The 1153433-nt window shown below is 34.3% G+C and overlaps 1 protein-coding gene across 2 annotated transcripts; it reads right to left on the reverse strand.

The window, feature by feature from the left end:
• Positions 1-12792: 12792 nt before the first annotated feature.
• Positions 12793-754127, reverse strand: GMDS (GDP-mannose 4,6-dehydratase). 2 transcript variants are annotated; one of them, XM_051970785.1, is made up of 11 exons: positions 753673-754093; positions 618857-618901; positions 611006-611093; positions 607960-608069; positions 446743-446935; positions 445823-445927; positions 409999-410126; positions 158756-158874; positions 131620-131716; positions 14033-14101; positions 12793-13298 (listed from the first exon to the last, which is right to left on the reverse strand). In XM_051970785.1, the coding sequence occupies exons 1-11, from the start codon at positions 753772-753774 to the stop codon at positions 13236-13238; spliced, it is 1119 nt and encodes a 372-aa protein (XP_051826745.1). In that variant the 5' UTR covers positions 753775-754093; the 3' UTR covers positions 12793-13235. The 2 variants fall into 2 exon arrangements, with proteins under 2 accessions (XP_051826745.1, XP_051826746.1); XM_051970786.1 differs by lacking the exon at positions 131620-131716 and having other exon boundaries at positions 753673-754127.
• Positions 754128-1153433: the final 399306 nt, after the last annotated feature.

Consider the following 1153433-nt stretch of genomic DNA (forward strand, 5'->3'; position numbering starts at 1 on the left):
CTGTCTCTTTTTTTCCCATCCCCTTTTCCTATATCCTCTCTGCCTTTTTTCCCTCCTTCCCTTCTCATTCCCCCTTTCCCTCCTCACCCTGATCCAGAGTATTATTATTAACTATTTACTCATCACTCGGCGTCTTTTGTTTTGAAGACACACGTGTATTTAGGAACACATCACGGGGTGGAAAGGTCAGAGAAATTTCATTCTTCACGTGTGACAGAATTGGACTTTACTTTGTTGGGGGAGGGGGAAAGGGAAGCCGCAGCAATGCTAGTAATAGTAATGGGGACAAGCTAACCAAGTAGAGAGTTTAAGAACCAAAATAAAAAGTCACCACTATAAAGTGCTTGCATTTTCAAGCGTTACTTTATGCTGGGAGTTTTCGGGATCGACTAGTGCAATCTCGGCCGCAGCCTCCGAGTGAGGGATCACTTTTCCTAAAGCCGTCCAAAGCTGAGCAGACTTTGCGGCCGGCCTTCCTCTAGGAGACAGTGCAAGCCAGTGCAGCTCAGAAAAGGCATGTCGCGTCCTGCATTAGGGCCAGTAGTGCTTTCTGGATTCCCTCGGGCTGGGTCCCTTACATGTGGGAGTAGAATCCTAATATATCTGCCCTCTGCCCCGCAGTTTTCGTGGCGTCCGCTTGCGTTTTAATTTAGTTCAGATGCTATCGGTGCTGGTAGGATGCTTATTTTATTTTTTTAAATCTAATTCAAAGAGGGAAGAGATCCTTCCCAAGGTGAGAGTAGTTTGGCCGTGCTAGAGATAGACGAACAGATTTTTAAGTGAGTGCCTTTAAGGAAGTAAGTAACCTCAGCATGGCCACATTAAATATACATATGTATGTGCACTCGAACGCACACATATGTATGTAATATGTCTGGGAGTGCCTTGGTTCCGTTGTAGGTCCGATTTCTTACTTAAAGTTTAAAATACCATGAGGATGAGGCCATGACTGGTTTTGGGCTTTGGAGACCTTCTTAGAAATTTTCTGAGTGTGCACACTTTGAAAGGAGCTACTGAATTTGGCTGTCTTCCTTTTCAACTGAACCAAAGATTTGATGGGAGACCGGGGATGGGGGTGGTGGGAGGGGAGGAGGAGGAAGGTGAGGAGATGTTACTGCAGCTCCAAGAGAGAAAGAATCTTCGGCCTCTACACTCAGTTTGCAACTGCATCTTGGAGGAAAGGGAAGGGTGTCTAAATGAAAAAAGTGAATTTCTGAATTATCAACCTAACCCAAAGAGAAGCTGCGCAGAGCTGGGGGAAAAAAATAACCCTTCTATAAGAATTTGAGATTTCAGACTAGTATCAGAAAAGATTTCATAAGGACCTAGCTCCTTCCTCTTTAAGTTTAAAGGAAACAAGAGTAGGGAAGAAGTATTTGAACTCATTGAGTTGCAAGAACCTAGGAAATAGTCCCGGGGTCTAAAATCTGTTGGTTCTTTTTTTTTTTTTTTTTTTTACACCCAGTCGGCGAACTGTATTTCACTAATTATTGCTGCTTACTTCATTTCGAATTTTTTAAGTAAAGAACTTTAAGAGTACACACAGGCTGACAGCTCAGTATAGCTTTATCTACACAAGATGGCTCTATCACAATTTAGAAGCAAAATGTCTTAGGTTCCTGAATTAAAAGTCAGAAGTCCTGCATAGACCTGTATTTAAAACCCTTTGTCTTTTCATGATTCTATTTCTCATTGGCCGTGAATTTATCTTTACTCCCTAATACCCATCACCAATTTAAGAAAAATCCAACAGAAAATTTCCTCATTTTAATGAATTACGGAAACGTGCTTATTGCTTTGACCATTTTTGAAATTTTGGTTTGTATCTTTTCAGCAATGAGAATTAGATGTCTTTAAATTAAGCTGCACTGAGGTGAAATAAGGTTGTTGGGAATTATGACTATTTGAAGGTGCGAAAAGTGTTGAAATTAGATATACTACAGGAAGTTTTAATGTATTTAAAGTGTATGTAGCAAGAGATATATTTTTAAACATGTTGAGAACTAATAAGTTGGCTTATAAGATATAAGCTACACGAAATATGGATACCAGGATTCTAGGTTACATACTTTTTTTTTTTTTTAGCACTTTGCCCGTCTTTTTAATTAAGAGATGCACCATTCCACAATTATTTATCAACGTGTATAGTTTAATTAATAATTGAACTTTTAGGAGAACTAAATCTTTATTTTTCTGAAGTAATCAGATTTGAATTATTGTTTTCTTGAGTACCTTTAAATGAAGAATACCAAGACCCCTGTTAGAGATTAATTGGAAAGGGGGAGACTTTTTTTTATTTTAAAGGGATAAAATCCTTTTTAAAAAATTTTATTGGCGGTGTTCTCTAAAGAACACTCGAATCCTGGATTGTTCATGCGATGGAGCGTGAAAGTGGGGTAAAAAATCAGGCAGTTAGAAATATCCCCAGAATTCTCCTTTCTTCTTATGTTGATAAAGTGACTTTAAGGAAAAGTCTGGGTGACGATTTTCTCCCCTGACATCTGTTGAGCACCCCCCCCACACACACACACACATACACATAAACATGCAATGTGAGATAGAAAAAGTTTAGGGGGAAATGATGGGGGATCCCCCAAATCTTGAACCTCAGAGTGGAAAACTTTTCATTCTGCCCAATGCCATTTATGTGCATTTACTATCAGGAAGAAACAATTTTCCTCTCTCCTGCTTTTCCTTCTCTCAGTTTAATTATGATCTCGTTTATGAAGCCATTCATTCGTTTCTTTCCAGAGTCATAAACAAAACGTCGCGTTAGAGTTGAGATTGATGGTGTCCAAGTAATAAAAGCGAGCCAGGTCAGGAAGGAATAAAATTCAATCAGAGCTCTGCTGAATCATTTTTCAAGAGAACAGAAAGACATAGAAGGAGACAAGAGGGTCAAGAAAAGATGTCACAATCTTTAGCACACTATTTGGCAGTCTGGAAGAGTGAAGTGGGGGTGGATGTAAGAAGAAGGAAATAATGGGGAGGGGAGTAGGATGGAGGAGGGGAAGGAGACAAGGAGCTAATGAGATTTTTTTTAAATCAAATGAAGTCTAATTTAATGAGACAATAGCCAAATCAGCACGGGGGACAAAAAAAAAAAATCCAAAACTTGGCCGTAAGGCCGCAGACATAAACTTTAAAAATCCCTGTTCTCTGATAGCTCTCATTTCGATTATAACTAGGAGATAGTTTAGCCACACAGAGTTTTTATTAATTGCGTTTTCACTCAGATCTATGTAAACAGAAAACCTGAACCCTTAGGACAAATATCCACGTAATCTTCCTATTATGAGACTAGCTTTTTCTTCATCATTGCACAGCACTAACAAAAAAAGAACTTCTGAAAAACGAATTGTTCTCTTTTTCCTGCTCCCTCTATTCCTTCTTTTGCTTCTAATTCTTTTCCTTTTGGTATTTTTGTCTCTTCCTCCCTTAATTTGTTCTCGTTTGCTTCATCTCTTTCCGTCTCCCCCCAATTTCGTTTTCCTTCCGCATCCAGGTCCAATCAGATTCTGAAGTTAAAATGTCCTAGCTTGATCTCGATTCCCTTAAATCGGCAATTTGCTGCTGCCCCAGAGAAGATCTTATTTTACAGACATTGTTTTTCTGCTAGGAGTTGAAATTTTCGGAACGGTTCCTGGGATTAGGCTTGGGAGCGGAGAATAGGAAGACTGAAGTTTGGACTTAAATCTATTCCCTTCTATTCTCCCCAAGGGAATCCCAATTTTTGCTTTAGAAGAGACTTAGAGAACTCTGTTCAGCCTAGGCTTAATATATCCCCCGTACAGACTAAGGTCAGTTCGTCTCTCTAGGACCGGTGAGGGAAATGGAGCCATGCATAATAAAGAAAAGCATTCCAATTCCAGCAGTTGGCTAGAAGGAGGGCTTCGGAAGACTACGTTAGGCAACGTGATTAGTACTGGAAAATTGAAGAAAATGTACCATATCTGCCTCATTGGAAGCTCTTAGAAAGGTGTATAGGAACATAAGGCTCAGCTTAACTTTGCTGTACTACTTTCCAAGCTTACTCTGGCTCCGAGAGAACCCTCTGTTTTACATTATTTTTGTTTGTTTTGTTTACTTGATTTTTTCCCTGACTGATTTTGAATTTGCAGCATATTGAGCATATTATACTAGATTCAGTAGGAACTGGAGTTTCCATGTCTTTCTATCTCAGCGACCCTGCGGGAGTGACTGACTGACTTCAGGAAGTAGAATATAGGCATTCAGGCACAACAATGGGGGGGGAGGGGGGAAGGGGGTTTAATGTGTGAGAGAGACTCCGAAAGAGACGTTTTGACTTTTAAAAACTCAGCAAATTCTTTCAGTGCCCGATAAATGCCTTCTAATGAGAGAGATCCATAATTTATTTTAGCGTTCGAGTGTACCAGTTTTGGTGAGAAACGTGCTCTGATATACTCAGAGGGTCCCGAGAGAGGGGAATGTTAGAATGACCCTTCCCCCCCCCCTCACTCCCCCTACTGTAAAGGCAAGATCTAGGCTCCAGGCCCGGAGCCTTTGGGTACCCTTTGGGAATTCTATTCGTCAGGGTCCTTAAAGCTTCTTGGCATTAAATTGTGTCACCTTGATGCCAGGGTGAAACTCCCATAGCCAAGAGCTCAGCGCTTTCTTTTCCCATTTCTTTAAGGATAGTCCAATACCTCCAACTCTTAGGTCACTCGAAAAGAAAGACTAACTCTTTTCCATCCTTTTCTATTCACTGTCCTCAGAGCAGTACTCTTAGTTATCCTTTCGAGGCCCTTCCGAGCTCTTGCAGCACTACTGCTGAAGATGCCCATCCATCCAGAGCAAAGATCAGTCCCAGGTCTTCTCTGCGATGGTAATTGGCCGTCAGTTTTGCCCCCTAAGTAAACACAGCTTGGAGCTACTTGGGTGGGCAGGAGAGAACAATTTGTGAGTTAGGGAAGCAAGCTCGAGGGCCACCGGCTAGAGACATACCTGGTGGAGACTTTCACCTGACCTTTCACAGTTAGGGAACTGTGGGATGAAGAAGAGGTGTGTGTGTGTGTGTGTGTGTGTGTGTGTGTGTGTGTGTGTGTGTGTGTGTGTAAACGAAGCAAAGAGGACAGAAATCTTAGTGTTGAGGACAGCGGATAATATATTACTTTCGGTGTAATTTAGCTTTATGCAGATTTTGGCCAAAATAATAAAACGACAGAAGTCTCCCTCCACTCCTCCCTCCCACCACCCCTCACAGTCTCTGGGGAAAAAGCAGGAAAACCAACACATTTAGAGTCATTAACTCTTAAGACAGACGAATTTCCTCCGACATAAAAGCAGGCCGTGGCCCTGCTCGCGATGTGCACAGGGCATATTAACATTGTAAATGTGCAAGCTGGATGCGAGATTCAAATTTAAGAAGCCATCAGATGTTTAGAAGTTTGGCGGGGGAAAAAGGTTTTTAAAAAATTAACAGAACAAAGCAATAATCCAGGCAACTAGGTAAGGTCAAATTTATTATTAAAGGCGAACTGTGGTATGGAGGATTTTTTTTTAAGTTTGTGTTCTAAAGCAATTGAAGATAAATATTAGGAGTTAGATGATTTATTGTGGTTATGAATTTAGTGGAAGTTGCAAAGAATAAAGATGCTTTACCTTATACCTGTCGATTATTGGGCATTGGACAAGCAGGCTCTTGGGGGGGCGGGAGGCGGTGCCACAGGATCAAGAATCAAGGTCTTGGGTTCTTCAAGTCGAACTAAATGCACAGTCCCTAAGGTTAATGACCAGGTTACTTCAGTCTAGCCGGAACGTGAGGGATAGGACAGCAGTCCTTGGTGAGGGGGAGGGCACTGCTTCAAGGTTCTCGATGATTATTTTTTTCTACCACTATGCATGAAGGACACACACGGACACTGCAGTCCCACCAGCCTGAAGTTTTCGCCTAGGCGGGGAATGCTGGGGTTGCAGTTTGGTGCCGAGATCTGAAGAGTCAACGCCAGTCCCTGCGTGCGGCGGGCCTCCTGGGGCAGAGGAGGGACAGAAACACCGCCACTGCAGACGGCAAAGTTTTTCACGCTTTTTCTTAGAAGAACGCCTGCAGCCTGGCATTCCCAGAAAGAATGGCGAAAGGACGAAACTTTCTGTCCTCCTTCTGGATCACCTTATCTCTACCTCTAAATTAGAGAAACGCTGAATGGAAGAATATTTACGAATATGTGGATGGGGAATGGTAGAAAAAGATCCCAAAACCAAAATCAAGTATTGCTTTCTCTTCTGCCACAGACTGCCCTGCTTCCCCCACTTTTCCTGATCTTCCCCAATACAGGCTTTCCAGGGATGGATGGATGGGCTGGGTCCGACGGATGCTGCTGTTCTAGGCTTCGGGAACGTCCACTTTAGCTCTGGGCACCTCCTCTCTCGGGCCCATCTCATCCTTGAGCATTTTAGGGATCGACTTGAGAAAGATCCGTTTAATTCGCTCAACGACTCAAGAGATAAAATACCCCAAAGGACTTGACCCTTGGCCATACCTTCCCTCCCTCCCTCTCTCTGGCCACTTCCCCTCCCCTTCCCCTAACAATCTGGGAGTCTAATCCAAAGGGCTCGTCTACTTCCATTCTGGGTTAGGCTCTCCTTTAACATCCAACAAAGTTTTAGGAGATGATAGTGGGGAGAGAGTATGGGATAGTGGTGAGAAGAAAGGAGATAATCTCTCTAGTCATTATCTTCGAGATCTCAACTCACTACCCTCCTCCCTCCGCGGTTTATCAATCGATCCGACTCAGTTGGTCATGGCCCCGGACTTCAGAATCGTTTCTAATCACTTATTAGTTTCAGTGCGGGACGCATATCACGTATCCTCCTGCGGGGTTGGTGGGGTGGGGGTGGTGAGGGCTGGGGAAGAGCCGCCGGGGTCGGTGTGTATGTGGGGGATGGGGAGCATTTCCGCGGATGTGGTCGCCAGAAATTTGGATTTAAATTTCATAAAGCATTATTTTCTTAGGCCATCCTTCTCGATTCTGTGTAGGGGGTGAGAGTGAGGGGTGGCTGAGGAATAATTCAGGCTCATCTTTAGTAACAAGAAAGGTGAGTTTGTAAGCAGTTGCCACCTGCTCTCTCCCCATCACCCAAATGGGCATTGCATGCAAGCTGCAAGCATGTTAACTAACGCACCTATATAGTCACACATAAACCTTAACAGAAAATATGATCGCGGATGCACTTTTGGGCATACTGCACTTTAGAGGTAGAAGTTACTTCAGAGATCACTTGGGCCAGCCAATCTCCACATTTTACAGATTTATTGATTCCAAGTAAAGTTAAATGGCTTGCCCAAGGTCACTCAGCTATTTGCTCATGGTCACAAAGTCACACAGAATAGTAAGGCTGTGCATACAGATCGTTGCAAGACGTTGCAAGACACGAAAAAGGGTCAGTGTGCATGTATTGATATGTAGAGCACACCTATATAGTGACTACATATTTATATTCACTGATAAAGTCTGCAGTTACTATATTTGCCATTTGGAAGGTCTCTGATCAGAGGAAAAATAGAGAACCTATATAACAAGATAGAAGAGACCAGAGAGAACTTCTGGAGTAGGTCGGTCAAGTCCTTTTCCCTTTGAGAGATTTTCCCCTCCCTGAGACTTGTCACAATTCCTTTCCAAGGCACAAATGTTGGCTCAAAGGACCCACAAAAGAGAGAGCCATCTTGTACTCTGTAGATCCAATTGGCCCAAATAGGATCTCTTTTGGGAACAGGGAAGAGAAAGAGGAGTGTGTTACTGGGGAGCAGGAAGCGGTCAGGCATTCCTCTGCTGCCCCTCTTCAAGGCCACTGGAGCTGTAAGCTGGGGAGGCGGTATAAGGCGCCGCCAGGAAGAGGCCAGCAGAGTTTTAATCCAAGGCTGTTACTGTTTCAGGATTTTCAGTCCCTCGGCACAGGCTCTCTTGTACTGACAAGCTAAAAGAAAGGGGAAAAGGAGGGGGAAGGTATGGGAAAAGTTGAAATGGCCTGGAGATATAGCCACTAGTAATAATTCTCAGTGTTAGACATTCAAAACTTTTGCAAAGCACAACTCCTACATGACTTCTGAATGGGAAATTCTGGTCTGGGCCCAGAAAAAAGAGAAAAAGATAATGTTCATTATACTAGCTCTCAGGATAGGATTGGTGGTGATGATTTAAAAAAAAATAGCAGTATGAGCAGATGTGTGACTGACTATATGCATACTTGTATGCCAGGGTTCCCCCTCCCCACCCCTTCCTCTTATGCACAGGATGGGAGGGAGAATGTTGGAGAGACACTCTTCACCTTCTTTGACACACAAAACTGGCTTGTTAAGAAAGTTTCAGGAAGGAGGGAGTAGGATGACCTGTTGTAACACCTTTCTCCACCTCCTTTTTTAAAATGTCTTTCTAATATTGTATTTCCTAGTAATGTCAGGACCAGGTAGAGTTTGAAGCTCATTTAGGTTGGAGAAGGGGAATTATTAGTGAAAAAAACCTATGTCTAGTCCTTCCTTAAAATGTGATCTAATTTAAAGATTACTCAGGGCACCAAAGGATGTGGGAATGCAGTTCATTCTCTTTCCCTCTCATTTTATTCTTAATTTAGTTTCAGGAGAAGCAGTATGACTCTCCCCCCACCCTCATTTTGCTTTGCTCTCCTCCTAGTCCTATTTAAAATCCTAGGACCTCATTGTACAACAGCAGCTTCCAGCCAGTTTTGACACCTCCAAAGAAATCGAGTCCTCACCTCTTATTTATTTGCTATAGAAACAATCTTGGGACTGTAATAGTTGAGGGAAAGTTGGGGTAAAGGCTAAGGAGTTCAATTGCTTTAGCTAACGTAGTCCTGAAAAATGTTTTGTTTTTAAATCATCACATCAGTTTCTATTTTAAAAATTCCAATATTTAAATACCAATATTTAAAACCTTTGAAATGGGGGCAGAGAGTCTTATTTCTTTGAACAAGCACACAAAATGTGAAAACATGAATACTTATGAACAAACACAAATGCAAATAAATATATGAAAAATTTCACACATAAATAAAATCCTTTTGTTAAAATAAGTATGAACTTTCCATTCAGAATGGTTATTTATGTGCATTAAATAATTCTTTTCCTCTATGCTTGATATAAAGGAATATGGTCTATTTTGTGAGAAAAATAGTGTGGCAAGTTGAAGAAAATATATTAAGTGTAAACTTCCATTTATGGAGACTGAATTGTCTAAGTAGGAATAAGCAGTTGAAACTTAAAAATAAAAATAAAGCATCTTAGTGTAATTTCTCAGGACAAGGAAACTTGTTTGTCAACAATATATCTAAGGGACAAATGACTACTAACTTTCCAAGTGTTTAATTGTGCCTATGCCATGCCACCAATAACTGAAGATATACAACAACTCAAGTCACTAAAGGTTACTAACTTAGAACTAATGCTGTTTCATACCTTGGCAGTTTGTGTTTAAAGAAAATAAAAGGACAGCTTTGTTTAAAACAATCTTTGCATGCCTTTAAGAAGCTTTCCTTTTTGTAAGAGATGAATTTCCTTATAGTCTGTTTTTCCAAAATACTTTGCTATTTTGCTTAGAGCTCCCAACTAGACTATACATACATACATACATATATATGTAATGCATGAAAAAATATATAATATACACACATCTATTAGATATATAGTGTGTATATATGTGTGTATGTACACATACACTTTTTTTGACCACCAAATAACTGCAAAGGGTTTATTATGATGGTAGGCTTATTATTCTTATGACCACTGGGTCATAATTATTTAAAAGCAAAGTCCCTTTAAGTATCTGGATCCTTATACTTCTTGGAACTGAAAAATGATCCCAGCAATCACAGAAACCAGGAACCTCATCATCATGGAGAGGTCAAAGGGTAGGCAAGACTGAAAGATCCCAAAGGAAAAAGACCCTCCTAACCCATTCTGTTTCCTTCTTGGCCTCTAAGAGTTGAAAAGCCAGTTAACACTGTGCTCATCACCTTCATAGTCTATAATAAAAATTGAGGAATACAAGCTATTTTAAACACAGTTCAAAGGGTTTTCCAAGAAAAAGGTTTGATAACTCCCCAAAGTTGATTTCTCTCTTTAATTTAGCATTAAAGAAATCTTCTACTAGTAGTTTTCTTGTGAAGATTATCCAAATTAATTTTTCTCTTAGACCAAAAAAAATAGAAATATGGAAGATATTTTTTTTTTTTTATAAATCCTCACCTCTCCCTCTGCCCCCACCCTGGGAGGCCATAAAACCAAAAGAGCCCCATAGGACCACCAGGATTGAGACCAAAGGAAAGCACAGAAGGTCATATCCGAAAATACTTTTCTGATATCCATCTTGTGTAAACTATTTTTTTCCCTTCAAAAACTGATGTTATAGTCCATTTTAAGAACTATAATTTAAAATTATGGCTTTGCTACTGTTGCATTAAGAATTTGCTTTGTATTTCATCTCTTCTTCAATGAGGAAGCTTATTATGGCTTTGGGATTGTTCTAAAAAGCCACAATATATTGCCTCTGCTCTATACCGGCACTTGGGATTAAATAGGGCCATTGGAAAGGCAGGCAATTTCTTATTCATGTGTGTAGAAGATAGAAAGTATGTATATTGATGGTGACAAAGGATAGGTAAAGAGAGAAATGGAGCATTAAAATAAAACGGGAACTTGCATCCCTGTGTGGAATAATATAATAATAATAATAATAATACATATTGATTGATGTATATATTGTGTCAAAAATGAGAGGAGAGAGAGAGAGAGAAGGGGGAGAAAATGTGAGTAAAAGAGGAGGGGGGAGAGAGGGAGAGGGAAAGAGAAGGGGAGAGAGAGAGAGAGAGAGAGAGAGAGAGAGAGAGAGAGAGAGGAAAGAGAGAGAGGGAGAAAGAGAGAGAGAGAGAGAGAGAGAGAGAGAGAGAAGAGAGAGAGAGAGAAAGGGAGAGAGAGAGAGAGAGAGAGAGAGAGAGAGAGAGAGAGAGAGAGAGAGAGAAAGGGAGAGAGAGAGAGAGAGGGAGAGAGAGAGAGAGAGAGAGGAGAGAGAGAGAGAGAGAGACAGAGAGAGAGAGAGAGAGAGAAAGAGGGTGGGTAGGAAGAAAGTTAGGGGGGGGAGGGACAGAGAAAGAATGGGACCTATACAGAGACACATAGAGAGAATAAGAGGCACACAGAGAGAGTTCTCTAAGGTCTGTCCTGTAGCACCAGTCTTCAAGAAACCATCTGTTTCTAATTAGCAACCATCGAGCTTCTGCACAGGATGGAGAGAAGCGCAGTGTTCCCCAGTCTTGCTTCTGAAAGCCCAGTTCTGCACAGCTCGGCCCCAGTTCTGCTCCATCTAACCCTGAAACCACCTCATTGCAAAGCACACACTTTTTCCATTGCACCTCTGGAGACTGCCTGCTGCCTTTCACGAAGGCACACAAAGAACCCTCTTTCTCCAGCAGCCTGGTTACTCACCGACTGTTAAAAGCTCAGTTCAGTCACTCTCCACACCCACCTCCATTACCACCCCTCCCTCTACGTATCATAAAGTTGCCCCTGAATATATTCAGAAATAGTTTTGTCTCATACACAAATGCTTATATTAAATACTTTAATTTACTTTAAAGTTTAATATTATTTTATTGGATGGGTATTGAGAGTTTTTAGTTTTTGGTCTTTGCTTTTCATAAAGTAATTGATGTATCATAGTTCTAGAAACACAAGATATTATTTTTGTACCTATATATACTTAAGCTATACATACCTGTTTTGTAGAAGTATACATGAGTAGGTATCCATCCATTTTACATAAATGTGCTTGTTTCATATACATATACTTCAATAATTCAGTGACTTCTACATTGATATATGATTCTGATGATAATATTTTAATATTTCCATGTTTTCCTATGTACATATATGTGTATATATGTACTGGAAGCATATATGTCACATCCACTGTACATAACATATATAAAACCCAGAAAGCTACATAAACAGTGCATATTGTCTATGAACTTAAACAATGAAACTAGGAGCCAGTGTAATAAACTATGATTTCAGGCAATGTCCGTGTCATTGAGACTTATAAACTAGACTCCCTCCCCTTTTTTTATTTGAAGGAGGAAAGACTACAATGATGAGTAAAAGGATGAAAATAATAAGTGGGTAAAAAATCCTAGACCAAAGGGAAATGTATTGCCTTCATGACCTCTGGATAACCTGGGTACTTTGGCACAAAATGTTCCAACAACATTTACTTACCTTTAAGTTTTTCTTTTTCTTTCTCCCTCTCCCTCCTTTCAAATTTTTCTTTTCTTAACCATCTTTTTGAGATGGTTCAAACTCTCTTATGAGATCTAATTATAGTAAGCAGAAACAGGATGGAATGTGAATGGTTCACTTCTGCAGGAACTAGGTTCTTACTGTGGCTGGATAGAGGAGCTTATTGTCACTAGGAAAAAAAAAATCCATAGGAGCTCTGCCTTTCGTTTGAAGCTTTCTCTGGCTTTCCAACGGCTCAGGACTCAGTTAGCCAGGTCAGGAAATGCCTTTTTGTACTTTTTGAGTTATAGTAACAAATGACTGATACTAAAAGAGTTAGGAGTGGAAGGAGTCTATCCAAGGGAAGAGCTTAAAGGGTGAAGAACTGGGGAAAGTGTGACTCTATACAAATTAAGAATATGAAATTGAAGATAATGGTAAAGGGATTCAGATGAAGAAAACAAAATGGAGGGGTGTGTGAATAGAATTCGGTTTTGTTGATTTTCACTCTGGAGTTGGAGAAAACAATGATACTCTCTTGATCCTGGTTTGTAGAAAGACCAATTTAATAAGAAAAAAGACAATTTAAAGGCCCCACAATTTCTGTTGTCTTACAACATAATTTTACATAAAATGTATTGTGATTAAAACCATCCTATAGATTACATAAAATCCTTCAGATGAAGTAAATGAAATAATGTGAAACCAAGCATTGGAGTGGTCACAGTTTTGATTTATAGTCTTTCTGGGAGTGAAAGATTCTTCTTTTTCCAGACAATCATGGCATCGGAGTATTGGGGAAAACAATCAGTGCTGGATGTGACTAAATCTTCCTTTCCTCCACCACATCAATTGCCAGTCCCACCCCTTCTGCAGTCAGGTGCCCTCCACCCCATTGATTACAAGGGGGAAATGAACCCCCCAGAAAATTGGCTAGGGTGACCATATCTCTTCAGGAGACCAGCTGCCCGGATGGGTACCAGAAGTCAGCTTAGGCATTGGGGTTGTGCTTCATGAGAGCCACATCAGCCTCCACCATTTCTTTCACCAGTTCCTGCAGGTGAAAAAGAGAAAGGCGATGTGCTTACCTTCTGTTTCAACACTTCCGTCCATCCCAACCCCTGACATCGGCTGGACTGTCCCTACAATATGTGTTTCAGCTTTGTCCCAACTCCCTTCCCTTAGGTAGGCCCTTTCCTTATTTCACCAATGCTTATCCTCCCCGAACCCTGGCTTCTTGGGGATTATTTGATAATGTCTGGAAGAGAGCTGAAGAAACATTTCCTTTACCAGGACTAGGTAGAAATAATACTATTTGCTACAACGTACACAAGAAAGGAATCGGCAACTACAAGGCCAGGGCTTCAGGAAGAAAAGAACCGAGGAAAATGCTTTCCTTATTGAAAGGAACACAGAACAAGCTAGCCCATCTTGTGTCTTGTTGATGGGCTCCCCGAAACTGACAGTCTCAGATTAAGGCTGTGGCATTTTGTAGTCGTGTCCCTCTTTTCTTTCGAAAAGATCATTTTGAATTCTCTACCGCTATTTGCATACGCTGCAAAACTTAACGAAGACACAGGCTACCACTACTATGCCTTTAATGCTCAGAAAATGAGCCCTCACCTCTTTTAAAATATCACCAACCGCCTAAAAAACACATCCCGAAGGCAATTTTATATGCTGATTTTGTCTCCCGTCTCCTCCCCAGTCTTTGCCTTTTCTCTCTCCCCCCCTTCCCTCCCCTCAGCTCGATGAAAAAGATCATTTCATTACAAAACAGAAACTTACATCAAAAGCGACCCGGGGCTTCCAGTTTAGTTTTTGTTTTGCTTTGGTACAGTCTCCTTGCAGAAAATCCTGTGCAAAAAGAAATGGGAAAGAGAAACTTCTGGGTTGGGGTGCTGTGCATCTGTCCTTGCTGCAGTGCGCGGTGCAGGCTACTGCCCGCCTGGCTTCTAATCTAAAGCATCTTGGTACTTCCCCCTCCCCCACCCCCAGACTCCCCGCTCGCCCTTCCAGTAGTCCCTACAATTTGTTGGTTAACGAGCCTCTGAGCTTTCCAGCCTGGCCCCCTAACAGGTTGCAGTTTAGGGGGAGAGAGAGGGAGGAGGAAAAGTGAAGTTTCCGCAAGATGATAGACATCCAGCCTGCCACTGCTTTTCCAAACTCCTCTCTGTCCAAACGTCCACACATTTCTGGGGGGCAACAGAATTTTTTCATGGCGCTGTCTACAAGCGCAGACCCAGTTCAGCTTCCCTTTTTCCTCCTCTTCCCCCCTCCATTTTTTGTTCCTATGGTGCAATTTCAGTTGAGACTCTTGGATCTATAAATCATCTGGAAGTTGCATTTAAGAATACACTGCACAGGCCATTTAAAAACCATAAAAAGCAATCAATCCCCTCTCTCTCCCTCCTCCAACCTCTTTTCCATTCTCCCTTGCCTCTCCTCCCCGATCCCCCCATCAACTCCTATTGACGCTTTAATGGTGATTTTTTTTTTTTTGTACATTAAATTGTCATGGACGCTACTGTGAGAACTGTTTCGAATTATTGAACCTCTCTAGCAAAACAGAAATAAATCAACAATTCTTTCCCTTGGTCCCCCGCCCCCCTCTCACACCACCTCTATTCCCGGCATATATATATATATATATAAAATCAGAAGCGAGCACGTCCTGAGCACGAGCTTGGTCAGCATTTGCAGTCTCGTGTCCTGCTGGCAGTGACAAAACTTAAGCTTTTGACACGAGAATGTTTTTATTTTTAACTAAAGTCAACATCCATGCAAGTGGGACAAGTAATTCGAGATGCACTGCCATGTGTCTAAATGAGCGTTTAATTAGGCTAGCTGGGGTCAGGGATGGGAAGCCCGAGTTATCTTTGCTCACTGTATCTCTCTAAAGCGTCACAGAACAAACAAACAAGACACCAAACTCGCACTAACTCCAGTCTTTACTGAATTAACATTTATTTTGAACTACCGATGGGTCCAGGTTTCCAAATCACTTCGTCTCAATTCCCTTACATTCTAGTTTTACAGCCGTAAATTACAATTCCGTATACACAGCGTGGAAAAGATACTTTTACGTAAAAAAAGGAAAGGCTACTTTCTTAGTTGTGGTAAACTCACTCGATTAACTTGTATTTTGTTTCTTTCTCTTCTGCCCCTGTTCAACAGCAGTGGGCCAGTCCAGTCCCTGAAAGCCAAGTCGATGGGATTTTTCTAAAGGTGCATTAGCAACACTTTTCAGATACTATCTTCTCCTCCGTTCGCTCCTTCCCAGGCTAAATGTTCCCCGTGTTACAGGAAAGTGATAGATCAAGTGTGCTTCTGGGCTGCAAGGGACCAGGCAACGAGCAGATTCAAGCCGAGCCACAAAGATTACTGGACAGTTCCTTATCAAAGTGTGTGAGTGTATGTGGGGGAAGTTTAAGTGTGAAAACAAAAAAAGCATAAACACATATAAAGTACACATATCCACTTGAGAATACACAACATGCACACATACACACAGGAGAGCTATTCTGAAGGTTTCACGATAGCAAATGCACTGCTTTCATTTATTTGGTGGACATAATTAAATAGCTTTATTCTGGAATAAACTAAAATTTTAAAAAAGAAAAATTAACCTTAAATTTCAACTGTTCTACCACTTCCTTGAAAACAAGATTGCAGTTTTCTAAAACTAGACTATAATTGAGATAATCATCTGAAATCTAGTCTTGGATCTCTGAGACAACTAAATTTAGCTTATCAGTAGAGCCAATGTACCTATCCACTTTAGGTAAAATAGACTTTCTGACTGTAAGGCAAGGCGAAAACAGCTGGATTTTTATAAATACTCAAGAAAAGCCAATGCAAACATGCTTTAAGCTCTTAATGCTTTAAAGGTATTTAGAAACTTGAAATAATTATTTCAAGTGAAAATGACAAATAACTAAGTCCCAATGTATTGCCAAACAATTTTTATTTTCTGCTGATTTCTATAAAACTTGGCATGTATAGGATATGTGATATAAATCCAAATTGCCCTCTGTAATGTTTTGTAATGCATAGTGAGCATAATTTTTACATCTAAGTTTGTAATACATGCTGTTTTTTTGGGTTCTACTTCTATATCATTTATAAACAATCTTGCAATTTTTAGATAAAGTAATTTTGATTTTAAAAATAGGCTATTGCTAGACTTATCATTCTCAATAGCTTGTTAAATGGTTATCTGCCGGGTTTTTTATTATCAACTCAAGACCCATTAAATTGTACAGATTTATTCCATTATTAAAACCCTTTTACCCCCAAGTGCAAGTACTAATAAAACAGCTAGAGAACTGCCCTAGAGACATAATCTAGCAAACTGAATAATGGATACTGTATCTTTAGGAAAAGTTGACACTATTGGGAGAAAATGCTAACATAATAAAATAATTTTTAAAAGGAAAAAGACAAATAAAATACTTTTCAGCACTACCTCCTCTAAAATAAGTTCATTTCTCAGCAGTTAATTTGAAGTAAGTTGCACAAAAAAATATAGATGATGTTATGTTTTTTTTTTCCCCAGAGGGTGCTGTGACATTTAGAATCATGGTTGAGGGGAAGAGGGGAATCATTCCTTTCCCCCAATTCCAGGGGAGTTGCATGGATTGAAGAAACATGGTTATTGTTTAATCACATAACACTTGCTGTAAATCAACCAACATTGCATACATATAATTCATGGTTTTGAATTTATAGTTAGCAAAAACCTGAAACCAGATTGGCTTCAAATGATCTCAGTGGCCTCAGACAAGGGAGATTTGTATTGTAACTTTGTTTCCTGTATTTTTCTACAAGTAGCTCAAAATATAAAAACAACCAGGGAACTACAATTAAGGAGAAAGAAAAATGGTTTTGAAAAGCCTAGAAACAGACATTGCTAGCATATGCTGCAAAAGTATTTCATTGAAACCAGAGATGCACCCATTTAAATTTCCAAATTTAGTTTTGAGCTAATTCCTCCATACCAGTCTAGAGGCTTATTGCTACTTGCTGCCGAAGCTCTACTTTTCTGAAGCATCATTAGACTGAACTTATGAAGGAAGAAGATGAAGTCCCATTAGACTAGCACTGTAGTTCTTTAAGTCAGTTGCTGCTGAACTAAAGTACAAAACAACTAGTATTCTTGTTACTGATGATTTTTTCAGGCTAAGATTAGGTGTATCTCAGGGTCTTTTTAAACTTAATCTTCCCTAAAGGCTTCTTCCTTGTTCTTAGTCCATTATTTATAGGAACGAATAGCCCATATTTTAGTTTTCATAATTCTAGTTAGTCAAAAACCTAGTTTAGGGGGGAAGAATTATAAGAAAGGGAAGAGGTTAAATCTCTTTTCTTTACTATTTAATGTGACTCAAAGGAAATTAGAAAAAAAGATTCTTCAAGTAACAAATACCAATATGCAAATAAAATATATTATGTAGATGATATTTTAAAATGCAGGTTTTCTCAGATACATTACAATTCTGCCTTTGAGCAGAAGTTGGGGAATGATGAAAGCAATAGCCTACATGCCTGCTTTTATTTTGTACTACTTGAAAATCTTTTGACATTATAAAATTTCACCTAAGTGATGTGATCTTCCCTTGAAGACAAGGGGAAAGAATGAGTTTATCTGATATGTATCTGATCACTATTATATGTTAAAAACAGATTTTTGATTAATAGTAGCACATGCCTAGACTACTAAAAGAAATTATCCTCTATGGGTTTTATTTTATAGTGCAGACACATATACATTCATGAATTAGGACAAAAGGAGTTCTTATGCTAGGTGACCTGGAATTTGAAAAGAGATGATTATAAACCTCTGAGGAAAAAAAAAGCATTTTAAAGGTAAACACTATGCTTCCAAAACTCTGGTTCTAGGTGTCATCATTTCTTTCGTTTCTACTCATTAGATAAATGATATAATTTCAATGTGTAATTTATTATTGTCCAATTCAATTAGGCTTAATTGAGCATTTCATGGTAACAAAAACAGCATGAAGAAAAAGGGAATGAAAATTAAATGCCCAAATGCTTTAAGCCAATTTTTCTCTTACTACCATAGATAACTACTTCAGTCAGCATCATAGCCACATACTAGTAGTTCCATTCACCATTAGTAGTCAGAGTAGCAAGTTTGACAACAATTTTTTTATGCTGTTCTGCTTTATGTTCCTGTAATAATGAACTGATAAAGAGCCAGAGCAAGTCCTGGAAAAGTCATTAAGTGAGTTACTGAATCTGTAGTAGTTAACCTGAAATCCTGAAAAGGGGTGACTATATCATGCTTTTTATCTTCTATCCTTACATATTTCCTGTCTCTCAAATATCTTTGACACCTTTTAATTTACATCAAGATAACCACAAAATAAATCTTTGAGTTACATTAGTGATCACCATCCTAAACCTCCTCCTCCTTTCCATAATTTCATTTTTATTCAACTCTAATATACCAAGTCCATTTGATAGTTTTCCCTCCATTCTTCTTAGAATCTTTGGGGGAAAACATCTTTCATTAAATGTATGGACTCACAGAGCATGAATGAATTGCCTAAAGCTTCATTCTGCCTATCTGCACTAGTCCCAGGTTGTTTTGTTATTAATATTGAATTAGTTGTTGGATATTACATTTTGTCAATAGGCCCAATTCTGAGGCTTGCAGAGAATGTCTAGGGCAAAGGGAAATTACTTTAAAGATATTTTATTACATTGTTTGTTAAATTTATTTACTCTTCAGTACTATTAATAAGGATATAAAGAGAGGTTCCATGTAATTCAAAAACATTTACTGAGTGTAAGTGTAAGATAACCACTTGAGCCAATACAAAGTAAGGAAAATCAAGAGCTAGGAAAACATCATGTTAAATATGTTTAGGAATTTCAGAAAGGGAGCCATACAGAGCCCTCAGTTTTCATTTTTTTCCTTCCACTGTTCTTAGAAAAGCAAAGTGGTGGAATAATTCAGGTACCAAGGGAATGAAAGAATGCCAATGAATTTGGTTCTTGATCTAAATTTGTATTAATGCAATGTGGGCAGGAAAATTTTATTCTTGGGTCAGGACTCCATTTTATAAAGACAGAGCAAAAAAAAAAAAAAAAAAAAAAAGGAAAAAAAAAAAAACTTTAATCAGTCAGCCAAGACTAGATATTTGTAGACCAACTCTTATGTAAAAAAAAAAAAAAAAAAAAAAAAAAAAAATCAGACCTGTAGTTTGTTTGAGAAAATTTGCACTTATCTGTGATAAGTTAACTCCTTTATCCTCTGGATTTTTATTATTCAATTTAGTCTTTCCCCAAAGAAGAGATGAAACTCACAGCAATAACAAATATAATGGTGTTAAAAACAGTAATGGATATTTTCCCCACTCCCTTCCTCTCGATTGCTTTATATTAGCACAAACTGAGCTGATAAATGCAGGTCTCTTTTTTAATGACAAAGGGTGATAAGAGACAAGAAGAAAACAGTAAACTGTCTGGTCTACCCAGGAAGTGGGGAATCAGTGGTATTGTCCATCAGCTGGGGCTAACAGAATGTTGCCAGTTCTCAAACAATACTTCAGCTCAACTTAGGGAAAATGAGTCAGTCATCACTGATTCTGACAAGCACACTGATACTAGAGATAAAATGGCAAATGGAGCAAAATGGAGAGAATGAGTCCCTGAATTTTGTCTGATTTTTTAAAAAAATCATTTTGATAGAAGAAGCAATGTACAAGTTAACACAGGGACACATCACATTCTGTATATTCGTTGGATGAATACACTGGAACAGTTACATATATTGCTACCATTATTAACATTTGAACAAAAGTCAAACTCAGGGAAAGGCACAGAAAATTAACTTAACTTTACTAGACATGGATCTGATTTCCAAGTCCTTTGATTCTCAGTAGTTTCCCTTCCACAGAGTTAAGAAGAATGAATATATATTCAAGTTGGTGGCTATCTTTTAAAACTATGTAATCTCTTAGCTATTCTTCTGAATCAGTCAATAAATATTCCCAAATGCATCAAATGTTATTTAAAACCAGCAGCTATTAGGAAACAAGAATAATGGGACATGCATCTTCTTTTTAAAAATGAAAATCTTTAATTTTTATGGCACTATAGACACTAAAGTGAAATTTAAGCTTGGATGTTTGATCCTTCTTATAAAACTGAAAGAATTTTTTTTTCATTTACTTTATATGTAACTGTTACTAGGTAAATCATAAATCCTCTCTTTAAAAGAACATTTCCAATAACTTTATGTGTATCTGTTAAGTAAAACATAAGTCTTCTCTTTAAAAGAGTACTCCCTTTGTTATGAGACAGTATACATTTATTTGTGCATGGCATTTCTTGTACAGAAACCTTTCTTTTTATATTATATCAAGGATGATCAGCATAAAAGGAAAAAAAAACCTGGTTAGGCAGAGGATGAAAAATTCACAAGGATTGACAGTTATCCAGAAAACTTAATTAAAAAAAAATTAAAGGTAGCTTAGAAAGCTTGTCAATATTCAGGTAGTCACTGGAAGATATGGAGATAACTTGATTCATTCACATCCCATGGCTACGTTTGCCATTTAGCACACAAATGCATCCACTGACTCTGTGATGCATTGCACATAAAGGATGCTGTTTCTCTGCTCATACATGATTCAGTGGTTAAGATTTCAAATTCTGCTTTTCCCCAGTAGCCATTAGAATTGGATTCTGAGGGGATAGAGGCAGGGTGTTCTCAGTGGAGGGTCTTTCACTCTGGAACTCATTCCCTGGCAGGTCTGTACAGTCAGAGTTAGTTGACCTTTGGAGTCTCTCCTGTTTATCCAAGCTTTGGCCTGAGGGGGGTTTGCTAAGGAAAGAATTTCCCAGACATGGTATGCAGTAGCTTTTTGGGGAATGTCTAGTCTTAGGTATTTTTTTTTTCAGAAAGAAAGAAAGAAAGAAGGAAAGAAAGAAAGAAAGAAAAAGAGAAAGAAAGAGAGAAAGATAGAAAGAAATAGAAAGAAGGAAAAGATAGAAGGAAAGAGAGAGAGAAAGAAGGAAAATTACACAAATGATTGCAAAAATTTCATGATGTCATTTTACTTTACCAAGTCTTTGGAACAAAAAGACAATGCTAAACACACAGGATCCACACCCACAGGTACCAGTTGTAAAGATTTACTATAGATCTTTCATGATCACTTTCTGATTAGATTGACCCCAAATCCTCAAAACAGCATCTTTAAAAAAAAATACACATAAAAGTGAGACTAATTGGCAATAAGTAGAATTCTCCCAACTCTAATAACTTAACTGCTCATCATTTTTACCATCCTTTATCAAGGGATATGACTCAGAATGGGAATCTATGGGGGCAATTTCATGAAAGGGAGATAAACACTGTTTGTAATCTTAGCATTCCTGTCTTCAAAGCCTGGGCCATCTTCATAGGAAATTAATGGTTGCTGTTAATAACTGGACCTAGTGTATAATGAACTATCTGTGGCAGTAGGAGGTGACAATAACCCTGCGGAAAGGAGATAAAACAACTTGAAAAGAACAATTAAAGATCAGCTGGGACATAATTGGGCCACAGCATTCTTGAGCTTTGGAAGCACACAGTCTTTTTTCTCTTGCTACTTGGTACTCTTCACCCTAAAAACACTTAACAAGCATTAGCTAATTAAACCTCCAGACAATCACATCCAAAATGCAACTCAAGAGGTTTTGCATCTGTTCCAGGTGCCACCTTTTCCTTGAGATAAAAATACAGTACAAAGTATCTTTGTAAGTAAAATCCAAACCACTTTAATTCTGCCTTATCTTTAGATTGCAGAGACAAAATCACCACTCCTGATCCCTGGGAAACTGTGCTCATGTCACTACTGATCTTTAATTGTAATGAATTTAATTTTTCTTAAATTTGTTTCCTGTTAGGCTTTTTAAGAATTAATTCCATTTATTAGAAATGACTATCTTTCTGGTCATCTAAGCTAGAAGTCTGATGTTAGAAAAGTCACTTATTTCATTTAGAAATAAATACCATTTCTTTTAAAATAATTTTTAGATTAATTGTCCTTTATGTCTTTCCTCAATTCCCTCTCCTTCCCCCCACTTTTTGGCAGCACAATAGATCATTCCACATCAAAAAAGCTCATCATTAATGAAATAAACACACACACACTCACCCTGAACCCAGAGGCACACACACACATATAATGGGATCCCTTTCAAATGGTTACATATCTACAGACTTATTACCTACTTGGCTTCAACTAAGAAAGTCTTGATTTGCTGTCTATGCATGCCAATTTAGGAGATTTGGCTGATATATAGAAAGCAAGCCCATTTCCTCATTGGGGGAGGATGGCAAAGTAGATAGAATGCTGCACTGGAGTCCGAGTGTGGACAGGATTGATTCTAGACCTGGTTTTCATGATCACCCAGATACTTACTTGTTCTCTTTACCACTCTGGCTGGGCCTTATTTGTCAAATGAGGTTGAACTAAGTAGCCTCTAAAGTTCCCTTCTATATCTATAATCCTATGATTCCATGAATATGAAAGGAAGCCTAGTAGTTTGCCTTCTCTATCCACCTCAGTTCAAATCACAAGAGGGCTAAAAATCAAACATATCATGTCCATTTTCTTCACTGAATATGGTCCACATTTATCCTTCAGGTTGAATGAAGGAGAAAGAAGTCCAAGAAGTGGCCTTTCACATGACATCATAAAAAAACTAATTTATTGCCAGCCACCACACATCTAGAAAATCATAACATCCTTTCAGGAAGACCATGTGGAAAAGAATCAGATTTACTTTTATGAAAGCTTTAGTGGGGGATACAAGTCTCCCACTCTGAACAGTAACCCTTTGCAGGTGCTTTTAAAGAGATAGCCTTTGTTGAAAAGGACCAGTGTTCAAAGGCTCAAGGTTGCCCATGTGTGAAGTTGAATTTAATTTCCACTAATAAACATCTCCCCCTTATACAGAATAACAAATGTTATTTTTTTTACTTTGAATGACAAAAACAAAACAACACAAAACAAAAGACCGCCAAAACAAACCAAACCCCAAAACAGTGTTGTTAAAAAAAAAATCCTCACCCATATTTATATACACCATCAAACAAAGGGTAAAGTTCATTTATTTAGGTTTATTTCAGTTTATCATACATTTCTTAAGCATTAATGGAACACTGTATTTGGAGTCAGAAGACTTGGGTTCTATATAAATAAGCTTGGACAAATTACTTCTCTGGGCCTGAATTCTTCATCTTTAAAAAGATGAGATTGGACTAAAAGGCCCTTACTGCCTCACTTCTAACATTTCATGACTCTTCTGTCATTTTCAATAGTCTATACTTACAGGACTCTTCCATGTAGGCCTTGGGGAACCTACATGGATCTTCTGTCTCATCAATATTTATATCACCCAATTTGGAAGCTATACCAGCAATTATGTTTTGGATATGATTTGAGGTTCAGAGAGGTATTGAAAGTCTTGTTGCTAATCTTAAACTTGACATTTTGCTGCAAAGCATGAAGGTGACAGGAATGACTCAGGATAGTGTCTACCAGATTAAAGAAAGTGAATTCTTTTAAGATCAAGTAAATGAGCATTGTCTACAATGTTCTAGGAAATGTGCCAAATGCTGGGGATGCAAAAGAAGACAAGAAATAATCTCTGTGTATAAGGAGTCCCAGTCTAATAGGAAAGACAACCATGTACAAATAAGATATATAAAGATAAATTAGGAAAACAATAGAAGGAAGGAACTACCATTACAGGAAATCTAAAAGGGCTTCTTGTAGATTATGAAAATTTAGCTGGGATTTGAAGGAAGTTAAAAGATGGAGATGAGAAGGAAGTGAATTCCAGGCATGGGAGACAACCAGTGAAAATGCAGAGTTGGAAGATGAGGTATCTTGTCTGAGAAATAGTAAGAAGGCTATGTTATTGTAGCACAAAGTCTGTGGAAGAGAGTAAGGTGAAAGAAAGCTGGAAGGGACCAGGTTATAAAAAGATTTTTAAAAACCAGAGGATTTTATATTTGATCCTGAAGATAATAGGGAGCTACTGGAATTTAATGAATAGGAGGGGATGATATAGTTAGGCTTGCATTTTTGGAAATTCTTTTTGGTAGCTGCATGGAGTATGGATTGGAATGGAGAAAGATTTGAAGCAGAGAGAGCAATAAAAAGATTATTAAAATAGTACAAGTACGAATTGATGAAGACCTGCATGAGGATGGTGGCAGTGTTGGAGGACAGAAGGGAGTATATATACAAGATATTACAAAACTAGCATAGCCAAGACTTGGTAACTGATTAGGGATGGGGAGTATGGGAATGAGGAATTGTGAATGCCATCACAACCAATTGTGAAGCTAGTGAGCTTGGGTGATTATAAGGATGATGGTACCTTTGACAGCAACAGAAAAGTTAGGAAGAGACGAGAGCTTGGGAGGGAGGAGGAATTTTTTGACATAACTAATTTGAGAGCTCTAACAATTGATTTAGAGATAGGAAACTAAAAACTGGGGTGAAATTTGGATTGAATAAGTAGATATGAGAATCCTAAGCACACAGATGCTCAATGAATGCTTGAGAGCTAATAAGATCACTAGAGGAAATAGTTTATAGAGAGAAGAGGGACCAGGACAAAGCTTAGAGTGGCACCCATAGTTTGTGGGTAGGACCTGGACAAAGATCCAGCAAAGGTGATTGCGGAGGAATGGTCAGAAAGTAGTTTGAGAACCAAAAGAGAGGAGGGTCATGAAACTCTAGAGAGGAGAAAATCCAGAAGATGGTGATCAGAAGCGACCAAAATAGCAAGGTCAGGGAGGTGTGAGGACTGAGAAAAGATTGGTGGCTTTAACAACTGACAGATCACTGGTAAATTTGGAGAAAGTAGTTTTAACTGAACATGAGGTCAAAAGCCAGCCTACAGAGAGTTCAGAAGAGAGTTAGAAGAAAGGAAATAGAGCCACTTTTGTGGACAATCTATTTAAAGAGTTTATTCACACAAGGGAGGAAGGTAGATCTATTGGGGATGGTCAGGTCAAGGGAAGGTTTTTTTTCAGGATGAAGATGGCATGAGTATATATAGGCAGTAGAGAAGCATTTAGGAGACAAGAAAAGATTGAAGATTAGAGAGAGAATACGGATGATAGAAGGGACATTCTGCTGAAGAATATGGGATAGAATGGGATCACCAGGTAGTATTTGCACCTAGATTTTCTCCTTTTTAGTCCAGTTCTTATAGGATCCCTGAGAGTCTTTTTTTGTGTATAGTTTTATAGATTATAAACATGTCTCAGCTGACCCCCCCCAAATATGGTGAAAATTATTTTTCACGACTGTTTTTCTTCTCCTGTGTTCCAAGTGTGAAGATGAAATGAAGTCATATGTAAAGAGTTTTGCAAATTTTAAAGCCCAGGTAAATATTTGTTATTATTATTATTTCCACCTGAAAAGGAAGCTGGGTCATTTCTTTAACAATTCATTTGTAAATGCCAGATTTATTTAAAAAAAATTAAATCCCGCCATAAATGCCTTCCTACTTAAGCTTCAGACTATTTGTTCTTTTTCAATATTCTGGTAAGTAAGTGACTGGCTTGAGTATTGCCATCTCTTGCCTTTCTAAGTAGGGAAGGGCATAAATGAAGAGGAACTTGAAACAAGCCTATAAGGATATGGAAGGGTTAAAAGAAAGAACAGCTGTACTTCATTTCCTTGAACTTTTAAAAAAGTATTTTGCTGTGTGGGAATAGTTGGTCAGCAGTGAACAAGGTGAGTAACAAATAACAAAGTAGAGAACAAAATCAGCTACATTGTAACAAAAAGGAAGAGACTTGTTCTTGATGTGAGAAGTTATTCCTGAACCAGATTTATATGTATTTAACTATAAATGAGATCAGAATCAGTAACAAGAACAATAATGAGAAAAAGATAAACTGTATAATCAAACTAACTTAAACCCCAACTATTTAAACTAGTAATTAAATTTTAAAATGGGAAATGGATAACAGAAGAGACATCAACACTAATTATCTTAATTTTATCTAGAAGTGAAACCAATTTAAATTGCCACAGCAAGAACAAAACAACCAGAAAGTTCCATAGTCAGCTAACACCTGATTTACTTGGGAAGTTGATGGCAGTCAAAAGTAATAGAAAGTTAGACTTTTTATTATTAAAAGTAATAGAAAGTCTTTTGTAAAATTGTAGTAAGAAAGGAAACGGACTGTTATGAATAGCATTATCACATAAAACATAAAGAAGCAGTTCTAGAGGGGAAAACCAAAATGAAGAAATCTTAGTAAGTTTTGCCAGTAAAAAAAGTAATCATCTGTGTGACCCTGTGCATATCATTTAGGCCTGACTGCCTCCTCTCCCAAACAACAACAAAAGAAGAAATCATGACATCACACAAGTATTAAAATGGAAGGATTAAAGATAAAATAAAAAAGGAACAAGATATACAAATATAATTAAAACAAACTTTTCCCGTCAAGAAAAGCAAAAGTATTATAGCACTTGGACCCTAACATCACTGTCTGTGTTAAACTTATAAAAAAGAGGACAAGAAAAAAAGACATCCAGTGATCTAAGACAATTCCAAAGGACTCAGGATGGAAAACACTATTCACATCCAGATAAAAAATTGATAAGGTCTGAATGAAGGTCAAAATATACTATTTACATTTTCTCTAACTTTTTTTGTGTGCTTTTTTCCCTTTTGGTTTCTTTCTTCTTTCACAACATGACTAATATAGAAATATGTTGTAAATGACTACATTATTATAACCTATTTAAAATTCTTTCCTTTTTAGGGAGAGGAGAGTAGCAAGGGAGAAAGAAAATCTGGAACTCAAAAAAACCCTAAATGTTAGAAATTGTCTCTGTAATTGTAAAAAATAAAATGCTATTTAAAAAACAAAGAACACCTCTGAATTAAAAAAGAAAAAAATAAGAAAAGCAGCTCAATCTGTCCAAGTCCATGTATAGACAATGTGTTGGAGGTGACATAATTTTAAGGATGTTGAGGGTCAAATATACAAAGAATCTGAAACAAATTACTTTAATTTATTAATATTAATAAAAAGAAAGCATTTATATAAATGTTCATATATTCCTGATTATATGCCCCATTTATAACATTTCTCCATCTGTGATCAAGCAGCATTTACCAAATGAGTCTACCAGTTCACTTACTGATAACTGGGCTTCCCTCAAAAGTTGACTCTCAGTTTTCAGGATTCCCAAGGCTGATCCTTAGTATATTTCTTTGGGACAGAAGTAGGCTGAAGCCTTCAGGATTGGTATGGGACATGCATATATTAACTTAGATGAACATCAACTCTTTCTTTGTAGGTATTTTACTTACTTACTCTTTGTAGGTATTCTACTTACTTAAGTGTATATGAATTATAATTTTTAAAAATATAGTTGGCTGTATGACCCTGGGCAAGTCACTTAACCCCAACTACCTTAGCAAATATATGTATATATATTTGCTAAATAGATAGATAGATATAGATATAGATATATAAATATCAAATTATGAAGAATTAAAAGAAATGACCCAATAATTACAGTTTTATTTTTACACTTCTTTAAGATTTGCAAAGTATCTTATATAATTTCATTTTATTCTTACAACCCATTATATATATTATTATTATCCTTACTGTTAGAGAGTGGGAAACTGAGACTCAAAAACTTGAAATCACTTATTTAGGGTCTCCTAGTGATAGCATATATAAGATGGGGATTTGAACCCAGATTTTCTTTTAACTTCTGGGCAAATGCTATATCTACTACCTCCATTCAACTACTAGTTCCAGAGGCATTTAATGACAATGGGATAAACTGGTGAAGAAGAATTTGATAAAGTTCTAGACTTTTCTTTCCACTTTCTCATAAGAAGTATTAAGTACAGATTATTTGGGTACTATAAGTGGAAAAAAAAAAGGGGGGGGATAGAATCCAGAATTCAAGGAGAGAAACAAGACTTGTTAGAAAATATACACATTCTGTTTTTTATATGAGTATAGAAAAACACATTTTAGACAGGTTGCTTCTACAGCACAAAGTATTTAGGTTTGAAATCTGTAGGAGGATCCATGGCATTCTGCAAAAAGCACTGTATTTTGGATCAGAAAACCTGGTTTTAAGTTCTTAAACTAGTTTCATCCCGGCACTTAGTTTCCTCATTTGTAAATTGAGGGAGTTGCACTATATGATCTAACATTCTATGAGTCTATATAGCGTTAGGATAAGAGGCTGAGAATGAATACTCTGCAATGAACATAGAGACAGTTCAACACTATGGCTTGCAAAAATGAGTGGAATGGCCCTACATTCAAGAAGAAGAGCTTCTATGGAGGGCTGTTATTTATAGAAATCAATACATAGGATAATTGCAGGTAGGTGCAGATCACCTACTCAAGAGGAAACAGATCTTTCATAATACTTATCTACTTGAATGTCAACTCACAAAGTTCTGCTAATGAAGTTTTCTGTCTGTCCAATAGCTTTTAGGTGAGATGCTTCCAGGAACTGCTGCTTTCTAGGTCAGTATAAACTAAAGGCAAGACTTTATACCAAAACTGTGCTACTCTGGTAGGAGTACCTGTGATTTCTATAGAACAATCTGTTTCCATTAAAAAAAAAATGCAGATCCCAGAGCCAAAAACAAGACTGTCTTATGCATTACAAATTGCTAGGGTGTGCATGGAGGGAGGAGTAGCAAGAACCAAAGGCAATTTCTAAAGTAAGTAAACCTCAAAAAAGAATTAACAAACTAAATCTACATGTTGAAATAGAAGACACAGCAATTTATATATGTCCCTCTGGCTATATGCATTCTGTCTCTGCCGAAGCTGTCAAGTATGGCACACGATAGCCATGTTGTCTAAGACTGACAGTACTGCAGTAAATCTAGAGGTAATCCCTCCTAGGGTTGTGTGAATCAAATAAGAGAATATTTGTAAAACGTTCAGGAGGAGAAGGAGGAGGAGGAGGAGGAGGAGATGATGATGATGATGATGATGATGATGATGATGATTTATGTAGCCTCTACTGTGTTCCAGGCACTGTCCTGAACATTTTACAAATATTCTCTTATTTGATTCACACAACAACCCTAGGAGGGATTACCTCTAGATTTACTGCAGTACTGTCAGTCTTAGACAACATGGCTATCGTGTGCCATACTTGACAGCTGACTGACAGTACTGCAGTAAATCTAGAGGTAATCCCTCCTAGGGTTGTTGTGTGAATCAAATAAGAGAATATTTGTAAAACGTTCAGGACAGTGCCTGGAACACAGTAGAGGCTACATGAATCATCATCATCATAATCATCATCATCATCATCATCTCCTCCTCCTCCTCCTTCCTTTTCCTTCTTCCTTCTCCTTCTTCCTTCTCCCTCTCCTTCTTCCTTCATAACCATCATTATTTTAACTTGAGAAAAATCAGTCAGCACATACCTTTTGCCAAGCACTATGCTAAGTGTTGGGGAAAACAAAGACAAAAGTGAAACCATTGAGAAATTGAAAGTCTAGCAAAGGAAATCAACTGTACACACACAAAGAGATTTGGGAGGGAGCAGCTGAGGAGGGGAATCAGAACAAGTTTCAAGTAGAAGGAGCTGAGTTTCTAAGCAAGCTAAGAATTTTGTGAGGTGGAGGTGAGGAGGGAGTGAAGAGGAGAGGAGGAAAGAAATGTAGCCACAGCAAACGCTTTCAGGCAGGAGTTGAAGATCTGTGAATGTGATTGAAGGCCAATTTGATTGAACCAGAATGTGCCTAAGAGAACTAATGAACATTTAATAAGGCTGGAAAGAGATAGGACCAGGCTTTGGAGGCTTTAAAAAGCCAAATAGAGGAGTTTGTAAGAAACAGTGATTTAACTAAGCAGTGGCAACTAGGGAGCAAAAAGAGAACTTTGTTCATGAACACCTCTGTCTCTAAGAGCCATGAGAATAACAGTGCCACTGGTCCTGCCTCAAGTTAAGCCCCTTTATCATCATTTAAGTTGCAAACCCTATGGCAACTGCATAACCAAGAATTGAGTCCTCCTGGCTCCTTAGCAGCCAGAGCCAAAGACCATAAAAATAAGATTCTTGTCACCAAAGTCTCAAATGATTCAATGTCAGAAATGAAGACGGCTTTATTAGTAGAATTGACACTAAAGAAGACATATTGCTATTTGTCTTGCTACTGCATCCTAAGATCCACTGGAGCTGAATTCTCCTCTGCTGGGAGATGAGCTCTTCAGGCAACTGGCAGTATAGCAGACAGAATGTTGAGCCTGGAGCCAGGAAGATCTGAGTTCAAGCTTTACCTCAGACATTTATTAGTTGTGTGACTCTGGACAAATTAGTTAATCTCTGAGGACTCAGTTTTCTCATATATAAAAGGGGGAATAATTATAGTATTTATTTCCCAGGGTTATGGTGAAGAGCAAATGAGATGACAATGTCAAGCATGTTGTGAACTGTAACATGTTATATGTGGTTCACATAACATATGAACCATAATATATAGCTTCAGGTATTCTTCCCCCTTCCCCCACCCCCATTTCATTCAGATATAGTACAGTATTCAATTATAGTTGAATGAATGTTCAAGAAGATGACTGATCAGACTATTATCATCCTAGCAAAAGTTTGGCAAGAATAAAATATATAAAATGTATATATAAAATGTAGATCCATGACCCAACTGCCTTTTGAATAACTGTTCCTTCCTTTGCACTCTTCCTTGCCCTTTAGTATTTGTGTTGCTAATTGCTTTATAGAATTTCTTTATTTCTTTTTCTTTCCTTTTGGAGGTAATTGGGGTTAAGTAACATGGCCAGGGTCACACAGCTAATGTCTGAGTTCAGATTTGAACTTGGGCTCTCTTGACTGCAGGAACACTCTACTCTACTCACTGTGCCACTGTCCCTAATCTTCCTTCTTCATGCATAGTTTTCATCATGTTAACTGCAATGTTAAATTTTTTTTTTCTGTTGCTTTCTATTGCCTACTGAATAAAGTTCAAACTTTATAAAGATGAGGACTTTATATAATTTGCTGCCAATCTACCTATACTGCTCTCATACTATTCCACTCCACATACTTTATACTCCAGCCAAACTGAACTTGTCACTCTTTCGTGAACTTATCCTGTATTTTTTTCACCTCTGCAATTAACTCCCTTTGCAGTTCAGATTGTCAATGTCCCATGCATCCTTTCACAATCATATCAGATGATGCTTTTTTAGGATTTTGTGAGCTGGAAACATTTTTTCCTTGGAATGATCATTACATTTTATACCTCTTTTATGTACTTATTTATATATTTCAATGAGTGCATGCTCTCTTCAATATGGGTATACTTTATTGTAGAGCAATCCATCAATCTTATTCTTATCCTCTGTAATTTTTATTCTCATCATTCCACAAAACCTTTACTGAAATTCTAAAGTGCTGAAATTCTTCTTCTATGTCTCTTAACATTTCACAAGTACCAGTACAACGTACAGCCTCTGCATTTATTTTCCCCCTTTCTCATTTCATAACTAATCAATGTTCTTTGTTGATCACACATTTTTTGGATGTCATTTCTGCTCAAGTCATTATTAGCATATGTGGTACTTTGTGTATGCTACCATGCATCTCTTTATTGTCCTATAAATTAGTTAGAACTTTGATTCTTTAGAGATTGTGGTTTTCTGTGATTTGTAGCCATGTACCATCATCAAGAGACCCAATGGTATTTCAAAAATGGTTTTATGTGCCAATAAGATATTTGGAACTACTGAAAGTACTGTAAAGTCTCCCACATGTAATCTGATCTGCTGCTTTTTTCCCCCCTTCTTTAATACCAGGCTCAGCACATTGTCCATCTGCCATTGCATATAAAACATAAGATAGAATTTCCATTTTATTTGCATGCCATAACCTGAGAAAATAGGCATTTTATATATATTTTGTATTTTCTATGTGAATGGTTAGGCTAATTTCTTTTGAATGGTTATACATGTTCCTGAAGAGGCCTTATAATACTCTGTAAATTGATGTGATTAGCAGAATGTCATCTGCAAATAGGAATAGTGGATTTACTTTTAATTTAATTTTTTTTTTGGTAAAGAACATCTTTTTTTATATCCTTTTGATGATTACACATCTTCCTGTTATGTCTTACTTGATATTAATGGTCAGAATGTTGTTGAGTATGATTGTATCTATTAAGGACTCTTTCATGATCTTAACATGTATATAGGAGACATTTTATTAGAGGAGATTCTAAAAGGCTGCCTTTTACCCTGAGTCAAATGCTTTAGAAAATAATCAATGAAGAGGTCCTTGTATTCTCTATACTTTTTAGTTGATTCCTATTTAGTTGATTCTCTTATTTCTCTTCATACCTTTTATTTATAATCCTAATATTCCTCTTCATATTTCCACTGGTATTCACTAAGTACAAAGTACAAAGAAGGTCCTTAATAAATTTTTGTTGTTTCTAGCACTCATTTGACACTCAGATGCTATCTTGAATTATTTAACATTTTATGCCTTTAAAATGGCTAGCATTTATATAGCTCTTTAAAGTCTGCAGAAGAATTTTATAAACATTAACTTTCTTTAGCCTAACAAAATCTTGGAAACTAGGAATATTATTGTTTCCATTTTATGGATGAAGAAACTGAGAATGGCAGGTTAAGCACCACATAGCTTCAGCAAGGATCTGAAGCCACATTTGAACTAACTCCAGATTTAGTGCTCTCTTCATTGTGTCACCTAATTGCAATCTTTTAAATGCTAATGGTCTCTAATTATATAATAAAGCCTTTGAGGATAGAGACAGCATTTTCCTTGTATTTCTACAGCACAGTAATCAGTCAGACATTAAGAATGAAGAAGGCTTTTGTGAACTTTGGGAGTACCTTGTACATCCAGCTAAATTATTCTGATTTTGAGGTGATGAGGGCTGCCTGTTTATCTTTTTCCCTTCTGTTTAACTTGGATTTCCTTATTTGTCCTGGGCTGGAAGTGGGGTGAAAATAGAAATATAATTAATTAACAGAATATATAGTACTACAGGGCAACCATCTTAGGATCACTATCATCACCATTGACATATATCACTTTAAGATTTAAAAACTATTTCACATATAGTATCTTATTTGATCCTTACAACAATTCTGTGGACCAGAGTCCTATTACTGTACACATTTTACAGATGAGAAAACTGAATCTCAGAGAGGTTAAGGAACTTATCCTGGAATATAGTCATCGGTGTGTATAGTTGGCAGTGTTATAGAAAAGAAAGAGGAGCTAGAAATTCAGGAGTATCTTGAAATGGTGGCAGCAGAAGAGGAGTAATTACATCTAAATTGCAGTTTTGTGTCTCCCTATTTTGCCCAAGCTAGAAGTGTGGCAGCTTCTCATAAGTCCCATGTCATTGGTAATCATTAGCAAAAAATCTTAGATCTGATTTATTTCCAAACTGAGCCAATTCACTCCTCCTTAAGAGCCTAGTGTCACCCCATTCCAGGAGGCTCACTATATTGATTCTGGATTTAGTTGCAGATGTATTATTGGTTTCAGCCCTTCTAAAACTCAGAACTCTAGAGCTCAGGCAATCTACTATGATACTCTTGCCTAGCTGAAGAGGTAACAGGTGTGTTTCACCTGATGCTATTAGCTAAAGTGGTTCATGAGCCAGGATGGTCCAGGAGGACCAGAATTCCAAAATCTGGGAAGTTTAGTAAGGAATTTGATTTGATGAAAGAATCCTGTAGTTGAATCCCTAGAAAACTGATTTTAGGTTCAAAGCCTAATAACTAAGGTTTGAGCGTTGGCAATATTTACTTTAGGCAATAAATATATGATGTATTGATTGCTGCTTATATACTCTGAAACTTTAGATTGGATAGTATAGTTTGGATCAGAGAGCTTGTACAGACAATGGTTACTGGGGCCATCTGTTCTGAGATCTGAACTAATTTGGAAAGCTGAGAGGTAAGGGAAATTGATTCAAAAATCTCTTTGATGGTTATGATGCATCCTGGGGGATCTAGATCAAATGTAGTTTGTTCAAGATATTCTGAGACTAAATTGGGAGCCCCAGGTAAGCCCTGGAATATCAAACTTTCCTAGACTGGGAGCTAGTAAAGACTTAGAATGGAATCTCTAGGCTCTACTCTGGGCCTATGAGACAACTTTAGTAATTCTGGTTGTGTCAGCAGAGATAAATGGATAGAAATATGTTCTTCCAATGAATGGCATGCAGAAACTGCCTTGGGGAAGTTCGTTCTTTAAGGAGAAGGAATTTATCTTCTTCAAGTCAAAGAAGGGAAATAACTTGCTGGACTTTGGGGGCAGTACAAAGTGCAGCAAGTACTCGACTGAGACCTGTGCCTGTGGCAAAACCTGAACTACCACTTTGATCTTTATCAAGTGACTCAACTGTTTCTTGCACCACCTTCTCTATGACTGGTTCACTGGGAAAGGGTGGGTATCAAAGGTGTTATAGAAATTAGAGACAGAAAAGATATATATTAGGTCATTTAGTCTTGGGACTAGATGCCAAGGCTAGGGTTAGCTTCTTAAGGGAGCTTCATGGTTTTAGAAGTTACTTGGGGATCCAATTCAATGTAAAGTTTTTGAGACTTCCTTGGCTGCCTTTTCTAAGGGCTGTACAAAGCTAGTGGCCTAGTTCATATCCAAAGAATCTGGGATGATTCTAAATAATGAATTTGGAACCAGAGTGGGACCCAGAGATACCATTAAAAACTTTTAGTGGTTCCCAATCCACGGAGGTTTTATGTTCTAAAGGTTAGGATCTAAAGATTCTACTATTGTCTAGGACATCCTGAAAAAAATTCCATTTGATTTAGATTTGCCTAGGAGTGCAATGGGAACTTTCTAGAGAGTCCTCTCTACTATTTCCCTGCCCCAAATTTCTTCAAACTTTTCAGATTGGCTCAAATCTTCTCCCTGGGGAGATTGGCAACTTTTTGTAAAACTCTTCAGGTCTGAAATTATGTCCAGCTGAGTCTAAGATTTCAGGGTATACAAACAATCAATACATAAATGATTTATTGCTTATGGTGAAAGTTGCCAAGGCTACAATCCTGTGCTTTATATTTCATTGATTTGAAGGTTGCAACTTCCTGGGCACCAGCTGGTATCCTTTGATCTGGACTAGAGGGAGGTGACAGGAGAGGATGATTTCTTACAATGTCTTTTGACTCTTTTTATCCCCCCCCCCAATAGTGTTATATAAATGTTAACTAATATTGATAATTTAGTTCAGTAATTTAATTCAGTAAAAGATCATAATCTTTTATCATCTTTTGGAAGTCATGAAATACTTCACCAATCTTTTGGGGAAACTTTTCCTTCATTTGCTTGAGAAGTATAAAATCTCTGTGCTTCAGGACATATCCCCTTTCTCATATTTTCTCTCTATAGCTTCCTTTCACTATCAGAAAGGAGTCCCTTCTCTATGACAATCACGTTCTTCAGATGTTTGATTACACATATATTCTTCTAAAATGGTGTCTTTCTTTATGAACTAAATTCTTCAAATCCTTTAATGGTAATTTTGGTTCTTTTGTGAACTCTTTCATTTTTTTGATCATCTTTTTGGCAGTATGGAGAATATAAAGATCTGCAACTTATTCTTGGTGTGTTTTTAAAGTCTTACACTATAATCTATTATTTTATTGATTCTCGCTCAAACTTCTCAATAATTTTTTGGTCCTGAAATTATTTGACTTGTGCATTTCATGGAGGTAAAAGGCAGTAGCCACATCATGACAGAATCAAATAGCCATAAAATATTAGATAAATCTAAATGGGAACTTAGAAATCATGTGATCCAAATCTTATTTTGTTGATAGGTTGATATGGAGGCTTCATGTTGATAATTGTTATAATAAAGTTAATAGTCCCTAGGATGGATGAGATCCCTGCTAGATGGAGTGAAAAAATAGCTAGGTCTACAGAGGCTCCTGCGTGAGTGAGATTACCTGCTAGAGGTGGGTAGATTGTTCATCCTGTTCCAGCCCCTGCTTGAACTGTTGAAGATGCCAAAAGGAGAAGGAATGATGGTGGAAGCATTCAGAAACTCATGTTGTTCATTTGGGGGAATGCTATATCAGGGGCCCAGAAAGGTAGGTCCTACATTCCAGAGTTCCTGACTCCTAAATTAATTCTCTTTCCCCCCAAATAATAATATTCTATGAAGAAAAATTTATTATTGCTTAAGTGGGGAGTGACTAATTTCTCACTATGTGAACTTTTAGGATATTTTCTTTCTATGGTTTATACTAACCTGGCTTTGGCTTTTAGACTGTAGAATTAGACTGAAAAATAACCAAAGCTTTGCCATAAGTAAAGTACAATTGAATATCCATCTCTCTGGCTATCTAGACATATTACCATTCACCTTGTAACATTTGTTTTCTTTTCATTTATTTTTTAAATCACAAGCCTATCTTTTTTCTCCTTTCCATCCCCTTATTTAAAAAAAAAAAGCAACAACCCTATATAAAGCCAAATTTTCACACTTCCCATGTTCAGAAATATATATCTTATTCTGCATCTTGAAAATTGTCTGTTCATATCCTTGCCATTTATTAGCTGTGGAATGGCTCTGTTTATATATTCACAGTGTAATATTGTCTACACATGAATTTTACTTTCATTATAATTTGAACATTTTTATGAAAAATGTAGGCAGCACATATTAAAAACCCTATTTTACAGATGGAGAAAACAGGACAATTTAAAGTTAAATTACTTATCTGAGTAAATCAGTGAGTCAGTGGCAGGTCAGGATTTAAACTCAGGTCTCTTCTAATCCTCTAGTGACACACTAGTCAGAGAGTATAGAAGTCCATATACTAGAATTATTTCCATACTTCTGTTATTACATATTTCCTCTGTGTTTTCAAGAAGAAATTTTTAAAAAGCCTTCTCAGTGTTCATAGCTTATATTTTTCCCTTCCTTTCCTTTGAAATGGAAACTATAGTTACCTGGAAAGTCTTCAGAGGTCTTTGCATGTGCAAACACCTTAGAGCAAACAGATGGGTACCTGCAACTGGTTAGAATTGAAGGAGGAAAGGACAAGTTAGCAGTTTTTCAATTCTTGCCCAACTACCTTTCTCCTGATTTCCTCCTTATCTTTGCCTCTCTCCAAATTGTATTGAGTTGGGACTGAATTGGCAATGAGGATATATGTCTGAGGTTCCAAATGATGTTCCACAGTGGCTCAGTGAGCCAAGGTGCAATATGTACCTGGCTCTCTTGCCTTTTGACAATATGAAACCCCAAAGGGAAAGATTATTTTGAATAAGAAAATCAACCTTTCAGTCACTTCACAAATCTTTTCAAATTCTGGCTTAATCTTCTTCCCATTGATCCAAGGATATCTTTATACAAGCATCTTGGCAAATCCCCCTCCTCATTTGCAAAACCAATCTTTTCATCTGTATTCTTGATTCCTACTTCTTCTTGTTTCCTGTGAGACCTGGTTTCTGAGTGATAACATCAATTTTCCTCCTCTTCAAAAAAAACCCCTCGCTTTTATAGAGTACTTCAAGATTTTACAAAGTCCTTTCTTCACAAATATTCCAAGCAACTATTATTATTTCCATCTCACAATGAAGGAACTAAGACCTGCCTCAAGAAATGAAGGGATTTACCCACGGTCTCTTTTGACTCTGTGAGCAGAGTTTTTCCTTTGTGTCTCATGGTCTCTCTTGTCTCTCTAACCTCTCCTTAACAGACCTGGGATGAAGGTATTGAAATAATTCTTTCTGAATTCTCTAAATATTCTAGAGAAAAAACGTGAGGAAAGGATGGGCAGGAATTTCATAATTATGACAACCAGTCCAATTTGTCATCCCTGTTCCTAACCTCTTTTCTGGATACCCTTTTCAGAAAAATAATTTCTTTCTCTCAAATTGATGATATTCATGGTATAGTTACTCAGATGGACAAATATTAAGATAATTTGGATAACCAATAAAGAGAAAATTAAAGCAGAGCTATTTTGCCCAACTTTATGCCAATAAATCTGATAACCTGAGTGAAATGGATGACTACTTACAAAAATATAGATTGCTCAGATTAATAGAGGCGGAAATAAATTGCTTAAACAGTCCCTTTTAGACAGTTCTCTTAGAAAAAGAAATTGAATAAGCTATTAATGAACTCCCTAAGAAAAAATCTCTAGGGCCAGACGAATTCTACCAAACATTTAAAGAACTAATTCTAATACTGTACAAACTATTTGGAAAAATAGAGGATGAAGGAGTCCTATCAAATTCCTTTTATGACACAGATATAGTACTGATATCTAAACCAGGAAGGGTCAAAACATAAAAAGAAAATTATAGACCAGTTTGATACATGAATCAATCATATTAATACAGTGAATCAATCATATTGATACAGTGAATATCGCTAATGAATACTGATGCAAAAGTCTCAAAATATCAGCAAAGATACTTTGGGTAGAATTATGTATTTTATGTGTCAGAACATTTAATCAAATACTCCCACTTGAGGTGGGGGGAACAGAGTCTTTCTGCTATTTTCCATTGTTCTAGATGGCTACTTATGTGAAATTGCTATATTTGGTAAGGCGACATATTCGGATAGATCATTTTTATATTATAATTAAGGCATAAAAGACAAATTAGTGGAAGGTGGATAGAAAACTATCCTGAAGATGATAAGTTATAATCCTGTCTCTGACAACCTGAGTAAGTAGGCCACTCTCTAAAACTCTAAAATAGTAGAGAAGGTGCTAACATTGGTTAAGATAATTTTTTTTTTAATTTAAGAATCCTCTGTACCACTGAAATCATAGGTTTTATTCAAGTTTGCTATATGTCTAGATTAATTTCATGATTGGTTCTATAATGCTCCTATCACAATGTGAAGCAGAAAAACAGCATGGGAAGTAGAAGGTTAATCTTGAAGGCAGGAAAACCTGATTAGGTTCAAGTCTCATCTTTGATACATATTAGCTGTGGAATTCTGGAAAAATCACTTCTTCTTAATTTAGGTAGCTGTAAGTTTCAGAAAAAGTGCTGACCTGAATTGGTAGGACTGTCCTCATCTAGGAGATTCCTACATCAATGAAATCACAAATTCAGTCCCTCTCCACCCCATGTCCATAACCCATGGAAACAAAGCATACCACAATCACCTGTTTTGTTAACCCCCTGTTCTGAGATTTGTTCTAATTTCTGCATTAAAACTTTAAAACAGCTTCCAAGTATATAATATTTTCCCTCCAAACCAGGAAAGCTTGTATAAACCTCTTCCCCCTTTTTTGCATGCCTTGTAAAAGTAAATCATCATTTTACATGCAGAGAACTATTAGAATTGTTTCATAACACTTACCTAAAATTTAATCTACGGACAAAACCACATGTCAACTGTTACACCCAAATCTATCAGCACTGCATACACTGGCAATCTTAAATTAAGTCATTTGGTAAAATAAGTACATTTTATTACTTAACTGGATATAATAATAGTGTAGTTATCCCTGGCTTCCTGCCTCGGTGTTTATAATTTTTTTGCTAGCCACTGAAGAAGCCTTGCTGGTGAGTGACTTAGAAAAATAAATTGGCTTCCCCTTGGATGTTTCCTTTATGTTTTATTATTCTAAGTTTTCAGAGATAATGGTTGTAAAGCCAATTACTGTACAATATCATACACAAGAAGAACAGTTTTAGATGCCTGAGTCTCTCTAAGGCAAAACTTTCTGGTTAAGCAATATTAACAGAAACCTGTTAGATTATGCATTTGAAAGAGGCTACCTGCAATTATTATAAGTAATAAAATGTTTTCACAGTAATGTTCATAAGACAGTTTATTGGTAGTGCCCAAATCAGTCATACCCTGATGGTAAGGCAAATAAATCTCACTAGGAGCATATTTGCAGTTTAGTATGATGTACTAAACTCAAAGAATGACTTTGACGTTGAGAAGAGATTTGTGTAACTGTTTTAAAAGGTAATTATCATTAATTCCATTTAACAAAAAGGAAATTAAAGGAGAAGCCAACCCAAAGTGGTCAGTGACAAAGTTTCTATACTTCAAAAGCTAGGTACAAGTTCTAAAAAATCCTGATGTCTTATTTTTTAACAACAGCCTTACAAATAACATTTTCAAGGAACAAAACTCTCCCTTTGTTATTCCTCTTTGCAATATGAAAGTATGTTATGCAAGATTGAAATGCAATAGTTCAAAATGTTCTTGCCCTACTTACTAAATCCCTTCTACATCCAGGCCAAAGGTCATTAAGTAGGCTACTTTCCAGTTTTATTCCAGACAAATAGCAATTTCTCACAGGTAACTCTAAAAATTTTTTTTCTTTCCTGGAAGAATATTTTGATTAGCTTTCTAATGATAAAAATCATGTCTATACTTTAATAATATTCCCAGATTTCATGATCATAACTGTTCTAAGAGACATCAATTATAAGTGATCAAATTCTTTTAGGCATGTGAATTGTTTTTGATTTCACATAATTTTCTAAAGTAATATTATTCAGAACAATAATTTTTTTTTAAAAGAATGGCATCTCTTCAGATGTTTCTGTAGTTAAGGACTCATTAGCTTGTTTTCTAAAAAAAAAAAAAAAAGATAAGAGGATGAATAAATAATCATCAGATTGTACCACTCATAAATTAGATGACCTTGATCAAATGACTTAAGCTTTTGGGGTTTCAAGTTTTTCTCTGGAGAAATGAGGGAGTCTAGATAGCTTTAGCTTAATATATATATTTTAACTATACTTTCCCTTTATTTATTTAACTGATTCTGGGCTCAAGGACTTCAGCATTATCAGAGAAAGCTTTAATTTAAATAAGCAGGAATCTGTAAATCTGGCAAAGGTCATGAGTATTAATTTTTATTATAATTTTAACATTTCATCTGAAGTATTCCAGAAAAACCAGTAAAATAAAAATTAATAATTATTACTCAATTTATTTCTTTAACACCTAGAAGAAGCTTCTTTTGATATAGTGAGATCTTTTCAAAAATGTCCCAATAAGAGAGGTTATTAGAACAGGATACACCTAAGATCCAAATATAAAAAACTCATAGCCCATGGGAACCCTAATGGAACTAGAATTTCCAAACCAATAGTTTCCTATAAACTTTTAATTCCTTTAAAATCAATCAAACAAAAAGTATGTATTAAGTATCTATCTTTTGCCAGACAACTGGATAGAGCTTAACAATAGCTTAAAATTAACACAATATTTTACACTTTGTGAAGTGCTTTGCTTTTAACCAGAGAAGTAGGCAGTAGAATGAGTATTATTTTCATTTATGGCAGATAATAATTTAAGTGTCTTGTGCAAGGAAGTGTTTTGCTTTTAACCAGAGAGGTAGGCAGTAGAATGAGTATTATTCTCATTTTATGGCAGATAAAATTTAAGTGTCTTTTGCAAGGACATATAATGATGAAAGAGGACTCAAACTCAATTTTCTGATTTGAAATATAGTCCTATGCCATGTTGCAAGCAGCAAGAAAGGGAAAGGGGGGAACCTCTGAATTGTATTCAAATTAAATTTTAAAAAATGTCCACCAATTAAGACTGAAAAAACAGATAGATGAAGGAAAGAAAAAGACTGTCAGCACCACTGCTTCCATTATTAGTCCAACTAAAAGAACCTCCTGGAACCTGGAGGAATGTATATAGAAATATCATCCTGGGGACTAGAGACCTTATTCAGATCTCTAGGAAGAAGCTTAGCATTAAAATGGATTACTTATCTAAATAATTATAGGCATCCTGTGTTTCACTAACATATCACACACATATATACACAGTCACATGCTAGAAGCCCAGAAATAATCAAGTACTGAACCACTTTTCAGTTCTGCAGCCCTTGTGCCTGCTCTAGTACAAAGGTAGGAATTGACATTGTGGACACTTCCGTGGTTCATTCTCACCACTTCTTTATCTGTCACATAGGTTATAAAAACATTTTTCAACCAACAAAGCAGGATGGAGTCAAAGGGGATGATTTGGAGTTCCTCCCAAACTCACACTAGATTTCTGCTTCCCTTTTCTACAGGTAACTTTTCCTCTACATGTGTACTTGCAAGTTGTTTCAGGTTAAAAAGAAGAGAGGAAAGAGGAGAAAAATAATTATATCTCAAATACTAAGGATAAAGGTGGTGATTTCAATTTCTATGAGCCACTATTGCTGGCTCCTGAGTCATTGTGAAGCCTATTTCTCTGACTTGTTTAATAAAAAAAAGTATGAACTCCCAAAAGGAAAAAAAAAAAAAGAAAGAAAAAGAAAACATTTTGAAGTCTATGTTTGTAATAAGAACTAGAAAAGAAGTAATTACTTTTGCTCAAGAGATCTAGAGGTATTCATCCAGTTCTCAGTAGAGTTTTAAGTATTCTGATTTTTTCTGCTTCATATCAATATTTATCTCTTATTTCAACTCACAAGGACAGATTTGGACCGCCAACTATCCATCTGACGTACAAGACCTATTTTTTTGGTCACTTTCTTTCTACTTATACAGTTGTACTTACAGCTACTATCAGACGACTCTAGATTTTTTTTTTTTATTTCTAAGATAAGAAATAGATATGCCATTTAAAAGTACAAAATAAACAATTGTCTTAAAATATTATTAGAAAAACACATGAGATTTTTATCAATATAACATATGTTTGATTGAAGCATAATATATTACTCATTATTAAAATGCCTGTTGTTCCATATTCCATTCTGCTCTATCTTGTAGATTCCTGTTCAAGTTACTACATTTATTATTAGATATCAACTATTCCCCCCTTTAAACCTTTCATTATTTAGCTTCTTTTTACAAAATTTCTAAATCATTCCAATTTCTTAAGTTTCTTACTTTTGTCCCTTTGCTAATTCCATTTCCCTCCTCTCTCTGCTTATTGAAATTCTACCCATCATTCAATGTTTCATATTCCAGCTGGATGTGATCTTGCCCTTTTCTGAATTCCTGTCATTCTTATTGTGTGTATCACATATTATTTTATATTGTAGTTATCTATGCAATCGGTCAGTGGATCAATTACTTAGTAGACTTTTTAAAGATAAGTACCTTGCTTTATACTTCATACTTTTTAAATATTCACTCAACATTCACTTATATTAGGTCTTTAGTTTTTTCCAAGGCATTTGTTGGATGCATGAATGAATGATGTTTTCCTTTCTTGAATTCTTAGTGTGAGTAACCTTTTTTTATAATTTAATATGCTCCAATCAATACTTGACATAGAAATATATTATTTAAACCTATTGTTGTCTCTTTTATACAAATTCTTTAGAGTTAGGAACCTTGTCTTTTATCCCATATATATCTTCATATTATATAACATCCAATAAATAACAAGTAACTTGAATTGAATCTCTTGAATCTATTTAGACAGGTTAACTGAAACAAAAAGGGGGGGAGGAAAGAAAGAAAAATAAATGTTTTTTAGGTTTCATGGCCTTCTTTTCATTTGTCTATGGTCCTGAAAAATTACTATTCTATACTATACTATATCTCCACACATTTGTTTTTTTTTTTTTTTTTTTTGGTAGATCTGTGCCTTAACCAAAAACTGTGTTAGAGCCTATATAGCCAGAGTACAATGAATCTATATGTCTGCATAAACTCAGAAATAAGTAATTACTTCCAAAATGAATCCAGATTTATCTATTTTTAGATAGCCTATGAACAATCTTCTCAGAATAGATTTTCATGTTATTTTTTCCCCCTTGAGTTACTCTTACCATTTCAGACATTCTCAATCATAACTTGTAAGTGGTAAAACAATATGCAAATAAAAGGTAAACTGAAATTCACAATAGTAGTAGCGAATATGAATTTTAGACAAATATTTAAAGGGAAGAAATATGCAAATCTTAAAGTTGATTGTAGATAATAAGTTTAATCAGCACCCCATTATCATCTTCTTCATTACACAATATATTTGCAAAAGGCTTGCAACCTTCCAAAGGAGTTCTTTCAAAGGAAACCATTGTTATATTTTCCCTACCTTACAAATAATGAAACCAAAGTATTTCAAAGTCTCTTAAAATATAAGCAGAATTATAGAACAGATTTAACAAGACAATTTTCTTTGTCCATTGAAAAATGTTACTTTTTAGCCATTCATATTAACTGAAGTCAATTTTATAAGTCATATTTAAAATGTGAATCTGAGAGAAAAAAAAAGTTTGTTTTTGTTGATTAAGAGACCCGTTGTTTTACAACTTGGCCTAATTCCTATTGATATGAAGAGCTTGATCCTAAAGGCTTCTCGATCATAATAGTTCTGAGTTGTGGCACTGTGGTAATGTGAACTAGTCCTTCAAATGCTACTTTTTTGAAGGGAAAAACATTCACCTGGAGGTAGCTCATAAATGGAGATGTTAATCATAGATCCAGAGCAATGATCCTCCAGTGACATGGGACACCTGAGAGTGTTTGCTTTACCATATAATGGCATTAATTTCTGGAAGCTTAATTTCAACAACCAATTCATGGATGGTCTGACAAGGGGCTACTTGAACCAATATCTTTGATGACAGCAGATGCCTGAGGAAAATGCATTCACCAAATATATGCCTTCATGGACATGCTGGGGACTTCATTTCATGGATGATTTTCCACATATGAAACTACTCAAAAAATATGGAAGGAAGGATGTGAAGTGTGTATAGGCAAATAAATTGGCAAGTCTGAATATCAGAATGGAAAGAGAAACAGGTCTGCAGATAGCTTCTCTTTGTTCTAGTCCTGTAAAAAGTACTTATATACTTAGGCAGGTGCTGAAATGAGAGATGCTGAGCTTGGGAAAGACTAATCTAGTCCTGATATGACAGCTACATTTCTCATTGTGGATCATAAAAATCAAATGACTCACTAAGATAGCTACTATATGGCAACACATGTCACAATAAAAATGTCAGTTTTCTGTATTATTTTACAACATTGGCTAAGTTAGGAATGCTTTCAAGCATGATACCAATATTCTCCATTGCTAAAAAAAAAAAAAAAAAAAAAATCCAAACCTAGCCATTTATTAACTGGGACTCACAGTTATCTCTCTATCCAAGTTTGTTAGTCAACACCAGATTTTCTAAATTAAGTATTCCTTTAGGAACAACAATTACTTTAATGCCATGAAACATTTCTATCACTCTTCGGCCAAGATCAAGAACACTATAGTATTTTTTTTTCTTTTTCCCCAGTTATTAATTTCTAACCCTTTTTCTTCTCTCTCCCTTCCCCCCCCCAATTTTTCTCTCTTTCTTTCCCCTGATCTTTATGTTGAATTCAATTTTACTAACTTTATGCTTCAGTCATTAAACATTCTTATAGTTTAAAAGTAGAAGAATAATGAAGAGAATTTGGATGAATGTAAGAGGTGAAACCGAAATGGTATTGTCATACGAATTTAATAAAGATTGCCCCCTCAAATAAAAATCATGGATTGTGCTTTCCTAACACAAGTCACAGCACAGAATTGCTACAGAAATGGGGGAGGTAGAGTATTTAAAATGTCCAAATATCTGCTAGAAGTCAGTTTTCTCAAAAAACAAACAAACAAACAAACACACCCAAACTTAACAACAGCAGCCAAAAAACAGAAAACCATGGAATCAGATAAATTATTGACTTGTATTTCTGACAATATTATCTTGGTTGGGAGAGAAGGGAGAGAAGTTAAATAGAACTTAGATTTTAGATTTAATTCTAACATACAAAAACTGGTAGTTGAAGTGGAAATTATGGAACTTTGGAAGAAACTGTCTATGTAATCTGGGAATTCGTAAAAGTCAATATGCTGAGCACAGATTCAGTTACTCTACACTTTAGAAAAATGTACATAAAAAATTCAAATGGAAAAGGGATTTCCTATTGATAAATTATGCAGAGTACACTGGATTCCAGAACATTATGGACTTTCTCAATGAGATAAAGGATCATTTAATACATAATGATCTTGGGGCAGCTAAGTAGCATAGTGGATAGCATCAGTCCTGAAGTCAGGAGGACCTGAGTTCAAATCTGATCTCAGACACTTAATACTTCCTAGCTGTGTGACCCTGGGCAAGTCACTTTAACCCCCATTGCCTCAGAAATAAAGAGGAAAAAAAAAGACATAATGATCTAGTCATCCAAGTAAGAAAAACAAACTGGATGATGAATATATATTGTTCAAATTAAGAAATGCAGTTGGACAGGCAACCTATTGAGTTAATTCATCAATGTGTCTATTGTGAATAACAAACTATGTGTAAAACTGAATAGGAGGAAGAGACAAGACTATGATATTTCTTAAACTGTGAAATTTTTTTCACTGATTCTAAACTGTGCACTTCCACAAAAGCCCACTAAACATCCATATACTCTCTATGATACCAAGTAGTAGTGAATTTCAGAAGAGTCACCACAATCTCAGAAAAATAATAATTGCAACTAACCCAAAAGATAACGGAAAGATGAATTGAGGATGTAAATAGTTTCAGAGTATTCCTAACAATGATTACATTCAAGAAATGGTTATGTAACAAGAATAAATCATAACAGGTAGAGTTCATATATTGCTACTCATACATATTTTAAAAAAAAACACAGGAAGTTTTCTTGCACATTTGGTTGGATCTTTTTTTTTTTTTTTTGAAGACTTAAAGACACAGGCAAGAATAATATAGATTAAAGCATAAGATAGGTTGTGAGCTACATGGAAGTGATCTACTGATGAACTCATAGAACTACCACACTTCTCCAGTAATTGAGAGATGGAAGATCCAGTTCCATTTCTTTATTTAAAGGTTGTATGTTTTAGAATCTATTCCACTGGGGAATCATATGCTCAATAATATAATCAAGTCTTCTGAATATGAAGAAAAATTAATTATTTTTAATATTTTTCCTAAATAATATTAGAACCAGATTTAAAAAAATATATAGATCTTAAACACAGACCAAATAGGAGACATATCAATCTCCTCATTTCATAGATAAGTAATTGCTGATGGTCATATAGTAAATTTAAGATAGAAAATATTACATTTTTCTTTTTTTTAAAAAAATTACATTTCAAAAGCAAACCCTGTCATATTAGGAATAGTTGAAGAAATTGAGAATGTCTAGGCTAGAGAAAAGAAACTAAAGAAAATGGCTCACAACTACTGAATTGGAAATAAAGAAAATTATTACAGCAAATTTGCTCAATCATATAACAAAACTGAAAACTTAAAGGAAATAGATAAAAAAAGAAAATTAATAAACTATCAATAAACTCCAAAAGGGGGGGGAAACTCTATGTCCTGATAGATTTGCAAGTGAAGTTTATCCAACATTCAATGAACATTTCCAATATTATTATGTAAATGCTAAATTATGTAAATAATAAGGACGCACCCTTCTAGTCTCTTCCTATAATATATAGTATCAAATATATGCTTAGTACCTAATAGATTCCTAATATATACCCAGTACCTAATAGATACATAAACCAGAAAGAGACAAAGGAGAGAAATAAAACTATAGATCAATATCTCTAAAGTATATGGACACAAAAATTTTAAATAAAATGCTAATAAGTGGGCTACAACATTTCAGAAAAATTATGAGGGATATGGAAAAGTTGAGACACAAGTATCCTGTTGGTGGAATTATGAACTAATCCAATAATTTTGGAAAGCAATCTGGAATGATACTCAAAGAATTATTAAACTATGTATAATACCCTTTAACCCAGGATTACCACTATTAGACCTGTTTTCCAAGGTGACCAAGGAAGAAGGAAAAGAACTTATATATTTCAAATCTAAAATATTTGTTGCACTTGTCTTTGTGGTGGCAAAAAATTGGAAATTAAAGCAATTGGGGAATGGTTGAATAAATTGTGGTATATGATTGTAATGGAATATTACTTGTGCTGTATGAAATGATGAATAAGTTGATTTAGGAAAATATGGAAAAACTCCAATGAAATAATGAAGAATGAAATGAGCAAAATCAAGAGAGGACATTGTATAGACAGCAATATTGTTTAATGATTAAGCTATTATGAAATATATGAACAGTCACATCAATTATAAAAGACTTAAGAAGGAAAATGCTATCCACTTCACCTCCAGAAAAAGAACTGATATATATAGAAGTATGTATTGCATGATTTTGCATAGACATCTGTGTAAAATGTTGGCTTCTTCTAGTGTGGGTTGGGACGGAAGGAAACAATGTAGAATTCAAATGTAACCAAAAATAAAATATTAAAAAAAATAAAGACTATGTACTATCAACTATGTAAAATTGGTTAAACCCAAGAAAAACCATCAATATAATAAATCATGTTAACAATAGTAATAATAACATGATTACATCAATAGGTTAGACAAAGGGTTTTAGAAAAAATTGGCACCTATTTCTATTAAAAATCTAGAAATCATTTGAATAAATGAATCTTTCCTTATTGTAGTAAATAATATCCATCTAAATCAAAGAGTAAACATTATATCCAATGGAGAAAAAGTAGAGGCCTTTCCAGTAGGTAAAGGGGTAAAGGAAGATGAAATACTAAGTGAGCAGAATTAGAACAATTTACAGAATGACAACATTATCTAGAAAATAAATTTGACAGATTTAAAAACTCTGATTAATGCAACCACAAATTATAAATCCAGAAGACTGAAGATTAAATAGCCACTCACTGCCAGTCATAGAGGTGGTGAACTTAATGTCTATTGCTACCACTAATATTTAACATAGTCCTAGAAATGCTAATTGTAACAAGACAAAAAGGAAACAAGAATAAGCATAGGCAAAAAGAAAACAAAATTATCACTTTTTGCAGATCATATGATAATTTACTTAGAAAACTAAAAAGTAAGCTAAAATTAAGTGAAATACATTGAGCAAAATTGATAAATTAATTCATATACACCATCAGCAGTCATGTGAATTCTTGTTGAGGAACCCATTCTACATTAAGAATATTCAGTGGAATAAACTAGAAAGAGAAGTTCTATATAAAAGTATAAAAACTATAAACTATTTGGTAGGATATCTGTCAAAACCATTTGAATTCAAATATAAAACACTATTTGCAGAAATAAAGACAGAACCAAATAGTTGGATAACCATTTATTTGGTCATGAGTAGGATCTAGTCAATATAACGAAAACGACAATATCTAAATTAACTTATTTATTCAGTGAAGTGCCAATCAAATTACCAATAGAATATCTTATAGAGCTAAAAAAGAAATTCATATGGAGAAACAAAAGACCAAGAATCTTAAGTGTAATAATAAAAATGGGAAGGGGGTCTATTAATACTCTACTATAAAGTATTCATCATTAAAATGATTTGATACTGGTTAAAAATAGGGAAGTTGATCAGAAGGAAAGTCTAGGTACATAATATATAAAGCAAATACAGTAGCATGATCTTTGATTAAACCTCAAAGTTCCAATTGTTGGGAGATGGACTCAGTATTTAACAAAAACATAGGGAAAAGTAGATAGCTGTTGGCAAAAATCAGATTTGGATAGTGCTTTGCATAAAATATATACGTGATTTGACATAAAAAGTTATATCATGAACAAATTGGAGGAAAAAGGAAGAAATTACCTTTCATTTCAGAAAAGAAAAGAATCCATGACTAAAGAAGATCACATACAAGAAACAGCTTGGGTGAGGCAAAATCAAAGTGTTGGCATGAACAAATCTATTAGTCAGAATTAGAAGGGAAATAGGTAATTGGGGTTTTGAAAAAGTCTTTGCAGCATGTTTCTTTACAAAAGGTCTCATATCCAAACTTTATAAGGAATTGATTTGAATTTATGAAACTAAGAGTCATTCTCCAATAGATAAATGGTTAAAAGCTAGGAATAATTTTCAAAGTAAGAAACTGAAGCTATCAATAACCACATAAAATGCTGTAAATTACTAGTAATTAGAGAAATGAAAATTCAATGAACTTTGAAGGTCTACTTGTACTCATATGACTGACAAAAGTGACAAAAAGAAAACATAACAAAGGATGAGGAAGCTATGAGAAAATGGATAAACTAGTGTGCTGTTTGTGGAACTATGATTTGGTCCAGCTATTCTGGAGAACAATTTGGAATTATACTCCCCAAAGTTACTAAACAGTGCATACCCTTTGATCCAATTCTACTGCTACAAGGCCTATGTACCATAGAAATCAAATAAATAAGAAAATTATCTATCCACACAAAAATATTTGTGGCAGCTCTTTTTGTAGTAGCTAAAATAGGAAACTAAGGGACTTTGCTCCAATTAGGGAATGGCTAAATAAATTATGGTATATGAATGTAATAGGATATCATGGGATAATTTCAAAGAAAAGACCTCCATATACAAATGAAATGCCAAGTCAATATTATCTAGAAAACAAACTTGACAGATTTTAAAACTCTGATTAATGCAACCATAAACTATAAGTCCAGAAGATTAAAGGTTAAACAGCCACTCACCGTCAGTCATAGAGGTGGTGAATTTAACAAGCAGAGAAAGAAAGAAATTCTGGACGTGGCTAATTTGAGTATTTGTTTTGTGGAATTAAGAATTTATGTTTATGATAAGAGTTTTGTTTTGTTTTGTTTTGTTTTCTTCATACTGTTCAGTGGAGAGAGAGGGAACATGGGAAAGGTAGATTATAATTTTATAATAACTTTTTATTAACAGAACCCATGCCAGGGTAATTTTTTTACAACATTATACCTTGTACTCGCTTCTGTTCCAATTTTTCCCCTCCCTCCCTCCACCCCCTCCTCTAGATGGCAAGCAGTCCTATACATGTTAAATAGGTTACAGTATATCCTAGATACAATATATGTGTGCAGAACCGAACAGTTCTCTTATTGCACAGGGAGAATTGGATTCAGAAGGTAAAAATAACCGGGGAAGAAAAACAAAAATGCAAATAGTTTACATTCATTTCTCAGTGTTTTTTCTTTGGGTGTAGCTGCTTCTGTCCATCACTGATCAATTGAAACTGAGTTAGATCTTCTCTTTGTCAAAGAAATCCACTTCCATCAGAATATATCCTCATACAGTATCGTTGTTGAAGTGTATAATGATCTCCTGGTTCTGCTCATTTCACTCAGCATCAGTTCATGTAAGTCTCTCCAAGCCTCTCTGTATTCATCCTGCTGGTCATTCCTTACAGAACAATAATATTCCATAACATTCATATACCACAATTTACCCAACCATTCTCCAATTGATGGGCATCCATTCATTTTCCAGCTTCTACCACTACAAACAGGGCTGCCACAAACATTTTGGCACATACAGGTCCCTTTCCCTTCTTTAGTATCTCTTTGGGATATAAGCCCAGAAGTAGCACTGCTGGATCAAAAGGTATGCACAGTTTGATAACTTTTTGGGCATAATTCCAGATTGCTCTCCAGAATGGTTGGATTCGTTCACAGTTCCACCAACAATGCATCAGTGTCCCAGTTTTCCCGCATCCCCTCCAACATTCATTATTATTTTTTCCTGTCATCTTAGCCAATCTGACAGGTGTGTACTGGTATCTCAGAGTTGTCTTAATTTGCATTTCTCTGATCAATAATGATTTGGAACACTTTCATTTGAGTGGTAATAGTTTCAATTTCATCATCTGAAAATTGTCTGTTCATATCTTTTGACCATTTATCAATTGGAGAATGGCTTGATTTCTTATAAATTTGAGTCAATTCTCTTTACATTTTGGAAATGAGGCCTTTCTCAGAACCTTTAACTGTGAAGATGTTTTCCCAGTTTGTTGCTTCCCTTCTAATCTTGTTTGCATTAGTTTTGTTTGTACAAAGGCTTTTTAATTTGATATAATCAATATTTTCTATTTTGTGATTAGTAATGGTCTCTAGTTCATCTTTAGTCACAAATTTGAAAAGTAGATTATAATTAAGATAAATAAATAACAATTGAAAATTATGAATACCAGAAATGGGGTGGAGTTTGCTTGAGTAGTGAGAAGGTGACTGATGTCATAGATATTATGGACAAGGATTGGCAACTGATAAAATAGAGAGGGGTATGAAAAACAGTGATTTTAAGAGTATCTGGGTGATTCTTAATACCTCTTCTACCTTTCTTCCTAACATTCTGTGATTCTTTGATTCCATAAGTCCAAGAAATAGCCTGAAAGCTCCCTGGTCTAGAAATATGGGTCCCCAGTTGGTCTAGGCTTTGGAGACTGGACTAAGAAGGGAGAGACCAATGTAAAAATCTAATCTTCCCTGATAGCAGATTAAAATTTATTCATCTTCATGCAAAGTCATAGAGTCACAGATTTTTCCCTTTAAAGTTTAATAGAGCACAGAGGTAGGTAAAGAATTCAATCCAATTCAGTACAATGTAATAAGCACTTATACATCCATCCCGACTTCTCCTTTCAGTGGAGCTAAAAGAAATGAAAAGACTTTGACTTTGTCTTCAAGGAACTCACAATTTAGGAGGAGAGACAGAGAGTGTACTATAAGGTCTTTTCTAGCTCTAAATCCATGATCTTACAATCCTGTGAACATGATTTAGTTGGAAAACCTTTTATTTTGTTGTTTAGTCATTTTAGTCATGTCTGAGTATGATTCCATTTGGGATTTTCTTAGTGGAGATACTATAATAGTTTTTCATTTCCTTCTCATTTTTACAGATGAGAAAACTGAGGCAAGTTGGGTTAAGTGCCCAGGGTAAGTATCTGATTTGAATAAAGTCTTCCTCACTCCAGGCCTGGCACTCTATATACTTTGCCACCTAGTAAAATTAATTATGGTATAGTGCAAAGAGTCCTGAACTTGGGGATCAGAAAACCTCAGCTATGTCACATAAAATGTGTGTGCCTTTAATGAGTTCTCTAATCATTTAACTTCTGAGGATTTCAAGTTCTTCTACAAATCAAATAAAGGAATTCAACTAGAGAATTTTTAAAAGATCCTTCCATCTCTGCCATTGTATTTTTGAGTCTATTCTAAGGTGATAGATACAGTCTTATATAGCAGAAACATAAGTGTGGAGGGATTCAGTCTAGACAATCTGGGCAAAGGTACAGATTTTGGAGATAGACAAAATGTACAGGGACAAGCTGGTAAGTCAGACAAAGCTTAAACAAGGTAGCAAGCCCACCAGCCTCTACACAACCACCCTTGTGTTAGAGCCTATGAGAAGAAAAGGGATGGAGGATAAGGGAGGAGTATAGTCTATGCTCTTGAAGACTCTTGTTTTAGACATATGACTTAAGATATGTGACATAATGCAAGAATGTTTGTGGCAGCTCTCTTTATAGTGGCCAGAAACTAGAAACTGAGTGGATGCCCATCAATTGGAGAATGGCTGAATAAATTGTGGTATATGAACATTATGGAATATTATTGTTCTGTAAGAAATGACTAGCAGGATGATTACAGAAAAGCCTGGAGAGACTTATTTGAACTGATGCTGAGTGAAATGAGCAGGACCAGAAGATCATTATATACTTCAACAACAATACTATATGATGATCAATTCTGATGGACCTGGCCATCTTAAGCAATGAGATGAACCAAATCAGTTCCAATGGAGAAGTAATGAATTGAACCAGCTACACCCAGCAAAAGAACTATGGGAAATGACTATGAATCACTACATAGAATTCCCAATCCCTCTATTTTTGTCCACCTGCATTTTTTATTTCCTTCACAGGCTAATAGTACACTATTTCAAAGTTCAATTCTTTTTGTACAGCAAAATAACTATTAGGACATGTATATTTATATTGTATTTAATTTATATTTTAACATATTTAACATGTATTGGTCAACCTGCCATCTGAGGGAGGGGATTGGGGGGGAAGGAGGGGAAAAGTTGGAACAAAAGGTTTGGCAATTGTCAATGCTGTAAAATTACCCATGCATATAACTTGTAAATAAAAAGCTATTAAAATTAAATTAAATTAAATTAAAAATATATATATCTGACATAATTAGAGAATAATGCAAGAGACTATGTGTGATCTGATGGAGTCTATGTGTAGCATATGTTAGAGTTAGTAGCTAGGTAGTATTTATTGTATTAGCATATTCCCCAGAGTATATTCTATATGTAATCCTCTATTCAACAATATGTACACATATATAACCATGTATATGTATATACACATATGCTACAAGTATGTGTGTAATATTCATGGGTATCAAAAGTACTGTGTATTATTTTTGATAGCTGTAGTATATACTATATATATTTTATTTTAAAGAGTAAACATTTAAAATCTTTTAAAAACTTTGAATATATGAGATAGAGCTAAATTGTTATAAGGTATTTTAATATTTTAAATGTATATTGTAGTGTCCTTGGTTCAGTTTTCTTTGGGGTCTCTGGGAGCAGCCTTCCTTTCAGTTCAGTAATCACTACAAGTGTAGCCAGGTGTTAAAGTCCAAATCCTTTATTATCTCCTTGCCTGGGGCCCGGGCCAGCTTTCTTGAGGTTCTCCTGAATGTATCTTGGTTCCTGTGGGGGAGGTAGGAGGACTACCACCACTTCTCTGTCTTCCCTAGTTCTGTCTCTTCCTGAGTTTGTCCGAGATTATATGCTCTCTTAGCATAGGTGTGAATCTTGTAGAACTATATTAAGTACTAAGTACATGTACTGAACTACCATTGTCTTTATCAATTCCACTGACTTAACACCTTGTAAGAATCCTTTGTTTCAAGTTCAGAGTTCATAACAGTATATATACTATGCGTAGAATTTATATAGCACATATATAGCATACATTATGTATTGCACTTGAATAACCTATGAACTATGAATGTATGGAGTGAACACAATATATTCTTTTTTTTTTTTTCTGAAACAGTTGGGGTTAAGTGACTTGCCTCCAGGATCACACAGCTTGGAAGTGTTAAGTGTCTGAGATCAGATTTGAACTCAGGTCCTCCTGACTTTGGGGCTGGTAAAGCCACCTAATTGCCCCCAAACACAATATATTCTTACAACTAACATGTGTGTAGTATGTTCATATGTACATTGTATAAATATTCAATGTACATACATTATTATACTTAGTATTTATGTAGTATTTGCTGTATTAATACATATGCACATATTAAATTATAGTACTACCCCATTATACTAGTAGTATATACTAAAATCATATATTACCTTTATATAACATATATATGTATGTGTATATAATATATATATACACTATGTGCATATGTTATGAATATGTGGAAAATACTTCAGAAATCTCTAATGTAATTTCTTTTTAGAAATCATGCTACAAATTGAAACAAACTTCAAAAAAGCATTAATAGTTATAAAAACTCAACTTTTTTTTTATTATTATGACTAAACCAAAAATTACTATTAAATAATAGCATTACTATTGAGAGAAGAACAGATGATCTATCTGGTCATAATTTGTGCATAGATAAGAAGTTTTTGTAAAAAAAAAGTTTCTTTTGCAAACAGTTTTCAAAAATAGGTAGAAGTCAGAAAAGGGCAAAATTTGCTTCAATAGAGGAAATAACTTTCCAATAATTAAAGCTGTACAAAACAAAGTGCTCATTTTCCATTCCATATGGCATGAAAGAAATCTGTACTGCTTTTAAATTTCTGGAGCCTGAGCACAATTCTTCACTTGAATGGTTGGTTTGAGAACTAGCAAGTTTCACAGTTCACAAATGTTTGATTTCTAACTTCCCCTTTAATGATCCTTTATATTCTACCCATTCATCCACCCAGACTCTATGGTCTACTCAGCTGCTTCCACTGCCTTACTTCTTCCCCATCTGAATTATTTACACTGGATGTCTAATATTCATATGCTAGGAAAAGTAATTATTCACCTTTGGAAGTCTAGCCTTGTGGCAGAGGCATTCTTGATTGGTAACTGAGTGCAAACTTCTCTAGCTGGTCCCAGACCAGATGAGCCCACACTTCACAATTCACCTAGACTTCCACTTCTCCGTCTTGCCATCTGTCTAGTAAGCTACAAGTTCTGTCCCTCCCTGCCCTCCTCCTTCTACTTCTTGCTCTTGGCATAGAAATTAGAACTCAAATTCCATGAGGAAGGGACTGTGTCACTCAGTATTTATCACAATACCTCTTACAAAGTAAAGTTTTAATAAGTGCTTTTTTCATTCATTCATTCACACGTTCATTCATTTATTCTTTAGAGATTTTGCAGAAACGATTTTAAAACTGAGTGGAAATTGGACCAGTCTCTTAAGATCTCTTACAATAACAAGATTTATGATTTTGTAGACATAGCTTTTGTGTTAGTGTGGACAATCTGGAAGACATATTCTGGGAGCATCTTTTGACTGGCCTTTGTCCAATGGTACAGGCATTCTAGCTACACTATGTTCTTGGAGCTCATGGGTATTTATTTTGGGATTTCCATCATAAGTCAGTCAATTGTTATAGTAACTACAGATACTTAACCATTGACTTATATACTGACATATTCAGAGATAGAATGATGTGGATACATACAGAAACCTATCAATCCCAAACATTTATAATGTACCTAATTAAATGTATTTGGCAATGGATATTATTGTAAAGAAAAAAAAAAAAAGAAGTGTTCATGTGACTAGTTCTCATTTTCTTTTCTTTTCCTGAGGCAAGTGGGGTTGTCACGTGACTTGCCCAGGCTCAGACATCTAGGAAGTATTAAGTGTCTGAGACCAAATTTGAACTCAGGTCCTCCTGACTTCAGAACTGGTGCTCTATTCACTGTAGCTGCCCCTTAGTTCTTATTTTCTAAGAGCAAACATACTTGAATGGATGACTACAGATGGGGAGTTGAGAGGGAGAGAGTGGGTTAGTAGTTCATTGGTAGGAAAAATATATATAAATAAGAAGGTGGTGACTGAAATGCTATAGCTGAAATCAGAAAGATTTGGGTTCAGATTCTGCCTCTGAGGAGCAAACCCCTTCATCTTTCTGAAGTTTTTCTGAGTTTTCTCATCAATAAAATGAGGGAATCGGATTAGTTAGCCTGTAAGTGTACCTTCCAGTTTTTAATTTATGATCCTGTTCTCTAACCTCCATAGATGATACTAGTTCCCAAAGATCTATTACTGTGTAATACTTAGCTGTGAGTCTATATTCTCTAGCCTACAGGATTTTACAATAGTGGTCAGCGATTTGAAAAATTTCATGTTTGGAAAGTGAAGTTAGTAAAAATATAATTTTTACCAAATCATTTAAAATGTTAAAATCAGCACCTGTTCTCCTGAGTTAGCACATGTTAACTCAGAAGGGGAGATTTCATTTAAATTATAGCCATGATGTATCACTGCTAAAACACTAGAGAGTATACATAAAACTCACAACCGAGTAGGCTTCACTACATACCACAGGCATATCTCACATTGAACCTTCCTCGCCCAAAGTGCCTGCCTATGTAATCTTGTGGAAGCAGGTATTTAAATAACACACTTAAACAAATTACTTGTTTACTGTTTTATGCGTACAGTTCAAACTTCCTGGCTCAGGTTTGCCTGGGGAGCTACTACTAATCATTTCTGGTGAAATCACGAGCCATGTGAAAGGTTGAGATGATGCCAGAGTTCCAAATCTGAGTTGCAAGAAAACATGAAATAGGCATTCTAAATATAGTTACTGGGCACTAAATCCCACACAACTGGATAGGTTCTTTAAAAAAATTTCTTTTGTTTTGATAGCACTTTTACTTTCAAGTAGACTTCTCTTTCGCCTCCCCAGAGAATTATCTTTCAAAGAAGGTGGCAGTAGGGAAGAGACAGATAGAGACAGACATAGAAATAGAGAGTAGAGAGGGAAGAGAGAGAGAGGAAGAGAAGTAGAGAGTAATTCAGAAATAAACACACATCAACTGGATCCGAAAAAATACACAATATTAATTGCTCAAGATGTTAAAGGGTAATCCAGTATTTAGGCAGCAGGATTACTTACAGTGATCTCACCTAATGTTATGGTTAAGATTCCAAAGCATTTGCTAAAACTTGTACTTCTGGTTTCTCACTTGCAATAATATTAAAACAAAGTCAGAGCAAACAAACAAACAAACAAACAAAAAAAAAACCAAATAAGATAAGAGAAAGGCACCTGAGTTTTCTGAATGTCTCTCTTTGAATGAATTGGGTGTATTAATATCACTCTTAAATGGGATTTTTTAATCCCACAATCCAGGTGGTCTGATTAAAGCCATGGACTCCTCAAAATAATGTTTTTTAATGCATAAAATATTTAGGATTATTGGAATAGTTTTATTGAAATAGTTATCATCATATTTAAAATAATTTCATGGAACCTAGGTTAAGAATTCTGAGTCTAGAGGCCTGACTTTAGGAAGCTTGTAAATCATATTTCCATTCTATTGAAAGAAAGGAATATATGAAAGAAATGACAATATTTAGGGCATGTAAATTGGTAGGAACTAGTAGTGGAAATCACACTCAAAGTTGAAGTGGTATATAAATAGAAGTAGGTACAAATTGTTATCTAAGAAGTCAAATATTATGATATAATTTATTTGTTTCACTTTCCAGGTCAATGGAACAAGCAGGAAATGTAAAATCAGGCTTGTGAAAGTCCTTTTTTCCTCTAATACTAGTGAAAAATGGTGTGTTGGTTTTAAGGGCTTAGACCCTAGGTACAACCTATATATTTGGTTTGTGAGCTGCAAAGAAGTAGAATAATTTGTGAATATTACAAAGATAGTAAGAGACAGCATTGTGTAGTAGGCAAAGTGTGGGACTCTAAAGGCAGTAGACTTGGGTATGAATCCTAATTCAGGCACTTAATTAGCTATGTGATCATGCTAAGCTCTCAGGGCCTTAGTTTTCTCATTTGTTGAAGGGAGATGATTCTTATATTAACTGTTTCCCCAAGTTACTATGAACAAAGTGTTTTGTAAATGTTAAGCACTATAGAAATAAGAATTATTCTTATGGGTGTCACAAGAAAACAAGTCTCAATGAAAATCATTAATGACAAACTTAAATGTCCTCAGTCTAAACTCATGTTTGGCTAAAAATCATAATTTATCATTACTTCTTTTGTTTAGTAGTGAGGAGAAATGACATATTCTCTAGACTGTTAAATATTATTGGACTACTTATGGAGTACAATTATGGAGTATTATACAATAAAATATTTTTTGCATCATACTTTATAGTATTCTGTTTATTAATACAGAGAAAGTCATAAATTCAGTGGGATCTAATATATGTTAATTGGGGTTGCAAAAATAAAAACATCAATCCTTCTTCAATGACTACTAGATAATAACACCAGATAAAAGTACTATTTCTATATTACTCCTATTTCATGATTTAAAAATATGATGTCATGGAAATAAACAGAATTATGAATGTAGTTCTCAAATATTTGCAAATGAAGATATTATATGTAAGTATATGAGTTACAAAACAAAGGAAGATATTAGCCATAATAGTATGGGTAACTTTTGCTGGCATAATTTTTGACTTAGAAGTAATTATTTGAAAAGAGCAGTAGCTTTGAAGTTAGAAAACCCCAGAGTCCAAATTGCAGTACTTGGTAGAGTTTAGATTAAGTCACTTTCTTATATTCAGTTCCTTCATCTGTTTCAAAAAAAAAAAGGGAGTTTGCTGGGGAGCAGATGAAGTAGGCATTCTCCAAGTCCCTTCCACTTCCAAATCTTGTGATCCGATTCCATTTTCCCAAGTATAATCATATTATTTTGCTACAACAGGTAACAATTTCATTTTTATGTCAGATTCAACCAGGAAGCCATGGCAATGCTGTGGCAATCTGTGTGCCTCTTTGATTTCTGATTAGGGCAGTAACGACTTAAAAGCCTTTTAAGAAGTTACAACTGAGAAGGTAGGGTGAGGCTGAAAGAATCCAGATGCTGCACTGGGATAGTCTGAGAAACGGCTGAAAGATAGGGATTTAGGGAACAATTGATTCTTTTCTGTACAGCAAATTGAATATGCATGTAAATCAGAGGTGGTTATAACATATGGCCCCCATTTTCTCCCATCTTGACCCTGAGATCAGGTCCGAGGAGACCAGAATTCTCTCAAAGCAGTTTGCAACTCCTACCTGAGCCGACCTACGCTGAAAACAAAGGCAGTTATATCATAATCTTTTTGAGGAAAAATATAGGCCCATTCCTTAGAGTTCCTGACAAGTAGTCACAATGTCCCTAGTGCTGCTCTAAAGCAGGGGTTGTTAACTCCCTTTCTTGGCAGACACCCCTTGGCCTGTCCTTTGAAGTCTGTGCATCCCTTCTCGGGGTCATATTTTTAAATGCATAAGACAAATAAGATTAAATGTTTAAATAAAGCCTTCTAAATACATTTAAAAAGAATAGAAGTCTTCCCAGAACCTAGGTTGAGAAGCCCTAAAATTTGGACACAGGACACTCTGACCTTTAGGGTTTTTTTTTTTTTTTTTTCCTTTTTCTAAATATAAGTTAGTTGAGACCAAAGTCTGAGAGGTAGCCATGGCATATGCAACTAACCAGTGAAGCAGGTGCAATCAAGGAATTTTGGGGGAGCCTCAAGTCTGATTCATAGCTCCCCAACACTTGGGCATTTAGAAATCTTCAAATCAGTTTGCAAACTTAAATTAATTAAGTACACTACACCCTTGTAATCTCCTTAAATGTTATTATCTTTGTTTTACATATAAGGAAGTAGGCAAGTTAAGTGGCTTGATGAAGGCCATTCAAGAAGTCAGGAGTTGAGTTGGGAAATTAGAAGCACCTGGTCAGGCAGACATTTGTGCCCAGTGGGCTAAAGGATGTGTGCAATTGGCTCAGCAGTCCAGGAGAGAGGAGGGGAACTTAGGTAACTGGCACTCTTTGCTACCCCGAAGGAGAGAAGCTACTGAGTCAGAGGTGCCTCATTTGCCAGGGACTTGCTGACAGGAAGCCAGAGGGGCTTTCACTGGAGCTGTCAGACACATTCCATAGAGATGATGATGCTTCCTCTTCTGTGGCAATGGGTGACGACTCTGTGATCTCTTTTGATGGGCTATTTAGTCTTAGTAAAATGGCAGCATTTCTGCTATTTGCATGCCTAATATTACTCTGGGAAAGATTCAAAGGTATCTTCTTTCTTAAAATTCCACATCAAGTTTAATGTTCTCTCCTGATATCTAAAGTTAAGGCTGTGAGGAGGAAGGCACTGGTCTTTGAATTTGTGGCCAGTCAGCATCCTGCCTTAAATGGTCAGTTCCTTCGATCCAATCCAATTGGTAAAAATTAGAAATGTGGAAAAACCAAATGAGAAAATAATAAATGGAGGGGAAGAGAGAGAAGTTTCTGGTAAGGAAGATGCCATCTTAGGTCCTCTTGGTAAAAAGCCCAAAGTTATTAACATGTATAGGTCTGCCTCCCATCTAGGGGAGGTGGGGGTGCGGGGAAGAGGGGAAAAGTTGTAACAGAGGGTTTTGCAAAGGTCAATGCATATAGTTTGTAAATAAAAAGCTAATGCGGGGAAGAGGGGAAAAGTTGTAACAGAGGGTTTTGCAAAGGTCAATGCATATAGTTTGTAAATAAAAAGCTAGTAACAGAGGGTTTTGCAAAGGTCAATGCATATAGTTTGTAAATAAAAAGCTAATATATATATATATATATATATATAAAAGCCCAAAGTTAGGAGAAGGAAGAAATCATTGAGAAGTAGAAGTCTGGGGCATATGAAAACATGAGGGAATGGCTGAAAAAGAGGTGAATGCCATAGGAAGATAATGGGAATGTAGGAAATTAAAGAGATTAGACCTCAAAAGGAGTACAAGTTAAGAAACTTTCAAAATTTTAAATTAAGGGTAGTATAGGAATTTTGGGGAGAGGCAATAATATATATTTTTTAAATAACTTTTTATTGACAGAACCCATGCCAGGGTAATTTTTTACAGCATTATCCCTTGCACTCACTTCTGTTCCCATTTTTCTCCTCCCTCCCTCCACCCCCTCCCCCAGATGGCAAGCAGTCCTTTACATGTTAAATAGGTTACAGTATATCCTAGATACAATATATGTTTGCAGAACTGAACAGTTCTCTTGTTGCACAGGAAGAATTGGATTCAGAAGGTATAAATAACCCGGGAAGAAAAACAAAAATGGAAGCAGTTTATATTCATTTCCCAGTATTCTTTCTTTGGGAGGCAATAATATTTTGAGGAAAAATTGTCAAGTGGAAGAAGTAGAGATTTTGAGTGATTATAGCAACAGAGAGGGTAGTAGCAAGGTGATCCGGATAATGAAGCTTTTCTTGAAGTAGAACGGATAAATAGAATGGAAGAACCAAGTGATATAAGAAAAGTGGAGGAAAGTGAGAGGAAAAGGCTTAGAGGTCAGGAGAGACTTGGTAAGTCAATAGGTAAAGAAAGCCAAAAAATTGTTGATATTTTTCACAGGATATCTGTGTAATATTTTGGAATTTTTTTACTTTTGCAGACCTAACTCTGACCCTTTAATCTGCATGTCCTGCTCCCACATGTATCCTCTGGGGCCAAGCCAAAGGAAAGTTTAATCTTCCTTCCATCTGACAACTCATATCCTGTTCCACTCTAAGTCTTCTCTTTTCTAGGCTAAGCATTTCCAATTTCTTCAACTGATTATTACCTGGCTTGATCTTTGGTGTCTCACTTATTTTCTTTTGACTGTCCTTCAATTTATTAATAGTCTTCCTGGTATGTGATACCCAGAACCAATCACAATAGTCAAATGTAGTTTGACCAGTGGGACTGTCTTCTCTCTTGTAATGGTCAATGTGCCTTTCTTAATGAAGCCTAAGACATTTGTAGCTTTTGTGTTTGACATGTTACATTGAAACAACAAAGTTCATATGGAAAACAAAAGGTCAAGAATTTCAAGGTAATTAATTAAAAAAAAATCAAATGAAGGTAGCCTAGGGAGAGCATAGGATAGTTTACCTCTCAGACCTGTGGAAAAGGAAGGAATTTATGACCAAAGAAGAACTAAAGATCATTACTGATCACAAAATAGAAAATTTTGATTATATCAAATTGAAAAGTTTTTGTGCAAACAAAATTAATGCAGACAAGATTAGAAGGAAAGCAATAAACTGGGAAAACATTTTTACAGTCAAAGGTTCTGATAAAGGCCTCATTTCCAAAATATTAGAGAATTGATTCTAATTTATAAGAAATCAAGCCAGTCTCCAATTGATAAATGGTCAAAGGATATGAATAGACAATTCTCAGATGAAGAAATTGAAACTTATTTCTAGCCATATGAAAAGATGCTCCAAATCATTATTAATCAGAGAAATGCAAATTAAGACAACTCTGAGATACCACTACACACCTGTCAGACTGGCTAGAATGCTAGGGAAAGATAATGCGGAATGTTGGAGGAGATGTGGGAAAACAGGGACACTGATACATTGTTGGTGGAATTGTGAATACATCCAGCCATTCTGGAGAGCAATTTGGAACTATGCTCAAAAAGTTATCAAACTGTGCATACTCTTTGATCCAGCAGTGTTTCTACTGGGCTTATACCCCAAAGAGATACTAAAGGAGGGAAAGGGACCTGTATGTGCCAAAATGTTTGTGGCAGCCCTGTTTGTAGTGGCCAGAAATGGAAACTGAGTAGATGCCCATCAATTGGAGAATGGCTGAATAAATTTGGTATATGAATGTTATGGAATATTATTGTTCTGTAAGAAATGACCAGCAGGATGAATACAGAGAGGCTTGGAGAGACTTACATGAACTGATGCTAAGTGAAATGAGCAGAAGCAGGAGATCATTATATACTTCAACAACAATACTGTTTGAGGATGTATTCTGATGGAAGTGGATTTCGTCAACAAAGAGATCTAACTCAGTTTCAATTGATCAATGATGAACAGAAGCAGCTACACTTAAAGAAAGAACACTGGGAAATGAATGTAAACTATTTGCATTTTTGTTTTTCTTCCTGGGTTATTTTTATCTTCTGAATCCAATTCTCCCTGTGCAATAAGAGAACTGTTCGGTTCTGCAAACATATATTGTGTCTAGGATATACTGTGACATATTTAACATGTATAAGACTGCTTGCCATCTGGGGGAGGGAGTGGAGGGAAGGAGGGGAAAAGTAGGAACAGAAATGAGTGCAGGGGATAATGTTGTAAAAAATTACCCAGGCATGGGTTCTGTCAATAAAAAGTTATAATTAAGAAAAAAAGACTATATAATAAAAATTAAAAAAAAAACAAAGACATGTTACATTGATTCATGCTAAGCTTATTAAACTCTACAAAATCTTCCAGAGTTCTTTCACTCAAACTTTTGTAGAGTTGTGTGTTCTCCTGATCATATTTGTAAAGCTGATGTTTTGAACACAAATACAGCACTTTTAAACCTATTAAATTTCTTCAAATTAAATTCAGATGATTAATATAGCTTATCAAGACTTTCTATGTCACATGTTAGCTATTCTTTGCAGTTTTATATAACTTGTAAAATATTTCTTTTATCATCTAGAGAAAAATCATTTAGCAGATAAGACCAAGAAGAAATTCCCATGGCATTAATGCCTCCATTCTGACTCTGACTTTCTAAATCATAGGGACTGCAGAAGTCATCTAGCATAACATCTTCATCATACTGAAAATCTTCTCTGTTAGTGAAATCTTTCTAAAAATAGTTTCTAGTATCACATTGAAATATGATAAAGCCTCTTCTTAATATCCAGAAAGGGGGAAAAATGAGAAAGTTTTTTCTCTAAAAATTAATTTGCTTATTTGCTTGGAAGATTGTCATTAACATAGGTGCTCAATAAGACATCCCTATTAGAAGGGTTATTAGACAGGAGATATTTTGCCAATGAATCTCACACTAATGTTAAGCATAATGACTGTCCTTTGAGTCTAAATCTTCAATGTGTACCAAACCAAACTATGTCTCATTTCCCTCAAGTATAAAATAGGGATAATAATGACACCTACATCTCAGGGTTGTTGTGAAGAAAAATGATAAAGTATTTATAAGGCACTTTACAAACCTGAAAATGCTATTATGATTGTTAATATTATTAAATCCTAGTAGGAAAACTAAGTTAGCTTGTTAGTCTCTTTTATTTTGTCCTATGTATTAAAACAATGAAAAATTTCTATGGGAGTAATTTTAACTGAAGTCACCACCTGAAAAGGTAAGTTACTTAAAATGTCATAGATGATTGGTCATCTCAAAAAATTAAAGTTAATGTTTCTTTAAACAAAGAAGTTTGAAGATAATTATAAGTCCGATAATCTTTTAATGATTTCGTTAATGAAATCTTTCTAAAAATAGTTTCTAGGTATCACATTGAAATGTGATAAAGCCTCTTAGTATCCAGAAAGGGAGAAAAATGAGAAAGTCTTTTTTCTAAAAATTAACTTGAATATTCACTTGGGAGATTGTCATTAACATAGATCCCCAATAAGGCATCCCTATTAGAAGGGCTCTTAGACTGGAGAAACTTTGCCAATGAACCACATTCAGAGACTCACTTTAATTTGGGTAGTAGTAAAATGATCAAGATGATGAAGCTCCTTCTTGGAATAGAGTAATGTAGAGAGAATACAAAAGCCAGGTGCTGTAAGAAAAGATATGGAGGAAAGTGAGAGAAAGGATAGGGATTAAAGGCTAGAATAGACTTGGTAAGTCAAATAGGTAGACATATCTTCATATCTTTATCAAATTATTCTATTGATCTCATATTAACTCTTCATTCAAAATTCTATGATTTTCTATTATAAAGTTCTGCTCCAATTACTAGCACAGACAAAGTTTTTGGATTATCTGTGGATTTTATTTATTCAAGTTATTCCTATTTTATTCCCATTCCCCATTAGCATGGATGATCAAGAATGAGTTTTTCTCACTTTCATTCCACATATTCAATCATACCTACATAATTTAGAAGAGTATTAATTCCATTCCTGCATCTAACGGAATATTTTTCTTGGGGTCAGTCACAGATTAAAAAAAAAGAAAAGTTATTCTTAAGAGGATTCTGACTCTAGTCCATTTGACTCACTGATTGGACATAAACCGAGCACAAACCATCAGATGTTATTTGAGTATACTCAGTGACTCCTCACAAATGATGGCTAGATTAAGTTATCATGATGTCAAAAATCTAAAGATGGAATCTTCAAGGTTATCTATTCCAGCTCCTTCAATTTATAATTGTAAAAACTGAGGCTCAGAGAATTTAAGTGACATTTAGGTAGTGATTGATAGAATTAGGATTTGAACCCAGGTCCTTTGTCTCCATATCTAGCATTCTTTCCAAAGTACCACATTATCATCAATGCTCATGATTTGTGGTAAAGTTCCATAATTCTTAGGGGAAACACAGGCTTAGGTTGCTGCGAATTTCTGGTCACATTTATTTTGACACTTTCTGGAGCAGCCTCACATACAAATTGGTGTATCTCCTCTTCCTTTTTCAGGATATTTTGTATTGTTGATTCATTAACATTGAACTGACATCCAGTATATAACTCATGCCTGAACAAAGTTTGTCTAACACCTATATTTTCTCCAAATGGCACATCACAGTCTTGTACGTAGGAACATTACACAGCACTTCAGCATTATACTTGGGGGCTATTTTAAACAACTTTAAAAGCACAATAATGTAGGAGGGAAAAGCCATTACATTAAGTAGACCAAGAAAAGAATGACTGTTCATTGTCTAAGAGCTCAGATGAGAATGCAGAGTCATCTTGTTTAATCTTAGCTGGGAATGAATCTTATCAGGTAAGTCAAATTTTTCACCTTCTGCACAGATCCATAAATAATTGCAAAAGTGCCGAGAATACTGATTTGGGGGTCATAAATAAATTTTAGAGAATAGACAAATTCACAAATACAGAATATGCAAAGAAGATTGTACCACCCACATAAGTAATCTAATTTGTCAGTCAGTGGAGGCTGATGTAAATTAGTTCTAGTCTGCTGTAGTATCTAGGTAGACACATCATCACCAACCCAGTCGCTCCATTGGACTTCTCCATTTTCTCCATAAACTCATCTTCCTGCAAGATCAAATCAGCTCTGAAACTCACACCTTCTCAATACTCCTTGCCCCTGAGACACCTCTCTCCTTCTGATTGGAAAAGGTAGATGGTAGATATTACAGAGCTCTTCCCTGATTCTCTAAGAAAAGGGCTCAGGGCAAATAGATACTTTCTCATTTTCCAACAAAGTGTAGGAATTCATCATGCCCCAAGGTGGGTACGCAATAAAATTTTCTGCTTCTTTTTACATATTATCTTGCCTATTAGTAAGTTGCTTGAGACAAAGCCTGACTTTTGGCTTCTTATCCTCCTTAGCACAGTGCCTTGATAAATGTTAAGTAGTGTTGGTCTAACAAATAATTAGAAGAAAAATATTAATGTTTAATACTTTTACATAATGATTAGAATATCCCATTTAATATCCTGCATTTAAGAATACAGATTACTCCAAATTACTAAATAGTAAAATGTCTCAAGAATGAGATTAAAATAGTTCTAATTATAGTAGTGATAAACTTCAATTTACTGGAAAGTGTCTAAGATAGTTCAATAAGTGCAGATATTTAATTATGATGGTTATAATAAATTGAATTGTTTTAATAAGTCCAGGGATAATTTTTATTTGTGTATTACACATATTATACATGTATGTATTATGTATGTGTGTGTGTGTGTATATATATATATGGTTTGTTTCCCATATTTCTATATCGCAAAACATCACTCTTATAAAGAGTATGATTCATTGAATTGGCAATTGGTAGTTTGCTTTATCTTTGATAGCATATTCAAAGATAGTTTATGTTTTTAAAGGCATGATATAGATTAGTGGTATGGCCACATACTGACTTAGAAAACCACAAATTAGCATTATCTCTGTTGTACTGTATTTTATTTGTTTTGTTAAACACTTCGTAATTATATTTTAATCTTGTTCAGGGCTTTTTCTGCTCTACTGGGGATAAGTTCAGAGTTTGGTATCTCTGCTATAAATAGTCATAATTACTTCCATGTACAAAGGGGAAAAAATTGGGTTTATCTAGGGAAATGATAAATGAAATTTAAAAGTAAATGAATGTAGTCACATATACTTTTAAATTTTGAAAAAGAAAATAACAAGGATCTAAAATCTTAGTGCTTCTACCTCAGTAATATTTCTTCAATCTGTCCCCTTTGTTCCACTTACATGACTACTGTTTTAGTTTAGGTTCCCATCATCTCTTTTATGGAGTGTTGCAATAGTCTCCTTGTCTCCAGTCTCTCTCCAATCCAATCTGTTCTTCACTTAGTTACTAAAGAGATTTTCCCGAAGTGCAGGCCAGGTCATATTATTGCCCTACTCAATAAATGCCAGTGGCTCCATATCCTTTAGGATCAAATACAAGCTCTTCTAGCTTTTCAGAACTCTTCAGATCTTGGCCTACAGGTACCTTTTCAGCTTCACCCTCAGGCACTAATCAGGTCCAGCTAAATTGACAATATTTATTCTTCTTCATACCCAGTATTCTACCTCCCATCTTTCTTTGTCCTCCATGCTTGAATGCACTCCCTGACTCTGGAATCTCTAAGTTTCTTCAGAGCCCAGCTCAGTTTCCATCTTTCTCATGAAACCACTCCTGATTTTTCTGGCTTCTAGTATTCCCTTCCCCATCCCCATTAGTCAAATTGCCTTATATTTAGTTTGTATACTATTGTCTCTCCTGAGAGACTGTAAGCTCCTTTGGGACAGGAACCATTTCATTTTTGTCTTGGTATTCCTGGGACCTGGCACTGTGCTAGAACATAGTAGGTACTTCATAAATGCTTATTGATTGGCACTGTGCTAGAACATAGTAGGTACTTAATAAAATGCTTATTGGTTGGCTGATCTCACCTTAGATTCAACTTATATATTTTTCTGGCCTATTGTTATGTTGAGGAAAAAGTCTCATGGTGAGAATATTTGTCTTGGAGTGTGAAACCCTGGATTTACTTATCTGGTTTGAAATAATTGTGTGCTGCTGGTGACCATGGACAAGTTACAACAAGTTCTTTGGGTGTAAGTATCCTTATCCATAAAATGGGAAGAGCATCAAAAATGAAAATTTGGTTAGGATTTATAATAATAATAGTGATGATGGCTACCATTTGTAAAATGGTTTAAGGTTTTTATTTGAACTTTATAAAAATCTTTGAAGTAAATATTATTATTACCCCCATTTTACAGATGAGGAAAATTAAAAAGTTCCATGGTCATCAAGAGTGGGTAATGGAGGAGAGATCTGACCTCAGTTCAGGTCTCAATTAATTCCCATTCTAGTGCTCATTTCAGTGCATCAGGCTGTCTTCTACAAGCCTAAGAGGGATTTTCTTTTTGTTTTCCTTCAAACACTCTCTCTCTCTCTCTCTCTCTCTCTCTCTCTCTCTCTCTCTCTCTGGAGGTAAGAATAAATGGCCTTTTTTCTTTTACCTTTTGTTCTATGGGCTTCTTGAAAGCAGATATTTTGCTTCCCTCCCCTATTATTAACCCCTAGCATTGAGTGTGGCAAATGTTTAATATGTGTCTGATGAATTTAATTTCTTCATGACATTTTAGCCTTGTTTAGCTCTAGGTATTACATGAAAATTGGTCCCTCAATGGTTAGGAGAATATAGACATAAATATAGATATAGATTGCAAAACTTTTTGGGCATCAGAAAAAGATAGGCATTAGTGCAATGAAAGATCATGAGCTTTTTAATTTTCAGAAAAATACAAATATACTATATATGTGGGACAGTTAGGTGATATGGTAGAGAAAGTACCCAAACCTAAAGTCAGAAAGTCTCATCTTTCTGAGTTCAAATCTGGCCTCAGTCACTTACTAGTTATGTGACCCCGGACAAGCCATTTATTTCTATTTGCCTCAGTTTCCTCATCTGTAAAATGAGCTGGAGAAGGAAATGGCAAACTACTTCATTATCTTTACCAAGAAAAAGCAAATGGCGTTTTAAAAAAATCAGACATAACTGAAAAATGACTGAATAGCATGATATATGTACTCCTGGATAAACAGAATGTTCATAAACACAATCATATCCTAAAACATTGACCTTTTTTTTTTTATTTCTGCATTTTTTTTATATTAAGACAAAAGTAAGATACTCCTGTATTCATTAACAAATAGGTAATCAATAATTGCTGGCAGAATTTAATTTTATTTCATTTCATGTTCTAGAACCTTTGGGATAGACTTTTTCTTTGCCATGCTAAAATAATCTACTTCATTCTTACCACAAGCATTAAGTATCTTTATTTAATGAGATAGGTTATATACAGCTTTCCAGGAACATAAATGATGTTGTCCCTTATTATATTAGTACTTCAGGTCTAAAATATACTTTGATATAAAAGGAAGAAAAATACCTGTCATTATCTGCCTATCTGACTAATTACTTTCCACTATTTTCAAAATCCTATATATACAATAAATCATAATTATTGCTGATAAGTCTTCAAATCCTAATATGATGACATATTTAAATATTTAACTATATAGCATTATATCACTATCATTAGCCCAAATTTATTGAGGTCCCACAGTGGATAGGGCATTATGGGATTGCAAAATATTATTTAGATAGGTTCCCTGCCTTTAAGAAATTATGTAACATTCATTTCCAGCAATATTTGTTGTAATTTATAACACTTTTTACATTTTTTGGTCCTCAAAGTTCCCAGTGTCCTTGTGTCCCCAGGATTAAGTAAACCAAATGGAATGATGCTGCAGATCAGGATCTTACTTTTCAATTACTTTTCTTTGACAACAGTGAACTCAGCCTGAGCTCTGTGCCATTTATTCTCTTCATGCATTTCTTCTGCATTCCGCTTAGACGTCTGTTGTTCTTCATGTCACCCGACAGACTAGTTGGTAAGCACTTATGGAGCAGCCAGTGGATGAAGGGCCCTGCTGTGGGAGACCACTGACTGCCTTCAGAGGGCCTTACTTGAACAAGAGGCTCAGCTAGATAAGTGACACCAGAGACAATCCTTAGGTGAGGAAAACCTTGGCCTAAACTTGGCTTTGCCTACACCGTGCCCTTGCCACTGAACTGCCTTCTCCAACTCAACAAGGCCATCTGTTGAAGGGTTTATGGGAGCAAGGCTCTTCCACAAACAGCTTGATAACAGACCAAGATTGATCAAAGTCTAACCATTCTGCCTTATCTATCTCGAATCATAATTCAGGAATGAAGTCGCCCCTAGGTTGGCTCCTCCCCACCATTAAATTCCATTCAATCACAGCACACAAAATGCAGTCCATGCTTAGGCAGCCAGATGTTATCATTACAGGCCTTTCCTTATAAACTGATGCTGAAACCTGAGTGGTTGATGAGACTAGCTAAGCAGTTGTACCTTTGACCTGATTGCATTAAACTTGCCCTATCAATTTAAGCTTAGTATAAACACCATTTCCCAGAGTCCCTCATGGCTTCAGTGGTGAGAAGAAGCTGACTAAGCCTAAACATTTTTTAACAGCAATCTTGTCTTACAACACCAAGGGGATTTGCTATGTATCTGGGGCTTTATAAAACCATATGAACATGTTGAAAGAATTAAAGTCCTTTAAAAACGAAAAATTGATGGTGACAGTCCTTTCTGAAAACCAGTTTGTGTAATGACAGCACAAGATGAGTTGGAAAGTAATCTCAAGCAATTTCTTATATGTATTTTTTAAAGTGACAAATTTTCATTAGATTCAATAGTTTTTCTCTTCCCAAATGTTTGTTCTAAAATTGTCATCTCAACAAAAAATGGAAAATATGTCCTATATTTCAATGAGTTGGACTTTTTAGAAGAACTTCAATATCTTCACTTTTCCAGCTAAGTTTTCTTTTCAAATGAAAATTTGCATCTTCTCTGCTTCTCTTTTTCTTGGACAATACCATTATAATTCTTTGCATATTGGCCAGTAGGCAACATCTTAAGAAAGAAATCCCAGCAACATGCTACATGAAATTATATCAGCATGTTGTTTGTTTACTCATTGTTTTTCAAGGGAAAAGCTCAGAGAGATCATAAAGCACAGAAATACTACTCTGGAATTTGTCTGGAAATACTGAAACAAGCATATTTCAGAAGATGGTACATGGAGAGAATACTCAGTTTAGGGATGTGAGGTGGTGTTTTTGTTTTTGTTTTTCTCCTAATAGCAAGATCTGCTTTCTGACAATTGATTATTTCAAAAAAGGTGGATAGGGAGGGATTAAATCAGTGGTTCTCAAAGTATGGTCTAGAGAATCCTGGGGAATCTCTGAAAGCCTTTTAGAGGGTCTACAAATTCAAAAATAGTTTTTATTTCCAATATGGTAAATGTCTATAAATATAGCCCAGATAAACAAAAAACGCTTTGGAGAGCTCCTCAATAATTTTTAATAGGATAAAGATACTGAAAACAAAAGTTTGAGAACCACTGGAACCATTAAATGGTCCTTTTCTAGAAAGATAAAAAAATAGCTGCTCAAACCATTACTTGCACTATGGAGAACAAATGACTTCTGTCATCTCCCCAAACCTAAGTTAACATTCAGTGGTTAGGTGATTCTTTAAACAAATGTGCGAAAAAAGATGAAGGTTCAGTGTGTGTGTGTGTGTGTGTGTGTGTGTGTGTGTGTGTGTGTGTGTGTGTTTAATCCTAAAATATCAGGCTAAAGCATTCACTGTTAAAGAAAAAACAAAGTGAAAAAGGTATAGTTTTGAAATTAGGTTTCTGGGTGCATTCCCTCAGTTATTCCTAGTAGTTCTGCCATCTAATTTTGTTAAATCCATACTTGAGGGCCTATGAAAGAAAATGATGCCATTTGGAAATCAACAGATTAATTTAGTACAACAGATTAAATTGGTGTGATCTAGATTTATTAAGGAATCCAAAATTCAAAAACGAAAATCCATATACTTACGGAATCAAATTAACATCTGGTACTTTATGTTAGTGAATGAAGGAAGACTGCTCTGAAACCTTGAAAACTAAAATTGAAGTCTATAGGAATACTATCTTTTTCTTTTCTAAAGATATTGGGTAATGAAGGCAGAACAAATTTTTTTTTTTTTTTTTTAATTTTAAGGGATGGCAGAAAGAGTTCCCAAAAAGGAGTCAAGAGCATGGTCCACAATCCTTGATTTGCTACCAACTGTGTGAACCTCATATCATCTGAACAACTACAAAATAAGAGGTCTGGATAGATCTTCCAGTTCTATCAGTCTTTGAATATATAGAATATCTATTAAGGGAAAAATGAAACAGGTAAGAAAGATTCTGAAAGCCAGATCAACTTTGTACTTCATAGGAACTTTATTACACAAGATAAGAATCTTGACCACTACTATTTAATTTATAAGGAATCAGGTAAAGAAAGACCCCATAGGAAACTCATTTATAGTATATAGCTTTACCTTCTCTTTCATTCTACCAAATGTTCTTAAGCTAGGGTCGGTGAATTTATTTAGTAAACATTTTGTTAAGTATATTCTAATAGAACTGATTTCCTTGGAACTTAAAATTTTAAGAACATATATTGCAGGCTTCATCAGATTGTAAGTTAAAGATCTGTGTTCTAAACCAAGTACTCAAGAAAAAAAGGATAAAGGTGACACTGATAAAATGTTGTTACATGGAATCTGAACTCTAACCCTGATGCTTCAGCCCTCTGATATTATAGGAAGACAGATCATGAGGTCAGAAATATAAAAATTATTTAATGCCTGACAGGAAGAGTAGGAGTCAAGAAAAGCAGTTATCATTTAGTGCCCCTTTTAATCTGAGTTTGCTGTTTTCAGAAATATTAAATGGGCAAACATATAACCTGGCTTGGGAAGAGCAAATCAAATATGAATCATGATTACACCAAAATGGAAAGAGAATTTCTATCCTTGATCCCATTGTTCTCTAAATTAGCCCCATCTTTTCCATCTATAGTGTTTATTTTTTTCTCTTTCTTTCTTATCTATGGTTTCTTTTTATTTGCCTAAGTACTTACCCCGAAGTTCTGTCAGGAAAACAGCAATTTTCCAATATTTAATTATGGTTAATAATAAGAGCATCATGATTTATTTAATTAGAAGAGAATACTTTGGGAGAAATTGAAACTAATTAACCAAGCTTAATTTAAAATAGTGTTAGAAATTTGGCCATTTGTTTTTATGGGAAGTCATTCATCCTAACACTGAGCAAGTCTGGCAGCTCATGCTGGTGCTGATACGGAAAGAATTCTGGATTGAAGTCAGAAGTCTTGGGTTCAAACCTGACTTTGTGTAAGATCTTAGTGAAGCCATTTTTTGGGTTTGTTTTTTGTTTTGTGACCCAGTTTCCTCATTTATAAAATAAGAAGATGGGACTAGAGGACCTTTAAATCCCTTTTAGTTCTAATTCTACAATCCTATTGCTTCCTGGACTCTTTTTTTCCCCCCCTTAGCTTTGAACTATGTTTAATTCATTTAATTAGAAACAACAGTCAGCATTTATATAGTATTTTAAAGTTTGCAAAGTACTTTATATATACTATTGGCCTTTAAACCTCAAAACAGTTCCCTGAAGGAAGTGCTAATATTCTTCTTTTTTTTTTTTTTTTAAACCAGAGAAGAAAACTGAGGCAGAGAGAGATGAGGTTGACTTACCTAAAGAACATACAGCTAAGAAGTGTCTAAGGTAGGATTTGAACCCCAATCCAATGCTCTCTCCCCTGTGCCACAGTTGCTGCCTGCACAGTTGGCACCTTTATACTGGGATGAGCTAGAAGGCATCCAACTTTTATATCCAACTACAGTGTTTTTGTTATAAATCAGTGACATTAAGCAGCTTTCTTATATTGCTAAGAAATCATCTTGGGTAGATGGTGGCTCAGTAGTAAGGAGATGATAATCTTGCCAGTATATTTTGTTCTTAAGTCTTCATTCTGCATTCCACTCTTCCAAAAGCTGGAGTCATCTGCAGGTCAAACTATGGCCCGAGGTGGCACCTAAACTACTTAAGGAAAAAAAAAGCTTCTTCTTCTGAATACATGAAAACTCTTGCTGTGAGGCTGAATGTCTAAGAGCCACACCTCCTATTTGCTGCTCATCTCACCCTCCCCTTTCTCCAGAGGATTTTTGCAGTTTGACAGTCACCACACAGCTGCAGGGCTTTCGGAAATTCTAGACAAGGCAGCTCATTTCCATGTAGCGTTCACCTCCCAACAAATGCTAAAGGCTTTCAGGACTTTATTCTACTGACCCAGTGGAAAAAAAAAAAACAACAAAAAAACTGAAGGCCCCTTCCCGGCAAACCACAGTGACAGAATCAACTAAGGCCCCCCAGAACAATATAACCACTCTAAAGCGTCAATCAACAGACCCGAACTTATCCTTCTAAAAGCAACCTATGACCTAAAAAGACTTCAGGCTGTTTGAGCTTGGTGGCAGGTTTATCACTTTCATTTATGAATGCATAGACAAGTTCATGTAAGTCTGTGTTTAAAGCAAATAACTAATTCTAAACTCCTGCTCAAAAGAAGAGAGACATAGAACAGAATTCATATGAAGTTGCTTCCCTGTGCCACAATGAAAATCTGAGGTGAAATCAGTCATGATGATTAGAAAATGATCATCTTGCTACCAAAATTAGTCCCTTAAATTGGTGGGAAAAGTCTAAAGATATAAGTATTTTCCAAGTTTACATCTTCCCCTATCTCCTGTTTGTGTACACATAGTGTAAAGTAATTTGTCAATATATCTGTGATAACTCTAAGAAATGTATCTCATACCTCAGAGAATGAAAAGTGGAGTAACAGAAATGAGTTTACTAAAGTAAGTAGAAGTCAAGAATTTTTGTATGTTTCCAAATAAATGTGCAGCTAGGTCACACAATGTATGGAGCCCCAGGTCTGGAATCGGGAACATGAGTTCAGATCAGGCCTCAGACTTACTACTAAAGAAACCCCAAATAGGTCCATAAAGAGTTGGACATGACTGAATAACAATAAAACAAATATTAAAAAAAAATAAAAATAAACAGTGTTATAATCATAATGCCACATAGAAATAAGGAAGGATAGATAATTTTGTTAGTATAAAGAATTACAAAGTTGGAAACTCCTTCTACCAGTGCAGATTGCAACCTGCCATAACTTAGTAGCTAAGTCTTGGGGAGTTGTCTGAGGCACACACAAGTTGTATGATCTGCTCGGGATCACACAAGTAGTATAAAGAAGTGAGATTTGAATCCAGATCTTTTTTGATCTCTAGCCTAGCCCTATGTCCACAATGCTAACTAATTGCTTTTCTTGTGATACAGTACTATCTTCTGTTTTAGGGCAGCTTGGAGAATGCCAACTGGTTCCATGGGGCTAGATGATTTAGAACATGGGTAGGTAAGCCCAAAGTGGGGGAGGAGAGAGAGAGAGAGAGAGAGAGAGAGAGAGAGAGAGGCGCTTGATGGAAAAGAGTAAGCAAGTAACTGCCAGGTAGATTAGAAGAAAGTCAGAAGAGAGTAAGCAGTAAGTGGAAAAGTAGGTGGGTGGTCAGCAAAATGACTACAGAATACTTGTGTATACATTATATGTATACACATATATGTGTATACGCATAGTTTTATACACATATGTATATAAACATATGCTCAATTCTCACAGTAAGTTTCTCGGAGATTTTCAGTTTTACATCTCACTGCAACTATTTGAGTTTTTCAGGATGATATAGAAGAATCTAAAAATGTCCTGAGTTCTCCAAAGCCAGGTTTAGGGCAATAGTTTGCTTGTGGGATTTAAGTCACTGAATTCTAAGACTAGTTAGAAAAAAATTCCCAGTGACAAATGACTGAAAGAAGTTTCACGTGGGCAGTATAATGAATGGACATATTACAACATCAGTGTACAGAACTTCTTTCCAGGTAGGAAAAAAGCCAAAGACAGAGCACCAAGCATTATCTGGTATCTCATCAGTTGACAAACTAGAGATAAAGATTTCTGAAACTGATTTCAATAGTTTCCCTGTTGTGCCTCACTTTATATCATTCTGCCTCTTCCTTAGGAAATTACCTTGGACTTCAGCCCACTACTGCTAGTAAGAATCCTCAGCCCTTCCCACTACTGAGAACCTCATTCTTTTGTGTTCTTGTTTTATCTGCTCAGATCAGGAATGACAACTTATCACTCTTCTATGATCCATTACTAGTCTCATGTCAACATTTCAGTGGGGATTCCAAGTGCACTAGCCAATTTCTAATTCTATATTTTGAAACAGTGCATAAGACAGCCCAGCAGACCAACTTATGGCAGCTGGCAGTGGGGTCCATCCCTTTCCTCACTATCATACTGTACTTCTGGCTAAAATAAATGAGGTTTAGGATTTCAGAGAGCTCCTCCAATTTCAGTCCATAAACCTTAAAACCACACTCCATTTCTCCCCCTCACATCTCATGTTGTTCAATCTGTTCAACTTCTGGAGATTGATGACCTTACAAGTTCACGGGCTGATTAGTTTCCAGAAATTATGGGGGCTGACGAGTAAGCAATATGGCTTTCCCCTCCTCTCCACACCCAGTTTTGCCAGCATGAGGATGTTAACTTCCCAAGTGCTCCCTTTCCTGAACCATTTTCCCCACAGGTGTTTATTTTCATCTTGTGATTAGCCAGAAGCAAAAAAAAAAAAAAAAAAAAAAAAAAAAAAAAAAAAAAAAAAAAAAAAGTCTGGGACTTTCATTAGGCCAAACTATTTAAAGCTGGTAATGGTGCTGGTAAGGAGAGGAGGCAGAGACAAGACTGGGGTGAGGGAGGTTTTTACACAAGAAGGTCTGGTATTGAGCTAAAGGAAATTCTACTTGGAAGATTAAAATTCATTTCATCATTTGCTTTCCCTACTGACACATTTACAGATTCTCCTGAAAAGGAATTTTCTTAGGGAAATTTATTAAAACTACTTCTCACCATCACCATCAAAAAAACCTTTAACTCATTCCCATTACTACAAACATAGGTGTAAGCAATGAAAAATACAGTTCAACCATCTGAGTAGTAGTGGACTTCATTTTGTAATTAAAGTGCACACTCATCACCACGCTTCCAGCTGTTTGGAGCATAATACTACCCAGAGTAACAACATATTGTCTTGAGAATGCCATAAAAACAACAACAACAAAATTCCATTTCAGAACATGATTCTAATTCCTAAAGAAACACACAAAAATCAGGCAAAAGATGAAGATTCTACATGCATTGTCACTCCTGTGTCAAGTCATCCCAATGGTTAGCAGACATTTCTGAGCTGAAGCCCAAGATCCAGTGACATTTCAAAGGAGAGGCAACCTTTTTGAAGGTCTATTTTTGGCTCTGGCTCAAAATTTATGCAAAAAACCCTGCACTTTTCTTGCTGGGGCATATGGATTGTTCTAGTCAGTGGAAGTGGGTGGGAAGGCTGTTTTAAAAATATAAATAGAGACAAGGATAATAACTATATTTATTTACAGGTGACAATGGCATTAAATAATTGAGGTCAGATGATGCAATGGTTGAACAACTAAACCTTTATAGCGACTTTCATGTTTGTCTGTCTGAATGTCGGTTCAGGAAAACATGCCACTAATTAAAATAGAAATTTCATTCAAATTTATTTGCTGATTCCTTTCTTTCTGGCAATCACAGTACCTATGCATTTTGTGATCCTTTAAATGCATATCCTGGAATGAATGTATGGTAAAAGTTTTTTCATCTATGTGTGGGTAGAGCACTTGCTGGTTTTAGATACAGAAATAAAGATTTTTCTGAGTAAAAACAAATTCCCGTTTGTCCTCTTTTTAGCGAAAGGCCTCTTGGGGAAGTCACTTACTTGTTTAAGTGTTAGTTTCCCTAACTATGTAGAAAGAGAGGGTTGGGCCTAGATGATGTCCAGGGTCTTTTCCATTTCTCAATCCTATGATCTCTCTGTGACGCATGCTACATTCATGCATGATATTACTAACCTTGGCCCATTGCAAGTTGCTACATTTCGGTGTGCAACATATTTTGATCATGTAGAGAAAATGTTTTATTGGAGCCAAATGAGATCTTGAGATCTCCTGACAGCAAAGCGCAGGAGCTTCAAAGGGATTCCAGCTCAACTGGAATCGTCATTACAAAACAGATTTTAGTTCTATTGTTAGCCAGACCACAATGGAGGTAGAGACTGCCAAGATAAATGCTCTTGAAATCTCCTCCATATATTACCTTTGAACAATTAATTGGCCTTATGGAAAAAAAAAAAGAAAACAGAATGAAAGATTGACAATGGAATACATTGTTCTTTGATGTTAGAGTGAACAAATCACAGTCACATTGTGCAAATATCTGCCAAATTGACAATTAATTCAAACCAGCCTTTAATTTGACACTTTATCCTAAGCGTCATAAGAATCAGCATATGTTCAACCTGTAGATTATCCACTCTGACTAAATAAAGAGGAAGAAATTCAACTGCCTGAGAAAACAGCCAACCTTAACTTAGGCTCAGAGCTGACCAACTGGGGTGAAGTATTTCTGCATTGCTGTGCAAGATCTCAACATAAGGGTCTAACTGATGGTGAAATTCAGCAACCTGATGTTCTTCCAGGATCACTGAAATCAATCACCCAGATGTGAATATTGACAGGCAGATTGGTGTCTAAGTTGGGGATAGAGTGCTCTACAATGGTTAAATCCAGAGCTGGAAGTTGGCACTCTTTTCATGTTGATGTATTATCCCTCACAAAAATCAATTCAGTTTAAAAAAGCATTTTCTAAGAGTTCACCATGTGCCAGGTACTGTGTCAGATGCTCAGACAGAAATGAAACAGTTTCTGCCCTCAAAGAGGTTTCTTTCTACTAGGATGGGAGGAAGGAAACGAATATGTATACAGCTAAGTAATTTCAGGAGAGAGAGTGACAGCACTGTCAATGAAAAAGATCAGGAGAGGCTTCAAGTCAGAGGTGGCCAAGAGGTATAGGGGAAGAAGAGGTCCTGGAAACACATGGGACGGCTTGTGTCAAGGCTCAGGGAACAGTGAGGAGGGCAGGTGGCTGGAGCTAGGAAGGAATACGTGAAAGGGATTAATATGAAAAACATCTGGAAAGGTAAGTAGAAGCCAGGTTGTGGTAGGCTTTACAGGTCAGGCTGAGGAATTAATATTTTATATTAGAAGCAGAAGGGAGCCACTAAATTTTTGAGTTGGTGAATGTACATTTTGAGTAAAAATAATAGATCTTGCTCTTGTTGTGACTCTTTGTCTCACATTTGCCCCTAAAAGATATTGTTCACGTTATGCCACCGAGGTCACACTTCTAATTAGAGTTCCAATGTCACCCCTAAGCTGTTGTGGAGTCTTAGTAAAATTTCTCTGTGCCTTCTGAGTGAAACCAGTTATGAGCTTCACTCCATTGGGATGCCATGTGAGAAAGTATAAGGTGATGCTGACAACCTGTTTTGAGATCTTCAGACAACAGGGGCTTTTAAAGGCAAAGCACTAACAGCATGATTTGCTCAAGGTCGGTTTTTAAGGTAGGTTTGGTGGCTTGTGGATAAAGCCTCTGGAATCAGGGAGAATTGAATTTGACTCCAACCTCAGAGACTCAACTCAGTAGCTGTGTCAGACCCTAAAAGTCACTTAACCCTGTTTGCCTCAGTTTCCTCATGTGTCAAATGAGCTGAAGAAGGAAATGGCAAACCACTCTAGTGTTTTTGCCAAGAAAACCCCAAATGGGTCATCTAGAGCCAGACATGACTGAACCATCATCATTATATATATATTATAAATAAATAAACAGTTTACTAAAAAAGTGAGGTTAAGCAATGATTGGCATTCTGAGTCTGGAGTTGAAAATACCTGAGTTCAAAAGTAACTTCACATACTTAGTTATTAACTATGTGATCTTGGGCAAGTCATTTATCATTAATCTCTGCCTGCCTCAATTTCCTGTAAAACAGGGATGATAATAATAAGCCCCTTCCTCCCAGGATTGTTGTGAAAATAAAACAAGAGAAAAATTATAAGCCAGTGCCTGACACTTTGTGAATGCTATATAAATGGTGGTGGCGGTGGTAGTAGTAGTCGTAGTACTCTTGTTAACTACTAATAGTAGTAGTAGTGGTAGCACTAGTAGCAGCAGTAGCAGTAGTATTAATAATAGTAATAGTAATAATGATATTAGTAGTAGTAGCACTAATAGTAGTAGTATTACCAACAGTAGAAGTACTATAGTAGTAACAACAGTAGAGTAGTAGCAGCATTAATAATAGTAGTAGTATTACTAACGATAGTAGTAATAGTGGTAGTAGTAGTAGTAGCATTAATAGTAACATTACTAACAGTACCAGTAGTATTAATAATAGTAGTAGTAGTATTACCAACAGTAGAAGTACTATAGTAGTAGTAGTACTAATAATAGTAGTAGTAACAATAGTAGAGTAGTAGCAGCACTAATAATAGTAGAAGTATTACTAATAGTAGTAGTAATAGTGGTAGTAGTAACAATAGTAGTAATAGCACTAACAGTAACTAATAGTTGTAGTAGCTGTTGTGGTTATCCAGGAAGACATATCTTTTTGAGTTCAAATCTGTCCTCAGACACCAACTGTGTGACCCTAAACAAGTCACTTAACCCTTTTGCCTCAGTTCCTCATCCGGAAATGAGCTGGAGAAGGAAATGACAAACCACTCCAGTATCTTTGCCAACAACACTCCAAATGAGGTCATGAAGGGTCAGACATAAGTGAAATAACTGAACAACAACAAACCATGACTCAAAGCTGACTGAGATATCATGATTTCTTGCCTCTTCCCAGTAAGTTATTTTGGGACGGAGGAGCCGGAGTGATGTTTCCGAACGGGCCAGATATCATTTCACCCTTGCTCCGGCCTCTCTGACAAGCCCCATTTTCTGGTGCCCAAGTGGTAAGGCGGCTGAAGAAAACCTGGGCGGGGGGCGGCATTTGATGGGGCGTCCCGGTGGTGTTGGCGAAGCGAGAGGCATGCAGCCGCCCATCTGCCTTCTAGCAGCATCCTGCTGCCCGGGCGTGCTGTTACTAGTCTCAGTGTGACAAAAGCTTTCACTCGGCTGACATGCATGACATCACGCCGCAGCCCCGTCACACTGGGGGATAAGCCACTTAACAATTTCTATTCAGCTGTGCTCTGTCATGCACAGTCCTCCAAAGTGACTGAAAGAAGAACTAACTGGTCTTGTTTTGCTCACAACCAGAACTTGGGGATATAATAAATGGTTTTCCACTAAAAAACAAAGACTAAAAAGCAAAACAAAACAAAAACACAACAGTGTGAGCCAACTGAAAGTGGAGCTTTAGAAGACTTGGCAGCTTGTCACTGAAGGAGGAATGGACCTAAATGGAAAATGGGGCTCCCCACCCCGAGAAGTTAGTGTGTGGAGGAGGAATTGGATTGCTCTGCTTGCGCCTTCTTGGCTATCTGGCTTTCTTGTTTAAGTTTAAAAAGTAAAAATGTGTAACTTTTCAAGAGGCCAAATGGTTTCTGGTTTTGGCAGAACTCATTTGAAGAAAACAACTGGATGGATCCTCCATCCCTAAAACTTTATGAGTTTTTGGGTTTTCCTCAGATATAAAATACACATGAAAGGATGATTATAATGACATTTCTGGGTTATTGTTATGCAACCTAAGCACTTATTATGGGCTAGATCTCTGAACTTCTGTTTTTAAAACCTTAAATTATATTCTCTGGATTTGCCTGCTGTTCTGCCTAAATGTCTGCCTGCTGTCAGTTCCTAAATGGGTACAATTATGATATAAGCATATATATGATATAAATATATATATAAATATAAATATAATATAAGTATATATATATATATATACTATATATATATATGTGTGTGTATATATATACTATATATATATATATATATATATATATATATATATATATATATATATATATATGTATTTTGTGAAAAGGTTGATGGGGAAGTAGTTCCTTTATTTGCTACTATTATCAATGACAAAAAAAAATTTAAAAATCCAGGCAGGGAATAAATGTTATCAAAATTCAAACTGATTCCACCCCCTCCTTTCTCTCCATTCCTTTCCCTCTCTTTTTCCCTTGCCTTACTTTCCCCAACACACACATACACACACACACACACACACACACACATACACACACCCCTCCTAATTGATAGTCAGTGTGTGAGTGAGTCACTCTTGGACAAGTTCACAGACAAAAGCCTCTGGATTGCTTGTCACTGACTCAGGTTTCTGCTGCTGCCTTATCTTAGGTACCTTATCCAATCAGGCCGACAGAGAAGCAGAAGGGAAAGAAAAGGAATGGGGCCCATGTTTGGAAACAACCATTTGCAAATTTGATTGTTTCCTTCTACTGAAGGATGATTTCCTATTGAGCAATTTAAAAGGTTTTAGGAGGTAAGATTCAACTATTTTGAGAAATAAGTTCTTGGCTTCTAAGATCTGAGAGCAGGAATCTTTCAGAGAAATGAGCTGAGGACTAGGGCACAAAATCTGAAGTTATAGTCTGATCTCTTAAAGAATTTTTACTTTATATGTGTACTTTTGGTAGCTCATATTTGTAAGCATATTACATTGATCCAAAAAGAGATCCAAATGGTTTGTAAAATGGACTTAGAATTTATCTTTTTATGTCTGTGTTGATTGTTTTTGCTTTCAGAGAGATTTCACTTTAAGCAGGCAGTATATTCTTAAAAGAGGCTTATATTCAGATCAATATAGTATAATACCTCATATTATTGTTACTATTCTGGAAGGAAGGTAGTGTAGAGACTATTATACCCATTTTACTTAAAGGGTAAGAAACTTCGGGCTCTGAGAATTTGAGTGCCTTGCTTATGTTCACACAATTTAGTAAGTGGTTGAGCCAACAATTGTATCAAAATTTCCTGATTCCAAAATTCCTACTGTAATACATTCATGTTTGTTTTGGGAGGAAATGTAAATGTATCAAAAAAGAATTGATATTACTTCATTCACTGCTATTTCCTTTTTTTTTTTTTTCAGCTAATAAAAAAAGAAAATATTTGAAAAGAAAAGATAAGAAAATCACACACTTCCAACTTACATTTACATGTGGAGAGATGCAATACTCATTCAGGTCTACCATATAGGGCACAGGTTCTGATTTTGGTTCAGAAAATATTTTCACTGAAGGAGGACAGTAGGCTGTTGGGCTAGTTTTCATTATAAAGAATAGATGAGGAGCCATAAAGTATAACTGAAAATGGCAAGAACAGGGACATAAAAAGGTTTAGGATTGAAGAACTCATTGTACATTTCTCAAATCCTATGTTCTATCACTATGGGAGTTTCTATGACAAATCATGGTAACTCCCTACTTTGAGCTATAAATTTGCATCCATACATGACTACTCACTTGAGGTACCATTGAAGCCACATGGGAAAAAGAACTCCTGACCTTTGGCTACAGGGTTTCATTTCTCATAAAGTACTTTGACATGAGGAAATGTATGGAAACTTCCCTTTTTCTACTACTTACCTACCTCAAGGAAAGATAGTGAAACTTAATTAATGTTTGTCAAGCACCTTTACACACTTGGATAAAAAATGATACAGGAGTGCCAAGTATTATTATATTATGTTTCAACTATCATAATAGAATAGTTCTTTGTTTTCTAAGGGACATTAGTTATAAAATAAAGAAATATATAAAGTGTAATTAAAAGCTACTTTACTCTATATATCTTCTCTGTCTTTATGCTGACAGTTCACTAATGCTAAAGCTTCTAGTGCTAGGCTGATGGGCTTTTAAGTTCTGAGATGAATAGGAAAGAAAGCCAATGACAGAATAATTTGGTGCTCTCAGCTTCTATCATAAAGTACAACTAGTGAGCAATGAATGGAGAACTGTTAGAAAGGACAGGGACAGAAAAGTTCAAAAGGAGGAGGAAGAAGAAGAGAGTGGAATTTGAAAAGGAACAGAAAATACACTAATGTGGAACTCTTAGGCTTCAGATGAAAAAATGATTGGTAGCTCAATTAATAACATTTCTTGGACAAGTACAGATCTACTTTAATCTGAATGTAACTGATACCCATTTAATTTATTTTGAATCAGTTTTTTTTTTTAGTCTTGCATTATGTCTTGTTTTCCTGTCATAAAAAATACAATCTTTTTATTTAATCATTCTGTGAACTTCACTCATTCAATAATTATTTATTAAGTACCTGTTATGATTGTTCAATTATGTCAAACTCTTTATGACCCTTGGTATTTACTAGGTAAAGATACTGAGGTTGTTTGCCGTCTCTAGCTCATTTTACAATTGAGGAAACTGAGGTAAATAGGATAAAATGATTTGCGCACAGTCACACAGCTAGTAAACATCTGAATCCAGATTTGAATTCAGGAAGATGAGTTTTTCTGACTCCAAGCCCAGCACTCACTATTTTCACTGTGCTACCTCTGTGCCCCTTATTAAGCACCTATTATCTGCCAGGGGAATGGAGACAAAACAAAATAGTCCCTACTATTACTGGGGAAACCAACATATATATATAAGTCAATACAAACTATATTTAAAATAAATTTTTTTTGGGGGGGAGGAAAGTAACAACAGGAGAATTAGGAAAGATGAAACCTGGGAATATCTTCCTGGTCCTATGCAAAGACACAAAGACAGAAGATGAGACAGCAAATAAGTCTGGCTAAAATATTACATAAAGGGGGAGTATTATAGAATAAGCCTGGGCTCAAATTCGATTGTTGAGTATTCAAATGCCACAAGAGATTGCATGTTATCCCAGAAGCAATGGGGAATCTCTGGAACCTTGGGAGCAGGAGAATGACATGGGAATAGTTGTGTCTTAGGAGAATCAAGTAGACGCTGTTTGAAGGATGAGAGGACAGGGAAGCAAAGAGACTAGAGACAGGAGACCAATTGGGAAGCTACTGCAATGGACCTGATGAGAGACTGAAGTATATGGTTGAGGTTTAAGTGGAGAAAGGGGGTGGCAGAGTCAGTAAGACTTGTCACCTGAGTAGACTTAAGAGTTAAGAAAAGATGAGGAATCAAGGGTGACTTGAATTAGGTGACAATGAACTAATTAATAATCTTAATTTTTATCTCCCATTCAAGGGTAACTAGTCATAAAGCAAGAGGTGAATAGTCATTTTATGACCCATATTTGGAGAGTGTTTTTCTTACTTCAGCTTTTTAACAGTGATAATAGCAGGGTAGGAACTAATTAGTGGCAACTTTTTTAGGCAAGAGGAGCACAGATCTAAGAGTAGGATTGAAGTTATTCTCTTGTGCCGTGTACAATTTTGCCAAGTAGTTTTTAATGAATGAAAATTCCCTAAAAAGTTGCTGCTTTTTCCCCCTCTTCTTCTTCTTTTTTTTTTTTAAAGCTCAATACTGTCTAGAGTGTTCAGTTAGTGTTATGACTTGTCTGGTTCCCACAGAAAGAGGAATCTTGCCAAATATTTGTAAATTTGTCCTTAAGAATGTAATCAGGGAAACCACACCCAGATGCAAGTGTATGGCTGCTGCATAGGTAAGATAATCTACTTTTACCTTAAACATCTCATCAACAGGTAAAACTTGGACTGGTTGAGGGAGCCAATGAATGGTTAAAGCAAATGATGAGGGGAAAATGAACAAATAATAATTTGTCTGTGATGTCGTGCAAAAGATTTTCTTCTTAACTATTGACCGACATGTATCTTTGAATCCCTATTACAAGTTCCAAATCATTTCCACCTTTTGCATTTATGAATAAGCTCTGAATTTTTGATGTTTTAAACTACCTAAATGAAGAGCTTTTCTAAGTTTGTCCAATAATGCCAGCTATGTGGAAATCCTCTCCTTGCTTCTCAGTCAAGTATGTGAAGATACTTTCTATATGGATGTGTGTAGGCAGTGTGTGTGTGTGTGTGAGAGAGAGAGAGAGACAGAGAGAGAGAGAGAGAGAGAGAGAGAGAGAGAGAGAGAGAGAGAGAGAGAGAGAGAGAGAGAAAGAGAATGAATATGTGTGTGTGGGGCAAAGGGAAGTTATTTTAATTTGGGTAATTCTTAAGAATTGGTCCTTTTCCTGTAGTGTGGCTGTAATTGTAAACTTTTTTTTTTTAATTAAAAAGAGTTTAAAACAAAGATTTTTAAACTTGTGTGTGCCATTAAACTCTTTGGGAGTCTACTTCTCAGAACAATACAAAAATACATAAAATAAAACATCTAGGATTATATAAAATACATACATACATATTTTAATACATTTTTTTTGGGGGGGGAGGAAACTAAAAACAGGAGAATTAGGAAAGATGAAACCTGTGAATATCTTCCTGGTCCTATGCAAAGACACAAAGACAGAAGATGGGACAGCAAATAAATCTGGCTAAAATATTTTTTATTTTAAATACATAAAATAAAACATGTAGGATTACAAAGGAAACTAATTTAAATATATATATTTTAAAGTTGACAGATCCCAGGTTAAGAATCCCTGGTTTAAAGAGTCATTATGTCAATAACAGAAAGAACTATGCAAATTAAATGTGCCTGTCCTCACTACATATATCACTCATAAACAAGGTATGATTGAATGAATTTTACAGAATTATGTGTCTATAATGGACCTTAGTGATCACTTAGTTCACTCCTCATTTAAGAAATGAGGGTCAGAGAGGTGAAGGGATTAAACCATTAACTGATTTTGTGATCTTGGGCAAATCAGTTCAACTCCCTCGATTGCTCTTTACCCATCTAAAAGATTTCCAAGGCGCCTTTCAGTTCCATTATTCTTTGTACAAATATCGTTGAAATAAGGAGAGCCTAAATTTAGATTTCATTATGAATCAGGCAATGGGTAACAGCAGCGCCATCTATTGAAAATTTCCCAAACTTCATTTTGTAAAGTCTTCAAATAATTACTATAAGAAATAAATAATTACTGTAATAAAGAAAAAACTTAGAATTGCAGTATCATTAGATGCAAAGGAGATATTAGAAATGACCTAATTCAATAACTTCATTTATAAATAAGGAAAATGAGAGGTGTGAAGGGTCAAAGTCTGATGAGTATGAACTAGGATTAGGATGGAGAGGGTGTCTGTGAAATGAGACAGGATGGTAGGAGAAATAGAATAGGACCTAAAGATCTTTTTTGCACATTTTAATGACATCAAAGAGGGAAATAACTGAATGGTTTGTGCTACAGAGCCAATGCACTAGGTGTTTTCTAACAGTCTATGGATGAAATGGCACCCCCTGCTCTAGGATATTCAAGATAGCCCACCAGTTTGTAGGTTACTGTTTTATCACTTTTTCTTTCAATTGTCATTTTCCCTGCTGTACTAACCATCCCAGCTGTTCGATCATCTTGTTAATCCCCAATATAAGTATTTCCTCCCACTTCATGTTCATTGCCCATGTTTATAGCTCTCTTTCTTTCTCATACCACATCTTTGTCATTTGTTTTTAAAATATATAATAAATTCCATGTTATTTTCAAAACTGCTTTGCTAGTCTGAGTTTCTCTCTAGTTTCCTCTATATATCCCTCTTTTTTTTTTTTTTTGCATTACTATTGCTTCTCTGCTATCTCCCAATCCCAAAACACAAATCAAGAAAAAAAGAACAAACAAGAATATATCAGCAAAATGTGTCTATGTTCAAAAATGTTTGCATCTATCTATATCTTGAGTTCATTACCTCTTTTTCAGAAGGTAAGCAGCAGGAATCATTGTAGATCTCTGAAGGTATTTTAGTCATTGTTCCGATTAGAGATCTTATATCTCAAAGCGTTATTGACATTTACCACGTTGTCATTGTATAAATGTTCTCTTGATTCTTCTTATTTCTCTATATTGCTATTTCCTAGGATTCTCTGAAATTCCCTCTGAGCTCTGGAGGTTATAATAATAAAATCTGACAGAGTTCAGTGATGGACTGTCTGAGTTGTCTGTCATCCAACAACCAACCCTCTCATTTTAGAAGGAGTCATCCACAGGAAGATGGCCATCAAATGAGGATTTCTTTTTTTCTTTTTCTTTTTGTCCAAAGCCACTTATGAAAATTGTCTACTGATGCAGAGTGACTACAGTCTGAATCAATGGAGAGGGTACTAGCAATGATGAAATCATGGATCGTCTTATATATAGAAGTAAAATAGTGTGCTACAGATGATCAAGAATATGTATTATGAATACATATGTGAATATTCAGAGAAGAGATGCTAGAAAGTATATAGTGCAACACTCTCATTTTGTGAGGAAACCGAAGTTTAGAAAAGTTAAAGAATTTGCCCACATTCTCATAACTAGCCAGTCACAGAGTTTAGAGACCAGGTGTTTTGATTCTTGTGCCACAAATGCTCTTTCTAGCACACTTTCCTGATTCTTGTAAACCATTTGACCTAAAGAACACTTTCCTGTGAAAGACTCCTTAAACAGATTCTCTGTATGTTGATTTTGTAAAGATAAAACTTTCCTCTCAATTTGATAGCATTTAAATTAACAGCTCTAATAGATAAAGAGAAAAAGTCATTATTTTGCATCAAAATGAATTGATATGTTCTTTTACAACTTAAAAGTCACAAGGATTGTGCCTCTGGTGTATAATTTGCTGGTGAGGTGGTATGGTGAACTGAAAAGAGCATGGCATTTGGAGTCAGAAGACCTGGCTTCAAACATCCAGTTATTTTACTGGTGGTAGCTGGTAAGTCATGTCATCTCCCTAGTTGTCATTTTCCTCATTTGTGAAAAGAAGAAATTATCTTCAATGGGGGGGTTCCTAACCTGAGTCCTGTGAACCTGTTTTTATTTTTTTAATAGTTTGGTGAGCTATATTTCAAAATAACTGGTTTCTTAGCTAAATGCCACAGTGGAAAGAGTGCTACATTTGGAGATGGGAAGGCCTGAGTTCAAATCTGACAAGACAATTACTAGCTACGTGACCCTGGGAAAGTCACTTATCTTATATTTATCTCAGTTTTCTCACCTGTAAAAAGAGGATAGTAATAGCACTTGCCTTACAAAGATTGTTGTGAAAATCAGCAAAGTGGCCAGCACATAGTAGGTGCTGTATAAGTCCCCTCCCCCTACACCTTTTTTGCAATCATCTATATTTTATTTTATTCATTTAAAAGAATGACCCTGAGAAGAGGTCCATAGGTCCCCAGACTGCCAAAGGGATCCATGACACCAAACCGGGTATCTAACCTTAGATGATAGATAATATACTTTCTGGCTTGAGGGAAAGGAGAATGTGTTCCTTTTATGCTGATTCTCTTACTTTGTCTTGAGATTTCCAACATCACTCTTTATTTACAAGCAAGGAAAAAAGAGAAAGTTCTATAAAATTAGTTAAATGTGGCATTTAGTTTTGCAATTAATGCAATAAATGCTTTAAAGCCTTTCACTGATATTGTAAATTAACTTTTTAGTCTAAGAATGAACTGCATGCAACATGACTATTACCTAATGATGTAGCAATACAGGTACTATACCCCTGAGTCACTGCTAATGTGGAACTGAGATTACAATAGGCAAAAAAAAAAAAAAAATTACACCCCAATCTTTTAATCAGATATGCCCATTATCATCCGACATTTTACATGACTATAATGCTGAGGTATGTGTGTCTATTTTCATGCACACGTTGCCAAACCCAGTCAAATTAAACTTGCAACTTGTGACTTTCTTATCACTTACTGCCTCACAAATCATCTTGTCTTTTTTTCTTTATTTCACCTCCAAGATTCTGAATTCTGAAATATTTCTCTTTGATCACAATATCCCAGTTTTTACCTTGTTTAACTATTACTCACTGTGAGCCTTTCTTTTCCTGCATTGCTCTCTATTCTACTCCATAACCAGAAAAATTGGACTTTCTATCTAATTTTGACCTTGCAAGTTTTCCATTTCAACTATGTTCTCAATGTACTCAAGAATCTCATAACTCTTTCATTTCCTCCCATACTTCCCCTCACTAGTTCACCACCATAGGAAAATGTTTCCTTACTTTTTTTTTTAAAGTTCTATTAAATATTCATGGGTCAAAATTCCTCCACTTCAAACTTCTCCATGTATAAATCCAAACACTTCTTTCTTGATGATACAGGAAGAGATGTCTCTATTGTATTCCTCCTATTCTTTCATACCTTATCTAGGACTCTCTGGTATTTTAAATTCTTTTCCTTTCCAATAGTACTTTTCTTTCTGCCCTAAAAAAAACTTGAAAATACAACAAAAATATTCTAAAGTATTCTTTATCCTAAAGTCTCAAAAGAGTTGTCCATATGCATTGGTCCCACATCTTTTCTTTGCACTCACAGGATATAGATCTAGAAAGAACCATCTAGTGTATTGTCCCTATTTTACAGATGAAGTAACTAAGAACTAGAGAGATTCAGTAATGTGCTAATAAGAAGTAGAGGACAATATTCTAAATCAAAGCTTTTTAAACTATGACTTATGACCTCATTTGAGATCACGTAACTGAATGTGAAAGCCACAAAATTATGATTTATTATCAATAAATGTTTGATTTGTATATCTATTTTACACACTTATATACTCATAGTTGCATTAAAAATTTTGGGATGAAAAGATATGGTAAGTGGAAAAGGTTTAAGAAGTCCTGCCCTAAATCAGCTTTTCTTAGAGTCTATGTGTGTATATTTGTTGTGTATGTATGTGTGTGTGTGTGATGAATCTGATGACAATCTGATGAAGATGGTAGACCCCTTGTTAAAAATATGTTTTTAAATGCATAAAATAAAATACAAAGGATTATAAAGGAAACTATAAGTTAGTAAAAATAAAAATGTAATCCAAGTTCATAGCCTTCTGGAAATCTATCTGTGAACTCTAGATTAAGAACCCCAGTTTTCACTGTGCCATCAAGCTTCCTATTAAGTTCTAGAATGTTGCTTTCATCTTCATCACATTATTGAAATATCTTTCTCAAGTCTTCTTCCAATTGTCAGATCCAGTGCATGCCTATGGTCCCCATTCTCAAATGAACTCTTTTTAACAACTAACACTGTGGATCACCTTTTTCTTGAAATCTTCTCTTTCCCTTATTGCCTTAAGAACATCTCTCTTGGCAAAGTAGTAGTTTAATAAATGCTTGTTGATTTGATTATCTGTCTCTCTGATCTTGAAACTATCTCCTTGTTGGCTTATCTTTCTGTGCCCTTTCTTCCCTCCTTCCTTTCCTCCCTCTAGCCTTCTTTTCTTCCCTCCACCTTCCCTCTTTCATTTCCTCTTATCTCTCTCTCCTTTCCTTTCTTCTTTTTCTCTTTTTTCTTTCTTTCTTGCTTTTTCTTACTCTTAGCTTTTTTCTTGCTTGCTTGCATCTATTAACTTCCATAGTTAGGCTTTCTGTGTGAGTGTCTTTCATTCAATCAATTGATTAGGATCTTACTGGGTGTAATAAGCACTAAAGATTAAAAAAACAACAACAACCAAAAAAACCAAAACAGTTCCTGCTCTCAAGGACCTTACATTCTAATACAGGAAAAAAATCTACATAAGTAATAACATAAACAGTCAGTCAGCCAACTAATATTTGTTATATGTTTACTAAATGCCAGCTGCTGTGGTACATGAAGGTACATTTAGAGGATATGGCAGGTGTCCTTAGAAGGAAAGGTACCAGGAGTGGGGAGGACTGGGAGGGGGATTGCTGGAATTCCTGCAGGTGCTGTTGGAGCTCAGACTTGAAGAAAACAGGAATTCTAAGAGATGGAAACAAGGAGGAAGGGCAGTATAGGCTTGGGGCACAGTCTGTTCAGAAGCACAGAGACACAGATTGCTATATGTGAAGAATAACAAGTAGGCCAGTATAGCTGGATCACAGGAGAATAATATTTAAGAAAAATAAATAATAAAGTAGAAAACAGGAAAGATAGGAAAGGGCCAGGTTGGGAAGGGCTTTTAATGCCCAAATTAGGAGTTTATAGTTGAGGTTACTGGCAATATGAATAACTATAATTATCAGTGTGTGTGGGGGGGTATATGACACATGGTCAGATATATGCTTTAGAAAAATCATATTGGCTGTTGTATGAAGGATGAATTGGAGAGGAACTTAAGTTGGGAAAATCAAGTAGAAGGCTATAATCTGACTAGCTTGGGTCCGAGTTCCATGTCCTTTCCAAAATTTTGTTCCACAGAACAAATCTCTATTTCATATAATATGAATATTTATATATATATATATGTATATGTATATATATATATATATGTATATATATATATATGAAGATTTTCCAGGAAGGAGTATGCAATACAGAGTATGAGGCAGTATGGAGCAGAGAAAGGTCTTTGGTCTCAATGAGCTTATTGTGAAGATAAAAAATGCACACGGCAAAACCCCCCCAAAACCAAAACTGGCCCATTAGGGCAGCAAAAATTAAGAGGAAGTCAAGTGGCTCTTGAGAAGGGAAAGGCTGGATAGTATGTCAAAGGAGGCACTGCAGAGAAGGTGATATATTTAAGAGGAGGTTTTGACAGACAGAAAGGCTCTTATAAGCCCAGGGGTGTGGGAAGAGAATTTCAAGTGAGCATAACAATAGGAGAAAAGGTGTAGCATAGCAAAGGGTCACCCATATTTTTTGGGGGAGATTTAGGATAGACTAATTTGGTTGAAGTGGAACCTTCCTAGAAGAGAGTAGCCCTAAATAAGAGTGGAAGGATAGTTTGGAGGCAATTTAGGCTAGATTTAGGATTTTGGACTTTACTCAGTGGCCATGGGAAGGCATAGAATTTTTTTCAATTAGGGAGTGACATGATTCAAAGTGGCTTTTTAAGAAGATAAGTTTATCAGTGGAGTCCAATTTAAATGAGAAGATGAAGAGAACAGGAACCAGGAGGGCAGTGAGTTGCCTACCACCTGGCATATTTGTTTTTAAAAGGGAATATCTATCTATCTATCTAATTATCTATGTAGCATTATATTTGATCAATAGCTACGCTCACTCTGCATCTCTGCTTAGAGAGAACTGATTCATCAGGCACACACAGATTGCTTCTTTTTAGTTTTTCCATAGAGTATAAAAGTTATAACCAAAGAAACAAGCAAAGAGTTTAAGTCCTCATTTCACAACTTTTTAAAAACAAGCAGTTCTTAGGCCCAATGGCTCAGATCTTGTCCCGGGGGCTCTAATTTGCCAATTACTGGGTCCTGAGGCAGGGCCAAGTTTTGCATTCCAGGTCTCCCATCCCAATTTTTGGTGTATTTGCCAGAGCACCTGGCCTTATTCTGAATTCCCTGTGGTCTAAAGGATGTCTGAACAAGAGTAATTTAGATGGTGGAAATCAAGCACAGTGAATTTTTAATATGAATTCACGGTAAAAAGCTGAATTCTAGTTCTTTCCAGTAAATAAATTGAAAGTTTCTAAGAAATACTCCTAGTATTGTACATATTTAACTTAGATTGCTTGCTGTCTTGGGGAAGGAGAAGGAAAGAAAGGAATGAAAAAAATTTGGAGCACAAAATTTTACAAAACTTAATGTTGCTCCATACCCAGAGAAGGAACTGGCTGTGTATGAATACAGATTGAAGCATCTCTCTTTCTCTCTCTCTTTTTTAAACTTAATTTTTCTTGAGAGCCTTTATTTTCATTAGGGTGGGAGATATGTTTGTTTTAAACTTGATTTTTATGGAAACGTTTTGCATAACTTCAGGAGGGGTTTCTTAATTATGGGTGGGGATAAGGGAGAGAATCTAGAACTCAATTTTTTTTTTAAAGTAAAAATTGTGTGTTTTGAATGTAACTGAGGAAAAGTATTAATAAAATGAAACAGAAAAAAATTAAAACAATAACAACAAAAAAAGAAAGTTGGTCTATTCCCTCATTTCAGCATGACAGAAAGTTGATCCTGGGTTCTCAAAGGCTCAAAGTAAAGTATAAATTCTAAACAGTTTTAACAATCTTTACAGGCTTAAAGTGCAGTTTCCTTGGAAGGCTGTGTCTACAGTCTAGTAAGGGCAAAACTTAACATGGTGAAAATAATTGCCAGCATGTTGAAGCATCTTTTTTTTTTTTTTTTAAACCATGGCAACATATAAATAAAAAAAAGAAAACCAAATAAAAAAAATCTCTTTTTTAAAAAGTGAATGTTTACATGTTTTTGGGAAAAATAAAATACTATTGAACATTTTAAAAAAATCCTCCTAGTAAACTGAAATATCATTTTGTGAATGAGGCATAACTTTAGAAAAAAATATAAGGAATATTCACTATATGTGGCAATATAATGATGTAAACTTGATCATTTTTAAGTTAAGAAACAAAAAAAATCTGTTAATATGTATTTTATTTCAGGAAATAAATTTTTGAGCAAATTGAAGATTTTTGATATATGGCTACTAAATGGGACCTTTACCTGCTTCCCCTTTTACATTCAGACTTATAATCATTTGTGAGAATCTACAATTATCTTCTCTTCCCAGACTCTTAAGTTTCTTAAGTTCAAGGACTTTATTTGATTATCTTTCTATCCCATTCTACCCCACTGAGTGTCTAGTAAAGTGCATTATCCATCTGAGCAAATACTTAGGTATAACTGATTCCGTCTATAAAAGAGACTGAATTAAGGACTCCTTATAAAACATCCTAGGATTAAATGTAGACATTTTGTTCTATGAAAAAAAACAATCAAAGAAACAAACTCATACAAACTCATATCTCTTAAGAAATTAAGGAAATTAGGTAATAATAAGGAACATTGATTCAACAAACAAAAAGAACAGATATGTGAGTAAGAGCCTGAGATAAAACAGACGGGATGGCTATTTTTGCTTATGTGCCAAGGGATAAATCCACAGACATCTCTCTATCGATCTTAGCAATGACTATTGAGTAATGTTTCATAGAAGAAACTAGAAAAATCTATGCTATTGAAAGACTTGACTTTTGAATGAAGAGAGAGCTAGCAAAATCTTCCAAATAAATCAATCTGGTTGTCTTTTAAAAAATTCCTCTTAGTACCTTCCCTCCCTAAAAAGCCTCAACAACAATAAACTTTACTTTTTATTTATCTTTACATACTAATATATGAAGACTTGTTTCCCTTAAGATGTAAGCTCCATTAAGTCAGGTACTAGTCATTCTTATCTTTATATCCCTAGCATCCAGTACAGAGGTTGACACATAGAAGGCATTTAATAAATGCTTGTTGGATGACTGGTAAACTAATCATTTGATTTTAGAAAAGTAAAATGAAATGGAAATTCCCTGCAGGGGCTCATGCTTATATATTTATGCAAATTACAGATAGTAATACGATTAACATTTATATATCTTTAGGTTTACAAAGTACTTTTCCATTGGGTTATTTCATAAATGTGAAGAAGTTGCTGTATACCTATCTCAGCAAGGTAAGGTTTTCACTATAAACTGCCTCATAAGATAGAATGCATTAGAGAGAAGCATTTGAGCTGCCTTTCCTTACAAATATACAGACACTGACACAGCTGGCTATGACCGTTAAGAGACTGAATTTGGAAACACTTGCTGGCACAAACTGGGAAAGCACAAGCAACAGATGTGTGCTTTTCCCCATAAGGACACTGTGCTGTGGGACCTTGCTATGTCACTCTGCAGTCTGCCACCTCCTCCTCTCCGTTCCCATGTGACATTTTCCTGGCTGCTATTCAATGGTCAGAACCCGGCAACTCAGTCTTGAGAACAGACAGTGTCCAGGAGAAACCCGGGATTCTATAAGCAATCTGAGCCTAAAATAATAATAAAAATCTTCATTTTTTTTTTGAGGGATGGAGGAAGGATGACTTTGAGTTTGGTGAGAAAAACAAGTCTAGTTGCTCCTGAGAGAGTGACTTTTAACCCATGTTTATCTGTTTAAAAGATTAAGATAGGAGAGACATACATACAGACATAGGAAGAAGTAGACACAAAATAGTGAAGTGAGAAGAAGAATATTGTATTATATTTCAAAATGTACATATAGATTTGATGATATTCATGCTTTTGCAATTTTTAGTATTTTAAAACTATATACCAGTACCAACTAAAAATAATGACAATTAAGCAAAAGAAATTAATTTGAACAAAGCTCATTGTGAATTTTAATTTATGAAAAGTTTATTGCTAAGGAAATGATGGAGGATAGTCAAATAGTTCCTTTCTACAATGCAGATGTCTGAATTTTCTTTAAATACAGATAAGATGTTTAAATCCAGACAATATAGGACTCCAGTCCTACTTGGATCCACCTATTCATGTTGCTGAATGCTCTGATGATCTTACTCCTTATTGTAATTTATGGTGACATGGGTCCTAGGAAGTTCTTTCAGTGGAAGCATAAGCTTTAGTAGGTCCTCCCAATCTGGAAAGTCTTCAAGCCTGGTGATAGCTAGGAACAGCAGTAACAGCAACTAGCATTTATAGAACATTAAGAATAGCAAAGCTCTGTACTTAAGCCATCTCATTTGCTCCACACAACAAACCTGGGTAGCAGGTATTATTATCACCCTCATTTTATAAATGAGGAAACTGATGATGAGGGCCTCTATTTTCTCAGGGTCCAATAGATAATAAATGTCCGAGGTGGAATTTGAATCAACTCCAAGTCCAGGACTATATCACTTCCCTAGGCTATATGTCTTTTATCTTAAGTGTTGGATTAGTTAAGGTTCTTGTTTGTTTTGTAAATTCTAAATGTGAATAACACTAAATAAAACATGTACTTTCACAGATAACAAAAGAATTGGGAAAAAAGGTGTGTGTGTGGGGGGCTGTATATTAAAGTGTGAATCCCTAATGCATCTAATTTGTTCGAATTTGTTCAATTTAGAAAAGTCTTTCATTAGGTTGGTCCAGGGGATGCATGTTTCTACTATGGCAACTCTTAAAGGTGATTTATGAAATGAGAACAGGAAGACATGCATAGGGAGAATCCATAGTGTTGGAGTGATAGATCTATGAAGTAGTGAAGTATATGCCATTATCATCATCTTAACTGTAAAAGATGATCCCTCAATATTTCAGCTGGCTAGTTAACACTTTAAAAAGGGGAAACTAGACTATTCAGCAAGATTATATTTAAAAATCATTCCTTTGATTCCCAGGTTAAATAGAAAATAAATTTAGTAAAAATAAGATCTCATATCTGATAGCATTTTATAAAAGTATTTTCACATTCAGCATTTAATTCAGTCTTTACAACAATTCTGTGAGGCAGGGTATTATATCTAATTTACAAAAGAGCATACTGAGATTAAAGGGACTTGGCCAAAGCATATAGTCATGGATCTATGATTGGTTATACCTTTGGGATCAGATTCCAGATCTAATTACTACGTAATCTAGTAATATGTTCTCCACATTGATTTTTTTAACAGCAGGAAAAAAAGAACAGGGCTTCTTAAAACTTTTTCTACTTGTGACCCCTTTTTGCAGGAGAAATTTTTACATGACTCCAAGTATAGAGATATATAAAATAGGTATTAAAAACAATACATATATATAATAATATATATAATAAACCATAATTTTATGACCCCCCCACATCAAATTATGCAAATCCACATAAGGTCACAAGTCACAGTTTGAGAAGCTGGGGTTTAGTGAGTAGCACGTTGATTCATGAGTCAAGATTTAGTAGCTGGCTTGCTGCGTGTCTCCATGCCATAAGCATACCATATCTATGATGAGAATAATTCCTACCTACATCTCATGAGGTTTAATTACTATTTGTGAAGGCTTTTCACATCCTTTGATGAAAAATGCTACTGAAGTTCTATGTACCATTAGATATACTATCTTACTTCAGAGGGTACCTGTTCAAGGCTTTTTTATTTTCTTTTCTTTGTATTAAGTGGGTCATTAATAGGAAGAAAAACACTCAGAGCAAGCATCCTTTACTACATTTGTCTGATATTATAGATGAGTGAAATCAAAAACAGAGTCCAAATGTTGAGGATATTACTAGAACTCAAAATAAAATCACTGATTTCTCACAACTTCTTCTTCTTTTTTTTTCTTTTTAACATTCATCCTGTATATAATTTGTACATATTTATTTGCTTTTTGATTCTGCCTTTAGATTGTAAGCTCCTTAAGGATGTGACTGTCATTTGCTGCTTTTTATATTCCTAGTACCTGACACATAAAAGGTGCTTAATAAATGTTTACTGAATAGTTGACAGGAAAATATTGCAAAACTGAATGCTTGAGACCCCTACCACGTGTTAGAAGCTAGGTAACATAATGAGTAGCCTTAAAGCAGAGTAAATTTCTGAGAGAAAGGTAATGCAGCATTGAGGATAAAGCACAGAATTTGGAGTCACAAAGGCCTGAAGTTTAAATCCTGCTTCAGATACTTTCTTAGTGATCACTAGCAAATCATAAGACCTTCAGTTTCTTTATCTTTAAAGAGTTATCTACTAAGATAAAGACAGATTGCTAATTTTTTTTTTTTGGTGGAAGTTTTTATCATGATGAAATTATAATTTTTCAATACAAACATCTGAGAGAAAAATTTTTTTGCATATGACAATTTACTTCTATTTTTTTAAGTCAAAGAGAGCATAAAGCCCCTTTTTAGGGTAAATAATTTACTACTAATAATTTACCATAATAACTTATTAATAATAACAAATATAAAGAACCTCCAAAAATGAACATATTGACAAGACAAGCATCTTTTGAAATAAGTCATACATATTACCTCATTTATGGCCACATGTGAATGTTATTTATGTATGTGTTCTGAAAAGAAAGGGAAGACAAAGAAATATTCGTCCCACACCCTGCACAGCAGAATCTAGTTTCCTATCCTCAGCTGGTGCTCAGGAGTCTGACTCCAGTAATAACAGTCTCTTGCTGAGATTAAAGCTCTGGCAAACATAGTTTATCTTGGTTAATGTATACTTCAGCTTTGTATATATATACACATATACATACACACGGTATTTATATATAATATACATATGAAATATTACTGGAGATGAGGCTTGCAATGGGTGGGTAAAACTTATTGGAATTTGGGTTTCGACAAATGCAAACTTTGGCTTTTCAGAACCTTCCCCTTTGCCCATTTGTGGTAAGATCATGTTCATATATCTACAAGGTTCCCTGCCCATCTTTCCAAACAAATCAGGGGGCCTTTTCTCTATGATTTAGACTAAATTCAATTCTTTGGTGGCAACCCCTTTTATCCCTGAAAGTTTTACTTTTATGTACACAACAAGTGTGTACATATACAACAAGCCTTCTCTATAATAAATTCCAGGAGCCCAAGGGATTTTTCAAGTGAAATAGACAGAAACAGACTCTTCTGAGGATAAGGGGGATTGAATAAACTTTTATTTCAGGTCAGTAGAAAGTAAGCTACATGAGGGAAGATAGCATCTCATTTTTGTTTTTGAATTCCTATAGTCTCATATGTAGTTAAGTACTTAAGACATGTTTGATGAATTGAATTGAATTTGAAATTGTAAACAATACTTCCTATCTCTTCTTATTCTGCCCTTCCCCTTGGTGTCCCCACTTTAAGATACCCAGTTAGTAGAGAGACAAGGAGAGGGTGAAAGAAGGGAATGGCTGCATGCTGATGAGGCTATGTTGGCAGAATTTGTTATATGAATTGCATCCTTGGTATGGGTCCATTGGTATTCAGTCAGTACTGTAATGCAGTACTTAACTGCATTAAGTTATCCAAGGACATATTTCCTCAGGAGAAAGCAGATAAATAATTTCTTACATTTCAGAATTATCTACTTTTTCTTTTCTTTTCTTTTCTTTTTTTTGGCCAGATGGAATTGGGTTTCAAACATGAAAACTGCCTACTGTATTTTGATTAGTCTAATGCTTGGAAGAATGCATACACATTTAAAATAATACTGCAATTCACCAGTCATGGAAAAGTCATATGATCAGTCTTCAGCATCATATAAAGTTAAATTGGCACCTTCAGATTAGGTCCTTAAAAACTTTGATCCCAATTGTTTCATAGGTGTCTATACATCCCAACCAAAGTTTCTAGATCTATTAACCTTTAAAGAACAGTAACAAAAAAAAAAGTTGCTATCATAAATGCTATTGAAAAACAAAGCAAAGAAATATTCATGGAATAAGGTATCAGTCAGAGAAGAGATCAAAGAGAGAAATGGATCAGGAGAAAAGGAAGACTATATCATGGGTAGGGAAATCAATTTAAGGATTAAGGGTTTGAGAATGAAAAGAAAAACAACTAAAAATAGTAGGAGTGAGGGAAAGAAAGGGAAAGCCAACTTAGAGTGGAATGACAGGAAGCAGGGCACTGGAAGGCAAAGAAGGAGGTCCTAGAAAGGGCAGAATTTCAGGAGATATGGATGTTGGAAAGGGCACAGGGAGGAAATGCTAGAGTGAGGTAGGTCATAAAGGAAAGATCTGCTTCCCATAAACAAGTCCAACAAAAGAAAATTGTGGGATATGTAGTAAGACAATATATTATTAGACAGTCTCCCTTATTTTCTCTGCATATCCAGTATATATGTAGATATCCTTATATACAGGCAGCCCATTTATTAAAAGACAAGAACCTTTTATTTATAAAGGAAACACCTACACATGGACATGCAAGCTTTTTTAGTAGAAAGCAACTATCTAATTTGCAAACTTCTCATGTATAGCAATATTGAAAAAAATATATTTCTGAGTATAGAAATAAAGGAAGTTTTTCCTTTTAGAAAAAAAAATCTTCATGCTCCTACTTTTATTTGTTCATGGTAAATAAATTTGTGGTTTACAATAAAATAAATGGTCATTTTTGTTCCCAAATTATTATTTATGGAAAGTATCAATTTTCATTTTGACCTTTATTACTTTGGCAGGTAGCAAAAAAAAACAACAAACCCTTAACTTGTCATATATTCACAAATGTTTCCTTTTTCTGAAAACAGAAATTACTAGAAAACCACATTATCTTCAGACCACCTGGATTTCTCTCATATAAAATGGAAATGCTAATGGAAATCCCTCAAATTCTATTAGATTCAGAGGACATTTACCTTGGTGACCAATTAAAATGTTACTCTAACTTCTGCAAACAATCATTAGTGTCATTTTAAAATCAGAGAATCTTTAAAGTTAAGAGGGATCTCAGAAAATATCTGGTCCAATTCTGTCCTCTTGTCAAAGAGAAACCAAAAGCCCAGAACTTCTAATTGCTTTTCCAAAGGACATAGAGCGTGTTGATTCCAGGGCATCACGTTGATTATTAAGATCTCTGGTCTTTTGTTAGCTAACAGCTCTTCAGGTGCCCAGTCAGTCAGAACAAGGTCAGAGGCTGTGCAGAAAGAACTCTGGATCATATTTAAAATTCCCATGAGAGTCTGAGATGAGATAAATTATAAAGTGTTTTTATTTCAAGGACAGGATTTTGAGGAGGCCAGTCTCTTTGGGCAGCACTATATCTTTCTGTGGCCTTGAAGATGATAAATATCCATTATGATAAGCTCCTTAAAAAAATATATATCCTACCATTCACTTGCCAGCCCTTCTCCCATAATGGCATCCTTAGCAGTTCAATGGCAAACTGAAAACGCCCCTTAAGCAGCAGCTCCCTGTTTTCTCACACTCAAACACACACGTCTTGCACTCAATCTATTCTAGCCTTACTCCTTGAAATCTGAGACTGACTGTACTTAAAGAGATAATTGGCTAAGAGCAGCAGGAGCTAAGGACAGTGGGAAGTTATCCTTTTCATAAATGAGAATAATAATAGCCACAAAACTTAGAAATCAGCTCCAGCTGCTTTTCAGGAGAGTCCTGGGTAGAGGGCTCGGTAAAGTGGGCAAGCTGCTCTTGGGAGGGAGTAAGAAAAAAGCTTGGCTAAGGCAAGCATGGATCATCACCTTTGTGATGACCATAAATTAATTACCTCTCTGTTTTTATTATCTTGACCTATATTTGCTAATTCCCTCCTCTGGGTCTGAATTTCCTCATCTTTAAAATAAGAGAGTAACACAAAGTGATTTCTAAGGTCTGTTCCAGCTCCTAATATTAGCCTCTGTTCAAAGGAAGTTAGCTAAGCAGCACAGTAGAAAGAATATTAGAGTTGGAGTCTTGCAAAAGAAGGGTTCAAATTCTGACTTTGCCATATAACTAGCATGTAAACCCAGGCAAGACATTTAAAACTTTTTTCAGCCTAAATTCCTAGATTTGAAATGGGAGTAATACTTATTTGTATTATTTATCTCACAGGTAGCTGTTGTGAAGAAAACATATTGAATTTTTGTTGTTGTTGTTGTTAAGGCAGTTTTGATGAGGCAATTTGGTCACACAGCTAGGAAGCGTTAAATGTCTGAGATCAAATTTGAACTCAGGTCCTCCTGATTTCAGAACTGGTGCTCTATCCATTGTGTACCTAGCTGCCCTTGAAAAATCTTAAAGAACTATTGATGTCAGCACTAATAAAGCTAGACAAATCAGAGAGGATAATGATAATTTTAAGATATTAAAGCAATCTAAGGCTTCAGTAAGAAAATAACTCCATTTAATTTCTTTCTACTCTTTTATCATTAGCTAAATTCACTGTCACAAACATTTTGTAAAGTATAATTATTAATGTTAAGCTTTTCCTGACCCTCTTCCATTTCTGTAAAACTACAAATAAATTCTTTAAAAGATATTTTTCCATATATTGATGATGGGTGAAATGAATAGCCATACACCCACGTTTAGAGTACAATATATTACAAAGAGAGAAATATTTCTTCCAAAATGGCTAAAAGCTGATTCATAGTTCAACACTTTGCCTCTCACAGGCAGACATGATGTTATAAAATGTCAGATGTCCAAAATTTCTGAGATGGGGGTGTGAGAGATTCTTTAAAAATGATGCATCTGCTCCCTTGGGCATTGTCAAACACTGAACTGGACTGGAATGCTCCCTTCAAAACTAGACTGAGTCAAAAGGGAGGCAATTTTCATGAAAACACTACAATGCAACTTTGCCAAAACAGACTATTTTCTCGGAAAGAAAATGACATGTGTAGTTTGCTTTCCTAAAAACAAGCAGTGGTTTAGGTTTTTTTTTTTTTTTTTTTTTTTAGGTACAAAATAATTGATTTGAGCTCTTTTAATGAAACTATTATAGAGTCACAGAATTGAAGGGGTTGTAGACATAATCTAGACCAATTTCCTTATTACACAGAAATGAAAAAGGAGACCCATAGAAGTCACAAATTAGTGGCAGATGTGGGGCAAGATACCAGGTCTTCTGACTTCTTGTTCAGTACACTTACCCACTGTTCCAAAGGTGTACTTTTATGGTACTAGGGTGCTTTGTCAGGAAGGGGAGCCTCATAGTAGCTTTTGCTAAGTGAAAATAATAATAAAAAATACTATATGACATAGTGAAAGGGGATTGGGACTGGATCTAGGATTTCACTACTGTACAGTACTTACAGGTAAATGAAATGTTCTCTACTAATGCAGGTCGTATATTCTTTGTAACTTACAGTCTTAGAGAGTTGCCTAGAGCATTGTAAAGTTAAGTGACTTGCCTGTGGTAAAGATTTGTAATCCCTGACAATTCCAATCAAAATGCAATTTTTTGGGGGTGTTTGAAGCCATGAATACTTCAATCAAAATTCACCAATTTGTCCACTACAGAATACTGCCTTTAATTAAGAAGCTAATAAAGAACAACAAAAATCCTTTGAATTCTAAGATGTCCTAATTATAATTACTTTCCAACAAAATATATCTTTATAAAATATAATTTGTAAAGGCAGTGTCATTACTTTTTGAACTGAGAAGGGGTGTTAAGAAGAGTAAAATCTAGATTTCTGTGTATCTTTTCCCTAAAAGAGAGGCGATGAAAAATATAATAAAATATGGGGGGGGGAATGGATATAACTAGGAAGAGAGAACAATGCTTGTGCATTTTCAAAAGATACTTAGGTATTAATAATAATTTAGTTTAATGCTGAATGAAATGAGCAGGACCAGGAGATCATTATATACTTCAACAATAATACTATACGATGATCAATTCTGATGGACATGGCTCTCTTCAACAATGAGATGAACCAAATCAGTTCCATTTGTTCAATAATGAATAGAATCAGCTATACCCAGGGAAAGAATTCTGGGAAATGAGTGTGAACCTCTACCTAGCATTTCCAATCCCTCTGTTTTTGTCCACCTGCATTTTTGATTTCTTTCACAGGTTAATTGGACATTATTTCAAAGTCCGATTCTTCTTGTGTAGCAAAATAATTGTATGGACATGTATACATATATTGTATTTAACATATATTTTAACATATTTAACATGTATTGGTCAACCTGCCATCTGGGGGGGGGGGAGAAAGGAGAGGGGAAATTGGAACAAAAGGTTTTGCAATTGTCAATGCTGAAAAATTACCCATGCATATATCTTGTAAATAAAAAGCTATAACAACAACAACAACAACAACAATAATTCAGTTCAATAAGAATATCCTAAGTACATATTTTGTGTTCATCCTGTGTATGGTATTGGGGATACTAAGGTGAAAAGCAATGTGGCCTCTGCTCCCCAAGTGCTTATAATGTAGAAAGAGCATAAATCATGTACACAAGTAAGAATGATATAAGAATAGCTGGTGATAAAGGCAAAGGAAGGATATAAACAAAATGCTTTTCAAAAATGAGCAAGGAGAGATTCTATTTATTTATACCTTGGGGAGAGCAGGGAAAATATCCCGAAGGAGGTAGAATCTGGGCTAGGCCTTGACAGAATGTCCTCATCAATCACAGTAGGATTAGCTTTAGGCAAAAGTGATGGAGGGAGACGTTTAAGTATTTCTGTAAGTGGGTTTTGCTACTTTCCAGGAAGATGACTTTAGGAGTAAGCATTTGAGTTCTAAAGAACTCTAGGTTGTCAATAACTACACCTATTGCTCTTCTGTGATTTTGATCTGGAGAAATACCTTCTTAATAAAAGACAACTTAGTCTCTATGATAACTTAGCACCAAAGTCAGAGAGTATCAATGATACTGACTTTTGATTGTTACCCATTTTTCTATTTCAGATTACTATACAATGACAATTTACTAATGTGGCTGTATTATACATAGCTCATGCATGCAGACAAATTGAAGCATTAAATAATATGTATGCATTACTTCATTCACTGCCAGCAACATTTCTCTCTGTTAAGGAAATTGAAACCTGTCCTAATTGGAAAGCAACTAATTGATATATAATAGATGGTTTCAGTAATATTTTATCTACAAGATAAGAATCTGAATCTGTACTGCAAGACTTAAAAACATAAGTGGATCCAAAGATCTCAAAGGTAAGAAAGATTCCCAAGGTAAGCACTGATTACCTGAATTCACTTTTCTTATCTTTAGTTTTATCTTCTAGAGGATAAGGCAAACTATGTAGACATGTCCCATCATACCGAAATGAAACCCATAACATATATTTTATGTACTTATTATACTAATTTGAAAAAAAACTGCTTTAATCTTTTGCTCATGCATGTCAAAATACTAGTTCTATTAAAACATAACATTACAATATAATATATATTTTTCCTCCGCAAATTGACCTCCACAAAAGGTCAAACAAAATGTTTTTCTCAAGATTTTCTTTTCCATATTCTCTGGCTTGATAAAGAAGAATAATGATAAAGAAGACTATTTAAAGTTATGAAGTCATTCTCCTTCATTCTCTTTGTCTTTTTCCTTTGGCCTTAGAGTCTTACAATTAAGAAGTTACCAAAAAATTATCAGTATAATAATCCCATTATTCTTAGGGTGCTTACTTTTTGGTTTGTAAACTTTTTTTAAAAATGCTTTGACAAGTTATTTCAATATTCAAAATGATTAGTTTTCTTTGGAACCTCATGTATTTTATTTTATGCATTTAAAAACATTGCTCTGAGAAATGATATCTATAGATAACACTAACTTGCCAAAGGAGCTCATAAACCACCAAATGATTGAAAAAGCTCTACTTTATGTGATAGCTGGATTCATGAAACATTGTAGTGAATGGAATCTTTATAAATCAATCACTCAAAAAGTATTTATTGATCCTGGCACATAGAGATGGGGGAAAAAAGTATTCTTGAGCAGGAGATACACATGTCAAAAAAAATGTTTTAGAAAGATAATCTGTCAATAGTATGGAGGAAGATTGGTCAGAGAAAAGATTTTAGGCCAGGAAGATCATCTCAGAAGCTAATGTAGGAATATTTGGTTCAGTTGTACAGACAACTACTAAATCCTTCCAACATATAAGACACTGTGCTAGGTTCTTATGATGAAAGAAAGAAAGAAAGAAAGAAAGAAAGAAAGAAAGAAAGAAAGAAAGAAAGAAAGAAAGAAAGAAAGAAAGGAAGGAAGAAAGGAAGAAAGGAAGAAAGAAAGAAAGAAAGAAAGAAAGAAAGAAAGAAAGAAAGAAAATTAAAAAAAAAATAGACCTTGCTTTAAAAAAAGAAAAAAAAACTTAGACTTTACTAAGGTGAAATGAGGAAGATCTAGACCATAGTGCTGGCACTGGGAATGCATAGTAAGAGAGGACTAGAAGAGATGTTTACAAAGAAGAAATAATGGGGCTTGGTAATAGAAAGAATATAGATGATGAAAAAAGGAGATTTGACTTAAAGGTTTCCAGATGAGAACACTGAGGAATCTAGTAGAACCATCCACTGAAGAAGCTGGGAAGAAAAGGGAGACATTTTAGAGAAGAGGATGTTAAATAAGGTGTCATCTCATATATACTAGGTATTTTGAAAGTTAAGGGAAAACCTGGGGAAAACATATACTATTTTTGGTAAAAGAAAAGTACTTTGGTAATACAGTTTGTTGCTCCTCAAGAATGGGAATAAGGATCTCTGTTAGATCTAGTCTCTCAACATGCAGAATTGTTAAAAACAACTTGAGCTCCCTTTAGGGTTATCTCTTTCTGGTTCCTATTCCCTAATTCATAAATTCCCACACTATTTTCCTATTGATTGGGAGAAGGTAGTCCAGTATTTATCTACAATTCTTGGTCTATGCCTAAAAGAGTTGCTGTTGTACAATTATTTCAGACCCTTTGTGACCCTATTTGGGGTTTTCTTGGCAATGATATTGGAGTAGTTTGCTATTAACTTCTCCAGTTCCTTCTCCAGAATAACAGATTGTGGTATATGAATGTTATAGAATATTATTGTTCTGTAAGAAATGACCAACAGGATGATTTCAGAAAGGCCTGGAGAGACTTACACGAACTGATGCTGAGTGAAATGAGCAGGACCAGGAAATCATTATATACTTCAAGAACAATACTATGTGATGATCCATTCTGATGGACGTGGCTCTCTTCAGCAATGAGATGAACCAAATCAGTTCTAATTGTTCAGTAATGAAGAGATCAGCTACACCCAGAGAGAGAACTATGGGAAATGAGTATGGATTACAACACAGCATTTCCACTCTTTCTGCTACGGCTTGCTTGCATTTTTGTTTTCCTTCTCAGGTTTTTTTAACCTTCTTTTTAGATCTGATCTTTCTTGAGCAGCAAGATAACTGTATAAATATATATCTATATATTGTATATATTTATTTATTTTAACATATTTAACATAATGGTCTACCTGCCATCTAGAGGAGGGGGTTGGGGGAAGGAGAGGAAAATTTGGAACAGAAGGTTTTGCAAGGGTCAATGTTGAAAAATTATCCATGCATATGTTTTGTAAACAAAAAACTATAATAAAAAAAGAGAAAGAAAATAATTAATTTGTCAATTGGGAAATGCCTATATAATTATTTCTACTGAAATCTAGAATAAATTATCTTTGGAACGGTTTGAGAAGTAAAAATTATTTAGGGGTTTCAACTGGGATAATCTGCCCAGTCAAATCCTCATGAGGGCTGGAAGCCCATAAAAATCTGACCATTTGTTGGCCATAAAAAAAAAAAAAAGTGTGTGAAACAAAACTTGGAAGTTTTATATATCTGTGCTCAAAGGCAGGAAACACCTAGAAAGCTGTAACTTTATAGACAGCCAGAACTTGAGCTCAAGAAGACAGCATTCCCCACAAGCAGTGAAGCATGATTGGAGGAGGTAAACAAATGATGAAGGGTGAGAGAAAGGGATTAGAGGAGTGGGCATAATGATGGAATATGCCTCTGGGAAAGCTTTTAATACAGTAACACAGTGAAGGCTTAAATGCAGATCAAACACTGTGGTTTTGAATCTGAACTGCTCGATGATAAATAAGTGGCTAGGTGATGAGGGTAAAGTATGATATTATTGAGTGATGCATTCTATGTCTGAGAAAGATGGCTAGCAGAAAAGTAAATTACATCCTCAAGCAAGGGTGCTTAACCTGGGGTCCGTGAACTTGGGTTTGAAAAAAAAAGTTCTGATAACTGTATTTCAATCCTTTGTAATCTTGTATACTTTATGCAATTTAAAAACAGGATTCTGAGAAGGGATCCCTGACTGGGACAGGCTGCCAAAGGGGATCATGAAAGAAACCCAAATCAAATAGAAAAAGGTTGAGATCTGCTAATCTAAAGTTTATTTTAGGAACAGAGAAGATGAATAAATAATGAGGCTTCTTGGGAAGATTATATAAGGTTAGGAATACTCCCCATGCTTAGGCCTCCTGGGAACTCTTAGAGAGTTTCTCCCATCCAAATAAAAGTGTTAGTCCATGATAAGGTATTCAGGGCACTATAAGAGAAAACAAAATAGTGTAAGGAAGACTTCAGGCTTTGACAATAAAACTGTTAAAGAAAAGCATGTATTACTTAGAGCTATGACATGGTCTCATATTGTTCATCATATCTCTGTATGGGAATTTTAAAGCATTAAGCCCAACACTGCTCCCCCATTTTTTTAAAAATAAAAATGTGCACAAGCAACTGACTGAAAGGATTAATGTTGTTGTCATTTGTTGAAGTGATAGATACTCTAAGCTGGGCTGTGACCTTTGCCACCTCTAGACTATCCCTTTAAAGGCATGACACTTGGGCATGAACCATGGAGGGAGACAGCATGGTTGTCTAGACGCCACTGAGTGCATGAGAACTTCCACAGCCTTTCATTTTACAGGTAGACATGACAGGTTTATGTCCTGTGTCCCATCAGTCAGTCTTTGCCTGATAGGTTTACAGTTTCAGGCCATTAAATAGGGACCAACAAACCCTATTTCAGAGGGAAAAAAAAAAAAAGATAATCTGGAGGGAGAAGGTGGGGGGAATCCTTACAGGAATAAACTACCTTTTACCTCAGCACCTGACCTGAACTGGAGTCAAAACAGGTGTTTCATAGAAAGTAGAGAAAGACACACTCACTTTTCTTCCCTCTTTTGTTTCTAACTTGAGAAATCAAGTCTTTAGAGTTTCAAAGAGAGGGATAATAGCCTAATGGTAAACAATAGATTGGAAACCACTTTGGCCAGTAACTTGTATGACTTTGGTCAAGGTGTCCAACTTATTTTCTGTTGTTCCGATTTCCTCAATTCTAAGAGATGTCTATCAGCTTCTCATAGGTGCAGGAAGTGGTGGCAAAACTCTTTTGAAGGGAAAGTGGCATAGAACTTATGAAAATCTTTGCCAGTAAAATTCTACACCACTGAAATGGAAATAAAATGCATATTTATAAAGAAAGACACTTTGCTTCCTTTTCTATCTTTCACCAGGTCACATTCTCTCTCTCTCTCTTTTTTGATCACTAGTCACTGAACTAAAAATGACAAGGTTTCTTCTCCCACTTCATTCTATAAAAAAAGTCTTTTTTACATGAGGTGATTAGGAGGCCTAGTGTGGGTTCTAAATACTGGACTTGGAGACAGAAAGAACTGAGTTAAAATCTTGCTTCAGATACTTAATGGTGTGACCCTGGACAAATCACTTAACCTCTCAGACTTGGTTCCCTCATCTGGAAAATGAGGATAACAATAACATCTATTTTACCAGGTTGCTGTGAGGATCAAATGAGATAACAATGTAAAGTACTCTAAAAACTTTAAAAGTGTTACATAAATGCTCTTATTACTATTATCATTTTTCTTCTCTCTCTCTTTCTCTCTCTCTCTTTCTCATTGTTATTTTTCTTAGTCACTCAATGTATTAATGTTACATATGGGCTTAGTGAAATGGATGTTTACATCAATGGTTTGTAGGGTAAAGTATTAAGGTCTAAGAATCTATGAGAGAAAAACCCACTGGAATTAAATTCTGTCCAGAATTTGGAGATAGGGCTTATGGCTATTGTTGATATGTCCAGATTTTAGATTCTGGGGAAAGGGACAAAGTGATCTGATAGGGAATTGTCTCTTTCTTGAGAAGATAGGATCTATTGGGTATATATAAATATAGCTAGTAAAGACATTTAAGTAATGAATAGTAAATTGGTTCTCAGATTAGAAGTGATAGTTTTATATGCAAACTTTGGCTTAACCACAGGAGTATTTCTGGAAACAATATATTTTTTAAAAAATTTACACAAAATCCCCCAATCCTAAAAGCATAGCTGAAGTAAACTACTTTGGGGTTTGAACAATTTTTAATTGTTTTTATATTATCTAAATCCCTGAAGTCAGTGACTACATTACAGCTGGAGGCTTCCCAAGACTCACTGCTTGTCAACACCCTTCCCACTGAAATAAAGCTGTTTACCTCTCCTGGTGTGATGTCAAATATCTTTGTAAGTGCTCTACTTTACTTTAATGTCCTAGGAAAGAGAAACACTTTCTACATAGTTGGGTTTTTCTTGCTCACAATCTTTGTGATCTTATTGAAAATAGATTCAATACGTCTTTTTTCTTGTGAAATTTAATCACATGAATATCATGTCTATGTGATAACAAGAGTAACAAAATAGCTGAACAGTAAATATCATTCAGTGAAAAATAAAGCTGTCACCATGGTTATTTGGTGTCACTATGGTTGAGATTTGCATTTTTCCCATTTTCAATCACTTTATATAGGCACAGATTGGGAAAAAGCTAATCACCTAGCCTGTGTTATGGGATACACGCAAATGTGTACCCCTAAACTCAATGGATCTTCATGGCTGAACTCAGAGCAGTATCATGACTACTAGCATTCCAATTCAGCTTCAATCAGTAAGTAATTTTTAAAGTTTCCAACTTCAGTTTGAAGATCACATAAAAGTTCTGGGGACTACCATCCTCAATCAAACCTAACAAAGGCTTATTAGTCTCTATGATAAGCAGGCACTGGGGATACACTGGTGTGTGAGGTCCTAAGTGGGTAAATACCTAGTGGATCCCACTCTGTAGGGGGAAGAGAAGAGCCTAGGATACTTCTATGGGCAATCTCCCAACAACATTCCTGAGAGATTACTGCTAAGGAAGAGCCTCAGAATTGAGCTGGCCAGGTACATCTCACCAGGAATCCTTGGGTTTTCCCAAGGTGACCTTCGCCTTGATTGTGCTATGGGTAGCTTTTGTGGGAGGCCCTGACTTGTGTAATCTGACCCAGACAGGTGCACTTCTTGCTAGGGAGGGGCAGTTCATCCCCTAGAGAGGCTGACTTGTGCTCAAGATGTGCACTGACTATTATCACCAAGAGTGGAAGACAGGAGATGGGAGACTTATCTCTCCTGTGGGAGAGAGGTGAGCTGAAACTTCTGTCACCTAGGCTAGGTGAGGGCATGAATTAGTCACATATGTGGCTATAGTATGCTTCTTTACATTTTGCCACCCTGGGGTAAAGTCCTTTGTGGAACTGTCCTACTTTTTATTCTGGTTTGAGGTACTGACGGAGTATCAAAGTGGATATTCTCATCAGACATCTAGAGAATGGAGCATGAAAATTCTCCATGTGCTCCAACAATCACTTTGGGGAGCAAAGGTAAAGCTTACATGCAAAGGCAAAGCTTTTTTCAAACTCCCTGTCTTGGGAATATGTAGGATTGACTACACCATTCCTTAAGTTCCCACAGGTAGAAATCTGAGTCATTTTGAGTGAACAGCAGAAAATAAATGTCTCATTTAAGGGTCCTCACCTTGGAGTCCATGAACTTTTTTATTTTTAATTTGATAACTGAATTTCATTATGATTGACTTCTCTAATTCAATGTATTTTATTTATTTAAAAACATTATGCGGAGATGTCCATCAGCTTTGTCACATTTTGCATTAAGCAAAAGGATTCTATGCCCCTGTAGTAGGAAACTGTAGACTTTAGTTTCCTGTGTTTATCTTGTCCAGCAGTTCTTAATCTTTTTTATTTATTTGTTTCATGAATCCTACTAGCAAATTTTTAAAAAGTATGAACGCTTCAAAAAAAAAGTTTTGAAATAATTGAGGGAAATGCTAAATTCTAGCGAGATGTTGTAAAAATTAAGATGAATTTATTTTTTCTATTCAAATTTACATCCCACAAGAAATTTATCTATGGATCCCTTTGGGAGTCTTGTGGATCCCACATTAAGAATCTCTGATCTAGTCTTTTCCATATATACTTATTCAATAAAGATCCAGTTAAGGCCTTCTAAGTTTTGCTTTGCTTATTACTATAATTGTCCTGAAGTTAATAATGCATTTTGTCCACTGTAATGTAGTTTGGTTTGGGAAACCCATGGAAGACAGCATATGGGATTAGCTCAGCTACAGAACTATTTTGATAGAGTGGCAAATGCCACAACAAGCCCTCGGTACTGACATGAGCATGTTATAAAAGGAAGATTTGGAGGAACTTAGTATAGTATAGTATAATAACTCAAGTATATAGCACAAACCTAGTCAAATCCTTCATTGAGACCTTACTCATATTTGACATATTTCCTTGGTTTATAATTCCAGGCCATAACCAGATTTCAAATGCCCAATAATACATGGAAATGGAATCCAGGATCAAGGGAGAATAGGTTAGATATTAAGAGATTTGGGGATGTGCAGCACAACCTTGAAGAAAATCTTATCACTTCAGTCTGAGGGCCTACTTGTTTTGTGAGGTTTTTTTTTGATAATAATCACAATACTCTGCATTACTGCAGCTTTCATCACAAGATCTCAGTGCTTCCCAAACATTAATTAGTCCTCCCACCACTTCTATCAAGCAGATATTATCATTTGGCAGATAGGGAAACTAAGGCAATAGATTTTTAAAATTTTTTATTGAAAGCTCTAGCTTCTTTGGCATTAGTGTCTATTACTATCTATAGTCATATATAGTTATAATGTCCAGGCTAGCTTTCTCAAGGCTCTCTGGATAGGCCTTCATCTCAGCAGGATAGTCATCACGAGGATGGACAGAAATAGAGTCTAAAGTCTTTACTGTCTCTTTCACAGTCTGTCTCTCTCACATTCTGTGTGTGTCACAGTCGGACCCAGCCTTGATCTTAGTGGAGGAGTGCAGGGAGCCGGAGAGCCACCAGGAGGATGGTCAAAGATGGAAGGTCTCATTTCCCTTCCTCTCAGCCCTTATATACCATATTACAATTACATCATTACAGCATATTGAATATGTGTGAACTACAGAACCATTACATCACTATGCTAAGAACTAAGTATATGTATACTAAAGAACCATTATCTCATCAATCACACTGAGTTAACACCCTGTTGTAAGTATTCTTGTTTCAAGTATACTTCTCTAGAGTTCCGGTTCTCTACATATAGTAATAGATATCAGTTGAGTTCATCCATAGGGAAATGATATACTTAACTTAAAATCTATTTTGAAAGACTAAAGAAGCAACAAAGTCCACTAACATGTATGAAACAATTTTCATGAGAATAGATTAAATAAAGGATAATGACCAACTTTTATATAGTTTAAAACAAGTACCTACTTTTATTATAATGCCTTTTTAGGCCTTTCCATGAAGACCAAATAGTTTTAAACATGTCAAAGGTATGTGATGCGTGAGAAAAGACTGGAATTGGAGGAATAATTTCACTCTAAGCTAGGGAATTAAGTAGCACAGTGGCAAGAGCACTCTAGGCTTGGAGTCAGGAAGATCAGAGTTCAAATCCTGCCTCAAACAATTATGAGCTCGGCAAAGAATACACTTTGCTTAACCTCATGTTCCCTCATCTAAAAACTAACGATATTGAACTTGAAAGGCCTATAAAGTCCCTTCGAGCTCTAATTCTGTGATCCTATGTAATCATCATGAAATGTTTTAAAAAGAAAAATGAAAGGTTATTTCATTGAATCATCAAATTAGAGATGGAAAAAGCCTCCCTCACATTTGAAATAAAAACATTCAATGAGGTGGAACCCACTTCCCCTGGAGATAGCCCATTCCACTTTGGGTTATTTCTAACTACTGGGTGTCTAGTAAATAACAGGTAGATGCTTTTTTGGCTTGTCTCCAGTGGGCATTTGTAGCAGAAGAGTCTAAATCTATAGGAGGGTGGAAAAAGAGCTAACATTTTCTCTACATGAGCCTAAATGATTCCAAGCACTATACTCTAGTCTAATTTCTAACCACAAGCAAAGAGCAGACTGAGGAAAGAAGAGATGAAAAAAAAAAAATCAGCTACTCAGACACTCAAAGAACAAATAACAAATTTTTGTTTTCCACCAGACTACAGCAGGAAAAACCAATGCCAGGTCCATAAACATTTGATATAAAAAATTGGCTAGATTGTCTTCCACTTATGAAAACCATTTCACCCAGTCACCTTTCTTCCTTGAGATGCAACCTCTTTGGCAAAGGAGAAGATGACCTATTTTTTCACTCATGTGTTCTGGGACTTGTTCAGTTTATCTTTTTACCTCTTTACCTCCTGAGTCAGTTTGTGGTTGCCCAGGCACTAGTGATATGTGAGGGCAGTATATAACCACCTGTCACTCCTGGGGCAGTAACCGCCCACCCATCAACTCCAAGGATCCAATATTCTTTCTTGTTTGTTTAATGTCTCCTCCCTTGTTGACTACCTTGGCTTCCCACTCCTCCTCCCTCATCCAGCTGAAAGCCCAGACAATACATTGGCATTAATATTCATTTCATGGTTCATCTCATGGTTTCATGGGATGAGTAGGAGGTGCTGAATCATGAAGACAATATTTAGTTTCATCAGTGAAAAGCTTCAGACCAATGAATTTCCCTCCCAGATGGGTACACAAAAACCTGACAACTCTTCGAAAAGTGGAGTTATGCTAACGAACATGAAAATGACATAGCCCACAAAGCTAAGTGTTCACAAGATTAAGTGGAAAGAGGTATGAATCTGGAGACATTGGGGTTGGAACTTGCTACTGCCTGTGTTATCATGGTAAAGTCATTTTACTTTCTCATCTGTAAAATGGGGCAGCATTTACTTCAAAGGATTATTCTAATGATCAGATGAGATCATCAGGCAAAGTGCTCTACAAAGGCCATTTATTATTGACTAGGGACAGCTGGTTGTGTGCTGTTTCTGGAATAAGGAAGATTCATTCAACCTGGCCTTAGACGCTTAGTAGCTATGTAATCCTGGGAAAGTTACTCAATCCTGTTTGCCTTAGTTTTCACATCTATAAAATGACCTGGACAGGAAACTGGCAAACTACTTCAATATCTCTGCCAAGAAAACCCCAAAAGGGGTCTTGAAGAGTTGGACACAACTAAAACAAGTTATTGATTATATTCTTTGTTCCTTCCCTTTGTTTTCCAGTTCAGGTAATGGGTGGACCTCTTGGTACACTGCCTATTCGTTTTTTTCACATGAATACTATAAAATGATGCACTTTAGCAAAAGAAATTTGGTGAAGTCAAGAATGTCTTCCCTGGAACTCTAGAACACTCTCTGGGAAATTCACCAATAGCATTGTACTTGGCCTTTATTACCCAAATACCAAGGCAAAGAGGAAGTTCAGCAAGATTTACCAGTAAGAGGTTACACCCTTGTCCATATCAGTTTGACATGCTGCAAACTGTTACGGAACATCATATACCCACAGTATATAAATCTTTGATGTACAATGAGGAAAAAAAGAAAGAAATTTCTAGGACTACACAGGAAGAGAACATATATATATATTATTATGATGATGATTAGGTTTCTGATGGACTTTTTACTATGAGTGTATAAAAGAATTTGAAAGTCTTTGAAACAGTAATTAATTTTTCTTCCCCTTTTTGGTTTATAGTTGAGAATATATGAGATTGGTAGAGTCAAACATATCTCTAACTTACTTTTCTGCTATCATCATGATTATTTTTTTTTTAACAAAGTTAGGATCTCCCCTAACCTTTCTCTCATCTCCTTCTCCCTCTTCCTTCACCTTATGTCTCCCCACACAGGGGCTGATTAACAAAAAATTATAAATTTAACAATAAAATGGAGAGAGGCAAGCCAATATGAAACTATTTCTTCACTCATAGTTTAGAACTAGAAAAGCCCCCTTCCTGGTAGCAGCACTTTTTCCCTCAGGCTGAAATACCCTAGAAGGTTTTAATAATAGAAGGGAATGTGGCCTCTAGGTCACTTAAACAAGTTCAAGCTTCTTTAAATAAATATTGCAAGACAAAGGCAAATAAATCAACACCTGATGAGATAGAAAACCCTATGGATTGTCAGAAGATAACAGAATTACAGCAGAATATTCCCAAATGGTTCAAGAGAGAAATGGAAATCATGAAAGCAAAATTTTATGATCTAAACAGTTAGAAATTATTGGCCAAATAGAAAAACTTTAATCCACAGAGGAAAATCTCCACAAAGAGACAGAAGAGACAATGGCTGATTAGGAATGGGAATACACAGAAACGAAGGATTATCTTGTCTACTGGTTTATCTGCTTGTGCTCAAATTCCTCAGTTGAGGTTTTTTTCATCCTGAGAACTATGATCATTTGTCCTTTTTCTTATATTCCTCTGTTTTTTTTTTTTTTTTTTTTTTTTTCTGACTAAGTATCATCAAGGGAATTTGCTTTTGACAGGCCTCAGTCTCTGCTACAAATGACATCTGAGGGGATAGAACTGTTAGGCTCAGCTTGACACCAGTCTCCTTTCCTTCAAGCCTGGTGGGACTTCCCTGACCCAGTTCCTTCTGTTCCTTATTTTCCTGGCTGAGTAATATTGCAGTGAAGTGCACTACCACACCCCTACTTTAGGCTGGGCAAACTTCTGGCTTTCCAGGCTCCAAGGTGGAGGTGGAAGAGGTGAAGGTGGCAGAGTTGAGTTCTGGTGCAAGACCAGAACTGTGGGTCAACTTATATAGCCATGCCAGATGTGGTGATGCTGAGTGCTGCATTAGGGACTGTCTTTTTCTGCTATTGGTTCATTGAGTAATTCAGCTTGTTAGGATTCTTAGTATCTTAAGTTGTAGTGACAGGTAAAGTCACATCGTCTCTTGCACATAATTCCTACTTTTAAGTGGTTAGGGAGGATATGAGGACCAGAGGTTCAGTCTTCCATCTTTTTGATCAAGTGACCTAAAGTCTGATATATCATTTAATGAGTTTTGTGCACAATTTAGTACTTTCCTAAATGATCTGACCAATTTATAGATCTTACAAACAGTGAATTAATATGCTTGTTTTCCCAGAGTTTCTCTGACAACTGTCATTTTTCTCTATCAATGTTATGGGAGTAAGATTTACTTTAATTTGCTTTAATTTGGATGTATTTTACTTATTAGTAAATTTGGATCTTTTTTCAACACATTCACTTTTTAAAACACAACATACTCCTAAATTGGGGACTACCCTTGAAATGTCAGAGTTTGTAAATTAATAAATTATAATCATTTGAATATTTATTTTAGTGGTTAGATGTTAGCCACCAAAAAATGAAAGGTGGGCCAACTTTATCATGAAGAAAGGCATTTCTCTCTATACTGTTTTTTTAATCTCCAAAGCTGGGGTGAACTGTGCAAGAACTTTTCTCAAGCATAAAACATATTTAACTATAGTCACTGAACAGGTGAAGAACACTTAAAGCTGAAGTAGTTGAGGATCAGATAGCAGATTTAGAAAGACAGCTTTGGTGATCCCAGAAAGATCAATGAATACACTGAGTTCACAGATGACATATGACTGGTTTTAAAATTTTGCAATGACAGCAAAAGAATGAGGAAGACTTGTTTTAAAAGGGGTCAGGTATTTAAATTGCCAGATCTATATGCTGGATTCTCAGCAAAATAGAAAATAGGATAAACAGAGGCTAAGAAATTAGGCAACTGGGAAAAAGAATGTGTGATAATTATTTCAACTTCATTTAATTTCTTATTTCTCTTCAGTCTGGATACCAATCCAGTCAAACAAATTAGCTTCCTATTTTCTGCTAATGACAAGCTAATTCCTACATTTACACTTAAGCACATCTATTTCCACTGTCCCCTGTCTACTAAATTCTCTCTCTATTTCCTTCTACCCTCCCTGCAAGTTGGCTTCTAACTTAATCATTCATGGCCAAACTGCCAATACCCCCAAAGTTACCATTAACCTTTTAAATGCCAAATCTATCGGCCTGTTCTCAGTGCTTGTCTGTCTGGACCTCTGCTAGTTTTGTCACTGCTGATCACCTTCTCCTCTTGGATATTGTCTTCTCTCAAAGTTTTGGTCCCAAGATTCCCTACTAGTGCTCCTTTTATGTAGCTGACTGTTCTATCTCATTCTTCTTTCATGGATCTTCCTTCATGTCACAATCACTAATCAAAGCTCTATCCTTTCATATTGCTCAACTTTGTCTCTTAGAAACCTCATCAGCTTTCATAAGTTCAGAAATCTCCATGCAGATGATTCCCAAAGTCTTCTGAAGTCTTGCATCACCAATTGCCCTTTGGGCATTTCAAACTGGACTGTAGGCATTTTAAATTCAGCATTTCTAAAAGAGAACCTTTTATTCTCCCACCTAAACCTTCTCCTCTTTCCATCTGTCCTATTACTGTTTAGGGAACCAGCATCTTCCTTCAGAGCTGATAACATTGGTTTCATTCTTTACATTCTTCAATAGCACTCATGTTACGTATTTGATCTATTGCCATCTTGTCATTCTACCTTTACAGCATATTTCATCTTCTACTCTTACTCTCACCACTTGAGTTCAGATTCTTATAACCTACTCTGGTTATACTCTTGGATTAATAAAATAATCTTCTAATTGGTCTCCTTGCCTAAAATCTTTCCCTACTTCAATCTATCCTCTCCTCACCTGCAAAAAATGATTTTTCTGAAAGCATAAATTTGATCCTGTTAACTTCCTACTTTAAAAAAGTCCCCATGGTTACCTCTTATTTCCAGGATCAAATATAAAGTCTTCATTTCAGCAACCCTTTATGACCTGGCCCCTTCCTACTCTTTTAATATGTCTCACACTTTGCTTGCTTCCACAAGTTCTACAACAAAGCTACACCAACCTTTCTTTTTTGACATTCTTATATGATTCTTCATCTCCAGACAATATGCCTTTTCCCTGGCAGCTCCCCATGCTTGAGAGATTCTTCTTCCTTACCTCCATGTGTTTCTTACCTTTCCTGGCTTCCTTCAAGTCTCAGGTCCAATCTTACCTTTTGGAGAAGGTCTTATCTGACACTACTGCCTCTGCTCTAAGATTACCTTTCATTTATATGGTATATATCTTGTGTGTATATAGAACTTTACATTGCATGTTGTCTACTCCATTACAATGAGAGGACTTTAGGCTTTCTTTGTCTGGCTAACACTGAGTACAGTTCCTGAAATGTAGTAAGTATTTTATAAGTACTTTCTAATTAATAAAGTAGTAAAAAAAAAAAAAAAAAAAGTACATGATAACATACTACATTCTTTTAGATGGCTATTCCCTTAATGACCTAAAGCTAAAACTAAAAGGCAGGAAGGCAGCAGATCTCAGAAAATCTTAAACAAAAGGCAAAAAGACTCTGGCTTCTCATTAGCAGGATGTGACTTAAAAGGAGCCACTGAATATTTCTAAGTAGAGAAGTGACATGATCATATTTGTATATAAGAAGTATTAACATAACAGTAATATAAAGTAAAGATGGAAGGACAAAATGAAAGTAGAAATATGTTAGGATATACTGTATTAGTCTTATCCAGCAAGTCCAATCTGGAGATGATAGTAATGAAAAGAGATGAGGGAATGGAAGTGAGAAATATTATAGAGGTAGAAAGGAAGGATTTAGTAATTAAATTGATATGGGATGTTATGAACCTGGGTTAAAAAAATCAAACACAAATGCAGGATCAGAGAGATGACGCTAAAAAATAAATTCATGTGAAAAAATTTAGGAATTATAGTGGATTATAAACTCAATGTAAGTAAACAATGTGATATATCATTTTGGTAGTCAGTCAATGAACAAGCACTTATGAAATGCTTACTATGTGCCAAGAACTGTGTTGAGTGCTAGGCATACAAAGAAAGGCAAAAAAATATAGCTTTTGCCCTCTAGGCATTTACAGAAATGCTATGCAACAAATGTTCATACAAGCTGTATGCCACATAAATGAAAGGTTATCTTAGACTAGTAGCAGTGGGATGCCAGGGACAGAATGTACTTGAGTTTCAGGTGTGTGAAAGCATTTATTAAAGAGAAGGCACTGACAGTGGGATTTGGAATAGGGGTAAAACCAGGAAAGACTTCCTGTGGAAGTCTCCTGGGATTTGGAGTAAGTCTTGAAGGAATCCAGAGATTCCGGGAGGCAGAAAATTCCTGGTGTGGAAGACAACCTGTAATAGGGCAAAGAGTGGAAAGATGGATTGTAATGTTCAAGGAACAGCAAGTAGCTCAGTGAAACGATAAGGAGGCCAGAAAGGTTGGAAGGGTCTTGGCAGTAAAGCGGTTTAAAATACAAAGAGAAGATGTTATATTTGATCTTGAGGACAACAGGAGCCATTGGATAAATAAAAGGGTGACATGGTCAGACCTATATTTTAGGAAAATCATTTTGAATGTTACTTTGCTCTTCCTTCTTCAATTCCTTCCCCAGGCCCCCAATATACTTCAGTGGTTTCTTTTCATCTCTGGAATCCAATATAAAATGCTATTTGGCATTCAAAGATTTTCGTAATTTAGCACCTCCCTTTGTTATTATTCCCCCATCCCCTTTCCTACTTTTCCAGTCTTCTTACATCTCATTCCCCACCAAGTAATCTTGAATCCAGTAAAACTGGCCTTCTGGCTATTGCATGAACAGGATATTCCATTTCTTGGCTCCAGCAATTTTCTCCCTCTTTCTCCCTTTAAATCCCAACTAAAATCCCACTTTCTACAGGAAGCTTCCCCTCTCTTAATTATCTCCCAATTAATTTGTATATAGTTTGTTTTGTATATATTTGTTTGCACATCATCTCTCCTCATTAGATTTTTGAGCTCCTTCAGGGCAAACTATCTTTTGCCTCTTTTTGTATCTCAGTGCCTAGCAAAGTGCCTGAAACATAGTTGGCAACTTTAAAAATGTTTACTGATTGAATTGATTTTAGGTTGCATTAATAGAAAAATAGCCTCCACAAAGAAAGAAAAGAGATCATAGTCCCACCATACTCTTCTCTATCCACAGCAGAACTGGAATATTGTGCTTGGTTCCCAACACCATATTAGAAGAGATTTTGATAACCAGGATGATGTCCAGAATTAGACAACCAGAATGGTGAGGGAATTTTAACAAAACCATTCCATCCAAAAATCATTTGAAAGAACCAAGGATGTTTAGACTTCAGAAAAGAAGATGTAGGGGACTGACAGTAGCCTTCAAATATCTGAAGGGCTGCCATATGGAAGAATGAGTGAATTTGTTCTGCTTGGCTCCTAAGGCCAAAATGAAAACCAACTGGTGTTATAGAATGGTACATTTCAAGTTTATATAAGGAAAAACTTCAAATTATTAGAGGTGTACCAAAGAGGAATGTATTGCCTTGGAAGGGGAATGAGTGTCCCATTTCTGGAGGTCTTTAAGTATTTCAAGGTCCCATCATAACTTGCCACAAATATTGAAAAAGGAATTTATGGTACAAATGCTAGATGATATCTGGCACATTTTAATGCCTTTCAATGATTTTATTATTTAGTCACCATATCTTGAGTCTGAATTCTGTCTCAGCTGCTTAGTAGTTATGTCATGTGAACACTCTCAGCCTTAATTTCCTTATCTATAAAGTGGAGATAATACTATACCTACCTTATATGAGATAAAACAAGGAAATATATGTACTATGCTTTTATTTCCCTCATACCCATTGGTCTAAGGCTGAGGAAGGAAACATTATTCTGAGAAGTAGACAGAGGCAGTCAGTGAGTCATTATTGCTTTTCCCCATTGCCCTTGTGTCCCTATTTCTTCCCTAACATTACAAGAAAGGAAGCTGTGGAGCCAAAAATAAAATGAAAGAGAAGGACCCATCTGGAGATGACTCTATCAGGGGGCCCAGTCTAGATGTAAACGAGCAAGTTTCAGGGAGTATAATGATAATCACAATGATTAGTGATGATGACAGTAATAAAAAACATATATAGCAATAGGTACTTTATATTTATGTGTCTCTTTCATGTATGAAAATCCAAAATGCTTTGCAAACTGAACACAGCCACACCAATTAACTTCAGAGACTTCCCTTTCCCCCTGTACTAACACCTAGCCCACTGCAGAAAGAACTGGGGCCATATGATTGCCCATCAACACTCTAAAGTTTGGCCTCAGAAGTGAAAATGACTTCTGCAGTCAATGAATCTATGGGGAAAACTGAAGGCAGGATATAATTACCTCAGTTACAGGATACCTTAATTTGATCCTAGGCCCTCTGGGCAGAAGTGCTAAGAAACTTAGAGTAGAATCTAGGTACTGCTAACCTACTTTTTCCAAGTGGATTTGTGGCTTAACAATTGTATGTGATGGTGACAAGAGAAAATAGGGAAAAAAACAAAAACCAAAAGCAAATCCATTCACTATTGTCCTACCGACACAAGTGTTTTTTGCTTTATACAATAGTCTGTTCTGGCCAAGCTGGGTGTAAATAAAATATTATTGAAAGAGTTCACCATTTAAAAGAATCTTACATTGAAATAAATGGTTTGTAAAAATGAAGACTCTTTAAGGGATCAAACATTCTTCAGTGTATTAATGGGTTTAGATTTTTTAAAGACCAGATTTTCTTAAAGCAATACCTATATTATTCAGAAAATTATGGACATCATGACATTATGTAAATGGCAGACCACTGCAGTTTGTAAGATTAGTTTTGGAATTATTTCCAGTAAAAGTTTCTATTTGTCTCTAAGTATCAGTTCCCTGTTGGGCAAGCACTGTAATTAATTGTTTAAGACATAGGCCAGGGCAGTTGATTATGGAAGGAAGACAATCTACCATGACAATACAGATTGGTGTTATTTCTGCCGATGGTGACAATATGTTCATCTTGTATAAGTTTCAGGACTTAGACCGCCAGTGAAATAATGAAGAAAGAAATCTGTGTGGGGGATGGTTGGGGGTGGTGGTGGTGGTTAGGATAAGTCTAAAAAGGCTCCAATGTAAATAAATATATACCGACTAACCCTTTGTAGTTTTAAGTTTCAATGAGTCCACTGATGGTAAGTGAACTATGCTAGGCCAATCTAATTTGGCATGGGGTGATTAGCATTTAGGAGACTCTAAGCAGGACATTCGTAAGATTTATTACATATAAAATCATCAAGAGCAGAAAAAATGTAGAATGTTTAAACTTAAATTGTTTTAGAAAAACATATATGGACTTTTCCTGTTCTAGAAATAAAATAGTTGAATTTGTTTGGGGGAAAAAAAAGACCAAGGGATTTACAAATTCCAGAACAGAGACTTTATTGGATAGAGACATAAAGTAAGAGAAAGGTAATAATATCATTGATGGATGAGCTTCCCCAAAGCCATGTGATACTTTGGATGACCTGCACTAGCAAGGGTTTAAAGAAAAACTGAATTCAGTTTTTATTTAAAACTGAACTTTCTTAGAACTTACATTCTAAGGAAGACATTTTCAGATAGTATAACATTTCCAGCACAATGAAGAGCTCTATAAACAGCTCAGGAGATAAGGGAAGACTATGAGGAAGTCAGTGTGGTATTTTTTAGTGAAGACTATTTACAAAAACAGTAATAGTATATACAGAGATGCAAATTTTATGAGGTATTCCCCTTTAGTGTAAATAAATTATCATTCACATGAACAATGTACATGTGGTATTTAAACTGAAGAAAGCATCATTTCCCTCTCCCTATACCCTCAAGGAAAAACACAAAAAACTTCATGGAAAGAAAGGTAAAGTAACCCCCCTTCTTCATAAAGGTTTTGGAGTCTACAATGCCATCATTCCATCCTGGATCTAATCAGAAGAAAAGACTCTTCAATGAAAAATATGAGGAAGTTGGGGGAGCTGGTTCTAATACATGATTACTATTTCATTAGAGATGAAATAATCTTGAGGAGAACAGCACCAGAGGAAACAACACAAATGCATTTGACTTTAGGAGGAATGTGATATGCCCCTGGAGATTTTGATGGTGATCCTAAGAAGTATGGGAAACATACAGTGAAATATTTAAGAAACACTTGAAGAGATTGAAACTTAAAGCTCTCCTGGTTAAATCCACATCGGGAAAAGGGCAAGACAGGCCAATGTGGTTAAGAAGGGATGTAAAGATTAGTGTGAGGAGTCTAAGTAGGGGGCTTAAAAGTATATAAACAATGCTTCAAAAATATAAACTATTTATAAAAAATGACCCAGGAGAAGTTAAGAGGATAATGACAAAAAAGGATGAATTATGATTATATGTTAGAAACAACATTCCAAGACAGTGAAGTTCATAGACACTGCACATATTGTAGTTCTAGAATTACAGCCTTTGAGAGCTAGATGGGATCTTAAGAATCATCTGATTGAGCCCCTTTATTTTATAAATGAGAATAACACAAAGAAGATGCATTTTATTTCTTGGTTTTCTCCTCCTGTCTCTATTGTTCATCCCTGCCCCCACCAGTCAAAGAAGAAAACAAGTATTGGAAGGGTAAGATTAGAGAATTGGGGGCTAAAGATTTCAGGAAAGGAACAGATTAGCTGGCTTCTGTCTAACAGAGCTGGAAAAGATGAAGAGATACTGAGCAAAGGATCTTATTTCCCACAAAAGGAGGGGAAGTGTGAGACACCAATGGGAATAATTGTAGGAGGAATAAAAGGAGACACATCTAGGAGGGGAAAAAGTACCAACACAATGAACACATAAGATATCTAAGCTTTCTCTTCCCTAAAATATAAAGATGGAAATGAGGGAAGTCCTAACTGATATTTATATAAGTACTCTGATGACAGATCAAATTCCTGAAGTCTGGAAAGTGTTAAATACCATTATTCTAAGCAGGGATATGAGATAGAGCAAGCAATTACAGGCCAGTTAACTTAACATCATTTATAGAAAAATATTAGAAACAGTTTTGCAGGGGAACAACTCGACAAGCCTATGGTAATTTGATTAGAAACAGGCAACATGTTTTTATTGGAGGAAGGTGTTGTTTTAACTAACATGTTGGATTCCTGTGAAGTTATTACTTCCATAGGTTAGGTTCTAGACCACTATCCCTTCTAATAGCTATAAAGAATTAGGTATACCAAATGTAAGATAGCTAAGCAACTAAAGAACAATAAAGCTGAAAACAGAATAAATAATAAATAACAATGAAATTAGAAGAATGTAAAGTTGGAATGTAAATGGCATCAAGTAGAAAATATCATAAAAATCAGCTTTTGGAGTTATCATGTAGACATTTAACTTAAAAAATTTTTTTGAAAGGATAATAAGATTCAGACTTGTTTATTAATGATTTCTGAAAGTGCTAGATAGAAACAAAGGCCTACTGCATATTGGTTACTCATTTAATGTAAAGCTGTGAAGAAGATTAAAATGAATGGTGTACTGAGATTACCGAAGCTGGATTGAATTCTGTTTTTTATTATTTACTACTTCATTACATTAGGAAGGTCACTTAATTTTTCTGAGTCTTAATTTCCTCATGTATATATCAAGGGAAGCTGGACTAAATGGCCTCCAAGGTCTTTTTCAGATCCTATGTGATGTCCAGAAATGTGATATATTAGAAGTACTGCATATGGCATAGAATTTTAGAGCTGAAAGGGACCTTGGAAATATGACCCCTCATTTTATATATAAGACAGACAGAAATAAAACAACCATTTCAGTCTCCCATTCCTTCTGCTAAATCAAAAAAGTCATAGAAATATATAACAGTATTTTATAGACAGTGATGAGTCATTTAGTATACTTTCAGATACAGCTTTTAGATTACATAAATGCTGTGTTTTTTCATACCACTGATAACAGCTAGGTAGGTCAATAGATAAGAGTTTTAGATCTGGAGTCAGGAAGACTTGGATGCAAATCCTGCCTCAGACAGTCATGATGTGTGACACTGAGCAAGTCACTTAACCGCTTGCTTTCCATTTCCTCATTTGCAAAATGGAAATAACTCCCTGGGTTTCTGAAGCTACAATGAGATATTTTTTTTGGGGGGGGGGCATTGTTTTTGCTGAGGCAATTGGGGTTAAGTGACTTGCCCAGGGTCACATGGCTAGGAAGAGTTAAGTGTCTGAGGTCACATTTGAACTCAGGTCCTCCTGACTTCAGGGCTGGTGCTCTGTCCACTGCATCACTTAGCTGCCCCTATGAGATAATTTTTGTGAAATGATTTGAAAAACTTTAAGTGCTATATAAAAAATAGTTGTAATAAAATAAACAAAAAAAAAACCTTAAATTTAGTGACAAACTTCACATGGATGTCCCTGCTTTTATTTCAGGGCAAACAGATTAAACTTGTTGAGTTATAAAACTTTTAATGATATATACGTAGTAAAGAAGCAAAGGCACAGAGATTATTGTAAAACTAGCTATCAGTGAGATGGCACAGAGATGTGGACTCTGGAGTCAGGAGGATGTGAGTTCAAAGACGGCCTCAAATACTAGCTGTTTAACCCTGAGCAAGTCATTTCACCGTAAGTGCCTACACACACACACACACACACACACACACGTGAGCACAGGCTAGAATTAAAATGGCACTTCAAAGTTTGCAAATGCTTTACCAATATTATTCCATTTTATCCTCACAATGATCACGGATGTAAATGCTACAATTGTTTCCATTTTACAGCTAAGGAAACTGAGGAAGGACGATTAAGTGACATGCCAGGGTCACATAATCAGTAAGTTTCTGAGGCCAGATTTGTAGTCTTCTTGACTCCAGGTCCAGCCCTCTGTCCACTGCTTCACCTGGGACATCTCTATACAAGTGGCATTTAGTGCTGCACTCTAATAAGCAAAACTGGGTGGGGAGAGATGAATGCAAAAAAGGAATTCCTGCTATGTGATATTGTACTAGTTTAAAAAAGTTTAATATTAATTCATTACTGTATAAATAAGTGCTCTTTATTAAGAGTTCCAGAGAAAGAGCCTGGCATAATGCATAGTGAGGCAGTTTGGTATCTGAAAGACTTGGTTCATGTCTTCTTTCTGCCACAAACTGCCTATGAGATTTTCAGCAGCCCAGGCCCAGGCCCCCACTAAATTGCATTGTTAGAGGTAGTTTCCTCTGGGAATTCCCTTCACCAGTGAAATCAAATGTTATGTCTAAAATTTTTTTCAACTAATTCTCTAAATTCAACTTAAATATTCCAGCTCACTTATGATCTCCATAAAGCCTTTCCTTCTTAAACTTCAGCTGTGCCCCCTCCCGGACTTTGCTAGCATCTCTATTATGTGTGACTTGCACATTATTTTTGCATTAAAATTATTTGTGTAGATTGTAGATCTCCTCACTTGACTGTCAACTTTATGAACACAGGAACTCTGCAGTGCTAGCTCAAACTGTTGTGCAACTTCACCAGATCCTAGCACATAGTAGGGTCCTATTTTCTGAAATGATAATTTGCATAAAACTCATTCTCTCTTTAAACATAGGTTTGCTTTTAGAGTGGCAAAATGGTGTAATGGAAAGAACGACAGATCTAGATCTGGATTCAAATTCCACCTCAGATGTTTATGTGCTATGGAACCTTTGGCAAATCACTTGCAAAATTAGGACAAATTATTTGTACTATGAAATCTTGCAAGGTTTTTTAAAAGCACTTTATGTTCTCTGAGACCAAAAACCCAGAACTTTCCCCCTTAAATTCTCCTTTTGGTTCTAGTCTATCAGTCATTTATTTACAAGTATTTCACATTAGAGAGAGTTGGCTACTTGGTCTGGGCTGCATGCCTGAGCACTTTACCATTGAGAGAGGTCTGGAGTGTGCCTCTCATTCTAGGATATTTCAGGGTGCTAGAGAGTTACCAGCTCTTGGGAACTCTAGGGAAAATGGAAAAAAAAAACTCATGGAAATTGCTGGGAGGGAGGAAAAATGATGCAGAAACCTGTGAAGCCCAGCTTAACAGTGAAAAAGAAGAGAAATGTGCTTTGTAGACATGGAAGGATTAAATGCTACCTTTCTTTGGGTTCTAATACACTCTAGACAAGCTTTACTGCTTTTTCTGGGTTCAGCTGAAAAGGATCTCTGTATCTTGTGAGACTAAACATACCATTATTATTACTGTACATATACAAGTGAGAGCTTACTTACAATGCTGTTTCAGTTTTGTCACCTTTCAACAGGAAGGATATTATCACCCTGGAAACAATACAGCATAAGGCTGTCAGTGATTCCAAGTTTTCAGAAAACTGGTTATTCTGAGGGAGGCCTGAGGAGGTTAAAAGTTTACTCACACTACAGAAAAGGAATCTGCCCTGTTGAACACTAAATTTAAGTTGAATGAGTTAAATGACTGTGTTCACACTGCTGAGGGAGCGGCTTAACATGAAAGGAGGTATCAAAATCAGAAATTAAACAGTCAAAGGTAAGACAGGGGAAAAAATGTTTCAGCTAAAGAACAACAAACATCTGGAGCAGAATACAATTGTTGAGTTCAAACAGCGTAAGTGTAATTAGGTTTGTGAAACAGGTATGACGATGCCATCTGAATGAACAAAAGGAATTGAGGGAGGATATGGTGGCCAGGCAGGAAAAAGGGGTCGATATGGACTTCAAGAACATAGACTCATTGGGCCAAGTGTCCTTTTCCTGTCCAGAGACCTCTTTTGTTTTGTGTTCTTATCAATCCCACACCTTGCCTAAGTAAGAATGACAGACAATCCATTCTTAATGACTTCCTAGCTTTTGAAACTATTTTGGTGTTGCCACGTTCAAATAATTTTAAGGAGTGGCCTTTTGGTTGGTGTATGTGATTTCTGCCTGTTTCATTTAGAGAGGTTATTCATTTTGGGTGGTTGCTCACCTCTTAAATTGAATTGTACTATTTACACAGAGGGGAAAGTATATGTGCACATGTGCGTTTGTGTTCATGTGTGTGTGTGCGTGCAACCCCCAGGACAACTACGCCCTTGTGGCACCTCATTCCAATCAGGAAGAGAATGCCAGAGAGACTCAATTGCTCTTCAGACAGTTGACGCTGTGTCAGCAGCAGTATGGCTGGTATCTTCCTCCCCAGGAGACAGAGCACATCCTTTTCTTGGCACACCCACTCTCCAAATGCACAGTGAACAATTGTTAGCTGTTTGTCAAAGACCTGGACAACTCCCCATACCAGTACAATGCATTGACACTACACCCCTACAAATTAAGTGCTGGGCATTTCCTTTCCTTTCTTTCCTCCACTCTATACAGATATGTTAAATATGTTTACCCTTTTGCTAGAAACAGAACATTATGAAGTGTGTTTAAGAATTAGTTAGATTTCCTTTCAGTTCACCTCAAAGGGAGATTCTCCTTCTGTGATGGATACAGCTGAGATGGAAATCTGGCCCAGAAAGACATGTCCACATAATGCATAATCCAAAATCCAAAGAAAAACATTTTCAAATTGCTAGGATTCTCACAGTTTAGTATGCCTTTTGATAAATAACCTATAAATCTGAACTCATTTATCCCTCAAATCTATTGCTCCATATCACATTCAGTTATTTCTAATATATTTTGCATCTCCCAGTTCTCACCACTGCATGTCTCAAAAGGTTTCAACGCAGTTTCAGATCGAAATGATAATACTCAAGTTTGATTGAGTTTAGGAAAGTAGAATCCTATTTTCAGACAATTAGTAGACCTTCAAACCCAGCATAGCTTTTCTGTATGGTTATGATTCTAATGCCTTACAAACACCTGTGCAGTATGCTCTAATCTTCCATTCCAACCCAACATGATGCATTTTGTGGAGAGATTATCTCATCTCTAATTGACTCCATTCTGTTCTGATATGAGAAATGCCAGCAGAGGAGTGCTAGCCAGGGAGCTGAATGGAGAGCTTTTGAAGGCTGGCAGCATGAGTTCACTTAGACCATTTTCACAGACAGCTAGCCAAATGCAGCAATTTGTTGGCTGAATGATTAGATTACTTGGCTGCAAGAGATCTTTCTTACCACTTCAGTTGGCCGGTAATACTTGAGATCTACAGTCACGTGGATCTTGCCAGTCTCCTTACACCGACCCACTTCATTCTCATTCTTTCCTTCCCACCTGTAAAGAAGATAAACTCTTAATCAGCTTCTAATTGCTTCAGTGCTCTGATCTCAGCAGCATTTGGCCGGGCTTTCAGCCACTTCAGAATAATTGTGCCCTTCTACCTCCCACCCGCCTCAGTGCAAAGATTCATTAGGCAGAGAAACAAATGCAGCAATTTGACCAGACCAGAAATCAACAATGATTTCTGATACCTTTCTGAATTTTTTTTGGGGGGAAGGTGGTAGCTCTTCCTTTTCTTAGAATTTTTTTTTTAAAGGAAACATGAAGCATTTGAGATTTACAAGTCAGATGGATAAGATTAACAGTCACTTTTTCTGATAGTTCAAATGCTTCACTTTTCTTTAGAGAGTTTATTCATTAGGAGAAAGTCACCCCTCAAATTGAAATTTTAAAATACATTTTGTCCATTTCATAGAAATTCTTTGAAACTTTCAATTAATTGTTTCCATCTGGAACAGCCCTTACTGGTTGATTATCCAATCAATGTTTTCTGTTTCAATTTATATATTAATTCTATTTAGCTTTTTTTCTTTCACAAATCAGTCATGTTTTATAGTTTGTTATTATTGAAAAAAATCAGATCTTATTTGTTTTGTATGCACACTGAATACCTGAAAAGTCCACAAATTCTTAAATGTAAGGAACTCTTTGAATGAGATCTTTCTCCATCAATGAAAATCAAAATCCATCACTCACTAGATAAGACCTAAGGAGTTTTCTGAGACCTGGAAAGATAATTTATTTTCTCAGCATCACATAACTAATAAGTATCAAAAGCAGAAAATGAATCTAGCTCTTTCCAACTAGAATCTAGTACTACAACCATTATGTATTTTCCATAAAATTACACTCCACATGGAAGTTTTAGAAAAATCTAGTGAAGATTTGTTTGTTCTCCTCTACTTTGGAATTTGCATTACTTATCATTCAAATGATAGTCTAACTCTCAAATCTTATCTAGTACTGGGGAAAGCATACCTGATATATAGTCATGAAGACATGCATTTTTACTTATTTCCTTTATGATCCCATATGAGCTCAGTTTCCTCATATGTAAAATGAAGTTTGGACTACATGACCAATACGGCTCCTTTCAACTCTAAATCCTGAAAATAATAAGCAGTATTTCTCTATCTATTCACATAAGCAAGCTTTCTCTGCGTCACTAATAGCTAAAGTTATTTTCTGATACCATGAATACATGACCAAAAAAAATCTGACTTATTTAAAAGAGGAGATATTAATACTGCTTTAGTGCAGGTCTTCATCACTTTTCCAATATTCCTTTGATTTGGTTCTATTACTTTGATTTTAGTTTTAATTCCCTACCATTTATATTGTATAAGGGAACAAATAATGACTGATTTGCACTGCCCTCTCTTAACACAGACAAAAGGAAGTCATATAGATAAACCTCAAGTCCCGCTACTAGCTAAAACTGTGGGTTATGACTTTTGTTTCCTTGTGTTTTAGAAATTAATCCATTGACTTACTCTTGACCTTAGACTTTTACAATTCTATACTTGAATATGCTTCATATCAAATAATCTTGTGTTTCATATTTGAAAAATTAAATCATTTGGCAAAAAAAAAAAATAGAAAGGACACCCAAAGAATTTAGGTTTCACTTCAGTTTTGATGTTTAATTTATTATTTTTCCTCCTATTTTAAAAAATTATTTATAAAATAAAACAAGCATTTCCATAACATGGTAAAATTTTTTTAAAAAAAGATGATTGCACAAGGAACTGTAAATCTAACATGCACAATTTGATCTTCCTTTTACATATACAAAAAAAAAAAATTATCATGTAAATTTTCCCCCCAGATGCTTATTTTTAAGACTGAGTTTGCTTTAATACCTTGAGAAGAAAATAGGAAAATTATATATTTTCATATATATATGATGTGTATATGGGAGTCAAAGTGAAGGTCAAATGAAGCAATCAGAACATTAAATAAATTACCTGACTGAAGTTAAATGACTCACAGGTGTACTAAGAATAGGCCTAAAATGTGGATAATGATTCTAGTCTAGTGTTCTCATCAGAGGAGGTAGTATGTTTTAGAGGAGAGAACAGAGTTAGAACTCAAGGAATCTATTCTTGGCTGGAGTACTGATTAATTATGTGATTATCCCTATTTTTTGTCATCTTTGCCAATTTACTATGTTATGAGGTGAAACTCCAGACTTGCTTTGGTTTGTATTTCTCTTATTATTAATTATTTGGAATGATTAAAGATTATATGTGTGTGTGTGTGTGTGTGTGTATCTCAAAGGTTTTAAACTTTTCTGTGTGTGTATCAGGAACTGTTTGCTGCCTTCATTTTATAACGGAAGGAAATACTGAATTTCAACTAGATGTTAGTGAAAATGAAGACATACTTTTTTTTTTTCCCCATCTCAGTTCATGAACTGCCTGAAAACTGCCTATGGATCCAAAGAAGTCCATGGACCTCAAGTTAAGAACCCTTGTTTTATATGGTTATTAATAGTTTTCCATTCTACTTTTGAAAAGTTTTGTTTATAGCCTTTTATCACTTACAGGCTAAAGAATGGATCCTGATCTAATATGTTTTTGTGTTGGTTTCCTATATTTCTTGAAATGAGACATTTGATACAAAGGTTTTTCCCTAATGGGTAGATTCTTTTTCTTAGTTACATTATTTTAGTTTGAGTTTTTTCAATTTCATCTAATCAAAATTGTCTGTTTTATCCTTTGGGAGCCCTTATTTGGCTAAGAAATTTCCCCTAGGACTTCCTGCTAAGATGGATGCCTGACTAGAGGAAGGACCTCTACTTTACAGCTCCCATATGCCAAATACAGTAAAACCTTGAATAATAGGATTGAAATTAATGATTAAGAGGCAATAGAAAAAAAATGAAATAAAAGTTCTTAAGGAAAGAACTAGAAAGATAATAAGTAGCTTAGACGAGAAAATGGTAAAACTTATCAAGAAATGGAATTTCTGAAAACTAGACCACACAAAATCAAAGCAAGAAATATTAGAACAAAATTGAAAAAATTGAAAAAAAAATGTAGTATATCTGGTATCAAAAACAGCTGAACTGGAAAAGAGATCAAGGAAAGATAACTTTTAAAAAATCATTGGGTTCTTTAAAAAATTATGAACTCCATTTTCCAAAAAAGGGCTGGAATTTTATTTCAATAAATAATAAATGAGTCTATTAGCTCTATTAGAACCAGAGGGCAAAACTAGGACAGAAAGAATCCATTGATTACCTTCTAAAAGGAACCGGAAAAGAAAAGTCGTAGGAATATTTTAGTTAAAACCCAAAGCTCCCACATACTAGGGGAAAAAATATACTGGTAGCCTCCAGATAAAAACAGTTAATGTATTAAGGAATTAGTGTGGATAACACAAAACCTAGCAACTTCTATTAGAAGAGGATATCTTAGAATACAATAACACAAAAGGCAAAAGATATAGATTTATATACAATAACTTAACCAGTCAAAACTCATTATAACCCTATAGGGGGAAAAATTAGACCTTTAACGGAAAATAAATTTTTCAGCCATTTCTGATAAAAAAAAATCATTGCTGGGTAGGAACTTTGAAATGTAAACAGAAGAGGTCAGAGAAATCTAGAAAAGTAAATTCATTTGAGCAAATGGAAATATGTGCCTATATGATGACACAGTGCTAACATTCCTAGAGAAGAAGAAACAAAAGTCTTTTCAGAACATCAGTGTTTTCCAAAGACACTGAATGACCTAGGTAAGAAAAAAGAGAGATAGATCTTGGGTGGAGATAGGGATGTGTACTGGTTCTTTTCTGAGAGTTCTAAGAGGAGAAATAGAAGCATAAAAGCAGGACTGTACCAATGTGAAAAGAAGGAAGGAAGGGGAAATATTTCTAATATTTCTTCTTACAATTTTGGCAAATATGGAGGAAAAGAAGCAGGGAACGGAACTCAGGAGAACTTCATTCTTATCTAAAATGGGAAAAGGAGAGTTAAATACACACATGCACATTTACACACAGAGTTTGTTATAGATATATTAAACTCAACTGGAAATATCTAAAATGCTTGAGAATGACATCTATGATCATTACCTCTACTTCCACTGCTCTCCCACTCTTTTCTTTGGTCTGGTTTCCTAACCCCTCACTCAACTAACTGCGGCTGCTTTATCCAAAATTACCAATGATCTCATAATGGCTAAATCTAACAACCTTTCCTTCATCCTTATCCTTGTCCTTTTTGACTTCTCTCAGTTTTTGGCAGCATCAGCCAGCTTCTTCTCCTAGATATTCTTTCCTCCTTGATTTTGGGAAGCTGTTCTCTCCTGCTTGCCTTTCTACCTATCTAACCCGTAATTCTCAATCTCCTCTCCTGGATCTTTATCAAAGTCATTCCTATTTAAAATCATTTTGAATAAACCCTACAACTTTGATCTTGGCACTTTTCTCTTCTTCCTCCATAGTATTTCACTTGATCTGGTCAGTTCCCATGAATTCAATTAGCATCTCTATGTCAACCATTCTTGGATCTATGTATTGAGTCCTGACCTCTCTCCTGACTTCCAGTCTTGCTTCTCCAACTTCCTATTCAATATCTCTAAATAAATGTCCCTAACACATCTTAAACTCCACAAATCCTAAACCAAACCCACTCTTTCCCTTCAGATCTTCCTCTCTTCCTAACTTCCTCTTACTGTTGAAGATATCATCATATTCCCAATTATCCAGATTAAAAGCCTAGGTCATGACCATCCTTGACTCCTGAATTGATAATTAATTTGCTAAACGATGAAATGGCAGAGGCACACTTAGTCTCTTGGGAAAGACTACAATGGCAGAGAGAAACAAAACTGCAATCACACTTTAATAAAGTACTGAGGATATGGGGGGCAAACAGAACTGAAAGTAGAGAGACAAGTAGTGAAAGGGGGTGATAACAGGGGATGGAGTGATAAAGGCAGGCAGTTAGTGTGGGAAAGAAGATACAGTAAACCATGGATTAGAGTTGAGAGCCCTTAGAAGCATGGTTCTGATGGAAGAGGGAAGAGGGCTGGGGCAGAGGCATGAGTTTGAAGTCTCATTTCATATTTTTTAAAATTTTATTATTATTATTATTATTTTATTAAGGAATAAACCAAATCTTGATCTGTGCCACCTTGGGGTTAGTTCATCAGCATATACAAATTATCTCTAAGTTGTTGGTAAAACTTTAAAGTTAGCATATCCACATCATTTCAGAGTTATAAATTATTTGGTATTTGGTTAGTCTCACTGTGGATATCTGGAACTTATCTGAGACATATATTATAGGATCAAAAAATCCCCTGAGAGAAAAGCTTAGATAGGTTCCTCAGATTTGACACATATTACTAAGAGGTGATTTTGGGTTAATATATGATACAATTTGTAATGATTTTTATGAGTTTGTACCTGACTTCAGATTTTCCCTTTGCAAATTTACTTCCCGTTTTTGACACTTGATATTGGCAACTTAAGAATTTACTTAATAGTGACTAGAAGGGGGACGAAAACAAGATACAATTTAACACATGCCTCACTCTTTCTTTTTTTTCCACATCTAATTTGTGATCAAATTCTGCCAATTCTACCATCAGAGCACTTTATATATCCTTTCTTTTCTCCATTGTAGCAATCTCTCTGGAGTAGATTTACTTTTAAGAATCTTTCCCACTCTATAGCAAGACTTTGTGATCTTCGACAGGTTTCAAAACATACTATGCAAAGTACCAATTAACAAAATTATCTGGCACTTGATTAATGGAACAGAGAACCCAGAAATAAAGCCCAGCACATATCAGACTGTTCGCTACATCAAAGATTTTTTTTAAATTGGGAAAAGAAATCAACATTCAATAATTTTTAAAACTGAATATTAATTCCTTTCTGCATTTCAATATGGCAGTATAGATTTTAAAATGAGTTCATTCCTCCCACTATATGTTTCAACAAATTTCAATTGGAATAATTACTTAAACATGTTCAAATTAAAAAGAAAAGGAATATTACATGCTTATTTCAATTGTGGAGAGAAGAAAAGTTATCAAATAGAAAAAATTATTTGAGATGAAATAGATGAATTTTTTACACAAAAATGTATTTAAAATTAAAAAAAGAAATTTATGGAGAAAAATATTTATGATAAAAAAATCTGATAATATTCTGACATTCAGAATCTGTAACATACAATTAAGAAGTCAGAAGAATAAAAAAAGTTCCCCAAAAGATAATGGTCAAAGGATCAGAACAGAGAAGTTTTGAAATAAAGAAACAAAAATTACTAATAATCACTTGAAAAAAACATAATAGCATATAGCATTCCAAATATAGTTAGATGGCTGATAGTGAATGTTCAGTGAAGGGGCATAAAATACTGAGTTTGAGAATAACTAGTATTTGAGTTCGGTGGAAGGTAGAATGTGTGAAGTACTATCTTGTGAAATGAAGTTGGCTGCAAATGCAAGATGAGGTAAATTGTGAAAGGCCTTGAATGCTAGGCTAAGAAATGAATATTTTATCCAAGAAGCAATAGGGAGTCATTGTTGTTTTGAGGCAGAGCACACATATGTTATGCTTGTCACAATCATAAATTCATTTATTGTTCTTTCCTATTTTGGACAGATGTTAAACTTTGGCAGAGTTTTGGCTGATGTACACAAATGTACATATAACAGAAGATCATAGGGTTGGAGCTAGACAGGAGATCATGTAGTTAATTGTCTCATTTTACAGATGAAAAACCTAAGGTTCAGAGAAATTAAATGAATTAAGCACAGTAATGTTTTCATATTCTCATAACTGAAAAGAAGTCATGCACTAATTTAATGTCCTTCAATTTAGTTCAATAATATTTATTACGTTCTCTCTATAAAAGGCCTTGTGCTGAGTTGGAGGTTAATGATGAGAAAAAAAAGATAGTTTTCACTCTTGAGAATCTTACATTCTAGTAAAAGGGAATGGGAGAAGTACAGAAATAATAATTATATCAGATAGAAAACAATTAAGGGCATGGGAGAGGCCAAATGGAACAGTCTCAAAGACTCAAGGGATAATTTCTTGCTGAGGAATCAGAGAAGGCTTCATGGAGGATGTAACCTGTTTTTGTTTTTTGTTTTTGAAGAAAAAGGTTTATTAACAAAGATGGACTTTAGGCAGAATGAGATTTATAAATTCCCATAAAGACTTCCCAAGTATATTTTTGAATCAGTGTCAGTCTAAATATTTATAATTAATAAAGCTTGAAAAAGTAAAGAAAATATTCTGTCTCTTCCATCAGTTAGTTGTATCTATTTTGAAAGTATTCCATGGGGAAATTAAAATACATATACATGCACATGTTTATCCCTTCCAGCTCCAGAAGCATGATTCTTTGATTATTCAATATTGGACATTTTAGCAAGGTCAGATTAGCAGCTTCCCCCCTTTGCACTGTTTTTTGTGGCCATATTCTGCTAAATTTATTCAAAAGATAGCTTCTAAATGGTGAAAGCTACTGAAAGGCTAACAAGTATATTGCTCAAAGAATGTGTCTATTCTAGGAAGTAATAGTAATAATAATAACCATTTTAAACATTTTTGTATTGTATTGTATTGTAAAACTTGGAAAGTCATATACAGTATATGTAACATATACATATATACATACATATATGCACATGTGTAGTAAATTTGATCCTCACAATAATTCTGTGCAGTTTTACTATTATTTCTATCTTATAGATGAGAAAACTGAAATTCAGAATAATTAAGCAATCTTTGTCTAGGATCACACAACTAGGATTTGAATCTAGCTTTTTTTTTTTTTTTTTTTTTTTTTTTGCCTGCAAGGATTGTAATCTATCTACTACTTGTTTTTATTGTTCAATTATTTTCAGTCATGACTAACTCTTTGTAACCTCATGAGTGATTTTCTTGGCAAAGATGACAAAAAGGTTTGCTATTTCCTTCTCCTAGCTCCTTTTACAGATGAGAAAACTGAGGCAAAAGGGTTAAATGACTTTCCCAAGGTCACACAGCCAGCAAATGTCTGAGGTCACATTTGAACTCAGGAAGATGACTTCCTGATTTTTAACTCCAATCCTAAATACCACCTAGCTGCCCCTACCCACTATGAAAGTACCTAATTAACCTCAACAACATTATCTTGCTGAGTATGAAACTATAAACAGGTAAAAGAAAAAAAAAATTGATCAGAGCTGGCCAAATTAACTTTCTTTTCTACAACAGTTCTGATTGAGGCTGGTGAGCAAAGTTTGGGCCAAGGGCCAAAACCCTTCAATTACAACAATACTTGAAACACTTGTATTAACAAGCAAAAGTTTAAAAGCTAACTTGTCCTAACAAGTAACATTATGACTTGAAGCTGTGCTTCAATATTAATGAAATGGAGGTGGCTTGAACTGGGAATATAAGATTCAGCTAATTAACAGGAAATGAAACCCACTAATTTGGAGTCCAAATCCATTGGGCAGGACTTCTGTACAATACGATTTTATACATTGGTGTAATTCAATGGGCATTAAATAATAATATAAAAACATTAAAAATTATAGTGTTAAGTATGATATTAAATAAGTTAGAAGTCCCATTAAGTAGATAGTAGAATAACAGTTAAGAAAAAAGAAGTTTAATTCTTGGTTCTACCTTAATAAGACACCAGCTTAAATTTTTTCTTTAAGCCTTTTAATTAAGACTTGGATATATGGGAGTATGGCAGCTGCCAATAACCTTCCAATGGAAATGTTAGATATAGCACAGTGTGTTACTTAGAAAGAGCCTCATTTATGAATGTTCCTATACTCCCACTAAGTTAGCTTCAATCCCTGACACCAATAATGCCAGTAGATTATATACTCCTTCTTCAACTACTCTGTCTCCAACCCAAGAACTGCAGTTCCCTTCGCTTTGACATGAAGAACTTGGAACTAGATCCTGGGCAGGAATCTGACAGAATCCTACTTAGCCATAGAATTTTAACCCATGTTTTCCTTAGTTTACTTTTGGTATACTGTAGAGTAAATAAGATTTCATGGGGTGTCTGGGCGCTCACTAGCAGTTATAATATCTCTAAGGGAACATGAATTCTAAATTTAAAAACAAAATCAATTTGTACCCTTCCCTTTGGAACCCAAGTCATTTGTAAGTTGGGAACATTCTATAATACATCATTACGTTGCATCTGTTCCCTCAGAAAGCTGTTACCATAAGAAATGCAGTTCAAGAAAAGTCAGAAAATGATGTTCTAGAAGTTAAGCCATATGTAATAAATCCATACTTTTTTTTCCTCACAGGTCTTTAAAGATGACATTGAAATGGTCTTTGCTCTATATTACCAAGGCAATTGCTTTTATCATATACACTAAAAATTAAATCGATTTCAAAGATGTTCATTTAGAAAGACTGGCATATACCTCCAAACATTTTGAACACTTTTGTGCACAGTATAAGATTCTACACACTACTGGCATACCCTTCAATCCTCAAGGTCAAGCAATAGTAGGAAGAAGAAACAGAGACATTAAGACACTCCTCCAAAAACAAAAGAAAGGGGGAGCCACGGGTAACCCTAGAGAACTTCTAAATTTAGTTCTCTATACCATTAATTTTTTAATCTTTGATAAAGATGCACTGGCTCCAGCAGACAGGTTTTATAACCCACCAGAAGAGCAGTGTCCAGTGCGAGCAGCTCCACTATCTTTAGGTAATCGCCAGGTGATGTGGAGAGACCCAGAAAGTGGTGAATGGAAGGGACCAGATAGGCTAACTGCTTGGGGGAGAGGATTTGCTTGCATCTCTACAGGTGGAGAAGGAATCAGATGGGTGCCTACGAGCCTCATTTGCCTTGTCCATCGCAGAGAGATGGAGCAGACCCTTGAAACAAAGGAGAAGACCCAAGAAATATCGGGTGGTTCTGTTGCTGATTGTGCTCATAAGAATTATTAGATTCCTGGCACATGAACTAATGGACAATGGAATCCTATTGGACTGTTTCTAGGACTTATTGGCATGTGTAAATTTTCAGATTGATTCTTGTTATTTGTTACATTACTACTAGCCTGTGTTATATTGCTATGTGCTCATGTAAATTATGTATAATGCCTCCCATATTGATGGATTTATGTATACCATGTATATCTGTTACAAAGTTCTGGCCCATATTGATGGATTTATGTGTACCCCCTCAGAAACCCCCTAGGTTTTAAAACAAAAGAAAGGGGGAGATGTTGGAATCCTTACTAATTGCTAAGTAATTAGAGTTGATCTAATCTTACAAGAAGATGTTTTGGCCAGAACCTGAAACAAGGTACTAAGTAGAACTAATTAAGACAAGGCTTGTGTTCACACCTTTACTCATTGGAGTCCACAAGTATGCTAGCTTCACAAAGTACACTTTCTAACTTCAAGGGAGTTCACACCTCCCTTAAAGTCATTGGGCCAGAGAGCACTATGGGAGAAAACCCATAATCCCATTCTCTCAGAAGAGGCAGATAAAAAGCCAGCGATGAGGGATCTATGGCAGAATACATTTTTTCCTCTTGGCTGGCTGATCGCGCTGGACTCAAGAGGAACAACTCTGGTGCAGAGAACACTTTGACGGATTTCAGTGGAGCTACGCCAGAAGCCCTCTCTCCGCGGCAAGTTGGTGGCTGGGCTCCCCAGAAGGAGATAAGAGAGACCTTCCATCTCTGTCTTGGTTGGAGGCAGAAGAAAGCAGAGTCAGAGGCTGAAGGACAGAACCTTTGGATTTGGAGACATCCGAAGGGCTCCAAGCCTCTAAACCGGCTGTGCTTTGAGAAGAACAAACTCCAACATTTGAACTCTAACAAGTTACCACCTTTTCTCCTCAAGCTTTCTATTGCCCATGATGACTTTGTCAAACCCTAACCAAAATAATTTTAGCACCATCAGTGGTAGGTGATATAATATTCCCAAATTTATAAAGAAAGAGAACCTGAGAGAGGCCAAACAATTTACTCAAAGCCACAAAGAGACCTAGTATCAGAGCCAGGATTGCAAGGTAGGAATTCTTGGCTCCTAGTCCTGTGTTCAGACAACACCTCTATTTCACATGGCTGGAATGAGCAGAATGGGTGTGGTTTCCTACTAAAAGGATACCGCCATCTTCATTAGGCTCACACAAAAATTACTTATTATAAGGAATTGCTAGTGAGTCATTATTTCTTTGACTCTCTCCTATTTCTCATTATCTCTGGAGTATGGACAATTGAAAAGAGAGACTCTTCCTTTCAAGTCATTTTTTTCATCCTGATACATTCTATCTATGAAATGCTGATGGGCATGATTAGCTTAATGGAGAAAATTCTTGTGTGTGGTGGTGTCTAATCCAAAAGTGTTGAACAGGTCAGCTATTAAAAAAAAAAAGGTAATGTCAAAAAATAGCAAAAGAATACTGAAATTTAGGTTTATGAAAAGATTCTTTGTATTTATATATGTATTCACCTGGGTTGTGGAATGCTCTCTATTGAGATGCCTTCTAATCCTCTTCATTTGGGTGCTTTTTCAATTTAGCTGGGATGACAACTATTTTTAAATATATAGAAATTTTTTAATCTAAAATTTCTGAACTCCCTTAGTTCATAGATTTTTACAGAAATTTAAAATTAAAGTGCATATATGTGAGAAGCCATAGTAGATAAAAGAATGTCATGAGGGAGTTGGTAGTTTGAGAAAATATAAACTTTCCAGTTTCTGTCCCCATACTTTGTCAACTGACTGTCTTCTACCTTGACAACCTCATGCCCTAATACTCCCAACCTCTGTTGTAATCCAGCTAATCTGCTTGTCACTGTCTTCACCCACATACATTTTGCTCATTCCTGCCTCTGTTTCTTTTCTCATCCCTTTCCACCCACCTAAAATGTTGTCCTTCCTTGATGCCCCAGACCTTCAACTTATACCCACTATACATTTTTTTCCTTTAAGATCTAGTTCAAAAGCTACTTTTTCCAGGAATAATTTCCCACTTTGAAAAAAAATAGCCCTTTTCTTCCCAAAAGAAAAACTCACCTCATTCTTTATTCAGTCAGAATGCTTTCTATTTGAACCATAATATTATACACATATCAGAATATTACTTTCTTACTGCTCTCTTATTGTTTCATTTTTGGGCCTGAATTTGTGATTTAATTAATATAGGAAAATTCCTGGGGAAGCAGTTTCCTTCACAAAGGCAGGTGAGAGCAGGTCTACAAGTTACTGTCTTACAAAGATGCCTGGAACACTGTGAGGTTATGAGACTTGTCCACAGTCACTGCTGCCAAAATGAATTAAAAGTGAAGCTTAAAACCTAGGGCTTCCTTCCTCTGAGGCTGCTTTTCCACCTTCAGAAATACGCACACACACACACACACACACACACACACACACACACGTACACATATACATGTACACACATACATATTTACCTCCAACTTGATTTTAACTCTCTCTTTCAAGAAATTATTTTTGATTTTTAATATGCCTCTAAAGTTTAGTATACCGTACACAGGATTGCAGAGGCTTATTTGACTCTCCATCCCCTTTAAAGAAAATTGAGAGAACATTTAAAGGAAAATTTTTTGAAAGCTTAATCAGTTCACAGTAATAAGCAGAAGTTGAAAATAGCATACTTTGGCTTAATATAAGGAAGAAAGATCGTCAATTCCAAAATGGAATTACAGGTAGTAGGTTTCCCATCTGTAGAACTGTCCAGAGGTTGGATGACCATTTACAGAAGTCACAAACATTGGTCATACTTTAAATTGCCCTGAGTTCTCAGGCTCTTTCCAAATGTTGAATTACATTCCAAGATGTGGACTATAGAATTCTCACTGGACATGCTTTATAATCAAATGCATTGTATCCTACTGTTAATGAAATGCAGTGAGATTTGAATAAGAAATAAAATTTAATTTAATTCAGCTCAAATCAATAAACATGTGAAGCGTCACCTCTATTAAGAGGAGTGGCTAGGTGGCTCAGAAGGTAGAACGTGGATTCAGGAAACCACAAATTCAAATAGGACTTCAGATACTCACTTGCTGTGTGACCCTAACCGAGTCACTTAACTCTACTGGAGAAATAAATGGCAAATGACTCTTGTATTTTTGCCAAGAAAACCTCATAGGGGAGCCAGATATAAATAAATAACTGAACAACAACAAATTAAAAGCTGTGCCAGGTCTTGATGAAACAAAAACAAGAAACAACATGATACTCTGCTCTCAAAGAACTTTACAATAATGTGTGTGTGTGTGTTTGTGTGTATGGATGATGAGTTGATAAACCATCTACATAGGTAACTTAATACATATTCAAAGTGATCATGTGCACTGATTCTTATGATGAACTCATTAAACCCTCAAAAAATTTTCCTTTAAATTTTCTTTCACTTTTCAAAAAAAGGGATAGAGAATAATCATTAACAAGTAACTTGCAGCACTGTGTGCAGCACACAAAACTTTCAGAGGTCAAACAGCACATGAATATGAACCATGAGTTTTCATCATCATCACTCCTCTCTTCTTTTTATTTTTAGATAATAGATTTTTACTCACTGAATCTCTTCCCCTTCATCTCCCTAGAAGCCATTCTTTGTAACAATGGTATTGGGACTCAAATAGAAACAAATCCCTGAAGTCAGCATGAATTAACATCTATTTTAATTGTATTTTATTTTTTTTTAATTTTGGGGGTTTTTTTGGTTATATTATTTTATTTACTTTGTTGAATTTCTCAATTATATTTTAGTACAGTTGGGTGCATCAGGATTTTATTGGCTGTTGAGTTTGATACACCTGAAATATAATTAATAATTTAAAATGAAGAAAAAGAACATGCTGCAAAACTGATTGCTATTTTGAAACAGACGTTAAAAACAAAGTTCTTAAGCCATGGATCCTATACTTCTGCAGAGGAATAGAAAGAGGAATCTCCTAAACATACCTTAAATATAAATTGTTTCTGATTTTGCATCATATAGATTTGATTGCTTTGTGTTTGTTATTCTTTCCACTTACACTGTTATAGTCCTTGTGCTTATACCATTTTCCGTCTCTGCTTATTCCATTTTGCATTGTTCATAAATCTTTCCATGTTTCTCTGTATTTGTTATGTTGGTTGTTTTTTACTGTTCATTAGTATTCCATTATATTCATATATACACTTTGTTTAGCTATCAATATTTTGGTGTATGAGGAGTCTTTCTTTTTTTTTAATCAATGACTCCTTAGAATTATATAGCTAGTAATTGAATCTTTGGCTGCTTTAATCACTTTATTTGTATAATTCCTCCTCTAAAAGAATATCAGTGTTCCTATCCCTACAAGATGATTTCTCCTATGATGATTCTTCCCATCTTTTGTCATTTGGGGCAATTTGAAGGGTGTAAAGTGAAGTATCAAGATTGTTTTAATTTGTATTTCTTTTATTATTGGTGATTTAGAATATCTTTTCATATGACTTATTATTTTGTATTTTTTGATAACTGCTCATATCCTTAGATCAGTTGTTTTTTGAACGACTTTTGGTATTATCTTTTTCTGTTGTCTTAAATCTTGGATATAAAACACATATTTCCTTATCTCAGAAATTTAATATTAAGATTGCTTCCATTTTTCATTTTTTTAGTTTTCCCATTGCTTCCAGTAAATTTCTTCCATTTTCATCCTAAATCCATTTCAGATTCAATCTATTGTAAGGTCACCATCTTCCATTATAGAATATAATCCACGAACATGCTATTCAGTGGGATATCTTTCCTTCATTGGTTCAAAATCTCCCCCTTTCTTTCTTTCTTTTTTTTTTTTTAAATTTTATTTTATTTAATAATAACTTTGTATTGACAGAATCCATGCCAAGATAATTTTTATATAACATTATCCCTTGCAATCGCTTATGTTTCGTTTTTTCCCCTCCCTCCCTCCACCCCCCCCCCCCGCAAGATGGCAAGCAGTCCTATATATGTTAAATATGTTGCAGTATATCCTAGATACAATACATATTTGCAGAACCGAACAGTTCTCCCGCTGCACAGGGAGAATTGGATTCAGAAGATAAAAATAACTCGGGAAGAAAATAAAAAATGCAAATAGTTCACATTCATTTCCCAGTATTCCTTCTTTGGGTGTAGCTGTTTCTGTCCATCATTTATCCATTGAAACTCAGTTAGGTCTCTTTGTCATAGAAATCAACTTCCATCAGAATACATCCTCATACAATATCGTTGTCGAAGTGTATAATGACCTCCTGGTTCTGCTCATCTCACTTAGCATCAATCCATGTAGGTCTCTCCAAGCCTCTCTGTATTCATCCTGCTGGTCATTCCTTACAGAGCAATAATATTCCATAACATTCATATACCACAATTTATCCAGCCATTCTCCAATTGATGGGCATCCATTCATTTTCCAGTTTCTAGCCACTACAAACAGGGCTGCTACAAACATTTTGGCACATACAGGTCCCTTTCCCTTTTTTAGTATCTCTTTGGGGTATAAGCCCAATAGAAACACTGCTGGATCAAAGGGTATGCACAGTTTGATAACTTTTTGGGCATAATTCCAGATTGCTCTCCAGAATGGCTGGATTCGTTCACAACTCCACCAACAATGCATCAGTGTCCCCGTTTTCCCGCATCCCCTCCAACATTCATCATTATTTTTTCCTGTCATCTTAGCCAATCTGACAGGTGTGTAGTGATATCTCAGAGTTGTCTTAATTTGCATTTCTCTGATCAATAGTGATTTGGAACACTCTTTCATGTGAGTGGTAATAGTTTCAATTTCTTCATCTGAAAATTGTCTGTTCATATCCTTTGACCATTTATCAATTGGAGAATGGCTTGAAAATCTCCCCCTTTCTTTATTTCAGTCCTTGTCTTTGCCACTCCTATTCTCCTGTAGCTCTTATTTCTTAGAGACTTCAGGAACTATTTTCTCTCTTTTATTTAGCCATAGATTAGATTTGGACATAGTATATCTTCCTTGTTGTCTTCTGTTTTCTTTCCCCTTTTTTATATATCCTCTCATTCTGAAATTTGATTCTGAAAAATACATTGATTTGCCAGAACAAATGAGGATATAGTATTTAGTTCTTGGAATTTCAAGTCTATTCCTCCACTATCACTTCCTTTATTTCTTTAAGTTCTGCTACCATCTTTATCTCTTGCTATTTTCTTTAAACTCATTAAATGACCTATTATTTCTTTTTTTTCCCCTTTAACAATCTCTAGAGATGAGTAAGTTTATTTCATTACTTATTTTTTTCTTGGTACTTTATTTACCTACCTTTAGTGTTTCTTTTTTTGTTGTGTTTGCAAGTAGAATAACAAGCTCACATTTGTATTTCCCCCCCTATAGCAAAGCTTCAAATGACTCTTTTTTTATTCAACACCTATCTTTTTTTAATTGATGATTGGTCTCAGATTTTCTTTCTTTCTTTCATTTTGATTGCATTTTTTGAATATCCAAATGTTATTCCACTCCCTCCTTTGGTCTTTGGTGGGTGCCAAATAGTCTTGTCTTAACTGAATTTCATTTTTGAATGTCTTTTTCCTCCCCCAGTTGCTTCCAGAATTTGTTATCCATCCTTGGAAGTGTACAATTTATGCACTAAATATCTTGGAGTTTTTTCCTTTGGTGGTAATATGTAGATTCTGTTGATGAGTATCCTTCCCTCTACTCCTCCCCTGGGCAGTTTAGTTGCATTATTTCTTTCCTTGTGGTGTACATGCTTCTTGACTTGTCACACTTTTCTTAGAGGTATAAGATCCTTATTTTTTTTTCTATATATATATTCTATGAGATAAATGGATTCTGTTTACTCAGAGAAGATATTTCAGTGTTATTACTTTTTGCTTCCCTCCTTCTAGATTGTCACCTAGAAAAGTCTTCATATTATGTTAATTATTTATGTTTTGTAAGACATAAATTCTGCCATTTATTTCCTTCTAATTTTTCTCATGAGTTTGACTTCTCTCTTAAATCATTATGGAAATCATTATGGAATACCCAGCTATGATTTAATGTTCTCTTAGCAATTCATAGGTTGTTCCATTTGATTTGGTTCAATTTGCTTTGTCTTGCAATATCTATTTCAATAGGTTTGTAATGTCTTGGATATCTTGGAACTCATTTTGTCTTTAAATTTTTGCATCTTCTTTACTGAATTATTTACTTGTGTTCCAGATTTTTAACTTAATTTTCTTTTTGAAATATTTTGTTTTTAGCTCTGTTGTTCACTTTCTGATTTCTTTCTAAATGGTGGGTTAACTCACAGGTCTAAATTAAAAGGCAGTCTCAACTTCCTCCTACACTGGAAGTTTGTTTTTCACTGGTCTTGGTTCTTTTCCAAAAAGATTCTTGGTGGAGATAGGACTGGCCCCAGCTGAATTCCAGTTTTCTTTACTTCAGACTCAGTACAGCCACACACTCTAGTTCCCTGCCCTAGATCACCTTTTTTCTCTAGTGCAATGGCGAGACTGAATTTGCATTTGTTCCTTTTTGCAAATTTAGGGGGTATTAGAATTTGTTCTGGGCAGAATTTCTATTAATCTGACATTCCTCCTCTTACTCACAGTGCTGAGACCTAATGTTCTTTGATAGTTGTAAGAAGACATTGAAGGATGGGTAAAAGTGGGGTATACTAGCAGAAATTCTTCAGCAAGAGGGAAATCTCTGAATAGATCAGAAAGGACAAAAGTATGGGTATATTTATGAATCTTGCCAGAGCTAGATGATATTGGGTGAGGGGTGCAGAATAGCATTTTTTATGGCTAATCAAGGCTGTTACCTTGTTGGCCTTTTTGCTTTTTGTCCTATAGATTCTGCAGAAATTGTTATAGCTCTTAGGAATTTTAATGATAGTCAGTGGGGACTGAAGAAAATATTTAATACTTCATCTTGTGTTTTATATGGCCCAGAAGTTGTACTTCTCTCCTTTGAAATAATTTCAAATCATTTCTTTAGTAATAAGTGCCAAACTTTTGCCAGAAATGAAAATCAAAATCAATGGTTTGCAGACTCATCTCATTTTCTTTTTCCTCATGAGATATTTGCTTATTTTTGCTACACCTTATTTTTTCTCTACAATTTTTCAAATACAACAAATTGCTCAACAATAACAGTTGTTAGTTTTTTCAGTATACTGGCATGTAGTTCTTTCAGACTGGGAGATGAGTTTATTGAAAATAGCTAGGAATTATTTTAAAAAATCCTTTCTTATTTGGGGTTTGGGCAACCTATTAACTACTTTTGTACCATCAATTTTCATTCAATGGTCATTCTACTTGGCAGAAAAAATAAGATTTGACTACTCCTTCCTTCTCCCTTTCACTCATCATCTCCACTCAATCTATCTAGCCTTGCAGAAGTTTTACCCTTTATTGGATTTTCCTCTTGCCATAGTCTCAATTAATGACTGTATCAATCAGCACAAAGTTATTGAACTATAATGGTCCTAAGGTTATTCTTAAAGGATCATGCCACACTTGTTTATTCCTTCTTATCTCTTCTCACTTTCATTTTCTGTGTTTGTCTTTTTCTGGAAGAGATTCATCATTCTCTCAATTGATATTTACTTTTCTGTGTCCAGAAGTTCCAGACAATTTTCTTGTAATATTTCTTTAATTGTTGTTATTCTGGAAGAATAATGCTCAGATTGTCTCTAAATGTGTTGTCTTCAAGATCAATATAGTTTAGTTGAATTGAGAGAATGCTTTTTTTTAATTTTTTTTAGTGTTATTGATTTTTACTTTTCTTTTTCTAGATTGTCCTTCACTTCTGTGGATTCCTAATCAGTTATTCTCTACCTTGCAGATTCAAGTTTTCTATTCTGCTAATTATTTCTACTGTGCAGATCAAAACTTCTGCTCTCATAATTCTCATTTTTCTTTTAAACTACTTAGAAATAGTGTTGTTGTTTCATGTTCTTCTCAAATTCAAAGACTGGGTAGTCTGTCTCATCAAGTGTTGAGTCATTTTCCTTTTCCTTTGGTAATATTTATTCATAGAGGCCTAAATTAGTTTACCAGGTCTGTAGGCCACATTTCCTTTTGCTGTTAATACTTTCTTTGTTGATTTATTTGCTTATGTTCAAGGTCTTTGAATTTTATTCTTTCTGAGATCTTTGGTAATTTCAGTCCCTTCCCCCCAATTTTACCCTTTAAATTACTTTTTGACTCAGTCTTCTTTGATGGTGAGTTCCTTCAGGGTTGGATTTCAAAGCATCTTAGCATCATCCCATGCATCATCCCAGTCTAAGTGTTTGCTTCAAGTGACTCTTCTGATGACAGAACTGGCCCCAGCTGAATGCTGGACTCTTTCTCTCAGGTTTAGTGAGTGCTGATTACCCCTTCCACCTGTGTCCTTTCCTGCTTCCTCTCTTCCTTAGTTCCCTGTCCTGGAAGTTTAAAGTGCTTTTGCACTGGTGCTATATCCAGGCTTGATTTCTGTCATTTGTAGCTCCCTGCTGGGAGTAGAAAAGATGATTTACATTGTGTTTGCATATGTTTAGAAGTTCTTGCATATGTCATTTAAAGATCTAAATTAGTTATTGTGTGGTGACAATTCCAAAAGACTTATGATGGAAAATAAAATATTATCCACCTCAACAGAAAAAATTGATGGATCCTGAATGTAGATTGAACAATATTATTTTCACTTATTATTTTTTTCATGGTTTCTTCCTTTTACAAACTGTAATTATTTTGCAAACTTTTTTCTTTCACAACTTGAATAGTATGTTAATAAGTTCTACATGATTACACATATACCAATCATCTTAGAGAGGGTAGAAGAAAATTTTGAACTCAAAAAAACTGAATGTTAAAAATTGTCTTTACATGTATTTGGAAAAAATAAAACGCTATTAAAAAAAGATCTAAGTCAATGAACTTTTTGTTTCTTCACATCAGTCTTTTGAACTGATCCCACAGAAATACCACAGAAAAAGACATGACTTCAATGTATCTGCTTAAATGCCAATGTAGAAAATTTACTTCTCACTTAATAGGATTTTTATATTCAGCTTACCCTTTAGAAATATGTTATTTCTATTATCAAATAAAATATAGAGCAACAAAAGGCAGCCTTTTCACAGACTCAAAAAGTCTATTTCATTCTTTAGTAGAGAGTAGTCTGTAAGATACCTAGGTACCTAATGGTTGTAGGTTATTCTTGAAACCCTATTCTTATTTAATAAGATAAATGACAGAGAATTAGGCAAGACAAGCGTTTGCCTGTTTGTTTTATTCTACTATCATTTAAGTTATAGCAGGGAAGTGTTTCCCTCTTATAATACTTCATTAATAATAATTAGAAGGAAAAATGCCCCCCCCCTCAATGTAACAGAAGAAAATATTTGTGGATCAGAGGCTTTCCTGTCAGCGAAAGGGCTGAATTAGAAATGACTTCAGTAATTTAATTAATTTCACAATGGCACAGGAAGTAATGACTCTCCACTAGTCCTCTTAGTAGATCCCTACTTCACCCCTTCTAAACAAAAATTTTTTACACTATTTTATAATAAATTTCAAAAAAGTTAAAATAATGGCAAAGGATTTGAGACTGGATAGTTAGGCTCCTTGAATAGAAATGTGATTTCTCAGTTCTCCACCATTTTCTCTGCATACAGAGGCATGAGAAGAATCTCATAAGAGAAATTCTCTTCAGATTGTATTCCATAATGAATATTTTTCATGATGATGTCGGAGATGAGCAAATATTTCTATTTGCTTTATATTAGTGGTCATAAGGTTACTGTAAACAATTATCTCATTTGTTATATCATTCAAGGAATTTTTGTATAATTATGATATAGATATAGGAAACATCTTGTTGGAAGAAAATCATTATAGTGCACAAATTTATTAAATCCCTTCCCTACAGCGGGCATTATGCCTGGTGTGAATCCACAAAAAGGTATAAATAGTCTCTTCCCTCAAGAAGCTCACATTATAAAAGGGGAGACAAACAATAATGATGATAATAATAATAAATTATCATTTATCTAGCACCTATTACATGCTAAGCATTTTATAGATGGTGATAATGATTGCTTTCTTTCTCCAAGAGGACTAAAAATGACATCACTACATTAGAGTTGGGCCACAGTATGTACGATCAGACCAAGATGCGTTTGGAATGCTCTGCCATAGGCTGGGCACAATTAATCCCTATGAAAATTTAGGGTCGCTTCTCTAACATTACACATCTCATGTTTCCTTTGGGCTAATTCAATTCTACTTTGCTCATAGAGACAGTACTTTCTCTGATGAAGGCACACTATGCTGGACAGTCCTGTGCTGGTGTGTCCCATGTCATACAAACAATCCTAAAGTTCTTAAGAGAGACTCTGAGAGTGTCCTTGTATCACTTTTTCTGATTACCATGTGAGCCGTTGCCCTGTGTGAGTTCTCCATAAAACAGATACTGGGTTAAGCATTTTACAAATGTTATCTCATTCAATTACCATGAAGACCCTGTGAGGTAGGGCTGTTATGTTCCCCATTTTATAGCTGAGGAAGCTAAGGAAACAGAAGGTAAGAGACTTGCTAAGCTGGATCTGAACGCAGGAAAATAAGTTTTCAAGATTCCAGACTCCAGTGTTCTATCCAACAAGCTATCTAGCTGCACCTGATAAGAGAACTAGGTATGAATAAAATAAAAAAGTCTTAAGTGAAGCTTTCTGTTATTAAAAGCTGAAAAGCGTACTAAGGCTTTATTTTATTTTATTTTATTTTTTTGGAGAGCAGATGAAGATAAGCTTAGAAATAAAGGCATTAGTAGTCAGTGGGGGTGAGTAAAAGAAGCCTCCTGCAGAAGGTGGAATTTTAAAAATCTTGAAGTAAGAGAAAATAAGAAGCAGAAGTATCCTCCAGACATGGGAAACAATTAATGTGAAAGTCGAGAACATAAGAAACAATATAAAGAGATGAAAAATAAGGAACAGCAAATGATGAGCAGGTCAGGGGGGCAGGATTATAAATATATAGGGAGAGGGGGCAGGTATGAAAAAAGACTGGAGGATGGAAGGGGTTAGTTTGTGAAGAGTTTTAAACATCAAAATAGGAGGCTTTATGCTTAATCCTGGAAGTAATAGGAAATTTAAAAAAAAATTAAATAGTAAACAAACAAGCATAATGGGATTTTGCCTTCTCCACCATCTTCCATTCAGTGGTGGGAGGGAAACATGGCCTACTCTGGAATATTGTTTATAAAAGTCTGTTTGTTTCTTTATAATACCCTCTTCAAGGATGGATTGAATATATACATAGACAGAAATATAAGAATATTTATATGAGAAAATAAGCATACAGATCAGTAGTTGTTCTGTTGATCTTTCTTTCTTGGTAGTTATTAAAATGCCAGGTTTCTTTTTTACCCTCTATCTTTCTTTCTGAGGGACAATACCTCAATAATTATAAAAGTGTTATATCCAGCATGATCTATTTCAGCTGTTTTTTCCTTTTCCCCTTTTTTAGGTTTTGTTTAAGCTTTTAAAAAGAGATATGTAATGGAAATATGTTAAAAATTGATGGTATATGGACAACTTAGATTGTTTGCTGTCTTGGGGAGAAGAGAGGTGAGGAAGGGAAGGAAGGAGGGAGGAAAAAAGTTAAAACAAACATCTTACAAAAATAAATGTTGAAAACCATCTTATAATCAGAAAAATAATATACCATTAAAATAAAATTTTTAAAAAGGAATATATACTGAGATGGTATAGTAAGAAGACAGTATAAAAATGTCACATCCTACAGGTACATGGTCTATCTAGAAAAAAGTAGATTCCAAGTAGGAGAGCACATGAGGCAAAGGGGTAACTCAAATATCCTGATTGGATGAAAACTCTTCTCTTTTCATGGAGTCTTTTTTAATGATTATGGCTCTTTTCCTAGGTCTTGGGGGTAGGGGCCCTTGTAGAGTTCTGAAGTCATACTTCTTTCTGGCTAAATGCATGATTTGCCTTTCTGATAGATGTATCAGGTCTCTACACATACCCCCTTCCTCACCCCATATAAAACTGAACTTATTTGTTAGTGTGAGAATTATTCTTCCAATTGTATAGTTGAAGAAACTGAAGTTTGGACATCTTAAGCAACTTGCCCAGCTAGTAAGGTGGGGTTTAAATACAATTTCCTTCTATTTTATGGAAACTTGCTCCTTTAACATCCTCTCCTTGGTTTTCAAATATCCTTATGCACTGCCTTTGCCCTAACTGTTAAAAAATAATGTCCTACATTTCCTCTTTTCTTTTAAAACTATCTCTTAGTTTCTACTGTGAAAAGTCAATCATAATAGCACCAGTCTTATCTGTCTTATATGTATATTTGTATAGACACATACCTATATGTATATATACACATACATATTTACCTGCTTTTTTTCTGATCTTTGCTCTTTTCAATGCCTTTTCTATCTCCTCTCTTATTTTCATGACTGTAACCAAATGCAATATCTTTATTTACCTAGATTCTAATGAGTCATAAAAATTTCTGCAATTTTTATCTGCCTATCTTCTCTTTGCTTGGATTGTTTTAAACTGGTCTTGCTCTCTTTTGCTTTGCCTATTTTATTATGTAAAACTGCTCATAATCTTCAACAATCCTCTGTGAGATTTTTACCAAAAAATGTATCTGTTAATGTTGCCCTCGACTGCCAGAGCTCTCCATGTAGCAATTAATTAAGAGAAGTTTTTTTTTTTTACAACAGTATTTTAGACTCTTTTGATCTCATTATGATAACTGATCTATATATTAACTTTCACATAAAATGATTGTAATTGGTTATCTTAACAGTAAAGTGACTAGAGTGCCAGGTTTGGAGTCAAGAAAATCTGGGTTCTTAGACATGCAATAGCTACACAATCCTAGACAAATCATTTAATATCTATCTGACTCAATTTCCTCAAATGCAAAATGGGGATAATTGTAATATCTCTCTTCATAGGGTTGTTGTGAGGAACAAATGAGAGATTTGTGAAGTGCTCAGCAAAAGTCTGAAATGTGGTAGGTGCTAAATAAATATTTATAATTTTTTCCCTTATTAACTTAGAGAAAAGTGCCTATCAGGAGAAGCAGGCCCAGACTGAATAGTCTTATTTCATCTCTGAGAAACAGTTTCTTTACTCACAGAGTGGCCTTTGTTTTCCTATTACTTTCTGGATTTTATATTGTCTTGTCCTCTAATTCAATATACCTTATTTGTGAACAAATGGTGATGGCAAAGCTATACACAAATGGCAAATATAGTTTTCCTAAATATGTGAGCTTTAAATTGATATGATAAATCTGATTTTATAAATAAATTCTGTGAGTCTAGGAGATGTGGAGATTAAAAATTAAAATGTAACAATGCAAGCCTATTCTGAAAGGCAACACTTACCTGGCATGTTAAACTATATTAATTTTAAGTATTAATCAGTTTCCATCTACTAAAAGCATGTTTTAACCCTGTTGACTGTTTTCATTTCATTTCCTATTATATAATTCATAAGCAAGGATGAAGGGCATAGGCACAAAAATTGTGAAATAAAGAACTTAAACTGACTCATGAAGAGTCTGTAATCAACAAGTACAACTGGAACCTTGATATAGTACTGATCTACCTCAATGAGATGTGACCACTAAGAAGAGACTAGTCTAACAATCCAGAAAGTAAAAAACCAAATAGATGAAGAATGACTATGATCCACATTATGAAATGCAAATCTACAGGTACATATTATCTTGTCCAGGCACTTCAGAAGATCAATAAGGTGGGCTTAGAACTGAACAGGGGTCAGAAAACAGGCTTGATTCTATTGGGAAAGCTGTAGTAGTTTCACCAGTTCCAAGCTAGTGTCTAACAAATAACCATCTTCTTAATACCAATATTTTTCTAGTGCTGCAAAAACAGACCATTACAATGAATTCATTACATAATCAAACCCATGAGTTGCTCACAGGGCAATGGACCAATGCATGATATATGTAACAGACTACAGGTTGCACAAGTTATCAGTGACAGTTTATGATCAAGAAGTATCATGAAAAATGTCATCAGTAACATGCTTGACTAGGAGGAAATGCACAGGCCAATTATGAGATCAGAAAAAGGAATAAGAGATGCACTGATATTGTCAAAATATTAACAAAAACTACAAAACAAAAACCTAGAGAAAGGTCATGAGCATTTTGGATGGGTCCTCCAATGAAGAATGTGGATGAGACTTACACAGGATGAGAAGGCATGAGAGGCTGTAAAATGCACCAGTGAAAATACTATCCATGTTTATCAAAATCAAAGATCCATGAGAGTATCAAAGTGTAAGTTGAAAAGGATACTGAAGTTCTATGCAAACAAATTCCCTAAACTTGAATGGTCTCTAAAGTAACTTAAGTCAAAACATTCTCTAAATTACCTCCCCTCTAACCCTACCAATTTTCAAATGTTGTTCAAATCATAATGTGTTCTTTGTTCATTTCTGCACAGTTTTGTTGAGATATTGTTCCCAAGTAAAACTTATTGGCCCTCTTGAAAGTTCACCAGCTGCAACCCAGTGATTTTGATGGCCTAAGGAACAGCCTTGGCATAGCATCATGAAGGAGCCTGTGGCTTTCCTCTCCTTCTTCCAGCTGAGATTGGTATGTTGATGCAGAGGGCCCAAAGAAGATACAGAAGGAGGGAAATTGAAAAAATAATAAACAATAAAATATAAATTACACAAAGCATTCACAAAGCCATCATGATTTTATTATCTGGCCTTGAGAAGGAATTTTGTATTTTCTGTCAAACTATGCAGAATATGCATTGTAAACATTCTGCACCCCCAGCTCAATATTTTCTTTCATGACTCAGAAATAGAAGAGCTGTGTAATGGGAATGTCGATGACAGGGGTTCTTAACTCTGATGGCACGAATCAGGATTATAGTGCCCCACCACAGGAAAGATTCTTGTTAAGCAAATGAAGAAAGTCTTTATTTTAACTCAATGTATCAGTATTTCTCATCTTTCTATTTCTTTCTTTCAGAATAATGTTTGAAGTAGCTGGCTGATTCTGTCCATACTTGATGGTTTTATAAGAGACATCACAATGTGGATAAATAGAGGGCTAGACCTCTCAGCCAAGAAGAGATGGGTTCTCTGATTTATACTGACTTAAGTGATGAAGGGCAAGTCAATTAATCCTTCAGTGCCTACATATCTTGTTGCCAATGAATTGGTGGAGGAATTTTCTATACCTGGAGTTCATTACATTGATGAAATCATAAGTCTGGACCAGAAAAAGCTACCAACATGTACTTTCATATCTTTCCTTCTGTCATATTAATATAAAAAGATAAATTTTCAAAAAGGCGTTTAGTCATTTCAAACTAATTTCAATGAAATTTGTTATATGGATAAATTTAGGTAGATTTCATTAACTAAATAAGAATGATTAGTTTTTGTTCAGTCTCCTACACTGGGCTGGGATAACCAATATTATGGGCCCAAAGGAAGTTTAGAGGTGAGAAAAGGGTATTTTTTTTTTTTTAAGAAAATGTTTCTTACTAGAACATTTTATATGGAATGCTAAATTAATCTTAAAAGAGGTGTTTAATTCTTGGGCTATAGTGAAGCAAAATGACAAGTGAAATGAAAACTAAATAGCATCAAGGATAAAAGTGACTTGCCAAATTTCATGAGGATTAATTTTAAGGCTACCCCCTACCTTTGTGAAAGCATTTCCCTCCTGTGATGAGGGATTCTGCCAAATATTTTTAATGCTCCAATTAAAACCTGACCTCAAACTTCATGAAAGGCTCTCAAACTCTTCTCAGAGCTTCGCAGGCAGGGGCAAAAACTTCCTGGCTGCAAATGCTCAATCTTAGTGATTTGCCATCTTTGGATTCTGAAGTTCACTGTGACAGGGCTAAGTCTGTATTTAACATTAAGCATACCTGTCTTTCTCTGCTAGGTAAATCTAGCACAGGGGAAATCTGTACACAAACACAAGTGATTGACAAATGGACAGAAACCTGCTCCCAATCCAGGCAGACTTACACAATAGTTTTCCCAATGTGAAAAAATGATTTCTCCACAAATTCACGAACACTGTGGACTTCACCAGTAGCAATGACAAAGTCTTCTGGCTCGTTGGTCTGCAACATTAGCCACATAGCCTAAAGAAAGAAAAATAAACTCAGGCTGAGCATCTCATTAAGTGGTTTCTATCTAATATGATATGGTATTACTGCATTTCTAATGTATAGATAACTAGGTATGGTTTCAAACAACAAGGAAAATGTGCCTGGCTTCCATACAGGGTAATAACTGGTTTCATATAAAGCTCTGAGGAGAATGACTTCAACTATATCATACTGAAGAAAGAGCAGTTGGAAGACTTTATCTAATTTTCCTTTTGGCATAGCTAGAAGACAGGGAAAAAATAATTTGAAAATAAAAGGGATAGTTCTTAAAAGAAGAAATTACTTTTATCAGCAAAATGATTACTTTAAAATTCCAGGAAGCTAACATTGAAGGATTCTGTAATATAAAACCAGAAATGTTTAATAAACTGTGGCACTGAGATTTTTAAAAATGAAATTGCCTAATATTCACAGAAAAAATAAAAGTCATATATTGTACAATTAAATATTTTCATAAGATAACATTCATAGTCAGGTGCTCTTCCTGCATAGACATATAGATATATATCTAAAATTAAAGGTAATATTCCACAACACACAAAAAAGTTCTCTATCTTTTCCCTTCAAATAGAAATGAAGTAAAAAACCCAAATATATTAAGTAGATATTATGAGACAAAATAGTAGCAAAAGTCAGAGCCAGTTTCAAACTGACATGCTTAACTAAAATGGCAATTTCTGTAGCAAATAGATTTATAATCTTTCTAGCATCAAACCATCCTATTGATTCTCATGGTTTTTATATTTGTATTGTATTGAGAAATAAGTTTTTCTGTTTCTTTGAATGAGGCTCTATTTCTCTGAATTTGTGAGGTGTACTGCATTTGCAATTATGAGCTGTTAAAAAGTAAAGAGAGGAAAGTAGAATTTTTTTTCAGGTTACAAGTGTACAATCATTTTTTAAAATCATTTTTAAAATCATATGAATCATGTTGAGAGAGAAATCAAAACAAAAGACACCACACACACGCGCGCACACACACACACACACACACACACACACACACACACACACACACAGAAATAAGGTGACAATAGTATACTGAAATCTGAATCACTCTCCATAGTTCTTTCTCTGGATTGGGATGGTATAGTTCAACCAAATTTTATTGAAATTGCCTTAAATCAATGAATTTCTGAGAAGAGCCAAATCTATCATATCTGATCATTACTAATCTTGCTGTTGCTGTGTATAATGTTTTCTTGGTTTTGCTTGCCTCACTCATCCTCACTTCATGATGATTATATTCCAGATGTAAAGTCGAATTTTCAATAATTAATAATTATTATATGAAACAATAGAGACCCATATTCATACTATAACCATCCATCAACAAACATTTTGAAAAACCTCAACAATCCAACTTTTTCTTCACACAGTAAAAAAGTCAAAACAAAACAAACCCTTCCCCCCATAACAAAAAAAGAATCCTAAAGAAAAACAATGTTAATAGGTATTTAGTTGCTAGTGAATATTCTCCAAATCAGAGTTTATCAAAACTTTTGAGAAAGATCAGTTTCTCTTTGGACATGCCACCTGAATATTTTAATTCCTTTTAATCCAAAGTGACTATGTCAGGTTCAAAGAAAATAAAACCAACCATATTCTTATAGAAGTATTGTATCTGAATATCTTCTGTAACATTGGTTTTGTATCTTTCATTTGTGGACAATTTTAGAAAACCATGGAAGACAGGTCACTGGGCCATATTACATATGACCCTGACATTATCTTCAACTTGATATTTTGGCTATAAAAGAGAAGTTGGAACTTAAAGGAAAGGATAGACATCAGGATCCTGTGAAAATTGGTAGTACTTTCACATTTGAACAGATCTAACTATCTCTTTTCATCTAGTATATTTTGATCAAATAGAATATTGGGAAGGTGGGAGGCTGGGATTGGGGAAGGGTTCAACTTGTTGGTGTGGATAAATGTGAAGATAACTGGTTGTGTTGGGCCAGCCTCTCTCTAATCAGTTGGCTTTACCTGCCTACCAACCCCTATATCCCACAACCCAAACCCTAGATTAGTACTCTGATATTTAAAATATTTAATTCACTAAAGACTTTCAAAAATAGTAATAAAATAGTAAATTACAGTTTGGAACAAAGTTTATATTGACATGTTTCTTTAGCATCAGATGAATTAGGACAAACAATAATTAAAAAGCTACTATTCTTCAATTTGCAATTATTACAATTAGAAGAAATTGACATAAAGCTTTATGGACCACTTGGCTTATTCTTTTTTTTCCCCCAAATACTTCATAATGTTAAAATGATATGAAATGAAATAGCAAAAGAAATCACATAGTTACATGAAAGAAAACAAAGGCCTATTAAAAAAAGAGGAAACATAACATTATTCCTGTAAATAATGTTTGTTACTAATTTTTCAATTAGATAAAATCAATCCAGCAGTTACAGATGGTTTTAAATACCAAGCACACACGTTTCACTGATACTGCTTTTGTCAGCCAGACAGAAATGTATCTTTGTAGAAGGTTCTCACTTTCACTACCGTAAGTGCCAAGAATCTTTATTTTTCCATCAGACTATTTGAGGCCTTTGACCTATCAATTTCTAGGCATTTCCTTTAAAGTTCATATTGTACCAGACTTCAGGCTGGGAATGAGAAAGAGAGGGGGATACACAACTCCAGATTTATTTGTCATTACCAAATGGTTTGCTAGTTTTCACAGAGGGGAAAAACTTTGTTTAAATTTCCACTGAGTATAATTAATGGTTATTGACTGGTAAATGAAGAACAGGTGACATTCTGAATTAGAAGATAAACGATCTTGTGTTCTAGTGTGATAATGGGTTAGTAATTTGCTACAAAGCTGAGGCCTAGTGCATCCCATCATAATGCTAGATCATGTCCAGGACACAAAAGCCTCTGTGTGAGAGGTATTCATCCATTTACCTCCGTATACAGCTGCAGAAGTTGCTTTGGTCCATTTGTTCTCTGATGGACGGCACAATTGAGGCAAAAGTTCACCAATTCTCATCTTCCTGTTCACATGCTGAACCACATGACCCATGACATAGTCTGGGCCACAATCTGTGATAAAATCACTGCTTTGCTCTGGCTTTTGGATATCAGAACTATTTTGTGGTCATATATTGTAGAAATCTCCCTCCCACATAGCCCCACCCCCCAAAAAGGAGAAAGAAAAGGATGGGGTTCAAACTCCCTCTAGTTCTAATATTTATATAACCTATATATAACCCATTTAGGGATTTCTGCATATAATAATTTAGTTACTTTAGCCACCTACTTATTTTCATTCTTGATTATGATTTTAAGATCAAGTCAAAAAACACTTATCTTATATCAACCACCAAGGAGAAAAAAGTCCTTGAGAAATGCAATAGACTTCAAGTTTTTCAAAGTAATATAATATCCTTTAATGACAAATGTATAAAACAACTTTTAAATCAAACCACCCCTTAAGGCTCGCAATGCTGACATTCCTTTGGGATTCCATACACTTTAGATTTGAATACTAATAGATAGAAAAATATTTATTGAATGAAAAAAATGATTGAGTTCAAATATATAAAACATACATTTGTTCTATAAACTTAAATTATGATGGTTAATAGACTATGTTCACTTTTTTATTACTGATAATGAAAAATAATTTTCCCATAATGAACAGTTAATTTTCCAAATGAGGAATACAGGTAGTGAGCAGAATGGATAGATATGAAACAATTTTCACTTAAGCTAATGTTCTTTCATAGTAACTCTTCACTGGTGAAGGAGAACACCTGAATCATATCGCCACAGCCAACTAACTGCTCCCAATTCTGTGCATGCCTTTTGGATTGTGGGGTGTGTTTGCCTCCAAATTCTCAGGTCTACAATTGCTTCCACTTCTCCATTAACCTCCAGTTCAGCATCCAAGCCAGAAATACTTATTAACTGAGCTGTCATCCATGAATAACAAGATTTGTTAATCAAGGTTATGTTTAACTATGTTTGATTCCCGTTTTTTAAGCTTGGTGCTTTTGTGTTGTATAATTCTGAGAACAGTCAATGCAGAAGCTATTTATTTTCCAGTTTAGTGAGGAAGTTTCCAAAATAATGTAAATCTAATTGATCTGTGCTTGATTTGACTTTACACATTATCTTGCATGAAGACAAGAAGAGACATTGAGTCTGTGATTTCAATGGCATAGGGAGCTCCTTGAAAGGAACTCCTTCTGCTAATACAGGCCAACATCTTTGCAATTAAAGGTCTTGGAATGAGGTTTTTAAACCTATTCTGTGTCGTCAATCACTTTGGAAGTCTGGTGAACCCAAAAGAATCCATTCTCAGAGAAATGTTTATAAATATAAATATATAGCTATGAATATCTATGTAAAATACATAGTTATATAAAAAGCCAATTATATTGAAATACAGATATAATTTTTTTCCCATCCAAATACATATATCCTCCTGATCGCTAGTTAAGAACCTATCTTAGAGACTTGCTTCATGCATTAAGAGGTCAAGCATCTTACCCAGGGCTACACAACTTATTGACCTTAGAGCTCTGTTCATCCTGGCTCGAAGACCAGCTCTCTATCCACCAAACCATGATACTTCATATAGTAATTACTACATAAATGTCTGATTACTTGAATCTAAGGTGAATTACACACATCCTGTCTCCCTCTCATTCACATAAGCTTTAATACAGTAAGACTTTTGGGATACCCTGTATATTCATACATTTGTTTGTTCAGTCATTTCAATATGTCTGACTCTTTGTGACCCCAGTTGGGGTTTTCTTAGTAAAGATACTGGAGTGGTTCGCCATTTCCTTCTCCAGCTCCTTTTGCAGATGAGGAAACTGAGAAACAGGAGTAAGTGACTTGCCCAGGGTCACACAGCTAGTAAGTGTCTGAGGCCTGAGTTGAACTCAGATCTTCCTGACTCCTGGCCTGGGCACTCTAACCACTTTACCATCTATCAGCTCATATATTCATACAAAGACAGATACAGATAATGCTAACATCTTCTCTACTCGCAACAGGTTTAACTTTTAAGGCTTGTTGGGGTTTTTTTTGAGATGTTAGAAGCTTATGTTTTTTATAAAATGACACCTTTCTTAAAACAGTTATATTTAGGATTTACAAAAACAAACCTTTGTTTTAGGTATTTGGTGACCTCTTAAGATGGTTTGAAATCACTGGGAAGTAGTCATTTTTTCAGATCCCATTCACCACTATGGCTTCATTTCAAATAGGTCCCTATCATGTGCAAGGAATGGTTTCAAAGAGTAATGGGCAGAAAAAATACTTGCCAGAAAGCAAAAGAAAGAACCCTGTGGACCCAGTAGGCCAAAGCAAGAGAGTTGTTTTTTTTTTTTTTTTTTTTGGGGGGGGGATGCTATTTCTAGTAATCCCAACAAGAGACCAACCATGAACAACATGACGGGGTGAACACTTGTCAAGTCTTAGACTAGAAAACAAGAAGCAAACCTAAGAGGCCCATTCATGCTCCAAAGAAGGTGGAGTGCCCTATTGTTCTGAATTTTACACCATATTGCCTTATAACCATCCTTGGTTAGTAAATGAATGCCTCCTAACTCTGTTTTTCCAAACTATTCAAAAGGACATTCCCATTAGAAAGGGAGTTGAAATGGAGACCTTTAAATAAGTCATTCAGGGACAGCTCTGCCAATAAAAGAGTTGTTACAGTTCCAATATTCCAGATTTCAATAAAAAGAAAGGTGCTAAAATTCAGAATGATGAGTAGCCTTTGGTAACTTTGGGGAGGATGATTGTAGGTTCAATATCCAATAAATACATAAATTATGTTATTCAGTACTTTGTCATTCTGCAGAAGTTGTCCTTAAAATTATCAAAGATATTAAATAGTTTGAATTAGTTCTTACTAATAACATATTTCCTGGGTAAAAGGTGTTTATATGCAGGAAGCAAATTAATGAACTTAAGTCATGAGAGGATGGACTAGTCAAATACTAAGAGAAAAGGATAACTGGTGAGAAAAGGAACTGATGTATGTTCCAATGGTATTTTCAAGATATCAGGAGAAAGTAAGAAAAGCTCCCAGCAAGTTGGATGAACCCTCATTGGCAAACCTATGGGAGGACAAAGATATGAGCAATGTGGCCTGAGAAGGGTTGCAACATACACTTTTGGAAATAATGTGAGATCACTGATAGTAATAATTTGAGCAGAACATGGTAATTTGAAGAACACAACTAGTTCATGATAAAATTGACTAGAAAAGATACTATTTAGACACTATTTATTTAATAGCATCATTGCAGACAACTCTCTTGATGGAAAGTGACATCAGAGAAGAGGGATGTCTTATAGCTGAATTTCGCCCAAAACTTGTACTTTTTTTCATTTGAATCTACCCATTATCATGAGTTATCTTTTTTAGTTATAACAACCAGGAGAAACAAGTATTGAGATGAACTAAACTTAGAAACAGATATTTAAATAGCTGTGTTAAAAGCTGTTAAACCAAGATTTAAAAAAAATGCATATCCAATAACATTACTAATATTTTAGAGTAAAAAGATTTTTTGAACACTTAATGGATATTATGTTTTTAAAATATCTAAAAATCCTACTTTTCTTTGAGTATAGTACATGGAATATATAATTAATGAATATACATATGTTGATGTAATATGCTGAAAAATTTTTAATGAGAGTACATGATCAAAAAAGTTTGTCAATAATCACTCTAGTGGTACTGAACTCTGAAAATACCTAAGACTTGGATATTTGCAAAGATATTTCATAATGAATACTTTATAATCAATTAGTATGTAGTATACTAATGATCATATACATTATAAAGCTCACAAAAAAGTACTCTACTAACCAAAAGTTTTTTTGTGCCCCAAGAGATGATAAAAGAGCTTCTGGTGCTGTGTGCAATGCAATGAAATTTTTACTAACTGCTTTCTGGGAGTCAATGAAGCATGGTATAATCAATTAGCCTTGGGAATAACAATGCTAACTACCAGTGTGACCCTGGACAAGTCACTTAACTCTGTCTCAGTTTCCTTATATGTAAAGTGATCTGGAGAAGAAAATGACAAACCACCCCAATATCTTTATGAATAAAATCCTAAATGGGATCACTAAGAGTCAGACAATCAACAAAATAATAAATTAAATGATTTGTTGCAATTGTCCATTTCTGAGGTGTAAATGGTCACACTGAAAATTTAAGTCAGTTTTCAGAAGCCCACTCAAACTTTTCTAACTGGGTTTTAGCTGAAACCTCTCATATGTGCCTGTCTTTCTCATATGATAGGAGGTCCTTGAAAGCAGAGACTGTCTTTTCTATTTGTATTTTCAGAGTTTAGCAAAGTGCTTTGCATATAGCCGTTACTAAATCGTTGTTTACTTCATTTGTGATTGAAGACATCATTCAAATAAAAGCTTCCAGTAAAATAATAGTAAAGGAATTAAAAAAAGAAAAACAAAATTCTAGCCTTAAGTCTTGTATATTCTGTCATTATTTGTCCTTTGTTCTAAGACACTGTGTCATAGACATTTCTCCTGGCAAGATTTCTGCAGATATTTTAAAGATTCCAAAGAACAAAACAGGAAAGAAAAAAAAAAACATTCTACAGTCAGTCCTCTCTCACCAAAATAATATTTGAGAAGAGCAAAGTAATACTAACATACTAAACTACTGAAGATTGTGAAAGAAGAAACAACAGCACATATTAATTTTAACAAACAACAAAGACTTCATTTCCTTTTCACTAAACACTGTTATTTTATAATATTATCTGAATGACTAACTGATGCTTTATCTATATAATAATTGACATTTCTATAGCAATTTTATATTCGTTACTTAATGATATATACATAATACATGATATATAAACATAAAGAGAGTTGTAAGTAACTCTCATTTTCCATTCCTTTACTCCCTATTCCAGCCAGAGAACAATTTTATGTCTGTCAACTCCAGATTTGGCAAGTTTGGGGATTAGGGTCTGATCTTAGGAGCATATGAAAATTCCTAGACTGATACAAAGGTAATTAAGAATTTTCACATTTTTTTCCTCAATAGAATTTTTTTCCCAGTAATACGTATAGTTTTCAACATTCATTTTTGTAAGATTTTGAATTCCAATTTTTTTCTTCCTCCTTTCCTTCTTCCCTCCTCAAGACAACAAGCAATCTGATATAGGCTATACATGTACAATTATTTCAAACATCTTTCCATATTCATCATATTATAAAAGAAAAATCATAATAAAAGGGAAAAAACCACAAGAAAAATAAAATGATGAAAATAGTATGCTTCGATCTGCATTCAGTTTCCATACTTCTCTCTCTGAATGTAGATGGCATTTTCCATCCCTAGTCTATTGGAATTGTCTTGGGTTATTTTATTGTTAAGAGCTATATTTATCATAGTTGATTATCACACAATCTTGCTATTACTGTGTATAATATTCTCCTGATTCTCGGCATCAGTTCATATAAGTATTTTCAAGCTTTTCTGAAATCAGCTTATTCATAATTTCTTATAGAACAATAATACCATAACTTATTTAGTTACTCCCCAATTGATGAGCATTCACTCATTTTCTAAATCTTTGATGTCACAAAAAGAATTGCTACAAATAGTTTTGCACATGTGGGTCCTTTTCCCTTTTCACAACATTTTAGCTCTTATGTAATATAGAAACCTTGGCTGATGACCTTGTGTCCACTTTTATAAGTATCACTGACCACCTTCATGGCAGCATCTTTGAGCACTAAATTATGCCTTTATATACTCAGAAATATTTCCCAGTGCTTATCTATTGGGAAAATGTGATTACAGACATTATAAGAACCAATGAATGGGTTCTAGTCAGTTGGTTAATAAAGTCAGGAATTATGAGAATATGTATGTGTGTGTGTATATATATGAGTGGGTTTCTTGGTGAGTAAGATTCTATTGTAGGCATCTGATGTGTTACATATGCTACTGAGGTTCATACTGAGGTCCATAGAGTCTTTCAGCACAGATTGGCAGGCTGTGATAAACTGAGGCTCACAAAATTCTGAGAAAGAACTATCCCAAGTCCCCATCTTTCAAGAGACATGAATGTAACAGGGAAGCTTAGTCCAGACTAATACTATTAATCTTCTTACTTATCGTTGGTGTCCCTTAATTGTTGCCCAAATTCTTTGTCAAGATTCTGACCACTGGTGACGAGTCTCTTTTATAGGCTTATGAAACCTTGAGACTTAACCTGTATTCCTGATTATGTCTGGATTGCTTTCCAAGATTCTGGAGCTTCTTCTTTTGTTGACCTTTGAAACCTGCCTCTGAAGTGTGGTCTCAGCCATCCCTGTTGGACTTTAACATAGCTCTTTTGCCATCCATGCCTTGGCATGATAAGCTGTAACACAGCCTAACTATGTATCCATCTTAACTGTCTTAATGAACATAACAGAGTCTTAATGATTTGCTCAACTATTTCTTTTGGTCATGGAGATAATTGGGTATATTTCTAATAAGGAAATTCCATGAAGGTCTCCCTGATTCCTATGAAAATCAGCACTGTTTTGTGCTCGTTTGTCAAATCCTATATAAAACATAGGTAATGGAGTATTGCAATTTAGAGCACCAAAGGAATAACAGATAGATACTGGAGAGTGAAGTGGAAACTGAGGAATAGATTTGTAAGGTGAAAGAATTAGTAAATGTGTTTGAATGACAAAATACATGAATGATAATGCATTAACATTTTAAATAGGGCTGGCAGGGGAATGTTACTACTATATAGCATATAAATGAGGATTTAGGTAGCGATTTCTATTTAAAATTTTAAAATGTTTTATCTTAAGTTTCTGAAGCACCCAGACAATTATTGATTTAGAATTTAGACAACTTTAAAGATGGGGAAACTGAAGTAAAGAATTTACATAGTTCATTCAGTAAGAGTTTATGAAATAGATTTCAACTTCCCTAATTTAACTATAGGATACAGAATATCTTACATTCATCTATGAAACACTATCCATTTTAGATCATAAACTGTGAAAGAGTGGGTTAGGTCTGTTATGTGCTGGTGCAGCACTCGGTATTATATACTGAGAGAGCTTATTAAATTATTTTAGAAGATGATACTATATGCCCCAAAGGCAAGGAAATGTATATATAACATGTATGCACAAATATAAAAGAATGAATAAACATAAGAATGTTTAGTAAGGGAGGGGGTCATTACAAAATTGAATACCACCTATCTCATGATAGATAAAATAGGAACCGATTATTTCTATGTAATTATGAAATGACTATAATTTTCTTTAGTGACAATAATACTTAAGTCACACAGCTGCTGTTGCTTCATCTCGTAGCTTTGAAATAAAGTTGTTTAAAACCTCTTTAACAATGTGCTGTGAAAATTTCACCCTCTCACACCAACCCCAGCAAACCAAATGGCTTAAGGAATGGGCCATTGGGATATGGAAACTTTCACTCTCACTACAACTTAAATCTTGTCCCTACCACCCTGCCTCTCCCCTACCCCCGCCATCTAAACTATCTGCCAGAAGCTTGAATGACTGCAGTTTTAATTCTTCACTTCTCCCAGGTGTTCTTAATTACCTGTTCACACCTATAGGGTCTAGACCAGTGGTGTCAAACTCAAACAAAAAAGAATCTCTGCTACCTCTTACTGACTCAGACAACCACAAATTAACACTATCTATATTGTATTACATTTTATTAAACATTTCCCAATTACATTTTGAATTTGGTTGGAGCTTGGACTTTTCCAGGCCTATGATGGCCAATGGACCCCGAGTGTAAGAATTCTGGCCTAGAGAAACAAGGTTAAGATTTATTAGTACCTCAATCAGAGGCTGGCTAGAGGAGAGAAGCGGGTATCAAAGTTATGTTTGATGTTGGAGCCCAAGCACTTGTTTGAATTCTTGAATCTCTTTAAACCTTTTCTCTTTGTCTAGGTTTCTTTGTCTGCATTTTCCTTGGATCTTGGAACTTGGGAATCCTCTGACCTTAAAGACACTGTGATCCTTAAAGCTTTACCTGATTATCTAGTTCTGACCAATATCTAGTCACCAGTCTGAACTTCCCATCTGGTTATGGATTTCCCTGAACACTCTTTTTGTCTGGCCTGCCTCAAAAAGCCTACCATAACCTACATGTGCAAAAATGTTTGTGGCAGCCCTTTCTAGAGCATGCATATAGTTGACATCATCACTCTACAACCTTTCCTCCTTTGAAGACTGCTCCATATGTCACCCAAAGTCTATCAGTTGCTAAGTCATTCTTATTAGCAAAGCAATCAGAAGGGTAGGAGAAAAAACCTGGAGTGAAGAGCATCATGAAAACCTACAGGGGAGAGAGCAACCAGGAAAAGAACACAATCAATTTCTCACTATAAAAGAAACTAAAAATTGCAACTGAAAGGTAGATTCTCTTTGGAGGCAAATAAAGGAGCCAGCAGAGCTGGTTTTATCATTCATCCAAAAGGAATAAGAAATATTTCATAGATCATATTATAGGACTCCTGATGAATATTTGCCAAAAGCCTACCATGTAAACTATGAAGACAATCACAGCTTACTAACCAAAATTTTTTGAAGAAGATGAGGGGGTAGAGAAATCCTACAAAGAATTTAATTAGATGCAAACTGAATTAACGAATATTTGATGACTTTAATGTAAAAGGTAATAGGACAGAATCATTAAAAAATATGCTGGAAAACACAGCTCATGTTTAAGAAATACAAGAAGCCAAAGATTTATGGACTTCAATGAAACCTCATTCCTCTAATATCATGGATACTTAAGAATGACAATTTAGAGGGTATGGATTTGGTGAGTCCCAAGAAACTAGAAAAAGTAAATTTACTATATATTTTTTACTAATGGGAATAGAGTGGTGATTGATTTAGAGTAATTTCTGATTCAAATATCTGCAAACAATCAAATAACAGACCTGTCAGAGCAAAGACAAAAATCAGTAGGAACAGTGAATTGGTGAATTGTACAAAATAGATTTGCAGTTTCATGTGCAATCATCTTTTTTTTTTTTTTTTAATGCTGTTATGGAAAAGTTTGTTTTAGTCTATAAATCAAAAATTTTTAAAAATCCAGATCTCATCAGAAGAATCAAAATAAGAGAAGATGACATGAAACTGAAGCTATACCCATATGACATCTAAATTATTTATTAATTCTCATAAATAGGAAACAAATAAAAATATCAGTGAAGCCTATCACCACAGGTCATGATATCTGAGTGGTATAAGTTTATTGTTACTATGAGGCCAATGGCTTAGAAACCAGAAATATTTGATTTCTTTGCTAAGAAAAGAAATATTTGAGTAAAAGACAACAGTAATTTAGAACATAAACATATATCATTTCATAATACCAGATGAAAAGGTAGCAGTAAAAATTTGATGTGAAACTCAGTTAAGCCATATCATTTCAGAAATAATGAAGGATGAGATGAAAGATGTCAAACAGAAAAACAAATGGTAAGAATCTGTTAAGATTTCTGTAATAAACTATTTTCTTCATCACTGACAATGAAGCTACCTCATTTTGAATAACACAATATTATTCTCCAAAGTGCTAAATGAAAAAAATAAAATGGCATAAAAAAGTGGGAAGAGTAGCTTGTATCAGATTGAGTATAAACAGAAAAAGGTCACTGAGGAAGGCACACAATTTTGATGGCATGAAGGATCAATTTTTAAGGTAGCTGAAAGATAAGAGATTATCAAATGCTTATTAAAAAAAACAAACAGACAAAGGTCACTATTTTCACTCTTTTTAAAATTGTGTCCATCACTTTGTGGTCCCATTTGGGATTTTCTTGATTAAAAAAAACAAAAAACAAAAACACAACAACAACAAAAAACCTAGAATGGTTTGCCATTTGCTTTTCCAGATGAGGAAACTGAGGTAAACAGGTTAAGTAATTTGTCCAGGGTCACATAGCTAGCAAACGTTTTAGGTGTCTTCCTTATACAGAGCCCATGTGCACTATCCACTGTATCAGCTAGCTGACCAAATGTCATTCATCATTACTATTAATAAAAGGTGACTTAGAAAATATTAGAAACTCTAAATGTGTTACATCATTATGAGATCGTCGTTGTAACAATGTGCACACACATAACACAGACTGCTTTGACAAACACATGAGAAAGGGAAAGGAAAGTTTTTATAAATGATATTCTATGTGAGACCATGTCATCACATTCACACAACTGACCTCAAATTTCAGAGAATATAAGATCCCACTGTGTTTATTATATATTGACTGGACTAACACTAGTTACTGCTCATGGAAGATATTCAGTAAAATTCAAAAAGAAGAGGAATGGAATGATGTGATGTTTCAGGTGCACCCTGTTTGTAGATGGCATTGGGCTAATTTCATGGAGTCTCTAAATGGCACACCCAATTCTCAAAAGAAGTAAGACTTACTAGTTATACTTGAAAAATTGAGTGGATATTCATTGACTTGATTATGAGAGGCAATATTGGATAGATAACCCATAGAATCTATTAATTCATATAATTTAGACAGATAATGCCAATGGAACATCAAAGGGTTCAAAACAGAACAGAAAGAAAATAGATACATTGCATTCTGGAAATTGTGCAATGGTTTTTAAGGAACCCTAAAACAGAAACCTAAATTTTTATCACTTATATTCTTCTTGTAATGCTATCTAGTTTCAAGTCATGGAATACTACAGATTCCAAGGAATCAAAGTTGCAGGTCATCTCAAGGGCAAGATGAACACATAATAGGTATAAGGAGGCTATAGAAAATGAACAATGGAGAACGCAAACGAGAAGTGGCATCAAAGAAATCAATGAGATGCAGAATCACAAAAGGATGAGATTATATAAGAAAAGTGAGAAATAACCAATGGACAGTGTGGGACATTAGTTCTCATGTTACGTCAAAAGACCTATAAAAAGTTTCCTGTTGCAGTGGACCTCGTATGCAACATTTATAGTAGGATGGGGCTCTATCACCCTGTACCCTAAAAAGTGGATGGATTGTAATCTTTATTATTGAAAGGAATATTAAAGAAGTATTATTAGTATTACAGCTACTTGTAAAGTGGTCTTAATAAATCCACCATTTATAACATTGCTTCTCTCTGGGAAAATGCATTTCAAGTTCCAAAAAATGAACTTACGGATAAATCTTTGGAACAAAACTGTTCATACATTGGGAACAGGCTGTACAATATTTTCCTACTGTCTAATGACCTTCACCCCACCCACCAACAAAAACATACACAGACATGTACCTCAGTAACACTGCTAGATCATCACTTTGCTTCTGGTAGTCTTTCTTTGAAGTGGATTCGGAAGGACACTCAGGCCATCTTTGGAAATGGAAATTTATTTACATCTTAGGAGTGGCTCATTCAAAAGGTTTAAGGTCTCTTAAAATATGATTTGTTCCAATAGCTACACTAACTAAATCAGGATTTCAATGAAAAGTCTTTTTCCAACTCTATATTTTAAATGTTCAGTAAAGTTTAAGAAAACCAAATTTAGCTCCCCCTCTTTTACGGTTATATAGAACCAATCTGAGCATCAAGTAAGTTTATAACTCAGTGAGGTTATTTTCTTTCTGCTTTGGGTGAAATTTCATTGGAAAGTTTCTCTTTTCATAATCATTCCCTAGAGAATAAATTTGCAACATTCTGCCTGGGGTAGATAGGAAGATCAGTTTCAATTAACAAAAAATCTTTTCTCATTGTAATGCACTGCTCCTTATCTAAGGATAGAGAGAAAAGAACTTCCATTCTAAACGGTGCTCAAGACAAAGTTCTCTCCAACCAATCAACAAATCAAAACCAATTTCTCCCGATTTTAAGATTTTCGAGGGTTCTGAAAACCTTAATTTCTTCAAATTTTAAAATCTCAAATGGCTACATTCTATAAGACAAGTTGTTAAAAATATGTAAAATGATAAAGGCAAATACTTTTTCCCTGATTCTCTGTAGCTATGGATAAAATCAAATCCCATGGACTGACACCAAAAGAAAAAGCTAGCTTAAAATAAATTAGATACTTTTGAAATATTTTAAAGTTCTTATGCATTGAAAACTTCTAAACTGTCCCAGAAAACAAAAGATGCTCTTGAAAAAGGGTGTAATTCAAATAATCAATAGCAGAAGAATAAAAATTAAAGTATAAAAACTTTTTTAGTAAGTTTCAACTGCTTAACATTTCTCAATAAGAGCTGATTCTATATTAAATTTTTTCTCTCAATTAAAAAAAATATATAAGCAGCATAAACTAGGAAGACTTTAAAGGTCAAGTTCCGAAGAACAACCTTCCTTGTTAACATAACACAAAATTTTTCACATTCATTTCACGTGAATGAACAATGTCCTTATTGTTCTACCAACACTAATTTAGTGTTGTATTTTTTTGCGTGTGTCAATGAGTGTCAAAATATTGTTCTTTTAATACATGAAAGTATTTGCATAGAGCTTCATTACTGATCTTTAGATGTTAGCCAGAGGCAAAATAAAACAGTGGAGCTTTGGTTGGGAAATCTCGCTAGCAAAGAAAAGTAAGAGGCTTAAACATAGTCTGCTTTTCTGCCAACTTTTTTTCCCCTTCAAGTACACAATGGTTTATTTACCCAGCAAGTGGCGAAATTAAAAGTAATGCCTGAGACAATAAACCCATATTTCACTTAGGAGATACAAGAAAAAGGGATAGATAATTGATTTCATTTTGTTAACAATAAAACCAAAAAATATTCAAAGAGGAAAATAAAAATCGAGAAGAGGAAGTTTTGATATCTTGACAAGAATTAAGCAGAGCAAAAGAGAAGAGCCATGACTGAGACTGGGAGAACTGGGAATTCATTCATCAATGAACTGTGAAACATGTAGATAATTCCTATTAAGTTATGCTTTTTTTCATCAAGCAGACAAATATGCAACCTCTTTGAATTGTTTGCTTTTACCTTAACAAGCAACAAGCCTAAAGCAAACACCCAGATTTTTCAGTCTTCATCGAATTTTCTAAGACCAGGTATTTGACCCAATTCCCAATCTTTTTTCCCCTCCTCAGAATTAATTCTTTTGCTATTTTGGTACAACATGAAAAGATTACATAGCTCTTCACAAAAGTGGCAGAGTCTCCAGCTGATGTGATTACTCACTATGAAACTAAAGGGTTGTACCCAAGGCTGCGGTCAGGAAAGAGCAGTCCCAGAGATGAGTGCCAGCAAAGGACTAGTAAAGGCCATGCTCTCACCACAAGAAACCAGACCAGACTTTCAAGTCAAGTGTTGGCTTGTAGACATACAAGTTAATCAGCAATGAAATAATCATCACAATGTACTTATTGATCACACAGTGCTTATGATGCAATTTTTGGCTTGGAGAAAGATTCAAGTTTCATTCTTTCTGATTATCTTTTCACAGACAGAGAATATGTACAATGGTATTCATAAAAAGAAAGACGTTAATTTTACTTGTGATTTTAATCTTAAGGGGGAATCCCTGAAGTTTTTTGGGATGTTGAAAAATTAAGGGTGTTGATGCCTTGGTCATTTTAAGAGAGCCATTAATGTTTTCCATAGAATAAAATTATGAGTGATTTCATTTCAGTACATATTTTTAAAAGTATACAAACTTAAGAAACTAAGCCTGACCAAAAAAATTAAAATGATACAAAAATATGCTTTGTTTAATAGCACTCATAAATGCTTTTTTTTTTTTTTTTTTTGGACACTATGGCTGATTTTGAAATTTTTGTTTTTTAAATTAGACTTTCTAATGATCTCATGGTCAAAGAAGTGACCAGTAAACTAAGTTAAAATTCATTTCTTCCATTCCTATTTTGCAATGGAAATGGGACTCCCTTGTAACTCTACCAATAAAAGTTAGCACCTTCTCTGCAATTTGCAGGCTTGGGAGGACTGCCCAGAGCCCACAGTCTAGGAACTTTCGTAGAGTCATACAGACAGAATGTGTGAGGCCGGATTTGAATCCAGGCTTTCTGGTTTCAAAGGCCGGTTCTCTATCCACTAAATCATGATCCCAAGGAAAGAGATTATATACTTGAAGTTTTCATTAAAATGAATTATCCATGCACATGACATTTTCTAATCTATGATTAATCTTTGTTTCCTGTTTCCAAATAAACTCTTTCTAGTTCTTCTGTGGAAAATAAAAAGTGGGGATAGATTGACATGCTTTGCCAGTAACCAAAGGAAAATATTCTACTAAGCTACTGGATAGGTGTGAATGATTCAGGAAATTGATTATGGACAAGGAATCCTTCCACCTCTGAGTTCTTATTCTGAAACTAAGATTTTTATCTAACATTTCTCATATGAGGCAGAAACTTGAAAACAAGTTGCTACTATTAATTAAAGTGGAAAAGACAACTTTCCAGTGATTGACTGCTCACCTTTAGGGTGATAAATTAACCCTCTCAGGACACAAGGATACCATTTAGAAAATTAAGTGTTCTAGTGCACTCAAATAACAACCTCTATTATCAAAGGGTTAATTCATGGCCAAAAGATAAGCAGTTTATTTCTAATGCCCTTAATTTGCTCTTGGCTCAGGTCATAGGAGCACAGAATTTAGAAGTGGAAAGGATGGAAGAGACCATCTAGGCTAACATTATTGGAGGGGGAAACTGAGGCCCAAAGAGGTTAACTTGCCCAAAGTCAACTGCAGAGCTGAGATAGGAATGTGGATCCTTGGACTATTGCTTTCTGTCCAGTATTACTTCTACAACATCTGATTTCATGTCTACTAGTGGCAAAAACCGTGTCATTTAGAATAGCTACATGTGATAGCTGCATGATCATTTTTTTTTTTAAGATATCTTGCTTGATACATTTGCAGTTGACTGTTATGAAAACAGGCATTTTTGAGTGTTTTTGGGGTTTTTTAAAGAGTGAAAACACAGTACAGGGGAACTTTTTAATTATCATGGTGACAGAGACCTTAATATACTTTTATAAAACATATAAAACATTAGGTGTCAGCTTTTCATTGTATATTCCCTGGTTATTGGCAATGCATATTACTTTACCCCATTTTTTCCCCACAAAATCATTAGAGAGGGAGTTTCTTTGGAAATGGGAAAAAGGTCTTCCATTTATGGAACTCCGAGGGTCTTCAAGGCTCCAAAGTAGAGATAACAAAAAGCAAAACTGCTGATATAGCTTTCCAGAATGAACAGTGCTCCCTATCATTGGCATACTGGTTTGTAGATAATTTGGAAGAAAACATGCCATTTGTTGAATTTATCATACACATTTCTGTAGTACCTACTTATTCTCAGGAGATTTAGCATTCAAATACTATCCGACATTCTATACTGCTCAATCCAAGATACTTTTTGGAATTATAGAACAAAAACGCTATGGCATTACTTTCTCCTATAAAACTTTCACAGCATTATTAATTTTAACTACAATTTTTGAGTGTAGAACGAGTTATGGAGGGAAATAACCCCAAACACACACATACATAGACACAGACATACAACTGAGCTAGTTTCCCAGCAATAAAGTCAGTACTGTTATTTCAGTTCTACCTTTTCTATAATCATCTGGGTTCTTCTTTACATGCTGGAAGCACAATCTATTTACAGCTAGGGAAGTGTGGATAGAAGATTGTATAAAACTATACTTACTCAAAACAAAAAATAAATATGCATGAGATTAGAGCAAAGAGAACAGTTAATAAAAATTTAAAAGTTAAGGTAGCTATGAGGATTTTTTTTTTCCTATTTCTCTAATGATATAAAGACATTGCACATACACAAAACATGCAGTGGTGAGAAAAAGAGAACATATATGTAAAAGAAAAGTCCCTGGGGCTTCGCCCCAGCTTACTGGACACAACAGGTGCCAGTTTCAATCTCATTATTTTCATAATAAAAAACTAGTACTTTGAGGACTTTCAAAAATAGTTGTTGAAAGATGCGTTAGATTGAAACACGTTTCAATATTTCTAGATTTTAGCCATAGTTCCAGTTAATACGTCAGTAAAACTATTAAATAAAATTAGAAGTTTATGTGCTATATACCCATAGCTTCCATATCTGTAATAACAGATATTTATGTATTAATTTCACCTATATTTTTTCAAAGCTTAAGAAAAAGGGCTGTCAAAAAAAAAAAAAAACCCTTGAAATATGATAGGTATTTATTTGAGAAGAGTTTTAGTTTCTTTGTTCTATAATCAGACCTTGGTGGTCACAAAATTACTTAGGTTTCTTGATAGAGTGATTAGTGAACACACATCTACTATATGAAGAATAATAACTTAAGTAGAATAGGAACTGAGGTGTGAACACTAATATTAAATAGTAGTCTTAAAAGATTTTTAACAGATCAGTAGGTGGTTATTCTGCCTTTTAAAAGCTGAAATTTAGATTATGTTGAAAGCATAATAATGATAATAAGAGCACCATCTCTTGATTCAGCATCATTTTTCTCATCAGCTTAAAGGTTGAGTTCGACTGTTTCGAAACTTTATTGTTTTGTTTGGCACAAAATATTTCCCCTCCACCCCACTCTCTTCATAGTATTAGTGATAGTGTTAAGAAAAAGGTAATATGAAAAGCTAACCCATTTACAGCTGATCAAGGAAGCTTTGATCTGGAAAATTACTCATTATATAACATAAACCAGTGGTCTAGCCAAGGGAGAACCCAGATCTGATGGTAAGGATCAGGACTTCCCCAAATATAGCAGTTTATGGCAAATGAAGATTTGTGACAGGTGAAGGATATTTGCAACATTTCTTTTTAGAGTTAATTTTACCACTTTCTTTTACAGATGGAGAAACTGAGACCCAGTAGGATTGACTTTCAGAATGGTCACACAGTGACAGATCACAGAACAGAAGCCAGATTTCCTGATTCCTTTGCCAGCTTTCCAACTAATCTACCCTGTCTAAATGAAATAGTTGAAGCTTAGTTTTGATAAGCGGTTCCATGAAAACACATCCTATGCCAGATTTTCTCCAGTACCCAAGTCACTCCCTAGTAAAAGTAAGCTATGTGCTCTGTGTAATTTTAACTCTTTCAGACCATTAGAGAACTATTTAGAAAAAGGCGATGTCTAGAAAAGGCCTACATATGGGATGATATTTTGAACAAAAGTAAGGCCTTATTTAAGGCAACTACTACCACCCTTCCCCCATCATTTTCCTTTATTTGCATTATTTAGGGACTCCTCAGTCCATGGGAGTTCCAAGGAAATGCTCAGAAAGATTCTTCCATCGCAATTTAAACCTCTCAGCTTTCCTTATTACTCCCTAAAATCAGTTTCATCCTGAAAATCCTTAATCAAAGTCACATTTTAAAAGGTTTTAGCAAGCAAAACAGATGAAAGAAAATAGTGCATATGTAAATAAAAGTATTATCAATAATAATTTTACAAAGATTGTTATTAACATACACAATTTTGATATTATTAGTATATACATTTAAATAATATATTGAAGTGTGTAAAACAATATCTCATTTGAGCTTCATAGTAAAGTGAGCCTGTGAACTGGATAGAGATGAAAAGCCTGTGGTTCAGAGAAGTTTTTGAGCTGTCCTAATTAATGACAGTGAAGAAATATGAGTCTAGGACTTTCTGATTTAAGTGTAAAACTAAATATGTCAGCATATGATCATTTGCTTTTCAGGAAGATACTTTTACAAAATGATTCATTGCAGGGTTTCTTCAAATATAGAAATCAGCATCTCCTACTGTACTGAAGTGTTTGATTCTATTGCTAATTTTCTAATATAGAGAAGTTAAAGATATTAATCAGAAATAAAGATAAAACTACCAACTCTAATATAGTTAATTGGAAAATGGGATTTGACTTATGGAAATTCATATCTGATTTAATCTATGAATGACTCCTTCGGAGGCTAGCTGTTAAACAAATGAAGCAAGATTCAAGTTGTATTTTACAAGTGTGAAGAAAATTTCACTGTTTTGATAGAATAAGAAGGGAAATAAGAACTTTCCCCTAACCCATTTTTCTGAGACTGTGAGAAATAAATTTAAGAAGCTACCAACCTTCTATGAAGAATCCTTAGAATTAAGTATTTGTGCTTATTAACAAGAAAAGTGATATGAACACAAACATGAAATGCATCTTTTTGGATTTGTTCACTGTTTTCTTAGCTTTTTGGAAATTCTTCAGATACAAACTCTAAAACATAGAGTAAAATATGACTAAAAAAAAAGACATTGACCTAGTTAGGAGATATACAAATGCATTGATAAAAGCATCTATGTTATGATAAATGCATTGTAATTTGCCTTGATATAGATGAAATTTGAAAAGTGAAATTTACTCAGAAAATGACTAGGAAGAACATTACTTGGGAAATGATTCACGTTTTTACAACTGTTTTTGTCTTTTAAACTGAAGACCATCAAGAAAAATCGGGCATTTCAATACTACAGTCTTTTCTCAGACAAATATAAAGATGGAAAATGTTTGAGCCAGACCTCCCTTGAATTCCCCTTCTTCTAGCTGCCACCTCTTCTCAGTCCCCAGATTGACCTCTGAGTCAAGCCAGATGGGACTGGAGGAGAGATAGATGTCAAGGAAGTGCTGAAAAGGTGACTTGAATCTCTGGCAGCTAGTCTGGAGCTAGTTTCTATGCAAAATCTCTGGGGGCCACTGCTTTGCAATTTCTCAGGAATGTTTAATTCTCCTCATCCCTTCCCTGAATCTTTCTCTGGAGGGGTCAAGGAGGCCTGTGACATCCCCGCAGGGCACTGCCTAACTAAATTAGCATGAGATAACTTTGGACTCTCTTCCAAACAAGAAAATACAAGGGAGAGAATTTCATTAAAAGCAGAAGACTAGGTGATCCAAGTTAATCCCAGCTCTAAGCTGCAGTAGAAATGCTCCATGTTTATATTTTGACTCTACTTGTTACAGAGTTCACTGACTATAACGATGGCTATGTTAAGTGTACAACTTGACCTCGGTTGACCAAATCTTAGTTTCATAATAAAGTCAAAAAGTGGGTTTGGTAATTTTAAAGTAGACATTCAGTTTGTTTAAGTGGTTACAGTAATAAGAAGCAAAATCCAGAAACCAAAAATAAACATTTCAATACTTTACTCTTTAAATGAACTTTGAAAATCAGGAAACAGGAAGCTTTAACAGGTAATATGAGTCATTAACCATACATATTCATACACACAAGTATGTCTAATATAAATTTTGTAAGGAATCTACTGTCTTAGAAATATACTTGCTAACTTATCTTCAAATAGCATAATTACATGATGTAAGTTATTGTAAATGCTTATATCAAAAATTTAATGAATAATATGTATATTTATGGATAAGTATGCATATGTATGTATGGATATGTCTAAAAAACAAAAACATATTTAAATGTGTATTCTCCATACAAGTGAAACATAAAAAAATTTATAGCAAACATATTTTGGTGTTTCTGTGTTACAATTCACAAACTATATTATTGAATGAAGATTATTGGCAATTTGGTGTGACTGTACTCTGCTTGGATGTTTCAAATGACTTTATTTATCTGTGTAAAAATTTTATTTCAATTGTAAAATTGAATCTTTATTAACATTGCACTCATGTTTCACTCATTCACACATGGACATTATCCAAGGCTGGTATGCATATATGTATGTATGGATACTTTTATAAGAGCAAAAAGGGCTGAAATAAATCTTACTGAAAAATTACCTTGAAATAAAAACCAAATGAGAAACCCAGGATGAACTAGAGGTTTTATTTTATTTATTGTACTGGTGAATACTACTGATTAAAAACTTGAAGTAACCTGTGGATTTTGAGTTTACGAAAATTAAATCATGTGGGTGTCTATAAAATTCTTAAATTTTCTGTGTTATTCTTCAACTATCCCAATTTTAGTCAGTAGTTAACTGCCTATCAAGAGGGAATTAAGAAACTGCTAATATGTAAGGACATATGCTAAAAATGGTATTTCAATGTACTCCTAGAGAAAAATGACATATCTAGTGAGAAGGACATGACAGATATTAGCGGTACAGTGAGCCATTACAGTTGAATCCAGATATTTCTGTCTATACTTTCTTGCATTTGAAACGAATGGCTGGCATTTGCAAGATGGCTGGCTGAAAGTGAGGGCAATCTGTGGCCATGGATCAGGCTGGAGTTAACTAGTCCATATGGGGATTGAACCTATGACCTTGCCCTCATTAGAACCATGCTCTAATTGAGTTAACTGGTCCAGACACACATGCATTGAAACATACGTCATTAGTTTCCCTGTGCTAATAAAACTTAAAACTGCCAAAGAGAAAGTGAACTTTATGTTAAAATATAAGAAAGGGAATTAGTAGTGCTTTATATCTACTCTATAAGTAGTCTGAAACCAGAAGAAATCTTTAAGCAAGTAATTTCAAACAAGTGATTGGCAATACTGTGTGGTTCAAGCACTCACCCAGCTTTGGCATGAGGCTCTTAACCCATCAGAATATATTCCTTTTTTTCTGTACTGATAGTCAAAATCTTCATGAAAGTATGAACTACATTAACAAAATGTATAACAGCTTAAATAATAAAGCAGGCAAATTTAACTTATTAAAGCATTTCATCTTTTTTATAAGTTCTGAGAAAAAGAAAACATTTTCCAATATGTTACTGATATCTACTAAATTATTTGGGAGGAAAGGAAGGACTTTTCTATTTTTCACTCATTAATTCATTCAAAAGGCATTTGTATGCATGCTTTGCCACTATTTTCACACAGGGAAATACAAAGATTCATGTGATCAGGCCCCTGTTTTCATGCAGCTTGCAATCTAGATATATTATATATAAAACAATGTAAAATAAACTGAAGTCAATTTTTTTTTTTTAAAGATTGATGCTATTTCCTTGAGAAGGCTGTAAAAGAATGTAAAAGAGTCAGAGATATAAACTCAAGATTTCATTCTTGTTTGAGAGGTACCAACATTCAAACTATCAAGAATCTGTACACATTCTGTACAAAAAAGTTGATGGAATTCAATTCAGTTAACATTTATAAATAGCATACATGCAAGGAAATGCTCCAATGTGACAATAGCTAAATGGGAGAAATATCCATAAGTTGAATGGACTCTGAAGGATAACTAAAGTAGCTGTACATTCAGTTTAGTTTATAATCACATTCTGTTAGATTCTACAAGAAATGAAGAAAAAATTTTAAAGATTTATGGAAACTCTTGTATGGATTGATAACAGGACAAAGTGAACTGAATCAGAATAAGAATTAATACTTTAACAACAAAATTGTAAAAATGAACAATTCTAGATTTAAGAACTCTGAATACTGAAACGATCTATCAAGATTCAAGAAGATTGATAAAGGACACCACTCACCTTATGACAAAAAGAGAGGATTTAATATGTAGAAAAAGAAATACACTTTTAGGTAAGTGCCTATGTGACACATGGTTTTTTTTTTTTTAATGTTTCCTCACAAACATCAGCTTTCTCCTCTATGTCTCTCTCTCCCCCTTTTCCAAGGAAGAGGAAAGAAAATAAATGCCTTATAATTATGGATTAGTTTTCCTGTATTGCTTTTTTTTTTCTTTCTTGTTACAAAGTACAGTTTGCTGGGTAAGGAATATATTTTTAAAATGAGAATGACATAAAAACAGAAGATAACAATCTGGAATTTTCTATAACCATTTTTCCCCTTTTTCCTTTGGAATTTCTCATTCTAAAATGAATATGCAATAGGAATTTCTTACATTTATATTTGACAAAGTGTTTTCAAGTCTATTAAAAACTACAATCTCATGAAGGTCTTAAGCAGTAGAACAAGAATTGTTATTATTATTTTTTTGCTGATGCAATTGGGGTTAAGTGACTTGCCCAGGATCACACAGCTAGGAAGTGTTAAGTGTCTGAGACCAGATATGAACTCAGGTTCTCCCGACTTCAGGGCTGGTGATCTATCCACTGGGCCATCTAGCTGCCCCCCTCCCCCAAATTATTATTTTTAATGTAATGTTTTATTTTTAATAATAGCTTTTAATTTTCAAAATATACACAAAACGTATTCTACATTCACCTTTGCAAAACCTTGTGTTCCAAATTTTTCTTCCTTCACTCCCCTCCTCTAGACAGCAAGTAATCCAATACAGGTTAAACATGTGTAAAATTCTTCCAAACATATTTCCACATTTATCATGATGCAAAAGAAAAATCAGATCAAAAGGGAAAAAAAATGAGAAAGAAAAAAAAAGGAAGCAAACAAAAAGGGTGAAAATACTATGTTGCTATCTACATTCAACTCTGATAGTCCACTCTCTGGGTATAGATGGCTCTCTCCACACAAGACCATTGGAACTGGCCTAAATCACCTCATTGTTGAAAAGAGCCATGTCCATCAGTATGCTTGTTGCTGTGTACAACATTCTCTTGGTTCTATTCACTTCACTTGGCATCAGTTCATGGAAGTCTTTCTAGACCTTTCTGAAATCATCCTGCTATTTGTTTCTTATAGAACAATATAAGGAATTATAATTTCCATTGTACATATGAAGAAACTAAGTCTCAGAGAAACTGTTACTTGTTCAGGGTTACACGTTTGAGGAGATTGAGGATCATTGCATATAAGAATGAGTTGTTGAAAGTGAAGATAGATATAAAAATATAACAATTTTCAGCTTTTGGCCTAATTCTTATAATACCAATTTGTACATGTAATGTACATGTAAACTCCGTACATGCAAATCCAATTCAAATATGTGATATTTTATTTTACAATAAATATTTCAATGCATGCAACTACTAGGTGCAAAGTATTGTGCAAGATCCTTAGGATCTAAGATGAAAACAAGTCTTCATTTTTAAGAAGTTTATATTCCATTATTAGAATCATAGTATTTTAATGTTTGGAAGATTTCAGAGTTAACGCAATCCCCCAGTCTTTTCACTGATTCACATGAACTCCTTTTACAACATCTTCAACAAGTGGTCATTTGGCCTCTGTTTGAATGTCTCTATTCACATAGAATTAATTCTTTCAAGAGGTAACCCATTCTGGAAATGGGGGAGTCCAGTTGTCAAGAGTAATGATTAAACTGTGATTTAGAGTTATTACTCTACCTTTCAGATACAGTATGGACTGAGTCACAGTTATCATATTAGTAAAGACCTTGAATATGGAAAATGACAATTGGAGGGCTGTGGAGAGACATTGTGCTACTCTCTTGCCTCCTGTCTAACTACCCATCACAAGTCTCTTTTACTGGATCTATTCTGGCTCCTCTTCTCTTCTGCTATACTACTTCAATTGGCAATCTCATCAGCTCCCAGTGAATTATCATCTCGATGCCAATGATTCTCAAATCTATCTTTGTTGCCCCAAACACTCTTATCTCAATCTTGCATTTCCAAATAAATGCCTTTTAGACAATTCCAACTGGATGTCCAGTAGATATCTTAAATGTAATATAAGTCTAAAACAGAACTCATTATCTTTTCCTTTAAGCTCCCCACTTTACTATCTTTACTATTACTGTAAAAGGCAAAACAGTATCTTCCAATCCTTCAGGATTACAACTAGGAATCACTCCAGAATCCTCACCATCTCTCACACCTTTCCTTCCTACCCCCCATCCCAGCTGTTGCTAAAGCCTGTTTGTTGATTTCACTTTTCCAACATCTCTCCAATATGACTCCTTCTCTGACACAGTCACTACTCTAGTGCAGGCCCTTATCCCTTCAGGCCTAAATTTTTACAATAACCCCTTGATGGATCTGCCAGCCTCAATAATCCATCCTTCACTAAAGTGATTTTCCTTTGAGTTCCTATCTTATCACCTCCTAGTCAATAAACTTCAATGGCCTCTTGCCTCCAGGCGCAAACAGAAAATACCCTGATATTCAAAGTCCTTTATAACTCAGCTGCCTCCTACCTATCCTACCTGCTTAGACTTCACTCCTGGCCAAATATTTTTTCAAGTAACACTGGCCTCCAGGCTGCTCAACAAAAAAGACATTCCATCTTATGGTTCTGGGCATTTTCTCTCGATCTACAAGATTGCAAATTCAATATAAGTCAGTAGTATAAAGTGGCCATCAAATTGAGCTACAAGAATTTAAGAATTTAAGCAATATCACCTCCTAAAAAGGTGATAGTCTCACTTTAACCCATCCTGTTAAGGAAAGATTCTTACATTTCAAGAAGGATGAAGAAAAGAAGTGAAGCCTTGAAAATACTTGGTTTAACTCAATCCAAAAAGCAGTGATTAAGCACTTACTATGCACTCTGCGTGCTGGGGAGACAAAAAACAAAAAGAAAATTTAAAAATATAAGGACAACAGTCTTCATAACTGGGTTTACTTTGAAAACTAGAATTACAGTGACTTTTGAAAATGGAAAAATGTTAGTCCATGCTATCTTTGCACAATCTCCAGAAATTTGTGCATACTGTTGACTTATGTCATAGAAAACCAAATAGATGGATAAATGGCTTGAAGAAAATAATTGAAATCTTGAAGCTTTTATTTTTTCTTTTTCTGGACAGTCTATGGAAGCATGACATTTTTTTGTTGTGTAGCATTTATCTGTAAAGTATGGAAAAAATTTTTGATATCAAAGTACTCTCTGAAATCTTTTATCAGAAAAAAAAAGGCAAATACTAATTTTTTTTTTTTTTAAAAGAAGTGTTGGAGTGGGGGAGCAGTTAGGTGGTGCAGTGAATAGAGCATCAGCCCTGAAGTTAGGAGGACCTGAATTCAAATGTGACCTCAGATACTTAACACTTCTAGCTGTGTGATCCTAGGCAAGTCACTTAACCCTAATTGCCTCAGGGGAAAAAAAAGTGTTGGGATAATTAGTGTGGGTGAAAAACTCTTCATTTGAATAACATGGGCAACTTTCTAAGACTTATTAAGAATCTGGGCCTACCTCTTCTGAAACCATTTTTAGAAACCTCAATTTTTTAATTATCTAAAATTCTAAGGGAAAAAAAAATTGGAAGTTGGAGTACAAGTTCAAAGAAAATGAACACCTTTTTCAGGGCCCCTCCTGTATGTTTAATTGATTAGTCAGTAGATCAAAATTTAAAGGAGTAAACTATTATTGGAAGAACTATCTACATGCTAGGTAAACTGAGAGGGCAATTGAAAATATAATGGGAGTATGGGAAAGAATTTTAGGTGGAAATAGCTGCTATTAGGTAGAAATATCTGTGATAGCAGAGTGGATAAAAACTGAAAATGTGAACAGTCTTGATATTTTTTTGTTTTCTTTTAGCTGCATCACAAGTGGCAACTTGTCAGAACTATCTAGTTTCTTAAAAGCAATGATCAAAAACACTAACTTTGGGTTAATGTTTAATTTTTTAAATGTTTAACCTGGGATATATTTCTAAGAGGAAGAAAGTAAGGTAAAAAGATCACATACAGAAGCAGTTGGTCTTCACTGAAACAATTAACTGGCTGGGTCAAATACCAAAAAAAAAAAAAAAAAAGACATTCACTGTCCTGTGAACAATGATTTCTGAACACAATTGCAAACATTAAACTTAAGCTACAAACCTGAAGTATACATCAAAGGCAAATGATTTTCTCATCACAGAAAGATTGTTATCTCAATGAGTATTTTTTTAATAAAGAGTTAAACATGAAGGAAAATAAAATAAAGCATTACCTATATAACTTCTAGGAGTCAGTCAGAACAATTAGAAAACTTCAGAGATCTTCTCACCTCTGTGCTTTAATAAGACTATAAAATTTAGAAGTGGCAATATGATGATTTATATAAATTAAGTAAGATTCTTTTTTGTTGTCATGTGTTCATTAAAAGGAAAGGAAAAGAAAAGGTAGCCTAGTCAATGACCAATACCAATTGAGAAGAAAGTTCTAAAACACCCTCCTCTCTTTTAACAAAATTATTCCATCATAACTTATCAGTCATACATTCAGAGGTAGATGAAATTGTAGAGGTTGAATTCAATCACCGTTATTTTTAAAAATGAGGAAATTGAATCACAGACAAATTAAGTGACATGTCTCATTTAGCACAACAACTTCCAACTACTGGTTATTAATTAATAACTACAGTAAACGTTTTCTCAAAGCTACCTTAGAATACAACTCAATGTCGAGAGTACCCCTATTTAAAAAGAGAAGAAAAGTGTTAAATTTTGGTAAACACATCCATTCATTCATTTACATAGATCCTAACTCATCATGACATAGAAGTGACCTTGGATTCTCAAATACTACTCTAGAAGAGTGCAAACTGTAACAAATTCTGCAATGCTAGAAAATCTTAAAATGTAATACTTGAAATGATCTCTATCTGCTTCTTGAGGAAAGTTCACTTATAAGAATCCTGTATCCCAAGAAAAGAGTACAACACCATAAAATGAAATATGTTACTACTGATGCGGTAGTCCTATACAAATCAACAGTCTATATCTATATATGAACTACTACCTTATTAAAGATCAGTCATTACCAAATTAAAAAGGGTAAAAATGAACAGAAGATGATATAATATTCAGTTGAAACAACTATAAATACCAAGCTGTTTAAATTACCTGTTGACAATGAAAAATAGAACAGACATTGACAGGGACTATCACATTCAATAAAATGCTACAACAAGGAAACTGAAATTGGCTAGAAACAACCTCAGCCAATAAACACATGATCTTGTTAAAAAGAAATATGGCAGCTGAGGATAAGGCTGGTTTAAGATACAACTGTCTTGCCAAGGATAATGGTGGAAGATTTTGAATAGAGTTGCTCAAGAAAACAAGAAGCAGTAGAAAGGAAAAACAAGCTTAAAGAAAATTTGGTGAAACACCCAAATAAGCAAATTCATTTGTGGAGTAGAGGAGATTTAAAAGTGAAATCTTACCAAGAATAATGGTGGAAGATTATGAATACAGAAAGTTTGGTGAGAGGACCCAAATGAGCAAATTCATTTTGAGGAAATTTATAGGGGAAAACTTGAAGAGACCTTTGAAGATTTTTGTAACAAATTCTTTGTAGTATCAATGATAATAGAATCACAACATGAGGATTGTATCATCACAATTCATGATCTATTGCCTACGAGAGTGGAAATAGCACTGAAGAAAACTAGGAAAAGTGGTTAGATTAGATCAAGTACACACTGGGGAATTCTGTCTTAAAGGCAACACAATTTTGAGGCTGTTTCCTAAAGGTATTTGGAAATAAAGGAGAATACCAGAGGCTTGGGAGAAGAGGGATATCACAGAATTTATATATATTATATAACAGAGCTTACTATATTTAGTACCCAAAAAAAGCAACTAAGGGAATATTATATGCCATCTGTAAAAAAATTTTAGAATAATTTGTACATTCATTGAGGACTCCCTTAATAAAGGTATGAGATAGGAATAAGAAAAGAAGATTTTCACAAATGACATCTTTCTATTCACAGAAGTAACAGAAAAGTACAAGATACAAAATCTCACTGCATTTATTGTGCTGATTATTTTTTAAAATTTGATTCATCAGGACACATTGCCTAGTTCATGGGAATCATGGGTTACCACCATCTCCAAAGTCTATCAAAGACTTTCTGAACACAATTGCAAACATTAAACTTAAATTACAAAATCTGAAGTATATATCAAAGGCAAATAATTAGCTAAAGTTGAGGGCACACAAAGGGCAGTGAAGAGGTAAAGATAGGCCTGAGTAGTACTTCACAATGTTACAAGAGATGTGCTTGGCTGGCAAATAAATAAATAAAAATGGGCCAATTACATGATGAAAGTGAGAGGTAACCAATGGACAGCTTCATGCTCCATTGGCATTAGAGAATTGTCAGGACACTTCAAAAAGGTCTCTATCATGTTATGAGGAGGATTTATGGAAGGACAGGGACAAGAATTGAATGAGAAAGGAATGCATGGAGGATATGCAATTTGCATTGTTTAAGGGCATATCCAAATTAATGAGATCACGGATCCATAGAAATAAAATATGGACGTATACCTTCCATTCATTTTTATCATGTATTCATTCATGCCCATTATATGTTGGGCACTAGACCAGTACCAAGGAAGTTTTATAAGACATGGTCCTTCAGGGGGTAATGGCACATATTGGTAAATATAACAAAATATAAAAAATACATTATTCAGGTGTCCAAAAAGTAGCATGTGAGATTCAAGAGAGAAAAGGTTGTTACTAAATGGGAGGAGATATAAAGAAGAAGTCATAGAAAAGGCATAACTTGATTTTGTAAATAATGGGTAAAAATTCAATAAATCAAATAATTTGAGTTTGAAAGATCATCCACCTACACATAAATAAAACTGGGAAATGCTAACAAAGGACTGTATGGCCTGCCTTTATCAGAGAAGCTGCTGTGCTCTATGAGCAAAGCAGAATTAAATTAGCTCAGAAGAAATGTGAGACATATAAAATTAGAGAAGCTACTCCAAATACTCAGAGGCTATTTGTGTCTGACCTGTGGCAGAGCATTCTGAGCTCATATTGATCTGATCAGCCACAGTAGGACACACTAACTTGACTCTAATGTTGTGATGTCATTTTTTGGTCTTTTTCGAGAAAAAAGGACAACAACCAGATTACCAAGATAAATATATAAATTCCTTCTACAACCTGAAGGGGTCTTAAACTTTCACTGGAACACTGTTAGTGATAAGGAACCCTCTTCTTGTTATGTGGCCAAAGCATTTTAGCTTCAGCTTTAGTATTTGACCTTCCATTAAATAATCTGAATTACTTTCTTTAAGTATTGCCAGATTTGACTTCCTTGCTGTATAAAGGAATCATAAAATAAGTTTTCTCAAGCACTGCAAGATGGAAGTGTTGATTCTTCAGCATTCAGCTTCATAGTACAACTCTTAGTCATACAGGCCTATATGCTACATTTTCAGCAAAGTGATATCTCTGTTTTTTAGTATGCTATTCAGATTTACTACAGTTTACCATCGACAGAGCAAACATCTTGTCATTTCATAGCTGCAATCATTATCTACAGTGATTTTTGAGCCCAAGAATATCAAATATGACACTGCTTCCATTTCTTCTTCCTCAATTTGCTAGGAAGTGATGAGATGAGTTGCAAGGTCTTAGCTTTTGATATTAAGCTTCAAATTACACTCTCTTTCACCCTCATTAAAAGGCTTCTTAATTCCTCTTTACTTTCTAAAATCTAAGTGGTACTGTTTGCATACCTAAGATTATTGATCTTTCTCCTGGCAAACTTAATTCATTTTTGATTCATCTAGTGTGGCATTCTGCACAATGCACATTGAATATTGAGTTAAATAAATAAAGTAACAATAGACAGTCTTATCATACTTTTCCAATCTTAATCCGTTTTCCTATGTTTGATTTTAATTGTTGCTTCTGGGCCTGTATACAAGTTCATTAGAAAACAAGTTAGATGATCTAATACTCTCATCTCTTTGAGAACTTAACACATTTTGTCATAATCCACAAAGGTTTTAGCGTAGTCAATGAAGGAGTAGTTTTTTTTTTTTTTTTAAAGAACTCCTTTGCTTTCTCCATAATCCAACAAATGTTGGCAATTTGGTCTCTAGTTCCAATGCCTTTTTGAAAATCAGCCTGGTCTTGTAATTCTTAGTTTATATACTGTAGAAGCCTGGATGACAGAATCTTAAACATAACCTTGCTAAAGTGCAAAACAGTGCAATGGTATCTTGAGGCCCAATAATATTCCACCACAATGATATAAAACAGCCATTTCCCAATTTATGGGTATCACCTCAATTTCCAATTCTTTCCCACAACAAGAAAAAAAAGTTGCTCTAAAGTTTTTTGTAAACATATGTCCTTTTTTCTTTTCTTTGTTATCTTTGGAATACAGACCTAGTAGTGGCATTGCTAGATCAAAGGGTATATACAGTTTTATAGTCTTTTGAGCACAATTACTGAAACTACTTCACAATTCCACCAACACTGCATTAGTGTATTTATTTTTTCACATTTCCTCTGGCAATTATCCTTTTCCTTTTCTGTCATGTTAGTCAAGTTAATAGGTGTAGGGTGGTATCTTATAATTGTTTTAATTTGTTCTTCTCTAATTAATTGTGAATTAGAGCATTTTTGCATTGTAATTGTTGATAATTTGATTTCTTCTTTTGAAAACTGCTTGTTTATATCCTGGGTCAATTTTCTTCTTTAAAATAACACCAAGAATTGAACAAAATATTCCAGATGTGGTCTGACCAAGTAGAAAACAAGGAGAATATCATCTCACTAATTTTAAGCACTATGGTTCCATTAATATAATTTAGTTATTCTTGGCTTCCAATTCATATTGACTCATGTTAAATCTTCAAAAGAAGTTTCTGTAAAGCCACATCCCCTTCATTTATTACTTATGAAGCTGAATTCTTAATATATTATAGAATTTGCTAGGCATAGCATGTTCACTGGCTAAAGCCTTGAAATTCCATCTTTTTTACTTTTTCAAAAATAAAGACATTCTCATACCTGTAGTATCTGTCCTTTCTCTATGATTTTTCAAAGAACTGCCCTTCCTGACAGGATTTTAGGTGGGGGCTTGTTGATGCCTAAGTAAAGAAAATTACTAAAGATGCTTTTGCAACATTTTCACATTTTTTCTTCTAATCGTTGGTATTGTGGAGTAAAAGTAAGAATGCTGGAGTCAGGAGCGACATTAATTGTATCTTACAAGCTTATAAACTGTGTTATTTTTATTTGACTCTCCACAAAATCTAGTCTCCTCAAAGTAAAATTATATGCAGAACTATAACTAGTTTTCTTCTCCTTCATCAAGAACTCTAGGATGGAGTCATCATTTATTTCCAAGACTGCCATCATTTCTACTTAAGCAAACTCCTCTCTATCTTAGAATGCCAATGGTAACAATAATCCCTTTCATTACTGGCTTCATTTTCTGAAATGTGGAATGATCACTAAGGTATTTAGTAAGGTATATAAGAATTTATCATCTGTTAGGCTTTTGGAAGATAAAGAGATCTGAGAGATGTCTGGATAACTAAAGTTCTCCACCACCATTAAACCATGCTCTCAACATTTTAAAAATTCCTTGTGGAATGTGGTTTGTATAATACTCCCACTACAGTATCACTGTTTCTTCCTCCTTTGATCTTTACCCAATTGTTCTCCTTACCATGTTTTCCCTTCTAGTTCACAAATTTTCTTACCCTTTTTAAATATATAGTATTATTTGATCACCTATTTTATTTACTGTACTCATTGTAAAAGTGCAATAGCCCTTCCATGGCTCCTGGGTCAATTGATGGACTATATATCTGTTTTCTGTCAACTATTTTAGCCCACGGCTTCTTAAACTTTTTCCACTTATGATCCCTTTTCACTGGAGAAATTTTTAGATGACCTCAGGTATTTAGGTATATAAAATAGGTATACAAATCACACATTTACTAATGATAAATCATAATTTTGTGACCTACCACATTCAGTTACATGACCCCTATATGGGTTGTGTCCAGCAATGTAAGAAGTTTTGCTCTAGCCAAGTTTGGAGAAATTCATCAGCAGACTACTACAGAGTAATGAATTTTTCCTCTGTTGCAAATCTACTTCCTAAACCACAAACTATAGCATGTTTGCTATATAAAATGTACCTTTCCATTGCTATACTGCAATCATGACATGTTCTTAACCCACTAAGCTTCAGTGAAAACTATAAAGGTGAATTTGCCTCTTTTTATTAAGAACTCATATTTACTATTCACACTTTGCACATTTATTTATAAATACTTAAGTTCATAGATACTAGCTCTCTCCTTAATCCCAGAGGACAGGATAAATAGCAGTAGGTGGAAGATGGAAATAAAAATTTGGGTTTTGATGTCAAGAAAAACTTATTAAAATATCAATGAATAGAGCTATCCAAAAGTAGTTCCATCTCATTGGAGATCTTCAAAGTAAGGCTGAATATGCATCTGCTGAATATATTAGAGAAGGTCTTTATGTTCAGGAGCACATTGAAGACAGTCTCTGAGATCCTTTTCAATTATAGGATTTTATAATCATCTCTTATGAATTACTAGTGATTTCTATGGTATATAACTTAATAGATAAAGTGACTTTTTTGCCATCCATCTTAAGTTTAAAGGCTTCTTAATTAAATTTGCAATAAAGGAAAATATATTTTTATTAGGTACAACTATATTCTTAGCCAAGAGCTCATTATTCCTGTAGCTTAAGTTATGGTCTAGAAATCCAAATCCCATTCTCCAAAACCATCTTCTTAGCTAATTGTTTATTCCATAACTACTTCTTTGTCTTCTGAAATTTCTACTCTTTACCTGCGGAAAAAATATGACCTCTTTCTTTAAGGACTTAAGAAATTAGCCTAGGTCTTCAAAATCCCTATTTGTATTTTATACATTCCTTTCCCTGGCATCATTTTTACTCATCTACATCAAATGAGCAGGCAAAGAGGGGAATAAATAATTATATTTAACTTTCAAATAGGTCTTTCAGGGTTGCAACAGTCCAGGCAGGTGACTTACTACAAAGAGAGAAATTTGAAAGAATACAAGAAGATTTTAATTATAGGAGACTCAGATGACTAAGCAGTTTAGGCTATTTCAAGTAGAACTTAAAACTGTACATTTCCCAGTATGAACTGTACTAATCTCAGACATATTTTAAAAGACAGGGAATAACAGTTATATTAAGCTTTAAAAGTTTCAGAGTACTTTATGTAAATTATCTTGAGCTTTTCAGCAACATTGTAAAGTATATACTTTACTAGAATTATTATTAGCTCCATTTTACAGATAAGACAATGGATGCTGTCAGAGACTGAATATCAACCCAGGTCTTGATGATCCAAGTCCAACACTTTGCATATTAAAGAAGGTAGCCTGAGGTAGTGGATAGAGAGCTGTTTTTGGAATCAGGAAGACTCCAGTTTAAATCATGTCTTAGATAGGTGCTAGCTATATAGTCATTTATCTATAAATGGAAGTCATTTAATCACCCTAATACTTGACTGTAAAATGAGGGGATTGAACTCAGTGGCCTCTAAGATTCCCTCCAGCTCTAAACCTATGACTAATCTCTCTAGCTTCCTTATTCTTCTGTTCTGAAAAATGTGGTAAAGCTATAATGAGGCTAGAATATTAATTATTCCAGTCATCAGTGGAGGAGATATGCAAAAGTCCACATCCTAAAATGCAGGAAAGAAGGAATTCAATACAAAAATAAGTATCTTTTGTAAAAAAATCTTTCCACGAAGGGGGAAAAAAATCAATATTTGAAGTTTAAATCTTTATTCCTGGGTCAAATGTTTAAATTATTACACATATTGTACATACTTATAAAGATCTAAAAACTATGTCTATGTCTTATAAAACTGTATTTGTTAAATTACAGCTTCAAAATGAGACCAGTATCAGAAATGGACAGGTTAATCATTTATACAAAAGTAATTAATAGATATCTTTAATGATGATGACACACATAATTAATGTTATTTACTATCTTAGAACACATAAGATGGATATTAGTACAGTTTTTAATTGAGAAACATTCTACTTGAAAGCAGCCCAAACTTCTAAACTAAAATGTTTATTTTCAAATAGCACCAAATTAGAAAAGATATAAGCAAGAAAAAAAGGACTCAATGCTTTCTACCTCTCTTTTTCTTAATTGTTAATGTAGATACAAAATTAAACAACATAACTTATCTAGTTTAAAGAGATCCACTATGCTAAGTGAAATGAGCAGAACCAGGAGATCATTATAAAAACAAAGTAACTTATCTAGTTTAAAGAGATCCACTATGCTAAGTGAAATGAGCAGAACCAGGAGATCATTATATACCTCAACAACGATACTGTATGAGGATGTATTCTGATGGAAGTGGATTTCTTTGACAAAGAGACCTAACTCAGTTTCAATTGATAAATGATAGATAGAAGCAGCTACACCCAAAGAAAGAATACTGGGAAATGAATGCAAACTGCTTGCATTTTTGTTTTTCTTCCTGGGTTATTTCTACCTTCTGAGTTCAATTCTCCCTGCGCAACAAGAGAACTGTTCAGTTCTGCAAACATATATTGTATCTAGGATATACTGCAACATATTTAACATATATAGGACTGCTTGCCATCTAGGCGAGGGAGTGGAGGGAGGGAGGGGAAAAATGGGAACAGAAGTGAGTGCAAGGGATAATGTTGTAAAAAATTACCCAGGCATGGGTTCTGTCAATAAAGTTATTATAAAAAATAAAATAAAATAAAATAAATGAACCTAGGTTCATTAGGATCACACACACACACACACACACACACACACACACACACACACACACACACACACACAAAGAGAGAGATCCACTAATTTGGTAACTCACCACAAGTGACTCACTCACAGGTTACAGGGCTAAACTCCCCCTCTTGTGGAAACAACATTCTTGTTTTATAGCATCTATCATCTAATCTTTCTGCATTTATAAAAGACACAGAGAATAATGAGTTGATATGAGATATGGACTATATCCCACAAGTTAAAGAGAGGCAGGGCCTCAGATGAATTACGAGAGCTATTCCTTCACAGCTGCACATAGTTTAAAAAAAAAACCATTATGCAATCTCTCACTAGGCTATTAAAGTAGATTATGAGTCCATCAGCATCTCCAAATAATGTCTGGGTACATATATATAGACATATACATACATACAAATATACACCAACACTTGATATCCAGTTTTCTCTCCAAATATCTGAAAGAGATATGTGCAAATGACTCCTCACATTAAAAATATATCAGTGGTAAGCAATATAATCCACCTGGAGAAATATTTTAATTAATGTTTAAAAAAAATCCAATCTACCAAAACCTTCCCTTTTTATAAATTAGCTTTAACAACAAAATCAAAGGACTTCAGAAAATCCATAGGCAGATGAAAAAACTGAGACAGACCCAGAGAAGTGGGTTTCAATGAGCTTACAATTCCAGACAGAACCAGCATGTTGGTTAAGAAAGAATTTCTTTAGAATTTGACAACTGATGAGTCTTTCTTGGTAGTGTGTTTGTGGTTGTTTTCTTCATAAGCAGACTGTTTTCTTCCCTAAATCAAATGTGTTAGGTATGGCCCCTTGCCAAAAAGCAGCAAGATCTAGTCACACTCCATTGAATCCAAAAGTAATTGGTCTCCTAAATTTACAAGAGTAAGATTATTCAGAAACAGCTTTATTTTCAAGGAGAGGGCTGACTTCTCATAGAGTATATTCTCATAGGCAGAAGTTTACAGTAATAATCATTAATTCTTTGGATCTTATTTCCTGCTATCTTCTTGCATACATTTATCCCCCAGTTATGCTGAGAAAATCATTGTATTTGTCTTCTGTGACTCAGTGTTCTCCAAATGCTCCATTGGGATAACAAAGTTGTCCTTGTACCTGTCAGTTTAATATTTTGAGACAATTGAAGGACCATGTAGACGTCAATTATTTATAAAACATGTATCTCCTTACCTTGTGTTTTCTGTGGGTCCAATACAAGACATGCCTGTGGTCTAGAAATCTCTGTAGCATTCAGAAACCACAGGAGAATCTGACTTACTTCAGGGAGGTATGAGAAGGAAACTCTTTGGCAGCAACTCCCTTCATTATTTAGGGAGGAAATAAAAATTAACAACTCTCTTCTCTGGAAAATCTTGATATAAACTGGATAAGAAATAACTTAAATATGCTCTTAAAAAATTTATTGGTATTGTCTGTTTTTTAAAATAGTCATTTCCTACTACATCCCAATATATTCCTAATATACCTATAACAAAGAAAAATAATTAAGAAAGAATAAAATAGCAATGACATCTGACAGCATAAATTCTGTGTATAGTTCCTCATCTCTCATAAAAAGGATTAAAGTGTGCTTTATTATCTACTCTTTGGGGTTAAAAGTGGGTCATTATAATTATTCTGGATTTGGCTGTTTTTGATGTTATTTTTATTTATATTATTAGGTAATCATTTATACATTTCTCCTCAATTTGTTTATTTTCTGTTGTATTCCTAATCCATATTATTTTCCAAAACAATGGGAAAATATGACATACTTTTTTTTCAGGGGGAGGTCAAAAGAAGGCAGTTTTGTGGTATACTAACTAGAGAGTTAGATGTAAAATCTGTTAGATCTAAGTTCAAATTCAAACTAGACATTTACTAGTTTTATACCCTGAGTTATAGTCACTTAATTAATGTTTATGCCAGTTACCTTAACTGTAAAATGGGGATAATGAAACTTTTCATCCTAGAGTTGATGTCAAGATAAAATGAGATATATTAAAACACACACACACACACACACACACACACACGCACACACACACACACACACACACACACAACACAGGGTCAGGTGCACACTAGGTGCTATATAATTGATTATTGCCATCTTTCTAGCTATATTATTATTATTATTATTATTATTATTAGTTCTCTGCTTATCATATTAGGAATATGTACTCTTTACTGCACCTTAGACTGGTCTATATAATGACAACATCTGGAAAAGACATTAGTTGTCTGGCAAGTTTCTTGTTTTGGGGAAAGTGGTCCTGAGAGGCAATGCATCAGTTAAGCTATACATGTGCAATTATGGATAATTTTGAGTTGACTACCTATTCTTTCAAATAGAAAAAAATCTGTTAGCTGTTTTTTTTTTTTTTAAACATTCACATGAAAACAGTTGAACACCACTATATAGCTTCCTTTGACTGACAAACCTTGGAACAGTTGTTGCTTTTTAAAAATAGCATACTAATGACATTTTATAAAATTATATTGGATTCCCATTTAAATCTAAGGTATATTTATCACCACAATGATGTATCCCAAGATGAATTTGAGGAAATCTACAGGCATATATCTGTGTGTATGTATGTGTATATGCATGCATATACACATACATACACACAAATCTGGGACTATATTTCAAAATCACAGAATCACAGAGTTGGAAGGGTCCTTAAAGAATATTCAATCTAACCTTTGTATAACTAAAATTTCCCTCTTTTTTCTTTCTTTCTTTTTTTTTTTTTTTGCTTTATTGTCTTTAACAATGAAAGTTGTGATTTGTCCTTCATTCTTGAAGAAGACCATGACGTCAAGAAATTGATGCTCTGACATGCAAAGTGAATTGGATTTAAGTGAGAGTGGGCTATGTAAAGTTATCAGTCTCACCTCCTCTGGAGCTCTTTTGTTTCAAGTGGCAAGTGGATCAGAATAACTAAATGGTAAACACAAGGAGAATCCAAATAATAAGGGACAAGATATTCCCCACAATCATACTGATGTTGTGAGATACCATACAAAGGAAAAAATGAGGCAAAACATATGGAAATCTAGGACAACTCCTAAACTGATGAAGCACCAAAATAAAGATTTTGATTTTGAGAGAGATCAATAGATTCTATGTATTGGAGATTCTTTATTAAGTGGTACTGAAAAATCAATTGTTTTTTCTCTAACTCCTGTTCTCTATCATTCTCTTAAGATATTACCTCCAGTTGTACCTTTCTCCCTCAAAATGAGCCATTTCTACATTTCACAATTATTAGAATTATGTATGTATATATGTGTTTTAAATATATTCTCTCTCAGAAATAAAATGATTTTGCTTTACTTTAGTTCTCTTTGTCCTCACTGTGTGCTCCAACTATGATAACAAGGCCCTAGGGACTCTATGCCTTAAGCAAATATTATTTGTTTTTAAAAAGTTGTCCATCTGAAATGCACCTCTTCAACAAGAGATGTTAGCATCACATCAGTTTTCATCCATTGCCTATCCTCCAATAGGCTGGGGGATGACATTCTCATTTCTAGTAAAGGAGCAATTTTGTAAAAACTTTGCCTCTGATTTAGCCACACAGGCAATGGAAGAAAATCTGAATTTTAAGCATGGAGAAGCCATGAGAGGAACTGGAACTTAATCAGAATTTCTTTGGATGAAATTCATTTACAGAATACTTTCTTCTTCTGGAGTTGGAGGAGGCATAGGCAGGGTGCATAACATGCTTTCCTTGCTATAAAACACAAACTGTTCTCTTCAGACTGCTCACTATGCATAATGAACCAGGGAATTAAAAGCTTTAAACCTGTTAAAGAAGCAATATTAAGTTTGGTATAAATATAGCTGAAATAATCCAGACAGTTTTATGACCTTACACCCCCAAATAAAGGTGAAATGCTAAATTCCTTCCCTAGAAATAGTGGTAAACACAGCTAACAGATGGAAGAGCTGAATGGAAATTTCAATAAAGAGGGCCACAAAGAAGCATTTGTAAGCACAGGGGTGCTCTCCTTAAAAAAAAAAAAAAAAAAAAAAAAAAAAAAAAAAAAAAAGGCTAAAAAATGGAACTTTGTTTTATTTTGATAGAGTGCCAAAACAGTGCTGCATTCCTTAAAGAGTAGAATAAAGGATCGAGTTAGACTAGCCTTCTCAACACCTCAGCAAAAGCCCCCTTGGGTCTCATTTTGCTGGGATGACTATTTATATGACAGGTAAGGGAATAATTTTGTTGGATTCAGTTACACTAGGGCCTCTATGACCTCTAGGTCAAAAGAGCAAATGCAAAAGTGACAATGTGGATAATTGCCTGTTTAGGATAATGGAATACTGATTGAAGTCAATTATTATAACACCTGAAAGATAAATGAGCTGATGTTAAAGGTTTAGCAGAGATAGCAAACAAAGAAAATCACAGGCATTGAATAGCAATGAATAAGAGACTGGACAGATGGCAGAATTCTAGACTATAGAGTATATTTCCTCACCTAAGCTTACCAAAGCAAAAAGCGTTCCAAGATCTAATATGTTAGTATAAAACATGCCATGAATACAGAAAGTCAGCTCAGTGCCCCAAACTGCGGGATTAAAGTAACATTAGTTAATGTGGTCCCTCTATTAATTTCCACTATAACCTCTGAATGCCCAGACGTGTCCCAGATCCATTATTTTTGTCTGTCACTGGAGGGAACTTTCCCTTCTTGCCAGCCAGGAAAAAGCCCGCTGCTGACGTTTGCATCTCAGACCTCAAACACATTGACAACACCATAGCAAGTGTGATCAGGGCCTGCATCAGCTCCACAATCACAAGTTGAATTCTCTGATTTTTCAGCAAAAAAGGCTGGAAAATGTTTTTCCAACCCCAACACCCTGCTGCCCTCTTGGTTCAGGTTTCTATTTGCTATGTCCAGGCTCTTCAAAGAGTTTTGTTCTGTCATCTCCAGGGGGAGCTGGCTTGGCCTCCCAAGCTGTGCCCTGGAAAAGCCCTTCCAAGAATGGGGGTCATTGGGGAAAATGCAGGAGAAAAATTCAACTGATCTACTGTGTTTACAAATTAGGCTGGAGATAGATCAAAAAAAAAAAAAATCCACATTCCTTTCCATGGTGTGTGTGTGGGTGTGTGTATGTATATGTGTGTGTGTGTGTTGAAAAACTTTTTTTTTTCTTAGTTCCTCTTATGATATGAACACAATGCAAAGAAACACTGGGAATATTTCTGTTCACTACAACAACACATTTTAAGAATAATCCCTTGGGAATCCATGAAAATAGTTCCAGAGTTTCTTCAGAATCTACAGTGAAAAACAATCTCCAAATACAATCCTAATGCAAAACTTACTATCAAGTAAAAAGAACAAAAGCCTTCGACTAGGGTAAGGGTTCTTAACTTGGGGTTCATGGACTTTTATACATCTAGGTAGATATAGAGAATAAGATTTCAATATATTTCGTTTCCTCTGAAATCACATACTTTGCTTAATGCATTGAAAAATATTCAGGGTGAGGAAGGTGGTGGTAGTGGTAGTGCTCCACAAGAGACATGAAAGGTTAAGAACCTGGAATAAAGAAATGAACTATTCCCTAATGATGTTAACAGTAAGTTGAACTCTGATCTATGAAAGATGAACTCTGATCTATGAAAGACTGGAGTCTAGAAAATAGAATTATCAGGCCAGTTTCAATGGTCTTGTGATAAAAAGAGCCATCTGCATCCAGAGAGAGGACTGTGGGGACTGACTGTGGATCACAACATAGCATTTTCACACTTTTTGTCATTGTTTGCTTGCATTTTGTTTTCTTTCTCATTTTTTTCTTTTTGATCTGATTTTTCTTGTGCAACATAATTGAGGAAATATGTATAGAAGAACTGCACATGTTTAACATATATTGGATTACTTGCCATCTAGGGGAGGGAGTAGGGAAGAAGGGAGGGAGAAAAAAATAGGTCACAGGATTTTGCAAGGGTGAATATTGAAAATTAACTATGCATATGTATTAAAAATAAAAAGCTTTAATAAGAATAATAAGGAAAAAGAAAATGGACCTATAAAGGGAATCTTTTTTTTATGTGATGTTAGAAGTATCTAGGTTGCAAAATTAAAATATAATGGAAAAGATGCTTTAAGAAATATTTTCTTCTTCTTGATGTCCATATGTATGTAAGGAGGAATAGAGTTTTCTTCAGAGCAGCTTCAAAGACTTTTCCCTAAGCAGCTTCTCTGGTGATCTTCTAATCCCTTTTATACTAAAGCTTTATGGAGACTGAAGAAAGTTTGATCCAGAAAAGAATATGAAATCAGGAAGAACAGGATTAGAAATGATTGAGAATTGGTCTACTTATAAGCTCTACTTAAACCATCTTCACTGAAGAATTCCAATAGATCTCCCTCACCATTTGATGTTACAGATCTAGCCTATGTGGTCTGAGAGAAGGGAGAATAAGTAGTAGACTCTGGGCGAGGAACAATGGACATAAAGGAAAAAGGCTGATGAGAAGAATTATGGCACACAATAAAGCTACACACTTATCTGTATACCTACTGCTGCCCAGACTCTCTGGCCTAGGCTTTTGATTCATTTTGTCCCAGAAAGTCTGCTCGAATGCTCAATACTTTGCTTCTCATTTTCCCAATATGAGTTCTTACTCTTTGCTTTAGCAACTTTCCTGAACTTCAGATATCTCATCTACCTGGACCTCTAATACTAGTTCTTCCTTATTTTCATTTTCCTCTCTGGATTTGACCTCTGGATCCCCTGTCTTACAGGACATTCCTTAGTCCCCTTCTGCCTAATCACAGGACTGGATTTTGTTTGTCTACCTTGGCACTGGCCAGATCTTGGAGTGACATCACCTGACCTAAGGTAAAAAAATCAGTTCCTCCAATACAGCAACAGCTTGGACACATGAATTTTAACCACTATATTTCTGGATTGGATGAGGGCACCGTGGGGGATGGGAGTAGAGGGGGGAAGAACAATGTCCTACTGTGAATATATTCTGAAGTGAACCCTGCTGGTTATAACTTCCTTTACTTTCTCCTTAATACCCAAAGGTGACTCACCAGGTTTAGCTATTCTTAATAGCAATGGAGCCTTTATAAAGCTTTATATTCGGGTAGGAATGTTAATTTAGGATCAGCATAATACTTTTAAACCCACAGTTTTTTAGCAGCAAGTTGATTTTCAAAGAATCCCAGCTGTCTTGAAATGTTGATGAGCGGGCAGCTTGAACGGGCAAACTTCAAACATCAATTCCCTGTTCCTACATTCAAGCTGCCAATTTCAACAGGGCTTCACAGGCAACAGGCTGTTGTGCTTGGATCAAAAATATCTAAGAATCTTGAGGCAAGTTTGAAATACAGCTGATTTTATTACAAGTAAATATAATTCCAACAGCATTCTATTGAAACTACACAGGGGAAGAGAATTTAGTTTAACTCTATCTGGAACCAAAGATGTTCTGTTTTTTACCTCTTCATTCTAACCTAACCCTTAATAGATTTTCAGCAAGATAGAAGAGAGACTGAGATAGGGTCCTAGATCGGTGATGTCATTGATAAATGAAATTTCGGGGAGAAAGGGGGAGAAACAAAACAAAACAAACAATTACAAAAAAACCCCAACCTAAATCTTCTCTCTACCATTGCAAATCAGAACCTTCTTTGAAACTTTTAATCTTAAAGAGCTGCCTGAAAAAGGATTCAAGAAAGATAGCAGAGTAGGTTGGTAAATTTCAAGCTCTCTGAATTCTCCCACAAATAGAATAAATGTGCACCTGAGAGCTAAGATAGAGTAGTGAAAAATCAAGATCTGGGGCAGAACAGGGGTCCTCCAGGTATAAACCAATAACTCATGTGAAGTGCAAACATCTCCAGGCCAGCTCTACAGAAACACCAACTGAGGAGCCCTAGGGAGAGCTGGGTGTGGCTGGAGCCTCAGCAGTAACCACAGACTTTCACCTCCTAGCTAGTTTATCAAGTTGGGGTTTGAGTCTAAGAAGACAGTGAACATCAGCTGATGGCACACCAGACCCAGCTATGCTGCAGAGCCGTGGCCCAGGCTGAGAAAGAATCAGCACCTGGAGAGTGCAGAAGTAGTGGGACAGGGATGTTGCTCGCTGTGGGCATTGGCAGGAGGATGAAGCTCTTGGATTGGGGTTCCTGGTCAGACTGGAGCACTGAGGTGAAGCCAGAGACACCATCTCCCCCTCCCTTCAAGATTAGAGGTGTTTACACTAATACCCCTTATTTGAAAAAAATGAACTAGCAAAGAAGAAAGAACCCTATCATAGAACCTACTCTGGGAACAGAGAAGACTGGGATTCATCTTCATAGGAGGACACTAAAGTTAAAAAAAGTTTCTACCCTAAAGAGTAATGAGAAATGGCTCCCTCTCCAGAAAGAACTTATAGAACTCAAAAAAAAATTTTTTTTAATCAAATGAGAGATAATGAGGAAAAACTAAAAACAAAACAAAACTAAACCATCCAAGAAAAACAAGAGGATTATAGAAAAAAAAGTTAACCAACTAGAAAAGGAGGTACAGATCTCAAAGATGAAAATAAGTCTTTGAAAATTAGAATTGGGCAAGGGGAAGTCAATGAAGCTATGAGAGACCAAGAAATAACAAAACAAATTATAAAGAATGGCAAAGTAAAACAGAATGTAAAAGATCTTATAAGAAAAATGACAGATCTGGGGAGATCAAGCAAAGAAAATATAAGAATAATTGGGCTGCCTGAAAGTTGTGAACAAAAAAAAGAATCTTGACATAATAATGCAGGAAATAATCCAAGAAAATTATCATGGAGTGATAGTATATAGGAGAAAGTAGAAATAGAAAAAAATCCATCAATCACCACCTCAAAGAGATCCTCTGTGGATACACAGGAATATTATTGCCAAATTTTGAAATCTCAGATCAAAGAGAAAATTTTACAAGAAACAAACAAAAAAAAATCAAATATGCTAGAGCCACAGTTAGAACTGTACAGGACTTATCAGCAGCTACAACAAAAAAAGCAGATCTTAGAAACCATATCTATAGACAATGTATACAAAAATATATGTATACAAAAATATATTTTTTCTTAACTATAGCTTGCTTGGGGGTAGGGGGACATAAAAGGGGGAAAAAGAATAAAGTAAATAAGGTACAAAGCAGAAAACAAAAGAACAATTTATAGGAAAGCAAAGAAAAAATGGATACTCATGAATATAATTTCTTCTACTAATATATATACTTTGTTAATCTGGTAATTTGTTATATATTTCAAATCTCCCTGATGTTCCATTGGGCACATGACAATGTTCTCTTTTGTTTTGTATTCCTTTTCTATTTTTCTTATTGTTTTTTGCAATAAAATTTTAAAAAAGAAGAGAGGGTTGGCCATGGCAAAGCTTCTTAAACAAAAATGAATGTAGCGATTGCAAAATTATGATTTATTATCAGCAAATGTTTTATTTATATATCTATCTCTCTGGGATTATGTAATAATTTCTCAGGAGAAAAGGAATCTGGGAAAAAAGTTTAAGAAGTTCTGGCTTATAGCACAAAGGTTAAGTGATTTATCAGATGATATAGCTAGTATATATCTGAAGTAGCACTTCCAGTTCTGAGATGAGCCCTCAGTCCAATAAGCCATGGATACTTCTCTTCCAGTATGATAATAAGGATAATAAAAATAACAATAATAAACAATAAATAAACATAATCAATATGTAAGCATATAAATATATGTAAATAAATAAAAATAACAAACATTTTTAAAAAACCCAAGATATATCTTTGAAAGAGTAAGTTGGATCACATTAGGTTTAGAAAGTTATCCAAATAAAAACATATACATCTTTAATGTAAGAAGTGTGTATATCTATATAAAGTACATATGCCCACATTAGTTTTTGAAAGACAACTTGGAAGATTTGGATTGACACGATCTGAAGTCTGGGCTGTCTCTGGGAAGAGAATATACAGTATGAAAACTGGGAAGGAAGTTCAAGCAAGCCCCAAGAAGACCTGAAAGTGGGTATTCTTTCCTCTAGTCTCTTATAGGTGTATTAGGCAAGAATATTTATGTGTTCCCTCAAACAGTACTGATCTAGGGGTACAATTTTAGGTTCAGAATATATTACTTCTGTAGTTGCTAGGGCTGAAAGGAGAATGGTAGTCCCCAGCTTACTCCAGCTTGGCTCCTTCTGACTAAATTATTTTTATATAAAAGACCATGACATATTGAATGGCTGATAAACACATTTGTCTAAATGACAGAAAAACATAATCTTTCTATAGGAAAAAAGATAAGCTTTCAGTCTAAAATGAGAAACAATGGAATCTCAACTAAGGAGGAATTCTCTTTGCAAGTCTCTAGGAAGACAATCTAGAAATCCAGGACATATTAAAGAGCTGGCTTGTCTTCCAATCTATCCCTCCCAAAGCTGCGCTCTCTCTCTCTCTCTCTCTCTCTCTCTCTCTCTCTCTCTCTCTCTCTCTCTCTCTCTCTCTCTCTCTCTCTCTCTCTTGGAGTCAATGCAGAACAATACTTAGAATCATGAGAATTGCTCTTAAAGAATGTCTTTGTTCACAAAAGTCTATGTAACTAACTCTAACCCTCACATGGATCTCTTCAGAATTAGGTCAGGATTCTTTCTACTAGTTAGGAGTCACCCACATACCAATAGCACACAAAAAATTCTAGACTTGAATGAAAGTTCCATTACATTAACAAAATACAGGGCACACTATCTAAAAGTACTACTGAAACATACACTTTCTCAATAAAAAGGAAGAAAAAGATCAAAGGATCATAGAACTAGATGGAATCTTGAGTGCCATCTTGTTTAATTCCCTTAGTTACAGGAAAGGAAACGAAGTTAAATAACTAATATGTTTTTAGACTGCATGATAAATTAAATATTAATAGAAATGTTTCCTGAAAAAAAATTTAGGCACTACATCAGAGTTTCAGCAAAGATTTAGAAAAGATATACCCAACTCAACTTGTTGAATGTGACTTATATTGATGTATCACTGGATGGAACATATGAAATAAATAAGATATAAAGAATAGAATTCAAAAGGTTTTCCGTGAGCAACATCTATATGAACTTTTTAACTAAAATGTTAAAATAATCAGCAGAGAAATGACTTATTTAAGTAAATCTGTTGCCAGATATAGCGTTCATAATACAGAAAGTTCATGCATAAGAAGCCCAGACATATTGATAAAGGGAAGTTTTTCAAGAATGTAAGAGAAACTGTTAAGTAGCACTTGCTAAATACCTAGAAAAGTATGAACAAGCAACCAAAATTAAATACCAACGGTTTGATATTCTTGATGATAAATTTTCAGACAAATCTCAAAACATTCAACAAACATTTGATTAAATGTAGGATTTTTAACTAATCTTAAAAGTATAAATGGGAAAATTTTAATTTTTCAAAAACCATTTTAGGGAATCTATTCATTGGAAACCTATCTCTGAAATAAAAAAAGACAATAAAAAGTGATTGAGTTTTCAAGATTGTACTCCTTTTTCTTTTGTTTTTTTTAAGAAAAGATTTTAAAATGGACTATACCTTCACCTATCATTCATCTCTTTACATTAAATATAAACATAATTGGATTCTTTTGCCTTCCCACAATCATTCAAATAAAATTGTTGTGATCTTTTTCTTCTCAAAAAGCAGCCAGGTGATAAAAGTTATCGATCTTTTATTATCTCCAATATAGCCCGGTTAGCTTAGAGGCCTATCTCTCTGCTTGGTTCCAAGAGCTCTCTCCAAATGTCTTTAAATCCTCAGCCTCTGCCTCTGCTTTCTTCAGCCTCCAGCCAGCTCCAACTCTTCATGTCATTCCGGTGAAATCTCCACTTGTAGCGTCTTCCTCTCAAGAACTCCTTCGACTGGCCCATTGGCCTATTTATGCTCCTTCCAGAGAGAGGGATTATGGGTTTTCTCCCATAGTGCTCTTTGGCCCAAAGAGCTTCAAGGGAGGTATGAACTCATTGAACTCCAATGAGTAAAGGTGTGAACACAAGCCTTGTATTGATTAGTTCTACTTAGTACCTAGTTTCAGGTTCTGGCCAAAACATCTTCTTGTAAGATTAGATCAACTCTAATTACTTAGCAATTAGTAAGGATTCCAACATAAAATTATAAGACAAGTCAGTGGAATGAAATAACAGTATAGAAAAATGAATGAATCAATGAAAAAAAGCATTTATTATAATATTTCAAGCACTGTGCTAGGCACTAGGTATAAACCCTCCCTCCCCCCCCAGAAAAAACCCCAACAGATACTCCTTGCTTTCAGTCCACACTGTAAGGAGGAGCAGAAAATTCAACAGCTAAACAAATAAAAAGGCCTATAAATGTTAAGAGTGTAGTTGGGATGGATAGATGCCTATAATTTGGATCAATAATGAGATCACTGATGAAAAGAGGGGGCCAAAACACTGAATTTCCTTCCTCTCTAATCTCAACTTTTTCACTCTATACTATCCTCTACATGCTTTCCCCGCCAATCTCAATACCAATAGTTAGTACTATCTTCTGGTTTCCAGTTCTTAGCCTTCTAGTAACTTTGCCACTTATATCTTATCAAACCTCAGTCCTGGATTATTCTCACCTCTGCTCCTATTCAGGGGTTACTAAATGCAGCTGGAAGCGTAATAACTATGCATGTTGTTCAACCACAGCTAGGCTGTCATTGTAGTAAGGCAGACCTTTTATTAGGCACTAATTGATCCCTGATCTGGTCCCACAAAAGATTTTCCAAATTTATTCTTCCCTTTTCAATCCTTTCAAATCTTCCCTTTCTAATCTTTGCTTCCTGATTGAGGATGCTATTACTCAACAAACTGAAGCCATTCTAAGTAACTTCATCTTCCATTCGCTTCATCTCAAAACCCACAGATATCAGTTCTTATTCTTTCCCTTCTCCAACTCACTAACAAAGTGATTTACTTGGCATTTTTTTTTTGCCATCATGAACTTTTCTTCATGTGTACTTGATCCCATCTGCTACATTTTTCAGAAGAATCTTTAATCTCTATTAATTTCTTCATTACTACCTTCAAACACTCCCAAGTCTCCCCCATCTTTAAAAAAAAACTTTCTTTCAAGCTATTGTCCCTAACCTTCCTTTTTAAAATCAAACTTAACTTAAAAAGGTGTCTATACCCACTAACTCCACTTTTTGTCTTCTCACTTTTCAACTCTTTGAATTTGGTTTCTATTTTCATCACTAAAATGAAACCACTCTCTCCAAATTTAACTAAAAATCTCTTAAATGCCAAATGTCTTAGTCATTTCTGAGTCCTCATGCTTCTCAATCTCTCCTTTGAATTTAACTACATGGAATCACTCTCTCTTCCTGGATACTTTTGCTCATGGCTCTTTTCTTATCCGTTTGATTCCTTAGTCTCTTGCTGAATCATCATTCATAAGACATTCTGCAGCTGTGAGTGTTCCCACAAGATTCTGTCATAGGCCATCTTTTACTTCTCCCTCTAACTTTTGATAAACTCTTCACTGTCTTGGGTTTAACTCTATGCAATGAACCAAGACCTATATATGAAGTTGCAGGCCTTCCTTGTAGCCTCACTCTTGTACCATAAACAACCTATGTGACATTTCTAACTGGATTTCCTGGAGACATCTTAAACTCAACACTCCACAAACTGAATTCATTATTTTTTCTCCCAAATCTCTTTCTCATCCTTTCATTTAGACTTTTCTGTCAATATGCCACTATCTTTTCAGTCTTGGTTCATAACTTTTGTATTATCCTCAATTCCTCAACTGCTTTCCCTTCACATTTTGAATCAGTTGCCAATATTGCTAATTTTCCTGTACAAACATCTCTTCTCTCTGATCCCCTTTCTCTATTTTTAAGTTGCCACTTTAATTTAGGCCTTCCTCAACTTTGCTTAGTATATTGCAATACCTTCCAGTCTCCTTGCTTTCATTCTTATCATTCCAGTTCATCCAACAAACTGCTGCCATAGTAATGTTCTTTAAAGGCAGATGTGACCCTCCTATGAGGGTCACCTGTGGTTTTTTTAATTGCCTCTAGAACAAAACAAAAACTTATTTTCAGCTTTTCAAGCCCTGGCTCTAGTCTATCTCATCTCAGGACTAGTCTATGTACACTCACACTTTCTGTGATGTGAGAAAACTGGTCTTTCTGTTTCTTAAAAGACATCTCATTTCTTGTCTTTATGCCTTTGCAATAGCTGTCCTATATGATGGGAATGCACTCTTTCATTATCCCTACTGCAAAGATTCTACTTTTTTGAAGATGTATAAGGGAGGGAAGAGGGAGAGGGAGAGGGAGGAAGAAAGTGAGAGAGAGAGAGAAGAAGAAGAAAGAAGGGAAGGAAGGAGGGAGAAAGAGAAAGATAGAGAAAGAGAGGGAAGGAGGGAGGGAGGAAGGGAGGAAAAAGTAGGTAGTCTCAGAATTATCTCCATTTTGCAGTTCTATAAACTAAAGCTTAGACAACTCAGGGTCACACAGCTAAGCACAAATCTAACAGCCAAGATATAAACTGAGATCTTTCTTGTATCTTTTCCATCTTAGCATACTTCCTAATATATCAATCTCTTTGAGGCAGAAATCTCTTTGGCTTTTAAAGCCCTTCACACCCAAACTTTCTTACCATTCCAGTCTTACACTTTACACACCTCCACATTTTCTAAAATCCAAGGACACTAGTTTTGCTGTTTATCCCACACAATACTCTACCTTATGATTCAGTGCCTTTTTTATTTGGTCTCCTCCTTGTATCTGGAATGCTCTCCCACCATACTTCTGCCTCCTGGCTTCTCGAGCCTCCTTCAAGACTCATCCTAAATCCTTTCCTTGTCCCCATCATTTCTAGTGTCTTTTTTTTCTGGAAATTACCTCCCATTCACATGGTGTATATCACACACACACACACACACACACACACACACACACGCAAGTTGTTTTTGCTATTACAGTAGGAGCTCCTGGAGGTCAGATTCCTCTACATTGACTCTGCTTAACTCTAAGCCTCTCAGTTTTTTCATCTGTAAAAAGGGGACAATACAAAAAAAACAAACAAACAAACAAAAAAAAATAACCTCTCTTCTAGTTTCACATTTTCTTATTCAATAATTGAGTTAGGCTGAGAAAACCAGAGTTAAGGCAGAAATGTTTGGAGGATAGAGAAAAAGCTTCAGCATTTTACTTAAGGGACTAGGAACAGAAAAAAAAAAACTTAATTAGGTACTAGGTAACTTTCCTATTACAAATTGTATTTATATACCAGATGATCAAATAAAAATCTTTTACATGATTAATGTGGATAACTGCAGGTTTTCTGCTTTTCAATCATAATATTTCTTAGTTTTTATCTCCACAAGAATTTATTAGTTTATATCTCCACAAGAATCACTTTTTAGATAACATTATTTTAGGAGATTTTAGACCATGAAACAGTCCAGATGTGCCCAGTGATCCACCATAATTAAAACACTCTCCCACAGATACACACACACACACACACACACACACACACACACACACACACAATCACCCTTGGAAGAACTGCCTTGACATTTTAAAATTAACTTATTTTTCCTGGCACCATTTGGTTGGCAAAATGAAAGTTTTCACTTTTACAAGAAAATTAAAGAAAAAGTATCTGATTCTCTTTTCCAGTAATTCATTTACAGCAAAGTCTAGGCAGTGGGTGGGCACTGAGTACAGCATTTTACATTCCATAGAAAGTATGTCAACCAATTCACTCCACTGTGGGAGATTCCTTACTGTATAGGACATAGTAGAAATGTCCTCTAGTCAGAAAATTAAGATTTCCAACTTTACCATTTATTAGCTACATGATTTTGGGCAAGTCAACTTAATTCCTCAGAGCCAAGAGGAAGTGAATGGAAAGGAAGGGAATAAGCATTTAAACAGTGCCTCCTACTATGTGTTGGGTACTATGCTAAGCACTATACAAGTATCTCTCTATGAAGTAGGTTTTATTAGTTTCCTTATTTTACAGTTGAAACTGAAGCAGCAAACAAATAAGTGACTTTCCCAGGGTTACTGAATAAAAATGAAGTTGGTTTAGAACTCAGGTCTTCCAGATTCCAAACCCAAGAAAGATAGGATTGCTGTTCCCAAGCTTATCAATTGAATTTAATATGCATTTATTAAGCATTTTTGTTAGGCACAAAATAGTCCCATAATTCCAAGAGCAAGGTTCTCTGTCAACAGTAAAGTACCATGCAAACAGAAGTTACAAATATAATAATATATATAATAATATATATATAATATAGAATAATATATATATAATAATAATAGCCAAATATAACAATAGCATCATAGGTCATAGAAATCTTGATTTAGATCTGGAAGGGGCTTTGCAGAATAACTAGTCATCACTCTTCATTGAAAAAGCTGAGATCCAAATACATCAAGAGATTTGTCCAAGAACATATGTATAACTACTTAATTCATTATCAAAAATCTTTATGAACAGCAACTAATGAATGTTCACAATGACCCATGAGTTTGATAAGTAGCTATTGTTCCAGGGGGACAATTTTCCTTATCTTATTATTTTTTAATAATAATTATTATTATTTCATGATATCACAGGATATCATGAGACAGTCAGTCAGTAAACATTTATTAAGCACCTACTATGTGCCAAGAACTGTTTGGAGAAGGAAATGGCAAATCACTCCAGAATCCTTGCCAAGAAAACCCTATGGACAGAGATGGCTTGCTATGGTCCATGGAGTCACAAAAACATTGGACCAGATTGAACAATAACAATGTGATAGCCACTGTCCTAAACCTTATAGACACAAAAAGAGGCAAATGATTGCCCCTGAGCTCAAGGAGCCCACAGGTTAATAGATAGAGAACTGCCCTTAAGGCCACAAGGAGCTAGGAAGAATCCCTTGCTCTGAGATAATACTGATTTGAATGACCCTAACTTGCTATTGGCAACTCTCTAAGACTGTAACTTTCAGAGTACATGCCCACCTGAACTAGTAGAGGGAGTTTCCTTTCCTGGGAGTTCTCTATACCATTAAAATAGCAGGTCAAGTCTTTTTCCTTAGGATATAAGACTTATCTAACCATTCCACCAGTGTAAGGAGCTCTAGATGAAGCACTTTAGCTAGTGCAGGATGGTCTTTTATGCATTACAGATACTTAAAGAGCTGTCTAGGGTGTTGAGAAAGTGATGGGTCTATCAACCTGGTTGGAAAGAATTTCTCTATATTTTTTGGGTGGAGGGACTAGTGAAAAGGGGTAGTTAAAATAATAATAGTAATGTAGAAGTCAGGTTAATTGACATGCTTTTATTTTTCAAATAAATATGTCAGAAGCAGGATGTGAACTTAGGTTGTCTTGGTTATGAGGATGACTCTCCATTAAACCACGTGGCCTCATATTTTTGTAAAGAGGGAAACAAAAATGTGGAGTTAAGATGCCAGTTGGGGTATAGAAGTCCTTAAATAACCAAACTGATTGAGCTTATGATAAGTGACCTAACAAGTCATCTAGGTCAGACTGGCTTCTTTAGTTGGGTAATTCTGGGCACAGGAATAAGGAATATCTTATAGTTATCTAATGGAGGAAAAATTTCAAAAATAAAAGCATGTCAATTAACCTGACTTCTACATTACTATTATTATTTTTACTACCCCTTTTCACCAATCCCTCCACCCAAAAAATATAGAGAAATTCTTCCCAAAATGCAGGAAGCATGCACTATGTCTGCAGCAAATACTATTATGCAAAGTTATTTGGTATTTCAAACTTGTGTGAATTGAAATAAAAAATGTTCTGTATTCAATAAAAATAAAATAAAAAAAAACTAAAGGACATATTTACTTCATGTTTTCTGGGTGAGTCTTCATCTCCTTTGGCTAACTTGCCATTTTATTGATGGCAAAGCCTTTAAATAATCCTATAGGAGCAATAAATATAATAATAAAACTACTTTGAGGTCAGAAAATATCAAGAAAAAGATCAGAAAAATGAGAGACATAAAACAAAGTATAAAAGACTGCCTAGGTTTGGAAAAATTCAGGTACTGTACTTCCAAGTATATTACAGCAGGAGGTGGCTAGCTACTGCTGTTTTATATAATGAGTCTCCACATAAAATCCAGCTGCTAACCATGTGATAAGTCTATCACTGAAAACAAGAAAGCCCATTTTCTATCACCATACTGCTTCAGTAACCATTAATGGCAATTTCACTTACAACTAAAGGGAAAAAAAAAAAAAAAAACAAGACCTCAAGGAAGAGTTTCTTTGGGTCCAAGTTTTATTCTGCACTTAAAATCACAAGACTTTTTTGTCTAGATTTGACTTTTGCTAAATAACAACACAATTGCTACCTAAAATTCTCTAGAACCAAAATGAAAATGAAGAGGAAATATGTCAAATCTTAATCTATTTTTTATCTTACTACAAATAGAATGCAAGGGCATTTTCTTCACCAAAATATGAGTTAAGATCTGAGCATAACACTTATAAATTTAGTGAAATTATATAAAAGCAAAAAAAGAAATAAAAAAACTTAAAAAAAAATTATAGATCGTTGTAATAACCCTTCCCCCATGTTTTAGGAACTATGGGGCATTATATTTAAAAGATGAGTATGTATAAAATGAAATGCAGACTTTTGCAAGAAATACAGACTCAATTCATTATGCAGTTAATTAAATGCAGAATCACAGAACTGAAGAGAGATTCAAATGATCCAGCTCCTATGCAGGTCAATGCCTAAGCCAACTTTAGACGGCCTACCTATTTTTATAGCTATCTAGGGACAAAAATTCCACAGTCTCATTTGGTAACTTATTCAGTGTTTGATCATTCTCTCATTAAAGATATTATATTTTCCTAACTGAACCTTGTCATTGCGATTTAAGTTCACTCCTATTTGTTATGTGGTTGGCTGCAGAAGTATAAGTAGGGATTTTTACATAAGGAACAGAAGTCAAGAATGTCGTTCTTGGTTCATTGGTTCATACTGAGTGTTGGGAGCCACAGATCTTGGGACAATAGTGCAAGTGGTTAAATGACTCATGATCATGTTTCCAAGTTTCCAAGTCAACTTAACAACTTATTAAGCATCCAATCCAAATACATATAAAACACTATTTTATATGCTAAGGATAAAAAATTAAATGAAAAAATATTCTCTGCTTTCAAAAAAATTTACATTGTTAGGAATACAATATCTAAACAGATTGTTAAGACAAATAATTTGATGAGAGAGCACTAATAATGTTTAGGGAATAAGAAAAGGCTTCTAGTAAAAGCCAGCACATGAGCTCAATCTTTAAAACAGTTAGGGATTTGAAAAGGCAAAGGATTTGTGGATGGTGATGTGGATGGTCACCTATCTTCTTGTTGATTATCACCCCATTCTTTGTCATCTGTAAATTTAATAATTTGTAATAACTAAATAAACTTAATAATAATAAATCTAATCATGGTTAAAAATGTTAAACTGTAAAGGGAAAAGAAGAGATTTTTAGGGATACTCCACTGGAAACTGTTTTCCAAGCTAATGTTGAACCATAACAGACTATTCTTTTTTTATTCTCTCTCTCTATATTTTTATACATATATACATATACATATTTATACAGTTATCTTGTTGCACAAGAAAGATCAGATTTAGAAAGAAGGGGAAAATAATCTGAGAATAAAACACAAAAATGCAAGCAAACAATAACAGAAAGAGTGGAAATGTTATGTTGTGATCCATACTCATTTCCCAGTGTTCTTTCTCTGATGTAGCTGGTTCTGTTCATTGCAATTAACTGGAACTGATTTGGATCCTCTCATTCTTGAAAAGAGCCATGTCCATCAGAATTGATCAACATATAGTATTGTTGTTGAAGTGTATAATGATCTCCTGGTTCTGCTCATTTCACTCAGCATCAGTTCTTATATGTCTCTCCAAGCCTCTCTGTATTCATCCCACTGATCATTCCTTACAGAACAATAATATTCCATAACATTCATATACCACAATTTACCCAACCATTCTCCAATTGATGGGCATCCATTCAATTTCCAGTTTCTGGCCACTACAAAGAGGGCTACCACAAACATTTTGGCACATACAGGTCCCTTTCCCTTCTTTAGTATCTCTTTGGGATATAAGCCCAGTAGTAACACTGCTGGATCAAAGGGTATGCACAGTTTGATAACTTTTTGAGCATAGTTCCAGATTGCTCTCCAGAATGGCTGGATCCATTTACAACTCTATCAACAATGCATCAGTGTCCCAGTTTTCCCACATTCCCTCCAACATTCATCATTATCTTGCCCTGTCATTCTAGCCAATCTGACAGGTGTGTAGTGGTATCTCAGAGTTGCATTAATGACGATTCTTTATCAGAAATGATATGAATAATATCAAAAAGAAGACACAGCAATGAAAAAGGGGTTGACTTGATTGTATATTTAGTAAAAGGAAAGAACTGGACAGGTTGAAGGTTGCAGTGATATTTATATAATGTTGTTAGAAGACTCAATGAAAGATCTCTAGTATGCTGGATTAATTCATCATGGAATATTTATACAAAGATAAAGTAAAGAATTTTTCTTTCCCTTACACTTCTCAATTTAAATTAAAAAACACAAACTTTACAGCAAATGTACAGTCAAGTAAAAATGAATTTCTATATCTACTGAACAATAATTTCCATGGATAAGGTATGAAAGGCCTTAATCTATTCCCACATGTCCATATTGAAGCATTATACAGGACAATTTTCATACACTTCTTTACATATTGTGAAATTAAGGAAACTGTTTAAAGAAAAATTCCATGGATTATAAAGTTCCCAGAGAGTTCCCATGACTCATTGTTTAAGGGAAGTTTCAAATACTATTTTATATAAATCATCTGTATTAAACAATTAGATTGTCTTGGATTAGCCACTGTATCTGGTTAGTCAGCATTTTCTTTTGGCTTTTTTTGAACAACAACAACAAAACAATTATGAGTTCAAGAGTTGAATGTGTAAAGTGCAGTAAGAAAAGATAAAATCACCAACTTGTTTGACTTGCAGTGTAGTGAAAATTTCAGGCTTTGACAATACCTGTCATTGCTAGAAGAAGAAATTAAAAAAAAGGAATGTCTGACTGTACCTTGAACTATAGCCAAAACCTGAACCTCTAATATACTCTGTCTTTCTTTCTAAGTTAAAATATAACAAGTAAATATTTTATGCCTGTTTCATCTGAGCATAATAAAATATATAAACAGTTGAAAAGGAAGAATCCTATTCATATGTGAACTTGTAAAGATTATTAAAATCATTTGATATTCATTACTTGAGGTATTAAAAAGCTACCACGGTTTGGAGCAGATTTTCTATACGTCAATATAGTGATTTTACTATGAATAAGATACTTCTTGTTGACTCATATTAATCTGAAAATTTTAAAATTTTAGCTGGATTTCTAAGTGATATTAAAAAGCAATGATTTTTATATTTATTAGATAGAAAATAATTTTTCATATTATTAAATATATTTTAAGATGACCTAAAATTATTGTGAAGCTATGAAAAAGGCTAACTAAATTACTTCCAAAGTATGATGGAAAACAAGCTTTATAAAAAATATGATTACCATTAGAAACAATTGCACTGCAATTAGCAATTATTATCAAATTCTCTCTTATATGTAACAGTAGTAATGATAATTATAATAATTATTATTATTGTAGCACTTAACAGTTTATTGAGCAGTTTTACATTCATTACATGTTTCTCTACAATAGCCCTGTGAAATAGTGTAAATTTTTTTCAACTCTATTTTACAGTTGAGGAAACTGAGGTCCAAGGCCTCAAGGAAAAGTAATTTGTATAAAGTTATTACACTAGTAATTGGGAAAAGCCATGGTTTGAACTCTTTCTTCCTGATTCCAAGTGGAGTGCATTTTACCTTACTATCTGTGCAAATACATAACATCTGTGTGAACACATTAAGTTTCTAAACTCACACCAAAATATAATATGTAGATATTAAAAACGCATTTCTTGTTATCGACTAATGTGCCTTAATATGTCTAGAAGAGATCAGGTTGTCAGTATAAATAGAATAAACAATGTTATTGTTTTTTTAAAAATAACTGTTACTATAAAAATTTAGTTTTTACGCCCAATGGGCTATAAGAACTGTGCATTCCTTTTGATCCAGCAATACTGGTCTATATCTCAAGGATATCCAAAAAAGGGGAAAGGACCTATTTACACAAAAATATTTATAGTAGTTCTTTTTGTGGTGACTAAGAATTGGAAATCAAAGAGATACTCATCAATCTGGGAATAGCTAAACAAGCTGTGATATATAATTGTAAGAATAATATTATGCTACAAGAAATGACAAGTAGGATGATTTGAGCAAAACCTGGAAAGACTTACATGAACTGATGCATTATGAAGTGAAATGAACCAGGAAACATACAGTATTACAGAATATACAGAATACTGTATACAGTAACAGCAATTTTGTTCAATGAAAAACTTACTTGAGAGTGGCTTAGCTATTTTAAGTAATACAGTGATCCAAAGACAATCCTTAAGGACTAGTGATGAAGCATACTGTTCTCCTCCAGACAAAGAACTAACATTGATTGAAACATGCTATTTTTACTTTCTTTCATTTTTTTCCCTTTTATCTAGTCTTTTTATATAAAATGACCAATAGAAAATATTTTATATAATTGCACATATATAAATTATGTCTGATTGCTTATTATCCCAGGGAGGAAATAACAGAATTTGGAACTTGAAACTTGAAATAAAAATATTAAAAAATTGGAAAACAGGGGCAGCAACATGGCACGGTGGATAGAGCACCAGCCTTGAAGTCAGGAGGACCTGATCTCAGACACTAAACACTTCCTAATTGTGTGATCCTGGGCAAGTCGCTTAACTCCAATTGCCTCAGGAAAAAAAAAAAAAAAAAAAGGAAAATAACAAAATATTCTGATAAATGTAAAAAGAATTTATTTTTTCATTTATCCTTTCCTTGAGACCAAATATGAGACTATTGACCTGATAATACAATTTAGCTTATTTTGCCAACAATATTCTCTGTAAAGAGCATATTTTTAAATGATTTTAATTTTGTTTTTAAGTATACAAAAGAAGTAACTTTTAAAAAATCTTTCATGGGCAAATGTAACTGGCTATAGATAATATACCTTTTGGTGATTCATTTTGCTGCTCCTCAAAGACTGAAAATTATTTTATAATCCTGATGAATACTGAAAAGACAACTGTCAGATCTTTCAAACTGTCCTAGGAGGTATTCTGGAGACTGCTAATATGACCTACTAATGTACCTTGGTCTTGTAATTAGCTTACCAGATATACATTGAGGACTTTTCTTGATTTCCATCTGAATTCTCCATGTATTGTCTTTCTCAGTGAAGAATGTGAGCTCCGTGAGAATAATGTTTACCTCAGTTTTTTATTTGTACCTTCAGCAATTAGGATGATGGTTGGCTCATAGTCAACCCTTAATAAATGTTAATTTATTTTCCTATTAAAGTTAAATTTTGATTTGTGACTACTGTTTAAATCATACCAACTTTTGCTCTTTAGCTTTTAAAAATATTTCACTTACTTTTAGTTCACAGTATTCATTTTTTAATCATTTGCCCTCTTCAGGTCCATTACATCAATACTAATACAATTTATAATTTCACAAACAACATTCAACCCTTTTTCAACCAATTAATAGGTATTTATTAAATGCTTATTATATGCCAAGAATCATATTAAGTTCTGAGGATATGAAGGATAAAAATAATCCTTGCAAACAAAGAACTTATATTTTAATTGAGGGGATAACATGTATTTACATACATAGGAACATAATCACACACACACACACATATGAAATGGAAGATATCCTAAAAACTACATTTAAATGGCTTTCCTATTCCGATCATGACCGAAATCCTAAAATGTTTTTTAGCTTCAGATAAGATCAATGATTAACTGAGGAGATCAAATTGATTTCAAAGGACCTTCAAGAGACTGGGATGCTCTCATAGTCTCACTATTTTCTGAGAGTAGACTGACTCTATAACAGAGACTTGGAACAGATCGAAAATTCTAAATACGGTAAGAATTGACTTATGCTCAAAGACAAGAATTCTGAGTTTCTTGAAGATGTCCTAGTCCCATTCTGAATTTGGGAATTAAATCTAAGGCATAATAGAGGCTCTAAAACCATCCCAGGTGCAGACTGGGGGTTCCCACTATGTAGTCATACTGGATAGCAAGCTACAAGGGCAGCTAATCTCTTCACTTAAAAAAATGCCAAGGGAAGTTAAAAACCCCCAGGGGGATAATTACTGTCTCTCTCTTTCCCTTCCAGGTCTATGATTTTATGATCACCTGGTGTCCTGGGGCCCTGTCTTTTATTTTGTGTTTCAGAGTGCAAACATTTTCTCTGCCAAAAAGTCCTAAAGCTTCTCCAAAAGGCATAAGATTAAAAAACAGAGGTGTTTGGCAGGTCAGGGCTAAGAGTTTGAGTCTATACACTGCTCAATATGCTGCCTGGGTCCAGCAGGACTAGGAGATCCCAAGAAGAAGAAAAGGAGACCATAGAAAAGAGAATTGCATGCTAATGTAGGTGATTGCTTGATTTTAATAGGATTGGAGAAAGTTATTTCCAAAGAGTAGGATAACAAACAACTGATTGTTCTATATGAACATGTTGTAACAAGGAAGAAAAAAAAAGGATGGTAATTTACATGCTTATGAGATGCTAACCCAAGCTTTGTGGAACTTGTTTATAACCAGTCGCCCAGAATCCCCCAACCATTTTTTAGTTCTCTCTCTCTTCATCAGTGACCAAGATAAACTTGCTATGGTCTTTACTAGTTACTGAATGTAGAAAGTAGAGTGAGGTGTAACATTTCACAAGTGTCTGTGTGTGGATGTGCATTTTCAAAAGATCTGTCAGTTGTGTGGATGTGCATTTTCAAAAGATCTGTCAGTTTACAATGCTTCTCAGGACCAGTTAACTGAAGTCTCACAATCAGAAAAGTCGTACTGTCTGCAAAGCAGCTGGAAAAACAGAATAAGATGTGTGGCATCATCAAGAACCACAGGGAAAGGAAACTGAGGTCATTTTATAGATACCTGGGTATTTGGTGGTTGAAACCTCTGTGGTCTGGAATCTATGATGAAGGACCAGACTAGAGGTCATATCTGGCATTAAGGAGCTACAGAAAAGTCACTAGTCTAAGGAGAGTAATTTAGCTTTTTTGCCTCCGTCTGAGCTCATAAATGGATAGGACTAATAATACAGATTTAACCCAAAGGGATGATTAACTTATAATGTTAAGGCTTCTTTTTCAGATCAGATAAACTATTAAGTGAAGGAAGATTAATTTGCAGATTGATAAAAACTTTTTCTCAAAAAGACCAGTGTTACTGAAAATTTGGAATTGTTATTCTTTCCAAACGGACATATTTGGGAAAGGGATGAAAAAGTATTTATTTATTTGTTTTTTGGGGAGATAATAGCTTTTTTATTTTCAAAATATATTCAAAGATAATTTTTAATATTCATTCTTGCCAAATTTTGAGTTCCAAAGTTTCCCCCCTTCCTTTCCCTGATCTGGTCTCTCTTCTAGACAGCAAGTAATCCAATATAGATTAAAAATGTGCAAGTCTTCTAAACATATTTCCACATTTATCAAGCTGCACAAGAAAAATCAGATTAAAAAGGGAAAAAATGAGAAAGAAAAAAGCAAGCAAGCAAATAACAACAAGAAAATGAAACTACTATGTTGTGATCCAAATTCAGCCTCCCAGGCCTCTTTCTGGATGCAGGTGGATTTCTCCATTTCACAAATCCATTGGAATTAGTCTGAATCATCACACTATTGAAAAGAGTGACATCCATCAGAGTTGATCATCACGACTGAGACCACTTCCAATGATCTTGTGATGAAGAGAGCCATCTACACACACAGAGAGAGGATTGTGGGAACTGAGTATGGATCAAAACATAGTATTCTCACTCTTTTTGTTGTTGCTTGCTTGCATTTTGTTTTCTTACTTATTTTCTTTCCTTTTTGATCTGATTTTTCTTATGCATACAATTATATTGTATAAATATGTTTACATATATTGGATTTAAGATATATTTTAACATGTATAACATATATTGGACTTGCCATCTAGGGGAGGGGGTGAGAAGGAGGAGAAAATTCGGTACACAAGGCTATGCAAGGGTCAATGTTGAAAAATTATCCTCCATATGTTTTGAAAATAAAGATTTAATTAAAAAATTGAAAAAAAAGGAATCATCACATAATCTTAGTGTTGCTATGTTCAATGTTCTCCTGGTTCTGCTCATTTTACTTAGCATCAGTTCATTTAAGTCTCTCCAGGACTTTCTGAAATAATCCTACTGATCATTAGAACAATAATATTCCATTACATTCATATACCATAACTTATTCAGCCATTTCCAAACTATGGGCATCTATTAAGTTTCCAGTTCCTTGCCATTATAAAAAGGGCTGCTACAAACATTTTTGCACATGTGGGTTCTTTTTTATGATCTCTTTGGGATACAGGCCCAGTAGAGACACTGCTGGATCAAAGGGTATGCACAGTTAGATAGCCCTTTAAGCATAGTTCCAAATGGCTCTCCAGAATGATCCAGAATTAGATCAATTCGCAACTTCACTAACAATGTATTAGTGTCCCAGTTTTCTCATATCCCTCCTACATTTATCATTATTTTTTCTTATCATCTTAGGCCAGTCTGAGAGGTATGCAGTGGTACCTCACAGTTGTTGAAAATGTATTTATTAAATGTATATAGGTATGTGCACATATGTATGTGTGTCTCTGTGTGTGGGCATTTAATTTTTAAAATTTCAGTGAATATTGCAGTGAATAACCTAAGGTGAGGCCTTATTTTCAACTAACAGTTTCAACAAACTTAGTGTCATAAGTGATTTTTATGAATGAGGGTCCCACCATATCACTCTATTACTTAAAAGTAGGCCTTAAGTAATTGCATTAGTCAGGCTGGGGTTAGATTGCTTAGGGTCTTGCAGCAAGTATCAGAGACAGGATTTCAACCTAGGTCATTCGAATTCCAAAGCAAACTGGTCACTATACTGTGTAGTTTGCAGTATCCATCCACCATCAAAAATTATGAGGCATAATTTTTTAGGCATTTATTTTACTTTTTATGAAAAATGTTATTCAAACTTTAAATACACAGGGCACCAGAATTAATCAACTATCATTGCTACTTTTATTGCTTAAATGAAATTCATATCACAAATGATGTAGCTTCTAAATATCACCCTCATTTCTACCACTTCTACTCTTCCATTATGAACATTTTGACTTTATTTCCTTCCACCTTTAGAAAGAAAAAGGGAATCACTGTAAGGTTTCATTAACATTTTCTCTCATCACAAAACAACTGCAAGTTGGAGACATTTTCTAAAAATTTTTTAGCAAATAAATGAAGCAGATGAGTCAGCTAATATGAACTACTTGATCAATTATGAGATTAAACTAAAAAATGAAAAACTCAGCCATATAAAATAACTCAGTGGTAGAATGTAAACTGTGGTTTAATGAATGCTAATAAATAGATGTCCTTATTTTTAAAGCAGTTCACTCACATCAAGTTTTAAAGTTTTATTACAAACACTAAATTTAAAAAGTACTTTGATTTAAAGATAGTGCAAGAAACCATCTGCGATTCAACTTTAAAGAATTGCCTGGGTGAGCAGTAATAATTTAACACATGTTATTTAAGGGGATCATATATCTAACAAGCTAATGGGACCAGTGGCAAGACTGGTGGTAGTCTTAGTAAAATGATGATGATAGCAATAATAATGGTAATGATGATGCCATAGGTAACATTTATATAGCATTTACTCTGTACCAAATACTGTGCTAAGCACTTCGTTATTATCTCATTTGATCCTCACAGCAGTGGTGGGAGGTTAAGTGCCCAGTATATACAACTAGGAAGTATATGAAACTCAATTTGAACTCAGATCTTCCTGACTCCAGACTTGTCACTATCCACTATGCCATCTTCCTTCCTATTTTGTCAGTTTCCAAATTTAGTAAGGTGTCTGTAAGGACAGCTATGTTCATTATCTTTAACCAATCATGGTTTCAATGAGAAGCTTTAGACTTTCCTTGTTATGTCCCCTTGAATATATCCCCATATGGAAGGAAGGAAGGAAGGGAGGAAGGAAGGAAGGAAGGAAGGAAGGAAGAAAGAAAGAAAGAAAGAAAGAAAGAAAGAAAGAAAGAAAGAAAGAAAGAAAGAAAGAAAGAAAGAAAGAAAGAAAGAAAGAAAGAAAGAAAGAAAGAAGAAAGAAAGAAAGAAAGAAAGAGAAAGAAAGAAAGAAAGAAAGAAAGAAGGAAAGAAAGAAAGAAAGAAGAAAGAAGAAAGAAAGAAAGAAGGAAAGAAAGAAAGAAAGAAGGAAAGAAAGAAAGAAAGAAAGAAAGAAAAGAAAGAAAGAAGGAAAGAAAGAAAGAAAGAAAGAAGGAAAGAAAGAAAGAAGAAGGAAAGAAAGAAAGAAGGAAAGAAAGAAAGAAAGAAAGAAGGAAAGAAGAAAGAAGGAAAGAAAGAAAGAAAGAGAAAGAAAGAAAGAAAGAAAGAAAGAAAGAAAGAAGAAAGAAAGAAAGAAAGAAAGAAAGAAAGAAAGAGGGATTACTATGGGCTCTCTATAATGTTCTTTGACATTCTGGACTTGGAAATGGTAAACTTAGGTTCAAATCTTATCTTGGATATTTACTAGGTCTATATTCATGGGTAACTGAGAGAACTTAACTTCTCAAAATCTTAGTTTTCTCATCTATAAAATGATGATAATAATTATTGTACCATATGTCTCAAAAGGAGAAGCTATGAGCCAAGTTCTTGCAAGACTTGAAGTGTAATATGTGTTATTGCCAAATATTTTAAAGATCCATGACTTCATTGAAATGAATGCTTCTTCTAGTGCTAAAGACCACTGCTCATTAATGCCTATATATTTAGTGGGATTCTTGCTATGTCCGCCAATACATTTGTCTCAGTTGAAGGTTTCTCATATTTTCTGAGAGTAAGAATAAAACATATTATTACTATTATTATTATTATTTTATTAATCACCATCTTTATTATTATTATTTGGCAAGATGAAATATGTAGTAGGAGGATAAGTCAGTAGGTGAGAGATTACACATCATGTCATATGTGGACTGACTAAAGGAACTGGGAATGTTTAAACTAGAGAAAAAAAAAAAAAAAACCTAGGGGAAGAACAAGATAGTTGCCTTAAAATATCTGAATGGCTCTTCATTATGCCCACTTAGGACCATTTCTCTAGATGTAAGTTGAAAAGAGGCAAATGATACTGGTTAACTATCTAAAAATAGGATGGACTGCTTCTGGAGGAAGTCTCACTAGATATTTTAAAGTCAACATTGAAGGTGCAGGTTTTGAGTAAGACATGGCAATAATAAGAATTTGTGCATTAAACTAGTGGATTGCACTCAAATCCAACACTGATGTTCTGTAATTTTAGATGATAAAATTTACATTTATATTACAGTATATAATTTACATTAAACAGTTCTATCATATTTTAGAATTAAAAGGGTGAGTACTCAAATCATAGGTACTTGCCATCAATAAATATTCTCATTTTCCCTATTCTTAAAAACAAAAAGCTCTGCCATTTCATCAAACCACCTCATTCTATATCTTCTCTATATTGCAAACAAACTTCTTGAAGAAGCTGTTTTTGATTAATTTCCTTTACTTTATCTCCACTCACTTACTTCAAAAACTTTTGCAATTTGGCTTCTAACTTCATGACTCAACTGAAATAGTTCTCTCCAAAGTTCCTAATGGTCTTAAATGATCAAAAATCTATTGTCATTTTCTCATTCCTCACCTTTGATCTTTGAAACATTTGACATTGTTAACCACTATCTTCTGCATAATTTTTCTGGGTTTTTGTGACACTGTTCTCTAAAGTCTTCATTTAACAATCTGTCTTATCACTCTTTCTCAAGCTACTTTGCCAGACCCGAATCAAGTCATGTCCTCTAATAGTACATTTATCTTAAGGATTTAATCTGGCTGATTTTTCTGCTTATCTATATTTTCTCACTTGCCAATCATAGCAGATCGTAGGGGTTTAATTTTCATCTCAATGCAGATGAATCCCAGATCTATATATCCAGTCTTAATTTCTTACTCAAGCTTCAGATCTTCATCAACAAATATATAGTAGATATTTGGAACTGGATATATCACACAGGCACTTTGAATTCAACCTTCCCCAAACAAAATTTATTATCTTTTACTTTCAAGTTTATTTCTCTCTCACACTTCTCAATTTCTCTGGAGAGCATCATTATCCCTCCATTGCCCAAGTCTGCAACATTGGTATCATTCTCTACCATACAATCTGCCTTCCAGTTGACAAATTTTACTTTTACCTCCACAAAAACATTTTGCATCTATCTTTTTCTCCCTAAATACAAAATCACCACCCTTTTCAGGCACTTATCACTTCTTCCCATCTTCCTACCCTCCTTCAATCCATTTCCTACACAGCTGGTAAAGTGGTTTTTCTAAAATGCAAATTTGACCCTGTCTGAACTTCCCCCCTCTGGATAAACTCCAATAGTTCTCTGTTGATGCTAGAATTAAAGATAGTTACTCCATTTGGCTTTGAAAGCTCATCTCAACTTGCTCCCATCTTATTTTTCTAGCCTTATTAAATAGTATTCTCCTTTAGTAATTCTTTATTCCTACATCCCTTGCTATTCCTCATATGTGACCCTTTTGCTGTCTCCTTTTGCTGTGTGCCTTTGTACTGAATTTGTTCCAAGCCTGGAATCTTTATCCCTCAGAATCCTTGGTTTCCTTCACTATTCGGCTCAGATACCTCTTTTTACATGAGGCCATTTCTGATCTGAGCTGATAGTGCTCTTGTTCTCCAAGTCACCTTAATCCTAAGTCAAGAAGAGTTTTTAAGACCAAACACAAAAACATATATTTGATCTCAGATATGAACACATTTCACAGTTCAGGCAGTGCTGTAGTCATTACACACTGAATCTATTCTCATCTAGTCTTTGTTTAAAATCTTTTTTTTTTTTTTTCTTAAGCATGAGACAAGTGCATGCATGCATGCACATTGACACACACTCATGACCCTGGAAAATGTAAAAGAAAAAAAAATTATAGCATCAAACTCGGATTACTTTTCAGTTACCTATATCATTACTTATCTTTTCAATGTCCAAGGTCATTGACTAATTAAGGAAGCATCGCCGGATTATTTTTCATTTCCTCCTCTGGAAGGCAAGCACAAAACTCGTCCAACCACTGGCTTGTGCCAATCCTATATGTGTGGGTAGCTTTGGAATCATATACAAACTTCTCTTATGGATGGAATGCTCCTTTGGAATCTGTTGAAAGACCTCTGTCTAAGTATGACCAGAACTTTAAAGTTCTCCTTCCAGTTAACAATCCACTGAATTGCTGCTCTTGCTGGCTTACCCCAGATTTGGGAATTTTCCAAATGAATGTCCCCTAAATGTCAAACATGACCAAATACTACAAAGCTCTGTTTTGCCAGTGCCTTCCTTGCAATCAGATCAGATTTTTTGGTTTTGGCACTTCATCCTACTACAGACTCGGAGACAGTTTTGTTGACACCTACACTGGCAGCTCGAGCTGCAGGCTATGACACATCAGTGGCAACACAAGTCTGTGTTTTGTGTTTTGTGTGTGTGTGTGTGTGTGTGTGTGTGTGTGTGTGTGTGTGTGTGTGTGTGTCTATTTCTAAATATACTTCTTACAACTGGGAGGCTTTGGAACCAATTTGCACAGGACAAAGCAGGAAAGTGAAGATGAAAAAAGTCAAGGATCCTCAATTTCATTTTGCTGAATGTATGGGACTTGGGAACACTTTGTTTTGACAGTTTTCTGTTTTTCATGTATTTGTCTAATGCTTCACAGACAGGTATTTTTTAGTATAAATCTTTATAGTTAAATACTTATATTTAGGAAATACTATCCAGAGAATTTCCTACAGAATGGAGGAAACTAGTGAAGGGGAAGGTGAGAAGAAAAAGAAAAGGGGAAGGAGTAAGAGAGGCAAAGAGACATAGACATACATACACAGAGACAGAGACAGAGACACAAAGCCAGACAGAGCCAGAGAAAGAGAGACAGAGATAGAGAGACAGAGACAGGAACAAGGACAAAGAGACAAAGACAGAGTAGAATTTTATTTTACTATTTTTTTTTTTTTACTAGCAAAGAGATTTGTCATACCTCCTCCCCCTCCCCCTGAAATGATCAAATAAAAAATAGATTCCCTTTAAAATGTCTTTTATCATAGATTTAATCCCTGATTATAAGGGGGAATGATGCTGACATGTTGGATACAATTTCATGTTTTCAAAAGAAGAATGGCATGCTTTCAAAAGAAGAAGGCATCGTAAATTTTACCTTTGACTTTTCAAAAGCTCATTGTGACACTCCCAGATAGTGACATTTTGTTTATATTACTGCGCAAATAACTTATTCCTTTTTTTTTTTAAACCATTTTGAAAGTATGGTTTCTCCTTGTAGGATTTTTTTTTTAGTTGAAGATAATTTTTGTGTTTGAAGGAACTTTTCTAGTCAGCCTTTTACCTTTTTTCCCCCAGAATATAAAAATTCCCCTAATACTACTTATTTCAATTAAATTTCCATAAGTTCTGACTATTTTCAGGGAAGCTTATGCTCCCAGTAAAGGCCCTCACAAATAGGTCCTAAGACAGGAATAAAAGATTTTGTTTCCCAACACATAGAATATTTGATTGCCTCTCTCTCTCTCTCTCTCTCTCTCTCTCTCTCTCTCTCTCTCTCTCTCTCTCTCTCTCTCTCTCTCTCTCTCTTTACATTTAATAATATTAATACAGCAGGGCCTAAAAGAGGTTGAAGAAAAAAATGGAGTTATGATAGAAATTCCTGTGATCATTCCTTATAGTGTTAAATCAGGGTATGAGAGTTCTTTGAACAGAATACAAGCTCAATAAATATTAGCTGATTTGAACATAATTCTGCTAATAAATTGCAAACATTTACATGATATATTTTTAAGTATGATTTCAAAGCATAAAATCCCTTGTCATATATTATCCATTTACTATTTTGAATATTCAATGTCAACTTACACTTTGACTCTTTACTCATGCCCTCTGGGAAGGAGCATACAACTTGTGTTATTTACTGAGGCCGGCAGGAATGTATTCCCTCCTAAGAGGCTAAGAAACTAAGTTCTTAAAGCCCTATTTCCTCTCTATCCTAAGGAGAAAAGTACACAATGTCTGCATTGCATAACCATATACATTCCAATCACTCTATTCTCTGTCTCCATTAGTACCTAATGTAGTAAGTACTGTGAAGATGATTTTTTCCTCATGACCTGGGATTTGATCAGTTTAGGGAACTCCCTGAAGTGGAAAACTCCCTCAATTGATACAGCTTAGCAATTCATCTATAACATGCAGTTGAAGACAGATGTATCATGCCAGAGTGCATGTCTCCCAGGACTCCCAAATGCAACTAGAATTAAAATAAAATTCGGAGATACTTAACAAAAGAAATAAAAATATAACAAAACTCAAATAATGTTACATTTTAAAATTTAAATCAGCATGCAATCACAAGGTTTTTTCGCATTTCTGTCTAGAAAACTAGTCTAAAGCAACATCTTCCATTTGTACCAGCACAGGGTAATTTTTATCTCCTGCTGCCACTGAGATGTGGAAAATCTCAAGAGGAACAATCCTCCTTTTGAGTTCAGGCCTTCTTTCTCCTGCTCCTTCTGTCTTCTGAGGGAAGAGGAAGAGGAAAGTAGATGAGGACTGGGACTTCTTTCTCGTGCTCTACAGATTCAATTTCCCTCCCCAACTGTGCCCTTTTCTTATCTGAACTTCAGGGAAGAAAGAGGCGTGGTGAAGCAGGGCCTTCCCATAACCTTGTGCCTCCTGCCTCATACCATACTTGCCTCCAGCTTGATCTACAGAAGTGGTGCTCTCCCCTTAGTGATGAATATTCTCACAACTGGTCATGCCCTTCACATCCTAGTGACTCTGAACTCCTGCTAGTCATCATACAAACCCCAGTCTTCAATCCCCGTAATCTATTCTTCATTCCCATTCCCATCATCTTTCCCACCCCAAAGTTTCAACCAAACATCACATAGCCCTTCCACTATGTGCTGTGGAATTCCAGTTTCATAGGCAACAAACTTAGCTTTTTCCTAAATATTTTCCTTTTCTAGTCCATCCATCTACTAGCTATTTATTGACACCTGGTTCCTACTGATAACAAAGCTTTCCTGGTACCCTTTCCAGTACTAGATGGAATTATTCTCCTTAACTCATTGGCTGAAAGATAGTAAAGGGAAGATGAAGTGGGGATTGGAATACTTCTTGCTCCCCATTTCCACTTCCACGTTCTCTCCTAATCACCCTCACTTTCTTTCTTTGAGATTCATGTTATTCATATGGATCATCCAATCAAAATTCTGATAGCTATTGTCTACAGAATCCTTCCTTCCTCAATAAGCTTAGTTACCCTCAATTTAGTTTATCTCCTCTGTGGAGACAGTTTATTAGGATGTGGACACTGTACATACTTCAGCTTCTTGGAGCCACAAGTGAGAGTTGGACTGGTGGACACAAAAGGTAGATGAGCAGCCCTGAAAATGGAAGAGGTTAAAAAGCCCTTACATCAGGAGTGCTAGTTCTCCCTAAACATCCTATCTATCCCCAGTGCTTCATAATCATTTATTGATTGATAGCCAGCAAACAGCTGGTATATGAAAGAAGCAGAACTTGAACCTAGTTCTTTCTCAATCCAAGATGAAATCTCTAGCCATCTAGTTATCTTTTGCTTTGGGCACAATAAGTACTTAATAAATGTTTGTTGAACTTGTTGATTATTTCTGTCATGATGGCATCCTTGTAATGATATAACCTACCAAAATCCAAAGAAATTAATTAAATAAGTTACAATTAAATTTAATAAATGTTTATTGACTACTGTGTATATATGACCTAGGCAATGGAGATATGAATAAGAAACCATCTCATTCCTATCTTCAAAGAGATTATAACAGATTTAGAGCTGGAAGAAATGTCGGGTTATCTAGTCCAACTTTTTAACTTTATAGATGAGGATATAAGAGTGCAAAGTGGTTGAGTATAGTATCAAAACACAAATTTCACAATAACTACAAACAGAGAAGTTCATGCAGAGGACTAAGAGAAAACCAAAGAGGGAGAGATCAATTTTAGCTTTCACTTCTACAAATAGTTTTTTTTTTTGTTATAAGACATTGAAAAATGTCTCTAAAAGATTATGAAATGCCAAATTACTGACAAATCACTGTCTCCAAGAGGTTATGAAATTCTAAATTACTAGCTAAAACCTTTAAGGTGCTAAGACTTATGGGAGAAAGAGCTTGCCAGGAACGCTAATCTTTTGATGTTATCACCAAGGGAAAGGTTAGGGGTAAGGAGGAAGTAAAACTAAGCAGTAAGCCACCATTGCTTTTCACTTTTTATCTTTGGAAAAATGATGTATTCTACTGCTAAGAGGGATAACTCCTAAATTTTATTCTGTGACAGTATAGTCCCTGCTATGTTAACTCTGCAAAATATGTATGGGGCTTGATTCCAGATCCAGAATCTTTCATTGGAATCTCATTTTCATAGCTAAGAGTAAAAAATATCTTATTACACAGATTTGAGACAACTTTCATATAAATATAAATAAATATATTTAGATTTATATTTAAGATATATAAATTTGTATGGGACAAGACTTCATGTTGAGATAGGAGAGATCAATTCTAGATTTCACTCTTACAAAAATATGGGTAAACAGGATGATTTCAGAAAGGCCTGGAGAGACTTACCTGAACTGATGCTAAGTGAAATGAGCAGGACCAGGAGATCATTGTATATTTCAACAACAATACTATAGGATGATCAATTCTGATGGACATGGCCATCTCCAGCCATGAGATGAACCAAATCAGTTCCAATGGAGCAGTAATGAACTGAACCAGCTACACCCAGAGAAAGAACTCTGGGAGATGACTGTAAACCACTACATAGAATTCTGAATCCCTCTATTTTTGTCTGCCTGCATTTTTGATTTCCTTCACAGGCTAATTGTATACTACTTCAAAGTCTGATTCTTTTTATACAGCAAAATAACTGTTTGGACATGTATACATATATTGTATTTAATGTATATTTTAACATATTTAACATGCATTGGTCAACCTGCCATCTGGGAGAAGGGGTAGGGAGAAGGAGGAGGAAAGTTGGAACAAAAGGTTTTGCAATTGTCAATGCTGAAAAATTACCCTTTGTAAATAAAAAGCTATAAACCGCCCCCAAAAATATGGGTAGTAGTTTTATGTTATAAGATACGTACACATACGAGAAAGTTAAGCTGTGTTGTGCTAACTATAGTTAATATTATGCTGTAAATTATGTTAAATATACATAATTATATACCATAGCTAATTACATATAAAATTTGTGTATGTATATAAGTGTGTATGTATCTATGTAAACATGTATACACACATATTATTAAGTCTCTCATCTGCAAGGATTTAAAAATGAACGTCTTATGCTTCTCAGTATATCCCTTTTGGATTACTTTATCCAAATTCTTCTCTAAGAACCAACCTCTGGAAGTGATCTAGTGGAGAAATGATCAGTGATTTTTTTTATTGTAATCTGTCTCTGATTCCTACACTTTGATTAGAATGTGGCTACTGCAGTAAAAGGTTTATAGTTGTATAAAGCTGTCTAGCTGGAATGAAAGCAACCCACATCATTTTCCATGCAAACTACACTCACATGATGCTATTCATTTCTCCACCTCCACTCATTTTTGAGTGAGGCAGGGCAAATGAAGCAGATACTTGCATAAGAATTTTCCCATGTGTTTAATTCAAGGAGCTCCTGTGATAAGCAAACCTGTTAAAATGATGCCTGGATTTGGTGGGCATCCTTGTGTAGGCCCTTTAGCAAACTAGCAAATTGTTCTTCATGCATACAGAATATCATAGTAAAAAGCAAATATTTTCTTCCCTTTAAAAAATCCTGGGCATTTGCAAAATCAATTATTTATCTGGTTTTCTAAGGGAAAGAAAAACTTGCTCTCTTTCCAGATAATTGAATTATGTAATTCATTCAAATCCATTTTAAAGAAAACATCTCACATAATACAAATAGATACAAAGGGCAGTGAAGTGAATTCTAACTCTCCTATTCTAAATAGGTACAACCACTTAAGATCTTTCACTCACTGCCATTCTAATAACTAGAATTGCATTTCAAAAAACAAATCACTTTAGGATAACTACACATACACACAAATACACACACACAATTATAAATACATATCACTATAATTCATATTTGTCCAAGCAACCACCTATTTTATTACATGAGGAAATTTGAAAAAAAAAAAGTCAACAAATCACAGAAGCTGACTTGAAGGCCTTCGAAGTTCAACCTCCCACCACCTCTGCCTCCTCTTAAGATAGGAATCCTTTCTAACTTGTCCATGCCACGTGTTTGGCCAGCCCGTGCTAGCACACCATTAGTATTGGGCAACTCATTACATTATGAGATAGCACATTCCATTTTTGACAGCTCTAATTAAGCAATTCTAAGCTTTATGGTTCATAATATAGCAATACTTAAAGAACTTCCTAGAATAATTTGAGCAGTCCTATGAAACATCCACAATTATTTTTTTAATGCATATACCCATTCAAACATGTACACACACACACACACACACACACACACACACAGAGTACTTATGTAAAGTTATGGTAAGGTTTTGTGACCACAGAAAATGAGAGATGAGGGAAAAAAAAATTCCTCAATCCAGAAATTACTCTCCAAATTCAAGGCTATATATAGTTATATAGTTTTGTGTGTATGTGTCTGTATATACATACATATGTGTGTTTAATAGGCATAACTTAAACTAATATGCAGGAAGTATGTCTTAAAATGCTTTTGCTTTAGGTCTCAAACATTTTCCTTTCAAACTATAAAACAGCTGAAATCATGTATCCTCAGCTCAACATTATTTCATGCCTAATTTATAGAAAGAGAATATCAAAGGACTCTGAAAATGGGATGGGGGGTAGGGGAGTAGGGAGAGGCGGATAGTGTAACATTAACACAGGAACCTGCTACTCCATCGTTTGGCAGGGAAGAGAGGGGCCTGTACAATTTCTACCCCACAGTGCAACACCGTGAGATTCCAGCAAAAACATGTGTTATGAGGGGGGGGATGAGGGGGTGTTCAACTGAATGAACTTACTGTTACCTTTTTTTCTAACATAAGTCTTCTTTCTCCTGATACTGTCTGAATTTGAAACATCTAATTTAATCCATTGAAGGGCCCAGTCTTCCTTTTATTTCCTGTCTGTACTGAAGCAGTCGCCTGTTTCAATTATGACTTTCTCCAGCTCCTACATTTTCCGTGCTCCAGCTGGCTCACAGTGCACTTCCTTGGAAGTTAAAATGCACTAACTGTGCTGATCGGAGACTGATAGCTGGAGAGCCACAATATTTAATAGCTGAGCTGATAAGAAGGTTAAAAAAAACACACCCATTTTTGAGCCTTAACAAAAGGATATTATGTGGCTGTATGTTCAATTAAGAGCAAGTTAATTTTTTTTCCATTATGTGGAACTACATGCAGCCAGCATACAATATTTCATAGTGTTATGGCAAATTTAATCTGGGTATGTGTATGCATATGCATGGAAGGATAGAAAGACAGAGATAGACAGAAAGAGAGAAAGAGAGAGAGAAAGAGAGAGAGAGAGAGAGAGAGAGAGAGAGAGAGAGAGAGAGAGAGAGAGAGAGAGAGAGGTTTTTTTTTTGGGGGGGGGTGGAAATGTTCCCTTTTTGCTTTTTAGTTCATTACTACTGATTTGGGACGAGTTCAGTGCAATTATTTTGAAGAACAGAACTGTGGCATTCTTGCAAAATCCTGCCTTGCTAAAAATAAGACTGTTTTGTAGTAGAAAAGAAAAAAAAAAGTCTCTGGACTCTAAACACTAGTCAATGTATTTCTTTTCTGCTTTATGAAAACCACAATTTTTTTTCTTTTTCCTTTCCCCTTACTCATAGCATAGTTTAATTACAGCTTAATCTTTCTCAGTAAGCACCCCTTGAGACTTTATTGTCCAAGCACTGTATTATCAAGGCTACAGCTACAATTTATGGCAAAAAGGTAGGGGCTCCCTTCAGGAAGGCCAAAAAGTACAAGAAAGAAAGGTCACTTTATTATTAACTCGCATTGCAAATTTTTATTAGGCCCTGGAGATGGCAGTTCAATAATTAGAGAAACACTAGAGAGGTGTTGATCAACACTTACCCTGTTTAACTCCACTGGGTCAGTAAACATGAATGAAAACTTTTATGCTAACAAGGTTGTTTAGGCCTATCGTTGATGAAAGTATTCAGTTACACTGGGAAATGAGGTGGGAGAAAGTTGGAAAAGAAATTGAAGGGAAGCAAAAGCTAACTCAACACTTGATACGCAGGAAATATACAGTAAAGAGAGTTTGTTATGATTCATAGGAATGAAAAAGGAACAGCTCATGAAATTATTTTTGCTGCTTCATACTCACAGGAGTTTCTTTCTCGTTTTTTGTATAATTAAAAAAAAAAAATACTCCCTAGCAGCAATGAGAAGATTCTGAACAATGGAATATTTCGGCAAAATGTAGGCTTAAAACCAGGAATAAAGATCAGAAAAAAAATTTCTAAATACAGTAGTGGAATTTTATCTATTACTTTATTGTATTACTTGAATAATTCAATCCTAGTTAATTGAACCCAAGTAATACATGGGCTTAAAACTTGTTCTTGAATACTTAATTAGCAGTATGAACCTGGGAGTTATTGAGCTACTCTGGGCCTCAGTTCTCTCATCTGTAAAATGAGGAGAATGGATTGGCTGACTTCAAGATCCTTTCTAATTCTATGACCCTATGAATCCTTAGGAAATCCTTTCTAATTCTATGAACCTATGAATCCTTAGGAAATAAGCAAAACAGTTGAGAATTTGCCTTTTAAATATCTAGGTTGGTTTTTTTTTTTCCTTTAATGGAAATGGTTTTAAACTACATCATTAACCTCATTGGTTTTTAAAAAAGGTTACACTACTTTGGATAACATGACAGAAAGATTCTGCTTACTAGTGTATTGTATATACTGAATATTCTTCTTGAAAAACTGCAACAGTATTGGTTGATTCTCATTCTCTTAGTCTGGAAAATTGATAGTCTTTTTGTGCTCCTAAAAATGGACGATTATACCTTGCCATCTCAACCCCCTAGCACTGGATATTGGAAGTCCCCTGTGTTTTCATCAGTTACAACAGAGGAAGCTAGGTATCTATGAAAGCCTTACTTTTCCATTCCATTACATATCCTATTTCCCCAACCTTGACTGTGCAACTAGTCTACATTTTATGTCTTCCTAGAAGTCTTTTCTCTTTACAGTTGTGATGTGAAGAATATCTTAAATATGTGTCCTGAGAGAGGAAAGAAAGTTACAAGTACCCTGAGGTATCACGGAATTTCCCTGTTAGAAGGGACCTCAGAAGAATCCTCTACACAAATAATCAAGAAGGGGCATCCAGTCTTTATTTAAACTCTTCCAATGAGGGTGACTCTATTGACTGCCAAGGCAGCTTGTGAGAAGGACCTGCTTTGTTTTATCACCACTTATATACTGCTGTAACAACTGATCCAATAGAATGAGTATGTGTTATTGCCCTATTAGCAGTAATGTGTTCCTTTGAAGAAGTCAAGTTATCTGGTACATTGATGGCTAAACTGGCCAAGCACAAATTTAAAGAACCATTTTCAGAGCAATTTGTAACTAAATTAAATATGAATCGGTTACATTATACTATGTCCTACTCTGCTCTCTGACATGTGATTGTAATCAGAATGGATATCTCCTCCAATGAGGCACACTCTAACCCCTCTATATTTTAACACTATTTGAAATAAGTGCACAACAAATGTCAAGTGTCTACTAATAGGATATGCAGGAAAAAATCCAGTACTTAAAGTCATTAGGAAGCATTTGTGAGACATTTAAGTTTAAAGAATTCTGGCTTTATACCTTTAAGGGACAACAGAAATAATGCTCACTTGGTCAAGGATTTGTTTGTGTTATGTAGGCCAAATTAGAGTCAATGATCCTAATGGTTCTTAATGATTCTAAACATTAGTCCAAACCTAGGCACAGTTGTTAGGACTATTTGCATGCATTTCTGCTTGTGGTTCTTAACATACAGTGGCCTAAGTTCTTTGTAGTTATAAAGCCTACAAATATGAGATCTAATTGGAAATAAAAGATGCCGCTTTATCAAATATCTGAAGCAGAAAATTCTACTTTGACCCTAATCAATTGTCCTCTTCTATCTTCACTACAGTAATTTGTGTCTTCCAGGGCAGAAGAAAGAGCAAGGCCTTGAAGACACAGGGGCAGATTTAGCCTTAACATTAAAAATAGCTTCTTTATGATTATACATACATACATACATATATATATATATATATATATATACATATATATGTATATATATACACATATATATGTATATATATGTGTGTGTGTGTATATATATATATATATATAATTATAACTACCAAAAAGTGCCACAAGAGTGGGTACAGCTTCAGAGATATGCTGAGGAAGGTATTTGGGACTGGGTACATGTTGGAATGAATAAATTCTGACGTATGTCTCAACTTGGAGAGTTTTTGATTCTATAGATCTCTTTAAACTTTCCTAATTTTCCTACCATACTTTCATTGAATGAGGATACATGGAATAACTCTTGGTTCTTAAAGTCTTAGTGAGTAGAGCAAAAGATCTAGAAACTCCTAACTTTGGTGGCTTGATAATAGATTGTATCCTTGTCATCTGAAGTTTGAAGAAACTCATCACCAGGAGGTGAGCTGCTGGCCATTAGGACGACGATTTTTTGGGAGGCTATTCTTGAAGACAGCATTTAAAGACATGAAAGATTGTACTGTGTGTTAGCAGAGCATCCATAAAGATAGTAAATTATTACCAGTAGAAAGAAATTCAATGAATAATTTCACATAATGACACAAGTAATCAAGGTAGAGGGTTTTAATTAATGAAATAAATGGATATCTTACAAAATAAAACCATAAGAATAATCATAATTCATAAATGTTAATTTTTTAAATGCAACTTCTTTTCAGTCCAGATATTTGTGTGTGTATATATATATAAATATATAATAAATATTTAATGCACCATTAAAAGAGAGTTTCTTATTTATAAAGATTAACAAAATATTTCATGCCTGAACTTTTTTCAGAAGGAAAATAAACTATTTTTAATTTAGTTCATTCCACTGATATTTTTTCACTTATTTTTTCCATTTCTAATAAGGGAGAACAACTATAAATAGTAACAATATAATAAGTAATAATAACAACTAACGTTTATATAGTCTTTACTATTAATCAGATATTATGTTAAGTGTTTCATAATTATTGTCTCATATTGATCATTACAACAACATTGGTTCAGTGGATAGCACTGGACCTGAAGTCTGGAAGAGTTCAAATCTGGCCTTACTTATTAGCAGTGTGACTCTTGGCAAGTTACTTAACTCTGCTTGTCTCAGTTTCCTCATCTGTAAAATGAGCTGAAGAAGGAAATGCCAAACCATTTTAGTATCTTTGCCAAGGAAACCCCAAATGGGATCAAGAAGAGATGGACATAACTGAAATGAACAAGAAAATCCCTATCTAGAGTTGGAAGTATGATCACCAGTGAAACATCCGATCTCAATGCTAATAAGTATAGAAGTTTAATCTGCTCTGCTTTTCTGACCTGGGTAGGTTTGCCTCTCCTTAGGCAATCTGGTGACCTTCCACCATGGGTTCTCAACTTATCAGTACTGGACTTAATGTGGATATCTCATTGTTTAGACCTAAATACAGTTAGAATTTCCCAATTCAGAGGATCTATCAACTTCTGCTCTAATAGTAGCAAAGATAAAAAGAATATGTCACCATGACCAGTGATTAATATTATTTTAAAAATTTTTGTCCTGGAACAATTATTTGTCATTGTCTTACTTATTATAATGGAAAGTTTATTTTTATATCAATATTATCCATAGATACATCTGCTATGTTCTTCAAAGTCTGTATTTACTAAGTGTCATTTTTTATAAAGTATGAATTTAAGCCTCCTCAAAATAATTTTTTTTCTACTTCTCTACTATTCAGAGTGGTTAGTTTTTAAAACTATAAATGGTTGGTAACAACCCATTCAAGATCATAAAGGCAATTGAATAAATATTACCATGAAGTAAGTGTAAAATATTAGTGTCCAGACATCCAAAGATGTATGTAGCTACTATGAAATGTCCACAGCTGCATAGGCCTGAAACCCATGTGGTGCCACAGGTTTAACAAGACCCATTACCAATAAGAGTTTTTTTATTTGCTTAATAAATTACATTCAAAAGCACAATAGCCCAGGCTTTTAGTTGTAAAATTGCCAAATATTGTCAATGAGCACTTTCTGGTTATAAATAGCAAAATAATGTATGACTCATTAGATTTTTTGATTCCCAGTGCAATTCTTTCTAACCATTACTCAGAAATGTTAAAAAAAAAAAAAAGTACTTCTACATGACATTTTATAGAGGTTATAAATTGCTCAAAGGAGATGACATGGGATAGATTTGTAGGCAGAATGAAGGGACCTAGCCAAGTCAAATGTGCAAATTAAAGAACTAAGGACAAAACATAAGGCTAATGAAAGAATACCAAAATCATAAAGGTTGACAGATAAGGAGTAAGTACTAAAAAAGGGAGGAGATGCACTGTACTGATGGAAAAATTAATAGGAACATTCTATTGATGTTGAATGTAATGGGTGGTATACTAAAATAACCAAAAGATCTTATTCACTTAAAGTATCTCCAATAGAAAAAAATTCATATGAAATGCAATTCTAAATTGAGTAAATTTGAAAGATCAAAGTCAGGTACTAAATTCTGCCAATGTCAGTAGAACTGACTCTACTCATTAAAAAAATATAAAATTTAAAATAAAATGATGTGATTTAAAATATTTTCTTGACTTCATTGGCAAATTCATATATGGTATAACTGATTATTTTGATAGTGAAGTCAATAAAAAAGAAAATAATTGAAAGGATATTTTCTTTCTATACAGAGAATTTTCATAAGAGAGAGATCCATCAGTTTAGATCATTATCACTTGAGAAAGAAAAATGAGCTACATGTTGTAGTTCTCATTAAAGATATGTGTAAGTGGTGCCAATGTTGTATTATTAGATCTTTCTTTTCTCAGATGTTTTACTTTTCTTTGTCCTCTTTTTATTTATCATATCTCCATTGAATAAGTTACTCCAACTTTCTAGTCCATGTTATTTTAATGTCCTTAAGAATATACTCAGCGCATTGCCTACTCTAGCATCTCTGTTGTACAGCAAAGTATTTTACACAAATAGCAGGTACATTGTGTGTGTGTGTGTGTGTGTGTGTGTGTGTGTGTGTGTGTGTTCAAAGGATTTCATAAATGGTAGGATAAAGTTGTCATGGAATTAAAGCATTTATGAAATACCTCCTATGTGTCAGGAATTGAAAATACAAAAAACAAAACAAAACAAAAAACCGAACAAACCCTGAAAGGTGAATATTAAATATAGTAAACAGAATCTACTATTTAATAAACTGTGTGACCTTAAGGCTTCTCTGACTTCCTTTAATTCCTAAATTAAATCCTATCTTTTACAGGAAGGCTTTCCCAATCCCTCTTAATTTTATGCCTTCCCTCTTAATTATTCCTTATTTATCCTGCATGTGGTTTGTGTATATTTGTTGTTGTTGCTGTTTCCTTCCCTGCCCCCTCAACACCAGTGGATTTTGAGCTCCTCAAGGGCAAGATTTCTTTTGCTTAATTTTGTATCATCAATGCCTTCACACAGGCTCAGAATCAGTGATAAATGTTTATTGTCTAATTGCATTAATGTTTATTGTTTAATTACATTAATGTTTAATCTACTGATTAAACTGTTTGTGCCTCAGAATTCCTCATCTGTAAGATAATTAGGTTAGAATCTGTGCTTCCATGACCTCTTAAGTGGTTTATTTTTGAATAACTTTAGTTGTTAGTACATTTTTTTCCATAAGTCAAGTATACGTTTGCCTTTCTGCAACTTATCCTCAGTACTCTGAGTTCTGCTCTCTGGAATAAAGCAGAACATACCTTATTTCTCTTATTCATGATAGCCTTTCAAACACTTGAGGACTAATATTATTTCTCCTCATATCTTATATTTTATAGGCTACATATTTAACCTACTTACTGTTCTTCTAGACCTGACTTTTCTAGACTTTCTCTACAATGCTTTTTACTTTGGAAGTTCATTTTATCCCTGAATTTCATACATTCGCGGTACATTCTACCTCTGTATTTTCTCTTTTAAATTGGCTAGTTTCTTTCATAATTCCCATTTTAAGAAAGCGCTCTGGGTCAGCTATATCTTTATTACTCAAGGGTTTTATATTTCCATACTTTAGTATAGTCTCTAATGCTTGTTGATTTGACTTATTAAGTGTCTACTTTATGTATTACACTGTGTAAGATGATGAGACTGAGTGCAAGATAAAATAAAAGTTCTAATCCTCCTTCATGAACTGAACTCAAATTCCATCTTTTGCAGAAAGCCTTTCCATATTTCCCTCTCCACAGGAATCCTTAAGTACAATCCCTTAGTCTGGTATTATTTTCCATTTTCATTAAACATATCTTGTGTCTGTATAGTTATTTATGTTTTCTCCCTGCTCTAGAATGTAAGTTCCTTGAGGCAAGGACCATGTTCTTGACACATTGTGAGCATTTATTTATTACTAATTGCAGTCAAATCAAGATTTTTCAAAAGAATATTTCTTATGCTGTAATTTAATATTTTGCTTAATTGACAAGAAGCAAAATTGGAATTTTTCTGAAGTGTCCTCTTTCCTAACTAACTCAGTACATATAAAAATATTTTCTGTGTTTATTCTGAATCCAGATAATATATCTGAATTCTTGCAGGGAATACTTTATATCAACAATGAAAATGGACAATGATAACAACAAGCCTTAGTACTTTGACATTTACCAAATGTCTTACACAAATTATCTCAGTTGATCTTCAAAATAATTCTGAGAATGGTATAAGTATCCCCATTTTGTAGATGAGGGAACAGAAACAGACAAAGATTAAGCGACTTGTCTAGGGTTACACAGCAAGTGTTTGAAGCAGGATTTGAACTCAGATTTTCCTAACTCTAGGTTCAGCATTCTATATACCACTGACTTTTAAAATAACTACTCACTTTCTTTCTGAAGGTATGTAACAATTTATGCCAGATGATAATAATGAATACTAATTTAATTATGTCCAGAATCATTTAATTGGTGGAATTTCCCAGAATTGATGTATTTTCCTACTTCCTTTTCTGAGTTTCGCTGATGGTGTAGAGGCAGAAAGAGAATGTGAAATTTCAGATTAATTTTTATGATTTAATTGGCTTAGGGATTGTTCTGTATTTCAAGTATCTTCTGTGTTCTTTTTTGTTCTGTATTACCATACATATAAAAGTTGTTTGCATTCATATACTTTTTTTTTTTTTTTTTTGGCTGAGGCAATTGGGGTAAAGTGACTTGCCCAGTGTCACACAGCTAGGAAGTGTTAAGTGTCTGAGACCAGTTTTGAACTCAGGTCTTCCTGACTTCAGGGCTGGTGCTCTATCCACTGTACCACCTAGCTTCTCCCACATTCATATACTTTTTAAATGGAAATACATACTGATATAAATCACCACTCCATTCCCAGGTCTGATTCTAGCAGAAAGAAGCAAATAATAATAAAACAAACCAATGTCCAAGACTCAGTTTAAAACAACCAGTCAGCTTGCAGCATATGGTCTGAGGGTCAGTACACAGTCAGCTCCATTTCCTATATTCTGCACATCTACAATTCAATATGACATCTATAATCTTATACATTCAGTATAACCCTGAATGAATGGATTCTATAGTCATTTTCTATTTTATCTAATATTAGAACTCATAAATAAGGGCATTGGAAAGGAGTCAGTTTTTAGGCCAAAGAGAAAGTTTGATGGATGGATCTTTTTACATTAATAATAGGTAATTCCGATGTGATGTTTGAATGGAAGGAATCTCAGAAGTAGACCTTGATAAACCTGATTAGAGTCCCCCTCTACAACAATCCCTCACAAATCAACATCAATACTTTGTTTTATGAAGCCTGGGGCCAAAGAGTCATTATTTCTTCAAGCAGTCTAGGTGGCAGGATTACAAATAGTAGATTCCCCTTCATTGGAGGTCTTTATGGGAAGGAAAAAAAGGCAAATAAGCATTTATTTAGATATTACTATTTGCTAGGTACTGTGCTAAATGCTTCACAAATATTACTTTCCTTAATCCTTATTATAGTACTTGGAGGAAAGTTCTATTATTACTTCGATTTTATAGATGAGGAGATTAAGTCAAATAGATATTAAATGACTACCCAAACAATATCTGAGGTCAGTGTCATATGAAGTTAGGTATTCTTGATTCAAGGATTAGTACTCTATCAGTATGCTATCTAGTGACCTTTAGGTAAAATACAGATGATCATTTGTTGATTTATTGGTGAGGGAGGCAAAATTATAGTTCAAACTAATTATTGTTTAGTAACTAAAGAATTTAGAGCAAATGTATGATATAACTGTAGAAAGCATAGTTTCATTATAGTACAAGAAAAATCAGTAATGTTTGTACATTATTACATGATAGAGACATTTTTGTTGCCTAATCATATTCCTGTACTTGTTTCTTCTTAATTTTTTTCTTAAGGCCTTAATTACTTAATGAGGATAAGATATGTATGGAAAGATAAGATAAGGGCCCCTTACAAAGTCTCTACAGGCTAGTCATAGAATGTACTACACTGATAACCTGCAAGGCTACAGAAAAGTTTTTGTATAAACAAAACTAGTACAGCTACAATTAAATAGAAAATAGTTATGTGGGGGAAAAAGTCTCTAAAAAAGATATCATTTCAAGATATATAAAGAACTGGTTCAAATCTACAAGAATAAAAGCCATTTCCCAATTGATAAATGGTCAAAGCATATGAACAGGTAGTTTTCAAGTGAAGAAATCCAAGCTATCAACAACCAGATGCAAAAATATTCCAAATCACTACTAATTAGAGAAAAGCAAATTAAGATAACTCTGAAGTTCCATTTAATACCTATTAGATAAACAAAGTGGTCAAGAAAGGAAAGTGACAAATTTTGGATGGATTGTGAAAAAGCAAGCCCATTCATGACTGTTGGTGAAGCTGTGAATTGGTCTGGCCATTCTGGAAAGCTATGTGGAATAGTGTCCCCAAAACTATGTGTGCCATTTGACCCAGTGATAATGCTATTAGGTTTAAATTGCAAAGAGATATAAGAAGGAAGAGTACTTATGTGTACAAAAATACTTACAACTGTAAAATACTTACAGCAGCAAAGAAATGGGAAAAAGGAAGATGTCATCAGTTAAGGAATGACTGAACAAATTAAGCAACATTAATATAATGGAATATTATTGTGCTATAAAAAATGAAGGGTGTGTTTTCATAAAAACTTGGGAAGATATATCTGAATTGATATAGAGTGAAGAGTGCAGAGTCAGGAGAACAATTTTTACAAGTATAATGATATTTTATAACAACTTTGAAAGCCTTAAGGATGCTCATCAGCGCAATGACCAACTATCATTCTTGTTACCCACTAGAGTGATGATGGGGTCAAATATAGACTAACATGTATATTTCTGATCGCAGTTCATGTAGGAATTTGTTTTGCTTGGCTATATATATTTGATACAAGATTTTATTTTTCCTTATTTTTAATGATAAGTGGGAAGGAGAAAAAATGCTCATCATTTGAAATTAAAAATCTTTAAAATTACAAAATAATGAATAAAGTGAGGGAGAAAAAGACAAAGGCTAGGCTGTTCCTTTTTTTTAACCCTTCCTCAACCTAGTGTGATACCTGACCACAGATCCTGAGAATTAAATTCTGAAAAAGGATGAGGATGAGGGGTAGAAAATATATCTAGGATAGATGGTATTTCAAATATAAAATTAGAGACCCAGCCATCTTTAGTGGTGTAATCAGACTAAACTAAACTAAACTAAAACTTTAAAGATACTAAGGTATCTTTAAAGGGATATAGTGGCAAGTCATAATGCAACTATATAGGTCTGGAAGACATAATTCCTACCCGCCCAAGAAATAACCGTGTAAATTAGAGATAGGTAAATGCATCAAAGATAGTTAACTTACTATACTTAGTAAGACAGGCTGACTGTACAAAGTGTATAATTGTGGGATCAATGAATAAAATTGAGAATGAATAAATTCTCAATGAATAAAATTGGAACCAGGGAAACCTGTGTCAAGTCAAATTTTAAAAAATAAAAATATTTGTTAAGTGCTTACTTTGTGCCAGGTATATGCGCATGTTTTGTTATTTCTAGGAAGAGGAGATATTGGGTCTCACAAAGAAAGATACGCCCCTCAAAGCTAGAAAAGAAAAACTTACTCTCCAGAGCTTGGCAAAGAGTATAAGAAAGCTCACTTGTTGACCAGATGCTGTAAATAAGTATTGTAATCCTCAAGCAAGTCATAGGGCACTGCTATTTAGGTAGGGATTGGATGAAATGACTAATAGGGTCTAACTCTGAGGATTTGTAATTCTTTCAATTATGAAGTTAAAATGTTTATGAGGCTGAATTAGTCTGACAAGTCACTTAAGTGATTTATTTTTCTCAAACTGGGGGTTTTTGGATTCTATGTGTGCTAACAACTATTGTTTTTATAAATTTGCATGATATTTTTGCTTAATAATTGAATTTTATTTTAAAAATATTGAGGATTTTAATTTTTAGATTAAACAATTAATTTAAATATATATCAAGGGGAAAAAAAAATCTCACAGTTCCCTGTGTAGTGGGTTCTAAGATTCCTTTTACAAAATAAGGATTGTTAGCACTTTGTTACCATTGCTCAACAAATTTTGGTATCACTGACGACAATAAATTCTACCATATTCATACTCTTAATTCTATTCAACCAAACAAAATTCACTTGATAGTACTTCAAACACTTAAAGGCTGCTCTCCCATCACCTTAAATCTTTTAAATGCTAAACAGCCCCTGGTGTTTTCACCTATCTTCATGTGACATGCTTTTGAATATCCTACTATTCTAGTAGTCTTTATTCCACTGTAACATTCTCTGATCCATCCAGTTGTCAGTATTTTTTCTCTCTTCAAATGATCTTGTATTTACTTAAATTCCTCAGCAGAACATAATTTCTTTTTTTTAATTATAGCTTTTTATTACAGGATATATGCATGGGTAATTTTTCAGCATTAACAATGGCAAAACCTTTTGTTCCAATTTTTCCCTTCCTTTTCCCCACCCCTTCCCCCAGATGGCAGGTTGACCAATACATATTAAATATGTCAAAGTATATGTTAAATATAATATATGTATATATGTCCAAACAGTTATTTTGCTATATAAAAGAGTCAGACTTTGAAGTAGTATACAATTAGCCTGTGAAGGAAATCAAAAATGCAAGCGGACAAAAATAGAGGGATTGGGAATTCTATGCAGTGGTTCACACTCATTTCCCAGATTCTTTCACTGGGTGTAGCTGGTTCAATTCATTACTGCTCTATTGGAACTGACTTGATTCATTTCATTGTTGAAGAGGGCCATGCCCATCAGAATTGATCATCATATAGTATTGTTGTTGAAGTGTATAATGATCTCCTGGTCCTGCTCATTTCACTCAGCATCAGTTCATGTAAGTCTTTCCAGGCCTTTCTGAAATCATCCTGCTGGTCATTTCGTACAGAACAATAATATTTCATAATATTCATAAACCACAATTTATTTAGCCATTCTCAAATTGATGCACATTTACTCAGTTTCCAGTTTCTGGCCACTACAAAGAGACCTGCCACAAACATTCTTGCACATGTGGGTCTATTTCCCTCTTTTATGATCTCTTTGGGATATAAGCCCAGTAGTAACACTACTGGATCAAAGGGTATGCACAGTTTGATAACTTTTTGAGCATAGTTCCAAATCGGTCTCCAGAATGGCTGGATGTATTCACAATTCCACCAACAATGCATCAGTGTCCCAGTTTCCCCACATCCCCTCCAACATTCATCATTATCTTTCCCTGATTCTAGCCAATCTGACAGGTATGTAGTGGTATCTCAGAGTTGTCTTAATTTGCATTTCTCTGATTAATAATGACTTGGAGCAAAATATATAGAGAATTGACTCTAATCTATAAGAAATCAAACCATTCTCCAATTGATAAATGGTCAAAGGATATGAACAGACAATTCTCAGACGAAGAAATTGAAACTATTTATAGACATATGAAAATATGCTCCAAATCATTTTTAATCAGAGAAATGCAAATTAAGACAACTCTGAGATACCACTACACACCTGTCAGATTGGCTAGAATGACAGGGAAAGATAATGGGGAATGTTGGAGGGGATGTGGGAAAACAGGGACACTGATACATTGTTGGTGGAATTGTGAACACATCCAGCCATTCTGGAGAGCAATTTGGAACTATGCTCAAAAAGTTATCAAACTGTGCATACCCTTTGATCCAGCAGTGTTTCTACTGGGCTTATACCCCAAAGAGATACTAAAGAAAGGAAAGGGACCTGTATGTGCCAAAATGTTTGTGGCAGCCCTGTTTGTAGTGGCTAGAAGCTGGAAAATGAAAGGATGTCCATCAATTGGAGAATGGTTGAGTAAATTGTGGTATATGAACGTTATGGAATATTATTGTTCTGTAAGGAATGACCAGCAGGATGAATATAGAGAGGACTGGAGAGACTTACATGAACTGATGCTGAGTGAAATGAGCAGAACCAGGAGATCATTCTATACCTCAACAACGATACTTTTTGAGGATGTATTCTGATGGAAGTGGACCTCTTCGATAAAGAGAGCCTTAATTGATCAAAGATGGACAGAAGCAGCTACACCCAGAGAAAGAACACTGGGAAATGAATATAATCTGCTTGAATTTTTGTTTTTCTTCCCGGGTTATTTATACCTTTTGAATTCAATTTTCCCTGTGCAACAAGAAAACTGTTCGGTTCTGCACACATATATTGTATCTAGGATATACTGCAACCCATTCAACATGTAAAGGACTCTTGCCATCTGGGGGAAGGGGTGGAGGGAGGGAGGGGAAAAATTGGAACAGAAGTGAATGCAAGGGATAATGCTGTAAAAAATTACCCTGGCATGCGTTCTATCAATAAAAAGTTATTTAAAAAAAATAATAATGACTTGGAGCATCTTTTCATATGGCTAGAAATAGTTTCAATTTCTTTGTCTGAGAATTGTCTGTTCATATCCTTTGATCATTTGTCAATTGGAAAATGGCTTGATTTCTTATAGAGTTAATTGTCTATATATTTTGGAACTGAGGCCTTTATCAGAACTTTTGACTATAAAAATTTTTTTCCCAGCTTATTCCTTCCCTTCTAATCTTGTCTGCATTAGTTTTGTTTGTACAAAAACTTTTCAATTTGATATAATCAAAATTTTCTATTTTGTGATCAATAATGATCTCTAGTTCTTCTTTGGTCATAAATTCCTTCCTCTTCCACAGGTCTGAGAGGTAAATTATCCTATGTTCTTCTAATTTATTTATAATCTCATTCTTTATGCATAGGTCATGAACCCATTTTGACCTTCTCTTGCTGTACAGTGTTAAGAGTGGGTCAATGCCTAGTATCTGCCATACTAATTTCCAATTTTCCCAGCAATTTTTGTCAAACAGTGAGTTCTTATCCCAAAAGCTGAGGTCTTTCGGTTTGTCAAACACTAGATTATTAAAGTTATTGACTGTTTTGTTCTTTGAACCTAACCTATTACACTTATCAACTAGGCTATTTCTTAGCCAATACCAAATGGTTTTGGTAACCATTGCTTTATAATATCATTTTAGATCTGGTACAGCTAGGCCACCTTCATTTGATTTTTTTTTTCATTAATTCCCTTGAAATTCTTGACCTTTTGTTTTTCCATATGAATTTTGTTATTTTTTTCTAGGTCATTAAAATAGTTTGTTTTTTTTTTTTGGAGTCTGATTGGTATAGTACTAAACAAATAGATTAGTTTAGGTAGCATTGTCATCTTTATGATATTTGCTCACCCTATCCAAGAGCATTTAATATTTTTCCAATTGCTTACATCTGACTTTATTTGTGAGGAAAATGTTTTGTAGTTTTGATCACACAGTTTCTGATTTTCCTATGGCAGATAGATTCCTAAGTATTTTACACTATTGGTAGTTACTTTAAATAAGATTTCTCTTTGTAACTCTAACTGTTGGATTTTGTTAGTGATATATAAGAATGCTGATGACTTATGTGGGTTTATTTTGTATCTTGCAACTTTGCTAAAGGTGTGGATTATTTCTAATAACTTTTTAGTAGAGTCTCTGGGGTTCTCTAAGTATACCATTATATCATCAGCAAAGAGTGATAATTTGGTTTCCTCATTACCTACTGTAATTCCTTTAATCTCTTTCTCAACTCTTATTGCCAAAGCTAGCATTTCTAGTACAATATTGAATAGTAATGGTGATAGTGGGCATCCTTGTTTCACTCCTGGTCTTATTGGGAATGGTTCAGTTTATCCCCATTACATATGATGCTTACTGATGGTTTTAAATAGAGGCTACTGATTATTTTAAGGAAAAGTCCATTTATTCCTACACTCTCAAGTATTTTTAATAGGAATGGATGCTGGATTTTATCAAATGCTTTTTCTGCATCTATTGAGATGATCATATGATTTTTGTTAATTTGATTATTAATATAGTCAATTATACTAATAATTTTCCTAATATTGAATCAGTCCTGCCTTCCTAGTATAAATTCTACTTGATCATGGTGTATTATCCTGAGGATGATTTTCTGTAGTCTTTTTGCTAATATCTTATTTAAGATTTTAGCATCAATATTCATTAGGAAGATTAATCTATAATTTTCTTTCTCTGTTTTCAACCTACCTGGTTTAGTTATTACTACCATGTCTGGGTCATAAAAGGAATTTGGTAGGACTCCTTCATTCCCTATTTTTTCAAATAGTTTATATAGTATTATATAGGCTAATTGTTCTTTAAATGTTTGGTAGAATTCACATGTAAATCCTTCTGATCCTGGGGATTTTTTCTTAGTGAGTTGATTAATAGCTTGTTCTATTTCTTTTTCTGAAATGGGACTATTTTACTTCCTCCTCTGTTAATCTGGGAAGCCTATATTTTTGGAGGTAGTCATCCATTTCATTTAGGTTATCAAATTTATTAGCATAAAGTTGGGCAAAGTAACTCCTTATTATTGCTCTAATTTCCTCTTCGTTGGTGGAAAGTTCTCCCTTTTCATTTTTAAGACTAACAATTTGATTTTCCTCTTTCCTTTTTCTAATCAGATTTACCAAAGATTTATCTATTTTATTCGTTTTTTTTTTCATAAAACCAACTCTTAGTTTTATTTATTAATTCAATAGTTTTTTTTTTTTACTTTCAATATTATTAATTTCTCCTTTTAATTTTAGAATTTCAAGTTTGGTATTTATTTGGGGGGGTTTTAATTCAGTCTTTTTCTAGCTTTTTAAGTTGCAAGCCCAATTCATTCATGTTCTCTTTCTCTATTTTATTCAAGTAATCCTCTAAAGATATAAAATTTCCCCTTATAATCACTTTGGATGCATCCCACAAATTTTGGTATGATGTCTCATTGTTGTCAGTATCTTGAGTGAAATTATTAATTGTGTCTATAATTTGCTGTTTCACCTAATCATTTTTTAAGATGAGATTATTCAGTTTCCAATGACTTTTTGGTCTATTTACTTCTTTTTGTTGAATGTAGTTTTTATTGCATCATAATCTGAAAAGAAAGCATTTACTATTTCTTCCTTCCTGCATTTAATTTTGAGGTCTTTATGTCCTAATATATAGTCAATTTTTGTATAGATTCCACAAACTGCTGAGAAGAAAGTACATTCCTTTCTGTCACCATTCAGTTTTCTCCAAATTTCTATCATACCTAATTTTTTTTAATATTCTATTTACCTCTTTGCTTTCTTATTTGTTTTGTGTTTTTTTATCTAATTCTGAGAGTGCAAGGTTGAGATCTCCCATTACTATAGTTTTGCTGTCTATTTCTTCTGGCAACTCTCTTAACTTCTCCTTTAGAAAGTTAGATACTATGCCAATTGGTGCATATGTGTTTAGTATTGATATTGCTTCATTGTCTATACTACCCTTTAGCAAGATATAGTTTCATTCATTATATCTTTTAATTCGATCAATTTTTGCTTTTGCTTGATCTGATATAAGGATGGCTACCCCTGCTTTTTTAACTTCACCTGAAGCACAATAGATTCTGCTCCAGTCTTTTACCTTTATTCTGTATATATCTCCCTGTTTTAAATGTGTTTCCTGTAAATAACATATTCTAGGGTTCTGAGTTTTGATCCAGTCTGCTATTCACCCCCGCTTTATGGGAGAGTTCATCCTATTCATATTTATGGTTAAAATGACTAATTCTGTATTCCCTGCCATCTTATTATCCCCAGATTATACTTTTTTTTTTCTTTCCCCTCCTTACCCCCTTTCCCAGTATTAAACTTATGGGCCCAACTTGTGTCATGCAGCTCTCCCTCTTTAGGATCCCTTCCTCTCCCCTTTGAATCCCTTCCCCTTTCTTGTACTCTTCTCTTATTACTCTTTTCCTTTTCCCTTTTCCTCTCCCACTTTTTAATGGGGTGAGAGAAGATTCTCTGTATAACAAATATGTCAATTATTTTTTCTTTGAACCAACTCTGATGATGAGAGTATGATTCACAAAACATTCCTCCCCCTCTCTAAATTCCCTCAGATATGATAGATTTCCTTTGCCTCTTTGTGGGATGTAGTTTCCCTCTTTTTATCTCCCCTTTTCCCTTTTTCTGACACTATCCCCTTTCTATTGCTACTTCCCTTTTTTTCTGTTATATCAGTAAAATCAAATTATACATGTAGTCTTTATGTATGTCCACAGCAGAAATACAGTTCTCAAGAGTATTTTTTACCTTTTTCTGCTTCTCTTGAATCCTATTGTTAGAGATCAAATTTTTTGTTTAGATCTGGTTTTTTCCTTAGAAACAAATGAAATTCTTCTGTTTCATTAAATGTCCATCTTCTTCCATGGGAGAAAATGCTCAGCTTAGCTAGGTAGTTTATTCTTGGTGTATTCCAAGTTCTTTTGCCTTTCAGAATATCAGAATATCAGATTCTAGGCCCTCTATCCTTTAATGTGGAGGCAGCAAGATCTTGAGTGATTATGATTGTGGCACCTTGGTATTTGAATTGTTTTTTTTCTAGCTGCCTGTAACATTTTTTCCTTAGTCTGTTAGTTCTGAAATTTGGCCACAATATTCCTTGGAGTTTTTATTTTAGGGTTTTTTTTTTTTTAAGAAGGTGTTCGATGAATTCTTTCAATACCTATTTTACCTTCTGATTCTATTATATCTGGGCAGTTCTCTTTGATGATTTCTTGTAAAACAGTATCTAGGCTCTTTTTTTCATCATAATTTTCGGGAAGTCCAATAATCTTAATTTTATCTCTCCTAGATCTATTTCCCAGGTTTGTTGTGTTTCCAAGTTGATATTTAATGGTTTTTTCTAATTTTTCATTTTTTTTTTGATTTTGCTTGACTGATTCTTGATGTCTCAATGAATCATTCATTTCTATTTGTTCCGTTCTGATTTTTAATGTTATTTTCTTCATTAGTTTTTTTTTTTTTTTAGTGAGTTATTTTCTTTTTCCAATTCACAAATCCTACTTTCCTGGGAATTCTTTACCTTTTCCAATTCACAAATTCTGTTTCCCTGCACTTCCTGTGAATTCTTTATCTTTTCCAATTAACATTTCAGGAAGTTGTTACTCTCTTGCATAGCTTCTCTTTCCTTTCCTCATTTTTCTTCTAGCTCTTTTTTAAGATTTTTAATAGTCTCTTCTAGGAGAGGTTTATGTAATGGGGGCCAGGTTACATCCCTCTTTAATAGTCTCCTGGGGGTTGAAAACCTGCTCTCTTTCTTTATAGAAGCTATTCATCGTCCTTTTGATTTTTTTACTCATTTTTTTTTTTTTAAAGCTTGTAGGGTCTGCCTTCAGGGCAAGGAGGTTACCAGCTTCCTCTGCAGAAAAGGGATAGGTGTATGGACAGTAGCTGTCCTATAAATGCGCTGCAAGAGCAATAAGGTACTGGAGTGCTCTGGGAAAAAGTTCTCTACTGGAAGTGATTCAGGCCTAGGGGGTCCGAGCTGTGGAAATGCCCAATGAAGAACCCCCTGTACGGATTAGCAACTGCCCTGGAGCTAGAGGCTGAGCAGTGAGATACCACTAACCCAAGTCAAAGCCCACTGTGGGGCTATGGGTATTAGCAGTTGGATAGCCCCGAGATCGGAAGTGTCTTTGTCCAGGGAAGCACAGTCGTGCTGCAGAAGTTCTATTGCCCCAGGCCGAGCCCTGCACTGTGCAGATTAGAGTTCTTTATGGGATGGAACTATTTCCTTTATGTCATTATATCCTTAATGTCTGTAATTCAGTAGCTGACACATAGTTGGCACTGAAAACATAACTAAGAACCTTCTAATCAGTGAACTGACCCAACAGTCAACATAGTAGGTCCCACAAGCAAGGGAGCAACACCATCCATCAGGTATGCTGAACTGAAAGCTAAACTTGTTAGGGGAAATGCTTCATGGCAATCGTGTTAAGTGTGAACTCATTTTTATTAGTAGCAAGGTGCTATAAGGGGAGAGCCTGAGGAAAAATGTTTCTACTCATTTTCTTGCTATATCTTCTCTCTATTATATCCACTTGTGCAAGCTAATTGATGCTAATATGCTAAATGAATTTAACTTGAGCTGATGTATAAGAGAAAGGATTCCACACTAACTCTTTAAGGATGACCCTAGAATCTTTTGGGTGATCAGATTCATGAATGTGGTTATGAGCTGGGATAATGATTTCCCAGAGTTTAATAAAGGCTCCGTGTTTTCTCTTTAACACCAATGTTATTGCTCTCCCCTATTCCACCTTAGTCACTGAGAAGAGTGGATTAAAAAAATAAAACAATTGCTTCAAGCATTTGCCTCCATCAAGTTTATACACACACACACACACACACACACACACACACACACACACACACACACACGTTTATTCTAAGATGAATTCTTTTTTTTATTATACCTTTATGCATGGGTAATTTTTTAGCACTGACAATTGCAAAACCCTTTGTTCCAATTTTTCCCTTCCTTCCCCTCACCCCCTCCCCCAGATGGCAGGTAGACCAATACATGTTAAATATGTTAAAGTATATGTTAAATACAATATATGTATACATGTCCATACAGTTATTTTGCTGCACAAGAATTAAACTTTGAAATAGTGTACAATTAGTTTGTGAAGGAAATCACAAATTCAGGTGGACAAAAATAGAAGGATTGGGAATTCTATGTAGAGGTTCATAGTCATCTTCCAGAGTTCTTTTGCTGGGTGTAGCTGGTTCCATTCATTATTGAACAAATGGAACTGATTCGGTTCATCTCATTGTTGAAGAGGGCCATGTCCATCAGAACTGATCATCATATAGTATTGTTGTTGAAGTATATAATGATCTCCTGGTCCTGCTCATTTCACTCAGCATCATTTCATATAAGTCTCTTAAAGCCTTTCTGAAATCATCGTGCTGGTCATTTCTTACAGAAATAACATTCACATACCACAATTTATTCAGCCATTCTCCAACTGATGAACATCCACTCTGTTTCCAGTTTCTGGCCACTACAAAGAGACCTGCCACAACATTCTTACACATACATGTCACTTTCCCTTCTTTAGGGTCTCTTTGGGAAATAATTCCAATAGTAATACTGCTGGATCAAAGGGTATGCACAGTTTCTAAGACTAATTCTAATCATTATTCTTCTCAAGTGATTTGGGGACTAAAAAAAAATTCTTTCCCACCCTTTGAATTAAAGAATTTTTTAAATCAAAATTCATTATTGACCTTTTTGAAAAAAATGGCATAGAATTATCTTAATAATTATTATCCACATCATTTCCAGCTATTAGCATCATTCATCTGACTACAGAAAAGGAGTATTCCTTATTCATTTAGAAATGTTAGTAGATTGTACTATAATACTATATTCTGAAATAAGAAAATTGGCCCTGAAATCATATTGATATTTCATGGTCAGGGAGTTAAGGCAAATTTTAACCAGTTTTTTTTTTTCTCTTTGCTTTTTGTTTTTATTGGATTTCAATAACTACAAATATGGTGAGAAGAAAAATAAGGATTCATTTATCAGATAATTAAAAACCACTTCAAAATGTCTTGTTTCAGTTAAAAAAAATTGTTAATTGTCTCTTGAGTATTATGATAAATTGAGAATTAGCATCTAAGCTAATCCTCCCAATTTCATTCTCACAATTTGTAGGAATGACCAGATTAGGTGATACAGGGAAATGTGCCATTCTAGAAAAATGTGACTAAAATCTAAAGTAGCATAGTTTCCATGATCAATTTTATTATCTTTAAGAAGTAAATATTTTGTGAACAAGAGAGGGAAAAAAAAAACAGTCAAATCTTATAGAGTATTCAAATACATGTACCCAAGATATGAAAGGTACCTAGGGGGAAAAAATTAAACCCAGCTGTATTTAGCACACAGAAAGACCACCCAAGTTGGATTCTTTAGGTTGAGAGAAGAAAAGAGCAATATAAAATGTGTGTTAGAAATTACAAGACTATCAAATAATATAAAAAGGAAATTTAACATCTGTTAAATGTCAATGAAGAACAGAGAAACAAAAGGGTGGTACTATTTAAAACATTACTACTCACAAATCTGGAAGAATTGTATAGGTTTTTATATGAGCATGATAATGTAGGCATTTGATTACTGAGTTCTGAAGTTATATAAACATAAAATAAAATAAAATAAAAAACCTTAGGGTCCAATGGTTAACTTAATTCCACAAAACCATGAGATAAAAATTGCATTTCTATTAATTGCAATTTATTCACAAAGGACGATGCTACTTTATAGTAATTAGACATTAAAATCTCTAGAATGGAACTAATTATGCAATTAATGTTTAGTAGGCATAGAATTTACAATTTGAGCAGTTTTCATGGCTGTAATATGGAACTTTTTATATTTCCTGACATTGAGATATTTAGATTCTAACTATAACAGTAGTATAACAGTTTTGTATTCAATTACTTGCATTTATAGTTTAATCACAGAACTCTACAAGTCAATATTAAAAATTATAATTCAAAACCAGGAAGAGTGAAATTGTAATGTGCAGAAACCAAAATCATGTAGCTAAGTTCTTGATGCCTGGAATTTATTTATATTGGTGAAATAAGACTCCTCTATATATACCTTGAGTATCTCTCTCCTTCTCTCTCATATACTTCCCCTACAGGAAAAACATATGTTTAAGTACTATGCTGAAATGGTTAATGTATAAAAATGAATTATGAAACTTTATATTTCTGCCAGCATTATTTGATAATACAAACTCAATTATAGTTAATTATACAAATTAAATCTTTGGTGGAATCATTATGATTTTAACTGAAAATATGAATAATAGTATAATTAAATGCTCAGTACTTTAAAATACTTATTTTTTTTTAAATTTTTTAAATAACTTTTTATTGATAGAATGCATGCCAGGGTAATTTTTTACAGCATTATCCCTTGCATTCACTTCTGTTCCGATTTTTCCCCTCCCTCCCTCCACCCCTTCCCCCAGATGGCAAGAGTCCTTTACATGTTGAATGGGTTGCAGTATATCCTAGATACAATATATGTGTGCAGAACCGAACAGTTTTCTTGTTGCACAGGGAGAATTGAATTCAGAAGGTAGAAATAACCCAGGAAGAAAAACAAAAATGCAAGCAGTTTATATTCATAAAATACTTATTTTAAGAATAAAAAAGGTTTTGTAGAAGGATTCCATTGCTTCTCCTTTTTTTTTGCCCAAATCATCAACCATCACCAAACCTCATTTGTACTTTGTCATAATGATATGTAATGAATATATGCATATCAAAGATGAATAAATATATAGGATTTACTTGAAATACATTATGGTATATGGGTTCATATGTACCTCTAAAGAGAAGTGAGAAGGGTGGAGGTTGGTTAAATGGCAAATTTTTGTTTGTCACTTATGAAACCTATTATGGCTATGCCAAGGTCAGTTTTATTTATGGAATGAATAAGTGGTCATCTATAGACTGTTATTTGCCAGATTCTAAAATGGTAGCTTTGAGATCAAATGGATCTCTTCTTGCCTCATATACTTTCTGAAATTCTTCTACTAGAGATTAATTCCCTTTCATTAAGTGCTTTCTTTCAAAATGTAATCTTAGGAGGAGTAAGAGAGCAATTGTTATTAATCATAGCTTAGTCTGAATTAGTTAACAAAATAATTTTCCTCAATGAACACTGATCATTAGAACCAAGGTACTTTATAAATGAAATTTCTGATTGTTTAATAAAGGTGAAAGAGAAGAGATTTGAAAATATCTAACATTTGGATTTTCAAGGAATGGGACACTGTAGACCTAGGTTATTATTTAGCATATTTGCTTCCCAAAGCAGAAACATTTAGAAAATGGATAATTAAACATTAGTAATAGCTACAAAACAAATAAAAATATCATAAACTCAGTCTTCCATTAAAAGTTCCATTTCAATGCTTCATCATTGTATGTAAGTGGCTCTCATTCTCTGAGTCTATGCCAGTAGAGCAAAATATGGTAGGGACTACTAAACTGGATAACAGGCCCAGTTGTACAGGGTGCCTGTCAACTGAGAATTAACTTAGCAAACTTCGAAAAGGCTCACTGCCAAAAGTTTGGCCACTAGGCAATGAACTAATTTTTGCCACATATGCAAACAGTCTGGTAAAGTATGAAGGGGTTACTCACACCAAGTACAATTATAGAAGAATTGCAGAAGTGAGGAAGGAAGTATATACAAGAACAGCAGCACCATCTTAATTCAAGCTGATGCATATATACTCAAAGACTAATTTTTTTTCTAGCCTTCATATACGCAAATTATACTACTCATAGATTACAATCAAGAACATGTTCTTCAGGATTTAATACAAATGGAATGGAATTTACTTGGAGCTCAGTGAGGCTAAAAAACAGACTCGTCATAAGTGTGTAATGTCTCGAATCAAAATAGACTTCCTTAATGATTTGTTTTCTCCAATTTCACCACAAAGTGTAATATAGCCAACAAAAGAGCTATTCCACCCTGCCCTCCTCATTGCAGCATAATAACATGTTATTCAACAATCATGTACGGAAGGCTGTACACAAGATTGCCAAGGATCTTAAAATGAACTTCTAAGTCAAAAGTTTGTGAAATAATCTTTTTACCCCCAAGTTTCAATTCAGGTTTTGAATAAATACTTCTGGGGCATACAATTTCACGTTGCTTAAATGTCATGCTTACAAAAGTAATAAAAGTTTATTATGATATAACCACGAAAAATATTAATTGTAAAAACACCTAAGAGAGAAAACAGAAGCCCATTTTGGGGTATTTATGCTCTGTTTAAATTCTTTTCTGCTCATCTGATAGTAGAAGGTTAAATTAAAATCTAGATGACTAGTATCTTTGGTCCTGCAGATACTGTTGTGGTATCACCACAGCCAAGATAAGAGTCAAAACTTAGACATGAAACTACTTTCAATCTGTGACTAGCTCTGAATAATTATGCAAATAAGCATTTACATCCATTTATTTATGGAAGACCATATATAGGGAATATTAGAATGAGGCAAAAAATGTTCATTTGCATTCTGGAAAGAGTCATAAGAAATAGAAGAAAATAAAACTGTTAGATTGTAAGATGTTTAGAAGGAAAGGAAGTCCAGACCACTCACCATACTAATAGCTATTGTTTTAAAAAGTATGAAGGAAACGACTAAAAGCATAAAAAGTTAATTAGAAAAGTATTTGTCAAGTGCTTACTATGTGCACACTAGAGATACACCCCAATCCTCCCAATCCTCAAGGAAACTACCTTTTAATGGGAAAAGGCAACACATAAAAGAAGGGTGAATGGGGAAGGGTGAGGTACGGAAAAAGTATGGGTTTAGTTGTAGGTACAAGAGTCGTTATAGTTAATCATGAAGAGTCAAAAGCAGGGCTGAGAGAGAGGAATGATAGTTGGTCTTAATCCCATTCCAATACAGAGGCCCCAGTTGGAACTTACCAATGGGAGAAGAGAACCAGATGATGAAGAAATGGAGTTAAAATAGACAACATCTGGTAATGATACTATATAATATCAAAACCTTTAGTAAGAGCTCATTCTTCTATTGTCTCTATGGGGTCAATAAGAAAAAAAAAAAAAGAAGTAAAAAAAGGTAGTCTGGGGGCAGCTAGGTGGAGCAGTGGATAGAGCACTAGCCCTGAGGTCAGGAGGACTTGAATTCAAATCTAATCTCAGACACTTAACAGGTCCTAGCTGTGTGATCTGTCAGGCAAGTCACTTAATCCCAGTTGCCTCAGGAAGGAAAAAAAAAAGGTAGTCTGGTATAGAGCAAATGGGATTAGACTTGGTGTCAAAAGGTCCATATTCAATTTTTAGCTCTGCAATTGACTAACTTTGCAGATGGGCAAATATAATAGGAAGCCATTTAACCTTGAAGTTGTTTTCTTAAATAAAATATATGAGATAATTGCCTAGATGCTTTAAAGTCCCTTTCAGCTCCAAATCTATAATCACAAAATGCAGTATTTTCTGGTTCTAAAATGACCTATGGTATATGTATACTTATCTATACTTAATAAATTTCTATTCCAAGAAGTAACATGCAGAAGCAAAATGCTTATTTTCATAATTTAAACTCCTTTACTTGACTCTGTAATTTCTAAAACTATTGGGCACATCCCTTTCCCAGATACATTTCTAGATAAAACAAAACAAAACAAAAATACCTTCAAATTATCTTTAACTCTACTTTCTCACTTCCAACTTACTTCTCAACTCCTTAAAATCTGTTTTCTAATCCATTCAGACCTCAAACTACTCTAAAGTCTACAATTTTCTCTATATTTGTCTACATAAATGTCCAATGACATTTTCTTAGACCTCATAATTTCTGACCACTCTGCAAGACTTTATTTTCTTCTTCTCTTCTACTCTTCTACTCCTGGACTCTCTTTCTTGAAGTTTGATGATAATAACTCTCTTTGAGTTCTCTTTCTACTTATTTGACCATTGCTTCTTAGTCTCTTTGTTCAATTACCCTCCATATTTTACCACTGATAAACTAAGATTTCTCACAATACTGTTCTGGGTTCTCTTCTCTTCTCTCTCTACACACTCTCAATTAGTGATCTCATCACTATCAGGGATTCAACTATCTTCATTATGTAGATGATTCCTATATTTAGTCTTTATCTTCTTTTCCTGAATTCTAGTCCTGTATCAATAACTTCCTATTGAACATTTTGAACTAGATGTCAAAACTTTCCTACTTTCATTTCATTTCTTTTCTTTTCCTCCTCTTCCTTCTTCTTCTTTTTATCAAAGATACTGTTGTCCTTCTGGTTACACAGGTTCACAACCTCAATGTGATCCTCACACTTTATTTTCCATTATCTCACAATCCAATTGGTTGTCATATATTAATGTCTCTACCTCCACAGCATTTCTCAAATCCATTTCCTTTACTCTGTGACTGCAGTCGTGAAATTAAAAGACATCTGCTCCTGTGACAAATCTGGACAGCATACTAAAAATCAGAGATATCACCTTGCGTCAGTCAAACAGAGATTGCTAATGACTTTTGTTTAAAAAGGTCAAAATCTACCACTGCCTCCAGAGTTCTTTCAAGGCATCATGATCTATATCATGCCACTGGAAAAGGGAGACTGGTGATGTTGCATAGGCCTCCCTCACTTAAATCCAATTGCATGTCATGTGATAGTCCTCTTTGAGAATAAAAGACAATCAACAGTATAAAGAATTTTTTTATAATTATATCAATATAATTGGTTTCCTTTGAAATCATGTTTATTTTATGCCATCAAAAACATTAATCTGAGGAGTCCATAGCTTTTACCGGACTGCCAGAGTAATCCCTAACACATAAAAAAGAGAAAGAATCCTTGCTCTAATAGAATATAAGCTACCAGAGGGCAGGAACTAATTTTTTTCTTTATATACCCATATAAATGTAAATAGCAGATCTTAAAAAAAAAAAAGTTCAATGAATGAATTTATATGGAATACAAATAATTTTACACAGTGTATAATAATTGTATGCAGTGATATGGGAATAAAAAAGTGTTACATTCTTTCACTCATTAGATTTAAAAGTTCACTGTCAATAAGGATGTTTTTGTGGGACCAACAAATACAGTAGGATATGTCTAAAATCCTAAATAGTCATGAATTATAATTTTCCTCTGAACCATATTAAAAGACAAAATGGAATATAATTGGCACGAACTATCCACCTAAAAGCATCTATGTAAACTAAATGCATTTTGAGTATGGAAAATGAGCCCTGTCTCGAAATTCTGAAACTTATGTTCCATTCCATGTTCTAGAGTAGTGTGTGTGTGTATGTGTGTGTGTGTGTGTGTATACATGTGTGCGACTTCTGTGATCCTTAATTTCTATATTTGTCAAATGCCAGTTCAATGTATCACAGAAAATAGAAAGACAGCGCAGTTATTATAACAAATATTTAAGGGGTAAAAAAGTACTAGTAAAACATGAGATCCTATATGTACACATATACACAATTCATATATGATATAAATGTAACTCATATATAAAACATGTATCATACACACACACACTATTAGAACAAATACTGCATTCAGGATTTCAAAAAATTTTCCTCACATTAATCCCATGGGGCAGGTAGTTTAACTATTATTTTTCTCTTTTTATAGAAAAGGTAACTGTTGTGCAGATAAGATCAATTGTACATGTTCAGATAGTCACTAATTGGCAGAGCAAGAACTCAAGTCTAGATCTCTCCTGAATCCAAAACTAGTAGTCTTTCTATTTTAACATATTCCCTTATATGTGTATATATATGCAAATACCCATCTGTGTATAAATACATATATCCAAGTGAATATGAGCCTCTCCTAAAGTACCAAGAAAGCATATTCATGAGAGTAGTAATTACTGCAACAGAAGGGAATAGGAAATATAGTTTTTCATCACTCCTGTTACATGATAATTTATTTCTTGTCTCTTGGCAAAAGAGGGAAAAAATTTTCTTGCATTTCAGAAGGCGCTAGGAACTTTAGAAAAGAATTTATGTTAAACATTCATAAGCTTAAAAAAAACAAATAAAACACTGTTCTAATGAGGAAGTTCTATTCTGATTATATATACTGCCAAGGGATCACCACTGCTATTCATGCATTTGAGTGGCCAAACCTATACTATAAATTCAGAGATTTGGTACATCCTAAGATCGGGAATGTGGACTTGGAGATGAGAGGGAATAGAGAGAAAGTTATATTTTTGGGGCATTAAAAAAATTTCTATAAACTATAGGGAACTCAGTGAGAAAGTAAAAGAGGTAATTGTTCACATTCCAAATGTTTTGATATATAAACTGTGTAACCATCATGCACGAATAGAGCAGCTGCTAACAATTTATGTTTTTAAAAAGAGATAAAAATCATGCTGCATGCCAAATGATGTTTCTCTAATGAATGATAGTTTGAAACTCTGAACAAAACATAGTTGTAAAATAGTACCAAAAAAAAAAAAAAAAAAGACACAAAAAAACCCAAACAACTCATGAGGGCTAATAGTTTGAATTTGAAAGAAGATTCAGTTTTATGCCCAATTATGGGGGGTGGGGGAGAGGAGCCTAAAAATCCTCTTTCCTTCTTTTAGTCCCTAACTGTAGTGGTATTCTCAGAGATTCCTAAAGGAGAAAAAAAAAAAGCCAATTCTGCATGCACATCTGTTTCCAGTGTGATGCTGGTATGCAAACTATTGTCTATTGGAAGTGTGTTGTGGTAATGTTTGCCAGGGTTAAAGGCTGGGTCAATTTGATCAAGAAGCTAAAATTAGCTTCTGTGTGTTTTCCTGAAAAGAAAAAAAAATACTGTAAAGCTCTTTGTTTTCTTTCAAGTTCTGTTCTCAAATTTCTGTTTCTAAGTGTGTAAACTACCATGAAACAGATGCCTGTGAAAACTGACTTCTTGTTCTAAGTTCCTTATGACGAAATAGTGCAAAAAAGCTATTAAGTCCAATAGTTTGGAGGGTTTGTGGAAAAATAAAAACTTTAGAGCCAATTCACATTATTTCCCCATGTTTGGAATACTACCCAACATTATAATTCTTGATGTTATTTGCTAAGAAATCCTAAAAATATACAGGTAGTTTGACAGAATTTTGATGCACAAAAACTCCCAAATAAACAAAAAAAATCCTAATCACTTAGAAAAGTTCAGAGATAATTTATTAGGCTCCATATTCTTACAATTCCTCCAAAAACTTAAAATGAGAAATGGCATGGTAAATCTTATTATAAACATTATATAAACCACATAAAAATGATATTGCGAATCTATTGATCAAAGAAGAAAACAGAAATTGTTTTGTCAAAATTTAGAGAAATTAATTTAACCTCATTATGTTTATGTGAAAAAGCCGAGTATTAGGAGAATTTGTACAACAGGATTTCCTTCTTTCTATACTTCCTCTCAAATCTTAATTTTTAATAAATTACTTTTTATTATTTAGAAAACATTTACCAAATTAATAAAGTATGAGGTGTTACATGTTCTCAACATTTTTTTCCATCTCACACATATTTCAGGTCAGAAAGTATAGGAGGAAAATTTCAGGTTTTTTTTTTTCCCATGTCAAATCAATCATAGTTTCTAAAATGAGTGTGTCAACATGTTATCTGGGGTTTTCACAGTTACCTAAGCAAAGCTGCCAACAAAAAAAATGTCTGAAAAAAATATAACTTATGTGCTGTCCTTCAAAATTCACAGACAGTTAGAACATGTCAATAAAAAGAGTCAGGAGATTTCATAAATGTGTAGTTAATTTTTTTTTTCTAAGAGGTAATGTCTAAAACATATATTACACTTATTTTAGACTTTCCAAAAGTCAGCTAAGTCAAACTAGAACTGTAAACAATGACAGAGCTATAATAGCCCTTATTGATTTTATATTCTAACTCCTTCATTTTATAAATGGGGAAATCAAGACCAGAGAAACCAGACCTGGAAACCTTGTGATGACCCACACCTTGAATATGACCACTACTACCCCTGGCTTTGACTGCCAATATTCACTTTGATATTATAAACCTTATTTACATTAGTTGTGGAGAAGGCAAACCTGAATTTTTACACTAAGGAAGCAATGAATGATCAATGAAGCATTTTTAAGTAGCACTACTGCTGGACCTGAATTAAGGAATTAATGGCAAACATTTATCCAACTCAGTCTGAAGCAGTTACAATGAAAAGAACTCCAGAATTCCAACCAGACTTATTTCAACAAGTTATTGCCAACAAAAAATGGGCAGTATAGTTGAGAGCTCTGGACCTGAATTAGGTAAAACAGACTCTTAATTTGGCTCCAAGTTGTGTGACTTTGTACAACTCTCTTAACTATAATTTGCCTCTGTTTCTTCATCTGTAAAAATGGAGTGCCTGCCTCCCAGGATCAAATAAGATTATAATCATAAAGCACTTTGCAAACCTTAAGATGATATAAAAAGGCTAGCTATTATTAGCTATTAGCTATGTAAGCGTATATTTTTATGCAAATGACTGAATCAGAAAGAATGAGAGAGGTTCAAAACTTAAATTATATAGATAGCTCATGCTCACTTATATCAAGAATATTTACTTCAAGAAAAGATCTGGAAGACTCTGGAAAATATAGCCCTCTAATAACATTACTAAAACATAAATGATTATATTTTTAAAAAACTGGAAATAATGAGTTACTGATGTAAGATAATCTAAGAATCCGAATATAGTCAGAAAAATATAGTCCATTTTTGCTAGAACAAAATAATACAAAACTAAAAAAAATACCAATTAGAAAAATATATAGTTAAAAGAACTCTAATCATTAATAAACAACTTATTGATAAAAAAGGAATATGGAGGAAAAAAATCTCAACAATAATAAATGTAATTTCACATAAAAAGTTAATCAATGCATATCAGTCATCATAAGAAGGATACCAAAATATCCTAAAATGCTCTTTAGTCAACTAAAACGATTTCTTTACCAAATAGAGAAATAAGGCAGTCAAGAAAAAGACTGATTTGAAATATAAAATCATTTGTAAAAACTTGTGGGATGGATGGTGGAAGATTATAGCAATGTCACATCAGAAAAACAGAGATGCAATGAAGGTTAAAATCAGTGTTAAAAAACTTCTCAAACTATCCAACTAAGCAGAGGCATTCCAATGCTATTTAAGGATGAAACTGGATGGAGGTCAACACATTTTTTTTTTTTTTTAATTTAAAAGGATGCAAAAGAGACCTAAAGATTTTTATAAAAAAAATCTTTTTACTAACTATTGGAACTACTATTTAATAATGAACAAACAATATATATATATATATATATATATATATAATATATATATATATATATATATATATATATATATATATAGGCTAAATAGAGATAATCAACAAAAGGAAGATGCTAGAATTAAGGGAACATGTAAAAATTTTCCTGTAGAAGATGGGACTTCTGTGGGGATTTGAAAGAAGCTAGAGAAGCCAGGAGACAGAGAGAGGAAGGCAGGAAATTCTAGGAAAGGACAACTAATGAAAATATTCTGAGTTGGGAGATGAGGTGTCTTGTTTGAGGATCAGCAAGGAGACCAGTATTATAGAGTTATAGAATAGGAAAGTGTGGCTTAAGATGTAAGAAATCTGGAAGATAGATTATAAAGGTCTTTGAATACCAGAGGATTTTATATTGGATACTGGAGTGAAAGGACAAATAAAACTAGATTATATTAAGTGGGGGAGGTAACATGGTCAGATTTGTGCCTTAGGAAGATGATATTAACAGAAGAGTAGGAGATGGACTGGAGTGGATAGACTTGAAGCAGGGAGACCAACAAAAAGATTTTTGGAATAGCCTAGGTGTGAGATGATAAGGTCCTGCACCAGGGTGGTAGCAATGTCATAGAAGAGAAGGGGATGTATTTAAGAGATTTTGCAAAGGTGAAACTGATAAGCCTTGGCAGCAAAGACAGGAAAAATAGTAGGATTAGGCCAAGTGTATGTGAAGATTCTTTGTGCCGGAAGCAATGCTGTATTCAAAAGATGTTTGAAAGAGAAGAGCAAAAATAAAAATCTTAGCCTTGGTTGATGGGGAGCAAGGAAGGATAACAAAAACCAACAGTATGCCTGCCTGATATTTAACTAACATGAAATTCTTATGAACACACAACGATTGAAATCAGTTTTTATGAAAGGTTTAGAAGGAAACATCAAGTAGACATTAATAATACCTCATAGTTGGTCACAATTTGAAACACAACTGAAAGGAAGATGTAAAGGAAATAAGACAGCACTATTTTTAATATTTGTTTACTATAAGAATCTTTTTAATAGTATTTATAGTATAGTATTGATTCGATAAAAATGACTGCCTTTAAAGTTTCCTTCCAATGAAGTTTTTCCCATGTACACATCAAAATTATAGAAAATTCATAAAAAGATAAAGCAGAAAAAAGTTTCATTGACTCTGATTGGAAATAGTGGATGAAATAATGATTCTTAAGTTTTCTCTTCACTTGTTTTACAGGTCAGGTTTGTAGGGGGTTTTTGATAGACAATATGTTTCATTTTCCTCTATTTTTCAATATTTTGAATTTTAAAAAATAATTATTGTTATTTCCTTGAGACTGTAGTTTCTATTTGGTTCATTATGATGGCTAAGATTTTGCACCTATTTTACTAAGCTATTGATTCCCCTTTTTAAGTTTTTTTTTTCCTCCATAGCTCTATTTATTTAATAATATCTTTTAAAAATCATTACATCATTTCTTTAAGAGATTCTAATTGTACATTTCAGAGAATTGTTTTATTTTTTTCCTTTGAGGTTTTGATTGCAGGTGTTCTTACATTAATTTCTTTTGAGTTTTGATCTTGGTCCTTCCAAACAGGATAAAATTTCTTTTTTGTTTGCTTATTTTTGTTCATAATGTTTTAAGAAATTATTAAACAAAAATGTTCAGACATATTAGAACAAGGCAGCATTGTGAAAATTAAAGCTATCAGTCAACTCATGAAAGAAATCTCCAAATCCCAGAAAGCCCTAAACTCTTAGGATTATCAGTGTCCAAATTCAGATGTTTCAGATAAAAGAAAAAAAAATGGAAACCAACAAAAAAGAAAGAATTTAAATATCAAGGAACAACAGTCAGGATCACACAAGATTGAACAAATATCATGTAAGGAAGTAAGCACATATGATAAAGATAAACCAAGAAAGATTTATTCAATAAAAGTGAATGAAATGCTAAAAAGAAAAAAAAATAACCTTTAATGAAATTGAAGATTTCCAAACATTTTTGAAGAATAAAGTTGAAAAGCAACTTTGAAATACAAATATGGAAATCGAGGAAAATATGTTCATACAGAATATCATAACAAAATACCAATAAAAGAAAAAAGTTCCATTTAAAATCACTACCAAATTTATTTGAATATACACACAGATATATATGAACTATATAAATATAACTACTCAAAAATATAGATCTCAATAATTGGAAAAAACCATTAATTTCTCATGGATATATTATTCAATATGATAAAAATGACAATACTACCTAAATTTATTCACTTATTTAATGTTTTATCAGTGAAAGTATCAACTGGGGATTTTATAGAACCAGAAAAAATTATAATAAAATGCATTAAAAAATCAAGCAAAAATATTCTCAGAAAAAATAATGGAATAATGAAAACTAGTTTCAGTTTTGAAACTACACATATGAAACAGCAATTTTTCAAACAGTTTGATACTGGTTAAAAATAGAGACTGAGGGGCAGCTAGGTGGAATAGTGGATAGAGCACCAGCCCTAAAGTCCGGAGGATCTGAGTTCAAATCTGGCCTCAGACACATAACACTTTCTGGCTGTGTGACCCTGGGCAAGTCACTTAATCTCCCGAAAAAATATGAAGTGGACCACACATGAAAGGAAATATATCTACTGTCTTAATATTTGTTAAACACAAAGATCCCAACTAAGAGGATAAGGACTCACTATTTGATAAAATTGCTGAGCAAAACAATATGCAAGATTTAAGATATAGATCAATACCCTACATCTTATCCAAAATAAGCTACATATAAAATACATAATCTAAATAAAGAAGGTCTCATTGCAAACAAATTAAAGCAACATAAACAATTATAGATCAGATCTATATAGATTAAAGAAAAAAGTTCATTAAAAAAAACAAAGGACAGAGAGGATCATAGAAGATAAAGTAGATAATGTTGATGACCTAACATTAAAAAACAAAACAAAACATTTTTGCACATCAAATACAAGAAAGCTAATAATAAATGGAAATTATTAATTGTTAAATCTTTGCTGGAAGTTTCTCAGGTAATGGTATCATTTCCAAGATAAATAAGGCACTGATTCAAATTTATAACACTAAGAGCCATTCCCCAATTGATAAATGAACTATATATAGTTATATAAAATGAAAAGATATGAACCAAGAGAGTTATTATGAAAAACAACCCAGACTATCTACAGCTAAATGAAAATGTTTCAAAGAACTAATACTTAGAAGAATGCAAATTGAAACAAATCTGAAATCCTATTTCACATGTATCAGATTGGTAAACAACAGAAAAAAAAGGAAAATAAAAAAAATTGAAGATCTTTCAGAAAACAGTCACATTGATGCTTTGTTGATGGACTTAATAAATACAAACAATTGGGGTAAGCAATTTGGAATTATAGCAGTTCTTTCTGCAGTGCATTTGAAAAAATGACTGATTAAATTATGGTATATGAATATAATGGAATCTTTATATACTATAAAAAATAGGAAGTAAATTATTTCAAAGATTCATGGGAAGACTTGTATGAACTGATATAAACTAAACTAAGAAAAACCAGAAGAAAAATCTATATTGTAACATAAATATTATAAAAATGAATGAGTAAGGAAAGAACTGAGCAAAATAAGAACAATCTGAAAAATGATAATTTGAAAGTTATAAGAACTGCAATCGATGAAATGACCAGTCATGATCCAAGACAGTTGAAAATAAAACATACCATTCACCCCGCTACAGAGAGAGGGTGATGGATTTTAGATGCAGAATGAATGTGTGTGTGTCTGTGTGTATAAAGAGCCAAAAGAAACAGATTTATGTTCATTAAAAAAAAAATTGAGGTTAGGGGGCTACAGATATAGAATATTAATACATTTTCAAATAAGATTGCTATAGTTAATTTTGTTCAGAATATTCAAAACAGATGATACTTTAATTCTTTCTTTTGCTCACTGAAGAAATAAATCCTATAGGATTTAACTAGATGTTCCTGAACATGTATATGCCATTCTTATAGTTAAACATATCTGGCTATACTCTACAGTCACTGTTTTTGGTGTTTAAAGAAAATTGTCAGAAATGCTATGCAGCTAAAATTCAACAACTACCATGTCTGGAGGCAAATCTAATATGAGTTTTGTCTAAATATACTGGAGTCTCTCTCTGAAGTCATCCTTGAAGTCGATAAGGTGAAAACATATTTAAGTGAGGGTTATCTCAATTACTAAACTATAAGTAAGGAGCAGGATGGATAGGTCTTATGAAGCATATTTTGAGGTAGTAGGATTCCATTATATTGTAAAGGATAGGGAAAAGCCCAAACTGAGGGTTTTTTAAATTTAATACTATGATAAGAATGAATGAGATGCAAACTGAAGGAGCATAGTGCTACCTTTGACAAATTAAGTACTATTGGAAATAGAGATACTTGGATCTGTGTGTTTGTGTAAGGGATGAAAGAAATGTCTACCTTAATGTGTTCAAAGACAGATGCTTTTCTTTTTTTTTTTTTTTTAATTACTATAGCTTTTTACTTACAAGATATATGCATAGGTAGTTTTTCAGCACTGACAGTTGCAAATCCTTTTGTTCCAACTTTTTCTCTTCTTCCCCCCCATCCCTTCCCCTAACCTTTAGATGGCAGGTTGACCAATACATGTTAAATGTGTTAAAGTATAAGTTAATTACAATATATGTATACATGTCCAAACACTTATTTTGCTGTACAAAAAGAGTTGGACTTTGAAATAGTGTACAATTAGCCTATGAAGGAAATCAAAAATGCAGGCGGACAAAATTAGAGGGATTGGGAATTCTATGTAATGGTTCATAGTCATCTACCAGAGTTCTTTCCCTGGGTATAGCTAGTTCAGTTCATTACTGCTCTGTTGGAATTGATTTGGTTCATCTCACTGTTGAAGAGGGCCACGTCCATTATATAATATTGTTGTTGAAGTATATAATGATCTCCTGGTCCTGCTCATTTCATTCAGCATCAGTTCATGTAAGTCTCTCCAGGCCTTTCTGAAATCATCCTGCTGGTCATTTCGTACAGAACAATAATATTCCATAATATTCATATACCACAATTTATTCAGCCATTGTCCAATTGATGGGCATCCACTCAGTTTCCAGTTTCTGGCCACTACAAAGAAGACTGCCACAAACATTTTTGCACATGTGGATCCCTTTCCCTTCTTTAAAATCTCTTTGGGATATAAGCCCTTATTGACCCACCCATCTCCTTCATATATGGGCATGTCCATAGATTGACAAAAGAAAGTTTACATCTTGAATAAAGATGCAAAGTATGCAAAAAACATTAATACTGATGCAAAAAAAATAAAAGGAACAAGGCAGAGAGAGGGGTGTTTAAACTCTCCCTCGAACTGTTGGAATGGTGGTAACAGAATGATTTGAGATGGGATCTGTGGGGAGGGAGGAAAAAAAATTGTTTTTTTTTTCTTTAAAAAAAAAGCAAAAATTAAAAAAAGACATCTTTAAAATCAATCCCTGGTTATAGACAAGTTCTCCAGTTGACCTACTGCTGGGTCAAAGGGTATGCACAGTTTGATAACTTTTTTGAGCATAGTTCCAAATTGCTCTCCAGAATGGCTAGATGTATTCACAATTCCATGAACAATGTATCAGTGTCCCAGTTTTCCCACATCCCCTCCAATATTCCACATTATCTTTCCCTAAGACAGATGCTTTTCTATGAAAAATAGTTAAAATCAAAGGCCCTAACTTTAATGGCTGGCCATGAATATGCAGAGTATGAAGATTCCTTTAAAATAGGAATAAAAATAGCACATACTTCACAAATTTGCTGTGAATATCAAGACAGATAATGTATGTAAAGAATTTTGCAAACCAGGAGACACTATATAAATGTTATCATCTCTTGTTGTTGCTGCTCCTCCTCTTCTGTTCACTTTCCCTTCTCTACAAAACTAGTTCCAATGGCACTTTTATCCTGTATACAACTATGGAAATAGCCAATCTGCAAATCCTTAGTAAGCTCTTACTACATGCTATTTGATTAGATGGTAGAGATTCAAAGACCAAAATGAAATAATCCTTTCTTTTAAAAAGGCACATGAAACATAGGGACCACAATTAAACATTTTAATGTATTTTGTGAGACAACAATTGTTTCCTATGAAGGTTGCTATTAGGACTTGCATAGACTTTTCTGTTTATCTTCTGTAATATGCCAGGAATCATAGACTATTAAAAATCCTCTATTCCCATTATCTTATGTAGTATGTATTCTATTTTTATCACTATCACATTTACACAGGAATATTTAATTAATTCTTCTGCACAGTATTAGGGTCATTATAAATACTCAATATATACTTAATAATAACTAAATTTATTAAGGACATAATATGTGTCATGCATTATACTAAGTGCTGGAGATGCAAAGAAAGGTTAAAAAAAGCCAAACAAAGCATACCTAGTTTTCAAGAAGAGAGTTCTCATAGTTCTGGGAGGAAAATATACAAACATGTCAAAACAAGATATAGATAGATAGATAATATTCATTTATTCATTTATAGATAGACATATTCATTTATACATACATACATTAAACACAGATATCCATATATCCATATAGAATAAATTGGAGGTAACCAAGCACAAGAGGGAAGCCACTGGCACTAAGGAGAATTCGAAAGTTTCTTTATAGATGGTGGAATTTTAGATGGGATATGAAAGAATCCTGGAAACATAGGAGAGGGAAATGAGGAGAGATCACAATATCTGCCAGGTATAAACATCAGACAGTAAATATATTCTGGCAACTGCCAAAAAGATTGTCCTTGAATTCTTTTTTTTTTTTTTTTTTAAAGAGGTAAGAAGACATTTGGAATATATACAGATCAGATAACATTGATCCAAATGATATATATACTATAGCATAAATGGAATTAATTAATACATTTAGCAAACCAAAGGGAATGGAAGGATAGGTATGCAACTTCATTTCTATAAAATATTTTGGTCAGGGTTGGACAATTAATTCAAATGACCTTGAGTATAAGCACGGTTCTTTGGTTCTCTTTTATAAAACATTGGCTCTTTTAATAATGTTTCTTCAATATCTCATTTTACAACACAGAGAGAAGATGACAAAATGATGGAATAAATTTAGGTATTGCTATATTTCACCAAAAGATAAAGTTGCTTTTTGGTTTCTTAGAGACTTCACTGGGTAGTGCTCTCTAAAATAAAAAATAAAAAATAAAAATCCCCAGTTGTTTGCTATTAAACTGGATCATTTGAAATTATTTTTAATTTTCCTTCAGAAGCTTGAGCTTATTATATAGATTAATAATTTTACCACTAAGCCAAGTGAACCATGCTGACACCTTGGTTCTTTTAGCTAAGTTTACTTTGAGAATTGGAAATCTCTATGGAATTCTAGAATAAGTACCTTCTAATAGTACGATAGTTCATAATTTTGCCTCTAACTGCAAGGATTAGAAAGATACTTAAGCCACAATAATGCCTCAGTTTTTTCATCTGTAATGTGATGATGATAATAGCACTGACCTTCTAAAGTTGTGGTGAGAAAAAATGATTTAATCTATGTACTACCTTTGTAACGTTAATGTATTATAAATCCTTGCTATTATTTGTGTATTATAGTCTGTGAGCTCCTGAAGAAGTCATTGTCTTTTTGCCTTTCTTTGTAAATGTTTTATCCTTTAAGAATACTTGATGTCTATTATGAGATCCATGTTATATTTATAGGTAATATTTTTTAAAGCATGCCTTCGTTGATTTAGAAGTTCTTATTCATCCTGGATACCATGGACAGAGTTCTGGACCTAGAGTCAGTATCAGTATCAAAATTCAAATATTGCTTCTGTGACTTGTGACATGTGACTTTGGATAAATTACTTCACTTTCCTGGGTTTTAGTGGATTCATTGGCTAAAAAAGAGGCATAGATTAGATGGTCTCTTAGATCCCTTCCCACTAAGAAACTACGATCTTCTAAGAAAAGTTATCTGTAGCTTTAAACATCTGTAGCTTAAATCTATGCCTTTAAGCTCACCTAATAAGTGGAAGTTTACATGGAATGAGAAACTTTGGACATGCTGCTTTTCAGTAGAAAATATTATTTATTTAGGTGTCTAAGCAACAGATAATCTGAGAAATCCATTATTTATATCAACAAGGGATTTGTTGACTGTGGGTTGATAGCCACTTTTGAAGTCATTAAGAGACTCAGAGAATATAGCAGCAGTCAAGAAGACTTCAATTTCAGGCTCAGACATTTGCTATATTAATTGCTATTAAGTAATTACCTAAGCAAATCAATTTCAGTTCCCTCATGTGTAAAATGGGGATACTGATAATAATGATGTTATATACTTTTTTTTTTTATTGGCAGTCCCTTGGACAGCAAGGAGACCAATTTAGTAAATATTTAAAGAAATTAATTCCGATTTACCCACTGGAAGGACAAAGATTGGACCTAAAGCTTAAATATTTGGCCACATGAAAAGAAAACAGAACTTACTGGAATTTTTGCTGGGAAATACTGAAGGCAAAAGAAGGGAAAAGTAGCAGACAAAAGGGACAGATAGTGTCATGCAGGCAATGAACATAAGCTTGAACAGACTGGGAGATAGTGGAAGACAGAAGAGCCTGGTGTGCTTAGAAGTCCATAAAGCAATCTACATAATAATATACAATAATACATATACTACATAATGTAACATACATAATAATAATGACAACAACAATACAGTGACTGGACAACTTTGTTGCACTGGCACTGTGCACTGGTGCTTTACAAGTATTCTCTCATTTTATCCTTGCATAAACCCTGGGGACTAACTGTTATAATGATATACATTTTATAGTTGAGGAAAATGAGGCAGGTATTACTTAAGTGACTTGCCCAGGGTCACATGGTTAGTGTTTAAGGCCACACTGGAACTCAGGTCTTTCTGACTTCAAGCTTAGGGTTTTGTCCACTATGCCACTTAGCTGCCTAAGCTACATCCCAGGGTTGTTATGAAGATTAAATGATACTATATTCATACAATTCTTTAAAAAGTTTAAAGTGCCATATAAATTTTATCTATTACTATTATTAACAACAGAGTAATTAAAAGGCAACCTTGTATTCTCAACAAGTTCAAGAAAAAGAAAATAGACATAAATTCTCTTTTAGAGTCAAAACCATTTCTTAGCCCCTTTCTCTAATGTGTAAGGAAAACCAGAAACAATAAATGAGATGCTAATTTGAACCTGGGATGAAGATGAGTTATACTAACACTGAATCGATTCACGAAGGCATTTGAAGAGAAACGGAGAGAAGAACTGGTCTTGTACCAGGTTCCAATGGTGCCTCTGATCCTGGGGAAATGATTTAACTTTTCAATGCTCTAAGCAACATTCTAACTCTTAAGTTGCAGAGATAGTTCTTAACTTTATTGGCAGAGAGAATTTCCCCATCTGGATATTCCCTATACAAAACAAATTGCAAATCAAGATTCTATCCCTATCCTGTCTGAAAAAAATGGTTTACATTATTTTCCCAAGAGTGTTGAAAAATCACTGAAATAAATGTGCAAATCTTCTAGGAAGAAATACTATATTATAAAGTTAAATAGGAAACAAATTCTTATATTAGAAAAAGAAACAGAAAATTCTTAATTCAACTCTGACATTCTAAGTTATTTCTCTGTTGGTCCATTTCAGAAAAATTAAAGTTTTTCAACCAAATCTAGAAGGCAATTTACCAAAATAATTTAATCTTGCTAGCATTTTTCTAAATAATCACTTTGACAGGAATGGAAAGCAAGAAATTCTCTGAAAAGAGGGCAAATGATTTGCTTCATTTTGCCAACAGAGAAACACCTTGAATGTTTCCAAAATGGAGTCATGGAAGACAGAAATTCAATCACAGTCATCAGTAAATGGTTTCCCGGGTTGGATGGAAAATCATTAGTTTCCCGGGTTGGATGGAAAATCATTAGTATCATTTTAGGCTTTTAGTGAGTACATAAGATACTTTTCAATCATTTCCATAGGCCTCATTTGACTATATGGCATTCAGTGGTATGCATATTCTAAGTATAAGGCATCATTAAGGATCTCTGTGATAAGTTTTGTATGATGTTGTGGCCACTAGCTAAGGGCAAAAGGGAGTAAGTACTATGTGTCCTTGAAAGTATTAATCCCAAAGACAGCTTTTAGGGGAATATGATTCTATAACATGTACATAGACACTGAAGAATGCATGTCACTCAAAAGATAATCAAGAGAACACCTTTTACAATTTACAATTGACTTTTCCACCCTTAGATTTTCCGTGATGGCTTGAAAGCCCTGTGCACACCTGTAGGGATTATTTATTTGAAGATTCGGAGTCCATTTACAGGATATTTACCGAGCAAGTAGGACAGTAAAATGAAATTGTTTCATAATTTTGAAAACTGTAAATTGAAGAAAATCTTTACTATGCATAATGTAATCTTTTGAATCTTAGAATTAAATGAGCTTACTTTTCCTAATTCTTCTCTGACAAGTTATACATCTGTAATTTTATTTTAGTATGTGCATGTTTGTATGTATAAACAGAATGAAGAACTATCTTCCTAATTTTAAAAGTTCGTAAATATTAGAAAAGGTTTGAGGTTAGGAGTGGAGACAGGGGGTCTGAAGAGATTTGTTTTTCTTACATGAAAGGGTATTTGATTCCACTGAGAGTCATCCAAAGGTGACCAGTTAACATAAGCAGTACAAAATATTACTAAAAAAGAGAGAACAGTGGAAGAGTTCAGGTAAAGCTGAGATTCATGACATAGTGGTCTCAAAAAATGTTTTTCTGTCACTAAACTGTATGTATAATTAGTAAAACAAAACAAAACAAAACAACAACAACAACAACACCAAAACCAAATGGGAAATTGAGGTCTTTCCATTTGGGAAAACACAGATGCTAAAGCCCTCTCAGGCAGAAATTAACTTTTTTCTTGGAATTAAATCGTGTCTGCAATATGTCTGACAAACCTCAGAGAAAACTTTCATAGTGCAAGTATGACATGTAAAATGAACCTTATCATGCTTTGGCCCTTAAGGCTGCAATCCAAATCACACATTTATCCAGCAAAGTGTTCAGGCCACACAAGGAAGGAAGTCTTCAGCTACTGAAGATCATTAGTGGTGAGTGAAACCACTGTCAGTTTTTTGGGATTGGTCTCGTAGAATTCATACAAAGGACGGAAAATTGTTGGTGCCACTGGACTTCTGCCCAGCTCACCCCTACAGCTGAATATATGAAAAGCTGTGCCTTTATAATGAATATGCTACAAGGAGACAAAGGGTGGTAAGAACCTTCCAGTACATTAATCAGCAGGGGAACAGGCTACATGTCATCTCATATTGAGCTTCATGGCAAAAGCCAGAAGTTCACTCCCTGAGAAAGAGAGGCATCAGAATAACATTAGAAGCATCAAGTGTCCTCCCTTCCTAGTGTATGGAAAGCTCATCTAAGAGGTGTCAGGATAAAACATGAGGACTACATTTGTATTCAGACACAAGGAGGAGTGATTCACTATATCATGGCACAATAAGGGAAGGAGGAGGGTGTAATAAAAACTTTATAAGGTGAGATCTAAATCCTGAATGCAACACAAAATTGCAAAAACTTCTTTTTTTGCCTTTTCTTCCTTTTCCTTCTCCTCCCCTTCCTGAGAGAGCATGGCAAGACTGTAATTAAACCGTAAATTACTTAACACAAGGAGACATATGTTTAGATTAATGACAAATCTTTATGTAGGAAAAAAATCCACACCCCACACATACTTTGGATGACCTGTTTTCTCTCAGCAAAGTTCTAAAACCCAAACCAAGAAAATAATTGTGTGTGTGTGTGTGTGTGTGTGTGTGTGTGTGTGTGTGTGTGTATGGCTTTCGATGGATGACTGTTAGATAGCAACAAAAACATAATTTATGGAGATTGAAATGAAGATAAGACAATGTTGCCCATTAGCCAAAGTCATTTAAGAGGTTTATATCCCAACTATAATTCTTGAAATGTCTCAATGGAAATATGTTGCTATTTTTTAAAAAAAGGCAATGTATGCATTCTATTAATACTTACCAGAATGCCATCAGTTTTGCTCATTTGAAAATTAAAAACGTCTTTATACACATAATAGCTTTAACATAAGTTTATTTCAAATGAAATTTACAGGACATTCTAATAAAACTTTTATTAAGGATATTCTTTTAGAATCAACTGGTGGAAATCTAGCAAAGGAAAAATAATAACAAAGTTTTTTAAAAAGTTATGTTTTCAATTACACTGATCAATAGGATTTTTTTCCCAATTAGGATCAAACTGAAAAATATTCTTCTTCATTCTTTCATTACTATTCTTTAAAGCAAATATTCCACTTAAAATTTTCTCAGTAGTGAAAAGAGTAACTAAGCTATTTTAAGACACATTTCCATTTGTCAGGACAGACATGGACCAACAATGTTGCATTTCCCTGAGCAATTGCTCTGAAGGTCCCAAGGGCTACAGGAGGTTACCTAATGTCAGGGGCACCATGATAGATCTTCTGTCAGTCTGTTCCAGTTGGGATCCATCTTTTTTAGTACATGACAACTATGTGGCGAGTACTCAGATTACTATTCTCCCTCAATGGTTTAAAAACAAACAACTTTTTTATACTCCTTTGTAAGATGAAATTAAAAATAACTTAGTTTTTGGCTAATTTTCTCAGCACAGTAACTGTCTTTATCCAACATAAATGTGTAATTCACAAGACAGTTGTGTTTTTTTAATGGAGGGTTGGTAAAATAGTAATAGCACACAAAACTATCCAATAAGCAATCTTCCAAACAGTCCAACATAAATCATTTTAGGAAGAGTATTCATAGACTTTTAAATTCCTGTTTCATTCAGTTTCATGGCCCCCTGTGAGAAAATTAAGTCATGTGCATTTGATTCTTGGCACAGACAATTATTTGATTCCAAAAGGAAGCTTTGTAGTGTAACTCATACTTAGAGTGAAGCCTGAAAGATAATCAGGCACAGTGCTCATGCCCACAACTTCTCATCTCCATATTTTATTAGGTTTCTAATTGGCAGTTGACCTCTTCTACACCAAATACATTCTAAATATATAAAAGAAAAAGTTGTCTGGACAAAATAATGTTAGCTATTAAAAAGAAGCTATATTTTTGCAAAAAAAAAAAGATAATTATGTCTTGCTTTCTTTCCCTTTTTCATACTCAAACAAGATTTGAGCACACTTTACAAATTTCTAATTACTTTCTTAGTGATATTTATGAGACACTTTGATAGCATGTATCAGAAATCAAAAGAAAAGTTCAGATGGTACCACAATTATCTATTAGGATATCTTTTATTCTGTCAAATAATGACAATTCCATAAAAATCAACTAGTAGTCAAACTGGGAAGGAAGAGGCCAATTATAGTATTTGAAGGAAAATAATCAAAAAGTTAAAATGGGAATCTAAGAATTCCAAAAAGCACTAAGTTTGGCCAGAGAACTCTTATTTGCTCTCCACTCCACCTGCCCTAATTGTCTGGCAGAATTTATAGTATACTTCAAACCAATTTATTTTACCCATTAAAAGACAGTGAGGATAGGATGGTAAAAAAACTATTTTAGCTTCAAACTGGCTTCAAGAATAAAACACAACTTTATTATCCCCTGAATTTGATGGAAATGTAATTCTTAGTTAATCTGACAAGACTAGTTCTTTGTGGGAGGAAGAGTACACACATTATGCTGAGTGGCAGACATTAACACTCTAAATCAATAATAATAATAATAGAGGAAAATTTGAACTAAGTACATAAAGTTTTTAGCTCTTATTTAGAGGATGTCAGGGCAGTAAAATAAAAGAGTACTCAAATGGAAAAGGAAAGACCTGGTCTTAGTTAATCCATTAATCAGCTATGCAAGTCATTTTCACATCTCTGCAGCTCCAATAAGGGAAATGGACTCTATAATCTCTTTGATTCTTTCTTGTTCTAAATTGAATGATTCAAGCATCTTGGAGGTATCATAACTATTCAACTTGCTTAGCCCAGCATGAAATGTTTCTGATGATGACAGAACTTAAAGTTGGTAGATGTGATCTAAATAATTTATTTGTATTCTGAAAAGGAGTAAGATATCAATTTAATATTTAAGAAAACAAAGGCTTTTACACATTAATTGAATTTGTGACAATTAGGCAATCGATGGAGCACTGGGCCTGGAGCTAAGAAAATAAATCCTCAGATATGTACTAGTTATGTGGCCCTATGTGCTGCCTGCCTCAATTTCTTTGATTGTAAAATAGGGAAATTACAATTTCAAAGCCTTCTTGTGAGGATCAAATAATATTTGTAAAGCACTTAGCACCATGTTTGATACAGAGGAGGCACTCAAAAGATTAAGCTGATGGAGCTTAAGTGACTTGCCTAGGGACACACAGTTAATAAGTGTATGAGGCAGAATTTGCATTCGGGTATTTCCTGACCTAAATTCTGTGCTGTGTGGTTCACCATCTAGTTACCTGTTCACTTGTCAAGTGACTGCTGGCCTGAGGCCTTGGAATTTGTAAACCTTTGAAGTATATTCTAATCCAGGTCCTCTGAGTCCAGAGTCAATGGTCTTTCTATTATCATAATGTTTTCACTTTAAATGTTTTTGTGGCTGGCTAGAGATGATGGCAAGTATTCAAAAGTTTTGACGAATCTGTAAGGCATTTAGAGAATTTCAGCTAATTCTACCTCCTCCCTCAAATTAATAATTAAATGTTTTTAAAATGTCAAGGAAAATGCAAAGAAATGCAACAGAAAAATCAAATGGAAAGAAGGCTCATAATCTTTCTTTATGTAGAAAAATGCTCTCTTATTGCTATGAAGTTGTCTCTAAAAGGGAGGAGAAAGAGTGGGTGAGGGTGGTCATTAAACTGGTTATATAAACTCTTGTTTTTTCACTGATTTTGTAGATTTTTACCTTTTCCCCCTATAAATTTCTATTGGCCATTCTTATAAACCACTCATTCCCACTGCAGCTAAACTTTCATTCAGAATAGAAGACACCTGAATTACATAAATCTCTAACACAAAGTAACATTTTCTGTGCAGAGTAAAATCCTTCATGACAAAGGTAATGAAGAAGAATAGCTTAAACAAAGTGCTTTAATGAGCTCCAGCTGCTGCTCCAACTCACTTACTGATAAGACTGCTAATCTTACAATAGAGACAGTTTGAGAAAAGGTTAAAATTCAAATACAGGAAGTAAAACTCTTTATATTTCATTGGTTCAATTTCTTTTTAGCTTGCAATAGTTTTCTTACAAAATTTAATTTTCAAGAGTTTCAGCTATGTCACTACAACCTTTAAAAAGGAAAATAATATTAAATTAAATATAAAAGTGCAGAAATATTGTTCTTTGAGGGAAGGGCCAACTGACCTGTTTGTGACTGCTCATTCTTCCCTCCCCCCTAAATCACCAAAAACTTTGAATGATGAAGCAACTTTAAGATGACACTAAAATTAGAATTTACATAATGCAGACATGTCTTATAGAAATTTTCTGTAGGAAGTTTAGGAATATCATCTAGCAATACTTCTATAGGAACTTTTTGAATACATTTCATCTTTGGATATCAGCATATTTTAAGAGTACTAATTATTTTTTCCATTATAGATTACATCTATGTCTTTAGATCAAGAGATAAGGGAAGGAATGCTTCATAACTAAATTCATATTAACAATTAAGGTTTAAAATATTCAATTAAATAGTTTCATTATTACCCATTTCAGGGATATCTCATTTTCACTTTTCAAAATGAAAAAGAAAAGCTTAAACAGATAACTTGGTAAAAGATTAAATTTTGCCAAAGTCACCCTGGCAAGTACTAAAATATAACTGATGTTTATGACTCTGCCCTTTCCTCAAAGGAATACCAGTAATTTCTCATTAACATAATAGGAAGTTCCACTAAAGTTATAAAAACATACTCCTTGAAGAAAGAAAACCCCCAAAGGAACTTCTTAGTATAAACTGGTTAAATTTTACTCAAGAATCTGTCTTTAATACAATGGGATCTTCTCTCAGACTCCTTAGTTTTTACTTGTCTATATGTCTTTTTAAAGAATTGCTCAAATTGCTGATCATCATAGCAGAGTTCAAATATTAATGCCTCCTTTCTTGATGTGAATGTAATGTCATTAACATTTCCTTAGGGGATTATGGGAAATTCTCCAAGGGAAATTTTGACATCCTCAGTGGGAGAAATAAACATGATTGCCTTAAAGAAATAATCTGTACATCTAAAAGGTGAAGACGCTATTAGATTTAATCATGCAGAAACCAAAGAGTTAAAACCAAGGAATTATATTCTTGCAGGCTGATGAAACCTTCCTGTTGGGAGTTCCTTTCAGACTGAGTGGGAAAGGAACAGTATTAATAGCTATTGCTAAGCTGCACTTTCCCACAGGTCTGGACAGGATCTCAAGATCAGCATTTGCCTCTCAGAAAGGAAGACCTGCATCTAGCAGACACTGGAAACTCTGGGCCTCACAGGGAGGAAATGGAGGACCTGGGAGACAAAACTCAAGCTGTCCCTCACATTTCAACTGCCCACAGAGGGCTCCGAAAGGTCTGACAAAGAACCCCCACCCCTCCCTTCTTTTTTTAAGGGCAAAAGGCATATTGAGGTCAGTGGCAGGTACCTGTCTCGATTTTTACGCTGCTCATACAAAACCTCCCACATGTTGAACCCAAAGGAATGTTCCATCCTGGCAGGAAGTCTCCAGATACAGGAAAAGCTAATAAAAAAAGGGGAGGAGGTTTTTACCCACCCCTCTAACTTCAGCTCCTACTTGCCCCTCCATCTCACCTTACAAATCTGTAAATGAACTCATTAGAGACCATCATGCATTTTTTTTCTATAACTACAAAAATAAGTTTCAAATCTGAGGCCACTAATCCACTTGGTCTGGTATGTTCGTGCGTTTTGGGAAGTCTACTGGGATACAAACACATTTACTAACAGAATGTGCAATGATTAAAAATCTCCTCCATACTAGCATTGTTGAAAATATTTTCTGATAATTTCACTGACTTTCACAATTATCCAAAGCAAATATAATAGCACCAAGGAGTCTAACCAGTTGTAAGGTTAGGAATCAGTAATAGCATTGTTTCCCTAAGCTGTCTTGATTATTTTTTCTACTGAAAGTTATCTTTGTGAAATCTCGGGGTTAGTCAATGTTACTTCAGATAGAACATGGCTATGGAATTCAAATATCAAGAATAAAACAAACATTTCAATAATTGATCTATAAAAGTTTCTTGATTCTCTTAGTGCAAAGATGAACACATGGAGAAACGGAACATTATTATTATTTTTTTTTCTGCCTATTTTCTCTTAGAAAAGAGGACTGGGATGAAGGTAATGGTGTAAAAATCCCCAGCTACTTTTCTTGACTTCTCTTTCAAAGCAGCATTCCAAATATGATTTACTTAATAGAGCCCCATAAATCAGCTAATGCAACAATAATCTCCAGATCTGCATGTAAACATGGTTATTAAAGATATTATAATAACTGTGTTTGCTTAATGCTATATGATAGAGCTCATCATCAGGCACATAGCTTTCATCCAAGGTAAGAAGCTTACAAGCTATATATATTCACAACAATAAAATTTTGAGCAAGAAAAAGCATTATTATGTATATAATTTAATTTGCTATGGAAAATCTAATTAACCTAATTTCACAGTGGCCCATAATACTAGTGAGCATTAATTGTAAAGAAATATTCAGTCCACAAAATAACTTCCAAAAAACAAACAAACCCCAACAACAAAGAATTAAGTGTGTTTTAATTCCATTTCTTTAGGATATTTAATCTAATAAAACCTGGTTATTTCTTTTCAAATAAAAATAGAGGTACTAAATACATACATCTAGTAGTGATAACACATTGATTCATGAGATGTAGATTTGTTTGGTATTGTGTTTTTTGAAAGTTAAGTAATCATTCCACCTATGACCATTACATTAAAAACTGTAAACTACCTACAATTACTAGCATGATCCCTAACCTCTGAAAGGTGGTAATCCAGTATTGGTTGTTAGCTGTCAAATTTATTTCCCTTTGGTGAAATATAACCTGGATTTAATTACCAGTCATTCTTGATACTTTATGGAGCAGTGCTCATGCACTGTGGCTTTGACATTTAACCCCTGACCCTTAAATATTTACCAGCTTTTAAACTGGTTGTGTATAATTATCCCTTCAAGTATATCTTAGATCTATCATCTTGACCATTCCAACCAATTCCAAGTCAGATATACCATTTTAAGATGTGATGTAATTTTCACTGAAATGGAAAATAGAACCATGCTGCCCCACAATGGGCCACATCAAGCAGAGTTTAAAATGATTTACATATGCTTGAAGCTACCTGTTCAGTAGGGTGGGTTATTTATTTGTGCCTTACCAATAAGGTACTATGAAAATAAAAGTACTGCTTAGAAATTAGGCCTTAGGACTTAAATGTTAGTTCCTCTGTTGGTCCCGTTAACTGACTAAATATGATAACTTGAGTCTGCAACATGAGGCAACTCTGATGAAGCTGTTTTCAAGAAAAACAAACAAATGAAAAAAATTTAGTGCTCAATTAATAGTCATTGGAATATTCCAAGTTTTTTTTTTAAACGATTCTGAGATTACTAGAGACCTCATTTGACAAATTGTTAATGAGAAAAGCATTATTATTGCTAATATTAAAGAAATGGGTTTGAATGAAGAGAGGAAAAGTCTTTCCTAGATTATTAAGATTCTTAAGAAAATGAAAGTAAGATATAATAAACGTAGAAAAAGGAACCACAATATCATTCTACTACAACTCACCATATTAAAACTTTCAAAACACACCTTTTAGAGTGTAGGAGATCAGTAAAAGTTTATTGAAAAAAATACTGATATTAATATTGTGGTCATAATAATAAACTTCCCTAAAGTAGTCAAGTTGTCAAGGAAACTAAAAGAAGTTAATGCAAGTAGAAAGAAGAATTTGGCTGAGACAAAGTACAGCCAGAAAAATGGAGGAATGTACCACTGAGAACCCCTCTTCCTGATCAGAGGGAATGAGAAAGACAAGAACAAGAGAAGTATTTGCTGCTGGTGGGGAGCCCATATGCTGAGTATAAATTAGGGCCAGATGCTCGTTTCTGGCTACTATAAGAAACCGAAGTCTAGGTCAGCTGTATTTCCAAGTAGAACACTATGCGGAGACATTCAGCTTTGAAGCCCAGCTGATCTAGAGGCTGGTTTTCTGAAAGGAGCCAAAACCGGCATGTGAATCAGCTGGACTTAAAAAAAAAAAAAAATCCGTATGAGAGTAATAATGTGTGGTCTTGAATAGTGTAATCTCAATAAATGACTTTCAGGTTGGGCAAATGCTTCAACTTCATTTTGGCACTTACCCGATCTGGCAGCTAGTTATTATTTTATTCAATACTAAGAGCACACTATTGCATAATTAGCCTCTATTGAATGCATAACTCACATTAAAGGCAAATAAAGCAAACCTCCTAATTTATAAGCCAAATTTATTTCACGTTCCCCTAAAGTCAATGCATAGGTGAAACAATTAGTTTATAATTTATGTATCAGTGATTTAAATTAATTACATAGTTTATCTTTTCCTACACAATTTTCAAGTTTTATTAATGTTTTAAAGTTATGCACAACTCATAAAGTCAACAATAACAACAACAGCTCTCAAGAAGACACAAAAATAACCAGACAATGCAAAGAGATTTAGGGAGCACACAGTATATGGAATATTACAGGAAATAGTAACTCATCCTTTTATTTTCAGCCAATATTACACCCTGAAATGTTCTTTTCATACTACTAATCTTTGCTTTGGTTGCTTCTAAATGTGAAATCTTTTCTGAAGAGGAATTTAACTAAGCACATTCACTCATTTGTAGTTAATTAAAGCTGGAAAATAACACATTTCACTATTTCAAATTACATGCCCCACCCCCATGTTTTACCATGATTATTTTATGTCACTGCTCATTGGCCATCCTGCCTCCAGCCACTTACCTCTCACATTTACCCTTCACACTGCTACCTTTCTAATCTTTCTAATGCATAGGTCTGAGTACATCTATAATTTTTTTTATTATATCTTTTTACTTTCAAATCATATGCATGGATAATTTTTCAACATTTACCTTTGCAAAACCTTCTGTTCCAAATTTTCCTCCCCTTTCTCCTACCCCCTGCCATAACATCTATCATTTTTGCATTCAAAATCCTCCATTGACTAAGAAAAGTATTAAAATGAAAATTATGTTTATAAACTTAAAAATACATTGTAGACAAATTTAGGCAGATGCTTAGTTCTATAAAATAAAGCTCCATGGTCTAGTATTTAAGGCACTTGGCAATCTGGCTCCAATATAATTTTTTAACACTATTTTATATTATTCTTTTTCACATTCTTTAATATTCTACCAGATCACTGACCTTGTTCTTGCTTTGTCAAGCCTTTGCATCATTATGCATAATTCACATAATTTGCAATGAATCATGGCTCTATATTTCCTTTTATCTTTCCTCAGGGTTTAGTTTGGAATTACCAATCTCCATGAAGATTTTCTTAACCTCTCCAGATAGAAGCAATTCTTCCTTGCTCATTCTTTCAGACTCTGAATTCTAAGCTATGGTATAGTTATCAGTGTCCAAGTTGTATCTCCCTTAAAGGTTGTAAACTCAAGGAGGATTATAATAATAATCCCAGCTGACATTTATATAGCTCCTTAAAGTTTGCAAAAGCATGAGGAACTATGCCATTTCAATATGCATTTAAACTAACAGTACCTTGCAACAGGCAACTTAATAATTTTTTTTTAAAAAATTATGTGGGCCTAAGTGTTTGGAAAATAGGATCTAGAAACAAAATTTTGAATGATTAACAATTAAAAAACATATGTATGTACACTGAAAATAATTTTTCATCAAATTTTGTGAAAATTTTAATCTAAGAAAGCAGATACAGTCACAATCCTATGCTTCTATAGAAATTATATATGTATATATATATATATATATATATGCTATAGTAAAACATTCTATGTTTTATTTTAATTTTACCACACATAACAGAATATCCCATTCCCTTCTAAACAGACACATATAGAAAACAGATTATTGAGCTAAGGTCTAGGAATCTGTTTCTTTTAAATATTTTAATAAATATAATTTAATAACAATTTAAATATTTTATAAATTAATTTAATAATAATTAACTAAATATTTAATAAATATATTCTTATTCAATTGGTTTCTTTTGAAATTCAATGCATTATATTTTATACTCTTATAAACATTATTTTGGGAAGCAGAATGCACCTGTGTATGAACAAATACCTACTATTTGTTAACATTATTTCAGGCATTTTTTGTGATTGTTCATTTGTTTCAGTGTTATCTAACTCTTTGTGACCCTATTTGGGGTTTTCTTGGCAAAGACACTGGAGTGAATTTCTTCTTCAGTTCATTTTACAGATGAGTAACTGAGACAAACAGGGTTAAATGACTTGTTCGGAGTCACTCAGCTAGTAAGAATTTGAAACTAGATTTGAACTCATGAAGCTGAGTCTTTCAAATTCTAAGCCCAGGGCTGCATCTATTGTGTCATCTAGCAGCCCTGTATGGGCATTCTATTATCTATAAAATTTAAGTTTTAAAAAGTGTAATGGATAGTCTATATTTTAATACAATTGCTTGTGTAATTTTTGACACAAGCATAGACACAGATAAACACACTTACACAAAACAATTAAATCATTAAAGTAATTAAATAAATGAATGGAGCCAAGGAAAGAAAATTGAAAGGAAAAAGGAAAACCAATTAGAGGGATGGCAGCTTCACCAGAGCAACCATCTTTGCCTTTAGTTACTTTTTTTCCTTTATGATTTGGAATAAAATTTGTAACAAGAAATCCTATGTCCACAGCAAACAGTTGAAAACAAAATTTAATCAATTAGTACATTAATATGTTCCATGTTTTTAAAAAAGCCAATCATATGATTTTAGACACATAAATGACCTAGTCCAACTTCTCCATTTTACAGATATGGAAAACAAAGCCTGAGAGACAGTAAATAAACATTTATAAAATACCTATTATGTTTCAGACATTATGTTAACTTTAGGGGATACAAAGGAAGGTAAAAGACAGTCTCTGCTGTTAAGGAGTTCATAATCTATTGGGAGAGAAAACATGAAAACAACTATAGACAAATAAGCTATGTATAGGATAAATTAGAAATAATCAAAAGATGAAAGACACACTTACAAAAGGCTTCCTACAGAAAGTGGGATATCAGTAGGAACTTAAGGAGGCCTGGGAAATCAGTAGGTTTGGAAATGAAAAGGCATGGAGACATCTAGAGAGAATGCTCAGAGCAGAGAAGTGGAAGGGCTTTTCCAAGAATAGCAAGAGAGTCAGAATCAGTGAAGTGAAAGTGAATATTTTGAGGAGTATGAAGGCAGAAAAAAGGAAAGGAGGTAAGGGGGAGAAGATTTTGAAGGGCTTTGAATGCCAAAGGTTTTGTTAGTTAATCTTGGAGGTTATAGGGAGTCACTGGAGTTTCCTGAGTAAGAGAGTGATCTGATTGGATCTGTGCTTTAGAAAAATCACTTTAGTAACTGGATCAACTGGAATGGGGAGAGAGACCAACCAGTAGGCTATTGCTAAAGTCCAGAGAGGTGGTGATAAAGTCCTGAACAAGGGTGGTGGCAGTGTCAGGAGACAAGGCAGCACATGTAAGAAATGATACAAAAGTAAAAGCTGGGCAAAAGGTTGAATATGGGAGAAGAGGATTGACAAAGTATAAGGAATCAAGACTTGCTTAGAGTCACACAAACAAGACCATTACCTTAGAATCTAAGATCTTGAGCTGAAATGACCATAGTCAAAATTTTTAAATAAAATGAGGAAGGTGGAATGATTAAGTAGCCTACCCAAAGTCACACAGAGGTAGCTATGATTGAGGTTTAGATCCTGTAATTCTAGAACCAGTGTGCTCTTTCCATGATGCCTTTTTTGTTACAACAAACTTTTCGCATATGTTTTCTCAGTTATTGCTTATTAAGTGTACATCTTTCTGACACATTTTTTCCATTTAAACTCTTAAAGCTGAAATTCATAATTGTACACACACATAATATACACATATAAAATTCAGTAACAAATAATAAAAAAATAACAATAATGCTAGTACAATCACGTAACGCATTTTTAAAACTTTTTTGTAAGGAACATAACTTATATGCATTTGTCTTCTAAATGATTTATATTGAACTTGCTTAGTATAATGGAAAGGATACTAGCCTTGGTGGTAAGAGAAATGGATTTTGATGCAGTTCACTCACTTAACCTCTTTTTTTTTCTTAGTTTCTCTATTTGAAAAGTGAAGGAAGTGGAATGTATGATTTGGAAGGTACTTTTTGGCTTTAAATCTATGATCTTAGGATGCTACTCAGTACTGAAGTGGCCTTGGCCATAATTCCTCTTTTGGGTACTCCATTTCCCCAAACAGAATGAAGGAAGTGGGAATAGAAGAGGTTCTCTTGAACTATAGAACCCTCTGATCATGTATATTTACAATTTAGAATATTTTCTTCTAAATTTATGGAATGATATCAGAGAACTAAATACCAGCATTGAATTGTATTCATTCAGCAGATTTATTTCAAAAATATCTTTTAAAATCATTAATTTTTTTGACTTAAGTATATAAACTCTTTTGTCAGTAGTTGATTTTTTCCACATGCACATTTCTACTTAATTAAAAGAGATAACAGAGAATTTCTTTTGCAGTCTTGATGATAACATTTCAGACTGACTGCTGTCATCACAAAATTAAAGTTTTCTTTCAATTAAAAGGAAGTCTGGCCTCTAGGAAAACTTAAAATTATATAATTCCACAAAGATAATTCAAAATTATCTATTCATATCATACTTTGGGATTATTAAAAATACATTCATAGTTAATGTTTATACAGAAAAAGTAGAAATATTTGAAAAACTACAATATGAGTACTATTCATGTGGCATTTTACACATCAGTCAAATAGCAGTTTGCCAGTATCACTATTCAACACTTCTATGAATACTATTTTCTGGCTACATTGGAGGAAGTGACTTGCACAGGGTCCTAGATTAAGTCAGGGAGAAAATAGTAATTAGATCCAAGTATTACTTTATCCTCACTATCATGTTTCTTTTTTTAAGAGGAAGTTGGTGGGCTGATACAGAAATCTGGTTTTCATGACTACATATTCTACTTTTAATACATTTTGTTTTCTTTGTTTTCTCATAGGTTAGGGGAGTTTATTTCCTGTTATTTCTTCAACACATAATCAATCCTCAATTTTTGTGAGGTATTATTCTTAGAAAGTGTGAAAGAAAAAAATTCAGAATGTTGCTACACTGAACCTATGAGAAATGGGGGATTAGGTTCCTGTGACCTCCCAAAATTGTAATCTTTCTTTAGAGATTGCTGAAATTATACTTTTCCTCATACAATTTTTTAAAAAACAAACATTGATTGTGATAATATGTGCTTTTCTAATACTGTAATCATGAAATAACTCACAAAATATAGGAAAGAAGGGCAGAGAGGTGGAGATGCCAGAAGAACCCTGAGGTAAAGAAGGGGAAGGGGCAATCTGTTCTCTCCCTTTTAGTTCCTGGTTGAACCGTTTCCTTAGAAAATCACATACCTTAGGATGAGTTTTGTGCCCCCACTTTGAGCTCAGAACTCCCATCCTGGCCTGCTTAGCCTGTTCTGTTTGGGCTGATAGAGGTACAGGTAGCCCACTGCTAGCCTGGATTTTAGGGAGCCAGTAGCAGTGCCTAGCAGAGGAGGCAGGAGCTTGACTCAGATCTGAGCTGCCCAAATGAGGGGATGCCAAGGTGAAAGTACACATGAGGTTACTAATAGAATCACAAGGGCAACTAGGTGATACAGTGCACAGAGCACTGGGCTTGGAATTTGAAACACTCATCAAATCTGGCCTCAGGCACTTGCTAGCTTTGTGACTTTGGGCAAGTCACTTAACCCTGTTTGCCTCATCTGTACAATGAGCTGGAGAAGGAAATAGCAAATCACTTCATGTCTTTCTCAAGAAAACCCAAAAAATGGGTCATGAAAAATAGGATACAACTAAAATGAATAAACAACAAAAATAAAATCATGGAGATGAAAGTTAGACCCACAAATGTTGAAGACAGACTACACATCAAAAGATATGGATTATGACTGAATCAATGTTGGATAGAAAACCTTGTTAAAATATATATTCCTTTAGAAATCTGCATATAATTAGCTGAGAGATTAATTTTGTCAAATCGGGATCCTAATTTCTAAGTGAATATGGTATTAAGTGTATTAGTATTTCTGATTCAATGGGCACCAAAATTTCAATGTTTCAATTTCAGTAATTTATTAGAATGATGTGCAACTTTCCAATCTTCTACATTTGTTTTGAGTTATTTATTCATCCTATTTATTAGGAGACATTAGGTTATATATACTGTGATTTTTTTCTTACAATGAACATAATCTCCCTAGGCACTGCCTCTTGACTCCAAGAATTTCACTGGCTATCCCCCCATGTATGGATCATTTTTCCTCCTTATCTCTGTTTTCTGACTTCCTTCAATTTCTACCTTCAGTAGAAAGCCTTCTCTAGTCCTCCTTTTCCTTCCCTTGGAGAATTCTCTCTCTATGTACATGTATATGTGCTCCCTTGCACTGCTCTCTGCCCCCCATAGTTGTTTGCATATTTTCTGCCTCCTTAGACAGTGAGCTCTTTGATAAACAACAATGTATTTTGCCTTTCTTTGTATCCCCAGCACTTAGCACAGTGCCTGTGCTTAATAAAATACTAGTTAACTGACATGCTAGTTAAAGTTATCTTCTACAGGTAGAGCCTGGATGGATCTCTTTGAATTTAGTTGGGCTGTTCTGTGACAACAGAAGTAGTCCACTCTCAAGGCCATTCTTATTGTTTAGTCATATTAATAATGTCCAACTGTTCATGACCTCCCTTTTAGGGGTTCTAGGAGTGGTTTGCTATTTCCTTCTCCAGTGTCAAAATCATACTTGAAGCCTTTCCACCTCAGTGGGACCTGCTATTCTCTTATGGCATAGTTTTCAAGTTTTATGTCATGCATGATAAGGTAGAGAAAATAAGGTGATTTCATGCAAAGAGTATCATATCTGGAGTGGAGTGACATCTTAGTATCTAACAGTAACACAGAACTTAATTACATAGAAGAAATTAGACAGTTCAGTAATACATGAAGCAATGGAATTTTTTATCAACTAGTATAAGGGAAAGCTGAGGGCATAAAATTTAATAGTTTAGGAAGGATAGGGATGTAAGAGAAGGGAGACAGAAACAATAAAGAAAACTTACATCTAGGGTAGAGAGCAGGACTCTGGGTGGGCTGCTCTTTAGACCAAAGAGGAAGAACAGAAGTCAGCAGTAGTCCTTTGAAGAAAGCTCCCTCTATCTAATTTTCCTCCTTAGTAAATGATGGCACATAACATTTAATGCTCTACCTAGGCAGCTGATCGAGTCAGTTAACATAAAATGGGAATAATCATACTTTTATTACACTGTTTCAAAGGGTTAAAAATGAGAAAAATACTATGTAAATCTCAAAGGAGAACTGAAATGTAGAGACTTATTCCAGCTAGTGGTTCCAAATGCTAATGACTGAGTCTTGAAAAACATGAAGGATGCCACACTATAGGATGGTCTTTTTTTTTTTAATAGGAAGCAATGCCAGGATGTATTAATTTTTCTTAACTATCCTGTGACCAGAAAAGCACTTTGTCTTGTTAAGGACCAATCATCTGTTCTCCAAGAACTGACCAACAACCTGAACTAACCCAGACATTATTCTTATAATGACAGTATAATTTGTAATTGAAAAAACAAATTTTGGAATGACTGATATCTCTCTAATCCTATCTTGACGTTGATTTTCCCAATTATATCTTTTTTATTTGATAAAGCAATTGGGGTTAAGTGACTTGCCCAGGCTCTCACAGCTAGTAAGTATCAAATGTCTGAGGCCAAATTTGAACTCAGGTCCTCCTGCCCCCAGGGCTAGAGCTCTATCCACTGTGCCACTTAACTGCCCACCCCCTCCAGTTATATCTTCTACATCCCATCTGGTTTTACTGTAAGAATAACTTATTTCTATCTTGGTAATCAATGGCTTCAATGGAAGCTCTATCGTGTGCTACAAAACAGAAATACAGTCAGTATTATTGTGTCACAATTTTGTAATCTGCTTTTGATAGCTAACAAAGAACTTTTCAATGTCTTGTCTTTGGAGCACGAAGGGCTCAAAAGAAGTTAGTGAGTGTATTTTGTAAAATTGGAGGTTCATTTTTCAAAATGAGGAAGTTGGGTCTTAAGAGGCTTTTGTACCACTAGACATTCATTGTATGTAAAATACCATTTGTAGAGATTTCCACGTAAATGATCTGTATATATCCTAATGCAGGATTTCATAAACATCCTCCTCCTCTCCTTGTGCATTTTCTTAATCCTTTACACACACACACACACACCACACACACACACACACACACACACACACACCCCAGACGTTTTCATAAGTACCACCATATAAAGGCAAGTGCTGGCAGCTTATGGATGCCCACATTTCTGAATAGTATCTTCCCAGGGCTGAACTGATACCAGATATAAATACATTCTAAGACTGTGTTAAAAACAACTCTTTGAGAACAATTTTGAATGCTAGACTTCCAAGATCTGTTTATTAAGAAATTACCATTATATATAGAACTGACAAAATGCTTAACTATTATTATAATGCTTTTTGGACATGAACATAGTAAAGTTTTATCCAGGACTTTAAATAATGCTTCTATCTTTATCAGTTTTCAATTAATTTACAATGAGAGCTTGTTTATCAAAACTGGAAATAGTCCAAGCCCTCAGTGTAGTTGATGAGCATTACAGTAACCCTGAATGCACCTGTTAATTTTGCCTCTGGGTAAACAGTTGAAAACTCCTCAGCTATTTCCTCAAGTTGGGTGGAAACAAAGAAACATGAGATTAAAAAAAATGTCTAGATTAGGGAATTGGAGATGCATTAATTTAAAAAGGGAACAGGGTCAAACTAGGGGCTAGGAGGCTAATAAGCACAGAGCACACAGCAGAAAAGCTCCCAGCAGGGTAAGAGTTCACTTAATTTATCCAAGCGATCTATTCCAGACGCAGTAAATGATACATTATTGGATCCAGACCTGCAACTGCTTACTAAGACCAACCTCACTTAAGTGTCATTACCCTCCCCTTTAGAAATATTGCTATTCCCCAAACCTGTTCACAGTGAGGGCTTTGCTCAGCTGGCCATCCACTAACTTTTGTTCTTTATGATGCTCCCTCTAATTCCCCCTCTCTGCTGTGGGAATTAGGCATACCAACCACCATGCTAACCACAGAACACCCAAGTTGATCCGACTCTATGAGATTTTTAGTACTTTATTACACAGAAAACCAATCCCATGGATAACAGACTATAAACAACAGCAAATGCTATATCAAGCGAGCTGTAAGAGGTTAAGGACTTTGAGGGATTTACTTGAAGGGTTGAGGAAGGGGGTGTTCAATCAATCAAATTCCCATTCTTAGGAATTAGACAAACTTGAAAGAATAATGAAAATTTAAGACAGTATATGAAAGACATTTAAAAAGCTTTAAGCTTGTGGTGTGTGTTTTCTTCATAAAAATAAAAGGAAAGACTGGATAATTAATTCACTTCAATTAATTTTGTCTTGTAACTAAATATTAATATAGTCAATGTAAGAATATATATTTAAGGCAATAACAAAATAATGTGGATGTTTGATGGTACTAAATATATAAATGTGCCATACTGTTTAGCAAAGAATACATACATTACTACATACTTGTATAAAGAAAGAGTTGCACTGGAAGCAATATTTAAGTTGGAGACTTCAGAACTCATAATAATTTTCTTTCTCATGAGGAGGTAAAAGACACAAAGTACAGATTTCTATGTTCCAACACCAGGAAAAAAAAAAAACACACCCTAGACCACATACTTAGAGCACACCATTTTATAAGGGGTATATGAATGCAGCTCCATAAATACTAGCTAATAAATTAGGAAGTGATAACCTATAATATAAATGATAGTTCATCTCTTATCTGCCTTGTTTCTAGACACTAAAACACGATATAAAAGAAACCAATTTGGAGGTCAAAGAACATTTTATTCTTTTAAATCTTAAGTGTTGGTATTCATTCAACATGTGGAATTTTTTCCACTATTAGTACCTTTAGGGGGACTTTTTTACTCAGAACAATTCATTCTTTATCTGTGGAAGTCAGTAGGCTCAATTAAGAACATGAAAATGATCAACCACTCAACAAAAGTCCCTGACACATGCGCATACATTCATGTTCTATCATCACACATGTTGTTTATATAACAGACTATACTACTGTCTATATTCTTTTATCTATAACAGATGAGAAAGTGGAAGTAGAATTTCACTGACACTAAATCATTCACAGCTTCTAACAAGGAACATGAACACTAAATGAGGAATATATCTTTGAAAGCACACATAACATATTTCTGTATTGTCTCAACAGCTGCTCTGAAATGTCTACTTTCATTCAAAGATTCATAGAGTGTTAAAGCTAGAAAGGTCCTTTGAATACCACTAGGTTCATCATCCTAATTCAAAAGTTGAGGAAATTGAGGCCCAGAAAAGTAAGCTGACTGACCCATAGTCACATAGCCAATGAATGAGTGGCAGAACTGGATTTTAAATCTCCTTTTCCTTTTCCTCACTTCCTTTAATAGTCTAATATCTTTGAAATAATACCTTGAAACACTGATGGAGCTGTGAATGGATCCAACCATTCTGGAGAAAAATTTGGACCTATGTTCAAAAAGTTATCAAACTGTGCATATCCTTTGACCCAGCAGTGTTACTACTGAGCTTATATCCCAAAGAGATCTTAAAGAAGGGAAAGGGACCTGTATGTACAAGAATGTTTGTGGCAGTCCTCTTTGTAATGGCTAGAAACTGGAAACTGAGTGGATGCCCATCAGTTGGAGAATGGCTGAATAAATTGTGGTATATGAATGTTATGGAATATTATTGTTCTGTAAGAAATGACCAGCAGGATGATTTCAGAAAAACCTGGAGAGACTTAGATGAACTGATGCTGAGTGAAATGAGCAGAACCAGGACATCATTATACATTTCAACAACAATACTATTTGGTGATCAATTCTGATGGATGTGGTTCTCTTCAACAATGAGATGATACAAACCAGTTCCAACTGTTCAGTTATGAAGAGAGCCATCTACACCCAGAGAGAGGACTGTGGGAACCGAGTATAGACCACAACATAGCATTCTCATTCTCCCTGTTAATTGCTTGCATTTTGTTTTCTTTCTCAGTTTTTCTTTTTTTTCCTTCTTAATCTGATTTTTTTTGGGCAGCAAGATAACTGTATAACTGTGTATACATATATTGTATACTTTAACATATTTAACATGTATGGGACTACCTGCCATCTAGAAGAGGGGGTGGGAGGAAGGAGGGGGAATTTGGGAACAGAATGTTTTGCAAGGGTCAATGTGAAAAATACCCATGCATATGTTTTGTAAATAAAAAGCTTTAATAAAGTAAAAATAAATAAATAAATGATGCCTTGTAATCAGGATGATTTTGGAGCCATTTTGAATGTCACATTCTAGGTTCACAGGCAGACTTTAAACAAGTGACTTAACCTCTCTCAATCTCAATTTCATTATTTACAAAATACAGATGATAATACTTTTATTAACTGCCTCAGAGTTATTGCACAGATCAAATGAGTTAACAAAGCCCTATGCGATTTAAAGTAGTATTATTATCAGGTAATCCAAGTACTTTCATTAATTCAGATTCATCTAGAGAACATGATTAAATTGTTGAATATTACATTTATAATTAGGTAACCATTTTGGCATTTTGTGATTAAAGATAGTACAACACACATCACTAACAATCAATGCTGTCAATTCGATGTAGCCACATGGAATAAAGCATGCAAATTCTACATGGATCAAAACTAAGATCATTCTTTTTAAATAATCCCTTGAGTTGAGTGAGTCATGCATGTATGGTGTATTTTTAATTTAAAATTATTTCTCCCCTTCTGATATCAGTGCCAAGTCCTTCCTCCCTTTAATCCATCAGCACTATTCAGAGGTAGACAATATGACCACTGTTTCCAAAGCCAAGGACACAGTAAAAAGAACGATGCCTGTTGTAGAACTGAGGCTAAGTCAGTATTTCCATTAGAAATATCCTCTTTCAGGGGTTAATATTACAGTTGTAAGATTTCACAGCCAACTGAAATTTGGCACCAGACTCCAATTTGATTTCATAAAAATGGAAAATAAGTAATCTGCTTAAATTAATATGCTCCATGTGATTCAATATCCTATAACAGTATTTCACATGAACAATATAGTAGGGTTGGAGAAAAAGGTGTATATATGGGACTAATTACCTTTTTATACCTTGTATACCCCCTCTTCCCCCCCCCCCCCCCACTGCCAAGGGTTGAAGGCTAGAAAGGTCTATAGCTTTCCCATTTTAAATCTGAGCTTGGATTAAAAACAAACACTCCTCCATGCTACTCCCTGCCACCCCCCATCCCCGGGGGGGAAAAAAAAACCCTCAGCATCTTTTTTTGCATTGTTCCTCATGCTTGGCTTGACAATGCTTTTCTTTCTGCCCGATTTCTGTTCTTTGAGATTGGGGCAAAACCCTTTCAAAAATCTGGTTCAAAATATTTTCCAAATACTACACAGGGAGAGGTAAGAAACAAATGTGCTAGGAGGCCAAGCCAGATGCCTGGCCATGGTACATGCACTTTAGAAGTATTATCTTAATTGATTCTTACAAAAACCTTGACAAGTAGATAAAGAAAACTGAGGCAAAGAATAGTTAAAAAAACATGCCCAAGGTATGTCTGGGACTCAATTTGAATCCAGATCTTCTTGACCCATGGCCCAAGACTCTAATTATCCACTGCCACATCTAGCAGATATGTATTAAATAAATACCTGACAGGTTGAAGCTAGGTAGCACAATGGATACAGCTTGGGAACTGGAGTCAGGAAGATCTCAGTTCAAAACAACTTCAGATATTTAATAACTGTTATTACCTTGGGCATTTAACTTCTCTCTGAGTCAGTTTCCTCAACTGTAAAAAGGTGAGAATAATAACATCTACCTGCAGAGTTGCTGTGAGGATCAAATGAGATGATTATTGTACAGCATTTAGCACAGTGCCTGCACATAACAGGGGCCACTTATATAAGTGGTAGTTCTTCTCAGTAGTAGTGTAATAGTACTGTGCTACTAGTGATAATAGCAGTAGCATCAGGTAATAGAAGTGAAATTTCTTTTCCAAAATCCACATTTCTCTAGCTACTATTATCTGTATCATTCACTTGGCACTTAAGAACGAATTCATGCTTGAACGCATGAATGAGTGAATGAAAAAGCATTTGTTAAGCACTTACTGTTTTAGGCATTTCACTAAGTATATAGGATATGTACTCAAAAAAATCGAATAGAGGTAGACCACACACACGCGCGCACACACACACACACACACACACACACACACACGCATGCATGCATGTATATTATTAGAACTGGAATTGCTGTGCAGAGAAACCAATTCTAGCAAAGGATACGGACTCAGTAGAGTGAACTAGTTCTAGGTAAAAGAAGGTGAAATCTCTCTACACATTGAGTGCTCTACTACCTGCCATTAGGGGATCCCAGGCTTTCTCTCATCCTTTCATTAATCAATATCACTTTCCTGGATTTTCTTGAGACAGCATTTTGGGTTGCCAAAATGTGGCACTGATATAGGCCTCAGAAGTCTCCAAATGGTCAAAAAGTAAATGCTTCCAATTTACATCAAAATGGTCTATGACTATATCAGTGACTGGCTCAGTTCATGATAGAACTGCCTCAATTTTGATTAAGATAATTTTGGCAGTGAACCACTAGTAGAAGAGCTGAACTTTACCTGGACAAAATGAAGCAGAAGAAAGTTGTTTAATTTGAACACAGATGTCATTCATTGTGTGGGTAGCTCCTTCAGTTGCAATAAAAATTGCTCCTCTTAATTTCCATAATATTCTTGGTATTTACTACTTATTTACTTCCTTCCTGCTATTCCATTACAAGTTTGAGGAGGATCACCAATTTGGATATGTAATTGAGAAGATATACTAAAAAACATACAGTAAGTAATTCACAGAGGAAGTATTATTTCCTAGAATAAGTGGTTTACATTATCTATAGCCTGATTTTTTCCCCCCATAGCTTGAGTTTTAAATAAAATAAAATAAAATAAAATAAAATAAAAATTAAGCCAAGTCACTCAGGTATATTAAATAATGCGTTAATAATGCATTTCAAGGTCTAGCTCAAGAAAGTGCAAAGGATGTTTTGGGGGACAAAGACAGAGAAATAATTCAACATATTCTCTTAATATTTTTGTTTTTAAATATATTCATATCACCACCAAAAGTTATAAAACATTAGGGTAAAGTTCAATTTCCTAAAAAGTTTTCTTAATTATTTCTTTAAGAAACCATAGAAAGAAAACAATAGGCACGACTGATTTATCACTAATAACATTCAATCTGCTATCTTTACATTTCAAGTAAGCACTTAGGTTCTTATTCACCCCAAGTTTGAAAACTAGATTATATACTTGAAAGTTGTGTGAAAATGGAAGACATTATCATTCAGAGTCTCAATTTCTTCATCTGCAAAATGGGGGTTATAATCCTTGGTCTACTTCCCTTTCTGGGACTGTTGTGAGAAAAACATGGATAAAATGTTTTATGTGAATCAATAAGCATTTATTTAAATGCCTTCTATGTCCCAGGCACAGAAAGTGATGGAAATAGAAAAAACAAAACCAGAACAGTCTTTATAAGGAGCTTCTTAATATGAAAAATTTTGTGCCCTGATCCTAATTAATATTTGTCAGAAATCCCATGTTGTTGAATATTAGGTGACATGGAAGCAAAATGAAACCCATTTCCCTTCCACAAAACTTCACCAGAAAAAATTAGAAAATGTACTAGATCAAGTTCTGATGGGAAGATGCAGAAAAAATCAATCGAGTCCTTTTTCTAGCTGAGGTGAGCATAGGGAGACAGGAAAGTCTGGGAACTAGGCCAGGGCAAAGCCGTGCCCTTGTGGAATATTTCAGCAACTAGACAGAGGCTGTGTACCAGGGTAAGAAGTAGTCAGTACCACTGCAATGAGGACAGTTGCCAACTAGCACAGGACCCCTGAGAACATATGGTAACACATCACCCAATACTCTAAGAAAGCAGCTATAGGGCCAGCCCAGCCTTCCCACCAGAAGTGCCTCATAAGAGAGGCCTAACAACAAATCTGAAGTCAACAGACAGACTGAAAGCATTAATAATAAAGAAACCAACAAAATGAGCTACTGTGATTATTGAATATTGAAGATATAACTTTAAAAGAAGACAATAACTTCAAAACATCTATAAATATTGTTGTAGAAAAAAATAAAGTCACAAAAATTTGGTTACACATTCTACTAGAATTTCTGAAAGTGAGGAAGTAAAGTTTTTGAAGAGTTAAAAATGTTTTTTATAAATAAAATGAGAGCACTTGAGGAGGAAATTGGAAAAGAAATGAGAATTATGGAAGAAGACTTGGAAAGGGAATTAACAGCTTGGCAGAAGAGATACACACTCTTGCTCAAGTTACAAATTCTCTGAGAATGAGATTGGACCAAATAGAAGCCAATATCTCCTTGACACAATAAGAAATAATAAAAGACAGTCAAAGGACCAGAAAAAATGGGGGAAAAAATTAAGATATCATAGCAGAACCAATTCACCTGAATAAACGGACGGAGAGAAAATGTGTCTGAATTATATAACAGACAGTGTCTGAATGACATAACTAGAAAAAAATCTATGCATCATATATCTAGAAATCTTTAAAGGAAATTGCCCAGAAATCTCAGCATCAAAAGGCAAAAATGGAAGTAGAAAGAACAGACCAATCACATCTTGAAGAGATATATTATATCATTTTATTATAATTATTATAATCCTAAATCCAGAGTTTATGGTCAAAACCCAAAATAATTCAAAAGCTAGTAGTATTCAAGTAGTAAGGAGCCACTGCCAGTATTGCACACAATTTCCCAGTTGACACTATAAAAGAGAAAAGAATTAGAATATGACATTCTAGAAGACAAAGGACATATATATGGACTTACAACAAAGAATAAACTGCCCAGCAAAAATGAATATAATGCTGCAGAGAAAGAAAATGAATCTTTAATAAAATAAAGAAATTTCAACCATTTCTGATAAAAACACCAGAACTGAAGATACTTTAAGATCGAAAAATAGAAGTTAATATTTAGAGTCACATGAACAGGTGCTCCAAATCACTATTGATCAGAGAAATGCAAATTAAGACAACTCTGAGATACCACTACACACCGGTCACATTGGCTAAGATGACAGAAAAATATAACGACAAATGTTGAAAGGGATATGGGAAAACTGGGAGACTGATACATTGTTGGTGGTATTGTGAACAGATCCAATCATTCTGGAGAGCAATTTGGAACTATGCTCAAAAAGTTACCCTTTGATAGAGCAGTGTTTCTCCTGGGATTATTTCCCAAAGAGATCTTAAAGGAGGAAAAGGGACCCACATGTACAAAAATGTTTGTGGCAGCCCTCTTTGTAGTGGCAAGAAACTGGAAACTGAATGGATGTCCATCAATTGGAGAATGGCTGAATAAATTACAGTATATGAATGCTATGGAATATTATTGTTCTGTAAGAATTATCAGCAGGATGATTTCAAAGAGGCTTGGAGAGACTTACATGAGCTGATGCTGAATGAAATGAGCAGAAGCAGGAGATCATTATATATGGCAGCAACAAGATGATATGACAATCAATTCTGATGGAATTCAACAATGAGATGATTCAAACCAGTTCCATTTGTTCAGTGATGAAAACAGCCATCTACACCCAGAGAGAGGCCTGTGGGAACTGACTGTGGACCACATCATAGCATTCTCACTATCTCTGTTGTTGTTCGCTTGCATTTTGTTTTCTTTCTCAGTTTTTCTTTTCCTTCTTGATCTGATTTTTTCTTGTGCAGCAAGATAATTGTATAAATATTTATACATATATTGGATTTAACATGTATTTAACATGCATTGGAATACCTGGCAGCTAGGGAAGGGGGTAGAGGAAAGGAGGGAAAAATTTGGAACAGAATATTTTTCAAGAGTCAATGTTGTAAAAATTACATATGCATACGCTTTGTAAATAAAAAAAGAAAGGAATTAAAAAAAGAAAAAAGGAGTTAAGAGAAACAAAATGATAAACATGAAGAAACAATAATAATTGATTATTGACTAAAGAAATTGCAAAGGTAAAGAAAGATTAAATCAGGTAAAAAATATGCTTTTTAACAATATTTATTTTGATTACTGTATTTCAATAATTGTTTTACTCTATAATCCTCTGCATTTAAAAATATTATTTTGAAAATCCCATAGACTTTATTAGATTTCCTTAAAAGTCCTCAATAGGTTAATAATTCCAACAAGAGATGATCTCTAAAGTCTCTTCCAGATATAACATCTTATGTCACATCTCAAATACTAGAGTTCAATGAAGTTATACTGGATTACACTATATAACACATTATTTTATTGTTTTTATATTCTTTGGGTCATATATAGCTACAGTGAAGTGTATGGAGTGTTCAGGGAGGACTTACATCACTGGTATAATAAGCCTTTTTCAGGACTGTTCCATCTACCTTTCATGTGCATCTGTCACTCACACTTACTTGTGACTCCAAGAAGTTATAGCATACTCAATGCTCCCACCCTAGTTAATCATCTTGGCAGACCACTAAACCAGGTAACCAAATGGCTTCAAACCTTTTGGGGAGTTAGAGGGATATCTACATCAAGCATGTGAAGACTTAAACAGCAGAATGGGCAGATTAGAATATTTTGTTCCAAAGGCTATGAAGGAGACTAAAACAGGCATTATATAGATCTTAGATCTTTGTCGGACATTAAAGATACCAAGGTCATCCATGGCATCCTGGGTCATTGTCACTTATCATGACTTTTGAATTGCCTTTGGACTTCAATGATTCAGGAAGAGAAAGTATGATTATAACTTTGCCGAGCTCTGCATTACTGAAATCCAATTCACATACAAGTGAATTGTGAAGTCATTGGTTTCTTTTGAAACAAAGGACAAACAACAACAGGTATAGTTTAAGTTAAATAATGGGAAAAGTGGCATTTTTTACATTGGCCTTAGGAAATGTGAAATTTTAATTTTTACTTAAAAATACATAAGAACATGAAACCATTGCCATTAGAATACTAATTGTCACTATTATCAAGAATCCTCGTTTCTAGGCATTTCATACATATTTCATACCAAGGTAAGATCAAAATGGATTCATGATTTAGACAGAAAGGGTGATACTATAACCAAATTAGGAGAGCAAGAGAGAGTTTGCCTCTTTGGAGAAAGGAGGAATTTATGACCAAAGAAGAATTAAAACCATTATGAAATGGAAAATGGATAGTTTTGATTTGTTTAAAAGTTTTTACACAAACAAATTTAAGTCAGCCAAATTAGAAAGGAAGCAGAAAATTAGAAAATAATTTTTATAGCCAGTGTTTCTGATAAAGACCTCATTTTTAAAATATAAAGAGAAGTGAGTCAAATTTATGAGAAGTGATTCCCCAATTGATAAATGGTCAAAGGATATGAAAAGGCAGATTTCAGATAAAAAAATTAGTATCTATAGTCATATGAAAAAATGCTCTAAATCATTATTTATTAGATAAATGCAAATTAAAACAACCTCTGATGTACTACCACACACCTGTCAGATTTGCTAAGGTGACAGGAAAATATAATGATAAAATTTGGAGGGGATGTGGGAAAACTGGAACACTAATGCATTATTGGTAGAGTTGTAAAATGATACAGTCATTCTGGAGAACAATTGGAACCATGTCCAAAGGGCTATCAAACTGTACATACCCTTTGATCCAGGCGTGCCTCTACTGGATCTGTATCCCAAAGAGATCATAAAAGAGGGAAAAAGATCTATATGTGCAAAAAAGTTAGTAGCAGCACTTTTTCTCATGGCAAGAATTTGAAAATTTAGGGGATGCTCAACAATTGGGGAATGGCTAAATAATTTATGGTATGTGAGTGTAATAGAATACTATTGTTTCATAAGAAAAGATGAGTATACTGATTTCAGAAAAGCTGGGAAGATTTACATGAAATAATGCTGAGTGATACAAGCAGAATCAGGAAAACATTGTACACAGCAATGACAAGATTATGATGATCAAATATAATGGACATAGCTCTTCTAAGCAATTCAGTGATCTAAGGCAATTCTAAAAGACTTGGGATGGAAAATGTGATCCACATTCAGAGAAAAAACTATGGAAACTGGATGTAGATCAAACCATATGTATTATTTTCACCTATTGTTGTTTTTTTATGGTCTTTTCCAAAGTGATTCAAATGAAAATGTTAAAAATTGATTGTCCATGTACAACCTGTGTCAGTATGCTTGGTTTTTATTTTATTTTATTTTATGTTATTTTCCAGTATGCTTGTTATCATTGATGGGAGATAAGAGAGGAAGGGAGAAAAAAAATTGAAATTCAAAATCTTACAAAAATGAATGTTGAAACCCATCTTTGCTTGTAATCAGAAAAGTATACCATTGAATTAATTTTTTTTTTAAATTTCAGTTTCTTGCTTTCTAGCAACCTGTACCAAAGAGATCATCTCTAAAAATTATCTAGTATATTTAGATTTATACAAAAATAAAACAGAATACAGCCACATCAACTATATACCCTTTCTTGTACTATAAATATCTATAATAATAATAATGATGATGATGATGATAGTCTATATTATAAGTGCTTATGTGCCAGGTGCTCTGCTAAGTACTTTATTATCACATTTGAACCTCACAACAACTCTGAAAAAGTAGGTACTATGATTATCCTTATTTTTACAGATGAAGGAAAGAAAGATTAAATGACTTGCCCAGGGTCACACAGCTAGTAAACGGCTAAGGATAGATTTAAACTAAACTACCTCGCTGCTTCATACAGAGGTAATGCTATATAATTCAGAGTTAGGACCTTTATACCCAATTGGACTGAGAGCTTATCTCAGCACATTGAATAATGAAAATATGAGAAAAGACCAAAAAAGGACATAAAGCATTATAAGCTATTAAAGCATAATAAAACCTACAGAAAAGTACTTAGACATTACCCCTCATTTCTTACAAAGTAAGCTCATATTTAAGTTCAGATGGAATAGGTTAACAATCACTATTTTAAATGTTAAAATGCCCAAGGGAAGTTATAAACTCACCAAATATGCTATTAAACTTATTTTATATTTTGTGCAGCTGTATGGCTTTATACCAGTGACCAAACTTCCAAACTGGCTCAGCAGAGTGAGTTTTGTTTAAAAAAAAAAAAAAAAAAAAAAATATATATATATATATATATATATATATATATATATATATATATATGTGTGTGTGTGTGTGTGTGTGTGTGTGTGTGTGTGTGTAAAAATTAAATAACAATGCTTTGCTTGACATTGGAATTCCATTCAATTTTTTGTTCTTATGTTAAACTAGTATTTGGTCTTCATTTTACTCCTTCCCCAAAACTTTCTTCCCTGTTTTTATTTTCTTTGGTAGAAGTCCATGATATAGGGTGACCAGAGTGAAAACAGGGTAAAGAAACAGATAAAAAGGGGAATGAAAAGGATTTAAATGATTCTTCCTGACACAATGTCAATACATTTCAAACTTCTATAACTTACATCTTACTGATATTGAACATTTCTACACTGGTGGCATTTTTATGATTGTGTTCACCTTCCCTGGACCTGCTAATCTTCAAGAATATCATTTAATCACAATTAGTGTAGAAATTCACTAATCAGTTGATTTATGAGTACCAACTTTCTCATAAGCGGCATGAGGGAAATATTTCAACTTTATTTAAAATTTTAATTTGAATTGCATCTCATTATTGATTTGGATTGCCAATTTATAGTAATGAGTGAAGAAAAAATCTATGATATCTCAAAGTATTTTTTTTTCAAGAAACTCAAGATATACCATGCCCAGAACCCAGGGTCCCAGGTATTGGTATAGGTTTTATGATCTCTATAAAGAACACCATGTAAAACGGAACCTAAGTTTATGCTACAGCTCTTTGGCAGTGATTAACTGACCAAAATACTTTCCCATGATCCATTCTAATGTCTAGACCAAGCACCAGGGAATCAACTAGAAATGCTGATATTACATTAGAAGACAGAATACCTTACGAACTTTTTCAGAGTTGTTTCAGTTCAATTGACAGAAATAATTTCTCCATAAGGCCCTGCTTGAGAAAGGGTCATTTAAAAGCTAATCACAGTAATCTGTTTCAGATAGGAGATAAATAACTGGAGGCCCAACTGAAATGTCACAGTATTATCTTGATGAGAAGCAAAAATAAATAAACATATAAACAATTAAAAGAGAGAGAGAAAAAAATATATAAATCAGCACTGCATTGGTTGTAATGGCCAGTCAATAGAATAATAAAATCTGGATATCCAAATAATTTAGATTTTCAAAAAGTTTATAAGGATCAATTAATTTGTTGCTTGCCATTTTCCAATATGAAGATGAAACTTTGCTTTCTCTCACCCCCAAAATGCAAATAATTATGGAGTTTGGGGCAAACATGTCATTATGTATATCAAAAGACAGTTTCTGGGGAAGGAATCAGGAAATTTAATTTCTACTTCATGTTCTACTATTAACTTGGTGTTTGACCTTAAGCAAACCAAGGAATCTCTCTGGGTGTGACTCAGTTTCCTAACCTTCAAACTAAATACATGATAATTATTAAGATTCCTTCCAAATGGAACGTCTATAATTAAATCTCTAAATCAGGCAATTTGCTGAAAGCCATAGAATGAACTTTATTTAAATGCTTAAAAGTACAACCTCACTTTAAGCAAATATTATTTAAATGTTCTATATATTAAGAGGATGCAAGAATATTTTCTCTTTTATGAAGAAGTTATTTTAATATATGTATATTATGTGTACCATATAATGCCATGGTACATCAGACTTATAATAGGTGTAATTATTAATTTTGTGAATCTATAAATTATAATGCATAATTATATTCTCCTTTAGCTAATAAATAATGGCTCATAATTTCAATGATTTTTCTATTACAAAAGATTAATGAAAGGAATCTGTAATATAATCTGTTTTTGAAATAGATATGGATTAGAAGACACAGATCTGTTATCTAATTTGCTGAAAGCCATATGGGAACCAACCAATAAGCTAAAGACGACGCTAATATGAAGATTTTTATTTATCTTATGTTCAGATCTTTAAGTCAGTCGCAGGAGTATTTGTTATTAAACTACATTTACCACTTGCCAATAATACATATTTCTATTTAGAAAGCTTTTCCTGTATCCCTCATGAGATATGACCAAATATTTAAAACCATCTCCATTTAAGGACATAGCTTCTTTGGGGAGGAAAAAAAAATTCCCTTTCTAGCCCTCAGCTGAGAAATCGGTAATTTTTTTTTAACTTTTTAATAACTTTTTATTGATAGAACCCATGCTAGGGTAATTTTTTACAACATTATCCCTTTATAACATTATCACTTCTGTTCCGATTTTTCCCCTCCCTCCTTCTACCCCCTCCCTCAGATGGCAAGCAGTCCTTTTTGTTTATCACCTCCCCCCATCAGTGTTCCTGTTGAATAGGTTACAGTATATCCTAGATACAATATATGTGTGCAGAACTGAACAGTTTTCTTGTTACACAGGGAGAATTGGATTCAGAAGGTATAAATAACCCGGGAAGAAAAACAAAAATGCAAGCAGTTTATATTCATTTCCCAGTGTTCTTTCTTTGGGTGTAGCTGCTTCTGTCAATCCTTGATCAATTGAAACTGAATTAGCTCTGTTTATTGAAGAGATCCACTTCCATCAGAATACATCCTCAAACAGTATCGTTGTTGAGGTTTATAATGATCTCCTGATTCTGCTCATTTCACTTAGCATCAGTTCATGTAAGTTTCGCCAGTCCTCTCTGTATTCATCCTGTTGGTCATTTCTTACAGAACAATAATATTCCATAACATTCATATACCACAATTTACCCAGCCATTCTCCAACTGATGGGCATCCATTCATTTTCCATCTTCTATCTACTACAAACAGGGTTGCCACAAACATTTTGGCACATACAGGTCCCTTTCCTTTCTTTAGTATCTCTTTGGGGTATAAGCCCAGTAGAGACACTGCTGGATCAAAGGGTATGCCCAGTTTGATAGCTTTTTGAGCATAGTTCCAAATTGCTCTCCAGAATGGCTGGATGTGTTCACAATTCTACCAACAATGTATCAGTGTCCCTGTTTTCCCACATCCCCTCCAACATTCCACATTATCTTTCCCTGTCACTCTAGCCAATCTGACAGGTGTGTAGTGGTATCTCAGAGTTGTCTTAATTTGCAGAGAAATAGGTAATTTTAAAGAACAAAATAAGATGTTCATCTTTATACTCATGTCCTACTCTTCTTTTTGAAGGCAGGTGATTAGAATAGGAACACTGATGGGGGGAGGTGATAAACAACAACAGAGTAACATCAAAAATCCTCACTTCATCTATAATTTCTGGGGGGTTTTTTTCCCCTACAAAGGAAAAGAATTTTTTGGACTGACTAAAAATGGCCAACAGTGAGCTGATATGGAAAATAATTATCATGATGTAGCAAGAAAAAGCAAAGTTGCCCTTGATGTGTTCATGCCTCCAGGGTCAAATGAATGACATTTTAGGGTACTGAAAGAATTGGTAGACAGATATTTACCAGAGACCTTATTTATCAGAGGTCTTTGAGAGATCCTGGAGAACATAAGAGGTGCCACAGGACTTGAGAAGAGAAGAATTCCCAATTTTCCAAAAAAAAAAAAAGGAGAAAAAAAAAGCAAAATGAGTCTGCTACCTATAAGTCAGTGACTTTGATATTGACGCTTTACAAAATTATAGAATGTATTGAAAGGATAGCTAGGAAATATCTAGACCAGTAAGTAGTGATCATAGTCAATGATACTTCATCAAGAACATATCACTTCATTTCCTTTTGGGGCAAGATTAAGAGGCTAGTAAATTGAATAATGCAATATATATAACTAGATTTTAGCACAGTATTTGACAATCTTTTATATTTATATGTACTTTATATATTTATTGAGAGAAACAAGAAGTAAGCATATCAGGAAAAAAGGAGACCTGAATTGGATAGTTAAGTAGTTTCAGACCCCAAACAATGGTCAAACTTTAAAAATAGTCATTCATGACTAAGAAAACTCTGAAAGTTAGAAAGGACCTCAAAAATCATCCAAAGTCACCTGACTATAGTTATCTTACAAAAATAAAGTATTAAGACTAAAAATAAGACACAAGGTTACTACAACATATAAACCAGAATCACAATTCCCCTTGAGGACCTTAATTATTTATCTAAAAGTAATGCCCTCAGTGGGCTGTCTGAAAGAGATAAGAATTCTCTAGTATCACAGAAAAAATGAAAGAGGAAGAATACTTTGAGAGGCAAAAAAAGGACAATTTGCCTGGAGTTCCCATCTAAATACCTACAAACAAGGCTGAATAACCATATAGATCAGACTGAGTAATTTGTTATGATTTTAAACCAGTAGGCAAAATTATTAGGTCATTGTTTCTTCCTCTACCCAGAAAAAATTTTTTTAAAAAAGCACAAAGTATTGGGTTACTCTTTAGGCCATGGAGTAAAAGTACAATTGCCTTTCTGTAGTGTGATCCTGTTTAGCTTACTAATGGAATGGTAAGAGTCTTCTACTGCTTCTACTCTACCGTTATTGTGGCGGGGAGAGGGGATGTAAATCTCTGATTATGAAAGACTTAAGAGGGCTAGTGAAGGGCAACATATTCTCTCTATTCCTTTGGTCACAAGAAAGCCTGACATCCCAGTGGTACAGACCAAAACTGACACTTCAAAAAATTAAAACTCAAAATTAACGCAAAACCAACTTTTACTAATCTTCCTGCCTGAATTCATCCTGAAAGCTAAGATTATAGGAAAGAGTTTAGGAAGCAATGCTTGCATAGCCAATATACAAAATCTGAAATAACAAAAGAACGTCAGAGAACACTTATTTTTAATGCCCTACCTTAAGCTAAGTTTTAGCTATACTTCAAACTTTGGGTCATTTAAGTTGGATTTACAGAAAATTAATTTAAAGAAGAAAGGAAATGATGAGAGAGCAGATTATATTATTTCTAATTCTTCATATCCCAGACTAATAAAAATAATGTTTTATTTGATGATTTAAGTTCATTTGTTTGTTTTAGAGGTTGTGGGTGATCCACGAGTATTGCAATGGAAATAAAAATTATTTTGTTAAATATTTTGAACTAAAACAATAGTTTTCTCTTCATATAAATATTCCCCAGTGAAGGAGAGACAGCAGAAAAATAAAGACAAGATAATTTCTTTTGATACTTTTTTGGATTCCAATGTCTTTTTATTCCACTCATACTAATACAGACTATATTACCAATATGAGCCATCTATGAATTGAATACTAGCATATTAAAAATAAGAGAGTAACAAGATTAAATGAAATTATTTTTGAAACTAAGCAAAATAAGATGAATAGAATTTAGTTTCTAGAACTAGAACTATCTTCTAAGATGGTTCCACATTCCACAATTTCCAGATTTTTATAAACTGCTCTAATATGAATCGAATCTCTGATAAAGAATCTGTCAGGATGGTTGCACTAGACTGAAAGCATCTTAGAGTGACACTATCAGATTAATATCTAAATAAATTATATTTTATTCATATAACATTTATTGGGATAGAATATACAGTTGTTATTTTTACATTTTTTTATTTTGTTTTGCCTTTTAAAACGATCTGCTTTAGACAGGATCTAAATAACAAATATGCATGTGAATGTATATAAGAATTCATATGAAAATGTTTTCTTTAACAAAGTCAAGAAAAAGCTCTGCATGGTAGCATTAATATCATGCATAACAAATATAAAATCTGTATTAGTATGAAGCATGAAAGAAGTAAAGGAAAAGTACTTAAAATTAGGGATGTTTAAATAATGTTAGTAATTATGGATGTCAAACAACAGGAGCAATAATTATTTAGGAAAAACATAAGGACTGTAAATATTATCATACAAATTTCCTAAAAATCATGCTTTGGTTTGTACCTTTAAAAAAGAGGAAGAAAAATAAAAAGGTCCTGATTTTAGACAAGCTATCTTCAGCTTCTTTTGGTTATCTACTACCCTTGATAACCTTCATTACCCTTATAACTTTAAGTAAAGTACTGATGACTTGGGAAATGAAAAGAGGATATCAACTAGTCATTTTGGGGGAGAGATTGTCAAAATGATAAATTGCATCTTAGTTTATTTTAACTTTTCTTCCAAGTCATAAGAAAAATAGTGAAAATTTTGGGAGGTTAAAAACAAATTTTTTTGTTCTTTATCGTAAAGTGTGTATTTACACACACACACACACACACACACACACACACACACACACGTCTATATCTATGTATGTATGCATATATATATATATATAACATTGATATTAACTTTCACAATTTTGGAAACTTTTTCTCAACTTCACATTTCTATTTTAATATTTATTTTATATTTGGCACATGTTATTTTAATTGTATTCTGCTGAATTTCTTATATATGTATACACATTCAAGATAAAAAAGAAATTTGGACGTGAAACAGAAGGTATACATTCGACTGCATTCATTTTATATCTGAATAATGAATATTCACTATTATGATGTTAGTTATACAAAATTTCTTTTCTATATATTACATATAAAGTATCTTAGCAATATATCAATTATATAACATTATATTTAAATATTATTCATAGGAAACATGCTATATTACACAGCATATAGAAGAATTAAAAAAAGAAATAAAGGATACAAAATGGAAATTACATATCTATATCGTGAAATAATATATCATACTGGCTAATTTTTATTTCTTACTGCCTTAGTAAAATGTCCCAAAATACAGAATAGCATTTTAAGGTATTACAAAGGAATAGGAAAAAAATAAAAGATCAAGGAGTAGGATATTTGGCTAATTTATCACCTATTAATACAACACATGACAATGCTACATAACTGAGTTTTTATTATTATTATTACTTTGAATAGATTAGTAATTCAATGATTCTAGCTCTCTCCTAAAGATTCCTTGTAATCTTATAAATCAAGCTTTTAACTAAAAGAAAGCCATTTTATCAAGATTCTTTCCTCTAGAAAAAAATACAATATAAGAACACTTTTTTTGTCATTAGCAAGATGTATATAGTTTAAAAAAAATGAAAGTTTTATCTTCTGCAAATGACTTTTTTGTTATCAATTTTGAAATCAATGCTTACTAACAAAATCCAAACTCCTTAATCTCCATGAACACTAATTCATATCTATTCACATTTAACATTACCTCACATCACCCATCTTTTCATCTAAAATAAATAAAGAAGATTGTGTCCTAGGAATTATGTTATAATCTTTTGTCTTTTAATCGATCTGATTATGAAAATACTCTTAATTAGTAAAAAAAAAAAATGGTCATTTTCTAGCTCATAGCTTTGAATTATCAGTGATTTATTATCATATTTTATTTTTAAAAAATGCAGCCACTGTTTTCATACAAATTGAAAACCATGGGCATTTTCTAATATATTGTTGATTTATAACAAAATTCAAAGGAAAAAATGAAAAATTCAGTGTTATCTTAGAAAGTTTTGTCTGTAATTTTCCCATACTGTTACTTAAAGATAAAACAATGTTTCATTTTTTAAAGTAGAGATTTGGGAACCTTGATTCTATTTCTTGCTATTTATAAGTAAGACAAACACTAGGATAAATGCACACAAACATGATACATTTCAATAGCATACTTAAAAAAAAAAAAAGACTTGTGTATTTTCTTGAAAAAATTTGAAAAGCAAGTTAGGGGAAAAAATTAAACAGACAAGCAGGGATAAATCAATAAAGTAATACCCAAGTACTCAATTGACTTATATTTTTAAAAATGGAAAGAAATATATCAAATCTATTTTTAATGTAGAACTTATATTCTTGTATTAGTAAGTACAGAACTTCTGTGGAGAAATTCATAGTGATAAACAAAATTTTGTTCCCTAAAACTAGTAACATTCACCAGAGGCAAACAGCCAGATGACTTACATTTAAGTTCTTTAATTCATTAACAGAAATTAATTCACAAAGTGAACGAATAAAAAGTGGTAGGACAGATATGCTGGTGATGAACTCTTTATTAAAAAATATAAAAAAGTGAACCACAACCTTTTTAGCACCACTTTGAATAATTTAAACCAGTCATATTCCTGTACCAGCCCACAGCTATCAGCCTAACAAATTGGAAATGATCCCTTCACAGCATCAGCAGAGAGAACAAGCTTGTCAAACACCAAGTGGAGAACCTCTTCTTCTCTCTTTTGTAAGATTGTTCCCATCTAGACTAGTAATAGACTAGTAACACAGAAAGTATATATACTAATTCCCATTTTTCTTTCCTATGCATTGCTTCTAAAATGCAAAAGAGGAACTATATTTAAAGCCATATTTCAGAAGCACATTTATATTCTGGCATCTATGCTAATTTGTTCTACTTTAACATTTTGGTTTTTTAAAATATTGCCCTTTCCAATTAATTAAAAAAAAACAACAGGAATCTTGATTTATATACTTGACAAATAGCATTTGGCAAATATCTCCACTGAATTAAGTGAAACAAATTATTGTATTTTTTTTTTACTTTTCTTTTTTTCTCACTAATATTTGTACTGTTTCATGTCTTCTCTTGATTGTTTTCCAAGTTGGCAGTTTTAGAATAGAGAATGATGCAAAAGGCAGACTGCAAATACATTGTAGAATAGTTAATACCCAATAGACAATCAAAGTGTAATTGTTTATTCTAGCATAAAATAATGATGAAAAATACTTTTTGTCCCGTTAATTTTTTCCCATGGCAAAAGTCAGTATTGGGCAAAAACTAGGTGAAAATCTATGACAAACTAAGTAAGAGTTGCATAGTTCATCAGGGAAGAAAAAAAGATTAAATGACATTAAAAAATATCCAAGTATTCATTTGATTATCTTTAATCTAATTATAAAAAGTCACTACTCAGTTCCCTACAAAACAAGGAGACCTTAGAAGGTGTACGTAGAAAAAACAGAGGTTAGAGAAGCAAAAATAGTGCTGAATTAAAGCACTTGAAGGCCAAGGGCTTTGAACCTGGGTTCCACCAGTCATTCCAACCAAGTGAGCCAGTGACAGAAGTTTGGGCTCTTGTTAACAGAGCCCTCATTGTTTTCAAAGGCAGTTAGAAAAATGCTGCTTTATATCTCCTCACACCACAGGGCCAATGCATAAAGCTCAAGAGAAGGAGGCTGAGGGTGCACAATTCACTAAACACACACACACACACACACACACACACACACACAGTCATACATACATGCACACACATGCTTACACACACACACATGCACACATATACAGTCACAAAAACAAATTTTTCGGCTACCAACTATCCTTAATCAAAGGCTGGCTCACGAACTGTGGTAAAGGATGTTATGTTGGTGCATAATTTATAACTGGAAATTTCTGATTCATGTGGGATTTGGGACATTTTTTTGCCCATTGCCCACTACCCCCTCCTTTTCCACCTTAAGCACAGCAAGGTGAATGGCATCAAGCAATAGAGCCAACACATCCAGTGAATGGGGTAGATAAACACTGCATTTTTGAGAGTGTAGTTACTCCACACCTGTTTAAAATGTTTATATAGTAATTAAAGATTAATGCTTATTCCAGACCAGATAAATATTATACTGCACATGTATATATGAATGTATCTGCATACTGCAGGGAACAAAGATTTTACTGTATCAGAGTACTTAGTGAAACCTCTATGTTTTAAAAAGGCCTGGGCTTCATGACATTTATGTTACAGAGGGAAAGGAGGCTTAAAAATTGTTAAGTGGAAGAGGCTACCTAGGGGCCATATAGAGCACATGTAGTGCCTGATGAACGTGAGCCAGTTCTGCTAAGAATCATAATTTGGTTTTATGTTTATTGAAAAGGCCTCAGTTTACTACTTACTGGCAGTCAATTGAACAGGCCATGCTGAATTTATTAATTATACAATTTACTATTAAGTCTTGCTGAAGCCATAAAAAGAAAACTAACCAATGTTTCAAGGATACTTTCTTATGGCAAAATCAATGAAGAAGGAATAAATCTACGTTTGGCTAAGAATCCAATGGACTCTCACTATTACCATTGCTTGGTACCAAACTAAATCCATTATATTAATTAAGTGTACAGCATAAGTTTAATATTCATCTTACCAGAAGCAGTAGCACTGAGATCATACTTGCTTTTTCTGAAAGGGGATTTCTCAATTAAAAAAGAAAATCAAAACTTTTCCTTTAGTCACTGTTAAAGGGTAGCTTTAAGTATGGGGGTGACAAAATCAACTTAAATTTAAAAATACCTACATGTTATGCTTACTTATTGATATACTTTTCTCTGAAATATCTTTGGCATCTTCCATAATTTGATGCTAAAATACCCTGCTAGCCTTATTTTACATAATTCCCTGTTCTGCATGCTATCTTTCAAACAAATGTCACCAGCTATATTCTCTAATGGAATCTTATATTTCTTTCTCTTCTCCACCTAGTGAAATCTTTCCCTTTCTTATAAACTCCACTTTTTCATAAAGACTTTTCCTGATTCAATCAAACTTCACCACAGAATAGCATATGATTGTTTGACAGAATCAGAGGCTGTAGAGATTTTAGAAAGGACCTTAAAGACCATTTGATCCCAAACCCTAATTTTCTGCATTAAACAACAACAACAACTGAGGTCTAGAGACATTTAGGTGATGTGACCCAGTTTCATATTGGGTTAAGGCCAAGAACTAAATAACCTAATCTTCTTTTTCTGTTTCCTAAGGCTAGGAATTTGAGATAGAAGGCACATCTATACATTTGCTCAGTTAATTCTACTTTAAAAGTATATTATAATATGCCATAAGCAGTAAGTCACAGATTCAAAAAGAAGTTTTTAAGGCATGATTATAAAATTTATTGGCAAATATATATGTAATAATATCAGAATTCATTTTAATATTAATTTAATAATAATATAGACTACCACTAGTAGCACATTGATTATAGATCTGCTGCCTCCCAATTAAAGTAGTAGGAGTAAAACTTCACTGAAATATCACAGGAATAAATCTCACACTAGCCCCAAAGTAGTTGTATGTAATAGACCAAATAGCAAAGAAATAATACTGATAGGGCTAACTTCAAGAATCCAAAAATTTTTAAGCCTCCTTTCCCTCTGTAACATTATTTTGTCTAAATAATGATTGTCTGAACTTGATTCATTTTGTGATAAGCTTGAGATTTAGTGACTAAAAACAGCAATGTAGCTTTTTCACAGAAAAAGTTACCAATGGAATTGTAAGTTAAATGACAGTGCACTGCTTAAGAAAACCACATGCATATATAACTAGGAAACTTCCCCAGGAAATTTATAGCAGTAGCTAGTACTTCTCCAAGGTACAGGGGTGCTCATTTGGAGTCCAGACCAATTAATATTTCTTGTGTAAATGAATACATTATTTTACATTGGGTGATTGTTAGTAATTATTTTCGCAAGGTTCTAAGTATCCTTTTTCTCTCGATTACACTTTCTCTTAAAAGCAAGAACTATTCTGTAGGCTCTTTATTCTACATTCAGCAGGTGTTCAGTGGATGCTTGCTATCTTACTGTAAGTGGCTTCTTGACTAGCAAAGTAAATGAATATTATTCCATCTTAATAAAGAGGATTTGAGGAAAATGTTTCAAAATTGAAGAGTTAATATGCTTATAGAACTCATGAAGTTGTGTGTGTGTGTGTGTGTGTATGCGTGTGTAAACTTGTGATTTTATTGATGTGAGGGAGAATCAAATAAGAAACTTCACCTGCAAAAGCAAAAAAGTTTCTGAAACTTGTGGTCTGAGTAAGCAGGACACTGGGTTATCTCATTTGCTTGGGCTCACAAAGCTAGTAACTGATGAATCTGTGACTGAACCAAAGCAGGTCTTTCTGACCCCAGCACTAGGTCTCTGCCCACTATGCAGCATATAGCATATGCTCTCTTCAAGAATTGTTTCAAAGTCAGAGACATTGTATTTTTTTAATTACTGAGTCTTTAAGCTAGTGTTGAATTAGGTTTTTCTGCCAACCTGAGGCAAATGGAATATGTCTTTCAACACTGGAATATGCTTATCAAGAGTTAAGTCTGTACAGTGAGAGAAGTGCTGAGTTTGAAGTTAGGAAAGACCTGGCCTGAAATCCTGTCCCTATCACTAAGAGATGTGTGACCAAGTGTCACTTTCCCAAGCCTCAATTTTGTTTTTCATACATTATGTTATTGTGAGGATCAAGTGAAGATAGCCTTGAATCATAGTACCACAGAGGTAGGGATTGGAGGAATCTAAGAAATCCCTGGGCCCAGCCCCTTCATTATACAGATAAGAATGCTGCGTCCCCAACAGGTTAAGTGCCTGACAAAGGTCACACATCTATTAAGTGTTAAAGGCAGGATTTCAGTCAGTCAGTCTCTGTTAATCAACAAGCATTCATTAAGTGCTAAACCTGCATGCAGGCACTGTACTATGCAGTGGCTTATTTAGAAAGGCAAAAAGAGTGCTGACCCTCAAAGGATCTTGAATTCTAATGAGGGTAGAGAGGGAACAATATATAAATAATTCTGTGTAGGCAAGAGATCTAGAGGGAGGGGGAAAAGGTAATCTCAAAGTGGAAAGAACTAGCAACTGGCTGGGTGGATAAGAAGAGAACTCCTGTCCATAGTAAAATTTGAACTGAGTCTTGAAAGAAACCAGAGGCATGGAATGGGGAGCGAGGGTCCCAAAATCAACATAGAGGAACTAAGTACAACACAAGATAGACTTCAGCATTTGGCTCATAAGCCTCTGCTTCCACCCAATGCTTGTTATTATTTTTGAGAACTTAGTCATAAAAAGACAAAGGTATCTTTGCTAGATATTAGAGATGGAAAAAAAAAATCAATGAGATTTAAAGTCTTCTCCCTTCCAGGAGTGAACTTTCTACTGGGATACTATAAGAACACAATTAAACACATAATATTCATAGGATTAAGAGTTATAAGGGACCCCAGAGACCATTATATTGTGAACTTCTTTATGAAAATTATGTATAACTTTATGCAAATAACCAAACTGAATCTCAGGAAATTCAACGGACTTGCCCAGAAGTATGAGAAGGGAAGTTTGAGCTCAAGTGCTCTGCTTCTGGGGCCAGGGCTCATTTCAGTCCTCTGTTCCAAGATTAACAGGGGAGGTCGTTCTGAAACTGACTTTTGGAGAAGTGTTTGTGAGAGGTGGAGGTAGAAATAAGAGAAAAGTCTATTTTATGGAACATGTATGAATACCCCAAAGAAAGGGATGATAGAATCACAGATCAGTCACAGGTTGGAAGCATTTTGTTAGGCCAACAAGTCTAGCTCCCTCATTTTACAGATGGGGAAACTAAGGTCATTGAGGGTTATACGTCTTATAATTACACAGGTAATGAATGTTATAATCAGGCTGGAGTCTCTCCTGTTACAATTCAGCTTTCATTACTTTTCAATATAATTCTCCACAATAATTATATCAAATCTTTTCTTCTCAAGCCCTCAAACTCATTCCTCCTCCCAAATTTAGAGCTTTCTTCAATGAATTTGAAGACATCTTTTTCTACTCCATATGTCAAAACTTCTTAGAATCTTTAAAGCAAAAACTTTTATCTCTGTCTTTGTGATCCAGAGCCTGCCATAGTGCCTGTAGCATAGCAGGTGCTAAATAAAAGTTTTTTGATAATTGATTGATTCTCAAGATATTAATCCATTCTCTTTTACCACCTCAAAGAATAGGTTCTACTACTCCTTGCTAAAATTAATCACTTTAGTTAGGACCTTGAATCTCAGATTTCTTTACCCTTCCAGGATTCTTTTCCAGCAATCAATTCCTTACCCTTTTAGAAACAGGTGAGATCTAGCTTCAAATTCCCTCTTTGACTGCTAATGACTGTGTGGTTCTAAGCAATCATAACCTGAGCTTCAGTTTGTACACCTGAAAAATGGAGATAATAATAACACTACATGAGAAGATTGTTTAGAGGAGCAATAAAATTTGCAATATCTACAATGGCAGGATAACATGCTAACAAGCAATTTTTAAGTGCTTCTTATGTGTCAGACAATATGCTAAGCATCAGAGATGGAAAAGAAAAAAAGAATAGGGAAAAAAGTTCCTTTCAAGAGCTCATGCATTATAAAATGTCAACTATTACCATTTCTTTTTTCATTAGGTTGGCTAAAATGATCAAGTCTTTTTATTCCTCTAAAAAAAAGAAATCCCAACAACATTTCTTCTTTCAATCCTTCCTTTTTGTCATTCACAGTTTATAAGTTCAAGGATTCATGATTAAGTGATCATTGGTCCCAGGACCTACCTAGCTATAAATTTTTTTTCTGTGGACTTTTTAAATGCATCTGAAAATTCTCGACTTCATTATTTTAAAACATGTATGCTTTCGATTATGTTGATAACCATTTTACCAATACAGTCATTTTCCAGTTAATAGGTATATCCTTAGAAAATAGTCGTCATTACAAAAAGCACTGCTATAAATATGTTTATACCTTTTCCTGTTTCTTAAATTCCTTTAAGGGGCATAGGTCTATTAATTTTCATTCTTTTAACACTTTGCAATCTAGCTTCCATCTTGACCACTCTACACAAAACTCACCAATGATACCCTCATCATGCTTTTGCAGTCCTCAGTATCTTTGACTTGACCATGGCCTAATCTTATTATTGACCTTCTTCTATATACCCTGGGTTTCTGAGACATTGCATTCTCCTGGCTCTACAACTAATACCTTAATCTTATTCTTTGGTGTAGCTCTTTTCTCACTAGTAAATGTATATGGCAGCAGAAACCTGACATTCATAATCACAGAATATAATAATGAGAAAGAATCTCAGAGGTCATCTATTCTGAACTGTACTTGAGTATAAATTCCTCATGACATCCAGAACAAGCAGTAATTCAGTTACCAGTAAAAAGTTACTCAGTACTTGGAAACAGTTCATTCCATTGGTGGACAACTTTTCGCTATTGGCTTTGGATTTTTTTTTTTTCCATTATGTTGAAATGAAATTTATATCTTTGCCACTTTTATCCACTGGTCCTAGTTCTATCCTCTAAGATTAAATACAGATATATCTGCATTCTATCTCTTAGAATATGTGAAGTGTTCCTCCATAGAAGGAGCAATATAAAATTATAGCAGCTAGGGAATATAAAATTATAGTGTCTTCCCTCTATTCCCTAGCTGCTTTGTATATATTTGTTTGCATGCTGTCTTTCCCATTTGATTATAAGCTCCTTAAAGGAGGGGGACTATCTTTTGTCTTAACACAGTACCTGGTACACAGAGCAGGCACTTAGTAAAAGATTGACTTGTACTTATTCCCTTCATTTTTTTAATTTTCTTCATGTGACAGGGTCCTTCTCTTTACTATCTTTATTGCCTTGGTTTCAACAATGGTTTCAACAATCTTGAGTTCCAGCTTTCATACTTCAGCCTAGATTTCCTCATCTATATAATTGAAAGAATAAAACTTTTATTATCTACCTGGTTGGTTCTGCTAAAAAGAAAAGAGTCAACCAACCCCTTCATAAGGCACAAGGGAATATCAATCAAGCTATGCTCCTTTCACCTTTCAGGGACCAAGACTATATGTTTCTTTCTCACAGATATAATTTAAGTTCATATAGGTACAAGCACAATGATTCTAAATAACAGCAAAACACAATGAATTGTTCCACTTGCTTTGATCAACTTTATGAATTCTTGCTACAAGATACAGAGAATCAAATCTACCATATGCTATACTCACATGTTACATTTCAATAACAGGAATAAACAACTGTGTGTGAATTTAATTGTTTGAAAAAATCATTAAATATACTCTTTCACTAGGGTAATTACTCCCATAATACTCTACAACTCACAGAATGTTTAAAGCAGTGGCATAACACACAAAAGAACTCAATAAAATCAATCTCTACTGATGAGAAAGATAAGTAAATACTAGCTTTTGTCTAGATTACAGAGGGAAGAAAGGGCTAATTTTGTTCTATTAATCTAATGAGTGACTACAAAGGCCAAAATGAAGGCAAACACATTTCTTGCCAAGTATTAAGTCTCTTCCATTCTCCAAGTTACATTTAGTTGACCTTGCCCACTCTTCCTATACCTGAGGAGCCACCACAGGTTCAATGGAATCATTTTTTAAAAGAAGGGAATGTATTTCCCTTCTCCAAAACTTTCTCCCTCACAAACTTCTTCCCTTTCCCTCTCCTCCCACTAAACTAATTTAAGTCATCGTTTAATTACTTCAGACATCCAAATTGTAGGTAAAATAATCCTGAGGGTTCAATAAAAAAGGGGGAAAAAAGGAAGAAGTTGAAAAATGCCCCAGCTGGGAGTTGTTTGTGACTTCTTGGCTTCACTGTTTTAGACTTTCTGGCATTTTTATTGCCTGTTGTCCCAGTGATAATGGGCAAGCATAGATATATATTAAAACCAAAATAAATAAATTCAAAGAGAGAAAAAGAATAGGTCACTATGGAAAATGGCAGAAACATTAATTTTTAAATGACACTAACAAAGAAAGAAGCATTTAAATTATTTTTAATTTGGGATTTGAGTAAGTATGATTTCATGTTGCTATTATCCTATTTGAGGCCCTGTGGGAACTTAGCCAAAGAAACGGTGACAAATGGTATTTTATTAAGTGAAATGCTAATTAGAGTTACACTGAAAAGAAATTTGTTTATAAACAGGATGCTCTTCTATTCTACAAGCCATATAGTCTTAGTTTGTTGTAGAAGTAACATTTTTACTTAGCAAATGGTAAGTTTTCCTATAACTTTTGCAAAACTAGTATATCTTTGAAACACAAAAAATTTATTCCATTCTGAATCAAGTGAGTTGATTTTTACTTTTAAATGTAGATATAGATATAATAAATGGTCCTAGGTTTCTCCTAAATCCAGATAATGAAAATTGCTAACCAAAACTGCCAAGGAAAAAATCCTTATGTTTCAAGTTATATTTGCCTGAGAGTCAGCATGGTACAGTGGATAGTGCTGGAGTCAGAAGATCTGGGTTCATAAACTGTCTCTCAGATTTCTTCCTTGTGTGGTTAAGTATAAGACACAACATCAGTGGGCCTCAGTTTCCTCTTACTTAAAATGAGAAGATTGAAGTGTCTTCAACTATAAAATAAAGAGGTTAGCCTAGATGATATCTGAGATGACTTTCAGCTCTCAATCTAGGACCCAATAATCTTAAATCATTTGCAACTGTGAATAGCTTACTAAGTAAGTGTATGACTTCCTGGGATTGTTGAGGGAAAATCAGAGTAAAATGAAGTTGCTTTCTAGCTCATTTTCTGAAATATAAAGTTGGTAATATTTTTGTGAGCATTTCTAAAGTATTTAAAAAATATTTTTAATGACTACTTTGTTTTTTTTTTTTTTTTTATTATTATTAACTAACTGTTTGATAGGCCAGACTAAGGTTGCCCAGTGTGTTCACCACTTGTTAATTTTATAAAATGGATCCTAAACATGTCAAATCGATGCTCTCTACTGGTCTATACAGGGAGCAGAACCAAGAGAGACTGATGTCATCACATTATCACAGCAGCATTTTCAGTTTCTAAATCATCATCTACAACTGGCAAATTAAGACTTGCTCCACCTCAGATGGCAAATAATCACTATCCCACCTATTCTGATTTAACCATTGTGGCAAAAAATGTTAACCTGCAAGCATTTTTTACACTAATGGACCAGGTATTACTCCTTGACTGATTAATGGCTAAAACTTATCTTGTTTGGTCATATACATAAATGTGGTATGTGTGCCTATTCACAGGTCAGGAGGATGATGTCTTTTATGGAAAATGAAAATCCACTTTTTGATGTAAGTGGACTTTTTTTTTTAACCTGTTATAATGTCAGAACTTGCTATTTTTACAAGGATCTGACAATCCTGTGGACAAAATGAGCCTGTGTTTGTTGGCTATATGTGATGGCATCCAAAAGGGGCACTATATATCACCAAAACAGCTCACAAACTGGCTAGTCACATTATTTATTACAAGCCACACATGTGACAAATTATTTAACTCAGTGACTCCTAATAAGTCAAAGAGCAAGCAATTAGCTAACTCAGTATGAGGGCTGTTTGTGGCAATTTATAGATGCTCTCAAGCTGTCACAGCACTTCAAAGCCCCATTAGGGGGAAACCTTTTAATGACTCACTTGAGATGACAAGTATTACACAGCACATATGGCAGCGATGAATTTGGCAGCTTATTCTGTTACACTCAGCATTCCCTCAACCTACTCTCCTACAGCTGTTTACATGTTTTTAGTGTATACGTTCTCCATAAGCTGCAAACCACCATGAAATGCAGTATCCTGAATAGCAATGAGCAGACTGGAATTCTGTGTCAGAGACAAGTTCTGGGAACTGCTGAAATCACTGGACATTTATGGGTTTTCATGTGTTGTTTCATAGGAGAGGAGAGATAGGAAGACAGACTGACAGTGACTTGCCCCATAGCTCTAGGCAAGTCTCTTTGTCTCAGTTTCTTCATCAGTAAAGTACAGGATAATAAAAACCTACCTCACAGAAGTGTTGTGAGAATTAATTAGCTAAGTGTTAGTAAAATGCTTTGAAGATGAAAAGGGTTATCTATGAGTGGTAAGAATTATTATTATCTATTGCAGCTTACTGTTATTAACTGAGTAAGTCTGAGGATGCTTTGCATTTTGCCCTCCTCCCACCACTTTTAATTAAGAAAATTTTCTCTGGAGTTGCAACCATATCCTTAATTCCAACATCATCCACCCTGACCACACCCCAGGAGCATTTAAAAAGCACAATAAAATGCTCTGTGAGGGAACAGAGCTATGAGTAGTAAGTAGCCTGTTCCCGGGGCAGCATTTCATTGTAATTTTACACATAGGGTTTGGAAAGTAAGAAATGCCTGGCGATTCTGTGCAATTTCACATATCTAAAAAATTCTACCTCTCCCTACTCCCCCATTTTCCTCTCCCCCAAAAAATCCTTTTGAGAGAGATGTTGGCATTAAGGAGAAACTGTTGAAGGGAAGGTTTGCAAATGATGATTTGTGATGATTACTAAAAGCCTCTTTTCTTAGGGAGGAGGGGACTCAAACTAAATCCAGGAATTACAAAGTAGTGCAATATTCTTATTTAATGAACCAGAAAGATATCAGATATTTCATATATGGTTTCAAGAAGGTGGTAAGTGGAGACAAGATTAATCAGCAGAAACTGGTGACTACATGAATACCCAGAATCCTGCTCTGTGTCCATGTGACCACGTTACACTGAGAAAAGGCTAGTATCAGCCTTCTCCAAGGCACAGACAACCATGAAAACACATTCAAGCATCTTACACCATATGTACACAGCATTAAACTGAAACAATCAATGGATTGTGCTTCAGCATTTCACAATAGCCACACCATAACTGCAGCTGGTTAGAGGCAGATGTACCTGCATGAAGGAGGGTTGACCATCATCTTTAATAGATGAAGAATTTCATCTAAACAATTCATGATATGTAACCAATGTCACTGGTGAAATAATTTTTCTGTCTTGATTGCTAAGTAGACATCCTGATCTTTGTTTTGTTTTTGCAAATGGCACATAAAGGGAACAATTATTATGAGGAAATGTGGAGTTTGTTATTTTTGGTTATGAAGAAAAAGCTTGAGTAGAAGAATTGTAGTGCAATGGCAGGCTTCACTGAAAGAACAAGGAATGTTTTTATATCTTTTTGTATAATGTTGATCCCTTTTCTCAAACCAGTTAATTTAAAAGAAATGCAAAAAACAAAACAAAACAAAAATCAAATTACTAAAACTTTGCAAGTGACTCTTTCTAAAGAAATACAAACATTTCAAGCTAGTCTTAAGAATGCTTTTAGTCATCTTTTCAATTAAAAATTAAATCCCAAACAAATTGTCCTTGGCTTCAAAGCCTTTAAATCATAAGGTTACACAGATAAGTAGATTAGAAGCCTGAAAAAACTTAAACTCAATTATCCTAGAATCATCATATTAAATTAAGATCATCCTAATACTTTCTTGGACAGAACACATAGATTGCATCTTTGTACTTTTGCTTCACTTTTCTTAATCGTCAAATTGTATGTTGCTGAATTTTTTGTCAAGGCAAAAACAGAAAAAAACAGCTATTCCTGATCAGAGAAAGAAGAAATCCATACTGGAAGCAACAAAAATTTTATAGATTTTTAGGACTTAATTTTTAAGATATATCAAATAGACAAAGATTTCAAGAGAAGACAAAAACTGATTTATGCTTTTATAAAAAAAAAAAAAAAAAAAAAGAGTCTGAGAAGACACAATTACTTGCCTTAGATCTCTAGAAAAATCTTTATGAGATTGGTCTAACTATGTAACAAGTGTATCCTTGATGAAAACTTGAGAAGGGAATAGACTTTCAGAGATCATTTTTTAAAACATAATTAAAGAATATTCATATATGTAGAGACAGAGAGAAAAAGGAAAAAAGGGGAGAAGGAATAAGCATTATATAGTTATCAGGCTGTGCCTAATACTATGTTAAGTACCTAATGAGTATTTGCTCATTCAATCTCATAACAGCAATCCTTTGAAGTAGGTACTATAATGATCCCCAATTTATACTTCAGGAACATTAATCTGTTTAGGAAGAATTTGAATTCAGATCTTCCTGACTCCAAGTCCAGCACTATTCACTTCCTTATGTCTCATGTTAAAGGCTTACTAAAAAAAAAAAAAAAAAAAAAAAAGATTTGAATCCAGATCTTCCTGACAACAAAGCCAATTTTCTGTTCATAATACCATGCTTGTTTATTTTCTTACATGAACATAATTCATAAGGTAGGAGAAAAGTTACTTCTTTTTCTCTTAGGCAAAATGGATGAAAAGAGAAAAGGAAAGCATAAAGTATAAAAGAAAATGTCAAGTGAATGAGTTATGGATTTATAAATGTCTTGAACATAAAGATCTGACATAGCAGTATATTTAGACTGCCACATTTGTGGCAAGTTTGTTACAGAAGACAGACACTGTCTGATTATCTTTCTCTATGTTAACTGATGTCTTACTTGTGAATTTTACTTAACATTAAAATTAAGACAAATTGAACTTGGAGGCAACATTGATGTAAGAGAAAGAAATAAGGATTTTAATCCTTAAAATGTATGTAAGGCAGAGAGGCTTGGAGAGACTTACATGAACTGATGCTAAGTGAAATGAGCAGAACCAGGAGATCATTATATACCTCAACAACGATACTGTATGAGGATGTATTCTGATGGAAGTGGATTTCTTTGACAAAGAAAAGATCTAACTCAGTTTCAATTGATCATGATGGACAGAAGCAGCTACACCCAAAGAAAGAACACTGGGAAATGAATGTAAACTGCATTTTTGTTTTTCTTCCCGGGTTATTTCTACCTTCTGAATCCAATTCTCCCTGTGCAACAAGAGAACTGTTTGGTTCTACACACATATATTGTATCTAGGATACACTGTGACATATTTAACATGTATAAGACTGCTTGCCATCTGGGAGAGGAGGTGCAGGGAGGGAGGGAAAAATCGGAACAGAAGTGAGTGCAAGGGATAATGCTGTAAAAATTACCCTGGCATGGGTTCTGTCAATAAAAAGTTGTTACAAAAAATATATATATATACATATATGTGTGTGTGTGTGTGTGTGTGTGTGTATGTAAGGTACATACATATAATTAAGGAACCTGGTTCTATTCTATTTATCTGTATGACCTCTGGTACTGTATTTTCTCACCTCTAAACTCAGGTCTCTCTACAGATATTAAAGTTTTGAATTTCTATTATTCTAACAGATTCTATTTCTAGCTCTAAATGGAGCAAAAATGTGTCCTCCACACCTGTAGAATGGAGAAGAGATTTCTTTTCTATATTATTCCTCAAGGTGGCCAAAGATAAACCAGATAGAGAAATGTTTCTAAATGATGAAAATCAAAATATAGAAAAGCATGAAATATAGTGGTCAATAGTCATGTCAAAACACATCCTGACTCTCTTGCTTTTTAGCCATATAGTCAACTAGGCTTCATATAAGCTGATACCCATATGTAGCACCATGATCTCTGTCATAGGTGAGAATGTGCTTTCTCTTACTTACTACTCCCTACTAAATGACAGATTTCTTCTCCCCCGTCTCGTGGGGAAATTTGGCTTCATTATCTTTTCTTAGGTTTTACAACCATAGCTACACAGACACTCACCCAAAAACAATATTATACGTCTCAGGCAGTTAATTACCAGATGTTCTATTGTCTTTGAGAATACCTGATCAGCATAACTTAATTAAACAATTAATAGGACTAAAGAAAGTTGATAAATGCTGAATACCCATTCTGTTATTTTAAGGTTTTCCATTATAATCCTTAAACTCTTGTATATTTTATACAGGTTATTCAGAGAGAGAAACAATGAAAAAGGCTTATCTAGAAGAACCCTATCCATCTTCACACACATCCAAAGGGAAAATAGGGAGGAACAGTTAAACTGAAAAAAAGAAATTAAGAGACATGGAAGAGACAGCTTGGTAAGTCATTCATTTATTCTATTTTCTTTACCCCCACCTCATACTATTGCTAGACAGATCTTTTATAAAATATCTTGTGATGTCATATTTCATAGGTGATGAAGATTCTGTTGCCTTTTTTGGGGGGGTGGGGTGGGGGGATTCACTAAGAAACCTGCCAAGAAGTCTCTCCTTATGTTCAAGGTAAATTTCCATAGGATTTTTTTTCAAAGACATTTACTTGTATTTTCCATTTTTAAGGCATTTAAATTTATTATTTGTGGAGTGTTACAATCTTTCCATATTATTCTAACAGACCTCTTTCTCATTTCTTAAAACATTATACAAATTAACTATATGGAGTAATCTCTTTAAAATAATTTCCTAAGATAGGCAACATTGTTTTTGAGCTCATTATTGTACTTTACAAGGTACAGTATTTTTGTTCTCAGTTGTGGTGTTAAAATTTATGGATGACACTGGAAACAGTATGTTGGAATCTTGAGGGAAGTCTTTACAGTACATAGACTACTTCTTAAAGGAGAAGTAGGGCTTTGATAAAAGGAAAGAACATATAATAAGCAGCATAATACAGAAAAAATATTATATTAGGGTGATAGTAAGATTTAGGTTTGAATCTTTGTTCTGACACTAACTCTATGATCCTCGATTAAGCATTTCCTCATTAGCAAAAATATGACAGAGGTGAACCAGATGATTTTTAACTTCCCTTCCATTTTTAATGGAATCCTTTCATATGCTACAAAGCCCAAACAATACTATAACAATATTGTTTAAGATTATTTGTAACATGAAAAGAATTGACTCAATGCCAAGTGGAAACTATATCTGTGCAAAGGTGAGGTTAATACTGTGCAATTCATATTTTAAAGCATTAACAAATATTGTTTAATTGAGTAAACATCCCTAGAAATACATTATGAGATCATTGATTACAAGGTTAGGATATCAAACACTGTGTTTATTCTTAGTCTCCACATTTGAAGAAATAAGACAAGAGCAAAGAATAACAAATCATTTTTATATATGAAAAGATATAGCTCATTCATTTATTCATCAAATATTTATTGAACACTTACCTATAAGAGAAAACTAAAATGGTTGGATTTTTTATTTTTGGGTGGAAAGATGTCTCACTGATGATTTTGAATCTTCTTTAAGTATAGAAAATAAAATGATTTTACAATTAAACAGTCGAAGTTCCCATATTGACCATTATACCAGGCCATGATCTTATACTCAAGAATCTAGAGCTTGTTTTATTCTTTTCAAAATGTATTTGTTTAAAATGACTTCCTGCAGTATTCCTATCATTGTCTCAATTTGTTGATAATTATATAATGGCCTTCTCTTCATTCTTATTCTTCTTGACCTCTTTCCAATTGTAGACAGTTCTGATCTCCTTGTTCTCTTGGTATTCTCTTTTCTCTAGGTTTCTGGGACATATCTCTTTTCTTGGATGTCCTCCTATCTATCAGATCACTCCTTTTCAGTCTCCTTTCCTTATCCTCATCCAGGTCATACTCATTAATTGGGGATGTTCCACAGGGCTCGGTCTTGGTCCCTCTCTTTCTTTTTATCTTTTATTCTACTTTACTTCGTGATCTCATGAGCACTGATGGATTAAATTACTGTTTCTATGCTGATGTTTCTCAAGTTGACCTATCCTGTTGATTTCATCTTGGAAACATTTCTTATTCCCTTCTGATATAGCCATCAACTTGCTACAGACTCTCTTCATTTTTCATCTGTATGATCATAATAGCTCACTGGTTGGTCTGCTTGCCACAGGTCTCACTTCACTCTAGTCTACCCTACATTCAGCTACCAAAATGTTTTTCCTAAAGCACAAATCTGACCATGTCATTCATATATTTAATAAACTCCAATAGCTCTCTACAATCTCCAGGATAAAAATACAAAATCCGTTCATCATCCAAAGACCTTCATAATATAGTCTCTCCTTCACTTTTCCATTCTTCTTCACCTTATGTCTTTCTCTACTCCCATGCGCTCTTCTCTACAATGATAAGATGGACAATCTCCTGGATCTGGCTTTTTCTCTGGCTGTCTCCCATATCTGGTATGTTCTCTCTACTCACCTCTTTTTCCTGCCTTCTTTCAAGTTCCAACTAAACCAATCTTTCATAACACTAATGCTTTCCTTTTGTTAGTTATTTTCTACTTATATATAACTTGTTTGTGCATGTTTGTTTGCTTGTGGTCTCCATTGTATTGGGAGCTTCTTGATGGCAGGAACTGACTTTTGGCCTTTCTTTGTATTGCCAACATGTAATATAGTGCTTGGCAATGGATTAATGCTTATTGACTGAGCCATCTTTTATGTCCAGCTGAAGTCCAGACAAAATGCTCTTTTCCCTATGAAATGCTCCCTTGATTGCCCCAGCTCTAATGGAAGTAATTTCTCCATCATGGACTCTATCTATCATAGTATTTTGTAGGTACTATACTCTAATTTATATGATAATTAATTACATATATTCATTTGCTTTAATAATTTTAAGTTCTTGAGGAATGTCATTCATTTTAGTATAAGAAGTTGAACAAAATTATAAAATTGTTTAGGGGAGTATTTTTAAAAATAAAAAAAATGCCTTAGTTTTGTAGCACAAGGATGTGTTTATAGAGATATGGTAGAATTTCTTGACTATAGTCAGTCAATAAATATAAAATAAAATTATAGGAGTGAAGAAACAAAAAAATTGAGGAAATCCTATACTTAAAATAGTTCAAATAATTTATTTCATTGGCAAATGATCCTCACTTGTTGCTATTTGTGTCAGTGAGTCTATGGGGTCAAATAAGATTATCAGAAGGCAAATTATTTTAGATGACCAAAAGCATCTACTTGGCTCTGAGATATATAATCAGGTTGAGAAAAGAGTCATTATTTAATTTATGACTTTAAAAAATAATGATTTAAGAAAACAAATCAACAGAAAATTAATGACAAAAGTAGACTAAGTGAGGCTTTAAGATTCTGATAGACTAGCATCGATTCCCTTTATTGGAAGCTTATACCAATGTGACAGTGACGTATGCTATTGAAAGATCTGAAAATATATTAGAGGCAACATATTTTGTCCTTCAGAACAGGGTGCAGAGAAAATTCCTCCACTCTATTCTCAGGTGACATATAATAATTAAATGAACTATAAAAGAGAGAGACAAGGGGGGGGGGGGGGGGAGAGAGAGAGAGAGAGAGAGAGAGAGAGAGAGAGAGAGAGACAGAGAGAGAGAAACAGACAGACAACCAAATCCTGGTTAGAACTACAATCACAATGATACAAGAATATTTCACATGTATCAGAAGAAAAAAGAAAGAAATGAGGAAATAGAGTACCAAAAAACCAATGAAATTCAGTCCTGATGAATTCAACACATATAGCAAGAATTAGCTAGTTAGCCAGAATACTAACATTTCTTGTCTGAAAAACTAACTATGACATTTACAATTTAAATATGGAGAGAAACAGAAAACTTAAAAACTATATTTTAAACTATGTTTTCTTTAAAGCATTTCCAGATAGTGTTCAAGAATAGTATCTTCATGAGTAGACTGGTACAATGCATTTTCTAGAAGTGGACTCATGCCTCTTTTTTTTTTTTTAATGAATGCAATGAACATGCACATATAAATATGCTTGATAAACACAAAATATAACAGTAATAATAACTTATATTCATATAATGCTTTAAGATTTTCAAAGTACTTTTCCCACAGCAACACTGAAGTAGAGTAGTAGATCTATTATTATTATTTTACAATTTAGAACCAGTTTTACAATTAAGAAAAATAGAGATGAAATTAATTTGCTCATGGTTATATAGTCTATAAATGGATTTGAACCCAAGTCTTTCAGGCACCTTATTATATGTCTCCTTTACTACATAATTATCCTAAATAATATTTTATCACTCCATGCATTTTTCACTGATTTCTGAATGCCTAATTTTTGCATAGATTTGAGAATACATTTTCAAGATCTTTTCATGAAAAATAAAGACATAAGACTAACATGATAATTTTCCTAAATCACAATTAATTATACCATCCCTTACAAAATATCTCATTTCTAACTTTTCTGACTATAAAGATGTCTAAGCAGCACAGACATGTTTTATGTGTCTCAAAAATCTGATGCCAACCTGCCAAGATTATTTTCCCCTGATATTCCTCCTCCCTATGAATACTAAAACTACATCAGAAGTGTGGAAGCACATATCATCTTTCTGTCCTGATAGAATAACTACATAACTGAGTGAATAGAAAGCACAGATCCCATAAAAAGACACTGACTCTCTGTTCATTTGCCTGACACAATCTATGGGAAGCATACCTGGCCCACCCCCCACCCCCCCTTCACTTTCATTCCCTGGTACAACTTTAAACCTTTTACGTCTAAAATAATTTCCTTGATCCATTGCCTCTATAGACTTTTGGCTTGCCTTTCTAAGATTTTCAGTTATTCACTTATATCTCACTACTTTATTCTACAGACTGTGCTTGAGAATTTTTGAGAGGCTTCCTGGTGCAGTGAAAAAAGACTGAACTAAGAGTCTGGAAAGCTGGGCTTGAATCTAGCTCTCACTGTCACAAACTATGCTATTCTGGGCAAATCATTTAATTTCTCAGACTTATGTTAACTGATCTAGTGGGAAGAATAATACTGGAATACTAGTTATAACTTATTTCACAAGACTGTGGTAAGGAAATAACTTTGAATACTTAAAATGCTATACAAATATAACATTGGGACTGATAAGAAAATCTAATTTATATAAAACATGTAAATGAAAAATTTAAATTAATTACACTAGATGGAAATGCTAATTGATTTTTTACAAACACAGTTACTGCCTAGGTCAAATTCTAGTTGAATTAAAATAAATAAAAATAAAAATAAACTGTATTTAAATAATTGTGATGTAATGGGGACAACACTGACTCTGAAATCAAGGGATCTGAGCGTACATGCCATTTCAAACAATTGGCCATGGGCAACAATAGCAATATTAAAAATTAATAAAAATTAATTATTAAATTAATTTATATATTATGGGTTATATTTATAATTGTATATAATTATGAAAATGTATATAATCTATTATAAAATTAATTATTAAAAATAAAAATGATTAACAGTAATATTAATAAGTACTAAGTAATAGTAATAATGATAAAAATAATAATGACTTTTATCCTCTGTTTCCTCATCTATAAAATGGAGATAGTAATAAGAAGCGCCCCTCAGGATTGTCCTGAGAATTAAAAAAAAAAATTTTTTTTTGGTATTACACTTTCCAAACCTTCAAGTGCCATATTATAGAATTTAAAGTGGGATGGGTGGGGTGTTAGGAAGACTAGCACCTCTACTGGGATAGCTTGTTGAGCCCTTTTTAGGCCTGCTCATTCACTTTTGATGTCCATGTGATTCACTCAGCTCTTCACCTGTAGCTCTAAGAAGCTACAGAATGCCAAACCCTGGTAAATCATCTCAGCAGACAGATTAAATCAGGTTGAGCTTAACCAATAGGCCTCAAACATTGGTAAGTTAGGGGGATGGCTTCCCTAAGTATATAAAGACCTCCCCTGGTGAAATAGGCAGATGAGAAACATTTGTTCCAATGGCCATGAAGGTGCCTGAGACAGATGCTATGAAGCTCTTTGAGTTTGGTCAGACATAGAAGATGCCAAGGTTATCCAATGCATCCAGGGTCATCACCAATGTTCCTGACTTGCTACTGGATTTCAATGACTCAGGAAGAGAGAGTAAGGTTGATTACTTTGTGCAACTGCTTTCCTTGAATTCAATTTATGAGCCTTGTCTAGATATCACCTGGGGTGTCATTAGTCCTCTTCAAAATGGAAGGACAAACAACAGCAACAATGTAGACATCACATAGGCAGCTAGATGGTGTGGTGAATAGAGCAATGGATCTGGTGACAGGAAGAGCAGAATTCAAACATGGCCTTGAACACTTTTAGGCTACGTGATCTTGAGCAAGTCACTTTACCTATTTTACCTTAATTTCTTCATCTGTACAATTGGGATATAATAGCATTTCCTCCCAAGGTTGTTTTAAAGATCAAATGATATAATGTTGGTGAGGCATTTAGCACAGTTCTGGCTTATAGCAGGTGATTATAAAAGCTAGCTATTGTGATTATTAACAATGATAATAAATAATATTTATATAGCACTTTAAGAAATTGCAAAGTGTTTTATATGTTATCTCATTTGACCCTATGAGGTAGGTGATATTCTCTAACTCACAAATGACTTAATAAGCAAGTCACAACTTCCTGGATCTCTGTTGCTTCATTTGGAAAATGAGACAATCAGAATCAATAGCCTTTGAAAGATCCTAGTGCTAGATCGATGGTCCTATGATTTTGTACTTAATATGTCATTAAATAAATTGTTACTATAATTGAGATAGGATTAGAGGTATAGCATCATCCTCAGATTCAATAATGTAAGAGTGGAAGAGAACTTGTCCTACCTTTCCATTCTGCCCTACCTCATCCTCATCGCAACCAAGTTCTAAAACGCATGTTTAGAGAAAAGATTTAGATAATTATACATAGCATAATGATGTTCTCTACTACTAAATATTATATAAAGATCAAAGCATCTATAATTGAAAAAAGTTACAAGGGAGATCAATTTAATAAATGAACATATTCAGCAGAAAACAAATTTCTATATCCTTCTGGAATTAAATGATGTAGTTTCAGACATGGACAGCCTACAAACAAGGACTGTGGTCAGTTATTTCTTCACCAAAGTGGCATTTTTGCCAACAAGACTTTTGGCAGCCTTTAAGAGCTAAAAGTAGCACAATTTACCAAATATGGTGGGGAATTTGAAAACATTGAAGATATTAGCATTTGTTCCTAACTCTAACATAACGCAGTGCACAGGCTTGCCATGAGAGGCTGGAACTATTAAGTGATAACTTAAGCAGTGGAATGCAAATAATCCATTGGTTCATATTAATGTCATGTCCATTTGTTAACGTTCCAAGTTCTCTGATGGCCCTGGGGGTACCTCACTCCACTTCTCTGGGGCAAAAATCTAGTATATCACAAAACGTTAAATTATGAGAATGTGTCAGTGATGATTTACTCATTAAAAAGCACATTAAATTATACTGCCTAGAGTTATTTGACCTCAAAGCAGATTGCTCCTAAATTGCTTAAATAGAAGTTGGTCATTTACCTACTGGCAACTGTCCAAAATTTATCTATTTAAGCTACAAAGTTCTATTATTTATCTATAAACACCATAATCAATGTTAACTTTTGAAATGCTGATTTAACTACAAAGAAAGCCATTTTGAAACAAATGAAAAATTAGTGTAAAACTCTGATAAAACAGTATTTATGTAATACAACACCTCCTTCCCTGAGAAGTTAAAAGGATGCTTTAAATATTTTATGGATTAAAAGGGGAACAAACCCTAGTTATTGAAGAACAGGGTCAAAGGAGCTCAAGGCACTTGACTCATATTGGGCTTCTGAGTTCTGGAAAATAGTAAAACTTTGTAATTTATTTGAATACCCTTTATGAAAATTAATTTACTACCAAGATATCTCCATGTTGCCTAGATAATTGTAATTATTTCTCATTTTTAAGCCAAAGAAGAAAAGATATCTTGAGACAATTGGACTCTCCCCCTCACCCTCTGGCTCTGCTTGTTTATCTTACTCATATATCAAATTAATGTGTCTCAAAACACAAGTAAAGAAGTAACATGTTGAATCTGAACTTTTATTCCATTAGCTTTTACCAAGGAAATGTAAGGAAATGGTATCAACATATTTAATTTGAAGATGGCCAAACACCATGAGCTGAGCGGGGTGGGGTTGTGGGGAGGAAAGACAATGGCCAATGAAGTTACTATACTGTACCATATTTATTTAATTTTATTTTTAATAAGCAATGGCAGAAAAAAAATGAAAAGGCAATATTTTTAGTCTTCTTTGGTCTAGAAGAGCCCCCAGGTGTCAGAGTGCAAATAAAGTCCACCTCATCAGTCTATGAGCTGCCAGTTTTCCCTCATATGTTTTCCTTACTATCCACCTCCCTTATGTCTCCTGCCATTTCTTATGAAGCACTCCTCCCTATGCCTGAAGAATGAAACCCACAGACACCACTAATACAATTCCACTTCATCAACCTGCCAACTATTGGGAAAACTCACAGCTGCCTAATCAGCAGGCTTCTTCCCAAAATGCCATTCCTGTTCTCATAATCAACACTCTCTACTTCTATCCTTCACTTCCCAGGCTTAAGGTCATTTCTGAAACTATTGGAATGTACTGCACCAATTGGGCAGTCAATTAAAAGTCAGGTGAAAAACAAAATGATACTTAGATTTCTAAATGCCAGTGAAGGCAGGACATGGACATAGTTCAGTTTCTTATACAAAGACAAACCAACTATCAAAAAACACATTTTTAATCATTGTATCATCTGAAAAAAGTAAATTTAAAAGCTTAATAATGTCAACAATTAACACTAAAAATGTTTGCTTAAAAATATATTGCTATTGTACTCACCTTTAGGATCCTCTAAATTTTTCTTTATAAGCTTTGTGATTCTGTTATCATTTTATTTTAACATATATGTGAGAATGAATGAAAATAAGGAAATGAAAGTGAAAAAAAAAATGGCACATCTCCCTCATGAATTAGACGGTTCCATTATAGCTTACAGATAGAAAGGCAAACACGGTCCAAAGAATGTGTTGCTGTGAAAAACATACTTTTAAAAGCAATTAAAAACCTAGTTCTTTTGTCTAAGAAATGATTTTTTTTAAACATAGACTCTTTGATTCTTATTGATAATTATAAAAAAGAATGGTCTGATTAAGAAAATTAAAATCATAATTTCTTCTAAACATCTCAACATTGGGATTTATTGTAAAGTGGGCTTGTTTGTTTCCAATCAAGAGTTTTTAGGATATTAGAGTAGTCCCTTTTCTTTATCCACTTCAGGTTAATTAATCATAATATGTTTAATACAAAAGAAAAACAGTATTTATTTAACCATGGGTATCAACATCATCAACAGAAAACATTAAAAAAAAAAGGTTCATGGAAATGATAATAACACCTAGTTATTATACTGAAAGATTAGATTTGGCTGTCACACTAGACAATGTAGATTTAATTGGAATAGCTTAAATCAGGCTTTAATTTGAATAAATTATTATTTGTCCAGTATTCTGTTCTATTTAGTTTGGCTTATTAACCAGTGGACTATGTATATACATATACATAATATGTATATACATGCATTATATGCCTGTGTCATATAATTATGTTACAAAATTTTTGTTTCCTTTTTTTTTTTTCCCTTCCTGAGGTAATTGGGGTTAAGTGACTTGCCCAGGGTCACACAGCTAGGAAGTGTTAAGTGTCTGAGGCCAGATTTAAGTCAGCTTCTCCTGACTTCAGGGCTGGTGCTCTATCCATTGCACCAACTAGCTGCCAATTTTTATTTTTTTTAGCTCTTTGGCAAGAAACATGGAGTAAGAGAAAGACTGGTGGATTGGGAGTCGAGTGACCCAATTTTAAATCCAACTGCAAACATATCTCTTAAGTTCCACTCTCCTCACCTATAATACTGCGAGAACAACCATAGTATATGAGAAGCTCATCATCCGAGGACAACTAGAAAAGAGAAAACGCTACTTAAAATGAACCCTCAAAATATAGTCCAATATTTCAAAGCAAAATGTGATTTTTAAAAAGTTTAATTAGAACTTTTTTCTTAAAAAATAAAATTTAAAATTATGGAAGTTAATATTATCTTGCATTAACAAAATTTAGGATATAATTATGTCTGTGCTAATTCTTTGAACAAAAAATGAATCAAATATTTATTAGAGGAAGATAATTATTCTGAAAAATATGATAAAAGCATATTGTAACCTTCACCTTATGGATGACTTTCATAATAATGTTCTTGCTGTAAAAATGTTATAATGCTTTATCAATTTTAACTTCTTAAAGTTTCAGATATTAAAATTATTCTCGTTTGGAGAATCTAATCAGCAAGACACTAAGAAAGATAACAAAGATGAGACGGGGAACATATATGAACATGCTATACAAGTTCCTTAGCCTGATACTGAAAAGCTTCTACAATCTGGCTCCAAACTAGCTTTCAAGGCTTATTTCATGCTTATCTTTTCTGCACCATACCTTCGTGTCTACTGGACAGCTAACTATTCCTCAAACTTTAAATTCCTTCTACTTCTATTAATGGCACATGCACGTGCGCACGCGGGCGCGTGCACACACACGCGCGCACACACACACACACACACACACACATCAATGCATTCATACAGGTTACTCTTCCTGGAGTTCACTCCTCTTACTCCTCTCACAAATCTTTATCCTCTTTTACAACTCAGCTTAGTAGTCACCTACTAGATAAGGACTCTTGATGAATTCAAGTCACCTCATAAAGGAGAATTTCAATTCCAAAGAAACTAATTGATTTGCTGTTTCTTGCCATGATAGCAAATCTCACACTGACACACTCTTGCAATGACTCTTTATTCCCCATGTCTACAATGTATTTCCTTTTCCAAGACTCTCTGACTTCCCCGTCCCATAAGGAGCTCATCTTGACCCTCATCCTGACCCTCCTTTCCCTTTTTATGTTATGCTGTCATGTCATGCCTTTGCCTCTTTGCAATCACTTTGCATTTAGTTGGCATATATTTTGTTTCCTCCTCAATAGAATGCTATGTCTCTGAAAGCAGCAACTATTTTTTCTGCATCTTCAGCACCTAGAAAAGTTTCTGACCTGTAGTAGACACTTAAATTCTTGTTGAGTGAATTAATGAATCTCTGAATTTCTACATTGCCACTGTTAACCTAGCTGATCCTTTTTTCCTCCATCAAAAAAGAAAACTGTACCTAGGAGCAGCTAAGTGGCACAATGAATAGAAAACTGGAAGATCAGAGTTTACAACCAATTTCAGAAACTTCCTAACTATCACTTCTCCTCTCTTTGCCTCAGTTTCTTTATTTGTAAATGGGGATAAAGATAGTATTTACCTCTTAGGATTGTTGTGAGATTAAATAAGAATTGCAAAATTCTTAGCATTGTGATTGGTATACAGAAAGTGCTATATAAATGTTAGTTATTATTATCATCTTTTTTTAAAAGTAAAGCAAACTGAATTACTAAAATTTGGCACTGATCAAATATCTGTCAGGAAGCAGGTAGTATGTTTCATCATGAGTCATCTAGACTTCTGTTTGGTTACTATATGTTTCATAATTTTTAAGTCCTTCAAATGTATTTAAAATACAAGAGTAAATTTAACATGTAACTTTTTTTTACATTTATATCAGTCCACTCTGGCTACTACTGGAATGAAGATAACTGATATTTTAAGGAGTATTATATTTTGTAGCTATTAGGACATAGTGAAATAATTCACACACAAAATTATCATAAACCTCATTTTTTTATCATACAATCCACTATAATACTGAGAAAATAGTAGAAAGATGAGTAGCATCAATTAAAATGTTCACTTCCATTTTAGCAGACCCTATCTTTTTTCTTACAGTGGATTTACATAGATGCTCGGAGAGAAAAGTTAAGATTGCATATATACATTTTATAGGAATAGTTTCCTTGAAGCCATTCATTCAGATCTTACAGAAAAGCTACAATATGTACCTATGTATTATAAAGGGTTATTTTTCCCTCTAGACATTGAGATCAGACTTAGAAATTTAGAGGCAACCAACCTGCTTTTCTATGACATGTCTGTCACAAGAAACCATGACAAATTATGCTGCATTTTCCTTTTAAAACACAATAATAAATCCATGCTTAATCAACCCTTTGATTAGCTACACATGCCATAAAAATAAGACTTGGATTTAAAGTCAGGCTTTTCAGTTCAGCAAAGCAATTTCAGGTTCAATGGTGTTAGAGAAAGAGAAGTGTTACTATTTTTTACCCTCAACGAGATAAATATGAACATTTGATGCTTTGGCCTACTTTGATTAGACATGCATTCTCACTACACAGCTGCAAACTTTTTCCCCTTCCTACTCCTGCTCTTAGATAAAACTGGGCTATTTTGCCTCAGTACTAAACTCAATCCTGGGACTTTGCTGCCAGTTCACCTCCAGCTGCCTGTACAGAGTTTCACACTAAACCCCTTGTTTATATCAGTGCTGCAATTAAACCCAAGCCAAGAAGAGAAGTCCCTAAGAGGGTGGCAAAAGTGCAAGGTTAAGTATTGATTCTCAACTTCTACTCCCTTCCTCTCCCCACAATCTTTTCCTTTACATGTACACACACCTTTAAAAAAAAAAAAAGAAAGATATTTCCATCTATTCCATCTCTCTCTCTCTCTCTCTCTCTCTCTCTCTCTCTCTCTCTCTCTTTCTCTCAACTTTCTCTATCCTTTCTTTATTTTTGGTTGCCATTTTGGAACTTTTTCACAAATTGAATCCTGTTTTCCAAATTGGCCAGTGAAAAGTTTTTGCCATGCTGAAATCATTTCCAGGGCTAAATTGGGAAACCTGAGGCAGCTGGGCAATCTGACAGCTGGCTGCACTGGGCCTTGCAATAAAAGGCAGTGTGAATAAGGTATATTGAAGCTAAATTGGATTCGTGTGAAGGGACGTTTATTTAGAAGGGGGATGTGGAGGTGGGGGGTGGAGAGGAATTAATGAACATGAGAAATTAAATTAGCTCAACCGAGCCTTAAAAAAAAATATACTGAGAAATATTTGACCTGCCATGAACCTTTTTAACAAACCAGGGACCTTTGGGCTGGGACCATATAAGATCAGTTTCATGCCCCACCAAAGGTAATGGTTTCAGAGCTTCAGTTCCTTCGAGATAGATAAGCTATGGCATGAAAGTGGGGTTAGGAGAACCTAGTTTCTTTTGACTGCATTCAGATAGACCAAGTACTTAAAGGGAAAACCGATATGCTACTAAAAGAGAAAAGGTCACTCCTACAGATGAAAACATTTAATTAACTAATAACAGACTACCTGACATGAAAATAAACATGCCTTTTCATCTTTACTGCCAAAATTTTCTTTACTGAGAAGAAATTAAAGTTCATCATGTTTGGAAAGATTATTGATTAATTTATAAACCTAATTTTTTAACAGACTGAAATAATATTTTACTCATACTTCTAATCTGATCTTCCTGGAGCTTTAATGTCATGAGCAGGGGAGTGACTGTGGCTTAGAAGGCAGGAGGTCTGCTCAGAAGTCAGAAGGAGGCTATATCTTCCAAGGGCTCCCTCAGTCCCGTTGTATCCTAGGAATCTACTGTCTGTGGCACCTGCTTGCACACAGTTTTGTCTTCCTTTAATACCACAAATAATTAAACTATTTTTATATTAGATAGCATTCTGAAAAAGCAAATATTTCTTCTCTTATTCCCCAAGAAGTACAATGTTAATACCTATGGCTAGATTTCTATGTTCAAAACCTAAAAAATAATGCCTAATGTTTTTGATGTCCTTTGGTAATTCACAAAATACTTTAAAATATGTTATAGGCACTTAACACCGTATACCAAGATAAAGTCAAAATGGGTTCATGACCTAGGCATAAAGAATGAGATTATAAATAAATTGGAAGAGCATAGGATAGTTTACCTCTCAGACCTGTGGAAGAGGGAGGAATTTATGACCAAAGAAGAACTAGAGATCACTATTGACCACAAAATAGAAAATTTTGATTATATCAAATTGAAAAGTTTTTGTACACACAAAACAAATGCAGACAAGATTAGAAGGGAAACAATAAACTGGGAAAACATTTTTACAGTCAAAGGTTCTGATAAAGGCCTCATTTCCAAAATATAGAGAGAACTGACTCTAATTTATAAGAAATCAAGCCATTCTTCAATTGATAAATGGTCAAAAGATATGAGCAGACAATTCTCAGATGAAGAAATTAAAACTATTTATAGCCATATGAAAATATGCTCCAAATCACTATTAATCAGAGAAATGCAAATTAAGACAACTTTGAGATACCACTACACACCTGTCAGATTGGCTAGAATGACAGGGAAAGACAATGCGGAATGTTGGAAGGGATGTGGGAAAACAGGGACACTGTTACATTGTTGGTGGAATTGTGAACACATCCAGCCATTCTGAAGAGCAATTTGGAACTATGCTCAAAAAGTTATCAAACTGTGCATACCCTTTGATCCAGCAGTGTTACTTCTGGGCTTATACCCCAAAGAGATACTAAAGAAGGGAAAGGGACCTGTATGTGCCGAAATGTTTGTGGCAGCCCTGTTTGTAGTGGCTAGAAGCTGGAAAATGAATGGATGCCCATCAATTGGAGAATGGTTGAATAAATTGTGGTATATGAATGTTATGGAATATTATTGTTCTGTAAGGAATGACCAGCAGGATGAATACAGAGAGGCTTGGACAGACTTACATGAACTGATGCTGAGTGAAATGAACAGAACCAGGAGATCATTATATACCTCAACAATGATACTGTTTGAGGATGTATTCTGATGGAAGTAGATCTCTTCGATAAAGAGATCTAATTCAGTTTCAATTGATCAAGAATGGACAGAAGCATCTACACCCAAAGAAAGAACATGGGGAAATGAATATAAACTGCTTGCAAAAATTGTTTTTCTTCCCAGGTTATTTATACCTTCTGAATCCAATTTTCCCTGTGCAACAAGAGAACTGTTCAGTTCTGCACACATATATTGTATCTAGGATATACTGTAACCCATTTAACATGTAAAGGACTGCTTGCCATCTAGGGGAAGGGGGTGGAGGGAGGGAGGGGGAAAAATCGGAACAGAAGTGAATGCAAGGGCTAATGCTGTAAAAAATTACCCCTGGCATGGGTTCTGTCAATAAAAAGTTTTTAAAAATATATATATGTTATAGGACTTGTCCTTGACTATTAGGCAAGATCAGAGATTACCATTTATCCTGCTGCCTTCTTCCCTTTTTATCAGCATGTATTCAATACCAAATGTCTTTTTGAAATCTGGGACTCCAAGGGAGATAATTTATTCAACATTACTGTAAGTCCTGGAACAAGTTGACCTGAATGAGCATAAGAACATGAGTACTTCAAAAGTGTCTCTCCCCAGAATTGCACCATCCTTTACTTTTCACCATCAGACAAGACTTGGGACTAGAAATGTGCCCTTATGAGTACTGCCCTACTCCCCTAGTCTCATAACACATCTCTCTCTACATTGTTTGATTGATAATCAAATCAAGATTACCACTGCTACTGTATAATGTATATATCAAGAATGGTTTGGGATTTGACTCTGAATTCTGTGAAAGAGGAAGGAAGAAGGAACAAACATTTATAAAGCTATGTGCTAGAAATTGTGCTAAGTGCTTTATAAAGATTGTCTCCTTTGATCCTTATAACACTATGAAGTAGGCACTATCATGAGCTCCATTTTACAGTTGAGGAAAAGAAGTATTCAGAAAAAGAGCACTTTTATCTAATAGGACTCAAAGATCCTTTTTCAGAGAAGGTAGTATTTAAACCTAGATATTTTAAATGACTTGCCCAAGGTCACACAGCCAGGAAACATCTGAGCCTAGTTTTGAATTCAGGTCTTTCTAACTCTAAGCTCAGTGCTCTCTTTATTGCATCACCTAGTAGATTATAATTGAGTCATAGCATCATTTACTGAGTATCGTTTTCATCTACCTATATATTTATGACAGTCCTATTCTTCCCTATATTCATATTCTACTCTTTCCTTCCTTTGTCCTGATCAACCTCCTGTTCTATTGTTTAGAAATTCCTTTTCATATCAAATTTCTTCTCTCTAAATTAATTTATTTTGTATTTAATGTTCTATGTACATGGTATTTTCTCCCAATGGAATATAAGCTCATTGAGGGCAGAGGCCATTGCATTTTTGGGTTTGTATCCTCAGTGCCTAGCATAGTACCTTAGCAGGCATTATGTGGATGTTAAATAAATGCTTGATGAATTCAATAAAGATAGGAATGCAGTTATAAACAGAACCTAGTTGTTCCAATTCCCAGTAAATTTTGTATTCACTGTTTCTCAGTGTCTTGGAAATTATATAAAAGAAATCTGGAAGGCAGAAAGGATGGCAAGTCAACAAGCATTTATTAAGCTCTTTTTTATGACATAGTTCCTTAACAAACTACTTCTATTCTTAAAACCCTACAAATACAATTGTGGCATCTTCACAGTCTATTTTTAGCAAGAAAAAATAATGATTTTTTCAAAAAGAAAGTGGTATGTCTCCCATTTTGTTAATGAGGAGCTGAAGAAAATAGGAATTGACTTGCCCAGGATCACATAGCTACTAAGTGTCTGAGGCTGGATTTGAACTCATATTTTTCTGATTTCAGGCCCAGTGTTCTATTTAATGTACCACTATACAGTATTTGCAAAACTTAAAGTATTATATAAGTGTTATTTATCACCATAATCATATTTTTTTGTTTTTATTATTATCATTATGTATTAAGGTAAGGACGTTGTCCTCATAGAAGGAACTAAGCCTTTTTTTTTTTTAAATAATAACCAATATATATTTTATCTAATTTAATCTTCCCAATAATCATGTGATACAAATAGTGCACAAGTAAGCAAAGCCAGGATTCATACTCGGGTCTTCTAATTCCAAGTTTCATTTTTCTTTCCTCTGTACCATGCTATCACTGAATATTTTTTAACCTATCTGGAATGCTGTTTACCAATGGTAATAAAAAGCCAAATGTGTTTGAGGAAGGTTCTCAGCTCTCAGTCGAAAAGTAAAGAAGCTGTTTAGTTGCAGATCATGCAAAAACTCCACTCCTGGCTTTAAAATTTACCAAACAAGAAGGCAATATTAGGGCTTCTGGGGATCATCACCCAGAACATAGAGGCCCAGAAAAATCAAAGTCTATAGTATGGGAAAAGCCTAAAATAATGGGTAATATCCACTGTGGATGATCTTTTCCTGGTTATTTGAGGAATGGTTGCATATAAAATCTCTAAACAGAAAACCATTCAATTGGATGTCAAAGCTTTAAAATGGATTGGGAAGAAAGAGAATAATCCTGAATGACAGATCACAACTAAAACTGATTCTGTACTAGAATATGCTTGGAATTTAAAATTTAAACATATTTAGTAAGTACAAAATACCTAAAGTCATTGTGAAAATATATACTATAAATGTAAACAATAAAAACATATACTAATAATATATCAATCTTAAAAATGTAAACAGGATCAGATTTTTCATTAATGTATGCTTTGATGAAAATATGAAAATGTTTTTGCTTTTCTTTGTATATATAACATCTTTCATCTACTATTAAGCAATTTTCACTTAAAAAAAAACTCCACACATTATTATGCCCCCCTCCTAATCATTCAATAAACTTTCAAAAGCCAAACATCAAACTCAAATAAGTATTGTAATTTAACATTGATATTCTTTGGCCCTAAAGAAAAATGTTCTCAAGTATTGGTACATTTGAATGGATTTGTAATGAATTGATTTTAACGAATGTCAAAAGTTGACTATTCATTTAGGTTACATTTTTGAAAAAATATACTTTAAAAAAATGAAGAAATTATTTTTGCTTTAGAATTTGCACAATATCATTACACATATATCTATATAATATAATTAAGTTTAAGAACTGCCAGGTAATTACTTCCAGAGTCATCATCTACACTGAATTTAAGATTTTTCAAAAAGAATCAAAGCACTTACCATTCTTCTAAGATATAGCACTTTGTTAAAAATGATTTTTTTACTTAATTCAAATGTAATAGAAATAACTTCTACTTATAAAATAGAAAATAAAATATTCAAACACATATATGGAATTTGTGAAAAGGTGAGCTTTTAACTTACTCTCAGAAAACCTACCTGGAAGTATTGATCTATTGATCATTTTGAATGTGCCTGTGTTATTAAGAAATTTATTTTCCTTAAAAAAGGGGGCATATAATTGTGAACTCCCAACTTTTAGTAGCTTTGCTTATCCCAAATAATTTAGGTAATAAAAATTTATACTTATGCAAAACTGAAGATTTAAAGTAAAATTCACTCTCAAAACTAAATAAAAACATGATTTTGACATGTATTTCCAGCTATGCACCTTTGATTAATGCATGACTTGGGTGCCTTAAAATTTACCTTTTTAGAGAAAAATAAATGAAATCTATAAAGAAACTGGAACAAATATTTTCAAAAATATAATTTTAGATATTTTAAGTGATTCAATTTCATAATGCAACTAGTCAGCACAAAACTTAAAAGAAAGACATATAATTAAATCTGCATCTGAGATATTGTACTGAAAGTTATAACATTAAACCAATAACAATAACACCAGACTGTACAAATCAGAGCAATAAAGATTCAGAATCATAACTCACTTTCAACTCAGGCTGAAACCCAGAACACAAAAGGAATAGAAAAATAAGTTGATGATTTATTTTATGAAGCCCCCCCCCCCAAACATGCATCCCTAAAAGTAAGATTAGTCATTACTGATACTGCACAAGTGCAATATATGGTGTGGGTGAAAAGTTCTGATTGATTACATATTAATTGATTCTGGCAACAGTCATTTCAGAAAATTAATTACTTAATTACTAAAAATGGACTTCCTTTGTTAGCTACCACTTATTATTTTGTGATTAAAGCTTGGAAAACAATTCCATGACAATATCAATTTCTTCATTTCTTAACTAAGTGTTTAATTTTAGTGAAATTATATATGCAGAAAAAATTAAATACAAAGTATTGATTCCTCAGAGCTGCTGCTATGATGGATGGAAAAGAAGCATATGGAGAAAGATACTAACCTCTTCTGGAGAAGGATATCAATCTCTATTACTTCTACTGGCCTTCAAATGGGTACCTGTTTTCTTCCTTACATCTATTCATTTCAGAATATAGTCAAAAAGAGCAAAAGGTACAGGTAAAGCTAAGCAACAATGGATGATAACTTAAAATAATATTTAGAATATATAAGAAAATGGCAAGAAGAAAACCATAGATTTATGAATCACCAGAAGGACAACCCTGGAAGGACAACAAACTTAAGTAGAGAATACAGAGTAGCATGGTATATTAAGGTTTCTTTACAGTTTTCTCAAGCATCTTTCTTCTTTGTTTAGGGAAAACCCTCTTATTCATACTGAGATCAGAACATTTTATATAACTGCATCTTCCCTTTTTTTCCCTTCTCCCACATTGAGCCCTTTGATACTTTGGTCTTAAAATATATAACTTACTCTGTAAAATTATGTTAGTTTTTTTTTCTACTTTTACTAAGTCAAAATTTCTAAGAAATATAACTTACTGACATATATACTAGCTAGTAAAAAGAAAATAAAAAGGAGAAATGAATTGTTATTTTAGTGATTACTTAATGATGGGGTACAAATGCAGTTATATGACATATGAAATGGCATGGCTGATAAGAAGAGTTCTTCTTGGTGCATAAAAAAGCCTTGCTATAAACTCATCAAACCAGGCAACCACACTATCTACTGGTGATTCACATAGAGGTAATAGATACTTTTAGAGGTAGAATACACGTAGAGGTGATAGATAATAATACCAGAAGAAACCAGAAAGAATGTGGAGATACTATTAAGATCTGCACAGGAAATATAAAGACATGAAGGCACAGGTGGTATTTTCATTTCTCTTTCTAATATACTTTAGAACTGAAAAAATATATAGGAACAAAATAGTTATGTGAATGATATCTAAAGTCGGATATGGTTAGATAATGGCTTAAAAGAACAGAATGATGGAACATTGGCATCATCTCTTTATTCTGGGATAAAATTATTTGATTAATCAATTACAATTCTCATAAAATTGTATACTTAGATATGAGAGAAAAGGAAATATGACAGGAGGAAATACCCATTAATTTATAAAAGGAAAGAAATTCAATTCAGTAAGAATTAATAATTCTGTCCTCAAATAGCCACATGTCATTATGCAAAAAATGGGCAATAATCAAGGTAAAATAAAGGTTTTTCTGCAATCACAGGATGCACATCTAGGATACTATGTGGAAGGCCATATCCTATTTTAAAAATTGTTAAAAAAAAAAAAATAAGAGCTACTAAATATACATAAAGTACATACATCTTGAAATTTATAAACCAAAATATGGAGTAGCAAAATCATGGCAGAGAGATTGGAAGTCAGATAAAAGGGAAAAGGAAAAGTACTATAAAATTTTAGAAATAAATTATGGATCTCCTGGCCATTATATATAGATTTCTCTTTTCTGCCAATGACTATAAAAGTGACAAAAGAAGAAGGTTAAGGTTATGATGAAGAGCCTCACATCATCTAGGAAATGATACATTTTAAAAATCTGTCTTTCTGTTGTCAATTTTAATTCTTCTAAGCAAATAAAAGAAATTATTTTTCTGATTCTGATTCTGACCAATGAGAAAAAAATGATTGGTGACATGAAGCCTTTGGATAAGTGGTTATGTCATTCATAAAAACTAAGAAAAAATATTGGCTACAATAAGTCATGAACTCTGAATCAGATACTCTAAAAAGGAAAATTGTTAACTATAAACATCTCAGAAAATATTGAGGTGTCATAATACAGTTTTAAGTTATCTCAATGAGGACAGAAGAGGAAGTTTCTAGAATGATTGATATGTCTTAAACGGGGCACTTTCTGATAATCTAAGATTTTTTAAAAAACATACATACAAGGCAGAAAAAAGAGCATTTAACCAAAAAATTGACAAGACTCTATAAGACCAGTGTTGGGGAGAAAAAAGAGCAGAAAGAACAAGAAATGTTGAGAACAAAAAGGACTCTTATTAGGTTTTTTCAAAGTAAGAAAAAGCCCAAGGAAATTTTAGGCCTACCATTTGTGGTAGATGAGATGTCATCATACGTGGAGAACAAGTGGAAATACTCAACTATTCTTTTGCATGTCTTTTCTCTGTCAAGAAGAATGATCCTCCATACATATATTGTATTTAACATATACTTTAACATATTTAACATACGTTGGTCAATCTGCCATCTGGGGGAGGGAGTGGGAGGAAGGAGAGGAAAAGTTGGAACAAAAGGTTTGGCAATTGTCAATGCTGAAAAATTACCCATGCATATGTCTTGTAAATAAAAAGCTATAATAAACCCTCCCTCCCTCCCCCCAAAAAGAAGAAGAATGATCCTCAGAATGGAATGAGACTGATTAATTGAAAATTTTTGCTCAAAACTTACTAAGTGAACTTTAAGAATTGCTTAAATTAACTCTGATCTTGTCTTTGAAAAATTCCATACCATGGTATTGAATACACTTGCAACTATGATCATTAAAGCATTATCAGCTATGCTAATGGAGCAACTATGGTAAATGAATGGCAGGGGAATGGGAATGCTGAAAACAGATAAATGTCACAGCCCTTTAGGAAAGAAAAAAGAAGGTACATTCTATAATCTATAAATCTATAACAAAAGAAAACACTGTGAGATAATGAGAAATGGTTTAAGGGAAAAAAAAAAAAAAACTGTGGGTACTTTGGACAAAAGACCTAAGGTTGTATAAGAAAGGGCAAAATGCCTTGAAATATGTGAAGGACTACCATGAGGAAAAGATATTATATATATTCTGTGGCACCAGAGTACAGAACTAGCACCAAATGTGTAAAAGCTTTAGGAAGAAAGATTTGGACTGATAAAAGGGGAAAATGCCATAATGATAATTATACTATCATATTTTAATGTATATAAAAGAACTTTCTTCACATCAATCCTATATGGTTATTAATGCAAGGGTTATTTTTTTCTTACTTTAAGGAAATTGAAGCCTAAAGGATCAATAATTTGCCTAAGGTTATACCACTAACAAACAGAAAAGCCAAGATTCAATTCATGTTTTCTGGCATCAAACCCATGTCTTTTCTGGCACACTATGCTATAATTAGAAATAGTTTTTAAAATGTTAAATGCTAGATGTCTTATTCAGAAGTGAAGTGCATTTCTTTCTCTCAAGACATGAAATAATAAAAGCTGACTGAACTTTGTCTGTTAAAATCTATATTATCTTAAAATATCCAAGTTTAAATGCTACTTTCTCTGTGAAAGAATCTTTGAGCCCCATTACATAAAAGTGTTCCAAGCCATAGCATTCTACTTTGTATTTCTGTGCTCTAGGTCCATGCTGTGACCTTCTGATGATTTTTGACATGTGACTTCCTTAAAACTAGGGAATCTATTTTTCCATCACCAGCACAATAGCTAACATAAAATATGGGCTTATTAAATATTTGTAAAATGGAATTTTATACAAAATTCAATTTTGAAATTAGGAATTTTTGCTATTCCTTTTCACCATTTTTGCAACAGGAGAAGCTGCTGTAATATTTTATGAAAAGAATGAATACATAAAGGATTTGTGGTAGGAAAATGCCTTTAATGTTTAAGTATGAATCAATGAAAAATATATGCTAAACAGATGATAAAACTTTAATTTAAAAATATTTCTCTATTTGATTGATAAGATTATGTTCCTCCCTTAGAGTATCTTCTCTTTAATAAAAACTTGGATTGTCATTTGCCTTTCTACATATACTCAGTATTTAGCACATGCTTAATAAATGATTGTGGACTAGATTGACTTGACTAATATAGTGGGATGTTAGAAGCATATTCTTGTTCTGGTGATGAAATATGGTTAACCAAAAGAAAAAGTGGAGAGAGCAAAAGGGGTAAAAAAAAAATTTTGTAAATTAAATGCATTTAAGCTACATGTTCTTTATTGAGACTTTAGATATGAAATTGTATTTAAGTTATATCTGTACATGTAAAGTAAATAACCCTTGTTCAGCTTGAATGAGTTGATAATGGATTGTGAAGAGAAGATGACATTTTGTTTCTATTTTCTTTACCATGGATTATTATCTCACATGGAGTGAGAAGGATAGAACAAAAAAGCTCAAAAGGGGAATTAAATTTCAAGGTAAGTGAGATGATGACAAGAAATTATTTGGCTGCCTCAATTATCTTAAGTCACCACAGCTAAACAAATGATATGCTCTACTATTAAAAGTACTGGTAGTTGTGAATATAGAATGGATGCCAGTGACCTTTTGAAAAATGTGGAGAGATGACAAAGGAATAAAAATGTGCAAATGTTATACATTTGAGGAAAAAAATAGATGAGTGTTCATCTACATAGCTGCCAGTGAATGGCGCACTGGACAAAGGAGTCAATTTTTTTTTTTTTTTTCAACAAGCTACAAGTCACTTCTTAGCAGTTTTATAGATCCTTAGAGCAGAGTAATGTCTCAGCTCTGATATTTTAGTAACTCAGTGATCATGGGCAAACTTGACTTCCTCAACTATAAAATGGAAATTATAATATGATATGGTACACTGGTTAAGGTGCTGAACTTTTAAGGCAAGAAATTCTAAATTCAAATAAACACTATGTAATTATAGGCAAATAACTTAATTTCTCTGAGCTTCAATATTCTTAACTGTCAAAGGAGGGAATTGGATCAGATTAGTTCTTAAGTTCCCTTCCAGTCCTAAATCTATGATCTTACAGACTTTAAGAGACCATGAGGGAAAGTATTTTATAATCTTTAAGCATTATATAAATATGCACTGAGATAAAAGTGAATGATCTAAGTTCAAGTTGTACAAAGTTATGACAAAGTCAGTTTTCTTACTCAACATACATTATAATAAGTTTGATTTAGGTATAACATTTTGTATTGGTTTATAGACACAACTGTTCCATTCTCCTAGACTGAAAAGAACCAAATTTACTTTGTGCCAAAGAATCTCTTTCTAATTCTCCTTCTTGACAGGGGAGTCTTAGTGAACTTATGAGGACAGGGCTTCCTGCAGGATAGAGCAGGATCAAGGAGAGGAGTGGAGGTGACCTCTTCAGGGTTCCAACAAGGATATGAAAGACCACCCAAGTAGAGGTGCACAGAGAAACCCTCAGCTATGAAAGGGAAAAAGTTCCCAAGAATACACAGTAGATAATTGTTAAAGCTTAATAACTTGACATCTTGGGTTTTCCTTTTTGCATTTAAAAAAAACTACAAAAGGCTATTCCACATGAGAACAAAATCTACAATGCTCTCTTTAAAATGTTATCTTAAAAACATTTTATATCTGAGCATGTATATAATACATACACACACATATACTTGAGAACTAAGCTTTTGGTATAGAAAATTTATAAGATTCCCTAGTCAATATATTTGATTCAAAATTTCATTGAAAATTTTGAGGCAAACCTTCAAATAACATAACCATGACAGATAGTTTGGCACTCTGAAAAAGCCAGTGGAGTAGGATTCAGGAGATTCTAGGTGGATCAATAGTTAGTCCTGAGGTTTTTTTATTTGTGAAGTAAGAGAATTGAGTCAGTCGATTTCTAACATTTTATGATTCTAGAATATGGGCCTAAAATGTAAAACCATATAACTGAGATATTTTATGCAACTTATTTATTAGGTTAGACTAACTCTCTTAACTGAAGAATAAAGTTATATGTTAATCCCTTTCTAGGTCATTCAATACACATTTAACTAGCTATGCTTGTGTCTTCAGCAACATCTAAAAATAGAGGTGAGGCAAAGCCCTGGCAGTAAAACCAGTACCAGTTATCTCAAAGCCAACCATTGTTTTATGAGGTGACTTGAGTCTCAAGTGATGCAAGATTTCTTGAATTCCGTTCTTCTACAGCTCTCTTCCCCAGAGGGTAAGCACACCTGGGAATTACTCTCCATTGCTCAATATGTCAGGCTCCAGCTCTGTATTAATTAAGGAAAATTTCCTACATCAATTCTAGAATGTAATTTCAGAATCTTGACTACAGCAGGCTCTCAAAGCCTGGCTTCTTTGTTTGTAATGATGAGCCAAACACAGAGGAAATAAGGCACTGTTTTAGGGTAGCAAACACTTGAGGGTAGGGTTATTTCACAATGACTCTTTAATCAATGAAATTTTCCTAGGTGTACTGAGGTATACAAGGAAGTTGTATTAAGACTTCCAGGCCATTTGAGTACCATTTGTTTGCATCCAAATGGAGATGGCTCAGGCAGTTAACAAGAAATTTTTAATACATTCCTAGGGGGTAGAAGTGGAAGAATTTGGCTCTTATTCTTCTATATGCTAAACCCCAAGCTTAGATAAGCTTGTTAAATCTTTAATGACCCTTTGGACATTCATGACACCCTAGTGCCCAAAAGAAAATTAATGCACTTTCCAGATACCCAAATGAGATATTCTTTCAGGTCCAGGGAATAGGGGAGAGTGTAGGCTGAAAATCCACTGTTACAAAATCATACAGAAATCTGAAGTGGCTTGTCCATGTGATGATTAGAAGAAGGGCATTTTCTAATATATTTATATAATCTTAATGGAACTGCAGAGTAGAAAAGAAACACTTGTTTAGATCTCTGTGATTTGATTTGCTGTGATTTAAGCGACTAAGTGACAGTGACTACTATGGTGGATTTGGAGTCAATAAGATCTGAGTTTGAATCCAGTCTCTAGTTGAGTGACTCCAGACAAATCATCCGTTTTCCAATTTCAGTTTCCTCATTTGTAACACGTATATAATAATGGCAGCCTCACTATGAGGTTATTGTAAGGATCAAATGAGATAATATATATAAACTGCTTTGCAAAACTTAAAGCACTATAAAGCTGTTATTATTTACCAAATGCTACCTGGTTTAGGCTTTGTGATGAAAAATTTTATAGAATGATGTATGCAAAAAGAGTATGAAATAAGTGATAAGAAATGTTAATTTTTCTGAATTTCTTAACCATTAAATATAGATTTTAACTTTAGGATGATAATATTATACAACTCTACTTCCATTACAAGGCATTAAAATGAAGACAAAAAAAAAAAAGAAATAATACAGATCAAAGTTTTCTGAGGATAAAGAAGACAAGAGTATTAGTACTTCAAAAGGATTTAACAGCAGAACATTAAATATTTGGGTAAATGTAGAATTTAAATATTCTGGGTTACTGACTTTAGTGAACAAATTAACTTATACAAGGGAACAGAAACTCATCTCAAGGGTCACCTCCTTCATGATGCCTCTGATAATTCACTCTGCTCTTGTCCCCACCCCCACCTTGAATATACTATCCCAAGGAAGGAGAGAAGAAAGGAAGAAGAGGAGGGAGGTTGGGAGGGGAAGAGAGAGAGAAAGAAGGGAGAGATGAAAAGATAGAGAGGAAGAGAGGAAAGGAGAGACAGAGACAGAGGAAGAGAAGAGAGGAGAGAGAGACAGAGAGAGAGAGAGAGAGAAAGACAGAGACAGAGACATATAGAGGGAGACAGAGATAAACAGAGAATGAAACACAGAGAGATGGCAGAGTTCCAAGTATCAAGTGTACAAATACCCCTATTTTAACAGATAACAAATGAAGGAAATATTCAGGACTTTAATTACCAACTACAAAAACTTTATCACATATATATGTATATATACACACATCCCAATGATTAAATTATACTGGATGCTCTCTTATTTTAGGAGTTTATTGAATTTTTTTTTTTATGAAGTAGTTTGAGTCAATTTTCAGTCATTTGTAACTCCATTCAAGTTTTTTTGTGGCAAAGATGCTGAGTGGTTTGTCATTTCTTTCTCTAGCTCATTTTACAAATGACGAACTAAGGCAAATGAAGTTAAGTGATTTGCCCAGTATCACACAACTAGTACATACATGTCTGAAGCCAAATTTGAATTTATGAGTTTTCCTGATTCCAAAACCAGTACTCGATCCACTATGCCATCTAGCTGAAATTTGTCATGCTTATTATATAAATCTGCTGGAAAAATAACGAACTATTCTTAACTGAAAAAGGCTCATTTTTGCTTAATCATGAATATCAAGAAGAATGTCATGTGAATTATTGGTGATAAGAAGAAACTTATAACTGTCATAAACTTTTTGAAATACAGAATATTTCAATACAGAAAGCATAGTTGTGAGCAAGATTTGTTGATCTAATATATCATAGGAATTTATTGTTGCTTTTTAATGTACACATCTTACGGAAGTAATTTTTTTCAAAAAAATTTTTTAAACTTTTCAAAGTACCATGTTCATATATGATTACATATATTAAGTAAAAAGTCACCCTAATATTAATTTTAATTGTTTGGGGTTTGTATATGACATTTCTTTTGAACTCTGAAAGTGTCACATCATCCAAACCCCTCCAAAAAAAAAACCCCAAAGTTTATTTTTATAGATTAAGCTTAACTATGAAATTCATTTCTTTTCAAACTTGTGTCAAAAGAAACTTATCAGGTACTTTCAGAATAAATTAGAAATCAGAAGGAGAAAACTTAGACTATAAACTGTCACATTTTAATTTATATGAACATGAATGTCTTAAAATCATTTCATTCAGACTATTGTAATCTAGAAAATTTTAAATCAATGGAAGTCAAGTTAAAAGTTGATTGGACAATTTTAACACTTTTTTTTCATTTTCTTTTACTCTTTAGATTGATTTACAATTTGAACTATAATGTTTGGTTTTTGTTCAAATATTGCAAATATATAATCTATACATTTAATACCTACATAAAGATATATTATTATTTTATCCTGAATGGATAAATACAATGAATGCCTGTCTTATTTTCTACCAAACTAGATATTATAAAAAATTACCCAAACTAGTTATGATTCCTTCTCTTCCTTCCCCCAAACCTCTACTCCCAAACCTTAGATGCCTTTCTGCCCTTTCTTCCTCCTCCTCCATGTTCTTGGGTGGGCAGAAACAGAGAGAGCCTTAGCCACCAGGCAGCTTGCTACTCTCCTGAAGCACATCTGGGCTTTATATCAGGCCTTTAATTAATCCTCAGTGAAAGCCAAGCTATGACATTTTGACTGGGCAGGCTCCAGTTTTGGACAGGTCTTGATTTATTGCGACTGAGTCTCAACCAACTTTGATTTATTTCAGCTTTGGGAAGGAGGGCAAGCACTGAACAGAAAAGCCCTGTTGAATGCATAACACGTGATGTAAGGAAAGGACCTCCAGATTTCTATGGTCTAGATGACAAACAGTCCAGAAAGCCTTTAATGGAAGTAGTTAAATAACTTTACAATTTGAACCTAAAATAGTATAAAGCAAAATAAAATTCAAATTGATCTAAGGGGGGAAAAAAAAGTATTTGAAATATTTGGCTTACAGCATCTATAAAAACAAACAAACAAAATACTCCAGTCTTATCTCTTAAGAAAACAACAAATCCCTAGTCATTCATCAAGATTAATAATAGTTCACATTTGTATTCAGTCAGTTACCATAGAGAAGGCTGACGCTCTTCTGACAGTTGTCTTCCAGGGCAAAAGAGGTTTGTCTATTGTCTGCCAACTAACTATAAGTGGATATCCTTACAAAATATCTTCCTTTTTCGCAACGCCACAAATTATTTGATTGATTTATTATAGAAAAATTTCACAAGTCAAATCTCTGTACTCCATTCTCCTATTTCAGAAGAAATCAACAGAATTCAAAACTATTTGATTAAACAAAGTTAAAAGGACAAAGCAAAGCTAATTAGCTAACATTATACATTAGTTCCTCTAAAAGAAGGGATACAATTCTTAATATGGAGATGGTAGCTTATTTCTCTAAATAAAACCACTTTTAAATAGTCACTCCAAATCTGGGTACCTAAGTGCTATTATTATTCCCATTTTACAGACATGGAAAGTGAGGCTGAGAGAGTTGCCCAGGGTCATATAAATGATAAATGTTTGAAATAGGATTTTAACTTAGGTTTTCCTGAGGCCACTTTTAGGACTTTATCAACTGCTCCTCCTAACTGCTCCCAGGAACCTCTGTCAAGGTGATCAAATTTCATATATGGGAATACACATGGGAAATATAGATTGGACTAAATTAATATATGCATATACACATGCATGGAGGTGGGTGTCTGTCCTCAAGCATTAGCAGGTACTCTACCCTGAGCAAAACATTTAATCAACCTGCATAAAACTAGAAAAGGAAATGACAAACATGTCAGTGTCTTTGCCAAGAAAAATCCAAGGACACTTGGTCCATGGTGTCCTGAAGCATCAGACAAGACTGAATAACAACTACACACGGACACATGTGCGCACCCACTCTTGTCTATATGTGTGTATATGTGTGCATGTACACATGTACAAACTTTTTAGAAGATGGCAAAATCTAAAACTGTGATGAAAACATTTGCTCCCAAGAGATATAGGGCTGAGAACAGAAAAGTAGCAGCATCTGAAGCTTGGATGAGTTTCTGTAGGCGTAAAGAGGGAGATGAATAAAGCAGAAAGATAAATGGGTCTGAGAAGATAAAGGGGGAGTTCTAGATTGGAAAAAAGGAAGAAAGGGGATGGTAGAGCATGCAAAAAGGATGGGGGAAGGCAATCGGGGGGAAAACAAAGAAAACACTCCTCTATGCTTATCTAATTGTATATGTAGGTATGGAAGTGGTTCTGAAGAGCTGGATGTTTCTGTATTTTACACGGATGTTCAACATTTTATATGTTTCATATTTAATGGATGTTTCCAAAACCACCTACAAGAAGTGGTTCAAGTCACTGCAAAGGAGGTTAACTAAGCTTTCTTTCATCTTTGAGTTCTGATTTGGGACTCTGTCTCTTTTCATCAGCTAAAGATGCCCAATACCCCCAGAATGAGTGAAAGCCAATCAACTAGGAGTGAAAATCAACTAGAATTTTTGATACAGTCCATTTCATAAATGACATTCTGTCTATAGACACATAAACAGGACAAGAACCAAAACCATCTGGGAAAGTTCCAAAGAAACATTATGGAACTGAGGGGAAGTGGAAGAAATGAAAAATGAGTATGATTTTGCCTGTTTCTTCAAAGATAAGAAACATAATTTTCAACTTCTTCAAGCCTTACAGATAGTACAGATTTTTTAAAATTAAAATTCTATAGAAACAAAAATGATCCTCAGCTGACAAGGTAGAAAGGTATGGGAAGAAAAAAGTTAGAAATATAACTCTGTGACTTTGCATTTTAATTTATAATCATACTTGAAGCAAAAATATATTTGTTGAATTAGGGGATACATGAGAAATAAATGGATAAAGTTAAATATTACTATTCATGAGAAAAACTGTGAAAATATTATTTTTGAAAGCTTAAGGTACTAGGAAAATTTTGGATGTTGATAATAACCTATATTTTTCAAACACTAATTTCTGCAAAGTTAATTATTTGTTGTTCATGTATTAAGAGTATTAATATATTAATGTATTAACTTTTTACTTACTTGACCAAGTTCTTTGCAGTGTTTAACTTCTGTTTTAATAATACAAGTATGCATTTACTAGAGAAATGCAAATTAAAACAACTCGAGTTACTATCTCATATCTATATAAGAAAAAGAGAAAATGTTCGATGTTGAAGGGAATATGGGAAAACTAGAATAGTAATGCACTGTTAGTGGAGTTGTGAACTGATCCAGCCATTCAGAAGAGCAATTTGGAACTATGCTCAAAGGATTATGAAAACGGAGCATATCTTTCAATCCAGAAATACCACTGCTATATATATATATATATCCCAAAGACCTCCAAAAAAAGATTTGGAAAAAAGAATCTATCTGTACAAAGATATTCATTGCAGCTCTTTTTGTGGTGGCTAAGAATTAGAAATCAAAGGGATGCCCATCATTCAGGGATGGCTAAATAAGCTATGATATGATTATAATGGAATATTTTTATACCATAAGAAATGAGAAGTATGATTTTAGGGAAAACCTGAAAAGACTTACGTGAATTGATGCACGCTGAACTGAATAGAATCAGGAGAATATTGTACATAGTAAGTGCAATACTGTTCCATAAAAAATTATGAATGACTTACTTATTGTTAGCAATGCAACGTTTGCTGACAACCCCAAAGGACTAATGTTGAAGCATACTATCCACCTATAAAGAAAGCACTAAAGTTGGATATAGATTTTCATTTTTTACCTTATTCCAGTCCACTTGTACAAAATGACTGATTGATAGGGAAATGTTTTACACAATTGTACATTTACAACCAATATCTGATTGCTTAATCTCTCTGGGAGTAGGGGATAGGGAATGGAGGGAAAAAGGGAGAGACAGAATTTGGAATTCAAAACTTTAAATAAGAATGTTTTTTTTTTTTTTTTAAAGTGGAAAATAATAATACAAGCATGACTTTGACAAATTGGAGTTTTAAAAAATTATCCTTGAGTCAAGAGATCTAGATTCAACTCCTGATTTTAACAAGCACTAGCTATATGGGTAAGTTTCTCAATCTCCTTGCATCTCAGTTTTCCCATCTATAAAATAGAGCTGACACATACTATTTCAGAGTCATTTTGAGGAAAGTGTTGAATAAAACAAAGTTTTTTAAAATGTGAAGAATAATTATAATTGTTTCTAATATCACTAATACCTCAAATATTAAAATGCAATGTTTTTCAAAATGCCTTTGCAATGTAAGTACTTAACTGTTGTAATAAAAGGTACTGAAATTTTTTTTTTACAAATAAATGCATATATTCATCAATGTCCTATATATATGTACATATTTCATTTCCTAAGCAGAATTTGGTAATTTTAGCAAATTTTTAAGCAAAGAAAGGGAAATGAAACAAATCAACTAAGTAAGAAGAGATATTTAGTATAAAAGGTAGTGGTAGGGAATCTAATCAAAATACCATAGACTCTCTAGTGTCTTCTATCAAATTCCATATTCCATAGGTGGAAGGGTATACCAGCATCATCATGATCTTTATATCCAACTAACAATAGCAACCAACAGCTACCAACTGCAATGAAAAGTGAGGAGTAGGTGACCCAAGATGGGACTATTCCCATATTAACATAATCACAAATTAAATTCAATTGGTGGCAGTGACTTTATTACTTACTTTATATTACACAGCCTTTCCCCAGAAGATCAAAATGAAGCATTTGTATGTCTCAGGCAATGTTTTAAAGTTGCACAATCACTATGTTATTTACCATCCATTGGAGGCTTCAAGCTTTAGCTGTAATGCAACTTAACATATTTCTAAGTGTCACTAACAATAAAATTTCTGGTATTAAATAAAAAAAATATTAAAAAGCAGCCTCTGTTGATTCCCTTTTGTCTACCTCCTACCTTGCTTTCAACTGAGTTAGAAGTAATTAACTTTGGGCCTCTAACTGTTGTTTTTAAAAATATATTTTGATATTGATTTTCTCCATAATTCTAATTATTTCATTATAGGCATTTAAAAACATTACTCTGAAAAGGAGTCCCTAGGCTTCACAAACTTTTAAAGAAATTCATGACACAAAAAAACCCTTAAGAACCTCAGCTCTAGAACCAGGAGATCATTATGCACTTCGACAACGATATTGTATGAGGACATATTTTGATGGAAGTGGATTTCTTTGACAAAGAGACCTGAGTTTCAATTGATAAATGACTGACAAAAGCAGCTACACCCAAAGAAAGAACACTGGGAAACGAATGTGAACTATCTGCATTTTTGTTTTTCTTCCCGGGTTATTTATACCTTCTGAATCCAATTCTCCCTATGCAACAAGAGAACTGTTCGGTTCTGCAAACATATATTGTATCTAGTATATACTGCAACATATCCAACATATAAAGGACTGCTTGCCATCTAGGGGAGGGGGTGGAGGGAGGGAGGGAAAAAAAAATCGGAACAGAAACGAGTGTCAATATAAAGTAATTATTAAATAAAAATTAAATCAAAAAAAAAAAAAAAAAAAAGAAAGAACCTCAGCTCTATCTAATAAATGTAGAAATATGTTTAGAAGAGTTGCACATGTTTAATCTATATTGGATTACTTGCTGTCTAGGGTGGGGGATGGGGGCAAGGAATGGAGAAAACAGGATTTTACAAGGCTGAACACTGAAGACTATCTTTGCATATATTTCAAAAATAAAAAGCTATTATTAAACAAAAACAAGAACCTCTGCTTTACATCCTATCTTTGCTCATTACGCGCTTCTTTACCTTTAGCCTTGTCCTGAATCCTACTATAAAGAGACCAGTATGGACCACTGATTTCCCCATGGATTTCTATCATGGAGAATGTGATCAGTGGTAACCATGAAAGAAAGAAAAATGGAATGAATAATTGTATATTTGTGAACATATAGACAAATTATGTCATCTTATTATCAAATTGGTTCATTCTTATTTCTCATTCCCATAATTAGATAACAGGATTCTATAGATTGTGGACCATGTCTTACAAGAATTTTAAATATTCCACAGTAGGCATTTATTGAATGCACAACTATATTTGTTCAAATACACTCATGTGTACTACCACATCTGGCTACATGATCTGATGGATAGCTATATTGAACTGTACATAGTGATGAGCATTTTTGTAAACTGAAAAATATAAGCAAATTATTTTGTCCATGAATTTTCTGAGCAGAAATTTCATCAGAATGCAAAAAAAAACCCAAAACTAAAAAACAAGACCATACTGTATAAGCAGCTACTTCCCAAATAATATTTGTTGAATATTTTTTATTTGAGATTCAAAAAATTCTATTCTAACTCTGGATCACTATAATGATAAACAAGACAAGAAAAATATGTTGTTTCAGTTAATTAAGTAATGTAAGCCCTGCTCGGAATACTGAATATAGTGGATTGAATACAGTGCTCAATTAAAGTGATTAAAAGCATTTATTTATAATACAAATAGCCATTAATTTCACACAAAAAGAAAAGTTTAAGGACTTGTCCAATATTAGAGGGGAAGACAATGATAGAACTGGTATGAACACTTGAATTTCTTTATTTTTAATTCAGAATACCTGTAAAATTATCATAAACTTGTAAAAATTGGAAATTTCAAATTAATGAAACTATTCAACAAAAACTTGCTGTTCATTATGTGCATTGTGTGAGTAGGTAAGTCACCCAATAAAATGGGAATAATATTAGTATTGACCTTACAGAGTTATTGTGAGTATCAAATGAGATTAAAATGTACAAAGTGCTATGCAAATCTTATAACATTATAATAAATATTATAAGTTATTATTAGTCATATAATTTTGGCTTTTTAATAAGAATCTGACTTTATGGAATATTCTTACTTTCTTTACTCCATCAACAGAACTATTGAAAACTGACCAAGACAGCAGTCAATGCACTCCATAGCTATAATTTCCTCTTCCTCTTTTTTCATCCCTTCTATCAACATTAGCTTGTAGGATCATAGAAAAGGACTCTAGATTTAGAGTTGGGAGGATCATCAAGGGCCTTCTGATCTAGTCCTCTAACTTTACAGAGAAGGAAAATGAGGCATAGAGAGAGGAAGTATTTTGTTCCAAGTGATATAGCAATGAAGAGGGGACCCCGAAATGCTAAAAATCCTTAAAGGAGAAAATCTCCTTCAACCCTGCCTCAGTGAGAGACCTCTCCAGGGAATCATAAAGTGGTTTATCTAGATGGGGTTGGTTCAGTCCCGAGCTAAAGAATTCCAACCCTATTCAAATGAAGATCTTCTATTCAATTCTATTCAAGCTGTACCCAGCCCCATCAAGAACAACCCCCAGCTTATAGACAAGGCTTATAAAAGAGCCAAACTAAAGCCCTCTCTTTGCAGAGGTTCCAAACATGCCAGTTATGCCATGTTTACTATGTCAAGGACCTCTGCCCACTGGATAATATTCTTTTCCAGTGTCATCCTCTCTTTACCCTCACCTATTTTTCTAATGAGACCTCACGCTTCTCTGTCAGGATTTCTAACCTTACTTCCCAATCCCAAACCTCTTTTATCAATCTAGGTTTTCGGGTCTGTAAATTCCTTTACAGAGAATCTCTGTGCTGCCAGAAGGGGGTTCCCCAAAACTCCCTATCCTTGTGCTGAATCCCAAGGGGGTACAGGGGAGCCAAACCTCTCATATGGTTCCCTGAACCCCGAACCTGCCATTAGATCTTATCATTTAACTCCCTGACTACCAGAAACCCTAATCTCATTTTGGTTCCCTAAATCTAGACCTTATCAGCATCAGTTCTTTTGGGGTACTAAATATTCAGAGAAATTATACAAATATGAAACCCAACAATTATGGCCTTCTGCAGAATGACTTTTGTTTTTCTAGAAATTAGTTAATCTGAGAGATATTGTAAATTATAATCCCCTTAATGCTATATATAACAATATCAACAATAACAATAATGAGGAAATGTTCATTGTTAGAGAACAAGCCTAAGGATCAGAAGACCAGAATTTCAATTTCTAGTTTTGCCTTTGATTCACTACGTACCCTAAGGCAAATCACTTATCCCAGTGGAGGCATAGCTTCTCCATGTTTGTAAAGGGGATAATAATACTGACTTGCTTGGCAGAATGCTTTGAGATCCTTAGATGAAAGGTACTAGGTAATGCAAAGTATTACATGGGACCCGCCTGAAATCTTAGGCAACAAAGTCTGTCTATTCCTTTGAGGCATTAGTCACTCCATTAAAGTTACAAATGTTTATTTTACTTTTATTACAACCATTAGGAATAAAACTGAGCACAACGTGAGCCTTGAAGGCTTTCCATTTAAACAAAGTCATTTGAATTTTTGTAACTAGTGGAGCTTGGGCATATTCATTAACATAAACTAAAAATCATAAAAAGGTGCAGCTAAAAAAAATTGCTACCATTTAATGTAGTCTTATGTAAAGCTTCAGAATTTAAGTTAGAAAGGGAAATAAAATCTTGAGAATGCTTTCTAGAGTGCTATACCTTTTAGTATTGTGAAAAGACTGCTGATAATACTTTTATTTACCAGAACAGAGAAAAATGATTTGCAAAAATATAGTATGATATTTAGAACAAACTTTTTTTAAAAAATAAAAATACAATTAAAAAAAATTCTCATTTTAAGCTCCAAAAATCAATGGAGATATCAAGATATATGAGCAAGCTTCAAAGATCAATCCTTGGCAATAATTATAATGGGAATGTAGTTGTCAATTAATGTAAAATGCGCTGGAGAAGGAAATGACAAACCATTCCAGTATCTTTTCCAAGAAAACCCTAAAATGGTGTTACAAAGAAACAGATACAAATGAAACAACTGAACAATAACAAAAGTTAAAAAAAAAAAAATCTGGATTCTCATGACTTTTTCACCTGGTCCATTAGGCCTGTCTCCAATAAGTTAGAATCTGATCACTGATTATTTGAAATCTTGGAATCTCACTGTATGATCAACCTACCCTGTTCTCTGATAATAGAATTTTTAAAATGAGAACTTCTGTAGACAGGTCATGGTATGAAACATGCTTTAACCCAAGTACATACACCATCATTCTCTCCTTTTCTTTGGAATAACTGGTTCTTCAGAAATGGTATTGTTCCATTATTCAGTGGTGACATTGAGTCAGGGGACCTGAGTTTGAACACTGCCTTAGACATCTCCTGTGGGATCATGGGCACATTCAAATGTTCAAATGCTTCATCTTATCCTAGAATCCTAAAAACTGCATCAAAAGTCCTGACCATATCCTGCCTATTTTTGAAAGACATTTGTAGTTATGGACATTATGTAGTTATAGAATGCCATTAACAGGAGGCTTGTCATATATGATTAGCTCTCTGGACATGACAATCCATGAACAAAGAAAAATTTAAAAGAGCCTTAAGTCTTCTGAGGTTACCTTCTTCATTTCCAAAAGAAGGTGGAAGCTGGAGAACAGGGACACAGCATACTGAGAGTCAAGTTTTTTAAATAATTTATAAACATAAATATACCTGTGAATAATCTAAATGTGAGGTCCTTGTGGACATGCTGTTAGAGAAACTGAATCACATCAACCTTGAAACTCTCATAAATGAAACCGGAAGACAAATAGAAATTTAGTTAAATGGAAAGATTAATCATAATTTCTCCTTGGAAAAGCAAATGAAGGAGTTGACAAAGTTGGTTTTGCCAGTGAGCTAAGCATTCAAGCTTCAAAGATCAATCCTTGGCAATAATTATAATGGGAATGTAGTTGTCAATTAATGTAAAATGCGCTGGAGAAGGAAATGACAAACCATTCCAGTATCTTTTCCAAGAAAACCCTAAAATGGTGTTACAAAGAAACAGATACAAATGAAACAACTGAACAATAACAGAAGTTAAAAAAAAAAAATCTGGATTCTCATGACTTTTTCACCTGGTCCATTAGGCCTGTCTCCAATAAGTTAGAATCTGATCACTGATTATTTGAAATCTTGGAATAAAAATAATTTCATAGAATACTTGGCCATTTCATTAAAATTCACATGACAAACATTTACAAAAAGACCAATGCAACTTCTTTCTATTGCAGGAGATAAGAATTTCACATATATTTTCTGATAGCTAGTGGCTTTAATATAAAATTGGCCACGTATGATAAGGAAGAAAAATATATTGGAAAACATGACTTACAAACAAAGAATGAGAAAGGCAAATATCTTATGGAATACATACATATTCCAAACTACTTTTTTAAAAATTCCTTCTTGAAGAATCATAGGATCATAGATAAAGAAGGGACTCATTTCATTCTATAGACAAGCAAACTGAAGCAGAGAGGTTAAGTGAACTTCTCTAGATGGCATGTAATAAAGTTCAGAATTAGGGGTTGAATTCTGGTCCTATATGAATCCAAGTTCAACACTTTTTTCACTGTGTCCCTTTACCTCTCAGAAAAGAGGCAGGTTTGATAATGCCAAATAATAATGCAAAAGAGAAAAATGTAATGATTGATTATATTTTAATAGGTGAGAAATTACTTCTTATTGATATGGGAGTCATTCCACATCTGTTGACTAGGTATTGGCAAACCATCTACTTTTTAGAACAAAGATAAAAATCAATATCAACTATGAAGAAACAATATAAATGAGAGAAAGACTTGGCATAGAGCTGAAGTATTGCCCACCTGAACCTATTAAAACAAAATATTTATGAAAAACAATGGAAAAAATATGAAACAACAGAAATCCACTCAACATTTGCTAAGTAGGAGGTTTTAATAATTTTTTGTGTCATGGACCCCTTTGGAAGTATGAGAAAGCCCTAGACCTTTTCTTAGAATAGCATTTGTTGCCTATATTCATAATTGAAGGAAATGTTAAATTTCTGTTAGAATTAGTGAAAAGTTCAACAATCCTTTGAAATCTGCTATGGACATTTTGTGATTCCCAGATTAAGAACCAATGTAATATGAAGTTTTAACTGACATAAATCAATCAGCACTATGAGGAGACCAACACATTTTAGAAATCATCTCAACCAGCAAATATTTGACCTACTAGCCAATTAGAAAGATATAGCAAGCAAAGGCAATAGTGATTTAGACTATAAATGCAGTTGTAAAATCTTGTGGAGGAGGATGGCAGAAGATTATGAGAAATATCACCTCATAAAACAGTGAGAAGCAGGAGAGCAGAGTGAAAAGGTTTACAGAAGCTTGCCAAGAGACTCAGATTATCCCGAGGGCATTTAAGAATTAATCTGGAAAGAAAACAACAAATAGATTAAAACTGAGAAAATATTTGTAAAGATTTCAATATTAACCTCTTTTCTCCACCAATGATAGTGTGCTACCACCTTCCAATTGAATCCTTAGACCCTGACATAATAGATGATAGAGTAGAAATGGTATTCAAGTAAGAAAAGCAATTTGATTAGATCATGTTCATTGAGAGGATGTCGGTCTTGGGGGCAATATATTCCTGAGGGTATTTAAGGGTTCCTTGTACTGATATCAGAGAAAGGAAAATCCAATACTTAGGGAAAAACACATACACACACACACACACACACACACACACACACACAGAGACAATATTAATACCTCTCTCCCCTAAGGGCAATTAAGAGAAAACCACTGATCTATATGCCTCTAATCCATCATGATATAAATCTTCAGGGGAATAATACTGATAGTATGCTTAATGAAAATACAAAATAGATATAGACATATGGTCATATATAATGCTATATAGCAGAGTAGACCTTTATAGTCATGTTAACTGCAAGGTGTAGATTATAATATCCCACTATTTATTGTTTTTAACTATAAAAATGTATTTGATTTCATAAAGTGGTGGTAAAGATTCCCTTCTAACAAACTATCTCCCATGCAAATGCACAATTTTCGAGATTTCTTGACAGATATAACAAAAATAATTTTGTTCAAAAGCTCTTACTATCAAAAGAGGAGTAAAATAGAGACATCTATTTACTAAAGGTGCTTGCCATTGTCATAGCATATGACAACTTAAAGGAGAATTTCCCACAGGTGATAAGGCTCTCTAATTACTTTTTTCCAGAAAATGGCATTATGCTGATTGTATCTCAGAACACTGAAGAATCTCCTAAATGAAATCCATAATCATTAAGTAGAATTTGTCCTGTTTACTTGGGAAAAAAAAAAACAAAAAACAAAAAACAAAAAACAAGTGAATAAGGAATGGTTCTTATTCAGAACATGATATGCAGTCAGTACCGGTGTTTTGGCCAGATATTGCAAATGGACAACGAACTAAGGTCAAAACAGACTAGAATGAAGAGAACAGACTATAGATAATACAATGGAAAATGTGTTATACTGGACATCAAAGAAATTTAGTTCCATCCTGACTCTCCTCCTTATTGCCAGTGTGAGCTTGAGGACAGCCCTAAATTGCTGTACAATGTCAGTTCTACATCTGTAAAATAAATATCAGAAGATAACTTGTGACTCTAAATCAACTATTCTATGACCCTAGATTTCCTTTGATGAATTGTGAAATTTCTTTTAGTAACTAGAAGCTTCTACTTGTAACGAAGGGCTTATCTTATTATCAATATTCTTCCCTCTCTACATATGAAAAATAAGGCCTTTATTAAAAACACAATATAAAAAGTTTCCCATCTTTCTATTTTCCTTCTACTCTTAGTTGCATTGATTTTATTGATTATATGATAAGTCAGGAAATGCTACTTAATTTTCCCAAGAATTGAATTAAGGGTTATATACAGAGAAATGATAGATGCAAGAAGGTAACAAACAAGAAGTGCCCAGAGGAAGAGAAATAAAGGATGTCATCAGAGAAATTATGTCTGGAAGAAAAAAAAAAAAGATGGCAGATGTATATAGCATAAGCAAGGAGATAATTAATAGACAATCCTCGTCCTCTGCTTTAGTCACAGTATTTCAAGAAATGCAAAAGAAGGTCCCTGGATTGCTGAGTTTATACCTTGTGCGTTTTTATAAGAAATGAATACTAAGGATAAAAATGAATTTATATTTTACAATTGTGTAAAATTTGCAGTGACGTGAAATTTGCTCATTTGATTGCCAAACATAATCAATGTGGGGTTCAATCAGATCCTGTACTGATAATGCTATTTGTAGTTTTAAAAGAATTAGTGGTAACCACAGCAAAGAGTATTTTCAATAATCAAGTACAAGTGATATTTATTGACAATAAATTTATTGAGAAAAGAATGGATTAGGATGACACTCCATATTTGAAGCAAAGTTGAATCAACTTTGAATTACAATAGTGTATTTTATTATTATTGATAAATTGTTGGCTATTCATCATTTATATTAGTAAATTTTATAATGAACCTAAGCATATAAATGTAAATTCACATTTCCTTCACTTCCCCCGACAAGGAAACAGGTTGTTAAACATTCCCTAGTATACTAATAAATGTAAGAATTATCAAGTGAGTCAGTTTGGCTAGAACAAAAGATATACAAGGAGAAATAATGAGAAATGACTTTACAAAGATAGATTGGAATGATATTGTAAAGAAATTAAAGCGCCAGACATCACTATATTTTATCCTAGAGCAAAGAGGGGGCCACTAGAGTTTTTGAAGTGAAGAGAAAAAATAAAACATGGTTTAGGAATATCAATTAGGCAGATCTGACCCTGTATTACCAAGCTCCTTTCAAGGAACAGTGTAAGTGCTACTTCCAACAAAAGATCTTTTCTTATTCTTCCAATTTTGTGCTTGTTCCCATCCACTTTAATATTTGGAAATCACTTATATGATTATATGTTATTTCCTACTAGTAGAACACAAGGTCCTTGAGGACAGGGGTCCTTTCTTTTCCTTTGTGAACTTCGTACCTAGCTTAAAATTATAAGTTGAAACTGAACTTTGTAAACAATGGATTAGAGCTGGAACAGAAAAGAGACAGAGAGAGCAATTATGAGGCTGTTGAAATAGTCTGAGCAAAGGAGTCTAAACTGAGTCTTGTCAGATAAGTAGAGAGGAAAAAAAAGTGTGTGTGTGTGTGTGTGTGTGTTTATATATGTAAGCATATATGTATACAAAGAGATAGTTCTTATAAAGATTTTATCAAGACTAGAAAGTGGACAGAGATCTATAGTTAATGTTCTGATTACCTTTCAAAAATAAAATTACATATTCTATAATTCCCTTCCCCTTATCTTTAGTATATTCAATTCTGTTTCAGAAACTTTAAAAAGATCTTTCAATGCTTTCAAAAAAAACTTTTTTGCTTTGCAGCTTTACACTGGCACTCTCCTGGATCATTGCCTTATTATGACAAAAGGGCTTGATGAAACCATGAACTGTGGTTCCCCAAGTTACCAAAGATATAAGAGTTAATGCTAAGAATTCTGACAACAGCTGATCTACTGGAAAAGGAAATGACAAACCATAGAATTTTTGCCAAAAAAAACCCAAATGGACAATATTAAAATGACAAAAGATGTGACACTGGAAGATGAGCCCTTTGGATAAGAACTGGGAAAGAGTAGAGAACAACTACAAGTAATTCCAGTGCTAATAAAAGAGCTGAGCCAAAGATGAAAGGAAGATCAGGTGTAGAGGAATCTGGTAATGAAAGGAAAGTTCAAAACTTTATAGAGCAATTTTGATGAAGAGAAATCTGGAATGCTAAGATCTATGAACAAAAGGAAGCTAAATGTGATAAAGTAGGAGGTGAAAAGATTAGACATTAACATCTTGCATGTCAATGTACTTAAACAGGTGGAAATGGCTGTATTTAATTCAGGTCACCATTACATATACTGCTGAGGGCAAGAATCCCTAAGAAGAAATGAAGTAACCTTAATAAACAATAAAAGGGAAGAAAAAAACAAAACCAATGCAGGCAAGATTAGAAGGGAAGCAATAATATGGAAAAAAAAAATTTTTTTATATTCAAGTGTTCTGATAAAGGCCTCATTTCTAAAATATATAGCAAATTGACTCAAATTTACACGAATTCAAGCTATTTTCCAATTGATAAATGGTCAAAGGATATGAACAGACATTTTTCAGATGAAGAAACTGGAACCATTTTTAGTCATATGAAAATGTGTTTTAAATCACTATTGATCAGAGAAATGCAAATTAAGACAACTCTGAAGTACCACTATATACCTTTCAAATTGGCTATACTGACAGGAAAAGATAACGAATGTTGGAGGGGCTGTGGGAAAACTGGAACACTAATACATTGTTGGTGGAATTGTGAACTGATCCAACCATTTTGAAGAGCAAATTGGAACTGTGCTCAAAAAGTTATCAAACTGTGCATACCCTTTGATCCAGCAGTGTTACTACTGGACTTATATCCCAAAGAGATCTTAAAGGAAGGAAAGGAACCTGTATATGCACGAATGTTTGTGGCAGCTTTCTTTGTGGCCAGAAACTGGAAACTGAGTAGATGCCCATCAATTGGAGAATGGCTGGGTAAATTGTGGTATATGAATGTTATGGAATATTATTGGTCTGTAAGAAATGACCAGCAGGATGAATACAGAGAGGCATACATGAACTGATGCTAAGTGAAATGAGCAGAACCAGGAGATCATTATACACTTCTACAACAATGCTGTATGGGGATGTATTCTGATGGAAGTGGATTTCTTTGACAAAGAGAAGATCTAACTCAGTTTCAATCTATCAATGATGGACAGAAGCAGCTATACCCAAAGAAAGAATACTGGGAAATGAATGTAAACTGTTTGCATTTGTGTTTTTCTTCCCAGGTTATTTTTACCTTCTGAATCCAATTTTTCCTTTGCAACAAGAGAACTCTTCGGTTCGGCACAAATATATTGTATCTAGGATATACTGTGACATATTTAACATGTATAGGACTGCTTGCCATCTGGGGGGGGGGGAGGGGAAAAGGAGAGGAAAAGTCGGAACAGAAGTGAGTGCAAGGGATAATGTAAAAAATTACCCAGGAATGGATTCTGTCAATAAAAAGTTATAATTATGAGAAAAAAAAAGAAATATGAAGTAGAAGTGATTAATAGATTTAAGGTATTTGATCTGGTAGACAATGCCTAAAAAACTATGGATAGAGGTTCATACTGTATAGCAAGCCATAACAAAATACACATCAAAGAAAAAGAAGAGCAAGAAAGCAAAATGTCTGTCAGATTAGGCTGTACAAATAGCTGAGGAATGAAGAAAAGAGAAAAGGAAAGGAAAAAGAGAAAGCTTTTGAATGCATGAATAATTGCAGAATTCCTCAGAAGAGCAAGAAAGAGTTTTCTTAAATGAGTAATGTAAAAAAATAGAAGCAAACAATAAAATGGGAAGGACATGAGATTTCTTCAAGAAAACATATCAAATGAGTATTTCATACAAAAATTGGCATGCTAAAATTTTAAAAAATTGTAGGGACTTAATAGAAGTGGAAAAGATTAAAAGGAGATAGCAAAACTATGCAGAAGAGCTAAGTAAAAAAGATCTTAATATCACTGATAACCACAATAGTATAGTTACTGATTTAGAACCAGAATTTCTAGAAAATTAAGTTGTGAGCCTTAGGAAACATTGCTAACAATAAAGTTAGTGGAAGTAATGATGGAATTCCAGCTGAGCTATGTAAAATCATAAAAGAAGATGTTATTAAAATGTTGTACTCAATAGTCCAGAAAATTCGGAAAACTTAATAGTGGCCACTGGGATGGAAAATATTAGCTTTTGTCCCAATCCTAAAGAAGATAAAGTGAACTCTGTACTCATTGCAAATGCCAGCAAGGTTATGCCCAATATTCTAAAAGCTAGGCTTCCACAGGATGTGAACTGAGAATTATCAGAAGAATAAGCTAGTATTCAAAGAGTCAGAGAAACTAGATTCCAAAGTACCAATATTCACTGGATTATAAAAGAAAAGAAAGAAGTTTCAGAAAAACATCTACTTTTGCTTCTGTGACTTCACTAAAGTTTTTAACTGTGTGGCTCAGAATTATATATAGTAAGTACTCAATAGATGGAAGTACCAGAACACATTATTTGTCTCCCAAGGAATCCATATGGAGACCAAGAGACAACAGTTACAAGAGAACATGGAACAACTGATTGTTGTAAGATTAGAAAAGGAGTAGAACAAAGCTGTATACTATCATTTTATTTATTTGACTAATATGCAGGTTACATAATGTGAAATGCCAGGATGGATAAACCAAAAGTAGGAATTAAGGTTGCCGGGAGAAAGATCAACAATCTCATATATGCAGGCAATACTACTTTGATACCAGAAAATGAAGAAGAATTAAGAATATTCTTGATGAGGGAGGAAAAAGGAGAATGTAAAAGCTAGCTTGAAGCTTAACATCAAAAAATATACAAATATACAATCTTAGCAACTGGTTCTAGTACTTCCTGGTTTAAAAAAAAAAAAAAAGGAAGAACAGGAAGCAGTGTCAGAGTTTATATTCTTGGGTTTAAAAAACATTGTGGATGGTGACTGCAGCTACAAAATTAAAAGATGCTTACTTCATGGAAAGAAAACTACAGAAAATCTGGACAATATGCTAAAAAAGCACTAACATCACTTTGCTAACTAACAAAGGTACATATAGTTAAAACTATGGCTTTTCCAGGAACAATTTAGAATAGATTGAGTTGGCTCATAAAAAAAGCTAAATACTGCATAATTGATGTGCTGGAGAAAAAATTTTGTCCCAATCAGTCAATATTGAAAAAAAGAAAAACTAAGAATGCAGTGTATTCACTGGGACATCAAATACTGAAGCTGAAGTTTAAAATATTTTGGCCACATAATGAGATGAGAGTCTTTGGAAAAGACTGATGCTGGGAAAAACTGAAGGCAAAAGGAAAAGGGGATGGAAGAATGAGATGGATAGACACTGTCATGGAAACAGTGAACATGAACTTGTACAAACCTTGAGAGACAGCAGAAGACATCTGCAGTGCTTAGATCCATGGGATCATAGAGGCAGATAGAACTGAATCAATGAGTAACAATAATACTTGGTCTGGTTCAGCTGATCATTCTAGCTCTCTTCTTCTTAGAGACATTCCCTCATATTGCACATTAGGAAGTGAAATGCTATTATTACTCAAACAGTTATTTAGTTGATAGTGAAAATTCTGGGAAAAAATGCTCACATATATATTCTATTTTTCCCATGTTGTTTGAATTCTAGTTTTGTATTATGTCAGTTATTTTATCTTATAACAAATTTCCTGGAGATTTTATAACTTCTCCAATACTTTTTGCTGTTTTTTATGTAATACTGTTTAGAATATTTCACTATTCTCTAATGTTTTGTATATGATTTTATATTTTAAACCAGTATTGTTTTTACCTACCTGTCATGTCGGTGTGGAAGGAAAGGAGATGAAAATTGTTAATCAAGGCACTTCCTTGTAGATCTTTATCGTGTGATTCTTTCATGTTGATTCCACTTTGGTAGGAAACCATTTCATTTCATTTCAATTTCTCTTCCTTTATCTATTTTCCTTCTTTTTAAAAAATTTTAATAATTTCTTTGCATAGAAAGGTTAGAAATTGCAATGGCACGCCATGTTTTCGTTTTATTTTTTATGTATTTGTTTTTCTATTTTGGTGTTGATTAGACTGTTACATTAATGAGCTGATGATCTGAATATACCCATTAATTCAGAAATAACAAATGACATTTAGGTATAATGTGTATTATCACAATTTTGAAAATTTGAAAATAATTTTATTTCCACTGACATTAGATTCTCATAACCACACTACAAGGAAGAAACTACAGATATTGTTAATCTCATTTTATAGGTGAAGAAACTGAGGCTCAGAGAGCTATATTGATTTCCTGGCAAACAGACAATTAAGTGTCAGAGGCAGAATACAAATCCAGGTTTTCCTTATGTCAAGTCTAGCATTCATTTTATGTTTGTTTCATATTTTCTCAACATTATTAAATGTCTGTTCCAGTGTCATTACTTTTTTATTTAAAAAAAAAAAAGCGTTTCTTTTTTCATGTTTTCAAATTGCCAATATATCTTTGGCCTCTTTCATTTTTTAAACCTGAATCGTATTTCCCAAATTATTTTTTTATCATCTTCCTTTATGTCCACTTTTGCATCAGTGAGTGGCAATTAAACTATCTACCAATTCCTATCACTTACCTTTCTAACAAGACAGTAATTTTCTAAAAAATTAACTTAAACATAAGAAGGAAAATTATACTTTTTTTAACTGAAACTTCCTTATGTCTTCTGAATTCATTTATGGTGATAACCAGTACTGATATTTAACTTTTTCAATAGAATACCAACTTGTTGATTATTAGATAAAATTTCACATTTGAAATTTCAGCAGTTAATGTCAAAACTTTCTTTAAAAGACATGATCCCTTTACCTCTATCACTAGAGGACTCAAGTTGCCATGGCAAAAAAAGAATTCATCTAATAATCAGCCAATACTGATAAGCTTTCATATATTTGTCTGGGAGTACAGGCACCCCCTGTCTAAACTATTAGCTAAATATTACAGTTTGATAGAGCCTATGAGCACCATAGACATAGACCTGAGTAGCACTCCAGAAACCATCTAGTTTCATATACTCATTTATAAATGAGGTAAAGCCCAGGAAATGTTAAAACAGGTTGTAAATATCAGAAGTGAGATTTGAAACTAGATCTTCTAAATAAGAATGCAATATTCTTCCATTGCATCACTAAAATAATCTTTGAAATCCCACTTTTTGGTTTTGTTTTTGCTGACACAATTGGGATTAACTGATTTGCCCAGGGTCACACAGCTAGGACGTGTTAAGTATTTAAGACCAGATTTGAACTTAGGTCCTCCTGACTTCAGGGCTGATGCTCTTATCCACTGTGTCACCTAGCTACCTCTGAAATCTCACTTTTTAAAAAATATGGTTTACTGATCTTTTCTACATTGCTTAGGTTTCTCCCTAAATTATTCCCCTTCCTCCTCCCAGAATACATGCAATCCCTTGTTTAAAAAAAAAAAACAAAACAGAAAATGAAAAAGAAAAATATCGGCAAAAACAATACATTGTTCCATATGTAATATTCTATACCTGTGAACTACCCTACCGTCACTTTCTATCCACAGAGGGACAGAAAGTACTTTCTCATTCTTCTGTGGAGTCAAGCTTAAAGAATCCTATTTCAATCCCATGCCATGAGAAGAAACAGAATGTCTAAGAATGCCATAAAAGATATTTTATCCTAACATCAAAATTGCAACAGAAAATCTTTAGGGTGTTATTCCTTGCCATAGAAGTACTTATGTTTAGGATTCCCTTTAAAATAGGTATTGAGATGCTAGACTATGTATTTATAAGAGAAAAATCATAGAATATCATTACCATTCACTGTTTTAATGCTGGAGGACATAATTATCAATTTTTTAAAAATACTCATTTTACTTTGTTCACTTAAAATGTATTGATTGTGGAAATATATTCTTTGAAAAAAACAAACAAACCTTTAAACATATTTTTTAAATGTTAAAAAAAAATTTCAAAGGACACACATTTTTAGCTATTTAATAAACCAAGAAAGTATATCTTGGAAAGGTATTTTTTAATCATAAAGCCTTAGAATATAGGATCTTTAGAATTCTCCTAGGCAAATCTTCTCATCTTACAAATATAAAAATAGAGATTCTTAGAGGATAAGTTATTGGCTCAGATCACATAGCAATTGGAGAGACAGCAATGGAAAGTAGAATATGCACTAAGCTTCAAATCAAAAGGATTAAGTTCAGGTCGCAGGGGTCCTCAAACTTTTTAAATAGGGGGCCAGTTTACTGTCCCTCAGACTGTTGGAGGGCCGGACTATAGTAAAAACAAAAACTTTGTTTTATGGGCCTGTAAGTAAAGAAACTAACTAACATAGCACAGGTATTAATAAAAACAAGGATAATAGCACTTATTAAATATCGGTGTGCCAGGCACTGTACCAAGCATTTTATAAATATTATTTCATTTGATCCTTACAACAACCCTGTAAGGTAAATGCTTTTATTTTTACACATTTTTAAGTGAAGACACTGAGACAAACAGAGATTAAGGCAAAGCCACCCAGGTAGTAAGTGTCTGAGGCTGGATTTGAATTCAGGGCTTACAGACACCAGGCCTAGTACTCTAGCAAATGTGTCACCACTTCCCAGATGAAGATAAAAGTTGCAGATTATGTCTTCTTTTGGAATTTTCCATATAGGAGAAATAATTCCATATAGGGCCATATCTTGAGAAGAAAAGTTATATGCTATCCATCCATATTCATAAACAAATATATGTGACAGATATTTTTCTGTGGTCGGACTGAGATTTTAACCTTGTCAAGAGAAATTATGCTGCGCCATTTATTTGTAGAGCATTTGCATCAGCATTTTATTAATAAGAAAATTCACTGGAAAATGTGTGCTCTGTGTGGGAGAGATGGGATTTGATTAACTTGAAATGAACACATACAGAACACACGACTTTTTCTATTTTATTGAAATCCCTGTGTAACACTTCTTAATAGAGTAGAATTCTATATAAGGTGGGTCTCTCTTGAACCCTTTCCAAGCAACTGAATTACAAAAAGACTCCTTTATAATAAGGTGGTCTTAGCCATAAAGTTTTCCCATGGCCTGGATTCTGAGGCCAGGCTCCTAGTGAGGCTCCAGTTTATTTCCACTGTGCAGAAAGCAGGAATCTGCACTATACATTTGATGTGGGGAATGGATAAGACGATATAGCAGTAAAGTTTCTGAAAGCAAAATACTCTTCGTACATACTTATCCTGGTAACTAGATCTGCAGGAATTGTCCTCAGAGACAGCTTAATGTCTTCCAAGGAAGGCCAGTCTGAAAGTTCAGCTGCTCTATCTTTGGGCCATTAATGCTGGCTGTTAGATCAGGCTACATCCCCAAACACCTACATCTGAAAAGTAACTATTTTTAAACAAAAAGTGGTATATTAAGTGTACCCCATGGATTTAGAGAATGTTCCCCATCCCAAAATAAATTTTGAAGCACAAGATAGTTAGAAATGGCCACATTGCTGACAAACTCTGTTTTCTCCAATGATGCATTAAATAGAAAAAGATACAACAGAATAAGGCCTTTACACTTTCTTCTATGTTTCCCTTCTCTGTGTCAATCCCGGGGGGAAAGTGGTAAGTCTATCAAAAGAATGGACAGAAATCCTTGGAGAACTAAAAACAACAATCTATTGTTTCTTGGCATGACATACCCTCCAAGTATTAGTAGCCCATTTTTAAATGGAAAAAAAAAAATAGAGTTGAGGATGTTGCCACCCATATATAATAATGGCATTAACTATTCTGACTTGCAATGTAAATTGAGCCATTATAGGATTTAAATGGTCCTCATTAAGTTTTATTAGTCTCAATTTTCCCTCCTTTTTCCCTCTAAAAAAAAAAAAAGACAGAGGAGGGAGGAAGGGAGTGGGTGGGTGGGTGGGTGGGGGGGGACAATAATCAAAATAAATTGCTTGCCCTCTCTAGCTGTGTGGGGGTTTTACCTATTATGTAATAGGTAAAAAGGCAGGAGACAATCTGGAACTCAAAAAACAAAAACAAAAACAAAAAACATTGAAAATGTGCCAGACCAAATTCTGATAAGAAAAGACTAAAAAAAAGGTCACAATGTGTCATTTTTTTTTTTCCAGCCCAAGGCATCTTAAGATGACAGAGAGGTCTGTTGACATTGAAATGGAGGCCTGTCAAGAGCACAATGTGTTGACAGCCCCAGCAGCAATTGTAGGACCTGGAACGTTCCAGCACTGAGGAAAGGAAAGGGAACCAAGGTAATGCTCTATCTTAGACAAGAACTGAAGAAGTACTCTGAAGAAGCTCTACAAATAGGATCAAGTGCTATCTAGTAGCTCTGTCATTTATTACCCAGTTCTAAGTCACACATCTAAGACAGAGAGCCCTAAGGCCAAGTTCAGGGCCCTGGCTAAGTACTGATCAGAAAACACAATGCAAGAAGTAAGCAGAATCTCAGAGAAAAAGACTAAGATAAAGTCCAAAATCAAGAAGCAGGCTAGACAAATGAACAAAGAAACAAACAAAAAAGAACCTGGCCATAAACAGTTAATAAGATGAGAGGGATGGAGAAGACAAATACAGAAAATGATGACATGTAAGTAATTAGAAGCAAAACCTCAAAGAAAAATACAGAATGGGATCTGCTCAATGAAGTATTCCTAGAAGTGTTAAATCAAAAGCTCAAGAAAGACACAAAAAATATTTTTTAAAAATTTACATTTTAAAAAATATTATAAAAAAGAAATAAGAGGAAATAGGTTTGCATGACTATATATATATAACCTATATCAAATTTCTTACCATGTCAGGGAGGATAGAATGGAAGAAAGAAGAGAGAAAATTTGGAATTCAAAAAAAAAATTTTTTTTAAATGAATGTTATAAAAAAATTTTCCCCTTGACAATATCAGGTATCTGCTTCAGTTTTCATTTAGAAATGTTTACCTGTGCAAAAGAAATAGAAATTAGGTAATATTTGGAATTTACCATTAAAGTATATAATTTATAACTTTTTAGTAATTAGCTTGCTTCATAGAACATTTTTATTTTATTTCTATGTAATATATAAGGTGAAAATATATTGCCAGTTGAATTATATCTGGATAATATTCACCATGTTTTGAACCTGATTGTTTTAGAGTAACATTTTTTTTTTTTTTGAAATTTGAGAATAAAAGTCCTGCCTTATAAGAAAAAAAAATTAAAATTTCCTTTTACACATAATTGGGAAGAAGAAAATACTTAAGCTTTCTAAAAAAAAAAAAAAAAACCACAAAAAACAAATAAGACCAATAAAGGAAAATTGGAAAAGATAGGGAAAGAAATGAGATTTATTCATGAGTGTTATGCCACAGTTCTTTTATGTCCTGACTCACTTTCCCTAATTGTTCTGGTTTATAATTGTCTGCTCAGTCCTGCAAAATCTCCCCTCCTACTTTATCAGAATACTTGATAAGAATAAAAGATCTTATGTTTTAGACTATCAGAATGCTTCTCCCCATCCCAAGCTAGCAGAATATCAGATACTCTCTTATCAACATGCCTTTCCCCATGTCCGGGGTGTCTCTCCCTGATTATGCCATCCTCCTCTCCACAGGCTTACCCCACCTGGTCAGAACCCCCCTCGGTTCTCAGTACCCTGATTCGGCCCCTGCCTCAGTCTACCCCCTGAGTCTGAGCCATGTGTATATAGGTCATTGAGAACTCTCCTTGTTTGCTAGATTCTTGGAGACGATAGTCTCACTCAGCCCTGGGACCAAAGCATGGATCCATCTGGTCCCAGTAAATCTCTCCCTTTTAAATAAACTATTAAATTGTTCTCTAATCTCTATCTTGCCTCAGTTTCTCTGGGATTACATTTTGGAGCTCCCCAGTGAGATGTTAGAAAATGAGCAGGATTAGAGAATGGAGAAGTTTGGGTCTTTGCCTTGGGCCTTAGGGCAGCTGGGAATCTGGGTTCTTTGCTTAGAGAGGACGGCCCTCTGGATTTTTTTTTCCCAGAGCCTCTGGGAAAAAGAGCAATTTCCAGCCACAACTGTGCCTGAAGCCCAACAGTGGACACTCTATTTCACCCACAGGAGAGTAAGTCTGGATGTCTTAAGACCTCTTCTCTTCTATCTGTGCTAGCATCTGGATTCTCAGAATAATGAAATGCTGATGGGCATTAAATTCTGAGAGTAGGGTTCTCTGGACGCAGGGGACACTACCTGGTGTCTGTGACACACCTGGTTCTGTGTGCCAATTGGCACAATTCTGGGCATTCCAGAGTATAAATCTGGGTGTCTTTTTTTGAAGACACCATCTGGCAAAAAAAAAAAAAAGCTCCATTTGGATTCTGGGAGAGAAGACTCTGGAGCTGACAACTTCCCTCAGGGCTATTCTAAGATTTCCAGATGGTCTGTGCATTAAAAGTTTTTGACTGTGCAGTCTATGTCTGTGTGTTCTATGTGACTTGTTTGTCTGTCCTGTTGTTTGGGAGCTCTGCTAAATTAAGAAATTTGGTAATTGGTTATTTCAATGTTGCAACTGTACTTAGTATAAAATTTGCTTGTGATAATTTGTGAGTATTTTAAAACTGGCAATCAGGTTTTTCCTCGAAGTAGTTTAAATTCAGGCGTGGCTTGGATTGAGCTAGCCTAGATAAGGCCTCTGGAGAACAAAAGGAGTTTACGCTAATTGCTTTGAACTCTGGCTGGAGAAACATCTGATTAGGAATTTAAGGATGATTCTAAATTTGTGGAAAAAAATTTTACTGTGGCCTTTGCATGCCAGATTTGTTCTGAGTATTCTTTTGGCCAGTTTTAAATTGTGGGAAATAATTTTACTGTTGCCTATGCAGGCCAGATCTGGTTATCTTTGAATGTAAGATCTTGTTGGAGCGAAGTTCTATTAACTTACCTGAAAGGGGGCCCATGCCTCTAATTAGGTAAAGAAAGGTCTGACTTTTCTGTAGGCTCCAGCTCTGGCCAAAATTGGAATGTAGGAAAAGTCAAGTCCTTGGGAATAATGGCCATTTGGAATCCTCTCTCCCTTTCCCCCCACTCCCACTGCTTTCTGCTACTTTAAAGATTGGGTGGGGTAGGGATCTTTTGTCTAAAGGAACCCCCACTGCTCTCCACTACTTCAGTTACGGAGTGCCTAGTTAACCTGGGGCGCAGTTTAGCTCAGTTCCCTCCCCCTTGCCTCTTGGGAGGTGGAGTGGGGGGAAGGGCGGCCACATAGAATTCCCCTTCCCCACCAAGTGTGTTGCAGCCTCTTTCTGGAGAGGCTTGACTTTGGCAAAAGATTTTAGGAGATAGGCTTGCTTTTAAGTTAATTGACTGATCTATAATTTGGTAGGGTTATTTTTAAAAGTTTAAAGGATATTTTAAAAAATCTTTCAGATTCTTGTATGTGGAATTGGATATTCTGTGTAAATTTAATTGATTGTATCTTGAGATTATGTCCATCATTTAAAAGGCTTCTGAAAGTAATAGTTTTTCCTGGTCCTTTTAAAAATATTTCTGTTAAATATGAAAGATAATTTGTGAACTTACTGAAACAAATTTATTACAATATGAGTTTATGGTATTTCTAAAAGTTTAACAGTTTTAAGAACCTCTTGGATTCTTTTATGTGGTATTAGGATAGTCTGTATAGAATAGTCTAAATTTTAATTGATTGTATTAGATCATCCTGAGGTCATTTAAAGAGCCTCTGAAAATAATATTTTTAGTCTTTTTGAAAATGTTTCTGTTATGGACAATATATAATTTGGGATATTTATCTATGTATTGGGTATTTTAAAAAGCAAAGTGATTTGTATGTACAATGTTCACTACAGAAACATCTACTTAGATATGAAAGAAGTGAACTTAGTGAGACAAATTCTTACTGTTATAAATATAAGGTTATAGTAAATATCTATTTAGGATTTATCTGAAACTTCAGCTAATAGAACTTGTTATGGAAATAAAATTCCTTGGGCTTATAGTTAATGCTATTTGGGAGTTTTAAAGCTCCACCCTCTGACAGTTAGAGGGACAATTAACTGGAATAAAAATGAATTAAAGCTATTTTATCCTGTTTTGCTGAAAGTTAAGTTTTAACTGCTTGTGTTATAGTTATGTCCCTGCATTTTTTCCTGTAACTAATTTCTATAATTAGAACAATGATCAATAAGAAATTGTTACTGCAATTCAATTATGTCATACCTTGCTATTTCCAATCTGGTTGTATGTTATACCTTGCTGTTTGCAACCTGGTTATATAAAATCATTATATCCTAAATAGTTGGGCAAATAAGTATTTAGTCTGATCATTTATCTGTTACTGGATATTGTGTCTGGATATTTAAGGGTTTTTTTTTTAAGGTTTCTAACTAATGAAAGGACAAAAGCCTAACTGCCATTTTATCTACTGGGAAGCTACTGGCCAACTCATACTGGCCTCTTCACAATTTGTATCAGTCTGTTCTAACCTTCATTTGTTAGATTTGTGTTTTTGTTCTAGATTTTGGTCAATTTGCAGGTATTGACTTGTTTCTAAGACATGGATTAGCCCATCTGAAGCTTTGGTAGAGGTAGCATGGCCACGCCCATCCCCCCTTCCCCTGGACTGAGTATCTGGGACCATCCTCAGCATGAAGCAGTTTTTGAGAGACTTCTGTTCTTGATGTAATATAGGGGAGTGGGAAAGTGGCTGAATTATTGTTAAAATTTTAACTGTATTGCTGTGTTTAAGATAAGTATAATAGAACAGAATGGAGGAAAATGTGCAGTAAACAATCCTAACTGTGAATTCCAATGGATGAAATCACCCTAAAAAACAGACGAGGATATCTTTTAGAAACCAGAAATCACCAAAATGTTGTTTACAAGAAACATATTTGAAATAGGATGATATAAACAGAATTAAAATAAGAATCTATTTAAAAGCAGAATCTATTCAGCTCCAGCTGAAGTGAAAAAGGCCAGAAGTAGTAATCATGATCTTAGACAAAAAAAAAAAAAAAAAAAAAAAAGTAAAATAGATTTAATTAAAAGAGATAAACTTGTAAACTATATTTTAGTAAAAGTTAATTTGGACAGTGAATCAATATTAATACTGAATAAATCACATATTAAATAAATTCATAAAGGAAAATTAAACGAATTAAAGAATTACAGACAAAAAAATAAAAATAAGACAGTAAGTGGGGGACTTGCATTTACCTCTGTCAGACCTAGTTAAATCTAAACATAAAATAAACAAGAAAGAAGTTAAGGAGATAAATAGAATTCTAAAAAAGTTAGATATTATAGACCCCTAGAGAATACTGAATAGGAATAGAAAAGAATGTATTGATTTATTAGCTGTGAATTATAGTGTCAAAAATCTCACAAATGCAAGAAAAACAAATATTCGGTGAAAAATTTTATGACCATAATGTAATAAAAATTACATTCTATAAAAGAAATTTGAAGCATAGACTAAAAATATCTGGAAGCAAAATAATTTAATCCTAAAGAATGAATGGATGAAAAAAAAAATAACCATGCAAACAATCAACAATTTCACAAAAAATAATGAAAATGAGACTATCTATTCCTGGAATACAGTCAAAGCAATATTTAGGCAGGAAATTATATCTCTCTTCTTTGTGATTTGAGTGCTTGCTCTTTTACTATTTCTGTTAATTTTTTTTCTCAATAGTACTTTATTTTTTCAAATACATGTAAAGATAATTTTCAACATTTATTTTTGTAAAACTTTGTGTTCCAAATTTTACTCCTCCTTTCCTCTCCTCTCCCTTCCCAACAAAGTAAGCAATCCAATATAGGTTAAATATGTATTATCCTTTGAAACATGGAAATTATGACTTCAAAAACTCACATCAGTAAGAAAGGGGGGGAAAAACAGATCAATAAAATGAGCATGCAAATAAAAATATTAGAAAATCAACAAAAAAAATTAAACACAAAAATAAAAATAGAGAAAAATCAAAGGAGAGATTAACAAAACTTTAAAATTTAAAAGAAAACTGAACTAATCAATACTACTAGAATCTGTGCTGGAAATACAATACAAACAAACAGTTCCTTCTCTAAAGAAGTTTACATTGTAATGAGAGAGGCAAGATGCAAATAGCTAGTGGGACCAGCAAAGGCTTTCCATAAAAAGTCGCCTATGTCCAAAGTCTTAAGCAGGGAAATACAAGAATCAGAAATAAAGAAGAGAGCATTCCAGTCATTGGTAATAGCAAATACAAAAGCATGGAGACTGGAGAAGGATTTCTTGATTTAGTTATTGGAAGCAGGGCAATGTAGTCAGATTATAGAATACTTGGAAGGAAGCCAAGTATGAGAAAACCAGAAAGGCAGAAAATGCTTAGATTTTAAAAAGCTTTAAATGACAAAAGTAGGAGGAGTTTCTATTTCATCCTATATGTAACAGGGAGCTATGAAAATTCACTGGGCAACGGGCTGATGTAGTTGTATCTATATTTTATTTTTATTTTTTTATTATAGATTTTTATTATTATATTGGGTAATTTTTCAACATTGTCCCTTGCAATCACTTCTGTTCCAACTTTTCCCTTCCTTCCCTCCACCCTGTCCTCTAGATATCAGGCAGTCTCATACATGTTAAACATGTTAAAGTATATGTGTACACATCTATACAATTCTCTTGTTGCACAAGAAAAATTGGATTCAGAAAGATAAAAATAACTTGGGAAGAAAAACAAAAATGCAAGTAGTCCACATTCATTTCCCAGTGTTGTTTCTCTGGGTATAGCTGGTTCTGTCCATCATTGATCAATTGGAACTGAAGTGGATCTTCTCATTGTTGAAGATACCCACTTCCATCAGAATTTATCCTCACATAGTATTGTTGTTGAAGTGTATAATAATCTCCTGGTTCTGCTCATTTCACTTAATATGAGTTCATGTAAGTCTCTCCAAGCCTCTCTGTATTCATCCTGCTGGTCATTTCTTACAGAACAATAATATTCCATAACATTCATATACCACAATTTACCCAACCATTCTCCAATTGATGGGCATCCATTTAATTTCCAGTTTCTTGTCACTATAAAAAGGGCTACCACAAACATCTTGGCACATGTGGGTCCCTTTTCTTTCTTTAAGATCTCTTTGGGGTATAAACCCAGTAGAAACACTGCTGGGTCAAAAGGTATGCACAGTTTGATAACTTTTTGGGCATAATTCCAGATTGCTCTCCAGAATGGTTAGATTTGTTCACAACTCCACCAACAATGCATCAGTGTCCCAGTTTTCCCGCATCCCCTCCAACATCCATCATTATTTTTTCCTGTCATCTTAGCCAATCTGACAGGTGTGTAGTCGTATCTCAGAGTTTGTCTTAATTTGCATTTCTTTGATCAATAGTGATTTGGAACACCCTTTCATATGAGTAGAAATAGTTTCAATTTCGTCATCTGAAAATTGTCTGTTCATTTCCTTTGACCATTTATCAATTGGAGAATGGCTTGATTTCTTATTAATTAGAGTCAATTCTCTCTATATTTTGGAAATGAGGCCTTAATCAGAACCTTTAACTGTAAAAATGTTTTCCCACTTTATTGCTTCCCTTCTAATTTTGTTTGCATTACTTTTGTTTGTACAAAAGCTTTTTAACTTGATATAATCAAAATTTTCTATTTTATTGCACCTATATTTTAGAAAAATCACTGGCACAGCTCAATAAAAAGTAGTTTAGAGTAGAGGGTGACTTGAGACAAGAACAATAAGAATATTGTAATAATTGCAACCAGGCAATATGTGATGAGGGCCTAAACTAGTGTGATCATTTTTCACAAAAGGAACAAAGGGGAAATATCATAAATGTAGGAATATTAAGATTTGACAACAGTTTGGACATATGGGGTAAGATGTTGAATATGACACCAAAATTTTAGGGTTCAGAGCTTAGGATGAAATCAGAAGAGGGAAGAGTTGGGGGTAAAAACTAAGTTTTCTTTGGGTATATTTCATTCCCCTTTTTCTTCTGCTTATCACTCCCTTCTATGCCTCGGTGACTTCTGACTCTGAAACTTTACTCAATTATCTTGGATTTTTTTAGCCTGGATATTCTGATTTTATGGCTCCTTAGTCTCTGTTGAATTTCTTTTAGACCTCTATTTGAAGGATTGAAGGTAGGCTTCATTCCCTTCCAGCTTTCCTTGTTATTCTTACGGAATTCACCATCATGTCCTGTTCAAGTACATGACACCTCTCCACCCACATCCCTTTCTATGTTGTTTCCCCTCATAAAACCATAAGCTCATGAAGTCAAGTAATATTGTTACATTCACTTGTATCTGTATCCCTAGTGCTTTGCCCACTGTCAGGTGCACAGTAAGAACTTATGATATCTCTTGTCATGTTGTATTTGAGATGCCTAATGAACATAAAAGTTTAAGCCATCCAAAAGCAATTGGTTATTTAAGATTTCATGAAGCTCAGGAGGGATATGAAGGAACCTAGGACCTAAGAACCTCATCTGCATAGAAATTATAATTGGTTCCATAGAAGCTTTTAGATCATTCAGTAAAATTGTATGGGGTCAAAAGAGAAGGGGACTGAGGACAGAGCCTTCAGGGATGCCCATGATTAGAGGATATAATATGAATGAAGGTGATGCAAAAGAAACAAATGATTGAAGGAAAACCAAGAAATAGCAGTGTCATGAAAATGTAAGAAGAAAGGAATATCCAGAAATTGGTCATTAATGTCAAATGCTTCAGAGAAATGTCAAGAAGTATAAGGATAAAGAAAAGGATACTAGAACTGGTAATTAAAAGATCATTGGTAATTCTGGAAAAGACAAATTTGATGGTCCTCAAATGAAGGTTTTATGAAGAACCTTATATGACTGAAAAATGAATGAACTATGTGTGCCAAACATTATATTGGTAATGGGAATACAAGAATAAAAGAATCTCTATTCACAAGAACCTTACAAGATGAAAGAAGATGGAGTTGAGAGAATATGAAAAGACTTAGACTGCTCAAAAGAAGGACCATCTCTCAGGAAATGTCCTCTTTTTCATAATGTATGATAAGAAGATCATTAGCTGAGAAGGGGAAGGACCAAGAGTTTGAGAAGCTTGAGGAGAAATAAAAAAGTATGTAATAGCCATTGGGGAAGAGTAGAATCTTGAAGTAATTATTGAAGAACAGAATGTCATTCATGATGCAGGAAGAACAGGATTTGAGAGATACAAGGCATAGAGAAAGATGAAATGATAAAAGATTATAAGCAAAAGAAACATGGGGGGATCGGATCCAGTCCTATCAATGTGTGTTTAAGGATGGAAGATAGTTAGAAATTAGGATATTTAATGAGAAAATGCAGAGACTTCAAAATATTGGTTAAAATATTTATTTCAATCGCTTTTTTGTGATTATTCCTCCCTGCCCAGGCAACTCTTTAGATTAATGAAAATAGGCAACAAGTTATTTAATGTGATCAAAGATAACAGAATTCCTTCCACAAATCTGATTAACTTGTCCTTCAAAATGAAATCTGAGTGTGAGCACTCTTTAAAAATGCAAACTTTTTTGAATGTGGTTTTATGAAAGCTAAAACCTGATAACCACAAATTGATCACCTTTCTGTTACCCTACCATTATTTTGCTTTAACTTAGTTATTTATGTTTTTGGAATATTTAGAGATTTCTTTTAAAGAAGTCCAATTTTAAAAAAGACTATAGCTCCATTTAAAGGAAAAATAAAATAAGGATATAATATCAAAATATAGCAACAAATATGTGTTTCTTTTATTTTTTGGAAACTTAAGACTTGAAAAAAGCCTGTAGCAGGCTGAGGGCAGCGGCAGTGAGAGCACGGGAGCAGAGCTGAGAGGGGGTGGGGAGTGATCGTAGCCGTCTCTGCGGGGAGAGCTTCGCTACAGGTTTGGAACCTGCAGCAAGTCAACAGCCCAGCAGAGAAGCTAAAAACACCGGGGCTGAAGAACACAACCGCAAACAGCTGGAGTCTCTCAGGACCTGGCCGCCCCCCCCTTCCCCCCCCTCAGTGACTCAGCACGCTCTGGGATCTCAGAGCGCAGGCGCAGCACAGTCCTGCTAGTGCCTCACTGCTGCCCCCTGCAGTCTGTAGAGGAAGCTCGGTAACACACCCAGCCCCCCCCCCCCCCCCAAAGAAAGACTCCAGTTTTTTCTGTTTTTCTTTGGTAGTTTGTCTCTGATTAATAGACAGAATGAGCAAAAAGCTGAAGAGGACTTTAACCCTTGACAGCTTCTACACAGATAGAGAGCAGACTCTAAATCCTGAGGAGACTAAAAACAGGCAGTCCCCAGGTGATTCCCCAAAGGAGGAGATCGTCTGTTCCTCAGCACAGATGAACCTCATAGAAGTGATTAAAAAGGCTCTCACAAGGGAGCTAGAAGAAAAATGGGGAAAGCAGAGTGAGGCTTGGGAAAAGGAGAGGGAGGCTTGGCAAAAGAGCCTGGAGAAAGTTAAAGAGAGAGTGGATAAAGAAGTAAAATCCTTGAAAAATAGGATTAGTGAACTGGAAACAGAAAACAGCTCTCTAAAAAACAAAATTGGCGAAATGGAAAAAAATTCCACAGAACAAAAGAACTCAATTGGACAATTAGAGAAAGATTTTAAAAAAGTGAGTGAAGAGAATACTTCACTGAAAATCAGAATTGAACAAGTGGAATTGAATGACTCGAGGAGACAAGAAGAATCAGTCAAGCAATCCAAAAAAATCAAACAATGGAGAAAAATGTGAAATACCTTCTGGGGAAGACAACGGACCTGGAAAACAGATCCAGGAGAGACAATCTGAGAATCATTGGACTCCCAGAAAAACATGATGAAAAAAAGAGCCTGGACACTGTCTTCCAGGAAATTATCAAAGAGAACTGCCCAGAAGTCATAGGAACAGAGGAAAAAATAAACATTGAAAGGATTCATCGATCACCCACTGAAAGGGATCCTAAAATCAAAACACCAAGAAATATAGTGGCCAAATGCCAGAACCCTCAGATGAAAGAAAAAATATTGCAAGCGGCTAGAAAAACCCAATTCAAGTATCAAGGAGCCACAATAAGGATCACCCAGGATCTGGCAGCATCCACATTAAAAGATCGAAGGGCCTGGAATATGATATTCCGAAAGGCTAAGGAACTTGGTATGCAACCAAAAATAACTTACCCAGCGAGAATGAGCATCTTTTTCCAGGGAAGAAGATGGACATTCAACGAAGTAAGCGAATTTCATCTATTTCTGATGAAAAAACCAGAACTTAACAAAAAGTTTGATCTACAAATATAGAACTCAAGAGAAATCTAAAAAGGTAAAGATTAATCTTGGGAACTATATTTTGACTATATAGATGTATAAAGAATACATGTATACCTTGTTCTAGAAATTGATGTGGAAAGGACATTGTACCAGAAAAAGGGTAAAGTGGGGGTAGTACATCTCATGAAGAGGCATAGGAAACCTATTATATCTGAGAGAAAGAATGGAGGGGGATGAATATAGTGGGTATCTTACTGCCTTCAGAATTGGCTTTAAGTGAAAAATCTTAAGACATATTCAATCTATGGTGAAACTTCTCCCATCTCATTGAAAAGTGAGAAGGGAAAAGTGGAAAGGGAAGGAATAAGCTAAGCGGAAGGGAATACGGGAACTGGGAGGGAAAGGGGTAAGATAGGGGAAGGAACTCTAAGGCGGGGGGAGGGACACTAAAAAGGGAGGGCTGTGAGAAGCAAGGGGTGCTCACAAGCTTAATACTTGGAAGGGGGGGAAAGGGGAAAGAAGGGAGGAAAGCATAAACCGGGGTTAACAAGATGGCAAGTAATACAGAATTGGTCATTCTAACCATAAACGTGAACGGGGTAAACTCCCCCATAAAGAGGAAGCGGTTAGCAGAATGGATTAAAAGCCAGAATCCTACAATATGTTGTTTACAGGAAACACACCTGAAGCGGGGAGATACATGCAGGTTAAAGGTAAAAGGTTGGAGCAAAATCTACTATGCTTCAGGTGAAGTCAAAAAAGCAGGGGTAGCCATCCTGAAGAGATAAGGAAGGACACTATATCTTGCTAAAGGGTAGCATGGATAATGAAGCACTATCTATATTAAACATATATGCACCAAGTGGGGTAGCATCTAAATTCTTAAAAGAGAAACTAAGAGAGCTGCAAGAAGAAATAGACAGTAAAACTATAATAGTGGGAGATCTTAACCTTGCACTCTCAGAATTAGATAAATCAAACCAGAAAATAAATAAGAAAGAAGTCAAAGAGGTAAACAGAATACTAGAAAAGCTAGATATGATAGATCTCTGGAGAAAATGTAATGGAGACAGAAAGGAATACACTTTCTTTTCAGCAGTTCATGGAACCTATACAAAAATTGACCATATATTAGGACATAAAAACCTCAAACTCAAATGTAGTAAGGCAGAAATAGTAAATGCATCCTTTTCAGACCACGATGCAATGAAAATTACATTCAACAAAAAAGCAGGGGGAAGTAGACCAAAAAATAATTGGAAACTAAATAATCTCATACTAAAGAATGATTGGGTAAAACAGCAAATCATAGACATAATTAATAACTTCACCCAAGAAAACGATAATAATGAGACATCATACCAAAATGTATGGGATGCAGCCAAAGCGGTAATAAGGGGAAATTTCATATCTCTAGAGGCCTATTTGTATAAAATAGAGAAAGAGAAGGTCAATGAATTGGGTTTGCAATTAAAAATGCTAGAAAAGGAACAAATTAAAAACCCCCAGTCAAACACTAAACTTGAAATTCTAAAAGTAAAAGGTGAGATCAATAAAATTGAAAGTAAAAAAACTATTGAATTGATTAATAAAACTAAGAGTTGGTTCTATGAAAAAACCAACAAAATAGACAAACCCTTAGTAAATCTGATTAAAAAAAGGAAAGAGGAAAATCAAATTGTTAGTCTTAAAAATGAAAAGGGAGAACTCACCACTAACGAAGAGGAAATTAGAGCAATAATTAGGAGTTACTTTGCCCAACTTTATGCCAATAAATTCGACAACTTAAATGAAATAGAAAAATACCTCCAAAAATACAGCTTGCCCAAACTAACAGAGGAAGAAGTAAATATCCTAAACAGTCCCATCTCAGAAAAAGAAATAGAACAAACTATCAATCAACTCCCTAAGAAAAAATCCCCAGGACCAGATGGATTTACATGTGAATTCTACCAAACATTTAAAGAACAATTAACTCCAATGTTATATAAACTATTTGAAAAAATAGGGATTGAAGGAATCCTACCAAACTCCTTTTATGACACAGATATGGTACTGATACCTAAACCAGGTAGGCTGAAAACAGAGAAAGAAAATTATAGACCAATCTCCCTAATGAATATTGATGCTAAAATCTTAAATAAAATATTAGCAAAAAGATTACAGAAAATTGTCACCAGGATAATACACTATGACCAAGTAGGATTTATACCAGGAATGCAGGGCTGGTTCAATATTAGGAAAACTATTAGCATAATTGACTATATCAATAACCAAACAAACAAAAACCACATGATCATCTCAATAGATGCAGAAAAAGCATTTGATAAAATCCAACACCCATTCCTAATAAAAACACTTGAGAGCATAGGAATAAATGGACTTTTCCTTAAAATAGTCAGGAGCATATATTTAAAACCATCAGTAAGCATCATATGCAATGGGGAAAAACTGGAACCTTTCCCAGTAAGATCTGGAGTGAAGCAAGATTGCCCACTATCACCATTATTATTTAATATCGTATTAGAAACACTAGCCTCGGCAATAAGAGTCGAGAAAGATATAAAAGGAATTAGAGTAGGCAATGAGGAAACCAAACTATCACTCTTTGCAGATGATATGATGGTATACCTAGAGAACCCCAGAGATTCTACCAAAAAGCTATTGGAAATAATTCATAATTTTAGCAAAGTAGCTGGCTACAAAATAAATCCCCATAAATCCTCAGCATTTTTATACATCACCAACAAAACCCAACAGCAAGAGATACAAAGAGAAATTCCATTCAGAATAACTGTTGATACCATAAAATATTTGGGAATCTATATACCAAAGGAAAGTCAGGAATTATATGAGCAAAATTATAAAAAAGTCTCCACACAAATAAAGTCAGACTTAAATAATTGGAAAAATATTAAGTGCTCTTGGATCGGCCGAGCGAACATAATAAAGATGACAATACTCCCTAAACTAATCTATTTATTTAGTGCTATACCAATCAGACTTCCAAGAAAATATTTTATTGATCTAGAAAAAATAACAACAAAATTCATATGGAACAATAAAAAGTCGAGAATCTCAAGGGAATTAATGAAAAAAAAATCAAATGAAGGTGGCCTAGCTGTACCTGATCTAAAATTATATTATAAAGCAGCAGTCACCAAAACCATTTGGTATTGGCTAAGAAATAGATTAGTGGATCAGTGGAAAAGGCTAGGCTCACAAGACAGAATAGTCAATTATAGCAATCTAGTGTTTGACAAACCCAAAGCCCCTAACTTCTGGGAAAAGAATTCATTATTTGATAAAAACTGCTGGGATAATTGGAAATTAGTATGGCAGAAATTAGGCATGGACCCACACTTAACACCATATACCAAGATAAGATCAAAATGGGTCTATGACCTAGGCATAAAGAACGAGATTATAAATAAATTAGAGGAACATAGAATAGTTTATCTCTCAGACTTGTGGAGGAGAAAGAAATTTGTGACCAAAGATGAACTAGAGACCATTACTGATCACAGAATAGAAAATTTCGATTACATCAAATTAAAAAGCCTTTGTACAAATAAAACTAATGCAAACAAGATTAGAAGGGAAGCAACAAACTGGGAAAACATTTTCACAGTTAAAGGTTCTGATAAAGGCCTCATTTCCAAAATATATAAAGAACTGACTCAAATTTATAAGAAATCAAGCCATTCTCCAATTGATAAATGGTCAAAGGATATGAACAGACAATTTTCAGAGGATGAGATTGAAACTATTACCACTCATATGAAAGAGTGTTCCAAATCATTATTGATCAGAGAAATGCAAATTAAGACAACTCTGAGATACCACTACACACCTGTCAGATTGGCTAAGATGACAGGAAAAAATAATGATGAATGTTGGAGGGGATGCGGGAAAAATGGGACACTAATGCATTGTTGGTGGAGTTGTGAACGAATCCAACCATTCTGGAGAGCAATCTGGAATTATGCCCAAAAAATTATCAAAATGTGCATATCCTTTGATCCAGCAGTGTTTCTATTGGGCTTATATCCCAAAGAAATACTAAAGAAGGGAAAGGGACCTGTATGTGCCAAAATGTTTGTAGCAGCCCTGTTTGTAGTGGCTAGAAACTGGAAAATGAATGGATGCCCATCAATTGGAGAATGGCTGGGTAAATTGTGGTATATGAATGTTATGGAATATTATTGTTCTGTAAGAAATGACCAGCAGGATGAATACAGAGAGGCTTGGAGAGACCTACATGAACTGATGCTAAGTGAAATGAGCAGAACCAGGAGATCATTATACACTTCGACAACGATATTGTATGAGGACATATTTTGATGGAAGTGGATTTCTTTGACAAAGAGACCTGAGTTTCAATTGATAAATGACGGACAAAAGCAGCTACACCCAAAGAAAGAACACTGGGAAACGAATGTGAACTATCTGCATTTTTGTTTTTCTTCCCGGATTATTTATACCTTCTGAATCCAATTCTCCCTACGCAACAAGAGAACTGTTCGGTTCTGCAAACATATATTGTATCTAGGATATACTGCAACATATCCAACATATAAAGGACTGCTTGCCATCTAGGGGAGGGGGTGGAGGGAGGGAGGGGAAAAAAAAATCGGAACAGAAATGAGTGTCAATATAATGTAATTATTAAATAAAAAATTAAAAAAAAAAAAAAAAAGAAAAGAAAAAAGCCTGTAGCATAACCTTTCCATCACTCCAGTTAAATGCAAAATAGACAATGGTATAACAAGACCATTTAGAAAACCACAGGGGTGGCCCTGATAATAATACACGTAGAGCTATTGAGGTACAGGAAACCAAACCAGACGGTTCTGCTGAGAGAAGTATTTTTTATCCTTATAAAATTAAAAAAAAAATTCCAAACCTTAATAGATCGAACATAAAAATGCAGATATAGCAAATCAGAAAGCTAAAAGAATATTTCATAAATAGTACAAACTTGTGTTTGTATTATATTTCTATTTACATTTGAAACCATGGGTATAAGAAAATAAAAGAAGGAAAGAAAACTAGAATAAATAGTGTTATTTTCTATGGGAATAAAAAAGGAAAAAAGGGAAAAAACCTTAATATCAACACTTATAGGCATTAATATCAGATAATTTGTATTATACAAAGCATCTAAATATCATTAAATTCTTTCCTTACTTCTATGTGTCTTTCAAATACAATTTATTTTAAAGTAATAAGTCTACACTTTGTCTTCTTTATTTCAATTTAATGCAGTTATTACCAATCAAGGTAGTTTGGCTTTTTCTTCTCAACAGCCCAAGCAGGCGGCTTTGTTGTCACATTCCCCTTACCCAATTCATCCCAAATTGTCATCAGATTCCAAAATCATAATTAGATCAACTCTATCATAGGCCTTGAAAAGGAAATGTCAATTCTATACTCCCCATTTTGTAATTTCCCCATTAAAATACCCTTCCTTGGCCATCCCCTTCCTATATTTGTATCCTCTGCCAATTACAAAGCAAGCTTCTTAAAATCAGACTCTTTGTTTTTGAATCAGTATCTTTAAGAATACAATTCATAAATTCCCTGCTTCTTTTCCTTCCCTTCCACTCTTCCTTTTTTCCCTTTCTTTCTTTACTCTTGATCAGTTTTCCTACCCATTATGCCATTTTACTCCTCCTCCTCAACCTATTTTGACATCCCTATGGTATTTAATTCATTCATACTCCACTGACCAACCAAAGCATCACCCCTTTCCTAATCTTGACCTTATAAGTAATTACTGTACACCAAAACCCCTGACTCTTTTGCCATATCATTGCTTATTCCTTGACAAACTAAATGAGTTATTATTAGCCCCTTTGTTTCTACTCACATGTTACTGAATGTTGTTTTAAAAGGTTCTGAGTTCCACTAAAAACTTTTTGCTGTCTAAATCTCAACTAGGGGCAGCTAAGTGACACAGTAGATACAATGCCATTTCAGGAATCTGAAAGACCTGAGCTCTAATCTGGCCTCAGATATTTATTAGCTGTGTGATCTTTCACAAGTCACTTATTCCTGTTTGTCTTACATTCCTCATCTGTAAAATGAACTGGAAAAAGAAATGGCAAATGAGTCAAACAATACCAATCGACATAAAAACAAAACAAATTCTCCACTGGGCCTTTACTGTTGCATGAAAATGTTTTTCTTCGCTGCTATTTGTCTCTACCATAATCTCCACCACAGTAGCTTTTTCATACTTATTTTCTCTCCCTCTTCCTAACTTCACTCTTTCAGTCAAGGGTATTGCCATTCTTTCAGTCACCCAAATTCAACCTCCGAGTCACTCTTGAGTCTGAATTCTTTCTTACTCTTAATATACAATCACTTACCAAATCTTACCAGTTTTCCCTCCATAATAACTCTCTTTAGTATTACCTAAATATTTACAAGATTACAATCCTAATTTAAAATCTCATCATTTAAAATGTGAACTATTGAAATTTCTTCCCCTCTGCCTGCCATACTTTTCTTTCCTTTCAAAACCATGCTCCATACTGTCATACAGTCTGCTCACAAAGAACCAATCTTTCTATCTATCTATCTATCTGTCTGTCTGTCTGTCTGTCTTTAGTTTGTATATGTATATGTGTGTATAAATCTACTCTTTATGAATTCTACACTCCAGTTAAATTATTCTCTTGTTTTTCTTCACATATAACACTACCTTCAATCTGTATACTTCTGCTCCAGCTATAAACCATGTTTAGAATGTACTTCTTTCTCCCCTCAGCTTCTTAGATTGTCTAGCTTCCTCCTAAGTTCAAGTACCTTTTTAAATTCTCTTAGCTGTTAATGCCTACCCTACTCTTCCACACTTGCCTACTGAATTTATCTTAAATATATTTGGTGTATTTTTAAAAATTTCTTGTATTACTATGTGTTATTTCTTATAATAAAATATAAGATCCTTGAGGGCAATGACTATTCCATTTTTTTTGTGTGTGTTTCCAAATACCTAGCACAATACATACATAGAAAGCATCAAATAATTACTTATTGATAGGTAAATTGATTGAATAGGGGCTTTTAATCCTATTTAAACACCAGAAGACTGAAGATGGCCATTGTGTATCAGTATTTATTGCTTTTCTTTTTTTTTTTTAATGGAAAATCTTGCTCATATTTGAATTTCCTTTAGATCTATTCTAAGGAGGCAATATGGTATAATGTATGTTGACTCTGGGATCAAAGGAGTTGGATTCAAACCATACTTCTGACGCTTACCATTTCTATAACTTTGTGTGAGTTACTTAATTTCCCTATTTCTCAGTTTTCTCCTTTTTAAAATGAGGAGGTTGGACTAGATGCCTTCTTAGGTCTCTTTAGTTTTAATTTTGTGATCTTATGATCTGTCCCTTTTCAACAAGAATCAGATTTTATGGTAGAATTTAGTTGTACATGCTTAAATTTTATGCGTCTTTTAGAAACAGAGAAACAAAAACATAGCTAATTATGCTGAGCTCCCTTCCCACTATCTTCTAAAAGGAAAGTATTCCTTTAAATCTTTTCATGGTATTATAATTTTAAAGCAGTTAGCCTTTTCTTTTCCATAGTTCATATGGAAGTAACATTATGCCAACTACACAGTAGATGCCCTAAACGACTTCCCTATCTAAAGTTACATACATTCAAATACTTCAAGTCCTCCTACTGAAAGAATTTACCGAAAGACTGCTCTGACCATAGACAATTGTGTCTAGGAAGATTAGATTAGTAAGGATTTCACTGAAGTACTTAACCAGACATGGGTCATAGTGTTGAAGCCCACTAGAATTCTAATATCCCATGGTACACTAGACCATGGATATTTAAGCAAGCAGGTAACTCATTAGCAATAATTTTAATAGCTGACTCATTTGGCTTCCCTTGCAATGATGCTTTGACTTCAAAAGGTCTTTAGGAGATAACTAAGTACACTAGGATTGTCAGCTTTCCTTGACTAAAGACAAAGGAATTTAAGCTGCCTGAGCCAGTTCCTTAAATTTGCTATCTTAGGTTTTTGGAAGATAAGAATCAATGAAATCTATCCATGTTAAGCTTGTATTTTATTATTACTATTTACCTTCTGAGTACATCTGTTAACTGAAAATATTCTTCCTAAATGATAGGGATAGGACTTTGGCAATCTGGCTAAAAGATTCTCTGAAAAGACTTTCTCTGTGACTCAAATTATAATTCATTTAAATGGAGTTAAAAGAACTATTTTTTTTTAATAAGCACTTGGTCTCACAGGAGAGAGTAAATACTAAGTTATGAAATTTTATGGTAGATGAATAGGAAGTGGAATATTTAATCTGAAGAAGAGAGGACTCCAAAGAAATTTGAGAGGAAACAATAGGTATTTTCAAGGATCTGAAGGGCTGTCAGCCAGAAGAGCAATTAGACTTATTCTACTTGGTTCTGTTTGCTCCCAAAGGCAAGAACTAGGAATAATAGGTGGGGATGGAAAAGAGGCAAATCCATTTACGTCAGGAAAAACTTCCTCACAACTGGAATCATCCAAACGCAAAATATATTGCCTTGAAAGGTAGTTAGGTCCTCCTTTCAGGTGGTGTTCAAGTAAAGGTTATATGAAAACTCATTAAGTATGCTATACTATGGATTAATTTTTAGGTCCAGGTTGAATTAATAGGCCACTGAGATCCCTTTCAATTCTGAAAATCTGTGGGTTTTTTGAAGAATTAATACTTGGAATACAATCACAAGGCCAAATAAAATAATATTGTCAAGCCAGTCAAATATAAAAACTGGAACTGAATTAAAACATTTTTTAAAAAATATGAAATAATGGAAAAAACGCAATACAGAAGATATAATAGAAAACTTCAAAGAAAAAAAAAAGCAAGAGAAGCAACCACTAACAGAATTAATGATGAAAAGGTAAGCAATATGTAAGCAATGATGTAAAGATAATACATATGTAATAATAGAAAATCTCAAATAATACATAAAAGCAACTAGCAATAGAATTAATACGGCAGAAAGTAAAATTGAACACCAGACAGAACAAATGAAATTAAAAGCTTAATAAAAAAAATCCAAATATCCAAAGAATAATTAAATTTTGGGGAGATAGGAAGTAGTTTATAATCATTAGGAAGATTGCTCTGACTTCTTGAAAGAATTTAAACAAACTCATAACTGCCATTTTATGCAAACATTTCAGGGAGGAAATGGTCGAACTTGGTGAAAATTTTATCTTCCAGGATTCAAATGTAATCTTGAATGAAAGGTAAATACTATTATATAGAGCAAGGTTAGAAGAAATATGATCAAGATGAGCAAATTAACCATTAAGAAATGATAAGTTTCTAAAGAGCTTCAGATTATACAAACCCCATACTCTTCATGTGGAAATTGTGCTTCTCCTTTTCAGTCAAAATTGATATGTTATAAATTTCATTCTGCGAGTCAAAAGATGGAGTGAGTATTGGAAGAATAGCTATCTAAAATGAACATGTAGACTATATGTTGGAGGAAAAAATGAAGTTACAATAAAGAAAGCTATGTAATAATCCCCAAATTTGCTATTGCTTCTCTGTGAAATTTATTTGTATATATTTCTTAATGATGGAAAGGTAAGCTGACTATAATTTGATGTAAAAGTTAATTAAATTTCTTTCAAGAGAAAAAGGAGAGAACAGCAACAAAAAAAGCAAAACCTCTAAGTTATTCAGCTCTTTTGTTGTAGGGTAACAAAGCTATACTTAAAAAAAACCCAAATAAATAAATAACGAAAACATCTCACCAGTCATAAAAAGTACATGCTTCAGAGTGCCTTATATATAGGCAATAAATGTATGGCTATGAATGTGTAGTATCCTCTAAAGTTTTAACATGTTAACTAAAAAGCAAACAAACACTCATATAGTGCATACTTTGAAAATGCAATCATTTGGAAAAATAATTATAACTTTGGGCAAAGACATTCAAATTCATAGATTTCAATTCCACTTAAGAATTCAACATGCAATAATAGGAGTTGGTAGAAGATTAATAGTGATGCTTTAATTTCAAGGTATTCATACAGTGTGAAGTCAAACTACGGAAAGAAAAAGTAACTAAATATTTTACCTGGCTTTGAGGGATTGCTGGAGGAGTTGTTTTAAATATTAACATCATTTATCTTGTTTTAGGAACTTTAATAGTTATTTTAAAATGAGGCTTAATTCTATAGTTCAGAGACCAGGTTTTCAAAGGCTTTCTCAAGGATGCCTATAAGTTAGTGTGTATTTGCAAGATTGCACATGCAAACTAATTTGACTAGTGGAAGCCACAATTGACCTTTTTGTTCCCAAAGAGCTAGGAATAATTAGCTACGGCTATGATTGGCCAATTTGGGGCACAATTAGTTTGCACAGATACTATTAGCACATGCCATTAGAGCCACAATTTCCTGGACCACAATACTAGTTACAATAAAATTTTATCATCTCCAAAGTCTAGAAGAGATTTTAAACATAAATAGGTGCAAGCTGGTGAAGCAAACAGTGACATATGTTAAAGTTACCTAACTGCCAAGTAAACTGTCAAGAGCATTATTAATGCAAAGTATCTGTTCCAAACAAAAGGGTCCAATCCATCAAACTTTTCGACTGAAAGTATCCCCACATCCTAGTCCTTCAATTACTGCAGCTAGATGATAAAGTAATCAGTACAGCAGATCACCACATCAATCAGGAGAGATGGGATCTGATTTCAAGATCAAATTGGCTTTAAAAAGCCATTAATTATCCCAGCTTAAGACAGCTGATGTGAAAGGTGAAGAAACACAGAAGATAAAAATGTAAATGTTACAGAATCCATAGACAGGATTAAACTTTCCTTTTTTTTTTCCATGCTGAGAAAAAATGCACTTTGCAAAGAGCTGGAACTTTTAAGGCCTGGGAAAAAGTAACAAATAACAGATCAAAACTGTAGAAGAAAGGTCATTTACACTGAGAATAAATAGGAATAGATAGCAAAACTTATGTTTTTAATAGAAAGATTTGCCTTCTGGAAAAGATTTTTATTTTAATCAGAAGAAGAAATAAATTAACCTTTGTTTGTATTATCGAAAGGGGGATAGAAAGGCCTCAAGCTGATTCTGCCAGAGAGCAGTCAAACCATTTCAAGAGTGTCTGGGCCAATGGTCTGTGAGAATAAAATATTTAATTGTAGTACATGATTTCTCTCAATAAAGGCAGCTCTTTGCAAAAGGTGCTTTTAAAAAATAAATATGGTAAAAACAGTACATTGAGGAAGAGGGGCAATTTTGATTTTTACTTTTCCCTTTAAATGTTCTGAATAAGTCGGCATGAAATCTTGTGGGGGAGGGGGGGAGGGGGTTAAAAAAAAAAGGAAGAGACTATTAGAACTTGAATGCTCAACTTTTTATAGTAAAAATACTCACTACAACCATATAAATGACACAATGTATATAAAATCTGACTGATTAATGCTAAAGGATACAAGTGAAATTCCCAACAAATTGTTAGGAAAATATAGTTAAATTGAAGTCATGTACATTTCTCTTTTTCAGTAAAATCTTCATCAGAATTAAGGAAAGTCAAGTGCATACAAGAGTATAGAAATTGAGTCCTTATACCTTGAAATTGTCTTTTGATGGAAAAAAATCAGTAATTTGTGATTTTTTTTCCCTTAGAAGCAGATATTTATATTTCCACTCAACTTCCTTTAGATTCCTATCCTGTGCCAGTGTAACATATTATAAAAATAATGCCAAAAGATTCAGATATGAAGGTGATTTTTCTCAGGATTTGATTTTTAGGATTCCCAGCAATGTACTACTTCTCTGTAATAGTCATATGATGGTCTGAAATAGTCTGATGACACCAAACACCAATGGGAGTGACTGAAGGGTGGAGTAGAAACTTCCACCTTAATGGGCTTAATTAGCATCAATTAGGGCTTTAATGGCATTTCCACAAAGTTACACAACACATCTCCATGGGCACCATAGAGTTTGAACATGCAACCCCTTTGTCTACTGAACAAATATATGTTTATTTGCCAGTGAATGCTTCATAAAGTCTGAAATGTTTTTCTAGCTTTGCTACCCCATATTCAATCTTAGATGATTTACGCATTTAATGTTTACCTCTAAGCAAAACATATTAAAAATGTGTGTCTCTTTAAAAAACAAAAACAAAAACATTACCTAAGGATGAAAACACCATATACGTCTTATAGAAATTCAATTTATAAATGTTCTCACTGTATCCTAAAGATCTAAAATTCTTTGGGAAGGCAGATCCCATTATGCTACTCCCCAAATCACAAAGAACTGGCCCAAAGGCAAATCTGCTAGTTTTTCACATTTTTCTTAGATTCTTTTAAATAGTACAATGGATTCTCCTGAAACATGTTACAATACAAGTCTGAAATACAACACAGGGCAAAGTAAAGGGGGAAAAGTGATAGAAAGAGGAGGGGAAAAACCCATCCATAGCAATACAGGAGTAGTGTGTCTTATTAAAAGATAGCAAATTTGTCTTTATCTTGGTTTTAAAAAAATTAGAAAATGATAAAAAGGTTTTTTTTTCTCCTAATAATGGAGGATATGCATATTTCCCCCCTTGATTTGAAATCCTTGAAGTTCTATTTCTGAAGTTATTTTAATCTCTCATGAGCAGTTCAAAAATCATTGCCATCTTTCATCAATAGGCAAGAGAGATTTAATTCACTTAGTATTCTTTGGGTATTTTAAAATACTGCATCATACATTATATCTGTAAATTTAATTCAATTTGAGGGAAGGGTCAGATTACAAAATGTGATATTGTATTCAGTGAAAAATTATCCAAACCAACTCATGTAAAAATCTAATCTGGAAATATACATATATACATATCACAGAACTTTAATAAACTGAGAAAACATATGTGAATAGTCTTGCAAAGAATAGTAATGCCACCATTAAGAGACTACTCCCTTATGACAAAATGGAAAAGATATCATCATCATCATCATCATCATCATCATCATCACCATCATCATCAATTTTATAGGTTGCTTCTCTGGGAAAATCTTTCCAGGTATTTATAGTGTATACTTTTGTGGTACATAGGCAATGGGAATACCTATGAGAGAGACAATTATGATACTAATAATGAGAAAGCTAACTCACATAATTCTACAGTATGGCTTTCATTTTATGGCATGAGTAATATATTTAGTTGTCTTTTCCTTTATATTTTAAGGTTGTTTTTATTGACCCACCACAGAAAGTAAAGCCGCTCTTCTCTAAGTATGAGAGGATATTTGTTGCAAAGAATAAACTGGCTTCCTTTAGAAGTCATTACTCAAAGTTTTATTGGTATTTCTCTTTTCCCGTTTTTTCCTTGTTTTTGTAGTGTGTGTGTGTGTGTGTGTGTGTGTGTGTGTGTGTGTGTGTGTGTGTGTGAATAAGAACTGGGATTGCTATGGGCAACTAACTCATTACTATTAGACTGACAGATGAGGCACAAGTGCTTAAGCTAACAAGTTTTAAAGCTCTTCATTACATGGATAAAATTCTAACTGCCTCTTCACCAAAATGGGTCTCTCAGAGACTAGAATCTTTGATTCTTTTCATTTTTACAGCCCATGAAATCTGAGGACAGTGAAAACAGGAAGATACTTTCCTATTAATAGAAAATGGAAAGAACTGAAGCATCATTTCTACAGACAGATCATCTCTTCCAAGAGTATTTTCCATATACTGTGTATTTATGTGTGTGTTGTTTTACAGATGTTGTGTCTCCCATTAAAATGTAAGCTCCTTGAGGGTAAGAATTGCTTTTTGTTTTATAAACTTAGTGGGTAGCATAATACCTGGAACAGATAAACATTAATAAATGTTTATTGATAGATTGATTGATGGCTGATTGCCAGGACATAGTAGAAGGAAGAATAGTGGAGCTCATTCTGTGACAACTGACATAGTTGTACTTGTATATTTTATATCCAGGATATCACACATATTACCCATCTGATAAGTGTAGCCACATTAAAATATAATTGGGAAATAATTAATAAAAGAAATAAAAATACAACAGAATATAGATACTAATATATATTTTTCTAAACCAACATGTAACTCACAGAGATGCTTATATATGGTTTACTGACCCTGATTTCTATTACAGTCTGATACCATCATTCCACATCTTTTTCTGTTTGTTGTTCATTTTCCTAGAGGTTGACTATTCAGCATAATCTACGTGATTTTTAATATTCATCTTAGCTAATGTTCAGTACTTGCTGCTATTCAGTTGTTTTTCAGTCATGTCTGATTCTTTATTAACATCATTTTGGGTTTTGCTTGCAACTGATTTGACATTACCTTGCCCATCTCATTTTACAGATAAGAAAACTGAGGCAAACAGGATTAAGTGATTTGCTCAGTATCACTTAGTTAGTCATATCTGAGACCAGATTTAGACTCAGGAAGAATAATCTTCCTGACTTCAGATTCAGCAATCTATTTTGTCACTTAGCAGTCACTTATTTCTTACTACTAATATGTCTTTTATCAGTACTTTTCAGAAATCTAAAAATTTTCCAGACCATAGATTCTAAAACAGTGCTTCTGTAAAGGCAGATGCCTGCCTTAATTTTGTCAAATGTTTAAAATGTATGGGAAAAACACATTTCCTAGTCATCAAGTGACTAAAAATTGGGACTCTATGCCTTTCTGATCTGTTAACATGCAGCTCTGGATACCTAGCTCTGTCTTTTATAGAAGAAGATGTAGAGTTTCTTCCTAGTAATGGAAGTCCAAGGAAGATGAACTTCTAGGCACATGTTCTCAATCTTTTTTTTTTTTTTTAATAACAGCTTTTTATTTATCAAAATATATGCAAGGATAGTTTTCAACTTTCCCCTTGTGCAAAACTTTGTGTTCCATATTTTTCTCCTTCCCTCCCCTATTCAGAAAGTAATCCAATATTATTTAAACATGTGAGATTCTTCTAAACATATTTCCACATTTATCATGCTGCATAAGAAAAACCAGATCAAAAAGGAAAAAAAAGGAAATAAAAGAAAACAAGAAAGCAAAGAACAACAACAACCAAAAAAGTGAAAATACTGATGTAGTGATTCCCATTCAGTCCCTATAAGCCTCTCTTTAGATGCAGATGGCTCTCTTCATCACAAGTCTATTGGGATGGTCCTGAATCACCTCACTGTTGAAAAGAGCCAAGTCCATTACAATTTGATTTCAGTCTCCTGCTATTTTTAACTACGATAACTATCATCTTGGCCAAGCTATACTTTTGCCCCTGTCATGCTCAAAGTTGGATCTTTCTGGTCTAATGAAGCTACAAGTGACGATATTTTAAGAAAAGAATCTGAAGTTATTTGACTCTCTCATGAGCAATTCAAAAATCATGGCTACCTTTCATCAATAGGCAGGAGAGATTTAATTCACTTATCATTCTTTGGGTATTTTAAAATACTGCCTCATGCAATGTATCTGTAGTTTAATCCACTTTGGGGGAGGGATCAGATGTACAAGATGCAATATTGTGTTCAGTGAAAAATTATTCAAACCAACTCACATAAAAATCTAATCTGAAAACATACATACACACGTCAAATAGCTGGATTTAAACATAATCAATAATAATCTTAATGGTATCAGAGGAAATAGGAAGATATGTGTTCATATCTCTGCAATTTTGTTTTACCAGATATTGCTAAGCAAGTACTATAATGTTAGATAGGTAACTTAGCTCCTTGAATACCAATAAAAATATAATGTACAAATACTGAAGTGATTATTTAGAAAGAAAATTCTTTCTAAAGTGAAATGATTCAAAATGGATTTATGCTATAATAGGACATAGCAAGTATTGATTTTTTTTCTTATCAAGTATAAATATTATTTAAAAACTAACATCTAATGAAACTCCTTTTCCAGCAATTTACATAAGGGTAAAAAAAGAGGAGAGAGGTTTAATAACAAACAATTTGAAAGTGTAAACTATACAGGTTGATACACCTGAATCAGCAACAGGAAATGACTTTGCTATTTAAATTTGTCTCAAAATATTTACAGGACAGAGCAGATCTTAATCATTAAACCTCACTTTTTTTCTTCCTGGACGAGTTGTTATTATACCCTCTTTACAGATGGGTAAGTTAAGATTTGGCAATATGCCCAAGGCTTACAAATAAAACAGAGTTGGGAATATCTACACTACAATCAAACACACCCCCTCCCCCCCCACACACACACGAGGTTTCTAAATTTCATCATGGAAAATTATGAACAGGTATGTATGAAACTGTGGCTTAAGATATGATTAACAAGATAATTTTGCATATGGGTAAACTTGAGGGATAAGTATAAATTAAAAGCACATATGCAAATAAAAAATTCTATTGTTTACTGAGACTGTGCTTCAAAATTTTTATTTTTCTAATGGTGTTAAGGATATGTTGGAACATGTGTTTAAAACATAGCAACACTTTTCTCATCATTATCCCTAAAGCAGCTGCTGATTGTCACTTTGGCAACATTCATTTTTGGTCATTCAGCTCTAAGAAACTATGTTTTAACAAATTTAGAAATGTCAAGAATAATTGATTTTTTTTTTTAACTACATAAAGATGTCTGACCTTGTAATGATACATCTCCAAAGGTTAAAGACTTCAGACCAGTCTCTGTGAGTATAACTGCTTATAAGGCACAGTGAAACAATTGCAGGGCTCATCTTCTCCACTATTAAGATCTGAATTTGAATCACTGCTCCTTAATTTAATCACTGAGAAAGTCACTTTCAAACATTTTGAGTTTCCTCTTCAAAAAATAAGGATAATAAAATTTGTCCTATCTACTCACAGAACTGTGGCCAGGCATAAGAAAGAAGATGGATGTAAAGTGTTCTATGAAAGTGGATTTTTTTGGACATCATCCACATGTGTAAATTATTGGGATACCAGCTGAGTCCCAAACACTTTAGAAGTTAAGAACAAATCAGGCCTATAATTTCAAGGAAAATGATTTGATACTTGGACATGTGTCATTCTAAGTAAAATCTAAAAATTCCATGTTTTCACTAAAACACCAGAGTCCCTTACTTTTGTTCAGATGATCTGAAAACGGGGACTATAAGTATTTTCACTAGTGGGTTTGTCATATAAAGATGCTGTATCATGAAAAATGCCCACTCTGGAGAAGTGAGTTTTAAATAACTTGCAATTTTTGAAGACTTTGTGCTAAATATTTGGGAAAACATTTGTGCTGGAATCTTTAGGCTAGGATCCGAGCTCCAGCCACCAGCAGCACTGCCTGATTGCATAATCAGTGCAGGTGGCTCTACAGGGGCAAAATCATGTAGCAGCAGTCAGTGACAGGAACAATATTAATGATTCTAGATTCATCCTTTTCCTTGTTCTGATATCTCTCACATACTATTAAATGCCCTTTAACTTTGGCTTAAACTATAGAAATGGGTATAAGAAGACACTTTCGCAATGTACAAGAGGAAGCAGAAATGACTGCCACACACACAGGCACACACAATTTTGTTTTGTTCTGATAATATTTTCTGTGGTAGCCAGGTGGTAAAGTGAATAGAATGCAAGCCTTGGAGTCAGGAGAGCCTTTGTTCAACACCAGCCTCAGATCACACTAGTTATATGATCTTGGGAAAGTCATTTAACCCTATTTGTCTCAGTTTCCTCATTTTTAATATGAACTAGAGAAGAAATTGGCAAACCATTTCAATATCTTTGCCAAGAAAACCACAAATGGGGTCATGAAGAGTCAACACGGCTAATTGATTAAATAACAACAGAGATAATATACTCATAAAGAAAAATGACATTTTTTCAAAACTATCTAAATTTCCTAAAAAAATGAAAATTCTGGGAAATATGTTCTCTATAATTACTAAGAAAAACAACTGAATACTTAATTCAAATTTATAGCCAGGACTTAACTCTTTTCCAAAATTTTAATATATTCTGGTACCAGTTATTACATAAACACATTTATCTAAATAAAAATAACAGAAAAATAGCTTCTGACTACAAATAAAGAGAAAACTGTTTCTGTTTCAATCACATCAGTGAACAAGGAAGTCATATGTAGTTTCCTAGAGAGGAATTATTAAAGACAGAAATAGTCGATTGAGCACAGGAAATCTATGAGCACCTAAATATGAGGATAGTAATCTCTAAGGGAGGATACAAAACTACAAAGATACTCATTCATGTTTAGCCACATAAATGTAGTACATATTAAAAAGTAAGAAATCAAGAAATAAAGTTGCAATTACTTATTTGAAGAAACTTCCACATACTGACATATACTTGGAGTTGATTACAGATTCAAATGATAACAATCCAAAGCTGTTTTGAAAGTAGAGGCAAAAATTAAATACAAAAAAAAATCACATTTAAAAAAATAGAAACAAAAGCAAAATCAGACACATAGTATGATGCCCTAAAAAGACAAAACATATAGTTTTAACTATTAACATTGAATAGCTTTCACAAAAATAAAATGAATAAAGATATAGCAAACAGAAAAACTGTATAGATCTTTATATCAAATACTGCTCCTGAGTCTATCATTCAAGATACATTAGCAAATTGATAAAAATGTTTTAAGATAATTACAAACTAGAAAAGATCACAATGAAACATATGACAAATTACTAATAATAGAAAAATACAAATTCAAACAAGTCTGAGATTTCACTTTGCAACGTACAAATAAACAAAAATGGCATAAACAAAACAAAACAAAATCAGAAATAGTGTAAAGAAAGCTTTGGGGAATAGGATCACTAGCACATGATTGGTGCACTTGTGAATTAACCCAACACTTCTGGAAGTGAACTTGAATTTTTTTCTACCCCTTTATATCACCATAGTATTTCAAGTATCCCTTCCCTTCCCCAAGAGCTTTCTAGAAAGGGGGAGAAAAGAGTCAGCATAATTGATGAATATATTGGAAAAAGTCTGAAAAATACAATCATTGGACCAACAACTTCCACAGAGGGGAAGGTTGGATATGTTTTTTCAAATCTCTTTATTTGCATTCCACTTGATCTTTATAATTTTAATATATGTATACTTTTGATATTTTCGTGTGGAGTTGTTCTTTCTACTTATATAATTATAGTTACTATGTATATTGTTTTCTTAGGTCTGTTTATTTCTCTTTGATATTGATCCTTGATATTGATATTGATCATATTGATCTCTCCAAACATCTCTATATTCATTACATACATAATTTCTTTCTTTGAGGTAAGGGAGAAGCAATTGGAGTTGTGACTTGTTGAGAGTAACAAAGTAAGTATCTAAGACCAAATTTGAACTCATGTTTTCCTGACTTCAGGGACAGTGCCCTATCAACTGCCCCACATATATCATTTCTTACAGCAGAGTAATATTCTATTATATTCATGTCTGAGGCCAAAGTTCTTGTTTTATTGCTATTGTTAGCATTTTCAGAACTTATCAAATAATGGTGGTCATCCTTGCTTTATTCCTATATTTGCTGGAAAGAGTTCTAGTGCATCCCTATTGTATATAATGCTTGCTTTTGATTTTAGACAGATTTATAATATATTTTTAAAAGAGTTCCTCTCTACCTTTATTTTGTGGGAATTTTAAACAAAAGTGAATGAGTTTTCTAACCATGGTTTAAATCCTACTTGATCATAATGAAGGGTTTCTTGGATAAATTTCTATCGTCTAGTTGATAGGCTTTCCTTTAAAATTTTTGAGTTATTATTAATTAATGACACTGATCTATAGTTTTCATGTTTTATCTTTTCCTGGTTCAGGTAGTAGGACTGTATTTGTCTCAAAAAGATTCTTAAACAATGTTTTCTTTCTCAAATGTTGAGAATAATTTGTTTAGAATCACTCAAGGAAATTATTTGAACTGGTTTTAAATAATATCTTTGTTTAGGTCACATGTTAGCTAAATGTTACTATTATATGTTTCTAAAGAGTTATGGCTAAAATCAAAAATAGAATAGAGTTAAGTAAATTTAAATTGGCAAAAATTTACAAGATAGCACTAGTAGGTTAAACTGGCTCATTAAAAACAAAGCATCCAAAATATCAAGAAGACAAAAACATTGAGAAAAAAAAAAGGCAGGTAGCCAATAGCCTACCTCCACATAGTCCTTGGCATGGCCCCAATCTCTCTTGGCATCCAGATTCCCCAAACTAAAGCTCTCCAATTGTCCAAGATGAATCTTAGCTACAGATCGGCTAATTTTTCGAGTTACAAAATTAGCCCCTGAAAAAGACAAAAGATATTATCATTGATGTCCCACTGACTGATGAGATGAAATATTTAAAATCATAGCTCTTGAGCATCTCTTTCCTTCTTCAGCATATCTTCTTTTTTGCTAAAAATAATAAAAGCATCAAATCACTAAAGTTCATTTGGGTAAAAGGAAGAAGCTGGAACTTAGATCTACTCTCACAACAAATATCCTTCTTGGTGGAACTTCTTAGCATTCCTCATTTGCTCCTCAATATGCTGGCTAGGCATAAGGCCAAGGAAAAGCTATTGGAATGTCATTTTTTCTGAATACAAAATGCAGAAGGGTTATATAAAAGAAAACACCAGAATGGAAGACAGACAGCTAAGACCACCCTTGGCTATTTTCATGTATGTGTTTTTTAAAGGAACATATTTAACTTTCATATTTTCCAAGTAAGAAAACTTATTGGCCTGTCTGGGTGTGTGTGAGCAGGAGGTACAAAGGAAAATAATTTCATTCATGGGTGTAACACTACTTGCTAGAAGTAAATAAAGAGCTGAAATGAATCAGGAAGTTTTTTTCTCTACATTTAAGTTAGTAAAATAAAAACATTAAAATCTCATATTTTTATGCCAGTAAGCAGCTTTCCAGTTTCACAATGGTTCCAAATGAAATATCTCTCAGAGAACATTCATATCACCTTGCTACTTAAATGAAGTACTGTGAAAGAATGACATATAAAGTTTATATATATGTTTTGAAAAGATCAAATGAAAGGTATCATAAATAAATATAATTGTACTTGTCATTAGTTTTCTCTGGTCTTAAGATCAATCAATCATAGACTCAGATATTTGCTTAGTCTTCTGCATTCAAGCTTTGCTATTCCACAGCATAACTTTCCAGGAAATCGAAAATTTATTACCATATTATGTTTTTATAACTATAATTAAAATGAGGTAATATCACAGTTTATGATATTTTGATGATCTTAATTTTACATTTATTTTGTAGATAACACAAGAAGACTAAAATAATGACTAAAAAAAAGCTTTTGATGTTTAAAGATTCTGGTAAAGAAATACGGGTAATTTTTCTAAAGATGTATCTTAAATTATGGCAAGTTCAAATATATACCTGACTCATTTATTATACAAGGTCATAATGCTTATTTCAGTATTAATATACTTTTGCCAAATATGATGGGAATTCTCTAACCACTATCATTGCATAGAAATAAAATTATGTAATCTTCCTTGGTTCATAAATAAAATATAATTTCATGAACAAATATTTCAAAAGTAAAAGCCTCACCATAATAGAATTACAGGATCTATTATAATAGATAACATAGATAATATGATATTATTATTATCTAACAACTAAAAGGCACTTAACTTCATCTAGTCCCACTTTCGCTTTCCAAAGCAACTATTAAGGATAAAATGTTAAAGAAAAACTTCATAATTTCCCATAATTCCCATAATTTTAATAATCAGAAACTAATACATTTATTTCAGTCTACTTTGATTGAATTTCACAAATATTTGTTAAATGTCAACCATGTATACGTCATTATAGTTGGTGCTTGGGAGAAAGACAAAAATGAAACAGGCTCTTGAAGTAGATGTCAGTCCCCCTTTGTACCCAATATTGGATTGGACCCATAAGTCAGAAATAGTTTCAACTTTGCAGAGATATATCACACTAATGAGAAACTCTATCCAGTGAATGGATCTGATCTCAGTCCAAGACTTCTATGCAATGACTGACTGTGCATACTTTGCCATTAAAAAGGTAATGAATGGCAAAAATGTCATCTTGAACTACCACCAGTATTGATTCATGTTTAAAAAAGTCTTCTTTTGCAGTTTTTGTGTCAAATTTTCTGGCATAAATATCTTCCAACAATCTTTCAAAACAGATATGATGGGCAGCAAGTATAATTGTTAGATTGTTTTGGGAGCAAGTCTAATTGTTAGAATATTTTTCCAGATATCAAGTCTAAATATGCCTCTTTTTAATCTGCCAAGGACTGGAGTGGGAAAAAAAAAATCCCTTTAAGATAATAAATTGCAGATAAAGTGCTGCCCTGAGGTGATTCAGTTTGCAAAGCTCCTTAATTTGGGGGTGTATGAAAAGTTTATTTTTTAGTTAATGCTTTAAAAACCATATTTTATTATAATTGGTTTTCATTATTGTGCTAAGCATTTTATTTTATGTACTTAGAACATTCTGAGAAAGGATACATAGGTTTACTAGAATGTCACAGGGGTCCATAATACCCATCCTCTCCCCCCCCCACACACAAAGATTAAGAATTCTTAGTATAAAATTTATGTGTCAGTAGTCTTCTATACCAATGAAATTGCAGGTCTACTCTCTATTTGGATTCTGGTACTGTCTTAGGTTAAGTCTGAATTCTTTTTTTTTCCCTCTGAGGCAATTGGGGTTAAGTGACTTACCCAGGGTCACACAGCTAGGAAGTATTAAGTGTCTAAGTTCACATTTGAACTCAGGTCCTCCCGACTTCAGGGCTGATAGTCTATCCACTGTACTACCTAGTTGCCCCTTAAGTCTGAATTCTTAAGAAAAAAAAGGACATTTTAAAAAATATCAAGGAGAGACCTCTAGGATCCAAGATGGCAGAGTCAACCGTGAATTGCTGTACCTCTCCCAAATTTAACTCAGGGCAACCAAAAAAGTGCCCCTCGACAATTTCTAGAACAGTGCAATCAGCAAGGAGATAGGATGAAACAATCTTTTAGCAGAGAAAACTTGGAAGTTTAGCAAGAGGGATCTGTCTCCTTCGGATATAGAAGGGACACAGTCCATGACTGGAGTTCCCAGCAAGTCTTCAGCAAGTTCCTCAGCAAATCAGCAGGAGAAATTAAACACCAGGGTGGTGGAGCAGGCAAATGCCAAGACCAGGACCTTACAGAGGCCTTAGCATAGCTAGGGGAGCCAGGAGACTCTAGCTCTGGGGATTACCACAGGCTTCGGTGTAACCCCAGGTAAAGAGGCATCCTTCAGTGGCCAGACCACAGTACGCTTCAGTGAGCCCTAAGAGAAACACAGAAACGTGCCCACTGTACCTCAGGACATGCCAGACACCACATTAGGACCCTACCTCAGCACCAAGTAGACTGCCAGACCCCCATGGCCTCCAGGAGCTCCAGCCACTCCCTATTGCACACCTTACTGCAGCATCAGACACAGCAATCTCCTGTGAGTCTCAGAGCAACATCAGTGTAGCATTAGGTGAACAGTCACGGCCTACACCCACTGGCTCAAGATGCCTGAGACAATGCCCATTCTGTCACAGGAGAAGAGTTCAAATTTAAAAGAAAGATAGAAGGGAAAAAAAAAGATCAAAAAACAACAACAAAAAGAACCCAACCACAGAGACTTTTTCATGGTGACAGGGAAGATCAAGACACAAACTCAGAAGAGAATAACAATGTCAAAAGACCTATGGACAAAACCCCCAAATTAAAGCATTAAGCATGGAGCAGAACTCTTCAAGAGGAAAAAGTCTGGGGAGAGGCCTAAAGTTACAGTTTAAAAGGTATAAAGGGGCTTTTCACCCCTTCTGGCTCACCCTCTCCCTTAGTTGTTGTCCCAATTCTTCCTCTGAAAAAGTTCTAGGGGACTAGTCAAGTTGAAGTCTTTGCTTCCTTCATATGTGGTGAAAAGCAGGCTTGGGTCATTAGATAGCATGGATGAGCCACAACCCTTCCATTGTGAATTACTGAATGTATTGTAAGTAGGGAAGCAGTATTAGTTGACAGGAAAACAGGAGAGCTTTGTAATTGTTTAAATTCTCCATACATCTTGCTCTAAACTTCAACCCAGAAGGATCCTGGGTGGAAGTAAGTCAAAAAAGGCATAGCAGAAGGTAGAGGAAAGGAGCGAATTCTGTGATTCATTTTCATTTTTTTTTCCTTTTCATTAATTCCCTTTATATTCTTTGCCTTTTGTTTGTATAGGTGAATTTTGTTATTATCTTTTCATCATTTTAAATCACAAATTCTCAGAGATCATTTCCACTCATAGTTCTATCATTTTCCCCAAGAAACCTGACATTCCATGTTATTACGAATCAGATCCAGAACTGAATACAAATACAAAGGAATGGGAACTAACAATACCATATCCTGAACTCTATTATAAAGTAGTAATCATCAAAAGTATATAGTACTATCTATAGAAAAGACTTGGTACACAAGTCATGGCAGTCAATAACTGTAATGTTCTTGTTTGGTTTTCTGGAGGTCTTGGGAGCAGCCTTCTTTTAAGTAGAGTAATCACCCCAAGAATAGCCAGGTGTTAAAGTCCAAATACTTTATTATCTCCTTCACAATCTAGTTTTCTTGCCTGGGGCCCAGGCTAGCTTTCTTAAGAGAGCCCTTCAGAGTCTTAGTTTCAGTGGAGAAGCTAAGTTGGACAGGCCTGCCACCATGGTAGTGTGAAATGGAGTGAATGAATCTGGCTCCGAGTCCCTTCTGAGTCTGTGTCTGCCCCTTCTGAGTCTCTCTCTCCTAGCTCTTCTGAGTCTGTCTCTGGCTCTCAGTCCGAGGGCTTGGCTTCAGCTTTCAGCCACCACAAAGGAGGATGATGGAATGAATCTGTCTCTCCTTGGCTCCCAGAGCTTGAGCTCCAGTCTCCAATCCACTTGTCTTCTCTGGCTCTGAATCACAGTTTATATGCTCTACACTGAGTATAAATTAATCATTATATCACTAGGAAACCATTATTTGTTGTAAGATTAAATCAATCATACTGAACTTAGAGAACTATTAATCACCATGCTAAAACAGATGACCATTGTCTCATCAATTCCATTGAATTAGCACTTTGTAAAATGCACTAATCAATTCCACTGAATTAGCATTTTAAAAATTCTTGTTTCAAGTTCAGAGTTCTGGCCCATAACAAATGACCATAATAGTCTAGTATTTGCAAATCCAAAGACCCAGCTTTTGGGATAAAAACTATTTGTTAAAAACTACTCAAAAAAATGGAAAATAATAGTATACAAACTAGATATAGACCAACATCTCACACTATGTACCAAGATTAAATCATAATCTGTGCATGACATAGACAAAAGGCAGTTTTCAGATGAAATCAAAGCTACCTGTAGGTATATGAAAAAGTGTACTAAGTTACTTTTGATTAGAAAAATGTAAATTAAAATAACTTTGACATATCACCTCACACCTATCAGATTGGCTAATATGACAATAAAAGGAAGTGATAAATGCTGGAGAGGATGAGGGAAAACTGGGACATTAATGACTAGTGATGGAGCTGTAAACTCATCAACAATTGTGGAGAACAATTTAGAACTATACCCAGAGGTCAGTCAAACTATACAATACTCTTTGATCCAGCAATACTACTACTAGGTCTGTATCCCAAAAAGATTACATTGAGTGATGATTAACTATGAATGATTCAGATCTCAGAAACACAGTGATCCCAAACAAATACAAAGGAATCATAAAGGAAAATGTTATCCACATCCAGATAAAGAATTGATGGACTCTGAATTCAGATCAAAGAACTTTTTTTTTTCACTTACTTTATTCAAATTTTTGAGTCTTCTTTTTCCCCTTTTGATCTTTTTCTTTTACAACTGTGACTAATAAGGAAATATGTTTTACATGATAGCACAAATACAAGCTATAACAAACTGCCCACCATCTTTGAAAGAGGGCAGGGGAGAGAAAAAGGGAAAATATTTTGGAATTCAAAATCTTTTTTTTCTTTCAATCGTATTTTATTTTTCCAAATACATGTAAAGGTAGTTTCCAACATTCATTTTTTGCCTGATTTTGTATTCCAAATTTTTTTCTTGCCTACTTTACCCACCCTATCCTAAAGACAGCAAACAATCTGATACAGGTTAAATATGCACAGTACTTTAAAACTTCCATATGTGTCATGTTCTGCAAGAAAAATCAGACCAAAAGAGAAATAACCATTTATTTTGTGGTTTGATTTATCTAGTTTTTAGAGTGCAAGGTTGAGATTCCCCCACTAGTATAGTTTTGTTGTCTATTTCTTCTTGCAGCTCTCTTAATTTCTCCTCTAAGAATCTGTCTGCTATAACAGTTGGTGCATGTATGTTTAGTATTGATATTATTTCATTATCTGTGGTACTCTTTAGCAAGATATAGTTTCCTTCCTTATCTCCTATAATTAGATCTATTTTTGCTTTTGCTTGATCTGAGATCAGAATTGTACCTCTGCTTTTTTTTACTTCATCTGAAGTATAAAAGATTCTGCTCCAAGCTTTTACCTTTACTCTGTATGTATTACTCCGCTTTAAATGTGTTTTTAATAAACAAAAATTGTAGAATTCTGGCTTTTAATCCAGTCTTCTTTCCTGCTTCTGTTTTATGGGGGAGTTCATCTCATTCACATTCACAGTTAAAATGACTAATTCTGTATTTCCCACGATCTTATTTACCCCAAATTATGCTTTTCTCTTTCTTTTTCCCCTTTCCCTCCTCCCCAGTATTTTGCTGCTGACTACCATCTCATTCAAACAACGCCCCCTTACAATCCTTCTCCCTTTTTTATACCTTTACCCTATTACTTCTGTTTTTCCTTCTATTAGCCTCTCCCTTTCCTTTCCCTTTTCCCTTCCTACTTCCCTATAAGGTGAGACAAGTTTCTCTGTGAAAGAAATTAAAACCGTTTCTATTCATATGAAAAGGTGCTCTAAATAAATTACTTTGATCAGAGAAATGCAAATTAAGACACCTCTGAGGTACCATTACATACCTCTCAGATTTAACATATATTTTTACCATGTTAAAAATAAATAAACATAAAAGTACAACATAATCAAAATACTTCTTCCCAAATTAGAACTTATATTTGTTTACTTAGCCAAAGAGGGAAAAAAATCAATATTTCATTCCTCACTGGAGTACATTATGCTGGGTATAAAGTTATCTCTCTTTGACATTAAAAAGTATTATTAGTTTCTTCAAAAATTTTCAATGATTTGGTTTCTAGATTTTTCTTTGTTCTGGATATCTACTTATAGAGTCCTCTTAATTTGTAGTTAGAAGGAATGGACCCATTGTAATGGACATGGGTTCAGTTTGCAACTAGCAAAGGGATAAGAAGGAGAGCAAAGAACATTTTTTAATAGTTTCATAATCATTAAAACTTACTGTAGTCATTTTAATTTAGTTTTTTAAAAATCTTATACTAAGAAAATTGTTTAGCTTTTTTTTTTTTTTTTTATAGGATGGATTTAGACAGGATTGGGTAATATTGACTAATTCAGATGAGGAAATTTAGGTCTGGAGGGTTCCAGTGATTTGCCTTTAGTTATATAAGTGGTTAGGAGAAGAGCTAGGGGAAACTAGTTCTCTGACTCCACTGACAGTGTTTCTTCCACAGCACCAAGCAGTAATACAGAACTTTGAATTGCCTGCAGAGTCATCCTGTTTTTTGTGATGCTTCCCCTTTAAGTCAGGGTACATTTCCTGTAGGCTCAGAAAAGACAAGAAGATCACCTACTGTTTGAGATCACTCCACCACCTAAACACAATGAGGTGAATTAAGGTCAGAATTAAAGCCAAATTCTTAATTTCCTGGCTTTGTCAGTCTGCTAGTCACATTTTAATATTTCCATTCCTTTGTAAAGTGGTCACTATTGTTAGGCCTCAATTTTATTTTGTCACAAATATTTTATAAAATATCACAAAAGAATGTTTTAACTTAAGAATCCCCTAAAATATGATATAAAAATGGAGAAAATTGAAGAAAATGTGATACTCTAAAATATTATTAATAAAATTTCACCAAAAAAAAAAAGGGCATTATTCCTTTCCCTCATTATATAAAAGGTAGAGACTATTTTTTTTCCTCTCTGTATTCCAGACATTATTAGTATACAATTCCTGGTACATAGTAAGCACTTAATAAGTGCCCACTGACAATTTAGAAGCATGCTTTTTTAAATTAACAAATAAGAAATGGATGTAATAACAGCAGATTGTGTTTGTTTTAATCTACATCAGAACTTATTTCTTTGGAGATATTTTCAAAAATACTAACTGGGGACTGCTGATGATAATGATTATTTCTAACACATATATAATTCTTTAGAGCAAGTGAAATGTTTCATTAAAATAACAGAAATGAAGGAAGAAACAATGAAGGGGTATATGTCAAGTCCTAAAATTAATAATCATTATTTTTATCTCATTTCCCAATGACAGAGATGAATTTTCATATTATTTTTCCACGCAGACCTCAAATTAATTATGGTTAAAGTGGTGATGTCACTTTGAGCACAAGAGCAATTTTCTCAACAGAATTATATGCTTGAAATTAATGTTTAACCAGTTTTACAATTTGAAATTATTCTGAAATATTCTCTAGAATGGAAAGCCTCTTCCTATGCAGAATGAGTGATACTTCTTTGGAAAGTAAAAATTGTAAAAATCATTCCATTGCATACTGAACCCCACATGAACCTAAACCTCGGCCCTGATTTTTCCCCCCACGATCCTGCCATCTGCTGCTCCAAAGCACGTGGTAATTTTAGGCATCCCCACTGAGAACTGACTGGGCCACAGCTCTGTTGAGACAGGGTGTAGAAAGAAAAGACACTGAGAATGTCATGGCTGACTGACCAGACTCCTGAGATCAGAGAGATTATGCCTCATTTGCTCACCAAGTCCTGCCAAAAGCAACACTATTTAACTGCAGGTACTCAAAACCCACCAGGCATGTTTAAAGAAATTTCAGGCTTAAAAGAAGACCATTCATAATGTGCATTTGTTTGGGAAAACTACCACCTTTTGGCAAGTATTCATAAATAAGTCTTTAAAGGGAGAAGCAAAAAAGGATTCTGCTGTTTGTACCAACTACTGGGTACATTTTTCTGCCAATAGTTATTACACTCATAAATACTTTAGTTGAAGTGAAATGAAAGAAAAAATGTAGAGAAATTTTACAGCAAATAATAATCAAAAAAGATAACTACCAATTTTATAAACTGAAAGTAAAAAGTAAAATCCAACAATTTTTAATAGCTATATATTCACAGTAAATGTCTAACCAAACTTTCATATTTTAAAGAATTTACAAAGAGAATTCTTAAACATTTGATAATAGCATTTTTATAATTAAAATGGACATGTCCTCTTTTTTTCTCACAAGTTTTGTCTATAATTTTAATAAATATTTGGTAGCCCCATCAAGAATGAATTATTGTACTTATTTCCCTCATAGTCCTTTGAAAAATTATCATTCTTCTTTTTTGCCATATTTACCAATAGGTTATATTTGAGATAGAAACCCAGAGTTCCTTTAATGTATCTTTCTCTAATTAATAATGATTTAAAGAATTTTTTGATATGATTATTAATGGCTCGGATTTCTTCCTTTAAAAATTTCCCACTCATAATGTATTGGGTAATAGCTCCTGTTCTTATATATTTAAAAAAGTCCTGATATAGCTTTCAGATCCTTTTCAGAGTAACCTGACACACAATTTTTCACCAACTGACTTTCTTCTCATTTTAAATGTGATCTTTTTTTTTTTTTTTGATGAGGTAATTGGAGGTAAGTGACTTACCAGGGATCACACAGCTAGGAAGTGTTAAGTGTTTGATTTGAACTCAGGTCTTTCACTGTGCCATCTAGCTGCTCCATTCCCTTCTAAATATAACCACATTGCATTTGTGAAAACTTGTTTTTAAATAAGTTTTTATTGATGTCTTTGTTTTATTAATTCTGTTAATTTCCCCCATTTCTTCATCCCCTGCCAAAGAGCCATGACTTATAACAAATATTTAATGCCAAAAAAACAGAAAAAAACATAATAAGGAAAATAATTTGAATAACTGAATGACACATTAAAAAAATCTGAAAATATGTGCAATGTACCACACTCATTGACATACCTCAACATAATGAAAAGAACAGACTAACTGAAAAAAGTCTGATGTTGGGGAAATTTGAAGACAGAAAAAGGGGATGATGGGAACAACAGAGGAGGAGTATAATGGAAACAATGAACATGATCTTGGATAGAGTCTAAGATAGTAGGGGAATAGAAGAACCTAGTGTGCTAAGGTCTAAGAGGTTTCAAAGAGATGGATAGGACTGAATAACTAAACAACAATAACAAAAGTTTGGGGTGTTTTTTCCCATCTCTTGATATGTTTATTTATAATTTTTGATTTTGTGTATGTGTATTTGTTTGTTTTTCCATTTATATTGAAGTCATTTTACATATATATATATATAATATGTATATATATGTATATATACATATATATACATATATTTGTGGAGATGAACATTTTCTTTTTATTACCAAAATTATTATTTCTTATAGAATGACAATATTTTATTATTCTTACATGCCAAACTTTATTTAGCCATTTCCCAATTGAAAGCCATCTACTTTGCTTCAAATTCTTTGCTACCACAACAAAAGTTACTATAAATATTTTGATGTATATGAGGATTTTCTTGTTATAAATAGTCTCCTTCAGATATGAGCTTAGCAATGAAATCTCTAGATCAAAAAGTATGGACATTATGGTTACTTTATCTGCATAATTCAAAACTGCTTTTAACAAATTTTGATGGAAGGATTCTGAGAAGATGGCAGAACCTTTTTTTTTTAAGTTGGTAATTTTCAAGCTCTCCAGATTTCCCCTACAAATAGAACAAATTTGCACCTCAGAGTAAACAAAGATTGGTGAAAAATCAAGAAAACTTTGGGCAGAACAGGGGTCCTCCTGGTACAACCCAAGAAGATCTGAAGAAAGAGCCCAGGCCAGGATTAAACCCTGTGGTGAAAACACCTCCAGGCTAATTCCACAGAAACAGCAAGTGGGGAGCCCTGGGGCTAGCTTGGTTTGGCTGAAGCATCAGCAGGAACCACAGAAATCTTTACCTCCCTGAGATTGTATGGAACTGGGGTCTGAGTCCCGGAAGACTAAAGTAACCTTGGCTGATTAGGAAGTCCAGGTCCAGCTGTGTGGTGAGGAATGAGGTCCCAGAAAAGGAACCAGCACACCTATGAGTGTAAAGTCAGTGAGGCAGCATCTCTGCTGGCTGCGGGCACTGGCTGGAAGGTAGAGCTCTTGGTTTGGGATTCCAGGTCACAGAGGAAAGCCCAAGTGAAGCTAAAGGCACCATTACCCCCATCCCACAATTAGAGGTGCTTAAACTTATTATGGGAACAGGGAAGACCAGGTTCATCTTCAGAGGAAGGCACTGAAGTAAAAAGAGCTTATTCTATCTCAAAGAATAATGTGAAATGGCTCCCTGCCCAAAGAGAAATTATAGTACAACCATAACTCTAGCTGATAGAACCATAGACCCAACCCCCAGGAAAACTGGGTTTGAGAATTTAAAATGACCCAGCAATCCCAAACCAGGTTGCATCTTTGTCTCCTCGCCATTAGTAGCAGAAATCTCATGCAAGAGTTTTGTCTCCCTGCCTCTGTCTTTTATATATTTCCTTAACAAACAGTTGCAAATATGTCAGATAAGGAAGCAAGCAAACTTGTTTGATGGTTTCTTTAGACCCTATAAAAAGCCCTATGTCCTTTTGTTCAGGGCCACACGATTTGGATACTGATCCTGTGTGGCCAAATTTGACTTTAATAAATTCTCCAATTAAAAATTAGTATTTCTCAACTCATCTTTATATCCTGGCACAACACTAGAAAAAGAGATATAGAATCTCAAAGATGAAAATAACTCTTTGAAAATTATAATAGAGCAAGGGGAAGCAAGGGAGACCAAGAAATAATAAAACAGATTTTTAAAAAATGAAAAAATAGAACAGAATGTGAAACATCTTATAAGAAAAATGACAGATCTGGAAAATGGATCAAGAAGAGAAAATATAAGAATAAATTGAATTATCTGAATGTTATGACCAAAAAAAGAATCTTAACACAATAATACTAGAAATAATTCCAAGAAAATTGTCCTGGAGTGATAGAACATGAGAGGGGAATAGAAAGAGAAAAATTCACTGATTACCACTTCAAATAGATCCTTTGTGGAAAACACAAAACATTGTAAAACCAAATTTCAAAACCCTCAGATCAAAAAGAAAATTTTGCAAGAAACAAGAAAAATAAAATTGAAATATGGTGGAGCAACAATTAGAATAGTACAAGACTTATCAGCAGTCACAATAAAAGACTGCAGGTCCTGGAATCATAGCTTCCTACAATCAAAAGAACTAGTGCTGCAGCCAAAAAGATCATATCCAGCAAAATTATCTATAATATTGAATGAGAAAAAATGGACATTCAATGAACTTGCAGATTTTCAGGACTTTCTATCATCCAAACCAGAATTTAATAGAAAATTTACGATATAAGAGCTAATAAAAAAAATCAATTTCAAGGAACTCAACAAATTATTTATGTCTTTTTTTTAATATGGGAAATATTAAATGTTAATCATATGTTTAAGACTGACATCAACAATAGAGCAGCTAAAAAGAAAGATTGGGACAGAGTCAAAATAAAAATAGTATTTATGTTATATAAATGAGGTGCAGAGGAAGAAGAAGAGACATAGAGACATTAGCAGGAGAAGGGCTCCTCCTGGATGTTTGGGGGAAGTGGTTTTCTTATATTGTATTTCATGAATCCCTAATGGTATGCTTCCTCAATGGGTGTCAAGTGATGCCAACTGGCCAGCCAGAGTTAATTAGATTTTGGAAACAAATATTTGTTACAGTGGAAAAGGTGGCTGGGGAGAGGGGGAGAAAGATACTCCCCAAATTTTTTGACAAAAATATTCAGTCAGATGATTAGGCAATAGCATTTATTAAGTACTTATCATAAGCCAGGTATTGTATTCAGGACTGGAAATGCAAATACAAGTAAAAAGATATTCACTTCCTCTGAGGAGCTCATAACATTAATAGGAAAAGACAACACATTAAGGAAGTTGAAAAGGGAGGGAGGGAAGAACTATCCAGCCCCAGATCATATAAAAGTCTGGGTTGTAGCCTACCGAGAAAAGAATGATTGGCTTGGGAACCCTCTTAAATGTAAATGCTGGGAGTTGTTTAATGGGGATTGGAAGTGAATCTGAAAAAACAAAATATTTCTGAGATCTGACTTCCAGGACTAAATTTTCTGGGAATAATGGAATAATCTGGATTGAAGCCTAGTGAGAAATGAAATAAATACCTAGTACAAGGAAAAGTGGGCTCAAGTCTAGAAGGGCACATGTGTCAAGAAGGCAACTCACATCTCCAAGAAGGACTTTTAAAGAAATCCTCAGGATGTTCCCATTAGGTGAAATGCAGCCGTTAATTTAGCTCTTTATAGAGCCCTATTCTGCCTTTCCCCTTCTTGTCTAGTCTGTCCTTATTTTCCAATGTAGATATTGCCATCAGTCTCTACCTTCTAAAAGTACTACTAAAATGCCAAGGAAAATCTAAAGTTCATAAAGCTCCCCTTTTCCTAGGAGTGGGATATGGAAAAAAGAGACAAAATTAAAATTGTGTTCAATGTAATGACCAATATTGATTCCAGCCAGAATATTTAAGATGCAGCATGTGACACATCTCCTGAAAAAGTAGTGGCATTTAAAATATAGGAAAAGATCTATTTTTAAATTTACCTAAGATAGGAATTTTTACGCCTGACAATTCCTATGTTAGAAAATTTGTTGGTTTTTTCCCCCTTTTTCAATGGGAAAGGCTAGGAGAGGGTTGAGGAGTAGAATAACAATTTCCCCCCTTCAAAGAAAAAATAAAGAAAAGTCATTAAAGCATTTTTTTCAATATATTGAATACCAAAAGGAAACACAAAATATGCAAAATAGATACAAAAGTTACATAATGAATTTATTAAATAATTAAAGGGCCAAGGAAGCTACATATGACACAAATTTTACATATTCATGTATAGACTTTTTCTGCCCTACTTTGTAGATAGAAATGCTAATTTTATTTGGCATTTACAAAATTCAGAATAAAAAATGAAATATATAAATAAGAAAATAAACATTTGAAATTACAAAACCAAAGGAGCTATCTTCCTAAAACTGGTATTATGTTTTTAAAACTGAATTTAATGAACCATTTATCCTAATTTCTGGGAAATTAATACTCTGTGGCATTGCATTTAATCAAATACAATATATAAAGCTATTAGATTTTTGAGCTGCACTAAGACTTTTGGGACTCTATGTCTAATAAAAACATACACATATGCACATATGATATGTAATAGTAAAATCCAAAAGAATAATGAAATATGAAGGCATCCAATGCTTTTATTTTTGCAAAAAAAAATCATTATAAATTATCCCTTATTATACATAAAGATGGGTGATCTAAATTTAAGCTTCAGAAAATGAAGTAAGGTATTAGTATGTTTCTATTTGACAACATTTGCAGTGAAGACACTTAAAGACTCTTCTTTATTCTTTTTTGACTCATATAGCCGTGGCTGGATACACTGGATTTGCCTCCCATGGGCTCTCAGTCTTGAAAGCTAATAATTAAATATTCAGTTATGTGCATTTATACCTTGGCAATTAGCAAATGTTACAAATCAAGGCTTGATTTATTATTTTGTTGATTGGATAGACTTCAGAAAGTGATGGAGAAAATGTTAATAATGGGGATAAAACTTAAAAATGTGTCCTAAGCACTTCCGTCTTACCCTCTGGAAGACTAGTCATTAAACATTTACCAGCATACCCTTAGTCAACCCATAGTAACAGTCAAGAAACTAAGTAGGGAAATCTTATGTGATTTGTTATAAGAAGAGATTTTAAAAAATGTTTTTGGCACAGGGCCATAGAAATGAATGGAAATTCCTACAAGCAGCTCACATGGCATAAATGCCTCTGTTGTTCTCAGGTCTGTAAACTTTTTTTTTTTTTTTTTAAATATCAAATTGCCCTGTCATCTGACACAAAATGGGGACATGAGTAATATTCTTCAGATGAGGCAATTCAATTTCCTACCACTATAGGCTCTTGGCTCACATGACAATTTTTCTGTTATTCTCCCTTCTTTCCTGCCAAAGTAAAGTAAACATATAGATACCCAGAAAGCAGATGAGCACAATCAGTCCTTTTTAAATGCTATTTTTTTCACCTAAGGAAAATCAATAGCAGTGCTTCTCTTATTGCTTTTTCTAATACTTCATTTGTTCTTTAAACTGTTTATAAAACACTTTTAGAAAGATCAAGCTCAGAGGGCAATCATAATCAGAGATTTAGGATAACTTCTAAATACTATGGCCCTGTGAGTAAACAGTGTACCAACTGCTGATATGCATTACGTATATTTAGTTGGAAAAGCATGAGTTGGGAAAAGGCTCTATGATTACTTTCCATGTATTTTGAGTCCTTTAAGGAAAAAAAAAAGCTTCAACTTTCTGAGATTCATGATCTACTTTAGCTTCTCAACTTGAGACTTAAGAACTTTCTGACCTCATTCAGACTAATGAACACAGAAGACGTGTACATTTGACCAGAACAGCTGCAAAGCTTCTTCATGTCAAAATAGTGATGGAAAATGGATTCATACCATAAAGGAAAGTAAGAAAAGATAAAAGAGCCATAGAAAAATATTTTGCTCAATGGGTGGATATCTCTATGCAAGAGTTATCAAAGGCTATGGACAAGTCACACAGAACATAAAGACTTAGTCAACACAACTGAAGGCTGTCTCTACATCGATGAGATCACTACTGTATTTATATAATGTGGAGAAGTTTATGCACAATACTTTGAGAAATATGAGAAAATAAGCATCAGTTCATCAGTTACAGATTTAGTGTGGGAAAGGTAGAGCAGAGAAGACATCCTGGAGGATATGGTATCTGAGTTGGCCACCCTTGAAGGAAAAGAAATATTTCAACAAGAGAAATGGAGAGAACATATTTGACATATGAGAAAAAGTTTTTTAAAAATTATGGAGAATGTAGTCAGAAAAGAGAAAAATGAGAATAAGGTATGATTTATCTACAACTAACATATATGAAAGATGTAGTAGTGGTAGTAGGAGTAGTAGTCTGGTAGTTAATACCTGACATTCATATAGCACTTTCAGTTTTGCAATGCACTTCACATACATTATTTTATTTGAGGCTCATAACAGCTCTGTAAAATACTTACTAAATGAGTGAACAAGTATGAAGCCCTGGAATTATAAGGAGAAAAAATAAGCCCTGGTCTTAAGGAGCTGTATTCTGATGGGGGAGGCAATATGTGGAATGTGTCAAATGTAAATCACAAGGAAATTCCTAATAGTCCTTAGGGTACAATGGCAAAGCAGGTATAAATACATATTTTTCAGGGTCATTTTGATTGATAAAACAACATCACTTGAATCATTTGCTGGTGCCAGTGACTTTGGTGATTTTAACTTTGTTTTTTGGTGCTCCATTAGCTGTGATTACTATACTAGAGGCAATTAAAAGGTCATAATTTCACAAAGATTGCTCTCCCAGCTCACAGTGGTAAGGGATGAACTAGATTCAGAGCCTATGTTTTGATAGTTGAATATGGAGGCATATATATGCTGATTTTCCTTTCTTGATCTTTTGGGTGCAAGTTGCTGGGATGGTGCTACTGGGGTTACAGGGGAAGTACTAGTGATTCGACCCACTTAAGCAAATGCCATCTTCAGTGTCCTCAACACCATAACTGGTTAATGCAACTTTTCAGCTAGGCTTCCTTACCTTTTCCATTGAAGACAGCTGGTCAGCAATTCGTGGTGAGTGAGAGTATGGCTAGTGATGGAAGGCAAGATGAAAAGGAAAATAAAGCTCAGAGGATAGGTGACTTGCTCATAGTCAAAAAGTAATGGGGGAGACGAAATATGAACCCAGTTTATTCGACTTCAAATTTAGTACCTATACTATTTAATATACTATCTTGTATGGCATAAGGATGAAAAAGGAGCCAGGATCTATAGAAGCCTTATAATCTTATTATTTTAATTTATTATTTTAAAACTTACATATAGATCACAAGAGAGGGACCAGCTTCTACTTCAGATTAGATATATGACACTGGACAAACCATCAACAGGTCACTGAAACTTACAGCAATTGTAGGAGCCATGACATTGCATCTACCTTGTGCAAAAGAGCAAGGAAAAAGAACTAGTACCACAGCCTGGGAGACAGAAAGCAGACTGGGCAGGCACATAAAATGCCAGAGCAAGAGGTTACTTTATGAGCAAAGAGGGAAGTAACTGAGTAGGGAAAAGGCAACCTTGCTCTTCAATTTGGTTCTGAAATCTACTCATGGCCTAAGATTTCACCTAAAAGTTATCGCACTTTAGGGGTGGATGAGTTGTGTTAGAACGGGTTTATGGAAAGGACATGGTGGAAAGAATTAGCACGAAAAGAAAAGAAAGGATATAACTACTTCTTTGTTAAAGAAGCTATGTATGCATGATATCAGCACTTTCTTTGTCCTGAAAATGTATTTGAATAAATTTGTTCTATATTCCATAACCTCTTTCTTTAAAGAGTGAAGAGAAAGTAAATACCTCTGGGGGAACTATATATGAAGTGGAAACAAAGAAAATTCATAAGTTGCCAGGCCTGATTCTTAGATTGGAACTGAGCAATTATTTGAATTTTTATTGAGAGGCCTTGAAGACTGAACCTGGTCCATATGAGGTCAAACTTATGAGTCTGAGCCATGGATTACACAAGAATATTTGTTTAAATTCATCTAAGAAGGAAACAAGGAAGGGACTTTTATTTTAAACTTTTACTTTAAATATTTTTTATATACTGCACTGAAAAAAATTTACATAAAAATCAGTTTACATTAACTCGAACAAAAACAGTTCATATACCAAAAGCAATTCAGCAGAAAATACTTACATATTTGAAGTAAGAAATATGAATAGTTCTCTCAGGTGTTAGTTGCCTTAATCAGTGCTGATATTTAAATATTATTCATTAGATAGAAGCATTTTGAAATTTAAAAGTAAAGAATAAGTGAATGAAATGCATGTTATTTTATCTCTGAATTTTATAAAATGGATCAGGAAGGCATAAATAAACTATTCATAATAATAATAATGTATACTATAAAATGTAATCCCTAGAAAACTGAATTCCATTTAGAGTATGGATGAATGACAAAAACTGGAAAGTATTCAGTGAAAAAATAAAAAATGATTTTTAAAAATGAAGGATTGATTTATATGGGAAGATTAAAGGAGTGACATGCAGTGTAAATGGCTGACTCTTGAGTTCATGCATTGAGGTTTGGAAAAGCAAGCACTTAAGGCTAATTATCAATTGGACAATATTCTATTAGCATTTGCTTGGAAAATGGCCTGCCCCACCATTCTGTGCAGGCTTGATCTGTTGGTGTATAGAGAGATAAGGAGGAGGGATAAGAGGGTAGAGTAGGACAAGCAAGGTGACTCCAGGTGGTAGAAGAAAGAGGAGATTCCTGTGTCCAAGAGCTCTCCTCTCCTTTCAATAAAGAATAAAAATCAAGGACTTCTGCTTATCCTGAATCCGGCTGATTTTAAAGTATCCAGGGTGCTAACACGGTCATTACAATGCAGAACTTGTAGAAGTGATGACTAAAAGAGACAGTACATGATAACATTTTATAAATATTTGGGATATGAAACAGAAAGGAAAGGAGCTCTAGGAAAGTGCAAAATGGATAAATAGTAATAATTAAAATTATAATGTAAATAAGGAAGTGAAATTTCAGCCTGGACATACATAAACACACAAAAAAAATACCCTTTCCAGTCAAATGAAGTAGAGAATATAATACAATTTTATATATGGAAGTAGGTAGGAGTAGAGATTGGAGGTAAAGGGTAATGGATGAACCATATCTACTGTATAAATTTTAAAGATATCTAGAAAGACTTTCAGAGAAACTACTATATCCCTAGAAGCCTGTTGGAATCCTGGCTGTTATCAATTTCTCCAAAAAGAGCAGAAGAAATTTTAAAGCCCTCTGACAAAAAAACAGAAGGATCAAGTCACAATAATTAGTGAATATGCACATACACACACTTGGGATCCAAAAACAAAGAACAAGAAGATAAAAGTCATGTGTTTGAAAAAGGATTTTTATGGGCTCATCAGTGAATTTCCTCTCTTTGAAGGATTTCAGGTAGAAGCTAAAGATCATTTAATGAGTAAATTTTAATTGGGAGTCTTTAAGTTGAACTAGATAGCTACTCAAGTCCTCTCCAAGTCTCAAATTCTGATTTTGTAACTGCAAGTAACAGAAATGGTTGATCTACATATATTTGGAGGGAAAGGGCAAAGTCTTCAAAATGTGAAGTTTTTTGCACAAATCTAAGTATTGGTCCCAAAAAAGAGGGAGAAAAATGTCAGCCTTTGGCTGTCCTCAATGTGTAGAATCCACTCCCTCTTCTGATCCAACTCCTGACTTCCCTGGCTTTCTTGTACCAGCTAAAATCCCATGTTCTACAGGAAGGGTTTTCAAACCCTATTAATTCCCATAGCTTCTGCCTGCTAATTATCTTTTATTTATCTTGTACACACCTAGGTTTGTAAATTTTTGTTTATATACTGTTTCTCCCGATTATACTGTGTAACTCCTGAAGGGCAGAGATTGGTTTTTGCTTCTTTTTGTACCCCTAGTGCTTAGTATAGTGCTGGATACATAGTAAGAAGTTAATAAATGCCCACTAATTGATAATTAGTTAAGCTAGAAAATGCCAGAGATGGGATCTTAACTCAGGTCTTTTTGTTCTCTATGGCTGCTATACCAAGCTGCTTTTCAGATTAAAAGGGCAATTCATGAAAACAAAAAAAAATAGAAAAGTATTTTGAATTCAATTAAACCACATGGAAGACTGACTTTGGAAGGGGAGAGAGACTTATTGTAGCTACTGTCACTAAACCATAAACTTTATCAAAAAATTTTCATATGCAAGCAATCACATCAAGAATAACTGGGCCAGACTGCTTTGTGTTCTCCTAGAGAATGTGTCAAAGTAAGTGAACTCTGTCTACAAATTTAATTATAAATTAAATGATGTCATTCTAGATTCAAAACCAGAAGGCGTGCTTCAATCCTCATGGATTTAAAAAAAAAAGCACCCAACTTTGCCATACAAATAGAAGGTCATTGTGTAAGACTTGTAATGTTTTACTCAACTCCAACATGACTTCATACTATGGTTTCACAATGTGTATCTAGCTTTTCTTTCTAGTGGAGCTCAGGTCTACAATGCTCATCAAAAAATTATCACTGTATCATCACAGAAGCATAAATAAAGCAATGATCTGTTAGTTATTGGTTTACTACTTTCCTGACACTCCTCTGTAAAAGCTCACCCAGACTAAGAGATAACAACTATTTAGTAATAATGGCATGGTCATTAACTAAGTTGAAAAGGAAAAAATAGCACTTGCCTATTACAGGAAAATAAAAACAACCTTCTAGTTCAAATACCCAACTTTTTATGACAAATACAATATCCTACGAAAGCATTAAATAATTATTATTTCATTTAAAGGGAAATTTCATAAGCTACTTACCCATGCACTCTGAAATCTGCTGTAATTCTAATGATAGATGATCCTGAATTCCTATTTCTGGTTAAAAGCAATGTTCTTATGTGGTTTCACATTTGTTTCTTCAAAGATTGTTGTTCTTACAAATAAAAGTGAGCAAGAATGAAGTGCTTGTATGCATATGTACACGTGTGCATGTGTGTGCATGTGCTTAATGGTTTTCCAGTAGCAACATATGAGTGTTGGACAATAAGGAAAGCCAAACACCACAAAACTGATGCTTCCCAATTGTAATACTGGAGAAGACTTTTAAGAGTCCCTTAGATAATAAGGAGATTGAATCAGTCAATATCTTAAGAAATTAATTCAGGCAATTTACTGGAAAGTCAAAGGAAGCTTAAATATTGTGGTCACAAAATGAGAAGGCAGGACTCACTGGAAAAGACCATGATGTTAGGAAAACTAGATGTAAAATGAAAAGGGCATAGGAGAGGATAATAGATGATAGATAGGGGGATAGATAATATTATGGTAGCAACAAGCATGAGCTTAGACAGAGTTTGAGATAGTACAGGATAGAAGAACCTTGTGTGCTATGATCCATGGAGTCACAGAGTCAGACCTGACTGAATGACTGAACAACCACAGTTGAAAAGATTGAGGAGTTATTATTCCACTTTGCTCAACTTATGGCATTTAATTCATGTTGAAAATTTTGAGCTCATCTGAGAATCAGAACCAGATTTATGGAGGTAACTTGGAAATGCTTCTTTCTAGGGTACTTTCAATTATATTTGACATGAAATTGAGGGCACAACTCTCAGGTTACTGTGGATTTCACACCTGACTTCAAATGTTGTCTCTTGCCAATCACCTTTGAAATTCAATTCTATGCTTACTTAGGCATTAAGGTGAGTTCATGGTATGTTAAGTGACACGCAAAATAAGAGGTGATTTTATCATTAGTAAGATGGCAATATTGTATTTTCTGGCAAGAACAGATATAAATGAAATGATTCTCCAAAGTCTATAATAATGATCACCTTCCTGATAATAGCAATAAACAGATATCAATAAAAAAATTTTAAAAATAAATAGAAACACCAAGTGTTATTTCAAAATAGTGTTCTCAACAGAACAATTTTTAATAACATTTTTAATAAAAGTAAATTGACTTTTTACTCAATAATTTTTTAAAGTAATGATAAAAATCCTTGGCTACTAACAAATCCAAATCTAAAAACAAGGTCATGAACCTTAAAATGTTGGATTGGCTAAGAGTTATACATACTGTGTTGAAACTGATAAATATGATTCTTATGAAGCCCATATGTAGGAAAATATCTATATCCTTTTAAAATGTCTCAGTATCTAAAAACTAGTTATAGACTATCAATTTGTAGTAGTATAAAACTGTTCCATTTGGGGCATATTTTAAGAATTTGAACTCCTGAGTTACCATAATATGATTTGAGGAAAAATATATATAGTGTATAATCTAGTTTTATTGCTCATATTCCTAATCTCGTCTTTATATTCAAAATGAACTGAAAATGTTAATTTCCTAAAATATGTACATTTTATATTTATTTAAAAATGAATATTATACACCTTAGAGGGATACTTTGGTGTAAAAATGAGTATTTTTCTTAATAAATGGATAAGCTGCATGTTTAAAAGAAAACAATTTAAAATTAAATTTGCACACTTCTTCATTTGACTGTAAAACACAAACTATGCATGTAGTACAATAAATTATAACTGATAATTTCCTCTAACATAATTGGTTACAATTGCATGTGGGGGCAATGAGATTCCCAAAATTTCTCAAAACTAGGATTGAATTGGAATGTATTGCCTCTCATGGGGAAAGAACTCAACAGTCTTAATTTAAATAGAAATAAAGGAAAGAGTTCTCACCTCAACTCGGAGATCAAATTAGCCTCACTTCCATTCAATCTCTTTCTCAATTCTTGTTATTTCAGTCAAATTGCCCTACTATGTGTTCCTCATATAGACATTTCAATTCCATGCCTCTGGACAGACTATTCCTCATATGTATAATATACTTTCTCCTTACCTCCATCATGGAAAATCCCCTATTATCAGTATTTCCCTAATCTCTTATTAATGAATCTTTGCTGCTACCTTAAACTCTTAGTTTTCCTTCATTTCTCAGGTCTAATCACTTGCTAAGTGCTATTGAATATATTGTACCTCTGCAGGATCAATTTATTCCTACAGCAAAGAAACTAATGAAGGTCTTTTTTAATGTTCATATGAACAAATACAATAGTATCCTATCAGGTTTTTCCACTGCAATTCTATTCCCCACACAATCCATTCATCATACGACAGCCACTGTCCGTTGCAGAAATATATATAATATTTATATATCATCAGAACAATTCTCATGTCCTATATAAATGCTCAAATTATTACATGTGGCTCCCCCAGCCACTCCTGCTGTGTTTGCCAAAATATTTGTTTTTTTTCTGAACTCCTCAGCAGTGTAAGGCTGCCAAGTCTGAACAAACAGTAATTAGCAGGTACTTTCCAAAGCCTAATTGCTCCAATGCAAGCAATAGTCTCAATGAGTAGGTATCTTTGAGAAGCTTTCATGGGGAAAATTCCAAGTCCTCTTACTTCCTCCCTTTCCTTCTTCTGCTGTCTGTTTTACAAATGCCTTAAACATGTTATTCATTTTTTTAAAAATAAAAATGTGTCAGTAACCTAATGTTAATATTTAAATAGCAATATTCTAACTTATTGAAATCACTTTGGGGAATTGAGATTTTATTAATAGGCTTTTTAATATACAAAAATATTGCATAGTGGTTTCTAATAACTTCTTGTCATCCTTTCTTATTACTCTGATTGAATCATTAGTTACATGGACTGCTACCCTATGTTTAGTCTTGTATGGGGTCTAAATTCTGCTACAGTTGTTTGGTCTTATAAATATAGGGGATTTTTAACTGAAAAGAGTCCTGTTCTATAGATTTTTTTTAGAATCTGTCTTTGGACCTGCCAGGGGAATTTTGAGCTCATGGCCATAATCTCCTCAAGTACAAAGTATCTCTCAAATAGTTCCTCCAAAAGAAGTTGTAGCAAGTGCGAAACAGATCCACACATACCATTGACAACATTTCACAATAACTCCAGATTAGGACTATTAATCGCTATCATGACATCATAATCAATTTTTCCTACTCCACAACACTTTGGGGACAGAGCAAAGATATGGGATTTGCCATTAGAACAACTGAGTTGCCATTCCTGATTCACAACTGAATAGTTGAATCACATAACATTTTATTGGAAGCCTATAGTGAATTCTTTCATAAAGGGAAAATCCCTATTATAAAATAAAGAATGTAAGTTTGGGTTTTTTCAGACTAGATTTTTTTTTTTTATGTGAAGAAAACATGGAAGAATTAGATCTTATTACCTATATAAAATACTCTATGAAGTTAGAAAGTCAAGACAGCAAGCATCAGAAGAGCAAATTTCACATCTCAATTCAAGAAAGGTAAAAGATTTTAAAATAGGGTAGAAGAAAATGATGAGCTAGAATGATCGCTCCATTCTCAAATTCTTTTGGAGTACTTTGTATTTTGGTTTCATAACTGCCTCTAAGACAATTCTAACTTGTGTTATGTTTATCTGTATTTCATACTCCTTCTGCAGAATGCATGAACTTTGAGGTCATGTGTTATTTTGAACTTTTTATTGCCAATCTTGTACGTTATAAGCACTTGTTTGTTGCCTAGAAACAAAGAACTACATTTCAAAGTCACCCCATCTTAGTCCCCATAAACTTTGTCAATAATTCTACAAAACTGACATCTCTTCCATTGTTTCTTACTATACTTTCACATAGTTACTTCTCTATTTCAGACCTTTATTAATTCTCTTTTGGTCTACCCTGGTAACCTCCTAAATAGTCACCATTTTCTGCCTTAATCCTCAGTTTCATCATTAGTAAAACTAGGGGGTTGGACCTATGGACCACTAAGATCACCTCCAAGTCTAAATCTATGATACTGTGATCTATAATGCACTCACCTTCACAATTTCTACCTCTAAGAATCCCTGGCTTCCTTTGAATCTTGATTCAAATACTACCTCTTCTGAAACAAAAGGCCTTCTTTGGTCCCAGTTTATAATAAAACTCAATTCTGTATCAATTTCAACTACTAAGTCAAAGGGTTTACAGACATTAGATGCAATTGAAGAAATAAAAAGCTATAAATACAAAAAGGATGTAAGGTGGGGAAATGTAGAAAGCAGGAACTCTCAATATGATTGATGTAAACAACAAGATATTAATTCAGTAGAATTAATGAGATAACGGTTCCCTAGTGATATAATGATTGACTTATACTCAGTATGATGAATTGATGTAATTGTAATAGAATATTTAAGAGGTCAGACTCAGATTGAAGTCAGAGACTACTAACTGGCTCACTGACTAACTGGAAGAGATGAGAGACTATAGGGTGGCTGACTGACTGAGACTGCTGGCACAGACTGGGAGACTGAAAGGAAAATAAAGAGTTTGGGCTTTATTCCTAACTATTCCCGTGGTGATTATTCTGCTGAGACGAAGGCCCCATTCGGAGGACTTCCAGAAAGCTAGCCTGGACATTATAGGGAAAATATCCTATTCTAGATTACTTTCTCAAATTTTGGATTACTGCAAAACTACAACTCACATGAATTAATAAATATGAACCATGGTCCTTATGCAAACAAAAAAGTTAATGTGAAACTAAGAATATGAAGGAGCCATTTCCTTATAGGAAGGGTTATAGTTCAAATAGGAGAGTGGATTTTTCCCCATATTAACAGAATCAAACTCTTCCCCATTTTGTACAACTATCCCCATATATGTACAACTAAAATAGGTTCATATCTTTTTATGCATTCAGTCCAGAGGTAATTTGTTTTTTTGTTTAATGGATAAGTACTGAATTTAAACATGAGGACCTGTGTTCAAATCTCAACTCTTATTATTTATTACCTAAAGCACTCTGGATAAGACCTTTTTCTCAAAAGTAAAATGAAGCCATTGAACTAGGTGAATTCTGAGGTCCACCTTAACTCTAAATTTCTCTTATTGTGCCTAAACTAAGTATTTCCATTAAATAGTTGTGATATAATTAGCAAGTCACTTGATGTCCATGGGCTTCTTCCACTACAAAATGAGCAGGTTATATTAGATGAACTCTAATGTTCCCTGCAAATGTGACATATGAAGTTTCTCTTTATTAGTACTTTTTGTTGATGAGTGGTTTCCAGCATTAAATATTGTTTGCCAAAAAATGTTGTTTATTTGAGCAGGCTATTAAGTATTCACTAAATTAATAAAAAAAAAAACAACCCAAAAACCTGATAAATTTAACATATACATAAATACATTTACACATATACTACATAGAAGTCAGAAGAAATATCACTAAAATATTACAAATATAATATTGAAACAATATATGAACAAAACAAAAAATGTTTAAGTAATGAACAATAATCAGACCCATTGTATCCAGTATAGTTTACATGAAATAAGAATTCTAGAGAAAAACAGATCCCCAAGATACTAATTTCTCTCTATAAGTATATGTTGCAGGGTAGGTGTGTCAGATGCCATAAACTTTATATCTGTAACAAGCAAGAAAAAGAAATTCAACTAAGCAGGAATGGGCTTAATATCAAACTTGGAAAAACTGAAAAAGAAAAGCCAGAGCTAATCAGAGGAAATTTCAAATCAGAATTTTAACAGTAAAAGAAAAGGAAGGAAGGAAGGAAGGAAGAAAAGAAAGGAGGGACAGAGAGAGGGAGGGAGGGAGGAAGAAAAGAAAGGAAAGAAGGGAGAAAGGAAGGAAAGAAAGAAGGAGGGAAAAAGGGGAGGGAGGAAGGAAAGGAGGAAAGAGGAATAAAGGGAAGAAGGGAGGGCAAAGAGAGGTAGGAGGGAAGGAAAGAAAGGAGGAAGGAGGGAAGGAAGGAATGAGGAAAGGAAAGGAGGGAAAGAGGGAAGAAAAGAAGGAGGGGAGGAAGGAAAAAAGGTAGAAAGGACTAGGAGAATGGAAGAAATAACACTGTCAACATGGAACGTGATTTGTTACTCAGACTAAAGGTATCAAAGGGATGAAGCCAATTACAGATGATGATTCACTGCAATAAATGAAAGCCTATGGTACAGATCTACTTTGCCAACTTCCAACCTTGTCTGTCTTTTCTGAAAGTGGCAGTCAATAAACTGCCTAGAGCTTGACCTAATAATCTAGTAAAGAAGCTGATTCAAGTAAAATTTTTAAAAAAAATTCTAGTAAAGGGAGAAAAAGTGCTGAGTGGTGGAAATATTCATGCCCCTCTTTCTAAAGCCATTGTCATTGAAGTGAGAGAGTGAAAAGGGTGCCACCAATGAAAATTGGCAGAACATATCCATTCAAACTGGCAGCAGTTTATTGCAGAATGCCCTTTCACACAGTGCACTCATGACTTCCCAGCTTTTCTTCAAATGTGGCACCCTAGGAAGCCATTCCTTAGCTATATAAAATCTACACTAACTCCACCCTCGCCTACAGACATTAAGACTCAAAAATATAGTGCTTAAAGTTCTGAGTGTTGCATGCTCAGTCTTAGTAAGGCCTTTAAAAGTCTGGGAATACAGATCAGTTTAGATTTCTACAATACCATATCAGCTTGTTAGAAGGAATAATGATAGTAGATTTTAAATTTATGAATGAGGAGCAAAAGGGAAACAGAAGAAATAAATGGAGAAGAGATAAATAAGAACTACAATATAAATTATTTTTATATTTGAATTTGCACACTTGTTTAATCTTAATAGTATGTTTTTTAAAAAGCAAAAGGCCAAAAAAAAATTTGTCTTTTGAAATAATTTCTAAAAATTAAGGCAGACTAGATATTGCATACTTGACATATCCTTTTTCATGGTAACTTCAAAATAATGTGTTAAACATTTTAGCAACAACATTTGGAAATAATGCTTTAGAGAAGATCTTATAGAATAAGTCATTCTTCAAACCCAGCTCAAATAATTCCACACAATAACTAGTGTAAAAAATTCTCTGTTTTCCACTTAAAATACTTATTAATGCTTTATATTAATTCAATTCAATTCAATGAGCAAGTATCCATTGCACTTACTATGTATAAGGCAGTGTGAGAGACCCAGAGATGCAAAAGACAGAAATAAAACACTCTAGTGAGAGATACCTAAATGAGTGATTGAATGAATGAGTGAAGGCTGAGAACCTTCAGAATTAGAGGGATAAGCCCACTTATGAGAGTGGGCTTTCCATAGGAGGTGGCATGAACTGAGCCTTGGAAAGTTAGAGTTCTTAAGAGGCAGACGAAAAGAAAGTATATTCTAGATGTAAGGGGCAACTTGTGCAAAGGCTTGAGGACAGAAGATGGAATGCAGAGTTCAGGGAATAGTAAACAGGCAAATACTGCTGGAAGAGAGTGTGAAAGAGAGACCTGTAAAATAAGCCTGGAAAGGTATTCTGAAGGCATGAAATGCCAAGGTGACAGATTTGCTCTTTATCCTGAAGTAAAGAGAGAACCCCTAAAGATTTTTGAGTGGGGGAATACATGGGTCAAAACGCATTTTTTAAGAGTGGTTTGATAGGGGTGTGGAAGACTGTTTGGAAAGTAGCGAGACTGGAAGTTAGATCTTTTAGTAGGTTATGACAATATATAAGCTAAGGGTAATGAGGACCCTAAACTAGAGTGATGGTTATGTTAGTGGGAAGTAAAGAGAAGACATAAGAATGGTGATAGAGGTAGAATTAACAAAATTTGAACAATGTTTATATTACTAAGAAAAAATTATTTTCTTGTTAAATATCACATAGAACTTCCTTTAGTCCTCTTTAGAAGAAAGAAAAAAGCATATTGAGGGAAGAATCCTATCATGACTAAAGTTCAAAACCCAGGTTCATGAAATGGTAAAATAATCAAAAAGACAAAAGTTAGGAAAGGGACTTTGGAGAACCTGGGGAGAAGTAATAATTACTATTTTTTTTTTTAAATGCTAAGTTTGACATGTCTAAAGGACATCCATATGGACTTAAACAGCTGTCAATTGGTGATACTGAAGAAAAATTAGGGATGGATAAAATAGGAGTAAACTGCATAGCAATGATAACTAAGTCTAGAGAAATGAATGAAATTGCTCATTGGGAGTACTGAGAAAAGACAAGAAGCACTGCTAGGTCTGTATCCCAAAGACAGTTAAAAAAGAAAATGAAGAGAATGCATAAAAATATTTATAATTGGCTAAGAATTGGAAAGTGAGGAGATGCCCATCAAGAGGGTAATGGCTGAACCAGATGTGATATATGATTGTAATGGAAGATTACAATAAGAAATGATGAGAAAGCTAGTTTTAGAAAAAATCTAGAAAGACCTACATTAACTGATATAAAACGAAGTAAGCATGATCATAAAAACATTGTACACAGTAACAGCAACATTGTACCATGAAGAACTGCAAATGGCTTAGCTGTTCTCAGTAGTACAGTGATCCAAGGAAAAACCAAAGGACTCATGATAGAAAATTCTCTTTCCCCAGAGAAAGAACTGATGTTCTATGAATACAGATCAAAACATGCTACTTGCTCTTTCTGTCTGTCCTTCTTTCATTTTTCCTTTATTGTTCGAGTCATCTTACATAAAATGACTATTATGGAAAAATTTTACATGATTGCATACCTATAACCCATATCAGATTGCTCACTATCTCAGGAAAGGGGAAAGAGTAGGAAGGGAAGAATAAAATTTCGAACTCAAGACTAAATAAAAATGTTAAAATTGCTTTTACATGTTATTGGGAAAAAATTATATATATATATATATATATATATATATATATATATACATATACATATATTTTTTTTAAAGGGAAAAGACAGTAGGGCCTAGCACTGAGCTGGAGAGAACCACTCATTGGTATGGGGTGATACATGGATAATGATCCAGTCAAAAAGACTCAGAGGTTAAGAGGAGAAATAGAGATGGATCAATGTTACACTAGCCAAGGGAAAAGAGAACATTCAAAAGGAAGGGAAAGTTGATATTGTCAGGAGCTCTGGAGGTATCAAAAAGTAAGAAGACTGAGAAAAGGCTATTCAATTTGGTAACCTAGAGGCAGCTATATGGCATAGTAAATAAAGTACCAAAGCTTCAGGAAGAGCTGAGTTCAAATCTTTCCTCAGACACCAACTAGCTGTATGACTTGGGCAAATCACAATCTCTGCCTTAGTTTTCTCATATATAAAATGGGGATAATAATCATCCCTCCTTTGCAGGGAAATAACTGTAAAGTGCTTAGCACAGTGCCTGGCATGTAGAAAGTGCTGTATAAATTTACTTAAAAAATAGCATTTGAAAGCAAGGTTTTTTTAGTTTGGGAAAAGCAGTTTTAGTGGAGGGATGTGGGGAAAAAAGCATCAGAAATCAAACTGTAAGAATAACACGAGGGACAGAAATTGAAGTTGAGACATTACTTTTTCTAAAAGTTTGGATATGAAGAGCTAAGACATAAGATGATAGCTTGAGGAGATGGCAAGGTCATGAAGGGCTTTTCTTTCCTTTTTTAAATGATGAGGGTGGCAAATATATTTATAAATATCAGAGAAAGATCCAGTAGATGAGGAAATGCTATAGGATGAGGGATGTAATGAAATTGAAAGGGAAAACTTTCAGAGAATAGGGATTAATCAAAAGTATACATAGAGGACTTGACTGCAAGGGACTACATATTTATCACAAATTGAAACAGAGGAGAGTATAGGGATGATGTAAAGTTGTTGTGGAAAAAAAAAAAAGGAGGACAGAATGTTAACATTATATTTATAATTAAATGATAATTCTTGTCATTCAGTGACTCCTTTTGGAGTTTTCTTGGCTAAGAAACTGGACTCCTAGATTTTCCATTTCCTTCTACATATCATTTTACAGATTATCAAACTGAGGTAAATAGAATTAAGCGACTTACCCAGGGTCACATGGCTAGTAAGTGTTTGAGGCCAGATAGGAACTCAAAAAAATGAGTCTTCTCTATACAACTCACTCGTTCCAATAGCTAACATTTGTAAAGCACTTTAAGATTTATAAAACATTTTACAAATATGTCATTTATCCTCAGAACAATACTGAGAGACAGATGCTATTATTCCAATTTTAGAGATGCTATTATTCCAATTTTAGAGATATGTAAATTAAGTGAGACAAAAGTTTAGGAACATGTACAGGAACACATAGTTAAGAAATGTCTAATGCTGGATTTAAACTCAGATAAGCCTGACCTCAGTATAGCACTCTATCCACTGAAGATCAAATGAGAAAATATTTGTCAAGCATCTGGTATAATACTTGGTATATAACAGGTATCATAAAAATGCTTATTCCTCCTTCCTTTCTTCATTAGAAAACCTATATGCCTTTGGAGATAAGTGGTAGGGAGAAAGGGGTGGCATACAGGAAGTTTTAGCAGGGGAAAAAAAAGATAAGCTATTTAAAATTCTTGGACACTCATAATAATAAAATTATACCTGTGAAATTAATTATAGGAAACAAGGGTACTCAAAGACCTGACAATGAATGTGTGCTTTTCCACATTTCTATGGATATGTTCCATTTGTAACAAAATTAAACACTTTTTCCTTCTTCTTATTCTAGAATATTTAACCACCATTTAATAATTGACTTGGAGGAAATACTACCACTACAGGATCTTCATTTTATAAGTAAATGGAGAAGCTGTAGCACCAAATTGTTAATTAACTTCCATTAAGTCATAAAGTGAATGAATGACAGAATACAGAGAACAAACCCTGACTACTCACCTACTATTTTATTCACTAGATTGTCATTTCTAGCCTTTGATCTTGGGTGACCCAATAATGACTTGAATTATCTGAAAGGACATTATGGAATTCTCAAAAAAAAAAAAAAAACTTTTTATTAGTTAATTTTTAAAAATTCTAAGTATCATTTGGTACAATTAAAGGATAAAGAAATGTAAGAAAATCACTTTTCATTATAATATGCTTCACTATAGTAAAAATATTGGAAATTATTCAGACTATACCGTCATTGGCAAGGCATGCAAATAAGGAGCACCAGTTGAATGATCATACCAAAAAAAGTAAGCCTTCCTATAAAAACAATCAACAAATATGTATGCATCTCTGTTGATATTATCATCTAGAAACAGAAAATAGGAGAACTTCTTTAGCATAAAATGTTTGTTAAGGTTACTTTTCTGGGGAATTGAAATTCTTAGTCACTTTTAACCTAAAGCTCTAATCTTGAGCTTTGCTTCTACCCAGGTTATTGGAAATATTTCCACAATATGTTTAGTCTACTAGGACAGAATATCACATATTTTCAAATGAAACCATCACATTGATTATTTTTGGTTGCTTTTTGGTGTCACAAAGGGACACAGAGATGAATCTGAGACAACTTTTGATGGAAGAAAAAGGGGATCAATATTTTTTTTTTTCAAATTTAGTTTACTTTTTCTGACTTGGGAAATAGAACAAAGGAGATTTAGCTGACTTTTCTAGATTGCCAAGGCTCTTATATTATTAGGGTTTTATCATTCAGAACAAGAATAATTAATATATTATATCAGTAGGCATAAAAGGAATAGAAGACTGGACTGAATGTATATCGAATGAATACTGATTCTAGGACATACTCATTATTTGTTTTGGTTTCCCCATTAATCCTCAACAGTAGCTTGAAAAATTTCAAAAATAGATTGTTTTGGATCATAAGATTATAGATTTGGATGCCAATTTTCTTAATTTACAGATGAGGAAACTGTTTCCTGAAAGGATAAGTATTTTGTCCATTCTTTACATAGCTAATAGGTATCTGAATGTAAGCCTTCCTGACCCCAAGTCCTGTAGTCTATTCACTAAAATACACTACCATGGTTAATAATATCTCACATTAGAGTGCTTTATACTTTGCAAAGCACTTCCACAAACACTTGCCCATTAGATTCTACTCACAAATCACTGAAACAGACATGAGTTGTTACCATCAAATCATTTTACAGACAAGGGATATAAGATACAAAAATTGACAACAGTAACTTCCTCACAATAATGCTATAATAAAGGTCATGAATGTCTCCATTTTGAGACTTGAGAGTCAGGCTGAATGGATTGCTGAAATTTGTATAACAATTCAAGAAGCAGCAGATAGAACTTAGGTATCCTGATTGTTAGTCCAATGTTCTTTTCACAATGCATAATACTTTCCTTCCTTATCTATGTTTTTTTTTTTTTTTAAGTTCTAAAAAAAGTTAGCTTCTTCCATTGCCACATAGAGTTGCTATCTATTTTATACATGGACACAAGAGGTATAAAACATTCACAAGGGACACTTGTACGGCCCCACCGATATTCATCTTGGACTTAGCTAGTCCACAGGAAATAATGAAAATGCTTTTCCAGATCTTGGCTGTGCAAATGTATGTAATGGAGCAGGCCTGGGAGAGGTCAACCAGCCAACAGAAGTCTACTGAGAGCTGTGATTAGTAGATTACCCTTGGAATATTTATGCACAGAAATGAATGAGGAGCCTGGGAATGGGAAAAGTTATTAGTCTCCAGGCCTGACTGTCTACATCATTATATTAAAAAAAAATTCTAGGCAGAACTATCCACATTTTTTTAAAGTTACAACTTATCTCATAGAACAATATGCACTAATGCAAAAATAGTCTTTGCCAATTAATTTGTATTAAAAAGTAGTTTATGTCACAAAACCTATTCCAAACTTATATTATTGCCAGAAAGAAAGAAAATCATGTAATGTTAAGCCTCATTAATTTGCACTTTCGCTAATTTAGCATTTGTGTTCATTCAATCTGGCCTATGCTAAACTTTACCTTTGCAGCATCTAAGAAATAGAAAGTCTTCTAATTGAGTTACTAATGTAAAAAAGACTGACAGACCATGCTTAACTTACTTAAAAGAACAAACTTTTTAAAAGTACAATAGTAAATTGTGGTATGCAAAAGTATTTAGTTAATTACAAATTAATCATATTTATTCATCAAATAATGTATAGTTAGAACTCTATTTAGAAATATTATCTTAACAGATAAATTTAAGTTATTTTGAGTAGTTAAAATTTAAAAGAAAGATTCTATATATGCTAACCTATGATTTAGACTTTTTCCAAATTCAGAGTGACCTGCTTCCAAAGTATTTTTTGAAGAATTTTTTGTTGGTACTCTCATTAAAACTAACATGTTAATAAGATTCAAGCATTGAAGAAAATTTAAATGCTTTGATAGTACTGGTATATTGATTTTAATGAAAGTTTATTTTTCATTTTTCAAGATAAAAGAAAAATTAGAGGAATATGTCTATATAAAAGGGGAAATAAAACTATCACTATAGTGTATGGTCAAAGCCATAGCATTGGCTTTATTGGATTTCTTAAAAATAATAATAATAAACAGGAGAATTATTTAATTATTTCAAGAATATCTTAAAGAGTTTTTTCTTCAGTAACATAAATGAACTTTATGTTTTAAACTTTAAGTCTTTATGAGCTACATATCTTTCCAATACTATAGTGTTAACTTGTTGAACATTCATCACACAGTCATTAAGCAACAAACACATGGCACTAGTCTGGGCTCTAGATTCATTCTCCTGAAAGAACTAGTAATCATAAGACCTGCTCAAGCTCTGTGACTGGTGCCAATTTCCTGATGTACCATGGAGTGAGATCACAATAAAATGAAAAATATATTTAGGAGTACAGAAGCTGAAAGTAAAAGACAGGCTTGGTAGGGGCTGCTTGAAATCTCAGAGTAGAGTCTGATGATATCAAAATTCATTTTAAAACAATTCAAATTCAAGGTAAGGCAATAGCAAAGAGAACAGTAAAGAAGTTGTTCCTACTGCTACTCTTCAGCCTAGAAAAAGAATCTATATTTTTAACACCAATAATGGGAAAAGTTATTTAGTGTCCAGGCCTGTCTATATCATTATATTAAAAAAAATTCTAGGCAAAAGTATCTACATTTTTTTAAAAGTTACAACTTATCTCGTGGAATAAATATGCCATAGGGAATATGGGAATGCCATAGAACTTAAAATTATGAAACATCACAACCTCTGAAAAATCAAATGGCAGCTATTTTTCCAAAGGATACTACAGAGATAAATGGATTAAAACATATTCCAAAGCAGAACCTATACAACAAGAAGTGGTATAAAAATCATCCTCCAAAATATGTATAACTGGCAAAGAAGGGGGACTAGTCATGTAGCCAGAACAAAGGATAACAAGGAGGTAGTCCAAGAAGACCCAGAAAAAGCCTTCCAGCGTGTTAGGTAAACAATCTGCACAGATTTTATAGTAAGACTTGGCTAAGAAAGATAAAATGACACAGTTTAAATATGTATAGTGGGAGGAAATAAACCTATATTGCTGAATGCCTAAAGTACTACTATAAGGAAATAGAGACAATTCCATTACTTTTCCTCTATGCATAATATACGGAGTAAGTTGTAAACATTTTTGATTGATGGAAAAGTTGCAGAAATTTGAAAAAGGTTGAAAGTAAAATTTTTCAATGAATTTTTGTGGTTAACAAGGTATAGAATTAGGTTGACAAAGTGGAAGAGATCTAAGGAAATCTCTTAGACAATAAATTGCAGAGTAGGTGATGATCTACTTAGGAAGATAGGAAGATAGAGCACCAAGTGTCCTAGACCAATGAAGTGACAGTTACATTCTAAAATATGAAAATAAATCATATTTTATTACTTATAAAAAGAAATTCCATTAACAAGTTGATATTATAAGGCATTTCAAGTATCAATTTTTCCTCTTTATGTTCTTTTCTTAGGAGGTCAAGGAGGTAAATAGTTTTTCTGTCTTTGTCATGGATGAATGGAATGTTTTTTCTATTACAAATGAATTCCAGGAATGGGTTAAGAAATAATCTCTAATGAATAAACCTGGATTGGTATTTCTTCATTTATCCACTTCAAATAAGCAAAAGGATTAGAATATTACTATTCTTTTACCATGTTAATACAAGTCTTCCCTCCCATCCCAATTTTTTTTTTTTTTACCCAAAACTTTGTGCACTCAAGCCAAAGAACTACTACTAACCTCTTCTGGGACTCTCATGATTGAAAAGAATGCCATTCACAGCAAATAGGTTATAGGCCTCACGGAAATTCACAACAATCCAGTAAGCATAGAGTTTTGCTGCTCCTGTTGGAAGAATTTATTTAAAATTATATGAAGCTTTTTTTTAAACAAAAAATCAATTTCCAACAGTTTTCAGGACAAGACTAATCATTGAAAGGCATAAAAATCAAAGGAAACCCAGAATATGAAAGAGTAGGCAAATGAAAAGTATCAATTAAGCTTTTGTCCTATTGTGAACATTTCTATTGGGAAATATCTAACTCTTTTTTCTTATACTAGTATATACTTCTTTTCATGTACAAGAAGCAAAAACAAAATATGTGAAATATATGGCTTTGATTTTTCCTAGTTAAAAAACAAAAACAGTGGTGATAAAATAGTAAAAAAGTAGCATTTTAACACTGATTGATTTGAAACTATCACCTAGGAACTTCTGTAAATGCTGCCTTAAGAATATTCCAGAATTAGCATAGGTTCTGAAGATAGAAACTCTTAGGAAGCTATGACTGAGGAAACAAAAAACATGAAATCTTATCACTTCAACATGATCTCACAACTTTTTCAATAAAAAGAATCGTGTTGAATCTAATTTTCCTTTTAAACTGTTCTGTATGGAAGAGCTGAATGAACAAGGTTCCGTGAAGTGAGGTGGTAATTTCCATCCCTGAGGCGATGGCAGCAAATACTTTTATTTAGCAATTTATAAAGGTATGCCTCTCAACAAGTCTAGTCACTTTTAGTCTATCTTAATGTTAATCTCACGCCCAAATGACTTCAGCCCTGAGACATGTATAGAATTAAACCATAAACACACACATACACACACCCTAAAACAGACATGTACATATATACATATGTATACAAACACACATTCTCACCATATGGTGACCTAGGATAAAAAGGGGTAGTCTCCTTTTGTGGTATTTCTTGTACTTTTCCATAAAGTTCACTTGTTGAGGCTTGGTAGAACTTCACAGAATTGATAAGGCCACAAGTCTTAATTGCATCAAGAAGCCTTAGAGTGCCAACACCATCAACATCAGCAGTATATTCAGCAAGGTCAAAAGAAATCTAGAAATGGAAGACAAAAAAAAGATTTAAAAAAAATTTATATATCCAAGATATCACATGGTTGTCACATATTCAACTGCAATTTCCCTACAAATTTCTATATTTATGCTTGTGAAATAAAGAAGTTATTTTCAAATCCAAATATCAGATTATCATGAGCATCTATATTTCAAATGAAAAGCTAGAAATTCATATAGCTGAGAAATAACTTTGAGAGATATATAGTAATTCTCCTCATACAGCATATTCAAAATGTCACATTTATATCCCAGTCATAATCTTCAGTAAAATACTATATTTCAGAAAGTAAGTGAGAACAGTTACTAAAATTTATAGCTGTTTGGATTGAGGCCTTTATAATTTCATATTATGCTTCTTATTGTTAAGCTACATCAAATTAGACATATTTTACAAGGGATTAAATGCCCTATGAAGAGGAAAGTATTGAGGAGGAATTCTCTCTCTCATCTCATCTCAAAGCAAAATGATGAGAAAATTATGTCATCTTGCTAAGAAAAAGACTATAGCTTTTTAATTTTTAAAATATTTATTGTTTAAAGACTTTGCTCCTACAGGTCCATTTCTCATTGAACATGCATAAATCATTGAAATTCACTAAGTGCAAATGTAATCAATTTGCACAAGCTTGAAAAAGGAGAAAATTAAATGTTCTCTATCCCAAACAAATAGTGAGGTTATAGTGGCTATGCTACAAAATGCAGTCCTTAGTATATTCCTAGGCCAAAAAGGGCCAAGCACAATGCAATGCACACTTTCCCCAGTGCCTTATGAATGACCTCAATCTTCACCTGCAAAAATCACTCTCTGGAGGGTGTGAGGTAATTCTGCCTTCATGTTTGCCCAATACTGAGTGTTTCTTGAGGAGAAACTTATAGTTGTATATGCATGTGGTGTTTTGGTAATATGGTCTATTGTTCACTAGGGACTCTGTTCAGATTATTTCTTCAGGCCTGAAGGTTAAGCTCAAATGGCAGCTATGAAAGAAAAAGGAGGTGGCAGAGGAGAAAGGATCACACTTCATGACTTGGACAGTCAGTGTTTCATACTGGTCACTTAAGGTATAACTTAACTTAAGCAATAAGGCACTCTGGATAAGAGACTGGGAGCAGCTTGAGTTCTGTGGGTCCAGCCCTCATCACCACCATCATGGTGATCATCATCTTCCCTGAGACTGGCTGGATTCTGGAATTCAACAGCCTGGGAATAGCCCAGCTCCAGTTCAGTTCTCTTTGCTATCATCTAGGAAAGCAACTCCTGCAGAGAAGGAGCCAATCATCTACACCAAATGTCAAACAACGATATGGCAAGAAGGTCAGACTAGCTAAAATAACAAGGCACAGTGATGGCGAGATAAGGATGACATATTCCAGGCAAGTTAAATCACCACAAGCACCTCTCCTCAGACCCATGGAGAGATGAAGCAGGGCTTTGGACCCAAAGTCCCGAGAGTGTCAGTATCCTGAAACCATTGGTGCTGCTTCAAGTCCAGTTTTCACTGCCATCGTCAAGGAAGCAACACTTGTGGAGATGCTTCCTGGCAACTGCCTCTGAAACTGCATCAACAATTACTAAAGACCAAGAAAACAAAGTTTTTGTCCCCAAGTAATCTTTGACACAGTCAATAGCTTCAATATTAGAAACTTATGATCTGAGCAGTAGAAATGATAGGAACAAGGATACATTATTACCATATGCTTTGCCATTGCATTTCCATTTTTTCCTATGCATTTTTTATATGAAACCTTTTCTATGTGTTGTTTTCCCAGTTAAATGTGAGCTCCTTGAGGGAGGAATTGTTTTATTTTTTCTATTGCTGACACTTAGGACACTGCTTTGCATTTAAATACACTACTTATTCATTCCATTCACAGACTGGAGTTGAAGTCAGAAAGATTGCAATTTATATTTTAATTCCAAAGCTGGCTATCAGTCCACATTGTGTGTGTAAATATCAAACCATAATCTCTCCGAGTTTCCTGTTTCCCCATCTCCAAAATGAGGGTAATAAGATGAAGTACCTACTTCATGTAAAGTATGTAATGTGCTTCTTACATTTTAAAGAGCAATATAAATCCTAGCATCTAGCACAGTAACCAACACACAGTAGGCATTAAGTACACACTGACTTGATATCATTATTATTATTATCCATACTTAAGCATCCCAAGATAACAATACAGAATTCTGAGATAATGCCTAAAACACAGTAAGAGCTTACTAAATGTGTGTTGACTGACTGACATTTCATTCCATGAAGGGTTATGAATAAGAAAATACCAAATAGCTTCTTTTTTGATATATCCTTTTTTTTTTTTTAAACATAAACTCAACTATCAGGAAGAAAATCCTTTCAAGACTTTTGGCTAGATCAATTAAGTTGGAATGATTCAAGGAAAGTTGCATCTGAATAAAGTTATTATCCTAGTTGCTATCTCATTTATCTACTACCTACACATATATCAGTTTCTCCCAGCACAAAGTGAGCCAAACTTAACTTTACAAATTCATTTTCATCAAGTCAAATTGTGCTTTTTTCCCCTTCCATTATAATGACAGGAAATAGAGTAGCACCACTTTTTCCACCACTTTTGGACTTCTCTGAAACTCTTAAATGGGTGCCTTCCTTCCCCAGGAAATTCATCACTGGGAAATCTCATTATGTTGCAAAACTGAATCTACCTGGCACTCAAACCTCATCACTATTGTCTGTCCTTCTGATTGGGACTCTCTGACTGGAGGGCAGGCTGTGGTGTCCAGGGCCTCTACTTAAAGAGGGGGCCCACATAATTTTACTTCCTATATTCCACTGCTAAGCAAATTTGCTAACTTTTTGTTGTTCAGTTGTGTACAATTCTTTTGCGACCTCCATTTGAGGTTTTCTTGGCAAAACTACTATAGTGGATTGCCATTTCCTTTTCCAGTTCATTTTTACAGAAAAGAAAACTGAGGGACATAGTAACTGGCCCAGGATCACATACCTCTAGTATCTGAGGCTAGATTTGAACTCAAGAATTAATTTTCCTGATTTGAAGCTCAGTGCACTATATACATTGTGCAGCCAAGCTGCCCCTAAGAATAACATGCAAAATAAGTCCTCTAAACCCCACAGTGTGTTAGATGATTTACAATTAATTCAAATAAAAAGTTTTATGGGTACATAGGAGTATTAAATTAGGCCCATATCTCTTTTGAGATGCCTATAGACACATCATAATCTAGTCAATAAATCAGATTTAAAATGGAGAGTTGTGTTTGATAGTCAGAGATTCAGTTAAACTGGAAAATATATACCCAGTAGTAACAAAAAGATGTATTTTTTTTTAAGTAAGAATGATCTGAAAACCATATCATCCAAAAGTTTTTGCTTTTGCTTTCAATACTGACAGAGGCTACGTCAGAGCAGGGTGAGTGATTTCCTAGCACCTTCCTTAAACACTGTTCAATACTGTGGAGAATTTTATAAACGTTTCAACCTTAATGGATGAAATAGTGAAGTATCAAAAAGATCCTAAGGTAAGCTCATCCTTAAAGCCATGCTAGTGCAAACCACAACTTTTCCATGGAAAAAATTTAATTTAGGGAATGATCTCAAATTTTTTTTTTTTTTTTTTTTTCGTGAGGCAACTGGAGCTAAGCTGACTTGCCAGGATCAGTCACACAGCCAGGAAGTGTTGTAAGTATCTGAGGTCAAATTTGAACTCAAGTCCTCCTGACTTCAGGGCTGGTGCTCTTTCTACTATACAAACTAGCTGCTTCTAAAAACAATTTTTAAGTTAACATATGGTTATGTAGTGATGGGCTAGAAGTAATGAAAAGTGGCAGAGAAAGCAAATTTAAAGTGTTTTGATAAGGGAAGTAATATAGCCTTTCTAGATAATATTAATGGTAAAGGAAACTATACTCTTTGAGGAATTAAAGAAGACAGTCAGAAGGTAAAGGAAGAGGATAATGTGTGACTAGGATACAACACTAATAAAGTAATTCAGAGAACTTGAGGAAGAGTATAATCAAAGAACCACATAATTAAAAAAAAAAAAAGATGAGCTGATTAAGTGGCAAAAGAAAAAGAATTGCATATAATTTGATAATTAAATGCTTTTTTCTCACAATAATATATTCCTCCCATGGAAACTTCAGATATCACAGTCAACAAGAATTTATTAAGAATTTCCTATGTTCTAGATATTGTGCTTAGAAAAGCAAATGAAAAGAAAGACTAATTCTTTCCTCAGAGTTCCCATAAATGGAAAATGAAAGGAGTGGGCAATGTAGAGGTACAAATGAGGGACATGACAGAATGACAGAAGGCCAGTTTCATGTGCAGGTCTTAACCAGTGATTTCATAGCTACTGTGAACTCCTCATATAATGAAACTCTCTCTATCAATACAAGCCAAAAATTTGCAATGTACAGCTTAGAGATCTGCCCAAGAAGCTGAAAAATAAAATTACTTGCTCAGAGTCATAAAGCTAGTATGAGTCAGAGGAAGGACTGGTACTCAAGGTTTTCTGACTCTAAGGCCCACTTTCTATCTCTTATGAATTGCTATTATCATTTTGTACAGGGGGAAAATGAGAATCAGAAATGTAAACTGATTTACCCATAATCATAGAGCAAATATGTGTGTTATGTAAAAGTCCAGTAAATAATAAATAAATAAAATAAAATAAATAAATAAACTATGTAACATTTGTATAACATTCTACAGGATTCAAAGAACCTTCATATCCATTACCTCATTTGCATTTGCTTTATTTTTGTACTTAATATGCTCAGCATACTGGTAGAATAGAAAAAGACCAAGCCTAAGAGACAGAAGATTGTTTCAAGTATTAGCTCTGACAGCATTGCTAAAATCTCAGTTTCCCCAGCTGTAATGTTCTTTGTTTCAATTTTCTTGGAGGTCTCTGAGAGCAGCCTTCGTTTCAGTTCAGTAATCACCACGAGATGGTGTTGAAGTCCAGGTGTTAAAGTCCAAATTCTTTATTATATCCTTCCTGGGGCTGGGCGGCTTTCTGGAGAACCTTTCATCCCAACCTTTGTCTTAATGGGGGAAGTGCAGGAGTCCAGGACAACTACCAGGAAAATCGAAGATTGAATTGAATTTCTCCCCTTGGTTCTGAGAGCTTAAGCTCCTGCCTCCAGTCCTTTGTCTTCTCTGCTCTGCCTCTAGCTCTCAGTCCCTGCTTATATGCCCCAGCCTGAGTATAAATCAATCATTATATCAGTAGGAAACCATTATTTGTTGTAGGATTAAATCAATGCTAAACTATATTTAACCATGATCTCCTCAATTCTACTTAGTATCTTCTTTCAAGTTCTGGCTCATACCACCCAGCTGTAAAATTACTTTCTACATTTGCACAAACTGTTTCACTGGATTCCTATGAAAAAGTGCTCTGTAAATTTAAAATCATCTGAAGTGAGAGCTCTTTTTGGTTGTATAACTGTTGGAATCTTTACAAACTGTTAAGTCATTAGAATTGATAGAGACAATAATTATCTAATTTAGCAGGATTCAGTATCACTGATCTGATCTTACATGGAGATGTTTTGGGCCAGAACCTGAAACAAGGTACTAAGTAGAATTAATTGAAACAATGCTTGTGTTCACATCTTTAGAGAGCTCATATAAGCAAGAAGTATTTAAGTACTCATTGGAATTCACAAGTATGGGAGCTTCACAAAGTAAACTGTGTAACTTTGTGAATTCACAACTCCCCTGAAGCTCTTAGGGCCAGAGAGCACTATGGGAGAAAACCTACAATCCCTCTCTCTCAAAGGAGCATAAGTAGAGCTTCAGTGAGCCCAGTCAGAGAGTTCAGCTGAATTAGTTTGGAGAGGAGTACTCTGGGACAGACACAGAGCACTCTGGGAGACTGAGAACCAGAAGCCCTCTCTCAGAGGCAAGAGAGATTCAACTTGAAGCTGGCTCTGGAGGCTGAAGGAAGCAGAGGCAGAAGCAAAGGACAAAGTGCAACAGCTCTTAGAACCAAGCAAAGAGATAGGCCTCAACTAACTGGGCTATTTTGAAAGGAGAAAATAAACATTTGCATTTTTACTAGCTGGCTGCATTTTGGGTGATTATTACTTTCAACTGAAACTAAGGCTGCCTCCAGAAAACCTCCCCAAGAAACCTGCTTCCAGAGAGAACCATTATTATATTAAAGAAGAAAAAATTCACATGTAACCATTGAGAATGCTGATCCCTAGGAATCCTTTATTCCAATGAGGAAATAAGAGATTCTTAGCATAATCTTTGTGAGGAAGGCATATAAAACATACATTATTAGTTTTAGAAATGAATCCCCTCAGATCCACTAAGATTAATTACTTATTCAAGGGCATGAAACAAAGTTAATGGCATTGCTAGATCCATATCAAGTCTTTTTTTGTGTGGACATGCTACAAAATATAATGTTGGAACTATCTTTAAAAAAAAAAAAATTTTTTTTCTTTAACACCTTGCCCTTTGCTGGTTCAATATTAGGAAAACTATCAGCATAATTTACTATCACAATAACTAAATTAATGAAAACTATGATCATCTCAATAGATGCAAAAAAAGCATTTGATAAAATCCAACACCCATTCCTATTAAAAACACTAGAGAATATAGGAATAAATGGACTCCTCCTTAAAATAGTCAGTAGCATCTATCTAACACCATCAGTAAGCACCATATATAATGGGAATAAACTCGACCCATTCCTAATAAGATCAGGAGTGAAACAAGGTTGCCCATTATCACTATTATTATTCAATATTGTATTAGAAATGCTAGTTTTGCCAATAAGAGATGAAAAAAGAGATTAAAGGAATTAGTGTAGGTAATGAGGAAACCAAATTATCACTCTTTACAGATAACATGATGGTATACTTAAAGAACCCCAGAGAATCTACTAAAAAGCTATTAAAAATAATCCACAACTTTAGCAAAGTTGCAGGATACGATACAAAATGAATCCATGTAAATCAACAGTATTTTTATACATCATTACCAAAATCCAACAGCGAGAGATACGAAAAGAAATTCCATTTAAAATAACTATCGATAGTATGAAATATTTGGGAATCTATCTGCCAAGGGAAAGTCAAAAACACTTTGCACACAAATAAATTCAGATTTTAAACAACTGGAAAAATATTAAGTGTTCTTGATTAGGTCAAGCGAATATAATAAAGATGATAATACTACCTAAACTAATCTATTTATTCAGTGTTATACCAATCAGACTCCCAAGAAACTATTTTACTGATCTAGAAAAAAGAACAAAAGGTCAAGAATTTTAAGGGAATTAATGGAAAAAAAAAAGCAAATAAGGGTGGCCTAACTGTACCAGATCTAACACTATATTATAAAGCACCAGTGATTAAATCATTTGGTACTGCCTAGAAATAGACTAGTTGATCAATGGAATAGATTAGGTTCACAGGACAAAACAGTCAATAACTATTGCAATATAAAGTTTGACAAATCCAAAGAATACAGCTTTTGGGATAGGAATTCACTATTTGACAAAAACTGCTGGGAAAATTGGAAAATAGTATAGCAGAAACTAGGCATTGACCCACACTTAACACTGTACACCAAGATAAGGTCAAAATGGGTTCATGATCTAGAAATAAAGGATGAGATTATAAATTGAGATTATAAATGAGATATGTAAATGAGATAATAAATAAATTAGAAGAACATAGGATAGTTTACCTGTGGAGGAGGAAGGAATTTGTGACGAAAGAAGAACTAGAGATCATTATTGATCACAAAATAGATAATTTTGATTATATTAAGTTAAAAAGATTTTGTAAAAACAAAACTAATGCAGACAAGATTAGAAGGTAAGCAGTAAACTGGGAAACTTTACACTCAAAGGTTCCGATAAAGGCCTCATTTCCAAAATATATAGAGAATCGACTCAAATGTATAAGAAATCAAGCCATTCGCCAATTGATAAATGGTCAAAAGATATAAACAATTTTCAGATGAAGAAACTGAAACTATTTCTAGTCATATGAAAAGGTGTTCCAAATCATTGTTGATCAAAGAAATGCAGATTAAGACAACTCTGAGGTACCATTATATACCTCTCAAATTGGCTATGATGACAGGAAAAGATAATAACGAATGTTGGAGGGAATGTGGGAAAACTGGAACACTACATTGATGGTGGCATTGTGAACTGATCCAACCATTTTGGAGAACATTTGGAACTATGCTCAAAAAGTTATCAAACTATGCATACCCTTTGATCCAGCAGTGTTACTACTGGGCTTATATCCCAAAGAGATCTTAAAGGAGGGAAAGGGACCCACATGTGCCAAAATGTTTGTGGAAGCTCTCTTTAAAGTGGCCAGAAATTGGAAACTGAAGGGATGCCCATCAATTGGAGAATGGCTGAATAAACTGTGGTATATGAATGTTATGGAATATTATTGTTCTGTAAGAAATGACCAATAGGATGATTTCAGAAAGGCCTGGAGAGAGTTACATGAATTGATGCTAAGTGAAATGAGCAGAACTAGGAGATCATTATACAGGCAATAACAAGACACACAATGATCAATTCTGACGGACGTGGTTCTTTTCAACAATAAGATAATTCAGACCAGTTTCTATGATCTTGTGGTGAAGAGAGCCATCTGGCCCCAGAAAGAGGGCTGTGGGAACTAAGTGTGGTTCACAAGATAACATTCTCTTGACTCTAATTTATAAGAAATCAAACCATTCTCCAATTGATAAATGGTCAAAGACCATTCTCAGATGAAGAAATTGAAACTATTTATAGACATATGAAAATATGCTCCTAATCATTATCAATCAGAGAAATGCAAATTAAGACAACTCTGAGATACCACTACACACCTGTCAGATTGGCTAGAATGACAGGGAAAGATAATGCAGAATGTTGGAGGGGATGTGGGAAAACAGGGACAATGATACATTGTTGGTGGAATTGTGAACACATCCAGCCATTCTGGAGAGCAGTCTGGAATTATGCTCAAAAAGTTATCAGTGATCCAGCAGTGTTTCTACTGGGCTTATACCCCAAAGAGATACCAAAGAAGGGAAAGGGACCTGTATGTGTCAAAATGTTTGTGGCAGCCCTGTTTGTAGTGGCTAGAAGCTGGAAAATGAATGGATGCCCATCAATTGGAGAATGGTTGGATAAATTGTGGTATATGAATGTTATGGAATATTATTATTCTGTAAGGAATGACCAGCAGGATGAATACAGAGAGGACTGGCGAGACTTACATGAACTGATGCTAAGTGAAATGAGCAGAACCAGGAGATCATTATACACTTCAACAACGATATTGTATGAGGATGTATTCTGATGGAAGTGGATTTCTTCGATAAAGAGAGCTAATTCAGTTTCAATTGATCAAAGATGGGCAGAAGCAGCTATACCCAAAGAAAGAACACTGGGAGATGAATATAAACTCCTTGCATTTTTGTTTTTCTTCCCGGATTATTTATACCTTCTGAATTCAATTCTCCCTATGCAATAAGAAAACTATTCGGTTCTGCACACGTATATTGTATCCAGGATATACTGTAACCTATTCAACATGTAAAGAATTGCTTGCCATCTGGGGGAGGGGGTGGAGGGAGGGAGGGGAAAAATTGGAACAGAAGTGAATGCAAGGGATAATGTTGTAAAAAATTACCCTAGCATGAGTTCTATCTCTAAAAAGTTATTAAAAAAAAAAAAAAGACACAAGATAACATTTTTACTCTTTTTGTTGTTGTTTGCTTGCATTATGTTTTTTCTCATTTTTTCCCCCTTTTTGATTTGATTTTTCTTGGGCAGCAAGATAATTATATAAATGCATATGCATATATTGGATTTAACATATATTTTCATCATGTTTAACATATATTGGATTATTTGCCACCTAGGGGAGGGGATGGGTGAAAAGGAGGAAAAATTGGAACATTTTTTTTTGTAAGGTTGAATGTTGAAAAATTATCCATGCATATGTTTTGAAAATAAAAAGTTTATTGAAATTGAATGGATGACCATCAATTGGAGAATGGCTGGGTAAATTGTGGTATATAAATGTTATGGAATATTATTGTTCTGTAAGAAATGACCAGCAGGATGAATACAGAGAGGCTTGGAGAGACTTACATGAACTGATGCTAAGTGAAATGAGCAGAACCAGGAGATCACTTTACACTTTGACAACGATATTGTATGAGGACATATTTTGATGGAAGTGGATTTCTTTGACAAAGAGATCTAACTGAGTTTCAATTGATAAATGATGGACAGAAGCAGCTACACCCAAAGAAAGAACACTGGGAAACGAATGTGAACTATCTGCATCTTTGTTTTTCTTCCCGGGTTATTTTTACCTTCTGAATCCAATTCTCCCTGTGCAACAAGAGAACTGTTCGGTTCTGCAAACATATATTGTATCTAGGATATACTACAACATATTTAACACATATAGGACTGCTTGCCATCTAGGGGAGGGACGGAGGGGAAAAATCGGAACAGAAGTGAGTGCAAGGGATAATGTTGTAAAAAAAATTACCCTGCAATGGGTTCTGTCAATAAAAAGTTATTATAAAAAAATAATAATTAATTTTAAAAAAGAAAAGAAAAAGTTTAATAAAAAAACAATAAGTTTTAAGACTATAGAGTTGAATTTTGACTTTTTTTTCCTTTCAAATAATGTTCATTGTTATCTCTTAATTTCAAAATATATTCCTTTCTCATTTCCAATTTGGAAAGTTTTCCTTTGTGACAAATAAACAGCAGGGTGGGGGGAAGTAGCTTCAACAGTCTTCAATAATACATTTATTCAGTATGACAGTACATGCACATTCCACAGATGTGTTCTTTCACTTATAAAGAAGTGAAGGAGATATGTTTTCTTACCTTCTCTTTTAGGGGGGAAGAGGGAAAGGCAAACTTGGTCATTGCCATTACATAGACTTAATCTACCTTTTATCTGATATGTGCTACTTTATTACAAAGACACATCTTAAATAAAACAAACTATTGTTTTCTTTTTTATTATTATTAATTCTTAACAATTAGATAAAACTTTGTTTTGCCAATTAATTTCTTTATAATAAACTGGCAAAGAGTGATGGTGATACATGTATAATTATTTCTTTTTGCCCAGAGGAAAAAAAAGGACTAAAAAGGTGAGGTGACTTGATTAATCCAATGCTGATGTGACCAAAAGCCTAAAGGTCTAAATCAGTAGCTTTGAGGTGAGTGGCTACAATGACACTGTTCAATAAAATTGCCTGAAATGTGAGATTCAGTCAATTGAGGTTAAAAGAAGCCCAAATGGAAGTAAATAAATAAAAAGTCAAATAAATCTATAAATCAACAGATGGATGAATAGATGGATAGGTAACTAGATGAACAATTAGATGCATAAATACATAAATAAACAATCCTGGCATCTACATTTTTACTTCTCTGGAAAAGGCAACAGTCAATATAATGAATGATGCTTTTGTATACAGTTCCAAAATGACCTTATCACACAATTCAGAACAGAATTAACCCTGAATATGGAACTAGTTCACTTTTTATAAGGACAGGGATTCAGTCAAAAATTTCTTAGTAAAAGTAAAAATGTTCAGAGAAAAGAGACATTTTTGTGGCAAAGGAAACAAAAATGCAAAGTGTAAAAGACCAAAAACACTTCCACTCTACTACATCAAAGAAGAAGGTATTATTTATGGTAAAGGAAAAAAAGAAACCCAGAGGATAACAGCATGAATGAGTCACAACAGACAAGACCACACAGACAAAGCTGTTTACAGGTTCATGAGTTTTTTTAATCCTTCAAATTAGAGTTATTAATCAAGAATAGTTGCACATTTTTGTGACTTTATATTTCAATTTTTCCCCCTCCTGAGTGAGCAGAAGCTCCCCACAACCCAAATGGCTGGCTTTCTTTCTCACTTGCCAGCTGGGACAACATGCAAATTTAATTTAATGTGCTTAGTTAAAGAAGGGAATAATGAGGCAGGTACAGATGAAGAAGAGTAAGAATACAGCTGGAATATGAATACAGCTGACAAACAATGGCTCCCTTAAGTGAATTTATTGTCCTAAGATGTTTTCCTTTTGTGCTGTTTTTTTTTTTTTCCCCTTAAAGAAGGTTCCCCTTTTGGAACCTTAAAGGTTCCAAAATTTCTTGATTAAAAATAAAGTCATTCCAAGTATTATAACTGTGCTTTTGATACAGAAGGGGTATATTATTTCAATGAAACCTGGACATAAGAAGAAATTACAAAGAACAAACAGTTCACAATTTGAGGAATTTTGGATATATATAAATAAACTCTTACTTTACAAAAGATAATTCTGCTCAACTGCAAACTTATTCAATTTACACATATTCCTAATTACAGTCACATGTTCTAAAGACATCCCTACCTCACAAATCATAGGAAAACATAAGGGGAAGGCAAAAAGGTAGAAATATAAGACAAAAAAAAAAAGAAAAAAGAAAAAGAAAAAACAATTTTTGGAGTTTTCTGTGAAGGCTTCCCCTAATGAGGCTCTTGTATTTTGAAGACTTCATCTCTTATTTACAATATTATTCCTTCCTTACAATGTCAAGACAATCAGTCCACAGATTAGAAGTGACCATGAAATGTCATTTCTCTTTGGAAATCCATATAATTCAACTCAGAAGAAAGAATAGAGGTCCAAATGACATCCAACATTCTTTCAGATCTGCCTAATCCAGTCACTACCAACTCATATTTTCTTAATATTTCTTTTCATAGAACCATCACAACTTTTCGCTTCTTTTGGAATCCTCCAAAAGTTCGTTTGATCCTTTGGTCTAAAGTCTTTCTACTTCCTTTAGTTAAGGCTGGATATCACTCATAATAAATTCTAAAAAGAAAAAACTCAGTCTTTTTTTATTTTTGTAGGAACCTTTTATTTAAAAATAATATTTAGTAACTTTCATTGGTCTCCAATCATTCTATTTAATATCTGATGTTATCTTATCCATTTTAGAGGTATTTATTTAGCTAGTACGTAAATATAGAGGGATCTATTATGTATCTCCATGGGACAAGCGGCTAAAAACTTATGGAAGCAGCAACACAACAAAAGAATGTAAAGTCTCTGTAACAAAACTAAAGGTATGCAGAAATAACAAGCAAGCTTAAGGACTAAAATTTATAAAAAGGAAAATGAATTTTTAAAACTTCTTATTCTTATTTCTACCACTCTTCTGACATTAATGTTAAGTGTTCATCAAACATTTGGAATCACAAGAAGCTAGGAAAACCAATAATTTAGGTCGAATCATAATCTAAGCAGGTTAACAACTACCAGATCTCAGTGACTAAGCAAAAAAAAGAGGAAAATACACTGGAATTCTATAGTAGAAGAAGCATGACTAATCCAAAAGAGTGAAGAAATTATCAAGTTTTGGAATGCATCTTATGATTCATCTCTTTCCTAAATGGCTTTCCTAATTACGTTCTGCTTAAGCAGATAATAAAAATGAAAACATTGCCGGCTGGGAGTTTATGGTCTAAGAGTGTTAGGTGATTAATAATAAAGTCAGATCAAGACTAACATTTGCTGAAAATAATCTGGAGATAATTGGCTTCTTGGTTGTGAAGAAGCCTATAAACTGCTTGTCTGGTATGTGGTTGGTTGGTTTGCTTTACTTTTTGAGAGTAATTAGTTTGGGTCTCCACAAAAGCAATATTGCAAAGTTTCATCATGGTGGAGTTTCAAGAAGTTGCTTTGGTTTCACATAGTTATTCAAGATCTGTCAAGTTGAGGTGGCAGATGAGTCCTAACTGTATCTATTGTCTGATGACCCACTTAGCCAAATTCAGAGACTCATTAATATAGTGAAGTTGTAAGTGAAGAACTCTTTGGCCAGAGGAAATTATGAAAGAAACAATCCTTTTTGACTGAATCTGGTCTTCAATATTTTCTGAAAGATAAGAGTAACTTTAAAATGCATACCATTTTTGGAATCCCTTGTCCCTGGTGTCCCTCCTAATTTTACGAGAGCGGGGCTGGATATACTTGATGTTTGAGCTTCTTAATCCTCCATTTAAGGTACCCAAGATAGCCATTGATTCCTATGAGACTATACTTCTCTGGACTACATCATGCCATGGTGGATGCTGGACATCCTTCTCTATTGTTCAGCTTCTTTTAAATTGTGAGCTCTTTAAAGGCAAAGACACTCTTTTGACTTTATTTATTTCTCCAGTGCTTAGTAACAAGGCACTTAATAAATGTTTATAGATTGACTGACAAATAAAATGGCTCAACATCTCATGTTAGCTCATTTCTACTTCCATTATCATACTGGTAAAAATAAAAAGAGAAGGGTTTGGAGGAGGGGGGCACCAATGATCATTAAATTAATTGTTGATACTGTGAATATAAACTTTTCTCCAATGATCAACAAACTAATAAACTACTGGAAGAACTGAACCATATTTCACTATATATGAAATCAGAGGACAAGAGGAACTTGTAGTTAAAAATGGAAAAACAGCCGACAAGAAGTGAGTTCAAAGTCTTAATATCCCTGTGAGTCAGAACACAATGGGAAAAAAAAAAAAAACTCACAGATATTCTTTATTTTATTCAACAAATGTTTATTGGGTGCTTTGCTTGCCAGGCACTAGGCTAGGTACAGCAAGTCAACAAGAGAGTTTTTGTATTCCAATGGGAAAGGGAAAAAGGACTGAAAAGCACCCTAAATTTGAATTCAACTGCCTTGCAGCATTTATATCTGCCTTGCTGCACTTATGATAAAAGTAACTGAAAAGACTACTCTGACTAAAATATATGTAGCATCCCAAACTCTTCTGTGAGGGTTTGCTGAGTCCCTTTCAGGGATACTCATATACTTTTGTTGTCCACCTATCACTAAATCCTCACCTGTGGCTTCCAGAAGCTCTTCAGCTTCTACCATGGCTCTATATGCTACCATGCGCAACAGCCATATCCCAGTAAAATCACACATGCAGATGAGCTAAATGAGGCTAACGGTAGCCAAAAGGCCTCAAAACCACTGGCTGTTAGAGGACTGTCTATCCCAAACATGTGAAGACTTTTCCTGGAGGAATAGGTGGATGAGAACAATTGGTTCCAATAGCTATGAAGACAGATGAATCCGGAGCTGTAGAATGGCTAGCGCTTGGTCAGACATCAAAAGCACCAAGGTGACCCATGACATCCTGGGCCATTACCAGTCATCTTGATCTCTGTTTATCACTTGGTTTCAATAACTCAGGAGCATAGGAAGGCTGACCACTTTGCTCATCTTTGCTTTGCTTAAATGCAAGTCACCCTCGTGATATCATTCGTCCTCTTTAAAAATGAAGGACAAAACAAAATCTGTGGCACAGCCCTAAAAAATAAAGCCGTTTTATGAAGAAGATTATTCAAAATAAATACAATAGGCTTTGGGAAAGATGACGAATAGGCAAGAAAACATGCTTTGGAACTTAAAAATAAAAGGCACAAAGTTTGACAGACTATTTAAAAGACATGTGGCTCAATGACAAGCACTGAACATCATCAACAAAGATAAATAATAAGATAAAATAAACTTCATTCTACTGGACAGGAAACTACTGGTTAGTGATATTGGAGTAGTTTCAAAAGTCCATGAACCATCAAATCACTATAGTTTTTCAACACTAATTTATGAATTCTTTTCTTTTTCCAGGGAGGAGGGGAGATTAGGAAGGGGAAGAAAGCACTTATTTAATACCTACTATGTGCTAAGTACTGTGCTTTATAAAATACTTTATAAAGCTTATAAAGGTAGATGTTATTGTTATCTTCATTTAGCACTTAAGGAAACTTGCGGCACATATTGGATAAATGACTTGCTCTTAGACACATCAGTAGGAAATGTCTGAGGAAGAAATCAAACTCACTTCTTCCTGACTTCAGACTCAACATTATCTATGGTACCTCCAAGCTGCTTAGAGATTAAATGTGGAAAATTATAAGCTCAGGAACATAATTTTCTATTTCTCTATCTCAAATACACACACACATATTCATGTGTGTGTGTGTGTGTGTGTGTGTGTGTGTGTGTGTGTGTGTGTATGTTAGGCACACATACAACACAAAAGAGTCACCATGAGAGAAGGAGACATGTTTTCTTGAAGATACTTTTTGGTGATAGAAAACACTGAGTTAAAAGTTACTTGGGTAAGGAGGTGGGAAAAATAAGACTCTCCTAGAGATCTATCTAAATTATTGGTTTTATTCTGAGCTAAAGGGAAAGAGCTATCTCAAGGAGATATCTAAATATTTAAATAACCATATCAAATTTTTTTAGAGATTCTACATATTAGTTATTAAATACATAGCTTTCCTCATTTAAAACACACTTAATTGGTCATTGACAATTAGCAGGGAAAATGATGACTGTAGGTTTTTTCCCTATTCACTTTAATCAATCAATTAATAAACATTTTAACATCTGCCATGTGCTTGGCATTGTGCTAAGTGTTAAGGATACATAAAAAAGACAAAAAACATAATGATTTAGTCTCTTTAAAAATTCATACTTATAATGTAGAATAATTTTCAGAGTAATAGCACACCTGATATATAACCACTAAGTTTAAGATCATTGAGCGGTACTTAACAAATCATTTGGAATGAGAAGAAAAAAAATCATTTCAAATGCTAATGTCTTTTAATTAAACAAGACCTGTAGAATTGACCAAAAATTTTGGTAAGGCAGAGAAAAAATTATGTTCTACTTTCAAATGTCTTACAATAAAATTGCTGTGCAGTATAAAAATCAGATTGTACAGGAAGGCTAAGGTTTAAGATTATACAGGATACATGTCTTATTTTCTTTTGAATAATAGTTGTGATGACACTACTGCAACGTAGGTGGATACCTATTTCCTTGAGGTCTAGAAACTGGTGTGGGAAAAAAGTTAAGCAAGAGAAGGTTAACTTAATAATATCAGAGACTGATGACTACACCTATTGCATTTTAGCCAAATGTTAGATGAAATACTAATTGATTAAGCCAAAGAAGAAACTGTAATCCCTAAAGGAAGAAAATCTCCCAAATCAAGTTGAAATTAAGTAAAGAGACAGAATCCAATTGAACAACAGGGATGACACAACATAATTTGAAATAATTTAGATCATGGAGGCAGGAAAACAAAAAACTGATATAAGAACAAAGTGAACCTTCCAGGTAAGTGAAATAAAAATTGTGGGGGGAAGAGGGAGGAGAAAAAAGAAGGTGGGGCAACAAGAGTGATATAATGACACAAAAATCTGCACAAAATGGAAGAATCCTTGATTTATCTGATCCGATTAAATGTGCCTCCAACTAGCAACTGCTTCTGGCTACCCTAGCTTCCCAATTCTATTCTCTGCTCTTTGGTGAAAAAAAGAATGAATAAATCTAAAAACTGAGACCTGGGAAGGGGGAAAGGTTACAGGAGGGCCATGGGTTTTGGAACTTGCTTTGCAGAAGAGCAAGTTAGAATTTGCAAGAGGCAGCAAACACATGGTCTCAGTCTTGTCTGGAACAATCAGTAAAGTCTCTATATTAAAGACAGAATCAAGACCTCAGTTTGTCCCCACCTGAATGCAAGATGCACAAAGTTCAGCGTTGTCTGCAAACCAATCTATTGGCACACTTATGACAGTTTGAAAAATGTGCTGTCTAGCAAACTACTGAGTGCCAGTAATTTTCAAGTTTAAACATCTCCCTCACTCAAAAGAACTTCACTTTCCTTTTAAATTTATTACAAGGAGACAAGGTTTTGTATTCAATATAAAATGTAAAGGTCTTTTTCTGTGTTTAGAAATTTTATGAAAAATGGGCTACTCTGGTGGTTCTGTGAAACAAAATGAGATGTTGATACCTGTTCAGTTTCCAGTGGTTATTTTTCCTTTCAAAATTAACTAATCACTGAAGTACAAGTGTAATTCAGATAGGTATAATTTGAATAGATTCTTGGTATATGACTACTGATCATTAGACCACTTTCTCAGGGTCCTAATTTCTCATTCCAACCATGTTATGCAGTAGTTTTGTGATCAGCATATAGAATAGAAAGAGAACAGACTAGGTTTCCATGTTTAGTCTGACAAATAACTTATAACTCATCTCTGGGAAATATCTTCACTGTTTTCTGCATGAATTTCCTCAGTTATGCGCATTCTTTCAGTACCCCCAAAAGGTGATACATACACACACACACACACACACACACACACACACACACACACCCCACTCTACAATACTTTCTGTTATCCCATTAAATAACAAAAAAAACTGTTATAAATTCAAAGGGATTAACAGACATACACACAGGAAACTCTTCATTAATACTTTACCCTTACTCCTCCAAATGTAGATAATTTTGTTTTATTTTGTTTTTAATCAAAAACATGAAGACATGAAATAAAAGTATAAGGAAGATCAGGAAGGAGTGATAATACAAGAACATGAGATCTTCAATGGTTATAAATATTTGTCACAAAAATATAAGCTTCCTGTTAATTTTATTTATCTTTCTATCCACTTGTTATTAATTTGATAGAACCTGGGAATTGTCAAAACTATTAGATACAAGCAATTTATATTTTAAAATAATCATCAGCCCACTATTCAAAGACTGTGTTTTCAGGAAAACATTGTATATAATAAGAGCAATATTATAAGGATCATCAACTGTTAAAAACTACCTCTGAACAATAATATAATGATCCAAGACAATTCCAAAATACCTAAGATGAAAAACGCTATACTCAGAGAAGTGCTGAAATCTAAATAAAGAATGAAGCATAATTTTTTCAGTTATTTTTAGTTTTATTTTGTTTGTGGTTTCTTTTGTAACATGGTTAAGATGGAAATGTTTTGCATGACTTAATACGATAACTGACAAATTGTTTGAATTCTTAAAGGGGGGAAGGGTATGGGGGACAAAAAGAACTTGAAACTCAAAATTTTTAAAAATAAGTTTAAAAACATGTAATTGGGAATATTAAGAAAATAAATGAAAATCATTTAAATAACAAAGACTCTGTTTCATTTTAAACTATATAAGAGTCAACCAGGCCTAAAAATAGGGCAAACTTGGAGAAAGTAATGTATTTTTCAATAAATCCATTTTAAGTGGATTTCTATGCCTGTCTTGTTATTTCACACTGTAAAAGCATAAATAGATCACTGAAAAGACAAAAAAAAAGTTCTATTTGAAATATTCAATGATAGATAACAACACAATACTTTTTTTACATAGTTAAATTGAGCTGTGTAAGACACTCAAAATACTTTTCAAAATTAAAAGGAAAAGAAATTGTCTTGAAAAGTCACCAAAGGGCATTATTGAAAAGATGTAAAAAGGCAGCTAATTAATTGTCTTTATTTGTGTGAGCAAGGAGGAAGGAATCACTTCAAATATTTTTTTAAATTAAAAAAAATTTAATTTCTACTGATTTTCACATACTTAAAACATCAATTGTTTAAACCCATCTGAAGTTCAAAGCAGCCTACTTTATATAAATATAGCTCCCATTCTCAGGTGGAACATAGTTCTTCCACAATCAATTCCTCTTATTCATAAATTGAATTATCAGCATTTTTTAAAACAACAGGGAAACTTCATTAGATACTTTCTAAGCAGAATACTACAGAAAATTTGAATAGTGAATACATATAACCACTAAGCTGCAAGTGACATCTTTTAAGCACATGAATACATAAGAAAAACAGAATCATAGAACATAACTGATAAAAACTTTCAAGATAATTTTGTCCAAGTCTTCTTCATTTTGCAAGTAAAGACACAAAAGGCTACAAAATGAGTGATTTATTTAAGTCCAGAGGCAGACACAGAGGCTGGAATAGAGCCCCAGTCTCATGACTTCTAGGCTAGTGCTCTTTCAACTACATAGTGCTAGGAAGGCTAAATGAAACAATAGATATAAAACTGGGTTTGGACTCAGGAGGACTTTATGTCAAAAGATCAATGATATTTTGAGAAAAGCCTTTATTTAATATAAATGGAAAGAAGGTTTTATATATATACATATACACACATACATATATATATGAAGAATGACTTCAAAGAAAATGTTATGATGGTGAGAAGAGCAGAAATAGAACTCAAAGTCAATAACTATCCCTTTAAGAAGAAATGAAATACCAATCTTAAATATTTTCATTTATCTGATGACAGCTCTTCCAAATGTGTTGCTGCTTGAACTGGCATGCTTAGAAGCTTCAAAAACCTAACTTGTAGAGTTAAATGAATCTGGTTTTTGCCTATTTATAAGTTGGACATAGGTCAGTTCTGAAGTATAACTTGCTTATAGTTTTAAGAACTTTTAAATCTTTTCACATAATTTGTTAATCTGGTTTTTAACTGAAAGTGGTAGGAAATCCCAGAAGGAGGCCTATCAACATTCAGCTCAAAATAAAAATGATTCCCTTTCTATTCATGTTCCCCCCCCCCTTCAAATTTTCTCTTTGGGGTTACACATTATTATACCTGTTAACCATTAGTGTTTATATATTATGAAATGTTTTTGAGCCATCTTAACATTTAGAAAGAAATAATTAATTTTGTCAAGACAAAAATAACTGTTTCAGAATCTTAAGCTTGGCATGTATAGGCTTGAATAAAGAACTGTGCACTGGGAATGCTCTGGAGTGTATTTCTAAGACATTTGGTTCAGAAATTATTATGTTTTAGCTTTATAAGTATTTAAGCACATACTGAAACAAAATGCTCAAAATCTTTACACATGAGTTGTTCTATGTCATCAGGGAAAGGGGTGATTAGGAGCTGGCAATATTTCAGACTTGGAGATCTTTTCAGGAAGTAAAGGAAGCTGACCTTTGTAGTCACTGTGAGTACTGCTCACTGTTCTGCCTTTTTCTGACAACAGTAATCCTCTATAAATTTTCATATTGCTACAAGTGATACAGCTTATAGAACTTTTACCTTAATGGAAGAATAAATTAAAGTAGATGCATTTAATATAATGAAAGGATTATGAAAAGATGGCTAACCTAGTGACTTAGGACAAGTAGTTGGGGACCATGGCTAGTTGGTTTAACTCTAATTTGGCTTCTCAAATTTTAAAAGAGGGATCATAATGTATCCTTACCTTATTGATACAAACTGAAATTTAATTAACAATTTTTAAAATTCTTTGGGATTCATAAGTATAATGCATCATATAAAGCAAATAAAACACATGATAAAATATATGTGAAAAGTTTTACCTTTTCAGGAATCAAACACAAAAACTTTTTAAACAATTAGTGAAATGTAATCTGGTCCATAAGCAAGGTAGTCTCTGCACATTTGCAAAAGATCAGACTTCAAGGGAAGGCAACTTTCTATTCTATCACCATCAAACTATCTCTTTTAAGTATTACTTCAGTGTCTCTTTACTTGTCTCTCTCATTCCACTCCAGCTTTCAAATCCAATGATACCATCTGGGTCATCTTCTCAGAAACCTCCAATAGCTTCCTACTGCCTACGAGCTAAAGTCTAAATCCTTCTACTTATACCATGCTACTTTATTGTCAGAACTATAGGTACTGATAAGTTGCAAATGTAGTTTGGGAAGATGGAACAAGGTGGTAAGTTGTACATTCAGCAGGAAGACACTATGGTCATATTAAAACATAAGGTAAAGCACATGCTTACCAATAGGCAAAACTCAGCATTCAATAAGCATATACCATGTGGGAGGCATTGTATTCAGGGCTGTTAAAGCAGAGTTGGAGCTCATAGAATAATAGAATTTCAAAATTGGAGATAGCTGGTAGAATCATACATGGCTCAGAATGCAGAGAAACAATGTTTAAGTAAGAGCCATACAAATAAATTGTGGGAAAGTTGTGGGAATCCAAAGATTACTGGAAGTCAAAAAATATTTCTGATATTGGATCTCTGTAGGCCAAAGTAATTTCATTTTCATTTTTCATTAAAATGAAGGAGTTAGAATAGATTTGGTCATCCATTTATTGAACAATAGATATAAACCACATGAAATATGTTAAGCGATAAGGTGGAAAGATCATATATGATCAGTATTTGCAAGGCAATTACAATGGGAGAGCACTAAAAAGACAAAAATAATATCTAAGTATTTTGAAAGCAAAGTTTCTTAAACTTCTCTTATATTGATCACAGAGATAAACAAAATATCATCACAAGGTAAGCAGTACACAAATACTTGACAAATTGAATTTAAAATACAGTTATCTCTTCTACATCATTGAGTTTAGGGTCAAGGGGATCTGCTATCAGAAAAATTTGTAAAAAAAAAAAAAAAATTGGTCCTCCCTTCATACCAGAATTATAATGGTATCAAAAGATAAAATATGTTGATATTATAAAATACTATTACATATATTTTATGCAGTTCGGAGTTTGTGAACTTTTTCTGTATCATCTATACCTTTCACAAAACTCCTCCAAAATTCCCATTTACCTTCTTTTACAGATTCATGATATATCAAAACCAAGTAGAGAAAGATGAAATGTAGAAGGGATAAGTATAATTTAAATTTAGGACAATCTCAGTACTAACCCCAATTTTTTAAAATGATTAGTAAGTCTAGCTTTGGTGTAACCCCTCATATCAGGGTAATTAGGTAGTGCAGTTGATTGAAGACTGGGCCTCGAGGTAAGATGACATGAGTTGAAACCCAACCTCAAATAATAGCTCAATAGCTATATGAATTTGGGCAAGTAAGTCCTTTAATCAATATCTGCCTCAGTTTCCTCAAATATAAAATGGAGATGATACTAGTTCCTACCTCACTGAGTTGTTGTGTGTATCAAATAAAATATTTGTAAAGAGCTAAGTAGTGAAATAGGGTAATAATTAATATATATATGTATGTATATATATATACATATATATGTAGCTTACTTTTTGTTGTTTTGTTGCTTTTCAGTTATATATGACTCATCATGATACCTTTTAGGATTTTCTTAGCAAAAGAATTGGAGTAATTTGTCATTTCCTTTTCTAGCTCATTTAATTGAGGCAAATAGGGTTAAGTCGCAGGTCAAATAATCATCAACTATCTGAGGCTACACTTGAACTTAGATCTTCTTGACGTCAGACTAGCATTCTTGTCTACTTCACCACACAAGCTACTCCAGCAACACTTATTTCCTTTCCTCTATGTCCACAGAATCATAAATAGAATCCCACAAATACTCTACAGCTTTTAAACATCTGCTTAATGAATGTGATATCCAAGAAAGGAAATAGTTATAGTCACTTCTCTCCCTTACTACTAATCACTCCAGTAAATCAATTAGTTTATTTATTAAGCATCCATTTTGTGCCAAGCATTGTGCTAAGCTCTAGGTTACAAAAAGAGTCAAAGGATAGTCCCTGCCCTCAAAAATCTCAGGCTAATGGAGGGAGGTAACAAATATTAACAAAGCTGTATTAAATCAACAGATCCACCTGGTGGCCAATGGAGTAAACTATCTGAACTCATCAAATCTTTTTTACCTGATCTATGTACGTACAGTGTATTGCTTGGCATCCTGATTTTCTCAGTCCATTATTGCTAACAGTACAGGTAATTCCATCTCTTTACCATGTAGATTAGATAGATAGATATAATCTCCTCTGGAAATTTTTCTTGCTATTTCTTAACACATGTGAAAATCTATAGTAATTGGAAGTTAGGAGGCTGACAAGCAATACTGTAAGTCGGTATGTAGTATCCAAAACACAGTTAACTGCCATTTGCTAAAAGAGAGGAAACAGTGAGTATGCTTTAAATTTCTAAAATTCCCATAACCTAGGTAGATAAATATGGCATTAACTATATACCAGGCACTGCGCTATGCTTTGAGAATACAAATATAAGCACATATAAGATGGTTCTAGATATCAAGTAGTTTATATTATAATGAGGGAAGATGGAAAGACTGTGGGGATAATGCATATTCAGCAGCAGCATGTAGAAATGGCCAGACAGTGCAGTAGGCAAACGTTTACCTATAAGAGCTTGGGTTTCCAGAATTCCAGTAGGGAAAAGGGAATAGAGAGAAGGATACTGCTGAGCATCAGCACATGATGTCAAGGTAACTGGGAGATAATATGGAAACCTGGTTCTCAACAGATGAAGGAGAAATTGCCTATCAGAGCCTGGTATCTCAGAAGCAAAGCAAAGTTTCCTGTGGAGGCAAGAGGAAAATAAATGACAGCCAAAATACAGGCAGTGGGGTGTAGAGGTGTAGTTATAAATAATACATTCTTATCAGATTTTCAAGTCCCTCCAGAAGGAAAATAGCTAATAAATCAAATGGGAAAACTGGGGTATTATATTATATTATTTTATTTATTATATTATATATTATTAATATATTATTTATTATATTATACATTATAATATAATATATTAATTATATTAATAATCTATATAAATATCCAATATATTCCATAACAGAGGATGTAAAATTACTTCAACTGGCATGAAATGCTGAGAACAAATCTACAAGATTAAAGTTAACTTTGAAAAATCAATTAAATAATTACATAATCACCTAATAGAGGATATGTAGCTTAATAGCAGATCACATTAAGAAGACCAATGGTGTTTATGCAGGGAGGGTGCACAGCACTAATTGTATGTAAACTCAATGAGTCAACATTATGATGTAACCATTAAAAAAGGTGATGATGAAATCTTAGATGCTTTAACAGAAGTCTACTTACCAATTCAAAAGAAGTAATATAAGACAAAAACTAAAATATTTTGTTAACTTTTTGCACAGCACATTTTTAGAGGCGATTTGATATACGAAAACATAGACAAAGGAAGACAACAATAATGGTGTGGATTTGAAGACATGGCACATGACTGTATTTTGTAGGAACTCAATAAAAGTTTGTAGAATGAACGAATGAATATGAGAAGTTGAATATAAATATAGTTGATCACCCTGGAAAAGAGAAGACAACTATATAAAGGACTCTTGTGTGGGAAAGAAGAGAATTAGAACCAAATGATAAAAGTGATAGGGAGGCAAATCTTATCTCAATAAAAAGAGGAATTTGCTAGGAGCTGCTAAATATCTTAAGGTAAACACAAGGTAAATGCTTTGTTAAGTCAACAAGCAATTTCTAGTGCTGTTGCTGTCATTAGTAGTCTACTAGCACTTATAGAGTACTAGCAGTGATTTGCAGAATGCAAAGTGATTTACAAATATCTTATTGGATTATAATGACAATCTTGAAAGGCAGATTCTTTTATTATCTTCATTTTATATTTCAGCTAATTGAAGCAGATGGAAGTAAAAAATAACTTGCCCAGGATTAATAGGTGTTAGAAGATAGATTTGAAATCAGGGCTTTCTGATTCCATGTTGTATGCTCTATCCACTGTAGCACCTTGCTACCTCTATATGCCAGGCATTGGGCTGAGCCCTGGTGATGCAAAGAAAGGCAAAAAGCACTTCCTGTTCTCACAATTTAATGGGAGAGATAACATAAAACAAGTATGGGCAAAAATATGGCCAGAAAGAAGGCACTAAAATTAAGGGGGATTAGGAAAGGCCTCTAAGACTTTAGTTGAAACTTGAAGGCAAAGAAGGCAAGCTTTGAAAATAAAAAAAGAGTTCCAAGCAAGGAGGACACTGGTAAAAATGTTCAGTCAGGAGATGGAATATCTTATGGGAAGACTAGTAGGGAGGTGAGTATCCCTGGTGTGCAGAATACATGGAGGGGGAGTAAGGTATAAAGAAGGCTAGAAAGCTAGAATGAGTTATTAAAGAGCTTTGAATGCCAAAGAGAGGATATGAGAATGAGATAGTGAGGATGTGAGCAAGATAGTAAAAGGAAAGTTAAGAAAAAAAGGAAGATTTGGAGACAACGATAATGAGTTGAATTTTCAACTTTTTAGTTGAGTTTTAGAGGGCTATGGAACATCTAACTTTTGATTTACAATAGGGAGCTGGAGAAGCAAGATTGAAGACTGAGATTAAGGTTGGAGAAGTAGATCTTATAATAGCACTGACATGATAAACTCATATAGAACAGTGGGGAAGTAGAAGTTGATGGGGCAGCTAGTTGGCCAGTTAAAGTTCTGGGCCTAGAAATAGGAAGACAAATTCAAATCAAACTTCTGACACTAGAATTATGTGACTCTGGTCAAGTTCCTTAAACTTTGTTTGCTTCAGTTTCCTCATTTGTAAAATGAATATAATAATAGCACCTGCCTCCCAAGATTTCTTGGTAAGGATCTAATGAGTTAATAATTGTAAAGAAGTTAACATAGTGTCTAAAACATAAAGTCATATAAATGTTAGTGATAACGATAATGAATATTTTATAGGAAGGCTTTTTGAATTAGAATAGATGTTAGACCACAAATCCTTTAAGAGCTCTTTTAATTAAAAAAAAATTCCTTCAGTTATACTTTCTATTATTTAATCATAGATATTAAAACAACAATTTTCTTTTTCCCCAATCATAGCAAATACACACAATATCCTAGCTATACTAAGAGTTAAGTAGAAGTTTGCCGTCCAACCTGAAAAATCTAACTAACACTTAAGAGTTTCTCTGGGAAAATGTGTTCCAAGTTCTAAAAACTAACTTACAAATGAACTTTTGGAACACAACCCATTTTTAAGTTGGGGACTGTCTGTACATTGTTGGCAGGGTCCCACTAAAGCCAAAAGTCCATGACTCACCTTTTGCCCTCTAATTTTGATGTTAGTAAAAGGAAAGAGTTTTTGGCAACTACTGCATCAGCAGATGCCAGGAGGGGGAAATATAAGGGAGATTTGTACAGACACCTAGATCACTGTTCCATTGTGGTGCCCACTCTGATCTGCTGTGGACTTCAGATCCTCTCTGGATCTTATGTATGCATACAATATTTAACCATATCAAGTAGTGGAATTAGCTATATACTTGGCATTTCCACCATATCAAGTAGTGGAATTAGCTATATACTTGGTATTTCCACACTCTCACATTACAAGCAGCATTCAGAAATATGATGAGCTAACCCTGTAAGTGACTATAGGAATTTCCTAAGTAGCCCAAGTCCAGACAATTAGCACCAGTACATTTTAGCTTTAAAAGAATGTATATTTTCTATTTAGGGATGATAAAGGACTGACTTCCACTTATTTTATTTTTGGTCTATTTATGCCAATTCTCTCAAAAATACTGTCCTTCTAGATTAATGAAAGATATGATAGATATTTGGCATGGGATAATGATTCAAGATAAGTATTTTAAAAAAAAAGTTCAGTTTTTCCTCTATAGAATTTCATTATAGTGACACAATCATGGGAAAGGATTGATGTGTCTCCTGTCATTGACTCTTAGTCATCATATCCCTATTCTTTTGGTTCTGACTTCAAAATATTAATAAATTACACTTTTAAAAAAATACTTGTCCAATACTAAGCGGTTAAATTTAGAATATGTCTTCCAATTCAATCTCCAGGCACTCATTCTTATTGACCAAAAAGAGAGAGAGAGAGAGAGAGAGAGAGAGAGAGAGAGAGAGAGAGAGAGAGGAAAAAAGAAAGCAAGAGAACAAGGGTGAGCATGAGTCTGTGAACCCAAAGGAAACTGATTTTTTTTTTTTAATCCAGAAAAAGAATGATCACACAGTAATGTCTGGAATTTAAATGGATTTCTTTTCCAAAAAGCAAAAGTACTAACTGCCATTTTCCTGGATTCCCACAGCAGCAACAAAATTGTGACCAGAAGAATTACTGCTTTATGAAACATCACATACCTCTTCTGACCCATGCCATACCACACACCATGTATACTTATATTTGTCATGGTAACTATTAATTCTCAACTTGGAAAAAAAAAACACATTAGTATTTAAAGGAAACTAAAATGGTAACCTTTGACATTCTTGACTATAGCAACTGTTTTGTTGTAGTGATGTAGGGGAAAGCTTGCAAGGAAGAATTTGAGCTTGTTTAATAAGCACATGGTAGAATCACTTACAAAATATAATGTTTGCTGTCACTGCTGTTTTTATTTGTCCTATACTTCTTGACAGCCAAGAGGAAAAAAAAAAACACCTATTTTTTTTGTTTTGTTTTGTTTCATTGTGCTTATATAAAGTTAGTTGGATTGATCCCAGGAATCTATTTTGAAAATTAAAAGTAAAATCTGAGAGTTATAGCCACTTATCATTTAAAGATTGAACCACAGAGCAAAAGAAGGTTTTAAGGATCAAATAATTAATGATATGCCATATTTGCATCCTCCGTGTAATCTGGAACTATCAAGAAAAGAAGATATGAGGTCAATGGAGAGAAGGAAAAATTGTTATTGTTTGTTTACTCTTGCACTTCTACCAAGAATTTGAAATGTCTTGAAATGTATGCATCATCCTTTGATATGTACCTTTCAACTCCTTCCCATTCTTCTGTGACCCCTTTAGATAATTATCATATCATACCCAGACTCTTGCAATAGTTTTCTAATTAGTCCCTCTGTCTCCTCAATCTCCAATTACCATTTAATCATTAATGCAACAGAAAGAATATATCTTAAAATATTGTTTTGAGAACATTGTTTCTCTATCCCCAAAGATAAAAATGGTTTCCATTAACTACAGAATGAAATCCCAATTCTTCATCCTGTAATTCAAAATAATCTATAATCTGGCTCCTAATATGATTTGAATTATATCAATTATACTTTAGGATTGGGTATCAAAGAAGTAGAGTTATAAAATGGCCACCAAGCTAAACCTCCCTGTTCTACAGATGAGGAAACTGAGGTACAAAGAGATTAAATGATGTACACATCTATTTAGTACATGAAGAAGGATTTGAATCCAAGTTTATTAAATCCACGTCTAATGCCCAGTCTAGTATACCACACAACCTCCTTGGGGTTTAATTGAAAATGATAATGAAAGGGCATGTGCTAAATATATTGATGAGTAGAGATTGTGAAATGGGAAGGCACTAAAATATAGATGCCACTCAAAAACTCAAGAGGGATAAAGACTACGCAAAAATGTGTTCAAAGTTGTGAGTGAAAGGGAAGAAAACCAAGAAGAGTCCACAATGACCAATGTGGAGGTAAAATGAACCCCCTGCAATTTAGATTTTAAAATAAAAAATTCAAAAAGGCAAAGTACCAAGCAAGGATGAATGTGGTCATCGATCCCACAATTCCAAGAGTTGTTACAGGATGGTTTATGTTTAGAATGAGTAAATGACTGTAAAAGATGCAGACTAAGATAGATCAGAAATCATGCCATATATGAAATCACTGAATGGTAGACAGAATGATAGGTCCAATTCTCATCTTAGAAATAGGGACAATCAGTCAAGAGAGATGAACTAGCTTATCCAAAGGAAGTAAATGAAAGTTGAAAAATTCAAATCCAGGTCTTCTGATCTCAGGTCTTTCTACTATACTATGTTGCTTTCTAAGTGAAAAAAACTGGAGTATTTTAGCCTGGAGAAAATGTAAAGGGAAAGCAACTGCTATATCCCAATACAAGTACCACATGTAAAACAATGGTGACTAAAGTTTTAGTGTTAATAAATACTTGTTTATTTAATGACATTTTTGTCAACATACCTTTGATAAGTTAGATTAGCAATGGTTACCTTTCCTTAGAGTTGTAAGAGTCTACTGTAGAAGCATACTCAGTATTTGCATCTGATATAGACATATGACCAAGTACCTTCATGTCAGTGCTCAGAAATTATCCCCCTAAGATGAGTTTGCCTTTAGAAACTTAAGAAGTGACAATATGTATATATATTCACAGGGAAATGAACAGAACAGAGTAAAGCTTGTGATTTTATTAACATAAAAAATTCCCAAATGAGGAAACTCTTTTGACATCTTTTTTTCTATCTTCTAGTGTTAGAGAATTGACAGTTACACTGACAGATAAAATTATTTGTACAGCATCACAAAACTACTAGATAGAGAATTTTGGTGCTCCTGGCTGTAAGGCCAGTCTTCTATCCACTCTGGCATGCTGCCTCATGGTAAATACAAAGTAATTCCCAGAGGAAAGGAAACTAGCATCTCTTCTCCACCAAGAAAGGCCTCAAATAAGGTAGTTTAAGAAATGTCCATTCCTCACAGCATTCCTCACAGATCTCACACATGAGATGACTAACTACTTACTCAAAGAATATGCAATAATAAAACTATCACGGATGCTGATATCTCAGCATCTTTCTTCCAGGGTGTTCAAAGTACTTCTAAGATTTTTATCTTATAAATACCTACTATATCCCTCTAAGGTAGGGAGGGGGTATATATTATTATTTTAATTTTGCAAATGGGAAAACCAAGAATGAAGTAACTAAGTAACATGGCGAGTCAGCAGAATACTAGTATCCCAACTCCAACAAAGATACGCTATACATTAAATCATAAAGAGCCACATGGCTCACACATGGCTGGGACACATAGCATCAGATTTACTAATGAGAAGAAACTATTGGGAAAGCTCCAATTTTTGAGAGACAATACAAATATCTGGCTTGGAGTCACCTTCTGAAGACTTTTGAATCCAAAAGCTTCTTCCACAAACAAGTTTTATATAGGAAGGGATTTAGGACACATTATCCTGAAAAACAGCACCCTTGACTAGAGTGAGAGCAGGCAGTTTGAATGAGGGCAGTTAATAACATTGAGCTGCCAAAAATTAGGATTTGTGTTCCTAAAATACATTTGCAGAAGGAGTTGATCCAATCTTGATATTCTGGCAATTTTCCAAATTCACAAAATTATATGTTAATACATAGGACATCGTTTATATTTTTATTCACACTACTGAACTCTATCTATCTAGGATATGGCTATAAATAATAAATTTGAGATGTTGAATCATACCAAAGCAGGGAGAAAAGGAAACAAGTATTTACCACCTGCCTGTGGCAGACACAATTCTGGGTACTTTACAAATATGATTTCATTTAATGAAAAACTAAACTTAGAGTTGGAAAGTCTTGGTTAACCCTTTTTCCCCTTATTAACTATGTGATCTCAGGAAAGCCTATCAACTTTTCTGAACTTCAATTTCTTCATCTAAAAACAGGATGATGATATTGGCCATATTTGCCTCAAACAGATGTTATAAGGATCAAATAAAATAACATGTATGAAAGCATTTTTTAAAAGAGATCCATAAAAACATGCAGTTATAAACATGCTTTGGTTTCTTCTATCCTTATTCATGAACTATCTTACTTTTACTCCTTCCACAAATGAAATTTTACTTATTCTTTAGAATTAAACTGGAATTCCAATTCTTCCATGAAGCCTTCTCCAAAACTCCCTTAAGTGCTAAGCTTTCCTCTTTCATAGTTTTATTTACATCTCTCTCATGTTTGTTTTATTTATATGCTCACCATTTGGCAATGCCTGACGCATATGTTTTCTCTACCAATATAATTCATTTATTATGTAATGATGTATATTACAATTATTTATGGGATATCATATAGAAGACTATAAGCCTCCTGGGGGCAAAAAGCATATTTCATTCATCTTGTATCTTCTCCTCCCCACATAGCCCTATCCCCCAAATACCTTGGTAATAGCCAATATTTATATTGTATCTTCTATGTGCCAGGCATCCTACTAAGTGATTTTTTTTAAACTTATGATAGCTGTTTATTTTTCCAAATATATGCAACAATAGTTTTTAATATTCATCTTTGCAAAACCTTGTTTTCCAAATTTTTCTCCCTCCTTCTCTTACCCTCCCCTAGACAGCAAGAAATCCAATATAGGGTTAAACATGTCTAATTCTTCTAAGCATACTTCCATATTCATCATGTTGCACAAGAAAAATCAGATCTAAAGGGAAAAATATATGAGAAAGAAAAAAAACAAGCAAATAGGCAATAACAATCAATAAAAAGGCGAATAAAGGTCAAAGCATAATATTAATCGACATTTAGTTTCTATAATTCTCTCTGGATGCAAATGGCATTTTTTATCAAAAATCTATTGGAATTGCCTTGAATCACCTCATTGTTGAAAAGAGCCAAGTCCATCACAAGCTGATCTTCACATAATTTTGTTATTGTATACAAAGTTTTCTTGGTTCTGCTTACTTCATTTGGCATCAGTTCATTTCTTTTCAGCCTTTTCTGAAATCAGGCCTGCTCATCATTTCTTATAGAACAACAATATTCCTTTACATTCATATACTATAACTTATTCAGCCATTCTCTAATTGATAAGCATCCACTCAGTTTCCAGTTCCTTACTGTAATGGGTTGAGACTTGAGTTGATGCACTGAGGTCCCAAGCACATGAGGCTAAATAGTAATTGGACCATACTCTATTAATATATATGTTTGGAGAAAGAATGGCCCCGTCCACTCTTTGTGCAAGTCCTGATGTGTTGTATAGGAAATGACGATTTTGGTGCGTAGAGGCAGGGGAGTGGAAAGGGAAGCAGAAGGAGAGACTGCTGGCTGGCGTCTTGTCACAGCTGCTTGTATTGTCATTGCCACGGCCTTTCAACTCAGATGCCCCTCTGTTAGCTGGCTTCCTGTCACAAATGCCCGTATTGCTATCGCAATCCTTCTTGCCCATATTGCTATCGCAATCCTTTTTCACCTCTTCACTTCAATAAAGATTGAAGATTTTTCCCTTAACCTGAATTCCTGACTCTGCTGATTTTAAATACGCAGTCATCACACCTTACCACGACAGAAAGGGCTGCTATAAACATTTGTGCACATAGAGGTCCTTTTCGCTCTTCCACAGTTTCCTTGATATACAAGCCCAGTAGAAACACTGCTGGACCAAAGGGTTTGCAGTTTTAAAGCCCTTTGAGCATAGTTTCAAATTGTTCTACAAAATGGCTGGATCGCTTCACAACTCCACCAACAATGTATTTGTGTCCCAGTTTTCCCACATTCCCTCCAACATTTATCATTATCTTTTCCTGTCATCTTAGCCAATCTTAGAGGCTCCTAAGTGCTTTATGATAATTATCTCATTTGATCTTCACAGAAGCCTTGGGAAGCAGGTGCTATTATTATGCCCATTTTATGGATAAGGAAGCTGAAGCAAACAGAGGTTAAGTGAGCTGCCCAAGATCACAAAGCCACCAAACTATCTAGGGTAGGATTTGAACTCAGGTCTTCCTGAATTTAGGCCCAGAGCTCTGTCCACTGTGCCATGTAGTTGCCTCCCAAAGCTAAGGCTCTGACAAAAAAAAAATTCTCAAAAAAAAAAATTGTTGGATGAATTGAGATTAATTTGCGTCATCTATCTCTACTTTTAAAAATATGTGGGTGTCAAGGCAGTAGTCGGTGGAGGAGTTTGGGAAAGGTCACAAAATGAATGAGATATGTGTAAATTTGCATGCATATTTTATCAATGTAAATTTCATGTATTGTTTTGTAACATGTCATTGCAGAAATGAAGGTTAGTTCACCACCTATACCTATGACTTTTTCAAATGCTAACTGAGAGAGCTAGGAACATTATTTTGCGTATTATGCCTATGCAAAATGCATCATACACATCTAATGAAATCAATTCATCTTAATTTGAGTCTTTTAATTAATTTTTTTTTAAATGAAGTGAGTATTCACTAAGATTGCAAGAGTTCTTTGGAAAGCACAGTAGGAACATTCTGAGTTTTACCAAGTAATTTACACAATTTGTTGCAGTATTTAAAAGGATAAAGAGGAGATGAAAAAAAAAAAAAATCAACAATCTGTCATTATACAATTTCCTATCTTATTTTTTCCTCCTTTCTAGGAGAAAAACAAAATTGAAGCAGTTGAGAAAGGAGGAAAGATACAAGAAAGATTTTCAATTAGCATAGCTCATAACTTGGCAGATATAATCAGAAAAAAAAAAAAAGACCTGAAAGCATAGAGAATGACTTGAAAAAAGATTTGATAGGGTGGAGTAATTATGTGAAAATCTTTTCTATGAAACACTACAAGGTATGAAATGCTAGAAGTGTCTGAAATCCCTTAGAGGGACAACTGTCTCTTAAAAGCACGCTTTCCTGAGCTATCTTTTTTGTTATTTTCTGGAAAATACAAAGTGTATTCTTGACTAAAAGAACAATTTGAGACTGAGAGCTTATGAGACTAAACCCTTGGTTCAAATATGATGCACTGAGTGGTTGTTGTTTTGTTTTGTTTTTTTAATTTAACAACTGCATTCTTCACAATTCTGAGCATGTGTACCCATTTAGAATGAGATCATTTTCTCAGTTCTTTCTAATAAGCCATTCAATTTAGCAATCAAGAAGAGTTCTACCCTGGAATATAGTGAAGTGATTAAAGGGTAAGTTCCCAGTTCTTTTTAAATTTAATATTTCCTTTACCCACAGCAAGACATTCAAGAATGTCATGAAGTCTGAAAATCTATCTCCCCACCCCATTCCCAGATTTACTTAGTTTTCCCAGAAAAGAGCAACAAGAGCCCGATTTTGTAATTTCTTGGCTTTTGAAATTTAAAGCCATCTGTATTCTTTTTTTAAAAGTCGCTGCTCTTCAAAGTTGAATGGATAATATTATAAAGTGTTACATTAGGAAAAAAAAAAAAGCTGACTAAATAATGTTAACATTCTCACATTTCCCAGATGTTAATCCAGCTGCTGTTCAGTCTCCCCAATGGGTATATTCTTAATTCTAAGGACTCTGATTGCACAAGCCTCTCACAGGCTCAATGTAATTGCATGACTAGGGGAATATATGGATACATACATACATACATACATGCATACATATTTATATAGATGAAAGCTACATTGAAATGTGTGTGTATATATATGCAAGTGTGTATATATATATATATATATACATATGTACACACACATTTCAATGTAACTTTCATCTTTGAATCAATATAGAAAATAAAATATCAGTATAGAAAGGATAATATAATCATTGTCTTATCTATACAGACTCATTTAAAGCAAAGGTACTGTGTCATGGTTTAATTTTATCCCATTTAAAAACATCATAAAACAAATGTATGATTCTTTATATTTGGTTTATATAAAAAGGCTTATTTAGGAAGCAATCATAAAATTATAGTGGATGGAGAAGGAACTTTAGGAATCACTCTACAGACAAGCAGCACTATGAACTCTTAGAAAGGATATGGAATTTTTAATCAGAAAATATTGGGTTTCATTACCAGCCCCAACACATATCAGCTGTCTGATTAGAGTGAAGTCATATAAATGCTTTAAACCTCAATTTACACACTTGTAAAATGATAATAAGATATTACTGGCTTCATAGAGTCTTAAGGAAATGACTGTGAAAAGTGTAAACTGGAATATAAATAGGAATTATTATATAACTTAACATATATTTAAGTACCTATAATGAGCAAAGTCCTAGGTTAGGTATCGGGGAAAAAAATGACAAAAATAAAAACTGCCCCTGCTCTCAAGAAGCTTATGCTCCATGACAATTTAATTTTTTCCAAATTAACATTTTCAATTTTTCAATAACTTTACAAGTTTAAATTTTAAATTAACATATGTATATGGGTATATAATAAACTATACAAAGAATTATTAAATATCATGATTTGATAATGAATATTTAGTGCCATAGTTTTAGCTCACTGGTTCAATTCTATTGACTTGGGGATCAATTCATGAATAACTGAGATAAAATAACATGGATAGTAATATTACATAAAGTTACAATGAAGGACAACATCGAGGCGATAAGACATAGTTACTGACTGCAGAGAAATAACAGCCTCAAGAAAACTAATGCATACGGAAACTATGGCAAAGAAAAGTTTACAATAATGTCAGCAGTTATGTGGCAAGGTCCTGTATTTGTAGCTTGGAACATCAACCTCTAACTCCTAGTTTACTATTCTTTCTATTATGCCACGCTGTCACTTATAAAAAAAAAAAATTCCCCAAATATATAACCATCCCTTCCTAATCTACTTTGTATTTACTAATTTCTTTTAGTCCTCAGCAAAGAATATACTTTAATATGATAAATATAATAATACTTTATTATATCATTTTAATCATTAAATAATTTAATTAAGATTAAATAATTATGGAATAACATTAATACAATAAATATAATAATATAATAAAGTATATGCTTTATACTGATTTAGGACAAGAATTATTCCTTTTTGTTTGTTTGTTTATATACCCAGCATTTAACACTGGCCCTTGTAAAAAGGCATAGCATTAATCAAATTATATTAATTGCATCATTAGTAAATATTTATTGAATTATTATACAAAGACTATTCTTATCTTCTTTAAATTATTTCTAATATTACTTCATACATTCCATTTAGAATCAGATGGTCTAATGATAATAACAATAATAATATTTAAATAACATCTACTATATGCCAGGCACTATATGCTAAGTGCTTTACAACTGTTATCTCATTTGCTGCTCACAAGAAGCCTGAGAGGTAGGTGCTATTACCATCCCCATTTTACACATGAAAAAACTGAGGCAAACAGGGTTCAGTGATTTTTCCAGAGTCATAAAGTTTGTGTCAGAGGATGAATTTAACTCAGACTTTTCCTGAAAACAGGTCTAGCCCTCTACTGCTCTACCTAGATGCCTTTTTTTTACACAGATAAAACATATTAACATTTATCTAGTGAATTTGGGGTTGTGACAATAAACAATGTGAGTGGGCAGAGGGCAGAAGAAAATTTTTTTCCAATGGATGTAATTATTTTGTCTTAATTATCTCCCATTTACCTTTGATTCTGGAGATAACAAATATTATTTTACTTAACTTTAATCATAGCTGATTTGAAATCATCTCTAATGCAGAAATGGGCAACTGTATAGAAATCATACACATAGAGACAATGCAAAAGTATTCAAGTATTTCGTTACATTCAAGTAGCAGAGATTGAGACATAATTGTTTTTTAATTGATGAAAGGCGAACAAAGTATTGTTTAACACAATATCATAGTGTATCTCCATGATAAAGCTGGGAGGCAGGGACTATATGGGTAACAATATATCCTTTTTTGGCAAGGCTTAGAAATGACCTGTCCTGAGTTGTACATTTATCCTGAGCTGGAGGTGAAATCTGAATTTAGGTATCTCCTGCCTGGACTACCATGTTATATCAACTACAATTATAGTAGACCAGCAATGAACTATATTTTAAAACCAAAGTAATTATTAACACTTTAATAATTAAATCAGCCTCAGTAATAAGTTTAGCTTTATATTGGAAAGGTTTACAAATTTTAATGGAATATAATTAATTTGTATTTTATCAAATAATATATTGTGGAAAGACATAACCAAGTGAGAGTCTGTCCTGAGAAGACCAAAAGATATGCCTTGGAACTATGCTACAGAATTTTTTTATGAAATCGAGAGTATTTAGATTAGAGAAGATTTGGGATAAACGTGGAACAACAAAGCTATCTTCAAGGATCTGAAAGTATCATTTTTGTAGTAGTTGGGCCTGCATATAAACAATAAATCTTCATAAGCAATTTAAGTTGTCATAAAAATTAAAAAATTTTTCAAAAGTACAAGATCATCATGAGAATTAGCAAGTTTTCTATCTCTCCCTACATCTAAAAATTATCTACAAGTACATGATCCAGGAATAATATAGGATTGTAGAATTCAGCTTTTATCCAGGAGGAATAAAGATTATGCAAATTTTTAAAAATTCAGTCAGCAAAATTTTGTTTTATAATAAATAGTCAACCGTTGTTTGTTTTATAAAACATTTATATAGTGACAATTGTTATATTGTAGTCTATTTGCATTTATTTATAAAAGTTTGAAGCACTCAAACTCAGCAAGAATCAGATCCCTGACAGCTACATATTCACTTAGAAAATACAAATTAACATTATCAATGTTGTACTGAATTTTTTTTTATTAGTATGTTCAATATTAGTATGAATTTAATGCCTCAGCTCTAAAATATGCAGGGAAATATTGTTTAGATTCTAAGTTGTAAACTTCAAATTGCTAGGTATGCCAACAAAGTAATAGGTGATTTAATAAACCTGTAATTTGTGGATTCATTTTCATTAATTTAAACAGGCTTTACTTACTTTAGAGAAAAATCATTTCATGGAATTCTTAAGAGATTCTTGACATCATAAAATCATGAATCCCTATAATAGAACTGCAGTTCCCAGTTTAGAAAACCTAAGGGTACTTTGCCTTCATCTATCTATTTCCACTAGCAAAAATGCCTGAATTCTCCCTTCATTTCTGATAGCCAATGGCAAATAGCTAATATTTTAGAATCAATAATTTGACAGGTTCAAAATACAATTTAAACTTGTTTTAAAAAAATCCATTTTGATTCAGACTGTTTGAAAGTAGATAGTTCATTAACATTACAATTTATAAATCTACATGTCAATTTCTAATTTTTTTCTGAATAATTTTTCTAGGTAACAAGACATCCCAAGTGTCAGAAATGAAGTCTGTTATAACAATGTTTACAAGAGACTTCAACATGTGGAGTCAGATTCTCCCAAACCCAGGCTTACTCTCCAGATATATTAGCCATACTTAAAAGTTGCAGTAATTCTTCTGAGCTTCTAAGGGGTTAAAACAATGAAGGAAAAAAAATATATATATCAAAATATCACTATATTTTGTTGAATCAGAGAAAATAATTACATTTCAAAAAAAAAAACCCAAACAACTACTTGGAATTTTAGTAGTCCTCACAAAAGCAGAATGCTTTGTTGAAAAACTGAATTCAGTATGAATCCACTGGGCAAGATAACCACTAAAGCATAATATAAAACGTCAGAGATTAAGTTACAAAAAACTCCATATTTTCAGTGTCCAGTACAGTGGTTGGCACATGGTAGGTATTCAACAAAACTTTGTTAAATTAAATATTATGGGGGAGGGAAAAAAAGATAATTGTTGATATCTAAAGACTGACACTATTTGATGGCTTGATATTTATGGTCATGCAGTTTTTGCCAGTATAAATATTAACTTTTGAGAATGCACAGAATTTAGACAATTTAGAGCCAAAGGCTAGAGCCTTTAGAACATACTCTTGCAGATGAAGAGTGATTTTAGGAGAAAACATTCAGGAGAAAAACCCATTTAATAGTTGGCTTTACAATTTCTATAAAAAAGGAAAATAAAAACTACTGAACAACTAATGCATCCCTAAAGACTGCCACTGTAAAATGCTGCAGTATCAATGATATATAATTAAACTAATTCTATTGCTCTTGTAAAAATCAGCAAGCTTCAAACTGTCAGGGATAAAGTATTGGGAAAGACTCTAAATTAAAATTCCTTATTCAAAATAATAGATTCTCCACATCACAAAGGAATTTTCATTATTCTTATATAAAATGCTTTTTCCAATAACTACACATTAAATTCTTATCACGCAAAATCAGTTTCAAACTGTTGCTCCACAAGGCAATTAAATAACTCAAACTAAAGTAGCATTCAAAGTACATTTTTAAAACCCTTTATTGAAAGAGGACTCATATAAACACACAGAAGGGCTCATCAATGATCAATGTTCAAAAGAAGTTACTATTAATAAACTATTAACTAAATAAAAGTAGAAGGAAAGCACTTCAATAGTGATAAATTAACTGGAGAATGAATTAAACTGGAGAATATTCAGCTGTCACTGTACCAGATACTGAAACACATCATCCATCCCTTCTCATGTCCTCAATACAGTGACCTTAAGTTAACTCTTTTGAGGGATTAGGTGCAACATTTTAGTATTTTAGCACTATCATTTTTTTTAAAATCTACTTTCCTCTATAAATCTGAAATATCTAACAAAATCAGAAGTGAATATATTTAAACAGAAGCTACTCTTTGCTAAATTCTAAAATGTTTTTACATGAGAATTTCTTTTCACATTAAACAAAATTTTAGAATAATTTTTGTCTTCCTTCTGCCCACCCAGTGAAACAGTTTTTGAGGCTTCCCAATATTTCTCAGATCATCTGAATTAATCTTTTGCCCCTGCTTAAATGTCTTTTAAAATATTCTCCTATAATAATTTATTTCTTTCTCCCTCTTCACCTATATATATTATCTTATCATCTCATTCTAAAGGTTCTTATGTAAGCCATGGTTGACACAGGATATCTGACTTATTTATGAGACAATTTGTCTAAACATATCAATGTAATCTCTGTAAATTCTGATCTATGAGCAGAGAAGGAAAAATGATGAAAAATCTTTACTGAAATTAGGGAGCAGGTACAAATAACCCTCATTCCTCACGGGCTTTAGACATATGATCATGGTTGGCTAGAAGCAAAACAGTAAAAAGATAGTTGAGGCTGGATATGGAGATAACTGAAGCCAAAGTGGAGGAGATAAATTGAGAGATGAGACAAAGGAGAAAGATCTAGGCTACATAAGAATTAAAATTATAATGATGATCAACTTGAAAGACTTAGCTGTTCTAATTAATTTAATGATCCAAGAAAATTTCAAGGGATTCATGATGAAAAATGCTATCTATCCCTCAGAGAGAGAACTCTAAATTCAAATTGAAGTATAATTTTTCACTTTATCTTTCTTGCCTTTTTTTTTTTGCAATATAGCTAATACTGAAATATTTTGCATTATTTCACATGTATAATTGATATCTTATCAGTATCTCCTTAGTAAATAAGGAGGAGCAGAAAGGAGGAAGAGAATTTAGAACTCAAAATCTTAAAAGAATGTAAAAATAACTAAATAATACATTTATTTTTTAAAAAAAACTAAATTTAATGTGAGAGCAGAAGAAATAAAAGGATAAGAAATAGAGTAAAATTTGAAGGTTCACTGTATTTGAAGTAAGACTATATCTTGGAAACAGGACTTTTACATTTTGTATATAGTAAAATAACATTTGATTGTGGTTGAAATTAGATGGAGAAAAATATATTGAAATTAAGATAGTTAATTATATTGTTTAACTTTCAGAGCAGTCATATAGCAGTTATCAACATATATAATGAAACCTTCAAGGCAGAGGACAATTAAAAAGGAAGTCCATGAACGAATTTAGGGAGGAATGAAATAAAAATAGAAAACTGTGATGGTATAAAGGAGTAGTAGAAAACTCAAGAGAAAAAATGATTAAAGAATAGTGATAGAGGAATAGCCTAGAAGCAGTAGTTCTAAACCATATGTATGTATGGTCACTCTTATTCTTGTCTCCAATAAGTAGGAGTGAATTTTAAGAGTAGCTACCATCACAAAGGGTTGCAAGGAACATGTCCTTGGAAGGAGACCAGTTGAAGGTATGGAATTTAAATAACTGAAAAATAAAATCTAAAAAGGACTTAGGTAAAAAATTTAACATTCATTAGTGATCACTCTTCAAGTTTTAATTGATAAAAAACACTATATTTTAGTATTTTATTAGTAAAATAATTAATCAAATTTTTAAATCATAACAGTTCTCCTGAAGAGATTTCAGCACCATCACTAAGAGTAGCATGCTCAGTTTATTTACAATTGACTTGTACTTTTGCATTGCATTTACAATTCTCTCCAGTGTCACTTAGGTCACTTATCTAGAAGTAAACTGACTTGTTCAGTTACTTAATGTATGTCAGAGTAGAACCTAAAACTTGGCTGGCTTTGATTGTCAACTGTTGATACAGTCAACTAACCACTACATTACCATATCACACACATCTTTCTGTGCGTATTTATGTATGCACACATATAGAGAGCATTTATATATATATATATATGGATATATGGACATACATGCATTTATGTATGTACAAGATGTCTCAAAAGTTTTTCTTTAATTATGACTTTTTCTTTTCAAAACATGCATGTGTAATTTTTCAACATTAACCTTTGCGTAGCCTTGTGTTTCAGATTTTCCCCTCCTTTCCTCCACCTCCTCCCCTAGATGACAATCAATCCAATATATGTTATACATGTTAAAATATGTTAAATCTAAATGTGTAAACTTATTTATACAATTCTCTTGTTGCACAAGAAAAATCAGATCAAAAAAATAAAGTAAATGAGTAAGAAAACAAAATGCAAGCAAAAGTGTGTCTCAAAAGTTTTAATGAAATTTTAAGCTTCAGTTTTAACCAAAAGCTTAATGATGCACTAAAATTTTTGGAACACAGAATGTATGTAAACATACATATCCACATACACAATATACATCCATGTATTCATACATATGCACAAAAACATCTTTACACATAGTCATAATCACAGGCTTTGGCATAGAAAAATGAACCTTAAGAGTGCTTCTGAGAAGGTAACAACCTGCAATGGTAAAAAGAGTTTTCTCACTTAGGCAGTTCCCTGTAGCAATGAAACCCAAAGTTCAGTTTCTATCCCTATCAATTTCTACACCTATGTATCTATACATACATAGTATGTGGAAAGTGACTGTGGGTGAGATTATGCTACATGATCCATCATAATCACTCTACCTGGAGAAGTGACTTGTGTATTTTATATGTGTGTGTATGTGTATATATGTATATATATATATGTGTGTGTGTGTGTATGTGCGTGTATATATATGTACATAAAACATTTATATTAAGAAAATAAGTTGTGATATATGACTGTGATATAATACTATCTTGCTATAAGAAATGATGAGCTTGATGATCTTAGAAAATCATGAATAAAATTTTTATAAAATAATGAATAGAACCAAAAGAACATCGTATACAGTAACAGCATGAAATAATGAATAGAACCAAAAGAACATTGTATACAGTAACAGCAATATTGTTTTAAGAAAAATTTTGAACGAATAAGTCTATTACAAATACCCAAATTAATTACAAGGGACAAATGAAGACATTATCTACATTTGAGAAACTGATAAAAAGAAGTATGTATAGAATGGTTATACATACATACATACATACATACATACAACATACATATATATCTAGTGGTAGCTATGGGGAAGTGGGAGAAAAGGGAAGAAAAAAAGCTACCTGATAATTTTATTATATATTTAAAAGGAATAGCAAGTTGTACATAATAGACTTACAGTTTTATGTACAGAAAGACAGAAAAGAGAGCAAGAAGGAAGGAAGGAAGGAAGGAAGGAAAGAAGGAAGGAAGGAAAGAAGGAAGGAAGGAAGAGAAACAAAGAAAAAGAGAGATAGAGAGAGAAAGAAAGAGAGAGAGAAAGAGAGAGAGAGAGAGAGAGAGAGAGAGAGAGAGAGAGAGAGAGAGAGAGAGAAAAGAAACAAAAAAAGCAAGCTTAAAATAATGAAACTGATGTTTCTGGCTACTGTCAAATAGCACCATTAAGACTTCTAGTTTAAGATACCGTTTTCTTTACATACTAGGAAATGAATTAGCAAAAAACCATGTATCCTTTATCTTTTCTTAGGAGCAATTTATCTGTCCAAAGACTTAGAATTATGTGTTTGGTTAATAAAAAAGGTTATTTCATTTTCATATTTTGTTCTGCAATAAAATATCTCAAATGTAAAATAAAATGAACACTGCTGCCTTTTAATGAGTATGTAAAGACAGCTATATATTATAATATAAAGATATAAACATTCAGAATAAAACTTGAGTGTGTTTACCTTATGTACTTTCACAGAGATTAATCTTTCACAATGAGAATGTTGTGATTGTGATTGTTTAACAATGACAAATTTTTTTTAGAAAATTAAGCATTTTAGATGAATTCCTAGGAATGTCTTAATAAAATTTTACATTTTTCTTTATTCCTACTGTTGCCATCTTTCTGAGACTGTGTAGTCCTTTTGGAGTAACCTAGGAAAAATTATTACATTCATTACCATCAATTTTAAGTTGGTTCAAGTCCACAAACAAAAAAGTCACCAGTGTGACTAGCCATTTCTTTATTATAGAGAAGTGGAAAACTGATCTAATAACAGCTTTTTGAAATTCCTGTTAATTTATTCACAACACAGGGGGAACAGAGAGTTAGATTCAGAGTCAAGAAATTCTGCTATTGAGTCACACTGATTGAATGACTTTAGCCAACTCACTGAACCTCTCAGTGATGGTCTAACTCAAAATTACAGAGCAAGGATTCATCAGCAAACATAGAGGAAGGCTCTCTCAAAGAAGTTTCCTTACATAAATAAAATCACAGGTATAAAAAGAAAACCAAACTCCCAAAACACTAGTTACTATCTCCTAGATTAGTTGTTAGGGGCCTACAAACAACTTTCCTAAACTTTCTGAAGACCACTTTGCTAGACAGCTACTTTCTACTCAGTAATGTTCTTTTAAATATTTACTCTTTAAATTTTTTTTTAATATCTCTGATTACATTGCAATAAACAGCAATGACAAAATTTGAGAAACTATCGTTTTTGTCTTATTTGTTAACTATACTATATGAATTTAAGAGGTTTTTATTGGTGTTTACTAATAGATATAAAGATTATTTAATATATTTCTTTTTAAATTATATTACCTTCATTGAACAATAAATGAGAGTAGGTGAACCATAAAAATGAGACTAACAATTTACTCTAATTTACTTTATTCAAATGGTTTTAACAGGGGGAAAAAAACATGTAAATGTTAGATTATCATACAACTAAGTAGGAATTAAAGCTCTATTTTCATGTGGGAAAGTGTAACTTTAAAAAGCTTTATATGTTGTAACAGTTCATATACTATCTTGTACTATCTTGTCCCCCATTTTCTTAAAAAAAAAAATAGATTCTCTATATGGAAAAGTCCCAATATGTTCAAGAATTGGTTGTGATCTGAACAAACAACTGCCATTAGAATTTTTTATCCCTTCGCTATCCAACAACTGTTTCTTCTCTAATCCAATAACTGAACTTAACCCTGTTCCACTGTCAGAACTACAAAGCCTGAATAATAATATGATGGTGCCATCAGAAAAATTAAGGTCAGCTGGAGTCCATATTTGACAACCAGGAGGAAGTCAATAATTAGGTCTTTGAGAATTTGCCATTAATTAAGCCAGTTTCATTCATTCAATGAGTAAATATCATAGGCCTACTGTGTACATTTCAAGCACTGTGCTAAGTGTTAGGCAATACTAAGACAAAAATAAAATCAATCTGCCTTGAAGAAGCTTATAATCTAATGGGGAAAATATCACATACTCACCATTTTATGAATGGTTGGAGAAGCAGCAGCAGCAAGAAATGTAAACTAATCCTTCAAGGAGCATGGTGAAAAAGGAGAGAGATGACAGTAACTTCAAGTGGCAGGGCTGATAAAGATTTTTAGGATATCATATAAGTAAAAGATTGAAGATGCAAAGAGAAAGCAAATGTTTGATAGAACAACATCACAGGAGAAGCAGGAAAAGGTAACACGAATTCCCAATCAATTCTGCTTTTTTTTTTTTTAAATAAAACTCTCTCTGTCTCTTTCTCCCTCCCTCCTTTCCTCTATCTCTCTGTCTCTGTCTCTCTCTTTCTCTCTCCCCCTTTCTTCCCCTCGAAATACAAAGAATGCCAAGTGAGATGCTACTTTTTATCTTTAAATTCATCAGCACAGAAAATTGTCACTGAAAAACTTAATTTTCCCAATGCAAATGAAGACTTTTGTATCAATTGTGGGCAACTATCTGGGAGATGAAACTTGAATTCAGATCTTTGTGACTACCAGGACAACGCTTTATAAACCATACTACCTCATGTTACTAATTTAGTTGTTGAGTCATGTTTGATTCACCATAACTCCATTTGGGATTTTCTTGGCAAGGTAACTGGAAAAGTTTCCTATTTCTTTCTCCATCTTAGTTTACAGATAAGGAAACTAAGGCAAACTGGACTAAGTGATTTGCTTAAGGTCACATAGGTAATAAGTGTCTGAAGCCCACTTTGCCACTTAGTTGCCCCTCATATCACTCAAACAATATTTTAAACATTTGCAAGACCCTGCCCAAGAGCAGTATAAAACCAAGGACAGAGGGGGAGAAAGTAGATGGGAGCACCTTTCTTCCCTGTTCAGCACCCCACATCTTTTCTTCAAAGTTTTCCGAAGGCATAACACAAAAACATCCCTAGTCACCAATCTTAAGATCTTATTCTCATACTTTTTCTTTACCAACCACTTTCTTCCAAATACCTGACACAAGAAAATCCAGGAACTTGAAAAACTGCCCTTATCCAGTCGGACTATATCCATAATGAGGTTATCCACTGAATCACCATGTTCCTCTTATCCAATTAACTTAAGAAAAGAATGTTCTTTAGACCACAATACGTCTTTCTAATTTTAACTCTAATTCAGAACAAGAATTAAATCACACACTTATGTACACTTAATATGGGATAATAGAACTGTACTTGCATTTGGGTGGGTGTTGGATTTGAATCCTATTGCCAATATTTAATATGTGTCATTTAAAGTCATTGAGCATCTATTTCTTCATTTGTGAAGTGGGGATAATAATCTATTACAACATTGTTTCAGATGCTTTCCTCCTCCCAAACTTGTTCATTGTACTCTCTGATCTCCAGTTCCTCTACCTTTCAAAATCATCATTACTTTTTTCTCTAATAGCAATCCTTTATTTAGCCATTCAGCTCTCCATTTTCTTGTACTCTTGAATCTCTTGTTGACTAAATGTTTCACAAAGATATCACTATTATTATTATTCCTTTGTTCAGTCACCAATCATGCCTTGCCAAACCCCTAAACTGGATTATTCTTAACAGTTAGAAGTCACACACATATACTAATTGAGTCTACTACTAATTTAGGTAATCTAATCTCAACTGAGTCCTCACTATAGTTAGGAAATGCTTTTTTCCCTCCTTCTCTAATAGAGTTGTACATTTTCCACGATGACTGTTCTAAATCTCTGTCTCTTCATAGAACCCCCACAGTCCTCAATATTTGCTCCCATTCTATCAGCTGAGAAAAATAAGAGTCAAAAGTTAGTGGGAAATTTGTTAATGTGAATCTCTCTACATGTACTCAATTCCATCCCATGCCATCCCAACTTCTCCAGCAGATTATCCCCAATATTATACCTTCTTGCTTACCTTCATAGGATACAGAGTTTAGAAGTAAACATGAATGATTTTCAGGTCAACCTTGCAATGTTATTTATAAATAAACCAAAGCCTAGATGGGTGATTTGTTTAAGATGCCACAATAAGTAGCAAAGTGGTAATTTCAGTTTTTACCTCTATCTCTAAATCTTCTTGCAATTGCTCCTTCTTTCTTTTTTCTTTTTTTTTTTCTCTCTCTCTCTTTCTCTCTTTCTTTCCATTATCCCTCTCTATTTATTGATAGTTTCTGGTTCTTTTCTTGTTACCTACGTATCTAAGATTCTCACTATTAAAGAACTTCCAGTAGATATTATAAATCCTACCCACTCTATTCTCATATGTATCCATAGTTTCTCAGTCAAATTCTTCAGAAAAGCTTCCTTTATTCTTCTCAACTCTCCTAAGACCTCTGAAATCTAGCTCTTGAATTTATCATTCAAGTGAAACTACACTCTCTAAAACCAATCATGTATTAAATGTTTAGTATATGCCAGATACAGTGATAAATCTACAGGGCTTAAAGAGGACAAAAACAATCTGCTCTTTTAAGGAACTTATCTAAAGGAGTAAAAACCAAATGCATAGGAACTATACATAAAATGTATGGAAGATAATCTGAAAAGGGAGATACTAGTAATTGGGAATACAGCAAAAAGCCTCATTCTAAAGATGGTACTTAACTGAATATTGAAGGGAGCCAGGGATCCAAGAGGCAGAGATGATCAGAAAAAAGTCACGGAGGATAGCCAATGAAGGACAGCTAGTTCAATTCCAAGAATGGGGGGTGAATTAATATATTAGCCATGAGAGAGGAAAGAGGAGATATTCATGAAAAAAAATTATGAAAGTAAAATAATGGCAAGAATTGGCAATTAATTGCATATATGGGATGAGTGAAACCAACGTTGTAAACCTGGGTCTTCTGAAGAATAGAAAAGCCCTTAACAGCAATAGATTAATTTAGTAAAGGGTAGGGTTTGGAGGGAAAAAGAATGGATCTTGTTTTGAATATGCTAAATTTGAGATTTGTATTGGACATCCAAAATATTTAGTTTGCAGCTGGTGATACAGGACTTGGGGAAGCTAGGTTCACAGTGGTTAGAGCAACAGATCTGAAATCAAGACATCCTGAATTCAAATCTGGCCTCAGATATTTGCTAGTTGTGTGACCCTGGGCAAGTCATTTAACCCTTTTTGTCTCTGTTTCCTCATGTGTAAAATGAGCTAGAGAAGAAAATGGCCAACTGCTTCAGAATCTTTACCAAGACCCCCAAATATGATCATTAAGAGTAGGATTCATTCTGTTCAGTCTTGTTTGACTTTTTGAGACTTCCCAGTCCTCCCAACACTACCAGCTCTATCTCTACTGACTCTATATCTGTTTTCTATTTTATGTATTCTTCCCTATAAATGTATTGGCTCATCTATTAGATTATAACTCCTTAAGGGCAGATTTTGCTTTATTCTTTGTATCCTCAAGACTTGGCACATGATAAGTAATCAATAAATGTTGAGATTACTGCCTGTAATATCTACTAGACAGGATTGTTCTAAGCATCAAATGAATTAATTTATGTATGTCAAGGGTGATAACAATAGTGGTAAGAGTAGGAATTAAGTTCAACAGCACTACGATGCAAGATTCCAAATCAATATACATTTCACACACATCAAAGTGCTCAAGGAAGAAATTAGAAAATGTGTTTAGTCTCATTAAATCTAATTACATATGCCAGTTATTTTTTAAAAGATTATATTTTGGCTATCAACTGTACAAGCATCTAAAAGAAAAAAAGTTTAAAAAATAATCATTTTAAGTCTTCTAATAAATTATGGAACAAAGATTGACATTGCTTCCCATATCAAACCCCTTTTTAAATACCATTAGTTCCAGCACTACCATATATAGTTATTAAAGCAGGAACTTTAATCTTTCAGTTCTTTAAATTGGAAATTATCATCAATTTAAAAAAAAATGTTCCTTTAAGTTTATTAAATAAAGGTCAACAAGAGACATCAATTACTGAAACATGCTTCAAGAGACAACAAATGAGCTAAATAACCAAGTTAACAATATCTTAAAATTATAAGAGAATTATGATACTCAATAAATGTTGTATAGATTGTAGACACAACCATCTTTCCCCTACATGCTGAATTAAGAACTTCTTTTTTTTTTTAAAGTCCCATTTGAGAGAGAATACGTGCTTATCTACTCAAAGTCTGGGAAAGCGGACAACAAATGCAGAGGGTTTTTGTCATTTTTTTCCCTCTACATTCTCTTTAGCCACTGTACCCCCAACTGAGCAGAGCCTGAAGCTTCCTCCTTCTCCCAGCTGTTCCCTCTGCATTTGGCTTTAATCAGGTGCAGAGCAGGAACTCAACATCCTGTTGCCTTGCTCTGATTAGGAGGAGTCAAATTCTACAAATTGGCAGGTTTCTGCTTTTAGTGATCCTTATTTGATGAATCATTTGCTTTTAAGTATTTGAAAAGGGCCATTAGTGAAGCAGCAGCCCAGCTTGTTGCTATTTTCCGGTCTATTTATAACCAGCCACTCCAAGGAGCCAAATGCTGATCCTCTTCACCTACTGAACCTAAATCGTAGCAGTACGATTGAAAAGAATGAAGCAGAGTGACTAGTGTATGGAAAGAAAAACAACAGCTGACCAACGACAAACAGGCTAAATATAGCTCATTTCAGAAAATTAAAATATTAAATTAACTGTCTCAGAGACCTCCCAAGTTGTCAATGATCTGAGGAAAAATGTCCACATGCCTCCATACACAAAGTAAAAATGAATGAGCTCTACGGGCCATTTGCTGCTAATCATGAGACAAAGTCTAACCTTAAATCAAGATCACTTTCCCCAAAAGATCAAAGGTTCACTTAGTCACATAAATAAGGGGCTTAAAAATCTGGGGCTCTTTTTCTTTTTCAAAAAGAGAAGTGGTCAAAAGTATGAACAGTTCTGAAAACCACTGAAATTTATTAATCAAAGGAAAAAATGTTCTAAATCATTAAATGATAGGGAAATGAAAATCAAAAAGAACTCTAATCTTTTATCCAAAACCCAGCATATTACTAATAACAAACAGTCAATACTAAAATACTTTTAGGAGATGAGCACACTAATATATTATTGATGGAGTTGTGAACTGGTACAACATTCTAAAAAACAATTTGGAATTATGCAAATAAACTAAAGTGCCTACCTACCCTTTGACCCAGAAGTTTAACTATGTGACCCAAGGAAGTCAGTGAAAAAAAATATTCATTTAATCAATAAATATTTATTAAGAATCTAATATGCACATGTGCACAAAGTATTTATGGCAGCACTTTTTATATTAGCAAAGAGCTGGAAATCATTGACTAGGGAATGACTTGAACCAATTGTGGTAGATTAACATAACAAAATATACTGTGTCACAAGAAATGATGAAAAAGATGAATATAGAGAAGTATGAACTGATGCAAAGAGAAATAAGCAAGGCCAAGAAAAAATATATACTTATTGATTGCAACAATGTAAATGGGAAAAATAACCACAAGGCAACTGAAACTGAATGTCAAGAAAACATAAAGAACAAGCTTGGCCTCAAAACATATGTTAAGACAACTACCCTGTTCCTTTGAAATTGGAAGACAGTAGGGAGAGATATACTGATGTGAAACAGCACATGTAATGTCAGATTTCTGCAATATAATGATCTTTTTTTAAAAAAAAACTTTGTTCTAAGGAATGGAACTCTCGAAAGGGGGAGGAACATTGGAGAAAATTCAAATGATGTAAAACTGAAATACAGCAATACACTCTATTATTGTTATTTTTAAAATCAAGGTTCAAATTGGAGGGTGAAGAACAAATACCTTAAACTAGAGAAACTCCTTTTCTACTTTTATAGCTATCTTCAACTTTCACCCACAAGGATATATGAAGGAAGGGGAAGGAGAAGTAGGGAGAGAAGGAGAGGGGGAGAGTAAGTGTTGGATATTTGGAGAAGAATGATTAATTTAGTGCAAATGGCTCTACCTTCAAGTAATTGTGTATCCTAAATCTGATACTGAATTAAGGAAAACAATTGGTTTCTGTGTACCACATACTAGGAAATGGTACTTAAACCCTTTTCACCTGAATTTTTCTATAATCCTTATATTACAGGTACCAACTTCACTTTATTCTTATGAATCCAAGTAGCATAGGCATAAAGCCAGAAATTCCCCTCACAATAAACAAAGAGATCCAGGGTATGAAGTAAGTTAATTTCTTTAGGAAGAAGCTATTGCCTCAGCACCATTAAATTGAAAATTCAACAGTAAATGACCTTTTGTTTAATCTGAAGAATATGATTAGATGCTAAACTGGATGAAAGCATGTGTGAATTGACAAATGTTCCCTACAGATTCATTTTGGGTCTTTCTATTACTTAGCTTTCTTAGGTGAGATGATGTATATATAAGGGTATGTAGAAACAATGGAGAATGGTTGCTAGGTTTAGGTTTAGAAAAATACATTGTCAAAAAACAAAGGAATGGATTTTAAAAAGAAATTTAAATGAAAGTATAAAAAAGTCCCTTAGATGATCGCTCTCTTTGTATGTGTATATGTGTGTGACATACACACACATCCATGAACCAGAATATGAAAGACAAACTTTAAATGAGAATGGGCAGAATAGAAAACTCCCACAAGAATATGTGGCTTAGAACTTTGTGTCTGCCAGCTACTTGTGTCTGCCAGCTATTATTATATACATGCTTATCTGCTTGCTATTAAGTTCATGAACTCCAATGATAAATCTTTTTTTATCAGTAGTATAGGTGTTCTCCCCCTCCCCCCAATCACTGATCATAATACCTACATGTCTTCTTATACTATGAGATTATTGTTTGTTTTCCTAGATAAGCACTGGACATCTGAAGTCACTGGAGGAAGGCGAAATCTCTAGTTCCTCTACTTCTTACCTGTATGAACTTGGGGATCTGTCCTCTTCAGGTCTCCTATTCTTCTAATTTCTCAAGGATATCAAAGTATCACTCATAACTGCTCATTCTTCTTATATGACCAACCCACAAAAATTCTAGGATCAAATGATATAATGTATTAACAGCACTTTGCAAACCTTAAAGCACTATATAAATGCTGGCATGCGTGTGTGTGTGTGTGTGTGTGTGTGTGCATATTTTATTGCATTTCTGGCACAGAAGTTATATTGGAAATATGAGTGTTTTATCAGTAATATATTAGATGCCAAGAAATTATTTTGTTTTCAGAGTCTTCTCACTGCTGTTATTATCATTCAGTCATGTCCACCTCTTTCTGACCCCAATTGATGTTTTCTTGGCAAAGATACTGGAATGGTTTGATGTTTCCTTCTCAAGCTTATTTTACAGATGAGGAAACTGAAGCAAACGAGATTATGTGACTTATACAGAATCATACATGTAGCAAGTGCTGAGGCCAAATTTGAACTCTGGTCTTCCTGACTCCAGACCTGGCACTCCATCCACTGCCTCACCTAGCCAGGCCTTCACAAAGCTTAGGACAGTAAAATAAGAAAAAAGTCTCAATATTAAAGAAGTAAAATTAATACTTTTTTTTAATCAAAGAGAAATGGGAAAAACACTTACTCATAAGTAAAAGTAACAACTATGTAGTTGAACAAAATATGTAACAACTATAAAGAATTATAACAAACTATAAAATGAAATAGTCAAAGTTTTTATCAAATTGACTTAGAGGAGAAAAGGGGTATTCTTAAGGTAAAAAAAAAAGTCATTTTGAGCTACTTTCTTTTTTTATAACAGAGTATTAAGAACATCCCTTCAAAAGAAAAGGAAGGATTATACATTATGGTCAAATAATTTGGAAGTCAGATAAAACAAATTCAAATTATGTTAAAGAACCAGCATAAAGGGAAATCTATTCTAAGAGTATTTCCAATTTAAAGTAACGCTCCATCCAGCCTAAAAATCTGCTTATACTTAGGAAAACCAAACGTATTTAGGCATTAGATCGTGGATAAAATCTAAATTCAAATGATCAGATATGTGGTGAAATCAACTTTTCTTTAAAAAAGACCAAATAGTTTATTTTTTTACATAATCGAAAATAACAATCTTTGCTCCATTTTTAAATGTATATATATTGTCAATGTCATTTAAAAAAATGCCACTAAATAGCAAATTTTATTGAGGATCATTAAAGTTAAGTGATAACATTTAAAGTATGCTCTTTTAAATCCAGAATGCTGATTGCTATAAAAAAGTTGTTTGGAGGCCATGTCATAAAAACAAAACAAAACAAACAAACAAAAAAAATCACACTCATTCCTGTAATTCAATTCAATTCAATTTTTCAACCTATATAACCAGGCTAGAAGTATCAATAGATATAAAAATAGAAAAAATAACATGATCCTTTTCCTCATGAAGCTTTTAATCCAATAAGGGGAAAACATGTGTACATGTAATTATTACATATGTTAGGAGGTAATAGTGGCAATAGAGATGCGTAAAGAATTACAAAAAAAATTATAGGATCATATATTCAGAGGCATCTCAGAAGTTATTAATCCAATTCCCTCATTTTATTTTAGAAATGAAGAACTGAAAAAAAGTAACATGATTTGTCCTGGAATACACAACCACTAAGTGTCTGAGATAAAATTTTAATCCAGGTTTTCCTAAGTTCAAGTTCAATTACTTTATCCACTATACTATTCAGAATCCCAGAGGAAGGAAAGACCAGTGTCAAAAAGGGGAAACCAGGCTTCACAGGATAGAGATAGGAATTGGGTCCTGAAAGAAGAGGAGAATTTCAAAAGAATGTATAGAATGAATACATTGCAAAGCTTTGAGCCTAGATGACTGATGAAACACAGCAGTACCACCCACGGAAATAGGGAACTGTGCTTTTTTCATGGATGGTAGAGATGGGAAGAAAAATGATAACTGAGCTTTTTACATAATGAATTTAAGACATATATACAGTACATTTAAAAGATAGAGGGAATGGAAGACAGAATCTAAGAGTGAAATATGACTCTACTAATAAAGAAGTTAAGATAGTATGTGCAAATTATTCTTTCTAGAAATTGAGGAATGAATAGGAGACAAGAATGGATGATAGCTTAAGGTGTTATCAGTATTGATGAGTGAGTTTATAGAAATGGGAAGTCCTGAATAATTATGAAGGGAGAGAAACCAGTAGAGATAGAGACTGATGAAAGGTTGGAAACAAGAAGCAGAGACAACATAAGGGAGTACTAAGAATCTTAATTGTACAGTCAAGAGACCTAAAGTTGAGGCTTTGACCACAGTCCATTGAGTTCATGTCTGCCACTTCTTAGCTGTATGAACTTGAACAATCGCTATTTGGACTTAAAAGACTCTAATTTATCCTGTAATATTGAGCAAGTCATATTTATTAATAAATAGGTAAAGTATTTTCTTTAATCAGTTGAAAATGCAAATAATACTGTAATTTCCTGAAGAAAAAAAAGTCCTTCCTTTTGTTCAAAAGAACAAAAACAAAAGAACCATCAACTATCTTTATTTTTTCTACTTCTCCTTCATTGCTGGATGAGCCTTCTTAATGCACATAGTTTAGCTTTATTTTATTCAATAAATGTGTTCCTATAAAGTTCTATGAAAAAAGATTTTTCATAAACAGATAATCTGAAATATATTAGGAGAGCTTATTATATGTAAGATCATTTTGTGAATTCTTTTGAAAAGTACTTCTTTTTTCTAAAACAACTACCTCTAATCTAACCTTTTTTCTATGCTCTCTAGATTAACTCACTAAAATAAACAACTAAGTATATATGGACTCACAGATAATTAGATGATTTTGAATATGTTTAATGTAACAACACAAATAAGCTCTTAAGGACAAAACTTAAGTAATATTGAACTGCTTAATTTCAATGAAAGCTTTTTTATTTTAAGGAAAAATATAACCTCATATTTAAGACACCTGTAAAATGTGTTTTTATTCACCAGGTTACAAAAGAACAATTTAAATATCACATATTAGTTTTTTGTTTGTTTGTTTGTTTGTTTGTTAAAGCTAAGCCTTGAGTCCTAACTTAGCAGATTACTAGTGACTAAATGTGGGGTTGGCAAACTTTTCAAAACAGACTAACTACACCATAATTCTGTAGTGGTCAAATGAGAGTGCATATAAGAATACCTACATGTATGAGGGAAAATATACATATTAAATCATAGATAATTAACCTGATCAATATTATACATTTCCTCTATTCCTAGTCATACTTAAGGGTCACAGATTTCACCACTTATAATGATAGAAAGTTTGATCCACAATCAGATTATATCTATATTTATTGATTAATTCATTTGTCTCAAGAAGGTAGAATGGGTGAGTCATTTAAAAAAATTAATTATGGTTGAAAAAGAAAATATTCTACACTTCTATCTTCTTTAGTTTGGTGTGACTTAAGATTGTTTATGAATCGATCAGCTGTTCAATCCCTTCTGCCAGTTCTATTTCCTTACTGGTAAAATAAGAAGGTTCGATTAAATTTGAAGGCCTTTCTAGATCTAAATCTATGATTCTATGATCTCCACCTTCAATGGGTACCCACTGCTTTTGCTGAAGGAACAGGTTTAGGGGAATAAGGAAAGGGGGCCCTCTTCATTCTATACATAATTTTATACTTTAGAAAACACTTTCGTCATGGTAACTCTTTAGGTGGGATGGTATATTGTTCCCATTTCACATAAAAGGAAAATGAGTCTCAAAAAAGTTGAGGGCTAGTGAGTTTCAGAGAATGAAGTCACTGATCCAAGTGTGGTGTTACTTACCATTGCACAAGTCTATTCTGCCTCTCAACTTGGCCAAGAGAAACTAACATAATGAAAGTCCAAATCAAACTAGTCAAATACCAGCCATTTGGCATCCTGGGTGGTTATTACTACCACAGTATATGGAAAGACTTGTAAAATCCTTCTCAAGGAACAAGAGGTGGTTCTTAAAAAGGAAATGATCCATCCCACTGGCAAATAATAGCTGTTTTCCACTTCTCTTCAGATTCCTCCTATAAAGAGTAAAAAATATTTCGGTACTAAGAAGCCATTTTGGAGGGCACATAGATCTTTATTAGACAAAATGTGAACTCATTTTTACTTTTCATTTTAAGGTACAGATAAGGAACAAATAAACGCCTAAACAATATTGGGCCAAAAATTTTTGATCCCTTGACTGACAGTCAAATTCAAATAAAAAATTGGCATTATTGAATAAGAAACTAGGATACTTGAACTACTCTTATTCACTGAAATAACTATTGACATTCTCTCTTCCACTAATTAGTGATCAGAATGCCCCAGAACTTGAATGCACTCACCAAGAATGGAAATAACTCTTTTCCTATTTATAAAAGCCTTTCCAAGAATGATAAAAATAAAGCACTAACCCAGCTTTTCAATGTACTAATTAGCCCTACTTGAGGAGCAAAGATCTTGGATCAAAAATGTAATACTTTCAATTACTTATATTTTGATAACTCAAAAAATTATTTAGAATTGTAAAGACATAACTCACAGATCTGATTTCCAGGCCAAGATGTTCTCTAGTAATATGAAATATATTTTTAATGCAGAAGTCAGTTTAGAAAAGGTAATCTCCAAAAGTGCAGAAATGGATATGGCCTTATTTTGAACTAACCAGAAAATGTTTACTTATTAAAAAAAAAAAAAAACAAAAAAAAAAAAACAACTCTCTTTAAATAGGATGATTTCCCAGATTTTATTATATTTAAGCTGCCAATCATCTACACTTTAAAAATTGTATGTTTTAAATTCATCAGAACTTAAAGGGTACTTTATTTTTGTTTAACTAAATAAGACAACTATTTAAGTTCTTCATCAGTTAAATTATTTTAAAGCAATTTGTAAGTCTTACCTCTTGAATCAATTCACATCAGTCAGAGTCTGATAAGTCTCATCTGTCCATCAAAAACATAAGGCTCAAAAGATAAAGGAAGGTCAAAGAGCCACCACCTGGTTTGTCTTAAGGACCTCCTGGTGTGTTTGGCCAAGTGGCTCTCCATTTATTATACTAGTTTGCAAGACTTTCCTATCGCATCACTTCAAACTCAAAAGGTGTCAAATTTTTTCTCTAAGCACCCACTCTCACTACTGATTCACTGGGCTCTATTTTACTCTTTGTTCTTTTGTAGATCAGTCTCACTATCCTTCTTCCAGCCCTAATGCAAACATCTTCAGAACCCATTATAGTATTAATAACATGGAAGACAAGGATTTTAAAGGATTTAAATGCAATCGTCCCAAAGAGTAGTTTTGCAGTTTACACACTGCAAAATAAAGTACAAGGTCTACTTTATCCTGATTGCAAATGGAAATATGTTAATCAAAACAATATTAAAAGTTATCAAACTGTTATATACTATGGGGAAAAATGCTAATTTTTACTCTTTCTCAACTTTTTCATTTTTATCACCAATACATACAGAAATCATTTGTATCACACTATAAGGAACTCTTATAAAGGCACTTCGCTTGTGGTGGTGGTTATGGTTGTTGCTTTCAATATAGATGAATTTTTCAGTAACTTTTAAAGAAATACAATACACATTGTTACATACACAATATGCACTGTTAGAATTGGTATGCTTCATTGCCTATGGGTAAATGCTATTTCTCAATTGCTATAATTTGTAACTGATTTTTAAAAACTGAGATGGTACAAAATGAGTCAAATTCAGGAGAATGTTTTTTAACAAATATTTATGGCAAAAAGGTAGTCATTTATTTACAAATGAGCTAAAAAGTAAAAAAGTATGAAATAAAGTTTTTAAAGAATGTAGTCAGTCATACTTTGTCATCTTTCTAGTAGCTTTTCCCCCTCTAAATTAAAACAGGGATCAGTCAAATAAACTGTAATGTTATATTTTACAAATGAAGTTTTGACAAAATAAATAGTTTATCTAAAGCTCCCTATAATGACATATATCCTATAAACATAAACTCAATTTAACCTAGAAAACATCATTAGAGTATACAGAATCTAGTGCAAGAAAAAGAAGACCACACAGGTATGGGGTTTCATCTTTACTGTCCATTCCCCTCCCTGCTCATCTCCTGATTCAGGACTTCAAAACCATGCCTCAGCTGCTTCTCATCCTTGAACTTCTCTCAGCTATCAAGGCCATCTCCCATTTACCAGTTCCTTCTCCAACCTCCATTTTGTGAAGGGACCTAAGTCAATTAGCCTTTATTTTGTTCTTGACTGCTCTTGACTTTCTTGACTTCCGAAAATATCCCCTAACTCTAGAAGACCATTTTTATTTCTCTAGTTTTTAAGCTTTTTTGTTTATTGTTTTCTTCCATTTAAACGGAAGCTCCCTGAGAACAGAGACTATTTTCCTTTTCTTTAGGCTCTCAGTACTAGCATTACTTAATGTCCTTTCTTCATTCTTTCTTCCCTCCCTCCTTTTTTCTTCCTTCCTTATTTGAAATGTAAGTGTGAAAAGATGATACGGCAGATTGACATATATGTTAAAAAATATGTTATATTATATTATTTAATATGCATTGGACTACCTGCCATCAAGGGGAGGGGATGGGGGGAAGAAGGGAAAAATTTGGAACAGAAAGTTTTGCAAGGGTCAATGTTGAAAAATTACTCATGCATATGTTTTATAAATAAAAAGCTTTAATAAAAGTATGTTATATGATAATGTGATTTATATCTTAAAATTCAGAAATAAATGCCATTCCTAATCAATCATACATTTGAGAGAGGTTGGTAATAATATATTTTCCAGTTTCTTTGCAAACAGAGCTTTAAAGTGAAAAGTATAGAGGGTTGGGGAGGGGGAAGGACATATAGATGATAGATAGGTAGATAGATAGATATTATCTATATATCCATGAAACATAGCATTACTTTTTGGGAGGGGTGGTGGACAATGCAAAAATAAATAAATGAATGAATGAATGAATGAATGAATGAATAAATAAATAAATAAATGGCTCACCCAAAAGTTCACAGGTGACAAAGTGCAAGAAAGGAGTCAATAGTAAAGCCTTTGGCCTCAAACATCAATTAAGAAACAAGGAAGATGAATTAGAAATCCTAACAGAAGTAAGCAAAAATGAATATGTAAACGTCTATCACTGAGAATTATTAAGATGAGACCAATGAAAAGTATATAGTTTCAAATAGTGATGCTTTATTAAAAACAAAACAAAACAAAACAAAAAACCAGGATAAATACCTTTACTTATAGAGTGAAGGATAGCATAGTACATTAAAAGAATATGGCAGGAAATCCAGGAACTAGAGGGAAGAAGCATAGTAAAGAACATTTGGGCAAAGATCAGTGGAGAGAGAAACAAAGTAATTTTATTCACCAGAGTATAGATAGTACCCACCTAGATAAAAAGAAGAAAGAGAAGAGTTCAGAAAAGATTCCATCTCTGTCTCTCTCTTTTTAATCTGTCTCCACCCTTCCTCCTCCATCTGTCTCTATCAAAAAAAGCAGAGCATGTAATTCCTTCTTGACTGGATTTAATGATAATTTTGATCTTCAAAACGTGAAGAATCACAAAGGAGTTATCTTCTGAATCTGATTCTAATTAGCAGGGTAAGAACAATTTCTGTAAATAGGAGGAATGAAAGAAAGAAATCATGGAAAGATTTGACTACTATGTCTTAGAATTTGTGACAGAGGAGAGCAAAACTAGTCATATCCCTAATTTTGGAAGAACAGATTTCTAAAGAGTTTAGAGTAAAGCTAGGATTCTAAGAAGCAAAATTATATAAGGGAATTTAAGCCAGGAGTGGTGGAAAATAAGAATGAGAGTCAATGGGGACAAAATGAAGAAAAAATAGGAATTATCTGAAGAGATCAAAGTAGAAACACATGAAAGTCATTAATTTTGATTTTTAAAAATATAGGTAAATAAGATGGAAGACAAATAACATTGATAAACACAAAAGTGTATCCCAGTACTATAATAGAATCAACAGAGTTAAAGCTCAGAATAAACTAAACTTGGCAAAGAAAGTTAAAAACAGCAAACAAAAGTGGCTATAATGGTCCCTTCTCAGTTATATGAGGGAAAAGAGGATCAAAGAATGGAGAGGACTACTATTTTGGAGGGAAGGGGTTAGCAATTAGGACAATGATAATAAAAAGGAGGTATAGCTGCCTTTATTACTTTGCATCAATTTTCTCTACCAAGAAAAATAACTTTTAGACTGGGAAAGACAAAAATAAGAATTGATACCCAATAAAAAGGAAGAAAGGAGAAGAAATGATCTAGCTCATCTTGATTAATTTAAATCACCTGGTTCAGATAAACTACATCTTTAGGCACTGAAACAACTGACTGATTCACTGAATCAATGTCAGTGATCTCTAAGGTCATGGAAACCGTTTGAGGAGGACAAATGTCATCCCAATCTGCAAACAAGGGAAAAGAATGAGAATCTGCAAACTATCAGCCAGTCAGTTTGACTTTGATCTTTGAGAATATTCTAGAACTTGCTAATCGTGATCATCTAAGAAAGAAAGTATGGATCACAAAGGCCTAGAATGACTTCATAGGATGGAATCCATCCCAAACTATTACTTTTTTTTTTCATTCAGTTATTAAACTGTTGGATCAATAAGATGCTGTAGGATGTTAATAAGATGTTAACAAAGTATTCAACAACATTACTCGTATTATTCTGGTAGATATTGGATAACCATTAAATCTATCCTGCTTGGAAGGAAATCTCTAGCAGAGTGATCAGGACTTGCAAAATTGTTCAACACTTTTATTAATGACTTTGACAAAGGCATAGAGAGCATGCTTAAATGAAACTACAGGTGACAGAAAGCTATATAAAGGAACTGAAACCTTTCATATTCAGAATTTCAAAAGATTCCATAAGATACATCATGAAGCTAAATTTAATAAAATGAAATTTTAATAGGGATAAATATAAAGAATTATTGGGTTTAAGAAATTAATATAAGTAAAAACAAGTATAGTAACCACATGACAGCCGCATGTCTGAAAAAAATCTGGAATTTAATACATTGCAAGTTACATAAAATGTCAATCAAAAAAAATTATTGTGTTTATTCTGTATCAGACACTATGCTAAGATATAAGAATACAAAAAAGGGCAAAAATAGTCCACCAAGGAACTCATATTCTAATGGCAGAGAAAAGGTATAAAAAAGTAATTACATAAAAGATGCATGCAGATTTTTTATACATATACATACTTCCATATACATACAGAAGACACAGTTAAAAAGAATGAGGACTGAAAAAAGGCAATTTAATTTTTAGCAAATTAATTTGCCAATAGTAGGCTCATTTAAAGATTAGTATCTGAAGCCAGAGAGCCAGATGTTGAGGAGTAGGAGGGGAAGAGGTAGATTCTATGAACATTCACAGCTTTTTCTCATAGTTTATAGAAAACTGTTACAAAAATAATCAACACATATCCAGGATATTACATGGATATACCACTTGATGTGGGTATTAAAAGGGAACAGGTAAGCATTCACAGGAAATATTCCACAATAGGACTACATCTTTATAATCACATAATTGACTTAAAGGTACAGAAAATACATGATACTTCTATACTTATTGGGTTTTGGCTACTAAAAACAAATATTTGATATAGAACATAATTGTTACTTAAAGGATCTCTACAAAAACATATGTCTATGCACTTGTCAAAAGCATATAAGATCCCGCAAAGATAAAATTAATTATGACAACTCTAAGAGCAATAATAGCAGATGCAATATAAGACATGGAGATTTACATTTATCTAAGAAATCAAAACTGTTATGCAGCAAGTCCTAGGATTTCCTGTACAACACAAGATTCTTAATCTGGGGTCAATGACCTTGTTGTTGCTATGGTTTAAATAAGTATATTTAAATAAGACTGGTTTCCTTTGTAATCTTATGTACCTCATTTTATACATTTAAAAACATTATTCCATAATGAGTCCATAGGCTTCATTAGACTGCCAAAGAGTCCCTAAAACCAAAAAAAAGCAAGAACAACTATTATAGATGGTGAGGTGCTTTGTGATGAATATATTATGTTAATTGCATTAAGCCCCATAACACTGAAGTGCATCCTCTATGCTCCGTTGTCTGTATTCACTTAGAAATTGGTCTTTCAACACAGGGGGAATAAATGGATGAAGAATGTCCAATATCCAGACAATGAGAAGAGGTGGCAAAGCAGAGAGGCAACCTATTCTATTAGGGGAAAAAAAAATGCAATTTGGATACCAGATACAGAAAAAGGACAGTAAAGGTGTATTAAGAATAGAACAGGAGGAAAACAGAGTGGACTGCCTTACAAAAGTGGTGTAGTTCTTTGAAATGAGCACAAGCACTTTCCTCCTCCCTGCCCCCCAGAAACAAAAGCCATTTTTAAAAAAATTATATTCTTCCAATGTATAAATATAGTTTAGGTTCTGGGATTTATTATCTCAATCTCCATTTGGTATGGCAGGCTAGATCCCCCAAAAATGTTTAGTTTCTTCTGCCCTTTCAGGGTTCTAGTGGAAACCCTGAAAGATTTGGAAGTAGAGGATAGGTGAGGTTATGACCACCTATCATTGTGTTTCCCCTATTGATGATCAATGGTTATCAATTAGACAATCAGACCTAATTAGGTTTTACTCAAGAATATTTACCTAGGTTGAATTAATAATACTTAGTACAAAATTTTTTCTGACAAAAGACAAAATTTTAAGACAAAATTAAGTCTTATCAAGGACAAACTTTAGTACTCATAGATGTTAGGAGAAAGTGAAATGAAAGTGAACAACTTCCTTGTTGAAGTCCTTTTTCCTACTCCATGGGGTGCTCAGAAAGTTCTTCTTAGGCATATGGTATAGTTTTTCTCCCTAGTTCCCTGTGACAGACTCATTAGTTTGACTTTTCCTCAGTATGATTAGTTTGTCCACAGTCCTACTACAAACACTGACAGTCATTGGTGTTTAAAAGATTATTAGGATTCCAATGAAAAGAATAAAATCTTATTTTCTATGGAGATAAGTGGGGAGAAGAGAACCTGTCTCCGCCCACAGCAATGAACACCAAGGCTCCTTCTCAGGGACTTTGATGAAGTTGTTCTCAACTCTAGGCTAGCATGACAGTTAATAATAGTTAGCACCTGAATGTTGCATTCCAAACTGGCCATTCTATCTCTGGCCCACAGGACGGAGCCTCCTCAACTAATCTCAATCTATCTATTGTGTAGCATCATTTCATGTCATCTAATTGTTTTCATTATTTCCAAACTGATTTAGAAATTTCTCCACATAGTTTAATGGTTTTAATTAATGTACTGACAACAAAAGCATTCTGACACCTGTATTATAGTGTATTATGGTATATCATCTTGTTAATAACTTTAAGTAGGGGTGAGATTACCAATCGATTGATTAAACTGACTACACACACACACACACACACACACACACACACACACTCACACATACACAATTAGATATGGTTGGTAGTTATAGAATATAATGCTCTTTAAGGAACAAAATTAAGTACCACCCAAAGGTCTGGGAGAAGCACATTGTGAATACGAGTAGGCTACCACACATAAATGAGTAATGGTGGAAAGAATAGCATATGATAACTATAAGACTATATAGAGATAGAGGGACAGTTTAGAGACTTGATAGCCTAGCAAATAAGAAAAACTAAAATAAAAGCACCAAAAAACTTCACAAAAGATGTTCTAATTCTTTTAAAAAGTAAAAAAAAAATCAGATTCTACAGTTTGCATATGACCACAAATACATTCATGTGATCTCTTTGGGCTTCAATTTTCTCACAGATAAATGGAGAAAATAATATTCTTATTTCATTGGACCTCAATTTTCTCATAGGTAAATGGAGAAAATAATACTCTTATTTCATTGGGTTGGAAGAAAAGGACTATATATAATTTGTAAAGGGCTATTAAAAACATGAGCTAAAATTATTGTAACATTAATAGATACATAGCTCATCCCTTTTTTTAACCACTCACATTTGTCTGTAAAGAGAATACTTTGTATCAAAGTTAAGATTGTGTTTAATTATGAAAAATGGAATAAGATTGCTTTGCATGTGATATGCATAAGACAAGTCAAATAATAGCAAAGAAACATAGTCAAGAAAATAGCCCAACTGAATTAAAAAAAAAAAAATTCTGATCACAAAAAAGGTACATTATGTTTTATAGCTATTAAACATTTTGTCTTCAGCAATTATCTAGATGATTTAGCAAAATATCAGCTTCAATTTTACTGGACTTTCATTTATGCTTTATAATAGGAAAAAGTTACATGTTTCCAAATTTAATTAACAAAAACAAAAATTCCTAGGATACCCCATGTAACTTTGCGGAACTCAGAGGGGACTAAACAATGCTTCTTAGTAGCACAGGACAAAAGGTCATTTGGAAGGGATGTGCCTTTAAGAGTTTACAAAGGCTTGGTCTTCTCTCCTGTAATAAAAGAGGAAACATATCTCAGTAAAGGAAGGATGCCCACTTTAAATAAGGAAATGAGTTTGCAGGATGTACACATGCTGCTTTCTATTAATGATAAGCAAAGTCTACAGAAAGAGTACTAGATGGCTTCAGCTTTCATGTAGAATACCTGCAGAGAATGTTTAACATAAACAAACTGCAAGTGCTCTATGCACTCACCATTTTATTAAAGTGATTTATGTCTTCATAATAGAGGCTAGGAAATACAGACAACTATATTCCAGTTAAGAGCTATAATTACTAACATAATGACTGCATGCCAGGATCGACACTAATGTTTTGGGGAGAGAAGCATACTACAGAGGTTTATGAGTATAATTGTAAAAGATAGATGGTTTCAGCTGTGTGCTTTTTAACCAGAGGGGATAGAAAGGTGGGGAATTATTACCCTTATTATAGCCTTTTGTGTGTATTTAAAAACATCAAATCATCTTGCTAAAGACTGATTCACTTCAACACAGAAGCCAGCTTACATCTAGGATTCCCTTCCATTGTTATTTTGGCTTTGATTTTGGCAGCAGATCTATGTTGGCTTCTTTTATGGCACAAGATATTAACAGGAGGATTTTCTTTTTAACTACTTTTTAAAAAATACAATTTAAGTCAATTACTTAGGCACTGATTATTCAATTTGTCATCTAACCCCACCCTTTTTTTCTTCCTACCCACCTAGTGACAATATTTGGGCCTATTTGCTGTTTCTGAGCACAAGTTATGGTGCTGGAGCCGAATTAGAGTTGCTAGTTGGAAAAAAGTTTGAACAGTAAGAAAGGGGAAGTAAATAGCTAAGGTGAGCTTTGGAGATTACTGAAAGGAATTTCAATCATCCATGCCAATACCATGAATAATTGAGATATAACTGCATAATGAAGGACAGATGCATTCTTTAGTATTTACTTCATTCTGTGGCATGTAAAATTCGATTTGAAAAAACAGTGCCAAAATTCTGGACCTGATTATTATTATTATTAGTGATAATAACAATAGTGATGATGATGATGACTCACACTTATTTAGGACTTTAGCACTTTCCTCACAATAGTAGTGTACAGTATACTAACATTACAAACATTAGAATCCTCATTTTATGGATGATGCCAGTGAGTGAGCTTGTGTCCATGTTGACTCTGTTAATACATAGGAAGCCAGGACCTGAACCTGAACTGACTCAGTATGCTTAGATGAATGTCAGACTACCTCCAATATTTGAAACAATAACCATATAACTATTAATGGTTTTAGGGGTATGATAACTGTTTGCCCAAAGAGTACTAGAGCAATGAAGACTTATACATGGAGAGGAACATGTGGAGATAAAATGATCATGTCTTGTAAACAACATTTTATAAGATTCTTTTAATCTACTCTGCTATTCACTTCGCTTTATAGGAGAGTTCATCCCATTCACATTCACAGTTAAAATTACTGTATTTCCTGCAATTCTATTTTTTCCTGAAGTTACACTTTTCGATCTCCTTTCTCCCTTTCCCTCCTCACCAGGGTTTTGCTTCTGACCACCACTTAACTTGTTTTCAGTCCCTTCTCTCTTTCTTATCCTTTTCCCCTTTACTTCTGCCCTCCCTTCTATTAGCCTTCCCCTTTCCTCTCCTCTTTCCCCTCCTACTTCCCTAAAGGATTGAGAAAAGTTTATTTACCAAACATATACATATGATATTCCCTCTCTGAACCAAATCTAATGAGATTAAGGTTCAAACAATGCTCATCCCTGTCCTTTCTTTACTTCAACTGTAATAGACATTTTTGTCTCTTCATGTGATATAATTCACTCCATTTTATCTCTCCTTCTTTCTTCTTTCAGTACAATCTCTTTCCACCCCTAGTTTCTTATTTATCTCATTATAATAAAGTCAACTTACACCTACAGGCTCTAAGTATAGCCTTGACAAAGACAGAGTTCTCGAGAGTTACACATATCTTCACATGTAGGAATATAAACATTTTAATCTATAAAAAATATAGTTTTTTTTCTCCCCACCCCCCTTTTTTTTTTAACCTTCTTATACTTCTCCTGAGTTCTGTATTTGAAGATCCAATTTTCTCTTCAGCTCTGGTCTTTTCATTCAAAATAATTGAGAATCCCCTATTTCATTGAATGTCAATCTTTTCCCTGAAAGACAATGCTTTAGTTTTGCTGTGTAGTTGATTCTTGGCTACAATTCAAGCTTCTTTACCTTTGGAATATCATATTCCAGCATGTCTCAATCCTTTAAAAATGAAAGCTTGTAGGTCCTGGGTAATCCTGATTTTGGCTCTTCAATATTTGAATTGTTTCTCTCTGGCTGCTTGAAGTTTTTTCCTTGATCTGATAATTCTGAAATTTAGCTTCAGTATTCCTTTAAGTTTTCATTTTGAGATCTTTTTCAGGGGTTGATCAGTGGATTCTTCCAATGGTTATTTTATCCTCTGATTCTAGGATAGTAGAGCAGTTTGCCTTGATGATTTTTTTTTTAAATATTGTCCAGGCTCTGTTTCTCATTGTGGTTATCACCCTAGATTGTCTCCCCTGGATCTATTTTCCAAGTCAGTTGTTTTTCCAATAAGGTACATTACATTTTCTTCTATTTTTTTTTTTGGTTTTGTTTGATTCTTGATGTCTCACTGAGTCATTCACTTCCATTTGTCCAATTCTAACTTTTAATAAATTATTTCCTTCAGTTAGCTTTTTTACCTCCTTTTGCATTTAGCCAATTGTACTTTTTTGTTCATTGGATGTTTTTTCCCCATTTCCCCAATTGCATTTTTTAAGGAGTTATTCTCTTGTTTCTATTTTACCAATTATATTTTTCAAAAAGCTTTTTCTTTTTATATTTTGCCAAATTTATTTTTAAGAAGTTGTTTTCTTCAGCATATTTTTTTCCCATTTCACCAAATGTATTTTTAAGGAGTTGTTTTCTTCAATCAATTTCTGTGCTTCCTTTTCTAAACTTTTCTACAAAGCTCTCATTTCCTTTTCTCATTTTTCTTCTAAATCTCTTTTAAGATTTATTTTGAATTCTTACAAGAGAGCCTTTTGAATAGGAGATAGAGATCCCCCTTTGAGCCTTCATCTGGAGTCATTATGCTTTTAGTATTCTCATGGTTTTGACTATGTTCTTCCCTGTATCCATAACAGCTATTTAAGGTTAGAACTCTTCTTGCTTTTTTGCTCATTTTTAAAGATTGAGGTCTGCTCCTAGTGCACAGGGAAGACCGTCCCAGGCTTCCTCTACGAGGCAAGAGGGGCTTCACACTATGCTGGGGCCAGGGATGTAGGCTTTTCCCTGCACTGGGTAAACCTGGCAAAGTTGCACCTCTTATGCTGAGATTCATGATTTACTATTTGCCTTTTACATTTAAGTTAGAGGTCTCACAGCTAATCCACTGATCTACTGGCCTTTGGAATCAGGACAGAATAGACAATGCTGCTGCATTTTAGCTAAGAACCTCCCACTATTTTCCCTATGCAGGAGCCTCTACACCGTGAGCCTCCCTGTGCCACCATGTGCTGGGCCATGACTCCTCCCGGCCTAATTGAGGTAGACCTTTTTTGAAGTCCTTGAAAGATATCTCTGCTGGAAATTTACTACACTCCAAATATTTGTGGGTTCTGTCACTCCAAAATCCATTCAGAGGCCTGATCTAGTGTTGATTGTGAGAGAAAGGAAGTGAGGAAGAACTTAGGCAACGTTATGTCCACTTTCTACCATCTTGGTTACATCCCCTCCCCATGGATCACTGAAGGGCAGGGATAACATCATTTTTTCATTTTCAAGAATGAAATTGGACATATCTGTGAGTTGCAGAGAAGTAAATGTAGGCTAAAGATAGTCCTTATTTCTCCTCAACATCTTGACCAAATTCCTAGAAAAATGCCACTTTCACCTGATGCCTCAGTTTTCTTTCCTCTTGCTTATTTTCTCAACTTCTTGAATATGGCTTCCAGTATTCAAATGACAGCATTTTCAAAATTAGTAATAATCTTTAATTGCCAAACTAAATTGGATTTAGCTCAGATTTTTATGACTTTTTTTTTCCTTTTGGTTTAGCCAACGAGATTCCAAACTTCAGAGTTTAATCTCAACTCTTCATTCTAGTATCATATTTCTAATCAGTTAAGTCATTCAAATTTTACCTCTGCAACACATCTCATTCTGTCCCCTGCTCTCCATTCACATGACTACTACTTGTCTAAACTATTTTAATCCCTTAGCTGAATTACTGCAAAGGCCTAATTGGTCTCCCTACCTTAATCAAACACATCCTCATAGAAGTTGGAATAAGAAACAAAAATTTGGGAATATTTTCCTACAGGCAAAAATCGAAACTATGATCATGAAAGAGAGTTCCAGAGAAGAAAATATTGAAATGAGGACTGGAAAAACAAAGAAAAGAAACAATTAAGTATAGTACCTTAAAGGCCAAGGAAAAGAAACATCACAATAAGTTGTCAAGAGCCAGAGAGATGTTACCAAGGATGAGGAAAAATAAATGATTATTGGATTTACTGATAAAGAGATATAGAAGCCCATGATTTAATAATAAATGGGTTACTGGTGTCCATGAAGAGACCACTTTCAACAGAGTAAGAAAGATGGCAAAAAAATGAAAAAAACTGTCAGTAGGTTGCAAGTACAACTGTTCATTCTAGAAAACTGACAGCAGTAAGGAAAGAGAGGAATAAGAAAGAATTTATTGTCTTAGGCCTACAGAAAAAATACATGAAAGTTAGATCCACAAAGCTCAGATCCTATTGCTTTATTGCACAAAATATTTCATTGCAAATTCTATAAATAGAAAAGCAGAAAACAGAAATGATAACAAAATGAGATCAAAGACTTCACTTGAATCTATATTTATTTTTCAGTTTTTTTAATCTTTTCCTCTATAATGAATAACTTTGCTATTTAACAAATCAGGAGAGTGTATATACATATATATACATGCAAACACACACACACACATATTTTTAATGCCTAGACAAAATTAAGGTTGTGATTAATGAAAGGGATAGAGCAAATGAAGGAGCAGCATAGAAAAGAAAATGGTTGGAAACTTTGTTCCAGGACTTCTCAACAAAACATTTAACAGCATATGATTTAACATGATTTAACGATTACATATTCAGGGTTCCCAGAGAAAAGACATTCCATTCCCAATGCTGTGGTTAGCTTGCACTGCATTGAATGCTGCATATGACTGGAACCAATGTCATGGTAGGTTTTATGGCTTTGTTATTTTTAAAATTCAGGCTTATAACTGATTCACAGTTGTGCACCTTCTGAAATGGGCCCTAAAATATTTTTATAATATAATATGATCACTAAAAAGAAGACAATAGTTTACATTTTTAAACATATAATCTCTGAACTTATATAGTAGTGGATATGTCAATATTTCCATTATAAGTCCTTATGTTAAGTGTTATATAACAGCTACAAAATTAAAGGGTAATAGGAAAAGTCATAGATAGACATGAACAGGTTTAAAATATTTATGTCTACATATACATTTTCTTATTGAAAAATTTAATTCCTATGTTATATGATATGAAGTTAAAAAGAAAAAGTTAATAAGCTACAATTCTCATTTGGTACTTGAATGACACCCAAACAACTTTTATTGTTTTATTTAAAAGTGTATGAGTATCTGGGAGGAATAGCAAGGAAAGGGTATAAAATTTTAAATGTCAAAAAAAAATTCCATTTAGACATGCAATTTTCTATTCATTAAAAATGTCTTCTCAACTAAAATTTCCATATAGATATAGATATAGATATAGATATATATATAGATATATATATATATATATGTATAATCACCTATCAAAATATGTTTTGGTTCTAAGGACTTCGAAGATTCTAAACAAACCAAACTATTATTAGACAAGGATAGCAAAACCCTGAAGCAGAGTATCTCACTACTGCATGGTCATACTGTATGTAGGGAGAAGTTGTAGTTTAGGTGGAGGGAGAAATGGCCAGTCATTTGTCTCTAAGTGAGTCAAGTCAATACAACTTGGTAAGCATTTATTTAGCATTTGCTACTGTCAGGGACTGTGCAAGGCATTGGGGATACAAAGATAAAGAAAAGAGATAAGAGGAGAAGGATGAAGGAAAAAGAGAAGAAGGAGAATTTTAAGGAGAAAGTGAAGAGAGGGGAAAAAAGAATAAGAAAGAGAAAGTGAAAAGGAGAAAAGTGAAAGGGGAAGAAAAAGTGAAGGAGAAGAAAAACAGAATGCAAAGAAGACAAAAGGCAAAAGAAGAAAAAGAGGAGAAATTGAAAAAGAAGAAAAGAAAAAGAAAGAAACAAAGAAAGGAGGAGAAAGTGGAGGGAAAGTAGAAGAGAGAAGGAAAGCTGGATTTCCTCATGTTCATTCGTAACTCAAAATAGGCATACATTTGGACAATGTACTATATTTTCACTGGTCTTTGAAATTAAAATGATCAATTTAATTAAAAATTGTTTTATATAAATAAAACAAAAAATTCTAAGAGATATGACATGTCTTACTGTACTAAATGAATTAACTAATAAAAAACATAGAATTTTATAATCAAACATTGTAGACAGAAATATGGGGCTATAAAAGTGAACTGTAGTTATTAAGCATGTAAAGACAAGATACTACTGCCATTATATAATCCAGGGAGGAAAGCCTAGTGTTGCCCTTAATAAACTTGAGGCAGCTAGATGGCACAGTAGATAAACCCTAGAATCAAGACATTCTGAGTTCAAATCTAGCTTCAGGCACCTACTAGCTGAGCATGTAACTCTGAGCATGTCATTTTTATCTGTCTGCCTCTGTTTCCTCATCTGTAAAATGGAAATAATAACAGCACTTACATCACAGTGTTGTTGTGAGAATTAAATGAGATCTGTGATGGATCTACTCCAGTTTACCACTCTTACCTTATTTAATGAACTGACTAATCAGTGACATAAATTTATCATATAGCTGACTAAGCTTCAAAATCTTAGTGGACGAATCAAATTAACTAGCCCATAAGGAGATTATATATTAACTGATCATGTAAAGACAATTTTTTCCCATATAAATTTTAAAATGTTTTGCAAGTTGTATTTTACATATTCTTATAAAGTAGTGTTATCCTATTCATTGAAGAAAATATATAATGTGTCTAAATATCATAAATCAATAAAAAGAGAGAAATTGCAAAAAAATTCAGGTTATTAGACTATTTTTCAATTCAGTAACTTACTGTTTACTGCCCTGATAGCCCAGGTGGCGTCAGATGGAGTGAATCTCTCTGACTGAGTTTGTCCCAACTTATATGTTCTAATCTAATTACATTATCATAGGTGTGAATCTGTAGAACTATATTAAATACTAAGTACATGTACTGAACTGGAGAACTATTAATCACCAGGCTAAACTAGATAACCATAGTCTTATCAATTCCACTGAGTTAGCACCCTTGTAAGAATCTTTGTTTCATGAACAGAGTTCTGGCCCATAATATCTCCCACTTTCTTTTGTTTTAGAACATAGGTGGTCATGCCCTCCCTGATTTCATAGGGAGGTGAGAACCCTAAAAAGGAGGTAATCACGCCCTTCCTGACTTCTCAGGGAAAAGGGTTGAAAACACCATAAAAAGAGGTGGTCATACCTTCTCTGACATTGCAGAGGGGTGAAAACCCCAAAAAGGACGTGATCACGCCCTCCCTGACATCTCAGGAAGAGAAATGAAAACACCAAAGGAAAATAGGGAATCAAACCAGATAAATGAAGGGTTTTATTTGAAACAGGTATATTTCAAGTACACAGTTCTGGCCCATAACAGAAAAGCATAAATAAAATTTCTGGTTAAGCAAAGAGAACTCAGGAGTCTAAACCAAGATCTAATTCCCCAGAATTTGGAGAACATGCACCAATACTTCCCTTCATTTTCACAGAAACCTAGCAGGTAGAGGGCCCAAACTAATGGTAGCTCTTCATATGCATGGTTGGAAAATTTTTCCTTTATGCTCCCCTACATTAATGATTCAGAATCTCCATTTCCAAGGGCAAATCCTCCATCCTTTCATATGCAGTTGTTTCCTGTTCCCTCCTCCAAAGTCAGCTTCAAACTATCAAATCCCAGTCTTTGACTTCTTCAAAATATCTTTTCCATTGCATTCCCTGAAACCCTTACTTGATCATTAACAAACTTATTTTGCATCTTTTTCAACTCACAGAAAGCAGGATCTATCTGGAAAACACTCCCTGGTTGCGATTTGTAATTTCCAGAGTAGGTTGTTCTTTCTTTCCTATTGCCCGACAAAATAGATCAGGACAAGAAGTCATCATTTTATTGATGTCCCCTCTTCTTGGAGATCCTCCTTCTGTCACTAATGCTTAACAACTTCTTCTTTGACATTCATATCACCCAGCTATATCATTCTGTTCAGATCATTATTACCATAATCTGTGAGCCTCCATTCAATCTTCCCCCTGTGTTAAGGCGTTCATCACCTGGATCATAGTTGATCTTTTCATCCTCACTTATACCCTTTTGTTTGGTAATTGCAATATATGCATTTCTATCACCTCCATCATCATGACTATGCAATTCATAAACTCCCTTAATTTCTATAATATTCAATGTAATCATTGAAGCAAATGTTCTTTTACTTTTATCAAACTACAGTTGTAAAAGTGGACCTCTTTAAAACATAAAAAAGAATGCACCTTTTGAATATGACAAAGATGGTCAATAGTATCCAAATTATCTACACTTTCAATTGCCTTTTTACTTGTTTCTTTACATCAGCAACTAACCTCATAAGTTTTGAAGAGAAGAAATAGTGTATTTAAAGGTTCTTTTATGGAGCTAGACCTGATAATGATGATATTTATCAAAGAGATAACCCACTGTATATGATCAATTCATTATTATTTAGTTTTATGCAATTATTAATTCAGAAATTGTTTCCATCAAACATAGGAAATGGAACAGAGTTCTCATTTAGAAACCTGTCATATTTTTTAAATACATTAATAGAGATTACAGAGTTGAATTACTAAAGAAACATTGACTTTAATCATGAATTCTTGTCTTTAAGACATTCCTTTTCAGCAGCGAACACAATCAGTTCTATAGACTACTCTGATTCAGGGTATATATGCAGTAGAAAATCAATAAATCATCAAGTATTAAGTACTTTCTCTATGCCAGATGCTGTGTTAAGGGCTAGAAATATAAATATACAGTATGAAAAAAATCCAGTACAATTTCTCACAAAAGTTAAGGAACTTCTTTTTAGAACCTTTCATATTTCCTATTTTATCTAATTTTTCATAGTTTTTTTGGTTTTGTTTTGTTTTTTACTTTTAATTGGTCTCATTTATATTGTGATTTCCCCTAACTCTGTTCTATATGCTATAGGCAGTCAGGAAAATATTAAGTTCACAAGACCCAAATCTTCATGTGTTAATCTTAAGTGTTAGGCCAATTTGTTTGGGTGATAAGAATCTCTTAAACCTTTTATTAATGCCACATCCCCCAAAAGCATACAGTCTCTATATTACCAAGGTTTAATTTAATATAGCAGTGGCGAGCTTACGAAAACCAAATCAAATTTAACTTCCACATTAATAAAGGAGTCTTAATTAAGGGCTTAATTAAGCTAAAAGTATGATATATCTAATATGTCTGAATAAAGATATTTTAAAAATCACCATAAGATAATATTGAGAATGTCTTTCATAAATATTTAGTTTCTAGAAAACATTGATTTAAAAATTAATTGTTTAAGGCCGAATCAAGATGGGAGATAGTAGACAGGATACTGCCTGAGCTCTCCCCAGATTCTTTCAGAATCAACATTAAATCAATAATTCTGAATAATTTTTGGAGTGACAAAACCGACAAAACTCATAAACAATTGGAGTGTAATAATTTTCTACCTTAAGATATTGTGAAATGACTTCAGGAAAAGTCTGCCTCAATTGGGAAGTGGGGAATGCAGCCTAGTGCAGGTACAATGAAGGGAGGCCCAATGTTGAGAATATAGAAGGTAAAATACAGCAGCATTACCTACTCAGAATGTCTGTATATCAGCAGACCAGTTGTGATACCTCCAACACAACTACATAATCAAACTGTGAGTCTCCACACCCCAACTTAACAGGTGAGACTTGATCAGGCCCACTTAGCATAGTGGGAAAGTTTGCAGCACACCACCCTAGCACAGTCAATGAGAGCCTCTGTTCCTTGCAAAACAAACTTGGAATAACTTCCCTTGCACTCTAAGGGCAGAACTCAATTTTTAAAATGAGCAAAAAAGCAAAAAGAGCTGTGACCATAGAAAGCTACTATGGATACAGGGGAGATGAAAACACAATCCCAAAAGAGGACAGCAGAGATAAAAAAAAATTAATTGTTCTATATAAAAAGTATTTTTTAAAGTATCTGATCATTTTCTATCAAGATGGTATGTCTGCTCCTATTGTTTTCTAGTAATCTAAACTGTGCCACATTGTTTTTCATATATTTTGAAGGAAACTTCAAGGACTTTCTTGCTAGCATTTTAGTTGACAATTTCAAAGTCATTCTGCTATATGAATACACAATTGCATAAAGGCTCTGCTATCAAACCATATATGTCTCATCCGATAGAATTATATTTAATGAACATTCTTTAATTGATCATAAAGCATATATTCACATATGTAGTGTTTAACTGTGCTCTTCCTCAACATTTGTATGAATGTTATACAATATATTAATGGTATTCCACTATCCTGTATGTATCTTATGATATAATATCAAAGCAGTATATATTTGTAGACTGTCTATGAAAGTTAATTAATCGTCTTTGAATTGACTATGCAAGAGAACAGAAGAAAAAGAAAGGGAAGATGAATAGATATGAATATAAGCAATAAATATTGGTTTATAATAATCAACACTGGATCCTCCATCTCCTCTGTGTTCCTGTTCTAGGAAATTTTACCTTTAATTTGAACTTTGAACTTAAAAAATAAAATGGGGAGGGGAACATTTATTGGGTCAAAACCAAAACAAAACAACCCTTGTAAAAGCCCAATACTGTGTTTAGCAGTTTTCATTGAAGATTAAAAAAAAAAAAAGCTTTAAGTCCAAATAACTCCCTCAATACAATGATGTTTTTGTCAGGAACTCAAGATTGGCTGGGCAGTATATAGTGTACATATTGAAAAACAGCTGTTTGCTGACAGACTGCTAGCTGGGAAGTTAGAGCTGAGTGAAGTGGTAAACCCACATCCCTTCCCACAGATAAAGTGCTTTGATAAGCAAGCTATACTGGTGAAAACTCCTAAGCTAGCCAGGCTACAGAGACCCTCAGGAATCAATGTATGGCTTGTCTGAAAAGCTGAAGTCTTATGTGTAGTGCTCGTTCATTTTCCCAAACTCTACTTTGTTTGGTCTGCTTCAATTCTCTTTCTGCTTGCAGTAAACCCTATTCTTTGATATGTTCAAGCAATATCCTGAGCATATGGAAAATGGAAATCTAAAAACCTGCAAAAAAAAAAATACCCCTCCTCTTGGACCATTTATAAAAATAAAAAAGCACTTTTCTCTATCCAAAATGTAACTATTAAAAAAAAAGTTTCCACTAAAATATGCATGTCTGGCTCAACCACAACCTAGTAACACATGGGCAAAAAATTGTACGCAATTTTTATTAACAAAAGTAATTTAAAGGAAAAAAAGATTCTTTCTGATTAATTTTGAATCTCTCCTAAACACTTTTGGACCTGAACTTCTTAATTAAGTACAGCTGGTATACAAACATTATTCTTAAGTAAGTGTTAAAAAATGTCACCATGAAAATGTATACCCAAGTCATATTTTTAGACATGAGGCATAATTTGAATCCTATTAATGTAGTTGTCCAAGTCAGAATGATTTCTATGCCATTTAAATAAAAGAACAAATTGTATCTATTCAATAATTTTCTCTAATAAGAGATAAGGGTGAAAAAGAGTAGGGGCAGCATATTTTAGTGAAAAGAAGGCTGACCATAGAGTTATAATATCAAATACTTAGAAAACATCATGAGTTTATTCTATCACTTGAAAAAAGGACCAAAAAAATATCAGCAACTACTGACCCATATGCCTACTTTCCCTCTCTACACCATCTACTGGAATAATCTACATGTCTCAATAGCGTCCTCAATCAAAGTTTAAGAAGATCATTGGTGACTTTTGGGAGGAAAAAAACCAACAACTCTGCCTCAAATTATATCTTGACACAAATGAACAAAAATATGCAGAGAGTGCGCTGTGTTTATTGTTTTATGACTATTAAAATTCTTTTTATTTGATGGGCAGAATATCACTTTAAGGGATCCTCTTTAGCAAGATGTCTCACAGGGACATTTAAAAATCTTGCAAATTTATTTGAGAAGGGGAATCATGGAGATAATTTTGTCCTATGATCTTCTGATTACTAATATGATCTTCTGAATACTAATACTAATATGAAATAAATAGACAAAGGTTCACTAATAGGATTATTGTCACTGTTGATGTTCAGAGTACAAACAAAACAGAAAAAGGATTTCTTAAAAATATTCAAGTCCTTCAGACACTGCTATTTAGGGGATATGTCGATTTCATCAAGACTCAGAATGTTACAAAGACCTTTAAATGTGATCCGTAATCCCTGATGAGTTTGGCCTGATTATGTACACAGGAAAAATCAAATGGATAAAAGACATCTATTTCCCAGATTATAATATGCATTGGATATTTTGCAAATAAAGAGTTGCTCTCAAGTATAATTATATTTGAGACAGACACCATAACTACATAAAAAACTGGAATCAAAATTTAATAGAAGACAGACAGCAGATTAGATTCACTTTGGGTAATTGTGCAGTGCTTTTAAGGACACTTAGCTTCTCCCTGAAACAAAAATCCTTTAACATTTATATTCTTCCTGTGATAGTGTATAGCTGCCACTCATGAAACATTACAACTTACAAAATAAGGTAATGGAGTCCCTAAAAGGCAATGGAGAAGTACATGATGAACATGAGTAGGGTGAAGCATATTAAACAGAAGTATCAACAGACAGATCTGTGACTGGGAAAGAAAGTAGGTTGGTCATATAATAAGAGAATTAGTTAACTGAGAGAAAGAGCACACATGCTTGTATAGCATCAAGAAATCTAAAGGACACTTTCCCAGTGCATAAATTTATGAAGGATATGGATGGTTCCATTTAAAAGAATAATCATGCAATGTGAAAATAAACCAAAGTTTCCATGATATCATGAAACTATTCTTCTGCATTATTGGTCCAAAAATTTTTTTTCATTCTTTTTTAAGAGTCAAAATACATCATAACATATAGTAGTAATTTAATTAAATTTTTAAGGGTCAAAATACATTGTAACATATAGTAGTGATTTAGTTATGAAGTAATGAAAACTTTCTTGTTATTGACAAAAACTTTTTCAATACATTAAGTGCCCCCAATTGATAAATGGTCAAAGGATATGAAAAGACAGTTTCATTAAAGTCATTTCTAACCATATTAAAAAAAAATGCTCTAAATCACTATTGATTAGAAAAACGTAAATTAAAACAATTCTGAAGTACCACCTCATACCTCTCAGACTGGCTAAGATGTGAGGAAAAGATAATAATTACTGTTGGATGGGATATGGGAAAACTGGAACACTAATGTATTGTTAGTCGATTTGTGAAATGATCCAACCATTCTAAGGAGCAATTTGGAACTATGTTCAAAGGATTGTAAAACTGTACAGACCCTTTAATACAACAGTGCCATTACTATAAGGAAATCATAAAAGAGGGAAAAGGACCACATGTGCAATAATATATGTAGCAGCTCTTTTTGTGGTGGCAAAGAATTGGAAAATAAGTAGATACCAATCAAATGAGGGATAGCTAAGTGAGTTATGGTATATGGAAGTAATGGAATATTATTGTTCTATAAAAAATGAACAAACTGATTTTAGAAAACTTACAGAACTGATGCTGAGTGAATCAAGCAGAACCAGGAATACACTGGACACAGTAACAGCAAGATTGTGGGATGATCAACTATAAAAGATTTGAGTCTTTTCAGCAGTTCAGTACTTCAAGGCAATTCCAATAAACTTTAGGTAGAAAACATCATTTGAATCCAGAGAGAGAACCATGGAAATGGAATGTAAATCAACACAGGCTATTTTCACTTATTTTCTCTCATGTTTTTTCCTCTTCTGTTCTGTTTTATTCACAGCTGAATACTATAACCAATTGAAGCTAATCAGTTTGTTAATATATCACGATTCTGTAATTCCATGTAATTCTAAAGGAATATTTTATTCAAATTTTAGGATACAAGAAACATCATGGATAAATATAAAATAAGATCATCTTTTCTAAATGAGTGAAATCTAATACTTCAGTTTTACATGTTACAACTTTCACTGATTACCCTCTGCCCTGGAATCACCACAGTTTATATATAAAGGATTCTCATTCCTTTAGTTGCCTTCAGCAAGAACAAGTAATTTAATACTACTAAAAACGTTCCCTCACACATATAAGATATATTTCATTGAAACAAATGACCTTCATTGTATGTCCAAATCTGAAAACTGTTTTATAAATCTTCATATTATGTATTACCAGATGCAATTAAGTTATATAATCTATTTGGTTTAAATAAGAACACTTAAAAAAGAATGATTTCATGTAGCATATACAATGTAGACTCACTACAAAGTTATATATACATTGTGTATATGTGTATACCTCTGTGAGCATCTATGGAAAAAAAAGTACATAAAATTGGTAAAGAGTAGTGGCAAGTTAGCAAGTTATCATCCAGGAAATATATGGTCAGAATATGGTTTGATTGATCAAAAGGAAAGGATAAGGGATCAATAGCGCTAATGCTGTTCTGTTCCACACAAAATGCTAGGGATTTCTAGGAAAATGTCTAGGTATTCAAGGGAATCTCTATGAAAAATATATGAGAAGATCCCAAACAGCAATCACACATGATAAGGAGGTGTGGAAAGGTAGTAAATTGTACACTTGGAGGGACTGTCCATTTAAAGTGTGTGTATATAATTTATAACAGATAATACACACAGATAAAACTATATTATGATTTTCAATAAACACATACTTAAAAATAACTGAAGGGAAAAGAAAAAAAAACAATTTCAAAAGTTTCAAGTGTTTGTGGTATTTTTTTTTTTAAAGACAAAAGAGAAAGCTAAGTTACATTATTTATATAGTCCCTTCTAAGGTTCTTCATAATAGTGGAAGATGGGTTGATAAACATCCAATGATGGGATGCAATAAATAGAGCATTAGACATGGAGTCAAGGAAGACGATCTGAATTCAAATGCCACTTCAGATTCTTACTAGTTTTGTAACCTTGGACAAGTCATTTAACCTGTTTGCCTTAATATTTCATTTGTAAAATGGGAACAATAATAGCACCTATCTTCAAGAGTTGTTATAAGGGTAATAATTGTAATATGAGATAATAATTTTAAAGCACTTATCACAGTGCTTTAATACTGTGAATAAAAGCAATATTGATAGCTATTATTATTATTACATATGTGTGTACATATATGGTAAATGTATACCTAAACACTTTTATCCAACAGTGTACATATTATCTCTCTTAACTTATTTACTCAATGCCAGTGGGGTACGTATAAAGAAATATACTGCATGTTTAGCAGATACTCCTTTGTAAAACTGAAAGCTTATCTCTCTCAAGTATCTAGATACTTGGTAAAATCAAATGCAATTTGATATTACAACAAAATTAGGTTTTCAAAAAAAATAACGTTTTAAAAGAATTGTATCTCCAAAAATAGTTTATACTTGTTAAAAAAAAAAAAAAACTTTAAAATATACCGAGGAGGGACATAGCTGAGAATGGAAAAGGATAGCTGTCTAAGAAACTTGAACACAAATGGTTCATACAAGGAATACTATAATAATTAGCTGCTGAAGGTAATGATGGTAATGATTTTATAAAATTACCTAGAAAATGGCAGGAAATAAAGCCAGATCTGGAGATGCTATCCAGAAATCAACAAAAGATAAAAACCAATTTTGGAAATTAGAGAGCTAATAGAACCCATGAGTCAAACTAAATTATTGAACATTATTATCCCTTCACTGAGTGGAAACAGACATTACATTGATGACTGAATCTAACCTCAAAGGTGATAAATTAAAATTAAAAACACTTGTTAATTGAACTAAGTGCTAATGGCCTTCTGAGAAAAAAGAGAAGTTTCTAAAAATGCTTTTGTCAGATAAGGAGAGCAGGTTTGAAACAAGATGTGAATGAAAATATATTGAACAAAGTAAATAGAAATGGACATAAATCTGATTTTTAAAAATCATTAGAAATCATTTATTTTATTATTTAAATTTCCTTTATGAAAATAACATGTATTTTAAGTAACTAAAATATCACTCAAAGCATGCACATAAGTAACCAATTCTGCACAAAAGAAATATCTCGAGACTATTCTAAGGTGCTAATACATCTGCAATGTTTCTATACGCCTACAGGTTTAAGTCTGTGTTACTACAGTGAGGTCATTTTCATTTATGTGCTCATAAAAGCCATGAATCCTTAACAAAATAAATATCACAAATGTCACAATATTAACTTGTTTGTTACTTACCTTTACTTTTACAACTTCTAATTAAAGAATGCGTCCTAGAGGGATATTTAAATAACCAGATCTTTTGATTTTCTGGCTTAAAATCAATGAGTTGATACAAATGGTTTTAAATGGTTTTATTTTCAGAGGTTAAGAAATGTTTAATGGGTACAATATACCTACTGCTCATTCTCAGACCACTCAACTTTTGAAGTACTATGTCATATAAAAAAGGATATTGAATGTTCAAAATCCAAGAAAATCCATTTCAACCCATTCTTTAGCTTACTGTTGGTAATATATGCTGAAACAAACACAAAGGTATCCATGAAAGGGGTATTACTATCTGTCAACCAACCACACAAAAGAGAAGTGTGATCAGAATTAACACCGGACCACTACTCTAAAAGAGCCATTGTTACCATGTGCTGCCAACAAAGAATATCAAGGCAACATTGAAATAGCAGATTTCTGGGTCAAAGCAAAGACCAAAAGGACAACAGCAGTTAAATTTTCACAGAAAGCACTGCCAGGATGCCATTAAATAATAAGAAAAGAGTGACATTCTCTGTCACTTAAAGCTGTCAAAACAAGAGCAAAGCAGTCAGGTGATGCCAAAATCCAGCAGCTAAAAGAAAATGATGACCTTTTCCCTTTCAGAAAGCAAAAGTTTCTGTGCTGTTTTCTCTATTTTTAATGATTTTCCATTTTCTCTATGAAATCATAGACCTTACTGGAATGGTAGAAGTGAAAAGGCATCGTTACTCTTGCAAATTTAGAGAAAGTACAAGAGTCAAACACCAGGATTCCAAAGGAAAGCAAAGTCATTTGGCATAAACATGAAATATAAAACAAACCAAAAGAAGACAAAAGGAAGATGGTACTTAACTTATAAGGAAGTTTTCTCTCCAAAGTGACAGTAGCATAGATAGACTGACAGTTATTCAGAATATGTAAAATTATCTAATTGTGACAAAAACATGTATCCAAGTATATATAAAATAAAAAAACTACCACCCCTAAGGACAGCTGTGAATGTTGGACTCATCCATTTAACAAAAAAAAAAAAAAAAAAAAAAAAAAAAAAAAAGCCCTTTTCTTCAGATAATGATGATAATAGTGGTTTTTATTTAAACATGAAGTATATTTGAAATCATACTTTCTACCAAACTTGCATGTTTTCTTTTTCTTATGAATTACATTCAATATTACTTCTCTCCAATTACAATAAAATCTTAAATGGAAATTCATCATTATCTTAAATGGATATCTTATTATGTGTGAATTCTTCAAAAATGCCTTTTTGATAAGGAGATAAGGAGAACAAGTTTGAAACAAGACCCAATGCTAAAATTGATTTTTAGGCCCTCTAAGTAAATCATACAACACAAGGAAGAAATTAAAAGATCAAGAATATGGAATATAGCAAATTATTAAATAACCAAAATACTGAGATAATTAGGAAAACAAGTTTTTGAACTGCCAATTATTTTCTAAATCCTTCTCCTCCTTTTTCTCATTCAGTTGGAAAAAAGTATTCTTTATAAGGTGAGCCAATTATTTGAATCAAGAAAATCGCAATACTATCGTTTTAAAAACTCATTCTACTATAATAAAATTAGCTATTATTTATATATATTTTTTAAGTTTTGCAAAGCACTTTACATATTTTAACTTATTTGATCTCTTATTTAGTCTGTGGGACATGTGTTATTATTATCTTCATTTTTACAAATGAGGAAACTGAGGCAAAAAAAGAAAACTAAGCAATTTGCCAAAAGTCACACAGCTAAAGAATATTTGAGAATTTCTCAATATAGGATTCAGATTTGGGTCTTCCTAATTTCAAGGCCACCTAAATACCAAACACTAAATAAATTTACAGAGTAAAATTTAAAAAGCCATTTTACTTAGACTTCAAAAGAACCTGATTTCATTATAGCAGTAGGCTAGAGAGTCATATATTTCACAGCAAGATTTATGTCAATCAAAATAAATTATGGTGTGACTATTTTGCCCAAAGTATGAACCAAACTAATTGGTTCATATATATATATATACATGTATATAAAATATAAGCAAAATAATTATAAAATAATATCATTTTTCTAAAAAACCAGTTTGCACTTGACTTTTGGGAAATGCCCGGCAAAATATGAATCTATAATTTTCTGTTTTTGTATTGTTAAAATAATATTCCTTAATTACAGCTTAATGGCTGTCACTATAAAGGGTGTAATTTAATTCAACAATTAACTTTAAGCATTATGTGAAAGTCACTCATTTCATCCCCAAATTACAAAGATGATAAAAGGTCCCCACCCCTATAAATTAGTAGAGGATTTAACATATAAACCAATTAGAAAATAAGGGGCAAGAATTGAAGATATTTTTAACAGGTTTGGGGGGAATGCTAGGTTTCAGGATTAAAGGAGATGGAATACACTAAATTGGTAGTAGAAAAAAGAGAATGATTTCAAAATACAGATATTGGGAGAGGAGGTTAGAATTGGCAGAGAGCTCTTAAAAAAAAAAAGACAGACATTGTAGAGAAAGGATAAGATGAAAAAGGAGAAGAAAAAAAGAAGTTAGCAGTCCAATCTGGTTGGAATTTAGCATGAGAGAAGGAGAAGGAATGTAAGGCTAGAACAATATGTTAGAATTGTTATGTAAAAACCTTGAATGACAAGCTAATGGTAAAGTCTAGAAATATGTTAGTAAAAGAAGAAGAATATGAATCAGGACATCAGGAAAAATCACAGGCAATAATATAAAGAATGAACTGGAGCAGAGAAAGAAAAATTATTTTACTCTTTAAAAATGAAGTATGCAAAAGATTTGTTAAACAGAAACATGAAATAATTATTCATATTTTTATACATTTTATAAAAGGTTTCACTCTGGATTTAGTTTTGAAAGAACATGTCTGTTATATAAAAATATATCTGAATTAATTTTTTTAATGAGAAAATCCAATCAACAGAAAATATAAAATTATGTTTTGTAATGGTTTAGAAAAGGAAAGATATTACCACAGACAATAATAATAACAACTTAACATATGATTTTTGTAAAGAGTATAAGCATTAATCTATACAATATGAAAAAATAGAAAATGCACAATGTAGAACCCAATAATAAAAGAAATGCTGAATATTGTTTAATCATAATGACTAATTATAATGAGAATTTGTACATCTAGAATGATTATAATGGCGACACAAAAGGAATAAGGCCTTTTTAAAAAAGTGTATTAAGCAATATCAGCATCAATCAAATTAGTACACAGCCCCTTCCAAAGAAATCTACTGCACCCAGTCCAAGCCTTTATGGCTCATTGTTTAGGTTTTAATGGTTTAGAAGATAATGTAAATAACAACCATTTTCTATTTTGTCAAGAAACATTGAGGGTATCCCCCTCTCAGATTGATATTTCTGTGATTTAAGTAAATTAGGCCAGCTTTTTTTTTTTTTTCCCCCTCACTTCTTGCCCAGCCCTTAGTCAATGAATGGGTGTTGCTTCAAACAAGCTGAGATCTGGGAAATGACCTTGATTTAGAAAGACCAAAGTCATCCATTGCATCCCAGACCTTTTAAGTTTTGCCTTGCCACTAAAGTTTGATAACTCTGGAAAAGAGAGGCTGAAGATTTTATACAATTCTGCCTCACTTAAATCCAAATCACATTCCTATCAAAGTATCACTCTTGTGATGTCACTGATTTTCAAAAACAAAAAATGAACACCCTCAAATGGGAAAACATTTCTTTGGAGGCATAATTTCACATGCATATATATGTCTTTTATTAAATCAAAAGTGACCACTGCTCTTATTTTTCTCAAAATTTGTATCCTGAAATTGGATACATGTAGCTCTCCCCAGAATGGCCAAGTGATGTGTTTAGTCTTTTTTGTCATATAAAAGCATCTTCTAATTCTTTTGTCTCTACTCTTTAACTCCCCCTTTTAAATATTTACTTTTCTTTTTGGACATATTCAGTTTTTCTGAATGGAAATTTAGAATTATATATCAAAACCAACTCCAGCCAGAAGTTTAGAGAAGCAAAATGGTATACTTTATTCAAGTACGAATTCCAACTCTACTACTTGCTAGTGGAACCTTCATCAAAACACTTCATCCTTCTAGGTCTTAGGGCCCTCATCAGTAAAATAAGGGATTGTACTAGAAGGTTAATATGAACATACAGATCAAAATCCTATGATTTTATGGATTCTAGAGGTTTTATTTTTTCTCAGAAGCATTCAGGTTTTTGTTAATAAGTCATTAAATGTCAATACTTTTCACATATAGTTAAAAAGAACACCAATAAGGTATATGTTTCCACCCAGAAAAAAAATGAAAATTGTCTTTCTTCCTTTTATTAAATGAAGCTTGAAGAAAAGGAAAGAATCTGTTTAACATCTAAGTTAGGCTTTCTTTAAAAACAATTCAAATATAGGAGATGATGGAAAACCTTACTATAGGCTTTTTAGACATTGCTTTGTTATATTTGAAATGTCAAAGTAGTAAAGACAAAAAAATCAGAAGCATCTTGAATATGTTTACAAAGCTCAAATCCTCATCCAGACTGGAACCCTCATGTAACTGAAATTAGATATAATCCATAAACAAACATACACATAATATGTACATATACACACATATCTTCTGACAATATTCTTTAAATAAGTCTTGCTAACTTAGAGATTAATACTAAAACTCAGTTTTGAAAAAAACCTTTACAATATCTTCAAATTTCAGATAAAAACATTCTACCCAATAGTTCTCCCCACATCTTAAAATATGAAGAACCGGCTTTAAGAAAATAAAATATGCCACAAACCCTTAATGTAAAAAAGAGAGAAGCTATAGCTAGGAAAATTTCTTCCCCAGACAAAAACAATTAGAAAGTGAGAAAAGATAAAAAACAAAAACAAACAAACAAAAAATAGTAAGCAGGGGCAGTTCTATCAGAAAAAGAAATTGGGCAAGGCCAACAATATCTTCCAGAGGGATCTCATAATCCCATAAAATCAAAGTCACATAAAAGTTAAGGAGAGGGGGAGGCAAAGTACTCATAGCTGTGGAAGCAAAGGCAAATGGCAACTGGCCAAGTTAAGGGGCGTGAGACAAAATACAGTTATTTTAGTCACCATGTGGAGTACTCACCTCAGGAAGTACATTTCTCTCTGAATATCCTAGGACAAAGTTCTCCTTACTTGTTCTACCTAAGGCTCTAGTTGGCTAAATTACATTAGGAAAGAACTTTAGCATCATAAAATAATTTGTAATTCTTTTAAACCACAAATTACACAAGCCCTTTTAAACATATTTGATTTTCAAAAAAAAAAAATTCACATACTATTATATGAAGAAAACTTTATCTGTGTTGCATTAAAATCTGAAACAAATCCATCAAGCCCCAATTGTGGTTAAAGTAGTTATTTTTTTTAATTCAATGAAAAAAAGAAACAAAATTAATTACCTTCCATCCTAAATATTTTCAAACAAGACAATAAGAAACCTTTTCCGTCAAGATTTTGCCAGTTCTACACAAAGAATTGTATTGGTATACAAAGACTAAAAAGTGACACCTTTTTTAAAAACTAGTTCTTCTACATGGTAAATTCTTCTATTTGACTTTCTTAAAAGTTAAAGTATGAGTCCTTTAAGAAAGAGAAAACCATTTACAAGCTTTTCCTAATATCACCGGCTAATCTTCTGAACACCATTAGCCAAATCACTAATTAATGTTGTAAAGTCCAAACAGATCCAAAATGTTCAAGTCCAACTTAAGATTTGTCTCATGTGTCCATTTCTTGGATCAGTACAGTAGAGATGTCCTTCTAATATTTCTTTTTTTTTAAACAAGCTTTCAGGTTTATAAAAATGACAATAATATATACTCAATTCCCAACATTTACTTCAAAGATTAAAGCTTATTAGAAATTGTAATAAATAGTAATAAAATAGTAATAAATAGGAACACTAACTCCTTTTTAGGATTAGCCTATCAGTCACAGTCTAATTCCCCATTAAACTTCTCCTATAGGAATTTATCCTACCTTATGTAGTTGAGGGTTCATTAGGTATTTGTAATGGTTTAATGGAGTCTTACTCTTTAAAGACATCTTTTCTCTAGTTAATTGTGAACTTAATTATTTTTCTCTTGTTAATTGAAATTCTTTTTCTTGCTACAAAAAAAAAAAAATCGCAAAGTGAAGACAACCATCAATGCACTGTACATAGTAATTGCAATATTGTATGAACAACTGTGAATGACTTAGGCATTAACACTACAATGATCCAAGGCAATTCTGATGGAATTGTGAAGCTAAATGCTATCTTTCTCTAAAGAATTCATGGAATCTGAAGAAAGAACATAATATACTTAAACAACAACAACAACAACAACACACAAACAACTTAATTTTTCTTAGTTTTTTTTGTCTGTTTTCTTTCACAAAACAAGAAATACAGAAATATGCCTATAGGACTACATGTGTATAATGTATAATAAAATGTTACCTTTCTAAATGAAGTGGAAGAGCATCTGGAAGGGAAAAGAATTTGAAACTCAAAAAAAAATTTTTTAACTAATGGTAAAAATTGCTTTTACACGTAATCAGAAAAAATATAAAACTTTTCACACTTAAATGAAGGAAATGGTAAAGAGAAGATAAATGTCTTTCCACAAAGCAGGGTAATGATAGAATTTGTATTCTAAATCACACCTCTTGTGTTCTAATTCAGTGTTACTTCTATTAATAACATGCAATAACATGAAAATAATTGAATCATTATTTTCTATTTTCCTATTATAAAATACAACCAATTATAGAAGACTAGATAATTGTCTTTTGGGAGAAGACAGATATTTTGTCATATTTTGAAGAAAAAGTTTTAAACCAGCATACATTATTATTAATACAAATGATACTTGCATTTTCATATGACTTAGTGGTTCTCAAAATGCTTTCACATATAGTCTTTCAATAATCTACACAACAACTATTGTTAGTCAACATGGGTGTTAGCATTAATACCATTTTGCAGATTATAAAACTGAGGATCAGGAAGTTAAATGACTTGTCAAGAGTTAACAGAGCTAACATGTAAACTTGTGACTAGGATGCAGGTTTTCTTGCCGCAGCACTATTATTCACTTAAGAGCTGGAAACAAATTTGTATGGTTCTGCACAATTATGGCAAGAGTCAGAGATTACCTACTATTGTGATTGCAAAATTTTTTTCTAAAATTATTGTTTTAAGATGAAACCTATGATTATCTTCATTCAAAAATGAAAGGAAATTTGAAAGCATTTCATTCACAAATCAGATTAATCTAAGCAATTTCAAAAAGATTAAGCAATAAAGCAGTTGGCATTTATTAAGTGCTTACTATATGCCAGGAATTGTGCTAAATGCCAAGAATAAAAACAGAAGCAAAGAGAAAGACATTAAGTTCAGTTCACATAGAGAAAAAACAACTCTCTGCACTTGGCAAACAGAAGTTTCACAGGACTTATGGCATATCAAACTAGAATCTAGAACATAATGCTGCTTTTATTTAAGTGTGTGTCTTTTACAAGGAGTGTTTTGTAGGTATTAAACCTAAGAAGCCCATTTCTCAGCTTTGCAATTTATAACAATTGCCTAATTGTCACTTAGTGTGCTGTGCATTGTATGGTTGATTTTACGTAACAATCTTTTTGCATGCTGTCATGTCTGAATATAATGACAGTGATATTTGCACTGTGCAAATTCTTACCTTAAGGATGACAAGTTTATGTTCCCTTTGTTCCTGAACTCTCAAGACCTTTCTCTACCTCCCCCCATACACTCCCTTCCCACTCTCCTATCCTAGCAACTTCATAAGAAAGTGAGAAACATCTCTTGTAATTAACATTTCCTTTGCTAAGTCAACTGTTAATAGTGCAGAAAAGAAACCTTGATTTATTTTAGCACAAATGCTTTTAATATTTACCTGCCAATTTACCTAATTGAGGTTTAACAATATTATTCAGGCATTGATCATAAAATATGTATTACACAACTGAACTATATTTCTTTCCTCCCATTTCAGGAGCCTACTTAGTGTCAGAACTAGAGATGAGGCAAACCTGGAGGGAGAAGATGAAAATGACATTCTTACATCTATTTACTTAGTAATTTGCTAGTAATTTGCATCTATGCTATGATGCATAGAGATTAACTACAGTTAGGTTTTATTTTTTGATGCTCAGTTGTTTCAATTGTGTTTTTCTGTTCATAACCCCATTTGGGATTTTTCAAAACAAGAATACTAGAGTATTTAGTCATTTCCTTTCCCAATTTAAGAAAGTAAAGCAAACAGTGTGAAGTGCCTTGCCCACGGTCACACAGCTATTAAGTGTCTGAACCCAATTCAAACTCAGGAAGATCAGTCTGCCTGACTTCAGGCACAGCATTCTATCCACTATACCATCTCCCTATCCCAAGGTTTTAAAATACCAGTATATTTTAAATATGGTCACAATCCTGACCTTACTGTTTCCCTTTCTCCTTTGTCCCAATGTCTTAGATAATAGAGATGACTATACTATTAAATTTGAAATATTAACACATATTTTCAGTTAACTAGATCTTATTCTCTACTGGGAGGTTAGTCTCTATAGCAGTATAGTCAACTATATCTGATTACAGAAGGGTTTTAGTAGATTGCCTTCAAGCAAGGAGGGGAAACATAGTTCCAAGGGCAAACTAGAAAGGACAAATAGGAAAAGTAAGTAAATGTTAAATGAACAAAAATTCTAAAAGGTTAAATAGACTTAAAAATAAGTCCATAAAGTTTATACCTGAAACTATCACACATTTCCTACAATTATGAAAATCTGGACTGCGGCTTTACCACAGGCCATATTACCACTTTTTGCTCTACATGAGCAATAGAACACTTTGTCAGGAAGAACTTTATGCAGAAAATGATACCTGTTCTTCATCTTAAAGTAATAGAGAGGGGCTCTGAGATGGGGAGGGAATACATTCCAGACAGTGGGGTCAAAGCCAGTATAAAGATATGAAGATAGGAAATGGAGTGTCCTTTCTAAAAAAGTCCAGTTTGGCTGAACTACAATTGAACAAACTATGGTTTGGCTTAAGAAAAAGGAGTAATATGGCCATTGAGGTAAAAAAAAAAACAAGTTGGGGCTAAATCATAGAAAACTTTAAAAGCTAAAGAAAGAAGTTTTTATTTTATCCTATAGGCAACAGGAGACCACTGGAATGGAATGAGTAGAGCAGGAAAGTAGTCAGATCTGCAGATACTGGGGATAGAAATGCAAAATGTAATAATTTCTATACTCATATATTAAGAGGATAAATTAAGTACATATACAAGGATATGCAGAAAAAATAAAAAGAGCATCAAAGCAAATACTTAAATAACAAAGCAGTTAGTGGGGGAGAAGGGAGGGCAACTAGGTGGCGCTATAGTAAATAGATTGCTGGGCTTAAGAGTCAAGAAAATTCATCTTCCTGAATTCAAAACTAACCTCTAATACTAACTGTATGTCCCTGTTTGCCTCAGTTATCTCACCTATAAAATGAGCTGCAGAAGGAGATGGCAAACTTCTCCAGTATCATGGCCAAAAAAAAAAATAAACAAACAAACAAAAAAAAACAACAACCAAATTAGGATCATAAAGATCAAATTCACCTGAAAAATGACTAAAGAATGACAGTTAGTAATATCCTAGTAGTTAGTAAAGAAGTTGAGGAAAAACTGCTTTTAGAAGGTTGTACTAAGCAAAACCAATACAGCCAAGATTAGAATGGAAGCAGAAATCTGGGAAACAAATTGTACAGCCAGCACTTGAAGGCCTCATTTCTAAAATATATGAAGAACTTAGTCAAATTTATAAGAATACAAGTCATTTCCTAATTGATATATGGTCAAAGGATATGAATAGACAATTTTTAGATGAAGAAATTAGTCATCTCTACTCATATGAAAAAATGCTCTAAGTTACTATTAATTACAGAAATACAAATTAAAACAACTCTGAGGTATCATCTCCTACCTCTCGGATTGGCTAAGATGATAGGAGAAGATAATGATAAATGTTGGAGGGGATGTGGGAAAACTCAATTCATTGTTCATGGAGTTGTGAACTATTCTAGAGGTTCTGGAGAGCAATTTGGAACTATGCCCAAAGGGCTATAAAAGTTTATATTCTTTGATCCAGCAATGCCACTATTGGGTCTGTATAAAAGATGGAAAAGGACAAAAATGTTTGTGGTGGCAAAGAATTGGAAAATAAGTAGATAACCACCAATTGGGGACTGGTTGAATAAGTTATGGTATACATCACATATATATAATCATTTACCATAACTATAATGGAATACTATTGTTCTATAAGAAATGATGAGCAGGCTGATTTTACAAAAGCCTGGAAAAACTTACATAAACTGATTATGAGTGAAGCAAGCCAAATCATGAAAACACTGTACATAGCAAAGATAAGATTGTGATAATCAACTCTAAGGGACGTAGTTCTTCTTAGCAATTCAGTGATTCAAGGCAATTCCAATAAACTTTGAATGGAAAATTGTAACTGTATCCAGAGACAGAACTATGAAAAGAGTGTTTTCAAAGCATACTATTTTCATTTTTTTTCTTTTTTTTTCTTTCTTATGGCTTTCCCCTTTTGTTCTGATTTTTCTTTCCCAACATGACTCATATGGAAATGTGATAAAGAAAAAATGAATGTACATGTATAACATATCAGATTACTTGCTAATGTGAGGAGGTGGAGAAGGTAAAGGAAGGAGGAAGAAAAAAATTTTTGAACTCAAAATGTTACAAAAATGAAAGTTATACTACAAAATAAAATTTAAAAAATAAAATCTATAAAGGATAATCAATTAAAAAAAAAAAAAGAAGAAGAACAACAACAACAACAAAGTGGTACTTCAGCTACTTCCTGAAGAAAGAGGTAAAGGTTCGATTTTCAATATTCAATGAAGGAAAAGGTCAGGATGTAGGATGGTTTGTATAGAGGCAGGAATATAGGAAATACCTATCATGAGACAGGGTGTAGCAAATATCTGTTTGTTTATGATAGAGAAGTCTGGATATGTTTGAAGACAAAAAGTAAAGAATAAGAAATAAGATAATGGAGATTTGGAAAATGAGAGAGAACATGTAACAGATCAATGAGCTTGCAATTTTTTTTAGAAAAGAGAAAAAATATAGTGATTGTCCATGGCAAAGACATGAACCAATTTAATTATCTAAAAACTGGGGAAAAATAGAAATTAGGGAATGATACCAAAGAATTTAGATTCTTAGAGAAGGAAGAAAAGTGAGCCTATGGTAAATATATTTCCCAGAAGCCTTTGGTTTACAGTTTTCTCTGTAACACAGAAAAAGTGATAAGAATTCCATTTGTTCTTGATTACTTCACATTTTTGACATTCACAAAAAGATTCAAAGAAAAGCAGAAATAGCTGTAATGATGCCTGGTGCAATAGATTAAGAAAATGTCTATGTAACTTTTAATTTTATTACATTTAATGCACAGATAAGTAACACTGCTTTCTATAAGGTTGGAATGAGTTAAACTACCATTATGGTTGATCCATAAATGTCAAGCCCATGCTTTTTCTGCAAGTCACAGACTATCATATTTTAAAAAGATATCATGTCAGAAAGTCTAGCAAGTACAAAGAGCAGCATTCAATTATAAAGCCATAGATTTTCATTTCCAAACAACAGCAAATCCACAATGTTCATTAAGCTCAAAGCAAGGGAGCAATCTGACTTTTATAGACTCACTACTGCTACAATAATAAATCATAAGGTCAGAATTAGAAGAGACCTTAACACTAATCTATTCCAACCTCCTAATTTTATGGATGAGGAAAATGAGGCACAGAGAGATGAAATGATTCATGCAAAATCATTAAGGTAGTAAAGAATGGAGCCAAATTTCAAATTGAGATTTTTTGACTTTGAATTCAAAGTCCTTGTGTTCTAGCTATCTGTATTTTTTTTAAAGTATTCTATTCTAAAACATTTGAGTAAAATTTTTATATCAGTAAAACATAAAAAGTAAAGAATATTTATATTTTTAAGGCTAAATGACCATCTTAAATTTATTATAATGGTAAAAAATATTCACCAAAACAAGAGGAATTTGTCAGTTTTTTAAATGTCAAATTCATTGAAATGCTCCATAATTAATATTTTGCATTATAAACTAAGTATTAAAGTACATAAATGTATAGTAAACCACAAGAAAAAAGTAATTCTGCAGGAAAAAAACTGTTAAGAAACCATTACAAGATTAATTAAATGCTAAGTATAATTTCTGGAAGAATTCATGAGTAATTCAAGAAAAACTTTATGTCCTTTACAAAACTCACTCTTGCAGAAGTTCTAAGCTTAGTAAAGAAGGTTAATGCTACAATGGCTGTCAGAAACATGCAAGTCAAAACACAATCCAAGAAGAACAAAGCACCCATACAGCCCAAATTTCACCAGCACTAAGTAATATCCCACCTGTCATTATGTCAAACAGCTTGGCACATTTCCATAACAAGACAAAAGTCACTTTTGTTGTGTGTCAAATGTGCTCAGAATATAAGAGGGGAAAAAAGGAAAGCTGTTGAGAGAGTTAAGAGTATTCTGAGGGGTTAAAAAGGAGGGCAATAAATAACATTTGTTATTATTCACTCTGTGCTCCAGTGGTCAAAAATAGAATCTGAGCCAGCAGATGTTACAAATATAGTTACAAGCACAGGTGATGGACAAATATAATTATATAAATAGGTAATGTACAAATATAGCTATAAAGATGAATAATAGATAATAGACAACATGGAAAAAAAAGTCTCCCCTCCCCCCCCAAAAAAAAAACAAGTTGTATCTGATGAAATAGTTTTCAACATAAAGTACAATAGCCTGGATCCAATACTTTCCAGCCCAAGAAATAAACTCCATTATACATTATGTTTTTGTTTTTTTAATGACGTAGGGTATATAAAAACCAGGTAAATTTAAGAAACTACTTAACTACTCCAAGAGAAGTGTTTTCCCCTCCTTCATATGGAATAAAGTTAAGTTTTCATAACACATAAACCCATGTAAGATGTTTCAATTGTTCAAAAATCAAAATTTCTCTGAAAATGGCTAAATGATAATTTTTTTTGATGGAAAATAAATCAAAGCTTAACAGAAACATAAATAATTGTTTCCATATTCAAAGGTAAAATAGGTCTTTTCTGAACATATTCCATTGCTCTTAACAATGGGAACTCAGAAAGATAAGAATCTAGGAAGATCTCTATCATTCTTATCTATTTCTTCTTCCTACCAGCAAAATCACCTATTCTTTTATCCCTTCTTCTAAATCTCCACCCCAAAAAAGAAAGCATCAACAATCTTGTTTTCCTTGATAATTTTCTGGTGGGGGTAACAGTTAGGTTCCAAATTCTAGCTCCAGGCTAGCAAAATAGTTTCCAATCCTATCTCTTAAATTTAAATCGCCTTTCCCAAATAATGGGATAATGAGGGTGCCTAAAAGTTGGAGTCAAAGATATTCTCATCTTTGCCTTTGAGTTCTTTACCTCCTTCAAAACTCAGCTCAAAATTATACCATATACAGATAGATTTTTTTTCCCTAAAATTTCCTAACTTTCCAAGATACTATTAGCTTTCCTCCCATTTATTGGTATATGTCTTATATCACCTTTTTTCATATTTATCTACCTCATTAGATCCCTTAAGGATAGCCATTTATTTATTTATTTATTATGTTTGTGTCAGCATAGCTTAGCACAGTGAATGGCACAAAGTAAGGATTTATTAAATATTTTTGATTGACTGATCTCCATTCCATGAGGTTGTCTAAGGTATAGCCCAATTATTCTTAGTAAGGGTATCTTAGTTTTATAATTGTGGTTCAGTATACTTCCATAAGTATTTTCTATGTGAAAAATTTGCCAATTATCCTAGTTAAGTAACCAGAGATTATTTGATATTAAAGGAGGAAATAGATTTAATCTTAAACTGAAGATTAAAGTATAGAAGACAGAATTGGGGAAAACAAGCATAAAAAGGTAATTTAGTGAAAAGTACTAGAAGACTTAGATTTAAAATCCATCTCTAGAACCTACTTTATAAAGTTGTAATCAGGATACAACTAGATAATGTCTAAAAAACTCTTTGTAAAGTGTAAATAACATAAATAATAAAAATAAAATGGGTTAAAGTAAAGCCCTTTAGTAGAAGTTGAATATTAACTTTATCAATTCATGCTCCAAAAACAGAGTCAACAGAAACAAAACATTAAAAGTTATTCAAAATGGTGGTTGTCTGGGATATTGGTATTCTTAAAGATGTTGATATAGTTGTCCCTCTGGCTAAAGCAGAAATCTTTTGATATTTTTTGTTAGACAGAGATTTTGACAACTGGGTGGCTCAAAGTAGATCAAAATTGGACTTGATGCCATTAAGATAACTAATTCAGAAACAATCTTCACATTAATATTTTGTCTAGGTTTCCATTCCCCCTTTAAGCTCATACTATTTTCTTGACTAATAGGCACCAGAAAACTATTACCTATTGTTTGAAAAAAAACAATTAGCACAATAATAGCACTGAAGAAAAAATACAAAATCTCAAATATTTGACACATTAAATGTGACTAGAGGAATGTCTTGAAAACTTTTTTTGTAATATTTGATCAAATCCATCTAATCATTAATTCATTTAAAAAGATCTAGTCAGTGATGAATCACAATGAACACTTATTTATAGGAAGGAAATGACATGTTTAATGAAAACTTAAAACGTGCCTGGTTGGGGATTCACCAAGTTGATCATTAAGGAGGAAAGTATGAAAGGTAAGTGATTTGCCCAAGATCAGTTTTTAAGTGGCAAAACCCAACTAACTTTCAGCTCTTTCTACTACCTAATTAGCTTCTCATCTTATAAATAAGAAATCTCATTTGTGAAATGAGGGGCTTCTACAATTTATTCCAGAGTGGAATTTGTGATTCAATGATCCTGCAAAACTGAGAACCAAAAGAGAAATGCCCAAGACTATGTAGTTAGAAATTATAATTAGCAACCAAGATCCTACCTCTGTGCACTTTGGCCCATGGATTTTACAGTCATGAAAATACCTCTTACCCCCACATCTGGCTATTAAAAGTCCATTAAGGCAGAGGAGCTCAAGAATTCCATCTGATTCATCTTTGTAATTGACAGAACACACAGGACAAGGCCTACAATTAGACAATGAACTAAATATTAGACAATGACCACAGGAGACCTGGATTCTACCTTGGCCCTAAAAATGAACTCATTATATGTTCATGGAAAAGTACGGGTACCATTTAATCTCTTTGAACCTCAGGTTCCCAATCTTGCAATCACTTAGAGTAAACATTTTACACATATAGTATGTGTGTGTGTGTGTGTGTGTGTGTGTGTGTGTGTGTGTGTATTAATACAAAGTAGTTTTGGGAGGAAGAGGGACCAGAGCAGATAAGGGGAAAAGGAAAGGCTTCATGAAGAAAGGGGGGGTGCATCATCTGACTCCTAAAAGAAATGGGGAAGGTGAGAAGAGAATACATTCTAAACAATGGGAATTGCCAGTGCAAAGAAAAAAGACAAAGAGACTGGAGATGAAACATCATGCATATGGAACATAGTTAACCCAGTACGGCAGAAACAGAGTGTGAAAAGGAGAATAAAGTATAGGAAGACTAGAAAGGCAGGGAAGAGTCAGGATACATTAAGCATGAAATGATAGACAAAGAACTTTATATTGTAACTTCAATGTAACAAGCATCACCAGCATCTCTTCCTTTCTATCAAATCCTGTTATAGAAAGGAAGGAGTGAAGGAACAGGATCAAACCAGACCTGAATTTAGAGAAGTTGCTTTAGTTGTCTGCACTTGCAGAAGAAGGATTGAAAAGGGAACAAACGAGGTTGGGAGACCAAAAGGAGGTGGCTGAAGTAATCTATTGAAAAGGTGATGAAATGGAAGTCCTGGCTTGTGAATGAAAAGGAGATTTATGCAAGGGACATTGTGAAGACAGACACTGAGGTTGTTTGGAAGGATAATGATTTGACAGTAAAAGGAAAATTTGATTAAAAAAGAAAAGGAAAAAAATAAATTTGGAGGTTTTAGGTGGCAAAATGGAAAGAGTTGTATTTTGAACATGTTGAATTTCAGATGAATGGTGATATGGTGGAAGACTAGGAAGATAGCTTGCTAGATAGATAGCTGGATGAGAGGGAAAGGCAGAGAGAGAGAATGACAGAGACAGAGACAGAAATAGAGAGACAGAGAGAAAGCATGTAGGTAGATGGGTAGGTAGGTAGATAGATAAGTAGGTAGATGACAGACAGAAAGACATCTCCAGCCTTTGCTTAAAAAGCTCTAGCAAGGGGCAGATGAATGATGACAACATAATATTCTAAAATTTGGCAATTTATATGCATTCTTTCATTTGAGCCTCACAAGAACCCTGAAAGGTAAGGTTTCAAGTAGTATTACCAAAATTTCATAGATAACAAAAATGAGGCTCAGATAGGGGAAATGCTAATAAATGTTAGAGGTGGAATATTACTTCTGATTCCAAGTCTAATACTCAATTATACTCTACTACCTCTTAGTACCAGATGAAGCAGTCAGTTTCATTTTTGGTAGTTAATATATTGTCCTCGTATAAAATACTAGGCAATGTTATGCTTATCCACCTCAAAAGCCATCAAATAGCTCAAGAAGGAAGTCCTTTAAGTTTTGGGGAAATTGTAATATTTCAGTGCAAAGAATACCAACACTTATGAAATAACAAAATCATGAAATATTGATATGAACAGATTTGATAGAGATGATTTTTGCAGTTCCTAACAGATTTACATAGCATTATTCTGGGTGTATAAATACAGTCAAGTAAAGAGACATAACATTTCAGTTCTGTCTGGATGAGTATTTTCTTGGCAGAGATACTGAAATTGTTGGCATTTCCTTCTCCAGTTCATTTTACAGAAGAGGAAACTGAGGCACAATGAAGTAAGTGAACTGTACAAGGTCACGCAGCTAGTAAGTACCTGAAACCACAATACTTTGTTTCAAACATCATTGGACAAAGCTTCATATTCAAGAAATACACAGAAATGACAGAAATATTCAGAAGGTATTTTCTTTTTTATTGATTATATATTTATTGTATTTTATTTTTATTTTTTTTGTCTTTTTTTTATAATAACTTTTTATTGACAGAACCCATGCCAGGGTAATTTTTTACAACATTATCCCTTGCACTTGCTTCTGTTCCGATTTTTCCCCTCCTTCCCTCCACCCCCTCCCTCACATGGCAAGCAGTCCCATATAGGTTAGATATGTTGCAGTATATCCTAGATACAGTATATGTTTGCAGAACCAAACAATTCTCTTGTTGCACAGGGAGATTTGGATTCAGAAGGTAAAAATAACCCGGGAAGAAAAACAAAAATGCAAACAGTTTACATTCATTTCCTGTGGTGATTTTCTTCTTTTTAATATAATAGCTCTCTCTGCAAGAGAAGGTTTCTCAAAATTTTCTGGAGGCAGCCTTAGTATCAGTTCAGATCAATAATTACCCCAAATGCATCCAGGTGATAAAAGTTCAGATCTTTTATTGTCTCCAATATAGCCTGGTTAGCTTAGAGGCCTATCTCTCTGCTTGGTTCCAAGAGCTCCCTCCGAATGTCTCCAAATTCAAAGGTTTGTCCTTCAGTCCTTTAGTCCTCCAGTCAACCAAGTGGAAAATGAAATGGATCTCTCTTGCCTCAGAGAGAAGGCTTTGTCCTTTGCTTCTGCCTCTGCTTTCTTCAGCCTCCAATCCAGCTCCAAGTTGAATCTGTCTTGCCTCCGAGAGAGGGCTTCTGGCTCTCAATCTCCCAAAGTGCTCTGTGTCTGCACCAGAGTGCTCCTCTCCAATCCAGCTGAACTCTCTTCCGCCACCAGCCAGCCAAGTGGAAAATACTGGAATGAATCTCTCTTCACTGGGCTTATATATGATTCTTCTGAGAGAATGGGATTATGGGTTTTCTCCCATAGTGCTTTCTGGTTCTAAGAGCTTCAAGGGAGGTGTGAATTGAGATATCTCATACCAAACCCTGAAATCTCCCAAATGTGTGAACTCCAATGAGTAAAGGTGTAAACACAAGCATTGTATCAATTACATTGAGTTAACACTAGGATTCTAACATCTCCCTTGAGTTATCACTTTGTTTCAAATTGAGTTAACAATTTCCCAGTGTTCTTTCTTTGGGTGTAGCTGCTTTTGTCCATCATTTATCAATTGAAACTGAGTTAGGTCTCTTTGTCAAAGAAATCCACTTCCATCAGAATACATCCTCATTCAGTATCGTTGTTGAAGTGTATAATGATCTCCTGGTTCTGCTCATTTCATTCAGCATCAGTTCATGTAAGTCTCTCCAAGCCTCTCTGTATTCATCCTGCTGGACATTTCTTACAGAACAATAATATTCCATAACATTCATATACCACAATTTACCCAGCCATTCTCCAATTGATGGGCATCCATTCAATTTCCAGTCAGAAGCTATTTTCAAATAGATAAATGATCAAAGAAGATGAACAAAGTTTTTAAAAGAACTTCAAATTGTAAATATGCTCCAAATCACCAATAATAAATGGAATGCAAATTTTGAGGTTTCAATTCACATCATTGAAAATGACAATGATGACAAAAAAAAAAAAAAAAAAAGGAAACAGCCAGAGTTAGAAGGGATGTGAGAAGGCGAAACACTGACTGATATCTGTGGGTAGATCTGTGAATTGGTTCGAGCATATCCTTTGATTTCATCATCTCAATACTGAGCAAATAAATTCAAGAAGATCAAAGATAGAAACAAAGCTCTAATGCATTTAAAAATATTTACAGTGGCACATTTTGTGATGGGGAGAGTGGAGAAAACTGCAAACAAAATAGGCGCTCAAGTATAGGAAATGACTGAATAAAGCCAGGACTATAAATGTAACAGAATATTATTATGTAGTAAGAAATGACAAATATGAAGAATTCAGGAAATGATGGGGGTGTGAACAATGGACAGTAAAATAAACAAAACAAAATATACAATGACCAAAGATGTAAATTAGTACAATAATATAAAATGGGATGGGAGGTTCCTTAAAACCAGATAAATTTGGGTAACTGGAAAACTCATGAAGGCTACAGAAGATATATAATAAAATGCACCTTCCTCTTCTCAGAAAATGAGTGGGAGATTACTAACATGAAATGTTGTACACATTTGAGAACATCACAACAGTGAGTGTTTTTGCTTAACTATTCTTTCTTGCTATAAAAAAAGTTCAATTTCAGGGCAGCAGAGGCAGAGGGATTTCCAGAAATGAGTGTTACATAAAAATAGAAGATATCACTTAAACTTATTTTAAAATGAAAAAAAAAAAGCAAAAATAAAAAACAAATATGCACAGATAGACTTGGGAGGCCATATGATAAGTAAGAATCACACAGAACCTAAAAGATGGTGAGCTGTATAGCTGTCATTTCCTATAACTTTTGGAAAGATACTGAACATACTACAAGGCACACCTGAGTATTATTATCTTCAGATGTAAATGAGAATGATACTGCACCATATCACAGAGGCATGAAGGACAAAAGAGTGATGTTAAAGCTCTTTGCAAATTAGTAGTGTAAGTACTAATTAATAAAGAAAACAAAAATTCTGAATCACAGGATCTGTATAAGCTATAAGAAATGTATTTTTTCATTTATCTTTCTTTTGAAGGCATATATTTTGGTCATCTCACTTTTCCTTCCAACAATAGAAAACTCATGCCACAAAACAAAAGCCTTAATTACAAATTATAAATTTCATCCCTCATCTCATTTCCTTCCCATCACATTTCCCAAAAAAGCTCAGTTCCTAATTTTTTTTTAAATCACTAAGACTTCCCTGTGTTTTAGCAGCTATTACATGGCACATCTGAAAGAGCAAAAAAGGCAAGCTACAGAACTCCAGGGTAATTCTAAAAGTAATTCTACAGACACTTAAATAAATATTGAAATATTATTACTTTATTATAAATTGTACTTCTTAGTTTTTCCAAAGACTACAACTATATATATATATATATATATATATATATATATATATATATATACACACACATACACATAAGTATGTCTACACATATACAGACATATATAGTGTTGTATGTGCATTGTGTATATAGATATAAATATATATATATATACACACACACACCTATACACATGTGGATATAGATACCTGTCATGTATGTACATGTAGATTATTTTTAAAAACTGAGAATTCTATTTTTATGGATTATTTTGTTTTTAAGGGATCACTTTTAGCAATTTAAAATTTAAGGCAAGACTGTGGGAGTTATTCAAAATTAATCTTCTTTCAATTTCATAATTTTTGAGACAAGCAGCAGGTCCTTCACACTGCAAGGAACAAAATCATTAAATGCCAAGAACAACAGGAATAATTCTTTCAAGATCATTTCAAGAGGCTTCAGCAAAGGCAAACACAATGAAGCATCTGTGAGTTACTGAAAAAGCAAAATTTTAACTGTTATTCATTATCCCCTAAATTGAACCATTTCTTTCCATCCCAAATACAGCTTCAATACTTTATAATGTCTGAAACTAGTAAAATCAGTAGCACACATGTGATTGCTAGGTCTCTAAACTGGATAAGGATGTGACCTATTGCTACCTCAGGTTCATATATTCTGTATTATTCTATTGTTATCCCTTTTTATATAAACTTTCTTACCTCATGAGACTTGATGACCCCTTCCTTGAAATACCAAATAACAGGTTTATTTTCAGCATTGGAATGTTTAGCTTAGGTAGTCAATACACAGAGAAAATTAATGCAACAGCCACCTGCAGCAAGCAACTCATGTTAATTTATGTACATGCTACTCGTGTGTTAAATGCACAAGAGCACCTCAGGAAAAGCTCTGGGTTTTTTGAGAGGCCTCTTTTCCAAACATATCCAATTACTCTGGTCACTGTGGTATCCTGGCTGGGCAAAGCATCACAGCTCCAGAGCATGGTAGGAGTTTATTCAGTAGAGACATGTGGAAGGAATAGGCTCAGGACACAGAAAAGGCATTCTTTTACAAGTCTACATTTTTAACAGGTGTTTTTAAATGGTACTCCCATTAGGTTCTATTCAAGTTAATATGGTAACCTTTAGTAAACTAATAATACCTAGAAGTAATTAAAGTAGGAAGATTGAAGCCACACATCCCCTCTAAATTCTTTCTTACATTCACCTGTTCTAAAATTTTTCCTTCTGAGGTTAAACATTTCCATTCTTAATATATTTGGATGATCTATTTAGTATTTATTTTTTACTTCCAGAAAAGAAAATATTTTGGTTGTTTTTAAAATTTCTAATTAATAGAAACTTTTAATAAATTAACCTTTATCTTCAGAGAATTCAAGGAAAGGAATGCACAAGAAATGAAATGAGAAGGCATGAATAAGTAACAATCTGTCTCAGTAGAGGGAATAAGACCACAGAACAACCAAAATATCAAAGAAATTTATTAGAAGCATCTCATTGTTGGGGGGGAAGAAGAAAAAGGAGGAGAAGGAGGAGGAGGAGGAAGGAGAAGAAGAAGAGAGCAATATAGATACACACAAAGTAGATCTACATTTATATATGTGTGCATACATGTACACACAGACACATAATTTTTGATGTGTCAAAGAAGGAATAGTAATAAGAGTATGAGAAAAGGGACTTAAGTTCAGAAAGCTGTATCCTCATAATGCTCTACTGTTTAGTTTTAGAGTAGCCAAGTGGTCAAGTAGATAGAGCACTGGGCCTAGAGTCAGAAAGATCTGAGTATACAATCAGTCTCAGACACTTACCAATTGTATGACTCTGGGCAAGTCACCTGATCTCTGTTTTCTTCAGTTTCTACATCTAATAAAATGGGGATAATACTACCTTCCTCCCAGGGTTGTAGTGAGAATCAAATGAAATAATAAGTATAGCAGCCAGCACAATGCCTATTACAAGCACAATGCCTGATTCATAGTAAGCACTATATAGATGCCAGCTAGTAGTACTATTAGCAGAAATTGGTAGTACTGGTGGTAGTAGTACAAGTGGAGAGGTGAATAAAAACAAAACATTGATCTAGGAGCCAGAAAGCTCTGACTCTCAGTCCTTCCTGTGACCAACTAAATAGCCTTAAGAAAGTTATTTATTGGGACTTCAGTTTCCTAATTTGTAAAGCAAAGCAAGGGATATCTTTGAATTTTCCAACCACTGGTTGAGGGCTGTGGTAGATATGGAGGTATGGACCAGTGATATCATTGCTTTAATAAATGGAAACTTCCTTTATACCTGTGGATAATTAATTAATCGCTAACTTTTAATTTAGGCACACTGAGAAAGGTTAAGGAATTTGTCTATAATCACAGAGACAGTAAATACCAGAAATAAAATTTTAACTTGAGTCTTCCTGTCTCCAAGCCTGATCATCCATCCATATTGTCATACTGTCTATAACCATTTTTGAAGTTTTACTTTCTTCCTTCTTCTTACTAGTATACTCCTATCTGACTCCCTCTAAACCCTTCCATTTTTCAACTTGCAAAAAGACCCCTCTCCCCTTACTCCTTATACAATTGGTCACTAATCAGAAGTTTAGAAAAAGCACAGCCTACATAAAAATTTACATGGAGGGAGGGTGGTAGTAAATTACAGCTACCTCTAAATTATCTCCTAATTTTCTTCTGTCTCTAGGATTTTGTGAATCCATTTATTCAAAAACATCAACAACAAAGATGAAAATACTATGCTATGATTCATATTTAGTCCCCAGAGTCCTCTCATTGAATATAGGTGGGTCTCTCCATCACAAGACTACTGGAATTGCATTGAAACACCCCAAAGTTGAAAAGAATCAAGTCCATTAGAGTTGAACATCTTATAATCTTGCTATCTTATTGTACAATGTTCTCCTGGTTCTACTCAGTTAGCATCAGTTCATGTAAGTCCCTGAAGGACTTTCTGAAATCATCCTGCTGATTGTTCTTTATAGAATAATAATATTCCATAGCATTCATATACCATAGCTTATTCAGCCATTCTCCAACTGATGGGCATCCACTCAGTTTCTAGTTCCTTGTCACTGCAAAAAGGGCTACTACAAACATTTTTGCACATACAGGTCCCTTTCCCTCCTTTAAGATCTCTTTGTGATATAAGTCCAATAAAAATACTGCTGGATCAAAGAGTATGCACAATTTGATAGCTCTTGGGGCATAGTTTCATATTGCGCTCCAGAATGATTGGATCAGTTCACAACTCCTCCAACAATGCATTAGTATCCCAGTTTTCCCACATCTCCTCCAATATTTATCCATATCTTTTCCTGTCATCTTAGCCAATCTGAGAGGTTTGAAGTAGAACCTCTGAGTTGTCTTAATTTGCATTTTTCTAATCAATAGTAATTTAGAGCATTAAAATTTTTCTTTAAAAAATGAATAACAAGATGGGGAGGAGCCAAGAAGGCAGAGAGGACACATACTTCTTTCTGAGCTCTTCCACTACCCTCAAACTAAATAAGAAATTCAGCCTCTGAAATAGTGCTAGACTGAGAGAATTCACAAATATTGGGAATGCAGCAAATTACCAGCAGAAGATAATTCTGAAGATCGTGCAGACATAGAGGCCAGTCATGCTGAGCAGACTGGGGGCGAGGTGCAGTCTCCGTGGGCTGAGAATCTACAGGGAGGACTCTACCAGTGTTGGGTACTTTGCCATGGTTGCAAGCCAGTAGATCAACAGAGAAGTTATAAAACACCCAGCATAAACAAAAAGTAAAGAGTGAACCCCAAAGACCTAGAATCTCACAGGACCTGGCCATACACACCCAGTGCTAGGAATGACTCAGCACAGCCACTGACTCCAACACAGCCGCTGTCGTTTCTGAGTCTATAGAGAAAGCTTGGAACCTCCTTGCCCAAAAAGCAGATCCCAATTTTTTCTTAAAAATAAGTAAAAAAACAAAGCGAGCTCTAACTATAGACAGCTTCTATAGTGAAAGAGAACAGATTTCAAACCCTGAGGAGACTAAAAGTAGACTGTCTCCAGATGAAGCCGCAAAGAGGGATGTAACCTAGTCCCCACCATACAAGGCTCTTGTAGGTGAAATTAAAAAAGATCTTTAAAAATAGCTACAAGAAGAATGGGGAAAGGAAAAGAAAACTCTGCAAGAGAATTTGGAAAATGCATATAATTCATTAAAAGAAAGATATGATAAAGTGGAAAAAGAAAATAACTCCTTTAAATGTGAAATGGAAAAGGTAAAGATTTCTAGGAAAAAAGAATTTGTGAATTTGAAAAAGAAAATAACTCCTTAAAAAAAAAAATAGTGAAATGGGAAAAAAAAAAACTTTATAGAACAAAACAACTCATTTAAAAATCCAATTGGACAATTACAAAAAGAAGTAAAAAAAGTACATGAAAATAATTCATTAAAAATCACAATGGAACAAATGGAAATGAATATCTTAATGAGAGATCAAGAATTAGTCAAGGAAAACCAAAAGAAAAAAGAAAAATTAGGGAAAAAATGTTAAATACCTACTTGGGAAAAGAATAGACCTGGAAAATAGACCTAGGAGAGATAATCTAAGGATTATTGGACTTCCTGAAAATCATGATTTAAAAAAAAAAAAGAGCTCAGAAATCATCAAAGAGAACTGTCAAAATGTCATAGAATCAGAAGGTAAAATAGCGATTCAAAAAATTCATCAAATATCTCCTGAAAGAGATCCCAAAATTGAAACTCCAAGGAATATTGCAGCTAATTTTCAGAACTTAGGACCAAGGAAAAAATATTACAAGCAGCCAGAAAAAAACAATTCAAATACCAAGGAGCTACAATAAGTATTACTCATGATCTAGCAATGTCCACATTAAAGTATTGAAAGGCCTAGAATCTTATGTTCCAAAAGGCAAAGGAACTTGGAATGAAGCCAATAATAAACTAGCCAGGTAAACTGAGCAAGGAAGAAAATGGGCATCTCCATTTCATATGTTATGAAAAGGTGAATTTTACTTTTTTCTGATGAAAAAAAACCAGAGCTAAACAAAAAATTTGACTTCCAAATATAGGCCTCAAGAAAAGCATAAAAAGGTAAAAAGAACTCTTGAGAACTTTATTTCTGTTATGGGTATACATAGAGATGTATAATTTGATTTTACTGTTATAATATAAAAAAAGGGAATTGGAGATGTAAAGGAGATTGTAACAGAAAAAGGGAAAAGTGGAGGTAAAATGAGGGAAATTACATCTCATGAAGAGGCAAAAAAAAATCTATTATATCTGAGGGAAAGAAGAGAGGGGAATGAACATAATGTGCATCTTATTCTCTTCAGATTTTGGCTCAAAGAGAAAATATAAGACATATTTGGTTTGCAGAGAAATTTCTCTCACCTTATTGAAAAGGAGGAGGGGACAGGCAAAAAGGGAAGGGGTAGGCTAAATAGAAGGGAATACTGAAATAGTAGGGGAAAGATTTAAGAAAGGGGGAGGGAATCTAAGGATTCTAAACAGGGAGAGCTGCGTGAGGCAAGAGCTGCCCATAAATTTAAGTTTTGGGGGTGGGGAGGGGGAGACAGGGAGGTAAGAGGGAAAGGAAAGAGAAAAGTGTAATCTGGGGATAATAAAATGGCAGGAAATAGAGAATTAGTAGTTTTAACCTTAAAGGTGAATAGGGTGAACTCTCAATAAAGCAGAGGCGGATAGCAGCCTGGATTAAAAGCGAGAATCATACAATATGTTGTTATAGGAAACACATTTAAAGCAAGGTGATACATACAGAGTAAAGGTAAAAGGTGGGAGCAGAATCTATTATGCTTCAGGTGAAGTCAAAAAAGCAGGGGTAGCCATCTTGATCTCAGATCAAGCAAAAGCAAAAATTAATCTAATTAAAAGAGATAAGGAAGGAAACTATATCTTGCTAAAAGGTACCATAAATAATGAAGCAATATCAATACTAAACATATATGCACCAAGTGGTATAGCATCTAAATTCCTAAAGGAGAAGTTAAAAGAGCTGCAAGAAGAAATAGACAGCAAGACAAAATTAGAAGAGAAGCAATAAACTGGAAAAACATTTTTACAGTCAAAGGTTCTGAGGAAGGCCTCATTTCCAAAATATAGAGAATAGACTCAAATTTATAGGAAATCAAGCTATTCTCCAATTGATAAATGGTCAAAGGATATATATATAGACAATTTTCAGATGAAGAAATTGAAACTATTTCTAGTCATATGAAAAGGTACTCCAAATCATTATTGATCAAAGAAATGCAAATTAAGACAACTTTGAGAAACTACTATACAACTCTTAATTTGCCTAAGATGACAGGAAAAGATAATGATGAATATTGTAGGAAAACTGGCACACTGATACATTGTAAATAAAAAGCTATAATTTTTAAAAATGAATTAACTTATTCAGCAAAACTGAATACAATCCTACAAGGAGGGGGAGGAGTAGGGATTGGAAATTTATCAAATAAATGACTTTCAAGCAGTCTCAATAAAAATTAGAAGACATGAGATGAGTAGAAGCTATGAAGTGCAAACTCAGGAGGCAAAAAAAAAAAAAATACAAAAAGAGAAATGTATGAACAACCTGAAGTATTCATAAAAATCCTAAAATTTCTAATTCTAACAGGTAAAGAAGAAAGAAGTATCCTCACAAGAATATTAATATCATCAAAGATCACTGAGAGAGTAGAGTAAAAAATAGAACCTGGGGCAATTGTGTTTAGCCCTGATGTTGGTTGAAGAAAGGAAAATGAAAAGAAAAGGAATGTACTATGGAAGAAAGGGGGAAGAAAAATGGGAGAATTTATCACGTCATTTAATGAAGAAATGAAAATAAAATACAATATAAGCCAGGAGAAATGGAGAAAGGGCAATAAAGTGTTGGGTACCACTTATACTTCATTTTCAATTTAACAAGATAAAAAAGCATAGAATAAACAGACATATACATAAATGTTTAGGTGTAGGTATATATTTAATACAATTATGAAGTCAAAGTCAACTGGTAAAAGACAAGAAAGAAAATACAAGAGAAGAGTAAATTCAAAGAATGACAATTCATCACAAAAACAAATTCTCAACTTAAAGATTGAATCATGAAAAAGTGTTTTAAAGCAAAGAAAAGATAAGACTCAGCGACTATGATCTATTTAAGTGGAGAAAACAGAAAAAGAGTGCATCAAATATAGATTTCTCCCTTGTATCATTTTCTTTGTAAAGATAGAGCAGGAGAGAAAGTACAGTATAAATGACCAGGATGGAGAAAAAAAGTACTCAATTAATGATCAAATATGTGAATGTGAATTGGGATAAATGTACCCCCCAAATGGGGAAAAGCCTGTAGAAGAGATTAGAAAATAGGACCCAATAATGAAGTCCCCTTTCTGCCTTCTTCCATTTGCCTTCTCTTTCATAGTTGTATTGACAAATATATGCCTACATCTAATCAATTATAAGTGTGTTTGTTTATTCTATCAGTTAAAATAAAGAACTATGACAAAATCTCTATATTTTAACTGAACTCAGGAAAGCAGAGGTAGTTACCACTATCTCAATCAATCAAAGCAAAAGAAAAAAAAAAAATAAGTGAGATAAACCAAGAAATTATTATACTGAAAGGTAACAAGAAATTAATATTAACATAGAACACAATGCAAAGAATGTTATATCTTCTAAGTATTTAAAGGAAAAACTGTATTTGTTACAGAAAGAGTGAAGTTAAAATAGTAGGGGGCATCCATGTTACACATTCAGAATTAGAAAATTAAATGACCAGTCCTCCTCCCTGAATAGCACTTTAAAAAAGTTAGATATGATACATGTCTTTATTGAATGGTAATAGAATATAGTACACATACTTCTTACACTGAATGGAATCCTAATAAAATCTTCACAAAGGAATTAAATAAAAACAGAAATAAGTACATTCTTTGCTGACCACAACTGAATAAAAAATACACTCAATAGGACTGTAGAAGAAAGAAGCAAAAGTTAGTTAAAAAACAAAAACCTTAATGCTAAAGAATTAATAAGTCAAAAAACAAATAAAGTACAATGAATAATTTCATCAAAAGAAATTACAAAAATGAGAAGATATACGAAAATTTATCAAATGTAGCCAGAAGAAAATATATCTCTCTAAATCATTTCATTAATAAAAAAAAAAAAATATATCAAATCAGTGATTTGGAAAGCACCCAAGAAATTAATTAGAAGACCATCAAATTAAACATCAAAATAGAAATTCTGAAAATCTAATATATTAACAAAATTAGAAGAAAAGCACACTAATTTAATTAATAAACTAGGCAGTAGTTTTTTTTAAACTAGTAGCTAATCTGGTGTCGAAAAAAAGAAGAAACAAACAATAACAACAATGAAAAAGGAAAATTCATAATATAGAAAAAACAAAGGAATTTATTAAAATTATTCTGCCAAACTGGGAAAACATCTTCACAGTTAAAAGTTCTGATAAAGGCCTCATTTCTAAAATATATAGAGAACTGGCTCAAATTTATAAGAAATCAAGCCATTCTCCAATTGATAAATGGTCAAAGGATATGAACAGACAATTTTCAGAGGATGAAATTGAAACTATTACCACTCATATGAAAGAGTGTTCCAAATCATTATTGATCAGAGAAATGCAAATTAAGACAACTCTGAGATACCACTACACACCTGTCAGATTGGCTAAGATTACAGGAAAAAATAATAATGAATGTTGGAGGGGATGCGGGAAAACTGGGACACTAATGCATTGTTGGTGGAGTTGTGAACGAATCCAACCATTCTGGAGAGCAATCTGGAATTATGCCCAAAAAATTATCAAATTGTGCATACCCTTTGATCCAGCAGTGTTTCTATTGGGCTTATATCCCAAAGAAATACTAAAGAAGGGAAAGGGACCTGTATGTGCCAAAATGTTTGTAGCAGCCCTATTTGTAGTGGCTAGAAACTGGAAAATGAATGGATGCCCATCAATTGGAGAATGGCTGGGTAAATTGTGGTATATGAATGTTATGGAATATTATTGTTCTGTAAGAAATGACCAGCAGGATGAATACAGAGAGGACTGGTGAGACTTACATGAACTGATGCTAAGTGAAATGAGCAGAACCAGGAGATCATTATACACTTCGACAACGATATTGTATGAGGACATATTTTGATGGAAGTGGATTTCTTTGACAAAGAGATCTAACTAAGTTTCAATTGATAAATGACGGACAAAAGCAGTTACACCCAAAGAACGAACACTGGGAAACGAATGTGAACTATCTGCATTTTTGTTTTTCTTCCCGGGTTATTTATACCTTCTGAATCCAATTCTCCCTATGCAACAAGAGAACTGTTCGGTTCTGCAAACATATATTGTATCTAGGATATACTGCAACATATCCAACATATAAAGGACTGCTTGCCATCTAGGGGAGGGGGTGGAGGGAGGGAGGGGAAAAAAAATCGGAACAGAAACGAGTGCAAGGGATAATGTTGTCAATATAAAGTAATCATTAAATAAAAAATAAAAATATAAAAATAAAATAAAATAAAATACTTCCTAAAAAAATAAAAAATAAAAAATAAAATTATTCTGCCAAACTATGTGGCAATATCACCATATAAGAGAACAAAAATTAAAATGTCCATGTTAACAAATCAAAAAACACAGAATTTAAATGATTCACTCTCAGAAAAAATAACTATTCAAACCATAAGGCATAAGAGTGGAAATCACAGTGATGAATAAACAAATAAATTTTATTAAATATGCCAAAAAAAATTTAAATCTTCAGTTTTCTCAACTATAAAATGGGGTTAATAAATAGTATTCAACTTGCAGGATTATTATGAAGATCAAATGGGATAATATCTGTAAAGCCAAGTCCCTGGCACATTGGAGGCGTTATGTAAATGCCTTCCTTTTCTATTGTATATATCATCAGATAGGTAGTAAGAGGTTTTGATTAAATGGTATTCTTTGTCACCATTGCAGAATAAATATGAAAAGTATAGATATATTTTAAGAAATAATTATGAATGTAAACTGTTTGCATTTTTGTTTTTCTTCCCAGGTTATTTCTACCTTCTGACTCCAATTCTCCCTGTGCAACAAGAGAACTGTTCGGTTCTACACATATATATACTATCTAGGATATACTGTGACATATTTAACATATATAGGACTGCTTGCCATCTGGGGGAGGTGGGGTGGAGGGAGGGAGGGGAAAAATCGGAACAGAAGTGAGTGCAACGGATAATGTTGTAAAAAATTACCCTGGCATGGGTTCTGTCAATAAAAAGTTATTTAAAAAAAAAAAAAGAAAGAAATAATTATGATCCCAAACCAGAAGACTCGATTCAAAAGAAAGAGAAAGAGGAAATTATTTCTTTAGGAATTCTGGTACATCTAGTAGTAGAGCCAAATAGAATAATAGGACCATAGATTTAAAGTCAGAAAAGACTTCAGAGGAATCTAAGAATCTAAACTTTTGCTAAGTGATTCTAGACAAATCATTTAACTTTTCTTAACTACAGTTTTCTCATCTCCACAATGTTTTTAAACTAGATAATGATAACAGCTAACATGCGTTTCAGGTGTAAAATTTTATGATTCTCTGGTTCTGTCAGATTATAAAATCAAATATAAAAATAAAAAGCTCTTAACTAAGAATTAGATAACACATTACATTCTTTCAAACAGAAATGGCATTACACAATGGAAACCATATGCGTCTTATGACAGTTTGGCTAATTCTAACTGTTTTGAAAGGTTGGCTTAAACACCTTCTAGACCGCTAGGAGTTGAAGGTCATGGTACATGTCTTCGGAAAGCTAATTTTCTCTTGATTTTTATAACAAGATCTCAGGTTTCACATGTGATTTCCAAGTTATATTGAGTATTCTTAATATATCAACAAATCCATCAGTAAGCAATTTTAAAATTATTGTATGTTTATTATTTGCTATTGATTGCTGGCAGATATAGTCAAATAAAGGCAAATTTTTACCAAAATTACCCCAAATGACATGAGAAGAAAACATGCTAATGCTCCCAAATAAGCAAAAAAATTTTTAAAAATACTTCAACATGGAAATAATTTAATAAGGTATGACCCAATACAATTAGGCTAAAAATAAAGATATGAATCAAACAAGAAAAAATTAACAAATTAACTCAAGGATATTAACTTGCACTAGAATTCTCATATGAAATCAAAATATAGTTAATAGATAGAAAGTATTTGCTATTCTGATAGAAATTATGACTCATGATTTAAAAAAATATATTTTATAATCATCTATTCAAAACATGAATTTCTAGCATATATACATAATGTAAGGTATATTACTGAATCTGGGGTATATGTAAACAAGTATCATGAAGCAGTATGGTTTAGAGACTTTGTTTTCTTTTGGTTGAGTCTCATACATGATAATAAGAAAGGGAACAAGAGATGGATTGTAAACATTTTGACCCATACAGAGCATAGGTTTGAGAAGATGAGTGTTTGTTTTAGTGGCAGACAGAGAGGCAATTTTCTAATCTTTAAAATAGCTCCCAGACCACAGATTAGGCAATTACCCTTCATTTCACAGTAAGCAGCTATAATAAAATGATCCAAATAAAAGTTTTGGGTTCAGCTTTCCAGAAGATGGGATGGGTCTATACAATATTGACTAATCAGACACTGAACAGATAAATCATATCAGTTCAATTGTACAAACTCTTTCTCACTTGTCAGGATCTACCAGGCAATTATGCATGACAAAGCAAACTAACACAATTTGGCAGCCAGTGTAATATAGCAATTAAATAGGTATAGATAAAAAACAAGGTCACAAAGTTATTCATGAACACTGCAAATAAATCCCAAAAAAGGCACCTTGTCCATCTGATACAGTATTAATTTAGAAAACCAGTTCTAAGAATTATCAAGTATCTGTGAATGTGCACAAGAACTTAAAGATAGAATTCTCTTGCTTAAGAGGTCCATTATGATGATACCTAACCTTCTTTTCCTATTCCTTTTTATTTCAATAATGTAACATTCAGCGTCTTTTCTTTCCTAAAAGATTCTTAGCTACATAGCATAGCATTTCAATTAACTGTATTGTTTCACCATGTCTGGATCATTCTGATTATGTCTGATTAATTCTGTTAATCCTAAAGCACAATCTTTTTTATATTACTTCCTAAACTTCTTGCTCTGATATATAATTATTTCAGATACTCATGATGAAAATTATGTCATTAGTTTTACTTTCAATATTTTTTTTCCAATTCTGAAATCTTATTTATAGACTTACAAAAGCAGTAAGCTTTATTGCCTATACCTTCATATCAAAGTATCAAGTGAATAATTTCTTTGATATTGACTTCCTACTTTTACTAGCTATCACCAACAATCATCTCTTCTTTCCAAGAGCTGCTCTATTCTATCCTCTGGACTTAGAAATATTTTCAATTAATTAGGCTCTATTAAGTATTATCAAATAATAGGAAAGACAGAGAATATAAACACAATGAATAAGACGATTTCTCTCTGTAAGGAGCTTACATTCTATAAACAAGTATATCAATAAGTATAATGGGAAAATATAAAGAGAATAAATGCAAATGAAGACATTAGTAGTTGGGGAGATCAAAGGGATAGCTTGAATTTAATACTGAAGGAAGGGTGTATGTTCCAGATATGAGGAAAAGCTCAATGCTCAAATGCTTGTAGATAAGAAGGGCAGTGCTATGTGTGAGGTTAGTTTGGCTGGAATGCAGAGTGTAGGAGGGAAATGGTGTCCAATGAGACTGGAAAGACAGGTTGGAACTAAGCTACATAGGGCTTTGCAAGCCACACAAAGAAGTTTATAGCATAGAGTCAAGGGGGGAGCCACCAGAGTTTGTTAAGTATAGTCATATGGTCAGATCTGGTCTCAAGAAAAAAATCACCTTGGTGGTATTGTAAAATAGTCATGTCAAAATCTGGCCTGCAAAACTTCCAGAATATAAGGAAACAGATTAAAATGTAATTAGGAAAAGCTAAACAAAATAAAGTATAATACAGTTGAGATAATGTTAATTTGTGATTTTCTAAAGCAATATGATACCCACAGGGATCACATTCTATTTGAATTTGACACCATTGAAACCAATGGTCCGCTAAACAGCAGACAAACTGGAAAGGTAAAAGAATTGAGGCAGATAGATTAACTAGAAGGCTACTGTAATAATTAAGGCAAAATCCTGAATTAAAGTAGTAGCTGTTTTAATGGAGACATGTTGGAATCTTTACAAACTGTTAAGTTATTAGAGTTGATAGAGACAATAATTATCTAATTTAGCATGGTTCAGTATCCTTGATCTGATCTTACAAGGAGATGTTTTGGGTCGGAATCTGAAACAAGGTACTAAGTAGAACTAATAGAAACAATGCTTGTGTTCACACCTTTAGAGAGCTCATATAAGCAAGAAGTATTTAAATACTCATTGGAGGTCACACATTTGGGAGATTTCAGGGTTTAGTATGAGATATCCGAATTCACACCTCCCTTGAAGCTCTTAGGGCCAGAGAGCACTTTGAGAGGAAACCCATAATCCCACTCTCTCATATCCCACAATCCCTCTCTCTCTCTCTTTCTCGAAGAAGAAGAAGAAGAGCTTCAGTGAGCCCAGTCAAAAGAGTTCAGTTGAAGATTGAGAAGGGAGCATCAGTTCAGTTGAAGAGAAGCCCTCTCTCGGAGGCACAACCAAATTCATCTTCATCTCACACCACTGTGGTGGCTGGGCTCCTGCACTTCCCCCACTGAGACCAAGCTGGTCTGAAAGGCTCTCCAGAAAGCTAGCTGAGCCCCAAGGGAAGGAGACAAGAGATTCATTCCATCCATGCTGTCTGAAGGCTAAAGAAAGCAGAAGCAGAAGCAAAGGACAAAGCTGCAAGAGCTCTTAGAACCAAGCAGAGAGATAGGCCTCAACTAACAGGGCTATTTTGGAAGGAGAAAATAAACATTTGCATTTTATCACCTGGCTGGGTTTTGAAGTGATTATTACTTTCAACTGCAACTAAGGCTGCTTCCAGAAAATCTCCCAGAGAGAATGATCTTATATTTTAAAGAAGAAAAACACCACAGAGACAAGAAGTGATACAAGAGATGTTGTGGAGGTATAAATATACTGGATATGCCAGGGAGAGAAAGGGATGAATAGAAGATAATACTGAGACTACAAACCTGAACTACTGGAAGAATAGTGTTGTTTCTGACAACATAAAGCAGTTTGTAAGAGAAGAGGTTTTAGGGCAAAAGATAGTTAAGTTTTGTTTTGGTCATGTTCAGGTGATCATGTGTCTAAACGTCTAATTTGAAAAGTCTGATAGGCTATTGATAGGACCAGAATTGAAGGGGAAAATTGGGAATAGATATATAGAACTGTGAATCATAAGCATGGAGATCATTAAAATTTCAAAAGCTGATGGAGAGAGAAAGGGCAAATAGAACAATACCTAGGAGAATACCCACAGTTAAAAAATATAACCTTTTCCAATCTACCTGTCATTCTGTCTGTTTCTCTCTCTGTCTGTCTCTGTCTTTGTCTGTCTCTGTCTCTGTTTTTCTCCAGTCCACTCTCCATCTGCTTCTCTGCTCAGTTTCAGCTCCACTCCTTTTTCCACCTTTCTTTTGTGTGTTGTCTTCCCACATTATCATTAAGGTTCTTTGAAGACAGAAATTATTTTTCTTTATGTAATTTGTATTCCCAGAATTTAGTACAATACCTGATGCATCATTTTAATAAATGTTTGGGATATATGTATCAAAATAAAGACACTTAATAAATGTTTATTGGATCATTTTTTAAAAAGGATAAGCCAGAAATGGAAACAAAGAAAGAGTAGTTTGTCAGAAGAATAACTGGGAAAATGTAGTGTCCAAAAGTACTATTAGGAGATAGTATTCAATTAGAAGGTGGTAGTTAGTGTCCCATATAATACAGAGATCAAGAAGGGTAAAGACTGAAAAAAGACCAAGAGAGTTGGCATTAGTGGGTCACTGGTAACTTGCAATTTCATAAAGACAATAAAATGGGATGGGATCAAAGGCTCATGTGGAGGGATTAGTCTTGGCAAAAAAAAGGAATATTTATTTTGAATAGATGTTGTGAGAATAAAATGGGATAATATTTGTAAAAAGTGCTTAGCATAGTAGCGGGAAAAAGTAGGCACTATGCAAATGCTTATTTCTCTCCCTTATTCCTATCTCATTGTCAGAGACTGGATTTGGAAAAATGAAAAAGAAATGGGGAAGGATGTTTGGGAGTAAAAAGATGAAAAGAAGCCAAAAAGAGGGAGACCATGTCAAAAGGCCTCAATTTTCTCAGTCAAATGGCAAGGTACTCAGCTGAGGCGGGGAAGGGGGAGGGGGCAGAAGGGGGGGGGGGGCGATAAGAGAGAGATCTTTTCATATTCAATTTCTTGTCACAGAAATTAAAAAGAAATGCTGGTAGGTGTTATTTCGCCTTCTCATATAACTTAAGTTTGATTTCCCTTCTGAGCAGTTCATTGGCAGCGAATACTATAATGAAAAGATGGTAGAATACATTTCCAGGGTCTTTGTGCTCTCAAAGATGAAAGAAAGGCTTTGAAGGGGTCTGGATGAACTGATTACCATCGTTTTCCTTTTAGCATGCTTTTATTGCATGTATTTGTTGCTGTCGGGAGCAAGAAAAATGCACTGAAATATCTATGTGCTACATAAACTCATGAGTTTCCATAAGAGAAATCACTAAGAAAAACCATAATATTTCTCCAAATAAAATATTAGCATAAAAAACTTGTTGAAACATTAAGCCAAAGTACTGAAAAATTATTGCCACAAATATAATTTGCAAGATTCAGAGTGTCTCAGCCTCCTAAAGACTTTTCCATTGAAATTAAAGGCATGTAATTCAGTACTGTTCATCATCCAAACTGATGCCACCAACTACTATGAATAATCCTCAAGGATTTGGGGAACTTCTAACAGGATGGATTAAAATTACAAGAGTAAAGAAATACATGACAAACTTCAAATACAACTTAGTTTAGTAGGCCAAGAATTAGCACTTGTAGTTTTATTTAAAGAGCCGCAATATGTCTTTTTATGGACAAAAGGGGGGAAAAAATTCTACTTCTCCCTTCTAATATTCCTTTATAGTTGCAATTTCTTCCAGGTTCAAGTTGGATCTTACAACAGTATTTGGGTATAAGAAGTATTAATTATTTGGAAATGAATATTGTGAAAATTCAAATACAAATACATCAACACAAATACTTGTAGAAAGTTCATGATATTCAATACATTGTGCTAGTTGCTCTGTGAAATAAAGTGATAAAATACACATGGTCCTCAAGGAAGTCAGTCTTGGAGAGTGAGACAACTGCTATCTACATTAAAAGTTTTATGGAGGTCACGGAAAATAGATCCAGAGTTCTTTTGTGGTAGATATAGATGGTATAATCGAGTAAGAGGTACTTGATATATTGACATCACCATTGAGAATAGGATGTTTTAGAGAGGAATCAGGTAAAAAACGGTAAAGGTTTTTTAAACCTTTTACCTTTTTTTTTTGTTTTTACCTTTACCTTTACTTTTAAAACCTCTTACCTGAGGACATGAGTACAGGCTTCATAGATAATTTGGTACTGAATTTAATGTGAAACTAATGTGATTACTATGTCCATAGAAATGATAGACATGAAAAATAGAAAAAAAAAATAACTGACACAAAATAAAATAACCAAAATCAGGAAAATAATAAGTGTTCAACATTGTAAACAGAAAATATTAAAAAGAACATTGTTTAACTAAAAGTACCAAATATGAAAAGTGAGTAAAAATGTATTTCCTCTTCTAGACAAAGCTCAGCTAACACTGCATATATTCTCAAACTAAAAGTGATATTTTGGTTAACCTTAGGGATGGGAGGAGGACTTATTTGAAAAAAAAAAAGTAACATAAAAACAAAATATTTAAATAATATTAAATAAGTTTTATGAAATGCTTTTTAAAGTATTTTAAGAGTTTTTATTAAATGCTTTTGTGGCAAGCACTATACTAAGCACTAGAGATACAAAAAGAAGCATAAAAGAGTCCCTGACCTCAGAAAGTTCACAATCTGGGAACGGGGGGAGGGGAAGGAAGGGGAAGGAACAGAGGGAAGAAGAAGAAAATAAATACATAAAAACCAGCCACAGAGAGGAAAAATATGACAGAATTAGCTGAGAGAAAGTATTATAATTCATGAGGATTAAGAATTGCTTTCTATAATTAATAATACTGAAAGTAAAAAAAAAACTATTGAATTAATAAATAAAATTAAGAGTTGGTTTTATGAAAAAAAAAACCCAATAAAATAGATAAACTTTTGGTAAATCTGATTAGAAAAAGGAAAGAGGAAAATCAAATTGTTAGTCTTAAAAATGAAAAGGAGAAACTTTCCACCAATGAAGAAGAAATTAGAGCAATAATGAGGAGTTATTTTGCCCAATTTTATGCCAATAAATTTGATAACCTAAGTGAAATGGATGACTACTTCCAAAAATATAGGCTTCCCAGATTAACAGAGGAGGCAGTAAATTGCTTAAATAGTCCCATTTCAGAAAAAGAAATAGAACAAGCTATAAATCAACTCCCTAAGAAAAAATCCCCAGGACCAGATGGATTTACATGAGAATTCTACTAAACATTTAAACAACAATTAGCCCCAATGCTATATAAGCTATTTGAAAAAATAGGGAATGAAAGAGTCCTACCAAATTCCTTTTATGACACAGATATGGTACTGATACCTAAACCAGGTAGGTTGAAAACAGAAAAAGAAAATTATAGACCAATCTTCAATTTTCTTTAAAATACTATAAGATGGTTCTCTGTGGGAGCAGGTTTCTCGGGAAGGTTTTCTGGAGGCAGCCTTAGTTTGAGTTAAAAGTAATAATCACCTAAATGCATCCAGGTGAAAAAAGTTCAGATCTTTTATTGTCTCCAATAGAGCCAGGTTAGTTTTCTTAGAGGCCTCTCTCTCTCCTTGGTTCTAAGAGCTCTTGTAACTTTGTCCTTTGCTTCTGCCTCTGCGTTCTTCATCCTCCAGCCAGCACCAAGGTAAAAGATGCAATGAATCTCTCTTGCCCCAGAGAGAGGGCTTGTGGGCTTCCTCCCAGAGTGCTCCTCTCTGACCCCTGGGAATGTTCCAAAGTAACTCACTAACACGAAGCTAAGAGCGTCTTTATATATGATCTCCCAAAGGTTGATTCCTCCTTCGGAAGGCAAGGATTAAGGTGTGGTGAGCTTTTTCTTCTCAAAACATAGCCAGGTGATAAAAGTTCAGATCTTTTATTATCTCCAATATAGCCGGGTTAGCTTAGAGGTCTATCTCTCTGCTTGGTTCCAAGAGCTCCCTCCGGATGTCGCCAAATCCAAAGGTCTGGTCCTTCAGCCTCTGCCTCTGCTTTCTTCAGCCTCCAGCCAGCTCCACTCTTCATGTCATTCCGGTGAAATCTCTCAAAGTGCTCTGTGTCTGCACCAGAGTGCTCCTCTCCAATGCAGCTGAACTCTCTTCCCCAACCAGCCAGCCAAGTGAAATATGTTCTTTCTTGCCTTGCCTCGGAGAGAGGGCTTCTGGCATAATTCCGCTGAAATCTGACCGAGAGCCTCTGTCTGTTTCTTTTATACAAGAGGGAGGAATTGTGGGATAGGAGAGAGGGGGATTATGGGTTTTCTCCCATAGTGCTCTCTGGCCCAAAGAGCTTTAAGGGAGGTGTGAACTCAAAGTTACAAAGTTTACTTTGTGAAGCTGGCATACTTGTGAACTCCAATGAGTAAAGGTGCAAACACAAGCATTGTACTAATTAGTTCTACTTAGTACCTTGTTTCAGGTTCTGCCCAAAACATCTTCTTGTAAGATTAGATCAACTCTCATTAGTTAGCAGTTTGTAAAGATTCCAACATTAAGGGAAGTGTGAATTTGGATATCTCATACTAAACCCTGAAATCTTCCAAACCCCTGAACTCCAATGAGTACTTAAATACTTCTTGCTTATATGAGCTCTCTAAAGATGTGAACACAAGCATTGTTTTTATCAGTTCTACTTAGTACTTTGTTTCTTCTGGCCCATAACATCTCCTTGTAAGATCAGATCAATCATACTGAACCATGCTAAATTAGATAATTATTGTCTCTATCAACTCTAATGACTTAACAATTTGGAAAGATCCCAACACCTAATGAATATTGATGCTAAAATCTTAAGCAAAAAGATTACAGAAAATCATCCCCAGGATAACACACTATGACCAAGTAGGATTTATACCAAGAAATCAGGACTGGTTCAATATTAGGAAAACTATTAGCATAATTGACTATATCAATAACCAAACTAACAAAAACCATATGATCATCTCAATAGATGCAGAAAAAGCATTTGATAAAATCCAACAGCCATTCCTAATAAAAACACTTGAGAGGATAAGAATAAATGGACTTTTCCTTAAAATAGTCAGGAGTATATATTTAAAACCATCAGTAAGCATCATATGCAATGAAGAAAAACTGGAACCTTTCCCAGTGAAATTTGGAGTGAAGCAAGGTTACCCACTACCACCATTATTATTCAATATTGTATTAGAAATGCTAGCCTCGGCAATAAGAGTCGAGAAAGATATAAAAGGAATTAGAATAGGTAATGAGGAAACCAAACTATGACTCCTTGCAGATGATATGATGGTATACTTAGATAACCCAGAGATTCTACTAAGAAGCTATTAGAAATAATTCATAACTTTAGCAAAGTTGCAGGATACAAAATAAATCCCCATAAATCCTCAGCATTTTTATACATCACCAACAAAATCCAACAGCAAGAGATACAAAGAGAAATTCCACTCAAAATAACTGTCAATAGCATAAAATATTCGGAAATCTATCTACCAAAGGAAAGTCAGGAAAATGAGCAAAATTACAAAACACTTTCCACACAAATAAAGTCAGATTTAAATAATTGGAAAAATATTAAGTGCTCTTGGATAGGCCGAGTGAATATGATAAAGAGGACAATGCTCCCTAACTAATCTATTTATTTAGTGCTATACCACTTAGACTCCCAAGAAAATATTTTAATGATCTAGAAAAAATAACAACAAAATTCATATGGAAGAACAAAAGGTCGAGAATCTCAAGGGAATTAATGAAAAAAAAAAATCAAATGAAGGTGGCCTAGCTGTACCTGATCTAAAACTATAATATAAAGCAGCAGTCACCAAAACTATTTGGTATTGGCTAAGAAATAGATTAATTGATCAGTGGAATAGGTTAGGTTCACAAGACAAAATAGTCAACTATAGCAATCTAGTGTTTGACAAACCCAAAGATCATTATTTGACAAAAACTGCTGGGATAACTGGAAATTAGTATGGCAGAAATTAGGCATGGACTCACACTTAACACCATATACCAAGATAAGATCAAAATGGGTCTATGATTTAGGCATAAAAAACAAGATTATAAATAAATTAGAGGAACATAGGATAGTTTACCTCTCAGACTTGTGGAGGAGGAAGAAATTTGTGACCAAAGATGAACTAGAGACCATTACTGATCACAGAATAGAAAATTTTGATTGTATCAAATTAAAGAGTCTTTGTACAAACAAAACTAATGCAAACAAGATTAGAAGGGAAGCAACAAACGGGGACAACATTTTCACAGTCAAAGGTTCTGATAAAGGCCTCATTTCCAAAACATATAGAGAACTGACTCTAATTTATAAGAAATCAAGCCATTCTCCAATTGATAAATGGTCAAAGGATATGAACAGATAATTTTCAAATGATGAAGTTGAAACTATTTCCACTCATATGAAAGAGTGTTCCAAATCACTATTGATCAGAGAAATGCAAATTAAGACAACTCTGAGATACCACTACACACTTGTCAGATTGGCTAAGATGACAGGAAAAAATAATGATGAATGTTGGAGGGGATGCGGGAAAACTGGGACACTGATGCATTGTTGGTGGACTTGTTAACGAATCCAACCATTCTGGAGAGCAATCTGGAATTATGCCCCAAAAACTATCAAACTGTGCATACTTTTGATCCAGCAGTGCTACTTCTGGGCTTATTTCCCAAAGAAATACTAAAGAAGGGAAAGGGACCTGTATGTGCCAAAATGTTTGTAGCAGCCCTGTTTGTAGTGGCTACAAACTGGAAAATGAATGGATGCCCATCAGTTGGAGAATGGTTGGGTAAATTGTGGTATATGAATGTTATGGAATATTATTATTCTGTAAGAAATGACCAGCAGGATGAATACTGAGAGGTTTGGAGAGACTTACATGAACTGATGCTGAGTGAAATGAGCAGAACCAGGAGATCATTATATACTTCAACAACGATACTGTATGAGGATTATTCTGATGGAAGTGGATTTCTTCGACAAAGAGAAGACCTAACTCAGTTTCAATTGATCAATGATGGACAGAAGCAGGTACACCCAAAGAAAGAACACTGGGAAATGAATGTAAAGTGTTTGTATTTTTTGTTTTTCTTCCTAGGCTATTTTTACTTCTGAATCCAATTCTTCCTGTGCAACAAGAGAACTGTTCGGTTCTACACACATATATCATATCTAGGATATACTGTGACATATTCAACATGTATAGGACTGCTTGCCATCTGGGGAAGGGGGTAGAGGGTGGGAGGGGAAAAGTGTGAACAGAAGTGAGTGCAAGGGATAATGTTGTAAAGAAATTTTTTTTCAAAATTAAAAAAAAAAAAAGAATTGCTTCTTATAGAGAAGATAGGATAAGAAGATAAAATATTAGCTCACCAGGAGAAACAATTTGTAGCAATATAGATCAGCTTTCTTTAGCAATTTATGCTCTCAGAGAGCTACCTGGCCAGGATATAAGGGTCAAACAAATCCATCTGTGTCAGAGACAAGTCACAAAAAGAAATCATGTGAACTTTAACACCAATTCTTTGTCTGCTAAACTTTTGTTTTTTATTTTTCTGTAACCTTCAGAACATCCTTGTGGACATAATGGAAACATGGTCTAGGTAACGGTACAGTTAGTTCAATTTGAAAATGGCTGAAAAAAGAAATCCAGAGAGAGGATTATAAAAAAGTCTCCAGTGGAGTGCTATAAGGTTTGGTGACTCAACATTTTTTTAATAATAAAAGGAATGAAAACATGGATATTATATTTAAGAAATTTGTAAGAAACATAAAACTTAGAAAGTTAATCAACCTCACAATTATATGGTAAGGGAGATTTAGTTGGTATAAAGTTCACATGAAAGGAATGGGGATGAGGGGTGGTAATTAAACTTGAAGGATTATAAGTAGTAGTTTATCTTTCTTTTTTCTTTTTTTATATTTAGTACAATAAATAAATATTTTAAAAGAAGAAGTAGTAGTATATAGTGATGGAGATGAGATGGCAGAACAGAGGCAGTAACCAATCCAAACTCTTTCAGCATTCCCCTCCAGCCAATTTTGAAATAACACATCAAATTAAATTTTGGTGCTGCTAAGCCAATAAAAAATTGGAGTGAGACATTTTTTCCAGCACAAGAGATATTTCCAAGAGAGGTCAGTGGTACTAGGGTGAGGGCCAGACCAGAATGCATGCAGCAGCAACATCAGCAGTGGGCTTTGTAGGCGGCTGCAACAGTGGTATCAAATGTAATGGGACCAGCAGCTTCTGGAGCTCTCAGCCCAAATATGGTAAGGGGTCAGACAACTGATCAGAGAAAGATTTATAGGAGATCCTATGCTGTCACTAGTTGCAGGACATGGTACTGTGTGGCAACTTCAATTCTCATATACAGTTCTTCATCACAGTTCTATGGCAAAGAGAAGTAGTAATGGGTAATTAAAAGGGAATAGGGTCCCTGCTCACAATTCCAGGGCTGAGAGGAGTGCTAGGGTTGCCAAAGCATAGACCAAGAGAGTTTTAACCACAGTTCTCCCTGCATCCCACCATCTTAAAAGACTGAAAACGTACTGACCTCCAGAGCTAGTTCTAGAAATAGTCCACCATCACCACTATCACCATTATTACCTCCCAAGTGAGCAGAACTCAAGAAATAGGTAACAAAATGAGCAGGCAACAACAAAACACCTTGACCATAAAAAACTATAATGGCTATGAGAGAAGATTAAGACCCCAAACCAGAAGACAACAATGAAAAAAACAGCTATATCAAAGCCTCAAAGAAAAATGAATACTGAAATAAGTCCAATAAAAATTTCTTGAAGAGTAAAAGAAATAAAAATAGTAGAGGAAAACTTGAATAAAGAAATGAGTGATACAAGAGAATTATGAAAGAACAATTAATAGCTTGTAAAAGAAGCACAGAAAATAACACCTTAAAAAATCAGAATTGGTCAAATGGTAAAAGAGGCATAAAAATTACTAAAGAAATGAATTCCTTAAAAAGCAGAATTGACCAAACAGGAAAAAAGGTACAGAAATTCATTGAAGAAAAGAACTCTTTAAAAAACAGAGTTGACTAAATAGGGGAAATGGCACAAAAGCTCAGTGAAGTAAATAATTCCTTAAAAGTCAGAATTGAAAAAGTGGAAGCTAGTGACTCCATGAAACACCAAGAAACAATAAAAGAAAGTTAAAAGGATGAAAAAAGGACAAAATACAAATTATCTCATCAGAAAAAATAAATTTAAAAAATAGATCAAGGAAATAAAGGAGATAATTTAAGAATTATTTCCATATCTGAAAGTTGTGATCAACAAGGGGTGCCTAGACATCATACTTCAAAAAATTATAAAGTAAAACCGCCAATACTTTAGATCCAAAAAGTAAAATAGAAACTGAAAGAATCCACTAAACATCTCATGAAAGAAATCACCAAATGAAAATTCTCAGAATCACAGGCAAATTCCAGAGCTCTGAAGCTGAGAACAATATATGGCAAGTAGCCAAGAAGAATTTATTCAAACATTATGAAATCATACTCAGGATTACATAAGATTTAGCAGCTCCATATTAAAGTAGGAGAACTTGGACTATTGATATTCCAGAGGGCAAATTAGGATTACAAAAAAAAAAAAAAAAAAAAAAGTCTACCTAGCAAAATCCTTCAGTCTAACAATGGATATTTAATGAAATAGAAGACTTTCAAATATTCCTGAAGAAAAGATCAGAGTTAAATTGAAAATATGACATCAAAACAAAAAATTCAAGAGAAACATAAAAAGGAAAACAAGAAAGAGATACCATAAAGGATTTTAAAAGGTTATTCATATTCCTACATGGAAAAAGGATACATGTAACTCCTAAGAATTTGATGATTATTAGGGCAATTAGAAGGATTATACATAAAAAACATGGTTATATATCAATCATGTTGGGATGATCTCAAAAAAAAAAAAAAATGAAGGGGGGAAAAAGAGGGAGAAGAAGGAAAGAAGAAGAATGGAGAAAATAATCCCATAAAAGAGGCAAGTGAAGAAAAGCTTTTACAGTAAAAGGGAAAAATGAGTGTGAGGTGGGAAACAATTGAATCTCATTCTCATATGAATTGGTTCAAAGAGAGATGAATTAGTATATATACTTTGTTTGGTATAGGAATATATCTTACCAAATATGGAAGTACAAAAGGAAAGCTTTCTTCTAAAAAACTGATTTTTAACTAAGACTTACAGGGGCTTAATTGAGTTCTGAGAGCCAGGACCACAGAGTAAGCACTTCTTCTTGCATTACACACAGGGCAGCATAGTAATGTATGCCTCCCTTGAAAATTCTGAATGCTTACCCATTTGTGCATTCCTATTTCCTATAACTGGAAACATAAAAGCAAACCGTGAAGGCAAGGACTAGGTAGGGAGGGGTTATGGAGAATTTCTTCATACTAGGAAAATACAGTCATAAAACAAAAAGGTAAAAGTAAAAAAGAGAATCAATGAATGACACTGAATCTAGGTTTTGGCACACAAAGAGTAATATCAAGAAGTCCAATGAAGGAACTGGTCTGACGTTTTAGTCTGCTGGCAATGGTCAAAGATTTTGTATAAGAATTTCCTCCTACTAGCAAACTTAAGTATTTAGAAAGTAAAGATTTTCAATTATTTGTTTTATAGCTAAAAATAAGCAAATAGAATACCTTGCTTTTCAAACTAAATTATTTAATTAGGCTAGTTACCAAAGAACATATACACAAAATTTCTAATGATGCAAACAATCCTATATACTAATAAGCCCCATAAATCTCCAAAGCGAGATTTTACCAGAAACAATAAACATAGGTCTAAATGACACATTAAAAATATAAGGAAACCTCTGTTAGAAAAGTGTTCCTATATATATTGCAACATATCTAACATATATAGGACTGCTTGCCATCTAGGGGAGAGGGTGGAGGGAGGGAAGGGAAAAAATCGGAACAGAAGCGAGTGCAAGGGATAATGTTGTAAAAAAATTACCCTGGCATGGATTCTGTCAATATAAAGTTATAATAAAATAAAATAAAATATATATATTAAAAAAAGAAAGAAAGAAAAAGAAAAGTGTTCCTATGTGTTCAATCACAAAACAGGAAAAAAAAAAAAGTCTCAAAGTAAAATTTATATAACTGTAATATCATAGGTTTTTTTCCAAAAGGTTCATCAATTCATACCAATAATTAAAGTTAACTTGCATTTTCAAATGTTATTGTACTATATTTTTAAGAGTATGACATAGTTTTAATAATAATATCAAAAAAAGGAATGTGTATTTAAAGAAATCAATGCAGGATTTAGTTGAAGGTTGAAGCTCCCTCATCTCTTATTAGCTTAAAATATAAGCCTGAGAGAACTAAATGGAAAATTACATTCATTATGATTTAGCTGCCATAGTAAATATTTAGAAATTCTGAACTTTAGAAAAAAGCCATACTTAAACATACGTATCAGCAGTGATCCCTTGAAATGTATGTGTGTGTGCATACTGAGGCCTCACTCCACAGGGAGTTTTATCTCATTTCATTTCCATTTGGCATTCCACCTGTGTGTCATCAATGAAATTGCTTCCTGGTTTATGGTAGAGAAGACCCCAAAATGTTGACATTGCTTGTTTTTAAAGTTTGTTGATAAAAAATGCATTGTGGTTAAGGATATTATCATGATATGTATGTATGTGTCTATGTGTGTACTGTTTATCTATGTGTGCACACATACATGTAGTATAAATGTGCTATATCCAGATGTGTGTGCACACACATATGCATACACAGCATGTTGTCAAGGCATTGGACATATGTGTGTGCATACACATACACATATAGCTACATGCAACACATCAAAAGGAGATTGAAAACATCATTAGCTGCAAAATATATCCATCATTACACATATTAACATTTACTAAGTTTTGAGAATGAAAAACACACTAGAACATATTCAGTAAAGAATAAGTTCAGTTTCTGTATTTCTCTCTGTTAACATTTCTAACAGGTCTTCTCCAGTTTGATCTTTGAATTTCATGATGTGAGATGGTTACAAGAGGTTAAGGCACAACACAATAAGGCCCTCAATAAGTATCAGACTTCAAAGCCTCAATTTGAGAAACCAATTACAAAACTTAAAAAACAAAATGAAACCTGAAAGAGGTTTAGGAAGAATGAGAGAACATCAGTACTTCTGGGTCTTTTTCATTTCAATAAAATTTTCGAAAGGCAGTCTAGCATCATGGATAATAAAAGACCTGAATTGAATGTTGCCCCTGACACATACTATTTATCATCACTGGTGGGCCTAGGTGTGTTCTAGGTAATATTTTAAGGCTAGAAGCTGTAAAGGTTAGGCTGTTATGCTTTATCTTTCTTTAATGATAATGAAATCTAGTCTCTATCTCAATGCTCATAATAATTTTATGAGAATGATCTGCCTATTTCTATGATATTTGAAGAAAATGTGAAATAGGAAGAGGGAGGAATTCTTAGACAACTTTGGACAGCAGATCATATCCTCACAGTAACAGAATTAATTGGAAATTTAAAAGAATGCAAGGTTTCACTGTGTTTATGACTATCAAAAATCATCTGACTCAGTAGAGTAAGATTAAGTTTAAAAGTCTTTCTTCCAACAAAGAATTTCCAATTAATATGTAAAGGTGATCCAATATTTTTCAATAAATTTGGTCATACAAACCCAAAGACCCCAGTTTTGGGGATAAGAACTCACTGTTTGACAAAAATTGCTGGGAGAATTGGAAATTAGTATGGCAGAAACTAGGCATTGACCCACACTTAACCCCGTAACGCCAAGATAAGGTCAAAATGGGTTCATGACCTAGGCATAAAGAATGAGATTATAAATAAATTGGAAGAGCATAGGATAGTTTACCTCTCAGACCTGTGGAAGAGGGAGGAATTTATGACCAAAGAAGAACTAGAGATCACTATTGACCACAAAATAAAAAATTTTGATTATATCAAATTGAAAAGTTTTTCTACAAACAAAACTAATGTAGACAAGATTAGAAGGAAAGCAATAACCTGGGAAAACATTTTTACAGTCAAAGGTTCTGATAAAGGCCTCATTTCTAAAATATATAGAGAACTGACTCAAATTTATAAGAAATCAAGCCATTCTCCAATTGATAAATGGTCAAAGGATATGAACAGACAATTTTCAGATGATGAAATTGAAACTATTACCACTCATATGAAAGAGTGTTCCAAATCATTATTGATCAGAGAAATGCAAATTAAGACAACTCTGAGATACCACTACACACCTGTCAGATTGGCTAGAATGACAGGGAAAGACAATGCGGAATGTTGGAGGGGATGTGGGAAAACAGGGACACTGATACATTGTTAGTGGAATTGTAAACGAATCCAGCCATTCTGGAGAGCAATCTGGAATTATGGTCAAAAAGTTATCAAACTGTGCATACCCTTTGATCCAGCAGTGTTACCACTGGGCTTATACCCCAAAGAGATCTTAAAGAAGGGAAAGGGACCTGTATGTACAAGAATGTTTGTGGCAGCCCTGTTTGTAGTGGCTAGAAGCTGGAAAATGAATGGATGCCCATCAATTGGAGAATGGTTGAGTAAATTGTGGTATATGAATGTTACGGAATATTATTGTTCTGTAAGAAATGACCAGCAGGATGAATACAGAGAGGCCTGGAGAGACTTACATGAACTGATGCTGAGTGAAATGAGCAGAACCAGGAGATCATTATACACTTCAACAACGATACTGTATGAGGGTGTATTCTGATGGAAGTGGATTTCTTCGACAAAGAGAAGACCTACCTCAGTTTCAATTGATCAATGATGGACAGAAGCAGCTACACCCAAAGAAATAACACTGGGAAATGAATGTAAAGTGTTTGCATTTTTGTTTTTCTTCCCGGGTTATTTTTACCTTCTGAATCCAATTCTTCCTGTGCAACAAGAGAACTGCTCAGTTCTGCAAACATATATTGTATCTAGGATATACTGTAACCTATTTAATATTTATAGGACTGCTTGTCATCTTGGGGAGAGGGTAGAAGGTGGGAGGAGAAAAGTGGGAACCAAGTGAGTACAAAGGGATAATGTTGTAAAAAATTACCCAGGCATGGGTTCTGTCAATAAGAAGTTATAATTATGAAAATAAATAAATAAATTTGGTCATAAAGATAACTATATTCTGCAATACTTTGATGATGAATATCAAACAAGATCTAGAATACAGAGACATGCTGCCCAAAAATGTTCATCACAAATTTGTCCAATACAAGGTGTCTAACACAACTTTAGATATGGAAGGAATTGGACTGTCAGATCTTCCAGATAGTACTATTCATTGATGATTTTGTTCTTCAATTCTAAGCACTTGGTATAAAAAAAAAGAGAGAGAGAGAGAGACAAGGCCAACAATTCCTGCTTAGTAATGCCTAGTCTTAGCTACAAAACAAAGAATCAAGTAGGAATTACCTCTCCCAATCAGGAGCAAGAGAACAAAATTTGACCCAAACACAAGCCCTGAATTGATAAATTCAAGAAGAAAACATGAGTTAACAGGGGAAAAAAGCAACACAACAGAATAAAGAAATATCTGTGACTGAGAGTGAGTGCCCAAATAGTAAGTTCAAAAAACAAAAACTAACTCCACAAGAATTTCTAATAGAGCCTAAGAGAAAAGAATGTCCTTCCCAGCCATAAGACCTCTCTGGAAGATATGAAAAAGAGATATAAAATGAAATAGTGAGAAAGAGAAAAAAAAATCACTAGGAGAATTAATATCTTGGAACATATGGTAGTAAACTATCACCAAGAACTAAACTCCTTGAAAATCAGAATAGGTCACTAGAAAATGACTACATAGTCAAAAAGAAATATTAAAACAAAAAAGGACAGAAAAAAAAAAGTGTGACATACACACACACACACACACACACACACACACACACACACACACACACATTTGACCTAAAAATAAAGCAAGGACTGCTAATTTGATAATTTAAGAATTAATGGACTATTTGAAAATCTAAATAAAAAGATTTAGAAACCTCTCTTATGTTCTGCTGTCCACATGACAATTGTTTTTCTATTTTGTATTTAAGTTTTAAACAAGTAAATACATTTTTTTAAAAAGTTAATTGACTGTTATAAGGCCACACAGTAAGTATGAGAAGCAGGATTCAAACTAGTTCTCTAATTCCAAATTCATTCCTTCTATTGTGCCACATTATCTCTAGCAAAAAGGAGACAGAATTGTATTGAAAAAATTATATATTTTCCAAGATTCTCACTGCTGCTCCTCGACAAATCAAAACAAAAAACAAAAATGTAAAAATATCTTTTTAATATGAAGATTAGTCAAGTGAAGATTTTAGAATACCAGACTCCAAAGAATGAAAATTTGTGAGTCAAAGAACAATGGAAAATGTATGTTGTATATAAGATGACTATACAATATTGCCATATTACCAATGATGAGACATCGAGTAAATGTTTGATCAGAAAAAGGAAATGGCCAAACCAATACTAAGAGAAAAGGATTTGAAAGAGATGCAAGTAGTGTATTAGAACCCATAAAAAACCCCAGAAATCCTAGGGGAAGTTCTCCATGTCGTATAGATCCACTTATTAAAAAAAAAAAAATCATAGAACTTGGACAAGTGATAAACAGGACCAAAAAAGAATAGAGACTGCAATATGCAATAGTAAAAGGAATACTCACATGGATGAGATCACAGATTCTTCAGATGTCTAAAGAAATCAGGAGCTCTGTGTAGTGGCTAGAAGCTGGAAACTGAATGGATGCCCATCAATTGGAGAATGACTGAATAAATTGTGGTATATGAATATTATGGAATATTATTGTTCGGTAAGAAATGATCAACAGGATGATTTCAGAAAGGCCTGGAGAGACTTACACGAACTTATGCTGAGTGAAACGAGCAGGGCCAGGAGATCATTATATACTTCAACAACAATATTATATGATGATCAATTCTGATGGGCCTGGACATCTTCAGCAATGAGATGAACCAAATCAGTTCCAATGGAGCAGTAATGAACTAAACCAGCTACGCCCAGCAAAAGAACTCTGGGAGATAACTAAGAACCATTACATTCAATTCCCAATTCCTATATTTTTGCCTGCCTGCATTTTGGATTTCCTTCACAGGTTATTGTACAATATTTCAGAGCCCGATTCTTTTTGTACGGCAAAACAACGGTTTAGTCATGTATACTTATTGTGTATCTAATTTATACTTTAATATATTTAACATCTACTGGTCATCCTGCCATCTGGGGGGGGGGGGATGGGGGGGAAGGAAGGGAAAAATTGGAACAAAAGGTTTGGCAATTGTCAATGCTGTAAAATTACCCATATATAACTTGTAAATAAAAAGATATTTAAAAAAAATTCAGGAGCAACAAATAAGGTTGTTTAAAAGGAAAATGTATTATAGATTTAGATAAATAATGTTACTTTACCAATAATAATAAGCTTCTTTAGCTATCTGATTCAACAACCACTTACAGAGCATCACTGGGGCATCAGATCTCATGTTAGACATTAAGATTCAAACACAAAAAAACAACGATATTCCTTGCCTTCAGTGAACTTAAAATTTTGTTGTAGAGATATAAAGATACATTAGAAAACATTAAATTTACTAAATCCTATTTAATAAATCCCCAAGTGTCTAGGTCTTTCCTAATGAGTTTTTTATTCATTTAGAATAACATAAAGTGGTAAACTTTCAATACTACAATCTTATTTAGTGTAATATCCTAAATACTTTTTTTCCAAAAAGACTTTTAGATAATATTAAAGTATCTTTGGGTTTTTTTTTAAGTTTTACCTATTAATCTAATAAAAAACTGGCAGAGTGGGAGCACTTGGTAAACTTACAAGAAAGTACTGAGTGAATGAACAGAACATTAAACTGCAGTTCACATAATATATGAATAAATAAATAAAAGGAAGCTTGAGAGAGATAAATGATATATATATATATAGTATTGAAAATAAAATGAAATTTTGGCTGACCTAAATTTATCTCAGGTGATATAATTATAAAGGAAGAAGTCTTTATGCTAACAGATGTGAGATTATGTGGTTTTAAAGTATGTACAATGTTTATCCACCTCTCTATTTTTTGAATCCTGCTTTGAAAATATTCATTGAGATATACAAGAAAACTATGAAAGCTTCAGGACTTTGATCACTCCATCTCAGGCTGTAGTTCACCAAGAAGGAGGGAACTCATCAACTTTTGAGACAGCCCAATGCATTTCTGTACAACTCTTGTTTGAAAAAGTTTTTTATTATCAATTCCAAATTTGCTTCTTTGCAACTTCCATCCATTGTTCCTAGTTCAGCCTTTACTTCATATAACAGTCATTGAAATACTTAAAAATAGCTATCATAGTCCCAATTGAGATCTTCTGCTGGTTAAATATCCTCAGTTTATTCTTTTTATCCTTTTTTGTCATGGATTTTGTCAATCTTTCAGCAACTGTATTGTCCTCCTGTAGATATTCTTTATTTTATCAACATTCTTCTTAAACTGTAGTGCCCAGAAATGAACACAATACTCAAGTTGAGGTATGAGGAAAACAGAGTACAGCAGGATGACATTCCTGGGACCTATGCTTTTCTAATTGTGACCAAAGATTGACTGTAATATCACACAGCTGATTCATACTGAGTTTACCATCTGCTAAAATCTCAGATCTTATTTCATTACTGCTGAATAACAACCTGACTATACATCCTTCTCCATATACTTGTAAAATTGATGTCTTCTACCCAAGTGTAAAACTTTGTCCCAAACTTTTTTTTCCTGACTATAAAACTGTAAAAATTTGTCCCAAACAAATTTCATATTAACTTGAATTTCTAGTACATCAAGATACTTTCGGACATTGACATTATCATCCATTCTTTCAATTAACACCCTCCACTATATCCCTAGTTTTGTCATCTGCAAATTTAATGAGCCAAACATTTATACCTTTATGTGAACATTATAAACACAGTTTTAAAGCAAAGTACAGATTCCAGAAAAGAGGTAATAAGGACAGTGGCCAGAGTGCAGACAGTATGGTATAGAAATAGGCAGAAAGTGACATGAAGACCTCTTTTCAGGAAAGATCCAGCAAAAACTCAATTAGTCTTCACTTATCTACTACTCTCTTCAGCATGCTCTATGTGACAATTAAACTAGACTATCCTCTATCACTTAAACACTCCCTAGCTGTTCTCACTCTCTCTTTATCTGTTGAATTCTCAACCATTCTTTACACACACATTAAATACTATCTTCACTGTGCCTTTTCAGATTTTAGATAATACTTTGTTTTGCCACTTTCTTTTATGCTTATCATTCAACGTTATACATTTCGATTACTTCTATTTATATCTAATTTTCCTATTTTTTAAAGTTTCTTCAAGGCAGGAGCTGTATCATCTGAACTTTGTATTCCCCTCATTAAATTCTAGATTCTGCATATGATGAATACTTAATTATTTATTGAATGAATCTTACATACCCACTTGCTAATGTTTCTATGTCTCTCCTCCCATTTTAAGCTATGTTCCTTGAAAAAGTAGTCTCCACTTAGTGCCTATGATTCTTCTGCTTTCACTTTATTGTTAACCCTGTGAATTCCAACCTCATCATTCAAATGAAACTTTCTCCAAATTTACCTTCCTTAATTGCCAAATCTAATAAGCCTTTTAAGTGCTCATTCTTGAACCTCTCCCTGAAGCACCTAACACTGTGGACCACCTTCTTCTCCTGGATACTTATTCTTCTCTATATTTTCTTGATTCGGATTTCTTCATTCTCCTGCCTATATGTTCATTCTCAGTTTCTCCTGCTTTATCTTTATCCATATCATGCTCACTACCTGTGTATACTCCCATAGCTATGTTCTTGGTTTGCTTATCTTTTATCTTTATACTTTCTTACTTGGTGATCTTTTCAGTTCCTGTGGGCTAATTATTACCTTTATACAGATGATTTTCAGATTGATGCACTTAGCCCTATTTTCTCTCCTAAGAACCAGGCCCATCTTACTAAATGTCTATTAGACATTTCAAACACAATATTCCAAAATGAAGCTCATTACTTTTTTTCCTAAACCTTCTCCATTAAGACCATTACTATCCTTCTAGTCCAATGGCTTCATAATTTCAGTGTCATTATAGATTCTTCTTGCTCATTTCCCATATCCTGCAAACTGCAAAATTAGTTTGTAAACTTTGTTATTTTCTTCTCTAAAACATCTCTTGTAGACTCCTTCTTACTCAGATAATCACCACACTGGTTCAGACCCTCATCATTTCTTCACTTGGACTATAGCAACAGACTTTTAAATAGGACTCCCTAGCTCAAATGTGTTTCCACTCCAGCTTATTTTCCACACACTTGCCAAAGTGATTTTCTTCTACCAAAGAAGCTTAAATGGTGTGGGATAGGGGGAGAGTATAAAAGTTAAGGTTCCTTTCAGAAAGTGACCTGGATCAAGAAGGGAGGAGTTCAGCTAGGTGGATTGGCTTTTTCCAAAGCAGAAAGTCCCAATTTGTTGCTTTGTGGAATTGGTTAGGAAGAGATGGTTGGGGATTTGGACTGGAGATGTACTCCTTATGGGAAAAATTCATCTGGTACTCAATGTTTTTTTCACTCAATGTACCTTCTGGAACCAATTAATAATGCACATGGAGATACCACTTTGTGCATGTGTATGTATGCATATGTGTGTATGTGTTTATATACACATATACCTATATACACACATATATACGTGCACATATAAATACATACATACGTCTTTCCAGGTCCCTTAACCTAATACTCCCACTGTCTAGATACATTAACTTACATGCTGTTCTTCACACATGATTCTCCTTTAGGTTGACTCTGCTCAAGTTTGGAATAATGGTCTACCTCCTAAATCTGACTCTTGGATTCCCTGGATTCCCTTAGGTCTCAGGTCAAGGTACTACTTAAGGCCCTTTTGCTTGGTCCCTAGGTGTGTATCCATTCCCTTCTAAACCTACCTTTCATATCTTCTACACAGACACACACACACACACAGACACACACACACACACACACACACACACACACACACACACACACCACTTGAATGTAAGCTTGAAGACAAGGGTTATTTTTTTTTTTTAATCCTTAGCATTTAGCACAGCTCTTAGCACATGTAAGTTGCTTAATAAATGATTTCTGGTTGGATGACTTATTGAATGAATGATTAAATAAAGGAAATCAGAAGACAAATAAACATGTGACAGGTGAATTTTAGAAAATAATGCAGTAATTGATGACAAGCCCAAATATATTATCCATACTACCAAGAATATTTAGAGAGGTATGTGGTTATATGCATGCATATGTGTATACATATCTGGGTATATGTGTGTGTGTATATACATATATATATAAATGTTTATGTGTTTATATACATATATATATGTTTCATAAAAAAGCAATCAAATTTTAACATCAAGATACTTAACCTTTTCCTTCAAAATCTGCATATGACTTAGAAAAACTAGTATCACATGTGACTATTAATAGTCACATTAACATGTGACAATTAATATTGTTAATACTAAATAGGAACTAATATTTATCTATAGACTAAAATCTTTTATATTTAAATGCACAGAAAAGAGTATTACAAATGAATGAAATGACAAACTAAGATCGTCATTTTTATGAAGTGATAAAATCTCACATGTTAATGATTTATCAACCAAAAGTACTATGAGGCTTAGCAATTAATTTTTCCCTTCATACTTCACTAATTCTGCATTATCAATGTGGTCACTCCTTTTATTAATGCAACTAAAATTCATCCATGTCTTCATATCCTATGTGATTCATATCCATGCCTTCCCATCAGTAAAAATACATCTTATATACTAATATCTTCATTTTATTTTTTCATGTTTGGAGGCCAGATGTCATTCAGTCTATTAATAGTCTCTCTGTTCATAACAATCCCACATTTTCAGTCAAAAATATCCTTAAATATCTGTTTTAAACCATTTCAAGTCATCATGTAAATAATGAAGCCTATTTGGACTTTCCATTGTCTTTTGATTACTGGTCATTTTAATACTTCCAAGATTGTGATGTTTACTAATGTATAATCATATAGTATAACAGGAAATTTGCTGGTAATTAGGGAATATAGTCTTTTGATGAAGTAATTTGGAATCAAAGAAAGAAATGTGCAATTTCCCTTATGAAATCTGGTTTAAAATCCTTCTTTGGAAAAAATAAAATAAAATAAAATCCTTCTTTGGAATTTTGAATCCTGCTCACTATTCATCCATATCAGTACATGTCCCTAGTATACATAGTGATGTATTCAATCTATGCAATTGCATTTCAGAATCAGAACAATCTATGACTTTGATCAGCTTTTTTTTTTCCATTATCAATGATTATTGTAATTTTTTTCACATTTCTACGAATTTCACTGAATAATCTTTGTGTGTTGTGGGCCTCACTGCAATTTTTCTTATACACAGACATTTTCTTAACAAGAGAAATTTTACTCTTAAAAAGCATTTGGAAAGATTACAACAAAATAATTATAAGAATAAATTTTAAACAAGTTCCTAGAAGTCACCCTGGACATCTCCTGATCTCTTATCTTCCATATACAATCTGTTGTCAAGGATTGTTGATTTCACCTTCACAATATATGTGCTCTCTTCTTTCTGACACTGTTGCCACTCATTCTAATGCAGACCCTCATCAACTCAACCAAGATTATAGCAATAACCTGCTGTTGAGACAGCCTGTCTTAGGTCTCTCCCCACTCCAAATCATCCTCTAGCCATTAAGTAATTTTACTAAAACACAGATCTTACCATGTCAAGCCCTGCAACCATTACAACAAAATCCAGTAACTCTCTCTTGCCTCTAGGATCACATATAAAATCCACTGTTGGCATTAAAAGTTTTTCATAATCAAGCCCTCTCCTACCTTTCCAGTCTTCTTATACTTTGGTCCCCAATACATAACTCTTTGATCCAATGACACTATCTTCCTGGCTGCTCCACAAATGAGACACTCCATTTCTAACTTCTGGACATTCTCTTTGTTCCTCATATCTAGAATGTCCTCCCTCTTCTGCTCCAACTACTGAACTCCCTAGCTTCCTTTAAATCCTAGCTAAAATTTCATCTTCTATGGGAAATCTTCCCCAACACTTTAATTCTAGTGACTTCTCTCTGTTAACTGTTTCCTATTTGTCCTATATATAGTTTGTCTGTATATGTGTGTTTGTTGTCTCTCCCAGGTCAAAGAATGTTTTATGTCTCTTTGTATTTCCAGTATCTAGCACAATATCTGCCAAATAGTAGTCATTTAATAAATGTTTAATGATTAATCTATAATATAAACATGGGAGGGAGGGTGTAGGGGGTATATATTTATATTTATATATGTATATGTATGCACACACACACATTTTGCTAGCTTAAGAACATTTAAAAAATTAGCCTGCCAATGAGGAAGTTCCCAATCCAAACAGAGTGATAACAACCTTACAGCATAGTTATCTTGCTTTTACAAAGCTCAATCACTGCAATGTAGCACATAACATGAAAAGCCAAAATCTACATTTTTCTGGCAGATCTTCAAAACTCCAAGAAAGGAACCATCAATTCTGTTGTAAATGTTTCTATATGCTCAACTAGAGAATACTTTACATGGTGAATACAAGCCTTATAATGAATACCTACATAAAAAAAGGAAAGGCTTAATTTAATGAATTCACAAAAGGCAGATGTGTAGGTAAGTAGACAAGATGGAACAATTTAATAGATCTCCTTTTGATAGTATGCTATAAAAGCAACAGGAAGAAATATGTTTTGAAAAAGGAAAAGAAGGAAAAAAATCATATAAACTTAAGAAAATAAATTTTTTTTAAATAAGGCTTACAAAATCATCTAGAAGTCCTAGATAAGCTGTTACAGATCACTGAATTTTTGGTATCTGTATATTTTATTTTTAAAATTGTATTATTATTATAGCTAGTTGTATCCACTAACCCCTCCTGGGATAAAATTATAGTCTATTTTTTGAGAGCAGTTTGAAGATTAGGAGGTAGGAACAGATGGTTCTAGTCAAAGTCCTTTAAATCAGTTCCAAAGTACAACATTTTCACATATTCCCCATACTTACTGTTCATTCAGTAATGACAAATGATAAAGAAAGTAGGTGAATATGCTAGGGAAGAAGAAAGAACTATTGAAATCAATTAGGTTAGAAGAGAAAGAAATGTTTTATTCTGGCTTTCTAAATTTCTTAAAGAGTTTGGATGTTTCATTAAGATTTAAAGTAGTTTAGTCTACTATAAAGCACCAGGCCTGGAATCAAGAAGACTTGAGTTCAAATCTAGCCTCAGACACTTACTTACTAAGCTATGCAATCCTGAACAAGCCTCTTAATGCTGTTTGCCTCAGGTTCCTCATTTGTAAAATAAGTTGGAGAAAGAAATAGCAAAAAAAAAAAAAAAAAAAAAAAAAAAAAAAATCTCTGCCAAGAAAACCCAAATGGCATCATGATGAGTGGGACAAAAATCACTAAAATGTGACAACTCTTCAATTTGAAAAATTTGTCTATAGCTTTGAAGAAATTCATCTATGTCATAAAAAAAAACAACTCAGGGCTCAGATACAGAATGAACACTTGTCAGAACACATGGAATCTAGTAACAGCTTGACTACTAAAAAGCTATGTGACCTTAAGTAAGTCATTATTCTCTGAACTTACATTTTCTCACTTGTAACATGACTCAACTAAGATAGAGTTCCCTTCAGATATAAGGTTTTATTAGTTATCATTGTAACAAGAATTTATCAGCATAATAGAAATTTTATTTTAACTAGTTTTCAAAACAATAAATTTGGAATAATTGAGTCATGTTGAACTACTTAATCACAAATATTTTGAAAATTCAATAAGTAAGACATCTGTCAAATTTTAATGACAATATATAACTAAGAGAAAACACCCTGTTTAGTAGAAACCATAGATAGAAAATATTTTTCTCAAAGCATTTTTCAAAGTTTTGTACATGAGCATGAATTTTTGCTATACTGAATTATATATAAACCAGATACTTTAACATCAACAGCCATACTGTAATTCAAATAAAAACTAGCTCCAAAAGATAAAGAATCATTTGAAAGTTAAACCAATAATTTCATCATGAGTTAGTACTGCTGTGACAATAGCTTACACTTTGCAAGTAAACATAATAAAGGCTTTCAATCAAAAGTACTTCCAGAAAGGGTAAATTTTCACATCTCCAAAATTCCATTTTTATCTAGATACTGAATTTTGGCTTCTAAATATATTAATACACTTTTAGAAAAGTAATGAATATACACTTTTTAAATAAAAAAATCCAATGCTCGTATAGAGTAATACCTGGAACACATTATCCTGATAATCTGCTATATGATTTAAGGCAAATTAAATTCCTCCAAAATGTTAAAGATCATTCCACAGCAACTTATTCCATGGAAAGTGGCAAATGGATGTATTAAAAAGAAAAGTCACAAACAAAAGTAATCAAACATTAGTCTTCTTAAACATAATTTGCATATCTAAGAAATCAAAAGTAATACATAAAAACAATTTTTCTAATGAGTTAGAAATGATTACAAGTTCCATACTAATTTTTCCCCAAACTTTAAGAAGTAAAACCATAACTATTCAATTAAAATACAGGTATTAATTATCCTCTTTAAGTAATTACATTTATTAGTTCCTTTATTGTTATTGTCTTGCCCTATTATATCATTCATCTATATATATAGAAAAGCAACATGGGCTGTTTAAGAAATAATTCATCTTATACAGGTATTACCATTTTGTAACAAACATGATCATATAATTTAACATTGGTTAATGCACCTTGGTTGTTAAAAGTACAAATTCTTTTGTATTTTAACATGGAAAATTTTCATCTTCACTAGTTGACAGAAAGAATAATGTAGATTAGTTAAATCTTTGTATCCCCAGGTTCTCACAATATAGTGCTAAATTTTGAAAAGGCATACACATATTCCATGTCTAGAAATTCGAAGTTTTACTTGAAGAAACTGTTACCTACTAGAATGGATTATTGGGTCTTTTACAAAAGGCAGGTTTTTAGGGTATTCACATAGGGTATTTTCATATCATAATGAAATTTTATTATCCTTAGATTACTTTAAAATGTATTCTTACAAAATATGGTAGAGATCATTGGCATAGATCAGCATATAAACCAAATTAGGACAGGAAATGAGATTTGAGAAGATTATCTAGTCCAAACTCTTTCACTCTTTCAATTTGAAAGGTGAGGAAACTGAGCTGGGGTGAGGGTGTTAATTAACTTTGCTGGATTTTTTCCCTATTATTCTACATACTAGCAGAAGTGTCATATTTGCAGGTATGATTTAATCAGCATAAAGAAAAGAATCTCCTGTGGTAATACTTACATGAAGCTTGTAGGCTCAATATTTTGACCACAAATGCAGGTCAATGAATTTTAAGCTACAAAGTTATAATTAAAGTTACAAATTAGGTTAAAGAAATGGATATATGATTCTTAATACTTTTACTCTTCTTTGGTAAAGTCGTATGACCAGTTTCTAATTAATTAATGCCCAATTTGTTAGATTCAAATACTTTGGGAATTTTAAATAGCAATAACCTATGAATTCTTCCCCAATACTTGAAATATTACAAACATAGTTTTCACCTTTGCAGTGATGCTTCACACAGGATAAATCGATATAAATTAAAACAATGGCACAGGACACATTCATAAGCCACTATTTGCAAAAGGCTAGCTGAAAAAAAAAAAAAATGCGACAGAATCTCATGTATGGGTGTACATAACATATATCCTCAGTCTGAAAGGCAGAGATAGATGAATATTATATACAAAATGTAAGTCAAACCAAGAAAATATGTGCAAAAAAAAAAAAAAAAGAAAGAAAGAAATTATATCACGAATGGCATTAGGTCACCAAAGTAATACTAAACAACTAACGCAAACCACACATATGCATGAAACCCTATAGAAAATGTCATGTTCCTGTTATGTCTTTCATTAAGATTCTGACAGGGAAAATGAAAGTTTATTAAAAGCAAAAGATAAGCATTTGTATGCCTCATGTTCTGATTTTTGTCTTTTTTTACTCCCTGCACATTTTAAATATAATTCCCACTGACAGAACTGATTTAATTAAAAACAGAAACTAATTTTTAATTGATATTTATCACTTTCCATGAGAAGGCTAACTGCACATTCTTTTAGTTACATTCATATCAGTTCTAAGGGTCTTTTTTACCTGAGGCTATAAAGATGTTTTTAATATACTACTGACACTGTTCAAAAGCTAGATTTGATTAAGGAGTTTTGACCATAATAGCTCTTTTTAAATGTTTCTGATAGGTGGAGCATTTTAAAAAGTCATTTTTTTATTGCTTTGCAATTAAAATTTACTGCACAACTAACTGGACAACTAGACTATATATGTGAGCAATTAAAATGCATCTTTTTTTTTGTTTTAAGTATTACCAAATAAAGACAGAAAACATTCAAAGAAGGAATAAATTATTCCAGATTGTTAAAATTTCCAAAGAGATTCAGATAAAAATTTATAAGGAAAATGGGGGGGGGAGGGGGGGGAAGGGGAGAATCAAGGTAACAATTCATACTTATAGATTCCAGAATTTTTTTTGGAGTTTTATGTAGTCTATCTATTATTCTTTTGTTGTACCAATAAGAAATAATATCATGTGAGATGCTCAGATTCATACTTTGAATTATAAGAGTACAGCAATATGGGAGAATGGGAAATATAAGGATGTTCACACATATAAAAATATCTCCCATGCAAAGACAAGTAGCATATCCCAAAATAGAGAAAAAGTAGCCACTTAAGGAAGAAAAATACTGGAAATACTTGATAATGGTAAAACTGTATTTACCACAGATGAAAAGGCAACATTCCAAGAAACATAGATTTTAGGCATAATTACAAAGACATTAATTTTTTAAAAGAATAAGTGCCTGGCCATAAATTGACTTTAGGAAACTTACTGGAAAACCTCTGTGGGAATCAAAGACATAATATCTCCAAATGGGAATGAATGATAGATATTTTCCCAAAGATTATAATAATTTTTCAAGTTAACATGAATGTTAGAAGCTATTGTTTATATATATATATATATAATACATCACATCCAACATTTTAAATTCCACATGCACAAACATTTTTTATCTTTTACCTTTAAATACATTAAACACACTAATGAGCCATGATGAACATGATGAAGATTAAGAAATATTCACTTAATGTGATTCTAAAATAATGTTATACTAATATTTGATGGGTTGGCCTTTATAAAATAATTGCCAAAAAAATACTATAATTGTAGAAAATAAAATGCTTGAAACAACTATAACTTAAATAAACAATTAAAAAGTGATTCCAGAAAGACATTTTCAAATGTGTAGAATTTTAGAAATTTTAATGTTGTTCTTTAAAATCTTGAGTTCATTTCAATAGACATTGAATTGTGACATTGTGAGAAAACTACCACAATTTCCCCTTAGTGTGCTATTAGTTTAAAAATCATCAACTAGATTTTATAATAAAAGTATATTTTCCTCCTAAATTAACTATTTAAACTGTCAAAGGCAAATTATGAATTTTCTGCTACACACAAAAAGGTTATCACTACTACATACAGGTACAGCTAGCAATTTTAAAAGACTACAGTGGCTGAATAATTATTCTATGGCATATGAAAAAAGAATTGTATCTAGTTTGTGAAACTTAAGGTGATACCAATATGGAAACATTCAATGAATTAAAAATAAGTTTTATCTCTCTGCATGTAAACTCTAGAACTTGCATTTTTCTACAACTAGTGAGCTTTTCAGAATATGATTATGTGGCATTCACTTGAAAATCTACTAGAGAAAGCAGTATTGTTATCCTGTCTTAAATTTCATAAAAATTGTGTTCAAAGACAAAAAATTACACACTCTGCAAGACACTGTTCAATTGATTTTTTTTTTTTTAAGGGGAAAAAAAATAAGCAAAATGTCCACTGGGGGGGAAATGTTTCTAGGAGGAAAAAAGGATGCTTGAAAGAAAAATTCTACAAGAAGTCACTCAATTTTTAGAGGAAGAAAGACAAATCATTTTCAAAACTGTTAGTCTGTTAGTCTAAATCCTTTTGATAATTATAATATATAATTGTAGATCTTCAACTAGTTTTCTAGCAAATATAGCTGTTCACTGATTAGAAATATTGTAACAACAATCAGTTTCATTTTTAAAATTTGAACTTTGAAAACACAGTCCAAAATGGATGTTATTTTTTTCTTGGAAAAATTAAATATGACATGTGAAATTTACTCTGAAAGACTATACTGTCAAAATAATTACATGCCTAGAAATTAAATTTTTTTCAACTCACAGAGTGCATACAACGATTTGTGTCTTAACAAGAATGGAGTAATTTGGTACTATGGATAACAGGCAACATAATTATTGTTTTTTTAAAGTATTCAAACCAAACATTGTAAATAAACATCCTTCTACCTGTATACATATCTTTATAAAACAGTCCCAAAGAACCAGTCAAGACTATGTATTTTACACCTTTGTTTTTAAATTCTAGTGAAGCCTATTATAATACATAGAAAATCATTCCGGAAACTACCTTTCTCCTCTCAGAAAACTCATTCCCTCTCTTTTTAACAGCTAGAAAGTGAATTATAAAAACTGGTCTAAAATGAAGTATCAAGTAAGCCTTTATTAAGCACAAGAAATAAATTATACTAAGTGTTATTTTTTGAACCCAGCAGTGAGGGAAGGGGTTGTTAAGATATCAAATTTACTAAGAAAAATAATTATGTGAGAAATAAGTTGCTGTCACAACAGAGACTTGCCAGATATTGCCTTTAAATAAGTTGTTATACACACCTTTGGAGGCAATTTGTGATGCAGAAATTCATTTATGGAATTGAACCATATGAGGTAGACCAGAAAAATAAATAATAAGGCAAGTTTTTCAAGAACCGCATCATTCAAAAAGTGATACAATTTCTTACGATATTTTGAACTAGGATATTGATCTGTTTAAGTCAATGAAGACATATTAAAAAACTTCATTTTAGAGATTCTTGTCCATATCAGTGGTTTTAATAAATACCTTCCTCTCAGGGATTTCAATGCTTTGACTGAAAGAACTTCAAATAGTTATTGATGATTTAAAAGAATCCAGGGAAAGTCCTCATTGACAGACTCCTATTAAGCATAATTATTATCCTGCTGATTATCATCTTTAATAGTCATTGTGTCAGTGTTTAGGAATCTTAATTGAAATGCAAAATAGCTTTTAATTACAGACTCAACTCAAAAAATTTACTTATGCTAGTACCCATTTAATAGCAAATTATGCTTGGAGACTGGAATATAATAGGCTGCAGTTCTATTTTCTAAAATGCTGACATTTGAGCAAATGTTCCCATGGAATGTTTGCCTGATTCGTGGACTGACATTTCCTCCCTATAACTTGCTTAACTAAAAAGTAGACATGCTGGCCAAGTTCTACAGTACCCCTAGGCAGCAGTTCATTACTTTCAGTTGGAACTTATGAATACTTTCTCTTTTTCTTTTCTTTTCCCCTACCATCCTGACCCCCTCTTTGTCTCTTTATTTTGACATGCATATTATCTTAGCTGACTTTAATCATGTTTCATGAGGAGATGACATACCTTAAAAGATTAAGTTTTCACACCTGTGACTTTTGCAGAAATTCAGAATTTTATAGCATCCCATAACCTTCTTCATCTTCCCATGGTCTTTCATTATCAATAGGAGCTCTCTTATTTTATGTTAAACTAAAGATACACAAAGATACAGTTGATAGAAGTCAGCATATCTATCACTCATCCTTCACAACAGTTAGTTAGTAGATTGTCTGCAACACTCTGCTGCCATCTATATGTATAATAGAGACACAGCACTATCGGTGCATCAATACCACTTTATGTCTCATTCTAACAAATTTTGTGTGCATCTTCAGGATAGATTATTGAGAGAGAGAGAGAGAGAGAGAGAGAGAGAGAGAGAGAGAGAGAGAGAGAGAGAGAGAGAGAGAGAGAGAGAGAGAGAGAGAGAGAGAGAGAGAGAGAGAGAGAGAGAGAAGGAAAGGCAAGGAGAAGAGAAGAGAAGAGAAGAGAAGAGAAGAGAAGAGAAGAGAAGAGAAGAGAAGAGAAGAGAAGAGAAGAGAAGAGAAGAGAAGAGAAGAGAAGAGAAGAGAAGAAAAAGAAAGGGGGGAAAAGCATTAAGAAATCATTTGCTTCTCTACAAAGTACCAAAAACCCATTTGGCAATGGATTTTGGCAATCTATTGCTTTATTTGAGCTTTAAAAAAAAGAAAGAAAGAAAGAAATTAAACTAAAACCACATAATTCTTGTCCACAGATGTCACCATAATTATTATATCCTTTAACTATCGAATTTTAGCTAGAAAGGATTTCTAGAAGTTTTAATACAAAAACATAAATCTATGATTAAGCAGAAAATAGCTGTGATTTTTTTTTCAAGTTTTGTGTTAGGGTATAAAGAATTTACTCTATGTTGTATGCATTAATAAAAAAAACTTATGTTAATATTTCACTTGGCTGAGATTTATTCTATCAACAGAATGACAGTGCTAAGAAATATAAATTAATACTTAATAATTGAATATTATAATAATTATATATTGAAGAAGCCCTTTATTCCTTAAACCAAGGATTAAAATTATTTCAATCCAATGGTAAACTAACCTTTGCCAAATATAATGTTTTATGCTTCTTTCCTGGGGGAAAAAAAGGCATGGGAACACTACAGTATTTTCTAAATAATGCCTTTAATATTCACCATGCTACCTCCAACCAGTCTTTATATAAAAGCCAGAGACTGGGGGAAAAAAAAAAAAAAGGCCCAGCATGTGATCCAGAAGGAAAAAAAAAAAAAGGGTCTGTATTATGCTATTTAACAGTTAACTGCCTAGTAAAGATTTAGATTTAGCATTTATACTCCTAATGATAGACATGTATATAAAATTAAAGATCTTAAAACTTCCACAAGATTTCATGTTTTAACAATTTTATATAATTAGAACTTTTTATTATTAAAAAAACTGACATCTATAAATGAGAACATAAAAAAAAAATCTCTCTGGAAAAGCTTTTCTCTGGCACTCCAAGTAAAATTAAAAGAAACTAAAATCTTCCATCCTTTCTCCACATTTCACACTTCGCTATGAGCATACCTGCCATCAACACATCTATTTTAATCTTTAAAAAACATTTTCTTTTAATTATCAGTCCTAAAAAAATAAATAATTTTAACAACTCACTTAAAATGTCAAAACTTCTTTAGATAATACTTTGAATAAGCCACTCTAATGGCTAATTCAATATATGAATAAAAGAGAAATCCATCATAGAGTCATATAGAAAATAACCAACCAGTCAACTGACTATATATATTTCAATATCTCTAGCTATCTATTTATCTACCTGCCTACCTATTTACCTATCTATATATGTACCTACACACACACACACACACACACACACACACACACACACACACGATCATCGATAAATAAGATTCATTTCATACAATGAGGACAAAGACAGCAGAATCTAATTGTGAACTAAAGTAACTTTATTGAAATTAAAGATTTCCTTTTATCTAGATGTCTAATAATATATACATTGCTTTTTAATGCCATAAATTAGAAATAATTTGTAAACATTTAAAGAACAAAATTGAAGGGAGGATGAATTGATCTTACATACCAGTTAAAAAGTAAAAATGCAAATAAAAGAAACTAGAAACATTCCCACTAAATTATTTTAAATATCTGTTTCTTATTGGAATGGTAACAAATTAATAATAACAAAAGTTTTTTTTTTTTAAATAAAAAACACTGCATTCTTATTAAGCTGAAATAAAATATCTTTGCTTACTTTGTTATTTTACTCTGGATAGACATATTTGTCTGATTTTAAGAAAGGTAAACATAATCTATGTTCACAAAAATAAAAAGAAAATATAAGATGTTTTATAAGTGAGATCTGTTGATTTATTTAGAGTATGATCTGAATAGTTGTAAGTTGATTAATATACAACATTTGACATAAATTAGGGTATCCTTGTACTGCATAAGGGATATAATTTCTACAGTAATTTAATCAAGTAATTATCTCCTGTACTTTAGTTAAGATACAATAAACCTAAAAATGCTTTTCTATGAATAAAAATTCCAGACCTTCTACCAGAATCTTTAAAAAACTCATAATTGATTTCCTTACTGTCTAGCATATACATTTATTTCCACATCCAATTAACATATACATGTGCATTTATTTTATCATTACATTAATCTGTTTAATTCATATAAAATAATTATGTAAAGTAATTATGTTGAGTTAACTAAGATAATATTTGGGTTTTGGTTAAGTTTGGTCTAGACAACAGAGTCACTGTTATAAATGGACTGGTTGTGCTAAATACAACAAACATATCTTTGTGTGGTCTGCTAATTATAAGTAAAATTCCAAATGTTATTAGCTGTTATCAAAATTACAACCCCACCTCGACCTAATAAAACAAAACAATCTGTTTGAACAGGTAGAGTGGAGCTTTCATGAAGTGTTCTCTCGAACATAAATTCTTAAGGAACTATAAAGAAGTTTTTAAGTGGTTTTGGATTTGAATTAGATAGCTCAGACCCATAAAAGGTTTTTAAAATAGGATTTATGCCAGATGACATATTATGATCTACCTATCAAAATTCATGAATATTAATTCAGACTGAAAAAAATTAAGTTTTTCTCTAAGGGCCACCTGGGCACATTAATAAAAAGGAATAAAGATTTACTTTTAAAAATTCGATAAAAGTGAAGAAAGCCTAAGCTGATTAATATAATTAAGCTTGGCTACCAAAAAAAAAAGTGATAACAGTCATCACTCACACTAATGTACATCAGAGTATATGGCCACCAAAACAAGCAAAGGAAAGGAAACATCAATTTCAGAAAAATCCCACTCTTCAAAAGTTTTCTAAAGAAGACAAAAGCCATTTCTAGTAACTAAAGTAATGAGTTTGACTATCTATGCAGATTAAATTCATCACACATTTGTTCCACTTCTTAATTAAAACTGCCTATCAGCTTAGTAAAAAGTTTTAAAATTACATGTCACAAATACATAAACAACTAAATTTGTATTAAATGCATAAAACATTAACTTAATTGCATGTAAAGAAAATCTTTTTTGCCTATCTTTTATAGCTGTTTTATTTCAATCATTACATCTCCTTGAAACTGCTTCTAAATACTTATATAAATCCTACTCACCTTCTGTTCTTTGCTAAACAAAATGATTTCCTATAAACTATACCTTAATAATTTAACAAGCTTACAATGCTTTTGGCATTTTTACACATTACATCACAATTAAAATTAATTCCAAATCTGGTTGAGGAAAAATATAAGAATGTGATATTTAAATTGCAAAATATGGAATCTCTCATATGCTGTGTTTTGTAATTAAAGAATGCAATAAAGAAAAGTTGCATTTATGCTATTCATACTAGAAAATCAAAAATTCTATAAAACAATACATTCACAAGAATTGTAATGACATCCCTCTCTGCAATTTTCTTAAGAACACAGCCAAGTTAAAAGAAATATCATGCATACTAGGAAGTAACTACCATTTCTTTGCTTGTATAAGCAGCAAGCATTCCAAGACTTCAAGAGTTATTTTTAAGGCAACCTACTTATTTGGATGCAATCTTGATATTGTCAAAATAAAAAATAGTCAGTATTCTCAACTATCACAACCAACTTTAGGTCTTCCTTCATGCCAATTTTCTACGAGGGACACTGGTAGAATTCCCTTACACAAAAATCATTTAATCAGTGGAATGAAAATAAATTCATACAAGGATTCAACATGGAACAAAACACCTTTTCACTCACAAGAATTCAAATGTCAAACCATGGTCAAAGTAGGGTGGAGAAGGACTAGAGGAGCTGAGCTTCACATCTTCAAGTTTTGGGACCTTCTCTTCAGAAGTCTGCAGTCTCCATCAAAACAAGTTGAGAAAGATGTGAGGTCTTATTATATCAGAATGGGTATCATTTTTTTAAGGCATTCAACAAGAAAAAAGACAAGTATGGAATATTCCTTGTTCATTCTGGTAATTCTTAAAAGGTGTATCAAAACCTTTTTGAGCTGCAGTGAAGGATAGAGTAGTAAAGCTCTTGTAATGGACTAAATTTTGATGCACTTTTAAAAGAATCAATACATTATGCACTCACAATGTTCAGCACCCAATAAGAAATGATTTATGGTGTATATTTTGGAACTCCATTTCCTTATTTTGGCAGAGTGAGAACTGTATCAGTCAAGGAGTCAGGAAACATGGGGTTCTATTGGGTTCTACAATTTGTGGAATATTGGGAAAGGCTGTTGACTTCACTGATCCATCGTTTTAAGGTGCTGAACTAGATTCACCATTCTCTTCCAGTTCTAAAATGATAAGATATTATTCAATAAATAACAAGGAACCTCAAGTATTAATTCATAGAATCTCAGAGCTGGAAGGTACCTTAGAGTCAACTAGCTCAACTAATCGCCATAAATCTTCCTTTTCCTCCCCCTGCCTCAGTGTATTTCTCTTTCTCTCTCTTTTCCCAAGATCATTAAAACATAGTATAACTATGCCTAAGCCTTATCTAATTATATTACCTTTAATGGACTACTATGACAGCAGAGTTAAAAGCCTCTTCCTATTTGAAAGTATGCAGGTTTCTCTTTATTTAGTCTTTTATCATTGTTTATTGATATTTACCTTTTTATATTGCTCCTAACTCCTGTGTTTAACCCATGAAGTTTCTCCACAGCTGTGGTGTTTTCATCAGGAATGCTTGGAAGTCTCCTATTTCATTAAAAATCCATTTTTCCCCCTGTAACATAGTGCTCAGCTTTGCTGGGTAAATTATTCTTGGCTTTAAGTCCACATCCATTGCCTTCTAGAAGATCTCTGCTCCCTTTAAAGTGGTAACTGCTAAATTATGTGTGATCTTGACTGTGGCTCCTCAGTATATGAATTCTTTCTATCTGCTTGCAATATTTGTATTTTTACTTGGAAGCTCTGAATTTTGGCTATAATATTTCTGAGAATTTTTATTTTTCAGTTTCTTTTTGGAGATGTCATATTCTTTCTATTTCTACTATGCCCTCTGATTCTGAGTGATTTGGATAGGTTTTGATTAAAATTTCTTGAGATACAATGCCTAAGCTCCTTTTGGGTGATATTTCAATTTTTTCTACCTTTTTTTTTCAATATTTTGACTTTTTAAAAAAAATTTCTCATTGCCCCATGATATCATTGGTTTTTGTTTGGTCATTTCTAGTTTTCAAGAAGTTTGCTGCTCAAAGAGATTTTTTTTAAAAAGGAAAATTACCTACGCACACACACACACATTCATAGAAGCTCTCTTCTCAGGGCAAAAAAAAAAAAAAATAGAACTCAAAAGAATGTCCATCAATTGGGGAATGGCTCAATAAAGTGTGATATGTGTATGCGATGGAACATTATTGTCCTATAGGAAATGATGAGCAGGATGGAAGAAAAGGAAAGAAAAGGAAAGGAAAAAAAAAAGAAAAGAAAAGGAGAGAAAAGGAGAGGAAAGAAACCTGGAAAGTCTTCCATGAACTCAAGCAAAGTAAAATGCATTATGTACAAAGTAATAGGAATGTTCTGCTATGATCAGCTGAAAATAACTTTGCTATTCTCAGCAGTGCAATGATCCATGACTACAAAGGACTTATGATGAAAAATCCTATCCATACTCAAAGAAAGAACTGATTGTATCTAAATATAAATTGAAGTATTCTCTCTTTCTCTATCTCTCTCTTTTTTTAAACTTAATTTTTCTTGAGGGTTTCTGTTTTCTTTAGAATAGGAGATCTATGTTTTCTTTTACAACTTTACTTTTATAGAAATGTTTTGCATAACTTCACATATGTTTTCTTAATTGTGCGTGGGGATAAGGGAGAGAAGCTAGAACTCAAAAATTTTAAAAAACAAATGTGTAGAGGGCTGAAACTCTTGAGTCGATGCCGACTCGGACAGCCGAGCACTTGAGGTTAACTACCGATTGGGCAATACTCTATGTGCATATGCTTGAAAAATGGCCCTTCCCACTATCCTGTGCTGGCTTTATTGATATATACAGAGAATTGTAGGAGGGACTAGGGGGTGGGATAAGACTAGCCAGGGTCACTTTGCCATTAGATGAGGAAGAAGGAGGTTGCAGAGATCCTGCTTCCATTCCCTTCACTTCTACTCCTAAAGACCAAGAATAAAGACTAAGGACTTTTGCTTATCCTGACTCTGGCTGATTCTAAGGTATCCAGGGTGCTAGTGCGGTCGCTACACAAATGTAAAAAAAAAAATTCTGTTTTAAATGTTAACTGAGGGGGAACACTAAATAAGTGAGTCAGCAAATGAATGAATGAATAAACAAACAAATAACAAATAATTTTTAAAAAGATATTTGTTGTTTGGGCAAGGTTTTGAACATGCTGTGCCAACCTCCTAATTTTTTTTTTCCAATTATTTCTTCCAGAGCTCTTACATCTTTTCCAAACTTTTTTTTTCTAATTTATTCCATTTATAAAAATATTCTATTTTCTATATGCATATTTCTATGGGGAAGAGCTTATTCTTCCTTATTTCACAGTGTTCTTATAACTGATTTGTCATGTCCTAAAAAAATCTATCTCTATAGGATTAAGCAGATGCGAGTGTTAAAAACAGCACTTTACATTATCATAAAGTTGATGTCAACAACGCTGGAAAGCAAATCAATAGGGAATGAATCATAAATATAGAGATAGATAGGAATTTGGGAGCCATTTAATTCCAAGATTTTCATTTTTTATTCGAGGAAACTAAGACCCAGGAAGAATATATGACTTGCTTGGTGACTCAGAAGCAGTAAGCATCAGAAGGGAGATTTTAACTAATGTCCATTGACTCAAGAGATAGTCTTCCTTCAGCTCTACCGTGGTCTTCCCCTAGAGAACTGCATCCTGTTCTAGCTGTACCAAGAGAAGCTGTTTGTAGAAGGTGGAGTAATATGAAAAGAACTGTTAGAAACTAAAAGACTGAGATCAATTTCTAGTTCTTTCAAGCTAACATAGAAGTGCAAATTAATAAGCTGACAAGCTTTCAGAACAAAATTATGGCTGGTGAGAAATGTGTGAAAAGGCAGGGATTCAAGGTAGAAAATCAGAAATAACTTATTTTTCTAACTAAAGATTCTATATTGTCTTCAATCAGCTTTCTCCAATTTCTCAATAGAGGTAGGTAAACTCTAAACTCCAAGGGCTCTGTGAATAATAAAGTCATGAGAGAGAGAGAGAGAGAGAGAGAGAGAGAGAGAGAGAGAGAGAGAGAGAGAGAAAGAGAGAGAGAAACTATAGTTTTAAGTGGGGTAAGTAGTACTTATTGATATTTTTAACATTTTACATTTAGCAAGTCTTAAACTAAGCACTAGGAATATCAAAAAACAAATTAAAAAATGCAAGTACAGAGAAGGAGATGAAAAATCCTGAGATATACTCCAAATTAATTTACAGATCAGAAACTGAAGCAAACATGGGTTAAGTGACTTGCCTAGGGCACAGAACTACTAAGTGTCTGAAGCCAGAGTAAGACTCACAAAGATGAGTCTTCCTGACTTCAGGTCTGGCATTCTACCCACTGAGCAACTTAGTTCTACATATTCTTTAAATTGGAGTTATATTTTTTAAAAAGTGAGTTAACTGTCATTTGGCAATTATTGTCATTAAGGAAATATAAAAGTTCTATTGCCATGTCTCAGCACTACATAGAAGTCACTTTTTTGGTTTGTTTTTAAACTATGAAAATAAAATACAAACTTTGGCAGACTCTAGCAAACTGGAATGGCTTTAAAGACAGTTGCTAGTGGAAGATACTCTGATGTCTGAGGACAGTCTACCTAAGTTTAGTTAATTTTTAATACTGTTTAATACCAGAAGTTTTCAGTTTTAAAGAATTTTTTTTTTTAATTCATGAAGATTGTCTTTTAGGCACTGAGGTATTATGAATAATCTGTATCAGTGAAATGAGTATGTCTTAACTGGAAGTTAAGAGAAGAATGAAAGGAGAAGCAATAATTGTAGATTTTTTTCAAAAAATTTGACTTAGAAAGGGAAGAGAGATAAAGGATGGTGATTAGTGGGGAAGAAGGAAATTGATGAGGATTTTTTGAAGATAGGGAGACTCGGGCATGTTTGTAGGCAAGAAGGAAGAAATCAACTGGGAAAAAATGAAGATTAGGTTGATGAGTATAATAGAGCGTACAATTTGCTAAAGAAGAGAAGGGAATGGAATCAAAGTTTCATGTTTAGGGATTGACTTTGGTGAAGAGAAGGACAGTCTCTTAAACAGAAACTGGAATGAAGGAAAAAATGTTAAGACTCAAAACCAAGTCTTCAATTCCAATTCCAGCATTCTTTGCATTATACCAAGAGGCCTCCTAAAATAATAACCTTTATTAATATTTTTCTAATATTAACTTCATATATGAATAATGAAAATATTATTGCACATATTATATACATGAAGAAATTTAGGTCCCAAAATTTAGAGTGTCATGGCCTTAATTTGAACTCAAACACCTTTAATTCTAAATCCTACCTATATTCCACTAAATTTTATTGTTTATTTGTAAAGATATAAATCTCCTAATTAAAGGGTCTTTCAAATGAGGAGAGATTCTATTTCTCTGAAGTTGTTATGCTTGTGACCCTACCTTAAAATGAGGTTAGGGGAGAGGGTCTCATGGGGAGGATTCTATCCAATCCTATAATACAATGAATGATACATGATTATCAGAGGATCTATGTTAGAACTCACAAAATCTCCAAAATCATAATGGAATAATTAGGGGAGCAAAGAATTCAAAGCTCAAATAAATATTAAATACTCCTACAACAGCAGCACAGAAAAGATTCCTAAGTTTTCTCCAAACAAAAAAGGCAAAAAAGGCACTAGATAATTTGTTCCAATTTTGATGACGACACCAGGCTAGTTTACTGTTTTTAATAACCAGTGCATTTCAATCACCTCTCACTTTCTCCCACATAAGATCCAATCAGCCTTTCAATGACCTATTTCATGAGTCATAATCTTATGAATCAGAGAAACATCTTCAGTCAGTATTTCCCAGACTGCTGTGGGTTTGTTCCAAGAACCAATTTCATCTTCATTGGTTTCCTACAGGAAACCAGATCAACTTCCTATTATTTTATTTTCCTTACTTTCAGCATAGCCCACATAAAATTAACTGGAAGTGAGAGTGATAGAAGACTTTATTCTGCATAAAGAGAAGCCAAAATAAACAGTATTCAATAAGAGTCTAGACGTCACTGATTCAAATGGACCAAACTTCAGAATGTGCTAAGATTAGAACTTTGTTTTCCAAGCATGCTGAAAAAAGAATGATTTGTTTGGATCGACCTTATTGCAAACATTACACTCTGCTGCTGGAGAGGATTTCTGTTTAGTTCTCAAAATTTGGTATCAATCAATATAATCATTCCTATTAAGAGTATATCTATCCTAGCCTCCTAACATATTTATAGAGAAATAAGTAAATTAATAGGAAATGAAGAAGGAACTGAGCATACTGAGAATAGACATGGCTTAATGACCAATTAAAAATCTCTGGAACAATAGAAGATCATTTTTATCTCCATCATCTAGAGCAGACATTTGATAAATTCTTGTTGACTATTATGTCAGTATCCTAGTTCCCTTTTCCCACTGACACACCACATGCTGTAATATATAGTGATCTATTTGGCATCAAGATTTAGGTTCAAACATTCATTGGTTAACTGAAGATGGAAAAACACTATAATCCTCTGATATCTGACAGACCTCCCTCACATAATTGTTGTGAAGCTCAAATTATATGATGTTGTGTGTGTGTGTGTGTGTGTGTGTGTGTGTGTGTGTGTGTGTATATACGTATATATATGCTGACTTATATGGTTATTTAAATATATATATATATATACATATATATATATACACACACACACACACACACACACACACACACACACACACATACACGTACACTTACAGCACCTCTCCAAGTTTCAGAGAAGGTCTACATTAATAGAGAGCTTCCTCATTTGTAATTCATCATACTGACAAAAATTGTAGCTCTAATCTCCTATTTATATGTAAAAATTAAAAGAATTTGAATAATGTCATGTTTTATTTTCCATCCTTTGACCCAGTAGCCAAAGTTCCCCTCTTTCCCATTGTAGTCACAGGGGAATAATTGAAGACAAGCAAAAGATCACTGACAAGATTTGAAAATATCACATGTTCCAAAGGCACAAAGTCAGGTGATGAAGTTGGCCTTTTAACTCCCAGTCTTAGTCTCCAATAAGCAAAACAATTTTTCTGAACTAGCTAGTTTCCATATATTCTTAATGAAATAGCATAGCATGATATCCTCAAAAGCAAAGATGTATAATATGGAAAATGTTTTTGTCCTCATTCTTGTCAGCTATAGGCTTTAAAATATATGTGCTTGTTAAAGGAAAACTTGCTACTTGGTTCCAATTTGAAACTTAATTTAAAACCTCCTCAACACTCCCACTCATTAATCCAACATAGAACCCCTCTAGGGCCAAACAGAACAAGTCTGATTCTTCTTTTACATGACAACCCTTCAAATATTTGAAGATCACTGTCATGTTCCTCCAAAAGCCGTAGGCTAAAAAACACTAATTACCTAAAACCATCCTAATGTGACACAATTTTGAAATACTTAATAATAATGGTAACCTTTCTTTGACCATGCTCCTAAATGTCCTTCTCCTTAAATGTGGTTTCCAGAACTGAATATGAAATATGAAATGATGGTAACAAAGAGTAAAATGAGTTCAGTGTCCCAATTCATTTATATATTATATACCAAATAATGAAAAGGACATTGAACTTCAGGCTCCTCAATGCTACTTTTTCCTAAATGTATAACCTTGAAAAAAATCACTTAGCTTGTCTATTTCTCTACTTCATACATATAAAACTAAGATGATAATATCTTCAAATTTGCAACAGTTATTATAAAGAACTACATAAATGTGAGCCATGATTACTATACTCTATTACATTAATATTGACAGTAATATCAAATTAGGCAATGAGTTTTGCTTGATCGCAGAAAGCAGAACAAAAACACTAGATGGATGTCACAAAGGAGTAGATTTTCATAAGAAGTACAGTGTCTGGCACACAGTAAGCATTTACTAAAGTTTTATTAATTGAGTGGTTTTACTTTTATCAGAGGAAAAAATTTCTAGAAATTGTTGTCAGTCCTCCAAGAGCAGAATGGGTTCCTAGGCTAAGTAATGGGTTCTTCTTCAATGAAAGATTTTGAGCAAAGAGATAGATATTAATTATTTTGGAGAAAAGTTAAATAGAACAAAAAATCTCATATAGCCAACATTTGATTGCCCTTTATATTATCAGCATTATAGTCTACTGAAGCAAAAATTAATGTCCTAAACAATACAGACCTCCTAAAATGTCATATAATTGTTATCCTACATTACTGAGAACTATGACAACAGAACGAATGCAAGCTCTGGCAGTTCCTATTAGTCTTTAATGGCCTTAAGTAGGTGAAGGACTACTCATCTTTCATCAAAGAACCAGTCTAGTTTAATTCAGAGAAACTAGTTCACCTTTTCTCATCTCAGAAGCTATCCAACAATTACTAAGTTATACAATGATTGATATCTATGTTATTGAAAGAAGGATCCACATCTGATAAATCTCAAGTTCTTGAAGGACTGATATCAGTACAAATTCAAAAATTTACTCTTTTAAGTTATAGATTTCTAAAAAAATAAATTATAATACTATTTGTTATCATGGTATCTTATTTAGTTTTAATCAACTGGGTAATACCTGAGCTCTAGAAGATAAATTGAGAAATAAAAATCCTTAAATTACTTCACCCCAGGAAAAGTATGAGTCAGAAACACAACTATTTCAAGGAATGCATGCAATTGCAAGGTAGATAATTGGTATGAGAGGTTATTCTCTTCAATATACAGTAGGAAATAAAGAGCAATCTGGAACACAGATAACCAGTATGGGGAAACTGGACAACTCATCTATTTTCACAATACTTAACATTTGCAGTATACTGAATACCCAATATAAGTACTTTTAAATATAAGGACAAAAATCTTATTTGATAGTGACCTATGATTTTTGAATATCAACCATTTTGATAAACATCATCAGTACTATTCTTCATTTACACACAAAAGTTGAAACTTAAACATATTCTTATCTATATAGCTTACATGTTTCTTCCATTATGTTAGAATATGATAATCTGCAAGCAAATTCCTAAAATCTTACTTGAATATAATATTTACCTATTAAAAACGATATACATTTTTTAAAAATTTACTTAGTATTCAGTTAATCTGAATGTTACAACCAAAAAAGTCAAAGAGAGACCGCAGAAACTATGTGATTCAAGGATTAGGTAAAGACTGAGGGAAGCCAATATTTCAATTCCAAAAATTCCCTGAAATCAGCCTGAGACAACAGTTTTAACTTTTGGTAATACAGGTCACTGCAAGTGACATCTGTGAGTTAATAAATGATAAAAAGCATCATTTGTTAATTAGCTCATAAAAAAGCATTAAATGATAGATTTTATTCTTTGGGTAAAATAGCAGATATGACAGTTAACTTTAATGACAATATCTGGATAGCTTTCTTGAAAATTAAAATAAACTTGAGTCTTCAAGTGAGGAAGAAGAAAAAAAGTTTTACCATGACTAATAAAGAATATAGCAAAGAAAACATATAATAAATACCTAACTGTATAATGATCACAATTGAGATAAAAAGAAGGAAACTTACTATTATACAAATTTATAAATTTCTGAAAACTAAAATATTTAACAGTTCACTAAAATAAATATCATCATATCACAAAGTTCGATAACAAAGAACAATTTCTCATAATGTGCACTTTGGGAAAAAAATTTAAAAGACTAATTTATCTGTCTCTTCAGTCAAATGTTCCTTTATAGCAAAGATAATAGGAAAACAATGCAAGAGGGTTTTAGCTTTACACTGTTAAAAATGGTATCTGTCAACAATCCTCCTTCAAACAATTTCATAGACCTTCCCATTATGACTGATTTTTTAGCATCTGATGAAGACCAAAGAGTCACATTCACAGGAGTGTTTAGGAGTTAAAATAGAACAGAAAAACAAAATTCTACAAATACACATTTTTCCCTAGATGATTTTTGTTTAAACAGAGACAAAGAAGACATGCTTTTCAGTGAGGCTAACTCTAACAACAGATTGCCATATCATATGTAATTTAAAATCTGATGGAGAAATACAGGGCCCAAAAGGTTACTCTCATGGTAAATACACATATGTTTCAAAGATAGAACTTGAATCCCAATCCTTCTTGCCTCTAAGGCTGGGTTTCTACATTCTATGTCACACTGGCTCTCATGCCCTTGCCTTGGAAAACAGATAAAGAAATCAAATCAGAAGATGGGCACTGTCTGTCTTTCTATGAGAATAGAGTCTTTTCCTTTAATTGCCTTTTTTAATTCTGAAGAGTTATTTTAAAAGGATGAAGAGGAAATAGATGCTAATAAGGCATCATATGTGTGTGTGTGTGTGTGTGTGTGTGAATGTTGTTCACAGTTCAATTTTTAATCTGAATGGGAAACAGACACTGCAGTTCAAGGGAAAAATCATTCTCTCCCAGACTATAGTGAGTAGCAAAATGTCTTTTATCAATTTGTATGTATATGGTACCATTCTGGGAAAAAAAAAATGAATATAATGTTTTATGGAATTATTTTAGACCAATGATTATTCAGAAGAATCATTTCACCACTACGTTTCTTACAATTTCTATATGGATCCATATGATGTTACTTCTTCTTTTCCTTTAACAACAGAAACATAGATGATAGATAAATTACATCCTGTCTAGGAAAGATGATAATTATAAACCAGCAACTAATTATGACAAGTTTGCATAGTAAGTGTAGTTTTCCTAATTAAAACATATATATACACACATTAGAAGAGCCATCAATAATCTTAAACAACTTCCAGGAATGGAATTGAATCCCTCTCTTATTTTACTTACTCCAATAGTAAGCAATATATTACTAAGGCAATAATTGGGACTGAGAAAATTCCTAAAGCTTTGTGGATAACATTTTCAGGATTTCTGGGATTAATATACCAAGTTTTTGAAAAGTAAATGTGTAAGATATAGAGAGATTACTGGAAAATTTGAGAAAAAGAGCAGGAATTCAACAATAGTTTGTTGAAGCTTAAGAGCAGAAAAAGATGAAATAATTTTCATGAGGAGGGAATAACAGTGAGCACAACAGAGCAAAATTCAGCTTTCAAAAAGCTTGCAGCTTTCTTTCAACTAACACTTTAAATGCCTATTAAAAAGAAAACATATTAAGATAGTCTATGGGTTGAAATTTCATTTTCCAGGATGTTTCCAATATAATTTAAAATGAGAGAAAATAACAAAAGATCAAAGCTTGGGGCTTACTGTAGCAATGTAAAATGAAATAATGTTATCTTAGAATTGGTAGTAACATTTTCTTATACTGTTGAATAAGAAACCATATGTTTAAAAAGAAAATTATTTTAAATAATAATTCCACATTAGTATCACAATTTTCTAATATTTAAAGGCCTTCAATAATTACAAGAAACAACATGAGTGCTCGTTCTGGGAGTGGCTTTCATTCCAGAACTTGCAGTTGCTTTCTATGTCATTACTTGATAAAAATATAAAAAACGTCTTACTTTGACATGGCTCTGGGCTCCTAAGTTGTAGATTTCTGTAGGTTTCACTTCATTAATTATCTTCACAAGGCAGGTACTGTCCGTGAGATCACCATAATGTAATTTCATATCTTTGGGGTTCAAGAAGATACCATTAGGAAAAAAAAAGGGAAATAAGAGAGATTAAGAAAAACTAAAACAGATAAGCATATTTAGAAAGTTTAGAGCCTCCTGTGAAATAAGGAAATTTATTTTCATGGACTCATTAGCAGTAAAATTTAATTGGTACTTTAAAATAACTTACACAGAAGATGTCAAAAGATCTTTTTAAAACTATTATTTTATCACATGCAATAAGTTCAATAAACATTTAGTAAGTTCCTATTATATTCAAGGAACTATAATTAAATTAAATAGATGTTTATTGAGCTATTATTATGTGCAAGGCAATGAGCCAGATGATATATATATTCATAATTCACACTTTTTCATTAAAAATTCTAAGAAATAGGCTATGTGAAAGCTGAATGTTATGGAGGGGAGAAAAAAATCCCTATTAAATGTCTATGCCTTTAAACAAGAAAAAAAATCACAGCAAGAAAATTGGTCAGGAAAATACTTTTGTACTTGTTCCTAAGTTTTTGTCTAGAGGCTCTCTAAGTGCTATAAGAATCACTGTTATTATATTATTCTCTATTCCTCCCAAATTCAAAAGAATTAGTTTATATTCCCTGTTTAGTAAAAGATCTAATTCCAAAAATGACAATCAAAAAGTATTCTACTAAAGGCTCTTCAGTCTACTTCAGTTAAATGATATATTGGATCCATTTAACTATATTTATAAAGGCCTGACTGGTATGAGATAAAATAAAACAGCAGAAAAATGGCTGGATTTGGAATCTAGCTCTGTTATATTACAACTGTGTAGAAGTAGGTGAATTGTGATGACCACGTATTTTAAAATCAGCCAGGGTCAGGAATTCAGGTTAAGGGAAAATCTTCGATCTTTACTCTTTGTGGAGGTGAAAGTGGATCACAATAGAGATGTGAACAGCCGCAACATGAACCCGGCCAGCAGTCTCTCTCTGCCTCTCTCTCCACCCACCCAAATCATCCCTACATCATTTCCTATATAATACATCAGAACTTGCACAAAGAGTGGGTGGGGCATTTCTTTCTCCAAGCATATATTAATAGAGCATGGTCCAATTACTATTTAGCCTCACATGCTTGGGACCTCAGTGGATCAACTCGAGCTTTAGCCCTTTACAATGAATCACTTAACTTTACTGGGCCTTATTCTCCTCAATCTCCAAGGTTTCTGTTAACTCACAATTTATGATTCTATAATTTAAAACATTAATGCATTTACTAATAACTTTTATATTATTTTCAAAACACCTTGTTATTTTCTTGTGCAAGTCAAGAAGTAGCCTAAAAGTCTCCAAGAAGGAAGGAGGAGCAAAAGGATATTAAATGATTTAGCCTAAGTCTTAGAGCTAAGGAGTTAGGTTTCATTTGAACTTAGATCTTTAACTCTAAATCCAGCACTCTAAATATTGTGCCAAGAGGAAGATTTCTAAAGCTTTGGGAATTTCCCCATTGAAAATTTATGGAAATACATATGATTAAAAAGTACAAAGGGGTTGCAATCTGCTTATGTGGAGGGACTGAATGCCAATGTAATCACTGATTTATCAGATAACCAGTAAGGCACATAACCCTGAACTATGTCAGCTTCAGAAATAATGATCTTATTCACTTTGCACAAGAATCAGAAACATTTTCAAGGTGAATATTTGACATTTTAAATAAAATACAATAATTTATTAGTCTTCTATTAGGAAGACTGTGCCTGTAGCTGGAGGAGATAACTAATTTGGATAAGATATAGCCCATTACTTAGGAGACTTAAGTACAGTTAAGTACAGAGAATATACATCAACATAGACAGCTATAGCAGACATCATGTGAGAAATAGAGTAGTGAAATACAAACCACAATGTTATGTTAAATCTAAAGGTTATTACAGTCCTCCCAGATCAGAAAAATCAGGGAAGTCTTCATCAAAGAGATAATGCACTTTGAAGCACAGGTTTAAATATTTGGCTATGTCCTCTTCAAGAAAGGCTGCCTGCTCTGCCTAATATTGAGATGTTTACAAAGCTAGGGGCATATGAAAATGTGATAAACTATTACTTATTTACTATGAATGATATTCCTCTTACCTTAGGATACTTAATTTTTTTAAAATGTATTTTAATTGATATACTTGCTGATCACATGCTCCTGCCTTCATAAATGAATTTAAACTTTTAAAATTAAACATAATAACTTAAGTTTAAAATAAAAGAACAAAAAAAAATGGGGGAGGGAAAGAAATAAATTATGCCAATATTTCAAGGAATGCAGATGATTTCAACAATATGGGTACACTCCTAACTGTATACAAACCTTCTATGTTTTAGAAGATGGTTTCCGGTAACTGTGGCCAAAAGAGTTTGACTTGGAGACCACCTCTGTGATCATGAGCCCTGCAAACTTACTGATAAATTCCTGAGACCATTGAGGTCTATATTCAAAGCCTTTGCAGCTTAGTAGGATCCCAAAGAGCTTATTTTTCTTGGGGATAACATTTGAGAAGTCAGAATCATCTCCACATCATGGTGCCAGACTTCAATAAAGGCAGAAAATTAGCATTCTCCATTATTTGTATAAAAGGGCCTCACAGTTTGAAGTGCATAGGTCATCAGATAATTAGTATAGTACAGTTTTCCACATCAGAGTACATTGTCCTACTTGGGTAGCAAAGCCCCTTCTACCCCAAAGAAGTTCTATTACTTTTAGGAATCCAACCTCAATTTTATCCTAGGGGGATGTTCTAGAAACTTAGAAGCAGGAAATGTTCTCTTCCTAAGGCATGCAAATAATGAGCAATACAGACAAGTAGTTCAAAAATAAATGAGATTTGACAGGAGTAAAAAATAGGTTTTAAATGCTAAATTATTTTTATCATTCTTTCTAGGTATGCTTGAAAAGAAAATATACATTAGAAAAAATATCTTACTTCCTTCAATATGAGCCTGAGGGTTCTTATAAAGATGTTCAATCCTCCCTGTGTTGAAGGAACTTGATCGACGTACGATTCCATGGACCTATGTTGTTGTGGTTTTTATAGAAAAAAAAGAAAGCAAATTACATAAAAGAAAAGTATAATATAATGGCATAATATAAAACAGAACAGGACACATCTTTTAAATAAATAAAAAGGTTGACCTTTTTTGAACAAATAATTGGAAATAGTAGAAATGGCTAATTTTTTTTTGGCTGTTCCTCCAGGTCTCTCTTCCTAACCTTAAAAAACATACACATACAAACCTCACAGGTAATTGGTTAATTATGTGGTTTCAGAATGAAAGCTTAACGCTAGCTACCACAGGCTAGGATTTTCCAAACATACACACACATACACACAGAATATTGCTGACAGGCCTATCTCTGTATTCTGAAACTGAAGACAGACTACATATAGCAGTATCAGTGAGGAAAAACCATCCGCCTGTTTAATACATAATAAATCTTGCTTTGGCTCCTAATGCTAACATTATTTTCCCTATTGCCTTAGACACTGTTTTCTCTGAGAGAGAGAACTGAATATTTCTGGACTTTTGAAGTATGATCAGAGTGTCAGTGTATTTACCAACTAAAATTGAATGTTTTTCATATAACTTTGATTTTTCTCTTCTGTTAAGTTGAAAGGTAGCATAAAAGCTTTAGATGACAGAAAAAAGGAAAGAGGTGGATCAGTTATCAAAAATGAGACACACCAGATGCACAGACCAAGCCGGAAAGAAAAGATTGCTGACATCACAGAATCCAAGTAAGCAGAAGCTTCAGGCAGAATCCTATTCTCTAGAATATATGAGTGAAAAGAGGGCATTTTAAATTTCATCCTTGAATAAACTGAAATAATATAAACAATTAAAACAAGAATATGTACCAGTCTGATGGTAAAGAAAAGGGAAAATGTTTAAGAATTAATTCTGCTTCCTCCTTAAGCAAAGATTATTCCTTTTGTATTGCCAGTGTTAATTTCAGATTGTCACAAACTGGATAAATGCCAAGCCTGGAATGACAGCTTTAATTTCCATATCTGACTTACTTTTAAAGTCTTCCATAAAATATTTAGTGGATTCTTTTTTTAAAAAACCATCTTAAAGTCTCTTTTTTTAATGCTACTATTTCTCCCCCCCCCTGCCTTTTTTTTTTTTTTTTTTTTTTTTTTTTTTTTGCTGAGGCAGTTGGGATTAAGTGACTTACCCAGGGTCAAACAGCTAGGAAGTGTTATGTGTCTGAGACCAGACTGAACTCACATCCTCCTAACTTCAGGGCTGGTGCTCTCTATCCACTGCACCACCTAGTTACCTGTCCCCATTTTTCAAAACTAGATTAATCTTATGTAAAATTTTGAGACCTCTATCATTAGAGAAATTGAACAAAAATAAATCTAAATACAAATATTGGTGTCATTTTTATATGTAACACATATTGTACAAAATTTTATATTAATTTAAAACTTTTCAATCTAAATTTTGTGATGCTAACAACACTATTTTTCCTTGAAACATTTTAATTTTGCTAATTATAGCTAAATATTCTGTTTGACAGTTTAGCCAAAACACTTTAAAAGTATTTTTTTAAAAGATTAATACCAAAAAAGCTCATTAAATATGATACTTATATGGGACACAGCTCATTACTCTGAGTTTTCAGAACATAAACATTGAAAACTAAGAAACATTATATGCAAATATAGAAAAGGGGGTCAGCAAAGAATGAGATGGACAGACAGTTTCATGGAAACAATGAAGATGAACTTTGACAGGCTTCAAGATATAGTGTAAGACAGAAGAGCTTGGCATGCTATGGTCTTTGGGGTCATAGAGAATTGAACATAGCTGTATAACCACACAACAAATACAGCTGTACAGCTTTAAATTACATCTTTTAGAAATATTTACATGGAAAGAAAAAAAATCATTAAGTCCTTCACTTTTATTTTTGCCAAATTTACAAAATATAAACTTATTATAAACAATTACAATTAATTCACAAGTTTAGGGATTTAAAAAAAAATTCAAGTATACATATTAAAGTCTTAATCATAAGTTTTCCCCATCTTGAATTAAGGATTCTCATTACTTAAAGAGAAAATTTGTCTGGAGAATAAGAAAGCAAAAGACTAAAGACAGATCATCAAACTTTTAGCAATGAAAAACAATACTAAGAAAAACAAACTATCATATCACATTTTTTACCTTAATTAATAAGACCAAATATTACTATCTCAAAAAGATAAAATGTTTGATACGTTTACATATCAATTCTGATACAAGCCAGAGGTGGATCTTACAAATCATGGTGAGAATCAAAGAAACAGTTTACATTCATCAGTGATAGCAAGTAACATACCATCTAGGGATGCAGTGCACTTTACCTGCAGAAAACCTTTGCTATGTATATTCAAAAAGAAAGACTTGCTAAAACATTTATCCATGACATAGACATTATCATAAGAACTAACCAAAGCTGAGGCATTCTGTGATAGAGGTGAAACAACTGTGTATAAATTTGATAATCTGGTTAAGAATGTAGGATTAGTGAACTTCTCTTCACAAAAGAAATAAAGATGGGATTTCTGAATGTTAATGTTTTTAAAGGATTTAGGCTTTGGTTGGGTTTTCTTTTAGAAAGAACAGAGTTGGGGAGAAGGGGTGGAAATTCATACAATAAGTTTTTCCTTTACAACTGAAGGCAATATTTAAAATGATTTGGTCAAAGCATTAAAAAATATAATCATTCAACATCCACAAACTCAAGTAAAATCAATGGTCTATTTTAAAACAGATCAGAGTATATGTTTGATGATAAATAAATTTCATGTCATATTCAATTAAGTGGAGTAAAAGAAAAATTAAAGTACTCAATATCAGAGAAAAGTCTAGTTGAATTGAAACCCTACAGTCATATTAGACAACAGTTAAAAAAAAAAAAAGCTTTAATAGTTAATAAAAGAGAAAACTATTTTAATTTAACCTCAAATTCCTGAAAGCACAGATTTCTCTTTGAGGCATATTTTCTTTGATGGATCCCAAAAGCCATATATATCACTTGAGAAGTGTAGAAAATTTCAATAAAAGAGTAAATTAGCAATTCAATTATTGATTTCTGCAAACAAACAGTATGGTAGTACAAAGGGGATCCTGCCATTTACTTGAAACACCAGGATCTTTGACACAAGGAACAGCCACCCCAAAAAAGGTGAGTCAGATATGTGCAACTGACAGGACCTCAATCTAATCAATTTGGGACTTCCTAAATTATCTGTTCAGGGAATGGTCTGCTTTCTAATTTCACTTGCATTCCAATTCATTCCAGCACTTCTAGGATCGCCTCCTCTTCCTCCTCCTTAAATTTGCATTTATTTACTTATTTATTTTGAAGGTTTTTAATGTTCAAAAGATATACATGGATAACTTTTCAACATCAACCCTTGCAAAAGCTTGTGTTCCAATTTTGCCCCCTTGCTCCTATCCCCTCCCCCAGATGGCAAGTAATCTAATATATGCTAAACATGGTAAAATATATGTTAAATCCAATATGTGCTTATTTATTTATACAATTATTTTTCTGCTCAAGAAAAAAATCAAATCAAAAAGAAAATAAAATGCAAGCAAACAACAGCAAAAAGAGTGAAAATGCTATGTTGTGATCCACACTAAGTTTTCACAGTCCTTTGATGGCTCTTTTCACTACAAGATCATTGGAACTAGCCTGAATCATTTTATTGTTGAAAAGAGCCATGTCCATCAGAATTGATTATCATATTATCTTGTTGTTGGCATGTATAATGATCTCCTGGTTCTGCTCATTTCACTTAGCATCAGTTCATGTAAGTCTCTCCAGACTTCTCTGAAATTATCCTACTGACCATTTCTTATAGAACAGTAATATTCCATAGCATTCATATACCATAATTTATTCAGCCATTCTCCAACTGATGGGCATCCACTCAGTTTCCAGTTTCTTGCCATTACAAAAAGGGCTTCCACAAACATTTTTGCACAGGTGGGTCCCTTTCCCTCTTTTTAGCTCTTCAGTAGAAACACTGCTGGATCAAAGGAGATGTACATTTTGATAGCCCTTTGGACATAGTTACAAATTGACATCCAGAATGGTTGGATCAGTTCACAACTCTACCAGTAATGTATCAGTGTCCCAGGTTTCTCACATCCCTTCCAACATTTATCATTATCTTTTCCTGTAATCTTAGTCAATTTGATATGTATGTAATTGTGCCTCAGAATTATCTTAATTTGCATTTCTCTGATAAATACTGATTTAGATCACCTTTTCATGTGACTAGAAATGGTTTTAATTTCTTTATCTGAAAATTGCTCATATCCTTTGACTATTTATCAGGTGGAGAATGGCTTGAATTCTTCTACATTTGAGTAAATTCTCTATATATTTTAGAATTGAGATCTTTATCAGAACCTTTGAATATAAAAAAGTTTTTCCAGTTTATTGTTCCCTTCTAATGTCTGTATTAGTGTTATATATACAAAACCTTTTAAACTTAATATAATCAAAATATCTATTTTTGTTCAATAATGATTTCCAGTTCTTCTATGGCCACAAATTCCTTCCTTCTCTACAGATCTGAGAAGTAAACTATACTTTGTTCTTTTAATTTGCTTATAATCACTCTTTATGGGCTATATCATGAACCCATTTTGACCTTGTCTTAGTATAGAGTGTTATGTATGGGTCAAAGTCTAGTTTCTGTCATACTAGTTTCCAATTTTCCCAACAGTTTTTGTCAAATAGTGAATTTTTATCCAAAAGCTGGGGTTTGTGGGTTTGTCAAACACTAGATTACTATCGTTGTTGACTATTTTGTCCTGTGAACTTAAACTATTCCACTGATTAACTATTCTATTTCTTAGTCAGTATCAAATGATTTTGATGATTGCTGCTTTATAATGTAGTTTTAGATCTGGCACAGCTAGGCCACCTTCATTTGCATTTTTTCCATTAATTCTCTTGAAATTATTGACCTTTTTTTCTTCCAGATGAACTTTGTTATTATTTTTTCTAGATCCATAAAATAATTTCTTGGGAGTTTGATTGGTAAGGCACTGAATAAGTAGATTAATTTAGGTAGTAGTGTCATTTTTATTACATTAGCGTTGACCTACCCATGAGCACTTGATATTTTTTCCAATTTATTAGATCAGACTTTATTTGTGTGGAAAGTGTTTTGTAGTTGTGTTCATATAGTTCCTGACTTTGCCTTGGCATGTAGACTCCCAAATATTTTATATTATCATCAGTTATTTTTAAAATGCTGATGATTTATGAGAATACAAAATAAATCCACATAAATGCTCAGCATTTTTAAAATAACTGATGATAATGAATAGTCTTCTTGAAAGACGACCATGACATAGATTTAAGTTTTACTCTATTACTTATAATTTTGAATAAACCACTTTATAATTTTTCAAGTCATGTTTTATATGCATTTTGCTAATTTCCAGATGGATTAGAACCTTTTCAAGGGTAAAAACTATTTCACAGAAATGAAGACCTCAGAGTTTAAAGTAACCTTAAACCATAGGTCATAAAAAGATGTCCACAAGAATACCTCCAAAACAATCCTGAAAAGAAGACTTTCAGCCTCCTCTGGAAGACATTCAGAAATCGGAGCAACCATGCTTTTCCCAAGAGCCTGTTCCCACTTTAGGAAAATTTTCATTTTAAGGAAGATTTTTTTCTTACATCCAACCAAAATTTGGTATCTTAGAGCACTCATTACTCCAAGTTCTGCTCTCTGTGCCCAAACAAAAAAAGAAAATGAAAAACTTGAACTATATGAAAGGAGTTATCACAATCCTCCCATCCCCCAAAGTCTTCCTTTCTCAAAAATAATTATTCTCAATTCTTCAACGAATCTTAGAATAGTATATGTGACTCTCTACACCATAACAATATAATGCATGCAAAGTGCTTTGCAATCTTAAAGTAATATACACACATTTAGAATATATATATATATATATATATATATATATATATATATGTATGTACTTGCTACAAGTCACATTAGGGCCTTACAAAAGAGTTCAGAAAGTAATAAGTGGAGGTGGGTTGGAACTTCAGCTGGCAGCCTGTCTAACCAGCTGCTCTCTAAATTCTGAGGAGATGTTAGATTAAATCTGAAAGCAAATTACCCAGAGAACCTGAGAATTTTACCTTGAGAAAAAAAAAAAACAAAAAAAAAAAAAAACCCTGACTAAAGATCTCAAAGATCTTCTCCCCACTACCTTCCTAAATGGCAAATAATTCAATATATGTTAAACATGCTAAAATATATGTTAAATCCAATATATGTATACATATTTATACAGTTATCTTGCTGCATAAGAAAAATCAGATCAAAAAGGGAAAAAATGAGAAATAAATAAAATGCAAGCAAACAACAACAAAAAGTGAAAATGAGTAGCTATGTTCTAAGGCTGAGTATTAAATTTGGTAAAACTAAAATTGAAGACAGAATTAGAAACAAGGATAGAAGGTATTGATTGACAAAGAAATTCAGTAAAAGGAAAAAGTCCCTGACAATTAAAACCAAACGAAATTGTAATGTGCTGTCTCTGGCAGTAATTCCTCCTAACTTAAGTTATGAAAGCAGAGGCATGATGATGACCATTTGCTGGGCATACTGTAAAGAGATGTATATTTCCAATTCAAGAAACTTTTATTGACCATTTATGTGCAATATGCTAGCAATACAAAAATTAAGCAGGTGTTGCTTTTCAGAAAGAATCCATGGTTGTGGGTGGGAGAGAGGGAGGGATCAGAGGAATGGTGAAGACAATTAATGAGGGGGGAATGTGAATCAACAAGACAGAAAGCATTATTAAGAGACATGGAAAAGAAACAATATATTTGTACATAAACTGCCATGTCTATTTGCAGCATGTAAAAGGTTTTGGGGTTTTAAAAAAAAATCTCTTTGGTTTTTAATACATTTTTAATTTAATACATTTAGGAAATGTATCTGCAACTAAAATGTTTCTAATAGCTATACAATCCAACATTTTTCAACACAAACATTTACAGAGTATCAAAATACATGAGCCACCCTATACGTTTCCACATTTATACAGAATAACAATCTGGGGTGCTATTAACATAAAAGGAACTCTTACAATTAATTAGCCATGTATAACAATATTAAAACAAATGCAACATGACAAACTGCTGATATAAAGTGGGTAAATAAAACTTATTTGGTAAGCACTGAAGTAGTAAAATTAAGAACACAGAATACAACATGTTAATTAAGAACAAATTTGTACAACAAATACTACAAAACACTTCTCAGTTAGGATTTCCATAAAAATAAGAGGATCAAATAAACAGAAGCAACAACTTCTAGTTTTAAATTTTTCATATTAGTCTAACACAGATTAGACAGGTTTTTATTGCTTTATGCAATTTCCGAATTGAGTGATTTCATTGTGAGTGTTTTTTAAGTGATGTATTACATCATAAATTATCCCTTAATTCTTTTCAGCTTTGACTTGCACAGGTTTGCTGCTTTATCTGAGACTGTGGGAAGTGTGCAGAGCAGTTAAAACCCCAGGAGCAGAGGGAAGCCACCAGTGGACACCAGAAGATAAATAGCACAATGAGCTGGCATGATTACAGGCCATTCTTTAATAGAGCTTTGATTTGTTATCAGAGTTCCAGTGGAAAACACGCACACTGGAGGACAGCAGCAGAGGAAGCAAGAGACTGCTGGGTCCCAATGATTCCATCAGCCATGCTTGCTCATTGAGTCACTCACCTCATAACCCTTTTCCAGAAGGAATTCAGCCAAATACGAACCATCCTGGGAAGAGAAAAGAAATGGGAAAATGTTAGATATATAATAGTAAGCATGGTCATTTGCAAAAGACCAAACACTTCAAGAAAAGCATTTTTTAACTATAACAGCTGATGAAATTAAAATAAGAGCCTCTTCTTCTTTTTAATTAGGAGAAAACTAATTCCTCTGTTTTTTAAATTAATGATTTAGATGGGTCATACACAATAACTATCATATATAAAAATGATGGATACTTCAATAACATTAATGCTCAGCAATTGTTTATGAAAATCTAAAAAAAGTAACTGTGACAGGTAGGAAGATGTCAGTCAAAATAGTAATTTTTAAAATTTTTTTTGTAATATCTTAAGATATTTTCAAGGACTATAATCTACAATGAACATTTATTAAGTATTCAGTGTGTAGGACCATAGGAACCTAACTTTAGAGGAGAAGGAACCCATTTAGTGCCACCTTGTACAGTGTTTTTTAGCAGCACCAAGACCACCTGTCCATGTCAGGAAGCTCTGAGTTCTGATCCAAAGAAGTTGGTGTTCCTGCCACTGTACTACATTGCTACTACATTGATACCAATGGTAAAAATGCCACATTCTTATCCTGTTCCACTAGGAAGGATGCCATCTGAACACTGATGAGTATATCATAAGGATAGAGGCAAAGTTGAATAAGGCAAAGGATACACACTCTGGGAAATTTTAAGAAGGAAAAGGGCCTTTGGAAGGGGAAAAAGGCTTAACAAACATGGTAGCACAGAAGGTGAGTCTTGAAGGAAGAAGATTCAGGAATGCAGAGATAAAAAGAGAACTTATTCCAGGTGTGAAGAAGGACTGAAGAGATGTTTAAGAGGTAGGGGACAGTAAATCAAATTCAAAGACAACAGAGCAATCTGGCCAAAGCATAGAGTGCACAAAAGGGAGTAATATGACAAAACCGAAAAGATACATTAGGAACAGATGGTTTTTGGACTTTAAGGAGTCTATATTTTGCCCAACAAGTCAGTAGTTCCCAACTTAAGGACCTCATTCCCAAAGAAGAATACAATTGCACTAACTACATCTCATTAAATTAAAAAAGCATTTATTAAGTATTCACTCTGTGCAAAGAATTGAAGATACTAAAAAAAAGTAGGTACTTCCTGTTCACAAGAGACTTAATAGAAGATGATTAAATAAATACACATTCTATAGATTGAATAAATGTTTCACACATATACTTATTGCTGTATTTCAAATACAGGAAGATGAAAGAGAAAATGAAATACAAATTTATTTGAAGGCATTACTAAATTCACAGTAGCTATTTATCATTATATCTCAAATTATACCAAAAACATTGCTATCATGTTGGAGTTAGAATATTTCTTAAATATTATAAAGGAATCCTCAAACTCAAAAAAGGCTGGGGACCATTCTCTTAGATAATAGGGGGCCACTTCAGTTTTCTGAGCAGGATAGTAAAATTAGTAGGCTTATGTAACAAAAAAGATTATTTTGGGCATTGAGGGGATTGGGGATTATTTATATATTTTTTTTAAATCAGCAAATATCTATCTTTTCTCCCTTAATCCTCAAATAAGAACAAAAAAAAAAAAACTTGTGATAAACAAATACAATCAAATAACAAATTTCTGCCTCGATTGTACCATCAAAAAAAAAAAAAAAAGTGTGTGTATATACATACACACCCAAACACCTCCCCATATACATATACACATAAATGCACACACACACACACACACACACACACACACACATGTCCTCCACCTCTCTGGCAGAAGATAAGTATTGTATATTCCATCATTAGTCCTCTTCAATTGTTAAGTGTTACACTGACTATCACACTCAGAATTCAGAAAGATAATTTTGGAAACAATGTAAAGGACATATGAGGAAAAGGAAAGAATAGAGACAAAGTGTCTTGTTTGGCAACTATTACAATACTCCAAATAAGTGAAGGAAAATGAAATATGCAATTAACAAACAGGCTGGGTTAGAGAAAGGAAAACCTAGGAAGACAGATACTAATTTAGAGGCTATTACAATAGCCCAGATAAGAGGTAAAAATAGTAAAGTTTCTTTAAAAATCCACACAAAATATATGTTCCAAAGTTGTAAAATTAAGCAAACAGAAAAAAAGGTGTCAAAAGTCAGGAAATCACTGTTCTAAAGAATGACTTCAATACTATTAAAAAATTACATACCTTCCTTTGAAAACGATTTTCTCAATCAAAAATAATCTGACATTTTTCAATCCCTAATATTTTCTTCAGCATTTAGTAATTTCCTTTCCTTCCCAACCACCCCCAACTTTTATAAAAACACAGAAGTGAGAAACCCTAACTATCCAAAACCTTAAAATATAAATTTGAATTTTGTTTAAAACCAAGAAAGAAACAGAAGGGATGGTACCATTTTCTTCAGATACTTCAGTCAAAGAAAAGCTGATTCTTCAGTGACAGCTTTGAGCCTCAAAAGTTCTGACAAAATATTCTAGAGAAAGAATGTATATCAGTCATTTTGTTTAAAACTGGAATCTGAGATGTAGGATTCTTGAAAATGACAGGGATAGCAGAAGAGGGTTTATTACATCAATGCAGGAATCCTACATAAATCCAGGCAGAATAACAAGCACATTATATGAGGGACACATTTTGTGGTTCTTTTAAAACTCTACCAGATTTTCTTCTGATTCTGTGACATAAATATTCTGGTTTATAGACTTTTGTGGGGAAAGAGTTTTCCTCCCACTCATAGGATATATTCACTATCACATGTTTTTTATATGCCCGGAGTGCAGCAGAAATCAAATTATGATACTGACTGATTTAGACCATGACAAGTCAAGTCTGCCCATGCTACCAACGGAAATGTTAAAACAATCAATCATTCCATAAATCTAAGAATAAGAAAAAGTTTCTGTAGAAAAGGTTTACAATTTTTAAAACATATGGTAGAAAAATCTTGGAAAGAAGATCTTTTTTTTTTTTTTAATTTACACATTTGTAATTTACACTTGTAATTTACACATTTTATAATTCTCTTGGATTGAAAAAAGTAAAAATGCTCTGTTTTACCATAATTGCATAATCTGTTTTAATAAAAAAACAGAGGTGAAAGTGCTAATGCTTCAGAGAGAAAAAAAGAAAAGGGGGAAGGGGAGAAGCTGTGATTATTTAGAGAGTTGATGTGAAACAGACGTGACCAGGATTGAACCCTGTCAATAAGGTCTTGTTCTTCTCACCCAACCCGTTTCTCAAACTTTCCAACCACACTGGAACATTCTGAACCAGCAGTGGCATTCACTTCCTCGGCACTTCCTTTCCAGGTCTATCAAGTGATAGGGGCACAAGCTTCACAATGAGTGGGAAACAGGCAGTAAGTGGGAATGCTACTGATTTCTGGCTCTAATACAGCACAACTGATTGACTGTCTGGTAATCATCGTATACAATACAGATTGATGTGACCCAGCACAGAGATAAAGTATCATGGCAAGTCAAAAGTTTTGCAAAACAAGTGTTGTTGTTTTTTCCTGCTTTTTTCAGAGTAGCAGCTGTCAGTGAATACTGTCAACTGACCAGTGATTAAAATGTCATGAAAGTTTAGAGGCTATAATCAACATTAAACTTTGGCATTATTATGCTTAGTGGGACTCAAGAGACTTCATCCCACTTCTCCCTCCTCTTGTCTTTCTCCTTCCTGTTGAGCCAAAAAATCAGAAATCCCCAAATATAAAAAATTGCAAGAACACACAGGCTTACTTTTCATACACATCTACTTTCTCAGATTTCTTTATAGGATACCTTAAATTAATGCTCATTTTTATAGCATGATATGATCACTCTATAGTTGCATATTTAACTCAAACTTTAGAACTCTTTTTGCCTCATCTGCTCCACCATATATACATAGATACAACTTAGATATGAAGAGAAATATAATGTGTTTTCCATATCTTATAAGTCTTATATTTTACAAAGCTAGTAGCTTAGGAAAAGATGCCTATCCTTAGAAAGTGATAAACCCCTGGAAAAAAAAAAACCCTGTTCTGATGAACTCCATTACTCCTTTTAGCTTCTAGGACAAAAAACTCCAAATGATAATTCTTTCAAATATTTGAAAGACAACTATCAAGGTCCATCTGTTTTCTCAGGGATAAGGATTACTTTTTTTCAACTCTTTTTTTCAACTCACCTAACATAGTTGTCAGTCCACCACTACCACCCCCACTCCATCCTCTCTGACCTCATTTTGATCTTCAATGTTCTAAAATTTGGTGCCCAGTCTCAATCAATAAGCAAACATTTATTAAGCACCTAACATATATGTCATGTACTGTGTTAGGATATAAATGCAAAGAATGAAAAATTTCAAAGTAAAATTCATTTAGCATATATAATTAAATACTATATAGGATGATATCCTACATCATATATAATAAAATGTATTATTATTATACGTGTCAAACTACTAAAATGGCATGACAATTTTTCAGCTTCCATAAAATTACCATTTTTAATAATTTTAAATATTTTTAGCACCAACAACATCATTTGGTTCCACATTTGGAACAAAACTACAATTGTTGTAAGGATCCACCATGCCTAGGCTTTAAAGAAAGCACTTTTCCCCACTAACTATAATGCCCAAAGTCATTGTGATACAAATAACTATTACTTGCTAATGCCATTTATACTAGGAACTTTTTCCTCTAAGTTCCCTAAAAGATGATACAAAGAAAAAAAAACTACCGTTTTAACTCTGAAACACTCACAATGGATCTAATTAATCACTTTTCAGTACTTTTTGTATCACTTCCACATTCTTTTCAAAGAATGCAGCCCTTGCTGCTTTGCCTTATACACAACTCACACAGAAAAAGAGAATGCAGCAACAAGAACATGCTAGTCCATCTGCCCACTGCCAGCTCATCTGCTAGATGGAACTTCATTCTGTTTTTTAGCAGCACCAAGAACAGAGTCTCCTTGAACACAAACCATGTGGTTGAACACAAACCTCAAAGACTTCAGTTTCACAAGTCAGTCCTTCAGAATTTCAAATGATCAACAAAGCTGAGGGTCCCTATAGGAATTAGGACATTTAAATTGTCTTTCATTGTAGTACCAATAATTTTCTCAGTGCACGACTGGTACTTTTTTTTTTTTGCCCTTTTTTTAGTGTCATGTTCCTCTGGGAGTCTTATGAAGCCTTCTCAGAATGATGTTATTAACTATATGAAATAAATTGCATACAATTTACAAAGGAAAACAATTGTGTTGAAATGAAAATGCAATTTCTACCCTACAAATACATGGATAACCTGAAATTTATCTGTGGATTCCCTGTGGGTTTGTGGATGCCAGGTTAAGAACTAATCTATACACTAATTTTGCCTCTGTGTCTGTATCATATAAGAAATCTTAAGAAAAAGAAGATAAGTGGAACAAGTTCCCATTCACTAGTTTAAAGTTTGGGATAAGATTAAAATGCTTGCCCAAGAGCTCTTATAGCTAGTTCAGGCTCTTAAAAATGTTTTACTACTTTAGCAGATAATTGAATTAAATCTTAGAAAAAGAAGGGTCTTGCTTTCTACCTTATATGTGAGGAAGGATAAAAAAAAAAAATGTATAGGGAGAACCCACCTACATTCTAAGTTCCTCAGTGAATGAATCCAAAAATACTTTTTGGCTTCTCCTCCTCTGCCTCAAGCACAAATATTCCTAGTCACCAGAAAGTTAGGTTTCTAATAAATCAGAACTTATTAAACACCTGCTACATTCCAGGCACTGTGCTAAGCATTACTGATACAAAGAAAGCCAAAAAAGAGTTCCCATTCTCAAAAAGCCCCCAGATTAATGGGGAAGCCACCAGTTCTGTCACCAACTTCCTCTGTATTTGACTGTGAAGAAATAGCAGCTATACATAACCCCAATAATCACTTCAAAGGGTGCATTAGGAAACCATAGCCTTTAAGCATTTATGACAGACTGTTTCTGAGTGCAAGCAGAGAAAGAAATAGTTATTTCTGAAGTCTGAGTGATTATGCTGATGTTAAATGATTAGTGGTATGGATGAGAAGAAGTGATTTCATACCAATTCTACTCTATCTAAGCTGAGAGTGACTCAGTGAGTATGCCTAAGCAAGTCATTTAATATTAGATGATAGCAATTAAAATGTCTTTGGAAGAAAACATAGATCTCCTACCCTAATTAAAAAAAAAAGAAAAAAAAAACAGAGAAAAAGAGAGAGAGAGAGAGAGAGGAGAGAGAAAGAGAGAGAGAGAGAAAGAATATGCTTCAACCTGTATTCAGATACAATGAGTTCTTTCTCTAGATATGGATAGCTTTTTTCAAGATAAAGCCTTCAAAGCAGTCAGGATCATTGTATGGCTAAGAATAGCCAAGTCATTCCCAGCTGATAGTCCCAGAACATTGCTACACAGAACATTTTACTTTCTTGAATTCATGGAGGACTTTCAGGGTTTTTCTGAAAGCATCCTGCTTGTCATTTCCCATAGAACAATACTATTCCATGATAATCGCATACCATAGTTTATTCAGCTATTCCCCAATTGATAGGCATTCCCTCAATTTCCAATTTTTTGCCCTGGGAAGGGAGCTGCTATAAATATTTTTGTACATATAGGTCCTTTTCCTTTTTAAAAAAGTAATTTCTTTTGGGATTCATGCTTGTTAGTGTTGTTAAGTCAAAGGATATGCATGATTTTATAGTCCTTTGGGCATAGTTCGTATCTTTTGATCATTTATCAATTGGGGCATGGCTCTTATTTTTTGTAAATTTGACTCAGTTCCCTGTATGTTTGAGAAATGAAGCCTTAGAGAAACTTGCTCCAAGATTCTTTTTACAATTATTATTGCTAAGTGTATGTACCACCATTTATTCTATTATCACTCTCCTTTCACCCTGTCCCTCTCCAAAAGCTTTTTGTTACTGACCACTCCCTCCCCTAATATGTCCTCTCTTTTAACACTCTCACCTTTTCCCTTATTCCATTCCCCTGTTACTTTCTTGCAGATGAAGATAGATTTCTTTACCCATATGGAGTGTGTATGTTATTTTCTCTTTGAGTCAATTCTGATGAGAGTAAGATTCACTCAGTTATCCTTTCCTCTCTCTTCCCCTCCACTGTGAAAGTTTTTTTTTTTTGTCTTTTTTTAAGGCAGATAATTTATGCCATTCTACTTCTCCTTTTCCTCTCACCCTTTAATTTAACTTTTTAAAAGATCTTTCCCTTCACATTCAACTCATACCTGTGCCCTCTGTCTGTCTATCTAAATATTGCTTTTCACTGCCATGATAATAAGAAAGTTTTAACAAGTTCCAACTATCATCCTCTCATCTAGGAATGTAAACAGATAAACTTTATTAAGTCTGATATATCACTTTCCTGATTACTTCCTTATGCTGCTCCTAAATCCTATAATTGAAAATCAGTTTTCTATTCAGCTCCAGTCTTTTCATCACAAATGCTTGAAAATCCTCTACTTCATTGAATAACCAGTTTTTCCTCTTATTTATAATCCAAGCTCCATTGTTCTCAGAAATAACATATTCCAAGCCCTTTGGTCCTTTAATGTAAAAGCTGCTAAATCTTGTGTTATATGAACTATGGCTCCACTACACTTGAATTGTTTCTTTCAGGATGCTTGCAATATTTTCTCCTTGATCTCAGTTTCAGAATTTGGCTATAATATTGCTGGGAGTTTTCATTTTGAGATCTCTTTCAGGAGGTAATTGGTAGATTCTTTCAATTTCTATTTTATCCTATGATGTCAAGATTCCTTTTTTGATCATGACTTTCAGATAGACCAATAATTTTTAGATGGTTTCTCCTGAATCTATTTTTCAGGTCAATTGTTTTTCCAATGAGATATTTCATATTTTTTCTATTTTTTCATTGATTTTGGTTTTGCTTTATTGTGTCTTGTATCATTAGCTTCCATTTGCTGAATTTTAACTTTTAAGATAATATTTCCTCAGTGAGATTTTGTGCCTTCTTTCCCATTTGGCTAATTTTGCTTTTTAAAACATGTTTCTCCTCATTAGCTTTTTGTATTTTCTTTTGCACCATTCTCAATTCTCTTCCTATTTTCCCCCTCTATCTCTCTTATTTGTTATTCAAAGATGAGTTTTGAGTTCTCCCCAGCTGAGACCAAGTTTTTTTTTTGGAGGCTTTGGATTAAAAACTTTAACTTTGATTTTAGTAACTTTTTATTGACAGAACCCATGCCAGAGTAATTTTTTACAACATTATCCCTTGCACTCACTTCTGTTCTGATTTTTCCCCTTCCTCTCTCCATCCCCTCCCCCAGATGGCAAGCAGTCCTATACATGTTAAATAGGTTACAGTATATCCCAGATACAATATATGTGTGCAGAACCAAACAGTTCTCTTGTTGCACAGGGAGAATTGGATTCAAAAGGTAGAAATAACCCAGGAAGAAAAACAAAAATGCAAGCAGTTTATATTCATTTCCCAGTGTTCTTTCTTTGGGTGTAGAGCTTCTGTCCATCCTTGATCAATTGAAACTGAATTAGCTCTCTTTATTGAAGAGATCCATTTCCATCAGAATACATCCTCATATATTGTTGTTGAGGTATATAATGATCTCCTGGTTCTGCTTATTTCACTTAGCATCAGTTCATGTAAATCTCACCAGTCCTCTCTGTATTCATCCTGCTGGTCATTTCTTACAGAACAATAATATTCCATAACATTCATAACTACAATTTACTCAGCCATTCTCCAATTGATGGGCATCCATTCATTTTCCAGCTTCTAGCCACTACAAACAGGGCTGCCACAAACATTTTGGCACATACAGGTCCCTTTCCCTTCTTTAGTATCTCCTTTCCCTTCTTTAGTATCTCTTTGGGGTATAAGCCCAGTAGAAACACTGCTGGATAACTTTGTTATCTTCTTTTAAATGTGTTTTGATCTTCCTGAAAGCCACCAGGACTGTCACTGATTCAGAGGTACCTATACCTGTTCTTGTTTTGCCTGTGTTGGGCTGAAACTGGGATTGGAGCTGAGGCCAGAGCTAGGCCAGGACTGTGCTGGCTCAGGGTGCACTAGCATTGTGTTTTAGACTTTACATGCCACAGACCTTTCTTGATGACCTTCTAAATTGTTTTTGGCTGGAAAATGCTCTACTCTATCTTTTGGAGCATTTTGACACTCTACAATTTGTTTAGAGTTATTATTTAAAGGAATTTGGAGCTGTTTGGGGGAGAGCAAGGTGACTTTCTGCCTCACTCTGCCATCTTGGCTACACCTTTGTAAAGATTTCTTTGGATACAGAACATCAGAACGTTTGAGTTTCCTCCTAAAATAAACCTTGATTTAAAGAGCATGAGAAAAGTGGTATTAAAGAGGCAGACCTAGCAAACTGGGGCATGTAGATGACTCATGGATAAAGCAAGTTTAGAATACCTGAGTTCAAATCAGATCTCAGATACTACTAGCTTTGTGACCCTAGATACATTAACTTCTGCTTCAGTGACCTCATCTATGAATAGAAATAATTACAGCACCTACCTCTCACAGTTATTATGAGGATTAAATGAGATAATAATTTTAGAGTACTTACCTCAATGCCTGGCGCATAACAGGTGCTTGGTAAATACTAGATATTATTATTAATGTTTGCTATTAAATTGTATACTCAGCCTGAGTAGGCACTACCAACTTCTAGCAGAGGGATAATGATGACAAGTCCTAATAAATGCTACATCTCATTAACACTATTGTGAGATCCCAATGAATCTGCACAAAGAAAACATAGTGGAAAGAGGGAAGAGAAGTACAGTCAAACCCACTCAGACAGGACATCTGAGAAGAGTTTTTAAAAGTATGAACATATCACAACCAAATCAAAAGCAACTGACAACCATTCAGGTCCTCAACTCTAATAAATATCAGATCAGACAAGGAGTTTATAATTCAAGATGTTCTTTAAAATATATAATTGATAATGGTAATTCAGTACAGTATAATCAATTTCTTTTTTAATTATTTTATTTGAAGCATTTAAAAACATTATTCTAAAAATGGTCCATAAGTTTCACCAAACTAGATATCCAGGACACTAAAAATGCTAAGAAACCTTGGATTTAACTAAAATTCCTTCCAACTCTGAGTTGTAATAATTCTAAGAACCAACAAAAGTTGTCATTCTAGTCATGGAACTGCTTTTCTATGTGGTCTATGGAATCAATTTCATCTTTTATTGATGAGACAAATATGAATTCAGGGGAAATGAGAGCTGTTTTCAAGTACATGAAGAGCTGCCAAAGGTTGACTTTAGAGGGCAGAATCTAGAGTGACAGGTGAAAACTGCCAAGAGAGTGATTTAGGTTAGTCCTAAGGAAAAACTTCCTCAAAAATAGAGCTAATCAAAAGTAAAATGGACTGTCCTGGAGGCAGTGTCTCTCTCAGAAAATGTTGAGAAGGGATGAATATCACCTTCTGTGAAGATCAGATTCTACAACAAATCAAGAGAGTATCACTCTCCCAACCTCTTCAAGGAAAATGCTGTTTAGCCACTTGCTGGGAAAATGTAGGTGGTAAGTATACTTTTTTAGGGACAAGTTCCTCCCAAATCAGACTCTTTGTGATATAAAATGATTTCACACAGTACTAGTTTTTTAGTTGCTTCACAACTTTCTTAAATTGTGATGGAATACTATGGCAAAAAGATCAACCTAATTCTTCCTCTCTGAATACAAGAAATTCTAGAAGGAAGGAATAAGCTAATATGGACTCCCAGTCATTCTTGGAGAAATAAAGACATTGCTATATTGTAAGTTACTTTTATTAGCGCAAGTAAGAGACTTGCATCTACTCAGCATAGTGGTAAAGTGAAAGTATCTATCTCACAAGATAAAGAAAGTATTTATGAAGTACTTATGCAGAAAGATGGTATTAGCAAATAATAGCAATTAATAATTAATGGGAATAATGTACTATAAATATACTATAAAAGCCTATTTTAAGAATTCATTGTAAGTTATAAAACTTAATTTCAAATGCTGTTCACAGTTAAAATGGTATGCTTCTGAATTAACAAATAACTGATTCTAGTACTACTAAACTTTGTCGTGCAGTTGCTCACAAAGATCATTTTTTTTCATTTATTTCACCTATCCATTTGCTCTGCAGTGACAACTTGAATCAAGTGATCTGCTGAAATGCTCAAATTTATCAAAGATGACAGCAGTTCTCTTGCCAAAAATAATAGCATCCAGTAACTCATGAGTTGCTAATAGTTGATAAACTGTCAAAGTGGTGACAGCAGAAGTTTATGATGAGGCTAAATACTTCCAGCCATCTTACAGTGTCAACCCTGACTTAAAGAACAGGGCTCACAATAATCATAGTAGTGAATTGCTCCTGTGTCCCTCCAGTTATAATAAAATATCAAGGAGGAGAATTGACATGAGTAGAAACAAGCTTCTCAGCTGATCCTGCTAACAGGGAAAAGCTGAGGCTACTGAGTTACTTAACTTTAAGAATTCTAAGGTATAATAAAACTAAAGTTGATTGAGCTTCTGTACCAAAAAAAAGAAACTAATATGGTGTGCCTCTAATATCAGAGACTCTAAAGGGAGGTGAAAACAAAGCAAGTCAAAGTTTCCATGCAAATCACCATGGATTAACTATAGTTTCAAAGTGGGAGAAGTAAGAAAGATAATGGGGATGGGGGAAGAAGAAAAGAGAGAAGAAAAAGGAATCAGGAGAAAAAGGTGAAGAGAAGGAAAAAGAGAAAGAAAAGGAGAGGGAAAAAAAGAAAAGAAGAATGAGAACGAGAAGCAGCAGAAGCAGTAGACAGTAGCAAGCCCTGGGTATTTGTGGCTTAAATATGGACTGGAATTTGAGTGTGTGGAAAATGGAGAGTTAATGTTTCATGTGAGTGACAGTGTGGGAGCTACAGCAATCTGTATGTCTCAATGGTGCATTGTTTCAATACAATTCCTTGTTTCAGGTTCTCAGGTGAATCCTCAGAAGATTCGGGTTAGGCCTGTGGGTGAATCTCCATTAGAGATCATCAGTATCAATGAAAGGCTGGGAGGGCACTGGGAAGACAGGAAGCTGGCCTGAGTCGAGAACCAGAAGCTTTTAATTTGGGGATGGTGAGGGAAGGACTTATTGTGGCAATCTTTTGGCAAATGTAACTGTTCTGAGATCTCCATAGTGTCCAAATGGGAAAAAAAGAATACTGGAGGTGGTGCAAACAGAAATAAATACAGGACAATTGGGGGTCAAGGGGTGAAGAGGGCAGCAGGAGAAAATGTTGAGAAGGGATAAATATCACCTTCTGTGAAAAGATCAAATTCTATAACAATTCAATTAGTATTACCAAATAACCCAATTTTTAGAAAGATACACAGGCATTGGAGTCAAAGGAACTAAAATCAATTGCTGCTTCCTTCATTTACTACCTGTGTGAGCTTGAGCCAGTCATTTAACTTTTGTAGGCCAGTTTTTTCTCATTTAAACCAGTTTGGACTAGATCATCTCTAAGATTCTTTCCAGCCCTAACCCTACAAAACACAATTTCTTATATTATTTTGATAACCATCATGCTTTTTTATGATTCATTCTGTATTAGCATTAATTTTGAGCATGTCTTTCAGTCATAGATTAGTTTCAAAGTATTCACATATGCTTTGTAAGGAAATAAGTAACTCAGATGATGATGAACTTTTTTTTTAATAATAAGCTTTCCCCCAAAGAGGTAGGCTTTATCTGAAAAAAGCAGGAATTGTCCATTTGAAAAACTGTTTAATAATTTTATTCAGATCTTTGCTCCATCTTAAAACAAGTCATCTCTTATATAAAAAATCATTTTCAAAGTATTTTAAAATTCTAGATACTTTCAATTCTCTTATTTCAACTGAAAATATATGCCCATTATCAAATTGGCCATGATAGTTTTTTTACTCCTGCCCTGATTAAAATTTCCATTAAAAGGGAAATTTTATTACATGAAGGTCTTTGTTCAAGGTGAAATAGCACAAGCCAACTATCATCATTTCAGTATAGTGTCATTTTTCAGTACTTTTTCCTTGTACCTCTCTTATGTCATGTATTTAACATATAATAGTTTATATCATAATCATTTAGGCATATGGCTCAGCATCTTGTAGTGAGGATGTCTTATCTTTGTATCTCCCTCACAACCAAGAAATATTAAATAACAAAAATAACAATATCTGTTGATTTGAATGGTGATGGGGGAAGCAAAGGTACTAGGAATCTTCTAAAATGAAAGCAACATCAATTACATGTTGAATGAGAGTAAGGTGGCCTAAGAAAGGGAAAGCAGATTCAAAGTAAGATCACTATGGATAATAGTACCATAAATGATTCAACTAAAATTGATTCAATAGTATGTATAAAAACTTTCCCTAGATCATGGGTGGTATAGAACATGAAATAAAAACAACAATGCATGATACTCAAAGTATCCTCCAGCAAAAAATAGATCATTTTTATAAGTTTTCATTTTCTTCAAGATTGGCCTTTCTAATAGAATGTCTATCTAATCCTTGTAGTCTTCATTTTTCTAAGTTCCTTTGGGCTTATGACTTTAAAGTTTAATTTTTTTTTTCCTTTTCTCTTTCCTTCTAAAAATAGCCATCCATCTCAAGTGAGACAGTGAGCAACTTGAGGACAGGAACTATTTTTTGCCTCTCTTTTTATTCCCAGGGATTAGTAAGCACAGTACCAGACACAGTAGGCACTTAATCAAAGCTTTTTGACTTGTTAACCTAAATGGACTTAAATATAAATGACAATGTCTCATTTAGTCTGTTGGCTATAAAAAAAGTAAGAGGCTTGGGGTTTTTTTTTGTCTTTTAAGTGTTTTTGCCATGACTGAAAAAGCCCTTTTATTTCTTCTTGTGCTGTTCTCCACAAACTGATGTTATTATTTTCAGTATGATCAGTAAATATAAAATGGATAAAGTTTTGATAAAGACATCTGTTGCTCTGAATTACTCGTAATAGTAAATTTCATTGTTGGCTAAAGCAATATCATTACCATGGGCTAAGAAATGTTCTGCTTATTCAAATAATATTTCTGAAAACTGACCTAAATTATGGACCAATATCATTAATCAAATTCTGAGTATATAACATATTACAATAAACGCTATGGAGCAAGGATTCTCTCTCTCTCTCTCTCTCTCTCTCTCTCTCTCTCTCTCTCTCTCTCTCTCTCTCTCTCTCTCTCTGTGTGTGTGTGTGTGTGTGTGTGTGTGTGTGTGTGTGTGTGTGTGTCCGCGCGCGCGCGCGCGCAATTGCTCTATTATTTGAAAAAATCTCCAAATTTCATTTCACAGCATCCTGCAACCAACAGACTATAGCATAAACAAGTTCACACATGGCCAGGAGTATATTAAGCAGATGATTTATATAGGTAATAAAATTCTTGCCATCAAAAACACAAGTTCTAAGAATGCAACACAAATAAGTAAAATAGAAGAGAGTTTTTTTTTTTTAAATAATGGTGAAAATACTGATATCACCTCTTTTTTCCTCTTCCATACTAAATACATACATGATATCCTTTACCATTTTAAATTGCTGTTTTGATCAGAAAATGAATGTGATAAAATGCTCAGATACTATAGTTTCAAAAATTGGATTTCTTGCCCAACATCTCCCACCCCCCCCCTTCACCTGGAGAGAGGCATTTAACTACTTCCAGACTCAATTTCATAATCTACAAAATGGAGACGATAATATTTGTGCAACTTATCTTCCACAGGTTGCTGAGGGGGTGAAAATGAAACAACCTATAAAATGTTACAAGCAAAAAAACCAAATCAAACCAAACCAAAACAAAACCCCTATGTAAATATCAGTAGTGGTAATTATTATTTTCAACAGTTATAATTTTGTATTTAAAAAAATAAAATGTGAGATTCAAATGAAAACACACTAAGAAAAGTCTGAAGGTTAAAAGACATTTGGGGGTTTTTCAAAGGGGAAAAGGGAAGAATCATAGAAACAAATGCCAAAGCAATCTATTCGTGTTGGTATGAGGTACACTTTTCACATTTATTTATATGAGCAATATACCAGTTGAAAGTTTTTATTACTTTATTTACAGTTTTTTTTTTTTTAAGTCATGCAGGATTATACAGATTATATACAGATAAAGATTTATACAAATTTTCAAGGAAGTCACTAGTCAGTTACCAGTGAATTTCATGCTAAACAATGTCTTGACAGTAAATCATGATACTCTTGTAAAAATATAATTTATTTGCACATTTTGGCAATGAGAATTCCTTGTTTTCCTCATTTCTCACATTCTTCAATAGTGATGGAATAATACAATTGATTGTAGTTTCTTTTACAAAGTACTTGCTCAAGTAGTGCTAATCACTGAGATAATTTATAAAGGAAATTCATTGTTGTGGGTACTTGAACTAGAACAGAGCTTCACTTGGGGCCAATCAATAAAGTGATGTTTTGATGAAAAACATAAAATTTGAAAGAAAAAAAAGTTATAAGACAGAATTATGAAATTTAAGTATTTGTTTGACTTATTAAAGTTTACACTCTGCCAGGTCTGCATTTCTTTCCTTAATTTGTATTCTGGCCAAGGCAGACTCAGAAAACAAATGCCCTTTTGTTTATAGCTCTGAAAGGTCACAAGAACAACAAAAGGAGACACAAATAAAATGAATGTGTCTTTCTATAAAACTTTCCCCATCTTATTTCAAGTTCATTCAGCAAGTAGCTGTTTCCAAATGTCAAAGCTAGTCACCAACACAAATTTAACTCTTTACAAATGACCACACTCTTTTTTGATCAATTTTTTTTTCAATGAAATGTTTCAGCAGAATTCAGTATAAGTAGGTGCTTAGAATAAAAATGCCATTGCTCCTTACCTTCCCCCTTCTCCCCCCCTCTCGCCATGATGTTTTAATGTCATCAATGAAAAGAGCTCCTGATGAGGAACTAATTCTTATAAGGTTCAGCAGTTCCAGGACAGCTAATTCTTGGGGACACTTAAATTAAGCCACTATGTGTTAGAGGTAGGATTAAAGAGTATAAACTCTTTCACTGAGCACTCAAATGTCTTCAAAGACTAGGCTTTCCAGGACTCACCTTATTTTTGTCATATTATCTCATGCTACATCCCTTTTAGAAACCCAGACAAGTCCCAGACAAACCATACTTCTCTCCTCCAAAGATACCCTACATTTTTCTACCTTTCTGACTTCACTCAAACAATCCTTATACTTATCATACTCCTCCTACATCTCTACTGAATGAAATCCTAATTGGATTTTCAAAGAGTGGATCAAAGAGCAGCTTTCTCTGATTTTTTAATTCCTCTGGTCAAAATGCTTTCTCCCTCTCTTTTTTCCTCTGTCTTATTATAGAATACCTATCAGATATTTGTCTATTCTGTTTTTTTTTTCTGTAGTTATTTCTGTCAAAAACAAGGACTCAGAAGGCAGAAACTCGCTTATCCAATATTATTATCTAATAAAATATGGATTATAAGCAGATAGGTATGTAAAAGTAAAGAACAAGAGAAGGAATTCAATGTTTTACTCTTTTTGTATGTGTACTAAAAATATTCCATGAAACATTAAAAAGTTTATCCAAGATGGAAAGAAGAGTGAACAAAGTATGCTGGAAGTTACTTCTAATGGAGCCATATCTCACAGGTTTCCAGAACTGACAAGTTGTATAATGTTAAAGACATATTAACTTTTATTTTAAAGCCTGTAATATAAATTTGGGCCTTCCAGTTTAGAGTTAATATTATTCTTCTGGTGAGTATTCACATGCTAATGACAAACAATGAGCACTTGTATTTTCTTATAAGCGTAAGGTAAATTATAGGAATGAACAAAGGCTTCATTATCTCAATTTTGCAGCACACCTATTACAAACCAGTTTTTATTTTAAAGTCTAATTCCCAGGCCTTAAGGAAAATGAAAGAAGAGGTTCATGATCACACACCAAAAAGACTATTTTGTCAAACATGACACCTTCTGGCTAAAAACAGAAGTCAGGAATGAGAACTAAGTAGGGTGGAAGAACTTGGTAAGGTCACCAAAAGTTTGAGAAAGACTGAAAGAAGGAATTTCTCACATGGCAAATGAAGCCTATCAATACAAACTGTAAGTAACAGTTGTCTATATCTGATGAGATCTCAGTAAATAGCAAATGTTATTTTACAGCTATCAGCAAGTCAGCTGCTGCACAAAATATCATTTAGTAAATGAATTTTCATAAGCATAGTTTCCTTTTAGCAATAAAGCTTTGTAAGATATTAAAATATAAATACCACTTAAGCCTTAATAGTTATTTATACCTTATTTATCATATTCTTTCAGAAGAGATGGCTTTATAGAGATAATATTAAAGAAATGAAAAATTACACACAGGAGAGGATGATAACACCAAAAACAAATTTCACCTGTTTTGCAGGGAGAGGGAGAATTTCTTTTATTTCCTGGGAGCCAAATGTGATTAGAGATAACAAGAATAAATTTTTTCTTCAAAGGTATCTAAAACCTTATAAATAACCAACAATAATCTATTTGCTAATTATTATTGCTGTTCATTCACTCGGGTATATCTGATTCTTCATGATTCTGTGAACCACAGCATATCATTGCTGTCATGGGATTTTCCTGGCAAAGAAACTGGAGTGGTTTACCATTTCCTTCTTCTGTGGATTATAAGAAACAGAAGTTAAGTGACTTGCCCAGGGTCTACAGCTAATAAGTGTCTAAGGCTAGATTTTGGACTCCAAGCATTATCCAATCAACCATTTAGCTGCCTCTTAAAATACTCTTACATTTTGATAAAAACATTTTCCGTAATACAATTGAATAAAAATTCAAATCTACTATGCTCAATTGTTATTCCTTTCAAACATACAGTAACATTATAATTTTTTTCTTTTTCTTTTCCCTCCTTACTGAGGCTACCTTTAGACACAAATAAGTCTATATATATGTACATATATATCTGTAAAATTATTCTATGCATATTTATATTTATCAGTTTTTTCTTTGGATGCAGATATAGTTTTTATATTAATTTAAGTATGTATAATAGACAAAATAATTTATTCACTTAAAGATGTTCTTAAAACAACATTGTTGTTTCTCTCTCTCTCTCTCTGACAAGGCAATTGGGGTTAAGTGACTTGCCCAGGGTCACTAAGCTAGTTAAGTGTTAAGTGTCTGAGATCTGATTTGACTTCAGGGCCAATGTTCTATGTACTATATTATCTAATTGCTCCCAATGTTCTTTTATTATATCCAAACGGTATAGTATGTTTTTGATTGAATCAGAGCTACAATTAAAATCAAAAGGTATTACATCCTTCTCTTACATTCAAAGAAATCACATTTTCCCAGCAAAAAGTAAATGGAGAAACAGAATGTAGAACTATTTATTGGCCCCTACTATAAACATATGTAAAATCTCTTTCAAGTCAATTTCTGGAACTCCTATCATACAAATGTAATTTTTAAAGTTACTTTTATTACAGGAAGTGGATAGTTATAAGAAAGTATATGTAGATGTGAAATTCAAGTGAGAAACTATGCTCATTCTCTAAACACCAAAGCTATTTCAATTTATGCTACAATTTAACAACTTTCTCTTGTAAATTAAATAAATTTATAAATAAAACTCTTATTTTCTGATCTTTTCATCAAAATATACAACAAAACATACAACATATCAAGTATGGCATATTGTAGAATCCTCTACATATGTTCTCTGAAATATAGAATTCTTATAGTCACATATTATTCACTTCCCCTTCATCCTGTATAGTTCCCTGTATTATTAAAAAATACCAGAGCATTCCAGAATCTATGTACTGTCTATATTCCCTAAAGACTGGAGAAAGTTGAGACAAGAATTTTCCCCAATATGCTAGAACTGTAGAAAAGTTATAGTCCTGGGAGAATTTATATTGGTTTCAGGCATTTCTAATTTAGAAGGGTCAGAAGATAGCATTAATTCAAAACAGACTATGTATTAAGGCAACAACTGTTTTCCAGCAATTCTGTCTTTGAACTAATACATTTATCTCTCACCAGCCTGTTCATCCACAGGGAGTGAAAGACAGTATCAGACACAACATAGGGTGTGCTTTTAATTGACAACCGTAAAGTGTCTTTTGTATGAACAGTATTCTCCAAGGGGGGAAAAAACAGAAACAAATGATTCAAATAATTGCGTTTTATGAAATATTTTGTCAAGAGGAATTTATTGCACATGAGTGTATTCTCTAACATTTTTGATATTGTAAAGATATAATTTAGTCAAATTGTTGGTCAAAAATAATGATAGAAGATGAACCCTAAATTCTGTGCAATGCCTCTTAGATGCTAACAGAAATACAAGAAAACAATCAAAACTGCGGCTCTTGGATATATAGAAATATACAGTTGGGGAAATGAAAACAAATGAATCATTTTTATAAAATACAAGTACAAATTAATATCCATCTTTTCCCTTTTCTCTTGATACCACGTTTGCGTTATACATCAAGATTGTTTCTAGGTCCTCTGCTTTCCTCCCACAACAATTATCTCTCTTGGGATAACAATTCTTTATCATAGATTCCATATCTCTACTCTGAGGTTGACTCCCCTATTTTATATTTTATTCTTACCATTAATATTTTTAACAAAACATGGTATTGATCTCGTAATGACACTTAATATAAACAATTCCAAAAGAGCTTTCATATTCACTTCTACTCCCACAGATCTCCTTTCACTTCTAATAGTATCACCTATCTTTATAACTTAAACTAAAAATGTAATCATTCTCTTCAAATCACCTTTGTTTCTCTCATTCATTTAACAAGCCAAATCAATTATTCATAAAAATCAAGCTGACTGTTCCCATTATCTCCATAATCTATCAAATGAGTTGGATATGATAGAGCTTACCTAAGGAATTTTTCCACTCTCAATCCTGTGACCCTTCTTCAAATACTCAACAATTTACAGTTAATTTATACCAAGCACGCTTGCTCATCTTTCTACCTAGTCACTCTCTGTTCCATCCATCTTGCACAAATCTGAAAAATAATTTCATCTTCGTCAAAAATCTATACGTGTTGTTCATAATAAATTCAAATTCTTCAGTCTAGTCTTCTTCTTTCATCAACTATCATATCTTGTCCTTCCAATTCATCTCCAAAATTATGTCTGCATGTTGTATTGTTATAGTCCTGTTTCTTTGTCTTTAGCATATTTCTTCTTTGATGACTTGGCACAGTATAGTGGAAAGAACACTGGGTTAGAAATCAGAAGACATGGATTTTAGATAAAATTGTCAGTAATTAGCTATGTGAATATGATTAAATCCTTTCATCATGTGAATTAAGTCATTATCAATGACATTCATATAATAATGTCCAAATGGAAAAGGTGACCAAAAATAGCCATCTTTTAACAGTGATAACCAATAAATAGAGCATATGTTTCTCTGATATGCAGGTAATGTTAGGAAAAGTAGAAGAGAGCCTCCCTTGTATAAAGTGGTTTGATGGTTCTATGGGACATTTGCAGGCAGGATATAAATGAAAGTTTAACAGAATGAGAATTCATGCATGTGATAAAATCTGACCTTAAAAAGAAAATTACCACATTAATGATGATGTATCAGTATATTGATGTATTTTTCAGGTGATATGCTATATGATACAAACCATGGAATACCTCAAATTCCAAAAAATTAATGTTGTTGGTGACCTAAAAAATGATTAAGAGGCATTGGAAGATAGTCCAGTCAGAAGGGAACAGTGTGAGCAAAAGCATAAGGGGAACAATAAATACGATGTAAAATGGAAATTCTAAAGGAAGTGTGGAGCCATATTTTAAAAAGTCTTTAAAGCCAAAGTAAGGATCTACACAATTAATTTCTGTAGGTAATAAGGACTCATTGTCATTGAAGAAGGTATTACTTTTTTTTAAGCAACTTAGTGAACTAAAAATCTATATAATTAATCTCTGTAGATAATAAGGAGCTATTGAAGAAAATTTTTTTGGTTTTGTTTTTAAAGCAAATTAATGAAAAGCAAGCAAAGAGATATTTTAGAAAAAAATAATTTTGAATGGTAAGGAGGATGAACTGAAGTGAAGCTACTGAGAAACAGGAATACCAATATTTTAGATCTTTAATTGTTCTTTTTTCCTGATTCTCCAATTATAAGTTCCCTCTTTCCTAACTATAGTTTCCAAAATATAATATTCTTCACATTATCAAATTCTTAAGCATTTCTTTTATTTCATCAATATAGGTATTCCTTCAAATGATGTAAGATTACAATGTATACATGAAAACCCATTCTTTGTGACTTTTATCAATATCTTCCAGTAAAATAATCACATAAATGTCCAGTACAAGATGCTAAGGGCTCTCCTTCCTTTCTCTTCACATTGCAGGAATGCTAATTGTTCACAAAATCTCTCCAGTAGTTCTCTCTTCCTCATAACCACATAACCTCTCTGCTATGTAACCCGTTCAACTTCATTTTAACTCACACATTTCTCCAATGACATTCTTTATTCAATTATTCATTTATAAGTATTGATTTTGTAATGTGATGCAATCTACTCGCGTGTACCATATTGATTTTCATCATTTTCTGGGTGACATTATATAGTATAGTGGATTAAGCTACAGACTAATAGTGAAGAAGATCTCGATGTAAATTCTGCTTATAATACTTAAGACAAGATTCAGTTTCCCCTTCTGTAAAATGCATATAAGAATAGCACCTAACTGAAAGAGTTGCTGAGAGGTGCATATAAGGTAGGCTATATAAAGGACATTTGCAAACCTTAGAGTGCTATCTAAAAGAAGGTGTTTATGTTTTCCTCTATTTCACTGAAAAACTGTCTTTCAATCTAAAAAGTCTTTTAAAAAAATACTGATATTAAAGGAAAATGCTTTCTTTTAAATTACTTCTTAATGATTTGTTAATTCAATTTGAATGAGTACATAAATATGAAATTGAAAGGAAAACACCCACATAGAGTTACTCATGAAATGCATTCTACAAGTAAACTTTAAGCCCTAATTTTAAAAGGTATATATGGGCAGAAAAAGGAACACCAAAACTTTCTTGTAGAGAGAATGGCATGAGCAAGGGCAAAAAAGGCAGGAATGAGTAAATCACATGAGAGAAATGCAAACAGATTAGCTTGGCTGTAGCAAAGGGACCATGTCGGGAAGAAAAATAGGAAGTCTTACTCAACTTTATTTCCCTTGTTAAATCCTGAAGTATAAATGCCCATTATCTTCTATGATTGAAGAATAAGAGAATTTTTTTAAAAAACAAAAGTCAAGAAGGAATTATCAGAAAACCCAAAATTACTGGGTTTGATGTCATATAGAATAAATTGCTAGTTGGCCAAAATTTGAAAGTGATGCTTTAAAACACATTAAGATGATGAATAAAATAATAATTATTTAAACCACTGATACATCAAGCTCTGCCAAGATTAGAAAACTAATGCCAAAATTAGAAAACATATGAACCCAAATTGAGATTCCCTAATTTCAGTGGTACATGACATTGGTTACTATCCCAGAAGTGGTTCATGAGATTCCAGACCCCAAAATTTTCCAGTTCCTGAGTCCAAAATTACTACAGTATTTTGATAATGCTCCAAAATGGAAAAGCAAAAGACTCATACTTTAGAATGATACATATAACTTTAAGTCACTAGAATTAACTCTATTTTGGAAGGCAAAAATGTCCAGTAAATATTTGAAATTCGCCAGGAAAGGTCTGTTTTTGCTTGAGGGCGGGGACAGTTAGACTGGGCACAGGCTGAGGGCAGGCAGCAGCAGGACAGTGAGAGCCTGGCAGGCAGTTCACATTGAGCAAACCAGAGTGGGGAAGGGTGTGATCTCAGCTGTCTCTGTGGGGAGAGCTTTACCACAATATTGGATACTTTGCCCTGGCAGCAAGCCAGTAGACAAGCAGAGGAGCTAAAAACACCGGGGGTGAAGAATACAACCCAAAAAGCTAGGGTCTCTCAGGACCTGGCCACTTCCCCACAGTGTCTCAGCATGCTCTCGGAGTCTCAGAGCACAGGCGCAACATAGCCATTGCTGTCCTGCTAGTGCTCCCTGCTACCCTCCTTTCCCCCCTTTCCATCCTCCCCCCGTCACACACCCCCACCGCAGTCTGTAGAGGAAGCTCACTAATACCATCCAACCCCGCCTCTCCCCCCCCCAAAAAAAAAAGCAGACTGTATTTGGTTTATTTTTTTTGCTAGTTTGTCTTCTTTTATTCTTCTCTAACAAAATGAGCAAAAAATTTAAACAAACCCTAACCGTTGATAGCTTCTATATAGACAGAGAGCAGACTTTAAACCCTGAGGAGACTAAAAACAGACTGTCTCCAGATGAATCCCCAAAAAGGGATATGATCTGGTGCTCAACATACAAGACTCTCATATAAGAAATTAAAAAGACTCTCACAAAAGAGAAGAAAAATGGGGAAAGGAAAGGGAAGCTTACCAAGAGAGTCTGGATAAGTCATTATACTCATTTAAAGATAGAGTGGATAAAGAAATCAAATCCTTGAAAAACAGAATTAGTGGACTGGAAAAAGAAAATAGCTCTCTAAAAAATAAAATTGGTGAAATGGAAAAAAATTCCACAGAACAAACCAATTCACATTAAAAACTCAACTGGACAATTAGAAGAAGATATAAAAAAAGTGAGTGAAGAAAATACTTCATTGAAAATCAGAATTGAACAAATGACTCAAGGAGACACCAAGAATCAGTCAAGCAAAACCAAAAAAGAAAAAAAGAAAAAAAAGAAACAATAGAAAAAAAATGACAAATACCATTTTAGGAAAACAACAGACATGGAAAACAGATCTAGAGAGAATAATTGGACTTCCTGAAAAATATGATGAAAAAAAAAGCCTGGACACTATTTTCCTGGAAATTATCAAAGGGAACTGCCTAGAAGTAATAGAAACAGAATAGAAATTGAAAGAATTCATCGAACACCTACTGAAAGGGACCCTAAAATCAAAACACCAAGAAATATAGTGGCCAAATTCCAGAATTATCAGACGAAGGAAAAAATACTGCAAGCTGCTAGAAAAAAATCAATTCAAATACAGAGGAGCCACAATAAGGATTACTCAGAATCTAGCAGCAATCACATTAAAGGATCGAAGGGCCTGGAATATGATATTCTAAAAGGCTAAGGAACCTGGTATGCAGCCAAAAATAACTTACCTTTTTCCAGGGAAGAAGATGGACGTTCAATGAAATAAGTGAATTTCATTTATTTTTGATGAAAAAACTAGAACTAAACAAAAAGTTTGATCTACAAACATAAAACTCAAGAGAAACCTAAAAAGGTAAAAAGACATCTTGGGAACTATATTTCTGCTATAAAGATATATGAAGAACACATGTATACTTTGTTCTAGAAACTAGAGGTGGAAAGGAAATTGTACTCAGAAAAGGGTAAAGTGGGGGTACTACATCTCATGAAGAGGTAAAGGAAACCTATTATATCTGAGAGAAAGAATGGAGAGGGATGAACATAGTGTGTATCTTACTGCCATCAGAATTGGCTTAAAAAGAAAAATATTAGATATATTCGATTTATGATGAAACTTCTCCCACCTCATTGAAAAGTGGGAGGGGAAAAGTGAAAAGGGAAGGAGTAAGTTAAACAGAAAGGAATACAGAAATTGTGAGGAAAAGGAGTAAGATAGGGGGAGGAACTCTAAGGTGGGGGGAGGGATACTAAAAAGGGAGGGCTGTGAGAAGCAAGTGGTGCTCACAAGTTTAATACTGGGGAGGAGGGTAAGGGGGAAAGAAGGGAGAAAAGCATAAAAAGAGGTTAATAAGATGGCTAGTAATACAGAATTAGTAATTTAACCATAAATGTGAATGGGTAAACTCTCCATAAAGAAGAAGCAGTTAGCAGACTGGATTAAAAGCCAGAATTCTACAATATGTTGTTTACAAGAAACACACCTGAAGCAGGGCAATACATACCGAGTAAAGGTAAAAAGTTGGGGCAGAATCTACTATGCTTCAGATGAAGTCAAAATAGCAGGGGTAGCCATCCTTATCTCAGATCAAGCAAAAGCAAAAATTGATCTAATTAAAAGAGATAAGGAAGGAAACTATATCTTGCTAAAGGGTAGCATAGATAATGAAGCAATATGGTATAGCATTCAAATTCTTAAAAGAGAAATTAAGAGAGCTACAAAAAGAAATAGACAGCAAAAACTGTAATAGTGGGAGATCTCAACTTGCACTCTCAGAATTAGATAAATCAAACTGCAAAATAAATAAGAAAGACGTCAAAGAGGTAAATAGAATACTAGAAAAGTTAGATATGATAGATCTTTGGAGAAAACTAAATGGAGAGAGAAAGGAGGACAATTTCTTCTCAGCAGTTCATGGAACCTATACAAAAATTGACCATCTATTAGGATATAAAAACCTCCAACTCAAATGTAGTAATACAGAAATAGTAAGTGTATCCTTTTCAGACTACAATGTAATGAAAATTACATTCAATAAAAAGCCAGGGAAAAATTAGACCAAAAAAAATGGAAACTAAATAATCTTATACTAAAGAATGATTGGGTAAAACAGCAAATCATAGACATAATAACTTCACCCAAGAAAATGACAATAATGAGATGCCATACCAAAATGTGTGGGATGCAGCCAAAGCGGTAATAAGGGGAAATTTCATATCTCTAGAGGCCTACTTGCATAAAATAAAGAAAGAGAAGGTCAATGAATTGGGCTTGCAACTAAAAATGCTAGAAAATGAACAAATTAAAAACCCCCAGTAAAACACTAAACGTGAAATTCTAAAAATAAAAGGAGAGATCAATAAAATTGAAAGTAAAAAAACCATTGAATTAATTAAGAAAACCAAGAGTTGGTTCTATGAAAAACCAAAAAAATAGACAAAACCTTAGTAAATCTGATTAAAAAAAGGAAAGAGGAAAATCAAATTGTTAGTCTTAAAAATGAAGAGGAAATTAGAGCAATAATTAGGAGTTATTTTGCCCAACTTTATGCCAACAAATTCGATAACTTAAATGAAATAGAAGAATACCTTCAAAAATATAGGTTGCCCAGATTAACAGAGGAAGAAGTAAATAGACTAAACAGTCCCATTTTAGAAAAAGAAATAGAACAAGCTATTAACCAACTGCCTAAGAAAAAAATTCCCAGGACCAGATGGATTTACATGTGAATTCTACCAAACATTTAAAAAACAATTAACTCCAATGCTATATAAACTATTTGAAAAAATAGAGAATAAAGGAGTCCTACCAAATTTCTTTTATAACACAGACATGATACTGATACTTAAACCAGGTAGGATGAAAACAGAGAAAAAAAAATTATAGATCAATCTCCCTAATGAATATTGAAGCAAAAATCTTAAATAAAATATTAGCAAAAAGATTACAAAAAATCATCCCCAGGATAACACACCATGACCAAGTAGATTTATACCAAGAATGCAGGGATGGTTCAATATTATGAAAACTATTAGCATAACTGACTATCTCAATAACCAAATTAACAAAAACCATATGATCATCTCAATAAGATGAAGAAAAAGCATTTGATAAAATCCAACATCCATTCCTAATAAAAACACTGGAGAGGATAAGAATAAATGGATTTTTCCTTAAAATATGCAGAAGCATATATTTAAAACCATCAGTAAGCATCATAGGTAATGGGGAAAAACTGAAACCTTTTCTAATAAGATCAGGAGTGAAACAAGGTTGCCCACTATTACCATTATTATTCAATATTGTATTAGAAACGCTAGCCTTAGCAATAAGAGTCGAGAAAGAGATTAAAGGAATGAGAGTAGGTAATGAGGAAACCAAACTATCACTCTTTGTAGATGATATGATGGTATACTTAGAGAACCCCAGAGATTGTACTAAAAAGCTATTAGAAATAATTCATAACTTTAGCAAAGTTGCAGGATACAAAATAAATCCACACAAATCCTCAGCATTTTTATACATCACCAACAAAATCCAACAGCAAGAGATGCAAAGAGAAATTCCATTCAAAATAACTGTTGATACCATAAAATATTTGGAAATCGATCTACCAAAGGAAAGTCAGGAATTATATGAGCAAAATTACAAAACACTTTCCACACAAATAAAGTCAGATTTAAATAATTGGAAAAATATTAAGTGTTCTTGGATAGGCCGAGCAAATATAATAAAGATGACAATACTCCCTAAACTAATCTATTTATTTAGTGCTATACCAATCAGACTCCCAAGAAACTATTTTAATGACCTAGAAAAAATAACAACAAAATTCATATGGAAGAACAAAAAGTAGAGAATTTCAAGGGAATTAATGAAAAAAAAAAAATCAAAATGAAGGTTGCCTAGCTGTACCTGATCTAAAACTATATTATAAAGCAGCAGTCACCAAAATCATTTGGTATTGGTTAAGAAATAGATGAGTTGATCAGAGGAATAGGTTAGGATCACAAGACAAAATAGTCAATAACTATAACAATCTAGTGTTTGACAAACCCAAAGATTCCAACTTTTGAGATAAGAATTCATTATTTGACAAAAACTGCTGGGAAAACTGGAAATTAGTATGGCAGAAATTAGGCATGGACCCACACTTAACACCATATACCAAGATAAGATCAAAATTTGCACATGATTTAGACATAAAGAATGAGATCATAAATAAATTAGAGGAACATAGGATATTTTACCTCTCAGACTTGTGGAGGAAGAAGGACTTTGTGACCAAAGAACTAGAGATCATTACTAATCACAAAACAGAAAATTTTCATTACATCAAATTAAAAAGCCTTTTTACAAAAAAAATACAAAAACTAAGGCACACAAAATTAGAAGGGAAGAAACAAACTGAGAAAACATTTTTACAGTTAAAAGTTCTGATAAAGGCCTCATTTCCAAAATATATAGAGAATTGACTCTATAAGAAATCAAGTCATTCTCCAATTGAAAAATGGTCAAATGATATGAACAGACAATTTTCAGATGATGAAATTGAAACTTTTTCTACTCATATGAAAAGGTGTTACAAATCATTATTAATCAGAGAAAAGCAAATTAAGACAACTCTGAGATACCACTACACAACTGTCAGATTGGCTAAGATGACAGGAAAAAATAATGATGAATGTTGGAGGGGATGCAGGAAAACTGGGATATCAATGCATTGTTGGTGGAGTTGTGAACAAATCCAACCATTCTGGAGAGCAATCTGGAATTATGCCCAAAAAGTTATCCAACTGTGCATATCCTTTGATCTAGCAGTGCTACTACTGGGCTTATATCCCAAAGAAATACTAAAGAAGGGAAAGGGACCTGTATGTGCCAAAATGTTTGTGGCAGCCTTTTTTGTACTGGCTAGAAACTGGAAAATGAATGGATGCCCATCAATTGGAGAATGGTTTGGTAAAATTGTGGTATATTAATGTTATGGAATATTATGGATCTGTAAGAAATGACAAGCAGGATGAATAGAGAGAGGCTTGGAGAGACTTAATGAACTGATGCTAATTGAAATGAACAAAACCAGGAGATCATTATATACTTCAACAACGATACTGTATGAGAATGTATTCTGATGGAAGTGGATATCTTCGACAAAGAGAAGATCTAACTCAGTTCCAGTTGATCAATGATGGACAGAAGCAGCTATACCCAGAGAAGGAACACTGGAAAATGAGTGTAAACTGTTTGCATTTTTGTTTTTCTTTCCAGGTTATTTTTACTTTCTGAATCCAATTCTTCCTGTGCAACAAGAGAACTGTTCAGTTCTGCACACATATATTGTATCTAGGATATACTATAACATATTTAACATGTATAAGACTGCTTGCCATCTAGGGGAGGGGGGGAAAGGAGGGAAGGAAAAAATCAGAACAGAAGTGAGTGCAAGGGATAATGTAAAAAATTACCCAGGCATATGTTCTGTCAATAAAAAGTTATAATTAAAAAATATATAGTTGTATTGTTCTTCTACAGAAAAGTCAAAATATAAATTTTCCAGGATTTGGGCCATTCTTCAGGATGTAAAGAGAGAAACTATAGAAACAATACTCTAAAGTTGGAAAAATTAATAAATTGCTAAGGATTTAAATAGATTGGGAATTATTCCATCTAGCTGAGATTAGGAAAACCAAGCTATTTTAATTTCTTTACCAAGACAGTAGGCCCTCTTGCTAATAAATCCTGAACTGTTTGAATATTTGTTCCTCTGATTAGAAACTCTAACAGTTTGGCTTCTCCTCTACAAAACCTCATGGAACATGTTTATGCAATATTCATTCATAAAAGGATTATATGGGCAGGTATCACAGTAGAACTTCCTTCTAGGTAATCTGGATTTGGATCTATTAAAAAGAAGGTGAACTGTTCAGAGTCAACCAGCTGTCTCAACAGAAGCAATAATGGACTTTAAAATATTCCCACACCAGGCCTCCTGAATCCAGTCTATTTTGTGCTCTCACATGGATCGTTTGCAACACAAGTACTACTTAAGAAGTCCATTTACAAAGAAGCCTTTAAAAAGTGTCAAAACAAATTACTTTGAGGAGTTTTTCACAAACATGTCTCCAACTTTAACTTTTTTTTCCCTATTTGCTGTTCCACAGAACCCAAAAATGGCTATATTTAACTGACTTTACAAGCTGTGGGGAGATTGAGTACATAATGTAGATCTCAATTTTAACAGTATTTTGCTTTAAATAACATCATTTTGCTTTAAATCCTAAGAATTTTTTAAAATTTTATTTTCACTGAAAGCTATTTACAAATGCCTGGGTATTCTAAAACAATATAAGGAAATCTCAATCTTCATTTATTTTTCAGAATTTTGAAATGTATTTTTGAATAGATCAATGAAAAAGTGACAAAGACAAATACAATACCTTATCGTGGCATTTTTATTTAAGAATTATAAATCTTTGGTTATCTCTACTAATGTAAAAATGCTATTTATTCCAATGAGTATATAAGAAGTATCTGTCAACATGGACACTGATATCATGACTCTGAAGTGTATTTTTTTCTTTTTTGAAGCAATTAAAGATAAGTGACTTGCCAAGGGTCACATAGACAGTAAATGTCTGAGGCCAGATTTGTACTCCAAAATCAGAGCTATATTCGCTATGCCTAGCTGTTACTCTTTGATGTATTTTTGAACAAGGTTTACATGACCTTTAAAAAAGTAATTCAATGTTGAGTTATTTCCATTTTTTGTTAAGCAATGATGTGAAGATTCCGCTTATGAATAGCTAAATGTTCTCACAATGTAATTGAGTAGGCAAGAATTTGCCTACTGCTTACTATGAGTGAGACAATTTGGTAAGTATTGTGTTTCACATTTAGATAAGGCTTTCTAAAAGGAAAAAAATTGGGGAACCTGAAATATAAGAAAAGATAGGGCAAAATGCCTAAAGTGTCCAAAGTAAAGGGGATATAGAGAAAAGTTCAATGTAATTTTTTGATCCAATTCATTTATTATAAATGCAATTAAACTCATTTAAAGCTTCTGCATTTTAAAGTTTTTTTTTTTTCTGATAATCACTTATCCTTTTTTATAATCTCTAGGGTAAGATCTAAATAAAATAAAATTTTAATTTTGCCTTGTGACAGGAGTTATACCTGTGAGATGAAGGAACTATTTCAACTTTTAGTGATCAGTATCTTCTCTGAAAATTACTATTACATCTAAAGTTTGGAAAATGGATCTAGTCTTTGCTAATCTGTGCATGCTATATATTCAGGTAAAGTAAAATACTATTCAGAACAAAAAAGGAAATCATTTATATATAAGATTTATAACTGCTGCATTACATTTGAAAGTAATTCAAATGTATATTTATAAAAATATATAGTTCTCTGATTCAGAGGATATTCATATATCATTAATCCAGATATTCAAAATCAATAACTGAATCTGTAACTTAGTTCTTCCTTGTTTAGATTATATTATAAATTATAAAAGTATTCCAAATCTAAGTAGCATTGAATATGAAAAGATTATTCAAATGTGGCATTTTAAAAAATTATTTAATATGAAAATTAAACCAAAGTCTTTACCTGATTAATCTATAAAGTACTTAAAAGGAGAAACTGATTACTGATATTGTTAGGCTTTTAAAAAAAATTAACTTCTTATCATTTTCTTGTAAAACACCTTTAGGAAATAACTGGAGACAGTTTTTTTCTTTTCTTTTTTTTCTTGGTCATACATGTACCATGGCTATGGAATATAGTTTCCAGTTTGTTACCAAACAGATCTATTTGGCAATGTTTTTCTGAGACCATTTTTTTTTAATTAAGGAAAAATAGTATCTTCATAGATGTTATCCTACCATCTTTAATAACATGTACTTCTATTTCATTAAATAATTTAATATCTTACAGTATTAGAATGATTTTTATTTTTATTTTTTATTTATTTTTTGCCGTTTTGATTGCTACTGATAATTATCTGAAAACCAAAAGCAAAAGATAGGAAAGAGTTCTAGTAGACCCAGGTCAGCCTATTAGGCAATAAAACTTAGATTGAAGCCCGACAGATGACAAATATTAGCTGAGAAATCTCTTAAGATCGAGAATTAGAAGTTGTTTAACCATTAGTGAAGGAAATTTTAATTCCAAGAGTTCACTAAACAAGCAGATGAGATAGCAATTTCAGATCTACTACCATCCTCTCTACTCCCAAAAACAAAACAGACAAAAGTAAAATATTCACAAGAATTTTATACTGAAAAATTAAATTAAGGTCTCAAGAGGTTGTTTGATATATCTAGAATATTAATGTTTGGCAAAAAAAAAAAAAAAAAAAAAAAAAAAAGGTGAAAAAATAGTACACCACAAGTATGCTACAATTCTTTCCCAAATAAAATTTACTAAGAATTTTTTCTACCTCAACAGAGACCCGCTTCCAAAGAATCACTGTTGGTAATGCCCATAATTTACTCTCTAGATATAGCTAGTCATGTCTTACAGTGGACAGAGTGCTTGCTGCATTTGGTCTTAGAGAACCTAGATTCTAATTCTGGATTTGTCACCCTGTCTAGTCCCATGGCTAACCGAATGAACTTCTCTTCAAACACTGACATTCTGCCTGGTCACCCAACTAGAGATTCTGAACTGCTAACTGAGGATACACAACTCTGTATCTTATCTTCCATTTGCTGCTCCCTAAACATTTCAACTCCATCCTTGCAAGGTCTCACTTCAGCTCTGTGGGTTCTTTCAGTTGTGCTCTCTGAAACTCCAATTCCACAATTAACAAATTTGATCTGCCATTTTTACCTTTGTAACATCTCTCCCATAAACCCCTTCTTTCCCCTGACACTGACATCAATTTGGTCCAGATCCTAATCACCTCAAGGGAAGTGACTAGCCCAAAATCACATGGCTTTTAAGGGATAGGGAGACTGTCAGACTCAAATGAAGAAGAATTTCTATGACTGGATAACTTGTTCTGTGGGAATACACATAATCTGGGCACAGGGGATGTGGAGGAGATGGCCCAGAACCTGGGAAAGGACAATGCTGCAGGGATTCAACCCCATCTCTTTTTATAGGGAAGGGCTCTTCCCCATCCCTTTATCTCAATGCTCCATGAAAAATCCAGCCACCCCAAGTACGACTTAGAAGCATCACATGCTAGCCCAATCTACTTATCCAGTCTCCAGGCTAAGCTTCCTCTTTGACCTGGGCCCCAACTAAAGTATGGCAAAGGGCTTCCCATATGGAGTTTTTTACATTATTATTTACATACATCATTAGAGGATGAACACAACTATCCACTGTGCTCCCTTTTACAGAGCCTTCACTGGGCTGGGAAGAACACCATCCATTCTCTGTCTCTCACAGGGATCCCAGAGCTCCTGAGTCCTCTCATTAGAATTAAGTGAACCTGGAAAGGCTGCATCTTTGTCTGGGTTTCCCTTGAAGATTAATCCCAATTTATCTTTTGTACAAGATTGTTTGTATGTGTATGTTGTATGCCCATTAGAATGAGTTTCTTGAGAGTAAGACTATCTGTTATACATAATAAATAGTTAATGTTTATCAACTGATCTCTTCCTTTCTCATTTCTTCATTCTATTGGACCAGAGACATGGCTCACTCTTTCCAGTAATGAATATACTTTCTCTTATATTTCCCGAATCCATGGTCTTGGTGAGGAAATTAGAATATTCATGGCTCTCCAAATCACCAAATTCTCCCTCTTCCAACTTCCCTTAGAAATCTTTCTTCCCAACAAAATATTAAGAATTTCAAAGGAATTAATGAAGACAAAAGCAAATGAGGGTAGCCTAGCTGTACCAGATCTAAAACTCTATTATAAAGCTGCAGCCCTCAAAACCATTTGGTACTGATTAAGAAATAGAGAAGCTGATCAGTGGAATATGTTAGATTCACACAACAAAATAGCCAATGACTATAACAATCTAGCATTAGACAAACCCAAAGGCCCCAACTTTTGGGATAAGAAATCACTATTTGATAAAAACTGCTGGGAAAATTGGAAACTAGGATAGGCATAGACCCATACCTAACACCATACACCAAGATAAGGTTGAAATGGATTCATGATTTAGATGTAAAGAATGATACAATAAACAAATTAGAACAACATAGTATAGTTTACCTCTCTGATTTGTGGAGGAGGAAAGAATTTGTGACCAAAGAAGAACTAGAGATCATTATTGATCACAAAATAGATAATTTTGATTATATTAACTTAATCAACTTAAATTTAAATTTAAAACAAGTTTGTACAAACAAAACGAATGCAGACAAGATTAGAAGGGAAGCAATAAACTAGGAAAACATTTTTACATCCAAAGGATCTGATAAAGACCTCATTTCTAAAATATATAGAGAATTGACTCAAATTTATAAGAAATTAAGCCATTCTCCAATTGAAAAATAGTCAAAGGATATGAACAGACAATTTTCAGATGATGAAACTGAAACTATTTATAGCCACATGAAAAGGTTCTCCAAATCACTATTGATCAGAGAAATGCAAATTAAGACAACTCTGAGACACCACTACACATCTATCAGATTGACTAAGATGACAGGAAAAGATAATAAGGAATGTTGGAGGGATGTGGAAAAACTAGGACACTGATACATTGTTGGTGGAACTAAGAACGGATGCAAACATTCTGGAGAACAATTTAGAACTATGCTCCAAAAGTTATCAAACTGTACATACTCTTTGATCCAGCAGTGTTTCTACTGGGATTATATCCCAAAGAGCTCTTAAAGGAGTGAAAGGGACCTACATGTGCAAAAAATGTTTGTGGCAGTAATCTTTGTAGTGGCACGAAACCGGAAAATGAGCCCATCACTGGGCCTAGCAATTGGAGAATGATTGAATAAATCATGGTATATGAATGCTATAAAATACTATTGTTCTGTAAGAAACAACCAGCAGGATGATTTCAGAGAGGTCTGGAGAGACCTACATGAACTGATGCTAAGTGAAATGAGCAGAATCAGGAGATCATTATAAATGGCGACAAGAAGACTATATGATGATCAATTCTGGCGGATGTGGTTCTCTTCAACAATGAGATGATTCAAACCAGTTCCACTTGTTCAGGGATGAAGAGAGCCATCTACACCAGAGAGAGAACCATGGAAACAGAGTATGGAACACAAAATAGTATTCTCACGCTCTCTGTTGTTATGTGCTTGCATTTTTTCCTTATCAGTTTTTTTTTTCCTTCTTTCTTGACCTGATTTTTCTTGTGTAACAAGATAACTGTATAAATATGTATACATACATTGGATCTAACATGTATTTCAACATATTTAACATGTATTGGACTGCCTGCCAGTTAGGGGAGGGGATGGAAGGAAGGGGGGAAAATTTGGAACAAAAAGTTATGCAAGGGTCAATGTTGGAAAAATTAGCCATGCATATGCTTTGTAAATAAAAAGCTTTAATAAAAAATAATAATAATAAAGGACAAACAATAAAAAAGAAGAAACCTTTCTTCCTCTGAGTTTCATATTATTTCAAATTTATCACCCAATCCAGATCCTGGTGACTGTTATCTATCAATCAAGTACATTCTTCTTCCTTCCTCAATGAGTTTGTACCTGACAATCCTTGTCTCTCCCAAACTCCAGCCTTCATATTAAGAGATTTCATCATACATACATCAAATAACTCTAATTTCCTAGTTCCTCAAACTCTCCAATTCCTATGACCTAGTCCTCTACCTCAGATACACACAATGATAGATGGTCATACCTTGAACCTTACCATCAAACACAAGAGTTCATAAACTCTGAAGTTCCTTTATCTGATGATAGTCTTACTATTCTATCTTTTCTTATGTGTTACAACCATTAATACTCTTCTTCATCCCCTCCCATTGTGACCTATATTTCCTCCACACCTGAGTTCTTTCCAAGAGTATTACCCCACACTGAATACAATCTTCTTTTCTCTAACTTAATGTTAATTAATGGACTCAACTACAAAATATCCTCAACTCTTGAATCTCTTCTCCCTTGTGCTGTCACTAATGAAGCCTTATCAAATTGAAATCCTGGATTATTCCCAGCATTTGCCTCCTTTGCTTCTATTCATAAATTAATGCAGAACCTGGAATGAGTTAGTCTCCTGAATTTAAATTGGACCTCAAACATTTTCTAGCTATGTGATCTTGGGCAAGTCACTTAACACTGCCTCAGTCTTCATCTGAAAGATGAGCTGGCAAAGGAAATGGCAACTACTTTAGTATCTCTACTAAGAAGACTCTGAATGGCAGGAGTCATACATGACTGAAAATGAATAAATATCCAAAATTTCCAAATAGGGTAGAGTCTGAGGAACACTGGAACTTACTCTCATCAGAAATGAGTTAAAGAGAGAAGAGTGTGTGTGTGTGTGTGTGTGTGTGTGTGTGTGTGTGTGTGTGTGTAAGTTAAAAAAAATAGGATGACTAGGGGACAGGATAGAGTAAGAGAATAAGGGAGGGATTTTTAGAGGTTAAGGAAAAAGAAGATAAAATATTGAGTAGAAGTAAAACAAAGGAGTGAGGAGAGATAGAGTAAATAGGGGGAAAGATAGTGAGGAAAAATTGGAAGGAAAATACACAAGTAATGTAGCTTAGAATGTGGATGGGACAAAGTTACCCATAAAATAGAAATGGATAACAAATTAAAATTTTGAAATAATTATATTTTATATTTTTTCAGGAAAAATTATAAAAATAAGAGATGCACACAAATATAAAAGGCAGGAATAGAATTTGTTATGCTGGAAAAAAAAAAGGAAGGATAGTAATCATGATCTCAGGCAAAGCTAAAATTAAACTAGATTTGTTCAAAAGTGAAAAGTGAAAATGCACTGTCAGCAATATTATTAAATACTGCTTTAGACCATCTAAAATATCGACAGTAGAAAATACCTATCTTAATAGTATAAAAGACCTGAGTGCATAACCTGCATAATACCTGCCAAAAAAGACACATGAACTATATGGACATAAACTTTAAAACATTTTTTATATAAATAAATTCGATGTAAATAATTGAAGTAATATTTATTGTTCATGGGTAGGTAAAGTCAATGTAATTTTTAAAATTACAATTTCAAATAATCTATTTACTCAATGTCATCCCAATAAAACTATTAAATATTGTTTTACTGATTTAGAAAAAATAATAGGTCACCTAGGCACCCAGATTTGCAAACTAGAAATTATTCTTCATTTCCATTCATCTATCACTTCCAATCATTTGTCAAAATCTTGTTAATTCCACTTCAACTTATACTGGGTTCATTCCTTCCTCTATATACCATAGCCACAGTAGAGGAAACCTTCATTATTTCTCTCCTGAACTATTGCAATCTGTAACCAAGCTCTCCTCTCTATATAATCCATCCTCCACACAGTTGCCAAATTGATGTTCCCTAAGTGTAACTCTGACCAAATCATTTAAGTGCTCAAAAAGTTTCACAGAGTTCCTAGGTCCTCTGAGATAAAATATGACTTGTACATTTGGCAAAGCTCTTGGCAATCTGGCTACATCCTATCTTTCCAGAAGATAACATTACAGTTGTGCCTTCCACATGTGAGGGAAAGGGAGGAGGAGGAGGAGTATGGGTATAGTGTCCCTGCAATGTGGAAAATTCACATAAAATTTTTTGATCTTCCCTTTTGTACCAAAGAAAAAGTATGAATTTTTTTCTTTTTTTTTTTTAATGGGGTGTTTTACAGTACCTTACTGTCAAATTTGGGTTGGCATTATACAACACTATACATATATTTTATGGATTTAAGTTTTTTCTTCGTCATCTTCTTATCTAAGCATCATATATAGCTTTTGCAAAATTCCTCCAAAATTCTCTTTTAATTTTGTATGCCAACTCATGCTATATCAAAGCTGCAATAAGGAAAGTCACAATGTGGAAAGAATAACTGTACTGCTTTTTGCACGTTACAGTCCAGTCAAACTGACCTCTTTACTGCTTCCCATACATAATATTTTATCTCCCACCTACATGGCTGTTGTCCTTTATTCTTGCAGAGGACCAAAATGATATCATATACACTTGACACATGTACTTCTCTTCTAAGGAGATCTCACACAGGGCAAGTGCTTACAAGGTGGTCAAAAAAGTGATACAAGGACATTTTCAAGGTTTCTCTAGAATTGACTGCATAACATAGGAGACACTGGCACAGGACCTCCCAGCATGGCGTACCCTTATCAGAGATGATGCTGCGCTCTATAAGCAAAGCAAAATTGAATTAGCACAGAAGAAATGCAAGATATTCCAAGTTAAGAAAATCCACCCCAAATGTGCATAGGGACTATTTGTACCCGACTTATGGTGGAGCATTCCAAATTCATATTGGTCTGATCAGCCACACTTGTACACACTATAACATTATAACTTGACACCTACATACCTTTACACAAGCTAACACTCCCATGCCTAGAATGGTCTTCCTTTTGTTTTCGTATTCCCAGCATCCAGCACTATATCTTGTACCTAGTAGGTGCTTAATAAATACACATTGAATGAATGTGTATCCTATCCCTTGGAATCCTAGCCCTATTCAAAATTAGCAAGAATGCTACTTCCTTAAGGAAACTTTTCCTAATTCTTCCAGTTATTGAAACCCCTCCTCAATCCCTCCACCCCACTCTACCTCCTGCTTTTGTATATATCTCATATTTACTCCCTGTTAACAGGTCATATGCTCCAAGGAGAATGCAACTTTTTTTGACAGCAGGAACTTTTATAACTGTGTTTCCACTATCTATCACAATGACCAGTATATAGGAGGTGTTAAATCAATATTCATTCATTGATTTATCTATAGTGTATAGAATACATACCAGAAAAGATATTAAAGGATATCTATAGTGCTACCTATCTATTAAAGTATAATTACATGTGTGATTAAGGCAAAAGCAGGATCTTTTCATATTTAACATTCAGATTATTGCTGCATTGGAGAACTTCTGGACAGAACCAGACCTTTGCTCAAGTTTACATGCTAAATGGCAATGGCAATAAAAATGTTTTGCAACTTTGGAAGAGCTATACTTACCAGGGGATCATCACAGAGCAGAGGTTTTTAACTTGGAGCCTCCTATCTTAAAAATATATCTATATATATGGATATGTATGTATGTATATATTTTTACACATGCCTACACATACATATAGTTACATATATACATAAAATATGTATATTATAAATATTTGTATAGATGCCAATTCCAAGTATATTTCAATGTAATCAGTTTTCCTTGTTCATCCTTTGTGTTCAATTTTATGAATTTAAAAATATAATGATGAGAGAATGCCCTTAGGTTTCAGCAGGCTGCCAAAGAAGTCTTTGACTCAAAAAAAGGTTAAAAATCCCTACTCTAAAGTGAAGATAAGCTAAAAATTACTTCAAATATTTTCTAATTCTTTCACTTTTTCCCCCTCACAGCTTATATTTTTAATCAAATGTTATTTTTGTAATGTATATTCTTCCAACTCCCCCCCAAAAAAGAAAGAGGTTATTGGGATTAGGGGCTTAACATTAGAATTAATCCTTGTGGTAAAATATCATTAAACTCATTCATTCAATGTGTATTTATTAAGCACCTACTAAGTACAAGGTATAGTGCTGGATGCTGGGAATACGAAAACAAAAAACAAAAATCCACATTCCGAAGAAGCATATATTTTACTAAGGAAGACAATATTTAAACAGGTAAAGAAATAACAATATAATTTGCAGAGGGTAAGAGCACAAATCATAATAGGGAATCAAGCAAGGTTTTCAGGACTGTAGGAGGCAGTACTGCCTGCAACTGTCTTCTTGAGAAATCATGCTTCTTCTAATCTCCCCCAGCATGTGGTACATGAACAATAACAGAGTCAATGAATGTCGTCTCCTACATGAGATTATATGTGTACTCTGATATAAGGCATATGCTGTAGTTCACAAGGATATGCAGTCTTATCAACTAAATTCATTTCAAGTATGCTTTGCTGTTTTCATCTCATTATTCTTTAATTAAGGTTGGGTTTTTTTTTTTTCAATTACAAAGCATTATTTTTCCTCTCTCATCTAGCTTGCCTCGAGGAAAAAAATTAAAACAAAAACAACAATCTTAAAATAAGTTATCACAGTCAAGCAAATCAATTCTCATATTTTCTATGTTGAAAAATGTGTATCTCGTTCTGAATATAGTCCATCATCTCCCTGCCAGAAATTGGAAAATATTCTTTATCAGAGGTCTTCTGGACTCATGATTGATGATTTAAAAGGGCAAGAAAACTAAAGTAGTAAGAGAAACGTAGGAAAGGAAGAAACTTATTGCTTATTGAGCAATTAACATAGAAACCAAAAGTCTGGCTGTTTGGCCAGCCTCCAAGGGCTCAGTTCCAGAGTTCTATATAATTAAAACTTGTGATTCAAGTGGCCTAAAGCTGCAGACTCCTTCTAGGATTCCCTCAGGTTTTAAGAAGGAGCTATGCACAATTATTGCAGAGACATAACATAAATGTTATCTGAAAAACCTTCTGATTGAAAACAGAATTACATATACAGATTCTTGAACTCAAGATTCCTCTCCTGCCTTAAATAAAATTTTCCAGAATTCCTGTATCCCACCTGTAGGTTTGGAAGTACTCTCTTCTCCAAGTAAAGAGACTTATTAACCTGCTTAAATTAACATATTAACCTCTCTTCCTCTCCTTGCTCCCCACCTCCCCATTAAGTTCCATAAAAACAAGAATTCTTTTTTGTTTGTCTTTGTATCTGGTTCCTGGAACATAATAGGAGTTAAATAAACACTTCCTGTATTCAAAAATTGTCTTATTTCTTTAATTTTAAAATGATGATCTACTATATCAACCCATTTAAATTTGGCTGAGAGTAAGTCTATGCATGTATACATATTCACGCATATATACATATACATACACAATATATATACAAATATATACAGTTGTCTGAGGGGAAAAAATAGAAAGCACTATATTCAATTAATTCAGTACTGTGGAAGCAATTTAATGTTTGTGAGATAATGTATTAATGGAACAGATATACCAATTCTCTCCTCAACCTGAGAATTACAAAGTTAAACTTTTCTGACAAATTGAATTTTTAAATTAGTCTGAAGAATTTTTAAAAAGTGATTTGGAAATTCTAGAAATAAATTACATACAATAAGATGTAATATGAGAACAGCTTTCTTTTGAAAGAACACTGCATTATGTCTATTTAGACTATAAGAAACCCATACAAACATAAATAAAAATTTGTTCATTACAACATTTCGAATTTTTCAGATATAAGTCATTTCAAACTCTCCTAACATCTTAAATTAGGTTTTCATTTTGAATGATTTAGGGAGGACAGTATCCCTAACAAGTCACTGCTTCATTTTTAAAAGTGAAATAGATGACAATGTGTCTGCTTTCTTTAAATCATTTTACTTGACATTATTATCTCATTCAAGACTTTGAACTCATGACAAACTCTGGAAACATGGCCTGAAAAACAAATGCTTCACCCCTATCTCGATGTTATATGTCAAAAAATGTGATGTACAAAAAATAAGGGCAAAGAGAGTTTGACTCTTTGTTTAAACACCTTTAGAGAGAAACTCAATTCCTATAGTGATTATTTCTTAATATGAATAAAGGAATTTTATTTCTCTGAAATAGAACATTCCAAAGTGATGAACAGTAATTTCTCCAAAATTATTGAAAATTCATCTATGCAGAAATATAAGGCAGGCTACAATAAAAGAAAGGTGTTACTCCCTTTGAAGCATTCTTTCATAATTCAAAAATAATTGCAAAGACCAAAAATATACTTTTTTAAAAACTAGAATTATCATTTCATATTAAGTACATGCTTTTTTATTCCATAGTCAAATAAGGCATTAAATCTTTGAAAAATAAGTCTGTTTAAAATTTTCTTTTCCATTTCCTTAAAGATTTTGTATTATAAAATTTCCACTTAGATTACTGTGATATTGCAAAAAAAACCAAAAAACAAAAAAAAAACAAACTACCACACACTTTCAGTATCCTAATAAAATGAAAGAACAATGAAAATGAATTCAGTGCTCTTATGAGAAAGCCAAAAACTCTACCCATGTCTTTCTACAAAATTTTTTACAATCACATGGATGAAATATTAAAATAGCATAATTTAATAATATCACAACTCAGTTGAATATTTATTAAGTATCTACTGTGTACAGAGATTTTATGTTAGTAAGCAAAAGAAATACAGATTTGATAGAACCTGTCAAATAGGGAGGAAGAAAATAAATGAAACATACAGATTAGTTCCTATTTTTCTTTTTATTCTTGAAGTTTATAAACTATCCTTCTCACTTGTTGTTGTGAAGTTACTTTTTTATTAATGCTAAGTTATCTGAAAAGTGAAGCCTCTGAAAAATCAGCCTTTCCACTAAAAAAAAAAAGTCAGAGTAAAGATAGGAAGTTTATTTTATGATTGCCCACAACTACCAGTTAATTCCATTTTAAGAAGTCCTTAAGATTTATTCAAATCAAGACACATTAAAAGTCTTTATCTTTCTGACCATGGATGAAATGAAGAGTCAATTATAATGTGTATAATATTTCTATTTGTATATTGTAATGATGAACTGGAATGGAGATTGATTAATATCTCTAAGCTAATGCCTTTGGGGGAGTTTTCTGAACCAGAAAACTTGTATTCATTTTATGTATATCAGGATTTTACACATAGAAAGGAAGAGAGACAAATGTTCACTTCTTTCAGTCTAAATCCAAAGGCCTGTTTCTAACCAAGTAACCTAAGTATGAAGGACCACTTTTCCTATGATAAATCCCAAAAGCCACCTGTTACCTCCCTCCCAACCAGAGACATCAACACTCAACTAGCCATGTAAGTTAATTCCTTTGGCTGCCAAAAGGAAGTCTACAGACAGAAAAAGAGAGACACATGCCAAGTAAATTAGGCCTTTGGTAATTTGGAAACCACAAGCCACTGGGCTCTTGCATCAGTCAAAGATGAATGAGAACACTTGCAAAAGTATTTCACCACTAGGACATTTTGTGAAAGAGAATTATCAGGAAGAACAGGAATTTTTAAATTCTTCTATTACCCAATACTATTATATGCTTTAGTCTAATATAATGCTGGTTGGCACTATTTAACTGTGGCTCCTACATTGTCAAAGGTAAGAGGAGAAGCAGAACAAATAAAAGGTCTATTTTCGATTTTTTAGTGTATCTAAGGGAGACATCTCTGTTTGGAAACTGGCATTCAAACCTGCTTGCCTTGATTCACATCTGATTTATTATTGTCTCTAAGATAGTAACTATAGCAAATACAAACCACAGCCCCCAATACCACATCAATGTCTTCTTTACTAATGAAAGCGCTATTCTTTCATGTTCAACTCCCACAATAGCCTTTTCTTCGCTCTTCTAGTGCCAATGTTCTCTTCCCAATACTATTAACCAAATAAAAACACAAAAGTCTATACTTTAAATTTATATCTAAAACCTGGGTGGAGTAATTTTAATTGATATAAAGGAACTATTTTATGAATAACAACCACACACAGGTCAAAAACAAAAGTAATCATTTTTATGGTGTTTTTTTTCTTCAAGCAATAACTTAATCTTTGTTTGACCCAGTTTCCTCAACTGTAAAATAATAATAAGAATAAGAATAATAATAATAACAATAATAATAATAATAATAGCACCTACCTCTCAGAGTTGATGTGAGGGAAAAATGAGATAACATTTGTAAAGTATTTAATATAGTGCCTAGCACATCATAGGCACAATATAAATGAAAGTTTTTATTATGTTTCATCTAATTTTTATGCTGTTGTTTATGCTAATGTTTTATGCTGTTTATTTAACAACATAATTGTTATGCTGTATGTAAGAAAAAAATCTCACAAAATCCCTTCAGTTTTAATTATTTAACATATGAATGGCAAACTCAGATAAAACATTCTCCTTAGGTCATTAAAATGTAAGATGTAAATAGAATCAAAGAATTCTAGATTTGTAGAATAAACTTAGTCGAATTACATTATAAAAAAATGAAGTAAATGGATTTGCCCAAGGCCATACAGTTAGTGGCTGGGTCAAGACTTGAACCCAAGTTCTATTTCAGTGCTATTCCTAATACAAAAAAGAAATACTAACATGAGGGCCTTTTATACCCAACAAGGAAGATATTTGTCATAATCAGAAAAGGAGGGAAATCAGCAAGAGCTGATATCAAAATATGCTATTAAAAGAAGTTGCTTAGCTTAGGAGTTTCATAGCAGAATAGAAGGGGTCATAAAACTGGACATTCACATGTTATTTTCTCTAAGAATACCTGGATATCTTTGTTAGTTGTTCTGGAAGAAGACTATGATATCAGGGAGATAATGTCATGAAATGCAAGTGAGTTGGATTTAAGTGCTATGCAAAAGAGCGAACTGCAAGGTCACTTGCAGTTTTCCCCTCCAGAGTCATCTGGGTCTGGGGCAAGATGACTGGAGATAGCCCTGGATGCAATGGGAAACTTTAGTCTTTTTAAGTTAATGTCTTTTTAACAAGTTCCAGCTGGACCCTGGTGAACAAGATAAGGTGAGATCTTTCAAGACAGTTGTGAAAATCGAGTAAGGCTTTATCTATTTCAAAGTTTGAGTAGGCCTGAAGGACTTTAAGCTTTAAATCAAGGGCATACTTAAAGTGTCTCCTCTCTGCTATTCTCCTAAGGGCATACTTAAAGTCTCCTCCCTGCTATCCTCTCCCTGTTATACCCCTAAGGGCATACTTAAGTCCCCTTCTTGTTATCCTCCCTATTTCAGCCAAATATGGGCAACTATGTACTTATTGGTCAAGTTCAAATTCTTGGGTAGTTCACGCGTTTAGAATGTAAGATCCTCAGCCATTAAGGATGAGGGTCAGTGGTGGGAGGGGGAATTTGCGTTAGGGATTAAAAGAGTCGACCCGGCCCCCTACGGTGCTTCCTCCCGTGAGAACATATAATAAACTTTGCTTTGCTTCTAGAGATCTATCCAGTTTTTTTATTAATGGATTTTGACCCACACAATACAGGCACTCAAAAATTTCAGTGGCTCCCTATTAATTATAGAAATAGCATTCCCAAATTTTAAAGGTTTTCCATACTTAGACCTAATCCTAAGGTTAAGTAAACCTTGCATGGAAGCAAAAGGAGCCTTTTAATCAATCATATTTCATTTATTGCATTTGTTATTTAGTGTCTGGAAAATAGCAGACAATAAATAAATGCTTATTGATGGACTGACTGACAATTGTCCATATACATTAGTTGCCAAGATTTTGGAGCAGGGATCACCATAAGGAGTAGTGGCTCACTTCAAAGAATAATAAAAAATAACTAAAATGATTATGACTTAATCAGTATTTGAGGTACTCCTAATAAATATCAAGTAAGTACTATAATGTTTTTGTAAATTAGAGAAAGAGCATCCTCTAGAGAGAATATTTGTTTATACTACCACTTAATTTGATTCCAGAAGCATATTTCTGGTATGCTTTTGAAGTTGAGGAAATCTGTTGTATTCTTTAAATAGTAGTTACTAAAAAACTATTACTTTATTTTTTAATAATAGCTTTTTTATTTTCAAAATAAAGTTTTTAATATTCACCCCTGAAAAATATTGTGTTCTAAATTTTTGTTCTTCCTCCCTTCCCTTCAACATCTCTCCTAAACAGCAAGTAATCAATACATGTTAAACATGTGCAATTTCCATATATTTCCACAATTATTCTGCTGCACAAGAAAAATCAGATTAAAAAGGGGGAAAAATTAGAAAGAAAACCAAAATGCAAGCAAACTACAATTAAAAAAAAAAAAGATGAAAATACTATGTTGTGTTACACACTCAGTCCCCACAGTTCTCTCTGGGTGCAAATGGCTCTCTTCATCTCACAAGTCTATTGAAACTGGCCTGAATTACTTTATTGTGGAAAAAAGCCACATCCATCAGAATTGATCATCACATAATTTTGTTATTGCTATGTACAATGTACACTCTCTAGAGTGGGTTCTACTCACTCCACCTAGCATCAGTTCATGGAAGTCTATCCAGGCCTTTCTGAAATATTCCTACTGATTGTTCCTTATACAACAATAATATTCCATAACATTCATATACCATAATTTATTCAGTCATTCTCCAAGTGAAAGGTATCCACTCAGTTTCTAGCTCCTTGCCACTACAAAAAGGTGCTTCAAACATTTTTGCACATGTGAGTCCTTTTTCCCTTCTTTAAGATATCTTTGGGATACAGGCCAAGTAGAGACACTGCTGGATCAAAGGGTATTGACAGTTGATATGCCTTTTGGGCACAGTTCCATATTGCTCTTCAGACAATGTGTCAGTGTTCCAGTTTTCCTGTTATGGGCCAGAACTCTGAAACAAGGATTCTTACAAGTTGTTAAGTCAGTAGAATTGATGAGATGATGATTATCTAGTTTAGGATAGTGCTTAATAGTTCTCTAAATTCAGTATGATTGATTTAATCTTACAACAAATAATGGTTTCCTGGTGATATAATGATTGGTTTATACTCAGTGTAGAGCATATAAACTGGGAGCCTCAGCCAGATTCAGAGCAAGGGAAGACAAGCCGATTGGAGGCTAGAGCCCAAGCTCTTAGAGCCAAGCAGAGACAGATTCATTTCCATCTTCATCAGCCTTGTGATGGCTGGCCTATCCTCCTGCATTTTCTCCAGGAGAAAGCTAGCTGAGCACCAGGCAAAGGAGACAATAAAGACTTTTGGACTTTAACACCTGGCTATTCTCGTGGTAATTACTCTACTGAAAAGAAGGCTGCTCAGAGACCTCCAGAAAAACCAACTGAGAACATTGCACATTCCCTCCAACATTTATCATTATCTTTTCCCATTATCTTAACCAATCTGAGAGGTTTGTAGTGGTATCTCAGAGTTGTCTTTAATTTGCATTTCTCTGATCCATAGTGATAAAGAGCATTTTTTCATGACTTGGAAATGAGACCTTTATCAAAACCCTTGGATTAAAAAAAAAAATTTCCCATTTTTCTGCTTCCCTTCTAATCTTGTCTGAATTGGTTTTGTTTGTACAAAAACTTTTTAACTTAATATAATCTGTTAGGGGCAATGCAGCCCTGCTCTCTCTTTGAGATGTGCCCCAGAGCCTATACTCCATGTCAGCTGGTAGGGCAGGCCCAGAAGGTAAAAAGGAGTTTGGCCTCTGAGGCAGGAAGTTGTGTCTGGCAAGAATTAATGGAACTAATAGGTTTCTTGAGATAGCGAAGGGCATGTCCTCCTGGGATGCAGCACTAACTCCAGAAGCCTCCCTTCTAGGGCTCTGCCTGTACAGTTCTGAGTGGGCTGGGCAGGGCAATCCTGGAGGAGAGGCAGCATAAATAGACAGCCTTGAGCAGAACTTGCTCTCTTGCCTCTAGTGCTTCTGTGCTCTTGCTTCCTGCTACCCCCACTGAGAAGATGACTGAATAAAGACAGTATGGTTGTACTTCCTGGTCACTCTGTCTCTGTGTGTTCCAGGATGGTGCCTGAAGACTGGTAAATTGGCCTAGTCGCAGGCCACCGACAGGATGGGCAGTTAAGAGTACCCTTAAGAAACGCTACAATAATCCATTATCCAATAATATTCATTTTGCATTTCATAATGTACTTGAGTTATTTTTTGGCCATAAATTCCTTCCTTCTCCAAAAGCTCTTACTTTAAAAGAAAGAAAACTATGTTAAAGTCAATCAAATAAGTAATCTATCTAGAAATCTAAAGTTTTATTTAGCCAAGACAGACATCAAAACTATTAAGAAGTTAGTCTACTTCTAATTATCTCAGAAATTGGGGCATCTAGGTGGAGTAGTGTAGAGCACCAGCCCTGAAGTCAGGAGGACCCAAGTTCAAATGTGGTCTCAGACACTTAAAGCTACCTAGCTGTGTGATCCTGGACAAGTCACTTAACCCCAAATGCCTCAGCAAAAAAAGAAAAGAAAAGAAAATGAATATCTCAGAAATTCTTGGAGAAAAAAATTAACATACTATATTTGTGATTTCATATCTCCCCCCTCAAAAAAAGAAAATATATGCATAAATAAGAGCTCATATGTTCAATTGACTTCAGGACATTAAAATTAACAAATTAGATATTAGATATAATGAAGGCTAAAGATGAATTCAAAATGTTGGCTATGCTATTGGTACTTTAAATTCAACATGCCCCAAAGATGAATTCATTATCCTCACTCCCAAGCATACTTCCTACAAAATTCCCTTATTTCTGAAGCAGGCACTAGTCACTTAAGCTCAAATTTTAATAACCAACTTTGACTCTTTCCTCTCTCTCACCAAATGGATATGTTTTTAAATCCCACCAGTTCTACCTCCATAAAAATCATAAAATCTCTTGATTCCATCCCTCCTCTCTACCTACACTGCTACCACTCTAGTTCAGGTCCTCATTAACTTTATATTTTCTATATTATCACAATATATAGTCTCCTAAATCCTGACTTCCAGCTCTCCCCTCTACCATCTTTCAACCAGAAGTCAAAGCCAGGAACAATTCAGACCATGTCACAATTCTACTTAAATAGCTACAAGCAGCTCGGCTACCTACATGGTAAAATATAAATGCCTCACCCTGGCAATTTAATACCATAAGGTTCTCCTAACCTTATTTCAGACAACTCCTATTCATGTACTCCATGTTCCAGCCAAATTAAGCTATGATAAATTCTCCAATCTCACCCTGCCATCTGGCCTCCATGCATGGGTGCCAGTGGTCCCTCTATTCTGGGAATGTACTTCTTCCTAATTCCTATCCTTTTCTTCCTTCAAGATTCAACTTAGGTGCCAAGAAACCTTCTCTGATCCCCAAAGCTGTGTTTCCTCCCTCCTTAAATTTTCCTAGAGCATGTTATTTCTTGCTCCTATCACATAATACTTTGTTATTATACTTATTTGTGTCCATGTCATATCTCCTGAAACAGATCAGTGATAGCTGCTGAAAGCAGGAGGTGAAACTTACTAGAAACCAGTAATGATACACAGACCATGGGGAGCAAATTCCAACAGCCTATTGAAAAAAGAGGGAAGGACATACTGCTTAAGGATTGGAGCTGGGCCATTTTTTATCTTTGTATCTCTGGCCACTAGCACAGTTTAGGGACCTAATAAATGGGTGGTGAAGTTCATTGAATTAACTTGCTTATAGGAAAGGAGAGCTACAAATCAGGACATTAATTCAAAAGTATTAAGTAAATAAATTGGGGTCCATTGCCAACTTTCTAGAAAAATCTGAAAATCAATTACTTTCATCCTTCTCTGTACATAGGATGAATTTAATACTAATTATCTACATCACAAACAAGTTAACAAATATTCTCAAAATACTTTGAGGAACATGATGGTGTAACTAAAGCTATTATTAGTACAACAATAATGAAGCAAGAGTCTTATCAATGTAATCAGCTATTTAGGAAAGACTAAAAGCACAGGCAACAGTAGGAAACTGATACAGTCAAGATGAGATAATCGAGAAAGAGGCCATATATAGCTAAATCTTCTGGAAAAACTTAAGTACAGAGAAATTAATGATCAATATTGGAATTACACATAGCCACTGAGACTAACTTGTTTTCTCTTTACTTTCATAAAAAAAATTTGCCAGCATCTGAATTTTTTTCAAGTCCCATGACACCTCTAGCAGAACAGTGCCTTCAAACATAAAGCTGGGAAACTGAATGAAGGGGAACTTAATCATGTATTCAGTCAGCAACACTTGATTCCAAGTTGTTCCTTGGAGAGTCCTGGACTAGTTTAGAATGTGATATCTGATGGGATAACAGCAAAAGCCTACAGGCTGGATATAGATTGTCTCATTGTAAGAAATTCTTATTACTATTTCCATGGATTTTTTTTCTCCTTCCTGTTTCTATAAATTCTTGACTCATACTACAAATATTTAAAATAAAAACACTACTTAGATAAAAGACTATTAGCTGCCTGATACTCTAGAAAAAGAAAAAAAATCAAATTTATTATTTGTTAACTCAAGAATTCTGGGAAAAAATATATTTTAAACAGAAGAAGCTACTGAAAATTAACTATAAATCTTTAAGGTTAAATTCATAATCTCAAAAATTATTAAATTATTTTTATTGTTGAAAAGAAATACTCAGCAATCAGTTCTTAAGATTCAACACAGTTTAATTAAATAAAAATGCATTTATATCCAGCAATGATGACTGAAGAATTTTACTTAGCTTTAGAGATATATGGATTCCGCGCCCCCTTTCCCCCCCACCAAAAAAAGGAAGGTATCAAGAAGCTTATAATCTCCTCCGGATGGGGAGAGGAAGAGGAGAGAATTAAGTATACTATAAGACACAGTGAGATGGGAGCAAAGAAGATCATTAGAACAAGTACTAATAGAAAATTTAAGAAAAAGAGTTCTTTTTTAGCTGAGAGAATCAGAAAAGGTTATATACAATAGGGATAGCACCTGAGAAGAATTTTAACATATAAAGAAGAGAAAAGTATTCTTTGTTTGGGATTTGTGTGAATGAACCAACATATGAAGTTCTGAAATCAAAAATTATCAACACTGTGAAATAATTATAAGGAATAGACAGGCTTCAGAGAGCTCAGAAATTATGGCTTCTCTATTTCTCTTTATTTTTTAAAGTTATGATGAAAAGCAAGGAAGGAAACAGTTGAAAGGAAAGAAATCTTTGCTATTTTTAATTTGGGAAACCTTTCACAAGATACAATTAACTAGCACTTTTGTAGAAACAAAGAATAGATCTTTAATGATCTTAAATGATCTTTAAGACAATATCAAAGTCCACTCATTTCTATCCATCGGAAATACATAATCTCAAACTTTATCATTTTATATAACATTTTTTTATTAGGAAAGAAGGGGAAAATGTCAGACATAAAAAAAATACTCAAATAATTTTAAATGTACTTGGTATAAAGTATATACTTAGATGTTGTGTGTTGTTGTATCATCTATGCCAGAAAAGATGCAAAATGTATTTGAGAGTCTTAGGGCAGAAGGAGGGAAGGGAGAGGTGTGAGTGAATAAAGCACTCTGTAAACCTTATTGAATCATATAAAATATAAAACTATTTTATTATTATTAAAATAAAATGTTATTCAACATAAACATGCAGAAAAGATCAATATCAGGCTTTTTCCTACAAGGAAAAGATGGACCAATGTTATTATGGGAAATGAGGAGGCAAAAAGTACAGAAAATCATGCTTAGGGACACAACTTTAATAATTTTGCTCCTGGTGAACTTCTTTATCTTCAATTGGACTCAATTTTCCCATTTGCAAAAGAGGGTGTTAAACTGAATGATCTATAAAGACCCTTTGTAGCTTAAAATATTAAGATCCTATGGAGGGGACAAATGGAATCTTTACACAGGGACAATTTTGTAGTAAGAATTCTTTAAGCAATGTATATTGGCTGTGTAAAATTTAGATGTAATGTTTTCTTCATTTTAAATATGACTAACAAAAGACCTCTATTTCCAAGGCACATGTTAATCAGGACATCAATCATTGACTTTCTCTATGTTAAAGTTTTCTTCCCGTCTGGCTGTTGCTGTTCATTCTCACAATCCCTTATTTGGAAAACCAATGTTCTAATTTTCTTCTCTCTTTCAGCTCAGAAATAAAAAAAGAAATTAAGAGACTAGATCTATTTAAATTCCATACTCTACTTTTGAAAGAAATAATTGGAGATAGGAGGAAATAATTTGTTTATACATGATTTAAAAGTAGAAGGAACTGCCTGTCAAGATAAGGAGATGAATCTCACTCCCCTTTTCTTAGATATCTTCAAGCAGATACAGAACAACCACTGTTGAGCAGTGGAAGTGCAGATTTATAGGTAAAGGATCTCTGGACACTGGATTCTCAAAGGAAAAGGCTTTACTGTCATATAAAGCAGGACAGAACCAAGAAGTATCAGGGGACTAGTTGGTTTAAGGGGGTATACCCCTTCAAGATGGGTATTTTATAGGGAAAAGGTAGAGGTAGGGATATACATGTTTACTCTTTGCTCAATAGTTACACCTTCTCAAGGGAAATGTTTACTTCTTAACCATTGGCCAAATTTTGAGAAAAACTAAAGAATAGAAATATGTAGTGGGACTCAAGCATCCTGGCATCCTGTCTATTAGGACCCAAGCTCCTTGCACCTGGATATGATTAACCATGGCTTGTTTACCACAACTCAAGCCCCCTACACCTGTTACGGTGGGCAACAATAACTTGTTTTTCTTCCCTGCTCCTAAATACAGAGGCATTGTTGGGGCACATTCCAGTAAAGAAGATTCTTTTTTCAGGCATGGGTTAGACTAAAAACAGAGGTTTAAAGTAGCCTGCGGCATACAGCTCACAAAACTTAAAAGTTAGCCCAAACCAAATTAGAACATAACTGTGAAATATTTAATGAAATAAATGAAAATATAATAAAACAAAAATAACATATTTTAAAACTTCATCAATATGTGGCCTTCATGAATTCTTATGTATAGATTAAGTGGCCACAGTTTTTAGTTGAATTTAACATCATGGACTAGATAATGGCCATGGTTTCTTTCCAGCTCAGAAATTCTGTGTTGTTCTGATCACTTCCTACAAGAATATACCCATCCTGGGGCAGCTAGGTGGTGCAGTAGATAGAGTACCAGCCCTGAAGTCAGGAGGACCTGAGTTCAAATCTGACCTCAGACACTTAACACTTCTTACCTGTGAGACCCTGGGCAAGTCATTTGACCCCAATTACCTCAAATATATAAATATGTATATCCCCTTGGTCCCCTAATTTTCTTTCTTGTTGCTACCCTGAAAGTTATCTAATTCCAATAAAATGGCACAATAATTTGATGTTTCAAACCCCTAAATCTCCTTAAAATATCAATCAATGGGAATAAATTATAAAGGTGGCAAGTGGATAGAGTGCTGTACCTGAAGTCAGGAATATCTGAACTTAAAGTTGACTTCAAGACACTTACTAGCTGTGTGACCCTGGGTAAGGCACTTCACCCTGTTTGCCTAAATTTCCTCATCTGTAAAATGAGCTGGAGGAGGAAATGGCAATTAATTCCAGTACCTTTGCCAAGAAAACCTCAAATGGGGTCATGAAGAGTCAAACACAACTGGAACAAATGAACAATAAATGATGCTTGAACAACCCAATTAATATTTAAGTCTCAATTTTCCATCTGTAAATAGGGATGATAACAATCACTATCCCAGAAGGCTTTAGAATCAAGGAAGGTAAAGTATGTCAAAGAATTTTTTAAAATTAAAATATTCTATATAAATTCAAAATATTATTAAAGAAGCTCTTTCATTTAAACAACAGTCTTCTTCCACATAACAGCTTCAAAGCACTTTTAAAAAAAAATTTAAGGTATTATCAGATCCAAACTACAGAAATGTTTTCAAATGTTAGAAATATTATTAAAATAACAATTTAACAATGTACAAAGTAATTTATCTGTTTTTAAAATGACATCTAAAGAATTTTTCAAATCTTCAAATAGAAAGCATAGCTTACCATAAGAGTACAATTTTAAAACCTGCTTTATTAAGATTTAATACTTAGCAATAAGTGTGCACACACACACACACACACACACACACACACACACACAAATGCACAAGAAGTAACATTTCTAGTGAAAAGAGCATCCAGCAGAGTCGGAAAATTTGGGCTTCAGGCTGAGGGAAGCTTGTCTAAGTTCCAGTACTTATCAAAATGTGGCTTTGGAAAGTATACAAGCTCTGTACCCATCTAGAAAATGGAGGTGATTATTATTACTGTGTTAATAACTCACAGTATCAGAGTTTAGATAACCTCAGAAAGTCCTCCCCCCACTTCTAGTCCTATTAAATACTACTCTACAGTTTAGCAACTCTGAAGATGTAATACTTGTGTTTCTCCTCAACTTCTATCTCCAAGGTTAGAGAAATGTTAAGAAGATAAACTTTTATCATCCAAGTGGAAATATTTTTACTTCTTAAGAAACCATATGTTGCCGCAAAGTATAAAATAAATTCATATGTACAACAGAATTGATGGCCCCTCGTATTAAGCAAACTTGTCTAGATCAGAGCTACTGAGTTTGGCAGAATTAAATCACATGTGGTACTACTAAACCCAAGAGAAGATTATTTTCCAGGGAGTTGAACTGTTGTAGTCTTGCTGAAGATAAAATTCCATGTCAGGAATTTCAAGCAAGTGAGATGTCTTACTGAATATAATACAGATATTATGAAGCATCTATTCCCTCTGGAATTAATGAAGACAGAAAAAAAAAAAGATAAGGGTATTACTGTACTAATGTTTGGCTCACAAGATGAAAATGTCATTGACATCATTTTATTTAATGGTGAGTCACTCGCATTCCCCAGTTCCAAACCAACGGAGCTTTCCTATTACAGTAACAGTTTAAAAATCTTATGAGAAAATGCTAGTCTGAAGAAAATGCTTCTTTTAAAAGATAGCTAGTCTGAAAAGAAATAAAAACTTAAAAAAAAATCATTTGATACATAACAGCAATATTCTTACAAAGTAATGTAAAAATTTGACTCAATCAAATGTGTCAGAAGGAAGAAGTATGGAATAGTGGAAAGTACACTGGACTATAAAATGATAGGCTTGGGTTTTCATTCTGGTTGTCACTCATTCTCCTGTGTCACCTTGGACAAATCACAATGTTGCGAAATTCTGGATTCATACCTGAAAAATGGAAGGAGTGGAAGGAAGGAGGAGAAGGGTAGTAAATGATCTCTAAGCTCTTTAATAATTTTTATATTTTATGGTTTTTTTGAATCAAACCAATTCCATTTCTGTATGAGGCTCCCATTTGTATATGCAATCCTTATAGGTAAACAAGATCTATGATCTCTCTGTCTTAGGGTGAGCACAATCACAGGGGCAAAGGGCAATTTCCTATTGGAAGAAAGGTGGTGGAAATCAACAAAATGGGGACAGTGATAGGTGGTGCAGTGGAAAGAGCACCAGCCCTGAAATTAGGAGGACTTGACTTCAAATTTGACCTCAGACACTTAACACTTCCTAGCTGTGTGACCCTGGACAAGTCACTTAATTCCAATTGCCTCAGGGGGAAAAAAGGAGAAGAAGAAGAAAAAGAAGAAGAAAAAAAGAAAATGGGGACAATATAAATGCAAGTAAACCACAGACTAAGCTTTGTGGGCACCACCATTTTTGTTTTGTTTTGTTTTATTATTTGTACAAGTGTAATAAAATCAACAAATTTGAAATAAGAAGAGAAAAATAAGGAAAAAAGCTTGTTGAAACTGTACCTCCAACTTCCCTTTGCAGCCTTAGTAAATACATCTCAAGGCATCTAGTTAGAACACCGGAAAGAGTACCTGGCTTGGAGTCAGGAAAACTCAAGTCCCTCTGGGATCAAATCTGATCTCAGGTGCTTACTAATTGTGTGACAATGGGTGTCATTTAACTATTTGCCTTCGTTTCCTCACTATTAAATGAACTGGGAAGGTAATAACAGCCACTTCAATATCTTTACCCAAAAAAATAACAACCCAAATGAGGTAACAACTGTATCTGATTGCTTTATGTCTTGAGAAGAGGGGAGATGAGGGAGAAAAAAATTGAAACAAAATGTTACAAAAACAAATGTTGAAAACTGTTTGCACGTATAATTGAAAAAAATAAAATATTACAGAGAAAAAAATAAAATAAAATAAAATTCATTATCCCATTCCCTCATAAAAACCAAACATAAACAATCTAAGTCTAGTTGCTAAAGAAAACTATAGTTCATCATTCACAATCCAAATATTTACTCTCCCTACCCATTGCTTCCTATTGTAAAAACAGATCATAATAGAATTGCAAAGATCATCTAGTCTAGTTAGTACCTGAGGAGAAATTCCACATCAGCTCCTCAAGTAGTTCAAGGACACCCTGGGATCCAATCTAGCACTGAACCTTACTATTTGTTGGATTGTCAGCAAGTCATTTAACTTTTCTAGCCTTGTTTCCCCACAGATAAAATGGGGAAAATAATATCTACAATATCTGCCTACCAGATCTGTCATGAGGAAGGCTCTTCACAAATCCTTCAGGTTGTTGGTCAGGCATTTTCAGAAGTGTCTGATTCTTTGTGACTTCAAGTCAAGGTTTTTTTTTTTAGCAAAGATTCTAAAGTGATGAGGAAACTGAGGCAAATTTGCTCAGAGTCACACTGCGAGTGTCTGAGGTCAGTTTTGAAGTCAGGAAGATAAGTCTTCCATATTCCAGATTCAGAATACTATTCACTGAAATACCTAGCTGCCCTCACTAACTTTAAAGTTTTATAAAACCTTACAGTTACATAAAATATGACATTTTAAAAAAAGCTCTTCTGTAAAAAAGGCAGCATGATACTCATAGTAGTAATGCTAGATATGGCATCAGAGGAACTGAATTCAAATTCCAACTTTACTTTTTATTACCTATATGACCCATGCTTAAGTCACTTAACCTCATTAAGAAGGCTAAATAAGATGATTTTTGAGATCCCTTCCAGATCTCAATCTATGTTACTAAACTAAACAATATGTGGGTTATTGTTGTGTTTATCATTATCATTATTATTATTATTATTATTATTATTATTACCTCCCAAAGCAGCCTGTACTACTTTTGTACAGCTTTAATTGTAAGGAAGTTATTTCTTATATTAAGCTGAAATCTGCCGCACTGCAACTTCCACCCATTGTTTCTAGCTCTCCCCTCTCAGGCCAAGGAAAACAAGTCCACTCCCTTTTCCACTCAAAAAAATCTTCAACTACAGAAGAAAGCTATCATATTCCTCTGTCCCCAAGTCTCCTCTTGTTTAGCCTCGATAACTCTAGTTGTTTCAACTTTTCCTCAAAGAGTGTAGCTTTTAGGTCCCTCACCATTCTGATGTGTCTCTTCTGTATATAATATAGTTTATTCCAACATTGTCTTATCTCAAATTAAGCACATGATTCATCAAGTGAGAGTCCAAAGGAGTATAACCATCCTCATATTGTACAAAGTGGTTCATTTTATACCATATAAGATAGCAATGATATATTTCATTTCATGTCACACTGTTGACTACTATTGAGCTTATTTGGTATAAAATGAACTACTGTATACAATATGAAGATGGTTATAGTCCTTTGTAACTTCAGGGACTTTTTCCACTGCAACTGTCACAATATTCCTCATAATGAAAACACATTTAATTTCATTGAAATGCTAGACTACTTTTTTGAATATGATTTCATTGGTATAGAAAACTCACAGATCAACAAGCATTTATTAAGCACACATCTGCCAGATTCAGTACTAAGCACTGGAGATGCAAAGAAGGTCACAAAGACAGGACCTGCTCTCAAAGAAGTCATAGTCTGAAGAAGGAGACAACATTTAAAAACTACATTCTTGCCAGCTTTATACAGGACAAATTCGAAATAATCCACAGAGGGAAAGCACCAGCATTAAATAGAGCAAAAAAAGATTCTTGCAGAAAGTGGGATTTAAGCAGGTACCTGAACACAACCAGAAGACAGAGATGAGAAAGAAGAGATTTCTGGACATGGGAGATAATTAATGAAAATACATGGAATGAGGAGTGAGGAGATGAAATTTCTTGTGTAAAGGATCCCGAATGAGGCTGTTGTCAACAGATAGCAGACCATGAGGAGTATCATAAGGTAGAAGAAGGCTGGAATGGCAAAAAGCAATCAAGTTATAAAAGGCTTTAAAATCTTAAATGAGAATTCTATTTGATCCAGGAAGTGGATGAAATAGTGGATAGAGCACAGGTGCTGAAGTCAGGAAGACCTGAGACCAGCCTCAGACACTTAATATTTCCTAGCTGTGTGACCCTGGGAAAGTCACTTAACCAGAAATTCCCTCAGGAAGAAGAAGGAAGAAAGAAGGAAGAAGGAAGAAGAAAGAAGAAAGAAGGAAAAAGGAAGGAAGAGGAAGAAGAGGAAGAGGAGGAGGAGGAGGAGGAGGAGAAAGAAATGGAGCAGGACAAAGCTTCTATGCCAATCAGTCACTAGAGTTGATTGAATAGGGGGATATTTGTTGAATAAGAGAATGACAAGATCAGACATGTACTTTAAGAAGATTAATTTGACAACTAAGTAGACAATGGGCTGGAGTGGGGAGAGACTTGAAGCAAAATCAGACAAAAATCTATTGTAATAGTCCAGGTATGAGGACTGCATCAGGGCAATGAGAATGTGAGAGGATAGGAGGGAGAGTATATGAGAAATATTGTAAAGGTAGAATCAACAGAACATGGCAAATGACTGGATATGAGGGCAAAGAGAATTTGGAGAGATGAGAGATATTTCCAATCCACTCCTTTGCATAGATGGAAGGACCACCTCTATGTGATTCACTCACTGCATATATTTTTTAATTGTTTTCAATATATTGTCCACCTATCCTTTTCCTCTTCTTATTTTTTTAAAAAATATTGCTATATGGAACGATGGATCCTAAAGGAAACTGTGGTTCATAATAAACACACATGAGAGAAAGAGAGAGGGAGAGAGTAAGTGTGTGTGTGTGCGGGGGGGGGGGGGGGGGGGGGGTAGAGGGGAGAGGGGAGGGGAGGGGAGGGAAAAGAAGAGGGAGAAAGAGAAGGAAGAAAGCCAAGAAAAAGTTACAGTGAGCCATTTTCCCAGCCCAGGGTGGTATATAAATAGAGACAGAGAGGTCTGCAGATAGTAGAGATGAAGATTGTACAGGAATATACCATAGGAAGCATTACAGCATCCAGAAACTGAAAAAGAGCTAAGCTTGGGCATCAGAAAGGAATCAATAGGAGAAAGAGAATTCCCAGGAGATTCTTGAACTAGCACAGGGTGAAGGAACAGGTTCTATCTGGCAGCTCTTCACTCACAATCCAGATCCATATTGAGTGAAATCAGGGATCTGCACATAGAGGTAATGGAGAAGAGCAGTGGCTAAAAAATAATATATTCATATGCTTTCAGCTGCAACTCCCCAGATCTTTAGTTTAAAAAATGTGTGTCTGTGTGTATAAACAGACAGACATATCCATCTATAGCCTGTATTCTCAGTATTCCTCCAGGATGGCAACATAGCTAAATAGGACTTCAGTGATTGCCTGGTCCAAACTGTATCTGACTTCTATGACATCTACAATAAGAACTTGCCCATTTCCTGCTTCAAAACTTTAAATGAGGCAGAATACAGTATCTATCATAGCATTTCAATTAATTTTTAGACAGTTCTAATTAGTAAAAAAAGTAGCAATATAGGCAGAATTGTAAAAGCCAGCTATCTATGATAGATATATAATACCACACTGTTAAAACAGATAAAAAAGAAAAAAGAAATTCGATGACATATAATGAATAGTAAAATTTTACCTAGCATATTATCTTTTCTAATTGCTGTGTTTGTATTAGTTTAGTAAGAATCCCATGCTATTATACCATGATTTTCTAAGCACTGTAACTATCCCTTCAAAATGGCAAGTGTGCCATCTAAGAGGGCCTAATCAATATATTAAGGTTGAATCCCAAAGTAAGGCCAAAGGCACCGATTGTAGATTTCTATTAAAGTCTTGAAGTGGTTGAACAGACACAAGTTTATCCAGGAATCTGTAACAAGCCCCTACTGTTACTTTAACAGAAGCAGGCAATGTCTTAGCTCATTTACCTTGTAATAAATCAAACATGTTAGATGAACTTGCAAAAGGTAGGAAACAATCTAGATAATTTGGTGTCCTTTCCAGTTGCCTGCAAGCATTTGCCTAAAGCATACTGAGGGCCATTGTTTAAATTGGTTTAAAAAAAAAAAGGAAAAGAAAAAACTCTATTGTCAGGCAAGTATTTAAACAAAACATATAATCTACACAGTTTCATGTCTCAAAATCTGCATAATCAAAGAATGGAAATCAAATTACTTAGGATGGTTATTAATATTCAATGTCTTGTCATTTTAAATCAAATGTGCACCTTAAGGATTAGAATTTCATCACATTTCCCACTTTTTTTCATATATACTATTTACATAATAAACTCATATTAATTTTACTTTAAAAACCAGTCAATTATTGCCAATTTTTGAAAGAGAAAAATCTAAGCAACTGCCATATAAAATCCTACAATTTAAAAATCTAGACTTAGAGAAAAATACATACCAGATTAAAGTATCAGAATATAGTAATGCTATGCTTAACACAAAGTTATTTTTGACACACAAGATCATTTGTTTTTATGACAATTTGCCCTGGCGGGCAAATACTACAAATATTAACTGCCTATTTAATAGAGAAACAAAGTAAGGATTATAAAAAATATTTTGAAAGAGAAAATTGTTTAAACAAATTTTCTTCTTTTATTCATGTTTTAAACAGGCAACAAATAGCTATTAAATATTTAAATCAACCCTAAAGTGTTTATTAAGTACTTCCTATGTGTCAGGAAGTCTCCTAGGATGTAAGAATATACAAAATTCAGAACGATCTTCCTCTCAAGGAGCTTACACTATTCTAGAGGGATACAATGTCACTGTTAGATACTGTATACAAACAACTAAGTAAATGACAAAAGGCTTGTAGAGATGACATTTTAAAAAGGACAATGACATATATTTCAATTGATCAAAATGTCATGTATAATTTATGCCTAATGGAAATTGAGATGGGATATCCCATTTATATTAATCCTTGACACATTCTGGGAAACAAAAGAGAAAGTGATCATTTTAATTCAGCTAGCATTTATTAACATTTTTACTGTGAACCCAGGAATGTCTGTATGTGAATGTATTATCTTTGTGAGTGTGTGTGTATGTGGGTATGCATCCATGTGCCTGTGTATGTGTGTGTATATGTGTGTATGTATTTAAAACAAAGGTGGTACAAATGTTTAAAAATACTAATTCTCTAGTAGCTTACAACCTGGTAAGGGAGGAAAAACATAAATAGATGAAACTGTCAAGAAAAAATAAAGTAAAAAGAAAATAAACTTTTTAAAATATGGAATCATTAAAAAAATTAGAAAAATGTAGATCATGCACAACTATAGAGAGTGAATTTTTAACCAAATAATCAATAGACAATTATAAAACAGATGATCGTGATTATATGAACTTGGAAATCTTGCACAAATAGAATTAAATTATCGAGGATAAGAATGGAAGCAGAGAAAAAACATTGTATTAAATATCTTTGATTGAATTATGATCTCTAAAACATATAGACAATTAATTAGATATAATGTTGGGCCTAAAACCTAGAATTGAGTTTAAGTCCAGCCTCAGAGACTTACTGGCTTCGTGGTATTGGCCAAGTTACCTAATCTCTATCTACTCAGTTTCCTCATCCATAAATTTATAGTAGTGATAATGGTGTTTATCTACCATACAGGTGGTTATGACAATCAAATGAGTTAAAATATGACATGCTCTTCAAGAATTATAGAAATATATAAGATCAAAAGGCAAGAAGACAAAGGAAAGGAACAAAGAATTTTCAAAAGAATTGCAAATTATTATGATAGATTAAATTAAATATGATAGAATATTCCATATGACTAACAATAAAAGAAGCATAAATCAAAACACTGCATGTAATTGAAAATGCTCTCTTCCAAATTATCAATGCTCTTTTCATCAAAAAACCTTCTCAGTCCTCATTTTTCTCCACTTTTCCAGTTTTTGAAAAGATTGATCATCTCCTTGTTGATATTCTTTTCTTTTTAGGTTTTTATGATACTGCTCTAGTTGTCCTCCTACATATCTGACCATTTCTTTCTCAATATATTTCACTAGATGTTCATCAAAATCAGAACCATGGACTTGGTCTCCCAAGACTGTGTGCTGGACCATCTTTAACTCTATATTCCAGAGAAATATAATCTCTATATTTCACTGCTATGTAAATATGACAAGGAATTCAATGACAAAAGATCTATCAGTTCCCCACGTTTCAATTATCATGTATAAACAAATGATTTCCACATTTACTTGTTCAGTTATTTTCTCTTTTGACTCCCATTCTCATATCTCCACTTTCTTATAGGCCATTTCAAACTGGTTGTACTATAGATATTTTAAACTCTATATATACAAATTGAACTCCCAGAAAAACTCTGCCCTATTCCTACCTTCCTTATTACTGTCAAGAGTACCATCATCCTCTGTCATCCAGGATTGCAAACTATATGCCCTCTCTGATATGTCATTATCATTCACCCTCCCGCCTCCATCTCATTTACAATCAGTTGCCAAGACCTGTCATTTTAACCTCCACAAAATCTCTCCTATTCTCTTCTGAGACTGCTACCACTCTGGGATAAGCCCTCATCACCTCACACTTGGACTACTACAGTAGAACTCCACCTGTGCCTCCTGACTCTAGTCTCTCTCCACTCAAGTCCATCCTCCATTCTATGAAGCTGATCTTCTTACAGCACAATATAGCCTAATCTCACCTAAATCAACTCCAGTGGCTTCCTATTATCTCCAGTAACAAATATAAAATCTTCTGTTTCACTTTTAAAGCTCACTGTGACCATGAACTTTCCAACCTTTCCAGTCTTCTTACTCCTTATACTCCCAATGTATTCTGTGATCGATGGTGCCCTCAGTGATCACAGAACTAAACACTCCATTTCCCAACTCTAGCATTTTCACTGGCTGTCCCTCATGATTAGAATTTTATCCCTCACCATCTCTACCTCTTAGCTTCTCTGGCTTCCTTTAAGTCTCAGCTAAAATCTAATCTTCTGCAAGAAGCATTTTCCAATCCTTTTTAATGCCACAGTCATGTCTCAGTTGTTTATCTCCAATTTATAACACACATATATACATGTATATGTACATTTATATGAATACACATTAAAAATATATGTTTGTGTATGTGTATAGTTGTTTGAATGATGTCTATCTCATACTATAAGCTACTTGAGAACAGGAATTTTCTTTTACTTTTCTTTGTATTCCTAGCACATAGAAAGTACTCGATCAATCAATCAGTAAAAGATTTGTTGACTGTTTCATCTCATATCCTACAAACTGGCAAATAAAAGATGGGAATAGTCAATGTTTCAGAAAAGATAGAAAAGACTAATGAATTGTTCGTGAAAATGTAAAGTGAATCATTTTGAAAGTCAATTCAGAATTACATAAATGAAGTGACCAAAATTTCTATATCCTTTGACCTAAAAATTTTACTGCTATGTAAATACAAGGAACTCAATAACAAAAGAAATATTCCACATACGTAAAATATTTAAAGCAGCATTTTTTGTAGTAGTAAAAAACTGGGAATACTGTAGATATTCATCCATTGGGAAATGGTTAAACAAAACAATATGACTGTGATGTAAGAAATTATTAATACAGAAAAACATGGAAAGATTTACACGAGCTGATACAAATTAAAGAAGAACCAGAAAGCAATGTAAATAGAACAACAATTCAACTGAACTAAAAATTATAATGCCCAAACCTGATTTCAAAGAAAAGATTTACGAAAATACCTTCTTCCTTCCTTTACAAAAATTGGGGGAAGGAGAAATAGAAATAGTATATATAGAATGAATAATCAGACTTTTTCATACATTGGCTGATTTTACTGATTCTTTTTTCTTTCTTTTTTTGGTAGGAAATGGCTCTCTTGGGTAGAAGCAAAAAGACTTACAAAATCTAATTTAGGTGATAAAGAAAAAAAATCAATAAAAATCTACTTTAAAACAAACAAACAAACAAAAAAAAAAACCACTATGAAAAATTATGTGCAACGTGAAATATGGGGGAAATTCAGATATTGTTGAACATAGTAGATGAATATCTTGAGTTGGACTTTTGATGAAAATCAAAAAAAAAAAATCTAAAAATGATTAAAAATCTTTGATAAGACAGAAAGAATTAAAAAAAAAAAAAAAAGTAAAACCAAGCTTTGATTTCCTGCTTTTAATCTTATTTGATAACTATAACTATACTGATATATAATATTTTGCCCTCTTACTTCGGTACTTCTCAGCAGTGCTGCTAATTCCACTTGAGATACAATGAAAAATCATATCAGAATTTTATTTACTTGATCAGGTCCACTGTCTTTTATACCTTTGCTTTTTATCTACTTGTTTCAGTTGAAGTTAAAAAAAAAAAAAAAACAGGGATAGCAATCATAATCTCAATCAAAATAAAAATAGGCTTATTTAAAAGATAATCAGGGAAACATGCAGAGACAATAAAATAATATCAAAAAAAATTATTATGTTTCTCTGATAAAGTTTCTCAAATATGTACTGATAATAGAATTGAGTCAAATTTATAAAAAATAAGAGCCATTTCCTAAATGATAAGTGACCAAAAGATATGAACAGGTAGTTTTCTGAAGAAAAAAAATCAAAGTTATCTATAGTCCAGTGAAAAATGTTATGTCCCTGTTGATTAGAGAAGTGCACATTAAAACAAGTCTGAGATATCATACCTATCAGAAATGACAAATGTTGGAAGGGAAGGGAAAAATGGATATACTAATGAATTGTTGTTGTAGTACTAAATTGGTCCAACCATTCTGGAGAACAATTTGGAACTCTGCTTAAAGGGCTACAAAATGTACATACTCTTTGAAGTAATAATACTATATCTGTATCACAGGTCTTTATCCCAAAGAGATCAAAAGAAAAGGTTAAGGAGTTATATGGAGAAAAATACTGTGTTTCCCCGATAATAAGACACTGTCTTATTATTTTTTTGGACAGAAAAACACCAGAAGGCTTATTTTCAGGGGAGGGCTTATTTTAATGAACATTGACAGCAATTTTAATAAACAGGTAAATGTGAACAAAAAAAAGTACCTTTATTCAATAATGATCATGTCATCTTCTTCAACAACATCGTCCTAAGTGTCCATACCCTGAATTCCATCCTGGATGTCTTGCGCCTCCCTTCAGAAGAAGTGGACCCAATCTGTCATGTCCAGCAATATAGCTCTCTTTAAATGAACATGTCTTATCCAAGTAATTTTATCCCATGACTTCTTCACCCAAGTCACGACTTCTTGCAGACAGGGCTTCACAAAGTTTCCACGCTGATTTCTTTCCATTCTATTTTCAATGAAGTCATTGACTTCCATGTGCAAATGGTCCTTGAATGGCTTGTTTATTGCAATATCAAGGGTGTGGAGATAGGCAGTCATTCTTGCAGGAATCATTACTTGATCTATTCCTTTCTCTGCAAGGAAGTTCTTCATATCTTTAGCACGGTGAGTGCTGGCTGAGTTCTTCTTTTATCCTCCATCATGCCCCCTGAGTTCTTCTTTTATTCTCCATCATGCCCCCTCACTCCCGCTTACATACGGGGTTTTTATGTTGTCCTGCGTCAGCTCTCCTCCGCAGCACTGCTCTCAATGGTGCCAGCAAGCAAATCACTGGGGAAGAACAGGATGATGCGCTCACTGCTGCAGCTCTGATTGGATGCAGCTCGGAGCATGGCGTGTGTTTCACCGGGGGCAGGGGGGAACGGTGCACACAGAGGGTACTGTAATGTAGTGTGTAGGGCAGGGGATCACCTTCACTACAGTACCAATTTCAATTTCAATTGGCTTATTTTCAGAGGAGGGCTTATTTTAGAGGAATCTTACACAGTAAGGGAAGGGTTTATTTTCGGGATAGGTCTTGTTATCGGGGAAACACAGTATTTATATACATTCTTTTGGTGATGGCAAAGAATTGGAAAATGAGGAGCTGCTCATCAGTTGGGGAATGGCTAAATCATTAAGCTTATCGTTTCTTTCTTTCTTTTTTTTTTTTTTAATAACTTTTTATTGACAGAACCCATGCCAGGGTAATTTTTTACAGTATTATCCCTTGCATTCACTTCTGTTCCGATTTTTCCCTTCCCTCCTTCCACTCCCTCCCCCAGATGGCAAGCAGTCTTTTACATGTTGAATAGGTTACAGAATATCCTAGATACAATATATGTGTGCAGAACCGAACAGTTTTCTTATTGCACAGGGAGAATTGAATTCAGAAGGTATAAATAACCCAGGAAGAAAAACAAAAATTCAAGCAGTTTATATTCATTTCCCAGTGTTCTTTCTTTGGGTGTAGCTGCTTCTGTCCATCTTTGATCAATTGAAACTGAATTAGCTCTCTTTATCGAAGAGATCCACTTCCATCAGAATACATCCTCAAACAGTATCGTTGCTGAGGTATATAATAATCTCCTGGTTCTGCCCATTTCACTTAGCATCAGTTCATGTAAGTCTCGCCAGTCCTCTCTGTATTCATCCTGCTGGTCATTCCTTACAGAACAATAATATTCCATAACGTTCATATACCACAATTTACTCAACCATTCTCCAATTGATGGGCATCCATTCATTTTCCAGCTTCTAGCCACTACAAACAGGGCTGCCAGAAACATTTTGGCACATACAGGTCCCTTTCCCTTCTTTAGTATCTCTTTGGGGTATAAGCCCAGTAGAAACACTGCCCAGTATCACAACCATACATCACCACAAATTATGTCATAAGATTGTGAGGGGAATACTATTGTGCTCTAAGAAATGATCAGGGGAATGGTTTCAGAAAAACATCAAGATCTATATTAATCGATGCAAAATGAAGTGAGAAGAACTAGGAGATCATTGTGTACAGTAGTAGTAATGTTGTAATGATGATCAACTGTGAAAGATTTGACTAGTCTGATTAACAAAATAATCCAAGATGATTTCAAAGGACTCATGTTGAAAAAATACAAATTGAAATATAATTTTCTCTCTTTATTTTTTAGGTTTTTTTTTTTTGCAAATATGATTGCAAATATGTCTTGCATGATTTCATATGTATAATTGATATCTTATTACTTACCTTCTCAATAGGGAGATAGGGAGGGAATTTGGTACTCAAAATTTAAAGGAAAAAAAATCTAAAATAACAAAATAAAATGCCAAAATTTTTAAATTAAATATTTAAAAAGTTTCTGGGGAAGGAAATGCCATATAAATATAAGTTCTTTTACCTCAGATTATAATATTATAGAATGCTAGAGCTGAAAAGAACCTTAAAAATAAAAAATAAATAAATATGGGAAAGACTGCTAGTGCTGCTCAGAGGTCATGGATTCAAATCCCACCTCTGGTTCTGCCTATGGGACCTTGGACAAGTCATGAGAGCTTCTATGGCATTAATTTCCTCCTTTGCAAAAGTAGAAGTTTAGATAAAATGGCTTCTGAGCTCCTTTCCAGCTCTAGATCTATGACTTTATGATCCTATGCTAAGTCCAACCCCCTCAGAAGGAAAAAGAACTAGAAATGGAGTTAGCAACCAGGTCATGGTCTCAAAATTTAAAAGCATGACTGATTTTCATTATGTGAGAAACTCTGGAAAATGACAAGTTCACAGATTAAGAACTCAAAACTAAATTAAGTAAAACAAACAATCATTTGAGAAATACAATAAAATCAGCTTAGAATGAAATAAGATAAACAAAAAGATTTACAAAAATATAATTCATGATATTGCTGTGATAGGCAATTCAGCATTATTCATGGGCCTACAGTGGGGCTATAATACAGGTAATCTATATGTTTAGCTTTGCAAATTTATTTAACTTACACTGGAACAGAAACATTTTTATTAGGAAATTCATAATATAGATATTTGTTCTAAATAGTCTTCTAGGAAGAGTGTAAAAATCTAATTTAGGAAACTTGAAATCTTTTCACCTTTTTTCTTACATTGCTCTGCTCAACTCCAAAGAGATAAGACAATGTTCTCTACCTACTTTATGATGATAACGCAAAACCCTAAAACAGCTTAACCTTCTGTTATCATTGTTGGAATTTAATTCGTTAATTTGAGGAAGTATAACATATTAAATAAAGAGCTGGCCTTGGAGCTAGAAAGTCCCATCTTTCTGTCTCTGTCTCCCTCTTTCACACACACACACAAACACGTACACAGAGACTGGTTATGTGACCATGGACAGTTCACCAAGTTGCAAAGAAAGTTCTAACTTGAATTGATAAAGGGGATTTCTCACTTAGGCATTACTCAGGCCATTAAAATCATATCTTTTGCCTCTATCCCAGTCCCTCCTCCCATTCAGGAAGTTCACTGGAGTAGGATAATAATTGTTCTGATTTTTACTTGATGAATTAGAGTTTAATTTTTTAAAAATATTCTCTAAGTAGTTAACAGCTGGAAAGCAAGGCAGTCCCTTTTCAAATCACTACACACACACACACACGTGTGTGTGTGTGTGTGTGTGTGTGTATTGCTTTCTTTTACATTTTATTTTAAACTTAAATACAAAATAAAAGAATGCCACATATATAGCCCAACAAAAGGAAAAATTCAAAATAGAAAGCACTAAATTTCCATTTCAAGAAAGTCTTTAAGGTGATACTATTTTGGGCCAGAACTCTGAACTTGAAACAAGGAGCTAAGTCAATGGAATTGATGAGACAATGGTTATCTAGTTTAGCATGGTTCAGTATGGTTGATTTAATCTTACAATAAATAATGGTTTTCTAGTCAGGTAATGATTGGTTTATACTCAGTGTAGAGCATATAAGCCAGGGGGCCCAGCCAGGATTCAATTTGGAGAGATTCAGAGGGCAGAGAAGACAGGTGGGAGCTCAAGCTCTTGGAACCAAGGAGACAAATAGGCCTCTAAGAAAGCTAACTAGGCCCCAGGAAAGGAGATAAGACTTTGAAAGAGATAATAAAGGATTTGGACTTTTACTCTTGGCTACTCGTGTGGTGATTACTGAACTGAAACAAAGGCTGTCTCCAGAGACCCCAAGGAAACCAAAGCAGAGAACATTACAAAATACTGCACATTGTATTCGGAGCTATCTACCTTTTCTTTGCTTCCTAGTAGGTTTTTTTTTGTTTGTTTGTTTTCTGCTGTGTGCCTTTTATTTTATTTTTTGCCTTTTTCCTCTGCCTCTACAAGAAGGCTAAAATTAAGCACATATGTATATGTATTTATGTATACATACACATACATAAATATATACATATGTACATATAGACAGCTATAATCATATACATATATATACATATTCATACAGATATATGAAATACAACACTCTGCTTACTTCCACTTCTCTGTTTCTTTGAAGGTACAGAGCATCTTCCTTTGTAAGTCCAAGACTTTGCATATTTTTTCAATTCCACTAGATCATTATTTCCTACACCATAGCAATATCCCAGCCTTCTTCTATCTAGTTATTTTAGTCTAAAACTGTTGTGCCACAGTTCTCTTTTATTGCTCTGACCCAGTTTCCCTAATTGTCCTGCCTCGGTTACCCTGAATTGTTCTGCCTCAGTTTATAACTGTTCTGCTCAACAACGCCTCCCTCCTAATCATGAGGATCCAGAGAAGGAGAAAGACCTTCTATTTTAGGCATCACCAGAATACTGGGTGCCTTTCCCCATTCTGTAATCCCAATTATCAAATAACCCCCATACCTCCCCTCACCCTGTCAGAACTGGATTGTTAGTCCCGTGTTCCCGCTCTCAGCACCCTGACTCTGCCCCTGTGTCTGACCACCTGTATAGATATCATTGAGAACTCAGATTGTTTGCTGGATTCTTGGAGATGATAGTCTCATTCAGCCCTGGGACCAAACCATGGATCCATTTGGTCCCAGTAAATCTCTCCCTTTTAAATAAATTATTAATACTTTCTAATCTCTATCTTGCCTCAGTTTCCCTATCTTTTTCTTTTGAATTTAGCTTTAACTTTGTCTATGATCATGATTACTACCCCTGCCTTTATTTATTTACATAATACATTCTACTCCTAATCTTTATTTTATGCTTGTATGTGTATCTATCATTATTATAACATTTCTTGAAAGCAACATATAGCCGAATTCAATTTTTAATCTCTTACCTGTTTCCATTTATATATGAATTCATCCAATTCATATCCTAAATTATAATTACTTGTTTATTTTCCTCCTTCTGATTTTTCTCACCATTCTTGCTTTCCTCTGATTTAGTTTTCTATGGTTCACCCTACTCCTATTCCTCCTGACTCCTCTGCTATACTTCTATTGATGAGGTTAGTGAAGAGCAGAGAGTTGAGGTGTGGGGAATCCCCTTCTGGTCCGTGCAGGTCCTTCATGAAAGAATTCACGAACCCAAAATATTAAGTGACAAAAAGGGAAGTTTATTGTTACTGCAGAAGTGGCAAGTCCTTCCTCAGTGGCAAGGTCCTAGGCAGAGAAATAACAAAAGGTTTTTCGTTGAGAAGAGAACCTCTTCACAGCGATCAGGAGTCCTGGCAGCTATGCCAAAGAGGCAAAGCATATTATTTTGCACATTCTGTAAAGAATGAATGAACAGAAACCTATTTTATGAGCAGATCTTGGTGGGGAGAAAAGGGGGTTGGGAGCAGTTTGAACTGATTATCAGATCAAGATCTCCCAAATGAATGAAAATAGTTTCCTGAATGAGGAGTCAACTCCCCAAAAGATCAATGGGAGTTGATTTGCCCTTGAATGATATTGCTTATCTCACTCTGGCAAGATATGCCTTCTTTCTAGACTCTCTGGAACCTGGGAGACCCTGATCTCTCTTCTTTTACAGATCAAAAGGGACACAATTTCAGAGTGATAATTTTACAGATTAAAGGGAACACAGTTTCATACTCCATCTTCAAGAATTCCTTCCTTATTCTTTCCCCCCACACACACTCTATCACCTTACCCTCTTGTTTCTATCTGAATTTAGATTTTTATATCTTTCAAACATAAAAGAGGGAACAATATCCCTTTCCCATTAATCTACATACTCTTCTATACCTCCTTTATCCTATTTCTCACCTTATTTCTTTATAAATTTAGAAGACTTTTATTCCCTTCTAAATGTATATATTCTTCTGCTATTTAACTTTGATCTCATGTGACTAAGTTTCCTCTAAAAATTCCTCCCTTATTCTCTCACCCCTTAACCCTCTTACTTCTTTCTGAATTTAGAAGAATTTTATACCCTTCTAGATATATATGTATTGTTCCTTCTTTAGCCAATTCCCAATGAAGGTAGGGTTCCAAAACTACCAGCCCTCTTTCCCTATCCAATTCCTCTGTTTCAGTTCTTCCTTTTGCACATCATTTGTATGAGATAATTATACTTTTTACCTTTTCTATAGTTTTAGATTTAAATCATACTCAGCTCTACCCCAATCTTTCTTTCCAATGATCCAATTACTAATGACAATCTTAGATATATCATTGAGTCCCTTAGACTTTGATGTTTACCTTATATTTTTCTTGGACCTTGTATGTCAAATTTTCTACTAAGTTCAGACCTTTTCACAATAAAAGTCTGAAAGTTTGGCAATTTATTGAATGTCCTCTTTTTTTTTCATTCAGGACTTAACTTTTGCTGGGTATGATATTTTCAGCTACAATACCAGTTCTTTTGATCTTGATATATAGTGTTCCAGGATCTGCAGTCTATTAACTTATGTGCTGTCAAGCCTTGTGTAATTCTAACTGTGACTGTCATATTTGACTTGTTATTTTCTTGTTGTAATATTTTCTCCTTAACCTGGGAGCTTCAAAGTTTGATTTTGAGAAAATCTCTCCTCCTAGGACATCACTCACCACTTTTCCCTCTTGTTCAGGACAATTTTCTTTAATTATTGTATTGTTTAATCAAGATTTTTTTTTTAATCATAGCTTTCAAGTAGTCCAGTTATTCTTATGATTTCTGATTGTTTTTCTTATGAAATGTTTCATATTCTCTTCTGTCTTTTCATTCTTTATATTTTGTTTTATTATTTCTTAGTCTCTAAAATATTTATTAGAAAATATTATCTTTGGGTAAAACTGTTTCAGGGTAGTTCCTGTTACCTTATACTTAACTCAAAAAGCTATGTTTTTTTTGAGTGCTTCCTCAGTTGCTGCTGACACAATAATGGGCCATCACCCATTCTATTCCATTCTCAAAGGATATTAATGTTAATAAAGAGAAGAAATCCTTTTCAATCCATTTCAATAGTAAATTTTTAGGCAACTATTCTAAAATGTTAATCCCAAATAGCATTTAAACATTTTGATTTTCCTTGTTCAAGATTCATATAAATGTTATTTCAAATCATGGTGGGAAGAAAAATATGTACCAGGACATGAGACAGGATGAGTGAATGGGTCGAGGTTGTAGGAAGAACTATGTCAGTTCACTTCTGATATATCTCTTTAGGCTAAAAATGCCTGAATACAAAATAATGCTAAATTAAAATTTCAGAAATGCCTGAAACATTTGTGCCTAAAATACAAAGTACAGTATCAATACCTTGTCTTTCAAAATAATTTGTAGAATTTTTTATGACTGTTGATAATGGACTTCTCTTTTGAACAATGCATAACCTATTCACATTGTTTAAAGAGGTATCAAGTGGGAAATAGCTCTTACTCTTATAAATTTGGAAACGAAAACTTTTTAAGGAAGATTTGCTTCAAACATCATTTTCCCAATTACCGCTATCTCTCCTAATTTAACCAAATTATATTACATGTGCAAAATTTAAAAAAAAACATATTTAATCAAAACTTTACACTTTGTCTTCTCTAATCTTCTCTCTATGCCTTGTTTGATCAAGAATTCTTCCCCTATCTAGGATCTAATTTCTTCCTTTCTTTTCTCTGATTGTTTGTGATATAACTAACTTTTAAAAATAAAAACCTCACAAAATTATAGTTTGAAATTTTAGACTTAACAAACAAAATAAAAGCTAGTAAACAGTTCATTCCAAAGCACAACACATAAAAGGTTAGGGGAGAAGAGGTTATTTTAATTATGTTCTCTAATAGTAAGAAAATGGAGCCATATGTGAAATCATGCTCACTAATTTTGTATTCTTATAATGGAAAAGAAAAATTCCTATGCAAAGGTGCATTTTCAATTTGTTTGTAAATTATGAAAATCATATTTATGAAGCAAAGAGCTAGAAAAATATGGCATATTCAAAGCCTAACTTTTGAACATGTGTGACTCAGGCAAAAAGGTGGGGTAGGGAGAGTAGGGCAGAGCTCGCAGATTATTTTTGACCTTACTAAAGAAAGTAGAGCATCTACTTTTTTTTTGAATTAGTATTTTAAATACTATTAGAGAAACTATTAAAATAAAAACTGTAATTGAAATTGAAAATGTAAAACAACGTGAATTGTTAGTAGTGTTTGTAGATATTACATCATATAAATTATTTTTTCATTGTTTTAGAAAAGTGGGATATGGGAAATACCATGAAATGCAAGAGAAAAGGCATATATAACGATGTAGTATTTAATATTCTTGAGCCACCTGGTGGAATCTTTGCTTTACTGCACTGATAAACACCTGTTATGCACAAGGCCCCAAACATACCAGTCTATATTGAAGTTTTTGCTCTTGAGGTGCCAAGACCAAAAAGAATTTACACTTACCAGAATTTAGCAATACTGTGGTCATAAGGTCCAACTCCACTCAAAAGTACTTAGAAAACCACTGTTGCTAAGTATGGAATGCACTACTGAAAATCTATCATAGTAAGTCTCTATAATTGTTTTTTATGTTATTTTTTCAAAAGTGTTTGAGTTCTACACTAAGCACTGGATCCAAAACAAATTCAAAGAAACTGGAGATCACACAACATGCTTGCCTGTGGTTTCTTTACCCCATTCCTAGCTCTGGGCAGCTTAGAACAGAACAAATTTAACTTCTCTGAGGACACTGTCTTAACTGTCAACAAGGGATAACAGGCTTTCAATTCCATCAGTTTAAAAACTAGAGGTTAAAAAGTGAGGTACGCTCTGTCAACAGGAACAAGGTGTTTAATTGTAATCTTTATTCATCTATGTTTGGCTTCAAATTCTTCATATTTAAAACATTCAAAATTACCCAGAAAAATATTGTCTCTTAAACTTTTTTTTTTAATACTGACTACTACCTTAGGAAATAATAATGTCCAAATGTTAATATCTGATACTAAAAGTTTATCACTAAATAAAAAGAATGTAAGCATGTATGTGTAAATCTCATTTCTAAAATAAGCCCACGGTTATTATAAAGATAAGCTGATATAGCCAGGTAAACTCCTGCGCCCAGCAGCAGTTATATAACTTAATAGAACTTCCTCACTCTAATGTTCTTTAATTTCTTCAATGAAAAGCTAATAAAAATCAACACTAAAGCAAAATTATTAGCAAACTTGCACATATTATAATTACAATTCCATAATGATTGTTTTCTTGGATGTATCACTAAACATGAATGCCAAGGCTTTTTCTAACAGTCCACATTACTGATTCATCCTTGTGATTCAAAAGCTGTACATCAAATGGAAAAACTGAGTGAAATTAAATCATCCAAAGGATGGCTTTTTTTATTGTACAAATAAGGATCTAATCTGAGCAAAAATTGTTTAAAGATGATTTCTGGGTATAGAAATTTACCTTTTATTTTCCTAGAATAGAAATTACTTTATGTAACCAAAATAATTTTTGAAGTTTTTCTACCCACTTGGATAGAAATCAGAAGGTGCTATCCCTCCCCAACTATTCTACTGTCTCACTGTGTGGTCTTGAAAAAAGTTCTTTAACCTCTCTATGTCTGTGGCCAGCTCTATTAAATGAACGAATTCTACAATAAAATAGATCTGTCTGGTTCTGCATGGCTTGTCTTCATGGCAAGGCCATATGGCTAAGGCCCTAAAACACCAGTGTTGTTGTCCTTATGTTGTTAAGATGGCCCATGGGGCAAATAAGGAAGATTGTCTGTTTTACAGTCACACATTTGAGTTACTGTGGTTCATGAGCCCAACTTCAGTGTCATCTTCTTCAAAATAAAAATCTGCCATTCATTCCCCCTGAAATGTTACCCAACAAAACAAGATGGCCTGAACCTCCTAACATTTCCAGGCTACCAGGTCAAAGTAGCAGCATGAGGCAGAAAACAAAGGAACAAATTCGATTTTAATAATGGCTTGCAGCCAGAGTAAAATGACAATGAATAATGATCCCCATGAACAAGCAACAGAAGAAAAAATAGTTCCTGCTCTTACCCACAGCACATTGTGTCTAGACATCAGATTGTAAGCATATTGATTCATTCCTTTAGCTATCACTTATTAAAGGCACATACTAAAGGCATGAGAGAGTTGCTAGTTCATGTGGAGAGTAACAAGGAATGTAGAAGGGATGGACCTGGCCTTAAAAGAAATAACCAATAAGAAGATAGTTCAATAGAACAGGTGAGAACTTAAAACAGCTTGAGTGGCCATTTAAGTGAAAACCCCTCCTTCCTCACTTTTCTGTTTCTATTAAGAGTTCCAGCAGTCTTTAATTTACAGGTCTACAACCTCAGTTTTACTTAATTCTTTACCCTACTGCTTCACTCCCTATTACCAATCTGTTGCTAACTCTTGTATATTCTATCTTCACACTATTTCTCATATGTATCCCCCTTCTCATTACTAAAGCCATAAACACTAGTGCAGATACTCACAATATCTCACTTAGACAATTACAATTCTATCAGAAGTCTCATCCCTTGCCAATCTCTATTCCATATAGCTGTCAAACTGATATTCTGAAAGGATGAGTTTGACCATGTCATTCCCTTACTGAAGAATTGTTAGTGGCACCCCCTTGCCTACAACAGCATGAATTAAAGCCTCCTTTGTTTGACATTTCAAGCTCTTCACAAACTGACTCCAACCTACCTTTCCAAATTATTCTAAACCACTTCTGTTCACATACTCAACATTCTAGCCAAGCTAATCTATTTGCTGCTGTTCCCTGTATGGTACATAATATTCTATTTGAAACTTTCATGACTTTGCATAGGCTGTACCCCGGAATAAAGTCACTTTAGTCTGGCATTTAAGACTCTTCAAATTCTTTCTCACAACTCCCCTCAAAAAAAATTCACTCCAGTCATACTTGGATATTCCTAGTTCCTTGAACATCACACTATGATAGCCGAAAAATCACTAAACTTAGGAGTCAGAGTCCTTGGTCCTAATCCCAGCTCTCAGTTACTAAATAAACGTGGACAAGTTATTTCACTTATCTCTCTGGATCAGTTATTCACTGGAAAAAGCAGGGGATGGAATAAAAGATCGCTAAGATTTCTTTTAGTTCTAAAAGACTATGATTCTAGATGAGGCTCACCAGTGAAATTTCTAATTTTATTTGGGAATAATCAGCTATATAGGAAATATATCTGTCTAGACATACACTTTTAAAATGAGCAGCATTTTTGAGTTTCTATTAAGGAATATATAGGCCACAAATTCTTTTATCAAACATCCTGGAAAATACATAGTATTTTTATTCATAAAGCTGAATCTATAAATATTAACCAACTAGTTTGTCCTCCTCTTTAAGAGATTTTTAAATGTAATGACCTATTTCCTATAAAATGTTTCATAATCCAATATAGTAATTTTCTTGCCATTCATAGCTAAATAAATATTTATTCTGTCTAATTTACTATGTGCTATTAATATTCTTATAATGTATTAACTAGAGTGTCATGCTGATTTCATAAATGAGAATTTTCTAAAATTCAACTGATAGAAAGTTATAGTGCTATGAAAAACAGAGAGGATTAAGAAATTTCTCCACTACTCTATGATAACAGTCCAATATATTAACCCACTAGTTCCAAATGTAGGGATTTCTCAAGGAGAACATGCTAATGCAGGTTACCTTAGCACATAAATTTGGGAAATCCTGACTTTCAGTGTCAAAGGGTTAAAAAAAAAAAAACATAGGTTTGTTTTTTTTTTATAGGAAGACCAAAAAAAAAAAAAAAAAAAAAGAAACCCTTTATATGACATCATTCTCCTGAAAAAGAAATAATAGGAATAGGTTTTAAAACCTAAAGTACAATTTAAGAGATCTAATTCAACCTTCTCTTTTTAGAATTGATGAAACAAGTCCAGAGCTATCACTTTTAAATTTAAACATTTAAAATCATCTCATTCTATTACTTAAAAACAATTTTTTAAAAAATAATAAAAATAATAGTCCTTAATCCCCCTCCTTGAATCTCATAAAGTCACTTAACTATTTTCTTTATATTTTAAAATATACATATTAATCTATACTAGACTGTGTGCTCCTTGGGGTAAGAAATTGCTGTTTTCCAGTTTTATATCTCCAGTGAAATGCACAGTACTTTCTTGGGTTTTTCCGTTCCTATTAGGATGGTCACACAAAGGAAGGAATATGGGGAGGAAGGGGAGATAAAGGTGGAGAATATTTAAAAAATTGTTGCACAGAGAAGTCTGAATTGTCAATAGCAGGTATAAAAATTTGGGGACACTCACCTCCCTATTCCAGCAAATACTTCACAAAGGGTTTCTTATATATTATTGCAAAAAAAGAAAGAAAGAAAGAAAGAAAGAAAGAAAGAAAGAAAGAAAGAAAGAAAGAAAGAAAGAAAGAAAGAAAGAGAAATCTATCTTCAGTAAAGGATGAAATAATGTCAAAGTGCATTATAGCTCAGCAGCTTCTAAAGAAATTCCTTGTATCACAGGAATACAGGAATTAAGATCATGGAATAAATATTTATATAGCCATGAATAATAAGAAAATTTACTATACTGGATTTACAAAACAAATGTAAATGTCTCCAAAGAAGAAAAAAAAAAAATGCTTGCTTACAGTATTCAAAGAAGATAACCTCTAAAATTCCTTCAGGCACTAAGCTGCAATTCCTATGTACCTAAATGTAATAAAATTGATAATATAGGGTTGTTTCCCTTACCTTAAGGTATATATACTCTGCCTATAAGGGCAGCAAATCCAATACAAGGTATAATCCCAAATTTGTGGATCAGAATTAGTAAAATACTTTGGAACCTGAAGCCTTCAAAATCAATGTAAATAAATGAGATAAGTCATTTGGACATACAATCTACCCTAGGAAATGATTTGTAAATGGAGTATAAATGAAAATCTAAGTGCCCCGCCCCCCACCTCAATCTCCTTAACTCAGAGAAACAACAATTTAAAATATAACTAAGGTAAAATAAAGTTTTCAGTCAAAATTTTGAAAGTTTAACATTAAAGAAACCAGTCTCTAAAATTCAAAGAGACTAAGTAGAGTGTATCCCAGGATCCCCTAGAAAAGCATGAATGGAATGTAACTGATTCTAAGAGAAGCTGAAAACCAAATAACATTGGATTATAACAGGTCCAAAGTAATATTCTAAGAGGGCAGTAGATACATAGATTCTACAAACGGGAGTACCAAAAACTTAAGAAATACCTCCAATACTCTCCAAAGAAAAAATGCTGATTCCAATGATCATTCCAAATCTCTAATTTTCCTATTAATTAGCTACGGGAGTACAAATAAATCACTTCCTTTCTCAATCTCATTTTCTTACTCTATAAAGGATTGAATTCCATGGCTTCTAAAGTCTTTTTAAATCTGTACATTCATTCTATGATTTTTAGTAGTAGTTCTCCAAATAGAAAAATATATAAGAACTAAGAGGCCCCCAATGTTTAAAATCCCTTATTCTTAGCAAGAATAATTACTAAAAATGAGAAGCTATAGTTCTATGTCTCCTTTCCCTTTCCCAAATTACTAGAAAAATCCTTGCCTCTACTTCCTTTCTTCCTTCTCCTCAACTCCCTATAGATGGGCTGCTGACCCTATTTCTTGAATGAAACCACCCTCACCAAGGTCAACTAGGATCTCTAAATTCCAAAGTATTGCTTTGCTGCCAGATATGCTTTATCTGCCCTACAAGCAGCCTTACTCACTTTAGGATGACATTGTCCTGAGGACTGCTCCTTGCTGAATGCCTAACTGAATTCACTCAGTTCAGCTCTTTTGATTGGTCCACATATCTACCACCTGTATTTTCTCTCCCTCCTTTTATTCTTGTCACTCCGACATTTCCAGCTCTCTTTTGAGAGTTGGTACTATCTTGGTTTTTTCTATCTGTATATTTGTGTATTTTTACATCTTCAATACAGAATAGTACCTGGTATACACTAAATGCTTAAAAAAATTTTTTTTTAATTTATCTAACTTGACAAACAATACCTTTCCCAATAATTATCTTCTCAATCTTTCTGCAGCTTTTAGTACTTTGTGAGGTCATTCTCTCCACTTCCATTCACTCTTGTTTGCTAGATCTTCATCCATGTCCTTTCCAGCATCCTCATTATTTCCCTATCTATACCCTCTCTCTTGATAATATAAGTATTCCCATGGGTTCATTTATTGATCTCTTTGTACATAACTCAGTTCTATATATCCAACTCTCATATCTCTGAGCTCCTTCCTGCATCATCAATTGCCTTATGTACATCTCTAACAAGATATCAAATTTAATATATGCCCAAAACAAAACTCTTTATTTTCCTATTCCCTAATCTAGAAAATAAAGTTCCTTGAGAACAAGGAATAGTTTTCACACTTAAGTACTTTGGGGACCAGATTAAAAGTTACTAGATGATTTGCAAGGATCATTCCCTCTTCCTCCCTTTGTCCCAAAGACCCAATATTATTGACTCCTCACTCTTAGATCAAATGAGGGCACCTTCCCTATCTTTTTTATCCCAAGGGTAAAAATTCTTACTTATAGCTCTGGCTCTTTGCCTTTTCATATTATCTTCTTTTTACTTATGTATCTATACATATTGAATCCTACACATCCACTCTCAGTAAAATGCAGATTCCTTGAAGAAAGAGGCCAGTTCTTTTTTTCTGTCTTTGTAGCAAACAAATATGTAAATGTTTGTTGTATCAAAATGAACTTGTTTTTGCCTAGCATATCTTAGAAATAGTATGGGTTTAATAAACATCTAATGAATAATAAAACTGTTAAGTATTAATTATTTAGAATTTTAAATTATCCTTTTTACAAGACAAAATCTCCTTTCCCAACATTTTCACAGTATTTCCAAGAAAAAACATCAAAATTTCCAGCAACCTTTTAAGAAGTAATTGCATTAAAACTATAAGTAAAATTAGCATATCTGTACTAAAGATATATATTTTTAAGCTGTACTTTAAACTGTGGATGCACACTTATGGCATAAGAGTGTTACTTAAAATCAGAACCATTTTAGAAGATTCAAGATATAAGTAGTTCACTTGATAATCAAATCCAGACTAGCAAACTTTAGGGAAAGGTTAAGGCTGAACATAGGTCCCAAATCTGGAGCCATAGGGTATATTAAGAACATTTATATTCTACTTTAACTTTATTTGAAAAATTATTCCACCTTTACTGACTATAGCTTAAGAAACACAGTGGTATAATGTCAATAACATTATGTTCAGTGAGAAAACATAGATTCAAATACTAATTATATCATTATCCATATGATGTTGGCCTAGTCTCTATGAAGAAATTCAGAATTTACCTGCAATACTTAAAAAAAAAAAAAAAAAAGGGCTAAGTGAAGATGAAAAGAATTTTAGCATAGGAGTATTTAGAAGTAACTTTTTACAATTTTCACTAAGGATATAACAAAAGATAAAGGGCCTGAACTGAATGAGAGATTTCATTTAGATTTCATTTGATCATGAAAAAATGTTTTTATTTTAAGATTTCATAGGTTTCCTATGACCAAAGAATATGTCACCTAGTAGCCACTCTCTAATCTCTTTATATAGTGACAACAGTCCGTGGACATTATTTCATGTCCAAGAAGGTTTATCACAGGAACTAAGATCATATCAGATTATGTTTTCATCTTTCCTAAACACAGGTCTTAGGAATACCACTATAGTAAAATTTCTGAATAATCCTGATTGTGTCTGGTCAGAGAGCACAGTCTGGTGAACTAAATGACCTTTTTATCACTGTCTCTGGCTAGATTTTATAATAAAACACAGACTAAGAATTAGAAATTCATTAGTAAGGCAGAATCACTAGAAAGGTCTTCAAGTGTATGTAGTAATAGAACTCTCCTACCTATATGTTATCAGCATATTTTTGCTACTAATGAACAATTGTGAAGTGAGAGATTTCAGAAATAGAAATAGAAATTTCAGAAATAGAAAGTTCTGTCAGATCAGGAAAAGGATTCCTAGCGCTACCTATTTCACTTGTTATACAAGTTATAAAACATGAAAAAAGTCAAGAGCCTAATATTTAGAAGAAAGAAAAACACTACCGATTTGTAAATATTCTTTAAGTACTAACACATTTGGACTATGAGAAATAATATGATCTCCAAAATAACAGATAATACATAAGGTAAAAAGAACTATAGAACAGATATAAGTACACATAAGATGGAAAGAAAAATATAATAAAAAATTTAAAATGAATTCTATTTTGTAATAGTATCATTAGAGAGGGAGTACTGGGAATTGGAAGATGATAGAAATGTTGAGGGAGAAAAGACAGCTAGCTCCTTTATGCAGAAAAGATCCTTCTCAACCACAGAAAGTCCCCTAAACTACACAAAGACCCACCCATAGAGGTGGCAGTACAAATATCTTTATGCTTTATGGTCTGTCCCCATTTCTAAAAGAGCAATTCCAATAATATATAAACTTAAAATACTGCAGATGTTTAGAATTTGAAGACATTCTCTAAGACCTGTACCCTGGAATGAAACGAAATCCAAAGCCCTCAACTTCTAACTGCCGATCTTAAGACCATGTGAAGGTATGTGAGCCAAAGGAAGTTTGAAAAAAAAAAAATACTTCTAGCTGGTAGTGACCACCATAGCCTTTTCAAAAAGTATATTTAAAACCTCTGTGAACATTAAGGTTGGGATAAGGGGGTGGGGGGGAGGGAATGAGGGGGAAAAGAGAGAGAAAAGACTAAAATTGCCCTGTTCAATTATACAATAATTATATCAGTAACATTAAGAAAGTACAGGATTTCTCTTATTCTACATCATTGTTGCCAAACTTTTTCTCATGGGCTAAAATCAGCATTGCCATTTTGTTAGATAAAAATAAAACACACAGGAAAAAAAAAAACTTCAACCTAGAAAAAACAAAATAATGATTCAATGTGATCAACCTAAAATACATTTTTTCTTTAGTATTTCAGTTAATTATAATCAATCACTTTCTCCTAATTACCTACAGAAAATGTTTTTAAGAACTTGGAGGAAAAAAAAGAAACCCATTAAAAAAGTCTTTACATATAAAACAAAAATTGCTGTCTAAAATGTCAAAACAGTATTCATGCATGGCTCCTACAGTAGACCTACTGTACTATGTCTAGAGAAACTTGGCATTTTGTCTAGGAGTAAGTCAATAACAGGAACTCAATCATAAATGCCCTGGTTTCCGGCTAATACAGTGCTCTCAGCTGCTCAGTCTAACAAGGCAAGAGCACAGAAGTTTAAATAACAGCTGGCAGCCAAGTCTCACAGGGAAAAGCAGTATGTTTGAAAATCATGGGATTGTTTTTTACAATTTGCTTTTTCTACATATTCTTTCAAGTTTTATCACCATTTTTCATTTCAACATTGACCCCATGCCCTTATAGGAACACAAAAGAACACTGTGGAATCAACACCTTTATTCCTTCTTAATAGTTGTCCCATAGTCAGCTGAGAAGTCTAGCTGTATATGCATCAGTCTTTTGCTCTGTTAAACGGAAAAGCCTCAAAAATGAGGGAAAGTAATTTATTTTGGCATCCTGAGCAACAGGCTTCCCATGAATATACATTGCCATAAAGTTAACAAGTATAAGCCATTCCAGTCACATTAAGGACAGTTCTTAGAAGTCTTGGAAATAAAAACATGGTATGGTGCATGTGATAAAAATGGGCACTTTCTAAAAAAAAAAATCCCTTCTTCAGGTCCCTTTGTTGTTTGTTGTCAAGACATCACCATCCACAAATACAGCTTATGCCTTCAGAGATATACTGTCAATGCACTCCCTCTTAAATGATTGCTTTTCAGTCCCACACAAAGTATCTTGTATCTTAGTATAGCATAGAGGTTCTAGGGAACAAAAACTATGTACCTGAATTAAATTAAACAAAGTCTCCATTGACTTGACATAGGTTTAACGTATTAAACGGTCCCTTCCAAGAGCTCTCTGTTGACTCAACCCATTTTCAGCCCACAGACCACTTTCTATAATAAATGTCTATCTTACTGTAACACTTTACAATTTAAAAACACTTCTCAGCCGAGCATGGTAGTATACTCCTATAATGCCTGCTACCTGGGAGGCTCAGGCTGGAAGATTTTTCAAGCTAGGAAGTTCTGAGTTGCACTGAGCTAAGCACATCAAGTATGAACAACAAAAATGATTTTAAAATAGTGAGCATCTTATTACTGGGGCAGGGGAGAGGGAGAGATCCAGGGTTGCTTGAGGAAAGGCAAACTAGCCCATGCCAGAAATAATGCAAATCAAAAGCTCTCACAATGATCAGAGTAGATTGGGCCTTTAGTAGTCCCAGTACCTCCAATATGGGCAAGATAGGGAGACTCACTCTTTTTTTTTTTTTTGAAAGAAAAAGAAAATATTTCACACAATTGGTGTTACTCTTGCTTCCCCCTTCAGTATATTAACAATTCACAGTTATCAATTCATATAAAAGTGCTTTCCTCAAAACACATTATTCTCATTTAACAAATGAGGAAACAAATTCAGAGGTGAAATAACACCTAATATCATAAAGCTAATAAATGTCATGTATATATTAGAACTTAGCTCTCCAGACTCTAAATCTTAAACTGTTCCCCCTCCACTACTAGCTCTAGAGGCAGGAAACCCTGCTACTTACTAGGTAATCTTGGGCAAATAACTTAAATTTCTCTGAGTATCACTTTATTATGGGAATGATGACAAATGTCACTATCCACAATTCCTGAGTTCCCTCGTTTCCTTCAAAACTTGACTGAAACCTCACTATTTTTAACTCATGTCTACCCTATCCCTCTGTTACTGCCTAACTCCTGAAATTATCTTCAATCAATTCTGTATACATCTCATATATACATAGTTATTTATGTATCTCACATACTAAAATGTAGGACAGGGAATACTTTTATGTTTGTGTTTTTCTTCATATACTTAACACCTAGTACAGTGCCTGATACAGAATAAGCACTTAATAACTGCTGAATGCATTAGAATATTAATTCATTGATTAATTCATTGACAGGAACTATATTTTTGCCTTTCTTTGTATTCCTAAAGCTTAGCGTAGTTCATAGCATATAATAAGAGCTTAATAAATGTTTGTTGACCATCTAAGAAGATTTTTGAGCAAATTATTGTATGAATTATAATGTACTTCATATGACTATTATTATTAATAAACTGCTTCTAACCCCATGCCTATTAGAATGACATCATAAATAATGTGCTAAAGTTTTCCTGTCTGGGTCCTGAATCTACCCACTTTGGCTTCTTGCAAACTGGTATCCTGTTAGCTTTCAGCCTCACCAACTTCCAGAAGTTCCCTTGCACTTGCACACAGAAAAAGTTACCAGGCTTTCTCCTATTTAAGTAGGACCATTTAGATACTTAATTTCCCTGAGGATTTTCTGGCTCCTGGCTCCTATGCTATATGTTCTTTTTATGCTCATCTTACCCTTTTCCTATCCTCACTTTCCAAGCTTTCTGGTGCACTCGCCATTTGTCCTAGATCTTTACTCTAGCTTTTCTCCCTGAACCCACAAGTTTAAAAGCCCTCATTGATCCTCACTATCTTCCTCACACTTCACATTCCTCCATCAGAAATCAAAAAGCAGCAGTTAAGAGTTGAAACAGTCTTTTCACAATATACTAATAAGGTAAATTAGATTTTTGATTTATTGAATATATGAGTATCTTCTAGAACCAGAATTTGTAAAGATAATTCATTTTCCTGGTATTTCCTCATAATTTCAAAGCAAGGATGATTACAATGATAACACTAAGATATACACTGAACATCATAACATAGTAGTTTTAAAATGTTTTTATTTGAAAAAAAAATTCAGAAACTATATTATCAAGAGTTTTTTTTTAGGGAAAAAAATAATCCCTAACATATTTGTCCAAACTACATGTTCACAATGCTTATTAGAAGTACAAAATGTTTCCTACAAATAAAATCACTAAACTCTCTACATCATTAATAAACAGGATTTAGTTTCATTTCTCTTTTCTTAGAAACATCTTACTCTCTAACCATTTAAGAATCCATAAGTGACTTATCAACAAACATTTTCAGAGTCATCAGAAATGAACAAAATTAAACATCTGACCAAAATGTTTGAACCAAATGTTAAGGAACACATGGCAAGAGCTTTCCACATGCCATTGTTTACCTATTTTATGAGGCTGTTATGGTCTTCTAAAGAACTTTTAGGCAAGTTTAATGCTGATAAATTTTCACATCAATGAGCTAAGTGTATTATTGTGAATGGCTGTTTATACTTGGGGAAAATGTGAAAATTTAAGGATATTAGTCAGGTAATTGAGCTAATGTTTACTTATATTTTATGTTTTACTCTCTTTGGTATATATTCAATTTCAGGATCATAGGGTGACCTCCCCCCTTTTCAGTCAATATAAATGTAACCCTTTCACTGCTTGGAGAAGGGAAATAGAAAATATTATTCAGTCTGGACTCCGTATTTTCAATGCATGCTTCTTCAGAAATTAGTGAGTTCACATAAGGACATTCCTTCTTCCTAGAATCTCTTAAACTACTTGTACTTAAACTTGCTTGTTTTTTGCAAGTCACTTGGAACTGAATGCTTGGGACAGCAGAGATGTGGAAACAGAAGAGAAATAAATGGTACCAGCAGAATGGCAGATACTCTCTAAAGTGATGACCAAAAAAACCAATGAATTTTGAAAAAAAAATAAAAAACTTGTTCATCCATTAGAAAAATATTTTAAAATAAAGCAATTTTCACACAGGGTATCAATCATAAAATAAAGTTTCACTGAATGACTTGAATATTCATGTGATATTTATTGAAAGAAGATTTTGATTGCAAGAATGGGTAACTCTCAAATTTCCCTGTAACTATTATAAAGATTAAGTAGATTACCATAGTATATGAACAATGAATAACTGTAAAGACATGAACAGAGTCTATTATAACCAAAATAAATTAATTTGACACATTAATGATATGTATAGTTATTACATATTTAGCAATTACATACATACATAATAAGCAGTTACCATATTAGATTACCTTTTCTTTTTAAAGGTGAAGTCCTTCCTATTTGACTTCTCTTTCAAGGAGAAACTTGAAAGAGCACTTGATTGGGAGTCAGGTTATTATTATTATTATTTGTCCTTTGTTTTCAAAAAAGGACCATGATATCAGGGAGGTAATGGCATGACAAGTAAGGGAGGGCTATGCAGATCTGCTTCTGTCACTACCTATAAAAACCTGTGCAAGGGACTTTTTCCTCATCCATAAAAGAACTGGACTAAATTACCTCAAAAGTTTTTTCCAGCTCTAAATTGATCATCAATTTTCTTGAGTTAAGGAGAATTACACAAATCCTTTTGGTTTAAAAACAAAAAAAAACTAGGAATATCTTCATAAAGCAGAAGTATTTGAGGAGTTAGAAAGTCTGACCTATTTTTATGTTTGCTCATCCAGCATTTGAAAGCCTTTATTTCCCTTCCCAGACTATAAAGAGTTGGTATATATTTTTTAAAAAATGCACTGCATTTACAACTACTTCTTAGGAGAACAGTACAGCTGTGTCATTTACTAAAACAGTATATACATACACACTTATACACACACTTTAATTCGTAATTCTATAAGATCCTAAACAAAAGATTTGTATACTCAAGGGTTATGTCTCCACTATATCAACCATCAGTCTTACTTCAAAGGAACTGCAGCTGGTGACAATGGTATTGAGATTTTTTTCCTTGGGGGAAGATATCAAAGAAGCCTTAGAAGACTGTCTCTCTCTCCTGATAGCCAAAGAAATTACGAAGTTAAAACTAATTCTTTTCACAAGAGACATCATTGCAACTTGAACTTTTCATATTCAAGTCAGCAAGCATCTATGGAATAGGGCAGGCAATACAGAACCCAACCTCTGATAAAGACATAGACCCGAGCACAACCCTGTGAGAACAACTAAAGCAATGCAAATATATTTGCCCTTTAATTCAGGTATATTAATTAAAATTCTGGGCTTTTCCTAAAATGAAATAAATATTTCATTTGAGATCTTATAAGTGTCCTCAAAATAACACTTGATAGCTCTCTATAACATCAGCTTTGGACTAGTAAGTAAAAACAGACTTATGCCTTTCATACAAAAGGATTAATGTATTCACTCATCTTAGTAGTTTCTGAGATTCACATCATTTTTTTGTCTGCTTGATTTCCATAGCAAAATAATATTGGTTTTTCCTCCATGAATAACTTTTATCAGAAATTTTATTTTCAACAAATATTTCCTCAATAGTCCTATTAAGACTTCTGGGATAGTAAAAGTAATCATGAACCCATAACATGAGGATAAAGAAAGATTAAGTTATTTGCCTTAATGATATAATATTGATTTTAAATTCAAAACACTTTCCACTGCAGCAACATGCCTTTATGAGAACTGTATATGTTTCTTATTTAGCCTTAATCACTGAATGGGTGTTGTCTCAGTCAACCCATTAAAGAACTTAACTGTAAAAGGCCAATATCTCCCACTGCATGGTGCCATCTCTAGTTGTCCCGATCTATACCTTGCCACCGGACCCAGATGTCCAGTGAATGGATTTACCATTCACTTGCGTATCATAGCATCACTTCCCTGATGTCATGGTCCTCTTTGAGAATAAAGAACAAATAACAACCTCTGTGAGTAGTAGTAAAAGCTATCTCATTGGGGACCCAACTGGAAGTGGCCAATTGGGCCCAATTGGAACCAATGGGTTCATTTCTCTTTTCTTTTCTTCTCTTCTTTCTTTCTCTTCCTTTACCAAACCCTTATTTGCAGGTGCTCTGCACAAAAGAATTTAAATTTTGATCTCTAAAACCTCACAAGATATCTTGAGATTATTGGTTATAGTTTTTTTTTTTTTTTCTTAAGGATCATGCCTTAAATCTAAATGACTTGAATCTCACTGACCAGCCATCAATAGGTCTCAGATCAAAATCCACTTGGTCACTGTCTGGGTCCTGAAAGGTTCAGTGTAAAAGTAAATAGCAAAAGTGAAATGAGCAGAACCAGGAGATCATTTTACACTTCAACAACGATACTGTATGAAGATGTATTCTGATGGAAGTGGAGTTCTTCGACAAAGAGAAGATCTAACTAAATTTCAACTGATCAATGATGGACAGAAGCAGCTACACCCAAAGAAAGAAGACTGGGAAATAAATGTAAACTGTTTGCATTTTTGTTTTTCTTCCCGGGTTATTTTTACCTTCTGAATCTAATTCTTCCTGTGCAACAAGAGAACTGTTCGGTTCTGCATACATATATTGTATCTAGGATATACTGTGACATATTTAATATGTATAGGACTGCTTGCCATCTGGGAGAGGGGGTGGAGGGAGGGAGGGGAAAAGTCAGAACAGAAGTGAGAATTGTAAAAAAATTACCCAGGCATGGGTTCTGTCAATAAAAAGTTATAATTTTTAAAAAAAGTAAATAGCAATTGTTTCTGTTTTAGCTAGAAACTCTGAGGGTCTTTTCTTCCCAGAATGGTTATGTTCTGTTTTGTTTTCTTTGATTTTATATTTTTACTAGGCATAAGAAGCCATTCAAACAACATTGTTTCCCAAGAAAAAAGGAAAGTCTATATTCTGATCCATATGTGATAATAAGAAAATTGTCTACATTAACACAGGATTCACTTAAAATTTTCCCTTAGTCTTGTAAAATAAAAGTTTGGGTATGGCTCATTATTTGTGGAAATAGGAAAATCTAAATCATATATTTGGAAAATCACAGCCAGCCAAATTGGCTTATTATTCCTAAAATTGGCATAGAAACTAGATAGAGCAGTGGAGAAAGTGGTAGACTTGGGTAAGGAAGATTTGTGAATGAATCCTACTTTGGAAACTTCTTAGTTAGATCCTTCTCTTAACCTGTTTTCTCATTTATAAAATGGTGCCAAATAGAACCTATCTCATAATTATCAAAAGGATCAAGTAATCAATATGTGAAAAAGTGTTTAGCAAAACCCAAATTGATTAACGTTATCCATTATTATCATCATTGTCATCACCATGGTCACAATCATCCCCCACTCACATCACATAAATCCTTGCTAAGCTCTGTGCCTATAATGCACTTGCTATTCAGTCAATTAGTCAATATACTTTAATTAAGTGCTTATCATGTGCCAGGTGCTTCGATGTAAAAGAGACAAAACAACTGTTTCTGCCCTCTAACCTCTGCTTCTCAGAATCCTTATATTCCCTCCAGATTAAACTCAGATGACATCTCCTATATCTACCAAAAGCCTTTTAATCATCCTCTCTATCTGTTAAGCCTTTTTTCCCTGCTCAAATTATATAGAGAAGTATTCCTTTTCTACACTCCCTAGAAGCATATAAGTTCCTTGAAGGCAAGAATTACTTTAAATTTTTGTTTCTTATCTAGAGTAACCATCAAAGAGTCTTTCACAAGGTAGCCAAATAATAAATCTTTATCCATCTGAACTGCATTGAAATTGGAGGATCTAACACTAAAAGTATATAATTAATTTTGAACTAGTATCTTCAAATAAAGTCATGTTTTTATGAATTGAGTATTAATGGCAAAATTATAATAACTTTATAATAATAGTTAATTTTTATAGGGTGTTTTAAAAGTTTGTAAAGAGCTTTTTTATATGTTATCTCATATATCATCCTTATAACCACATTATTGGGTACATGCTATTATCCCTATTTTACAGATGAAGAAACTGAGGCTCAGAGATTCTGAGTGGCTTACTTAGTCACATAACTGATAAGTGTCTGAGATGTGATTCAAACTGAAAGCCAGTGTTCATGAAAGCTCTGATAATATTAGAAAATTCATAGTGTGAAATATGTATTTGTTCTAGGACAAGAAAATGAAATATTGATAACAGAAAGGGTAATTGTTATAGCACAGATAACTAACTTTTTAGATACCTAAAATATAAGCAATAATTGTTATATAAAAAAGAAAAAACAATAACCTTCAGCCATCTGAACCTAAAAAGATCTATAACATTTAAGGATTTTTATAATCTGAAAGTAAATCAAAAAGGATGGATGATTTATGTACAGGCAGTGCCATTCCAAAGATGAAATGTGAAAATGTGCAAGCCCTCCTTTGGAAATCCCTGGAAAGCCTGGAATTTATTTATGATACTTGAACTATTTGCGATCTCACCAAATTAGGTTTCTCTATTGCTAAACTAACTTCTATCTTTTTCTCTAGGTGGCGCAGTTTACTATACCACAGCTCAATTCTGCCACCTCAGCATTTTATACAAAACACAAAACAGGTGTCAACATCTTTCTTTTCCCCTTTTACCAGGAAAAAAAAAAAAAAAAAAAAAAAAAAAAGCTCTAAAAGATAAACATCAAGTTTCTCTTTTTATCTTTACTATGACTAAATATGATATAAATACTTGATTCTTAAGGCATTTGTTTTCGTAATCAAATATGTCTCCATATATCTGAAAACGTATTTATGTGACCAAACTAGAAAGTGTTAACTATTTGCGTAGGAAAATGTCTTTTACATGACTTGAGGAGTAAGCAAGAAGGTGGAGTAATGAATACAGAACTGGCCTGAAAGGCTGGAAGACCTGATGCCCAGGTCTTCCTTAGCAAAAACTCAATCTCTCAGTGTTCTAAGTCCTAAGCAACTCTCTAAGACTAAATTGCAGGGTAGTTTCCTCTATGAATTAAGCCAAAGACCCAATTTCTGCCTCACATTTTATTTAATATGAAACGTACTTTATAAAGGACAATTAAGTATTATAAAGATATTTCAAAAATCCCTAACACTTAATTGTTCAGTTTCTTGAATCTAAAAAGACATCTGTTGTTTTGTGTTTATTTCAATCATGACACACAAAATCAAAGAACAGAGGAGCATCTTCTTTATTACAAACATAAGTCTGACATTGTTATCAATAGCATTTATAAAAACACTTTATTTTAAGTGAAACATAAGTGCCTAGCTAGTATTGGCCCCTGGCCCCAAGTTTCCTCACTCCAAATTAGGGCCCCCCACCTCTAAATAGATAGCTAGACAGACAGACAGACACACACACACACACGTGTGTGTGTATGTGTATGTACATGCATATTTGTATCTTTCCTAAGCATATTTAACTATTTCACTATGATAAATTCCAAAGACTCCTAATTATCTCCAGAAACTCATAAGCCACTTATATATACTACTGAAATTTCTCTAATATTTCCAGTTTTACTACACAGTAATATTCTTACACACAAATCAGAGTCAAAACAGACTGATCTTCTTACTGCTCCTCAGTTCCCATTTCTGTCTATGTCTTAGCACTGGCCTCTTTTCATATTACACTTCCCTCTCCTCCATATATTAGCATCTCTAATTTTCTTCATACTCAACTCCACCATCAGAATAAATATTTTCCTTACACTCCCAGCTACTAGCGCCTTATTTCCATGATGTGACCTTATACCTATGTGGTTTGGATTTTGTCTCCCACTTCTCAAAGGCTGGGATTGTGTCATTTTCCTCTCTGAATCCCTAGTACTTAGCACATTGCCTGGGTACTTACAGGGGGTACTTAAAATTTGCAGATTGAGTGAAAAATTAAAACATTCTTCCCTGCCCTAAAACAAATATTGTACTGGCCATAGGCTTAGTGCTAGAAGAGACGTTAGAGGTAACCTAATTCAATCTCCACATTTTAAAGATGAGGAAATGGAGATACAAAATGATTAAGGGACTTAGTTACAATATTACTGACCTAGTTACATGGATTCTCCTGAGTTCCATAGCCAGTGCCTTTTTCCCAGCAGAGACTCACACTGAATGAGGTCACTGACTAGAGGTCATTTGAGGGCCACACCATTTTCAGATGAATTGCAATCTAATAATTATACTAATAAGAGTAATAATAATTAACATTTACATAGTACTTTACATATATTATTTCACTGCTTCCCCACAACAACCCTGTGGGATAGGTGCTATTTTATAACCATTCTAAAGAAACCAAGGCAAATAGTATTTCAATGACTTACCCTTAATCATATAGTTAATAAGTATTTGAGTAGGAATTTGAACTTAGGTCTTCCTAAGTCCAAGTCCAATACTCTATTATTATGCCCTCTAGAAGTTAGCCATATCATTTCCATCCTGTACTTAGGAACTTTTTTTCATGCAAATATATGGATTTCATATCTATCATGATTAAATTTCACCTGATTAGATGTGACCCACATTTATCCAATGTGGTAGCTACTTCTCCTAGCTAGGTATCATCTGCACATATGAACATACTATGTATGTATGCAGTGTCATTGATGAAAGCACGGAGCCAAGCACCAAAGCTAAGAACATTCTACTATCTAGCTATCCCCCTTACAGATGACATCAAATCACTGAGGACTACTAGTGAGAACTAGTAAGAACATAGACCAAATATTCATAGAGATCATCTTAACACAATTTTCATTGTGTTAAGTAATGACTCATGTGTTAAGTAACTTGCTCAAGGTCAAATAGGTATTAAATGGCAAAAGCAAGATCCAGCCCCTAAACCAGTCCTGAATATATCTGATGGTATAATTATGTTCATTTGGCACCTGTCTCCATCCTACACCTCAACGGAACCCAGGTGAGGATGATGCTAATCCAGCATGAAGTCTGGTTAGATGAAGCAAAAATCACAATTTCCTGAATTAACTGACTCTTTGAGGAAATTGCTTGTTTGCCATAATAGAAGCAGAGTATTTCAGGCCAGTTTTATGACTCAAACAAGTATTTTAGGAGCACTTTTTTATGACTTAATACTGCTGTATTTGGGAAGGTGCTCAGATCATTCTGTGATTCTGTATCCTGGCTATCTAACTTTAGTATCCTCCTACTGATATTACTTCACTAGAAGAAATGGAAAAGTACTATCTCCAAAGATCTAGAATGGATTCAGTGACCAACTGGATGGTTTAAGGGAGTTTTAAGTAAGTTTCAGTTTATTATCAATGATTTTTATGCAAGGAGTGGGGGGGAAGGAAAATTGTTTAAGATATATATATGACTATTAAAAGTGTTAGGTCAGTCAGGTAAGGAAATTAAAAGTTAACAGACGGACAAGTGGAAGATATGCTCATATACACACATACAAAAAAATTCCTCAGTGCATTGAGGAAAGATTTATGGAAGGAGAAAGACAAAAAATCATACTAGATGAGAAGATAAAAATGTAAAAATATCACTGTAGAAAATATCACTGACAAGAACACAACTTTATCTTATGTAATAGATCATAAGAAAATCCAACTTTGACATGTGAATAGGTATATCAGGATAAAACTATAACTATTTCTAGAAAAACAACTCAAAGTATAAACTCCCCTAATATTGGCTGTAATGGGCTGAGGCTTGAGTTGATGCACTGAGGTCCCAAGCACATGAGGCTAAATAGTAATTGGACCATACTCTATTAATATATAAGCTTGGAGAAAGAATGGCCCCCGCCTACTCTTTGTGCAAGTCCTGATGTGTTGTATAGGAAATGACGATTCTGGTGGGTAGAGGCAGGGGAGTGAAAAAGGAAGGGGAGGAGAGCTCAGCCCTCACTTGCTCTACTAGCTGGCTTCCTGTCGCAGCTGCCCATATTGCTATCGCAATCCTTCTTGCCCATATTGCTATCGGAATCTTTTTTCACCTCTTCACTTGAATAAAGTGAAGTGAAAGGTTTCCCTTAACCTGAGTTCCTGACTCGGGCTGATTTTAAATACACGAGAAAAGAGAGAGAGAGGAAGGGGAGGAGATGGCTCAGTGAGTAGAGCACCAACCCTGAAGTCAGGAGGACCTGAGTTCAAATCCAGCCTCAGACACTTAACAATTCCTGGTTGTGTGACCATGGGCAAGTCACTTAACCCCAACTGCCTCAGCAAAAGCAAAAAGAAGAAGAGAAACAAATAGAAAAGTCGTTGCAATGGCAAAAGCCAGCTAGCAGAGCGAGAGAGATCTGAGCTCTCCTCCCCTTCCTTTTTCACTCCCCTGCCTCCACCCACCAGAATCGTCATTTCCTATACAACACATCAGGACTTGCACAAAGAGTAGGCGGGGGCCATTCTTTCTCCAAGCTTATATATTAATAGAGTATGGTCCAATTACTATTTAGCCTCATGTGCTTGGGACCTCAGTGCATCAACTCAAGCCTCAGCCCATTACAATTGGCTCTACAGTAATATTTTCTTTTTAGGAAGTATAGCATATTTTAACCATCAGAGAGTGATTCAGGCACTTTAGAACTCTCCCACGTTGATAGTTTTTTATATAGAATATTCATCATACAACTTTACTTTTCAATGACTTTTACATGCAGGTAGAGTGAAACCACTTTATAAAACAATTTTGATTTTAAACTTCATTTAATAACAAGGAATTATGGCTACTGAAAATAAAGCCCACTATTTCTGCTTTCTGATGCCAAAATTTGCTGAAATGTCAGTTTCCTGAATAACATGTCAATTTTAAAATGTCTTCTAGCCAATTTTTAATTTGGCTTTCCTATGGTTCTTTTTTTTTTTGCCTTTTATGTTCTATACCAAATAAGTTGATGGGTGGTGGCTGTTTCACAAGGCCTTGTGGAGGCTGGGCATCTTTCATTTTGTTTGAAAGAGATTTATTTATGCCCAAAAGTGCTTATCAAATAAACAGTCACAACTCTTCCAATCAGCATGCAGACAAGTGGTGACATTCAGTACCTCCAGGATTATATTCAAGGCAGGGCACACAAGTATTTTTTTAATTTAATATTCATGAAACTATCTAGAAAAAGAGTCATCTACATTACATCTTCAGAAAATGGGCATCAGTAAAAAAAAAAGAAACTTAAGATTTTTTTCCTAAAGGATTTAAAGTTCTCATTAAGAACTTCTTCCAAGAGTGACAAAATGTCATATCAAATGTTATATCAAACAAAGAAGACTTGACAATTAAACACTCATTTAAGAAGTATCATGCAGGTACAGCCCAATAAAATGAAACTATCTCCTTTCCCTGCTTAAACACCTAAAAAACTTTCAAAAATTGGTAATAATTTAACTCATCCCTTTTAAATTACAGATGATTCAATTAAACAACAGCAGGATCACGATATGAGGAATTTTAATATTAGAAAACCTAGTTGTTTTTAATTTACAAAGCCTGTGTTACATTTCACTGTAATTCAATTGATTAAAAAGCCAACTAGAAGTGATGTTACGTGATGTGATAAAGAAAAGTAATACTACCACAGACGTAGATTTTTCTTTTTTGGCATGTAGCACATCTGGATTGAATTATAAAATAGCAATATCTCAACTAACTTCTTAAGTGACTCTAATGTTATTTTCTGATTTGGAAAGTCAGGTTTCAAGAATGTTGCTCTCAACTATTTAATTAGGTGAGCATATAAACATGTTAATGATTTGAAATTCCACTTACAAGGAGTTAAAACACAGCTTTATGCTGCATGTCACTTCAACTCTACTATTCAAAAGAGTTATCCGGCATTTGATAAAAAAAAAACTAAGTTTTAGAAGCAAAAACATGTTGATGTTAAAGACAACAATAAAAGTTTAGACATTCCCTAATAACCTAAAAACTGATTTTTAATTGTTTACAAATTTTGCTAACAATGGAATTTGTGTACAAATTAAACCAGAAAAAAAACATAAAATAATTATCTGTATATGGTTTGAAGTGTCTGAAGAAAACAGTTTGGTTGTTTTTGATATTAAGACAACAAAAAACTTTTTACTTAGGATTTCTGCCTGTCAGGTAAATTGTGAATTAACTTCCCCTTTAATTTAAGAAAATTAAGTATGCATTGTATCACACAACTGGGATGAAATTCTGAACAGCACTAAATTCAGGAAATTCAGTTAGCTATCCCAGAGCAACTTCATTTCTCTGCTTCCTTGCACATGTGCATTACAATAGAGACTTTCATTACTTAATTCAAGATTATATTGTGACCTTTCAGGCAACCAACACAACATGACACACTATATAACAACTGGCATTTTTCTGTTCATCTGTTCCAGTAAAAATAACTTCAAACATTAAAACTAAAGGAAACATCATTGTACGGCTAAATTACAGCTTCTTGACGCTTTATATATATGCACATGTCATTCTGAATTAATTTATGCTCCCTGAATCTATTTCCTTCTCACTGTGTGACTTCAGAATATGAGCATCAGGGAGGTCAGAAATGCCCTCCAACCAGGAATACCTTTCTCCCACTATGTTAGAAGAGAGCTATGGAAAATACAAGCTTTTCTTTCTAATCTGTATTTAAAATATATATTCAGGCTTTTTAAACTAATGCATAGTTTCCAGGATAACAAAGGAGTTAATTAATCCATCCCACTGTACTCTGCCCTCATCAAGTCCCATCTGGAGTAGAGTGTTCCAATATAAGCACCATATTCTAGGAAGCCAATGAAAAACTAGAATAGGCCCAGGGAAAAAAAAGTGACAAAGACAGTAAAAGGGTTAAAGAAAGAGGATCAGCTGAAGGATTGTTAGCCTGCAGAAAAGATTAAGGAAATAAATCCGGTCTTCTTCAAGCTTTTAAAAAAGTACTATATGGAAAATAATAATAGTAATAGTAATAATAAACTAGCATAACAGAATTTTATGATTTGAAAAGTGCTTTACAAATATCATTTCATTTTATGCTTACAACAATCCTGAGAGGCAGGTGCTGTTATCATCCTCATTTTACAAATAAAGAAACTGAGGCAGACAGTGTTTTATTTGGCTTGCGCAAAAGGCAGCATATATAAAAAGGGTCTGAGGCTAAATTTGATCATCTGGTCTCCCCAGTCCAATGCTTTATCCAGTCAGCTTCTATACCCTAATATGAAATCTAAACTTGATCTACTTGAACTCAAAAGGCAAAAAAGGCAAAAGAGAAAGCAAGGAGCAGATGTTCTAGAAAAGGGAATTTTGGCTCCAAATGACAAAAACTTTCCAAGAATTATTGCAACCCCAAATGGAGTTATGTAATGGGCTGAGGCTTGAGTTGATGCACTGAGGTCCCAAGCACATGAGGCTAAATAGTAATTGGACCATACTCTATTAATATATAAGCTTGGAGAAAGAATGGCCCCCACCCACTCTTTGTGCAAGTCCTGATGTGTTGTATAGGAAATGACGATTTTGGTGGGTGGAGGCAGGGGAGTGGAAAAGGAAGGGGAGGAGAGGCTTTTGGGATTGCCATTGCCACGGTTGGCTCAGCTCACGTCTCTCTCTGTTAGCTGGCTTCCTGTCGCAACTGCCTATATTTGCTATCGCAATCTTTCTTGCCTATATTTGCTATCGCAATCCTTATTCACCTCTTCACTTCAATAAATATTAAAGATTTTTCCCTTAATCTGAATTCCTGACTCCGGCTGATTTTAAATACGCGGTCATTATAGAGTTGGCTATCAAAAAGCTGTGACTTCTTAGTCAATCAATATGGGTCCTGTCAAAAGGGCACCTTGTAGAAGATAATTCATACTTAGGTGTTGGTTAGATCTGATGACTTCTGTAATACCTTCTAATTCATATTACAAATGTATTGGAATAAAAGCTCATTACTCTTAAGAAATATTGCACATTGGAGAAAATAGGATCTACCTTCAGACCGATGAGATTAGATTCAGGGAACCGAAATGATGAGATTAGGGTTCCTGGTGGTCAGGGAATTAGATGCTGAGGTTAGTGGCAGGATGAGGTTTGGCTCCTCTAAATCCCCTTAAGATTTCAAGCAAGGTAGGGATTTGTGGGAATCCCCTTCTGGCAGCACAGAGGTCCTTCCTAACCTGAAAAGCTAGACTGATAAAAAGAAATTTATTATTGGCATTGGGAAGTCAGCCTTTGCTATGCATGAATAGAAAGACTGAATTCCTTAGTGGCAAGGTTCCGGCAGAGAAGTAAAGTTTCTAGTAGAGAGATCCCGACAGATGGGTATAAAGTCTCATTAGGGAAATAGATGAGGATAAAGAGAGGGTAACGCTGAAAGAGAATATTATTTCAGCAGGAGAGGTTTCCTTGCCATAGCATGGCATGGCATGTTAGGTCCTCTGCCAGGACTGAGCCCCAAGTTAGTTCATTTTATGGCTTCAAGCTGAGGTTTGCTTTTGATGGGGGCTGCTCAGCTTGAGCTGGAATTTGAATAGAATTGAATGAATAATATCTCTAGGCCTGATCTTTAACTCGATGAGAAGTTTAATCAGTAGTGTTATCAATGGGATGATACCCCTCTCAGGAAAAGAGAATGAAACTGTTAGGATGTTTCCCTTGGGCAGGATCCCCTACAAAGGCAGGATTCAAGGAGACACTCTCCTTGAAGGAGTTGAGTCTCAAATGCTCTACTCATGGCTCATTCCCAAAGTCAGAGAGAAAGTTTTGGGGCTCCCCTCATCAAGACTACTATGTTTTCATTTATCAGTTACTCCAACCTCACAAATAAACTTTTTGAAAGAGCCTGATTTTTGTCTTTGAATATCTAGGACACACCAAAGGCTCTTGAGATTTGTAGGTGTTTAATAAGTTTGTTGAATTGAATTAAAGTGACGTGTGGAGAACATGTGATTTGGGTTAAGAAGTTGGGAAAATGAGGATATGTAAGCAGATAGTAAAGGAAAAAATGTAAAAAATGAGAAAACTTTAGAGTAAGTACAAGAGAAAGAGGTCCTGGTGAATTGAAAACTCTTTATATCAAGAAAGTAATGGTATAATCTTCAAAGCAAGCATGTTATTAGGATATAAAGGTATGCCTCAATTTAAAAGATCCTTTTATTTTATAATAATAATTATAATAATTTTTCTTCTATACAACCACTACTAAAATTTGCACAGTCAACAAATACTAAGTGCCTAATAGGTACCAGGTACTAAGCTAGGCACTAGAGAGAGATTCAAGGACAAAAAATAAGACAATCCCTACTCCCCAGAAGTTTACATTTTAAAACAATAAGGAAAGAAAGAAAGGGGAAGGGAGAGGAAGGAAAGGAGAGAATGAGGAAGAAAGGGAGGAAGGAGACAAGGAAGGAAAGGAAGAAGAAAGGGAAAAAAGGAAGGAGGGAAGAGGGAGAAAAGAACGGAAGAAAAGAGGGAAGGAGGGAAGAAGGGAGAGAAGAAGAGAGGGAGGAAAAATAAGGAACATCAAGTAAATAAATAAATGGAAATATTAAAAGTAATTAAATATAAGACATTTGGGAAGAAGAAGGGAACCAGAAGGGCATTAGCAGTTGGGGAAATGAGGAAAAATTTCATGCAGAAAGTGGTGTTTCAGTTGCATCTGAAAAGACAAGACTCTTATGAGATGAAATTCATTCCAACCATAGAAGACAGGACAATGCAATGACAAGGCAGAGATGATGATGTCAGTAGGCTGGATGGTGTTGTACCACAGTTCTCTTTTATTATCCTGCCTCAATTTCTCTAAATTGTCCTGCCTCCATTTCCCTAATTGTTGTGCCTCAGTTTATAATTGTTCTGCTCAGTCCTGCAAAACCATCCCTCTCTCTTTATCAGAATATTTGATAAGGATAAAAGATCTTATGTTTTAGAATATCATAATGCCTCTCTCCATCCCAAACTATCAGAATATCAGATTATTGTCTTATCAAGATGCCTCTCCAGATCTCCGAGGTTCCTTCCCCCCATTATGCCATCCCATCTCCACCTCCAGTGGTTCACCCCACACTGTCAGAGTCCTGTTCCCACTCTCAGCACCCTGACTCTGCCCCTGCCTCAGTCTACCCCCTGAGTCTGAGCTCACATTGTTTGCTGGATTCTTGGAGACAATAGTCTCATTCAGCCCTGGCTTCCAAACCATGGATCCATTTGGTCCCAGTAAATTTCTCCCTTTTAAATAAATTATTAAATTTTTCTCTAATCTCTATCTTGCCTCATTTTCTCCATCATTATAGAAGTAAATGGGTAGAAGGTAAAAGAACTACCTCTTTGTCAGAGTCTAAAGAAAAGGAGAAGATAGTGGGAGATGAAGTCAAGGAGTTGGGAGATGAAAGAAAGGGAAATATCAAATCACCTCAGGTTTTGTTTTTTTTTTCAATACAGAGGAAAAGGTCCCCAGTACAGTGTTTCGTACTTTTATAAAATTTTTCTGTACTCTATTTCATAATATCCTCAAAAGTATTTATGATGAACTTCATTTTCATAGTTCAGGTAGTGTTCAACTAACAAAAGGGCTGTGTTTTAAAGTGTAAGTTGTGAGTCTCTTACTTCTAACTAACAACATATTTCCCACAGACAAAATAAGTGATGGTTAGGTTCCCAAGATAACCCACAAAAGCTCATTTGAGCCAAAATGCAGTTAAAGTATAGCACTAGTGGTAATAGAGTAATTTAGAACCTAACCACTATTTATAACATTGTTTGTATAGGAAAATGCATGACTAGTTTCACTTCAGACTTCCAGAAACACCCATCTCTCCCAAGCAGCTTCAGCAACGGTGGGGAACAAGGAAGAAATGGAAGGAGCATTTTATACAGGAACTGCTACATAGTAGCACTTAATTAAATGCATATTTATTGTTTGGAAAGGCACTTGCACATTGAAGCATAAATGGGAGCTGAAAGAGCCCTAGATATATACAGCTGTAGGAGAGAAGGGGGAGGCAAATTCCTAGCCTGAGGGCAGTAATTCATAAGTGAAGGGCTTTCCAAAGTCATGAGTTGAAACATAAGGAAATATCTATATACTCATTGGTAATAATTTTCCAACCACAAAATAAAGCAGAAATTTCCCCAGACATTCAAATAACTAGATGTTGGTTCTTAGTGAATCTTATTATCATTCTCTTTCTTCATATCCTATTTATTCCTCTTTTTCACAATGCCTGGCCTTCCTAAGTTTTCTTTTCTCATTCTTTTACATTCTTAAAGTATTCTGCATTTGTATTGTCCCAAACAGTCCTCACCCCCAACATTTTGATCTTCCATCTCCTTAATTTTTAACAAAATTCTCAAACTTTTCTTTCTTTTTTCTTTTTTTTTCTAGCCATAGTTAACCTATTCTTTCTTTTCCATAATTCTGGCCAAATGGCTCCAATAATCTGTGGTGATGGTGCACTCAGACATTTGATAAAGCAAGAAACTGAATCTCAATCAATTGTGATTCTCAGTATCCATGGTACTTTCTTATAAAATGAAGCCTCTTATTGTACATACCACTAAATCTTCTCTGATAGAAGTATGAACTTGTATAGAAATTGCAAAATTGAAAAAAAAAAATGAAATTTAAGCTTGACTCAACAATTCAACAAATATCCATTAAGCACATACCATATACTGATATGTTAGGCCTAGAATACAAAAACAGAAGCAAAACAGAATGGGCCCATCTGGCATGGGTTGCCTTGAGAGATGTTAAGGTACATATCATTCCCTTACTTGATGTCTTTAAAGAAAAACTGGATGCTCATTTTTCAGGTATCTTTAAAGAGAAACCTTTTTCAGGTACACCTACATATAGTTTCCAAACTTGAAATTTTGTGATTGTGTTAACAATATTGAATTCTACTTTGGATGAATAATATTTCACTAGATAAAGAATAGATGTGTATTTTATTTAAAATAATGAGATATTTAATATGTTTTACTAACCAGATCTAATTTGTGTTTAACATTTAATCATAGGTTTAAAAATCTTTCCCACAAAAGACAATACATATACTGGAAGCTTTATTAACATTGTCAGATCAAAGAGAAGCTTCTAAGGCAGAAGTTTTTAAACCTTTTATTTAGCATGAACCTTTTTGGTAGTCTGAAGAAGTCTGAGTCCTCTTCTTAGAATAAGGTTTGTAAACGCAGAAAACAAAACAGAAATACAAAGGCAATTACTTTACTGAAATACAGTTACCATGCTGGAGAAACTGAGTTAGGTTAGAGATTAGAGAATATTTAATAATTTATTAAATAGAGAGATTTACTGGGACCAAATGGATCCATGGTTTGGTCCCAGGGCTGAATGAGACTATCATCTCCAAGAATTCAGCAAACAATGAGAGTTCTCAATGACATATATTGTGGCTCAGACTCAGAGGGTAGACTGAGGTGGGGGCGGAGTCAGGGTGCTGAGAGAGGGAACAGGACTCTTAAGAGGGTGGGGTGAGCCACTGGAGAGGAGATGACATAATCGGGGGAGGCACCCCGGACATGGGGAGAGGCATCTTGATAAGATGGTAATCTGATATTCTGATAGCTTGGGATGGGGAGAGGCATTATGATATTTTAAAATATAAGAACTTTTATCCTCATCAAATATTCTAATAAAGAGGGAGGGGAGGTTTTGCAGGACTGAGCTTTGAGAAGCAGGGAAACTGAGTCAGGACTGGGTCAGGATAATTATAGAAACTGAGAACTGTGGCATAACAACCAAAATTATTATTTTTTAAGTTCATGGACTTCAGGTTAAGAATCCCTGTTCTAAGTTAATATCAATAATTAAATAGAAGAGTGGAAAGAACATTAAATTTGTCAGAAGATATGAGTCCCAATCCTAGCTCTGCCGCATACTTGCTTTGTGACCTTGAAAAAATGATATAACTTCTTTAGGCCTAAATTTTCTCATCTGTAAAATGAAGCATATGACTACTCTTTCTACCTCAAAAAGCAATATATGACAATCAAAAGGGATAATGCATTGCAAAGTACCTTGTAGCAAGAAAACATTTTTTTTCTGGATTCCTGGATGATGTATCTGGATTTCACTGTAAGGATTTGACGTTTTTTTCCAAAAATTCTCCCCAAAGAGCCATCAAGCATTTCAAAGATACACATAGAAATCCATATTCTAATATAGGCTTCATATTTAGATATATAAGAACTGCATAGGCAGATGGCTAGAAAGTAGTATAGTGTAAAGGGCTGAAACTCTGAATAGGTTCACTTGAATCAGACAACTGAGCACTTAAGGATAATTACTTACTGGACAATGACTCTATTAGCATATGTTTGGAATTGCTGTTCTCTCAGTTAATGCTGGCTCAATGTTTGGGGTGAAGAGAATTGTAGGTAAGGTTTAGGGGGTGGAGTGAGAGAGGCAAAAGAGCTTCACTTGGCCTCAGGATGAGGAGGAGAAAAGTGTGGAGATCCTGGACTCTAGAATGAAGGAGGGACCCTAGGCAAAACTCCTGGCAATTTTGTCCAGCTCCTTCACTTCTTCCCCTAAAGACCAAGGACTTTTGCATATCCTGACTGGCTGATCCTGAGGACTCCAGGAAGCTAACTTGGACTTTACAGTACAGGATGAAAATGATGATATTTATGAATTATGAAAGATAGCTGAATTTTGTTTATATATTTATTGACCTACTACAAAATTATTGAGCATGCATAACTATTCCTAGAAATTATATGCTTAGGTCAAAATTAACCTAACTTGCATTTTAAATAATTTTCTGCAGTTTTATAAAATCTCACTATCTCCAGAATGTCATCAATTTTAAATTTATATAATGATAATGCAGAAAAAAAAAAAGCTTTTAAGCCATTTAGCTGCCTGTAAGTGTGTATGTATAGAAGTATGTGTCTGTGTGTGTGTCTATGTATTTTAATTTTCCTGGCAGCATATCCTAACAATACATTCCACTTATTATCTAGTTCACTCACTTGGAAATACACCAGGCCTAAAGGAAACAAAGTCATGGAATAATTATAGGGGGGCAAAGGAGAAATGAAATAAATTCTAGAGTTTTTTAAAATAGAGAAAATGTTTACAAATCTAAAATACAAAGAAGAATGAAAAAACTCAAAGCAGGAAAAAAAACAATCCATACATATTACCTCCCAACCACAGAATGCTAGAAGACATGCCATAGAACCAGCAATTAACTAGTTCACCATAATTATTTCATCTTTCAAGTAATCCTAATAAAGAATGTGCCCATAACTTCTGTTTAAGACCTACAGCTATCAAATAAATCATGGCTTAAAAAAAAAAAAAAAAAAAAAAAAAGCTGCAAGCAATCATAAGGCAGGCACCTTGGAACCTCATAAGGCACATCCAATAGGACACAGTAATTTCATTGGTTAGGAGATCAGAGAGCTCCCTCCTTCCCTGTCCCCTGATATGCTGCTTTACAACCTTTTCATCCTAAATACAACCACAAGATTTACTTTGGCCTTTTTTTCTTGTTCATTATCTACTGATTGCCAATTAACTATGTACAAGTCATTTTAAGTGTTGTGGAAACAACTTTGAGAAAAAGTTAATGCCTTCAGGAAGCTTATAATCTAGTGTGAAATAAGTGGTACATACAAGAAATGTTAAAAGAAGGAACTAATTACTATAGATGGAGAATATTAAGGAAGGCTTTTTATAGATGGTATCATTGGATTTAAACCTTGAAGGATAGTTAGAACTTAAATTAATGGGGGGGAAAAGGGGAGGAGGACATGGACAAAAATTTTACTGGCAAGAAAATGTGATTAGGCTGTTTTCTGCACTGTTAGAAGTATGCATCAATGAGATTATAAATTTTTAATGAACTATATATTCACAAGTTTATTCACAAACATGCATACAACTCCTAAATTTCTAGATTCTCCTTCCTTTAAAGTTTTCATTTTCTCTTTCTCCTGATATGTGGCTAGAAGCAACAGCAATGTTTTGAAAGGTGGTTTTTTTGTTTTGTTTTGTTTTGTTTTTTATGTTTTAATTGTGCTTTTAGAAAAATTATCTGTATAATTGTAATGCCCCAACTCAAATGTGAGGGGAATGGAATCAAGTGCTCTTTAAAATGAAGGTCTTCTTTCAAGTCATGTCAGTATCTACATAGTATTTGGGCTGATCCAATATTTCCTATTTTTCAAAGATTTTTGGACCCACGAAGTTATCAATGGCAGTATACTGCAACCAATTAATGCCCACAAAGCCTATATCCATTGCTCCTTGGATCCTTATTCTAAAGCTATAGAGCATTACCAGAAGAATACCAGTGTGTATGTTCTTTGATCGATCCAGGTTCTTAATGATGTGAGTACATCCAGTAATAAAAACAGCACCTATTCATTTTCTCTGTTGCCTTTGTCCTAGGGTGCTTTTCTCTAAAACTCTTTGCACTACCTGGATAACCAGTGGAACACGATGAGTTTTTAATTAATTATTCTTTACTCTCACCACAAGACCAGCCAACCTTTTTTTCTAGTCATACTCAAATAATATTGTGCAAGACATGCTTACAGAAGGTATTCAAATTTCTCTAGAAGAGCCAATGCAAAAGTTCAGATCTCAAAAGCAAAGAAAGAAAGACTTGGAACAGATTTACAATAATCTCAATCAGTGGATTATAAAGCAGAAAAAGAGACTAAGTCTAAGAGAAAGAGTACTATTTTCATAGTTAGAAGTATGAATTAGATTAAAAGTATATGGTACTTATTATGGCTATTTTATTTTCTTTTGTTTTAAAATAAGAATGAGGAGCCTTTGTCCCTAGGGTAGCATACCAGGCTCTAATTTGTTTCATCTAGCCAATGGCAAATAAACTTTAAGGTGGCACTGCTCAGGCCACAAACATGGAGCTCAGAGAAGGATTCATTTCCTTGGTTATCAATGACAGCATAAAAGGCCTGGTGGTTGGCTAGAATTCAAGAGTCCAATGTGCATCAGGAACTAATGACAGCCATGAGGGTGTGTCTGAACATTAGCAGGATCAGAACAAGCTAAGAATCAACAGGGGAATACAGGCAAACAGTCTCAAGCAACTGGATGTCATAAAACCTGAAAGATGTACTTGAAACCAGAAAAGCAAGGTACAGGAACAAGGGCACTCATAAATTCAAGGCAAGTATATCAAGAGCCAAGATAATCTGGGTATTAGTAAGGTAAACCAAGGAAAGAAAAAAAAAACAAAACTCTGATATCTGAAATTTCTTGTCACTTCCCCTCAATTCCATCATACTGTGAGAGAGAAGCCAGCAGCAGTGGTCAAGATCCTTCAAGAACAAAGAATCAAGGTGAGTGCAGAGGGAAAGAATAAGCAACAGACACTAAATAAAAAGCCGATAGATATTATTGCCCAAACTATGCCTATGTAGCCGAAAGGTTCTTTTTTGCCTGAATAGTATGTAACAATGTGAGAAATGATGCCAAACCCTGGTAGAATTAAAATATAAACTTCTGGGTGACCAAAGAATCAGAATAGGTGTTGGTATAGGATTGGGTCTCCCCCTCCAGCGGGATCGAAGAATATTGTATTTAAGTTTCGGTTTAGGTAGATTGTGACAATGATCGACTAGTTCTTCCTTTATACAGAGGAGGCTACCAGGAAGCTATCAACATTACCAAGTCAGCATGATAGTGCTACAAGAATAACTAATTTGTATTACAAGAATAATTTACCTCCAACTAATACTCACTTCATTATCCAATAAGCCCTTTTGCTTTCTACTTCTCTCCTATATATGACATTTAGGAGCTACATGACCAAGGACAAATCACTTTTATGGGTCTCAATTACTTCTGCAAAAGGAAGAGTATTAGATGTCTTCTAAAATCTCTTCTAAATCAAACGCTAAGATTCTATGCTCATTCTGTGACTTCACTTCATTGTTTTATTTTTTTTCTTCCTTACTCTCTCTCTAATTTCCCACTGTTTTCTATTCTTCTGTTATCTCTCATCTCATCATCTTGATCTTATTCTTAATGTCCTCTTTGTTCTCTTCATCATTTACCCCTTTTTATTTTCACTTCCAAAGAAAAAAATCTTTCTCTTACTTTCAACCTGGCTTTTTCTACATGATACTGAACTTAAATTTAGGGATTTTGTCTTGCTGTATGTACACTTTTCTTATTTCAAAAATCAATAAGGGTCCAACCATTCTGAAAAGCAATTTGGAACTCTGCTTAAAAAATTACTAAGTGTACATAAACTTTAACCCAATAATACCACTAAGCTTATGTCCCAAATTATGGTATATAATATAAAGAAATATTATAAGTAAAGTAAGAAAATGATATCAAAGTCAAACAGAAACAAGAAGCTCCTAAACGTTACATAAAATTTAGCTATGGGCCACATGTTGACTTTAAAATCCACATTATTAATATTAGTCATGTTCTATCAAATTTTTATTTGTTTTGTTAGCTATTTTCCTATTCTATTTTAGTCTGGTTCAGGCTGCACTCAGCAATGTTGCAGATGCTTGACACCTCTGCAGTAAGAAATAACAAAATAGTTTCAGAGAAATCTAGGAAGACCTATACAAACTGATACAGAGAAATGATCAGACTTTGAAAAGACTTGGAAACTCAATGACCAACTGAGAACTGACGCTAAACAATCACCTCCTGTCAGAGAAGTGATGGATTCAAAATGCTGATTGAGACACATTTTTAGATATGGTCAATTTAAGTATGGTCAAAATGTGAGAATCTGTTTATTCTTTTTTTTTTTTTTTACAAAGACTTATTTGGTTTTTTTCCCAATGGGATAAGGATGAAAGTTCTAAAGAAATACAGAGTAACCAAAAAAAAAAAAAAAAAAGGATAGATTCGTCTTGTTTTTTAAAATGCATAAAAGAGAACAAAAAGGAACATCAAGCAAATAATCAGGACATCTTGGAAAACAAGGTGAATGTATTACATGTCTAAAAAGAAAACCAAGCTTTCTCTAGATAGATAGCTAGAGATAGAGATTGATTTGCAATTTCATTACAACTTTTTTCTGCTCTACTATATACAGAAATGCTTCTTTTTTTGATGTTTATCAAGTCAGGAGTCAAGTCTGTACTGGGTTCTACAGTGATCCCAGCATTCAAAGCCCAAAAAGCAAGAAGGAACCGTCAGAATATATTCAAAGACAAGAACTCATCTACTAATGAAGTTCTGTTTGAATGTGAACTTGGAACCAATTTCATGCAGAAATTGCATACAGTTTGAAGCCACTCTCCCTACAGATCAAAAAAATGGTATAGGGAAGAGTGTACTCCCACAAATGTTGGGAGGAAATGCCTCTAATTTGTTTTTTTTTTAAGTAATTATCATTTTGTAAAAGCTAATTCACATTAATTTGTTAAACAAACATGGAATGCTGCTTATTGGCACATGACAATGGGGTAAACAGACCCAGAATGGGGGTTTGAACCATGAGTGTTAAAAAGCTTGCCCAGTCCCTCAAAGGTATTCTTAGAATCCTAAGGAGAAAAATGTAGCTGGCTTTGGTCCTAAAATAGAGAGATACTCCTTACAGAAAAATTAAATTAGTGAAGCTAGGAAGATATAAGGAAGAATTATTTCCAGGAGCAGGAAGAGAAGTAGGGACTAATCTAAAAGAGGAGAGACTAATGGATTTTGGGGTGGAATTTGATGGGTAAGTTGTCAACAAATAATGATAGGAAAAAGCAAAACAACAATTCCAACAATGATTGGAATACAAAGGCCCGGGGTGGGAGATTAGTCCTGGTTCCAATACAACTTTCTATCATAGTGACATTCCCTAAAAATGAAGCCTAGAACTTTCTGTGCTAGAAACAGTTATTATAAACTGAGAATCAAGTAAATGTAACATTTTCTTCTTTCCAATATATAGTCCAGGCCTATTTAGATGTAATGTCATGAGATACATGGACAAAAAGAGAACAGTTCTTTGCTCCAAAATCAGATAAACTAAATTGCTAATACAGAACAAGGATAACTGGTAATTTCTCTTTCTCAGAAACTTCTTTTAAGAAGAGAAGAAAAGACAACTATTTACTTGTTTGGCTCTTGTTGGGTTACAAATAGCTATGTCAAAGAGACTAGCAAAGTAAGATTAAATCATTATGCCTTTTTTCTTACTAAAATATAAGACTAAGTTCCCAAAGGACACTAAAGAATACAACACGGAGCTGACTCAACCTGACAAGATATATTAAGAATCCAGAATGGTAATATTCTGGTAAATGACAAAGAAAACATTTCCCAGGATTATTTCATCACCTCTTTCTCTTTATATTTTTGGCTTTTTTTTCTCTTTCAGACTATCACTCAATCAATAACAACTGCTTATAAGTACTTCTTAAGAGAACAGATTTATGGTAGGAAGGAACATCAGAAGCTATCCAGATTAACCTTTCAATTTACAGAAAAGGAAATTGAATAGGTTACATGGGAAGTAAATGGGAGGATCAGATTTTGAACTCAAGCTTTTCTGCATACAAATCCACTTTATTTCAGTGCTCACCGGGAGTGACCAGTACCGGACAATTATAAAGGTGCTTCTCTAGAAAGGACAACCATTATATCTAATGAAATCGGGAAAGAAGCTACCTCCCAAGTTCTGTAACTGACCTGTTCTATAATTCTCAACAATAGCAATTGCTATAACTCAGTAACCATAATCTCTAGTTTGTTAATCAACTATTTAAAAGTTTCCCATGGAAATAAGGAAATGGTGGCTACCTTCCCAAGATAACCCATAATGGCACACTTATAGCTAATAACATAATTAAAAACTTGTAAATATTGCTTCTATAGGAAAATGGGTTCACAAGTCCAACCTTCACCACCATCAGCACATCTTCCCCAACCCTAATACTAGCTGCAAAGATTCCTGTGATGACTATTCATGTGGAAGACTGAAGTAGAAGAAAATACTGCAGTATATAGAGACTACTGGGACTAAAAGGGATGGGAGGGATTGGGCTCTCCTATGGCTCTAGCAGAGAGTCTGAAGGAATCCTACCTAAGTTAAACTATGGGGAGTGGGAAGCAAACAGAATGGAAGGAGATATTTCTGGCATCATGATGATCCTAATGCTTTGAGGAGAGGAGGGAGATAAGATGTTCTGGCAAGGGAAAAGAATAAAGAAATAAGAGAAATTGTGGGAAGTAATTATTTCCATAAAAAGACCTATGGTTGTAGAGTAAGTAGTTGCTCTATTCAAGGGTTCAGAAGTTAATTGTTCAGAAATAGGGCTTCATCTGGATCATGAAGTGACAAACAGGAATAATTATGCTGCTGTCCTAGGAACAGACTGCATTAACAAGCTTGGATTCTAAAACCAATCCTATGTGCTCTTCTATTAACAGAACTACAATAGATTTTCTCCTAGAAAACATCACTAAATATCCTAGATCACAAGTTTATTATGAATATGATGCAAAACATCCAGATATTTTTATAAAATACCATAAAACATAACACCCACTACTCATTACACACTTCTCTTTTTGTTCCATTGTTAACTTTTGAAAGAGATGCCTAATTTTGATGAAATATAATTTTAAAAACAAAATGTAAGTTGATGTTTTTATATAAACATATTTTGTCATTTTTAATGGATTTCAGTGAAAGCTGGTAGATGAGTAGTGGTTATAAGATGCGATTGCACAGAAAGAATTCTATCACAGAACTACCAGTTCAGTTGATTGCCTAAGCATTGGCTGAGTCAAAGAAACTAGGCACCAGGTTGTTAGCATCTAACCTAAACTCATACCCATAGTGCATTTTTGCCAACAGAGAGTCAGGAAGAAGATGATCTGTTCTCTAGGCCTTCCAGTTCTCAAGTTTTACCACACCATAAAACAATGAAACAAATTTCAAAGGCCTGGGAAAGAAAAGTTTTCAAGTCATGGAGATAAAATAATACATTACTGTTGTCCTACTTTGTTCTATATAGAAAGAAACTAAATTGTGACCAATTCAAAATTTAATTACAAAAAGAGACATTATTGAAGAGCCTCTAATTAGATTAGCCCCTTGAGAGTTAATCTTTCTTCCTTCCACAAGCAAAAGTACTGACTCAGGTGTCAGAAGACCTAGGTTCAAATCTTAGCCCCAAAACTTAAGAACTACGTGACCTTGAGCATAATATAGTCTTTCCTGAGCCTCAATTTCCTCATCTGTAAATGAAGAATTGGGATTGGATGACCACTGAAGTCCCTTCAAATCTCAGTCCATAATCCCATGGTTCTGCCATCTTATCTTTAGCCAATTTAATTTCTGAATGAGAATAATACCATTTTTCCACTACAACTTTTCTTCTTTTTTTTTTTATCAAAACCGGAGCACTTCCCTGGTAGCCTGGGCTATTCGACATACAACCAACAGTGAGAGTTCTGAGGAATGTTTTATCTCCCATTAAGCATTAGTTACTTTTTCCTCTCCTTTCCTTCCTTGTCTCACCTGACTTCTGCCATTATAACCACTGCAAAATTAAAATACTTTTGCCCTGATACTTCCTGAAATATCTATTTTTTTAAAAAAGAGAAAAGTAATATTCATAAAAGTTAAGTTCAGATGCCTAAATTTAAGCATCAAGAAATGATTCCCTTTCTGTGGGCTCATAACTAATCAGTCCTCCACTAACCAATAGTAGCGTATGAAGGACATATCCTATATTTCCAGTAGGAGTTCCCAAGCATGCAAATGGCCTAGCAAAGATAAAAGAACTTATCTTAAAACATTCTTCTTTCAAGCTTCTTTCTTTCTTTCAAGGTTTAAAACATTTTTCTTTCAGGCTGTCAAGACTGTACACATCCATCCACAATGTAAACCTCTGATCATACTTAAGATGACTCAAACATAGATATTCAAACCCATCTTGAAAATTAAAAGACATGATTTAATGAAAAGAAAATGTTTAAGGTAGAATAAGGTATCAGTTACTCACTACAAATTTAAAAAAAAAAAGGGTGAGATTAAAAAACAAACCCAATCCCAAGGCTGCTACACCAGTAAGATCTGATGATGTGTCAAAAACAATAGATGTGTCTCACTTCTATATTTGTTTAACACTTGTTCTTTTCAAGGGACACTCATCAAGGTTGAAAAGCTAAATGCTCTAAAGAATAAGATTATAATTAGAGGAACATAGAATAGTTTATCTCTCAGACTTGTGGAGAAGAAAGAAATTTGTGACCAAAGATGAACTAGAGACCATTACTGATCACAAAATAGAAAATTTTGATTACATCAAATTAAAAAGCCTTTGTACAAACAAAACTAATGCAAACAAGATTAGAAGGGAAGCAACAAACTGGGAAAACATCTTCACAGTTAAAGGTTCTGATAAAGGCCTCATTTCCAAAATATATAGAGAACTGACTCAAATTTATAAGAAATCAAGCCATTCTCCAATTGATAAATGGTCAAAGGATATGAACAGACAATTTTCAGAGGATGAAATTGAAACTATTACCACTCATATGAAAGAGTGTTCCAAATCATTATTGATCAGAGAAATGCAAATTAAGACAACTCTGAGATACCACTACACACCTGTCAGATTGGCTAAGATGACAGGAAAAAATAATGATGAATGTTGGAGGGGATGCGGGAAAACTGGGACACTAATGCATTGTTAGTGGAGTTGTGAATGAATCCAACCATTCTGGAGAGCAATCTGGAATTATGCCCAAAAAATTATCAAATTGTACATACTCTTTGATCCAGCAGTGTTTCTATTTCTATCCCAAAGAAACACTAAAGAAGGGAAAGGGACCTGTATGTGCCAAAATGTTTGTAGCAGCCCTATTTGTAGTGGCTAGAAACTGGAAAATGAATGGATGCCCATCAATTGGAGAATGGCTGGGTAAATTGTAGTATATGAATGTTATGGAATATTATTGTTCTGTAAGAAATGACCAGCAGGATGAATACAGAGAGGACTGGCGAGACTTACATGAACTGATGCTAAGTGAAATGAGCAGAACCATGAGATCATTATACACTTCGACAACAATATTGTATGAGAACCTATTTTGATGGAAGTGGATTTCTTTGACAAAGAGACCTAACTGAGTTTCAATTGATAAATGACGGACAAAAGCAGCTACACCCAAAGAAAGAACACTGGGAAACGAATGTGAACTATCTGCATTTTTGTTTTTCTTCCCAGGTTATTTATACCTTCTGAATCCAATTCTCCCTATGCAACAAGAGAACTGTTCGGTTCTGCAAACATATATTGTATCTAGGATATACTGCAACATATCCAACATATAAAGGACTGCTTGCCATCTAGGGGAGGGGGTGAAGGGAGGGAGGGGAAAAAAATCGGAACAGAAACGAGTGCAAGGGATAATGTTGTAAAAAAAATTACCCTGGCATGGATTCTGTCAATATAAAGTAATTATTAAATAAAAATTTAAAAAAAAAAAAAAGAAAAGAAAAGCTAAATGCTCTTTGCAAAACCTTTCATTAATTACATCACCTTATACTTCATCTACAATTTTCCTGTCCTCCATTCCTAAAAAGCAACAAGTTGCTTTCCTTTCTTTTCTTCTTTTCACACTAATAAAGTTCAGTTCTACAAAATCAACTTCACACCTGCATAGAAAGAAATGAAAGAAGAAAAGAATGATGCCCAAATTACTACCAAGAAACCACACTGAAGCTCAATGAAACTTCACTTCAGTTTCAAACCTTATAAATGACAAAGCTATAATAACTATGAACGAAAATAAATTATCTTTGAGAATTTCTTTTTTAGAAGCAGCAGAACTAAGTGCTTCTGTAAAACCAAAAGGCTAAAGAAACCTCCAACAATCAATGCACTTTTACCTAATTTTTGCTGGGGTTTTGATATAAGATCACCACTGCCAATGTCTGTGTAAATAGAAATCCAAGATGTCTAAATAGGGATCCATGATTTGCAACTTACTAGGAGAAAGAAGACAAATGAAACACCTGTAAATAATACAAAAGATCTCCCCAGATGATCTGCCCTCTCTAAGCTTCCCAATACCACTTCCTAAAAATAAACTGGTACTCTCTCTTTGCCTTTCATTATTTGAAGCCTACATAATCTCTTCCTGTATGCTCAAAGGCATTTTTTTAATAAAAACTTTTTTTTATTCTTTTTTTTAATAGGTTTTTATTTACAAGTTATATATATGGGTAATTTTACAGCATTGACAATTGCCAAATCTTTTGTTCCAATTTTTCCCCTCCTTCCCTCCACCCCCTCCCCGAGATGGCAGGGTGACCAGTAGATGTTAAATATATTAAAATATAAATTAGATACACAATAAGTATACATGACCAAACCGTTATTTTGTTGTACAAAAAGAATCGGACTCTGAAATATTGTACAATTAGCCGGTGAAGGAAATCCAAAATGCAGGTAGGCAAAAATATAGGGATTGGGAATTCAATGCAATGGTTCTTAGTCATCTCCCAGATCAAAGGCATTCTTACTGTCATCTGTTATTCCACCACCTTACCCCAAACTCTGAAGAATTCTGGAATGACTGCATGGCATGGGAGACACTGGCATAGGACTGCCCCGCATAGATAGCATGTCCTTGTAATGTTCTCTTTAAAATGTAATGTTCTCTATTTCGGTTTTCTTAGGGTCTCTGGGGGCAGCCTTCCTTTCATTTCAGTAATCACCACAAGTGCAGCCAAGTGTTAAAGTCCAAATCCTTTATTGTCTCCTTCAAAGTCTTATCTTCTTCACTTGGGGCTCAGCTAGTTTTCTGGAGGCCTTCCCAGTCTTGGTTTCAGTGAAGAAGAGAAGGAGGAGAGCCTGCCACCACGATGGTGTGATATGGGATGAATCAGTCTGAGTCCAAGGGTTTGTGCCCCAGCCTTCAGCCTCCAGCCTTCTGTCCACTTGTCTCTGAATCTCCCTGGCTGAGGCTTCTTGCTTATATGCCCCACACTGAGTACAAACCGATCATTATATCACTAGGAAACCATTATTTGTTGTAGGATTAAATCAAGGCTAAACTAGATTTATCCACTATCTCCTCAATTCCACTTAGTATCTTCTTTCAAGTTCTGGCCCATAATATCTCCTTGTAGGATTAAATCAATCATACTGAACCATGCTAAATTAGATAATTATTGTCTGTATCAATTCCACTGACTTGGTACCTTGTAAGAATCCTTTGTTTCAAGTTCAGAGTTCTGGCCCATAACATGTCCTCATCAAAAAAAGATGTTGTGCTCTATAAACAAAGCAGAAGTGAAGTAGCTCAAAAGAAACACAAGATGTATAAATTTAGGGACGCCCCCCGCCCAATGTTCACATGGACTATTTGTGCCCAACCTGTGGTAGAGGCTTCCCAGCTCATGTTGGGCAGCTACAGTTAGACACAATGAAATTTGACTCTAACACAATCATGTCAGTTTTGGTTCTCTTCACAGAACAAAGGATAACAATCCACCTCAAATTCCCATTACATCCCACTTCCATTTTCCTAACTTCAAGACCTGGCTCAAATCCTTTCTCACCATTCTTTTTTCCACCATTATTCCCATCTAAGCCTAGACACTATGGTCAAATGACTCCCAAGCTCATATTAACTCCCTAGAATCTCTCATGTGTCACCATTTTTTAGATACTCAGCTTCCCCAAGCACTCATCTCTTCCCCTTCTCTGACCCCTCACATGCAATAGGCCCTGGTTTTCAAGTCTTACAAATCTTGTCAGTTGCACCAGCATGACCTATTTCCCTTCAGTTACCTTGTCTTCATTCACACAACCACCATCAGACCCTCATGACTCTAACTTCTGAATTACTGCAACACCCTCCTAGTTGACTTGTCTTATCTATCTATCCTCCATAGAGCTGCCAAGTTGATACTCTTAAAAAAGCAAAGACCTGTTTATGTCACTTTCCACCTCAGGAAGCACTAGTACATAGCTCATATACTCATCTCTTTGGCTTTTAAGGAAAACTTTTATAACATTATGGATAGATTTGAGCCTATCCCTGTGTGGCTGTGAAACCAGACCTATTACCTAGAGATCAAAATTCAAATCCAAAGACTGATACAAGAAAAGGGAAGAGTTTTTTTCTGATTATGCAGGGACCTTAATTGCAAATTGCCTCCATGCTGGCCTATCAATGACTGTTTCTTTGTTTCTATTTGAATCATACATGTGTAATTTATAGACACTCAGGGGAAGTGGGCCATTCCTTTTTCAGTTCTCCTCTCTGCTAAAAGATTTAATAAAGTTTTTTCTAGATTGTTTCAGCCTTGGCTTTTGTTCCCAACCTAACACTTGTAAAGCAATCTGGTTTCAGCTTATCTTTCCTTAGGTTAATGCTATTACCCACCCTTCACACACGCTGGTCTCATCAACTGGCCTTAGGAGATATTCCTCATTTATGAAATCCTACTTTGAATCTCTATGCCTTTGCATAAGCAGCAGTACCTAGAATACATGCCCTTCTCTCTACCAACTCCCCAAAATCAACCAATCAACAAGCATTTATTATTAACAACTTACCATATTCTAGAGACTATGTTCAGAAGAGAAATTATCAAAAATGCTTGTATTCAAGAGAACTCAAGAAGTTCCAGAGATTCTAGGAAAAGTTTCCTTGCACATTGCTTTATCTCATTATGGGCTACCCTTTATTTCTTAATGTACTGATATTACTGCTTTTACTTGGAGATTATTGAATGTGAAAGAAATTTAATATTTTAACCCTCAAGTTTTATGATTCATTGTATCAGATATGAAACAATAGGCAGAAACAACACGGGAAATTATGCATGTGTATATATGTGTGTGTATATATACATGTCTATATGTACATATATTTGTAGGGTGATTTCTGGCAGAAACACCAGTATTCAAAGACCAGGAAAACCTGAGGCAGATATTAGAAGGGAGCAAAGATAATGAAACAGGATGTGCTGTCAGTTAGCCTCACTGAAACCAAGCAGAGTGAATCACACAATATGTGAAGGAGAGTGATGGGCAATAATAATCTTGGGAAGGTAAGCTAAAGTCAGTTGTGAAGGGCTTTCAGTCCCAAAGAAATTTATATTGACCCTAATCACAGCAGAGAGCCCCTGGAGCTTCTTGAGGAGGAGGGTTGAGGTGGTAGAAGGATGACATATATTGACCTGTGGTTTAGTAATATCATTTTGACAATATGGTAAAATGCAGATCAGAAAAGAAAGAGATTCAAGGTAGGAAAGTCAATTTAAAAGTTATTTTAATTGTCCAGGCAAGGACTTACATGAACTAATGCTGAGTGATGTCATCTACAGGATAATACTGTATATGGTAATAGCAAGATTATATGATGAATATGACAGACTTAGCTCTTCTCAGTGATGCGGTGATCCAAAATAATTCCAATAGACTTGGGATGAAAAATGCTATTCACACCCAGAGAGACAACTGTATAGACTTGAATGTGAATCATAGCATACTAACTTCCACTTGTTTGTTTGTTTGTTTGCTTTTTCTTTTTCATTTTTTTTTTTTCCTGTTTTGGTCTGATTTTTCTTGCACAATATGACAAATATGGAAATGTATTTAAATGGATTGTACAGAAACCTATATCAGATTACTTGCCATCTTAATGAAGAAGGAAATAAGGGAGGGAGGTAGAAAAAATTGAAATACAAAATCTTACAAAAATGAATGTTGAAAACTATCTTTACATGTATTTGTAAAAAAAGAAATACTGTTGAGAAAAATAAAAGATAGAAAGGCCCAAATTAGTGTCATTATAGTATGAATAGAGTTGGAGGAGGTGCTAGGGAAATAGAATCAAGAAGATTTAGCAAATTATTAGACGTGAAGGATAAATTAGAATGAATAGTTCAAAATGACCAGGGGTACAAACATGGCTAACTGGAAGGAACATGATACCCTTAAGAAAAATAAGGAAATTAGAGAAAAAAGTGATTGGGGAGAAAGAAATGCATTGCTTTGGACAACATGATTTAAAGAAGACCTAAGGAACATCCAACCAGTTAGAAATGTGCTTGAGACAGTCAGCAGCATGGCACAGGAAAAAAGATCACTGACTATGGAATCATCAGATCACATGGGTAGCAATCAGAACCAAGGTCTGAAATATAGTGATGGTTGTGTGAATTAGGGTATTCCTAACGCTACTATGTGAGGAAGTCATTTAAGCTTCTTAGAGCTTAATTTCCTCATTTGTAAAATTAAGCCGTTAAACTAAATAATCTGTAAAACTCCTTCCAGATCTATGATCCTATTATCCTATGATGCAGAACTGAAACTTCGAAGTGAAAGTAGAAATGAACATTAAGATTTGAGATTCATCTTCATAGAAAAGATATTTGAGTCCTTGGGAGATAACAAGATCCCTACTTTCCAAAGTTCAGTTTAGATGTTCCCTCCTTCAGGGATCTTATCCTGTGCTTTTCTGTTATTAGTGCTTTCCTTCCCAGAAAATACTTAGTATTTAAATTTTCTGTGTATATATTTATACACACACCCCAGTAAAATGAAAGCTCTTTTAGAGAAAGAATGGTTTTACTTTTGTCTTTCTGTCCCCAGATCCTAGCACAGTGCCTGGCACAATAAGTAACTGATAAATACATGTTGAATGAATTAGCATTTGCCCATCCTCACCAGGCCATTGTTCAGCCTTGTCTGATTGAATACCATCTATCACATCCTAACATGCAAAGTGCTGCTTGGGAATTAAAGATGACCTGGCCCACAACAAAATCAACCTGTTGAAATTCAGCAAATTACTTACTGCAATTTCCCAAATATGGACAACAAAGTTATTCCAAACCATCACCATATTTTAACTCCTACTACTAACCTCCTTTCTTCTCTTATCCCATTGTACACAACATTCTTTTAACAAGAAAATCAAAAGTCTATATCAGAATCAGAAGACCTAAGAATTGGAAGGAACTTCAATGGACATCTGGTCCAACCAATTCAAGAAAAGAATCCCTATTATAACATACCCAAGAAGTCTAACATCTGTTTGAAGAACTTCCAGAAGGAATAATCCACCACTTTGGAAGCAACTCATTACAATTTTGGACAGCTCTATTTTTTAGAAGATTTTTTCACATAAACCTAAAGTTGCTTTATCATAACTTCCATCCACTGTTCCTGGTTCTGCCCTCTAAAGGCCAATCCAAACAAATCTAATCGCTCAACATTCTTTAAATATCTGAAATAAGATAAGTTTCTATAGGCTAAACATCCCCAGTTTCTTCAACCAACTGTCATGACACAAACTCAAGACCCTTCACCATCCTAAATGTTCTGCTCCAGACACACTCTAGCTTATAAACGTGATTAAACTATGGTGTGTCTGGAACTAAGAATAATACTACAGATGAGATCTGACAGAGTAAATACAATGGACTATCACCTCCCTGTTCCCAAAGCTATGGATTTCTTAATGGTCCTGAATTTCTTATTGTTTTTCAAATGCAGCACTCTATATGTTCAACTTCATTCTTTTGTACTGATTACAATTTGTTTGAAATGGAGAAGAGATAAAACTGATGCAAAAATATATCCTATTAAAATCATCTCCATTATTTTTATTGTTCTGTGTAAGAAACAAATCAGCAGGATGATTTCAGAAAGACCTGGAGAGTTTTCCTCGAACTAACCTAACCCTTGAGTGAAGTGAGTAAAATCCAGAGAACACTGTATACAGCAACAACTAGATTATGTGATAATCAACTGTGATGGACTTGGCTCTTTTCAACAATGAGGTGATTCTGGCCAATAGTCTTGTGATGGAGAGAATCATCTGCAAACAGAAAGAGGACTATGGAGACTGAATATGGATCACAACATAGATGATTGTTGTTTGGTTTTTTCTTTCTCCTTTTTTTTCCTTTTTAATCTGATTTTCTTGTGCAGCATGATAAATGTAGAAATACGTTTAGAAGAATTGCACATGTTTAACCTATATTTGATTACTTGCTATCTAGGGAAGGGGAGAGAGGAAGGAGGAAAAAAATTTTGGAATACAAGATTTTGCAAGAGTGAATGTTAAAAACTATCTTGTGTTTTGAAAATAAAAAAGCTATTATTAAAAATATATATTCATCTCTAGTGAAAAAAAAACCATCTGTTTCCAAAAGAGCCAAGAACCTTATTGCATAAAACAAATCTTCAGTAATTGAGGTTGCTGAAGAGAAGAAAGCTGCTTTGCTAGATAAAGATGGTGATGAGCTTTCCTCTGACATAGCTCCACAGCAGCAAGCCAGACTGAGGCAAGGCCAGAGACATAGAGGATATTCTTACTCATAGGTAATAAGCCTCGCTGTAAGGGAGTTAGAGGAAAAGTCCTGCTAGTGGTGATTATACCTCACTCATTCCTGCTCCCACAAGGTACCTGAATGCCACTGCTCAACTGGCTTGGCATGACATATTCCAGAATATCATTGCAATTAAGAAAATGTAGCACACAATACTGATCAACATAAGATTCCAAATGTGGTACGATCTGTCAGATTACTGTGGTACTCTCTTCTAGGCCTCCTCCTACTGGGCATTATACCTCTTAATGTACAATCAGATTCCATTAGCTTCTTGGGACTACTATATCACAAGACCCTATGTCTACCAAACTCTCTAAAAGATTTTCCCCCATGAAGTTTTGTAAAGTTAGTTTTTAGAACTTGGGTATAAGAGATTATATTTATTGATGAGTATGCTGACTTACATAATAAACTGATACTGAGAAAATTGAGCAGAAGAAAGAAAACACAGTAACAAGCTAGGTTACGTGATAATCAACTATGATAGTCTTAGCTCTTCTCAGCAATACAATGATCCATGACAATTCTAATAGACTCGGGTTAAAAAATGCCATCCACATCCAGAGAATTATGGAACCTGAGTGTGGATCAAAGGATACTATTTTCATCTTCTTTTGTTTGCTTTCTTTTTTCTCGTGGTTTTTTCCTTTTGTTCTGATTTTTCTTTCACAACAGGTCAATATGGAAATGTTTAAAATGACTGTACATATATAATTTATATTACATTGATTGATGTCAGGAAAAAGTTAAGAGAAGGAAGGGTGAAAAATTTGAAACTCAAAATATTATAAAAATGAATGTTGAAAACTATATATGTAATTGGAAAAATAAAATATTAATTTTTTTTAATTTTACACATGTTTAATCTATATTGGATTATTCATTGTCTGGGGGAGGAAGGGAGGGAAGAGAAGGAGAAAAATGTGGAACATTTACAAGGGTAAATGTTGAAAACTATCTGCATGTGTTTTGAAAATAAAGTTATCTAAAAAATTTAAAATATATTTTATTTATCTCTATGAAATTTTAACCTATTAGGTCAAGCCCACAATCAATTGTGTTATAATTCTTTTAGATCCTGATACTGTCACTGTGCATACCAGTCATCTCTCCCAACTTAAAAAGCATGACAATTATGTCTTCATAAAGATAACAAATGTGAATGGCACCTAAGGAAAGATCCTTGGGGATACCTCAAAAAATTTTCCTCCAAGTTAACATTGGCTTTTAGGAATTTTTATGAGTTTGGTCAATCAACAAATTCTAAGTCCTAATGTCATCTAATTTATGGTTCTCAAACTTTTTGGTCTTAGGACCCTTTTATATTCTTTAAAAATATCTGGAGAGCCCAATGAGTTTTTGTTTATGTGGCTAGAGTCAGTTTAAACTAAAGACCTGATTGTTAAATTTTCAAAATGCACATTTGCACTTTGGAAATTGGCAAATGGTACAAATCTCTGTAAAGCTTTTTAATTGGTTGTATAACCTTAAGAAAATGATGGAAAAAATGTTAACAATGCAGGTTGAACTTAAAAGTGTGGAATCAGTACAATGAACCAAAAAGACATTTACTGGAAACTTCTAGCTATATCTATCACTACATACTATATTAGAACTTGAAACTGATAATTTTATAAAATATGTACTTACTGATTCATTTTAAAACAGCAATAATGAATCTATTATGTTAAAATTAAAAGCATATTTTTATGAAAAATATTTATTTTCCAAAACAAAAAAGTAATGAGAGGCATAATTTTACATATTATTGAAAATTTGCCTAATGTATAGCTTTAGAGATGACATCTAGATTTCCTATTTGCTTCTATGTTTAATCTGCTACAATACATTGTTTTGAAGTATATGTAAAAGATCTGGCATTTTGTGTGTGTGTGTTTATATACATGTACATATATATATATGTGTGTGTATATATATATATATATATATATATATATATATATATATATACATATATATCTATCTCACATACATGTAGCTGGAAAAGGGAAAAGTTTTTAAACGGGTCAATAATGTTTTTGTATTATTATAAAAATAGCTTTGTGCTCAAAGACCCACTGAAGAGTTCTCAGAGAACTTTAGGTATCTAAAACCCACATTTGCAGGATCACTGATCCATCTTTCCACAAGTACAACATGAGGGACACTGAAAAACGTTTGTTTGAAATGTTATTTTGTATGTATGGCAGTCCTTTAAACTACCAGTTCAGTAATCTGGACAAAAAATACTAATCACAAATATCCTTGATAATCCAATCTGGCTTTTAGCACTTTCTTTTTGAAATACTCACATACTACTTCTTTAATCATATGTTGTAGATTTCTCCTGGAATTTAATTCCAGCTTAATATTGTACAATTTGATGACTCCACCTTCTTTCTTTCTTTCTTTCTTTCTTTCTTTCTTTCTTTTTCTGAAAAATCAGGATAATAATTTACCAATCAAAGAATGGTAGGTTTAGAATTGGAAGAAATCTTAAAGAGACTATCTAACCCAACCTTCTCATTTTATAGATAATAAAACCCAAAACATTCCATGGTTGACTAGCTACTAACTGACAGATGTGAAGAGCAAATAATGTCTGAAGTTTAAAAAAAAAAAAAAAGATAAACTAGAGTCTTAAAACTATATGTAAGCCAGAAAGCTGGAAATTACTAGCACAGTTTTAGAACATATTAATAAGGGAATGGTTCCTTACAAAGCCAAACTCCAATTTTTTTTAATCATTTCCAAAGCTCTCCTCTATAGCAAGAAACCTCTCCAATTCTTGACCATTTTTCAAAGATCACTAATAAAAAGCTCAGCATTCACATCTCCATTTCTTCCATAACCCTGAATGTAGTCCATCTGATTTAAATACTCCTTGGTTTTCTCTTATTTTCTCAGTCCGAGCTTTCAAATCCCTATTAATCATTTTGTTCTATTCTTCCCTGTCCAAAAATCATTCTTCTTGGAAGAGGAAGAAGAAAAAAGAGAAGGAAGAGCAGGAGAAAGAGGAGGAGAGAAGAGGAGGAAGATGAAGAAGGAAGAAGAGGAGGAGGAAGGAAGAGGAGGAGAAAGAAGAGGAGAAAGAAAAAGAGGAAGAGGAAGTGGAAGAGAAGGGGGAAGAGGAAGAAGGAGGTTTTTGTGACACTGATGTCTTCTGGTTCTCCCCCAGTTTGCCTGAACATTCTAATAGTCTCCTCAATTTTCCTTGAGGTAATGTCCACTAAACATATGCATCACAAGTAGTCTTTTCTCCTCCTTCTATTTGGTCTCCCTTGGTATTGTCAATTCCCCAGGGTTAAAGTATTATAGTTATGCAGATGAGTCCCAGATCTATTTATTCAGCCCTAACTTCTCTCCTGACTTCTAGTCTCATACTACAATCATGTCAAACTGGATATTCCAGAAGCAAGTATGTTGCAAACAAAACTCAATGTTTCTCACTCCTAAATCTTCCTCTTTTTTTCCAACTTTTCTATTACCCTTAAATAAACCAGCTCCTTTCCAATATCCAGGTTCACATCCTCAGTGTCATCCTCAGCTTCTCACTCACACTCACCCATCCACAATCCAATATATTACCAAGTCCTGTCATGCCTTGGTGCAGGCATGCCTACCCATGGACTAACAGCCCTGTGTTTAGTCTCCCTATGTCAAAATTCTCCCCACTGCATTCTGTCCTTCATTCTGATCTTGACAACCAACAATCTTTCTAAACTACAGATCTAACTTTGTCATCTTCCTATTTAGTCAATCTAGTGATTCTTTATTATCTCCAGGATCAAATATAAAATCCTCAGTTTGAGTTTTAAAGTCCTTCACTACCTAGTCCCTTTGTACCTATTTAGTTTTCTTATACTTCATTGACCTTCTCGCTATTCTTTCCAGATGACCCTCCATCTCCCAATGCTGTACCTTCTCATTATTTGTCTTCCATTTGTGAAAGGCTCTTCTTCCTTCCCTCTACCTCCTGGCTTCCTTCAAGAGTCAGATCCAATCCCACCTTTATCCAAGAAGCCTATCCTAGCCACCTACTGTTAGCACCCTCCTTCTGAAATTACCTTCCATTTATACTGTACATATCTTGTAAGTACATAGTTATGTATATGTTGTCTTCCCTATTAAATGTGATCTTTTGGTTAGGGACCATGTTTTTATCTTTCTTTGTATCCTCAGTGCTTGATTCAGAGCCTGGCAAATAGTTATTGCTTAATAAATGCTAGGGGACTGACTAATATCCCCATCCAACACAATCAGCTGTCCAGTTTCTATTAATCTTCTCGTCTTCAACAAAGATAAGCCCTTTTGCTACTCTTTCCACAACCTGCCTCAAGATGTTGAGACGAAAGAAATCATCCAATTCCTGGTCATGAGGCTCTCTAAATTAAACTAGGCTAGTATTTCAAAGATGGGCATACAATCTATCCTGTGACTCGTACAGAAGCTTTTCCAATTATATAGAAACTCCTAGAGCATAGCCCTCAGAAATCTTCCACGTCAAAAAACAGCATGAGGGTAGAACTTTAGCTTGGGTAAACTATGTGAAGTTTGCAATACTAGGTAGAGAGCTGTCTAGGTACCAGGAAGAGCCAGTTCAGATACTATCCCATACATAAAAATACAATTTGACAAAAAGAAAGGTTATTGTGAATTTATCACATAACCAAACCCCAACATTTAGTGCCAGATTTCAATGTCATCATTTGATGTCTACCTCAAATCTCATCAAGATCACCTTGGGTCCCTTAATATTCTCCACAGCACCATGCACAATTCCTTGCATATAAATAGGAAGCATGAAAAAAAAAAAAAAAAAAAATAGGAAGCATGTTCATTCATTCAAGAAGACTTTATTTAGTATCAACTATTAAGGCACTAGGTTAGACTCAGGAGATATAAAGACAAAAATGAAATATCTACAACATCAGTCTATACAAATTTATTAGGGAGGAGAATATGAGGCTGGGATTTTGCACCCTCCCTCACTTCGATCCAAATCACTTGAATGTCATGGCATCAACTCCCTGGTGCTCAGGGTTATTTCCAGAACAAAGGACAAATACACTACCTCAGTAAGGACTGAGCAACACAATCTTTCTTCCTTTCTTCCTTTTTTTTCTTTCTCTCTTCCTTCTTCCTTTTTTTTTCTTTTTTCTTCCTTTCTTTTCTTTACTTTATCTTCCTATGGGTGCTCTGCCCAAAGGAATATAAATTTTGATCATGGAAACCTCACATGACATCTGGGGTTCACTAGTTTGATTTTTTTTCTTAAGGAGCAAGCCTTAAACTCAAATCACTCTATCTAACGTAGACCAACAAAAGGTCCTAGACAAAGCCCACTTAGTCTCAGTTGGGCCCAGACAAACCCAGAATGAATGCAAATAGCATATGTTTCTCTTTTGGCCAGAAACCCTGAAAGTCTTCCCCTCCCAGATTGATTTTTCTTTTTTAACTAGGTAGAAAAGGTCATTCTTTGCCTCATTTATTTCTTACTTAGTCTTAATCACAGAATGGGTGGTTCCCTCAGTCAAATTGAAACCAGTTAAAGACCTTAATTTTAAAAGACCAAGGTCTCCCACTTTATCTAGAGCTATTTCCAAGCATAGTGATCTATATCTAGCCACTGGCCCTACATGATTCAGGAGAAGAAAGCAAGAGTAATGATCTTGCACAGCTCTCCCTCACTTAAATCGAATTCACCTGCATGTTATGGCATCACCTCCCTGATCTCAGGGTAATCTTCCAAGCATAAGGATAATCAACAAGCATTTATCAGGATTCTATTATGTGCCAGATACTGTGCTAAGCACTGGAAATACAAAAAAAAGGAAGGCAGTCCCCAGTTCTTGAAAAACTCACAGTCTCATGACAAGTAAAACAAGTAAGTACAAACAAGCTATGTATGGGATAAATAGGAGATTATCAACAGAAGAAAGGTAATACAATTAAGAGGAATTAGGAAAGCTTTCCTGTAGAAAGTGGTAATTTGAAGATAGCCAGGAGTCCTCAATGAACTTATGTTCTATAGAGGTAGGACTGGATACAATATAATTTGAAGGACAGAGTACTAACAACTGGGGAGATCAGGAAAGATGAGAAGAGACACTAGACCTGAGCCTATAGGAAAAATAATAGATTCTAATTGGTAGAGATAAGAAGAAAGGCCTATATAAATATTTAAAGACTGAAGATGAAATGCCAAGTTTTGGAACAACCAGGAGACAAATTTAGATTAAAGGAAAAATGCAAAAAGGTTATTAACATAAAATAAATGTGGAAAGGCAAGCTGGAAAGAACCAGAGTGAAAACCTTGAAATGTCAAGCTGAGGAGTAAATATTTTATCCTAGCACCAACAGAGGCGAAGAGCTCATTAAAATTTCTTAAAGAGGGGAGTGATGTGATCAAACATGTTTTAGGAAGATTATTTTGCATGACAAGTTGCATGAAAAGTGAATCTGAAAATGGAGAAATGGGATACAGTGAGACTAATGAAATTATTTCAATAAACCAGGCAAAAGGTGATAAGGGGCTAAACCAAGGTGGTAGTCCTACAAATAGAAAGGAGAGAAATTAAATGGACATTACAGCCATAAAATTTATAAGGTTTAGCAATTAATCAAATATTGGGAATGGGAAAGAAAAAAGAGTAGAGAGTGACTCTACGGTGGTAAACCTGGGTAAGTAGGATAGTGATAATGTCAGATACCTTTAACAGAAAGAGGGAAGTTTAGAAAAGGCATAGTGAATGAAGTAAACTGTGAAATCTGTCTCACAAGAAGGAGACAGTGTTCTAAAAATTGAGTGAAAGTAGACTGTGTAGAAATGACCAGCAGGATGATTTCAGAAAATCTTGGAGAGACTTGCATGAACTGATGCTGAGTGAAATGAGCAGGACCAGGAGATCATTATATACTTCAACAAGAATACTATATGATGATCAATTCTGATGGATGTGGCCCTCTTCAATAATGTGATGAACCAAATCAGTTCCAATAGAGTGGTAATGAACTGAACCAGCTACACCCAGGGAAAGAACTCTGGGAGATGACTAAGAACCATTATGTTGAATTCCCAATCCCTATATTTTTAACTGCCTGCATTTTGGATTTCCTTCACAGGCTAATTGTACAATATTTCAGAATCCGATTCTTTTTGTACAGCAAAATAACGGTTTGGTCATGTATACTTATTGTGGATCTAATTTTTACTTTAATATATTTAATATCTACTGGTCATCCTGCCATGTAGGGGAGAGGATGGGGGGAAGGAGGGGAAAAATTGGAACAAGAGGTTTGGCAATTGTCAATGCTGTAAAATTACCCATACGTATATCTTGTAAATAAAAAGCTATTTAAAAAAAATAAAGAAAAGAAACAATATAAATTAGAAAAGAAAAAAAAAAAAAAACAATGTGAGAACCAAATCAGTTCCAATGGAGCAGTAATGAATTGAAGCAGCTACACCCAGCGAAAGAACTCTGGGAAATGACTATGAACCATTACATAGAATTCCCAATCCCTCTATTTTTGTCCACCGGCATTTTTGATTTCCTTCACAGGTTAATTGTACACTATTTCAAAGTCCAATTCTTTTTGTACAGCAAGTAACTGTATGGACACTTATACATATATTGTATTTAACTTACACTTTAACATATTTTACATGTATTGGTCAACCTGCCATCTGAGGGAGGGGGTGGGGCAAGAAGGGGGAAAATTGGAACAAAAGGTTTTGCAATTATCAACGCTGAAAAATTACCCATGCATATATCTTGTAAATAAAAAGCTATAATAATTTTTTTTTTTTTTAAAGAAAGAAAGCAGACTATGTTCCAGGGCCAGGTTTCTTTCTCCAAAAATCACGTGGCTTACAAGGAATGGGATCTTTTCCTTGTAAGACTAAGTTGGGGCCACTTTGGCAAAGAAACTCCCATGTAAAGTAATTTAATAATCCTAAAGATGTGGTTGGGTTGAAACTTTTTTCTCATTTATACCTTAGGATGTAAGGTCATTTGTCCTGGTCTAATCAGGGCAAAGATCAAGCCTATAAGGAATGTTAGACCAGGCACCTATATAATTCTTGCCTGTTAACTGAGCCTTGCATCTCCTTGTCTGCCTCTCCTTGCCTACCTGCTTGTGGGGAAGGAGACACCCTTTCTCTCATAAGAAAATTCCTTTCTGCTTTTGCGCTTGAGAAATCTCCTTAATTTATTTGATTTAGTTGAGCCGGTGATCTTGTCCCACACAATAAGTAAATATTCCATTTCAAACATGTTAAATTTGTGATGGTTTGGGGATATTCCTAAATTTCAAAAGGTATATCTGGAGTTCAGAAAAGACATTACAGATGAATAAATTATTACAGTGATTTTGATGAACCTCAATGAGCAAACATTTGCTATGAACCTATTATTTGTGGAGCACTGCATATAATCAACAACAAGTAGATGTAGTCTCCGCCCAATAGCAGCTTATAATTTCATTCAGTGGTCTATCTCCAAAGATACACAATTGATAAACAAATGCATGGCCAACAATTGAATATACACAAACGCTAAGGGAGTAATCACAGGTAAATTATGGCCTGGTTTTATTAGTCTAGAGATACTTTATAGAAGAAGTAAATGGACGCTAAGTTTAAAGAAGAAATGTTCAATTTAAAGAGAAAAAAGAAAGCATTCTCTGTATTAAAAATATGGCTGGCAAAAAGAATAACAAAGAATGGGGGGAGGCACTTAAGGAAAAACACAAGGTCAATTAGAGAATTAAAGAAACAAAGAAAAAGAAGCATTAGGAGAAGAGAGAGTTGCATTTAAAAAAAAAGTCAGGTCCAGTTTCTGATGTCAATTATGGTTTTGATTGTTGAGAAGACAGACTAAAGGATAGGTTTAAAACTAGAAGAATAAAAATGTTTTCTTTGTGGAGAGGATTTGAGCCCAGATCTGTGATTTCTTTATGCATTGAGAACTTCAAATGAAGAAACTTGTTCTACCAATGCAGATCTCATAGCAGACCAGGCACTGGGCTTAGAATCGGGAAGACATGAGTGTAGGTAGTCCTCTCCTCTGAAATTAAATATGGAGTTTTGGACAAGTCACAATCTCTCTGTGCTTCAGTTTCCTGTCTAGAAAATGAGGGGTTGAACTCAATGATCTCCGAAATCACCTCAAGATCTAAATCTATGAACCTATGATTTAGATTTTATAGTCTTCCCCAGATACTGGGGAAATTCAATTATGAGGTCCCCTTTGGTGGGTGTATTGGGCAGAGACAAACGGAAGAATTGATAAAAATTATTCCCAGAGGCGAGTAGAAAGAAGGCTTAGATAATCAGTTTAGTTCCATGGTACCACCCTCTGGAGGTAATCTAGTCAGAAATCAAAGTTAAATCAAGTCCCTGAGCCTAAATTACTTATGACCCAGCCCAGGGCCACTGCCCTCCTTTGGATCAGGCAGCCACTAGGCTCTAGATACTGTGGTATCTTGACCTTTACCCCTCCCCCATGCCTCAGAGTATCTCCCCTAGCTCCACCATGCTTCTCAATCCCACTTCTCTTCCTTTAGGGTGCTAAGTCCTTTTCAGGATTTGGCCTGCCAGCTAAGGACATGCCCAACCCCATGGGATGCTCCCTTTCTACTACATAATCTTGAGTTCCACTGAGGAATTTATCTTTCATATACTCTCCCACTATTTCATATGCACCATTCCTGGTGTCTATATATCCCTTATTTTTGTCTGTAACCTCTTCCCTAAATAAACCTGCCATTTGCTAAAGACCATTATGAATTCTTCACTTGACCCCAAATTGTGGTGCTTCTTCTAAAGCATATTATCTGAACCTGAATAACATTTGAATCTCCAACAGCCATATCACAATGACTTGTCCAGGGTTACATAGTTAACTGATGACAAAGGAAGAGCTTGAGCCCTGGTCTTCCTTATTCTCTACCCACCACACCATACTATTTCTCAATGGGTAAGTTGGCATGGACTAGTGCTCTCCCTATAAAAATAGGGAGGAAAGAAAATACCATAACATAATGAGCTACCATGATAAAGTAGAAAGCATACTGAACTGGAAGTCAAAATACCTGTATTCTAGTCCTTTTTGCCAGCAGATAGGTTGTATTCTTAAACAGTTCACAACCTTTCCGGGCTACAGTTTTATCAGATCATAGATTTAGATCTGGAAAGAATTTAGGGATCATTTAAACCTGGAAAAAAACCTTAGAGATCATTTTGTCCATTGCACAGTGAATAGAATGCTGGTTGGGCCTAGAGTCCAGGAGACCAAAATTCAAAAATCAAGTCTCAGACACCAGTTATTGCCCCTAAGCAAGTCAGTTAATCTATCTAAATCAGTTTCCTCATCTATAAAATAAAAATAATTTCAACTTCCCAGGACTATGAGGATCAAATGATTTACTTGGGAAATACTTTGCAAACCTTAAGGTACTATATAAATGCTAAACAATTATGATGATGGTAGATATAACATCTGAAGTTCAGAGAAAATATTAAGCTAGTTACCTGAAATCTAAGACATAGTGAAAGAATTTGTATTCACAACCTCTCAAGCACAGAGAGGTTGTGATTTGTCCAAAACTCCACCACTATTTCATTTCAGAGGAGAGGACTGTATTCATATCTTCCTGATTCTAAGTCCAGTGCCTGGTCTGCTATGAGATCTGCATTGGTAGAACAAGTTTCTTCATTTGAAGTTTTCAATGCATAAAGGAATTGAATTCCTTCTAATCACAACTACAATTCATACATGCCTCATCTGTAAACTGAGGGTATAACCTTTTCAGATTTAATTAGAAAAACAGAACAGAACCAGAAGAGAGAGACAATAAAGCACTCACGTGCTTAGAAGAGATGTGAGATAAAATTGACTTAAGATGACAGGAAAAGAAAATGATAAATGTTGAAAGGAATGTGGGAAAACTGAGACACATTGCTGGAGCTGTGAACTGATCCAACTATTCTAGAGAACAATTTAGAACTATTCCCAAGGGTTATCAAACTGTGCGTACTCTTTGATCCACTAGTGTTTCTACTGGGTCTATAGCCCAGTCTTAAAGGAGGGAAAGGGATCCATATGTGCAAAAATGTTTGTAACAGCTTTTTGTAATGGCAAAGAACGTAGATGCCCATCAGTTGAGGAATGGTTGAATAAATTATGGTATATGAATGTAATGGATTATTGTTCTATAAGAAATGATGAGCAGGCTGATTTCAGAAAAACCTGAAAAGATTTACATGAACTGATGCTAAGTGAAGTGAGTCGAACCAAGGGATTAGCAACAAGATTATGTAATGATCATCTGTGATGGACTTGACTCTTTTCAACAATGAGGTAATTCAGATCAGTTCCAATGTAGAGAACCACCTGCATCCAGAGAGAAGATTATGGGGGCTGAACATGAATCACAACATAGTATTTTCCACCTTTTTTATTGTTATTTGTTTGCTTTTTTTTCTTTCTCATTTTTTTCCCTTTTTGAGGTGATTTTTCTCATGCAACATGTTAAATGTGGAAATATGTTTAGAATTATTGTACATGGTTAACCTATATTTGATTACTTGCTATCTAGGGGAGGGAGGAGAAAGAGAAAATTTTGGAACACAAAGTTTTGTAAGGGTGAATGCTGAAAACTATCTTTGCATGTATTTTAAAAATAAAAAGCTATTGTTGTATTTTTAAAATTACCTCTCAAAAGGAAATAAGTGTTGATGATACTTTAAAATAATTCTACAGCTCAAGGAATACTTAGCTTCTGAGTTGGGAACTACCAAAATAGAAAATATTTATAAAGAATCAAGAAAAGCAATCAACAAGTATCTATTTAGCATTTAAAATTTTTCTGGCCACTAGCTTACAATCAAATAGAGGAGACCAAAAAGAAAAAAAAAAATGGTAAAGATAATAAAAAACATAATGAAGTTCTAAATTCCATGACACAAAATAAGGTCTAAAGTTATCAGAGAGGACAGACGTCCTAAAAACTTCATGGAGAAGAGAGGCTCTATCCTGGAAGAAAGAAAAGGGCATTACATAAGCAAAGGCTTCTAGAGAAGCAGGAGCTTTGGGGAAACACTGAGAAGATTCTCCTGATTAAAGCAGACAATGCATGTTGTAAACATGAGAACATGCTCATCACACACTATGAGCATAAACTTTTTTTATGTTTATGGAAAATTGGAAACATGAGATAGACATGTTATGGAAGACCTTTGAAACCAAGGAAATGGTGCCACAATAGTTTTAAACATAGGAATAAATAAAATGAAAGGAAGCCAAGAACACTGGCTTTGTGGTCAAAGGACTTGGTTCAAACCTCAGTAGAGATATAACCTATAAACTAGTGAATTAACCTCTTTGGGGTCTAGTTTGGGACTTCCAGACTTCAAAGTCATGCATCAACTGAAATATGGATCAGGATTTCCCTCAGCACCTGGGACTTACTGCCCTGAAGCAACACGTCAAGTCTTCTTGTTCTGAACCATCCCTCTGAAAGGTCCCCCTCTCCCATTCATGGAGTATCCATTTCATGAAAGGGTCCAAGTAAGCTTTCATTCTTTTCCTTTGCCTGTATTCCAAGTTCTCTTTTATATGTTGTTTTACCTCAATGGAATGTAAGCTGCTGGAGAATAAAAACAGTCTGTCTTTTATGTTTTTATTTGTATTGCCAATGCTTGGCACAGTATTTGGCACATAATGATTAATAAATACATTTCTCTCCTTCCTAATTTCCTTTGTTTATAAAATGAGGCATGGAAATAGAGATCTCTAAAATTCCTTCCAACTTTGTCTGTGATTCTAGTATTTGACCTTTGAAGAAATCTCTTTCTGAGCCTCAGTTTTATCACTTATAGAGCATGATGGAATAGATGACCTCTAAGTTCCTTAGAATCCTATGATTCTATTAATTAGTCTGGTTAGCAGTAAACATGATAAACTGAAAGAAAGTCATCCTCCTACCACACAGAAGCTGGCAAAGGATTATTTTCACAGCTGTAAATAGGGTTCTATTTCTAACCCTCTACTATTCAGCTTAATAGTGCCTTTTTAATTTTAACACCTCAATTAATTCCCTGACTCTAGTAATCACTACTAATTTTATGTGGTATCTTAAAAGGCATCATCTGAATTGCAGTTCTAATCTACAACTGAAAAACTAACCAAAAAATTAATCTGGAGGTCAATCAAAAGAAAAAAAGACAGTTTGTGTAATAGGCCTTTAACTGTTCACCTTATTTCCTTTATTTCAAGTTCAGTTTTCTGATTCTCAGTTTAAGTTTCTTACCACTATGTGCCTTTCTAATCAGCTATGCTTAACTAGCTGCCTTCAGTAAAATCAGGCATATAAATGTCTAAAATTTTGGGCAAGCTTGACTATTTAAAGTGTGAGAATAAAAACCAAAGAATTACATAGCCAAAACTATATTGGAGTTCATCTAGAGCAGCTAAGGAAAATGAGACTCATGGCCTTGAAGTGTTTTTGCTTATTCTATGGTTATGCCAATAGTTACATATGGTAGGTTAAACAGCTAGTTAAATGAAAGGGCTAGGATCTCATTCTTGAGTTTTCTGATTTTTCAATCTAGTGGTCTGGAAAGACTATACCACATTGCTTTCTATGGATTAGTCTTAAATCTCAATACATATTCTAATAATAATAATAATAAATATTTATGGAGCATTTATCATGCCAAGGGTTTTACAATTATCTCATTTGATCCTCACAACAGAACTATTATCATTCCTATTTTACAAAAAGGGAAACTGAGGCAGGCAGACGTTAAAGTGGCTTGTATAGGATCATATAACTAGTGTCTGAGGCCATATTTGAACACATGTGCCTTATTTCATGCCTGCATGTTTGTTATCCTGCTGTATCTATTTTTCTTTGCTAAGTGATGGGACTTTTGTGAATATAATGCAGCTGTCCAGGAACACATAACAAGAAACCTATACATTTTTACTGGAGAAGAAAAATGAACAAGCTTCTTAAAAATACAGCTAATATGGTGCTAAATTACATCTGATAAGACATAAAACAAGTTTGGGAGGTGAATGTCAACAAGCTAATGCCACATTGCAAAGAAGGAATCTTATTACTGCCTTTCCTCAATAGGCCACAAGTCAATTGTCTCAGCATGGGTTTTCAACCTTCAAGACCATCATTGAATGAATAAATGTTCATTTAGTTACTTTAGATCTTCCTGAGATAAGATTCTCTCCTCACTTTTATATTGGCCAGGGAAATCCACTTCAAAATTGACAGTAATACAATAATGAAGGAATTCACTTTTAAAAAACACCATTTGAAAACCTGACCTGTTCTGCAAACACTGCTTTCTGGGTTCTTTCACCTTTCAGGAGACCCAGCCAGGGAAATAAGAAGGAAATGTTCAAGTTTTTGCGTGCAGTAAGCACTTCGCATGCCAAGTGTCAAAAAAAAAAAAAAAAAAAAAAAAAAAAGTACGCTGGCGCTAAGGATCCAGAATCCGGCTTCTCCATCCATACCTAAGCACAGCCAGCCACCTGTTCTCTCCTGGAGAACTGCTAAGAAGTGCCTAGAAGGTGAAGGAGGCTCGTGGCAGCTATCAAGATGTGTGGACAGGTACTCGGGCACACACACCAGGAAATCAGCCACAGGACACACATCCCCAAAGCCTTGTCCCGCACGGAGAAGGGAGACAAGCAGCCCAACAAGCAGACGGAACTATCAAAGTGCAGGTAACACCATTATACCATCACACCTCTCTAGCCACTGACACCTTTCTGGGACCTCCTGGAAACCGCAAGCCAGCGCAAGGACAGCCGACTCATCCATGTGCAGCAATCTCCCCGCGCTTGGGTCGCTCTCTCCCTCCCACACTCGCTGGCGCTCCCAGCGTCCCTCCAGTACCCTCGCGAGCACTCTCACCTGCCCGGTGATGCCGGTGATGAGAGCCACCTTCCTGGACTTGTCCATCTCGCTATCCCCGTCGCCCCGGTCGCTTGGGCAACGTCCCCGGTCTTGTGCCATGTTTCTCGAGGGTTGGAGAGGAATGCGAACACCTGGGGGGCAGTGGGGACACAACGTGTGTGCCTGCGGGGGGGTGTGAGCAGCCTAGAGGAGGGGGAGGGGCAGGATAAGGAAGAGGAGGGGGAGGAGAGGGCTTAGGGTGCCCGCGCCGCCAAGATCACAGAGCCCGGCCCACAGCCAGACACTGACAGGGGAGGGAGGGGAAAAGGGGTGTCTAGAGGGGAGGGGACAGAGCGGCGGGTTCTGCCGACCCTTACGTCATTTGCGTCACCCACCGACGTCCATCGAAGCCCCGCCCATTTCCCCCCTACTCGAGGCTGTGGAAAGCCTTCGAAGAGCAAAGAGCGTAGTGGGCGGAGCTACCCTGTATCCTTCAGCCGCCACAGCTGTGGAGGCGGGGATAAAGAGAGACCCTGCCCTGCCTGCACCTGACTCCGCCTCATCCCGCCATGAAGTTGCGCATGCGCCTGGGGATGAAAGGGAATGAGGAAAGGGAAGAGAAGGCGAGAAAGAGAGAGAACTGCTGCGGAGAGTCGGGGACGCCTCTGGAACCCATAGTGGTGGGAGGGGAACCTCAGAAGGATACACGAAGACCGGAAGCACCGATCTCCGTTCTGTCACACCCACTTAGGGGAGCTCTAAGGAACGGGAGCATAGACCCCAAGTTAGCATCCTTTTGGTGTCCTTTTTTTAAACCCTCCTTTGCTTTTCTCTAAAAAGAAGGGGTCGAACATGAATGATTTGTAATTTTAATGGCCAAGCTTTACGCCGCACAAAGCACTTTGTAGGAGTCCCGACCACAGGGAAATTTAGTGACTTGCTCTGGGTTACACAGGTAGTAAAAGTCTGACAGGGTATTTGAACTTCCTGATGCTGGGTCTAGCTCTCTACCCTCTGTGCTACCAAGCCACCTCATGGAAGATGTCTGCCTCCTACTCCCCATACACATTTTGGTGCAAGGAGTAACAGCATGGATTATACGTTCAAAGTTTGCTGTTGCAGGTCCCATTTCTGCTAATCGCCATGCTTGTTCCTTGAGCAAGCCACAACGACACTGTTGGACTCATTTTCTTCCACTGTAAAATCGGGACTGGACTAGACCTCCAAGATTCTTCCTACCCAGCTTCAGATCTGGCACTTGGGATTTTTGAGAATTCCAAGGGACCTGGAGGAAAATGGGAATGACCTTCCTATAGTTTCTTTTTGAAAAAGATCTATGTGTCAAAGGCAGGCTTTATAATAATGAAGGTTCACAAATAATCCCTGAAAATTTGTCTTGGAGGTATCTATTTTTCTTTCCCTATAACTTGAAAATGAAAAAATGTCTGGGTTCATGAGTTATTTGGTGACCCACATATGGCTGGCTTTTTAATTCTTTACCATTGTTCTTGGTAATTTTAATTTCACACCTGTAGACCAAAGCTCTAAGTCACTTAAATTAAAAGGATATACATTAGAAAGAATAAAGGTATATGTCAGGGAGGAAAGAAGTTGGGAGATTGAAAAGGCCTATTGGACTACATTCATTTTAAAGCTAAGGTAACTGAAGATCTGAAAAGTTGAATGGCTAACTAAGCCAAGACAGATAATGAAAATGGAAAATAGGGGATTGGATTCATCTTTTCAGGCTCCAAATGGAGTTCATTTTTCTTTTCACTCTATCATGCTACCATGATTGAAAATGATTTCACAATTAATCAATAAGCTTGCATTAAGCATTATCAACCACTATTATCTGTGCTAGAAATGCAAAGACAAAAACGAAACAGTACTTGTCCACAAGGTACTTTTTTTCTAACAAGAAAACATGTACCAACATGTTATCTACTCATATATGCAAAAAAAAAGATATAAGGTAATGTGAGGTGAGGAGGCATCTAGGTAGTTCAGTGGGTCTGTAATCAGGAAGACCTGAGCTCAAATCTAGCCTCAGATACTTACAATCCCCATGAAGGTAAGAAGTCATTTAACTTGTTTGCCTTAATTCACTGAAGGATAAAAATGGGAAAATCACTCCAGTATCTTTCCCAAGAAAACTCCAAATGTCCAATAAGCAGTCTGGAGCTAAAAGAATCCAGGGTTGAGTATCTGCATTTGGGAGTCATCTGCAGAGAGATGATATAATTAAACCAATATGAACCAATGTGGTCACCAAGTGAAAGAGAAGAGGGTCCTGGACAGAAACTTCATTTGGAACATACCAATAGTTAATGGGTATGATAATAAGTGATGGTGTATTGAAGGAGGTCCAGTCAGACAAGTAAAGGAAGACCCAAGGGCCAATGTTATGAAAACTCAGAGAATAGATAGCGGCTAGTAAGGGTAGTCAATATGTCAAGAGCTTCAAGAGAAATCAAAAAGGGTGAAGTTGGGGGAGGGGAAGAGGCATCAATATTGGCAATTAAGATATCAATGATAATTTTGGAGAGAGCATTTTCAGCAAAGAGATAAAGTAAGAAATCAGTTTGCAAAGGAAAGAAGTAGAAGAATAAGATGAGGTAACAAGTGTATGCAACTCCTCACCCCACCCCAGGATTGTGGCTGAGAAAGAGAGAAGAGATATAAAATGATATCTCCCAATTTTTTGGATTCATGAAGTTGCCTTCCAGACTGGAAATGTCCTTATCAGAACTGCCATTAAGTTTGCTCAAGGCCAAACACAAAGCCAAAAAGAAAGTCAAGGGCCAGAGACCAGATTCAGGCCTTTCTAGGCAGTCTATATGCCAGATGTCATATATAAGCAGATATGGGCAATATGACCACAATAGTTATCAGGATATAGGAGAGGAAATAGAAATCTCTCCATGAAAAGTGCCTGGAAAATGCTCACATGCTCAGTGGAAGAAAGAAAAAGAGCTCTAATAGAGAGAGCATACCACAAATAACCCTTGAAGTTCAGTGATTCTCTAGCTCATTCCCATTATATCAGTAAAATATGAGAAAAGATCCTCATGTGAAAGAGCCATGAGTTCAAAAGGAAAAAACAATGGGAAGTTTAAGAGGGAAATAATAGGTTTGGCTAAGCGTTTATATACAAACCACTAGCCAGAAACTGGGAAGATTTCCCTAATTTCAGTGGTAAATTATGCTTAAGAATTGCTTTCTACACCACCACCATCATACCCACCACCCCACCCTCACAACATTTCTTCCTTACCTTCTTATTCTATAGGAAGCTGAGCATTGACCAGGATGATGGAAGATATTTTATAGAGCACTAGACAAAATTCCATTTGAGAATCAGAATCCAGACCTACATGGAAAGATCCATTATCTCTGCAGTAGTCATATTTTTGATGAAAAAAATAAAGAGATACCTTTGATACCACTATGCTAAATGATGCCCTATTTAAAGATTTTTTTTATCCTTATTGGAGGTCAATGAAGAAGTTGTTTGGAGGCAAGTAAAGTTCCTTAATGTGCATCCCAAACTCTGGAGTAACCAGTCAGTGAGTGACCTCTGAAGATTTTTAGCAGATACCTACATCTTCTATCATCAATTGCTATTTATTAAAATGAAAAAAAAATTTCATTAAAGTTAATATGAGTTTTTTTAATTAAAGCTTTTTATTTTCAAAACATATGCATGAATACTTTTTCAACATTAACCCATTTCAACATTAATCCTTGCAAGACCTTGTGTTCCTTCCCTCCACCCTCTCCCTTAGATGGCAAGTAATCCAATATATGTTAAACATGGTCAAAATATATGTTAAATCCAATATATGTATACATATTTATGCAATTATTTTTTTCTTCAGGAAATTTTCATATTTATTTTCCTTTACTTCTTTGGAATATTTTTTTCCTTTTCATTATTTTTTTAATTAAAGCTTTTTATTTTCAAAACATATGTATGGATAATTTTTCAACATTGATCCTTACCAAACCTTGTGTTCCCAATTTTCCCCTCCTTCCCCCCACCCTCTTCCCTAGATGGCAAGTAATCCAAAATATGTTAAACATGTTAAATGTTAATCCAATATATGTACATATATTTATAAAATAATCCTGCACAAGAAAAATCCGATCAAAAAGGAAAAAAGTGAGAAAGAAAACAAAATGCAAGCAAACAACATCAAAAAGAGTGAGAATGCTATGTTGTGATCCACACTCAGTTCCCACAGTCTCCTCTCTGGGTGTAGATGGCTCTCTTCATCACAAGATCATTGGAACTGTCCTGAAACATCTCATTGTTGAAAATAGCCACATCCATTAGATGTATACAACGATCTCCTGGTTATGCTCATTTCACTTAGCATCAGTTCATGTAAGTCTCTCCAAGCCTCTCTGAAATCATCCTGCTGATTGTTTCTCATAGAATAATAATATTCCATAACATTCATATACCATAACTTATTCAGCCATTCTCCAATTGATGGGTATCCACTCAGTTTCCAGTTTCTTGCCATTACAAAAAGGGCTGACACAAAACATTTTTGTACATGTGGGTCCCTTTTCTTCCTTTAAGATATCTTTGGGATATAAGCCCAGTAGAAATATTACTGAATCAAACGGAATGCACATTTTGATAGCCCTTTGGGCATAGTTCCAAATTGCTCTCTAGCAACTCCACCAACAATGTTTTAGTGTCCCAATTTTCCCACATCCCCTACAACATTCATCATTATCTTTTCTTGTTATCTTAGCCAATCTGAGAGATGGTACCTCAGAGTTGTCTTAATTTGTATTTCTCCGATCAGTAGTGATTTAGAACACTTTTTTATATGCTAGAAATGGTTTTAATTTCTTCATTTGAAAATTGTCTGTTCAATATGAGTTTTTTACACAATGCTTTTTAAGACTTACAAAATGCTTTCTTCAAAATGACCCTATTAGATAGTTAGTATAAGTGTAACCATGGCTATTCTTTCTGGAGAACATGCCTGGAATTAATCCCATTCCAATGAAATGTGCCCTCATGTTTTCTGGTGAGCCCCACAATAACAGACACATGAAACTTGAGGCTTCTAGTTATTTCCCCTGTGCCCTGTTTCCCTGCACAACTTCATAATGGAATTGGAGTGAGTTACATTGAAGATAACTAGGCATTGAATAGGAAATGTTGCTTACTCAGTAGATTTTAAAACTTATTCTTCCTCTCTTCTCATCTGTCAAGCTTGTCAGCCCTCTAAACTCTCCCTTGGGTCTCCAATGGATAGGGGGAGAAGTAGATGGCATTGTTGGGGGTGGAAATGGCAGTGTGAGTTCATGATTCTTCCACTCCTAGAAGTGAAGAGAGCCTAAATGTGACAATTAGTACAAAGGCTTGTCTAGTGGACCTCAAATCTCTCTCTGCCTCTGTGGCTTTGTGTTTTCTTCCCTAAGCACAAATGGCCAAACAGTAATCAAGCGACAGGTGCTTATAGTCTTGGAGGCAAAGAGTTTAAGTGGATGATAGCTCCTGGAAGAAGCTGGAAGGCCATAATGTAAAGTGAAGATGCCAGTTCTTGTGTAGAATCGATCAATTGGAAAATCAAAGATTCAAAAATCAAAAAATGACTCCTTTCTCCTTCCCTCCTTTTCACCTCCTCAATTCTCTCTTTCTTTTTCATCTTCAACACCACCTCAGTCCCCTCACTTACTCCAAAGCAATAAATCCTGGGAGCTAGCATCATTCACATTACAAATAAGAACTTGCTTCCAGCAGAGCTCTTCTTTCCTTCCCTCTCCGTACTTGTTCCCCACTTAGCCCCAGCCCAGCAACATACTTTACTTTGGCCTGTCTATGCACTTTGGGGTGTTTGAGTAATCCAGACATTTATGCCAGTTCAGCAGAAGGAGCTGGGCTCCCTAGTTCCAATATCTCTTGTCTCCGTCAGATGAGAATTTCTGATTCTTGCCTTTTTACTCCCATAGGGTCATGATGAGCTGCACTTAGAGAACTAGGTGTTAATTCTCTGACCCAAAGGCAATTTGATCAGGTCTGCAAAGTACTGTTTCTTTTTAACATGGTATTAAAGAGGTGGTGATATTAAAGAGGATTGGTAGTACAGTACATAGAGCTTAGAGCCTGCATTCAACCTCCTCAACTCAAATCTGACCATAGACACTTACTAGCTATGTGATCCTTACATGACTTACTTAACCCTGTTTGTCTCAGTTTCCTCATTTTTAAATGAAGGAAATGGTAAAGAACTTCAATATTTTTACCAAGAAAACCTCAAAAAGAGTTATGAAAAGATAGACATGGCTGAAATGGATGAACAACACAGCAAAGGAAGAATAAGTTGGGTGGGTAGGGTAGAATATGTATAGTTTATTTAGGAAAAGAGAATGTTATTATTTTTATTGTTATTTTTATCATTTTTAATTTAAATCTGAAGAAGTACCTGGAAACTGTCTGTCTTCCTGCTGCTGCAAGGACTTGTTTCTGTGCTTTCTTTGGGACTGGTGGATAATTGGAAGAGAATCTGATGGGATTCTAGCTTCTAGCTTCTAAAAGAAAGGGCAGGATACCAGCAAAATGATGTTTCCTGGGGAGCACAGGTCTCATTTCCTTGAAATCAATATTGAGGGAGATGGCTCTCTAAGATACTACCCTCTATCTAGCCACCAGTGGTGTCTTAAATATATCCATTTCCTCATCAGAGAGGCTACATTACTGAAATCCCAAGGAAAGCCCCAAGCACTTGAATGGTATCGAACTTGTGAGTATTCTACATGCATACAGAACTTAGCCTTTTTCTGGGTTTTACATCTTTTCCCCTTTATCTTATTTGTTCCTCTTGGAGAGAGTCACCTCCCATGGAGAGAGTGAACAGCAAGTCTTTTGGCACATTCTGGTACTTTGGCCCTGTGCTGGGGCCTTTTCCCTTTCTCTGTCTTCATGGAGTCGAAGCAGTCCTAAGGAGGTATTTGACAACCTGAGTTCTGGACATAGTTCAGGAGTCCTAGAGATAACTTCAATTTCCTTAGTCAATGATGGCAGCAAATGCTCTTTCCCTGAATATTAGCATTTGGCTCACATATACAGGACATGGTGCTGGAATCAGTGACACTAAAATATCAATCTATTCTTTTGATTCTTTTTTATTATTTCCACTGAATTTAATGAGGTTTTATTAAGGAAGATTTTAACTAGACTGAAAAGGTATTATTCCTTGTCTACTTTCCTTCCCCTTTCCTCTCAGTTAGAACAAAGTAAATGTTTGCATAGATTTTTTTTTAAAGGAGGAGGAGCCATTCACTTGGGTGCTCAGCAGGAAGAGACATATGAAACAATTCAAAAGAGTTGACCATCACCAAGAAGATGAGCCAAAGCTATGTTATGGCTTGCCAAAACACATGGACCTTAAATAAGCTGCTCAGAGAGGTCAGAGTTAAGGTGAAAGTAAAGTATCTATTCTGCAGTTGAACCGAAAGGTTCATGATTTAAAGTTTTATGTCAACCTTCCAAGAGACAGTTGTTTTTCAGTTTTACTCAACTCTTCATGAGCCCATTTAGTGTTTTCTTGGCTAAGGTACTGGAGTACTTTGCCACTTCCTTCTCTATTTTACAGATAACAAACTAAAGCAAACATAATTAAATTACGTAGCCAGGATCACCCAGCTAATAAGTGTCTGATTTAAACTCGTTCATCTTTATGACTCCAGGGCCAGAATTCTGTCCATTGAACTTTTTAGGTTCCCTAGATACTATACAGCAATATAAGAATTATAAATTTTAGGAAGTACACTTAAGTTTCTGAAAATTTCTTTGGTGGTAGACAAATAGATATCTTATAATTGATCTACAGTGTATACTGAGTAACTTTCTAGAAAGGACCTTCGGGGAAAACACTGAATATGAACCAAATTTAAACTTTTAAGATATTTTTCCTGGGAATCTGGCATGTGGATATCTTACAAGCCAGAGAGTGCAAGCCTTTAATAGAGCCAGATCTCTCCAGGATTGAACCTCAGCCCACTTTATAGTGCTATGTAAATATCAGTAATTATTATGATTATATAGGCAAAAACTAAGCTAAAAATAGAGTCAAGTTTGGAAGTAGGCACAGAGTAAATTGTTATTATTATTATTACTGTTACATTAGAATTTATATTTTATCATAGGGTCATAGATCCAGATTAGGAAAAGATTTCAGAAGCAGTTTAGTATAAATTCTCATTTTATAGATGTGGAAACTAAAGCCCAGGAGACTTAGGTTACAAAGGGAGTAAATGGAAAGTATGATGGACTGTTCTGAATGCAAATTTAGTATTCTTTTCACTTTAACATACCACTTTATTTCAAATGGTCAATATTTATTAATTATTTTATAGTTTTGCTTACCAATATAAATATTTTAATTTGCAAATTAAAATATTTAAAATTTTTTTTCTGTAAGAGGCAATATATTATGAAATGAAGACAAGAATTATCTCCCTACCTGTATGTGCAAAAATGTTTGTGGCATCCCTCTTTGTAGTGGCCAGAAATCGGAAACAGAATGGATGCCCATCAATTGGAGAATGGCTGAATAAATTGTGGTGTATGAACATTATGGAATACTATTGTTCTGTAAGAAATGACCAACAGAATGATTTCAGAAAGGCCTGGAGAGACTTACATGAACTGATGCTAAGTGAAATGAGCAGGACCAGGAGATCATTGTATACTTCAACAACAATACTATAAGATGATCAATTCTGACAGATATGGCCCTTTTCAGTGATGAGATGAACCAAATCACTTCTAATAGACCAGTAATGAATTGAACCAGCTACACCCAGAGAAAGAACTCTGGGAGATGACTATGAACCATTACATAGAATTTCCATTCCCTCTATTTTTGTCTGCCTGCATTTTCGATTTCCTTCACAGGCTAATTGTACACTATTTCAAAGTCCTATTCTTCTTGTGCAGCAAAATAACTGTATGAACATGTATACATATATTGTATTTAACTTATGCTTTAACATGTTTAACATGTATTGGCCAATCTGCCATCTGGGGGACGGGGTGGGGGGAAGGAGAGGAAAAATTGGAACAAAGGATTTTGCAATTGTCAATGATGAAAAATTACCCATTCATATATCTTATAAATAAAAAGCTATTATTAAAAAAATTATCTCCCTATCTTTGGAACTGACTGGTTCAGTAACTTTCAATAATGTCAGTTGCTGTAGTTTTGTCCTCATGATCTCCAGTTTGTTAATCAACTATTTGGAAGTTCAAACTCATCTTCCTAAAGAAATAAAGCTATAAACAGTGGCTATGTTCCCAAGCTAGCCAACAAAGGCATACTTTGCTCATAAGGTAATTATGCTCATAGGGTAATTTTACCAAAAGCACATATCTTTCATTCTTAACATCAGATACAAGGGCTCCTTTGATGACTACTCATATGGAAATCTGAGTTATGAAGAAATATTTTTGGAACTAGAAGGAATGGGAGAGATAGTATTAGTTTCATCTTTTTTGTTGTTGTTTGCTTGCTTTTTTTGTTTTCTTTCTCTTTTTTTGGATCTGATTTTTTTCTTGTACAGCATGATATATGTGGAAATATTCCTGGCTTGAAGAATACACAAAAACCTTGAGATATGAGAGAGTTTAGGAAAAGAAAGAGGAGGCATCTACAAGAGAGTCTGAGGTCTCCTGCCTGGGGAAAAGAGCCTGTGGCACCAGGGTGACAGTAAATTACTAGAGGTTAGATGTTCTGGCTGGAAAAATAAAGAAGAGGAATTGTAGGATCCACCTAAAATGACAATTTCCCCAAGAAGATTTAAGAGTATAAAGCAGACAGTCACAGCTATTTGTATCTTCTACTGGTTCATAAGTCAGTTATTTAGAAATAGGAGTTGGCTTGGACCCTGGTCTGAAAAGTAGAAATAGTCATTTTATTGCCCTAGGGAATGGGGCAAAGCCTGGAAAACATCAGACTATGTCTATAAATCTTAAGATACAAATGTGAATTCCAAAACAAGCCCTATATGCTCTTCTACTAACAGAGTGTTAGCAGACTTCTTCAGACAATCCATCATGAAACAAACTAGATTATGAGATTGTTAGGGAAGGTAGAAAAGAAAATTTACATTGTCACCTAGATTTAGAACTTTAAGGGGCTTCAGAATTCACATTTTATAGATAGAAAAACTGAGATCCCAACACTTGCCCAGGTTCATACAAGTAATGAATGAGCCTTAGATAAGAATTGAATTAAGGCCCTCTTACCTTAGATCTATTGATCTTTGCATTACAACAAAGTACCCCCATTCCTAGGCCTGAATGGCATCTAAAATCCATTTTCCCTTTCTTCTCTGCAGTATTCCCTTCCCTCCCTCCTGTACAAGGATTGGACTCTAAACCTCAATTGCAGCAAATGAATTAAAAGCTGAAATTTAGCATTTTTGATGTATCACATTTAAACTCTGAGCCCTCTCAGAATTCTCACTTGCAGTGGAAGATCAGATGCTTTGATGGTAGTCAGTTATGTCTCCACTCAGACTAGAGGTAACCTTGGGGGTTTGGTTCATGATCTTTTTGAACTATACAGTTTACAAGCTTTTATTAGTGTGCTTTCTTCCATGATTGTAAATTCATATGATTTTTTTATTTTTAGATTTTTAGAAAGGGTTATTTACTAAGATGGTATAAAAAGAATGGGTAGTATAAAACATTGTTTGCAAAAGTTTAACACTCTTCCTTAAGTACATACAAAGACTATAGGAAAATGGGCCCAAGTTTAAAGAGGCCATGGACTAAGGAGTAACTCATAGTTCTTGGAACTCCTTTTGCTAGAGTTCTCATCATGTTTCCTTTAGGTATAGAAGAACTTTTCATTTGGGTTCTTTGTAGAACCTTGAATCTGTTTTTGTCATCTATCCAATCGTTCCTTGATTCCTTTTATAGATACAGGCACTAGCTGATCCATGTATACTGCTAGGATGCTCAGACTGAAATGGAGGTGCCTTCTTTCCTATCATTCTTAGCTTAGATTAGAATAATTCTTCCAGGATGACTTTTCATTAAAAGTTTTCTGATTTCATACAGACCCCATAGAGCATTAGAATGATTCTCAATGTACATAAACATTTTTCCTATTGATAAAGGATCATTTTGTTCTTGATCTAAAGCCTATTATTGATTAATTAATCAACTAAGACTGGTTATCAACTGGTAGCATTTTATCATCTAGTTTAAAGTAAATGGGGGAGAATGATTTGGTTGCTTTATTCAATCACATCTTCTACCCTCACATAATGTTTGCAAAGATCCTCATAATAAGTCTGGGAAGAAGTACCAGGGGCTATCTTATTCCCTTTTTACATATAAGGAAACTGAGTCTTAGAAGTAATGGTGGTGGTACTGGTACTTGAACCCCATTTTTAGTTTCTCATTTTTAATTTTTATAATAACTCTGTGAGAGGTATTGTCACATTTTGCAGATGAAAAGATACTGTTTCAGAGCATATAAGAGATTGGTGGATATAGATTTATTCAGAATCCAAGTTTATTGACTTTAAATCTACTTCGTATTGCTTATATTTAATGTGCAGTCATAGTCAATGTTCTAGTTCTTCTAATATTTGTTTGCTTTAAGTTAGTACAAGTGTCTTCCCAAATTTACTTATATTTCCCATTTTTGGAATTTTAATGGTGCCACAATATTCCACTACACTGATAGATTATAGTTGGGTTTTTAAAATAATTTCCTAATCATTGAATAGTGTCTAGTTTTTGCTGCTATTCTGAATAAAATCACTCTGAATATTTCTTAATATTTCTCTAAGATACAATATTAACAGTAGAATTACTAGACCGAACGGTATAAATAGTTTTGAAACTGTTATTGTCTTTTGCTAGATTATTTTCCTAAGTAAAAATCTATAGGGGCAGCTAGATGGCGCAGTGGATAGAGCACCAACCCTGAAGTCAGGAGGACCTGAGTTCAAATGTTCAAATTTGACCTCAAATACTTAACCCTTTCCAGCTGTGTGATCCTGGGCAAGTCGCTTAATAACCCCAATTACCTACCTCAGCAAAAAAAAAAAAAAAAAAAAAGTGAAATCTATAAATTTATGTCACAATGAAATATCTATTTCTTTACAATCTGTGAATACTGAAGTTTTGAATTTTTAACAACTTTTGCCATTTTCTTAGTTCTAAGTTACCTCTGATAAAATCTTATTCTTTTGTGGCAACACAGTGTGGTGGTGACCCTGAATCCTTAAAAACTATACCCTCAGAGCAGAGCAAGCTAAAAATTCAATTTAGCTTCTACCATGCTTTGTTAGATTATTATTCCTTTCATCTGAAGGGAATATAAACTCTGCTTTTTCTATTTCTATCAATGAACAAAATGATGCAACAACTCTAGTCAGGTTTCCTCTATCATATGTTATCAAATCTTTTAAGTATCTCTAACACTTGTCTTCTTTTTTGTTAAATTTGTCATTTTCAGGGCATTTAAAAGGAATCTATTTAGAGGGCATGGGTGTAAGGTTTTTTTTGTTGTTGGGATGATGTCAAGAATGAAAGGGTGAGAAAGAGGGGTGGCCTAGGAGAAGGAAGAAGAGAGAGAAAGAATGGGAAAATCTTATAGAAAAGAGGCAGTTTTTACTCTGAAGGGGGAAATGGTGGCAGTTAATAGTGGTGGATGGGAGTAGTAGAAAATTATTATCTTTATTTATTTATTTATTTTTGCATTTAATAATAGCACTTTACTTTTTTCCAATTATATGTAAAGATAATTTTCAACATTTACTTTTGTAAAATTTTGAATTCCAAAATTTTCCCCTACCTTTCTTTCTTCTCCAAGGTAAGAAGCAATCTAATATAGGTTACATATATATAATCATATTAAATATATTTCCATATTAGTCATATTGTGAAAGAAAAATCAACAAAAAGAAAAAAAACACAAGAAAGGAAATAAAAAGTGAAAATACTTTGCTTTGATTCATATTTAGTCTTTATAGTTTTTTCTCTGGATGCAGATGCCATTTTCCATTCTAAGTCTATTGGATGTATCTTGGATCATTATATTACTGAGAAGAGCCAAGTCTCTCATAATTGATCATCCCACATTCTTTCTGTTACTATGTTTATACAATGTTCTCCTAGATCTGCTCACTTCACTCAGCATCAGTCATCTAAGACTTTTCATGCTTCTTCTGAAATCAACCAGTTAATAGTTAATAATTGAGACCCTAGACAAGTCACTTTATCTCTGACTGCCTCAGTTTCTTCATCTATAAAATGAGGATAATAAAAGCACTTAATGGATTGTTAGATAAGATTTTTTAAAATTCTATATAAATATTAAAGTAACATATAAATGTTAGCTATTATTTTTATCACTATTACATTTCCTTCCTTTGGACTTGCTTTCTTATTCTTTAATCCAGTCACTTGATCCATTGCTAAACTCTTGCCAAGACCAAATGTGTGTGTGTGTATACATATGTGTGCATGTATGTATATGTGTGTGTATAAGGATATGGTTTAGTATAATTGCACTTCAATATATGTGTGTGTATATATATACATATATATATATCCCATTATTAAGAGCTGCTTAACAATGAGAAGTAAATAGATGCAGAAGAAATAAATACAACAGGTATAGGTTGCTCCTTATGGAAGTTTGAATTTGAGGAGAGAAAGGACTCTTGAGAATACTATCATACCTGTGCAAGGGATAATTACCAAAGTATTAATCACGTGATAGAGCTAATTAGGAGTGATTTTTACCCACAAGCTTATATTTTTCAAAATTTGTCATCTGATAAACTTCAGTGATCTAAGCTGTCATTTATAGCTTGCCCAAGTTATTGGGGCTCATAGATTCAAATTAAAATTGCATGTTCCAGATAAACAGGGAACTATTCTACTTATTATTTCTTAAGGATAACCAAAAAGCAGTCTCATTTTCAAGAATATTCAATCTTAATACTTCAATGATCCATTTTTCCAAGATACTCTGCATTAACACAAATTTCACTCTATTTTATTCAGTGATATTCCAGATTTGCTATAACAAAAAGATTCATTATTTTCTGAACAACTTTGTAATAAGTTTCTCCAAAGTTACTTGGGTTGATTGTTTGAAATCAAATACACACACACACACACACACACACACACACACACACACTGTTGGTACAATAGATAAAGATTTGGGTGTCAAGTCAGGAATTCCTGGGTTAAATCTGGCCTCAGAAATATACTAGTTATGTGACACTGGGCAAATCATTTAACCTCTGTTTACTTCAGCTTCCTCCTCTGTAAAAGAAGGGTAATAATAGCTTTAACCTCCCAGGATTGTTGTAGAGATCAAACAAGATATTTGATTAGCAGTTATTAGATATTATTGATTAGCAGTTAGCCCAGTGTCTGCTATGTAATAGGTACTACATAAATGCTCTTTCTCTATTCTTCCCTTCTCATTAGTAACCATCAGAGTTTGTAGTCTACTGTCATTAGCTTTAAGAACTCAGGGTTATCTTCACACAAAAAAGCATCAGAATATAAAGGTTAGTGGAGGAAATGTAATATAATATGACATACTATGATATAATTAAAGTGTTATGTAATATAACATAACATAATGTAATATATGTAACAAAATATATTCAGATGCTCTTTTTTCTTTTCTCTTTCTGTATATCTATGGCTCAATATATTTAGAAATTACATAGCAATTTAGAGCTCTCTATTGGTAAAAGAAAGTTCTCTGTAAAAAATGAAATCAAAGATAGATAATGTATCTAGCTATACATATTGTATACATGTGTATATACATGCATATACATATGTTCCATGTCTTTATGTATATGTATATATCACATGGATACATATGTATGTATATGCATGTGTATATGGGTATATTTGTACAAAGGAGATGTAAAACTATGATTCTGTTCTTACAAGGAACTCCAAGTAAGAAAACACCTTTTACCAATCAATGTAGATTGATAAACTGTTATGTAATTTATAGTTTTAGGTCCTCTATGATATTAAATAACTTGTTCAAGATCATACAACCAGCATACATTAGAAGTAGAGCTTGAAACTGGGTCTTTTTAACTCTGGAGAAGCTCTTTAACTGGACACATATACACCCACCCACCCACACATACAATCTCTGGAATTCAGATGTCTTTCCCTTGTGAGATGTTAAAGTGTAAGTTACCATATGAAATTTGAATTTATTTTATGTCATACTTGATGGTTCCTTGTAGCTAAGAAATCATCATATCATTGACTAAAAAGACATTTATGATTTGGGAATCAGGTCATTCATGAAAATCTAATAGCCTGTCTGTTATGAAAAGTTTTGATTTATTCACTAGGGATGAATTATTTGAAATCTGCAGATCTTTCTTTAAGTGTGTTATACTATAGTAATGTTCCTTAAAATACTCTTCCTGGATTACTAGTCCCATTGGTTATGACAGGAAGCAGTAACTTGGCATTAAGCTTCTTTTTAAAAAAAAAAATTATGCTGTTTTTATTATTACTATTTAAAAAGATTTATTGAGTGCCACTTGAACCTAAAATCCTAAAGATTCTCCTTATAAAGAGAGACTTAGGACTGACTAAGCTTTTCCCTGGAAAGAGAAAATTGGAGCAACAAGCTTAGCAAATGTGTACATAAAGGTTCCATATTCAAGGGTTCACTTTTTCATCAATCATATTTTATTTCAGTGGTGCCACTGAAAAATCACATAAAATATGATGTAGTCTCAACCTTGATCTATATAGATTTACTCTTTAAGGATCTTATTCTTTAAAGGCTCAATGTTTATATTTTCCTTCTTGAACACACACACACACACACACACACACACACACACACACACACACACACACACAGAATAAGACTGGGAAGGTTCCTTCAGGAATCCTGGGGATACAAACATTGGAACAAATTTAAAATTTCCTGGGAGAAAATTTGTCATTTTCCATCCTCAAATCACCTCATTTAATACCTCAGGATGTTTTTGGTTGCATACTGGCAAATGTTGCTGGAAAAAAAAAAAGTTAAATTAGACTTTATAGCTGCCAGAAGAATGTTAACTGCAAGGTGGAAATGTGAGAAACCTCCCACTTTGCAAGAAGGGGCTGGCAGATCAGGCCTCTCAGCTTCACCGTAAAAAATCTGCTATGATTTTAAACAGAAACCACAGAGGTTTGTTAAAGTCTATGGTGAGTTCCTAGGAACCCCTTGACCAACTAGGAAAGATTATTTTCTAGTTATTTTAGCTCAAATATCAGTTCATATTTTGCTTGTAAAATAGCCACTGTGTAAGAAGATATCTATAAATAGTTTTGAATATTAAAGAATAAAAGATATTTATTTTTCCATTCTCATAGGACTTGTGTTATCTATATACTATAAAAGGATTTTTAAAAAATCTTACAGATAAACTTTGAAATAAGATAGCAATAAGGATAGATTTCATTTTAAAAGTTATCATGGATAATACAATGTTTGGGAGTATAGAGATAGGATGCAGGCAAAGAAAGCTTTGCAGGTCTGGGACACTATGAAATTTGGGTATCATTGCAGAAATTTTGAATTATTCCCTTTCTGGATGACTGTTTGCAGTAATATTCATATGTGGTTTTGTTTTATCCTTTCTCTGGAGGAATGGTAATGGTGGGAACTTTTTAGTGGTCTTATAGGAATGTGTAGGTCAAGAATAAAAAGCCTATTAGATGTTTGTTGGTGTAGTTTTGTATACTCAATGACTAGGTTTGGTTAAAGCTCTGAGTTGGGTAGATCACAAACTCAGCTTAGGGTGGAGCAGACAAGGAAGGCATTCTGGGTATACTAAGTGGCAGCCTAGGTTTTAATTCTGGCCCAGAATATTAGACAGGGATGTGGAATCAGCCTGAGGATTTCAATTAAGATTCAGGGAGGGTAGTAAGCTTTGAGGCTATTCAGTTCACACTGGGTAGATTTCTTTCACTCACATTTTATTCCTTGTACTTCCATTGTAATGTTTTGGAATTTTATACTCTTTCTCTTGTGAATTATGCAGAAATGAATTTAAATTTGTTTTGCTTGGCCTCAGAGGGCAATACTAGGTCCAGTGGACAGAAGTTATAGAGAGGCAGATTTTTGGCTAAACATAAGGAAAAACTTCCTAATAATGAAAGCTGTCCAACTTTGGAAATGGCTGCTTCGTTACTGGAGGTCTTTGAGGAGAGGCTGGAAGATCATGTTAGGAATGTCATAATATTTTCGACTCAGTGACCCTTGGGTTCCTTTCCAACTCTGAGATTCTGCGATTCATATGTATATCCAGTAGTCTAGCTGTAGCTAGTAAAATGGAGATTTAGAAATTAATATAGCCAATATAGAGTGCCAAGTTAGTGAATTTGGGCCCCAACATGAATTTCTTGGAAAAAGAAATTCCCAGTCTGGCTTCAATTAGTTTTATATATTAAAACATAATCCTTTACTATGTAACACCAAGTAAAAGAGAGAAGATATACCAATTTATTTGATCAGAATAGAGGGATAAAAGAATTGTGCATTAATCTGGAAGAAGACAGGACAACTGCAAATATTCAGATTACAAAGATTTCCTAAGTATTTCTTTTAAGATTCTCCAGTAAATCTGAAACAGTCCAAGGACAGTGGTAGGAACTGAATTTTGAAAGTAATCACTTTTCAAAGTCCAAGCATCCATGTATTCTCTAGGTAGATTGCATACAGATGAGAAGTGGTAAGATGAGAGATGTTATGACATAGAAGAGGCAAAAAATAGTGAGGAGGATGAAGAGGCTTGGGGACATGAGTTTTACTCTATGACCAGACAATGGCCAGTTTATGATTTTGAACAAATCACTTTTATTACTTCAGAGACTCAGCTTTCTGTCTATAAGATTATGGCATAATACTAGATATCTAATGATTCTTCCCATTCCAAAATTCTATGACTTTTATGATGACATTCCAATTCCTACACTTAATGAATATGTTAATTATATGTAATTTTGTGGCAAAAGTTTTCATTTTTTTGTTCCTGGTTAGTTTTGCTTGCTGGCAATTGGTTTTGATGAAAAGGGAATTTTTTGAAGATTCTAAGATAAAATTAAGTAAAGATGAAATTTTAATTGGAGCAACAAAGTGACACAGTGGAAAGAGAGTAGATCTTGGGTCAGGACGATTCATCTTCCTGAGTTCAAATCTGGTCCCAGACACTTATATGTGATCTTGAGTATGTCATTTAATTCTGCTTGCCTCAGTTTCTTCATCTTTAAAATGAACTGAGGAAGGAAATGGAGAACCACTTCAGTATCTTAGCTAAGAATACTCCAAATGTGGTCACAAAAAGCTGGACATGATTGAACACGGAATTTTAATCAATCAACATTAATTTTCTCCGATGTATTAGATACTGTGCTAAGCACTGAGGCTACAAAGACAAAAATGAAACAATACCTGACTTCAAGAAGCTTTATGTTAACATACATTCATACATATATATGTGAATATATATATATATATGAAGAATATATACAAAACTAATATTAATGAGTTTCAGAAGTGAAATGTCTAAGCCGCTGGGAAGATCTAGAAAAAGATAATTCAATATTTGCCATTAATGAAATAGCATTTAATTTTCAGGTTCCCTAGAGAGTGTTTGGTTTGTCTCAGTCATTATACAAGTAATTTCTATATCTATCATAAAGTATACATTGGTTTCTTGGTTAATTCAATTCAACTTGTTCAGTATATATTTATTAATCCAAGTATTGCTAGACACTTGGGATAAAAAAGATGAAATAATAAGATGCAGATCTTCTCTATAACTAAAAGGGTTAAGTCACTTACAACTTTGCCAAACTAAATTTATTACTTAGAAATTAAGACCATGTCTAAGGCCTCATAAAGACAGAGTTGAGGCATCTGATTCTTATGAACAGACATAGCAAATGTAGAAAAGAAATGCCAATTTGTGCTTGTATGTGTGTATGTGTGTGTGTATTTGCCCTTCATGAGAACAAACTCCAAAACCTGAAATAATCTTTAAAAAAATTATTTGATCAAATGACAGAAGAAAGCAAGTTAGAAAGAAAGGGACGTATTCTCTCCTCAGGTTGCATTATATAGATTTGACAAAGGCATTCATATATATCACAGACAAATCATATGAAAGAAACCCCAAAGATAAGCTTGGGTGGACACCCAAATGTCCTACGTGTGATAATCCAAAACAAGAATGTTTTGGGTATATTTGGATCTAAGGAAAGCCAAAATTTCTTATAGTCATCTTGATCATTCCTAATCAGGCAACATTCTGCATACAAACCACTTAGATTATTTCTTCTCATTGATTGTGATGAGGGGAGCCCCAAAACTCTTTCTCTTTCTCTCTCTCTGACTTTGGGGGGTAAAGGGATATGCTAAGCTCTCCCCTGAGAGACCTGCCCCAGGGAATCAAGATAAAGTGGTTTCATTCTGTTATCTAGGTGGGGCTGGTTGAGTACAGGACCACTCCTACTTAGCCGGAGTTGGAGATTAGTCCAGGGACACTCATTCAATTCTAACATTTTCTCTTCTGATTCCAGCTCAAACTGTACCCAGCCCCCACCAAGAGCTGCCACCAGCTTGTAGCCAAGGTTTCAATTATAAAAAGAGGCAACTTGAGGCTCACTTCTTGTAGAAGGCCTAAAGTAGCTTGCTCAGATGCAACCCTCTGCCCACTGAAATGCCATTCTCTTTCAGCATTACTCCTTTTTAATCTCTTTATTTCACTAACAAGACCTTATGTACTTTCTCTGCTAAAACAGGATTTTTCTGCTAACAACTTTATATCCCTTCATAGGGACCTTGCCCCCAAGGAATTCAATCTTTCTAGTAAAAGCTGAATTTCCAGTGCCAATAATAAACTTCTTTTTGCCAGTCTAGCTTTTCAGGTTTGTAAATTCCTTTACAAAGGACCTCTGCACTGACAAAGAGGTTCCCACAACTCTCTGCCCTGTGCTGAATCCTAGGGGAATCAAGGGGACCCTATGCCGAATCTCATCATTTGGGGACACAACCCCAAACTTCTTCAATTGGTTCCCCGACTGGGAATTGAGGAGAGCTGAACCTCTTCAATTGTACTATTTTTAAGGTTTTCCTGGAGTAGTAGTAAAAAGCAAGGTCAGGGAAAAGAAAAAAGCCTTAAATCTCCTCTCCAGTTTTGGCCAAAATGATTGTTGAAAGGCAGATGGATGGCGCATGGATAGAGCACCACTCCTGGAGTCAGGTGGTCCCGAGTTCAAATATCATCTCAGACACTTAACACTCATTAGTTGTGTGACTCTGGGCAAGTTACGTAACCCCAATTGCCTCTCAAAAAAACCCAAACCCAAAGTGATGGTTGAGGAACCAAGGTTCAGACATACGATGTAGAGGTAACTAAGAGCTAGAGGAGAGTGCCGATAAGAAGTCCTATGATTTCTTTGTTGATGCAAACTGATGAATTTAAGACTAGGGTAAGAGGAGAAATGGACTTTTGGCACTACTGTAACTAGGAATTATTTCACTTGGAACAAAAACTGTTTGGGATTGGGTAGGGGAATTAATGGTACAAAGGACAATGTTGGGGACACACAACAGTGACTCAGGAGACCTTCTGATGCAGAGTAGAAGAATCATGACAGTGTTTTCCAATCTTTTCTAGATATAAAAGTGCTGGCTTTGATAGGCAACCCTCTGCTCTCCCTCTTCCCCCTCCCTTACTTTATTAACCTTTTTTGGTCACAGGCCAGACCTCCTTCTGGGAAGGAGTTCTCTCCTTGCCTCCTGACTTGCTTGATGAGAAAAATCCTTCTTTCCTTGACTTCTCAAAACACATTGCCTTAATCCTAACTCAAATTTGGCAGCATAGATCTTCTCCTTCTGTCCTCTCCTAGATAGATTGATGACCCCATTTCCCTGGAAACTCTTATTCCTTCTTGCTTTTGAAAAGTTTCTCTATTCTGATGGTTTATTGTAATTCAGCCAGTAACTTTTAGGCTAGTTCTGCTTTTATTTGTGAACTTGGCTTCTTTACCCTAGTGCCCTGGAATGGACTTTGGGCTACTTCCTTCTCTTTCTTGGAAGCCATGTGATCCAAGATCTACCATCTCATTAATGTGGATAGTACTTCCAATGAGAAAAATCATAAGTTCACACCTGTTCATCCTATGTAAAACAGCTTCCATGTTCTATAGCAAAACCTCCAAGAAGATTCAGCTCACATAGACTCTTGGGATCACTTGTTAAAGTGTGGGCTATTAACCCTCTTTCTCATTATGTCATCAGCCTTTCCCCTCAGTCAAAAATCTATCTGTTGTGTCCTTTAAGTTTCTGTTTTTGAACAATCCTTGATAACTAAATTACAACTGGTTCACGCCTATTATTGTTCTTTGGGTACCTCAAGTTTTGAGAGTTATGTAAGTCAGAGGCATTAACATTACGGAAAGAATACTGTTATTAAAAAATATGGGGGTAACGTGAGAATTTCTTTTACTTAATTATGTACATTTATTATTGGGCTTTTTATTTCTTTTTCTCCAGGGATGGAGTGGTGGATAGAAGGGGAGATAGAGGTAGGAAAAGAAGAGAAAAGAAAGAGAAAGAGAAAAAAAAAGAAGAAAGGAAAGGAGGGAGGAAGGAAGAAAGAAGAAAAGTAGAGAATAAAAATAATAAAATAGGGTGATTGAAACATCTTTTTAATTTTTTATAATTTATTTTAATAATTTTATTTTTCCAAATATATGCAAAGATTATTTTCAACATTCACTTTTGCAAAATCTTATGTTCCACCGTATACCAAGATAAGGTCAAAATGGGTTCATGACCTCAGTATAAAGAATGAGATTATAAATAAATTGGAAGAGCATAGGATAGTTTACTTCTCAGAACTGTGGAAGAAGGAGGAATTTGTGATCAAAGAAGAACTAGAGATCACTATTGACCACAAAATAGAAAAATTTTGATTATATCAAATTGAAAAGTTTTTGTACAAACAAAACAAATGCAGACAAGATTAGAAGGGAAACAATAAACTGGGAAAAAATTTTACAGTCAAAGGTTCTGATAAAGGCCTCATTTCCAAAATATATAGAGAATTGTCTCTAATTTATAAGAAATCAAGCCATTCTCCAATTGATAAATGGTCAAAGGATATGAACAGACAATTCTCAGACAAAGAAATTGAAACTATGCCACAACTTAGTCAGCCATTCTCTAACTGATAGGTATCCACTCAATTTCCAGTTCCTTGCCACTACAAAAAGGGCTGCTACAAACATTTTTGCACATGTGGGTCCTTTTTCCTTTTTTATGGTCTCTTTAGGATATTTACCCATAAGAGATCCTGCTGGATCAAGGGATATGCACAGTTTGATAGCCTTTTGGGCAGTTCCACATTGCTCTCTAGAATGGTTGGTTTATTTCACAACTCTACCAGTAGTGTATTAGTGTCCCAGTTTTTCCACATCCCCTCCAACATTTATCTTTTCCTGTCATGAGATGTTTTCCAATCTGAGAGATGTGAAATGGTACCTCTGAGTGAGACATCTTTTTTAAATGATGAGAATAGAAGGAAAGTCAGAAAGAAGCACAGACAAGTAGGGGAGCTTTAAAAGGTGCAGAATGAACTTATAATGTTTTAAAGTAGGTGTATATAATAGAGATCTGCAATTTCATGTACGATCCTATTTTTTTCCTCCTGCTTATTATGTAAATGATCATTTTATTTAGGGTTTGCTAAGGTTATAATAAAATGAAAGTATAAGCCTTTGTTTCAGGGACAAGCTTGAGATCATTAAAATTGTTGCACAATTTCCTGAAGTTTATCTACTATGATCTCTTCTGATTCAATTCTGGATTCTAAGGATCATGAAGAAAATTGACTTCTCTTCTAATGTGTCAATCTTTCTCCAACCAATCAGCAACTTTCAGCACATCAGCTGAAGCTTTCCTGTCAATTGACTCTCAATTTGATCTTCCTAATAGTCTCCTCTCACATTATATTGAAAAACTGTATTTCTTCACATGTGGATTTTATCAGGTTTAAGGGGGGCATTGAGTGGGGTGAAGTGGGAGAAACAAAAGTTTTCTTTCCCTTTCACAACCAAATAGTTCACAAACAAAAGGGACTCATACATTACATTCTTCACAGATGGATCTAATTATTTTTCTTCATGTAAAAATTTATTTCCTGTCCCTATCAGAAACCAAACTGCTTACATATGAAAATACTCCATATGAAAGGGGTACTACTTTGCACATGGGTCAGCTCTGTGGGTTCTTGATCCAACTGGACAACTGCAGAGTCTGGACAAAAATAATTATTTGTCCATTCTACTTTTCCTAAATGTATAGTTAAGTCAACCCCTTTTTGAATGTTTCTGAATCTTGTTTAAGAGACTCTTCCATGTTCTGAGGCTTGAAGCAATCAACCTTATGCCATGTGTGAGAAAGTAGACAAATAGATTAAGAGTTATGGATTTTCTCTTGATTATCATTTTTGGGGTTGGGGAGTGGGGCTGTAATAAGGTCCAAGATTTTGTCTAAGTTTTTAGAATCTTTCTGTTTTTCAAATAATTGATCCTTCAGTATCCTCAAAACTGTTTTTGCTTCCTGTATAAACCTTTGTGTGTACATGTAATCAAGGCCAGATTTTAGATGCTCTCATCATCTTTGTTTTCATTAGAGCCATTTTTTCTTCTTTATGTTGCATATGGGAGACTGTGATAGTAGAATCTAAATGTATTGTCCACTGACATTGTTGGTTAAAAGAGAAATAGATCATGGGAATTGAGTCAATTGAAGTGCTGGGAGGAAAGGTAGTTGAGGGAACATCAATTATATGGTGAAGTCCTCCAGTATAAGGTAGGATTGTGGTAGAGACTGTACCAGGCACTCAGCTCTTTAGAGAGGAAAAAAAAAAACCATCTTAGAGAATCGATGATGGTCACTAGGACCTAAGTTAGGTGATAAAATTAGAGAGTTGTGAACCTCACGCAGGGGTCCTCAAACTACAGAGTGGGCCAGATGCGGCAGCTGAGGACATTTATCCCCCTCACCCAGGGCTATGAAGTTTCTTTATTTAAAGGCCCACAAAACAAAGTTTTTGTTTTTACTATAGTCCGGCCCTCCAACAGTCTGAGGGACAGTGAACTGGCCCCCTATTTAAAAGGTTTGAGGACCCTTATGAGCTTCCTATGTGATGATAGTAAAGTGTGGAAGTGGCAATGGAAGAGCAGAGTATTCCTATTCCCCCTCCATGACACAATTATCAAACTTGTTGGAGAGTTAGAGTAGTGTTTACCCAAAGCATATGAAAACATCCCAAGCAGAATGGGTATTTGAGAGCAATTCATTCTCTGAAGGTGGCTGATGCAGATGCTATAAAGTGCTTAGAATTTAGTCAAATCTCAAAGATGCTGAGATCATCTGCTGAATTCTAGAGCACCGCCAGTCATCTTGACATGTCTTGTCATTGAACTTCAGTGATTCCATAAAAGACAGTGAGACTGACAGCTTTGTGCAACTCTGCCTTACTTAAATTCGATTCACACATGAGTCAAGTTATCACCCCATGATGTTACTGGTCCTCTGAAAATGTAGCTCAACACTATCATAAGAAGATATCAGGGATCCTGACTATTCAGAAGTGATGTTATTTTTCCACTTATTTTCTAAATGTTTGAAAACTTTAGTGAAGATAGAGTACCTCAAATCTGGGATAACGTTCCTTTTAAAAATTCTGACTTGTCAGTTTGGGGGTATCTTTGAGAATCTGTACCTACTGGTAATCTAGCTCTCTATCTTGCATACCCCAGAATTATTGCAGGGACTTGATTGGATCATACTGGTTATTTATATCAGTATTGATGACTTATTAAATTGCTCAAGTTGAAATCATTTCACGCTGATTTTTTTCTAATTTTTACTTTTTCTTTTACCTGTATATTAATTTTGATCTTTGTTATAACAATTTGGTATTTCCTATCCAGAAACAGCTTATATAACTAGAAGAACTGATAAAGATGAAATAACTCCCATAGTAAAATTATCAAGAATTTATTAGGTGCATATTATATGCCAAGAACTATGGAGGGCATAGAGCATACTAATATAAAATAGAGGCAGTCCTTGCCCTCAAAGAATTTACATTCTAAGAAAAGGAGATACAGAAACATCACTCAGGAAAGAAAGTATTAGTTTAGGTAATCAAAGAAATCATGAATGAAGTTAAAGAGCAATAGATTGTCTTTCCTGCAATAGCATCCTTAGTATTGCTCTGATCACAAGTCAGAAACAAGTGTGAGATGGAAAATCGGAGGTTTGGAGAATGGTAGACAGTGCTGGCAATACCTAGTCCCTCCTTTTTCTTTTGTGAAGTTCAAAAAAAGCCTCTGATCTCTCCTTTCTTATTCTTGAAGCATAATTTCCAACATAATTCTCAGCATCTCTTAAATCCATCTTTTCAGTGAAATCACTGAACACTTGTATACATTGATTTAATTTTAAGGATCTTATCAAATTCTTCATGGAATTTACTTCCTCTTCCTCTGCAACTGAAGATAGTAGTATCTCGATACTTCTTTTCATAGTGGTCTTTTTGTAAAGTTCTAATCATTAACATGGCAGCACAAAATGACCTAATATTTTTTGAAATGATATAGTATGAAGGCATAATACAATCTACTCTATTGTTTCCTTTATTTGATTATCCTTTATTTGATTCTTCCATTTAAGAGGAGTTTTCTTTTTCCTGTTGATTTCATTTCTAATAAGAGTGTTAAGGTTTACATAATTCTCTTCCTCCAATTAAATATCAACTTGATCACTGGACTCATATCTCACATTTAATGTAACAATATCTATGTTAATATTTACAATTGTCTAAAAACTGTATGGTTCTTAGCAGTCTCCACACTCCTTCCAATCATTCTACCATAGTGATAGAGGAAGTTGAAAGGAAATACACAAGACTAAAGATTGTTTTGTGTTTTTGTTTTCTGGTGTGCCATGAGTAAAGTATTTATCACCAATACCCAGTATATTTGAGGCAAATCTCTTCTTCCCTTGACTGATCCTCAGAAAACAGATATAGTCTGATATACTAGCTCTCCTTGAGGATTTTTCAGGAAGATAGAATCTATCCAAAATTGTGTTTCACTGATTTGGTCAATGAAAAACCCAGGGTCAAGGTTTACAAAGAAAATCTTAGTGAAGAGAACAAAACATATTTTAAAATAATCTCTGGTAATCTATAAGGTTTATTCTTGGAATGCATAATTTAGATAAGGATCTCACTTATGTAATTCATCATATTAATAGAAAAGATAGTTTGAAGTTATATAATCATTACAATAGATGCTGAGAAAATAGTGACTAAAATTCAATACCTCTTCTTTAATAAAACTCAAATAGCAAAAGACAAGGAGAATTTCTTTCTTAAAATGAGAAGGAAACTATTTAAATCAAAGAATTTATCTATAAATGAAATTTATTGGGGAATTTCCCTAATTTCGTTGATGAGCTAGGGGGCAAAGACTCTTTTTCAGAAATGGCTTCTGAAGGCCATTTCTCAATGCCGAACAGGAGTGTGCCTATTGGTGCTTTCTTGAAAGGAAAAAGCTCTTGATTAGGTATCAGCGACCCCAAGAAGCTCTGAATGTCCAGGAGTCTTTGAAGGACAGAATCTTGTCAGGAGCCTTTCTAAAATTTCACTAAACTTTTTTCAACAATCCCTTCCTTTCCTTCTTCAGATGATAGGCAGGAGTTCATTAAAATGGATTTGTGATTTGGAGAGGAAGAATATGGGGAAAAGAAGGAGGAAAATATAGATGTGCATAGTCTCCTTCCCCCAGGAACTGTTTGTGATAGAATTTTCTGAACATATAGGTATATACACTGGAAACTTGGTAATGAACTTTCCCAGCCCAAGTAGTTGAGGCAATGATATGCAGAAGCAGTCTTGCTAGCCTGTTCTAACAAATAGAGATGCTTAAGGGAAATGAATCCCAGCTTCCTTGGGTAGAGGAGAGGGGATTTTGTTTGCCCAGGCAGTCTCATACTAGAATCTAGCTTTCTAACCAGAGAAGGGAAATTTCCTGTGCAGCACCAGTCTTAGGAGCTGCCTGAAGTAACATACCAAATTCACGAGTTAGACAATTGTGTTTTCTAAGTAGTGTGCCTCTCAGGAAAGAAAATAAAAATCAGTTTCATAGAACTTTCAGTCAGGGAGCAATAAGACATAATTCTGGGATTTGTGGGAGTCATTATTATCACTTCATCCTCTTTTTCTACTTCCATCATAATTCATTATTCAGATAATACAGTTCTGATGGGAAAGACTTTATCCATCCCATAGCTTCAAAATGAATGAGGAAGAGAGAGTCTAAATTGCAGGGAGTACTACATACATTTATGGAAAATACTTAGAGTCACTCCACTAAAAAACCAGGATTAAGACAAAATCGCCACCTTTCACAATTTCTTATTTAATATAAAATAGGACATCTTGGCTGTAATTATGAAAGCGATAAAGACTGGATCTGGTAATTTTATTGGTTATAGAGAACTCCCACGTGAGGAAACTCCTTCAACTAAAGTAGCTCCACACCTTCTCTGCAGCCATTGTTGAAAGTTTAAGTGACTTATGTAGGATCTTGCTGTCAATATGTGTCTGAGGTGGGACTTGAATCCAAATCTCTATCCACTAGAGAACACTGTCTCAACTATGGAAATGGGGAAAAAAAAAAAAGATATAAACAAAGGAATGGAAGAAATAAAATGAATCCTTGTGTGCAAACAATGATTGTGTTGTAGAACCAACTCAGTTATAAATTTCTTTCTTGACCAAGAAAGAACATGTGTTGTTTATTGTTCTTTAATCTGATAGCTGAAAAGGAAAAGCAGAGAATATAGAAACACAAACTAGGTGCCATGGCTAAATTTTTCAACCAAACTGGAGAGATGAATAATTTGTAATCTTATATAGGGTTTAGAAGACCAAAAGATAATTAAGGATGGCACAGCGTGGAGAGACAAAATTTATGATGATATAGTGACTAGGGCACAGTGACCAAGTGACTGGAACATTCTGAGAATAAACAGTGCAAGTTGAATAAATGATTTTCCATTGTTCTGCCTAGAAGCAGCAATGTTTCTCATTGGAAGGGTGATATCTAGCTTTAGTCATAACCCTTAGATTAGTGTCAAGTTCTGTTAAAGCACAACAAAATAAGATAGGCTGATTCCATAATTGTATCTCCCTCAAAGCCAATTTACTAGAGATTATAAATTACTTCAACTAAGGTTTATGATTCGATTTTATTCCATTATGTTTTATTACATTCACCAGTCCATGCATTCACCCACTATATATCAGAAACTGGAAATTTTGTAAGGACAAAAAATGAAGTTGTTCCTGCCTTCAAATTGTTTCCATTTTAAATAAGGAATAGTGTACCTTCTTAGGTGGGAAAAGGAGCCCAAATTCCTCTGACTCTGCCTTATGCCTTCCATTTCTTGTTGGGTGCAATATGTTCTCATGAAGGAAGGTAACAAGGGGTCAGACCTTTTCCATTTGCCCCAAAACAAACTTTTATCTCTGCCAGCACAAGGTGACTTCTACCTTCTGCCACTAGGCTGATCTCTCAACCAAGGTGGACAGAACCTCTGGTACAAAGAAGAGCAGCTTGTTCTTTGACCTAAGTTTCCCATCTCCTGCTGTGCCCATCTTTAAGGAAAGAGGAAGAGGAAAGTTGGTAGGGAATGGGGCTTTTTTCTTCTGCTGTGCAGGTTTAACTTCTTTCTTCTGCTGGGCTCTTTTCTTGCCTAATCTCCATTCTTCATAGGGAAAAGAAATAGGAAAGTGGAGCCTCCCATTTAATGATCTGATCAGGTCCTCATACTACATTTGCTTCAAGTTCAATCTTGGGTAGAAGAAAAATGATATTAATGATGATTATACCTTTCATATCCCAGATGAGCATATTCCTCACTGTATCCTTCAAATCCCAGTCATTCTAAACTCATGTAAATCATGATACAAAACTCATTCCTCAGTCTCACTTCCCAATTCCATGTTACTATTCCCCTTGAACCTTCTACTCTAAAGTTTCATCCAAGAATGCCTATTTCAAAGGCAATAAACTTCTTTTCATCCTAAATCTTTTCCTTTCCCACTCTACGAGCTATTATTAAGATCTAACCTTCAAACTCCCCATGATGACACAGCCTTCTTGGCCACCCTTTCCAGTACTGCACCTTCATTCATTCTCCTCGCTGCTCTCTGAGACCAAGGAATTGCAATACCCCTTGTTTTCCATTGCCACTTCCAAGTTTTCCCTTTAACTTGATCACTCAGTAACTTTTCCTTCTTTGAGGTTCATGCTATTGATATCTATCACCCTCAAAATCCTGGTAGTTGTTTGTAGATTTCCAGATCACTTATCTTCCTTACTTAATAAGAGTTCTGTACATAGCTCAAAATATTTCCTCCCCAACTCTTGCACTCTAATAAGGGACTGCAACATATTCTCCCACAAATACACTAACTATATTATTCTCTCCCCATTTATTACTCTTCCACTCCACCTCAGCTGCACATAAAAATGGACATACCTTTGATCTTGTCATCACCCCAAAATATGCTACCTCCATGTTCAATAATTCTGGTATCACCATATACAACTGTAACATATTGTTTTCATCTTTCCCTTTACTTTTCTTCACAAAACTCTACCCTTTTAAAATTTTTATTTATTATTTATTTTTGGTTTTTTGTTTTTGTTTTTTATTATAGCCTTTTATTTACAAGATATATGCATGGTTAATTTTTCAGCATTGACTATTGCAAAACCTTTTGTTCCAATTTTCCCCTCCTTCCCTCCACTCCCTCCCCCCAGATGGCAGGCATGTTAAATATGTTAAAGTATAAGTTAAATACAACATATGTATACAGGTCCATACAGTTATTTTGCTGTATAAAAAGAGTTGGACTTTGAAATAGTGTATAATTAACCTGTGACAGAAATCAAAAATGCAGGTGAACAAAAATAGAGGGATTGGGAATTCTATGTAGTGGTTCATAGTCATCTCCCAGAGTTCTTTTGCTGGGTGTGGCTGGTTCAATTCATTCCTGCTCTATTGGAACTGATGTGGTTCATCTCATTTTTGAAGAGGGCCATGTCCATCAGAATTGATCATCATACAGTATTGTTGTTGAAGTATATAATGATGTCCTGGTCCTGCTCAAAATCCTACCCTTTATCAGAATTATGATCTCTAATTCCTTAACTCTTCAGTTTTCTCCCAGGCCATCTCTTATATATTAGTCACTCTTTCCTCTTTTCCCCACCTTGGCCTCTTCATGGCCAATTCAAATTTATACAGGATTTCTCTCTTAAATCGTTTTGTTGATTATGCTCAGCCAAGCCTCAGCCTTGAGGTGATCACTCTCACCATTCATCCCCTTTTCTTCTATGCAAGTGTTTCTGAAGGAAAGTGAAGAAAATCAGGCAACTATTCTGATTGGATTTATCACAAATTAATGTTACACAACATAAACTGAGTCTTGAGCTACTGCTGCTAGACAATCTTGTTACACTTTATCAACTCACCATCCCATTTTCCAGTAACTCTTCCAAGCTTGTTCATCCCTCAAGTCTCCCATACCTCTCCTTTCCCTCTCTCTCTCGCCTGAGAATTTTCCTTCATATTTTACAGAAAATTGAAGCTATTTAGTGTGAATTCCTTCTTCTCCCCTTTTCTTCATTTCCTGTCACTCAGATGCCTTCTGCCCCTTTCTTCTCATTCACTGGTTTCACATGAGGCAGTGACTTTATTCTTTAACAAAGCTAACCCCTCTATCAGCTTAAGTGATTCTATTAACTTGCTCTCTCCTCCATCAGATTGCCCCTTCTATAAACCTTACTCCATCATTTATTTTCAATTTCTCCCTATCTACTGATTCATTCCCTGCTGCCTACAAATAAGCCCATGTCTCCTCTATCCTAAAAAAAACAAAAATAAAAGCAAAAACTCCCCTCAACATAACAACAACAACCACAAAAACAAAACCCTCTCACTTAATCGTTCCCTCCCATCTTAGTCTGTATCTCTTCTAACCTCTTATAGCTAAACTCCTGGCAAAGGTTGTCTATAATATATGCTTTCACTTTCTCTCCCCTCATCCTCTTTTTAACCTCTTACAAACCAGTTTCCAATCTTATCACTCCACTGAAATTGCTCTTTCCAAAGTTCCCAATGATCTCTTAATGACCAAATCCAGTGATCTTTCTTCAGTCCTCATTTTTGAATTCTCTACAAGCTCCAATCATTTGTTGATCAGAACTGTTGATCTCTTGATCAACCTCTTCTTGATTCTCTTTTTTCTAGGTTTTGGGGACACCATCACTCTTTCCTAGTTCTCTTCTGCTCTATTTTTGCCCCTCTTTTCCTATTGGTGAATTCTTCCTGGCACTTCTTTTTTGAAGACAAAGCCAGACTGACCTTGCTCCATTCCCCTTTCATCTCCTCTTTTAATTCTCAGAACTTCAATACCATGACTCTTCCTTCCTTCCCTGTTTCTCTTCTTTTTCTAGCCATTTCTGATCAGGAATGTAAACAGCTTGTGTGCCTTTATTTTTCCTGTATTAGTATCCCAAGTATTTAGCACAATGACATAGTGAGCATTCCCACTCACTGCATAGTGTATACAACTCAAGTTTTGTGTCAATTGCAAATTTGATGAACATTTAGCTGTCCTAAATTACTGAGATTGCCTGTTGTCTATACCTGTTTTCCTTGAAGGGTGAGGTGGGAGGGCACCCTCACTTGGATTGTGAGCAAGGCTTTATTGATTTTGAGCAATCTTCCTAATTTCCTGATTTGAGGAGATTGAGAAGCCACAAGTCGGAGTTGAGCTAGAGGCAGAAGCTGGAAGAGCTAAAAGACAAGCTGTAAGAGCTCTTGGAACCAAACTGGGAGAGAGGTCTCTAAGAAAACTAATCGGGCTCAAGGAAAAAGACAAGACTTGGAAGGAGAAAATAAACGTTTGGATTTTATCAGTTGGCTGCATTTGAGGTGATTATTGATCTGAACTGATACTAAGGCTGCCTCCAGAAAGCCTCCCCAAGAAACCTGCTCCCACAGAGAACCATTATATATTATAAAAAAGAAGAGAACACCACAGTTCAGTATAAGTCTAAGTTCCTTAGTCTGACCTTCAAAGCCATTTAGAATCTGACTCCAACATACTTATGTTGCTATAGGACATACTCTACAGAGATTTAATTTTGGTCTCCAAAACCAAATATAATTTTGGTTCCCACATGTAATAAATATATTTACTTTAGTTGTTCCTTAATTGAATCCAGAGGGTTCAAGTAAACAAAGGTTACTGCAGATGAAGGTGACATGGTGAAGGTGTTTCAAAGGTAAAGTTCTATTCTCAGGTGAGAATTGGTAAGGGTTAAATGAAGTACTTCCAGAGTTCACCATGTATAAACCTGATAAAGAACACAATGAGGAACCATGTACAATGTATACATATACATATATATATATATATATATATATATATATATATATATATATATACACACACACGTGTATATATATGTATATATATTATAGCAAAGGGTTGAACTCCCACATGGTCTCTATGCCAAGAGGACTAGGAAGCCCTTTTTCCTTTCATGAAGTTCTCATGAAATTTCCCCTTAAGGATATTTTTATTTTGGGCAGTCCCATTTACTACTGGATAGGACTGTAACAGCTCTGCAATCCCTATAGATTTTGTAATGATCCCAAGATTGCTCCCTGGGTAGATCATATCAATCTTGCTGCTCCTTTGGCTACAGCTATTGACTTTGGTTGTAAGCCAAATAACCTTTCTTTATTGGTAGTCTCAGCAGGGGTTAGCAGGAAGCAAGAGGAAGTACATGTCTCTGTATCTCTCTTTCTGCATCTCTGAATCTCTCTACATCTTTGTCTCTCTCTACTTCTCTCCGCATCCTTTGCCTATGGACTCAAAGCTGGTTATTTATATTTACTCTTCTCTGGGATTACCCCGTGCTTAGCCCACTCAGCACTGCGTAGATGGATCCACAGAAGGGAGACACTTGGAGTTAGTGCTATGTCCTAAGAAAAGATCTAACACCTGTAAGACACAACCTCCTGCCTCAGAAGCCAAGCCCCTTTTTACCTCCGGAGTCCACCCTACCAGCTGACATGGCATACATGGCATTCTCAGAAGGTAAGTCCCTAACATATCCCCCTTTCTGTTTAGCGGGGACCACTCATAAAACCAGCTTTGATATTAAAAATAGCTCACAATAAAATTAAAAGACGTATAAAAATATATCTACATATAAAACAGATTTAAAGTAGAAAAAGTAACAATACAAAGATGCAATAAAGGGGATGAGAAGGGAACTATGTTCGATCAGGTGTTGGTACCAGAGCTATAGAAGAATTTCCCCAAGTTTTCCACAAGGGGCCCACTTCAAGCAGTCAGACCCAGAATTAATCTGAGGCAAAGGGACAAAGGTCTCATCTTCTGGAACTGCTTCAGGCTGACAAGGAGAGCCCATCCAATGGGGTCCGGACTGAAGAGGGGAGATGAATGACTTTTAGGCAGCAGCAGGAGCATCTGGTACCGAATGTCAAGATCAGGTCTAAGGTGATTTCAGGTTGACCAAATGGTTGGTATGTCATGATTCAGTCTGGAATAATCAACTTTCCTTGTTTTTCCTTCTGAAATCCAGTGGCCTTGCTCATCAGGACCTTCAAGAAATACATATCCCGCCCCTCACCAAAGTACTAAGGTTGGATCTTGCCAATATCCTTCTTCATTTTCAAAGGACTTTTGAGTGCTCTCTGGCGCTTGAAGTCCTGTTTTCATAGGATCTAGTTTTCTATCCTGTTAGACTTTATCCACATCCACCCGTCTGGCTTTCTAACTTATATACTTGAACTACTTGCATAGCTATGTCACCAGGTATGATCATGGGCAAACATATACCTTGACCCTTTATGCATTCCTACCTTCCCGTCTCTCGTTGAACCTTCCCTTGGGGCCTGGCAATCCTTACTTGTAACCTCTCCCTTAGAGTCTACTGATTGCCAGCATGCCTAATCCCAGGCCTTCCAACGTCTCTGGCCACTGTCTCATTAAGCAGTGGTTCTTGTTCAACAGAGCACCCGGACACAGGAGCTTGTGAGCTCAAGTTTGGAAGACACTGGAGCCAATGTTCTCACATCTTTTTATCATCTCCTCAAGGGTTTCATCCTTATCTAAGGAGGACATGGCTTTCTGGCAATGGGCATTAATGTTCTCTCTAGCTACTTTCTGGATAAGAAGACCAGCTGCTTCTCCTTTACCTACTAACCTCTCAACAGCCACCTGTAGGTGAGCCACAAAATCAGGGAAAGGTTCATCTAGGCCTGTTTGCAAAGTTTTTTTGCTAAGTCTGAAAACAGAGTCATCCATTGCAGAGACTCCCTAGGTATAAAGCAGACTTTAGCAATAGTATTCCAATTCTTTGGTGTTAGTGTACTGCTGGAGGCTAAGAGAGCCAGAAGCAATTTCACATATAGAGATTCAACCCTGTAAGTGTTAACTGCCTCTTTCAATTCCTTAAATTTCTTCCACTCCAATGGGGCTCACTTTCTTTCCTGGGGGCCGTCAAACATGTCAAATCCTTGCTTCCTGGTTCCCTTTGTTTGCTGCCTTCTGTAACATACATCCTAATTCTGTCTGTAAATCTATCTACTTCCTGCTTCTTTCCCCACTGCCTCTTCCTGTGACATCATATCTACTTTTGGCTTGCTTTATCAGTTTTGGGGTCTTTTCTCCCTTCAGTGGACCAGCTGAACTCATGAAATCCCTGGCCAATCCTGTCCCTGTTTGGGCACCATTTGTAACTTCTCATTGAGGTTACTGATTGCCAGGGCCATACGTATCCATCTTCCCCAGACAGACATGAAGAAGAACCGATGTTAAGGTACCAAACAGCCTTTATTGGTAATCTCAGCAGGGGTTAGCAGGAAGCAAGAGCAGGTGTATGTATGTCTCTGTGTGTCTATCTCTGCATCTTTGCATCTCTCTACATCTCTGCCTCTCTCTACTTCTCTCCGCATCCTTCTCTTTGCCTATGGCAAAGCTGGCCATTTATATTTACTCTCCTGTGGGATTACCCCATGCCTATCCTACTCAGCACTGCATAGATGGATCCACAGAAGAGAGACACCTAAAGTGAGTGCTGCATAACACCTGTACGACACAACTTCTTGCCTCAGAGGCCAAGCCCCTTTTTACCTCCTGGGCCCACCCTACAGCTGACGTGACATACATGGCAATTCTCAGAAGGAAAGTTCCTAACACCTTTCCTCTTTTCCTTTCTTTGCCCATTAAGAAGGCAAGAAAAACACCTGTTATAGGTATGTATAGTTATGTAAAACAAATTTCTCCATTATCCATGTTCAAAAATTAAAAAAAAGAAAGGAAAAGAAAAAAAAAACTTCAATCTATACTCTGAATCTATCAGTTATCCTATAGAGGTGGACACCATGTTACATCATGAGTTTTTTTGGGTCTGTGGTGTGTCATTGTGTTGGTCAGAATCAGTAATGTTTCATAACTGATTATTGTTAGTATATTGCTGTTACTAAATAAATTCTTCTACTTTTGTTCACTTCACCTTCCATCAGTTTTTAGAAGTCTTCCCAAGTTTTTCTCAAGCCATACCCTTTCATAATTTCTTATGCTAACAGTAGTATTCCATCAAGTTCATATATCAAAAGTTGTTCCACCATTATCCAATTCGTAGGTACCCTTAATTTTCCAATTATTTGTCACCACTAAAAGAGCTCTCAGTAGTCAAATGGAAGCTATTTTGATATCACATACTTCCAATCCTTAGATCATCATGGTTAGAAATTGGCTCCCTAAAGTTTACATATGATCAGGGAATATTTGCATGTACTTGAAGGACTAAAACCAGACAGAGAATGTTTATACATTATGCTTTAAGGACTGGCACTCATAAACCCATCTGTCCAGGTATGCTAAATATACTTTGTTCCCTACCCTTGCCTTTTTTTAACTCCTTACAGAAAAGCTGACTTGAAAAAAAAAAGTTTAATTTTGATAGAAACAAAAAATTTCCTAAAATAAAAATGAGGGGCCCTAGGAGATGATTTGTTAATCATCATAAGAAGACAATTTCAAGGAGAGGCTGGATAATCATTTGTTGAGAATTTAGAAGTATTATTCAGAAGTAGCTGAAAATATACTCTCTTGGTTCTCTGAACTCATAACAGTAGTAATAAATAGGAATGGGATAAGCATAGGAACAGCAGCCCCAAACAATAACTTGTGAAGGATGGTAGAATGTATGGTAATAAGGAAGGAAGGGGAATTCTTGGGTGGTTGTTTGTATGCACAGGAAGGATGTTAGCCCTATGTAAGAGATTTCTTCAAAGGAGACATACTTAGAAGAAGTTGTGAAGGATGCAGCTTTTGCTGATTAGGCAACATCAATTTATCACAGTCCTTAGCCTAAGGGAGAAATAAAGCTGAAACACTCCCTCCTGGAGCTTTTCCCAGAGGAAAGGCTTTCTGGCAGGGATCAAAGAGACACACAAAAAAAAGAAAAATATTTGGGTAATCTCCAGGCTACTGCCATGCTGATATTTTGCTACCTTCTTTCTCTTCATAAAAATTCATTTTACTCTTTAAAAAATTTTATTATTTATTTTAAACATTCTTATCTTTCAAAATTTTGAGTTCCAATTTCTTTCCCTCCCTTGCATGCCTCTCCCACCTACTGAGAAGGCATGCAATATGACATCAGTTAAACATGTGAAATCAGGCAAAACATTTTCTTGTTAGCCATATTTTTTAAAATATAAGGAAAGTTAGAAAAGTTATAGTTCAGTTTTTTTCTTTTTGGAGGTGGATAGCATTTTTTCATCATGAGTCCTTTGGAACTGTTTTGAATTAATGTGTTGATCAGAGTGGCCAAGTCTTTCACAGTTGATCATCATTACAACATTGCTTTTACTGTGCACAGTTATCTCCTGGTTCTTCTCAGTTTACTTTGCTTCAGTTCATATAAGTTTTCCCAGGTTTTTCTTAAACTATTCCCTTCATCATTTCTTAGAGCACAATAGTATTTCATCACAATCATATGCAATAACTTTTTTAGCCATTCCCTAATTGATAACTATCCCCTTATTTTCCAGTTCTTTGCCACCACACATTAAAAAAAGCTACTGTAAGTATTTTTTATACATATAGATCCTTTTCCTTTTTCTTTGATTTTTTGAGATGCAGACCTAGTAGTGATATTGCTGCATCAAAAGTATACACAGTTTTATAACCCTTTGGGCATGGCTTCAAATTCTTCTAGTTCAATACCACACCAATGATTCATTAGTGATTATATATTTTTCCCCATCCCCTATAGGATTTGTCATTTTTGATAGGTGTGAGATAATATTTCAGAGTTTTGTTATTTAATGTTTTGATTTGCATTTCTCTAATCAATAGAATTGTACAGGACTCATCAGCAGCCACAATAAAAGACCATAGGTCCTAGAATCACATATACCAAAAAAAAAAAAAAAAAAAAAAACAACCAAAAAAAAAACTAGCCTTGAGGTCAAAAATATCATGTGCAGTAAAATTATCTATAATATTTAATGGAAAAAATGGATATCTGTTGAATTTCCAGATTACCAGGGTTAGGAAATAAGAGATAAAACTACCCTACAACAAGAATCAGGAGTAGAATTTACTAGGAAAAAAATAGGGCTAGTAATCATTGATCTTAGACAAAATCAAAATTAAAAATTCAATCAAGAGTCAAATCTACATTATATGGCAATCATATTGTTTTAGATGCATGTTTACATATGAGTATATGTGAGGATGTATGTGGGTCTATGCATGTGTATATAGACATATGTATATATGTGTGGGTCTGTGGAGGTGTGAATATTGTGTGTGTGAATATATGTGTGTGTGTGTGTGTGTGTGTGTGTGTACACACACGTTTATTGTAGTCTGCTTAGGGGAAGTCGGGGGATGAAAGTGGGAAAAAGAATAAAGTAAAAAGTACTCAGTAGAGAACAAAAGAACAAGGAAGCAAAGATGGACACATATATATGCTTTCTCGAAATGGAAATTTATTGTTATATATTTTGAATCCTTCCTGATGTTCTGCTGGGCACATGACAATGTTTTATTTTCCTTTTCTGTGTTTCTTATTTTGTATTTAGTTCAATAATTTTTTTTAAAAGAACAAAGATATGAAATAAAACTGTGAATGAAATGAAAAAAATTTCTCAGATCTGCTCACTTTCCATTTTGTGCAAGTGTTTTTATGCCTTTCTAATATCATTGAGCTCAATGATTCCACTTGAAATTTCTTTCAAGTGGTGAATGATACACTTTTTCTATTTTTATTTTACTCTCTTGTTTTTTAAAACAACAAAAAAAAATTCCATCATAAAAATTTACCACAACTTGTACAGCCACTCCTCACTTGATGAAGATCCCTGAAATTTCTAATTCTTTACCATTACAAGGAGAGATGCTATAAACATCCCATTCACATTCAAGGTTATTACTTTTTGTGAATTTCTCTCCATCTTATTTTTACTATTTGCTTTTCTTATTCTCTTTTTTATTCTATCCTTGCTACCTTATCTTCTCTATCTATTCACTCCTTAAAGAGTTCCCCCTACTTTTCCAATCCTATTCCACACATTCTTCCAAATGTCTCTCTCACCTTTCCAAATCCTTACCTTCTGACCCCTCTAAAAATCCCTCCCCTCCTTGTTCCTGTTTCCTTATCTTTCAACATGTCCAGAAGACTTCTACACCCTTCCAGATGTACACATTGTTTAACTCTTCAATCCCAGTGAGAGTAAGGTTCCAACATTACCAACTCTCCATTTCAATCTGCTTCCTCTATATTAATTTCTTTCATGTCCCATTTTATAATATAATTGCTCCATTTTACCTTTTTTTTTTTACCCAATTTTGTTTTTTTTAGATAATCCTATCATACACAACTCAGTCCCAATCTTTCTTTCAAACTATCTTAGCAATGATGACAGTTTTAGGAATACTTATAATATTTTCATATATATAATAAGTAAACAGTTTAACTTCCAATAGTGACTTAAAATTAATCTTTGACAATTTCCTTATATTTCTTCTGGATTGTTTATATCAAATTTTCCATTGTGTTTTGGTCTTTTTGTTACAAATACCTGAAAGTCTTTCATTTCATCAAATATTCATTATTTTTCATTCAGTATCATACTTAACTTTGTGGGTAAGTTATTCTTGGATGTAACCCCAGTTCTTTTGCTCTTCAAAATGTAATGTTTCAAGATTTACAGTCTTTTAGAGTAGAAGGTCTTGGGAAATTCTGAGTGTATATCCACAGCATTTAAATTTTTCATTGTTTTTGTTTGCAATATTTTCCTTGTACCCTGGGAGTTTTGAAACTTCACTATGATGTTCCTATAAGTTTTCCTCTTGGAATTTCTTTCAAATGGTGAATGGTAGATTTTTTTTCTATTTCTATTTAACTCTCTTGTTCTAGAACTCCAAGGTAATTTTCCCTAATATTTCTTGTAATACTGTATCCAGATTATATAATATCCATTATATTGATCATGGTCCAATAATTCTTTTATTGCCTCTTTTCAATCTGTTCTCGTGATATTTCAGATTCTCTTTTATTGTTGTCTAGTTTTATCATTTCTTAGTGTCTATATTGTCATTCAATTCCTCTTGCCCAATTCTAGTTTTCAAGGAGTTATTTCCTTAAGATTTTGTGTCTCTTTTTCCAATTAGTTAACTTTTCATAATTTTCTTGGATTGCTTTTATTTTTTACACTATATTTTCCTTGATCTCTCTTATTTGATTTTTGTGTTTCTTTTCCAGTTCTTTCAAGAACTCTTTTTGGGTTTGTGACTATTTGATGCTACTTTTTGGTGTAGCAGTGGCTTTTTATTTTTAAACCTTACTATCTTACTCTGAATATGAATTCAGGTCTTCATTTACATCAAAGTAGTGTTCTAAGGATTCTTTTTTCTTTGCTTTCTTATTTTTTAAATTTTGTTTTATTACATTTTTAATAGTTGATATAATCAGGTTTTAATCCCAAATTTTGGGTAATGTTGTCTTGGGTCTCAGGTCCTCCTTACTGAATTGTGTCCAGAGGCTCAACCTCAAGGACCCTTTTTCTCTTTTAAGTCAATGTTAGGGCCCCCAGATTCACTGTTCTGAAAATATTTTTGCTTTCTGAAGTACCAATATTGCACTCTTTGGGTGTCCATAGCATAGGATCACTTCCAAATAGCATTGCTAGACCTGGTCTCCAGAAGCCAGAGTGAGAGGGTGGGGGGGAGAGGGAATGTTTAGGGGAGTGTTCCTTCATTCTTTCTCCACTCCACTGTTTGTTGTTCCTTAGATGAAGTTTGTGAGGTAAAAGCTTATGGCGTGAAAGTTCCTAAAGTTGTCAGGTGAAACTTTGTGAGGTGAAATTTCTTGAAGTCTATTTTTCTTCCTGACAGAGCTGCCAGGTTGTTTGTTGTCAGGATCAATTGTTTGGTGATTTAGTGAAATCAGTCTGGAGGTGTCTATATTTCACTCAGACCAAACCATAGCTCCTGGAGGAACAATCTTTTCTGAGGCCCTCTCAAGACATTTTAGGAGAATAATTGCTTTACTCCTTTATTTTTTGCTCCTCTACATTTATTTCATGCCAGTTTTCTGTCTGTTTCTGGAGGAAACCTGGAGAGCCTAGAAATTTCTGACTTACTCAAACATTTTCCTAAAATGCTCATTTTTTTCTTTTTGTGATCATTCCAAGTTAATTGACTCATACCTACCCCTTCTATCTATGAAAACTTCATTTAACTGCTGTAATTATATAAAGTTCTAAGGAGTTACATGTATCTTTTTTCCATATGAGAATTTTAAACAGTTTAACTTTATTAAGTTCCTTATGATTACTCTTTCATGTTTACCTTTTAAGTTTCTCTTGAGCCCTGTGTTTGTCAAATTTTCTGTTCAGCTCTGGTCTTTTCATCATGAATGTTTCAGTTTCTATTTCATTGAATAGCCATTTTTTCCCTTGCAGGATTATACTCAGCTTTGGCTAAGTAGGTTATTCTTGGTTGAAAATCCAGCTCTTTAACTATTTGGAATATAATCTACAACTTTTAGCCTTTTAATAAAGAAGCTATTAAATCTTGTGTGATGCTGACTGTGGATCCTTAGTATTTGAATGGTTTCTTTCTAGTTGCTTGTAATAGTGTCTACTTAATCCAGGAGTTTTAAAACTTAACTATAATGTACATGTGAATTGGGATCTCTTTCAGGGGGATAATCAGTGTATTTTTTCAAGGTCTATTTCAGTCTTTAATTCTAAAATTTCAGGGCAAGTTCTTTTAATAATTTATTGAAATATAGAATTCAGACTCTTTTTTTTTTTTGATCATGAGTTTCAGGTAGTCCAACAATTCTCATATTATCTCTCCTCATTCTTTTTTCCAGGTCAGTTGTTTTTCTAATGAGATATTTCTTGTTCTCTTCTATTTTTTTCAATTTTTGGTTATTTCTTAAGTTTCCCCTTGCCTTTTTTTTTTTTTTTTTGCAGTTTCATATGTAATCATTTTTAAAAGTCATTTTTTATTTGACGTTTTGAATTCCATCAAACTTTAATAAAATTTAATAAATTTAATAAAATAAGTCAGCTTGTTAAAAATGCTTCCAATGAATCCATGGCAAATTTACAAAAATAAAAAAGAAATTCATAATATGATATATCTCGGCATAATTTAAAGCACATGGACTGATTCCTATGAAAATGAACCATCTTATCACTATTCTCAAAAACATTCAACCCCAATGAGCTTTTTCCAAATGATGTCCTAACTCTTGATGGACAATTAGCTTTTCCCAACGATACTCTGCTAGTCTAAAATGTATTCAAGATGCACAATCTAATTGTTCTTTTCTGGTTGTAGGAGTAAAAAGCATCATTTTTCAGTTACTTAAAATAATTTTAAAATTAATATGCAAGTTTGAAATGACTGAATAAGAACATGTGTGTATGTAGGTGTATATATATGTGTGTGTGATTAGAATCATGCTTTCATTGGTGTGAGGGCTTTCTCAATGAGGAACTTTCTCTACTATTGTGGACTGATAACAAAATTCTGGTGTAAATTGGAAAAAAAAAACATTTTCTGGAAATTCTTATTGGACTTGGGTCCAAATACCATTTTCTTTGAGGTTTTGTTTGTTTTTTCTGAGTTTATATTTTGGTCTTTCTTGTCATCATATTAGCTTCTTATGGTCACATTCTTTGTTTTTAGTTTATTTTTCTAGCCTATTTCTTAACTTTGAACTTTTGGTGGAAAGTTAGTGTCCCAAACTTAAGGCTTTTTTTGTACTGCTGATTTTAGAGATAGTTCTAGAGGTCTGAAAAAAATACTTTCAAGATAGTGTGATTTTGGGAGAAGTGTGGTGACTCCTTTTCTGTCCTCTGTTCTTTACTCAGGAAAAGTCCCTGCATTCCTGCAGCCCCAAGCACTAGTGTTTCTCTTGAGTCTAGGTCTAGGACCTCTGTTCCCTTGTGATTGACTACTAGACCTCCTCTTCACCATGAAACTGTGACTTATAACTGTGTATAGGCAATTGAGTTGCCAATCACCACCAACAATATTTAGTATAGATATTCCCCCTCTCTGACCAGTTTTCCAACCCCTTACCGTCACTGGGCTGTATGCTCTGGAAGCTGCTGCTGCTGTGATGGTTATGGTTGCTGTTGCTGCTTCCAACTTTAAGTGTTCCAGAGAGGTCTCCACTTCAATGTGAGAGTTTTCCTACTGACTTCCTAAATTGTCTTAGCCCAGAAAAAAATCTTACTCTGACCTTTTGCTGACTCTGCTACTTCAAAATTTGATTTGAGACATTTTTAAAAGTTTTTTGGAGAGGAACGTTGCTAATTCAGCTGGGTTGCTGCCTTTAATTCATCATGTTCTGCCTCTTACTATACTCCTCAATGAGTCCTTTAACAAGTATTTAGTAAAGTATTGCTATGTGGCAGGCATTTTGTTAATTATTGAGGATATAAAGAAAGGCAAAAATAGTTTCTGTTCTCAAGGAGCTTACATTATTATGAAACAAAGTAAATAACAAGGTGCATACAAGATATAAAGAGAGCCAATAGATGATAATCTAAGAGGGAAAGTATTGGCAGGGAGAGGACTGGGACAAATCTATTGCAAAAGGCAGCATTTGAATGTATACTTGAATGAAGTCTAAGAGGTAGAAGAGGATAATTAAGAGTTAGAAATAAGGGAGTAGAACATTTCAGGCCTAGTGGACATTAATGGATGAAACAGAAACTCAATTGACCAAGGAGCTAATTGTCCTTTTCAGCCATTAGCATTTCAGTTCTTAGTTTGTGTGTGTATGCATATGCATATACACATTTTATATATATAACTTTAAATAAATACACATAAGTATTTAGAGTTCTAGGCCTCAAGACAGGAATATTTGAATTTCAAATCTGGTTTCGGGAACTTAGTGTGATCATAGGCAAGTCACTTAACCCTATTTGCCTCAATTTCTCCATCTGCAAAATGAGCTAGAGAAGGAAATGATAAACTACTTCAGCATCATTGCCAAGAAAAACCCAAATGGGGTCACAAAGAGTTTGGACGGACAACTTTTTCTATAATTCTTAGCTTTAGAAAGTTGCTTAACCCTTAAAAGTTGATAAGATCATCAATTGCAGACATGAAGAAAATAAAAAGAAAATGACTGAGGAAGGAGTTTTAGAGCACACCAACAGGTAGAGAATGTGTCCTGAATTTTGATCTGGCAAAGGAGATTGAGAAGTAGATACAGTCGAGAATAATTAAATTTAAGTCATGTCTCTAGCACACAATTGCTGTGTGATAATGGGCAAGTAACAAACTCTCAGTGTTCTAGTCAGCTCTCTGAGATTATGTTATAGCTAAATTGCTCATTTACATTCATTGGAGGGAATTTCTATATTAGGAATTCTCTACACTTAAGAAATCTGGACTAAACCAAATATTGTTGCATCTATGCATGTATGTATTTATATATGTACCACTGTATTTATCCATTAACCTATTTATCTATAGATCTATCATCTACTTCTTCTTGTTGTTCATCCTTTGTTCTTGAAGAGAATGAATGGCATGTGATGTCTTGACTTGCTTGTGAATTTGATTTAAGTGAGTCAGAGCAGCACAAAGTTAATAGTGTCATTCTCTCCTCCAATACTGTTATATACCAGTGTTTAGATAAAAGTCAAGATGACTAGTGATAGCCTGGGGTGCAGGAAGTGACCTTGGCCTTTCTAAATCCAGGTCTTTCCCAGGTCTCAGTTTATCTAAGGCAATACCCAATATATATGTATGTATATAGTATAAATGCACACATGAATGCACAATATGTCTTTGGGAATTACTTTTAAAGTAGCCGTGTGTACAGCCATGAATAAGACATTATTAGGTAAAAAATATTCAGACAAATGTAGGATCTAGAAACTTCCAGTTGGACAGAGGAATAGGCAAGGAATGCCTAGGGAACCTGGGAAAGTGGGGAAAAAAGAAAAAAAAATGAATAATAGAGGGAGGAACAGCAAGAACCCACAAAAGGGAGAAAAAAAGAAGAGAAAGAATAGAGAATAGTAAGGGAAGCTGTACACAAGCAGGGAGACTTTCAGGATTACAGGTTCATAGTTTTAGAAGGGATGTCATAAGTCATCTGGTAGAAGCTATTCATTTTAGAGATGAGACCCAGAGTCACACAGGTATTAAGTAGTTGAGTCAGGATTTAAACTCAGAACTTCTTGTCTCCAAATCTAGAACTCATGATTTATGTATTTGTCCTTTCCATGTATATCTGGAGGTGGTACTATAAATGTGAGTATAAACAATAAAGTCGGAGATGCTTCACAAAGTTAAATCAAAATACATCTAAGACATAGTCAATATATCAATAAGACTTTTTACTACTGTGGCACACACTCATCTCACTCCCAACCCCTCCCACACTCACACAAACATATTTAAATCCAGTAACCTGTCTCTATCATATTTTTAAACTCTGCAAACTAGGAATATCTGAACTGAGAAATAAAATTTTAATTTTAAAAAGCTAAATTAAAAATCCAACTTTAATATGGTTTTTAACTCTTCTGTTTAGACTTTGACCTGGCACCTTTGTTTTGGGGATTAGCCAAACAGGATACCTTTTCACTTTGATCAGTCATCTGGGCCAGAGCAACCTTGTCTGAATTCTTTTCAGGCTGTTCTACTTCACCAGAGCCTGAACACTGCACGGAGGAAAGGAATGAACTGAACAAATTCTGGATAAAAGACAATGATTTCTTAAGTGGAATATGGATACTTATTTCAGTCTGGCCATGTCAGAAATCCATCAGAAGATTTGTACATACTCCAATTCTTCCCTTCTCTTATTAGCAAAGACCTGTCTTAAAAAGATCTGAATGAGTATGGAAAATAAAAAAGAATTCATCAGTAATTTAAAAATAAACCCTATAGTTACTAAACGTTTAGCAATGGATATTACATTTCATTTGTTTTTTATTTTGGCATGATTATGTTAATACTTTGCTGTATTTAAGTTGTATATGTAATTAATGGAGATATTCCAGGAGAGTTCCCTGTCATTTCCTCCTCCTCCTCACTTCATATCCCTTGGACATTATCCACTACTGTTCTCTTCATCGAAGAGGTTTATAAGGGTGACCCTCTGATATCCTTAATGTCATTGCCTCCATTATCATCCCCATTCTCTCTCATCTTCAATTTCTTTGTATCTACCTTTCCCCACTACCTATAAACAAACATGCCCAATTCTCCCTTGTCCCTATAAATTCTCATTAATTTCTACATTTTACATTGACTTTCATTTTGTATTTCTAACTTTCTCAAAAAAAAATCCTGAAAATACTATGTGTATTCCATTTTCACTCTTCTCATCCTCCTCTCAGTCTTCTGTATTTTGACATCTTAACTTATCATTCAATTGAAACTGTTCTCTGAATCATGAAACTGAAGGTATTTTCTCAAAAGAATAGGCATTTTAAATCCCACGCATACTTCATTCCACTCACACAGACCACAAATAATTATAAAATATTCATCTCCTTATAAGCAATCCAATAATGAGTTTCCCCAATAGCTAGAAAGTGCTTATCCTACAGACATGCTGTATTATGCCAAAGTCATATTCAAAGCTTTCCAGCTTGATAGAATCGACCATTGGCCAATTCTGATAACTTCATTGTTATCCATGCAATGAGGCATCTGTATTGGGAGACAACTTACTGAAAGAAATTGACAGAATGGATACAGGGTGGTGGAAGGAAACCTGTCAAATATTGCCATGAATTGAAGTTCCTCCCTAACAAAACAGATAAATCTTAACTCCTGTTTGATATTGGAAGGCAATAATAAGAATAATCATGATAGGTGACATTTACATAGCACTTTGACAGTGCAGACATTTTCTTCAGAAGTACCAGCAGGCTGAACTCTTTTTAAAGACATTTGTTCCAGGTGTAGTGAAAATACAGGCACACAAATAGCAGTTCAGTGGTAAATAGAGTGGGAGCATGGCAGGCTCTTTGTCTGTACATGAAATTATATTCTTTGAAAAGTCCAGGAACAATTTAAAGCATATTCTATGCTTTTTGAAACTGGTTCCTTCATGTATCTGAATCCTGATTTGCACAAGATTTAAAATGTCCATTTTTTTGAGAAAAGACCATCAATTTCATGATCTAGAGTTTATTGACAGCTTTAGAGAGAGCAATTTCAATTGAATGATGAGGTCAGATGCCAGACTGCAGAAGGCTGAGATAAAGGTGAGAGGAATGGAAATGGATTGTAGATAGTTTGTTCTGACAAAGGGTCCATAGTTTTCACCAGAGCACCAAAAGGCCCATGGAACTAAAAAGACTGAGAATCTCTGTCACAAACCTGTCAGCTAAACTTGGGGATGATCTCTGCTGTTCTTTGTTTTATCTTTAGTAGGCATTTCTTACTAGGCAAATGAGCAGTCTGAGGAGTGCAGCAAACTCTCAATCCAGTGACCCCTAGCCTCAGCAAAACCACCAGTGAGCCTTGACCACATTGCTGACCATCAGTAAGAGCTTATCCTAAGGATGGCTGACAGGAAGACCTTGTCCCTGGGGCTTACCAGCAGAGAAACTCTATTTCTATAGCAACTCAGCAGCAGGGTCTCATTTTTGGAATAGGCCAGCAGCTAAATCCCACACTCAGAGCAAGCCAATGGGGAGGCCTACTCTCCAGTACAAACCAAAAGGGAAAGCAACAGCTAAGTCCTGAAGCCCAGTGAAAGCCAGAAGTAAGTCAGAGAGCCCCAGCACAAAAAAGATTGAGACAATGTAGGACCAACTCTCACACAAAAACACCAAGTCACAAAAAAGGCAGAAAAAAATGAGCAAAAACCAAAAAGAGATTGACTATAGAATGTTACTATAGGTCATAGGAAGCTCAAGATATAAACTCATAATAAGATACTCATTTCAAAATAATTACATGTGAAATCTCAAAGAAAAATGTAACTTGGTCTCAGTCCCAAAACGAATTTCTCAAAGGTTTAAAAAAACAAATTAGAAAAATAGAAAAAAAATTAGGGAAAGAAAAGAGAATAACGTAAGAGAATCATGAAAAAAAGAGTCAATAATAGGAATAGATCCACAAAAAATTTACTGTGGAAAATAACTCCCTAAAAATAGAATTAGTCAAATAGAGAAAAAAAATATATAGGCTGACTGAAGAAAATAATTCCTTAAAAATTCTAATTGAACATTCTTTGAGACATCAAAATACAATAAAATGAAATAAAAAATGTAAAAAACAATAGAAGAAATGTAAAATTTCTCTAACCTACAAAATAGATCCAGGAGGCATAATGAAAGAATTATTGACTACCTGAAATCCACAATCAAAAATAAAATAATAAATTTTTAAAAGCCTAGGAATCATCTTTTAGGAAATTATGAAAGAAAACTGCCTTCTTTTATTAGAACCAAAGAGCAAAATAGAAATTGAAAGAATACACCAACCACTGCTTGAAAGAGATCCCAAAATGAAAAATTCCCAAATTCCAGAGCTCACAGATCAAGGAGAAAGTATTGAAAATAGCCAAAAAGAAACACTTCAAATATTGTGCAATTGTAGTTAGAATTACACAGGATTCAGTACCTTACACATTAAAGAACCAAAAGGCTTAGAATATAATATACTGAAGGCAAAGGAGTTAGGATTATAACCAAGAATCACCAACCCAACAAAATCGAATGTAGTCTTTCAGGGGGAAAATGGACTTTTCAAATTGAATACTTTTTGAAATTTTTCCCCAATCACATGTGAAATAATTTTAAACATTTTTTAAAACTTTGAATTCCAAATTCTCTTTCTTCCTTCCATCTCATCCCCTTCCCATAGAGAAGTCATACTAAATATTTCCATAAAAGTCATGTTGTGAGAGAAAACAGATGTCCCATCAAAACAAAATAAAACAAAAAAACCTAAAGAAAAAGAAAGTTTAAAAAAACCCCAAAATGTTTCAATCTACATTCAAAAACAATTGTTTTTTTTTTTTTTTTCTGTGTGGATGGCATTTTAAAAAAAATTTTAATATCTTTTTATTGATAGAACGCATGCCAGGGTAATTTTTTACAGCATTATCCCTTGCACTCACTTCTGTTCTGATTTTTCCCCTCCCTCCCTCCACCCTCTCCCCCAGATGGCAAGCAGTCCTTTACATGTTGAATAGGTTATAGTATATCCTGGATACAATATATTTGTTCAGAACCGGACAGTTTTCTTGTTGTACAGGGAGAATTGAATTCAGAAGGTATAAATAACCTGGGAAGAAAAACAAAAATGCAAGCAGTTTATATTCATTTCCCAGTGTTCTTTCTCTGGGTGTAGCTGCTTCTGTCCATCTTTGATCAAGTAAGGCTCTCTTTATCGAAGAGATCCACTTCTGGATGGCATTTTTTATCTAAGTCCTTCAGAGTTGTGTTGGATTATTGTATTACCGAGAACAGCAAAGTCGTTCCTGCTTACAATACAGCTGTTACTTTGTAAACAATGGATTTCATTTTACATGAGCTCATGGAAGTCTTTTCAGGTTTTTATGAGAGCATCCTGCTCATCATTTCTTATAGTACAATGGTATTTCATCATAATCACACACAGATTGTGCAGCCATTCCCCAATTAATGGGGTTTATCTCACTTTCTAATTCTTTGCCCTGAGAAAAGAGCTGTTGTAAATATTTTTGTACACATAAAAAGAATTTTTTTTTTGTTTATCTCTTTTGGAATACATCCTAGTAGTGGCATTGTTAAGTCAAAGAGTATGCATAGTTTTATAGCCCTTTGGGCATAGTTCCAAATTGCTCTACAGAGTGATTAAATCAGTTTATAAATTCCACCAAAAATACAGTAATGTCTCATTTTTCCCACATTCCCTCCAACATATATCATTTTCCTTTTCTGGCCTATTAGCCAATCTAAGAGGTATGAGATAGTACCTCAGAATTGTTTTTATTTGCATTTTTCCAATCAATAGTTAATTAGAATATTTTTCATATGACTATAAATAGTTACTTCATCCAAAAATTGTTCATATCTTTTTCATCATTTATTAATTGGACAATGACTTTTTTTTTTTATAAATTTGACTCAGTTCCCTATATGTTTGAGAAATGAGACCTTTATCAGAGAAACTTGCTTTAAAATTCTTTTCAAAATTATTTTTGCTAACTGCACTACTCTCAGTTTATTCTATTCTCTCTCTCCTTTCATCCTGTCCCTCCTCAAAAGTATTTTGCTGTTGACTAGACTCTCTCCCCCAGTATGCCTCATTTTTTATCACCTTCCCTTCTCATATCCCATTCCCCTTCTACTTTTCTGCAGGGTAAGATATATTTCTATACCCAGTTGAATGTTATATTATTCCCTCTTTGAGCCAATTCTGATGAGGGTACAGTTCAATTACTAATTCTTTTCTCCCTCTTTCCCTCTCCACTGTAAAAGCTTTTTCTTGTCTCTTCTATAGCAGATAATTTACACTATTCTACCATTCTCTTTCCTTTTCTCCCAATACATTCCACACTTACTCCTTAATTGTCTTTCTTTGTTGTTGTTGTTGTTGTTTTTAGATATTTATCCCTTCATGTTCAACCACCTCTGCTGTCTATCTATAAAATATCATCCTTCTCCCTAAAAGTATAAACTGATTAACTTTATTAAGTCCCTTATGATTTCCCTTTTCTTATTACTCTCTTATCCTTCTCCTAAGTCCTGTATTTGAAAGCCACATTTTCTCTTCAACTCTGGTCTTTTCATCATGAATACTTGAAAGTCCTCTATTTCATTGAATATCCCCCAAAATGGATATTTAATGAAATAGAGGACTTTTAAGCATTTCTAATTAAAAGACAAGAGGAGAATAAAAAAAAATGACTTCCAAATACAAGTTTCAAGGGAAATATTAAAAAACAAGAAACAAGAAAGAGAAAACATGATAAACTTAACAAGGTTTAACTATTTATATTTCTTTATGATAAGATATTATTTGTTATTTTTAACCACTTTATTAAAAGCAATTAGAAGGAGTACATGTAGACAAAAAAATATGGATCTAAGGCTACTTTGATGGGAAAATAACTCAAAAAACAAAATAAATGGGTGAGAAAGTAACCTACATTGAAAGAGGAAGGAGGAAAGAGATTGAAGGGGGGAGGGGTAAATTAAACTACATAAAAGAGTCATGAAAAATCTGTTATAATGGAGGAGAAGATATGGATGAGGTGGAGTGGCAGGCAAAGCTTAAACCTAACTCACATCAAAATTGGCTCAAAGAAAAAATAAAATACATACTTATTTGGATGTAGAAATGTATCTTACCCTATAAGGAAATAAAAAGAAAAAAGTATAATAGAAGAAGATAGGGGGACTGATAAAAGGGAGACTATATTGGGAAAGGCAGTGATCAGAAGTAAAATTTGTGAGGAGAGTGGGAAAGGGGGAATAAGAGAGAGCAAGGGATAAACATAAAGAGCATGGAGGAACATACATGTTATTTTTCATTTTCTTTCATTTTCTTCTTTTATTCAAATCTTGTACGAAATAATTAATAGAGAAATGTTCTTCATAATTGCATATGTATGACCTATAGATATAGGTTATATCTATATTGCTTACCATTCCAGAAAGAGGGGAGGACAGGGAGGAATAGAATTTGGAATTCAAATAACATTAAAATTTTTAAAAAGTATTTATCCCCATAGAGTTGGAATTTAACTGATCCTGCATACACACCATAGATTCCTTCCTTTCCCACAGATCTGAGAGGCAAACTATCCTTTCTTCCTCTACTTTGCTTATAGTATCACTATGTCTAAAACATGAACCTATTTCAATCTTATCTTGGTATAGGGTGTTAGGAGTTGATCATTGCTTAGTTTCTGCCATACTGTTTTCCCTTTTCCCAGCAATTTTTGTCAGATAGTGAGTTCTTATGCCAAAAGCTAGGGTCTTTGGGTTTATCAAATACTAGATTACTATAGTCATTGCCTGTAGTCTTGTGAACCTAACCTGTTCCATTGATTGACTACTCTATTTCTTAGCTAGTACCAACTATCTTTGATCGTTGCTGCTTTATAATGTAGTTTTAGGTCTGGTACAGCTAGGCCCCCTTCATTTGCATTTTTTTCATTAATTCCTTTGAAATTCCTGACCTTTTGTTTTTCCAGATGAACTTGGTTATTATTTTTTCTTAGCTCTGAAAGTAATTTCTTGGCAATTTAATTGGTATGATACTGAAAAAGTGGAATAATTTAGGTAGAATTGTCATTTTTATTATATTAGCTTGGCCTATCCAAGAATACTTGATATTCTTTCAATTGTTTAGATCTGAACTTTATGTGGAAAGTATTTTGTAATTGTGTTCATATAGTTTCTGACTTTGTCTTGGCATGTAGGCTCCCAAATATTTTATATTATCTACAGTTATTTTAAATCTACCCAAAATTTCTAGTTTATTTTCCAATACATGGTAAGCATGACATCCTTCCCACTTTCCATAATATAACAATAATAATCATAACTAGCATTTGTATAGTACTCAATATTGCTAATTAGATATACTAAGCACTTTACAAATATTATTGCATTTAATCCTCACAACAACTTTGGGAGGTAGGTGCTATTTGTAGAGGGCCACAGACAATAGGGGAACTCTGGGTGAGGTATAAGACTCTTCAGCCCAGAGGGAACCTGCTGACAACATCTGGTTCAGCTCTCCTCTCTCCTTGGGGCATCTCAGCTTCCTGTGACAATCTGAGTTTTATTTGAAGTAGATACTTGTAGCAAAGAAGCATCAACATAATAATAGCAAGGTGCTTATATGGTCCTGCAGGCTCAGCATTCTTTAGCATGCTTAGTATTATAGTTAGCACACGCGCAGTGTGTGCTGTAGTGATGTAATTGTATTAAAGTATTTTAAGGCTGAGAGAACTTGAATAAATGGACTCCATGCTTGACCATCCACATGGGTTCCTACCTTTTCACTCCTCTCCCAAGATCAAGGACTCTGGCTGATACCTAGATCCTCCAGAGAGCTAGTCTGGGTGATACACTATTATTCTCTTTATTATACATTTGGAGAAAGTGAGATAGATAGACACTTGATCAATGTTATAGAGCTACTAACTGTCTGAGGCCTTCCTGATTCCAAGCTCAGCATTCTACCCATTGGACTTAAATATTAATTTTTTTCACTAGTTTGTCCTTGAGTATATTTCCAGTAATAGTCTCAGCATAACCAAGTAAGAAAATTCTTCTAGATCCCAATTCTCAGAGGAAGGAAGTATATTCACATGGATTGTCTAACCTCCATATAAGCTTTGTGGCTTTGGGGAGGCTATTACTGAGGCTTCTTCACTAATTCAATGGTCTACAAAATATATATTTAATTCATGAATTAAAACTGTTTAAATAAAGTGGTACTTCACCCCATATTTCCCCTAGATTAGCAGAATACATGGTAGCTGAGGCTCAACAAATATTTCAGTTTAAATCATGCTGAAGTAATATCACTGAAGTCAGAGTAACTTTAAATAAAATCCAGTCTTGCTTAAATACATAACTATACCAAGAGATTGCCAACAAAATCAAAGAAGCAATCATCAAAAAGGCTAGGAAGTAGGCAAACCAACAATTCAATAGACATACAACTTCCTTCAAAGTCCTGGCATATCACCTTTGGCCAGTTTTGGAATTCTCTATTTTCTTCTTTTAAGAACAAAAGAATTTTGGATTCTTTTTGAGTAATGCCTCCCACTAATCAAACTCAATAAACACATTCATATTTTCATTAAGTTTTAAAACTTCTATCACCTACAAAACTTCATCCTGCCCAAAATACTGAGCCAACACTTATAATTCTCTGACCTCTTTAATTAAGGTACTATAGGGTCCCAACAGCTGTTTTGAATGGATTTTGCCACACACACACATTTTTCTCTCCCACTGGCAATATTCAACATTACAAAATTCAAAGTGGTAGTGAAAAGGAGGGCCTAGGAAAAAACCAAAGCATCCAAAATAAGTGAATTGGCTTTATAGCTCATTGCTTGTTCAACTTCAGAAATCCAAATGTTTCTAGCAAGAAGATCTAATCAGACTGGTTGGGTTTTTTTTTTTTTTTTGAACCTTCAACTACAGTTTTTAGTAAATCCTTAAAAGAATATGTTTGACAAATTGCTTCAACAGAACAGAATTTTTTTCCTAAATGTTTTGGTTCCAAAAGGGCTTACTTAGTTTATACTCTGGAAAACTCTAGTTCAATATTTCATTAACATTCACCTGCTTGAAAATTCTTTCAAATCATGGGGGAGTGATTACTCAAGCATGAACTATGGACCATTGTGGGAGAAGAGAAAGGGTTTCATATGCTAATCTAGATGGCAAGTGTTGGTTGTTCTCTTGTCTAGGTGATGTTTCCAGGTAGCATAAGGAGAAAGAAGAGAAGGTGGGTGTATTTATTGTTTTTTTTTTTTTTTTCCTGCTGGAAGTTCCCCAATCACAGTTTGAGAGCTTTGGACAATTACCATGTGATACCCCTGCCAACTTGAATAAGAAGTGATCCATTTGTATTCTATTACTTTTTTGGCTTTGGTTGGAGGTATGAAAGGCCACCTGCAGGCTCAGTGAGGGTAGCAGTAAGGGGAACAAATGCTTGTTGAAGAAAACAAGATCTGTCACTCTCTGTTCACTGCCTCTTCTTCCAAATTCTTATGCCCTTCAACAAGGTTCTTTTGCTTTCCTCTTCCCTTTACTTTCCTTATTTTCCCTGGAGCAAATCAAGAATCAGGTAGCTAAGAGTACACTGGTTCAAAAAGTACTGCCCCTGAGAGAATAGTTTTGGTGATACAAAGATTAAGCAGATTGAGAGATAAGTAGTTCATTAGAAATGGCTCATTGAAGTGGTTTATGAACTGTGAACAGAAAGAACAACACTGTAGGTATCACTCATTGTACTATAGTAACATTTATTTAAATATATATATAATTTTTCTGTTAATAAGTGTTTACTACCCCTTCCCTAATTGAAGAGATAAAAAGAAAAGCAAGTAAACCAAATTTGAATAGCCAAGCAAAATAAATTCTCATTTGCTCATACCTAGATATTTAAGTATAACTTTTCATCATTAGTTCATTCAGTTGTCTGTCAGGAAGTGGATAAAATGCATCATTTCTGGTTCTCTGGAATCATGGTTGGTTATTGAATTGATAACAGTTTTCAAGGTTTTCAAAGTTGCCAAAGCATCCTTTCCCTCAGTAGTGCCCCAATGGCCTGGATTTTTCAGGATTCCTAAAGAATAATTTAAGCACAATGGGAAACTAAGCATAGTGTTTATTCTTAGAGCTTTTTTGGAGAAAAATATCTTTATATTCCCTCTTTCCTTTCATGCTTATCTGATAGGAAGAATCATCCCTCCTTGTTGCCAAAGATAATTTCACCATTTTATTTCTATTCTTTGCCACCACCCCCAGATTGGTGCTACATTGATTAACCCTTTCTTTTGTGCACCTCTAAATTCTCTCTTGTATTTGTACCTTTGTTTGCAAACATACTCCAATATTTTTCATTTCTTTATCCCATTTCAAGACGCTTTCATCTCTTTCTCTTCATTGATAATCTTTGAGTCCTTTCTATTTGAAGTCTCTACTTTCCTATCATTCACTTTTTTCTTAATTATTACAATCTGGCTTTCATTTGCATTAGTCTCCTTGAACTATTTTAAAACATGTAGGTTCTTGGTGACTTCTTACTGATACATCCAACGATCTTCTTTCAATCCTTTTCTTCATGATCCCTGTAGAATTTTAACTTGTTACCTCTTGCTTCTTGCTGCTTTCTCATATATTAGTTTCGGAGATTTTGTTCTACCTTTCTGATATCTTCTCTATTCTTTTGTTGGCTCCTGTTCTTACTCTCCCTAAATGAAGTTATTTACACAAACCAGCGTTCTTGACTTTAAAATTTCTGTTAATGCCAATTTATTTCTCAATCACTCAGGCTACAAACCTGAGGAGAAAATCCTTCTTCTTGGTCTCTAGATTTCAATCTGTAGTTGTGTCTTCTAAATTTTACCTTTACAATGGCATTCACATCCATTTTCTTCTTTCTACTACTCTATTTGACTACTACCCTAATTCATTCCCCAGACTACTATCCTTAATATCTTTTGTCTAAATTATTGAAAGTATTTTTTTCAAATTTCAATAATACTTTATTAAATGCAAACTAATATGCAGTTTAGTTTGTGTAATTTTTAGTTTTGATATTTTTTATGTGCCCAGAGGGACATCAGGGAAGGTTCAAAATATATAACAACAAATAGTTCAAGTATATATTAATAGAAGAAATTATATTCATGAGTGTTCATCTTTTCTTTACTTTCCTGTAAATTATTCTTTTGTTCTCTGCTTTGCACTTTTTTTTTACTCTATTCTTTTTCCCCCTCTTTCATCCCCTTGCACTCTCAAGCAGGCTATAGTTAAGAAAGAATATATTTATATATATATATGTGTAGATATATACATATACATACATACACACATATCCCCATACATAAACACGCACATACCTTTCCTATCCCTGCTTACTCTGGTTTAATTTTGCCACTAACTTGAGATCCCTCCCTTGTTTTCTTCCCTCACCCTTTGCTTCCTTGTTCATCCATCCCTTCCCCCTTATTTCTTTATATATTTTGGAGGGTGCTATATACCCTTCATAGTATGTATGTAGTGTTGTCTATTTAATCCATTCCCAATGTGTGCAGAATTGAATCTTCCTTCCTCTTCTAATTCCTCTGTGTCTGTTCTTCCTCTGCACCTCATTTGTATGACATAATTACTATTTAACTCTGCTCCAATCTTTCTTTTGAGTTGTTGTATTGTTGATGTCGATCTTAAATATATACCATAAATTTCCTATGTAAAAAACCAAACAATTTACAAATGTTGAATTCCTTGAAATTGATCTTTGATATTAGTTTTTATGTATTAAATTTTCTATTAAGTTTGGGTCTGGTTTATAAAAACTCCTGAAAATCTGCAATTTCATTGAATGTCCATTTTTTTCTCATTCAATATTATAATTTTGCTGGATATGATATTTTTAGCAGTTGCCAAAAATTTTGTCTATAGATATGGTTCCAGGACCAGAGGTCTTTTATTGTGGTTGCTGATAAGTCCTGTACAATTCTAATAGTAGCTCAAAAAAAAAATTTGAATTTTTTTCCCTTCTGGTTTCTTGCAAAATGTTTCTTTGATCTGAGGATTTTGAAATTTGGCAATAATATTCCTATGTATTTTCCACAAAGGATCTATTTGAGGAGGCGATCAGTGGATTTTTTTTAAATTTCTATTTCCCCATCATGCTCTAATATTCCAGGACAATTTTCTTGGATTATTATGTTAGGGTCTTTATTTTGGTCCCAACTTTCAGGCAGTCCAATTCTTATATTTTCTCTTCTTGATCTGTTCTCTAGATCTGTCATTTTTCTTACAACATGTTTCATATTCTGTTCTATTTTTCATTCTTTATAATCTTTAAATCTTTATAATGTATAATATGAATATAATTCTTTATAATTTGCTTTTTTCTTGTGTTTCTCATAGCTTCACTGACTTCCCCGTGCCTTATTCTAATTTTCAAAGTTATTTTCATCTTTGAAGCTCTATCTCCTTTTCTAGTTGGTTAACTTTTTTTCATCATCTTCTTGTTTTTCTTGAATGGTTTTTATTTTATTTTATTTTATTTGGTTTTTCCTCAATATTTCTCATTTGACTTCTCTCTCTGGGTAGGAAGCCATTTCATGTTACTCTTTGCAGAAGCAGCTTTTTTTTTTTTTTTTTTTTTTTTAACTTCCTCTGAAGATAAACCCTGGTCTTTCCTGTTCCCATAGTATGTTTCTATGGTGGGGTTTTCTTCTTTGCCTGCTCATTTTTTTTTTTTTTAATGAGGTATTAATGTAAGCACCTCTAATCCTGGGATCGGGGGGAGTTGGTGTCTCTGACTTCATTCAACTCTCCCCTCTGATCAGGAATCCCATACTAAAAGCTACACCCTTCAGCAAATGCCCACAGTCAGTAGTGTTCCTGCCCCACTGCCTCTGCACTCAAGAGTGATGGTTCCTTTTCACCCAGGGCCATATCTCAGCAGCATAGCCTGGCATTCCTAATCAGCTGAGGTTTACTCAGTCTTTCCAGATTCAGACCCCCCCGGGTAAACAGTTTGGGAGGTGAAAGTTTCTGTGGCTCCTGCTGAGGCTCACCCTAGGGCTCCCCACTTGGTGTTTTTATGGAGCTATTACAAAGGTGTTTGCTCTTCACATGGGTTAATCCTGGCCTGGGATTTTTCTTTAAGTCTTTTCTGCTTATATCAGGAGGACCCCAGTTCTACCCAAAGTCTTCTTGATTTTTCATGATTCTATGTTCATCCTGAAGTACAAATTTGTTCTACTTGTGAGGGAGATTGGAAGAGCTTGAAATTTACCAACATACCCTGTCATCTTCCCAGAATCCTCCTTTTTTTCAATCATAAAAGAATAAACAAGTCATTATATAAAGCTTTTGAACTTTCAAAGAAGTTTTGAAGAAGAACCAAGTGCTGTCTTTTCTTTACAAGAGAATGGGAAGATTTTCAAGTATCTGATACACATTTTAAAGTAATCTTTAAAAATTCTCTCTCTATATACCTTATGGAATTAGTATTATGGCCTTAAGTTCTGTTAGACAGCTAACAGATCAGGGTCCTCCCTGCATTCCATTTTTATGGAACCTTCATCAAACTTAGAATCAAGTCTGCATGGGGATTTTCTGCTAATTGGGATATTTATAATCATACAAACAGTATCATCTTTCACATGGAATCCATCCCTTTCTATAGCTTCAACCATAGTTTCACCATATCTTGACTTTATCATGAAATGAGTGATGAATATATTACTTTTTATTTATTGAGACTGGGGTAGTCTCTGTGGGATCCAGCCTTAGCTTATTGCCATTGTGTTCTCTAGGAGCTAATGGGACCAAGTTATATAGTTCCATTGATGAGGCACAGGAAAGGGCTCTTGGATAAAGATCTTGAATACCTCAAAGTGAACATACCAACACATTTTGAAATCTGGTCTCTTCTTACATACTGAATTCTCAGAAATAATCTGTTTTAGTCTAGCTTTGGAAGGAATAGCAACATTCTCATTAGTAGGTAGAGTCTGTGACCAGGAAGTACCTGGACATATAGTGCTAGCTATACCACTATCAGGATCAATACTGTAACTTACCAAACAATTAGTGGTGGCAGCCATCCTGGAATTCTTGAAAGATCAATTTGCTTCCATTTCTATTTCCATGCAGTAACAAATATTTTTAAAAATCTCTATTACTACTGATGATATCTTTTGGGGATTTTTATATCACATTCCCTCTTCTCCCCTCTTAAAAATATAAATGTCCTGGTTATAGGAAAATAAATAAAATAATGCACTATTGGCTGAACTGTGAACCACTTCAGTCATTCTGGAAAGCAATTTGGAACTATGTCCCCAGAGCTATTCACTATGCATACAACAATCCTACTACTAAGACTATATCCCAAAGAGATCAAAGAAAGAAGGAAAGGACCTTTGTGTACAAAAATATTTATAGTAGCCTTTCTTTTGTAGTGGCAAAGAATTGGAAACTGAGGGGATATCCATCAATTGGGAAATTACTGGACAGTCATGTTATATGAAAGTGATAGAAGACATTTTGCTATAAGAAATGATGAAGGTGATGGTTTCAGGAAAATCTGAGGTTTGCATTAATTGATACAGAGCAAAGTGAGCAGGGCCAGGACAACAATTTATATAGTAGCAACATTGTAATCAACTTTGAAAACTTAGTAACTGATCAAAATAATGACTCACCATAATTCCAGAAAACACATGGGTGAAATACTTTATCCACTTCCAAATAGAGAACTGATAGACTGCAGTGTAACTGCAAATAGGAGTATATTTTATTCTCTTTATTTTTTATGTTTTGTTTTATTTTTTTGATATGGCAAATGCAAGAATTTGTTTTGCACAACTCTACAGATTTCTAAAGTGCTTTTTTTCTTGCCTTCTCAATGGGCAGAAGAGAAGAGAAGAAGGGAGAAGAAAATCCAGAACTAAAAATAAAATTGAAGATATAATTGGAAAAAAGAAAAGCAATAAAATAAACTTCTCTTGTTGGACATGTAATCCTTGCTGCCAGAGAGATTGAAACTGATGGATTATTTGTGCTTGGGAGTTTGAGCTGCCATGTGCTAAGTCAAATGGTTGATATATTAAATCTAACATCAATATAAGTGGCAAAGAATTAACTTTAGAACAACTCAGTCTTTGTTCCTCCCCTCTATATGGTGTAGGAATAGTAGATTCCTCCATTTGTTGGTGCCACATGAAGGGTGATAGGAATAGTAGTGTCAATTCAAATAATAAAATATAAAAATACATTAATCCATTTGCTCCTGGAGTTGATGGTAACTTCTCATGCACTTTTCTCCTTTGATGACCTCTTGTTAAATATAGAGAATTTAAAAAGGAAGAAATTATTAAAAATCTCTTGGCACTGTTCTTGCATTTATCAAATTGAAAGAACAAGAGAGACAGCAGAAAATAGTGATTAGAAAGCTGGCCTTGAATCCAAAAAGACCTGGCATCAAGTGCCACCATTAACACATACTGACTGTGTGACTTGAGAAGTCACATAACATTTCAATCCTTCATAACAGAGCTTCTGAAACTTTTTTCACTCATGACCCCTTTTTTCCCAAGAAATTTATGTGTGAACTCGGGCATATAGGTATCTAAAATAGGTATACAAATCAAACATTTACTGATAATAAATCATGAAGAAATTTATTTGAAAGAATTCTTTAGTATAGATATAATTTTACCATTTATTCAAGATGAAAGCAAATTGGAATACTAATGAAATGGATGTGCTTGTTTATTTTTTTAGAAAAAATTAAATTGTGACAGAATATATGATACTTTTTACAGTTGCTGATTTTTTCATGATCCCCACATTCAATTAGTGAGTTATTTTCTTTATTAGCTTTTTTTTTTTTACTTCTTTTTGTATATGTCCAATTGAATTATTTTGCTCTATGGAATTTTTTTTCCATTTCACTATTATTTTTTTTTTAGTGAGGTATTTTCTTTTTCCAATTCGCAAATTCTGTTTCCCTGCACTTCTTGGGAGTTTTTTATCTTTTCCAATTCACATTTTAGGATGTTGTTGTTCTCTTGCATAGCTTCTCTTTCCTTTCCCCATTTTTCTTTTAGTTCTCTTTTAAGGTTTTTAATAGTCTCTTCTAGGAGAGCCTTTTGTATTGGAGACCAACAATTGTCTGGATACTGTCTGCTATTAGTCTCTTCAGGGCTGAAAAGCTGTTCTCTTTCTGTATAGAAACTATCAATTATTCTTTTGATTTTTTTGCTCATTTTGTTAAAGCCTGTAAGGTCTGCCTTCAGAGCCAGGAGGTTACCAGCTTTCTCTGCAGAGCAGTGAAAGGTATTTGGACCGGTAGCTGTCCTGCCAGGCAGCTACAAAAAGCAGCGAGGTACTGGAGTGCTCTGGGAAAGAGTTCCCCACCCGGGAGTAATTCAGACCTTCAGGGCAGAGCTGGGAAAGTGTCCTGCAAAGAACTCTTCCTGTGTGAGATAACGACTGCCCTGGGGCTAGACGCTGAGCAGTGAGAGTTTCACTACCCCAAGCCAAACCCTGCCCTGGGGCTATGGGTATTAGCAGCTGAGCAGTGAATGGATTTGCAGGGGCCAGAAGTGTCTGCCCGGGAAGCTCAGGCAGCTGGGGAGGTTCTATTGCCCCAGGCTGAGCCCCCCACACTGCCGATTAGAGGCTGCCCAGGCTATGTCCCCCTGCCGTGCAGATTAGTAACTGCCTCTGCAAAAGCCCCGAACTACCGGATGTGGCCGCAGGGCTGCGGTAAAGTCTGCCTGAGTCACTTCCGGGTTTGAGGGGTTACAGCCAGATCTCGTTAGGTTCTGGTGTTTTTTAGAGGACCCTCTGTCTTTGGCTTTAATTCCTCTGCCAGCTTACTGCTTTGTATTCAAGGCAGAGCAGTTAGCCTATAGCAGAGTGGTCCCCATAACTTCTCTAGCCACAGAGATCACTCCCGCCCCTGGTCTGCTCAGGAAGCTAGTCAGTCTCTCGCTGCCTGTGCTAGTCTGTTCCTGGCCCCTCAGGACAAACCTTTCCTGGCGAGCTTCCAAATTGACTTTGACTGGTAAATTGTAGTGCTTCTAATCTTCATGAATTTAAGCAGTGAAGTGTTATTTTTGCAGCTGAATTAAATAGTTGGTTATGAGGGGAATGAAAGGAGCTTAGAGAGTCGTGTGTGCTTCTCCACCATCTTGTCTCTGCCTCCCTGAGCATATTTCAAAGCAAAGATTTCCAAGGTGATTTGGAGCTGCCTTGTGTTTTGTAGGATCATCTTTGTAAGTGAGACAGCTAGGTGGTATAGTGGATAGAGTGCTGGGTGAGGAGTCAGGAGACCTGTATTCAAATTCATCTTCAGACATTTATAAACTGTGTGATCTTGGACAAATCATTTAATTTCTCTCAACCTCTTTATCTATAAAAATGGGAATAATAACAACATCTCTCTCTTATGATTATTTTTTGTGGATCAAATAAGATAATATCTTATATTAACACAGTGCTTAGTACAGTGCCTGGTACATGATAGGTAGTTAACAAATGTTTCCTTCCCCCTGACTATGAAGCACTAGTGATTGTAGAGACAGGAAGGAAAATGTTTTTGTTTGTGGTTGTTGTTTTTTAATTTCAGGGTTTTAAAAAAATTATGCTTTTTTTCTAATCAATAAAAATGTATCTTTTCTCCTTTCTCCCTTCCAATTGAGAATAAAAGAGAAACAAAGCCTATAAATGTACATAATCAAGAAAACAAAGTTCTACATTGATTATGTCCAAAACAATATTCTATCTCCATTTTGAGTCCTTTTCTCTAATAGGAGATTTAGATGAAAGGGTAGCATGTTTCATCATTAGTCTTTTGGAATCATGGTTGGTAATTTTTATGGATGAAAGTCCCTAATTTCTTCAAAGTTGTTTGTCTTTACTATATTGTTGCCATATAAATTGTTCTTTTCACTCCACTCTATCAATTTATGCAAGTCTTACTAGATTTATATGAAATGATCTTCTTTCTAATTTTTTATGGCACAATATTATTCCATTCATTTATATGCCATAAATTGTTCAGTCAAATTAATGGCTACCTTCTCAGATTTTTATTCTTTGTAACTACAAAAAAGATTGATAAATATTTTGCTTTTCTTTTTGCTTTCTTAAACTTTTAAACTTTATTTCAAAATAGAAAAATGAACAAAAAAAAAAAAAGCAGAAAAAAAAGAAAATATGGCCATGTACAAAGAACATAAGAGAGGATTCAAAACATGAGTCAAGAAATTTCTATTTCAAGAAAGTCTCAGTTGGAAGGGAGAAAGAATTGAGAAAAAGAGAAAATTTTACTGATTAAAAAATATATATAATATATATATATTTTAAACCCTAACGTTTAAAAACAACAACCAACAAAAACATTTCCTTCTTGTCTCTACAATCACTAGGGCTTCATAGTCAGAGGGAAAGAAGCATTTGTTAAATATCTACTATGTACCATAAAATATAATAAATACTACACATTGTATTCAGAGTTGTTCATCTTTTCTTTGTTTCCTTGTAAGTTTTCTTTTTTTCTCTACTGTGCATTTTTACTTTATTCTCTTTCTTTCTTTCTTCCCTTTCTTCCTTTCTTCCTTTCTACCCTTTCTTCCTCTCCACCTGCCCCATAAAAATTACAATTACATACATCTACAAAGAGATCTATAATCTCTTAATGTGTATGTAATATACACATATATACAAATGTAAATTCATATATATATATATAAATAACCATACTGTACTTAAACTTGTCTTCTGTGGATGGATATCATCCTTCATATATATCCAAGTTTTTCCATATTTTTTCTAAATCCACCAACTCATTCTTTCCTATATTATAGCAATATTTCAATCTTAAGACTATCCTGTTATTTTAAGTAGTCTAAAAAGATTTTGATCAATATGGCTGGCATATAGTAGAGTTTCTCTATTTTCTTTTTTTGATTAAATCTATTTTACTTTAAGTTTGTCTGAGATCAATGATTACTAAGCCTGCTTTTTTTTTTTTTTTCTAACAGGTTCTCTTCCTGATCATTGTTATTTGTGAGTATCTCTTATTTTCTATTACTGCTGACTCCTGTCACTCACCCTGGAATGCTTCTAGTATATATTTCCAGGTATAGATCCCCTCTTCAGTCCAGGCTAGGTTGATGACTAGAACTGGATAGTGGATAACAAAGCTTCCAGATGGCATCACTTCCCATTGGGGTATATTGTTATAAATCTAAGATTTTTTTTCCCCAATGCACAGACTTTCTCTGGCCACTGAAATATTGCTCGATGGCTCCTGGACAGACCCACTTCCCAATGTCCATAAATACATTGTTTCTTTATGCTGACCTGGATTGCAAAAATGTTGTGAATTTTTCTGGATTTCCCCATCAAGATTCCATCTATGCATTTTTTAGATCTCTACGGAGGAATTTGGAGTAGGGGCAGGACTTCACTGTACTGCTTCCTATTATTCTACCATTTTGGTTCTGCTTCTTGGCTCTTCTTACTTAGCTATAATGGACTTTAAGTTAGATTTCATCTCAGAGGATAAATTATTCCCTAAAATCTTCACTGAAAATATGACTAGGCTTTTCATTGTGCTTCTTTATAGTGATATCAGAAGGAGAGTAGAAGAGCAGAACATATGTATGTCAAAAGGGCTGTAATTTAGATTAAAATTTGAACCCAGAACCCGGACTCAAATTCATCTATTGACAAATACTACTTGTATTATCTTAACCAAATCAAATAGCCTGCTTGAATTTCTATTTTCTTGTTTGTAAAGCAAAACAGATTGGATTAAATGGTTTCTAAGAGCCATTCTAATTCTGGATCTATAATCCTATAATGATGCCATTAACATCTGAAGAACATAGGTTTAACTAGCATTTTTTTTAAGTTAGAAGTTTATGACAGTTTTTTAAACTTAAAAAATCAAGTTATTTCTGTAGTTTTATTTTTCATATAGAGAGATTTGGAAGAAAACAGGTTGTGATGTCTTGCAGAATTCATGAATCAGAAAGAATTGTCAGAATTCTCTAGCCAGCACAGCTAGGCTTGCCCTTTGAACCCTGCTTTGAACAGTTAACAGCTTTTAACTGTTAAATTATGAACTGCCTTATTCTCTTATATCTTCCTTTTTTCTTTCAGTCCAACTCTTATTTAGCTTATGTTCAGAAACCCAATTTAAATTTTCATGTCTTATCATACCTCCTAGGTGAGGTAGATCTCTGAAGAGGAGACATACTACAGTGATACATTCAGAAATTTTTATCCAGGATTTCTATTTTTGTACTGCCTGGATTTCTTGGATTTTTTTTCCCAAATAGGCCAGATTTTAAAAGTAACTATTATATTGCTAATATGGCAAGACTTCATTGAAATATTATTCAATCATGGTGATTGAATTTAAGGAGAAAAAAACTATTTTTATAAAATCTCTTAACACTTACATGCCTCAACGCATTTGGAGTTACCCAAGAGACTTAAAGGAGTGCATCATTACTTACAAGATAAAAGCTGTTGAATGGATCCTGAGTGATGCTTTTTGATATTTTCAAAAATAATGAAGTGTTTGCTGAACAATATGAAGAGTCAGACAAAAAGCTTGTCTGTTTTCTGTAAATTATTGGGATGAGTAAAATACCTGATGAGATAAAAATTGGGAAGAATACCTAGTAACTGGTTACAAACCCCTAACCATAGAAGAGGAGAAAGAAAGAAAACTTGAGACATGCTGCAACACAAAGGTTTGTGTGAAGATGTGGTATGAAACAGGACTGGGGATGTGCCTACTTCAGAGGATGGAGGGGAGGCTGGATACAATTGGGGTACAATTTCATTATTCCAATTTATAAAGGTTCTCAGATTATCAAACATGCCATCCTGAAGAGGAAGCATTTGAATACTGGATAGAATATGGCCACAGAAGAGTACAATGGTGGCAGGCAAGTGATGCAGGCAAGCAGAGAAGAAAGTGTTAAAGAATACTAATTAGCTGCAGAAAATGGTTTGAAATTACAAAACCTTGCTGTCACTGTGCTGGATTTAAGTGTTATCAAAACAATTTGGCAGTATAGAAACCCCACAGCAAGTCTATATCCAGTTCTTTACCACCTTTCAACAGAAAGGGGAGATTGAGTTCATGATAATGTATAGATAGACTATTACCGAGATTAGTAGTCAAATAGGCAGCAAAACTCAGAGAAGAAGATGCCATCAGATTATTTTAATCCCAGTATTGTCAGATAAACGGGATTCCACATGCTTATGACTAGACTGGAGAGAAGGAAGAAAACAATTAGATATGGGAAAACTTAGAAAGTTAAGCTATTTGAGGAAAACTTTTTGCAAATGAAGCTTTTCCCCAAAGTATAGCGGAAAAAAATATCTCCTTAAACACAGCTTGTAGAAGCAAAGGTGAGAAAATAGCACCAATGTCCCACCTGTAAGATGGAAATATTTGTTGATCAATCTGCTGGCAAATCAAATCTTGAACGGAACCACTTCTTACAGAAAGATAGAGAATGGAGGAATCAAACATCTCCATAGATCATGAAGAAGCAGAGTTGTATTCTGTTACAATTGTGAGCTATATGGATATGTGAATTCAGGATATAATAAAAAGGCAAATACAGAACTGGTAAGGCAGAAGTTGAGATTCCATGGAATGGGACTTCTTAAAACTTTTTTCCACCTTTGACACTTTTTTTGCTTTAAGAAATTTTTATATGACCCTGGGTATAGAGGTATATATAATAGATATACAGATCAAACAAATACTGATAATAAATCATAATTTCTTGACCCCCACATTGTTACAAGACCCCCTATAGGGTCACTACCACAGTTTTAAAAATTGGGCCATAGACCACCTTCAGGAAGCAAAGATGGGGCTGTAGGGAGGGGGTACCTCTGACTCAGAAGACTCTAAAACTGAATCCTTTACCAATTTACCAATCATATCCATGTCTCTCTCATCAGAGACTGTGCCAATAGTTTTTTTTTTTTTTTGTGTGAAGTAATTCTTCCCTCAGTCATTTCTTGAATCACTAGTTATAAAATTTGAGGCTTGGGTATGATCCTCTGGGATTCAAATTTCATTCCCATTTGGGCCCTTTCCTGTTGAGAGAATGGCAGAAGTTGGAGCCCTGATAGAGTACCATTATACTGTAACAGACTTTATACCAGGAAGCAGTTGTTGGTACCTGGGGCATTTGACTCTCTGCTATAAAAATTTATATGTTGACATTGGATCCTTGGGCCAAGAGAAAACAGATTAGATTCTGCTAGCCCAAGATGGCTGCACCTATTTATAAGAATGCTGAAACTTGGGCTTTATGTTTTTCTAAGTGTTAAAACAACTCATGTTGCGTATTCAGAGAATATATAATGTGAGTTGCCTTTGGAGCTTTTGCTTATAAAACTTATCTCTGGAGAGATAAAACATACAAAAACACATGTCTTATATTGGATTTGTCTTATTTTATGCAATGAACTTTATTTCATTGATATGTGCTTTGATGTATAATGTGCAGTTATGATCAGACTATTGCTACAAACACATTGCCATGTGTTACATGGGATACGTGTTTTGGTTTAAATATTTGCACTGTTAAATGTGCTTCTGATGATGTATTGTTTATTAGCAGTGCTTTTGTTCCTAATACAATTAAAATGGGACTATATATGGCATAGTTATACTGAGCACATGTAAATATGTTGCTATTTCTGATATTCACATTTATGTTAATGATGCATGTTATAAATGTCCCCATGAAATTTGCAGGAATTAAATTTTTTTTTGTTTTTTGTTTTTTGCTGAGAAGAAAAATGTAAAGAGACCTGCAAGATACCAGGTTGTATAATTTTACTAAAGTAGGGAAAATGGGACAAAGGTCAACTGCCTTTCAGTCAAGTCTACCCAACACAGCTTTGAAAATGCAAAATAAAAATAAAAACAAACGAAAGGAATTCTGGGGTTAGGCTAAAAGTTTTCATTAGCAAGGTGTTTTTCAATCTCTTTTCCATTTGAGGAAGCAGAGCTCTGGGGAGATTTACTGCAATCAAGAGTATAACACCTGGGGACAAAAATGGACTATAAATTGACAACTGAACTGATACATATATATGACAAAGTAGTTCAGAGAAAATTTCAGAAGAAGAGAAAGAGTTCCAAAACAAGAAGTTATTTCAGTCTAAGTCAAAGGTTTCTAATCCAGGGTTCATGAATAGATTTCAGGAAATCTGTGAACTAGGATGGAGAAAAAAAAATTTTTATTTCAATAGAATTTGTGTCTTTTGTAATATATTTTATTTCATAAATTATTTTGAGGTGGGGTCCATGGGTTTGTCAGACTGTCAAAGAGATCAATGACATTCCAAAAAACAAAACAAAATAAAACAAAAACCTTAAGAATCTTTGATCTAGACTTCTGCACCTTCTGGTGCAGTCTGGTTGATGAAGAGTTTCTAAATCAAGACTGACTGAGAGCTAATGCTGATGTACTAATCAAAGAACCTCTAATGAATAAAGGACAAAATTGGCTCTGGGGACTGCACCTTAGATAATATATAGGAGGCTGAGAAAGTAAGCTGAAGGAATGGGTTGAAAGAGCTGTATAAGCTCCTTTTGCAGAAGGAGAAGCTTATTACATTTTTAGAGAATAGTGAAGATGGGTGAAAGAGCTGGTTGAGAAACTAGTTGGCTACACAGAGATGATTCCTCCCAGAGAGTAGGGGAGATCCTGCACAGGAGGCAGTTGCAATGCAAAGGTGGGGAGCTGCAGAGACCAATGCTTGACAGGAAGCAGTGAAGACACATATTCAGGGAATAGAGAGCACCTGTGAGGGATAAGAGTGCTTGGTTGCTTTAGCTTTTTTGATACCTGAAGTGGGAATTGTCCTTCCATTTGTGTGCTCTTGTCATGTGTATTCCCTGCATATGTACCTCTGTCTTTATACACCTGCCCTGGCTTAATATGAACACATTTTATACATAATTTTTAGGAGGGTTCACTCTTCCTACTGTGTATTTCGTTGTATAAGAAAGCATTTTATTTATATTGCTATATAATTAAAATTACTTTATGAAGTGAATATGTTCTACAGATGACTGATAAAAGTAAAACACAAATTGGGTTTGGACTATGGTTTGGAAAGCTGTCAGACCACAAAATAACGTAGAACTTGGGGTGGATAGCTATAGGAAATCTAGAATGATGTCCTATACCAAGCTGCAAGTGCTACATATTTATCCTTACATGTTTCTAAGTACTGTTTTGTTCTCCCCCATTCATTCTTTACATGGAGCATTATGATTATTTTCAAGATGACCAAATTTTCCAAATAGCATTTTGTCTTCCTACTGATGGTAATGCACAAGGGGAAGCAAACAGTGTCAAATTCCACTCTATATTCAGCAAGTTTTTTTTTTTTTTCCAGTTAACTCTTCAATCTTGAATTTATGGGGCTAGGTCCTACCCTTTACAGAATCACCTGGAGAAATATATGGAGGTTTCCTGATAAATTTTAAGTCTTTTAAAGACTGAAATTAATAAGTCATCTAGTACTGAAGTCAGACATCTAGAAAGGAATGTTTTCAGCTAAGCTACAAAATGAGCCAAAATTCTAAAGCTTGACTAAAAAAGGAGAAAAACGTAACATGAATGCCATTGACCATTACCTTTGTTTATGAATTTGTAACTGTGATCCCCCACCCAGACAAGTTGCTGATCTTTTCTGATTGTAAAGTATAAAATCAGGGACTACAGTTAATCTTTAGGTAATGAACATACACTTATGAACAGATAAAATAGAAATATTATGCACACAAACTTAAGCAAAGTTTATCATCATACATATGACAAATGATCAAATGAATTTTCTAAACATTTTCAAATTATTTTCCAAACCTACATACATTTTAAAAACCTCATAAATGTGCTACTCTTATTGTCGTCTTATTCTGTTTATCGGAATCCCTTATTCACTCTGGAAAGTCTGCTACTAAGTAAGGTAAATAGCATTTCACTATGAAACAGATAAATGGCATCCTCATGGGATTAGCTAAAACTCAACAAAAAGACGTTCCCATCTATTGAATGGTGGAAAACATACAAAATCAAATATGTTAAAAAGACAATACAGTTTTTAACAAAGTTCACAAGAGTATTTGGTATGAAAAGTAATAGCTCTGACAATTTCAAAATATAAGATAAACTAATTTTTTTCTTGAGATTACCCTTTTAAGCATTGAAAAGGCTGCTAAATTGTGTCTTAATTGGGCATGCAGTCAACATTGCCACCTACTGGCTCGGATGAAGAAAGCTATATGGATCAAGTTTGTGATCTTGGGGGAAGTCATTGCAAATACTGGAGGAAACAGAAATTAGGTCATCCCAAGTTGGTAAATTTTAATGAATCATTTTTTTTTGTTGTTGTTGAAATTATACTTTTTTTCCCTTTCTGTGCATGGTTTTTGTCTCAAAATAACTATTTTTAGTTACAGGAAAAACAGCTATGCTGAAAAATGTTTTCTAAATATAGCTAAATTACTTTTACTTTGCAGTCTAATTTTCAAAATTCCAGAGCATGACTGTGTTGGTCATTCCTCCCTTCTTCTGCCTCTTCTGTCTGTCTGTACCTCTTATCCTCTCCCTTACTACCCTCTCTCTTTTCCTTCTTCCCACCTCCTTCCCTCCTCTCTCCCTCCCTCCCTCCTTCCTCTTTCCCTCCCTTCTTCCTCTTCTTCCTCTTTCCTCTCCCCTCTCTCCCTCATTCCCTCTCCTCCTTCCTCTTTCCCTCTCTCCTTCTTTCCCTCCCTCCCTTCCTTCCTTCTTCCTCCTTCTCTCCCTCCTTTCTTTTCTTCCTCTCTCCCCTCTCTCTTTTCCTTCCCTCTCTCCCTCCTTCTCTCCTTCCCTTCCTCCCTCCTCTCCCTTCCTCCCTTCTTCCTTCTCTCCCTTCCTTCCTTCTCTCCCTTCCTTCCTTCTCTCCCTTCCTTCCTTCTCTCCCTTCCTTCCTTCCTTCCTTCCTTCCTTCCTTCCTTCCTTCCTTCCTTCCTTCCTTCCTTCCTTCCTTCCTTCTTTCCTTCCTTCCTTCCTTCCATATGTCCTTCCTTTCTTCCTTCCCTCCTATTTCCTTCCTCTTTTCTCTATTTTCTGTTTCTGTCTCAATGTCTCCCTCTTTTCCCTTTTCTTACCTCGTCAATTTTTGACCATTTATGAGTTGATTACCATCCTTTCTGGAAGTAAATCCACAGAAAAGGAAAGTAAAATTCAATTTAACCAATCTTGATCTTTTGGGATAAAACTTAAACTTTCAATCTCTTTAGCACATTTAGCCAAATATTCCCCTTCTTCTGTTAACAATGATGATTGAACGTAGAAGCATAAAACTTGAGAACTGGGATAGTTCCATTAAAAAAAAAATTATAAACATCCACTTCCCTGGCAAACACTTATGGACCAAACATTTGTTTTTGGTCAGTTAGGATAGCCAAATATTTCTGCAAATATTTCCACAGGACTTCTGCCACTCATATCATACCTTAAAGTTTTCCTTTTGCACAGAACTCCTATTGGTCCTTCAAGGGCTGCCTGAGGAAAATCTTTAGGGAAAAAGCCTAATTAGTTAATATGGTCCAAATACTTTAAGAAATAGATGATAGGGGGAAATCTCCCTGACACTTTGCACTAGCTAAAACACATTTGAAGCTATTTTCTTGTATCAGCAGTGCTTTTCTGGTTTAATGTAGAGGCCAAGGAAAGTGGTCTGTGTTCAGAAAACTAGCACCATATGAATTAGATCATTAATTGTGAAACATGAGAGGTTATAAATGGACTTTAATTGGGCAAGACTCCAGATGTACAGTCAGGGTGGAAAGAAATGAGACTGATATAACTATTAAAACCTATTTTTTTTAAATTTAGGGGGCAAAATAACTAGTTATGTTGACTTGATAGGTATAGATTATTTTGGGCATGTCTGCATAAGGCCTCAAAATCAAAAATGAGGCTACATTAAAAAAATTTGTTTTCCTTTCTGTATGGTAACCAAATATTTGCTCAGTATCCAGCTGTCTTGGACTTTGAGCAAGGTGAAGGATTCCCAGGGACCTGTGCAGAGATGCTTAAATTACATTCTTGTTGCAACAGTGGTAGTTTACAAGGGCTGCAGTAATTACCCTCATGCAACTCTTCAATCAAGGAACAATCATGGAGGCTTCAGCCAGGCTAGAAAATATAGCCAATTGGATTGTTGGCTTGAAATGTTTTGTGAAACAATTGTTTTTTTTTTTTGTTTGTTTTTTTGTAGGGATAGATGCTAATTCCCTCTGTGGCCTTGGTAAAACCGAATAACTTTCCTCAGTTTCCTCATTTGTAAAACGAGGGGACTAGCCTCCAAGTTATCTTCTAGCTGGAGATTTAAGATTCTATGACTCTATATAACTATTTGTATGGTTTTTATTTACTTTTACTTTTACTCAGTTTCATAAATTTTGCAAATTTTGACTATAAACTGTAGTTCTTTTCATCTCTAATTTCTATGATAAGGATGATGGTAATTCTCATTGTGAATCAACCCTTACTAATTACCCATTAAAGTACAAGATATCACTAAAACAGCTTTCAAAACACTTTAAAAAAATCTATTGATTTCCAAATGTAGTTTTTGGTCCTTTAAATATAATACAGTAAACATTAAGTATCTGCTTTGTGCCAGGAACCATGCTAAATATTAGGGATTAAAACTGGAAAAGAATTTTTGCCATTAAAGAGGGCTGCAATTAATGTTATTTATCTGTTCAAAGTAGCAAACATATTTGAAAATTTGTAGTTGTATATGAAGTGCATAAAATTTAAAAACCAAGTCAACATGGTCAAATCAATCAAGTATTAAGCCCAATAAAATGGAGGTATGGTCAGATTAGTAATTTAGGAAAGATATTTTGTCATCTGTAATGAATGGATAGGAATATAGAAAAATTTGAGATAGGGACTAATTAATTATGGGGCTAATCCAGGTTTGAGATAATGGGGGCTGAACCAGGCTAGTGGCTGTGTGAGTGGAAAGAAAGGAATACAGGAATAATGTTGTAGAGAGCTAAGCAACAATATTTGGCAACATTCTTAAATATGTTGGTGACTGAGAATAAGGAATTGACGATGACAATTGCATTTGATGTACTTCAAAATGTCCAAAGGACAGTTACTGATGAGGAACTGAAATTTGGGAGAGAGGCAGTTTAGATGTATAAATCTGGGATCCATCTGCATAAAAATGATAAAGTCATGAGATCTGATTGGATCATCATACAAGATAATACTATAGGAGAAGGAAAAGTCTAGGACTGAACCTTAAAGTACATATTGAGTGTGATATAATTAAAGTTCCAGCAAGGAAGATTATGAAGGAGTAGTTGGAGAGTAGGAGAAACAAGAAGAAACAGTTTCATGAAAACCCAGTAAAGGGAAAGTATCTAAATTAAGTTTTATGTATGTCATGGATATCTTTGGGTGGTCAGGAGAAGCTTAATGATCTCTCAGCATAAAATATATTTTTTAATAATTAAAGAAATGCTAAATATAAGAAGCTTATGGAAATCAATGTATAATTTATTTTTGGCCATAAATTTGTAACTCTCCTGAAATCTATTTATGGATAAACCTTAGTTAAGAACCCCTGATCTTTGTTTTTTTAAATAATAATTTATTTTTTTAAACATGTGCAAAGATAGTTTTCAACATTCATCCTTGCAAAATCTTGTGTTTCAAATTTTTCTCCTTCCCTCTCTCCCTTCCCCTCCTCTAGACAGAAGTAATCCAATATAGGTTAAACATGTGCAATTCTTCTAAACATATTTCCACATTTATCATGCTGTGCAAGAAAAATCAGGTTAAAAAGGGAAAAAAATGAGAAAGAAAAAACAAACAATAACAAAAAAGGGGAAAATACTGTGTTGTGATTCACATTCAGTCCCATAATCCCCTCTATGAATGTGGATGACTTTCCATCACAAGACAATTGGACTTATACTGAATCAACCTCATTGTTGAAAAAAGCCAAGTCTATCCCAGTTGTTCATCACATATTCTTCTTGTTGCTGTGTATGGTGTTCTCTGGGTTCTACTCACCTCATTCAGCATCAGTTCATATAAGTCTATCCAAGCCTGTCAGAAATTATCCTGCTGATCATTTCTTATAGAACAATAATATTCTATAACATTCATATATCATAACTTTTTCAGCCATTCCCTAACTGATGGGCATCTACTTTGTTTCCAGTTTCTTGCCACTACAAAAAGATCTGCCATGAACATTTTTGCACATGTGAGTCCCTTTTCCTTTTTTATTATGTCTTTGGGATTCAGACCTAGTAGAGACACTGTAGGATTAAATGGTATGTACAGTTTGATAGCCCTTTGGGCATAAGAAATTCCTGATCTAAAGGGAGAAGGTAATCAACAATATTAAATGGTGCAGAATTAAAGAAAGATCAGGATTGAGAAAAGATAATTTGGGAAGCAGTAAAGGAATTTAAAAAAAATTTTTTTTAAATTTATTTTATTTTATTTTAATATCTTTTTATTGATAGAACGCATGCCAGGGTAATTTTTTACAGCATTATCCCTTGCATTCATTTCTGTTCCGATTTTTCCCCTCCCTCCCTCCACCCCTTCCCCCAGATGGCAAGCAGTCCTTTACATGTTGAATAGGTTACAGTATATCCTGGATACAATATATGTGAGCAGAACCGAACAGTTTTCTTATTGCACAGGGAGAATTGAATTCAGAAGGTATAAATAACCCAGGAAGAAAAACAAAAATGCAAGCAGTTTATATTCATTTCCCAGTGTTCTTTCTCTGGGTGTAGCTGCTTCTGTCCATCTTTGATCAAGTAAGGCTCTCTTTATCGAAGAGATCCACTTCCATCAGAATACATCCTCAAACAGTATCGTTGTTGAGGTATATAATGATCTCCTGGTTCTGCTCATTTCACTTAGCATCAGTTCATGTAAGTCTCGCCAGTCCTCTCTGTATTCATCCTGCTGGTCATTCCTTACAGAACAATAATATTCCATAACATTCATATACCACAATTTACTCAACCATTCTCCAATTGATGGGCATCCTTTCATTTTCCAGCTTCTAGCCACTACAAACAGGGCTGCCACAAACATTTTGGCACATACAGGTCCCTTTCCCTTCTTTAGTATCTCTTTGGGGTATAAGCCCAGTAGAAACACTGCTGGATCAAAGGGTATGCACAGTTTGATAACTTTTTGAGCATAGTTCCAAATTGCTCTCCAGAATGGCTGGATGTGTTCACAATTCCACCAACAATGTATCAGTGTCCCTGTTTTCCCACATCCCCTCCAACATTCCCCATTATCTTTCCCTGTCACTCTAGCCAATCTGACAGGTGTGTAGTGGTATCTCAGAGTTGTCTTAATTTGCATTTCTCTGATTAATAATGATTTGGAGCATATTTTCATGTCTATAAATAGTTTCAACTTCTTCGTTTGAGAATTGTCTGTTCATATCCTTTGACCATTTATCAATTAGAGAATGGTTTGATTTCTTATAGATTAGAGTCAATTATATATTTTGGAAATGAGGCCTTTATCAGAACCTTTGATTGTAAAAATGTTTTCCCAGTTTATTGTTTCCCTTCTAATCTTGTTTGCATTTGTTTTCTTTGTACAAAAACTTTTCAATTTGATATAATCAAAATTTTCTATGTTGTGGTCAATAGTGATCTCTAGTTCTTCTTTGGTCATAAATTCCTCCCTGTTCCACAGGTCTGCGAGGTAAACTATCCTATGCTCTTCCAATTTATTTATAAACTCATTCTTTATGCCTAGGTCATGAACCCATTTTGACCTTATCTTGGTGTACAGTGTTAAGTGTGGGTCAATGCCTAGTTTCTGCCATACTAATTTCCAATTTTCCCAGCAATTTTTGTCAAATAATGCATTCTTATCCCAGAAACTGGTGTCTTTGGGTTTGTCAAACACTCTATTATTAAAGTTATTGGCTGTTTTGTCCTTTGAACCTAACCTATTCCATTGATCAACTAGTCTATTTCTTAGCCAATACCAGATGGTTTTAGTAACTGCTGCTTTAAAATATAATTTTAGATCTGGTACAGCTAGGCCACCTTCATTTGATTTTTTTTTCATTAATTCCCTTGAAATTCTTGACCTTTTGTTTTTCCATATGAACTTTGTTGTTATTTTTTCTAATTCATCAAAGTAGTTTTTTGGGAGTCTGATTGATAGAGCACTAAATAAGTAGATTAATTTAGGTAGTATTGTCATCTTTATTATATTTGCTCGCCCAATCCAAGAGCATTTAATATTTTTCCAGTTGGTTAGATCAGACTTAATTTGTGTGGAAAGTGTTTTGTAGTTTTGCTCATAAAGTTTCTGATTTTCCCTTGGCAGATAGATTCCTAAATATTTTATACAATCAGTAGTTACTTTAAATGGAATTTCTTTTTGTAACTCTAACTGTTGGGTTTTGTTAGTGATATATAAGAATGCTGATGACTTATGTGGGTTTATTTTATATCCTGCAACTTTGCTGAAGGTGTAGATTGTCTCTAATAACTTTTTGGTAGAATCTCTGGGGCAGTAAAGGAATTTTAGAAGGAGTAGTTTCAGTTGAATATGGAAATAAAAAGATTATAATGAGTTTGAAAGAAAGTGAGGAGAGTAACTGGAGGCACATAGGATAATCAGCTTTTCAAAGACTTAGTGGAAGAGAGAAAGAGACAGAGACAGAGAAGATAACTGGTGGGGATGGTGGGATCTAGTGAGTTTTTTTCTTTCATTTTTAATTTTAAATAGTATTTATTTTTTCCAAATATATGCAAAGATATTTTTTAATATTCATCTTTGTAAAACCTTATGTTCCAAATTTTTCTCCCTTTCCATCCTCCACCCCAAGACAGCAAGCAATCCAGTATAGGTTAAAAATGTGCAATTCTTTTAAACCTATTTCCATATTTGTCATGCTGTGCAAAAAAAAATAAGATCAAATCATAAAGAAGGGAAAGGGATCCACAAGCGTAAAAATGTTTATGGCAGCTCCGCCCCCCCACCTTTTTTTTTTTTTTTTTTTTGCTGAGGCAATTGGGGTTAAGTGACTTGCTCAGAGTCATACAGCCTAGAAGTATTAAGATCAGATTTAAACTCAGGTCCTCCTGACTTCAGGGCTGTGCTCTATCTACTGCACTACGCAGCTGTCCTTGGCAGCCTTAACTGATAACAAAAATGGATGCCCATCAGTTGGAGAATGGCTGAATAAGTTATGGTATAGGAATGCTATGGAATATTATTATTCTATAAGAAATGATCAGCAGAATGATTTCTGAGCGGTCTGGAGAGATTTACGTGAACTCTCCAGTGAACTAAGTGAAATGAATAGAACCAGGAGATCATTATACATGGCAACAGCAAGATTATATGATGATCAATTCTGACAGATGTGGCTCTTTACAACAATGAGATGATTCAGGCCAGTTTCAATGGTCTTGTAAAGAGAGCCATCTGTACCCAGAGAGAGGATCGCAGGGACCGAGTATGGATCACAACATAGTATCTTGACTCATTTTGTTCTTGTTTGCTGGCCTTTTGTTTTCTTTCTCATTTTTTTCCCTTTTGGTTTGATTTTTCTTGGGCAGCATGATAATTGTGGAAATATATATAGACTTGGATAAGTTTAATATATATTGGATTACTTGCCATCTAGGGAAGGGTGTGGGGGAAGGGAGTGAAAATTTGGAGCAAAAGGTTTTGCAGGGTGAATGTTGAAAATTATACATTCATATGTTTTGAAAATAAAAAGCTTTAATAATAAAAAAAGAAAAAAAGAAAAATCGGATCAAAAGGAAAAGCCATGAGACAGAAAAAAAAACCAAGCAAACAAAAAACAACAACAAAAAAGGTGAGAATATCATGTTTTGATCCACATTTAGTTTCAATAGTTCTCTCTCTGGATGTGGATGGAAGTCATTTGGAATTTTTTTTAATCATCACATTGTTGAAAAGAGCCAAATCCATCACAAATTGATCATTACATAATCTTGTTGCTATGTCATTGTTCTCTTGGTTCTGCTCATTTCATTTAGGATTAGTTCATGTAAGTCTTTCCAGCTTTTCTGAAATCAGCCTGCTCATCATCAAAATTGTTTTTTTAAATAAGTTTTCCCCAATTACATGTAAAAACATTTTTTTGGTTATATATGTAAGTTCATTTTTTATTTATTTCCATGTGTATCACGTTGGGAGAGAAAAATCAAAACAAAAGGGAAAAACAATGAAGAAAAAAAGTGAAAATAGTATGTGTTGATCTACAGTTAGTCTCCATAGTTCTCTCTCTGCATATAGATAACTTTTTCCATCCAAAGTTTATTGAGATTATCTTATATCACTGAACTGCTGAGAATAACCAAATCTATCATAGTAATTGCACAGTCCTGCTATTGCTGTGTACAATATTTTCCTGATTCTGCTTGCTTCACTTAGCATCAATTCATGTAAATCTTTCCAGACTGGCATTTCTTCCCCCTTCCTCTCCCCCCCCCCCCAGGCTTTTATAAAATGAGCTTGTTCATTTTTTATAGAACAATAATATTCCATTATTTTCATATACCGTAATTTATTCATCCAGTCCACAATTGATGGGCATCTATTCATTTTACAATTCTTTATCACCACAAAAATCTGCTCAATTCTTATAGAATAATAATATTCTATTACATTCATATACCAAAACGTATACAGCCATTTCCCAACTTACAGGCATTCCTAGTGAGCTTTTTTAAGGATTGGGAAATTTAAAGGAAGAAACAATTAAAAATTGGAGGGGTGATAGAGGAGTAAGGGAATGATATCAGTGGTGTACAAATTGGGATTGGCCTTCATAAAGTGATCTTAAAATGAGAGTAGAAAAAAGGAATACCAATTAGAAGGTAATATTTTTAAAAGAAATTTCCTTCCCCTCACCCTTATATTACAACATATGTTGGCTAATCAACAGGCAAGAGAAAGTTATAACAGAGTAATATATCTATTAATTCACTGTACTTTGATGTAGAAAGGAACTGTCACTTCCAACCATTATTAGAATAATGATTTCAACCGTGATTAGAATGAGTGCCACTTTGAAACATTCTGAATAAAAGCTAAACTGAGTTACAGGCCTTTACAAATGATATTATAGAGAAAGAAAGAATAAAGATAGATCACAAAAGGTTCTTTTATTTTTTCTTTTCTGTGAAATATTCTTATGAATTGTTACAATATTTCCTTGATGAAATTAGTTTTTAATCCTTTTTCTCCCTTTTCTTCTTCTCCTCTTTCCTCTTTTTCTCCCCTCCTTTTCCTTTTACTCCTTTTCCTTTCTCTGTCTTCTTCCTTCTCTCTTCTTCCCCCTGCCTTTGTCTCTTTTTATATCAGCTCATAGGAATTCTCCTAGGTTTTACTGAAACCATCCCCATAATCATTTCTTATGGTGCAATAATAAATTCTATCTCATTCATATACCATAACTTGTCCAGCAATTCCCTAATCGATAGACATCCCTTTAGTTTTAGATTCTTTGCCACTTCAAAAAAAATTGCAAGAATACTTTTTTGTATATATATATATATATATATATATATAATTTTCCTTTTTCTTTGATCTCTTTGGAATATAAATCTAGTAATGGCGTGGCTGGATTAAAGTATATGCTCAGTTTTATAGCTTTTGGGACTTAATTTCAAACTGTTTTTCAGAATGTTTGGTTAGCTCAAAGACCCAATAGTCCATTAGTGTATCTTTTCCTACAAACCCTCCAACATTTGCCATTACCTTTTCTGCCATCTTAGCTAATTTAATGGGAATGTGATAGTACCTTGGAATAGTTTTACTTTATATTTTTCTAATTATTAATGATTTAAAACATTTTTATATAATCATCGATAGTTTTGATTCCTTATTATGAAAACTAACTATTCAAATGTCTAGACAATTCATTGATTAGGGAAATAGCTCTTATTATATATTTGCACATTTCCCTATATATTTGAGAAATGAGACCTTTCTTAGAAAACTTTGCCACAAATTCTACTGCATCCACCTAGTTTCCTACTTTTCCTCTTAATTTTAATTGCATTGACTTTGTGTAAAACCTTTTTTAATTTATGTAATCAAAATCATTTATTTTTACCTCCCATAAAACTTTTCTCTCTTGTTTGCTAATAAATTCTTTCCAAATGCATAGATATGAGAGGTGATATCTCCCATGTTCTCAAATTTGCTTATGATATTACCCTTTATGTTTAAATCATGTAACCATTTTGATCTTAACTTGTTGGTCTATGGTTAGTTTCTGCCAGATTATTTTCTAGTTTTCCCAGTAGCTTTTGTTAAATACTGAGTTCTTGTCCCAATTGCTGGGATCTTTGAGTTAAAATAAATAAAATGGATTTATCAAACATTAGGTCATTGTGCAATTTGCTTTTGTATATTACATGTCTAATAACTTCCATTGATCAACCACTCTATTTCTTATCTGGCCCCAAACTGTTCTGATGATTATAGCTTTATAATACAGTTTGAGATCTCATAATACTAGGCCCCCTTCTTCACAATTTTTTTCATTGATTCCTTTCATATTCTTGATCTTTTTTCCTCCAAAGGAATTGTTAATAATTTTTTTCTAGCTTTATAAAGTAATTCTTTAGTAGTTTGATTGGCATGGCTATGAATAAATAAACTAAATAGCACTGCCATTTTTATTATGTTGATTCTATTATATTGGTTCATGAGAAAGTAATATTTCTCCAATTGTTCAGAATTGCCTTGATTTGTGTAGAGTGCTTTGTAATTGTATGCTTGTGTGTTTATTGACAGGGAGGACTTTCAAGTTTTTTATACTATTTGTATCTATTTTAAATAAAATTTCCTTTTTTTGTGTCTCTTCCTACTGGTTTTTGTTGGTAACATAAATAAATATTGATGATTTTTGTGGTTTTATCTTATATCCTGCAACTTTTCTGATGCTGTTAATTGTTTTGACTACTTTTTTTTTAGTTAACTCTTTAGGGTTTTTAAGTATACCATCAAATCATCTGAAAAAAGTGATAGATTTCTTATCAACTATGTTTATTTCTTCAATTTCTTTTTCTTGTCTTACTGTTATGGCTAGCATTTTTAATAGTATTTTTAAAAAATTATATGTAAAGACAATCTTCAACATTCATTTTTGAAAGATTTTGAGTTCCAAATTTATTTTTCTTCCTCTATCCCTTCCCTCCCATCTCCCCAAGATGGCAAGCAATATGATATAGATTATACACATGCAGTAATGTAAACCATTCTCCACATTAATCATGCTGTGACAGAATAACAGAACAAAAGAAAACCAGGGGAAAAAGCATAAACAAGTGAAAATAGTGTGTGTACATCTGCATTCAAACTTCACCAGTTCTTTGTCTGGATGTGGATAAGCATTTTCTATCATGAGTCTTTTGGAATTGTCTTATATCATTGTATTACTGAGAAGAGTTAAGTCAGTCATAGTTGATCATTGCACAGTTTTACTATTGTGTCTGATGTCCCCTCAGTTCTGCTCACTTTACTCAGCATCAGCTGATATGTCTTTCCAGGTTTTTCTGAAATATGACAGTATAGTTAGCATTATAACATTGAATACTAAGGATGATAAGGAACATCTTTGCTTTATTCCTGATTTTATTAGAAAGGCTTTTATTTATCCCCATTACAAATAAGACTTCTTTTTGGTTTTTGTTGAGTATTATTTATAATTATTAAGAAAAGCCACATTTTAAATAAATGTAATTTATCCAAAGCCTTTTCTGTATTGAAATAATCATATTATTTTTGTTGCATTTTGGTTACTGGAATGACCAGTTATGCTTATGACTACAGCACAAATCTTGCATTCCTGGTATGTAGAGGGCCAGAACTCTGAAAAGGTGTATTTGAATCCAGGACTTATAGTTAAGCACCTACGCAGTGTGAGATAATGGTTCTCTAAACATATACTTAATGTGATAAGGTGATGTAATGGCTCTCCTAACAGCTGGGGCATGCTCAGTGTGCTGTAGTGATATAATCCTACTGAGATATTTAAGGGAGTCTCAGTCACAGAAGATTCAGCCACAGACACAGGGAAGGCTTCAGGGTCCAGACTCTAAGTTCCAGACTCCATCTTTCACCAGCCTCGTGATGGCCTTCCTGCCTCCTTCATTTCTCCACCTAAAGACCAAGGCCTGTCCAGAGATTTCCCAGAAAGCTAGCCCGGACATTACACTGGTATAAATCCAGCCTGTATGATTTTTGTAATATATTGTTGAAATATCCTAGCTAGCATTTTATTTAAATTTTTGCATCAATATTCATGAGGAAAATTGGACTTCAGTTTTTTCCCTCTGTTTTTGTTTTCAAAACCATATTTGTGTGATAGAAGGAATATGGCAGGACTCTGTCTATTTTTTCCTCTCAAACAATTTACATAGTACTGGAGGTGTTCTTTTAAGTGTTTGGTAGAATTCATTTGTAAATCCATCTAGTACTGTTATTATTATTATTTTTTTTTCATTAGGGTACTCATTTTTGGCTTTTTCAATTTCTTTTTTTTAAAGAAAGAATTATTTAAGTATTCTAGTGTGTGTTAATCAAAGATTTGTAAATCTATATCCATTTCATTTATTTTGTCACTTTTATGGGTGTAAAGTTGGACACTATCTTTTATCATTTTCATTTTTTGATACTGGTAATTTGGTTTTGTCTTTTTGTCTTTTCAAATTAGGCAGTGTTTATCTGTTTTCATTTTTATTTTTTTGTTTATAAAATCATTTCCTAGTTTTATTAGGTCAATGCAGTTTTTCAATTTAATTAATCTTTTCTTTGATTTTTAGGATGTCTATTTTGAAGATTAATTGAGGATTTTAATTTGATGTTTTTCTAGCTTTTTAAAATTTGCATTGACAATTTATTGATGTGTTCTTTCTTTTGTTGAAGTAGATAAAATTTCCTTATGTACTGCTTTGTCTGCATCCCACAAATTTTGACAGGTTGCCTCATTTTTGTCATTTTAAAATTTTTACTAAGATTATTGAATGTTTCTATGAATTGTTCTTTAATCCACTCATTCTTTAGGATTAGATTATTTAGTTTCTAATTAATTTTCAATCTATGCTTCAAAGGTATTTTATTGAATGTAATATACATTAAATTATTATCTAAAAATTGTATATTTAGTACTTTTGCCTTTCAGCATTTCTTTGTGAAGTTTTTTTTAAATACCTTATTGTATGGTAAATTTTTGTCAAGGTGCCATGCACAGCAGAGAGATAGAAATGTCCTTTTCTATTCTGATTCAATAGTCTCTAGAAATCTGTTACATCTAAGTTTTCTAAAATTCTATTAATTTCTTTAGCTTCTTTCTAATTTTATGGTTCGATTTATCTAAGTCTAATGGGTAAAATGAAGTCTCTTCCCTGCTAGTATGGTTTTGCTATCTAGATTCTCTCTTAACTCATTTAACTTTTTCTTCTAGAATTTGGATGCTATATCATTTTGTGCATATATGTTTTTTTATTAAAGCTTTTTATTTACAAAACATATGCATGGGTAATTTTTCAACACTGATCCTTGCAAAACTTTTGTGTTCCAAATTTTCCCCTCCTTCTCCCCATCCCCTCCTCTAGATGGCAGGTAGTCCAGTATCTATTAAATGTGTTAAAATATATGTTAAATCCAGTATGTATATACATATTTATGCAATTATCTTGCTGCACAAGAAAAATCGGATCAAGAAAGAAAAAAAACTGAGAAAGAAAACAAAATGTAAGCAAACAACACCAGAAAGAATAAAAAGATGCATGTATCTTCAAGATTGAATAAATTCATTTTCTATCATATCTTTGAACTGAAGTACAATAGATTTTATTTTTATTAATTATATTTTAAAATTATATTTTCTATCACTTATATCAAATAATATAAACTATATATGCAATATGTTTATTAAATGTAACATTTATTAGACTAAATTATATTAAATATTCTACATATTTAAAGTTTAATTATATTAAATATTTTTTATGTTTTAACTCTGTGTCTGTTTGTTTCCTATGTTTCTTATAAATAATATATTACTGAATTCTGTTTTCTAAGCCCTTCTGTTACCTACTTTTCTTTTATGAGTGAGTTCAAACTATTAATATTCAATTATCATTGCTAACTGTATATTTCCCTCAATCCTTTCCCCTTTTATTTATTTTTCTTTTGTTTTTTTTTTTTTATCCTTTCTCTTCCTTAAAAGTGTTCTGCTTCTGAAACTTTAATTTCTCCTTATCACACTCCTTTCCCTCTTTTTGCCCTTTTTCCTCCCACCTCCCTTTTGGGTAAGATAAATTTCTATCTGTGTGTGTGTGTGTGTGTGTGTGTGTGTGTGTGTGTGTGTGTGTGTGTATGTATGTGTATGTGATATATATAGTCTTTCTTCCTTAAACCAGTTCAAATGAGAGTGAGATTACAGCATTTTCTGCATTTCCTCCATCCATTTCTCCCCACACTAAAAAAAAAATCTCTTCCTTATATGTCTCTTTTTAAAAAAATTATTTTATTATAGCTTTTTATTTACAAAACATATACATGGGTAATTTTTCAACATTGACCCTTGCAAAACTTTCTGTTCCAAATTTTCCCCTCCTTTCCCCACCCCCTCCCATAGAAGGCAGGTAGTCCAATACATGTTGACTATATTAAAATATATGTTAAATCTAATATATACATATTTATACAGTTATCTTGCTGTACAAGAAAAATCAGATCTAGAAAGAAAAAACCTGAGAAGGAAAACAAAAATGCAAGCAAACGATAACAGAAAGAGTGAAAATCCTATGTTATGGGCCACACTCAGTTCCCACAGTCCTCTCTCTGGGTGTATATGGTTCTCGTCATTACTGAACAATTGTCACTGGTTTGAATCATCTCATTGTTGAAGAGGGCCACATCCATCAGAATTGATCATCATACAATTTTGTTGTTGCTGTGTATAATCTCCTGATTCTGCTCATTTCACTCAGCATCAATTCATGTAAATCTCTCTAGGCTTCTCTGAAACCATCCTGTTGGTCATTTCTTATAGAACAATAATAACATTCATATACCACAACTTATTCAGCCATTCTCCAATTGATGGGCATCCACTCAGTTTCCAGTTTCTGGCCATTACAAAGAGGGCTGCCACAAACATTTTTGCACATGTTGGGTCCCTTTCCCTTCTTTAAGATCTCTTTGGGATATAAGCCCAGTGGTAACACTGCTGGATCAAAGGGTATGCACAGTTTGATAAGTTTTTGAGCATAGTTCCAAATTGCTCTCGAGAATGGTTGGATTCATTCACAACTCCACTAACAATGTATCAGTGTCCTAGTATATTGGTGCCACATCCCCTCCAACATTTGTCATTATCTTTTCCTGTCATCTTAGCCAATCTCAGAGGTGTAGTAGTATATATGCCTCTTTTATGAAGACAAATTCCCCATTTTTCTTCTTTCTTATCTCTTCCATTGCATTACTCTTTTTTTTTATCCTTCTATTCTTCTTTTAAGATCATCCCCACATAATAGACTCCTACCTATGTCCTCTGTCTAGGAAGATTACTTCAAAGTGCCCTAATGATGATATAAAATCTTCATAGGAGTTACATGTATTATCTTCCCATATATAATTGTAAATGTTTAATGTTACTAAATCATTATGATTTCTCACTAATGCATGCCTTTTGGTGATGCTTTTGAATCCTGTGCCTGAAAGTAAAATTTGTACTCATCTCTGCTATTTTCCTCAGGAATATTTGGAAGTCCTCTATTTCTTTAAATGTCTATTCCCTCTCTTTCTTTGCTTTAGGGGGAAAATATTCACTTTTGCTGGATAGGTTATTCTTGGTTGTAATTCTAGCTCCTTTGCTTTCCAGAATATCATATTCCAAGTCTTCTGTTTCTTTATAGTGGTAGTTGCTAAATCTTGGATGACCCTGACTGTGATTTCACATTGAAGCATTTCTTTCTGACTACTTTCTGTACTTTGGTCATCATTTTCTTGGAAGTTTTAATTTTTGGATTTCTTTCAGAAGGTTTTTGGGGAAGTTTGGCAATTGTAACCTTTTCCTCTACTATCTTGACTCCTGTCATTTATTTTCCCAATTTCTTTTTTGAATAATGTTTTTACTTAAAAAAAAATCTCTTTAACTCTTCTAGGAATTCTTATTGGGCTTGTTTCTGATCTGCATCTTTCTTTGAGGCTTTACTTGTAGACTGTCTCTCTCTCTCTTTTTTTTTTTTTTTAAGTTGCCCTATCCTGGAAAAATGGGATTTTTCACTTGTCTTTTCTGCCTAGAATTTGATTTGGCTTTTTTTCCCCTTTAATGTTTATTATATGGGAAGAACTTGGCTTCATTTCATCATCTTGACTCCCATCCGCCCTCCCCTATCATTCATTCCTCCTTAGGTAGTCTAATGACTAGTGATCTCAGGATCACAATTTATTGATTATGATCACCTTTAACCTTGCAGTAACTCAGAGCTCCAGAACTCAAGCAATATATCATGTTAGCTCAGATTAAGGGATTACAGGTATATGTTGCCACAATTGCTTGTTTTTTTATCTTAATATTTCAAACTTCCATAGAATTTCTTTAAAAGTTTCTTCCTTAACAAAGCTTTATGTCAATAAAAATTGTTTTATGAACTCTGCAAATAAATTTAAGTGATTGTAACATTTTAAAGCTCCACAAATAAACATAGACTTCTCATTTTTGTTCTGGATCACTGGAATAACTCACCATAAACATTTTCTTCCTCGAGACCCTACATCTTCCAAACTCCTGGCAAGGTGCCATTCATCTAGTTCATCAGGAAGTATTTACTGATTGAAACTAGTCATTACTTCTTAAATACCAATATTCTGCTGGTGATGTTATTTAGTCTTGAGTTATGGAACACAATAATTAGGCAAAAATAGCAAACAACTCAAAGGACAATGGGAAAAAAATTGATGATGGGCTTAAGCAGGCTGTACTGTCTGGCCAGCAATAGTTTCTATGAGATGTGGAATGAAAGGCATCATAGAGGACATAAATGACCAAAAATGTACATGGATCAGTTGTGGGAACTTAAGTGATGTGGTGAGAGATAACACACAGTCTGAGTATTGAAGATATAACCACAAATAGAACAATTAATCTAACATCTTTTTAAATTACACTTCTTAACCTCTTTGGTGTCATAGGGACTCCTTTGGCAGATTGGTAAAACCTTTGGATCTTTCTCAGAAATATGTTTTTTTTTTTTAACCTACATTCATGATTGAAAGAAGTGCTAAATTCAATTAGAAGTTAGATGTAATTTTTTTCATATCTAAGTTATCAGATTCCTTGAAAGCCATCCATAGATCCCATATTAAGAATCTCTGCTTTATATTTTAAAAGAGCATGAAGAAAGTCTCTAATGAATTTGGGAATGGTGGTGCAGTAAACAGTAGGACTGGTCATTTGGGTTTTAGGCTAACAGTTACTGTGTGATTGTAGAAAGGCCCATATTGTCTCCAAATCTTGGTTTCTTCATCTATAATATGAAAATAATATTATTTGTTCTCTCTACCTTGTAACACTTATGGGGAAAGTGCTTTATAAACTTTAGCATTACCTCACTTGGACCATCGGAGGTGGTTAGTGTTTTTTGATTGATGGTTTGATTATTATTATTGGAGAGAATGGATTTATGCTAAGACTTGGAAGAGTCTGTACAGGATATGAAGGAGTGGAGGGAATACCTACACTGAGGGATCATTCTAAGAGGCAGTATGTGGACATGGCTGAAAAGAAATCCTTCAATTCCAGACTATTCGCAAGAGAGATTTACTCTTGGATTTGCAGGTGCAATGTCTTTTTTTGAGAGCTTGTCACTCTTCAGGTTCTGATTCTGGCTGGGAGAATTGTAGTTTCCCTTAAGCATTTCCTTGGAAAGAATTGCCATATTCCTGATGGCTACATAATAAACTGTCTGTTCTGTCTGTCTGCCTATCTGTTGATGCTGGGTTTTTTATTTTTATTTTTATTTTTTTGGTCAGGCTATGGCTATCCCATATGATGCAAGTACATTTCAGGAGATCCTTAAAGTCTTTTGAAAATCTGCACACATATTTCCAATGATATAGCATCTTGAAGAGTAAAACATTTTTGCATAGTTATATCCTTTGTCTAATTACTTATTCAGTTTTTATAGCTACCACTGTATCAGCTTGTATCTGAAAGCCAAAAAAACACTCAATATCATATTATGTTTCATTTGAATTTCCTCTTTACATTTAGGAAGACATTAATCATGTGCTCTCTGAGCATGGCTAAAAAATTCCCCTCCTCCCTCCAAACTCCAGTTTGATTTCTTGAAATATAGCTTTGAAAAGACAGACTTTTAAAAAAGCCCAATGTATTTTAAATGGAGCGACTTGATTACTCCTTTAAATCTAAATTACTATGCCTTTCATTAAATGGCCAATAATAGTTCCAACCTAAGCATCTGTGAGTTATTGTTTAGGTTTTGACAAAATGAGTATAAATAGTAATTGTTTTCTGTTCTGGTAAAAAAAAATACTGTAAGGGTCGTTCTCCTCCCAAATTGATATCTTTGTGCTGGTAAATTAGGCCATCTTTTGTCTCAACTCTTATTTGCCTTTAGTTGTTGAATGCACAAGGCCTTAGAAAAATTGAGACCTGGAAAGGCCTTAATTTAGAAGGGTTAATGTCATCCACTGATTGCTGGACCATCACCAGTTATCTTAACTGGATGTCTGTGACTGTGGAGGAGAGAGGGAAGCTGACAACTTTGAGTAGCTCTGCCTCACTTAAATCTAATTCATAAGCAGGGCAAGATATTACTGGGTTTCTTTGAGAATGATGGACAAACAACAAGAACAATAACAATCTCCAGTGACTATTCCAATTCTAGGATACCCAAGTTCATTTGCAAGAGAAAATAATCTACAGGCACTTTCAAGTGTTTTTCCTACTGTTAGAGATCAGGAACCAGATATTTTGTTTAATTAGACTCAATATGGCATACACATAAGGGGAAATTATATAATTATTTGGGTAATTTTAAGGTATATGAACAAATAAATAAAATAAATGAGGTCCCCAAAATCCACCTTTGGTATGTGAAATACCTGAATTGGATTCCTGTGTAAATCAAATAAAATAGTTTTTACCAAATCTTATTCTAGTCTCTCCTCTTCTAATCCATCTTGTGTCCTGATATTGAAATATTTCTTTTCAATATTGTTTTCATTACACTGTTCTGCTTCATGGTGTCTACTACATTATGTCCAAATTTATATTAAGGCCCTATATAATCCAGGCCTAACTCAACTTTGCAGCTTCATATGTCTTTCCAGATTCCATCTGAAGATTACTCCCTCCCTCTATCTTTTCCATTCTTAGTCTAGTGTGCGTGGATCTTTCTGAGAAAAGGAAATCATGAAGCAGAGGCTATTGAGTCCATTACAAATTTAAGTTCTCTCATCTCAAATAGGTCCTTATTATTGCAATACTATAATACTTCCCTAAATATTTCTTAAATGTCTTCTGTTACATTTCTTGTACTCTTTTTCTTATTAAGTCATCTACTTCATCCTATTTACTCTACTTCTCCAGAGGACATTGCCTTCTACTTTGCTGAGAAAATAGGGATTATTATTCTTTGTTCCTCACCTTCACAATCTTATATCTCAAAATCCCTCCACAGTTGTAAACTTCCTCCCCTGATTGATTTCTTTTTTTCTTTGCTCTGATCTCTGATGAAGTGGTGACCTTGATGCCATTCAGTCACCATGCTATAGATATCCCTCCCTCCTAATCTCATCTCTCCTCATCCATCCTCTGGCGCCTTCCCTACTTCCTATAACCAATCCCTAATCTTCCTCATCCATAAAAAAATCTTCACTTAATTCTCAAGCTATTTCCTCAAGCTATTTTTAAAACATATCTTTCATAGCCAGTTTTTTCTAGAACTATATTTTCTGCATTTACTTTCTCACTTACCACTTATTTTTCAACCTCTTTTAATCTGATTTCTGACCTCATTCTAAATTTCAAAGTTTTAAATGAGTTTTTTTAACTGTTAAATACATTGAAAAGTCTTTTCTCAATTTTCAACTAGTATGACTTCTCCACAGGCTACTATTAACATTGTTGACAAAGCCCTCCTTCTCTATATGATTTCTTTGAGATTTCTCCAACAGCCCCAGGTTCTCCTCCTTTCTGCCTGAATAGTTTCCTTTGCTGTGTCATCATCCATGCTCCTCCTCCTCCTGTGCAATTATGAGTGTCCTCCAGCTGCCTTATCTCTCTTATTGATTTCATCAGCTTCCATGGATTCAATTATCATCTCTTTTCAAATGATTCCTAAATATACATGTATAGTCCAGAATGCTCTCCTGTTATCATCAACTGAATACACCTTTTGGATATCTCACAGACATCTCAGATTCAACATATCCAAAACAAATTATCTTTCTTCTTAAACTGGTAACTCCTAACTTTGTTGTTTCTATTAAGGACACCAGCAACTTTGTAGTCACTCAAGCTCACAAAATGTGTCATCCTTTACCTTTCTTCCCCGTCTTTCCTCTGCAATATGTTTCTAAGTCTTGTCAATATTATCTCCATGAAATCTCTTTCATCTTTCTCCTCTCTAAGTCTTGTTGACTTTTTTCCTTCAACATCTATTTTACCTCTTGTGGCTCTTTTTTTTTTTAACCACTTGTCTAGATTATTATATTAGCCTCCTAATTGGTTTCCTTATTTCTAATTTCTGTTCTCTTCAACTCATTCTCCACATAGTTTTCTAAAGCACAGATCTGACTATGATATATATTGACTTCTTATTGCCCATAGGCTTAAAACACAAACTCCTTTGGCATTAAAGCATTAGGTTCTTTACAATCTATCTCTAGTCAACCTTTTCCAATGAAATAAATGTGTTTTTTCTTGTCTCATTGAAATAACATTTCATCTTTTCTTATGGCACAATTGTATTTCAACACATTTATAAACCACTATTTATTCAGTCATTCCTCAATCAGTGATCATCTCTTTTGTTTCTTTCTTTTTCTTTTCTCTCCTTTTTTTGCCATTACAAAAAGAGCTGTTATAATTGTTTTAATAACTATTTATTAGATTTCTTTTGGGTATAGGCTTAGCATTGGTAAAGCTAGGTCAAAGTTCATGAACTGTTTAGTAACTTTTTGTATATAATTTCAAATTGTTTTCTAGAATGGTAGTGACAATTAACAGATTTTTTCCAATAGTATACCAATATGCCTGTTTTCCCATATTTATTATTTTTCCTCCCACATTTATTATTTTCTTATTCTAGTCATCTTTGTATAATCTAATGTGTATGAGAGAGACTGAACCTCAGAATTTCTTTAGTTTGCATTAATCTATTAGTAATTTGGAGCAATGTTTCTCATATGACTATATAGATATTGGATTTCTTGAGAACTGCCTATTCATATCATTAGGCTATTTTTCAATTGGGGAATAGGTTTTATTCTTATACAGTTGAAGAAATTCCTTATTTATCATGGAAATAAAACTTTTATAAAAGAAAAATGATTATTTCAAAGACAAAAAGGAGGATGTATATGAACTGTTGAGGAGTAAAATAAGCAGAACTAAAAGAAAACTATATGCTATTATACTGATATTATAAAAAATAATTTTGGAGACTTTTATGAACTGATGAAGAATGAAATGAGCAGAACCAGGAGGATAATGTATACAATAAGAATAACACTATGAAGAGAAAACTTTTAAAAACTGTGTCCAAGCAAAGACTATTTTTAACTCCAGAGACCAATGATAAAATATGCTAAGTCCTGATAGAGAAGTGATAGATTTTAGCTGCAGAGTGAGGCAAATATTTTTGAAGAAAGCCAATTAGGGAATTTGTTTTGCTCAACTATCCATAATTGTTACAAGGTTTTGTCTTTGCTTTTTCTCTTCACCTCCTTTCCTCCAATATGGAAGGAGATGAAAGGGAGCAAATATGATTTCTATTAATTTAAAATAAAGAGATTTGCTGAGTTGCAGGTATGGAATGTTGGCTGTTTCTTTAGACAGGTCATCATAGTCTTAATTTTGGTTAATTATTTTATTTTGTTACAAGAGAGCTCCCATGGGATAGGAGTAATCTGGATGTTTGTAATATAAAAATGCTGTTAAACTTAAAGAAACATTTATATATGTATATATGTAATATGTATTTACACAAATATGTAAATATATTGCTGTTGCTCTCAAGCAGGATCAGTGACATCATGAGAATGTTGTCTTCATGCGAACTGTATTTAAGAGTCAGAGCTACACAAAGCAATCAGCCTCACACTCTCCTCCAGAGTCCTCAGACTTTAGTGGCAAGATAAAAAGTCAAGATGACTAAAGATGACCTGGGATGCAGTGAGTGACCTTAACCTTTCTAAATTAAGATCTTCCCCAGGTCTTTGCCCTGAGACAATGTCCATTCAATGGCTAAAGGCTAAGTAAGATTAGAGATAAAAAATGGACAATTTACCATCACAAAAATATTGGGAAGCCTCTAAAAATTTCTGGTCATAATAGAAAACAATTGTTGTTTACACTCATAAATAACAAATATTTTTTATCTGATTTTCACAACAACCCTTGGACGTAGGTACTAATATTATCTATATTTTATAAATTAAGGGAAGAGTATGGGAAGGTAAGAAATGAGCTCAAGGTCACATAGCTAAGAAGTGTCTGGGACTAGATTTAAACTCAGGTTTTCCTAACTTTTAGTCTAGTACTCTGTCCACTATACCATCTAGTACTTGTACAACAACTTCTTGGGTGTCTCAAGTATATTATTTTACAGACATCTCAAACTCATACCTAAAACAACTCACCTCTTTCCTCACACAGAACCCTTTTCTTCTTCCCAACTTCCCTTATTACTGTCAAAGGTATCAGTTTATGTTATGGGCCAGAACTCTGAACTTGAAACAAGGATTCTTACAAGATACTAACTAAATGAAATTGATAAGACAATGGTTATCTAGTTTAGCTTAACAGTTCTCTAAATTCATTATTATTATTATGATTTAGGTAAGGTTAAAGTGTTGGTACCCACAAAATGGCAAAAGACTCAAAGGAAGACTTTTAGTCTATTATGTTTATGTTCCATGGAGGATCTTGAGGACAACATGGACAAGAATTTCAAGGGATGAGAAGGCAGACATAGATGGATTGTGAATTATACTGATGTGGTATCTCCATCCAGATGAAGTCACAATTCTGGCAAAGTTTTGAAATATCTCACCAATTACTGCCCCAGATTCTTGGTGGGATTGTCTTACTGTGGTCAATCATGGTCCAAGAAATAACAGAATTTGGCAGAGGGGATTTTAATAGGCAATTAAGAAATTTTGCAGTAGTGACTTACTATACCTGAAAATTATTCCCTGAATCTGAGATTTAATTAAAGGTCCATGATTAATGCCTTAATTACATGAAACGATAGTAGAAGTTTGATCATAATTCTATATGTAGACTGGCTGGAGACAGAATAAAGGGGTCACATTTATAGTATATAATCAAAGGAGAAGAAATGAAAAGATGCACAAAATGTTTAATTCCAGGATCCTTAGACATAAAACACTCAATAAATACTTGCTATTCATGAATTATCTTGAAATATGTTATTTCTTGCAATAATTTTGTGCTTAAGAACACAAGGAATAAAGACATAATTCACCATTAAAGTTGGAGAATGAGAATTCGTTAATTTATTAAATATTTATATGCACAACATATATAAAGCCAAGTGTTAGGTATTGAGGGAGGTGAAAAAGACAAGTAAACTATAATTCTTGCTAAGGTAGAGTTTATAATTTGGTTGGGAAGATAGCATATACATACAAGTAACTCGAATTAAAAAAAAAGAAAATGCTAAGTTCATAAAAGAACTAAGAACATGTTGTTTTTGAGAGTTGATAGATGGGAAATGATAGCAGCCTCAATGACGATTTCTGTATGCCCCTTAACCTTGTTTTCTGGAGTGGCTATAGAATTTGGCAGATTCTAACTGAATGGAACCTCTAGCTATAGTAAATGTTAGTCATTGGAACGGAAAAGCGTGAAATTGTTTAGTCTTGAATCTAACAAGGTCGTCCATCAGTATATAATAAACAAACACAGACAGGCTATTTTTAGACAAGCTCTGTCAAGTTTTATGGTTGATTGTGTCTAGGAGGGCTCATTCATCAAATAGTCCAAGGTGCAAAAGGATTTAATGAACTCCTAAATATCTTTTCCTGATTCTTAGAGGTGAAATGTCTTCTGAGGTCAGCCATATTAAGCAGGTTCATGTGTATTGGGACCAATCATACATCAGTTTGACTGATAAACTCAATGGAATAGAGACTGTAGAATGTTCTTTATGCATAGAATATATACACACACATATAGATATATAAATGTAAACACAAATATGTGAATATCTTCAAATATTTTATATTTATATAGATAGGAAAGATCATATGCATGCATACTTTTTATAAAGTTTCAGAAGAGGCATTATTCCAATTTGTTAAGTTAATATAAGTCATTTATTATTATTATGTAATAATAATAATAATGTCAGGAATTATTATTAACTAATAATTAGATTATGACCTAAATATAAAAATATTCATGGCAACTCTTTTTTTGGGGTGGAGGAAATAGCTCAAAATTGGAAATTAAAGGATATATCTGTTAGGTTAAGCTAGGCAAATTGTAGGATATGAATTAATGTATATTACTGTGTCGTAAGAAATAACAAAATAGAATGTTTATGACAGGAAACTGGGAAGTCCTATATAACTAAAAAAGAGCAATTAGGTGTTTCAACAGATAGATGGAACGAGGAAGACTAATCTTTATAAGTTTAAATCCTATCTCAGATACTTATTGGCTGTTTGCTCCTGGGCAAGTCATTTAACCCTGTTTGCCTCAGTTTCCTCATCTGTAAAATGATCTGGAAAAGGAAATACAAACCATTCCAGCATATCTGCTATGACAACCTCAAATGGGGTCTCAGAGAGTCAGACATGACTGAAATGACTATACAATAACAACATATGAACTGATGCACAGTGAAGTGAGTAGAACTGGGAGAACAATTTACATAATGACAACATTTTAGAGACAAACTACTTCAAAAGACTTCAGAACTCTGATTAATATAGTGATAAACTTAGAGTATGGAAGACTGAAAATCATGTCACCCACTTTCCACCAGGAATGGACCTAAAAGCTAAATTAGATAGACATTTTTGTTTCATGGTTAATGTGGGAATTTTTGTCTACATTATGTATATTTGTTAGGAAGGTTTTCTTTAATTTTTGTTGTTGTTTATTTGAGGAGGGTAGTAGGAGGGAGAGATAATAAATGTTTATAAATAGAAATACATTAATTTAAAAAGAAAATTAACTACTTTCTAACTAGAGAAGATAATTATGTCCATCTTTTGTTGGCACGGACAACCACCGCACCAGATCTGGAGTCAAAAAGACTCATCTTCACAAGTTCAAATCATGCACTTACTAACTGGGCACATCATTTAACTCTATTTATTTCAATTTCCTCATGTATAAAATGAGTGGAGAAGGAAATGGCAAACTATTTTGGTATCTTTGTTAAGAAAACCCCAAACGTGATCACAAAGAATTACAGTGAAAAAATTAACTTAGCTACTTTTTTTGGCATGGAATAATTTTCTTTTTAAAATGTAATGGGATTGGTCAATAGGGACTTAATTTTTAAGAGTATTCAAAGTCTGATCTACCTGCTGCCAATAAGTATGGATGTTTGTTTCCAGAAATACATGATCATGCATAATGGAGGGAGGCCCTATCTGTAATTTGAAGACTTCATAGGTATTTTGTGACTATTTTTCTGTCCAATTGCTGCTTGCTGAAGAAAAAAAAAATATTTGGCTACTGAGTTGGAACTAAGGATGCAAATAAAAGACTCTAGTTGAGGAGCTTGTTTTTTTCTATTTTGTTGACAAGTGAGGGATACAGGCTGTAATCCTTTGAGTGGGGATGGCAGATACTGCCTCTAGTTGCCACACCTCCTCACTTGGAGTGCCATGAAGCCATGAATACGTGACATTACTGATTTTTTTTTCATTACTGATTTTTTTTTAACTCTACAGTATTTCATTTTTCTTGTTCTTCAGACTATAGGAGACAGAAAGGAATAGGCTGTGATCTTATGAGTTTTAAAAGATCATAAGAGCTAACAGAGATGCAGGAATCAGAATTTATAGTAGAGTTTTCTTGAATCTAATCTTGATAAAGAACTAGATTTAAGATTTTATTGGTTCAACTAAAAGAAACTTAATGAGACACTGTGTCATACAAGCAAAGGAATGACTTGTGTATACACTAAGCCATACCAGAAGAAATGTCTTCTACCAACTATTTTAAGGTTGTTAAGTTTGTTTATTAAATTTACTTTTTTCAGGAACTGAGGTAAAAAGAGAAAGTAAGCCCAGTTCAAAGGACCATTTCTATACTTAATTTGGATTATATCTTTTAAAAAAAATCAAATATTCCTTTAGAAAAACTAATTCATGTTAACTGATTGTTATAAATTGTTAATTGGTTATTATTGACTATAAAATCATTGGAAATGATTTTAAAGAGATATCAAATGGTCAGAATGATATTGGGGCATTAATCGCTGATTACATAATGCAAGGGATTATATAATAATCAGATTGGGGCCTGAACCAATAGAATCAGAAAAATTACTACCATCCCTTGAAAACCCCCAGAACTCTAAAAGGAGATGAAGCAGTAACTGAGTTCGGGGCCCAACCCAATAGTCTGAGTTTGAGTTTAGAAAGTGAATCCACAACATGTTCTATATCATAAAAGTTTTTTAAATGGAAAGGTACTCACAGAGAAATATACAGTTTAGCTATTGAAAGTTCATTATTCCTTTTGTTGCTGTTGTTGCTTGATGACCTTTAAAGTTAATTAATATATTTTAAATTGTATAAAAGTATCTTAGATTATAGTGAGTGTTTAACATTATGTTTTGGGAAAAAGAAATTCATAAATTAAGAAAAATATGTACCAATAAGACAAGTTCCAATTGGTAAGTGTCCTAATATGGGTATTATGTGCACATGCACATATGCATATACACACATATACATAAATATATACACTTATACATGTACTCCATCTTGGTCACTTGATTCTTTTCCCAGAATGAAATAATATGTTAATTATTTAGCAGCATTCTGGCAAGATAACGGTAACATTTGTCTAATCACCCAGCATGTGTTACGAACTGCATTTGATTTTATAACTTTCCAAAAAGTTGTCCAAAAAAGTGTATCCCTCCCCTCTCCTTTCAATACAGGAATTTCAGCCATCTCTGTGTGTCTTTTCCTTCACCCAAATGATCTCGGTTAAGAAGCACAGGTAATACCAAGAGACCCCTTATTACTCAAGGTAGGACCTTGAGTAGATCATTGGCCAAACTTAGTTGAATTTCCTGTCTTGTTCTATCACTATGGCTCTTTTTATATTTTTTTCTTAAAAGAAGTTATGATATCAGAACTAAAGATGCCTTAGCATGCTACATAAACCTGCCAACCTTTTATCTATTATGTTTCAAATGCATTTTATAAAGCTTGACAAATACCTAATAAGTATTAAGAACTCACACAATTTGTCAGAAAGATTTGGGACTGCAATTCAAACCAATAAAAGAGATTGTAGTTGATTCTTACAATGGAATTGCTAACGTTAACATTCACTTAATGATGCTTATTCACAATGAATGGTGAAAATATAAATAGAAACCTTCCAATGGCACCGTGGCATTAAAGAAGCTTAACTTAAATCATTCTTTCATTTAGCACTTGAACATAATATATATTAGAAAAGAGTCTATCAAACCATAATTCTTACTGTAGGTTGGGGTTGAGGCTTTAGAAATGCAGGCTAAATTTGAAGTCATAATACATAGAATCAATTGTGCTGTGACCTTGCACAGTATCTTAATATGTAGGGATTAAGAAATTGTTTCTTTCAAACACTCCTGATTAATAAGGTATACTAGATTATGTGATGTTTTAGTGAGCTATTCAGAAAAAATAACATATTTTTATAAATATTAGGAATGCTTCTAAATATATTTTGCATTTCATTTTAAAGATCATTTTCTAACTCACAATGTAGCCATAATCTAAATAACGTAATAAATTTGAACCTTGGCTTCACAAGTAGCTCTATTATGCCTAAAAAATATCAAAGTAAAAGTAATTTTTAAATGGCAGCATTCTAAAATAGAGGAGTAATCTATTTCAGTGTTTGTGATAGCAAGTAATATAGTTTGCAAAGCACTGGACCTAGAGTCAGAAAAATCTGAATTGAAATATGATCTCATATACTTACTAGTCATGTGGCTGTGGGCAAATCACTTAAGCTCTAGGCCTCAGTTTTGTCATCTGTAAAATGGGGATAGTAACAACACCTTCCTTCAAGGGTTATGGTGAATATCAAATGAGATAATATTTGTAAAGCTCTTATCACAATGCCTGGCACATTGTAGAAGCTATTTGAATGTATAATATACATTTGAATATAAATATGTATATATATATTTGAATATAAAAGTTATAAGAAGAATGCTTATTCTCATCCTTTTGCTCTTCATATGTCAGGGTTATTGTGGTGTTTATAACGGCACTACATAACTTTCAGATATTTTTAGGAAAACTAGAACTGATCATTATTCACTTTTGCAGCTTTGTAACAGAGAGCCAGGACAGAAATGCATTGATTTAAAAAGTTCATGATGATACTTTTTCATTGCAGAATCAAGGAAATATTGTCAGAGTAGTTGTGCTATGCTTTTTCTACTTTCTCCAACCTGCAACAACCATTACTAGGCTATGGAGTCCCTCTGTTCTGCATGCAAGGACAAGCCTGGAGTTAATTCTGGGTCTATCTAAACATTCAAGTTATTAGACCTAGCCCAGTGTTCTTCATGTATTCTGTTTATTTTGTATGTATGTATGTATGTATGTATGTATGTATATATGTATGTAGTTAGGTTTGAACTAAAAACCCCATACCCTTCAAAAATTTTATCAGCATTCTCAGTGTCACCTTTTTCAGAGCTATAACAACTGCCTTGGATATGTATGTATGAAGAGAGCAGAAAAATATAATTATGTGCTATCCTCAGCATACTATGCCATTAAGCTAAAGGGAAGGAATTTGATATTTCTGCCATGTAACTAATTACGAAATTATTTAGTTTTGTTGCTGTCCTTCCTGGGAGCTCTTCAGATTTCCTGGATCAATCCAGGCTAGGAACAAACTAACTTACTACTGAAGTCCCTACTTGTGAAGGCAACAATTCAAGTGTTACATTATAGCCATCTCAGTATTCAGGGATATAGGTTAAATATATCCAGTAGTCTATTTTTACTAACTTCCAAGTATACTCCCTTGTATTCAACTATCTAGCCATTTGCCAGAAAGTTCAGTCAGGCAATAAATATCAACCAATCTTGGTGGTCCTTATTTTGAGACTACTCTTAGACTAATGATTAAAGCTGATATGATGCTGACAGGAGAATGGGTATCAAGTGTCCATCTCTGGAGGGGTTGGCAGAGTTGGAAGGTATGGTTCCATTTCTTTGGCACAATTTATCTATGAAGATTTCCAGGTCTATTTTAGATTGAATAACTGAACATCTTCTGGGATCCTATTAGGGTAAACAGTGGCCCTGAAGCTTGGCTGTCATGGACAAAAATTGTCTGCTTCTCTGAGTCTGGTTTAGTTAAAAAGAACTCAATTTGGCATGAAGTTTAGCTCCTTTGAATCTGTGGCCTTGTGGTGTTTGTGTTGGTCCCTGGAGGAACAGAAGCGAAGGTTGTGGCAATAAGCAAACTGATACCAAGCATGTAATGAAATCGTTCTGCGGGAAGGTGGGTGTGCATATGTGTAGGTGTGTGCTTGTACACACATACATGTGCTTGTCAGAATAAGCAGATTTTAATTTTCTCTGTAGAAATGCCACAAAGGTTATGTGGCCATGAAGGTTATGTGTTTACTCAGTTCTGCTATATTTATTGAAATAACTGGTTGAAGCATTAGAATCTGAAGAAACTTTGGCTACAGTCATGAAAATAAAACCAAAATGGCTCCAGTGGGGGCCAGATGTTTGCTTTCTCCTCTCATCATGCTGCCATGCTGTTTTTTTAACCACATGAACACTCCATTTGAGAAAATTTCCTACTTAAAGCACGTATGTGGATTGTGTAACTACAAAGTTTCCATACTGTTGCTTGCATTTGGAGATCGGCTTGGGTGATATTCATGTTTGTATGAATTTTGGTTCTTCCTCAAGAAAGAATGTTCATTTCATTCTGGTACTCCCAGGCTCATGGATATTCATTTGATATGTTAAAAGTGTTATTGGTTTAGTGTAGGATGATAGACAATGATCAGATTAAAATGGCAATATTCCATCAATTTTTCCTTTCTTAAACTTTGTTAGGCTATAGATAGTATAAACAATTTTTATGTGCAGCAAAACACTTCATTAGAAAAATGTATAAGTTCTAAATGTAGTAAAAACTTGTTAAAGCAATGTTAAATGAAGCCTACCACATAAAGGATATTAAGGATGACCAATTTTAAATAACTTTTCATGTAGGTTATTCAACTTGTGATGATTAAGTGTGAATAAGAAAGCAACATTACATATTTTTTTATTTCCCTTTAAAAATTAATATTTGGATGAGCAAGTTTATAATGTCTAGGCTAGCTTTTTGGAGGGCCTTTGGACAGGCCTTAGTTTGAGGATAAACACAATGAGAATGGTCAGTCATAGAGTCTAGAGTCTTTAATCTGGCCCTGTCTTGATCTTAGTGCAGGAGCATGAGAGCTGGTCAAAGACAGAATGTGTATCTTCTAGTCCTTCTTAGCCCTTATATACCTTATTGTAATTACATCATTACAAAATACTAATTATGTGTGAACTTGAGAACTATTATATCATCATGCTAAGGACTAAGTATATGTAAGCTAGAGAACCATGATCTCATCAATTCCACTGAGTTAACACCTTGTTTCAAGTATTCTTCTCCAGAGTTCTGGCCCTCTACACAAGCTGATTTCAGAAAAACCTGGAAAGACCTATGTTAACAGATGCTGAGTGAAGTGAGGAGAACCCAAACATTGCTCACAGTAACAATAAGATTATGTGTGATGATCAACTGTGATGGATTTGGCTTTTCTAAACAATGCAGTGATTCAAGACAATTTAAATAGACTAGGGATGGAAAATGACAATCACATGTAGAGAGAAAACTATGGAAGCTCTATTTGGATCAAAGCATCGTATTTTTACCTTTTTGTATATTTGCTTGTTTGTTTTCTCTCTTGTGTTTTTTTTTTTCTTTTGGTCTATTTTTTTTTTTTTTTGCACAACATGACAAATATGGAAATATAGTTAAAAGAATAGTACATATTTAACCTGTATAAGATTGTTTGATGTCTTGGGGAAGAGGGAAGTAAAGGAAAGAGGGAAAAAAGTTTGAAACACAAAGTTTTGCAAAAATTCGATTATTGAAAAGTATCTTTACATGTACTTTGAAAAATAAAATACTATTGAGAAAAAATAGCATTTGATTTTTTGCAATTACATGTAAAGATGATTTTTAACATTCAGTTTTTAAAATTTTGAGTTCCAAATTATCTCCTTCTTACTTCTCCATAAGATGGTAAGCAATTTGATATAGGTTACGTATGAGCAATCATGAAATGCATATTTCCACATAAGTCATGTTGTGAAAGAAGAAACAGGCTAAAAGAAAAAACCTTGAAAAAATAAAGTATGCTTTTATCTGCATTCAGGCTCTGAAATTCTTTCTTTGGATATTTATAGCATTTTTCATCATGGGGCCTTTGGAATTGTTTTTGGATCATTGTATTACTGAAAAGAGTTAAGTCATCCATAGTTGATCATTGTGCAATGTTCCTGATACTGTGTACAATATTCTCCTGATTCTGCTCACTTCACTTTGCATTAATTCATATAAGCTTTCCAAGTTTTTCTGAAATCTGCTTCCTGGTCATTTCTTATAGCACAATAGCATTCCATTACATTCACATATCATAACTTGTATAGCCATTCCCCAATTGATGCTACCTCAAAAAGAGCTGTTACAAATATTTTTGTACACATAGGATTCTTTTTCCCTTTATGTTTCCTTTTTAAAAAGCTTAGTTCTTCCAAGTTCTTCTTGGTCATCAAAGGAAACCATCAATAATGATTTGTTATTTTCTACGTGTAAGAGGACATGTATGGATTTTTTTTTTAATTTTGTAAATAAAAGAAATTATGTTTAAAGTCAGGAGACCTAAATTCTCATCTCTGCTCTGCTGCGTCTTTATGATATTAGTCAAATCACTCCATCTTTTTGGGTCTCAGTTTCCTCATCTATTAAATGAGAGGATTAGATTAGATGATCTCCAAAATCTCGGTGAGAACTTGGAAGGATATAAAACCTAGCTGAAGAAAGCATCTCTGGAAGCATTACATCAGAACCTTTCTTGATGCAGGCAAACCTAAGTAATATACCAAAAAATGATACCAGTAGAAAGCAAGAGCAGAATTGGTAAATATTTCAGAGATCAAAAGCCAAGCTAAAGATTGAGAGGTTAAATGTAGAATCTGCCTTGATTATGAAAATAATGAAAATTCTGATTCAAAATGTTCTAATAATGATCATAATGATCTTGATTTGTCTCAAATAAAGAAACAGACTTAATATAATGGATTTGAAGTCAGAAGACCTGAATTCAAATCCCAGCTTTTGCTTCTACTTCCTATCTATGGGGCTTAGGTCAAATGGTTAACCTTCGTGATTTTCAGCTTCTTTATCTGTTAAAATGAAAAACTTAACTTCCATTTCATCTCAAAAATTCTATGCAGATCATATAGTATGTCTTCACAATTCTTATTTACCTTTTAAATTATTCAGGAACATCCTGCTATACTTCCATTCTGTCTTGAGAATCTTTGCATTCCTCAGCCTCATTGAGTGTTGATTCATTTTTCCTTGTCTTGAAAAATTTATTCATGGATGCCTGAACTCTTTAAGCTAATCAGCAGGATATATTCTTTTCTGCTATTAATATTTTTCTGTTGCTTTGTCCTTAATGTTAAAACTCAATGACGGAGTTTTCTTCCTTCTGAGATCTTTGGGAATTTCATACTTTCCTCCTTATTTTCCAGTGTTGCCCACTTTCTGACTCTTTCCCATTTGATGGAGGTTTCCCTGGACTATAGACTTTAAACCTATTTAAGCTTCCTCTCATGCTGAGTAATTTGCATTTTATTATTGGCCTTAGTATCTACATCAAAGGAGGGATATCTGGAGGGATAATACTGTGTTCCCAACTGGATTTTCATCTCTTCTCTCAGAATTAAGTGGAGTGTTTCACAGCAACACACACCTATCCTGCTCCAGTTTTCTCTGTTCCTGTAATTAGGCTAAGTTCTTTTAAAACAAAGAGTTCTGTCATACTTTTGCCATCCAGAGCAAATTTCTGTCCTTTGATTTTCCTCAGTTCTGGGTAGAGGGAGAGATAGAGTTGTGTTCTCTTGCAAATCTGTAGGTTGGCTTGTAAATCCCTGCAAATAATGAGAGGAAGACTGTTGAGTGAGTGAGTGAGAGGTTAGGAATTAGCCTTCTCTGTTGTTAGTTCATTGCATTATAGTCTTTAAGGAGACAAGTAGCTTGGGTGTGATGATTTGCTAAGCCATAGTCAGGATTGCTTATCTGTCTTTGATGTCTACCTGACACTTACTTCTCACCTATGGTTCCAAGAAGCTATACCAATAGTCATATTCTGGTAAATTGTCTTGGCAGATGGGCTAAATCAGGTTGAGAGTAACTGACAGACCTCAAACCTATTAATGAGTTAGGACAGTATTTATCCCAAGAATGGGAAGGCTTCCCCTCAGCAGAATTGGTGGATAAGAACCATTTCCCAACAATAATAAAGGTGGCTGAAACAAGCATGTGGAACTCTTAGAACTTAGTCAGACAATGAAGACACAAAGGTCATCCACTACATCCTGGGACATTTTATCTTGACTTTTGTCTTGCCATTGGACTTCAATTTTGTTGGAAGACAGAGTGAGGCTAAGGACTTTGTACAACTGTGCCTCACTTAAATCCAATTCACCCATGAGTCAAGACATTACTCCATGATGTAATTGATCTTCTAAGAAAGCAAAGGACGAACAATCACAATAACAGCAACAATGACAACAGTCTCATTAGGGTTCTTGATGTCCTAAACTGTGGAGAGACATGAAATAGTTCTATCTCTTGTACATAATTCTTATTTTGGAGAGGTTTGAGAAATTGTGAAGTTTGAAGAAAAATGTCTTTCCCCCCATCTTTATTTGACCCAGAAGTCAGCTTTAAAAATCCCAAATATAACAGAGGAGAGTTAAATAGATTGGAGATACCTGATCTATACCTGGAGGCAAAGAGTGAGAATGCCTCATATATATACTAATTTAGGGCAGCACTAGCAAATAAGAGTTCATAAAAGATGTCATATATAATTTTATTAGGAATAATCTGTGTAGATTAGTTAGTGTGACTTAATAGACAGAGTTTAAACTTTGGAGTCAAGGAAACTTAGTTTTAAATCCTCAGCTTCCTGAAAGATTTCTTCATTTAGAAAGTCTTTTTTCCCTACAAACTATTCCCTTTTGGAACAAATATAAAATTTTACGTTTGGCTTTTATGGTCCTTCCCAACCCAGTCTCTTCCTACTTTTCCACTTTTTTTTTCTCACTTAAGAGAGGATAGTGAAGATATAGAGTGTGTCAGTGGAAGATAGAAGAGAAATGGAAGAGTACCTGCATGAGTAGAAAAATCAAGGAGAAAGAGAAAAACATTAATTTGTTTTTTATGTAGATGAAGATGAAGAGATTAAAGTAACATGTAAAAGGGGATTACTGCAAGATTTCTAGGAGAAGAGAAGTATAATTGAGGATGACAGTAGAGGAAGAGATGACCCTTGGCAATGACCTCTTCTTTTGAGCAAAAAAAGAAGGAGGAAATGAATAAATAGGTGATGAGGTTGAGAAATTTTGAGGAACTGCAGGAGCTGGCTTTGGATGATCTGTCAGGGAATTCCTCAAACTGGACATCCTAAAATCCTCCTGGAGAGTAATTCCTCCCATTCTGGTTTCTTTGACTGGAGGTCAATAAATCTAGAGGCGAAACTCCAGAGACCTTACCTCACTTTGCCTCATACACCACTCTCTCTTTCCTGCCCCCATCTTCTTTCTTCTTTTTCTTTCTGCTCCTTATATTTTCCTCTCCCCCCCCCCCCCGAGGCAATTGGGGTTAAGTGACTTGCCCAGGATCACACAGTTAGGAATTTTTAAGTGTCTGAGATCAGATTTGAAATCAGGTCCTCCTGATTTCAGGGCTGGTGCTTTATCCTCTGCGTCACCTAGCTGCCCCCATCCTTATTTCATTACAGGTCACTTATCAATATGTTTCCCTAGTTTAAGTTGGACATTTAGCTTTTATTTGGGTGTACATGCCTTGCAAGCATAGTTGAACCAGGAGATTTTTCCACTTTCCTTGTTATCTATATCCATACCCATGAATAATCACACATGAATAGTGAATATAAATAGAACTGCATCTTAAACAACAAAACATTTACTATATGAAATAGAGAAAAGGGAACATGTCAAATTGGCTTTTTTTGATGAGTATATCTTTAAATGAAGTCTGGTTAACTGGACTGCCCTATTTTTAAAACAATAGAGGCCACACCTTCCTTCCCATTAAATTTATGTAAGTAATAAGAATTTAAATTTAATTTATGTAATAAGAATTTAAATTTAACTTATGCAAGAATAGGAATTTAAATTTAAATTTGATTTATGTAATAAGAATTTAAATTTAAATTAAATTTATTTAATCTAGATGACTTGTATGTGTAGAGACTGGTGATTGGCAAGACTCTTTAAATATATTAGCACCTTTGATCTCTTTGACTAGTTCTCATGAGGCAGCACAAGTCTTTATATCTTCAATTATTACAATTGAGGAAAGGAACTCAAGAGAATTAAAAGGATCTATTTATCAGTACATAGCTAGAAAGTGACTCAAGCCCAAGTCCTCTAACTTCCGATCCAGTGCTCTTTTCATGACAACCCATCATCTCTGGAGGCAGTCAGAAATGACAGCTGGAAGTTTATTTAAGAATTCATTTCCAAGGGATCTCATGACTGCAAAAGCACTGGGATGCTTCAGAGCATCTGTAGAGTTCCATAGCTCTTTCAGTGACCATGAACCTGATTTAGTGCAGCCCCAAGGAGAAGCAGGATGGAGGGAAGACTGTGAGCCTGCGTTCAGGGTCAAACCGATTAAGTCACAGGTCAGTGTCCTCTCTCTTAGGACTTTTATCTGAATAACAGCTGTCCATGAAGCACGTGGTGCTTCTTGACATGAGTGTCATGTTATTCTCATTAAGCAGAGGAACGTATAACATTTATGTAAAGGTACGGGTGTGTGGGAAAATTCAACACATTTCGCAGGGGAATGAATATATACAAAGCCAGCTTTGAACCTGCAAGCCTAGCCTAGCCAACAAGCCACAGGTGAGAAAGTGTTAGTGAGAAGGGTGATGACAGTTCCCTAACCATTAATTCATTTATCCTCAGATACACTCAGGCAATTGTTTTGTATTTCCGGTGCCTGGTGTTTTTTTTTTTTTTTTTTTTTTTTTTTTCTACCTTCACTGGTGAGCTTCAGTAATGTCAGCCAGCGAACATCTCCTCACCTCCTCTCTCTAACCCTATCCTCTTCTTCCCTCCTCTCCCCTCCCCCCCCACGCCATCTTAAATGTCTCTTTCTAATGCATCCTGTCTATTTACTCCTCTGCCTTCCTTCACTTGCTTTACTTCTCTGTCTCTCTCCAAAACAATTCCTATCATAAAAGAGGGATGCAAAATGAAAATACCTGTAGAACCAATAGCCACTAATACAGCAAATGGGAAAGAAGTACTCTATTCAGCAACATTTGGGCTATTTACTTTTTCATTTCTTTCCAAATTACATGGGAAAGAGAAAAGTAGAGAAAGATATTTTCTTTTTGTGCTGTCTTAGAAATGGAGTTTAAATCCTGACAGGTCCTCTTACTAATGGTGGCAGAAACATAGGCTCAACTGGGATGTGTCCACTCAATATGTGTCTATGATTTTTTTGTCTTTGTTTTCCAGTAAAAATAAAATCTGGCTGGGGGGAAAATCAAATGTCTTTGGGAGGATGTGGCCAATGGTAGCACAGAAATTAGAAGTGATGGCAAGATGTAAGGCTGGAATGAACACAAATAGATATATTAATCATGGAAATTTTTTAAGAGGTCACATAGTGTCTCAGAATATTTTATTGATACCTTTTCCCTTTTCATATACCATTTTTACATCCTAATGAATCTCCCTTCTTCCTACCTGTCTTCTCTTGGAACAAAAAATATGGTTAAGAAAAATAAATTAACACATTTGAAATACCTAAAAATCTTTGCCATATTCTGCACTTTGGCTCCCTGCCAAAACAGAGCTTCACCATTAGTTGTTTGAAGTTACAAGTAGTCATTTCATTAATTAGAGTTATAAAGTCTTTCAGTGTTATTTTCCTTTATATTGCTGTGATCCCTAAATTATTTTCTAAGTTCTGCTCACTTTACCCTGCATCATTTTAAACAAATCTTCCTAAGGTTCTCTATTCTAGTTGATATTTCTTAGTAACATTCCATTCCATTCATATGCTTTCCTTGGTTATGTACATTCCCCAATTGTTGGGGATTTACTTCTAGTTCTGGGCTACTCTAAAAGTTCTTTAACAACCATTTTTTTTTTTTTTTTTTTTTTTTTTGTTATGTGGAGGTCTCTGTCAATGACTTTCTTGATTCAGCAAATTTCTTTCACTTTCTTTCACTCTTTCAATTCTTTGTAATTTAAGAATAATTTAAATTAAAATTTTTTTTAATAATTAAGAAAAAATACTTCCCCCCAAATTTTAAAGGTCTCAATACTAATTATTGGAACAAATATTAAATTTTGAGTCAGAAGAGATCTGGATTCATATCTCTGTCCCTTGCTAGATAGCTATGAACTTAGCTGAACATCAATTTCCTCATCTGTGAAATGGAGTCCACAATACCTAAAGTACTTACTTAATATTGCCTTTATGAAATCCCATGAATTAATGTGCATAAAGTAATGAATAAATATTAAAATGCTCTTTATATGTCAGTTATCATTGTTATTGGTAATAATTATTTCATCTTATTTTGAAGCTTTCCTTGAAAAATATAAATTGTGGGAGGTGGTGGTGGTGAGAAAAATATTCAAGGATTTCTAAATGTGCTAGATAAACAGGTCAGCATGTTTAGAAGGCAAGATTTCCCTTTTGGAACAGTCATTACACACAGAACTTGCAAAGGAAGGTCTTCTTCTCAGTACCCACTTGTCTTCTGTTCATGGCAGTGATGAGGAAAAACCAACAATCTCAATAATGTGCTAATAAACAAGTAATTGAGATTCCCCTCCATTGGCCCCTCCACTGGAGTGCCCATGAATGGGTAGTATATTTAAAGAATTACTATAGTCATTATATTTTATGAGCATGAGTCACTTTTCTGTTTTTACAGAAGCACTTCACTCTGCCCATCTCTTTGAGTACATTTCCATTTGGTGTGGTTTGGCTGCTTAGTGCAATGTGGCAGCTGGTTAGTTGAAACTATTTCACAAAAAGTCAGATTCCTTAGGGCCTGGCATACCTGGCATATAACCACATATATGGTTACAATTGCAAACATCTGTCCACCCACCCATGTAACAGTTGAGAGGTCATTTAAAAAAATTAAAAATAGTATGTCCTAGGAGAATGACAGTTCCCTTGTTTATTCATAAAAGTTTGCCATTAGGAAGAGCCTCTGGGAATACATACCCCAATTACTTTTTTTTAAAAGTTCCTTCAGTTATCCTTATGTATAGGCAGAGAAGTAAACAGACACCTACAAGGTATTGGGAAGGTCTTCTTGCCTGTTTAATCAATTAACAAATATTAAGTGTATAGTAGATACCAGGCATTGTGATATTTCCTACTCCTCACTAGGTGTTAGAATATGTTCTGTTTTCTCTAAAATTATACTGTTTGAGAGTAATTCTTTTATGTGACTTCTCTGGGCGATCCTGTTTGAAAATACAAACTCTATGGGTATGGGGGAGAATTAACACACTGTCACTAATTTCATGAATTAGTTCATGAAAATGTTTTCCTCTTTTAGAGGGGGAAACCTGGGACAACATTATGAGAATGTTGACTTATAATGAAAAGAGCTCTGGGCTTAGGGTCATAAGGCGTGGTAGGTGTCCTGTCTCTGATATTCACTCAGTGAATGAGCATGAGCAAATGACTTCCCCTTTAGGAGTTTCTTCATCTTCAGTTTTTTCATCTCTAAAATAAGTGTAATAGACTAGATTATTTCTAACGCCCATTGTGATATTCTCTGATTCTATTAAGACATTCATTCCTTTATTCAAGAAGTTTTTATTGAAAGCCTACTACAGACTACTTTTTGTGGATATTTGAAAATGAATAAGAATTGTCTCTGCTCTTGAACAGGCCATCATATAATAAAAGTAGGGCATTGGATTTGTGGAGAGAGGAAGGTAGCAAGATGACAGAGAAAGGGGAGGTAAGGGCATTTCAACCTGATTTCAATGGCTTCATGGTGCTTTTTCATTAAACTTTTTTTATAATATATAACAATGCAAAAATTAACACATGGTAAAGAAACAAAGGATATTAAGTCTGAGTTATTTTATTTTCAAATATTTTTGACTTTTAATTTTTAAAAAATGTACTCTGAGTACATCCTAATCTTCATAAACATGTACAAATAAGTAATTGTGACCCAATTAAATAGCATTAATTTGCAATATCCAAGAAAAAACTGATTTGCAAATCACTTCTAGTTACTGATAAGCTACATTGAAAAGCTGGTGATGATGATGATGATATGGTAGTGACAATAAATGCTTTGTTCTCATATGATTATTCCTTCTAATAAATGGAAAGTACTTTTATATTTTGTCTCATTCCCATAATGCTTTAGAGTTTGAAGTTGGTTAGGGATAAAGGAGTGGTTCCTCTTTGACTAGTAAGTTATCATAAAGCTATCTGTAATATGAGCTACTTAAGAGAGAACCTGCACTTTGTTAAAAGGAGTGTTGGAAAATCAACTTATACAAGTATTTATTTTGTGGTGTGACTTATAGCTTTTCCTACTACATTTGGCTAGTGCCAAAAAACTGTTTTTTGTCATATGCTATACACATAAATATTATATAATGGGAACAAGGTGTCAGCTGGAGGCATGTAGACGATGTCTGCTTTACTCCTACTTCTTGAGGTATGATGCTGTATTTTTACTAAGGCCTATTTATTTGATGAGGTTCTTCATCTCTTGATGAGTATGGCCAACTTCAGACTAATTTTATGCCTATATATAAATATATATGTATGTGTCTCTATAGATAAATGTACATCTACATGTATATATTTGTATATGTTTTAAAAACTATATTTATATATGCACACACACATATGTATGTGTGTGTGTGTTAACAAAGTTTCATCCATGCAATGTGTGTGTGTGTGTGTGTGTGTGTGTGTGTGTGTGCGTTTAAAGATTTCACTTTCAGGGAAATCATTATATTTTAATGGGAAGACAAAACACATACAGACTTTTCTCTTTATAAAGTATTTATTTAATTAAAAAATTTTTATTTACTATAAATAAATTGTATTAATTTACTGTTCTATTAATTGATTAAATTAATGACTTTTTTTTAATTAAAAGAGGCAAAAATATCCTGGGATCGCCTTGATAAACTGTTCCTCAGGGATCTTGGTTATAAAACTGAAGCACCTTTTCTCTTTCAGGGAAATCATTATGCTTTAATAAGATGATAAAAAAAAAAATGAGTGATTTAGCCTCTGGCATGATGTTCTAACATAGAGGTGTGTCTCTCTGTACAGAAAAAAATGTACTTCTCTTTTCAGTTGCCTCTGCTTAGGGCTCAGAGGTGGAGTTTCAACACTGCAATAATAAATGTTTAAAGAGAAAATGTTACTGTATCTCCCACCCTCCTAGATAACACAAAAAAACCCAGAAATCCAGAAGCAAACAAAACTCTCCAGTTTGGCTGACACTGCTTACCTAAATCACAGGCACTAAGACTGATTTTTCTTAAAGACCAAGGACTATCTGTTCCCAGAAATGAGTAAGGGAGTGGTTTTTAAAATTTTTTTTTAATTCTTTTTTAAAAAATGCTTCCATATCAACATCTTCTTTTAGTTAAAGATTAATTTGAGAGCAAAAGGAAAATCAAAACATGCTTGGGGTAGAAAGTGTGGAAAAGTAAATAGAGAATGGGCCTCAGACTCAAGATTCCTGTCTTTGACACATACTCATTGTGTGATCCTGGGTCAGTCATTTAGCCCCTTATTTCTCCAGGCAACTCTCTAAGGCTGTAAGTTGCAGAGAAGGTGTCTATTTGTATTAGTAGAAGTTCCTCAGTAGGAATTTTTACATGAAATTTCAAGTCCATTTCAAAGAAAGAGAAAGCACAACATTTGAAATAAGTATAAAGTTAAACAGTACTTTCTTTTAGGAGGGAATGCAGGAACAAATAGTCCACAAGGCAAATTCTCAATATGGGTTGTAGAAGCAATATGGTTTAAGGAAAGGATCTGGACTGGGGGTTAGGGGTTTACATACTAATTCTGATCCTTATTACCTTGTGGGAGCTCTCTCCAGGTCTTGGTTTCCTTATCTGTAAAATGAGAAGGTTTGAGCAAATGGTCTCTAACGTGTCTTTACCTAGTTTTAAATCCTCACCTATAGAGTGCCTACCTTCAGATCCTAGAAAAAACAAAAGTTCCTTATAAATATTCTATTAATATGTTGAAATATAACTGTATGCATTCTATAATATATATGCTTTTTGTATTTTTTTAATAAAATGAATATGATAGGCAGACTCTTATTTTCATGGTTCCCTCTGATGATGATGCCTATAAACATGTCTAGATTTCACTTAACCTATTTTACCTGTCCATCTGTTAATTTCCCAGCACAGCTGCTTCTGAAAACAAGTATTGTAAAACCCAGCCAGTATTTCATTTTAACAACACATGATTGACATCTAGTGTTGAAAAGGGGTAACTGTAAGACTTTCTTGAATCAAACAATACTTTAGGTAAATAACATTCCATTTTCTGTTTGTTCTGTTAATTATTCTATCCAACTTCATGTCATATGTAAATTTAATAAGAATGCTGTATAAATCTTTGGTTAAAAGGCTTAGGCCAAGAATAAAATTCTGGAGATTTCACTAGAGACTTCTTCCCAGATTGACAATAAACTATTGATAACTCCCTTTTAGGTGTGGTCATTGAACTATTTCAATCCATCTGTTATTATTTAACTAACACTTTTCAACCCTGTCCTCTAGTATATAACAAATCACTTTGTCAAATGCCTTAAGACCAGATAGTCTGTGATTATAATATCCCTTTAACGTATCAAAATAAAAAAAAAGAAAGAAAATGAAATTAGAGTGATCTTTTCCTGATAAGGTTGTAATATTCTGTATTTTAGGCAGGAATTGAAGTCAAACCAACCTGCAGTTTAAAGAATATGTCTTCTTCTTTGTTTTGAAATTGGAATATTGGTTCATTTTACTGGAAGAAAAACCATTTTTATGGATGTTATGTGACAGCTAGAGAATTTCTATATAGAAAATGTAAATAAAAGAGATATTTGAATTAAAGAGTTCTAACTACAAAAAGCCTCAACTTATATTTATGTATATGTGAGAAAATGGACATCTGAAAGGCTGTGTAAAGTAGCAGCCTTCTTATATATATTGCAAATAAGTTTGCAAAACTAACTACAAGCTAAGTAAACTCTGTCTTTGTTCCACTCACCAATTACAATATCTAAAACTCCTACAACACAGATTTAGAAGCATGGACAAGTGATATCACCTTTTCCCCTCATTACCTAAAATTCCATAAAGTTGGCATTTCTCAAATTATTCTAATTTAAAAAAATATCAGCGATTGCTTCAACAATTTCTTTTAAAAATCACTTGATGTGCTTAACTTTTCAGATCATCAGTGAACTCATTGAGAGAATCTAGGTGCTTTACTAATATCTTTTTACCTATCTGGGGCTTGGAATTCTATTGTTAACCATGGGAATTTAAGAAGTCACACAGAGGGATTGGACTTGGTATATCATGAGACACAATGTGGTTATTATTTGGAATCAGAAGACCTACATTTTAAACCTGACTTTAACCTTACTAGTTGTATGATCAAATTCCTTAGTCTCCCACTTGCCTCATTTTGAACTTCAGTTTATTCAGTCAGATGAGGATGATAAAAGCTGGAAGTGATGGCTCCTTGGTTTGGCTGTGCATTAAACACTAAATAACCTTCCTTTATCAGGAAGTCTTTCTGGTTACCAAATCTTAGCAGATAGGAGTCAAGTAACTAGCTGATGGCCCAAAAGAGCTGAAAGGAACCATTGGGAACACTGGCAATAATAAGGGTAGCAAAGATACATTATCCATCAGAGAGCAGTGGACATTGTAGCATTTTAGATGTGAATTACTTTGGCAATAACTATTCCTGGACACATAGGTTCCTTACTTATGTGCTTTTAATATTTGTGCCTTGACCACATATTTGAACAACATGCAAGTTACCTTACCATATTTTTTTCTGCCTGAGTTCCCTCATCAATGGTGATTTAGTAACCTGTATGAAAGTATACCTTATGTGAACTTGGAGGATTTTCCTATTTTTTTTTTTTGCTAAATTTATCTTTTCTTTCAAATTGATATGCTCTCTGATTGTTGACAAAAATGAATATGTTATGAGAGCTCATGAGCTGTGGTTTTGAATAGGTGTTGGTATATGAGGTTTTATAAACTGAGGGTTCCTTTTGGTACCTCAAGTGCTATAGCTGGCAAAAAAAGAGAGCCCTACAGAACTAACTGCTATGCTCTCTCATCAGCTCAGTCTCCAATTATTTCCTTTGTCACTTCCCCAGATGTATTGTACCTAAATTACTTGTACTCTGAGATTATTTTTGTGAGCTCAAATTATTTACTATTTTTCTCCCTTCTTTAAGCAGCACTTGTATTGTAGCAGGTTTAGCCAATAATATCATTTTAGCCAGTAAGAGAACTGGACAATTTACAATGAAGGCAGAGGGACATTTAAGATGAGCAAACCAGATGGTTTTAATTTAAGCTCTATGTCTAGTAGGATGTGTTCTTTTTAAAAAAAAAAAAAGGAACTAAAGAAGGTAAAACCTCAGAATTTGGATACCTAAAATGATAAACTTGTGGTTAAAATATGATTATTGTCTTTAACTTTGTAAATGATCATGAAGATGAAATTTTGACAAGATGATTTGGGGGGTGGGGTGAAATAAACAAAATTGTTCAACTTCTCTCTGGATAGAAGGAAAAAAAAATGTTGCTCCCAATTTTGTGAAAAAAAAAAAAAAAAGGTCTCAGACAATAATAACATTTCAAAAGTGTATATAAATCCTAAACAAAGGACATTTTTCAATTTAATTGTTTGGAAGTTTTCAGCAAGTCTCAAATTGCTCTAGGAAGGTTTTTTTTTTTTTCAAATTGAAACAAAAGTTCAAATTAAGTTTATGAAATGAAGGATTCTTTGCTAAATCTTTGTGATTTTCCAAAGCAGGTCAACAGTGTCTAATCCTTGCTGCTAAGAAGAGTGACCTAATTGACTGAGAAAAATAGGCAGAACCTAATCATTACTGAGGAAATTGTGTCTGCAATAATCAATCTTCAGTTTTGACAGCAAATTCTTGTATAAGGCTACAGGCTCTTTGCCAGCTCTTCTACCCTATGTTTTACCTTCAGAATGGAACTAAAAATTCTCTGAAGGAGTAAATTTCATTGAAATTAACCAGGCAAAAAAAATTCTGCAACTACAATCTAATCAGTGTGCAGAATATCACTTTATGCTAAAATCTGAAGTTTAAAAGGTTCCAACTTACATAAATTAAGAAAGAAGTGAAGTATTGAATATCATAATGTAAATAAAAACACTCTTGGGTTATGTCTCTTTAGAAATGTCTTATTTCAGGGCTATTTCAAGTGCCAGAAAAATGAAGATCATTTGAATGGGCCAGGACCTGAGCCAGGAATGGGCAGACAAAGGAGAAGCAAACAAAACCAGTAACTTCAGCCCCTGGTTCAGGACTCTAACTTGAACCCAAGTCATTTCTCCCAAATCCTGACTTTTAGATAAGGAAAGAGAAACTTTTAACACAGTTTCTCAATTGGTCCTTGGAATCCCAAGTCCTAAATGGTTATCACAATAAGTTCCCATTGGCTATCCAGAGTTGTTTGGGGAATGGACAATTGAAACTTTTCTATAGGTTCCTCTCTCTTCCACCATATAGCATTTCCAGAAACTGTAGGATGCATAACATGAATGATACCAATTAGCAGTGTGAATGACAGCTGTGCTGTAAAACAGAATCTTTGCTTACTCATGGAGATAATGAATATAGAACTTGGAAAAGATGATTGAGGGCAAATAACATGATACATGATACATTTTTCCTGATGTAGACAAAGCATGAATGATATAAATAGAAGAGTGGAAAATAACTCAAGTATTCTTCTGATGTGAATTTTCTACATTTTGAAAATTTGGCTAGAGTGAGTTTTCTAGATCTGAATTGTCAATATACAAGGTAAATATTTCAACCAAATACCTAATTCTACCCTAAGTTTGAGAGTCCATGTGAAACTTTTGTACAAATTGTTTTCATTGAGATTTTATGGAAGAAAATTCCTTTCATTCTGTGAAATTTATTTGACATGAAAAGGAAAAAGTTGATATTTATGAAAATTAATCTTTTTTTCTGCTTATTTGTATCTTTTGGTTTTATATCATCATTATTTCCCAATATGCTTGCTATGTTGATATCTGAGGAACTGAATTTCTTTAGGCCAAAGAGTTCACCAGTGCTTTCTTGGCTGTTGATGCTTTTAGCTAGATCACTTATTTGGACAATTTTTGTGGTAGGCTTTTTTGGTGGAATCCAATCTACACTCACAGAATCAGAGGTCAGAGTTGAAAGGGACTTCAGAGTCCTTTAAGGCTAATCCACATATGAACAGCAACAATAACAAGAGGCCCCTTTACAATAACCTATTGATAATCTGTACTGAATGTTTATTTTTATAAAATACTGACTCTCTCTATGTAGTATATGTGGAGTATAAAGACATATACATACATACACACACACATATACACACACATTGGTTACTGAAAGAGGAAGGACTAATACATTTGTATAAGGAAAATGGAAAAAAAAATCATTTTGAGCAGAAACAATCTCTTGGATCACATGTTGAGAAGAGACAGACTGAGAACCAGATAGAGAATTGCCTTTACAAGAATATACTTAGAGGATTCATTTGAAAGCAAAGGTACAATGGTTGCCAGGTATTATGAGTCATCAGCTCATTTGCACATAATGATTTTTAGAGTTTTAAAAGTTAGAATTAACAAATTTGGAAATTAAATAATGGGAGATTATGTGATTGTAGGTTTCATATCTGATAAGTAGGTAGATTTATTGCATTTTATCTCATAAGATGAGTCACTGGCCAGGAACTTCTGATTTCAGGCATTAGAAAGCATAAGAATCCAGAGAAGATACAATGGGAGACAAAATAAATAGGAGCATAGAAATCATAACAAGACAAGAAGGCATTGAAGCTTCCAATTGAGTTAACTGACTCTTCAGATGCTTTGCTAAGCATTTTATTACTGGAACAAAGACATAGCTTTATTGATTGACTATAGAGAGACTGAAGCAGCTGTTGAAAGCTCATTGGAAGAGAGGCAAATTCTAACTTGTAATGATTTATCAGGGATTATTGCTTTTGAGAGCCACTTAAAATCTGGGAGCAAGGAAAACTCTCAGAAATCCCTGTGTTGTCCTTTATTGCCTTTTCTGGTTTGAAAGGGAGAAAAATGATCTTTGCATTGTTTGATTTTTCAATAACTCTTGAATGCCCCTTCTCTTTTCTGGCATTGCTATCATTTTCATCACCTCACACCTGAACCATTCCAAAAATCTGCTAATAGATCTGCCTGCCTCCGATCTTTCCCCACTTCACTTCATCTCCATTCAATTACAAAGTTATTTTCCTAAAACACAAATCTGATCATATCATACCCCAATCCCCCTCAATAAATTGCTCCAGGATCAAATACAAAATCTTCTGCATGGTATTCAAAGACCTTCATCACTTTGCTCCCTCCTACTTGCTTATCTTACCCTTCCCAATGTGCTCTTCATTCCAGTGACTTCTCTTGTCTGTCCCCAGACCTGGAGGGTTCTTTTCCTCCACTACTCCTGCTGACCATAACTTCCTATAGTTATAGTTATAGAATACTTCCTGGCTTCCTATAACTACCAACTAAAATCTCATCTTTTACAGAAAGACCTTTCTTAATTTCTCTTCTAGTTCTTTTCCTGGTTAATTATTTCCTATTTATCCTGGATATATATTGCTTTGTATATATTTCATGTTGTTTCCTTTATTAAATTGTAAGCTATTTGAGGGCAGGAGTTGTTTTTTGACTCCTTCCATTACTGCATTTAGCCACTGGATCAGTTCCAAATCTACCTAATTGTACTATCATCTAACCAACTTAAATCCAGAGTTGTAGAAAGAAATGGCCAATCACTCCAGTATTTTTGCCAAGAAAACCCCAAATGGGGTCATGAGAAGTCAGACACAATTAAAAAATGAATCATTCAAATATCACCGATAGTGACTCAGCAATATTACCAGTTATCCTGACCTTACGGTATAATACATCTAGGTCTGGAACTGATAGGAGGTAGTAGATCCTTTCTTGCTATCTCCTGATCTGGATAACAACTTTTTGAAAATGACATTTGTCATTTTCAATACAAAATCCTTCTTGGCAGAGAAAGTAAAAGCAAAAAAATAAAACTAGCACCTCTTCTCTTTGTTGTCTGTTATTACACTTCCTCCATTCTCCAAATATCTCTTCGTTAATCCTTCTCCCATCCCCATTCTAATAGTTTTATAAAAAATCATTTTTGTTATCTTTAACTTTCTTTGTCAGCCTCAGTTCATTCTCAGCTTTAGCCTTCCTGATAATAGTTTTATAAGACACTGTAATATTTTTTATTCATCCTCAACTACTGTGCTTGTATCCATATTCTGTACAATCTTTGAGCATTCCAAATTTATCTACAAGTTCCCTATGCATCTACACTGGTGTCTTTAGAATACTACTCTTTTTCTTCATCTAGATTGTTTCTTTTTGTGTCTTCATAATTTTATTCTTGAGAGCTTCCCCTTCCTTCTTAGGAATTTCACTTGGGGAATGGGATTGGAAATGGGACTCTACTTATCATTTTTCTGATTCCATTATATATGTTTTTCTAAAACATAGGGTACATGTCAGTCTGCCTTCCTTAATTTTCTCTATCACAAATTCTAAGATGGAGTTGTCACTTTCTTACAGAATTGACATAATTTTTACTCTAGCAACCAATTCCTCCTTGTGGTAATTATCAGATCAAAGATAGTTCTGTGAATTTATTACTTCACATTTTGAAGGATGACATTTATCATTAAGGCAATAAAAAAAACTGATCTGATTTTGACAGAGAGAGAATATCAGTAGATATCTTCAAAATTGATTTCCTACATTATCACTCAAGCCAGGCTTGTGTTGTCTCCTATCCATCCTTGAATTATTTTAGAAGAGATTTTCCACATAAATAACATATATGTAAATATATATATATGTGTGTGTGTATATATATATATATATGATACACACATACATAAACGTATACACACATATATATAAATATACAGTATAAAGGAGTTTGCAAGCTTGAGTTATATTAGCTATAAGTATAAAGAACAATCAATCTTGATTCCTTAGTTTACTTTTTGCTCTGGCTCAGAATAATTTGCATTCTAATTTAGGACAGAGAGAACTTTGTAAAAAAAAATCTAACCATAAGATAGTTATTTGTAAGAGAGTTTGGATCTACTTCCAGAGATAGGGGTAGAAGAGAAAAGATTTCATTTTATCCTCTGGGTACCCTGTGTGGCTTTTGTTAGTCAGGTGTGGTAAATGTGAAGAAAGAGATATGTCAGCTTTTATGAGAGAGAGGTTTGAGGGGCTTACTGTTGCAGATTGGAACTAAAGTTCTATAGGGAAAAACCTAAAGAGATGAATGTAAAAGCAAGAAGCTTTACCTAAAGCCATCTGGGATCTGAACAGAAATCTCTAATCGTTGCCAATTGAGTAGTGCCCAATTGGTTGAGACTACATGCACCTTGGAGCCAAAGTGGTAGAGAAAAGGCAGGGTCTCACCTGAGCTCTCCCCCAAATCCCTCCATATAACTTTAAATAATGATACATAACGAATTCTGGAGCCACGGAACCTACAAAAGAACAGGGTGAAACAATTTTCCAGCCCAACAACTTAAAAGAGTGGCAGAAAAAGTCTAGAGTAAGAGTGGAGCCAGTCCAGTGTATCCCCACCCCAGAAAATCCTCATAAGCAAGCCTTAGGGGTAACTGAATCAGTGACCACAGACCTTTCAACCCAGAGATACTATAGGAGATAAGAAAACTATTTAGAAGAATATTAAAGGCTCCCTTTGCTGGCACCGGCACCATTGACCCTGTTGTATTGCCATACTTGGATCTGGATCTCAGTCTTCTGTTTTCCTGGCAGGCGGATGGTATCATGGATAGAATTCTGGACTTAAAGTTCATAAGGCCTGAACTAATGGTTGCAGTGAGAATTGAAAGGAAGAGACAGTTTTGAGAGAAAATGTGGAGGTATAAACAGGATTTGACAACTAAGTGTAGGGGGTGAGGGAAAGAAAACTGCCAAGTCTGTTCTTAATGGATATTTACTATATGAAATATCAGACATTTTTAAGTAGCCTTTGACTGTGACTTCATTTATCCAAAAAGATCTTCTAAAACCATTTGTGAAAAACAATTCTATTATTTATAGCCCATGTCTATTCAGGCAAAGCATAAATGTTAAAATAAATATATCTCCTTTACCCCAGTTATCTCTATAATTGGAGAATTCTTTATTTATTTTAAGGTATCTAGGTAGTCTCTAATTATATTGTGTATAGACAAAAGAGATTCGGAAATGTGACATATGCTAATGGGATCTAAGGCTGTGTCCACATTACACAAAATGAAGAGCTAAAAAATATTCAGTAAAGGGTGCCCATCTGATAGTTCAGACCTTCCTCAAAGTGGATTGGCTATATAGTTGACCAAATTAAATAGACAATTACCAATTTTCCTGCTTCCTTTGTGCCATGTAGATACAGCCTTTGACCATGTTGACATATGTATTCTATTTGTATGCATGTCTAAGCCCATGTCTTCATGCACAAAGTGAACTAGAGTGAATGAGACACAGTCTAATTCAATTATGTATGCATCCTCTGCTGGCGTTCCTCCAGTGAAGTGTTTCTATTTCTTTGCAATTTTAGCCAAAGACATTGTAAACTCCCAGGAAAAAGAGTTGTTTTTTTTTTTGTTTTTTTTTTTTTTTTAAGGACTGACAGGTCAGTCTTATAACAGCCTCTTTTTTAAAAGGTTGCAATGTGAATAGAGGCTGCAGTTGCACATAATTAATGCTCCATTAAGCTATTTAGAACAATCAGAGAACACTGACTTCTCATACGGTTGTGATATGCTAATTACAAGTATATTCTTAACACAGTTAAAAATCTTATCAAATGTGTCATGACTCATGTTTAAAGTAGCATTTGGAAAACGGTGCCCTTAGGGTAGAGGCTGTCTGATTTGTTTACAGTTTTACTATTGGGTACAGAACCTATAAAATGCATTTTTAAAACCCACCACATATGGCTATGAAACCACATGTATTTCTTGTGATAAATAATAGATTTTATGTATTTTATAGGTTTGACAATTGACAGCAATAACTGTAAACAACTGATGTAACCTCTATTAGTTAGAGAAAGGGGTAGTAAAATGTTGCCCAGGGGACTGGAAAGTAACTTTAAATGATGATATCCAGCTTTGGGAATTATTTCACAATTAAGGTAACTTCTATCAAGAGGGCAATAATTTCCAGCTGTTGCCTGAAACAGTTACTATATATTCTATGGATTTTAAAAAAGTCAATAATGGAAGTAAATTTATTTGATTTGTTCTAGTTTATTTCTGAATTTAGCATCGGGTTTTTATGAACTGATTTTTTTTAAGGGAGTAGAGCAGGCAATAAATGCTATTTAATGAAAAAGAACAGGGAATTTAAAACTATATTATTACATTCTAAATATAAATAAACATATTGAAAGAATTAGATTTTTTGATAATTAAAACAACAAATTATATAGGAAGCATCAAAATTATGTGGTAGAGTGGAAAGAATAATGAACTTGTAGTAAAATCATTTTTGATTTTTAGACTAATCACTTCTCTGAGGCTCATTTTCTTCATCTGTAAAATAATTGGATAACTTTTAAAGTCTCTTCCAGTTCTAAATCTAGGATCTCATAAATACAAATAATCCAAAGAGTAAAATAAACATACAGAGTAGTCAATAAAATTCAGCATGTTACCAACAATGGCCTATGGGAAAAGTAACTCATTATCAAAGGCATATTATGACAATACAAGCTCAGTCAAGAATTGTAAATCAGAGAGACAATAGATAGATGACACTAGTGGTACAGTGATTATCCCAATCTGGTTAAAGAACCAGAGGAAGCTCTCTATCAGGTTTGGTAAGTCTTTTTTGGAAAACATATGGAAAGACAAAGATAAAAATCACATAGTATGAGAAGACATGGACTGTGCTTTGCAAGGATATAAGGAGTATTCTTCCACATGAAACAATGATTTTATCAAAATCTTATTTGTAATTAATACTTGTACTACTTCATTTTGTTTTACAAAAATTTTATCTTTTGGTCAATTAACAAATATTAATTTTCTTTCCTCCCCCATTAGAAAAATAGAATTAATTGCTGTAATAAATATGTTAAGAAAAAAAAATTCCTGTATTAATCATGTTCAAAAATATGTGTCTCTTTCTACATTTTGAGTCTATCACTTTGAAGTGATAGGAGGTGGGAATTCTTTACCATCAGTTCTCTGGAATAATGATTAGTGATTATATTAATAAGAGTTTTTAAGTTTTTAGAGTTGTTTGTCTTTACATCATTGTTGTAATGATATAAATTGTTCTTTTGATTATGTTCACTTCACTCTGAATTAGTTCATACAGGTCTTGTCAGTTTTTCTCTGAAACTGTTCTCTTTGTCATTTCCTATGGCATAGTATGGCCAGATTAGTGGTGCGATGTATAGAATATTGGGGCTTGAAGTCAGGAAGATGAGTTCAAATTCAGCCTTAGACATTTCCTAACTGTGTGACCCTGAGCAAGTCACTTAACCCTGTTGCTTCAGTTTCCTCATCAATAAAATGAGCTGGAGAAAAACATAGCAAATCATGCCAGTATTTTTGACAAGAAAATCCCAAATAAGGAACCGAAATGGTTGGACATGATTGTACAACTGCAACAAAATGGCACTATAGTATTCCATAGAATTCATATATAATATTTTGTCACTTTGTTTACAATATCATACCTGTCTCATTAATGACTATTTATTGAAAAAATTGTAAGATTTTTAAAAAGTAAAATATCTTTCAACATGCAAACTGAATTAAAAAATTATTTAAGTTGGCTTTTCATGTCAAAATAGACTTTTGCCTTAAAAATTCAGAAAACAAAGTCAGAATAATTTTAGTTTGATCTTTCTGGAAAATTTCATTAATCTTTTTATCTTTATTATTATTATTATTATTATTTGTGTATGATAGAAACAACTAATCTCAATGAAAAAAAATAGAGTAACAATGCCACTGAATACATATGAGGCATAGAAGTTCAAGAACATTTCTGACCCAGCAGATACAAGAAAGATGCTAGAAGTTTCACTGAATGAGAACAACCATCTGGGTTCTACATTCCCAAGAGCGTGAAGAAATAGTCTCAGATGGCAAAAGAAGTACTGCGCAATGATTTTTTTTTTTTTTAAATTAAAGCAGGTCATTTCTCTCTGTCTAATTTTGGCCTAGTGGTGGAATTATACCTAACCTGAGGCAATAAAGCACTATTAATTTTACAGCTCTGACTCATATAACTGTCATTGAAATGAAGAAAAATAAAAATGTACAAATTAAGAGTGACGTTCACTGAATTCAAATGCAAAATATTTCTATTCTTTAACTCTAGAAATTTGAACTAGTGTTTACCTAAACATTTTCACAGATAACTTTACTATTGGAAACTTCTTTCTTTCTTCCTTTTTCTCTGTCTTAGTCTCTTCTGTTCTGCTTTCTTTGACTCTTTCCTTTTCCTTTTCTTCCTCCCTGTTTCCCTTTCTTTCTCTTTCTTCTTCCTGTTACCCCCTTGCCTCCCCCACAATTCTCTCTTTCTCCTTCTTTGCTTTCCTGTAGGTAGGTCAACATGGTCAACATTACTAATGTTCCACTAAAAGCAAATTTATATCCTGACCAATCTGGGATATGAAGAAAATAAAGTTTTTTTTTTTTTTTTGGCCCTTCAAATTTTGGAAGTCTTAACAGGGAGAAGAAAAAAACACACCTCATTTTTAAAAAGCACACACATCAAATTACCTTCATTTTTTTTTTCATTCCTTTCAGCTTTGAGGAATTGAAGATTAAAGAAATGGGATACACATTTAAGAATTTATTTTCCACAGGCGTGCCTTATATGACAGACTGTGTCCCTGGAACACCTTGGCCTCTGCTGTTGGAGCTATGGGTGTGGTGACTATTTCCTGGCACAAAGAAAGATTTCAAGAAAGCATTGGCTCTTTCTGGGCTCAGACAGGTTCCTGACCCCTGCCTGCTCACAAGTGACAGAGTATCTGTGTGTGTGTGTGTGTGTGTGTGTGTGTGTGTGTGTGTGTGTGTGCATGCAAGGGCACATAAGTCCTGTGAGGGTCTGAGGGGAAAAGTACTTACAATATTTTTATTGTGCGACTGTCCTTAAAATATAAACGAATACATTGCCTGAGGGTCCGTACATTTGAATTATAGAGTGTCTTGAATTTTGGCATCTGGTTTGATGATCATCATTTTAAAAATATAGCCTTTCATGGGCCTGTGACCCCAAATGCTAGGGTACAACAAATACTGGTAACTTACAACTCTTCTAAGCAGCTATAGTAACATACCATGTAGGAAGAAAAAAAAAGATTAAAATGACATACTTGGGACAGTTTAAAGTAATTTAATCTACAGATGGAAGCTGAATGTCAGTTATATTTATCAACCACATGTTAACATAGGATTGTAGAATTACAAATGGAGGGAAAATTGGAAAGCTAGTCCAACTTCATTTTAAACATGAGGAAACTGAGGCTCATAGATAACTAAAGTTACAGAGGTTGTCATAATCACAATCATAAATCTAGAGTTGGAAACTACCTTATAGGTTATTTAGTTGATCCTCATTTTACACGTATGGGCCAGAGGGGTAATGTGATTTACCTAAGGTCATGCAAATAATAAACGGGAGAACTAAGTCCCAAACATATATCCTCTGATTTCTGATCCAGCATTCTTTGCACTATATCTTCAGGCTTCCCACTCTGTTGCTTCATTTAACCCTGTCCTGTAAATCTAAGTTTTATGTCCAAATCTTAAAACTCCATTTTCTCTAACAAGGATCTTTGGATTAAGTCAATGAGTGATGTTTTCTCAACCTTATCTGATTTAAAAATGTAACTGACCCCATCTGTTCTCCATTATCTTGGTCTTCGCCATTGTTTGTGCACAATGCAAAAAAATACCAGTCTATTTATTTCTTCTTCAGTAAGAATTATTTTATTGATGGTTTCACCTGTTGTTTAGTTACTTATTGTCTTTCATTCTCAAGAGGGCCAAAGTGACTTCACTATGTTGAAATCAAGGTACAGTGTATCTGAATGTGACTAGTCAGACCAACATGAGCTCAGAAGGCTCTATCACAGGTAGGGCACAAAGAGCCAATATGAACATTTGGTTTGGAGATGCCTCTAAACTTGAGCATCTGGTATTTATTTTGAACTATTTCGATTTTACTTTATCACAGCATCTTCTTTGATGAGGGTCTGTCATGCTGGATGGTCCTTTGCCAGTATTTCCCATGTCATGCAATCCATTCTAAAGTTTTTCAGAAAGAACTTGGAGAGTCGTTGTATCTCTTTTTCTACCACCATGTGACTTGCCTTGTGTGAGTTCTTTCTGAAATTGTCTTTGTGGACAATGTATTCGAGTTGCACTCTCTACAGTAGAGCTTAAATGTTTGGCAGTTTAGCTTGGGAAAAGATATGGGTGTTGGTACCTTATCTAGCCAGGTGGATTTCAGAATCCTAAGACAATTTAAGTGAAAGTGATTCAGTTTTCTGGCATGGCTTTGGTACTGTCCAGATTTCATAGCCATACAAAGAAGTCAGCACAATAGCTCCATAGACCTTCAGTTTGTTAGGCAGTCTAATAGCTCCTATACTTTTCTTTGGAACCTCCCAAACACTGAGCTAGCTCTAGCTAGCTCATGCATCTCATGATCCCTGTGGATATCCCTGGAAAATATATTGCCTGAGTAAGGAAACTCATTCTGTTTATCTATCTATAGCTATATAGATATATAACTATATCCTGGCTTCTCAAACTATGGGCCACAACCTCATACAGGATCTTGTAATTGAATGTAGGGGTTATGGAATTATAATTATCAATAAATGTTTGATTTGTATGTCTATTTTATATATCTATATATTTGGGTCATATAAAAATTTCTCTGGTAAAAAGGGGTTTTGAGTAGAGAGTTTACGATGCCTTGGTCTATATCAGATGGGGGCTGGCAGGGGGTAGATTTTGCTAACTACCACCACTTTTTGAGGTATCATCAGGGAATGAAGCATAAGTGCCTTTTTTTTGATGATAATTTCCAGATGCATCCTTCTTGACTTAATTTTTTTTTTTAAATTGAGCCTGGAAATAGGTAAGGAGAATAAAATTAAAGGGGGCCTTCAGTAAAATGAATGTTATGAGCAAGCAAGTATATATGAGAGAACATTTTAGGAAGCAACACTCTGCACCGAAACTTTGACTAGACTGTTTATTGTCAATGTCCTGAGATGTAAAATTGAAGTATCTTCTGTTTACTGGTTAACTTTTGCCTCATCTCTTTCCCTCAGCCAAAATGATTCATGGTGTCACTCACATGTCCACATCTTCTGGAATAATACTCTTTTCCTAGGAATGAAGTTGTAGTTTTCTCCAACCATGACTTCCTACCACGGGGACATCCTTTCCAAATCTGTGCTTTTCCACAGAATTTTCTTCTGGGTATATTCTGACATTGTGCAACTCTCAGACTCACTCTCAATCTAGTGTTTAGTACTGGAACCTTTTTGCAATGCTAGCTAAATGTCTCCAAAGGAGTCTTCCAGATCCAGGAAAAGTATTTCTTACCATCTCTTTCAAGAACTCTGCTCCAAGATACTCTTGAAGAGGATAAAACCAAAGCCTTCTTTAAAATATATCCTTTCCCGCCCCCCTCCCCACAAAGTTTTATAGAAAAGGAATAATATAAACCAGCTCCTCCCAGAGGTAGCTAAGTGGCACAGGAGATAAAGTACTGGGTCTGCAGTCTGGAACACAGACACTGAACTAGTTATCTAATACTGGCAAGTCACTTTTTCTCATGTTCTTCAAATGTAAAATGTGCATCATAATAGAACCTAGCTCCCAGACTTGTTATTGGAATCAAATGAAATAATAATTGTAAGGCATTTAGCATATTTCCTGGCAATAGCAAGTGCTATGTACTATTTTTGTTGATTACTTCTATCCCTCTCTGCAGTGAGAGTCAGAAGTCAAAAGACATTTTGCAGGACATACAATTTTTACAATATATGACCTTGAGAGATGGAGACATAGCTTTTAAAAAAAATCTGTATATTACATTACCATATGTGATCTAAGTGAGCTCATATTCATGCCTTTTTGGTCATGATCAAATATGGCTCCTTCAGTTTAATTTTGGAGAAAAGTAAGTAAGTGTGACTATTCTCTATTTATGAGGACCTGTTTTTAAATTATCATTGGGCCATATTTTTGAGATTATGGCATGCAAAAATTTTTAGTTTAGAGGTTTTTGTGAAAGAAAATTATTAACTTTGTGTGTTTTTCCATTGTCATTTAAATGTCAAAGGACCCGGTTGATCTTGGATGAAATTGTGAAGCAGATAAATTTGTTTACTTGAGTTACACTTTTTTGTTTTTTTAAAGGACTTTAAGAGTGAAATCTCTAAATCTCTGAAAAGAGTGAATTTCTAATGGTGAAATTTAAGTGGAGATTAGGCTATTTCAATCATGCCTTTCAATAACAATGAGATAGAATTTTCCCTGATTTTGACTGAGATATATAATAGTAGTGGTGCAGTCAAAACTGAGCTATCTGGGAGAGAAGGGGTGTTCACAATAGTCAAATCTCAGTTTATGTAGGACTAAAAATAAGAGATGGAGATCCTATGGAATATAAAAGTCAGTTACCAGATTAGTCAGCACAAAATATAAGCAAATGGGTATCTAAAGCAAGAGACATTAGGTACTTAAGGATAGGTTAGTAAAGAAATCCAAAATGCAAACAGGAAGCATAGTCTAATGATTATAAGAGGAAGTGGTCCCAGATGAAAGTGAACTTCTAACTTCTTATCAAAGGAATAGATAGGAGACCTAAACTGTGCAATGAAAAGGGTAAGTGGGGGAGTGGCGCTGGCAGAAACAGGAATGTGATGAGATGAATTATCAAGTAGCTTATTTATTTATCAAGGGGCTTACACTTCTCAATCAATATATTTTTTTAAAAAATGGAATAAAACAAGCATTTCTGTAGCAGAGAACAATAAAAATGATTGTACATTAAACTGCAAATCTGCTATGCACAATTTGCTATTCCTTTCAAATATACAACAAATTTATCATTAGACTCTTCTTTTTTATTTTTTCCCTTCCCCCCACCATAAAGTTGGCTACTATTAGATACAAATATGTATGTGTATCTAGCTATACATATATGTAAAATTATTCTATATATATTTCTATTAGTTCTTTCTCTGGAAGCAGATAGTTACTGTTAATTTGGGCATTTATAATAGATAAAATAACATTTGCTTTGAGTCATTCTTAAAACAATATTGCTGTTACTAAATACAACATATTTTTAGTTCTGCTTATTTCACTCTTTGTTTCATTTTATTTCGTTCATGCAAGTATTTTCATGTTTTTTCTAAAAATACTGAGCTCATTTCTTACTGCACAGTAATATTACATCACAATCATATACCACAACTTGTTCAACCATTCCTTAATTGATGGACATCCCTTCAATTTCCAGTGTTTTGGGTATACTATGGAATAAGGTGACCTGGTAAAAAAGGAGGAATATTGAGGATAAAGAGAAGTGTTTAATAGTCTGTAAGGCTAAGATGTTCAAAGATTCTATTTGAAATGTTTCTGGGATGAGGCTTCCATAATTTGATTCCCTCAATTAAAATTCACCCTTTGTTTTCCTAGATGGTTAACCCACACTTGGCAGACATGGGCATTGGAGAAAGCAGTGTGTGAATAGTGATAGTTGAGGGGAAATATGACTAATGTCTTCCCAATTAATCCAAGTAGGTGATTGTGCACTCATGCTTATGTATAAGGTTGGTTGCATCAAGGAAAATCAGTGGCAGAGATTCATGTAGTTAAAACTATAACAATTTATGCATATGGTTGTATCACTTCCGGACAAAAAGGAAAGAGAAGAAATGGAAGCAATATCAGATTTTATATTTTGGGCTCAAAGATCACTGAAGATGGTAACTACAAGCCATGAAATTAAAAGAGATTTGTTCTTTGAAAAGAAAACTGTGGCAAATCTGTACAACATATATAAAAGTAGAAACATTGTCTTGCAAACAATGGTCTGTATAGTCAAAACTATTTTTCTAGTGGCAACTGTGAGATTCTAGTGGCAACTGGATTATGAAAAAAGCTGAGCACTACAAAATCAATGCTTTTGAATTGTGGTGCTAAAGAAGACTTTTGAGAGTCCCTTGGACAGCAAGGAGATCAAATCAGTAAATATTTAAATTAATTCAGGCTGTTCAGTGGAAAGTCAAATATTGAAGCTGAAGCTTAAATACTTTGGCTACTTAATGAAAAAAATGGGATCATTGGAAAAGCTCCTGATACTGGAAAAGATTGAAGGCAAAAGGGGATGGCAGAGGATGAGATGGATAGATAGTGTCATGGAAACAATGAACTTGGACAGACTTTAAGAGATAATGAAGAATAGAAGGGCCTGGTATGCTATGATTCATAGGGTCATGAAGAGTTGGACATTACTAAATGACAGAACAACAACAAATAAAAGGAGTATAAATAAAAGAACAAGACATATGGCATTTAGTAAGACTAGTTTGTTTTTATACAAATTTATGTATTTTCAATGAATATCTTTATAGCATAACTATAGCATAGATATGTGTGGATAGGAATTTTTTTTTTTTACTAATTTTAGGAAATATGAATATGGCAAGGACATTACCCAAAAGTAAGAGAAAGACAAGGAAAAAAGACCAAATAGACCCATTTTGACACCGTACCTAGTTAGTCCAAATGATATGAGCTTTAGATATTGAAAGGACTTAATGGCCTGGTGATTCCCTAATTAAGGCCTACCACTGTAGGAAGGCTTCATGCATGTGACTATTTTTGCCAAGGCCACTTATATCCTACATTCCAACTTTCTCTTCAGGTGCCTCTTCCACTGAAATTATTTTGTTTGTATTGTTAGCACTTAGGACAGTGCTTTGTACACAGTGGGAATGCAATAAATATGCAGAATTTAATTCTTTAAGAATAATTTGATTCTTTTGGGGGGCAGAGCTTGAAAAGAGAGAATTTAGGGTTATTATATTGTAATGATTGTTGCTGTAAATCATTCAGTTGTTTTGGGGTAAAATAAAAGTAATTCTAAATTTAAATCTTTCTCTCTTTTTTGAACATTATATTGATTTTATACTAGACAGAATAATTTACCTTTGTGAGCTATAGCAATTTTCACTGACTCAATTAGGGCTTCCTGTATCAGTTTTTTATGTGTAAAATGGGGACACATTGGAGAAGAAAATGTCAAACCCCTCCAGTATCTTTGTCATGTAGAGCTGACTGTGACTGAATGATTGAATAATAATAGCAGTATGTAAGGAATTATGTAAGAATTGGGGATATACAAGTAAAGAACACTCACAGTCCTCAAGGAGATTACAATCTAATGTGGGAGATAATATATAAAAATATATGCAAAATAAGCCATATACAGGATAAAGAGGAAATAATTAATTGAAGGAAATTATCAGAACTAAGATGAGTTGGGAAAGGTTTACTGTAAAAGGTGGGTTTTTAATTGGGACTTACGGAAGCTAAGGAAGAAAGTAGGTGAAATTGAGAAGGGAGAGTGTCGCAGGCATGGGTGATAGAGAAAACACCAGAAATGGAGAAATGCAGTGTCTTGTTTGAGGAACAACTAATAGGCTTTTCTTACTAGATCAAAGAATGTTATGGAGTAGTTGGTTGGTTGGTTGCTGTACTTCATTCTCAAAGAAAACCAAAACAACATCACCATATTAGAATTGAGTTACAATGTGTCCAACTGTGGTTGATCAGATCAATATGAACTTGGAATAATCTGACAGAAGTTGGATACAAATAGCCCATATGAACATTTGAGGTAGCTTTTTAAATTTTGCATATTTTGTGTGATCCTGGGCAAGTTGTTTAAACTTAAATTTGCTTCAGTTTCTTTAGGTATAAAAAAAAAAGGGATAATAACCTAGCTCCCAAAGTTGTTATGAGGACCAAATGAAATAAAATTTATTTTTTTAAAAATGTGCTTAAAACAGTATAGCACAGAATAAATATTATTTAATGATTATCTTTTCCTTTAATCCTTCTCTAACAATCACTTCTCTAGAGCCTTTTGGGAATGAAGAAAACTGATGAAAAACCACTGATTAGTTTTTTAATTGAGTTCCAAATTTTCTTGTTCCAGTTCCTTCTTTATCCACTGAAAAGCAATATAATATCAGTTATACATGGGAAATAATGCAAAACATATTTCCATATTAGCCATGTTGCAAAAAAAAAAAAAAAAAGGCAAGAAAAAGTGATAAAATTAAACTTCAATCTGCATTCAGAATTTTCTCTCTCTGGAAATAGATAATCCTTTCCAATTGAATTGCAATTCCTTATCAGAAATGAGACCTTTCTTTTATAAAAGAGAGAGGCTAGCTTCCCTTCAGCCCCATAAATTGTTCTGACACCTGTGGCAAATCTTCAGCTAGTTAACTGAGAACCATTTTGAGAGAGAGTCTTAAAAATTTCCAGCATAGGCTATCTCCAACTGTCCAAAACTCTCAGTAAGATGCAAACAATATCTTTCAGTAAATCTCATTCATATACATAAGTTTTGTATTTAGGCTTTCTTTTCTTCTTCTTCTTCTTCTTCTTCTTCTTCTTCTTCTTCTTCTTCTTCTTCTTCTTCTTCTTCTTCTACTTCTTCTTCTTCTTCTTCTACTTCTTCTTCTTCTTCTTCTTCTTCTTCTTCTTCTTCTTCTTCTTCTTCTTCTTCTTCTTCTTCTTCTTCTTCTTCTTCTTCTTCTTTTTCTTCTTCTTCTTTTTTTTTAATGTAGCTCCTAATTTATCACAAGATTATAACAAGTAGCTCACTTAGAGGCATTTGCTCCTAAACAAGTGATTTGCCTCAGTATGTGTCAAGGCAGGACTTATACCCAGGTCTTCCTGATGGTTCCTCTATCTACTATCCCTCATTAATTCCCTATTGCTTTTACTTCTTACAAAGGAAATGTTGACCAAACTTCTATGTATTGACTATGTTTCCATTGGTCATACTGCCTCCCTCATCTCTGCCCCTCCCATTTTCCTCCTTTTGTTTGTGTGTCTCTCCAGAATAGAGCAAACTGCTCAAGAGTCTTCTCTCCACACTCTAACTTCATAGACTTTCCATGAATTTCAATAAACTAGATGTGGCTTCTTTTTAATACCCATGGGTGGCTGTATCCTGGAAAGCTTTTAAAGGTACCTAGCTTTGCCAGCAGACGAAAACAAGAAAACCTGAGCCATAGGAGACAGGACAAAGGGGGCAAAGTCACGGGTTTGGCAGCAAAGAGAAAGAAATGGTGTGTGACCAGGGTTGGAGCTGACTGCTTTGGCTTTGGATGAGAGTACTCTCTCACTCCAAGGACTTTAATTGGCTGATAGAGTGATTGCTTTGGCCAAGGGGCCAATTAATGCCCACTATTTTGGGGTTGGTTTTCCAGCCCCAGTTGGATGTGTTTTCTGGCACGAAGATCCTCACTGTAAATGTAATTCACTTCCTCTGCTCCACACCCACTCTATAATTTCGGCTATCACTCTTAACTGGATAACTCCAGTCAAGACTCACTGAGCAGATGGAGATTTAGGATTTTCAGATTTGAAAAGAAAACTGAAATGAATTGTGAGATTCTTGTAGCCACATATGTGCCTTTTTCATCCCTACTCCCCAAAAAAGAAAGACCCGAATTCAGAGGTAAAATTGAAGGAATGATATAGTGGGAAATAAATACCAAAAAACTCATATAATATGATAGTAGTTATACAGGAAATTGATAAAAATAAGGGACTGATTGAATCAATAGTAACCTGTAATCATCTGTGAATCCACTGACATTACCATTCAGCTAAAAATTAAGAGTTCTCATTAGTTCTGGGAGCTAAGCTTTATGTAAATGGAAAATTTTGAATTATTCATTTTTGCCAAATAAAAAGAAATAAAAACCCAAGCAATATGATGCTTTGAAATCTATGAAGTCAATGAAAGGAGCCCCTTCTGTTTTCTTTTCCTTCTCTCATCAATTTGGTGGTCTTTTTTTTTTGGTGAAAAATTAATTTTTTTGGAAAAATTTTAATGCTTTTTCAATTACACATAAAAACAACTTTTAGTATTCATTTAAAAAAATATTGAGTTTCAATTTTTCTCTCTCCTTTTTTCCTTTTCCCTCCACAAGCAATTGAGAAGGCAAGTAATTTACCTATAAATAGATATATCATTGAACTTCCCTAGTGATTAGAAGCCAGCCAAGCAATGTATTTCAGCTGTAATCTTTTATTCTAGTACTTTATACATTCTAATAACAGATAGCATTGTTTCATCATTTCTTCTGACTTCCACTTTGTGGCCAGTTGATAAAAACATACAATTAAATAATAATGTCTAAGCCTTGTTTGTATGTAGTTGTTTCCATTATTTATATCTCATTAGGAGTATAAGCTCCCTGAGGGCAGGGAATGTCTTGCCTTTGTATGCTCAGAACAGGTTCCCACAGCAGAGAGCAACTTGACAGAGTAAACAATTAATAAATGCTTATTGACTGACTGGCATGTATGGATTTAATTCTTTCCCCTGGCCCCCTATTCCCCATTTATAACTTCAACAAATAAGCAATTAAATTGTCTAGTTAAGGCATCACTAACCCCAAGTTGCCTTGCATTGCACACAAACAAGTGTTTCTCCTTGTGCAGATCTGTATCTTCTTTCCCCCTTTCTCTTGTTGACCAGATGGAATGAGGTCTGTTTATCAAAACATCTTATTCTTTTTGTTTATTTTGACCTGATTTTGAAAGCTAGCAATTCACTCCAGGCTGCTGAAGAGAACACTAAAACAGATGTTGATGGGACAGGGGTTTCTGAAAGACATTCTTCTTATTTTCTCAATCCAAAAAGATCCTTGATGCATGGAGTAGGAGTGCCTGGCACTGAGCCATGTTCCTGTATTGCAGCAAGTTTGCTCACTCATGTAATTGACCTAATGTTCCCCATCTTTGTCCAGACTAGTAGCTAGGATTCTATCTGCCCGCTAATCATTCCTTTGTGTGCATTGGAACACAACTTCTGATTGTGTTCGAGTGTGGGTAATGTAGTAGCAGAAACCAGGAGCTACCTACCCTTCACTAGACACACTGCATAGAACTGGAGTTTGTCAAACTGCTTAAGCCAGGATGGTGTCATTTTGTTTTTGAAAAGGCAACTCATCAGAGACTCATTATGCCTTTTTTTTCTTGCTCTCTTGAAATATCAGTTCATTCAGACATTGTGAGCAGGGAATTCTGTTAGAGCCATTATGAAACCTGCCAGTGTGCTCATGGCAAACACTCCCTAATTCAAGATTATTGTCAGTCACAGGCCACCATCTTTACATCCTGCTTGGTACGATTGAATAACTGCAAAAGATGGCTGCTGGGGTTGATTTTTCACTTCTGCCATTCCTTGGCTCTGTCTACATAGTAATTCACAAACCAGAGTTGGCTGTTTTTGGAGGGGCCAAATGCTTTCTGTTAGGGAGGAAACATCTTGATGGTCACTGAGAATGAAAGGAAGATAAGAATACAGAGGGATTGTTTTTCATCCGTGAGTCATTATGGGGTCATGAAATGACCAAAAGACAAGAAAAGAAGCAGAGATGTGAGGACTCAAGTTCTGTTTACTTATTAAATGATTACATAAGTGAGTGATTCCTATTAAAGGTAGTAATTTCTGGTTCTTTATTTGGGTCCCAACTTCCAGGGAGGTATTGAATCTTATACAGATGAGAAAATGTTATACAAATGAGCCTTTTACAGATGCAGAAATTGCTAGGTAAAACTTTGATTACTAGTAGATTCACTTGGAAAACATTGAGTAAAAAACAAATATGGGGACATTATTAAGCGAAATATGTTGTAAAACTTCTACTTGCAGTCTCTCAGTCAATACCAATAAGTCTCAGGTTTTATGCATGCTCATTGCTGGGAATAAAAAGAAAGGCAAAAGGCAGAGCTCTCAAGGAACTCACAATCACAAGGCTATTGCAATATTCTGGGCACAAGGAAATGGGCACCTGCATTCAGGGTGTTGACACTGTCAGAGGAAAAAGGGGATGAGTACAATAGATGTTTTCTCAGAGCCCTTCAGCATTTTATCATTTTCTTCTTTTATAACTTTGCTGGTCTGAGAAGTGTGATCTGGAAACTCAGAATTATTTTAATGTCCATTTCCCTAATTATGACTGAATTATAACATTTTTAAAATTTAGTTATCAGTAGCTTAGATTTCTTTAATTTTCCTTTAGAAATTTGGATACTATGCCATTTGGTATATATATGTTCAGTATTGATATTACTTCATTGTCTACAATTCCTTTTGGTAAGATGTAGTTTCTCTGTTTCTTGTAATTAGATCTATTCTTGCTTTTGCTCTGTTTGAGAGCATGATTGCTGCCTCTGCCTTTTTTTTTTTACTTCAGCTGAACCATAATGCATTTGACTTCAATATCTTATTTTAACTCTGTGTATGTCTCTCTCAAGTGTGCTTTTTGTAAGCAACATATTTTTGGATTCTGTTTTCTAATTTATTCTTCAATCTACTTCCCTTTTAGGGATATGTGTAAACCATTTACACTCACTGTTATGATCGCTAACTATATATTTTTCTCTGTTCTATTTTCTTCTATTTATTCTTCTCTCTCTTTTTATCCTATTCCTCCTCTAAAATCTATTCTACTTCTGATCACTGCCTTCATTTATCTGCTCTCCCTTTTATCATTTCCCCTTTTATCATTCTCATCCCCTCCTACTTCCCTATTGAGTATGAAAGATTTCTATAATGAGATGAATATGTATATATACATATCTATATATGTTTGTCTATCTATCTATATTCTCTTTTGAAACAAATTTAGATGTGAATAAAGTTCAAGCATTGCTTTATTTCCCCACCATTTCTTCTTTCACTATATAAGCTCTTCCTTGCACACATCATTTTGTTTTTTTTTTAAACTTTTTATTTTCAAAATATAAACATAGATAGTTTTTTTTAACATTTGCCCTTGCAAAACCTTGTGTTCCAAATTTTTTTCTCCTTCCTTTCCCACTCCTTCCTTAGAGGACAAGCAATCCAATATGTTAAACATGTTTAATTCTTCTATACATATTTCCACAATTATCATGCTGCACAAGAAAAATAAAATCAAAAAGAGAAAAAATGAGAAAAAACAAAAAGTAAGCAAACAGCAACAAAAAGGGAAAATACTATGTTGTGATTCATATCTACTTCCCACAATTGTTGTTGCTGTGTGCAATGTTCTCTTGGTTCTACTGGCTTCACTTAGCATCAGTCTATGTAAGTGTCTCCAAGCCTTTCTGAAATCATCCTGCTGATCATTTCTTAGAGAACAATAATATTCCATTACATTCATATACCATAACTTATTCAGCCATTCTCCAACTGATGGACATCCACTAAGTTTCCAGTTCCTTGCCATTACAAAAAGGGCTGCTACAAACATGTGTGCACATGTGGGTTCTTTTTCCTTTTTTGTGATCTCTTTGGGATACAGGCCCAGTAGAGAATCTGGATCAAAGGGTATGTATGGTTTGGCAGCCATTGGGCATAATTCCATATTGCTCTCCAGAATGGTTGGATCAGTTCACAACTCCATCAACAATGTATTAGTATCCCAGTTTTCCCACAATTCCTCCAACATTTATCTATATCTTTTCCTGTCATCTTAGCCAATATGAGAGGTGTGTAGTGGTATTTCAGAATTGTCTTAATTTTCATTTCTCTAATCAATAGTGATTTAGATAATTTTTTCATATGACTAGAAATGGTTTCAAATTCTTCATCATTTCTTCGTCTGTTCATATGCTTTGACCATTTATCAGTTAAAGAATGGCTTGTATTCTTATAAATTTGAGTAATTTCTCTATATAGTTTAGTTTTTTAATAAGCTTTTTTATTATAGTTTTTTATATACAAAACATATGCATGGGTAATTTTTCAACACTGACCCTTACAAAAACTTCTGTTTCAACTTTTCCCCTCCTTCCCTAGATAGCAGGTAGTCCCATACATGTTAAATATATTAAATACAATATACGTATACATATTTATACAGTTATCTTGTTGCACAAGAAAGATCGGATTTAGAAAGAAAGGAAAAATAACCTGAGAAGAAATAACAAAAATGCAAGCAAACAATAACAGAAAGAGTGGAAATGTTATGTTGTGGTCCATACTCATTTCCCAGTGTTCTTTCTCTGGGTGTAGCTGCTTGTGTTCATTACAAATCAATTGAAATTGATTTCGATCTTCTCATTGTTGAAGAGAGCCACGTCCATAAAAATTGATTATCATGTAATATTGTTGTTGAAGTGTATAATGTTTTCCTGATTCTGCTCATTTCACTTAACATCAGTTCATGTAAGTCTCTCCAAGCCTCTCTATATTCACTCTGCTGGTCATTTCTTATAGAACAATGATATTCCATAACATTCATATACCACAATTTATTCAGCCATTCTCCTGTGGGCATCCATTCAATTTCCAGTTTCTAGCCACTACGAAAAGGACTACTACAACATTTTTGCATATGCGGGTTCCTTTCCCTTCTTTAATATCTCTTGGGGATATAAGCCCAGTAGTAACACTCCTGGATCAAAGGGTATTCACAATTGGATAACTTTTTGAGCATAGTTCCAAATTGTTCTTCACAATGGTTGGATCTGTTCACAACTCACAATGCATCAGTGTGCCATTTTTCCTACATCCCCTCCAACATTCATCATTATTTTTTCCTGTCATCTTAGCCAGTCGACAGGTATGTAGCTGAATCTCAGAGTTGTCTTAATTTACATTTCTCTGATCAACAATGATTTGGAACACCTTTTCATATGACTAGAAATAGTTTCAATTTCTTTATCTGGAAATTGTCTGTTCATATCCTTTGACCATTTATCAAGTGGAGAATGGCTTGATTTTTTATAAATTAGAGTCAATTCTCTATATATTTTGGAGATGAGACTTTTATCAGAACCTTTATAAGCTTTTTTTTTAAGTTCCAGAGGAACTTAGTCATTCAGTTTTAGCACTTTTTTGTCTTTTTTATTGTTGAGGCAATTGAGGTTTAAGTGACTTGCCCAGGGTCACACATCTAGGAAGTGTTACATGTCTGAGGTCAGATTTGAACTCAGGTCCTCCTGACTTCAGGGCTGGTGCTTTTTTCATACCTAGATGCCCTTCTATATAGTTCAGAAATGAGGTCTTTATCAAAATTCTTGTATGCAAAATTTTTTTCTGAGTTTTCTGCTTCCCTTCTAATCTTGGTTTAGTTTGTACAAAAACTTTTTAACTTAATAGAATAAAAAATTATCCTTTTTGCATTCCATAATGTACTCTTTGAGCATAAATTCCTTCTTTTGTCATAGATCTGAGAGATAAACTATCCTTTGTTCTTCTAATTTGCTTATAGTATCACTCTTAATGTCTAAATCATGAACCCATTTCGACCTTATCTTGGTAGTTTGATGTGGATCAGTGCCTAGTTTCTGCCATACTAATTTTCAGATTTCCCAAAATTTTTGTCATACTGTGAGTTCTTATTCCAGAACCTGGGGTCTTTGGGTTTATCAAACAGTATCTTACTATAGTCTTTGACTATTATCAATTTGTGAGATTATTTCCCCTATTCTTCTCCTTTCCTCTTTTCCAGGACATTCATTTTTCTTGCCAATCTATTTTTATATTATTCTAACATAATTGATTCATCCCTATACCCTTTTTTCTAGTAGTATCTTACTAACTAAAGTTCTTAGAAGATACAAATGTCATCTTCCCAACTAAAAATATAAACAGACCATTGAGATCATAAGAAAGACACCCAATCCAGGGTTTAATTGACATGACATATAAACACAAACCTCAAGTGGGAGCCCTGGGGCCAGCTGGCTTCCAAAGTAGGCTCAGTAACAACCACAAGAACTTTCACTTATGGGGTTGCATGATTTGTCAAGGGTCTGAGTCCAGGAAGACTGAAGAAACCTGATAAGGAATGCCAGGCTCAGCTATGTTGTAGAGATGTGGCTTTGTGTGAGAAGGAAGCAGCAACCTAGTGAATACAGAAACAATGGGGTAAGGAAGCTGCTGGCTGTGGGTAGGAGGGTAGAGTTTTTGGCCTGGGGTTCGAGATCAGAGGGGACAGCTGAAGTGAAGTCAGAGGCACCATACTTCTCTCTCTCCCCCAGGATTAGAGGTGTTTACATTAATAGTTCTCTCTCTCTCTTTTTTTTTTAAAGAGCAGGCAAAGGAAAAAAGAATCCAACTACAGAAACTTATGTGAATAAGGGAAGAACTGCATTCATATTTAGAGTGAAGTAAAAAAAAAAAAAAAAGTTTCTTCTACTCCAAAGAGTAACATTAAATGACTACCTACCCTGAAAGAACTTATAAAAGAACTAAACAAATTGTTAAAATTAGAGATTTTTATTAAAAAAAAAACCTAAAAAAAGAACTATCCAAGAAAAACAAGATTATCAAGTGAGGGGGAAATTAACCAACTAGAAAAGGAGATGCAGAATTTTAAAGACAAAATTAATTCTTTGAAAATTAAAATTGGGCAAGGGGAAGCCAGTGAAGTTTTAAAAGCCCAAGAAATAACAAAACAATAGAAAAAATGAAAAATTAGAGAATGTGAAACATCTTATAATAAAAACAACAGATCTGGAGAACAGATCAAGAAAAGAAAATGCAAGAATAATTGGAGTACCTGAAAACTGTTACCAAAAAAAAAAAAAAAAAAGAACCTTGATACAACAATATAAAAAATAATCAAAGAAAATTGTTTTGGAGTGATTGAACACAAGGGAAAATAGAAAGAGAAGAAAATCTATCAATCACCATCTCAAAGAGATCCTCCAAGAAAAGTGCATGGGAATATCATTGCTAAATTTTGAAACCACCAAATCAAAGATAAAAATCTATAAGAAACAAATAAAAAACAATTCAAATATTCTGGAGCCACAATTATAATTGCACAGAATTTATTAGTAGCTACAGTAAAAGACTATAGGTCCTGGAATAATACATATATATTGACAATCAAAATACCTAGGCCTTTGGCTCAAAACATCATATCCAACAAAATTAACTGTACTACTGAACTGAAAAAAAAAAGTCATTTAACAAACTCATTGATTTTCAGGACTTTATCTCAACCAAACCTGAATTCAATAGAAAACTCAACATATAAAAGTCAATATCAAAGATTAATTTTATACATATCATGAAAAGTATAGCACCCTTCAAAATCTATAAAGAAATAAGGGCAGGGAATAAGATAAGGTGGGGTATAGAAGGATGTATAGATTTATGGCATGGGATAAGTTATATAGTTTAATGGGAAAAAGGTAAAGAGAAAGGGAAAAAGTGACATTGGATAAGATAGTAGTGGGATAAAGTATGTAGTTAATGAGAATGGAAAAAAAATTAAAAATAGATTTTTTTTCTTGATGATCAAAGTATTGTCTTTTTGACTTGGGATCTCTTGAATTTGGAGTTTTCATTTTGGGATCTCTTTTAGGTGATTGATAGATAATTTCAGTTTCTATTTTATCTACTTTTCCTAGGCTATCAGATCAGTTTTCCTTGATAATTTCTTGAAATATGATATTTAGACTCTTTGATTAGGCTTTCTTAAATGATTTCTCCTGAATCTATTTTCCAGGTCAGTTGTTTTCCAATAAGGTATTTCACATTTTCTTCTATTTTTCATTCTTTAGATTTTGTTTTATTGTCTGTTAAGGTCTTATGTAGTCATTAGCTTCCACTTGCTGAATTATAATTATTTTCTTCAGTAAACTTTTATATCTCTTTTTCTATGTTCTTTTCATCAGTGAATTTTTGAACCTCTTTTTTCATTAGGTTAATTTTTAAGGTGTTATTTCTTCAGTATTTTTGGGGTCTCTTTTATCAAACTTGTTTTTGTTTTATCACAATTTTCTTCTTTTGCTTTCATTTCTTTATTTAATTTTTCCTCTGCTGCTTTTGTTTGATTTTTAAAATAAAATTTTAGCTCTCCTAAGAATTCTTATTGACCTTTTGTTCACTTTTTTTTTTCTGAGATGTTGACTTCATTTTCTTTTGAGTTTGTGTTTTGATCTTTTCTGTTATCAGAGTAGTTTTTTTATGGTCCAGTTCTTTTGCTGTTTGCTCATTTTCCCACAGTATTTTTTGATTTGGAACTTTATGTTAATGTTGGGCTCTATACCCCATATGGCAGTGGAAGAGTTTTCTTAAACTTTAGACATTTTTGCATTACTGTTTTCAGAGCTAGTTGTGAGGATTTGGATATTTTTGGTGGTTCCAAGATGATATGATCTGGATATAGGTGTGATCATTGCTCTTTTTGATCTGGGCCTTACTCAGGAAGAGTAGTGAATATTTTAGGATTACACTTAGTACTACTTCTCAGAGTCCCTTTACTCTTGGAATTGGAAACAATATTGTCCTTCAGAGTTCTTGATCCTTGTGTTACTACCCCTCAGGGTTTCTACTGTCTCTTAAGTGAAAATACTCCTTTCTCCCCTGGAACTCCTTAGGCAATGAAGTTGGCAAATATCATCTGGTTTTACATCTAATTCTAGCATAGGATATCCTATAATCTCTTTCTGACTAGTTGCCAGGTCCTCTTACTATCTTTGGCTTGAAAGTTCCTGAAGTTGCTGTTGTTTCTGTCACCACCATCTAGTCCTATCAATAGTGTTTTATCCATGTATGGTCTGGGTCAGCCTTCTTGCTCATGTCCCAAATATCTTTTTCTGACTTTCTGTGTTTCTTGGTCTGGAAGGCTGTCTCACTTTGAATTTTTGTTGGCTCTACCATTCCAGAATTTGATTTGAGGTATTATTTTAAAGTTGTTTGAAAGGGAATGTTGAGTACTTTTTTTGCTCTGTTATCTTGGCTCTGCTCCCCGAAGTCCCATGGCATTTTTAGCTTTGCAAGGAGAATGATTGTATACTGGATAAAATGTTGATTTTGGATCCAAGAATACCTGGGTTCAAGTCCAGCATCAGACACATATTGATTCCCACTGCCATACCCCTTTGTCCTCCAGGCCCTCTTAGTCCTCCACACAACTCTCCTATAACACATACAAGAATTGTTTATTTGCATTGAGAGAAAGAGTTTTCACAATGGAAATTTTCCACACCAATGAAATAAAATATGTTTTTTTTAACTAAAGTTTTTGCAAATTACTTTTCATAGATTTTCTCATTTGATCCTTATAATAACATTCTTAGAAACTATACACGCATTAAATCATTATTGTCCCTATTCCACAAATTTTGAAACTAAGTTTAAAGAGAGTTATTTATTATCAAAAGTATTAGAGGATATCAGCATTGGAAGGAAACTCAGAGGCCATGTATTCCAGGCCATAACTAGAAAGGAATCTCTGCAATAAGATGGGCTCATTCAATTAATTTTTGGAGACCTTCTATGAATAAAAATACCATTTTCATGATATATATCTTTTATCTAAATCATGAATTTTTTTAAAAAAGCTAAACAGCACAAAATTTAAGTACAAATTTCTGGGTATATTTACTGTGGAATTTCTTCAAACTTGACAAAATAGTACATTGAGACAGCTTGGTGATGCAGTGGAGAAAGCATTGGACCTAAAGTCAGGAAAACCTGAATTCAGATATAGCCTCAGTCTAGTATGACTTTGAACACTTGATCATTATCTGCCTAGTATTCTCAATTGTAAAATGCAAATTGTAGTACCTACCCCACTATGGTTGTTCTGAGAATCAAATTAAATTAATATTTATAAAGTACTTAAGATGGTTCCTGGCACTTAGCAGGTACTTAATAAATGCTTCCTCCCACTCTTCTGGAATAGAATAAGTGCTTAGCAAATGCTTTTTGTAGCTATCTACTATATTATTGATGGAATTGTGAATTGGTCACTCCAGCCACTGGAGACAATAATTTAGATTTATGCCCAAATTTTGCACAGCTGTTGACTCTACTATACCATTAGTAAGCTACCTATATACTAAAGAAATAAAAAAAAAAAAAAAAGGAAAAAGACACATATGTACAAAAATATTTGTAGCAACTTTTTCTTTTTTTTTTCTTTTAGGATATAGTTAAATTGTATTATGAAGGTAATGTAATATTGAATCATAAGAATTGACAAAAGGGATAGTTGTAAAAGAAACTGGAAAGAGCTCTATGAATTGATATAAAGTACAGTGAGCAGAATTAGAGCAGTTTATAAAATGATAACATCATTATAGAGAAAAACAATTTTGAAAGAATGGAGAACTCTGATCAAAGCAATGACAAAATACAAATTCAAAAGAGTGAAGATGAAACATGCCAATCATCTTCTGCCAGAGAGATGATTAAAGAAAAAAAGCAAATTTTTGAGCATGACCAATGTGGGAATTTATTTTGCTGAATTATGTAGTATACATTGAAGAATTTATTTTATTTTATTTTTGCTTAGTAGAACTCAATAGAGAGAAGGGTTGGAATAGTGGCTGGGATAGATTAATGGAAGAAAAAAAATTAGAGACAAACAGTCGAAAAAGAATTGAATAGCAATTCATCAGATATTATTTTTTTAAAAAAAATCATGTTAGTTTATTTTTCCAAATACATGTAAAGATAGTTTTCAACATTCACGTTGGTAAAACCTTGCATTCCATATTTTTATCTTTTACTCCCTCCTCCCCAAGACAGCAGGCAATTCAATATACATTAAACATGTGGAATTTTTCTAAACATATTTCCATATTTCTCACATTGTGCAAGAAAAATCTAATCAAAAGTGGGAAAAAAAAAACATGAGAAAGAAAGAAAAAAGCAAGCAAACAACAGCAACAACAAAAGGTGAAAATACTATCCTTTGATGCATATTCAGTCTCCATAGTTCTCTTTCTGGATGAGCACCTTCCTTCACATATATATTAGAATTGTCTTGAATCATTTCATTGTTAAAAAGAGCCAAGTCCATCACAGCTGATCATCACATATTCTTGTTGTTACCATGTACACTGTTCTCTTGGTACTGCTTACTTCCCTTAGCATCTTCCTAGGCTTTTCTGAAATTAGCCTGCTCATCATTTCTCATAGAATAATAATGTTCAATTACATTCATATATCATAACTTATTCAGCCATTCTCTAACTGATGGGTACCCACTAAATTTCCAGTACTTTGCTGTTACAAAAAGGGCTGCCACAAATATTTTTGCACATGTGGGGCCATTTCCCTCTTTTATGATCTCTTTGGGATATAGATCCAGTAGAAACACTTCTATCAAAGTATATGCACAGTTTTATAGCCCTTTGGGCATAGATTAAAATTGTTCTACAGAATGGATAGTTCACAAACCCAACAGTGCATTAGTATCACAGTTTTCCCTGCATGTCTTCCAAAATTTATTATTATCTTTTCCTGTCATTTTAGTCAATCTGAGAAGTGTGGAATGGTATTTCAGAGTTGTCTTACTTTTCATTTCTCCAAAGGATAGTGATTTACAGCATTTTTTGTATCACTAGAACTAGTTTTAACTTTTTCACCTGAAAATTGTCTGCTCACAAAAGACCATATTTTGAGGAATTTTGCATCAAAACACAGCTTTACCCAACACATTCTTCTTCTTATTGTTGTTATTTTTCTTACAAATGTTTGTCATATTCCTTTTATTTTAGTTGTATGCTGATAAAATGGTGATAAATTATTGTTTGAAAAGAAAATGCTTGTTGAATGATTAATTGATTGAGCAATACTGCCTGCTGTTTAAATAGGTTTGAATCCATTTCATCATCTACCTCACTTCTCTAATCTTTTCCTATAAGAACAACATGAGAGCTCTTGTCAAATGAGTTAATAAAATCTATGTCAACTCTATAGCATTATCTGAATCAAAAGTCTGGAATTCCTGTCAAAAAAGGAAATTAGGCTATTCATGATACTTTGCTTCTGAATAACTTCTTTCTTTTCTATTCTTTTACTATCTCTTTTATAAATTACTGCACTGTTTCGGTCTTTCATGCAGAGATAAGAGATAAAAAGCCTTTTTATCATTGCTTTTTATCCTTCTACTTAACTCAGTTCTATCTCCTTTTCTAAGACTTTCCTTTTACCAATGTAGCCATTCAGTTTGCCACATCTAGTTATACCAGAGATAAAATTTGAATTCAGGGCTCTACTAACTCCACGTTTGAGATTCTATGTACTAAATATCACTGCCTTAAATTGGACTAGGTGCACACATTAGTGTATATATACTCTATGTCCTTCTAGTTTTATTATAAGACTGGCATTAAGCAATAGAAGATTTTAAGGGAAATGGACAGAAATATAAAAGGAAATGGGATGCATATAAATTGTAACATGGTTTTACTTTCTTTGCAAAATTAACAGCATATATCAGTGAAAAGATAATTTGAGTTTCTTTGACCAGCATTCTTTTCTTTCTCATTTTCTAATAAAGTTTTTTAAGTAGGTCAGACAAGTTTGGCAACAATCCACACATCAACATCAAAACATTTGTTAAGATGATGTAAGACAATTACGCACCATAATTTTTTTTTTTTTTTTTTTGCTACAACCTAAACATAAGCTACTTTTTCAACAATAAGATGTAAATTCTTCCATAGGGCCTATTTTCCTTTCTAGCCTGAGGAACTCACATTTTCCTCTTCTGTCCACTAGAGATGTTTGCTACATTATTTTCCCTATTTAAGAAAAATTGTATTTCAAATTCATTAAAGTTTCTCATGTCCTTTTCTATTAAATACCACAGAATTCAGTTATATGAATGAATGAAAAAAATATTTATTCAATACTTACTATGTTCAAAACATTGTGCTAAAATGCTGAGAATGTAAATAGAAAAGAATGAGTCATTTTCCCTTGCAGTTTATGTTCTAATAGGAAGAGATTACACATAAGAGGTTTTAGCTGCCAATCTACTTGAAAAAAGCCAGTGGGTCTTAGGACATAGAAGCAAAGCAGATGCTGTTAATGTATCTTCTTTAATGTCATTCCATATTTTAAAATCCATTTTAGTGCTCATACTCATCCATTTTTAAGAAAAAATTTTTTATGACATTCTTCATGTTCAACTCACCAATCTCTGAGTTTATAATGAATAAAGGGTTTAGGCAAGATGATTTGAAAGGCTCAATCTACTTTAAAATTTTATGATCCCATTATTTAGGCATTGGGTGGGTTCCATATAAAATTCAAATCATAATTTCTTTCACAATGGATGAAATTGCTATATAGGTGTGAATTTAATGCTTGGTCTACCTCATTTCTCTTTCATGTGTATTTTTTTACACACATATATATTTTGTGGTGGAGATGATTAAAGGTCATGTATTATTATTCAGTTATTCATACATTAATCATGTCTGCAGATCATTGATGAGTAGTGGGCAGAATATCTGAATTCTCTCAACTAGATTCTCAACTAGACACATAAGCCTGAAGATGAATTTCCTGAAAGATTGCAGACCTGAAGACCTTGAATCTGGACAGGCTGTAAGATAAGGCCTTGTCATACATGCTCATGCTATTCCTGATTTTGTTTTTTTTAATCCTTATTAAGCTTCCCTCTCAGGGCCAACATTCCTTTGAAGTCAATGGGATTTGCTCATAGGATATCTGTATGCCTAGGAAATAACATGTGAAATTGGTCATAAATATGACTAGAGTCTAAGTGTCACTTATTGACTGACTTAATGAATTTTAAATTGCTGCATTTAATTCTACACATTCCTCCAGTTACAAAACTCAGCCAACTCAGCACTCTTCCTCTTCCACCTCCTCCTCCTCCTCCTTTTCATTTCAAGCAGGTCTCTTCTACAAACTACCTCCTCTCTGCCTCCTTTATCTCTATTATCTTTAGGTGAACTATCCTGATAGTTTCTCCCATATTTCTGTCTTCATACAGCTCAATCCCAGTTTTCCCCTGGCCTTTTTCCCTCCCTCATGGCAACTTCTCTAATAGCCCTTGCACAGTGTCTTTTGGATACCTATTATATCAAAAGCAAATAACTGTTTCATTTTCAACTTACTATGCTAAGATCTTTTTTAAAATATTTTATTTCCCTCTTAATTACACATAAAAACAATTTTTAATATCTTAAAAATTATATTCCAAATTCTATCTCTCCCTCCTCTGCTTCCTCTCTCTCTGCAATGTAAGCAATCTGATATAGGCTATACATGGTCAATCATATAAAATGTTTCCATATTTGTCATTTTGTGCAAGAAAACTTGAACCAAAAAAAGAAAAAAGGAAAGAGAGGAAGCAATGAAGAAAGAAAGAAAGAAAAAATAAGGAAAGAAAGATGTAAAGAAGGATAGAAAAAAGAAAGAAGGAAAGAAAAAGATATGAAGGAAAGGAAAGTGAAAAAGAAGGAAGGATGGAAAGAAGAGGAAAATAGTATGCTAGAGTCTGTATTCAGACAATATCAGTTGTTAATAGGTTATTTGCCTATTAAGGCAAATAGCATTTTTTCATCATAAGTACTTTTGTATTATCTAGCATCACTGCATTGCTGAGAATATGTAAGTCTTTCACATTTGAACTTCTTACAATGTTGCTGTTACTGTGCACAATGTTCTGCTAGTTCTGCTCACTGCATTTTGCATTAGTTCATATATTTTTCCAAGTTTCTCTAAGAACATCCTACTAGTCATTTCTTGTATCTGGTAACATCCTTTTACTTTCCCTTCTTAAGGAAAACTTGGCTCTCCAGGTGTGGTAGTACTATTACAAATCTCTACAATAAAGGACTGCTTGCCATCTGGGGGAGGGGGTGGAGGGAGAGAGGGGAAAAATCGGAACAGAAGTGAGTGCAAAGGATAATGATGTAAAAAATTACCCTGGCATGGGTTTTATCAATAAAAAGTTATTTAAAAAAAATCTCTACAATGATGATAGCAAGGAAGCAAATTTCTTTAGTACTGACAAAGTTTGCAAAATACTTAACCCAACAACAATCCTTTTGAGGTAAGTGGTATAAGTATTCTCCCAATTTTATAGATAAAGAAATTTAGTCCTATTTGTTTTGCATACCCCACATCTTACAACTTCTTTGTCATAAGGAGACCAGAGTTTATCTAGAATAGGTGACTATTTGTCCTGCAGTTGGCCATTTTTCCTACTTCCCGATAATCTTCTTAAGCTGGACCACTAGAGATTCAATGTCCCCTCCCCAGGGAGATTTAATCCATTCAGTTTTGTGAATCATACTGGAATCATAAGATTCCCAGATTGAAGGTCATCTATCAGTATACTCAATTAATTAATTAATCCTTGTGAGGTTCAGTTAGCTTTAATTTGTTTTTAAGGTATCATTTTGGGATCAAAGTGGTCTTGTTGTAGTCCATCCTACACATTGCTACCAGATTAACTGTCCTAAAACATAGTTCTAATTATGTAGCTTGTCCACTCAAAAACCTTGAATGATTCCACATTTCCTAGAAAATAAGATCCCTGATTCTTCCATGATTTGGTCCTAATATACTTTTCTCTCATTACTCTTCTTTATTCACCCTAGATTATAGCCAAACTAAACTAGTTACCATTTCTCAGACATGCTTTTTGGTTTCCTGCCTTCCCTACTTTATTTTGTTCTATTACAATAAACAAAGTGAAGTTTATTTACCCACCCAGGGATCAAATCAATGACCAGGGCCATATTCATTCAGTACTCTATATTAAAGTAGGCTACAGTATTAAGGTCAATGTAAGAGACTGGGCTTTGTAAGGATCACTCAGCAAAAAAAGGAATGATAGTGTGACCACCTAGTGGAGCTAAAATTATTTGAACATCATGCTATCATGTCTTTTCTGTTATCAAGTCATGAGATCTCAAGGGTCATTCCTCTTTTTAAAAAAATTATTATAGCTTTTTATTTACAAGATATATGCATGGGTAATTTTTCAGCATTGACAATTACAAATCCTTTTGTTCCAATTTTTCCCCTCCTTCTCCCCACCCCCTCCCCCAGATGGCAGGTTGACCAATACATGATAAATATGTTAAAGCATAAGTTAAATGCAATATATTTACACATGTCCATACAGTTATTTTCTGTACAAAAAGAATCAGACTCTGAAATAGTGTACAATTAACTTGTGAAGGAAATCAAAAATGCAGGTGGACAAAAATAGAGGGATTGGGAATTCTGTGTAGTGGTTCATAGTCATCTCCCAGAGTTCTTTCGCTGGGTGTAGCTGGTTCAATTTATTACTGCTCTATTGGGACTGATTTGGTTCATCTCATTGCTGGAGATGGCCACGTCCATCAGAATTGATCATAATATAGTATTGTTGTTGAAGTATATAATGATCTCCTGGCCCTGCTCATTTCACTCAGCATCAGTTCATGTAAGTCTCTCCAGGCCTTTCGGCCACTCCTTTTTATACTATACAACATAGAGGTAAGGCCCCATCTTTCATAGAAAACAAGATTGATTCCATATCAGATACTGAAAATCTGGATAAAGGAGATTGCAGCTGTGTATAGCTCTGAGCTTATTAATGAAATATGGGTCTATCCCCTTGATTTTGTTGCTCCGGTAGGGTAAAAGAAACTAGTCCCTGCATGTGAGGGAGAATGAGTCAGTATGAGTCTTGGGGGAAAAGTGAGTGGGCAGTGACTGGGGAATAGGTGGAGTGAGTATGAAAAATAGTTGAGTAGAGAGAAAGGGGGGAAGTAAGTTGAGATGAGAAGTGTTTAGAAGAGTCTTGAGAAAAGTAGAATGGATTCACTCATACTTCCAGTCCCAATAAGTGAGTGATGAGTGAATGCCCTAAAGGATTGTATCATGTTCTATGTCCTAGTTCTCCTTCTGCATGTAGAAACCTTATTACATCCCTTACATCTTAACAGAAAATTTTTGTAGTCTTCATTTCAGGAAATCAGTGACTTTGTTTCAGGAGAGAGGAAGCAAGACAAGGAAACTTAAAGCATGAGTATGAAGGACAGTAATGTGATTATGCATGAAATGGTCTTAGACCCCGGACAAACTTTAAAAGAGATTAATTTTCTTTCTATCCCTCCCTTATCTATCTTTCTGTTTTCTTCCTTGAGTTCCCACTTACTTCCCAAGTTCTTGGTGACATTATATTACTAGACTCCAAATTCCTACATTAAAAGCTCCTTAAAGGCACAGGTCATGTCTTATGATTCCCATAGTGCCTACCACCATCCATTGTGCATAAGTAAATTAAATTTAATAAATGAATGTTTTTTCTTTTCCTGACTGCCTTATCATTCCTTAGTTTCCTTTATAGGGTTATCCTCTATGTTTGGTTCCTAAAAATGGGTCTCTCTCAAAAGTCTATTGCAGATACTCTTTTCTTCTTTATGCCATCTCCTTTAAAGAGACTCCTCTAGGTTCAACTATTATCTCTATACAGAAAATTCTGAGAGCTATATTATCCCTACTTGTCCCATCCTATATCCATCCTCAAATCATCCCTTATCCAACTGTCCTTATTTTTTGGAGGGCACTTCACTACCTGAATCCCTTATTTTTAAACAGACTGTCCTGAATGCCAAGAATGTTTCTTTTCATCTCTGCCTTTTAGAATCCTCAGTTTCTTTCAAATCTCAATTCAGCTGTGACTTCCAATGGGAAAACTTTTGTTATCTTTATCCTAATTGTTGATATTCTTTCCCTTCATGAATTGTATTTATTTATCTAAATATTGCTTTACCCTTGTAGAAGGTAAACTTCTTGAAGGCAGTTTTTACTATGTGCTTGTATCCCAGCACCTATTATATTGCCTTAGTATATGTTAGGGTATGACTCAATTCTTCTTTCTGTCTCGAAGATTGAATTAATTCTAAATTACACTCAGATCTGAGACAGGAATGTTGTCTTTTTTAACTAGAACCCTTAGGATGCCAGTCAGTTCTCAAAGCTCTCTATTACACATTAGTAAGCTATGAGTCTGGAATTGAGTCAAAAGTTGTGGTAAGAACAATATCTTCCACGTGGACCAGTCTAGTTTTTCCTTAAAAGGTATTGAAACTGTCCTTGAGACTTAACACTAAGGTCTGGACTACTGATGGACCTTCCTGGTGGCTTTAATACAAAGGCCAGCCCACAAGGAGGTCAGAATTTCTCTTTTCCCTCAGTTTCTGGCATGAGACCAGAAGGACAAGCACCAGAAGCAAGAAAGCAGCATCTAACTGAATGAAATCATCAATTCTGCCGAATATTCTTTCCATGCTGTAGCTTTGGTGAATTGTCAGAGCTGTTAGACCTCTTTTGAACATCTCATTCCATTGTAAAACAAACCTAAAGCCCAATCTACAATAAAAACGTTTCAGTAGTTATTAAAGGTGATATTCAGTCAACTTGTTCAACAATTACTGAATCAAGAATTAGTTGTTTTTTACAGCTATGGATCTTTTTGCATTTTAAAATTGAATTAATTTTTTTAATTAACAAGATTTTATAACCTCACTTCCTTTTACCCTCTTCCCCAAATCAGCAACAATAAAGAACAACAAAAGAAAATTAAAACCTTAATAACAAATATACATAGTCAAATGAAGAAAATTCCTGCATTGGTCCTCTCCCCAAAAAATGTTGCATTCTATAATCTGAATATATTAGTTCAAAAGGTGGATGGCAAGCTTCAATTTTCCTTATGAATTATGTTTTGTTATTGCATCAATAGAGTTTTTAAGCCTTTTTTTTGTTGTTTTTTGTTACAATGTGATGACTATGTAAATAGTTATCTATTTTCCTGGAGCTTCTTGCTTCATTTTATATCAGTTCATACAAATCTGATCAGTTTTCTCTCTGAAAATATACATTTCATCATTTCTTGTGACATAATAGTATCATTTTATATTCATATACAGTCATTTGTTTAGCTACTCTCAAAATGATGGACACTTCTTTATTCCACTTTTTTTTCTCTTTTAAAAAGTATTGTTCAAATAATTTTGTGTATGAGGTCTAATCCATTGCAGTATAGTCCTACTAATAGTATCATTGGATTAAAAGTAAGAGTGTGCTGGTAGATATTTAATAACTGTCTCCCTGGAGGGGGTGTTATGGATGGTATTTACAGAGAAAATTTTAATAATTGGCTCTCAAGAAACATGTTATCCAGTTCTATGGTCAAAGAGTATAATCAATAACATTAGAAGCACAATTCTAGAATTTTTTTCTTTCTAGAATGGCTAGACCAATTCATAGATTCATACATGCAGTACATTAGGGTGCCTATTTTTCAATAATCTCTACAATTTTCATTTTTCTTGTTATCATCTTTTCGTATATGATTGTTATGTGGTAGGATCCCAGAATTGCTAAAATTTGCATTTCTCTAATTATTAATGACTTAAACATTTCTCCCCCTCATGACTGTTAATAGTTTGGATTTGGAAAACTTCCTGTTGTATCTTTTGACCAGTTAGTGATTAAAAAAATAGTGCTTGTTATGGATGCCCATCAATTGGAGAATGGCTGGGTAAATTGTGGTATATGAATGTTATGGAATATTATTGTTCTGACCAGCAGGATGAATACAGAGAGGCTTGGAGAGACTTACATGAACTGATGCTAAGTGAAATGAGCAGAACCAGGAGATCACTTTACACTTCGACAACGATATTGTATGAGGATGTATTTTGATGGAAGTGGATTTCTTTGACAAAGACTCAGTTTCAATTGATAAATGATGGACAGAAGCAGCTACACCCAAAGAAAGAACACTGGGAAAAGAATGTGAACTATTTGCATTTTTGTTTTTCTTTCCGAGTTGTTTTTACCTTCTGAATCCAATTCTTCCTGTGCAACAAGAGAACTGCTCGGTTCTGCAAACATATATTGTATCTAGGATATACTGCAACATATCTAACATATATAGGACTGCTTGCCATCTAGGGGAGGGGGTGGAGGGAGGGAGGGGAAAAATTGGAACAGAAGCGAGTGCAAGGGATAATGTTGTAAAAAAAATTACCCTGGCATGGATTCTGTTAATATAAAGTTATTATAAAATAAAATAAAATATTAAAAAAATAGTGCTTGTTTTCTAAATTTGAACTTATTGCTTATATATTCTGAATGTGAGAACTTTATCAGAGAAATGATTTTCCCTGGAATATCCCTCTTTTTTTTTTAATCTTTAGCCATTGTGCTGTTCTTCTTATTAACCATGTTTTTTTCATCTTGTTCAATGGAGTTCAGAGAGAAACTGTCCTAATACAAATCATTTTGTTGTTCAGTTGTATTCAACTCTTTGTTACCCTGTGGACCAAATCATTTTTCTTGGCAAAGATATTGAAGTGATTTGCCATTTCATTCTCCAGTGGATTAAGGCAGACTTGAGCACAGCTAGTGGGTGTCTGAGCCCAAATTTGCCCAGACTCATATCTTCCTGACTTCATGCTCAGTGCTCTCTCCACTGAATCACCTAGAATCTAGAGAAATCATTACCTTGTTATTATTATTATTTACATTTAATATAAATAATATAACTAAATAATAAATGGGGTAAATCATTGTTAAGGAGGATTAAAAAACCGGCTTTTTGTAATTGAATAAAAAATCTCGGGACATATAAGGTCCTTATTACATACAATTTTTTTAATAATATGACTAATGTGGGAAATTGTTTAACATGTATATACATGTATAAACTATATTAAATTGCTTGCTGTCTTGGGGAGGAAGGATAGATGTAGAGAGAAAAAATTTGGAACTAAAACTCTTATAAAAATAAAATTTAAAATTGTCTTTACAAGTATTCTTATAAATTTGACACAGTTCTATATATATTTTAAAAATGAGACCTTAATCAGAAATACTGTCTGTAAAGATTTTTTTCCCAGCTTTGTACTTCCCTTTTAATCTTGTTTCTATTAGTTTTTTTGTGCAAAACCTTTTTGTAATCAAAGTTGTCCATTTTGCCTTTCATAATGTTCCCTAGTGTTCTTGATCATAAATTCCTCCATTCTCCAAATTTCTGATAGGTAAATTACCCCTTGTTCTTTTCATTTGTTTATGGTATCATCCTTTATGCCCAAATCATTTATTTTGACCTTATTTTGATATGGGATGTAAGATGTAAGTCTATGCTGAGTTTTTGACATTATTTTCCAATTTTTCCAGTAATTTTTGTCAACTAGTGAATTCTTATTTCAGAAGCTGGAATTTGGGAGTTTATCAAATACTAGATTGCTATAGGCCTTGATTATTGTGTCATGTGTATCTAATCTATTCCACTGATCCGCCACTCTATTTCTTAGCCAGTACCAAATGATTTTCATTACTTGTACTTTATAATATAATTTTATGTTTGGTACTGCTAAGCCACCATCCTTTGTACTTTTTTTCATTAGTTCCCTTGATATTTTTGACCTTTTGTTCTTCCAGGTGAATTTTGTTATTTTTTTTTTTCTAGTTCTAGTTCAGTTTCATTAGTATGGCACTAAACAATGATCAATGATAGACAAAATTGTCATTTTTATTATATTAGCTTGGCCTAGCCACGAACAATTGATATGTTTCCAATTATTTAGATCTGATTTTATTTGTGGTTGTGTTCATATAGTTCTTAAATTTGTCTAAGCTTTAATAACTTAAAATATTTGTTTTTAATAGCTTAAAACTGCATTAAGACTTTTGGGACACCCAGGATAAATATATGCAAACTCTATTTAAAATATAATTTTTAATACAGACTGAAGCATTTTCATTTTCATTCATTTTCTTTTATTTGAATCTTCTTATACAAAATGATTAATATAGAAATGTTTGTCATTATTGCACATGTATAACATGTATCTGCTTACTATCTCACATGAGGGAGAGAGGGAAGGAAGGATAGAATTTGGAACTCAAAACTCAACCCCCCCTCAATGTTAAAAATTGTTTTAACATGTAGTTGGGGAAAATAAAATAAAATATCTATATCTACATATCTATCTATATCTACAGAAAAAAATTGTTGTTTTGTTTTGCTTTCCCACAGAGAGTAATAGCAACTGGGGGTAATCAGAAAAAACCTGATGGAAGAGATGGTGCTTGAGTTGAGAGAAGTTAAGATTCAGAGATGAGGAGAAAGTACATTTCAAGACTGAGGACAAATGCATGAAGTCTGAGGTTTGAATGTTGTATGTGAGGGGCAGCAAGAAAGTTAGTTTAGCTGAACTAAGTTGAGAAGAGGAGAAATGTGTAATAAAATGGGAAATGTAGGGTGAAGCCAAGTTCTGAGGCAGGACTTTTACATGACAAATGGAGGAATTTGGGTTTTATCCTAAAAGTTAAAATCCTAGCTTTTTTTTTCTTAAATTTTTTTGGGGGTTAATCTTTTATGTAAGTCCATTATCTTATCCATTAGTGAGCCATTGAATTTACATAATAGTTTCTGGAAACTGTCAGGCAGAGGTGGAAACTAATAACTCATAGCCGGGTACTAAAGATGACAAATCAATGGCAATTCTCTGGTTCTCCTTTCCTCCTTCTCTCTGCCTTTCCTCTTTCCCTCCTCCCATTTCGCATCAGTTCCCTTCCTTCATTTCATCCCTCCCCACTCTCACTTTCTTTTTTGGACACAGAAGATTTATGGCCTTTCAGTACTTACAGATGATGTTTTCATAGTCGCTAATGAGGTCCCAGCAGTTTTTAACAATAACAGGACATTACTGTTCCCAAGATATATGATGTGTTTTCCCTCATCTTTCTACTTTTTGGTGAAAAGTTTCGAAGTGTGTTAGTCCCCAATTCCCTTCGCTCTACTATGATAGATGGTCCAGTCACGACACAAGACTGAGCGCTTTGCTGTAATTTTTAAACTGGTCATTGGAAGAGACCCCAAGACTCAGCCCACACACCTTCCCAGCACTTTTTTAGAGACGTCCCTAAACTCAATAAATGGCTTGCACTTCTACCTGGGGGGCTTCTTGGCTCTGAGTTAGCATGTGTTGGAAGAACGATCATTACGTTGGCAACGTGGCCTAGATGCCACATTAGGGATTTTCAGGGCTGATGCTCCCGCTTATCCTGCGAATCAGCCCCCTGTCCCGGCCCCTGGCCCAGTGACACACGCGGCTTTGAACAAGCGCCCACTTCCTTTCTTTGCTTGTCTGGAACGATCAGACCACCTCTAGCCGCTTTGGTGTCACTGATGACTGAGGAGAGATATTTTAAAAAGAAAACGATTTTGCAATGAAAAACAACCACCTCAGCGTTGCATGACTTAATCCAGGGCACTCCCTGCACTTATTCTTCTGCGGTGGCAGCGGCGGGAGCCAGCTCGGGAGGTATTTTTCTCTTTAAAGGTCAGGCAGATTAAATTTAAGCAACAAAGAAAGGAACCTGGCGGTGTCCTATGATTTAACACATGGGGATTTCAATAAAAGAAGACATTTGTCTTTGGGTAAGCACAAGCTGTGGGAGATGTTTTTGAGCCAAACCGGGATTTTTAGTGGGGGGACTCCTCAGAGGTACTGGTATTAGCTTTATTATTGGGCTGTTCTTTTCTATTTCGGCTCTGAGTTCTCTGTCTGGGACGCAGGACTTAAGCTTTGGTCTGAAATTAACATGTAAACGGATGTCTCAAAGGTCCAGCAATGACCCAGCCTGAAAAACCATTCTGGGAAATGGACTGAATCATATGTTCCAGGCACAAAAAATCTTGCCTTGAGAAACAGGCAATCAGCAAAGTGTTTGAAGCAAGTGCCCTCCTATTTTCTTTCTAACAATGATATCCTTTAAAAACAAAAACAACAAAAATTCATCAAAATTTTAGGCAGTCATTCTTTCAGCTATCATTTCCCTTTTGAGAGTACTACAGTAGTTAGAATTTGATTGTCATTAATAAGTTTCTTTTTGGAGGCTATTCTGATTTTTAAGAGCTATGCATTTCCCAATTCCAGTGGAGTAGAAACCACTAGCCACTTCTTTCAGTCTGAGATAACCTTCATTTTCCATCCTCTGTTCTCTGGGCAACTAGTTTTGTACTTCACATACAAAAACAGAAAATGAGTTCCTGTAAAAGAACCAAAATTCTAATAATAATAGTATACATAATACATATAATTACAATCATTAACTCCTTTGATTCTCATAAAACCCTGAAAGGTAGGTGCTATTATTACTCTCATTTTATTTAGGCAGATAGTCATTAAATGATTTTTCCAGGGTTACACAGCTTTATAAGTGTATGAGACTGGATTTGTATTTAGGTCTTCCTAAATTAAGGGACAGCTAGTTTGTGCAGGGAATAGAGCTTCAGTTTTTGAGACAAGAGGACCCTGAACAAGTCACTTAACCTTGATTGCCTCCCCAAAAAAGTAAATAAAAGATCCTAATTTAAAGCCCTCCCCACAAAAAATATAATAGAATTGATGCCCTCTTTCACAAAGAAAGGAAAGAAAGAAGGAAGGAAAGAAGGAAGAAAAGAAAATCATGATTCTTTACAATACTAGTCAAACTAATTCTGTTTCTGTTCATTTTTAGGAAGGCAGGACAATAGTGTTAACAGAAAGGAAAAACTAAAACCACTTCAGTTCTAAGAATTAGGTTATGGATTCTTCACTCTGGCAAATTCTTTCATTTTTTCCTCATCTTGAACAGGCAATTCATCTAAAATGTACCAAATAAGACATTTATAAATACTTCAAATGCTGGAAACAGGAAGATGAATAAAAATATTATAGCTATTCACAGACAATATGCTGTCATTCCTTTTCTTCTTCACTCCCCCCGCTCCCCCTTCAGTTAAATACATACTATTTCAGTTTGAAAGGAGCCCTATCTCATGGGGGGAAAATGCACTGGCTTTCTGAATTCCAAAAAAGTAGAGAGAGATAAGAAAATAGGTAACAAATTGATTTAGTACTTGGAATACTGGACTTGGAGTCAGGAAGATCTGGGTTTTGTCTCAGACATGTAGATACTTTTTAGCTGTGAGATCCTAGACAAGCCAATTAACCTTTCCCAGCCTCAGTTTCCTTTTCTGTAAAGAGGAGATAATGATAACTATAGCACAAATCTCACAAGGTTACTGTGAGAATCAAATGAGATAATGTTTATAAACCTTATAAATTTTTTAAACCTTAAATCACTATGAAAATGTTAATTATGATTTGAACTCGTATTGACTATGTCTGTGAGAAGAGAAAACTGGTTCAAGTACTGGCTATGTTTATGCTACTAACTTTGTCAACTTTGGCAAGTCACATAATTTCCTGGTCTCAGTTTCCTTATCTTTTAAATGGTGATACTAACAATCCCACTATTTCTCAGGGTTGTTGTGAAGATTAAATGAGACTGTTCACATTTAGATCCCATGTATTTATTTAGCAATTATATGTGAGTCATTATACTAAGCACTAGGTTATGAAAAAAAATTTATAAAAGAAATTATATAGTCCTTGACCTCAAAGAGCTTACATTTTACAAGGAAGGAAAAGATTTATATATATATGTATATGTGTATATGCATATATGGTTATATATATACAAACACACATAAGTGTATACATACACATACACATGTATATATACACATATTCATACACATATACACATATATATTATACACACACATTTACATATATATATGTATACGTATACATATATATATATATATATATATATATAGAGAGAGAGAGAGAGAGAGAGAGAGAGAGAGAAAACACTTTCAATTCAGAAATCAGGCTTCATAGGTGAGTCTTGAAAGAAGATTCTTATGGGTAGAGATCAAAATGGAGAGTGTTCCAGTCAGTTTATCAGGCAATAAACAATTATTAAGCATTAACTAAGTGCCAGGTATTATACTAAGTGCTGAGGGTATAAAGAAAGGAAAAAAGATACTCTCTGCTCTTGAAGAACATTGAGTGGAGAAGACAACATGCAAGCAATTATATATATATACAAGTTATAGACAAGATAAATAGGAAATAATCAATAGACAGAAGACACTGAAATTAAGAAGAATTGGGAAAGATTTCTGGTAGAAAGTGGGATTTTAGTTGTTACTTGAAAGAAACTTGAGAAACCAGGAGGTGGAGTAGGGAGAACACGAGGCAGGTGGACAGAGAAAATGCCTGGAAATAAGAGATGAAATATTTTGTTCAAGCAACAGTTGGAAGACCATTGTTGCTGGATTAAAGAGTATAGGTCAGAGAGTAAGAAATACTTATATGTTATAAGGGGATTTGATTGACAAAGGGTATTGTATTTGATCCTGGATGTAACAGAGAACCATTGGAGTTTACTGAATATGAAGATGACATGGACTCTTTAGGAAAATCACTTTGCTGAGTGAAGGATGGACTAGAGTAGAGAGAGACCTGTGGCAAGTAAAATAACCAAGAGGCCTTTATAATAATCCAGGGGTGAATTGACAAGGACCTAAACCAGTGTGTCAGAGGAAGAAAGGGAGCATATATGGGAACTGTTGAAAAAGATGAAATTTATAGACCTTAGAAACAAGTTGAATATGAAAGTAAGAGTATGAGGAAGCATAGACAACTCCTAGGTTATGATCCTGGGAGACTGGGAGGATGGTGTTGCCCTCCATGGTAATTGAGAAGTTTGAAAGGTAAAAGGGTTTTGGGGGAAGATAATGAATTTAGTTTTGAACACATTGAGTTTAAGATGTCTACTGGACATTTCAGGAATAAAAATAGTACAGGGGTGGAAGATGGCATATAGTTCTCTTGGAACATAAAGTAATTGAAGGATAGTAATATCATATAAGGCTGGAAAATGTAGGTTGGAACGAGATTGTGGGAAGCTTTAAATGCTAGCGTAGGAGGATGTAGCTTCAAGGGCAAGGGGGAAGCACTGGAGATTTTTGGGTGGGAAAGTAGTACTGAGAGGCCTGTGCTTCAATGAGATTATTTTTTCATTTTTGAGCCTGTAGCCATTAAATGGTTACTGGTGATCTTTAAGAGCAATTTCCTTAAGGCAAATAATTTAGAAACCAGATCTCAAAAGAGATGAGGAATGGAGAATAGGAAGATGAAGTAAATATAGACTTCTTTTTGTAAAAATGGCACCAAACACAAAGGGTTAGCCTTGACAAAAATTATCCCTTCAGTTTCTCACACTTAAGCAAAGAAATATCAGTGACTGAAAACATATATAAGTTTTAAGGGGCAGAGAAGGAGAAATGAAGGACCTCCCAACAAATGTCTTTGGTGTGGGGAACAATGACTTCCTAGACTGATTCAGCATGGAGTCAAGACTATGGGATGATTCCGTCATATTTAATCTCTTCTTATCTTTTAAAAAATTCTTATCCTAATTTTCTTATCTTTCTTGGGTGGTAGAGCAGTGAAGAGAGTGGCAGGCCTGGAGTCAGGAAGACATCTTCCTGAGTTCAAATCAAACCCTTTTCCCCCCTCAGTTTCTTCATCTATGAAATGAGTCAGACAAGGAAACAGCAAACCACTCCCATGTCTTTGCCAAAAAAACCTCAAATGGGGTCACACAGAGTTGGAAAATGACTCAACAAAACCAACTACATTTCTTGTTGTGTATATGGTGTCTAGTTCTCTACCATGGTTAAAAAATCTTCACTTGATTACACAAGATATCATATTATACCTTTTCACCCTGGAAAGATCATCTAAATTTGCATTTTTCTCACCTTCTATTCACTTTTTAGGTATTTGCAGACTAGCTTCTGACTCCAACACTGCATTGAAAGTGCTGCCTCCCACTTTTCTAATGATTTCTTTAATTCCTAAATCTAATGACTTTTATCAGTTTTTCATCCTTCTTAATTTCTCTGCAATTTATGACATGATGGAACACTTCTTTCTCCTGGATATTCTTTGTTGCCTTAACCCCTAATTTACTTGACTTTCTTTTGATTCACATACTACATGTTAGATTATTCCCTCTCATTCTCTTTTGCAGTATCACCATTCTGCTTTCACTAGTTGCACTATTCTCTAAGGTTCTTTTCTTGGTTTTATACTTTTTCTCATGGTGATCTCATCAGCTCCATTGTAATGACCTGTGACTGCGACTTCTACATTTATGAATTCAGTCTTAAATTTTCAAATCTATTATTATAATATAACTTGCCTACTAGATATTTCCATCTAGGTTTCCTGTATTTACCTCAAACTCAAAATGTATAAATTAGAACTCATTATATCATACCTTCCTCCTCTTGCAACAAACTCTATTCTTTCTCCAGTTTCTACTAAGATTACTCCCATCCTGCTAGTTAACAACATTAACAATCTGGTAGTTGGTCCATTTTTAGTTTTACTTCTCTCTCACTCTTTATATGTTGTCAGTGGCCACAGCTAGACAATTCTGCTTCTATAAACTCTCATTTCCATGATTTCTCTACTAGTAAAGTTTCTACTGTACTCATTCCCCAATCACTCTTTCCTTTACTATTGTATTTCCTATTTGGGTCCTTTGTTGTCAGTTTTTTCTTCTCCAATCCTTCTTCTACATAGTTGCCAAATACATATTGCTGAAACACAGATCTGACCACACCACTTTCTTACTCAACTATCTTGACTGATTCCCCATTACCTATAAGAAAGAATATAAAACATTTTGCCTAAGACTTAAAACTCTTCACCTTTCCAGTTTTATTTCATATTACTCTTCTTCATGAACTCCATATTCTAGTCAAACTTTTAAAAGCTTTTCTCTGGATATGATATTCATCTCTTGTTTTCATGCAGAAAATAATGGAGATATGAATTGGACCCAGAATAAAAAAAATGAAAAAGTTATGTCTTTATTTCAATGAGATGACCCCAAGCTTGGAGTCATTAACACCAGTATACTCTCTGTGATGTTTTATGGGAACAAGTCATGGAACACTAGTGTTTAAAAAGTTGAAGTTGTAGATCAATCAAAGGGCAATGAACAGATGTGTCAGGAATGATCAGGCTGCAACCATTCCTCTTACAAATGAGGAATTACTTAGGAAAATAGCTATAAATGATGTCATTAAAATTATAAGATTTAAAATTGTGATTTGTGAGAGTGAGGAAGAGAAAGCATGTTTACTCTGGTTGTATCCCTATGCCAAGGGAGCATAAGGATGACCCGGAGCATGTTGAAGGGACCTAATTAGGTAGAATTATAGGAGGATGTGATAAAAACTCAAAGAGTTTGGGGTAAGCATGGATGAGTTGTGATAATAATAATTTAGTGAAAATGCATTATCTATATAATGTGCCAAACAATGTGCTAAGTGTATTACAAATCTATCATTTGATCATGAGCTATAGGAATGTTCATAGTAAAGTAATCCCAGATTCATTGGGTTATTGAGGGCGGTGATGATTATTAAATGACCTGGATAAAAATTTCACACTTGGTTTGCAGATTATGCTGAGAAAAGCACTATAAACTTCAAGGGAATATAATAAGAGATGTTCTTCAAGGAGCTTGTCTTGGGCCAATTGTTTCACTTTTTTTATGACGTGTATGGATGAAATTGAAGATTAATAGCTATCAGCAAGCAAAGGTGAGAGAGATTGTTTTCAGGGAAGAAGAGACCATATTTTGGAGACTTTCTATAGAATTCTAGAATTTTTCATTTGAAGTTAAACACACACACACACACACACACACACACACACACACAGAGCAGAATTCACCATGACAGCAAGAACCAGCCAAGAGACTGAATTAGAAAAATAGGAGCAAGTATCGGGATGAGGGTTAAAAAGGGGAATTTCATTTTTGTTCTTCAAGGACTCTTACTGTTTGCTTCTCCATGCTCAATTACAGAATTTTAGAGCTGGAAAAAACAGCTAAAGCCAATACCAGAACCTGGTATTCTTGCTTTCCTGCCCAGAGCATACTCCCTTGTTCTGATGACTACATGGATTGGCCCACACTTACTCTCACCCTGTATCACTGTATCTCTTCTGGAAAATTAGATAATATGCAAGAACAGCACACAGATCATTTAATAGTATGTAATTAGATGGGGAATAGTGTCTATCATTCTGCTTCATTCACTTTATAACTTCTCCTAATGGTCTCCTCTCTTTTCCTCACCTCCTTTTCCCAAACTACCTCTTGTTCATCTCCTTCTGAAAGATTAAAAACTAAGACATCAGGTATTGTAAAGGTCAGATATCTTCTGAAGGACATGACATGGTTTCCTTCACAAAGAATTTTCCACAAATCTGTCCATTTCACCATCAAAAGCAAAAGTGCAAATTTATATGAGATAATTCAACAGAATAGTTATTTGACCTTCAATCCTTTGTTACTTCTGGTCTTAAAAAATTGAAGGCCCTAGCCATTTAAAAACAGGTATGATTATTTTAACTTGTTTATCATAAAAGAACTTAGAACTTTGGTTTTTTTCTCCTCATAAACATTGCACTCACATCAGTCAAATTTCATTGAAATCAATGAGACTTCTTCCACCAAAGACTTTATGAGATCTGGAACTTCTTGAATTCAATGTTGCAGTAACTATTTTTGCTATTTTTACTTGTTACTTTTCATTTGTGCTTGTGTTATTTGGTTATATACTTTAAAAATGATTCTGGGATGTGCAAAAAGAACTACAACAGCAGGGAATACGGTAATCTTTTTTATATTGTAAACTGGAATGAGTTGGGCACCATCACAAAACATCTTGGATATTGTTCAGAACTAAGAGCTGAAAAGATGAGTAAAGGATTGGAGGGCAAAACGTTTGAGAAAAGATTGAAGAAAGTAGAAATAAAAGGAGGAAAAAAAGAAAACAGAAGAGACAAGAAAAAAGGAGGAGCAGATTGTATGGGGAAGAGGAAGGGAGAGGAAGTGAAGAAAGTAAAGAAGGAGGGGATAGGACTGGAGAGAAAATGTTGGGGAAAGCCTAACTATCCTTTTCTATTAAAAAAGAAAGCTTCAAAACAAGAGAAAATGAGCCTAAAGCTGGAGTGTAAATTAGATATAAGGGAAATATACTGCCAATATTCTAATAATGAGTGGCTTTATTATCTTTCCCAAACCCTCTTAATTGTGGTATTATTTATTTCCTATTTATCCTGTATATAACTTGTTTGCATCTTGTTTCCCCCATTAGATTATAAGCTATAAGGTAGGCATTCTTTTGCTTTTTTATTTGTGTATCCCCAGTTTTTAGCACCCTGCCTGGCCTATAATAAATACTTAATAAATGTTTTTGATTAATTGATTGATTGATCTGATTAAAGAGTAATTCTCTCTACTGACACACATCACAGCCCATTTATGCTTGTCCATTCTATAAAATTCTTATCTGTGGTTACTTCTAAATTTACTACTGGAGATTTACCCAGTATTTTAGATGACTTTCCTGTTTTCTTGTCTTCCCAAGAATATTGTTCTCACTCTATTGTTATGGGCAGAACTCTGTACTTAAAACAAGGATTCTTAACAAGATGCTAACTCAGTGAAATTGATAAAGACAATGGTTATCTAGTTTAGCATGGTGATTAACTAGAGAACTATTATTAGTTCTCTATTATCTCTCTATAGTATTATTCTCTACATATCTCTATATATTAGTACTTAATATAGTTCTACAAGATTCACTCCTATGATGATGTAATTAAAATAGAGCGTATAAAACTGGGACAAACTCAGCCAGAGTCAGAGACTCGGAGAAGACAAGAGAACTGGAGGCAGGAGCTCAAGCTCTCAGAGTCCAGGAGAATCAGATTCATTCACTTTATTTCATACCACTGTGATGGCTGGCTTCCTGCACTTCCCCCACTGAGATCAAGGTCGGTCTGACAGGCTCTCCAGAAAGCTGGCCAGCCCCAGGCAAGGAAACTAGATTGTGAAGGAGATAATAAAGGATTTGGACTTTAACACCTCGCTATTCTCGTTATGATTACTCTACTGAAATGAAGGCTGTGCCATGACCTGCAGAAAACCAACAAGAACACTACACTCTTATGATCAGTTCCTGTCTTTTTCACCCATATATTTTTGATGATACTTTTATATTACTGCCACATAATTCATTATTCATAATATGAAATACCCTGTCCATGATCATCATGCATCTATTCATTGTCTTTAATTGATTTTCAACTTAAATCTTTCGAAGACAATAGTGTTTTATGAATTGTAGTCATATCCTGGTTTGGTGGATAGAGCACTAACTTTAGAGGATCTGGGTTCAAATCCCAATTGAATTATCATGAATATGTCACTTAACTTCCTTGGGCTTCTGTTTCCATAAAATTGAAGGCATTGGATTGGATGGTTCCTGAACTGACTTCTAGCTCTACATCTATAATTTTATGGACATCAATAGAAGAATTCTGGTGTTAAGAAGATAAACCTTTGTTTTAGGGATAAGTTTGGGATCATTAAATAAACTTTGTTATTTCTCAACAGTTAATGAGTCTGCTTTCTTCTTTTTGCTTCATTCTGTACCCAACTCTTACTCATTTGCAGCCTTTGTGCAAGATAGATATAATGACTGATAAATACTATAGCTTGTCCTTCTATATGAATACCATATTTTAGATGATGGGCATTATTTTTTTTCTGGGTGGTTAGTTAAACCAACTCTTCTGAGTAATTATGGGTTCTCATTTGTGAGAATCTTTGATGTTTTGAGGTTTGATGCATTAATGTCATCTACAAATAGGAGCATCTGGAGAATGTTACCATTAAAGAAGGAATCTCTCTTTGACTGATACTCTGTACTGTTCCAGTTTTATATTGTGTTTCATCTTTAGATCAGAAAGTCTCAAAGTTATACCTGTTATTAGATCTTTCAAAAATTGTATATAATTTTGTCATGTGCATAGAAGATCTAATAAAGAAGAATTGTGAAGACAATATTTATTTCTACTGAATCAAATGCTTTTTATAGTCAGCAAACATTGCATGACATAATCTTATATTCTATGCATTTTTCAGTCACTTGAGTGATGGTAATGATGTGGACTTGATTGCAGAAGGCTGCCTGATCCTTTCTAATACATTGATCAAGAATGCTTTAAATGTATTTGTATATTATTCCTATAATATTTTATATGGTTTGGAAAGTAGACATATGGGTTGATAGAGTTTGATGTTCTATCAGTTGCCAATTTATGGCAATAATATTTAAAACAATTTATTTTGACTTCTAGGTAGTATTGCTTTTTCAGTTTCTTAGAGAGTTAATCCTTTAGTGAGCTCAAAATTATTTTGCTCCTAGCATAGATCTCTTGATATATTTGATTTAATCCAACCACATTTTCTACCTTTGTTTTTTTTCCCCCAGTGGCTCCACTGCCTCTGTAACCACATCAGAGAATATGAATCAAAATGTGATGATTCTATTGTTTTGATAGTATAGAAATTTTATTATAAAAATGAGTGGATCTTTTCCCTCTTTTATCAAGTATTTGCTAATTTAAGGAGTTGTTTCTTTTGATGTTCCTATTATGAAAACTGATTTTCATTAGTTAAACTTTTATTTAAAATGTTATAACAAGTATCCTTATCTTTTCATTGATTAATTTCAAACATTTTGCTATTAACTACTTATTAAAAAGGTTAAACTGGAGTTGGTTTAGTTGTGCATCTTTTTGTCACCTGTATCATTTCTTTATTTTATTTTTCAATCTATTAATTTTTCTTTTGTTTGAACAACTCAGTGCTCTTACTGTACACAGACAGCTGGTTCAGGAATGACTCTTATATGAGTATTTAATAATTTACTATCTGTTAAAATAAAGTATATTGCATTCTGAGATGCTATTTAATATTCACCATGCTCAATGTGTTCTGATTCTCAAGGAGTTCATTATGCTTAAATGTGAGACTTCTCTGTAATCAATCAATCAGCACCTTTGCCAAGAAAATTCCAAATGTGATCACAAAGACATTACTGAAACAACTGAAGAACAAAAATAAAAACAACAAACGTGTATATAGATATACATACACATTTATGCATATATATTCATTTTTGTGGATAAATGGATACACATAGATAGATCTAGACATATAAATAAAATTACAAATATGGTATATGTGTGTTTCCATTTATCTATCTATCTATCTATCTATCTATCTATCTATCTATCTATCTATATTATCTACAAAAGGAATCTAAGAAAAATTGTGATAGTGAATTGGTACCTGGGAATAGCAGGAAAATCTTCATGACTCTTGAAGAAAACAGATTCCCAAAGGTGGTAAGGAGGGCATTCCCGGTACAGGGCACAGGCAATGCAAGTTATGGAGGCAAGATGGAGAGTATGTGTGTGGAACAGCTAGTTGGCCAGTATGGCTGAATTACAGAATGTATAAGGGAGAGTAAATAGTGAGAAAACTGAAAAGTTTAAAAAAAGGTTCTGTTTCTGAAGAGATTTATTGCCCAAAGAGAGGAGTTTATATTTGATTGTAAATATAAAAGAAAACGTGAAGGGAATTTATTTTATATGGAGGTAAATTGCTCCAACATGAACTTTAAGAAAGTCATGCAGGGCATGATGTAGTGATAGAGCACCAGCCCTGAAATCAAGAGGATCTGAGTTCAAATCTGGTCTCAGACACTTGATACTTCCTAGCTGTGTGACCCTGGGCAAGTCACTTAACCCCAATTGCCTCAGCCAAGGGGCGGGGGGGGGGGGGAGGGGGAGAAAGTCATATGGAAGAATAGCTAGGCACAAGAGATATAGAGTACTGGCTCTAGAGTCAGGAGGATCTGAGTCCAAATCTGATTTCAAACACTTGACAAGTGATCTTGAACAAGTCACTTAATCCCCATTGCTTTCACGTTCCTCACCCCCTAAAAAAAACCTCCAAACAAGAAACAACAATACAACAGCAATGGAATGGAAGATGGATTAGAGTGGGGAATGAAAGATGGATTAGTGTGGGGAGAGAGGCCTAAGGCAGGTATCAAATAGGAGGCTATTGCAATTGTGCAGTGGGACTTCATAAGGACCAGAACTAGGGTAGTGGCTACATGAATAGTGAGGAACAAAGATATATAAGGGATGTTGCAGAAATAAAAGCAATATAATTTGGCAAGTGATTGAATATGTGGGATGAGTGAGATGACAATCCTTAGTGGGCTTTAAAGGTTTTAAAGCTGATGCAAGAAGAAATAGACAACAAAACTATACTAGTGGAGGATCTAAACCTTCCTCTCTCAGACCTAGATAAATCTAACTGCAAAATAAATAAGAAAAAAGTTAAGGCAGTAAACAGAATTTTAGAAAAGTTAGGTATAATAGAACTTTGGAGAAAATTGATTGGAGACAGAAAGGAGTATACTTTTTTTTCTCAGCAATTCATGGAACCTGCACAAAAATTGACCATGTATTAGGACATTAAAAACCTCAAAATCAAATGCAGAAAGGCAGAAATAGTAAATGCATTTTTTTCAAATCATGATGCAATGAAAATCAGATGCAATAAAAGGCCAGGGGAAAATAGACGAAAAATTAATTGGAAATTAAATAATCTAATCTTAAAGAATGAATGGGTGAAACAACAAATCATAGGCACAATCAATAACTGCATCCCAGAGAATGATTATAATGAGACAACATACCAGAATTTGTGGGATGCGGCCAAAGTGGTAATAAGGGGAAGTTTTATATCACTAGAATGATTTAGACTTACAACAAAAAAAACCTAGAAAAACAACAAATTAAAAACCCTCAGTTAAATACCAAATTTGAAATTCTGAAAATAAAAGGGGAGATTAATAAAATTGAAAGTAAGAAAACTATTGAATTAATAAATAAAATTAAGAGTTAGTTTTATGAAAAAAAAAACAAACTAGACAAACCTTTAGTTAATTTAATTTAAAAAAGGAAAAAAAGAAAATCAAATTGTTAGTCTCAAAAATGAAAAGGGAGAACTTTCCACCAATGAAGAGGAAATTAGAGCAATAATTAAGAGTTATTTTGCCCAACTATTTGTCAATAAATTTGATAATCTAAGTGAAATGGAGGAATATCTACAAAAATATAGTTTGCCCAGGTTATAGAAAAAGAAATAAATTATTTAAATAGTCTTCTTTTTAAAAAAAGGTTTTAAAGCTGAATGATTGTTAAGATAGTAGTATCTTTAACAGTAAAAGAGAAGTTCAGAAGAGATGTAAATTTGTTTGAAAAGATGAGCTCTGTTCAGTTTGGGTTGAATTTGACACATTTCCAAGTGACATATAATTCAAAATTTCTAATAGGCAGTTGGTGATGTGAGGTGGGAACACAGAGGAGAGACTAGTCTTGTATATATAGAACTGAGTCTTTAGTGTAGAGAAGATGTAACCATTAGAACTGATAAAGTCATCAAGTTAAAGGATGTTGGCAGAAAAGATAAAAATCCAAAGGTCTCTTCTACAGAGAGTGAGCATGACATGGATGATGAATGAGTGAAGCAGACTTAGAAAGTAAAATCTGAATAAGAGAAGAACCAGGAGAGAACAATGTCATGAAAATCCAGAGCATAGGGCATCCAGAAGAAATAATCATATCAGACACTGGAGAGATGTCAAGAGGGATAAGATTTGAGAAAAGATTATTAGATTTGGTGATTGATAACTCTGGAGAGAGCAGTTTTGATTAATTAAAGAAACTAGTTAATAGAAGGTTTGAAAGAGATTGAGAAGAAACGAAGTGGTAGTACTCAATATAGATGGCTTCATCAAGCAGTTGAGATGAATAATAATAATTGTTACTAACAAATAGCACCTTGAAATTCAGAAAGCACTTTCAACATACTTTTTTTGATCCTCATAATTATCTTTTGAAATAGGTGCTATAGTTATTACATATTTTATAGATTAGGGAACTATGGCTAAGATATTTGAGGGATTTGTCCAAGGTAGCATAATTTATAGGTAACTGAGGCAAAGTCTGAATTTAAGACTTTCTGATCAACACTTTATTCATTATTGCACCTAGAGTGAAAGATAGTAGAAATAGTGGGATCTAGGGCTTTTATTTATTATTTTATTATTATGAGAGAGTTTAAGGCATTTTCATAAACAACAGAGCAGGAAACAATAGGTAAGGAAATATTGAAGTTTGGAAAAATGAAGGGATGATAATGAACATCATTTCCTAGAGAAGACAGAAAAAAATGGAATCAGGGGCTTATGTAAATGGATCGATCTTTTTGAGAAGTACTTCTCAGAGATTGTACAAAGGGATTTGTTCTCCTATTTCTTAGAAGAGTAGCTCATGAGAGGTGGTGTCAAGTATTGTGAGATGAGGAGGAAAGAAGAACATTCAGCAAATGAACTCAATTCTTTTGGTAATGTATAAGGTGAGGACCTCAGCTGAAATAGTGCAAAGAGGGAGTGCTATTGTAGATTTGATGAGAGAAGAGAAGGTTTGAAACAGATATTGTAAAAATTTAATTAGGAAGGAGTAAAAGAATTGACTTTTTGCAGTGAGGACCCAGTTAATCTTTGGCATATTCATTCTTTATTCTCAAATCACATTCCAGTAGATATTCACCATGCTTGATCATGCTCTCATTTGGACTGAAATCATTACTAGTAAAATGTTGATTTAATTTCCATGGTGTTATTTTAGTTCTTTAGAGAATTTCTTTACCTCTTCAACTTTTGCAGCAAGTGTTGACACATAAGCTATAATTATTTTCATTGTGGCCCTTTCGCAAACATTTATTATGAGTGCTCTAAAGACCTAATGTCCCATGAAATGATGTTTGCTGTAACTTTTGGGAACCTGGATAGTACAGTTGATAGAGGGCTGAGCCTTGAATCAGGAAGATCTAAATTCATATCAAGTCTCAGACATTGTGTGACTCTCAATTAGTCATTTAACCACTGTCTGCCTCAGTTTCCTCATGTGTTTAATGTGAACAATTCTTGCACCTGCTTCCCTATTGTGAGGATCAAATGTGGTAATATTTGTAATATGCCTGACACATGATTGCTGCTTAATAAATGCTTGTTTTCCCCCTTTCATATGCTAATTCAGTAAGAACCTGCAAGCCATTCTTGCATTTATTGAAAATTTCTTTTTCTTCCAATTTATTTTTTTTTTAACAAATGTGATAATTTAATCAATACAATTAAATACAATTGTTACAATTTAGTTCCTTCAGTAGACTACCATTATTGCTCAGTGGACAAAGATATCACTTTTAGAGTACCAGTAACTATTAAATAGAATCCTCAAAGAGAGTATGTAATTTTCTTCTTTAGATATCTAAAAGTAATGGAGATTGGGATGGAATGATTTAAATTTGATGAAGCCTAAAACTATAGGATTGGATTAAATTTTGAATCCCCCAGGAAACTTACTGAAATATCTTATAATTCAATCCTCAAAATGTACAAATAAAGAAACTGAAGGTCTTTAGCTGTTTTCTTCTTTTCTATTTATTTTTCTATTTTATTTAAGTGTCTCTTAAAGGTTTTACCATCCAACCCCTTAATAATAATAATAATAACAACAACAACAGCATATATTGGTTAAAAGAAGTTACATTTGATGGCTCATTAAATATAATATTAGTTAAAATGCTAAAAACCTGAGAAATAAAAAATGGTTCTTAGAACCAACATATGCTATAGTAAACACTCTAAAATTAACTTTAAAAAAAAATGCATTATATTGTCTTTCTGTGATTAGTTTGTGATAGTATATCATGAAATTTCAAACACACTGAAATATCTCTTCAGGATAAGTTTTATTTAAGCATAGTGGATAAAGCTCTGGGCCTGGTATCAAGAACAGTTGAGTTCAAATGCAATTTTAGACATATACTATATTACTCTGGCCAAGACACTTAACTTCTCTCTATCCGTTTCTTCAAAAGTAAAATGGGGATAATGGTAGCACCTATCTCCTAGGATAATCTTGAAGATCAAGTGTGTTTACAGTACCTGGCACAAAGTGAGTGCTTAATAAATGTTTGTTTCCTTCCTGGCACTCTGTCCACTATACCTCTAGCTGCCCTAAGTGTTACGTGGTGATATTCCTTAACTTTAGGAAAACTATACACAACACAAACATGTACCTAGTTTTAAAAGTACTTTTGTTCGGATTTCAGGATTGAAATGACACAAGTTTTCAGATACTGTGCCCACATTCTAGGGGAGGACAAGTATAAATCCTGCTCCATATGCAGACCTTTAAACATTTGAAGACAGTTATTGTGCCTTCTCAGGACTCAAATTCTTCCTGTCTTCAGTTTAAACATTCCTACTTTCTGCAACTGATTCTCTTGAGATATGATACTGTTACCCCTTTCCAGTATGCTCCTCTTAGTATCAATATCATTATTAAAATGTAGTTCCCAGAGCTGAACCCAATTCTAAAGCTCTAATAGGAATAAAGCAGAGTACAATGGGAATATTGCCTACCATTTCCTGAACAGAATGTCTTAATGTAGTCTAAGGTTATGTAAGGTTTTTTGGGAGGGATGAAGAGATTGTAGGGGCAACTATATCCCACTGTCAACTTATACTGAACTTGCCATTAAAAAACAAACAAACAAAAAAAAACTTCCTTACCTATTTCACATAAACTTTAACCTAACCATGATTTTCCTGTTCCATATAGTGAATAAAAAAAAAAAAAACTGAATATAGGATTTTATTTTTTCTTATTTAAAAATCAGTCATTAGCTTTGGTCAAACATTATAGTTCATTGAGATTTTTAGATAAGATTATATCATCCTATAGTGCTTCTTTAGTGAATTTAATGAATGTGAGCTTGGACCAAGTTGCAAATTTGATAAGTATACCATCTATGCCTTTATCCATGTCACTAGGAGGAAAAAAAGTTAAACAGTACAGAATCAAAGGAACTCCACTAAATATCTGCCTCCGTGTTCAATCTGCTCTGAATTCACTTAGCTGAATGATTATCTGCTTCTCTCCATCTTGTTCCATGAAAGATTGTAAACTTTGCTAAAATCTAGGCAACCTATATCTATGTCTTTTCCTAATCGAACATGCTAGTAACCCTTTCAAAAAAAGGAAATGGAACTATTTTTATATAACCTAGCCTACTTATTTCATAGGATTATTTTTATTTTATAAACTTTAAAGTACTATATAAAAGTGAAATCATCAACACTATCATCATCATCATTAATTATTATTGAAGTCATCATGTCTCTTTGTGACCATTACTTTCTTTTCTAGATATTCAGTAACTATCCCTTTAAGAATATGGTCTAACATTTTTTTTTTTCCAGGAAACGAAGTCAAATTCATGGGTATATAGTTTACATATCACATCTCTTCCTGTTTTTAAATTTGAAAAAATATTGATCATATCCAATTTTGCTACTTCTGTCTTGCAAGATTTTTCCAACATCACTAAGATTTTGAAAATCCTATAAAATGAGGATTTGTAGAGATGGAACCTATAATGTATATAGTAGACATATACATTTTTTCGTTTGGGGCAGGGCTGTCTCTTTCTTTTGAGTCACAGACAGATACACTGGAAACATTCACTGGACCCTTTAAGAAGAGTTCTACCATGACTTTTTTTTTACCATCTCTGGAGAATTTTTGAAGATCTCTTTATATTATTTCTCATAATCTGGCCTAGTTGGCTGAAGAGAAAGACAAGGAATAGGAAGTTAAAGTTAAATGAGACAGAGAAAAAACCAGTTCCACCATTTGCCACCTACCTGTTAAATGTTGACCCAGTAGGAGGAACATGGCCAAGAAATAAGGAGATGGAGGAAATTAGCAAGATGGATACAGTTGGAACAGATCAGCAATGCAAAGAATAGCCATCTTGGAGAATACAAGTAAAATCCAATTCCTGTGACCTCCAGAAGAGGCTTTTTGTATGGAGAAGTAGGAAGGGCTGGATGAAAATGGACTAAATTTTTAAAAGTTCATAGATATCTTCATTCTGAGTTTGAAAGAGCTGGAAAGTTTCAGATATTTAAGTCCAGAATTGTGAAAGAACTGTAATTCTCCTGGCACCACCTACAGGAGAAAAGATACAACTGCCAGAGAGTATAGCCAAAAAGCTAGTCTCGGAGAGTCAACAAGCATTTATTGAGTGTGTAATGTGTGCCAGATATACTATGCTAAGTAAGTGCTGGACACACACACACACACACGCAAACAGTAGAGTCATCCAGAGACAGAGCTGAGCAGTAGAATTTCTGAAGAGTGCCAAGATATATCACTATACCTGCTGGGAATGGATTACAGTGGAAGCAGAAGGATGAAGGATCAATGGGAGGAGCTTCAAATGATTGAGGAATTAAAGTTGATATAAGGGAAGGTAGTAACTACTAGGAAGTAGTCATCAGGAGGAGAGGACCTGCCAGAAATTGCAAGGCTCAGTGTGGAGGAGCAATCACTAAGACCTTCTCCCATGAGGCAGGGATGGTCTTATTAAGAGTACCACTAGTGATGTGGACAGTCCCTGGGAGAAGGTTGTCCCATCAAACATGAGGACTGCTTGATTCTTTAGTGATAGCTTAATGATATTTTCCTCCCTTGCTGGGGATCTCACCCAGAGAAATATCATTAAGTACTATGTCTCTAGAAAAGGCACTTAATGCTGTTTGCCTCAGTTTCCCCATCTGTAAAAAGAAATGGCAAAATATTCCAGAAAAATATTCCAGTATTCTTTGCCAAGAAAACCCCAAATGGAATCAGGAAGGGTAGGGTGTGACTGAAACTACTGAATAATAACAATACTATCATCTAAGGATAGGTGGAAGTCCATTAAGAAGGGAGGGGGAGGGAGAAACTTATTATCTTCTTTGGATTTGGGTGGTGTTTTTTTTTTTTTTTTTGTCCTTTGCTGCATAAATAAAATCTCTGATGTTTTTTGAACCTGAATGTTTGTGGAGAATATTTGGGGGTCCTGTTGGGGGATTGCCATCCAGGCAGAATGCAGAAGCTGGAGCTAAGAAGACCTGAATTCAAATCCAACCTTAGACACATATTATCTATGTGTCCTGGTGGTATCATTTAACCTTTCTTTGGCTTTAGGTTTCTCAATTATAAAATGATGATAAGAATAGCACTTGCCTTTCAGAGCTAATATGAGATATTATTTAAAAAGTGCTTACTTGGGTAGTACCTTGAACAGAGTAGTTGCTTTATGCTTGTTCTTTTTCTGTTTCCTATTGATATCCCCAAGTTCTTCTAGAAGAAAAAAATGAACCTGATTAGTGAGATTCACAAGCTAATTTACCCCCCTTCCACTTCCTGTCACTGGGGGTGAGGTGGTAGGAGTCACTGACTTCCAAGCTTCATCTAGGTGAGGGCAATTCTGAGAAGTCTAGTATCTCAAGATATTTCTAGCCTTTTTATGTGGATAAATTTCAATTTACCCATACAGTGTATGTGAGTGAGTGTGTGTGTGTGTGTATAAAAATTAGGGAACATGAAGATACTGGGCCCTGAATACCTTGAGGACAATATAGAATTTCCTCATCAGGGTGGAATTTAATGAAGTCTGGGGACTAGGAAGAGATTAGGAAATGAAATAAGGGAGGGAGAGGAGAGGGAGAGAGAAGGAAAAAATGAAGAAAGAGAGGGAGGAAGGGAGGATAGAGTGGGAAGGAAGGAGGAAGGGAGGGAGAGAGAAAAAAAGGGAGATAGGAAAAAGGAGAAAGGGAGAAGGAAGGGGGAAAGGAAAGAAGAAGAGGGAGGGATGGAAGAAGAGAAGGAGAAGGAAAGGGAGAAGGAAGGAGGAAGGAGAAAGAGAAAAGGGAGAAAGGAAGGGAGGGAGAAGAAGAAAGGGGGAAAAAAGAAGAGGAAGGAAGGGAGAGAGAGGAGGGGAAAGGGGGAAAGAGAAGGAATTCAATAAGGAGATAAAACTGTTGTGGTAAATTGTCTGGGAAAAGTTTTATTCTTTTCATCTTAACATCTTTATTCTTCATTTCCTTCTCATTCTCCTTTCTCCATCATTATTTTTCTTGCCCTCCTAGTTTAAAAATAACCATCCTGGAATTATACCATTCCTGGTATAAAATGTACTAAATTAAAGGGATATTTAACCTCATAAAAATGGGATGTCAGAGGAGGTCAAAGTGGAAGAAGAGCCAAAAGAACAAACATGAAGCACGGAAACAGAGAAAAAGGGAAAGGAAAGAAGTCGAAAAAAAGGGGCAGGGGAAGGGAGGAAGCCACAGGTGTGGGTGTGTCTGGGGGAGGCAGTAAAATATTTGTTGATACTACAACATATAATTCTACAAAAATGTTGAAAAACTTACAGAAATGACTTTATCCGAGCAGGGCACTAGGAGGGAAGGGCGAGAATAGAGGCAGGAAAAGAAATACATCAACTTGTTGTTTATGACAAAACATATCAGAAAAAAATATCAGGTAGAATAATAATAGCTAGCATTTAGATAGTGCTCTAAGCTTTGCAAAGCATTTTATAAATATTATTTCATTTGATCCTCATCACAGTTCTGGGAGATAGGGGACCTTCATTTTGCAGTTGAGTAAACTGAGATTAGATGGGGTTAAGTAATTTGCTTAGCATCACACAGCTAGTAAGTGCCTCTGTTCTTCCTATCTCCAGGTCCAGAGCTTTATCCATGGCATTATCTAGCTCCCTCTAATAAAAAATAACAAATTTTCTGAAAGAAGGAAGGAAAGAAATAGGAATTGATGGAACTTATCAAAATGCTATAATCTTATACTGACAAGTTTGACACCTCATTGTGTCCTCATTAATTTCTAGCTAAAGTTTCAAATTTATGTTGACTGTCCTTCCCCTTGCTATTTACAATCTGTTCTTATTTTAGATGAAAAAAAATTATGACAATATAAGGGCAAAGAAAGAAGTAAGGCAGACTGAGTACTAATATATCCATTTGTCATGGGAAAAAAATTTATGGTTTACTGTTATGGTATTACCAGTATTCTATAATTGTAGCATCCCAGTCTCGGACCATTCTGTCATTCCCAGGCCAGAACCAACCTGCTCCCTAGTTCTCAAGACTATTTTTAGCCCATAAGTCAGTCAGGTTCCAGAGATTTCTTTCTCTGCTTCATTTTTTACTGTTTCCAAGTCTGGTAAGCTTTCCTGCTGAGATCCCTGGGGCAGGCTATTAAAGGATAAGAGGGGAGGCTGAGAGAAGGGTGTGCTTGGACAGTCTTGAGGGTGACCCAAAAATACCATGCTCATTTCTAATTACTCCCAGTCATCTGGTTCATCTCTAGTACCTCCAAATAAGATTGATCTGATAGCAGAGATAAAGGAGTCAAGGTGTCTATTATAATGGAGGTAATGTGGTTTGAAAGAGATTGGGAAGGTCTTGGTTCTACTTGCAAACGGTTTTTGACCAACTCAGTCTTTCTCATGATGTCTTAGACTCATTTGTAAAACAAAGCTTTTAGACAAGTGTTTGAAGCTTGTTAGATAACTAATGTGACCATGGATAATGTCTTGTTAAATCTGAACTTATTAATGGTGTACTTATGAAGGAAATTTCAATCAGAGTGAAATTAAGAATAGGAATCCTATGAATAGTCCTGTATCATCATGTAGCTTCAACTTTCTCTTTCCTTTTTTTTTTTTTTTTTTTTCCTCTCTCTAACTCAATTTCCTCATCTATAAAATGATGGGCTGGACATGATGATTGACCTCTAAGGTGTCATCTAGTAGTAAATTTATGAACTTATGATCTTCACATAGAAAAGATCTCTACTCTCCTTTCCCCCACCCTCTCCCTTCACTCCTGCCAAGTCCATTTCAAGGACAAATTGGTGTTGAAAAAAGGCAGTAGAAAAGGAGAACGTATCATTTTTTCCTCAATAATATTTTATTTTTCCAAATACATGTGAAGATGATTTTCAACATCCATTTCTGTAAGATTTTGTATTCCAAATTTTTTCTCCATCCCTCCCTTACCTTCCTCTCCCCAAGACTGCAAGCAATCCAATATAGATTAAATATTTACAATTCTTCTCAACATATTCCATATTCATCATGTTGTCCAAGAAAAATCAGATCAAAAGGGGGAAACAAAACAAGAAAGAAAAACAAACAAAAAATCACCCCCCCAAAAAAGGTGAAAATATTAAGCTTTGATCCATACTTGTTGTGCCACAGTTCTTTAATTGTTCTGCCCGAGTTTCCCTAATTGTTCTGCCTCAGTTTCCCTAAATTGGTTCTGCCTCAATTTCCCTAATTGTTCTGCCTCAATCCCCTTAGTTGCAATTCCCCCTCTCGCTCCTCCCGCTGATTCACTAAGATTGGTATAACTCAAAGGTTATAAATTGTCAATGTGTAAACTCAAAAAGGGGAAGTCCAGACTTTCTGGCTCTTGCCAGACACTTTCTTAACTCCCAGTTTGTTAGAATTTATGGTCTTAACCCCTAACCAGTCAGAACCAGATTCATGGCTACTACCTGGAGATTTCTGCTCACCAGTAAACCTTCCAAGGATATGTAAGCACTGCCCCCCCACCCTCTTTTGTTTTGCTACTGTGTATAAATATGTCACAGAAGAACTCACATTCTCTGCTGGATGCTAGATTTTTGGAGATCGTAGTCTCATTCAGCCCTGGGACCAAACCATGGATCCATTTGGTCCCAGTAAATCTCTCCCTTTCAAATAAAATATTAAAAAAAAAACTCTCTAATCTCTATCTTGCCTCAGTTTCTCTAACATCACAACTCAGGCTCCATAATTTTCTCTCTGGATGTGGTTCTTTTCATTACAAGTCTATTGGAATTGCCTTGAATCATCTCATTGTTAAAGAGTCAACTCTATCACAATTGATCATCACAATCTCGTTGTTGCTTTGTACAATATTCTTCTGGTTCTCCTCATTTGGCTGAGCATCAGTTCATTTAAGTCTTTCCACACTTTTTTGAAATTAGTCTGTTTGTCATTTCTTATAGAGGAATAATAGAGAATTTATAATTTTCAATACTTCTTGGCATGGAACTGTCCCCTGGATTCTCAAAGTCAATGAAAGCAAAGTGCAAATGTTGGCAAGTTCTTCCAAGTCTAAATATGGATGTGATGAAGGCTGGAATATAGATTGTCGGAGAGCCAGCTTAGATAAGTTTGCAGAGACTATCAAATGGATTTGTTGAAAAATGATGAATTTTTCAGCCAAAGCAACTGCCAAAGAGGGAGAGATTTGATCTGTTTCAAGAGCGGGAGTTCCCACAATGATATCACAAATCCTTAAAGCCAGAAATCATTTGAGTAGGGCTCTTCCTCTTAGGCCACAGCAAGATCAAGGATATTCTGTTTTTTTTCTGTGATCACATCATTAGGTGGTGAGAATATGACTTTTAGAGACAGACCCAATGACAAATAAAGTCCCTTTAAAGTCTTCAAATCTTAAACTTATATAACGTCCTGTAAATGTTTTTGATGTGTCTATGAATTAAATTAAAGATAAAGCCAAAGATCTGAGTGTACTTCATTCAAAGGAATAAAATATGCCAAAAAAGTTTGATTTATTTTAATGAAAAGTTTGAAACTTGGAATTTTTAGTGGCAAATGAGCATTGTCTTTGAGGTTGTTGCTCTTGGGGGAGGGGTGAAACTGTGCTTAGATGATGAAGTGGTTACTACATGATATCTATATACCAAACAGATGAAGTTTTAAGGATGAATTCTTCAATTCATACTAAGTCTTAGCCCAATTTTTAAAGGTAGCAGTTAATAATAATAATTTGCCTTTTTGGTCACATATGTTGTTATCTTTCAAGACTTTGTATTTTTTTTTAAAATTATGTAATTCATGAATGCTTTATATAAAGTACCATCGGATATATTGGGAAGATACATCATTGAATAATGTTTGGAAGGGTCACTGGTATTCTCTTATCTTTTGGTGATAGTATGACATTAAAAAAGTTTGAGAGACATAGTTTCTGGGCAAGTGACTATTTATTAATAATATTAGAAAATTATTGATAAAAGGCTCAATGACACTCTTAACTGCTAAAGACCCCTCATGGAACCTATTCAGTGCTTACATATCCTTGGAAGGTTTACTATTCCTGAGAATGGCAACTGATTTTGATTTAAAAGTAATGAGGGAGAATGAATATTATAATGAGAGATGGAAATATTCTAATGAGGGACTAGGAGACATATCTTGATTATATCATTTATTTTCGAATCACCCCAGTCCTATGCAGTTTAGACAAAGGATTTATATCTCCCACACTTGCCTGAGTTTAATTCCTTATAAGGTTGAGAAGGGGTAGCAACTGGGAAGAATGTTAAACCTATTATCATCAGTCCTGTTCTTTAGAGACTGAGCTTTGAAATCAAGCCTTTAGGAAAGGGAGGAAAACTTTGAATCTTTTCAAATCATTGATTATCAATAATCATTTCTCTCATTAGCTATTTGATGCCAGATGGTAGGCTTATGTATAGAGGAACTGGTGAAGTGCTTTACTGATAAATCATGCACTATTTTGAAGTGTTTGAAACAATCATTATGGATCTGATCTGGTCACTACTCTGAACATAACTGTTCTTTCATTGTTGTTGTTGGGTAGCTGGGTGGTACAGTGGACAAAGTACTAGACCTGGAGTTAGGAAGAACTGTTCCTGACAATTTGACAGTTCAAATTTGGTCTTAGATACTTACTAGCTTTGTGACCCTAGGTAAATCACTTATAATCCTATTTGCCTCGGTTTCCTCATCTGTGAAATGAGCTAGAGAAGGAAATGGCAGGATTCCAGTATCTTTTCCAAGAAAACATGAAATGGGATCATGAAGAGTTAGACACAACTTAGCAACAACATAAATTTTCTGTTTCTTGTTGGATGCAAATTGCATTTTTGTGGTATTGGACTTTTTTTTGGGGGGTGGTCTCTCATTTCTCTAATTTCAAATAAATTATATGTTGTCTCTCCTATGTAATGTAAGATCCACAAGGGCAAAGGCCGTTTCATTTTTCTTTGTGGTTGTCAATGGTTGTCCTTTGTTCTGGAAGAGGACCAAAATGATATCACTTTGTTAGAGTCAAGACTGTGACTGATCAGACCCATATAAGCTTAGAATGCTCTGACACAGATCGGACACAAATAGTCCCTATGAACATTTGGGGTGGCTTCTCTAACCTGCACATCTCATGTTTCTTCTGAGCTAATTCAATCCTGCTTTGCTCACAGAGCACAGCACCTTGATGAGGGCACACCATGCTGGGCAGTCCTGTGCCAGTATCTTCCATATCATTCAATTAATTCTGAAATTCTTGAGAGTGATCTTTTGTATCACCTTTTCTGACCACCTAGTGCACTTGCCCTGTGTTAGTTCTCTATAAAAATAGTCTTTTTTTGGCAAATGTACATTTAGTATTCAAACAATGTGGTGAGCTAAATGGAATTGCACTCTCTGCAGTAGAGCTTGAATGCTTGGCAGTTTACTTCAAGAAAAGATCTCAGTGTCTGGTCTTATCCTGCCAGATGATCTTCAGAATCTTGCTAAGACAATTCAAATAGAAGCAAGCTAGTTTGCTGCCATAGCATGGTATATTGTCCAGGTTTCATAGGTATACAACAATGAAGTGAGCACAATGACTCTGTAGACCTTCAGTTAGGTAATCAGTCTAAAATCTCACCTCTCCCACATTTTCCAAGCTAGATCAAGCAATGCATGTGTCAATCTCATTATCCACATATACTGCCTGGTGTATGTCACATGTTACAGTCACAAATTTACTGATAGGTCTTTTTCTGAGGACTGCCTCAGTTTGCTCAGTCCTAAAAGGTATATTATGCTCGTTGTGATAAATTACTCAGTATTGATCCCATGTAGTCATTGTGGCTAGAGTAGTTGTCATAAGCAAGTCCCTTCCCTAAGGATGAGTGCTTGTTAATTATCAGGCACATGATCCACCAGAAGTGGTGATTGTAGCAACCAACAGTGGTTGGTCCCCCTGACCAACCCAGGGGAAGATTAGGGAAAAAAAGGAACTAGAACAGGGACCTGTGACAGTGATCATTTCCACTGAACTCCCCCAGTTTGGTAGGACCTAGCTCCTGAGTAGAATGTCTTGTTTTCTGTCCTGCACTTGCGCGCACATACACACACACACATACATATCCATTAAGTATTAAATGGAATTTTAGCTTTACAAAAATATCAGGACTTGAATTTGCAAATACATTTAATCCAAAGTAATTACTTAGCTATTAGCTTAGCTAGAAATATTGCTTTTGAACTTATCTTATTGAGATTTGCCTGTGAGGTGCCTCTGATTGATTACATTGCTGGAACTTAACTAAATTGATAATCAAATGCCTAAATTTTAAAAAAAATATTTAATTAGTATTTTCCTATTGTCTACTGGAGGACTACACACACACACACACACACTCACACACACCAGAGCTGGCAACTCTTGACACAAGAGAAGGAACCAGGCCCTTCCTGAGCATCCCCACTGAACACTGATCCCATAGACCTCTGCCCCAGAGGTGAAAACAACACTTTATTTCTTTGTTCCTTAGAGTTTTCCTTTGGGGCTGTTTTCCTCTCATATTTTATTAACATGTGAGACCACTAGGTAAATGAGCTGGTGAGGCAGGCTTTGTGCCTAACCTGTGACTGAATAAGAGGTATTGGGTGTTAAAAGTGAGATAGATTAGTTTGTTCCCTCCAGGTCAGATTCAGAGGTAAGAGGCCTATCCTTCCTTTGTATTTGCTTTTTTACATTTGTTCTTATCAGTGCTTGCCAGAGACAGAATTGTAGAGGTTTTTAGTTCCCTGAACCAGAAGGTTTTACCTAAATTATTTATCTAATCACTTTGTATTGATATTTTAAACTGCATAAACAAGAAGTTTTTTGTTTTCCCTGGGTGGGGAGGCTGGGAAATGGGAAAAGGGTGATAAAACAACAATAAACCCATTTGACTTTAAGTTAGGAAACACATGGATTAGGCTATGTGTGTACTTCTCCCAAATTAGATATAATATTTTATCATAGTTCTAATCATCCTTTTCCCAAAATGGCTTTTTTTTTTAAAATTCAGAACCAGCTTAAGGTAAACCTCTGATGATCATCTGACAGAGAATTACTGGTAGGAATAATCTTGAACCTCAATACTTTCTATGCAGGACACACCAGAAATGAGAGGCTAATTTCTCATGTTTTCTTAGCCTTCTAATATTTTCTTCTAGCCAGCTACAGTGGGACCAAATACATAGGAGTAATAACAAAAATATTCTGATGGATAAAACTTCTTTTCTTCTGTGATTTCTGTGGGATAAGCAGTGAAGCCCTGAGCCTGCCCAGTTGTTTCCCCTGCTAACAATTATCAGATTGAAGATCTGGGTCTAAGCCATTTAAAATGTGATTGTGCTGTCCTAGAACTCATTTGTGGACTTTTCCCTGAGATGTCTCAGAACACACAGCTCTTGTTTTGTACTTTCTAAAACCTGATCTTTTCCAGGATTATCTGTTACTCTAGTCATTGTTCAGTGTTGATTTTGAATTCTATGAAGATGGGCCTCCTACCTGGTCTATGATTGGTTGCCTCCTTGTCCATTGCCAAACCCCGATAATATAAAACAATTTACTCAGAAAATTGTCCAAAAATGTTTGTGGTTGAAAGCCAAATAAAAATATGTAAATTTGTTTAGATTTATCACTCCGAACAACTTAAAAGTGTGGCTTATAGGATTTTTTTTTTTAATGTAGTAGGACTTTGAAGCATGCCTAATTTGTCTCCTTCTGATGTGTTTGAGGTGCAGCATCAAATAATGGGACTGACATTCAGGCATCAAATAATGAGATTTAGGAGAGCAATTGGCTCAAATGTTGGTTCAGCCATGTGGTGAATTCATAATGTCTGTTATCTTTAGCAAAAGGTAGGCTTATTTAGAAGAAGTAACATAGAATTCAAAATCAACACTGAACATATTGGTTTTGGAGTCAAAGAGTCTTGAAATCTCTGTTAGTGATAAATACACATTAAAATAATATTTTTTATTGTCTATCCCTGATATGGCCTATTTGGATCTGAGATAATGAGACACAATAGGTTAATAAGGTTTCACAGGGTGGATGCTGTGGAGAAGGGATACCTGACTGAAATTCAGGGTTCATTACCACATATATGAAAGAGATTGATGGAATTAGATCTTTCCTGGACAATTTTCAGAATTTGGGGACTGGGATTTAAGAGTCTGATTTTGTCCAAATTTCAAAAGCCTTCTAACCCCTAAGTCCCAGGGGGAAAATTCCTAGAATGCAGAAAAGAAAGCCTATCTTAAACCCTTCAATTTTTGTTTTTTAACTTTTAAGTGCTTCCTTCCCTTCTATAGTTACCTTTTATTTATTCTGTATGTTCCTATTTACATACATATTATCTCACCCATATAAGCTTTCTAAGGACAGGAAGTATTTTTGCACATAGCACAATGCCTAGCACATAGTTAAGTACTTAATTGCATTAGTTAAGCATATGCCTTTTAATTTAACACAAATTACTCTGGCCCCCTTACTTAAAGATCTAGTATATTACTTTTTATCAATTTCCTAACATTCTTTAGAACCCTTAAGGGGTATTGGGGCACAACTAGATTTCCTGTTACTGTTGCCATTCCCCCACTCATGGCAATGAGTTCCCTGCACCCCAGACCCACTAGACACTAACAGTTGTATTAGTTCTTATAAAGAAACATTTCCTTCAAAGGTTTTTATAAAGAAACATTTCCTTCTACATCATATGATTTGAAAAATTTGCATTAAATGTTTTGGCATTCCCTTCATACCAGAGAAGTTTGAATATTTTCTTTTTTATCTTGGGGAGTCTTTATAGGACCTTATTGTAAAATTTGGGTTAAATAGTTGGCCACAGGATCTGTGTCAGCTGCTAGCCTTTGCATGTCACCTTCTATAAAACCCCCAAATTCCAGATTTATTTTCTTATGCCAACTTATGCTATATCAAAACTGCAATGGGGAAAGTCAAAATGTGAAAGAGATAACTGTAATCACAAATATATAAACACTCCCCACCAAAATAACCTAACGCTCTACCACTAAACTTTGAGGTATCTAGAAGATAAAATAGTTGAGCCTGGAGTAAGGAACCTGAGTTTAAATAGAGCCTCAGAAACTTAGTATCTTTCTGATCAACCTTGTGTAAATCACTTAAACTGAGATGGCCTTAGTTTCCTCAACTACAACATGGGATAAAAATAATACCTCTCTCATAGGATTGTTGTGAGGATCGAATGAGATAGTAATCATAAAGTACTTAGTACAGTGTCTGGCATGTATTAAAAGTCATATAAATGCTTATTCCCTTCCCCTTTATGCTACCTCAGCCTCTGGGAACATTCAGCTCTTGTCTTTGAATTGACTATCCCCCATATTTACAATATTTTCCTTCCTGGTTTCCATCAAGACTCAGTTTATATCCCACCTTCAGTAACAGACCTTTCCTAGTTTCCCCAGCAGGTAGAGCCTTCCTTTTGAAATTACCTTCCATTTATACTGCAGAGATCTTGTATATAGCCAATTATTTATGTTGTTTCATCCGTTAGAATATAAAGCTCCCATATTGATCCACATTTAAACAAATTTTATTTTCAGTGTTGAATACTATTCCTGACACCCACCAAGCACTTAAAATGCTTGTTGAACTCTTAATAGAGAGAAGATAGACCCAAGAGATAGAATGAGAAATACTTTTTTGGACATGACCAGTGTAGAAATTTGTTTTATTTGATTATATGTATTTGCTATGTGGGCTCTATTTATCTTCTTCTTCTTCTTCTTCTTCTTCTTTTTTTTTTTCATTTCTTTTTTAAATTGGGCACAACGGGAATGAGAAAAAATAAATGTTAATTGATTGATACTTCTTTCTCATGTTAGGACTTGCTCAGTAAGCACTTGAAGGCAGACTTTTCAAAGATATTAACACTGTTTCTTAGTAAGGAATAGCTTTGGACTAAGTATGATGCATGCCATTTGTGACCTAGTTATTTTCCTAATTCTCAGAAGTGATTATGTCTCATTTTCCCTTCAGAATCTTCAGTGTTAAGCACTATACATCTTCCCTCCCCGGCCCTCCTTTCTAATATGTACCTCAAACTTCTTAAATTTGACCCTTAAAGCCTTCTACAGATTGCATCTGCTCTCTTTTTCCTATCTTTTCTCACACTACTGTCTCAGTATGTTCTGTACTCTAAACAAATAGGACTCCTCCTCCTACCTTGAACCAAGATTTTCTTATCTTTGCCCATAATGTTCCCTAAGCCTTTCAATCTAAATAGCCTCACACTATAATAATAGCTGGTGAATCAATAGTTCATTTACCAATGAATAGAATAGGAAAAAAAAAAAGCCCAGGAATATGAAAGTAGGGATAATATTGAAAATAAACTTTTATTTGACAAGGGTCACCAGTTACTTTTTACCTGTCATGTCCTCTGGGCATGTTTAATACAATAATGTGTGTGTGTGTGTGTGTGTGTGTGTGTGGCCAAACTGGCCTTTACAGAAAAAGAAGGTGCCTTTGCTATTAAGTAGGCAGATGGCCAGGGACAATGCAATAATTTTTTGGTAACTTCCATGGTGGATTTCCCCAACATTGACAATTTCATAAATAATAAGGAAAAATATCCAGGATCTTGTGGAAATGGAGTCAATGTAGCAGAAAACAAAGAAATGATAATGGGCAGTGGAACAGGGGAAAAAATTGGGCTGGAAGTAAAGAAACCTGATTTTATCACTCACTGGCTGTGTGGCTTTGGACAAATCACTAAATATGCCTTAAATTTTTGATAAAATGAAGGGATTGACTTTGATAGTTAAAGTCTCCTCCAGCTCAAAGTTCTGTGGTCTGATAGGATTTCTAATGTCTTTTCTAATTTTGAATTTTACCTTTCTTTAAAGTTCATGTCAACTGTCACTTCCTATTAGAACATAAGCTTCTTGTGAATAGGGATTGTTTCATTTATTGTAATTTCCAGTGCCTAGTACAATGCTTGGCACAAGGATTCCAACAACTTAATATTAAATGTTTGTTGATTCATTCCTTATAGGTTCCACTGTTAGCATCTACTCCTCTTATTTCTCCAAATATGTCTTATATTTACAATGTATCTATTTTTCCATTTACTTTATGTTTGCATATTATTTTCCTAGGTAGAATTTAAGCTTCTTGAAGGCAAGGGCTATTTTGCTTTTGTCTTTGTATTTTTAGTGCCTAGTACAGTGCCTACCACTTAATAGATGCATAATAAATACTTGTTGATTGATGGAAGGAAAAATAACCTATGAGAGGAAACATTAATCCTGTATTGTGGGATACTTTTGATAGAAATAACCATAAACTGTTTTAGATACCAAGTAATTTATTACTAATATGTTTCCGGTAGTGAGGGTGGAGGGTGTTGGTTTCTCTCTCTCCTACTGATTCAACTTGTGCTGTTACCTAGAATCAAAATCAACTTCATGCAAAGTTGCTGAAAGTTTTATGTGGTCTTAGCACATACCACACCTAAACTCAGTGGGACACTGTTTCCTTGTTCTAAGAGACATACAGAAAGTTCCAAATAATAGCTCAGTTGTCCAATGTATATTTAATGGATTAGCAAAGTTAACAAATGATATCTTATTTCTGGCTCCTTCTGCTGTAATGTAATACTTTCAAAGGCATATAAGTTGTTCCCACTTTGTGACCTTCCTTCTTTCATGGAATGAACATATTTGCTTCCCTTGACATAGCCTTTTCTTGCCCCACAGAATAAAACAAAACATCTGGAGATTCTGCGGGGTTCCTTTCAAGCAGATTACATGCTCTGTTCTGATTTTACTTTTTGGTGAGATGAATTTTGACAACTTAAAATCAGAAAAATGGTGTTATTGCAACATGCAAAGCAGTGAACATCTCCAAATAAAATTTGTCCACTTTCCTCTTTCTTCTATTCTCCTCAGTTTCTTCTTTTTTTTTCCTGTTTCATTCATTTTCTGCCTTTTATTTTTTCTTCCTCTTCCCCCCTCCTTCCTTCATTTCATCCCTTTCTCCTTCTCACTTCCTTCCTCCCTTCCTTGCTCCCTATCTCCCTCTGCCCTTCCCTCTTTCCCTTCCTCCTCACTTCCTTCCTTCCTTCCTTCCTTTCTTCCTCCCTTCCTTCCTTCCTTCCTTCCTTCCTTCCTTCCTTCCTTCCTTCCTTCCTTCCTTCCTTCCTTCCTTCCTTCCTTCCTTCCTTCTTTCCTTCCTTCCTTTCTTCCTTTCTTTTTCATCCCTCTAGTTCTTTCCCTTTCTATTTCTTTCTTTCTTTCCTTCCTTCTCTTTTCTTCTTTTCATTCTTTGGATTTCACTGAATTTTAGGGCTGAAGGAAAGGGAGGGATATTTGAAACAAATCATGACTCTATATGATCATAGAATAATTCTTTACTCTTTTGAATTCTTTATTCTATCTCATCTTGATTTTTTCCTTGATTAGAACATTAGTTACATTGGTAGTTTGTACTGTGAGGGCACTTGTTCAGTGGATATCATATCAAGGACACCAATTTATTACATTTAGGTCACCAAGAAGCCTCTGAAGTAATATAATGTATAATTTGAAGATCTTTTAAAGTCACTGGTTGCCTCATTATCTTCTGTAATTATCCATTTTTGAAACAACAATGTTATCCATATTTGAATATTCAAGTGAATCTGTGATTTCATTAATTTGGATTAATTTGCCTTTCTATGTAATTTTTGTCCATGTTGTCCCATAAATTTGCCACTGGGAATCTAGCCAACATATCAGGGCCTTCCTCAATTTCTCCTGAAATTGGGAGAATACCAGTGCACTCAAGTGCCCCCAAGTATTTCATTTACAATCTTTTGTACTTTTATATGACCCTACTATCTTCTTTTCTGTCAAAAATTTCCTGATGACATCTATTAATCCTATTCTTCAAAGTTTTTTATTTGTTATATGTTGCAATTTGCCCAAATTTTCCATGCATATCTCCACTGATATCTGGGTGATACTCATATTAAAATCTTCAGAGGCTGTTATATTTTATGTCTCACAGTCATATAACACCACCACTAGAATATTAGTATTAGGAGAGGGAGTAAACATTTATATAATATTTAGTATATGTCAGGTACTATGCCAAGTGCTTCTTACAAATATTATCTCATCTGATCTTCACAGTGACTCTGAGATGTAAAAGCTATTATCGTCCTCATTTTGTAATTGAGAAAACTGAGGCAAATGGAGACTGCTTGACGAGAGTCAGTTAATAATTGTTTGAGGCTGGATTTGAACTCAGGTTTTCATTACTCCAGGCCTAGCTTCTATCCACTGTGCTACCTTACTGCTTTAAAATAGGGTTTTTGTGCCTGGGAAAAGTTGGGGTTTTAAAAACAAAACAACAAACAAATACTTTCACAATTTCCTCAGAGGCAAATCAGTATATTTTCCATCTTCTGTTAAATTCTTAATGTAAATCATGTCATCTATCACATATTTATTTTCTCTGTAAGAAGAAATTTCTTTCTTTAATCTACTAAAGAAGCTTCTAATCAATCAGTTTGATTAGATAATAATAAGAAATTGAGATCCTGGTGATTTTGCCTTTATGTTGTCATCACTACCATCATCTCTCCCACCTCCACCACCATCACCATCATATCATTGTTACATCATATCATTATTCTTGCAGAGGCAATCATGCTATATTGAATAGAAAACTGTCCTTGCAATCAGGAAAACCTGGATTCAAGTCCACACTGACAGTATAACTCTGAGCAAGCCAGTTGACCCCTTACTGAATCAGACATCCCTCTAAGACTATAAGTCATTGACACTTTGCTGACCTGCATTGGCAAAACAGATTTCCTCATCTGTGAATTTCCTATATCAATAAAATCATAGACCTAGATTCTTATCTAGATTTTATCTGTAGTAATAGTCTTGATTCCATCTCCTCTGACTTCCTTTTGGTCTTTGTTCCTTTTTATTTATTTATGTAACTCCTAATCTTCATTCCTTTATCTCATAGACTCTATGAGCTGGAAGGGAACTTGGAGATCATTTAATTCAACCACTTTTATAGAAGAATAAAGTGGAACAAAAGGTTAAGTGACTTGCCCAAAGTCTAAATGTTGGAAGTGGAATTTGAAGTTTGACTTCAAATCCAGAGTTTTAGTTACCATCCTGACATAATGTTATTTTCTTCTTCCGTTAATAGCTAACTTCTTAGGGGAAAAGCTGTCTACATTGATTGCCTTCACTTCCTCATGCTTCTACCTACCTCTCAACTCCTTTCAATCTATCTTCATACCCCACACCCCCCAAAAACTGAATTTGCTCTTTCCTAGAATGTTATAAGCATTCCCTTTCCCACAGGCATCACACCACAGATGTCAAGAAGTGGTTATTAAGTGCTTTTATGTGATAGGCATTATACTAAGTGCAGGTGATATAAATAGAAGTAAAAGGGAAGAGTACTTGCTTTCAAGGAGCTTCCATTCTAATAGGAGAAGACAATACATAAAAGGAAACTGAAAAGTGGTGAGTGGGATATAGTGGTAAAATCTGGACAATCAAGGGTAGTCGGAGAACCTGTCCATCCTGAAGATCTCCATAGGCCTGAAATGCATAACTCTTAAGTATCTAATGCCCTTGATGCTCTCTTCCTCTGATTGCTATGTGAAGAATTCCTCTCAGAATTTCCAAGTCAGTCCATCTCTTCCTTTTTCAACAGACTATACTCCTTTAGATTTCTCCATCATACTTTCCGGTCCCCCCATTACTATTCTTCTTCTTCTTCTTCTTCTTCTTCTTCTTCTTCTTCTTCTTCTTCTTCTTCTTCTTCTTCTTCTTCTTCTTCTTCTTCTTCTTCTTCTTCTTCCTTCTTTCCTTCTCCTCCTTCTCCTCTATTCTCCTCCTCTTCTTCATCCTTCTCTTTCTTCTCCTTCCTTCTTCTTGTTCTTATTTTTCTTCTTCTTCTTCCTCTTCTTTTCTCTCTTTTTTTCAACTTCCCTTTATGTTATCTTCCCCATTTAAATGTTCTGGAGGGCAAGACTTATCTTTCTTGTCTGTATTTCTTGTGCTTAGCACAATGTCTGGCACATAATAAGCACTTAATAAATTCTTATTGACTGACTGGCCTGCATCATTTCTTAAAATGAAGATTCTGGGAAAAGATTCATTAGTGATTCTTTAACACCTTGGGATGCTCTATCCAGTGATTTCCAAATATGGAGATCAAAGAATTGTTACAAAGGGACTGTAATGATGATGATGATGATTTGATGTTGATAGGACTTCAAGGTTTGGAAAACATTTTGCACACAAAAATGTCTTTGCTCCTTACCACAACTCTGAGAGGTTGGTGCTGCTACCCCTGTTTTAAGTTCAATTGCCCCATTTTATGGATTAAAAAACAAAGTCTGAGAGATTTAAATAATTTATCCAAGATTTACATCGCAGTAAGAAGAAGCAGGTTTTCAGTCCTAGTCTTCTAACTCTGTCTGATCCAGTATTCTTTTTCTACATTGAGGCTGAAGTTGAGGAGCAAAGATCCTCTGTGAGCACTTTGGCAGATGCTGCAGCAGGTGGAATGTGAAATGTTTATCTAGTTCATATTTCTATACACTAAGAAAAACAAGAATCTGGACTCCAGGATGTTATTGAGCTCTTCTCTTCTTCAACCTCAGTGCACTTCTTTAAAGTCTACCTTTAAATCTTGGATGAAGCTGTTTTCCGCTGGACCTCTTGGTGCTGGGGCAGTGCACTGTGCCACCAGCTGAGAAAACAAACTTGAGAAAGAGAGAGTGTGCTTGTGTTAACGGGCCCTAGGCAAGAAAACCTCCTCTCCCTCCCCTTGCTGCTCTCACCTCCCCATTCCCCAGGGCCTCTGCAGCAGTGTGCTTTGGTGGTAGAGGCTGTTAGGTAAGGTATGGAGGACTGCTCGCCTTGGAATAGCATGTAAAAGAAAAAGATTTACAATGTTCTAGTTCTGGCTTTTATTTAATGAAAACCAGAGGTATAAAATGAGGCAGCAAATAACACTATAACAGGAAATAAAAGAGAAGAGGAAAAAAAAAAGCCCCACTTTGAACATAGAGTGCACATTTGCTGCACACATATACACACACATTTCACCATTTTTATTAGCCACACTTAAATAAAGGTAACATGAAGGCAGGATGCATAAAATTGGGTGGGCAAGACTGCCTGCAGCATAGGGTCACTGCCTTTAGACCTCATTTTTAAACATTAAGGCTTCAACAAATGCTAAATGTGGCTGGTCAAGAGTTTTATGTCTTTAGCTTTAAAATCTTTGTTTATTTTAAGAGAAACATGATCCAAATATTTCTGATTCATTTGCACTTAGCTTTTCTCTATCTTAGCTAGTAAGAGCGGTCTGATGCCAGAGGAGCCTTTTAGAATTCCCCTCCTCCATACTGCCAGAGTTGGAACTAAACCTGAAATTCCAAGTCTAAATCCCTGGTTTCTGATTAGCTACTCCATTTGGCACAGGGTGATTATCCATCTCACTCTTTCCAATTTTTATGAACTGATGTGGAGTGAAGTAAAGAGAACCAGGAGAACAACATAAGCACATAGAAAAAGAATAAAATGGATTGTAGAGGTCACCCAAGCTAACCTCCTAATTTTACAGTTTAGGATTCTGAGATTCAGAGAGGGTAAATGCATTGACCAAGACTACATAAGTAGTAAGTAGCTGAACTAGAATTCAAAATTAGTTCCTATGACTCCAAATTTTACAACTCTTTCTAATGAACCACACTGTCCAACTCAACCATAATATAAATAAAAAATAAAGCACTAAAAGGCCTTAGAACTCAGATCAATTTCTCTAATAAGTCTTGGACTGAGGGAACAGAAAAAGCAGGACACCTCTAGACTCAGTTGAGAGGTGGGGGCCCATGGGAGGAGGATATGTGATATATTCTGTGATAGAGAAATGCAAATTAAGACAACTCTAAGATACCACTACACACCTGTCAGATTGGGTAGAATGACAGGGAAAGATAATGCGGAATGTTGGAGGGGATGTGGGAAAACAGGGACACTGATACATTGTTGGTGGAATTGTGAACATATTCAGCCATTCGAGAGAGCAATTTGGAACTATGCTCAAAAAGTTATCAAATTGTGCATATCCTTTGATCCAGCAGTGTTTCTACAGGCTTATACCCCAAAGAGATACTAAAGAAGGGAAAGGGACCTATATGTGCCAAAATGTTTGTGGCAGCCCTGTTTGTAGTGGCTAGAAACTGGAAAATGAATGGATGCCCATCAATTGGAGAATGGTTGAGTAAATTGTGGTATATGAATGTTATGGAATATTATTGTTCTGTAAGGAATGACCAGCAGGATGAATACAGAGAGGACTGGTGAGACTTACATGAACTGATGCTAAGTGAAATGGGCAGAACCAGGAGATCATTATATACCTCAACAATGATACTGTTTGAGGATGTATTCTGATAGAAGTGGATCTCTTCGATAAAGAGAGCTAATTCAGTTTCAATTGATCAAAGATGGGCAGAAGCAGCTATACCCAAAGAAAGAACACTGGGAAATGAATATAAACTGCTTGCATTTTTGTTTTTCTTCCCGGGTTATTTATACCTTCTGAATTCAATTCTTCCTGTGCAACAAGAGAACTGTTCGGTTCTGCACACATATATTGTATCTAGGATATACTGTAACCTATTTAACATGTATTAGGACTGCTTGCCATCTGGGGGAGGGGGTGGAGGGAGGGAGAGGAAAAATCAGAACAGAAGTGAGTGCAAGGGATAATGCTGTAAAAAATTACCCTGGCATGGGTTCTGTCAATAAAAAGTTATTAAATATATATATATATATATACACATACATATACATATATGCATATATATGATGCTGTGATATAAAGTTGTTCTGTAGTTTGGTTTTTGCTGTGATATAAAGTCATTTTGTAGTTTGGTTTTGCTTAAGTATATTTCTTTACGCTAAAGGGATGCTCATTGAGGACAGGGATATATTTTAGGAAATAACTAAAGTGTAAAAAAACAGAAAACATTATAAAAATAAATTTTAGAAAAGAGAGAAATTCCCAGCCTCTGAGCTATCATTTAATAGGCAACCTCCTTTCTGATAGAGTTGTCTATTGAAACATTGAACCTGATTTTTTGGAGTCATAGGTAAAATGCCATTCCCATTCTTGGACCATGATTTACTGATTGAATTCAAATGGTAGGGGAAAAGTTCTTGTAAACTTCCAAAGTCAAGCATATCCTCCAAAGAAGGGAATAGATGTAAGGTCTAGATGTTTCATTAAATATTTATCACTTTTGGGGAAAGAAACTTAATTTCTTTCCTCTGGGAATTATCCCCAGAGAAATAAAAGCTAATTTTAGAGGTGAATATTCCAGTTTACACCTTATGGAAGGAAGCAAAATAAATTTAAATTTTAAAAATATGGACCAAGACTAATACATATACATACACATACATATACATACATATAATCAATACATATATGTGTGTTTGCATATATATGACATGTATATATTACATATATACATTACATACACACATATTGTGTGTGTGTATTTAGTTAGCCTTTTTCATTATGATTCTGCATGATTCCTGTCATTGTGTTTCTTCAAAATAAAGTAATGGTAATGGGATATTATCTTCACTTCAAAAATAAGAAGAAAACTGAAATGTTGAGAAGGATCCCTTAGGACAGATAAGTTTCTGGAACTGGATCCTTGAAATATTCTTGAGGTTCACAAACTTGGCTATTCCTTTTCTCTTCAGGGATTTTACCTTTTTTTTTTTTTTTTTCTTACCCAAAACTTTTTTTCATTTTGGTTAATTATCAGTCTGTCCCAGTGGATTTTTATTTTTTCTTCTTCAAATGCCTTTTTCTCATTTCTTTCCATATGTGTTTTTCTCTTCTTCTCTAATTTCCAAATCTAATTTCTTTCCTTCAGAGTCCAAAGTTTTTCCATCTCTAGATAGGATCCTGTCTTGATTACTCTATTGTCAGGTAGCAGAAATCCTGAACTCCTTGGTAAAGTATCTTATCACCATCAAGAAGCAGGTGTTGATTGTACATTGTGTATTGAGCCATTTTCTTTTTCTCCTTTATTTTTTTCTTTCTTTATTACTTCTTATTCTCATATCTCTTCTGCTCTCTGTAGTAATTCCCATATCCAGCTGAGACAATGTTGCACAGGGAGTAGAGTGCTTGATTTGCAATAAAAAAGAAATACTAACTATGTGATTGTAGCAAGTCATCTAATATATTTAAGCATCAATTTTCTCATCTATAAATTGGAGAAGATGATTTTTGCAGTATTAATCTTGTTGCCGAGAGGCTGTGATGAGATATTGTTTTGAATCAATTTGAAAATCTTAAAGGAATAAGGTATAGGAAAGTAAATAGTGATTTCTTTGGCATAAGGAACTTCTCTGGTGAAGAAAACTCTTCTGGTAAAGGTGATCTAGACCTTCTCTGCCACTTACAATCGAAAAGAGTTTCTGAGAGCAATGCAAGATTAAATGTTTTGTTCAAAGTCACACAAACTGTATGTATTAGTAGGAGGACTTGAATCCAGGTCTTATAACTTTCATGGATAGCTTTCAAAGCACCACTGCTTCTCTGAAAATATTATAAGAGTCAGCTACTTTTTTTTCCCTGAGGCAATCGGAGGCGGGGGGGGGGGGGGGAGGAGGGGGGAGGAGGGGAGGGAGATTTGAACTCTGGTTCTCCTGACTTCAGGCTAGTGCTCTATCCACTGCCCCATCTAGCTACCCCTCAGATACTATTGTTTATCAAATATATACATCTCATTTTCCTTCTAGAAATTCTGTAAGACTATATTCAATAATAGGTCTGTGGTGAGAAATTATAAGAAACTTTAAAAATTATTTAATCATATCAATTACATTTCACTCCTTTCCTCTTTATATTCACTTTTCTTCAGGTTTTGTTTTTCCTTTGTGATTCATCTGTTTGTTTTTTTCCTACTTTACTCTGGAATCAATTCTACATTTTTCTTTGTGTCTTTCTTCATCTTTTTCAACTTTTTTCTGAGAGATTTTCTTTCTCTCTCTTTTCCTTTTCTCTTTGTGTATCTCTTTACATTCTCCTTTTTATCCTCTAATTATTAATGGTGACAAGTGACACTTGAATTTTTTGTCTACAAGACTTATCTCTATCCCCTACCATGGAGGATAATTTCTTTATTTTCTTTACTATATGTGTAGAGGGCTAGAACTCTGAAAAGGTGTACTTGAATTCAAAACACAGAGTACTTAAGGCTAAGTACTTACTCAATGTGAGATAATGGTTCTATCACATATGCTTAGATGTGATGGCTTTCCTCATGATTGGCACCTGCTGAATATGGTATGGTGAGGTAATCTTAGGGAAGGATTGGGGGGCTGAGGGAGAGAGTCAGAGTCTCTCTGCCTCAGCATACTTATAGGGAAGACTTCAGGCTCCAGACTCCAGAGTCCAGGATCCATCTTCTTCTTTTATTTTTTTATTATAGCTTTTTATATACAAAACATATGCATGGGTAATTTTTCAACATTGACCCTTGCAAAAACTTCTATTTCAACTTTTCCCCTTCTTCCCCCCACCCTCTCCCCTAGATGGCAGGTAGTCCCATACATATTAAATATGTTAAAGTATATGTTAAATACAATATATGTATACATATTTATACAGTTATCTTGTTGCACAAGAAAGATCAGATTTAAAAAGAAGGGAAAAATAACCTGAGAAGAAAAAACAAAAGTGCAAGCAAACAATAACAAAAAGAGTGGAAATGTTATGTTGTGGTCCATACTCATTTCCCAGTATTCTTTCTCTGGGTAGCTGGTTCTGTTCATTACAGATCATTTGGAACTGATTTGGATCCTCTCATTGTTGAAGAGAACCACATCCATCAGAATAGATCATTATTATTACTTATTATATTACTTAATTATAGAATATATTATTACTTTAAGTATACTTTAATTAATTTAAAAATATATTTAATTATATTACTTAATAATTATTGTAATTATTATTACTATATGTATTGTTGTTGAAATGTACAATGATCTCCTGGTTCTGCTCATTTCACTTAGCATCAGTTCATGTAAGTCTCTCCAAGACTCTCTGTCTTCATCCTGCTGGTCATTTCTTATAGAACAATAATATTCCATAACGTTCATATACCACAATTTATTCAACCATTCTCCAATTGGTGGGCATCCATTCAATTTCCAGGCTCCATCTTTGACAAACCACGTGGCAGCTTATCTGCCTCCTTCACTTCTCCTCCTAAAGACCAAAGACTTTGAATGATCCTGACTCTGACTGATCCTGAGGCCCTCCAGAGAGCTAGCCCTGACATTACAATGTGGTCCAAAATTTTCCTTACATAACACGAATAACTGGTTGGACAGATAGAATTCAGGATGAGCCTGTGAAGTACATTCAAAGAAGTAACCAATTTGGAACTAGGAACCTTGGTTTGAATCTCAGCTTTGTTAGTTACTCCCCATAAATGTTGCATGAGTTATTCAACTTCTCTGAGTCCTAATTTCCTTATCTATAAAGTGACAAGGTTGGGCTAGATAGTCTCTAAAGTCCTTTCTAAGTCTAAATCTATGATCCTATAATTGTTACTCTCCTCTGTTTCTTCTCTCATTGGCAATTACAGTATCATACTTCATTAAGACATGAAGTTGATATGATCTTAAACCTACATTTTCCAGAATTTTCAATGGACTAAATATTTTTTATGGTACCTTATGTTTTATCTGCCTCTCTTACAGTTATACTTGAAGAATAAAAGAGTTGGCAACTAGGTTAACTTCTTTAATGGAATCTAAAAATGCCAGGAGGGGGCTTAAGGAGATAGCACATATCAAACTGGAGAGACAGCTTATGGGAAAACAAAGAAATGGGAAATAAATGACAGATTTCAGATCAAAAGCTAAATTTAGCTAGATTGTAGTTTGTGAATGAAAGTAATGCTAAATAAGTCTGGAAAGGTAAACTGGAACCAGATTGTGGAGGATTTCAAAGACCAAGTTGAGGAGTTTATATTTTATTATAGAAGGATTAGGAATCTCCTAAATTTTGAGTGGGGAAGTGACATAATTAAATATACTTCAGGAAGATTAGCTGTATGGAAGATGGATTGGAGAGATGAAATACTGGACACACGGAGACTAACTATGAAGTGATTGCAGTAGTTCAGGCAAGATACAATATAAGCCTACACTGATCAAGGCTGTCTATCCCACTTTTGGACAGCTTTAATTTTTAGAAAGTTTGTTCCTGTGATCAAGTTTTATTTTTCACCACATTCACCATTACTACTGGCTCTTCTTCTTGGAACCAAATAGAATAAATCTAATCCTTTCTTCTTATGACAGCTATATGATAATTCAGATGCCTAATGACAGCTATCATATTGCCTGAGTCTTCTTTCTACGCTAAACTTGCCTAATCCTTTCCAATTATCTTCGTATGACAAGAGGTTGAAATTGGCAAGCCATAGGGCAGAGGAAGAATCATTGTCTAAGGATCTAGTCTTTAGTGGTGTCATAATGATAAAGAGTGATATCAGTTTGTTTTTTTCTTTAATGCCAAGAAAACTGTGGTTGAGCTTGAAGATTGGATTAGGCTGCTGGTTGGTCAATATTTGGTGAAGAATAACCAGAGGTTTGATTGAATTGAAATTCAGTACTAGTTCTTTTGGCTAATGCCAAGATTGTAGTGGATGATGCCCCATCATCAAAAATCTCCTACACTAGGTTTGTGTATACAGTGCTTCTGATTAGCCTTGTTTTCTACTAGTAGTTTACAGATTAGTCTTACTCCTGGATAAGGGCCAGGAGGCAATAAGATTGTTGGGTCAAATGGAAATGTAGACTACAGGATGGAAGCTCCTTACAAGTCTTAAGATTCTATAATCCTTTTGATTATTTGTATTTCTTAATAAAAGCTTTTTATTTTTCAAAATACATGCTAAAATAGTTTTACATTTATCAAAACCTTGTGTTCCAAATTTTTCTCCCTCTCTTCCCTCCTCCCCTCTCCTAGACAGCAAGTAATCCAATATATGTTAAAGTTCAATTCTTCTACATATATTTCCACATTTGTCATGTTGTACAAGAAAAATCAGATTAAAAGGTGGAAAAAGCACAAAAAAGAAAAAAAAAAGTAAGCAAACAAGGAACAACAAAGGTGAAAATACTATGCTTTGATCCACATTCATTGACTATCTGTATTTTAATAGGCCAAATAAAGCTGTTTATTAGAAAAAGGATATCAACTGTATTAGCTTCACAGTCATCCTTGAGTTCTGGTATTCCCAAACTCTGGAATATAAAATAATCCAATTTTTGAGTTTTTTTCCCTTCCCTCATCTTCCAACCATAATCATCAATAATTCCACATTCACATTATTTCTTTAACTCTAATTACTCCTCTCTCTTCTTTCCCTCTTTTTTAAAAATTTCCATTCTTTTCCTCTAACTATTGCTATAGACAGTGGCCAAAATTTTTATTTTTATCAAGTAAAGCAAGTAAAAAAATATCAGAGAGAACTTCTTCCTTTTTGTTAACTGGGAAATACAGGCATTTCTGTTGGAGAAGGACCTTCCCCTTTTGTACCTTTTCTGGCATAGGTTGTAGTACTGGCTTTGAGAACTATGGCTCTATCTTGAGCAAAGGAGGCAAATAACTATGTGCTTCAAATTTTCTTTGTCCTCTAAGTTTCTCTATTTTTTCTTTTTGCTGAGGCAACTGGGGTTAAGTGATTTGCCCAGGGTCACACAGTGTCCTCTAAGTTTCATTAAGACAGGCAATGTGTCTTTTTTTTAAATGAAAGCTTTTTATTTTTCAAAATACATGCAAAATATAGTTTTCAACATCCATCTTTACAAAACTTTGTGTTTCAAATTTTTCTCCCTTTCTCTCCCTCTATCTCCTCCCTTACATAGCAAATAATCCAATATAGGTTAAACACATGCAATTCTTCTAATTTTATTTCCACATTTGACATGTTGTACAAGAAAAATTAGATCAAAAGGGAAAAAAAAACTTGAGAAAGGAAAAAAAAATAAACTACCACCACAACAAAAAAGTGAAAATATTATGCTTTGAGTCACAATTAGTCTCCATAGTCCTCTCTCTGGATACAGATAGCCATTTCCATCACAAAGTCTATTAGTTTATTGGTATGCCTTGAATCATTTTTCAGTGTGTCTTATTTGAACTTTGATAGTGCCTCTTGGAATTTCCAGAGGAATACTGATGTTGAAAAAGAATGCTTACAGATCTAGCAGAAATCCATCTCTATTGGTAGCCCTAAAGATACTACTACTACTACTTTTGAATTTTTCCCACATGCTAGAAGCACACAGTGAGTAGCCTGGATTTGAAGGTGGTATTAGGGTTATGAATATTTAATAAATACTTGTTAAATGAATTTAATTTCCTCTAAATATCCTTGTCTTCTCTTCTGTTAATTGTATCACTTTCTATTTCTGAAGGCCTCCTTTTAAATCCTGGCATGGTAGAGACCTGGAACATTGCTGTTTATTAGTTTTTTTTGGTACACAAGAATGGACATTAGAGTAACTTGAGATTTAAAACTCATCTAGCCTACTTCCTCAATTTACAAATGAGCAAAATGAAATTCAAAGTGATTCCATCATTTGGGAGAGGGAGGAGGGAGGGAGAGAGAGAGAGAGAGAAAGAGAGAAAGAAGAGAGAGAGAGACGGAAGGAGGGAGGGAGGAAGAAAGAAAAAAGAAAGCAAGAAAGAAAAAGAAAGGAAGGGAGAAAGAAAGGAAGGTAGAAAGGGAATGAGGGAGAGAGGGAGGGAGGGAGGGAGGGAAGGAGGAAGGAAGGAAGGAAGAACCATTTATTAGATAAGTACCTACTGTGTGCCAGTACTATACTAAAGAAAAATTCAGAATTCAAACGAAGGTATGTGACTCCAAATCCAGTCTTCTTTTATTCCATCATCCTGTCATTGGCTCCATTTACACCACTCTCCAAGTCTGTCACCTCTGTACTCCACCTGCCTAAAACAGGATGCTGTGTATAGTAGCAGCAACCTATGCCAGTCAGTAAAAGTGCAATTAAGTAGGCAATTTAGGTTGGGATAGTTTTCTTTCCATCTCCTGGATAGCTAGAGACCACAGACACTCTAACTTACGATCCATGGATCTTATTTGGGAAAAGCAATTTTACTTATTCATAAGATTTTAGAAGATGTTTATGTGAAAGAAAAAAAAAACACCAAACTGTGAACTTGGCTCCACTGTAAATTCTTATTTGCACACAACTGTTTTACCTGTTCAGATGATTTTACTGAGGAAAAGTTTGCCTCTCATGGAGTGAAAACCTCTTAGAATGCTGCCAGCATTATGGAAATAAATGGTGTGTGAGTGCAAAGCTGCTTTTTAGTGAATCGTGTCTTTGCCAAAGCTGCAAATGCTTCCACTACATCCTGATCATTAACATGGACTAAAGTAAATGGTGTCTAAGGCTAAAAAGAGGTTGGCAGAAAAACAAACCCAGGACACAGGTACAAAAAGGAACCGCAATTTGGAACCAAAATTTTCACTTAAAAGCACTGAAATACTTAATTAAGTTCAATTCAATCAGAAGCCTAACACTGTATAAAGAATCTTTATCCTTATATCTAAAGGGTCTTTATTTTCTAAATAGAAAGTTTTCTTTTAATTCTCTGGCAAATATTGCTTTAAGATGGATCTTGTTAGCATGCTGACATAAGGCCAGATTGGGACTCTTGGTATACTTGTCTCAGTCCCATTCAGAAGAATGGAAATTTCAAATACACATTAGCCTAGAAAATGGGCCATAGTTCTTCATTACTGACATATGATAGCACACATTTGCCTTTCTGCCTATATTAATTTTTTTCAGATCTAAAACGATATTTTCAGGGCACCCAGACCATGTCATCTACGTTTGATTTGTCACTTCCATAGGCAAAGGCTCCATCATTGGTTGAGGAAATTTAAGTGGTGCATATAGCCAGGTCCAAACCCCATGATCTTATGGCTTTCATGATATATAAATATAGAGACGAGTGCTTTTGATGAATGTTTTATGTTGACCAGAACAAGATTGAGTTTAAAGTTAGATCACAGTTATTGGGAATTTGTATTGTTCATACTTGTTGGAATATTATAATTGTTTTGAGGATATTTATTATATAAAAATGTGCTACATTCTATCAAAAAATCTTTATCAAGTCAGTGTCTATGGTTTCTGCTTAGTACTACTTAAGAGGGCCAGAAGAGTCCAGAGAAGCAAAGCATTTAAATATTTTACCATAATGCATCTTCAAAAGAAAATAAACAGAACCAGAAGAACATTGTACATAGTAGCATAATACTGTATGATGATCTATAATGGATGACTTAGTTATTTTCAGCAACATAATGACCCAAGACAGTGCTTTCATCTCCAGAGAAAGAAAGAAAAGTGGAGCCTGAATGCATCTTGAAGACACTTTTCCTCTACTTTCTTTATTTTTCTTAGTTTTTTTTTTTTTGTCTGTGTTTTCTTTCACAGCATGACTTGCATGTATAACCTGTGTCAAATTGCTTATCTTCTCATTGTGGGGGTGAAGGGAGGGAGGAGAATTTGCAACTCAAAATTTGATAAAAAAGAATGATTAAAATTGTTTTTCATGTAATTGGATAAAAAAATAAAAATTAGATTATAAAGAAGTTATAATGTATCTGGTCCCCAGAATTAAAGGAGTCTTTGAGGGAGTATATCTTGAAGATGCAAAGGGAAGTATAGTTTGTATCCATCAAAAAGATCATAGAATCCTTGTCAAGGAAGTCTTCCACAACCAGTTTTCCTTATGACTATTTAAGTTGCATGCATTCCTGATCATTTTCTGGCTTCCTAATTACTGGCTTATAGCTTTGAGTCTTTTGTTGTCCATTTTACCTATATTTCTTTTCTCTTGTCCCTCTTTTTTTTTTTTTAAATCAGACCTATATTCTGGTTTCCATTCCTGTTTGGTTCCATGGCTTCAGTGCTTCCCAACTTTCTCTTCATCAGTGGATCTCTTGCCACCAGCTCAACCTGTACTGATGTCCAATTGTATTTTTACTCTCACTCCAGGATTCCTTGTCTTAGCTGCCTCCTTCTTATTATAACTGATTAAATAATCACTTGTTAATTAGTTAATTTAATTAATAATTAGATAATAAAACTCTGAACTGAAAAAATTGACAAAAAGTCTCCTTGCAAAGATTGTTCTTAGGAAGAATCTTATTCTTCAAGAATCATGTTGTAGTTCTTAGATATAACATATTTTATTATATATAACTGTATACCAACTGTTAGATTTTTTTATACTAAAGTGCCGTGACATATTTGTTTCTACTAATTCTCAAAATATGTATTCCAAAATATATTAAAATGGTAATTTTGGAAGTCTATATATATCAGAGAACTTTATCATATAATGAGATGTCTTAGAGTAACTCTTTTTTGTTCATCTGACTTCAATTTTTTTCCCTTTGGCCTGGACCTATAATTTTATTTTTGTTTATGTTTTCACACATAGGGATTTTTAAGCTTGGAAGGTACTTTTATTGTAGTAGACTAAAAAATCAGTTTCAGTTGGAGTTTTTGTCCTAGGACACTGATAAATTAAGTGACTTGTCCATAGTTACACAACTGGTGTTGATCAGAGGCAAGTCTTCCCAGCTAAAAGGTCTGCCCCCTTGTCCACTGTGCTATGCTGCCTTTCACAATTTTTCATCAATTCACTTTAAAACAAAAACATATTTTTTCAGTTTATTTACTTTTTTGTTTAAATTTTTAAAGTTACATGTACATTCATTTTTTACATATTTCCATATGAGTCATGTTGAAAGAGAAAAATCAGAACAAAAAGGAAAAACCTCAAGGAAGAAAAAAAACAAGAAAAAAGGTAAAAACAGTATTCTTTGATCTGCATTCAGTTTCCACAGTTCTCTTTCTGAATGCCAAAGGCATTTTCCATTCAAAGTTTATTGGAATTACCTTGGATCACTAAATTTCTGAGAAGGGCTAAGTCTATCATAGTTGATCATCACACAATAATAAGACCATTTTTCTAAAGATGTAAGTCTGACCATATCATTTCTCCACTCAACAAGCTATAGTGGCTCACTATTATCTCTTAAATAAAATATAAACTCTGGCATTTAAAGCTCTTTACAGCCTGGCCCTTTTTTATTTTTCTAGTATTCTTACATGTTATTCCCTTCCAGACACACTTTGGTCAGCAAAAATGGCCTATTTGCTATTCCTCACACTCAATGCTCCATTGTGCCTTTGTGCTGGCTATCCCCCAAGCTTTTACTGTTCACCTCTGCCTCTTTGAATCCTTGGATTCCTTCAAGATTCAGTTCAAATGTCACTCTCTAAAGATCTTTTTTGTTGTTGTTTTAGCTGTTAGTGCCTTAATCTTTAAGATTACCTGATATCTATTCTGCATCTATCTTGCATTATATATCCATATCTATATATCTACATTTATATCTATATCTATAAAGAGGTGTGGGGTATGTGTGTGGGGGGGGAGGAGACAGAGAAAGAGGAAGAGAGGAAGGGATGGTGGGAGAAAGAGAAAGAGAGAAAAAAGAGAGAGAGAAAAAAGAGAGAGAGAGAGACGAGAGAGAGAGAGAGAGAGAGAAAGCCTTGATAGTTCACTTATTCTCATTTCTGTCTCCTGGATTCCCTGTCAATAAGGAGTCTGTCTCAACACATTTTAATGCTAGTGCTTTCTCTTTGTTGATTATTTCTAGTTGATCTTATGGGTAGTTTGTTTGCACATAATTGTTTTCTTTTTGTCTCCCCCATTAGATTATTAGCTCTTTGAGAGTAGGTACTCTTTTTTATCTGTCTTTGAATCCTCAATGCTAAGCACAGTGCCTGGCACATGATAGGCACTTAAAATGTTTATTGGCATGTTGATTGCTTTATGTTTGTGGAATGTGACTTAGCAATGGAAAGTGAGAATTTGATTATTTACATTAAGATGAGGCTTCTCACAGAGAGGGTCTTTGATGGTGGGGGGAAAAAAACTATTGAAGTAAAAGTGCTAACTTCAGAGCTGTGTCAAAAAGAATGCATAACTATGCATTGTTACTTATTGCTGAACAGCTTGAATTGGCTATAGAGAAATTAGATTTCTTTCTCTACCTTTATAAACTGATGGGAAGAAGTTCTTTATTCTCTTTATTCTCTATTACTATCAACCGATGACAAAAAGGAGTAGAGGATATTCTTTTTGTTCCCTACTAGTACCTCCTTTTGAGAAGAAAAGGAAGAAGAATATGATGATGATGTAGAAGAGGAACAAGAAGGAAAAGGAGGAGGGAGATAACAACTATGAGGAGGAAGAGGAGAAAAAAGAAGTCAGAAGGTCCTTCTCTGTATTGCCTGTTATTGCTTTGAGGTGGAAAAATACACGAGAAAGAATCCTCTCAAGTTTGAATAAATATAGCTGCTTTTTCCTAATAGAGCATAACATTACTTCAGTTAGGGCATCAGCTAATCAATCTTGAAGTTTGTAGTGTTGGAAACATTAGTTGTTGAGGAATAAATCAAACTGAATAAGAAGAGTTTCTGAGTATTCTTGTGTCAAAAGTGGAATGTTAGAAAAGCAGTTTACTATTATTAATCTAATGCTGTACCAATAAGTTCTTAGTCTAGCACAGCACCGATCATCTCAGCTTCACAGTGAGAGGATTTTCTTACACAGAATCTGTAAATAAAAACTTTTATGGGCAATTGCTGAGATAGAACGAGAATATCAAAGTCTAACATACTTGAGTTGTCATTATTGTTTGACTATTGATTATTAATTATTACTCTAGCTACATATATTCAACATTGTTGTTCCTAACTAACCTATATATGTGTGTTCACTTTCACCATAGACACCATGTACATTGATGGGAGAATGTGATCCAAGTTTCTGAATGTAAATTTACATAATTATTACAATAATTACATAAATATATATGAATATCTTTGCTCTGGGGAAATCCTGATTTGCCAACATAGAAAGAAAGGAAAATAGGGAGAGACCCTAAGGTATAAGCTTCTCTGAAGGGAACTGGGGATGAAGAGTAAAAGAGGTACTACATAAATTTTATGAACTACTATTGAGCCCATTCGAATGAAAGCTCCTTGACATCGGGACTTTTTTCAATTATCCCAGGGCCCATATATGGTATATGTATGTGATTTGCTGAGATTAACATACACAGTTAAATGGATGCATTTGTATTTTGTTTTATGTATGCAAGTATAATGTGTACTCGTATGCTTCAGTGTGATATGGAAGTGACCTTGACATCTTGAAGAATATGCCAGTGGAGCATGAGCTCTGGCACATTTTGTCACACTGAGAAAACTTTTGGTTTTGTCACTAACTTATTTTTTATTTTTGGTCATGATGATGCATGAAAACTACTTACTAAGGCATAGAAGAACTGGTAGAAGGGGAGGGAAAACACCTGCCTTGATGAAATCTTAGATTTTTGGAACTATTTGTGCTTATGTACAGATTCACATATATTAATTACATATTTGAGAGCAGTAGGGTGTAGTGGATAAAGAGCCAACATTAGAGGCAGAAGAGCTTGGGTTCATAGTGGTCATGCATTCTTGTTATGTGGCCTGTGGCAAGTTATTTTACCTCTTTGGTGCCCCCAAACAACTCTCTAGGACTATAAGTCACAGAATAATTATGTGTTGTAATTGGTAGATGGAGCCACTCCCTACACTAATAAAAACTTAGAGTGGGACAAAAACATTGAGCCTATTAATATATTAAATTTCTTTAAATTTTCTAATCACACACATAATGTCACAAAGTGTATTTGGATAGAGAGGCAGAATTAGTCTTGAAATGAACATTTGCCTTGGATGCTGAGATTAACTCATTCTCTCTCCCTCTCCCAAAAGACAATCATTTATCCAAATGTATATATCTCAAGGGCATCTAAGTGGCACAGTGGATGAAGTACTGGACTTGGAGTCAGGAAGACATCTCCCTGAGGTCAAATCTTGCCTTAGACATTTACTAGAAATATAATCTTGGAAAAGTCACTTTACCCCATTTGCCTCAGTTTCCTCATCTATAAAATGATCTGGAAAAGGAAATGGCCAACCATTCCAGTATCTTTGCCAAGAAAATCCCAAAGAGGGTCACAAAGAGTTGGACACGACTGAAAAAAAACTAAACAACAACATATCCCTCCTGCTACTTTTACTGTGGTAGACTGGCAATTTATTCTAAGTTTATAGGCTTAGAGAATTGTCTGGGACTCTGATAAGTTATGTATATTATATGTAGAATTAATTATAAATCAAAGGCTATTGTAACAACTTTCATGCAAGAAAAAGATCTGCAAACTCCAGTCAATAGCAAATTTGCTTAAGTAATATGATATAAGATAAATCATTATGATAGGATTTGATCAGTGAACAGTTGAAGTCATCTTTTTTCCTCTATTCCTGTTTTAGTATAAGCTCATGTTTAAGTGCCCACTTAATCTTTGTACCCTTTTAGACAAATCTTTTGCTGCTTAATAAGAGTTAATAAGAGTCTCCCCTTGAAAGTTTGCAGAGATGACTATCCTTTTTTTATATTATGCCACTATCCAAATTCAGTTCTTCCTGTTTTCCAAAAAGAATTGTTTGAAGAGACCCAAAGAAAACAAAAATCTCTCACTAAAACAAAACATAACTTGTACATTGGAAATGGGCACTTTTCTAGGAAAGTGAAAATGATTGTCTTACTCATTTTGGAGAGGAATGATCCTTAGCTGACCTAACTGAAATTTTCAAAATTGTGATTTAGTTTCACAAAAAGGCCAGATTATAAAAAAGATCTTGACAAAAATGAGTATCCTGGGCTAAGAGAAACAAGTTGAAACAAAAAAATAGAGACAAATGTACAGTCTTATACTTCAGTTCCGAAAAAACAATTTAACAAATACAAGATGGGGAAAATTGTGGCTAGATAGCAATTAATCTGAAAAGAACTCTGTGGCTTCTGGTGGATTGTCAGTCTGATAAATCAACAATCCGATATGCCAATTTAAATTGTTATAGAGAGATATAGTGTTATATCTGGTCAGAACACATCTGGAGTGTTCTATTCAGTTTTGAATACGAAAATTATCCTAATATGACTAAAAGTCACATTTTTAGATAGATAATACTTTCAGATCCAAACTTTCTACCAACTGTGTATTATCATATTGATGCTGTGATACACGAATTAAATTAAATTCAATGCCACATTTAAACTTTATCTATAAATAAAGTCCTGGATTAGGCTCTAGAGATACAGAGACAAAAATAAAAAACAATCTCTTTTCTCAAGGATTTTGCCTTCTACTTGGGGATAGATGGATAAGGTAAGGAAATATAATTAGAAATGGAAGAGAACTCTTACACTTAAGGAGGTCAAGGAAGAGTTTTCTCATGAGTTGACACTTGATTTAATCTTGGAAGGAATCTAAGAAATCTTGTTTGTCCTTTGTTCTTGAAGAGTATCATGTCATCAAGAAGATGATGCCATGATGTGTAAATGAGTTGGATTTAAGTGAGGGAGGGCTGTGCAAGGTCACCTGCCTCACTTTCTCCTCCAGAGACATCTGGAGTGGTCAAAGATAGATCAAGATGACTAGAGATGGCCCTGGATGCAGTGGGAGACCTTGGATTTTTTAAGCTAAGGTCTTCACCAGGTCTCAGTTTGATTAAGGCCAAACCTATCCAGTAATTAAGGCTAGATAGCAATTGAGGCAAAGAATCTCCTCTTTCACAGAGATTGTCTAAGAGGCAGAGGGAATTACAGCATGAATATAACATATGGGGAACAGTCTGTACAAAAGCGTTGGCATAAGGGTCATGCTATTTATTCAAAGTACATTAAAAAGTCTAGTGTGGTAGAAACAGACAGAATTTAAATGGAAAAAATAGGGGATAATTTAGAAAGTTTGGCTACAAACAGATAATGAAGGACTCAATATAATCAAAGTGAGGAGGTTTTATTTTATCCTAGAAGAAATGGGAGATATTGAAGATTCTTGAGCAGTTCAAAAAGTTATCAAACTGTACATACCCTTTGATCCAGCATTGTTACTATTGAACTTATATCCCAAAGAGATTTTAAAGAAGGGAAAGGGACCTGTATGTGCAAGAATGTTTGTGGCAGCCCTCTTTATAGTGGCCAGAAGCTGGAAACTGAATGGATGCCCATCAATTGGAGAATGGCTGAATAAATTGTGGAATATGAATATTATGGAATATTATTGTTCAGTAAGAAATGACCAACAGGATGATTTCAGAAAGGCCTGGAGAGACTTACACGAACTGATGCTGAGTGAAATGAGCAGGACCAGGAGATCATTATATACTTCAACAACAATTCTGATGGACCTGGCTATCTCCAGCAATGAGAGGATTCAAATCATTTCCAATGGAGCAGTAATGAACTGAACCAGCTACACCCAGTGAAAGAACTCTGGGAGATGACTAGGAACCACTACATAGAATTCCCAATCCCTCTATTTTTGTCCGCCTGCATTTTTGATTTCCTTCACAGGCTAATAATACACTATTTCAGAGTCCAATTCTTTTTGTACAGCAAAAGAATGGTTTGGACATGTATACTTATTTTGTATTTAATTTATACTTTAACATATTTAACTTGTATTGGTCATCTTGCCATCTAGGGGAGGGGGTGGGGGGAAGGAGGGGAAAAACTGGACAAAAGGTTTGGCAATTGTCATTGCTGTAAAATTATCCATCCATATAACTTGTAAATAAAAGGCTATTAAAAAAAAAGATTCTTGAGCAGTAGAGTGACTTGCAGTTCTGTGCTTTAGGAAGATTACTTTGACATCAGCATGAATGTTAGAAGAGAGACTTGCATTTGGGAGGACAATAGAGACTGGAATGCCAGGTAGGACTTCTTTTTCTTTTTTTCTTTTCTTTTTTTTTTTTTTTTTTTTTTTTTGCATCCCTAGCATTTAGCACAGTGCTTGGCAATAGTAGGTGCTTAATAAATACTTATTGACTGGCTGATTAGGGAGAAAATGATATATGACAAAGATATTATTTGGCACAATGCAACAAGAGGATAAAAGCAAGTATAAAATTGGAATTAAAGTTAACTTGGGTGGTTGGTAGGAATGGAGTGAAGCCTGGCACAGTTATTAAGTGAAATAAATGAAAATGATCTTCAGCTGTCACAGCTCAGTTTAAAAAAGCTTTATTCAATTCTTTTCTACCAGACTCACACACTATGGAACCCTGTGAGGGAATATAGTCCACAAGTCTAGAATGATTGTGGCCAGATGTTAATCCTGCTGTTCACTACTCTTTACTAAAGTTCCATTATCCTTGTTCAGTTGCACAGTGGAATGTAAGGAAACCCTTAATATACAGTAGTCAAAATCCTAAGATTGGGAAACTCATGTTCAACTTGTCATTATTTCCACCCTTCTCTAAGCCATTCATCAATGAAGGGGCAGGGCTACATGTTCTCAGAGGTCCCTTCCTTTCATTTCTAAATTCTATGATTCTAATCCAAATGTCATATACCCAGAGTGCTCTATGTTCCCACACTCCAGAATGTAAACCTCCCTCAGCTTATGCGCCATATGATCTCAATACCACTTCACATTTTTCTTTCTTCCAGCAGGCTCTTATATTGAATTCCTGCTTCAAGCTACAGGGGAAGACAAAATCAAAGAGCTTGATTTTTTCCTATTCTCCAGCAGTTTGCCATATAATTGAAGAAACAAGCCTGGATTTGGATTCTGATTTGAATCTGTTTACTCTCTCTGAGTAGGAGTATCTTAGATGAGGTCATTTACCCTCTCAGTGACATTTTTTTTCCTTGTCTGTAAAATGGGATAATAATGTCATCTCAGAGGGTTGTCATGAGCAAAATGTCTTCCAAAACTTGAAGGGTTATTTAAATGAAGATGATGATTATGTTGTTGTTGATGATGAAGTATCTAGGAATAATTACAATGCAACATATGAACATTTCTAAAGTATCAAAATAACTTATCTTTTTAAGTAAGGCAATTTAGTTGCCTTTTCAATAAAGCATAATTTAAAACTGCAAGAGGTCCAAACTTCACATCGTGCTCTCTCTGCCCTCTAGACTCCAATTAGATCCAGGACTCTGCCAGACTCTCTTGGATTTCTCTGCTAAATGGTAAACTTTCACCATTTCTAGCCTTATCCAAACTTCTATATTACTGCTCCAGTTGCATCTTCATAACTTATAGCCTATCTTCCATATCCCTCCCCATCCAGTTTCCTACCTCTACCTTTGGGAACTATAATCATATAGGTGCTGTTATTCCTGGGAAAAGTACAGGTCTACCAATTATCCAATGACTTCATTCATCATCTCTGTGACTTCCCTGAGCAAAACACTTCTTATTGGCTGTCACTCCTTTATATGTATTAATCTTCTCCTATTAGAATGTAAATTCTTTGAGGGACAGGAATGTTTTGCTCTTTTTATTTGCAATGCCAGTGTTTAGCACAGTACCTGGCACATAATAAGTGTTTAATGATCAGTTATTAATAAGCATTTATTAAGTACTTATTTTATTCTAGGCACTGTGCTAAACACAGGGGATACAAAAAAAAAGATAGAAAAGGCAGTCCGTGTCTTCAGGGGTCTCACTATTTAATAGATAATTTATTATTTATGCTTTTTTGTTCATTCATGAGGAAACTGAGCCCACAGGGAAAGCGACTTACTTAAGGTCATAAAGAGAGGAAGAAGCAGAGCTGTGTCTTCTTTCTGCAATCTCCATCATTATCCCCACTGTACTATTTTGTACCATACTGCCTTCATGGAGGAGGTGGGAATAGGAGACTAAAATAAGTAATCCAATGTGCTATGATCAGAGGGCAAAGGAAAAGGACATTTCTAAATTTTATGGTATTTATAAGCACATTAAATGCAATAGCACCCTCCACTGTTCATTACAGGTAAAAAAGAGAAAAAAACCCCACAACAACCAAGTTTGCTCTGTTAAGATTGTTGGACAGGATGACAAAGTCCAGCTAAAGGAGATCATTCTAATTACAGCAGATTACTTTGTTGTTTGAAGCTCAAGCATTAATGTATCAGAACATAAGTAAGTGTCTGGAAGAGGGCCATTTATTTGAAAAATAGCAAGAATGACATAAAATGTCAGCTGGCTGTGGAGTATAATTAAGAACGAAAGCTTAATTTGTCTAAAGTGAGTATTTTATTATGATGTCATTCTCCCAAAATGTAAAAGCCTTTACAATGATTATTTCCTCTCTTTCTATTGCCATTGGAAAGATCTTGATAGACAAAGGAAAATGAAAATCAGATGCAAATCCTTGGAGGATTTGCCTTGAGGATCAAGAGATGAAGCAAGTTTTGTTTGCTTTTGTGATTTAGGGTTTTCTTGTAGTTGAAGGATAGAATCTGGCACCTTAAAGTCCAGCTTCTGTGTATTAGGAAGCAGCAACTTCCCACCTCAGAGAACTATCTTTTGAGCTGAGCAATCTTCTTCAAGAGGTGATTCAACACTATATAACCTTTATATTGACTTTGTGTTCATGCAAAGGGATTCTAGGACACTTTCAAGCTAAGAGGAATTTTACCTCTATAACAGAGGTCTGAGTATATTACATGTTTCTTTTTGACATTTGTAAATTGTGGGAAAAAGTAGCTAGCTTTTACATTGTACTTTAATATTTGTGTTAAGACTTTATATATCTTTTTTCATTTGAACCTCACAGCCTTGTTGTGAGATGGCTGATTTTGTTATTTTCATTTTACAGATAAGAAATTGAGGATGAGAGAGTAAGTGACTTGCCCAGGATGACACTATTAATAAGTATCTGAGGTCAAATTTGAACTTTGGTTTTCTTGATTGCAGATCTAATCCCTATGTACTCCTTCTTTAATATATATATATATACTTATTCAGCACCATTAGATTCACACTGGAGAAAAGCCTTACCATTGTAATGAAGGTAGGAAAATGTTCCATCAAAATTCATACCTAACTGTCCATCAGAGCATTCACAAGGAAAAGAAGCCTTATAAATGTGAAGAATGTGGGCAAGAGTTCTGAATCTCTTCACAGCTTATTGTACACCAGAGAATTCACACTGGAGAGGAGCCTTTTAAATGCAATGAATGGGGAAAGTCTTCACTCAAAGATCAAGACTTACTCTGCACAATATGATTCACAATGGAGAGAAGCCTTGTGAATATAATGAGTGTAGGAAAATCTTCTCCAACACATCAAACTTTATTAAACATCAGAAGATTCATACTGGGGAAAAATGTGATAAATGTGGTAATTGTGGGAAAGTAGTCAGTGAAGGTTCAAACCATGTGTATTAATACATGATTCATGCCATAGATAAGCCTTATAACATGTCAAGAATGTGATAAATTATCTCAGATTTTCAGCCTTACTGCACTTTAGAGTATTCATATTATAAACTGTATATATGTATAGATAGATAGATGGATAGATAGTTGGATAAGGTTTCCTACCTCTTCAGACCTTCTTCTATTTTAGAATATTCCTATTGAAGAATAATCTTAAACTTGTAACAAATGTGACATAATATTTGGACAATACGGAATCCTCGTCAAACATCACAAAATTCATATCAGATGGAATTCACAGAAAGTCAGTAAATAAGGGGAAAATGTAGAGGGCCACAGACAGTGGGGGAACTTCAGCCCAGAAGGAACCTGCTGCCAATGTCTGGTTCAGCTCTCATCTTCCCTTGGGGACTTCTCAATCTTCCTGAGAAATCAGGGGGGCATGACAACATGTTCTACTTGAAGCAGAGATACTTACAGTAAAGAGGCATTTACATAATAATAGCAGGGTGCTTATAGTTAGCCCATGTTCAATGTGCTATGTGATGTAATGGTTCTTAGCACATGCTCAGTGAGCTATAGTGATGTAATTGTGTTTAGTATGTGATGTAAGGTATTTAAGGCTGAGAGAAGTTAAGTCACCCATCCAATTAGGGTTAGAGGCAAGATTTCTGTCTGTCCTTTCTGATTCCATTTAGTCACAGGTGGGACAACAAATCTGAAGGAAATAAGCAGCAGCAGCAGCCAGGTATAATGGGAGGGGGTGTTTGGCTATAATTTAATTTCAAATTATAGATTGTTAGAGTTCAAATGTTGGAGTTTGTTCTTCTCAGAGCACAGCCGGTTTAGAGGCTTAGAGCCCTTCGGATGTCTCCAAATCCAAAGGTTCTGTCCTTCAGCCTCTGCCTCTGCTGTCTTCTGCCTCCAACCAAGACAGAGATGGAAGGTCTCTCTTATCTCCTTCTGGGGAGCCCAGCCACCAACTTGCCGCGGAGAGAGGGCTTCTGGCGTAGCTCCACTGAAATCCGTCAAAAGTGTTCTCTGCACCAGAGTCGTTCCTCTCGAGTCCAGCGCGATCAGCCAGCCAAGAGGAAAAAATGTATTCTGCCATAAATCCCTCATCGCTGGCTTTTTATCTGCCTCTTCTGAGAGAATGGGATTATGGGTTTTCTCCCATAGTGCTCTCTGGCCCAATGACTTTAAGGGAGGTGTGAACTCCCTTGAAGTTAGAAAGTGTACTTTGTGAAGCTAGCATACTTGTGGACTCCAATGAGTAAAGGTGTGAACACAAGCCTTGTCTTAATTAGTTCTACTTAGTACCTTGTTTCAGGTTCTGGCCAAAACATCTTCTTGTAAGATTAGATCAACTCTAATTACTTAGCAATTAGTAAGGATTCCAACATATATCCTGCTTCACAGTTTGAGAGGGGAACATTTAAAAACTTTAAAATGTCAGAGAAGTATGAATTTTTTTAACAGAAATGATACATGAAAATAAATTAATATGATAATGATGATGATAATGAAAGTTATATGGGCAAAATTCTCTGAGTTCCTTGAACACCCCGAGGAAATTTGTCAGTGAATCTTTCTTTTAAAAATATAATATCAAATTTAAGACAAGTTGAAAAAGTGACACTTTTAGGTTCTTTTGAGACTATTCGAGATAAAGCAAGCTGTCTTTTAAAAACAAAAATTTTAACCTATATATATTTCTCAACACTTATTCACCCCTGTCCCTAATATCCAAGAATAAAAATAGTTCAGCAACATGCACTAACATATCAAAAGTGTCTGAAGTTTTGAGTGCCACACTCATAGTCCCCCACCTCTGAAAAGAAGTGGAGAGGGATGCTGTTTCCTATCTCTTCTATGGGGACAAGTTTAATTATTTTAATTTTGCAGTAGTCAGTGTTGACTTATTTGTTGTTGTTCTTTCCATTACTTTGTTCTAGATTACTTAACAAGATGCAAAGACTTTTTATATAGGCCCAGGAATACACTGTGTTTGTTGTGAAGATTAGCAAAATCTGGAGAGGCAAATCACCAGAAAGTTGGACACCATTTGATAACTCTTACTGGTCAAGGAAATTTCAGAGGATCTAATGTGCTAATAACTATTAAGTACTTAATACAGTTCCCAGTATATAAGTGCTATATAAGTGTGAGTAGCTAGCTAAGATCCTTTCTAGCTCCAAAATTCTGTGTTTCTATGGCTCATCCAATGTTAGAGTAGGGACTCCTAGTCTACATGTTCACCCCTCCATCCCCTTTATTATATTCAGTAAGAGGCTGTGCTTATCCTTCTTACCCTGTGATTATAAGTAAAACTGGTGTTTGTATGTGGATGGATCAGCCTAATTTGGAAAGCAGAAAATCCATGTAGAAGTATTTGATGAGGGTGGTAAGAAAAATGACATTGCATTAATATTAAAAAAAAAGATCAAAAAGAATATTCTCAGAAATCATCTCCCTCCCCTTAAACCAGGAAAGTACTAACTCTCTGTAACCTATAAAACCAAAAAGTTGTCAACAAGCTATTGGGCTACTCTTCAGCTTTCTTCTTAAGTTTATATCAATTCTTCTCATTGAGACAAAGAGTAAAGGTCCCAATATATTTGAAACGTGAATTTATCAAATAAAATCTTTCAATCCAAGGAAGAATTCAGTTGTTTTTAACAGGGGACTGGAACCTAAGATAACTAACTGGCTTCTAGTCTTGGCACTATTATTAACTATCTGTGTGATTTTGAACAAATTATCTTCTCTAACTCTGTCTGAGTCTCAGTTTGTTTATCTATAGATGAACTGAAAAAACTCATCTGTAGGTGACAGAAAGGTAGACTAAATGGTCTCTAAGATCCCTAAAAATTCTAAAATATGCTATACTATCACTTCCAGTTTTTTCCAAACTTGCCTTTGAGCTTAGCTTGCTAATTTACACCAAACTTTAAGAACTGATATGTTTTCTAATAGATTAAAAAAATTTCATTTGGTTGGTTAAATTTTGTTTAAATTCAGACTCCAGGCATCTTTTTATCTGTATATTCTTACTTAAAAACTATTTTGGAACCTAAATGTAATTGGTTGAGAAATAATTAGCTATGCTAAGCCCTGTATATATCATAGCTATAAAAAGTGAGCTAAAAAAGTTTGACTGTTCATGAATCAAATGAATCATTATCAACTTTGTTATCTACTAGAAAAAAATAATTAGTCAAATGCACTGGTTCATTCATGTTTTCTTAAATAAATAAACAGAAAATAGCTTTAAGGTTTTTAAATTAATTTATTTATTAACAAAGCATATGCATGGGTAATTTTTTCAGCATTGACCCTTGCAAAACCTTTTGTTCCAAATTTTCCCCTCCTTCTTCCCACTCCCTCCGCTAGCTGGCAGGTAGTCCAATACATGTTAAATATGTTGAAATACATGTTAAATCCAATATGTATACATATCTATACAGTTATCTTGCTGCACAAGAAAAATCAGATCAAGAAGGAAGGAAAAGAAAAACTGAGAAAGAAAACAAAATGTGAGCAAATAACAACAGAGAGGGTGAGAACGCTATGTTGTGTTCCACACTGTTTCCATGATTCGCTCTCTGAGTGTATATGGTTCTCTTCATCACTGAACAGGTGGAACTGAAAACAGCTTTAAGTTTACTGAATATCCAAAAAAAGACATAAATGGCAACACAATAATGGTGGCAGATCTTAGTGTTCCTATCTCGGAACTGGAGAAATCTAATAGAAAACTAAACAAAAAGAAATGTATAGAATTGGAAAATTTAAGGGGTTTGGAGATAATTTATGGCAATTTCTGAATGACAACACTAAGAATATACTAATTTATTAGCATCAAATATACCTTTATAAAAAAGATCATGTCCAAATCACAAATTGCAAAAAATGTTAAAAGCAGCAATATTAAATATTCATTTTATGTGGCATATTTTAATAACAGTGATAATATAGGAAGAATAAGAAAAAGATTTGTGTTTGGTTGGAGACATAATAATGAAATTCTGAGCAAGTGAGCAAAAATATCATAGAAGCAATTGATGATTATATGACAGACAATAATAGTGATAAGACCACATATTAAAAATATGGATTGCAGCTAAAGTAGCCTTCAGAGAAAAAATTATATATCCCCAAAACAGACATCAAAAAAGAAAGGACTAATAAGCCAACTAAACAATTTAAAAATAAGAAAGCCAACGACACAAATAAGGCATATTTAAGTTAAATCAGTATACAATAATAACTGGGAAAATATTGTACTAACAGTATGCAACAAACTAGAAAAATATAAATGACATTGGAACAAATGTAATATATGACAAAAATTGCTAAGAAAACTAGAAAGTAGTCTAGAAGAAATTTGTTTGAGAGTCTTTATCATATACCATAATAATGGTATATGACCTGAGTTTTAAACATATCACCATAAAAAAGTACTTTTTACAAGGTTTAATTCTTAAGCAAATGAGGAAAAAGACAATTACAAAATATGAAATACCTGTTTTTTTGTTTACATTCATTCAATCAAAAATATTTATTAAGCTCTTACCCTAGATGTAGTCTTTGAGAATCTAGACATCAGATTAGGTTTTTAACAGTGATGATTCATTCTACTACTGAACAAGCAGACGGATGGAATGATACAATATGATTGATCCCTATGGCTGGGGTATTTATAATTCTCTCTTTGAATTATAAACACTCAAAATAGATATTTTTATAATTTTAGCTACACAAATGGAAAATTTCTCATAAGAACTTGTGACCCCCATAACTTAAAGCCCAAACCTGGGCATAGTTAGTATTTTCAGTTGAGTATCTAAATTGAGTAGTTTTTTAAACTATTCATTTTTATTTTATTTTCATGAAGATCCACATTTTCTTTCTTCCTACCTCTTCTCCTCAACCCCTAGGGAGTCAAGAAAAACACCCCCTCCCCCCGTTAAAAATGCATATAGTAAGCACAACAAATCCCCACTTTGGTCATTTTAAAAAAAGTCTCAGTCTACATTGAGTCCATCATTTCTCTATCAAGGGGTGAATGGGGCACCATGTTTCATCATAAGCCCTCTGAAACTGTGGGTGATCATTGTATTGATCAGTCTGCATTTTTTTTATATCAATAATGTAGATGGTTTACAATGTCCTACTACTAAAGCATACATCCTTCTCTTGGTCAACTTGTGCACTCTCCAAGCTGTGTAACTATGAGCAAGTGACTGTACTTCTCTGAGTATTGGTTTCCTTCATTTTATATATATATATATGTATGTATATATGTATTTGAATTACTCATCTATCAAATTTTTTTGAGATTTTTAAAAAATAGAAACTTAAAGCACGGAGAGATTTTGCCCCTACCTTTTGATACTCAATTCCTTAGTATTGTTCTGTAAGAAATGATTAGCAGGATGAATACAGAGAGGACTGGTGAGACTTACATGAACTGATGCTAAGTGAAATGAGCAGAACCAGGAGATCATTATATACCTCAACAACGATACTGTTTAAGGATGTATTCTGATGGAAGTGGATCTTTTCGATAAAGAGAGCTAATTCAGTTTCAATTGATCAAGGATGGACAGAAGCAGCTACACCCAAAGAAAGAACACTGGGAAATGAATATAAACTGCTTGCATTTTTGTTTTTCTTCCCGGGTTATTTATACCTTCTGAATCCAATTCTCCCTGTGCAACAAGAGAACTGTTCGGTTCTGCACACATATATTGTATCTAGGATATACTATAACATATTTAACATGTATAAGACTGCTTGCCATCTGGGGGAGGGGATGGAGGGAGGGAGGGGAAAAATTGGAACAGAAGTGAGTGCAAGGGATAATGCTGTAAAAAATTACCCTGGCATGGGTTCTGTCAATAAAAAGTTATTTAAAAAAAAAAGATACTCAATTCCTATTTCCATGACAAGTAAGTCACTTAAACAAGTTGAATCTCAATCTTCTCACCTTTAAACTAAGAGTACTGACATGGTTGTCCTTTGAGAAAGGTTTTTTGGGGGACTTATCTCATAGGAGTGTTATCTGCAAAATAACCTTGATATTTATTTGGAGGCATGGAGAAGGTAAATAATTGTCCTGGATACATTGACAATCCACAGTATGTCAGTTTTTCATTTTAGTTTGTTTGACTGATTCTTGGTGTCTCAAAGTCATTAGCCTCCATTTCTCCCATTCTAGTTTGTAATGTGTTATTTTACAACTGAGGAAACTTAAGTCATAAGGGGTTAAAATTCTCAAATGACAGTCATACAGACATATCACAGCCTCTAGAAATTTTTCAGTGCCAGTATACTGCATGCATACTTTTCCATGTCATTTAGCATCATACAATAACAATGTATATCATACAATAACAATGATCAAAGCCATAATTAGATATTTGGCAAGTGATGCAAAATACCAAATATTTAAATCATATGCTATTGAGTAATTGAGAAGACACTATAGATAACCACTGCACAATGGTAGATAGACAGAGTGTGAAACACTGTGAAGTTGATACACTGAGGGATGAGAGAGAAGAAAGAAGAAAAGAAATATAGGAGCACCAGAGCAGAGTTTGGGAAGAAGCTCATTTGAAGTGCTATCTCTAGGGGAAGTAAGGTTTCATCTGATATCATCTAGTTACCTAAGTGATTCAGTGGATAGAAGTGTGAGCTGAGAGTCAAGAAGACCCAACTTCAATCCAGCAACAGGTACTTAAGTGGCTATGTGATCCTGGATACATCCTTTAATTTTGGTCTCCTTATAGATAAAATGGGCATAATAATAGCATCCACCTCCCAAGGTTGTCACAGGGATCAAAGGAGCTAATTATTCCAAAGTATTTAGCACAATGCCTGGTATATAATAAGTGCTATAAAAATGCTAGCAATTATTATTTATCTATCATTTATTTATCTCTCCATTCATTTGTTTATTTTTTGCTAACTAGAAATTAAGCAACTCTGTTTCTGTATTGAAGTATTGTAATTATTGTCAATGACCTTTACATTTCAGCACCCTGGGACAAAACTTTGAATGGCCCACCTTACTTATGGTTTTGATGTTATACAGACACTTCTTCTAGTAATGTGCCAACAAAGGAGACTCCAAAACAACTTTTATAAAGAAATTACCTTATTTTGAACAATTGAGATTCCAGGAATACATGCAAATAGCTATAAATCTGTTTATTTGTTTATTTTTTTTATTGATGTGATTACCCAACCATAGAGGGTAGAATGCATGTATGCATTTTCCTCTGCAATGCATCTTCATTTGTGTTTTCCCAGCAAAGCAGCCTAGATGCTTTTGTGAAAGAGAAAAAGGGATGCAAACGTGCCTGGACACATAATGAGATATTTTCAATTTGGCTTCTCCAAGAGGCCCTTCCCTTCCTGAGTATATCACCCTGTGGAATATAAAATTCCTCATGGTGAATTAATCATTTCCCTAATACATAGCTACTTTTCAAAGTGAAAAATTCCAACTCTCACCTCACTTCTGGGCAAAGTCCTAAATCCTTCTTAGTAGCATCTGCTTCCCAAATCACATGTGTCAGGCAGCCCACATTTCCTTAGTGCAATCATGAGGAAATGCTTCTTTTTGGACCTTCAGATTTTTGCTCTTTAGTGTGCCAATGATGGCTGGGAGATATTGCCAGTATTTTGATTAAGGCAGGGTGTGGGAACCTAGTCTTGCAATAAAATGACAGGAACTTCCAAGTAGGGTCATAGAAAAAGGGGCTATTCGCTTTTCCCACCCATGTAGCCAATCTGAAATTTGGTTCTCCAAAGAGTCAAGGAAAGCTAATCTGCCTCAAATGCAGTGTCAAGAATCTTTAATCTCTTGAAGATTATCTTTAATTAATATTGTTCTAATAATGTACAATAGTGACAGTGCTGTGTGTCTTCCACAGTCAGCATTTCCTTACTGAAAGAGGATGAAGCATTTCCTTGGAACTGTGTTGTGGAAGACTTAATAAATGCTTTTGGATGCATGTAATACCACAGAGACAGCATAATATTTTGGAAAGAACTTTGACTTTGGAGGGAATGCACATGTGTTCAAGTACTAGATTGCTAAGTTTCTGATGTTGGGTAAAATCACTTAAACTCTGTGTAACTCAGTTTTCTCATCTAATGGACTTCTAAAATCCTTTCCAATTCCAAGTGTGTGATGCTGAAAACTTAAATGTGTATGGGGTTATATCCTTTTCAATGGATACATACATTATCATATTTAATTCTTGGAACAACTTTGTAGGCAAAGACAAATATTATAGTCTCCACTTGGAAACCAAATCTGAAAGAAGTCCAAGTTTATGCAGCTAGTAAATGGCAAGGACTGAGACCAGGACTTCTGCCTTCAAGTCCCATAATCTTTTCCTATATAATATGGTCTTATCTTCAGTGAAGACAGAATAATTCAGGTATGGCTGATGGAGATAACAATTTTAAGGAAGAGAGGCTGGAAGCTTGGCGTATGCTAGCTACATAGATAGGAATACAGTTGCAGACCTAAGATATAATTTAAAAAAAAACATTCAAATAAAAGGAGAAACAAGAAAATAAAATATTATACCAATATTTATAAAGTATTCTGTAATTATCACTGCCAACTAATATTTATTATGGTTGTTTTCTCTTTTATTAGAGGCACCAAATGATATGCAGATACCCTAATTGTCCTTCTCTGCTTATTAATGAATCTTCTTTCCAGACAAAGTGTTGTGCTTCCTAATCAATGTTGTGTTTTCTGGCCTTATACTTCCCTTCCTCAGTGTCTTTTGTGCTAGTTCTTCTAACCTGCAATTCTCATTCTCTACTTCTCCATTTATGCCAGTTACCTTTTTTTTTTTTTTTTTTTTTTTTTGTGGAAGCTTAAATCTTCCTTTCCTATTAAAGTCTTCCTTAACCTCCAGAGTTTGAAAAGATCTCTTCCTTTCCTGAATATCAATGGCAATTCTCTCCTAGGCAACTCATTTAGTAATTACTCAGATCAATTCAAATCCCAGAGAGAAAAAAATGATTGGTCTAACACAACACAAGTTACTAGAAGAAATGAAAAGTCAGTTCTCTTAACTCCCAATCCAGGAGATTTATCTGTCCAAACAGATTAGAACTGCTGGCTTTGTCTTATACTTCTTTGTGTCCCTCAGAGTACCTAACACAGTGTCTTTTATAAATTGTTTAGATTTTATTTCATTTGCCATAGTGCATGAAAATAGATGATTTGCTGAGTTATTCTCTCCAGGTATCCAGGTATATGAATCTGGGTTAGAGAGATGGATGTAGAGACGACAGGTTTAGGCAAATCCATAGGCCCTTTAAACTTGAAGAGGACACTTAGCTTCATCTTCCCAAGCTCAAAAAGGAAAATTTTTTGAAGAGAGGATGGATAGTGAAGAAGCAGAGGTCCTAAGTATGGACAACCTTTTCAAGAAATTTAGTAGTGCAAAAAAAGTTCAGAACTAATCTGAAAGATGATAGGATATCTAGACTGTAGTTGGATGGGGCTAAGGGATCAAGGGAAAGACTGAGAACCCCTCAGTATGTTAATACATGTTTGTGGGCAATTGGGAGAGAGAAGGATTGAAGGTACAAGTAAGAAAAGGGATAGCTGGTGCCAAAAGATTCTGTAGGGATAAAGACAGCAGATGGGGATGGAGAATAAATGAGAAAAGAAAATATTTTGTAAACCTTAAAGTGCTATACAAACATGGATTATTGTTACTAATATAAACAAATCCTTATTGATTGCTTTCTAAATGCAAAGTAAGATAGATTTGTTAAATTCAGAGTAGATATAAGGAAAATTAGTAAGTTCTCTGATTGCAATGATATGTGATTTGGTTGGGAACACTGGACATAGCCCTAAGTGCTGATAAACCACAATAGAAGTATAAATTCCTTTGTCCAGGAGAATAAACTTCAAATTATAGCAAGGACTCTGAATATGATGTAAAAAACTGGGGAAAAAAGGGCTTTAGTAGCATAAAATATGGTACTCTTATTTTGAATGTTGTGGACATTAAGATTCCAAGCCTAATGGGTTTTTGCTTCCATAAACTATTTGATTCATAGTTATTCAGGTGATTGCTTCTATAGTAAGAGAGAAAGAGAGGATGCTAAGCTTGAGAAACCAGGTACTCTAAATTCTCCATAGAATTGTTTGGAATGCTGTTATTCCATCAGGACATGTCCTATCTTTACCAATAGGAGAAATGTGGCCCCATTTCTTTTTTATATACATAGAAGGTTGTAGTTCAATATTACATAAAGGTTTATTCAGAAGCAAAGCCCTAACAGCTCTAGATTTTTTTTCTTCATAGAAATTAATAAGCCTATAAACCATGATTTGGAAACATTTCTTGGAAATATTAAAACGAAACTCAAAACCATTTCAAATGCAACTTAAGGGAAGAAAAGAATCCTAAAATCCACCTTCATAATTCAATCCATGCACATTTCTCTTCTATGAACCTGAAAGAAATAGATTTGAGGTAAAACCTTGATGTATTTGTGAGAAATGTCTTTTCTATTGGGTTGTTACTTCCACTATCCATAATCCTTAATGTAAAGAATCTAGAAATGATATAAATACATTCTTATTCTTCCTTTAAATTTAATGTATTCCTTATTTTCAGTACAGAAATTCTAGAGTTAATTTTTTATTTGTTCAACCATTCAGTGTTCTTAGTTTCATGGGTTGCTCAATGAATAAAACTTGTCTATTAGCATGCATTTCTTAGTCAGATTATACAAATAGGCAATAACTTGGGTCCAGAATGGAACAAAAGAAGGAAAGCAGCCTAGATTGTCTTTGGGAAGTTGCAAAACTCCTTTAATGACCCCAAGATTTTAATGGAAATAAATTCTCATAATTTTAATATTAATATTTTACCAGTGTTGCTATATGACAGCAAGATATGAAATACCAAATGTTTAAAATTTTAAAAATCAATATCATATACAGGACAATGAAGTGCCTCATAATGGGTATGAGAAAGTTACAACATATAAGTAATTAGGAACTTTGAAGAAAAACAAGAATAAGAAATAATATTAAGGAATTATATAATAGGAGGAAAAGATGGTCAGTCCATATGGTGAGAGAAGAAATTTATAATGAACAACTTGAGTGTTCCTGTAGTATTCTGATGTTAGAAGAAAGTTAACTCCTTTAAAATGTGGAACAACCTTCCTTTGATGAACTTTTGGGAGAACATGAATAAGAGTTGTATGGAATGAACAGACGTAGATGGATTATAATCTATATTATTGGACAAAACTCTCAAATGAATCAGATTACAGATTCATTTGATTATATGAGTTCTTGGTTTGCTCCATATAAAGACTAGAAGCTTATTCATCTATTTCTAAAAGAAAGCAGATCATTCAATCAATTAATATTTATTGAAAACAGAGGACAAAAAAAGCAATTAAACATGATCTGTCTCTAAAGAAACTTACATTCTACATAGAGATAAGACACACAATTGATAACACAAAGAAGCATATGGTAATGACAATCTATGCTGATGCACAGATAATCAGTGCTGTAAGAATTCAGAGGAAAATGAGTTGATCCATGAACAAAGGTAGTCAGGGAAGATTCTGGTATGGGCCTTGGAGGATAAGCAAGAACAGGATATTTGTATTGTTAATTGTTTAATTGAATGGAGGAGTATTTGGTCTGGTTAATCATGAAAAAGAAAAATGGAAAATACCATTTATTTGCATTTAAGTGGTGATGGGTAGTGAAACATAGGGGAAGGAATTCATGACAATTTCACTATAAGTTGTTTGTGTAAAGTTGTCTCAGTCAAAGCAGTCCAGAGTAGTACAATGTTCTTTTCTCCAAGATTTTAGAAACAGGTTGCTAATTTGTATAGACTGACTTCAGCTATTTATTTGAGTTTTATAATTGCATCCTCTCTGATTAAGTCATCTTAGGGCATAAGTACAAAGTAATAGTAAGTAATTAATTGAAATACAAAACCAGTATAAAATTACCAGTATAAAAATCAGTAAGATCACTTAAAAGATCTGTCTTACATAATAAGCAAACCAAATCTGAAAGGTTATATTATCTTGGCCAAAGGCATGGTTACAGCAGTAGAGCAGGGGAATTCAATCTAATATAACTCTCGATCTATGTTGCAATTATGAGGGCCCACTGAATCTATTTTAATTTTGACATAGAATGGTTAGCTTAAGTACAAATGTTTGATAATAGCAGTACATATGGTGTGGTTGGGAATATTAGCCTAGTTCACTATCTTAGAATCTAACATACATCATACTGTGGTGACAAAGAATATCTTGGCCTAAACTGTTCAATCACAGCCGACTTCCATTAAAACATTGCATGAATCAACTCAGAAAAGCTTTATCAGTATCTGACATAGTGTCCAGATGTTCAGCTTTTGTCAATTCCTAATGAACTTTCTTGGTGTTTTTGTCACTTGACATTTGTGAGTTTTGCTCAAGGGCTATAGCGTGTAATATCCCCACTATCTGATGTCGATTCTTCAAAGAAGGCCCCCTCCTCACCATTGAATATTGTGTCCCAGTTGGAAAGGCTTCAAATTGGATCAGGCTGGGAGAAACCACAGGCCAGCCTGGAAGCAATATTCTTGTACTCACACCAATACACAGAGTAAGAAAGAATTCTTGGGATTCTTTTACTGATTTGACAACACTGAAGTAGTATAGACAGAGTGTGGCTTCCATGTTCTCCAGGATTTAATTTTTTACCAAGTCTGTTTTTGGAAGCAAGAATGGAATAGAAACTTAATTCATTTGCATCTATCTCTCACAGAGTACATGTTTCTTAGTGAAAGATCTCTTGCATGAACTACATTTGTCTCTCATTATTGGGTAATTTTTTCAAAAAAATCCACTGATTACTCTATCCTGCATGATTAATAGGAGACAGTAATGAAGAAGATTTTATAGCTAAAATTTTGAGTAAGTTGCTAAAATGTGTAGAAAGAATAAGAAGTAAAGCTAGGAAAAGAACTCAGATCAAGGAGCTGAGAATAAGGTATCTTAATAAAGGAATCATTCATTCTTTACCATTTCTTGGTGACTACCACGTGAAAATCACTGACTGTATTAGGTGTTGGAGGAGTTCCAACAATAATCCTTTAAACAAGATTTCCTTTCTCCTGGATCTTACAGAAAAGGATCTAGTTTGCAGATGGTATCAAAATATTCATATTTCAATGGGCAAAGAAGGACTGAAACTGAAAAATTATAAGAATAATCATATAATCCTTTTCTCATTATAATAGATAGGAGACACTGTGACTAGCAGGTACTTTGTTCTTCCACTGTACTTTTAAAATGTCAGAGATATTATCCAGTGTCTAAGGGGAACTCTGGGATATCTAATTACTTTGTGTTTGTATTTATTTATTAATACTATATGTACCTAATACTATCTATGCGATTCATTATATTTATCTTGGTACTTGTTCTTCCACTCATCCATCCATTATAACTTAAGCTCTTTGTAAGTAGGGATTGCTGCATTTATTGTATTTGTATCCCTAGCACCATGCCTAGTGTCTGACACATAATTAAGTGTTTAATACATACTTGTTAATGGATTAATATCTATCCTAGTACTAAGGGCTTTTTTTTGGAGATTCTATGGTATTGGCTGTGACTAGCTTTTGGACCCTGCTATTTGTGGGTGCAGTCCCAGGACATTAATATAGGATTTAATAAGTGAATCATCTCTTCAGATCCTGACTTGCTTCCATCCTTCCATCTTACTTTAAGAAACTTCTTTTATTTGTTTTTCTGTCTTCTCCAGTTCTTTACCTCTCCTCCTTTATCTCTCAGAAACCAGTGTTGAACTAGTGCTTAAACAGGAAAGTTACATCTAATTTCATGTACTTTTAGAGCTATGGCAGAGATCATTTCATCCAGGCCTTTGGTTTTTGTTTGTCCTTGGTCCTTGAAGAGGACCCAGGACATTATGAAAGTGATTCCTTTACTTGTAAGTGAATTGAAATTAAGTGAAAAAAAGCTGCATAACGTCATCAGTCTTATTCTGTCCTCTAGTCTTTGGAGTCCAATGGCAAGACATAAGTCAAGATGACTGGTGATGGCCTACATCCAGCCTTTTTATTTAATAATTGAAGGAATTGAGGTTCATTGAGATTAAGAGATTCTCTCTAGTTAATACAGCCAGTTAGTTACAGAGTTGGATCTAGAATCCAAGTTTCCTGATTCCCAGTTCTATGTTTTTTATATTTATCTTTTGCCAGAGCCCTAGGCACTGTCCTCCAACAGAATTCCATTCAATTTATCACTGTAATGGATTGTCTGATTGGCCTAGCTGGAAGAGAGGAGCCTACAGTTTAATGGAAGTGACAAACAGATGAAAATGGGATCAAGCAATCTATACTCAACTGCAGAGTATCAGATATGGGTTGAATGAGGTGTTGTGATTCCAATTGTATTTAATAGTTACTGGGGAAAAGTTTCTTGGAGGGAGGACTTGATCTGGGACCTTGAAAATGAAAGGGATGTGGTTTGGCATATGGGGAGAATAGAAATTTCTATGCAAGAGTGGCTGTCAATTAGTCACACTCTATCAAAAATCCTGGTTCCAATCCTGGCTTATCTTTAACACCCTGTCTGAGCTTAGTACAAATAATAGAAAGGGAAAGAAAACTTTTGGTTTGGAAATATTTAGCTCCCAATTTAAATAGACAAGGGTGGCCTCGTTAGTCATCAATAAGGCAGGCCAATTCAATTCAATTAGAAAAAAATCTTTATTAAGTACTTGGAGCCAAGCACTGGAACAAGTAAAAAGATAAACAAGAATAATTCTCTAACCTCAAAGAGCTTAGTATCTAGTAAGGTAGATTAGACATATATACAAATAAACAAGGTACTAAGAGAAAAAAAGGAGAAATCACTTCCAACTGGCTAGGAAGACTGAGAATTAAACTGTATTTTTCCTACTATAATTCTGCAAGCTCTAACTTTGTCTGCTCTCTCTTTCTTCTCAGTAAAAAGTTCTTTTGCTACTACTTTCCTGGAGTTGAAAATTGAAAGTCAGATTTTAAAATCTTCATGCTGAACATTTTTAACTCTCTTTCTTGAAATTCATGAACATTATGAAAAGAGGCCCTCTGAACTTCAGTTTCTAAATAGAGATTGTAAACTTTTAAGGATGAGAGTAGAAAATTCTCCATTATGGAATGGTCTAATTAACAGGTGGATTTTTTATTATCATTTTTAATAACTTTTTTCTTTTGCATCATCTTTGTTTCTCTATCCTTCCCCCCTCCTCCCCGCCTCCTCCCCCTCCCCCGACCAGGGAGTTATTCCCTATTATGAGTAAAAGAGAAAGGGGAGGGGGGCGGAATCAAGCTTGAAAAATTAACCAATATAACTCAAATGCAATATTATAAGGTATGTCCATAATTTTTACTCTACAAAGAAGGGAGGGAGATACTTTCTCAGATCTCTTTTTCTGAAGTAAAACTTGGTCATCATAATTTACCCAGCATCCAATTTTGAATTTTGTCGTGGCTGTCCTTTCCATTTACATTGTTTTAGGGCAAGCTCTTCATTGGGCCACAAAGTATTTTTAACTACACAAAGAATTTGTAGAGAGAATTCCAACACCCAGAGGCAAATTGGACTGAAGGTTCCTTCTCACTGTAACTTTGAATGTAATGCAGAAGAATAGAAACTATGATTCTGAGTTCTAAAAATGCTAGCATCCCAAATAATTCAAAATTTGAATGCTAGAATCTGAAAGAATAAATTATGAGATCAGAATACCAAAACTTAAAAATGATTCTGTTCTCCAAGCTGTCTTTTTCAATTCGTTTCACATGTAGGCATAAGGAGGGGGGCTAACAATCTATTCAGGAAAAGACAGGGAGGGTGGGAGTAATGAAATATCACTTTTGATTTGCTTCCATTTTCCCTCCCTTTTCCTTTTGGGTTTCTAGGGGGACAGGAAAGGGATATAATCAGTTGAGTCCCTGTACCTGTGGGCAGGGCTTGAGACTTTGTCTCTCCTTTTCTCAACGTATCAGTATTAGGATGCATAAATATGTGATAAGATTAATCAAAAATCCTAATAAAATAGAGCCTATGAATGCAGTCTGGCTAGAAAAAAATACATGATTTTTGAAAGCCCAGCTGCTTCCTCACCCCAAGAAACTATCAAGTACTTTGTCTTCTCAAGGTGAAGCTTTGCTCTATGGAGATTTGACTTTTTAACTTATTACTCTTTATGTTTTTAAGCATTTTTATATACAGTTTATTTAGCAAAGGCTTTTTGCCAAGAAGTTTCCATTCACTCCATTGCCATTTGGTGCCATGCTTGCTGTAGGGTTTATTCCTTCCATTTTTCTCTCCATTTCTCTAAAATATACAGTTAATTGATGCTGAATTAGGCCACAAAAGCCTATTATTGGACGTGATGGAATACAGAAGGATTTATGAGCCGGATTTTTCTTCTTCAAGAGTTACAAACTAACCCCAAATTATAGTAAGAATTCTTAAGGTTCAATAATTAAAAGCAAAAGTCAGTCCTTATGGAAAGAAAGAGCAAGGTCTGGAAGATATCTCTCAAATTGAAACCGACTGTGTAACTCCCAAATATTATGGATACAAATTAGCTACATTTGATCACTGGGTCTTGTTTATCCTAATTGTGTTCATTTCTGTGGCTTTCTCCTCCATTTTGTTTAGAGCACACTTAGTTAGCAGTACTGGACTTAAGATCCGGTTGCAGTGGCACAGTAATAAGGTTTCAGATTACATTTGAGAAGAAAAAAAAAGGATGCCTTTTGTCGTGAGATATGTGGTTTCCCTCAGAGAACATTGACAGAAATCTTATAACTTTGGACAAAAAAAAATCCAACAAATTATGTTATGGAAAATATGTTACTTGCTTTTTAGGGATAGATAGGAACCTCAGAAAGATTTCTTTTGGATTGTAAAGCATCCAGGAATTAAGGTCTTATCTAAAACTTATGCAAACTTTCCAGACCACTCTAGTTGAGAAATTGGGTAGGAAATCTCCTGAGAAGTCACTTTCCCACAAGATTCCTGAAACTTCTTGGTTCTGAATGGGTGAGAAATATGGCAAGAATGTATCATATCCCCAAGTCTCTTTTGTCCTTTTTGTCTAGTTGTGGGTAAAAGGGGGAAACAGAAGGGTGCTAAAACATGAACAAACAACTATCCCCAAAGGGAATCACTTTTGAGTTTTAAGCCTGTGTTGGTCTGTATTGTGGGGGACCATTTAAGTTCAGCTCTTCTTTTCTCCAAATTCTCTTGCCTGTTCCCAGAACTTCTGCCTGCAATGAATATGGCACATATTATTACAGTGGACATTTTGGCACACTTTCCTCTCTGGAGACCTGGACTCAAATTTTGGCTTAGGTCAGAAGGAAAAATGAGGTTGGTGGTCTTGACCTAGTCTCTTGTGGGCATCTGTCCACCTCCTTCTCTCTCTCTCTCTCTCTCTCTCTCTCTCTTTCTCTCTCTCTCTCTCTCTCTCTCTCTCTCTCTCTTTCTCTCTCTCCTTTGTCTCTCTCTGTCTCTCTGTCTCTGTCTCTCTCTTCTTTCTCTCTCTCTCTCTCCCCTCTCTCTGTCTGTCTTTCTCCTCTCTCTCTCTCTCTCTCTCTTCTCTCTCTCTCTCTCTCTTCTCTCTCTCTCTCTCTTTCTCTCTCTCCTTTATCTCTCTCTGCCTCTCTGTCTCTGTCTCTCTCTTCTTTCTCTCTCTCTCTCCCCTCTCTCTGTCTGTCTTTCTCCTCTCTTTCTCTCTCTCTCTCTCTCTCTCTCTGTCTTTCACACCACACACATACACACACACACACAGAGAGAGAGAGAGAGAGAGAGAGAGAGAGAGCATAGCCCACACTGTTATTGTATATTATTGGCAGGCTTTTACCAAGAAAGCCCTGGTGCGGAAATGGAAGAGATGCTGTGGGTCACAGCTCTCATTTGCAATAGCAGAACTGCATGTGGGAGGCTGGCCATGTCTCTGCCTTCTGTAGGGTTGACTTTGGCCAACTGTTCATCTTTTGTTCACCAAGAGCTCTGCATTTCAGCTTCTCCATCTCACCTAGCCCACCCTCTAAAAGCTTGGCAAGAGGGCTGTGGGATAAGAGTTTTCTATATAGAATCACACTCTCCCAGCCCAAGTAGCATGGAAACTAAATAATGTATACAGTATCAAGTATGTGTTTGGTTAATGAATGTATGTGGTATGTGTGTTGGGGCATTGGGGGGGGGGATTGCTAATGCATAGGTGAGGAGCTGCTGCCCTGTTGCAAGCTGAGAATTCCTGCACCATTCTATTCCTGCGACAAATCAGATTTACTCCCAAGTGGTCATTTCCCAGGGAAACACATTTCATTTCCTCGTCCATTATGCAAATGATAAAGTAAACACAGCCCTTAATGTGTCTAGCCCCAAAGGCCAACAGTGGCAGCCTGAGTGCCCCAGACACAGTTCCTGTTATGGCCCAGGCTGTGCGACTGGTATGTTAGCTTTTGAATGCCAGAACTGAGGGAGCCGGGTTTTATTCTGCTGGCCTTGCCTGAGGTGAGGCCCAGATACTTTCACTCTAGGACTTCTTCCATTTATGGGATGCTTTTAATTCCATCTGATTTCCTATCATTGGAGGCATTGGGGGCCAAGGTTTGGGGGTGGTGGTGGAAGGGTCTTTGATGGAAAGTCATTAGTTTTTCAAGGCAAGATTCCAAAACTGTAGATTCAAGGAATAGATTTTCTGCTCATCTAACTTAGCTCCATCTCAAAGGCTCCCCTTACTGGGCCATGAGGCAAATCCTGTGGAGTCTAATAATATTTATATTGTTGTCTATTCCAAGAGAGGGAAGGGGTTGGCTTGGCGTGGGTAAAGGAATAACTAGTTAAGAAAATTTCCACTCAAAATGTTGGCTCTCCCATGAGAGGGGGCAGAGAGAAATGCAGGCATGGAAGTTTGCACAAGTTTTTAATCTCTTCATGTGGGCAATTTGTTTAAAATTCTCCTAACTTAATATTATGTGGCTTCAAAATGGGACTTCTTTTAAATGATGATCATATACCTACTCTTATATTTCCAACTTTAAAGAATATAATTTGTAATGTCAGAGACTCCCTGCTGGATTTCTCATAGTGATTTGTTTATCACTGCATTTTGGGTCATTCAAGGTAAATTCAGTTTAAGCAGATAGACAAAAAGCTTCTGATATAAAACTTGAAATTTTCTGTGGACTTGTCATTTTATTATATCTACAATGTAGAAGTGAACTAGTATAAACTAAGAAAAAAGAAAAATAGATACTAATAATAAATTGACCCTCCAAATGGGATCTATTTGCTACAGAATTTAAGGCTAAAAAAAATCCTAGAATCTTATAAAGATCCTCAAAGATCATCCAATCCAATCTATACCTAATAATTTAGAGTCATCTAGCTCAAGTTCCCTCATATAACTCAGAAGACAATGAATTGATCACATTTTAAAAATAAATCTTAAGTAAAAACTTCTATAATTAATACCTAATAATAACCACCTCTGCATATCATAATGTCAATTAACAATTAGCAATTATTTGAATTGCCACCAATTTTGGCTGTATTCTTATCTAAAACCTGATATCTCATCTTGGAATGAGAATAATTTTGAATTCTATACTAATAGAATGAGAAATACCATGTAAATGGATAGAGTCCCAGATCTGGATTTACAAAGAGAGAAGTTCACATTTCACCTCTGATATTTAGTAGTAATATAATTATATACAAGTAATTTTATCTTTTAAAGTTGTGTTTAAGTAACTTGTAAAGAAAAAGTGTCAAATGCATGCCTTCCAAACTCCCCAAGGGATGAGCAAATCAGATTAAAATATAATTGGGAAATATTTAATAAAATAAATAAAAATACAGTAAAACATATAATATCTATATGTAGCCTAAAGTGATCCTTATGTACAGTTTAATGGCCTCCATTTCTTTTTTTTTAAAGGTTTCTTGCCCAATCATTTATTTTTAAATATTGCTGACAGGTAGTTCTTTCATAGGTGCATGTGTGCATGTGCAGATATACACACACGCCCCTGTGCACACACATAGACACAATTTTAATTGTCAAAATGTCATTCTTACAATTAGAAAAAAAGAAATAAAATGTGGGGAAAAAAACCCTAAGTAGTTGGATATACATACTTTAAAAATCCTATCTTCTACAATTAATTACCTTTCAGTTCAGCAATGAATAGATGCTACATTGCCATTTAAACTTAGGTCTAATAGATGCATGTTTAAACCTATTACACAGAAGCAGAAATCATTCTCTTCATCCATATAAACAGAAACACGCAAATCAAAAGAATTCAAGGCAAAAAGAAGTTTGTAAAACATCTCACGATTTCATTTTATATGAATGGCCTATGTTTCTGTTTGAGTTTGACATCAGTTCTGTAAAACATAGACAATTTGTGATCAACCTTGGTGGAAGGAAACTAACTTTAAGGTTGGTAAGGGCCTTAGTAAACTGTTCCAACCAACAAAATCATTAGCTTTCAGTGTATGATTTTTGTTAGAAGATGTGGGCCTGATGATGGAATTTACATCTATCTTCCAAGGACCAATCTTGGATATTTGAATAAACAGCCTAACCAAGTTTGGATAAATTCATTGAGAGAAGATTGGTCACCAAGTGGTGAGAGATTAGGAATGATATTGGTAAAGAAGGCACCTACATCAATGAAAACATTAATCATCCAAAACATCAAAGTATATTGGACCTTGTAAAAACACATGTTTGAATCATATATGTTGATTAGGATTCTTGGAATTCATTCTTTAACCACTGTATATCAATTGTTAAATCCTAGACTTTCCAATTCTCTTTGGGTTTTGTTAAATAGACTTTACACATGAGAGCAATAGTTATTATGCTTATAGCTGTGTTATATAAGTTATATAATACTTAGTTATGTGACTCCAGAATCACACTTGCAGTTTCCATTAACACAAAGAGACACATGATAACTGAATACTCAAGAGTATGATATATAAACTAGTTCAATATAGTATGCTACTATGAAGATAATTCCTGAAAAGACCAACCTATATCTTATAAGCTTCAATATGGCACCACAGGTCAAGGGTCTTTTATATTGAGGTATCTCACATTGCTTTAATTTAGAACCATTTTTTTCCTATTCCTCCACAGAAAGAAGCAATGGCTAGTCAGCTGGCTTCATGCAAACTTTTTACTTCCTTGAGGTTCTTCTTCTTCTTTTAAAAGTAAATCTCACACATTTAACTACCATCTTAAACACTGGTCTTAATATAATTCCTCTTGGCTATATTCCTCTACATATAGAGAAAATTATGTGTCAAGTTATATCTTTAAGAACTGTTACAATGCTTAGGAGAAAAATTCTAGATAATTTTCAAAACTAACTTCATAGTGAAGGGGAAGGGAAATTGTACCCTTTACTGAAACTGTTCCCTTTAAAATTATCACTCTGAAATTGTGTCCCCTTTTTGATCTGAGAGATCAGGATCTCCCAGGCTCCAAGGAGTCTAGAGAGAGGGCCCATCCTCCTAGGATGAGAAAAGCAACACTATTCAAGGGGGAAATCAACTCCCATTGATTTTTTTGAAATCCTAAATTCTCATTCAATTGAGAAATCCTGGTCTGATCAGCTCAGGCTATCCTAGTCCCCCATCAAGAGCTACCCATATCTTAAACTCACTCCTTGCAGAAGGTCCAAAGCAGCTTGCTAGGATTCTGCTCACTGAAAACGCATTCTCTTCTCAGTGCCAGACTCTATTTCCCTAATAGAACTTTGCCACTAAAGAAGTCAGTTTCTTATCAGAACTGGCTTCCTCTCCAACAATAAACTCTCATTTTTGCCAATAAATATTTTGGGTTTCATGAATTCTTTCATGAAAACCCTGTGTGCTGACTATAAGGAGATTTTAACAACTCACTGACTGCCACTAACCTCATCAATAATATATGGTTTTTAGTATATTTAGTATATTCCTACCTAATACTTGATTTTCCCAGTTCTCTTATCTCTTGGCACCAGATACTAAGTCAAAGGTCTATGGAAGGAATATTGGTCTGTTAGGTCAGGGACTGCCTTTTGTCTCTTTTGTATCTTCAGAATCAGAACACTATCTGGCAATTTAATAGATGTTTATTGAATTGAATTGAATTTTGTCTGTAATTAGTAACCAGTTACTCTGAGAAGCAGTTTGTTTTATTTGGTAGTTCTAACTAAACTTAAAATGAGATTTGGGTATGATGATAATTTCAATAGTGGAACAACATGATGTGGTAGATAAGAGGGTTGAAATTAGGAAGACCCAGGTTCAAATTCCACCTCAAACACATTCTCGTTGGTGAATGTGGACATACCACTTTAACTCTTTGAGTCTTAGTTTACACATATATCAATTGTATTATCTTATTTCAGCAGAGAATTGTGAGGCTCAAATGAAATAATAAATGGGAAGCAAACTTTAAGGCATTACAAGTAATTGAAAAACAGCTCTGTGTACATGTAAACAATTGCTTAGATTTTGTTTTCTTTTTTAATTGCTCAGATTTTTATACTGGTCTTAAGACTACAAAGTGTTTTTATGAATGGTATTTCATTTAATCTTAGCAATCCTATGAGGTAGATAGTTACAATATTATTTATCTCATTTTACCAATAAGGAAACAGAGATATATAGGAATTTTCTCAAGGCCACATAGTAGCTTTAAATGCCTGAGGTGGAATTCTAATTCACATCATCAGCTAACTATATCAGGGCAAAGAATTAAATGATTTTTTTTTTTTTGGTTTAAACTCATTTAAGGTTCCTGGAAGGTCTGATAATATTTCCTTGGCTCAATGATTCCAAGGTAGCTATGCATTCTTCCTCAACTGATAATATGTTACTTTATATTTCTTTTATACATTTAACTATATTCTAAATTTATATTGTATTTACCTGTTAATTTCATGTAGTAGATTTTAATAAATGTTCACTGGGCTAATAGATGGCTGGATGGAGAAATGGATAAATGTCCCCTAATATAGAGTTTTTAGGAGCTAATTTGTTTTTTAGACAGATGGAGCAATTCTTTCTCTGAAGTAAGATATATCTAACCTAAAATTTAGCAGTCAGTCAGATCCTTAAGAGGAACTCTCAGAATTAAACTATTTATTCAACAAAATATGTAGGCACAGGTTGACAGGAAGAATAAAGTCAGTGTCAAAAGTTGTTTTGTTTTGTTTTGTTTTGTTTTGTTTTGTTTTGTTTTTCTGCTGTTAAGGATTAGCATGGAGAAAAATGAGTGTCCTGGGAAAATGCAGAGGAGAGACTTATGATAAGGGAGAGAGGCCAAAGGAAGTAAAATAGGGAGAAAAACAATAGGGACTTTTGTCAAGAAGAGGCAAATATATCTAATTCCTAAGATCTCTGGAATAATAAATTGTCCAGCATCTGACAGAAACAGACTTGTGACTGGAATAGAGTGACTTTTTCATTCATTGAATTAAAGTCTTACAAGTGGTTAATCCAGGGTATTCAGATGCCACCCATATTACTTTATCTTCTGGATGAGTCTTGCTAAACTAGGCTGATCAAATGATGGGCTGGTCCGTGTGTGTGTGTGTGTGTGTGTGTGTGTGTGTGTGTGTGTGTGTGTTTTAATTGAAATGCTGAGGTTTTGTTGGATTTGGAATTGGAAGAAATTTTAGAGCTAATCCAGATCAACATTTAACCTCGTAGGGACTCAGTTTTCTACTCTGTAAAATGAGGGAGTTGGCCTCTGAGATCTGTTAGAGCTCCAGGGATAGGATCCTGAAAGAGTCAAATGAGCAAACATTTTAGTAACCACTAAACCAGCAGAAGCTTTACAGGTTATGAAGTCCTATTTAAGAGTACTGAAGAAAATCACAAAGCTTTCCTTCTTTCTTGCCCTAAGCTCTATAAATTTTGGAATTCAAGGAAACCAGACAGATTCTCCAAGTCAGGATCAATTTATCAATCAACAACACATTTATTAAGCACCAACTATGTGTCAGATACTGTGTGCTAAGTGCTAGGAAGAGAAAGACAAAGTTGAAATCATTTTGCCATTAAGGAGCTTATATTCTAACTTAATTGGACAGAACTCTCTATTGTAAGAAAAACTGTGATTCCATTGAGATCAAGATATGTTGTGATTGTGGTAAATTAACAAGTCATACAAAGTTTTAAATAGCTGATGAGTCTGTATTTAATTAGTGATGTGACCAAGGGGACAAGTAAAGAAGCCAAAAGATTGAAACAACTCTTTGAGCAGTTGCTAAATCTCTTTTCCTAGACATCTGCTGAACACAGCTATGGTAAAGTCTAAAGCCTATAATATAAGGTAGAAGTTATGGGATTACTGAATTTAAGGAACCAAAAGTAAGAATTGTTATATCCAGATGGCCTGCATCTGAGGATTCTTATATGAAGTCTAGGCTAGATTGGAAGGTTGAACATTTGTTTTGAGAACATTAAATCCTGGTCATTTTAATAGATCATTATTGCATAGTGGTTGAAATGTCCTAAAGCACATTAGAAGTATTCATTCATTCATTCATGAAAGAAATACTGTGAGTGTGTAGTATGTGACCAGCACTATGCTAGGTATTGAGGAGAGAATTTGGGGGAAAAAAGACATTGTGTCCCTGACTGTGATAATTGTAAACCTTATATTGTTTGATGTTATAGTGATAGGAGTTCAATGTGGAATCATTTAAGCTAAGTGGTTCTAATGCCTATAAAGCACATAGGCAAAAACAGACATAGTTTGTACTTTCCCACTATTCTGATCTAGTTAACTCTGTTATAGGCAGGTAATACTTGTAGATTTTGATTGAATGGAACTTTTAACTAGATACATTCTCCTTCTCTGCCTTAGATACTTAACTTAGATCCTGTCCCAATTTGTGAAAACTAACCCTACCTGAGCTTCATCCAAACCTGGTATGGTTAAATGACCCTAAGAACTTCCCCACTGCATCTGGATCTGATTAGGAATGCCCCCTCTCACATCTGGCATCTATTACTTGCTCTCAACCAAGTCCATTCTTAGGGTATACAATTTCACCACCTGAACCCCAACTTTGAGCTAGTTTCTTCCCTGACGTGATTCCTTTACCCTTGTCCTGGAGGATGCTTCATGGAGACAAATTTCCCTTTGTATTGCCTAGCATGTGTACGTATGCTTTTGTTTGCCTGCTTATTGGGTCACATAATAATAAAGCTCTTGTTCATATCAGCTTCCCAAATGCCAACTGATTTGTGCTTTAACCTAGTAGTGATGTTGAGGGGTAAGGATACCCTAACAGTGATGGGGGTCCCTAGACCAGTGCCACAGATTTTGCAAAAGAATTCGCAGTCCTAGCCTGCAAGTGAGATTTTTGGTAAAATGGCTTTATTTTCATGGAGAAACTCTTTCTCTCACAGGGCCACTTTCTGATTAGGAAGATTGTGAAGTTTGGGATACAGAATCTTGAATTTCATTTAGCCTTCCATGGTTTGGGGCTAGAGAGCCTTTAGGGGCTAATTTCTAAATCAATAAGGGCGGTGATTGTTTTCTAGACCAAAGTGACTCCCAGATCAATTGGAGGTGGGAGTTTCCCATAGGAATCAGGTAGCTTTCACAGAACCTGGATGGATTGAGATTTAGGTCCACCTCCCCAAAAGATCAGGGGGACACAGTTCTATCACATCAGTGAGACCATACAAAATGCTGACCTTCAAGGCTTTTACAATCTAGTTAAAAAGACAAGGCAGTCACATATGTTTAAAACAAAACTTCATAAAGCAACAGTACAAGAGAATATCATGAAACAAGCTATGATTAGGTGTCCAATAATAGGTGCAAAGTGGTAGTTTAGAGGTGGGAAATCACTCTAATGGGCTTCAGGAGAGAGTACAAGAAGGAGATGGGAATTAATGGTGAAGAGGGGACTCCGAAACTCTAAAAATCCTTTACCCTCACCTATTTCCTAACCAGATTTTATGCCTCTGTCAGGATTTCTAACCTTACTTCCAATCCCCATAATAAACCTCTTTTATCAATCTAGATTTTTGGGTCTGTAAATTCTTTTACAGAGAACCTCTGTGATGGCAGAAGGGAGTTCCCCAAAACTCCCTATCCTTGCGCCGAATGCAAAGGGGCTGCAGGGGAGCCAAACCTCTCCATTTGGTTCCCTGAATCCCAAACCTGCCACTAGACCTTATCATTTACCTCCTTGACCACCATAAACCCTAATCTCATTTTGGTTCCCTAAATTTAAACTTTATCAATGGGATTGTGAATTTATAACTAAAAGGAAACATAAACATTACCTAATCCATCCCAGTCATTTTTTTTTTAAAGTGAGGAAAAGTCATTTTGAATCCTGGTGTTATGCCACAGTTCTCTTTAACTGTCCTGACTCAGTTTCCCTGTACGAGTTTCCCTTGTCTCAGTTTCCTTAACTGTTCTGTCTCAATCTCTTTAGTTGTAAATCCCCCTCTGACCCAGTAAGACTGAGGACTATTTGTTCAAAGGTTACAAATTAGTAAGATAAACAAGAGAATAGACCTCCTGACTCTTTTCTATCTTCAAGGATTTACAATATCCCTCTAAAATATTCCAAGATACCCCCACAATATCTTTACTTCTTTGTATTCAGACATCCTGTCTCTGGGTTTTCTAGGATTTATGGCCTCCCTATCCTGATAGAGATTTTCCCTCACTTCTTACCCCTTCCTTTGTTTAGAAAAAAGGTATTTAAGAAGTTGGGGTTCCTCCATTCATGGCTGGAGGATGGCGGCTGGTGGCTGCACAGTCTCCTCCAGCCCTGGGACCAACATGGATTCCTTGGTCCCAGTATATCTTTAATCTCTGTCTGACTGGATAATTTGAGATGAGAGTCCTGTCCAGTCAATTTTACTCTCCCATTAATAAAATATTAAAAACTCTCTAATCTCTCTCTCCTGCCTCAGTTTCTCCGGCATTACACTGGCAGTTAGTGACTTACCCAAGATCACATAGGTATATAGGAGAACTGAAAATTTGAACACAGATCCTTTATGCTATTTCCACTGCACCATATTTCCTCTTTCAGAGGCAGCATGGCATAAGCAATCTGTTTCTGTAGCCAGGAATACCTGGGTTCAAGTTCTGTCTCTGACAGCCTGGTTATGTGACTTTTGGCAGTTATTTGATCTCTTAATTTTCTAAGTATCTCTCTAAACAGAAAAGATGCTGCTAAAAAGAATTTTCTCATCCCAGACTTCCTCATCCCAGTGAAACCACAGGTCTAGTACTAGTTCTATCCAAATTTTATTCAACATCGTTGTACCTTGAAGGAGTAGAATAGATGAAGAAGAGGACTACAAACTGCAAAAATATAATTCTTTACTTTTGGTCACATTTATCATTAAGTAATACTTTTTAAATAAAGCCTACACTGCAGTTTTCTATTCTTCTCTCTGCACTTGTCAAGGAGCAATGTTTATTGATTCCACCTCCTCATCCTGCAGACTTGTTTGTTAACTTCTCCCTTGTTACCTTCTTCCTGTCCAAAGTTGCATTTCTCATTCCTTTTTATTAAAATGGGGGAAGGATTTTGTAGTTAAAACTTCCTTCCCTATAGTTTAAAAATCTGATTGTTGTCTTTAGGAAGGATGGATGTGGAAATTGGAAGCTAAAGGTCATCAAAATGTCATCCTTCCCTCCCTCCACCCTCACAGTCATTAAATGACAAAGCTTGGGAACAATTATTCTAAAATCATTGTAGCCATTGGTGTCCTCAATTGTCGTGGGAATCAAGAATGCTTTTGAATATATGAAATTATCAGGAAATGAGCATCCTTTATTCTATAGATAGAATCTTATTGTGATTTGATTAAGTTTAACTATAATCAATCTGGAAATTTTATTGGGAATGTTATAGTTCAGAGATGTCAAACAATGCTCTAGGAATAGGGCCAGAATCAGATTAAAATGTAATTGGGAAATTTTTAACAAAATAAATAAAGATACAGTATAACAGATAAAATTTGCTTTCTTCTAAGTTGGTCTGTAGTCCATAGGAATCTGTTTGCATTTGAGTTTGACACCACTGCCATAGACAACTTGGAAATAACCAATAGAAAGTTATTTACTTCAAAGTGTAGAGGGCCACAGATAGTGGAGGAACTCTGGGTGAGGTATAAGATCCTTCATCCTAGAGGGAACCTGCTAACAATGTCTGGTTCGGCTCCCCATCTCCCCTAAGGGTTCTCAGCCTTTCTGAGAAGTTGTGAGCAGTGACAATCTGTGTTGTAATTACAGCAGAGTGATACCAAGTAGAAGAGTCATCTATATACAGTAGCAAGTTGTTTATGTAGTCTAGCATGCGCAGTATATTAGCACATGTGCAGTGTTGCTTTGGTTATATAAGGGTATTAGAGTATATAAGGGAGAGAGAATTTGGAATAAATGGACTCCATGTTTTGACCATCCACGTGAGTCTCACCTCATCATTCCTCCACTAAGACCAAGGACTTGGACTGGTCCCGAGATCCTCCAGAGAGCTAGTCCAGTTTGGTATATTTTGGCATCCCAGTGTGGGGATTCTAGAAAGCATAGTACACTTTGGCACCCCAACTTGGGAGCTTTAGAAAGCACATTACATTAGGCTAAAGATCAAAACATTTTTTCCCATAAATACATAAACATTAGAATTAAACACATATATAAGGGCAACATATACTTGGATATGACAGTAGGAATGAATATATAATCCAGTGATTTGCTTCCTTCCTTTTCTAATGGCTTCTTGAAGCATCTTGGAACTCAAGTCCATTTGCTTTGAATGGAATAAGTTATCAGGGTCATGTCTTGAGATGGAAAGATAAATGTAAGGGGATTTAGATATTTATAGACTCAAAAAAGATCATCATATAATCTTGCTGTTGCTTTGTATAATGATCTCCTGACTCTATTCACTTCACGTAGCATCAGTTTATATAAGTCTCTCCAGGCCTCTCTGAAATAATCCTGCTGATCGTTTCTTATAGAACAATAATATTCTAACATTCACATACCACAACTTAGTTGGCTATTCTCCAATTGATGTACATTCACTTAGTTTCCAGTTTCTTGTCACTACAAAAAGGGTTGCCACAAACATTTTTGCACACGTGGGTCCTTTTCTCTTCTTTATGATCTCTTAGGGATACAGGCCCAGTAGAGACACTGCTGGTCAAAGGGTATGAACAGTTTGATAGTCCTTTGGGCATAGTTCCAAATTGCTTTCCAGAATGGTTGAATCAGTTCATAACTCCACAAGCAATAGAACATGAATATTTTGAGGGATTTGCTTGGGGAAGAGATACTGAACCATTTCCCACTATCATATGAGTCTGTTAAATATTATATGCATTCACTCATGAAGGGTTAAGAATAAGTCTATTGCTTGACTATCCTTGATTATTTGTGTTATTATTTTGTCCAAATAAACCATTTTGTTTTAGTTTCTGTCTGCCATTTTGGCACTGGGTAGGGATTTATGTCATATCTCTTCTCCAATGAACTAAGTGTATCACACATATAAAACCTAGTGGAAAAAAAGCAACTTTTTTGATCATAGAATACTAAGAGATGAGATCTCAGAGATAACAATATATTATTATATCAGAGAAATGAAATGTCATTGGCTGAGCTAGAACTGTCATCCAAATCTGGATTATTGTTTCCCTGGAGAGGCTACCTTTTTCAGAATATTTCTTTACATATTGTACATATGTACATATACAATCTCTCCATATGTAGTATATAGACCATGCTATATATTTAGAATATATGTGTATGTATGTATATATGTATGGATTTATATATATTTTATATATATTTCATGCTCTAGGTTAAAAAAAAATCCTAACATCCCAATGATAGCAAGAGGATTGTTCATTTCTTTTCTTTCCATTTGTCCTAGATTTATAGAGTTGAAAATCCATGGGACAAAACTTCCCCCCCAAAAAACAAAAAACTTTGAACACATTAAACTTTAATAGCCTCAGGAGTTTATGAATATATATAGATGGTCCAGAATCAAATTAGGCAACAGATGATGTCATTAACAATGAAGATGAGGTGACAATGGCTCAAACAGACCGAATTCCTTATTTCTGTTGTTCTCTGAAAATGATGAATTCTCTGAGGAAGAAAAAAATCACATAGAATGCTTTTTCAGGGGGCTAAAAATGAAAGAAAGAGAACTTAGTCAAGTGGGAGAAAGAAGTGAGATTATCTAGAAAGTCCTGCTCTGCATTTTATTATCTTGTTGTCTCATTTAAATTTTTTAGTTTTTTATTTCTGTCTTAAACTATTTACTTTTCTGCTATCTGTTAAGTTTATACAATGAACATCTTGCTTGTCCCTTTTGTTCTTTTGAAGAAATAATTTTAATCTTCTATTTTAATGATTATCTACTTATTTTCCTTGCTAGTTAGACTGACTTTTGCAGAATATGTTATTTTGGGATGTCAGTTGATCTTTTTTGCTCTTCTGAATACCATATTCCATTTCCTCCTTTAATTTCTTATAACTTCTATGTAATCCTGCTTTGTTCTCCATGTAACTTTAAGGAAATTTTTGTTTGTTGCACTGCATTTTATGAAATAATGGCACATCTTCATTTTGTCCAACCATCATTACTTATCTAAAGATAGAGAAAGGAGACTATTAAGAATGTCAAGAACAAAAAAATGGTTAGTCATTAGGACAAGACATCTTAGCTGAGATAATAAAACTTGGCATGTTTTATTACAGAAAAGACATGTGTTAAAAGGAACTTAAATGAGATCATTAGAATTAAGGTAGGGAAAAAATGTACAGTTCCCTGCCCCCTATTCTCCACCCCTTTAAAAAACGTTTGCTTGTCATCTGAAAATAAATGGAGGGAGAAGGAGTCAGAATGTAGTCTGAGGCCAAACCATCAAACTGTCACAACATATCTCTGAGTTAATTGTGTCTACTATGCTTTCTCAACTCTAGATTTCATTTGGTCCACTAATAATATTTAAGGGACATATTAACTGCAAATGAAGTGATGGTGGTGACACAGAGAACAATGAACTTTCACGTCTTGAGGACTTAACTAGCTTTCTGCTGGTGTTTGCTTCTATATAGAATTACATAATTGGCTAGTGAATGAATAATGCTTTGAATATTCTAATGGCCTGATCTAACTTCCTAACAGTTTTTCATTTTCTGAAAATGAGACTCATCCAAAACCTTACAAACTGCATAAATATCTGTCAAGTTATTACAGCATTCCAGTTGTCATCTGGCTTGTAATGATTAGTTTTTGCCTTCTTGTTTAGTGATGGCTCAAACATAAAAATAAGGCTTCTCTTGATCCACTGTGTCAGCATAGGCATTAAAGGTCATAAACCATCCTCTCCCAAATCTGTAAGTTTCTACTGCTTCAGAGTATTAGCTAATACAAACCTGTTTCACTGACCCATGTAATCACTATACAGACATTTTATGGTTGGTTTCCCCATTCCAGATGAAAATGATTATGAACTACAAGGGCTCTTTTTATATGACCTATTAATAGTCTTTTTTTTTTTTTTTTGGCTTAGTAGGGGGAGACAGGGAAGGATAGGGAGGAGTGGGGAAGAGGTGGGCAATAAATGCTGAGCTTCCAGGGCTGAGTGCCTAACAGTGGCTGGCGTCAGAAGTCGCTGTGATACACATTCCAGTCCCACCACCCTTCACCCCCCTCAACCAGGGGTCCATAGTAACTAAATTGATGGTCGTCTCTCTGGCTGCCATCTCCCACACTGCTCTTGTGCTGCCCTGTTTTCATTGTAAAAGAATGCAGGACATTCAAGCAAATCCAAGCCCCATCCTTGAAGTCTGGGCTTCATGGGAACGTTTCACACCATCGTGATTGCTAACTGTTAACTTTCATACCTTGAACTGTTTGTCTTGGCAGCTCCTCCTGTTTTGCTAGCCGGACAGAAACAGGCAAAGGCAGTCTCCCCTTCGCACATGAGAATCGTCACATCTATCATGAGTTTGCCAGCACGAACACTGAGCTGATGACTCTCTGAAGGGCCAAATGTCCTCCATTAACCCCACCCCCATGTCTGAACTTTGAGGTGAATGTCAAAAAAAGGATTTTCTCTAAATCTCTTGAACCAACTTGAAAAACCAAGATATTTGGGATAATCAAGGGGAGTTTGAGTTACAGTATGAAAATGTGTGGGTGGGTTAAGAGCAAATGATGACTGAATCTGAAGAGATAGCTCAGCAGCATTGCCTTGGTATTTGCTCTTTTGGTCATCTCTCATGTGCAAGAGAGTCTTGCATATTGTTCAAAGCATGAAAAATACCTGTGTGGGAGGCTGTGTTTTTCCATTTGTACATCTGGTGTGCCACTAAGACACTAAGTCAAGAGGTCAGAAGCATAAGCCCTAGCAGGCCATTTTTCATCGTTTAAGATCTGGCAGTTCATCAAAATTGGCTCAATGCCATTCAACACTAGAGGGAAGTGGAGACTGAACACAGGAGTCTCCTTGCCCTTGGGGATAAAATTGATACCAGACTCTAGGGTTTGAATGATGGGGCACAGTAAGAATATAGATGAACTGTTAGAACTTTGGACAGGGAGTCGACAGATATATTAGTGAAACATCAGACAGGATTCACCCAAAGGTTGCCTTATTTGAGAAAAGGAGAGACATTTTAAATATATTCAAGCTAAGGCTGACCATTACATTTCAGTGACATAGAAAGTCAGAATATAGCCTGGGTGTTCTATTAAAATTAGCGTTTCTGATTTTGACTTTGTCATTGAGGATAGAATGTGAATTGAATACAATACAATAATATCCGTGGATAAAAAATCATCTCATCCAAGAGGCATCATTGGTAGCATGATGAAGCCAAGAAGATGGGTTCTAATTCCACTTGAAATACTTACTAGCTGTATGATTCAATCATTTGCCTTCTCTACACTCACTTTCTTCATTTGGAAAATGAGGGGAATGGACCCTATGACCTTTGGAACTCAAGATATAATCCTTTGAGATTGAATTTTGTTCTATTGAATAAAATAGTTAAGAGTAGAGGGAGAGAGATAAGCATGTTAGAGTAGTAGATTTAGGAAGTCTTAGAATTATTATCTTAATATCAGCATTGCTTATAACTCTTTCAATTGAATTAATAACTTTGGCAAAAAGTTTTTGGTTAGAAATCTATAGGATTTTAGGATCATGGTTTAGAACTGGCAGGAACATTGGAGGTCATCTAGTCCCTTCATTTTATAGACAAGGAAACCAAAGCTGAGAGAGTTGAAGTAGTTTTCTCAGTGTTATACAGGTAGGTAAGTGTTAGAAGCAGGTTATCAACCTAAGTCCCCTGGCTTCAATATTTCCACTATAGCAAGGTGCCTCAAAAGAAAGTCAAATTAACAATATATAAAACTGTACAGTGGTGGTTGAGAAAGAATAGGACATGATCCATTCTTTTTCTTCACTGATTGTCTTTCACAATCCAGCCTCATCTTGTCTTTCCAACTTTATTTCTCTTTTTCTAGCACCAGAATCCAGCCAAACAGCCTTTCTTTCTGTTCTTCACAATGCTACACAATCTCATTTCTTTGTGTAGCTGAGTTATACAGTACATACACCACTGGGCCTCAAATTTCTTGGCTGTATGATCCTGGACTAATCACTAAACTAACTCTGCCTTACTTCCCTGAATTGTAACCTTGGGATAATCATTGTATATACCTCATAGGGTTGTTGTGAAAATCAAATGAGATAACATTTATAAAGCACCTAGCACATAGTAGGCATGTTAAAAGTGATTATTCCCCCTTCCCTTCCCTCTATTTTTCTGGTCACCTCCATGTCTATAATGTTCTCCTTATTCACTTTTGTCTCATAGAAGCATTTCTATCAAGACTCAATTCAAACACTACCTACCACACAGAACCTTTTCTGACATCCCCCCTCCCCAGTTGCTAGTTCCATATCTCTCTACTTTTTATATATTTTATATTTGTTCTGTATCTATTCATTCTGTGTATACTTGTATATGAACACTGCCTTTCCCAAAATAGTGGGCAGCAGGGAATGTTTTACTCTTTGTCATATATACACATGTGTGTTCATATATAATATATAGACACATAAATGTATATGTGTGTGCATATAACATGCATGTGTGTATATATACAAATATACTTATGCATATACATTTACATATACACACATATATTTTAACTCCATGGTTTTGCTTATGATATCTTCTTTGCATCTCACAAACGGATTTGTAAGATGCAAAGAAAATATCATAAAGAATACCATAGAGACGAAAAGTGCCCCCCAAAGGCACCAGGTATCACATTTAGTATTGAGTAACCACAATAGGATGGGTCTAAATTCATTTGAGGATCATTTTGAAGGAACTAAGGACATTATAAACTGTCATGAAGAAGAGATATTGGACACTCTTTTCTTGATCCCATAGTGGTGAGCTAGGGGAGCTATATGGAGGCTGCCTCTGCAATATAAGTTTAAGCTACATTTAAGGAAAAATAATTTTTACAATAGTATTATAGGATCTCAGACTGGGAAAGGACTATAGAGGCCATTAGGAGGTGATCTTTTAGTCAAAAAAGAATCCATTCTAATGTTAACCAGAAGAGAAATAGGCTGCCTCATGAGATAGTAGGCTGGGATCTTTAAATGACATGTAGATAGGATTCCTACTTATCCTTGAGCTGGTCTAGATAATCTCTAAGAACCTTTCCACAGATTCTTGAGTCTGAATGCTAAGATACAGAATTTAGATAGTAATGGATAGCTATTAAAGGATTCTAAACATAGATCATAAGAATTGTGCAAATATTTAAGGTTTTAATTATTAAATTCTGTGAATCATAGAATAATATTAGGGATATTATTTTTGTTAGATAACTATTGTCAGAGATGATGATAATAATAATAACTGACATTTACATAGCATTTGAGGATTTAGATAGCTTTCCTTATAACACCTCTATGAGTTTTTCAGCTCCAACATGATTAACCCCTTTTCTTGTTTTACTTCATCCTTTTGGGTAATCTTACACTAAAATTTATTTAGAGTCATTATTAAAGGAATTTGGAACAGTTTGAGGGAGGGGTTTGGCAAGTGCCTTTACTTCTGCCCTCCTGTCATCTTGGCTCACCCTCACCCCCTTTTCTTTGTAGATGGAGAAACTGAGGCTCAGTGAATTTAGGTAATTTGTTACTCAGTTATTCTTTCAGATCCAGTGTTCTTTGGCAGATGAGATTCACAAATGACTTTAACAGAAGGTAGAGTTAAAATGAAACAAAACTATTATAGAGATTCATAAGAGATGGTAACAATAACAAAAACTTGCATTTATACAGTGCTTTAAGGTTTATAAAGTTTGTTTGTTTTTTACAACTTTTATCTCATTTTATCTCCAAACAACCCTGTAGGTGAATACTAATTTTCTCAATTCTGAAGATGAGAAAATTAATCCAAGGAAGAATGAAGTGATAACTGTAGCCACACAGCTAATAAGTATCTAAGGGGGAGAAATGTACTGAATTAAAGTTGTCCTGATTCTATATCCACTGCTCTATCCACTGTCCCACATCCATGTAGTTACCTCATAGGCATCAGGCTCTTCTCATCTGGGAGGCTCAGGAAAAGATGAAACAAGTCCTTCCAATAAATAGGGAATGGCTTTTCCCCCAATTCAGGCAAGACAATTGGGTATCCTGTCATCAAGGCAAGACACAAACTTTTTTTGGGTTAAATTACCTTGTCCTTTCTCAAGTAAGGCAAGCAGTGTTTCCCTCCCACTTCTCTAAGCCACCACTTTCAAATGATGAACTTTAATTGGTGCATCACTCTGTTTTTCTATAAAGAGGAAAACTTTACAACTGTGGCAGTATGGTAATTAGCAACAAGAAAAATGGGATGTTCCCTTTGCTTCCTCATCTGAACTTATAGGAGCCTGGAGTGCTCTGTTCACCCTACTATTTTACTGGTATTACTTGGTGATATTTAATAGCTCCAACTTAAAGTTTTACAAAGACAATCATCCCTTTATTTACATCTTAGCCCCAATAGCCAAAAACAATGTTTTAAATACTTTTGAGGGTAGCATGTGTGTGTGTGTGTGCACGTGTACTGAAAGAAAAAAAAATTGACAATGAATCAGGAAATTGGTAATTTCTATGCTATCACAACAACACACCATCTTTTAATGACACTACTTGAGAAGTAAGAGATTAGGTGGCACAACTTTAAACAATGTGAGGGTGGCCTGAGCTGGAAGGATAAGAAAGTTTTATGTCACAGCCAGGTCTGGCTCTAGGCACTAGAAGCCCTAAGTGAGATGCAGTTTCTTTGAACGTCTTGGGATACTGTCTCACTTCATCAAAAAGAATTAAAAAGTTGTCCAATCTATTCACTCAGCAACCCATCTTGGCAATGAGTAACCTTTGTAGTAGTTCTCATCTAGTTCTTCTGTGGCGTTGACCGGGTCAGTCTTTGATTCCTTCTCACCCTCTTGTCTGTCCCATTTGGCTTACTCATTTTGATTGTCTTGGCTCAAAATATTTTTCAAAGTGTGCTTCTGTCATCCCTTTAGCTCTTATTTCTTAGATCCTCTTTGTCTTTCCTATACTCAGAAAGAATTCTCAGCAATAACATTAGTGAGCTGGTAAATATCTTCAGAGACAATATTAACCAATAGGTCTGCATGGCCCACACTGACAGCTTATGATAAATCCTACTCACTCTGAACTTAGCTGCCTTCTGTTCTCATTTCAACTGTCAGATCTTTCCTCTCTCTTTCTTCTGGCTGAGCCCCAATTTGGGATAATGGTGAGAGCATAAAGTCTGCCTTTGATCCATCTCTTTTTTAAAATAGTATTTTATTTTTCTATATATATGCAATAATAGTTTTCAACATTCATCTTTGCAAAACAATTTTTCCCCTCCTTCCCTGAACCTACCTCCCCAAGACAGCAAGCAATGTGACATAAGTTAAACATGTGCAATTCTTCTAAACATATTTCCGTATTTGCCATGCTGAGCAAGAAAAATCATATCAAAAAGAAAAAAAACACAAGAAAGAAAAAAGCAAACAAAAAAATAACAAAAAAGTGAAAATAGTATGCTTTGATCCACATTTAGTCTCCATGGTTCTCTGTCTGAATGCATCACAAATCTGTTGGAATTGTCTTAAATCACCTCACTATTGAAAAGAGTCAAGCCCATCACAGTTGATTATCATAAAATCTTGTTGTTATAGTATATAATGTTCTCTTGTAAACCATCTCTTCATTCCTTGGGCAGCCATTGCCTTCATGATGTCCCTTGTCCTTAGGAATTGCCATTGTGGTGAGGCCATCACTATACAGGTTACCTAGGCCCTATGGTCAGTATTGTTTTTCTTTCAGTCACTCCATATGGTGTCTAGCAGTCCTCACCTCTTGCATAGGAGTAATGTTACTCGTAGTACAAATGTGCTTTTTTGAGTCATGAAGACAATGTTCCTCCAATTAATCTGTTACCCCTAGAATGACAGTAACCAGTCTAGATAAACCAAGGGTCACCTGATTTTAAATACCTGTCATTTGAGTGACCTAGCTCAGTGTGAGAGAAAATAATTTTTATCTTGGAAGGTGATTGTAGATGCTGCATTTTATGCTATATGTCTGCTATGTTTTAATTAGTAGTATTAAAAAAAACTTTCTCCTCTAAGTTGTTTGCTTTACTTTGATACAATAAATTAATACTAATGGATAGATCTTAGAGGAGAGAATTTCCCATGACATGAGAAACCTATCAGTGTAGATTGCCTTGAATATGAGGCCCAAGCTAAGTCTCAGGGAGTAATAGAAAAAAGAGAGAATCCCGGCAAATTCCTAAAGAACACTAGTTTTATATATGTTTATAACTTGTGGCCCTGACAAAGTTGAAGAATGTCAGTAGAGTTCAGGAAAAACTCATTTTCTACAAAATCTATTCCTGATAAATTCAATTTAATTTAATTCAGTAATCATTTCTTATGTGCCTATTATAGGATACCCTTGAGGAGATTATAGTCTAGTGATGGAAATACAGCACACACATAATAATATCTAACATTTATAGAGTACCATAAAGTTTGCAAAGTGCTTTATTATCATCATTCTTTAATCTTTACAGTCAGTCTGTGAGCTAAGTATTTTAAGTATTACTATCTTCAATTTACAGATTAAAAAACTGAAATTAAGAGATTTTAATTTCTCTGTGTTCTATCTAATAACTTTCACAGGTCAATTTGAACACAGTTATCTCCTGATTCTAGATTCATCACTCTTACTACTATTGCTACTCTTCACCACTCATTGCTACTCTTCAATATATAGTACAAGAAAAGATGTATACTGTGTAATCTGTATCAAATTGTTTGCAGTGTTGGTTAAGAAGGGAGAAAATTTGCAACTTAAAATATTATAAGTGAATGTTAGAAATTATCTTTATGTGTAGATAAAAAATACTATTAAGTGTAGGGGGTGACAAATGATGTAAAGAGAAGATATCGAATACCAAAGCAAAATACCATAGGAAAATTTTCAGAAGAAAAATGACCTTTAGTTGAAGGGGAATGAAATGTTTCTAATCATATCAGATTTGAAAAGGACCTTGGAGCCTCTTACCTTGGCCCCTACTTCACCCAGAATCTCATCTACAACTTCATCAAGAAGTGTCAAGAAGTCTCTATTTGAAGACTTTTAGTGAGGGGGAACTAATTATCTCCCAAAGCATCCCATATCACTTTTGGATAATTCTAATTGTGATTTCCTTATATCATATCTAAATTAGTCTTTTGTCAACTTCTAATTCTGCCTTCTGGTATCAAAAAGAACAATTTTTCTACAATAATCTTTTAATTTGAAGAGAGCTATCATGTGCCCTCTTTTTCTTCAGGCTAAACTTGATCATACTCTCTCTTAAATTAAGATAGAGCTCAAGCTTAAATATTTCTTGCATGAAGCCTTCCCCAATTCCTTCTAACCAGATGACAGCTAAGTGTTTTCTGCCTATATCGCTTCCTATCTTAGATTCCATTTTCTATTAGCTACTACTGTTCTGCATTTAATGGCTTAATAATCATTTCCTTTGGCAGAGAAAGCAGATGGAAAATAAGAGGTCAACTATTCTGTCATCTCTCTGTAATCCTGAATCAGAATCTAACAATGCATCAGAGTTTCTATGGAGATGAAGACAAGTTCCATTAGCCACCATGAAACTGGAGATATGAAAGATTTTTTTTTTCATTTGGCAAGGAATTTGGGAAAAGAAGGAGAAATTGGGTCAGGAATGAAGAGTCATGATTTCCTCCATTTTGATTTCACATGAACTTTGGAGAGTTTGGAGTTTGTGTTTTTCCCACAAAGATTCTGACAGTTGTCGAAATAGTGGATGGGGTCCTTACTGTACAGGGAACTGGTTGAAAAGTGAACAATGATTGGATGAAATTTTAAAAAATTTCTTTCCTTGCCTCAGAGTTAGTTGGCAAGGATGCTCTCTTTCTACTTGAAATCTAACTTCAGAATTTTTTTGTTTTGTACCTAATGAGGCAGAAAGAGACTGAACACTGGAAGTCTCTCCTCTTGCTACAGCCAGAAGCATTCACATCAGTTGTTATTACAAATGATAGATACTGATCAGCTCCTTTGTGCTTTCTTCCACACACCTTGTCATTGTGATACCTATTTCCTTCTATTTTAAAGAAATTAGCAGTAGCTATCCTTGTCTCATGTTTGATGCCAACTGTGGTGATAGGAGTTGGGAAACTGAGCAATTTTATATAATTACAGGATATATAGCCAACATCTGGTGTGAGAAGGGACAAAGAAGAGAAGCTAATAATTAATAAGCAATAATTATCTTGCCCCTATGGTAGGAGTTATGAGTAGTAGTAGTAATTCTACTGAAGGTTAACTAACTCAAGATCAGAATGAGGTTCTGCTCCATCCAGTTAACAAAGTCTTAGACTTTTTTTGTTTTGATTCTCTTATTTTCCCTAACATAGCTAAAAATCAAGCAAACCCTTTTTCAGTGTCATTTATTCACAAACTTCAGCTCATTCTTGGTTTTGCCACTCTTAGAATAGACTATGCCATAATTTTGTATTAATTCTCTATTACTGACTTTTGCTTCCATCTTCCACGAAGGATTTTGTTTTAAGTTTTTAATGTTAATTGTTGCCCTCTATTACACTTTGATGGGTCGCATTTTATGGACTCATCAGACTTTCTTTTTGGGTCTTTAGAATTTCCATATTGAGAGCTTTACATGATCTCTCCTTTTTTAGAGATTATGGAATTTTAGGTCATGGGATCCTACCTATCTTTTCTTTGATTTCTTTGAAATCTGCTTTCTCTTAATCCTGGGTACATGTCAAACTAAGCCTGAATCTATTGTCCTGTATAAGAAATTCTGAGAAGAAATGGTAATTTCTCCACAAATTTCCTATAATTTCCATTTCAGCAAGCAATTTCTTCTTCTTGGTTTAGGACCAGAATTTAGAATGTCTGTTTCTCAGTCTAGTGCTCTCTTACATAATTTTTCCTTCCTCATCTATCTCAATAGCATTATCATATTTTTTATAGACTGAATATTTGAAAAATATATTTGGAAGGCACTTCAAAAATATGATTCATTGTACTTAGATGATTAAATGTATTTCATAAGTAACTGGATACAGTATACTGACATTAGATGTGACTAATCTTGAAAGCTTGACTTAGTGGATAAAATTATAGTTGAGGAGGGAAAGAATGTAAAGGGTTGTTCTTGAGATGAGCACTGAGGATTGTTAGAAATTCTAAAAAGCAGAAGACTAAAGACAGACAGGGGAAAATAAGTCACAGAAGGGCAACCTGAAGAGTATAGTCCACTAGTAATATGTAGCAGAGGCACATACTAGCCTATACATGTGCTCTGTTCTCTAGCAAATATGCATCTTCTTCCGTCCTCCCCCCCAATCTGTGATTTAATATCTGAGCCAAAGGTCTGAGATTGGCAGGGTTTCTAAGGTCCTTTTCTTGGTTTTTTTACTCAATGATTTTCAAAACAAAAACTTATCAGATGTCCTTCAAATACCTGCATCAAAGGGAAAGAGGCTCTAGACATAGAATAGAGGATCCAAAATACAGAAGTTTGGGCACTGAATCTAATGGCAAGGCGAGGAATACAGGGCTACACTCATGCTCAACACATGAGACGAATTTAGGCTCAAATCCTACTTATGACATACACTGGTTACATGACCAAGAATAATTTGTTGATCTTAGTTCTCCCAGGAGACTCTCTAAAATGATAAATTACAAGAAATTCCCATTTTAGATTGAGAGGAGAAGATTCTATATAGATTAAAACACAGTTCCAGACCTCACCCTTACAAAAACACTTATGTATCCATATTTATATATATCCATATTTATAGAGCAGCTAAGTGATTCAGTGGAGAGAGCTGAGGAAGATCTGAGTTCAAATCTAGCTTCAGACACTTTGTAGCTGTGTGACTTTGGATAAGTCACTTATTCCTGTTTGCCTTGGTTCCTCTTCTGTGAAGTGAGCCGGAAAAGGAAATGCCAAACCACTGAAGTATCTTTGCCAAAAAGACCCCAAGTGGGGTCACAAAGAGTTGGACATGACTGAAAAATGACTGAACACACACCATCACTTCATACATACATACATACACACACACACACACATACACACACACACACACACACATATATATACATATATATAATGCATGTATATCTATTTATCTGTATACCATATATATTTATCTATCTATCTATATGATAGATATATATATATATATATTTATTTATCTCTATCCTCTATCTGTAAAAAACAGAACTCAGTGAAAACTGAATTAGTTTCAGAGCCAAAATCTGGGTTCAGGTTTCAGCTTTGACATATTTTGGGTTAGGGTTTCACATGTATCTCTAAAACTATTTGTTTCAGAGAAGAGACCAACCTGAATTGATAGAATTTGTTCTCCTGGGAGTTTGCTACATTAATGAAATTACAGCTCTACTACTTATCTTTGTATGTATATATACATATATGTGTGTATATATACACATATGTACTCATATATTTACATATACATAGAGAGGCAATATGATGTTGAGGATAGAGGGTTGACTTCTGGGTTTTAAGACTGCTTCTGACACATATTGACTGTGTGACTCTAGGCAAGTTAGTGTCTCATGACAAACTCAAGGACTAAAAGTTGCAGAAAAGCTACTGAGTTGTGTTGATCAAAAGAGTTTTCCTAGGAGTTCTTATACCAATGAATTCATAGATCTGAATAATAACAACAAATGCATATACAGTATGCATATATGTTTATATTTACAGCAAGAAGCAATATAGCACAGCAGATAGAAGCTGGAGATAGTGTCAGAAAGGCCTAGATTCAAATCTCATCTTAGAAATGTATCAGCTATGTCACTGTAGGAAATCAATTGACCTTTTTCAGCTTCAGTTTTATTCTGTAAAATGGAAATAACAGCTGTAGTAGCTGTGAAATAGGCATTTTCCTCAATTTTAGGCAATTTATTTTCCCAATTTTACAGTAGAAAAACATGTGGCCCAGAGCACTTATGTGATCTCCTAGGATGCCTAGGATTGATGCTATCACTAGCTCAAGTCTACTCAACCAATGGGTGCTTGGAGGTGGGTCCAGGAAGGGGGATCCCCTGCTTTCAGGTCTGATGGTTCTTTCCATTACAATGAGTCACCTGGACATACAGAAGAAAAGTAGAGACAAATGAAGTCAAAACAACACAGTTATTCCTCTTTTTTCTCTAATAGGCTTAGTCTATGGACTAATAATAGACAGTCTGGGTACTGTCCAGGGATCCTGAGGTGTCTTGCCCCCTAATTCTCCATGATTTCAGGAGATAAGCTTATGTACTTCATATCTTCATTTGAGGGCATTATTTATATCCTATTGGGCATACTCACCTAATCACTGTACATGTGTGCTTTGGGGTCAGCCCCCACCAGGAGTACTGCAGGGCTGGCATCTGTAATTCTCTGTTCATTAATTTGCAGCCCAATTCCTTACCCTTCCTGCCTTTCTTTTGCTGAAATCTGATTTATTTCCTTTACTTTAGACTCAGTACCTGGAAGCTTTCAGGTGTTATCCAAAATGGCTGTCTAGGCACCAAGCTTCCACTGAGTATTCTGATTCTAATCGGGTTGGCTAAAAATTTTTTTTGGCAGCTCCCTTCCTTAACTCTCTCATGCCAATGGAAAATGAGCCAGAGTGCCAAGCTCTGTTCAGTAAAACTGTACTAATAAACTTCGAACGATTAGACCATTTATGTTGAAGGTGTCCATTGTAGCCAGACGATGTTGGGTTTGGCTTCTAGCCAGATTTCATATTTCTTTTCATTCAAATGGAGTAACTTGGACAATGTTCTTCCTTCTCACCTCTTACCTTCTTACCCACCCATAATCCATGTTTGATCAAATTCTAAAAATGTAGATTAATCAGAAATCCCTGAATTTTACCTACAACAAAAGTAATTATTATAATTATAACAATAATGTATAACTCATTATAGGTTAAAGATTACATTCACATCAATAAATATTTTATTAGGGGCCTACTAAGTGCCAGACACTATGCTAAGTATTGGAGATAAAAATCCAAAAGAAAGAAAGAACATTGTCAAGGGAGATAGACAAATTGATAGAGAGGAGGTGAGGTGGTCTCCAAACACTGCAGTGCAGGCAAAGTTTGCATGTTCTTTTAAGGGTTTAAGTTGTGGCACACAGAAGCATTTATTTCAGTATTAATAGGTATTGCCAAGATAGACAGGCAGCTGAGAGAAAGTGTCAGGTTATGTTTATAACAAATGCTTAAAATAATAATGTATGGAGTAGAAGTGAGCAGACCTCAGAGTCAGAAAAAACTGTGCTCCAGACCTTCCCCTGACATGTGCAACTCACCTGTATCTAGTAAGTCACTTAACTTCTCAGTTACTGGCTAGTCCATAAGACTATAAGTTGGAGAAAAGTTGCAGGGAACTACTTGGAGGAGAGGTGTTAGGTCCCCTAGTAGGAATTTTCCTAGGCCAATGAAATTATAGTTATGGACAAAAATGATAATTAAACATAATAGAAACAGCAATAATGACAGCAAAAATAATTCCCAGTTTGATCACAGTTTAAAGCTTCCAAAACCCCTTCTCACATAATAAACTTTAAATTATTTTACTGAGAGTTAGAAACTCCAGATGATAAAAACTCTGTTTTCATTATGGCAACAGTTGGTATTCTTCCCTGGGCTTCCATCTCTATACATTCGTAATTTCTACTGTGTTTGAAAGTTTCATCCCTCTCTATGTCTTTGTGAGGGATATTACTTTTGACAATTATCTGGATTTATATGCCAAGTACATCAATGGTTCCAACAGAGTGTTTACTGAATACGTGTGGATATTGTCTATTTGGAGAAATTGTTAATGCATATTATTGTTCAATCATTTCAGATTCTCCATGACTGTTGTTCTAGTTTCCTTGGTAAAGATGTTGAAATGATTTACCATTTCCTTCTCCAGTTCATTGTAAAGATGAGGAAACTGAGGCAAATCAGAGTCTGATACCAGATTTGAACTTTGTTATACTAATGACCCTAAAACTTCATCCAGTGTGTCACATAGTAGTAAATCAAACATATTAATAAGATAAATTATAAGATGGATAGAATCAGGTTGGTGTTGAAGCTGAAAGTTTCCTGAAAGTGTTGAATATACACATATAAATATGTGTGTGTTCAACAATTTATAAATGTTGAATTATTTTTGGTGAGATAAAAGGCTGGGATTGTGGGCTCAGTCTTAACAGCTTAAGTATGATGATCACTTTAATTAGTCAATCAGCATTTACTGAGTATCCCCAACCTTTTTCTTTTTTAAAGAAATTTAGGCACCCATAATCTTTAATGAACTAACCTGTATATGCTGTGTACATACAACCTGGTAAGATATCACACTATAATAGTTTCTTAAGCTCTATTTTTGACACAGGAAATGTTTAATTATTAACCTATCCTGTCAAAATAAGGACAAAATAAAACACAATATATCATCAGCATCAGGGAAAGCTTCTAATTGGTTTTTTAAAATGATAACAATATGTGATTGAGGGTTGTGTTACTTACTGATGGCTCATTTCAGAGGAGTGGAAATGGAAAAGAAAAATGTCTAGGTTAAAGAGGAGAATCTCTATTTTTAAATCTTGGGGTGAAGATGCATATGAATAGTGAAAGCAGGAAACCTTGTTTGTCACAGTCAGTACTTTCCAACTTTGTTTTTAGTCTGAGACATATTTGTGAATATTTTTGGGACATACCAATGTGGTTTAGGGATCTACCCTTCCAAGTCCAGAATAATTTCAACCATCTATCTACCTACAGTTCCTACAGTAAAATAAGTCATATACATGGTTATAGAGAGCATGGCATTAAAGCCATAACTAGGATGGTGTGAATGGGATTTTAATCGAGGATACTGATATCCAATGGATGATTTATGCTTTCCCCACCACCAAAGTACTGTCTATCTATCTTTTCTCTTTTGTCCTTTTGGAGATTCAAGGTACAAACATTCCTGACTGCTACCCTTAGTGTCTTATTAGCAAGATACACTTCTCCAAGAGCCTGCCTTTCTTGCCAACCCCTAAAAGAGGGCTGAGACTCTCTGAGAGATGAACCAACTCTTCCCACCATGTAGACGTGTCCTCTACAACTTGGCTTCCCTCAACATAATTTGCCCAGTGAACAGTTTTACTAGTTTCAGTTCTTTACCATTCTCATTATCCACTATAATTATTTCTGTGTCTACTTCCCACTCTTCTGGTCAAAAATTGACAAAAGGAAGTAAATCAAATAAGATACATGCAAGGTGCTAAGCACAGGAACTAGCACAAAGGTGCTTAATAAATAAGTGTTTCCTCCCCTCCCCCTCTAGTATGGTGTGACATATTCTGGCATGATGCACTTAAGAGTGGTAAAACATTGCCTGGGAAATTTTATGATGGGCAATTAGAAATTCTATCCCAGATGTTCCCAGCCTCGCTTATGTGGACCCTAGGGGATAGAAAAAACTTGTTATAAGGGGACATGGGAATAGTTAGTAAATAACTATATTATTGTGTTGAGATATTCTAAAAGTAGTAGTGTTAATTAAAAAAAAGATCTATTGATGGCAAAAAAAAAGAACTGTGAAGGGGTACAGTAGGTGGGATGGGAAAGAAAATATTTTTACAATGCATTTGAAAAACTAGAAGAGACAATTGAAGGAATAATTTCTGCTGACCAAAGCCAAGTTAATAACGTTTGGATAAAAAAAATCTTTTTATGTTGAAATACAAAGAAAAAAATGCATAGACAATAATCTGGTGAAATGTAATTAATAAATTTTCATAATAACCACAAACTCCAAATTAATTTTTCAACAAATTAAGCTACAAAGTTTTTATGTCTACTTTCAGAGAGGTCATCTATCTCTTCTTATTAAACGTATTTATTTATTAGGTTTTACCTTCCTTTCAACAGTCGATCTCTGTGAATCAGGATTCTCGGTTGTATGCTCTATCAAATCCAAACAAGTGACCAACTGGAGGCTGATCATATTATATGGGAATATATATATGTATACATATATGTATATACACACACATATATACATATATATAAAATAATTTTTATTTTTTAGTCAATGAAAATTTGTTTTCTCTCCCTCCCAATTCCACTTCATTGGGAAAAAATCGCTTCCAAAGATAGTATTGATAATAAAACTATTGATTTAAAAGAAACAGAAGCAAGAATCTCATTAATTTATTTAACTATGTTCTGACAGACTTTTAACAAGTTTGTGATACTAAAAATATTACATACCAAACTTAATTTGGTATGAATCAATTTTAAAATGAAAATCAATTCATCTCTTTATTGGATTTCATAGGTTCACACGAATGGTAAAATTTAGAACTTATTTTCTTTCATATTGAATAAGGAGTACAGAAAAGTTTACTGAAATTCAAGGGTATATGGAGATTTTAAAAGATAGGAAACTTTTTCTCTATTTATACACATCCTTAAATGACTAAGATAAGTATCTCTAATTGCTTTTCAGTTGCCATATATTTTTGTTTCAGGCAGTATGCTTCCTCTTTGTAGCAACTGGAAAGGAATGATGGTGAACCATCTTAGCATTGAATCTGATCAATTGACAAGAGGGACCAATGTAAAATTGCTTCAGTAACATATTTACATTTTGCAAGGGTTTTATCCTATCATTACAAATGCATTAATTTTGCCCAAAACTGTAATAAAATGAGGGCAGTACATCTTGGTCTGAGTGAGGAGAATAACACCAGGAGTTTCTTCACTTTTTGTTACACCTCTTCTTTTACTCAACCCTCTCTAGGTTTCCTCTATTTTTGTAGGGCTGAGGAGGCATTCACACATAGTCATCGCCATTAATATAATAAGAATAATGATCTCCACAGAATAGGACCTTGTACTTGCATAGTGCTTTTTTTAAGTTTGGCAAAGTTCGTTCCTAAGCATTATTGCAATTTGAGCCTTGCAGGATCCTAAAAGGTAGATAGGGTCAATGTGATTAACCTAACTTCATAGATAAGGAAGTTGATACTAAGAAGTATTACAGGTGAAAGTCTATTTCAGCTCTTCTAAGGTGTGAGTTAGGTTTTTTCTCAAGATCTATCTATGTACATAGAGAGATAATTAAACATCAACTCCTGCCTTGCAGTCAAATATACTCCAGATTCTCTTTCTTAAAGAGTTTAGAAAAGGATGATCAGGGAGAAGAAAATAATAATATTGCAGATACATGCAACCAATCCTTATTGGAGAGAGAACATAGTTCTGTGAAAAACCTAAAGGGTCTATAGTCACAGAGATTTAGATTCAAATCCCATGTCTGCTACTTAATAGATAACTGTCTATTGGGGAGTCACACCATTTCTGACCCTCAATTTTCATAATGTTAAATGGGAATATTAATACATTTGCTACCTACTAAAAAAAATATGGAGTTATTTTGAGGTAGGATGGGTGGATAGGATCAATTGAAGTAATACACTTAAAGCACTTTGAAAAATTTTAAAGAGAAACATATTTTTTGTTTTTTAATTCTCGACTAAGAAGAATATCATGCTTTAAATGATTCCTTTAATTTCTTCAGTCACAGGAGAAAGAATGATATTAAAGATTTGCCATTCACAGTTCTCAAAAGGATGAGGAAAACCTTTGAATGCTATTCATCACCTCACCTGATGCCCAAAGTTCTGGTGGCTTTTTTGGCAAAAGGATACATCAATAGCTATCCAGGTGAGCTTTCCAAATTTTCTTGAACTTTTTAGTCTGTCTAGCAAAGACAGTTTCTCCTTTATCAAATGAATATTATATCTATCTGAGAGACAGCTTGGTGTATTGGAAAAAGGATTGGATATCAAATCAAGAATGAAAAAATGAAAAAGGGTTTACTAAGAACTAACTCTTACCTATGGCTACAAGAAGTTGTAGTTTTCATGTATAAAGGTCATATTCTGGTAAAACTGCCTCAGCAGATGGGCTAAATCAGGTGGAGGATAACCAACAAGCTTTAAACCTGTCAGTGAATTAGGGAAATGTTACCCCAAAAAGGTGAAGACTTCCCCTGGTGGAATGGGCAAATGAGAATAATTTGTTCCTGTAGTCATGAAAGTCGATGAAAGAGATGATGTGGGGCACATAGAGTTCACACAGACATGGAAGATGCTGAGGTCATCTGCTGCTTCCTGGGTCATCATGAGACATCTTGGCTTTTGTCTTGCCACTAGGCTTTGATGTTTCTGGAAGAGAGAGTGAAGTTAGGAACTTTGGGTAGCTCTGCTTCACTTAAATCCAATTCACACATAAGTTAAGATATCACCCATGAACAACAATAACAACTAAGTATTTAATATATGCTTGACACTTTGCTAGATGCTAGGAACACAAATAAAAAAGTATGGCAGTCTCTGCCTTTGAGGAGTTTGCATTCTGATAGATATCCAGTTATCTATTAGCCTTCTACTGTAGGTCATTAATCACTAGGTCCTATGCCCAGCTCTTCCACTGTCTTAGGCCATTTGATTAAATTCAGTAGGCACTGTGCTAAGCACTGGGTATACAAAAATAGGCAAAACAAAGTCCTGGCCCTCCATTTATAAAATGGTTATAATTACACTGTCTTACCTACGATACAAACAAATACTTGGAAAAATAAAGAGTGGTATAAACATGTGAGGAATTCCTAACTTTGCTTCCTATCAAGTGCTATCATGTGAGAATGTTCTCATTTTAAAAAAAATATCTTCTCAGGAACAAACTGGAAAATGGTGTGTATTTACAGAGATGGCTAAATGAAATTTCCCTATGATGGTAAAATGAGGCATCCTTTAAGATGGAAGCTGCTTTTTATGTGTAATGTAGTCAAAATCTATGGTCTTCTACCCCCACGAATCCAAAGCAAGACAGTGAGTCCTGAGTGTGCCATAAACATTTCTGGAGCAGTAGGGAAAATGAAAATCATTACCTTTTGCTGGTATAATTTTCTCTCCCAATAGGCCCCAAGACAACTCTAGTTAAGGTGATTGAAGGGTATGCTCAAGGAAGGTATTGCTCAGGTCTAGTTTCTCCATAAAATGTCCCTGGCGTAAGGTTGGCTGTAAGTCTTTCAAACTAGCCACTTTGAGTGACTTTGTCATTAGGAAAGAATTTAGTGGCTTTCCTTTTAATAGAGGCTAATAGTTTCTGGAGGATTTTCGAACAGCAACTAAGAAATTTAAGCAGTCTCCTGAGAAGTCTGAATGACGCATGATCACCAGAGTACCTGAGACAGTATATCTTTTATCACCATGTTTAAAGCATCTATTTATTTTAATGTCAGTTACATTTGTCTGGAAAAGTTTACATAAATATACTCATATGTATTCATCTACTCACACATCTGTGTATCTTTATATTGTTTGCTTATTGTTGTTAAGGATATTTTCTTGTTATTTGTCACATTTTCTAAAGTCACACATTGTGATTATGTGTCGATGATAGTTTTATAAAGAAAAAAGAGCAAGTCAATGGATGGTAATGCTCACTAATTTTAAAATGACTGTACAATAAGGTAGATGTTTAAGGAGCCAGCTTTGTTTGACCTAAAGTGCATAGTCAGCACGAAGAAGTAGAGTGCTAACTAGGTCTTCTGTTCATGGAAATTTTAGTCATTAAAATGGGGCCTATCTGAGGCTATTTAAGGGCTTGAGAAAGGAAACAATGGACATCCCATCTCCACCCATGAAAGTGACATGCACCATCCATGACATCTTTCATATTTCCTGTAGCAAATAATATAATCAAGAGTGGCACAATGTCCCTGGTGAAGCTGGCAATTTCCTTTGGTTTCCTTCAGGCTGACTCATATAATCGCATCTCTTGGGAGAACAGAACTACCCCAATGCATTTCCCATCTATGGTTCGCATGCTGAAGCTTTACAAAAAAAAAAAAAATTTAAAGTAGGATCTGACCACTGCCAAATTACTCAAAGAAATTGTGTTTGAGCAAAGAGAAAAGTATTTGTCACTCCTTAACATGGTAAGCATTCTCCAAAATAAATAGGAGTGCCTTCCAAAAATAATCAGTTCATTTACCAGGTCATACCAAATCACATCAGAAGGGAGTCATAAAGAGCTAGAATTCTAACAAGTGTCTCTGGCCCAGGGGCACTTCATAGATGAGATCTCTTGTTCACACTGTCTGGAGGAGCTTCTCAGAAGAAAGAAAGGAGCCTCCCCAAGAAGGAAAAGAAAATGAGTGATTCGGCATTAAACAGGTATGAGTGGCAGAGGGCCACTGGTAATCCTGCCAAATCAATAACGGCTTTCTCCTTTAGGCCAAGGTTTCTGGGTGGTTTATGAAGGTACATGATCACCAAGAATATATGTTAATTCTACTACCAACATGAATCTCCTGGCATTGTTGGGAATTCTTCATTCAAGATGAAGAATACTGGGCAGCTAGGCGGTGCAATGGATAGAGTACCAGCCCTGAAGTCAGGAAGACCTGAATTCAAATCTGGTCTCAGATACTTAACACTTCCTAGCTGTGTGACTCTGGGCAAGTCACTTAACCCCATTTGTCTCAGCAAACAAACAACAAAAAATAGAATACCATCTTCACCTTGAGCTCTGGAGGAGCTAGAAACTTAAAGAAAAATTACATTTTACTCCAGGATAATATGTATAATTCCATTATTCTCCCCACTCACCTACTCCCAATCTTGAATTGTCTTGTTAAACAATGAAAAATTTAAAATAAGGAGAGTTAAAATAAGGAATCCATAAAATCTCTGGTAGTATAAATCTGGATGAATATGATATCAGTGACATTATCAAACTTTACAATGTTGAGGGGAAAGCTCATAGAAAAGTAAAAGAAATGTTCATGAAGAATAGAAACAAGAGTTTATTAAGGCTTCATGAACCCCAATTGCCATTTTGCTATATTATTTAGAAGAAAGAGTATAATTTCTTGATTATGAAGAAATAGGCCTGATGAAAGCCAAATATAGAAGAGGTTAATGCAAACCGGGAAATAAATGAGTGAAAAGGAAAATCTTCCGTGATAAAATTGCTTTATTTTTCTGTTTTAAAATCTTTTAGAGTTCCATTAGATGTGTTCTAAAGATCTTATGCTTTGGTAAGATTAGAGTTTGCAAACTTTTAAGAAGATAAAATCTGTGTCAGACAGCAAAGGCATCAGATATAGTCAATTGAATATAAATGTTATCTCAGGGAAGAATCTGGTAAGTATTGACTAAGAGAATAAGAAGAGTTTAGTAGTTAGTTGTGACTGGAAACATCCATCTAATTGAACAAAAGCAGTTATTCCATCAGACTTAGAAACATACCTTATAATTATATAATTTCCCTCCCCAATTTCCCCTGATTCATGTCTAAGGAAAAAGAAGAGCTCTGAAAAAGGAGGAGCTAAAATTTGTGTGAAATTACTGAAGAAAATTATCACTATGATAATTCTCTGAGTTGTTAAGTACACAAAACTACAGAGAGATAATTGACCAGAGCCAGATATAGCATGGAACCAGATATAGTTGATCAGCTGCTTTGGATTCTAAGATAAAAGTAAATTAGAAAGAAACAGTGGGGCTGCCAGTTTGTGGAAGATAGAATTAGATTAAATAATGACTAATAATAGTAGAGATTTGTGTGGTGCCTAATTATACCTGTGGGTTTGTATTTCTTTAAATCTTGCTCTAATTTGTATGATCACAGGGTTCAGAGTTGATTGGGACCTTAGAGGTTATCTAATTCAACTTTTTAAAATTTACTTTAATGATGAGAAAGGTGAGATATAATGAAACAATTTGTCCAAGCTTCCATAGGAAAGAAAGTAGATTTGAAAACAAGTCTCTTGAGTTCAGGACCTTTTCACCTTACCACAAATTTAACATATTCTTGAGAACTACAGTTATATACTTCAGTATATTTAAAATTATTAATGTGAGAACTTTTTGAATAATATCAAGACCTGTCTTTTTTATCCTGTATGAGTCTTTTCCATTACCCCCCAAGCAATTGTAATCTTTTGATAGGTCTTCCTACATTCTGTGAGTTCTAGGACATTGACCTTATCATGTCTCATTCCTGTTAGATTATTTGAGGAAACTGTATAGCCCTTCTAATAATCCTAAACTCTTCTTGACAGGAATAGATAGATGGAGAGCTAGCTAATTAGTTGAATGATAGATAGAATTACATATACATGAACATATGGGCACACACATATATGTAAATATATATATATATATATATATATATATATTATATATATATATATATATATATATACATAGGTATGTTTATAAACTAGATGGAATAGTAGAAAGAGTACCCAGCTTGGAATGAAGAAGATTCATTTTTCTTAGTTCAAATCTGGCTTCAGACACATAGTAACTGTGTAACCTTGTAACCTGTGTAATCCTGTTTTATCTGTTTCCTCATCTATAAAATGAGTTAGAGAAAGAAATGGCAAACTATTCCAGTATCTTTGCCAAGAAAACCTGAAATGGGGTCATGAAGAATTGAAGATAACTGAAAAATTACTACTAATAATGCACATACATATATAATAGAATAGATATATAATCCATATGTGTATGTCCATAGATTATTGTTGTTGGGGAACTTAACTCACAGATATGAGTATAAATGGTAGCCCAAAGAGGATATTTATACATAAGTGTGCATGTATATGTATATATATGTATATACATATCTATCTCTATCTCTACATTTATCACATTCAAGGAGAATACTCTGTAGCTTACAAATTGCTACCAATGTGCTTTCCTGTAACAGAAGGTCAGTCGATTTGCTACTCAGAATATGTAGTAAGAATCTATTTCCTTATATATCTGAGGTATACTCTCACACAAATATACACAGTATTTATAGGAAGAGTGGGCACCAATTTAGAATATAATGGTTATTGTATTATATTGCACTACAAGGGATACATGTAGGAAATACATGCAATCTGCCAACGCAACTCATAGCTCTGGAACCACAAGCTTTGAGGTCTTTCCACTTCTAATGTTCTCATGTTGCTCCTTACAATGTATGGTTTTTGAACTAGGCTGATTGCTCTACTCCTAGTAGACATATGGTTTTCATAGAACAAGACATTTCTGCTCACAAGTCCTATTCTTGTAAGTCGCTTTCTCTTTCAGGTGATTTTTTTCATTGTATCTTGTCTCTAGGTTTATACAACTTCTGACTAAATACAGTCTCCTTCTAGTCAGGCAGCAATCTTTGAAAGTTACATGGTTCTTGGGAATTGGAGGAAGAGAATTTTCTTCAAGGATCGAGAGATCTATTCAAAAGGCAGATCCCTCCTCAAGGTTTAGCTACTTAAAGCATTCTTAAGTATAGTTAATTTATTTGCTGGGGAGTGGTGGTGAAGCAATTGGGGTTAAGTGACTTGGCTAGGGTCACATAGTTAGAAACAGTTAAGTGTCTGAGGTCAAACTTGAACTCAAATTCTCTTGACTTCAGGGCTGGTGCTCCATCTACTATGCCATTTATTGCACCACCTGGCTTCCCTCCCCTCCCCCCGGCTTTTCAACTTCTTTTTATGTAGTTTTTTCCTCCATTGGATTGTGAGCGCCTTGAGGACAAAGAATGCTGCATACCTTTTCTTTTTCTCCTCAGCACTTCACATATTATAGATAAAAATGTTTAATAACTCTAATATTTATAACCATCCCATTTTAATTTTTCCTCATTTTTGTTGTTGTTTGGAAAAGACAGAAAGAGGAGGGAGTGTTACATACTTATTCTGTCAAGGATTTCAGTCCAAAGCTCTCTTGTTCTTTTTCTTTCCCCACTACTTTTCTTACTCCATTCAGCCTCATTATGGAGTCCCCTTGGGAAGAAAGAAATGAAATAAAATTCTTAAAATGCCCTGTTCCTTCCTCCACCTGCATGGAATCTGGACTTTCACAGCAGCCTCCCTGTCTCCTGAAATCCAGAGAGACTCATTTCAGTCTTGTCAGACTTCCACCTCAGACCCTCCTTCCAAGATTAATGTGTCACTTCTCACCAAGGAGATTTGCACTACAATCATCGAAATTTGGTGAAGAAATGCCATCCATTAAGTTTATTCAACACTAAGTTTATACCTTTCCCATCTTTCGAACAGGAGAAGCCACCAAAAATGCAGAGAAAGTATCAGTGGTTTTTCTAGAAAAGTTTTTAATTAAATGAAAGGAATTTAAGTGTTTTTTTTAATTCCCTGATCTGTGAATACACTAGTTCTTCATACATAGTATACAGTTTGAGTATTATTGCATTATAAACAATTTTAAAAGTCTTAGAGAGACTGGCTCACTGTAGTTGGGGATTTGGGGAGATACTATAAATTCCTGGTTCCTGATGACTGTTCTGATATCTTGGATGTTTGGTTCTGTGTAATTCAGTTTCAACTGAATTCATCTATAAGTTTCTTTCCCATACATACAACAGGACCATCCTGAGAATTTACAGATTGCAGTTTGTTAAATTCCTTAAGTCATTCCAAAAGGGAAATATGACTTGATTACAAGTAACATTTCTTATTGTTGCCAAAGTGGAGTCCAGTGTTTTCTACTAAACAATTAGTTGTGAACTGGACTGCAAAAGGACATCCTGAGCCATTCCAGACTTCCCCCAAATGCCTGGAATAGAAACATCCTTAGTAACACTGGTCTCACAATATGCCAATACATATGTCTTGGTCAAGAAAGTTTGTTTTTGTACTTGTGTTTGTCCCTACTGCACTCACAAAGCTCAGGCAAACTTACTACTGTCAGAAGACAGTGAATGGGGTCATTTTGAGTAATTGGTTCAGTTAGACAGCTAATTTTGTTGATCCATACCTCAAAGTGGAGTTTTGGATTGGCTGTTCACACTACTTAAAGTTACCAAATAATTTGAAAGATCTCTTCTTTGCCTTCTGAGCTGAAATCAATAAGATAGAGACATTCCCTAAATTCTTAATCTGTCTCCTTCTGGGCCAATAGAATTCCATTCTCTTTCAGCTTGAAAAAATGACTTTCCTGTAATTTTAGGGATGGTTTTTTTTTAAAGTTCCAAGTTCTTATTCTTCATTCTCAAAACTCAGACAGCAATGGAACCTCATGAGCCCTGGAAAGCCCCTTATGGCAATTGGAGGATAAAATGTTTTAATTGACAAAGGAGCCCCTTGGCCAAATTCTCCTCTTTGTAGGGCTTGTCAGAAATGCTTAGTTTCAGGCCAAGAAGCTGCCAGAATGAAGTCCAATCACTAATGACAGAAAGATTAGCAAGACAGAGATTGGCTGGCTCTACAACAGTGTATAATGAGACAAAAATGTTGTGGAGTCACCTAAGTGCAGCTGATCCATGGCAAATTTTTAATGGGAGGGTGATTTCAATATCAAATGCTCACTACTTTACACTCTGGCATTTTTTGAATGTATGGGAAAATGGTTCACTTTGCTCTACCAAAAGACAAAATGCCATGTTTAGAGTGTGTTTCTTCATTTTTATTTTCTCTGGAAATTACAAATTATGTTTTGTTTTATTTTATTTTTTAAAGAATCACAGATATTAGGAGTAAAAGCAGCCAACCAGGATAATATTTGCAATTCGTATTCTCCTGAAATTCTATCAGCACAGAAGATATAACAATTTGAGTGCTGCATTCAAGGCCTGTGTACCAAGATATTGTTTGTCTAGTAAAATACTGCAAACCTACATATTCCCAATTAGAAAACATAAAGGTGGTAGAATACATTGCTTTGTTCTGTTTCTCTGCTTTCGGTGAAATCTATGGATACTAGTATTCCAATCAATAAGTATAAGTATGTAACCTAAAGTACTTGGCTTCTCAGTCATGCTGTATTTCTCCACCAAAATAAACTGCCATTTCTTTTAGGCTCCTTTTTCAAATGTAGCAGCCCTACATTCAATAAGACTCCTCCTTTAAGATGTAGCTTAATGATAACCTTCTATATGAAATCTTTCACAATACCCCTCCAAATTCTATCTCTCTCCCAAACTACTCTTTATTTACATTTTTTTAGATATTTATTCTATGTACTTATTAGAATGTAAGCTTACTGAGAAAATGGAATATTTCATTCTTCCCCTCAGAGATATCTTCCTCTACGTGTCTTTTTTGATCAGTTTGTCTTCCTCATTAGAATGTGAGATCCATGAAGAAAGTGACTGATTTTGCCTTTCCTCCTATCCCCAGCCCATAGTATAGTGCTTGGCCCATACTAAGTATTCATTCAATTAAATACTGAATGGTGTTTATATCCCCACCCATCTAGCACAGTGCTTGGTATAAGGAAGTACTTAACATGTTTGCTGACTGAATGAATGAGTGATTTAGAACTTGAGGGGAAGGGGACTAGATTCCAAAGATTATCTCTTTCTGTATAAGGGGAAACAGAAGCCTTACAATACCTCTTTGATTAACCAGATTTATCTGATAAACCTAGTGGCTGGATTTAGAAAAGAACCTATTCTTATTTATAGATTCTAATTTTAACTGTGCCTAGCTCGTAAATAATCAAAACCTTTAACTTACCACCAACAATTCATGGCAGTACCAACAATTCATTTTTATTTTTCAAATAAAAACCTCTGAGACTTTTGCTTTTATATCACAATCATGTCTGAATATACCTTCCTATCTTTACCCCCTATGCAGTGTCTTGCAATCAAGAAAAACAGTTAAGCAAAACCAGTGGTTCTATTGACCATGTCTAACAATATAACCATTTCTCTTTCCATAGTCCTTCCCTGTCTAAGGAAAGCCTGGATGAATACTTTGGTCTTTGTGAGTAAACAGCATTGGACTTTGATTTAGCATTTTTTTTTTTTTTTTTGGTTTATATTATTGTAGTCATTGCATATATTGTTTCCCTGGTTCTGTTTTCTTCACTCTACCAGAAGCAATTTTTTTTTTAAGTGGTTAGGGAAAGAAAGAAGAGCAACCCCTGAAATCCATCACTTTGCTATTTGTTCTGTTGATAGAGCAACCAAGAGAAGAAATGAAACTTGACCCAAATGAATTTTAGGGACACATACAGAGTTCACTTAACTGTTTTATCCTTGTCTTCCACTAATATACTTAATAGAAGATGTCTTTGGATGAAATTATACATTAGTATGAGAAGGGAGGAATTTAAATAAACAATATATCCAGATACGGAGGTATCCAACATAATTTTGATCTAGTAGCCTAGTTATACACAAAATTTTTATGATTTGGATCAAAAAATGGGTCCTTTGTGGCACCAGAGTCATTTGTATTGACTAACTATATAATTTAAAGTCACATTTATGTGATAAATATATATCACATAAATATATATTCAAATCTATATAATTTAAAGTCACTATTTAACATCTAAGCTCCCTGCTTTGCCTTTTCAAATAGAAGTAGATGAAATAGAGAAAAGTCAGGTGGGAGGCAGCATAGAATAATAGTTGGAGCTTTGGATATGGCACCAGGAATTTGATACTGGTACATTCTGGATGTCTTGCCATGAAAGGCCATTTAACCTTTCAGTTGCAACTCTTTAGATCATAAATTTCATATGAGTTGTTGATTTATTTTGTCAAAGGAAGTTTCTACATTAGGGATTCCCTATACTAATTAAATCACAGGTCCCAACCAACAGTCAAAACAAAACAAAACAAAACCAGAAAGTTGGAACTGTACATACAAAATACTTTATTATTTAGTTAGCTGGTTTGGTTATATTGACAGCCTCAGTTATTATTTTTATTATTTATGTCGATCTTAGCAGCCACCTATGACAACCAAGAAAAAATTAATAGTTGTAGTAATTAGACCATGGCCTCAAATATCAGATTTAATTTGGGATTCTTCAATTACTCTATTTATTAAAATAAATCACTATGCAATATGGCAAAGAAATTCTAGCATTACCTTTGAAAATTAGAGATGAATATCAAATCAGATGTTTCAAGTTTCTCTGAATTTCCCATCAGCCAAAATGAAACGGTTTGTTTCTCTGTGTGTAACCACAGTGTGGCAAGAACATGAAAGCTAAGGAATGCATTTTTCATTTCTAAATGTCCAACATTTTCAAAAACAAAGACAGGCAAAACAATGACCATAAAGTGAAACAGACACTATTTATCTTGTAATTTTCCATCAGTGCCATAGCAATTTTCAGCAGTCATATTTTTTTCTCTTTAAAACTTCTGTCATGAGTAGAAAACAAGTTTGGTCATGAAAGCAGAATTTCCCTTGATTATATGTGACTTACAGATTTATAAACTAACAGCACACTCACAGAAAGTTACTTGTTGAAATGAGGAAAGTTTGGCTTTGAGTGACGTTTACAATATTTTTCAAGTTTTGTAATAAGCAAATGTCTAATGAAATTCACAATGTAGAAACCAAATAATGTTTGGCTTGACAGTTTCTAGCCAGCATCCAACTGTTTTGTGTATGAGTTATAAGGAAGACTTAAGTCCTCACATGGTATTTGGAACTTAATAAATACATCAATGACAAGGTAAATACCTAGTGATAACTAATATTAGAACTGTTGAAAGCTCTTTAGTCAAAGTGTCTTACATACCAAAGGTAAAAGAATCATCATCCCTAACTAACTCATCTTCATTAAAGTTTCACATATATGGCATACAAAAACACATCAGTTTTTGTGAATACTAATAGGAAGATAGAGATCTGATTTAAACCCATGATACACACTGTTATTAAAAACAAGAATGTAGTGAGAGGGTAGGGTGATGGGTAACATTTGTTTTATCAGTTGATCATATCATATTAAGGTTTACCTATATATCTTTGGTCTTCAATTTTTTGGGAATTATGATGAATAAAACTGTTCCTTAAGTACAAAGCGATATCTAGGACAGGACCACTGGACCTTTCTCCCAGGACATAAACATTTAGCGGATGCTAACAACACTTATATTTCTTCAGCACTTGGGAACTTTTGAGCTTAGCACCTAATTTTTGAGCTATGAGCACCTAATTAATGATAAGTTAAAATGTGAAGCTACCAAATGTCTTCCTTCCTCTCTTCAGTGTTCACACTGCCAAGAAGCTCTTTCTTGGCTCTGCCCTGCCTTGGTCCCTCCCTAGTGTCATCTTTAGATAGAGAGGACCCAACCTCTCCTCTCCACAGTTCTTGTGTCTTGAGATATAGGGTCTCACCCAACCTGCCAAGGGGTACAGAAGCTTATAGCTCTGCTCAGGTTCAGATCACCATAATCTTGTGTGTTTGCCCTAGGCCCTTAGCCTCAGGGACAAAATGAGATCCTCATTTAGCAGTGTTACTAAAAATACTGGATGGTCAAAGTTAGTTCTTGAGATTGTCAAACAATTCAACCCTCTGAAATAGACATGGTTTTAATTGTGTAAATAAATTATCATTTGCTGATGTGCCCTAAAGAACTATAGGATTTTCCATTTGACATACTGTTGAAATCATATATGTGTTTATACATATATGTGTAAGCAATATAGATAGGTATATATGTATACATACACATGTACATATATACACACATATACATTCACATATAGTGTCTATACTAAAATATTTGCATCTAAGGAAAAAAGACTTGCTCTTCTATGTGTATGGACAATGCTTGTATGCACATTGTAAGCACTTAAATGATTTTTTCATTCATTGATTCACACTGTTAAAGCACTACTATGGCTGACTAATTGGCAGTTAGGTTCCCTTGAGCTGCCACATATATTTTAGACTGCATGATACCTTCTTATGACATTATCTTCTCTTTTTTAGCAACTCATCTTAATGTCTATTATATGAACTAGATTTTGCTAAATTTTAAGGCATTAGGACCTCAATAAAGTTCAATTTACTCCTTGTTCTGAAGTCCCATGGCCTTGGTAACATCTTATTTTTAATTTTTTTTCAACATTTCAGCTCTTCTCCATCCAAAGTGCTATGTGAAATCATTATTTGTCAACAAATTAATGAGCAAGCATTTATTAAGTGCTTTTATGTGCCAGTCATTGTGCTAGGTGATAGTGAGTACAAAGAAACATTCACTGCCTTTGAGGAACATAAATTAATGTGCACATATATCTCTATATACAAAATTCATACAAAACAGATACAATGTAACTTTGGATATGGGGGAGTATTTTTTGTTAGGGGTGGGAGAATAAGGCTCATGTGTTAAAATTAAATTTTAAGGATTTGTGAGAATTTTGAAATACTATGTGAAATAACCAAGATCAGAATTAAAATATATAATAGCAATGCTATATGTAAAGATGGTCTAGAATTAAATCTTATGTTATAATGAGCTAACTTACAGTAAGGATCTTACTACACAGTAAGTAATAAATATTTTTATTATTTATTTATTATTTTTAGTTATTTATTTATTATAATTCTTAACATACTCCTTTCCATGTCAATACCTTGTTATTTACAGTTTCAGTATTTACCATAGAAGGCTGCTTCTCACAACATCTTTGGTTTCTTTTATTTTGGTTTTATTTGTTTTCTTCTCCTTGGCTAGTGTCTTGATGTTGTTCACCCAAGGGGCTTTTATTCTCAGGGCCTAAATGGTGTTAAAGAGCAACCCAAAGTTTGCCTTGGTCCTCTCTTTCTGCCAATATTTATTTAGTTTCACATATTCAGAAATAAAGACTCCCTAATCCTCTCCTACCTTGGATCTGGAATAATATTGACCTGCTTTATTTTTCTTTTGGCCTTTAATCTATAGTGATCCTGGATTAAGGCTCCTCTTATTTCAGGGGCAACATAGGGATATATGGATCTTGGTTCAATCTCTTTTATTCCTCTCTAGAGGAGGAACATTGTCCAAACTTCCCTGCTTATACCAATGGATCACATATTCCATATTTCCAGACAAAAATCTTGGACCTGTGTAGCCCAAAGAACTCTACCCTGGGCACTGAAGGCCCAGTTTGACTAATAGTGGCCCTTTCCACTGCTACCTTTCCCTATATTCACTTTTTTAATCCTGAATCTTGAGACTAGAATCAAGAATTTCCTTACCTATGCTGTCAGCACTAGGACTGGTTTTTGCCAGCAATCCTCAACTTTAATAATGAAGGCTCATAGTTCTCAGGCCTTTCAACAATAGCTTGTCTTTAAGCATGGAAACAAAAATAATTAGGTCATATTACTAGCTATGAGTCCCAGCCATGATTGCCTTTTAAAAGCTACTGGCTTGGGATTGGGGATAGAGAAAACTGTCTTCTCATTCAGAATGGTTGCAGCTGTCTGCCTGTTATTGCTCCCTTTTCCTTTCAGAAAGCCTTCATGCTCATGTTCTCCATTTACCTTTATATCTAACAAGCAGCCTCTACGAGCCTTTGTAAAAGGACATAAAGATAAAGCATCTTCTTCCATATATAATCCCATGAATTATATAGGCATTTTCAAGAAGTTCCAGATTGTTTTTTCCACCTCAATTATATTGTTGACCAGACTGATTGAGGGTGAGGGGAAGGGAAAGGATGAGATTGTTGATATCATGACATGAAAAATCTCCAAATACCCTGGGAATTACAACGGACTGGTTGCTTCCCTAAAATTCCCATTGCTATAATACACAAATTTATTAACTATATTTAATAAGGCAGGAGATGAAAAGACTTTGAGTTTGTATTCTCAGGTACTTTTATTATATTAGGTACCACTAGCTTCATCTCTCCAGTGATGTGAGGGTTCCAGTTTATTCCAGAAGCTCCATGAAAGGAAATAGAGGTTTTTTGCATATTCCTTCTTGTTCTTGTCTTGGAGAAGAAACACAAACCTCCTGTTGAATGAACCAGGTCTACACTTCTTTTACCAGTAGGCCAAATGCCTGTTGCCTGATTTATGGAAACTTCAAGAATCATTTTTAACATGAGTTGGTTGACTGAAAGATGAAGCAAATTTCTCAGAACACGGGGCAAGTTATTGGATCCAGTTTGGACCTCGGTTTCCCAGGAGCCAAGGACCTTCTTTAACCAGCAGGGCTTTGGATTCATAAAACTTTGGTGGGTCAGACTGGGTAGCTTTTTGATAATTATTGTAAGAGGTATGGCTATAAAGTTTTGGCATTAGCTTTTTTGAATAACTTGCATATTAGCGAAAGGCATTTCCAAGAGAGGAGATCCAAAACTGAATGCAGGCAGCATTATCGGAATACATGTTTAGCCAATGAAATTTGTAATGATATCACCCTTTGAAAATAAAGATAAAATAATCAGTAAGCATTTGTTAAGTATCTACTGTGTTTCAAGTACTATGCTAAGCACTAGACATACAAAGATAAAAACGAAACACTTCCTTGGTGGGAACAACATATACCTTAATATATATATGGAATATATGCAAAAAATAATTCCAGGCAATTTTTTTTATAGGGAGGAGAAGGAATTAGCAGCTGGGAATATTAGAAAAGACTTCATTTGGGAGGTGGTATTTGGTCTATTCATTGAAGGTTACTAAGGATTCTAAAGTGGGAAGGAAGAAGGAATGCATTCTTTTTATTTTTTGTAATTTATAATAGCTTTTAATTTTCTCAAAATACATATAAAAATAGCTTTCAGTATTCATCCTTGCAAAATCTTGTGTTCCAATTTTTTTTTCTTCCACACTCCTCCCTTCACCCCTCCATTAAACAGCAAGCAATCCAACATAGGTAAAACATATGCAATTCTTCTAAACATAATTCTACATTTATCATACTATGCAAGAAAAATCAGATCAAAGGAGTAAAAAGGGAGAAAGAAAAAACAAGCAGGGAAACAAACAACAATAATAACAACAAAAAGGGGAAAATACCATGCTGTGATCCACACTTAATCTATATAATCCTCTCTTTAGATATGTATACCTTTTTCCAACACAAGTTCATTGGAATTGCCTTAAATCACCTCATTCTTTTTTCATTTTTATTTTTTTTTTTTGCTGAGGCAATTGGGGTTAAGTGACTTGCCCAAGGTCACCCATCTAGGAAATGTTAAGTGTTCAAGTCCAGATTTGAATTCAGGTCCTTCTGACTTCAGGGCTGATACTCTATCTACTACACCAACTAGCTGCCCTGAATCATCTCATTCTTGAAAAGAGCCAAGTCCATCACAATTAGTCATTACATAATCTTGTTGCTATGTACCATGTTTTCTTGGTTCTATTTACTTCACTTAGCATCAGTTCATGTAACTTTCCAGATTTTTCTGAAATCATCCTACTCATCATTTTTTATAGAACAATAATATTCTATTATATTTATATATCATGAATTATTCGGCCATTTCCCAATTTAGTTTCCAGTTCTTTGCCACTACAAAAAGGGCTACTACAAACATTTTGCACATGTAGGATCATTCCCCTTTTTTATAATCTCTTTAGGATACAAGCCCAGTAGAGATACTGCTGGATCAAAGAGTATGCAGTTTGGTAGTCCTTTGAACATAGTTCCAAATTGCTCTCCAGAATGGTTGGATCATTTCACAACTCTATCAACACTGTATTAGTGTCTCCATTTGCCCACATCCCCTCCAATATTTATCATTATCTTTTCTTGTTATAAAATAACAGGAAAATCTGAGAGGTGTGAGATGGTACCTCAGAGTTGTCTTAATTTGCATTTCTCTGCTCAATAGTGATTTAGAGAACTTTTTCATATTACTAGAAATGGTTTTAATTTCTTAATTGTCTGTTCATATCCTTTGACTATTTATCAATTGGAGAATGGCTTCTATTCTTATAAATTTGAGTCAATTCTCTATGTATTTTAGAAATGAGGCCTTTGTCAGAAATATTGGATATAAAAAATTTCCTCCAGTTTTCAGTTTCCCTTCTAATCTTGGTTGAATTGGTTTTGTTTATACAAGAATGTATTCTAAGTATGGGTGAGAGCATGGACAAAAGTATGGACATGGGAGATAGAGTGCCCATTTGCTTGGATCATCATCATGTCACAAAGTGGTGTTAGTGAAGACTGACTGGCATAATCCTCATATTTTAAAGTCAATATTCATTTGAAAATATTGGTTCTTGGATGCTTGTTAAAATGAGCCTCATTGTTTGATAGACTATGAATTCCTTATGAATAGGTACTGTTTTGCTTTTTGTCTTTTTAGTCCTACAACCTAGCACTGAGCATGGCACATGGACAGATTTGTAAATGTTGGATCATTTGAATTAATATATAATTGCAATAACTTTTATTAACAAATGGAAACATCTTCAAGGCACTTTGCAGTTATGACTATAATTCAATAGAGACCTTTGATTTTATTAGTGCAGGTATTCTATATTTATGAATATTTAAAATTTTTGATACTGTAATATTTGTGGGTTAATGGAAAAAAAGGACTTCTAGCTAGTCTAATTGGATCATTTGATCTTAAAATATATTCAAAGCTTTTGAAAGTTGTTAGGCTCTGCTGGAATAAGCTGCAGAATTAGAGAAATGGTATCATGGAGAGATCATTGTCTTGGAAGTCATAGAGACTTTGAATCAAATCCCGGCTCTGCTATTTTTGACCTCAGAGAAGCCTCTTGGTGTCTTTGGTTCTTGGAGGAACTTGGGTTGGATGACATAAGAGAAAGATCATGGTGCAATGGAAAGAATATTTGAATTTGGAGTCGCAGGAGTTTTGTTCCAATCATGGCCCTTCAAAATGCTTAATTTCCCTACACCTCAGTTTCCTTATCTGTGAAACAAGGGGATCATCTAGTATCCAGCTCCTTAAACTGTGGTTCGCAACCCCAACTGGGGTCTTCTAACTGAACATGGGAGTCACAAAATTATAATGTAGCATTAGTAAATGTTTGATCTGTATAATTATTTAATATAACTATATACCTGGGGTCACATAAAAATTTCTTAGGTTAAAAGGAGTGATGAGTAGAAAAAGTTTAAGAAGCTCTGTGTCACTAGCTTACCTCTGAGGTTCTTTGCAGCTCAAAATCTATAATTTTGTAATCTTCAAGGTCCCTTCCAGCTTTAATTCACCACAGGGCACAATGTATCAGAGTAGTACTGGAATGAAGTATAACTGATGAGAATTCTCAGAGAAATAAACTAAGATAACAGGGAAGGTAAAACTAGCTCTGAAAGAAAGAAGCCTCTTAATTACTAATTTAAAATTTTTAAAAAACATTTTCAATATTTCTCCATGGAGCTAAAGCTCTTTCAGGACCTTGTCTGCTCACCCCTACTGAGACATTGTGAGCTTCTCTTGGATGCAGGTAAAGAGCTGTTTGGTTTTTTGCTCCCCTGCACCCCAAATCTCCTATTTTGGGAATAGCTAACTGGTGCATTTTTAATTTAATGGATCTCAAAGAGATATAAATTAGCAGCAGCAAAATATTATGACCCTTTGAATGCTTCAACAAATGAATTGTAAATTAAGATTTGTTTAGCCATTTTGTAGGGCTTAACCATACTAGAAAGAGCTGTTAAATGTTTTATGATGTCTGTGTGTTATTGCCACCATGGGCACAGCTCCTGTCCCCTGATACTCCTTCAGGCAAGTAAGAAGGAGAATGACTGAGAATGTACATAAAAATATTCCCAGTTAACAGAAGTTTAAATGAATTTAAGAAATAAAAAACACACATGTTTGCATTTAGACATAGTATATGGCCAATTTTTTTTTTTTTCACGAAGAGTGCCTTATTACTTTTGCTCTAAGCTGTACTCTAAATGTTAAATGTTTGACAAGGGGAATTTCCCTTCCCTTCTCTCCTTTCCCTACAGTATATATTAAACTAATTGCTTTATTTTAACAAGGGGAACAGTGTTTCTCTCAACCATCCTCCTGACCTCCAACTTGAACTTCAACTTTAAGAATCTTTGCTGAGAGATAATTGTGAGACCAATAAGATTTAATGCACTTGGGCTCATACTCATCAAGTATCTCAGCTCTACAACAAAGTTTTTAACTCTCAGAGGGTCCACTTCTCATCCTATGTAATTCTCATATAGTTACAGAAAGCTTCAATATGGCTTGGGATTTTCTTATCATTTATAATTTCATAAAATACTTGGCTTTACCAAAAGGGGGATAAACTTACTGCTTGCTGGTTTTTCACTAATGAAAGTTCTCTAAGGAGTAATGTTAGAAAAATGTCTCCAGGATTAAAACTGTCACAGGGAAATGTCATCTAATAAAGCCTATGCATTAGCCTGCATTTTCCATGCATTTCAGCTCTATTGCTATGAAAACTGGCTTCTGCAGTTCTAGGAAGGTGGAGTAAAGGGGGTTTGCATTTGAGTGAAGGCAGATGATTTGGGGATCAAAAGTATTTTATTCTTTAAAAGTTCATTGTGGACAAAGTAGTATGAGCCATCAACTTGATTGATAAAATTATGGTTGTCCATGTTAGAGGATGGTATTATTGATGCTAGACTGAGGAATCTCTCTCTCTCTCTCTCTAATATATTAATAAGCACACCAATATATTGCTCACTATAATCTACATTTAAGGATCATTTGGGTTAAAAGAATACTAACATGCCTTAAGATTTATAAAACTAAGTGAGGATTGTGAAGGTAATCCTTGTAAGTGGAAATATTATTATATCTATTTTAAAGGTAACGAACTATGGCTAGAAGTTTATTGACTTCTTCAGGGTCCTGTAACTAGTAAGTATCAGAGCAGGAATTGACATTTTCTTCTTTACTGACCGGAAAGTGATACTCACTTTTCTCCTGACTGCAAATCTTTTTATACTTTTCACTATATCCTGTTGATCTCAGAATACTGCTGGGTCTCTTGCAGGTCCACCATTTCTTCAAAATTTTTAATCCACAGAACCACAAAATTTTAGAGGTGGAAGGGATCTCAGTGAACCTTAGTAATCCTAACTCTAGTTGAACCTGTACATGAATCATGGAATTATAGAACCTATGCATGAAAGGAATCCCTCTATTCTATATGTCTGCCAAATGACTGTTTAGTTCCTACTTAAGGACTTCTAAGGAAGGGACAGCTCTAATTATTAAGGAGTTTTACCTGACAAGTTAAATCATCTTCTTTGAAGCTTTCACTAACTGCTTCTATTTTTACCCTCTGAAGCCAAATAGAACAATTACAATTCTCCTTTCACATTACAAATCTTCAAATACTTGAAGAGAGTGATCAGGTCCTACTTGTATTTTCTTTTTTACCCTAATATTGCCAAATTCTTTGGTTGAATTTCATATGTAATGAATTTGAGACCCCTCACCATTCTTGTTGCCTTTCTCTGGATATTTTCCTACCTCTCAATATTCTTATTAAATCATTGTGGCTAGGACTAAATTCAGTTATGTGACTCAGTGCATAGAATGCTGGGCTTGGTGTTGGGAAGACTCAATTCTCTAAATTCAAAGATGGCTTCAGACACTTAATAGCTATGTGATCCTAGGCAAATTACTTAAGCCTATTTGCCTCAGTTTCCTTATCTGTAAAATGAGCTGGAAAAGGAAAGGGCATACCACTCTACTGTTTCTGAGAAGAAATATCCCAGATGGCAACACGACTAAAATGACTGAACAACAACAAAGACTAAACACAGAAGCTTATATGAAATTTGGCCAGAACAGAATATACTTACTTATTATTAGATGCTTTACATTTCTTAATGCAGTCCAAGATTATATTAGCTTTTTTGGTTGTTGCATCACACTGCAGACTCATATTAAATTTGTAGGCCTTTAAAAACCTCAAATCTTTTTAGAATTGCTATTTATTCATGTTATATTTCTGAAACTGATCCAACTGCAATCCTTTATATTTATTCCCCTTGTATTTTTCATGAGATGCAACTCAATGATCTAACATATCAAGATCATTTTGGATCTGACTATAATTTGCTGGGTTAATTATCTTCCCCAACTTTGTATTTTCTGCAACTTTGACAAGCAGGCCATTTCTGTATAAGTCTTTGTTACAATTAAATATTACAGATCCAGGCACAGGTCACTGGGGTATTCTTTTGGAAATTTCTTGCCATGTTGACACTGAACAATTACTTAAGAAGAACTCTTCAGATCTGACCTCATTAACACTGATCTTTTCTTCATCTGAAGAAACATATTGGTACAGTACAAAAAGTACCTACTGAACAGTCAAAAAATAGTTTCTGATTCTTCCCCCCTCAAATGCTCTCATTTTATTTTTTAAGGTAATTATATTTTGTGTTTATATTTTTGACTTAAACTATTATTCAATTTATTTTTAGCACCAATTTTTTGAATTCCAATTCTCTCCTATCTTCCTGCTCCTCCTCAACCCACTGAGAAGACAAGCAGATGATAGCAATTATACATGTGAAATCAAGAAAACATTTTCATATTAACCATTCTTACTCTTTTAAAATTTTTTTTTAATGGATATCCTTTGTTTTTCTCAAACATCACCCAAAACTCCTTCACTTTCACTTCTTTTCTCTGAGACCCATCCCATTGACAAATAACATTTTTAAGGAAAAAGAGAAGGAAAATCTGCAAATAGACTTTTGATCATATATTTGTCTTTTTAATGTGGTTTTTTAAGTTTTCCCTTTTGAATATTTAGAAATATCATTTAAAAGATCTTGTGGTATTCTAGGCAATGCTGTCTTATCTCTGAGGAATCATGGTAATACTGACATTTCTCATAAGAGCTCCTCCATGAATATGGTGAACATCTTTGGAAAATCTCTCATGCTTTGCTTAATACAAATAGAGGATCATTGAACAAAACTCCTTTGTGGTTCTTTGGAGGAGAGCTTTTAAAGCTGCATTTTTCTCTCTGTTGAATCTAATGTCTTTAAAAGCAATAAACAAACAATAAACACAAAAGGATTCTGTATATTTTGTTTATAGTTAATTGTGTGACCATGAAAACTTGATCTGACATAACTTTTCCTGTTCCCTTCTTATACTTTTATTTAGAACACATTAGTTAGATATGAAGATCATTCTCATGTAACACCTTGTTATAATTTTTGGTTTTTTTAATCCTAAGGATTGATATAATGACCCTAAGTTCCACACAGTTCCCTTCTCTTCAATTTCTGAGTCACAATTGCTCTGAGCCCTCAGTCAGGAAACATCCTAATAATTAAACCTGAGGTTGGACTCTCGAGTTTTGCAATTATGTCTACCTCTAGTTAACCCCTGGTCTCCTTGTGGTTGAAACAAAAGTCAGTTTACTGGAAATGTTTGGGTAACAAAATAATATATTATGGTGTCTGTGGATAGATAGGCATGGGAAGGGAAAGATGGGAACAGTCCACCTTTTCATGGAACTTTTCTCAGTGTGAATATGTTGCCCCAGGATGCCTGGAAATTCCTCAGGGCATGAACAAGCTTCTCACACAATACCTTTGATTGATTCAAAGAGGTATAGAGACTGATTCATGCTAAGTTTTGATCAATGAATTTAATCAAGTCATATTTTTTATCTAATAAGGGTAATTGATTATTAAGTATGTGAGGTAATCATTGTAACCTTGCCTGTACGCTCATAAAATTTTTATTGAGTCTATCAGTTTGTCAGTATCACTGAGGTTTATTTGATCATCCATATACTTCACTGTTTCAGATATCTTGACAATTAATACCTCAGTGCTTCTAAAATTGTGGTATTCATAGTAAGAATGTCTTTTCTGTGTACTTAGTCTTGATCAGGTTCAGCTTTTCCTGACTTTATGCTCCCCTTGCCTCTTTGGCAAAGATCTTGAAATTTTATTTTGATGCTGCAATATCTAGAGTCAAAAATAGTGAACTACTTTAGAGCAACTGAAAGGATTACCAAGGATTTTGTTTATCTACATAGCAACTGAGAAAAATTCCAGAATTTCATCATACAGGATGTTAATATTCTTTTGTCCCAAATGGACCACAGAGGTTTGAATTTAATTCACTTCTACAGCACTTAATTTGGTATTTGTAAATACTTGTAAATACAATATTTGTAAATACTTAGCTCAGAGTCTAGCACATAGTAGGCATCATATAAATGTTTATTCCCTTCCCTATCTGAGAATTCACAAGGCAGTTTTCTAGTTAGAACTGTATTATGAAATGAGAAAGAACTAAGACTTATTTTCTTCTCTGCATGCAACTAATAAATATTCATTAAGAGCCTCTTATGTACTGGGCACTATTTGGTGCTAAAAATATAAGGAAAGAAACAATTGAATGACATTACTTAACTAAAAGACATAATTACTTTTTGATTTACAGTGGAAAGCTCTACATAGACCTCTATGTGAAAAAAAAAAAAGTAAATATATGCAGGGTAGATTTAAGAGCCAAGGAATAACAAAATTATGGAATTTTATAATTGAAAGGAATCTTAAAGACAATCTGGTCCAAACTTATTTTTACAGATGAGGAAACTAAGGTCTAGAGAAGTTAAGTGACTTTTTAAAAGCAGCATTCAGTGCTAGAGACAGAACTAGAGTCCAGGCAGAAGCAGTTCCATATTTAATGTAATTTCAGATATTACCAATGTTTCTGTCCATAAAATACCATCACCATCTACTTTGATATTTCCGGAAATTCCAAAGTTAGCATCTTTTCTTGATGCTTTTTGTTTTTAAACCACATTAATTTCTATATGTATGCCTTTCTTATTTTTCAGAAAAGTTCAGGTTTTTCTGAGTTTCTCATTCTTTAAATAGGGCAGCAATATTCTATCATATTAATGTGCCATCTTAATTAGATATTTCTCACTTTATAGGTACCTACTTTGTTTCCAGTTCTTTGTCACCACAAAATTTGTTGTAATAAATATTTTGGCATATATGAGACCTTTATTTCATTGGTATGCATAGACGCATATAGCATATGATCTAATGAGATCTCTGAGTCAAAGGGCATAGATATTTTAGCCACTTTTAAGCATAATTCCAATTTTTTTTTCCTAGAATGAAAGTTTAGCTCAATTCTTAGTAGAGTTTATCCCCCAGTTTAAATATTTCTTCAAAGAGAAATATTTTTTTCTGAGTGAGTTTATCAGGTCCTTTTCTACAAGTTGAGTAAATAGTCAGGCTTGTTGTTGTTGGTTGTTAAATGTTGTTGAAGGTAAATTCAGAAGATAAAGTCCAGCAAGAATACAGCAATAAGAACATTTTGAGGGTAGAATGGAGTAAGATGAAGGGATATTAAAGGAGGAAGGCTAAAGAAAGGAGGAAGGCTAACAGAAATGAAAAAAACAAACTCTGCTTACCAACAAATGTTTGATATAGCATCAGGCTTAGCATAGACCTTCTTTTACTGTTTATTATACAATTCTCCAAATACAGAATGATCAAAAGATAGAAGATAAAGTCTCTTTTCCATATTTCCAATGGAATGAAATGTTTCAGAGAAAGCCACATCAGGAGAGGTAGGAGATGCTCGAGTGAAATTCTAATGACAGAGGGAAACAATTTCAGTGAGGAGGAAAAAAAGGGGCATTGTTGGAAGATCTGGATGTGTGGAATTTATTAAGTCAAATCAAACTTAGCAAATAAGTCAAATAAATACATATCAATAAATATTTTAAAAAGAAATACATGAAAAGTAGAAGCAGGGCTAGATACCAGAAGAATATCAGAGTTTGGCAAGATTCTACAAAAATATTCACATGGAAGAGAGATTGTTATGGGAAACTTAAGTTTTGTTGTTGTTTTTTGTAGTCATATTGGGAGGAAAAAGAAGCTCTAAGCAGGGATAAGGGCTTTACTTGGAATGAGGGATAAGAGCTTTACTTGGAAGAGCTTTTACTTGGAAACTGATAACAAAAACATAGAGGAGTTTCTCAACTTTTACTTTGTTCTTGTTTTCCCTGAAGAATTACTTTTACTCTGAAAAAAATAGAATGAAAATTGACTAACAGATAATTCATATCCAAGATAAGTAAGGAGATAGATAGCACCTGACTGTCCTAGTTGAATACAAGTCACGTGGCCCAGATGAACTAAATTTTTGGGTCCAGAAATAATTGGGAGACAAATTCTCAAGATGATGGAATAAATCACCTCATCAAGGATGAAAAAAGAGGTCTAGACAGAATAATAATGTCGATTTTCTTTTAGTTGTATTACAGAGAGACTTGTTCAAGGAGAATCTTTAAGGCAGAATGTTGTTACATTGAATGAAATGTTTTTATATTCAGCAAACATTAGCACATTTAGATCTTAGACTCTCTATGTCTTGAGTCAATGACAGAGATATACTCTTCATTGCAGAATTTCTAATAACTTTATCCAGAATATTATTGGTATGTATGCAGACCTCTTTGACATCTTATCTGACTGATGCTTGTTTTTCTTTTTTAAAGATATCAGTGTAGTTCTGAGGAGCCAAAATGGAGTGATAGAGAAAGAATTCAGCTGAGCTCTCCTAACATTTTTCTTCAAACAATTTTAACATGATACTTCAAAGACTTATATGAACTGATGCTAAGTGAAGTGAGTAGAAGCAAGAGAACATTGTATACAGCAACAAGAAGATTATGTGATGATCAACTGTGATGGACGTGGCTCTTTTCAATAATGAGGTGATTCAGGCCAATTCCAATAGACTTGTGATGTAGAGAGCCATTATTTGTATCCAGAGAGAGAACTGTGGGAACCGAATGTGGATCACGACATAATATTTTCACCTTTTTGTTATTGTTGTTGTTGTTGGCTTGTTTTTTCCTTTCTCAAATTTTCACCTTTTGATCTGATTTTTCTTGTGCAGCATGATAAATGTAGAAATTTATTTAAAAGAATTGCACTTGTTTAACCTACATTGGATTACTTTCTAGAGGAAGGGGCAGGTTGGGGGGAGGGAGGAAAAATTTGGAGCACAAGATTTTGCAAAGATGAATGTTGAAAATTATCTTTGTATGTATTTTGAAAAATGAAAAGCTATTATTATTTTAAAAATAAAATAATGCCTCAAATTGAATGTAATAACAAAAGCAGCAGCAGTTTCAGAAGCTCAAATCCCACAGTTAGGATTATAAGAGACCCTGTACTAGCACTGACACAGGACCAGATGCTGTCTGGCAATTCTATTACATATATCCATGTAATATCATAATTTAAGGGTGAAAAGGAGCATTTTCAGTCAAGAAGGAGGGATAATAACACTTTTGATGCCAAGGGATCAAGGATGCTAAGTAACAATATTGTTTCTGATCCCAAATGAACAGAGACTATGAGGAACAGTATTTATTTGCTTCCCAAAAGATCAGGATCTCTGCTAGGTGAGGAACAGAATGTGCACCAAAAGAGCAGTGACCACACACCATTCCCCACAACACGTCACTTTGGTAGCATTGAAATATCCCAACCTCCCAGAACTAATTCTGAAAATAGCAGTGTGAAAAGCCTGAAGTTTGAGACAATGTCACCCCTTGCCCCTGAACTCCACATTAACATGAAGTTCAAATCAAGAATCAGGTGAAAAATAAGCAAATTTTAAAAATCTGACCATAAAAAGCTATTATAGTGAGAGGGAAGATCAAGATACAAATTCAGAAGACAAAACTCAAAGAAAAAAATTTAATTGGATACAAGACCATTGAAAACTCCTAGAAGAGCTAAAAAAGTTTCAAAATATAATGGCATAAACAATGGCTATTGCCACAGCAGCAACAACTTCAGGAGCTCTCAGCCAGAGATAATGAGAAAAGACAGTGTGTCAGAAAAAGATTCCAGAGGATCCATTGTTGGCACTATATGCAACCGATGCAACTGTATATTACTCATATACTGTTCTTGGTCATAGTTCCAAAGTAGGAAGGAACACTTGTGGTCAGTCACAAAGGATCAAAGGATGCAGTCATGGTTTCAATGTCAAGAAGAATGCTATCACTTATGGTTGCAGGAGAGCAGTGACTATAACTGTCCCTTGATTAAATCACCTTGGAAACATTGAAAACCTTCAGAACCCTAAAACAGTAACACAAAAAATGTCTGAATATTGAGACAGAGTCTCCCCTCTCAAAGGTGAGCAAAACCTGACATTGAGGTAAAGTTTAAAGGCAAGAAGAAGTTTAAAGGTAAAAAGAGAATATGATCACAAGAATCTATTATGGTGATAAGCCAAGAGCAAGACAAACTCAGAAGACAATAATGCAAAAACAGGTACAGTTAAATCATCAAAGGAAAAATGATAACTGAACTAAAAACCAACAAGAATTACTGGAAGAGTTAAAGAAAGAAATAAAAGTGGTAGAGGAAAAATTGTGAAAAGAAATTGTAGTGTTCTTGTTTGTTTTTCTGGTGGTCTCTGAAGCAGCTTTCTTTTCAGTTGAGTAATCACCACAAGAATAGTCAGGTTTTAAGGTCCAAATTCTTTATTGTCTCCTTCACCACCTAGTTTCCTTGCCTGGGGCCCAGCTAGCTTTTTAGAGCCTTTCAGAAGGGCTTTGGTCTCAGTGAGGGAAGTACAGGAGGCCAGTCACCATGGTGGTGTGAGATGAAGGGAATGAATCTGGCTCTGAGTCGGAGGGCTTATGCTTCAGCCTCCAGTCCCCCCTGGATTATATGCTCTATTCTAATTACATTATCATAGGTGTGAATCTTGTAGAATAGGTGCCAATCTTGTAGAACTATATTAAGTACAAAGGTACAAGCCCTGAACTAGAGAAAAATAATCACCATGCTAAACTAGATAACCATTGCCTTATTAATTCCACTGACTTAATACCCTGTGAGAATCCTGGTTTCAGAATTCTGGCCCATAACAAGAAATGAGAGTGATGAAAAAAAAATAATGAAAAGAGAATTAACAGCTTAATGAAAAACGTACAAAAATATTGAAGAAAATAATATTTTAAAAAATAACAATGCAAAATTGCTCTAATGGAAAGAGGGGCCCAAAAACTCACTGAAGAAAATAATTCTTTAAAAACTAGAACTGGGCAAGCTAATGACTTCATGAAACATCAAGAATCAATAAAAGAAAGCCAAAAGAATAGGGGGAAAAGTGAAATATATCATCAGAAAAAACTACTGACCTAGAAAAGAGAAAATTCAGGAAATATTGGTCTATCTGAAAGTCCATGATCAAAAAAAGAGCCAAAACATTAAATTTCAAGAAATTGTCAGGAAAAATGCCCCAATATCTTAGATCCAAAAATTATTTGGATCTTGAAATGGAATTTGAAAGGAGAAGATTCTGGGAAGATCGCAGAATAGATCAGAAAATTCCAAAGTTCTCCATATTTCCCCTACACACAAAATAAAATTGCACCTCAGGTCAAACATAGACTGGTGAAAAGTAAATAAGACTGGGGGCAGAACAAGGGTCCTCCTAGGACAATTAGAGATGAAAGACCCCAGGCCTAGCTTTTAAGTTGTACTGAGTGTAAATTCAATCAGGCTAGCTCAGAAGAAATAGCAAGCAGAGAGCCCTGGGGCTAACTGGATTTGGAGGTAACCTCAGCTACAACCACAAGAACTTTCAGGTCCCAGATAGTATGGGGAGTAAAGGGTCTGAGAAACAGAAGACTGTTCAGCTACGCTGCTGAGGTACTCCCTTGGGTAAGAAAGAACCATCATATCTAGTGAATACAGGAGGAGTAGGGAAGGGATGCTGTTGACTGTGAGCACTCAAAAAAAAAAAAAAAACAACCCTTCAAAAATCAAATGAGAGAGATTGAGGAAAAACAAACCCTAACCCCCCCCCCCAAACAATTAAGAAAAACAAAATTATTCAAAAAAAATTAACCAGCTAGAAAAGGAGATAGAGACTTAAATATTAAAATAATTTTTTGAAAATTAGACTTGGGCAAGGGAAAATGAGTGAAATTATAAGAAACCAAGAAATAACCAAAAAAATTAGAAAGATTGAAAAAATAGAACAGAATGTGAGACATCTCATAAGAAAAACATATCTGAACAACAGATCAAGAAGAGAAAACATAATTGGACTACATGAAAGCTGTGACTAAAAAAAAAAAAAAAAATCTTGATCCAATAATGCTAGAAAAAATCGAAGAAAATTGTCCTGGATTGATAGAACAAGAGGGAAAAATAGAAAAATCCACTGTCACTACCTCAAAGAGACTACAAAAAAAACCACAAAGGAATATTACTGATAAATTTTGAATCCTCCAGATGAAAGAGAAAATTTCACAATAAACAAACAAAATTTCAAATATTCTGGAGCTCCAATTAAAGTTATATGGGTTTTATTGACAATTACAAAAAAGAACACAAATCCTGGAATAACACATATAGATAAAAGAACTAGACCTGCAGCCAAAAATACTCTATCCAACAAAACTAACAGAACAATAATAACAATAAAAATGGATATTCAACAAACTCACAGATTTTCAGGATGTTGTTCACCCAAACCTGAACTCAATAGAAATTTTATCATATAAGAACCAACATCAAAGATTAATTTCAAGGGACTGACTCACCATGGACAGATTGTTTATATTTTTCACATGGAAATGTATACATGTTTAAGATTGACATCAGTAATTGGGAAGTTCTAAAGAAAGACTGAGGCAGAGCGGACTTGATCTGACTCTAAAAAGCAATACTGCCCAGGAAAAGGCAAAAATAATAATTATGCTATGTAAATGAGGTGGAGAGGAAGAACTGATAAAATGGCTTGGGAGAGAGAACTGCTAGTTCTGAAAACTTACTCATATTGGAAATGGATTTAAATAAGAACCTATATACATACATATATACAGCTTTATCTGTATATGTGTATGTATATACATACTATGAAGGGTATAATACAGAATCTATAAAGAAATAAGGAGAGAAGGACTAGGATAAGGTGGGGTATAAAAGAGTATGTAGGTTTATGGCAATGGGATAAAATGTGTAAATTAATAGGAAAGGAACAAAGAAAGAGGGATAGGATAAGGTGGAGCACAAGAGGTGTTTAGATTAATGGGAGTGGGGTAAGGCCTGTAGATTAAGAGAAATGGAATAAAAAAAGGTGGGACGAGAAGAGAAGAGAGGTATCCATGAGTGGGGGGAAATTAAGTAATGGCAAGGCAAGTTAAGGGATAGAATTAAAGTGGAATTAGCAGGGATAGGAAATAAGAGATAGGGGCAGCTAGGTGGTACAATGGAGAGAGCACCAGCCTTGAAATCAGGAGGACCTGAGTTCAAATTTGATCTCAGACACTTAACATTTCCTCATGTATGACCTTGGACAAGTCACTTAACCCTAATTTGCTGAAAAAAGAAGAAACAACAACAACAACAACAACAACAACAACAAAACAAATGAAAAGGGAAACACAAGACAGCATTGTCTTTCTATTTTGTCCTTTTTTTCTTATTTTGTATTTAATTTTAAATAAATATATATTTATAAAGAAATAATAAAAGAAATCGAAAGAATTCACTATTCACCTTCTGAAAGATATCCTCAAATCCAAATCCCAGAGCTTCCTGGTTAAAGAGAAAATACTTCAAGTCAAAAACAAAATAAAACAGAACAAACTAAAATTCAAATATTGTGGAGCTACAGTCAGGATCACAGAAGATTTAGTGGCTTCCATATTAAAGGAGTAGAGGGCTTTAGTATATGATATTCCAGAAGGCAATTGAAAGAGATAATTAGGAAAAAAAAACATATTTTGCTAAAATATTTTGGAGGCAATGAAATAATATCAAAATGTTTATGATAAGCTTCTCAAATTAAGGCCTCATTTTTAATTATATAGAGAATTGTGTCAAATTTATAAAAATAAGACCATTTTTCAAATTAATATATAACTAAAGATGTGACCAAGTAGTTTCCAGAAGAAATCAGAGCTATCAATAGACACATGAAAAAATGCTCTAAATTACTAATTAGAAAAATGCAAATTAAAACAACTCTGAGAAACTATCTCACATATGTTAGATTGGCTAGCATAACTAGATTGGCTAGAAAAAGAAAATTACAAGGAATATTAGTATACTCTTGGTGTAGTTGTGAACTAGTTCACTCCTTCTGGAAAACAATGTGGAAGTATGTCCAAAGTGCTATAAAACTATGCCCAGTAAAAACCACTACTAGGTCTTTAGTCCAAAGGTATTAAATGGAAAAAGGATCTAACTGAAGAAAAATATAGCAGTTCTTTTGTGGTGGCAAAGAATTGCAAACTGAAGGGATGTCCATTATTTGGGGAATGACTGAATGAGTTATAGCACATAATTCTGATGAAATGCTATTGTGCTATAAGAAATGACAAGCAGGATGGATCCATAAAAACCTGGAAAGACTTATATGAACTGATGCAGAGTGAAGTGAGCACAACTAGAACACAACAGCAACATTGATGATCAATTATGAAAGACTTAGCTAACTCTGATCGAGACAATGATATAAGATAGTTCCAAAGAATCCATAGTGAAAAAATACTATCCACCTCCAGGGAGATAACTGATCAACTCTGAATACAGATGGAAGCATACTCGTAAAAAATCCTTTATTTCCATTGTTTGATTTTATGTTTTCTTTTGCAACATGACTAATATGGAAATGTGTCTTACATGACTCCATATATTTAATAGCTATTAAATTGCTTTCTCAAGGAGGAGAAATGGGCAGAAGAGAGAGAATTAATTTGAACCTCAACATAAAAAATATTTGTTAAAATTTTGGGATGTGTAATTGGAAAATATTTAATGAAACAGAATAATTTTTCAAAAGAATAGCAGTGGGGTATGGTGGAAAAACATTTAAGTCAGAAGACCTTTGTTTAAGTCCCAGGTTTAAAACCGTCTTGCTTTGTGACCATGGTGAGGTAGTCCACAGCTCCCTATTACACAAGGAGTCTGATGAGATGGTGCAACTTTACTAGAAAAGCACCTAGAAGGGATTCATTTAGTGTAGCTCTGCTGTTGGGGTGAAGATGGAGGTTTAAGTCTGAGATGAAGTGTAAAAAACTTCAATTCTTGTCAACTTGGATTGTAGGCTTATTCTCAAGTGTTTGAACTAAACAGAAAATCATTTTGGTCAGTCACATGGCTAAAAAATTCTAGAACACAAGTAAAGAGATTGTTTAAAAAAAAGAAAAAGAAAAAAGCCCCAAACATGGCATTGTATGAGAAAGTTATTCATTCACAATGGCATACTAGGAAGAACATTGAATATGGAGTCAAATGACCTAAATTTGAATCCTGGCTGTGACAGTAGTATTTTTATCATCTTTCTTGGGCCTTAATTTTCTCATCTGTAAATTGGAAACAATAGTACTCATTCTCTATATCTTTAGCTTGTTGAGAAGAAAGTACTTTATGACTTGGATCACACTATTTAAATGTAAGCACAATAATAATTTTTTCCTCAAAAGATTATGGTCCTTTTTTGTTTGTTTTCATCTTCTGATTTCCCTAATGCATCCTTCCAAATCTCTGACATGGAAATTATTCTTTTTAATTAAAGAATCTATTAACACCATTAGTTTTAATGGACCAGAGAAGAAGAAAAAATTTACTTATAAGAAGAAAATATATTCAGTGCAAGTTTTCTCACTTGTTTGTCACTTGTTAGCACTTTTCAAATGAATCAGTGGCAGCTCCTCCTTGTTCCTGAGAGAGAGCAAAATTTCATTTCATCATCAGAATTCCAGGGAGGAAATGAATTTCCTGTATTCTATTTGCCACATGAAGTTATTTGTTCCGATCCTTTATTTTTACAAGACACAAAGAATTCCCTTGAGTTCTCTATTAGCCTGTATGCTTTTTCTGGGTCTCCCCTTCAAAATTCCTCCTCTTTTCTTTTCCATTCATGGCTTAGACAGATAAAGGGCTTTTGAAAGGTTGTGAACTCATTATCAGAGTGTGAAATATAAATTATTTACAATATTGTTCTAATATTTTTCGTATTTGCAGTGTTTTCTGAGCATTAGTTGTAATTCTATCTATGGCCCATTGACTTAGCTTATGAAAACCAGGTAATAATAATAATAACTATTAATTAATAATAATATTATTCATTACCCCCTGGCCCTAGGACCTTTCATTCCTACTCTTTGGAGTAGATAGAGTGGACTTTGGAACACTTAGCAGGTGGAAGACTAGCTTCCTCTTAAGGGAAGAGCCCAGGGCAGACACCTTATCATTTCTTATCCAATCTTGTCATTGCATCTCCATTAGAGTTGGATAAATAGATATGAGAAACACCTAAATAGAGAAAATAGTTGAATCCATCAGAGCTATTGAAATTACATAGTGAAATATTGTAGAGAGAGAAAAAGGTCAAAGACAGAGGTTTGGAAGAAACTCATGGTTAGCATGAGACGAAAAAAGAATGAAGAGAAAAACAGTCCTGGGACCAATCAGTGTCTTCTTATTCTTTAAAAAAATGTAATCTCCCCAATGAAGATGAAATTTAAAAAATATATTAGAAACTAATAATCATATACCAGGAAAAGTGACAATCTAAATGAAATGGATAAATATTTACAAAAACATACCAGGTCAATAAAAGAGGAGATAGAAAATTAACTAATAAGAAAACAAGCCATCAGTGAACTTCCTGAGGAAAAATCTCCAGGTTCAAATGGATTTACAAATGAATTCTACCAAATATTTAAAGAACAACTATTTTCAATACCATAAAAATTATGAAAAAAAGGTAAAGGATTTCAACTAAATTCTCTTTATGACACAAAAATGGTTTTTGCAGGAAGAGGAAAATATAAACCAATTTCCCTAATGATTATCAATGCAAAATTTTGGAATAAAACAGTAACAATGACATTATAGCCATATTTCACAAAGATCATACATTATGACTAGGTGGGATTTATACAAGGAATGCAGAGCTGATTCAGTATTAGGAACATTATCAATGTAGTTGACTATATCAATAATAAAAACAAAACTCATATAATTTTTCTCAAAAGATGCAGAAAAAAACTTTTGACATTTATTTCTGTTAAGAACACTAGAAAGCATAGGAATAAATGGAGTCTTTCTTAAAGTGATAAGCAATATTTATCTAAAGCCAAAAGTAAGTATTATCTATAATGAGTATAAACTTAAGCCCATCCCAATAAAATCAAGGGTAAAGCAAAGCTATCTATTATAATCAAATATTGTTCAATATAGTATTAGAGGTGTTTGCTTATAGCAATAAGATAAGCAAAAGAAATCCTGGAATCAGGAAATAAAACTATCACTATTTGCAGATGATATGATAGTATACTTAGAGAACCCTAGAGGATCAACTAAAAAAACTAGTGGAAACAATCAGCCACTTCAGCAAAGTTGTAAGACATAAAATAAATCCACATAGATCCTCAACATTTCTTTATATTCCCAATGAAACCCAGTAGCAGGAGACAGCAAGAGAAGTTCCATTTAAAAGAAGTGCAGACAATATAGAGTTGAGAATCTACTTGTTAAGACAAAATCAGGGATTATGTAAACACAATTATAAAACTTTACACAAATAAATAAACATCTAAACAGTTGGAAGAAATAATAATTGTTCTTGGGTAGGCCAAGTCAAAATGATAAAATTTATAAATTTACTTATTTAATTTACTCATTTAGTGTCATACCAATCCAAGTACCCAAGAATTAATTCATAAAGCTAGAAAAAATAATAATTAAATTCATCTGGGATAACAAAAGGTCAAGAGTATGAATGAAAAAGAAAAGTGAAGAAAAGAAGCCCAGCAGTATCAGATTTCAAATTACATTACAAATAGATAATCATCAAAATTATCTGGTACTGGCTAAGAAATAGAGTGGTAGATGAGTAGAATAGATTAGGTACATGATATACAGTGGTGAGTGACCATAGTAATGTAGTATTTAATAAAACCAAGATCCAAATATTTGAGGCAAGAACAAAATTTATCAGGAAAACTGGAAAGAACTTTGGCAGAAACTAGGTATAGACCAATATCTTATACCATGTATCAGAAGAAGATCAAAATGGACAAAAGATTGACAAAAGGTGGATATCTTAAGTAAACTAGATGAGGATGGAAAAATGTGCCCATAATATAAATGGATAAGGGAAGAATTTATGACCAAAAGAGACAAAAGGGATCTCAGAAAGCAGAGAATCAAAAGAATACCTAAATACATAATTTAACAATAAAAATTTTTAATAACATGAAATTTAAAATAGTTTTGAAAACAAAACTAATGCAGTCATAATTAGAAAAAAACAGGAATCTTGGGAAATTATTGCAAGTTTCTCTGATAAAGATCTAATTTCTCAAATGGATAAAAAGCTGAGCTAAATTTATAAAAATACTACCCATTTCCCAATGGACAAATAGTTGCAGGATGTTAACAGGAAGTTTTCAGAAGAATAAGTCACAGCTCTCAATAGTCCCATTAAAACTGCTCTAAATCACCAAAAATGTCATATCCAGCAAAATTAACCATAATGAACAGCAACCAAGAAATGAATATTCAATGAATGTGCAGATTTTCAGGACTTTGTCCCAACCAAACCTGAATTTAATAGAAAATTTAACATAAAAGAGCCAATATCAAAAATTAATTTCAAAGGACTCAACAAGGACAAATTGTTTTTTACATGAAAATGTACACCATATTTTTAAGTTGACATCAGTAATTGGGTAATTCAAAAGAAAGATTGAATAGAGTTAAGTATAATCTAACTTTAAAAAAACAAAACTGCGTAGGGAAAATATATACATATCATAATGGGTATAACACCTTCCAAAAATCTATAAAGAAATAAGGGGGGAGGGAATAGGATAAGATGGGAGTGGGATAAGATTTGTAGATTAATGGAAATGGGATAAAAAGAGAGGGAAAAGGTAGAGAGAAAAGATAAGGGAGGTATCTGTGGGTGAAAAGAAGTGAAATAGTAGCAAGACAAGTTAAGGAGTAGAATTAAAGTACAAGAGTTAGCAGGGATAGGAAATGAGAGATAAATATAAACATTATAATTAGGATCAGGAGTAGAACTCATTAGGGAAAAACAGTATTAGTAATCACTGATCTCAGACAAAATAAAATTTACAGATTCAGTCGAGAATCTATATTATATATTAGCCATAATATTATGTTAGATACATGTCTATATATATGTAAATATTTATGTATAAATGTGTATATGTATGCATATACATATATATGAGAGAGAGAGAAGGAGAGAGAGGGAGGGAGAATAGTAGAGAGGAAGGGAGGGAGAGAGATATCTGTTCTTAATTGTTGCTCACTTGGGAGAATAGAGGGAAATGAAAAAGGAAAAAAAATAAAAAATAAAAAATGCACAGCTGTGAAGTCCGGGTTAGCACCCTGGATGCCTTAGAATCAGCCGGAGTCAGGATAAACAAATAGTCCTTGGTCTTTATTCTTAGTCTTTAGGGGGGAAAGTGAAGCGGAAGGACACAAGCTCTCCAAAACCTCTCTTCTTGTCCACAGCCAAAGTGACTCTGGCTTGTCTTACTCCACCCTCAATCCCTCCTACAATTATCTGTATACACCAAAAGATCAAACTAGTACAGAATAATGAGAAGGGCCATTTTTCAAGCATATGCTAATAGAGTATAGGCCAATCAGTAATTAGCCTTAAGTGCTTGGTTGTCTGATTCCAGTGCACCTATTCAGATTTTCAGCCCTTCACACACAAAAGAGAACAAAAGAATAACCTACAAGGAAGAAAAGAAAGAATGGACAGTCATGAATATATAATCTCTTCTATTATTATATACATTTTCTTGAAATGGAAATTCATTGTTACATATTTTGTATCCTCCCTAATGTTCTGCTGGCACACAATGTTTTATTTTTGTTTTCCTTTTCTGTCTTTCTTTTTGTGTTTTTTTTTTAATTTTGTATTTAGTTTTTTAAATAAATAAAAAGAATTTTTTAAAAGTTTTTAAAATCATTATTGATTAGAGAAATGCAAATTAAAAGAAAAGAGAATTTGTAACTCAAAATTTTAAAAAGAATTTAAAAATAAATTAGATTTTTAAAGTTGTGAATTACTTTTTAAACTATATATATACCTTTTTTGGTAATAGAATAAAGGTATTGGATTGTAACCTCATCTTTTATAGACTCCCTGAAAATCTTTTCAAGACAATTCCAGTAGGATGACAAAGATTTTATATATATATATATATATATATGTATGTATATACAAGTATGTACATATATATATAATCCTGCATCTTTCTGATTCATGTAAATCTACATATTTTTAAAGTTTTCCATTATGCATAGTTTTGGAATTATAAACATTTATATGATGCCATATATCAAAAATGCACTTCTTATATATATATTTTTATGGATAAGTTTGATGTCTGGACAATAGTCCATTCTTGGATAATTATCTGGTTCCAATATAACTTGTTGGAGAGGCTGAATTTTCAAGATTCCTAAGAAGTTTGTATTAGTAGTTTGAGTATTTGTTTTCTGGTAGTTTATGAAAGAAAAAAACCAACTTCTGATTGTAGTCACCAGGAAATAACTTTATTAGGTATCATTATCATAATGAATTATTATATTTATCTGACCAGATCTTTGTATATGCAAGAATAATGGCAGGATCACATCTTGTTCCAGGATAATTTCTATCTGAATCCCTTCAAAAAAGTTGAAGAGAGTAAGATGAATAATAAAAATAATCAAATATAGGCATTGTTATATGATTTCTTTGTATAGGATTCTCTCAGGTAAAGAAAACTTTCTCTACCAATGTAGACTTGATGCTATTCAGTTGTGTCCATCTCTTGGTGACCCCAGTTGGAGCTTTTGTGGCAAAGATACTAGAATGACTTATCATTTCCTTCTCTAACTCACTTGAGAGATGAAGGCAACTGAGGCAAACAGGGTTAAATAACTTGCTCAGAGTCATGATTAGTAAGTGTCTGAAGCTCGATTTGAGTCATGAAGACTTTTCCTAAGACCAAACTCAGTGTCCTATTCACTGCTCTACCTAATGTAGATTCACATTTTCTCTGTTACTTAGTTTTAAAGAATTGTCTAAGTAATCTGCCGAGACAGAAATTAAATTCTGAATTTCCTGCTTTTATGTCAGCCCTCTTATGAATAAATAGTACTACTACTACTAGTACTATTACCATAACCACCACTAATAACTCACATTGAAGCAGCATGATATAGTACAGGGCTTCTCAAACTATGGCCCGCAGGCCAGATGCAGCAGCTGAGGACGATTATCCCTTCACCCAGGGCCATGAAGTTTCTTTATTTAAAGGTCCACAAAACTAAGATTTTGTTTTTACTATAGTCCCGCCCTCCAACAGTCTGAGGGACAGTGAACTAGCCCCTCTTTAAAAAGTTTGAGGACCCTTGATAGAGAGTTGACTTGAAGCTAGTAATATACTAATATATTTTACCTACATAATTTCATAATAATGAAGTTAAAGTCAGGAGTTCAGTGTCTGCATGGCGCATGAACATCCTTGATTCATGATCTGAAGTTTTGTCCCTAACTCTGGTCAATCATATTATCAGTGCCTGTGGAGGGAAAAATATCACTGGCTGGAGAATACAAATGGTTCATTGAAAATTGTAGTATTTAAAGTTAGAAGATACCATAGGTGTCATCTCATCCCTTGCTTTCATTGAATAGATAAAAAAAAAAAAAAAAAGAAGCCCAGAGCAGGGAAGTGACCTGCTCAAAATCATGCCAGTAATTGAAAAGAAGAACTGAGATTTGAATCCAGGTCCTCTTATTCCAAATCCATCCTTTTTTTGTTACACATCAATTTTTATCACTATTTTTAAAAAGTAATATAGTGTTCCTCCTCTACTGATGGAGGCTCCATCCCAGGATCTTGGAATAGACAGCACATTCCTTTCAGTATTTCCTAGATGTTATCAAACTCATTATGCTTTGGGAAACTATTGGGGGTGGAGATCAGAGGAAAGCCAAGCATTTTCATTCAGTCAACTAAAGCACCTAGTACCAGAGCAAGGAAGAAGTACTAGAATATTCTTGGATGTTGCACATAGGTGAAATCATGACTTACTTTCCAGTCATCTCAAAACAAACATGTTCCATGGAAAAAAAATACTTTCTTGTTTTTTTTTTTCCCCTTTGGAGAAATTCTTTGCTTGAGATTTAGACCCAAATATGGCATCTGTTCATGATCTTGTACATCTGCTTTCTTGTACCTAGGGCACTCATCCTGGTTCAGAGAATAAGTTCCGTCAGTTTATTATTCATCTAGAGATGGGGAACATTCAACCTAGGGAATGTCATGATTATTACTATGTGACTAAGTATCTAAAGAAAATTATTCTTATGTGTTTCTTTCGGTGGCACTGAAAAGGGCCTCTTGGTCAAAAGCATTTCCCCTATCTCACTGCCATAGTTCTAAAATTTCATCATTCAAGTTCTGTTCCTTTGGGTTATCTTTCCGCCAGGCATTCTCTCTTAAAATGACAATAACATCGGGAGGAGTAGTAAATTAAACTGTGACCAAACCTTCATCTCTATTCATAAATGGTGAATTAATTTATTCAATTACTTTTCTGAATGACTCTTCGAAATCAGGAGGCTGAGGTTATAGGATTGTTAGAGAAAGGAAGAAAAAATTGAGGAATACAAGGAAGAATAGGTCTTGTTAGAAGCATTCTGGATGGATGCAGAAAAAGGGGAGATGAAAGAGTACTAGAGCAAACTTCACTGCCCTCACTACCTTAACCCATAGATAGCTTTGTCTGAATGATAACGAAACAACCATTTTAGCAAGTTAATATATTTGTGCACATTTACTTCTGATCAAACAAGATAATAGTTGCAAAAAGTACTTTGACACTGTGTGGAACGTAACAGATGCTACATAAATTCTTAAGCACTTCCCCACCTGCTAACTATAGTTAAGAGACATTACCTGTAATCAACCATTCATTAAAAATGTGGTGACCAACCACTGCAGCATTGAAGGCCATCATAGTTTGAGTCTGACATATCCTCTGTGTCAGAGGGACCAACAACCTACTAAAGGTGTAAAAATTCTCAAAGATATGCAAATAGTCAGTATTTCAGTAGAATTATAGAAAGAATGTTTGTTTAAATGCCAGCTCTGTTAATTACTAAAGTTACTTAGCTTCTCTAGACATTAAGTTTCTCATCTGAACCTTAATTTCCTCATCTGTAAAATAGACTTGATAATTACTAGTCTTTTAAAATTCTAAATCACAGATTATAAGAACTTCAGAGTTGGAAGGAATCACAACATCCATGTTGTCCATTCCAGGCTATAAAAGAGTCTCTATAACATAAACAACAGATGGTCATGAATCTTAGTTTATAAGACTTCCAATGTAGGGATCTTACTACATCCAAAGGCAACTCATTCCAATTTTGATTAGCCCCAATTGTAAGAAAGTTTTTCTTTATATCAAGCCTGCATTTTCCTCCGACCTTTATTCTTATGATTGAAAGTAACTGTGATACAATTATTACACCAAGGATCTGGAATTTGATTTCTCTACCAAGAGATGTCAAAGTTGTTTTGTGACTTAGTAGTCTCTGAGAGCTGCTGTGGCCAAAAAATCTCCCTCCCATTGACTTATGATGAGTTTATTTGAGTATAGCTTATCTAATCCAGGAATGATAGAGTGATCAGGAACTTCTTAAAACTCTTCCTTCTTGATAATTCTGTCATAACTCTCAAGAGCACTCATCTCTATCTCACAATGAGACATCACAACAAGACTTCAATGAAGCTATGATAAATGATAAATGCATGAATTGAACTCACATGCCATATATTACCTGAAAGTCAATATATTTTTACTTGTTCTTTTGTTCATGTTTTCCTCATCATGAAATCTTTCAAGTTATAAGAGCTAGAAAAAAAAGAAGAAACAATTAAAGACACTGAATCTTATCAAGTCAATGTTCAAATAAAATAATATTGTAAAAAAGTGATTAACACTGTGCCTAATACATAGTAAACACTATAGAAATGCTTGTTACTTGGAACTTTAAAGAAAAACAAATTTTAAAAATTGTTTTAACATGTAATTGTGGGGAAAATTAAAAAAAATTGTTTAAAATGCTTGTTACTTTCTCCTTTCCCTCCCCTAATCATATATAATTTTACTTTTCTAGAATTTGACTGAAAACTTGATGGAGAACTATACCACTGTTTCATCCTTCTCTGTAAGGTCTTCTAGTGTGTATGGGAATTGGAGGATTATAATTTTCTTTACTGGCTATCAACATCAATTTAGATACTCCATTAACTGGAAATTGCTTACAGAAACACTCAAGGTATTAATATTACTCTTTAGACATAACTAAATGAATAGAATAGCTATGTTTTTGGCTTATTGAACTAATTTTAGTGACTACTAAGGATTCCAAGATAGTGGTAATTTTTAATGTCAGAATATTTTTTGAAATATTAAATGCTTTTTGAGATTAAAGGAGAAATCATAAAATGGAAAATCATGGAATCTTAGAATCACAGAATTGAAATTTGGAAGGGAACTTAGCCATTTGTGCTAGCCCATACAGGAAAGAAATTCCTTCAATAACATATACAACTAACAGTCATCTAACCTCTGCCTGAAGATCTACAAGGAGGGGAAAGCTACTACTCTCCAGACAGCCCATTCCACTTTTGGACAGCTTTAGTCTGCAGGAAGTTTTTTCAGACATCAAACCTAAATTGGCTTCTTTGTAACTTCCACCCATTGTTCTTGCTTAAGCTATCAGAGGCAAAACAACACAATTAAGTCCTTCACAAGACAACTCTTGAAATATTTGAAGACAGCTATCATGTCCTACTTGAATCTTCTTTTTTCTGAGTTAAACATGCCTTGTTCCTTTTACTGGAACTCATATAATATAGATTCAAGGTCTTATGCCCTCCTCTGGATATTCTCTAACTTAGAAGTATCCTTCTTAAACCATGATGCCCAGAACTAAACACACAAGATTGACAGAGTCAACTTCTTTGTTGAATGAATAGACCAAGAACTTGTTGATTCACTTTCTAGGAAGCCTTTTCTGTCCACCTTAATTAGATAATGCTTTCCCTCTGAGATCATCTCCAGTTTCTCCTGTATATATCTTGCTTGTGTGTAATTGTTTGCATGTTGGTCTTCTCCAATTGTTTGCATGTTGGTCTTCTCCATTAGATTAGAAGCTCCTTCAAAGCAGGAACTAATTTCTCCTTTCTTAGTATCTCCAGTGCTCAATACAATGTTTAGTATATAGACAATTTTGATGTTGTTGATGATGTTGTATATCCTTCATTTTTAGAGGACCAGTGATATCATAGCATGTTATCTGAACTTGTACCTGAATTGAACTTAAATGAGATAGAGTTGTACAAGAGCATCAGTCTCATAATCTCTTCCAGTCATCACAGTCCAAAGTAAGGAAAGACAAAAATAAGGACAACTGACAATGGCCTGGGATGCAGTAGATGACTTTAATGTCTTCAGTATCTGACCAAACTCTAATTATTCCATAGCCCCTGCTTCAGCTGCCATCAAAGACCTTGGAACAAATCATTCTCATTCTCCCATTTCATCAAGGAAAGTCTTCACATGTTTAGGGTAAGTACTTTTCCCAATTCATCAATGGGTTTGGGGCCCCTTGGATACATTCAAACTTATTCAACTCATCTGCCAGATGGTTTTGCCAGAGTGGGACTGCTGTACATGTTACAGCTTTTTGAAGCCACAGCTGAGAGTCAATGCTAACCCTGAAAAGCTATTGAGGAAACCTCCCACCAGAGGTACTAATCCTCTTTGAACATCCCAATCCCCTTTATAGGAGGCCCTTAGCAAATGCTATTAGTATTTCAGATACTATTATTATAGGACAGCATGATTGTCTTTTATTTATGCTCCATTACTTGGGTTTGTTTCTATCTTCACTATATTAAAAAAAAAACTAACTGAGAGAGTTCCCTTTGCAACCACATCTGTTTGTTCAAACAAACCTCATTTTCTCTCTTTGCTAGAATTTTCAAATTTCAATTCTGTCTCCATTTTTTTCAGCACACAATGAGCTTTAAGATGGTAAGAGTGAACAGCCTTTTGCTATTCTCTTTCTATGTGGTCTATAATATCATTGTAATAGCCACATAGATACTAACATACAAGACTACACAACCAACCAAAAAAAAAAGACAACAAAAAGAAAAAATTGGTAATTCTCTAGCCAAAGAACTGCATGCATTTCTTCACATACTTCTAGATGAAGAACTAATGGACTAGTAACAACTCTTCTGGAAAGACTGGATGGATTAATTCAGTAATATCTAAGTTGCAAAAGATCCCAGGAGTTGTATTTTTTCCAATGTCAAGGAAAAGGAGACTCATTGTTGGATCAGAGGTGGGGGGCTGAGTTTTTAGTGCAGATGAAGTTTTAAAAAATCTATCTCCAGAGGGACAGAATGAGAATTGAAGAAAGTGTGGTGGTATTGGTAGTAGTGAGCATACAGCAAGCAGGCAACAACAGATCAACTATCTTCAGAGGAGACTTAGAAACCTTGGTAGTCTCTGAAAAGTTTTATTTTCCTGGCTATGCAGCCCAATTTATAAAGAGAATCCAGCAAGAGTGATTGCATTTTGGTTTCTTAGGCAAATCACTGCATGACTATTAACAAGGTGAATTTTTAAGTTTTGCCTACTGGTTATTTTATTTTATTTTTTAAACAATGGCTCACTAGATAAATATAAGATAATTTTAATTATTTTCTGAGTTTGTGTTTTTGCTATGGAGTATGGGAGAGAGAAAGAAAACTTTAGATATTTGATTTCACTTTAATTCAGCTGCCTGAGAGATCACTATCCTACCTGGTAAATTTACTGACTGCTTGGGAGTTCAAAACATTTGATGAATTCCACTTATAATTTGCATTTCAAAATGATTTTGTTTGGTTTTTTTTTGTCTTTATTTATTCATTTTTCAAAGAAAGGAAGCCATTGAAAATGGGATTTTTGGTCATAGCCTAAAATCCTCTGAGCAAATCTTTTCTCCTAGCAAAGTGATACTTTGTGCCAGGTATCTTTCTTTGGGTCATTTTTCTTCAGCCACTAGAGCAGGGGTGGGGAACAGCTGTGCCAAGGCAACCTCAGGAGAGGATGGACTGAAATTTAGATACAACAATTTGCCATTGGTTGAATTTTATGTTGATAATTGTATATGACTTGTAAATGATGTTATAAATATCCAAATGGCCCTTGGCAGAAAAAAAAAGATTCCCTACCCTTACACTAGAGAAAAAAGGGGAAGGGGGAAAAAATCCCAAGAGAAGGTAAGGTTCCAAGGCAGTCAGCTTGATTTGTATTAGGCAACACTGATTATGTAGGCTATTATGTAGGCTACCTTATTCTTCCTCTAACAGGAACCACAATAGAATCAGCAGTCGCATATCTCTCTAACCATATGTCTTCAGGACTGTTTCCTCTATTTGAATAAGGGGGATAAATAGCTGAAGTATGAGTATACAAAAAGGGAAGAAGGATACCAATAGCTCACATTTAAATAATATCTCAACGTTTGCAAATTTCTACATTTTATTTGATCCTTCCAATAACCCAAGTGCTTTTATATTCCCATTTTATGGATGAGGAAATTGAGGCTCAAAGAGATCAAATGATTTGTGTAGGACCCCATAACTAATTAGTGTTAAGAGAGTCTATGACCACAGGTCTTCTGAATTTCCAGATGATATTCAAAAGCAATTCTAGAAGCTAGGCTTGTAGGGGGAGGGAAAGGATTGCTTCTTGTACTGCTCTACCAACTGGCAATTTCTAATCCTACATCCCCATGGTTTTAGGATCTGAAGAGATATTAGTTAAGTGATGATAATGATGGATAGTTACTCTACTTTCTGATTACCCCAGTCACAGGGACCATTGCCAAAATACTGTTTGGACCATCTTCCTTCTGTCTATATGAGTGACAAGAGAGCTTTCATTTCCAATGTCTTTCTACAAAACAAACAGCATTTCTAATTCCTTTTCTACGATGATGATAGGACCCAAACTTGTGTTATGGAAAAATGCTCAGCAAACTAAATCATAGAAATCACTGCAATGTGTGTGGGACTGATGCCATAACTGGAAAGCCATCTGGAGGTCATCTTTCTGGAGGGAATTCTCTATTGGCCAGCCTTCCATCAAAAAGAAACAGTGTGTAAAGACAGAATTATTTTCAGTTCATAATTAAAAACATAAGACTTGCATTTGAATTGTAGCTCTGCCATTTACTACCTGTATTATCTGAAATAGTCACTTCTCTGAGCCTCAGTTTCCTTTTCTATAAAATAAAGATATAAGATAAAATGAATTCTAAGGTCTCTTTTAGCTCTATAATTCTATTTTGTAGAATTCTTGTAATGAGGAGTTAAATAATATATGTGAAGGTGCTTTAAAATTATAAAAAGTTATATAAATTAAAATGTTTGCCCAAATTCTTCTTCACTTATGTGCAACACAGAATTCAACTTTAGCATATATCATGCTTTGGTAATCTTCTGTGGATATTCAGCATGAATATAACAAATATAATCTTAATTTTGAAATTTACCATTTCCTACATTCAACTTTTTACCCTTAACAGCCATTCATTCTCTCCATCTTTTTCTCTTGCTCTCTTCTCTCTCCCACTCCTTGTTCTTGAGTGGTAGATCCTGCCTGATAGAACAGGTCACTGCTTCTTTTCAAAGATAATGAGCTTCAGGATCTGTACTCCTTCTGACTTGTTTTTCATAGGCACCAGGCCAACTCTTGAAAGCTTAAGAAGGGAAAAAAAAAACTTGGAGAGAAGGGAAAGGTGATGTGTGATGCCTTGTAATGGCTGGTATATATTGGATTAGTACATCTTTGGCTTAGAACCCAGTCACTGAATTCTCTGATACAGTAGACATGTATCAACACGGAGCCTCTAAAACATTTACCTGAACAATACTTACTTGTGTCAAGGTAGAAACAGTTTTTCAATTGGCTGAATTCATCATTCACTTTTTTCTATTGTTTATAAGATGGAGGGCCTTATTTATGGGGGGAGGGATCCATTCCTGAGTACACCAGGGAAATGATCACTACAACTTGTGTAAAATATCAATGCTGTTCTTTGAATTTTTATTGTTGAGTTATAATAGTGCCCATTTTGATAAGGGAATGAGCATATTTCTTATTATCTTTCTCTCCCCACCCCACCTTCAAATGAAATAACTGAAAATCAAGTGTAAATGGTTGAATGTTTTAGTTTATGTTCTGATATATAGATATTATCTTTTGGGGTCATAGTATTAAAATTAAGTATAATTAATAATAGAATTATATGGAACATCTAGGTGACACAATGGATAGAGCATTGACCCTGGAATAAAACGGATCTGAGTTCAAATTTGGCACTTTCTGGCTTTGTAAAATAGGTAGGCAAGTCAAACCTTTACTGATAATAAATTATAAAAAAATGTATTTTAAAATAATTCTTTGGTATATATATAATTTTACCATTTATTAAAGATGAAAGCAAATTTGATTCATTTGTGAATCCATCTTACTCTGGGGATCTTTTCTTAGGGATCTCATCACTAAGTGGTAATCATTCAATTGCTTTTGTAAGATAGGGCTGTTTAAATATTCTATTTTTAAGTTAATTTGATCAATTTACATTTTTGCAAATACTATCCACTTAACCAAACTTAAAAATACATGAATGTAAGAATTTTTTTCACATAATTGGAAAAAAATAAAATGTTATTAAAAACAAAAATGATTATAATTGTTCTATTTTGTTCTACAGTAAATACTACAGTATTGTGTTCAGTTCTTGGTACCATGATTTATGAGGGTTATCAACAAACCAGCAGTATGTATGTGGAGAAGAGTTACCAACATGGTAGGGGCGTTTATGTTAGAGTGCATTGTAGATATGTAAGTAAACGTAAGGTAAATAAGTGATCATTTCCCTGGTGCATTCAGGAATGCATCTCTCCCCCCATAAATTAGGGAGACTCATATGTCACTTTTGCAAGAAGATTCTTTCCTAAATTTCTGCTATTGTGGGGACAGCTAGAAAGGGCAAAGACTGGTGGCAATTCTGCCAACAAGATTTATTAAGCATTTACTATTTGTCATTAAGTATTGAGGATAAAAACAAACAGACAAGAAATAGTTTCTGCCTTCAAAGAACTTATATTCATATACCACATAAAAGTAAGTAGCAAAGCAGGGGGATATGACAAGGAAAAGAGGGGAAGGTGACAAATCCAGGCGAATCAGAGGCATAGTTGTGATGCAAGGATTGTTTAGAGACATTAGCAGAAGTCTGTCTATGTTATATTTGATTGGTTGAAAGACGGCAGTATGAATGCTCTCTCTTTTCAATCTTCTGCCTCTTAGAATCCCTGAGTTTCCTCAAATCAGGGGCCATTTTCTACACAAAACTACCTAATTCCTTTAATTTCTAATATTTTCTTTCCCAGATTTTGTAATTTGCTATCAATTCAACAGATAATGTATTACAAGTTCCTATTATAGGTGCTGATAGTGATGGTGAAAAAAGTTTGACTTTTATCATAAGGGAATTTACAGTCTAAGAGGGGAAAGACATGTATATAGACATGTATGGCACAGGATAAAAAGCAGTAAGCATTAAAGAGAGATCCAATTAAAATGAACTTTAAAAAATTAATTATGGAGAAATCACTTTCAGTTGAGGCTCAGGGGGAGGGGCAATTGTAGAAAGCATCATTTTATCAGGAGCATCTCAACTATATCTTAAAGAAAAAAGATTTCAATAGGCAGAGATGTATATCCAGTGTGTTCCAGGCATGAATCATGACCTGCTGAAACATACAAGTAAGAAAACAAAGACTAGAACACAGTGTGTTTAAAGTGACAATGAAGAATGGCACCAAAAAGACAGGTTTTGACCACATTACAGAAGACTGTAGATGTGGGGCATGTGTAAGCAGTCTGGAGTCCTTTACAAATCTCTGTGATCTATGAAGCATACTTTCCAATGGAATCCATTTCTATTTTAATAACTTATTATGCCTTAACCATGGCTACCTGTCCTGATATTTTCAAGATTTGCACAGTGTCTGGCACACAATAGGTGCTTAATAAATGTTGTTGATTGACTGATTGCATTTTTTATGTTTAAATGTTCGCTATTGCTCCCTGAAAGGCAAATGGTATGTGATGTAATCTCTACATTGTCTCAAGTACAAGGAAGTTCTATTCCCCATGATTTAAAACTATATTCTAACTGGCTTGTTTTTAGAATATGAAAAGACATGTCTTTATTTGAAATGCTTCATTATTCTAACACATTGTTATTGTTTTTTATCTCTTGTTATTAAAAGATTTACTGCTTAATGGTCAAAATTTATTGGTTGAGTACTGTACTTTTTATTAATTCAGACTACTAGAAATCGTTTTTTAAAAAGTCTTCATTTAGTTAGGACATTTTATAGGATAAAATACCAAAACAAAACAAAAAAAAACCCACCTCAAAACCAAACTCCAGAACAAAATAAAAAACCTTCCATATTTAATTAACCCATTCTATAAACTATGAGTCAAACTAAATGACCAAATTTTTCACATCCAACTTGGAAATTCTGTGATTTTATAATGATATCATTTTACATAGTTTGTTTCCAAGCTGAATATCAAGGCCAGAGAATAATTCCTACTAGTGATGTCCTCCAGGCTGAAATGTAATACTGAGTGCCATATCTGGCAGCCAACAAGGTGAGCATTCTATCACTTAGTGAATGTCTGCTGGTTTTTGTCAAAAATACTGTTACTGCTTACTGCCTTGTGGAAATTTGAAAGCTAGAAGTATACAAAACTCATTTTTAAATTTGTCAAGTTGTATATATACATATATATTACTATTTTTGCCAACACTTTCTAAATTCTGGAGTTGACAATGAAGAAAATAAATTGAGCGCTGATCTGTAGTGTTTGCCAATTTCCAATGTATAAATGCTACACTAAAAATTTAACAATCAGCTCTTTAGACTGGTTGGAGCTGGCTCCAGCAAACATACCCTTGAGCCACAGGCAAAGTGCGTATTTGTAATTCTTGTTAATAAATGATCTAATCAATCAGGTGCTGAGTATAAACTCCTTACTTAGGTCATTGAACTTTAAATAAAACTCCTATATTAGACTGAGATAATTAAGATTATTTTGTTGGCTCAGATATACTAGCTCAGCAAAGATTTTATCTATAAACACTGAAGATTCCTAAATTAGGGTCAAGGCTTGTAACTAGCATTTTAAATGAAAATATAGTGAATCAGTGCCTACTGCCTTTCAGTTCAGGCATTATGTGTAGGATCACACAGACTACATATTTTACTTGAAAGTATTTACAAGCCCATTTGGGGGAAAATTACTTAGAAAATAAGTAACAATAATTTATGGAATTAAATATGAGTTCTCATAATAATATTTTTTCTTATTTTTGCTCTATCTTATCTTAAAATCTGCATATTCATGATATAGTTGCAAAAAGTCATCATTTTTCATTATTATAAATTTGTTTCAAATCATTCATAACAGTAAAAATTCCTTTTCCCACTTAAAATGATCATGTTTGATGTCATCAAACAAAGTTTGTATACTTAAACATATTTAAAAAGATTTAAGGAGGAAAAGTTGTGGAAGATAAAAAGTAGGACTATTTTAGTCAGTGAGGAGCAGTGGAAAAGAAATTTGAGTCTACACAAAGCTTGGCATGAGACCCAGATAATTTGAGTAATTTCATTTTTAGATGAAAATTGAAAGATTAAAATAACAGAATGAAACATTTCAGTAGTCATGTTTGAGATCTAACAACTCAGTTCCTGATGTTTACAGGAAAGTAGAAATATAAGAAAACAAAGGAAGAAAGCTGGACTGGACCTAGTACACCCAGAAGAAATCCATATGCTATGCAATATGATTTGGAAAACACTGCAAGATTGAGCTTCAAACTAATAGAAGGAAGGACTGATATTAGATGATGGTGTGTGTGATTGTGCTTCTGTTGTGTGTGTGTGTGTGTGTGTATCTCTCTCTCTGTATGTATATACATGTTTAGTGGAGAGGGCAAGAGCTATGATGTCTAGACATCATTACAAAGAAAAGAAAAAAGTGAGAAAGAGACATCTCTAATTACTAATCCATATGCTTCCTTTCTCATTTCTTGGCAGGTAGATTCTCAAATATTTTGTATTATCTACAGTTATTTTAAGTGTAATTTCTCTATCTCTTTTTGCTGAGTTTTGTTGGAAACATAAATAAATGCTGATGATATATGTGGGTTAAGTAGTTTTTTAAAAGTAGATTGTCTAGAATTCTCTAAGTATACCACCATGTCATCTGCAAAGAATGATAGTTCTTTCTTTTTTTACCTATTCTAATTCCTCCAATTTCTTTTTCTTTTCTTGTTGCTTAAGCTAATATATATAGTACAATATTGAATAATAATGGGGATAGTGGTTATTCTTGTTTCATCCCTGATCTTATTGGGAAAGCTTCTAGGTTATCCTCATTTACATATAATGCTTGCTGATGTTTTTAGATATTTTAGATACTGTTTATCATTTTTAAGGAAAACTCCATTTTTTTCTATGCTTTCTAGTATTTTTTAAAAATAAGAATGGGTGTTCCTTTTTCATGTCTAAAACTATTTATAGAAATAATCTACAGAAGTGTCTAAATTGTCCTTTATGAAAATATGAAAGATTGTTTGCTCTAGTTGAGCACACCTTCCCATTTCCAATCTGTGCTTACTTTTGATTCCCTTCCTTCTCTTCCTTCCAAAGTGGCTTGGCAAAACAAAAAGGTAACTCTAAAGGTTCTCTTCCAACAAGGTATCTCCTGTGCTTGTCTAGATCTTATAATTTTTTTTTCTTTTTTAATAAGGAGAGAACATCTTTATTGAAGCAACCAATCTTTAAATTTTTTAAATGTATGCAATAAAACAAATATTTCTATAATATAACACAATAAAAAAGTGATTGTATATGAAACTACAAATCTACTATGCAGAACTTTTTATTTCTTTCAAATCTATAACAAAATTATCATGCAGATTTTTTTATTCTTTTCCTTCACCCTTAGACAACAATTATGAAAATAGATTATTCAATAGAAATAACTATGTTCAATAACCATATTATTTTCAGTAACGAAGCATAAAACAAGGATAAATTGTTCATCAAAGGTGCTTAATATAACCATGAAAAATATCTTTCTATCCAGAAAGAAATTCCCTATGGATAGTGAAGTGCTAGCCTTAGAATGCCACAAAGTGATGTTCATAACACTCAAAGACTGATTCACCTAACAATCCACACACACACACACACACACACACACAAAAGGATAAAGGATCCTACTGGCTAAATTATTATTATATGAGTTACCCTGTGTGGTAAATAACATATACATCTTCATTGGTACAACCTAAAGTCAATAGATTAGTCCTAAAATTAGATAGGAAGCTGTATGACATTTGGGAAATTGCACAATGGTTTCAGAAATTTCTGATTGCTTACTGAAACAAATCTGATGCTTCCAATACTAAGATTTTGTTGCTACTGTATTAATATGAATCACAGAACTCAATCTTTCAAAAATCACAATTGTGAATCATCTCCTGGGCAGTAGAGAAATGCATAGTGAATTTAACCAGAATTTGATATATTATTGAAGAAGATTTGTATGCAACAAGTGGCATAAAAGAGATGCAGAACATTTCTCATCAGGATAGTGAGCTGGTGATTAGTAAGAGTGAGAGAGAACAGTTGACTTAGTGGATAGAGCACTGTGCATGGAATCAGGAAAACTTGAGTTCAACTCCAACCTTAGGTATTTACTAGCTATCTGTCCTTGGAAAACTCACTTAATCTCCCTTTGCTTGTTTCCTCACCTGTAAAATGGAAATAATAATAGTCTCTACTTCCCAGAGCTATTCTGAGTGTAGACACATGGGAATAACCAATAACTTACTCAGATCGGAAATTCTAAACCCATGCAAAGTTTATTGATTTCTTCGGTGACGGTGGCTCTCCTGCGCTGGTGGAGTCAAACCATTTAGGTAGGGGAAAGCATTTATATACAATTGAGAAAGTGAGGGGGAGGACAGAAAAGACTAGATATGGGGTATTTAATGGTAAACAGAAATACTGCTGTTCCTAGGGCCCTGGGGCAGATCTCACATTAAACTTGTTTGTCCACCGATGCCAGGATATTGCAGTTAAATTTGTCTTGAGGGTGGGGCATGGAAAGGGGCAAAACAGGACATGTTGACATCTTATTCTAGGCTGCTTGCAGTATCAAGTGGGAAGTGGGTCAGGTAGTCACATTCATGGTGGGGTATTAGATGATGAATTCAGGAACCATGTGAAGATCAAATGAAATAATAATTTTAAAACATTCACTGGACCTTGTGTAGAATAGGTATTATATAAATGTTTGTTTCTATGATGCTGCTGCTGCTGCTGCTGAAGATAATGAAAATGATGAGGTTCTGCACTGGTATTCATAAAATGTTAAAATACCAAAAGCAGAGTTCCAATATGTTGGATAGTTCTCCTAAGAGGAATTTATAGGAGAGCATGAACAAGAATCATACAGAAGGAGAAAATAAGAATGGGTTGTCCTTGGATGGAGCAAATACATCAAGGAGATCATGGAGTCCTTGAACTTCTAGACCCATCACTTTGAGAGTCATTAAACCTTTTCTGACTAGGTGTGTGAGAAGTACAAATAATTAAACTAGAAGAAAATTATGTTTTGTTATGTTACATGTTACTTTATATTATACTATATTCTCTTTTGTTACTTTATGGTATAATTACTCTTTGCATTCATAATTATGAAAAACTAATTTATTTAAGTGGAAGCACCATGATAGGGTCTCAAAAGCTACTGCTGTAAGTAACAGATATATAAGTTCCCCACATTAGGGGAGTCATTGAAACCCTGAGAATGAGTTGTGGAGCAAGGAAATTCTCTTCCTTTTCTTTTCTTTTGGAAAATCATTCTGACCTAATAGTGTGAGTGCAAGTTAAGAAGAGTGAAGGAGTCAATTCCAATCCAGGAAGACAGAGATCCTTAGTAAAGTTAGGGGTATTTGGTTCCATCTTGTCCTAGCTCTCTCCACCATTACATTCTTATATAAAGTGAAGGTAAAGCTTCTATATTCTTCCATTCCTTTCCAGTTGCTGCTCTCTTCTCTGAGTCTTTCCTTATTTTTCTATAGTATCATCAGTTACTATGCCAAATAATTGCTAGGTAAAAAGCCTGTTCATTCTCCCTAGCTACTCAAGGAAGGAAAAAGAATAAGGGTGAAAAATCCTAATATTATACTATATTAAAAAGCACAAGAATTATGTTTTCTGCCAGATATGTTCATTCTTTATTAGTCTGTTTTCATAATATTGGAAAACCTCTAACTTCTTTTCAGTCATAATATAAACATTTAAGGAAGGATGATCTATACTTGTGATTCCACAGTTATAGGGAACTTTAATATAGACATTTCCCAGGAACTCATGAGAGCTAATAGTTAAAATTTTTTATGAGCATTTACACCTGGGAAATAGATAAATTCTGTTTCAGTACTTGATCGCTGATTTCCTAGATTTAAGAAAAAATGTCAATTATGCAGATTGAATTTTTTTTAAAATTATATCATGCATATAGATTTTCCCAGAGAGTTGGTTGTTAAACACTTACTGGATCTTTCCCTTAATGCAGATCAGAAAGTTATTTATAACTTAAGTATAATCTTAGAGAAGTACTGAGGAATTACTGAGAGGCTAGTTAATCTACATATTTATTAAGCTCCTACAATATTATGTGTCAGATGCTATGATGGTTGCTAGGGATACAAATATGAAAACAAAACAGTTCTTACCTTCAAGGAGTTTACATTCAAAAAGGAAACACAAAATATACACATATAAGTAAATATATACAACAATGTATACACAGATAATTTGGATAGGGTAGCATCAGGATGATCATGTTAAGCCTTGGAGTTGGAGCTTGACCTGATGTTTGAAGAGATTATGAGAAGCAGAGTAAGAAAGTTGTACATTTCAGGCATGGTTGAAAAGCCTGTACTAAAGCATAAAGGTGGAATGCTTTTTTGGGAGAAAAAGTAAAAAAGTCATTTTATATATATTAGAGGGCACATGAAGGGAAGTATTGTGCAATAAACCTGAAAAGAAACACATAGTGAAAGGCTTTAAATGGCCAATTTTATCCTATAGACATAGGGAGTCACTAAAATTTTTGAGTTGGGTAGTGACATGGTCTTACCTGATCTTTGAAATGTAATTTTAGCAGTTGTGTGGAGGATAGATGGGAGATATTTGAGTCAGAGAGATCAAGCAGAATGCTATAATAATCCAGGTAAGAAATAATGATGGTCTGAGCAAGGATAAGAGCTATGTAAGTGGAGAGAAGCTAATAGATGTGAGAGATGAATTGAAGAAGAACTGACAAACCTTGGCAATAATTAGATATGGAAAAAGAAGAGAGAGAAAGAATGAATAGTTCAAGATTACTTCAAGATGGTGAACTTGGGTTCACTAGGGTGATAGTGCCATTAAAATAAAAAAGAAAAGTTGAGGTTAAGGATGGCTTTCTGGGAAAAGATATCTTTTTATTTAGATGTGATAAGTTTAAGGATATTCATTTGATGATATAGGACTGGAACTCAAAAGAGATTAGGACTAAATATATTGGTTTGGAGTCATTTTCCAAGATATAACACAGAATGTAAAAAGAGTTTAAGTGACTTGTCTAATAAAACAGCTAATAGGTCTCTCAGGCAGAATTTGAACCCAAGGCTTCCTGATTTCAAGGCCAGCCATAATCTCATTCTACTTCCTAGGATTAAAAAATTAAAATTTGTGAACTATTTTAAGATGAAAATTCATTGGGAGATTATATTGATAGATAATTCAATTCTAATAATACCACTTAATTGGGAAAAGACTTAAAGTTACCAAATCCTTCCTTAAGTATCATCACATGACTCATATTTTTCAGTCATGTTCTTTCCACTATCACTTATCATCAGCAATCATGTGCCTCTGCATAACAAGTGTAGCCTGTTTTTACCAACCAGCCATCTTGAGTTGGCAGGCCTGGCAGATGGAAAAATCCCTTCTGTTTTGACTTGTAAGTAAAGCAAAATGTGTAATGGAAATGTGAGTGGGAATTAATATGGAACACTATGAAATCACTTTTTGGAACATAACTGTACATTAACAATGATGCTTCTTCTTGGGACTAAATTTTCTCCTATTGTCTTATAAGAAGGAATAATTTCTGTAATTATAATTAATAAAAGAAAACATGACAGATAATACCTTATAAGAAATCCAAATTGGGATAAAGGCATTCCAAATCCAATCTGTACCATACAATACCATACCACACAACAAAAATTTATGAAATACCTACTATGTGAGAAAACTATTCTACATCCTGGGGCTCCATAGAGAAAAAATGTTTCTTCCCTCAATGAGTTTATGTTCTACTTTGGGAGGAAAAAGGGAAGGATACTTTTATATGCCAAGATAAGTAAGTACAAGATAATTTTAGAAGGCAAAGAATACCAGTAACTAAAGGGATCCAGAAGGATTTGTTATAAAAGATGCACATGGGCTGATCCTTGAAGATAGCTTTTTAAAAATTTTTTGAAAGAAGTATTTTAAGAGGAGAAGATGGAAAAGTAGTATAGAAATGGGGGACAACTTACAAAAAAAGCACAGAGATAGGAAACAAAATGTTGAACCTGGGAACTATTTGTTACTAAGCCAATTTGGTTAGAATTTAAATAGAATCTGTGAACTCATCATATCTCCAACTGACTATTTGACATTCGTTGTCCCATTGACATCTTAAACTCAGCTTGTCCAAACTTATTTTTCTCCCCAAGTCTTTCTTTCTTCCTAACATTGCCACAATCATGGTACAGCCTCATAATTTCATGAAATATTGCAATAGTTTTTCGGTTGATCTTCTTTCTTCAAGTTTCTTGCCACTCCATTCCATCTTCCACTTAGCTATCAAATTGATTTCCTTAAGGCACTGGTCTTACCAGGTCACCTCTCTTCTTAAGAACTACATGGGCTATCTCCTTCAGCATCAAATAATAAAATCTTTTTATCATGGCAACTAGGTGGCTCCCTGGATAGAACACTGGACCTGCAAGTCAAGAAGATGAGTTCAAATTTGATGTTAGATGTGCCTCTAGGACAAGCACCTATCTCATAAGGTTAATTATGAGAATCAAGTTAAATAATATTTGTAAAGCAATAGGGACAGTGCCTGATATGTAGCAAATACTATATAAATATGAATTCCTTCTTTTTTCTCGTTCTGTTCAACTTTCAAAATTTTTGACAAACTGACTTCCTCCTATTTTCCCACTCTTTTTGTATTTTAACTTTCTTCCCTGCCTGGAAAAAAGCTTACCAAGCTTCTACATAGATTGCCAGCAGATAGAACATACTGGTCATGCTTTAAGTTTTTATTGGCCAACTCCCTCATTTAACTCCTTAGGTAGGATATATTGAAATTAAATATCAAGACTTGATAACTGATCTAAATAGAGTACTAGTTTTGGAGTCAGAAAGATCTGACACTATGTGACATTGTACAAATGATTCAACCTCTCTAGATCCTAAGTTTTCTGTAAAATGAGAAGATTGGCTTAGATGACTTCTGAGGGCCATTCTAATTCCAAATTTATAATCCTATTAGAAATGAGGGAAAAGAAGGAAGAAAAGAGGGGCAGCTAGATGGTGCAATAGATAGAATACCAGTCCTGAAGTCAGAGGACCTGAGTTCAAATCTAGTCTCAGACATTTAGCACTAACTAGCTTAGCTGTATGATCCTGGCAAGTCACTTAATTCCAATTGCCTCACCCCCCCAAAAAAAAGGAACAGAAGTTTGTTTTCCACCCCTGTATTTGGTACACTCACTAGCCATCTCATGAGAAGGTCCTTGAGAGCTGCATGTGTACCCCATACAAAAACAGTTCCTTGATCAGCTAAAAAACAAAAACAAACTTTATTGAATAAATGCTTCTTGAAGATTTAGTGATAATGACAAGTTGTTTCATTCATTCATTTATTTGTTTGTTTTAACATATCCAGCACAACATCTCCACTTGTTCAAGTTTTGGCTCAAGATTAATCTCTAATAAGTTTTCCCTTCCTAATTCCATCCCAGTGAAAACTCCTTGACTTTGTATTAATGAGTTGCACATTTTCATTTGACATTTCTTTGTCTAATGCTCATATATAGCTCATCTATAAAAGGAGAGAGTTGGATTAAATGATTTCTAAATTCCTGTTCAGCTTTAAATCTTTGATCCTATGAGAGGACAATAGAAGAACACAGAGAACAAGAGACGAAAGGGAAATAACTAAAAAGTTAAGTAAGAAATTAGGAAATCAGGGCCCCAAAGAAATAAAAGAACAACAAAAATAAAATAATTTTTAAAAAGACTTCAAATATTCCCCAAAGTATGGATAATTACACAACAGGTGATTGGTATTATATTGTAATATAATTCAAAACAAAAATATGCAGCACATAGACTTCCACATATAAATAATTCCATATTTTGATTTTAAACAAGATATTCACCCATAGTTCTATTTTTAAATGAAGTGGGGTATCCTTAACTGCTACAAATTATTGTGATTCAAAAAAAGTTCTATTGCATTCTGAACACTATAAAATTTATTAAAAAGTTTGAAGTTTTAATAACAGTAAATAATTCTTGTTACACTATATAATATTGTTCAGAAGCTGAAAGCAGAAGTATTAAATATGGTACATATATATGTATTATGTGTGTGTATATATATATATATATGTATATATATACATATATATATATTCCTTTAATAAATTCATGTGAAGCTATAAAAGCTAAATCAAAAAAGGGGGGAACTAAATTCAGATGAGTCCTTTTAAAAATAGCTATTTTGAAGCTTAAAAAGAAGCCTCAGAATGGGCTAAGAGATACTCACAGTGAATGGAATAACATTTCTGATGATTTTAAGCCCAATTTCCAGTCTAAATAAATTTCTATACCCACCGAATGAACATGTTATTTCCTCTTTGAGCCAAAATGGATGAGATTAAGCTTCAGACAATGCTCATCCTTTTCCCTTCTTTGCCTCTATTGTATTGTCTATTGTGACTCTTCATGTGATCTAATTTATCCCACTTTACCTCCCCTTTCCTCTTCTCCCAGTACAATCCTTTTTTCCATCCTTTAATGTCTTTTTTCTTTGATATCATCACATCAGATTCAATTCACATACATAGCCTCCCTTATGTATGTCCTCTCTAACTGCTCCAATAAAAGATACAGTTTTCAAGGGTTGCAAGAATCATTTTCCTATTGAGGGATGTAAACAATTTAAACTTCAAATAATATCTTTTTTTCCTATTTACCTTTCTATGCTTTTCTTGAGAGCTGTGCTTGAAGATCACATTTTCTGTTTAGTTCTGTTTTTTTTTTCAATAGAAATGATTGAAAACTCCTTACTTCATTAAAGATTCACTTCCTCTCCTGAAAAATGATTCTCAATCTCTTTGGGTAGTTAATTTTGATTGTTACCCCAGATCGTTTGCCTTGCATTCTTTATTGTAGAATCTGCTGCCAGATCCTGGATAATTCTGACTGTTGCTCCTAGATACTTGAATTGTTTTTTCTGGCAGCTTGCAGTATTTTTTCCTTGAGATTATTGTTCTGGAATTTTGCAACAATGTTTCTTGAGGTTTTCCTTGTGGGATTTTTTTCTGGAAGTTGATCGATGCATTCTTTCAATGACTAATTCCCTCCTCTGGTTCTAGAATATCAGAGCAGTTTTCCTTGATGATCTCTTGAAAAATGCTATCCAGGCTCTTTTTTTGGTAATGGCCTTCAAGTAGATTCAAGAGACAATTTTAAATTGTCTCTCCTGGATCTATTTTCCAGGTCAGCTATTTTTCCAATGAGGTATTTCAGATTTTCTTTCATTTTTTTCATTCTTTTTAGCTTGTTTAACTGATTCTTGATGTCTCATAGACATAGATTATCTCATTAGCTTCCATTTGCCTTGTTCTAATTTTTTATGTAAGATTTTCTTTTGTATTTCCTTTTTCATTTGGTTAATTCTACTTTCCAAAGTGTTGTTTCCTTCAGCGAATTTATTTTTGCATTTAGCCAATTGTGTTTTTCAAGGAATTGTTTTCTTCAGTCAATTTTTTTCTTCCTTTTCTAAGCTGTTGACTCTCTTTTGCATACTTCTCATTGCTTTTTCCAATTTTTTTTTATCTCTCTTATTGTCCTTTTAAAATCTTTTATGAGCACTTTCAAGAAGTTTCTTTGAACTTGAAACCAATTCATGTCAATTTTTGAGATGTCCTCTGTGAGAATTTTGTCCTTATCTGAGTTGGTGTTTTGGTCTTCCCTCTCATCATAGTGGATTTTTATGTTTAAGGTTCTTTTCTGTTTCTTGCTCATTTTCTTTCTTTCTCCCTCCCCACCTATTTTGTAACTTTTAAGGTTGAGCTCTGCTCCTGGTGTACAGAGTAGGGCTGTCCCAAGCTGCTTGTGCCTCTTTGAGTCTTGGCTTTGAGCACCAAATATACATACATACATATATATATATATATATATATTTTTTTTTTCCTTGTGTTTGGTGTCTTGCTCACAGTAGGTAGTCCTACCTTATCTCTTCAGGCAATAGTCTGATTTCTGGGGCTGAGCAGCCATACTAGTATGCTCTGCTACTGAACTGGAACTGAGGGTCTCAGTTGCTCATTTGCTTTTATTAAGACCTTTTCACTGGCTTTCCGGAACACTGCCTGAGCTAGGCTATACACCCATTTCCCCCTAGTGAGACTGATCTTTCTTGAAGTCCCTCCAGTCTATCTTGAACTGGAGAGTGGTTTCATTCCATCATACTCTATTCAGAGGCTTGGTTTCATGTGGTTTTTCAAGGGAAATTGGGAAAGCTTGAGCAGCTTCCTGGCTTCACTCTGACATCTTGTCTCCATCCCTGGCATTCATGTGTGTGTGTGTGTGTGTGTGTGTGTGTGTGTGTATGTGTGTGTGTGTGTGTGTGTGTGTGTGTGTGCCTGTCTGTCTCTCATTATCTCTCACATACACATTTATTTAACTGTCCTGTAATTTTTAGTTTCTTCATTCTTTTATCAATTTTTTCTCCCTCTAAAACTTAAATAGGATTTCCTCAAAGAAATTTAGGGAAAGGACTGATTTTATGTTTTCTCTAAGTGATTGGAAAATGAAAAGTCATTTGGCTTTGAAAGATATAGTTGATAGCATATTCTCTCAACCAATGACTTCAGGAGTTTAATTTTTTATTTTGTTTCGTTTTTAGGAGTTCACTTACTCCATGACAATCAAAAGCTATCCCATTTCTTACGCTATAGTCTTGTATTTCTCCCTGCAAATCAGGAAGAGTCTGAAGAAAATGAGCTCGGAGATGAAGCTGAAATTCCTCAAAATCTAATGTCCTGATTGCCAAAGACACTTCCTGAGAATTGAGATGTTACCCCTCCTTAACCACAGTCTGGATTCCAACTTTCAATGTTTGTTAGCGACTATAGTCACAGCATAATCAGAACAGGCTGATGCTATGGGCCTGACTACATACTTCTTATGAAAACACAGATTCAGTGGTTGTCTTATGTTTCCCTTCAAAATTCAGGCTCCCAAATATGATCTGAGTATTGCCATTATAGGGGATATCACATTTACACTTTGCTCATCAAGTATCATTTCTTTTATAAGGTTGCAGCTCTATATTCATGTAAGCAATGATTTTGCTCAGTTCACAATCTTAGACTGTTAAATCAATATCAGAATATCATGAGTAGGGTTATAAGCTCCTTTTTGGACTTATGATCACCAAGATCATTGCTGTTCATGCCAGTTATTTCTCTATTCTTAATTCAGTGTTAGGGTTTACATTAAATTCATTAATCTAAAGGAAGGGGAAACTTAGTAGCAAAGCATATGGAGAGCTGGCCCTGGAGTCCAGAGGAACTGAATTCAAATTTGGCCTCAGATTCTTGGACCCTGGGTAAATCACTCATTCCTATTTTTCTCAGTTTCTTCATCTGCAAAATAAGCTGGGAAGGAAGTGGCAAAATATTCCAGTATTTTTGCCAAGAAAACCCCAAATGAGGTCGCAGATTCAGACACTACTGAAAAATGACTGAACAGCAACAACCACTTAAATGATGTGCATGTTTAAGCTTATTGAGGGACACTTCCTAATCAGTTCATTTTTGTGCACTCAACAATGTCTTCTTCCTTGGAACAAGGTAATATACCAAAAACCTGTGATTTCATTGATCAAGGAGGTCCATTTACTAATGTAGATCATAGAAATTATAATTAATAATGTAGGATATAATCTTAGGGTTTGAGTCTCAAAGAAGTAAAATGATTTGTCCATGACTTTGCTTCCTGCCTTTAACTTACTTCTCCAAATCTAATACATATTAAATTTTACTTTACTTTACTTTGCTTTACTTTACTTTACTTGCTCTATCATTACTTTACTTGCTGTACAATTCAGCCAATTTGATCCAAGATCTCTCCTATACAATAGTCCATCTCCAGCTGTCCTCCAGCCATGTTAGGTAGCCTCTCCTTTCTTTCATTTCTTTGGATCCATAACTTCCTTTAAAGATCAACTCAAGAGTTATTTCTTTTATGACATCTCTCATTACCCTCTTATCTACTAAAATACCTTTACTTTTCTGGCTCCCTTTCCCCCTCCCCTCAAATTATTTTGTTTGTGCAAGGTACAACTGTATTTTGTATATATTTTGTTTCTATTTCTATGGGCATATGTTATTTCCTCAAATCAAATGTAAAGAACTGGGTCATTTTGTCTTTGTATTCCTGGATCCTCACACAATTTTTGTAATATAACCTGTGGTTAATCAATACTTATTGAGTGATTGATTGATGTAGTAAATGTCAGAAGTGAGTTTTGAACCTAAGAGTCTCTAGCTTCAAGTACATAATCTTTTCCAAAATGCTATATTGTCTCTCTGTGAAACAATAAAGTTAACTTATTTTTCATAAAATCAAGAATATAACACTACTACAGACCTGTCAGATTAGCTAGAATGACAGGGAAAGATAATGCGGAATGTTGGGAGGGATGTGGGAAAACTGGGACACTGATACATTGTTGGTGGAATTATGAATACATCCAGCCATTCTGGAGAGCAGTTTGGAGCTATGCTCAAAAAGTTATCAAACTGTGCATATCCAGCAATGTTACTACTGGGCTTATATCCCAAAGAGATCTTAAAGAAGGAAAGGGACCTGTATGTGCAAGAATGTTTGTGGCAGCCCTCTTTGTAATTGCCAGAAACTGGAAACTGAATAGATGCCCATCAGTTGGAGAATAGCTGAATAAATTGTGGTATATTTCCCAGTAAGATCTGGAGTGAAGCAAGGTTGCCCACTATCACCATTATTATTTAATATCGTATTAGAAACACTAGCCTCGGCAATAAGAGTCGAGAAAGATATAAAAGGAATTAGAGTAGGCAATGAGGAAACCAAACTATCACTCTTTGCAGATGATATGATGGTATACCTAGAGAACCCCAGAGATTCTACCAAAAAGCTATTGGAAATAATTCATAATTTTAGCAAAGTAGCTGGCTACAAAATAAATCCCCATAAATCCTCAGCATTTTTATACATCACCAACAAAACCCAACAGCAAGAGATACAAAGAGAAATTCCATTCAGAATAACTGTTGATACCATAAAATATTTGGGAATCTATCTACCAAAGGAAAGTCAGGAATTATATGAGCAAAATTATAAAAAAGTCTCCACACAAATAAAGTCAGACTTAAATAATTGGAAAAATATTAAGTGCTCTTGGATCGGCCGAGCGAACATAATAAAGATGACAATACTCCCTAAACTAATCTATTTATTTAGTGCTATACCAATCAGACTTCCAAGAAAATATTTTATTGATCTAGAAAAAATAACAACAAAATTCATATGGAACAATAAAAAGTCGAGAATCTCAAGGGAATTAATGAAAAAAAAATCAAATGAAGGTGGCCTAGCTGTACCTGATCTAAAATTATATTATAAAGCAGCAGTCACCAAAACCATTTGGTATTGGCTAAGAAATAGATTAGTGGATCAGTGGAAAAGGCTAGGCTCACAAGACAGAATAGTCAACTATAGCAATCTAGTGTTTGACAAACCCAAAGCCCTAACTTCTGGGAAAAGAATTCATTATTTGATAAAAACTGCTGGGATAATTGGAAATTAGTATGGCAGAAATTAGGCATGGACCCACACTTAACACCATATACCAAGATAAGATCAAAATGGGTCTATGACCTAGGCATAAAGAACGAGACTATAAATAAATTAGAGGAACATAGAATAGTTTATCTCTCAGACTTGTGGAGGAGAAAGAAATTTGTGACCAAAGATGAACTAGAGACCATTACTGATCACAGAATAGAAAATTTCGATTACATCAAATTAAAAAGCCTTTGTACAAATAAAACTAATGCAAACAAGATTAGAAGGGAAGCGACAAACTGGGAAAACATTTTCACAGTTAAAGGTTCTGATAAAGGCCTCATTTCCAAAATATATAGAGAACTGACTCAAATTTATAAGAAATCAAGCCATTCTCCAATTGATAAATGGTCAAAGGATATGAACAGACAATTTTCAGAGGATGAGATTGAAACTATTACCACTCATATGAAAGAGTGTTCCAAATCATTATTGATCAGAGAAATGCAAATTAAGACAACTCTGAGATACCACTACACACCTGTCAGATTGGCTAAGATGACAGGAAAAAATAATGATGAATGTTGGAGGGGATGCGGGAAAACTGGGACACTAATGCATTGTTGGTGGAGTTGTGAACGAATCCAACCATTCTGGAGAGCAATCTGGAATTATGCCCAAAAAATTATCAAAATGTGCATATCCTTTGATCCAGCAGTGTTTCTATTGGGCTTATATCCCAAAGAAATACTAAAGAAGGGAAAGGGACCTGTATGTGCCAAAATGTTTGTAGCAGCCCTGTTTGTAGTGGCTAGAAACTGGAAAATGAATGGATGCCCATCAATTGGAGAATGGCTGGGTAAATTGTGGTATATGAATGTTATGGAATATTATTGTTCTGTAAGAAATGACCAGCAGGATGAATACAGAGAGGCTTGGAGAGACCTACATGAACTGATGCTAAGTGAAATGAGCAGAACCAGGAGATCATTATACACTTCGACAACGATATTGTATGAGGACATATTTTGATGGAAATGGATTTCTTTGACAAAGAGACCTGAGTTTCAATTGATAAATGACGGACAAAAGCAGCTACACCCAAAGAAAGAACACTGGGAAACGAATGTGAACTATCTGCATTTTTGTTTCTCTTCCCGGATTATTTATACCTTCTGAATCCAATTCTCCCTATGCAACAAGAGAACTGTTCGGTTCTGCAAACATATATTGTATCTAGGATATACTGCAACATATCCAGCATGTAGAGGACTGCTTGCCATCTAGGGGAGGGGGTGGAGGGAGGGAGGGGAAAAAAAATCGGAACAGAAATGAGTGTAAATATAATGTAATTATTAAAAAAAAAATTTAATAATAAAAAAAAATAAAAAAAAAAAAGAAAGCAAAAAAAAACAAAAAAAAAAAAAAAAAAGATCAATCCCTTGCAGTACTATAAAAAAAAAAAAAAAAAAGAGTAAATGTTGAAAACTATCTATGCATATGTTTTGAAAATAAAAATATTTAACAATAAAGAAAGAAAGAACAATAGCAACAAAAAAAAAATAAAATAAAATAAATTGTGGTATATGAATATTACAGAATATTATTGTTCTGTAAGAAATGACCAGCAGGATGATTTTAGAGAGACCTGGAGAGACTTACATGAACTGATGCTAAGTGAAATGAGCAGAACTAGGAGATCATTATATACTTCAACAACATGAAATGATGCTGAGTGAAATGAGCAGGACCAGGAGATTATTATATACTTCAACAATACTATATGATGATCAATTCTGATGGATGTGGCCCTCTCCAGCAATGAGATGAGCTAAATCAGTTCCAAAGGACCAGTAATGAATTGAACCAGCTACACCCGGCGAAAGAATTCAGGGAAATGAATGTGAACCACTACATAGAATTCCCAATCCCTCTATTTTTGTCCACCTGCATTTTTGATTTCCTTTAAAGGTTAGTTGTACACTATTTCAAAGTCTGATTCTTCTTGTGTAGCAAAATAACTGTATGGACACTTATACATATATTGTATTTAACATATACTTTAACATATTTAACATATATTAGTCTACCTGCCATCTGGGGGAGGTAGGGTGGGAGGAAGGAGGGGAAAAGTTGAAACAAAAGCTTTAAAACTGTCAATGCTGAAAAATTACCCATGCATATATCTTGTAAATAAAAAGCTATAATAAAAAATAAAATCAAGAATATGGGCTAGATTATAGCATCTGTAATTTTTTTCTTTTATTACTGAATTTGAGGTGGTAATTCTTTACATTTCAAGGAAATGATGATCTTTTCTGAAAAGAAGCAGTATTTACTAATTCTATCAAAATTAACACTCCTAAAAGCCAGGTTGAAACTTGCCATTCCCCATATTAGAAAGCTTTCAGAAGTGACAGAAATATGACCACACCCTCACTTCTAATTTTCATTCACTTCTAAACCAGTAATGTGCCACATCCTTTTATTTCTACTACTTCAATGTCTCTTACATACATCTTTCTTTATGTTTCTATTACTATTATGCCATTTCAAGCAGCTTTACCCTCTTACCTGGATTACTGCAAGCTAATCAACTGATTTTATCTAGTCTATGTAGATCAGTTTTCCTAGAAAGTAAGAATGATTCATTTTATCAATTAGCCTTTATTAAATGCCTATTTTGTGCTTGGCATGTTGTTAGGTGATAAGATCAAGACAGTCCATGGCCCGAATCATACAGATAATACAGATACAGAATATACAGATAAGTAAATATAAAAAACAAAACAAAAAACCCAATACATAACCATAAAAGGAGACATAACAATTGCAGGCAGGAAGAAAAGTCTTCTGTGAGAGATGTGAGCAACCTCTGAAGGAAACTAAAGATTCTAAGAAGCAGAGATTAGACATGGAGGAAAAAAAACCTATACAAAAGGATGGAAATAGAAAAGTTAATGTCACATACAGGGAAAAGTAAATAGACTATCTTGATTGAGTTAGAAACACTGATGTAAGTGAAATAGGTGGTGTGGGGAAAAAACTATTGAAAAGAGAAATATTTGGATGAAATCAAAAATAGGACTTGGATCAAGTAGCCACTAATTGCCGCTATCACCTTTATCCTTATCACCCAAATAGTAGATAATAGATCATAGGTGAAGGTATAAGGACAAGGATTAATTAAGATTCATCTCATATGCATCCTTCCCCCTTTTTCCAGAATGGGACATGAAGAGAGCAACTTGACATCTTTGCCAATAACCATAGCAATGTTTGAGCCACTTCTGGAATCCTAAAATGAATCCCATGTGTGGAATTTTTGGCCTTTATAACAAATCTTAAAAAAAAAAAAATTAATTGCTTCAGGCTCTTTCACCTTAGAAGTACCTACAAAACTTCCAGCTTGGTCATGGGACTCTAAAGAAATCAACCAAACAACTAAATGACAGTAGGAAAATAAAAATAATAGTAGGTCCAGATGGAGAAATTTCTTGGGTCAAGGTAAATTGCATATCGCTTGGGTTTAAAAAAATGTCTTATTGGTTTTATCCAGAGATAAAATCCATGAATAATATATTTAGAGATAGTCTGTTGAAGGCATTTAAAAATATGAAAGGCATCCAGTCATCCTACAGTCCCTATATTGTTAAATTTTATGTCTCATAACTATGTTTTATTTTCCATCACCTAACCTCTTGGCCTGTGTCCTACATTTTCTTGAAAACTATTTCCTTTACTTGGCCAGTCATCCTAAATTTAGTAAAAACTGGGATACTGATGACCTCTGCTCCAATTTATCCACTGTTAGGTCATTACCAATTCTATCTTGGGTTTCTTTCAACACATTATTTTTCTCTGTGTCATTGTGTTACACACTCAGAAGAAATCATTGTTTATTTGAATCTCTAAAACTATTCTGTTAAATTTTGAGTCCAAAAAAGTTTGGAGCTAGGAAAAACATGGTCATAATATCATCACATTACCACATGGAATTGGCATGTGTAATCATGACATTGTACTACTATTAAAACATTTGAGAAGTTTTTTGTTGCAGTGGGACTTTTAAATAAAGAAAGTAAATGAAAACAGTTCTTGGCCTCAAAGAGCTTATGTTTAAGTGCAAAGTCAGAAAATCATATATTTTTCTGCTTCATCCCATTTCCTAAACATTTGGTTGAACATGTTTCTTGATGATATATAATATAACCTATGGGACAATTTTCTAAATCCTATTCATATTGGCAGACTAGGTCCCCAGAATATAATTGATTATTTCTCCTCTTAGTGTTTCAAAGTTATTCTAAGTAGCTGAGATTTCTTGTCCTGTTGTTAACAATTTCCCCACCCAATGTTCTCCCCATTGGTTATCTGAAAAAATTAGCTACCTTTTAGACATGACATTTTCTAAGTAGGCATAACATGTACAATTGTTATAGAAATATCTCCCAAAACCTAGGGCATATTCTGCTCCTGTACATGCAAGGTTTCTGGAGAAAGCAAGCTCAAACTGAGGGAATTTATGTGGTAAAGGGTAAGTGAATCTAGCTAATGAAAGTCCATTTCTCTTTTCATGACATGCTTAGCAATTCCCATTAGGTATAACTCTGTTGAACTCTTCAATTTAGTGCCTTTGTAATATCCTAAAATTGCCTTAGCTCAGTATACCTAGTTTGTCCTAAGTGTATCTCTCATCAACCAATTGCAGAAGCTTGCCTGGATTTAATAAGCTACATTCAGTATTTTAAAAATACAACATTTATGTTAAATATACCATTCCAATTAAATATACATTTACTTCAAATCTCTGTGCTAGGTACTGGAGACACCTAGATGAAAGAGAAATTTAAAAATTATATTCTATACTCTAAAACAACATTGATTAGTATGGCTGATATAATTTCCTTGTTTTTCTTTTTTGATTATATCTGTTTTAGCTTTAACTGAGGTCATGATTACTACTCGACTTTTTTTCCTACATATTAAATTCTACTCCTATTTTTATTTTATATTTGTGTGCATCTCTTATGTTCTGAGATAACACTCTCCTTACTAGTCTCTCCTTACTAGTCAGCTTAACTGATATCTGCTATCTTGTCTTCTTACTAATTAACCTATTCCAGCTTCAAGGATTCCTCTGTTATTCTGTCCTCCTACAATGTCCCCTTTACTCTTTTGTTTTTTCTGAATTTAGAAGATTTTTATAGCCTTCCAAATATATGTCATTCCTTCTTTATCCCATTTCCATTAATGTACATAATGTTCTATATCCTAGCCTTATCCTATTCCCTCCCTTTCTTATTTCTTTATAAATTTATTCCTTTCTGAAGCAATAATTTGGGAAAACATTTTTACATTCAAGGTTCTGATAAAGGCCTCATTTCTAAAATATATAATTAACTCAAATTTATAAGAATTCAAGACATTCTCCCATTGATAAATGATCAAAGGATATGAACAGACAATTTTCAGATGAAGAAATTGAAACCATTTTTAGTCATATGAAAAAGTGCTCTAAATCACTATTAATCATAGAAATTCAAATTAAGACAACTCTGAGGTACCACTACACACCTCTCAGATTGGCTAAGATAACAGGAAAAGATAATGATAAATGTAGGAGGGGATGTGGGAAAACTGAGACACTAATACATTTTTGGTAGAATTGTGAACTGATCCAACCCTTCTGCAGAGCAATTTGGAAGTATGCCTAAAGGGCTATCAAAATGTGCATACCCTTTGATATAGCAGTATTTCTGCTGACCTTATAACCCCAAGAGATCTTAAAGGAGAGAAAGGGACCCACATGTGCAAAAATATTTGAGGCAACCCTTTTTGTAGTGGCAAAAATCTGGAAATTTAGTAGATGGTTATTAGTTGGAGACTGGTTGAATAAGTTATGGTATATGAATGTTGTGGAATATTTTAGTTTTATAAAAAATGATCAGCAGAATGATCTCAGAAAAGCCTGGAGATACTTACACAAAATGATGCCAAGTGAAATGAGCCGAACCAAGAGATCATTGTACGTAGCAATAACAAGATTATACAATGATCAATTCTAATATACGTGACTCTTTTCAACAATGAAATGATTGAGGCTAGTTCCAATGATTTTGTGATGAAGAGAGCCATCTGCACCCAGAGAGAGGATTGTGGGAACTGAGTATGGACAAAATCATAGCATTTTTATTGTTTTTGTTGTTGTTTGCTTACATTTTACTTTCTTTCTCATTTTTTTCCTTTTTGATCAGACTTTTCTTGTGCAACAAGATAATTGTATAAATATGTAAGCATATATTAGATTTAGCATATATTTTACCATGTTGAACATGTATTGGATTATTTGCCATCTAGGTAAGGGGATGGAGGGAAGTGGAAGGAAAATTAGAACACAAGGTTTTGCCAGGGTCAGTGATGAGAAATTATCCATGCATATGTTTCAAAAATAAAAACCTTTAATAAAGTACATATTTATTACCTTCTAAATATATATGTTGTTCTTTCTTTAACCCTATCCGATGTGAGTAGGGTTCTCTTTAAAAATCTCTCCCTTATCCTCTCCCCCTCCCTAACTTCTTTCCCTTTTATTTCTTTTTGAATTTAGAAGACTTTTATACTCTTCTAGATATATATGTATTGCTCCCTCTATAACTCATTTTTTAATTATAGCTTTTTATTTACAAGATATATGCATGGATAATTTTTCAGCATTGACAATTGCAAGACCTTTTGTTCCAACTTTTCCCCTCCTTCCACCCCTTCCCCAAAATGGCAGGTTGACCAATACATGTTAAATATGTTGAAGTATAAATCTATAATTCATTCTTAATGAGAGTAGGGTTCCACAACTACCAACTCTTTTCCCCCATTTAATTCCTTTCTATCACTTCTTTCTTTCACACCTCATTTGTATAATTACTCTTTTTATCTTTTCCCTTGAAGTTTTGCTTTTTTGAATCATATCATACCAAGTTTTACCCTAATATTTCTTTCAAACTACACAATTGCTAATGGCAATGTTAAACATATATTTTACATTTCCATGTATAAAACACATTTTTCCTTATTGAATCCCTTGTAATTAATCTTTGATGTTTGCCATATATTTCTCCCTTATCTCTTTTAATTAGATCTATTTTTACTTTTGCTTTTTCTGAGATCAGAATTGCCATCCCTGCTTTTTTTGCTTCAGCTGAAGCATCATAAATACTACTCTAGCTTTTTATTCTTACTTTGTATTTTTGTATTTCAAATATGTTTCCTGTAAACAAAATATTGTAGAATTCTGTTTTTTTAATCCACTCTGCTATTCATTTCCATTTTATGGGAGAGTTCATCCCATTCACATCATAGTTACAATTTCCATCCATTTTTCTCCCCTGCATAAACTTTTGTTTTCTCTTTCCACTCTGTCCTTTATTAGTAGTGTTTTCTTTCTAACCCACCCCACCTATTCTACCTTTAATCACTCCTCCTTCATTCTTTTACCCCTTTCTCCTAGTTTTTCTGTCCTCCCTTATATCCTGCCCCTTTCTTTTCTTTCCCCTTTTTCCTTCTACTTCTTTATAGGGTAAGATTAATTTTTAAATTCAACTGAATGATTAAATTATTCCCTTTCTGAGACAAAACTGACAAGATTAAGTTTCAAACAATGCTCATCCCCTTCCCTTCTTTCCTTCTATTGTAATAGGCCTTTTTGCCTCTTCATGTGATCTAATTTGTTCCATTATATTTGTTCCCTTTCCTCTTCTCCCAGTACAATCCTTTTTCCATCCCTTAATGTCTTTTTTTCTTTGAGATCATCACATCAGAGTCCATTCACAACCACACTCTCCATCTATGTATGGCTCCTCTAACTGTCCCAATAACAGAGATAGTTCCCAAGAGTTGCACTTTTTTCTCATCTAGGATATAAATACTTTAATCTTTAAATAATATACATACATACATCTGCATTCATCCATTCATATATATATTTTTCCTCCCTGTTTACCTTTCTATACTTTTCTTGAGTTCTGTGTTTGAAGATTAAATGTTCTATATACTTCCGTTTTTTTTTCAATAGAAATGATTGAATTTTTTTTTATTTTATTTTATTAAAGATCCAGCTTCTTCCCTGAAAGATGATGCTCAGTGTCACTGGGTAATTAATTCTTGGTTGTAATCCCACATGCTTTTCCTTCTGAAATATGGTATTCCAGGCCCTTTGATCCTTTATTGGACAAAGTGACAGATCCTGGGTAATCTTGATAGTTGCTCCTTGGTATTTGAATTGTGTTTGTCTGGCAATTTGTAGTATTTTTTCTTTGAGATTATAGTTCTGGACTTTTGCAACAATGTTCCTTGGTGTTTTCCTTGTGGGATCATTTTCTAGAAGTGTTCAATGGATTTTTGGAAGTTTTCTTTGAAGATCTCTTGAAGAATGTTATCAAGACTCTTTTTTTGATCAGGCCTTTGTCTCTCTTAGATCTATTTTCCAGGTTGGCTGTTTTTTCCAATAATGTATTTTACATTTTCTTTCATTTTTTTGTTATTTTTAGTTTGTTTGACTGATTCTTGATGTGTCATAGAGTCATTAGCTTCCATTTGCCTGTATGATTTTCTTCAATTAGCTTTTGTATCTCTTTTTCCATTTGATTAATTCTACTTTTCAAGGAGGTGTTTATGGATTATTATTATTATTATTATTTTGCATTTAGCCTAGTGTGTTTTTTAAGGAACTGATTTTTTCAGTCAATTTTTTTCCAAGCTGTTGACTCTGTCTTGCATGCCTCTCATTTCTTTTCTCATTTTTTCTTCTACACCTCTTATTTGTCTTTTAAAGTCTTTTATTAGAACTTCCAAGAAGCCTCTTTAGACTTGAAATCAATTCATATCACTGAGATTTCCTCTGTGGATATTTTATTCTCATGTGAGTTGGTGTTTTGGTCTTCCCTGTCACCATAGTAGCTTTGTATGGTAAAGATTCTTTTTTGTTTCTTGACAATTTTCTTTTTTATTTCCTCTTTTGTGACTTTTATGGTGGAACTCTGCTCCTGGGGTAAAGCAGGTACTATTCTAAGCTTCCTACATAGCACTAAGCCTTGGCTTTGAGAGCAGAGACCCCTTGTATTTGGTGCTTTGTTCATAGCAGGGGATATCTTTATCTGCTCTTTCTAGGAAACAGCCTGTTTTCCCAGAATTTGCCTTCGGAGCTGGGAGTGAAGGCTGTCCTACTGGTCTGTTATGCTACTGAGCCAGGACTGAAATTCTCAGTTACTGATTGTCTGTGCTTAAAACCCTCTCTCTGGCTTTCCAGTTCACTGTCTTAGCTGGTCTGAACACCCCTTTTGCCCCAGTGAGACTGACCTTTCTTGAAGTTCTTCCAATCTATCTTGATTTGGAGAGTGGTTTCATTCCATCAGAATCTGTTCAGATGCTTGGTTTCATGTGATTTTCGAGAGAAATAGAGAGCCTGAGCAGCTTCCTGGCTTCATTCTGCCATCTTGGCTCTGCCCCCAGAACTTTACCATATATTTCTCTTAGACTTTGCTGATAAAATTTTCTACTAAGTTCAGCCTTTTTACAGGAAAGTCTTGAAAGCCTGGCAATTCATGGGATAGCCTTTTTTGTTGTTGTTCAGGATTATGTTTAACTTTTCAAGGTATGATATTTTCAGCCACAACCCCTGTTCTTTTTTCCTTTGATATATAATGTTCCAAGACCTGCAATCTTTTATTGTAGCCATTGCTGTGACTTACATGATTCGATTTGTGGCTCCACCATATTTGAATTGATTTTTTCCTGGTTGCTTATAATATTTTCACCTTGACTTAGGGGTTTTGGAATTTGGCTATGATGTTTCTTTAGGTTTTCTTTGTAAGACTGCTTTAAGGCAGTGATCACTGGATTTTTTCTATTTCTACTTTCTCTTCTTATTCTAACACTTCAGAATGATTGCCTTTAATTATTTCTTGTATCATTGTATCAAGTTTTGTTTTTTTTTCTGATGATAGCTTTTTGGTGGTCCAATTATTTTCATATTATCTCTCCACATCAATTGTTTTTCTTATGACATGTCTCATATTCTCTTCTATTTTTCATTCTTTATATATTTTGTTTTATTATTTTTTGGTCTATTATAACTTTACTGGCTTTCCCTTACCTAATTTTAATTTTTGAGGAGTCAATGTCTTCCTTAAGATTCTGAATCTTCTTTCCTAGTTGGTTGACTTTCTTTTCATAATTTTCTTGTTTCTCTTGGATTTTTCTTATTTATTATATTTTTAAGTTTTTCCTCAGTTTTTCTCATTTAATTATTATTATTATTTTTTTTTTTGGTGAAGCAATTGGGATTAAGTAAGTTGCCCAGAGTCATACAGCTAATAAATGTTAAGTATCCGAGGCTGGATTTGAACTCAAGTTCTCCTGACTTTATCCACTGCTCCATCCAGCTGCCCCTGTTATTTGTTTTTAAGAGTCTTTTTTTGAATTATTTTATGAATTTGCAGGTGACCATTTGATACTACTCTTTGAGGTTAAAGAAGCTTTTTTTGCTTTAGTATCCTCCCATAAAAAGGAAACCTGATTTTCTCTATTTCCATAGTAACTTTCTATTGGTGGATTCTTTCTCCTTTGTTTGCTTATCTGTTGTTGTTGTTCTTTTTAAACAGCAGCTTTTTAGTATAATTGCCTCTAGTCCTGGGATGTGGGGGATGGTGCCTTTGGCTTCAGAATCTGCTTTAGTTCTCTCTTCTGACCTGGAACCAGAACCAAGAATTCCATTCTCCAGTAAGTATCCACACTAACATTGACTCTACACCATTACTTTTGTACTCATCAGGCATGTGCTGGTTCCTTCTCACCCACGGCCAATTTTCAGCAGCACAGCTGAACTTAGGGTCCCTTATCAGCAGAAATTCTTTCAGTTTTCCATGATTCAGATGCTACACTTCCCATACTGTCCAAATTTCCTGAGGCTGGGGTTGAAATTACCTCCCAACCTAGATAGTTCCAGAGCCACTTGCTATTTCAATGGAACTAGCCTGGAGGTGTTTATACTTTGTATAAGCCAAACCTCCATTCTAGAATCTTTCTTCTGATCTTCTCCAGTTGTCCCAGGAGGACCACTGTTCTGCCCCAACTCTTATATATTTTTACTACTCTATGTTCACCCTAAATCACTATTTTTTCTTGTTTGTGGGAGTGATCTGGAGAGCCTAGAGTTTTCTGACTTATTCACCATCTTCAAAGAATTCTTTCCACCAAAGTTCTCTTTCATTGGGCAGGATAATTAGGCAGAATATCCTGTATAGCAAATAGCAAGAACTCCACTTTGAAAGAGAAAATGTTTGAAGGGAAAAGAGAAATAGCATGAAATAAGACTGGAAAGGCTAGTGGTAGCTTGTTTGGTGGGGGGCTTTGAATGACAGATTTAGAATTTTGTGTTTTATCCTATAAACAATAATGAGGATTTTTATTATCAGACAGTGGTACAGGCAAATGTGTGTTTTAGTAATATCAACTGGTAGATGTGTGGAGAGTGGATTGCAGATGGGAGAGGTTCAATGCAGGAAGACCAATTTATTAATGAATTACTGAAACAAAAGGTTGATACCTGTGGATCATTAACAGAAAACAAAGCCAAAAAGTGGAGAAAGTGGACAAGATCAGATTCTACCATTTATGATAATTATAAACATTGCACCTACATAAACAGAAATCATTCCAATTATGCTGACTGGAAACATCTTTTCCATGAGTAACATAGCACATACTTTTTTTTTTTAATGAATAACCTCATTTACACATATTGACAGTATAAAAACATTTCCAGGAATTTCTTTTCCTGAATTTTTTCTTTCAGGGAGAGTGGAGACAGACGGGGGAAAATGCTGGCACAGCTTAATTTGGGTCTACCTAGGAATAAAAATTACTCAAGGAAAAATTGTGAAATCAGCAATGTTCATCTCAGTGGGAGACAGAAGAACGGAGACACAACCCCTACTTGACACTCACAAGCATCTTTATAATAATTGGGATTGATATTTTACTAAATGAAATTTACTAAAATGGAAATTGGACTGGTTGCTACATAGACATAACTAGAATCTTATCATGAGATTATTCCAGATGACATTTGAAACCACTCCACTGTGATTCCTTTTTATTAGTTACTTAATATCTAACTGACCTCTTACATATTTCTTTGGTAAGAATTGGGTGTGCTTTGCCAATTCATGTCAAGGTTTTGTCTTTATAACCAAATTTATCAATGAGATGTCAGCAAGAGATGGTAGTTAAATAGCCAGCTTTGGAGTTAGAAGACCAGGACTGAAGTCCTGCCTCACATAAATGATAGTTATACTTTATAAAAATAGGTATTTAATAAAGTTTGAATGTCTACTGCAGAAAATAATCTGGAAAAAAAAACAAGAAAAAACCTCCCAGCAAACAAGCCTCAGGATCAACGGACTTTAATAGGTAAGCTTTCATTTTTCCTACCTAGGACTCCACATAACTTCCCAGACCTTTCTAAACTATTATCTTCCAATACCTTCCCCCATCTAGTTCCTTTCTTTTTGTTGTATTTTTCATTAGAACATAAACTTCCTTTTTTTCCCCTCTTCCTTCTTTTACTTTCCCCCTCCCCCAAACAGCGACTAATCTAATACAGGTTAAATATGTGCAGTCCTTTTAAATATATTTCCATATTTATCATGTTGTGCAAGAAAAAATCAGACCAAAAGGGGGAAAAAACCATGAGAAAGAAAAAAACAAACAAAAAAGTGAAATATTATGCTTCAATGTACATTCAGTTTCCACAGTTCTCTCTGGATGAGTTTGGCCCTTTCCATCCCAAATCTTTTGAAATTACCTTGAATCACACCATTATTAAGAAACGCTAAGTCCATTACAGTTGATCATCATATAATCTTAAGGGAAGTAATCAATAAACAGTAATCAATAAAGATTTATTAAGCACCACTAGTGTGAGTTAGACATTATTATAAGAATTAGGAATACAAAGAAAGACAAAAAGCCCTCCCTGATCTTAAAAAGCTCACAGTCTAGTAGGGAGACAACATTATATATAAACAAGTTATATACAAGATAAATTAGAGCTGCAAACAAAGGGAAGACATAAGAATTATGTAAGATTATAAAAAAAGTTTCCTTTAGAAGATATGATTTTAGCTGTAACTTAAAGGAAAGCATGAAACTGGGAGCCTGAAATGAAGAGGGAGAGATGTTCACCTAGAGAAAATATATGGAACCAAGAGATGAATGTTGTTCAAAGAACAGTATCAAAGTCCCTGTATCACAGACTGCTCACTGCAATGAAAAGTGTAAGAAGACTGAAAAGAGAAGAAGGCCAGGTTATGAAGGGCTTTGAATGCCAAGCAGGATTTTATATTTGATCCTGAAGGTAATAGAGAATCACAGGAGTTTACTGAATGGGATGCAGTGATATTGAAGTATTGTTAAAGGAGAGACATAAATGTATTGAGAGATGATACAAAGGTTAAAAAAAGAGATGGGTCTTAGAAAGAGATTGGATATAGAGAGTGAAAGGGAATGAGGATTCTTGGGCAATACCCATCTTGTAAGCGTGGGTAACTGGTAAATGGTATCCTCAGTAGTAATAAGAAAGTTAGAAAGATTTTAGATAAAAAATAATCATCTCAGTCATGGAGATGTCGGGGTTCAAAATTAAGATTAGCATTAGCTTGCTATATCTATACTCTAAATCCCTTAACATAATTCTCAGAATACAGCAAGCACTTAATCAAGATTCAATCATTCGTTTACTCTCACTCTAAAATTGTAAAGTAATTCTAATGATAATGGATATTGGATAATGGATAAGGAATATTAAGTTAGAATTTTAAGAACAGAAGGGATATTTTGAAGTCCTTCTGATCATACCAAGTGTCATCTGCTTTAACTTCAGCGTTAACAGGGGTTACTAGCATATGTATGTGATACTGCCATCTTTCCTAGAATTCTGAGGAGCCTCCTTTTAGGAGAGTTGTGATGATATATAATGGAAATTCTTTGGGGAGGCTTGAGTGTATTATCTTCTATATCTGGTTCTGATCTGTTATGTGATTAGAAAAAGTCTTTTCAATCATCTATGTGCCAGCACATGATGGCACCTTCAAAATGCACCAGCAAGCATAACCTTGGTAATTCATTCTTTTGGCTACTCTACTCTTGATTTGATTCTTTTGCCAGCAGAAGTTGTAAGAGAAGATGCCCATAGAACCTTGGTCCCTTCTCACTGCAGCCAACATGTTGCGCTTGGTCTCTTTTCTACTTGTTCTGTTCTAAGAGACTGGGAAATTTAAGAGTTTTGAAAGATCAAGAAAGTGAGCCTCCAAGTACTCTGGTATCCCAGCATTCCAAAACCTGGATTTTGTGTCCATTTTAGCATCAGCCCTCTAAGAAGCAAAGAGTATTGGTCACTCTTGGAAGGAAGGGTGTGTGACCATTGAGACCCAGACCAGTGATAACTGAGACATATATTTTCTCTGGGTGCTTCTCATACCTAAACCTCTCTCCCTCTTCATTTCAGGTTCCCAGTTTCATGCTTTCCTTTAAGTCACAGTTAAAATCATATCTTTTAAAGGAAACTTTTTATAATCTTACATAATTCTTATGTCTTCCCTTTGTTTGCAGCTCCAATTTATGTTGTATATAACTTGTTTATATATAATGTTGTCTCCCTACTAGACTGTGAGCTCTTTAAGAGCAGGGAGGGCTTTTTGCCTTTCTTTGTATTCCTAATTCTTATAATAATGTCTAACTCACACTAGTGATGCTTAATAAATGTTTATTGATTACTGCTAACTGAAGTAAAATAGTCCCTTCCCTTAAGATTATATGATGATCAACTGTAATGGACTTAGCTCTTCTTAATAATGGGGTGATTCAAGGTAATTTCAAAAGATTTGGGATGGAAAGGGCCAAACTCATCCAGAGACAAAGGCTCATCTGAAAGTAATACAGCATCTAGATACAAACTTTGTGAAATTGATCTAATAGAATTGTACTAAATTTGAGCCCATTCTCCCCAGAGACCAATGAGAATTGGGAATAGGGTATTTCCCAAAGTGTTAGTGGTATTTTGTTATTGTGATATTTTCAAAATAAATATAATTTCCTAAAAGCTAATCAACATTAATTGGCTAAATGCAACTAGGTAATAGTCATTAACTTCAAAGAGTGAGAGTAGACAAGGGACTTGAGACAATGGCAATAACACAGAGACTTTGCCAAATTTCTTAGGTTAGCCCTACAATCAGAGAGGCAGATGTAGCCTCTTGGCTCTGGAATAGTGATCCAGAAAACTGATATCAAACTCATGTAGAAATGAGGGCCACTAATCCATACATAAGGATCTACATAGGTCACATATGGACTTAGAAAAGTACATATTATCTATGTTTATTATATTTTTGTATATTTTGTTGAATATTTCCCAATTGCATTTTCACTGGTTTAGGCCAAATAGGTAAGTATCATGGGCACATAAATTGTAATATATTAGCTGTATGTTTGATATTTTTTGCTCTAAAACATATTTGCTAGAGTGGGTAGGGTTTGCAATACATAAGAATGAAAGCTTTTTCTTTGAATCCAGAGATTTTCCTATATTTATTTAAATTTTCATAAAAGCCTCTTTTTATCTTAAATAACTCATTATCTTCTTCCTAACACTTGGGCATTTGCTCCTTGAATATAATAAAATATATATTTGTACAACTGAATGATAATGTACAGATAGTTTTTACATTTTAAGATAAACTGATGGTTTTTGAAATTAAAATTTTTTTCAATTAGCATTGATTTTTTTTCTCCTTCTCTCCCCAATCTCCTACTGGAAAAAAAGAAAACAAAATCCTCATAACAAATATACAGTCAAGCAATAAAAATTACCACTTTGGCCTTGACTAAAGATTAACATCTCATTTTGCATATTTTCCATCACCTTTCTTTCAAGGGGGAACATTCTTCAATATCGGTCCTCTAGAATCATATCACTGCTAAATCTATTTTCCAAAGAGACAAAAGAAAAAGGAAAAAGACTCAGAGGTACAAAACTAATTATGGAAGGTATTTTTTAATGGAAATGAGGGGATACTTATCAATTGGGAAATGACTTTTGTGCAATAAGAAATGATGAAATTGATGATTTCAGAAAAACCTGGGAAGACTTATATGAAAAGATACAGAGTGAAGTAAGATGAACCAGAAAATAATTATAACATTGTAAAAGCCTTCATCTTTAAAAGTCTTAACAACTCACCAATGTAAGAATTAAAGATCTCTAAGAATTTAAAATGGTAAATGAAAAGAATAAAAAAGACTTTCAGAATATTGAATAATTATAATGACCAACCTTGACCCCAAAGAGGTTAAAGAAAACAACAATATCTTTTCCTCTTCTTTCCAGAGGCAGGGAAATTTGAATATGGGACACTGAATAAACTGTCAGACTTAGTAAATGTTCTAGTTAATTTTGATAAACTGCTTTTCTTTCTCCCTTTTTTTTTTAATCAAAGGATAGGTTGCTGGTGATAGAATATAGAAATACTGTATTTATGAAGATGATACAAAAAACAAAGATATCAGTCATTTTCTTTAAATATCAGACTTTCAGAAAGTAATAATCACTATAACCAATTCAGTCACTGAATAAGCATATACTGTTATACCGCTGTATTAGATTATGTTGCATTAGTGTTTGATATGTGTATAAAGTGATCAAAGAAAAGATTGCTTACTGCTGACTACATTTTATTTATACTTCAAGAATGTTTATTCTGGATCCTAGAGTAAGAAAAGGGAGTAGTGTTGTTATATTGTGATTTCTAGGTGCTTTATTTTGGAGAGAGAGAGAGGAGGATAGGGAGTTCAGAACCCACTGTTTTAATTTCTATGTTGGTTAATTCAAAGCCAATAGACACTGAAGGCATGTGGCCAAACAAACCAGAAAAATTATTTGGCTGTGATGATCTATTTTGAACATAGTTTTGCTAAAACATGTAAGAAGGAAAAAACATGGCAAAAATTGACATAGAATCCCTAATTTGTGCTAAAAAAAAAAAAAAAAAGATTTGAAAAGAGAACATTCAAGAAACATGAAAAACAAAGAGTCTCAGACATTATTTTGCCTTTGGCACAATGTTTTTCTCTGCCATGAGATATTAGCATATAGTGTGATATTTGGGAAACTTGTCCAAATGCATGAAAATATGATTTTAAGTGTAAGTTCCACACAAATTGCAGAACGAACTACTCACATAATGAGAATTCATCATATGGCATCATTAAGGTACACTCTTTGATGAGTGCTATAACAGGATAATGAGTAATGATAATGTTGTATGGACGAAAGGACCAGTTCACTTTTCATGATGGCTAGACCATATATAAAATATATGCCTCATTCTGAACAAAAGAAGTAAAACAATTAAGTAGAATTAATAATCTCATCTAAATTTGCACAACATTCAATTTCTTTCTGCTCTTCTAATAAAAAAAAAAACTATCTCTTCTTTTTCTCTTCTTTATCTCTCTTCAATTCCCCACCCTACAATCAAGCAAAATAAGATCCCTAAATAGCAGTGCATATGTGTGTATATATACACATACAGTCTTATTCTGGATATATGTTTATATATGTTAAAATATATCTCAATCTCAATACATATATACATACATGTGTATATAGAAACCAATAAAAATAAAATAAAGAAGTCTAAGAAAATAATTTATGCAATAATAACCATACTGTAGAAACAACAGCTTTAAAATCTGACCATCCATCATTTTGGAGGTCTGTTGATGAAATATGCTATCCATTACAAAAGAGGTGAAAAATTTGGAGAAACAAATTTCCTTCAAAACAAAAGGAACATCCTATGCAAAGGCAAGGAGGTGGGAAAGATAATTTTATATTCTAGGAACAGCTACTAGTATAGTTTGACTGAAATGCAGTATGTGAAAGGAAACAGAATGAAATGGTTTGGAATAGAAGATTAGAACCTTCTAAAGAGTTTTAAATGTCAGACTGTCAGATTTACATTTTATCATAAATGCAATGGAGAACAAGTGATAATTCTTGAGCACTGGTATGTCATAGCTTACCCATAGCTTAGGAAGGTTATTTTGGTAACTGTATGTTGGTTGGATTAGGGAAGGAAGAGACTAGAAACAGAACAATTAGAAGACTATTACAAAGTTGTTAGCAAAGGGTGATAAAAGCTTGAACCAGGGTAATGACTATGTGAGTGGGGAAAGTGAGATGAGATGGGGAAGAAAGATATTGTGAAGAAGAGATTAGAAAGTTATCAATGAATTAGGTTTGGGAGATTTGACTGAGAAATGAGTAAGTAATAACTTCAAGGTTGCTAATCACAGTTACAGGAAACCATAGTATCTTCAATGGAAATAGAAATATTTAGAGAAATTTTGTTTTGTTTTGAAGTGAGGCAATTTTAAACATGTAGAATTTGTGGATAAAGTGGGACAGAGAGGTAAAGATGTTCAGAGGACAATATGTGAACTGCTACATGAGTTCAAGTCAAAGATAAAGGATGAACTAACTATATGTGTGTATGTGTCTGTATGTGTGTGCATGTTATATATATGTATATAGCATATAACATATATTAATTTACATATATACACATATATAGGTATAGATGGAAATACAGATATATACACACACAAATTATGCATGCACAAATATATGTGTGTAGATATAGGAATAAGTTGAACAATTAAATCCATTTGACTTGAAAAAAATCACTAATAAAAAAGAGAGGCCTAAGGAAATATCCCAGAGGAAGACCTATACATAAAATGAGGAAGATGGATTATGATCAAGAAAAAAAGACTGAAAAGTAGCAGACAGGTAGGAAAAGAGCAAAAAGAGAAATGTTTTGGAAGCCAAAGCAGAAGAAATTATCTGGGTAGAAAGAGTGATCAAGGATGTCAAAAGCTTCAGAAAAGTCAGAGGACAAGAAAAAGATTTAATAATTTAAGTAATTTTGAGGATAGCTGTTTTGAAGTGAAAATGCATATTATAAGAGGTTATGAAGTAAGTGAAATCAAGAGGAGAAGATGAATGTAGGCTATTTTTTCCTAGGAACTTGTTCAAAGGGAAGAGAGATAAAAGAAAATAGTTTAAAGAGATAGCAGATTCAATGATTTTTTTTAATAATGAGGAAACGCACCATTTATAAGTAACAGTGAAGAACTAGTAGAAAATGAAAATTTGAATGTGTATGTATGTATTATGTATGAGAGAGACAAAGACACAGAGAGAGATAGAGACAGAGAGAGAGATACACAGACACAGACACATACAAAGAGACAGACACAGAAAGCCAAAGAAACAGAGAGACAGAGATAAAGAGACAGAGGCACAGAGAGATAAACACAGAAACAGAGAGAGATAGAGAGACCGAAACAATAATAGAGACAGGAACAGAAAGAAAGACAGAGAGGGAAAGAGGGAGAGGGAGAGAGAGAGAGAGAGAGAGAGAGAGAGAGAGAGAGAAAATGATATGAAGCAATTACTTTCATCTGAGATACAAAAGCAAAAACATCTCAAAGCACAAGTAAGGGGCAAGAATAACAGTCCCCTCTTGAAATAGTTAATGGGGGAAGGAGGAGAGTGGACTCTCCCAATCTGGTTTGAAGTACGAAAATATTGGAAAAGAAAGATCTTGTGGTGGATAGATTTCCTTAGGAAAGTGGATGTCAAGACCTTCTGTTGAAATCAAACAGAGGATTAGCAAAGGAACTTTGAGAAAGAAGTTTTGGAATAGCTGCTACAGGGAATATGATAAAGGGTCTAGCTGAGAATAGAAAATGTACATTTGTAGTGGAGTTAGTTGGCAGTTGTTCAACTGCCTTCAATGATATTTAATAATATGAAAGTAATAATGATGAAGGTGCATAATGTGAGTATTGGATTTTGACAAAGATTGAATAGTGAGAGGACAAAAAGACAAAAAGATAGTAGATGAAGACAAGACTGTAATTGAGCTGATATCTATAAGACCAAGTCTTTTAAATACATTTGTCTTTACAATGTTGTTTTTGTTTTGACGGTGTTACTATACTATTAGATATCAGAGAAAAGCTGTATTTAATTTTTTTAAGGTTTTAAGGTTATTTTCATCAGTGGAAGAAATTTAGAATTCCAAATTAGAAACTCCCTTGAGCAAAGGAACTGTTCTTCACCTTGGAGATTTTACAAGAGATATGAAGATGGTAAGTGACTATTGCAGAACACATAGCCAGTATATCATATGGTAATCTGGATCCTGAGAGTGGCCTTCTAGCAACTAAGGTAGCAATTCCCAAGCCTGTTAGTATCAAGACTCTTAAGAATTCTGCTTTTGCATTCTTAAAAATCATTTGAGATCCCAAAGTCTCTTTGTCTATGTAGATTACATATATTGTTATTTACCATATTAGAAATGAAAACTGATGGACTTTTAAAATGTATACATAACAATTCATTTAAAAATAGACATACTAAATCCATTCCATGTTAACATAAATATTATATGGAAAAAGTTATATTTTCCAAACCACAAAAATTTCATGAGAAAAGTAGCATTGTTTTACATATTTTTGCAAATCTCTTTAATATTTGATTTAATAGGAGCTGGTTACTCATATTACATTATTGTAATATGTTGTTTTGGTTAAAATAGGAAGAAAATCAAGTCTCACACAGATAAATAGTTGGAAATGGGAGGAGTATTTTAATAAGTTAATGATATTTTAGTATTTTTATAAAAATAATTTTGATTTTATGCATTAGTCAGTCAATAAACATTTATTAAGTACTTCACACCAGAGAAGTATTAATTTAATTTAAACATGCTATACATCTCAAGAATTTGTTAAGCCCTTTTCAGGGCTGCATGTTCATTCACTTCTGGTATCTAATTGGCACTCATCTCTCATCTGGGGCTCCAAGAAGCTGTAGCATGCACAAAGACCATAGTAAACCATCCCAGTAGATGGACTAAACCAGGTTGAGAGTAACCTATAGGCTCCAAATCTGTTGGTGAGTTAAAGGAATGTTTACCCAAGAATGTGAAGGCTTCCTGGAGCAGAATAAGTAGATATGAACAATTTGTTCCAAAAGCTTTGAAGGCAGCCAAAGCAGGTGCTGTGGAGCACGAGAGCTTGGTCAGACATTGGAAACATCAAGGTCACCCACTACATCCCTGGTTGTCTTGACTTTTGTCTTACTACTGGACTTTGATGACTTAGGAAGAGATAGAGTCAAATAGTGGAAATATGTGGAATCAGGAAATGGAGTATCTTGTTTGAGGAAAAAGCAAAAAATCCAATCTCACTAAATCAAAGAATACATGCTGAGTTGTGAGATATAATTCTGAGAAGTTAGGGATTGAGGCTAAATTATGAAGAGTTTTGAATGACCCAAAGAGGATTGCATCAATTGAGAGCTATTCAGATTTATTAAGGGCACGATATAGTTAAACCTTCTCTTTAGAAAGATCATGTTGGTAGCTGAATAGAAGATAGACTAGAATGAGGAAAGGGTTGTGGCAAAGAGACCAACTAGAAGACTTTTATAATATTTTCACGTGTGAGGTGATAAGGGTCTGCCCCAGAGTGGAGGCAGTGTCAAAGGAGAGAAGGGAGTATATGTAGAAGGTAAAATTGAAAGGCCTTGGCAACAGGTTGAATATGCAGGGTGGCAGGTAAGAAAGAGTGAAGAGTCTAGTACGACACCCAAGTTATAATCCTGGATTATTGGAAGGATGGAGGTACCTTTGATAGTAAATGAAGAGGAAAGAGCTTTTGGAGAAAGATGAGTTCAGTTCCTGTCAGTGTTGATTTTAACATGTCTACAGAATATTTGAGATGTCTAATAGGCAGTTGTAGATACAAGATTGGAGGTTAGGAAAGAGATCAGTGCTGGATAATCATTAGCATAGAGATGACAACTGAAGCCACCGAAGTCATCATAAGAACTGATGAGTTCACCAAATGAAATAATACAAAGAGAAAAGAGGACACAGGGTAAAGTTCTGTGATACACTCAAGGTTAGTGGGCATGACCTATATGAAAATTCAGCAAAGAATATGGAGAAGGAGCAATCAGAAAACAGGAGGAAAACCAAGAAAAACTGGTTTTTTAAGAAAAGTGTCCCTAAAATCAAGAGAGAAAAAAGTATCAAAAAGAGCATAATTAAGAGTTAAAGAAAGGTCAAGATGGATAAGAATTGAATAAAAGTTGACAAAAAACGGAGAACAGACATATATTGGAGGGACTGTCAGAAAACAATTGCATTAATATGCTGTTGGTGTATTGAACTTGCCCAGGCATTCTGGAAAGCAATTTTTAACTTTACAGGAGAAATATGAGCTACTAGTTAATGGATATGAATAAATCAAGTGAAACTTTTTTAAGAGTGGGAGAAACATAGGCATGTTTGTAGTCAGTAGGAAAGTAGCCAGCAAATAGGGAAAGATTAAAAATAAGTAAAAAGGCAGCTAGGTGTCCCAGTGGATAAAGTAGAATCCAAAGCTCTAGAATCAAGAGAACTTGATTTCAAATCCCACTTAAACACTTGACACTTACAAGTTGTGTGACCTTGGGATAGTCACTTAATCCCAATTGCCTCATCAGAAAAAAGAAGAAAGAAAGAAGAAGAAGAAGAGGAGGAGCAAAAGGAGGAGAGGAAGAGAAGGAAAAGAGGAAGAGGAAAGGAGAGGAGAAATTTTAGTAAATGACCTTATTTTTTTTTCAGTAAACTATCAGGCAAGGATCTAAGCTCAAAGACTGAGGAGAGGGGATACCATAAGAAGTTTGAAAAGGAATTAAAAGGCTTAGAGGAACCACTGTGGTAAATGGGATAATGAGTAGATTATGGAGGTGTTAAAGGATTGCCTCATAAAAATGATAGTTCAGTTGAGGTTTTATAACATATATTTATAGTGGACAAAATCTATGTGGTTTAATGAATCTCTTCATCTTCTTTTAGTTAAAAAAAGACAATTGTATAATTGCATAGAAGTTAACTGATTATGAGTGAAATAAAGCAGAGCCTTGTTAGAGCAAGACTAGAAATATGATAAGAGTAAGGGTCTTATGAAAGAGAAACAATGCAGACTAGAGTGGTTTATCAAGGAGTTGATTGGTAAAGGGGAACAATGTGGCTAGGTTAGGGTTGATGTCATGGGAGAAAATTATTTGGTCAAGGATTAGAGGTCACATTGTGCTTGAATAATAAATAGATTTGGAGTTGAAAGGCAAGGGAGAGATGAAATGAGAATAGATTGTAATAACAAAAGAATTTCAAAGTTCTGAATATGGAAGTGGTGCTTTTGTGAGTGATAGCAAGATCAAAGGTATAATTATCATATATAGCTGATGTAAGGTAGAGGAATAGAACATGGGAAACTAGTAAATTGAGGAACTGGGAGAGTAGGATGTTTGAAGGAGTATCAATATGTATGTTGAAATACACTAGTATGAGGGTATGAGTTGGGGAAAAGGAAAACTTGTGAACCAAGCACTGAGCACTGAGTTCTTTGAGGAAACAAGGGAAATGTTCTAGAGCAGCACTGTTCCTAATATTCAGTCATTTTCAGTCATGTCTGATTTTTTAAAGACTCATTTGGGTTTTCTTAGCAAAGATATTTCAGTGGTTTGTCATTTCCTTCTCCATCTAATTTTATGATAGGGAAACTGAAAAACAGTAAAGTGACAGCTCAGAGCCCCATAACTATTAAGTGTCTGAGGTTGCATTTGAAGCAAGGCTTCCTGATTCCAGACCTGTTCTTCCCTGGGCCACCTAGTTGCCTTCTTTGATAGATAATAGCTAACAGATTTAGGTGTGGATATAGATTGAATGAATTTCAAATAAGGAGAATTATTGAGTGATAATGGTAGAGGGAGAAACTGGAAGTGGCAATGGGATGTTTCTAGTCTTTCAACTCCACTACCTTGACCAGTAAATTAGCAGGAATGACTGAAAGTGCAAACAGTATGTGGCAAATAGTCATGGAGACTGAGTCCACTGAGAGTCAGAAGATGGAAAGAATGAGAAAGAAAAAGATTTAAGATGAACGCAAGTTTGTTGTCTATGGAGCAAGCATAATAGAGAGCTTTTCATCTCTCTTTTATATATTATTATCCCCAATAGGAAAATAAGCTCCTTGAGGGCAGAGATTTTTTTAGGCTTGTATTTTATATCCCAGAACTTAGTGCATAAATGTTTGTTGAAAACATGCCCATCAAAATTATGAACTGAGTCAAATAAGGCTTATCCTTGAGTTAATAAAATTCTAAAAAAAAAAAAAAAGTGAGAGAAATAGATATAGGCAATAATTTGGCAAATCTGGGGTTTTTACTAGACCACGAAATCAATACAAATACACCATACAATATGGCCACCAAAAACGTTAATGTATATTTTTTTTATGTCCAGAATAAGGAACAATTCAATTGTGCTCTTCCCTGGTTGACTTGAATGTCACATTTTGGGAAGGATAATGAGAATAATGAAGGTGACATCATGTGGTTATCAGTTGAAGAATAAAATGAAGAGAAGACTAGGGGAAAGTGACAGATCATTTCATATTATAAAGGGATTATTTTGTTGAAGGAGGATTACAATTGTGTTTCTTTGAGCCCAGAGGGCAGAAATAGGAAGGTGCTGAAAGGCAGATTTAGGTTGGATATGAGGAACATTTGCAAGCAATTAGAGTTATCTAACATGGGAATGAGCTTTCTCAGAAGACAGGTGTGTTTCTGTACTGAACTTTAGGTAAAGGGTGAATAACCACTTATTAGAGATGCTGTAGAAACTATATTGGTTTAAGTGAATTTTTGATCTAGATTACTTTTAAAATCCTTTCCAACTGTGGGATCTTGTGAGTCTATTATTGGTGGGGGAGGGGAGAGAAAGATGTAAAATATGCTTTACTTTGCTTATAATCTATACTCCATGTAGTTGTATATACATACATGAGGCCATGGGAATTGCAAAGGAATTGTGGTGTGATTGAAAATGCAATGGATTTGAATCCAGAACATCTGGGTTTAGAATTCCAAACAGTTTCTGTCATGTACTAGCTTTTTTTTTTTTCAACATCATTAAGCCTCATTTTTCGTATGTGTAAAAGGGAGAAAATATCTCCCCACTTCTCAGATTTATTATAAGACTGAAATGAAACATGTTACATAATGAACATCATGATTATTTCTAGTAAAAACAATAATCTACTTCTAAGTGATACTATATAAATGTCAGTTACCTTGACTACCATTCCCAAACTCCTATGAATTATAGGGCACTTCCAGGGCTATTGTTTCTCTTCCTTAAACATACTTGATGTTTTCCATGATGCCTAGTTTTGTAGTTTTAGATGGGCATTTTTCTTTTTCTCCCTCCACTTTAATCTAAAATCCTCAATTAGATCAGAATTTTTCTAGTAAAATATATTTTTTCTTTAGACCTATGTTCTAGAAAACCAAATTTCATTCTTTGTCACCATCTATTAAGTGTTCATTCTTTGTGAATACTTTCTCATCGGGGAGACCATATTGTATGATGCCTAAAATATTGGAGTTCAAATTTAGAAATCAAGATTCTAATTCCAATTTTAGGTTTGTTATTTTGAACAAAAAAGTTTTCTTTTGGAACTCAATTTCCTTTTTATGCAAAATGAAGGAACTGGATACAATGATCTTTAGAATCTTTTCCACCTCTTGTTATCTTAATTTTCTAAGCTTTAGACCTTCTTCTTTTTTTTTTTCCAAAATGAGAAATACCCATCTGTGCTCCTTTAGTTTTCTTGCCTAGGATTTTATAATCCCTAAAGATCTTTTCTAGCTTTCTTGAAGTGGAATAGTTGTTGGGAAAGATCAGTGAGTTTTATTAGTCTTGGTAGAAAGTCCTTTATGTCTTGGATACATGCTTCAGGAAGATAGCACATCTCCCACATAATAATATCAAATCAATATAGCCTTCAATAACAAGTTTTCTCATGCCAGAATATGCTACCTCTTACTCAGTGGAATATAAGATGTTGCTTCTTCCTCAGAAGTTGGCACTATGTGAGGAGTCTCATACTTACTGTATTCATTCAGAGATTTATTTTGTATTGTATTCATTCATTCAAAGATTTCTGTAGGTTTTTTTTTTTTTCTTGAGATAAATAAGGGACAGCGTGGCTTAGTGGATAAAGTATTGATTGTGAACACAGAGGACCTCCAATTCAAAACTGCCTCAGAAATTAGCTGTGTGGCCCTAGTTGTTAGTTAAAATATCTCAGGCTCAATTTTTTTCATTTGCGAAACATGAATAATGATATCTTTACCTCACAAAGTTGTTGTGAGAACAAAACTAATATATGTAAAAGTGTTTTGTACAATCAACAAGCAAGTCTTTATTGAACACCTATTATAGTAGTTACTATTATTATCTTTCCTTTTTCCCTCTGTATCATGTTACATTCTTCCACTCATTAACCTCTTGATACTAGTTCTGATGCTTCTCAACTTTTATTCTTCTAAGAAAGCAAGTGTAGGTACAGTGGAACAGGTGATGACAGTAAAGTCAGTGCATCTGGAATCAATTTCTATCTCTGATGCTTATTAGATATGGGTACTTAGATAAAGATTTTACCTTTGTATACTACATTTTCCTCATCTGGAAAATAAAAGGGTTGAAGTAACCTGAGATTCCTTTCAAATCTATCATTCTATTATGGAATCGTAGATGCAAGAAATTTCAAATTCTGTCAAATTCTAATACCCAATGTAGGAATTTCTTTTGACTACACATATTTATTTTTATATAAAGGGTTTTGTTTTTCTTTTTTAAATTTCGGAGAGAGAATAAATAAATATTGCTATTTAAGAAAAAATGTAAATTTATTGTGTCCCTTTCTATGCATCACAGTTTCTTTATATGAAAAAACAGACACAGTGACCATATTTTGAAGCATTGTTATATAGAGTGTGTATCATTACATGAGAATGCTTTTACCTTATCATATTATTTTTGTAACATCATCCTATAAAACCTTTTAAGCAGTAATTCTTGAGGGAAAATAATATAAGGCACTATGTTGACATAGAGTCCTTTATAAATGCTTTGGGATAGGGAGCTGAAAACAGATGATATATGCAAGTCATCAATTCTACCACTAACTTCATCTCTAAAGGGAGTAAGTTTGGCAACTTTTCACTAAGAAGGAACAGATTTTAGAAAACATTGAGCCTTTCTGACAGATGGTATCCTTCCAAACTACATCTGATATGGTAAGCCTCAAAAATACTTTGAAGACAGTTTTGACTCAACTAACAAGACTCGAAATAGATTACCTTCTTCTTTGGTCACTAAAATGCTGAAAACTGCTAAAGAAACTATTTTTTTCTTGAAAGCATCTTTAAAATCCTATTTAGCCAAAGTTAGAAAAAAGAGACATTTTTCCTTTATGGCTTTCCAGATAGAGATGATTTCAAGGAAATGTATGAGGAAGGGTGCCGCTATCATTTTAGCATCCTCTGTTTAGGTAGCTGCCAAGATGCAGATTTATTGAGAAAGCATATCTCTGATCTGAGACTGTTGTTAATATGTCCTTTCTCTCTCTCTTTTTTTTCACTCTTTCCCTTAAAAATATAGTCAGAGTTTTAGACTTATTCTTATTCAGTAATTGTTTGGTGTAAGATCACTGCCCTCTGCAGACTGAGTAAGGTGGTTACCAACTCATGCTTCTTTCTCACATTCATAAAAGTTATAGCAAGGACTATTCACATAATCTCAGAAAGTTATAATTGGAAGAGAACTTGGAGGTTATATAAAACAATGCTCTCATTTTACAGATGGAGAAATAGAGCTTCAGCAAAGGGAATAAATATGCCCAAATTTTACAAAGTTAGAAAATAAAAAAAATAAGGATTTTAAGGAGGACAACTTTTCATATTTTTGCATTTAGTAGAGAAACAAAAAATTCCCATAAATTCATAGTTTCATTAATAGTAGAAAATGGCAAGTGATAAATTAATAAATCCCAAATCTTCTCCTTCCATTCCACAGGCCAAACATTCAGGAGGCCTAACTATGAGTCAAAATCTGTTCCTATCTTAAATGTCAGTTTTTCTTAGTTTCTGTCTGCTTCAAGTTTTTCCTTAAAGTTCTAGATTTAGAGTCGGAGAGACTGATTTGAATTCTTCGTTTTCCATTTATTACTTGCAATTTTGGGCAAATCACAGAAACAGGATGACCTAGTTCATCAGATCAAAGATCCAGATGAACTCTAAATTCCCTTCTAATTCTAAATTTAGAAATGTATAACTAAGAATTTCACAGGGAGCTATCATCTGCCATTTTAAGATCTTACTTCTCAAAATATTACTTCTTTACATGTATTAGAGGGCAGGAAAGAGTGATTACCAGGTCTTATTCACAGCCCACATAAAGGATATACTTTTGCAAAAGTATTTTTTACTTTCAGAGATTAGAAATCCTGTCTATGTTGGGTCTGGTATTGAAATTACCTTCTATCTATCCCACCACGCCTGGCTTGTGATAGCATAACTTTTGGAAATGCTTTTCTTACTGGAGCAAGAGCAGCAGCAACATACATTTGGCACATAGAAGGACTATTTTTCATTCCCTATGGCAAAACTGTCCATTCATATCTTTTATAAGGCTCAGCTAAATTAACACTGGGCACTGAAAAGGCAAATCTTTTCATATCCTCCTTATCTAGAGGGATAGAATAGAAACAATCCTTAATGTCTATAACCCAAAGAGGCCATTCTCTAGGCAACTGAATAGGAGATGAAGATGAAGTCCGGACTGAAGAGTTTCCATAGTTTCCATCTGTTCATTTACCTTTCTTAAATCAGTCAACATCCTCCATTTTCCAGATCTCTCTCTCTCTCTCTCTCTCTCTCTCTCTCTCTCTCTCTCTCTCTCTCTCTCTCTCTCTCTCTCTCTTTCTCTCTCTCTCTCTCTCACACACACACACACACACACACACACACACACACACACACACACACACAAATGCTTGTTTTCTCCTTCCTCAGGGGAAAAAAGCTTTTTAAATAATTGAAGGAAATATCGAATTTCATTTAGAGGATAGTAAAATAAGTATAGCAATGATTTTTCTGACCCTCATCCTACGTTTTACCTTTCCTTAAGTATTCTCCAGAAATCTTGAGATTTGAGAAGTTTCTCATCTTTGTCAATGACTTAATCTTCACCAAACTGTTCACCTAGTCTTAAGGGGCTAAATACCCTACTTATATTAAACCACTTAACAATCTTTTTAACTTTTACAAAGACTATTTACTTTAAAAGCATAGCCAGAAAAGACATACATATATTTTTCCCAACACCTTAGGTCAACATCCCCTCTATACTTCCTTGGTCTCTAAGGAAGTGATTAGGATTAGATTCACAGTTTAAGTCAGTTAGTATATAGCATTAGTCCCACCATGTTCAAAGTCCAAAGTTCTTGGGCTTGTGTTCTAAAATCCTGGTTTCTCAAGACCTCCTGATAGATCAATTATGGCATCTGGCATAGAGTCCTGAATTCCAAGTTCCCCATTACTTTCACTGCCATACCTGGGACCATAGGGCAAAAAGGGAAAGGGAAGGTAGACTTTCCTGAGAGTTAATTCATGATACCTCTACTGGATGCTACTGGGGGAAAAAGCTACTATGGATAAGTCAGATTTAAAGATCCAAGTATTTTAGACTACCTAGCTGGGGTAGCCATCTGTCATGTGGGTATTTGTACCTTACATGGTCTGAATATGTGCTATCGGCTACAAAAAGGTACAATTTTTTTCCCCATCCAAGTTCATAGATACCTTAAAATCTATCTGTGGTCCATGGATTTCTTCGGGTTTGTGAATATCAGAATAAAAACCTCCAACTTATTGAATGCTTTGTTGACTGATTGACTTAAATATCAATCCCTAGGGCAGCTAGATGGCACAGTGGATAGAGGTCAAGAGGACCTGAATTCAAGTCTGGCTTCAGACACTTACTAGCTGTCACTTAACCCCAATTGCCTCACTCAAAAAAATAAAAATAAAAATAAAATATATCAACCTCTGTTGAAAAATTGAGTTGGAGAGCCCAGAGAAAGCATAGATTAACCATGTTTAACTGAAAGTTATTTTTTAAGGGACTCTGACAGTATATATTGCCAGCCCTTCAGAGCTGTAGACCATGGTTTAAAAGTCATTATTTCAGCGAGCCACAGGAATCCTAAGCCTTTACACTGTGCTTTCACTCCTGTTCACCTCTCTCATCTTCCTCTCTTGGTGTGTTCAACATGTAGATTATCATCGCTACATTACAGCTTCATTTTGGGGAGTGCCTTTGTGGCTAGCACAGCACAGTATAGGAGACAGTTTATGTGGCTAATAAGAAGGGTTTGAGCACATACTGGTTGAGTGACCAAATTATTAAAAATTTCAGTTTTGTAGGCAACATTTTAAAATTATAACTTGGGGGAAATAGCCAATCTCCTTCAGTGAAAAGTTTCTTTTTGGAGAGGTCCCTATAGAAGAAAACCACTGGTCTGATTTAAGAAACAACAACAAAATCAACTTCCATCAAAGATGGAGAAGGCCATAACAAGAGAGTTAGTTGGATTTAAGTGAGACTGGCTGTGAGGAGAAACTAAATAGAACTTCTCTACCTGTGAAATTCTGTCTCAATCAGTGACTCCCTGAGACTAAAACTATTGATTCCTTTTGTGACAGATACTTTTGCCTTCCAATACTTTTATTTATTACTAGTGTTTCTCCTCAAAGTTGCCCTAAGTGTTAACTTTAATCAAAATTCACCTATAAAAGACTTGTTGTGAATGAATGATTTCCCCTACCCAATGATTTGTCCCATATTTCTACCATTTCCGTGACATGTCTATGTCTGTCCTCTTTGAGAGAAGCCAAAAGGATGAAGGAAAATATATAATTTAAGTTTATTTGTTATCACTGAAATTATTATCCTTGTGTAGAAATTCATTCTCCAAAAACCCAATAGGAAAAAATTCTTCTCTTTTATTCCTCAATTGTCTTAATAAGATGTGAAAATAAGAAAGATTAAATTTTGGTCTTAAATTGAGAAAATATGCTCACAAGAACCAAGGGCTTCTCAGTCTCAGCTAACTACCCCCTTTTGATAGTAATTTTGTGATCACGGTCAAGTCACCTAATAATACCTTGGAGCCTCAGTTTTTTCACTTGTAAAATGGGGATAATACATATAGTAGCTACCTTATAGGGTTGTGTTTCAGTGAAATGTTATGCAGAGTTTTCACAAGCTTTAATTAAGGGGATGCCCATCAATTGGGGAATGCCTGAATAAATTGTGATATATGATTGTAATAAAATACACATAAAAATGCTATAAGAGATGATGAGCTTAGGAACCTTAGAAAAATGTACAAAAATGAAATATTAAAGAGCAAAATGAGCAAAACCAAGAGAGCATTGTATGTTGTAAGAGCATTGTTATTTTAAGAACAACTTTGAGTGAATAATTTTGATTATTATAAATATCCTAATTAAATATAAACTAATTATATGCTATTTGCATCCAAAGAAAGAATTAATAGATGTCAGAATAATTTTACAAATATATGTAAATATATATTAATTGTGTGTCTAATGGTACTATCTCTAGGGCAGAGAGAGAGGGAAAAAAAAGAAACGTGATAATTGTATTGTTTATATATATATATAAATATAAACATAAATATATGTATCATATTATATAATATATGTAATATATTATATATATAAATATATGTATTTAAAAGGAAGTTGTATATAATAGTTTTGCAATTTCATGTACAATCATCTTTTTATTATCTTATGGAAACATGTTTAATACCATAAATTACAAATAAAAAACAAATGAATGTGAAAAAATAAAGTGCTATATTCATCATCATCATCATCATCATCTAAATCTTTTTTTTATTGAATGCAGATAGAAATGATCTCAGCATGTCACTATCCTGTTATTTTTCCTTGATTTTTAATGATCTTTGGCCTATTGGGACAGGGTGGATAAAACAATTGTTTTTTTTTTTTGTTATTGAATAAATGTATTGGGCTATAAGCTCACATTCAGTAGGTTCATTTAAAGGATAATAATAAAAATGATGATGACAGTTATTATTAGAATCAACCACCACCCAAAACCCTGTACATGCCCCTTCTGGAATGTTTACATTGTGTTCTGTTTGGAAAGAAGGTTCATGAAGCTACTCAGGGAGGGATGACTCAGGGTTAGTTTAACCCCAGCTACAACCAAACTCTTTATTTTTGTGTACCATTAGGCGTCGAACCAGCCTGAAACTGTACTTGTGTGAGCCGGTCTGGTAGGACCTACTGCCCACAGACTCCACTCCCTCTTGGCAGCCTTGCCTACCCACCAGCCTCCACGCTTCCTGCTTGGGTGGGCAAGGCTCTCTGCTTTCATTAGTAATTTTTGAGATTGGTAAGTGGAGTAGGAGGGGGAAACCCATCGAGTCCTCCCTCCCCAGCTCCTTCCTCCCTGCTGGGACTATAGACAGCGGAGGACTGAACAATAGCACTGAGTTTGGGGGGACGGGGCGCTTCAGCTCCTCAGCACCTGCACACACACAAACGCCGGAGTCCTGGAGCTCCTGCTGAAGTCACTGGGAATTCCATGATTGCTTCCAGCAGGGGCGGAAGGCCTTCACTTGGGCAAAGCTATAAAAATAGATGTAGGTTAATAAGAGAGTGAATTTATTCCATAATCGGAGCAGATGTCTCCAGGAGGGGGGGAGTGGGACAACTAGCCACACACCTTGTTGGGCACCCCTGGGCTCTGTTTTGCTGAGCCCCGACTTCTGTAACTCGTTAGGGGCCATCTGGGACCGCAGCCTAGTGTGGGTATGAGGCAGCAGGAATGGAATGATTAAAAGGTAATCAGAGAAAAGCCCCAGTGTGACTCTGGGAATGAAGACCCTCCTTATCGAGAGTCCCAAACAAAACCCATCTGAAAAATAGCCAGTCGATGGCCCCTCGGTCTTCAGAGAGGATCTAAGTCATCATTTGTTTACACGGGCCATATTTTAATCATCTGCAGGAAGCTAACGTTTCACAGGCCAAACATTTAAACAGTCACCTCCCTGGCTGTTTATAAAAAAAAAAAAAATACACACTTTCTAGATCGTGCCAGGGCAAGCTGATCCAAGGGGACAGGAGGAAAGGGGTGGGGAGAGTGGGGAAGGCCTGGGAGAAAGGTCAGCCTCCCCTGCTTTCAAGACTCTGAACTCGCTGGAACCTTCCTTCCAGTGTGTGGGTGGTAGGTGTATCGGCTGACAAAGGGAAATGAAAGCGTGAAGCCGGCCACCCAAGACCCGGGGTCACTGCTGACACTCCAGATCTCAGAGCCGGGGAGGCACCTGCTCCCTCTGCCAAAACAAACCGTCCCCGGCTCGGGGCACCCTCGAGAAGGCCTCTGTCAGCCCCGGGGAAGAGAGATGCTCCAGAGGCAGCTTTTGATTTCACTTAAAACAGCTCAGATAACCAATTACAAAGATGCCATGTTCTCCGGCCCGGGAGGAGGGGGGCGGGCAGGGAAGTGGGCCGGGGCTTGCCTCCAGATCTGGTGAGCATTAATATTCATCAGCGCTAGGGTTTCACGGCTCCGAGCCCTTGCTCTGGTGGTCCCGGGCCCCCAGGATTCCGAGCTGCCGTGTGTTGTCTTTAGACCTGATAAGGACATCTGGTTTTGATTCAGGTGGCCCAGAGCTCGCCTCAGAGTTGAAAAGGCTGCTTGGCTAAATTGAATTTCTCACAGATTTCAAACCAGGAGGAGAACCAGGATGATCCCAGGCTAGTCACACAAACCTTCCCTGTGCACTCCCACGGCTCATTTTTGCTTGCCCAGCCTGTGGGCCCATAAAGCCCGGCATAAATCAGTTTCACCTGTTTGTCCAAGCGAGTATTGCCTGTTCAATGCAATAAAGAGCTATTAGTGCAATCAGATATTTCTCTGCATGTGTTCTGATGGGGACAAAAATAGTGCGTGTATGTATGTGTTGGGGGTGGGAACTGAACTCTTATTGACCCTCCCTGTCATTTATCTTCCTGTGTCCCTAAAAATTAATACCAGAGGGGCAGTGCACCTTCCACAGGAGAATATGTGATATAGTCTCCCAGGGAAAAGAAATGTGTGGTGACAATTTCTCTCTCCTTGACTTTCTGTTTCTGTTTCTTTCTCTCTGTTTCTACCTCAGTCTGCCTTTGTCCCCCTGCCTCTCTCCCTCTCTCTTCGTCTCTATCTCTTTCTGCCTCTTTCTTTCCTCTCTCCTCTCCTCTTCTTTCTTTCTCTCTCTTTTCTCTTTCTCTCTCTCTGTCTCTCTGTCTCTGTCTCTTTCTCTCAGTCTTTCTGTGTCCCTGTCTCTCTCAGTCTCTCTGTGTCCCTGTCTCTCTCTGTGTCTCTGTCTCTGTATGTCTCTCTGTGTCTCTATCTTTGTCTCTCTGTCTCTGTCTTTTTTTTTCTCTCTCTCTCTTTGTGTGTGTGTTTCTGTATATCTCTGTCTCCTGTCTATTTTGAACACATGTAAAATGATCATATTGAGTATATATGAAGACACATCTATTTTTGGCTATTGCAGCAGAATCTGACTTATACCATTTATGCCAAAATTGAAATAGGGCTTGCTGGCTATCCTGTTCAGCATTGTTAGGGGAAGGTTCAGTGACCAGGGCTTCAGGAAGGAAAGGGTTCCCTATCACCTTTTTAGAGATCAGGAACTCAAAATTAAATAAATGGATGAACAATAAATAAATGGAAATAGATAAATGAATGAATATAGTGAGAACATATCAATATGAAGTTCAGATGCTAGGTAAAAATTAAAATTATAGGCCTGGGAAATGATGAAAAGATAGGAATTTTACATTTTTTTTGAAAGTCCCTAAATCAAAAAAAAAAAAAAAAAGTCCCTAAACCCACCACTACAAATTATAACAAAACATTCATTGCATTGATTGGTTTGTGGAATTGCTTAAAAAAAAAAAAACTTTTATTCTTTGTCATAGAGATAGCTCTCTGAGAGGAGATGGGAAAGAAGGATACACTGGAAAATGTAGGTGATGTTAAAATAAAAGACATCAATAAAATATTCTTTAAAATACTTAAAAAAAAAGAAAGTTCTAAACCCCAAAAGTGTAGTTTGCCTTCACATCCCTCTTCACACTTTTATTTTCCCTAAGTTGACATTTCAACATGCACGGCATCAGCAATTCCAAACTGGAGGAAGTGTAGCTACCAAGACCACTTCAACAGTATGTAGTATCAGGACACCTAATAGATCTATAATTAGGTGAAACCTCATAAATGAAACCCAATTCAGGTATATGATGATAGGGAGAGGCCAATTCGACAAAGGACAATCTAAGGGTGGAGACATCATATTGACTTCTTGTCACCAGAGTGGGAATCCTAACAAACAGCAGGGCAGATATGCACCCCTCCCCACAATGTTAGAACCTTTGGGCAAATCTCCCCTCCCACTCTTCCATACTAATTAATGCTGTGGGCCTCAGTAATAATAATTAGTGAAAATCTTCAGTGAATTAATCTGTGCTTCATTTGGTTTCCTCTTGTATCAGAATCCCTACTTTTGAATGTTGAAGAATACAGAGGGATCCACATTGCTGAAAATCTTGTGGACAATTTTTGGGCAGGTCTTTAACTTAATTTTCCCAGATTCTAATACACTAGACCTTCCTGTGTGTACTATAGATTCTGGGCTAGTCTGGGCACAATCATGTCTCACCCCATCTCTTATCCTCCACATAACTGTTAGAACATGACCAAGGCCATATGGAGTATCAACCCTGATATTATGCCAGTTATGGGATTAAACAATGGACTTCTCTTGCAGCTTTTTGTTGTTCACATGTTTCAGTTATGTACCTGAAGCCTCATTTGTAGTTTTCTCAGCAGGGATACTAGAATTTGTCATTTCCTTCCAGTTCATTTTACAGATGAGAAAACTGGGGCAAATTGGATTTGAACTCACAAAGATGAATCTTCCTGACTCCAGGTTCACCACTCTATCTACGACGCCACTCTTTTTGCTAGAGATAGAAAAGCAAAAACTATCCTTTCCCTCACAGTCTAATGGGGAAGACAACATGCAAACAACTATGTCAATACTGGACAAATTGTAGATAATCATAGAGGGAAAGTACTGGCATTTAAGGAACAGACAACATTCACATGGTGGCTTAAACTGGAACTCCTAGCAATTGTTGAAATGGGCCTATCCACTTGAGGAACTGATAATAATAAGATACAATCAAGATATGTGATCTGAAATTAACTCTGTATCTATAATGTTATTCTTTTCTTTCCTGTATAGTCCATCAAAGTCAGTGGGAGTGTAATGCCTTGGTATCAAACTCAACTAGAAATGAATCTCTGAAGAACACATATTGACTTAGAAAGCTACAAATCAATATTATTTGTTGTATTTTCCTTCATTCTGTTAAATATTTCCCAATAACATTTTAATCTGGTTTGGCAGGACTCATGGCACCTTTTTTGTAGTAGATAGAGACTGATTTGGGGAATCAGGAAGACCTGGATCAAGATATGCATTGAAAAAGAAACAGGAGCAAACCACCATGGCATATCTCCTAACCTTTCAGCATTCCAAGTTGTTCTTTAAAACTATAATTTATAGTCTTATTTATATTACATTTAAATTTATTCATTTGTGGTGGTAAAGAGTTTGTACACCAAAAGCCTTCAAAATCAATTTTATCATAAGACTCAATTTTTTTCCCTCCTTCTAGATTATAATGACATTTAGAGATAGAATAGATCTTTGATATTATCCTCTACTCCAACTCCTTCATTTTACCGATGTGGTAACAGAGATGCAAGGCACTGAAGTGAACCCAAATGATGAGGAAAAAATAGAGTAATAATTGTAGAGTAAACATATCTGTATATTCTAGGGATCTTGGTATCATTCCTTGCTAATAGTAGACCTTCAATAAATAATTGGTAAATCAGTAAAAGCTACATTCTAGGAGGCCTGAATTTAAATCTGTTACTAACTGGATCTTAATCTTGAACAAATCTTTTAACTTCTCTGGGCCTCTGTTTCTTCATCTATTCAATTCAATGGTATATTCCAATTAACTGAAAATAAAATTTTCATTCTCTGATATATATATACTTAGGCTCTATTTGCTTCCCTCTCACCTTCTCACCTTCTCCCTTTCTTTTTCAGTTGCCATTAAGCCTTTTACACCATAAGGCTGTGAGCCAGGCAAGAATAAACATTTTTAAGAAACAACAAAAAACCTATTACTGTCCCCCAAGACCAAAGGAAAATCATTAAATACCAAGAAAGAAGAAATTTTACGCTAAAAAGAGTATTAAACTGAATATAGTTGAATAGAATCTGGAAATTATTTCATATCTGGCTGTACTTCTACTACAACTACTGTTATTTACTACTACTACCACCACTACTTCTACTGTTGCTGCTATTAGTATTACTACTATCATTGCTGCTATTACTACTTCTTCTTCTACTACTATTACTATATTACAACTACTACTTCTACTACCACTATTACTTCTATTTCTATTACTACTACTGCTATTGCTACTACTGTTGCTGCTATCACTACTACTACTTCTACTACTATTTTTTCTACTAATACTACCACCCACTATTACCATTACTATTACCACCACCACTGTTACTACTTCTTCTACTACCAGTACTTCTACTTTTACTTCTATTTCTACTATTTTTTCTACTTCTACTTCTACTTCTACTACTGCTATTACTACTACTGTTTCTACTACTACTATCATCATTACTACATACTATAGATGAATAGTAACTACCTGGGTTACCCACTACCACTACTACAGCTTCTACTACTATTACTATTACTACCACTACTATTTCTACTACTATTACCATTACTACTACCACTACCACTACTACTGCTACTGCTACTACTACTACTATTACTATTACTACTATCACTACCACCACTATTGCTACTACTACTACTACTACTACTACTTCCATTATTATTACTACCACTACTATTTCTACTACTATTACCATTACTACTACCACTACCACTACTACTGCTACTGCTACTACTACTACTATTACTATTACTACTATCACTACCACCACTATTGCTACTACTACTACTACTACTACTACTTCCATTATTATTACTACCACTACTATTTCTACTACTATTACCATTACTACTACCACTATCACCACTACTGCTACTACTACTACTATTACTACCACCACTACTACTATTATCCCTGCTGCTATTATGCTAGCATTTATATAATGCCTGCTTTACATATGTCATCACATTTAAGCCTCACAATAACTCCATGAAGTAGATGTGATTATTATCCCCATTTTATAAATGAAAAAACTGAGGTCAAGTGGTTAAGTGACTTGCTTAAGATGACCCAGATAGTAAATATCAGAGATAGGATTTAAACTCACATTATACTTTTGAATATAATAGTCCATTTTTATATTCAAACCAATCTCTAGCCCAGGAAGAAGTCTGGAATTAGTCCAAACACACACACATACACACACACACACACACACACACACACACACACACACGCACGCTCTGTTTTCTTGCCCATCCGTTACCATCTTTGGTGGGGGTAGGGAGTATTTAAGGACCCTTAAAAATGGCCATGAGAACAAACAACTTGAAATGATAATAACTTCATGGTGGGGGAAGGGGAAAAATCTATGCAAGAATCACCTTTTGAAGATCTAGTTTTAGAGGGAAGTAAAAGGAAGTGTGGAAAAGAAAGCTGGCATCTGACTTTTGATGAATGCTAAACTGTTATGTGACTTGGCGCACATTCTTGTCCTTAGCAGACTCCCAATTGCCTGATTTTGGCTTGACTCTGAGTACTAGTGGACCACACAAAAAAAGCCAGGGGAAGTGCTGAGCTATTGCCTGGATTAAAGGAATTTTGTGCAGGACATCTTGATAAGCTCTCCGGGGTGATATTTATTGCTAATAATGGGTTAAATGCTCTCACTCTGAGAGACTGCCTAAACTCTTTAATACTTGACCCCCAGATCTGAGCTGTACCTGAACTGAATCGCCTTTCTTAAACTTTGAGGTTTGAAAATATTCAATCAACTCCTCTCCTAAGATTTTTTCATTTTTGTCCCCTTCTGCACTTCTGGGTTCCATCTGGGCCTGGGGGAAGAAGTGCCAAAACCACCATGTGAAAGGCTGCCCCTGAGGTATTTTCAGCCTGACTGGAAGCAGCAGGTAACGGAAATCTTATGAGACAGCCTGTTCTCGTGAGATTTTCCTGTCCAGGTCTGCTGACCCAAGCACTTCCCCAGCTTGGATAAGCTTTGGATTTGCATCTGCACATTACAGTATTGATCCTGGTTCCAAATGGAACTAAACAGATGGACTCCCTCCCCACCCCCACCTCTTCCTGTCCCTGTCCCTGTTTTTTGCCAACAACTCAGGCTCCCTAAAGTTTATTTACAGCCTCTCTGACAAAAGCAGCCCTAGCTACAAGAGCTTAGAAGACAAATATGAATAGAAAACTTGGTTTTAGAAAAGGGAAAGAGATCCCTTTTCTCAACTTTGTTTTCAGTTGTGAATGGTGGAAACTTAACAGTTTCTGAAAGATTTTAAAGTTTTTGAGGGAGAAGAAGCCATGAAGAGATTTGCTTTATTGAAAAATAAGCAATGTGTGATCAGGACATAAATTCTGTAGTAGAAAAGGTTTAGGTATTTACAAAACATTTGATTCTGTAATTATGTTAAATATTTTCTGCTGAATTGTATCTTTAACAATTATTTGCTTTGTAAAATCCCCATTTTTTCAGGCCTTGAAATATAGAAAGAATACTAGGAGAGTCTCTCTTGGATAACCATTAGCTTTGTGACCACAGACAAGTCACTTACACTCTCTAAATGCCATTTTTTCCCTTCTATAAAATGGGGCTAAATATACCATTCAGATCTGTTAAGTGCATCAAATGAGATGATGTGCCCAAAGTATTTTATAAACCCTAAGGCACTTTTAAAATGTCTATTATTATTACTAATAACAGATGACTGAAAAAGCAAACCAGTAAAGCATCCCAAAATCAAACAAGCAGAATTTCAAATCATTGTAATGTCTTTATACCGAGTATATTTTTACAGTGATGAAGAAAATGACTAAAAAACAAAAACAAAATAATTTTTAAATGTTTCCACAAGCATGGCATGGTATAGATAAAAGGAGGTATTGGAACAAGAACCTTCTTTTCCCACTGATTAATGTAGTTTGAAGTACACAACTAAATGTGCAACTTTTTTTTTTTTGCTTTTTTGCACTGGTCTTGGACTTTGAGAAATAGTGCAGCTTAGTAGAAATAGCTCTATATTCAAAGTAAAAAAAAATAGGGGTTGTAGTCTTGTCTGTGCCATTAACTAGATAGGTGACTTTGGACATCAGTTCTCTGGGGTTCATTTTCTTTTTCTGTAAAATGGAGGTGAGATAACTCAAACATTCCATGATTCTATAACAATTGAATAAATTTTAAAATATTGTATAATTTGAATGTCATTTCTGTACTTTCTCCCCAAACTGCAATTATAAGAGACTTCCATTGTAGAAAATCAATTGCAAAAAATAAATAAATAAGCCTTCTCATCACATTGACATTGGGAGGATCAACTAGTCATACAGCTTGGATAAGTTGGTACTAAACAGTTGTATAATTTCCAGTGACATGAAGGGCTACCAGGATTTACCATCTTTCCTGCTATTGTACCCTGGAGCTCTCTGACACTTGTTTGGCCTGCTTGTATAGTTATCTGTACCATAAATGTATTCTTAGAATTTTTGAGACTTTCCATCTGCCCTACAACTGACTTTTCTTTTATGTGTGGTCTTTTCCAATTAGATTAAGAACAAGGACTATTATTTTATTCTGTTTGTATCTCCAGAGCTTAGTGTGATGCTTGGCACGTAGAAAATTATTATTAAATGCTTTTTCATCGACTCATTCATCATTTGTTCAAGGTGAACTGAGGACTGAACTTGTTTGTATGATCTGCTGGAAATTTATTTGTCAAATTTACTTGTTTTGTATAAGATGAAGACAGCTCAGTGGTTATAAAGTGCTAGGCTTTGAGTTAAGAAAACTTGATTTTAAATCTGACTTCAAAAACTTACTAGCTATGTGATCCTGAGCAAGGCATTTAATCCTATATGCCTCGGTTTCTTTATATATCAAATGAGTTAGAGAAGGAATGGCAAACCACTCCAATATATTTGTCGAGAAAACTCTAAATGGGGTTACAAAGAGCCACACATGACTAAAACAACTCAAGAACAACAGTTGAAGATGAAAAACTGAAATACTGTGCAAAAAACACTACATATACATTCAGAAGGGTTAAAACTAAAATGACTTTGAATGAAGGTTTGAAGATGACCTTAAGCCTCATTACTAGGTTTCTTCAGGTGGTGATTTTTAAGTACAAAGTGACCATACTAAAGTTGGGAAGAGAAGAAAGTGGGAATAGCATAACCTGAAGGCAGTAAACCTGTCTGGATATTTTTGGTATTATTATTATTATTATTAAATAAAAGTTGTATTAAAATGAAACACTTTATTATTTAACTTTCTGTCTACTTGGCAGCTTTTGCTTCATAAATCTAGTAGGAGAAAATTGGTGCATTTGAATTGGACATTGGAAGTAGCATTTTCTACACCATCAAGAAAATGGCCATACATTTTTTTAATTGTTTCCCTTGCATATGATTTTTAAACAGTCTGACAAAAATGTTTTCCTTACTTTACTCCCATGTGAATTAAAAATGCATATTAGCCATTGCCAGTTGGCATATTCTCCAGTGATTCCAGCAGACAGCAGTGGGAATGTATGAACTGGTTATTGGAAAAACTGCCTTTTTTTTCAATGTGTACCAGACTATGCCTCTTTTGAAAGAGATCCTTTTATTTTTAACTAATTCCTCAATGCAAAAACAACCTTAAAGTGTTGCCTAATTGGGATACAGGAAAAATGAATGAAAAAACAACCTGGAAACAAAGAACAATTGGTGTTCCCAGTTTAACACTAATTAATGATTGTTGTCATTAAACTGAAAGTGTGGCCTGAATTACATTTTCCAGAGTCTTTGCCTGTGCCTAAAAAAGGAACCTTCCTTGTTGCTTTAGGCATGGAACAGACACCACAACAGCAAACCAACTTTTTCTATGTGAAATTAATAGTTTCTCTCTCTCTCTCTCTCTCTCTCTCTCTCTCTCTCTCTCTCTCTCTCTCTCTCTCTCTCTCTCTCTCTCTCTCTCTCTGTCCCTGTCTCTCTGTCTCCTCTCTCTCTGTCTCTGTCTCTCTCTGTCTCTCTGTTTCTCTCTCTCTCTCTCTCCTCTCTCTCCTTTCTCCCCCTCTTTTTCCCTCTCTCCCCCTTTCCTCTCTTTCTCTCTCCTCTCTCTCTCTGTGTCTCTATCTCTGTCTCTGTTTCTCCCTCTCTCTCCTCCTTTCTCCCCTTCTCTCTCCCTCTTTCCCCTTCTCTCCCTGTCTCTCCCCCTTTCTCCTTTTCCTCTCTTTCTCTCTCTCTCCTCTCTCTCTCTGTCTCTGTCTCTCTGTCTCTCTCTCTCTCCTTCTCTCTCTCCCCCCCACCACATACCCATACATACTGTCCAAATGATGGCCTGTTTTGGTCTTGGTTTGTGGTTTTAGCATGGGTTGGATGCTTTTCTATTTCAATTACATTGTGGTGAGTCAAGTGTTATAAGAAAAACCTCAAATTAGGAGTGGAGCATAACAAACAACAAAAGTGTGTTTTATAGTTTACAAATACAAGAGTCATCTGTTCTCATCCTGCACTAGAACCCTAGAACCTAATATTGTAGGCTATTAATAGCTTGAACACTGGCCCAAGGCAACATTAGAAAACAGTCTTGAGTTTACCTTTGGCATCCTTCTGCATCTTTCAGGTCCCCCACTTCTCTACCCCATTCTGCTCCTCACTCTGCTATCATTGTCACATAGTCTTCTTTACTCTTTTTCATTGCTTTGTCTCAAGTGTCAAATGACAATTAGGGAAGCAGAATAATTAAATGGAAAAAGTATTAAATTTTAAGTCAAAATATCTAGTTTCAAATTCATACTTCTGCACTTGTTTCCATTACCTTAGACAAATGACAACTTCTTTGGCCCTAAATCCCCTTATCTATATTATGACCTTATGATTTCTGATTGTGTCTTATGTTGGAGAGGTTAATTGCAAGGCATATAATGTTAATCCATCTTTCTTAATCTTTCCCCAATATAGATGTGATCAATTTTACCTCTATGATATTTAATGATGAACTAAAACCCCAATGTATAAGTCACATATATTGCAGTCAACTTTTTTGAAGGAAACTATATACAGCTGGCCAGGTTGCAGATGGATATTAAGCACAAAAAATAAGAAAGTTGTCAGTATTCTCTCAAACAGTTTGGAGTGAAGGGCACACGCCTATGTTCCTCAAGAGTTCCTGGTTCTATGCCAGATATCAAAATGGTGACATGATTACTAGCAATAAATCAACAAAAATTTATTAAATGCCTATTATGTGCTAGACTGTACTAAGCACTTAAAATACAAACAAAAATAAAAATAATTCCTCTCCTTCAATAGTTTACATTCAAATAGGTGAAGATTATGCATTAAGGAAGAGCTAAAAAGGAGAGGAATCACAGGAACAAAGTATTGGGAGAGAGGGGAAGAGGGCAAGGTAGTGTAGTCCATAGACTGAATAATGACTGGTCTCATGTCCCTCCTCAAAATGAAGATTCTGGGAAGAACTCATTGACAGTAAAAAGGGTTTAGAAGAGCTGAATTAGAAGGAAAGTGAGTCATGGTGGCTAAACCCAAAGAATAAGGCATGTCTGATTTGGGGTTTTTCCCAAAATGGAAGCTACGTATGAATGTCACAGGATGAGTCTTTTGTCATCAAGGCAATTTGACAGTGAATTGTTCTTATTTACAAAGTGAAAAATCTCCATCTGTAGGTGATTTATAGGTAAAAGTTTCCTCTATTGATGTCTTCAGCTGCAACCATCTCTAGGGCTGAGCTATTCCCTGGATGGGCAGCTCTCCCTTCCTTCAGAGATCCAAATACATTCTGCCTCTGCCCATGGTAAGTTCTTTCTAGATCTCTCTGATATATCTGTCTATATACATGTCCAAAAGACCAATCATGAAATCAAAAAAGACTTTCACTGTGCTCAGTCATAGCATAATCCAGCCAATTAGCACTTCCAAGTTTTCAAGGCAATTGAAAGAAGACTTCACTAAGAATGTATTATCATTTGTTTCCATAAGGGGTCAATGGTGATATCCACACTTCCCATGGGACATAGTGATATCACCTTTTAACCTTGTTAAGTTGTTCAGGCTACTCCTGATTACATTCTCTACAGTTTCCTTTATAGTTGGTTTATCTATCAACTACTTTCAGAAGGTTTTCCTGATTTTTTTCCAATTAGAAGGGACCTTACAACCTACTCATTTTCTTTGAAAGTGAAGAATCTTTGCTTTTTAACCTTTGTGTCCTCAGTGTCTTGTATATAATAGGTACTAAATAAATTTTTGTTGAATAAATTTCTTCAAGATAGGGAACTAAACCAGATGATACTTAACTTGCCTTGGTTCCATTTCCTTATCTTTGAAAAAAGTTTTTTGTACTAGAAGGACTCCAAGGTTCCTTCCAGTTATATCCCTCTGCTCCTATGATTTCTTGAGTTCCCTTTGAAATCTTAGGTTTTTATCTTTCTAAGATCCCTACCATTCACAAACTAGTGTGGACTTTAATAAAATTTTATGTAAAAATGGCCAAAAGAGCTCTTTGGCAAACAAACAAACAAACAAAGACCCATTAAGGACCTAAAGAAATTGCCAAATTTTATGATAGTCCAGGAGATAATCGAGAAAGAGTTATAGAATGCACCCTTAAATTGTACCATTCAGCTAGGTGGGTTAATGGATAGAGATCTGGAGTTGGAATCAGAAATATTTAAGTTCAAATTTGACTTCTAACACTAGATATAAGTGATGTTAGATAGAGCACTTAATTCTGCCTCAGTATTCTTATCGATAAAATGAGAATATTAGCCCCTACCTCAAAAGTTAGGAGGCTCAAATGATAGCATATGCAAAGTGCTTTGCAAACCTTTAAAGTGCTATCTAGTTGCTACTTATTATTTTTACTTTATTTTCTTATGAAACTAGCCACAGCTATGGAGTTGGTTATGAAAATTCCTTTAAGTGATTAATGTTGAGTCCTTCCTGTGAAATATTAAGGTCACATGGAGGACAAAACTTTTCAAAAATGTGTGAAGAAATTATGTGAAATTGAAATTAAGCTGAGAAAGAGAGTCATTGTCTGCCAAATAGGAAAAAAAAAAAAAAAGAAGAGGGATTCTCTGGATAGGGTACCTTTTACATATGCAAAGATTTAATATAATTTAAAAGCAACAATGATCCTCAAAAATTATGTAGTTCATAGCTTTCTCTGAAAGCTCCTGAGAAGCCTTTTCTTCCTGGGAAATCACTTGAACCCTGGAATTCACAACTCAGAAGAACCATCTGCTTTTAGGTCACTCCCTCTGAAAGGAAAGTAGTGTCTTTGCTAGAAACTCCATTAAAAAAAAAAAAAGTGCCCAGACCAGCCATTTCTTCCTTTTCTTCCAGCATTCATTGCTCAGGACTTCCCCTCCAACTTCCTTTAATGTTTTGTTTTCCCTATTAGAATGTAAGCTTCTTGAGGGCAGGGACTAAAAATTTTTTTTTGGTTGTTTGTATTCCTGGTGCTTAGACAGAAGAAATGTTTGTTGACTGACTCTAGTTTATCGTTATGTTAGGTGTAGCCCAGAGAGATGAAGTGACTTAAAACAAAAACTGCAATATGAACAAAGAAAGGAAGGATTCTAAAATTATTTAATTATTTCATAGGGTTTTTTTTTTCCAAATTAAGTGCAAATTTCAATATCATGCTAGTATTATTGAGTTATGGAGTTGGAATAGACTGAGTTCAATTTTGTGAGCTAGACTTTAGAAAGACTGTTGCTTTCAATGTTAACATAATCTTTTGTCATTTTGTACATTTATGGGGAAAATACTCATTTATTCACTCACTTTTCCATAATTTCAACAAATATTTATTTAACAGAAACTACATTAAATGCTAGGAGAATTGAAATAACCCAGTCTTTGCTCTCATGGAATTTATAGGAAGAAGGTTGGTTATCTTGCCTTATCTGGCCCTTTAGGGTAGCATTTTATTGCTAAATAAGATGTAACTGAATCGTTTTGGCTTAGACTTCACTAGGTGTCTGTAGAAATTCCATATTGATTTAAATCATCTGCGACTTAGGGTATGAAATTATTTTTAAGGAGATGGCAGAGCCAAATGTTGCAGTCAATGTTAGGGATATTATGAAGAGATTTCTTGATTAACTACAGGTTGGTCTAGATAGTCTCTGAGGCCCCCTTATAACTCTGATATTTACTGATAGGCTCTTAAAAATATCTCTCCTTTAAGAACTATCTAATTCATGTTCCCTGCAAAGGAAAGGCTGGCTGGGTGGGCTTCTTTCTCATTTCTGACAAGGGTTAATTCACTGGCTCCAAAAATGATGACCTCCTAAGGAGAGTGAAAACCCTCCCTTAACCATATGTAATAAATGGCTTCTTTCCAGGCAGGAGCCATGGTACCTGACTTGAACAATAGAGTACTTACTGACAAACCAGAGTACTGTTGAAAAGCTGGCTACTTGTTAGCTTAGAAAAATAGCACCTATAATTTTAAAATATTCTGTTTGAGACAGTGATAAAAGATTGAAATAAAATGAGTAAATTTTCCTGCATTTGTTGAGAATTCCAGAATTACTTTTTTAAAATTTGATTTCATAGGCTCTCAAAAAATCTTATATTTTAAAATTTATATTTTTCAACTTACAAACATATTTTTCTTTCCTTCCCATCATCCTCAATAGTATAAGAAAAAAAAAAGAAAATAAATATGCATAGTCTTAAATTTTTCATAGCAGTTTTATATAAAGAAAGGGTTTTTTGGGTGCATGAGAAAAACTTCTAGATTGGAACTCAAGATCCTTGTTAAGTACAAGTGCCAGATGCGCAATGTTGGTTATGTTATTTAAATTCCCTGCCCTTGATTTTCTCATCTAATAAATAAGAGGATTGAAATTTAAAGATTGCTGAAGTCCCTCCAAAATCCAGAGTTCTGTAATTTCTTTTCAAGATACAGATATTTGAAAGATATTCACATATTGAAAAAAGCTTTAATTCACTATTGGTCAGAAAAATGTAAAATAAGACCTCAACTCTGAGGTACCACTATATACTTCTCAGATTGGCTAAGATGACAGGAAAAGATAATGATAAATGTTGAAGGGGATGTGGGAAAACTGGGACACTAATATATTGTTAGTGGAGTTGTGAACTGATCCAACCATTCTGGAGACTAATATGAAGCTATGCCCAGAGGTCTACCAAATTGTGCATACTCCTTGATCTAGCAGTGTCTAACTGGGTGGGTATCCCAAAGAGATTATAAAAAAGGGAAAAGGACTCATATGTGCAACTATATTTGTAGTACCTCTTTTGGTAGTGGCAAGAAACTGAGAATTTGAGTGGATGCCCAATCAGCTGGGGAATGACTGAATAAATTATGTCATATGAAAGTGATGGAATATTATTATTCTATAAGAAACCATCAGCAGGCTGTAGAAACTTACATGAACAGATGCTAAGTGAAGTGAGTAGAACCAAGAGAACATTGTACACAGCAACAAGCATACTGATGGACATGGCTCTTTTCAACAGTGAGGTGAATTTGGCCATTTCCAATGGTCTTGTGATGGAGAGAGCCATCTGCACCCAGAGAAAGGACTGTGGGGACTGAGTGTAGATCACAAGATAGTATTTACATTTTGTTGTTGCATTTTGTTTTCTTTCTCTTTTTTTTTTCCTTTTTGATCTGATTTTTCATGTGCAACATAATAATTGTGGAAGTGTCTATAGAAGAATTGCACATGTTTAACATATATTGGACTACCTTCCATCTAAGGGAGGGGATGAGAGGAAGGAAAGGGAAAAAAAATTGTAACCCAAAGTTTTGCAAGGGTGAATGTTGAAAACTATCTATATATGTTTTGAAAATAAAAAGCTGTAATAAAAAAAGATGCTCACATATCTGAAATCCTGAGTTACTTAAGCTTCTGATGCAGCACGAATCATAGGCACATTATTCTCTGGTCTCTTTATTACTGCCATCATGTTTCTACCATCATGTCTAATAATATCAATCTTATAGGGTTGTTGATGAGTATTAAAAGAGATGATACTTTTCAAGTTCTTTGCAAATTTTAAAGTGATATGTAAATGTTAGCTACTGTGACCACTCCTACAAATCCTATCATTCTTCCTACTCTTACTCCTACTTTCTACTCCTACTCTTACTATTACTACTACTACTACCAGCATCACTACTTTCTCTACTACTTCTACTTCTATTATTACTACTGCTACTATTACTACTACTACACTCCCTTGATCTGCTAATAGAGGATTTATTTAAGCCATTCCAGGTAACCTACATGAAAACAGCACAAACTATCATTTCAGGAATCATTGCCATTGCATGTTTAAGGGAAAAGGCAAGAAAGAGGTACTGGAGAGAAGGAAATTTATTTATAGAATCTTGGATTTTGAAGACAGCATCAACTGTGAAAAACAACAACAAACTGCCGTACTATTCCTAAATTCCCAGAGATCTTGTCTAGACCTGATCAAGTGCCATGATGGCTCACATGCTTCTGAATGTATGAGGTGCTTTTGACAGGATCCACATTTTCAGTCTGTATGTTCACAGCTTTCAACCTAAGAGTGACTGGGCTCCCAGCCTCCATCCAGGACAGGCCTCTGTAGTAACACATTACAGCCGTGTTTGCTGAATGAGTTCAGTGATAAAACAGGATCCATATTTCCTATTGATGGGTGTCCACACAATGTGTTATCTCTTAGTGGGAAGTGTCACCCTGATTTTTCTGCTCAGATTTTGGCAGCTGAGTCAGCTAGAATATTCCATCATTTTGAGCTCAAGTGAAATCAAGAAGTTCCTTTTCCGCTATAGATAGTAACTTTCAGACAGAGTCTCTGTTTTAGACTGCATTCCTATGAGTATGAAGGGAATGTTCAATGCCCTAAAGGAGAGATTCTGGCAAAACATTGGAAAGACTATTTTTCCCCAACAGTGTAAGCAGGGTCATGGTGCACATATTGATAGAAGTAGGGAGAAAATGTAATAGGATCCTCAGTAAATGCAGTAGCATGATTTAAAAAGAAGAAATGGGGATGTAGTTATAGAAAAGAAATGCCATATAGTAGTAAATCTGTATCTTTATTCTTATTTCTTCCTGTTATTTATGTCCTGTAAGGTCATCATGTAGTGGTCTCAGTTTCCTTCTTCGTAAAATGAACTGGAGAAGAAATTACAAGCCACTTGCATTTCTTTGCCAAGAAAACCCCAAAATTGTGTAGAGTTGGACACAATTGAAACAACTGAAGGACAACAAAAAATCTATCAACTTATCTATGTAAATCAATCTGTATCTATCAACTGACATAGATAAAAAGATAAAGATAGACAATATTTACTTCTCTGTGTACACATTATATAATTTTCCTCAGATCAGTGATTTTGGGAGAGAATCTTTTTATCTCTAATGCCTAGCTCAGTGCCTTATACAAATTAAATGCTTTCTTCTATCCATTTAATTTAATATTTGATGTAGTTTAAATTTTTTAGTTTAACATTTATTTTGTTTGATATTTATTAGTTTATAGCTTAATATTTATTCTATGACTCTTTCATTGTTACCCATAGCATCATATTCCCAGTCACTCAGGCTCATAAAGTAGTTGTCATAATTGACTCTGCATTCATTCTCTCATTCTCCATGACCTATAAGTTGCTAAATCTGGTTCATGTTGTCATATTCCTCTGCCACTGTCATCACTGGCACAAGGCTTCACTGACTCATGCTTAGACTTCTGCAATAACTTTTTTGTTGGCCATTATTTCTCATATCTGTCCTACTATAATTCATTCTCCACTGAGTTGTCAAATTAATCTCTCTCCCTCCCTCCCTCCCTTTCTCTTTCCTTCCCTCTTTCTCTGTCTCCTTCCCTCCCTTCACACACACACACACACACACACACACACACACACACACACACACACCATAAAAAAAACTTTAGTGGTTCCTTATTACTTCCAGGATCAAATATAAAATTCTCCATGGAATTTGAAAGCCCTGTCTTACTTTTCTATTGTTCTTACACTTTCCCTCATGTAGTTTACAGTCTAATAATTTTAGCTTTCTTACTATTTCTCACATAAGATATCTCATCTCCCAACTTGTTATTTTTACTGGTTGTCCTCCATGCCTGAAAATTTCTCTCTCTTTACTTTTGCTCCCTGACTTCCCTGACTTTCTTCAAGTCTCAGTTAAAACCCTACTTTCTTCAAGAAACGTTTCCCCCTTAATGTTAGTGTCTTCTCCTTGAGATAATTGCCAACTGAGTCTATATAGGCATATCATATCCTGGAGATGTGTGTTCAGTTCCAGACTGCCCTAATAAAGCAAATATTCCAGTTTACATATAAAAGTTATGTTTATTTCATATTGTAATCTATTAAGTGTGTGATATTATGTCTAAAATGTATAAACTTTAATTTAAAAAATACTTTATTGCTTAAAAATATTAACCTTTCAGTGAGTTGGAATCTCTTTGCTGGTGGAAGGTCTTACCTCAATGTTGATGATTGCTAAGTGACCATGGATGATGGTGGTCATTAAAGACTGGAGTGGCTATGACAGTTTCTTAAAATAAAACAACATAAAAGTTTGCCACATTGATTAACTCTTCCTTTCACTTGAACATTTAGAGGTCATTGTAAAGTTTTTAATTGATGTAATTTTGATATTTTTATGTCTCAGGGAATAGGGCAGCCCCAAAATGGATATTGTTGGGGCAGTTAAAACACATATAATGGATGTCAATTAAATTCACTGTCTTATATGGGTGCAGTTCTTGGAGCTCCAAAATAATTACAATAATAACATTAAAGATCACAGATAATAGATTACCATAACAGATATAATAATGGAAAAAGTTTGAAATATTGTGAAAATTATCAAACATTTTTCATGATGTGAATATATGCTATTGGAAAAATGGCATCAACAAACTTTCTCTGCTCAAGTTTGCCACAAATCTTAAATTTATTAAAAAACACAATATCTGCAAAATTTAATGTTTATGAAGAACAATAAAATGAAACATTTTAAAATGGGGCATGTTTGTATATAATAGCTCGTTTGTACGTAGTTGTTTGCATTTGACTGTGAACTCCTTGAAAAAAGACACAGTTTTTGCCTTTATTTGTATCTCCAGAAATTACATAGTAAGGCACTTAATAACAAATCATATAAACACAGTCAGGTCTATCTTGTCCTAAAAAATGAAAACTAAAACATTTCTCTTGACTCTGCCATTTCTCTGGCAATCAATCATTCTATCTCATTCTTCATTGCTAAATACCTAAAAGAATTTATATTTGCTGTTTCCTCTTCCTAGTCATGCACTTATTTTTCATCTCTTCTTCTAATCATATCTTTAGACTCCTTTTACCTTGCCAGTCTTCTCACATCTTCCTCTTTGACAAGTATTCCAAGTCCAAGGACACTGGCCTTCGTATTATTTCCCAATAAGACATTCTGTCTCTCAGGTTGGGTATTTTCCCTGATTATCTCATATGTCTGGTGTCTTCTTACTCTGTTGTGACTGCTTCTGATCTCCTTAGCTTCCTTTAAGTCTCAACTAAAATCCCAACTTTTACTGGAATCCTCCCCAAACTTGCTTTAGTTTTGTTCCTTCCTTCCATTATTTCCTATATTTATACATTGTTTGCCTTATATATATTTGTTTACATATTGTCTCTCCCATTAAATTGTAAGCTCCTTGAAGGCAGATATTATCTTTTGCCTCTTTATTTTTCCTCAGGGCTTAACACAATGCCTGGCACATGATAAATAATTAATAAATGCATATTGATTGATTACCAATAACTATATTAAAAAATTGGCAATGATCTTTTTTCTTAAGTAGATTTTAATTGATAGCTTTCATTTTCGCATCACATATATTTTCCCTTGAATTTCCCTTTCTTCCTTCTCTAAGGGAGCCATCCTTAAAAAAGAAAGAAAGAAAGAAAGAAAGAAAGAAAGAAAGAAAAAGAAAGAAAGAAAGGAAGGAAGGAAGAAGGAAGGAAGAAGGAAGGAAGGAAGGAAGAAAGAAAGAAAGAAAGAAAGAAAGAAAGAAAGAAAGAAAGAAAGAAAGAAAGAAAGAAAGAAAGAAAGAAAAAGAAAGAAAGAAGAAAGAAAGAAAGAAAGAAAGAAAGAAAGAAAGAAAGAAAGAAAGAAAGAAAAAGAAAGAAAGAAAGAAAAAGGAAACTTTTTTAAGGGAAGAAAAGAAAAAAATCAATAATACCAAACAACACATAGAAAAAAAAATGACATTATAAAAAGAGCTCCATTTGTGAAAGGAGGCTTACAAATACAAAAGGTCAGGATGAAGTGTTTTCTCATATCCCTTTTTTTGGGGGGAGAAAGCTTGATTTTTATACTTTGTTTACATTTAAAGTTCAATTGTTTTGTGGTCATCATTGTTTCTATTTACATTGCTATAATCATTTTGTGTGTGTGTGTGTGTGTGTGTGTGTGCCCGCGCGCATTTTGAGAGAGAGCACGAGAGTTTGTTCTATTTATTTAGATATATTAGTATGTGTATTTATACATATCAATGTGTATATGCATATCTATTTATCTAGATATATTATATGTATTTATTTATACATATCAATGTATATATGCATATTAATATAAATATATTGATTTTTTCATTCTGTGAGCTTCACTTTGTTTCACTTCATCTATTTTTTCTTTCTTTCTTTTCTTTCTTTTCTTTCTTTCTTTTTTTCTTTTTCTTTCTTCCTTCCTTCCTTCCTTTCACTATTAAAATAGAGCTATTACAGATTCTTTAGCTAGTATGTATGCTTTCCTTACCATGATTTGTTAATCCTTTTTTGGACTCTTTGTCCCTTTTCTCTTTCCTTCTGTCATCCTTCCTTTCTTTTTTCCTTCCTTCCTTCTTTGCTTTCTATTTTTTCTTCCTTTTTTCCTCCTTCCCTCCTCCTTCTCTCCAAATACACACACAATATCAAATATAAATTAAATATCCACACCAATGATATCACAGATACATGAAAAAGACCATTTTCAGGGAACTACTTGAACACAGCATTTCAGCAAAATTAACCAACATCTTAACTAAGTCTAAAAGTCCATGCAATGCTCTATAACCAAAAGTTCATCATCTCTGAAAAGATATAAGAGTAGTTTTTTTCTTTCTTCTCTGATGCAATGTTCAATTTGGGAGGGGAGAAGATTTTTTTATTCCATACTTTTACATTTTTGTGTTCATTTTGTGTACCATTCTTTCTCATTACTTTATTTTGCGTCATTTCATATGTCTTACCACCAAAATATAGTTTATGTTCCTTCTATTCTCTTCTAGAAAGAAGAATTTTATGTACATTAATGTCAAAGATTTGTTGTCATTTATATTCTACAGATAAGCTTCCTGAGTTGCGAATAGACAGTAGAGAATACAACTGGCACAGATTTTGCCTTTCTTGCACAGAACTATCTTGGCCACATTCCTTCAGACATTGTCAAAGAGATCAGGACAAAGGACAGGAATATCTGCTGATCTAGCAGAAATCGTTCAGTGTTACTCTTCTCAACTCCCACCCATTCCCCTTCCAGGAAAGTTTTTCTCTGACCTTGGAATTGGCAGAAGGTGGGGCTGATATGACTCATGGACACACCCTTCTATTTGACTGTGGAGAAGATAAAGGAGATGCTGAAAAGGTGTGAGAATCATAAAAACAAAAGAGCAGCAGCAGCTGCTTCAACCAACCTTCAAATTCAATTTCAAATTCAACTTCAATTTCAACCTTTCTTAGTTGGAGAGCAGAAGATACAGAAGATGTGAAATCGTCAGTGCTACAGATTATGTGGTGAATATCATTTGAAAGTCATGTTCATTGAGGTGAAACTTTTGCTGATGAAAATTTCTCTCAGGATGCAGGCAGAAGCTAGTAATTTTCATTTCTTCTGCCCTTCCTCTAGGCAAAGATGGTGAATGTTGTAATGGGCTGAAACTGAGCAGATGCACTGAGATCCCAGTGCTTAAGGCTAATTACCAATTGGACAATACTCTATCAGTATATGCTTGGAGAAACTATGTCCCTGCCCACTACTCTGCAGGCTTGATCTGTTGTATAGGAGATTGAGTGGAGGATTTGGAAAGTGGAATGAGAAAGCCAGAGTCACTCCTGGCAGATTTGTGTCTTATCACCCAATTTCTCTCACTTCATATGCCTATTCCACTCACATCCACAAAGAATAAAGATCAAGGACTTTTGCTGATCCTGACTCCAGCTGATTCTAAAGTATCCAGGGTGCTAACGGGGTCTTCACAGAATGTAGCCTTTATTTAGATCTGGACCACTACTTGGTAATATGAAAGAAAGGAATATATGTATACATATACACACATGTATGATGGAAAATATTTTAGGAAGGATATTGGCTTAATGGAGTATGACTTTGCTTAATGTTTTGGAATATTTAGAAAAGGGAAAATAAGACAGTGTGATAGAGTGGGAAAATAACAATTGATCTAGATTCTGAGGGTTTTGTTCCAAATTCCAGCTTTGTCATTTATTTGTCATTATTGTTTATCTATATGATTTTGGATGAATTCCTTAACTTCTTTGAACCTCAGTTTGTAGAGGGCTGAAACTCTGAAAAAGGTGTGCTTGAATCAAACAACCAAGCACTAAAGACTAATTACCTATTCTTTAGTTTGGATAAATGACTATTCTCACTGTTTGGTGCTTACTGAATGTTTGTTGTTAAGATAATAGTAGACAAGGATTTGAGGGTGAGGTGAGAGAGGGGCCAGAGAGTCACTTTGCAGCAGAACAAGGAGGAGGAGAAAACTTGGTGATTTGGGACTCAAGAATCCAGGATACATCATTGGCAAGCCACGTAGCAGCTTATCTGCCTCCTTCACTTCTCCCCTTAAAGATCAAGGACTTTAACTTATCCTGACTCTGGCTGACCCCGAGGCCCTTGAAGGAACTAGCTGTACTTCACATCAGTTTGCTCATCTGTAAAATGGAATTTGACTAGATAAATTTTAAATTCCCTAACAATATTAGAATCATAATGTGGGTGTGATACCACTGTAATCTTTTGTGATCTATGACTTCATTTCCCAGGCTCAGGAAGCCTGTGGCTTTGGAAATATAAAAGAGTCTTAGAATAAAAAGGAATGGGGTATAGGCAAACTATAGTTTTTGGTTGTAATGATTTGAAATTTTACAGTTGAATCAAGAACAAATGGCTCATAGTGCTGATCAATGTTCACCTGTACCATGAGAGTTTTAATGAAATTATTTTAAAAACTGAATTATAGGTGAAATTAAAGGGAGTGTTAATGACAAGAAGAAAATAGGGAAAGTGAGAAATTGGCTAAATTTGGAATTAAATTGTTGATTTTCATTTTATTTTTGTACTGGTTTTTAATGTCATGCTCTAAAATAAACCAATCTCCAAATTCTTAGTGGTTTTCATGAGGTTTTTCCTAGTCTGTGACATACCGTGAGAGTTAGTTTCTTCATGTCCTCTTGCTTTTCTAATCAGGCCCAAGGGCCAAGATATTATCTCTCTTGATTTATTCATTTATTCGTTATTTATTTTCCTATTTCTAAAATGCACCATTGTATAGAGTCTGGGCACGTGTACAAAAATTACCCCACAATTAACTCAAGAACTGTCCACACTAAATCATTGAGACTCCCTTTCTCTTTCTCTCAGCACTGGTGGAAATTAATAAACTAGAGACTCATTTATCATTCAACTTTAGGGGGAAAGAAGTAGAAGGAAAATATTTTTTCCAATCGCATCCAGATTATTTTTTGCTTTGGGACCACACTAGGGTAAAAAGGACATGCTGAGAGCCTAGAGACCCATGAAGTTAGACTCTGACAGACCAACAGGGAAAAGAAATTCCTTAAAGGGAAGGACCCTCCACTGAGAAGCAGAGAATGCAGCTAGTGGTAAAATAATTATTCACAACTTTTGCACAATTTGGTTTTCAGTAGAATTCACTGTCTCCATTCCAAGAGGAAATAAAAACTTGGGAAGTAAGTAGGATTGGATAAAAGAACAGGGGGAGAGACCCATCTCTGTCTCTGGTCTGTGCCATTTGGGGACAATCTGTCAGACTGCTTCTTGTGAGTGGTTGTGGGAATAAAAATGATATGCCATGGGAAGTCTCCCTGAGTCACTGTTCAATTATGTCCAGTCCCTTAAAATAACATCAGGTTTCAGAATGACATCCAGCTGCCACTTCCGTGACAGCTCATTAGGAGACCTAAAGGTCATGGTATGGGGAGCAATGGGTACTATTTCACGTCTCTTGAATGTGGGAGTAAAAGAATTCATGCAGATGCTACAGTAGGAATAGGTAAAAGCAAGAGAAGTTCTGAGGACTCACAAGGAGAGCCAAATGATACAGCTGGAGTGGTCTTCAACATTGGCACCAGATCAGTCTGGGAGCTATGGAGAGCCACTACATTGCCTCTTAAATATATAGTGTCCAAGGAAAATAGAAAAATAACCCCTTGAAACTTAACAGAAAAATCAAAGACTTTTTTGACCATTTGACTTTTTAATCCTAATTACCAAACTCTGTCTTTGATATGTTCTTTTTGTGTGGGCCTGTTTCTTCTAGTTTTATACCCCTTGTTATTTGTGTAGACTATGTCTTACTGGTTTGCTATGAGAATATCTTAAGAAAACAAACTATTTCTGAAGTTAAGTTACTACAATAGAGGAGGGAGGAAGGGAGGAAGGAAAATAGGAAAAAAGGAAGAAAGGAAAAAAGGATAGGATAGTGAGAAAGAATGAGGAAGAGAGGAAGAGAAACTAAGTCCTTTAATATTTACTAGCTGCATTATGACTCTGGGCAAATCATTTAACACTTCAGGGCTTCAGACAGTCCTCTAAAGCTATAAGAAAGAAACGATGAAATGGTAGTGAGCTCACTCATCCAGAGTTTCTCTACATCAATGTAATCCTAGATCTAGTCCATCTCTCTCCACCCCAACACACATACATATTGATGAACCAACATTTTTAATAGTCTCTGCAATTTAGATCTTCCCTTAGTTTTTCTTGTGTGCCTAAAATTCTTCCTTTCTTCATATCCATCTCCTGACTTCTCTGCTTCCTTTAAGTCCTAGTTAAAATCTGATATTTTACAGGAAGTCTTACAAGAAGGCATCTTAATTTGAGTGCCTTTAAAAAATTATTTCGTATTTATTCTGTAGTCAGCTTGTTCAAACATATTTTTCTGCTCATTATCTTCTCTATTAGATTATGGGCTTCTTGAGGGTGGGTATTGTCTTTTGCCTCTTTTTATATCCCTAGCGCTTAGCACAATGCCTAGAACAAAGTAGGAAAAATTAATAATAAATAATGATATTAAGTATTTATTGGATGGCCAACTATTTGAGATAATCAGCATAATGTCTTTTATAGACACTAGTACCTGGAAAACTTCAGCATCTAGGGAATTCCTCCTCTATTTTATGTCTGCATTATTTTATTTGGACTCTCTATGACAGTGACAAAGATTTTTGTCATGCACATATTTCCTTGCCTTATGTCTTGCTTGATTTTGATAATCAGAGAGTAACAAAATTATCTTTAGAGAATTCTTATCAAAGCAATTATTTTATTGTAGTCCTCAAACAATAATAAGCTCAGTGGCACATCATATTCTCAGTACCGTAGGAATTGTGTAATATTAAGAGATATTCTGCTTTAGAAAATTGTTTAGGAAGTCTCTGCTTCTTTCTCATACATTCACCAAAGATGCTCTTGGGATAGGTTATTCTTATAAAAAGCTTATTGAAATGACAAAATAAGCATACGGCTCAGTACATATTAATATTTTCTAACATATTTTCCAATAATAAAATCTGTATCCCTTCCTCTTTCTTCTTAAGAAGCTCACAATGTAGTAAGGGAAGCCAACATATAAAAAAAAAAAAACTAAAAAGGACAGATATGGGGCAGTGTCTGTAGCCAGGAACATGATGAAGTCCAGCAGCCCAGGGTGGAGAATAAAAAATTCATTTTGTCTTGCATAATGATGAGTTTCTGAAGCTGATCAGGTACATGGCTATGTGGGAAATAAATACTTCTTGATTGATTGATCAAGAAAAGACTTCATCACAAAAGTCTCCTTTTTTTATGTGCTCTCTGATTATACTTCTTGTTTCAGTTATATTCTTAAATGTCTTTTGTATGATTTTGGTTATTTGCATCTGGATTTACCTCTCATATCAGCTCAATACTCTTCTCCCCCACACCCACAGAAACACACTCTTAAAAAATAGTTATCGAATATTTGAGGCTGTCAATGGGTCAGTCTCCATTAAACATCATGGCTTACTAGCCATTAATAATGTGCTTAATTCTACCAGTGAACCATAAGAAACATTAGGTTAAAAAAAATACTTTTAGTTAAATAATACAAAGAATAGAATGTCAAGAAAAGGTTCTTTTATGGCTATATGGAGTGTACTCTCCCACATGTGAGGGAAGGTACATACAGAAAGAAAATATAACGAGGTAATATGCAGAAAAATAGTGTACATAGAAGATCCATAATGTCCATGGCATAGGTATGAAAAACACATTCATATGGAACCATGAGCAGGGAAAACCATTGGATTTCAGCTCTTCAAAATCATCTGTATTCTTTAGTCACATTCTTTAGTCACAATTACAGAAAAGCAGTAATTGGAAAATCTTATTTAACAAAGCTAATACTTTTTTTTTTTTAATGCAGAGTCCAGGCTTTTGCTTTGGACCATGCTACTCTCTAGCAATTTTCAAACCATTCCACCAGTATTCAAGTTATTCCCCTCTTCTTTACCATCCCTCTTTCACCAAACTAGAATTCTGGCCCTTAGCTTTAATAGGTGAGATTTTGCCTTATTTTATCTAAAAACAAGTCTCTACTTCTTTTCTCAAACCATGCCTCCATGAAATATTCCCTCTACAACCTGCTCATTTACTGTTCCTCTCTTTATGTTTTGTCTTCTACCATCACAGCATAAGCTGTAAGAGGTAAAGAACTATCTTAATTGCTTGTATTTGTAAACTCAGTGTTTAGTATAGCTCCTGGAACATTGTAAATGCTAAATATGTGCTTTTAAAATTCAATCACCATACCCAACCATACCCACAATAAGCCAACTAAATGTTTCAGAATAAGGTTGTTTATTCTTTTTATTGTCTTTGGTGTTGACTTAATCACCAAAAAACTGACAGAGTAAAAAGATTCTTTGTAATTTCAATTAAATCCTTAGTAATATGTCTGTGGCACAAAAAACGATTTCATGGACTTCCTACTTACCTTTCTTCTTATATCTATCCTCCTTAAATCATAGGAACTATGTAGAAGACATGATAAAGTGTTTATCTCCCAAGATCTTTTATGATTAAGATTTTTTAAAAAGCTAGGGTGAAAAAATAAAAGAACAAGTTACATATTCCTAACTTTATTATGCATATCTATAAAGACCAAAATTACTGATCCTTTTTCTGTTGCTAACCCTCTGGCTAACCCAATCTTCTCCCTCAATTCCCTACTTTGCTTATTTCAAGAGATGATAATGCATAATCTTCCATGTACTTCTCCTTTTCCCCTATACTTTTCCACAAGACATAACAAACATCTTTATATTCTAAAATTATGTTATACTTAGCCACCACTATCCTTTCACTTTATTGACTGAGGTAGTTTCTAATTTCTTTGGACTTTGATTCCCATCTTAATTTAAATAGACATTAATCTATATTTGTGTCTGTTGTTTTATCTATTACCACTTTTCAGCTTGATTAAATAGGTCAGATTAGATTTTCTTCAATTGCACATAATATTTTCACATTTATATCTTTTCTATATTCATATTGCTTTTTTATCTTTAATGAGTAGGTGATCTGACTGTACTGTCATTGCAAAATGATTCTCACATCTGAACACTATGGTAAAATGAATTTCATTTTTTGTGATATTATTGCTTAGTGCTTGTCATGTTAAGCACCTCCCAAGGCTCTTTTCAAAGAAAGTTTTCATGATATATCTGAGATAAGGATTTATTTTCTTTATAGTATAAAAGCTTTTGACTTTGTGTAGATTTCTCACTCTTGAACCATGTTTTCCAAGATCTTTTTCACCATCTTCCCTTAAGCCTGCCTCTGAACTGAAGTAACTGAGTATACAGTGATTCAGTTTTGGGACTGTGAAGTTCTTCAAAGATTTTTCTCTATCTTCTCATCCTTTGCAACAGATGTTTGCTCAGAAACTATAATTGTTTGTAGGGGATCTTCTTGTAGATTCTTTTCCCAAGTACAACAATAGAAGCTAACCAAACATTTTATCAAATGATGTTTTTGTTTTTGTTTTTTGTTAGGGGAATAGGCCAAAGATGGCCCAGACCTTCAAGTTTGTATAATGTGTTTTGCCTGGTACCCATCCACATGGAGGCCTTATGAGCTTGCTTTTGTCAAGCATAATTAAAATACAATTCTTTTCCCTACTTCAGAGAAGTAGAGGTGCTATCTCTTTTTGGTTTTCTATAGGGCAACAAAATTTTTTTTTAAATTGGCTTTTGAGTCAGACTTGAACGTTCATACAAAAGGTAGAGCAGACAATCTCTAGCTCTCTTCTATATTTTTTTTGAATGAGGAAGAAGATATTATGACTCTCTGGGTGAGAAGAGGAGGAGAAGTAGCAATGCCTTAGCTCTCTACCTAGCAGCCATATGTTCATGCATGCATAATATCACCTTTTACTTTTTTCTCTTTGTTTTAATTTTTTTATTGATATTAGGTGAATGAATGACTAAGATAGAATGTCAGAAGAGCCATCCAAAATACTCTGAATTACCAGACCCAGTGGCATTAGTAGGTGAGTCTGATGAAGAGCCAATCCTGAGGAGTGATCTGCTTAAATCAGCCCAACAATGAATCAACTGAGCAACTGAAACATTATAATTCATAATCAAGAGAGTGACTCCTGCATTGGTTATGTCACAACCCAAAGTGAAGTTAGGAAAGAAGTAAGGTTCTTAGAAGGATATAAATGATTTCAAGGGCTAAGAGGTAATCTTCCCCCTCCCCCCTTTCCCCCCGCCCCGGGAAGATTTTATGACAATTATTTGAGCTCACTATGTCCAGAAATTGAAGATGTATATGAGCAAGAGCGTGTCTCACAATTTAGGGAGAAAGATGGAGGTTATTACACTTTCATTCTTCCTACATTTTTTTTTTTTTTTTTTAGCAAATAGCTCTTTGAAAATCCATTTGAAAAGATTTGAGGAAGGTGTTAATTAGGTAAAAAATTGAGTTGAGAGGAACTTGTAAGGATCTTATAAGCCAAAAAAAAAAAAAAATACTTGAGATTACCCTACAATATAATAGAGAAAAGTAATTGGTTATCTCCTAGGGATCCAGCTTTCTAATATGAGTGAATGTAAGGAAAGCTCAAAGACTCTACTATACTTGGATAGATTTTTAAAAATGCTACCAACTTCATTTGTTTCTTCTACAAGAACCTATGAGCATCCTTCCATTTACTTAAAACTTCCATTTGCTAAAGTTAAATCTACACTCCCCCAACAGAATATAGTTCCTTAAAAGAAGGGAAGTATTCATCCTTTAACTTTGTTGGTTTGATGTGGAATAGAATAGGAAAGCATTTAACAAATTATTCCTATATGCCAAGTATTGTGCTAAGAGCTAAGGATACAAATAGAAAACTGAAATAGTATCTAATCTCAAGAAAAGCATATTTTAATTGGGGGATATAATACATAAAAAAAAGATTTATGATCATGTTCTAGTCATGGAAGATAAAAAGGTATTATTTGTACTATTTCTATTCTGATAAGACTCCATTTGTTTTAGGTATCAAGGCTTGATGACTAAAGATATTAATTTGGCACTATCAGTTAGCTAAGTAGCATTTAGTAAGCATACTGTGAGCCTTGCACTATGGTACATGCTGAGGATAAGGAAAGCAAAAAGCACTTCCTGTTCTCAAGGAATCCTCATAGTCTTAACAGAAAGCTAGTATGAAAGCAACTATATATAAACAAGGTATTATATAGGAGGTTATTTCAGACAGAAAGCACTAAGATTAAGGAGGACTGGGAAAAGTTCTTTGCAAAACTTAAGACTTTAGCTGAGAATTGAAGAAAATTAGTGAAACTGGGAAGCAAATATAAAGAGGAAAAGCATTCTGGACATGGGACATGACAGTGGAGTGTCATGTATCAGGAACTAGATGGGAAGGCCAATATTACTAGATTGTAAATATGTGGAGAGCCAAAAGTTCTAAGTAGATTGGAAAAGTTGGAAGGCACCATGCTATGAAAAGCTTTGAAAGCCAAATAGAAATTTTTATATTTACTTCTGAAGCTAATATGGATCCGCTAAAGTTCTTTGAATGGGAGATCTTCTGATTAAATTTTAGAAACATCCATTTGATAGCTGAGTGAAGGAATGGATTTGAAAGGGAAGAAGCTTGAGGCAGGTACCCAAGACAACAGTATAAGTACACAGTTTTAAGGGTCTACACAAGGGTAGTTTTAATATCAGAGAAAAGAACAGAGCATATACAAGAGATGCTGAGAGGTCCAAATGGTAAAATTTGACCACTGACTGGATATGAGATATGAAAATAAGGTAGTCAGGTATGACACTTCCTTTGCAAACCTAAGTTTCTAGAAGGATATTGGTACCCTTGACAATAACAGGTCCTTTAGAAAGAGGTGAGATTTTTGGAGAAATTAAATCAGTACTGAACATATTGAGTTTAAGATGCCTACAGGACATCCAATGAAGACATGACACTGGAGATCAAACGAAAGGTGAAGACTGGATGATAGATCTAGATTCATTTGCATAGAGTGAAAATTTGAAACCATAGCAGCAGATAAGATTACTACCAAGTCAATTAGTATTGAGGAAGATGAGAAGTCCCAGGTCAGAACCTTGGAAGAATGCCACTATTAGCAAGCATGAAGTGGATGAAGATCTATCAAAAGAAACAGGAAAGGTTAAACAGGTAGAGGAGGAGAATCAGAGAGAGAAGAATTACAAGAACTGCAAGAGAAAAGTATATCAAAGGGAAAAAAGATGATTTGACTGAGAGGTCAAGAAGGATGCATATCAAGAAAAGATTATTAGATTTGGCAACTAAAACATCACTAATAACTTTAGAGAGAACACATTTACTTCAATGATGAGGTTGGAAGTTCCATGGGGACTTTATTGCCTCTTATTGATGACTTTATTTACTTTGACTTGACTCTGCTTTCTTTATATCACTTGAAACAGGTCTCCCTTAGTCACTCTGATTTCTGGATAGTAACAGTTTCTGATGGTGTTTCCATATTTGAATACACACACACACACACACACACACACACACACATACACACACACGTGTGTGTGTATGTGTGTGTGTATATATACATATATAATTTGTTCAGTCTTTTCTCAAATGCTGAACAAATATTTTGTTTCCAGCCTTTTATTATGACAAACAATGTTTCTATGAACATTTTCCTACAGATGAATCTTGATGCAAATAACGTCCTTTGGGTATAATCCCAGTAGTGGGATTTTTGGGTCAAAGGGTAGGAACAGTTTAGTAACTTTCTTTGCATAAGCCCAAATAGTTTTTTTCAGAATTCGTTCACAGTATCACCAGTAGTGAATATGAACAAATCTGATTTCCTACAATCTATCAATGAGGTTTTTTTTATCTATTAGTATTTTTACTAGCTTAATAGGTGTATGTTAATATTTCAGGATTTTTTAAATTTAAATTTCTTCAATTATTAATGATTTTGAACATTTTTCAGATGATTATTGATAGTCTATATTTCTTTTTTGTGAACTATTTTTTGCTTTTTGTTACAGAATAATTCTTAATCTTATATGAGTATATCAATTTGTAATTTTTTTGACAAATATAAGTTGACTTTGATTAAATATATTTTTGATGGTAAAAGATAAAAAAAAAAAGAAACACTGGAGTGGATATGAGAAAGTACATACTAAATGACTGGTAGTGGCATTATAAAATTGGTATAATCATCCCGGAAATTTTCTTTGGCATTATGCAAGAAAAGTTACTAAATTGTTCATAAACTTTGACCTAACAATTTCACTACTAGATTTAAATCCCATGGTAGTCATTGACATGAAAAAAGTATTCATATGTACAAAAATAGTTATAATAGCACTATTTGTAGTAGCAACAATAAATTATGTGTCCAACAACTCAAGAATGATTGAACAAATTGTAGCATTTGAATGCAATATACTATTATTGCACCTAAAAGAATGAGCAATTATGAAAGAATTCAGAATAAATTAACAAACATTTATTAAGTTCTTACAATGTGTCAGACATTATGCTAGATCCTGGGCATACAAAGATAAAAAAAAAAAATCATACTCTGTCCTGAAAAAAGACAAAATTTTATTGGGGTAGATAATATATATTGATAGAATGTACATATTTATAGGTAGACATATATAGATATGTAAATTTAAATATGTGTATATATATACATTTATTATTGTATGTATGTATATATATATATATATATATATATATATAAAATCAGAGTGTCTTCCATAGAATTTATACAGATTGACCTGCTTGCTTCTACTCCCTGTTAAAGAACTTTGTACTTTGAAATGACAAAGCAATCTCATTGGTCATTTAGCCCTGTGAAGGCGGTGGAAAAGAGGCTGTATTCAGCTAAAACAAAAAGAAAAAAGGAAAAACAATTTCTGATTTACTGTCTTCTTTCAACTTTATAAGACAAAAAACAAATAATTCTCCCATAAAATAGTAGGGAGGGAATAGCTGTTGTTGATTTCCCCCAAATTGACAGCTAGAGTCAGCTAAGTGTCAGAAGGGATAAGCTTAAATTTTAGCCCCAGATGCTCCTTCAGTTCTGTGTTCCTTCTTTGAATCCAGATGACCACATACTGATTTGTAAAAATGTGTGTGCTCAGGTTTTCAAGCAATCATGTGAGTCTGAGACATCCAGAATTCCTGAGTCCATTAATGAACCATCAGAGATGTCATGGGCAGCTTCTGCATCAAGGAGAATGACACCATGACCAGGACTCAACCTATGAACTAACTTGCCAGAAGTCCTTGTATCTGAGAGGAATTATTTGTATATATATATATATACACATATATATGCATACACACACACACGTGTGTCTGTGTGTGTGTGTGTGTGTGTGTGTGTGTGTGTGTGTATGATGCAAAGGCAAGGAGAAAAGAAAAATGTCTATTCATCAACCTTACAAGATGCTTTTTTTTTTCCTTAGGGTTTTAAGTTTCAAGCTCCAGTAGCATGAAGGCACGGAATTCTGTTGTTTTAGGTCTCCCTGTCAATGTGTTCTTGTGGATCTTTTATATATTAAGAACTTCTTTTGTGTAGAGGAAACAAATAACTGTCCCACATGTGATTCATACTGTGCACTGTGTACCTTTTTATTTCCCACTTGGAAAGAACATGAGTCAAAGACATGAGTCAAAACTGAGCTTTAAGTGATTTTTTCCCCAGGGCAGAAAGGTGAGAGGGTAATAAACCAAAGCATCTGAACATCAGGCTCCGCAGAACTGAACTTTTGTCATGAAGCATACAAATCTAGAGCACTTTAATGGAGAAGAAGAGGTCCACAGTTCCTTGGGTCATTCATAGATTCTAATTGTCAGATATACAAAATAGAGGAATAAAAATATCAAAAGACTTGTATGAAAAAATGCTGAGTCAAAAGAACAATAAGAACAATTACCCACAATGAACAAAGTGATGCAAAATGGTATGGTGGAGAGAAAAAAGAAATGGATTTTCTCTGGGACCTGGATTGCACTTAGTTTCTCTTGGCCTCAGTTTTCTCATTTTAAAACTAAAAGCTAGATTAGATGATCCCTACAGTATCTTCTGTCTTTAAATATATGATCTTATGATTTGACAGCAATGTAAATGCAGGAAACACTGATGATCAAAACCCTCTTAGGCCAGGTACAATGAGCAATGTTGGTATCAACTGATTAAGCTTTCTGTGCACAAGTTATAAACTACAAAAGCAGAAAATGGCATCTACTACAATTTTCAATTGTCATTCAGTATTGTTTAAAGGTTTTTAAGGTTCTATTTGTGAGTAGGTTTGAGTGTCTGTTGAGATATGTCATCAGTATCAAAACAAGATGTATTAATTAAAAAAAACACAGAAATTTAAAAACATTTTGTTAGCCTTAATGATCCTGTATATTGAAGAGATTGTTTTCCAGGTATGAAAGCTAAGACCAACTCATATCCTCTTAGCTTTTCTCTTTTGTTCTCAAAGAAGATCCAATTGACACCATTATTTTAGAGTCAAGTTACAATGGATCCAACTGTGGCTGATGAGATCATTATGAGCTTGGAATGCTCTACAGTAAGTCAAGCATAATAATAATAAGTCCATGTGAACATTTGGGATGAATTCTCTAAATCTGTGAATCTCATATTTATTTTGAATTACTACACATTCTCTTACAAAAGGAAATGGACCATAGGACAAAACTTGGAATGATGAAAAAATTCTGATTTTTGGCCTCAGACTAGTATTCAACATTCTATTTCATTTTCTTTTCACTTATTTTCAATCTGATTTTGGACTAGGCACTTAACTAAGCCTGCTTTCCCCATCTGTAAAATGATCAGCTTCAATTGATTGTCTCAAATAATCCTGTCCATCTCTAAATTTATGATTCTATGATAATCACTATTCTAAATCATATTGGAATCTGACAAACTTTTACAAATTCTCATATATACTCATTAACTATTCATCTACTTTTCAGAAATTTCTCTAATGGAATGGATAAAGCTTATATGAAACTATCTGTTTGATTTACTGATTCATAACCTTGATCTCCATTTTAATTTCTATAATTATATCCATGGGATTATTTTGGACCATAGAGTTTATTTTCCCTGTGAAAAATCTAAAGTAAACAAATTAGATTCATGCTCATGACATAATCATGAAAAAAATCTAATTATTTAATGCATTCTCACAAATGTGTTATAATCTTAATGTATTATCTAATATATTCTCACTTTCTTGCTTCCTTTTTCTTCTTCACCTTTTTTATGAGAATATAAGTACTTCTTGGTTGATCTTTGGGATCATCTCTATGCGAATAGTGTTTCTCTGACTACTAATTCTACCACCAGTTTTCACCTCCTCCAGATATAATGACCTGATCATCTTCAAATTGACAAGCAGCACAATCTTATTGTATAGTCCTCTTGCCATCAAGAAACACAGGACCAAAGACAGGCAGCCTTTTTTAAATATCATACCAAATTTCCTTCATATAGTCATGGTCTAAGAATAAATTCTTATTTTAAAATGGTAATAAAAATAAAGTACATTGAAACCTAAGGAGTTCTTCTACTGGCCTAAGAAAATAAAACAACCCCACTCCCCCAAATTCTGAGAAACACATTAGGGATTTAGAGGGGATCAAAAAGTCCACAATGGATCAGTCATGTGTCAAGTTCAAAAGCTGATTTAATTCTGTACTAACAGTAGGGAAACCTCAATTCTATTTCCAGCACTCTCTTACTCTGAATAAGCCACCTCACTTGGACTAGATGCTCTTTGTCTAGATAATGAGAAAAAGTGGACTTGCCATTTTTCCAGCCTTACTGGGATTTACTAGGATTATATGGATAATTATTATGACATACTTTGAACTCACTTCTTCAGGAAACAAAACACAATTCTTATCTAAAAGGAAGTGAATTTAAAATTAGGATACTAGCTACTCTCATTATGACATATGTAGACTTACAGAGACAAAATCAAAAAATGGGTTAAAATTTGAGGGTGGACACATCAAAATTCCTTATATTTGATGTATTTCCAGATTAGTTCGTTTGTAAATTGCTTAGCACAGTCCTTGGCACATAATAGGTTCTATATAAATGTCAGCTATTATTATTTTGACTCCTAATTTCTACTATACTATATTGTCTCTCATAATGCCAAAGTGAGAACTAATCTAGAAATACGAACAATTCCTTTATGGTGTCATAATATAAAAGAACTATAAAATCTTATTGAAATGTAATAGACAATAATATCCCACATTTTGGTGCTTTTGTGAAAAGTTATTTTTTTCTGGAGATAACATTGTGTTCTCACTTCATTTTGACCTTATCCATAGATAAAGTAGATAATGCAGTATGATTTGAGGGACACTGAAAATTCGCATGATCCCCAAATATTCACCCTTCTGGCCTTAATGGAGTCTTCTTTCCAATATTACTCAATTCTTTACTTTGAAGTAAATTCAAGTGTTTCTACTGGGCTCTTACAACCTAGAGATCACAAAGGAAGGAAAGGGACCCACATGTGCAAAAATGTTTGTGGCCCTTTGCATAATGTCAAGAAACTGGAAACAATGGATGCCTATCAGTTGAAAAATGGCTGAATAAGTTATGTTACATGAATGTTGTGGAATATTATTATTCTATTATTCTATAAGAAATGATCAGCAGGATAATTTCAGAAAGGTCTTGAGAAACTTACATGAACTAATGCTAAGTGAAATGAGCAAAACCAAGAGATTATTGTACACGGCAACATTGTACATGGTTTTGCAAGAGTCAATTTTGAAAAATTATCCATGCATATGTTTCGAAAATAAAAAGCTTTAACAACAAAAATTAAGTAAAATAAAGTAAATGTAAGTTCCTTGTGAGGAAACATTGTTTCATTGACTGTATTTGTATTCCTGGTACTTAGCAAACGGTAGGTACTTCATATGATTGAATTACATATTTCACTGGTGGCTTTTATTTTAGATCAAATTTCAAAATAAAAAAGTAGGTCTTCTATTCTCTTCCTTCTCAACACTCATTTAACTGCCAACCAGATACTCATCATGCCCTCTTGCCAACCCCTGATTTCTCGGGTCTCTTATTGTTGTGCTCTATTCCCCAATGCAGAACCCTATGCTCTGACCTCTATTTCTGACCTGATTATAAATCTTTTCTGTGTCACTTTTCTTTAAAGTTACTGAACAACAATTTTGATTAGGTAACCCAAAGTGGAGTCTTCTCAAACATGGAGGTATAATAGGCTTTAAGTGTTTTGGATGAAACTTGGTATTGTTTAGATTTTTTGTTTGAATTGCTTGTTTATATAAAAAAGAGAAATAACATCCAATGCCATATGGATAAAAGAACAGAATGGAGAGTTGAACCTAGTTCTTCTGGATCCAAATCCATAATTCTTTCTGCTTCACCACATATTCTCTTAAAGGCCTAATAATCATCATTGAAAGGAGAGGCCAGAGACTCAGATTTCTGCTACTTAACTATCAATATGATATTAGGTGACTCTCAGAGTCGCAGTTCACTCATCTTACAGGGAAGGGGTTCAACTAAATGGTGTCTCCAGCTCCAAATATCCAAATGGATATTTACAGAAGCTACTTAATGGAAGATAGTTCAGTCAATGCTCCTGCATACCTAATAGATGCCATCCTGCCTTCTCTGCCCCCCCCCCAAAAAAAAGTTATTTTCTTAAGAAAGGAGTTTATAGATCCTTAAGCTTTCTATGACCCTAAGCAATTCCAAACTGAATTTGTGAACTCTGCTGCCACAAATATCTATTTCCTAAGAAGTCCTTGGGCCTTTGAAAGGGTCACTCTGTGGGCTTGAGTTCTGATTTCAAATTGCAGTTGTATCTCAATTTAAGGTATGTTTCTTCCAAATAAATAACAGGCTTTCCACTTAGCTAAGTGGTGAGGATAAGGTGATTTTGGGGGGATAGGGAAGCCTCCCAAATTCTTTTAAAATAATTTTTTTTCATCAGAAGGCAGGAAACTGATCCTTGAGAACTTGATGTGCTTCTGCAAAGATTTTGTGAGCAAACATATTTTAGGATTAAATTACTGACTCCAGCTAACCTTAGCCAATGCAATAGGCTTATTTAACGTCTCCCAAAAAACTTTCTTTGCATGAATTGGTAAATACCACAGATTTTTGTGTTAATCTTCACCTACCTAGCCCTTTGGCTCCTTCCTGGCTTCTTCCCATGTCTGTGCCCTGTCTATTCAGAGCACAGACTCCTTTTTTAATCACTCTAACCAAAAAGTGTTCTTGTTCTGGTCTTGTCAGAGGCCCACTACCTCATTTCCTTTCCTTTTTTCCCCTCCTCTACCACCCCACTGACCTTCATTCCCTGCCATGTTTCCTGCTTCTCACGGAGTTTGCCAACAGGATGATCAGTACATGGACAAATGTATCACAACCAAAGAATGAGAAAGTCAGACTTGGACCACTTGACTGCCTAGTGATTTTTAAAGTACTTTATTTCTCTTGGGCCTCATTCCTGTGGTGTCTACTTAAGTTATGACCTTTCACACTATGACAATTTTCTGTTTTTCATTCTGGTATGAAATTATTGGTAAACCTCAGACCTGGGTCCAGAAACCCATCATAACTTATTTTGTAAGCCACAAAGCATCCTGAATGGGGCTTTTCTCATGATCTTCTGTTGTTGACAGCAGATGAATGCCCTGCTTTCAGATACTGCACTTGCATCAAGTACATACTTGGATCAAGAAATAAGCAAACTTTAGTTTAATAGTTCCTTGAACTGTGCTTACAATGACTCTCTGGGCATTCACTTGAAATTTATCACATTTATTCTTTTATTGTTTTTTATCTGTTCATATATACATGGCTGATTTATCTGCCCTCCACTCCCAATATTAAACTATAAACTACTTGAGCTAAGTATCAGGTTTTATATTTTGCATTTATTTTACTATCTAGCTAAATATGATGGAAAGAACATTGTAGCAAATTCTTCCCGTCTCTATTTAGGCATCAGTTTCTTTATTTGTCACATGAGAGGGTTAGACTATATAGACTTTAAGATTTCTTCCAGAACTAAATCTATGATTCTAAATTGAGTGTGTGCTTTAATCAATATTTTTATTTATTTTGAGTCCATAAAATTTGAAAGTCTATCACCTATGAACTTTATTTACTATGAAATTATCTTAAATAGTAATTCCTATCCTCAAATGGAACTGATTCTTGGTTGGATACACCAAAATTTCACTTACAAAAGTATGATGACCGTGTATTTAAAATCAGCCAGAGTCAGGAATTCAGGTTAAGGGAAAAATCTTCAATCTTTATTCTTTTTGAGGTGAAGGGGGATTGCGATAGCAATATGGGCTGCTGTGACAGGAAGCCAGCCAGCAGAGGTGAAGGGGGATTGCAGGTGAAAGGGGGATTGGAGGTGAAGGGTGGTCACAATAGCAATGTGAGCAGCTGTGTCAAGACACCAGCCAGCAGTTTCTCCTTCCACTTCCTCTTCCATTCCCCTGCCTCCACCCACCAAAATAGTCATTTCCTATACAACACATCAGGATTTGCACAAAGAGTGGGCGGGGACCATTCTTTCTCCAAGCATATATATATTAATAGAGTATGGTCCAATTACTATTTAGCCTCTTGTGCTTGGCACCTCAGTACATCAACTCAAGCCTCAGCCCATTACACAAAAGCAGCAAAAATACATTAGAATAATACACTACACTAGAAAGCATGGATCTGAGGAATCTGGCATGACTCTAGTATCTTAGTGATGTCAATTATGAAGCTACAGGTCACCCTGAGAGAACTGTCAGATTTAGTTGGATTTTATAGAAATGAGCTCCCCAGAGAGATGAGTCAATTGCACTCTTCATCCATTGGCAAATCTATATTTAATATACAGGCATCTTCTCTAGAACTGTGAAGTATTGGATTCTCAAAGGGTGAAGTCTTGGCATTTAAAACTCTATAAAATCTGATCCCATCCTACCTTTCTAGACACATTACATATTGTTTCTCTTCATTTGTTCAGGAGTTTGGCAGTTGTCCCATCTCTCTGTCTATTTACAAGCTATCCCTTATAACTGAAATGCACTATTTCCTCACCTTTACCTCTTAGAATTTCTAACTCCTTTCAAAGCTGTGTTAGTCCCTACCTGTATTAATCCCTCCCTGATGTCTTTCCTGATCCCTCTTACATCTATTAATACCTTATTCAATTGCTTTTTATTTATCCTGTATGTTTGTGTGTATTACATATGGATATATGTACATATATGTATATAAATTTTGTATTTTTGTTTTACATATCTATTGTTTCCTGCCCCTTTCCTCCCCCTTCATAAGAGCTCCTCAGGAACAGGGATTATTTCTTTTTTATCTTTGTATACCCAGTGTCTATCATATAATGAGAACTCAATATATAGTTGCTGATTGGTTGATTCTACTAATATTCTTTGATGGTTGATTCTACTAATATTCTTTGATGAAGAACATGCATAATGCAGGAGAACATTGTTCACAGTAACAGCAAGATTATGTAATGATTAACCTTGATCAACTTAGCTCTTCTCCACAATGTGGTGATCCAAGGTAATTCCAATAGACTTGGAATAGAAAGTGCCATTCACATCCAGAAAGAGAACACTGAAGACTAAATGTGGATTGAAGCATAGTATTTTCACCTTTTTTTGTATTTGCTTTTTCTTTTGTGTGTTTTTCCCTTTTGATCTGATTTTTCTTGCATAATATGGAAATATGTTTAAAAACATTGTACATGTATAACCTATATCATATTGTTTGCTGTCTTGCAGAGAGGGGAGATAAAGGAGGAAAGGAGAAAAAATTTGGAACAAAATCTTGCAAAAATGAATATTGAAAAGTATCTTTACATGTATTTGGAAAAATAAAATACTATTGAGAAAAAATTACATCAGAATAATAATTTAAAAAAAGAAAATGCACCATTGTGCCTTTTCCTAATGTGCCAAAGTCATGTGTCTTCAACTTATCCAAGACTTACTTTCTCTTTCCACAATGTCTAAAAGAGTTGAAATTAGTATAGATGTGGGTTTAAATTCTGCTTCTGAAATTTACAGTGTGTCTGACCATGGGAAAGGGACAATCTCTCTGAGCTAACATCTTGGAAAGGGCCCTTATAAGTCATCGCATCCAGCTTCCTTGTTCTGCATAGGATATTATAACTTAAAGAAATTAGGAAATTTGCTCAAGATCATCCAGGTTTTGAATATCTAAACTAAGATTAAACCAGAAAACGACTCCAAAACCATCTCTCTTTTCATCATGCTATGGAACATAAATGTCACCTATTATTATCTACAATACTAGTATCAAATTTAAACAGAAATATATCCCTGCAATGTCTTAGAAAATCACAAATTAACATATGTCCCATTGTATTTTTGATTTATTTTGTTAAACATTTCTCAATTACATTTTAACTTGATTCCTAAGGAGTTTTGCAGGCCATATGTTTGGCACCTTTGCATTCATCTGTGTTTAGAGGGATATATGTATTCAGAATTTATTTTTTTCCTGTAATAAAAGGCATATGTGGGAGCTATTAGCCTCTTTAACCATAGACCCAAATAAGGTACCAACCAATATAGGTACTTCTGGATTGGACAGAAGACTGAGAACTTTGGATGTAAATCTCTGCCTTCACTCCCAAAGTGGGATGAGGGAGTGGGATATTCTAAGAAATGAACTTTTAGCTGCACACATATATTGTATCTAGGATATACTGCAACCCATTCAACATGTAAAGGATTGCTTGCCATCTGGGGGAAGGGGTGGAGGGAGAGAGGGGAAAAATCGGAACAGAAGTGAATGCAAGGGATAATGCTGTAAAAAATTACCCTAGCATGCGTTCTGTCAATAAAAAGTTATTTAAAAAAAAAAGTAAGGGCGCTAGAATCTATTTAAATTTGAGGTCTCTCTTCCTGATGAGCAAGGTGATAGAAGAAATTGTGGTTATAATTAGATTATTGTACTTCATTTCTTGATATACAATTGCAGTAAATATTATTTTACAAAAAAAAAAAGAAATGAACTTTTAGAACAAAAATATTTGAAAAAATAAACATGATATGAATGATGGCATATGTGTCTTATGTTTGTGTAAATATCTATCAGTATAGAGTGTTTCTCCTGAAAGAATGAAATCTTAAGAAATCATACAATACAAAAGTATGGTTATATTATGAACCCCTATACTAACATCTACAGGCTTTCCCCTACTTTGTTTGGCTCATTCACTCATCCTGTATAGGTGGTAGGTGGGGAGGGACATCCTATAATGGATGTCTATTGTTAGTTACAATTAACTGATGAGGGGAGCTGAGAATAATATATTCCCACTACTGCAAACTCTAAGTCTTGGACTTCCTTCTAGGATGCTTTCTATTTAACAAACCAACCATCTAAACTCCATTAACTCAAATTAATTAGAGTTACTAAATTCTACTCAAGAAAAGGCAAAGCAAAAATAACAACAATAGCA

The sequence above is a fragment of the Antechinus flavipes genome, chromosome 1, assembly GCF_016432865.1.
Source record: "Antechinus flavipes isolate AdamAnt ecotype Samford, QLD, Australia chromosome 1, AdamAnt_v2, whole genome shotgun sequence".
In the NCBI taxonomy this organism is placed as follows: domain Eukaryota; kingdom Metazoa; phylum Chordata; class Mammalia; order Dasyuromorphia; family Dasyuridae; genus Antechinus; species Antechinus flavipes.

Coding starts and splice junctions, on each gene's coding strand:
- GMDS (XM_051970785.1), bottom strand. CDS start 753,774: ATGGCACAAGACCGGGGACGTTGCCCAAGCGACCGGGGCGACGGGGAT. Junction 410,127..445,822: donor TCATGAGAGTCCCAGAAGAG/GTTAGTAGTAGT, acceptor TGTCTTTTTCAG/GGGCTAATTTTGTAACTCGA. Junction 14,102..131,619: donor ATTACCGGCCAACTGAAGTG/GTAAGAAAGATC, acceptor CTTTTTGCACAG/GATTTTCTGCAAGGAGACTG.